At 38.2% G+C, this 990,000-nt stretch overlaps 18 protein-coding genes and 6 long non-coding RNA genes across 43 annotated transcripts; 10 read left to right on the top strand and 14 right to left on the bottom strand.

Annotated features, from left to right (window-relative positions):
* Positions 1–20,132: 20,132 nt before the first annotated feature.
* On the bottom strand, positions 20,133–21,725 carry fgfbp3 (fibroblast growth factor binding protein 3). The gene is made up of 2 exons (XM_065297599.2): positions 21,567–21,725; positions 20,133–21,173 (listed from the first exon to the last, which is right to left on the bottom strand). Exon 2 carries the CDS (start codon positions 21,095–21,097, stop codon positions 20,405–20,407), a length of 693 nt encoding a protein of 230 aa, XP_065153671.1. The 5' UTR covers positions 21,098–21,173; positions 21,567–21,725; the 3' UTR covers positions 20,133–20,404.
* A 22,055-nt stretch (positions 21,726–43,780) lies between these two features.
* Positions 43,781–45,746, bottom strand: LOC135787692 (D(1C) dopamine receptor). The gene has a single exon (XM_065297598.2). It carries the CDS (start codon positions 45,615–45,617, stop codon positions 44,268–44,270), a length of 1,350 nt encoding a protein of 449 aa, XP_065153670.1. The 5' UTR covers positions 45,618–45,746; the 3' UTR covers positions 43,781–44,267.
* Positions 45,747–45,868: 122 nt separating this feature from the next.
* On the bottom strand, positions 45,869–49,414 carry LOC135768683 (uncharacterized). Of its 2 annotated transcripts, XR_012335287.1 has the most exons (4): positions 49,044–49,414; positions 48,217–48,256; positions 47,943–48,090; positions 45,869–47,225 (listed from the first exon to the last, which is right to left on the bottom strand). It is a non-coding gene; the product is annotated as an uncharacterized lncRNA (long non-coding RNA). The 2 variants fall into 2 exon arrangements; XR_012335286.1 differs by lacking the exon at positions 49,044–49,414 and having other exon boundaries at positions 48,217–48,665.
* A 2,415-nt stretch (positions 49,415–51,829) lies between these two features.
* On the top strand, positions 51,830–75,410 carry tbc1d12a (TBC1 domain family, member 12a). The gene is made up of 13 exons (XM_065297487.2): positions 51,830–53,347; positions 60,746–60,872; positions 62,128–62,243; positions 66,154–66,236; positions 66,401–66,518; positions 67,374–67,480; positions 67,669–67,749; positions 70,417–70,511; positions 70,623–70,694; positions 70,984–71,112; positions 71,378–71,487; positions 73,446–73,704; positions 74,010–75,410. Exons 1-13 carry the CDS (start codon positions 52,164–52,166, stop codon positions 74,082–74,084), a joined length of 2,556 nt encoding a protein of 851 aa, XP_065153559.1. The 5' UTR covers positions 51,830–52,163; the 3' UTR covers positions 74,085–75,410.
* A 2,034-nt stretch (positions 75,411–77,444) lies between these two features.
* On the bottom strand, positions 77,445–81,651 carry LOC135727215 (uncharacterized). Its single transcript, XM_065245012.2, has 8 exons — positions 81,313–81,651; positions 80,606–80,760; positions 79,906–80,440; positions 79,127–79,739; positions 78,720–78,793; positions 78,467–78,566; positions 78,211–78,329; positions 77,445–78,092 (listed from the first exon to the last, which is right to left on the bottom strand). Exons 1-8 carry the CDS (start codon positions 81,508–81,510, stop codon positions 77,730–77,732), a joined length of 2,157 nt encoding a protein of 718 aa, XP_065101084.2. The 5' UTR covers positions 81,511–81,651; the 3' UTR covers positions 77,445–77,729.
* A 418-nt stretch (positions 81,652–82,069) lies between these two features.
* Positions 82,070–86,427, top strand: fam98a (family with sequence similarity 98 member A). Its single transcript, XM_065297485.2, has 8 exons — positions 82,070–82,202; positions 83,229–83,377; positions 83,838–83,972; positions 84,090–84,274; positions 84,374–84,454; positions 84,538–84,654; positions 84,790–84,957; positions 85,073–86,427. The coding sequence occupies exons 1-8, from the start codon at positions 82,162–82,164 to the stop codon at positions 85,733–85,735; spliced, it is 1,539 nt and encodes a 512-aa protein (XP_065153557.1). The 5' UTR covers positions 82,070–82,161; the 3' UTR covers positions 85,736–86,427.
* A 743-nt stretch (positions 86,428–87,170) lies between these two features.
* On the bottom strand, positions 87,171–126,791 carry rasgrp3 (RAS guanyl releasing protein 3 (calcium and DAG-regulated)). 3 transcript variants are annotated; one of them, XM_065245009.2, is made up of 18 exons: positions 126,746–126,791; positions 126,527–126,611; positions 112,799–113,001; positions 112,445–112,547; positions 111,186–111,248; positions 107,407–107,538; positions 106,140–106,287; positions 105,587–105,760; positions 102,921–103,037; positions 102,404–102,679; positions 101,492–101,572; positions 101,173–101,286; positions 100,894–101,009; positions 95,745–95,892; positions 93,111–93,147; positions 92,590–92,739; positions 92,085–92,470; positions 87,171–90,217 (listed from the first exon to the last, which is right to left on the bottom strand). In XM_065245009.2, the coding sequence occupies exons 3-18, from the start codon at positions 112,866–112,868 to the stop codon at positions 90,209–90,211; spliced, it is 2,124 nt and encodes a 707-aa protein (XP_065101081.1). In that variant the 5' UTR covers positions 112,869–113,001; positions 126,527–126,611; positions 126,746–126,791; the 3' UTR covers positions 87,171–90,208. The 3 variants fall into 3 exon arrangements, with proteins under 3 accessions (XP_065101081.1, XP_065101080.1, XP_065101082.1); XM_065245008.2 differs by having other exon boundaries at positions 126,527–126,648; positions 126,746–126,767; XM_065245010.2 differs by lacking the exons at positions 126,527–126,611; positions 126,746–126,791 and adding an exon at positions 115,439–115,571.
* Positions 117,135–123,093, top strand: LOC135727383 (uncharacterized). Its single transcript, XR_010525277.2, has 3 exons — positions 117,135–117,231; positions 121,449–121,485; positions 122,261–123,093. It is a non-coding gene; the product is annotated as an uncharacterized lncRNA (long non-coding RNA).
* On the top strand, positions 117,517–120,499 carry LOC135772965 (uncharacterized). The gene is made up of 4 exons (XR_012335290.1): positions 117,517–117,885; positions 118,658–118,697; positions 118,824–118,971; positions 119,689–120,499. It is a non-coding gene; the product is annotated as an uncharacterized lncRNA (long non-coding RNA).
* A 2,194-nt stretch (positions 126,792–128,985) lies between the features above and the next one.
* ltbp1 (latent transforming growth factor beta binding protein 1) lies at positions 128,986–251,014 on the bottom strand. Of its 2 annotated transcripts, XM_065245005.2 has the most exons (32): positions 250,336–251,014; positions 249,498–249,568; positions 238,501–238,843; positions 207,149–207,297; positions 200,715–200,882; positions 190,256–190,459; positions 188,002–188,273; positions 186,939–187,041; positions 181,850–181,927; positions 175,688–175,810; positions 174,322–174,489; positions 172,306–172,506; positions 168,338–168,424; positions 165,703–165,822; positions 165,028–165,153; positions 160,980–161,099; positions 160,688–160,810; positions 159,199–159,321; positions 158,971–159,096; positions 157,043–157,171; positions 156,521–156,643; positions 156,273–156,404; positions 155,781–155,909; positions 146,112–146,252; positions 142,422–142,583; positions 142,249–142,341; positions 137,842–137,970; positions 136,706–136,843; positions 134,544–134,711; positions 134,208–134,402; positions 133,493–133,642; positions 128,986–130,289 (listed from the first exon to the last, which is right to left on the bottom strand). In XM_065245005.2, the coding sequence occupies exons 1-32, from the start codon at positions 250,650–250,652 to the stop codon at positions 130,117–130,119; spliced, it is 4,884 nt and encodes a 1,627-aa protein (XP_065101077.2). In that variant the 5' UTR covers positions 250,653–251,014; the 3' UTR covers positions 128,986–130,116. The 2 variants fall into 2 exon arrangements, with proteins under 2 accessions (XP_065101077.2, XP_065101078.2); XM_065245006.2 differs by lacking the exon at positions 174,322–174,489 and having other exon boundaries at positions 250,336–251,012.
* Positions 251,015–257,450: 6,436 nt separating this feature from the next.
* Positions 257,451–395,210, bottom strand: ttc27 (tetratricopeptide repeat domain 27). The gene is made up of 20 exons (XM_065297479.1): positions 394,965–395,210; positions 391,636–391,813; positions 388,284–388,413; positions 382,313–382,453; positions 379,105–379,207; positions 365,417–365,581; positions 365,076–365,215; positions 358,024–358,136; positions 353,816–353,882; positions 324,774–324,887; positions 303,220–303,315; positions 296,291–296,413; positions 288,864–289,091; positions 287,650–287,748; positions 287,145–287,197; positions 281,805–281,970; positions 267,955–268,152; positions 264,835–264,946; positions 260,014–260,114; positions 257,451–257,885 (listed from the first exon to the last, which is right to left on the bottom strand). The coding sequence occupies exons 1-20, from the start codon at positions 395,038–395,040 to the stop codon at positions 257,766–257,768; spliced, it is 2,523 nt and encodes an 840-aa protein (XP_065153551.1). The 5' UTR covers positions 395,041–395,210; the 3' UTR covers positions 257,451–257,765.
* Positions 395,211–402,387: 7,177 nt separating this feature from the next.
* LOC135787691 (uncharacterized) lies at positions 402,388–405,162 on the top strand. 2 transcript variants are annotated; one of them, XR_012335295.1, is made up of 8 exons: positions 402,388–403,010; positions 403,262–403,377; positions 403,479–403,577; positions 403,679–403,790; positions 403,892–403,990; positions 404,092–404,204; positions 404,306–404,402; positions 404,484–405,162. It is a non-coding gene; the product is annotated as an uncharacterized lncRNA (long non-coding RNA). The 2 variants fall into 2 exon arrangements; XR_012335294.1 differs by lacking the exon at positions 402,388–403,010 and having other exon boundaries at positions 403,017–403,377.
* A 9,269-nt stretch (positions 405,163–414,431) lies between these two features.
* On the bottom strand, positions 414,432–529,199 carry birc6 (baculoviral IAP repeat containing 6). Of its 11 annotated transcripts, none has more exons than XM_065297468.1 (74): positions 528,769–529,199; positions 524,499–524,680; positions 519,671–519,808; positions 517,596–517,789; positions 517,063–517,174; positions 515,902–515,984; positions 515,549–515,771; positions 515,247–515,416; positions 515,108–515,166; positions 513,412–514,908; positions 510,044–510,193; positions 509,391–509,619; positions 509,012–509,172; positions 508,765–508,896; positions 507,900–508,031; positions 507,655–507,821; positions 507,286–507,422; positions 507,030–507,191; positions 506,816–506,947; positions 506,592–506,689; positions 505,530–505,677; positions 505,110–505,243; positions 504,884–505,030; positions 504,573–504,769; positions 504,158–504,457; positions 503,814–503,913; positions 503,494–503,708; positions 503,200–503,408; positions 502,766–503,112; positions 497,907–498,126; positions 497,514–497,650; positions 497,289–497,426; positions 492,097–492,227; positions 491,830–491,961; positions 491,527–491,742; positions 491,259–491,442; positions 490,976–491,176; positions 490,405–490,538; positions 490,109–490,268; positions 489,912–490,028; positions 487,840–487,997; positions 487,567–487,693; positions 486,434–486,544; positions 486,108–486,238; positions 485,904–486,031; positions 485,243–485,808; positions 484,795–484,970; positions 484,542–484,638; positions 484,266–484,460; positions 483,046–483,246; positions 482,326–482,605; positions 481,839–482,095; positions 480,839–480,947; positions 478,948–479,172; positions 477,587–478,478; positions 476,767–476,910; positions 475,050–475,179; positions 473,829–473,960; positions 473,396–473,557; positions 470,758–470,931; positions 467,079–467,275; positions 466,586–466,886; positions 465,190–465,407; positions 462,664–462,828; positions 461,201–461,366; positions 435,777–435,993; positions 434,634–434,779; positions 428,993–429,103; positions 427,422–427,639; positions 423,680–423,841; positions 422,353–422,430; positions 421,456–421,644; positions 417,231–417,365; positions 414,432–415,363 (listed from the first exon to the last, which is right to left on the bottom strand). In XM_065297468.1, the coding sequence occupies exons 1-74, from the start codon at positions 528,965–528,967 to the stop codon at positions 415,184–415,186; spliced, it is 14,802 nt and encodes a 4,933-aa protein (XP_065153540.1). In that variant the 5' UTR covers positions 528,968–529,199; the 3' UTR covers positions 414,432–415,183. The 11 variants fall into 11 exon arrangements, with proteins under 11 accessions (XP_065153540.1, XP_065153547.1, XP_065153541.1 ...); XM_065297475.1 differs by having other exon boundaries at positions 491,006–491,176; XM_065297469.1 differs by having other exon boundaries at positions 491,830–491,958.
* Positions 453,309–455,961, top strand: LOC135727382 (uncharacterized). Of its 2 annotated transcripts, XR_010525276.2 has the most exons (3): positions 453,309–453,567; positions 453,909–454,287; positions 455,011–455,961. It is a non-coding gene; the product is annotated as an uncharacterized lncRNA (long non-coding RNA). The 2 variants fall into 2 exon arrangements; XR_010525275.2 differs by lacking the exon at positions 453,309–453,567 and having other exon boundaries at positions 453,588–454,287.
* Positions 529,200–530,703: 1,504 nt separating the features above from the next.
* On the bottom strand, positions 530,704–533,050 carry yipf4 (Yip1 domain family, member 4). Its single transcript, XM_065244991.2, has 6 exons — positions 532,826–533,050; positions 532,453–532,606; positions 532,205–532,376; positions 531,910–531,987; positions 531,704–531,817; positions 530,704–531,608 (listed from the first exon to the last, which is right to left on the bottom strand). Exons 1-6 carry the CDS (start codon positions 532,881–532,883, stop codon positions 531,471–531,473), a joined length of 714 nt encoding a protein of 237 aa, XP_065101063.1. The 5' UTR covers positions 532,884–533,050; the 3' UTR covers positions 530,704–531,470.
* A 755-nt stretch (positions 533,051–533,805) lies between these two features.
* exo1 (exonuclease 1) lies at positions 533,806–549,565 on the top strand. Its single transcript, XM_065297466.2, has 14 exons — positions 533,806–533,862; positions 534,300–534,469; positions 535,397–535,516; positions 536,004–536,127; positions 536,561–536,698; positions 537,091–537,303; positions 537,749–537,936; positions 538,115–538,217; positions 538,319–538,541; positions 538,936–539,152; positions 545,809–546,340; positions 546,762–546,845; positions 547,026–547,213; positions 549,331–549,565. Exons 2-14 carry the CDS (start codon positions 534,309–534,311, stop codon positions 549,443–549,445), a joined length of 2,406 nt encoding a protein of 801 aa, XP_065153538.1. The 5' UTR covers positions 533,806–533,862; positions 534,300–534,308; the 3' UTR covers positions 549,446–549,565.
* Positions 549,566–563,773: 14,208 nt separating this feature from the next.
* Positions 563,774–568,182, top strand: LOC135727203 (uncharacterized). Its single transcript, XM_065244990.2, has 4 exons — positions 563,774–563,819; positions 563,916–564,027; positions 564,129–564,262; positions 564,352–568,182. Exons 1-4 carry the CDS (start codon positions 563,814–563,816, stop codon positions 567,676–567,678), a joined length of 3,579 nt encoding a protein of 1,192 aa, XP_065101062.2. The 5' UTR covers positions 563,774–563,813; the 3' UTR covers positions 567,679–568,182.
* A 2,020-nt stretch (positions 568,183–570,202) lies between these two features.
* On the bottom strand, positions 570,203–589,385 carry edaradd (EDAR-associated death domain). 2 transcript variants are annotated; one of them, XM_065244989.2, is made up of 7 exons: positions 589,321–589,385; positions 589,031–589,217; positions 582,858–582,916; positions 582,319–582,361; positions 581,954–582,024; positions 581,542–581,593; positions 570,203–573,124 (listed from the first exon to the last, which is right to left on the bottom strand). In XM_065244989.2, the coding sequence occupies exons 2-7, from the start codon at positions 589,107–589,109 to the stop codon at positions 572,748–572,750; spliced, it is 681 nt and encodes a 226-aa protein (XP_065101061.1). In that variant the 5' UTR covers positions 589,110–589,217; positions 589,321–589,385; the 3' UTR covers positions 570,203–572,747. The 2 variants fall into 2 exon arrangements, with proteins under 2 accessions (XP_065101061.1, XP_065101060.1); XM_065244988.2 differs by having other exon boundaries at positions 589,031–589,361.
* Positions 589,386–601,942: 12,557 nt separating this feature from the next.
* slc8a1b (solute carrier family 8 member 1b) lies at positions 601,943–694,808 on the bottom strand. Of its 2 annotated transcripts, none has more exons than XM_065244987.2 (7): positions 694,443–694,808; positions 691,025–692,861; positions 625,081–625,187; positions 618,404–618,549; positions 617,781–617,880; positions 610,559–610,834; positions 601,943–606,122 (listed from the first exon to the last, which is right to left on the bottom strand). In XM_065244987.2, exons 2-7 carry the CDS (start codon positions 692,848–692,850, stop codon positions 605,746–605,748), a joined length of 2,832 nt encoding a protein of 943 aa, XP_065101059.2. In that variant the 5' UTR covers positions 692,851–692,861; positions 694,443–694,808; the 3' UTR covers positions 601,943–605,745. The 2 variants fall into 2 exon arrangements, with proteins under 2 accessions (XP_065101059.2, XP_065101058.2); XM_065244986.2 differs by lacking the exon at positions 625,081–625,187 and adding an exon at positions 624,737–624,849.
* On the top strand, positions 637,748–641,053 carry LOC135787479 (uncharacterized). Its single transcript, XR_010547069.2, has 5 exons — positions 637,748–638,044; positions 639,802–639,858; positions 639,990–640,053; positions 640,332–640,393; positions 640,553–641,053. It is a non-coding gene; the product is annotated as an uncharacterized lncRNA (long non-coding RNA).
* A 219,308-nt stretch (positions 694,809–914,116) lies between the features above and the next one.
* LOC141280948 (uncharacterized) lies at positions 914,117–920,660 on the bottom strand. The gene is made up of 2 exons (XM_073812369.1): positions 918,069–920,660; positions 914,117–914,255 (listed from the first exon to the last, which is right to left on the bottom strand). Exon 1 carries the CDS (start codon positions 919,833–919,835, stop codon positions 918,159–918,161), a length of 1,677 nt encoding a protein of 558 aa, XP_073668470.1. The 5' UTR covers positions 919,836–920,660; the 3' UTR covers positions 914,117–914,255; positions 918,069–918,158.
* Positions 920,661–931,923: 11,263 nt separating this feature from the next.
* Positions 931,924–958,310, top strand: mrps5 (mitochondrial ribosomal protein S5). Its single transcript, XM_065297459.1, has 11 exons — positions 931,924–932,024; positions 933,085–933,213; positions 934,965–935,090; positions 936,263–936,496; positions 939,219–939,253; positions 948,695–948,785; positions 949,041–949,087; positions 955,257–955,314; positions 956,112–956,174; positions 956,641–956,777; positions 957,803–958,310. Exons 1-11 carry the CDS (start codon positions 931,976–931,978, stop codon positions 958,025–958,027), a joined length of 1,194 nt encoding a protein of 397 aa, XP_065153531.1. The 5' UTR covers positions 931,924–931,975; the 3' UTR covers positions 958,028–958,310.
* Positions 958,311–965,016: 6,706 nt separating this feature from the next.
* On the bottom strand, positions 965,017–968,585 carry LOC135727378 (myelin and lymphocyte protein-like). Its single transcript, XM_065245192.2, has 4 exons — positions 968,493–968,585; positions 965,997–966,164; positions 965,787–965,927; positions 965,017–965,315 (listed from the first exon to the last, which is right to left on the bottom strand). The coding sequence occupies exons 1-4, from the start codon at positions 968,583–968,585 to the stop codon at positions 965,235–965,237; spliced, it is 483 nt and encodes a 160-aa protein (XP_065101264.2). The 3' UTR covers positions 965,017–965,234.
* A 6,550-nt stretch (positions 968,586–975,135) lies between these two features.
* On the bottom strand, positions 975,136–985,117 carry LOC135787474 (myelin and lymphocyte protein-like). 2 transcript variants are annotated; one of them, XM_065297458.2, is made up of 5 exons: positions 984,961–985,117; positions 978,926–979,090; positions 977,625–977,762; positions 976,533–976,609; positions 975,136–976,396 (listed from the first exon to the last, which is right to left on the bottom strand). In XM_065297458.2, the coding sequence occupies exons 1-4, from the start codon at positions 985,033–985,035 to the stop codon at positions 976,535–976,537; spliced, it is 453 nt and encodes a 150-aa protein (XP_065153530.1). In that variant the 5' UTR covers positions 985,036–985,117; the 3' UTR covers positions 975,136–976,396; positions 976,533–976,534. The 2 variants fall into 2 exon arrangements, with proteins under 2 accessions (XP_065153530.1, XP_065153529.1); XM_065297457.2 differs by having other exon boundaries at positions 975,136–976,609.
* Positions 985,118–990,000: the final 4,883 nt, after the last annotated feature.

Genomic DNA, 990,000 nt, shown 5'->3' with positions numbered 1-990,000 from the left:
TGTAATAAACAACAAACAAAAAAGGGTGGTGAGGCTGATACTTCAATTAGGGAAACATTTCAGTCCCATAAAATCATTAAAAACATTCAAATATACTGTATATCTCTGCAGCCATGTTATATTGTGAAACAGTAGGCAATTTGACATTTTTACTTCCTCTGTACATCTACATCTGTATTTGACTATTAATATTGTGATCAGCCTTTTGGTCAATGACAAATTTGTTTTAAATTGAATGCGTCTATAAATCACATTCTCTGGTCCTCCTCTTTCCCTGGAGACCCTTTCATGGCTATTAAACTAAAGTAATAGGTATTCTTAGCACAGAGCAAATCAACAAATCAAACAAAACCTAATTCAGCATCTAATATACACAGACACAGCTCTGAAGCTAATAAGAGGATTAAATAGCAGTCAAAGGCTCTTGACTCAAGCCTCTTTTGCACACATAATGCTCACTCAAAGCTGATAACTGGATAATCAGAGCTGATTATTACTCTGGAATTTACATTTATTTACCAATCACATGTGCGGCAGATGTGCCATAGACTATTAACAAGTTACCATAATAATACCAACATCCTTCATCCACAAATCTGATTTAACACCTTGCTGAAAATAAACACACATATACTCAAAAAAAAAAAAAAGGTTTCAGCAGGGTTTTTTTTTTTTGCAGCACATAACCATTTTTGGAGTCCAAGGTTTTTCAAAGAACATAATTCATGGCAACCTTTTTGCAAAAGATGAGTTCTGAGAATAAACCCTTAGCATCCAACCAAATGTTTAGTGCATCTCCATGGTCAAAGGATGATGGTTGCTTTGATAAGTGCTTCATTGCTAAACATTGTTATTTTGTGTATTTGGTATAATACAATGTGTTTACATGGTTTATAGTTCAAAAAACACATTTTTTGAAGACAGATACTGTCTTCCCAAATGCACTGATTTTGTACAAAACTCATCGATTTGAAAAGCGCTGTGTCCCTGATTGGCCAGCTAATCTATACGTTGTGATTGGCCTGTATACCTTTGACGTCAGCCGGAAATGTGATGCTCCATACCATGAAAGATTCGGTCACAATGCAATGCTAACAGGAGTTAAAAGAACACACCCAGATTTTGGGAATTTAGCTTATTCACCGTATCCCCCAGAGTTAGATAAGTCCATACATACCTTTCTCATCTCCGTGCGTGCTGTAACTCTGTCTGACGCAGCCCCCGCTAGCTTAGATTAGCAAAAAGTCTGGAAGTGAATGGCTCGAGCTAGCAAACTTCTCCCAATAAGTGACAAAATAACGCGAACATTTTCCTATTTATATGTTGTGATTTGTATAGTCACACCGTGTACAAATAACAAGGTGATATGAGACACAACGATCTTTTAAAGGACAAGTTCGGTATTTTAGACTTAAAGCCCTGTTTTCAGATTGTCTATGGTGAAATAGAACGGTTTTGACTGAAATTTCGACATTTGCGGCTGCCCTGAGAATTTTTGCATGATTGTGTTTCACCTCACACCTCTGCAATGGGTTTAATGGTGCACTGGAACAATCCTTCCTAAAATGCATTAAACTTTCGTTTACAAACTAAGACGTGAAACTCACCGAGTGGTCAGGGGTGTTCACTGGTATGCTCACACAAAAATCGCTGCAAAAGACGCATTCCAACAGGTTTTATCGTAGTTTTTACCAACTCCATTGACTTGTATTAGATGTCCTGTGAGGTACGGTATTACTCCGCGCCGGGAACTTTGTTTCTATTCTTGCAATTGGCAATGGTGGATTAGCGCCACCACCTGGGCTGGAGTGTCTATTATTCAAGCTCTAAGCGGAAGAATATATGGGTGTGAGTCGTTTGGAAAAATAGGTCCACAAGTTAACAACGAATGCTAAAACAGCTGTTGGAAAGCATCTTTTGCAGCGATTTTTGTGTGAGCATATCAGTGAACACCCCTGACCACTCGGTGAGTTTCACGTCTTTGTAAACGAAAGTTTAATGCATTTTAGGAAGGATGGTTCCAGTGCACCATTAAACCCATTGTAGAGGTGTGAGATGAAACACAAACACGCGAAAATTCTCAGGGCAGCCGCAAATGTCGAAATTTCAGTCAAAACCATTCTATTTCACCATAAACAATCTGAAAACAGGGCTTTAAGTCTAAAATACCGAACTTGTCCTTTAACAGTATACATACTGGGAACTATATTCTCAGAAGACGAAGCGCTGCTAATTGGGCGGAGTGATTTGCTCGCAGCACCCGAGAAGCCCCTTGGTGAGGAGCAGAGAGTTCGGTCAGAGATGTGCAAATCACTCCGCCCAAGTAGCAGTGCTTCGTCTTCTGAGAATATAGTTCCCAGTATGTATACTGTTAAAAGATCGCTGTGTCTCTCATCACCTTGTTATTTGTACACGGTGTGACTATATGTGGTAGGGTAAGTTCCCTCCCAATTAATTATCAGTAGCCTATCAGCATTTAATGCTGGTCTATTTAAAGACTGCGTTTATGCCACCTGGATATGCGTCACTGGTGACTCCGCCCTTTTGTGTGCATACGAGTGTTTTCCCGTCAAAGGTATGTTTAGCTAAGAGGCTAATGTTGCAGTGCTTGTTTTGGCATCGTTGTAAATCAATTATTTTATTATAGCTGGAAGAACACGCTGTTGAGACATTACGGTGGGTCCAGGCTGTCATTAATCCTCAGGTATGTCAAACTGAATTTTTCATTCTTTAGGCCGTTACGTTAAATCGTGTTTTTGTTTTAGCTGCGAGGTTTCACTCAGGCCTGTTAGCTGTGGCATATACTGTGAGCTACGGTACAATGTGTGGTTCTGTGATCATTATCTGGTACGTATAGTTTTCTGTTGTATTCTGATGAACATTTAAATCAGTTAGTTAACAGTTTCTTTTATTAACAGTCAGTGATTGCGTTGTGTGGGTCTCATTGGAACCACCGGACGATTGATTTGCTGAATGAGCGCTCTTAAGACAATACTGCGGTGGCTGGTTGCTGCTTAAATGCCTTAGGACGGCGCTGCTGTCTTGCTGCTTCTCTGCTTCGCTTCTTTGCTTCGCTCCTCTGCTGGTGGCTCTGCTTTGCTGTGCTCTTTGGCTGCATTGCTCTGCTGCATGTGTGCAGATTTTCCTTTTTTTTGTTTTGTTTGTTTTGTTGTTTTATACCACAGCTGGTGGCTGGAGTAGGACTGCCTTAAATCTATTCCTTGTCGCATGTGTGACGTAGTTACCGCCACTGGCTGTTTGTAAGTTTGTGTGTGTGTGTGAAATTGATTATTGTCTTCAAAAGTTTAATAACTCATACAATTGTATGAATTAATTTGTTTTTTTTATTTTGTTTATGGATATTCTGTTGGTTAAAAAAACTAATCTATTTGTTTGAGTTATTTGGTGATTTCTTTGACTGATTACCAACTGTATGTCTCCCCCAACATCTTGGAAATCACTTTTATTATAATTTGTTTTGTTTATTCATTCATTAATGGTCTTTTTCTGTTTGTTTCAGGCAGCCAGGCCCCGGGTCGGGAGGCTAGCTTTCTTGCCGTGTGGTGGTGGTCTTTGAGCACGGAGTGTGGTTTGCCGCTTGTAACTGCTTACACTTCACTGTGTGTGTGGTGTGTGTGTGTGTGTGTGTGGTTTTGCCTATGATAATTACTCTTGCTAGCCTGCCCGGCTACGGTAAAGCCTTGGTTGCCTTAAAGTTTGTTTTGTGTTCGTTTGGAAAATTGTGATGCAGTGTGGCTTCTAGAGCAATATTTTATAATTGACACTCTTGAACATTTTTATCCATTTTGTGTGATTAAATAAAATATATTTTTGTACCGTCATCCACGTCTCTCTGCCCTCCATGGTAATGAACCTGTGTGCCCTATTTCTGGGTTATCATTGTCCCCTGTAAACAGGCCGTGGCGTAGTCTGCTTCTATTACATATTAAAATTGAGTATTAAGAGCTTTAATTATTCAGTTTTTCCCCATCGCCTCGCCACAAACTGGCGTAGTCGGCAGGGCCCCGTGTTCGGCAGAGACGTGGGTACAGGTGTTTAGTGTTAGTTTTGTTTTTTTGTTGTTTTTTTTTTGTATATTGTTTCAGGAGAAGTAGCAGCAGGACAGCAGCGTGCGTCTCGTGGATTGATTCTTGGCTTCGCTGTGGGCCTACTTATTGGTAAGTGTTATCTGGGTTGACAATGGAAGAGGAGCTAAAGGAACTGCGGGAAATGGTGGCTCAACTGCGGGCTGATAACGAGAGGCTGCGTCAGGAGCGCGTACCTGCACTACCTAGCTCTAGTGATGCTTCCCCTGCTGGGCCTGGGCCTTCTGTGGCTACCCCTCAATTAAATAGTGAGACTGCTGCCCTGCCAGAGAGATTTGTTTTTGTACCACGAGATCGAAAGTGCCCAAAGTTTGGTGGCAGGGTTGGCATTGGTATTGAGGAGTGGGTGGAGGAGGTCCAGGCTTGTATGCAGGCTCGTCACATGTCCATTTCCGATAAGGCTTTCTTTTTGTTTGATCATTTAGAAGGCGAAGCGCGTGATGAGATTAAGTACCGCTCAGATGATGAACGTAATGATCCAGCTAAAATTATTGCTGTGTTAAAGGAATTGTATGGTTGCTCACAGTCATATGTCTCTCTTCAGGAAGCTTTCTTTTCTAGGCGACAACAGGAGGGTGAATCGCTGTTGGAGTTCTCCCTCGCTTTGATGGGCCTGCTTGATAGAGTAAAGCAGCAATCGCCTTATGCAATGCCGAATTCACAAGTTTTGTTACGCGATCAGTTTATAGAGCATGTTTCTGATGCTGCTCTTCGTCGCGAACTAAAGCAGTTGATACGTCGTCAACCTACGTTAACCTTGTTAGAGGTCCGAAGCGAAGCCCTTAGATGGGAAAGAGAGGGTATGCCAGGGAGTATGAGGGCCCGTAGTCATTCCGTTCCATCTGCTTATGGCATTCAGTATGGGGTGCACAGTGAATCCTCCTTAGAGGATGGTAGGCCCTTACAAAAGACTGAATTGGGTGAGTTGAGGGAAATGTTGAAATTACAGCAGGAACAGCTAAGTAAGCTAACCCAAAGTGTTGCCCTTTTGCAGGCCCCTCCGCCACGCAGTCACCTCTCTTATAGAGGTCCTATTATATGTAGGAGATGTCAAAAACCTGGCCACTTTGCTAGAGAATGTGAAGAGGACCGTGTCTCCCCTCGCCCTCAACCACCTTCGCGTAATTCGTCATTAGCTGGGGGTGGGCAGCCTGGCCCATCTGTGTTGTCGGGAAACTAATCCCCACCGCGCCGCCGAGCCAAAGCGCGGTTGGGCAAGTGACCGGCTCTAATTACTTAAGTAACCAGTCAAGTATGTCTCATTTAATGTCGTCTTGTCCACATCTGATTGTACAAGTGGGTGGGGTTCCAGTGCCATGTTTGGTCGATACTGGCTCCATGGTATCTACAATTACTGAAAGTTGTTTTCGTCAATATTTTGAACCATGGGGCCAGGACCGACTTAAGTCATGCCAGTGGTTGCAGCTGCGGGCTGCTAACGGCCTTTCAATTCCATATATAGGTTATATGGAATTGGACGTGGAATTATGTGGTCGTGTCGTTTCAAAATGTGGAGTGCTTGTTGTCAGGGACCCTCCTGGTGGCATTCGTACCCAAGTTCCAGGGGTGCTGGGAATGAATGTCCTTAGTCGGTGTTACCGGGAGCTCTTTGGACAACATGGTCTGGCCCTTTTTGACCCCTCCTTAAATACGGAGGTCCCTAGTTTCGTGATACAGGCACTGCAACATTGCCATCGCATAGATGACGGAGCTGTGGGGAGTCAAGTAGGCAGTGTTAAGTTGCGAGGCCGCCAGCCATGCCGCATTCCAGGTGGCATGATGAAGTTTGTTGCGGCAACTTGTTCAGGGCAGTATGCAGGGAGTGTAGTACTATTTGAACCTCCAGAGTCTGGGTTACCAGCTGGGTTGCTGGCTTCTCCTGCATTAGTGCAGGTCATACGAGGTACTGTTTATTTACCTGTGGTTAATGTAGGCACCGTGGATGTTATGCTTTACGCTAATACTGTTCTTGGAACCCTTAATGATGTCTGTGTTGTAAGTTTGCCTGCTGGGATCACTGAGGTTAAATCTGCAACTGCTACAGTGAACTCCCATGCCGTGGAGGTGTCCCCTTCCCTTCAAGAACAGATTGAAGCCATTGATTTGTCTGTTCTTTCTGAGACTGAACAGCGTCAAGTCAGGGCTCTGCTCCACAAGTACCAGACAGTATTTTCATCTCACGAGGGCGATCTAGGATGCACAAATTTGATATCTCATGATATTCCCCTTTTAGACTCTGCTCCTGTTAGGCAACGATACAGGAGGATTCCTCCATCAGAGTATGAGGTTGTCAAGTCTCACATAAATCAGTTGTTGGAGACAAACATTATTAAGGAGAGTTGCAGCCCCTATGCTTCCCCTCTTGTTCTTGTTAAAAAGAAGGACGGTGGTCTACGCATGTGCGTAGACTACCGTCAGTTAAATGCAAGGACGAGAAAGGACGCCTTCCCTTTGCCACGCATTGAGGAGTCCTTAGACTTCTTGACGGGGGCCTGTTGGTTTTCCACTATGGATTTGGCTAGCGGATACAATCAGGTCCCCGTCACTGAAGGAGATCGGCCCAAGACTGCTTTTTGCACCCCTTTTGGTTTATTCGAATGGAATCGAATGCCATTTGGGCTCTGCAATGCCCCAAGCACCTTCCAACGTTTAATGGAACGGATGTTTGGGGACCAGCAAGGTAGGTCTCTTCTCCTCTACCTGGATGATATCGTAGTTTTCTCGTCCTCTGTGTCTCAACATGTAGAACGGCTGGGGGTTGTGTTGGATCGCCTGGGGCGTGAGGGCTTAAAAGCCAAATTGAGCAAATGCGCTTTCTTTAAGCCACAGGTAAGATATCTCGGACATGTGATTTCAGCACAGGGAGTCTCTACAGATCCTAGTAAAATCGAAGCTGTAGCTGAATGGAGATGCCCCACTAGTGTGTCAGAGTTGCGCTCATTCTTGGGCTTTGCCAGCTACTATCGTCGCTTTGTGGAGGGGTTCGCAAAAATGGCGGCTCCCCTCCACAGGGTGGTGGCTGAGTGTGTAGCTGCTGGGCCCAAGGTAAGAGCAAGGCAGGAGTTTTCTAATGTTTGGACTGAGGAGTGTCAAAGGAGTTTTGACGAGTTAAAAGGTAGGCTTATTACATCTCCAGTGCTTGCTTACGCTGATTTCTCCCTCCCCTTTGTCCTGGAAGTTGACGCCAGTCATGGTGGTTTAGGAGCAGTATTATCCCAGGAACAAGGGGGTAGGGTGCGGCCCATTGCTTACGCCAGCCGCAGTCTTCGGCCCACTGAGCGCAATATGTCTAACTACAGCTCCATGAAGTTGGAGTTTCTTGCGCTCAAGTGGGCCATGACTGAGAAATTCAGAGAATATCTATTGGGCCATCGATGTGTTGTCTTTACAGACAACAACCCTCTCAGTCATTTAAATACTGCCAAGCTTGGGGCCACTGAGCAGCGTTGGGCTGCTCAGCTTGCAGTCTTTGATTTTGAGATCAGGTATCGGTCCGGTCGGAGTAACAAAAATGCGGATGCTCTTTCGAGGCAGGACCGTTCTGGTTTGTGTGAGGTGAGAGAGTTTCTACCTGGGACAGAGGTCCCAGCTGCTGTGGTGCAAGCAGTGGGGGTAGCTGGAGTCCCACCAGTAACACAAGCTGTGATTTCAGCCCTGCCAAGTTCCATAAGCAATGTTAAGGCAATGCAGGAAGCAGATCCAGTAATTGGTAGGGTTTTGACTTTTTGGAGACGTAGAACACCTCCTACATATGAGGAGCGTAAACGGCTATCCAAGATGGCCTTGGTCCTGATCCGTCAGTGGGATCGGTTTGTAGAAAGGGAAGGGGTGCTGTACCGTCGTGTTTTTCGCTCTGATGGGGGTGAAGAGGTTTTACAACTGGTTCTCCCATCTGTTTTGCGAAGTGAGGTCCTTACGCAAATGCATCAAGGACATGGGCACCAAGGTGTCGATCGTACCACAGCGTTATTGAGGCAACGCTGCTATTGGCCTGGCTTGACTTCTGATGTAGTTCAGTGGTGTCGGGATTGCGAGAGGTGCCAGGCCGCCAAGGACACCCAGCCTGTTGCCCAGAGTTTTATGGGCCACCTGCTAGCCAGTAGACCAAATGAAATCTTGGCCATAGATTTTACTTTGCTTGAGCCTTCACGTTCTGGGCTGGAGAACATCTTGGTGATGACTGATGTCTTCACCAAGTACACGGTGGCAGTTCCCACTCGGGACCAGCGGGCCGAGACGGTGGCTCAAGTCCTGGTTACCGAGTGGTTTTATAAATTTGGTGTCCCTGCTCGCATTCATTCGGACCAGGGCCGTAGTTTTGAGTCCTTATTGGTTCAGCAACTTTGCAGTCTTTATCAGATCAGGAAGTCCCATACTACACCATACCATCCTGCAGGCAATGGGCAATGCGAGCGGTTTAACAGAACCTTGCACAATCTCCTCCGCACTCTACCGAACTCTCGGAAAGTAGACTGGCCTTCTGCACTCCCACAAATGCTTTTTTGCTACAATACCACCCCTCATCAAACAACTGGTGAATCTCCTTATTTTTTAATGTTTGGCCAAGAGCCAAGACTCCCTATTGACTTTCTGCTGGGTGGAGGTCAGGAGATGGGGCATGGTAGCATAAACGAGTGGGTCTTAGAGCACCAAACCAGGCTGCAGGTGGCTTTCGAAGGGGCCCGAGAGCATGTGAAGGCAGCTGCTGATCGGCGTAAGGCGCATCATGATTTGCATGTGCGGGATACACCACTGGGGGAGGGCCAGCTGGTCTACCTACGCAATTATGGGGTGAGAGGTCGTCATAAGATCCAGGACCTTTGGAGCCCGGTGGTGTATCAGGTGGTAAAGGCGCCTAAGGTGGGAGGCTCTGTTTACACTATCGCACCAGTGGATGATTTGAATAAGGTGAAGCATGTCCATCGCTCCCTGCTTAAAATCAGAGTTCAAGGAGAGTCCCCGGTCTTACCTTCTGACAGGGCGCCTGAGGTGGTGGAGGCACCACCATTGGAGGAGTCCACATTTGCGGAAGAGGTGGACTTGTGGGTTTCGGTACCTGAAGTTCAACCGATGAGTGATCGGAGGATTGTCCAGGGCCCTGTGTTGGGGGTTCCCTCGGTTTCATCAGAGTGTGTAGGGCATAGTGAAGGGGTAGTACCTGTGTCCTCTGAACTGCCAGGTGTGATGCCAGTAACAGAGCCTGTGGTTGTAGACCCCTTGTTGGAAAGTCAGTCCAGCGCTGGGGATGCCATGGTGCGACGTACTGGGAGAGTTAATGCTGGCCAGCATTCTAACCGTTACCATCTCCCTCGAGCAGCAGGAGAGCTGGTCAGGGAAGGGACTAGAGGTCCCATGTCAAATTCTGTTTCTGCCTTGTTTAGGCCTTGGCATTAAGTCTGCTAGGCTTTGAGTCATTTCATCGTCGGGGCGACAATGCAAAAGATGGGGGAAGATTGTGGTAGGGTAAGTTCCCTCCCAATTAATTATCAGTAGCCTATCAGCATTTAATGCTGGTCTATTTAAAGACTGCGTTTATGCCACCTGGATATGCGTCACTGGTGACTCCGCCCTTTTGTGTGCATACGAGTGTTTTCCCGTCAAAGGTATGTTTAGCTATAAATCAATTATTTTATTATAGCTGGAAGAACACGCTGTTGAGACATTACGGTGGGTCCAGGCTGTCATTAATCCTCAGGTATGTCAAACTGAATTTTTCATTCTTTAGGCCGTTACGTTAAATCGTGTTTTTGTTTTAGCTGCGAGGTTTCACTCAGGCCTGTTAGCTGTGGCATATACTGTGAGCTACGGTACAATGTGTGGTTCTGTGATCATTATCTGGTACGTATAGTTTTCTGTTGTATTCTGATGAACATTTAAATCAGTTAGTTAACAGTTTCTTTTATTAACAGTCAGTGATTGCGTTGTGTGGGTCTCATTGGAACCACCGGACGATTGATTTGCTGAATGAGCGCTCTTAAGACAATACTGCGGTGGCTGGTTGCTGCTTAAATGCCTTAGGACGGCGCTGCTGTCTTGCTGCTTCTCTGCTTCGCTTCTTTGCTTCGCTCCTCTGCTGGTGGCTCTGCTTTGCTGTGCTCTTTGGCTGCATTGCTCTGCTGCATGTGTGCAGATTTTCCTTTTTTTTGTTTTGTTTGTTTTGTTGTTTTATACCACAGCTGGTGGCTGGAGTAGGACTGCCTTAAATCTATTCCTTGTCGCATGTGTGACGTAGTTACCGCCACTGGCTGTTTGTAAGTTTGTGTGTGTGTGTGAAATTGATTATTGTCTTCAAAAGTTTAATAACTCATACAATTGTATGAATTAATTTGTTTTTTTTATTTTGTTTATGGATATTCTGTTGGTTAAAAAAACTAATCTATTTGTTTGAGTTATTTGGTGATTTCTTTGACTGATTACCAACTGTATGTCTCCCCCAACATCTTGGAAATCACTTTTATTATAATTTGTTTTGTTTATTCATTCATTAATGGTCTTTTTCTGTTTGTTTCAGGCAGCCAGGCCCCGGGTCGGGAGGCTAGCTTTCTTGCCGTGTGGTGGTGGTCTTTGAGCACGGAGTGTGGTTTGCCGCTTGTAACTGCTTACACTTCACTGTGTGTGTGGTGTGTGTGTGTGTGTGTGTGGTTTTGCCTATGATAATTACTCTTGCTAGCCTGCCCGGCTACGGTAAAGCCTTGGTTGCCTTAAAGTTTGTTTTGTGTTCGTTTGGAAAATTGTGATGCAGTGTGGCTTCTAGAGCAATATTTTATAATTGACACTCTTGAACATTTTTATCCATTTTGTGTGATTAAATAAAATATATTTTTGTACCGTCATCCACGTCTCTCTGCCCTCCATGGTAATGAACCTGTGTGCCCTATTTCTGGGTTATCATTGTCCCCTGTAAACAGGGGTGGCGTAGTCTGCTTCTATTACATATTAAAATTGAGTATTAAGAGCTTTAATTATTCAGTTTTTCCCCATCGCCTCGCCACATATACAAATCACAACACATAAATAGGAAATTGTTCGTGTTATTTTGTCACTTATTGGGAGCAGTGTGCAAGCTGTAGCCATTCACTTCCAGTCTTTGTGCTAAGCTAAGCTAGCGGGGGCTGCGTCAGACAGAGTTACAGCACGCACGGAGATGAGAAAGGTATGTATGGACTTATCTAACTTTGGGGGATACGGTGAATAAGCTAAATTCCCAAAATCTGGGCGTGTTCCTTTAACTTACAGCAGTGGTTTTCAATCTTGTCCTAGGGGACCCACAGCTCTGCATATTTTGTATGTCTCCCTTAACTGACACACCCAGTTCTGTTCATGGATCTCTCCCTTAATGAGCTGATGATCTGAATCAGGTGTGTTAGATAAGGGAGACATGCAAAATGTGCAGGGCAGTGGGTCCCCTAGGGCTCTGTTTACACGTACATGGTTATTTTTAAAAACTGAGAGATTTACCTTCGTTTGTGCCCCTCGTTTACACGCAAACGGAGAACTCGCCTCTGAAACCGATTGTTTCTAAGAACTTCGGCCAGAGTGGAGATCTTGAAAATCTTCGGTTGCACGGTTGCATGTAAAGTGAGACAAACGGATGTTTAAGCAGGCAACGTCACAGAGTATGCGCCAGAGCTCGCACCTACGTCAAAAGTGCGACCCATGTTTACATGTGACTGCTACTCTGAACGCTTCCAAGATCACATTTATGTTCGTGCAAACTCGTTTCGTGTGTTTGTATTTGCAAATACAGCTGCTCCATTATGTCGAGGAGCAGAGACGAGTGCTCTGAGGTCAGCAATTTTACGCGTGTTTGACTTCATGCGGCGCTGCAGCGGATGATGTCAAAGTACCGCGAGAGCGACTCGAAATTATACCTCTACGTATGATTCCTCAACTCGCTCTCGCGGTACTTTGACGTCATCGATCACCTACTGCAACAACTCCTCCCTCCAACATGAAGAACCAGTTCGCGTCACCACCAGCGCTGCCGGTGATTGGCTTACGTGGGCTTGAGCTTCTCTTGACGGCATATATGCACGGGTACGTGTAAATAAACACTTTTCTGAAAACTGACATGTGTGCACGATATTATTTTTGAAACCGGAGAGGTTGAAATGTCCGTTTATGAAAATAACCGCCCACGTGTAAACATTGGACAGGACAAGATTGAAAACCACTGACTTACAGGCTGAGTCCTAATTGGGAGGAATTATGATAATGTCTGTCTTGTCTACGTCAACAAGCCCAGGAAGTAAACTGTTGCCTACAATCCATGTGTTTGTTGTGGTCCTAAAAAAGAGATTTACGTTGAAGACAATAACTCATGCATCGTTTACTTCGGGTTTGTACCTTTTGCATACCGTTAACATGTACTTATATACACTTACAAAGGAAATTTAAAATCATGAATCGGACCATATGTGCTCTTTAATAATAAGTTAATGATTTCTCTTGGTTTGTGTAGATGGGAAAATATTAAAAACTGTCCTTGAGAGCAAATGCTGTTAACCTCTCTTTATTAGAATACAACCAGAAAATACAGGAAATGTGTATGTTTAAAAGAGTATAAAAGTATAAGTTGAAGTGTCAAGTATTTAGGGTAAACTCCCCTTCCACTTGAGCTAAGCAGGCAGCTGCAGGATCTCTTAAACCTAAATGAAATTAAATTCTAATTTCTAATTCTAATCGAATGACATCAGGACTTCAGTCTCCTCAAAAAAGTTCAAGATGTGTTTAGTGCCAAGAGAGATCACACTAAATATTTACCGATGCCTGAAGAAGAAAAAAAAATATATTGTGTACAAAGTTCCTGTATTTTATTAGTATCATAATAAAAAGATAATATCTTAATAACAAGGGCCTAACAACGATGGAAAAAAATACGATGGAATTGAATGGGTACTGCCAAATGTGTGCTTACCATCGTTTATCAAAATATCTTCATAATCATTTATCATAATATTTGTTTTTCCTAGTATGGAAGTCAATGGTAACGGCAACTGTGTGCTTACCATCATTTATCAAAATATCACCTTTGTTGTTTATCAAAATAAAAAAACTCATAGGCCTACAGGTTAAGAACAACACGATGGTCATTTGTGCTTTAATAATTTTGCTATAATTTCTCTATGCTTTTGACACTGCTGTTCATAGTATTATTGCACATTTCTTATGTAATATCAAACTCCTGCGCTTAAATATTTTTCTTCTTTAAAGGCCATTTCCATGTTAGATGGAAAGGCATGTCTAAATATATGTCGCATTCTATATATCATATTTATAGACAAATAGATATTCAAAGAAAAGTACATGCATTTCATAGATGATCATTTATTTATAAGCACAATAACGTTTGCAATAAAACTATGTTTATTCTAATATATATTCTGTTCTATATATATTATATATTTAATAATTTTTCAGTTTTTTGTTGATTTTATTTTTTATTTGCCTTTCTTGTAAAGCTACTTTAACCCTTTAGCTGTCACTGTCCCACAGACGTTACTACACATTAAAAGCTCTCAGATTGCGGTTCTCATATTTCATTACCATTTGCAAAAATAATGTTATAGTAATTGTAATTTTCTAAAATGTCACTGGCCAACAGGTGGGCCCAAGGTTTTTTTTACATATTTACTATTAGATATCCTATAAACCTCTAATAATCTTGACAAACTTTATATTGTTGGAAAGTTCTAAAAACGTAGTTTTCATATTAAGGCTATTTGATTATAGATATTTTGTAGTAACAGTAATTTTGTTTAATGTCACTCACCCCATAATTATTATATATAATCCTATTATAAACCTTCAAAAATCTTGATAACCTATGTATCATAAAAATTTTGTTTTCATATTTCAAGGCTATTAGATGATAGAAATTTAGTAGTGAAAGTCATTTTGTAAAATGTCACTCACCCCGTAGGAATACATATGAATTATTATATATTAATAATTCTATATCCTATTATAAATCTTCAAAAATATTGACAAACTATATATAGTTTGAAAGTTCTAAGCATGTAGTTGTCATATTTCATTTATCATTAATAATAATGCAGTGACAGTAATGTATTTATTTGTGAGACTGCAGCAAACCGTAAACACCTAGTGGCCTTTGTTGGTGAAACCACTAAAAGTGTTACCAAAACCTCATTGTTTGAGATTTTTACTTGGAATTTGGATCAGAACTAGTTGAGACTTATGGCTTTATTTATGTAGCATTTTGGGAGTGAAACATTTTCATTTTTATAGGGTTTAAATATATAATTATTGCATTATTTTTATTGTTTTAAATAAACTTAAACTGATAAAATTATTTTTTCTTTAATATTCACAATTTCAGATACTTCAGTGAAACGTTAAAGTGTCTTCTTTAAAAAGAGACCAAGATTTTACTTTCTAGACCAAAGAATGCCAATTATACAGTCTTGTTCAAAATAATAGCAGTACAATGTGACTAACCAGAATAATCAAGGTTTTTAGTATATTTTTTATTGCTACGTGGCAAACAAGTTACCAGTAGGTTCAGTAGATTCTCAGAAAACAAATGAGACCCAGCATTCATGATATGCACGCTCTTAAGGCTGTGCAATTGGGCAATTAGTTGAATTAGTTGAAAGGGGTGTGTTCAAAAAAATAGCAGTGTGGCATTCAATAACTGAGGTCATCAATTTTGTGAAGAAACAGGTGTGAATCAGGTGGCCCCTATTTAAGGATAAAGCCAACACTTGTTGAACATGCATTTGAAAGCTGAGGAAAATGGGTCGTTCAAGACATTGTTCAGAAGAACAGCGTACTTTGATTAAAAAGTTGATTGGAGAGGGGAAAACCTATAAAGAGGTGCAAAAAATGATAGGCTGTTCAGCTAAAATGATCTCCAATGCCTTAAAATGGAGAGCAAAACCAGAGAGACGTGGAAGAAAACGGAAGACAACCATCAAAATGGATAGAAGAATAACCAGAATGGCAAAGGCTCAGCCAATGATCACCTCCAGGATGATCAAAGACAGTCTGGAGTTACCTGTAAGTACTGTGACAGTTAGAAGACATCTGTGTGAAGCTAATCTATTTTCAAGAATCCCCCGCAAAGTCCCTCTGTTAAAAAAAAGGCATGTGCAGAAGAGGTTACAATTTGCCAAAGAACACATCAAGTGGCCTAAAGAGAAATGGAGGAACATTTTGTGGACTGATGAGAGTAAAATTGTTCTTTTTGGGTCCAAGGGCCACAGGCAGTTTTTGAGACGACCCCCAAACTCTGAATTCAAGCCACAGTACACAGTGAAGCATGGAGGTGCAAGCATCATGATATGGGCATGTTTCTCCTACTATGGTGTTGGGCCTATTTATCGCATACCAGGGATCATGGATCAGTTTGCATATGTTAAAATACTTGAAGAGGTCATGTTGCCCTATGCTGAAGAGGAAATGCCCTTGAAATGGTTGTTTCAACAAGACAATGACCCAAAACACACTAGTAAACGGGCAAAGTCTTGGTTCCAAACCAACAAAATTAATGTTATGGAGTGGCCAGCCCAATCTCCAGACCTTAATCCAATTGAGAACTTGTGGGGTGATATCAAAAATGCTGTTTCTGAAGCAAAACCAAGAAATGTGAATGAATTGTTAAAGAATCATGGAGTGGAATAGCAGCTGAGAGGTGCCACAAGTTGGTTGACTCCATGTCACACAGATGTCAAGCAGTTTTAAAAAACTGTGGTCATACAACTAAATATTAGTTTAGTGATTCACAGGATTGCTAAATCCCAGAAAAAAAAATGTTTGTACAAAATAGTTTTGAGTTTGTACAGTCAAAGGTAGACACTGCTATTTTTTTGAACACACCCCTTTCAACTAATTGCCCAATTGCACAGCCTTAAGAGCGTGCATATCATGAATGCTGGGTCTTGTTTGTTTTCTGAGAATCTACTGAACCTACTGGTAACTTGTTTGCCACGTAGCAATAAAAAATATACTAAAAACCTTGATTATTCTGGTTAGTCACATTGTACTGCTATTATTTTGAACAAGACTGTATTAATCTGAATGTGCACATCACCTTTTCACCCCCTAGACTCAAAAAGGGTTCATTTAAAGGGGTTTTAAAGCAATAAGACATTATAAAAATAAAGTACTGTACAGATAAATATGACTTGACTTACTAGCTTCATTATATTATATTATATTATATTATATTATATTATATTATATTATATTATATATTTATGCATTTGGCAGACACTTTTATCTAACTTTTATGACTTTTGCATTACATGCTATACAGCAGGGAAGGGCAACTTCGGTCCTGGAGGGCCAGTGTCCTGCAGAGTTTATCTCCAACCATAATTAAACACACCTGAAGCAGCCAATTAAGGTCTTACTAGGCACACTAGAAACTTTTAGGCAGGTGTGCTGATGCAAGTTGGAGCTAAACTCTGCAGGACACCGGCCCTCCAGGACCGAAGTTGCCCATCCCTGCTATACAGGATCATTAGATAATTATATAACAGTATCTTATTGTATTTTATTTTAGTGTACTTAGATATCTACTATCTTAAGTGAAATTTTACCAAACATTAAGATAAATTATATAAAATCAGAAAGGTAATCTGTTTACTGTATTAACCATGACACTGAACCCAGAGTCTATCAAAATCGATATGTGTCTATGAGCATAATATTCATCACAGCTTGCTTGACTGGTTCAGAATGTTCCAGGCAATGAGCAAAGCTTTTTTTTAAATGACTTGAAACGGTTTTACCAAGAATTTGACAACACATCTTGCTTATTAAATGTGCTATTGCAAGTAATTCTGAGAGGAAAAAGCCTGTACAAAAGAGCCTTTTTTCCCAGCAATGTTTTCCCCTTTGTCCTCAAATAGGCTGGCTCATCAGGAGGAAGGTGCATGTGAAGGTGGCAGACTTCATCGATTTGAACAATTGTGTGGGTGCTCCTTCATTTTCGGTGGCAGTCATTTTAGACCAGTGATACGGTAAGGCTATTGACTCTGAGTGCACAACAGAGAAAGCTATAACTGCAGTCTGGTCTGAATAGATCTATAGACAGACATATATAAACACAATTTATTTAAAGAACATATTAGAGCTTTTATCTGTCTTATGCTTATATAAAATGTAAAAGGTATGGACTGAAGATGGAATGTTTTTTCTGTCCTATCCTTTTGAGAACATTTTTGCGTCATGATTTGTAAAATAGTATTATTGCAGAAAAAGCAAGGACACCCTTGAAGGTGCATTTAAAACTAGGACAACATGTGGTGACAGAAATTTGCCATAAAATGTTTGCATATAAAAATATGTACATATTATGGTTGATATGTTTTCCTTTATTGATCTGAGGATTATTGTTTCTGATAAAATCATATACAACACTTTTTTTATTTGTAAAATACAAAAGTTGGGTAAAGGATTATTCATATCTTCAAAAACATAAATCACACTTTATCAGTGACAATATACAGACAAGTAACAGATCATAGGAAAATAACCAATGTGATTAGTGTTCTTTTTAGATATTACAAAATAAACAATTTGTCTTTATCTTTACAACTGGACTGCTTTGCATTGTGTGGACAGGCAACAGACTGAACTGATAAGCTTAATTTGAAGATGCATGACATTATTGAAACCATGCATCAACATTGTTTGCTTTTATCCACCTCAAGGTCTGTCCAAAAGAAACTATATACTTTTGTTAGTGCTTCAGATGCGCAACTTTGTTCGGTGAGTTGATGCAGTTTCTTACCAAATAAATAGTAAGATACGGCTGGGCATATTGTATGAAGGTATATTTGGTGCAAAACAACTGCACACCTGTGACAGTGGAATTTGTAATTGTAGAGATTATCCACACATGTGTATCAGTAAATTTGAATTCACAGATGAAGAGTTGCAAACTTGTAGATTTTTTTTCTTTCCCTCAAATACAACACAACAGTTACACCTTCACAAATCCTTCAGTGCAGCTGCACAAATCCCATTTTACAAATCACAGATTAAGAAACTCACAAGCTCACATTTTTTGCTACAATTGATGCAGTAAATATGGTGCATAACCTACTTGAACACCTGCATCAAAGTATGTGAAGTCACACACAAATTTTGTACATTCGCAAAATCAGTTTGTGCATCTGTGTGATGAGACTTGCATGTGTGTACAATTTTTTTCACAAATATTTTTTTATTTTTTTTATATTTTCTAGCCCAAACACAAGTACATAAATACAACTGCTTGAATCTGCTGCTACGAGTTTCAAACACTCTTTTTCATGTGCTCTCTCTTCTGCACCAAATATCTCGAGATAAATGGTGCGAAAGTGATTTGTATACCTGTAGGCTATGGCGAGCACTGTTCAGCACAGCCAACCAGGTGGCGCCCCCGACACTCACTGAAGCAGAGTTTATTAATTACCACCAATGTTTCAGCAAAGTAAATCGCCTTTATTAAGGTATTATTTTCACCAAGTGGAGAACAATATAAATGGGAGTGCTAATTATACACACATGAATGTAATTACATACAATACTCCAATGATTCATTAGTAAACAAAATATAAGTTCCATACATTTCAAACCATCAATATAAGTAGATTAAAAAATGCAAGCAGCAAATACACACATTTTAACTTTAAATAAGATACCAAATGATGTAAGTCCCATTCATTTTTAATATCTTAATATCCAATTGATAGCCTTTAGTTAATTCACTAAACTGATCCTATATTCAGTTAGCCTATGTTTACTTTACTGACACAGCAGTGTGCCCAGGATGGTAACATAATTATTTCAATGTCTTACTAATAAACAACACAAGTCTTGCGCATACTGACATGGTTTGAAATCTAGAGTTATTCAAATCTTTGGTTTTCTGATGTGTTATAATTCATATATGTAGAGCAGAGAAATAAGAATTTTTTTCCTGGCGTGCATGCCCTAAAAAAATACATATGGACCTCAGTATTTATAAAATCCTGCGTATGGCCCTGCTCATGACAATAAGAATCCACTCTCAATAGTGTATTACGAGCTGTAGGTTTTTTAATCGGATCCCTATATAAACAATTACGAGCTATCCACAAGTCTATAAAGCTGATTTGATTTGGGTTAGCATCCAAAGTAAATGTTAAGAAATCAGAACAACTGTTTAGATAGTAATAAAAACAATTTAGTTGTTCAGTTACCCGATTCAAAAAGACAGAAATATTCGCTATTTGCTGCTTGCATTTTTTAATCTACTTATATTGATGGTTTGAAATGTATGGAACTTATATTTTGTTTACTAATGAATCATTGGAGTATTGTATGTAATTACATTCATGTGTGTATAATTAGCACTCCCATTTATATTGTTCTCCACTTGGTGAAAATAATACCTTAATAAAGGCGATTTACTTTGCTGAAACATTGGTGGTAATTAATAAACTCTGCTTCAGTGAGTGTCATGCGCCACCTGGTGGGCAGTGCTGAATAGTGCTCGCCAAAGCCTACAGGTATACAAATCACTTTCGCACCATTTATCTCGAGATATTTGGTGCAGAAGAGAGAGCACATGAAAAAGAGTGTTTGAAACTCGTAGCAGCAGATTCAAGCAGTTGTATTTATGTACTTGTGTTTGGGCTAGAAAATATAAAAAAAATAAAAAAATATTTGTGAAAAAAAATTGTACACACATGCAAGTCTCATCGCACAGATGCACAAACTGATTTTGCGAATGTACAAAATTTGTGTGTGACTTCACATTATTTGATGCAGGCGTTCAAGTAGGTTATGCACCATATTTACTGCAGCAATTGTAGCAAAAAATGTGAGCTTGTGAGTTTCTTAATCTGTGATTTGTAAAATGGGATTTGTGCAGCTGCACTGAAGGATTTGTGAAGGTGTAACTGTTGTGTTGTATTTGAGGGAAAGAAAAAAAATCTACAGGTTTGCAACTCTTCCTCTGTGAATTCAAATTTACTGATACACATGTGTGGATAATCTCTACAAATACAAATTCCACTGTCACAGGTGTGCAGTTGTTTTGCACCAAATATACCTTCATAATATTGAGTGGCTCCTTCCTCTTTTTAATATAGCCAATAGCCTTTCGTTTACCTCAAAGTCTGATGAAATTATGTCATGGTGTAAAAATTGTTGATCCGTATTGGTGGAAGTGAGAGACTGTATGTTTTAAATGCTTCTATTTGTAAAACATATATTTTGTGAATGTTTTGGAGCACTCTAGTTTATAGATATCCTTAAGGCTAACATATGAAAGACAAAAAAAATCAATTGTGAGGACTTTAACCATTAAAAAACTTGACAAAGAAGTTGCAGACTGAACTCCATCCCTCTCCACAGTAGCTGACGTCAGGCTCCGTGTCTTGGTATTCATCATCTACAATGTCTCCAAACCTTTTGTCCTCCTCTTTTTTCACCTCCCGTTCCTTTTCTTTCTTTGTGTCTTTGCTTTTCCTTGCAGGTACTTCTGTTTTCCGTTTGCTCTCACCCTTCACCCCCTCGCTCATGGGAGTGGTAGTTTGCTCTCCGCTTCTTTCCGTGAGCTTCATGTGGGACGCACTTGGCGCTTTCTTACATAGACGAGTTTTCAAAACCTTCTCCCCCTCACAAGCGTTCTTCCGTTTCTTAAGTTTGCTCACCACCTGTTTCCAGTACTGGGATGACTGGCTGTTGTACACTGAACACTCCTGAGGTTTCCCGGCAAACTCGCACGTGTACGGAGAACTAAGCCCCTCCTCCCCGGGGACGGAGCACCTCACCTGTAGAATGATATTAGTGCCTCTCTCCAGCGTCTCCCAGGTACAGCGATGCCCATCTTTAGTGCTTAGCTGACCCGACCCCATAAAGGCTTTAACTGCTGTGCTATCTGGCCCGGTCACTGCATCTAATGCCGGCTTGGACTTCTTTTTTGCCTCGGAAAAAGACAGGAGGAGGAAGAGCTGGGAAAGGATGAAGAGCAGATTCCGCCTTTGCATGGCTGTTTGCTTACAGAAATAAATCCTGGATTAGGGTACACACAGCACCCACGGAACTAAGAGGATATACAGATTCCTGCAGAGGAATAAAAATGCATAACGAAGATGTGTTAAGCTTCACTATTGCATGCATAGAATAATAAAAAAGAACAAACAAAAACATGTTATTTCTTATTTATTAAATGTTTCAAAAAACACAACAGAGAAATTACATAACAAACCTACAGTATATGTTCATCCTCTCTATGTGTGTGCATGTATATGTATATATGTGAGGACAAAGACCTAAATAAATATATTACTATTGAATCCCTGCCATTTCACCTGCCAACAGAACAGTTATAGCATAAACCAGCACAGATAGGATGCATGCTCTCTCATATGTTATTTAACACTCCAAGCCACTTGTATTCAACAGAGCTTTAAATGTAAATAAATATTGATCATTTTTCTTATTGCTTTTACTTACCAAGTGCAGCGTTCCCTCAGGACTGTGACGGAGAGAGGTTTGTAAAGAACGATAAGGAAAAAGGGGTAGAACTAAAGGATGAAATTGAGGGATAAAGGGAAACGAGGAGGGGGATGGTGGGTGCTTTTGGGGGGCATCAATAGGGTATCCAAACCTTCCAGAATGTGGCCCCTCCCGCCTTGAGCGAAGACAAATGAAGATCCCTCACCCCATTCCTTCCCTGCACTCCTTTGTCTTCTCACAGTGGCGCTTTCACTTCCTAGCTTCCTTCTTTTCCCAAAAATGGAAAAACAGAGTATAAGCAAATGTATATTGGCAAAAAACAAACAAACAAACCACAAATTGGATGCTGTTTAAAAGAAAAAAGTGTGTATGAGAGAGTGTGTGTGTTAATTACTAGAAGTTTGTAAACATCAAACATTTTGTGTCTTTGTTTTGTTTATTTTTTTAATTATACTCTCTACCCTCAATTTCCTGGGATAATGAGCAGAAATTCCCAAAGGATGGACTTTAATCTTTCATCTAACTTTAAAAAAATAACACAGCAGCTTATTTATGTGTGCCTGTGACTTTTTGTGTCTTTATTAAAAAAAAAAAATCACCTTTCTATTAGTGTGGCCAAATCAGGTTTTTACTAAACAATAAAAAATTTAATTATGTATAATGTGGTTAACCAGGTGTGAAAACAGTGTCTAAAGAATCTCCTCACAATATAGTGAAACATAGTGTGTGTGTTATTTGCATTTGTGTTTACCTTTGCATACAAATGGCAACACTTTATTATCCTGCATCCTATCTGTGTTGGGTCATGTTAAACTCTGTTTCCTCCTTATTAATGCAAATTCTTGATCAAGTCAGTTTTGGTCTCCATACCAACCAAACCCGCAGGTGCTGATACATAGCAGCAATGGTACAGTAAGCCATACATACCCATTGTCTTGCTCGGAGCCTTATACAATGCTTGGATTCATCTAGGAAATTTGGGTAATTACAAGGTGAACTCATAAGCGAACTGCTAACCATATGAGCGATAATGGGTACCAGAGTGTAAAGTCCAAAACAATTGGAGGCTGCTACTGATCATTGCATGAAAACCAGTCTTTATACAAAAGCAAAAGTCTTACTTTCAGGGATCAATAGAATGTAATACATATGCTTTGTCTGATATAGTGCATATAATAAAAATGACAAAGAACATGAGAGTTTTATGCAGCATGAATCAGTAGGCTTCTCTTTGTCAAGTGGCTCATTCGTGACATAGTTTGTTTTGTAAAAAAAAATTAAAAGTGTGAAAGATGTCCCTGAAATACTCTGCTCCGCTATTCATTTAAGATTTTTAAAATTCTTTGAATTGTGTACGAGATGAATGTGTGGCATGTGTGAGAGTTTCTCATCTCAGAGTAAGAATGCCTTTCATTGGTTCATACAGAGGGAATCATATGTATGGTGGAATTACCGGTATTAGCAGTCTGTTTGTGTTACAGGAGCAACGTCTCCCCCTGGTGGTGGTGGTGGTTCTGTAGGGTAAATTGAGGTTTTGACATTGAGATGATGGCCCATGTTTCGTGATTTTACCCTGTGTTTGTGTGTGTGTGTGTGTGTGTGTGTGTGTGTGTGTGTGTGTGTGTGTGTGTGTGTGTGTACCCACACTTAAAATGAATGGTCCTAGAAAAGATTCTTTACAGTGTTGCCACAGAAAAAAACTATTTTGGTAGTAAAGCAGGGCTTTTTAAACCTATCCTGGAGGCCCTCAGTCTTGTCCATTTTGTATGTCTCCCTCATCTGGCACACCTGCTCCAACTCATCAGCTCATTAGTAGAGATTGCAATGCCTGAATCAGGCGCATGTCAAGTTCAAACCGGTGCGCAACTTTTTGCTTCGGTTTCCTGGGTTGAACCATAGATGGGTGATTCTTGCGAAATTAGACTTATGAGGTGTCATGAAACATTTTGATAAAAAAGTAAATGCAAAGTAAGAGTATCAAAATAAGAAGCATACAGTTACAAACATCTCTTTATGTATTATTTTGCACATGATTTTAAATGACATCATACAAACCAATTTTGTTGTTTTTCCACATTTAAGGGGAAAATGTTCAATACCGCAATGGGTCCATGACTGGATTTGGGTTCTTTGACATGGAAATATTTATAATTAAAAAAATCTAAAAAAAAAAAATAAAAAGCTTCAGTGCATGTAATACTTTAAACATTTACAGTACAGAAACATGTGGTATTTGGTGATCATTGGTAAATGTAGAGACAAAATAAGGAATATAAATGTGTCCAAGACCAATTTTCTCATCCTCCGCAACAATTTTCGATCATTGTTTAAGCCCTCAGGGAACTAACATTTTCAAAAAAAAAAAAAAATTGTTGTAAGGGACATATTTGACTGTTACACACAACCAGGTAAGCAGTTCTTATTTTTTCTCTCCAGAAAAAAGTTTACATTTTGTTTGTCATAGTACCTAGACAACTTTTTTGTTCTCATTACCGAAACATGAGTTTGTAAATGCATATATTTAATGTAATATCATGTTGCGGTAATGATAATTTTTATAATGATAATTTAAAAAATTTAAATAATTCTATAGGAAATATTTTTTAAATCCTCTAAAAATAATAGTTATAATAAGTTCAGACCTTAGTCTTATATGTGCAAAAACAAAACTGGCTTCAAGGGCTTTTTAAAAAATATGATGCTGAAGTCTGGATTTCGTGAGAATCACCCAGATATGTATAATAAAGGTTAGATGTCTCGCCTGCACTGCTGGCCATTGGAGGTCAACGTCCGCACCTGGCGGCCATCTTGTCTCAGGCATTTGGTTTGTTATAAATGTCAAAGGTGTACCTATGACACTGCATAATTATGAATAATGTTCATAAAACATGTTTAAGCATCCAGAATTATAGCCACGTTAAAGCAACACCAAAGAGTTTTTTTTACCTTAAAATAACGCTTCCAAAACAGTTTCAGTCGTTCATCCACTCTAAACAGGGTGAACAGCACTTTCACATTCGCTTTGCAGCCCTCTATCGGCCAAAACCGCACTAAAGAAGTTTCCAACCGTCGGGTAGTGGTCCTGTAGTCCGAGTGAATACTACAAAAACTTGCTTTACGGCAGACCTACAATCCAATCAGAGCCAGCTATGCCTCAGTATTTATGACAGTGGGTAATGGACAATTACGCTTCTAACCTGTAGGGGGAGCAAAGAGCCAAAACTCTTTGGTGTTGCTTTAACAAAGTTTTTAAGAAACCAAACCATTTGAAAATCGGTAGAAAATTTAGCAAGTTATGGTTATTTTAAAGTACATGCACCATTAAAACACAATGCTACAAGTGAGCGAGCTGCCTGAGACATGATGGCCGCCGGTGATGACGTTTGAGACTCTGCCGTAAGACATCTAGCCTTTATTATACATATCTATGGGTTGAACAACATGTTTCCTAAATACGTTTTCTCTTGTTTGGTGGGTGTGTCAAAACTCCACTCCAATCAGCAGTAACATGCAAATAAACCACGCAGTACTAAAAAGACAGCTCGCACAATGGGTCCAAGTTGGATTGTTCTCCTTCATTCTGGACTGCAAGGTCAGTGACTGTAACATATGAGCATATTTTACAGTATTAAACATGTATTTATAACTTAATCATCAGGCTCCAGAAACATTTTAAAAAGAACACAAAGAATGGCCTTGTCAGCTATCGTGGTTGCAACTCTTGCGTCATCACAACAGGGTGTTCAACGCATAACCGTTTCTGTTTAAAAAAACGCTGTGCAACGTTTTGTCGGAGCTGAACGCAGACTAGGTTTGGTTGCCTCAGGAGGCAGTCCATGTGCCTCAATCAGTTTCGAAGCTCCCTAGGTCATGAATCAGCACTGGTAAGGACACTGGCCTAATATAGACAGTTTCAGCAGCAACGACATAAACAAACAGCTTTGTGGACCAAATTCTGATAGACTTTAGCATTGAACTAATAACAACAGAGTCTCTCTAGAGTAGATTATTTCTGTTAACAAGCAAAATAAATAAAATTTATGTACACAATGTGAGCTACAGATCCTTAAATTCTTGCCTGGCTGCCAAATCCACACAGCAGTGATTCATGGCAAGGTGCCGCTCATTTGCTGAACATAATGTTTTGGATAGGGTATAGGAATGCAAATGAATTCCAGTGTAGTGCCAGTGAAAGTTTTGTAGGTGATCATTAGTACATCATACCTGACAAGGGCTTCAATCAGTAGCCAGTGGAGCGAGAACAAGAGTGTTGTTACACGAGCCCTTTTGGGGTTTTTGTAGATGATCCGAGCTGCTGCGTTCTGAACCAATTGGAGTGGTTTGATAGGCCAGCAAGTGTTGCCAAGTTAAATGGATAGGTCATGCTTTATCTTGGATTTTCCAGAAATACAACCAGTCCCGTCTTCGGCTGGATGTCTGCTAAGCATTTGGATTGCATATTTTCATAAAGCTTCACACTGCAAAAATAATTGCCTATGCTAATGACTGAATGTATGATAAAGAAACGAGCAATGTAATTACAGTATGTTCGATCTGTTAACACAATACCCAATTCCTGTAATCGCTGGAGTTGTTAAGAGGGCAGCATACTGGGCATAAGATGAGCAAAGTGCTGTCAACAGACACATCATCAAAAGTCGCAATTCATCCACTCTGCTTTTTCCATATTAATGACATTCAGACACTTTTCTCCTCTCTCATGTAATGCAAAAGTCCTTGCTGCTGATATTTCCCCTTGATATGTGCACAAATCTTCTTTGGCAGGCGCTTGATGACACTACACAAGTCCTTGATGAGGAACGGCTTTTCTTTAACATCCAGTCCCAGTTTATCACTGAGGATTTGTGCAATCAGCGTGCACAGTGGCCATCCAACCTCATCGACGGTGATTACAGAGCAGGCGAGATGCACCCCGAGTCGACCTTGCGGCTGCTAATGATGGGGGAGAATCTAATTGTGAATCAGACGGAGGCCGAGACGCTCTGGACAGCCGCATGCCCATCAAACAGGAGCTGAATGCATGGTATTCAGATGACTACAGACTTCATATGCTATGTAAATGAAAAGCCCATCACCTTATGAATGTTGTCACCATGACAACACCCTGCTCACAAGTACTTTACTTAAAAGTCAGAGATGTAGATTTGTAGCATTTGGGAAAGTCTTGAAGACCCTGGCCCAGTCAAGATACAATGTGGTTTATTGTTTTTTATTTACCGAACAGACTCCTTTCACCTTTTCCATCACCGAGAGAGATTCAGCACCTCAGCTGGTGCTGTCACCCGCCTCTCTCTGACCTCTGATGGAATAGATTTGTTGTCGACTGGCTGTGGGATTCTTGGATATTCACTCTTAAAAATAAAGGGCCGACAAAGGTTTTTTGGAGAATCATTTCTTTTATATTTTTTTATAATCAAAACTTTTTTCACTACAAAGAACCTAAACATACATTTTCTTGTTTAATGTTTAAGGTTCTTTATGGAACAATTCAGCCAAAAAATGGTTCTTCTATGGCATAGTGAAGCAGCTTTAATTTTAAGAGTATAGTAAAATATCATCTGTGAATGTAGAAGGTTAGATTATGTGCATAGAATTAAAATTAGAATAGGGGATTGGTTTTAGTTGTTTTGAGTGACCTAATTTTAGGTTTGCTATAAGCAATAACATCCTCATAAGGATTTAAAAAAGTAGGAAAGCTTATTAAACTTTATTTAGCAGCTAATGTAACATTCCAATTTCATATTTCCCTGAAGAGGTTTTTACCTTTTCAAGCATTTACATTTATGCATGTGGCAGACGCTTTTATCCTATACCCACTTACAATGCATTCAACATTGTAAAAAGAGAAACACAAGTTTATTCAACTTAAAATTTCACTTCAGGTGTTACCTATTGAAGTAATTTTTAAAAGTCAACAATTTTTTACTTTTTACAGTGAGGGTATACATTTTTATTAGTATGTGTTCCCTGGGAATCAACCCAAATGTTGCGCTTTTAGTGCAAAGTATCATCTGAGCTACAGAAACATCATTCCTCAGATATAACTACAGATGTATTTGCCTTTAAAGAACAAGTTCGGTATTTTACACTTAAAGCCCTGTTTTCAGATTTTTTTATGATGAAATAGAACGGTGTTGACTAAAATTCAGACATATGCTGCTGGTCCGAGAATTTTCGATTTCTGTTGTATCACCACCCCTACAATGGCTGCATAGGTGAACTGAAACAATCCTTCCTAAAATGCATTAAACTTTTGTTTACAAAGACATGAAACTCACCGAATGATCACTGATATGCTCAAACAAAAATCGCTGCAAAAGATGCTTTCCAACAGGTGTTTTAGCATTCGTTGTTAACTTGTGGACCTTTTTTCCAAACGCCTCACACCTGTACGTTCTTCCGTTGAGAGCTTGAATAATAGACACTCCAGCCCAGTTGGTGGCGATAATCCACCTTTGCCAATTGCAAGAATACAAACAACGTTCCTGGCGGCAGAGCACATCTAATACAAGTCAATGGAGTTGGACAAAAACTACGATAAAACCTGTTGGAAAGCATCTTTTGCAGCGATTTTTGTGTGAGCATATCAGTGAACACCCCTGACCACTCGGTGAGTTTCATGTCTTAGTAAATAAAAGTTTAATGCATTTTAGGAAGGATTTTTCCTTATGTTTTCTTATGTTTCCATATGTCCAAATTTCAGTCAAAACTGTTCTATTTCATCATAAACAAACATAAGAAAATTTTTATATTTGAGTAATTTGACCCAACAGTGTGTTAAAACAACAAAGCATTTTGGGTTGGGAGGGTGCTTGAGCACCTGCCTCTTTGGCACTGGATGGCCAAAGTGCCCTTTTGTCAAGGCATTTTTTTGTAATTAAATGCTCTTTTGTGAAGTCTTGCCCAATATATATATTACTAAAATTAATGAATAATAATTTAAATATAGATAAAATGACTCCTATTGACCTTTCACCGAACAATCTCATCCGGGACGATCCCTCTCCCATGCAGCATGAGCATGTTCATATGCTCTTACTACGGCACAGTACCCAGTAGTACATGGATATCCTTGTGTCGGCATTGTGGCATTAACCAAAGTGGTTTGCTTGTTCCTTACATTCAACAAGAACGACTGTTAAACGTTAAGTGTTGGTTCAACTTATGAAGTTACTTCAATTAGTAACACCTAAAAAATGTATGTTATTCAACTTTTTCACCTAAAGTGAAACTTTAGGTTGAATAACTTACATTTTTAGCTGTTACAAATTGATGTAATTCTTTAAAGGTCCAGTTTTTCGTGTGTTTCTGAAGCTATGATTGTGTTTATGGTGCGTAATATAACGTGTGTTCATGTTTCATGTGTAAAAAATGCAATATTTTTCACACAGTTTACCGCTGTTTTCACTGTCCTAAAAACAGGCTGATGTCTTCTTTGTTCTATGAAGTCTCTCCTTCAGAAATATGTAGAGTTCTGATTGTGTAGTTTGTTCAGTGTGTTGTGATTCGACAGCAGTTGGCCTAGCCAGAGCCGTTTGAGCTTAAGTGGCTACCGATGTATTCCTGTGGGCGGTGTTTAGTCAAAAACTGTTTTATTGACATCATTAAATCAGGAAGTAGAGGACTGTAGTCCAAACCGGCCGTTCGCTGTAGGCTTTGAAAGGGGAATTCTGTGAAAGAAAATGTATTGCTTGGCAGTGAACTTTGAACTTTATCATTTTACAGGTATTATATATGCTCTAACAGCAACATTACACTAAAGTTTGAAAAATGGGAGCAGGAAAAACAGGACCTTTAAGTTGATCAACTTTTCACTTTTCAATTTTATTATTATTATTATTTAACTAATTAAAAAAAGAATAAATTCAAAACAGAATTAGAATAGAATTTTATTTTAAATATGACAAAAAAAATCCACAATAGCCTGTAAACTTATAATAATATTTTATAGTCGGAAAGCAATATATGAAGATATTATCAAGTGGCGGCTGATGACTGCTCATCCAAGGGGCGCTAATTCAAAACATGTGTTTGGAGTGTCATGTGTGTTGCTTGCGTTTTCAAAATATGTGTTTGTTGCTTCATGTAAACCATGTGCATCATGTGTTTTGTCAAAATAAGTGCCTGCTGCATACGTGTCAAAACCGTTTATGATAAAAGAGACGCTCACGTTCACAAAATACACTCAAGACACTCCCTTAACAGTAAACTCTGATTACGCATGAGATTATGCGAGAATCTGGCAAACGCGAGCGTCTCTTTTATCATAAACTCTTTAGACGTGTCTGCAGCAGGCACTTATTTTGACAAGACACGTGATGCACACAGGATCTCTCGATACGCAGAACACATATTTTGAAATGAGGAACCACACACATGACGAGCTACTTACAAGTTGTGACGACCTTCGCATCGAGCGCCCTCAAAAAAATAAGTCACCAGCCGCCACTGATATTATTACAAACTGTTGACAAACAGACACACAACTCTGTCTATACTGTTGATTTTTCAGTCTCACTTTATTTGCAAGAAAAATAAAGAAAAAATTAGACTAAAGATGGTCCTTTCTATTCCATATTGATATGTGTGTCGGCAAGGAATGCTCCATGTGCCCTTTTTATACTTTGAGCATCTGTCCCTCCAAAGGTCTCTGCACGGCACTGGAAATAAAGGTACAAAAGTTGAACCCTTTGGGTACAAAAGTGTACCTTTTTGAAAAGGTACAGCCCCAGTGACAACTTTTGTACCTGCTGTTACCTTATTTTTACTGAGAGTGTACCTTAAGTGTATAAAACGTCTCTCCACCTTTTTCCTCATTTTCAGCTCGACAAAAAGATTGTATTTGTATTTGTACAGAACACTAACCTGCATTGTTAAGTTATGTTTCCTAGAACAAAAAAGACAAATGTTCAGAATTCTGTACATATTTCAAGTTCACAACCCACTCTGAGTCAAACATTCACACACTATATCAATAGTGCATTCATCTTTGGACTTTCATTTGCTTTGCTTTTCATTCTGACTCAGAGGTTTATGTATCATTTCAGCAGCAAAAGATAAAACATTTTATTTTACACCTATGAGTGTTAGGGTAGTTCTTAAATTCATTGTTTTTTTAAGTTTCTCACTTATTATGCTACGGGTAGTAATTTATGTATCTTCAGGTAATAATACATTAATGAGAAACATGAATCAATTACATAAATAAAGTGCGCAAATTCTTTAGTTTAGATGATCTGTTTAAGTGTCAAATCAGTGTTTGTGAGTGATTATTGACTGGCTGGTTGGTTGAAGAATTGATTTGACCCAAAACATTTACTAAAGACCCAACCGTTTCAAAGAGGTTAATAGCTCATTTAAAACCTAATCACATCAACCAAAAGACTGACATGACTTTTTCTCAGAATATCTTAAAGAATATCTTTTAAAACAGCAAAAACAAAAAGGTAATTTACATGGTCATCTAAATTGTTTGTCATCACCTAAGCTGTACTTTTGTCTAACCAAAGCCTCCTCCACTGTCTAAGTGCTAGTGAATGTCACAAAATCGCAGATGTTACACTGCAGGTGTATTAATCAGGTATACATACACCAGGAGTATACATAACAGCAGCGATTTTACTGTGTGGGTATTAACTTCAAGTTTGTAATCCTAAACAATGAAATGACCTTCACTGATAACATACTGTAGCAGTAGCTGTCTATTCTTCAGGTTATAATGAAATAAAAATCAATAAAACTCAACTCACTGCACTTCATTTGATGCATTATTTTGCAAAAAAATTGTATTGTTGGTAAAAACTCCTGCACCTTCATTCAATATTGATTATATGTACCTTATTTGTCTTTTGATACTTGCTTTTATTAGATTCAGTTTCTTGCATTTTTTTTTCAAATTTAGAGCTTTTTCAAAAATAAAATAAAAATAGCGTCAAGGGTATTGCACAATATGCCAAAAACCAAGCAAGTTGAATCCCCAATAGCTATATGCATTTAATTTACACAGCATAAAGACATTTACATATCTACTCAAAGACAAGTGAAGCCCAACTAGTAGAGTCTCTGGCACTTAGTTAGACTTTGTTTGTGATAAGATTTTCTGAGAACTCGTCTTGTGGGATGTAATAGTTAAGAAACTATCCTTGCAGAAAGCCTAAGGATACCCTTATGCAACAAACATATACTGCAGTATATTGGAAAATATCATGTAATATATTAGGCAATATATTACCATATATCGGATTTAATATTTATATTTCCCAATATATTGTAATATATGCATAGAAAATATCATGTAATATATTAGGCAGTATATTCCCATATATAGGATTTAATATGTATATTTTCCATTATATTGCAGTATATGAATAGACCATACATGTATATATTGATACAAAATATATTGTAACCAAGACCAAAAAGGGCACTATGTTTTTCCATGTAATAGTTTGTCTTTATATGATTTAATATACTGCAATATATGCAGGGGCGTCGCTAGATCCCTTTTACTGGGGCACATGCCCCAGTGTAAATCTTTTGTGTCCCGGTGTAAATCTCAAGTTTAAATTTTAGCAGTTAACTAGTGTATTCCTATACAAAGATAATCGCGGCAAAAACAGATCTATATGCAATGTAGTTACCCAATTTACGCTTGTAAAAGCGACGAAGCAGTCGCATTGACTCGTGCACACACGTATCCATGTCCATGCACGTCTTTGCGTTCATCTGCACACAACCGCATTCAAAAGGTGACGCCAAGCGAGTTAGCTTATGAAAACATGACTAGACTAAAGTAAGTTTCTAAATAATAATAATAATCTTATTTTGACTCGATCATTATTGGCTTCTTTAGATGAACATGTTTTGTGCAAAGCAGGGAAAGCGAAGCAGACAAGAGAGATGATGAGTTTTAAGGAGGTAAGACAAACTACATCCTCACCCGATCAGGTCTGAAACATTAGAGGAAAAATCTCAGGAAAACCTCGTCAAGTCTGTAGAATTGAATTGTTGCTGAGACAGATGTAAGATGTTCTTAAGATTATCTAAGTGTACTTCACTGTGCTATTTTGAGGCACCATGAATATGAACTAACATGCACTTTTAACATACTATCTCTGTATAAAAAAACTTATTTAGTTAACACTTGTATTAATCTTGAACACAACTTTTATACAAAGATGGGTTCAAGTTTACTACAAGTGGTACATAAATACATTTTTTAAATACATTTTTAGCACATTTTAGTTCATATTTATGGTGTCTCAAAATAGCACAGTGAAGTACACTAAGATGATCTTAAGAACATCTTAATATACTAAAAATTTGTCTTTAGTACTTCTTAAGTACAAAATTAGTGTGCGAAAATAAAGCACTTAAAATACACTATGGAAGTGTACTACTTTTTCACCTTGGTTAACACATGAGTCAGTTTTGGTGAACTGTTACTTCAAAACTCTACACACAAATCCTTACATTTCTCAGTGCTTACACCATCTGGTCATATGGAAAGCACTAGCATTCAATACTGTTCACTCAAGTCAGCACAGCTTAGCAAACAATTACCAAGCTGGAAACACTAAAAGTCAAAATTGAACACACAGCAATCAGATCCTTCAATAGATACATAAAAGGGCCTGAATCTGTTCATTGAGCTTTGAAACAATGGATCCACAGAGAAATGAAGGAATAGGTCGAGGAAGAGGAGGAGGAAGAGGAGGAGGGAAAGAAGAAGGACATGGTGAAGGAGGAGAAAGAGGACATGGTAAAGGAGGAGGGAGAGGACATGATGAAGAAATAGGTCGAGGAGGAGTAGGAAGAGGAGGAGGGAGAGGAAGAGGCAGAAGAGTAGGGAAAGAAGGAGGACGTGGTGAAGGAGGAGGAAGAGGACATGGTAAAGGAGGAGGGAGGGGACATGATGAAGAAATAGGTCGAGGAGGAGGAGGGAGAGGAATAGGAGGAGGGAGAGGAGGAGGGAAAGGAGGAGGACGTGGTGAAGGAGGAGGAAGAGGACATAGTGGAGGAGGAGGAAGAGGAGGAGGACGTGGTGAAAGAGGAGGAAGGAGATGAAGGGCAAGGTGACAAGCAATTTCAAGGTGAAATACAAGCCACTCTAGTTGACCATGTCCTGGTCAATGGTATGACTATGAGGGAGGCTGAGCAACGAGTAAAGCCTAATTTGAGTCGCTTTACTTATGCCTCCATCTTCAGAGCCTTCAGGGAGGAAAACAGATAGGTGTACTTACAGTAAGACTGCTCTATACAGTAACTTTAGTGTGCATACACTGTTGGACTATGCTACTGGAATAAAGAAATGCATCAAATTGCCTTCCATACAGATAGACATATCAGCAGATGAATGCAAGGGGTGGATCAGGCAAGAGGATTTTACCCTTGCTGTTTGGCTAGGACCAATATAGCCTGTGATGTGGATGAGATTCTCTGGCCTGACCCAGAACTAAGACGGGATGTTGAGGCGAAATATTACAATTTACAGTTGTGCTGTGTATAGCACATGAATGAATAAAAATGCATACATTGATTGTGTCTTTTTGGTCATGTGAAAAGGTTTTTGAGGGGGAGAACCACAAGCAACTTACCAGTTTTGGATATATTGTTTTGAATTGATTGCACAAGTGTGTAATACTATATTGTAGTGTGTGTGTTTTTGAAAGCTTGTGTGTGTTGTCTGAGGGAAAAGTTTGGTATTTCAGTAAGAGTGAATGGTTTTGAGTGTAGAGCTTCATTTTGACCTGAAAATATGATGTTTGGAGTATTGTGTGAGACTTTATGGAATTGTCTTTACTGTTTTGAGAATATGAGGCATAGTTTCAAGAAATGTGTAATAATGTTAGGTATAACGAAGATTATACTTGTATATATGTATCTTTTGCAGTAACTGTTGAACTGTAGAATAGTGGGTTGAGCAAAGGACATTGTATAGAAGTGTTGCACACTTCTTGCACACAGCAGGCTTTCAAAAAAGTCAGCAAAAAATGGGGGGCCTGTGCCCCAGTAGAGCTTTATATCTAGCAATGCCCATGAATATATGGATGTGCTATGTATGTATGTATGTATGTATATATGATTTAACAATTTTTACTTTCCAAATAAACAACTACAGCATATTCATGAATATGCATGGCATATAGCCTAAAGAAAATATTAAAGACAAAAATCTGCATTACACAAATAACAGTTTTATTGAAACAGCAGAGACCTTTCTTTCATTTTCTACGTTTGTCAGTACTCTACTCAGCACCGACTGCTTCAACCAGAATGCGTGCCAAAGGCGATGGAGCATAATGCTTGAGTAGGAAGCTGAGATTCAGGCGCGAGGAGAGGACAAGGACACATACCTGTGACTAGCAACAATGAGGCTGATAGGTCCTGACCAGAGATGTATAGTAACGAAGTAGAACTACTTCACTACTGTACTTAAGTACTAAAAGACAGTATCTGTACTCTACTGAAGTATATATTTTTTCTCCTACTTCCACTTTTACTTCAGTACATATTTTCGATGAGTTTAATACTTTTACTCCAATACATTTTTTATGTGCTGCATAGTTACTCGTTACACTCAAATGTTACGAATCATTCCAAACCCACATTATCACTGCCAGAGCGGTGATACACATTAGAAACACACACAGATCGTGTTCTAAACCAATCGGAGATAGTGAAGGGCGGACCCCTCCCTCCCTCTCACTCCCAAATATGAGCCGGGGTTGTGGACAAAGTGAAGCAAATAGAGAACCAAAGTGCGCGAGAAAGACAGAGAGAGAGAGAATGCGTGAGAAAGGGCGAGTGTGCGTGAAAGAAGGAAACTTAAGTTCATTGAAACACCTTGCACCTTTACTGTACCTATTACCATTATATCGACTAATATTTAATTATTTGGTTAAATTAATCTAAATTATCTGAACAGTCCTGTCTTTGTACTCCTGCTACAGCCAAAGGAATTGTGAGTGTCCTTTAGCTAAAACATTTGAAATAATATAAACAATATTATATTCAAACTTTTGACTGTTTTCTTTAATAACTACATTACACAATACTTGTACTTTTACCTTCAGTACTTGAGTAGTATATTTTAAAATAAACTACTTGCAATACTTAAGTACAAAACATGTTTAATACTTTAGTACTTCCACTTAAGTGCTGTGCTTAAAGAGCACTTCAACTTCTACTCAAGTCACTTTTTTGATAGAGCACTTGTACTTTTACTCAAGTCTGGGTCCCTAGTACTTTATACATCTCTGGTCCTGACCTATAGTCCTAACTCATACTCCTAATCAGTAGGTGGCGGTAATGCACCTAAAAGTTGTTTGCTAACCACCAGTAAAACTTGAGAAGGAGACTGATCGTTGGCATGCTCTCAACCCAGGAAAAACTTCAAGCTTTACAAGGTACATAGTTTTCAGAGGTGGTGCTTTCCAGTTTTGATTGCATCTCTTCCAGGAGAGATTTTTGTGAACCAGAGGGGAAGGAGTGAGAAGGGAGAGAGTAATCGTTGTTGTTTTGTTCCACAGATGCTGTTTTAAACCAGTTTCCACGGCCGAAGCTGATGTTAGAAAATCCATCAACAGTAGAATATGCGAGCTAAGACACCAGGTGAAGTGCAAAAGCATGGGTATATAAGTAATTTAAACCAGTGAAGAGCCAAGATGGACTCCTAGCCAGGATAAAGGCCTGTTCTTTTGGTAATTTATTTCTTTGCTTTTTCACATTGCCAAAGCTCCTTGAAAGTTTGTTTATTATTTATTTATCTATTATTGTCTGTGCATTTTGTTTATATTGTATTTTTAACTGTATAACGGCACTGCTGAAAGTTTGAAATAAATAGACCTTTGTAATTTAAATTGCTTTCATTTATATTTTGTATATTTTCTGTTTTATGTCACTCTTTTAAAATGTAATTTATGTTAATGTAATGCAAGACATTTATGTAATGTAAAGCAAACCACATTGTCTGACCATGTGCAAAATCTCTTGTGGTTGTAATAGGTCTGTTTAGCTCTCTACCTCAAATTAGTTTTAGTATGTGTGCCTGATTAAAAGAAAATAAAGGTGGCTTTTGATAGATTATCCATTAGTCTGTGTTAATATGTGGTATAAATGTGTGTACATATTTTTATGTATATATTTCTATATAATTTTACATATTATTTAAAATATATTCTACAATATAGTAAACATACATGTGACACTATATCTGTACATATATTGTTAATACATTTTTGCATATCAATCGGAATACAATATTTGTAAATATAATATTGCATATTTTGAGATATATAAACACATATATTATATTCACGTGCAATATATTAAAAGCGACAATTATTTATATTTATCAATATACTGCAATAAATTACATATATATAGAATATATGTATCAACATATTACTCATGTATTTTACAATATACTGCAATATATTGCATACATAAAGAATATATGCATCAACATATTACTCCATACATTGCCAATATATACTGCAATATATTACATACATTAAGATTATATTTATCAACATATTACTCCATATATTGCCAATATATACTGCAATATATTACATACATTAAGAGTATATTTATCAACATATTACTCCATATATTGCCAATATATACTGCAATATATTACATACATAAAGAATATATGTATCAACATATTACTACATATATTGTCAATATATACTGCAATATATTACATACATTAAGAGTATATTTATCAACATATTACTCCATATATTGCCAATATATACTGCAATATATTACATACATTAAGAGTATATTTATCAACATATTACTCCATATATTGCCAATATATACTGCAATATATTACATACATTAAGAGTATATTTATCAACATATTACTCCATATATTGCCAATATATACTGCAATATTTTACATACATATAGAATATATTTATCAACATATTACTACATATATTGTCAATATATACTGCAATATATTACATACATATAGAATATATGTATCAACATATTACTCCATATATTGCCAATATATACTGCAATATATTACATACATATAGAATATATGTATCAATATATTACAAACATTTAAAATATATGTATCAACATATTACTCCATATATTGCCAATATATACTGCAATCTAATACATACATTTAGAATATATGCATCAATATATTACTTCATATATTTCCAATATATTATGGGATATATTAAATAGTATAATGAGATGTATTTAATCAATATATGAAAACGGCAATAATTGCAGTATTGTATAATATATTGCAATATATCACTTACATATATATAATATATTTTTATATAATATATCATGATATATATTACTTTGTAAATTTCACAATATATGGAGACACATTGAATATATTGTCATGTAATATATTGAGAAATATATGTTTGTTGCATAAGGGTATACAATACACATTTTGAGTTGTGCACTCTCTGTTGTCACTGGGATGCAGAGCCGACCCTAGACTTCTGGGGGACTAAAGCAACTTTGTAAGGCGTCCTGTCAGCACGTTCATAAAAACCCATTCACTCTTTCTGCTTAAATGTAGCTATAAACAAAATGTTAACTAAAACACCTTGTATTGTCTCATAGCTGTACATTTTTGCCATATAGACATTACTGTGACACTCATCAGAATACTTCCTAATTAAACATTGACACATATTTTCTGTTTTATTTGTATTAATAAGGAGATGCAGAACATCAAGGAAACAAATGGAAAATTATGAATAAAATAGCAGAAAAACTATAACAAACAACTTTCTCGAAATATAGACATTAGCAATGTGCATTGTTTTAAAAGCTTGCATGTATGAATTTGTCTATTTCTTTAACACGTATGAAAGATTTTGATTATTGATGCGTATATCTCGTGGCACAATGATGTCACTCGCCAATTGGTCTGTGCAGTGCCACATTAAGTTAAGAGCAAGGGGGCCCCCTAGTTGTTCGGGGCCCTACGCAGCTTGCGTACCCTGTGTATAGGGAGGATTGGCTCTGCTGGGATGGTACCTTTTAAGATGGTGCTAATATGTTCCATTTTGGTACTAGAGTATGTAGCTTTAAGGTACCAATGTGTACCATTAAGGGGACCAATATGCACCTTCTTGTACCTTTTTTCTGAGAGTGTGTATATACACTAATTTCAAATCTAAATATATAGTTATAAGTAGTGTGACCATTTTTGATGGTCTTGATCATATCTTGTCGGTCTTGTCTTGGTCTTGGCCACTCAACGTCTTGGTCTTGTCTTGGTCTTAACACCCTCTGGTCTTGGTCTTTGTTTATTTCCAAATATAATTATACAATATAATTGTTTGGCCCTCTATAATATATAAGAATGACCTTTTGGATTGATCTAAGCTGCCCTAACTTTGGTGAGGTCAAATTCGTTTTATTCAAGTAAATAACTGACTTAAAAGCAGAAAGAATTAACACAAGGGTGATGCTAAAAAAAAAGTCAATGATTATAATGACACATCTTTATAAACAAACACACAAACATGATTCAATAAATTACGCCGAGTCGACAACAGTCATAGGGGCAACACAGTTGTTGGCATGGATACACAGCTAATTGGTGAATAAAGCTGTAGCTTTGCTTAAGAGCAGAGATACAGACTTAGAGATTGTTTCATTATCAATAAGCCATTAGTCATTTTTTTAAAAGAAAAACACTATTTATTTTATTGTGTGTGATATGAATAAAAGCTTTTATCTTCTGTAGGTTTGTTTTTGTGATTATACTCATTATCTTAAACAATCATGATACATATCATTTGTGGGTTTCGAAGGCATTAACCTGTCGATAGAGAATTTGTTATGTTGTGACTGAGGGATTGAGTTACTCGCACTCTCGGTCAGCTATAATGATGTGTCTCAATGAAGAGAGAGATGGTCATTATGGCTGTTGAAATGATGTTGCAATGAGTATTAATAGACAGGGACACACCCCAAGAACCAGAACATATATATCCCGAGGATAATTTGAATAAAAGTCTCAAAATGACACTCTGCAATATCAAGTTAAGTTTCAGAACAAAACGTTTGCTCTTTATGCCAGCACAAAGACCTGTTTTGTCTCAGATTACTGTAATGAAGGTTTCTAATATTTTCCATAAAGAATATATGTGTTATAATTTGTATGATGTTGTTGTCAAACAGTTACAAACTACACAGAATTTCTCACTTAAAGTATTGCAAAAACGCTGCTGGAAAGAGCCTGCATTTCCCTTGGGAAATATTTTTCAAAGTTTCAATCCTTTGAATGCATTAGTGAATACACCTGCAGCCCTGCTGTAAATAATTTTATATGAAAGATGAATTCTTCTTTATCCTTATCTGTATCAGTTGTAGGTTATTTTATGAGTCTTTGAATATTGCCATAATTGAAAGCAGATTTTCCATTTTACACCTGTGCAAAGCTATTCATTACATTCCCGTGATATTATATCCCATCACTCTTCAATCTTTTTTTGTATTTTTAACCAGGTTCTTGGTATTCCTTAGCCCTTCTTTATGATTTAATCAAAATAGCGATAATAGAGTGATGTCATTTGTTGTGTACTAAACTTAGGAAAACTGCTGTTGTTTAACCATTTCACAATCTTAAATAGACAAGAAACAAAGCAGCACAATCAAGATTTGATTTGGGTTTCTGTCTTTGATCTTAAACTATTTCATTCGACCACATGGCAGGTTGATTAAAGTGAAAAACTCTCTATGAAGGAACAATATGTAGATCCATTCTTCTGTACCCCTTCCAACTGTGTAACACGTTTTAATTATGTGTGGAGCACAATCACATTTTACGCACTGTGTGTTCAAAAAGCAACATCTTTACTGGCCAATTGGCTAGGTTTTCTCTTTTGTAAGGGCAGCATGCAAACTCCCCCTCAAAGTTTAGGAAATTATACATACCTTACCTAGCTGCTATACCTTACTTTAGTTGTTAACATTATAATGTTAATAGACAGTCAACTTTTTATTTAGATAAAACGCTGCTGTTTTCAATTTCTCCCATTGTTATGATTACTAACATTACTGCACCAGTTGTGTTTTTATTTTTATGCATTTGGCATTCAAGCTGTGCCATCTGTTCATTGCTGTATCCAATGCAGTTAGCTATTTTTGCTTTATTCTCAGACAATTTGTAGTTTCCATTTTTAAGAACAAAATATTTGTTTATTTATTTTTTATTTTTTCTTGCACCGATAGAGGCTTTATCTGTGATGAGAGATAGCCTACTGTATAGCTTTAATGCAAGACATTCTGTTTTACAGCACTTTGATCCTGCACAAACATTCAGCACATTTCATGCCTCCAGAATAACATCCATACTGTCTGCATCCTTTCAAAAACAAATTCTCCATAAACACTGCAGACCTCATAGAATAGAGTCACAAAAGCAAGAATGTGTTTCAGAATTGGAGTCAACTTAATTAAAAATGCCTCAAAATAATACCGTGAGGTTGATTTACTCAGAAATGAAATCTTTAAATAGTGGCTTGAGAGGAATATTTGTTCATGTGGAAGGGGTGAAAGAAACGCTGGCATTGTATGTTTGGGTCATATTAGTCACAGTCTATATTCTTCACGGATATAGGAAGATCTTTTACCCATGCAGCCTGCATGCAGGAGCAAAAATGTGGCTACGATGTTTTAAACGAATCCATTTGCCTTAAATGAGGACTGTAATAATATTTGTTATTTTCATATTCCGTTTTATTTTAGGAATACCCCTCTCTCTCTTTTCCTAACTCTACTTTTGTAGATTTTCAAATTTCCGTAGAAGCTGGGTGGAGTGGTCTTTGTACAGAAGCTAAAATGAGGCATGATATTGAATCCAGGTCAATAGGTGTGAATTGGTATCTGCTTCAATATGAGTTCTCCTGTATAGTTCCTGTATGGGTGGTAGAGCATTTAGTTAGCAAGCAGTGCAACAGGTCATAGGTTTGAATCCAGTGAACATGCATACTGATAAAAACAAATGCATACCTCACTGTAAATTGCTTTGGATTAAAGCATCTGCCAAATGCATAAATGCAAATGAGTTCACTAGTGACCATAAATATATTTATAATCCTCAGTGTCAGTTTGTTTTGTTAACTCTGGATTTTCCTTTTATCACCACTTTGACCTACTTACAATGCAACACTTCAATTTCAACCTACTGTACGTCACCTTATAAAATCCTCTCATTTCAAGCCATTCAAATATTGATATGTGAGCTTAACAGTGTTTTTGTCAAGAACTGGGAAGAGCTATTGGAAATGTATTTTAAAAATCCTTTCTGAGTGGGGTCGCCATCATTTGTCATACTTCTTTTTCATCTTTATCTTCTAAGAAAGAGTCTCTTATGCTAAAATTGCTGGTGGAGAATCTGGCCTTTTCTTCTTTCTCTTGACCACTCTTCGTTGGCAGCGAGCGGTTTAGTTCTCCAGAAATAAATCACAGTGCCACTATATCTGCAAAGGTGGGTTATTTGTGTGACATTTATTACATTTCCCTTCACAGTTTTTGAAGGAAATTGGATGAGGAAATCACATTTAATGAATGTACATTAGGATTCTGTCTCTTTTACTCTCGCCTTACTCTCACCTGTGACCTCTGCCGTCATATGCCAGCATATGATTCATGTGGCATTTTAACTTCTCATTATTTACCTGTTTTTTCCTTTTCATTAGTTTATTTCATCTGGTGTTTATGGATGTCTGAGAGGTCTGAATATGAGAGCTAATGATTAAAAGCTAATTACAGCTAGTACAGAACGTGATGTGCTATCACACTAATAATGAAACTTGCTTCAGAAAAATCATTTCTGTGATGATTTTCATTACAGATTTCTAGGAATTGGTCAAAACCAGATGTGTTTTCTAGTCCTCTTTACCTTCACACCTTTGCACAGCCACCCACACACACACACACACACACACACACATTTCTCCCTTTCTTCTTCTTCTTCCTTTATTTCTTAACACCGTTCCAGCATCTACAGCTATATTCATGGCGAGAACCAGGTAATCTATACACAAGAGACAATTTGGTATCTCCAATTTGCCTAACTTGCGTGTTTTGGGCCTGTGGGAGGAAACCGGAGTAAAAACTTTAAATAATTGTAATTAATTGTTTCTGTATAATGCCTCTTTGTTCAGAAATTTGAATTTTGTGTGTTCAGATCTCTTTCAGCCAATACACCGCTGTGGTCCACTATAGATTTCTTGTTGTCATTTACATTTCTTAATATCTACCCCAAAAGACACTGCTGGATAAAATGTAACTGCACCTTTTGTCAGAGCATTGTCATGTTTTAAACACAGCTGTGTGTTTTTGTCGGTTGGAAAGGCCATTGGGTGTTTTTGGGGTTCTCGGAGGGTCAAGGCAGATTGAGGCTGCAGTGCGACTCAAAGCCTTTGTTCTGACAAGATGAAACACTTCCTGCCAGGTGGAGCCCGGAGCATCTTCTTTATTTATCAATATATATTTTTGTCTTTTTCCTCTATCTTTTATACTTGTTTTGAAGAGCTTTACTTTCACTAGATTGTTGAATAAAAGCAAGATAAATGGTTTCATCTTTATCACTGACATATTATTTTCCAAACTATTTAAATAGCTGGCTAACATCTGTAGTAGGCTTTTACTTTGAATCTGACATCTTCCATTCCTGTGCCATATGTGAACATTGTGAGAGTGTAAATTTAAACCACATTGCAAAAGTCAATATTTTTTATCATGTTTTTAAAACAAAACACATCCTTTCCTTAAGATATGTATTTTTTTACAAATGTGAAAATGTATATCATAAAACATGTTATGGCAAAGAGACTTTCATCTGTTTATTGTTTTAAGCATGTTATGAAATATTTTGCACATATAGTTTTTTCTTCTTTGCTCAAGCAGGCAATGCTGAATAAACTCCCTTAAAAGAAATCACCGTCATGCAATGTTTATTAAAACTATTACCTCAATAATCAAATTCCTGTCTGATGTAACCTGTATACTCTGCCTATTCATTTGCTTAGGATCATAATATGCAATATTGTATGAAGTAGGTTAGAAACAGGGAGGGGTTGAGACATAAATCATTTGAAAGACTCAACAGCTTTGTGAAGGTGACCAACTGTCTTGCATTTTAACATATCACATTCAACCAGTATATCATATGTTACTATGTTGACATGAAATATATTTGGGAAACGAAAGTGTCCTGCGGTGAGATGTCATACATAAATTGAAATTATTGTAAAACATATCATAGCTTATATGACCATGTAAATGCAATTTCTGAATTCAAATTGTCAGTGTAAGAAACAACAACAAAGGTTAAAAGCCTGTTTAGTGACTAGTAACTTTATGCATGCATGTATATATTTGTTAACCTGAAATGTTGATGGTGTGCGTCAGCTATATATGCAAATGAAGGCTCTTTAAGGCTTTTGGCTGCAAGTGATCAAAAATATATTTATGCAGAATCCAAAAGCTTTTGTTATGCTGTGGTACCCTGATTTCGTAATCTTAACCTGAATATGTTGACTAAAAAAGAAGGTGAATGTTTTACATCAATAAATAGGTGATCTAAAGCTGGCCTGATCATTGATCATCATTCCACCAGCATCCATCGCAAGTGAATAAATCCTCTGATCGGTCTGTTGAATGTCATTCGTTTATGATTTGGCCAGGGAGTCCCTCGCACTCCATGAGTCCGGTGGAGGTAAATGGTGTAATAGTGTCCAGGGAAATCTCCCCGTCGCACTCGAACTGCGCGATGTTAGGCAACAGCAAGTTTTTATGGTTTCGGGACATGTTGGAGGTAACTGAATCCTTATCGAACGGGAGGCTCGGTTCCTCCCGAGAGTTTGAAACTGCGTGCGGCAGCTGCACTACCAGCGGCTGCGCTTCCTTCTGTAGCGTTGTGTCGTGATGATAGGACACCAGCTCATTGCTGAAATTCACTGTCTCCACTGCGGCGCTGGGGAAAATTTTATTGCAACCCAAAATAGACGAGAAGGCCTTTCTGAAGTCCGCGTTAAATGCGTAAATGACGGGGTTTAGAGAGGAATTGGCCCATCCGAACCAAACAAAAATGGTGAAAGTAGTGTCACTTACGCACTGACAGAAGGGTACCATGCAGTTGATCACGAAAAACGGCAGCCAACAAAACACAAAGACTCCCATGATGATGGAAAGAGTTTTTAAAACTTTGGTCTCTTTTTTGAATGTGGTTTTAAGGGAGTTCTCGTTAGAGCAGTCGTTGGACTGGTGGTGGTTTTGCGCCTGTTCCACTGCCCTCTCCAAAGAGGAGATCCTGCGGATCTGTGTTTGCGCAATACGAAATATCCTCGTGTATGTGGCGATCATGATGATAACAGGAATGTAGAAACTTATCAGTGAAGAAGAGATGGCGTACGTCCGGTTCAGGTTGGCTTTGCAGTTGTCGGTATAGTTGGTGCCGTTACCCATTGCGCCTTCCTCCCCCTCCTCTGCCATGTGCCAGTTGAGCTGAACCGGGATAAAGGAGATGAGGATGGACAGGGTCCACGCCACCCCGATCATCATGAAAGCCACCCTGTGGGTCATCTTGCGCTCGTAGCGAAAAGGGCTCGCGATTGCCCAGTAGCGGTCCACGCTGATGATGCACAGGTTGAGGATGGACGCGGTGGAGCACATAATGTCAAAGGCGATCCAGATGCCGCAAAATCGGCCGAAGAGCCACGTGCCCGTCACCGCGGATATCGCCTCCCACGGCATCACCAGTACCGCCACGAAGAGGTCAGACACTGCCAAAGAAATAACAAAAAAGTTGGTCACTTTGGAGCGCAAGTGCCTGAATTTGACCACGGCGGCGCACACCAGTGTGTTCCCGAGAAGCGTGGAGATGATCAGGAGAAAGAGCACGAACCCAAGCAGAGCGCGCACACTGTTCTGTGCGTCTCCATCCTCACTGTCCTGCGCTCCGTGCGCAAGGTCCTGTGTGTGGTTTGTACTATTCTCCATCCTTAGGTACATTTCTCAACATTGAACATTTGTCACTATAATATCTTCAACCAAAAACCTTAATTAGGCGTGCATGAGGTTTTTGCCTTGTAGTGATCTCTATCCCATTTTGTCAAATTGTAAACTGCGTCCGTTCCCGATGCTGAGCGCGCGGAATGACCCACATTCACGCGCCAGAGCTTCTCGTTCCGAAACCTCTTGCTTTGTGATTGGTTTATGTACACACCGCTGAGCCTGTATAATCCATACCAGTACACTGAAAAAAAAAATCCTTTCAATTTACGTAATTTTAATGTGTACATCGGTCCCACATAATCCGATTGTGTTAAACCAACATAATTTTCCTCATTTAATTTTTATGTGTCAGACCAAAACATTTTAATTGTTTCAAGTAGTCTAATATAAATATGTTGACTCAAAGTGCTATTTCTCTTTACTATAACACATTTATTTTGTAATGTTTAAGTAATTTTATTATGTAAGGGGACTAGATTTTCATCTGTAATTCCAACATGCTTTTTTAATGCTTATATTATGGGATTATGTAACTCTAAAGCAATTTCATTATGTTTCTGGAACCAGAATAATCATCCATAATTATCCAAATGTTATTTATTTCTTTTTTAAATACAAAATACATTTGCATTGGCATAAAAAGCAAAGAGTTTTAAACAAAAGTTTAGTGATATTGAGGCAAACCACTGCTTTCAGATCGTCAATTCATTTAAATCACTACACATTAATTTAACAACAGTCAATAACTATTACAACAATCAGCACATGCAGTACATACAAAGGGGCAATTTCCCAAACAGGTTGTAGATTAATCCATGACTAGGCCCTAGTTATATTAGGATATTTTTTACAAAAAAAGTTTACAAACAAACCTACCTTACAAAAACAACACTGGAGTACATCTTGAGACAAAACAATGGCACTGATATATGTCAAGATATGTCAGTGCAATATGTTTTCAAATTAAGGCATTGCAAAAGTCTGGGACTAGAAAAAGCCCCATCTGTAAAACTGACCCAAATGTTTAAAATAGTTACTATCACAGTAGATTTAGAAGTGCTAAAGCACAAACACTGCATTCCAAAGAGACATGCAAAACAGTAAGTACTATTATTTTTTAAATGGATTTACAAACTGGAAAATATCAATCCTTCAGAAAGTCAGAGCTACAGCATTTGTATAAACTGATAATCAAAGATTCAACAAAAACAAAATACAACAACCATTTCCAAAATCAACTTTGAGCAGCCAATGGTTAATTGTTTAATAAGAAAAAACGCTTAAAACAGATAAATAAAAAGAACATAAATGAGCAGCACAGTCTTTCTGATCCTTTCACTGAAAGAAACTGTTCGTTAAAGTTACGCTCAATGCAGTTCCATTTAAATCTTTTGGATTTCTTCAAAAATAAAGCAGAGATCAGGATAGCTCAGGTTTAAGGCATACATCAGCTCAAACAACATGGCACGATGTTGCAACACCTTCATGCCTTCCAGGACTATACAAAGATCCTCTTCTTCATCACAAGAAGCATGTTGTTTGAGAGCACAAATCCCAACAGTGGTGTCTTCAAATGACCACACTGATGCTGACTTCATTCATGCCCTGTACAAAACAGACAAATGTAGTTAAAGAAACAGAAAAAAAGTTACTGTTACAATAAAAGTGTCATTGGAAATTAGTACAATGCAAACAAATATAAATGTAAGTGTACAGACCCATGTGCATTGCCACAGCATATTACAATTGGTTACAAATATATGGGTTACAAAGCAAGGCAGCTGCACTGTCCACTGCTCCAGGTGTGTGTGCGCGTTTACTAGACTGGAATGAGTTAAATAAAGAGGCCACAATTCGAGTGTGTGCTACCAAACCTGACAATCACAGCAAAAGTGAATTATCTCATTTTCTCACTGTCATGTTGTTATAAACCTGTATAAATGTCTTTGTTCTGATGAACACGAAGGAAGACATTTATTTTGAGGAATGTTTGCAACCAAACTGTTCATGAGCCCCATTCACTTCCATAGTATTATATTTCCCCACTATGGAAGTGAATGGGGCTTATGATTGGTTTGGGAACAAACATTCCTCAAAATATCTTCCATAGTGTTCATCAGAACAAAGACATTTATAAAGGTTTGTAACAACATGATAGGGAGTAAGTGATGAGAATTTTTATTTTTGGGTGAACTACCCCTTTAAATCTTCCCAGGTGTTTTAATGACCCTTGTGCCAAAAGATGTAACTAAAACATACTACATTTTCTGTACCTCCAACAATGTTTACACATTTTTATGTCTATGAATCTATATTACTTACTTCTGTCATTTGATCATTCATTGTTTGAAGTCTGTTTGCTAGCTGTCCTCCTTTCTGATAGAAGAGTTTCGTCAGGTTTTTGGATTGGAGGTCCAGGTGACACGCAGGAACATAAGACAGTAGTGATTCTTTTAAATTCAGCATTTATCTGAAAACAAATTAACCAACCATTGTATATTTGAGTACTGCGAGTCAAAGAATAATACATGTATATTAGTTACAAAAATAAGATTTAGCTCCAAACAGCAGTAAAACAGTGATAGGAATTACTTACCAATGCTTTTGAGTGTGTAGCGCATGCAAGGATGATGGACCTATAAGAGGAAATATTCAGAGGTGAAATCAACACATAACCTCAAATGATTAAGGTCACAGTCACACATACACAGAGCAATAATGAAATAAGTATTATATCTGTCATAGGACGCAATTTTGGACAAAATGAGATCTTAAAACAAGGTTCTCTTCTGAAAATGTCAGCTTTAAGGTGTGGTCACTTCAAAGCGATTTTTTTTCAGTTAATATACCAGACTTCACGCGAGGCATTTAAAAAAAGCTTTTTCTAATTGAATCAAGTGTTGCTCGTGGCGTAGTGAAGTCACGAATAACTGACGCGGGTCTGTTCATCTGATTAAGCAGACAGTTTGTTTCATACGCAATGTCATTATTAATGTAGTCAATTGATATAATCTGGTAAATTACTTACATGGATAACGTTACTCTGGACAGAATAACGTCTGGTTAGCGTTTTATTTGTCCTGAACCGTTTCCATAGAACAACTGAGTAAAAAGTGCCTCAAAAGTCAACTCAAATCTGTCAGTTTTCAACTCGGATAAAACTACCAAACGTGAAATAACGTTATACAGCTGACATTTTTAAAACGCTGTTTTTCTTTATGAGCCTTACACTGACTGACTGACTGACTGACTGACTGACTGACTGACTGACTGACTGACTGTAACGTTAACTTACTCCACCAACATCCTCCAAACTCATTTTTACTACAAGTCATTGCAATGGCTACATATTGTAAAAAAAACTGTCTATCTAGTGAAGATGTATCACGTATAAAGTGAACATAAATAAATAATAGAACTTACTTTAATAACGTGGTGTCCGTCTGAGAGAGTTCTTCTGACTGACTGCTGCTGAGTCTTCATTTTGGCGCCCAAAACAAACGATGTTTATTCTTCTTTTATGGCGATTGACGTCCTTTTTATTGAGCGTTACTGCCACCTTCTGCTCAGGGGGTGCCATTTTGTGTGCAAACTCAATTTTATTGCTTTAAGTATTCAATTCAATCAATTTTAATCAATGTGAGAATAATGTGTTCATTTTACATTCAAACAAAACATTTTCATCCTAATCAATTAAATTATGTTTACACAAGGAATATAAATATTTTGTGTTGCATATACATGTTTATTTTATTTAAATTCAAAGACCCACCAAGTCCATTTTTTTCAGTGTATTCTTTCTAAACAAATGACTTATAGCTGCCAATTAACCTTCATGATTTTAATTTACAGTAGGGTTAAAAGTAATTTCATCAAGTCTGCATCAAATGCAAATTTATATTTGTTAATAGTCAGAACAAAGACTTTTTATATATACACAAAATAATAGTTTTAAATAATAGGCTACAGCATTAACCTCATTATGTTAACAAGAACAACAATAATAATAATATGATGATGATAAATTTGGATACATTGTGCCGCATAGTCAAACAGGGTCCGTTTCTACCTAAATTTACACTGTATGATGCATTCTTGTAGGCAATAAAATATTAAATGCTAGTTACAATGCCTCAAAACTAAACCATTATATCAGACAGTTTGTGTATGAAAATATGTGTGTGTCATACAATGAAGTATCATTGAAAGTGCTTCTCATTTTGAATTTAGGTGGCACTTTTTGCATCCATTCCAAAGTAAAACTGGTGTACCTAAATTGACAGAACAAAATGAATTATGAAAGGCTTATATGAAATTGCCAATAAAAAAATGATTTGCTGTAGTGTGCAATAAAGACTAAATGCAATAAAGAATACGTACAGTTGTAAAAACAGTTTAAAACTTTGAAAACTGCAGAAAGTTTATTTAAATGGTGTCATACACAAAGGTACCATGCAAAACAGCATCTAATTTTGAAAAAAGTTTTGATTTTGGTTTTAGGTTTCTCAGTCTGAATTTAGCTAAATTGTGCAACTTTTTGCATCCACTTCAATCGGCAGCCACATCTACTTTATTTAACCCTATATATATTTGTATGATTACATAATTCACATGCAATGACTTTGCAATAAATATTTGATGCAATAAAGAATATGTGCAGTTTTGTTTTACTCTAAAACTGCACCATTAGAAAGTTAATGTATGATTATATGTGGGTGTCAAACACAAGTGTGTCATGCAAACACGCATCATGCATCTAATTTTGGTTTTATGTTTCTCTTAAGTGAAGAGGGGTTTTCTTTATTCAACTAAAAAACATGTAACTGGATATTGCATTGTTCTGTTTTCAGTGGTTACTGTGTAGAGCGCATAAAGATTATGATTAGTATTTCATAGAAAAACAAAATGTTTATGCAATTCACCACGTTTCTTACGAAAAACACCTGCATACACCTGCATAAAACTTTACCTGCTTTAAATTTAAAGAAATTTGCTTAATAATTAAAACATTTTTTCATATTTGATCATCACTTCATTAGCTTGGGATTGGGAGAATTGTGTTAAATAATAATTTACCAATGATTAAGAATATCCATCTTACATAGTACTTTTTAATGGACTGTAGACAGCAGAATATTCCTTTAAAATATTTATTTCTACCAGCTAAGCAGGATTCAGCTTGGTCACTGCTGGATGGGAGACCTCACTGAAAATGTTGCCAGAATCATGATTGAATCACAATACTACTAAAAGACACTGATGACATGTCCTGACTCCATATACACTCACCTAAAGGATTATTAGGAACACCTGTTCAAATTCTCATTAATTATTAATTAATTATCTAATCAGCCAATCACATGACAGTTGCTTCAATGCATTGAGGGGTGTGGTCCTGGTCAAGAAAATGGCTGTTTCTCAATATGCGTTCTTCAGTGATCTTATGTCCTCGCTCTACGTCATCATTAACAGTCGAAGTTCGATTCCAATTCTCAAGAATGCAAGTACAGAGGACGCATGAAAATACCCGGATGAGTTCTTGATAACGAGGATGCATCGAGTTCAGACTTGCCTGCTGAAATCTGGGGAGGTCACATGACCAGCAGGAAGATCGCACACATCTCAATTCTCACAAGTGCGTTCTGTGTTCTCGCGACCTTCTGAGTTTGTTTTTCCAAGGTCACCTGGCAAGACCAGTCTCCACGAGAACACAAGTCCATTCTTTGCATTCTTGGAATTGAGAAACAGCCAATCTCCTGAACTTCAAACTGAATGTCAGAATGGGAAAGAAAGGTGATTTCTATCCATATGCTATCCTATACAAATACCATCCCTACCAACAAGCATAAAACACTTTTTCTCGAGATGTCTTATATTTTTAAGATATATTTAATAATAATAATAATAATTTATTTATTTATTTATTTATGTTTTATATATATATATATATATTTATTATTATTATTATTATTATTAAATATATGTTACAAATATAAAAAAAATCTCGAGAAAAGTTGTTGGTGTGCATATTGGTAGGGATGGTATTTGTATAGGATACCAATGCAGTTATGTGTTTTTATCTCTTGTTGCATTTGTAGACAAATAAATCCCCACCATGCAAGCCTATGTCTTGTCTCCCTCTAGTGGTCACTCACTGCGGGTCATACCGCCACAGAATTACATTGTAAATGCAGAGTGTCTTTTGTAGTAATTCCAAATGGCCAGCCGGTGTCGCCTTAACTCCTGATAATCCAACTTCCAGTTTTTTGCTGGGAAGAGACACGCCGACACCACATTCAAAATGGCCTCTATCAGCAACTGCGCTGGACGTGGATCAAAATGTGCATAAACAATACCGTTCTGTGGATTTACTCATCATCATTACCGCTAAATTCTTAAGGGGAGCGATGTCATGAACACACCACACTGTCAGAAGTGAAGTATGTAAGATGAGATCTTGTTTTGCAGACAGCCCAGCCGAACCGGGGCGCCGCAGCAGCAGGGTATCATCTGCGGTTCTGAACCACCGACACCTCCAGTGAGATGGAAGGAGTGGAGGATGCTGATGTGTTGGGTTTCGCACCGTCCTTCGATGTCAACGACAACCGGGAGCCATGCAAAGTTCGCATTTGTGTTTCTGACCCTGACGGCGCACGCTCCGGGCGGGCCGCCGGGGAGGATTCTGTTTACAATTCGGGTAAACGGGATCGGGACGCTAGAGAGGCGTCCGAGTGCAATGCACCGAAAGAGGGGCACATTTTGCTTGATTTGATACCAGACTCTGTCTCTACGGTGGTGGGAGACAGGGATGGGATATTCAATGGATTTTCCGATCAGCAGGAGGTGGATGTGGTCTGTCCAGATGGAGGAGGGGGAACCCGGTCCGGCCCGAATGCAGCTGTGCGCGCACTCGGAATGACAGAGTCGGATCGGGTTAAGCGTGGGTGCGAGTGTGCTGGAGAGAGTGTAGATAAACCCGACAAGGGTTATTTAAATTCACAGCTGAGGCCAAAGTCTCCAGTGTCATTTGCTGGTAGGAATTCACCAGATATGAAGATGCCTAACGGAGATGCGACCTATGAGCATATGGACAATGATCGTATAAACTGCATGGATTATGATCATACAATGCAATCTTTTCAAAAAGGACTCAACAGTAGAGGTATAAAAGTGGGGAATGGAGGGTTTTTAATTGTGAACAGTTATAACACTCTGTCTCAAGTCCCTTTTGGATCTCTTGGTGGCCTTCATGCTCCAAAGAGCCATGCCTTTGTTCATCAAAGTGATTGTGCGAGGTCATGTGAAAGAATCGTTTGTGCCAGCGCAGAGAGCTCGGACCCGGATCCCGTAGACACCCTGTCAGACCTCAGTGCCAAGCTGTCCTTGTCTCCCCTGGCAGAAAACACAAGCGATTACACTGAAGCCGAGCCGAGCCCGGAAGAATTTAGCGAGTGTGGTCCTCCACCCCGGCCCCAAAGTCTGCGGACTAACCCCGGTCACTCAATTTCCCTCAGCTGCGATGCCACTCCCCTCAGCCCCGAGGATGATGGATATTTTGGAGCGGAGGGTGGCGTGGATGAATGCCTCAGCACTGGGAATACATTTGATCTCGGACGTCGACAAAGCGCTCCCGACAACCTCCCAGACAGACTTAACGATAACCCCGAGGCTTCACCTGACCTAACGGTTGACACGAAGAGGCACGGCATCGCCGAGTTCCTCACCAGGTAGACTTAACCAGTACACAAGTGTCTTTTGAACCTGATTATTATTTCAAGAACTTTTACAGTGGCCTCAGTCAGATGACCACAAACATGTTCTGCTTTCACCTTTAGTATGAAAAAGGAATGTTTTGGTATATTTTAGTATGTTGGGTTTAAGGGTATCTATAAACTAGTGGCTCCAAAGTCGCATTTAAAAGACTTCATTCAAAACTTAAGGTAAATATGTGTGGATAAGTAAGATGTGAGGTAAACTAAACGCCATTGGCTATTTTTAAAATGGGGAGGGGTCACACAATATGCCCACCCCAACTTCCTGTTTCAGTGGAAATTACTTCAGGGCATCAATCTGTGTAGTTATCACTTAATTGGGACTTTACATTTTTTAGTTGTTCTGAATCATCATAAAATTAGTTTATTATTTCTAGAGATACTAATATTGGATTTTTGGCGATATGCAGATAATTTGATGAATAACTGCAATATGTGCTGTTAAATTGGAGAGATAAAGGTTTGACGCAATGTGAAGCTGGGAGCATGCAGCCATATAATTTCCATTGTAACACAATTTTAACGTTAATGTAAAAGCTGATCATGGATTTGAATTGTTCACGATCTAATAGCGCTTTTCCTTTAATTGTACTCCACGTGTCGGGTCATGTCAGCTCACTTTACTTTGGCTGTGTTAGCTTTTCCATTAAGTTTAGTACCACTTCGCAGTGGGAGGGATTATAGACGTGTTGTTATGTTTGCGCTGCCTACTGCTGTGACATCATACAAAAGTGGGAGCGAGCAACAGAGGGAGCATTGCTGGAATGCAGTGTTTTCTATACATTTATTTATTTGTCAGTCCACCACAAATCGTTATTTGGACATCGTGTTTATCACTACCTCTGTCTCACATGACAGTTTCTGTATAAACACACATGGCATCAGTTGATGCACTTCTCTGAGCCTCAATTAACTTACAAAAATGCTGCACATACATGCGGACGTGTGCGTCGCAGATGTGCCGCCACAACTGCAAGTCTGGAAAACACTGGTATGGTGTTCCTGATTTTTAGCCTGTGGATGTTTTCATCGCTAAAATGGAGTTGGGAACTTAAAACAAAGCACGGATGACAACAGGTTTGGTCAAGACAGTGCACGCACAAAGGTAAAGCTAATTTTGCATTTAGCGATGACACTGTTAGTGAAAATTTTCTCAGACCAATTAGTAATCAACAATGTTTTCATGTCACATTTTAGTATCAGCTCAGCTGTTTGAAACCTCCAAGGTTTTACCAAAAAAAGTATCGGGGACTACTATACCCGGTGGAAAAGCCCCCAGAAGTAGGCTAAACCAACCCTTGGGGTACTATGCACTGGAAAAGCACCATAATACTCTACATACATCCTAGCTGACATAATCCCTATGGCAATCCTTACAAATGTGAGCTGACGTGCATGCATAATTATTGGCAAATCAACATAGAAAAATTATGCCAATATAACGTGGCAATATTTTTTTATTTCTAAACAATAATTAATTAATTATTTGCCATTATTGTCCGATAATATCGACATGTCGATAATATCGACATTTTTTCCTAAAGTAGCAGAATTTGCCCATTTTAAGAGGAAAAGCTGCACTGTTAATGACACTTAATGATTGACAGGGAATGATGGGGCTTTGATGGTCACTCATCTGTGGCAGCTTTATTCTCTTCTAGGATTTGCTGAAAGATGTTAGGTTAAGTGCAATACAGACATGCCTGAAAAGAGATATGAAAAGAAGACCTAATGTAATTCACACTTTCAGGATTAGTTAGCAGCAGAAGTAATCGCACAATTGGTTCATTGATTATTACTGTCAGTATCAGCCATGCTCTAAACTTTTGTAGTGTTCTCAAATGTTTCATTGAGAGTAGCCAGTTTTATCGAAATAAAATTTAAAGCAAGTGCAAGTGTTTCGCTTGCTGTACAGTATCATAACCAAGACACATGAATCGACTTGGACACTATGGTTCAAATGTGTAGGGTCACTTGCGTATTTTCTATTTGTAATTTTTTTTTGCATTATGCCACTGGCCTTTTTTATGCTTTATTCTTAAAGGATTATTAAATTTTCTTACAAAAAATCCAGATAATATACTCACCACCATGTCATCCAAAATGTTGATGTCTTTCTTTTTTCAGTCGAGAAGAAATTATGTTTTTCGAGGAAAACATTCCAGAATTTTTCTCATTTTAATGGACTTTAATAGAACCCAACAGTTAATACTTAACTCAACACTTAACAGCTTTTTTCAACGGAGTTTCAAAGGACTCTAAACGATCCCAAACGAGGCATAAGGGTCTTATCTAGCAAAACGATTGTCATTTTGTCAAGAAAAAAAAAATTCTTTTTTAAACCACAATTTCTCGTCTATCTCCGGTCCTGAAAAGCGCCCATGCTACCTCATGTAAATGCGTAGTGACGTTGAAAGGCCACGTGTTACATATATGAAAAGCACATTTGCGGACCATTTTAAACAATAAACTGACACAAAGACATTAATTAGGGTCATTCCACATACAAAAACGTCGGAACGGTCCTCTTTCTCCACACTTGTAAACACTGGGGCGGAGGTTCGCGTTCGTCCTCTGTGACCTCTTGATGTGATGATGACGTATTATGTGAGGTCATGCTGGCACTTTTCAGGACCAGAGATAGACGAGAAGTTGTGGTTTAAAAGTGCATTTTTTTTTTATTTTTCTTGTCAAAAATGACAATCGTTTCGCTAGATAAGACCCTTAAGGGCGATTTATAGTCGTTATAGCTTGCGGTCCGCGTAGAGCCGACGCACTGTTAGGAATTTTGTGAGGTGCGCGTCAGGCTACGCAGAGCTACGCACAGGCTACGGATAGCCTACGCCGTAGCTATGGCGTAGGACCTACGCACGACTATAAATCGCCCTTTATGCCTCATTTGGGATTGTTTGGAGTCCTTTGAAACTCTGTTGAAAAAAACTGTTAACTGTTGGGTTCTATTAAAGTCCTTTAAAATGAAAAAAATCCTGAAATGTTTTCCTAAAAAAAAAAAATCTTCTCGAAGGTGTAGAAAGTTCAACTAGAGTGTTCTTCTACCCAGGAGCTTTGGTCTCTACAAACAAATTTCATAGACTTTGCTTTTAGTATGGAAAAATACATGCGTACACAGAGGAATTTTAATGTCAGCTTTTATGAGTTAGACTTCATGGTGTTCTGCTGCTCTGGGGACTTTTTTGTCTCAGTTTCGGTTTGGTTTTCCCTTCATGTCTTCAGTTCCTTGTTCTACAAGGATGCACTTCTCTATACCTCGGCTATGCCATCTTCCATATCTTTTCTCACACTTTCTCGTTTTTGCCTCTCTCGTCTCCTGTCTGTCTTTCTCTCTGATCTGTGATTCGTCTTTTTCTCCCATGACTGTACTGACTTGGTTCACATTTATTATTAAGACCGCATTAGATTGATTGTCCCATTTAAAAGCATGTTTAGAAATGTAATTAGCCAAACTGCATATGACTGCTCATTATCTGTGTTTGTGTAGAAGAGCACCTGTGACTTTAGAGTTCAACTGGAGCTGCTTTGGCACCACAGGCACATTGAAATCCCTTGTATTAAGCGCATTAAATCTTTGAGGCCTGCTCTGCCATGCCCTTGAAAACCTTAATTCCCTATAGTTAAAGTCTGAACTTAACAGGGAAGTTTCCCGGACAGGGTTAAGATCTAGACTTTAGTTATATTAGGACATTTAAGTAGTTTTTTACAAACATTCAAAAATCATTATTGGTGTGCTTCCTGAGACAGAACAATGGCACAGATATACTTTAAGATAAATTTGTGTTTAAAAAATAGCAGTGTACTAGTAAAAGTGAATGAAGTGCAAAAGTTGTATTAATAGATTTTACTTCCTTATTTTTAAATGTATTGAAAACATTTTACATCCAATTTCAAATTAAAGCATGATACAATTGATCAAGTCTGCTTTGTTCTTTTAAAGAAAGCAAAGACAATAAAAATTAATTTGTTAAAAAAACATTTCTCTATTTTGACACTTAAAACTGAATACACTTCTTAAGAACTATTGAATTACTAATATGTTGCATAATCATTGTGATTAATCACATCTGTTGAGATCAGGAGATTGAGCTGGCCAATCTGTTATCTCCATTCTTTTTGTCTTTAACCAAGATTTTGCCCGCTTGTGTGTTTGATGTTACCTATGATATCAGCGGAAATAAAACAATAGATAGAACTGCAGTCTATGGGTTGAATGTGTTCGAACCGCCACAAGAGACCGCCTTCTCTCCGCCCATTTATCTAATCTGAAGTACTGAACACAATGTTTTACGTCTTTTCTGACTTCTGCCGGTAACACACGGTGAACAGCGCTATTTTTAGCCTTCCATTGATAAAACGAAAGCGGCTGATTTTCGTGTAGTTTCATTTTGCTAGCGTGTGAAAGTTGTGCGATCTTATTTCATAAATTGCCCCTCAAAGTAATCAGGACAGAAGTGGTTAAAAGTGGACAAAAGAGAGGAATTTAAATATTACAGGTGTAAACGTTATGTTTCTCTCTCGTCCACATAAAGCCTACTCTTTGCAGTATTTAAGAAGCCTCTCAGTGATAAATCTTAGAGCTACACTGAATTTGGCAGTTTGATAATTGCAAGTTATCTTTGTGTGCTAAAAAGGCTCATAAATTCATGTAGATGGCAATACACATTCTCTTTTTTTGGCAAATAAATGTAAAGCATGTTGAAATCATCAATGTCTTCCCTCTTACTGTATCAAAATCTCACCTGGCTTTCCTCAGAGATGGTCCCAACAATGTGCTTAAAGTCAAATTCAAATTTGTGCAAGATTACATGATATAACCTTTTTAATACTGTATCCTAAATTATGGATAATTAATACATTAATAAGATAATATACTTCTATTAAAATGTAAAGAAAAACTAACAACCAGAACGTACAGATCCGAGAAACGTGACCATAAAACCATGATATGAACCGAATCGAGGGTTTTTTGAACCGTGCCACCCCTAGTGGTAAGGACCTAGGGGTTTTATTAGACTCTTCCTTGAAATTTGGCAATCAGATCAACGCAGTGTTGAAATTTGCATTTTTTCATGTAAGACTATTGGCTAAGATGAAATCTTTTTTGTTTTGTAAAGATTTGGAAGTGTTAATCTATATACCTTTGTGTTTTCAAGACTAGATTATTGTAATTCACTTTATGAGAAACACCAGCATACAACGTAGAACTGTTTACAAGGGGTACAGAATGCTGTAGCAAGACTGGTAATTTGGATGCAGCAAGTGTGGTTATTTGGATGCATCCGCTGTTTCGGCTGCGCAAACACAAGCACGAGCAGCACAGCTTGCGCAATACCCGATCTGATGTCAAGGCTGCTGTTGGTAATTGCATGTTATCGCGAGAACTGCCGAGACTGCGTCTTTCCTCCTTGAAAATATAATTACCTGAATCGTAGAAATGCTGGATTAAGAGTTGATTTTAAACTTCCATGCTTTGTGTATTAGAGTCTGAATGGTGTAGCTCCCTTTTATCTTTCTGAACTTCTTAATAAGCCCCCTAGGTCCCTAAGGTTTGATAAAAAGGGGTTCTCTGTCTCCCAAGGACCAAACAAAAGCGAAGGAGTGATCTGGCTTTTCAGTGGCTGCTTCTCGGCTCTGGAATAGTCTGCCACTCCATATTAGATCTGGTCCAACCATAGGGTCTTTTAAAAACTATCTAAAATTTCACCTTTTAGGTGTTAACTCTGCGAGTAGAGATGGTTGAACTTTTGTCTGTCTATATTGTTTTGTGATGTTGTTTATGATATGCTGTTTTATGATGTGTTTTTGCATTCTTTTTATGTATTTATTGTTATATGGTTGTACAGCACTTAATTGGTACAACATCCTGTTGTTGAAATGGTACTGTATAAATAAACTAGGGATGGGCACGAGTACTCGATTGCTCGAGTACTCGAACGTGGCATCGATGATCGATCATGAAAACGATGATCATCTGGGTTTATTTACTTATTTATTGTGGATCTGGCGGCATTTGGATGTCAGGTTAGCATTACAAGCGCATGTGGTAGTAAAGACTGGGTGTGGACATGCGTGTTTGAGGCGTCTCGAGACACGCCGACCGGCATATGACATCAGTAACATTACCATGCGTGATTCAAAAACAAACAGATAATTCCGCGCCAAACCGCCGATCCGCGCAATGAACGGCATCCCGCCGATCCCGTGAACCCGGCCACACCTCACATCACTGAGGCACTTTGGTTTAAAAGGATGACGTGATTTTCGGAAATACAGTCGGTCAGGGGCAAAATCTACATCGCCGTCAAAAGTTCAATGGGTTATCATCTCATATTTAAACATCAAAGAAATACCAGAGAGCCATACGAACATAACATTACATCTTGACTGAGAACAGGTAAGGGGATGACACGACACAGCTAATCAAATGATAGCAAAAGACTTAAAGCTGCTTAATGTTATGAAGCTTGAGCTTTGACTGGACGTGTTTAAAAGTGCGCTGTTTATGATGCACATCCACAAAGGGAGTTAAACTTTCTGTACATAACTTAGTTAAAAACGTAACTTAGTTGAAGTCTTGCATTTTATGCAGATAGATGCACGTTGTACATTTATGTTGTATAAAGGCTTAATATTATGTAGAGTGCGTCATAGAGAAAGTGCTTCAGTTTGTGTTTATTAACCCTTTAGTTTCACCTCATCACGCAGCTATTCATGTAAGAGGTTTCTGTTTAAAACATTTAATTCATTAATATTATAGTATGTGTTTATTGTTCTGTCATAGTTTCTTCAAAATTAAGTTTTATTTGAGTGTTTTTAATAAAAAATATTTTCATTTTCACCATGACGTATACGCCCCGCTCCTTTGATTGCCCCGCCCCCAGTTAATCGAGTACTCGTTCTTCAGACCTATGGATTAATCGAAATGAAAAAATGACATAAATGCACATCCCTAAAATAAACTATTACTATTACTAGTACTAATTCTTGCAAACTGCATACTTACGACGTCATGCTTTTCTGATTGTCACAGTACTTGCAGATCATCTTTGATCTTTCTTGAGGTGATAAATGGCTAAATATTTGCCATCCTGACTATTCTTAAATCTGTTTTAACAGTAGTTTCTTGTTTTCTCTCAGATTTTTGTTTTCATTTTAAAATATTTGACGTTGTTCCATTTTACTTTCAATTCAGCGGATATAATGGGCAAAACATTTGCTTCCCCTCGTGCTTAATAAAGGACAAAAGACTTGTTATTTGAGAATTGACTAATTTTTTATTAACAATTACATATGTTTTTAAAAACTTACTCTTTATCTTGTCATCTGTCTTTTTCTAAGGAGTTTGTTTTCCTGGAAGCCCAAAGAGTCAAGGGCCACAGCATCCCAGAGTGTTCCAGGATGGAAACTGTTTGGAAAAATTCCATTGAGGGACAACCCTCCCAAAGACTGTCAAATCATCCAACAGGTAAGAAAGGACACTTTTAAAGTCTTATTTATTTATTAATAAGTCTTTATTTTCTTTGTTTGGAACACAACAACTATGACAAATAAATTATGATAGTTCACCAATGACTAGAATCACAAAGTTCATAGAAAACAGCAAAATAGGCAAGATTCGTAGGAGAAGAAATGAAAAAAATAAATAAAGTGATGAGAAAGCAGAAGAGAAGTGGAGAAAGTAAAGCGAGATCGAGATGGTGGAAACTATGCGTCATTTTGTGTGTCAGCCAGAGGAGACAAGTGTGTGTGGTTGAGTGTGTGCTGTGTGTCTGGAGCTGTCTTTACCCTTCAGTGAAGAGACGATGAATGAGCTTGCATTGATTTCAGCTCTCCAGTTTTGGTTTGAGATTCACCCCCGCACATGCTGCAGGTGTCTCTCTGTATTCCTGTGACAGAGACCTCCAGTATACACACACACACTGAGGCTTGTGTCTTACAAGAAGATATATTGAAAAGAAAACTATGATCTTTATTTATTTTATTAGCAATATAATGAGACCTTTAATCCAAATTAAGCTTTATTGAAAGCGACTACTACGGAAAATGTTGCTCAATCTGTTTCGTATTTATTAGGTAAACATTGCAGTTATACTGAGGCACTTACAATGAAAGTTCACTAGGCCAGGAAATACACACTAAAAGTTAAACATTACATGTGTTGACACGAGACTAGACTGTTGACTTTCCACACTTACGCTTAACTATGATTTCTTTAAGAAATCATAATGGTGATGGTGAAATCAGGTTTAAATCCACATCTCTGACTCTGGAGTTTATGATCATGTGAGGCTGCATGTGACTCATCTGTAATGACTAAAGCTTCAGCTGTTTTAAAGGGTGGCTGGTAAATTCATTTAAGAGTTAAAATGGCTCAAAGGTTAAATCGCACGTATGTGTTAACAGTGGTGTGCTTAATGTTTCTGTCTTTACCTCCATATAACTTTTCTTTGGTTGGGTTAATAATAAAGTCATGCTGGTCAGATTGAGGCTGAACCTTTGTCAACACACACAGCGTCATTTATGCACACTATCCATTTAGTTATAAAGTGGGCCTAACTTTGGGCATAACATTATTTTCACCCCAAGCATGTGGATATCTCATGACAGATTTTTTTCATTTCCCTCACATCTCTTCTGTATACATGTGATGCTTTGAGATATACTGGAGCTGCTGTAATCCAATAATGACTACTCTTCTTTCTTTATCGTTATGTTTTCAGGAGTATGAATCCAGGGCGGTACCCGCTGTAGGACCGTCCCTTCAGCCAATGAGAAGGAAGAATCTTGAGTTTGAGCCTTTGTCCACCACTGCGCTCATTCTGGAGGACAGGCCAGCGTAAGTGTGATGTACATTACTTTAACTCACATAATGCACTGCTTGCACACAGGGCTGATAAAGTGCTGCAAGGTGCGCCGATATGATCAAATATTGACCGTAATTCACTGTGTGCTGCTGGTGTAACTCAATCTGTCAAGGCAATTGTGTGCATCTGGACCTGATAAGCAGGTTTTCGTTCTTTTTTAAAGGAAAGGAATCAGATTTTTATGTTAATTGTTAAAAATGACTTCGTATTAGAGATTGAAAAAAATCATAGTTAAGTGTTAATTTTCAGGTATTGTGTTACTTTTCTAGATTGGATGCAACCTGTCTTTAGTTTCACGCTTCGTTCATGCCTGAATGAGATTGCTTTCATCCGGTTGTAACTTGCGAAAGTGTGATCTCTGAGATTGAAGCTAACTGGAATGTTGTTCCCGTTTCCTGAATGTAAGAACATGCACACGTAGGCATAAATAGTTCTGCTCTAAGATATTCAGGACAGATTATAAGAGTTTTGAATTTTGAAGAATATTTGAGCTTTTGTTTAATCATACAATTGTAGTTCATCGTGGACACAAAATACAAAACACTTCCTACAGCTGTCGAAGTAAAACCATAAAATCATTTTTGAAAGCCCGTCAGAAGTTTCCTTTATTTTTAACACATGACAAGTTTCTACTATTCAGCTTTCTCTTAGTCTTTTTTTAGATTCTTGAGGCAGATCGCTTTTGTGAACTCTATTTACATGTGTGAATATTTGCCTTTTACGCAGTCAAAGACTGTATAAATGTTTGAGTGTATTTGAGTTTCAAAGATATCGTTTAACCCTTGTATTGTGTTTCGATTTTTGAGACGATTTTGACGGAGCGGGTCAAATTGACCCTAACTGGATTCAATGCAATTCCCTAAATATCACATTAAGAAAAAACAGAAGGAATTGGATATGAGCAGGACCATTTTAGTATCAGTACTTGTCACACATTACAAATACTTAATATTAAAAAGTATGATTTTTAACCACAATTTTTTACATGTTTGTTTTAACAAATGCTGAAAATATAATGTTGTAACATTTAACATTTTTATTCAGCATGTTTTTTTTTTACATATACCCAGGGTTTCCTGCAGAAAATGTATTAGTTCAAGAAACAGTATGTAAGAAATGTATATCAATTAATCATAAAATGGCCCTGATATGTCACTAGACATTTAGAAATAATTTGAATTTCAAATATTTATATCACTGACAACAGTGGTCTGGCCAGGATATTGTCATTTATAAAGTGGAGTTGCAGCCCTCAACTGATGTTTATGTTGTCATTTTGTGTATTGGCCACCAGTTGTGTGATTGCAGTACCAGTTTTAGCCACAAGTTTTGTGTCTGCAATACCACTTTTGGCCACAGTCCTACATACTGTTCCTTTAAGGTGGTAGGGTTGGGCTGGTGTTCGTGGCCAGGGGGGACGTGGCAGTCAAAGGGGTGAGACGTACGCGTCATGATGATACTGAAAATATTTTTATTTAAAACACTCAAATCAAACTTAATTTTGTGGAAACTATGGCAGATTTATTAATGAATTAAATGTTTTTAACAGATACCTCTAACGAAAATAGCTGCGTGAAGAAGTGAAACTAAAGGGTTAATAAACACAAACTGAAGCAGATGTCGTAGAACGTCTGACGAACAATGATGATAGATCTACTATTAATTACATTATCTTAAATGAGTGTAACTACTCTAGCATGTAAATAATGCACATAAATAATGTGAGCAAGAGCGCTCAACAATTATATCAAATCAACAGGCACAACAAAAATCCATTTCGGGCGCGCGTGCACGCTTGCGATGTGAAGCGCATCTGCGCTAGCCTGACGTTGCCATACTCAATTCTAGTCAGAATTTGAGTCTGATCCCGCTCCATTGAGCTATAATTATGAGGCATGTCTCAACCGAAAAATGCCTCTGCACTCAATTGGATAGACCTATGACCAATCAGAGCAACGGAGTATGTTGAAATTACGTCTTTTGCAGCCTGACCGAACTGCTAGTTATTTCGCTACAATGACACTAACATTGTGATTATACTAAGTCTGAGTTAGCGAACGTACACAACACCTACTATGTTTACAACATTTCGTTTATATCACAACATTAAGTATTTACTAAGTCATACAGTAAGGCTATCTCTTACCATTTGTACGTTAGGTGAACTTCATCCATGACGATACCCATTACGTTGGCTTGAAAATATTGGAGCCTACCATGTCCCTCCATTTATTCAGCAACCACGATTCCGGGCTTCCGAAAAGAAGCTGGCAACGACCGTTAATTATATCCATCTTGTCATGCAAGCCGAGTTGCATCGCTGTGATACCAATTTCTTGAGGATTCTTAAAGAGGATTTCTCTGTTCCTCTTTTAAAATCAATGCTCTGTCGATATCTTTTAGAACAGACTCAATGTCAGAATCCACACATCTGAATTCTACAGCGGCAGCCATTTCATTAAACAGATTAAACACACGCGCTCTTTGGTGACGTGATTCATTGCGTTACTGTTGATCATCTGTCCATCATCGTATAAAGCCCGCCCTGACAATTTGATTGGTTCGATCAGCTTTGGGTCTAGCATAGTAGCTCCTCAACGAAGAAACTCCAGACCGATCTTCCCGTTCTCAAAATGTTGTGGGCTGGCACCCAGGCTACATCTGCGCTATTCTCCGAGATGCACTTGACGGCCTTTTGTGCAGCAAATTTTATTTTTTAGTTTTTGACGACCTAGTTAAGGCGGTAGGGTTTCCCAGCTTAGGCGGGCTGCCCGAACTGCAAAGTGCTGCGGGAAACCCTGTATACGTATATTTAAAACATCCTAAAATAAACAATTTAATTTTGCTGTGAAATGAAATTAAGCTTTTCTTTCCTAAACAGGCTCATCTTTTGTTCTTGAGGCTCATTGAACAAGTTCAAGAAATCACTGTTTACATGATGTGCACACATCAATTATATGCTTTCTGCCTTCTTGCATTTTTAACAAATGGTGCTTGTTTTGGTGTCATGTTTTGTGGGGCAACTGGCATCACATGTATTCGCCTCTGGATTTTCTGTGGGTCTGAATTCATCTAGAAATGATAGCTCACTTTTACTTTTCTGTGTCTGAGAAAGTCTTTATTAGTACTGAAAATGGTAAGCAAAAGCTCACTTTTCCCTTTCCAGGGTAGTAACCAGGATAGTTAATTTGTGTCTTTACAGTTGCCTTGGAACAAAAAGCATGGGTCAAATTGACCTGTAAACATCAAAATCGTAAAAAAGTGACTTAAAAACACATCACTTAAAAAAACACATCAGTGTATCCTAACTTTGCTTGCATGTTAATGGCCCTAAATGAGAAAAAGTGACAAAATGTTAACTTAGAAAAAGATAACTTATGTAGTATTTCACATACATTGTAATTAGAAATGAAAGCTCACTTTTACCATATGTGTCTGGAAGTCTTTTTCAGTACTCAAAATAGAGTGAGAAGAAGCACTTTTACCCTATTTCAGGATAGTAAAACATCAATATAGCAACAAACACTAAAAACATATAATGAATTTGGGTCTGTACAGTTGCTTTGGAACAAAAAGGTGGGTCAAATTGACCCACGAACATCAAAATAGTTACAAAATTATTTGCGTACACTTCAAAACATATCAGCGGATCCCAACTTTGCATACATGTTCATGGCTATAAATGAGAAAAAGTCACAACATTTCAAGAATAAATTTACAGGTTAAATGTTTTTTTCCGACAGTTTAAAAATCAAAACTGGTCAAATTGACCTGGAACATAATACAAGGGTTAACCCTACGTATAAAAACGTATGCACCCTCCAGGAAACCATTTTTAAACCCAGAAATAAAATGACTCAAAGTTTTCTTGTGTTGTTTTAGGAACTTACCAGCTAAATCAGAAGAGGAATCTGAGAGGCACAGGCAGGAATACAGTGAGATGGTTGCAGGGGCCAAGAGAAGAGGTAAGTCATGTGTTTTCTGCCATGATAGTGATGTATGACACTTGATCTGTTGGCCATGTGCCTCTGTATTTCACCTTTGCACACAGAGAAACACAAACCTATGTTATGTTACTGCTGCTGTTTATTCACACAAATCTGCCACACGTTTCTTCTGTTTGACTTAGAAATGAAAGATGCACAGAAGAAAAAACGACAGATGAAGGAAAGATACCGTCAGGAAGAGAACATCGCCAATGCCATGGTGATCTGGAACACTGAGGTCCTGCCCAACTGGGAAAGCATGTAAGTAGCCTATTGCTCCACCTATTATTTTTATATTTATATATATTTATTTACAAATAAACCCCATTCAAACAGAAAATATACGTAAATTGGCTTCTGTGTAAACACAAAAATTGTCCTGTAAATTCTGGGATATCTCACGTAAAGAGGACCTAGTAACGTAGAAACATTCACATGTGAATAAAAAATGGAAAGAATGCCGTAGTGAGGGCGTGCGTGTCATCGCAACAAGACGTTTATGGTTCAGCTCTTTGACACAGGGATTCAAACACAGGTCAACATTTACAACAAGAAATGTCGTCAAACTGGACTGAAGCAGAGGTCAGGGAGCTCGTCACTATCCACGCTGAAGCTGAGATCATTCACGACCAGCATGACAGAACAGCGCATTACACACTCCTTATGCACTTGTCATAAACTAAAATGCACGCACATGGTTTCTCGAAAGGGAAATCAAGGATAATAGCAAACTTCAGACACTTTGGAAAAACCTACCAGGTGCAGGACTTTAATTGAATCACGTGTCTTTAAGAAATCTTTATGGTATGTGTGTGAATGCACGCATTTTTCCATCATCTCTGTGTGAAAACGGCTATAGTCACTTTCTGAAAAGCACAGAAAGCCGATTTATGTACGTTTCTTACAGAACAGTTCAGGTGAATGGTAATCATTTATTTAAATAAATGCAGACAAAACAATTAAAAAAGCGACCAAAATCACAAAGCAAACATTTTTATCAGTGTGTGTTCCCTGGGTTTGAACCCGTGACCTTTTAAACTGGTTACACAATGTTCTAACAGTTGAGATACAGGAACAAGTGAATGAATATTGATGCGTTTTGTTCCCATCATACAGGCGTAACACCCGACGTGTGCGTGAACTCTGGTGGCAGGGTATCCCGCCCAGCGTCCGTGGAAAGGTCTGGAGCCTCGCCATCGGCAATGAGCTAAACATAACCCCAGGTAACCGTGGCAACCACACATTACAGTTGTTCGATTTGACGACCTTTTAGCTGTTGGTCTGCATAACATGTCTGGCAGCCAATGTGGCATAAATCAACCCAGGCTGTGTCCAGATGCGTCATGTTGACAAAGGAAGCAGCTGTTGTTTTAGTCACAGCAGTAGTGATTGTGGGTGTGTTTTGTCTCAGAGCTGTACGAGATCTTCCTGTCTAGAGCCAAAGAGAAATGGCGGAGCTTCAGCGAGACAAGTTCTGTCAATGAGAGTGAAGGTTTGTTGCCTTTACACACTTGTTGCTATTTTTGCCCTTTATATGTCGGTAATCAAAGAATAACTTGATATAAACATTAAACTTTTAAAATGTTTAAAACAGAAAAATGTAACAAATAGAGCTATTCAACTTATTTCCTGTCCACGTTATTTACATTTATTCATTTAGTAGATGCCTTTTTCCAAAGCAACTTACAGTTGGGGAATACAAGTCCACATGTTTTAAGTCATCTTGTATTTTTACATATACATCATAGAAAACAGTATACATCATAGAAAATAAATTATCGCAGTAATGCCAGTTTTTTCCCGGTATTCTGCAGCCAAATATATTGGATATAACATGATTGAACACTGCTATAGTAGGGCAATGAAACGCTTAAAGGGGTGGTTCAATGGTATTTCATGCATTCTGACTTATTAACACAGTTATAGAGTTGTTTCCTCATGCTAAACGTAGGCAAAGTGTCAAAAAGCAGTTGGGTGTGTTACAGAGTATTTCTGTGCCGAATGCACCTCGCCAGGGTTCTTACAAGTTTCGGAAAGTTTTTTCGATTACAGGTCCATCTGACGTTTTAGGTGTTTCTATACGTATCACTTCTTTTTATGGGCACTTCCCCCGGAAAACCTGCCCACCCGTCAATCAGCGGGAGACTCTAGAACTTACAAACATCACATCACGCGACAGCTTTGTTTAATTATGGTATGAAAGAAGAAGTGTGTTTTTGGATGTAAGGAGAAGAAAGTCAGCCTTATGGAAACAATGGATATAGTTTATTATCCGGGGTAGCAGGGGAATTTTGCGTGTGTTTGATGCGCTGGATTTCATTAAAAAGTCTCAACCGGATCATGAGTTACATGCGGTAATTAAGTCTTATGTTGGAAATTGGCGTGTGCATATTATATAAATGACACGAACATGTAGTGAATCATAAGTTAAACAGTGTTGTATAGTGTTGCATGATTCGTACTCGCTCCTCCCGCGGTAGTAACTCCTCCTTCTTCATTTTTAAATACGTTATCGGAAAGAATCGGTAAAGCTGATATTTCTTTTATAAATCTGATTAAACTAAAAACTTTTCGGAGATATAAAGGATGTAATACTACTCTATAGGTACTCCAGATTAACATAAAAAATGCAGAAACAGTGTGTGTTATGTGAGCTTTAATATGGCTTCTCTGGCAATGGAAGTCCCGCCTTCCAGTTAAAGCGGTGATTCTCAACTGGTGGGCCTCAGACCGCCATCTATTGGGTCTCGTGGCAGTGGTAGACTGCCAAAGAAACTTTTATTAATTTTTCTATTGATAAATCTGATTGTTTTTTGCATCAGATTGTTCTTACGATTTTATATGAATAAAAAAACAGTCAATATGCATGATCTAAAAGCCCATTTATGTTTAAATATCGCAACACCAAATATGTCACAACGTCAAATGCAGTAACATTACATTTTTACAAAGTATAGTTTATTTGACTCGTATGTGTACTCAGACATTTGACAAAATCCAACCTACGTGTACATGGTTTTAAAAATCCGTCTTCGAATGACGAAAACTGTGTCACATGCCCTGTACACAGACATTCGCATATGTGTAAAAAAAAATAGACCAACCTTTAGTCTAAAATGGATCGTATTCTGAAAAGAATATCACATGTGGTAGACAGTCCTGTGCAAGCAAAAACCTTTCACGTCACTATAAAGACGCTAAAAGTACCCCTAGGCGTCACTTTTTAACACACAGGGTTCCCTTCTTTAGCATCACTCTTTGATGTGCATTCTGCTTCTCTTTTTGACAAGCGTTTCCTCCTGGCCTTCAGCATAATTTTTTTATGTGCAGGGTACTTTCAGTTTTTTGGCTTATGTGTCAAATAAAGACGGCTTTAATTATTAGCATGTATACAAAGTAGAATTCATTTTTTATATATTTTTACTTTATCTTTTCAAAGGTGGAACTTAAAATCGGTTTTCCCTCTGGAAATGACACCTGTGGTTTCCTATTGGAAGCAGTTTCCGAATTCATTACATAGTGACACTTAGGGGTACCTTTAGTGTACTTCATATTGACATGAAAGGCACATTACAATGCTTCCTTTTTTGACACTTTTGTACATTTTCCATTATTCTGCATTCATACTATCACATTTGGAAATGTGGTCATCAAAATCATTGCTGGGCCATAAGTTGCAAAAGGTTAAAATATGCTGTTTAATTGTGATTTTAGCATGCGATTTTAGCATATTTTTTTCTTGTTCAAGTAGATAGGACTTTAGTCTTGCATGACTGAAATAAATGTCACTGCCTAGTGAAGCGACTTCTCTAAAGAGACTTTTCTGCAGCCCTAATTTTATATTTTAGAAAATGTTTGGATTATGAAAAGTGGGTGGTCCATGCCACGATAAAGCCAAACGCCTCACATTAAGTAGATGAGGTTAGTGGGAAGGGAAAGTTTTAAAATAATTTGTTTTAAAATTCTAAATTACAATACTTACAATAACACCAAGAACAAAAAGCCCTTTCCAGTTTCCAGTGTCAATACTGTATGTTTTGATGATATCAGTACATAGTTTCCATTACCAGCTTCCTGAATTGCGTCACAAGAGCTCCATTTTCAAATGATTTGTCCTATTTGCTGTGACTAATGCCTTGATCTGATCTGATTTGATTAGACTGTGGCGTGTCATTGGCTGACAGAGAATCTAGTCTGGATTTAATCAAGCTTGATATATCAAGAACTTTCCCATCTCTCTACATATTCCAGAAGGTAAAAACAGGTGTCTCGTCCATGCATGATGCCAATTTTATAATACTTTGTATTGTATTGTCTTTTTTGATTTCCATCATAATATATTTGTACCTCTCTCTTCCCCATTAGGGTGGACCATACCATGATTTATTGCACAACGTGTTGGGGGCATACACCTGTTATAGACCCGATGTTGGCTATGTACGTATCAAGCAGTTGACATGAGAGAATGTGATATGAAAGCTCATTCACCAGCTACTGTTCAGTGCATGTGAAGCGTTAAGTTTACATGAACCAGGTCACATGTTCTGCTTAAGGCAAAGAGCTGATGCATAAATAACACATGCAAACTAGCTCTGTGGAAGGTGCAAAATTGTATGGGTGGGGCATCCTTCCTAGCAGTCCGGCAAATATACCAAGAATAAACTCCGGGACAACAGTCATGGTTTGTATGGCATGTGTTTATGTGTCATTTGTTCAATGTTTTAAGGTCCAGGGCATGTCCTTCATTGCTGCTGTTCTCATTCTGAATTCGGAAGAGGCCGATGCCTTTATTGCCTTCGCCAACCTCCTTAATAAACCATGCCAGATGGCCTTCTTCAGAGTGGACCATGACCTGGTACGCCTACATTCTCTCTTCATCAAACCTAAAAGTTACACTGTCTGCATTTGTACTCAAAATGTATTCCAACCATCTGTTGACCCACTTTATAAAGATTTCATTGGCCAGAAACTCTGGGCCAAAAAGTCACAATGTTGGCAAATTTGCTGACAAACATTCCTCAAATGATGCACACTGGATGTTATCATCTTTTGTATCATGTTTGTGTTTCAAGATGTACTCATGTTTTGTATTACTGTCATATTTTGTTTTTCCTCTCAAGATGCTGAAGTATTTTGCAGCATTTGAAGTGTTTTTTGAAGAGAACCTGCCCAGACTATTCCAGCACTTTCAGAACAACAGCTTGACCCCTGACTTTTACCTCATAGACTGGTAATTCTGCGGTTTAAATCTCTCTTCCTCCTCTGCTCCGCTCCGTCTGTTTCTCTCCTCTATGCATATTTCTTTTCCTTGTTTTGAAACCACAAAGGAGAGATAAACAAGCAATTGTTTAACTACACTAAGCCTTTATCGCCCCCTAGGGTTGGTCTGTGGTTCTCAGGCTGTCTGAGATGGTGGAGACAGATCCTCTAAGTCTTAAAATCTAAATTGACACCTGACAATTGATAATTTTGCTACAGTCATTATTTTCTTATTAAATTGTAAACTGCTACTATGATTTAGGAGGCATTGGAAGTGCAAAATGTTGTGGGTTTGATTCCCAGGGAATGTATTAAACAAGGCTAAGAATGTAAGGCTTTAATGCACTGTATGTCATTTCGGATGACAGAGCATACCAAATGCATAAATGTAAACTTAAAGGAATTGTAAAATTAGCCATTATTTTACTCATCCTCAAGCCATCCTAGGTGTACATGACTTTCTTCTTCCAGCCAAACACAGTCAGAGGTTTATGAAATAGTATCTTGGCTGTTTTCAGCTTTACAATGGCACTGGATAGTGCCCCATTTTTAAATCTATAAAAGTGCATCCTTCCATGGATCTATAACTTAAGGCCGGGGTATACTTTTTTCCGCCTCAGGCTCGCATGCGAACGCGTCCATGCAGCTTTCCAAGTATTCTCCATGCGTTGGACACGTATACGCAATACAAATAATTTCTTATTCAAATTATTACTCTGCAAGGCTATCAGTGCAGCACTGATTTGCAACATTTACAGTACATTAAAAAGAAAAGGATAAATGAAGAAAAGTAGCGGATCCACCACTGCAAACAAAGTTTAGAACAAACAACAAGAAAATAAAGAAATCAAAAATTATGGTGACAAAAATGCTCCACAGCTTTCTGTTCTTGGAAGAAGTGAAAATAAATAAATAAAGACGATGGTGTGTGTGCAAATGCTGTCTATTGCCTTTGTGTTATTGTTGTGTAGTGTCCTGTCTCAACATGTTCACGCGCATGCGCTGTCGTACGCGGACTGTCCACATGGTCTCAAATTTTGGGCAGCACTTGGACAGCCACGGACCTTCCTGATGACGAAAATGTCATGTCACGGATGTCCCTAGTGAACCTTCGGCTTAATCCATACAGTTATTTAATGGCAAAGCAAAGGTTTAATATTTTCACAAACATTTATATTTCAAATTTTTATAGTCCACAGCCATACACACATTTGTTTAAGAGGCTTGAGGTCAGGTGGAAGGCAGACCTAATGTTTTCAAAAAGACATTTAATAATAACTGTGTGGATTAGTTTTTGATACATGCACTTTTTGGAGATTTAATAATGGGGCACTATCCAACACCACTAGAAATCTAAAAAGAACCAGGATATTATTTAATATAACTAGGGATGCACCGATATGGAAATTTTGGCCAATACCGATAACTCTTTATATTTGGGGGCCAATAACGGATATATATATATATATATATATATATATATATATATATATATATATGCCGATAAATATTCATATTAATTTCACAATGAAAAACTCCCTGACCGCGGACATCTTGTCTTTGCGCTAGACTAGCATACTCTTCTTAAGCCCGCAACACGTGTCATCTTCGTGCTATGTCACAGAAAGCACCAATCAAAACTCCACATGGCCAGCAATGAGCCAGTGAAGTGGTTCAACAAACCGAAATAATCCATCATTTATCGGCTTTCATTTATCTGCCTAATTTTGCTATTAGACCGATATCCGATAATATTAAAAATAAGCCGTTATCGGCCGATATATCGTGCATCCCTAAATATAACTCTTGATTGTGTTTGGCTAAAGGAAGAAGTCATTTATTCACCTTTTAAACACACACCAATAAGTTTATCATTAAATGCATTAACTACTCTCATCTCCTCTCTCATCACTTTTGTCTTTGTCTCAGGATCTTCACTCTGTACAGTAAGTCATTACCGTTGGATGTGGCCTGTCGTGTTTGGGATGTGTTTTGCCGAGATGGAGAGGAGGCATTATTTCGGACCGGACTGGGAATTCTACGGCTGTACCAGGATGTTCTGCTGCAGATGGATTTCATCCACAGTGCACAATTTCTTTCTCGGCTGCCTGAAAACACACCCGCACATGCACTCTTCTCCTGCATAGCTAACACACAGATGGTCAGTAACAACCGGCGGTGGAACCAGGTGAGACGAATGCACTCACACAAAGATCTCTTATAACATTTGTAATGAAATATTGCTTCATAATCTGGTTGTAGATCCACACTGATGCCCAGATTCGATTTAATGGCCGTTTAGTTTAATTTAGTTCATTAGCAACAAAATGTTAGAAAAATTATTTTAAACAGAAAAGGATTAAAAATGTATGAAAAATGTGTAATACCGTAGGATGTTGATTTTAATGGATTGTGTTGAATTCAAATAATCCAATAAAATATTTATTATAACTCCTAAAGGAGTTCTAACTGGCTTTTTTGCGTCATCCGCAGGTCTTTTCTGCTCTGATGAAAGATGGACTAAAAGAAACAGACAAAAGCAGCAGTAGTCCTGCCTTAAGAAGCTAACAGCTGACACTTCTAAAGGACAAGGGGATGTTTTTGAGGCTCGGAGATGATGACTGTTCACGCAGCACTTTGAACTCTGCCTTGTGCCTGAGGAGAACATCTTGGGCTCAAACTTGATATGCTTGTTGTACTGTTAAAAATGTCATGATGGACCCGTCCCCTGTGGAAGGGATGTTTTTTTCACTTACGTTCAAAAGCGTTTATACCTGTGTTTAAGAATGAATTCGAGAGCAGGAGAATAATACAAATGTGAGTCAGGTTATCGTATAATGTGCCAACTTTGTCAATGTTACTTTTGTAATATTGTGACTGTAAGAAAACAACCAGATCAGATAATGATCAGAACCATTTACACACATACAGAGGACATAAACGCCCCAGGCCAGCAGTAATCTTGCACCAGCGGTAGGCCATCTGGTGCACACACACACACACATAATCTAAACCTGCAGTAGCCTTTCATTTAGCACACAGCAAATCTGTCAATGTATTTATGCAAAATGTGTTTGTTTTTCTTTTTTTAAATTCAGTCTGTTTGCTAAAATCCTCACCTCTGTTTGACTGCAGTTATAGAGCCATTGATACCTATGGCAATATTTCTGTATCCCTGTGACCACCTGTGAGCCACAGTATACCCCAAAACTCTAAACGGAGACCTGGAACCAGAATAGCTTGAATCAGAATTGCTGATCTGAGATCAGGGTTTGCCTGTTATATGCCATCTAAAGACAGATGCTGATCAAATATTACAACTCGGAGAGTTTTCTTAATAATCAGCCATGAGGTTTTGAATAAAATGTCTGCAAACACACACATTACACACTAACCTTAACCAGCAAACAAGAGATCAAGTTTTGCACCTTCTACAACACTCCAAAATGAATGATTTTTTACATTTTGTTGTTATTTAAGGCCTGTTTTTAATTTAAGAATCATCTTTTTATCTTTCTCACGGTTGTACAGTTTTCTTACATCAACAGTGAAAATTGTACGTTGCTTGTGTGAGGGATCTAGTCAATTTCAGTATTGGAGACCTGATTTGTCTTCCTGTCATTCTTTCTTAGTTTTTTTTTTTACTTGCACAGCATCTTATAAAATGAAACTACATTTAAGGAAGATTTTGTTACATTGTACAAGCCACAACATGGGACCAGCATGTTTTTGAGAAGTGCCATCTACAAAATACAGCAATTGCTTCTTTTTGGACAAGAAGTTTATGCTGCCTGCTTCATGGTTCTTTAACATTATATTTAATGAAATACCTGGCTCATTAATTATGTGCAAAATAAAAAAAATGAAATCCTAATAAATTTCGATTTATACTGTGATAAATCTGTACACCCCTAAACATCACATCAAATACTATAGCTTGTTCCTAATAGCCAATTGCCTTTACACCCTAGCCATGAACCGTGGTTAGCTACTCTACATAGTGTGTCGAGGGAATGTGCTATTAGGCTAAACTTGAAAGCATTTGATTAAACATCACCCACTGGTGCAGGGCAAGTCAGGTCTTTTGTTGTCTGCTTGCTTACCTGGAAGATACAGACTGCTCTTTTTAAAGGGGACATTTCATGAAAACCTTTCTTTTTTTTCATGTTTAAGTGCTATAATTGGGTCCCCTGTGCTTCTATCAACCTAGAAAATGTGAAAACATCAACCCAGTAACTTAGTTTTGGTAAACCATTCCCTGCAAGCATATGAAAAAAGCTCATTGGAATTTGGCTCCCCCGGTGATGTCAGAAGTGGAAAATACCGCCCCTTTATCTGCACCATCCAACCACAGCCTTTTAGTGCAGAGATCAACTCATTTGCATTTTAAAGCAACACTAAAGAGTTTTTGCTCTTTGCACCCACTACAGGTTAGAAGCGTAATTGTCCTTTACAATGGTCGTAAATACTGTAGCATTATTGGCTCTGATTGGATTGTAGGTCTGCCGTTAAGCAGTTTTTGTAGTTTTCACTCGAACTACAGGACCGCGACCCGACGGTTGGAAACTTCTTTAGCGCGGTTTTGGCCGATAGAGGGCTGCAAAGCGAATGTGAAAGTGCCGTTCACCCTGTTTCGAGTGGATGAACGACTGAAACGTTATTTTAAGGTAAAAAAAAACTCTTTGGTGTTGCTTTAAAGGACCCAAAACAGCACTTTTTTATCAAAACTACCAAGTGGCAATATTAAAATGCTATAAATTATCTATATGGTATTTATGAGCTAAAACCTTACATGCATACTCTGTGGACATTAAAAGACTTATGAGACATCTAAGGCCTTGTCCACACGGACATGGGTGTTTTTATAACGCAGTAAAACGTATGCGCTCGAGCAACGCGGCTTCCGGAGAACGAACCCGAAAACATGTTCAGGACGTGTCCGGCAGAACTGGCACGAATGGCCACCCTAGCCCTTCGTTTACACGCAAACGGAGAACTCACCTCTGAAACAGATTCTTTCTAAAAACTCCGGCCAGAGTGGAGATTTTGAAAATCTTGGGTTGCACAGTTGCATATAAACTGAGACAAATGGATGTTTACAGCGCATTCACACGGGGCATAAGCGTTGACGCTTCCCATTCACTTTTAATAGGTGACGTCAAGCGTTGGAGAACTGAATTGTGGATCCGTCGGCCCCGCGTCAGTGCCGTTGCTCGCGGTAGAAGTTGAACATTTCTCAACTTTTCATGCGGCAACGCGTGCTTCAGCCAATCATATCGCCTTATGCAAATAACCTAGGCAGAGCCAGCCAATTACGTTTATGGAAGACCGGAGCTTGTGTTGCGCCCACAGTGATTGGCTGTTGGCCACGCTTCAGACAAGCCTTCCGTTAAGCGTTAACGCTTACGCCCCGTGTGAATGTACCGTTAGACAGCCAACGTCACAGTATGCACCAGAGCTCGCCCCTTCGTTAAAAGTGCGGCCTTGTTCAAAAGAGGAACAGGAAGTGATTTGTTGCTGTTTTTCGGGATTCTCATTGACTTATGTGGGCATGAGCTTCTCATTACACCATATATACACGGGAAAACTGAAATGTGTGTACAAAGTTCTTTTTGAAACGGGAGAGGTTGAAATGTCATTTTATGAAAATAGCCGCCCATTTGTAAACGTAGTCTTATAGGGGTTCACTAACAGGTGAAATAGTCAAAACTAAACAAAAAGTCAACAAAACATGATTATAGGGGTAATGAAATGTATGAAACTGCATACAGATATTACATTGCCAATTTTAATAAAAGCAATAAAGTATTGTTTTTGAAACTTTGGTCAAAAAATGTGTATTGGTAGATTTTTAAAATACTGTAAGAACAAGAGCAAATAGCACTCTCCTACTCATAGGAAAATGGGACAGATGAGACAAACCCCAAGTTGAAGAGAACAATCTTTACTTAAAACAAAACCAGAATATCTGACTGTTGTGCACATTATAGAAGTGACCAGGCTCTGCACGCTTGACAATCTCTGGTTTTACATTTAACGTAATGGGTTGAAAGTGGTTTCTTTATAAGGGAAACAAACACTGCACTGGATGTCATCGGAGTGTGAAACATGGGAACTGTCAAGAACCGTCATGAACAAAACCTTTATCCAGCAGAAGAATAATCAAAGATCAGGAATTGAACAATGCTGACCTTACAGAAACACCCCTAAACTCTAAGGCGAACCAGCTTCTTCTTTCTTCTTATCTTTCTTCTTCTTCTTTTCCTTCTTTTTCAATTTCTTCTCTTTCTTCTTTTTCTTTTTCTCACTCTTTGTCGATTCTGCATCCTCATTATCATCCTGTTTGTCTTTAGGTTTATCTTTACTCTCATCTTTACTGTGTTTGACCTCTGATTCATGTTGCGTTTGAGGATGTTTTTCATCTTTGATGCGTTTCCTGTCAGGACTGTGTTCTTTGTGATCCTGGTGAACACGTGACTTCTCACCCTTATTGGCAGGACTCTCTCTCTTATGAGATGATGTTTGTTGCTGATCTCCATGTCTTTTAGCATCCCTGTGCTGTTCCTGTGACCCCACCTGCAAAATTAAGAAATGAATTTTCCACAGTTTTAATTAGGTCTTCTTAAATGCCTCAGATATATACTGCTGGTACAGTAAATTGATTGCTTGTGATTTAATATAAATGTCACATCACCTGCTTTTTTTCACCGTGTTTGTGACCGTCAACATGTTTCTGAGCACTATGCAGATCCCCAAAAAACTCCTCACAGCGCTGGCAGAAGAAACCCATCACTGGGATCAAATCCCCACTGCCTACAATAAGGAATCATGCAAGTGGTCAAGTGATGTAAACATGGTGGCCCCATTATCTTAACACAACATCACTTTTAACAAGGAAAAATCAGTTGACTAATGTGCACCTTAAGGAAAACTTGGTTTGAAAAACGTACCTTCCTGTTTCAGCAGACCCTCAAGTTCCTTCACCAAATACTCTTTCCTTTTCTTCTGTATTTGCTTCTCTCGTTTTTCTTTCTCCTTTTCATCCACCTTCTAAAACGGTCACAGGTGTCACATTAGACTCTTGTGAGCATGTTATGCATGATGATGAGCAGTATGGTTTGCAAAGACTTTAGAAACAATATATTGTACTTAATGAATGATGTGTTCTGGTGTGAGTAGCTGTCGTATTGAGACTCCACATACCTTCTCTCGCTTTGATTCACGATTAGAATGGTTGCTTCCAGAACGATTACTCCGACTGTCATCACTTTTGGATGCTGAAAGCAGGATTTCATAAGTCAATCATTTGGAATTTCTTGGTGTGGACCAGAAGTGATGGGGGCTTAGTAACTATTTCTGTCTGTCAAGCATGCATTATAATTTGGGAATAGATTTCTGTGAATGTAAACTTTTATCAATCTATAACTTTGTCAAATACGTTTTTGCTACCTTAAAGCACCACTTATTTTTTTTTTGGTATTAAAGTATATGAATAAATTATTTGCTTTAGTGCCATTGGTTTTATGGTTCACTAAAGAGGAGCCCACATACCCATGAATAAAATTTTAAAAAATGATGCAATTACTTATGTGATTCACACTGGTTCTGACCTTTGGACAATGCCTGTAGAAACTCCAGAGCTGGTTTGAGCGGTTGCTGCGCTGAGGCACCTCCTGGTTCCTCCCTCTTCTCCTTCAGTCTTGCGGCCATTTTACAGATGTCAGCCATGCCTGGATTCAGTCCGATGGTCCTCAGGAGATTTCTCACCTTCTCACAATCATCTGGAGTGACTTTCACAGGTCCTGAACCAGCAGGCTGAATGCCAGGCGTGGCAGGAGCCTTCGGTTCCTGTAGACTTTGATAATGGGGTTCTTTACCTACATCATGATAAACCGGAGACCTCACAGATATACTCTGGGCTAACGGAACAGTCACAGCCTGGGGTTTGGCTCTCTCCTCTTCCTCTCCATAAAGGAATTTCTCCTCATCTTCAACACTGTGAATTTCAGGCTTGATTTCAGGCTGCTGGTTGGAGGTGTTCCAGAATAAGATATTGGAAAAGCTGCTGCTGCTGCTGCTACTTCCTCCAACTCTCTCGTGAGGGAGCAGAGAGCCATAATTGAGTCCAGCAGAGATTTCAGGTTGTAACTTTGGCTCATAGTTCTGGAAGCCTGTTATGGCAGGCTGGTTTTCCAGAAACGTTCCCTTTGTCTCCTCAGAACTCTGATTATAGGAAGCAAGATAGTAAACATTTTTAAATAGCACAAATTCTGCAAAAGAAATTGAAGAAATGCAATCTGGTCAAAGTAGACCATATCTGACTCTGAATATAGAGGAATTTCTAGTTTTAACCCTTAACCCAGTAACAACAAATAGTAGCTCTGCATACCTGGTTCCTAAGAAGGGCATTCTTGACCAAAGGCAGGTGTTTATCCAGATCTTTGTTTTGTAGGATCTCTCGTAGGCCATAAAACAAATCAGGCATGGTACTACCACCAACATTGGTACCAGTTGAGCTGTGATTGTTTCCTACGGTCACCGTGAACGACGGTTTACTCTTACTAGGGCTCTGGCGTGGTTGACTCTTGGAGCGTGTTACACTCTTCCCACGACTACGACTACCACTACGACTCCTTGGGCGACTTTTAGCCCTCGTGCGACTTTTAGCTCGACTGCGGCTCCCACTGCGCGATCGGCTGCGAGCTCGGCTTTTTCCACGACAACGACTGCGTGCTCGACTGTGGCCCCGGCTCCTGTCATGGCTCCTGCTGCGACTGCGCGGGCGGCTCTTCCCTCTGCTACGACTACGTCCTCGGCTGTGAAGACGTTTATCTGAAGTATGATCCCCAGAGCTGCTTTTGTCTCCCGTCTGCTCAATTCGGCTACTTGCTTCCAAGATTCGAAGAAACTCTTCTGCTTTTTTCCTTCAAAACACATTTAACCGACAGATTATACATGATTCTCAAAATTCACTTGTTTGCAGCTGACAAAAGTATTTGAATTTCAGTTATGAAAAGGTCAGTAAGAACAGAATGATTTGCATCTGTTACACAGTATAATGTGTAATCCATTACTTGTAAAGGTAATACCTGACTTCTTGGTTTTGCTCATCCTGCTTCTGGGTAGACCAGCTTTGCGAGGAGTGACCAAGCTGGGGCTGATTTGAAGATGCGAGTTGTGGGCTTAGCAGCGTGGATTGCGTGGATACACTTTGGGCAGCATTGTGGCTTGTAAAGGATCGGTTCTGCAAAGCAAAGATGAAACAAATATATATCAATCCAAAGGATGTTAGATATTGACACTTTATTTAGGGTAAAAATCAAGTAAGGCAGGGTCCAACCTAAAGCCAATAAATGCTTTAGAATTTACATTTTTTTTTAAGAACAAAATTCACCACTGTTTCTAGGTCACCAATCAAATGTTTAAAGTGAGATTTATAAATTGTTCATTTTTTAAAAACAAAAATTAGATCATTATTGTACAAAATAGTTTCCCAGGAAGGGAGACTGAGTTTTCAGTTGTGTATCAATTTGGTCTCAGATGTTTCTGCTACAGTTGCTTAGTAGAAAAAACTGAAATTGTATCGACAATTGAATAGGCAATGGTAAAAAAGATTCTTGATTTGTAAATTCGATTAGCAATGTTTGAATCATACTGAATAATATTGACTGAATTAATATTGCAGACTTAGCGAATCTTGATATTTTTATATAAATATTAAACACCAGTACTTTATTTAGAGTGCTGATCAGAAGATCCTATTCTAAGACACAAAATGACACACAAGATCATCTACCTCGTATAATGTGCTGTAAGCACTGGCCTGCAGAAGTCCCGACGGAGGACCTAGCGGTGGACCGCAGTATCCAGGGCCTGGAGGTCCATTGTATGGGGGGCAGAACGGCGGAGGTCCAAAAGATGACGGGGGTTGAACGAATCCTGAGGGCGGAACCGGTGGCCGGCGATAGTCGGGATTCGACGATCCCCGAAACATTTTTGTGCATCAAAGCTGCTCAATACGTGTAGTTAACGTGTGTTTATATGTCCATTTACTCTGTGAGATTTAATGTTTCAACCAGTCTTCGACGAACCACTGCGCCGCCTGCAGCACTGGACCCACAATGAAGACCTTAAATATGCCTGTTTTAAACTCATTTACCAATGAAACATACGGGTTTGAAAACCGGTCAATGATTTAAAAATTGAATGAATATTAATGAATAAAGTACAATAAATCATATAAGGTTTGAAATATGATTAAAGAGCAAAGACTATTAGCGCATTAGTTTTACAGTATATCCTTACGAATATTTTTTACACCACCAGTATTAACATTATATACAAATGATACCGTGTAAAGTAATGTGAACGTTTTCTTATTATTTAAACAAACAGTCATCACAATTAACATTATTAGTGACAGACATAAAAAAGCTGGGCAACAGTGAGAAAAATTATTAGAACAAATTAATATACAAATAAAGAAAAATACTAATAAAATTTAAAATAGTTGAACTGTAAAACAGACTTTTGGAAATTTATTCCGGCACAGTGCTCGCCGGCTAAAAAGCTGTAGGACCCCGCTATGCCAATCCAGCGTTGCAGTCTGCACGGCTGCTGGAGTGAGTGATTTGAGCAGTTAATCATGGAGTTTACTGATATTCTTGATTCTCTGGAGGACCTGGGGTAAGTTTAACAATTGTCCCGGTGAATATAGCCTTGACTCTACTTGTTTGCTTCATCATCTGGTTTGATTTTGAGTTTACCTGCGTAAATCTGAACTGAATTACATGCCGGTTCTGGATGACCTGAGACTGAACCTGCTGGATCTTGCTGAATCGCTCTTGTTTGTATATTTTAAACCCCTATTTTATTTTAGTTGTTTTGTACTTTTCGACAGCAACAGTCAGTTGTAGATATGTTTGGTAAGTCAGTGTTGGGGTGGGGTTATTGGCATGCATATGACAGCGCGATTTCTACAATGAATAACGTGAACGTCAAATGGGCCGCGCAACGTCAGCACTTCTCAAATATCTAAAATATGTCCACTGCCATAAATATCCAGGCTGTGTCATCGTGCCCTAAACGAGCACACATCTTTTACCACATCCACAGCTATGAGCTATCGATGTGCCACTGTAGTTCGACTGTTCTAGATCTAGAACAGAACTGATAAATGTGAATGCATTTTGTATGCGTCAACCTTTAGATTACTGGATCTTCAACCTTTTGACGTTAAGCCTCCTACTTATTGTCCTCAACAATAGTTGTTTGCTGTGGAGACAAGTCATTTGTAAGATGTATATGAGGCAAAAGTACAGAATGTTACATTCCATTAACATTTGATTGTTTCAATGCATACATGCTTTGCCAACAAAGAACAGCAACCGTTCATCCTGATTTATGTTGACTGCAGAAATAATGGACAATCTGGACAAATTACAATCTGCTTTTGTTATAGTTTTAGAAATGTATAGGCCAGTCAATGCAACTAAACAAAATTTAATTTGGTGTAGTTATGTATAGTTTAATTTGTGCATTAGGTTTAATATACAGTGCCTATATACTATTAGTATTAATCATTATTAGGTCATGTGGTCATACTCTAGTATAAGAAGTATAGAACAACCATGACCCTGAATGCAGACATATGCAAAAAAAAAAAAAAAATGCAAAGCAGTTCAGAGAAGTCTGTACTTCATGTATTTGCAGGTACCAGGGTCCAATCCTAGAGGATGGAGCTCTTGAGATAGCTTTGACTGATGGAGCTGCATCACCCGAATTTACTAAATTGTGTGCCTGGCTTGTGTCTGAGCTGAAACTCTATTGTAACCTAGAAGAAAATGTTCAACCAACAAACAGTGAGTCTTGTATAATCTCCAGTATAATCTAAGTCAGTGGTTCTCAAACTGGGGTCCGGGCCCCCCAGGGGCGAGATGGTGCCAGGGGGCCCCCAGTTTTATGACATTTTATAAAATACATTCATTAATCATGAATTCTGTGTATTTAAACCTAAAAAAATAAGGCTACTAACCAACAGCACTACTTTCTATAACTTAATATGTTTTGTTTAATTAAAATGTTATATTTTAGAACAGTTTTTTGTCATAAATTTTCTTTGGGGGTGCGTGTAGGAATGCACCGTACACAAGGGGGCCGCACGCGGAAAAGTTTGAGAACCACTGATCTAAGTAAAGAAATATTAACCAGACTATTTGCAGCACCCTCCATAAATGTTCCTGGAAAAGAAAACCAGTTGTGTAATTTTGCATTCACTTTGTTATATTTTGCCTGATATTGATTTGGTTGCGGTCTGTGTAGGTCCAAATGAGGCTGAGGGGTTTCAGTTGGAGATGAGTGGACTTCTAAACGAGCTGTCCTGTCCATATCCTGCTCTCATCACTGGAGATGTCACCAAGCGTCTGCTAAATGCAAACAATTGCCTATTACTGCTAGGTATGTAAATAACATTTACTCAATCATGTGATACTTTTTAAAACATGGTTGAGTTATGTAATGGCCCAGAAACCTGTTCTTGATGCACGTAAATTTGACTTTAATATTATTTTTTAGGGTTTCTGATCTCAGAGCTCGAAGCATCAAGGATGCTTCTGATAAACCAGCCTCAGAAGAAGGTGCAGGAGACCGGGGGCAGTAAAGTCTTCATGGAGCTGAAGGGCATCTGTATGGCTCTGGGCATGTCCAAACCTCCCTCCAACATCACAATGTTTCAGTTTTTCAGTGGCATTGAGAAAAAAGTAAAGTTTAGTGAATTGTTATTTATACTTCTATGCATTTTTGATTGTGTGTTTGTACTATGAGCTCAGTATGTATAAATCAAATGATTTTTTCCTTAGCTTAAGGAAGCTTTGTCCAAAGTCCCTCCATCTCATGTAGGGCAACCCCTGCTAAAGAAATCACTGGGCCCAGTTCACTGTGTAAGTTCTAAACACCAAATTAACCTAAATAACTTTTTGTTCAAAACCTTTATTGGGGATTTATTCTTTTTTTTTACTTTCAGGAGAAAATTGAAGCAATAAACCAAGCACTCGTGAATGAGTATGAAGTGAGAAGGAAAATGTTGTTGAAGCGACTGGATGTGACAGTTCAGTCATTTGGCTGGTCAGAAAGAGCCAAGGTACTAATAAAAAAATCTATAAAAAATCATGTACAACTGCAAAAGTGAGTCAAATTAATTGGTCAGTAAAGAAGATTTGTTTTTAAATATATGGGATATGTGTTACATTTTTTTAAAGTTTGTCTTTCTTTACAGACACATGCAGAGAAGCTTGCCAAAGTTTACCAGCCTGTTCGTGTGGCACTGGCATCCAAGACGAAAGTTTCTGTGGCTCATCTGTTTGCCGCTAGAGAAGATTTATCAAAGATTTTGAGAACCAGTAGTGGACACATAAGGGAGAAAACAGCCTGTGCCATTAACAAGGTGGGTTAGTTAGTTGTACATTAACTAAGTTTGGTGTTTTGTTTCCTGATACCATTGAGTTTGTTAAAGAGTCTGTATACACATAAGTTTTCAGCAGTCATTGCTATTTTATTAGGTCCGGATGGGTCGTGTGCCTGATCGAGGAGGGAGACCCAATGAGATTGAACCTCCACCGCCAGAGATGCCCACATGGCAGAAACGCCAAGATGGTCCGCAAGGGGGTGGCGGAGGTCAGTACTACTCTGGCGGAGGCGGCGGAAGAGGTGGAGGACGGGGCGGATACGATCAGCAGCAGGGTGGCCGGGGAGGCCACGAGAGAGGAGGAGGAGGAAGAGGTGGCAGAGGAGACCACCGTGGTGGCAAAGTACAGAGCGGCTGGCAGGATGGCTCTGGTGGAGGTGGATATCAAGGTCATTACCAAGATAGAGGAAGTCATGGAGGAGGGGGCTACCATGGAGGGCAGCAGGGATCGGGATACCAAGGAGGAGGAGGCTACCAAGGAGGTCAGCAAGGTCCAGGATACACAGGAGGCGGCTACCAAGGTGGAGGAGGGAGTTTCCAGGAAGGAGGGCGACACCAGGAGAGAGGCGGCAGGGGTGGCCGTGGTGGCAGAGGAAGGGGAGGACCAAGAGGAGGAGGTGGTGGCCAGGGAGGGGGATGGGGTGGAAGAGGAGGGCAGAATTTTAACCAAGGGGGGCAGTTTGAGCAGTACTTTCAGCAAGGTGGACAACAGTATAACCAGGCGGGCTTTGGGCAGGGAAGACAATTCACCAGCTGAAATACTTTTACTGACAGCTATAGCTTCAGAGAGGACACAACAATTCCCTGAGGGCAGGAGACCCGGAGACGTACAGGCCTAGAGATGGCATTATATTTCATCTCCATCGTGCCTCCGAGGTCTGCTTTACTGAGATGAAATGATGCTTTTTTGCATGTACAATTAGTGGTCGAAACGGTTATGCTTCCAACTGACCATTTAACTACACTTATTTTGAAGTGTGTTGGCTGGGTTGCCAAATAAGTCCCACAGTGAACTTTATTTAGATTTTTCCATCTTCCTCCATCGATAATTTGCATTGGTCCAGTCCACTGCCTGATCTACACTGCCCCAACTCTGAATCTGATAAAGCCTTATTTTTCAAGTAATAGAAAAGTTTTTGTTAGAAAATGTTTGTGGCATCATTAGTAATGTAGATTGCATAAGTTTTCATGGTTAATTTTAGCCAATGTCAGCACTTGAATTTCCCCCAGTTGAATTTTGCTTAACCAGCGGGTTTTAAAAGCTCACTGATGAATAAAGATTTGTGTCTTCTTTTTTCAGTTAGACACGCATATGAATGTTCATTTGATGATATGTATTATTGATGATTTTGTCATGATTTAAAGTTTTCTGTTGTTTTGGGAAAGACTGTTCAGATCAGCTTTAAAAAGTTGAATGTTTGTGAATGATTAAATAAACCACAGAGAAAAGAGGTGTCAAAGTGTTTAACTCTAAAAACAGGTTACGTTAAAAAATGTAACACCTGTTTATTTAAAGGGCTAGTTAACGCAAATACTTTAATTATCTTCTCCCCATCTTTGTTCTTTAAACATAAATGTAGATTTTTTGGGGTTTTCTGGATTGAACTTTGAAGAGAGGCGATCACCATCTACTCCAATTGTAACCAGAAAACAATTCAAGCTTACAGAAGTGTTTAATAACATTTAAATGGAATTATTTAAAGAACACTTACAACGCATCTGGTCCATAGTAACTTCCGGTCTGTGCTTTTTTATCGGTCTGGCTAAGCTGAACCCAGAAACAAATACCTTGAGGACAATAAAAATGTTTCGGCTCACCGCTGTGCAGATTTGGAAGCCAGGCAAGAATTGAAGGATCTGTAGCTAACATTGTAGATTAATTTTACAGATTATCTCCGTGTTATGGTTGATGCACTTAAGCTGTGATTTGAACCGAAGTTATTGGTTATTCATTTTCCTTGTTATCCGAAATTATCTACTCTTAGAGAGTTATTGATTCTATGCTGAAGTATACTGAAAGTTAAGTTATGCTTTTTGGTCCACAATAGCTGTTGTTTGTGTTATTACCAAGTTAACAAGATTCACAGTTGTACAACATTGTACTCTAACATACAATGTCCACATGAGGGCGATACACAGCTTGCTTTAATCCTTGCTGAATGAGAATGAAAGATCACAGCTTGTCAGTTGGAAACGTTACACACACTTTTATTTTAGATATTGTTTTTACAATGAATGTTTTGAAAAGCTATGCTGAGGGTTAGTAGTGATCTATAGTTAGTAGCAAATAAAAGAGTGCAATGAAGAAATGATGGTACATTTTTACACAAAAAAGATTCCTCATACATTATTGATATCATTACAGTTAAATTGGATTTTTAAAGTCTAAATGCAGCTTTTCCACAAAAATACACTGTAAATTAAATACTTTTAATCCTTTAATACATGTCTGTCAGACTTATTTTACTACATAAAATGTGATCCAGTCCAAAGTTTTCAGTTTTGTGGGTCAAGCTTATATTCACTGGGACTCCTGAGACTTGTGTGATGACCTGTGGCCGGTTGCATAAACCTAGCCGCTTAGTTAAGACTGTCTTAAAAACTAGTCTGACCAACTAGGGCTTATCATTCTTACTATTTGGATTTAAATTAGACCAATGTACCTTTTTTGTAACATATGGTAACACTTTACAATAAGGTTCATTATTAGTTTATGTTAACTAATGTAGTTAACTAATGTTATCTAATGAACTGCATTTATAAAGCATTTTTTATCTTTGTTAAAGTTAATTTAAACATTTACTAATACATTGCTCAAATCTTGTTAACATTAGTTAATGCACTGTGAACTTATATGAACAAACCATGAACAGCTGTATGAGCTAACGTTAACAAAGATGAAGAAATACATTAACACGTATTTCTCATGGTTAGTTTATGTTAGTTAATACATTAGCTAATCTTAACAAATAAGACCTTATTGTAAAGTGTAACGTAACAGACTTAAAACAGTTATGATCCGTTTTAAAGTAAAAAATAAATGTCTTAACTTTTAAGACTAGTCTAAGAAATGTATGCAACCAGCCACTACACGCTGCACAGATAACTTTACAGTGCGAACCTTTACAACCATGAATTATACTGCCCACAGTAGGGCTGTATCAGAGATTTTAGTACTGCAAAAATCACGTCTCTGTGTATTTATAATTAAAATAAATTTTCATAATACACTAAATGCACGCCTTAAATAGACATGATATACACCATAAACATGACCAGAAACATTTATATTACTAGTAATGACAAGGTTGATCATTTTACAGCAGTTATTGGCCATATCTCCAAAAATCAATTGATCCACTCTGGCTGGCTCAGTAATGTTTGTACATTCAATTCTGTTGCTATGCTGCTCATCAAAAACCAAATAATGTGCAGTCCATGATTTAGTCAATGAGATGTAAAACACTATCAGTAGTACTCACCTTTCAATAGAAGATAAACAGTCACAGTATAGTCACAGTGCGTTTATAGATAAATACTTCAACTATACTATGACAACAGAGATGACATTAGCACAAAATCAGAATAATGCTCTGTGGAGAATGACAATGACAACAATTGCTATGCATTTATAAATTAACAAAAGGTTCATATGATATATGAACAGGACATTCTCAAGGGCTTTCACAGGCTTCTCATGGGATTTTTATCATGGGTCAGTGAGACTCGACCAAAACCATATAATATTCATGATTGCATGAGTGGAATTGTGACCATCACATCTGCACTTAAAGGGATAGTTCACCAAAAAAAGAAAACTCTTGACATCCTTTTGTTTTAAACCTGTTTGAGTTATCTTTCTGTTGAACCCAAAAGAATATATTTTAATAGATGATGTTAACTTAACCACGCAGTGGACAATACACATTGGCTTCCATATTAGGAAAAACAAATATTGAAGTCAAAGGATATCGTCAATTGTGTGCTTGAACAGAAAAAGAAACCCACAGGTTTAGATCAACATGAGGGTGAAAAAATTGTCAGAATTTTTTTTTTTGTGTGTGAACTGTCACTTTAAATCCACAATAGTGGTGTAGAGGAGCTTTGAATCCTATGGGATGTATGGCTACTGACTCTCACACAAAAATGTCTGAACCTTTTTTGGAACAAAAATGTCCCTCAGGTCGTCTGTCTTAACAGGGCACCTGAGTGTAAACCTCATTTTAGAACATATGTCGATGAAGGACGCTAAAGTCTGCAAGTTGCCGTAGCAACAGACTAGCCGCCCAACTCAATCACTGTGCGCTTAGCAACAGAGGCCATGCAAACACCTGGCCGACAGCACACCTGGGTCAGTAGTCTTTTTTTCTGAATTTATGGATGTATGAAGTCCATGTCATCTTTACATTGCTAGTGTTGCTAAGCAACATTGATGTAATGATGTACAAGGTGAGAGGCTATACTTTATACTTTAACCATCTTGCACCCAGGATCAGAATACAGTTCACATCAACTTTGTTGCAAATCATGTAAGAAACAAATAAAAAGAAAGATTTAAGATGAACTTTATATAGCATTATATCTGGGGTAACTGGTCTTCTGTGGTAACTCTTTAATCGTTGTCTACGTACCTTTTACTTTAGATCATAACACGTTGCTGGGCAAACGCATAAAGTTAGTGTTTTATTTACCTTAATCATAGATAGGATAATCTTTCTAAATCACCACATGCCTGTGCCACCTAAAACAACTTTTAAATTATATTAAAATGTCCTCCTCTCTTGTAGTGTTATGAATACACATTTGTCGACACCTTAAATAATAACTTTTCCAGTGTCTCTGTACAAAATTCCTTTCTGTCCTACATTCTTTCTACTTTTTACATACACCTATTACACTAAGCACCGATGTATCCGTCACATCAGCTTATATTGACACTGACATTAAGTACTGCGTTTCCAGTCTGTCCACTGCAGTCCAGTATCACCAACTCCTTGCAAGAGGGCACAGCATCACAGGTATGCTGTGTAGTCCGACACCTCTTCTTTCTCAGTGCAGTCAGCGGGTTGTCTCCCAGCCTTCTGCAGATGAGGCTGTGGAAACAGTGGCGCTATTCCCGATCTACTCGAGGCATGAGGCACCCCAGCACACTCCCTAAAGAGGCGAGCCTTCTCAGCCGTGCTCCCGACCGCCTCCAGGGCGTCCTGCTTGGGCCCATATTTCGGACAAGTCAGCTGATCTGAGAATACGTAGTGGAGAAACAAATCATTATTGTTTTAAATCTGTATGTAATGTAAAAACGTTCTGTGACCGTATGACCTTGATTATGAGACTTTAGCCTGGAGGCTCACAGACAGGGTCACAAATGTAAAAATCTACACGTTGTAATATTGCAAGGTTTATGCGCTACCTAAAAAGTTAAACATTAACCCCTGACATGTTAAATTTAAACATGGGTATTTATAAACTGCTCACCTAAAACATTACTTTTGCATTGTAGCGCTGGCAACGGTTTAATCCCTGTGTGTCAAGTGACCGTGACTTTTTCAAAGCCTGTTCTGCAAATAACGCAGCACTGAGCTGAATTTAACAAACGTGGCAACACAATCCTGGTCAGACATATGCTTTGCATTTCAACCCAAAACGAAGTGTCTGCCAGGTCCTAAAATAAAAGCAGATGAGTCCTGCTCAGGTAGCTTAGTGCTACTCCATATTTTGGGAGAGCACAGTGGTCCCCCTGACTCTGCAAACGATTAAAGGGGCGGCCAATGAAACCTGGCCATTTCTGTGACAATAAGGTTTCATAGAAAGATGCTCCAGGGCCTTGAGAGGTCAGTAAATTGAATTGTAAGAAGGTAGTTTATGGGACCCACAACAAAGTCATCGGAGCATCGAAGCATAGCAGTTTTTTTTATAATATTAAAGGGGACATTTCACAAGACTTTTGTGTCCCCAGAGTACATATGTGAAGTTTTAGCTCAAAAATCACATAGATAATTTATGATAGCATGTTAAAATTATCACTTTGTAGGTGTGTGCAAAAATGTGCCGTTTTTGGGTGTGTCCTTTAACATGCAAATGAGCTGATCTCTGCACTATGAGGCTGTTTACACTTGGCATTAACATGCGTTTTCGTCGATCGGATCACAAGTGGACGACGTTAATGCCAGGTGTAAACGGTGTTCAAAACGTTTTGAGCTCGTCCACTTTCGACCACTTTTAACCACATCCAGAGGTAGTCGAAACCACTTTCGATCGGATCACTTTGGAGTTGCGGAACGCATATGTGGTTGAATGTTTGAACAGCCACACGCAACCGCCTTCTCTCCGCCCATTTATCTAATCTGTGGTATTAAACGTCTTTTTTTGACTTCTGGCGTGAACATACGGTGAACAGCGCTATTTTAGCCTTTCATTGATAAAACTGAAGCGGAGGATCTCCGTAGTTTCGTTTTGAAAGCGTGTGAAAGTTGCGCGATCCTATTTCATCAATTGCGCTGAAAATTCAGAGAAAGCTCTTACAAACACAAGTACAAAACACTGTGCAGCATGTTTACTTGCTAAACAAGCAGTGGACTCCGACATAATATTAGTTTGTGTCCATATAAACTCATTATTACTCCCGCTCTGGTTTGAATGACAGCAGAGAGACTTGCCCACCGTCTCACGGACCGTCCCCTCACAGTATTCAGGACAGAAGCGGTCGAAAGTGGACAAAAGAGATGGATTTAAATACCAGGTGTAAATGTGATGTGTCTCTCTCGTCCACTTGTGATCCGATCGATGAAATCACATCTTAATACCAAGTGTAAACAGCCCCTAAATGGCAGTGGCGTGGTTGGATAGTGCAGATTAAGGGACGGTATTTATCCCCTTCTGACATCACAAGGGGAGCCAAATTTCAATGACCTATTTTTTCACATGCTTATGGAGAATGGTTAACACCAAAGCTAAGTTACTGGGTTGATCTAATTCACATTTTCTAGGTTGATAAAAGCACTGGGGACACAATTATAGCACTTAAGCATGGAAGTCAAATTTTCATGGTATTCTCTGTATTGAATCATTTCTACAATTCAAAGAAATTGCTTAATGTTTAAACATACCTCAGACGTTCCAGTTTTGTCCTTGTGCTGTTCTGTGAGTCCGTTCTGCTGTGACACTTCGCTCTGCTCCTGTGACTCCCGCCGAGTGCGATTCGTTCCTGAAATCTGTGTGTCGTTCTCCCAGCGAGCAAAGCCTTTACTCTTGGATGGTTTGCGGTGTGGTCTGTACCTCATCTTGGGGAAGGTGTGTGACCCGCCGTCAGCCACGGCCGCCCAGCCGTTCTCAGGCCACAGTGGTTCCGTCTGCGTGGCCTGACTGGTGGTGGCTCTCTGCAGCCTTACCGAGATCCGCTGGGCTGAACCTGTCATCAGTGTGATGGATTTTCCCTCCAGATCAGAGCTCGATGACGGTGACAGAGTAGGGAACGTAAACACCTCATCGTCATCTGTGAAACAGCACATATGGAGAATGTTAGCGATGAGAAATAATACTGTTACTGTACTGAAAGCATCGTAAATTGTCAAAATGCATACTGTAAATGTTGCCACAATACTGAGCGTTCACCTTTACAGGTGGGCAGGGTGGGGCTGCTGGGTAAAGAGCTATGGGTGAGTGTTCCTGGTGACACGCTTCCCAGTGAGGTGGACCGAGGGAGACGGCGACAAGCTAAAACCAGCAGCTCACGACACTGTTTGTGACAGTTCACCCCACAGTCTGAAAACAAAAAGGAGAAACTTTAACATCAATAGATTTACAACCCTATCCCTAAAAAAAATTATTGGTATATTAGCACACACGTCTACTTAAGTTTTTTATACTGACCTAATCATATGTCCCCTAACATCACCACACCGCTAACTCATTTTATTGGAATTTTACAGATAAAATATGTTTCATATGTCACAATTAGTTTAGAAATAAGGCATTTTTCTCTTCTTGTGCATATGGGTATTCCCACACTGCATACATGAGGTTTCAGATTTAAAATCAGATTTAGATTTTGATAAACAGGATGTTTCATCAACCAGCATCTTACTAAACAGAGAAAAACATGCAAATCAATTTCTGTCTTAGTCTTTTATTACCTTTGCACTTATATCCTTGTTTGATAATCCCCCACAGCTGGACCACAGGGCACAGAGGAACCACATGAAGAGAAAAAAATAATAGGAGATTTGGAAATATGAGTAAATATGAATTGGCGGTTCATGCTGTATTTGACTATTTTCTGTCTACAGACCATGTGCAATAAACAGGATACTTCCACACGTTGCACCCTTCCTGTGCAATACAGGGTGAGAACGTGGATCTGTGTGCGTTTTTGTGAGCATGTGTGTATCTGAAAGTCTGTTTGAAAGAACGTGTGTGTTAACTCAGCGGATTCCTGTCTAACCATCTGTGTAAATACAGAACAATTGTAGTATCAGTGACTGTGACTACCCTGCATGCTGTTGTGTACTGTATACACTGTCACTATAAATTGATTCTGCTATATTACTGTACTGCACCGGTACTGTACAGTACATCCTACAGTATACTAACAGGAAATGCAATGCATTTACTATGATATGACTGCATATTGTGTACATATGTGACCTAGTTAGTGAAATCCAGGCTGATTTCAATCTTTGACATGACCTTACTCAGAAAATATTAAAGGTGCAATGTGTAACTTTTAGAAGGATCTCTTGACAGAAATGCAATCTAAAGACCTTACATAATGAACTATATTATTTTTAATACCTAAGAATGAGCCGTTTATACTGTTTCAACATAGACCGCGGGTCCCATTACATGGAAGTCGCCACCATTTTTCTACATTAGACCTAAACTAATGCTGCGTCCAAAACCGCTTATTTCCATACTATATAGTATACGTCGTCATATTAGGCTGTATTCGCACTGAAATGACATGACGTGATGACGAAGTATGTCACGTGATGTAGCAACATGGCGAATGTAGTATGCCGAATCTCATTTATACTACCAGGATTCATACTATACAGTACCTACTGTTTTAACGGTAAGTAAGTAGGTACTTCATCTCATTCAGTACCTACTGTACAGTATTCGGTTTCGGACGCAGCCTAAATTTGGGAGTAGCATGATCATTTAATCCAACCAATCAGCGTGAAGAGATGTCTATATATAGCTGTCCGCAACTCTGTCCCATGACAATCAGGGGGGGGGGGGGTTACTCTGGGTTTGGTCTAAAAATCCGAGCTCGGAAATAGAAACTCGTGAAATGGACAAACTGTTTAAGGGGCTGATCACACCAAATGCGTTTATGGCAGTTGGAGGCCCCTTTTTTGAATGATTTTCTATGGGCAGTTAGCATAATGCACACTGTTTATGCATGCCGAACACCTTGCGGTTTTTGTCGCCTGCCGCAGCATGCGCTTTTGAAGAACACTAAGGGGGCGTGCACACCAAAACTTTTACGCCCGCTGCCGCCGCATGTTTTCAATTGTTTCCAATGGAAGCTCGGCGTTTTCAAATAAGCTAGCAGCTAGCTGTTTTCTTCCGTGCTGAAAACCGGCGCTCTGCGTTTTTTCGGCACTGAGAGTTGAAAGAGATTCAACTTTGGGTGAAAAGCTCCGCTCGTCAATGTCAGTTCTCACACAGCTGTCCAATCACAGTGGAGGAGGGAGGGGCGGGACATTACCGCAGACACCAACCGGCTCACAGCTGAAGTATCAGTGCTACCAAAACACTTAGCTAAAAAAGCTGGCACTCAGCTGAAAAACAGCTGGCATTCGGCATTCTCCAGGCGTTTTCAGCCGCGTTTAAAAGTTTTGGTGTGCACAGCCCCTAAAAGCAGAAAAGCACCCGACGTCATTCGCATCTTTCCATTGTCCAATGGAATTAGGGGAGAGGCGGGCCTTTCGTTGTGGTGACAGAAGTTTACAGTTGTTTGAAACATCCGGACTCCACTCTCTCTCTTCTGCATGTTTGTCCACCCCTTACCCTCGATCAATGTCAGAGCAAGTGTCCTCTTTTTAAAGTTTCTGCTAATAGCAAAAGAGTGCTCACCCTTCAATATTTGACTGACAGGACAGCTGCGTCTGTGGTTGCCTAGCAATATAAAAAGTCATGCCGCACTGCTCTTCTTTAAAGTGACCAAAAAAAGGCATTGTGGCGTGCTTTCAAGCGTTTAAAGCACGTTTGGTGTGATTGGCCCCTTATAGTGCGCGGTTCGTCCCTACATTGCGTTTTGTACCTATGTAGCTTCTCAGCAAGTTTCGAAATTGAGGTTGGTTGCAATTCGCAATCTCACCACTAGATGCCCCTTAAAAAACATACTTAATCTGAAATAAGATATTTACGTTATATTTTTTACATTATGTATTATGATTTTATAGCTTAAATAAGTTGATGTGTATAACTCATAAGGTTACGTGTTTTTTAACACAGGGAACACACGTAATGATAAAATGTACAGCTTGTAATTACTGTAAGTCCCCTACTGTAGGAATAATAAGGATGTCTGCCAAGCGCATAAATGTGAACTTAAATAAATTCAGAGGTGTCATACAAACTAATTTGTCTGATGTTTAAATGTGTGTTCTCAGGAGAAACTTTTCACGGTGGTTAGATTTAACCTTTAAACACTGTCTGCATAGTTCAGTGCTGTTGTGGTAAGCTCCTGCTTTCTTGTTTGTGCACACATACAGCGGAGACTTAAACCTTTGAACTGGTGTATAAAAAAAAGAACTCACAAATCCTGCACAATGTTCACAGAAAGTTGGTTTCAGGTAGGTCATCTCCTGAAAGTTGTGAATAAATCCAGGTCCCATCTTACACTGCAGCAAGGGGTTGGCACGTAGGAAATACGCCATCATTTCATCCTTACTAATCAATCCATCCCTGAACAATGAAAGAGAGGGAAAGAGAGAGAGAGAGAGAGCTATTTTAAGTCTAGCAAACACAAATAAACCCATGTCAAACAGCAGTTAATTATAGCAGTGTTTCCCAACCACTGTGCCGTGGCACACTAGTGTGCCGTGACCACTTGTTTGGTGTGCCATGGAAAAATGACACTGCAACAGTGTTTAAAAAAGTCATATAAGCAATGCAATACAAGTTTGTGCAGATCTGTTAATGCTTATTGTGAAAGTGGTGTGCCGTATGATTATTTTACTTATCAAAACTGTGCCGTGGCAGAAAAAAGGTTGGGAAACACTGAGTTATAGCATAATGAAGCCTCCAGCAGTGTGCAAGTGTGTCATTGCTTGAGAACATGTTAGGAGTTCTTCCAGTGTCATGGCAGGCTTGACGTCTCAATAAAACCGTTAGTGAGAAAACGAGTGAGAAAACAGAAGCCCAGGAGAGATGCATGCACTCACGCATTACTAATGCGGTTTGAGAGCTGCGCTACACAGGCGAACCTCAGAGGACACCAGGGGAATTTCTGAGTGTAAGATGTAACATTTGCAACTGTGAGCCTGTGCATATTTGATAATGTGTGTCCTTCACAGGGAATCATTTTAACCTTTTAACACTGCTGCAGGTCACCCACACTGTGCATCTGCATGCCCTGAAGTAACTGAAGCTAACATGTGTTGCGGTTTGAATTATAAGAATTAACACATACAGAAGCCATAATAGCACTTAAATGTTTTAATAAAGATGACTGAATAGTTGTGCGTTATGTAACAAGATATGAAACTATAGCGCAGAGTAGATTCCAAGAAAACACACAATGATTAAATGCACACTGTAAGATGCTTAGGATAAAAGCTTGTGCTAAATGCATAAGCAAGTATTTGACCATGACACCCTACTGAAAAGACCAGCTAAAACCAGCCTAAGCCTAAGCTGGTCTTTCAGCCTGGTTTTATCTTATGCTGGATTTAGCTGGTCTTTTTAGTAGGGAAATGTTTTGAATAAGTTTCATATAGACCAGTGGTTCTCAAACTGGGGGGTGGGCCCTTTGGGTCGCGGGAGATGGTGCCAGGGGGGGGCCCAGTTTTGAGACATTTTATAAAATACATTAATCATAATTTCGGGGAAATTAAACCTCAGAAAAATAAGGCTACTAACCAACAGAACTGTATTGTATCAGTCAATACGTTTGTTTAAGTTGGAAATTTTCTTTTGGGGGGTGCACCCTACACAAAGGGGGCATGCCAAAAAGTTTGAGAACCACTGATATACAGTATTTGCAAATACCACTTAGTTATGACGGGAACATTTTAAGTGTCACTCGAGTGTCCAAATACTGGGTGACACTCTAAATAAACTGTTTTAAATGCAATTTACAATTATAATTTATTAGATTTTATTGTGTGCTAAAAATCATTAGGAAATTAAGTATAGAACATGTTCTATGATATATATGTTGTAAATTTCCTACCGTAAATACATCAAAATGTATTTATCATTAGTAATATGTGTTGCTAAGGTCTTTTTGGTAACAGTTAACTTGAAGGGATGATCATAAGACGGACACGACACCTACGTAATCATGAAATGACACGTGTCATCATGAACATGAAGGAGATTTTATGCACGTTTATGACAACTGTCATTGAGTGTCATTTGTTCAATTATGTCATTTTTAATGCAAAGATGACATTGTTTGAGATGTCTTTGTTATGACTTGACATAAACCATTACATCATTACTTGTCATGACAACCTAGACAACATAACTGACCACGTTTTTACGAGTGATACAAATTGAATTTATGGTTAAAATGTCATTAAGTGTTAATACTCTGTCAAATAGTTTTATAACAATGTCATGAATATTTTTTTGACCTCAACTACAATGGTACAAATTAAATTGTCATTAAAATGTCATTAAGTGTGAATACTCTGACAAATAGTTTTATAACAACATCATGAATATTCTTCAGTTCATAAAGTTTTTTTTAAGTTTCCTCCATGTGTTTAAGAAATAAAATCAAATATCCAATAATAATAATAATTAAAATTGATCAAATTATATTTTATTGCATTTGGAGACCGATTCACCTAAAATTAAATGAAAACAGTAAAAAAAATGAAAACCGCCTTTAGTTAAATGTTTTTTTTCCTTCTATGTCAAAAAAATTCTGAACCCTCTGTCAGTTTTTTATGTATTGTGCACATAAATAAAGTATAATATTACCTCTGTTGCATTTTGTTAAGGTATTTAAAATTATTTTACATAGTATTAACACTTTAATACTGATATTTAAATCACAGCTTAATGTAATGTTAACCCATTAAGCTATGTTGTTTCTTAAGTTTGATAATTATTCTGCTTTGTCATGTTTATGAAAGATTTAAGACAAGTTATGATGTATTGGTTAATGTCAAGTTGTCATAACAAAGACATCTAAAACGATGTCATCTTTTAATTAAAAGGACCATAATTGAACAAATGACACTTAATGACATTTGTCCTAAAATCTCCTTCATGTTCAAGACAGGTGTAAAGTACTTGAGTAATTTTACTTGATTACTCAAGCATTATTTTTGGGTATTTTTATTTTACTTGAGTACAATTAAAAACCAATACTTTTACTTAATTACATTTTTCAAGGAAAAAAGTACTTTTTACTCCTTACAATTTTATTTACAGTCTTCTCATATAGGGATCACTTCATTCTATTTTCCCTTGCTCTTAATTTAATGTGCTGATTGCCAGTTTAATTAAAATGTTATTTATTCTGGACCCTTTGGACCACACTAAGGAATTGGCCAACAGTTCATCTGATGATGAAGATTATTTTGCTTCTTTGAAACCGACAACACTTGTGTGTTCCCGTGTGACACCTCCCCTGCTATTTGCAGCCTCTCTATCAAGACTAAGACCTTGTTCACACTGTCAGTCCAAATCTGATTTTAGTGCATATCCAATTTGACAAAAATAAATAAATAAATAAACTTTTTTGCATCAGTACACACTGATGATGGCTAGGCCAAAATGCCTTCTGTGTGGACATGATATGAATTAATCTTTATTATTAATGAATTAAAACTTCTTTATTATTCGCACCCATAAACTATTTGGGAGTTGAGCGCACCTGTTCTCAATACAATATGTATCACAACTGTTTACATCTGATCTGTTTCTATGGCAATGACGTCTTGGTGGCACGACAATCTGCAGATTTCATGTGGTTTTTGGTAGTTCACACGTTCTAAATGTCAGTGTGAACAGGGTCTAATAAACCTCTTCCTGGATCAGCTGCCTGTGAGAGGTTTGATAGAGTTTAAGTTTTGAAAATCAGCTTCTGCTTAAGTTAAAGGCAGGGTGCATGATTTATGAGAAATGCTTTGGAATAGGGAGTCAGGCCGAGTACCAAAACCCGCTTGTGGCCAATCAGAAGTAAGGGGTGTGTCTACTAAGCGACATCATTGCCTGGGTTGTGTATGTGTGGGGCGGGATATATCAAAATTCCTTTAAATTCGAGGTTTTACAACTTTGAGTATCATGTTGCATACAGAAATTATGTAGTAGTCTTATAGTTTGATAATTAAATACAAATAAATACAAACAGTTGTAAAGCAGGATAAAACCTTGTATATGGTTCATTCACTTCATGTTTTTAGAGATTAAAAGCTTAAACAAGAATCTCTAGTTTTCATTTTTCCTGTTTCTTTTACTTTTTTAATACTCAAGTACAATTCTAATGTGGTACTTTTTTACTTTTACTCAAGTATGATTCTGCCCATATACTTTTACTTTTAATTGAGTAAAATTTACACTCAGTACTTGTACTTTCACTTGAGTAACATTTTTGAGTACTTTTTACACCTCTGTTCAGGACATGTGTCATGTCATGATCAGGAAGGTGTCATGTCAGTCTTATGAACACCCCTTCAAGTAAAGTGTTATCAACTTTTTTATCAAAATATTTTGAGTTTTTTGCACCCTCAGATTCAAGATTTTAAATATTTGAATCCTGGCCAAATATTGTCCTATCCTAACCAACCATAAATCAATTGAAAGCTTATGACTATGGGTCACACATGTGAGTTTATCCAATAGTATGGGAAAGTGGTCACAGTTACTTTGCTTGGATAATTATTTTCATTATAATACAATTTATTTTTCTCAAATTCTCAAAACATACAGTACTGCTGTGTTCGGCTCCGTTTGGAGTGATAAAAGGTTTTTCATTTTAAAGGTCACATTCTTTCTGATCCAATTTTTTTAAACCCTAGTTAGTGTGTAATGCTGCTATAATAGCATAAATAATACCTGTAAAATGATAAAGCTCAAAGTTCACTGCCAGGCGATATATTTTCTTTAAGAGAATTCGCCTTTTAAAGCCTACAGCGAACGGCCGGTTTGGACTACAGCCCTCTACTTCCTGCTTTAATGACGTCAGTAGATCAGTTTTTTGACTAAACTCTGACCACAAAAATACATCTGTTGCCAGCAAAGCTAACGGCAAGCTAAGCTGCTATCGAATCACAACACACTAAACAAACTACACAATCAGAACTCGATACGTATTTCTGAAGGAGGGACTTCATAGAACAAGGAAGACATCATCCCATTTTGAGGACAATAAACAGCGGTATACAGATAAGTAAATTGTGTGAGAAATACCGCATTTTTTTACACGTGAAACATGAACATGTTATATTGTGCAATGTAAACACAATCAAAGCTTCAAAAACACAGAAAGAACGGGACCTTTAAGAAAACTCTTTGACGAAAATTCCTGACAAGCTAATTATTTTTACCCAAATTGGAGAAAAAAATTGGTCCCTTTAAACATCACCAGGCAGAACACAATCTCTGCACAGGCTTATAAAAGAAACTCCACACAGACTGAAAGCCAAGAAACACCATTCGCAGTTCGGCACTACAGGGGTCTTTCACAGAAAATCACACTTTTCGTGTGTATGTGTATTTCCTACTTACTGATCTTTATCAAGCACACAGAAGGAATCCAAGAATGGGAAATTTGCAGCAATGCTCTCGAAATCTTCCTGAGATATGTATCCATCATGATCGTGGTCATAGTTACGAAACACAGACTTTACATGCAATAAAAAACAGTGATTTAGTTAATTGACTGTATAACATTGAGTAAATAATTATTGTTTACACCTTGGTATGCCGTTTTTTTGGATACATTTAATATTATTTGCATCAAACATCAAACGTGTAACCCGGATTAAAGGAAGTGAAATATCTTACATCCACAACCTTCCTGATATGTTTGTTGACCACAGAAGGATCTGGTTTTGTGGTGACCCCAGAAGCCCAATCCAGTGGAGCCAGAGGTTTGTTGGGGGTTGTGGGTGATGTGGGCTACAGAATGATACAACATGGTTGTTGATTTTATGAATTACTCTGGTCTGTACTGAATTTAAAAAAGCTTGTAAGCTTGTACAGGGTGATAGCCTAAAATATTTGTGACTCACAAAATGGAGTTTTGATACCATTACAAGAAATATCCCCAGTATAAGTGTAATTTTGTGGTGAAATGAGCACATGGGCCAATCTGTCTTCTTACCTGGGATTTGGGGTTACGGGGTTCTCGGAGCAGCGATAGCTCATAAATTTCGTCTTCTGTGTAGTATAGGTCCAAGGACAGCTTCACCCAAACAGAAATACAATTAAAATCATGCATATGAATTCATTTGTTAAAGAAACAATTTTTTTTTTGAAAATATGCTTATTTTCCAGCTCCTCTAGAGTTAAACATGTGATTTTTAACATTTTGGAATCTATTCAGCTGATCTCCGGGTCTGGCGGTACCACTTTTAGCATAGCTTAGCACAATCCATTGAATCTGATTAGACCATTAGCATCGCACCTAAAAATAATCAAAGTTTTGATATTTTTCCTATTTAAAACTTGACTCTTCTGTAGTTACATCTTGTACTAAGACCGACAGAAAATTAAAAGTTGCAATTGTCTAGGCTGATATGGCTAGTAACTATACTCTCATTCGGGCTAATAATCAAGGACTTTGCTGCCGTACCATGGCTGCAGTAGGCACAATGATATTACACAGCGCCTGAAAATAGTCCCCTTGGTAACTTTAATAGCAGAGGACTACTTTCAGGCATTGCGTAATATTATTGCGCCTCCTGCAGCCAAAATCCCAACTTTAAATTTTCAGTCAGTCTTATTACACAACGTAACTACAGAAGAGTCAAGTTGTAATAGGAAAAATATCGAAACTCTTTGGGGTTTTTTGGCGCGATGCTAAATGGTCTAATCAGATTCAATGGATTATGCTAAGCTATGCTAAAAGTGGTACCACCAGACCCTGAGATCAGCTGAATGGATTCCAAAACAGTTAAAATTTAATGTTTAAGGAGCTGGAAAATGAGTGTCCCTTTAAATTCACCACCCCAATTATTGGCCACAAAACTAATTTAATGTCCACACAGATCATAGACGTGTCAGTAGAACTCACAGTGAGAAGATAAATCAGGTCCATATTGGGCTCCACCTGAGACACGGCGCTCTGGAGAGACACCAGCTCATTAAAGGTGAGATAGAGCTGTTGCATCTTCACAATGTTAACTTTCCCGTCCTCTACCCAGTCCGGGAAGACCACGTGCACTGCGATCAGGTCCTTCAGGTGAACGCCCAGTATAGGGATCTTAAAACCTTCACATTCACCAAACGCTTTGCGGTAAGCGCAGTAATTACCGTTAGATGAAACCAGCTCTGTCATTTCATTCCATATCTGTTAATAGCGTGAAAAACGACAGTTTTTGAAATTAATCACCTAAGTACACATTCTAGATATTATGTTCATTTTTTGATGTATTAGCGTGTCCTTCATAGATGATTGTGTCAGATTATTTAAAATTTACTCATAAGGTTAACTCTCCATGAATAGTTTCTCAATAGTGGGAACAGGTGTGATTGGATCATATTAGTGTCGTGAGTGAAATAAACAGCTGTATTTGCAGTCAGTGCTGCACCTTGGTGACTTCTGGGCTGAGGTGAGAATGAGTTTCCTTCAGACGGGAAATAGAGCTGTGACTCAGACCTCCAACCACAGCCATAAGAGTGTTAAAGTTCTGCAGGTGGAGCAGTTTCTGAAAAAAAAAGAAGAAATAAAGTAGACAGACAGACAGGCAGATTTCCATTAGTCCACATAGAATTTAAGGCTTTTTATGTGTAGCATAATTACACCAAGTGCTGCTCTCACAAAAGCACATATTTCCTTTATAACTGGAGCTCTAGCAACTCAACACTTAACATCTTTTAGCTGACATGGATCGTGCCCGACAGATACTAAAAGCACAGGCTTTGTACTGAGGGATGCCTGGGTGCTCTTTACAATAGAGGCGTTTTTATACACCCCCAGCGGCGGGAGACCAGGCAGGCGGCTCCCTCGCACTCTTTCCATGGCAAATATTAACATATCAAAGGGTCTGGAAATGTCATCTTACTGCTTTCACAGCGCAGTGATAGAAACTGGTTTGTTAGGTGAAGGGTCTCGCATTTGCAAATTCAACGGTACAGTTAGTCGATTAGACTGACTGTCGCTTTAGCTTTTAATGCGTTACACAGAATGCACTTTAAACATTCATTTTTGTTATTTAATTCTGGCCTCTATCATATTTTTTGTTTTTGCATTTCCTGTACATTGATTTGCTTTAACATGCTTTATTTTCTACCCTTGTGCTATGTAATAAAACTATTTTTTAGGAATATTATAATCCTTTACACTTAAGTAAAGGATTATAATATTTTTAACGAATAGCTCAACCAAACGTGAAAATTATCTCATGCTGTCCCAGATGACTTCCTTTCTTCAGCTGAACACAAAACTCATTTTATATTAAAATGTAACCAACTTATGTTTTTATTTCATTGGTTCTAATCTGTCTTGTGACAAAACACAGATGACAGCTAGTAATCTAAAGACATGCAAAAACCAATGAGATTCAAAGTTGAATTTAGACCAAATTGTTAATCTGTAAATAAAGAGATTGGTTCCAAAACGCGATAAACACAGTTTTTTTAACCTACTAAGACCCTCCTTGGTTTGTCTTTGTTCAGATTTCTACCAGTTATTTTGGGGTTAGGAAGAAATAATAAATATAATAACCAAATATTTTTCTTAGAACACGAAGCATTGTATCCATCCATGTTTGTGTACAACAGGTCCCAGTTCCACAGAGTTAAATATTATGGTGCCAAACAACAAAAAAATATGATGTCCACGTATGTGGACATCCAGGTTTTAGATGGTTAAATAATGGATTTATTGCATTTTGCGGAAAAAAAATCAGTTTTTATAATAAATCTTTTAAATTCAAATTATGGATTAGAATTTTTTATGTTATTATAACTTAAATATGCTATTTGAACGTTTGTAACAGAAAAAGTGGTTTTCATCTTATCACTTTCTTGGTATAAATTTATTTTTACCCAAATTAGTCGAAATGGATTTATTGCGTTTTGGAACCAAACTCTTCAAAAAACTCTTTCCATAAATACACAGTATATGTTTTGAAGTTAATTTATATAGCACTTTTTTACAACGTTGCATTGTTTCCATGCAGATTTACTTCAAAAGAAATTTAAGAATTATTAATACATAGAATAGAATAGAATAGAATAGAATAGAATAGAATAGAATAGAATAGAATAGAATAGAATATATGGTATTATTGCAAATATTATTGTCCTCATCAATTAACTATAATTTATTAAAACGGTATACTTCCTTTGACAATGAGACGTTTAGCCATTTAAGATGATAAATGAACTGGCGTCATATTAAATTAGACATGCCTTTCTATCTGACATGGAAACCCTTTAATAAAGAATCAGATCTTAGCGGGAGTTTAACATTACACAAAGAACTTACAATAATTTGCAATGATTTGCAATATCAATTGCTAAATAAATTTACAATATAATTTTCTCTCACAAACGTATCGTTTCATATCAAAAGACATATTAATAACCCACTAAAGTCATCGGATTACTTTAATGATGGATGCATACAGGGCAAAAATGACTTTTTTACTTAGTATTTTTGTCTTGTTTTTAGTACAAATATCTAAAAATTCGTAAATTAAGATGCATTTTCTTGATGAGCAAAATGACCTAAGAAAAAAAACCTAGTTTTTAGACAAAAATATCAAATTTAAGTGAATTTGTGCATTAAACAAACAAAAAAATCTGCCTATGGTGTAAGCAAAAAATCTTGAACTTTTTTTCATTTTAAACACTTTATTCAAGAAAAATGTGCTTACCCCATTGGCATTTTTTTTTCTTGTTTTATGCACAAATTCACTTAAATGTGATATTTTTTGTCTAAAAAATTGACTTTTTTTTGCAGCGTATGCGTTTTTTTGGAGCTTTGCCAAGTTGAGCCCCACATAAGATGATAACATGACAGCACTTTAATAAAAATAATTTGTTTGTTATTAACATTCATATACATCTGGGATGGCATCATGGTGTGTAAAATATGAGAGAATTTTCTGTGAAATCTAACTTGGTTCCTCATCTCATTATTAGATTATAAGACTTTCACAGACAGGGTCACATATGTGACAGGGTCATGTGTTCTTTTATTTCTTTATTTGCATACACAAAGTACCCATTTTGGTTAGGTCGAGCCTACCTGAGCAACATGGATATATTTGTTGATGACCTCGGCTCTGTGTTGAGGAGTGAGTTTGCTGAGCACCATCAGTTGAACCCACTGAGAGATGCCATTAAACAGGGCGATGGAGCGCTCTAATGTGGGGTTATCTACAACACAACCATGAATCACGTAGCTCTGGTAATCTGTGAACTAAGAACACACACACACAAACACACACATACACACACAATGATTTTTAAAAAGAAAAGCTGCAAAACAGACAACCGTATTTAATTAAGAAAAAAACATTTTTGGTTTACTGATTTGCTTAAAAATCCAAATTAGCAGTTTCTATTTATCTAACAAACAACACGTTTAAAGTGCAGTTACAAAATGAAGTTATGTTTACTTTAAAAACGTGAACGTTAGCTAAGAATAACAATGCAGAGCAATGGAAAAAGCCAAAAAGCAAAACTGATAAGAGAATCACAAACACACACAATCTTCAGTGACGCAAGCCCTCTACAGCTGCAGGCTTTCCCAGGTGAAAGAAACACTCTGTTTTTCCATTTCAACTGTGCACACTAACCGATATCCTCCTGATTGACTTGTACTCTAGGAAGGTGAGATGTTCAGCCAGTTCAATAGGTTCCAGGTGATCAAACAGAAGTGATGCTTTCCCCTTCTTCACCTGCTTCTTTCGCTGAGTCAGTTTGCGCATCCAGTCATACGAGGGACTGCAGAGACATACAGGCAGCCAATTGAAGGCAGTGTGAAGTGTATAAAACGCATTAGAAATTGATTTGACACACCTCAATATATTAACCGGATATTTCTTCTTATAAATTTAAAGAGACATGTAAAGATGGTACTGTAAAAAAATGGGGGGGGGTACATTTCCCTTTTCAACCTTTACTAATAATCTAAATGTGTTATGTAGAGAAACCTACATAGTCATGGTCAAGAAATAATCCCAAGCTGTCACTAAAGCGAATAAAAAATGAGAACTATATTGTATGGTGGAAGAAGACATAGTTTTGCAGCACTTCGACCTCAGGCGCAGTAATATTTACGGAAGTTTGAGCGAATGGGGTCAGGTGTGATTATGTTACTGTGCGCCGAGGTTGAAGTCTTTTTCCAACATACAATATAGTTCTCAATTTTTATTGCCACGTTCTATTTTGTGCCACCATACTTACTCAACTACTCATGTAACAGTCTTTAAATAGGGAAAACATGGAAGTGTTTGGTGGCTTCTAAATTCATCCCTGTTTGGATCCTAAGGAATGAATGGGGCTAGGCTAAATGCTAACACATTCACAACGCGCTGCACAAAGATTAAGTGCACGCATTGAAAAAAGATCGGTATGGATTCATTTGTCTAAGTTGAGGTAAGAACATAGTAAAATATTGAAAAACTGTGGTGTTTTCCTTTAAGGTACTAATATGCACTCTTTGGTTTCGATATATAGCATTGAGGTACTAATATATACTCTAGGTGAACTTTTTGAAAGGGTATCGCCCCTGTGACAGCTAGGAGCATTTATTGACCATTTTTTTCTGACCATGTACAATAATCACTAAGCAAACACATGATGATAATGTGTAATTGAATGTGTTAATGAGTAATAAAGTACAGCCAACAGGTGTCTGCAGGGTCTATGCAAACACACACACCCAATGTAAATCAGTGATTAGAGCACATGCTCATTACTATGAGCTTATTATTTCATAAAAGGGCAAGTTTGTAATTTTTAACAAGGTATTTTCATTTCAATCAATGACAGTGTAAATGATAGGCATGCTGTTAGCAAATCTAAACCTGCGTGTTTTTGAGTAATAACGGCACATCTTACATTGTAGAAATGTCAAGTAGTTTAATGTGCTCATCCCCACCCAGCTGAGCGGCAGCGTCTCTGAATTCTTCTGTAAGGCGGATCAAACCCCGATCCAAGTCAAACTCCGCAGGAAATTCTGCAATCCAGTACCTACACATACACAGAAAAATGTATATTACACCGTTGCAGCTGTTTTGTGGTTTCCTGTATATTCAATGTAATGTATATTTATGCATACAGACATATACAAAGTAAATAACAAGTGCTATGAAAATACAGAACCACAATGTTTAATAAATATTAAATGTCAGGGTAAATAAGTATGTCTGTAGAGCAGAACTGAAAGCTCACACCATAAATAGCAGTACTGATCACACTTAAATTTTTTAAATGCTCTGGGAAGACATATAATACAAATACGAGTCCTGAGAAAATGTTCAGACCTTCATTTTGGTGGGAAATGTGACCTTGAAACACAGTCTATCTAAACCACAAATGCAAACGTTTTTGCAACTTTGATGTTTGTGTGCATTACATCAATCTTACACATATCTTATTATGTGTTCTGGTGGTACAGTAACATAATACAATGGTATATATGGCATAGAGATGGACTGTTTATTCACTGGTCAGGCAAAAAATCAAGCTGGTTGAGATGCACAGACGAAATGAGCAATCTACCTGATTTATATTATTGCTATTAATTTATTTATAAATTGTATTTCTAGTTTCAAAATGATTTTTTTTAAATTAAATATACAATGAAATTTAAATTTTTCTAGTGTCAATGCTCACTGCCCATAGCCTCCATAGTTAAAGGGGAACGCAACAGAGCTCATGTTAAACAAGAATTAACTCCACAATAACTGCAATTTTATAGATCAGACAAAGAGGGCGATATCGAGGCCAAAGTTATGGACTGCTGCTTTAAAGGGAAACTCCACTTTTTTTGAAAATATGCTCATTTTCCAGCTCCCCTAAAGTTAAACATTAGATTTGTACCATTTTGGAATCCATTCAGCTGTTTTCCACGGGTATGGTGGTACCACTTTTAGCATAGCTTAGCACAATCCATTGAATCTGATTAGACCATTAGCATTGCGATCAAAAACAACCTGCAATGTAACATGGCTGCAGTAGGCGCAATGATTTAACGCAGCTCCTGAAAATATTTTCGCACACTGCGTAATATCATTGCGCCTTCTGCAGCCATGTTACAGCAGCAATGACCTTGATTGTTATGACAGAACGAGAGTATAGTTCATAGCCATATCTGCCTATAAAATCTAAATTTTTTATTTTCCGTCGGTCTTAGTACATGATGTAACTACAGAAGAGTCAAGGAAAAATATTGAAACTCTTTGGTTATTTTAGCATGATGCTAATGGTCTAATCAGATTTAATTGATTATGCTAAGCTATGCTAAAAGTGGTACCGCCAGACCCGGAAATCAGCTGAATGGATTCCAAAACTGTAAAAATCAAATGTTTAACTAGGGGAGCTGGAAAATGAGCACATTTTTTTAAAAAATGGAGTGTTCCTTTCAGTCCAATTGTCTTCCTTCGGTTTGGTTGATGTTATTTCCTTTGGACCTACTGAAACACAACAACAGCTGCAATCTAACTGAATATATCAAATAAATATCAAGGCTACATTTTGAAGCAAACAAGCTTACTTTCCCCAAACAGGAAGCAGTTCTATTAAACAGTGACCTCATGATGTTTTTGTTTGGGTGACTCGCCGGTGAGTCTCTGGAGAACGGAATGGATGAAGTGTATTTATGTCCGATGCACACCGTGTGTCTTTTTATCATTCATTATGTAGATGTTTTGAACTGCTGTCCTCACTCAGGGCTTGTCCTGTTTTGTCTTTTAAGGCACAAACATCAGATGGGATGTGTGTCCAGTATGAGTCAGAGTGACATCATGCAGTTTGAAGGTGATAACATGTAGGTTGTTTGTATGCATGCCAAGTGCATGCGTGAGACCAATGAGAGTAGAGGTCAAAAACAGGTCATAGGACATAAACCGAATCTCAAATGATTCAATATGTTATTTTAATTATCTCGAAAACATTACTAATACAATTAGAGACCTAAAGTTACTAACAATCTTTTAGCAATACAACTATTTAGCATTTCTATAGTTTAAAAATTCTGCTTCTCCATCGCTGTTTAAAAAAACAATGCTGCAAGTTACTTGGAATTACTTTCCCACCCTGTTTACGTGGGTTGAGGTCAAATGATGTCAAGCTGCAATCTGGTTAAAATTTAAACAAAAATCAGTCATTGAGCAAGTACATTAGCAATCAGTGTTTAATACCATGTCTTTATCTTACCGAAATTCACAATGGTAAGCTCATAATAATGATTTGCGGAGCTGTGCGTTAAAGCCACTCTAAACGCCACCTCTGCCAAAAATAAGATAATGATTAATCGCGATTAATCGCATACAAAATAAAAGTTTGTGTTTGCATAATATATTTGTGTGTGTGTGTGTGTGTGTGTATTGTGCGTAATTATTATGTATATATAAATAAACATACATGTATAAAATTTAAGGAAAAGTTTATTTATGTATAATTGTTTTAAATGTATATATTATATAAAATATCAAAATCTAAATAAATAAATAAATAAATATAAATATAAATATATGCATGCATGTGTGTGTATTTATATATACAAAATAATTACAAACAGTGCACACACATATATTATGCAATATATACAATATATATATTGTATGTGATTAATCGCGATTAATCTTTTGACAGCCCAAATATTAACCGAATGCTGTCTGCATGTATTTTATGTTCATCAAATACCTTGGGATATTCAGAGATACTGCTTTGTTGGCAGAATTGGATGAACGACCGCACGTGAAATGACAGTGGATCACATTCAGACTTGTGAGTAGGAGAGAGTGGGGTAAGTTGTCACAAGGATAAGTTGTCACACTGTTCATAACTCCAACACTAGAGGCTCTACCTCAAAAATCAAATGTGACGACTTCTTCTACAGTCAACTTCTATGGTCAAGATCGCTCTAATCTGATGTTAGCACAATTTTCATATTTTTTGGCTTAAAAGTAAAAAATTGCACTTTATATTTTATGCAATACAACTTTGTTAGGCACAAAATAGAGGAGACAATAACGTTTGATATTTTAGCTGACATGCTATGTTGAGCTCATCCTGAGATTTAGCCAACATTAGCACACACGTCAGTTTGGGGAAGTTGTCTAAATGACCTTGAATTTTATGTTTCAAACAGAGATGGTGATAGAGAGACAAACGTTACAGATTGCAGCTTCACTGAATGTTTCCAGATTAAAAATAGATTTAATAATGTGGCTTTAGACATTTTTTTTAAAAATATCCTGATCCTGGAAGACAAACTTATGGTTTTGGAAAAGCGACAGATCTGAGCGCAGGCAGATAGATGTACTGTAAGCAGAGATGAAAGGAAAGGTGGCCTGAGGAGACGTGCCCTGTGAATAATAGATAAGAAAATCCCTGAATTATTCTTTGTCCATCGCTTAAACACAAAATGTTCACTGTGGACAAATGTCCATCTGAAGGAGCAATGTCTGTCCTTGTGACATCATCACTCCTCAGGCGACAGTCACCCTGCCCTCAGAGAAAGAGAGGGAGAACAGAAGGAGAGTAAAAAAACGAAAAGATTAAATAATAGCCTCATCACGACATCTTCTGCTACGGGTTCTTGACTAGAAATGCAAATCATTCAGAGTAGGAAACTCAGTGGTTGTCGTAAAACCAAAGTTGTTTTTATTTACCTCATTAAGTAACAGATCTTCAGTCTTGTCCGTTGGCAGTCATCTCCCTGACAGTCGCGATACGTGATGGGGAGTCAAGGAGTATTGCTGGAGTATTAATGGAGTAACATGCTGGAGAATAAATGCTGAATAGCTCCATTCATACGCATGAACAGTTAGTACAAACACAATGTTGTTACACATGTAAACTTAAAGGAATAGTTCACCTGAATATTACACTTCTGTCATAATTTACTAATGGCACTAAATAGTGACCAAAATATAAAGTGCATCCATCCATAATAAAACTGGGTTAATATATATGATCGGAAGTTAAATTCTTAATTTTTCGAGCTTCTTTAGGATGTATTTATATATGCTAAGAACTACAATCCTGGAGGCATTAATGGCAGCACGCCAGTCTCAGTTCTCGCATGTCTTGTGACTTTTTCTTAGATTCCTTTTTCGTCATGTGAAACACAAGAACTAGTAAGATCAACATGCTGTCATGCCTTCATGATTGTAGTTCTTAGCATATATAAGCTCAAAATATGAATCATTTTCTTTCATAAATATAGCATTTTAACTTAGGGTGTTTTCACATCTGTAGTCCGGTTCATTTGGTTCGAACCAAAAGCAAAAAAATTATACATTGTAGCACACAAGGCAAACTGTTCATTTCCATACTAAATCCCGGATGCGGCTTGAAAACAAGGTATTAATGCACTGCAAACGGCAAAGACACCATATTTCTGAGGCTCCGCCCGCACCTCCTCGCAACTCCAGGTATGTCCGCGATCTGCCATTGGGCTAATATTGCTTAAAGTAATTGTCAACAAACACATCCTCATCCGATAATGCACTGCGCAGCTGACTACAGCCAAAAATAGTCCAAAAATGTGCAGTACTTTTGCAGTTAGGTCGGTTAGATCTCGGATCGTGTTCTTACCTCAAACGAACCGCTCTAGAGTTCGTTTGAAAGCGTACTGAGACCACCTCTTCAAGGTTTGTTTGGTCCGTTTTTGGTGTGCACTAGAGTTCGATTCCTGCATTCTCACCTGCCCAAACGAACCGCACCAAGTGAGCTATCAAACTCTGGTACGATTCAATCGAACTAACTGAGGCAGGTGTGAAAGCACCCTTAGATTTTCATTGTAAGTTCTGATAAAAGATCCACCATCACTTGATTGCAAATAGGTTTGGTTTACAATTGCAACTTAATATCAATTATTACTTGATTTACAATTATTACACATTCGCACTGAGCCGACATAGGATATATTATCAGCAGTTTCCCAGCAAGATCGGTGGAGGACACATACCAGCGATGCATCAGCAGAAGGGTTCGAGGAAGCTGACTGTCATTCAGCTCTCCATCATCATCTACAGACAAGGGGAGAAAATTATACTCAGTTTCCTGAAATGTCTGTTTTCAATGACTCTGGAGAACCTGAAGCGATCAATAACACCAGCGAATGGATATGGATGACAATGATCAATGACACGGTGTGATCAAATGCAAATATATCACAACTAGAGTAGTCTGACAATAGTGAGCAGCTGCTAATTAGTCTTCAAACAAAAATAAAAATATTCTGTTGATACCTTCTTACTGTTTTCTAGTGGTCACTCACCAAATGCTTGAATACAAGCCTCCAGCAGCAGCTCAAGTGAAGCAGCCTTTCCCAACGTAACCGACCCCATGACCTCCTGTCCAACCTGACTCTACTGAGACATCAAGTTCACTGCCATCAGGCACTTGAAGGCACGCCTTCCCTTCTTTTCTCTTGTCCAAACTTTCGTAAAGTACTAAGCCAGAGAAATGGTGTTTCTGAGTCTGAAAAACAAATAAAATGCACAAATAAACAAAAAGTATTTCACAATATTTCAGATTTTTTTATGGAATAAACATAAAATATCATAGATAGATATATGGTAGGTTGGTAGGATGGTTGGTTGATTGATTGATTGGTAAATCGATAACTATACTAAATAAAGAGTATGTTACTGAACAAAAGATTCTTTACTTCCTTATCAATATTTCATCTCTCTTGCAAGAGCGTTTGCATGATTTTACATCGCAGATCACGATTTTTCACAGATGGCATGACATCATGTTGGCTGGACGTCCAATACAGTTAGAGCTTAGATAACACGAGGCTGTCTCAATCCATTAAATATTATAAACTCTGCAAGATGTAATTCATTTGCATGTAATTTCTATTGTTGCATTGCTTATTTTAGCCTTGTGTTGTGATGTTGCACTTTTTTTGCGCAACTTTTCCGGATGATGTGTGTTTTTTCCTGTATCCTTTATCCATGCAATCAAAATGGGGAGGGTACATCTGTGTTCCTGTTCAGAAATAGCTAAAAGATTATTTTTAGAATTAGTTTTATTTTTATTCTAGTGCAGATTAGAAAAGGTGACATCTAAAAGATCAACAATAAATTAATCTTTGAAATACAGACGCTGGAAATCACCTCCAGCCATAACACCAAAAACAATATGGAGTTGTGTCTAGACTTCACAGAAGTAACCCACTGCTTGTGGTGAGTGAAGGGTCAGATTATTCTCAAGAGACGTTCAGCCTGCATTCTGTTGCGGGATGTTAAACAGACCCACACATCATGTGCGAGAAGCAAGGGCAAGTGAAGTACCTGCGGTATCGTCAATAACTTTCTTCGGAATTCATTGCCGTTCTCTTATTTAGAAACAACCTCCCGTGATGTCACCAGAAACTAAGGGGGTCGATGGGAGAGATGTGTCTCTGATGCCAAATAATAAAAAAATCAAATGAATTTTGATAGAGCAACAATGCTTTGATACATCCCCCCGATCCACATGAAACACATTTTAAAGTACCTCTGCACAATAGAGGTCCCTGCCTGAAGAGATAAAGGGGCCAGTGCTGTGGTTATAAATATCTCTTTCCAATTTTCACCTATCTCAACATTGAGAACAGTCGACTGGAACCTGTCCTGGCTCGCCTCATTTGACCCATATACACCAAACATCACATACTGCACACAACTATTATATAAAGCCAAAAATATACTGTAAAGATTTACTAATATTTCACATTTACTTAAATATAACTTTTTTATGATTCATTTATTATTTGCTATGTAAAACAATTAGATGTCAAATGAAAACTGGCTTGTTTATATTCTTAAATTTTAGTTTATACAAGATGGATGCACATTACACTTCAAGGCATTGCACCGAAAAATGATTTTAAATATTACAAAATGTTCCTCTGTGTTCCTGTGAACACCTTCAGAATATTTTTGCATCATTTCCTTTTAACTTTCCCTATACGTTGCACTCAATAATGTTTTGCCAATTTAAAACAGCTAACACAATATAAAAAGTGACATTTGGATTCACTTAAAAAAATACTTTACTTTAAAAAATTATTTACTTTAAGTTAAAAACTTAAGATTTTACTAGTAGGAAGTAAATTTTAAAATGATTTACCCAAAATTGTTTACTTAAAGTAATATATATAAAAATTTGAATATGTGTGTGTGTTTGTGTGTGTGTGTGTGTGTGTGTGTGTGTGTGCGTGTGTGTGTGCGTGTATATATATATATATAGATCCAACTTTCACTTTTTACAGTCCACACAGTAAAAGGGACTTTTTCCATTCACATGAGATACTCTATAAAAAGCTGTGTTATTATACATAGAGGGGGTCAATCTATCATGGATGTCACAGGGTTGATATTAATAACACATTTACTTTATATAGCACTTTTGAAATATAAACCAAAAATTGTCACCTTCAGGATGCCAAGCTTAACGAGTGAATAAGTGAAATCTTTTAAAAATAGACTTCTACATTGTTGTTATACATTTACATTTACACATTTGGCAGACACTTTCATCCAAAGCGACTTACAGTGCATTAAAGATATGCATTTTTTGCATTGCTAACACAATGCTTTACCACTGAGGTATACAGGAGGTTATAAAAAAAATGGGAATAATTTTCTAAAATAATCCACTATTAAATGTGAACCAAACAGCTAAAGTTCAAGTGCAAGATGGTCTAATACTATAAATAAACGCATCAGCATTGAAGAGGCTCAGAAGAGCAAATCATAGTAAAACCGTGACCATGAGAATTACTCATTGAGAAATTGCAAAGCCTCAGAACTTGAATGTGATGAATATGATGACCTCAACACCATACCGTGTGAGCTCAAACTAAAGATATTTTCTCACATTAGAAGCAAAGGACAAAATGCATGCATTCGCTTTTTTCACTTACCCTAAACTCGTCACATTAACAGGAGAAAGATCAAGTCAATCTGTGTTAATCAACCAAAGTGTAACTCCTAATATCTGCTCTAGTTCATGAGAAATAAAGAACAGCCTGTGATCAGCTGACTGACACCATCCCACTGTCATCCACGCCTGTTTGTAAACACCAACGCACATCAGACGGCCATATGACAGAGCATCACAGCCAATCAGAGTGACGGAGGGGCTCAGAAATCGAACAGGGGAGAGAGAGTCAGATAATTACAAATGAGAGAGTGAGAAAGAGTGAGAGAGTAAAAGAGAGAGTAAGGTATTTCACTTTCAGCCAGGCCCTGTGTACTGGACCGAAAATTGAGCTTGAGTACACATATAAGCAATATCACATGATTAAGAGGACAGCTGTGCTGATATTTAGTACAACAAACAAACAAACAGCAAGCAAAGAACTGATATAAAGAGAGAAAGAGGACCCAAAATGTCTTTAGGGAAAGCAGATGGTGCAGATGTGTCTTTATCTGGAAGCAAAAATGAAACATCTGCCCCTACATCTGTCTGTGTTTCTGCGGCGAGGTAAAGCATTAACCTAGACTCCGCCCACCGACCCTAAAGAGAGAGGTCAAGCATTACAGGCAGCAGCTTTTTCTGCAGGTGCATGTGTAGTTGCTAAGCAGTGCTTTATTTACAAACAACGCTATTATAATTAGACAGCAATATGATCAGAAAAAAATACAGAATATTAAATTCTTTTGTTAAATCAATTTACAGTTTTATGATGTTTTCAAAATCCGCCCTGCTAAAAAAGACAAGAAAGAGAGCGTTAAAGCTCTCATGCGCACAAACACCCATCATGTACAAATGAGCCATTCATTCAACGCCAGAGACCTGCAATCAGCAAATGAGTTGCCTTTCCACAACCTCACTATCAGACAGTCATCTAAAGCTTCAGCCCACAGAAACAACAGACGATTATCTCTGGCCGTCTCTCTATAAAACCTGATTTACTACAGATGAACCGAGCAATCCCGAAACACCACACGACCAGCGGTTTCAAATCAAATCGGTGAACGCTAGCTTTACAGTCCACTGGTTAATTTAATTTCTGCTTAAAAATAAATAAATAAAGTTTTTTGTCAGGCTGTATGGTTCCATTAATATTAACAGAACCTTGTTGTTGCACAAAGTTTGTACAGACTAAAAAAGATACAACATCAAAAGATCTTAAAATAAAACTTTGGATTTCTTTGCTTAATGAAACAAAAAAGTCTTTCTACATTTATTCACCCTTGTGTCTTACTGAAATTGTCCGTGTATGACATTGTGTACGACATTGAAAATGATAGGAAAATGCCTGCTCTGTACTCATACAAAGATGTCGGCTGAATAATGCAAATAATAACAAAGCCATTGTCTGACTTCAGGAAACGTTATAAGCAGTGTGTACTACTTTTAGGATGCTTTATGATACTTTTTTTAAAGCTTAGTGTTAGCCTCTGTTTACCATTTACTTTCATTGTATGGATAAAAGCAATGCTAATACTTTGGTGCTTCACAGAAGAAACCACACAGTTTTGGAATGGAAAGAGGGTAAGTAAATGTTAACACATCAGACGACACATCATATTTAGGTGAACTGTCCCTTTAAGAGTATCTTTTTCAAATAGACCTGCTACTAACATCCTGCCACACACTGCAAAGGGACCAAACAGGAACTAAAGTCTGTGTAAATTAGCTAAAAGCTAAAAACAAAGTCATCATCATCCAGAGGAACAAAAGATTTGGATAATTCACACAACAGTACAGGTATCTGTCACTTGTTCCTCACTTTAAGTTTAAACTTCCCCAACCATGCATTTTTAAAGAGCCAAAACGTATGTAAGTCGACCGGTCTGTGCATCATTACAACATTTGGGACTGTGACCTGAAACTAGAATCTGTAACAGAAAATCTGTCCTGTTGAGGAACTGGACATGGTCTCTAAGCTTATTCATGACACCTACAAAACACTTTACAGGCTGAATGTATCCATCTTCTAGCCTGAGACGAAATACTTTTCCTCACATAAATCTGCTTGAGATGTATAAAATACACTGAAAAAAATGGACTTGGTGGGTCTTTGAATTTAAATAAAATAAACATGTATATGCAACACAAAATATTTATATTCCTTGTGTAAACATAATTTAATTGATTAGGATGAAAATGTTTTGTTTGAATGTAAAATGAACACATTATTCTCACATTGATTAAAATTGATTGAATTGAATACTTAAAGCAATAAAATTGAGTTTGCACACAAAATGGCACCTCCTGAGCAGAAGGTGGCAGTAACGCTCAATAAAAAGGACGTCAATCGCCATAAAAGAAGAATAAACATCGTTTGTTTTGGGCGCCAAAATGAAGACTCAGCAGCAGTCAGTCAGAAGAACTCTCTCAGACGGACACCACGTTATTAAAGTAAGTTCTATTATTTATTTATGTTCACTTTATACGTGATACATCTTCACTAGATAGACAGTTTTTTTTACAATATGTAGCCATTGCAATGACTTGTAGTAAAAATGAGTTTGGAGGATGTTGGTGGAGTAAGTTAACGTTACAGTCAGTCAGTCAGTCAGTCAGTCAGTCAGTCAGTGTAAGGCTCATAAAGAAAAACAGCGTTTTAAAAATGTCAGCTGTATAACGTTATTTCACGTTTGGTAGTTTTATCCGAGTTGAAAACTGACAGATTTGAGTTGACTTTTGAGGCACTTTTTACTCAGTTGTTCTATGGAAACGGTTCAGGACAAATAAAACGCTAACCAAACGTTATTCTGTCCAGAGTAACGTTATCCATGTAAGTAATTTACCAGATTATATCAATTGACTACATTAATAATGACATTGCGTATGAAACAAACTGTCTGCTTAATCAGATGAACAGACCCGCGTCAGTTATTCGTGACTTCACTACGCCACGAGCAACACTTGATTCAATTAGAAAAAGCTTTTTTTAAATGCCTCGCGTGAAGTCTGGTATATTAACTGAAAAAAAAATCGCTTTGAAGTGACCACACCTTAAAGCTGACATTTTCAGAAGAGAACCTTGTTTTAAGATCTCATTTTGTCCAAAATTGCGTCCTATGACAGATATAATACTTATTTCATTATTGCTCTGTGTATGTGTGACTGTGACCTTAATCATTTGAGGTTATGTGTTGATTTCACCTCTGAATATTTCCTCTTATAGGTCCATCATCCTTGCATGCGCTACACACTCAAAAGCATTGGTAAGTAATTCCTATCACTGTTTTACTGCTGTTTGGAGCTAAATCTTATTTTTGTAACTAATATACATGTATTATTCTTTGACTCGCAGTACTCAAATATACAATGGTTGGTTAATTTGTTTTCAGATAAATGCTGAATTTAAAAGAATCACTACTGTCTTATGTTCCTGCGTGTCACCTGGACCTCCAATCCAAAAACCTGACGAAACTCTTCTATCAGAAAGGAGGACAGCTAGCAAAAAGACTTCAAACAATGAATGATCAAATGACAGAAGTAAGTAATATAGATTCATAGACATAAAAATGTGTAAACATTGTTGGAGGTACAGAAAATGTAGTATGTTTTAGTTACATCTTTTGGCACAAGGGTCATTAAAACACCTGGGAAGATTTAAAGGGGTAGTTCACCCAAAAATAAAAATTCTCATCACTTACTCCCTATCATGTTGTTACAAACCTTTATAAATGTCTTTGTTCTGATGAACACTATGGAAGATATTTTGAGGAATGTTTGTTCCCAAACCAATCATAAGCCCCATTCACTTCCATAGTGAGGAAATATAATACTATGGAAGTGAATGGGGCTCATGAACAGTTTGGTTGCAAACATTCCTCAAAATAAATGTCTTCCTTCGTGTTCATCAGAACAAAGACATTTATACAGGTTTATAACAACATGACAGTGAGAAAATGAGATAATTCACTTTTGCTGTGATTGTCAGGTATGGTAGCACACACTCGAATTGTGGCCTCTTTATTTAACTCATTCCAGTCTAGTAAACGCGCACACACACCTGGAGCAGTGGACATTGCAGCTGCCTTGCTTTGTAACCCATATATTTGTAACCAATTGTAATATGCTGTGGCAATGCACATGGGTCTGTACACTTACATTTATATTTGTTTGCATTGTACTAATTTCCAATGACACTTTTATTGTAACAGTAACTTTTTTTCTGTTTCTTTAACTACATTTGTCTGTTTTGTACAGGGCATGAATGAAGTCAGCATCAGTGTGGTCATTTGAAGACACCACTGTTGGGATTTGTGCTCTCAAACAACATGCTTCTTGTGATGAAGAAGAGGATCTTTGTATAGTCCTGGAAGGCATGAAGGTGTTGCAACATCGTGCCATGTTGTTTGAGCTGATGTATGCCTTAAACCTGAGCTATCCTGATCTCTGCTTTATTTTTGAAGAAATCCAAAAGATTTTAATGGAACTGCATTGAGCGTAACTTTAACGAACAGTTTCTTTCAGTGAAAGGATCAGAAAGACTGTGCTGCTCATTTATGTTCTTTTTATTTATCTGTTTTAAGCGTTTTTTCTTATTAAACAATTAACCATTGGCTGCTCAAAGTTGATTTTGGAAATGGTTGTTGTATTTTGTTTTTGTTGAATCTTTGATTATCAGTTTATACAAATGCTGTAGCTCTGACTTTCTGAAGGATTGATATTTTCCAGTTTGTAAATCCATTTAAAAAATAATAGTACTTACTGTTTTGCATGTCTCTTTGGAATGCAGTGTTTGTGCTTTAGCACTTCTAAATCTACTGTGATAGTAACTATTTTAAACATTTGGGTCAGTTTTACAGATGGGGCTTTTTCTAGTCCCAGACTTTTGCAATGCCTTAATTTGAAAACATATTGCACTGACATATCTTGACATATATCAGTGCCATTGTTTTGTCTCAAGATGTACTCCAGTGTTGTTTTTGTAAGGTAGGTTTGTTTGTAAACTTTTTTTTGTAAAAAATATCCTAATATAACTAGGGCCTAGTCATGGATTAATCTACAACCTGTTTGGGAAATTCCCCCTTTGTATGAACTGCATGTGCTGATTGTTGTAATAGTTATTGACTGTTGTTAAATTAATGTGTAGTGATTTAAATGAATTGACGATCTGAAAGCAGTGGTTTGCCTCAATATCACTAAACTTTTGTTTAAAACTCTTTGCTTTTTATGCCAATGCAAATGTATTTTGTATTTAAAAAAGAAATAAATAACATTTGGATAATTATGGATGATTATTCTGGTTCCAGAAACATAATGAAATTGCTTTAGAGTTACATATTCCCATAATATAAGCATTAAAAAAGCATGTTGGAATTACAGATGAAAATCTAGTCCCCTTACATAATAAAATTACTTAAACATTACAAAATAAATGTGTTATAGTAAAGAGAAATAGCACTTTGAGTCAACATATTTATATTAGACTACTTGAAACAATTAAAATGTTTTGGTCTGACACATAAAAATTAAATGAGGAAAATTATGTTGGTTTAACACAATCGGATTATGTGGGACCGATGTACACATTAAAATTACGTAAATTGAAAGGATTTTTTTTTTCAGTGTAGAGTGTTTTTACTGATTCAATAGCTTTTGGCTATTGCAAGGCACAACAGACGGGCTTTTGAATTTCATTTAAAGAAACAGTTCACCCAAAATTGAATTTCATTGTATGGAAAAACACAAGTTTGCCAAGAGGATAAGTAAATGGTTCATTTTTAAATTGTATTATTCCTTAAAACGATAAAATTCACACAAAAGAAGAATGAGATTTATAATTCAAAATGTTCAGTGCCATAACGCATGCGGAGATGGAGAAGACATTTGAATCATTTGTGTATTAATGAGAGGAGAATATCAGAGCTTTGGCCTCTCTGTTAGAGGACCTGTGAACACCATGTGGCACTAGTGAATGTGAGAAATCTCTCTCTCTCTTTCTCTCTCTCTCTCTCCCACAGTTCACTGATGCAGATGAAGGGATTGTTTGTCTAAATGGTGAGTGCACTTCCTTCTATTCTGGCCTTTTCCTGTCTGTGTAACAGGCGTCCCTGTGCCATGCTAAAAATACTTCCAAACACACCGTAAACTAAAGCCCAGCACGCAGGAACCACGTCACAATACACTCGGGTGTGTGTGTGTGATCTCCAATCTGTCCTTTTGTGTGTGTGAAAGAGGGCGTGAGGGAACGAAAGATCATGAGCGACACACAATAGTCAAGAATGTATACTTGTATCATTACTGTCTAGCGTTGCCAAATCCCACAAGGAAAAATAAGTTTTAAAAAATGTCTGATTTGCTTAATTTTCAATTAATTTCTCATTTATTCGATCAGAAGCTAGCGTTAAACAGAATATAACTCTGAATATGTCAAACAAAGAAAGCATAACTTCATCACAAATTTCAAAAGCATGCATCTACACAAAGGGTGGAGGCAGGAAAGGGGAGTAAAAGAGAAACATACTACAGCGATTATTACTAGTGACGTTTTGATGATGGGGCCCATTGACTTACCATTGTATTTTTTTCCTACTATGAAAAGTCAATGGACCCCATTTTTTAAGGTGGACTACTCCTTTAAGACTTGACAGCTACGCTAAGGTGGTTAGTCACATTTCATTGTGCGATGAATGCAAACCACTACCCCAAAACCCTAGTCCCGGATAAAATAAAACCCGCGACTTCCCATATTTATTAGCAACAGCATGTTTGTTTTAGGCAGACATGGCAACCCTGTAACTGTGTCTCTTTTCTTTACGTTTCATCTCACCAGCGCAAGTCAAATAACGGCAGGCTCTTTCCAGTCAGTGGCTTTTCAACAGGATGTCATAGAGTGGATCTGCGTCACGTCATTTCCGCCTCCCCTTAAATAATCAAACCCCGGGAACTACAGCTTCAATAAACAGCCTGACCTTGATCTCATCTTATTGAGAGCCGCACAACAATCGCAAATACATCAAACTCTCAGCCTGAACAACAGCGAGGGACATTAACTCCACGCTCAAACAATGGACATGGCCAAATCTTAATCTCTCTTTTGTTTCAAAGCCCCTCGTTTTAGCCAAGTGGCAGATATTTTTAATGTGACCGCACCGTGCAAAAATTCAATGCTTTTGTCCTGGATCAAGCTTTCAGGCTTTGATGGGACGAGGCCATCTGGTTACTATGGTGAGGAGGAGATTTTATTCAAAGACAAAGGGACTTACCACCCAGCAGGCTGTCATTCAGTTCCCAATATTTACGGGCAGGAATTACTCACCCTTCAATCCCATTTTGTCCCACAGTTATGCCCCATGAATGCATAGATTTTCTCAAAACCTGTTTAAGTGTCTGTGCGAGGTATGAGCTCTATCTTTTTGTGGTTTGTGTACGCAAGAGTAAGGGGTGAAGATACGGTTTCAGAACGGAAGAGCTTTGCACAAGTTATGGCTTGGTAACAGTCATCATGCAACAACTAAATTTAAGTTTCAGGTGAGCCTTCCACAGTCACCTGGTCTGAAGAACCACTGAACTATCTGAGCTCTTCCCCTCAACGCTAAAAGACAAGTAGTCAAGAACTGGAAATGAGATTTTCTGCGCTTTTAAAACCACTGCGTAATAGGAAGCTTCAGGTCCTTTAGATCCCTTTAAAAAAAGTTGGTGGTTTCACGGTAATGGTATCAGATAGTAATTTAACAGTATTAATGTGGCATGTATATGGTACTTCTAATTCATTTTTTATGGCAGAATACAGTAAAAACATTCACATTACATGAACAGTAACATAAACCTTCATCAAATGATAAAGTGGACCACGGCTACATTAAAGGACTCTTATCTGCCTCTCTCCCTGTGAGATTTTTAAGTGTGTATGTGCATTGTGTGTGTGAGAGAGATACTAGCAGCTGGTTTTATATCCTCCTTCCTGTTCTTTCAAAAGGGATACAGACCATCGTGTTTCGTCTCAAACCTAAAAAAGAACAGGCTTAACAAAAACAATGAGCACATATCCTGCTTCGCCAACACGGTTTGTTTCACACTTTCAGACTGCTTGCTCGTCCATTGTATAATTTGGTCTTTATGCGGCCATCGACCTTGTGTCACATGAAAATCTGTGCTATATCTTTCATAAACCATGACGCCTTTGGGTAAGATTCCTTTTTACCAAACATTTACTCGGACCTCACAGAAACATTCGGAGAAATTCCTTGAAATGTGACTGAATAGTCGTTCACATGGGTTTGTGGCAAACATATTTATCCCAACCTCACGCAAAGCACACTTTGTGAAACCCAATGGTAATATTGGGTAATGTACATAGCTTTGTAAAAGATTTTGTAATGCTGTGTGACATTTTGTGACACTCACGAAAGCAAGTTACATGATAACAAAGACTGTGTATCTGAATGTGTGGTCAAGTGAGTTAATGCACGCTCAATATAAGGAAATATTACAGGTGCACTTTACATAAATAAACCACACTATTATGCATTTATTACAGTAGCATTTGACTGAGTTGAAGACAGCGCTGATATTGTTCATTACTGTGCAGGGAAGAGAAGCTGCTGATCCAGAATTGTGAGATCAAATGGAGAGGAAGAGCTTTTGATGGAAGTTAAGTGCTTTTTGGTGTATGTCATTGCCATCATAGAGTTAAATTGTAAAAGTGTGTGTGTGCGTGTCTACCTGCTTCCAGGAGGAAGATTATGTCAAGAGAAGATGAAGATGAAGAAGAAGAAATGAGAGTGAGTTTCTCTTTTCTGAAGGAAAAATATTCTTGTTATTTTAAAACAAGAACACTGCACCATCTATAATCACTGCTATCATCCAGGACCAGATCAAAGGACCGTGGGACCCTGGGGCGCAAATGTCACAAGGCCCCCCAACCGACACAGTGACGTAATGCAACACAAATACGACGTTCACTGTTAACACACACAACTCTGTCTGTATATGGTTTGAATCACGTAAAAGCAACATTCTTGTTTGTAGGCAATGCTTTATGTTAGACAATGAAATTATTCCACTCATAGAGCAATGGCTTGTGCTGGGCCCCTGAGAGCCTGGGGACATCTGCCACATATAGCAAATTGGTTTACACTCTACAATAAGGTTGTATTATAACTCATTAGTTAACATAAACTAACATAAATAACTATGATTAATAAATGCTGAAAAATATTACTTTATGTTAGCTAATGCATTTACTAATGTAACAAATGCAACCTTATTGTAACGTGTAACTTATTCATTCACTGAACTGCAAAACAGGTCCTGCCGAGCCAAACTAAGGTCACTGAATGCACATACTTGAGGACGCATCAACAAAAGAAAAATGTACGATACTAAATCCAGACCGTAGTTGCTCTGACATGAAGCAGAAAATGACATGCGAGCACGACTACACACTCATGGTACTCTATAAATAGCCTGGCAGTTTACTGGAAACAGGAGCTATGGCGCACAACCGTTCTGCAAATAACATTGATAAGGAGAGACAAATACAGAATAGAGACAGATGGAGTCGAAATGCAAGCCGTGGAAAAAGAGAGGAGAGAGACAGTGAGAAAGGAGTACGCATCTAACAGACACCTGCCTGCACTTGCTACTCAGTAACTACAGAAACTACAGCTCTGTGAATCAGTGTGCGTTTGTGTGAACCGAGATTAAATATTACTAACTCCTGATATGCTCCATAAACTATCAGCACACACTAGGGAAAGATGTGAGAATATAAGTTCCTCTAAAGAACAGAGAGGGTTACACTTAAACACACGCACGCTATTATTTGTCACAATCATGTTGGAAATATACATTGCATTTATTTTTGACTAGATAGCTGCTTTCCTGTTGAGTTATTTGCAACATACAGCAAACATATTGTAGTTGTACAGTCCTTCAAGCAGATCACATGGTGTATGTTTCTGTGTTACTGACTGTATGTGTGTGCTTTCTTTGACTAATTCTTGCACAGGAAAACACATAAGAGCTATTTACAGTTGTGCACCAACTCATGCAACAAACTCTGTACGGGTCCTAAAGGCCACCAATTACTACAGGGATATATCAGCTAATTATTATAAATGAATGTGTGATTTTCCTTTACATTTTATGCATTTGACACTTAGTTAAAGCGACATACAGACTCAGTGCATTCATTTTTTATCACTATGTGTGCACCCTAAGATCAAACACTAGACCTATGCGCTACTATCACGGTGCTCTACCAACTGAGTTACGCTCAAACAAAGACACTGTCTACAAATCTAGAAGTCGATTGCACTTTGTTTTAATTTTATGCTGTGTGGTAGAGATTTTAGCAAAGGGACAGTGTGTGTACGTGTGTGAGGGTGAGAATCAGGGAACGCAGATGTCCTTGGGCCACAGCCATTCCGGTGACTTATGAACAAGAGTTTTAACTAAACTATAGCTTCAGTTGTGCTATACAACATTAGTGTAAATTGCAGTATGAACTAAATTCAGCAGCATTGTCTATTCACTCTGTGTCTCTCTCTCTCTCTCTTTGTCTCTCTCTCTTGCACATACAGTACACCAACACCTTTGAAGCTACATTAATGAGGTCATCTCAAACAGTGGCTCTCATTTTCTTTTCTCTACATCTAAACCAAACCTCACGCAAACCCATCAGTTTTTATTCTTAATAACATTTTAATAAAATTGCCTATAGTCGTCAAAACTGAAAAACTGTGTTTTGCTTCGCTGGTTTATCAACAAACACAATGACACACCATAAGAAACAAAGTTTGTGACCTCGAAATTCCTTCATCAAATCAGTTGATGGTGTTGTAAATGTAAAAAGTAAGTATGTACCCACATCATCATATCTGACTGCACTTCACACATTTTTAGTGTGTGGAGCATATAAACCCCACAACCATAGCAAATGTTGCAGTTTATCATCTGTTGGTGGCGCATAACCACAGAACCACTGCCTATCAGTGTATATTAACCAGATTGGCTCTTGTGTGGTAATGTATTAAACTGTTAGGTTAAAGAGATTGCTATGGCATATGATCAATTCCAAGGAATGAAATCTTACCTGACAGTGCAGATCTGTGGAGCGCTTTTGACTCAGCACAGGTGTGAATCATGCAGCGTAGTTCTTTGCAAGTTAATGCCTCCCTCTGAACAAGTAGAAAGAAAGCAAATAGTATGTAGACTCTGGCAAACGAAACACAACTAGTTAGTGAGAGATCAAAGCACAATCAACAAGAGTGTGGTGTGCAAGAGACGAGCATGTGATATTGACCACACTCACACAGATGCACACTGCTTCTCTCCTCCCCTGCTTCTTTGGCACTACCCATGATCTTCATAACACTTTCATTCGGTCCCGCCCCTAATTCCCTCCCCACACGTCAATCATTATCTAACGAAGCCCAACACACACGCGCGCGCGCGCAGATTTGACAAAATAATATAATAACAAGCTAATAAAAGTAATAACAATATTATAAAAGTTACATATAGTTTCACACTTTTGTACTGAGGACGATTAGGGCCAAGGTAAAATTAAAAAAATAAAACAAACATCTCGATTACAGTCATTATAATGCGAGATTTGACAAGTCAAAATAAATAAAATTTCAAGATTAAAGTTGTAATATTTCGCGAATAAAATCAAAATAACGAGGAAAAAGCGTAATTTTCGAGAATAAAGACTAAAGTAGTAATATTTCGAAAATAATGTCATATTTTTACATTAACGTGTTTGGAGTAGTGCTGGGGAAAGATTAATCGCATACAAAATAAATGTGATTTTTTTTTGCATAATATATGAGTGTGTGCTGTGTATATATATTTATTTATATTTATATATAAACAGTAAAAATTTATATATAAATAAAAATGTTCTAAAATGTATATATGTATGTGTGTATTTAAATATACATAATAATTACACACAGTACACGCACATAATATAGGTTATAAGGCAAAATGCACTTTTATTTTGTATTCGATTAATCACGATTAATCTTTGGTCAGCACTAGACATTATTTTTCAAAACATAATGACTTTATTCCCAAAACCTCACGACTTATTCTGTTGAGTTTATTCTCAAAATATCACGACTTTATTCTCGTTATATTAGCTATATTCTTGCAATATTACGACTTTATTCCCGTAATTTTACTTATTTTGATTCGAAAAACTACTAGTTAAATCTTGCATACCCTATACTGAAAAAACAGCTAAAACCAGAATAAGATTCTAAAATGGTCTCACGGCTTATTATCCCTACTGAAAATCCAGCATAAGATGGTTTAAGGAGGCAGTAACTGGTTTAAGATTGTTCTCCCAGCCTGGCAAAGCTGTTGGGTCAGCTGGTTTTCAAGCCTGACCAGCTAAGTCCAGCTTAAAAAGTGACCAACAGCTAGACCAGCTTAAAAAGTGACCAACAAACCGCTAGATCAGCTTGCTACACCAGCAAAACCGACTAAAACCAGCTCACCAGCTTATGCTGGTCTTAGCTTGATATTTTAGTAGGGATTGTCTGGTTCTGCTAATGTAGCAAGCTGGTCTAGCAGTGTTTTTGTTACTTTTTAAGATGGTCTGGACTTAGCTGGACAGGCTGTAAGACCAGCTGACCCACCAGCTTGTTAAAAGCAGCTACCAGTTTATGCTGGTTTTACCTGGATTTTGTAGTAGGGATTAATATAGACTTTAATCTTGAGATGGGCCCAAATGCTCCTTAATAGTACATCTGTATGATAAAAATATATGGGTAAATAAATGCAAATGCAGCACACACATCATTCTTCACAGATTTTATGACGAAACCTAACAAATCATATTTGTCAGTGTGACGTTAATATGGAAGGAGACCCGGCTATTTTATTAAGCCTAAATTACTGCTCCTGGTAGAGGAGAAGTAGTTCACTAAACGCACACCTGCTACCCCGTCTGCAGCAATGAGTCATAATAACCCTCACCCTGATATATAAGGCTATTATAGTCTGTGCCATTGGTTTCTGTCAAAAAACAATTAATGTGACTCATTAGAGTCACCTGACTTCTCACACAAGATTACAGCTCAAGATAAATGGGTAAATGAGCAGGCAGAGCGTATAAAAATGCTTTCCATGAAATCATTTATGGGAAGAGAACAATTATATGTAAATTCTATTGTTTTCTAAACAGAATGGTTATTTTTTTGGTGATGTAATGTTACTCAAATCAAATCATATTGTAAAGTGTTACCGTTAATTCTTTTGACAAAAGATTATTTAAACCAAAGTTTAAATGGATGTTCAGGCTTTACTACCAACAATAGGTGGGAAGCACCATGTTCCTTTTAAAAGCAGGAATTGGTTTTAATTTTACACGGTTAAGTATACAGTGTATACTTAATTATATATATTTAGCAGCATTTCATTTGCATTTAGCATTGTTTCCACTTTCCATCTGACACCCACTTTAAATCGTGACCCACAGTCCAAAACCACTGATATACATTAAAGTATAAACGTAGATCACACAATATGCACGAGCATGTATAAACATCACAATTTCTGATTTATTTAAAGTTTTATTTTCAATACATAATATGGTTATTCATGTACAAATTACAAATACATAGTTTTAATCAACTCTTAGTTTAAATGTACAAAAAATAAAATAAAAACAAAGAGCAATAGAAAGAGAGAGAGAAAGAGTGAAAAAAATCCCACGGCTGTTTTAATAGCAGCTTTGCAACTTGGCAAGACATTTCGCCAACTTTATAAAATGCAGTAAGAGTTCTTTTTAAAAAAATACATAAAGGCACTTCATTTTATTATTTTCTTTTCAAGGAAATATAATAATAACAATAATTTCTAAAAGAAACGTGAGGTTAAAGGTAATGCCTGCTCCACAGGGCAGACATCTGCAGTGGACCAACGTCACAGACACAAAGAATCAGCTGGTATCTGTCATTAATACAAAGCAGCTCATATATAAAAGCTTATTTTAAAGACTTAACACTGAAACATGTTGTGTGTGTGTGAGTAGGCTACTGTAAATCTGTAAACTGCAGGTGTGTGTGTGTAGGCTACTGTAAATCTGTATATTGCAGGTGTGTGTGTGTGTGTGTGTGGTCGACCTCACTAAGACCATATTAAGAAAATTTGAAGATGAGCTGAAAGAAACAAAGGAAAGATAGATAGATAGATAGATAGATAGATAGATAGAGAGAGAGAGAGAGAGAGAGAGAGAGTGAGAGAGAGAGTGTGAGAGAGAGAGAAACAGAGAGGGATGAGAAGTAGTTGATATAAAATTCAGTTCAGAAAAGTTTTTTGTCGATTTTAGACGTTGCATTAGTAAAATATCCACCCGCATGGTGTCTTTGACTGGGTAAAATAAAGCAGTCCCCCAGCTTAAGGTCATAGGGTTTGTCAATTTTCTGAAATATCTCGCCAATCTTCACACATAAAAAAGTCTTTCTACTTTCTAAAAGAGAAATAATAATAAACTTACATAGATCAATATTTTATACAGTTCTCTTGTAGACACCATAAGATAGCACATTAAACTCTTCATCTCAAGTAAGAAAGTTTCTTTGTACTTGATTTTGGGTGTTTGCTTTTATACAGTGCAGAGTATATGGGCCTTGATTAAATAAAAACGTAATATCTGGCGCCCCCAGCTGTTCACTCCCTGCTTGAGCTGGTTCCTTTCTGTGTTTGGGCTACGCAGTAGTTGAGCTGGGCGGAGTGGACGAATCCTGGCAGACAGACGCACTTATATGAGCCTTGCGTGTTGATGCACTTTCCGTTCTTGCAAAGAGACATCTTTGAATTCAGCTCTGAGCATTCATTTATATCTGAAACAGAAAACACAAATACTGTGTCAAAGAAATGGATGGTTATACTTCGAATTCTGTAAAAGAACACCATAAGTCTGTCTGTGTGTGTGTAAAAAAAAACAGACTTGAATGTGTTTCTGGTAAGAAATCAGCAGTGCTTCTGTTGAATATTTCATTACAAAATCAAAGGCATCAATTGGAAGTTGCATCTTAATACCGAAGCCATTTAGTTGCTACAACAGCTTTCACTCTCCTGGAAAGAATTTCAGGTTCTGATGTTTGGCAACAATGGGGGGTCTGGCTGACAAACGGCTTTCTAATTCATCACAAATGTGTTTAGAGGGGGCTCAGATCTGAGCTTTTTGCAGGTCAATAATGTTTTAGGTTCAAACCCCACCCAGCTAGTGTATTATTACGTGAACCAAATAAAGTACAGTAAACCTGTGGGCACACTCTTAAAAAATAATGGTCCTTAACAATGTCACAGAAGAACCGTTTTTGGCTGAACGGTTCCATAAAGAACCATTAACATTTAAAAATAGATAAATAGATAGATGCTTTATTTGCCACTTCTATGGGGTGGCTTCCTGGACAGGGATTATCTTAATCCAGGACTAGGCCTTAGTTTAATTATGAAATATAACTAGTTTTAACAAACATGCTTTACTAAAAACATGACTGCCTTGCATTTTGAGGTAAAACAAAGGATACTGATGTATTTTAAGATATGTCAGTGCAAGTTGCTTTCAGTTTGGACAGCTCTTACATTTGTTTTAGTCTAGGACTAATCTAATCCCTTTCCGGGAAACCGCCCCTATATGTTACATAGAAATGAAATTGTGTTTCACACATGCACAGCTTACAATTCAGTGCATAATAAAAAATAAAAAAAATTATATATAAAAAAAAAATTTTTGTGTTGCTTGCATTTCAAAATATGTGTTTGTTGCGTCATGTGAACCATGTGCATCACGTGGTTTGTCAAATTAAATGCCTGCTGCACACGCATCAAAACCGTTTATGATAAAAGAGACGCTCACGTTCACAAAATACATGCAAGACACTCCCTTAACAGTAAACTCTGATTATGCATGAGATTATATGAGTATCTGGCAAAAGCGAGCGTCTCTTTTATCATAAACCCATTAGACGCATCTGCAGCAGAAACTTATTTTGACAAGACACGTGATGTACAAAGGATCTCTTGACGCGCAGAACACATATTTTGAAAAAAGGAACCACAGACATGACGGGCTATATACATGTTGTGATGAACTTCGCATCGAGCGCCCTTGAAGAAAGAAGTCAACAGCCGCCGATGCATTTTAGAACCTTTTTCTTTATTTTGGTGCAGCATTTTCACATAGTATCACAGTTTTTTTATATCTTAAAATCAAGATCAAGTGAGTTAGGCTTAAAGCCAAGAAAAATATCCGTTAGTGAGGTAAGAAAAATACAAAAATAAATCAGATTCAGGGTTTAACTTAATTTAATAAACTTTAATCACACAGATTTTTTTATTTCTCTCTCTCTCCTGATACTGTACATTTATTTATTTATTTTTTGGAAAAAAGTTTACAGCTTTATATGCTTATCAAGTAAATGTATTTGATTTTTTTAAAAAAGAAATGGGTTTTGGTTCTAGAAAACACAAAAATATAAAGAAATGTTTTTTTCCAGTGCTGGATGTTTAGTTTAACTTGTCCAGAACAGTACAACATCTCTCCCACCAGCCACCTCTCTATACAAATACTGAAGATTCAATTCTCCCTGAAAGGGTAGGGAATGTTGCTGTATCCCTTTACTGTGTGTTATGCAACAGAAGATGCCCAAATAACATACAAAAATTAACCTATTTCACATAATTTAAAATCTTTTAAAATCTCATTTGAATTCAATTTTTAATAGATAGTTCAGATACAAAAGCCTCTAAATGCCACCTAAAAAAATGAGATAATGATATTACCCAAATGATCTATGCACTTACTACGTTAATCAAATACCTTCAGTTAAAATCTGCTTAATCCCAGGTTCAGGTCATTCAAAAATACAGATTTTTGGCAAATTCCATTAAAGGAAAACACCTCCGTTTTTCAATATTTTACTATGTTCTTACTAGGGATGCACCAAATCCAGATTTTTTGGGTTCGGATACCGAATCCACTGTTTAAGATTCGGCCGAATCCAAAACCGAATACCAAATCCTACTCGCATCCTTATTCCATTAACACAGTAAAACACATTAATGAAGTAAACAACGTCCACAGCAGTGTATTTTTCATTTTGTTTGATTTTAACTGTAAAAAAGGATAGGCAACATTATGCCAGGATGACAAGTGGGGAAAAACTAATTTGACAATTTCCATAAGCCTATGCATAATGAAAGCAATGCGCTGTGATGCGTTTTTTCCAGGTGCGTCCATGAAATGTGAACCGCCCTTAAGGCTCACCGAAAAAAAAAGCTTATCTCCACATCAGCACCCGATGTGTGTAATCAACGGCCGTGTGATGTCGACCAGCGTAGCGCAAGCCTAGGGTTCGGTGGAAAAAAATCTAAGATTCAAAAAGCCCAGTATTCGGCCGAATCCAAATCCTGGAATCGGTGCATGCCTAGTTCTTACCTCAACTTAGACAAATTAATACATACCTATCTTTTCTCAATGCATGCACTTAATCTTTGTACAGTGTGGCCATTTAGCCTAGCCCCATTAATTCATTAGGATCCAAACAGGGATGAATTGAGAAGCCACCAAACACTTCCATGTTTTCCCTATTTAAAGACTGTTACATGAGTAGTTGAGTAAGTGCACTTAGTTTCCAGCACTTCGACCTCGGGCAGTAATGATGTCGAAGTATTGCAAACTAAGTGCTTTTCTGCCAAACAATTTAGTTCAAATTTTTTATCTGCTTAAAAAAATCGCCACGTTTTATTTTGTGCCATCATACTTACTCATGTAACAGTCTTTAAATAGGGAAAAGATGGAAGTGTTTGGCGGCTTCTAAATTCATCCCTGTTTGGATCCTAATGAATGAATGGTGCTAGGCTAAATGGACACGCTGTACAATGATTAAATGCAACGCTGAAATCACATTAAATCAATAGAAATGTCAGAACTAGTGTTAAATTGACATCTAGCCTGTCATCCATGTGTCCATTCCTCCCCCATCTTTCACAAAAACAAAACATTAACTAATTTGTGTGAGACTCTGCTTTCTCTTACCCACGCAGGCCATGCGGGACATATCGAGTGTGTATCCATCAAAGCAGTCGCAGGTGTATCCCTCCTGTACTCGCACGCATCGACCATTCTCACATCCATTAAGCACGCCGCATTCCTCCGCTCGCAATCCTTCAAATGCATCATAAGGACCTGAAAGACAGAGAGAATGAAAGTTTAATGCAACCCAAAGTCAATGGAGGAATTACCGGTACATTTTGTTCCTCTTCTTTCTCTGCAGGACATTAACCATTTACAGAGAACAGTATTACATGTCATTCAATAAATTGAATATAGAACGGCAATAAAAGACTAAATAGCAAGTTTTGGTTGGTTAGCATTGGCAGTTACACTCCTGCTGGTAACTTTATGTGAGCGAAAAGACTTTTCCTCTATTTATGGCTGATAAAAAGCAGAGCTCCACTTACTAACACAACTCTGGCCCGGACAATGGTTAAATATACAGACCCCAACAGAGAGTCATCAGTCACATGGCATTTATCGCTTGGATGATGTATGCAGCGGCTGGGAAACAGCCATTGAGATAAATGAGAATGCTAACTGATAGCGCTCTGCGGGCATGTTAAAACATCTTTAGCAAAAACCCAATTGATCAAATCTTCAACTATATATAAGTATCAGTATAAAAAAAGATAAAAACATAACATATTCTGAAGAAAACACTTTTGTGATTAATAAAACAGAAGTTTTCACTCACTTCTGGCAGGGTCGTAATCTTCAAAGTGGGGCAGGGTGCCGTCAGGGTTGAGAGGTCGAGGGTCGTACTCCGGCCTGACCTCGTACTCCGGCCTCACCTCGTACTCATGAATTGGGCCAGCGACCAGAGCATCTCGACCGTACGGTCGAAGGTGACCACTATGGTGACGTATATTACACATAGTGGCATAGGCCTCTAAATCACGGTGAAAGAGGAAAAAGTAAATCAGTTTACTACTCAATTTACTCTGCTGTTTATTACTGTGAAGCTGCTTTTAAACAATCTGTAATGTATGTGTGTAATAGCTGCATACTCTTTAGGAATATAATACTGTACCTGTATCTTTTTGGGGGCAGAGAGCGCAGTCCATCCCCCAGGCATCGCCGTATAAACAGCAGCACTCTGAGAATGTGGTTTGTATGTTGGCTATGGGCTTGGTACAGGTGAGCTGTTCTGTCACCGTCTCCCAGCAAATACCTTCATACACATCTGCTTCTGTTTGTCCTGAAAAAACACAACAACTTTATCTATCTGACCTTCACATTAAGAAAAAACACCTGGAGATTCTAGAAATAAGTCTTAATCATGGTTGGTGAAGGATAAAATGCAAACTGGAAGGAAACAGCAGTGCTTATACTAAGTGCCCACTAGATGGCACTATGGCACCAAATAAAATTGTGATTGATACAAGCAATAAAGGCGACTTTTTTATGACCTCAAAAATGTAGCATGTAAAGTGTAGGGTTTCACAACATAAATATAAGCAGTTTTTGGTGCGAGTTTGATAGGTTTGATAGACCTTGGCTCGGCAAGCTTTAATTTCTGGCTCGCATGGCAGTAAATAATACGGTGATATGATCAAGCAAGCATGCGCTTTTTCTGTCTTTTCTGCTCCAGACACAAACTTACATTACATATACCCATTACATCAAGACAAACGTCGATAACGGTGTTTAATCGTATGTAGAGCTTGCACAAAGCAATTGTCATATGACATCAAAGTACAGTGCTTGTTATGCTTTCGAACTGCTCTCGCGCATACCTCTTGCCAATCTTTTCTGTATAAAATTAAGAGAAAGGTGAGCCCCTAGTGGCACTGCCTACGCATATCATAAGAAGGCTTAGCATAAAATCCAGTTTTTGTCATTAACCCTCATGAGACCCTATTTTCCTGTATACGTTATAGTCCCTTGGGGGAAAAATGACCCCAGAGATTAAAAGAGTGATTACAAAAAATATATAAAATTCATTTTTTTAATTTACTTCCTGTCTATACATTAATGCTGTGTTTTGGGAGATATGAAGTACTTTTATACCCGTTTACCACTCAATTCCTCAACTACACCATTAGCTTGCGTGAAAAATATCAAATTTTTATGAAAAATTCACATAAATTATGATCTAAATTTGATTTAAATTGTTTTTAGATATTGATCTAGATGTTATGTGTTGAATTCAGCCATTTGGTGTTTAGAAAAAAAAACTTTTTGTTTTATGGTTACAGTTTAGGAAATAAATCACTTCGACCAGCAGAGGCCCATAGAGACCCATTCATTTCACAGAATGTGGCCAACTGCTCAACATCACAACTTTATTGATACATTTTGTGAATTTATGTTTATATAAACATTAGAAAGGTCATTTAAAATAAATATTATTTCAAATAGTATAATTTTTTGTAGTTTTTGATGCATTTTGAAATGTCTGTTTTTACAAAATGCTACAGAAATTTGACTGGATGTAAGTGTGTGTCTGTCTGTCGGTGTGTGTGTTTGTGTGTGACTTTGTCTTTCTGTGTGTGTGTGTGTGTGTGTGTGTGTGTGTGTCTGTGTCTTACTGTATCTTTGTGTGTGAGTATGTGTTTGTTTGTGCGTGTGTGTGTGATTGAGCATGTATTTTCTATGTAACATTTGTGCTCTAGTAACAGGCCTACCTTTCGGTGTTAAAATTTTCACATTTATTCTGGATGCATTGATTTTTTTTGACAAATAATTCATTCATCAGATTTTTTTGCATTTTCCATTCATTTCAATTGCGGTCATTTTTACCCCCAAAGGGACAAATTAAGTGAATTTTTTTACGCCTCTTTAGAACAACTATATCAAGCCCAGTTTTTTAATATGAATCTTGACAGATAATCTGGAAAAGTCTCAAAATCATATTCCACTGAGATAAAGGGAACCATGTTTTTAAACTAAAGAAAAGTGGCTTGGGGGTAGAATTGACCCCAAGGGTCTTATTAGGGTTAAGGGAAATCATATTGTTAAAATTTTGACTGGTAAATGATAAAGAATAATTCGCCCTCGTATTCATTGCATTGCAACAGATTGACAGATTAATAAGCAGTCATGCCATTTATTACTGGATGTAACTTTTGCGGTAAAGGCGGCTCTCCTATTGACCTATCAGTGTGTCTCTCATGAAAAAAATAGTGAAGACCACTGGTGTTGTATGTAGGAATGGAGAATTTTGTAAGTCTGTTGCTGTTAGACTCCTACCTGCCATTGCTGGTGACGTGCAGTGATTGCCGTCGTGTGCGAGAACCAGCGGAGGATTGCAGAAACACTGATATGAACCATATGAGTTTAAACATTGACCATCTATACAGTTAGACTCATCCTCACATTCATCAGTGTCTGTTGAGCCGAGAGAGAGAGAGGAGAGAGAGAGAGAGAGAGAGAGAGAGAGAGAGAGAGAGAGAGAGAGAGAGAGAGAGAGAGAGAGAGAGAGAGAGAGAGAGAGAGAGAGAACATACAGATAATATACAGAGTCAATGTGTGCAGAAACACACAGATAAAAACAGTATGTATAGTGAAACATGTGCATAACCACAGTATAACGTGTGTGTGTGTGTGTGTGCATGCGTGTGTGTGTGTGTGTGTGTGTGTGTGTGTGTGTGTGTGTAAAGATGCATAATTGGTTGTTGGAAAAGAAATGATTGTGGCTACATTGAGTGTGTGTACAGTCTGGGGTGTGGCGGTATTAAGGCAGTGCATCTGGGTGAGACTCCATGACCGTAGGCTTGTGGTTTGTGTGCAAGTGTGTGTGTGTTTAGGCAGGCAGAAAGCGGTCAGGATGGTTACTGCTGCGTTGTCCCGACCAGACGCATGTTTCTGCCCTTTGTCTCAGCTCACATATTCACACGTAAGTTGCGATCACGCTGCACACATGATTTGACCACAGGCCACAAGCTTCAGCAGGTTTAAAACTCTAAATTTAAATCGTTTGGGATTACGGTGAGCCAAACTAAGCCGAATTTACATACACGCCATCCATTCAGAACCTCACCTCTCACACACTGACACATACAAGCAGGTCTCTGTCATTCCAAACCAACAAAAGAACACAGTGAAAGCAAACATCACAAGCAAACGTTTATGTTATAAATAGCAAAACCTATTAGTAAAGCTCGTGTAAATGCTTGTGTAACTGAAATGAAATGTTTCTGAAATTTGTGAAATAAAAATAATTCCAAATGATAACTGGTTTGGTTCTGCATGCAACATTGAATTGTGACGAAAGAGCTACATAAACTAAAAAAGGACAACAGCATATGAGAGACATGCAAGATAGTTAAGAGACAGAATTTCAAAGTTGTACAGTGACTGCATGCACATTAAGATTTGGACCTTACCAATACATTGCAGTTTGTTCTCATCGTAGTAAAGCCCGGCCTTGCAGTAACATTCGTACCCACCAGGGGTGTTGAGACAAAAGCCATCTTTGCAAATCTCCTCTCCAAAGAGCACGCATTCATCTGCATCTACAAAACGCACACACACAACAAAACACTTTTTCATTATTTGTGAACCTTGACCACAAAAACAGTCGCACAGGTATATTTGTAGCAATTCCCAACGATACATGGTATGGGTCAAAATTATTGATTTTTTTAAAGCAAAAAATCATTGGGAAATTAAGTAAAGATTAGGGCTGGGCCAAAAAACATTTTTTTCAATTAATCGTTTTTTTTTTTTTTTAACATAGTCGATTAAAAATAACCTGATCCTGTTTGATCAAGGAATGCGAATGTTTTGACTTTTTTCAGCATACATTTTTTCATCTTGCATCAAAATTGTATTGTATCTAACATAATTGTATGCATTTGAAAATTAGAGATGGGTTCTGTTTTAATGTACCCAAGTGTACCTAAAATAAAAAAGTGTAATATACAGGTTGGTGGCTCTTAATTTTTTTTTATTAATTACCCACTTGTAAACTTATGCTATAAAGTATTTGTATTAAATCTATATTCATTAAGTAGAATCGAGAATCAAGTATAAAAACCGGTCAGAGAATTGGAATCGAACCGAGAATCGAACCGATACATACCTGTCAAGTATCCCGTTTTGGCCGGGAAAGTCCCGTATTTTACCCTTCTTTCCCGCCGTCCTCCCGTATTAGTATTTTCCCGTAAATCTCCCGTATTTTAACCTGCGTTATTACAAAAATAATAATGCCCGGGCGGAGTAATAAAAAACATTCCCAATACCAGATCGCTAAAGATCCACTGATTCCGCTAATCCACTTCGTGTTTTCCCACCCGCTCCGCAGCATCGGAAGACGACAGTTTCTGTCTGAAGTTTGTTGCATTAACAGGTAGATTTATTACATAATATATCAGTTGTTAAACCGCAGAATTACTAATTTGGAAGTTTGTTTATGTATTTCTTTGGTTAATGATTTGCTGTCGGTGTTCTAAAAGTGCTAACAAGTTAGCAAGCAAACAGCAACAAAATATCCACATTATTATCGTTACAATGCTTGTCTAATGAATTACATGTTCCCGGTCAGATCTAAGTTAACATAAACACTAAATTTGCTGTTGTTGGCACACTTTGTAGACAAAAAAATACCAAAAACACCAATGCCTTCACAAAATAAAGACAGAGAACGGAAAGGGAGGCTGGGGCAGTTCAACATTGCAAACATTGATTCAAAGCTCCATCAAGCCAGCAGGTAAATCATATTGAATATCTATGTCACACTTTAATTCCTGTTATTATATTTTCCCATTATAATCACTTGGAATCACTTGTCTAAATTGATGCTAGTAATATAGTAACACATCATTTATTTATAATACTATTAAAACCATACTAATAGTACCACCCCCATAGTGCCCTTTTTTGGTTTGGGCCACTGCCCCATCTAGCATTTTCATTTTCTAAATGACTGTTCTCGTTACAAAGAAAAGTGAATGGTTTATAAATAATTTTGGCATTAAGGTATAATGCAAAATAAGTTAAAATAAGGCTTTTCAAACTAAGGCCATTGGGTTTTGTACAGATGCAAATTTGTGTGTATAGTATGTACAGTATGAGTGTGACTTATGAAATGTAGTTTTCACAGAGCTGTGTGTTTCACTAGTTTTCTTGCTAATGAATTAGTTTGTTTAGTTAATTTTAACACAATTATCAGCACTAAGGTTTAAAAAATATTATCCGGCCCTCACCAGTCTTAAAATGTAAGGAATACTAGAGCTTGTTTGGGTTTGTGGTTGGACTGTTCGCGGTGGGCGCTGGAAAATTTCCCTTATTTTCAAATCCAAAACTTGACAGGTATGAACCGATAGCTTATGAATCGAAATCGAATTCTGAATCGATACCCAGCCCTAGTAAACATCTGAATCGATACCCAGCCCTAGTAAAGAGATCATGTTCTATCAAGATATTTTGTTAATTTTCTACCGTATATATGGCAAAAAAATTATTATTAGTAATAAGTGTTGCTTAGGACTTCATTTGGACAATTTTTCTCTAATAGTTGTATGACCGAATATTGTCCTAACAAATCATATTAATGGAAAGCTTATTTATTCAGCTTTCAGATGATGTATAAATCTCAATTTCAAAAAATTGACCCTTATGATTGTGGTCCAGGGTCACATTTCATAAATACAATTTAAACACAAGGCAAGTCAAGGGCTATTTGATACATTTTAATTTTTTTGTGTCCAAAATAACCATTCACGAATTACATGCATTTGAGCAATGATGTGACATTTTCAGTCAAAAATTAAAATCTAATCTAAAATCTATATATTATCAATATCCTGAACCATCTGTTTATATTTTTCAGACAATTCCAGAGTCTAGACATCAGAAAAATATCGCTCTATACTCATGTTTTCACTTATAGACAAGGGAAATATACCTGTTATTGTTGTGACAATTGACCTATGGATAAGCCACGCCCCCAAACGCCTAACCCTAACTCTGGGTTTACACCAAACGCGAAGTGTACTGTGCAATCGCATTGCGTTGCTCGCTCTAGATTACTTGCGGGATTTAACTTCGTGTCATGCGCATTTTTCGCTGGAGTTGAATATTTTCAACTTGGCCGAAGACGCGTTTGAGGCGAATAGCGCGTGTTTTCATCGCGAGGACGCATCTGATGGCGTCTTTGCATTGATTTTGTATGTAATCTACTCGCGCAAATCGTTGAACTCGCATCTGGTGCAAACCCACAGTAAGTCAACAACATAATTTTAACATTATTGTTAACATCTCTAACGTAATGTTAGCCTAACAGTAGAAAACCTTAACGTTAGCTTCTAGCTGCGTTGTACATGTCACTTAGCTACATTAATGTATCTGTAAATAACCGAGATAACAAATGTTATTTGTAATAGCAATGTTGTGCTGAATGATTCATGTAAATACTGTAGCACCAAACTAACAGAGGTACCCTTGGCAAAGATGGTAAAAAGGCTTGTCCTGGAAACGTATGCAAATTAGACCTGTACAAATTTAATTTGATCATGATGGCAAAGAGATGCGGTTTATTGCGTTTACACTGTGACCTGTACATTTTTGCCTGGAGCTGAAGCTTTTTATCGGCCTCCAATGCATAGTAAAAGCTCTTTTTGTGACTATGATATATAGTCTTTCTGTCTTCAAAAATCATTAATTTCCTCTTGTGAAATGTCTCCTACTGTGACAGCTGCCAATGTTGATTGTTTGTCCGAGTAGGTGGAGGGGGCGTGGCTTAGCCATAGGTCAATTAAGATCCCAAGTTTTTGTGAGACAACATACTTTGTAGAAACTCTGTGAATTATAATGCACAAACCAGAAAAAATTATTCCCTGCCAAATGAAGAAGGAAGGGACGGCGCTTCAAAGAACAAATAATATTTCTTTTATTTTTGTGTGCACATTTATAAGGAAGAAACAACGTTATGGATGTGACATTTCTCTATTATGGATGGGACACTTCTTTAAGCTGCACTTACCTAACTATGAAAAATAATTTAAAGTGCTTGAAAACAGAAGCCTTGCATTTAGTATTTGAGATATCAGTGTCTTTTTGTTGAATCAACTCAGATTTACAAGTCATGTCAACTTACTATTATTTATGTTGACAAGAAATGAGTTGCTACAACTTATAAAATATAGTTAAAAAAAGTAAATGTTATTTTATAAGTAGTTATAACAACTCAACTGTAGTCGAGATAAATAATAGTAAGTTGACATGACTTGTTGAGTTGATTTAACAAAAAACAGGCAGCAAATAATTTTTAAACAGTGAAGGATACAAAACATATTTGTTGTTCTTTACAACTGTTTTCTACATGAAATAGCTATTCACAGGTGTTTTTCAGAAATGACCACACCTACACATGGCATGCATTTGGCTACATATAGACTTTCCAATAAGGTAGCATAAGGCTTTTGCTCTGGTTAGTGTTTATTTTTTAGAAATGTGCCATCTATAAGAATTCCACACAAACCCACATGCACACATTCAGACCACATCACATTCACCCACGCTGCCACCAGTCCAGGAGAAACCACATGTTCACTGCATTCATAAATAAAATTGATGCATTAAACCGGCCCTGTGACTGAGGTGTCTACACTTGGAAACAGACTGAGCCTGTGTGTGTATGTGTGTGTTTGAGCATATGTAGGTTGGATGCTAATACATGTTTGGTACTGCCCTTACACATTACCAAGTGTCAAAAAGGTGCATAAAACCCAGTAACTCAGTCAGGTACCAAAATGCTGGAGAAAACAAATACAACAAAATGTCACAGTTACCTTTATAGCGTTCTGCTAAACTAGCTCCAGGAATCACAGACTCTCCGGTAGGAACGTTACCCTTGCCCGCAGGACACATCTGAGAGAACTGATCTGCATGACAGAGGGTCGGTATTTATTTTAAGAGTCTGTTGTGTGCAGTTGTATACGGTGTTTAACGTTTTATTTAGTACCTGTTCCCGGTATGGGGCAGGGATGGACCTCACAGTTGTCCCCCCATCCTGCTCCCAGTGTACAGCAGCATTCCTCTTTAGTCATACTGCTGGCCAGCACATTTTCACACAGATTCTCATCGTTCAGGTTGTAGTAGCACTCCTTCTTCTCCACCGACGGTGCTGCGGGTACAAGAGGACAAACATTTACGAGGAGCTCACGTCTGCATCTTTTTTATTTTTATTATTTTTAATCATGTTTGTTTGACTCAACATTATAAACACAGAAACAAAAACAGCAAAACAGAAGTGCGGTAAAGTATCAATGAATAAATTTAACACTTCACTGCCATAGCGGGCACCCGAAAATGAAGGTATAGCACACGACATTAGAGAGCACTTTTTTATGTGTCGTCCATATTACTATTGTGCTACTAGTTTTATGGTGTTTACTGCTATATCAGTTATTACAGTACTGGTAACAGACACTGGGGTACTTGTGAAACCCAAATAAAAAATATTTTAACTCAGTGGTTTTATGGAGGAGAAGAATTACTGTAGGTGGGTTTGAACAAAAGTCCTTAACTAAAACGGTTGGATAAGATCTAGGAAATGCTTCCTGTTACTTGATCTTCCAGGCACAGCTGGTGTGTAGCCAATCACACACCCACAGATCTGATCGAAACTGTTCTCTATCTCAACATGTTCTTCTATTGGAGCATTAGAGGAACAAATTGATTTCAATCTAGCCAGTGCCAACTCTTAAACCCTAAACCCTTCTGCTGATAGCAGAGTCTGAAGTTGCCTGATCTTCTCTAGTCTGCTTGTTTTTCTGCAAACAACTCTGTGAAGTCACAGTTGTACCACTACCTATTTTTTATGAGGTATTTGTTTAGTAAATGTGCAATTAAACACTGCTGGACAATTCACTGTGAGAATAAATAAAAGGAGTAAGGCTAAAATATCACCAACATACCAATTACATTTACAATCAGAAGATGAGCTAACTAGACTTTCAAACAGAGATAACTTATTGGGCCTTTCACTACATATCTCTATTAGCAGTCTTATATCATAGCGTAGGAGCTTCTTCTGGGACATTTTGCCTGTGCTTTGGGACTCATGGTGCTTTGGTCCTCTGTAATCCTCAGGCTGAATCTCATTTCTCTTCTGCCAGATCCTTTACAAGCTCCATTCATCACGCCCAGCCTCCCTCTGTTCAACACTGAGCTGGACCCTGATGATAGGAAGTTAATGTCCTGTTGCACCAGAAGATCACCACGACTGAGATTAAAACGTGAAGAGCTTCAGAATCGATTTGTGTACAAGGTGATTTTAGCTGGAGGAGGACAGGGGCTACACAAAGGGCTACATCATCTGTGATGTAATGGTAGAACTGGGTTGAATGTTTGGGTTGTGTAACACATTGAATCCTATGTGGATTTTTGGAAACTTGTGGTTGAAGAATACGAGAGAACTACCAAATATTTAAAGGGACACACATTTTTTAAAATATGCTAATTTTCCAGCTCCCCTAGAGTTTAACATTTGATTTTTACCATTTGGGAATCCATTCAGCGGATCTCCCTGGGTCTGGTGGTACCACTTTTCGCATTGCTTAGCATTATTCATTGAATCTGATTAGACCATTAGCATCGCATTACAAAATGACCAAATAGTTTCGATATTTTTCCTATTTAAAACTTGACACTTCTGTAGTTACATTGTGTACTAATGCTGCTTTTACACCTACCGCGGTAGAGGCGTGAAGCGCGAGTGATTTCAATGTTAAGTCAATGTGAAGACGCGCATCTGGAGGTCCCGCGGCGCGGAAGAGGCGTTTCCGCCTCATTCACACTTCTAGCTCGTGCGAAAGGCGCGAATTGACCGGTGTGCACAGTACGCGCGAATGGTGCTATTTATGCATTTTGCGGCTCACGCGAATTTGCGGCTGACGCCCGAGTTGAAACATTTTAACTTTGGTGGAATTTCGCGCCACGTTAACCAATCAGGAGCCTGCTTGCTGCTGTGGTGGCAGCCCCGCCCGGAGCCACTCATTCAACCAATGCTTGATATTGTCCGTAAGCAGTCACCCGATGCTATACGACACAAGTTCTTATTTTTATAGAGGAGACAGGAATAAAAAGGACCTCGCTTGGAAGAGTGTCAGTGAGGACTTTGGGCAACCTGGTAAGTTGTAATGCACACTTCACTTTTGAGTCACGTGACGTTTATCGACCCGCGCCGTTTATCGACCCGCGCCGTTTATTTTCCCCCTATAGTAACGTTACCAAATACAAACTGATAACTCTCTTGATAAATGCACAATCAACATAAGTCAACTTGCAAACAGACAACCACATAGCACTTGGCCCTCCCACACAAAGCGGATTTTGCCTCTGACCCGCGTCAAATGCATTCAAACTGTTCAAGCGGCAAACTAGGCACGGTAGACGATTTTGACACCTGAGACGTGGTTGGTGTAAACGCACCATAATACAGACGGGGAAAAAAGTTGTGAATAGGAAAATATCTAACCTTTTTGATTATTTTTGAGGGCAATGCTAATGGTCTAATAAGATTTAATGAATTATGATAAGCTACGCTAAAAGTGGTATCGCCAGACCCAGAGATCAGCTGAATGGATTCCAAAACTGTAAAAATCAAATGTTTAACTCTAGGGGAGGTGGAAAATGAGCCTATTATCAAAAAAAATGTGTGTCAGCTGGGTATATCTAGTCTACAAGTGTGACAATTTATAGTATCCTCGAGGGCTTTTCCAACTGTGCTTAACTCTGGGTTATCGGTTTTAAACCCTGCTTTTTAACCCTAGGTTAAGGAGCGTTTCACACTTGTAACTAAGAATTGGGGTTAGAATAAAATTAAGCAGGGTTAGAATGTTATGACTCGATGCTTTGCAATGGACAGCCAATCAGAAACTGAAGAGCATGTATCATATCACGGTCTGTGTACTGAAAACATCTCCAATTGGCATAAAAATGACATCCCAGGAATCTTAAAACAGCCAAGAGAGATTTACGTTGTGACCTGTTCTGTTACTGACACGGAGGCACGAGACAAGCAGTTATGTCTTTCTTCTTCTTTATTTCTTTAGGCCATTCTAAAATCTATGGCTATATTCATGGCGAGAACTGGTTAATACATACACAAGTTGAACCACACAAGTTGGGGGAAATCTCCAGTTTACCTAACTTGGACGTTTTTGGCCTGTGGGAGGAAACCGGAATACCCGGAGTAAACCCACGCTGACACAGGCAGAACATGCAAACTACACACAGAAAGGCCTGCACCTGACCTTGCCAAGGCTCAAACCGTGGAGCTGCCCACAAGTGGTTTATTTAAAGTGGTTACATTGTTTTTATGCAATCATGAATGTTGACACCGCATATATGCAAATGAAACAGGTTGAAAAACGAAACAGATAACCCAGGATTCCGTTAATCTGGGGTTTAGAATAACCCGGGGTTAATTATTTCAAGTTTGAAAAGTCCTTTAGTTTAGTTGGTCAATGCATTGCGATTTATTTTACATTATCAAAATTAGGCCGAGAGAAGGAGGGTAAAGTAAAGGTGTATTTTTTGGTTTAAAGTGATTACATATAGGTGTGAGCAGTCTGGGTGTGATTTACATTAGATTTGCTGTGGTTGGTCTGTTTTAGGTGTGGTAGATCACAGTAGACTACTGCATTACCTGGGGGTGTAGAGAAGCATTTGCCAGACATTGAGTGGAATTCTTGAGTCTCATCCCGACACAAACACAGGTAGGATCCTTCTTGGTTCTCACAGAATGCCTCACCGCACACATCACTGAGCAGTTCACACTCGTTCACATCTGAAAAAAATAACACATTTTTATTATTGAACCACAGATACAATCTAAACTCCTGAAATGAAATGTTTTCTGAAGGCATATTCAGCTGTAGCAGTTAGTGAGAGCTTAAATGTGTCAACGCTCTTAAGATATCATACCAATGCTTTTCTTAACTGATGATGTCATAGGACCAAGGTTACGGTACATTCACACATGCGAAAGCAATTGTCTGAAGCGAGCCCAACAGCCAATCACAGTGGCCCCAACACATGCTCCGATCTTGCGTAAACATAATTAAATGGCTCGCACTAGGTACTGTGCATAAGGTGATCTGATTGGCTGACGCACGCATTGGCGCTTGAAAAGTTCAGAAATGTTCAACTTCTGCCACAAGCAATGTCAGTGACGCAACGTTGACGGATCCTCAATTCAGTTTGGGAACTGATGACGTCACCCATTAATAGTAAATGAGATGCGTTAATGATGTCGCCCCATTTGAATGTACCGTTAGTGCTGTACGTTTTTAAGGTTAGCTGATAGTTTGAAATCCATTCAGCTGATCTCCGGGTCTGGCGGTACCACTTTTAGCATAGCTTAGCACAATTCATTTTTTGCCCTTGAGTCCGAGTCATTTGATTTTGAGTATCTACCGATATAGAGTCCCGATCCGATACTTCTATAATACATAAAAAAAGAATAAAGAAGTGCGAAAAAACAGATCTAGGGTGTTCCTTAATTTTTATTTAATTCACCTTATTTTAACATTCAACAACTCTGTGAACAGAAAAGAAGTAGAAGCTATCTAACTTAGCTTGCGCTATTTAATGTGCACTTCCGGTGTACGATACCTCCGAGTTGTCCTTGACGCGACTCGACGCGGTGCTGCACGGCGCTTTAAATGAGCGCTAAAAACTCACTCGCGCAATCCGTTTGTTTAGTGGGTGCCCTGCACTCACAAGCATAAAGTCAATGAATGAAAACACGTCATTATTCGCTTCTTGTCAGTTCACATGCACCAGCACGTACACTGTCGCGAAGCAGAGCGAGACCTTCAGCCTATGTGCCGGGGCTTAGCCCCGGACGGCCCTGGCTCAATTTAAACCCTGCATATGTATCTGAGTCCTGATCGGGAGGTAACATCCGATTCCGATCGAGTCTGAAACCACGTGATCAGGCCCGATTTCCAATCACGTGATAGGATCTGGACATCCCTAGAAAAATGAGCCTATTCTCAAAAAAAAGTGAAAATAGCTTTCACTTTTTAAAGTTAAAGGGCCCTATTTTAACGATCTGAAACGCAAGTGCGAAGCGCAACGCGCAAATGAGTTTGTGGGCGGATCTTGGGGGCTGTTGCTATTTTCCCGGCGGGAGAAATAACTATTGCGCCGGGCGCAAATCAATAAGGGGTTGGTCTGAAGTAGGTTCATTATTCATAGGTGTGGTTTGGGCGTAACGTCAAATAAACCAATCAGAACGCCATCCAACATTCCCTTTAAACGCAAGGGCGCAAGTTCCATGGCGGGTTGCTATTATTATGACGGATTTACAAGGCGCACGCCAGGAGCGGTTTACAGCCGAGGAGACCGACGTTCTTGTAAGAGCAGTCAAAGACAGAGAAGTTGTTTTGTATGGGGATAGGAGAAACCCACCCAAATCAGCGTAGGTTAAACAGGCGTGAGAGGAAATAGCCACAATTGTCTCATCAGCTGGCATCCCCATTGTTGCGCTAAGCGCTACAATGATGTCAGGAGACGGGGGAATCCCAAGCTTGCCAGCATAAATCAGGAACGCCGTGTAACGGGAGGTGGATCTGCCTCCACACATGACCTGACGCCAGCAGAGGACATCGCTGCGTCCACCCTCACCGCTGAAAGGGTTTGGGGGCTTTGAAATCGGACCCAAGAAACGCAAGCAAGGTCCAACCCCAAAGTACTCTTACAAATCAAGTTCATATACATTAGGGTTTCTTGTGAAAACATTTTAATTATTATTTACATAAAATAAACGTAATACAGCCACACAACAAACGTATGAAAATATTTTAATCGTTATTTGCATGAGAATTTTTTAACGCAGCCACACAATAAATAAAAACTATCACCACAATGCTCACCACTATGATTCCCCTTATCTCGTGTATTAATATTTTTTTATTGTAACAATTTATGATTTGCAAAAATAACTGTTGCATCTGTGTAGATTAGATGCAAAGTGTATGCGCATTGTGCACGCTATACATTATGGTCAAGCATGCGCCCTTAAAATAGCATAATGAACAACGCGCAACGCGCCACTGACTTTAAACTTTTTTTTTTCTGGTCAGTGGCGCAATTGTTTTTTGAAACTGCAAAATAGCATCAGGGATGGTTTGCCTCTTTTTTTGCGCTGAACCGCCCAGGGAGCGCAAGTTCATTCCCTAGTTTGCTGACGTGCGTCTGTGGAGGGAAAAACCCGCTGTGCGCCAGTGCAAAATACGAATGATAGATGCGTCACTGACAAAGTCAATTGCGCTGGGTGCAAGATAGGGCCCAAAGAGTTTTTCCTTTTAACTCTAAGCAAAAACTTTATGGTTACACTTATCATTATCTTCCCTGGTGTGACAGGGCCTTTAATCTGTTCTTATTTGCGTAAAAGCTAACATCAATTACGGCACCTTTAATGTTCCTTATCGATAAAAAGTGACTTATTGTGATTTCCTAAAACAGTGACAAACTGCGTGCACAATTGACTTCAGTAAATAAACCGGCACCATTCTTCTCCCGACTGCCTTTGACAGTTTGAATTTATGGAGACCAAAGAAGCACTATAATGCAAGTGTCTGCTTCCTGGAACAAGGCTCTCTCCTTCTTTCCAGTCCATTCCCTCTCTCTTTTCCTCCTTACTGCTTCACACATCTGTGACTCTCATTCTTTTTGCTTTTATCAATCATCTCACCGCACCACATACAAAAGATGCAATAAATCAACTTTTGTGGAGAGCCTTTGTGTGCAGTAGACTCCAAATGCTCTAATGGAGCCATCCAGGCAGACCCATTTCAGACCCACTTCAGTGATGGTGGGCCAGGCCGTCAATAAGCCCGTAAGTGTTAAACGCTCGTCTGGAGTCGACAGCACTGTGGGTGCTGTGCCACATGAGAATCGTAAAAGTTGAGAAAGGACGTCTGTGCCAGAAGAATGATGTATAATACAGATACAGTATCATAAGAGCTCGTATACACTGGTGGCTTTTTGTGCATTCCAAAAAATACTTCAGGTTTTAAACATCTTTAAATCATCTTTACATTCATTGTGTATATAAGCTTGTGTAGGTGAAAGAGGGTTCAGTTTATAAAGATTCCGACAGCACAGTTGGAAACAACTTACGGTATCAGAAATGAATTCTGTTTGGCTTATCCGTAACGCTTTAATGCCTTTGTTTTCTCAAGTACACAAGAAGTTTAGACGTCTGGCCTCTGTAAAGGGCTTAGCTGTTATTCTTTTGGTTCATTGCAACACAGTACAAGCACAGGAGGGCTGAAGCTGATTTTCACAAAGGGATGAAGTCAACAGATCTGTGATGTATCTCATGTCTGATCTAAGATCTGTCTGCTCTACATCTCCTGCATAGTGGCAAAGAAAGCTAAACATTTACAAGAACTCTTTTATAAAACAGTCGAAAGCAGGGCCTAATGCATTACATATTGGAATAAACCCAGGTTCGAATCTGATCCCAATTTCCTCTCTCTTTCCCAACATTTCCAGTATAATTGTAACGGAAGTGATAAATATTCTATCTGTCATGTTAGTATGAGTTTTTGTCCGAAACAACAGCGACAAGCTTGTTAATGGATGCCATTAGAACTGTCCACATGTTGTCTGATTGGCCAGAGGGATAAGGATGTGAACTGGTGATGGGTGTAAATAAGGAGGGGAATAATAGCTGAAAGCAGGAAACGAAAGAAAAAAAGGATGAAAAAGTCATGGTCTACGTGTATTAATGTGTGTGGGGTGGCATGTGTTTCTGGTGTGGGAAATCAAAACCAATGTTTAGAGAATTTTGTGGATAGTTACATAAGCCGAGAGAAGAAACAACATCTGATCAGAATAAAAGTAAGTGTGTGTATGTGTGTGTGTGTGTGTGTGTGTGTGTGTGTGTGTGTGTGTGTGTACCTGGTAATTATCACGTTGTGGGGACCAATTGTCCCCATAAAGATAGGAATACCAGTGTTTTTGTGACCTTGTGGGGACATTTTGATGTCCCCATGAGGAAACATGCTTATAAATCAAACAGAATGATGTTTATTGAGAGTGTGAAGTATCAGAAAGTTTTGTGTGATGGTTGGGGTTAGGGATTGGGGTAGGTAAGGGGAATAGAATATAAAGTTTGTGTGGTATAAAATACATTACGTCTATGGAATGTCCCCACAAAACATGGAAACCAGAATGTGTGTGTGTGCGTGTGTGTGTGTGTGTGTGTGTGTGTGTGTGTGACGGTTTGTTAGTGTACTGTAACTCATCTAGCAATGCCACCGTCATGGGTTCCATTTCCCATGCATATGTAGCTTCAATGCGTAGTAAGTCACTTCGGATAAAGCATCTGCCAAATGCATTAAAACCATAAAAATAAAGTACATGAAAGCTGTTTAATTAATCTTCACACTTTCTGTTTCTTGTTTTTACACTTTCTATTAGAAGGCTACACAGTGACAAAAAATGAAATAGACCACTCCAGGCTCCTAAATACTAGGGCACAAAAATCCATGAGGATTCATCACTTTTATGGTACCTGACTGTGTGAGCTGTGCTCTGTGTATTAATGCCTCTCTGTGTGTGTGTATAGGGCCACTGATGTGTTTAACCCTGGTCTCAATGTTTTAAACATTACTGGGGTCTGCGCCGTCCACCTTCAGACTGGATGAAACTAAACACTAGCATCAATCATGGCTTTAGAAAAGTGGTTGCCATCTTTTTTATGCTGTCTGAGAGGATGTGGCAAAAAACCTGTGAAAGTGCTGAGCTCTGTTTAAAATCTAGCTCTGGTTAACCTGCCAGCCAGCATGAGAGCTTTACAAACAGTCCAGGCCACACATCTATTAGTTACAGTAACTGTTTGCCCCCAAGTCAAGTAGAATATTTCTAGTGTGGTTTGGAGATTCTAATTGTCTCAGTAGGAAAAACGGTACCACTTTACCTGAAAAGGTGTTCATAGGACTGACATGACACCTTCATAATCATGACATGATCTGTGTCATGAACATGAAGGGGATTTTATTTCATTTATGACAACTGTCATTAAGGGCTCTATCTTACACCCGGCGCAATGCAGCGCAATGCGCGACGCAAGTGTCTTTTGCTAGTTTCTACCCTGCGCAATGATCATTTTCACGTTAAGCGCCACGTTGTTTAAATAGCAAATGCATTTGCTCCCTCTTTTACGCCCATGGGCGTTCTGGTCTGAAAACGAGGTGTGTTCAGGTGCATTGTTGGCGCGTTGCTATTTTGAGTCAACTAAAATAGACTAAGCCATTGAACACACAAAAACCTGGTCTAAAGTCTAAAGTCAATGGTGCAATATGTTTTTCGTTATTTAAAGAGCGGGTTAGTAATATGCGCCTATAAACGGGACGACAACACGGGTTTGCTTATCACATACATTAATGCGCAGAAGCACAAAAACGCTTTTAAATATGAAAGATTAAAGGATTGAATGTAAGATTATTATTGAGTCTCTTGGACATAAATGAGGACCGATTATGAGACGTTAGAAGGCGCAAAGAGCTGCTTCACCTGCAGCCTGATAATTAAATAAATGCTTTGCTTTAAACAAATGCATCTGTTTTTGAATGTTTTTTTTTAAATGCTACCTCACGGATTTATTGTATATGATGACTCCTTTGTACCTGTGGATATGGTGAGATTAGAAACATTTTTAAGTAATGCTTAAAAAAAACTCAGTGCTGAAACGTGCGGAGAGCCGTTTGTAATTTTTTTATCTCCTGTTTGTTACAAATACAAGTATTTTTAAAGTACAAACCTTTTCTTACATACTTGTAAATTATTTTTTTATAATATTGGATAGCCATACATTTAAAGCAATTAAAAGCTTGCTTTTTTACTACCATGACTAAGGTTTTAAAGGTTTTAATAAAAAAATAATTTCAATACAACTGAAAAATAACACAATTATTTATCATTAATCTTAAACTGGGGATCTTCTTCCTCTGCTTAGTTTATCAGTTTACAAAGTCTGTCATCTAAATAGGGATTAGACATAGCGCCAGCGCAACTGGCTTTTAAAACGGATGAGACCTGAGACTCTCATTGGTTTATTGTACGTTACACCCAAAACACTCCCATTACTCATTTAAAATATACGACCAACCCTTTTCGACCATGCGCTCTGCGCACAAACCATTTTTTATTAGACGTTGCGCTGTGCGCTTTAGACAATGCACTTAGATAGTTAAAATAGAGCCCTAAGTGTCATTTGTTCAATTATGTCATTTTTTATTAAAAGATGACATTGTTTGAAATGTCTTTGTTATGACAACTTGACATAAACCAATACATCATAACTTGTCATAACTCTGTCATAAATATGAATTATTATTAATAAAATACATAGCTTTATGGGTTAACATTACATTAAACTGTCATTTAAATGTCATTAAGTGTTAATACTATGTCAAATAATTTTAAATACCTTAACAAAATGCAACAGACATGTCAAAAGATTATACTCAACTTTATGTATGTGCACAATATATAAAAAACTGACAACTAACAGAACTTGTTCTTCTTCACACATAGGATTCTTAAATGTTCTGACATAGAAGAAAAAACGAACAAAACATTTAATTAATTTAAATGTAATTAACTGTTTTCAGGGTTTATACAGAAATCCTTAAGTTAAATTTACTACTTTTTACTACCTTTTTTACTACCTTCAGAATATTTTTTAAAACCATCACGACACTGAATTGCAAGTGTTAATCAGCGACCTTTCTATTATTTACACAGATTTTGACATATATAACATACAAAAAAGAATTAAAGTGAAAAAAATTCTTCTGACTGAAATATTTTTCAGACCAAGTCATATTCCTTTACCTAACACTTTATGTAGGCGAGACCAATAGCATTTTAAGGGGAGATTTTTTTTGCCATAAATTCCATATTGAAGTCTCATGTGGCATACAGGTAGCTGTAGTTTGCAGGGCATTTCAGATTAATGCGAAACATAAATAACTCACTATACTGTATAAAAAGAAAACATGAATATCACCACCTTTAATGAATCTTTTATTAATTATTTATTAATTGTAAATGTATTTATTTTAGCTTGTACTAATAATTTTTTAATCAAAGTTGAAACTGTTAACATTAGTGAATGCACCATGAACCACCGTCAATTACTGTAATGACATAAACAAGAATTAATTAATGATTATATACTCTATATTTTTCATTGTTTGTTTATGTTATATAATGCATTTACTAATGTGAACAAATACAACTTTTTCATATCATATTATTCAGTAAACATAAACAAATAATCCAGGGTCTGTTCTGTTCACACAACAGTTTACAGTCACACCACTAATACAGAAACGTTATGTATGAACGAGTAACTCGAGTCAAACTCGTGTAGAATTCGCACAGGATGTCTGTAACCATAGTGACAGTTGTTAATTGAATGACTGTACATTTATCAACAAATTATTATGTTACAATAGAGGCAGCGCTGATGTGCTAGTTTATGCGCAATGTTTCTGCTGTTTACTTTCTTTTAAGACCTAAATGGTCGTGTTTATATGAGGATATTTGCAAAGACGGGATTTTAGAGGCATATGTGTTATTTAAGGCCAATAAAGCGGCAAAAATACGTACAACACAAGCTCAATGAGAAACGAATGCGCGGCTAGCATGCTCCTCTGACACAGAAACAGCGGACGCACTGTTATTTGTGTTTGAATGGCTTAAAATCACTTGTTTTTAAACTGCTGTGCTTAAATATATGTACAAATGTTACGTTTTTGTGCCCACACGCAAATGCAACTGCAAGAACCGACAGGTGGATGACATCAAAGTCCCGCAAGAGCATTTCGGAAGCAGTCTCCTCTTATGATTCCTCGAATCGCTCTCACAGGATTTGGATGTCATCTGCCTTTTGGTTGTTGTGGCGCCACATGAAGTTACCCACGAGTTAAACAAACCCGTTGTACCAGCCACTGGCTATATCAGCATAGCATTAAAAAGCGTGCCGCGGATGATCAGTAACGTGAGAAATCATTTACCCCCAAAATAGAGGACCCCTTACGTTAGTCATACTGTGCAAAGACACACAATTACCTGTTTTCTTAGCCCACGAACTGAAAGGCTTGCCAATCTTCATCATTTCGCTAAGCCAAGTCAATCTTCTTTTACACCTTTATCGATCTTCAAAACATCGGAGCCTTCCTGCATTATAAGTTTGACCATGCTAGCTGAAATAAAGTTTTACCTCAGCTTAACGTGATACAGTCAGAAAACCCGGAGTGGATCCGGTCCGTAGTGATAACGCTTACAGCGGAGAGAGGAACGTGATTTGGCTCCACTCCAGGCTTTGATCACATCCCAGAGACGAAAGATCTTTGATTATTTGCCCAGATATGCAGGTGATTTGAACTAATTTCCAGGCATCATAACATTACAAAAGGCAATCGAAAATTTACTACCTCGTCAGAAGACGCTTACTACTTTTTACTACTTTTTACTGGCCTTAATTTGGCATAATTTAATTTACTACCTTTTACTACTTTTTACAACCCCGCGGAAACCCTGGTTTTTCCAGTGATATGGAACCAACACTGCATGGCTTAAACCATTATTGTACTGTTTTCATTTAATTTAAGGTGATTCAGTCTCCAAATGCAATATATTACAATTTTATCAATTTTAATTATTAGATGATTGATTTTATTTATTAAACACATTGAGGAAACTTGAACTGAGGAAATTATGAACTGAAAAATATTCATGACAATGTTATAAAACTATTTTACAGAGTATTCACACTTAATGACATTTTAAAGACAAATTATATTTGTACCACTGCAGTTGAGGTCAAGAAAAATATTTATGACGCTGTTATAAAACTATATGACAGAGTATTAACACTTAATGACATTTTAATGACAAATTCAATTTGTATCACTGGTAAAAAGTGGCCAGTTATGTTGCCTTGGTAATGTCAAGTTGTCATGACAAGTTATAATGTATTGGTTAATGTCAAGTTGTCATAACAAAGACATCTCAAACAATGTCATGGTGGGTTGCTAGCGCCATATTCTACCAGGTAAGCAAAGAAACTAAAAATTAACAATAAGATTAATGAATGCTGAAAAACATACTGTTCATTGTTCATCTCAATAATTCATAGGACATTACCATGTGAATGTTAACCCTGATTGAAGTTTAACAACAACAGTTAAGTTGTCAAGTTTAACTTGTGAATTATGTCTGTAATAATACTTTTCAAGGGTAGAAGGAAACAGTCTTTAAAAAGCAAAAACTGGGAAAAAACACGTACCCACACAGCCCTGCCCATCCTGAGAGCTCTTAAATCCTGGATCACACTGGCAGCTGAAGGAGCCAATTGTATTCTGACATACACCATGACTTCCACAGGTATTCTCATTCAGAGAACACTCATCCACATCTAGAGCGAGAGAGCGAGTGGGAGAGATAGAGATAGATAGATAGATAGATAGATAGATAGATAGATAGATAGATAGATAGATAGATAGAGAGAGAGAGAGAGAGAGAGAGAGAGAGAGACAGGAGAATTAGAGAAAGTGTGATACTTTAGTGCTGTGTGTGTGCTGTAAATACTAACATCCTGTAGATGAATGAATGCATGAATGATCATCAATTGCATATATGAAGTAGATAATTTGTGTTAATTAGCTAATATTTAAATTAGCTACATGAGGTCACATGAGACAGAAGATCAGAATGTAGATTTGCAGTGCGACACTCAAATGACATCATGGTAAAAGCTGGCGGTAAGCAGTGCCCTCACCATTGCAGGTGCCGTAGTCGCCTTTGGAATGGCCGGGGGGACAATTCGCCTCACATCGGTAAGAGCCCGGTGTGTTTTGGCAATCCCATGCCCCACAAATAGACGTGCCCAGTTCAGCACACTCATCAATATCTGACAGACAGCACAACAAACAAATCATCACATGCCATGCTAATTTTCCAATCACCTAAAAGCTCATGGGAGTAGAGAGATATCAGTAGCAAAATGATTTGTATTCTAGATTTTACCCTGGCACGCCTGTCTGGTTGGGTCCAAGCGGTAGCCTCCTTTACATTGGCATAGATACGATCCATCCGTGTTTGAACAGGTACCATTTACACACCTGGTCTCATCTATGCATTCATCTACATCTGAAAAAGCATGCACACACATTTAGAACAGTGGGTCATTTCAAAATATTATATTCTATTTTAGTCTAGACATTCAGCTCAAATGTTTCCCTTTTTTTCGGTTTTACTGCTGGATGGGGCATTTAAAACATTTCTGGTACCGCACTGGGCTCTGGGAGCGTGTACATGTCCCACCAGAGGAAAAATAACATTGGCTCGTATGCGAAAGCCATCAGACACAAAATCCCTTGCTTTCACTCATTCTCTATTGTGCTGCCAAAGACTGGGGCTTTTCAACACAGCAACAGATTAATTTTGCGTAAACATCCGCATAGCACTACTGAGAATGGGGACAAATCGCAGCGGGAGGCATCGATGAAAGAATAAGCACTTGAGATGGGCACGTGAGCGTGCACGTACCTTCACAGCCCGCTGGATCACGTGTGGATACAAAGCCAGCATCACACACACACAGGAATGAACCCTCGGTGTTCAAACACTCTCCATTCGGGAAGCACAGCTGTGTGTCTTCTTCGCACTCATCAACATCTACAAGAAAAAGGGAAATATTAGGGTCAATAACATTTAGTTGAAACGCAAAAAAGAAAACATTTCTGTTAGATATCCTCTTTAATTAAAGGCTTGTCATCTACCTATTTTGTTTTTGCCATAGAAACATATAGGGAAAAACTAAAATTGGGTTAGTTGTAACACTGACCGTTTACAGAACGGGCCTTAAATAGTAGCCAATCCTACTAAGGTCGTATAAGTACTGGACCACATGTCTGCAGACTGTAGTTGTGGCAAAAAATCAATTCCATCCTTCACTTCCCTAAATTTGGAATTGTTGTTTTGGAAATATGTTTTACCTGGCAGTTCGTACTACTTCTCAAAGTTTTGCAGCATTTCTTTAAATGCAGTGTTTTTCCACTGTATTGAAAGTAGAGCTGCAACTATCGACTATTTTTTCAACCGATTAATCTATCGATTATTTTTTCGATTAATCGAATAGTCTAATGATTTTTTTATACATATAATTCCCCAACAAATAATAAATGTAACATCTGCCATTAACGCCAACATTTTATTTAAGCATTTTCTTAATTAAACAAACACACAAACCAAAATTTTCAACATGAAAAATAAAGTGGCAGTGCCACTTTAAAAGAGGCATTATTCACCTTAAACAATAAAATAGGCATATATTAATATTTTAAACACTAGTTTATGATTAGTACATGCATTAACTCAGCATTAGTTCAGACTGAAGTAAAAATAAGTTCATTGTGATTCATGAACCCTTATATAAGATGTAATGGTTATATTATTACTGTTAATATTATTACTATTAGTAGTACTGCATTCTCATTTAACTTTAACATTTAACTTTTCTTAAGTTCCGGGTAAAAAACAAGTTCAGTTAGTATGATCTTCTAATATTTTATAAACAGCGTTTACGCCGCTGTTACTTTAAATAAACGCATGTCAGGAATACCTTACAAGACGAGCTTCTGTAATATCTGCGCACATATTCGCAAAAAAGACGTTCATTGGGAACTCCGCACTGCCAGCTGGCTTTCAGTGCACGCGGGCACATGCCTATCAGTTCTCAATGTGACAGTAACTTATTTCATAACTTCTTAATATAAAAACATGTCCTGCTCTTTATTTACTGTTTCAACATACTGCCCAGAAGCGATGCAATGTCACGTCTGTCAGGCGTCTCGCAGCTCGTATTAAACGAAGATGTAAACGCAGCTGTATTAAGCACAATATGTATTGATTCTATTGTTTATAGAGTAAGTATAAAAACTTACTGTAATAGTTCAAATTCTTACGCTGACGTCTCGTCATTTTGAGGTCGGAGAGCTCCAGGTTTTCTTCTTTTAAGATGATCATACACAGGTGTTGCGCTGCTGTGGTATGCCATTTCAGTTTTACACAGTATGTGTTTTATTTGGTCTCTGCTTAAAGTATTCCCACACTTTTGATCGCGTTCTGTCTGTTTGGTATAACACTTGTATCACCCGGTCGGAGCTGAAGCCGCCTTCATTTCAAAATGTAAACAGTGCGACGCATCGACGCATTTCCGGCAAATCGACGTAATTACGTAATCGACGTAATCGACTACGTCGACGCGTCGTTCCAGCCCTAATTGAAAGGCTTTGAAATGTATCAGTTAAGGAGCGCCATCTTATACTGTTTCGTTTACACAGGCGCTCCAGCTCCCCCTTGTGTTTTTAAAGAGATGTGCAATCATTGCGGTGATCTAAAATTCATCGCGATAAGGTCAAACAATCGATTATTTAATCATTGTGACAGCCCTAGTATGCAAATGTATGTCTCACCCTGGCAGCTGGTTCCGTTTACTTGTCGATATCCCTCTTGACAGTTGCACTGATATGAGCCAAATATATTAACACAGCTGCCCACGCCGTCACAACTCTGTTGTAACTCCAAACACTCATTCACATCTATAAACATAACAATACTTCAATATCAGATATCATACGCCAGTAACAGCAGTAATGGTGAATATATAATAACAAATCAGACACACAGGTGCACTCTCGTACCGTCACACTGGTCTTCTGTGGAGGAAAGTGTAAAGCCTGGCTCACATTTACAGATGAACGACCCCTCTGTGTTCTGACAGTGACCTTGGATACAAATGCTATCATCCTGGCATTCATCAATGTCTGTGACACACAGAGAGAGAGAGAGAGAGAGAGAGAGAGAGAGAGAGAGAGAGAGAGAGAGAGAGAGAGAGAGAGAGAGAGAGAGAGAGAGAGAGAGAGAGAGAGAGAGAGAGAGAGAGAGAGAGAGAGAGAGAGAGTTGCAGTCTGTTCAGTTGCGTTTTTTTTTTTAAATAGTTGTTTGACATCATTGGAACAAAACAATGAGGGGGTGCACAGTGTCAAACTATGTAAAAGGTTAAGCAATATCCAGTCTTCAAACTTTCAACAAGATGTAGAAAAACAAACCATAAAAACATGATAAAGGGCTTACAGAAATTTGTATCTACTTCACAAGGTTGCTAATTTGCATGTATTCCCTTAAAGTGAACTTTACAAAAACGTGAGATTATTTGAAAAAGAAATAATGTAGCCCCACCCCTGTATACATTTATGCAAATTAGCCACATCAAGCCATTTATAACAATTTAATAGTTATGATTTGCCCTTGGATTGCATTGAGACTTCTACAGCCCTGTTCACACTGGGGCTGTTTACACTTGGTATTAAGATGTGTTTTCATCGATCGGATCACAAGTGGACGAGAGAGACACATTACGTTTACACCTGGTATTTAAATCCGTCTCTTTTGTCCACTTTCGACCGCTTCTGTCCTGAATACTTTGAGGGGGTGGTCTGTGAGACGGTGAGCGAGTCTCTCTGCTGTCATTCAAACGCGAGCGGGAGTAATTATGAGTTTATATGGACGAAAACTAATATTATGTCCGCTGCTTGTTTAGCAAGTATACATGCTGCATAGTGTTTTGTATGTTTTTATGTTGGAGCTTTCTCTGAAATTTCAGCGCAATTGATGAAATAGGATCGCGCAACTTTCACGCTTTCAAAACGAAACTACGGAGAACACCCGCAGTAGTTTTATCAATGAAAGGCTAAAAATAGCGCTGTTCACCGTATGTTCACGGCAGAAGTCAAAAAAAGACGTAAAACTTGTGTTTAATACCTCAGATTAGATAAATGGGCGGAGAGAAAGCGGTCGCGTGTGGCTGTTCGAACACATTCAACCACATTTGCGTTCCGCAACTCCAAAGCGATCCGATCGAAAGTGGTTTCGACTACCTCTGGATGTGGTTAAAAGTGGTCGAAAGTGGACGCGTTCAAAACGTTTTGAACACCGTTTACACCTGGCATTAACGTCGTCCACTTGTGATCCGATCGACGAAAACACATGTTAATGCCAAGTGTAAACAGCCTCACTGACAGCGTGTTGCATTGGAAACATGCTGTGGATGTGGCTTTTACAGTCTCTCATACAATAACAGCCAAAATCCTCTAAACATACAAATGATGACAAACAGAGAAAGTATGATACCTGTGCAGGCTTTGCCGTCCAAACTGAGAGCGAAACCTTTATCACACGTGCAGACGAAATGGCCCTCTAGATTGTTGCAGTAGCCATGAGCACACACATTTTCATCTAGGCATTCATTTATATCTGGAAAGAGAAGGTCACACATATGATGCCTCTGAGAGGGGATACTGCTGTGGGTCACATTCTCATTCATTAAAATTTTCACATATAAAAACACAAACAAATAGATGTTTTCCGAGCACAAGCAAACTGTTTGGTGGATTCTGACTGGATGGGGATTTCTGTGTCTTACCAACACACTGGCCATTTTTTCCTTCGAATCCATCCGGACACGGAGAGCAAAAGAATGATCCCGGAGTGTTAGAACAGAGACCAGATGGGCACATTCGTCCATCCTGACATTCATCAATATCTACAAAGAAAGAGAGAAAACAAAGAGAAAGAAAAGGTCAATGTTATGAGAAAATGATCTGTCCAGCCTGTTTTTTTGGCGCAAAGCTTCTGTATCTGTCAAGTATTATGGTTTTGTACAGTAGAGGGTCTCTTCTTACGGATGGGTGTTATTGTTGTCCTACTGAGAGAAGAACAGAGATGACTGACTCAGGTGGTGGAAAGCACATCTGTTCTCCACCACACCGAGACAAAGAAAAACATCTTAACTTTAAAAAGCCACCCTTGCTGCTGTCTACTATGCCATGATAGATGGCATCACCATGCCATCCATTTCACTTTATCGCTTCTTCCAACTGCTGCTAAAGATACTCTGAATGGATATCTTACATTTTTAGATCTTGAAAACACATTACCTAATTATTACCACAACTGATTTTTGAAGAAAAGTTTACGATGCGCAGACAGGCGGCTGCACTAGCTACCGCACATTTACAAAATGTTTTACGATTTTACGTTAAAATCGAAGCAGTTATTTAATCCCAGAACAAGTTACTGCTGTCACGACTGTTGTCGGCTCAATGAAAAACTTTTTAGCATGTAATGAATGGTTTTGCACAACTGTAAATCTGAAAAGTAAACAAAAGAGACAGAGAGAAAACCTCAAGGTTGTTTGCAAGATAACTAACCCAATGTAGCAACTGAAAATTACATCACAATGAGAAATACAGTACAAATTGAAGTTATTATCCTCAATGAGTAAGAAGCAAAACAACTTGGAAATGAAGTAATATCTGTTTTTAAAGACTTTGAGCAAACAAACAGCTCCATTAAAGGGTTGACACACTGCATTCCATACTAGTTTCACATATCACGATTACGAAATTAAGGTGGCACATAAATAGGAAATCATTACAAAACAAAACAAAAAAAGATTTCCCAAGTAACCACTGCACTGGCCATATTGGTTTAGACAGACGAAGTAAGCGACTCATGGCAGAAGGTTCCGGATATCTCAGATTCTCCGACTCCAACATTTCCTCATCTGCGGCAGCAGTGCTGAGGTATTTGGGTGACTTGGTTGAGGATACAATAATACTGCTCTCCTTCCTCCACAAACCTCAGAGTGTGTCACAGGGAGGCAGTTTGTACCTCGTCTGCTAACCTCGAAAACCAGCTAATGACACACACATACACAGGATGTGTTTGGAGTTGAGAAAGAGACAGAGCTCTGTCTGTATTTAGACGACCACATTGCGGTCTAAGACCGAAAACAGACTTTGTATGGGTGCTGATCCGTCTGGATCGAAATTAAATCCAGTAGAGTGGAGGAGAAGTGCAGCAATGACCCGTGAGGAAAAATAGCCCAAACGTTGTGAGTGCCAGGTTCTTGCATTCAAAGAGAAATGAGACACAGCCAGCAAGGACAAAGGGACCGATTCACTAAACTAAGGTCACTTAACTTGTTTCTATGTAAATTAGGGTTAGATATTTAAAGAGCCCATTCAGATCTCTCAAACCCAGTGGTGGCTTCGGTGAACATGATACAGGCCAGACCTAAACCCATGTCCCACAGGCAACAACTTTAACAGTTCAACTTTTAAAACAATAAACTTAAATTCTCTGAAAAGATGTCTAACATTGTGAACCCTATTCCTGAATCCTTAAGGGACAGTTCCCTGCGTGTGCATTTTTTTTAACTTACAGCGTGTGTCTCCCTCAGACTGTAAACTAACCTCGGTGCAAAAAAAAAAAAACTGGGGCACAACAGATAACACGTCAGCAGTGTCTTACATGCAGTCTCGTGCACGCGGTTCACAACAGACCCGGAAGAGAAGACAATGCTGAATAAAGTTGTAATTTTTGTTATTTTTGGACCAAAATTTATTTTCAATGCTTCAACAAAATTCTAACTGACCCACTCATGTGACATGGACCACTTTGATGATGTTTTTATTACCTTTCTGAAAATGGACAGTATACCGTACATAGATTTTCAATGGAGGGTCAGAAAGCTCTCCGACGAAATCTAAAACATCATCAGGTCTTAGGCTCAGTTTACACCAACCGCGTTTCAGGCGTCAAAAATGCGTCTACCGCGCCTAGTTTGCCGCTTGAACAGTTTGAATGCATTCGCGCTTGTAGAGCGGAGTAGACGTGCGGAAAAGCAAGCATTTGACGCGCGTCAGAGGGACGCTTCTTGTGGGAGGGGCAAGTGCTATGCGGATGACTGATGTTGATTGTGCATTTATCAAGAGAGTTACCAGTTTGTATTTGGTAACCTTACTTTAGGGGGAAAATAAACGGCGTGGGTCAATAAACGTCACGTGACTCAAAAGTGAAGTGCGTATTACAACTTACCAGGTTGCCCAATGTCCTCACTGACACTCTTCCAAGCGAGGTCCTTTTTATTCCTGTCTCCTCTATAGCAGTGGTTTTCAATCTTGTCCTAGGGGACCCAATGCTCTGCACATCTTGCATGTCTCCCTTATCTAACACACCTGATTCAGATCATCAGCTCATTAAGGGAGAGATCCATGAACAGAACTGGGTGTGTAAGTTAAGGGAGACATACAAAATATGCAGAGCTGTGGGTCCCCTAGGACAAGATTGAAAACCACTGCTCTATAAAAATAACAACTTGTGTCGTATAGCTCCGGGTGACTGCTTACGGACAATATCAAGCGTTGGTTGAATGAGGGCAGGGCTGCCACCACAGCAGCAAGCAGACTCCTGATTGGTAAAAGGCCGCAAATTCGACGCAAATTCGTGTGAACGCAAAATGCACAAAAAGCACCATTCGCGCGTACCACGCACAACGCTCTTCCGCGCCGCGCCAAACGCCTCTTCCGCAGTCGGTGTAAACGCAGCATAACGAGTTTGGAACAACATGAGAGTGAGTTATTAACGACATTATTATTATTTTTGGCTGAACTCTCCCTTTAAGGCCGAAGTATGGTCCACTTTTGGCGCGTACCCAAGGGTCCCAATTTTTGTCATCAGAAAAGTGACAGATTTTTGAAACCCTGCATACATTGACCACGTTTACATGCACCGTCATAATGGAATTACAATAGAATTTTAAAAATATTGTGATTTTACTTTACCTCATGTAAACACAATACACAATAATGTGATTAAGCTAATAATCGCAGTAACTATAATCGTATTAAAAGAGGTGACGTACGCAGTTTTTAATCGCAGTATGCGTCCATGTGAATGCTTTAAACGCATCTATACCACAATAAATGAAGTGCGCATGTGTTTTAGTCACGCACCTTCAGCGCAAATTCATTTTAAACTTGACATTATGAAGTTTTCCCTGAACTTTGTCAACACCACTCGCTGTCAGCAGTCTGCCTTCATCCAGAAGCTGCTCAAATAACATGACAGCAACGTATGAAACCCCTACAGAGGCATTGGCATAATATTTCTGTCTTCATCAGGGCACAAAATAACAAAATATGTCCATAAGAACATGTTTGCCATTAAACACAAGTAAATTAAAACACTGGACAGCATATGTGAGTTAATTATTTGTGTTCTGCATCGGGCAATGTGTGAATAATCAGAAAATAAAAACTGCATGTAAACAGGAGTGAAGAGGTAAGCCCCAGTCATGTAAACATCTTACTGCGATTAAGTCCTTACTCTGATTATTGAAAATAATCGCATTATTGGTGTACATGTAAATATAGTACACGTAGGTCTCATATGCACCTATAGGAGAATGCAGTATGTAGCCCAGGAGATACATTGCGATTTTGTCGCATGCGTCAAACGTCTGTGTACATGTATGAGCCAAATTAACTTTACTTTGCAAGGCTGTGCGTTCGAGCATGCGCGTACATTCGCATACATGTAAAAAAACAGACTATACTTCCGACTTTACTTTGTTTCTCTTTGTATGTGTACATGAATTTGTGTGGGTGGCGGAGTCTTGTAATTACCCGAGCATCTGGTGCCCTCCTCATTAGACATGAAGCCAGGATCACATGCACACTGGAAACTGCCTGGAGTGTTCTGACAGTGACCATTATCACACAAACCTGGAGTCACTGCACACTCATCAACATCTGTCAAAAATAATGAATAAGAAATAAATGGCTTTTGTATGAAAGTGGAAAATGCTAAATAATTTTGCTTTTTATCGTACAAATGTAGAACGGCAACAGGACACATCAGAATAAAATGTTTATGTAACATCCAGTCTATTAAGATGTTCGTCATCTGGTCTGATTTTGAAGGGAACTGATGTAACCTCTGCTCTCCATGATGTCCCACAATCCTGCGCATGTGGATTGATGGTTGATGCAAAACTTTGTATTCACTTATGAACAAACTTCTTCGGCATACAACTTAAAATGTGACCCTGCCTGTAAAATCCAGGCTTAAGTCTTATAATCAAATTTTGAGATTGAGGGGCATTGAAGTTTCACACATTGATTTTACTTTTATTTCAGGGTTTCGGGGAAACTTTTGGTTGATTTACTTATGTTTAAAGGAAAACATCAAGAAAGAGGTGTACTGAATAGGACATCCAGTTATGTTGACCAGTGCCCAGCTTGTTTTGTAAAACTACAGTGTCAGTGTCAACACTAATAGTTTAACCTTTGACTTCTCACCTACACACGTGGTGCTGTCTGATATATACCCAGTTTCACAGATGCATTCGTAGCTGTCATGCGTGTTATAACAGTGTCCTGGACCACAAATATAGGGATTCACGTGACACTCGTCAACCTCTGAGGTGAGAGAAAGAGAGAGAGAGAGAGCAAAACAAAGTAAGGGCATTTTCACATTATCAAAACGTTATGCATTAAATAAAAATAATGGACAAATAAATGAATAGCTACACAGACATACGTAAACACATAACTCAAACAATGCATCACTTATTACAAGCAGACGTTTATTGGCTATAAAGGGACTGTTATGATGTGAATCTTTCATTCTCTGAGGAAAAGAGAGAACGGCTTAAGCAAACATCTATCTGGAGAATGCGGATTACATAACTTTTATTAAGCTTCTGTCAACAGTTATCCTGATAAGATCCCTGAGGACTTCCACATAACGCCAACTTCCAAAAAGTAAGAAGAGAGATAGAGTGTGTGTAAGAGAGAGGATTCAAATATCTGCTTGGAAGAAGAACTAAAATAACTTTGCGACTTCATAATTGGGCCCTTGCTTTTTGAAGCCTGTCTTGAAAGTAGGGAACACTCTGCTCACCACTTCCTGGAAATTAATAACCAAAATAAACTTTAAAGGGCAAAGCAGCAAAAGGTCAAAGAGGTTAAAAAATCTAATGAAGTTTTACAAAACAACATCCTGTTCATGTCCCTTCTGTTAACTCTTTTCCCGACAGCATTTTTGAACTTTTTTACAAAACTTCTTCAAAATATTTCCTTCTATGAATATGTGAACATACAGTATATTAAATAAAAGAACATAGCCTCTGCTTATAAACAATTAGCACAAAATAGCTTCTTTTCCTTTTATCCACTGTTAAGTTTAGCTAATTAAAAAAAAGCAAAGCTTTTTTTCAAAGGCTTATCATAGACGATATTCAAAATATAGAGTATTTTAAGAGTTTTGTTTCAAAGCGCGATAAACGCCGTTTAAAGAAAAGGTTACCACCAAAATCAGTATTGTATCGAGTCAGTATTAAATGTAAATTCTTAATTTTACGCAAAATCCAATATCCGCCATGTTATTCTGTCATCTTTTCTCCCTTTTGTCCAAATTGTGACAAACACCAGTCCTCCTTCTCTGCTCAATGCAATAAATCCACTCAACAAATCACAGCGCACCATTACACGCATTGTAATCAATAGGGGCAGCACTTTAAATACACACAGAATCATAATTTTCCTCATCTACTTTGTACTTCGTGATCAACAAACAAACAAAAACCGAAATATTTATTTTGATAGTATTGATAAACCTGTTGTGGTTTTCTTTGGCGGGGAAGAAACGTAAGCCATCAAAACCTAATAATTTACAAGGCACTCGGGCAAAGAAAAAAAACGTCTGTTGCTTGTTCTTACACGACAGCATCAAGCTTCTGTCATGCTAACATAGGGAATTTATATAAACTTTCAATTATTTTACTCTATAAGTCAACAAAAATCGAGCAGGACTGAAACATTTTACAGCTGATCGCTGTCAAAAAAGTTCAGCGACGACGTCCCAAGGATGACAGCAGCAATGACAGTTGGTCTCATTCACTAATTATACGTACGCTGTACGCACAAATTTGTTCGTAAAATATGCATTCGGACATTTAAACTAACAAATCATGAATCAACAAACGTTTATACTAAAATTTCTTTTAAATGTGTGCAATAACGTAATAACAACTTAGACCACACGTACACAATAATCATGAACAAAGAAAAAATATATAAAATATATAACACAGATATGTATTATAGGTTTCTTTTTCCTTGTTCATGATTATTGCGTACGTGTGGTCTAAGTTGATCTTATGTTTTTGCATACATTAAAATACATTTTAGTATGAAAGTTTTTGTTGAACCATGATTTGTTAGTTTAAACATCTACGCACATTTTACGATCAAATTTGTGCGTACGCATGCTTAGTGACTGAGACCCAATATTTTTTATATGACAAAGTGTTTTGAATAATGCCATTAATGTTTCTTTTTTTATCAGTGTATACCACTAGTCAACTTAATAAATATAACATGGCAAAGATGACTGCACATTTATATATTGATTAAATTCTGCATTTTGCAGAAAAAATTATCTGTTTTTATAATAAATCTTTAAAAATCAAATTATGGATTTGAATTTTTTTTATGAAAATAGTGGTTTTCATCTTGTCACTTTCTTGATATAGAAAACATATTTTTATTGAAAGTAGTAAAACTGGATTTATTGCATTTGGAACCAAACGCTTAATTAGTTGTTTTTAGATATCTAAATGCTTAACCCCTTTAGAGATTCATAACAGAGTTCTCTCTATATCACTTTTCATATAACAGTGATGAAATAGAAAGGTGAAAATTTACATCAGAAGCGGGCAAAGCATTTGGTCATTCATGATGGAAAATCTTGTCAATGAGACACTCTACATCAAAAACCTTGAACAACATGCTGAAATATTTTTAATCAGATATTTAATAGGAATTAAATATCGAGGTTGGCCTACAAATATTGAATTTAAAATCAACAACAAAAACAATTAATCCGAGGGAGACATATAGTTTGGTGGATGAAGGGATGGATGAGACTTACCTGCCAGTTGTGTTGGCGAAATATCCTGACTTGCATGAGAGGGCAGAATTGCGACTGGAGCAGGTGGTGACACCTTCTCTCTCACCTCTGAAGGAGGACAAGCAACGAGGAATAAAGAAAGGAAAGACATGTAAGACGTTTCACAATCTGCTCAGCATTTCCTGCTTTCATGTCACAGATGAAAACTGCTAACAACAATTGTCAAGATTTCAATGCATCTTTCTTGTGTAAGAACAAAAGAAATCTGGAGGCACATCAGCCCATCAATGTCACAATCTGCATGTGTTGGTTCAATCCACTGTTGCAGATTTTTACAAAACAAAATCTCAATTTTAATAGCGCCAGTCAAAAACAAATACTTCAGGGCTGTATAAACATCCAGTGAGTAAATAGTACATGCTTTCAGCAGTCGGATGATTGGAATGGGTAGACAGATGATGAGACAGATAGGAGAGATATGCAAGACCGGTGACAGATGTTTGGAGGTGGACATATGGATTGGTGTTAGAAGGAGACAGTTAAACAGCTGGTCCAGTTTTAAAAGGGGCAGGTGTTTAGAGAAGGTAGACAGGTAGACAAATGTTTGCTGGGAGACAGGTACAGACAGAAGGTGGTTTGGGGGATGAGTAAAGAAGTGGAAACATGATGGAGGTAGAAAGTTAGACAGGGAAAAGGTATAAAGAAAACAAGAATTCACAAAAGGACAAGAAGACAGAGTACATGAATTTTGAGTACACACTGGTAGACATCTGGACAGGTGTTTGCAGGGGAAAAAGGTGAAGAGGTATTTATAGGGAAATGCATAAAGGAATTGAGAACTGGAAGACAGGCTTCATCCTGATCAAAGTACCAAAGCTTTGAAAATCTTTAAAGATCCAATACAATGTCCAACCTTTCTTTCTTTATCATCTCTCTTACACAAGCACACACACACACACACACACACACACACACACACACACACACAGATATAAACTTTCTGGATAGTTAAGGTTCTTCTGGGGGGGGGGGCGTGTTGCGTGCTATTGGAGGGTGAAATGAATTGTGCTTTGATCTACACACAGACCATAAACTCTCAAATGAGCCCCCTATCCAGAAAACACACTTTTCCTAAAGCACTTAGCAAGATCCTTCCATAATGACATCATGAGAGAGCTTTGAGACATCATGAAACATTCTTTTTATTTATGTTATTGGATTTATTTTATTCTGTCTCTTAAAAATCCCCTAAGCCTCTTTTACACAGAGATAACAAAAATGAGATGTCCCAGGATTGTTTGATTTTGGATCATTCATACTGTCAGTGATTTCTGGAATCTGTGTGTGCACTAAAGAGCGTTATTTTATGTTAAATTTTATAAAATACAATGTGTTTGCGTGGTTTATGGTTAAAAAAACACATTATTTTCCATAAACCTTACATTTTTGTAGCTCCAGATTTCCCTGTCTTCCCTGAAACGCACAGATTTTGTACAAAACTGTCCCTGATTGGCCAGCTTCAATACTGAATAAGCCACTACTCCTCCTTTTGCTGCTAAAAGTCTCTGGTAACAGTATTTGCACCTTTCAGAAAGATGAGCATCAGTAAGGTCAGGCTCTGATTGGTGGGAGATGGGATCTGACTCAGAGCCTCTCAATTCATTTTGAAGGTGTTCATTGAGGTCCAGGTCTGAGTTTTATTCAGGTCAGCCAAGTTCTTCCAGACTCATATTTTTATGTCTTCTGCTAAAACTGTTTGTCCAAGATTATTGCTAACAGGTGCATAACGTCAATCACAGACAGTGGACAAATCTGTTGATCCGGTGATAAGGGGGTTATTACATATTGTATGGTTGGCCACATACTGTATAAGGTGAACTTCAGCGGGTCAACTTCAGTTTCAGAGAAACTTTGCAACCGTGGTACAGTCTCCAAGCAACAGGACAAACACTTAATAAAAGACCAAGGACAAATACTTTTCTCTGGGATCCTGGCCCACCTCCACAGAGCTTTTTAGTGACGCAATGCTTTTACGGGCTGCTTTTGCAGAGAGGCCATAAAATCAGTGTAGTTTATATTGCGAGAGGAGAAAATATAATGCGATGCTCTGATCTTTTGGAATCCTTCATCAGTTTTGACTTTGCCTCTGCAAGGTGGAATCAATGGCAGCAACTCTAATGACTCTCTCCGGTACAGAGAGAAACATCCCGTCTCTTCACTTTCTATAGGAACAGCAGAGTATTGGCTACATTCTGGACATCTCATTCTTCTCGACACCAACGCCAAGCCTCATTCCATTGCCTGGTGCCAAGCGTGCGTCCGATGACATTTAAACAGTCAAGTAGAAAATACGACAAGGAAGAGAGCAAGAGAGTTGATTTTAGGTGAACTCGTGTAGCTATTGTGTGTCTCCTCGAAAAGTCACAAGCAATCTTCCCATTACACACTTGTATCAGGCTAGTTTCCTTAACACCTGTTTTTGTGTTGTTATATTTAACATAAGCTATATAAAACAATGTCTGCATATTCATAGGCATTCTGGCTGTTGGACAAGCCATTTAGAAATACACCCATATATTTAGATCACTGCCCGATTAAGTCTGCACTTTCTATATGCAACTGACCACATAAAGTTCAAGTTTAAAATTTATAAAACTAAATCTGACATTTCATATATATACACTCACCTAAATGATTATTAGGAACACCATACTAATACTTTGTTTGACCCTCTTTCGCCTTCAGAACTGCCTTAATTCTAAGTGGCATTGATTTAAAAAGGTGCTGAAAGCATTCTTTAGAAATGTTGGCCCATATTGATAGGATAGCATCTTGCAGTTGATGGAGATTTGTGGGATGCACATCGAGGGCACGAAGCTCCCATTCCACCACATCCCAAAGATGCTCTATTGGATTGAGATCTGGTGGCTGTGGGGTTCATTTATGTACAGTGAACTCATTGTCATGTTCAAGAAATTCATTTTAAATGATTCTGGCTTGGTGACATGTTGCATTATCCTGCTGGAAGCAGCCATCAGAGGATGGGTACATGGTGGCCATAAAAGGATAGACATGGTCAGAAACCATGCTCAGGTAGGCCGTGGCATTTAAACGATGCCCATATGGCACTAAGGGGCCTAAAGTGTGCCTAGAAAACATCCCCCACACCATTACACCACCACCAGCCTGCACAGTGGTAACAAGGCATGATGGATCCATGTTCTCATTCTGTTTACGCCAAATTCTGACTCTACCATCTCAATGTCTCAACTGAAATCAAGACTCATCAGACCAGGCAACATTTTTTCAGTCTTCAACTGTCCAATATGGTGAGCTCGATCAAATTATAGCCTCTTTTTCCTATTTGTAGTGGACATGAGTGGTACCCGGTGGGGTCTTCTGCTGTTGTAGCACATCTGCCTCAAGGTTGTGCGTGTTGTGGCTTCACAAATGCTTTGTTGCATACCTCAGTTGTAACGAGTGGTTATTTCAGTCAAAGTTGCTCTTCTATCAGCTTGAATCAGTCGGCCCATTATCTTCTGACCTTTAGCAACAACAAGGCATTTTCGCCCACAGGACTGTCGCATACTGGATGTTTTTCCCTTTTCACACCATTCTTTGTAAACCCTAGAAATGGTTGTGCGTGAAAATCCCAGTAACTGAGCAGATTGTGAAATACTCAGACCGGCCCGTCTGGCACCAACAACCATGCCAAGCTCAACATTGCTTAAATCACCTTTCTTTCCCATTCTGACATTCAGTTTGGAGTTCAGGAGATTGTCTTGACCAGGACCACACCCCTAAATGCATTGAAGCAACTGCCATGTGATTGGTTGATTAAATAATTGCATTAATGAGAAATTGAACAGGTGAGTCCTATAGGTGAGTGTATATATAAGATTAAAGAAAATTATTTGAATTAAAGTTTTTTTATTGATGAAGTCTTATCCAAAGTGTTTATAATGTCTGGAGGAGCACATGTGACTCACCTGGTATTTGCCTCTCTGTGATGCTGAGAGCCTCTACAGGCTGCTGCCGGGTGGGGAAAGGCATAGGGGGGTCCACAGGTGCTTGGTGTTTGATAGTGGGGTGGTTTTTCCCGTCATGTCCAGCAGGGAATTTGGGCTTGTAAATATGTGGTGTGGTTACATGGTAACCCATTCCTCCAGGGCATATCTCTTTAAATGCAGCTATAAAAGAAAAACAAATAACTTTTATAAAGAACTTTTTAATAAAAGCCATAATTACAACAACTAAACAAAAAAAATATGGAATTCATTTACATGGAATTAAACTCTTTCTTTACTAAAAACAAAACAAATTAATGAAATAAATCTTAGGAATGTAAAAATGTAATGGTACTTTCTGTGTGTTCCACTGGACAAGGATGAGTTGCCAGATGTTACAAATTTCACCCTAATACAGTAAAAAATACCTTATCTTGCACTCATTGTAAGTATGTAAAATTAATTTGAATGAAAAAAGGCACTACTTCTTCATCAAACAAAAGTGGGATCCTATATAATGTAAAGAACAGTGTTGCCAACTTGGCGACTACTAGATTTAGCGCCTTTTCCCGACTGTTCTATAGACAAATCTAGCGACTTTTGAGTGAGCCATAGCTTGAGATCTGTATGCATTTTGTGTGCCCTGTCCTGACCTACGAGGTCTTGCTTTCCTTCGGCCATCTTTCTCTGCGTCTGCTCTCTGTAGTGAGCTGAGCAGCAGCACAGATAAGACTGTACGGAGCTGACGCATGAATGGGCTGTATACCTGCAAATAAGCATTTCTAATTATTTATTTGGGTATCGTTTGATCCTTGTTTGTTTTGAAACTGAACTATTTGGACAAATAAACATGAACATAGCTTAGCTGCACACTCTTTTACAGACTTCGGTAAGACAAACATTTCAGTAAGATTGATGGTTGAAAACCTGTATATTAACAAGTAGTAGTCACTATTTCATACTTGTTTTGTTGTCTGGCAACAGAAACAGAGAATATACAAATGAAAAAAACCTTTTTAGGCATTCGGCTGCATTAAAGGGGACATTTCACAAGACTTTTTTAAGATGTCAAATAAATATTTCTGTGCCCAGGGTATGTATGTGAAGTTCTAGCTCAGAATATCATATAGATAATTTATTATAGCATGTTAAAATTGCAACTTTGTAGGTGTGAGCAAAAATGTGCCGTTTTGGGTGTGTCCTATTAAATGCAAATGAGCTGATTTCATCACTAAATGGCAGTGCCGGTGGTTGGATAGTGCAGATTAAGGGGGGGTATTATCCCCTTCTGACATCACAAGGGGAGCCAAATTTCAATAACATATTTTTTCACATGGTTGCAAAAAATGGTTTACCATAATTAAGTTACTGGCTTTTTCTTTTTCATGTTTTCTAGGTTGATGGAAGCACTGGTGACCCAATTATAGGACTTAAACATGGAAAAGTCAGAATTTCATGATATGGCCCTTTTAAATATATACTTTGTGACAGTTCAGAGAGTAAGAGAATTTGAAGTGCCAATGTAATCAAAATGCAAATATGATGTGATGATGTCACTTATATGCTAATTACGTAATGACATAATCTAGCGACATTAAGCGACTTTAGCTACTTTCCATTAAAAAAAGTTGGCAACACTGCTAAAGAACATTCTTTAAAAATATAACCTTGGTATCTTTAATATTGTCCGAGTAAGGCTATGTCACAGACTGAAATCAATATAAAAACAATGATTGATTAAACTTTGATGCTCCAAATCTCATAATTGGATTAGACAGACAGGGTCACATATAAAAGTCAAGTAGTAAAATCAAAAATATACAGCACGACCAACAAAAACAGAGTGATTGCGTGTAAAAGCATCTACGTAGCAGAGATGTGGAACACGCATGCAACCCACAATGAACTGTAGGACAGAAAGGTAGTGACTAATAGATCAGGTGATACCAGGTACCAGGTGTTGTTGAGTAAAGAGGGGGCGTGTCTCAGGTAGCTTACCTGTCCCAGGTAGGGGGCAGTGTTCACAGCGAGGCCCCCAAGCTTTGCCCACACTACAACAGCACAACTGTTTACTCAGCTGAGTGGACACCGGGTGCAAGCACTGCTTTCCCGAACTGACCAAGCGGAAGCAAGCACCCTTCTCCTCGTGAATGGCAGGTGTTTCGGCTGGTCACCGTGGAGACGGAAAGAGGGAGGAAGGGGAGGAGTGTGCACGGTGTATGACACAAACATGGAAGAGAGAAAAATAAAGAACAAAAGACAAGAAAAGAGATTCCCTTCACCTTTTGCAGTACCAAAATACTAAAACAATTGCTTCTATATCCACACGCACAGGAGCTGTGTATGAAAAGTGAAATGATTCGAAGACAAGAAACTGTGTGATGCAAAGGTTTGTAAAAACAGACATGCAGACAATCAAGTGCACAGCAAGAAGTGTGCGAGATGTTATGCACAAAGGTTAAAATATGAGGATGTCTCACTTTGTTTAGAGGTAAAATAACATTCATCAAAAGAGTTTTAAAGCCTGCTAATAATTGTTAAACACAACTTTCATGAACAAACAAACCGAAATTGACTGAAAGCATTTAAGAAGACTCTAAAACTACATAACACCGTGTTCTAGAGATATAATATGGCAAGTTCTACCTTCCAAAGAAAGGTCCACCGTCTATATTTATCACACTAACATCAGGTTACCTCATACAACCATAAAGAAAGTGAGAAAGTTTTGTGCACCGTTGACCGACTCCAAAACCATGCCAGAACATTTCACTTGTTCATGCCTGAACAGCAGAGACCCTCCTAATAATTTGGCAGCCACAGTTAGTGTTAGATGCCTTGTTAGGTCATGCTGCTAGTTCTGCTAATCGACAGGTCTCAGTGTTATTCATCAGTACAATGTGAAGTTATTAGCTTAAATTGATCAATTTAAAATAATTGAAGATTTTATTAAAAGTGTATGCATGGAGAAAGCAGGAACATGCCAAAGAGATCAGACTTCCATGTTACAATAAAACTAAGGAGGAAGAGAAGGGAAGAAGAGAATAGGAAGAGAGGAAAGAGAAAAACAGAGAACAAGATATGATATAAGGCAAAGAAAGGAGAATTGAGGAGAAGAAAAGAGGAGGAGGGTGGTAAGTCGACAACATGAGAGAAAAGGAGATCAAAGAATAGGATTAGTGGTGAGGACAACAGAGGAGAAGAGATAAGATATGAGGCAAGTTACTGTGAGCAGAGGAAAGGTAAGAAGAAAGGAAAGGAGATCAGATAAAAAGAGGAAGAGAACAGAGACAGAGGTAATGTGAGAAGAAGAGTGGTGATGACAGGAAAGAGAAAGGGAGATATGAGAAATGTGAAGACTTACGGATGCAGGTGGAGAGGGTGGGGTCAGGCATGAAGCCGGTGTTGCAGTAACACTTGTAGCTGCCCATGTTGTTGATGCATTGTCCATTGGGACAAACACCTGGAATCTGACATTCATCCATATCTAAGAGCAAAAACACATGTGACAGTTGTTCAATTGAGAGTACACAAAAAGTGATTTTGTGCACACCACTGATCTATATAGAACGCTTAAAGGCACACCAAGGAACTTTTTGGCCACTAGGGGGTGCTAGACATGTATTTTTCACGTCTAGCGCCCCTAGAGGCCACAAGCGTCGCATCACTGGAAAAGAAGACAACTCTTTAGGTTACAAAGTGTGCCTTCCAGCATGTCATGTGTCATATAATATAATTTCATGGGTTATATTTTCATCAAAAGCCAAAAAAATCGCGTATCTCACGTTTATAAGCCAGTTGTAACGGTGGTCGCTTGGTTAAAGTTTATATTTAAAAAAATATTGCCCTAAAGGGGAATCGAGCCCGGATCGCCACTGTCATAGGTCCATGACGCCACCACGGCGCCACAATGTCACATGATATAAGTCTCTCTCTAAACTCTCCAAGTAGCCTCCAGTAAAATTCACGTAAAAAAAGAGTGTTCAGGCGCCAGACAGGACTTATGCAAGCAATATAGCATTACTTACTAGTACAAAAGCATGAGGGCCAAGTCAGCATCGGTCAGAAACCCCTCCTCCTTTTTTAGTTATCGCCAGCGAGCGAACGCTGGCCCAATATTGATCCCCGTCCATCATTTTATTCTGTCACTCTCCCCTTTTCTCTTTCTGGTCTCCTCCGACAAAACCTTGGGTTTCTTTTTATTAGTTGCTGCTTCGGCCATGACAAAAACATCAGGAAAATAAATAGTTGCGCTCTCACGTCTGAATTTGAGGTGAAGTAGAGAAAGTGACGTATGTCGTAAAGCAGATTTTTGTAGTTTTTTGTTTTGTGCTCGGGTTACGTCCTGAAACCCCAAGTTTAAAAGTACGAGTGAAAGCGATACAGACCCCGTCAGTCTATGGTGGACATGTCATTCAACCTATTTTAAGTCGATGTACCATCACAAGGGTCTTGAAAATATATTATGAAAGTTGAAAAACTACAAAGTGTCACTTTAATGTAACAGCGTGAGCTGAAGCCAGCGCAGAGATCAAGCGACCATCTTGGTATGTCCAACCGGCAGAGGGCTTACATTCAAAATCATGTTCTAAATTCACCCGCTTTACAGCGTATCAGTCACACAAGAATAATTTTTAGGACATGTTTACGTAAATTAATTGTTACTTCTGGTGTTATTTGCAATGTTTATGTTTAAATCGGGCAGGATAAGGGATTTTTTTTAAAAAACGTTTAGGTGAGTGTGTCTACTGCATTCTGTTAATGACACGGGTATAAATAAAGTTTTTTGACATTAAGCTACACAGTCAGCTTTATTTCTCTGAATAAGATAACATAATTACAAAACCAGCAAATAATTGTATGCACATATGGACAAACCATGATTATTTATTTAGATTTCAGAATGAGCCCATTTGTCATTAATACTAAATATGCTGCGGTCTGTCTGCTGATCTGATACTGTAATGAAGATGAATGTATAGTAACTTATTGTTTAAAAAGCAAAATGTACACCTTTCAGTAAATAACAATGTACATGTTTAGGACGTTTGCGTTGTAATAATGTACAGGGAGACTTCAGATATAAAAACAGAAACAAGTAAAGTGATGTTTTATCAATAAAATCTGATAACGTCCATTGATTTAAAAGAATGTTTGGGCATACCAATATGGCGGCGCGGTGGCTTCACAATTGTGACGTCATGTGCAACCCAGTCATTTATATAGATCAGTGGTGCACACACACACAGATTTTACTCATGTGTGTGTACTTGTCATTCTTAGTCAATTAGGGAACATAAGCACTTTTTATGCAAGTTGGATGCAGATTCAACACACTTCCTAATGCAATGCTAATTTGTTCATGATATAAGTGATGGGGAGGGCATACACTCCTTCTCACAAGCTATCAAACATTTGGCCGGGGCACAGCATGGCCTGCGGGTGCTGTCAATCAAAGCTATGTGGCATCATGGTACAATAAATAAGCTTCACTATTAAATCTGTGGCGTTACCTTATTTGCATTTTTCCTTAGTGAAAAAACAAAACACAGCAGAAAGCGCATACAGATAAACATAATTCCTTCTTAGTAATTTATCATCTACCAATAAAATTGAATTTATTTTTCCCCACTAAGTACATCTCTTGATTTCTTCATTTACAGACCAGACATCATCTCTTTCTCTCTCTGCCTAAATTTTAATTTTAAGGTTCTTCATTGGCACAAATAACTGCACATTTGTATTGCCCGACCATTTGAAGCCAAGCTGCGTAAAATAACTTAAGCAAATTACTAAGTAACAAAAACAAATTTAAAACACAAATAAAACGAATAGAAAATTAAAAATAACAAGAAAGAATAAGGCTGCTTATACAAATTACAAGACCAGGCTGTGTATAACTATAAAACCTGACACTAAGAACAACAACATGGGCAAGGGATCCATCCATTGCCCATAAAGCAGATCTAAAATGAGTAATGGCAGGAAGAGTTCCCAGAGCTTCAAAGCCTGGCAGGACACTCATTTACTAGCGCAGTTAAAACTCGTGTGACGCAAGAAAGATGCAATGATTTTTTAAGACCCTCAGGCCCGGTTATCAGGACATAAATAATATTGGATTTTTACACGCTGAACGCCAATTCTCCCAAAAACATTTGGTAACACTTTTTTAGTAAATGTATTACCTAACATGAACTTACATTGAACAATACCGTCCAGAATTTATTAATCCTTGTTAATGCCAAATACAGTTGTTCATGTTACTACATGGTGCATTAACTAGTTACTAATTTTAATTTTAAGAATGTATTAGTAAATAAGTTAACAAATACAACATTATTGTAAAGTGTTACCAAACATTTTTGGATGTGTTGTAAACTAAAGTCTATGAGAAGAACTCTTGAGGATCATTATACTAATATATAAAATGGAACACCAATGTCAATAGAACAAAAATAATTTTAATCATTTTTATTGTGACATTTCTGATCACAAACCCTTAACATAAGATTTTTTTTTTTTTTGATGAAAACTAGTTTTGCACTTAATTGCAAAAAAATTCAAGTGATTACATAAATATTACTTAATGTTAACAGTTTGCTTGCTAACTGCACTTGACTATTTCTCAATGTTCCAGAGTGGCAGATCTGGGCAAGACCAGTTAAACCAGACTCCTGCGGCCAGACCACACGCTGGGCACTTCCACCAAAACAGCCTGCTTTACTTTTAGCTGCGGTTCAGTTCTGGGTTTGGAAGGCTAGGGAAACTAGTGGTGGCTGTTAATAGCATACGTCTATGTATTTGGCATCTGTGGGTGTGTGGAGAATGAAAGAGAGATGGAGTGAGCAATAGTAATATATATATAAGGCCACCATGCTACAATTAGATGTGTTGTTTTTGCAATTGTATAGTGATCATATTCATGGCTGTAGCCAGCTATGAGGTCACTGAGGTCTGGACCTCGGTAATTTTTTCATATTAAAAAATAAAATTTGAAGCTCTCTAAATGACTAATTAGTTTTTCAAAACGAACCGCATATGTAATTAAGTTTGAACACTGTATAGTTTAGTGTAAAATGACGAAGATTGGCTTAAGCTGCAACGGCGCGGGTACAGAATTTGCTGTGTTGCCAGATCCCATTGTTAAAAATCCTCTTTAGACATATTGTTTTAGCAACTAATGTGACACTTTCACGAAAATAGTACATTTACTAAGTGTACTTAAAAAGTGTATTTTATTTAAGTGCACTTTTTTCACCTGGGATAGCATTTGTTAACTCTTAACACCCCATCCTGGACCTCGCTAATTTTCAAACGCTTGCTACGGCCATGATCATATTTAATTATTTTTCAGTCTCTTTTTTAAGAACACAACCAGAAAATACAGGAATGTAGTATTAAAAACAGTATAAAAGTATGAGCTGAAGTGTCAAGTATTTAGGGTAAACTCCCCTTCCACTTGAACAATAGCAGGCAGCTGCAGGATCTCTTAAACCTAAATGAAATGAAATCCTAATTCTAATCGAATGACTTCAGGACTTCAGTCTACTCAACAAAGGCTCAAGATGTGTTTCGTGCCAAGAGAGGTCACACTAAATACTCACTGATGCCTGAAGAAGACATTTAGTTCTGAAAATAGTTTTGTTTTTAATGTTGTGTACCTCCTGTATTTTCTGTTTGTATCTTAAAAAGAGTGAAAAATAAATATGGATGGACTTTAAAACTTTGATAAAACATCAAATATATATATTGAACATACATATACATATATATGTTAGGGTTGTCAATAGATTAAAATATTTAATCTAGATTAATCGCATGATTTCATGAGTTGACTAATTAATCGCAAATTAATGTCACATTTTTATCTGTTCTAAATGTACCTAAATTAACACTTTTCAAGTTTTTAATGCTCTAATCAACATGGATTTTGACAAATATGCTATATGCAAATGTATGTTTACAACAGCCTGTTTACATTTTCAACAGAACCATCCATAGTTTTATATATGATTTTTCCATTAGAAGACCTTGTTCTTTCCCCACTTCTGTCTGCTGCTGCATCATTTGTGACCTGTGCTGGCAAATTGAGTTGGGATGAGCAAATTTTCAAAAATGAGTTATTTATATTTTAACATTCTCTATTAAAAAAAACTTCAAAACAATGCATGATTTGTTGGAACCTGACAGAACTACACCTGTTTACGCAAAGCAAAAACAATATCAATATATGTTAAATAAATCTTTTTCTTTAATTAATTTTGACATTGAGACAGAACACTTTAAGATACTGTAGGCGAATGACTTCCACTCTACACTTGGAAAAAAATTGCTACTGTTTGAATGGGAAAATTGAGCAGTTTGACAAAATCTGGTGGTCTTTTCTCTGTTATCTTGAGGGGAACTCTATGTGCTAATGCATCTTTTATCGTTGTAATATTTTCACCATATTTTACAATTTAATGTAAACAGGTCTGGTAAGGGAAGGTTGTTGTTGTTGTTGTTGTTTTGGGGGGGGTTTGTTTTTTGTTTGAATTTTTTTTTGGTAAAGATTCTGTAAGATTGCAATCCCTTTTTTTAAAATCTATTTTTCAATAAAACTTCATTGATAAAAAAGATACTGTAGGCTAATGCAAGGGTTTAATATATTTGTTACACAACAGATACTTTTCCTCAACAGTTAACCAAACATTCACTTTAGATATAACAGATTATAGGTCATACCTGCGTGAATTCTTGTCAAAACAGATATTTTTAAAACTTTAATTTTGTGTATATGTCTATATGTATCAGTTTGTGTGCATTCGCTTCAGACGTCAGCGTCAGGAAGATTGCTTTTGAGTCTTGTCACTATTAATAACTTATTTAACAGAAATCAGGTCTCGAACTTTATCTCTCTTAATGAGTTATTTACGCATTAATTTTTACAGCTCTAATATATATATATACACACACAAACACTAATCTTGTTCAGGGCTACCTACAAATTTGAAGCAGGTGTGTTGGAGTAGGGCTGGAAAATCTAAAGTAAAATATGCAGGACTAGAGAGTTGGACTTGTAACCCAAAGTTCGGCGCTCCGATTCCTGAGACCAACAGGAAATGACTGAGGTGCTCTTGAGCGAGGCTTTTCTTGTCTTAGTCGTCAAAGGCAAGAGGCATGTGGAGATGAACTGAATTATATGTGTGTCATTGACAACCAGATGCTCTGTCTATTCATTTACACCCTGCTTTGAGTCTCCCATTATTTTTCAATCTTTCTTGCTTTCTTTCTGTGTTGGCTGATTGATGAAAAATCATTCTTTATGGCCCATTTCTTTAGAATGAGAAAATAAACGTGCTCTTTCTTGCTTTGCTTTTTCGCCAAGTGCAAAAATACACAACTGATGCACAGTTGCACACGTACAAATAGCAACATGAGGAACATGGACACAGGTTCAATGCAAGAAAAAACAGCTCATGGTGAAAACATATGGTATGCATGCCTACACAATACATTGTCACAAGAAACAGGCCATGATTCTTACCGACGCAGCGGGTGGCATTCAACCTCTTGTAGCCTGGAGGACATTCAATCATGGTGGTTGGCCTCTGAAGAGGAATTGCTTTGGAAGAAGAGAGAAAGATAAGGGCAAAAATGACCAGCCCACTGTAAGGCTTTCAAATGTTCTCTTTCTGTAAATGTAAATTTAATTAGAAAACCTTTACATTGTCACATTGTACAGTAAGTTCGTCTTGGGGAAAATATAATGGGAATAAAAACAAATACCAGTGCCATTTCACTCTCATTATGACTGAGAGAGAGAGGAAAAAGGGCGAGAGTCTAACACTAATTTGGAAAAGAACATAACAGCATTGGCCATCATATTTTAAGCCTGCTTCAGAAATAAAGGGGGATGAACCCCAAACTTATTTACATCGCACCTCAACACTTGGCTTCAGTTACTGCCATGCTGCCCCGCCTGGCTTCTATTTCCATTAGATGCCATAGTAAGGATCTGCCTTCAGCTGTTGCTAACAGACCTTTGAGACAGCGTAAACTCCATATCTACTTCGCACCTCTCATTTATATATAATGAAGCTTTCAATGCCTTCAAAATCAAGCTAACATACACATAATTGGACTGAAGAATCAACACTTTTTAAGTTAAGCAATAACCTTAGAATTGGCTTTTAAAGACTGAAACAACAATTCTGAAATATTTCAGACATTCATGGATGTTTATTTTGTGACATCCATGGGGTTTAGGTCAGTGATATGTCTGGGAATGCATAGAATGCAGGGACGCCCATATATGGGCCGAGAATTTCAAAAGAATTTACTGTATGCTGTTCAGTGAATGGGGGTCTGAGATTGCTTTCCAGAGGGTTCCAGAGAAACTGACTTCAGAGCAGTGACTAAGCATGGAGGAATCACTATTGTGTGATTGCAAATGTGTGCGAGTTTAAGGAACCAGGTCATTACTTGCAGCAGTGTGTGCCAGGTGAGTCAGCAAGTCAGTAAGTTCACAGCGTGTAACCAAATACTTTTAGTTTTTCGTCTGCCTACTCATTATGTTCCTTCCTTTTCTCTGTGGAATCCATCCCTTTCTTCTCTCTGTGTCTCTATTAGGACCATGTGTCTGTTGAGTCATAGGCTCTCAGAGGTTTGACATCAGCTCAAATGGTTTTAAAACGAAACCCCAACTCTTACTTTCAGTGATAGTAAGAATCACTACTGGGCCTCAGATGAATAATGCTTTCAGGCTCTTTTTGAACTGCATTATTGTAAAATTCTCGGCTGAGCTGCAAAATCATGTACTGCAAGTGTTTTACCTCATCTAAAGTCTAATAAATAGACTTTGAACACTGTGTATATTAACTATTGTTGTTTTTTTTTACATTAATTTTTACAATGCAAGGCAAGCTGTTTGTCTATAAGGGTGAGACATGTTTGAAAGAGAGTGAAAGATTTGTGTAAGAGAGATGCTTCTGTGTGAGAGTGAAACAGATGTGTATGAGAGACATTTGTGTGTGAGCTATTTGTGGGGCGGTCTCCCGGACAGGGTTTAGATTAAATCAGGACTAGTCCTTAGTTATATTAAGACATTTAAGCAGTTTTTACAAACATATCCTACCAAAATACATTACTGGTGTGCATCTTGAGACAAAACAATGGCACTAATATATTTTGATATGTCAATGCAAGATGTTTTTAAATTAATGCAACTTAAACATGGATTTTAGTCTGGGACTAGGATAATATTTGTATGTGAGAGTGAGAGATATTTGTGTGTGAGATATTTGAATGTGAGAGATATTTGAGAGTGAGATATGTTTGTGTGCAAGTGAGAGATATTTGTGTGTGAGAGTGAGATATTTGAATTTGAGAGATATTTGTGTGAGAGATATTTGAAAGAGTGAGATATTTTTGTGTGTGAGTGAGAGATATTTGTGTGGGAGATATGTTTGTGTGCGAGTGAGAGATATTTGTGTGTGGGAGTGAGAGATATTTGTGTGAGCGTGAGATGCATGAATGTGAGAGATATGTGTGTGTGAGATATATATGAGAGTGAAATATGTTTGTGTGCAAGTGAGAGATATTTGTGTGTGGGAGTGAGAGATATTTGTGTGAGAGTGAGATGTTTGAATGTGAGAGATATGTGTGTGTGAGATATATATGAGAGTGAGAGATATTTGTGTGTGGGAGTGAGAGATATTTGTGTGAGAGTGAGATGTTTGAATGTGAGAGATATGTGTATGTGAGATATATATGAGAGTGAAATATGTTTGTGTGCAAGTGAGAGATATTTGTGTGTGGGAGTGAGATATTTGTCTGTGAGAGTGAGATGTTTGAATGTGAGAGATATGTGTGTGTGAGATATATTTGAGAGTGAGATATGTTTGTGTGCAAGTGAGAGATATTTGTGTGTGGGAGTGAGAGATATTTGTGTGTGAGTGTGAGATATGTTTGTGTGCGAGTGCGAGATATTTGTGTGTGGGAGTGGAGATATTTGTGTGAGAGTGAGATGTTTGAATTTGAGAGATATGTGTGTGTAAGATATGTTTGTGTGCGAGTGAGAGATATTTGTGTGTGAGAGTGAGATATTTGTGTGTGAGATATATTTGAGAGTGAGATATGTTTGTGTGCAAGTGAGAGATATTTGTGTGTGGGAGTGAGAGATATTTGTGTGTGAGAGTGAGATATTTGTGTGTGAGATATATTTGAGAGTGAGATATGTTTGTGTGCAAGTGAGAGATATTTGTGTGTGGGAGTGAGAGATATTTGTGTGTGAGAGTGAGATATTTGTGTGTGGCAGAGAGATATTTGTGTGTGGGAGTGAAAGATATTTTTGTGAGAGTGAGATATTTGAATGTAAGAGATATTTGTTTAGATTAAATCAGGACTAGTCCTTAGTTATATTAAGACATTTAAGCAGTTTTTACAAACATATCCTACCAAAATACATTACTGGTGTGCATCTTGAGACAAAACAACGGCACTAATATATTTTGATATGTCAATGCAAGATGTTTTTAAATTAATGCAACTTAAACATGGATTTTAGTCTGGGACTAGGATAATATTAGAGATATTTGTGTGTGAGATATGTTTGTGTGCAAGTGAGAGATATTTGTGTGTGGGAGTGAGATATTTGTGTGTGAGATTGAGAGATATTTGTGTGTGAGAGTGAGATATTTGTGTGTGGCAGAGAGATATTTGTGTGTGAGAGTGAGAGATATTTGTGTGTGAGAGTGAGATATTTGAATGTGATAGATATTTGTGTGTGAGAAATTTGAGAGTGAGATATGTTTGTGTGAGAGATATTTGTCTGTGAGAGTGAGAGATATTTGTGTGTGAGAGTGAGATATGTAAGGGATAATCCACGGCTAGCCATGCATTAAAGGGTTTTAATGCACGACGTAGAGGCGAAGAACCACCCGACGCGTAGCGGAGGGTGGTTGTCTCTGCGAAGTGCATTAAAACCCTTTAATGCATGGCTAGCCGTGGATTATCCCGCTTATACCTTGGTTATTTGCCAAGTTAAAGCTGTAAATAATGTTTACAGTGTAATTTTTTAACAGACGGGTAAAAATGACGGTCATTTTCTTAAGTTAAGGCTCGCACTCCATCCGCTTTAAATAAAGTAGTGCTGAAATAAAACCTGTGCACTTTAAAGAGAGACGCACTTATGTCTCGCTCGCTCGCTCGCTCGCTCTGCAAGTGTAACTGTGTTACTATGGTTACCAATGTTTATAGTAGCAGAATAATTTCTAACTGTAATCAAACTGACTGGAACTACCTGTGCATTAAACGGTTTTAACGCACACCTTCCAGCCAATCAGAATCAAGTATTTAAACAGACCATGGTATAATTGTGTGTGGCAGAGAGATATTTGTGTGTGAGAGTGAGAGATTTTTGTGTGTGAGAGTGAGATATTTGAATGTGATAGATATTTGTGTGTGAGATATGTTTGTGTGCGAGATATGTGTGTGTGGGAGTGAGATATTTGAGTGTGAGAGATATTTGAGTGTAAGACTGAAAGATGTTTGTGTATGAGAGTGACAGATGTTTGTGTGTGAAAGTGAGATATGTTTGTGTGAGAGTGAGATATTTTAATGTGAGAGATGTTTGTGTGTGATAATGAGATATCTTTATTTGTGAGAGTGAAAGAGATATTTGAGAGTGAGATATGTTTGTGTGCGAGATATTTGTGTGTGGGAGTGAGATATTTGAATGTGAGAGATATTTGTGTGTGAGTGAGATATGTATGTGTGCAAGTGAGAGATATTTGTGTGTGGGAGTGAGATATTTGTGTTTGAGATATTTGTGTATGGAAGTGAGAGATATTTGTATGTGAGAGTGAGATATTTGTGTGTGTGAGTGAGATATTTAAAATGTGAGAGATATTTGTGTGAGAGATATTTGTTTGTGAGAGTGAAGATATTTTTGTTTGTTTGTTTTTGTGTGATAATGAGAGATCTTTATTTGTGAGAGTGAAAGATGTTTGAATGTGAGAGATATTTGTGTGTAAGATTTTTTAAAGTGAGATATGTATGCGTGCAAGTGAGAGATATTTGTGTGTGGAAGTGAGAGATATTTGTGTGTGAGAGTGAGATATTTCAAATGTGAGAGATATTTGTTTGTGAGATATTTGAGATTGGGAGTGTGCTTTTTGAGTGTGAGAGGTATTTGAGTGTAAGACTGAAAGGTGTTTGTGTGTGAGAATGGGATATGTTTGTGTGAAAGATATTTGTGTGTGAGATATTTGAGGGGGAGAGATATTTGTGTGTGAGATATTTGAGAGTGAGATATGTTTGTGTGCGAATGAGAGATATTTGTGTGTGGGAGTGAGATATTCAAGTGTGAGAGATATTTGAGTGTAAGACTGAAATATGTTTGTGTTTGAGAGTGGGAGATGTTGTGTGTGAAAGATATTTGTTTGTGACAACTGAGTGTGAGAGATGTTTGTGTATCAGAGTGAAAGATGTTTACGTGTGAGAGATTTTTGTTTCAGAGATGTTTCTGTGAAAGAGAGTTTGTGTATGTGAGAGAAAGATGCTTGTGAATAAAAGATGTTTGTATGTAAAAGTGAATGAGATGTTCATCTGTAAGAGGTAAGACAATGGCTTACATGTTTTTTTGGGACATTTCTGGCATTTGTGGAATCCCCATGATGTGCCCACCGTCCCACAGCAAACATCCTGCTTAGACAGGCCAGGCAGAGCTTTCCCACACTATAATGAAATAAAACACAATCAAATCCAAATTAAATGAGTTCCTGAAAGTGAAAGAGGGAGATACTCATCTGCAAAATAATGAGACACACATCTACACACTTTAGCACAGACCCATACATAATTCAGCTCACGCACAACTTTCACAAATCCCAATTTTCTCTGATCAACGCACTGATTCGTTTTTCCTGGCTAAATCTAATCTGCAGAACTAACAACGAACCTAAAAGCACTCTGAGAGACAGCAATGTGACACATGCAAACAACTGCCGACAGTGCCATTACCAAAAGGCAAGATCTCCCTTGCCTTCCTCTCTTCTGACAAGACAAGACAACGTCGCAAATTAAGTCTGAATGGGTGCAAACACAGCCAAGGCACTTTACTATTAGAGAAAGTAAACACACAAGACTTAGATTGAGGTTAACCTGATAATAATAACTTGATGGATGAACAACTATGGGAACAGAAGACAAATGGCTGTTCTTTGACAAAGAAAACAAGAACAAAGTTAAAACTTTTGAGAATTTGACCTGCAGTTCTCTTCTTATCACAATGTTTTGGATGGTGTCCAATCACACTTTTCATTTTTGCCTTCTTATGTTCTACCATTTATAATCCAATGATAGCTGAACAATGAAAATCTCATTATAGTTAGATTAAAAGTCATTTAAGGCAGATATGAGGTAGAGATAAAAGTAATTAAGGTAGAGTAAGAAATAGATACAGACAGGATCAGAAATATAAGCAGAGGAAGACGTAGATAGAGATATAAGAAGAGGGATAGCTAGAGATAAAAAATATAGTGTAGGAGATAGATGTAGATAGATAGATGTGCATAAATAGAGAAAGACTAGAGCAGGTGTTCAATCTTGCTCAATGTCCCTTCATAGTAGGCCTAGACACCTCAGAGAAAAAGATAGAGACTAAGAAGAAGCTGAGGTAAACATCATCTCTCTTACCTGCATTCCAGTGGTCTCCTGGAAGCATCGTCCCAGCTGGCTTTTGGATGTCACCGGCTGGTACTGGAGGTATGTTTGTTGGTTGGGGTAAATGACTCCGCCATGATTGTGCCCGTGCTGGATGCTCTGACTACTGCTGGACTCGGTGATGTGGTAAGTGAAGGAGTGGCTGGCCTGTGAGTTCTTCACTTGCCCATTACTGTCCACAGGAGACACCTGGTGAATCTGAACCGAAGCTTCTGGGGGATGTTTCACATGGACATTCACCAAACCTACAGAAAAAGGAGTGCTTTACAATCACCTAAATTCCAAAACCATGAAATAAGCACTTACAGAGCCAGTTAGGGCTGGACAAAAGTGACCAAAAGTCATATATGGTAATTTTGGGGAGATCAGTAAATATCTCGGTATTTTCTACAAATTAGAATAAACGTTAAAGGGGGGAGGGGGGTCTAATGCTATTTAATGCATTCTGGCTCATTATAGGCTTGCCGCGATAGTCGGTGAAACGGTGATTACCGGTGCTTCAGCCTCTCACCGGTTAGATCACTTGCTCACCGCCACACCGTCTTTTTGATATTTTTGTGTAATTAAATCATTTAGTTTCGTTAGAGAGAGCAAACACACTAACAAGTGAATGTGTCTGCTGCCTGAATTCAGCGGAGCTGAACGCGCGTCACGTCACAGAGCAGCAGGTGTTAGATTTCATTTATTTCTGTCAGAGTTTGCGAAGCGAGCTGACCGATCAGTCGATGGCAGAAGCCGCATGCTTACTCGTTTTTGTTATAAGATACATATATGATGTTTAATATAAGCGAGATCGCTGTTGTTGTGTTTTTCATCAAGAAAAATAATAAACCCATCATTCAAGCAGCGCTTTATGGAGAAGTAGCCGGTTGCTCTGCTTGGGACTGGCGGGTTCTGTGAGAATTACCTGCACACATTGACAAAAGCACTTAAACCAGCTGTTGCACTCGCATTGCACGGAAATTCATACACGATTGAACGCAGCGTACGCAGACACTGCATTTAAACAGTTGCGTAATTCAAAAGTGAAAGTAAAGTAAAATGTGCACGTCTGCATGCGCATTTATAAGCCCCTCCCACCCGGGATCACCGGGTTTGTGACGCGCCGATTAACTGGTGGGGAAATTCTGTCACCGCAGCAACCCTAACTCATTAACACTGCAAATAAAAAAGCAGTTGGACGTGTGATGAAGTATTTCTCCAGAGTTTCGCAAGTTTCAAAAATCTGTTTTAAACATGAAAAATGTATACGTAACTATTTTGGTTTGTTTCTTTTATGGGCAATATCAGTGCAGGAAGTACAGTGGAAGTCCTTACAGTATATGGGCACTTTAACCGGAATAGCATAATGTTGTTGTTTGTGAGGGAAATTTAAGCTTGATCAGCTTCCCAAACAACCCAGTCTTATGGAAACAATGGATATAGTTTATTTATCCAGGTTAAAATAGGGAAAACATGGAAGTGTTTGGTGGCTTCTAAATTAATTCCTGTTTGGATCCTAAAGAATGAATGGGGCTAGGCTAAATGCTAACACATTCACGACACGCTGTACAAAGATTAAATGTACGCATTGAAAAAAGATAAGATAATTCTTCTAAGTTGAGGTAAGAACATAGTAAAATGAAAAACTGGTGATTTCCTTTAATGCTGGATTTTGTTGAAATGGGCCAGTCACAGTGATAAACGTAGGTCATGAGTCACAGGCGGTAAGCAAAACTGTATCAATTGTCTGTGTTTTGTTGTCAATCGACATGTAAGTGCATATAAAGTAAACGGCAGAAACATGTAGTGAATTATAAGTTATCGAGAAATAGTGGGACAATGTTTTGTGTGTGCTGCTTGCTCGTGACTCGCTCTGCACGTGGTACGCCTCCAGGAGCTCGGGTTTATTCGGAAAGAATTGTTACAGCTGATCTGTCTTTTATAAATTTGATACAATTAATAATCACCTTTTTTAAAACAGCGTATGATAAAAATAAAACTCAAAGACAGGGATTTCCTCCCTGTTTGAATATATATAGCTGCACAACATGCCAACATCTGACCTCATTGTACATTTCTGGTAAAGCTTTGGTTGCAAAGAGGGATGGACATTTCAAACCATAGCAATATAGACAATGTCTCATAACATATACCTGGGAAAATACTGATATATTATCCCTACAGCCTTTGAATACCAAATTTCTAATTGTGAGATAAATCAAAACATACATTTTAGGAAACTTACCTTGGTTTTGTCCAGTGCCATAGGTTAGGGGAAGAGTGTGTGTTGAGTGGACATGTGTCTTCTGCCCATTTACCACTGTCTGTTGCCCCTGGTGACCGTTGGGATTTAGCATTTGGCAGAATTTCCCGGTAAAGTTGGGTGGGCACTGGCACTTGTCCCGAGCACTGCATTTTCCTCCATTCATGCAGGGTAAATGGCAAACAACTAAAACACACAAACACAGAAAGTAAATGTGTCATCACAAACATATCCCATGACACTGTGGAATATAATTCAACAACCACTTCTTGTTTAGAGAGACGCATACAATTTATTACAAACACAATCATACACGCACAGCTGGATAAACAAACTTTTCATCAGTTTAGATATTCCCAGCTTTTTGCTTAAGTATGTGTGTGTTTCCCATATTAGTGTGCTTCCTATTGAGGAACTTTAAAGTGGCCTGTGATGACAGTTTTGAGTGACACATTTCCACCACAACATGTAATTATGGTGATGGCTCATGCTGCCATAAAAACATCTTCCACTTTCTTTTTCGCTTACAGTATATTTCAGAAAGTTCAAAATCCTACTTGAGTTTCACATTTACTGCTGGAGAATTACTACTACTAAAATAATAAATGGGTGTAATTTTCGCATAGCTGAGATGAATAAATGTCTAGGGTTGACATTTTATGGTGGTATGATTGCGTTGTGGTACGGGACCCTAAATGAATGACATTCATTCATTTCCATTCATAAACAGATATTCGTTTAAAAAAGTTCCCAACCCAAAGCCACACAATTTAATTAGCCATCATGAACTCATCAGGCTAAATGCTCAATAAAACATGATGGCTGTCATGACCACCACACCCACTTAGCACGTGATGTCATTTCCTCCAAACCGCATCTACTTACTGCGGTCAGACACACAGCATCTAAACTCAGACATTACAGACTTCTATAATTTTATACAAAGCTATTAATGAATACACACTTGCCCAAACCTTAACACTAACAGAAAATCTTTTGCATTTATTAATAATAAAAACATTAATATAATGTCTCCAGATGTCCTCAAAGGGAGGTTTTGTCATATTTTGGACATTTGTAACCAGACTAGGGCTGGGCCGATACCACTTTTTTGTATCTGATACCGATGACTGATACTAGATGACTGAACCTTGAGTATCTGTCAGTACCGATCCAATACCATCTCTATCGCCTTTTTAATCAATTAAGCTGCAAATAATACATTTGTTAGCCCTACAAAAAGCTTAAACAGAGCCACAGAACATTTTACTGTGCAAATTCAAGCCCCAATAAAACATTGTGCAACACTGCTGCTTAATTTTTATTTTAATGTTTCAAATAGACTAGTGGCAACATTTTTAGTTAGTCAGCACAAAAATGTAAAATAAAATTAAAGGTGTAACTTTGGGCAATTTACAGTGCAACTTTGTGCAAATCATGTTGCTCAGCAAGTTCGCTTTATGCCAAGTTACCATGACAGTACAGGTTTGTGTTGGTATCAGATCAGATTGTACTCCCCGACTTCTACAATATCCGATCCTGCCATTTTCGCTAATATTGATACTGAATTTCGGATCGGCAAACCCTTAAACCAGACTAAAGGGCCCTATTTTAACGATCTGAAATGCAAGTGCGAAGCGCAATGCGCAAGTGACTTTGTGGGCTGATCTTGGGCGCTGTTGCTATTTTCCCGGCGGGAGAAATAACTCTTGCGCCAGGCGCAAATCAATAAGGGGTTGGTCTGAAGTAGGTTCATTATTCATAGGTGTGGTTTGGGCGTAACGTCAAATAAACCAATCAGAACGCTATCCAACATTCCCTTTAAACGCAAGGGCGCAAGTTCCATGGCGGGTTGCTATTATTATGACGGATTTACCAGGCGCACGCCAGGAGCGGTTCACAGCCGAGGAGACCTACGTTCTTGTAAGAGCAGTCAAAGACAGAGAAGTTGTTTTGTATGGGGATAGGAGAAGGCCGCCCAAATCAGCGTAGGTTAAACAGGCGTGAGAGGAAATAGCCACAATTGTCTCATCAGCTGGCATCCCCATCGTTGCGCCAAGCGCTACAATGATGTCAGGAGACGGGGGAATCCCAAGCTTGCCAGCATAAATCGGGCACGCCGTGTAACGGGAGGTGGATCTGCCTCCACACATGACCTGACGCCAGCAGAGGACATCGCTGCGTCCACCCTCACTGCTGAAAGGGTTTGGGGGCTTTGAAATCGGATCCCAGAAACGCAAGCAAGGTCAAACCCCAAAGTACTCTTACAAATCAAGTTCATATACATTAAGGTTTCTTATGAAAATATTTTAATCGTTATTTGCATGAGAATTTTTTTAACGCAGCCACACAATAAATAAAAATATCACCACAATGCTCACCACTATGATTCCCCTTATCTAATGTGTTAATATTTTTTATTGTAACAATTTATGATTTGCAAAAATAACTGTTGCATCTGTGTAGATTAGATAAGCAAAGTGTGTGCGCGTTGTGCACGCTATACATTATGGTCAAGCATGCGCCCTTAAAATAGCATAATGAACCACGCGCATAGCGCCACTGACTTTAAACTAGTTTTTTTTGGTCAGTGGCGCAATTGTTTTTTGAAACTGCAAAATAGCATCAGGGATGGTTTGCGCCGCAACACGCCTCCTTTTTTGCGCTGAACCGCCAAGGGAACGCAAGTTTATTCCCTAGTTTGCCGACGTGCGTCTGTGGAGGAAAATCCCGCTGTGCGCCGGTGCAAAATACGAATGATAAATGCGTCACTGACAAAGTCAATTGCGCTGGGTGCAAGATAGGGGCCTATAGCTTAAGAACCCCACATTTACCAAAGAATGCATACAAACACAGTACATTATCTCAGATTCAATCTCTTTTACTGCCCATGCATTTATATAAATACATACAGTCTCACAAAACCATAATTTACCCATTTCCATATTCTCTCCATTCCAACTCTAGTGGAAAATCTAGGAATATGGTGTCTAAGTAGAAACTGGAAAAGAGGCAAAGCACTGAATAACAGTAAACAAGTGAAATGTGGTAAAGTCATCAAGCAAGAGCAGAATGCCACCCAAACCCAGTCCCAGATCATTAACTTTCACTCACACAAACACGACTGCTTTTACATAGTTTATTGGGTGAAAAAAAACTATACGAGAGATATATATGATGAGAGGATTTTCAGTTGTCAAGTGTGGTTTTACTACAGAAGTACAAACACATACACAGAAACAAACAGATAGGCTGACAGCTGGAAGCTGCTCTAATGAGAGGCCTGGCAGTAAAGACTTCAGCAGGGGAGACTGTGGCTGCTTGGCCCAGTTTTTATACTTTGTCGAATAACTCTGGTGGAATAAACATTAGGATAGCACAACTGTGAAAATTAAAGCTTAAGATTTCTGGGTGGAAAGACTGAAATGTCAGAAAACATTTTGTAAATTTATTTACTGGTAATCTTGTGCCAAACCCCAAAATAAGCTTCAGGGGTTTTTCTCTCCTCAACAATAACTTATGGATGATTCATTATCTTTTGTTTATTTTGTATGTGTAAGCGTATTCCAAAAATGATGTTCCGACTATTCACAACTTTTTATACACTTTATAATCCTGTTTTATGAAGCGTTCAAGTCCTCCTGTATTGTCCGTATTTACGAGCCGGTAAGTTGTGTTTACAACGTCAGGTACATTCAAGTCTTTTTAAGGAAGTCTGCAAAGCCATATATGCGAATGTGCAAAGTCCCTCCCCCAGAGGATATCATTCTTTAATGGATTAAGATTGGCATTTTTACTGGAAGGTGAGACTAGAGAGGTCATACTGACCGGTGTGATCTCCCCCCTTCATATTAACACTGTAAAAAAATGATATTGTATTAACTTAACAAGTCAGAACTTTAAAAGGTAGGTTGAATTGACTTGCATAATAAAGATGTTTAAACGTCATGCTGCATCATCACGCATCTTGGTAATATTAAATATTAAGTCACTTTCGTCGGTGCAAGAACCCATTGTGCCTTCTTTTAATGAGGAAATCGACCTTTTGCAACTAGACCTCACAGTTACGTCACTGAAAGCTGCTGCGCGCAATGTGGTGGCAGAAAAACAGTGGAAATGAATTAGACACAAGTAAAACGAACAATATAACTCACTAGAAAATGTCTTCTTGTGCTGTTAAGGGTCAGAATAGGAATGGCAAAAAAAGACTACCTTCATTTTTATAGTATACCGTCATCGAAGACACCATTTGAAGATAAACGTACGTGTTTATGGTTGCAATAAGCCCTTAAACGGACAGACTGGAGTGATGAAATCATTTGGAATTTTTTTTAAATAATTAGAATAGAACATAATTAAAAGTCTGTTCCCTCTATGTGTTTTTTTTTGCGTTTTCATCACGTTAAGTTTATAATTGATTTAGAAGGATTAAAGATTTAAATGAGTTCATAATATTAATAATATCACCATAAATTAAATATTTCATAATTTTTCCGTTTTCTATTACTTATTTTTACCTTATATCTTAGCCTATGTCTTCTTCCTGTTTGTTCTAAAATTATGATGTTTACATACTTAATAAATATATAAATATAGCACACACACACACATGATGTAAAAGTGTTATTAATATATAAACAGGCCTATCCAAATTAATTTGTATGTAAACATAATAGTTTTAGAGCAAACACGTAGGCTATAAATATAAGGAAGAAATAATAGAAAACAGGAAAATAATGAAATATTTAATAAATGATATTATATAGAATACATGATAGTATTGCTTTTATACACTTACCTAAAGGATTATTAGGAACACCTGTTCAATTTCTCATTAATGCAATTATCTAATCAACCAATTACATGGCAGTTGCTTCAATGCATTTAGGGGTGTGGTCCTGGTCAAGACAATCTCCTGAACCCCAAACTGAACGTCAGAATGGGAAAGAAAGGTGATTTAAGCAATTTTAAGCGTGGCTTGGTTTTTGGTGCCAGACGGGCCGGTCTGAGTATTTCACAATCTGCTCAGTTATTGGGATTTTCACTCACAACCATTTCTAGGGTTTACAAAGAATGGTGTGAAAAGGGAAAAACATTCAGTATGCGGCAGTCCTGTGGGCAAAAATGCCTTCTTGATGCTAGAGGTCTGAGGAGAATGGGCCGACTGATTCAAGCTGATAGTAGAGCAACTTTGACTGAAATAACCACTTGTTACAACCGAGGTATGCAGCAAAGCATTTTGTGAAGCCACAACACTCACAACCTTGAGGCAGATGGGATACAACAGCAGAAGACCCCAAAGGGTACCACTCATCTCCACTACAAATAGGAAAAAGAGGCTAGAATTTGCATGAGCTCAACAAAATTGGACAGTTGGAGACTTGAAAAAATTTTGCCTGATCTGATGAGTCTTAATTTCTGTTGAGACTTTCAGATGGTAGAGTCAGAATTTGGCGTAAACAGAATGAGAACATGGATCCATCATGCCTTATTACCACTGTGCAGGCTGCTGGTGGTGGTGTAATGGTGTGGGGGATGTTTTATTGGCACACTTTAGGCCCCTTAGTGCCAATTGGGAACGTTTAAATGCCACGGCCTACCTAAGCATTGCTTCTGACCATGTCCATCCCTTTATGACCACCATGTACCCATCCTCTGATGGCTGCTTCCAGCAGGATAATGCACCATGGCACAAAGCTTGAATCATTTCAAATTGGTTTCTTGAAAATGACAATGAGTTCACTGTACTAAAATGGCCCCCACAGTCACCAGATCTCAACCCAATAGAGCATCTTTGGGATGTGGTGGAATGGGAGCTTCATGCCCTGGATGTGCATCCCACAAATCTCCATCAACTGCAAGATGCTATCCTCTCAATATGGGCCAACATTTCTAAAGAATGCTTTCAGCACCTTGTTGAATCAATGCCACATATAATTAAAGCAGTTCTGAATGTGAAAGGGGTTCCAACACAGTATTAGTATGGTGTTCCTAAAATCCTTTAGGTGAGTGTATGTACTTTAGCGATTCATACTGTAAAATTAATTGATTTACCAATAAAGAACTATACATTACATACATGTACACATATAGCCAAGCTATTTAATCTTTTAATTTATCTAAAAAATAAACGTAACATGGTGAAAACGCTATAAGAAACATTACACTAAAGAGAAACATAGGGGAGACAACAGACTTCGAAAGAACACTGAATAGTTAAAAATCACAGTTTAACGCTAAAACACTTCACACCGCTATTGCCGAGCTGTCACTTTCTGCCACCAGTTGAGCTCCGCACACAAACAAAACGTCATCTCTGTTTGCAAACACGCAAAAGGTCTATAGGATCATGGCAGCCCTTATTGTTGTCTTGTTGTTTATGTGTGGAGAGTCACATGGCCTTGATACCTCGTGCTCTTCTGTCTTGACCCTGCCCCCTCAAGAGTGTTTTTGTTATTTAATAAACTCTTTCGCTTAAGAGCTGTCTGCATCTGGGTTCTGTGTCCCCAACAGCTGACAACAACTCATCTTTGCCTTTTAAGCATTTCTTCATTCATAACTTGTCATGTAATATTTACTCTGTAATTAAATTTATTGTTTCAGTGATACATCATTTATTTAATTAGTTAATTATATGTAGCACAACTAAACTCCACCCTCTCGTGTTGAGTTGTGGGTAATATCAGCCGTTTGAGTGTCCATGGATCTACACTTCAAATTTTTACTTAAAACAGTGGACCATCCGGGAACTTTATGGATGCTAATTGCAACATTCTTTGATTTGGGACATACTAGAGCTGGCGAAAAAACCCCATCTGTGATTCTCTGATTCTCATGCGTGTCTCATCAGTAAAGCCATTTTTCGGTGATTTGTAGTAAACCGCTATCACCTGCTTTCAGATGGAGCGGCATTTACTACACAGAGCCATATTTCACCAAAAGCTAGGCAAAATAGCGGAAGATCGTCTTTGATTATGAACGTGATTTTGTCTAGCTGCTTGGTGAAATACAGCTCTGTGTAGTAAATGCCGCTCCATCTGAAAGCAGGTGATGGCGATTTACTACTAATCACCGAACCGGCTTTACTGATGAGACACGCATGAGAATCTCGGGCGATTTTTTGCCCACCTCTAGGACATACCAATTTTAATTTCAAATACTATTTAGGATAGATAGTATGCAGATTGGGACGTAGGGGAAGTTTGCAGATAGATGCAGCTTCTTTTCGTTTGGACATAGACGTCTAAATCAAAACATCACTGTTAACCCAGCACTGACTAGCAAATCCAAATCAGCTTGTTTTCCAGTAACGCCTCACTGCAGAACACAACATCCAGGGGGCGGGGTTGGATCCAGATCCAGGGGGCAGGGGTTGGATTCAGATCCAGAGATCTCTTCCCACTGAATTTTGATTGGTCGGCAGTTTTACCACAAGACACGTCATACACGTGTTGTTGCGTTACCATTTCCGCATTAAGTCATAACTAAATTAAGTAATTTTTTTGACATAAAAACAAACTTTACTTATGACTACAATAAAAGTAGCGCCTTTAAGGTAAAATGTAAGTTTTTTGCTATAATGTTACGAGTAATCTTACCACATGCAGTTTAAGACCTATGAATTGTATAAAGTATAAACATGCTATAATTATTTATGTTATTTAGAAATTAATAAATTGAATGCTTATCTTGTATTTACTTGTTTTAACGCGTCTTTGCTTACAGCCATTAGGAAACAGCAGATGGTTTACTTTTTTTTTTAATGTGCTAATAAAAGATATCAAATAAATTTGTGTTTTTATTGTTCTTGTATAGGAATAGCTGTGTAATAAGTGGGATAATGTACAAAAAATCACTTCAGTGATATCGCACTGTCAGGAACGTGTCCCTTACATCCCCTCACACCCAACTGTGATACTTTCTAAATGATGAATCTTTCTCGACTATATTATTAATCAAACATAGACTTAAACTGATAAGAGCAAATGTTGGCGACAACAGGTTGCAATTTATTGTGGGCTGCAACAACGCAACGGTTCATTTGGCGGAACAAAGTATATAAAGTGGGAGGAGTTGCATCTAGATCCAACCCCGCCCCCTGGATTTCGTGTTCTGCAGTGAGGACCATCTCTTGTTTTCTGGAGCTGATCCTAGCAATCTCGGGCCATAGGCCACCGTGCTAATGTCCTCAACATATACTTTACAGTCCTGGGACATTGATCATGACATCCATCTTTTCCACTTGCTGTCATCAACAAATTGCTTTTAAATTGTTTATACACAGAGAAAAGGAAATAAAGGGTTGATCGACCAGAACTCTCACAGAATTAAGATTTTACCCAGTAACTAAGGTATACAGTTTGGGTAGCAGCTTATAAATATAATACTGAAAAAGTAAGAATACAGTTTGTGTGCTTTGACAATGATTTTGACCCCCTTAGAGTAGAAGTGATGGAGAAATAAACAAATCAAACTACAAAGAACATAGAAAATCTTATGCATTACTGTAATAGATTACACCTACAATGTAATTACATTAAATGATCATTAATCTGCATATTGATTTTTACTGTGGTAATACCTTGGTAATTTTATAAGACAGCCAATTGATCTATTGATTGCTTGCACAAGGCTTTTATTTGCTGCATAAAGTATCAATTCACTATCAATACCGAGGTACCAGAGGTTTATATTGTTACACAGCCAAACCTTTGGTATCGATCCAACTCTAATGAGTATGTGTGTGTGCGTCTCCAGTCTCCACACTGCTGGAGCTCGGCCTGCAATCTCTCCCAGCTGTGTCTGGATCAGAGCTAAGACGCCGTTCTACGTTCCTTATAAGGCCTCACACACTCACCCACTCCAGACGTTCACCTCATTCAGACAAATGACTTGATGGAGAGAGAGAGAATGAGATCTTAGCACCAAGCGCAACCTCTGTTTAAATTACGTCTATTCTGGCCATCCGCAGGAGCGTCTGTCAGAACGCTTACTCCTCTGAGCTTTCCTGACCCTCTTATATGGAATATCTGTAGCTGCTGTGTACATACGACAAAACCCACTGATGAAAACAATCTTCAGTGTGCCAGACCAAGCTGAATGCTCCCCTTGTGTCCGCAGTGTAATTTGATTTGAAAGTGGCATTATGTAACCACTAGGGTTGTCACAATACCAAACTTTTACTGGTAGACATCCATTCAAGTAAAATGTCTTTATTATTGATATCAATATCAATACCACTTACTGTATGCTTTCCTCATCAGTACTTTTGGTTGAACATATAGACAAGTTTTATGCACAAATGTTTATCACACCCTTTACATTTTACAAACCAACTGTGTCTACATGAATGTCTCCCCAAGTGAGCATTCAGTCTAATCCAGTCTAATCACAAACCACATGAGCATCCACATACAGTATGACTCAAAAAAGTCACAGCACATGGGTACCAAAATGATAACACTACTGCCAGAATATAAACTATACCTATAATATTAATGTTATGACACTCTAAAAAACAAACGGTGCTATATAGCACCAAAACAGTTGCTTTGGATCGTAACGATAGAAGAACCATTTTTAGTGCCATATAGCACCGGTGAAGAACCAGTGAAGCACCAGTGAAGCACCTGTGTAGAACCATATAGTGCTATGTAGAACCATATGTGGTGCTATATGGCCCCTATATGGTTCTACACTGGTGCTTCACTGGTGCTTCACTGGTGCTTCACTGGTTCTTCACCGGTGCTATATGGCACTAAAATGGTTCTTCTATCGTTACGATCCAAAGCAATTGTTTTGGTGCTATATAGCACCGTTTGTTTTTTTAGAGTATACCAAGCCCCATTTAGGAGTAATAAAGTGTTGGAGACCCTAAGGGACCCCAAGTACCAAGCTGTGATATCATTAGCACCTAGTTAAGCTTGTGACTTAACATGGATTACACAGCTAAAAACTGTATAGGAAAGCCATTCTGCTCTTTTCAGATAAACAAGCTACAAAAATATGTGCTTGAAATGTGGGAAGATGTTTGCTGTGTCATTACAATATGAGCACTCAAGATTAAGAGCACTGTAAAATAAGCAAAAATGACCACTTCTGTAGGTTTTTTTTGACGGTCTAAAGCATCTTAAACTTTTCCGCAATATCTGCCAGGCAAGTGAAAACTCCCTCGAACTACGACTAGAAACACATCCAAACACCAGCCATAATTATAGACCTGTCTGAGGCTGGACATGATGTAACAGGCCCAGGGCCAGCTGTTCTCAGTTCAGTATTCAGCAAACACAAGTGAAGAAGTGAAGTCCAGTGAAGAAATTATGAAGAAATATACAAGTAACTCCGTAAATGAAAACACATTGCATCTCACAACACACTTGGGCTGAAGCCCAGTCTTCCCACAATGCACTATGAGTAAAGAGCGGGAGACGATGTCACTCACCGACTCTGAAGTTGGGAGCGGTGAGCGTGTCCGTGGCGTGCCCGTTCTCACTGATGATGGTGGTGGTGTTGCCCGGCTCGCAGCTGTTCTGACAGCGCCCGTTAATGCAGGTCATCTTGCAGATAGTTGGTGTGAAGACCACTTTGATCCGGCCGGTTTGATTTCCCACTGCGGGCCGGCAAAGCACAGACATCAGCAGAGAAAGAAGAGAAAAATACGTCAGTCTGGATGGCATGGTTTACATGAACGACTTCGAACGACTTTCCCTCACTCTCGTAGGCAGTGTCTGACAGAACAGCTCAGGAGTTCAGCCTTAAGAGAGTAAGAGGAGAGAGCGAGCGAGAGAGTGAGAGAGGGAGGCTGGAGACGGGAAAAAAGTGTTTCTGTTGTCTTGTCTTCACTTGGTCTTTTCTACGTGTTCCCCTGTGACTGTATGATTCATGTTTCATCTATCCTCTACTTTTCACAGACTTTGTTCCGATATCTCAGTCTGTGGAGGTGACTAGAAAAAAAATAAACTTTGGGATCAGCCCCAGTCCTTCGTGCAATATTCAAATGTGGCTGCACAACTTCAAACCCTACGCAACGACAAAAATCTGCATGCCAGCTTGTCCCATCTCACTTCTGTGCTTCCCTTCTATCTCACTTCCAACCTCCTTGTCTTTCCAGACATCTCCTCCTCTTACCAGCATAAACTGACTTCACACCTCCATCTGAAAACTGCAGGGAAAACAAATAGCCTAAAATAGCCTTTATGATGTCACTTCCACCAAACTTTGTGAGAGTAAGCTTACCATGTTGTTTCTTTTTTATTTTCCTCCTCGACGTTTTCTCTTCTCCTGTTTTTCTCTCCCCGGTTAATTACAGGCTATTATTGTGTGTGTGATTTACATTATAGTCTGATTAAACTCCTGGCATTACCGTCTCACCAAATATTTTCCAGGCAGTTAACACGCAGGGGCATCTGTAGACCTTTCTGGCTTTCTGTCTCTCGCTCTCTCTCGGTGTTTGATTAATCGTCTGCTTGTCTGATTTTCTGCATGCCTCCTCTATCATTCACCCTCCATCAATCATCTATAATGACATCTTGTTAAAGGAACTATTCCCATAAAAATGAACATTCAGCCATCATTTAGTAACCCTTTTTTTTTTAACCCAGCTTGACTTTATTTTATGAGACGCAAACGTGAACGCAAAATACAAATTCATTCACATGTAAACCAAATGATGACAGAATCACTTTTATCTGGTTTGGTGTCATCCAGACATGCCAGGTTCACTCAAAATGAACCCCACATCATGTAACACAAATCCATTAAAGACCAAGATCAAACGATGTCACCGCAGACAAAACACAGATATCAGTTATACTGTATAGTACCATACACCCCTATAGTACAACCATGTATTGACTGACTTAAGTAAATTAGTTATGTCTTCTGTGTGTAAGTGAGTATGTGAATGAGGTAGGGCTGCGTGTCACGACCAATTTGGCATTTTGATTCAGTCCAATATCGATTTGTTTTCAATACGTCATTAAAAAGTTTCGTTTTGCAAACATGGGATTTATTTGGTGTGCTGTCACTTTAAGACTTACATGTAATGCATGGATCTAATATACTGTTACACATGCGTTTACTTTCTGAATTGTTCACATTTACACACAGACTACATTTACAATAATCGTGCCATTTTAAAATCATTTTGTGTAAATGTGTTTGTTCAAACGCAAGGAAACATGAACCCAGTATTTGGGCGCTGTCTGCAGTGCGGGCCGGTGACTTCTTTTTTCGAGGGCGCTCAATGCGAAGTTCGTCCCAACATGTATGTAGCCCGTCATGTGTGTGGTTCTTTATTTCAAAATATGTGTTCTGCGTGTCGAGAGATCCTGTGTGTATCACGTGTCTTGTCAAAATAAGTGCCTGCTGCAGATGCCTCTAAAGGGTTTATGATAAAAGAGACGCTCGCGTTTGCCAGATACTCGCATAATGTATAATAAGAGTTTACTGTTAAGGGAGTGTCTTGCGTGTATTTTGTGAACGTGAGCGTCTCTTTTATCATAAACGGTTTTGACAAGTGTGCATCAGGCACTTATTTTGACAAAACACGTGATGCACATGGTTCACATGACGCAACAAACACATATTTTGAAAGCGCAAGCAACACACACGACACTCCGAACACTTATTTTGAATTAGCGCCCCTCGGATGAGCAGTCACGAGCCGCCACTGGCTGTCTGAAACCTTGGGATGTGGCTTGCTGCGCGGTCTTCGGATGCACTTAAACTGAGGATAGAGCAGGTATTAATTCACTAAAACAGTGGTTTTCAAACTGGGGGCCGCGAGATGGTGTCAGGGGGGCCCCAGTTTTATGACATTTTATGAAATACATTAATTTGTCATGAATTCTGTGTAATTAAACCTAAAAAATAAGGCTACTAACCAAAAGCACTACTTTTTTGTATAATTTAATGTTTTTTTAATTAAAATGTTGAGTTTTAGAACAGTTTTTTTGTCACAAATTTTCTTTGCAGGGCCGCGAAGGAATGCATCGTACACAAGGGGGGCCGCATGCTGAAAAAGTTTGGGAACCACTGCACTAAAAGGGCGACAATTACAAGGGAGACCAGGGACGAGACATTATTTTAAATAGGAATTTCTCTGGATTTACAAATCCTTGGGAACTTTTGGGATAATGTAAGTGCAACTTGTGCAATCGTTTTTTGGATTTTTATTACAAAAATTGTATATATTGATGCTTTAAAAATCGATTCAGCAATTTACCAATCGATATTGTTTTGTACATTGAAGATCAATTAAAATCACAGAATCTATGTTTTTTGCCTAACACTAGTATGGGGGTGTTGAAACACACACCAATCCCAGAATATGCAACAACATAGTGAGAAGTAGATGACAGAAGACAAATGAATTTACCAGACGTGCCACACACACACACTGGGCTGCTGACAGGTCTTCTCTGGTGTGGAATAAACCTCACCGGGTGCCAAGACATTGAGAAACTAGTCTAACCACACACACGAACGTTTGCTTGGCTACTTAAGGCATGACATACTATACAGTACACTGTGTTTATCAGATTTGCATAAAATTACCATTGGTACAGACTACTCTTTACCCTACTACTGTCAATTGATGGGAGCTTAGCTTAGATTAAAATTCTCAAGTTTGCCCCCAAAGTATATTCAGGACTTGACAGAAAAGTTTTAAATGATTTTCTGGGGTAATACATACTGTATAATGGCTATCTATCAATCTCTAACTTTTCAATCCCTCCTTATGCTTATCTACAAATTCAACCAAAACTGCATTGCAACAGGTCAATGGTAAGTCAATCAGATGCTTTTCTCTTAAGACCCACTGATGTAATGTGATATGTAAAAGTCTGTCTCCCTCTAAACGGGTTGTTTGATTAGACACCCAGTCAGCGTGTGGTTTGGCCGAGTTTCAAAGCAACGAGAAACAGCATGTAAAACCGCAAAACTGTGCAAAAACAGTTACCAAATACCCCACGGACTCCTCCTTGTGCTAGTATTAAGGCTTTGGCTACATTCTACAGAGCAGTCAGGGCTGTTGTGACATTACAACCACCTCCCCTAGCATTGGCGTCGCCCATCCCTTAGATCGCATCTCTGCGGTTACACATCTCTCCTCTAGAAACCTGTCTCTTTGATGTGAATGCATACTGTAGTTGTGTGGGATGGATGTCAGGTATTTATGCAGATCAGAGTAATGGTAGATTGAAAGGCAGGGATGATCAGTGCATTAATCCACAGAGATCCCAACCAGAACCTCCTTCCATCAATAGCACCTGTATGTACATAGCCACTAGAACTACAGAGAAGGCACGTGTAAATGTCAGAACCAACACAATGTGTTTGCAGTGGGGTTTCATTCGTGCTTCCTTTACGAATAATCATTCATTTTTTGTACAAATTTTACACTTTAACATGCTGGGTAAATATTGGACAGATCACACAGCTTGGATAAAAATTACCCAATGCTGGGCTGTTTCAACCAATGGATGGGTAACAACCTGTGAGAAGGCGCTAATTCTGACAGCACGTCTCAGACATTCAGTTCAGTGTTGACAGGGGCGCTAATTCAAAATAAGTGTTCGGAGTGTCATGTGTGTTGTTTGCGTTTTCAAAATATGTGTTTGTTGCGTCATGTAAACCATGTGCATCACGTGTTTTGTCAAAATAAGTGCCTGCTGCACACGCATCAAAACCATTTATGATAAAAGTGACGTTCACAAAATACCCGCAAGACACTCCCTTAAAGCAACACCAAAGAGTTTTTTTTACCTTAAAATAACGTTTCCAAAAAAGTTTCAGTGGTTCATCCACTTAAAACAGGGTGAATGGCACTTTCACATTCGCTTTGCATCCAAAACCGCACTAAAGAAGTTTCCAACCGTCGGGTAGTGGTCCTGTAGTTCGAGTGAAAACTACAAAAACTTGCTTTACGGCAGACCTACAATCCAATCAGAGCCAGCTATGCTGCAGTATTTACGACAGTGCTAATGAACAATTACGCGTCTAACCTGTAGGGGGAGCAAAGAGCAATAACTCTTTAGTGTTGCTTTAACAGTAAACTCTGATTACGCATGATATTATACGAGTATCTGGCAAACGCGAGCGGGTGATTCTCACGAAATCCAGATTTAGAAGGTGTCCAGCATCAGAAGGTGTCCACCATTGAGGCCAATTTTTTTGCACATATAAGATTAAGGTCTGAACTTACTATAACCATTATTTTTAGAGGATTTAAAACTTATTTCGAGTTATTTACATTTTTTAGATTATCATTATCAAAAATTATAATTACCGCAATATGATATTACATTGAATATATGCATTTACAAACTCATGTTTCGGTACTGAGAACTAAAATTTTGTCTAGGTACTATGACAAACTAAATTTCAACTTTTATCTGGAGAGAAAAAATAAAAAGTGCTTACCTGGGAGCCATCTTGACAATTATGTCCCTTTCAACATTTTTAAAAAAATGTTAGTTCCTTGAGGGCTTAAACAATGATTGAAAATTGTTGCGGAGGATGAGAAAATTGGTCTTGGACACATTTATATTCTTTACTTTTTTCTCTACATTTACTAATGATCACCAAATACCACATGTTTCTTTACTGTAAATGTTTATAGTATAACATGAACTGAAGCTTTTTATTTTTTAGATCTTTTAATTATAAATATTTCCATGTCAAAGAACCCAAATCATTTTACAATAAACACTCCTTCAAGGCCTGAAGCTCCACCCACTGTCTGTCTTCGCACAATTTCTCCATAGTTGTGTAATGCTGCCTGTCTGCAGCGACCAGAACTGGAATAATGGATGTCATGCCACACATTAGTTCTGCCATCCCTGTCCCTTCATTCACATAACTACTGTATCTAATCCTCTCACCTGTCTTTTAAAGAATTTCCTGCTATGAGCGTTTATTGTAAAGCTCTGTCATTTTATTCTCTCTCTCTCTCTCGTTCTTGCAGTCCCTCACGGCTTGGCTTTTATCTAAAATTACCCGGAGAAAATGGGGCTAATAACTCACTTTCGACAGTGCAGCGCAGAAGGCAATACTTAAGTCTTTATATGATTTCAACTAAAGGAAGCTTTCGGAAAAAAAACAATAGGGCCATAACTAAAGGGCTGACCTGCGGCGATACAAAATTACAACAAATGAGAGTATAGCACAGAAGACCTCCAGTGGGGTCTAAAACTCATATCCTTGTGCTTGTAAATGCTCTGTACTGTCGTCACTGGATTGTTCTTATCTACAACAGCTTTATATAAATGAAATTGCACTGTCACAATGTTGTCAACACTGAACTGAATGTCTTTAGACGTGCTGTCAATCTCCTCACAGAACGCTCCAAGCTGTGTGATCCATCATTCCGTCAAACGCCGAAGGCTGGAGAACCCTCGTGCGCAGTCAGCGAGACTTGTTGAAAAATAAAAACCGATACATGAAATAACACTTTAAGATGCTGATCTCATTCATCCACAGACAGAAAGTGATGCCTTGGGATCTACTCAATATGTCACTTTTATTGAAAGTGGCATCTAAGGACGGGTGTCATATAAAGGCAGGTGGCAAAATAAACCTGACTTAACATAAATCTGTGTTTATTTGCCGTGTAATACTGGAGGCAAGGGAGACGTCATTGTGTTTCCTGACCAATATATACATGACATGAAACAGATGCAAAAAAATTATGCAAAACCTTGAGTGCTTTTTCTCTTATGAAATGGAAGAAACAGTGACATTATGAATTCATACATTTATACATTCATTCTGATATTTATTATACAATACTTTCTCATTGAATATCCAAAAACAAAAAGTGCCAGGTAAATGCGTACGTTTACTGTAATATGTTAAATATACTGCACTTACCATAAAGTGGGTTGTGTCCTACCGAAAGTGGGATAGGCCGGTTGAGGGTGGGTCCGACTCCATGCATCTGTGTCTGAGTGTGGTAGTTCTTCTGTTGAATCATGAATTTCTGGCCTTTGCTTTGGTGCATTGAAATGGGATTTTGCACTCTGAAAGACACAAATATTGAAAGTGTTATTTTTACTGTTTCTTTAATAGATATGTACAGCACATTCTCTGTCTGTCAGTCTCTCTGTTATTATGATTTGTGCCTTAATTAAAAATTCATAGATTTTATTTATTCATGTATTCATATTCTAATTCATGTAGTTTTCTTTTGAATAATTACTTGCTCAAGGCCATATAAAAAAACAAAGAAAACAAATCACCTGCTACTTACAATACACATCAGCTGTCATATGAATCAAAGCCATTTCTTATTATGTTTATTATTACATGCAGCAAACATCAATAATATTTTAACAAACACATACGTGCACTGCTATACAAAAACAAATTAATCATTGCATGTCAATAATCATATTCCTTATACATGCATGTAATAAATACCTATCGGAACAGAAATTTTGTAAGTATATTAAGTTGAAGTCGAATATTCATATGTTTCCAAACAAAAGTCTTTTCACAAAATCAACACCTTTTTGAACTCTAAAAGACAAACTTTCAAATTCCAAGGATGAACTTGACTGAATAAACTCATGGATTGTGGTCAAAGATCATTAGCTATGAACATCTCGCTAATAAGAAGACAAAACACATCCCACAGCTGGGAGAGAACGGATGTGAAATGTAATCCATCATTTTTATGTCTGTTAGGATGAAGAAAACAAGAGATGCGGTTGCTTAGAAACAGGAACTTGTGACAGCTGGGAAGATTTAATCAGGGTCAGCATCTTAGAATAACACTACTGACATCAGACCTCTCCGAACCCATTGTGTTAAAAACAAAGCAGAAATCTGTCTTTTTTCACGAGTAGGGATGTGTATCGGCAAAACTCTGGCGATACGATATACTTGGATATTTCTTATTTTTGGAATACAATAGGATATAATTTTAGGAAAACTGACATTAGGAACCCACCACCCTATGCAAACCTTTGCAAGTATTTCCTGTCACTCTTGAAGTTTAGAGATAAAAGAACTGCTCTCTGGTGGTCGGGATATAAGGTCAAAACTAAACTGCAATGAATCTTAAAAAATAGATATTGCGTTTCTGAGAATCGATACAGTACCAGCAAACAAAATATCCAAATATGCACGTTTAGTGATTTTTTACACCCATACTTAGCAGTGGCTATTCTCATATTGGTTCTTCATTAGACGGAAATACTTGAAATCATACTGCAGGATGACTGCAACCAACAATCTGACATTGAACATCACCATGCATAACATGGCAGACACAACATTTTGTTTTTATTGGGAGTGGACACAAAAAAACTAGACAATTTAACATTTTAAATGATGTATAAATCATATCTCTATGTCCAATCAGCAGAGTATTCTAAGTCTCTTTGTGGAGATATTGAAAAATAAAGAGTTTGCGGCGCCCGGGCCGCGATCAACCTCAGAGTGTTAAGACTTGATTTTAAAGGCAATTCGGTTGCCATGGATAACCATGTGACACTAATGGCACTTTTCCACTGCATGGTACATCTTGGTACGGCTCACTTTTGCGGGGTACTTGTTACTTTTTAGTACCACATCGGCTGAGGTTCCAAGCAAGCCGTACTGATACTAAAATGTGACGTGCACAGTAAACACGTGCAGATCACTTATTGGTCAGATAATCGACACCACCAGTAACACTGCTAAATGCAAGATTAGTTTACGCTCGTGCACAGTTGAGCAAACCAAGTGATGTCGTCATCTGCGCTTTCCCAAACTCACTTGTAATTTTTAGCAATGAAAAACATCCACATGCGTTTGTTTGTATTGTGTTTACGATGATGCCACAGCAGAAAAGGCATAGCATCTATAAGTCAATAGGTGTATAATCCCAACCGACTAAGCGGTACTAAACTGCAGTGAAAAATCAAACGTAAAAGCCAAAGTAAAGTGAGCCGAGACGAGTCGTACCAATGAGTTGAAAAGTATCATTAGTAACCCTAGAAGACTAACATTTCTAATGAAATATAATTAAAAAATTCTCAAACTGGGGGCCCTGAGATGGTGCCAGGGGGCCCCAGATTAATGAAAATTTATAAAATACATTAATTTATTATAGATTCTGTATAATTAAACCTCAGACTACTAGCAGCATTGTTTAATTTAATATGTTTTGTTTAATTTTGTTTAAATGTGTCAAATTTTACGTTTTGAAATGTTTTAGTTCATATATTTTCTTTAGGGGGAGCATGAAGGGATGTACCGTACAGAAGGGGGGCCACATACCGGAAAAGTTTGAGAACCACTGCAGTAATGTATATTTACAAAAATCCAACAACAAAAGCAAACATGAGGACAGAAGTAGTTTAAATGATGTTTGAAGTCTAGTCCAAGTCGATAGATGGGGCAGACAAACAAACAAAATGAGAATATTTACAAGTTTTACAGCGACTGTTTTCTCAGTATTATCTCATGTCGTCTTTCACAATTTTCCAGTTTGCTTCTCCGTCGTTTGTTTCTCGTTTGATGTGCCCTGAAGAGATCCCATTTCAAAATGTATGTTTGTACTGCTCTTAATGGCATGCAAATGTGTTTAAATAAAAAGAGAGAGCTATTCTCACCCTGCAGTAGTCTCTCACTCTCTCTCACACATTAATTGGCATGCAGTTCTATTTTTGTGCCTTGCATGTGTACAAACAGACACAAACAACTTAAAGACCAGTGAATTGGCTCAGCGTTCATAACTCTGGGCTTGAATAACAGGCACGCACATATACAGACTTACACACACAAACAAAAGGATTTTGCGACTACTTTGTATTCCAGTGTTCTAGGGAAGGTGAATGTCAACACAAACCTAACAACAGACGACATACACACAAGTCAAGCCCTGAGCAAGGCATAATTGAATTGGTCTGGGAAAAGCATTTAATAGCTCCCAGCAGTTCGGTTTGAGTTCTGCCATCTAGCAAACATGAAACCAACTTTATAAAACAACAGTTTAAATGCTGGTCCCTTGCATGTTATTAATTAATAATAATTCATATTATTATTATTATTAGGGTGGGGTTTGGGATGCACTGTAGTACTCCAAACCAAACTTTTCCTAGACGTTTCGGGAATCTTACGTTTAGTGATAGCAATACCCTGGTGCCTGCAAATGATGTAAAATATCCCAGAAATCAATTATTTGAGAATTGAGTTTGAGTTCAAATTATTTTTTTCAAAGTCTCAGTCTAAAGAGACTAACATACAGTATATCGAGTGACAAAACGAAAAGAGAAAGTGACAGAGAGCATTGATGGGTCTCTCTTTCTAGACCAATGAGTTTTCGCTGTGGATGGGCTTACAATCGACTTCTCTCACTCACTCACTCACTCACTCTCTCTCTCTCTTTCTCTATCTCTCTCTTTTCAGTAGAGAAAAGTGTAACAGAGTGCCCTCTGCCCTTTATTATAAAACCAACTTTTACAAATATCTTACAGTTCTTTCTCAGCAGGTGCACAGGCTGGCAGTCTCAGCAACCTGATGGACATGCCTCTCTTTTTCCTCTAAATCTCTCTGTCTTTCTCTCTCATCACTTTCTCGCCTGACAGGTCTCTGGATTGAGTCTACAGACAGGTCTGCGGCACTAAACTTGAAGTGAGCCATGATGCCAGACTCTGATTCAGTGCAAGATGAAAATTAAACAACACAGGAAACCTGACCACCCCAGCACCTGCAAAATACTAAAAAGACATGCATAACCCGAACCGCATGCAGCATCAACCATACAAACCTTTTCTAAATGCATACATGCATATACACTTTAGCCAAACCACATACACACACCCAACACACACCCTTACTTAAAACCAACCCACTGACCACAGACACGCTCAATGTCTGTAAATATATTCAAACATACATAAACTCCAACCATACACACAGATCCTTCCTAAAATACCAAAACCTTTGCCACAATGGTCAATAATGGTCAATAGTTGAATAGCAGTTGTGTAGTCGTAATACATTTAGTGAGGGTGACCACGTTATCGCTCTCTCCATACAGAATGTGTGCAGACCATCTAGTTTTGAGAATATTTAGAAGACCACATCCTTTCTCTAAACGTCCTCACATATTCCTACCAAACTTCCACATGTACATAAACAAGGACATATAAATGCAAAAAAATCTGATCCATATGGCCAAATCCATACCACAATCCGTTAAGGAGGAAAAAACATACAGCACTCTATAGTCCAACCACCCAAAACCGCAGTCGAGTCAGTCAGCGTGTAAGGCGATTCCTGAACAGAACCCTTTCTGAAAAGCTGACTGAACACTTTTACAGCCACAAAACATGACAGTGTGACATGAACGCATTACATTTGACGTATGTATGTGAAATACAGCATTCACGTACATTTGTTTTTCATGTTCAGACGATGACAAATCTGTGAATACATGCAGCCATAGGGAAAATAACCATAGGGGAAACCAGTGGGTTTGTGCCCAAATCTCTGGTTCAGACAGTTTTTTTTTCCGTTTTTTAGCTAACATTATTTTCTGTTGACAATTGAACAATTGGCTCCAGACTAACTTTTTTCACTAGGAGCACAGTGGCCCCCTACTGAAAATTTTAGGTGCGCAAACAGAAAATTTAGGGGCACATACGTAAATCAACATGCTAACCACATGTTCACATTTCTCCTAAGCAATACACTGTATTACTAATAAATACTTTGATGATACAATAGATGCAGAAAGTACAATGTGCTGTTTAAAATTCAGTGTCACATCACAAAAAAAGGTCAAATTTACTGGTCGAACATGTGCGACTGGATGAAAAATTTAGTGGCACACTCTCAAATTTTGGTCACAAAATGCCACCATTTGGTGGCAGTCTGGAGCCCTGGATTGAAATCCACTTAATCCCAGCCTCAGGCCATTCAGAAATACTGGTTTGTTGTAAATAAAACCTCTCATTCTTTGTCACAACTTTCAGTCAAATTACGGGGAAATTACGGGATTGTGCCATAGATTTAATGCCAGGTTGTATGGCGCATAAGGACAGGATTTTTCCCTTTCCCTTAAGGAAGGGGAGGCTATGGAAAAATATATTTCTCTAGCATCCACGTTTATTCGCCCTTCTTCCGACTCCCGCATACACTGAATTTTTTTGTGGAAAGATTTGTCGTTGCGTTCCCTGCATTGATTATCGAGGACTGAATGTGCCATTGATGTCTTCAGTCTGCAAGAGTCTGCAGGGCACTTCCTTATTTACAAAACTAGATCTTCACAACACCTATTATTTGGTATGCATTCGGGAGGGCAATAAATGGAAGACCGCTTTTAATACCCCTCGCAATCTTTTTGAATATCTCCTTATGCTGTTCGGCCTTTCTAACTGTCCGGCAGTCTTCCAGGCACTCGTCAACGACATGTTACAAAACATGATCGTTCAGTTCATATATGTTATCCTGGATGACATATTGATATGTCCCCATCTCTCCAGGAACATGTACAGCATGTCCGGTTGCTAGAGAATTGGCTTTTTGTTATGGCGGAGAAATGTGTTTTTCATTGTTAAATGTGTCTGTTAAATTGTTGGGGTACATTCTGTCATCCGAGGGGGTCTGCATGGATCCCTCTAAGGTTAAGGCTGTGGTAAATTGGCCATCAAAACCTCCACCAAAATGACCTTCAGGTGGTCCAGCGCTGCCAAAGCAGAATTTGCCAAAATAAATGTTTTGGCCCGTTTATGGTCTCAAAGATTAGTCCAGTGACAGTGTGCCTCAAACTTCCTTTTGCAATCAGGAGGATACACCCCTCCTTTTATGTTTCTAAAATCAAACCCTTTGATTTTTTTCTGCTACTAATCTGCCTGAACCAGTTCCCCACTGCCGTGTAGGGGTGTAACGATTAACCGTGCAAATGCGCGTTTTCTCAATGAATGAATTTTAATGAATTACGGTGAATTCCCGGCACATCCCAAAGCCAGGGGGCGCTTTGTGCCACAGAAGAAATAGTATTACGAACGCTATTCCAGAAAAAGTCACAAGCACATGCTGTGCATGAAACACGAATCACAGCCTTGCAATTCAGAATCGAATTCCAACAAGCATTTTTAATGGGACACACGGTTAATCGTTACATCCCTACTGCCGTGCATCGTAGACGGAGAATCCACCTATTCAGTCAAACATATTCTGGACCATTATGGACATGACTCATCTGATGAGCTGGGGTGATGCGATTCTGAATGACTGCTCTGGATGGGGCTTGGATGGTGGTTGCGAGTGCCACACTTGCTCGGCTGTTGGTCACGAGTGCCACGCTTACTCATCTGTTGGTCACGAGTGCCACGCTCGCTCTCCTTGTCCTCAAGAGGTGCATTCTCTTTCACCAGACTCTAACAATGAGCCCTTACTCTCCTTTGAACTTTGTCCAGAGCCCCATTCATCCCTGAGATCTGCCATGAATCTAATGATCTCAGTGAACTCTACCGTCGGAACTATGTTTCGTTCCTCTACTTCAGCCCAGCCTCAGAAAAACTCCCAGTCCAGTGCCCGCTGGCGTCCCTGAACTCAGCCCAGTGCCTGCTGGCGTCCCTGAACTCAGCCCAGCTCTTCCCGAACAGAATCCTGAGGTAATTGTGGCAATGAGGTGTGTCTGGGCTGCCCAGGTCTCCCGAAGCTTCCCCAAGGATCTTTTGGGGGGCTATACACCTTCACCCACAGTGGCCGTGAGCCTCTCCTATACTCCTGGGTCACGGTGGTTGCCTGGCTTCCTGCAAGGCCTCCGGCTTCCTGCCCTACCCTGCTTGGCGTCCGGTGCTGACTTCACCTACCTGGTCTCCGTTGCGGGCTGCACCGCCTTGACTCCCGGTGCCATGTGCACTGCCCTGAAGGCTGCTGTCCTGTTTTCAGCCTAATGCATTTCATTTGGTAAAAGACAATAGTATTATAATACCGTCCCAGTGGTCCATGTTTCTATAAAGGTATTGTGTAAAGCACTTTACGGTAAAGCAACTTTTACTTGACGGTGTGTAAGCTGACACCCTCAACAATGTTGACAGACATAATTTACTGTAATCCTGGGAAGTTCTTGCGAGCAACCCCTATGAAAAATTCTCAGTCATTTAGCCAGATAGGGATCAATGGATTCCAGAGCAGCACGGATGTGCTTTTGCCCCCCGAGAGAAGATGCGAAAGTAACTGTGCATAGGGTCTTTTGTCGAGCTGCAAGAGGTTTTCACCCAGTTAAAGGAGGTTTTCCATATTTATTGGGATATTGACTGAATTTTTAAGCTTTTACCATTATATAGAAAGACCAGTGAAGTGACTGGAAAAGATAGGGTGGGATTGGGAAAACGACTGTGGATTTTATTTAAACTTCAGTCCCTTGTGAGTACTCGGAGCCTGAATTCTGACAATCATCATTTGCAATGGTTTTTGTTTCATCTGTGGTGATTTTGCAACAGTTTTGTCCAAAAGAAGTGCATGCAGTTAAAGGAGTTTGCAGCGAAGAACAGTCAACTAGAAACCAATGAAACAATGTATTATTTGTGAAAAAAAAAGATTTCAATTACTGACTTATAACCTTTTCATTGCCACTAAAGTGAAAGTACAGATTTTTTTATAGAGGAGTTGACAAAATGGCCATTTACAAAACACAAACAGATGCACTAAGAGGATTTTGCATCTGAACCTACTCATATATTTAAAGTCGCAATGAAATTGAAATTAAAAACAGTAATTTAGTTTGGAATATTGTGGTGTTTTTTTACAAATGACTTATCTGTGAGCTTCATAATTTTTTAAAATTCATAATCCTCATAATATTTAATCTAAAACGCAAATCTCCTCCCCTCCTCGAAACAATCTCTCTTTATTTCCGAACATATTGTATGGCAGGTGGGCGGGGCCCAAAAAAAGATTGCAGCAATTAGCAAATAACAACATGACCCAACTTCAAACGATCCAATCCATTCTTGATGGACGAATTTAAGTGGGTAAATACATCCAATATTACTTACTATGAGAGAATTACAGTAGTAGACCACATAATACATTAATAATTTGGTCCAAAAATTGCCTATTTCAGTTAAACTGAGGACTATTCACTTGTACGTTCAAAGGTATCATATTTTTACTATTAGACTCAGAAATAACAAAGAAATAACTCCAAGACAGAAAAAATACTCAATGAGAAACATTTGCCCTGAGGGCAATGTTTTCATACATTATGTTGCTATGCGGGTGCTTTAATATATCTTTTAATCTGAGATGTGGTCTGCAGGCTGTTCCTCAGGGTCTTTGGCTAGTCTCTGAAGAAACTGTGTGGTTTGCATTTAAAAACCCACAGTGCACTGTGTTTGCCCGCAGATAATGTAGAAGCAGTCACGTATATAGTACATGTGGCGTCTCTAATGAAGAAATAACCTGTCTGAGACAGGAACTAAACCGGTGCTTATTGCTTCTCTTGTGGCCATGAAGCCTTTTTTTTTGCACATCCACTAAAGTTTGTTTGCCCTAAGATTATTCTGTGTGCAAGAAGCAGAAATATAATGAGCTGTTTATATTTCATTTTTACGATACTGGGCTAAGATTCAGTATAAATTCTGGTAATATGCATTGTAATTATGGTTTTTGGGGTGTAGGGCATGACACACATAAAACATGCTGCCATGCAACTAGTAATGTGCAAAACGACATATTTTCATTATTGATTGGTCTGTGGGTTGCCTGAATGACAATGATTTCTTTGTGGGTTTGTATATATTAGATATTCCTTCTACTTAATATTGTGTCTTAAAAGTAATGCCTTTCTAAATGTGGCCACCTATGGAGGGGTTGTAATATGCAAAGTGCCTTAACAACTAAAGCCCAGCATGGCAATTTAAGTACCACTTCTGAAATGAATACACAACAAAACAACAATATTACTACAATATTAAAGCGTCAGCTAAATGAATAAGTACTAATCGACCTGTCAAACTGTTAACAGTCCTGTAGTACAGCCAATTTTATATATGCAGTTTTTTTCTGGATTTTGGGCAGCTTTTGCATTCTAACAAATGGATGCAAATGGATAAAACACAATACATTTCCTTGAGTTATATTCAAAGAAAGAAAAAGTTTAAAGGAAAACACCACCGTTTTATAATCTTTGTACAGCGCTTCTTGAATGTGTTAGCATTTAGCCTAGCCCCATTCGTTCCTATGGCTCCAAACAAAAGTTTTATTTTGTACCACCATACTTACTCGTGTAACTACTCGTTTAAGAGTCTTTAAAGAGGGAAAAAATGGAAGTGCTTGGTGGCTTTTAAATTCATCCCTGTTTGGAGCCGTAGGAATGAATGGGGCTATGCTAAATGCTAACACATTCACGAGGCGCTGTACAAAGATTAAAAGTGCATGCATTGAAAAAGTAGGTATGTATTAACTAGCCTAAGTTGAGGTAAGAACATAGTAACATTTTGAAAAATGGTGGTGTTTTCCTTTAAGGAGTTTGAATAGATACTAAGACATGTGAAGCTTTTGTTTTTCTTCATGGATGAATCATACAGGTAAAGCCGATCACAGAGAAGACGAGTGAGTGATGTCAGAGAGGGAGAGATAATGAGTTATAAACAAGCTCCAATTCCAGTCTCAACAAAATAGCTGGCACGACCTCGTATGCTGGCAGACGTAATGTAATTAAAAAGAAATCCTATTTGATTTTTTTCTTGCTCTGATTCTGAAGCTAAACAGTTATACTGTAGCTGTCTGAACACCTGTGATCTTCAGATGAAAACATTTAAGAAATAAAAAAAATACAGAAGACTTCTACACAAATCTGCCAGTCTGTTTCTTTTCTATCTTTCCATCCCTCTATCTCTCTTCCTGTTCTCTGCCCATCCTTCTCCTTTAATATCAACAGGCAATCTCAGTTTTCCATTTCCTTCTGAACTCTTTATCTATTCTTCTTCTCTTTCCGCTCTTATCCTCCTGTTACTCCCAAAATCTGGCGGACTCCCCTATGGTTCCTCCCTCACGCCCGGCTAGACGTTACACAGCCTTTTCTTCTAATAAACCCAGTGACCTATATCAGGATGATTTTATTATCCTCTGTACTTGAGCATCTTTGCTCATTATCAGCAAAGTTGGCCTTCAGAGTGCACACTGAAAATATAGGATTCAAAAGTAAATGTGTACCGTCGTCAAACAGTAAATACATTAGTGATTGATCTTGACTATTGAGAAAGGTCAGATTGTATTGCTTCTACTAAAGCAGTGGTTCTCAACGTTATTCCTGGAGGCCCACTGCTTTGCACATTTTGTATCTCTCCCTTATTTAACACACCTGATTCAAATCATCGGCTCATTAGAAGAGATCTCTTGAACTGAACTGATTGTGACAGATGAGAGAGACATACAAAATGTGCAGAGCAGTGGGCCTCGAGGAACGGAGTTGAGAACCAGTGTACTAAAGCACACTGTTAGGCGTGCGCGTGGAAGGAGTATGAATAAAAATTATAAACTTCGATTATAAATCTAGAAAATTAAAAGACAGACAGAAAATGCACACTAATAGAAAAAAGAATGGACAACCAACAGCGGGGAGATAGGGAGCTTAAATGAAGTGGAGATGACTGGCAGGTGAGGATGATGACAAACCCAAAACAGGTGAGGGAGCTTGGAGGATGATGGGAAATGGAGTCCAAAGGGAAATAATCGATGGAAACAGGGATGGGACAGACATGGTCTGGATCCTTTTAAAGCCGCGGACTTTGAAGGCAAGGCTCGATATTTGAAGGCCGCAGCCTTTTAAGGCCACGAAGCGAACTAAAATGAAACGGTCTAGCCTACCAGGAGAGCTGCGTCACTTGCTGTTTCCGCCCACTACGCTTATCAGCCTTTCAGACTTTTAAAAAATGTATATGAAGCCAGATATTTATTTTACTTTAGAAAATATAACACATTGGTGCAGATTAAACTATCCAACAGTATGTACAATTGACCAACCTTAGAAATATACAAAAGTAAACCGCAAAATGCACAATATTGAAGCAATAATATTAATTCACATCACTAAAGCATCATTTATAATAGTAAAACTTTAATTTGCACAAATTTGCACAAATTTACACTTTTGTTTAAAGTGACACTTTGTAGTTTTTCAATATAATATATTTTCAAGAACCCTTGTGATGGTACATCGACTTAAAATAGGTTGAATGAAATGTCTACCATAGCCTGACGGGGTCTGTATCACGTTTACTCGTACTTGGGGTTTCAGGTAGTTACCCGAGCACAAAAAGAACTACAAAAATCTGCTTTACGGCATACATCACTTCCTCCACTTCCTTAAATTTGGACGTGGGAGCGCAACTATTTATTTTCCTGATTTTTTGTCATGGCCGAAGCAGCAACTAAGAAAATTAAACCCAAGGTTTTGTTGGAGGAGACCAGAAAGAGAAAAGGGGAGACACTGTGGTGCCGTGGTAACCTCATGGACTTATGACATGGGCGATAAGGGTTCAATTCCCCTTTAAGGCAATATTTTTTTAATTAACTTTAGCCAAGGGATCACCGTTACAATTGGCTTGTAAACTTGAGCTACGCAATCTTTTGGCATTTGAAAAAATTTAAACCTATGAAATTATTTTCATATGACATGCTGGAAGGCACACTTTGTGACCTAAAGAGTTGTCTTCTTTTCCTTTGCGACAGTGCTGTGGCGCTTGTGGCCTCTAGGGGCGCTAGACATGAAAAATACATGTCTAGCACCCCCTAGTGGCCAAAAAGTTCCATGGTGTGCCTTTAACTACAGTTTTGCATGTTTATTTCCAAATACCAAAATGTCACGTGAGCGCATTGAATCTTGGGATAGCCAAGGCTGTGAAGGATACATCTATGGATCCTTGGTTTCAGGGTTAAAAAAGGCCACATTTGGAGGCTTGTATGTGAAAGAGCATTCGAATTGGGACGGCCTTCGTTGCGGCCCGATGAGTTAATTTGCCTTCAAATACAGCCTTGGAAGGCCGCAGCCCATAAATTAGGATGCACCCATTGAGTGTAACACACACAAAATTCTATTTGGATCATTTATAAAACATGCAGTGCTTACATAAATCATCAGGTTTGGCAGACGTCCATGCCAACTTACAGTAAGTGCAAAATTAGAAGCATTAAATAGATGTTTTAAATGAGATGTATTAGAATATTGAATTACAAGACTTTTAAACCTCACTGTATATCCATTTGTGCTTCTAAAATTACCACTGATAATTAAAGTGATGCACAAAACTTTTACTTAATATTTAGTCAAAAACAGAGTATGCATACTAACTTTGTTAAAAGTCAGTAAATTATATATAAAATAATGTTTCAGAATAATGAAATTACTCTTGCAATAAAACATTTAGAAGCCAAATATTTTTTTTTTTTTGCTCAGTTCAGACCTGCAAATGCACTGTTCAACTTCACTGTCTATTTTCAGATTTTGTTTTGTGTCAGATTTTGATGATTCATTGCAGTGCTCAAAGATCTACCAGGAAATACATCTGGTACTGTACAGTTCTGGTACAATTAGCAGGTGGAACAACCGACTGTGCTTAGTACTGTAGTTCTGACCTGCAGTCATTAATGACTGATCTTTGTTGCTTGTAATGGCAACTAAAAGTGTACAGTACATTTTTAGAAATGCACTTCTGTCACTATTATACTAGTTTGCTACAGCGTTCTTAGTAAGAAGCCCAAAAAATGTACTGGATGCCTCTCAGAACCAGATCTTCTGGCCATCTCTCAACCTCATCAGCAGCACAAGGCAAAAATCCATCACTAGCGCATACTGGAATTTGAAGTCATCAGCCCTCTTGATGGAATAACAGCTCTCTTGGACCCCTCCTGTCCTTTTCCATTCCCTGTCAGCCGGACAACCCACACTTATCCATAGAGGAGGGTGGCACCTCATTACACGGGTGTAACCTAAATATGACTGACACTTCAAAGTCGTGCCAGCAATGAGAGAAGCAGTAACAATGAACTCCAGAAGTCAGTGATTGACAGGAGTTATACAGCCAGGTGTGTGTTAATGGCACTGATCTGTTATGGGTGGGTTTCTGTAGCTGGGGGCGAGCGGTTACATCATGTTATGATAGAGCCAGTATGTGTTTCACACAGGGCTGGTTCTTTAAGATCAGTCGGCTGTGAGTTTAACTGGAAATGGGCAAGTCTGTGCTTGCTGGGGAAGGAATAAATGTGTAGTTTAGTTTAATTTAACACGATAGTCCAGTGGAATCATTCATTTTAATAATGCAATAAAATATCATCATTAAAGCCCAATGAATGCTGAAGTAGTACATAAACAAAGTTTATGTAAGCCAAAATGCAAGCCAAACCAAAGCTCGGGTCTTAGGACGTTAAAAGAGAGAATATTGATATTAATCAAACAATGCCAATGTCACTGGGGTGGTACATTCACATTGGGTGTAAGCGTTAACATTTCTTATTCACTTTCAATGGGTGACGTGGCGTCATGTGTTGCCGAACTGAATTGTGAATCCGTCTGCGCCACGTTACTGCCGTTGCTCGCTGCATAAGTTGAACATTTCTTTTCATTTGAACTTTTCAGGCGGCAACGTGTGCGTCAGCCAATTATATCAACTTATGCAAATTACCTAGCCAGAGTCAGCCAATTACGTTTATGGAAGACCGGAGCATGTGTCATAAATTTTCTTTGGGGGGGCCACAAAGGGATGCACCATACCCAAGGCGGGCCGCACTGCCCAAAGAGTACCATTCATAATACAATGTTGTACCTTTTTGGGTACATTATTGTACCTTATATAACTATTTGTGTACATTTAAAGGTTTTGTATCCCTAACTTTGAACTGGTACAAAATGAATCCTCAAAGCCGGGTCCATAATAGGTCCTAAGGATATAATATTGTACCCCAAAAGTTACAACATTTCAATGTGTTGTATGCGTCATGTAAACCATGTGCATCACGCGTTTTGTCAAAATAAGATACGCATGAGATTATGCGGGTATCTGGCAAACGCGAGCGTCTCTTTCATTATAAACCCTTTTGACGCGTCTGTAGCAGGCACTTATTTTGACAAGACACGTGATGCACATAGGATCTCTCGACGTGCAGAACACATATTTTAAAATTATGAACCACACACGACGAGCTACATACGTGTTGTGACGAATTTTGCATCGAGCGCCCTTGAAAAAAGAAGTCACCGGCTGCCACTAAAAGTATGTATGGACATGTGGATAACACTGGATATTTTACTTAATGCATAGTTTAATAAAATAATGCATTTTGATTATACAAATCAATTACAACCTAACTATAGTGATTTTTTTTACTAGCTGCTGACCAGTATAGGGAATCTCTATAGCTAATTTATAAGACATGTTGCTGATATACAGTACTGTGTGTTGTACTTTTTCTTGTTAATTGAGACTTTTCTATCTGAAACCGATTTTCTATAAAGACCAGCATCTCAATGGTCAGCTTACCTAAAGGTCAAGTGTGAATACTAAACTGTCAGCAAGAGCTATTTCAAAACACTAAATCAACACAGAAAAATCCTCCGAGCACAAATAAACCACGGCTCCAGCATAACCTCCAATATTAAACACTTTAAATCACTTTAGTCACATAATAGGATCGCAGTAAAACACAGTGCCACAGTTTATCCACACTAAAACCAGTGCTTAGCATTCCTCCAGACTCAAAACATTAACAGAAAATGGTGTGTAATATGTCTCCTAAAGTGGCCAGGGGTCAGTCTTAGTCTTTTCCAGGATCAGTACGGTTGAGGCGGTGCCTGGATCAGGTTTTCTAGAAGCATACCCTAATGCTACTTTTCACTATAAAACTATGAGTAAACTTTTTGCATTATGGGGCACATTCAACTTCTGTATCATTTACATTTTTTAATAAAATCAAAACTGCCATAGCAGAGAAAGTTCCTTAAACAGTAAAACTGAACACTGAACCCACATTACACTTGTAAAATCATACGACATGGAAACATTTAGGAAAAACACCTTACTCAAATACTTTTTTGAATTCACTGGCTTTCACAGATGTAATAAAAAAAAATCCTTGATTCGTATTGGTCTTTGTCATTCTCTGTGTATTTTCATTCTTTGTCATTCAGTTTATTTTGTGATAACAGCTGGCTGACTTTACATTATCTCTAAAGGGTGAGTTATGTGGCTATGGGTGGTTCGTTTATTCTCGGTCCACAATAATCAAAAGCATTCCCCGAACATGTGGGTTTCCCAATGAGATGTTCAAGCTGCCATTTCACTGACCTGTTTCGATGACACACAACCCTGAGCTTCGCTACAGTAAACCCACACAGATGACTCACAGCTGCCGGTCACACCAACAAATCATTCAACCTGTGCTTCAAAGAACTTTTACTCACTTTCAGTTTTGGAGGAAACCGGGCTAATAAATCTCAGAGTTTGAAAATTGAAATTACAGTAAAACAATGCTAATGTTTTGTTTTATTTCAGGTAGACAAGTATTCACGGATAACTATTTCCATCTGTTACCATGGCAACCATGAAGCTATAAAACACGTTTTAAGTGAACCAAGATGGCAACACTAACTCACCAGTCTACAAGATTGTGACAGTTTGATATTCACATGCCAAAAGGCAAGGATCACAGCAATGACATCGTAAATCAGTTTACTAAGCCGTTGGCATAGTTAGAGCCCTGTCATTTTTCTTAACCCATTGGCAGTTCATTTTTAAACTAGGTTAAAGGGAAAAAAATTCAATATTGATATAACTTTTTTTAATACATTTTAGTTAATGCCCAAAGAACTAATATGAACAAACATTTAATAATTTAATTTATATTAAAGTATTAGTCAATTTTCTTAAAAAAATACAGATAATTTACTCACCACCATGTCATCCAAAATGTTGATGTCTTTCTTTGTTCAGTCGAGAAGAAATTGTGTTTTTTGAGGAAAACATTCCAGGTTTTTTCTCATTTTAATGGACTTTAATAGAACCCAACACTTAACACTTAACTCATCACTTAACAGTTTTTTTCAACTGAGTTTTAAAGGACTCTAAACAATCCCAAACAAGGCATAAGGGTCTTATCTAGCGAAACGATTGTCATTTTGTCAATCGTTTCGCCAGCACAACCTCACATAAATGCGTAGTGACGTAGAAGGTCACGTGTTACATATGAGAAACGCACATTTGCGGACCACTTTAAACAATAAACTGACACAAAGACATTAATTATTATCATTCCACATACAACAACGTCGGAACGGTCCTCTTTCTCCACACTTGTAAACACTGGGGCGGAGTTTCGTGTTCGTCCTCTGTGACCTCTTGACGTGATGACGTATTGCGTGAGGTCGTGCTGGCGCTTTTCAGGACCGGAGATAGACGAGAAATTGTGGTTTAAAAGTGCATATTTTTTATTTTTCTTGTCAAAAATGACAATCGTTTTGCTAGATAAGACTCTCATGCCTTGTTTGGGATCGTTTAGAGTCCTTTGAAACTCAGACTATGTTTACATTAATGCGTTTATCATTTAAAACACGTTACTTTTGCTACAGATGTGGCCTTTAAAAATGCGCGTTTTCTCCCGCGGCATTCGCCAATTCGTCTCGCAGAGTCTCGCAGCATTCTGCAAGTGCTTTCGGGGGGGCTACTTTCCATTTTCCCTTAATGTGTTTCGCTTCACAGAATATCCACCAGGTGGCGCATAAAATATTGCATTGCCGTTGTTTCCAGAAGTTAATAAAGGCATTGCTGAATATTTTACATTGCTACTGTATTAAAACAGCAAAGTGATATGTCAACCCCTTCTTGCCAGCATAACAGCGCATACAACTATTAAGATACGTGCAATTCGAATTTATAGGAAGTGCAACAGAGAATTTAGTTTTAGCCTAATAAACGCGACTCTATTTACAATGAATATCTTAATTATTTGTGTTGTCGAATTTTGACACCGTTTCATTGTTTGTTCATAATATTTATAATTGTCAGTTTTTCTAAAAGTATCAATATTTTAAAGAGATTAATGTGGTATAAAAAAGACATGTTTTAAAGTTAAAAATGTTGTAAAAAATATAGTAGTATTCTTATATTTTAAGAATAACAATATGATACATTTATACTGCGCTAAAATGCTTTACATATGGAAAGAGGAATTCTTCTCAACCACCAATAAAGTTTACAAATTATTCTTTAGAAAAAAGGCGTTTAAACCCATGCGGGCTGTACAGTTGGCATATGATATCTTTTTATTTCGTTTTTACATATTTATATTTATAAAATCTTTAATAATAGGCTACCTTTCTTGCGCATATCAGTGTTTCTACGTAATTCATAATTGTAAAAAATATTATTGTAAAATAGAATATCACTAAAATAATTTATTAAAGTAACTTAATAAAATGTCTTAATGTCACTTATGTGTTTTTTTAGTTGGTCAAACCAAAATAATTGACGCGAACAGAGAAACTGTGCCTTTTGCGGACGAAAAACACCTCCAAAATGTTGAGATTATGAATATTTACAATATGTACTTTGTGAAATGTGTGTGTAAAATAATCAATTTTATAACATGTGGCTGTAGAGACAAACACGCCGCATCGCCTTCCAGATATCTTACACGTTCGCATTCAACACTTTTCAAAACTTATTCAATCTAATTAATAATTATAAATTATGACATGAGAAAATTAGAAGTGTGCAAAAGAGCCAATTCAGATATTGTTAATTAAAGCTGTTTTAAACACCTTTCTGCCTTGTTTAAATTAACAAGCATTGTATTTGCCACTGTCAACACGTTTTGTGATTGATTTAATGATTTATTACAGAAACTTATATGAAGCAAAGCTATTGTACTAAGCATCTTTATATATATAAATATATATATATATATATGTTATAAATGTTGTAAAAAATATATTAGTATTCTTATATATTAAGAATAACAATATGATACATTTATATTGCGTTAAAATGCGTTACATATGGAAAGAGGAATTATTCTCAACCACCACCAATAAAGTTTAAACATTATTCTTTAGAAAAACGCCTCCGAAGTGTTGAGTTTATGAATATTTACACTTACAATATATACTTTGTTAAATGTGTGTTTAAAATAATAAATTTCATAACTGTAAAGACAAACACGCCGCATTGCATGATTTTATAAATACCGAGGTCCATATAAGTATTTTCCAGGGCATGCACCCCAGGAAAAAAAGCTTCTTATTTCCCTGCTCTACATATATGAATTTTAATACATCAGAAAACCAAAGAATCAAATACCTATAGATTTCAAACCATGTCAGTATGCAGAAGACTTGTGTTGGTCATTAGGAATACATTGTAATAATTATTTTACCATCCTGGGCACACTGCTGCACACTTTCTCTTCTTTTGTTTATTTGTTTATTTAACTTTAATGACTTCAACAGGTACTGTTTATTAGGCTTTAAGACTGAATGCAATAAAATGTTCAAGCCAAAATATGAACATTTAAACTCCGTGCACGCGCGCTACGGGTGGATGAAGCGTTGTACCGCGCACGTGATGCATCGCGTTTTCAAGTTCAAGCTTAGCAGAAGTCCAGTGCAACACAGGGAATCTAATCATTATACAGTTAAAAACATATCTTCAAGAATTAAAGGGTGGCGTTGAATGTTGTAAATAAACATGCTGAATAACGGAAAGTGAATTACTGGAGGGAGAGAAAGCAGCGCATTAAATTTGGACACCCAAGTGCTCAGCGGCATTAATGTTTCTTGTCCTGTCACCTTGACAGTCACTACGGTTTCATTTTTCTCGTCAATAAACTGCTGTATAATAGTCAGTGTTTGATTACTTACATCTCTCTTGCACTTCCACTAACTGCGCATCTGACCTCTGTGTTGCACCTCTGTCTGCCTGGTTTGATTTCATTGGTCATCTCGGTTTCATTTTGACTTTATCTTACTTAATAGACCCTTTAACTGTTTGTACACCATGATGACATGTCACCGTATGCGTGCGCATTTAGGCAACGGAGGTATGGCAAGAATCAGCAGTGAAGCAACCTACCCATTACACAAAAAATGCACACGGCCGCGCCGCTCTCAGTGTGTCTGCATCTATGAAAAAAATGTGCACCACCTGCATGCAGAGAGCACGCGCGCTGCCTGCACGACATCCAATCACTGCAGTCCCACGTTGGTTTGGATGATGGGACCGTACCAGTACAGCTCAGCAGTGGTGTAGTCTACTAGGAATTGTAAAGGATCTCCATATACCCGCTAAAAATAGCGTGAGGATGCGTAACAGCATGGTTTTGTGACATTTCAAACTTTTAGTAATAGTGAAGCACTGGCATGCTACACTTGCTACTTTAGCGGGTTGAAATGCATATACATATTAGGCTATATATTTGGTGTGTTTGACTTTCTGCCGAACTGCGCGATCCGATCGGCATATGAAATCGCTATAGCGTCGCGAAAGTGACTGGGGAGCAGAGTGGTGTGGCGCTACAAAAACCCACAGGCGAGTGACAGCAAAGTACCGCGAGAGCGATTCAAAGCGGATTTATCCACGTGATAACTGGAATCGCTCTCGCGGTACTTTGACATCACCAAGCGATCTATACCAGTGGTGTAGTCTACGTGATATGCAGGCATGGCCGTAGCTACCATTGAGGACACCGAGGTCATGTCCTCGGTAGTTTTTTCTTGAAGTTTCGTTTCATTTTGATGTGAAAATAGCCGACGAGACAATCCTTGCATCTACGGATCATCACGTGCAGTGATGGAAAAACGGCGTTATATATAAACGTCGTTTCCTTACAGCGTTACTGACATTAAAATGCTGCGCATTAGTATAATTAATCTCATTGAAGCGAGTAAACTCTCATCATTAGACAGGCAATGTTTTTCTCTTGCGTGTGTTGAGGGGTGGGAAACACATAACTGATTGGGCTGTGTATGTTAGAGGGGATGGGACAACCACATAATCAATGATGATTGGCTGAATTTCCATCGTTAGTCAACCAGAAGCAGGATTAGCTATATACATGCACAGTCCGAGCAGTGTCGTGTTGCCAACTTGTTGATGACTTTGTCGCTAGATTTAGCAACTTAAAAAAGCGAAAAAGGACAAATCTAGCGATCTTTTCTGTCGTGGTTGGAGACTGACGCGAGAGCATGTATCATTCTCTACACTCATAAGAAAGAGTCTCTCCACGTCTGTAATTCTAATCTAATAAAGCAAATGAAAATGAAAAGGCTGTAACAAACTTAACTATCATTTGGAAAGCCAGCAAAAGATGAGCAGAGAAGAAGGGAAGATGAGAAAGTTAAAGGTTATGCAGCAAATAGCCTACAATATGGGATGCAATACGGCTACCAATGAGATTAAAACCTACACTACTGCTCAAAAGTTTAAGGTCACTTAAGTAAAATGTTAACTATGGTCTTAAAATCATTAAATCTGAAGGCTTATGGTTAAATGCTTGAAATTACTTTTGTAGACAAAATATAGCCGTGCCAAACAGATTAATTTTTGTTATTAGAAACCAAAAAATATATTTTGACTAACGCTGAATATTGAAGAAAAAGCAGCCACTAAGAGCCCTTATTATATATAAACTCGTTCTATACTTTTAAAAATTCATCCTAAATTGAAAATTTAAGAAGCTTCTTGAAAAAATGACACAGTTTTGCAGTTTCTATGCAAAGGGTGACTTGCACTTCAGATGATGAAATGTAACCATTGATTTATTTTGGATGCTTTTAGTCACCAACAAAATTCTCACAGACACAGTTACATTTGTGCTATGTCGTAGTTTGGACATGTTTATTATTATTCTGTAATATGGAAAAAATGTAAATAATAAAAAAATGTCCTCGGTATTTGAAAAATCCTGGCTACGGCCTTGTATGCAGGACTACGCCGTATACCCACTAGATTAGAAATTGTCAAGGATTTCCGTATACCCACTAAAAATAGCGCGAACAGCATGGTTTTGTGACATTTTTAAACTTTTAGTCATAATATACATGTGATCCGATCGGCGTATTCATTTCTATGAAATCAAATTACTATAGTGAAGCGAAAGTGACTGGGGAGCAGACTGGTGTTGCGCCACAAGCGAGTGATAGCAAAGTACCGCGAGAGAGACTCCAGTTATCACATGGAGAAATCTGCTTTGAATCGCTCTCGCGGTACTTTGACATCACCAAGAGGTCTGCTTTACGCCAAATGAAGTCGAACCTGGAGTGTAGCTGCTCACGCGACACTGTAAACAAACAGTCCATGTGAAGAAATGAACAAGTGAAGCAGTGCTGCAACATAAAATCCATAGAGTTTACAACGCACATGTGAGTAAACAACATTTAAATCATCAGTCCAGTTTATTACTTTATCTGGAGGTATGGCTCCAAATGCAATATAATAAGCCCATGATTATATCCTGATGGTTTTTAGCTGCCTTCAGTTGCTCTGCATGTTTGCTTGTGCTTCACAGTGTTAAACTTCCCTTCTATGTGTTCATTTATATATCTACGTTCAAGATGTATTATGATCGTAAACTTCTGTGAGGAAATTCATGTCTGCGTTGATGTTCAGTTCAGACTTGCAAATATTAGGCTAGATGGTCTTGTAATAATAATTAAGTATAAGCCTATTTTCAGTTTTAGACAATGCTTATATTATATGCAAAAATAAGCTTTTATATCAATGACTATGCAAATAAGAGTTAATTCATGGTCATCTTAAATGTGTATTAATTAAAAACATTTACACCATTAAATAACACATGGTAATGTTATCAATAGTTGTCAGATAATAGCTATTGAAGGAGTGGATTTTTTTTCACCTTCAATGCATGTGTTTGACACGAATTGAAGATTGTAAACAGTTAATTTAATTTTAATTAACAGTTAAGTAACTTTTGTCCCTGAGTTATTAGATGTTGATTAACACTAAACCAGTCTAAAAATCAATCCAGTTTCCCCAGCTGTAAACCCATTGGCTGTTAAAGTCTTTTTTTTCTTGTAATAAACTGACATGTTGAAAACACATTCAGTTTATGTGTTCATGAGTACACTTTCAGAATGCTCTTAGTTACATGAAGATCCATACTGTATGCATCTGTGAGTGTTGTGGTGCTTATGAGGTGTCGCGCTGGGACGAGTGAGCATAAGGATGAGAGGGAAAAATCACAGTATACTCACTACAAAAATCTAGACTACACCACTGATCTATACCACTGCAGCTAAGTCACTACATTGACATGGCAGGAGGACAGAATGCCATTTTGTTCTGGGCACTCCATGGTGGCATCATGGCATATTTGATCTTTTGAAAATGCAATGCAGTATAGGGGCCTCCCTCCACCTGTCCACAGCATGCATTTTATTTCTGTGGTAAGAGGACTTGACATGACTCGAAACTAAAATGGTAGGATTTTGGACTCGACTTGAGACTTGTTGGCTTTGACTTCTGACTCGACTTGGGACTTGCCTCATCTTTGACTCGACTTGACTCGGGATTCGAGGGCAAAGACTTACTTGTGACTTGCATAACAATGACTTTGTCCCACCTCTGCAAATAAGTAGGGCCTACATGCATTGCTATCAAACGTGATGTGTTTTTGGTTTTTGTTGTAATCTGGAACTTGGTGTATATCAAATGTGTTTGTTAAATGTCTCCACATGGAAACGGAATGCCCTCCCCCCCCGCACAGTCCTGCAATGAGAACCAGAAAAACCGGTTTCTAACCATTTTATTTACATGTGAATAGTGAGAGCACCCCCTCAGGAGCTGTAGCAGGGTTTTTGCGGGGTCTTTATAAGCTTAAGCCAGGACTTAGTTTATATAGGAAATGTAACTAGTTTTAACAAACATGCCTTACTAAAAACATTATTTGTCTGCATTTTGAGGCAAAAAAGGGCATGGCCGTCCGGACCTCGGTAATTTTCTGACGCGTGTCTTATTTGACTCAATGCTCAGCTCTCGTTTGACGACTTGCGGCGCCACGCAGCCCGATCAAACGGCATGTGACGTCTTAGCACCGCGAGACAGGAGGCCTACAGTATGCTTTTGAATAGATCTCGCGGTAGTGTGATGTCACAGGCCAACGGGTTTGCGCTGCGCCCCATTAAGTAAGATAAAGTGAAAATTATTCCTAGATGACCAATAAAATCATACCAGGCAGACAGCAAGGAGGAAGGATACCTCAGTTAGTGGAAGTAATAGGTTAAATTGGGCCGGAGCGCAACGGAGCGCAGCTCTGCCTCCTCGGGTCCACACCACACCTTACCGGAGCTCCGGTCCGTCTCCTTCAGCAACAGAGTTTGGCGCAAAGCGAATAATAACGTTTTCATTCATAGGCTTCAAACTCGTGCTTGCGGGGCACCCTCGACAAAAATCATTTTGATAAAATCATGCTTCTCAGAGGTCCACTGTGTTTTTGCGCTGCGCCCCATTAAGTAAGATAAAGTGAAAATTATTCCTAGATGACCAATAAAATCATACCAGGCAGACAGCAAGGAGGAAGGATACCTCAGTTAGTGGAAGTAATAGGTTAAATTGGGCCGGAGCGCACCGGAGCGCAGCTCTGCCTCCTCGGGTCCACAACACACCTTGCCGGAGCTCCGGTCCGTCTCCTTCAGCAACAGAGTTTGGCGCAAAGCGAATAATAACGTTTTCATTCATAGGCTTCAAACTCGTGCTTGCGGGGCACCCTCGACAAAAATCATTTTGATAAAATCATGCTTCTCAGAGGTCCACTGTGTTTTTAATCCCGTCTGAATCGGCCATGTCTGTGTTTTTCTCTGACGACCTCTGTAATCTGTAAATTTCAGAGCATTTTACCTACTGTTTTTCGCCGAACTCAGAGGTCATCTGAGAAATGTAATCCCGTCCGGATGAAGACGTCTGTGTTTGCTCGCAATATGTTTTGAAAGCGCGTTTCTTTTCATGTTTTGGCAAACGTGAACTGCCGACAGGTCTCACTAACGCACGTATAGACTATTGTAGCCTACTTAATTTATGAATCCCATTCATTCAGATAGCCTATGGATTTTTTTTCCATTCGGCGGAATAAAATAATTAAATCAAGACGAGCTGAATATCATACACTGTTAAGACTGGACAAAACGGTTAGTTTTGTAGGTGTTTAGCTTGGGAGTTATACTCGGTTTAACAAAAAATGGGAATAATAATACAACAGAATATTTGGAATTGGGGCAAGCAGAACATGAATTGACAAATCACAAAAAAAATGTAAAATTAGATAAATTAGTTAATGATATTGCGCAAATGCTCTCGGTCTCTTCAAGGTCTACGCGAATTAGAGGTTTGTTAAAAGACTCCCTTATACATCACGTCTCTTCTAATTGCACAGAAAAAAATGAATCAAATGATGCGCATTTAAGTCTGATTTTTATGGAGAATAGGCTTTGTGACCGTTTAACCCCACGTGGACCGAACAAGAAACGTATGCTTTCATGGAGTCCATGTATGACATCTCCTTTATTTAGTTTGACATATTTTTATTTATATGCATTTAATAATACCGTAAGATCATAATGTATACACTGTAAAAATGATTCAGTGGCTTTGTAACTGTAGGCTATCTAAAATAAATGATTAAATTAACTTAATGTCAGTTATGTGTTTTTTATGTGTTTATTTTCTTCTAATTAATATTATTTGCATTTAAAATCAACTTAAAAAAAATGTACGTTTTACGCCTAACTTGATGATGTACTTACTATTTTTACATTGATATTATTTGAGTAAATGTAGGCAAAAAAATAAATTAATAATAAGTAGAACAAATGTTAATTTTAAAAAATCCCATATAGCCAACAGGTTTTAATCAGCAACAGAGAAACTGTGCCTTTTGCCGATGACAAACACCTCAGAAACTCCTCGAATTTATGAATTTTTACACTCACAATATGATTTTATTTACTTACTACAAAAATATAACTCATTATACAAATTTATTCAACACCATTGCACACTTTATATCGAGTTTCATACCATGTAAAGGAAAACATGATAATATAAAAAGTATAGTAATGCAGAAAAGCGCATTACAACCATGTTCAGGCTATTAAAAACGTTCAGATGCAAAAATGAACTAAATGTACAATTAGATAAACTAGTTAATGATATTGCGCAAATGCTCTCGGTCTCTTCAAGGTCTACGCGAATAGAGGTTTGTTACAAGACTCAGTTATACATCACGTCTCTTCTAATTGCACAGAAAAAAATGAATCAAATGATGCGCATTTAAGTCGGATTTTTATGGAGAATAGGCTATGTGACCGTTTAACCCACGTGGACCGAACACGAAAACGTATGCTTTCATGGAGTCCGTGTATCACATCTCTTTTATTTAGTTTTACATATTATGCATTTAATAATACCGTAAGATCACAATGTATACACTGTAAAAATGATTCAGTGGCTTTGTAAATGTAGGCTATCTAAAATAAATGATTAAAGTAACTTAATAAAATCTTTTAATGTCAGTTATGTGATTTTTTTTTTAGTTAGACAAACCAAAATTAATGACTAGAAATAGATATTTGGTTTAAAATGTACATATTTTATTTGATGTATACGCCTTAATAATATAAGTATTTAATTTACAGATAATTTTAATCAATATATTTGATAATGTCAGAATTATATATTTAAGTTTTTAAACCTGTAATAATTGCTTTCTTCAAATTAATATTATTTGTATTTAACATCAACTTAAAAAAATGTACGTTTTACGCCTAACTTGAACTATGATTTACTTACTATTTTTACATTGATATTATTTGAGTAAATGTAGGCAAAAAAAAAAAATAATAAGTAGAACAAATGTTAATTTAAAAAAAATCCCATATAGCCAACGGGTTTTAATCAGCAACAGAGAAACTGCGCCTTTTGCCGATGACAAACACCTCAGAAACTCCTCGAATTGAATATTTGCACTTACAACATGATTTTATTTACTTACTACAAAATATAACACATTATACAAATGTATTCAACATCATTGCACACTTTATATCGAGTTTCATACCATGTAAAGGAAAACATGATAATATAAAAAGTACAGTAATGCAGAAAAGCTCATTACAACCTTGTTCAGGCTATTAAAAACGTTCAGATGCAAAAATGAACTATATAATTAGATAAACTAGTTAATGATATTGCGCAAATGCTCTCGGTTTCTTCAAAGGTCTTCGCGAATTATTTTGTTATAAGACTCCGTTATCATCACGTCTCTTCTACTGTAAGTGTACACAAAAAAAGACGAATGATCCGCGTTTAAGTCAGATTTTTATGAAGAATATTTGACTGTTTATGTAACTGGCAAAAGAAAACTTCGTGTCAAAAAGCTTGCATGTGACATCAAAGTACTGCCAGCGCACCGAGAATCCCTGTCATGTTACTTCAATATCATATAGTATGCTTAAAGCATAAAGTCGAGCACACATTGTCGTCAGTATGCCCTACTTGAAACACGACTGCCCTCTACAGGTTTTTTATTTCCTGCGTCCCCCACCGAATCACCCTTCTGCGGGATCTCGCAGAATTTCGGAAGTCTCCGCGGCATTCTGCTTTCAGAGACGCGCATTTTTAAAGGCCACATCTGTACGTTTACGCCTTTCATCTACACTACATCACCGTTTTCGACCCTCATAAACGGATTCGTTCGCAAACGCTGAAGACCCTGTTTTAGTTTGAGAACTCAGACGTTGCTCTGAGTGTAAATGAACGTAGACGGAGTCTTATGTAAACGAACAGCTGATGTTAACCTGACAACGCATCATTTTCAAAGTAAAAATTATTTTATTCATGTAAATGTTGGTTTGCAACGGAGGTTTTGCCAAAAATAGTAAACATCTACCAACCAGCTATTATAAACGCTATATCGGATTGTTTTAACATGTATCCTTATGGATAATGTCTGTTTTATATTAATGTTTGAGTATTGTTGGGTTTAATGTGTTTATGTTTTGTTTAAATTTAGTTAGCTTACGAAAGATAGACTGTAATTTTAAACGCCATATAGGCGTTGTAAAGGCCAATATGAAGGGAGAATTGTAATGGGTCAGACATTATTTTTGAGTTTAATTTAAGTTTTGTTTGCTACTTTAAAATGAATTTTGTTTCAGATAATTTGTCTCTTAATTTTAATCGATGTTTTGTTGATAAGTTTTGTGAATATAAATTAATAAAAACAATAAACTCAACGTCATTAATATATAATGCTCGTTTAGGCGCTTGCGCTTTTAGCTATTCTGTGTTGCTAGCGGAGGACGTGCACGGACCTCGCACACTTTAAAAAATTAATGCAATAAGCATTTCTGGTAGGATAAAGCAATATGCTTTACTCTTACTATGTTTGATTGAAGTTTGCATTTGCTAAAATTTATTTTTGCTTCAAGTTCGCTACTGTTTAGTACTGTTCACTTGAATGCTTTCTTTTTAAATCATAAAGACCTTTATGTTTAGTTATAAAATCAAAATTAACCTATTAATCATATTAATATGTTGTAGGGGGAGATAGAACAGTATAAGACTTTCCCAAACACATTTTTATAGGTTCAAAAATAGTGTCTGTTATAGTTGCCAGCAAAGGACCCAGGTATGACTTTTTGTCAATATCGCACACCCCCAGGCTGCGTAAACGCGCAAAGGTAAGCTATTATTAGAGTAATAAGTTATTTTACACTTTTATGCGCATGCCCAGTTACATGATTGGTCATGTTTCATGGGTTTATGGTGGTGTATAGTGTGGATGAAGATTCTTTTTAAAATGCCAGTATAAACGAGGATCGTTTTCATTTTAAAATGCCGTTTTAAATTGCAAATGCTCTAATGTAAACATGGCCTCAGTTGAAAAAAACTGTTAAGTGATGAGTTAAGTGTTAAGTGTTGGGTTCTATTAAAATCCATTAAAATGAGAAAAAACCTGGAATGTTTTCCTCAGAAAACATAATTTCTTCTCGACTCAACAAAGAAAGACAACAACATTTTGGATGACATGGTGGTGAGTAAATTATCTGGATTTTTTTTTAAGAAAATTGACTAATCCTTTAACTAACACTACCAAATATTTAATAATACTGTACAATTTATTGTTCATTATTAGTTTGTGTTAGGTAATGGATTTACTACTGGTAATAAATTAAACCTTATTGCAAAGTGTTACCCATATTGATTAAAACAAGCGCTAATTTCATAAATTTACTTTTTTTTTTCACTTTTTTTAAAAGTTTGTTTCATACAGTAGATTAAAAAGTGTTTACATTTTATTGACCATATAATTAATGTTAATTCACTATATAATAATTCAATACACTTCTTTCAAATGTTAAGCAAGAGGTTAGTCTATAGTGGAGACTTGAGAGGAAGGGGTGTTCTGGATAGAGCCCTACTGTACCTCCTTCCTGCACACAATAAACCCTGTAGAAACCCACAGAAGGCTTTCAGAACTGGTCTGGTAACAATTACCAAGCAGACACTTTTAACCTCTGACAGAAAATGCACGTCAGCCTCAGCACATAAACTGCTTTCATTAATATTTTAAGTAGAATTCATCAATATCCTGCCCTGCCACAGTATTCCGGCTTTCCTGGAACCAACGTGGGGGCAATTCTGTGGTAAATACCCTACCCCCACCACTATACACTGCCCCACATTTGGTGAAAAGTCAGATTTTGACTCAGCGTCTCTACAGTCAGTGCGATTCGCTCTGATAGAAAGCCACACTCCATATCCAATACGATTGTGAACTTTTCAGTCATCCAAAGCTGAGGCAGTCAAAACAATTCCCAAGCCAGTGCCAAAAACCCACTGAAAGGGGCCTGCAGGGGCTTTAGTCCGACAGTGTGAAAGAGTCTCATAAAAACCCGTGTTGTCAGAGCAAACAAAATTAAAGGAAAGTATAGTCCTAAGTCTCACATCAGAACTGTCAGATTTGATGGGAGTCTGAGACACAGTAATGCGAGAAAGATTTCAGGGCCAGAGTTAAGAACTGTGAGAATTTCTCTAAACAGATCCCGACTAAGATGATGAGAAGTGGAGGGCATGAAATGGGCAGAAATCTTCACCATCTGTGGATCTGACGTCTGACATTAATATCAAGCTGTGGAGTTTAATCCAAAATATTTAACGACAGAAGAAAGGTATAAAAACCTTGAAGGAATTTAACACATACGCAATCATTTGCTTTGTGCTGTACTATGCAAAATGAAAACATAAAGCCTTGCAGTCCGTAAGTTAAACAACTCAAACGGAATCATAAAAATTTGCCTTGTAAATAAATGTGTGTAAACATGTATATGAGCAGTCACCAGAGGTACTTGCTTGTTCATTTATAGCTTAAAGATATTTGGGTAACACTTTACTTGAAGGGGTGTTCATAAGACTGACATGACACCTTCATAATCATGACATGTGTCATGAACATGAAGGAGACTTTATGCACGTTTATGACAACTGTTATTAAGTGTCATTTGTTCAATTATGTAATTTTCAATGCAAAGATGACATCGTTTGAGATGTCTTTGTTATGACAACTTGACATTAACCAATAAACATGACATAGCAGAATAATTATCAAACTTAAGAAACTACCAAGCTTTATGGGTTAACGTCACATTAAACTGTTATTTAAATGTCAGGTAAAAGTGTTAATACTATGTCAAATAATTTTAAATACCTTAACAAAATGCATTAGACACGTCAAAAGATTATACTTAACTTTATGTACTGTATGTGCACAATACATTCAAAACTGACAATTAACAGAACTTGTTCTTCCTCACACAGAGGGTTCTGAAAATTTCTGACCTAGAAGAAAAAAACTTTTTTTTCCAGCTATATGGACCCAACGCTGCATGGCTTAACCCATTATTGTGCTGTTTTTATTTAATTGTAGGTGAATCGGTCTCTAAATGCAATAAAATATAATTTTATCAATTTTAATTATTATTAATATTATTATTATTGAATGGTAGAATTTTTTGTTAAACACATGGAGGAAACTTAAAAAAACATTATGAACTGAAAAATATTCATGACGTTTTTATAAAACTATTTGACAGAGTACCAACACCTAATGACATTTTAATGACAAATTATATTTGTACCACTGTACACTGTAGTTGAGGTCGAGAAAAAAAATATTCATGACGCTGTTATAAAACTATATGACAGAGTAGTAACACCTAATGACATTTAAATGACAAATTATATTTGTACCAATGTACACTGTAGTTGAGGTCAAGAAAAATATTCATGACGCTGTTATAAAACTATATAATTAACACCTAATGACATTTTAATGAAAAATTATATTTGTAACACTGGAAAAAAATGGTCAGTTATGTTGCCTTGGTAATGTCAAGTTGTCATGACAAGTTATGATGTATTGGTTTATGTCAAGTTTTCATAACAAAGACATCTCAAACAATGTCATTTTGCATTAAAAATGATGTAATTGAACGAATGACACTTAATGACAGTTGTCATAAATGTGCATAAAATCTATGTCATGTTCATGGCACGTGTCATGTCATGTTTATGAAGGTCTCATGTCAGTCTTATGAACACCCCTTCAAGTAAAGTGTTATCAATATTTGTTGGTACAATCAAAGATAGTGAATATTATGTTATTGAGCATTACTATTACTATGAACAGGGGACAATGCAATGCTCAGTATAGTCACTCTGGCGACGGAAATCCCACCCCTTCAAGTTAAAATAACCAATCATCAATCGATAAAGATTGGAGAGGCTCAGTTGCGTGAGGCACTTGTCAACCTGTATGGATGCACAGTAGCTGAAACAACCTTGATAAAAGGTGTTTTTAGCACAATTTGAACTTGAGAAACAAAAGTTAGAGTACAGTTAATGTTAAACTTAATTGTTGGTCAGAAATATGTTGTTTAATTGTGATTTTAGCACACAGTTTTAGAGATATCTGACTTTCCCCATTCAAGTAGATATGACTTTAATCTTGCATGACTGAAATAACTGCCCGGAGGTGTTGCAAACATAGTTGCCGCCTAATGGGTTTAGCCTTTTTTGGTTTGTTATTGTCGACCTACCACCCCAAAGTTTAATAAAGCAAGCACATACCCAGGAAATCATTCTGCCTACCAATTAATTAAGCATATGAACAGCAGGATGTTCGAAATGATTGAATGCAACAGTCAAACTCACTGTGGTTGGTAAGGGATGGGTCCATTAGCTGACTGCTTCATGGACAGGGTCATATGTCCCAAGCTTGTGCCGGGCAATGGTAATGGGACCTGGCCTTGGCTTTGTGGAAAGGTCTGCTGAGGAATAGGCCGCTGGGGAATAACATTATGACCATTGCCGTATCCATTTGTATGGCCACCGTTTGGAAGTCCACCTTTGGTGTGTCCATTTAGTGGTCCGGTCGGATGAGAGGATGGGGGGAGAGTGGTCTGTTCACAGGAATTGCCTTTGGAGCCCATCTTACACACACACATGTGGGGCCGCAAGCACATTCCTCCGTTTTTACATGAGGGTGAACAATTAGCTGTAAACAGAGGAAAGGTCTTATGATGAAAATAACACACACAATTTGATGTCAACAATTTTATGTTAATTTTTATTTGACCCATTTTTTTATTTAAAAAAAATACAATATTTTTTGTGTTAGGTCCATCGCTTTGGTCCACTTTTCAGACGGGTGATGATGAACGAAATACTGTATATAAAAATGGAGGGCAAAACTGTTATCTGCAGGAATTATGGGAGAGAGAGAGCAAAAAGAGAGAAAATGAATGGATAACTGGGTGTTGACTTGTGGTCTGTAATTACATCATTGAGGAGCAGGAACAAGGCTGTCATTTTTCAACTACAAAGAGCTGCCTAGCAGTCACCATGGCCAAGGTACACAGGCTCTCTTAGACCCACAATGACACACACACAACCAAACCTAAACTGCTCCTCATCGGCACATTTACAGTCGTTCGCATGCAGTGGAGATTCCTTAAAAGCAAATAAATCCGAGTCCAGGCAAACTTTACGTCAATGTCCTTTTAAAACTGAACTTATGTTAAAGACGTACTTTATGACATCACAACAAACAGCAGCTGCTCTGCTTAACACAAACTGCTACACACAGTCATCCCATTATCCTACCCCATTTATCTACCACAGACCTGGTGGTCCAGACTTCACAGAACAGTTGATATTATACAGAAGATAAACAGTAAAGCTCTTTTCAAAACTACACAAAACATTCAAACACATTTAATAAAGCAAAACTATAGCACACACACACACTTTGTCATTGCTGTGAGAGTGATTACATCGCACATGACATCATTAAAAATCACTCCCCTTGATTTTAGAGAGTTTTTCATTCCAGCTGACGTAACTCACACCAAGGGGATTTCTGTTTTCTTTTTTACCCGCAAAAGGTTTCCCTCTTTTTCCCTTAACCTCATTAGATCACAAGGAATCTGGAGGCACTCAAAAGCACTCATAAGACCATGATTCTTGTTTCTATTATGCACGCGCGCACACACACACACACACACACACACACACACACACACACACACACACACACACACACACACACACTTTCCTCACATATACACACAAAACATGTAAGTAAAGATGTACACAAAAATGTATATTTCTAAACTAAAACAACCTACAGTGCATTTCAGATAGCCTATATGTTTTTTTATGAGTATGTGTGTCCTGGGAATCAAACCTATAACCTCAGGTAAGCCATTCAGAAATATAGCATTGTTGACAGAATCAGTTTTTTCAGTCCTTTAAGTGCACAGAAGATGAACTTGATAAACGATGTCCCGTAAAACAGTGGAACACATTGTAACTTGGATCCCTTGTGAGTACTTGGCCCTGAACACAACCTGGATCTCACCCATAATGTGTGGTTCAGTTTCTTTATTTGTACATTTTGACTTTCATCATTTTGCAACATTTTAAGTTACATTTTTAGAGCCTGACCGATATGCATTTTTTGGGCCGATTCCGATAGAGATATTAGGGGGTAAAAAAAGCCTGATAACGATATATCGGCCGATATTCTTTATCTGTATATTATAGTACAGTACACATATACTACAGTATATTATACTACAGTACTGTACATAGAACATAGAATCCACTATATACATTAACAGAATTATGTATTACGCGCTCTGCTGGACAAACAAGTACTTGCATCTTTCAAAAGCATTTAATGTGTCTTGTAACACGTTCATATTGGCTGCATATCTGCAGATTAAAAGCCGATACATATATATCAGCGACAGGCTTATATCGACCGATAAAATCGCCAAAGCGATAGATCGGTCGGGCTCTAGCAATTTTGCAACGATTTACTACTGTATGTCTTGTCCAAATAAGAGTGAAGGTTTTAGCCTTCGGCTAAATACCAATTAAAAGACTAAAGTGACAATATTGAAAATAAGGCATTTCAATTACTTTCATTGGAATTAACATAAAAGCCTAATTTTTCAAAAAGCATGTCAGACGCACTTAGAGGGTTTTGCATCTGAAGTCCTCATACTGTATAGAAAAAACATTGTGAAGAAACCGATGACAGATTTGTTTTATTATTCTTTTCCTAAAGTATTCCTCTGAATTACACCTACCGTTCAGCAGAGACAGACAGCAGATGTTTTACACAGCAGTGCACAGCATCCAAGCAGAAATTTGTATCTTTTTCCTTTTTGTAAGAATCTACATCATGTCAGCTTTTATTTAGAAATACTCTATCTGCTTTCGGAGACTTGGCCAACACAATTTTCAGTCAGCTATGGAAAGACCCTGCCAGCAATGCATTATACAACAACCACGCTAAATGACTTTTCCATTGATAGCAAAGGCCCGTTTCTACAAATAACAGACACGGCATAAACAGATATGAAATTGAATTTAGGATCTAGACGTTGACCTAGATTTCAGCTCAAATTGGAGAAAGCCAATAACGAGTAAAATATAATCCACACGGACTTGACACAACACACCCGAACAGTTACAATGTTTGCGATTTCTGTAAAACACAATGGAGTGAATGTAGCGAGCGTAATATATCATATTAACATACAACCTTTTCTAAATCTCTAAAACTTTAGGTTGTGAATATCCCATTCAACGCCTCTTCATATCTTCCTGCTGACTGAACAGCACCAACGGAGCCTAAGAGCGTAAGCAAAAAAGCCCCAGAGGACAAGGGGAGGGTAGCAAAGACAGATAGATAAAAGAGTATAAAAGGGAAATGAAGAGGGTGATCCTGCTGACTCTGATATTCAGGCTGTGGGGAGTAATGCTGGGTAATTCCAACGCGTCCAGCTTCTTATTAGTTTTATCCCTCAAGTCAATATTGAAATGTGTGTTAAATGTGTTACGTTGTACCCTCAGCAGCGTAGGAGCTCACGCACAGCTGAGTGTGCCAGACGAAATGTCGATAAGCCCATTTCGCTCAGCTAGTATTTCACAGCGGACACGGAGCCAATTAAAGTCGACCGTTTTCCTTCTCAGGCTTATACGTGTAACACATCTAAGAGCTCATTCAGGAGGATCTGTGCGCTGCGGATTTGTTCTATAACTTCTTAAAACCTGTCAACAGGGATGGTACAACTCGGATTTGCTTAGGAAAGTATTGTAGCATGATTTACTGTAGCATGTGGAGATCTTAGCTGAGGAAGAGAGACGTCTTTAAAGTTGCTTCTATTTAAGTACTTATTCAGTATTTACATTGGAATAATGAGCAGTTGTAAACAACTGCTTGGTTAACATGGACATACATTTCCAATTGCATGGATATGATCTTCCATGTTTGTTGACTGCATTACAAATCCACATCCACATTTGCTAGGTTCTTTCTTAAATAAACTAGTAATGTCAGGTTGAGTGATGTAGGAAGGCAGTTTTGCACTAAATCATTCTTAATTATTATTTTAACTGGTTAAACTGGATTACTGTGTTAAAAGCACTAACATGACCCATCACAGTAGGTTCACTATGGTCACCTGCTCCTAAAGATCCAGGACAGTTCTTCAGAACAGACTGCAAGGAAACAACATATCTGCATATCTTTGCTGAATCTTGCCATACTAATTATTTTCATGTTGTGTTTTATCTAGCAAGGGATGTGAATGGTTTGGGTTTTGTTCAATTAAATAGAAATAGACTGAACAATCTTTCAGTAATGGAAATCAGCCTTGAGCTGAGATCAGGAAAAACATTCTAGCACTTTAGATGAGTTACATGAGAAATACAGCTTTAAGCTACGTTCACGCTGCCAATAATTTTGTCGCTACGGTAGCATGCACATCAGTGATGCGCAGGTTGATCCAAAATGAGCGGGTGCCTGTGGTCAGTGGTCACCCACGGTTACGAGTCATCCAAAAATATTTTTTATGATATTCGGGTTGTGGTCGATCGGGTCGTTTGAAATAAAGATGCCAATTAACTATTTTAAACAAATGTTACTTTTAAAAAATGCGAGCCAGAAAGCGGGTCGGATTAGTTGAAAACTTTGGTCGTGTTTGTGCGGGTTGTTAATACACGGACCCTTGCATCACTGGTGCACATCAACATTTGCTGGCTTATTTGAAAAATGCCACGCTTCCATTGGATACAATTGAAAACATACGGCGGCGTAAAAGCTTTGGTGTGCACACCCCCTAAATGTGGACATGAGCGTACATTGCAATTATACTTTTTCCTGTTTTACTGTATATGCTATTAAAACAAACAATCTGGTTAGAAAATAGTCAATAAGTCACAACTATAACCATCATCAAACATACTTGAACAAAAATTTGGTTAGTGCAGGACATATATCAGCTTTTACCCATTTTTTGAAAACATACAACAGTAGTCCACCATTGTGTAGCATTTTTAAGGGTCATGAAGATTTCATAGATGGCTTTAAAGTCCCCATGAAATAAAATAAAAAATGTATGGAATATTGCAGTGTTCATTAAAAAAATCCATGATGACGTCAGCTTGATGCCTATCCGGTTGTTAAGTCTGACGTCATGCACCACTTCCGGGTCCAACTGCTCACAGACGTCACTAGGTACATTTAATTACATGCAACCAAATAATCTGTTTGCAGTCGTATTGATGGCTCAATCGTATTAAGAAGCATTCATGTAAACACCTTAATCAATACGATTGAGGATGATCGGATGCAAATTTGGATCGTATTGAAGGGGGTGGTGTACTCTGAACTGTGATCCGATCCGCATGAGAAAAGTACGCAACGTGTGAATCACAGTATTTTCTCAATCGGATGCAAAAATACATTGTGCACATGCACAGAACATTTGTGCTCAAGTTCACGTCTTATATTAAAGTCTTATATCACATGATTCTCGTCACAGAAACACTCATTAGCAAGGCAGTGGCATCACACATTATAAGGTAAGTTTACTGGGGTCACGCGATGTACATTCTGCCGTGTTTATGTGTACTTTTAAAACATTAGGCTACTTAAAGCAATAAAATAGCGTTGTGACTTTTGAAACATGTGTTTTCATTACCTATATCTGAAAACTTCTTAAGAACAACTTTCTCCAACTCCGTTTGTGACTTTAATCCAGAGATAAAGCGTGAACTCAACGAGAGATGCTGTTCACAACGAGGCATTGCCAAGTCCTCTGCTTTTTTCGAGTTTAGATTTGAGCTACTGTTTAAACTGTTTTCCCCAGTTTTTTTTCTGCAGGTTAAAAATGAAAGTATTTTGTTCATTAGTTATTGTTATTTGGGTTGTGGATAGTCAGTGGGATGCTTTTGGGCTAGTTTTGAATGTCCATTTAGGATGGTTCTGATACGTGAATCGGGCAACCCCGGCTGTGCGCTTGCGCAGACGTTCTGTTCGGATTCTATAGAATGTACATGTAAACGAACATTTTAATCAGATTGCAATCTTTAGGGTGCATGTAAACTGTATCGTCGTAACATTAAATCGTATTGAATTCAATCGGATTGACAAAATTTTGTGCATGTAAACATAGTGATTGAGAAATAACAAAAATCACTACTATAATAAACTCGTACCATAATGAAAAACTACCAAAAACACCAGATCCTAATTTTTATCTCCATAACAACATCCGAGAAGACCAGACATGGATTTATGGACGTGGATTTTATGAATTATTAATATATTGCTGTCTTTGATTCTGGGAGCCTGAGACTGCAGTTTACACGCGAGTTTAAATTATCGCTTAAATGTGTGCTATGAATAAATAGTGCTCATAAATGGCTGTTTAAATGTGGTGGCTTGGAGCTAGAAACGGTTTTTCTTACGTCATGACTTAACAAGCGGATAACGTGAGCCTGGAGACTGGAGTGTACACTGTGAGTTTATAAAATTTTCGCTTAAATGTGTGATGTGAATAAATTGGCTGTTTAATAATATCCTCTATTGAAATGAGTGGAGGTTTGGACCCGGAAACAGTATTCCTAACGTCATCACTTAACAACCGGATAGCAGAGCATCTGTTAAACCAAAGGTCAGTCTGCTGTGAGTTCCACTTCTGAATGAAACGCCTACTTTTCTTTATCCAATCAATTCACAGTGAAAAATACAAGCCACGCCTGCTATTTTCCTTGTGTTAAATTCTATTTCACTATTTGGAAATATGTCACATTACAGAAGCAAAGTTTATTACTATTTCCTGTTCATGAGAACTTGAAAGTAATTCGTATAAATTGAAAGTCACAAAATGGAGATTTTTGAAAGCAGCATCAATCCAGCAATCTCTGTTCATAGCAAAACTGTCCTCTTTAATTTACTTTTCACAATTCACCAGCTCTTTGTCAGCAAAACAATCTTCCATTGTACAAACAAATTAAATTACCAACTCCCCCCCACCCATGTCTGTCTGAAAGAAAAACAAAAATGCACTGAATGTTTCCTGATGATCTCAATCCAACAACAGGACTCAAGGAAAGTCTGAGAAGCATTTGAATGCACATCACATGGTGAAAGCAGGCACGAAAACACACCAAATCCTCAGGGAACAGAGATTAACAAGGCTGCACTCATTCCACAGACTAAACCTAACACACTTCGTGACCTTCATTCATATGGGCATTTGTAAAATTCGATTCAGGAAAGTCTCCTAGATTTTAACAGACACACTAAGCTCTCCAAGTAAAGGCTGTAAATCAACAGTAAGTATTTAAAAATTTAAATACTCGGAGATAAGGGTGTTTTAAAAAGGCTCCTGTGCTATACTAATCTTCAGGTCCATTGTCGTATTTATGTATAGAAAAAAAGACAAGATTAGCGCTCTTCCTGTTCCATTAAAGATAAAGTACTTAAGTGTAATATCCTGTTGGCGAAATAGGAAGGTCGATATCCCATCGTCCCTGTCCACAGTGCAATATTAAGACAAACTTATCAACTGGATGACTGACAGCTCTCTGAATAAATCTAGGTAAAACACTTTCCTACTAAGTTCACGAAGCTCCGAGAAACCAGCCAGGAAAAATAAAAGCCATAACTATTCAAGATTAAAACCTGAGAAATCAAACCCCATTAAACATTAAGCAGAAAAATTTATGCTCCAGTCTATATTCTGAGACAGGAGGCAGAGAGCGGAGACACTGTGATTTTAAAACACAAATGGAGAGAAAGATATATAGAGACAGAGGGAGGTACTCAACACAATCTGGAGATTCTCATTTTCCCTTATATTGAACTACACAAGTAATGAAACTAAAGAAAAACAGCCATGATCCTATCCAACATAAATTATAACATATAATTCTGTTGTCAGATGTATAAAGGAGGTCATATTTCATTCTTCATTTGCTTGAAAGCACACATACTGTATATATATATATACATATATATATATATATATACATATATATATATATATATATATATATATATATATATATATATATATATATATATATATATATATATATATATATATATATATATATATATATATATATATATAGTTGGGATCCTGTTTCCAGATACACGTTTGTGAGCTGAAGCCAACAATCTGGCAGAAATACTACATTCCATACGTTTATGAGAATAACGTTTCATAAAAGCACATCAGGCTGACAAAAAAATTGCACTTGAGATCCTCCTTAAAATGTTTTTTTTAAGAAACTCCCCATATCAATGTTTCCTTCAAGATCTTCCATTACTGTACATGTAACACTGCAGCTCAAACTTAAGGGCCTTCATGTTGTCTTGCTGGGCGACTGACATCAAATGCACCAGCAATATATTCCTCCTTTGAAAATTAAAGAAATGGCTAAAGGGGAATTGCAACGCTCTGGGCCATCTTCAGAAACCATTTCTCTGCCCTTGTAAACAGGCAGCTAAACACACCAATGCAATATGCATACAGAAATATTTGATTCATCTTTAATAAAATATGTAAACAAAGAGTGAAGATGTCAATTGTTCAAAACTGAACATTAATTTGGTCTAGTACTGTACATGCACACTTATATATCAGTGACAATCTCATTACTTTTACATATAAAACCATCCATGTACATTACATCCAAGACTAAACACTTAGCCAAAATGTAGACCATGCACACAAAAAGTCATTTTATCATTCCTAAAAAAACAAGTTGAAGGATGTCACAAGAGACTGGGGATGTAGAAGCAATATTGATTGTCGTCTGGGATGTGTGTGTATACTGTCAGAAAATAATGGTCAAAAAATGGTCCCTAGCTGCCACTGGCAAAACCATTTTCAAAAAGTACCCCCTTTGCACGTAAAGAATCCATATTAGTACATACTGAGATCAAAGGGTGCATATTAGGACCTCAAAGGTACATACTGATATCAAATAATTGATAAATAGTAAGACCTTTTTAAAGGGTACTGCCCCAGTAACAGGGAACATTTCTGGTGGAATGGGTAAAGATGCAGTTTCCTCTGTTGGCCATCATGTATGCAGACAAACAGGCTATAGATTTTATATACTGTAACAAGCTTGCAGAAACACACAGAAACATTGATTCCTACTCTCACACCGGATGCGGATGTATGTTTACCACCCCTCTCCCATATTATTCTTTACTTGGGGTTCAAGTCCAACACTTCTGAAGTCTTACTCTCTGTTGTGTCTTCAATAATTACTTTCATCCACTTGTGTCCGTTCTTTCTTCTACTACAACAATACGCCTTCAAGCCCCCATTTCGACTCACAGGTGGGCCATGCAGCTGTCTGTCTCGAATGTTTATGAAGGACACTATAAAACATCTCTGCTTATGTGTTACGTTTTACCCATAGCAGCTGCTCATGGCATTAAGAGGTTTTTGACTGGGTTAGCAATATAGAGGCCTAAACTATTTGCTTAAATGAATAATTCACCTTAAAATGAAAATTTGGTCATCATTTACTCATCCTTATGTTGTTCTAAACCTGAATGAATTTCTTTTTTCTGATTAACCCAAAAGACGATACTTTGAAAAATGATGGTAAACACACAGCAGATAGTGACTATTGACTTCCATAGTAGGAAAAAAATATTTTGGAAGTACTGTGATAAATGATAAAGAAAATATTTTGATAAATGATGTTGACGGTACCCATTAAATTCAATCATATTTTTTATCCCTACTATGGAAGTCAATGGTCACTATCTGCTGTGTGTCTACCATCATTTATCAAAATATTTTCTTTTGTGTTCATCTGAAAAAAGAAATTCATACAGGTTTGGAACAACATGAGGATGAGTAAATAATGACAGAATTTTCATTTTAAGGTGAAATATCCCTTTAAATGGGTAAATGTCATCTAAATATATCCACCACACATGTATCCGGAAGGTGTTTTTAGAGAAATATGTTATTGCAGGGGGACTATGGGGCAACTTAGGGTTCAATGTCTTGCTCAATAGAGACAAATATTAATATTTGTACATATGCTGTGATATAGTTGTACACAATGGCCTGGTTTCACAGAAAAGAATGAGCTTAAGCCAGGACTAGGTCTTAGTTAAACTAAGACTTTTAGCATCCTTTATGAACTTGCTTCAGAAAAAGACGTTATTGGTTTGTATCTTGAGACAAATCAATGGCACTGGCATACTAAGACCTGACAGTGAAAGTTTTTTCAGTTGAAAAGCTCAAACATGTCTTATGTCTTAAGCCTTGTCTGTGAAACCGGGGGTATATGAATTATGCCCATAGGCTTTAGCTCCGTGCGACCCTGCAAAAAGGAGTAGCAGGTTCGGAGAATAGATGAATGAAAGGATGGATGGATGGATAGATGATTTATGACCCAAAATTAATCAAAACCAGGGATGTACAAAACTACATATTGCTAAAATCGTTCAATCAACTCATTTATGCTCATTAAATTGTCTCCTTTTTTGTTCTCAAGTAAAACAAAAGAAAAACATGTACATGTTAGGAACAACATGAGTTAAGTAAATCACAGATAAAAATTAAGAGGAACTATATTGTATGGCAGAGGGGCACTTAGTTGGCAGCACTTCGACCTCGTTGCGCAGTAACATCATCATTCCTGACTACTCCCCTACAGCAGTCCGCTGAGGTCATGGTGCAAACTAAGTGCACTTCCGCCATACAATATAGTTCTCATTTTTTATCCACTTAAAAATTGCCACGTTTTACTTTGTACAACCATAATCGTGTAACTACTCATGTAACAGTCTTTAGATAGGGAAAACATGTAAGTGTTTGGTGGCTTCTAAATTCATCCCTGTTTGGATCCTAAGGAATGAATGGGGCTAGGCTAAAAGCTAACACATTTACGACGCGCTGAACAAAGATTAAGTGCACGCATTGAAAAAAGATATGTATGTATTCATCTGTCTAAGTTGAGGTAGGAACATAGTAAAATATTGAAAAACGGTGGTGTATTCCTTTAAGATAGCCCTGTAGTATAATTACACTGGTTTTGTGTTTACCTGGCCATGACAATTCGCACTCTTGCATGTTTTTTTAATGCTTACATAATCTTATTTCATGTGTGACCCTCAGTCTTCAAAAAAAGTGTAAAAAGCACACAAAGCATTCTGAACTTGATTTCCAGAGCGACTAAAAACATTTTTTTCTGCCCTTCAGCAACATTTTGAAGGCAAGTTCAATGCAGCGTTAGAAAAACCCAGAGAAGCATGCAGAACAGAAAAAACCAAAGCACATGGACAGTATTAAGTCGTAATAACTCACGTTTGATACAGCGCTGAGATCCCGGACTTTTGCTCCAACCAACACAGCACTGCCCCCCACAGACGTTCACTCTGCAAGACATCAAAAATTACCCTCGCACACAAATCCAATGGACCTACTAACCTTACTGTAACCCCAAGGCCAATCTATTCGCCCACCCAGCCAGTGATGTAAGTCCGCTCTCACAGGAGGGCCCGGGGCCAGTGTTGGTCGAGGCTCCAACATAATCAGACGTCTTATTCCCACTGTGCTGTTCATACTGTACTTCACCACAAAGCGAGAGGAACTGATCCAAAGTGCCGGAGATATTAAGAAATACGGTGTGGGATACACTCGATACTCTTCGTGATTGGAGGAAATGTGGAAAAACCTTTGTGAATGGCCCTGCTTCAATGTTTTAAGGGGCATTGGGTTCACTGCTACAGGAGCCAGTAGCCTGAATTTGAATCAGCTAGGGTACGATTACTAAACAACAGATGTTACAGTGTTGTTGAATTATGAAAGGATTTAAGAACATCATAATGACTATAGACAGTTTGCCTCCTTGTCAAATGCATCATTGGCTGCTAACTCAAATTTGTCAATCAACGGCTGCAATGAAAAACTTGTTGGTATTTATAATGCTTGCTTGGGAATGCAATGTTTTGTCCCACTCTATGTTGTAGTACATTTGTATTAAACTGTATTATGCACACTAATGCAAAGTGTGATCCAATATCACTTTCCTAATTATGCAATATGGAGCTGCTTGTGAACACACTGGTGTTTTATTACTATAGCAATTCATTGTATAGGCTAAACAACGTAAAGTGTACTCTACCAATATGTTTGGTCTTACCCTGACACTTTCATTTGATGGCTGGGTGTGTGGCGGACAGGCTGAGGGTCCTGGTGTATCGGAATGCTCGGGTTCGGCTGGTGACCCATCCTCCTGGTCCGGACCTGGCCGCCGAATCTGGCTTTGAGTTCCACATTGTATGAGTGCGGCTGGCCCGACGTCCCTGAAAGAGATGTGATGGAGCTCACGTGAACCCGGTCGTTACCGCTCGGTCCCGGTTGAAGCACGTAAAGTCTCCTAATGCCGCTCTGATCCGCCGAAAGCAAAGCCGGAGAAATCAATAACGCCAGAATGATATCCCATACGAACACAGCCATATTAGAAATAAAAGTGTTCAAGTTCGAGTTTTTGCTGTATATAGACACTTTGCATATAAATAAAACGAATAAAATAGAAATATAAACTATTAACTATCAGCTTGTCGCGTGTGAAAAAGTTGTACACCCTCGCGCGCTGTCATCTATTAGCCGTAAGATAGCACTCACAGGCAAACATAACTAACAAGAAAACATAAAAACTCTTGGAGTTGAACAAATAGTTTCAAAGCACGAGTCAACGCGGCTTTTGTTCCTCGCGGAGAGGCAGGAGAGAGCTCGTGTGCGCGAGGTTGAAGCTCGTGCGTAAGTTTGAAAACTCCTGTAAAAGTTCGAGCGCGCGAGTGTGTGCAAAGGCAGGAGTTTGTGCTCGAGCTCCATACGACGAATCTCTTGTAGACATGACGTCAGGGATGGAGTTCTTACAGGAACACACATGTGGGGCTGAACCCCAAAACCAAGGGCAGAACATTTACATTTACGCATTTGGCAGACGCGATTTACAGTGCAGCCAAGGCAAGCTATTCATTTTTTATCATTGTGTCCGCTGGGAATCGAACACATGACCTTTGCGCCGGTAAAGCAAAGCAATTGAACTGCAGGAACAGAAAATCCACAACTGTGCAAACTTATGAATTTGAATGGTCGTTTGTAAAAATGTCAGACGTCTGCTAGTTATTTTCTATAGCCTGAGGAGAATAAGATCACAGCCAGTCCAAGCTCAAGGGCAGAGTTCATGTTCATAAATAACAAGGTCACAAACTCTTTCAAATGTACGCATTTTGCAGATATATTTCTCTAAAGTGATTTGCATTGCAATGCAAGGTATTCATTTTATCTGTATGTGTGTTACCCAGGGGTCAAACCCATGACTTTTGCACTCCTAAAGCAATACTAACATACTTTGTTTTCAACCTGGGTTATGCTGGGTTGTTGTCGTTGTTGTTTTTTAACACATTGTTGGGTCAAATATAAACATTTTCTTGGTAAATTTAACACAACGGCTGGGTTTGTCCCTTTTTGACGCAATGCTGAGATGAAAATAACCCAACATTTTTAAAAGTGTAAACGACTTTCCATGCTTGACTCCTTATACCGACTCTAAATCTGACTTTGAGATCTTGTGCCCATGAATGGGGACTATAGCCTTCCAGCACGTCAAAAACCATATACTATTAATACATTCAGCATTCACACACCCTGCATTTCGACACAAATAGATTAACATGCTCCAATCCATTCTTTCACACACTTACAATTTCCTAAATTTAGCAGAAAGTCACTGTCCTCCCACAGATGCTTGTTATCTAGCTTACCAAATGCCTTTACAGCATTACTGTAAGGTGACTCTGAAACTTCCCCTCTGAAACAACTTTAGGATGTGTGTGGGTGAGACAGCCAGACAGACGAATGCCGTCCCTCATACAATTTGGATGCAGAAAGGAAACATTTGGATGGAGATCTGACCGAGATTGGAAAGTGTATTCACTGTATGAGATCATCTTTAAGGAAATCTGAACGTCTTTGTGATAATGGATTCCAACGGGATTTACACAACCTGATGTAAAACAGCATGTGTTACGCGCTGCAAGTTTATGAACACATTTTGTATACAACACTGCATAATTACAGACTTGATGAGAAAAGTTTTGCTTTTGTCAAATCATGATCTTTAATTGGAAGAAAATATAAAAACAGTTTCTTTAATCACACAGCAGGCAGATCTAATAGTTAAATTTAAAAGAGTGTTAAGGAAGATAGAGACAGTCGTGTCTCTCTCTCCAATCTTGGCTCACAGCTATTCTTGGGTCATAGCTATTTATAGTTTAAAAATAATGACCATCATAAGTAAAAGAGAAGACAGAGGGGAGAAAAAAGCAAAGAATATAATCAGAATGGCAAGACTTTGGTATACTGCGCTGATGAGATGGATTGTTTACATTTGTTTGTTCTCTGTGCCAAAACATGTAGAAGATATAAATAAACAACTTGTTTAAAATCTAAACTTTACCCATCTATATTCACTTTACCATAATTGATAGAATTTTTGAATATTTACGAAAGATTTCTAAAAAACAGCTTTTAAAAATCCTGCTACTGTTAAAGGGACACTACATTTTTTTGAAATTATGCTAATTTTCCAGCTTCCCTGGAGTTAAACATTTTTATTTTTATAAAAATATTTTTATTTTGTATTTTATTTTAGTTTTGGAAACCATTCAGCTGATCTCCGTGTCTGGCGGTACCACTTTTAGCATAGCTTAGCATAATCCATTGAATCTGATTAGACCATTAGCATCGCGCAAAAAATAACCAAAGAGTTTCTATATTTTACCCATTTAAAACTTGACTCTTCTGTAGTTACATTGTAGACCGAAGGAAAATTAAAAGTTGCGATTTTCTAGGCCGATATGGCTAGGAACTACTCTTATTCTGGGGAAAAAAGAATTTGCTGCTGTAACATGGCTGCAGGAGGCGCAATGAAATTGCACAGAGCCTGAAAAGAGTCACAATTTTTGTGGGCACTGCGTAATATCATTGCGCCCTCGTGCAGCCATGTTACGGCAGCAAAGTCCTTGATTATTATCCTTAATATTGCCAGAATGAGAGTATAGTTACTAGCCATATCAGCCTAGAAAATCTCAACTTTTTATTTTCTGTCAGTCTAAGTACACGTAACTACAGAAGAAAAATATCGAAACTCTTTTATTATTGAGCGCGATGCTAATGGTCTAATCAGATTCAATTGAATACGCTAAGCTATGCTAAAAGTGGTACCGCCAGACCCGGATATCGGGTTTCCTGAAGAGATTCCAAAACTGTAAAAATCAGATGTTTAACTCTAGGGGAGCTGGAAAATGTGCATATTTAAAAAAAGTTGAGTGTCCATTTAACATATTTCATAAAATTGATTCAAATTTAATTCAAATGAATTGAGTCCTACTCATACTGTAGGTCTACACCGCATACACCACAGGCTTCTGTCAGTCAGATAAAGCTCTGCCCCTTCCACCGACAGGCATCCGTTTCTGCATCACCACAGGTGCTACATGCCACTGGCTTGTAATGTAGTTCTCCAGTGTGCCTACCTGTGCTATGCAGTCCTGGTGTGTTCTGGATAACTGCATACGGGCCTAATTCACAAAATCCCACCGCTCAGTTCTCTGTATTTCAAATGTCCCTCAATAAGCTGTATGATCCATGATTTCATTCTTTCATGTCCTTACCGCAGAGTGAAGGATTCATTTAATACTCAGGAATAGGGATTTTAATGCACCACAACAAGAATAACAGCAAAGCGTATAAGATTAATGTAACGTAATGTTTGCCTTGGCGAGAACGGGTAATGAATTAGTTTACTCCAACTATCCCCAGCGGTTACTATATTAGAGTTTTTGAAATAGTTGGCCAAGCTAATCTGCACATGCTGTACTGTACTCACCACACACATTCTGATGGGTACGCTTGAGTCCCATCAATTCAATGTCAGCTGAAATGTGGGGGACCCTTCACGTCAAACCCAATCAACTTTTATAGCTATATAAAGTGAGAAAACATAATGAAAGGCTGTTGGGTTCACTTGTTCATTTGAGGGCGAGACAGGAGGAATGCAGTTAAATGATACAGCAGCCACGCGTGCAGCCCACAGGAAGACATCACACTGTATCAGTGATATCACTGCACCCAGGGGGAGGTAACAGAGGCGTGCTAAGGAATTAACAGTTTATGTAGCTAAAAATGTGCTTTGTGATTGTTGCCACAGCTAGCAGGGCGGCACCCGGTGGGAGTCACTTGGATGTCTCCTCTCAACAGCTTTGTGTTGTAATAAGGGGTTTTCAAGCATACATTTTTGGAAAAAAAAAAGTTGCTACCTGAACACTTGCTATGTAGACAAACGTTGGCATCCTTGGATAAGCTATTAGTTTAAACACACCTTGCCAATTCCTAAAACATTCCCCCAAAAAAAGGATTCAACAAAAAATATAAATTCGTAGCATGACGAAAATATTGCAAACTTTTAAAAAATTTAGAATTTCCTCCCATTATTACCAAACAGATATATGATCAAGTTCTGCTGTGGTGAATTCACATTGTGTCTTCAGATCTATTATTCTTCCCAGGACACAGACAGAGGATGTTTGTTTTGTGTCAGCCTCATGTTTTTAACCTCCAGCTTTCCTGTAGGTTCTCTGTGACATGCAGTGATCTTGCACCAGTTCTGTGTAGCCAACCAAACAATGAATAACCGAACTTTCGAAACGGTCGAAAAGTCTCTTACAATGACAGTTAATTACTAACAGACATTCTGTAATGCACAAAACCGTTCAGGGAAAAAATACTGGCTAGATGTAATTTCTCAGAAAACACACACACTACAGTGGAAACAAGGTACAGTACAAAAGCTGTCACTGGGGTGGCACTCTTTGAAAAAGTACAACTTTGTACCTAAAGGGTGCATGCTGGTAACACAAAAGTATATAGGTACCTTACTTTAAAGAGCACCATGCAGTGACAGCTTTTGTACTTGATCTTGTTTCCGAGAGTGTAGAGGGCTGAGAGAGAGGGAGAAGTGAAATGACATTTTCCAAAGAAATACGAGGGTTAAATATAAATGTCTTATACAAAGATATACATTTAACCGCAGTTAATGTGCAGTAAATATAAAAGGCAATTTGTAAGGTGATCATTAAAAGTCAGATGTTTTAATGATGAAAATCTGACTTTTCCATATTTAAGTGCTATAATTGGGTACCCAGTGCTTCTATCAACTTAGACAATGTGAAAAAGATCAACCCAGTAACTTAATTTTGGTAAACCCATCTCTGCAAGCATGTAAAAAAATAGGTAATTGAAATTTGGCTCCGCTTGTGATGTCAAGAAGTGGATAATACCATCCCTTAATCTGCATTATCCAACCACGACACTGCAATTTAGTGCAGAGACCAGCTCCGTTGCATTTTAAAAGGACACTCAAAAAGGCACGTTTTTGCACAAACCTACAAAGTGGAAATTTTTACTTAAATATTTTAAGTTTCGGAAAGTTTTTTTTTCAAATGTGAAGGATTAATACGTAACAATCTTGCTTTATTTGTTTTATGGGCAATTTTAGGGCAGTAAGTACAGTGGAAGTCCTTAACTGGTCATTTTAACTGGAATAGTTAAAACCCACACCCACGCACCATCCAAGAGCTTTCACAAAATCAACATCATCAAAGAAGTGTTTTTTTGTTTGTGATGGAAATTAATAACCCAGTCTTATGAAAGTAATGGATATAGTTTGTTTATCCGGGGTAGCAGCGGAGTTGTGGGTGTGTGTTTGCCTAGTGCTGGATTTCGTTGAAACGGGGCAGTCCCAAGCGGGTCATGAGTTGCAGGCGGTAAGTAAAACTGCATCAAATGTCTGTGTTTTGTTGGCAATCGGCGCGTGAATGCATTTAATGTACACGTGTATTGAATCATAAGTTATCCAGAAAGAGTGGGATGTTTTGTGTGTGTTGCTTGTTTGTCACTCGCTCCGCAAGTTACGGCTCCAGGACTGTTTTTTTGGAAAGAATCGGTACAGGTGATCTGTCTTTATAAATCGGATAAAATGAAACACTCTTTGGATATATGAACGATGTAATAATACTCTATGTAATACTACTCTATACTCAAGATTAACATAAGATAAGCAGAAACAGTGTGTGTTACAGTATGTGAGCTTTAAAGGGGCCATGGCATGAAAATCTGACGTGCTATGATTGCGTCCCGAGTGCTTCTATCAACCTAGAAAATGTGAAAAAGATCAACCCAGTAACTTAGTTTTTGTAAACCATTCTCTACAAGCACATGAAAAAAGGTTGTTGAAATTTGGCTCTACTTATGATGTCATAAGGAGGTCTTATTATAATAATACAGCCCCTTAATATGCACTATCCAACCACAGCACCATAAATTATCTATATGGTATTTTGAGCTAAAACTTCACATATGTGATCTGGGGACACCAAAGATTTATTTGACATCTTAAAAAAAGTCTTGTGCCATGGCCCCTTTAATGGATTCTGCCTAAAAATTGTATTTCTGAATGGTCTGAAGGCAAGATTAAACAGATTTAACGTGAAAGTATTTGATGAACGTATAGTATCTGTGGAGATTATTTGGTTACAATCATAATCTCATTTTTAATGGAGGTGACGTTCAGTGGCTTTTGCAACTGAACTCCGTATAAGCATTTAAACGATATAGCATAACCCTGGGGTGGGTAAAGCACCCCACCTCTGCAAATCTTCCTAACAGTGACATAAGCACTGATCTGAAAAGCAATATCACACCGCATTTGTAGCTACTCTTTATCTGACTGTCAGTATGGATTGAACCGTGTCGGCACTCCGCCTGACTAAAGCTAAATCCCAGTTACTTAAACCCTTCATTTGTATGCTAGGGCTGTAGCAGTGGTAAAGATTTTTGGCAAACATAATGTTAGAGGTTAATAACATTAGTCCTAGGTTAAACGTAGCCATATTGTAGCAAAAAAGACATTAACCCTGGGGTAAGCACAGTGTGCAAAACGAAACATGCTGAATTAATGAACTACCTTCAGCATTTACATTTCGTGTAAACAACATTAGTCAATGCAACAGTCACTTAGCAGAGCACACCAGACATTGGTAATACACAGAATATTTATTATAATGTGACCTGGATATCGCTTGATCTCAGATGTCTTGCATCTTAAGCTTTTCTGAGTGTGTAAAACTGTGTCACTGTTAATCCTTTATTATTAATAGATCAAGTCCACAAAAACAAGCACAAAGGCAATTATATAAGAAAGATATGCGTATTTATTATTAAATTGGAGAGAGGCACAGTTATACATAAGGCGTAGGAAATTCAATTAAATGGAATCACAGATCATGTGATTAAGGATCTTCGGATTAGGATAAAGACGACTGATCCAAGATCATTTTATGTTGATCTCATTTCCCAAGGCTTTTCTTTCTGTTTTCTACCAGTTGACGATTGACTTTGAACAGAAGTCCTGAGCCATAAAAACTTCTCCAGATGAGTTCTTGTGTAAAACATGATGTTAAAATACTGATTAACCAATCGAAGGCTGGATAACATTAGTATTGCTCATGGGCTACGGAGCTGTGCACTCAGGTCCTGCAGCTCTGTGATAAGCTGCTCAAGGCCTGTGATGTCACCTATGACATCATCTTGAAGTTCCCCTGTGGCAACATCAGTGTAAAGTTGCTGTAAAGTAAAAAAAAAACAAAGAAAAGCAAATAAATCTGCAGCTAAACAGTCACTATAAAACCTTAACTCAAAACAAATCACATATAATGGAAACACATTTAAAGTGAACAAAAAATACAAAAAAATAACCTTACTTAGTTTCTATACACATTCCTAGTTTTACTGCGAGTGATTCATCCGTGCATGTTATTACATAAAAGCAGGGATTTCATCTTTCATCAAACTGCAATAACATTTTCCACCCCTCCTAATTACTTTCTTTTTGGACAGCATCGCCAATCCCTCTTTATTTAAACCACTCCTCTTAAACCACCTGCCATACAGTGCCCACAGTTCACTATCCAACCAACTGTGAGGTTCATGTTAAGTCCCCTGTGCCGTTATTAAATACTCTGTTTCAGATTTAGAAAAACAAATGGGGTCTAAACTAGGGCTGTCAATAGATTAAAATATTTAGATTAATCGCATGATTTCATGAGTTAACTCGCGATTAATCGCAAATTAATCGCACATTTTTATCTGTTCTAAATTTATCTAAATGTAACACTTTTCAAGTTTTTAATGCTCTTATCAGCATGGATTTGGATAAATGTGTTATTTATATTTTAACATTCTCTGTTAAAAAAATTCAAAAAACAATATCAATATATGTTAAATATATGTTTTTCTTTTATTGTTTAATTTTGACATTGATACTGTAGGCTAATGCAAGGGTTTAATGTAATGTTACACAACAGATACTTTTCCTCAACATTTAACCAAACATTCACTTCAGATATAACAGATTATAGGTCATACCTGCGTGAATTCTTGTCAAAACAGATATTTTTAAAACTCTAATTTTGTGTTAGATGTCTGTTTATTTCGGGGTCGCGCACTCGCGTGTTTGTGTGCATGCGCTTCAGACGTCTGCGTCAGACATCGCTTTTGAGTCTTGTCACTCTTAATAACTCTTTTAACATCAATCAGGTCCTGAACTTTATCTCTCTTAATAATTATTTTAACATCAAGCAAGTCCTGCAGTCTATTTTCTATAATTTCTGAATGCTTTAAAAACAAAACCAAGAAGTGAAAGAAGATGCATCTTTGCTTTAGATTATAGATTTGGGACGGTATACCTCTCAGGAAACGTGCAGATAAAGATCATTTTAGATGTTTAATGACCATTTACAGCATTGGATTCGCTAGACAAGAGCTTAATGTTCTTATTTTTATGAAAACCTCCGACTCTGGTCAAACAGAAATTGCGTGTTGCGTTAATCGCGCGTTAATAAAATTAGTGCCATTAAAATGAATTTGCGTTAACGTGTTATTAACGCGTTAATTTTGACAGCCCTAGTCTAAACATGTTGACTTAAAGCAACACTAAAGAGTTTTTGCTCTTTGCTCCCCCTACAGGTTGAAAGCGGAATTGTCCATTACCACTGTCGTAAATAATTTAGCCTACTGCAGCAAAGCTGGCTCTGATTGGATTGTAGGTCTGCCGTAAAGCACATTTTTGTAGTCTTCACTCTAACTACAGGACCGCGACCCGACGGTTGGAAACTTCTTTAGTGCGGTTTTGGCCGATAGAGGGCTGCAAAGCGAGTGTGAAAGTGCCGTTCACCCTGTTTTCAGTGGATGAATGACTAAAACTTTTTTTTTGGAAACGTTATTTTAAGGTAAACAAAACTCTTTGGTGTTGCTTTAACCCTATATAATCATTTAAAATCCAGATAAATCCTTTTATTTTGGATTAATCTTTAAGAACTTGAAGAATGTGAATCTAATGCTGGAGGTCTCGCGGCACGAATGAGGCGTTTAGCACGCCGCGGTAGACGCGAATGGCGCGAATTGAGTGTTGCCGCGGGAAACGCGCGAGTTGAAAAATGTTTACTTTTGCGTATAAACATGCTGCGTTTACAAATCAGAAGCTTGCTCTAGTAGTGACGTGATTACAGAAAGCGAGCGGAGTCGCAGAAGCCCCTCCCATGACGTGAATTTCCACGTGAATGTCACGATGACTACAATTTCATGCGTGGCTTTCACGCGCGAATGAAGCGAGTAAACTCAAAATGTTCAAACGGCAAACTACATGCAGTAGACGCAAATTTGTCACGGCTGGTGTGAACCCACGGTAACTCACTTTAGCTTTGGTGACCAGACTCTTCAGACTGAGTCGAGCTGAAGACAATAACTGCAGACCTTCTTGAGGATTTTGCTTAGATCTGCTACAGCTGATAGCCACTGTGAGAGAGAGAGAGAGAGAGAGAGAGAGAGAGAGAGAGAGAGAGAGAGAGAGAAAAAGAAAGACAAATTATCTAAGTGTATCAATTTCTGGAGTCATAGTAGTTTGGAAAAGGCAGTGCTGGAACATTGAGCATCAGTCAGCTGCGCACCCTGAGATAGGAGGAGATAGCAAGTCTGTCAGGTTATCACTGGTCAGTTCTGTGCCCTAAGAATCAAAGACTTATGGAAAGAAAGACATGATCATTATTTCTGATATTGCAATTTAGCTCCCAAGTCAGTACTAGGATAGTTCAAAGCAGGTGCATACTTATTAGTTACCAGCAGCAGCCAACATCCTTTTAAAAGTTTTTCAAACCAGGTAGACTAGGTAGGATATTAAAGGTGGGCTATGTAGGATTTTCCATTAGAATAAAAAGTATGGACTTAGAGCAAATTTACTTTTAAGTAAACACAATGTTCCTATGTATGTAGGGTGACCAGATTTCTCAGAGTGGAATATGGGACAGACAAAGGACCCACAGACCCACAACTCCCAATGAACACAAACAAGTAGTTTACACTTGATAATATTATTAACTATGTAAAAAAATATGTAGACTTATATAAAATTGCAGATTTAGTGCGAGCAGAAGAAAATTTTGGATCATACAATTTCTTAATTAATTTTGCAGTGCAGTCAGCTGACCAAAAACTGTGCCCATGAATAACAGAATGATATGCAAAAATTCACTGACATTTGGAATAGCACACTTACTTTTAGCAGTGTCCATGTGTTTTTTTGTGTGCATTTGCTGCGTAATGTCGGCGCGGCCTCCGTGAGCAATGGAAAAGCGAGCCCCGCAAATGTTGCATCTTAATTTGCTTGCATCTGATAGTGACTCTCTTTTGAGAAATTTAAACTATTTTTGAAGATCCTCATTAAATGTACACGCATGCTTCTTTGACATCTTTGCACCCGAGTCAAGCTCCTCCGTGCTCTCTACTACACTTAACTGCAGGTGACGTCGGATTCCGCTCACCAACATCAAGTTGATTTAGGGAATTGTGATTGGATGGTACTTTTGTTCTCTAAAATATACTATAATGCGATTTGCTTTTACTTTTTATTTTTATAGGGCTATTTTCATATGAGAGGAGACTTCAAGTACTCACGCTATCACTCAGCAAAAAAATAAATAAAAATAAAACAATAATTATTATTATTAATGAAATACGGGACAAAATATGATTTTTTCATAATAAGTCGGGACACTAAAATTAGAGTTGAAATACGGGACTGTCCTGGGAAAAACGGGACGTCTGGTCACCCTATATGTATGTCCCTTTTAACCATGCACTTGTCTGCTAAGACTTCTCGCTCTCTTGTTTATGTCCTTTCCATTTCCGTTTTCTTTCTTTCCCTGGCTGTCTCCATCTCATCCCCATGTTGTTGCCTGAAGCTGCGACAGCAGGAAAAGTGGTGTGATTAATGAGTGCAGAGCTCATTCACAAAACATGCACGCTTTGAGATGTGCCTTTAATGCACACCAACACATACATGAATACAAAGCAAGATTTACACAAATTCACGAGGGAGTACACAAACCAGTGAAAAATGGTCTCTTACATACGCTCGCAGTCACACACTTTATCCACGCTCACATCAATCGATTTCCCGAACACACAAACACACACAACAAGCCGGAGTGAGTGGGAAGGGATGGAGGTGTGTGAAGGTTCTGCTACATTTGCTGAGCCTCCCCTTTATAAATCATTAAGATCAACAACAAATGGTCTGAAAACACAAGGACGAAACACTGATGGAGAGGAGTTTGTGTGTGTGAAAAAGACACTAAAATAATAGTGAACATATGAATGAAGATGCCGGCTTCGGTAAAACAAAATTCTGTGAATGAACCTACTGTAATTCAGTGGCTAGAGGTTATACGCATTGGAAATTGGTTTTCTAAACATTGAATTAAATTGAAATCTGATCAAATACCTTGCGAAGCAGAAACCTTATTAAATGGAGTAAATGAAAATGCCGCCCTAAACCTTTAGTTAATATCCTTTAGTTAACTGCTAGTGGGCAACAGTGTATATTAACATTGGAAATAACCTCAACTGAGATTTAGATGAATTACTTCACGGACATTTGCACAGTTATTTTTCTGTTTAAATAAAACAAACAATAACATTTGAATAGTTCAGATACAAAAGCTATATTATACACTCACCTAAAGGATTATTAGGAACATCATACTAATACTGTGTTTGACCCCCTTTCACCTTCAGAACTGCCTTAATTCTACATGGCATTGATTCAACAAGGTGCTGAAAGCATTCTTTAGAAGTGTTGGCCCATATTTATAGGATAGCATCTTGCAGTTAATGGAGATTTGTGGGATGCACATCCAGGGCACGAAGCTCCCGTTCCACCACATGCCAAAGATGCTCTATTGGGTTGAGATCCGGCATCTGTGGGGGCCATTTTAGTACAGTGAACTCATTGTCATGTTCAAGAAACCAATTTGAAATGATTCCAGCTTTGTGACATGGTGCATTATCCTGCTGGAAGTAGCCATCAGAGGATACATGGTGGTCATAAAGGGATGGACATGGTCAGAAACAATGCTCAGGTAGGCCGTGGCATTTAAACGATGCCCAATTGGCACTAAGGAGCCTAAAGTGTGCCAAGAAAACATCCCCCACACCAATACACCACCACCACCAGCCTGCACAGTGGTAACAAGGCATGATGGATCCATGTTCTCATTCTGTTTATGCCAAATTCTGACTCTATCATCTGAATGTCTCAACAGAAATCGAGACTCATCAGACCAGGCAACATTTTTCCAGTCTTCAACTGTCCAATTTTGGTGAGCTCGTGCAAATTGTAGCTTCTTTTTCCTGTAGTGGAGATGAGTGGTACCCGGTGGGGTCTTCTGCTGCCCATCCGCCTCAAGGTTGTGCGTGTTGTGGCTTCACAAATGCTTTGCTGCATACCTCGGTTGTAACAAATGGTTATTTTAGTCAAAGTTGCTCTTCTATCAGCTTGAATCAGTCGGCCCATTCTCCTCTGATATCTAGCATCAACAAGGCATTTTCGCCCACAGGACTGCCACATACTGGATGTTTTTCCTATTTCACACCATTCTTTGTAAACCCTAGAAATGGTTGTGCGTGAAAATCCCAGTAACTGAGCAGATTGTGAAATATTCAGACTGGCCTGTCTGGCACCAACAACCATGCTACGCTCAATATTGCTTAGATCACCTTTCTTTCCCATTCTGACATTCAGTTTGGAGTTTGGACCACACCGCTAAATGCATTGAAGCAACTGCCATGTGATTGGTTGATTAGATAATTGCATTAATATGAAATTAAACAGGTGTTCCTAATAATCCTTTAGGTGAGTGTATGTTCATTACTACTTTCGATTCAAATCTGTTGAAACTCTGTCTCATGCCATTTTAAAATACAGACTTGTTGGCAAAATCCGGTAAATGTCACGCAGTCCTCTACATGTACGGAAGATGAATTGGATAAAGTGACTGCGTGGGAACATCAAGGGGCAAGTTTTTTAATCTGTGAGACAGTTACAGTACATTTGTTTAATACCAATAAAATGACTAAAGTGACATTTGCAAAAATACTGCATTTAAATTACTAACTAATAACCTTTCTATTGAAATTTAAATGAAATGAATGAACCTACACATAGAGACTAATAAAATGCTTATTTATAAGAAAACATGACAAGCGTGAGTGATTTACATGTGATTTACAAGTCAATGCAAAGACGCGAATAGGCATCATATAGCTCAAATTTACTCAATTTGATCTACTGTATATAAGCCCTTCTTGTTAAGAAAAAAACATAACAATAACACTAAATTTGACTCTTTAATGTCCCCATGCAAAGCATGCTGGGAACTAGAATTCCCTTGCCTACTGTAGTTTCCTCCACACTAAATCAACACCAAAAGAAATGATTAAAACAGTCCCAATGCAAATTTAGCAAAATTTGTAATATAGTTTAGATTAGATTTCTTAAATGGATCTCATACAATGTTTCATTTTGCTTTATTAGCTCATTTAAATTAAGTAAATTGAGCAAGCGGTACAAAATCTTTTTTGAGAGTATGAAAAATTATTTGAGAATAAGAGCGTGTGACAGGCTGATTGCAAAAAAAGGTTACAACAAAGAAAGAAAATAAAGAACTGCTATTCCGCTGAAAGCATGTGCTCTGTGTGTGTGTGTTGAATTAAACATCAGCTGGGACACACACGCACACATGCACACCAAACCCAATACATCCTGCTTAATTAAACACACACACACAAAACACAGCACAGAAGCAAACCCAGATGATACACAAACAGAAGTGCACACAGCACAATGTCGTCTCTAGTGGAGGTCATAAGGGTTAAAAGGCTTGTTTGTCGTTCTTGCTCCTGGTGCATGTTCTTAATCCATCAGCCCTTTAAGACCGGCGCTGCGTTCTCGTGCCGCCACATTAGCAATGACTGAGTGTCGTCTGCCTGAGCGAGGGACCACAGTTCTGCCTCTCTTTCAAACGGCCTTGTGAATAAAAAATCTAGACCATAGATGTGTATGGAGTGCGTGCGAATGTTTCGGATTTGGTGCGTCCTCGCAAGACCCCAAAAAGTAGAATCTGAATAAAAATAGTTAAATCCCTCTGTATATGTGTGTGTGGGGAGCATGTGATCTCACCATTAGCCATGTCTCTGGCTCCTTTCACTACAGATCTGAAGCTGCTGAGGTCTTTCTCCCAGCCTGCGGCCTGTGTCTCACACCGATGGGCTTTACTTAAGAACTGTAGTGCCTGGAAACACACACACACGCACACTCTGCATAGGTTAAGAGTTTCTGTATGCGTCTCAGAATACAGCATTTATGAGGCGATGGCACATAAATACAACCACAATGTGATAATTACAAGTGGGAAACTCTGTATTTTCCTTAAGCTCAGTTAATTAAAGATTCATGGCAGAAGGAAATTGGTATTGGTCACGAAGATTTATTTTGTGCGCTGTTGATGAATAACAACATTAAAGCTTGCTTTAAAATACAACTCTTTTAGTCAGTTTAATGTGAAAGGTCTGTGCAACCCGAATTCTCTGTGAAAGTATGACAAAACGCATACATTTATACTTGCAATTACAGAATCAATCTTTATTATATACATCACTTTTGCTTTTACTAGAGTTGTGTTTTAAATGACACTCTATACATTATGTACTTAAACTGTGCATGTATTCTACCATCTTGTATTTTAGAAGGGTTGTATAGTCTCAGATGGAACACTGAAGTAATTTTGTACTATTCATGGTTTCCTAGATTAGCATCAACATCAAAAAGCACAACACAATGTGAGTCTGCATAAAGGTACACTTAGTAACTTTTAGGAGGATCTCTTGACAGTAATGCAATAAAATATACATAACTATATTTTCAGGTCTTGTTTAAAGACCTTACATAATGAACTGTTATGCTTTTACTACCTTAAAATGAGCTTTTTTTACAGTCATATGCAAAAGTTTGGGCACCTCTGGCAATTTCCATGATTTTCATTTAGAAATATTTGGGTGTTTGGATCAGCAATGTCATTTTTGATCTATCATATAACTAAAGGACACAGTAATATTTCAGCAGTGAAATTAGGTTTATTAACAGAACATGTGCAATATGCATCAAAACAAAATTAGACAGGTGTATTAATTTGGGTACCCTTGTCATTTTGTTGATTAAAATACCTCTAACTATAAGCACTGATTAACTGGAACCCACAATTAGTTTGGTGAGCTCATTAAGCCTTTAGTTTTATAGACAGGTGCATCCGATCGTGAGAAAAGGTATTTAAGGTGGCCAATTGCAAGTTGTTGTTCTCTTTGACTCTCCTCTGAAGAGTGGCCTCCAATGACCAGAAAACAAAGTTTGTTCAACATTGGTTTAGGGGAAGGCTACAAAAAGTTATCGCAGAGATATAAGCTCTCAGTGTCCACTATGAGGAACATAGTGAGGAAATTGAAGACTACAGGCACAGTTCTTGTTAAGGCCAGAAGTGGCAGACCATGTAAAATATTGGCGAGGCAAAGGCGAAGGATGGTGAGAAAGGCGAAGGACTTGCTGCAGATGGTGTCCCTGTGCATCCTTCAACAATTCAGCACACTTTGATGCAAAAGAAGCATTTTTTTGCAAGTATGCCACAAACGGAGTCGCTTGAGGTATGCAAACGCACATTTGGACAAGCCAGCTTCATTTTGGAATAAGGTGCTGTGGACTGATGAAACAAAGATTGAGTTATATGGTTATAACAAGGGGCATTATGCATGGCGGCAAAAGAACACAGCGTTCCAAGAAAAACACTTGCTACCCACAGTACAATTTGGTGGAGGTTTCATCATGCTGTGGGGATGTGTGGCCAGTGCTGGGATTGGGAATCTGGTTAAAGTTAAGTGGCGTGTGTACTCAATATTAGCAGATTCTCGAGAATAATGTTGAGGAATCAGTCACAACGTTGAAGTTAGGCGGGGCTGGATATTTCAACAAGACTATGACCCAAAACACTGCAAAATCTACTTGGGTATTTATGCAGAGGAACAAGTACATTCTGAAATGTTCTGAAGTGGCCATCCCAGTCCCGAAACCTGAATATCATTGAACATCTGTCTGGTGATTTGAAGCGGACTGTCCTGTCCTGTTTGGCAACCATCAAACTTACAGTAACTTAACAGCAGCTGTTTTGTAAGGAGGAATGGTCCAAAATACATTCATCCAGAATCCAGACACTCATAACAGGATATACGAAGTGTCTAGAGGTTGTTATTTCTGCGAAAGTAGGCTCTACTAAATGTTGATGTGATTTCTCTGTTGGGGTGGCCAAATTTATGCACCTGTCTAATTTCAATTTGACATTTTCAGTTAATCCAATAAACCTAATTTTACCAGTGAAATATTACCTATTACCTAATATTGTCCTACAGTTATTTGATAGGTCAAAATGAAAAATTGCTGATCCAAACATCCAAATATTTATAAATGAAAATCATGGACTTGTCAGGGGTGCCCAAACTTTTTATGATCTTCCCTCGCTAACTTCCCTCAGTCTCGTTCACTCGGATGCACGTCATTGCTTGTTGTACGAGTGCCCACTACTGGCGGCACACTTAAAGTGGGTTCAAATGGATTGCCTAACTTACAGGTGTGATGGGAATAGTTTACCCCAAAATTTAATTCTATCATCATTTACGCACCCTTATTTTGTTTTATAAGTTTCTTTATTCTGCTGAACACGAAATAAGATATTTTGCTAAATTATGGTAAGCACACAGTTGATGGTACCCATTGATCTCCATAGTAGAAAAAACAAATATTATACAAATCAATGGTTACCATCAACTGTGTGCTTAACATAATTTATCATAATATCTTTTTTGTTTTTAACAAGTTAAGAAACTCATACAAATTTAGTACACAAGGGTGAGTAAAAGATTACAACAATTTCATTTTTAAATTTCCCTTTAAAATCCCTTTAAAGTGCATTTTTCTTATAATTTTCAATGTAAAAACAACACTCGCACTCTTTATACTACAAAATGGTGCAGAATAGTGCAAAAATAAGCGATTTTGACAAACCAGCACTAAGTTTATTGTCTTTTTCTATAACTCTACAAAATAATCAAACAATACACAAAGCTGAGGTATCACTCATGTCCATGGCACCAAAGGTACAGGGCAAGTTAACTTCAATACTGTAGTTGTCAATTAATTTGTTAATCTCTAACAGCGATGAGCATTAATAATAGTAATGTTAAACATAAAAGGTTTTACCTTCTCATTGTCTTCTAGGTTGTTGCTATGGCCATCGCCGTAGAGATGAGCGTACTGCCTCCATATTTGGGCATCTGTGCTGCAGCGGGCAGAGACTCGACCAAAGAGCTCTTGTAATTTAGATTTAAGATTAGATGCCTTGTCACCATGGTGATCTGTCAGGTTCTCAACTACAGAACGTACAAGGATTTCCAACACCTGGAAACAACGAATGATAAAAGTTAATATTTACAGTTTTTTCTTTTGGGATAATGAGAATGACTGCAGTTTAAACTCAAATGTGACAACAAGGATATAAATCTTAATTTAGGATTGACATTTATCCTGATCCTAAGCATTTCCTTTAACCTCTGATCTCGCCGAGATAAACACATAAATCTCGAAACTTGACCTCTGCATTTTTAGGTTTCCTGCCTATATATTACACTGCAGCAAAGGCAACATTTAAAGGGACACACTTTTTTTTTGAAAATAGGCTTATTTTACAACTCTCTCTTGACTTGAGAAAACTTGACTTTTCTGTAGTAACATCTTGTACTAAGGCTGACGGAAAATTAAAAGCTGCAATTTTCTAGGCAGATATGGCTAGGGACTATACTCTCATTCTGCCGTAATAATAAAGTACTTTGCTGCCGTAACATGGCTGCAGCAGGCGCAATGATATTATGCAGTGCTTGAAAATCGCAACTTTTAATTTTCTTAGTAAATGAAGTAACTACAAAAGAGTCAAGTTTTAAATAGAAAAAAATATCAAAACTCTTTGGTCATTTTTGAGCGCGATGCTATTGGTCTAATCAGATTCAATGGATTATGCTAAGCTATGCTAAAAGTGGTACTGCCAGACCCGGAGATCGGCTGAATGGATTCCAAAATGGTAAAAATCAAATGTTTAACTCTAGGGGAGCTGGAAAATGAGCCTACTTTTTAATAAAGTGGAGTGTCCCTTTAAAGGCATCATAGGTCTGCTCCTTAATACAAAACCTGTTCCAAAATTAAGGTAAGTTCATTTTACTGTCTTTTAAGGCTTTATAATACTGTAGGAGACATTTGCAGAATATTTATATTTTGTAGGAGACATTATGCAGAACCTACAGGTTCCATTATATGAATATATATAATGTGTTATATATATATAAAAATTTATATATATATATATAAAAATATATATATATAAAAATTTATATATATATATATATATATATATATATATATATATATATATATATATATATATATATATATATATATATATATATATATATATATATATATATATATATATAAATCTTTTATAAATCATCAATACTAATGTGTGTCAAAAAACACGAAGACAATCATTTTCCTAGGTTGGTCATCATTACTTATAGCTAGTGTATAGTTCACACTGAAGTCAATCCCACAATGCATTGTGGCAAGCTCAGTAAAAAATAAAATCAAGATGGTGGACAAGATGACAGGTTGAGTGCACAGTTTAATTATTACGCTCTTCAATTATTCGCCACTTTTACCCATTCCCATTTTTCCCCATGTTTCTACTCCTATTTGCCTAGCTCATTTTTCCATATGGCGTTTATCCAGCACTCCTTAGATTTCATCTCACACACTCTCAGATGTAGTGAAGGACACGCTGTCTGAGTGATTTCAATTCATTTAATATTTGAGTCATACGTACACATACACGAACACACATAGTTGCCAAGCCACAGATTAGTTGTGGGCTGACAGATGCAACATGAGGACAGATGAAACACTTTTCTCAAACACACTCGCACTCTACATGCCACCAGTGGAGCTGTGAGATCAGAGACACTGTGCATATAACTGCACAAACAAATGCAGACGACTATAAAGATTGTACATGTGCCAGGAGATTAAGCCAAAGAGTTCAGATGGCATCCAGTCTGTCTGGAAAAGTTGTACACATGGCGCGTGTAACTAAATATGAAAAGAAACATCACAGTTTATCACTTTATAAAAAGGTTTTAAGTTCAGCTCAGTCAACAACATTTATGGCATAATGATTGATGAAATTAATGTATTTTTGTATTGTACAATTACGTTGTGACCATACAGTCATCTTTCAAACTTCAAAATTTATTATTGTTTTACGCTAATGGAAAAAAGTACATGCTTTCTTACATAATTTGACTTAAGGGTAAAATACGATTCAGACAGGTTTGCAGAAGACGACTCAACACGTTTGTATTACAACTTGTGTATGTGTCACACGCTATGAAATGCTTTTCAGAAATAATTAGTCAGAAGGTGATTCCCTGAACGGCATCTGTTAAGTGTGTCAAAGACAGAGGAGGCTTTCTGCTCAAACTCCAACATCTAAACCAAGCACACCACACCCATTAAACTCCACTAAACTACCAAAATACATGACCTGAAAGCTGGGCTCCACATTCCTCTGCGAGTTTGTGTGTGCGTTACAGCTATTAATCAAAGCCTTAACTCACTCTCATGCGCATTTGTGTGTGTGTGTTTTGGTCGGCAACTAATACTACACTCAGCTGTAATGACTATAGCAGAAGCAGTGCATTACCTGTTTATATGTCACAAGTCAGAAAAAGAGTTTTCCTTCATTTTCGCTAAAGAACAATTTTATACACCATTTTCAACAAATATGAGGATGTTTTATGATTGACAGCTTTATGAAGGATGACTACTATATTTCACATTCCAGAGAGAGAGAGCGAGACAGACAGATATTCAAAATCAAATAAAACAATCCAATCCAATCCAATGAAGTAATCATGAACAGACACATTCTTGTACATTTTTTAATTCAAATTATTTGACTAAAATTATTATGCTGATAATACGATTAAAAAAAAATGCCATACGTTACAAATTGAGACATTTGGCCCAACAGTACATAAGCCACACAAACACAACTGCAAACTGACAGAACCAGAGAGCAAACAGTTCATTGTGTTTTAAGTGGAGCGCATGTTCTCATGATATCACACATGTGTGGACACATCACTCACTGAATCATGAAAACATTCAGTACACATTCCTAAAGTGAAGGTCATTTAGACTTCTCTTTTCCCCTGCAGCTATCTTTTCTTCTCCTAACTACCATTTCTCCTCATAGTTTCTAATTCTCTTCAGGCTGCTAAGCAGATGTGCTGAGATCTTTGTCACTGAAATCAGTGGTGTAATACTGCTCAGTCACCTCAGATGTAGAGGTTTTCCCTCTGGACTTTCATTTTTCACCTCATAGACTCTCTCATGAGTCACCTTCAACATCATGGTCATCAACCATCATCTGAGGACTACAGGATGAAGAGATGCTTTAGGGTGATACTTCGATTTTTTTGGTACCATAGGATGATTAAAGAAAGAATGGTTTTCTAAAAATGTGACCTGATCCAGCAAAATGAGTCACAGTGACCCAAATTTCAAAATTGAGATTTTGGTATCAGTGGAAAGAGGAGATAATAAGCTTTCAAATGATATCATAGTCAAAGTCATACCTTGAATGGTTTTAAATATATAGACATTTGAATTAAGGTTGTCTGTCTTCTTTTTCCAACTGAAAACCTGAGAAAAACGCCTTTAAAGTTTTTTGCCCTTTTTTGTAGATATCTTTCAAAATCCATTGCATTTTAAATGGATAAACAATTTATTTTACAGCTTAATTTGACCAAAGACATTAATATAAATGCTATTTCAGTAAACCAAGAAACAAGCTTATAAATCAAACAGAATGATGTTTATTGAAAATGTGAAGTAACAGAAAGGTTTCTGTGATGGTTGGGGTTTGAGTTAGGGGAAGGGAATAGAACATGGAAACCAGAATGTGTGTGTGTGTGTGTGTGTGTGTGTGTTCGCGTGTGTGTGTGTGTGTGTGTGTGTGTTCGCGTGTGTGCGTGTTCGCGTGTGTGCGTGTGTGCGTGTTCGCGTGTGTGCGTGTTCGCGTGTGTGCGTGTTCGCGTGTGTGTGCGCGCGGGGGCGCGCGTGTGTGCGCGTGCGTGTTCGCGTGTGCGCGCGCGTGTGAGAGAAAATGAGAGAGACAGAGAGACAAGCAAAAAGAAAACAAATAATGCTTGCCTACGCAATCATATCTTTGTGTAGGCTAGTTAACAATAACAGTGTAAACAATTAAAAAAGGAGTTAATAGGAGAGTAGTGTGCTGCGAGACTGACAAGAGGATGGCTGGACCAATCAGGTGCCCCGGGGTTTCCCATTGACAAACGATCAGCGTTTATGAAGATTTCTGATTGGCTCTAAAACAACGTGTAACACCATATTTGGAGAGATAGTGACGTTTCAGGGGATCCCCGGAATGCTCGGAGGTGACGAGAGTATTTGAGAAAAGCAATTTCCAGCGGATTAAGTAAAACTGTTTCAACTTTAATAGTCATTTAAACACCTTTACTCAATTATTTGGACTACGAAACTTTGGGAGATTATGTTTTAATGTCTGTTCTTTGAAATTAGCTAAAAATATTTTGTTTGATAATTTCATTGTTTCTCCACATTATCGGCTCATATCTTAAAATAGAACGTTGCGACTTCCGACTCATTTCGCCAGATCGGGTCACAAATGAATCTATTTTTTTTTTTTAAATAGTAGTTTGCACTTTTTCCCTATTTTTAGGATGTTGAAGGTTTAATTGACCAGAATCTCCATATTTCACAATCGATTCAACTACTTTAAAACAGTTAGTTCCAGTCCTTGATTCTGATTGGTCATACGTTTTATTTACAATAAAAACACAGCTATAGACGATTTCATCTAACGCACATGCGTTGTTGCGGTTACGCGTCTGGTCGGAACTTTACTTCGGGTTTCTGTTTGTTTAAAGGTGACATAAAATGATTGAACGGGGTATTTATCCTTGTTCTGTGATGTGACATGTAGACAACAAAATTTTGTTTGGGTCTGTAATGCCTTAGAAGCTTCCTAAAAATCTCTCTCAGAAAGCTATATTAGTGTGGGGGATCTTAAACACGTGGTTTTGCACCTATTTGGAGTCCCTTCGGGCTTAACTGGCAACCTCATTATGAAATGCAAGCACTTGACACTCATTGGCTGCCTTTTCTGCCACTCAAACGAATGTAAACTTCGCCGTCTTCAGAACACTGAGTGCGTTTACATGCACAGTCTTACACCTATTATGCTTAATAAACTGATAACACGTGGGGTCATGTAAACGCGTAAAATGGTTTTCTTTAATCGGGGAAAGCCGATAAATGGCGTAAGCAAAAACTGATCGGCACAGGTAGTTTTTTGCTCATTACGCCGATTTCGCGTGGCATGTAAACACCTTAACCGGCTTTCTCACGGTTTTGTCCATGTGCGCATGTCTCCGCGTATGAAAGATAAACGTCACACGCGGAAGTAAGCGCAAGGTAACGCATAAAAGTCTCCGCTCGACTAAAGCAGTTGGCAGAGAAACTGTGAAAATAAAAGCTCATGTTACATTTACAGGTTCTGCAGACACGATGAGAGATACAACAGTACAGCTTAAAGGGATACTTCACCGATTTAGCATTCAGCTTTGTATCTGTAGAAACCCGGCAGTATTACTGAATGACCATGTTTCCCTCCATCATTTCCCCCTGAGAGGAGAGATATCTGCATTTTGGTTCTGCAAAAAAGTCCTCCGATGATGCAAAAATCGTCATATTACATCATCGGAGGACTTTTTTGCAGAACCAAAATGCAGATATCTCTCCTCTCAGGGGGAAATGAGGGAGGGAAACATGGTCATTCAGTACTACTGCCGGGTTTCTACAGATACAAAGCTGAATGCTAAATCGGTGAAGTATCCCTTTAAGACAGATATGCCGTCGGCTTTTTGATCGACTATTATGTACTATAGGTGGTGACGTCACTGCCTGCGAGAAACCTGATAATTCTCCAAGTCCCATGTAAACGCAGTTGACTGCATAGCCGGCTTATTGATTTGCATGTAAACGCATGAAAACAGTTTTCTATAATAAGCAGATTTTTGATAGTTATCCGCTTATTCTGTGCATGTGAACGTACTTAACGACAAACCAAAATTTTACGGATAGAAGAGCACACCTTGTAATGTGACTTGTCGAAAATAACAAATGTTTTGGTTTCCTAAATACAAGTGGAGACGGCGATCATGGATCACAGCTATGTGAAGGGAGCTTTGGGAGCCGGTTTGGCAGTATTTCTGGGTATTACTGGCAACTAGCTGCCAGTAACTTACTGTAGATTTTACATTTATGTTATTTACTGGCAACAGTTTGTTCAAAGTTAAATGAACATGAAACATTTTCAGTCTTTATCTTCTACAGTAAGTAACTGGCAACCAGCTGCATAATTACAGCAAATTTTTTACAGTGTATAGTTCACATTTTACACAGCAACGTCAGCTCAGTGTCATTTTTATACACTTCAGCTATGAAATTTGACCAAACGTAATCTATATGTTGTTTATTTTGCTTGTTTGCTTGAAATAAACATCTCTAAAAGGACTTTGGTTGTGATTGATTCTTAGCGGAGTTTACTGGAAGTTACGCGTGTTCCACGAAAGCTGTTGGTTGATGTTACTTCTGAAAACGTCAATAACAACTGTACAAACGATTTTGTGCATCTCTGCAAGCACCCTTAGCAACCAACCCATAGCAACATAAACATACTGGCTGTGTCCAAAAGGCTATGTTTACATTCATGCGTTTATCCTTTAAAACGCATTACTTTTGCTACGTTTACGCCTTTCATTTACACTACACCACCGTTTTCGACCCTCATAAACGGATTCGTTCGCAAACGCTGCAGACCCTGTTTTAGTTTAAGAACTCAGACGTTGCGCTGCAGTGTAAATGAACGTTGACGGAGTCTTTTGTAAACGAACAGCTGATGTTAACATGACAGCGCATAATTTTCAAAGTAAAAATTATTTTTATTCAGGTAAATGGAGGTTTGCAACAGAGGTTTTGCCAAAAATAGTAAACATCTACCAACCAGCTATTATAAACGCTAAATGCAATCATTTTATAAAAGCAATAAGATATTCAAGGCTAGTGCTGTATCGTAAGTCACGGCTGAAGGGGTTGCACATTGACTCTGCTTCATGTCAACCGTTTAGTCATGATTTATTCCACAATACAGCACAGCCTCTTGTAACTTATTGCTTATATAAAAGGTGTTTAAAAAGCCTTCATATTTTTTACACCATGAAAAGTTTAAAACGAAGTCAAAATCCATTTGAAGGTCGATCATGGTCAGAGCCTTACATAAAGACTATAAATGTTTTATAGTTAAGATTTAAATGTAGCCAGAAATTTTGTTTCATTATTAAAACGAGTCTATTTTTGGCTAACTGAAGAATCGCCCTTATATTATAAACATTGGATCCAACCAGTATACTAACCACTGCACTACGGCTCCATTTATAAGCTCTTAAATACAATATCTGCACTCCATCCATCCATCCTAAAATCCATTTATATACCTACACTGAAATATAAATAAAATAAAAATTCCAAAAATTGAGTCCAAGTTTTAGGTCAGGATGTTATCAGTGAAAATATTAAATTGACTTTCTAAATAAGACTCCTCCCTCTCACAATTGGAAAAGTGATAACAAATGGGTGTCTGGGTGTAATTCCTGCATGATCACCTTACAGCGTGAAATTAAGGAGAGAGGTAATTTTCTCCGGGGACGAGCGAAGGAATGACGAAGAGAACAGAGATGGAGAGACAGATATAGGAGTATACTGGATGAGTCTAAATTCTGTTCCGTTTTTAGCTCAGGATGGATCGTTCTCTGTGGAATGTGAATTAGTTGGAGGGGATCGATGAAAGAGACAAGACTTAAGACTGTATATCGAGATGCATTAACACACAAAAACACACACATACACACACACACCATTTTCTCTTTATTAAACAGATCCTCTCATTTAATTTCCCACTAACATGCAGTCTGAAGGATTTCTGTGTGGTGGGAGATGATTGAACAGCAGTGAGGAGTGATTGATGAGTCCAGCTAAACTCTAGATCCCAATTACATTCTGAAATCCTCTCGTGGGCTGGAGGCGAACGCTAGCGTTGACCTCTTCAACTTCTGTGCTTTCAAGTAACAACTTTTAATTGATGAGCTACTGGCTGTTCACTACATGTAAATGAATAATAACAACTTAAAATGGAGCAGAAAAACATAGTTGTGAATTTTTTGTAAAGGGGAAAGACAATTTAATTTCCATAGCTTTTTACAATTTAAAAAAATATAGTTGTATCATCTCTATATAGACATGAGGCTGTAATTACTGCCAACGGTGCTTCAACGGAGTACTGAGTAAAGGGTCTGAATACATATGTAAATGTGATATTTCAGTTGTTTTCCTTTTAACTAAATGTATAGCTATTTCTAAAATTCAGTTTTCACTGTCATTATGGGGTATAAGAGTAGATTAAAGGGACATTCCACTTTATAAATTATTTAAATCACCGGTCTGAGTGCTTAATTTATATTTATATATATATATATATATATATATATATATATATATATATATATATATATATATATAAATAACAACTCAACGTCCCAATTATTTTGCTTATACTACGGTTACCTCACCTCAAGACATCGATCACATGATATATTTAAAGGGATTCGTACGGTTTTTGTACTTAAATCGCTATTATGAGTAGGACTATTTCTTCCGTGTCTCATCCAGTGGCTCTTTTGATTGTTCCAAAATGTCATTTTAAGGCTGGCATTGGAGGCTTGAGCCGTTAATAGCATTCTAATGCAGTTATTAATGAAGTTATTAGAAAGAGAGCGAGAGCGACAGAGACACAGAGAGAGTAAGAGAGAAAGAAAGAAAGAAAAAAAGAGAGAGAAAGCGAGCGAGCGAGAGATTGTGTGAACGAGGCTACCTCTGTGCGTCTCTAAACAGCGCTGTTAATGCCTCGGAAAATCGTCTGTCATGTTGTTTTCGTTAGTCCATTATTACAATTAACTATGTGAAGTGATATGGAACTGTAATGCCTATAACTACGTTGGCCGTGCATTTCCCAGAAAATAATTGCACACCTCAGAACGTTCATCAGCCAATCAGATTCGAGCATTCAACGGACCCGTAGTATAAATTTAAATAATAAATGAATATCATAAACGTGCGAGTAGTCAAATAATATCGAAAATGATCGACTACTCGTCGACTAGGAAAATCTTTGGTCAAGGGCAGCCCTAATTGTTACATTTGTGTGATGAGTTTTACAATTACACTATAATTTGGAGAAAACTATATGTTAAAATAAGTGTTTCCATACAATACAGGTCATCTGAGCTCCTCAACTGCATCTCCAAAAGTTACATTAGTTACGCTCAGTCACACAAAAAAATCTACTCGTAAATTTTAGTCAAATCTCATATAAAAAAATTACATAAATGGTCTTTGTCCGCTGGATGGTAACATACAGTTTTCAAGATCCACAAAACCTTTCTGTTGCATAAAAGCTTTATTAGCAGAAAAAGGTTCTATAAGTATGAAAAAATAGTTCTTTTTAGAATTTAAGATGTGGACACACCTAAGGATTTTTGCACAGATTACGAATGTAATTTGGTCATATCAACTGATCATGCCACAGTCTTTTCCTGTTGTGCTCAGTCTTTGTTTACAGTAACAACAAACAATCCTTAAATGTGTTGTGTCCAGTCTTACGCAAGGTTCACACCAGACGCGGTAGAGGCGGCAAGCGCGAATGATTTACATGTTAAGTCAATGCAAAGACACGATCAGGCATCCTGCGGCGCACGCTGATGGCGCGTTCCGTGCGAATTGAGCGTTGCCGCGGAAAACCCGCAAGTTAAAAAATCTGAACTTCGGTGGATTTCCGTGCCGTGTTAACCAATCAGGACCTTGCTGTAGTAGTGACGTGATTACAGGAAGCGAGCGGAGTCTCAACGGAGTCACAGAAGCCCCTCCCATAACGTGAAATTTACGCGTGAATGTCTCAAATAACTAGAATTTCACGCGCGTGAAGTGAGTAAACTCAAATGTTCAAATGTCCAACTATGCGCGAATAGCGCGTTTTTGCCGCCTCTACTGAGGCTGGTGTGAATGCAACATTAAAAGCCAATGACATCAAAAGCTTTTTGCTTTCAACATCAGAGAACAATGCGAGGCAGCGTGAGCAATCTTTTGCTGTTAACTGTCATTAGCAGAAACTTTAAAAAGAAGGTGCTTGCTCTGACCTTGATCAAGGGGTGAGAGGTGCACAAAAACGCAGGAGACAGTGAGTAAGTGCAGTCTCCGGTTATTCCAAGCCACTGTAAACTTTTGTCACCACAACGGAAGGCCCGCATCTACTCACATTTGATTGGACAATGGAAAAACACAGATGCCCGCATTCTGTGTAATCTGTCCCTTAGGATGTTTTATCAAGTCCTTAGGTGTGTCCCCAGCTTTACGGTTATATGCCCAACCAAAAAAGGTAATTCAAATGGCATGGTTGCAAAAAATTAAGGTTAAATTTTTTGAGCCATGGTTAGTTTCTCATCCTTTGTATTGATGTAAAAACTCATGTATTTTAGCAGACAATAAAGACACTACAATAACAGTGTTGTGCGTTAAAATGAGGGCACACGACTAAAACGCAGGATTAAATCTGCTCCCCTGTGACTGTAAAAACCCAAAGCTCCCAACTTCTAAACATTTGTTTCCTATTTGGAGCCAAATGTCTCCTCTCAGCATAATTGCTCTGAATTAAGTCAAAACACTTCCCCAAAAAGGATTAATAAGCAGTTTCCATGTGCTTGTTTACACCTATTTTTCACCGTTATGTGGGCTAGTTAATTTGCTACTTGTTTATACCCAGCAAGAGTTTGAATTATTTTGTACAGATCACAGTGGGTAGGGTAGTTGTATAAAAATTAGAGATACACAGTATAGCTTTGTTTTTTAGGGAGAGACATTATTTTGTTGAAAATAAAAGCTCATTTACTGTCACTGTAGTGACCCAGGAGTCTCTGTAAATGGACAGAAGTAAACAACTACCGGGCATCTGACTAGCAAGTGATAAAACAAATGACACATTTAATAGGATGTAACAGCTGGTCCATCAAGCAATAGGAGTGCACCATTGGTATAGAAAATGTATATAAAACAGCATCTAACTTCTGCTAGTTTGTGATCTAACACCACAACTTAGGGATTCAGATGCAAAACCCTCTAAGTGTGTCGGACATGTTTTCTTGTAAATGAGCATATTTGATCACTTGATCGTCTTTCACTGCAAAACCCTCTAAATCCAATTCACTTCACTTCAAAAAAAAAAAAAAAAAAAAACACTTCTTTGGAAAAGACATAGTAAACAGTTCACTAGCAACTAGAAACAAGGTAAATTATGAAAGTCAGAATTTAAAAATGAAGAAACTGAACCACACATTAGGGGGCGCTGTGATCAAAGTCACTGCCACATTCGGGTTGTATTCAGGTCCAAGTACTCACAAGGGAAATGTGTTTAAATGTGATCCACGGTCTTTTGCACACTGTTGATAATCCAATTCATCTTCTGTGCACTAAGAGGACTTTGCTGAAAAATCAACAAAAATCAGCCAGGGCTTGCAAATTTTAAAGAATGCAAGTAGCATTCAGACTCTAAATGAATGCAAGTAGCCCGAATAAAAGACATATTACTTTTAATATAAAATATTGAGACAAAACAACTATCAAAACACAAATAATAGGGCTGGGACGATTCACTAATCTGGCGATTCAAAACTATCCCGATTGTGTGCTGAAGGATACAAATGTAACAGAGCTTTTGCAACCAAATTCATCAAGAAACAGAGACCAGGCGAACGCCCAACCAATCGGGAGAGACACAACATGCTCACACACAAAATGCCATTATCAAAGAGTGTCATTGTCACGTAAAAGTGCATAAATAATTCTTGAAGAGGTTTGCTTCCCTGTCTCTGCCATGGTTTTGCTTTCTCACTCCAGCTTGAAACTGATACGACATTATCTATTACAGACAACAACAAATACGTTTTGCCCTTTGTTGGAATAAAAGCAGTAACTTCTCCCCACCACCTTTTTGGAAAAATAATTAATTATAAAACGGGCAGTTCTGGTTCTTAATTCTGATTGGTTGAAACTAGGGCTGCACGATGTGAGGAAAAGTTGCGATGTGCGATGACATTGTTTAATGTTGCGATGATCATGTGAGTTGCGATAAATATTTTTTATTTTTTTAATGTTTTAGGGGCCATTCACATGTCGTGCCTAAAAACGCGTGGAAAACGCTACACAAGTAGGTTATTGTCACATGACCTGCAAGCTGCGCTTGTGTCATTCTGAAAAAGTTAAAATGTTTTTGAAATGCCTGGAAAAAACGAGCGCGTCGCACCGCGTGCAAGTCGCGACCGCGGCGCTTCTAGAGCGCACATACATTTGAAATAATGAACTTGAGAGCGCAATAGACGCAATATGTGAATCACCGCTTTTACAGTATCTGTGTTTGCGGCATCATCTCTCCTAAATCCAAAATAATTCCATGATATAGCTGAAGTACTGTTCCTTTTCACCACAAGGTCTTCGTCTGACAACACATTTTCCTCACTCTTCTCTCCTTCCTTCGCCATGGTTTTTACTAACAGGCACAGCGTCGCAACTGACACCTCACAAATCAATCTGAGCGTTGCTGACTTGGGGGTTCCCCTGATTGGCCTAATAACATGAACGCGCAAACCATGTCTTCAGGACTAAACGTGATAGGTCAAACGTTTATTACATGCACTTACCATTTTCCCTTCATTCATCGCGTCAAGGCTGTCTGTTGCGATGTGTTCATCGCGTGAGTTCATATCGCGATGACAATGAAAATTCGATGTATCGTTAAGCCCTAGTTGAAACGCGTTCTAAGCCATGATAAAATACCCCGGTAAACCCACGGTTCAGACCACATTACAGAAGTATCACTCCGCCACTGTTGCTCCGTACTGATTTATGAAAATAAACACCATTATTTCATGTTTATTTAAAGAAGATAATTTTTCTGCAAGGCATTAAACTAAAACTGGGTGGCAACTTAAAAAAAAAACACTGACGGAGAAAGAGTTAAGCATGCTTCCAAGCATCATGATGATGAACGTTATGCATATAAAGTAACCGTTTTATAAAAGCAATAAACTCCGCGAAGTAGTGGGGTTACAGTGCATTTTAAAATAGCTAAGGGGCGTTGTTAGGCACGACGCGAAGCTGGGGCCCTTACAGTTCTCACGATTGCGAAAGTAAACCCGAGCACACGTTCAAACACAATTTAAATACCCAATGCCTGAATTCCATACACCATAAAATTACCCATCCAAATCTGTGAGAGAATGCATAAGCATTTAAATATATTTTCCCTCCTTATAAGTCGAGATGTTGCATTTTGGTAGCACGACTGCAAGGCACAATAGCCCCGGGACGACGGGCTAGTGATTTTGCGAGCCCGGAGCGTGCCGTTTAACAGATTCTGCCAACAAAACAGACATTTTTGATGGAGGTGGTGTTTAGCGGCTTTTGCATCCAAGCTCTGCAACTGCATCTCCAAAAGTTACATTAGTTACGCTCAGTCACCCACAAAAACATCTACTCATAAATTTTAGTTACACAGATTCTATCACATAAATGTTTTATCTATGCATGCAGCCAGGCAACTGTTAGTGAGGCTGGAAACACAAAAGATAAAAATCCAGCTGCTTCACACTGGTTACACAAGCCAAAAAAGTTTTTAAGCTTGTGCTTTTGGATGTTTAAACTCAGAAATCTCTAAATTGTATGCAAAAGACAAAGATAAGAAAGCCTAGTGTCTGTCTGAAGGTTAAACATTGACGCTCGTGATGTGGACCCACCTCCACGTCCTTGTATTTGTCCTTTAGGTCCATGAGCCGATGGTACGCTCTGATAGCTTCACTGAACTCGCCCAGGTCTATACACACAGCGATGAAATTCTCCCAGATCTGCCATCGCTCATAATTACACTTGAGTGCTTCCTGAAGAGTGCGGAACGCCTTCTCCCTGCCACACACACAAAGAAACACACCAGCGTGTTTATCAGAGAAACTGTATGCAGTTTTTGCTGGATGTAGCTGGCCTGAATGTCTAGAGTATGAATTTGTGTAAATGCTGCAGAAACTGATTATTGTAGTCATACTTGCAGTTAGCATTTGGAAAATTTGTAACGTGTACCAAATCTCAATAGAGGGATTAAGCATGTATCATGGTAAAGCATTTAGTAAGCGGTGCAAAATGTTGGGTTTAGTCCAAAGGGAACATAAATACTGATAAAAAGAGTATCGTCTACAAATGCACTGTAAATGGCTTTAGATAAAAGCACCTGCCCAATGCATAAATGCACTATATAATACACTATATAATGTAGCTCTGTTAAAAAAATCCTAGCAAGTTCCCTACATATACAGCACTGAAAGTTATCATTGCCCCAATGCAAAATCAATAAAAAAAATTACAATGGCATAGAATGACATACTTTCTTTTGGTAAATCCGATGCATTGTCGCATGGACTGTATCCTTTACAGACATCCTCCACAGATTGAAAAGATCAGTTTAGTTTAAAGGTGACATAGAATGGTTGAACGGGGTATTTATCCTTGCCGTAATGCCTTAGAAGCTTCCTAAAAACCTCTCACAGATAGCTCTATTAGGGTGGGGGATTTTAAACAAGTGGTTTTGCACCTATTTGGCTCCCCCTACTGGCTTAACTTGCAATCTCATTACTGATTGGCTGACTTTGCTGCCACTCAAAAAATGTAGCCAATTATTTTAAGGTGGAGGGGCAGTTAGATGCCTGTGATGTCATAAGCATCAGTTTTTCAGATTGGGCCATTTTCTGGCTGACATTTCTAAAAGAGGAATTACTATGAGACTGAGATGTTAAGCATGTTTAGCACTTTTTGTATGTTTGTGAATGCGGGTAGGTAGACTACCATTATTCAACAAAGACAAGGTAAAAATGGTTTTTCATTCTCTGTCCCCTTTAAGTTTAAGATTACCTACAAAACATGTCATTTATAAAAATATGTTCTCTTAGATTATCGCATTACCTTAAAATATTTTGTTCTTAGATCATCGCATTATTTTAGCAATATACTAATGATCGACTGCAAACTGAATTGATGTGTAGAATTGGTGCCTGTCCAAGGTCAATCTCTTTTACACTTAATTTAAGATCCTGCCACAGACGGCACCTGCCCATGTATGCAATACACAGCAAGGCAGCTGAGATTTTGGAACAGAGCCTATATTTGTGTAAGGGCTGTCAACGAAAGATTATGACACATGGGTTTTAATATAACATGTAAGCCCAAGCTCCCTTTGAACACATGCATGTGGGTGCACACTTGGTCTGTTCTTGATGGTCCCTGCGAGCATTAATCAGTTTTTAATAGAAGGTTTCAAAGGCTCATCTCATGGATGAATGCACAGAGCTAATTAGACTACGAGCAGAGGAGTGAAATCGTTGCCAGAATCCCGCAGGTGCTTGCCGTTACAGTGGCATTCCAGGAAACGCTGTCAGTTCTCGCAGGAAATCAGCAAAACCTCCAATCATGTCATGTAGCAAATGTCCTAACTGGCATTCAGCTCTGAAATCTGGTTAATATTGGCCGGCTGGTACAGTAGTTGTTGCGACGGCTCCTGGGGTAGACACAGCAAGTGCCCGCAGAAGATTTATCTTTGCAATTACAGCTGCCAAAGTCATTCCTTCTGTAATTGAAAAGCAGGGAGGCCCCAGAGGCTCTTGAGCTGATGCAGGATGAGGAAAACACAGAGACACACTGCATACATCAGGTCAACCGCAACCTGAATGGGCTAATCTATGGTTGGTAGATGGTGGCGATCTGATTGAGATAAAAGGGTGTGAACAGCGCTATTATATAGTTGTCGCACGTGCACACGCAGGGATGTGTGTTTTTTGCAGACACTGCATAACTATAAAAGTTTGAATACTGAGCGAATCAAAGTCTCCACACCGGCCACTAACCCCACCCCTAATCCTAATGCTCACAATATCACAAAAAATCTAATCACAATAAACTATTAGTTCCAGTCTTTAATTCTGATTGGTCAATAGTTGTGTTTAATTTATGGTAAAACTATGACGTTGATCCCAACAATTTTGTGCATCACTGTGCAGTAGGTGTGTGACGAGATCTCGTGCGACAAGGGTTGCTTGTGGAGGTGAAATGCTGTCTTGTGATATAAGCATAAAGTTGAGTTTGTGGCAAAACCTTTTACAATACATGCATTATATTCTGTTTTTACAGCACTTTTTCATTTGGGTTTACAATAACATTTGTTTGGGAACTTATATAAAGTCTGAGATGCATTGTGTTGATCATTCACATGAGAAGTGTCTCTCAGCAGTTTAAACCCTCACCTCACAGTGGCTGAATCATTTCTATTGTAAAGAATTGGCCAAATACAGTATTTAAGATCAACATTTATTTAAAATGTTGTTTGGCACAAAGTAGGCGGTTTCTTAATCTAAAATGAAAGTCAAAAGCAATTACGAGTCCGCTTGTTGTTTGCGAGTAAAATATAAATATATATTCAGCTCGGTGCCGAGCGCTGATGAGGGGGCGTCTGAAATACCAGAGGGGGCGATCACATGAATGCATATAATTCCCCCAGCTAAAATATATATACGGTATATTGGTACGTCCCTAAAATTTTTACGCGTTATAAACAAACATCTCTATAATACAAGCACAAAAACTACAGCTATAGTGAGCAACATACAGAGCTCTGAACACTCTTACTATAAACAACAACAAAAAAACGCATACCTAACGTTACATATTAGCACAACACTGCTCATTTGAAGTTTAAACCGAGAGGTAGTGGCAGTTGCTGTAACTGTTAGTTTCTTTTTAATCCATTTTCGAATGTCCATGGTGAAATTAGTTAATGCAATATAAAACCTTGAAATGATAGAATTTTAGTACTGGGTGTTTGCTTTCCGTAGTGCAAGAAATTTTCATTTTTTAATATATTTTCCATAAATCTGTTGCTACAGGGAAGGCCCGGGTCACTCTCCCACTCCTTTCTGTAACTTTTAATACTTTATACTTTCCTTCTTCGACATCTTGATTTCCCGCTGAGACTGAGAGCTGGCTGGCTGCTATCACTTGTGATTGGCTAAACGCGGGCTCATCGTCGCCATGCGTCAACACAAACACAAGCAGTGGGCGTGTGTTTATTAACGTTTAAATGGGGCGGTCCCAACCGGATCATAAATCACAGGCAGTAAGTAAAACTGCGTCAAATGTCTGTGTTTTGTTGGTAATTGGTGCATATAATGTAAACAACACAAACATGCAAATCATTTAAGTTATCCAGAGATAGTGGGATAACTTTTGGGTGTGTTGCTTGTGACTCGCTCCTTCCTTTACGCTTCGAGAGGGTCAGGTTTTTTCCCGGAAACGATCGGTAGAGCGGACCTGTCTTCAATACATTTTGATAAAACTAAAGACTCTTCTGAGATATGCAGTCCTACTCTATAGGTACTCAAGATTAACATGAGAAAGAAACAGCATGTATTATGGGAGCTTTAATGAAACCATGTATTTACTTGCTTTTGATACTTTATTTGACCTAGGGATGTTCATATCAGTTGCTTTTTTTCCAAACAACAACAACCACAGCTTATTAACCAAACATTAACCGTTAACTTATACGATTTTAATATTAAATTGTCATTGAGTAAAAATATAGTAAAAACAAAACATTTCATTTCATTTGAACATGCAAACAGCAGCGACATAACATTATCAGATATTCACGCAACATAACCTTATCAAATAGCACGCGATTAATCCAGACGATTAATATCCAAAAATGGCAGATTGTCTCTTTTCATCTACCACAGTGGCCATTTGTAAAGCAGATTTCAAAAAGTTTTGCTTTTGTGTCGACTTTCTCCGTTTGTGCAAAAAGAGAGAGGTTTATGGTCAGGGGCCATCAGCGAAGGTCTTTCCGGATGTACGCGAGACGGACCGGGTCATCTTGTACGCACACGCTCGCGTCTCTGTTCAGCTTCCAAAGCATACTCAAACATGCACACAAATGATTTCTAATACAAATGATTATCATTGTAACCTTTAGGGCAGCAATAATTTGTGTCATTTACAGGACATTCACAAATTAAAGATAGAAAAGTGGCGAAATGTCTGTCGACTCATGACGACATGCACCGTGCATTAACAAATATTTTTTCTTTTAACTGATAATGGTAATCGGTCATAAATTCTAACCTTTGGTTACCGGTTAAACAGTCAATATTATCATCCCTAATTTGGACCCATTATTATTTTGCATCATCATAATATAAGCAATTTTAAAGGGTCAGTTTTATTTTTAATTACAAAAAAGTACTTTTAATTATTATTAATTATTAATTACCAAAATAATTGTTAGGGACAGTCTTTAATTAGTTAAAACATTTATGTGATTTCAGTTTTCCATTTATATATTTTATCATTGAGGATTTCTTAAAAAGTGTATACTGTAAATATCATCTCGTCACACTCCTACTGTGCAGTACCCTTACCAAAGTTAACATTGAAACACTCTGTTGCTGTTCATAGTTGGTTAGGGACCAATGAAGGCTTTCAGTGATTTTACTATACTATATCACTTTACTGCATATGCATTTGGCAGACGCTTTTATCCAATTTTTTTTATCAGTATGTGCGTTCCCCGAGTTCGAACTCATGAGCTTTTGCACTGTGCTCTACCACTGAGCTACTTCATGAAAGTTGTGCGATACATATTTTTGGCTTTAATATTTGTATTGTGTGGTAACCCTTTTATAAATACAAGGTACTCGAGGCTACGGCTGTATCATGAATAAGTCACGGCTGAAGGGGTTGCAGGCTCTCTTGCTTCGCATTGTGCTTAACAACGCCCTTGAGTCGTGACTTACAACACAGCTTCTCTTACCTTACTGCTTACATATTTAAACCCACACACAACGCTTCTCCAAAATCAAGTAAAGTAAAAACAGCAAGTAAAATATTAAAAGTTAGGCAATCACAGCAGAGATTTATATTTTATACATAAGTCTTAAAGTTACATTCCCTACTGGTTTAAAAAAAATGGCTTAAACCAGCTTAAGCTGATTTTCTGTTCAGTTGTTTACTTGGAATTCATTTTTATTGCGTGTACTCACTTCATTCTCAGTTTAATGTACGCTGTGGAGAGGTTGTTCCATGCTTCTGAATTCTGAATGGAAGAAAGAATGAAATAATGAAAAGTCACATCAACAAGTTAAAGTCAGTCATCAAAATAAACATCTGGAGAATACTTTACAGCAGCTTGTTTACTACATAACATGCAGAAAAAGGAGAGGCAAGTGCACAAACACAGGGAAGCACTTACTGTACAGTAAAGAAACAAATTTTTAACTATTTTTGTCAAACAGGAAAAAGTACACCCATTAAATGTGCTTTTCACACATACACTATTTTTCTTTAAATTAACATTTTTCTTTAATAATTCAGCATTCTGTGGTGAAAATATTTGAAGATTAATAAAATTACTAATTGTGAAAGGAGTTTTATTTATTTATCTTTTAACAAAAACATAAAAGCACCCTAAGCTCATGCCATTTCTTTATGGTCATGTGATACTGATCTTCTAGGAACCCACGTGACCCACGTCACCATGTAACTTACATCTGGCTCCAGCCCGACGCACCTCTGAAAAGCTCTGGCGGCCCCTTCGTAACCTTCCAGAGCAAAATACGCACAACCCAGGGAGAACCACACGCCCAGCTAGAAAAAAAAAAGAAGACAGACGGTGAAAGATAGAAAGATTAAATCTGTCAAAAGGGGCAGAAAAAAATAAACGACAGACTTCAAGTGCTTCAGGTGTCTTTAAAGGTGTCATTCGGGCACTAAAAATTAATAATGTCTTCTGAACCTATAACCTCAAGCAATCTAATTCCCAGACCACATTTTCTCCCTCTTATGTCTCTTTTATCCATTTCTGCTCCCTCACGCCCATCTTTGCATCTTCGTCTGGCCTTCGTCCATCTTTAATTCCAGTTCTTGCCCTGCAGGCAGCATTAAGCTCCAAGAAGCCCTGCAGCAAAGCCGCGAGGCACGGCTCCGGGACGGTGTTAAAAGATCATGCTGGGGTCAACAATGAGTCCCTAAGGAAAATTACTTTGTCTTATTGCAGCCTGTGCTTTTGCATTATGGATGAAGAGAGAAATGAAGAACGACGAAGGAGAAAAAGAGAGGAGGGTGTGCACGTTTTGGGCCTCAGGGAACCTGATAGCGCTCGTCCACGCACTCTCATGCTGTTTTTTGTCTTTTTTTCCTCGCTGTGTTCCTCCTGTTCTCTGCACATTTCTGCCTTTGATGTTTTTCTAGAGTTTACGTGTATGTGTGTGGTCTATATCAAAACATACGCTTTCAAACGCTCCAAGAGATGTTGATGCCCCTTTCACACCGATAGTGAATCATTTTAACTACAGAAAAAGAGTTCCAGGCAAAAAATTGGCCCCTGTCCATTTTAATAAAACATTTTTATATATCGAACGCGAATTGATTACTATCATTTTTTTGCTATTTAACTTCTGAGAGTTAAATAAAAACAGCTTGTGATGGCATACAGATGCTGAATTAAATTACTTCTAATTAAAAAAAAACATTGAAACACTGCCAATTCATTTCCCATGCCTGTCTAATAGTTTTGAAAGTTGAAAGTCAAATGTTTGTTTGTGAACAGATCAGTTTAACGCTCAACTCTCAGACCAACTGAAACACAAGTTAGATCTGATAGAGGTTCATTCTGATAGAGCTCCATAATGTCAACGAATTTACAGTAAATGAGGATCTAACTACCATATGAGGATACTTAAAAGTGTTTTTTTGCAATATACCTGCATGGAGTTGATTTTAAGGGATCTTTCGAAACAGTCCACACACTGCTGGAACTCTTTGTTTCGTAGATGATGTAAAGCTTTGGACCTTTGGGCGCGTGCACTGCGGTGTTTGGAAAGCTCCCAAGCTCTGTCGTAATAGTTGGGATCCTTCAGCACATCTCCTAACAGACAGTAGAGAGACGGGGTCTCCTTTTTCTCTAGTTCCCGCCTTAAAATCTCCTCTGCCTATGGGAAAAATGACAAGAGATTTAATTCCATAATGTATTTAATAAACTGTTTCCTTAAAACATGATGGAAATGATCATATGAAAATACCATATGACGTATTAATAAAAAAAATTAGAGCCTTTGCAGGCATGCAGTAACTTGGGCACCAGAATTTGTATCTGTAAATATTTTGACATTTTCTATAAAAATAAAAAACTTCAAAACAATGCATAATTTGTTGAAATCTTGAGAAAACATGACGTAACTACATCTGTTTGAAGTTGACAGAGTCAGCAAAGTTAATTTTGAAAAATATTTTTTCAAGGTTCAAAAACAAAATAACTGCATCCATATCTTAAAATCACTGGTAAAACTAATAGATTTGGCACACACAAAGTCAAAAACAATATTAATGTTAAACTTTTTTCTTTTATTGTTTGATTTGACATTGAGACAGTTTTAATATCTTCTGTAATGCAGATCTAATATAATGTTACATATCAGATATTATTCCCCAACATTTAACCAAACATTCACTTCTGCGTGAAATCATGTCAAAACAGACATTTGTAAAACTGTAATTCTGTGTATATGTGTATATATATAAGGGTCGGTCACTTGCGCAGAAGATCGTTTTCGAGTCCTGTCGCTCTTAGAAACTTTTTAACACCAGTCAGATGCCAAACTTTATTTCTCTTAATAATTATTTTACCATCAAGCAAGTCCTGCACTTTATTTTCATGTTTCTTGTTTTAAAACCAAAACCTTAGACGTGCAAGTGGATGAACAACCATCCTTTGTGTATTAGTTAAGCATTTAGGGCGGTACACCTCTTAAAAGTCACACAAAAAAGTTAATTTTAGATGTTTAACAACTATTTAGAGTGTGGGGATTGCTAGACGAGGGCTTAATGTTCTTATTTTTATGAAAACCTCCGACTCATTTAAAGCAACACTATGTAGTTTCCATGTAAAAATGACTTACAGCTCCCCCATGTGGTTGAAAAGCGCAACAGCGCCTGGTAACAGACACTCTTCTGCACATAGATATGTATATAAAGGCTAGATGGCTCGTCCGCGCTGCTGGCCAATTGAGTGCAACGTCCGCATTTTGGCGGCCATCTTACGACAGGGCGCTCGCTCACTCGTAGCATTGAGTTTTAATGATGCAGGTACTTTTAAATGACCATAACTTGCTTAATTTTTTACTGATTTTAAAACGGTTTGATTTGTTATAAACGTCAAAGATGTACCTATGACACTGCATACATATACTAAAAATAAAAAATAAATTCATGAAACATGTTAAAGCATCCAGAATTATAGCCACGTTAATAACGTTTGTAAAAACCCAAACCGTTTGAAAATCGGTAGAAAATTGAGCAAGTTATGGTCATTTAAAAGTACCTGCACCATTAAACTCAATGCTACGAGTGAGCGAGCGCCCTGTCGTAAGATGGCCGCCAGGTGATGCCGTTAGGGACTCCGCCTTGAGCCATCTAGCCTTTATATACATATCTATGCTTCTGCAGGCAGGGGGAGGGGCGGGGCTGTGTTTCCTACCCTCCACTGCCACTTTCAGAGTGTGCTTGTAGCAGCTAGGAGGCTGCTCAGGTTGCAGCAACAGTACAATTTATCTATTTAAAAGTTGTTCTATCACTGAAATAATTTTAGAGACATTATTTAAAGGTAAAAAAAACTACATAGTGTTGCTTTAAACAGCAGGGGTCACATGTACTTTAACATGTCTTAGGCTCTGTCTTAATTTATCCAACTATGGGCTAGACCAAGGGGTCAAACAGAAATTGCACGTTGCATTAATCACCTGTAATAAAATATATGGTGTTTAAAAATTAATTTGCATTAACGTGTTATTAACAGCCGTGGTAAATAGTAGATAAACTGAAAAACGCAACAATTGACAATTTACATTAGCTTATGTTGCAGTTATTAACCAATTGCAAATGCTCTGTTGTACTTACTCCCTCAAGTCAAGGCTACCATCATTTGGTAATGTTGAGTGTTCATATTGGAATGTCCATACGTATTAGCAAAATAAGACAGTGAAAGTTTCTGCTATGCATCAAAAACAATAAGGGTGCCAAAAAAGGGTTCTTCACAAAAATCTCTTTAAGAAACCAAAAACGTTTTTTCTATGGCATCAAGTCAAGTCAAATTTTCATTTTCTGTCGTTTTCAGTACACAATGTAACTACAAAAGAGTCACATTTAAAATAGGAAAAATATCGAAACACTTTTGTCATTTTTGAGCCTGATGCTAATGGTCTAATCAGATTCAATTGATTATCCTAAGCTATACTAAAAATGGTACCGCCAGATCCGGAGAATGGCTGAATGGATTCCAAAAAGGTAAAAATCAGTTGTTTAACTCTATGGGGAGCTGGAAAATGAGCCTATTTTTGAAAAAGTGGAATGTCCCTTTAAAACTAACAACACACGGTAACCCGGATAATGCAAATAATTTTGACAGATACAGTTTAATATTACATAAAAATAAAAAATAAATTAGTTTTAATAACATCTATGACATTACACTTAAATGATTAAACAAAATAGTGTGTTTGCGAATGTCTTATCTTAAGGCCGAAAGTAAACGTGTTTTTCCTTATTTCCTTTCCAATATTTAATGTTTCTTACCTTCTTTATGAGGTAAATAGCGGTGTAATAAGCTCTATACATTGTTCCTTACTTAATGGAACTATACAGCCCAACTACAGTATACGCTTTTAAAAACCTTTATTTTTAAGAGTGCACAATCATTTTTTGTGAGAAATCCCTTTCACAGGGTTCCCACACCTTAGTGAACTTCAAATCCAAGGACTCTCCATGTCCAATACCCTCAAATTCAAGGACTAATGCGGCTTTTACATAGGAGGCGGTGTGCGCTGCGCTCGCCGCTGGGTTTCGCACAGCCAAGCGATTTGTGTTCTGATGGCCAGACCAAAGTAGGCGGGGGTTTTAATAAATTACTACAGTGTTTATATTTGCGTTAAATAGTCGATGATTAATACAGAGACTGATGTTGCCCGTCTCCATTTCACGTAACTTTAAGCTGCCTACCTACAACAAGCTACTTGACTTAAAACATACCTGACAAGCCAACTCCGCTGCGCTCGTGCTTTGCTCGACACAACAAAAAAAACGCCCTCACGCGGCGCAAGCCATTGAAATTAATGGGTTTCATAGCGCAGCACACACCACGTCCTATGTGAAAGCCGCATAAATGTGGGGACACATTTCAAGTGGGAGCAAGGTTACATTGTGTTACCTTTAAAGATACATTGTTACAGTTGTCTTTCATGGGAACTCGCGCTGCGTCACTGCAGTGACACTTTGGGGACGCCTCCAGGGGTAAGTGCGTCTGAATGTGTATATCAAATTCAACCAATGGTGAGGCTTAACGACAAAGACAGGGAGACACGGGAGACAGGAAGTATATTGCTATCTGAAATATTGCCAAAGACACGTTACAGGGACGCAGGAAGTATGGCAAGGGGGACGCAGTGTCTCGTTCCCTTCTTATGGAACAACAGTTACATACGTAACCAGAGATGTTTTCATGTGTCAAACACAACTACTGCATGCAAAAAAGCATTTTGGTATGAATCAACATTCGCATAAGATAAAAGCATTTAAAGCGAACAGTTTAGCACATGTGCTTAAGTCTAGGATTTATATGATATTATCCTACACTACACAGGGAATAATATGGATTTTTTTCCCCAGACAACTTTGTGCATAAAATAGATTCAAGCACTTTCAATTACCTGTATCTATGTATATATATTTTTAAAAACTTCCCAGGGCCTTGATTTTTTCCCCCCAGATTCACAAACTTTCAAGGGCCCGTGGGAACCCTGCTTTCAATAAGCCTAACACTTTTGGAACCATGTAAAAGCCCTGTTTCTGTAAAGTGAGGCAAAATTCAAATGCTGTTAACACACAGCCTCTATACAATCCAACAAAATGCGCCATTACTCTCAAACACGAAGGAGGCGAGGCAATAATACAGTGCAGCTCTCATCTGCCCTCTCACCTTTGCTTTTACACCCTGGACTGATGGATAAAGGGCTTTTTGCAAATGCTGAGAACTTCAGTCACAGTGGGAGCGAGAGAGAGAGCAGCAATAAAATTGACATTGCTTGGCTAGCACTTCTATTTGGGTCCAGAACACATAATTTGAGAAGTGGGAACAATATTTCTTTTTACTCTACACAATAGTTGCATTAAAGAAAAAACACTTCAAACCTGAAAGGCCAGACAGAGGATGAATAAGCTATTTACTTGGTTAGGAAGTCTCACATTTCTCTTCTATGAGCACAACACTGATAAGAGGAGGTAGGTGAGAGAAAGAAAGAGCACTAGAGTGAAATAAAAGGATGGAGAACAAAAGTCAGGGCTTTAGACTCGCACCAGTCTTTTTTACAAGTATTCATGCATGTACGACCTGTGAATTTGGATTTCGTTTTTTAGTTGTCATTTTATTTTGAGAGAAAAGTAGAGCCCACGAGCCCACACAATGTGCAGTGGCATGGGTGACGACATGACTTGACAAAAAACTAATATGCAACAGGGTTTTTACTGCTCTCATTTGCACGACACGTCAAACGTTTTATGTCACCATGCGCTTTTAATCTGTAGTACACCACGTGAAGTCAAACACAACTTAAGACATCTCACTCAGAACCGCGAGAAGGCATAGGGTCATTAGACACTGCAGCGATGAGAGATAGAGACAGCGGGAGAATTCTTAATTAACATCAAAACACAGATGGGAATAAAGGTCACACATCAGGTGTCCAGGTCAGGAAGATGAATGTAAAGGTAAATGAAAATGTAAAGGAGAAAAGTATGTATATAGCCATGCCACCCATCTTATTACAATATGCTAAATGGATAACCCTGGACATAACTTATTGTATAAAGTTAATTCTATTTATTATCAAAGTATTTGTCAGTAATAGTAATTTTGGGGAAAATGTGAACAGTTGCATTGCAGGCTGATTAAAAGTCTGCCTAAAAATGATCTGCTTGCACACTTAAAGTTTTCAGTCAGGCGCTACAGTGCTTCTAGAGCTCTGGAGAGTCATGGTTTGACAGCACTTGAATGATCCTTTGTTCCTAACGGCTGTTATAAACCGCACACTTACATTCCCCGCTAACAACAATCTGCTGTTCAGTCCAGACCAGCTGACCGCAGTCCAATAACCAGCCGGCAAAGGTTCACGAGGCTGCAGTTTCCTCTCACGCCTGGCAGGAGCTCAAATGGATGCTAATCTGGGACTGGGTTAGCAGTTTCACTGGTAATAACAGGGGTTGGAAATTTCGGAAGGGAAACTGGTCTTGGATAGCGCAATAAAAAAAGAGAAATGAGCCAACAGACACTCAAGCCTTGAATTACATTCGTCTCTCCCCGTTTTAGGCACACATAATCTGTGAGGGAGGAGATCAGGCTCCTCTGACCTACAGTCATTTACAGTACGTTAACCCTCTACATTTTACTTACCGGACTGGACCAATCATCCAGCCGCAAAGTGTAGGTGGAAATAATTTTTTAAGACAAAGTCAACAACATCAGCAGGGGTGTGAAGTTATTATGGTCAGTTACTGTGTCAAGATTTTATTCAATGAAAAGTCAAAGTACTTAATGATGTCGCCAAACATATGGTTAAGTAGAATTAAAGGTGTCAGTTTATACCCTTAAAATTTACAAATTAAAATTTCACTTTTGAAGTTAAGATGATATTAAATCGCTTCGGAAAACCAAACAAGCTTCGCCAAATTTTTTTTCAATCAACTGCTATGAAAAAAATTAAAAATAAGCAAAATAATTTTAATAAGCTAATCATTTACTAACAATTTTGTTTTAATAAATGCAAGCCAGTGTTGTCTGCAATTGTTTTTTATTATTTATAGTTCTCAAATTTTTGTTTTATGGTAAAGCTGTTTTTATATAGTTCAACTATTTTCAGTATTATAATTGCCACTATCAAATAAACAAACAAACAATCAGGGAGCATTAAATTGTATCTGTCAAATAAACAATTGGTTCATATCAACAAATGTGGATATTAAAAATATTGTGAAAAGAATTATTAAAATGTTTAAAAACATTGTTCCTGACTCAATGCATCAATTGTTTTTTTTTAAATATATGTTTTTGGAGCTTGTTTCATCACTGACCCATAAATTGTCCCAGAAAAATAATGTAAATATTAAATTGTATCAAAAATTTCAACTTTTTTATTTCCAAGGTGACTAAATGTAAAAAAAAAAACTTTACATCTTTCCTCCCTGAAGCATCAGTCCTTTACACTGGTCGTCAGTTTATCGTATTAAACTTTAATATGTGCACAGGGAAATTTATATAGAGAGATAGAGAAAGTACTTCAAGTACTGCAGTAAATCAGATGTCAGAACATTTTTATAATATTAGAGCTTAGATTGGGAGTGATTGGCTGGTTTTATTGACCTCAAAGCTACCCTATAATCTGATTGGTAGACAAAGTGGACAGTAACTTAATAAAGCTGCGTAATAGAGAACAGAAAAGGTGAATGTGTAGGAGACAGACAGAAAGCAATTGTGTCTCTGTCAGTTGTGTCGTTTGTGCATATATTGACGTTTGTGACATACAAACAAGAGAGAAAGGATGAGAAAAGAAGGTGATGAATATCAATAATCCAGATCGACATTGGTACATAATTGCAGAAGGCAAAGCTAGGAAGAGCCTTGCATTTTTTTATATAATAATTTACATTGTGCTGAGCTGAAGAAAGTCATACATACCTACAGTATGATGGAATGAGGCTGAGTAAATTATAGGATAATTCTGGTAAACAATTTTTTAGGCACGAACAAAAACTATTTTAAGCCATGTTAAAACTAACATGATTGTGACTGAATTACTGTGTAATTATTAATAAATGCTATGTAAAAAATAAAAATGACAAACCAACCCCCCCCCAAAAAAACATTACTAATAACTGTAATTGTTCTTATTTATTTTGCAGTTACTTTCCAAAAGCTGGTACCAAGGTCATTTTCAGTCATTTTTTAAGGATATTTTGTGTTACACTGTAGCTTGATTAAAACAAAGCAAATGCTTGTTCTATTTTCCTTAGCTAATGCAATGACAATCGTCAATTTTTAAGAGTCTGTATACTTTTTTGGGTCACTGTAAGTGTGCGTATCGTGTACCTTGCCGTGTTGGCCCATCCTCTCCAGACAGACGACCGCGTCCTCCCACAGCTCCAGCCGCTCGTAGATCAGCAGTGCAGAACTCGTCAGCCCCAAATCAGTCAACAGACTCGCCAACTGTCTCTAAACACACACGAGAGACATGCGCAAACATATTAAGCAAATGTGTGGACGCGGAGCCAAAAATATCCAAAAACAAGCAAACGTAACTGAACCAGTTCAGAGATTTAAATCGCATTTATTTTGGCTCCTGAGAAAAACCACAAAGATCATGCAGGTGACATAACACATGATACAAAAGAGGGAAAAAACTTGTACTGTACTACTGTAGTTGTTTTTATTGCAAAAGGAGAGCTAATATCTAGTTTCCCGTAGCTCAGTTGGAAGAGCATTGCATTAGCAACACAAATGTCAAGGGTTTGATTCCCAGGGCCAGGGAACAAACATACAAATTAAAATAGCTTGAATACACCGCAACTCACTTCAGATTACAGCATATTCCACATGTAATCATAATCATGCAATTTATGCAAATTTAAAGGGACATCCTACTTTTAAGTAGGATCTCTGGGTCTGGCGCTACCACTTTAGCATAGCTTAGCACAATCCATTGAATCGGATTAGACCATTAGCATCAACGCTAAAAAATAACCAAAGAGTTTCAATATTTTAACTATTTAAAAAATAGTCCCCTGCTATTGAAAGTAACCAGGGGGGCCTATTTTCAGGCAGTGCGTAATATCACTACGCCTGCTGCAGCCACATTACATCAGCAAAGTCATTGATTATTACGCCACTTTGAGAGTATAGTTCCGAGCATATCTGCCTAGAAAATCACAGCTTTTAATTTTCTGTTGGTCTAAGTACACAATGTAACTACAGAAGAGTCCTGTTATATATAGGAAAAATATTGAAACTCTTTGGTTATTTTTTCGCGTGATGCTAATGGTCTAATCAGATTCAATGGATTGTGCTAAGCTATGCTAAGAATCAAATAAGAATCAAATGTTTAACTCTAGGGGAGCTGGAAAATGAGCATATTTTCAAACAAGTGGAGTGTCCCTTTAAAGTGCGATAATGCTTTTGGACATCTAAATTTTCCCCTTTAGTCGTCTTCTGTCTTGTTTCTGTAAAAATGCATCTCTCTCACTATGTCCTGTCATACTTAACAAACAGCAGCTATATACTGTACACAAACACACACACGATATTAATGATCGTTGTCCGGTCTCTGCATCTGATGAATGCTGCTGGTTAAATGTGTGTTTACACGCTTTCCGCTCCTGGATTCATTCACAGATCATTTGTAAAGGAGGAATGAAGTCCCTAAAGGATGAAGAGTTGGAGATTGTGCTCGCTGCACGTCCACGCATTCCCGTTTTAAAACTTCATTTGTCCAGAGTAAATGTGAAACGAACCGATGTCACCTTCAACCTTGGATATCGGGAAGACATCAGGAACACGTAGCTTTGAGCGGTTCCCGCTCAATTTCTCCTTCACCTTTCTGTCCCGTGACGCCACCCCGCCCGCCTTTAGTGGCATATCACGTCCCACAGGCATTATGGGTACCCATAAATCTAAGATATATTCACCGGTGAGGCTGTTTGAGATCATGTGACCTATCAGCCACAGGAGATGGAACGTGATGCTACTAACAAACAGGTGAGATAGAGAGAGGAAGAAAGTAGTGTATAAAACATATAATAAAAAATACAATATTTTAGTTTATTTTGTAAATACAAATATTTTTGGCTCAAGGATTGTAATAGTTTATTGTGCAAATAACACTAAAATAGAAACACACAGAGAGAGAGACAGACAGATCAAGGCGCTTCCCTCCAGCTCTATTTGTGCAACCTTTCAATCTTTTTATTTTCTCGTTCAATCCATCCCCCACAAAACTGCCGCAGTGAACACCGTGTTGATTCATATATATGCCAAAATGATTCATTCTGAAAGCAAATCTTACAATTTATGAAATCTGTTTCCATCTATAAAAAACACCTTCATGCCCTGCATCCTTCTCCCATTCTTCTTTGACACACACACACACACACACACACACACACACACACACACACAGGCAGGCTCTTTTCTGGCTGTATATGCTGCTCTCGCCTCTTGCTTGCAGTTTCGTAGCGCACGATTCCCCCGGCAGCAATAGAAGCAACTTCAATTCCAGCTTTATTGCTGCTCACTGTTATTACACCAAGCGCGAGCAATGTCATTCACAGAACTGATCACATCAACCCTCCACGCTATCTAGCCATCCACTTTCTCTCTTTCCACAGTCATTTCATTTCTTTTCCTCTAAAGTCCTTTGTCTCCGGTCAGCCTGCTACCATTCACCACTCTCCTCCACACCTTTCAATTTCCTCTCGTTTATTTTGGTATGCAACAATCTCTTTATGTAGAAAACATACGTTTGTTTTCCATTATTTGTATTATTGCTCAATCAGGCACACTGGAAGGCCGTGTTTCTCTATTACCTGACAAACATTGTCAAAATAAACCCCTCGTCTCGTTCCCTCCGACGCCTTCACCGTGTACGCAAAAGAAATTCGGTATTATAACTGCCAAGGCGCTAATGGCTGAGATATGGGCTGTGTAACCCAGCTGTTGAGTTTACTCGAATGGGTTTTTGAAAATATAAATAAATAACGTCTGCCCGTGCTCATTTGCGGTGATCGGCTCGACGCACTTCTGCGACGGGTAATGACAGAAAATATGCAAGCAAATCAATTTAGGCACAGGCAGACGAGTCAATCATTTTAGCTTTGAATTACCTCCGGTAATCTAGCTTTATTATGTGTCAATTATACCCTACATAGAAATAAATTCAGGTGTAATTAAGATGGAAAAGGGAGAAAAAAATAGATAAAGCTGAATTAAAGATCCAAACGATCCACTTAAACCCAAAGCCTCTCAAAGTTATTTCATATTTATCGATCGACTCATTGCTGATTTACCTGTTCAATCATTCATTCGTTATTTCACTAAGGTCTCCAGACCTTCAAAAGATACCACGGCAGACCTGAATGGAAATTCTTTAAAAAAGTTTTTCACATGATTTGGTACCAAATTAGTTCATTTTAGGAAGAAAGTGAAATCTGAAGCTACCAAAATGTACGCTATGTGGAAAATAATGTGTTTTTTAACCATAAACCACACAAACACATTGTATTATACCAAATACACAAAATGACATTTTTAGCAATGAAATAGGTGCACTTAAAGTACATCATGTTAGTGCTGGATGATTTACCGGTTCATACCCAATCCAGTTTTGATTTTTATTATTATATACCCCGAGATGGTGCCAGGGGGCCCCAGTTTTATGAATTTCTTTTTTAAAATACATTCATTTATCATGAATTCTGTGTAACCTAAAATAATCCTACTAACCAACAGCACTACTTTGTATAATTTAATATGTTTTGCTTAATATGTTTTAACTGTTTTTGTCATAAATTTTCTTTGGGGGGCTGCAAAGGAATGCCCCATACACAAGGGGAGCCAAAAGCTGAAAAAGTTTGGAAACCACTGGCTTCAACAATGTGCAAAACGTGGCATGACACTATTTGAAAGGGGTCCCTATTAACTGTTGCCCTACACGGATTTAGGCACGGGTGACATGGGCAGCTGCATAGGGCGGCATTTCGCAGTGGGCAGCCACAACAAAAATCTGAAAGTGCCACCAGGATTTACTGCTCATTTGCAAAATGCGTCAATCGTTTTAGGTCACCATGCAATCAGTTAATCTACTGATACACGCAGTACACTAACTAATTGCATGTTAAGTTCCATTATATACGAAACTGATTTTTTTTATCTTAGCACGGTACTAGAGCACCAGTGTCTTTTTTACTGGACTTTGTTCTTATCAGTACTTTGAAACCGACTTATAAAGTAAAAAAAAAAATCTTCAGCGTCGTTTAATCATTTGTGCAGCTTAATGTGCGAGTGTGTGACTCTTTGTTTGCAGCTTTTTCCAGTCACAGAAAGGGCGACCGTACACGTCAAGTGCTTTACGCCTTCCTCATTCATTCATGCCAGTGGAGGAATGATATGTAAATGATACGAAATGGTAAAGCGGTTACTGTTACAAAAATAGTCAAATTTATCACAGCTATCAGCCAATTAGATTCGCGAAGTAAAAAGAACTGTTATATAATCAATCGACTGGAGCATTTCTTAGTTATTAGAAAGTGTTATTAACCACCCAATCAAATTTGAATGACAGAAAAAAAACAAGTAAATAAAATAAGTAGGGCCGGGACTCGATTAAAAAAATTAATCTAATTAATTAGAGGCTTTGTAATTAATTAATCTAAATTAATCGCATTTTAATCACATATAAATATTTGACCTGAGAACATTAAGAAGTAATTTTTTTACATGGATTTTTAGTATACACTCTTAGAAATTATGTGTTAATTTTATACACATCATTGTGCGGTAAGCTTTTAACACATTATGTGTAATTTTAAGACATTATGTGTCATTTTGTGTTGATTTTGTGTTCAAGTATAAAACATGTTGTGTTAAAAGTAACACAAAATGTGTTGTTTCAATAATAACACAGAGATGGGTGGATTCCAGGATGACGCAGTTTGTTGTCCCAGAATCAACACTATATGTGTTGTTTTGACTGTCTGTGTTCCGGTACCTATTTGCGCGGATCCCCCACCTCACGTATAAAAACAACAAAACATAATATACTATATAGCCTATATTAAAATTAAAATATAAAAAATATATTATGCACATTTTTAAGTTGCACATCGTTTATAGTTTTCTTAAGTGGGATTCAGATGTGAAAAGCGCTGCGTAATGTACGCGCTTTTAGTCTTACCATTGAAACTTAACAAAATTAAAAAATAAGAGGTGATATATAGCTTTAGCCTACATAAATACTTGTTTCTTTAATGTTGCAAGATCCTCTTCAGGTTTTCTTGCTGTTATGTTTATAATAGTTCATTGTTCAGAGTTCATATTGATGATCTTATAGTCCATTTAAAAATGTTCTTACAAACTGACTCTATTCGTCAGAAAAACACCATTTAACTTTTTTCCTTTACCTGCCGTCGCTATTCTCTGTGCGTGTCCTCCGTCAAAGTAGCCTATTAAAATTAATATGAAGTTGATTTTTGAAAGTCTTAAGCACACCGCAAATCAAACGTGCTGCTATATGCTCTAAATGCGCGTGTAAATGTAATTTCTGGGGACTGCCAAGCTGATTTTTAAGTGATATAGGCTACTCATTGCATGTTTTGGCATTCGGTAGCATATGCATCAATGAGATGCACGGTGTTGCTTTTAATGTTCTTTTTAATTTATATTCACAAAACCTAACAACAAAACATTGTTTATAATTAGTAGACAAATTATTTGAAACGAAATTCATTTTAAAGTAGCAAACAAAACTTAAATTAAACTCGCAATAAGCTAATTAAATTGAAACAAAGCAATATTACAACAATATTTAAACCCAGCAATACTCAAACATTAACATATAACAGACATTAGGATACATGTTAAAATAATCTGTAGTTTGTTGGTAGATGTTTATTGGGCAAAACCTCCGTTGCAAACCTCCATTTACCAGAATAAATAATTTTTACTTTGAAACTGATGCGTTGTCCCGTTAAAATCAGCTGTTCGTTTAGGTTCCGTCTACTTTTATTTAAACTGCAGCACAACTCCGGAGTTCTCGAACTAAAACAGGGTCTGCAGCATTTACGAATGACTCCGTTAATAAGTGCGATTAAAATGCGTTAAAATGTTTAACGCGTTATTTTTTGTGTAATTAATTAATCTTAATTAACGCGTTAAAGTCCCGGCCCTAAAAATAAGTTATCAAAATCTTGGAAAAATAGGTTCGATTCTCTGCTTTCAAATGGTGGGGACGTGTCCACTGTTAGTGCTGAGATGACGCCAACTCTCGGGAAAGCTTTGCTCTCTCTGAACTTTCAAATACTTCTTAAACCTGAGTGGATGCTTGACATTGTTTTGGGGCGGGACCATGCGCGTTGGCTCAAGTGTGTCATCGAGCCACCACTTGAGGAACGCCTAAAAAAATCCTAAACTAAGAAATGGTAAAAAAACTCTTCAGTTCAGTACTACATAGTTTACAGTCCTTGTGGCGTGTTTCAGCAATACATTTCTAACATTTATAATGTGTTTAGAAACAATTTTCAAGATTGGCTTTACAGGGACTTTAAGTACTACAGATGCAGGGACTACAATCTTTAATACGAACTTAATGTTGAAAATTCATTAAAATTAATATGAAATCATTATATAAAATCAAACTTCGATGCTCCTAATCTTAGGTTTAGGCCATATCCACACTAAGCCAGAGCTTTCCTTATCAATCTTTTAATTTCCTCGTTCCAAAAAAATATTTTACGGCGTCTTAAACAATATGTGTGTACACACAAAACCACTCAAACCGACTCAAACCGATTTAGTGTACATGCCAGACCAGTATGTTGTGCATACACCATTAACCTTTATGTTGTTGTCCATAATAATTTGTTGTTCAGCTTAGTAGCACAAGAGCAGAAGATTTTGCTTTGATTAATGCCAATAGGTGCACTACCTTCTGCAGCCCCATTGTCATCTTTGCTGCTGTTAAGTGACGTAGCAGTGTCTGACTAGGGTCGAGACTTATGGTGATGACATCAACGTATCACAAAATATATGGATTAACTGTACACATGAAACCTGAAGAACGTCATGTTCAGATTTATCCACTCTGGGACCCGGTTACAATAAAATAGCGATTTCAGGCTTCCAAAACGCTCTATCCGTCAGGACAAAACATATCTAGCTAAACGGATCTCTGTGTGGACGTACGGGTTTTAGACTATGAAACTTTAGCCTGGTTTTCAGACAGGGTCACATATAAGAGATGTTAAGCTCACCTGCAGATCCCAAAGAGGCGGAGCCCTGCAGGTGTAAAACATCTTCAGTCTTTCAGTCACGTCACAATTCTTCTCACTGAAGAAATCCACCAGCGCCTGAAAAAGAACACAGTGATGGATAAAACTGTCTGTAAGCATTACAAATGGTAAAAAAGTAAAATACTTAAAAATATTTTCCAATCAGTACCACAGGTTGAATAAAAACCTCTCACAGCATGTTAAAAATCAATCACAAATTCCAAAAGTGACTGCAACATTAACAGATGTGCCAGCACATGCAAAAAAGTCATCATTTAAATGTTTTGAAACAAAAAATGCTTCCCTTTTCTGCAGAGAGACATGCAATAGGGTTCAATGGCATGAATTCTGCATAAATGTACTGTTTATAAAGCAGGCCTGATGTGCAACACTCACTCTTTCGTTCTCAAATCAGTGTCAATATTTCGAAAAGCAATAACATAACACAAGCCAGCTGTGTACAACATGCAAACGAGGCCACATGCAAAATTTGCAAGCTAAAGTCCATCTCTGTCTGCAAATAACTTGCAAAGAAAAAAATATCCGGGTTGACGTTAATGCCTTATTTCTTCCTGCCACAGTCACATTATGGAGTCTTTGGCCAATACCCCTAAACATGAACCCCTGCTGACAAACATTATGAACACATGCCGTGCAACAGGCATTAACAGGTGGAGAAAGAAGAGAAATTGTGTGTGAATATTGTCAAAGCTTTAAATAATTTAATGCAGAACAGATGTCTGTGACTTTTTTATACCAAGGATGTTAACAATAAATCGATCTTTGATTAATTGGTGATAATAATTTAATCGATCAAACTTAATGATAGTCGAAAAAGCAAGGCCATCCACGGCTGGCTACCAACGCAGAGCTGCACGAAATGGCACCCGCCGTGGATCTGTTTGGGTCTGATACAGAAATTGTAAATACAACTAGATATTAAAGTTTGAAGACAAACTTTATGTTGGCTTGAAAAAACGTAGCCTGAACGTTTAAAACGGTTTGACAGAAGTTTAGTTTAGTAGGCTATCTGGCAGTTAGTATGTTTAAGTATGAAGGTAGCATGATTTATCATGATTTAGCATGATGTTAACATGATAAGCATGAAGCTAACATGATTAGCATGATAAGAATGAAGCTAGCATGATGCTAGCATGATAAGCATGAAGCTTAAATGTGGTGAGCCACAAGTTTCTACAAGGTTCTCACTCGCAGCTATGACCCGTCAAAGTTTGTCTCAACGTTAAGTCAATGGGAATTTTGGGGTGTTTGAGCGCCTAGTTTAGGAATTCGGAAGGTCCCATCAGTTAGAAAAGATATAGCACACTAAGTCAGACCTGTCTGAAGGTCCGTGGAAAATTTGGTACATGTAGCTTGAAAGGTCTAGGACGAGTTAGTGTCAGAAATTTTGAGGGGGTAGAATAATAATAAGATATAAGTTTAAAAGCAATAACAATATATTGGCTTTTTCAAAGCCAAAATAATTAGCCTACTGAAAGCAAAGACACTCTCTAGGGAAGCCTGCAAGCTTAGCATAAAAACGCTGCTATACACAGGGAAGGAGACCAGAGGACGTTTTTTAAGGATTAACATGTAATCTTAAATTCTGGCAAGAAACCGTAAAATGTAAACTGTAACTGATCTCAACGCCCGCAACAGATGTCACTGATCATTATTGACTGGCTGAGGCGCTGCACGCTAGCCAAGTTGACTATTGCGGGTTTTCTAATGGTAGAATACCTAAGGTTTCTATTTCCATAAATAAAGTGTTTTTGTCATTGCTGAAAGTGCGCTCCATGTCAAAGCTGGAGGTGCAACAGGAAAAGTGCCCTTCGTATGCTTTTTGGATATAATTACAACAAACATTGTATCAACGACTCTGAAAGTGAGGTGAACAACTAGAAAAATAATACTTGATAATGAAACCTTTTTTCCTGACATGGACTTGCATGCTTTAGAATGTGTTTTGGTAAATTATGACTGCTCAAACATTCATTTTAGTCTGGGACTAGGATGAGCCCTGCCCGGGAAACCGCCCCTGTGTCTAGTAGTCATTATATTTTATTACAAAGCACCATTATTACATCGACTAATTTTACAATTACACTAGCATTAGTGATGCGCGAGATGTCTGATAACCCACGGGCCCCTCGGGTAAAGAAATGTCACTTTATTTGCTGGGCGGGTCGTTAAAAACTAAATAAAAAAACACCTTGTATGTTACGTGCAATTCCCTATAGCTTCTAATAAATATTTGGGAATATATATTTTCATATTCTATTAGGTTCTTTAATAAGTTTACAGACATAGGCCTACATAGCAACGTAACATGCGTGATGTCCTTAAACTTTTGACCTCACGTCAGGAAAGGGCAAAGCCACCAGCCGGAACAGCAAAACAAATGGGCAAATAAAAGTGAAGATTGAAAATGAGTTGCAGGGAAATTAAGGTCGGGGATCTTGCATCATTAAAAATAAAAAGAAGGTCAAGCTGCTAAATCTAATGTAATGGTCACACAATTTACTTATCTCTATAGCACTGTTTTGACTGTCCTCAAAACAGGCTGATGTCTTCCTTGTTCTATGATGTCCCTCCTTTAGAAATACACTTTAAGTTCTGATTGTGTAGTTTGTTTAGTGTGTTGTGATTCGATAGCAGCTTAGCTTGCCATTAGCTTAGCTTGCGACTGACGTATTCCTGTGGGCGGAGTTTAGTCAAAGAACTGTTCTAGTGACATCATTAAAGCAGGAAGTAGAGGGCTGCAGTCCAAAATGGCCGTTCGCTGTAGGCTTTGAAAGGCAAATTATGTTAAAGAACTATAAAGCCTGGCAGTGAACTTTGAGCGTTATCATTTTAAAGGTATTATTTATGCTATTATAGCAACATTACACACTAACTAGGGTTAAAAAAAAATGGGATCAGAAAGAACGTGACCTTTAAGACAAAAACAAATGTGAATTTGGGTGAGGAAGCTGGTGTTTTGATTGCCATTTACGCAAACTTTCATGTCATTGGCTACAGTATATGCCATTGCAGTAAAGGCTTATTGCACAATTACATTTAATGATTATTCGATTGATTGATCGTGAATTTAAGCGATCATGGAATATGGGGAATGCATAAATTGACTTTCCTAATTTATAGCTTGCAGATTATTCCACAAAATAACAGAAATTATCACTGCTGCATACTACAGAAGGTAATTTAGGTGAATTATGTAAACAGATGACAAATAATCCTTATTGACAGAATTTTTCAGTATGGCTGGTTGAGGGAGCACTAGCTTAAGAAAAAAGGTTGTCCGGAATTGAAATTTCCAACTGACTTGATGCAATCATTTTCTCCCCGAAAAAATGGCAATGCTCATCTGCAGGCTGCAGATAACTAATTACTTATTTAGGATTTCCATGGTTGGAAAATGTTGGATATATAAATGCTAATCTACTGATGGGGATGGGTTGAGGGAAACAGCTGTGATAACCTGTGATGACCCAAACTGTCAAGAAACAAATGCTGACATCACTCTAGCCTCTTTCACACAGTAGTTTTGGTAAAATAACCATGAATTTACCAGAATGAATTTACCAGAATAAATTTACCAGTACATACAAAAATGTGATGTTCACAGATACACGCAGTGATGTTCCGTCTTTTTACCTGTAAGATATCATTCACACATCAGTACCAAAATACCGGTAAACTTGGAGAGAAAGCGGAAGTTACCTGTGGCGCACAGCTGGCGAGCTCAGTGTTGTATTTGTAAAAAATGGCGGTTATGACTTCATATCCACGATCTGTTTTTTTTTTCACATCTGTGGCAAACGCTAACAGTGATGAAGTTGCTAGTGACCAAACAACATAGACGACGTCAATCGAAACCAGCGTCTTACTGTTGGCACATTAGGCTTTACAGAGGTTGTGCTAAGGACGTCAGCAATTCGGCAAATAGATGGTAAGCTGTTTTAAACAACTTTGGTGAAAAAAATCTACTTTTAAGCAGCGTGAGTGCGGTAACGTCCGTAACAGTGCGGGGGTAAACACGTCCTCTATATCAAAACGTTTTGATTGGCCTGAAGCTGTGCGTTCTGAATGCCGGTTATATATATTTTTTGCAAATAGCGCTTACCAGTACAAAACTGGTAATCTGACAACCTCTCTTATGGTAAATTGGCAGCACTGATTTACCAAAAAGGTTCTGTTCCCACATGACCGGTTTACTGGTAATTTACTGGTAAATTGCAGTTAAGACTGTGGGCTCTATCATACACCCGGCGCAATGCAATGTCTTTTGCTAGTTTCCACCCTGCGCAATGATCATTTTCACGTTTAGAACCACGTTGTTTAAATAGCAAATGCATTTGCGCCCATTTTTAAGTCAATGGGCGTTCTGGTGTAAAAACGAGGTGTGTTCAGGTGCATTGTTGGCGCGTTGCTTTTTTAAGGCAACTAAAATAGACTACGCAATATTTTTTTTGTTATTTAAAGAGAGCATTAGTAATATGCTTCTATAAATGGAACGACAATGCGGGTTTGCTTATCACATACATAAATGTGCAGCAGCACAAAAACGCTTTTAAATATGAAAGATTAAAGGATTGAATGTAAAAGATTATTATTGAGTCTCTTGGACATAAATGAGGACAAATTATGAGACGTTAAAAGGCACAAAGAGCTGCTTCACCTGCAGCCTGGAAAGTAAATAAATGCTTTGCTTTAAACAAATGCATCGGTTTTAAAAGTATTTTTACAGTACATACCTTTTCTTACATACTTATTAAATTATTTTTTTATGATATTGGATAGCCATACATTTAAAGCAATTAAAAGCCTGCTTTTTACTTCCATGACTAAAAGAAAACGGGTTTTAAAGGTTTTAATAAAAAAATAATTTCAATACAAGTGAAAAACAACACAATTATTTAACATTAATCTTAAACTGGGGATCTTCTTCCTCCGCTTAGTTTTTCAGTTTACAAAGTCCATCATCTAAATGGGTATTAGACATAGCGCCAGCGCAACTGGCTTATAAAAGGGATGAGAGCTGAGACTCTGATAGGTTTATTGCACGTTACTCCCAAAATACTCCCATTACTCATTAAAAAAAAGGACCAACCCTTTTCGACCATGTGCTCGGCGCACAAATTTTTTTTCCCGTTGTTAAATTAGCAAAAGTGGATTCAGACACGCCCATTTAGATGTTGCACTGTGCGCTTTAGACAATGCGCTTAGATCGTTAAAATAGGGCCCTGTATGTGTGAAAGGGACTACTGACAGCATCTAATAAATAAATAAATTAATTAAATCAATAAAATAAAATAATAATATAAATGCATTCCCTCCAGAAAAACGTGATTATGCGACCGCATGACTTAACCCTTAATCAGTCAAAGTCCTCATATCTTTGCGGGGGACGCATTTTTTCAAATACACTGCACTTTCACAGCATAAATTGCAGATTTCTGTGTGCAAAATATGTGGGGCTTGCATGATTTCACAAAACAGATAAAGTTTATCATTTGTTTAAGTTTAAAAGAAAAAAACTTAAAAAAAAAAAGTTTTGGAAAAAACTAGGAAAATCTTTGGAAAGAACTTCTGGAATAGTTAGCTAAATTTTGCACTGCTGTTGTGTAAAACTAAACTTCACTGACACGGTACACCATAACATAAAAACCACCTTCTGAAGCCACACGGCAGCTTTGCTTGAGGAACCAACTGAAGTTCAGGCCATTCTCAGAAATTCTTCCTCTCCTCCACAGCACTCAAATCTCATTTTCTTTCTTTCCCTCACACAAAGTTATCATATTGCTTCAGATGACCTGGACTATAGAGCGTGAGTCATAAGGAATACTTGTATGGTGCTTTTCTTTGAGTCTGCAGACAGTTGTGGTCGCTATAAACACAACTTTCAAGTTTTCACCAAATAATAACACAATAAGAGTTTAAAATGTCATGAGTGTGGGATAGAGATCTTTATTTTATTTTTGGATAAACTAATTCCTTTAAAATCTTAAAATGTCTCATCAGAATGTTGTTTTTACACGCCTACATCAAATAGCATGTCAATAAATGTGCTATTATTCTGTATCCTGTCAGCATGTTTCTTATATTAAGGAAAGAACAAGTAACTAAAATTATCATTGGGAATATAAAACAGCTGTCTTAGGGGGCAATGAGTTGATGCTGGCTAGGAGAGAGAAAGAAAAACTAAATTAACTGATGCGACCAAACAAGACCAAAAATCAGTTAGAGAGTAATGACTAACAGAGATCGATTAAAACATGCCAATAAATCTGTCAGGGATCTAAATTTACAGAAAGCCTCTGCATCACAAAAAGGCAAGACACATTCTGCAAAAATACACACTGTGTTAAACCCCAATTTGATCACAGTGTAACAGATACATGACGATATCCATTTATATTATGAGTAATAACTAGGGATGCACCAAATGTTCTGCAACCAAAATGATTTGTCCCAAAAAAAACTAATTTCTCAGTCCTACAATGACAAACACGCTTAAACGAAAAATAAAACGTTTATTAACAAAAGCAATTTTTTAGACAGAAATGCTTTGTTGAGTGCTTTTTCCTCTGTCATGCTCCTGTCAATCTTTGCGCCATCTCTCACTTTTCCTCTGCTTGTGCTTGACCGAGCAAGCAGGTGCGCATCCGCCGCTCAACATAAGTGCTTCCTTTTATAACAAAAGCTAGAAGTATAGACCCCTTCACAGTTCATGTCACAGGCGGTTCCCACTGCGCATGTTGGGGTCAGAAAAGTCATTACAGCAGATCGAGATGCGTATTATTCGGTATCGTCAAAAATGCATACTTGTGTTGTGGGCTTTGAAAATCGCACCAGGTCTGCCGTTAAGTTTTTCGGAATTCCTGCAAAATCTCAAAAACAAAAAATACAACATCTGTGGCTGCAAGCAATTACAGCGCATTCACACGGGGTGTCAGCGTTAACATGATGTCATGTGATGCCAAACTGAATTGTGGATCCGTCGGCGCCGCGTCAGTGCCGTTGCTCGCGGCAGAAGTTGAACATTTCTCAACTTTTCAAGCGGCAACGCGTGCATCAGCCAATCAGATCGCCTTATACAAATAACCTAGGCAGAGCCAGCCAATTACGTTTATGGAAGAACGGAGCATGTGTAGCGGCCACTGTGATTGGCTGTTGGCCACGCTTCAGACAAGCCTTCCATTAATAGTTAACGCTTACGCCCAGTGTGAATGCGCCGTTAAACGTGCAGACGGGACAATGCAAATATCAAAGAGGCTTGTGTTTGTAGTGCTCACTTCATTTCAGGTAACTCATCATTTTTCAGCCCTGTTAGATTAAACTAGAACGCCTAAATGGTATGAACAGTTTGACCCCATGCTGCGCGCGCACCCCATTCAATGTTTACAAACCTTGAAGGGGTCTATTGGCTGTGCGTTCGACCGTGCGCTTTCGTTTAAGTTCAGGGCAGGTGCAGGGCTTAAGCGTCATTATAAGTTTAAGGCAGAGTAATGAATAGTGTAATCGCATTTTGGGCGGGAAAATAGAAGATCGGATTAATATCCATTTAACAAGACTCATATGTGGCCGAATTTAAACGGATCGGTTTTAACAAATCAGAGAGCTATCCAAAGTGACCAGGTGTAAAAAGGTCCTATAATGTCTGCTGGAATGTTAAAAAAAGTTCATTGTTAAATAATGTGAAAATGTAACTTATGCAATGGTGAGAAAACTGGCAAAATAACAGGAAAATTGGTTGTTCGGTATTCATGTGATTCATTTTATTCGGTTTCAGCCAAGAATTTTCCTTTCGGTGCATCCCTAGTAATAACACTAGGTTCGCTAGATATTAGTGAGTCATCGTCTCCGTTAAAATCCTCTGAAGTTTTTTAAAATAAATATGCGGGTGATATGAGGTGGAAAGCGTAGAAAAAACAAGTGAACTAATGCACCCCACAGTGATGGGGAAATTCAGATATGACATTACAGAGGTACTTGCTTTGCACACAAAGTGGGGCAAAGTAAACTCCCCAAGAGTTTGACAATTTGGCAGTTCATCTTGGATTACATGTAAACCTTTCCATGAAAGAACTCCAGGCGCAAAATCCAGTGCCAGGAGGAAATTACATCATTAAGCAAGCCTCAGGACTCGGCAAACGAACAAGACCTGTGGACAAATAAAACCCATTCACAGCAATTAAAAGTGTCTAGAAATAAAACAGCTGATGCAGGCTAGTAGTACTTTATGGCGTTAAAAACTCACCTTTTTTGGTTCACGTACAATTTCAGATGATATCAGTATTTCCCCATTGTTACATTTGAACAATTTCTAATAACGGCAAAGAGATTTTCAGCTACAGAAGTGTAATTTAACACTGAGCAGGTGCACAAGGATTTGCAACAGAGAGAAAGAAAGCTAAACTAAATTGTGATGATAATGTTTTGTGGCAAGCGAGAGCATTTTGTCATACAATTACAGCGGGGTGCATGTGTTGTGGATAAAAAAATATCATCCTGCAAAATTACTTGAAGACAAAACCGTTATTCTGTTTCACAAGGGCCGTGCGTCATATCCACGACAGTCTCTTGTTTAATGTTTCTATGAGAAGCCTGAATCCAAAGACTTGACCTTCCAAACTTTATTTCAGGGATGCTATTGATTAAACACTAAAACTGAATTACACATTCAGAGGAATCTGCTTCATCCAAATCCTGTTCAGAATTTAAAAAGGAAAAATAAGAGTGGCAGTCGATGCTTGGTGCAAGCCCCTCAAAGGCAAATGATGTGGTCAAAAAGACTGCATTTAATACAACAATCCACCAGACTCCCGGATTCTGAATACACAAAGGGAATGAAAAAATTGTCTGAAGACCTGGCTCTCACTGGCCAACTTCATGGCCTAGATACCAGCCGAGAAATGCTGTGCACAGAAGGAAAGTGCCTCTCTGTCATTCCTGAACACATTCTCGCTGCTTTTAATCTCAGAAGAAAGGCCAGAGGAGGGAAAGGAAATGAAGTTTGTCAAGTACCGCTGTGACAGAGCAGATAAGAGTGTGAGATTTTCGCAAAAGTCATGATTGCTTGGGATAAGGTGGGAATAATGTCGGAGTAAAAACAGAAACCTTTCCAAGTTCATTACAACAAATGTGAAGACGGAAATTAGCATTATGAATGATCATGTACATAATTCTTATCCAATAAAAATTAAGAAGTTCCTGTCAAAGACACAGTCATTAAAGGGACACAAAAATAAGGTAAAAATGAGGAAAATAGGCTTATTTCCAGCTGCCCTAGAGATAAACATTTGATTTTTATCTTTATGGAATCCATTCAGCTGAACTCCGGGTCTGCCGGTACCACTTTTAGCATAGCTTAGCACAATCCATTGAATCTGATTAGACCATTAGCGGCGCGCTCAAAAATAACCAGACTTTTGACATTTTTCCCATTTAAAACTGCAATGATATTACGCAGCACCCCAAAATAGTCCCCTGATATTAGCCACTGCGTAATATTATTGCGCCTGCTGCAGCCATGGTAAGGCAGCAAAGTCCTTGATTATTACGGCAGAATGAGAGCATAGTTCCTTGTCAAATCGGCCTAGAAAGTCGCAATTTGAATTTTTTGTCTTAGTCTTAGTACACAATATTACGGAGCCCCTAAGGGGACATGGAGCAAAAATTAAATAAAGTTTAGTTTCATGTGCTCACGCGAAACTTTCATGTGCTCACGCGAAACTTTCATGTGCCCACGCGAAACTTTCATTTTCAAAAATTAAATAAAGTTTAGTTTTGCGCGCTCACGTGAAGCTATCGCGCGAGCATGTGAAAATATCGGATGCTCACCTGAAACTATGTGAAAGTTTCACGCGAGCATGCAATAGTTTCACGCGAGCATGCGATAGTTTCACGTGAGCGCGCAAAACTAACCTTTATTTAATTTTTGCTCCATGTCCCCTTAGGGGCTCCGTAACATTGTGTACTAAGACTGACAAAAAATTCAAATTGCGACTTTCTAGGCCGATTTGACTAGGAACTATGCTCTCATTCTGCACATGAAGGTTTTGCGTGAGCACATGAAACTAAACTTTAGATTTTTTTTACTCCAATGTCACCTTAGGGGCTCGGTACAATGTAACTACAGAAGAGTCAAGTTTTAAATAGGAAAAATATAGAAACTCTTTGGTTATTTTTGAGCATGATGCTAATGGTCTAATCAGATTCAATGGATTATGCTAAGCTATGCTAAAGTGGTACCGCCAGACCCAGAGATTGGATGAATGGATTTCAAAACAATAAAAATCAAATGTTTAACTCTAGGGGAGCTGGAAAATGAGCCTATTTTTTTTTTTTAATGGAGTGTCCCTTTAATGGAGAAAAAGCAATGTCTAAAACATGGTGCTTCAGCCAGGGGTCTGCCAAATGATGTTTACTCACAAGCTATTTTTTTGTTGTTAAAAACATAAAACATATATACAAAACATTACATGTTCCCTTTTAGTTGCGCACATGCCCGGCCGCATAGGCTTATTGAAGGCGCGCACTCAGTTGAGCCTTTGGGCAAAATCATAGTATCTGAAGACTAAGTGCCCACTCAAGAAGCAGCAGTAGCGACAGAAAAGCATCATAAAACAGATAAAAATCATATAGGCACAAAAGGCTTTCTTTCAGAATCTTATGTTAGAATAAGCGTGAATGTTCTCATCTTTCTTTACTGTTTCAAACCATTCAGTTTTTATTGCTAAAAGCACTAATTCGGCAGGCAAATGACACCACACCAAATGTGCATTATAAACTGTAATAAAACTATCCCTCGCATTTAAATCAATGAAACGCCTGCTGTGATGGTGCTCGGTAAGTTGCCCCAAAGAGATGCTGCAGACCTGTTGCATGTTGATCTCCTGAGTCTGATATGATGAAGATAAACACACGTAATTCAATCTCGCGACAATGATGATCCACGAGAGAGGCCTCAGTTGTTATAAATAGCACAACCTTGATCCCCACCAGAGTTCACCATGATCAGTCATCTTTAAAACCTGAAAGCAGGTTCAGGTAAATGTGTAATTGTCCACCTCACAGTAAAATGAAAATATATTGCACTGCAAATATCTTAAAATAATAATTAGACTTTTTAACAATAACAAAAAAAACAGAAAATGATGCTAATACAACAACAGCATAATAGTGCTAATAAACGTCTTAACATAGTATGGCTGTGTGATAATATGGTTTGGTTAGTTCCAGTCCTTAATTGGTCAATAGTTGTGCTTTACTCCATTTCTGTTTTACACATTTAGTATCAGGGGTCCCTGCTTCATGCCTCTCTCATCTAAGGGGTCCCTGCTCAAAAAACGTTGAAGACCCCAGATCTAAACTACAGTATAGTTGTATATTATTGGTAGTATTAGTAAATGCTTATTTACTATTTGAGCTACAGGAAGAAAATTTTTAAATCATCTTTTTCTTTCTCTTTCCATCTATTTTCATAAACTTTGTTAAAGGTAAGTGTTCTGTGCTCATTTATCATCTGACAGTATAGTGAGCTATAGTGCTTTCGCTGACACTCCGGGCCACGCTCAGCTGGGGCTCTTTTGAGGGCCACCGAACTTACAATTGTCAGCAGTGAGACTTCAGAGCACTCCACGTTTCTCTGACACTGTGATAGACAGATGATTGTGTGTCTAACTGTGATCATCTGTCCGACTCAAACTTTCCCCTCAGGGCGGTCCCTGGAGCCAAGCTCCCCTAACAATCTGTCAGACCAAGATTTGTGATGTCAGATAGCTGCTCCGCTGGGCAAACATTTAAGAGTTACAGGAAAGAAAAAAGCTATTAAAAGGTAGAGACCAATGTGTCACGAAAACGCTTGGTTTTTAGATTCATAGGTTACTTTCAGCTATCATGATGTCCCATCAGTCAGGTAATCCAAAAAAAGTTTTTGTTCTCTCCGAACAATCACTTTAACTGATGATCACCTGCAGCGCTCAGTCATGTCTACATTAAACTAGCACAAAAAGACAAACATTAGCAAACTTAGTGAAAGGATGGAGTTGAACTACCAATTAATTTTTGGAATAAGGAACTTTACATCTGAAAAACACAGCAACTATTACACAATATGAAAAGCTCAGATGTGTAAGCCGTTAAACGTCACCTCTATCACAGATGGTGTAATGACCCATGCACTTGGCATCTATCCACTGTCAAAAACTTGCGCTTCAAATTCGCATAAAGGGATACTTTGCTCAAAAATGAAAATTATGACCAGATCTACTGAACCTGAAGCCATCTGAGATACACATGTCCATCATTTTCAGACAAACACATTACTAACAGTTCTTTGAGAAAATGTCAGAGCTCTTCCAAGCTTTATAACAGTTAGAATAGGGTAGACTTCCTTCAATTCCAAAGAATGTGCATCCTTCACAATAGTAATCCAAACGGCTCCAGGGGGATAAATACAGGCCCTTCTGAGGGTAATCGATTAGATTTTGTAAGAAAAATACCCATATTTAAAACTTTATAAATTAAAATAATGTGAGCGTGTTTAAAGAGGTTTACTGATTACATTAGGACAGTGGTTCCCAAACTTTTTCAGCGTGCGGCCCCCCCTTGTGTACGGTGCTATTCTTCGCAGCCCCCCAAAGAAAATTTGTGACAAAAAAACTGTTCTAAAACTCAACATTTTAATAAAAAAAAAACATTAAATTATACAAAAAAGTAGTGCTTTTGGTTAGTAGCCTTATTTTTTTAGGTTTAATTACACAGAATTCATGATAAATTAATGTATTTCATAAAATGTCATAAAACTGGGGCTCCCCTGGCACCATCTCACGGCCCCCAGTTTGAAAACCACTGCATTAGGATACTGACTGAATTGTTGAGCTATATTACCTTTATTCAGAAAGGACAGTGAAAAGGGACTTTTTTAGAAGTGGAAATTTTTGCATGTACTTACAAGTACTATTCGGACGGGATTGGTTTTACATAGGGAGGTGGGTTTAAACAATTTTTATCACAGCTTCCCAGTGATTTTAGTCCCGTCCGAATGCTCATGTCAGTAATCATTGCTGACAATGTCATTGAAGATTACCGCGACTTTTACCTTCTGTAAAAAGGTCCAGAAAAATTACCTCAGGTAATACTAATCCAGTGCGAATAGACCAGCTATAACTATACATGTAAACAGGGCTTGACATTAACACCCACCAACCCGCCAAATGCGGGTAGATTTCGGCTGTGGCGGGTAAGACAGACAATCTCACTAGCCACTTTGGCAGGTTGAATATAATTTTTTAATTGTAGTTTTCTTAAAATTTATGCGAAATGATAAACAATGCGCAATGCGACACTGGAAAACCACAACTCCCATGAGCACTCTGCACCCAGCGCAACGCACAGAGACCGTTTGTTAAAGTTATGTTTATACTCGACGCGTCCACACGGGGTGCGCGAGACCCCATTTCGCGTGGCGCTGTGCACGGCATTTTTTTAAACTTTCCGCGCGGCTCTGCATCTGAAAATGACCGAACTCGAGGCGATTCTGTCCGAGCAGGCAAGCCTGTGACGTATCTCTTTGATCAATCCAAGCAAAACAATGTATATATTTATCTGACACTCTGTAAGTAAAGTATGGAAACTTTGCAGTTTAAAACACGAATTATTTTACATGATTCAGAATGTTTGGCTTATATTTGTATTGAATGAACCTCTAGACGAGGAATAAAATACAAACCTTAAGATATCTGTACTGTTTGTTTAGTAAAAAACATTAATGAAATGATAATGTTTAATAAAGACATATTTAAAAGATTGTTGTTTTATTCATGTTCTCGTATTTATATATCAAACTCTGATGTTAAAAGCACCAGGGTTGTTCCAGCGGACGACTTCTTCTATCCTCTTCTTTGAGTTTGTTTTTGACTTTATTGCTCGTGTCGCCCCCTGGTGGTTCAAAAAATAGTGCAACAGCGAGCTATAAACGCCTCGTCCGTTTGGTGAGACGCGCACGCGATCCGCAGAGGCTTGCGAGTATAAACAAAGCTTAAGACGCCGCGCGATCAGCGGAGCGTTGTGGCCCAAAGCGCCACCTTCCAAAGAGCGCGCAAGAGCTGATGGATTTGCGAATGCACAAGAGAACGCAGTATGAGCGCATACACACTTCTGGAAAGATTAAACAATTGTATAGAAGTGATTGAAGAGATATAAATTGCGTGCACACTCTGAGGGCAAGAGCAGAGAGAAATTTAACGCATACCTGAATGCACACGAAATCAAAGGAAACCCGCCAGCTGAGAGGTTCGCGCATCATTTTAATGAAGGCTACTTTGGGCAACAATAATGCCCTCTCGACATTTGTCATTAAAAGTCTTAAATCACTTTTAACAGAAACCATGATCAAGCTTATAAAATACAATCTGCATAAATAAGTTGACAGTAAAATTCATGTACATTTCTTGACAGTATTTACTGCTGTTGTTATTAAATATTTAAAGTGTTTGTCTAGAGTTTTTGTGTTTATCTTTTCAGTTAATCTTCTACACCCCTGCTCCACTTTTAATATATTCATTCAAACATCTATTCATGCCTTACTAGCATGTTTTAATTTAGCTTAACCAAGTAAATTTGCTTGAATTAAAGTCACTTTAGGATGTCAAGTTGAATCATAAAATTTATTTTAGCAGCAACAAAATTGTGGCCAGTGAAAATGCTGAGCGCTAGTAACTTTGGAAAACAACTAGCCAAATTGGCTGGTGAGCAAAAAAGTTAATGTCAAGCCCTGCATGTAAATATCGTCAAATATCGTTATCGCTAAATGCACTTAAAGAAGCATTTACTTGCGTTCTAGTCGGAAAAACAAGTCAGTGGCAATTCAGTTTCTGAATACCACGACACAGACTTAAAAAAAAAAAAGGCAAAATCACTTCTCAGAGGCATGGAACTGTTTCTGAAACTGACGCCTCCCCAAACTGAATTAAATGAGTTACCCTCCCACTTCTGAATGTTTTACTGAGATTTCTAATCCCGTGCGAATTGACCATCACTATTAAATACGTCTTGTGGAAAAATTACATTACACCATCTGCCTCCGTAAAACTAATCCCGTCCGAATAGTGCTATAGTGTTTTGCAGCAAAACAGAATGAAAAAAAGTTTTTGGGTGGGATTAGTTTTACAGGGGGACCTCAGAAAATTGTGCTTGTCAAAGGTCCACTGTGTTTTTAATCCCTTCCTAATCAGCCATGTCTTGTGTTTTTCTCTGGCGACCTCCGTAAAAATTCCAAAGCAACTTACCTAGCAATTGTTTTTCACCAAACTCAGAGGCCCCGTCCCATCCGAATGTGAATGTCTGTGTTTGCCAGCCATATATTTCGAAAACGTGGTTCTTTTCATGTTTTGGCCAACCTGATCTGCCATATACGGAACCCGAGAGAGGTCGTGTACTATATTTATTTTTGCTTGCTTGTTTTCACGTAAATCAAAAAATTTGTTTTCTCATGATATTGACTTAATTTTCTTGTGACAAAAGTTGCATTTTGTGATGTGATTAAAGCCCTATTCGTACAGGATTCATTTTAAGAGGGTAGATGGTGTAATGTTATTTTACCACAGGACGTCTGTAATATTGGTAGTCAATTCGCACAGGATTAGAAATCTCCGTAAAACAGTGGTCTCAAACTCCCGGCCCGCGGGCCATTTGCGGCCCGCCCTCCCCCTCTATGCGGCCCGCGTCACCTTTCAAAAATATAACATAATCTGGCCCGCAGAAAAATTTTCATTCACTTTGTTTTATATTCGTTTGATTTTTGATTTAAACGTTCTAGTGTTCGTTCACATGTCGCGTCTAACAACGCGTTAAAACGAGTCAAAGCATTTACTTTACAAAGTGCTCGGGAGCGGAAGTTGCGCTCCGTGGCGTGGGTCGCGTCACCCGTTGCTACGCAGCCATGAACCACGCGCTCCGTATGTCGAGGTTAACGGAATGCGTGATCGGATTTTAATTCCTCAACTGAACCTTGCGTCAATCATATCATTGTAACCATGCGATCAGGTAATCTGGTCGGGACTTTGTAGTGTTTGTCCAGAGAAGATTTGTTACTTCCGGGTGGATACTCAGCTGTTACTCAGAGAAGATCGAGCTGCGGTGGGGTTAGTTCACATCAACAAGTCACAGCATCTAATGGAGACACCGCATAGAGAGGCAGAGCGGTAGATGTAATGCAACACATTTTAAACTACAGATAAGAAAAGAGCCATCAAAGTGCCCAAAGATGTGGAGAAATGTACAGAAGATAAAAGTATGTATACTGCTATATATAATGAAGTATAATATATTATCATGTAGCTTACTATTCAATTACACATAGAGCAGTATTATTATTTTTTTCTGTCCAACTAGCTTATATAACATGGACTACCCATTCAAAAGTTATGGGATCACTTTCACTTATTAATATTTTCCCACATATAATAGAAAATTAATTAAAACTGAAATAACAAAGAACATAATGAAGTCAATACTATGACTGAAAACAATCCAAAATAAATCAAAACAGAAACACTTACTGGTGGTAATTTTTTATAATAGTTTATAAATGTATACAGAAATTTAATTTGTTAGTTTAGTGCAAGGTTATAATAGGTCTTAGTTAAGATAAGGTCAAGAAAAGATTTACTTACTTTTATAAAGTAATGTATATTAAAAAGATAAAACCACTGCTTATATATTTTCAAGTATTATTATACATTAAATAATAGAAATTAAACATGACATTTACAGAAATATTGTACTTTGAACGTTAAAATAGCACTGCGGCCCCCCGATGAAATTTATGTCTTAGAAATGGCCCCAAGCCAGTTTGAGTTTGAGACCCCTGCCGTAAAACATTCAGAAGTGGGAGGGAACTCGATTACGTCACCTCTCTCAACGTCACTTGCACATTACCTTGCTTCCTAATATCACATGTGCAAACAACACGACACAGATAAGGAAAACTCAAAACACTGCGTTTCATTTCAGTTTGGGGAAACGTCAGTTTCAGAAACAGTTCCGTGTCTCTGAGAAGTGAATTTGACTTTTTTTTAAAAGCTTGTGTCATGGTATTCAGGAACTGACTTGACACTGACTTGTTTGTCCGTCTAGAACGCAAGTAAATGCTTCTTTAAGTGCTTTTATAACCGGAAAAGACGAAATATATATGTATATTAACAGCTGGTCTATTCGCACTGGATTAGTATTACCCGAGTTAATTTCTCCAGACCTTTTTACAGAAGGTAAAAGTCACCGTAAACTTTACTGACATTGCCTGTAATGATTACTGACATGGAGCATTCAGACGGGAACTAAAATCACTGAGAAGGTCTGATAAAAATTGCTTTACCCCACCTCCCTATGTAAAACTAATCCCGTCCGAATAGTACTTAAAGCTTACGTGTACTATATAGAACGTGTTGTTTTATTTGTAGACAGCAAAAGCATATTTTGCTTAATTAGCATGGATGAACAAATGAGATTTTATCTGGATCAGGGATTCGCTCAAGCTGAAATAGATTTGTCAATAATTAACAATTTTATAGTGGTGAATTTAGGGACCGTCTCTAAAGTAACTTCAAAATATATACGTTTCTACATTAAGTCAATCCATTTAACTGCTGTATAAAGTCAACAAACAGTCACAAAACCAACTGTACAGTGTTCATGTAGTTGTCAGCTATAATGCACACTTTTTAGATTTTTGAAACTTATTCAAATAAACTGTTAAATACTATTGCAGATAAAACATGTAAATTATTACTTTAGAGATGGTCCCTAAATTCAAGAACATTGAACGTCCAACTTTATTTATTTATTACGTCTATCGGCAATTTGCTACACGTGTGGTAATGGCGAGTGCCCAACTCGTATGCATCAGCAGTCCACTTCAAAATACACAAAATATTATGGACAGGAAATTACAATATGACATTTGAATGATCATGTCAGGATAACGAGAAAAACAACTTGTGTTGTGTTGAGATCACGAGAAAACAAGCAAGCAAAAATATAGATGACCTCTCTCGGCTTCAGAAGCTGTACTTTAGTAGGATTTGTATAAGTTTTTTTGATTTGTTAAAATTAAATGAATAAAATACATGTTCTGTAATAATTTTACATGTTCAAACATTACAAACACGCGAATCCAGAGCACATGATCTTCTGCAATGCCCAAACGTCAGAAACCGACACTCCCATCTCTAGAATAGCCTGTGAATTTGAATCCTGTCCGAATCAGTACATAAAATCACAGACGTCGTGGGGGACATGTTAAAACTCAAACATCGTTTGGAAAACTAATCTCGTCCGAATAGTGCTTAATATGTTAAAAACCAATGAACTGATTAAAGTGACATTTGTGAAAATGAGGCATGAAACGGACTTCATGATTAATAACCTTTCATTGAGATTAAAGTGAAATTAATGAACCTAAACATAAGAGCCTGATAAAAAAAATGCTAATTTACAAGAAAACATGTCATTTGCACTTAGAGGGTTTTGCACCTTCACTGAGCCTTTTGGCCTGTTTGGCCAATATCTTGGTTCACCATACATTGTTAAAAAGCCCATTTAGCAGTCAAACTACTACAATTGTACATCGTACTCTTTTTGAAACATAAAATTGCACTTTAAATACTTATATTAACATGCATTGAAAAACAATAAAAAATAATCAGTATTATAAGCTTTCTGTTGTGAAGCATAATATAAGGAGACAGTTTATACATGCTCAATAACACATTTTTTTTTAACCAAAAATAGTATGGAGCTTTAAAGAAACAGTCAATTATCAAAATTCTGTCTTCCCAAAATTCTTTACTCACCCCCGTGGAGTCATGGCATGGGAATATGTCTGGTGTCATTATAAAATATATAGAGGAACAAAGCAGACAGATGACTCCAACCATCACTTTAAATCAAACATCTCTTCATGGGGAGATGGATTAATGTGAGGCTAGAATTTGTCAAGATCCTTAGACTCAGAATATATGTTTCATCTGCCATAATGACTTATTAAGCATCACCAGTTGAGACTTGTGTATCCTTTAAAGAAATGTAATAAAAGTCAATCGAATGGGAAGTAACTCAAGTCTGATGCAGTAGATTTCATGAGAACATCCTTGATATGAACAGCTTGATTGAAACGCTCATTTGATTTTCGTCTCTCTGGACGTGTTACACGCTTGTCTCTGACAAGTCTATCGGCTTCTGTCTCTGCTCCCTGAACTCATTGGAAACCGTAAAATCAAATTTGATCAGGAGAACAGGAAGACCCAAGCTGCCGTTTCCTTCAGTGCACAGAACACGAAATCCTATTTTCCAGTGCTTCCTAAAATCCACACCCCCGCACTCACACACACACACAAAACCCACAAATCAGCACTTCCCTGGTTTTACTGTTCAGGCATTTTCTCAGTAAGACATGGACATAACTGTCATGAGAACTGGCAGAGAGGAAAAGGGATGTGACCAAAGGGAAGCCATAGCATCCTTCTCCCCCCGGCTTATCTGTCCAATTCACCCACAGAGAAACACACAGAAGGAAATCTGGGATTTCATTTCCCTGGATGCTTTAAAATTTTGTTAAGCAACGCATTCAAATCGGTGATCAACAAGAAAAACAGCAATTACATTTTATCTGGCTTTATAAGGAGCATTTTAGGCAGCGAATATTCGCATAGCATTCGCTCTAGATTAAATGCCAGATTACTTTGTCCATGTCAGGAGTGTCATGCACAAAAATTGTCCATTTTCTGATTAAACCGTTAAAAATATGCTAATTTTCCAGCTCTCCTGGAGTTAAAGCAACACTATGTAGTTTTTTTTATTTTTAAATAATGTCTCTAAAATTATTTCAGTGATAGAACAACTTTTAACTGGACAAATTGTACTGTTGCTGCAACCTGAGCAGCCTCCTAGCTGCTACAAGCACACTCTGAAAGTGGTGGTGGAGGGTAGAGCACACAGCCCAGCCCCTCCCCTCCCCTGCCTGCAGAAGAGTGTCTGACACCAGGCACTGTTGCGCTTTTCAACCACATGGGGGAGCTGTAAGTCATTTTTACATGGAAACTACATAGTGTTGCTTTAAACATGTGATCCTTACCGTTTTGGAATCCATTCAGCTGATCTCCGGGTCTGGCGCTGGCACTTTTAGCATAGCTTAGCACAATCCATTGAATCTGATTAGACCATTAGCATCAGGCTAAAAATAACCAGAGTTTCGTTATTTTTCCTATTTAAAACTTGACTCTTCTGTAGTTACATCATGTACTAAGGCCGAGGGAAAATTAAAAGTTGTGATTTTCTAGGCAGATATGGTTGGGACTTTTGCTGATGTAACATGGCTGCAGCAGGCGTAGTGACATCACGCACTGCCCCTGAAAAAACAACATGGGGACTATTTTTGGGCAGTGCGCAATATCACTACGCCTGCTGCAGCCATGTTACATCAGCAAAGTCACTGATTATTACGCCAGTTTGTATAGTTCCTAGCCATATCTGCCTAGAAAATCACAACTTTTAACTTTCTGTCTGTCATAGTACACGATGTAGCTACAGAAGAGTCAAGTTTTAATAGGAAAAATATCTAAACTGTTTGGTTATTTTTTTAGCACGATGCTAATGGTCTAATCAGATTCAATGGATTATGCTAAGCTATGCTAAAAGTGCCAGACCCAGAGATCAGCTGGATGGATTCCAAAACGGTAAAAATCAAATGTGTAACTCAAGGGTAGCTGGAAAATCAGCATATAAGAAGCGGAATGTCCCTTTAACAGCAATCTCGTCGGCTGGTGCAAATTCGCATCTGTCCGCGTCTTTGCGTTGACTTTGTATGTAATCTACTAAATACATTTGCGTTTGTGAATGTGATGTGCACACATTATTAGACCAACAATATTCAACCAAATATGGTTTAAAAGCAACACTAAAGAGTTTTTGCTCTTTGCTCCCCCTACAGGTTGGAAGTGGAATTGTCCATTACCACTGTCGTAAATAATTTAGCCTACCGCAGCATAGCTGGCTCTATTTGGATTGTAGGTCTGCCGTAAAGCAAGTTTTTGTAGTTTTCACTCGAACTACAGGACCGCGACCCGGCGGTTGGAAACTTCTTTAGTGCGGTTTTGGCCGATAGAGGGCTGTAAAGCGAATGTGAAAGTGCCGTTCACCCTGTTTCGAGTGGATGAACGACTGAAACTTTTTTGGAAACGTTATTTTAAGGTTAAAAAAAAACTCTTTGGTGTTGCTTTAAGTAACCAACCATGGACAATTTTGCATTAAAAAACGTTGCAGATTTGTGAATTACCAGCATGCACTGCAGCATTAGAAACTGTTTAGTGTTGTTGTTAACTTATAAATAAATAAACTGATCCATGGATGTACATGACAAAAACTGTTTAATCCTGTGTGTAACTGTATGTGTGCAGTAAGACCATGTGATTGGCTGTGCATGCACGTACAATGCTATTTGAGTGTGTGTGGAGGTTCATTCTTAACTCTACCTGTGTTTGCATCATGGCACGTTCAACTCTTCGTGAGTTTCTTCTCTCCAGTTTAGTCCTCAAGCACAACGACGTCACTTCCACCGCCCAAAACTTCGGTTGAGACAGCAAGCACTAATCAATAGAGAGAAAGAGAGTGAGATGAAGAAAACATCACTGGACATTTTCATGTCTCACTTTGACCTTGGTAAAAAAAAGAAGGTACCTGTGAGTGTGAGCCAATGTGACAAATTCACAAAAGAAAGAGTAAACCGTGCCATAATAACTATAATAAAATACAGACATCAGTGACACAGAAACATTCACTGACAGCATCAGCTGGCCTGTATAACATCAACATTACAGAAGGTAAGCGGGGTTAAAAGAAAATACTTTCCGACACACGTTACTTGAAACGCTTCCCAACTGGAGCAAGGCTGAAATGTCAGAACTGCACCGAAGTATACGAAGTGCCTCCAACTATATTTCACAAAATATTTAATGATGACAGAAATCTGTGCTGACAAAAACTGTTGTTTTAGTGGGGCTTGCTTAGAGTTATAAGCATCACTATGATTCTTTATACCCGAGGTAAGGGATTTGAACAAAACAGCCAAGCAAAGTATTAAATGTTAGAATTTGTACATTCTGTCCAGTTACAGACAGAAAAGAAAATTTTAAGATGTTAGTGGTCCATGATTGCAGGATGTGAGATGTATACAGTACACTAGAGGAACTAGTGTCAGCAAAAGAGATCAGATCATGGGACCACAGCATCAATAACAGGAGAAACAGAATAGTGAATCAGAAACACTGAACCTCTGCCAATATACCAAAGACCTGTAAGCAGATTTACAAGAGAGAGAGTCAGAACGAGAGAGAGAGAGAGAACGATAGGAAGAGAAAAGGTCTTGAAAAAGTCAGAGAAAGAGAGATGATCCTGGTGTTTCTGGACACCGAGTAGACATGCGAGTAAAGGAGTATGTGAATCAATGAACAAAAGGTCAGTTTTTGTCTATGAAAGTATGTTGTTTCAGCAGTAACAACATAAATAAACGGCTTACGTGGAACAAACATAACTTCCGGTAAACTCCGCAAAGAATCAATTACAATAGAGTCCTTTAGAAGTAGTTTATTTCTGATAACAAGCAAAATAAACAACAAGATTACTATAGTTCATATTTTATAGCTAAAGCGTATAAAACTACACTGAGCTAACGTTACTGTTAAAATGTGTACTATTATGTATGAAATGTTAACTACAAACCATCTGCAAACCTCCCTTTTAATAGCATAGATCCACGATCGCCGTCTCCCCTTATCTTTAGGAAACCAAAACATAAACTCACCTAAAGGATTATTAGGAACCCCTGTTCAATTTCTCATTAATGCAATTATCTTTTTTTTTAATCTAATTTGTGTTGTTCCCCAGTGGGCAATGTGTTAGCAACTCAGAAAGTTAAAATGGTTTTCCAGCATCAAAATCGCTATTGGTTGCGTTTGGTTGCACTAAAATAATATACTAATATACATATAAATTAGGGCTGTGACGGATCACAAAACTCACAGTTCGGATCACATTACGGTTTTTGAGGCACGGATCGGATTGTTTTTCGGATCAGCAAATAAAACGGGTGGGAAAAATCTAATAACAAATAAAGAAATCACAAACATTTATAACAAAGTTGCACATTAAGGTCTAAAATTAGCATTAGGTACAGAAATTGAATTAAATGAATAATAACTCTCTATTTATTGTACAAATTAATTATTATTATTATTATTATTATTTTAGAGCCACAGAAGTGATTTTCTCTTTGTCTTGGGTTGTTTCATTGACATTAACGAAACAGACTTAAGGAGGTTCATTGAGGTTACTGTCTCTTTAAGACCAAATAAGCAGAATGGTTTCGGACTCTATAATTCATTTAAGACATAAACAAATGTTTTTATTAGAAAAAGAATACTGTGAGATCATTTTGTATGTATGTGCCCTGTCAAGAACAGAAAGTATATGTATACGCACTACTGAGGGCACTTAAACGCGTGCACACACACAGGCGAATTCCAAACTGCGCTTCAGGAAGAAGATGCAGCATAAACTGTCGCTTCGCTTCACATAAAAACGTTACGTTGTTTTTCATTGCTCTATTCAGCGAATGTATCTTAATGGACTACAGTATGAGACACAGTAGCGCGACTCTCTCTATAGTTTACACATGAGGAGTTCTGATCTTTGAAAGGATGATCTGACTTGAGCTGGACCGGACACTTAACCGCATGTGCGTACAAAAATCTGCTCACTTAACGCCTTTTTCCGGTTACATTGTTTTAAATCACTTGAATGTTAACATTTACAAGCCTTAGAAACACATGCAAAAAATAAACGTTCCCTATTTAAATTTGCATATTAATCCGCGAATCGCATGCGAGCCGAACCGTGGGTTGTGATCCGTACGGATCATGGATCAACTGCGATCCGTCACAGCACTAGTATATATGTATCTGGCCACTTTATATTTGACCATCTGCTAACGTCTTCTATCCTGTCCACTATAGTACACGGATCTGGTAGCTGTGTTGAAAAAGTTAATAAGTCAACTTTTTAAAATAACTTTCTCTGTCTGTGTTGCTTCACTGCTGATTCTTACCAAACTTCCATTGCCAAACTGCGTGCGCATCCGTTGCCACGTCATCATTGTGTACAAAGAGTAAAAGGGTCAATGGCATCACTGTGAAGAACCTTTTAACCACCTTAATTTTTAAGAGCTTAAAGTGGCGTGTACATGAAACCAGTAGGCGTGAACACCACAGTAACCACAAAGCAATGTCAGACCACACTAGCTTCAATTTCAAACATAACCTCTAGAAATAACCTCCCATAGCTCTTTTGGTAGAGCATTGCAATGTAAAGGTCATGGGTTCGATTCCAAGGGAACACGCATATGAAAATAGTTTCAATTTTAAAACCAGAAGCCTGGGATGTGTGGTGTAAATAACAATGATGAATTTGTCTCTCAAGACGGAAAATGGCAGATTTACTTTTAGAAAATAAAAAGTGGTTTGTTTAAACTGTGAGGGTCTTTCCTTGCTGTGCGTTACTGTACACTGGGGATCTATATTTATCTGTGTGGAAACGTCTCTATATTTAAACCCAACCTCACTGTAAATTGTCTTAACAACTACGCATATACAAGGGCTCCAGCAAGACTACAGTACAAGTGTGATCAGTTGTAAAGTATTAAGAGAAAAAGCGAGCAAATAAGCCACAGAGGAAAAACACCTTCTCTTTCAAAAACAGTGACTATTTGTCCAAACACTCCTCCCATCTGTCATTGGTTTAAAAAACAAAGTACTGAAAGATGAACTGCCTTAATTCTACATGGCATTGATTCAACAAGGTGCTGAAAGCATTCTTTAGAAATGTTGGCTCATATTTATAGGATAGCATCTTGCAGTTGATGGAGGTTTGTGGGATGCACATCCAGGGCATGAAGCTCCCGCTCCACCACATCCCAAAGATGCTCTATTGGGTTGAGATCTGGTGACTGTGGGGGCCATTTTAGTACAGTGAACTCATTGTCATGTTCAAGAAATCAATTTGAAATGATTCAAGCTTTGCGATATGGTGCATTATCCTGCTGGAAGTAGCCATCAGAGGATGGGTACATAGTGGTCATAAAGTGATCGTCATGATCAGAAACAATGCTCAGGTAGGCCGTGGCATTTAAATGATGCCCAATTTGCACAAAGGGGCCTAAAGTGTGCCAAGAAAACATCTCCCACACCATTACACCACCACCAGCAGCCTGCACAGTGGTAACAAGGCATGATGGATTCATGTTCTCATTCGGTTTACGCCAAATTCTGACTCTAACATCTTAATGTCTCAACAGAAATTGAGACTCAGACCAGGCAACATTTTTCCAGTCTTCAACTGTCCAATTTTGGTGAGCTTGTGCAAATTGTAGCTCTTTTTCCAATTTTTAGTGGAGTTGAGTGGTACCCAGTGGGGTCTTCTGCTGTTGTAGCCCATCCGGTAAAAGAGGTTAAAAGCTGTGAAATAAGCGGGAATGAAATAAACCCCTTCACAGTGTGATCAAAGACCCTCCGCTTCACGTCAGTTCCTGATCACACTGTTGTGGCTGCCTACACACTATCCCTTACTTATGTCAATGATGCTCCATTTAAAGGATGCCCAGGTTGTCTATGTAGACATTAAACGGCTCACTATGGTTTGGAACAGGTTCAGTAATACCTCATCTCTTGTTTGTACTTTTGGATGATTCCTCCAAGGATAAATTTGGCTGTGACTCTTAAGCACTGATGAATATAATGAATAACAGAGACGCTTTGGCTGTCTCCAAATGGGCTGAGCACATCACACAGGGGTGCAGAAATTGTTGGTGACATAAGCATTTTGGCAATCCATCTTTTGGAAACTCAAGCTGTTAATGTGTGGATTAGTTTGTCATTTCCGCCAACAGAACGTCCTGAGTTTTGTAATCTGCAGGGTCTTCAGGTCAAGAGCAGCGCAAGTTGAGGTTCATATCGAATAACAGAAGAGCCCAGTATCACAGCTAAAAAAAAGTTTAAAGTACAGTATGTGAGATTTTTGCTTTTAAATATCCAAAAATTATTAGCATAATAGTGTTATATATTTTTGTTCACATGCGTACTTGCATTATCCCACCTGTTTTTTAACAATGTTTCAATTCAGAGAATTTGCAAGCGTTTTTCCAGTGCTTGCTCCTCTTTTCTGGGTATATCTATACCATAACCTGGATTATTTGTCTCCAACTACAGTGCCATTGCTCTTTCACAGCATCATCAATCTTTGTTGTTGTTTTGCGACTTGCAGGAGCAAAAATGACATATTGTGCCTTTAAGGTTTTGGTTTAAGGGTGCAAAAAATACCAGCAAGGACAAAATCAAAGCCATTGCCTCAGTCAAGTACGATTGCAAAAAAGTCTGAATCACAGCATTTTGAGAAATATTTTCAAGTCTCAAGTCAAAACACGCCATGCTTCACCTGATCTGACTGCTTAAGGAAGGAAGAGATGAAGACTCTCAATCTCAGTTTGTTGAAAGGCAGTGGAAGCCTGCAGTCTCAATTCGTTTTGTAGATGGATATCAAACCAACAGGCGTGAGATACTGGGGACAAAGCCTTATAAAGTAAAGGATATAAAGTAAAGGATATAAGTAGAGGAAGCTTTCACAACAGCAGGATCTGCTTCACAGTGGCTGACAAACACTCCTACGCTGGGTATGTAAACACACACAAGAGAAAAAAACTGTTCTTAGCTGGTACACACACATACACAAGGATGTGTGTATTGGGAGGGTAGCACAAATTCCCAAGGTCTTGTTCTTCACTTCGATGTACAGTTGAAAAGATGATTATCACAAAGCAGCTTCCTCCCCTTGGGGACATACAAAAACAACCAGAGAGAAATAACGTTTTCAAATAAAGTTGATGACCCCACCCACTCCTTCCTGAATGGTACCTATATTCCACACAAAAAACTGTGTTGCTATGGAAACCATATTAGGGCTCAGAAACAGGAGAACCATTTTAATCACCAGACTAGCCCAAGTGTGAGCCTGTGTGTGGATACAATCCCACTAAATTAATAATGCTTTACAGCTGCTGGCATTGATCTTCCATTTAAAAGAATAGATGCAAAAAAATCTAACTCATCCAAGTTTATCACTATACTACTGTATATTGCACACTATGCAATCGATACACTAAGCACTCAAACATCTATGCATGTGGATTTTTAGAAGCTTAGTGTTGGCACAAATTAAGTTTTGTTTTCACAACACCAAAGCAATTTCTATATTCCAAGAAATTACAAATGAAGTAGTCCTGCAAGTCATTGTTAGAGCATTGCATTAGAAGCGCAAAGCCTGTGGATTTGATTCCCAGGAAACACACCCTGATTAAATCATTGATCTTCAATGGGGGGTTCAGAGCTGCTTACATTCACGCATTTGGTAGACACTTTTATCCAAAACGACTTACAGTGCATTACAAGGTACTGTATACAAGGTATTTTTATCAATTTGTGTGTGCTCTGGGTTCGAATTCATGACCATTTGTGCTGCTAATTCAATGCTCTTCCCCCTTGGCATTACTAGACAAAAAATTAAAGAAATAAAACTTGCTTCCCCTTTAAAAACTATTCAGTAAATGTAAAATGTTATGCATGTTAACAATAGTGTGCACCTTATATGATTGTTTTAATATCCAATATCTAATCAATTAAATACATTGGTTTAACTCTTCCCTTCACCCCCTCTTGTTCAGTCTCTAGCTTTAAAAGAGAAATGAACGTTTAACCTAACAAACTTTATTTTAGTGACTTTGAAACATCAATACAGAGTTAAAAATGAAATAAAAAAACAGCAACAGCGAGTCTTTTAAATATTAATGAACAAGAAAGATGGATGAAACCAGGATGCCTTTTGGCAACAGAGCAGATCAACATCACAAATGCAAACACAGCTGGAATAACAAATGCGCCACAGCAGCAGGCTGCCTGTTGAGGCACCTGTCCAAAGAGACACAAGTACAAAAATGCAAAACAGTAGTAGCATCACTCTTTTCAACAGAGAAGAGAGAGGAAGCGAGAGAGAAAAGGAGAGAGATATTTAACAGCTGCCTAAATGAGGAACCAGTGTTCAGTGGTCCAAAGCTTTACATTTATTACTTTAATTACACAAGAGAGCAAAATGTCCTCATTTCAGGGAATAAAAAAGACCTCGGGCTCTTTTGTAGCGCATTAAAGCCTGACCAACGTTCAGACAGTTTTGTAAAACTCACTTAACACTTATCAGTCCTTTTTACCGCTTAATTAAATCAAAGCCACAAAAAATATGAAACATCAAAAACATAAATCACCAAGTTCTGCATACTTCATTTAACCACCCTTCACTCTTTCCGCGCTGGCATTTTTCAGGATTTTCACAAAAGTTCAATGCCTCCCAGAAAATGCTCTTCTTTAAATATATAAACATACAATATATTAAATGAAAGAACAAACCCTCTGCTTTCAAACAAAAAAAGTTTAATCCTACCTTCATCAGTTCTCTTTTATCACCTCTTAAATATTGGTAGGTTTCTTCAAAAACACCAAATTTTAAGCAAAAAGCTGATCAATTTTTGTGAAGGACTTTTGATAGAGATCAGATGCAGAGTGATTCTCAAAACTTAGACGGACATACAGCTGTTTGCCCTAGGGCAATACTTCCGGTTTTTATAAGTTGTGGAAGTGCGGATTGACGAGATAACTTGTCAATGGCGGGAAAAGAGTTAAAGTGGAAGACAAGCCCATTGTAGTGCAAAGACAGAAATAAATATGATGTCACTGAATTGTGCAATAGGAGTAATATTATAGACGGTTTCATTGGACGCATGTGCGATGACGGATACATGTCTGGTCCAAACTTTACTTCCGGTTTCAGTTTTTTTAAAGCAACACTATGTAGTATCCATGTAAAAATGACTTACAGCTCCCCCATGTGGTTGAAAAGCGCAACAGTGCCTGGTATCAGACAGTCTTCTGCAGGGAGGGGGAGGGGCGGGGCTGTGTTTCCTACCCTCCACCGCCACTTTCAGAGTGTGCTTGTAGCAGCTAGGAGGCTGCTCAGGTTGCAGCAACAGTACAATTTGTCCAGTTAAAAGTTGTTCTATCACTGAAATAATTTTAGAGACATTATTTAAAGGTAAAAAAAACTACAGTTGCTAAACTGAACTCTTCAAAATACCAAATGTTTTGGTTTCCTAGGTAATCTATGTGTTGTTTATTTTGCTTGTTATATAAATAAACTACCTTTAAAGTACTTTGTTGTTATTTATTCTTAGCGGAGTTTACCAGAAGTTACGTGTTGACCACGAACGCCCCTTTATGTTGTTACTGCTGAAACCGTCTATTTCACTGCATGCTGGTTTCTGACAAGTTCCATCAATACTGAATTTCTCTTAAAACAAAAGTAGAATGCTTACCCAACCCAATAAATGTAATAAAACAATTTCTACACAAGATGTTTAATATATTTAAATGTTATATTATAATCTAGACTGAGCCTTTCTGTTAAAAGGAGATTCGTGACCTTGAACTTGATTGCTCGAGTACTCGAACGTGGCAGTGATGATTGATCACGAAAACGATGATCATGTGGGTTAATTTCTTTATTTATTGTTGATATGGCGGCATTTGCATTACAAGCGCATGTGGTAGTAAAGACTGGGTCTGGAGATGCGTGTTTGATGTCGTGTCGAGCTACGCAGACCGGCGTATGACATTACCATGCGTGATTCAAAAACAAACAGATAATTCCACGCGATTAGTTGAAGTCTTGCATTTTATGCAGATAGATGCACATTGTGCATTTATGTTGTATAAAGGCTTAATATTATGTAGAGTGCGTCATATAGAAAGCACTTCGGTTTGTGTTTATTAACCCTTTAGTTTCACTTCATCACGCAGCTTTTCCTGTTAGAGGTTTATGTTAAAAACTTTTGATTCATTATAAATCTAGTATGTGTTCATTGTTCTGTCATAGTTTCTTCAAAATTAAGTTTTATTTGAGTGTTTTTAATAAAAATATTTTCATTTTCACCATGACGTGTACACCCGCCCTTTTGATTGCCCCGCCCCCAGTTAATCGAGTACTCGTTCTTCAGACCTATGGATTAATCGAAATGAAAAAAATGACATAAATGCTACCTTGAACACATACAATATTTACTTAAAGGAGTAGTCCACTTTGAAGTTGGGGTCCATTGACTTTTCATAGTAGGAGAAGAAAATACTATGTTAAGTCAATGGGCCCCATCTTTAAAGTGGACTACTCCTTTAAGAGTGAGGCAAATTGATAATTTGTTTAGGTGTGGGTGCGTCTCTAAGAAGCATGGCAAAACCTTATTCTGTCTACTTCGACACCATTGAGCAAAAATGAGTTATTTAGATAAGAAAATAGTTCAAAAAAGTCATTTAAAGCACTGGATGTGACTGCTTGCAAATGGGCCATTATTTCTGAGCTTACAGAAATGATGCAGGTGACCCCTGGGAAATGGTAACCATGGAAACCTGGAAACATCAATATCACTTACTAAAACTGATCAGGAAGCAGTGACGTAAAGGTGGTTAACCAAACAGATGATCTAAGCATTCACAAGATCTTTTGCTGAAAAGGACATCCTATCATTTTATCTCGAATAAACTGGCAGACTGCCTCTCTGGGAGCCCGTGTAAATACTCCTTTACTTTCAGATTACAACAGTAATGCAATCCTGTGCAACGTCAGTTACAGTAGAGGCGCTGATAAAGACTGCCAGTGTGTTACTATTAACTGAACTACTGTGCTGTATTGACGTCTTTGATTCTGCCTGTGAGTGAAAAGATAAAATGCCAAAAAAAGGCTACAGTCCAATACCTCAGACAAAGTGGCTCTTCTGAGACAAGGTTTCTACAATAACTAAATGTCAGACATTAGCTCAGAGCATTCAGATATTTATTTTTAAAGTTCAAATGCCATTTTATTGGTCTGAGGATGATGCCATGCAATGAAAATATTTATTCTTGCATTATATCATTTTTATTTATTGCACTGTTTTTGTCTGTAATGACAAAAACCTCCCTTAACATATGATTTAATCTAGGCTCACACTACAGTATTTTCAGCCCTAATTTACCTCGATTTTCCCCTACTAAGAATCCAGGAGAAAATTGGATCCTGTACTTTAATCGTTTCCGATGTTCGGCTTAGAATCTCATATAACATATGAGAGTTATAGATCAAATCGTATACCTCCCCCAATGTCCCATCAAGCAAATGGGGCAACCCCGATCATATCAAACATGTGCAACCAGATTTTATCAGCAGCCAGGATTTTAAAAAACTAGAGTGAGCCCAGCCTTAGATTAGCATTTAAAAAAGGTGTTCACTACAAATTAAATACTCTTAGGTATAAAGATATTTAGTAAACCTGTGGCCAATAAAGATGTAACATGATGTAATGCAACCAACAATGGCACACTGCTTAATCTTGTTAGGAATTCAGTCAGCATGGGTCCATTTTATTGAAAACACTCAGATGTACTCATTATGCTCCCAAGGGCAGAATAAATGTGCATTTTATTTCCCAAAAATGTGTACTGTAAGTAGTGGGTACACAAACATTGCTATGGGACAAAAATCAAAAACAACTATGGTTACACTTTATTTCGATAGTCTACTAACAATAATTAACATGCCAACTATCATTCATTTGCCAATATTTGTCAATATAACTTGGTTAGGGGTAGGGAAGGGGTAAGTAAACAAGGTTTGTCAGTAGAATGTCAATTAGGGACCATTACAATAAAGAGTTTGTATATATTAAGCAGATGGTCTCGTAAATTACTGGTAATTGACAAGTTACTTATAGTTAGTAATATGTATAAAGTAGACTACCGAAATAAATTGTTACCACAACTGGGCTCTACGTGTAAACCCATATGCCATCCAGCAGTGCCTTTAGTCTGAGATGTAACCTTGAGGAAAACAGGGAAGGAGGTCTGGGTTGGAAAGGATAATTTGTTGTGAGGTTTGGCTGTTTGCCGATAAGTCGAGTTGACATCCCTTGTGGTGCAGGCTGACCAATGACAACTGAACCATGTTCAGGCCTTCAAAAGCATCAGGGCACCTCAGGTGAAAAGGACGAACAGCACCAGCACAAAACTGTATTTTCTTAAAAGATCCACATAGGGTTAAGGCTTCTCTTTACACCTCTATCCCAACAAGGGTATCTTTAAGATGAGTCTTAATAAAAATAGCGAAAGCCCAAATTAAACATATAATGGCTTTCATAACAGACAACAACTTGATCCTGTAATAAAGGTCACAGATAACCAACATCCGCATGTATTTATAAAGAGGTGTACATGAAAAGCAAGGACTCTGTTAAAGTCATTAGGCTCCTGTGAAACTGGAAGATTTATATCAAGAGAAGCACATAAACACTGGGGCTATAAATTAACCTCAGTGTCTGACCTGCTTTCAATAAGAGTGGCTCTACTATCCAAACAGATCTGAGAGCTGAAGCACAACACAAACCGGTCCTTTTGAAAACCATAGTGGAGCCAGCGAGATAACTTCAGCCAATGCACGTCTGGGCAGCCATGACTGAACTCTGATTTCAGGTGCTTTCAAAACATAAACCTTTCAGCGAATGAAGCCACGTGAAAATCCCATGTGATCAACAAAAGGATACAGATAAAAGACTGATCTTTGGTCCAAATATTTTTTTCATTACTCAATAAACACAAAAAATGGCAGGTAAAGTTTTGATAAAAAAATGCCACTTGACCTTGAGGGCATATAGCACAAGGTTCCTTAATTTTCACCAAGGGCCAAATTTTGGCAATACATAAGGCCACTGACTACAGTGTCTGCTCTGCTATTCTTGTTGTTGTTTTTGATGCTGCTGTCTTTTTTTAACAAACAAAAAATCTGTATTTCCATCCAAGCTCCTGCTTATCTCCACATTGGATATACTCAACATTTAATAGTGGTTTAATGGGTCACAAACGCTAGTTACTGTGTAACTGCAGATCTGTGAATTCCGGATGACCACCAGAGCCGGTGCTTAAGCACTAGTGTATTATCGCAGCGCCAACTCGATGGTTAAAATAATATACCAACAAAGTCACATGGTGACTTAGGCTGAGCCCTGGGTAATAATAGACCTTCTGCCTCATGCTTTCTTGTGCATCTCGCATGACAAAGAACTTTGGTGGTCATCCGGACATACGTAACTAGCGTTCGATTTCATTCCTTTTGACCGCCAGAGGTGGTGCTTATGTACTAGTGGATGACGCCTACCAACATAGTCATAAGGAATGCCACCCACCTGAAAAGTCAAGGTTGTCTCCGGAGAACCACAGAACTGACAGCATTAGGGGTAACAACACTGAATGTGTAGAAGCAGGCAAAGGTACATGGAGAAGCCAAATTAGCAGCTGTGCAGATATGTAGTGATAGTCTGGACAACAAGAGGTTTCAGATCAGTTAAAAGATAGTCCCATCTAGAGGCCAATCCCAAAGCTTCAGACGGGCTGGACCGGGATGCCAAACAGCTCCGTCCATCTGAGATAACAGGTCCGTCCGAAGTGGAAGCTGCCATGGCCTGTCCACAAGCTTTGAAAGAAGGATATGGAACCAAGGCCTGGCTGGCCAGCGGGGCGCCACAAGTAACACTGGGTGGTTGTCCAGTGCTATTCTGTGAGTTGTTTCCGGAGAAAAAGCATAAACCAGACAGTTTGGCCACTCCTGGGATAGGGCATCATGCCCCAATGAACTGGATGTTTCTACTCTCGCAAACCACTAGCAAGAGTGAGTGTTTGTATCTGTTGCAAAAAGATCCACCTCTGCTTCCCCAAACTGCTGCCATATCATCCGCACCACATGGGTGAAGGCTCCACTCCCCTGGATGTAGAAGGTCCTGGAGAAAGCATCTGCTACCAGATTGTGCAACCCTGGAAGATGAACAAACCCTCAATGACGCTATTCCAGGGAGTGCCCAGGTGAGTTTCTCATAGATGAGAAGCAGGTACCCGAGGGACCTCGTTCCCCCAATGGTTCAAGTGAAACCCTGTGGAGGTGTTGTCAGACCGGATAAGGACATGTCGGCCTGCCAGAACTGGTAAGAAATTATGCAGAGCTAGAAAAACTGCCCGCAGTTCTAGAAGATTTATATGATCCCTGGACCAACGGGAAGAAATGATCCCTGAACCGACGGAAAGGAATGGCCCCTAGAGGAACACCTGAAATCAGAAAATCCAGACAAATTCCAATGTGTCAACGGCAGCATACAACTGTGCAAGACAACAATCTGTCTGTGCCCTGCCAGACATCTTCATCGACAAAGACTGTCATTCCACCATTGGAGAGCTCTGAGGTGGAACAAACCGAGTGGGATTACCGAAGTAGCAGCAGTCAGCATCCCCATGAGTTACCATCTTGTATCTCAAGCTTGCTCCTAGCCGGAAACAAGCAAGCAGTAGTAGAATATTGTCCACTCTGGCCTGTGAGAGGGTGGCCGACACTGCACAAGTGACTCTTCGCCTCGTTGACCACAAGACCTAGTCTGGTGTGTGGCACAGCCTGCTGTTTTGTGAATGCACACAGCAGCCAGTCATCCAGATAAGGTAAATTGGTAAGCTTGATTCTTGAAACTGAAACAAAAGGAATTTCCTGTGCTGAGCAGCAATCGATGCTTGTAAACCACTCTCCCTTTCTGACAGACCCAAGAACATTGGCTGCACATAACATACAAAAGGAAAGAAGTTTAAGAAACTTCTTTAGATGTCTCAAGTTCATAACTGGACGAAAACAACTATCCTTTTTTAACGAAGAAGGAATGGCGCATTCACACGGGGCGTCAGCGTAAACGCTTCCCATTCACTTTTAATGGGTGACGTCATGCGTTGCCGAACTGAATTGTGGATCTCAGTGCCGTTGCTCGCGGCAGAAGTTGAACATTTCTCAACTTTTCAAGCGGCAACGCGTGCGTCAGCCAATCAGATCGCCTTACGCAAATAACCTAGACAGAGCCAGCCAATTACATTTATGGAAGAATGCCGCATGTGATTGGCTGTTGGCCACGCTTCAGACAAGCCTTCCATTAAGCGTTAACGCCCCGTGTGAATGTGCCGTAAGTTGAAAAAATAACTTCCCTTTGAAAGTAGGGATGAACTCTTTCTATGGCTCCCTTCCGATTTTTCAAAAGAGAACTAATTTTTAAAGAGAGGGCCACCAAATGCACTGGATCTTTTATGATTGTTTGAACAATCCTGGAAAACTGTGGGGGCCAGCATTGAAACTGCAGAGCATATCCCTTGCTTATTGTGGCCTAAACCCAGGGATCTACTTTTGTCCCCCTCCAGAACAGATGTGCACTTGAAAAAATATAAACCACCGGCCTAACAACTTCAGTGAGTGCGGCCTTTTACCCGCTGGTAACTGATTTGGACCTCCTCTGGCTGCTTGTTCCCTGCTGTAGTCTTTTTTTCTTGGATGAAGGGGCACCGGCAGCCACCAATGCACTGCATTTCCCCTTCCATTTGGCTGATTGCAACTCGTTTTTCCTAAGTTTTGACTGCACACTTAGGGTCCAGTTCAGCCAACCGAAGCCATCTCTCTGACATGGGCAGGAGACTACAGTGCAAACACATGTCCGTGATAGCCTCTTTCAAACACTAAATTCCAAACATGACGGACATACATCATGGCCGTCATCAGACAAGAGTGTGTTAGGGAACAGCTTATACGTCAACAAAAAATCTGTGGAAAAAGCTGCAAATGCAACCTATATCACTTAAAGCTTGCTGCGGGAGATTTAGAGGATAGAAATTACTGACAGGATGACGTTGGAGGAAATTTTGCGCAACAGATTCAGATCATCCATGACAAATAAGTACTGCTTGCTTCCTGTACAGTGTGCGGCTTCACGCAATCAGCAAAGTGAAAATAAGCCTACTAAGCACAATTTAAATACCCGATTCCTGAATTTAATACACCATTATAATTACCCATCCAAATCTGTGAGAGAATGCATAAGCATTTAAATATATTTGTTCTCCCTATAAGTCAAGATAGCCTGATGGGCAGGGCCGAGATGCATTTTGGTAGCCCAACTGCAAGGTATAATAGCCTGGGATATTGGGTATTATGATTATTATTACTATTATAATGGTAACTTGGTCTGTATTGGCTTTGACCTATAGACCTTCTGGCATTGTAAGGGTAAGAAAGTTATAAACCTTGTCTTAAAGCATGTCATACATGAATCTGCCCAATACAAAGTTAATCTAACCATTAAAAATCTGCTTAATGGCCAAAGTAAAAGAGCAACTAAAAAAATGGATTACACATATAAAATGAAAACATCAGATATTAAAGAACTTTAAAAAATTGCACCAAACTAATATTTCACAATAACTGAGGACCTGTTTACTTCTGCCTCAGTGAGCATGTTATAAATCTGTGACTCCCATGCCGGAGGGACGTGCTGCACTTTGTAAAGCAAAAAATACACCCTCTGACATTTATGATCTTCTGGAGGGTTTTGGCATTACAAGAATTTGAAATTGCTTGTCAGGTGACACACTACTGATGAAAGACCAAAGACCCAAAAAGCGATGGTTATCTCTCTAGCATTCATCATAAAACAAATCAATGCAAGATCACTTCTGTCTCATACCAACTTTGACCACACAATTTGTCTCAGCTCTTCAATATCAAAATGTATCTGTATGTACTATAAATGGAAAAAAATAAGAGATTATATAAAACAAAAGAACTGAAAAAAAAAAAAATCAATAATAAAGCAGACGATAAAGTATTGCGATGTTTGCTGGGCACGTGACAACCATCTAACCAGCCTGCAGATTCCTGGATCCACATGTAGACTGGAAAGATGCCTGCACACACAACCAGCCAGTGGAGACCATTGACAGCAGACCGCAGAGCAGAAGATGACGGTAAGATTGCCAGCAAATAAACTGAGAAGAATATATACGATGATCTATTTGAAAAACAAAGGCTTCATATGCACATATAAACTAAAACAGGCACTATCCATCAGTCATGTAAAAAATAACTACAGTTGTAAAAAAGGCCAGTTGTTGTATGCCTGTAGTACCTTCAGGAAAGCTCAAAAAGCTGTAAAATCTTTGTAAAATGAAACACAAGAAAATACAGCAAGATATGTAGGCATGCAGATAATATACGGCATGTCGTTCCCATTTATTAGGCTCCAGTTCAGGAAATTTCCAAACAAACATCGCTACCCTAATGACACAGCTCTGTTTACTTATAAATAAAACACTCTCCAGACAGGGGCAGGATGAAGGAGAGAAAACAAATTAGATGAAAGTCAGGTGCATATTTCAATGGTGAATGAGAAAGTGTCTCATTAACGTCTAATCCTCAAACCCTTAAATCTGAAAGGTCAGTGAAGGAAACTCAATATATCTCTGTGATGCTTTCCACATTACTTTAGCTCATCTCGCCAATCCTGTTAGACATCCTCTATTGCTCACTCAAACCACACAAACTCCTTATTGAGATTTAATGGGCACTTTTGCTAGAGAAAAAAAATGATGGTGCCTAATATAGGGGGAGGCTATGAAAATCACACATTAAATTTTTAAATACACTTCTGTTTCACAAATGTGACCCTATCTGTGAAATCCAGGATAAAGTCTCAATCTAGTTTTGAGATTAGGATCATCAAAGTTTGATTTTAACCACTGATTTCAATCTATGACATCTATATTAAAGGAATATAAATGGCCAAAAATTATATTAAACCCATGATTTACTCACCCCCAAGCCGTCCGAGATGCATATGTCCATCATTTTTCAGACAAACACATTTTCAGTTAATTTAGAAAATGTCTTAGAGGTTTCAGTTAATCAAATGTTAAGTTAACCAAAAGGTTCCACGATGATAAACAAATTCCCTCTAGGGGTAATCCACACCATTTTGTTGTAAAAATATCCATATTTAAAACTTTAAAAATAAAAATATCTAGCTTCCGGTAACGCCGTCATCTTAGACTCCTCTGTATTCAGGAGAGAGTATCAGCGTAGTGTACGCACTTTCTTAGTGACGCATGACGCAGCAGCACAGAACCCTCCATAAACTGCGTACACTCTCATCTTGAATGCGGACACGACTAAGATGGCGGCGTTATCGGAAGCTAGTTATTTTCGTTTATAAAGTTTTAAATATGGATATTTCTACAACAAAACGTGTGCAGATTACCCTCAGAAGGCCTTTGTTTATCATCGTGGAGCCATTTGGATTTATTTTGTGAAGGATGGATGCACATTTTTAGGACTTGAAGGAGTGGACCCTGTTACTTTACATCTAATTAATGGAAACATCTAAGACATTTTCTAAAATAACTGAAAATGTGTCCCTTTAAAGATATTGTGGTTATATTGTCACAGAGTCTTATTTACATCATGTAGGATGATTTTACAGGGTCCCCACACCTTAGTTAACTTCAAATTCAAGGACCTTTCAAGGACTTTCCAGGTCCAATACCCTCAAATTCAAGGACTAAATGTGGGGACACATTTCAAGTGAGAGCAAGGTAACACACATTGTTACAGTTTCCTTTCGAGGGAACTCGCGCTGCGTCACTGCGGTGACACTTTGGGGACGCCTTCAGGGGTAAGTGCATCTGAATGTGTAGATCAAATTCAACCAATGTTGAGGCTTAACGACAAAGACAAGGTGACGTGGGAGCCAGGAAGTATATGACTATCTGAAATATTGCCAAAAATGGCAATAAAGGCAGCAGGAAGTATAGCAAAGACGATGCAGCGTCTCGTTCCCTTCTCAGGGAACAACAGTTCCATACGTAACCAGAGACGTTTTCATGTGTCAAACACAACTATGCAAAAAAGCATTTTGGTATGAATCAACATTCGCATACAGAAGTTATAAGCATTTAAAGTGAACAGTTTAGCACGTGTGCTTAAAAAGTCTAGAATTTGTATGTTATTATCCTACACTACACAGGGAATTAAACTGTTTTTTTTCCATGGGAACCCTGATTTTATGAAAAAAAGAAGTAGCTGGGTTGTCATAGCCTGGGTCACATATAACATTAGGCGTGGTTTGCCTCATTTAAAACACCGCACAAAGTCAGCACTACTCTTTCTGAACACTTTCCCGTTCTGACAGAACCATAGAGGAACAACCCAGGATGAACTCAGCGATGAGAGATTCCATTCCAACCCAAATCTGTACAAATGACATCATTACAAGGCCAGACCACCCATTGTGATCCAGGCTCAAATTAGCCTTTATTGATTGAAATATTCTCAAAATGTGCATCGTCCATCAAAACGCCCATCCCTGCAAAAGATTTATGAGTGGAAATGCAGGTGTTCACCTTAGATCTGAAAACAGACGCTGTCCTGGAAGAGCACATTCGTTCACACCCGGCTGAAATTGCACTTGGGCACACAATGCAGCCAATAGCGCGCTGCCCTTGGCCCGAGATCACTGGTGAGATCAACACGAGGATGGGCCTCAAGGGTATCATAGCAAGGAAACGACCCAATTCAACCAAACAAACACAAGCTCATATTACATACGTAATGCCATCTCCACATTGCCTTGTTTAAGGGGGATTGAGATACCTCCCTAAAGAGAACGATGGGGGTTCAATCGTTGGAAATAAATCGCTGACACAAGCAAGTAGCTCTTACACCACACCCTAGAGATGACCGCTTGTGGCCTAGTGGGCAAAACAGTGGAGAGGAAAACGATGACGGCAAAACATTCTGGGATGGAGGAAGAGCTAATAGTTCAAGGGGTTTTGCCAATAGCTGAGCCCAATGTTGATGGCAACTGAGGGAGGTACAACCTATGACATCACGAACCGCATAGATCAGAGCTGAAAAGCCTTACAATCCTATGATTCATCTTCAACTGGGAACTCTTTGAAACTGAAGCAGGTTTGGCAGTTACGAAGGGGATTTTCGATGCAGATGATGTTACTTTTCCTTTCACCAAGACCAGCAGTCTTCAGGCATGATCAAGCGCTGAAATAAGACAGATGTCTTATTGGGTCTGAGGTGAACTTGCATCTACGTTATGACATACATAAAATGCCTAAAAATAAAAACAAAACAAGCAGTTTATCTTTCTACTAGGGGTGTCCTCGACTAACGATTTACACATTCGAATCAGAATTTTCAAATCTTTTTATATTCGACCGATAGTCGAATCATCTATGTGTATGTGCATGGGTTGGGAGGGGGCCAGGTACAAATGGGTAACTTTTATTTTCTTTCACAAGCAGCACACAGAAACAACTTTCTGATAAAGTGACCAAAACTGTCTTTCAAGTGATGAAAGACAAAACTGACGATGCAGTTATATAATTTTTTTTAAGGTAAAATGTAAGGCAACATAAACATTTGTTTAATTATTCCTCGTAACATTTTAAAGCCATGATCTACAGATCATCACACAAAGATATAACAAAAATTCATAATTAAGCCTTAAAAATTTTACAAATGTAATCCTGCCTTGGAAACCCCAGCTACAATTCAGTGTTTTTATTTAATTTTACAATTTAGCGCATCAAAGCAGTCGTGACTAAAAAAACGACAAATGACATTTTGTGATTGTTACTGTAAGTGATAAAACTAAGCTTTATATACAATTCATTAAATGTTAATTTATAACAAGAAAAACGCAGAAATTAATTGTTTTATAGACACTAGACGTTATTATTTAGCACAGAAATACCTGCTTGCTTTGACTTTGATCATCTCTATTCACTTTAGGTACAGAAACAACTGATAATTCTTATTATTTATTTCAGGAATCTTTTTTCTATCATTTGAAAGTGAACACAGACCATAATATTAAAATCACAAGAAAGACAGTCGTGTCAGGCATAAATTAGGTTCTGTGCAGATATTTTCCGTGTCATAATTGAAATTGAAAGAAACGGCTTACATGTCTTATACCAGTCGAAAAACATCCGTTTTTTATGTTTAGTTTGATGAACTCCTAAATATGAGACGCAGAGCAAATAGCGCGCCAGCATCATGACCAGAACGCAAACAGCGCAATATCAATGCAACGAGAAGCAATCCAAAATGTACAGACTTAAATTAGATCAGAATTTACGTTTATAATAAATCATTTTTTTAAATAAAATAAGGTCAGAAGTAACAAGGTGCAGAACAAATTATGTGCAAAATGCCTGAAGTGCACGGAAACAAAACACAAGTCAAATGGTTAAATCAGATAACCCGAGTGATTTATAAATCAAATAAAGAAATTATTAAAAGAACGAAAGTATAACCAAAATTGCCAGCTTTGTCTTTTAACTCTTTCCCCGCCATTGACTAGATATCTCGTCAATCAAGAGAAAACGCTTCCCCGCCAATGACGAGTTTTTCCGTCTTTCCGCAATACCGCTATTATCCGCAACTTTTTAAACCCGGAAGTATTGCCCTATGGCAAGCTGCTGCATGTCCGTGTCTGTTTTAAAGATCGCTCTGAATGGGATCTCTATGAAAAGTCCGTCACAAAAATGGAATTATCTCTGCTTTTTGCTCAAAATGTGGTGTTTTAGCAGAAACCTACCCATATTCAAAAGCTGATTACAAAAGAACTATTGAAGGTAGGATGAAACGTTTTTTGTTTGTTTGTTTGAAAGCAGAGGGTCTGTTCTTTCATTTGGTATATTGTATGTTTATATATGTGACCCGTCACGGAAACCAGGGACACAAGTCGGCAGCACAAGTTTCGAGAAAATGAGAAACAAAGTTTTTATTTCAAAATTTGTGATTTTCGTTTTATTGCAGAATCTGTTAGTTGAGATCACGAAGAAGCCTCTCCATGTTTGAGATAGTAGTTTTTGTATATTTAAAAGCATACATTTTGCAGTTGAAATAGGCTTGTTTTTCCGGAGATTCTAGCGTGCAGCGGGGGGGCGTCATTGTCTGTGTGTATATTTACATACTGTATAAGCTTTTGTTTTCGCCTCCGCCCCCAAAGGGAACAGCGTGACTACTAAATAAGGATAGTTCGCCCAAAAATAAAAATAATGTAATTAATGACTCACCCTTATGTCGTTCTAAACCCGGAAGACCTTCGTTCATCTTCGGAACACAGTTTAAGATGTTTTATTGTTAGATTTAGTCCGAGAGCTTTCTATCCCCTTCATTGAAAATCTATGTATGGTTTCCATGTCCAGAAATGTAATAAAACATCATCAAAGTAGTCCATGTGACATCAGTGGGTCAGTAAGATTGTGTTGATGCATCGAAAATATAGTTTGGTCCAAAAATAGCAGAATTACGACTTTATTCAGCATTGTCTTCTCTTCCGGCTCGAGCGTGAAGTCACGTGACTGTAGTGGGCTTCCCTGTTCCTCAGACATGTTTGCTAAGTTTTTTTTGTTTCAAACTTATAGCGTGCGTCTCCCCAGACTGTAAAGCTTGGGCGCACAAAACAAAAGAAAAATAAAAGAAGCTGGGGCGGAACAAATATCCGCCGCATCGTACGTCAGCCGCGTCACTGACTTTATGCGGCGCCGCAGTAGGATGACGTCAAAGTACCGCGAGAGCTCTTACGGAGTAGTTTAATTTCGACTCGCTCTCGCGGTACTTTGACGTCATCTCTATGTCAGTTCTTTCAGTGCAGCATGAGTCCAAACACACAGAAGTTACACAGATATCGTTGTATTCTTCATATAATTGGCTACATGTTTTGTCTATCAATATTTTCCATGAAGTCATTGGCTGATGGAGGAACGAGCGAGCCATTGGTAACATCTCTAAAGGATGTCACGTTTGTTTGGATGATCTATTATACTACTTCCCTATTTTAAATACAAACTTTGAAGGCGGGTTCATGTGTTTAACGGAGTGTAAGCTCATATACCCTTACATGTTACGATTTAAATAGTCTTCAGATTATATATTATATTGTATTACCAGACATTCATGCGAAATCTCATGTAAACAATCTATATTTCACGGATTATACGCATTTGTGGACAAAAATGGTCATCGGATAATCTGAAACAGACTGGATTCGACTTGTGATCCCCAAAAAGGTAAAAGAGTCATGTTTATTTTTGCGGGTTGTCATTTGGTCATAAAATACTACATATGATGCTAGAACATCTCAAAAAGGGTTTTACAGGGGGCATGGCTTAGCTAAATGAGATGTAAATGAGCCCTATTGTCTCCCCCAGCTGAAAAGAAGAGTCCCTTTCGTCTCGATTTTCTCGGTTTGAGTATTTCTGAGTTCCTATATTCAAATGGCCACAACTTCTCCAAATCTTATCAGATTTCCATGTGTTACACATCGTTGGAAAGCTTAGAAACTGCACTTTCAGAATATGTGAATAACTCAAAATGCCCAGATCCGACTTGTGTCCCTACTTTCCGTGACTGGTCACATATTTGAAGAAGAACTTTTTCTGGAAGACATTAAACTTTTGTGAAAATCATGAAAAACGCTGGCGCTGGCTGGCAACTTTTTTTTTAAACGCTGGCGGTGAAAGAGTTAAATGTAGAAACAAAGAGGCAATGGTTTATTAACATAGAACCTCTTTTGGACGTGTAGCCCCGTCACAGGGGTTGTTGTATTAACGCATTTTAAAAATATTTACTGAAAGCTACTTCTTCACATATTATTTGCATAGCATTATCATAATAGGCTGTATATTAATATATTGGGAGAAAGCTGTTTTATGTGAAATCAGATAATGTGCACCCATACACGGCCAAAATTGAATGATCATCTTTTTCATAACACGTCTGCGAAGATTCGACTGTGAGATTGGTAGTCGAATCAGGCTTCTCCTATCGATGCATCGAATCTTCGACTATTCGGGGTCACCCCTACTTTCTACAATACCTTATATACACTCAACAGCTAGATTTAACATATTTGCTTTGTATATTAATTTTTTACTGCAAGTACAAATCCAAACACAACAGCTGTTCCAGTATGAAAGCATTTGATCCATCAAATCTAATTTTGGTCAAACTCTACAGAATAAAATCTGGATGTATTAAAGCAAACTGGGCTTCATTTATGGTAAAAAATTTTTTATAAGAAAATCAACATCTTAACAGGTAATCAGCAAGAGTGTTCCTCTCATTTCAATTATAATTTTCCCAATTAATCCAGTTTAATCCAGCACTGGTTTTAATATGAATCTGGGAATGCAGCCAAAAATGGCATCACATTGATTTTAGAGGGGTATGAACATTAGAGTCAATAGGGGACAGTAAATGATACAGCAAATACCCATTGACGTTCAGCAGATTGTGGTAATGAACAACGGCAAATACGTTCTAAATGATTTATTTCCGTCTAAACTATACCAATGATTCATTCAATACGATCATTACCGCCTGTACGTACAACGTATTGGGGTCAATCAATAACTGTTGATCATAAAAACCAGCAAAAAAGGATCTGCCACCAGAAGTCATCCATCCTCGCCAAGCCACATTTCTGCAGAGATACAGTGATGAGCTTTTGGACACGCACACAAAACCAAAATGACAGGAGGAAGAAAGAGTGCTTGCAGCATTAAATGGCTGGGTTATGAAAGTATTCCCCACTGTTCCTACAGAAGTGCTAAGTCAGCCCGAACACGTTCCCTGCCCTGCCTCTGAAAAGACTTCATTTTGAGAAAGAAGAAAATAAATAATCCTGCCATATAAATGATAGTCTCCTCCCCTCGTTACGCTCCATCTAGCTGGTTATTTTTGGCTGGCTCCAGAAGTATAAGGCAGGTTAAATAGGAAACCCTGTATAGCTCATGCATTTAAATGTGAAGCTCTGTAAAATGAAACATCTAGAAACGACACTGGGGGAGTTTAATAGCATTGAGTAAAAAAAAAATATATGCCTTGCACCACCAGACTACTGATGAGGCAAATATGTTTTTTATTTCAGCATGGTGCTGAAATGATAAAATTTTCCAAATCTCATATAAAAACCACACCCAATAATGACACGCTTAGTTTACTCTAGTACAAATAGATAATTTACACAAACTCGTGTGTATTTGCATTTAACTTTCACGTTTTGTTTGGGTACAAGAAACAACAAAATACAAGATTTCATAGATTTGCCTTTTTGGGTATGGGAACAAAATTCCAGCAAAAAATGCTTACTTATGCTTGGCTGCATCTGAAAAAAGTGGATCTGACTTGTCTTGTAAAAAATCTTCTTGTAAAATCTTGTAGAATTTTTATCAGGCTTTTATGTGTAGGTTCAGTAATATCTTTTTATTGGTAATAAAGATTGTCATTATTAATCAATAAATGAAATGCCTTATTTTCACAAATGTCACTTTAGTCATTTCATTGGTATTTTAAAAAAATGACTGTCTTTCGCAGCAAAACCCACTAATTGCATGCAGGCTTTTTGTCAAAAATACTTTTTGATTAAAAAGGCAAAAAAAGGTCAATATACCAATATATTCGGTAAACCTCATTTAACCGATGCTGCTGCATTTACACCAACCTTGGTAGAGGCGTGAAGCGTGAGTGATTTCAAATGTTAAGTCAATGTGAAGACGTGTTGACGCGCGTCAGGAGGTTCGGCGCAGGGCGGAGGACGCGTTTTGAGCGTTGTGCGCGGTACGCGCGAATGGTGCTTTTTGTGCAATTTGCGGTTCACACGAATATGCGGCTGACGCCCGAGTTGAAAACTGTGAACTTTTTCAAGTCACTCATTCAACCAACACTTGATATTGTCCGTAAGCAGTCACCCGGAGCTATACGACACAAGTTCTTATTTCTGTAGAGGAGACAGGAATAAAAAGGACCTCGCTTGGAAGAGTGTCAGTGAGGACATTGGGCAACTTGGTAAGTTGTAATACACACTTCACTTTTGAGTCACGTGACGTTTGTTTTCCCCCTATAGTAAGGTGACCAAATACAAACCAGTAACTCTCTCAATAAATGCACAATCAACATCAGCCATCCTGCAAACAGACAACCGCATAGCACTTGCCCCTCCCTCAATAAGCGGAATTTGCCTCTGACGCGAGTCAAATGCTTGCTTTTTCCGCGCGTCTACTCCGCTCTACACACACGAATGCATCCAAATTGTTCAAGCGGCAAACCACGACACCTGCGATTTTGACACCTGAAACGCGGTTGGTGTAAACTCAGCATAAAACACTCTTGCAAGCTCGACAATTGAAATCAGACATTCTTGCACCGTTGTTCATCCAATAATTTTCCGTGCACATAGGGCACACTGCTGAAAAATCGTAACACTGGCAAAATTTTGCCAACAAAATGAGAATTCTGAATGGCCTGAGGCTGGAATTAAGCAGATTTGAAGCGAAAGTATTTAATGAACGTACAATATGTGCCAAGAACATTGCGTCATTATCTCATTTTTGACAGCGGATTTTGCATCTGAGCTCTAAAACATGGCGGACACTCTGATTGGTGGACACACTTGGGTGCTTCTCAATATGCTTCATCGCTCCAACCTTCTACACCCTACAACCCAGAAACCGATCGAGCTTCGCCATCGTGTTGGACATCTCAGTTCTTTAACTTGTGACTTCTCGCTCCCACCCTATGAGGGTGAGGCTAAGACCAGAGGAAAGTAAACAAGGATGCACATATAAGAATTGAGAAGCACCCACTGATGTCACCACTTAATGGTCAAACTGACCTAATTCTAGAACAAATAATCTCCTTTCTTAAAATCCCATTTCTAAAACAACACAGTTGTGTTTTGTGTTCAGAGAGACAAGAGCTTCAATTATATCTGCCTTTTGTGTTTCCACTGGGTCAAAAAAACATTTAAAAGAATGAAGGGAAAATACATTTCACAATGCCTATTATTTCTACACTTCTGTCACTGGGGTGTCTGAGACCACAAACAAGCATCGTAAAGCACATTTCAACAGATCGACAGGTTTCAGAAGATTTCTCCATCCAACACACTCATTCACTACCACTGTTCCCAACCTACTTACAAATGGACTCGTTTCAGAGTTCATCCAGAAAGCAGAGCTTCCTTAGCCTCCAAAAAACTGCCGTTTAAACCCTGTGCTCATTGTAGATTATTTTTCCAGAGGGACCTGACTCTAACGGCTTTAGCCGAATATGATGCGAACCCTTGGGTCAAACTCTGGAGACACATTTTTCTTCTACTACCGTTTTGGTTTTCATTTCGAATGTCACAGTGCTTCGAGTCCGTTTGTTGTAGCATCAGACCCACAACTCAACACTGAAGGGTCTCTCTGCCCGAGGCGTCTTTACGTTGGGTGTCGACAAGTTCACTCGAGGTGGCTTTGAAATGCTTGCCAAAACCTGGCACACGCCTCCATGGACATAAACCCACAGCACCGCATCTAATTGGGTTGTCGAACGCTGTGCGATCTTGAAGTGTAGATTGAATGGAATTAACGTCAAGGGAAGACCACCAACGGCACGGCAGCCGTGAGAACAGGTGCATACACACACGAACATCTCCTCAAGGTCGAAGCTGTCTGAGAAAGACACTTAATACTTTGGGGAAAATAGCAATTGGCCATAACACAAAGAAACAATCCAAAAGAACTGACTCCATTCCAAGACATAAGAGAGTCTGGAGAGAGGAGTGAATGCAGCCAAATACAGGAGAACGGTGGAATCGCTCCGTCGCTTGTACAAATAAAGCTATCAAGAGAGTAGCGAGGCGGAGCAGCTCTGGTCCTCGGCGAGCAGGAGAAAGGGAACTTCTAATGAATGCAAATGGATTCAGACTCCGTGAAGACGGGCAGGGCAGTAACCCAAGTATAAATGAGAACAGAACAAAACAACACGGGAGGAAAACAAGTCAAAACATCGCCCCTGAATCTGAACCGTAAACATCATCAGTCAAATACTGCAGAAGAAAGAGAGACCTTTAAACTGTAGGCCAGGAGAGCAACCGGACAAGATGTTTGTGTGTGTGTATATATAAGGAAAATATAACAGGAAAGAGACTGTACTAAGAGAGGATAGAACTGAAAGGGTTTATTTTTAAAGTCTAGCGAACCTAAAACCAGTCCCATTAAAATAAGGCAACACACATCAATTTTGGAAGTCTGCATCCATTTTCTCCTCAAGTTTCTCATACCATGTAAATGTAAAGCTACAGTATGAGCGTGGCATCTTTCAGCACCATATATAAACCTCTGATGTAGTCACCATGGCAACACCACATTACTTCTTGGTAAAGGGTGATTAGTGGTGTTAGTGGTTGACTCTAATCTGGTTGATTATGCAGTTAAGAACATTGGTGAGATGATATAAATCCTCCACAACTCTTAGCAATAAGATCGTATGAATAATTAAAGCTGTTAGTGGGCACACATTGCGGATTTAAAAACGCTTTGTATGCAAATTTGCAGCTTGTTAAAAATGATGTTCCCAGCTGAATGTGACATGAAGACAGTGTTGCGTTAAACACATGACCGCTCATATAAACCGCGTCAAGGGGGATTTGCTGGTAATAATAATAATAATAATGATCACAATTAAGTTTCTATGTTTACCTTGTATAGGATAAGTGGGTTTGGATAATGCATGAATGGATGAAAACATGGATGTACGGACTGAAAATATTTAATACAAATGCTGCCGTGTTCTGACTATTTTGGTGACTGAATTATTAGTGTGACAATAAAAATGTCAAAGCATAACAAAACATGATTTATTTTATCAGGGCTCCAGACTAACTTTTTTCACTAGGAGCACAGTAGCCCCCAACTGAAAATTTTAGGGGCGCAACTAGAAAATTTAGGGGCACAGACCGTAAATCAACATGCTAACCAAATATTCACATTTCTACTAATTTCCACTGTATTACTAATAAATACTTTGAATTTGAAACAGCACGTTGTACTTTCTGCATCTATCATCAATGTCACATCACAAAAAAAGGTCAAATTTACTGGTCGCACATGTGCGACTGGATGTAAAATTCAGTGGCACACTCTCAAATTTTGGTGTCAAAATGCCACCATTTGGTGGCACTCTGGAGCCCTGTTTATTATTCTGGAATTATAAAGGGGGTCTAATGATATTTCATGCATTCTGATTATTTCATGCATTCTTTAACACAGTTAGAGTTGGATTCCTCATGCAAAACATGGGCAAAGGTTCAAAGAACCATTTGTACGGATGATGAAGTATTTCTGTGCCGAATGCATTTCATCTGGGTTTGTACAAATTTTGACTATTAAATCTGTTGTGTAAGTGCAGGAAGTACAGTGGAAGTCCTTATATGGGCACTTCAACTGGAATAGCACACACAAACACATACACACCAATCAAGGGCAACCACAAAAACAACGTCACAAAAAAAGTGTTTTGTTGTTTGTGAGTGATATTCTTGTTCAGTTTCCCATGGATGTAGTTTGTTTATCTGGGGTTGAAGAGGAGTTGTGCAAGTGTGTTTGTTCAACACGGGATTTCATTGAAATGAAACAATGGGGTCATTAAGTGATAAAACATTGGGTTAGGAGTAGGGATCGACTGATATGGATTTTTTTTGTGCCGATACCGATTTTTGTTTCATCAGCCTTAGCCGATGACAGATACAGGCTGTCGATTTTCTTGAGCCAATATTTGGACTCGATACTGCTTTTGCTTACTCAATTTACATCATAAAAATTACACAATGATGATGCCAAATGTTAAAAGTCTCAATTTAAAAAAGTAACATTTATTGAACTTTAAAAAAAAACTCTATTTAACAAATAGTAAAAACAGGTGAGGGAACCATGAACTGCACTCTCCACAATGACGAAGAACTAACAGCAAAGGATATTGATTTCTACCGCTTTACTACTACAAATATATATATATAGAGATGAGAAATAAAACCCGCTTTGTCAGGCTATGATCAGCTGTTAGGCTGAGCTTTTGATGTTGACATGGAAAGGTTGCCGATACACAATAAAATCAAAAGTCTGGAAGTCTAATATTCAAAAATATTTAATACATTTCTGATTTGACCACAACAGCCTAAATGGCCAAAGCCTTTCCACATTCTCCCCAGAAGAAAAACACAATGCATTTGTGTGCTGACACTGACGTTAGAACATTTGATCTTTTTAATGTTTGAGTTGGTTAATCACCTACAATGTGGTAGTCTACAGTGTGATGAAGGCAAGAAAGCTGTTGACATAAACTCCATATGTAAATACACTATGGGGCGGTTTACCAGACAGAGTTTAGATTAATCCAGGACTAGGTCTCAGTTATATTAGGACATTCAAGCAGTTTTTACAAACCCACCTTCCAAAAAACAATACCGGTATGCATACTGAGACAAAACAATAACACTGATATGTTTTAAGATATGTTAGCGCAAGATGTTTTTAAATTAAGGTAGCTTAAACATGCATTTTTAGGACTAGGATAAGCCCTATACGGGAAACCGCACCTATAAGTGTTAACAAACTTTGAAGATGAGTAAAACAGTATCAGAGCATCTTACCGTTGTGAAGGCGAGGAGTTCCTCATCATTTAGTTTGTGAACAGGATTGTTCTTCTGAAAGTCTATGCTGCAAAGTAGATTCGAAACATTTAAAACGTAAGAAAAAGCAAAGTTATAATCAAGGCATATTGTTTTTATCACACACGCTTGGCAACCAAGACACATTTCATGAATAATCACAGCTCAGAGGTGAAGACATAGACAGTGATACATGCTCTTAGTTTATATTCATTAATATGATCCAATATCAATTACCATCCACACAAATTATATATAATTTTATCTGCTCAGAGTCCCAAAGAAGACCACCATATGTCAAGTCATAAACTCAGCAAATACATGTTAGTAAATTTATGGAGTGTTTAGTGTGGGTGAATCTCTTGAGTGCTAGCAAATGCCTGTGCTGATATATTAAATGTTAAACATGTCATGTATATAATGAAAGAAGAAAAAGAAGCATGTGTGTGCATGTATACATCATAAATATGTTGAATATGCTATAGCCTACTCAATAAAAACTCGTTGCGGTATTAGAGTAATCACAATGAAAAGCAGGTGCTAAACATAAACCATAACCATGTGTTAATACCGCCGCCGGCGATAGCGTTAAACAGCAGCGCATCTTGGATTGTGTGAGTGCCGAGGAGAGTTGAAATCAGGTCAACTTTATGGTAACAAGCTATGATGAGATGTTAACATTAAACATTAAAAATGTTTAAAGGATTAGTCCATTTTCTTAAAAAAATCCAGATAATTTACCCACCACCATGTCATCCAAAATGTTGATGTCTTTCTTTGTTCAGTCGAGAAGAAATTATGTTTATTGAGGAAAACATTCCAGGATTTTTCTCATTTTAATGGACTTTAATGGAACCCAACACTTAACACTTAACTCAACACTTAACAGTATTTTCAACAGAGTTTCAAAGGACTCTAAACGATCCCAAACGAGGCATAAGGATCTTATCTAGCGAAGCGATTGTCAGTTTTGACGAAAAATAAAAATATGCACTTTTAAACCACAACTTCTCTTCTATCTCTGGTCCTGTGAAGCGCCAGCACGACCTCACATAATCGCGTAGTGACGTAGAAAGGTCACGTGTTACATATATGAAACGCACATTTGTGGACCATTTTAAACAATAAACGGTCCTCTTTCTACACACTTATAAACACTGGGGATGACGTATTGCGTGAGGTCGCCCTGGCGCATCACAGGACCTGAGATAGACGGGAAGTTGTAGTTTAATGGTGCATAATTTTTTTTTTCTTGTCAAAAATGACAATCGTTTCGCTAGATAAGACCCTTATGCCTCATAAATTTTTTAAGTGTTGAGTTAAGTGTTAAGTGTTGGGGTCCATTAAAGTCCATTAAAATTGGAAAAATCCTGGAATGTTTTCCTCAAAAAACAATTTCTTCTGGACTGAACAAAGAAAGACATCAACATTTTGGATGACATGGTGGTGAGTAAATTATCTGGATTTTTTTTAAGAAAATTGACTAATCCTTTAATAAAAAATCCCTAGCTGTCACCATAATGGTACAAAATGCACACGCCTTTTTAAATAATGCATTAGTGACAGCTTGTGATCTTTTTTTGACCAGTAACCTTAACTTATACAAATCAATCTTTCATGATGTTTGGATAGAATTAGGGATGCAACGATTATAGATTTTTATGGGGTTATAGTCTTGATAAATAATCACAGTTGTGCGGTTATTACGGTTATTATGGATTCATTTATTTTAGCAACATTAATGTATAAAATCACATAATCCAATTTTTTAACAATTCCTAAATTCTTTTGCATTTTCAGTTTGTGTATTTTTCTACAATTCTTGTTTAATTAATAATAATCATAACCTAGTTGGCTTTTGACTTAAACCGGATAGGTGTCTTTTGAAACCTGTATTGAGTTTAATGATCTTTTAAATAAATGCCATTTAAATTTGGACTAAATAAAATAAATGTCTATTATTTTGGTTTGTTTGAAATATTAGTAAAAAGGATAAGAGCCTATCAAAACTAATAATAACACAGGGTCATTCTGGACCAGGTACTGGGAGCCATTTTGACAGGTGTAGCTTAATATTACACAAAAATCAAATATAAATATTAAGGCTTGCAGCATTAACGTGTTAACTCATGCTATTAATTCATAAATCATTAAAGCGTTAAAATAATTCAACGTAATTAAATGCAGTCAGTCAGACCACCAGGAGCGCCCACCCAGGTTTAACCACCAGCAAACCGCCCGGGTTTGATCCACAAGCAGGAGGTTTTTAATGCTGCACACACCGATTGGAGTGTTCGTGCATCTGGTTTGTGAATGCACAATCAAGAGACGCGTCACGCGCACATATTCTTTTGAAATGCGGAGCTTTGTCATACAGTGCGCCAACCAGTCTGTATCATGACGCACGCTCCTCTTCACTGTAAAACCTAACAGTTAACTTAACTCAAACCATTTAAGTAAACCAGTTGCATTAGACCATTTAAGTTTTAAAACACATAAATTTAAATATTGTGAACTGAAGTCATGTGCAGTTATGCACTTATATTTAAGTAGTGTGAACTTAAATAGAAGTGCATAACTGCATATGACTCAATTTGTTTAAGTTCACAGTACTCAAATGTATGTGTTTTAAAACTAATGCAACCGGTTTACTTAAATGGTTTGAGTCGAGTTAACTTTTAGGTTTTACAGTGTTGGTGGTTCATTGATCAGGTTTGCGTATGTGAAACAAAAACACGCGGTGTAGCGGAGGCTTTACGATTACATAACCGTGACGTTTTAAAGCACGGTTGATCGTGAAACCCAATAATTGCTGCATCCCTAGGTACAATATGACATTTCTTTATGAGATTCACCCAGTATGCATTAAACCCTTAAAGTTGTCACAAGAGAAACAATAAGGTTGTACAGCTAAGCCTTCCTTCTGCGTTTTTAATAGTCTAATCATTTAATCTAATCATTAAAACCATTAAGCTCAAAACTGCAGGTGACTTCATCTGCTTTACCCTGCCAAACTCTCATTCTCTCATTTGCACCGTTCTTTATGTTTGCCAGAGCTAATAAACGTACATCAGGCTTTTTGCATTCCAACAAAACAGTTGAACCGTATGTCCGGCCGTGCTCGACTGCGCCAACTGACGGCTCATAATTCACCTTCAACCATCACGTAGCACAATTAAGGTCTCTGGCCTGCATAATTACGCCCTGCTAATTATTCCACGCCTGCAATTTGTCTCCTCGCACCGGACCCTGTAGGACATCCACCTCTCGACACAAAACAGGGCGAGCAGGCTCGTACAAAGTTAATTAGAAAGCGGCGTTGGAGAACCCTCTGCCCTCCGCGCCTCCTCTCAAGGGTTGATATGGGGGCGATGACCATACACTATTCATTCAGAAAGAAAAGGCCAGCGAAGAATGCACACACGAGCACAAAAACAATTTCGGCAGCTTGCGTGCTGGGGGAGATGCCTGACGCAGCACTTCAAAGCCAAATGGGCAAGATAATAGAAGGCTCCCGAAAAGAAAACAAAAAGATGCAATAACAATGATTTGCACATCCTTAAAATGATTAATGTTAAACTGTACTCGCTTCAGCTTTTAAAGTCAGCGACTAAAAGCTAGAGCTACTAAAACTAATCTGAAGACAAATGGAAGTTTTTCCCAGAGTTTTTCGTGGATGAATTTAAGCGCATTACCGCCGGAGGACCTGTTAAAGCAATACTTATAAAACGTTCTGCTTTGTGCCTTGACAGCCTGATTTCAGAAGTATGTTCAATATCACATACACAAGGAAGATTCTTAAAACAGTCAATAATAAAGTGTTACAAAACCAGCACACACACAAACTATTTTGGACTGTTGGATACGCAAATTCTCTACAAGATTTCAAACCTCCATAATAGTGAAACCTAAACGCCACCTTGTACCTTTACAGAAACTTCCTTAATTCTTGCTTATTCATATGTGCATTCATTCTAAAATTAAACACATGCTGCATCAATTTATCACATAATGAAATGTAAAAAATGTGGAAGTGGTGATTTAATACGACAAGCGCTGTAAATCAACTTTACGACATGACCCCCAAATAAAACAGAGCACATATCACTTACGGTATAGCAGTAGCCACACTTCATACAGGACACATTCACACTGATAGATTGCGGATACATTGATTTAGAGACACTCACCATACTGCCAGTATAAGGGCCTGTTCCTCTGCGCTGAGATCTGGGAGTTCATGTTCTGAAGGGTCCGCTAGGTTAATCTGGTTCAGGACTGTATCATCACTCAGCTGATGATCCTACACACACACACATACAGGCATAAGAACAAATTACTACAGAAATGCTAAGTATGACTAATTACAGATCTAACTGCAGATAAGAGAGGAGATACAGAGAGCACATTTACACCTGCTATTTAAGTGGATGAGAATCACAATTGGGTAATTCTCGCAAAAGTAGACCTATGAGGTGTCATGAAACATTTTGATAAAAAGTAAATGCAAATAAGAGTATCACAATAAGAGGCATACAGTTACAAACATCTCTTCATGTACTATTTTGCACATGATTTCAAATTTGTTTGTTGTTTTTTCCACATTTAAGGGGAACATTTTCATTACCGCAATGTGTCCATGACTGGATTTTGGTTCTTTGACATGGAAATATTTCTAATTAAAACATCTAAAAAATAAAAAGCTTCAGTGCATGTTATACTATAAACATTTACAGTAAAGAAACATGTGGTATTTGGTGATCATTGGTAAATGTAGAGACAATAATAAGGAATATAAATGTGTCCAAAAAAAATTTACTTATCCTCTGCAACAATTTTCAATCATTGTTTAAGCCCTTAAGAAACTAACATTTTCAAAAAATAAAATAAAATAGTTGGAAGGGACATAATTGACTGTGACACACAAGATGGCTACCAGTTAAGCAGTTCTTATTTTTTCTCTCCAGATAAAAGTTGAAATTGTGTTTGTAAATGAATATATTTTATGTAATATTATGTTGCGGTAATGATAATTTTTTGATAATGATAATAAAAAAAAAAGATGTAAATAATATTATAGGAAATATTTTTGAAAAAATAATGGTTATAAGATTAAGGTCTGAACTTACTATATGTTCAAAAAAATTGGCTTCAATGGTTTAAAAAAAAAATATCTGATGCTGGACACCTTTTGAGTCTGGATTTTGTGAGAATCACCCAATTGTGTGAACACAATCCTGTTCACATCTACTTTTAATCAGTCTCTTTTGTCCACTTTTGACAACACAGAGTCCTTCTGCTTTGTTTAAACATGAGCGGGAGAAATTATGGGTTTAAATAGACGCGCGCTAATATTATGTCAGAGTACTGCTGATTGTGTTATCAATCATGCTGTAGAGCATTTTGCACATGTATACGCAAGGGCTTTATCTGTTATTGTAGAGCAACTGATGAAATAATCTCATGTCATGGACCGATGGAAAAACATTGTGTTTGGTATACATCACACTTTAGATCAATCAGCGGAAAGAGGGCGGTAGTGTGACTGTTCAAACCATAGACATTAATAAAATAACTGGACCGGGCAATGGGTGCTGCCTGCTGGATCGTGGATCAGTGCCACCACCATATCAGTGGTGGGAACTTCATTAATATCATAGCAACTGGAGGTAAAAATGCCTCCGTCGTGTGCAGTTTGGGGGTGTACAAACCATCACACACCTCAAAACTTGAATTATCTTTCACAAATAAGACTGAACAGTTGTTTCTGGTTGCGCTGGATCATTATAAAATGATTTTGATTGAGAGTTGGCAACTGGAGGCAGACTATTAACAGGGCTCCGAACTAACTTTTGTCACTAGGAGCACAGTGGCCCCCAACTGAAAATTTTAGGTGCGCAACCAGAAACTTTAGGGGCACACATCGTAAATCAACATGCTAGCCAAATATTCGCATTTCTACTAATTTCCACTGTATTACTAATAAACACTTTAATGATAGATGCAGAAAGTACTGTTTGTAGTACCGTTTCAAATTCTGTGTCACATCACAAAAAAAGGTCAAATTTACTGGTCGCACATGTGCGACTGGATGTAAAATTCAGTGGCACACTCTGCCATTTGGTGGCAGTCTGGAGCCCTGATTAATAGTTAGAGATATCACTATTTAGCTATCTTAATACTTGAGAATTAACAATGTTTATGTTTTTTTTAATTAAGTTATATTAAATTGTCTTTCTTAATGTAGTTCGCTGGTTACTAGCTAACTTAGTAACGTATCGAGGTTTGTTCCCCAAGTAACCCATTCTGTTTACGGCACCATACTGGCAGGCAAGGACAGCCGGGAGTGAATATAAAAAATGAATGGCGCCAGGAGGAGTTTCATGGCAACAGAGTTCACTGTGCACTTTAATTCAAAAGATATAGATATTAGGGCTGTGCATCGATGCATCCCTTTAGCCATGAAAAAGACCTGTCTGAAATCGATTCTGAATTCGTTTCATGCACAGTTTGTGCGTGTACTATGGCTCTGTGATCAGTAGGAAGTCCTTAATAATCAATCTAAAATCACTATGAGTTTGAGTCGTTTATTATTCGCATTTTAAAGCAACACTAAAGAGTTTTTGCTATTTAGTCCCCCTACAGGTTGGAAGCGGAATTGTCCATTACCACTGTCGTAAATAATTTAGCCTAAAGCTCTCTGTTTGGATTGATACTTCTGCTTTGTTTATCAGTCATTGTACGACATGCCGGTTGGTTGTGTGATGTTTGTCCCGCCCCCCTCCACTGTGATCGGACGGCCGTGTGAAAACTGACATTGACGAGCTAAGCTTTTCACCCAAAGATTTTTCAACTCTTGGCGTTCTGTGCGGACTGTGAAAAAAACACAGAGCACCGCCTTTCAGCATGAAAAAAAAAACAGTTGCTAGCTTTTTTGAAAAACACATCACTTCCGTTGGAACAATTGAAAACATAAAGCTTTGGTGTGCACGCCCCCTTAACCTGTATCAGCCCATTTATTTTAAACTCTCATGTCATTTAGGGTTATTATTAAACGTAAAACCCTTATACAACATGTTGAAATAGTAGGGTTCATAGGTTATAAACAGTCTGGTTTAAAATGATTGTTCATCCACTATCGATACCAATGCTACAGTGCTCAAGCGCTCTACAATTGCCTGCCAAAAGTGCAGAGTTTAGGCTGCGTGATGTCAACTGTAGAAGCTCTATTGAGGGTTTCCTAAAGAGAAACATATGAGGAGGCATTGGGAGGTAGCTGAAAGAAGAGAAGGGTTTTCCTCAAATAACCCTTATGTTGTTAATCCTTGTTTAATAAATCAAATGCAGACTCTCACGCTTTGATTTGGATTTGTTGATTTTGCTGAAAGCATGAACACGAAATAGTTGGGGTTAACAATACAAAAAGAGATATTCACATTGGTAAAAATTTCTTTAATTTCATGTACATTAAGCTAGATTACATTAGGGATCCCTCTGCAAGCCAAACCAATACATGACCAGCATATACGATCAGGATTCCTTAGAAAATTAGAATTTTCTAAGTAATAATCGAGACTGTAAGCCAGTGGTACTCCAACTGCAGGCTGGTGAGATGGTGCCGGGGGGCCCGGTTTTATGACATTTTATAAAATACATTAATTTTTCATGAATTCTGTGTAATTAAATATCAGAAAAACAAGGCTACTATACAACTGCACTACATTGTATAATTTCATATTTTGTTTTATTCTGAAGTTTTGAAATGTTTTATGTTATACATTTTCTTTGGGGTTATGTAGGGATGCATCGTATAAAAAGGGGGTTACAGGCAAAAACGTTTGAGAACCACTGTTCTAAGCAACTGCAGACAAAACATTGATGTACTCCATACATTGAAATCGAAAAGAAAAAAAAAACGTTGCAGCTTCACCATTTACTCGCATTTGGTCACAGCAGCTGACCAAAGCGGTCAATGAGGGGTCTAGTTAATTCTTACAGTCTATGGTTAGAAACGCATTCAACATGCATGTCTACATCACAAAACTTCTTTTAATTGAAGAAGATGCAGGGGTCTCAAGAGATGACTTTAAAATACAGAATATACAGAATGGTTTAAAATAAGAAACACTTGTAAAACAAGTTAACCTTATTAACTCTTTCACCGCCAGCGTTTTTAAAAAAAGTTGCCAGCCAGCGCCAGCGTTTTTTATGATTTTCACCAAAGTTTAATGCCTTCCAGAAAATGTTCTTCTTTTAATATATAAACATACAATATACCAAATGAAAGAACAGACCCTCTGCTTTCAAACAAAAAAAACCGTTTCATCCTACCTTTAGTGGTTCTTTTGCAATCAGCTTTTGAATATGGGTAGGTTTTTGCAAAAACACCATATTTTGAGCAAAAAGCAGAGATAATTCCATTTTTATGACGGACTTTTCATAGAGATCCCATTCAGAGCGATCTTTAAAACAGACACGGACATGAAGCCGCTTGCCATAGAGCAATACTTCCGGTTTTAAAAAGTTGCGGAAGGGCGCCACCTGGTGGATAATAGCGGTATTGCGGAAAGACGGAAAATCTCGTCATTGGCGGGGAAGCGTTTTCTCTTAATTGACGAGATATCTCGTCAATGGCGGGGAAAGAGTTAATAAGCTAGTCAGACGCTGGGTGTCTCTTGTAGGGGACCATCATGCTCCATCCCCTTTATATGTGTATCAAGTTTTAAAGTGTTTATAAGACATGTTTCTTTGCGCAATAAAATTATTTGCTGTCCACACTAGAATAGCATTAGTAAAATAATTATAATAAGTACTAAATATCAAAATAAACAAGTATAAAAACTCATCTTTTACTAACGTTTGTCCCTGCTAATTTGTAAAATATTTTCCCTTGAGTCATCGCAAGACTAGCCGTGTGTCTCAATTCGTTCCCTAGCTCCCGAGGTCGTGAATCAGTATATCGTGTACACAGGTTCGGGCACTGGTAAGGACCCTTGCTCACTTCACATTGGGACTATGTTCACTTATTTTTCTGCCACGTGGCTGCTTAAGCGCGTTGTAATCACTCACAGCTGTTACTCATCAACAACCGGCAAAACCAACATCTCTCTGACTTAATTTTAAAAACAGTACATTGTGAAAAATGCTGTCATTATTCTCTTACATATCTGTGCATAAAATTGGAGGCATATAATTACATTTTAAATGTAATAAATATTTTTTACAATTTTAAATAAATATTATTATTTTAAATATTGAGTAGATTGTGGTTCCTTACTGTGTAGCAATGTGTGTTTATATTTACAACTAAAACAAACGTTTGTCTTTATAAAAATTCTGTAACATTTCATGAAGTTTATTGAGTTGGATCACGTGATGTTCGGTTGGCGAGCTTCAGAAAAGGTCACGTGATTTCCGGTTAGGGAACACAGGGACCATCGATGCTCACTGGTTTTTGCGTTGCATTGTGGGAATTTTTAGGGAACGAACGTTCCAGTGCACTGAACGGATTTTGCGATTGAGACAGCCCTTAAAATGGCCGACTCCCTGATCAGTGCCCTGACTACTGAACAAGGGAGCTGATTGAGACACACGGTAGGTAAGCGGAAGTTTACTTATCGTTTACTTACACCACACATGTCATAAATTTTTTTTTGTATATTATATATAGTTTAAAGAAGTCATTCATTGTTCCTGTGTTCTGGTGCACTATTTGTAATTATCTTTAGTAAATTGGTGTAACAGGATTTGTTTTGTCATGGTCTTGCTCTAAACTTTCAAAACTACTTTAGTAAAACAGTTTTAAAAAATTCAGGATCTACAAGGCATCTAAAATACAAAAATACCTTAATGTGCGCACAATTCTCACAGCAGCAGGCCCTTAAAAAAAACCTTGAAGTTCCCACCCATGACGTTCCTTCCCAAGACAGTCATACTGTGAGCTCAACCCCGAGGATCATGTGTGCTATAAACAGCAGCAAGAATTTTCTGACTTCAGTCGTTACTTACTGACCCCTGTGACATCATCAACCCATAGCCCATAACCTGTGTCATTTAAAAACAACAAGAGAAACTATGTGTGACCTATTCTTGGAAATAAATCTCTCCTTATTCTTGAACACCCTCTTCAATAAACACACACCCAAGCTCCAATGTACATTCAAATGTCTGCCCACTGTATTACAAAACTGTTTTCTTTTTGTTTGTAGAAAGCTAAAGCAGCCTTATGAGTCATGTTAAGTATAAATAATGCAAATCTGATCATACATATTTGCTGATGTTGGAATATATACTTCACCAAAAAACAAACAAATGTTACATAAACAAATGATAACCACAATTCACTGAAGTGCTATCAGATCAGACTTTCTAAGTAATACTGATCTTATCACATATTTTCAAAAACCGAGGCCGTTCTAGGGAAAAAAACGATTTAATATCTTTTCTCGGGTCACAACACATAAAGCGAAGCCAACTGAGCAGCGACAGAGATAACGTCTGGAATTTTCCATAAAATCTTTGTCTGTCCCCAATTTGTCATTTTCCAGCCCGAGCAGATAAAACCAGACACGGCAATGCCAGTGCACAGATCATCCAAACACCAGATAACACTCAACCGCCATCCAACAATGTGCAATAACAGTAAAGCGCTGCCCCAGGTTGAGAGGAGAGGAACAGGAGAGAGTGAGAGAGAGACAAATAGAAATCTGCAGAAGATATATCTTTCACGACCTTCACAGCAGTTCAATGTCATGCGTGCTGTAAATCCAAGAATAAACGCCGCCCCCTGATGGAGAGGATACGCACAGCACCAATCTTGCCCCAACAGTAACAAACTGGATGGGTATTTCTTCATCTTGGGCTCAAAATCAAAGTCTTGCCAAGCACCAGAGAACGTGGAAAAACTTTAACATTCATTTTAGTCACTCACCTGTTGGTCTGTAACTATAAGTGTATTATTTTTATCTATGTTTAGCTCTATTAGCAATTTATTTGACCTATAAATCATTAAATTAATAAACTCAAAATAATACATGGTTTAATCAATAAGCCATTTCACAGACGCAGACTGGCTCAAAACCAATAATGTGCTTGTTATACATGCTAAACAATAGAGATCATTCTGGCAATACAAATTTCATTGATCCAAATAATGCAAATTAACGTAACATGCTCAGTAAAAAATATTTACAGCTGGGTAATTCACCTCCCATTGTCAGTTTGCAATTGGCTAACCTTGTACCTTTGGTAAGTCTTCTTTGGGTGTGGGTGAAAGTGAGGGGCTCTGGGATTTAGAAACAGGTGAATCTTCCTTTCGTTTCACATCCAAGATGAGCTGTGCAAGAAAGTTCTCTTGAAAACGCGTTCTTTTTCCTAGCGCACCTGAGAGAAAGCGAGAGAAAGAGACACACAAACAAAAATTTATTTATTTTTTCACACATCTATTCTTTCATCATCCGGAACTACTAGGCAATCTTATAAAATGTATTCTTTTTTCAATTACTTCCATTGCTGTATTACTCTTTATCCGTCGTTCAATAAACTGCACATAGCAATCTTTGTTTTTCTTGTGGTTATGCGCACCTGTCATGTTAACGTCCAGTCCCGTTAGATTTTGGGCCATCTGTAAGTGTTGTTTGGCCCTGCGATACTCATAGTAGGTCAGGCAGGTGTAACTGCACTCCAGGTGTAACTGAATGGCCAGATTCCTTTGCGTGATGTTGTCAAACAACTCCTCGCATTTGCACACTATAAGAACAGGAAAAGAAAGCAAGGCATGAAAATCACCATCTGTATTTGTACATTTAGTATATTGAACATATGGTGCCTCTAGGAGGAAAATGAGTATGTGTATAATAAACATTCAGAAAGGCGCAATATTCGAAAGTAACACAGATGCAAGGCTGCGCTGCAAGGGAAGAAACCGGTCTCTGGTTAGAATAGATGTTAAAAGGTAAAGCTTTTATTTTTTATGTTAAAATACTTCAAACTTTTCCAATTTAAAAACGCAGAGATGATGAGTAATTAGTTTGTGAATTTCAACGCTGAAAATATCAGCACAGTGGTACTACGACTGTTTGAGAATACCAAACCATCACAACATAGCAACATTGATTCAACCAATATGGGCCTTTCACACGGGATGCTTCAATCGCAGGTGTCTAGTTCATTTTCAAAGAAGACCCAAAATTATTGAAGCTCACGTTCTTCCTGATCCCATTTTTTAAACCCTGGTTAGTGTGTAACGTTACTATATTAGCATAAATAATACCTGTAGAATGATAAAGCTCAAAGTTCATTGCCAGGTGATATATTTTCTTTAGAATTCCCCTTTCAGAGCCTACAGCGAACGGCCGGTTTGGACTACAGCCCTCTACTTCCTGCTTTAATGACGTCACTAAAACAGTTTTTGACTAAACTCTGCTCACAGGAATACGTCAGTCGCCTGCTAAACTAACGGCAAGCTAAGCTGCTATCGAATCACAACACACTAAACAAGCTACACAATCAGAACTCGATACCTATTTCTGAAAGAGGGACTTCATAAAGCAAAGAAGACATCAGCCTGTTTTTAGGACAGTGAAAACAGCGGTATACAGATAAGTCAATTGTGTGAAAAATAATACTTTTTTACACGTGAAACATGAACACATGTTATATTGCGCACTGTAAACAAAATCAAAGCTTCAAAAACACAGGAAGAACAGGACCTTTAAAATAACTGCTTAAATTAAACTTTTTTTATTAATTACAAGTACAGAAACTATGCAATTCAGCTTAAAAGGAACACACCACTTTTTTTAAACATAGGCTAATTTTCCAGCTCCCCGAGTTAAACATCTGAGTTTTACCGTTTTGAAAACCATTTAGCCGATCTTTCGGGTCTGGCGGTACCACTTTTAGCATAGCTTAGCACAATTCATTGAATCTGATTAGACCATTAGCATCGCTTTAAAAAATGACCAACAATTTTCGATATTTTTCCTATTTAAAACTTGACTCTTCTGTAGTTCCTTTTTGTGCTAAGACAGACTGAAAATTAATAACGAAATAATTACCGAAACTCTTTTTTTGAGCGCCATGCTAAAGGTCTAATCAGATTCAATGAATTGTGCTAAGCTATGCTAAAAGTGGTACCGCCAGACCCGGAGATCGACTGAATGGATTACAAAACGGTAAGAATCAAATGTTTAACTCTAGGGGAGCTGGAAAATGAGCCTATTTTCAAAAAAAAGTGGAGTGTTTCTTTTAATACATATATCGTATTTTTCGGTCTATAAGCCGCGTTTTTTTTTTTTTCAAAACTTGGTGGTGCTGTGTCTTACAATCAGGGGCGCCTTGTTAAGTCAGTATGATTTATGCTGCTTCTGTAATTATGTAATTCAATGGATTCTGTAATGTGGAATGACGAGTATGCGAACTTCACTCTAGTGGCTTGTTTGGTTAATTTAGCCTATTCAACCTTCCAGGTAAGTTCTGTATACTATGGTTTATCGTTTAAATAACTGATAATATTACTTTTAACGTACAGACATCTATTCAGCCTGCTGTTCTGTCCGCTATTGTTTAATTGAATAACTTGCCTTTCCAGATGAAATGTCTGCTCTTCGGCTTGGATTTTGTGAAATAATTTTCTAAATAAATGCGACGTATAGTCCACTGTGACTTATATATGTTATTTCGTCTTAATGAGGCATTTTTGAATGATACGGCCTATAGTCCGGTGTGGTTTATAGTCCGGAAAGTACGGTACAGAAAATATTGCTGTAACTGCACATACTGTAAAGATTTTCAATTCTAAAATATCAATCTGCAAAGTGAACCGCCGTCACCAACACTGCATGTAAATTCTAATGCTAAGAGCTCTTTGTAAAGCTCAGCTCGTATGGTGGCAGTGACCTTCAGAGTGTTCTGCGATGATCCAAGCATTTTAAAGCCCATGCCGTGCAGATCAAAGCTCATTTGGCACTCAAAAGCTGGCACCTTTCATTGAATATGCACAACAAACCATTTAGGAGCCAGTCACGCTCCGGAAGAAACAGAATGTTTGCCTCCATCCTTTTACAAAGGCATGTATCACAAACAATTACTTCACGTAAAAAAAGAAAATGCCGTCAGATACGCCATTCACAAAAATCACCAAAAGCCTTTAGGATCTGCTGAGTAAAACAGATTAAATAATAATTTGCAATAAATGCAGCCTACATTTCAAAGTCACGTCTTCAAATGTCATCAAATGCTGTCATTAAAGAACAAATGTCTCTGCATACAGAATGAGAGAAGAAATACAAGACAGGATCTAAGGTTTAAGAAAGCAAGCGCTACGAGTCAGGGTTCAGACAACCATACTTTCATTCCCAGAATGAGAGCTGGAACGGCAATCTAGAAGCTTAATCAAAAACCTGGCAACCGAATATTAAAATCCACCAGCACATATGTTCCCTACTAATGTCCCGACGAAAGCAGTCACCAACAAACCTGGGTTTAAATCATCTGTGCACCGGTAAAATCCCAGTGGAGTCGTGACATTTACTAACCACAATGATGAAAGAGCCAGTCCAGTATCCACTCACCCATGTAACTTATCGAATGTAAGCGCTGATTAAAATATAATTCACCTTTATTATTTACCAACTCATAAAATGCTTCATTGACCCAAAGTCAGTTATAAATAAGAAAGAACTGCCCAGACAAATTTGCCTGATACATAAAAGCTATTGAAATCTCATCTTGCGGTTAAGCTTGAGCAAGGCTGTGAAGTGAAATACCACCTCTGTGCGCTGAAAGAGAAAGAGGAGAAAGGAATAAATGAGATGAGAAATGGAAAGGAGGAACATAAAGAAAGGAGCAAAAAGAAAAGAGGACTAAAAGATCTATAGTTTTACAGAATACTTCATGGTTACTTTTCAGGGTTTTATTTCTTTGGGGTTATGGCAGGCAGGGGGAATTGTGTCCCCATCAGACCTTTCCATAAAACTGTTTTTGCTGATCAGCTTTGTAAAGCAATTGCCAAGTAAACCAAAAAGCCTGCACAGCCAGTCAGCTTAAAGACAAAGTAAACCTGTATAACTGCAATGAATTTAACAGTCCAGAGGATTTGTGAGGGAGGTTTGTACACTAGATTGTTTAAGCTGTTGCCCACAGGCCAAAACATTGCTTGTGTGTTTATGTGTGTGCATGAAGGGCAAAACAATCAGGATGAGAAATATGATCATTAAGACAAAACATGTAAAAAATATATTTACAAACCTGATATAACAGTTCAACCCTATAAAATTAAAACACTTACTATGTATGTTTTAAGACATCAGGTAAGACTCTTTCAAAAGAAAACAAAATCACCCCAATCTCAGGGCATTTGTGCGGATGTCTAATTCTTTATTACCCTTAACCCATCAGGGCTCTACAGTGAGAGTATTTCACTCGCATTTGCGTCTAAAAATAGTTATGTGCGAACTTGTAAAATAATTTAAGAGCACAGTGCACGAGTGACGGGCTGTTCTCAATACACTGAACAGCAGCGTGATGAAGCGAATCATAGCCTATACCATTTATTTCACATATGAAAGCAAGGAAGCGGGTCACGATGTTAACATAACATGATGACGTAACTTTATTCAAATGAGAGTGACGATTTGCAACCAATGAGCCAATCACTAAAATAGTGTGGAAATGTGCGGAAACTGCTGGATTTTAAGTGTTTATGTAAGGGATAATGTACAGGCAGCCGGTAGTTATCGCGAAATAAGCCCCGACAGTGTGATCAGGACCCGACGCAAAGCGAAGGGTCTTGTATCACACTGAAGGGCCTTATTTTACTACAGGCTGCCTGTACATTATCCCGCTTATTACACGGCTACCTGCCTACCTACCTGCCAATAAGAATGAAACATTTTATTGGCATATTTGTTTAAAATTTAAAAATGTATCCTTCCGCGAAACTTTGCACAGATGCATAAAATGATCGTAATAGCTTATTAAGATCCTCTGCTTCATACTTGTCTGTCTCCGTTTTTTTTCCCTTTTAGCCAGTCTTTGAGAAGTTTTATTGCCCATTCTGTATTTTTGTGCGTGTTGGCTTCGTAGCTGCCATGCTCTATTTTGTCAAGTTCAGTCTCAGTAAGCTCTCTGTGTCTTGTCGTTGTTTGTTCTTCGTAGATCAATTAAAGTTTTTTCGCCTAAATTGGGGAGCCATTTGAATCGTCCAAACCTATCGACTGTTTAAATGTTATGTTTTTTCTGTACATGTTAAAATGAATGTCGAAATTTTTCATTGTTAATTGTGGTTGTCCAGTGTTTGTCACAAGATGGCGCCAAATGGTAATCTTTGTTTGCGCGGAGGGATTTTAAACATACAAGTAGTACCGGCTATGTGTTATTACTTTGGAGCGGTTATTATTTGAAAAGAACGAACCTGCAAATGTCTCAACTGACTAATCAGAATCAAGCATTCGACAGAGCCGTGTAATAAGTATAGATAAGGCAGAAACCAGGTCCGTGCTTCTCTTTAAGAGACAGTAACCTCAATTAACCTACTTAACTCTTTCGCCGCCATTGACGAGATAACTCGTCAATTAAGAGAAAACGCTTCCCTGCCAATGACAAAAAAAAAGAGAACTGAAGGTAGGATGAAACAGTTTTTTTTTTTTGAAAGCAGAGGGTCTGTTCTTTCATTTGATATATTGTTTGTTTATATATTTAAAGAAAAACATTTTCTGAAAGGCATTAAACTTTTGTGAAAATCATGAAAAATGCTGGCGCTGGCTGGCAACTATTTTTAAAAACGCTGGTGGGGAAAGAGTTAAGTCTGTGTTATTAATGTTAATCAAATAACCGAAAACAAAGAGAAAATCACTTCTGTAGCTCTAAACAAATTATAATTATATTTAATTTATACAATGAAGACAGTGTTATTATTCATTTGGTTCAATTTCTGTAACTAATGCTAATTTTAGACCTGATGCTTCGAAAAAAGTTCATAAAAAGATAATAAAACTAATCTATATGAATTGAGCGGTTTAATGTACTTTTTTCACTGTGCTCCTATATTTCTTTGTGTGCTCCTAAATTTTATCATTTAGGAGCACATGTACTCCTTGGGAAAAAGGGTAGCATAGAGCCCAGCCTATAGAAAGACTAAAAAAAATCTCTCCAAAATTTTTTCTGCATAGAGAATTTGGAGGAAATTTAGTGCCGATCTCAACAGGTGTCTTAGTCAGGCGTCTTCACAAAAAGCACCAACAATTGTTGCACTCTGTGGATTGTCATTTATAACTGTAGTTGCGGCATTACATCACTGTCGAGGCACTGTTTTGTTATCTGCCTATTAGTTCCTGAAATTGTTGAGTGGTTTAACATTGCAATCGCGTTCGCTCTCTCACACAACGTGACCAGTAATGACTTGAAAACAAATGATTCTTTTAAACAAATTCATTATAATGAACAGTTTCAGTCACTAGATGAATCAATCAGAGCTCAGCGAATTAATAGGAGATCAGTGAGTGAACGGCAGACCACAGAATGTAAAAGGGTTTTTCTACGTATTTTAATTAGACCTTTTGCAAACAGAGATGACGTATTTTGTTGGCGGAGCACAACTGGAGGCAGAAAGTGACAGCTCTGCAATAGCGGTGTGAAGTGTTTTAGCGTTAAACTGTTATTTTTATGGATCCGGTGTTCTGTCGAAGTCTGTTTCCCATATGTTTCTCTTTAGTGTAATGTTTCTTATAGCGTTTTCACAACGTTATGTTTATTTTTTAGATAATTTAAAGGTTTAAATAGCTCGGCCACTGATATGTGTGCATGTAGCCTATGTATGAATAGTTCTTTATTGGAAAATCAATTATTTTTACAGTATGAAACACTACAAGTACATATAAAAGCAATACTATCATGTATTCTATATAATATAATTTATAAAAAATGTCATCATTTTCCTGTTTTTTATTATTTCATCCTTATTTATTGCCTACATGTTTGCTCTAAAACTATTATAAAACTATTAAGTTTATTTACAGATTATTTTAATATATTATTAATATATAGTTATATATTAATAACACTTTACATCTTGTGTGTGGGCCTATGTGCTATATTTATTAAGGAGCCTATGAAAACATCATAATTTTAGAAAAAACAGGAAGACATAGGCTAGGATACAAGGTAAAAAGAAGAAATAGAAAACACAAAAATATGAAATATTTAATTAATGGTGATATTATTGATATTATGAACTCATTAAAATCTTTAATCCTTCTAAATAAATTATAAACGTAACGTGATGAAAACGCTATAAGAGGGATCAGACTTCGACAGAACACCGGACATCATCTCTAATTATTTTCTATTCCAAATATTAAAAGATTTCCAAATGACTTCATTACTTCAGTCTGTCCGTTTAAGAGCTTTTTGCAACCATAAACACCTACGTTTATCTTCAAATTGTGTCTTCGTTGACGGAATACTATAAAAATGAAGGTAATCTTTTCTATTCTGACACTCAACAGCACCACATTGCGTACGCAGCTTGATGTGACGTAACTGTGAGGTCTACTCGCAAAAGGTCTATAAGACATTGCACAAATAATGCAAATTATTGACGTATTGTTGACAAGTTAATGCTTAGTTCATTATCGTTTTGACTGGTGTGAGGTAATAAAATTTAATTTGGCTATAGTTGAAATAATCACTAGATCCAAAGGACAAGGATCTTAAAGGGACACTCCACTTTTTTTGAAAATATGCTAATTTTCCAGGTCCCCAAGAGTTAAACAATTGATTTTTACCGTTTTGGAATCCATTCAGCCATTCTCTGGGTCTGGTGGTACCACTTTTAGCATAGCATAGCATAATCCATTGAATCTGATTAGACCATTAGCATCACGCTCCAAAATAACCAAAGTGTTTCAATATTTTCCCCATTTAAAACTGACTCTTCTGTAATTACATCATGTCCCTGGCAATGACGAAAATTTCCGTATTTCCGCATTACCGCTATTATCCACCAGGTTGCTCTCTTCCGCAACTTTTTAAACCCGGAAGTATTGCCTTATGGCAAGCGGCTGCAGGTCCGTGTCTGTTTTAAAGATCGCTCTGAATGGGATCTCTATGAAAAGTCCGTCACAAAAATGGAATTACCTCTGCTTTTTGCTCAAAATGTGGTGTTTTTGCAGAAACCTACCCATATTCCAAAGCTGATTACAAAATAACTACTGAAGGTAGGATGAAACGGGTTTTTTTTGTTTGAAAGCAGAGGGTCTGTTCTTTCATTTGGTATATTGTATGTTTATATATTTAAAGAACAACATTTTCTGGAAGGCATTAAACTCTTGTGAAAATCATGAAAAATGCTGGCGCTGGCTGGCAACTTTTTTTAAAAACGCTGGCGGCGAAAGAGTTAATGGCACACATGTATGTGTACATCAGGAAAGCACCACCTCTACCTCATTTTGAGACTGGAAAAACCCTGCTCTTTTTTTCAAAAAAGTAAGAGCTGCAATATTTCAACTTATGTAAGCGAAGCACATGTCCCCAGTTTGAACCATTATTTCCATTTGAAAGGTCTGAAAAACCTTTGAGGCCAAGCAGTAAGAGAAGTGTCAGCTAAACAGAGAATCCCTGGTGACCCCCTAAAATCCCCACAATTCCCTATGAAGAACATTGGGCACTTTTTGGCAGTCAATATCGACATGCGACCTTAGAAAGGTGTCACACCAGTCTCACAAACACAAAATCATGCACCAAACAAACCCAAGCGTGGAATGAGAAAGAAGTCTTATAAGGCAGACCCACTCACGGCAGATTAACACAGGGAGAGAAAATGAAGGCAGAATTATCGCCTCTATCCTCTTGTAAATATCACTTCTTAACATCTATACTGATTATCTATATTGAGGCGTAGCTGATGCGTGTCTGATTAAAAGGCAGCCCAGGAAACTCATTTCAAAGGCACAGGAACCCAATTAAGAGGCTGTTTTGCTGCAGAGCTCATCATTTGACGTACGATTCCCTGGCGAATCCCCATTAACACCAAAACTCTTTGGAGAAATGACTCTATATCCTGCCACAAAAGCAATGCAATCTTTGACTCTTTCCTCTGACAACATTTCAAGGACATCTGCAATGAAATCTCTGCTTCACTTCACACAAATGATTAACAGGAAATTGCTGCATCGTGCTTAAGTCCTATTAATTGCGACAAGATGCTGGATCGTTCACATTTGTGTTTCTTCGCCTCTTTATCTTCTTGTATACATAAACAAAGCAGCGCAAAGCTTCCACTGAAACAGTTTTCAAGGGTCTGGAAGACATCTTGGTAACAGTCAATTAGGTTGTACTTTGATAAAATTACTGTATCAGATGCAAATGCTGTGGTAGTTTGACAGTATAGCACAGTACTGAATTACAATCATACTGAATGGCTGGTCATCTACTGTACATGGTATACAAAAACAAAAATACAGAATCACTACACAACCAAAAAAAACCTGTATGCGAAATTCAAACTAAAGTCTCAACATAATTAGAGGATCAAAGTTTGATTTCTTCTTTGACATGGCCTTAGTCTGTCAATATTAAAATATAAAGGTTATATTTTCAAACAAAAGTTCTTTACATTATATAGGATTTCATGAAAAAAAAAAACAGTAAATCTCTAAAAAAAAAAAATGACATCGTACAATTCAGTCTCCTCAAACTCCCCTGTGCCTCTTTTCCATTTCACATGTAAAGAAACAATGTATTGAGTATATTAGGAATGAACGCATCAGAAGCAAAAGCCACCTGCGTCAAAATTATATCATGATATTGAACGAATGCAACTATTTCTAGTTGCATCTTTAGTGATTTTGCAACTCTAGAAGTAGATTTTTTTAGGAGTGAGGGTTTTTGCCAAAAACCATGCATGCACTTAGAGGGTTTTGCAGCAAAATGTGTTAAATGCCAATTAAATGAGTCTGTCTGCGGACTGCAAGATAGGGGCTTAACAGGACAGGGCGTAACTTGACGTTGTCGAAATCACAGAACCACACAAGATGTCAAAACGATACAGCAAATGGCGAAATGTCGTGAAATCTCCTCAGATAAGTGCTGTTTTTATGCTTATCCTAACCCAAACCTAACCCAACTTCTCACGAGATTTAGGTTTGCTCTATCCCTTCTATGGGTGGGACGATTACCGGTTTCACGGTTAACCGCGATAAAATGTCCTGACGGTTAGTATTATTATTTAAAATGTAATTATCATTACGACCGTGTTTGATTACTGTGATTTTGAAAACTCACTGTAAATCCTGTCCAGCCAGAAACAGTAGGTTTTTTTGCTTCCGGTAGCGCCGCCATCTTAGACTCCTCTGTATTCAGCAGAGAGTATTAGCGTAGTGTACGCACTTTTCTTAGTGACGTATGACAAATTTGGAGGGCGGGGGCACAGAGCAGCAGCAGAGTAGCCTCCGTAGGCTGCGTAAGCTCTCATCTTGAATGCGGACGCGACTAAGATGGCGGCGCTACCGGAAGGTAGTTATTTAAGTTAATAAAGTTTCAAATATGGATATTTCTACAACAACACCGCGCGGATTACCCTCAGAAGACCTTTGTTTATCATCCTGGAGCCGTTTGGATTTATTTTGTGAAGGATGGACGCACTTTTTTTGGACTTGAAGGTCGTGGACCCCGTAACATTACATTTAATCAACTGAAAGATCTAAAACATTTTCTAAAATATCCGAAAATGTGTTTGTCTGAAAAACGATGGACATATGCAACTCTGACAGCTTGGGGGTGAGTAAATAATGGGTTTAATATCATTTTTGGCCGAACTATCCCTTTAAGGAATAATGTATTGTATTCATTCACGGTAAACTTATTAGACAGATTTATTTATTTTTCAGAGACATGAAAAATTAAATTGTGATTTTCAAAAAAAAAACTTTTTAAAATGTTTTCAGTGTGTCTATTAGTTCTTTTTGAACATTTCCATCTCATTTTAACATAACCATGATAATATCCCATCCCCAATCCCTTCTATGTAAAACACTGCATGAAGTCGAGCACACTAAGTAATGCATGTATAAGAACACTGTGTACATTTATTTAAAAAAACACCACACCTCACAATACTATTTTAGTGTTTTCCATTAACTCATCATTTACCAGACTTAGATTTTCTTGGGATGTATGTAGAAAATCATATATTATTTGTAAAATTAAAAATCACACGTTTTAATACATTATCAACTCCAGAAACAATATTAATATGTGTTTGTCCGGTATGAAAATGACACTACACACTACAATTTAAACTGTTATAGTGTCAAAAATATTTGTACAGCTGAGTCTATACTAGCGGCCATCTTGGCAACATCACGTTTTGACATCTCGCTTAGTTCTGTGTGATTTGGGGATCAAATTACACCCCCTGCTTCAAGTTACGCCCCGGTCCTAAAGTCCGCCGTCTAAAGTCACATTTGTAAAAAAATTAAAATAAAAAAGTCTTTATTTTACAAAAAAAAAAAACAGTTTACAAGAAAACATGTCAGATGCACTTAGAGGGTTTTGCATCTGAACTGCTCATATACTCTTTATGTGATTGTCTTATTCACTTCTAAAGTGTGCTGTGGCTTATTCACTTTTTATATTTAGTAACAATTAGATTCACTTTGAAATCTTGTTCAGCTCAAACCTGAAATGAATAAATACACATAATGGGATTTGGCACACTATAATATCCCAAAATTGGCAGAATAAAGTTTTCAATATAGTCTCTTTAATGCACATTTGGATTAAGTTAATTAATTCAGATTCTCTTCTAATGGGATCATATTTAGCCATAAAATCCTTACAGTACTCTTATAATCATGTTTTATTTTTAAGACAGGTCCTTTTATATTCCAGTTAAATAAATAAATACAAATCACAAGCATTTTCAGGTTTTCACTCTGAAGAACAACAAAACAGAGAGCTGATGGATTTTGAATTTCTCATCTTGTGAAACCGGAGCTATGGAGCTCCCAACCTCACAGTTTCTCTTCTATTTGTCAAATACCAACACCAAAAGTGTGATCATCCCAATGAGACATATGCCATATCACACGCATCCAGACCTACAACCCAACACACAAAAACTTTGCTTTAACCTTTAATGTGATTCTATCCCTTAAAACGTTTTTGTTTTTTATAAAATGATTAAAGATTTGCCAGCGACTAGTAATGGCAGAGCGACACAATCATTTCAAAGGACGCTTGTGGACATCCGTCGATACAGTGACAGTCACCATTGGTGAAAGGAAGTGGGCATGTCCAGCTACACGACAAAGTTAAGAAAAGTTCAACTTTATTCAAATGATGAGTGACTTCTACTCTCAATGGGAGTGAAACAGTAGAGTTCACATCATCCGTCTTACGTTGGTTACTAAGAGGGCGGTTACAGTTTATAATTGTTATTAGGAAACCAGAGTTAGGAACGCCTCCTAACGACCTCATTGAGAGAGACGAGCGACACACACCGACAAAGGCGCAGGCTGAGGACATGTGATCTTTAGAACAACTGAAAAATACAATGATTTCGCAAACCAGAGGGACCTCTGATGTGTCACTGCGCCTCTCTTTTACTCACAATCTGCTGACTAGGGGTGGCACGGTCCATGAAAAAAATCCGAACCGTTCGGTTCGCTTGTCTCGGTTCGGAGCGCGTGTGTACCGCACGGTTCAACGGTTCATGGCATGCGCAATGTAGTCTCATGCCCTGTATGTGACCTCAGATAGCGTGTTTCCCTTTCGCGCGAAAGAAGAGGTGACTGGTTTGGAGTATAAGTACTGCGGGTTATGTTACGTGTAGAAATGGCAAGTGGGAGAGAAAAGGAAGTCTGCCCGCAGTTGGAGGATGCGCCAGCGTCGTATAAGTTTGGTGTGTGGAAACATATTTTTATTTCATGTTACCTATGATGACAGCGGAAATAAAACAATAGATTGAACTGCAGCCTATGGGTTGAATATGCTCCAACAGCCACAGGAGATCGCCTTCTCTCCGACCATTTATCTGAGGTACTGAACACTGTTTTACGTCTTCAGCGCTATTTTTAGCCTTTCATTGATACAATTAAGCGGCTGATTTCCGCGTAGTTTCATTTTGCTAGCGTGTGAAAGTTGCGCGATCTTATTTCAGAAATTGCCCCTCAAAGTAATCAGAAGTGGTCAAAAGTGGACAAAAGAGACTTAAAGAGATTTTAATATTACAGGTGCAAAGGTTATGTTTCTCTCTCCTCCACATAAACTCTCAGTATTAAAGCAGCCTCTCAGTGATAAATCTAAGAGCTACACTGAAGTTGGCATTTTAATAAATGCAAGTTATCTTTGTGTGCTAAAAATGCACATAAAGTTTATGTAGATGGCAATACACATTCTCTTTTTTGCCAAATAAATGAAAAGCATGTTGAAATCATCAATGTCTTCCCTCTTGCTCTATCAAAATCTCACCTGGCTTTCCTCAGAGATGGTCCAATGTGCTTAAAGTCAAATTCAGTTTGTGCATGATTACATGATATAACTTTTTTTAATACTGTATCCTAAATTATGGATAATTAATACATTAATAAGATAATACATTTCTGGAGTGTTAAAAATTTAAAGAAAAAATAACAACAAGAACCGTACTGAACCGTGAACCGTGACCATAGAACCGTGATACGAACCGAACCGAGGGTTTTGTGAACCGTGCCACCCCTACTGCTGACATCATCATCTTACACTGACATAAATGCACACATGAATTTTCACACTGCCCCTAAAAGCTAACAGTTAACATCAGCTTTGATTACCCAAGAACGGGCAGCGAAGTCTCTCCTCTAAACAGCAGCTTGCACTGGTATACTTCAGCAGCCGAGGTGAAAATATGATTTGAGCTGTAAGGAAATCTGAACCGGCACTGGGATTTTTAATCTTATTACAGACGTCTGTGATTTCAGCCGAGCCAGATTAAATATTTGATTAATACCCTGATATAAGGTAATCAGGTTAAACATTACAGAGAATCCCAGAGAATGAGGAAGATAAAGAAATCTGTAAAGGAGCAAATCATCATTTAACCTCAGATTTCAGGTTTGGTTAGTCTTGAAGGGTTTATACATCACACCTAAAAGTTTTCTTTGTAGAAAATAAATGGGATTTGTATTTCAGAACTCAGTGCTGCGCTCCACTTCCCCAGCAAAAGGAAACCTTATTGTCATTGTAGAAGGTCGAAAAACTAAACAACTGTGTGTGTGTGTGCGTGTTCTTGCCTCTCTCTATGCAGCTGAGCGCCAGGTTCAGGAGCTCCGGAGATCTTTCCTCTAGTATCTGCTGATGTAGAGCGACATATCGCAAAGTCCACCAGGGCATCAACTGTGAGAGAGTCAAGAAGACATTTCTATTTATATACATTCATTATTAGCAAGTGTCTCCATATATGCTTTCATTTCTACAATTGGGATTCAAATAGGCATGGGCCGATTACCGGTTTCAAGGTATACCGAGGTTTAAAACAGTCAAGGTTTCAAAACCACTAAAATGTTCTGTGATACCGTCTCCAAGGTATGAGCTGTGTTTATACAAAATTCATTAAATCATGAAGTCATGTGATTGATTTGATGTTTACATTTAATATATATTACGAAAATATTATATATGTTTTGAAAGCATATTATAATTTAAAGGCTTTATTGTACCTGGCATTTGAAAATAACACATTTTAGTGTTGCAATGGCAATACCGCAACACCGTGAAACCGTGGTATTTTTGCTAAAGGTTATAATACCGCCAGAATCTTATACCGGCCCATGCCTAGATTCAAAAAATGTAAATGAAGCCTGGAAATCAAAAATTATTTCTCCATTTTATTCTCCAACTATTTTTGCTCAAAAAGCATTGGGTCTCAATCACTAAGCATTTGTACGCACACCTTTTTTACACAAATGTGTGTACAATTAGGGCTGCACGATTACAGGAAAAATGATGATTACGATTGTTTTGCTCAAACTTTTGATCACGATTAAAAATTACGATAATTCTTTTAGTGGAGAACTTCTATTTACTTCAGTATTTTCATTACACTTTACAGCCATGTATATAATATTATATACATTTTATAGGCCTATTTTATAAAATATTTTATTGTTTTGTAATATCCACAGCTCCCATTCTCTTAGATCTTTTTAAAACATTAAAAATAATTTCGCAAAATTCCACATAGATTTTGCAAAAGAAATCCGCAGAAATAACAAAAAATAACTCCTTAAACAGATTGCTTTAAGCTGTACTACTATTGCAGCAATTAAAGCAGTTCCGTTTTAACTGTCAAAATTATAAAATATCTTTTATTTATTACATTTTAGAGCCTTTTTGTTTATTAAATTAAAGTTTTTGATAATGACCAAGCGGTTAGCGGCCGACACGTCATGTTGACGACTTATTTGATCAATTGAGCCTCTCAAATCAACACTTCACTTGCCTACAATAACATCTATATAAAATATATATTTTCAGCAGCATATAACAATGTTAGTTTAAATGTTTATTATCAACACACTATTTTTAAAAAGCGGAGGGAGGCTGCTCTGTTGCTCGCAGACGCGGCAGGGTGCAGAAAAAAAAAATGAATCAAAACAAAACCAAATAAACATGAAACGAAATAAACGTTTCAATTATTCCCAATTATTTTTGGGAATTAAACATACATATTTTCTGCCATTATGTTCGTTCAAGGTGATCATAGACTGCACTTGCAAAAAAAAAACCATAACAAAACACATTGCTTAACTCAAGACCGTTGTGCTTGGTCTTTACACATTAACCGCGACGATTGTCATTAATTAATCGTGGAGCACGCATATCGTTATCATGATAAAAATACGATTAATCGTGCAGCATTTTAACTTACAAATCATGATTCAACAAAAACTTTCATACTACAATGCATTTTAAATGTATGCAAAAACGTAAGAACAACTTAGACCACACGTTCGCAATAATCATGAACAAGGAAAAAGAACCCTATAATATATACATGTTATATATTTTCCTTGTTCATGATTATTGCGTACATGTGGTCCAAGTTGTTCTTACACTTTTGCATACATTTATTTTAAATTTTAATATGAAAGTTTTTGTTGAATCACGATTTGTAAGTAAAAACCTCATTTACGAACAAATTTGTACGTACGCATGCTCAGTGAATGCGACCCATTATTTTTATGCTGATCATTTTTATTTTTATATGATTTAATGCTGATTTATTATTTCTCATGTCCGCATTGCTAGGTGTGTGTGTGTGTGTGTGTGTCAATCCCCACTACTGCCACAAGTAATAAAATTATAACACTGCCCCCCTTGAGTGTGCACACACAAACATTCATTTTTACAAGAGCATGTGTGCGTTTCTTCTTATAACTTATAACACCAATAACCTTCTAGTACACCAGATGTCTGAGGGTTCAGACGTCTGAAAAAAGTTATGTGGCTTCAACTAATTGCAGCGGAAACATTTTTAGTCCGGTGCTCACGGAGTAACAATAAATATAAAGATGCATTAACAACTGTCTACAGAAATAAATATTCAACAAACGATGATGCAAATAAAAAATTGGGTTTTATACGACACATGTAACGACTTTAAAAAGAATGCTGGGAGAGATTAAAAAGAGAGTTTAAATGTTTTATTACCCTCTCGGTTTTATTTTTTTTTACTATAACACGCTTTTCATTATATCTAGGATTTTTTATGAGCTAGTGGATTTCTTTTATGTGAATAGAGAAATTTGTTAACAAATCATGAATAAGAATAAAAGAAAGCATGCACAGATTGTTTCTGGAGAGAGGTCATATAACACGTGAATATGGATCAATGCTGGAGTCTGAATACACAAACATCGGCACAGAACCGATCCATTCTAATGATCCGCTGCAGTGAAAGTTATTGCACGCACATACAATGAGCCGAAAAGGAAACCAGAGCCATAAATTAACTCCTACTTTTGACAGCTTTGTAATTATTCTTCATTTACTCTCTAAGTATTGCACACGGCAGCACAGAGTAATGATCTTAGACATACGAGTGAATAATTAAAGAGAAATGTCTCATTACTGACACGCATACAAAGTGCTCGAGTAACTGGAGCAAACCGCACCTACTTCTTTCATTTAAAGTTCAATGTTATTATACGAAAGAAAGTTTTGGTGCTATAATTCAATTGGATTTTTAAAAAAAGGTCTGGTGGAAAAATTCTCTAAAATAAATGCTTTAACGTTTGGTTATGGTTAGTTTATGCAAAATAAATATATTCATTCATTTACAAGTAGTTTCAATGCCTTTGGGGTCCCTGTACAGTATATTATATAAACATAACAACATGCATAATTGCACATTGTACTATTGTTGCATCATCTTTCTCACAACCAAGGCAAATCATACTGCATCCCTGCAATGGAAAATAAAACAATTGTGAATGTTACCTGAAGGCGCTCCAGTTTGGCTCCACAGTTGACAAGTATGACTCTGGTCAGCAGAAGAAGAAGAGGGTTGGACACCAGACTGTAGACACATTCTCCATCCAACTGAAGACTGGACAACACAGCTGTGCTCAGGGCCGCAGGCTGAACAGGAAACACACAAACACAAGATGTGCGTGTAGATGAGAAAGAGAGTTTAGACAACAAAAGCTTCTTATATTAAATGGTCTGCCTATATTAAAGGGCAGATACTGTATTATGCAAAAACCATGTTACCATGTGTTTGGACATAGATGTGTGTTGGCAGTATGTATGACAACCCTACAATGAAAAAAAAATCAACCCTCTCCTTATTTAATCCCCATTAAACCAAAGCAGTCTCATTAGATATGCTGTTTTGATTCTCTTGCTAATGTGATGTCACACTTATAAAGCCCCGCCTGTTTTGATTCTCTTGCTAATATGATGTCACACTTACAAAGCCCCGCCCACAGCCACTGAAAGAATTTTATTAATTTTACCCAAAAGTTCTTCTAAATGTGTTTGTTAGCACCTTGTAGCACTTATGTGGCTAAAATACTATTGTCTAAAACTGTTTTCACAGGAATCAGATCTATTTTTCTTTGTTTTAGATTTTTGGAACGATTTTGATGTTGGCGGGTTGACCCTAATTGGATTCAATGCAATTCCCTTTTCCCTTTCCAGGATAGTAAAACACCAACAACATATACACAATAAATGTATTTAATCTGTGTCCATACAGTTGCCTTGAAACAAAAAATATGGGTCAAATTGAACCGTGAACATCAAAATCGTAAAAAAAATAATTCAAAACACATTAGTGTATCCTAACTTTTCATTCATGTTCATGGCCTTAAATAAGAAAATGCATTTGATTGCTTCAATGCATTTAGGGGTGTGGTCCTGGTCAAGACAATCTCCTGAACTCCCGACTGAATGTCAGAATGGGAAAGAAAGGTGATTTAAGCAATTTTGAGCATGGTCTGAGTATTTCACAATCAGCTCAGTTACTGGGATTTTCACGCATGCAGTAGTCCTGTGGGCGAAAATGCCTTGTTGATGTTAGAGGTCAGAGAAGAATAGGCAGACTGATTCAAGCTGATAGAAGAGCAACTTTGACTGAAATAACCACTCATTACAACCGAGGTATGCAGCAAAGCATTTGTGAAGCCACAACACGCAGAACCTTGAGGCAGATGGGCTGCAACAGCAGAAGACTCCACCGGGTACCACTCATCTCCACTACAAATAAGAAAGAGGCTACAATTTGCACAAGCTCACCAAAATTGGACAGTTAAAGACTGGAAAAATGTTGCCTGGTCTGATGAGTCTCGATTTCTGTTTAAACATTCAAATGGTCAGAATTTGGCGTAAACAGAATGAGAACATAGCCAGCAGCCATATCACCCGGTAGCCCAAGACAGCTTGCCCACTGAAGCTTAGCAGGGCTTAGCCTGGTCTGTACTTTGATTCGAGACCACCTGGGAAAGTCAGGTTGCTGCTGGTAGAGGTGTTAGTGAGACCAGCAGGGGGTGCTCACCCTGTTGTCTGTGTGGGTCCTAACACCCCAGTATAGTGACGGGGACAGACGGATTAGTCTTTCGGATTAGACGTTAAACCGAGGTCCTGACTCTCTGTGGTTGTTAAAAATCCCAGGATGTTATTCGAAAAAGAGTGGGGGTGTGGCCCGGCATATCCTGGCCAAACTTGCCCATTGGCCTACTAATCATCCCTATATCTACTAATTGGCTATATCACTCGGTCTCCTCTCCACTAATAAGCTGGTGTGTGGTGGGAGTTCTGGCGCAATATGGCTGCCGTTGAATCATCCAGGTGGATGCTGCACATTGGTGGAGGTTGAGGAGATTCCCCCATTCATATGTAAAGTGCTTTGAGGTCTGCAGAAAAGCGCTATATAAATGTAACGAATTATTAATTATTCATCATGCCTTGTTACCACTGTGCAGGCTGGTGTTGGTGGTGTAATGGTGTGGGGGATGTTTTCTTGGCACACTTTAGGCCCCTTAGTGCCAATTGGGCATCGTTTAAATGCCACGGCCTACCTGAGCATTGTTTCTGACCATGTCCATCCCTTTATGACCACCATGTACCCATCCTCTTATGGCTACTTCCAGCAGGATAATGCACCACGTCACAAAGCTTGAATCATTTCAAATTGGTTTCTTGAACATGACAATGAGCTCACTGTACTAAACTGGCCCCCACAGTCACCAGATCTCAACCCAATAGAGCATCTTAGGAATGTGGTGGAACGGGAGCTTCATGGCCTGGATGTGCATCCCACAAATCTCCATTAACTGCAATATGCTATCCTATCAATATGGGCCAACATTTCTAAAGCATGCTTTCAAAACCTGGTTGAATCAATGCCACGTAGAATTAAGACCGTTCTGAAGGCGAACAGGGACAAACACAGTATTAATATTGTGTTCCTAATAATCCTTCAGGTGAGTGTATATTCATAATACATTGTAAATATAAATCTCTGTCTGGAAAAGTATTTTTAAGTACCCAAAAGAGTGAAGAGAAGCATTAGTAGGATAGTAAAACACCAATAGAGCAAACAAACACTGAAAATATATATTTAATTTGGGCATGTACAGTTGCCTTTGAAAAAAAATGTGGGTCAAATTGACCCACGAACATCAAAATTGTTACAAAATGTTTTGCATACACTTCAAAAGATATCAGCGTCTCCAAACTTTGCATGCATGTTCAATGCCATAAATGAGAAAAAGTCACAACATTTCAAGAGTAAAATCACAGGTTAACTGGTTTTTCCGACAGCTGACACAAATTATCTGTGGGGTACTTTGAACTGAAACTTCACAGACACATTCCAGGCACAATCGACTTATATTACATCTTGTAAAAATGGGCATAAAACTGCTATTTAATTTAGCATGATTTACAGTAGCAAAAGTAACTATAGAAACTATTCTGCAAAGACATAAATTCCTATAATGTCTGGCCACAAGCACACAATATGTAAAACAACCAGAAGTTGTACATTTTTAATGACCATGTGTGTTTGTGATTCATAACGAAATTGTATATATAAGCAAAACAAAAAATGCAAACATCCACTAAGAAGAACCTTTAACATTAGAAGAACCTTTCTGTTTGATAAGGTGGAACAAGTTTCTTTAGACTATAAAGATGTAAGAAAGAAATTTTCCTTTTAAGATTTTTAGACTAAGTGGTTTTTCTGCGGATCCAAATACGGTTCTTCTATGGCACTCCTGTAAAGACCTTTTTGTATCGCCTTTATTTTTGAGAGTGCAGACATTCCTAACGCAGGCAATTATAATTGATAAATGTATGAAATATGAATGACTTTACAGCCTCACTTTTACATTTTAATTAGATGATCATTTGTTGCAGTCTGATCATTTTATTAGGCGTTCCTTATAATGTCCCACACAGCCTCTTGTCCATCCATCTATCTCATCCCTCTCTCTCCCCATGTGTGGAACTCTCAGCCTAATTTAAAAGGAATCGTGCTCTGTAGAACAAGACTGATAAATCAAGGTGTGAGACAGCAGAAAGTGTTACACACACACACAAACACACACATTGTGTCTCAAGGAATCTACGTGGGCACAGTGGTGCATTAGGGAGAAGACTTTCTTCACCTCTGCATAATTAGGAGCCCTAAGAGGTTTCATTAGGAGCCCTACAGTGGTCCACACACGCTCATTATCTGGAGCTCTGACCTGCCCGCGGGTCGCCATCTCATCCAATTACATCCATCACACACACACGCTTTCACTCCAGCATAAAGTCTTATTCTCAAAACTCTAGCATTAAAAATGTGCAGACGTTAACAAATACAGCGGACCCTAGCATAAAGACAAATGCACACACAAACACAGTGACCTTCAACCTATATATCTGCTCAAACCAGTTAGTGAATATGCTTAGGAAAGAATACAGTATTTCATTTTGTATTTACTACAAAACATAGTAAAATTCTTAAATACTGTAGTGCATTTTCATGCAGTTTGTCAATTCACAACAGTAAATACAGAACACTATGGAATACATTAACACTGTGTAGTAATTATTACAATATGCTACAGCATGTTACAACTATTTACAGTTTACTATAATGAATACTATATAAATTTTATTCAAAATTCCATAATTACCTTAACTAAAGACACAAACTTTATCAACTCTCACTGACATTAAGAAGTATTGTATAAGTAAGGGATAATGTAGAGGCAGCCGGTAGTTATTGGGAAATAAGCCCCGACAGTGTGATCAGGACCCGACACACTGAAGGGGCTTATTTCCCAATAACTACCGGCTGCCTCTACATTATCCCGCTTATTACACGGCTACTTGCACATAAGAAAAAAAACTGGACATGAATATGAATTTGAAACATTTTATTGGCATATTTGTTTTAAATTAACATTTTTATCCTTCCGCGAAACTTTGCACAGATGCATAAAATGATCGTAATACCTTATTAAGATCCTCTGCTTCATACTTGTCTCCATTTTTTCTCTTTTAGCCAGTCTTTGAGAAGTTTTAATGCCCATTCTGTAGTTTTTTGTGTGTTGGCTTCGTAGCTGTCATGCTCTATTTTGTCAAGTTCAGTCTCAGTAGCTGTCTGTGTCTTGTCGTGGTTGTCGAGTGTTTGTCACAAGATGGCGCCAAACAGACAGTAATCTTTATTGGCGTGGAGCGATTTTACTCGTGCAAGTAGTCCGGCTATGTGTTATTATTTTGGAGCGGTTATTATTTGAAAAGAACGAACCTGCAAATGTCTCAACTGACCAATCAGAATCAAGCATTCCAGAGAGCCGTGTAATAATGTTAAATAAATAATAGGTAACACTTATTTGAAGGGGTACGCATAAACTGACATGACATCTTCATAATCATGACATGAATTAGATTTTATGCAAGTGTAAGACAACTCTCATTAAGTGTCATTCGCTCAATTATTTCATTTTTAATGCAAAGATGACATTGTTTGTGATGTCTTTTTTTATGAAACTTGTCATAAACCAATACATCATAAAGTGTCATTACAACTTGACATTACCAAGACAACATAACTTGTCATAAACTGTCATAAACTTCAATTTGTACCACTGTAGTTGAGGTCAAGAAAAATATTCATGACACTGTTATAAAACTATTTGACAGAGTTTTAACACTTAATCACATTTTAATAACAAATTCAATTTGTACAACTGTAGTTGAGGTCAAGAAAAATATTCATGACGCTGTTATAAACTATTTGACAGACTTTTAACACCAAATCACATTTCAATAAAAAGTTCAATTTGTACAGTTATCACTGATAAAAAGTGGTCAGAAAAATATTCATGACACAATTATAATGACCTCATGACAGCCAATGTCAAAACCAACAACATGACAGTTTAATGTAATGTTAACCTAAAAAAAGTTTGATTATTATTCTGTCATGTTTAGACAGATTTATGACACGTTATGTTGTCTTGGTAAAGTCAAGTTGTCATGACAAGTTATGATGTATTGGTTTATATCAAGTTGTCATAATAAAGACATGTCAAACTATGTCATCTTTGCAATAAAATGACATGATAAAACAAATGACACTTAATGACAGTTGTCATAAACATGCATAAAATCTCCTTCATGTTCATGATACATGTCATGTCATGATTATGAAGAAGTCATGTCAGTCTTACGCACACCCCTTCAAGTAAAGTGTTACCAAATAATGTCAGCAGCTAGAAATGTTGTGTATCTGTATCATGTAACAATATATATTTACACTTACACTACCAATTTATCTGTTACTTAACTATTTATTCTAAATAACAGCATAGATCCCAAGTATATTTGATTCGGACTGGTCATTTGTAGTATTCTGACCATTATAGGAGACTGGTTGTACCTTTGATACAAATTTTTTATGATCCTGTACCTGTGAGAAGTTTTGTAGTAAGGTCTCAGGCAGGAAATCAGAGATCTGGAGCTCAACTGGCGGCCCGGTCCAATTACTCTGGGCGAAAAGGTTCAGAGAACCAACAGCCAAGGCCAGCAAAACAATTTCTCTACAACAGAGAAGAAAGGACGTGGACAAATTAGTACTGTATATTTACAAACTGATATTATTAGCAGGCCCCAGTTTTCTGGAATAATACTAGAGTGTGTATAAACATATAAACCAGTGTGAAAAAACAGTAACATAGACCTGTCAAGTCAGGTCACATTTATTTGTATAGCACCTTTGAGAAAAACCTTGTAAGAAACCAGGCTTAGCCGGGAGGACCAGTTCTCATATGACTCTATAATCTGCCCCCCGAAACATTTGATTACAATGGAAACTATTATAATAGCGATTGTTTACAACTGGAATGAACATCTCTAAGGTTAATTAATCACAACATTTAAGGGCGTTTAATAATTAACCTTGATAAATAAACCAGAAAGACAAAGGTTTGCAACCACCACAACATCCATTAGATTTCTTAACATCTCTACACAGTCACAGCTTTAGACTGCACAACTTTCCGATGCAAATGTGCAGAGCAGGATAAATGAAACGGTTGCTGGCAATGCATCACCCTCTCACATTTACACGCCGATGCAGATCCATGCATTCATATATCACTGAGAATTACAGCACACTGATGCATTCTCACAAACAACAACAGGGAATGTCATCAATCTCATTGCATTGTTTGGTCTTTCTAAAAATATAAAAGGGTGCTGAAATGAGAAAATGACAAAAATACAGATAACAAGAGGGGGGAAACATTCTACATCTCCTGTATTCAACTGAACAAAAATGTCAATGCATTTATGTCTTAACAGAACGCACCCGTCACAACTCTACACATCCCACTCATCTTAGCTTAGTCTAGCTCACGATGAGAAATATAGCAACATCAAGGACAGCACAATATAGTTATTACTTTTGGGAAAAGGGATGTTAAAGTGGGATTATGAAAAATTAATAATTCATGGCTGTAAAGGAGACGGGTCAGTCAGAATCCTTTCTTCATAAATTGCCTTCACTCAGTAGAATTGGCTTTCAACAGCTAAAACGCTAGCGTGTGTTTTAAATTGTTTAATGATGTACCAAAATTCTAAGATGAAATTTCTGGATGTAGGCCTATTTGGCCAACAGTTTTATTAATTTAATGAAAAACAATTAGTTACCAGTTAAATCATACAATGTTAATAAATATTTTTTTTAATTAAAAAAAATCTAAATTAAACACTAACAAAGGGATATTTTATTTGTTTAATCTGCATGTCATAAGACCATTACACAACACTTCAATATATCACAAAACTGAGAAAATGGACGAGGTTTTATCTAGACTACCAATAAAAAAATTTAAAATAAAAGGTCCAAAAACAGGTAATAATAACTATGTAAAATACTACTGATAAAACCTTTAAAATGGATCAAAAATATTTTATACATGCAAATGTGCCATTAAATTATTGAAATATTTACTTAGGGGTACTTCATGTGAATATTTTAGGTCAAGGAGGTTCAGTCAAAAAAAAAACTTTGAAAACCCCTGATCTAAATGTACTATATGCAAAACGGTAGTAAAGTAATGCAACAACTCAGCAGCCTTGCTAATACTTAAGCAAAATACACAATCATTTTAATGAAAACAACAGGCAAGACACAGCATGATAGTGAGCCTCTGTTCTGCTTATGTCAAGAGCTTAAAATAAATGTTTTTAAAAATGAGAATCGTTTAAGAGAATCGTGTTCTTATTTCCCAATGGAGAAAAATTGTGATTCACATTTGAGGACTTGAACTTAAATAAAAAAAAATCAATGCGTGTGATCTAATGTGTCTTTAGAGACACATCAAAGCACGATTATTTGGGCAGTGAAGCATCACACAGACCCTTATGTGACACTAAGAGGCTTTTCACACCTGGTATTAAGATGCATTTTGGTCAGTCGGATCACAAGTGGAAAACGCTAAATAAATACAGGTGCAAACGCGGTGTGAGTAAGTATTTGCCACAGCTGTCACAATCGTGCTTTGCTGTGTAGCTCTGTGATAATGGCTGAGAAACGGTGCACCATTTATTTTCGGTTTATATTTCCGGCTGTAAAATCGATAATGACATTTTTGATGCATCCATAGATGTGATGTCAGGGTAATTCTTTAGCTTCTGAAATACAGTGATATCATCACAGGCATAATAACAGAAGACATCAAAGTTCTTAAAACAGTCTTAAAATAGCATTGCTAATATATTGAAATAATATGAATAAATTCCCCAAATATTACAGCTCATTTGTGTATTTGGGCATAAGGGCTGTTTATGGCTGCCAAGCGTAGTGTAAATTTAATTTTTTTGTTTAGTTAGAGGGTATTTTTAAATAGGCTTCTACAGCAGTTTCAGATTTTACAGTAAGAACGATCCATTTAAAACCACATATTTACAGCCTGTGAGAAATGCTGCTTTTAATAAGATGAATGACAGAAATGAGCAAAACTAATTTTAATGTACTGTAATAAAGGAATTTAATATAATTGCCCAGCAATAAATCTTCAACAAAACACCGTTTACGATACACATATAGCCCAGATAAACATAAGAAGACGGACATGAGCTAAATCACAGTTAAATAATTCATAACCAATTACAGGAGACGTTACAAATAAAACCATTAATCACAAGTAAATAAGGCATTTTAACAGAACTTCTCTAATGGCTTTTTAACAGTAAATGTACCACAATAAGTAAAATCTCCAATAACCAAATTCCCCAGATTTAATTGGCTGAATCTAATTGAGAACATCTTTAGGCAATGGTGTAACTCATGCAAATACTATTATGAAGTTTAACACAACATTCAGTTCCACAAATTGAATTGGTCTTCATTTGCATTTACATACTAATGAGTTTGATTAAATTTAATTAAATCACACTTTCAAATAATAAAACTAAATGTTCCAGCAGCAATCGGAGTGTTAAACAAATACAAGCAAATACTAAACAGCAAATACTTTCAGCAAAACTAGTAACGCTGTTAAATGACAAATGTTCCTTGTTATTTATTAGAATTTAATTTTCTTCATGTGTATAATAAAGTACAGCATTTTTTCTATACTATATAGAAAGAAGAGCATTATAGTTCAGAATGGGAATCGTCAAAATCTAGATACGAACAAGAATACAAGAGTACTTTAAAATGACACCAAAGATCAATCACAGAAGCAATGATCCGTCATGACAGCACAATATTTGCGTAAGAACAACTTTAAAATACTAAAGTGACAAGTCCTCACCTGTCATTCCTTTCATCTTCAGTACTGTTGCTCAGATAAGAGATCACCTGTCTCTCCAGCCAGGCCTCAATGCTGTCGCCCTCTTCAGGTGGACCTCCCAGGAGCCCCTGCACTGCAGAGCTGAAGAGCACAGCTTTAAAATCTCCCTCAAATACCAGCTGCAGCAACGGCCCTCCATCTAAACACACAAAAACACAAGGTTACACTAACTGGCGATTCATTCAGAAAAAATTTTGGGAAATGTTCCTGTAAGCTTTGTAGTAGACTGTAGACCCCCCAAAATAATTCTCAGCTCATATTCATATTTAAAGGGGGAAGAGAGCAGAGAACATTCTGTTCTCAAGGGAACACCTTAATAAAACTGTAATGTTGGCTTTAAAACTGAAAAATCATTAAAATCAGCTGAAACATACGAAAGAATGAAAATATTGTGCAAAAGAAAGAGAAAATTACATATAAAAGAAAGAACGAAAATAATGTATGAAAAAGGAAATAACACACAAAAAGAAAAGAAAGAAAGGGACAAAAGAACAAACTAAAATAATGTACAAAATAATGAACGACAGAAAAATGTATGAAAAATGAAAGTAATGAAAAGACAGACACGAAAAGGACAGACAGACACGAAAAGAACAGATGGACGGACAGACAGACAGACAGAAACGGAGCGAAACGAAACGGAAAGTAACAAAACGAAGCGGAAAGTAGCTAAACGGAAAGTAAGAAGGAAGACAGGAAGGAACGAGACCAAAAGTAACGAAAGGAAACGTAAAGTAACGAAAGGAAACGTAAAGTAACGAAAGGAAACGTAAAGTAACAAAAGGAAACGTAAAGCAACAAAAGGAAACGGAAAGCGGCGAAAGGAAACGGAAAGCGGCGAAAGGAAACGGAAAGCGGCGAAAGGAAACGGAAAGCGGCGAAAGGAAACGGAAAGCGGCGAAAGGAAACGGAAAGCGGCGAAAGGAAACGGAAAGCGGCGAAAGGAAACGGAAAGCGCCGAAAGAAACGGAAAAGCGCCGAAAGAAACGGAAAAGCGCCGAAAGAAACGGAAAAGCGCCGAAAGAAACGGAAAAGCGCCGAAAGAAACGGAAAAGCGCCGAAAGAAACGGAAAAGCGCCGAAAGGAAACGGAAAAGCGCCGAAAGGAAACACGGGAAGCGCCGAAACGGGAATAAAAAGGAAGGCAGGAAGGAACGAGACCAGAAGGAACGAGACCAAAAGAAACGAAAGAAAGAAACGAAAGAAAGAACAAAAGAAAGAAAGAACAAAAGAAAGAAAGAAAGAACGAACGAAAGAAAGAACGAAAGAAAGAAAGAAAGAACGAAAGAAAGAAAGAACGAAAGAAAGAACGAAAGAAAAGGAACAAAATAACGAAAACAACGTAAAAAGAGAGAAAATGACTTACAAAAGGCAGCATGAAAATAACGTACCAAAAAAGAATAAAATAACGTATGAAAATAATTAACAGAAAATTTATGAAAAAAATGAAAAAATAGCGTACAATAGAAAGACAAATTAGCATACAAGATAAAAAACTAAAATAACGTACAAAAGAATGATCAAAAATAACGTAACAATGAAAGAAAGAAACTAAGAAACAAACAAACAAACAAACAAACAAACAGAAGATGGAAAAATCAAAAAAAATAACAGCATACAACAATCATCTTATAAATCAAATCCAGTTTCAAAACATAAATTCTTATCCATTCTCTCCTTCACTTACACATATAATGAAAAAAGAAGTGACTGCATAAAATGTGCCGGCATTGACTTTAAATGCTTCATTTAACACAAAGAAGCAGCCTGGGGGAAATTTCTTTTTAGTTGACATATTTGCAGTAATGCTCACCTGAAGTTTGACTGAGGTATGCATAAGTGTTTGTGCAGTTTGCTCCTCAAAGTATCTATCACACATTACATGACGTGCGCATGTGTGCGCGTGTGTATGTTGTGAGCTGAGACAATTTAAAAATCTCAAGATATCTTAGATATATAAAACCAAGTATTCTCTCCTGCCATCTTTGTTAATGAAAACATATAAGAAGGTCAGCACAAAATGCATGGAAATCTTATTATGGTCATAGCTTAAAACAGTTGCAGATACAAAATGGTGCCACCTCTGATGTGAGTGAAAAAAGCTGCACTATTTCTAGAGAAACACTTTGCTTCCAGCAAGCATGCAGTCGCCGATCTCATCTCAGGGAAAACTGCCATGAATAAAAGTGACTGAATGAGGACAGACTGAAATAGCTAAAGATCAGATCGACACATTTCAGACACTATGTGAATTACACATTAATCACTTCTGAGGCTGCTGTTAGTAAGATGGAAAGACTGGCAGAGATGGAGAGGAGGAGGAGGAAAGATGCATAGATACATGCCTGGATGCATGAATATAAATTGAATATAGCATGTGCACGAATGCACAACCATTTACCATGCCCCTAACAAGCACTATAAAAGGCATGCAATACATTATGAAATCTTATGATAAAACAATGTTAATGCATAGGTATAACAAGTCTCTAAAACAATATTCAAGCAATACAAGTACTAGCTAGCATTTTTTATTCTCCCGTGCAGCACCAAACTGGACGCGTAACGTTACACATGGCTCGCGTTGCGTTAAAGAATGCGTTGCGTTTTCAAGCATCTCCCGTGACGAGCGTTAAGTTTTGAGTCGTGTCAAATAAAAGTTAGTTTAACTTTGCCTGCTTCGTTTCTTACCGTCTCGCCGTCAACGAAAGCAATCCCGCGTCCGGCTTGAACGCCCCCAAACGAGCGGGCAATCGTGAAACTGTCACGAACATGTAGGACAGCCCAGCTTTGTTCTCAGCTCAATAACGATGCACTACCACGCGCTATGCTCACCTGTACGTCAATTGTAGATTCGCGCGTCTCTCGTGGGCTGCTGTCCGATCTCTGATTCTCTAAAATTGCCATACACAAGCCAAACAAAAAATAAGGTAGTCGCGATGTCGCAGCGCTGTCAAAAACCGCTGGGTTCGCTGTCAGTGGAAATTCACGTCCATCTGAACGCTGTTGGATTATTCCGTGGGTCGGCGCGGGGCGGAGAGATGTCAACACTCTCGCGGCACATTAAAGCCACGTGAGAGCATGTAACTGCTTAGATCAGAGGCGACCGGCAAATAAACATCATCGCTAATAAACATTTACACTGAGGACAGCTCACAAAATACTCGACTCGAACATCAGCCGCAACCAGACACAACTATAACCATCAGCCAATAACTGTCACAGTGATTATAATATTATACGTGCAGCGTTTAATGCTGAGATGCCTGTGTGTCGGGTCTCGTCTCTTACCTGTGGTGCTGATGCCGCTCTGTTTCCAGTCTGGACTCAGTCCGCCCAAAACAGCAGCTTCCAACTCCAGCATCATTAATTCTCCGTTAAAATATAGATACAACGGGCGTTACGTCGCTCAGCAGCAGCTCCGGCTTTAAATGTGAAACGTAAAGGGTTCGTGAGCTCCGCTGTCATTCAGTTCTTGATGCGATGCGTTTAATTTCTGCCCATGTGCTGCAAGTGTCATCAGTGAGCGGCCATGACAGAAGCGCATTGCATTATGGGGAACTTAATGAGGCAGCGCAGCTAAGGGAACGTCGATGTTTTACCAAACGTTTAGTATCGTCTGACACAACTATTAAAAGATTGGTACACGGTTTCAGCCGGTAACAACATAAACAAACGGCTTTTGTGGCTCAAATTAAACTTCCGCAAAGAATAAATAACACAAGAGTCCTTTTAGAGTAGATTATTTTAATAACAAAAATAAATAACCAGGAAGTTACCTTATTTCAAATCATAGCTAAGGCATCAACCAAGTACTACACTGAGCTAACATTACTGTAAAATAAATATATAAATGTTAGTTACAGACCCTTAAATTCTTGCCAAATCCGCACAGCGGTGATCCATGCTCATTGTCTGAGCTCGTCTTTTGGAAAAAAAAAATTTATTTTCCAGAGGTCAGTTTAGTCACCAGCAGACCAATAAACAAACACAGACCGGAAGTTAGCTTCTAGAATAAGGTGACCAGACGTCCCCATTTTCCGGGGACAGTCCCGTTTTTTGGTGTTCTGTCCCCGACTGGAGCTGTCCCCGGAAATGTCCCCGTTTTACAGCACATCCAAAACAACCAGCAAATACATAAAACCTGATCGCATGTTGACTTTATAGAACCAGACCGGAGCAATCATGTAATGATTTTTTTACCAGCAGAGGGGGCCATGAGCTACACTGATTTCTTAGTTGTGCGCCACTGATTAAGCGAAGAAGAATTTTCCAAGAGACACACAAGAATGTGTCGTCAAGTTATCATCATTCAAGTTATTATAAGATATGAAAACAGTCAAAGTTATCGGGGTAAAGGTAACTACTCATGTTAGATTAAAGTAATAAACCAATGAAGTGAACTGAACAGCATGGTACTGAGCATTTGTTTTGTGTAGGCTAAATATGTTTACAAGATTTTGCATTATTCCTTCTGTTCTTTAAGTTTACAATGCTATGAAATCAGCCGAGGTAGTACCTTATAAGTAAGTTTTGATAAGGGTATGTCATATTTGTGCACGAAATAAAAAAAGGAAAAAAATAGATTAAGGCTACAGATATTGTTCAATTAATTAAATTAGAAACACTTAAAAATTACTTTCTTCGTATTTTTTTTTCAAGTTTTCAGTACAAGTATAAAAAATGAAACTTAAAACAGGATTAATTTCCTTGATGAGCAAAATGACCTAAGAAATAAGTCTAGTTTTTAGACCAAAAATATCAAATTCGTGCTTAAAACAGGCAAAAAAAATCTTACTCCATTGGCAGATTCTTTGCTTGTTTTTAGCACAAATTCACTTCAGTTTAATATTTTTTTTCTTAGGGGATTTTGCTTCCCTGCTGAAAAAAACAATAAAACCATTGCAAAAAATTCTAATTGTTTTCATTAAAATACCAATAGGAACCATTAGATTTTTACCATTAAAACCACTACACTGTAGTGTGTTTTGGGCATATTCCATTAGAACCAATACATACCATTAGAGACCAACAAAGATCAATACATTGTGGTGTTTTTTGGGCCATATTCCATTAGAACCAATGAAATTCCCAATAAAACCAATACAATTTCTGTGATGGTGTCTATTGTTTTTTTTTAGCAGGGTTATGAAGAAAATGCATCTTGATTTAAGAATTTTTAGATATTATAAAAAATCTGGTCACCTTATTCTATAAGATAAAAGATTTTGGGTGGCAGCAATTAACAGCGGCCAATTTTGACCCTATGGGTTCTCCAAGGTTAAAAGAGCTTTTAAGGTGAGGAAGAGTTAGGAGTAGGGAGAAGGACATTTGGAGGTTGAATGAAATATTGCAGACAATGGATGACAGTGATTTAATAAGACATTACAGAGATTGTGCAGTGATCATTTTCAGGATCGATTTTATCAGAGACATGCTAATATATTTATTTAATATATTTTAAATCGGTATGAAGAGCTCAGATGCAAAACCCGCTAAGTGAAATTCCCATAGTATATTTTCTAATAAATACTTATTTAGTATAAAACTCTATTAGTCAGACTTATACTTGCACTGAATTCAAGCTAAATATTTCATCAGTATATGTTCCCTGTTGGATCAAATACTAAACCATAGCACTCCAAACACATTGCTTTACCGATTAAGCTACAGGTAAACCTAATCAACTGTAGGAATCAGGTCAATAATAATCAAGTTACAGCAGGTTATATAACTAACTGATAAAACAACTGCATCAGTTTTTTTCCATGATAGTGCAGATATTACTAAACTACGGAATAAAAAGTATCATATTTGACAAAATTTTTCATATTACATTTATACATACTCAGGGCCGTCGCAACTGAAAGGTGGTGACCAGGGCCGCCTTAACCCAATGTGAGGCCCTGGGGCTGAGATGTTTTGGAGGCCCCCCATACCCTCAATTTACAGTCTCATTTAAAAAAAATAAGTGTAATTTCTAGGTAATCTACATCACAAAATGCATTAGTTTTTTTCAATACATACAACAGTGAGTTTTCCTTCTTTGACCCAGAAAACACCATAATATCATTATTAACATATCACTGAGCCCACTTGAGCATAAACACAAAGCACTTTATTTAACAACCACACACAGCAACTTGTGGTGAAAATAAAACCAAAATGTGTGAGAGTATATATGTTTATAAGCTTTATAGTTTTTGGAATATACAAATTTGCAGAAAATTGCCACTCACTAACTAAATGCTCACCACAGTTTTAAAATTATAAGAAGTTAAAGTTAGTTTTAAAGTGAAAATGCATTAATGTTAACAAAAGATAGTCTTTATAGACAGAATCTTGTTTTTTAATCAGTTATTTATTTTGTAGGCTATTGAAGATATAGTATGCATTGTATTTAGTATTTATGCATACTACGCATGTAAAACGAACACGTATGAATATGCACAAAACAGACAGGGAACATACCTGTATATAAGATCTTTAGATAAGGAGATTATAAATATGAATGGTGCGATCAGGGGATGATTATTTGAGATGGTCTTGTCGCGCTTTGACTTGCACATTTACCGTTGCGTCGTCTTTCTAAACCAACAGATGTGTACTGTGAGCTAACATCGCGTCAAACTACATCGCTCCGGCTGCGCACGCGTCACTGATATAAACGCGAGTAAACTTAAACTTTATAACAACGAACAGCATTAATATGTTCGGGAACTCCTTTCTTTATTTGGCGGCACTGTATCTTGCGCACAGTTGGAGAGACTTCTGCATGCCAGAGACTCAGACAGCTGCACGAGCACAGAGAGAGCGGGCGCGCGCGAAAGAGAGAGAGACCTGCAGTGCTTATTATGAAATTTCAGAAATTACTCTTTCATTTGTTGGTGGATTATTTCCTGTTTCTCTGTCACACTCAGTCTATCATGCAGGAATGCCAAGTTGACAACGCGGACTTAATTACATTACGCGGAATAGAAAAATCTGTTACGTCTGATATTTTATTTCACGGTAAGTTACCACGGACCAATCAGCAGCCATGTAACGTGCAGTTAGAGTGATTGACAGATAACCTGACAAGTTACAAAACAATATAAACGTGAACTTGGGAGGCCCCTGAACTTGGGAGGCCCCTGGGCTTCAGCCCAGGTAAGCCCGTGCATTAAGGCGGCCTTGGTGGTGACATAGGGCCCCCACTGCCCAGAGGGCCCCACAAAATCCTGAAATTATAATATACAGGCCCCCTTTCTTTTAATAACATGTAATGTTAAATGGCTAAGATTTTAATGAAAACCACAGATAAAAACGATTTTGTGAAAAAAGTTTTCCAAAAATCTCATTCTGGCTTAATCTGATTCGACAGTTTTTAAATTATTCAGTTCATTCAGTGACAAACATCAGAGATAGCCAATGATAATGTAAGTCCCACCTTAAGCATGTAAACATAACTAATCAGAGTGAGGCTACTACTAAACTTTGTGGTGGAAGTTTACAGTGGAAGTTCAGGAGACTGACTGACTGACTGAGAGCTGTTGTTTATCAAGAGATGTTCTTTAACAAGACAGGTTAGTTGTTGTCATATCGAAGCCCGATTTACAATAGTGGGGTGAAGACTTGTTGCTACCGCTGCCGGTGTTTTCACGTCATTTTCCGTTACTGTACGCAGCGGCGGACGTTTCGCCGCCGCCGTGAAGATGTTGTGTACAGAAAGCGATCAAACATGGGCGGTTTCACAGTTGAAAAAGTTCACAGTCCGCTCGCGGTGCCTGTCCGCCCATCCGCTAAAGATGAAAATATTTGCACCAAATACTGCACAAAATGCTTACACTACTGTGTGAAACGCGTCTTTTTGTGCTGTTGTGTTTTGAATAACACACCGGATAAAGGGACACAACACATGTCATGAGCATTATTTTCCTGCCCGCCTAATATTTATGTGATTTATTACACTAAAGAGTACATGAGTACAACACATGTACTAATACAGTGCCATAATATCTTAATCCAAAATAAGAACACCGAGTTATTTAAGTAGTTTGATTTGTACATTTGCATTCTTTTACATTTCTGAATTTTTACTTAAAGTCTTTGATAACAGATTGATAAAACTATTGGAAAAACTGGAAAAGCTATTATATTGGTGGTCACTAAAATGGTATTACAGGCTATGGCTCAATGGCACTGTTTTGATGTAATATTTATATAAATACTTAGCATACTCAATTCTTATACAGTATATGATATGGGTTAAAGGGGGGTTGTGGGGGAGGGGGGCACATATATAATATTTCAGGGGGCCCAGAATTCTCTACGGCCCTGTACATCCTATGCAGCCTTTCTTTAAATTCACACTTGAAATAAAATGTTGGTTGAAACTAAACTAATTCAGTCACAGAAGCTTGGCTCTGTGAAAAATGACTACATTAAAAAAAGAATATGCCTATTAAACTAAAAAGAGATGGTCATTTTTAGATACAAAAAGTTATTTTCCTTTTAAAGGCTTTTAAATATCCATTATATTTAACCATTTTTCCATTAAGGAATTTGATTGTTTTTTTAAATACATTTCATATAACAGATACTGTGAATATCAATCTTCAAATGCTAATAAAAACTATCTGTCTACACCAGGAGTGACTGTTAGGATAAAGGAACCCGAGGCACCCGTTGACTCCTGGAAGCCTCCTGTCCATCTCTCATCCTTTGTTGCTTCTAGCACTGATAGAAGGTCATACTCTTTATAAAAATCAAGCAGATGATTCGTCTTGATTATGCTGAGTGGCAGCCGGTCACCGGAGTCCAGAAGGTTCTGTCAGTGTGGAACGTGTGTTTGCATGAGTGTGTATTAAAAGTGAGAGGCAGCGCCCTTAGGACAGGTCAAAAATATATTCACACACTCAAATGCAGAATGATGTGTCTAAAAATATATAAGTGAGTATAGTAGGAAAAGCTAAACCGGTGACCCATGACATAACACGTCACATTACGCATAGGTCAAATTAATTTATTTGTTTGAAAAACACATGCATGAACGTACGGATCATGACTTGATGCAAGCTGCTTTTTCCTGCTGATTCCAACACACTGGACTTCAATTTGTCAATTTCGCATAATTACGTTCTGGAGCTTTTTTCAATGGCTTTCTCTCTCGAGCAGTAAAGACAGGTAATTACAGAGCCAAGATATGGCTGTATTGTAATTCTCATTAGCTGAGAGAAATGTTTGGCTGCAGAAGGACCAGAGTGCAATGAGGGTTTCTTTATGTTTTTGTTTCTTTGAGTCTGATATACGAAAAAAGCTGCACTGTAAAAAAATGCAGCACAAAGTTAAAACAACTTGGTTTTGCAAGTCCCTTTAACCTACTATTTTAACTTATAAATTCAAGTTGAAATTGTTTAACTTTTTTTTTAAGTTAAAGTAACATAAAATATGTGTTGATTTGACAAAATGCTGTGTATTTTTACAGTGTGGGCTCGGTCAATGGACAAACCCGATTGCTGGATATACAATCTAAAAAATGTTATTTTACTCCCCCTACAATTATTTTTTTATATCTGACCCAACAAAGGCTTAACCAACCAAGGATAGTTTAAATTACAATCCAACAGCCTGGGTTCATCCCTTTTTGACCCAATGCTGGATTGAAAATAAACCAGTTAATTAATCCCAAATTAATTTAAACCCAATGGTTGGATAATGGTCCAATATTTTACCATAGGTTGTGTAAATATTGGATAGAAATCACCTCTGGATTATAAATCAACATATGCTGGGTTGTTTCAATCCATAAATGGGTTACAACGCCTGATTGTAAAAACTGCTGGGCTGTTGTCAAGGCCTAAAAAGGGACAAACCCAGTTGTAATTTAACCCATTTTAGTCTGGGACTAGGATAAGCCCTGCCTGTGAAACTGCCCCATCTGAGTTAATTTAACCCAACAGCTGGGGTTGTCCCTTTTTGACTGTATTTTATTTATAACCCAGAGGTCTGTTCTGTCAAATATTTACACATGCCATGAGTTAAAAACTACCCAGCATTTTAGAGTGTAGGAAAGGATCTTGTACAAATGCAAAAAAGTGCATAGTGATTAATTATAAAGAGCTCAAATGCAAAAAAAAAAATGTGTCTGACATGTTTTCTTGTAAATGAGCATATTTTTTATCAGCTCTTATATTTAGGACCATTAATTTCAATTTAAAGAGGACATATCATGAAAATCTGCATCATGTTTAAGTGCTATAATTGGTTCCCCAGTGCTTTTATCAACCTGAAAATGAGAAAAAGAACAACCCAGTAACTTATTTCTGGTAAACCCATCTCTGCAAGTAAGTTAAAAATATGTCATTGAAATGTGGCTTCCCATGTGATGTCAGAAGGGGATTATACCGCCCCTTAATTTGCACTATCCAACCACGGCACTGCCATTTAGAGTGTGCAGAGATCAGCACATTTAAAAGAACACACCCCAAAAACTACAAATTTTTGCTGACACCTTCAAGTGGCAATTTTAACATGCTATAATAAATGATCTATATGCTATTTTGAACTAAAACTGTACATATGTACTTTTGGGACACCAAAGATTTATTTAACATCTTAAAAAAGTCTTGTGAAATGTCCCCTTTAAAGGTGCAGTGTGTAACTTTTCGAAGGATCAAATGCCAGAAATGCAATATAATATACATAGCTATATTATCAGTAAAGACCTTACATACACTGTCAGAAATAGGGGTACAGTAGGGGTCCATTTCTGTCCCCCAAGGTACAATCAACACAAAAGTACCCCATAGGGCTCATTATTGGACCTCAAGGTACATGTATGTACCTTTTTGAGGGTCAAAAAGGTACATATTTGTTCGCAAGCATTAAAAGGTACATATTTGTACCATTTCTTTTAAAGGATAAGGTACAATGTTAAGAGACAGCCTCTTGCCATTTTTTTTTTTATTTGTTGTTCTAGACAACTGCTGTAAATCTGGTCAGTAACGTAAATAGCTATTGTTTCAATTTTTGTTTACTTTAGTTGGACACATGGGTATTGAAGTAGTATTAGTTTTCTTCTGTTCATTGACAGTGTGTTTAATTTTAAATTTAAATTTTAAATTTTAATGAAAAAAAGTTAATTTCACTTAATAAAAACTGTGATATGAACTCAAACTGCAATTGATTAACCATTATTTAAACTGAATAAATACTGAATAACTGAATCCCTCACACACACCGAAAAAAAACCTGCGCTTTTATTTTGACACGCGCCCATCCCCCCACATCTCACGGTTGGAGTCAGTTTCACAGATCAGCGCAGGAGGACGTCAGACACATAAAGAACATTAACAGGTAAGCTCTGGAAACTCATTCATCATCTTTAAAACATTTTTAAACTTTAAAAATGTGTTGTTTGTCGTGGCTCTTCATTTTAATACTGATTCGGTTACGGTTATTTGTGTAAAGTTGTATACGGTGAGTCAACGCGATATTGACACAGCACTATTGCCTCAGACTCATTTTTATGAGCAGGTTAATGTGCATTAAGTACACCACAGTTCTGTAAGTGGAAAAAGTATTCATATTTATGTGTTTTCTCACAGTTTAGGGCAAACGTTTCCCGCGCAAGTTTGAATCTCTCTCAGTCAGTCAGGGGGAGATTAACTGACTGACTGTCTACACGCCACCAAACAGTCAGTTATACAGAAACCTTTTTAAGGTAACGTTACCACATTTATTAATGTATTTATTATGTTGTTTGAGTACACCACAGTTCTGTAAGTGGAGAAATAATTCATATTTATGTGTGTTTTCTCACAGTTTAGTTTGAATCTCTCTCAGTCAGTCAGGGGGAGATTAACTGACAAACTGTATAACGTTACAGGCCACCAAACAGTCTTACCAAGAAACCTTTTACAGGTAACGTTACCACATTTATTAATTAATTTATTCTGTTGTTTGAGTACACCACAGTTCTGTAAGTGGAAAATTAATTTATATTTATGTGTGTTTACTCACAGTTTAGCACAAATGTTTCCCGTGGAAGTTTGAATCTCTCTCAGTCAGGGGGAGATTGACTAACAGACTGTCTACTTGCCACCAAACAGTAATTTACCCTGAAACCTTTTTAAGGTAACGTTACCACATTTATTAATGTATTTATTATGTTGTTTGAGTACACCACAGTTCTGTAAGTGGAGAAATAATTCATATTTATGTGTGTTTTCTCACAGTTTAGTTTGAATCTCTCTCAGTCAGTCAGGGGGAGATTAACTGACAGACTGTATAACGTTACACGCCACCAAACAGTCTTACCAAGAAACCTTTTACAGGTAACGTTACCACATTTATTAATTAATTTATTATGTTGTTTGAGTACACCACAGTTCTATAAGTGGAAAATTAATTTATATTTATGTGTGTTTACTCACAGTTTAGCACAACTGTTTCCCGTGGAAGTTTGAATCTCTCTCAGTCAGGAGGGAGATTGACTGACAGACGGTCTACTTGCCACCAAACAGTAATTTACCCTGAAACCTTTTTAAGGTAACGTTACCACATTTATTAATGTATTTATTATGTTGTGTGAGTACACCACAGTTATGTAAGTGGAAAATTTATTCATATTTATGTGTGTTTTCTCACAGTTTAGCACAAACGTTTCCCGCGCAAGTTTGGATCTTTACCATTGAGGGTGGCTGACTGTTTTCGACCAACCATCATTCACACGCAAAAACTTTAAAGGTACCACATTTATTTATGTTGTGAGTATACCACAGTTCTGTCACTGGAAAATGTATTCATTATTTTTGTGTTTTCTCACAGATAAGTATGAACGTGCCCAGAGCAGTTTTCAATCTTTACCATTAAGGAGGCTGACTGACTATCCTCTACCACCCGTCATTAACAAAACAAAAACTAAAGAAATGTTACTCCATATGGACCTATTCATTTACTCATTATGCTGTGAGTACACCACAGTTTTATCAGGGAAAAAATTTATATTTGTGTGTTTCTCACTGCTTGACAAGGACAGATGTGGCCCTGTTAAAAATGTTTAAATGTCGTTTGGTTTAAGGAACAGCACACTGATTTTGTTTTAAAATATTCCTGTTTGGACAGTCTGTTAAAGTCATAAAGGAATACTTGATATATTTCATAAGTAAAGTGTAAATGTAATATTCGTTTTTAATGTTGTGAATTTGGACTGAACAGCACACTTCTGTTTTATATCTAAACCTTTTGTAAAATAAATGATTGTTCAATAAACTCACTGTGTATTTTATCTTTTCTGTTATCATTTTTTTATACTAATGTTTAAAATGTACCTTTACGTTAAATGATTGGCTACACCAACACAAATATATTGAGTCATATGCACTTATAATTTAAAGTTTACAGTACTTAGATTGAGATATATGTATAAGTTTTAAAACCATAATCAATGAGTGTACCCTGTCAAAACCAATTTTGTACCCTTTTTGAAGGGTCCATATTTGTACTGTTAAATAAAGGTACAAAATTGTCCCCAGAGATACAAAACTGGTCTCTTAAGGTACAAATCACAAGGGTACAAATTTGTACCCTCTGCCAAGGGTACAAAAACTGTACCCTTGAGGGTACAGCCCCAGTGACAAGCCATTGTACCCCTAAAGGTACAATTATGTCCTTTCTTTTCTGAGAGTGTAATAAACTGTGTTTATTACCTTAGAATAAAATGTTTTATCTACACACAACGAGGGTCCCCTTACATGGAAGTCGCCATTTTGTGCCACCATGTTTCTACAGTAGCCCTAAATGCTCAGAAACTGCTCTACAGAGCACATTTTGTCACTACTGTATTTTGTCTTAGACAACAACATGTTTGTCCTGTGACTATACAGTAGCTTTTCTACAGTCTTGTTCAAAATAATAGCAGTACAATGTGACTAACCAGAATAATCAAGGTTTTTAGTATATTTTTTATTGCTACGTGGCAAACAAGTTACCAGTAGGTTCAGTAAATTCTCAGAAAACAAACAAGACCCAGCATTCATGATATGCACGCTCTTAAGGCTGTGCAATTGGGCAATTAGTTGAAAGGGGTGTGTTCAAAAAAATAGCAGTGTCTACCTTTGACTGTACAAACTCAAAACTATTTTGTACAAACATTTTTTTTTCTGGGATTTAGCAATCCTGTGAATCACTAAACTAATATTTAGTTGTATGACCACAGTTTTTTAAAACTGCTTGACATCTGTGTGGCATGGAGTCAACCAACTTGTGGCACCTCTCAGCTGTTATTCCACTCCATGATTCTTTAACAATTCATTCACATTTCTTGGTTTTGCTTCAGAAACAGCATTTTTGATATCACCCCACAAGTTCTCAATTGGATTAAGGTCTGGAGATTGGGCTGGCCACTCCATAACATTAATTTTGTTGGTTTGGAACCAAGACTTTGCACGTTTACTAGTGTGTTTGAGGTCATTGTCTTGTTGAAACAACCATTTCAAGGGCATGTCCTCTTCAGCATAGGGCAACATGACCTCTTCAAGTATTTTAACATGCAAACTGATCCATGATCCCTGGTATGCGATAAATAGGCCCAACACCATAGTAGGAGAAACATGCCCATATCACGCTCCATGCTTCACTGTCTTCACTGTGTACTGTGGCTTGAATTCAGAGTTTGGGGGTCGTCTCACAAACTGCCTGTGGCCCTTGGACCCAAGAAGAACAATTTTACTCTCATCAGTCCACAAAATGTTCCTCCATTTCTCTTTAGGCCAGTTGATGTGTTCTTTGGCAAATTGTAACCTCTTCTGCACATGCCTTTTTTTTAACAGAGGGACTTTGCGGGGGATTCTTGAAAATAGATTAGCTTCACACAGATGTCTTCTAACTGTCACAGTACTTACAGGTAACTCCAGACTGTCTTTGATCATCCTGGAGGTGATCATTGGCTGAGCCTTTGCCATTCTGGTTATTCTTCTATCCATTTTGATGGTTGTCTTCCGTGTTCTTCCACGTCTCTCTGGTTTTGCTCTCCATTTTAAGGCATTGGAGATCATTTTAGCTGAACAGCCTATCATTTTTTGCACCTCTTTATAGGTTTTCCCCTCTCCAATCAACTTTTTAATCAAAGTACGCTGTTCTTCTGAACAATGTCTTGAACGACCCATTTTCCTTAGCTTTCAAATGCATGTTCAACAAGTGTTGGCTTCATCCTTAAATAGGGGCCACCTGATTCACACCTGTTTCTTCACAAAATTGATTTCTCAGTGATTGAATGCCACACTGCTATTTTTTTGAACACACCCCTTTCAACTAATTCAACTAATTGCTCAATTGCACAGCCTTAAGAGCGTGCATATCATGAATGCTGGGTCTCATTTGTTTTCTGAGAATCTACTGAACCTACTGGTAACTTGTTTGCCGCGTAGCAATAAAAAAATATACTAAAAACCTTGATTATTCTGGTTAGTCACATTGTACTGCTATTATTTTGAACAATACTGTATGTGTCTCTGTGAACGGTAGACTGAGCCATTGGTTACAATACACAATCTCACTGCTATATGCTGCTAAAACTTACATACTGCACCTTTAATGGTAATGAAAAAGTTATAAGTCAGTAATTGAAATGTCACAAATGTCACTTTAAGTCATTTCATTGGTATGTAACAAATTTGACTGTTTTTCGCTGCAAAACCCTCTAAGTACATGCAAAAATCTCCACTTGTAAACAAGTCTCCAGTCACTCGTCACTGTTTTTTTTAATTAAAGGTAAACGATTCCAAAATTCTGTTAATATCCGAATACGAATGACGCAAGTCCGCCATCATTCATCCAGTTTTTTTTCTGTGCACTTAGTGGCATTTAATGGATTCTGCCAAAAAAGCAGTATTTCTGAATAGCCTGAGACTGGATTTAAGCAGGTTTGAAGCGAAAGTATTTGATGAATATATAATACACACCAAGTCCAATATCAGTTTTACTCAAAAATGTCACTTTACTTGGGTAAAACAGGGTTATCAATGCCATTTTATGTTGAGCTTAACTTTTATACTGAACAACCCGTGGCTCACAGCCACATTTATGCCAGGAGAAACGTAGCGAGTAATGTCTCACATCAGTCACAACAAAGTTCATCGATGATGACCTCATACCCTCAAGACCCTCAGATTACCACAGGGAGGGCTTCACATATCATCCATACAGTAGGTCCTGGAGACAGTGTGACTAAACATCATATTAAACTCAAGAATAAAGCAACACAGATGATTCAACAGCCTTGCAGAGACACTGCGTGCATGAGTAAAGCTCAGTCTTTATTGTCAAGAGCAGAAAATCTCATTATTTCACTTCCCCAGAATATCTATCTGCCGTTTCTCTCTTGAGCTGCATTAGTGCTGTTTGCTAAGGCAGGCATCACTATTATTATTGCTCATAAATAGATTTAGGGATTTGAACAAATCCCTAATCCTTAATATCCACTTTTGCACATGATGTTTATTGTGCTACCGCAATAGATGGCACCTCAAATGAGACCGAAAACCAAGCTAAAGTTTAAATTTAGTAATTTACGCTTTTCTACATAAAATCATCTTACCATTTTGTGGAAAATAACTTTGATTTCTTTAATATTGACTGGCTACGGTGATGTCAAATGTGAAGTCATTGACTGAAATTGATTCTCCTAATCTCATAATTAGATTTGGAGACTTTAACCTGGATTTTACAGACTAGGTCACAAATCCAGCAGGTTGAGAAGAGGTGTAATTTGACAAGTTTTGTCTGGTGGATGATAAAAAAGGGGCATCGAATTAAATAAACTTACATTTATGAAATTGGCACATGCTTTTATCCAAAGCAAGATACAGTGTATGTTCAAACATGACCTTTGCACTGCTTAAACGATGCTCTACTAATCGAAACACCAAGTTGCTCTAATAGTGGTTTATACATTTAATAACAGACCAAACATTAAGGGGCGGTTTCCCAGACAGAGCTTATCTACTGACACATCTTAACATATTATACAAATTTCAACATAAAGCTGTGTGAATGTTTACACTTGCAATCGTTGGGCTCAGACCTTAGAGAAGCTGCATGGTGTACTCGTGAAATAGTTTCCAAAAGGATCTCAGTGATTTATCTCAGCGGCCACTGGAGTCTAATTTACCAAACTGTCAACTGCGCAGCGGCTCTCAAATGATTGAAGCCATTTTTCAAGGTCTCGCATCTGCAGCACTGACTGTTGCGGCTTGTTTGCGGAACAAAGGGAAGCGTGCCGCTCGTCCGACACAACAGAGTTGACACCTGCGGGACACAGAGAGCTGTGCTCAACACAAACACGCCACCCCGGGGAAGCGCAGGAGGGAAACGAGGGAGAAAATAGCTTCTAACATGCAAACAGATTAAAGGAGTGAAGAGCTCTCAGTGGACTAAAAAAGAACACCGAGCACCGGCACGCTCTGGTTGTAGTTTCTATAAAAGCTGTTATTTTATGTTACACTGTAAAAACTTGATGCTGGGGCAGTACCCTACCACTAAAATGTCTTAATATGTAACAATTGTATTATTATATTAACAAATATATTGTTTCTCTCTTTGGTATATGTCCCTCCAGAAAAACGTGATTATGCGATCGCATGATTTAACGGAGGGGAAACCTTCTGATCTCTCTGATGAAGCCAATACGGAAGTGACTAAAAACTGCAATTTATCGACTGGCCGTTTGAGGCTGGCTCCAAAAGGGAGTCAATTCCCATAGACTCCCATGTAAAAATGCCCAACTTTACAGTAGAAAATAATATGTTTACAGCCTGGTACAAAAAGTATTTTTGGTCTATATAGCTAATTTTGCCCTTCATGACATCTGTGAGGGGGGTGAATTGTTTTGTAACTCATCCGTTTAAATTATATTAAGCCTTAAACTTCTGCATAATTAAGGGCGTGGCTGCTTGAGTGACTATTGAACAGCCACTGCTGTCACTAGACTCGCGCTAGACGGGCGTGGTTTCAGCAACCAGCCACCTCGGCTTCACCCATGTTCTGCCTCTTTACCATTTTCGGTTTTCCGCGAGTGATTCTCTGTGACGCACGGCCAAGATGGCAACAGCAGGGAACGCCTACTTTAAGCTTCAAAAACGATCTTCACAAACCAATGGCTGATGTCACAGACACTTCGTCCATATTTTTTACGGTCTATGGATTTAACGCATAATTAGCCAAAGTCCGCATGATGCAGGGACGCACTTTTTCAAATACGCCCCATTTTCGCAGCATAAATTTCTGCTGGGGCTTGCATGATTTTCGTTGCAAAAATTACATATGTCTTAGCTGAAAGTTGAAAAATGTTGCATTTACCTCACATAAGCGCTGTTGCCATGGGAACGTTATGAAGTGATGTTATTATGTGACGTGAACATCATTAAAACCTGCAAACAGTTTTTGCAAGTTCCCGCAGTTTTTACAAGTTCCCGCAATTTCATTGCATAAATATCCCGCATATTCCTCATTTTTTAAGAAAACGTGCTGCAAGATCATGGATTTTTGCCCGCAACAATCACAAAAAAGTCCGCGTTTTTCCGGAAGGACTTGAAAACGTATAGTAGTGTGAAAAAGTGTTGATTTTTTATTTTTTGTATGATTGTCGCACTTTAATGTTTCAGATCATCAAACAAATTTAAACATTAAACAAAGATAACACAAGTAAACACAACATGCAGTTTTTAAATGAAGGTTTTTATTTTGAAGGGAAAACAAAATCCGAACACACATGGCCCTGTGTGAAAAGGTGCAAGTACCAACAGTAAACTATGGTAGTGGTGGTGGTAGTGTGATGGTTTGGGGTTGTTTTGCTAGACTTGCTGTAATAAATGGAACCATGAATTCTGCTGTCTACCATAAATCCTGAAGGACAATCTCCGGACATCTGTTCGTGACCTCAAGCTGAGGCGCACTTGGGTTCTGCATCAGGAAAATGATCCAAAACACACCAGCAAGTCCACCTCTGAATGGCTGAAGAAAAAGACTTTGAAGTGGCCTAGTCAAAGTCCTGACCTCAATCCTATTGACTTTAAAAAGGCGGTTCACACTCGAAAACCCTCCAATGTGGCTGAATTACAATACAATATTGCAAAAATAAGTGGGTCAAAATTCCTCCACAGTGATGTGACAGACTCATTGCAAGTTATCGCAAATGCTTGATTGCAGTTGTTGCTGCTATGGGTGGCCCAACAAGTTATTATCTTTAGGGGGCAAAGACTTTTTCACACCAGGCCATGTGTGTTTGTTTTTTTGTTTTCCCTTTATAATAAAAACTGTATGTTGTGTTTACTTGTGTTATTATGATAATATATATTATAATATTTACATTAGTTTGATGATCTGCAAAAAACATACAAAATAATAAAAAATCAGGAAGGGGGCCAACGCTTTTATCACACCACTGTACATTAAAAGTGACAGCTGGGGTACATACAGTCTTGTTCAAAATAATAGCAGTACAATGTGACTAACCAGAATAATCAAGGTTTTTAGTATATTTTTTATTGCTACGTGGCAAACAAGTTAGCAGTAGGTTCAGTAGATTCTCAGAAAACAAACAAGACCCAGCATTCATGATATGCACGCTCTTAAGGCTGTGCAATTGGGCAATTAGTTGAAAGGGGTGTGTTCAAAAAAATAGCGGTGTCTACCTTTGACTGTACAAACTCAAAACTATTTTGTACAAACATTTTTTTTTTCTGGGATTTAGCAATCCTGTGAATCACTAAACTAATATTTAGTTGTATGACCACAGTTTTTTAAAACTGCTTGACATCTGTGTGGCATGGAGTCAACCAACTTGTGGCACCTCTCAGCTGTTATTCCACTCCATGATTCTTTAACAACATTCCACAATTCATTCACATTTCTTGGTTTTGCTTCAGAAACAGCATTTTTGATATCACCCCACAAGTTCTCAATTGGATTAAGGTCTGGAGATTGGGCTGGCCACTCCATAACATTAATTTTGTTGGTTTGGAACCAAGACTTTGCCCGTTTACTAGTGTGTTTTGGGTCATTGTCTTGTTGAAACAACCATTTCAAGGGCATGTCCTCTTCAGCATAGGGCAACATGACCTCTTCAAGTATTTTAACATATGCAAACTGATCCATGATCCCTGGTATGCGATAAATAGGCCCAACACCATAGTAGGAGAAACATGCCCATATCATGATGCTTGCACCTCCATGCTTCACTGTGTACTGTGGCTTGAATTCAGAGTTTGGGGGTCGTCTCACAAACTGCCTGTGGCCCTTGGACCCAAAAAAAACAATTTTACTCTCATCAGTCCACAAAATGTTCCTCCATTTCTCTTTAGGCCAGTTGATGTGTTCTTTGGCAAATTGTAACCTCTTCTGCACATGCCTTTTTTTTAAAAGAGGGACTTTGCGGGGATTCTTGAAAATAGATTAGCTTCACACAGACGTCTTCTAACTGTCACAGTACTTACAGGTAACTCCAGACTGTCTTTGATCATCCTGGAGGTGATCATTGGCTGAGCCTTTGCCATTCTGGTTATTCTTCTATCCATTTTGATGGTTGTCTTCCGTTTTCTTCCACGTCTCTCTGGTTTTGCTCTCCATTTTAAGGCATTGGAGATCATTTAAGCTGAACAGCCTATCATTTTTTGCACCTCTTTATAGGTTTTTCCCTCTCCAATCAACTTTTTAATCAAAGTACGCTGTTCTTCAGAACAATGTCTTGAACGACCCATTTTCCTCAGCTTTCAAATGCATGTTCAACAAGTGTTGGCTTCATCCTTAAATAGGGCCCACCTGATTCACACCTGTTTCTTCACAAAATTGATGACCTCAGTGATTGAATGCCACACTGCTATTTTTTTGAACACACCCCTTTCAACTAATTGCCCAATTGCACAGCCTTAAGAGCGTGCATATCATGAATGCTGGGTCTTGTTTGTTTTCTGAGAATCTACTGAACCTACTGGTAACTTGTTTGCCACATAGCAATAAAAAAATATACTAAAAACCTTGATTATTCTGGTTAGTCACATTGTACTGCTATTATTTTGAACAAGACTGTAGTTTGCCCCTTGACAGTGTACACTCCTAAAAAGTTACGTGCTAAAAATTTCCTTTTAATCAATGTCATAGAAAAACTTTTTTCATTGCTCAAAGAACCTTTTTGTCAAAAGTTTCTAAAAAAAAAAAAACTATTTCTAATGAACCTTTCTTTAATCTTCAGAACCTTTATACACAAAAACTTTTGCACTTCTGTTTTAGGAACCATTATTTTTAAGAGTGTAGCAAGGTTTATTGTCTATGTACACTACTCAACACTTTGGCAACACTACTTGTTGTCATGCCAAAAAAGCTCTTTTGAATTTGCTTCAAAAGAGACACACGCACACACAATAAGCCATCCAGCAACACAATAGAACACACACAGCCAGCTAACGGGCATGAAGCGCACACACACTTAAAAGACAAGAAGACTAATAAGGAGTAAATGTCAAGGGTTCCAGGCTTGTCACAGAGCTGTTATATTACCTGTGAACCTTCACACCATAAGCAGAAACAGAACATTATCCTATTTTATAGATGGATACTCGCCCAGAATAAAACGCCTGCATCCTGAAAATGACAGCCAAACATATAGATCTTTAATACGGGATGCAGGAAAAAGCTGAAACAAGGCAATAGGTTCAATATCCTTATGATGAATCAGTACTGATAGAAGAGATAAAGCCTCCAGTCCACACACTTCTCCCAGAAAAACATCATGACCTTGGCGAGCACGATAAACCTGGGAGAATCCATCCAAGTGCTGCGCGCGTTTCACTTGTGAATACACCTAACGGCCAGACTGCTCACGTTTCTGAATCACAATCACATAGATGAAAGCACTGATGCTCCGGGTTTTATACAACAGATCAATAATGAGAGTTGGCACGAAAACACCGCTTCATTCGTTCTTTTATGTTTCTCAGTAGGATTCGAACATACCTGACGATCAATAACTCGACTAAGATGACGAGTTTAAAACTAAAACGGCTTTAGAGAGAGATCTTAAATAGAAGATAATTTCATTTTGTAATAACAGGAGGTTTTTTGTATTACAGTATTGAAAAAAAACCTTTGCTATAATGATCAGATTTAAACATTTCACATTTATAAGAGAACCTTAATTTTTCTAAAAAAAAAAATGTGCCTAGTTTTCGATATTGCATCGTTTTAGAACAACCCTCAAAACACTTTTAACAGTATTCAGTTTTTAAATTGTTACATATTTGTTAAATATAAAGGGGGTAAACTCCCCGTCCACTTGGGCAATAGCAGGCAGCTGCAGGATCTCTTAAACCTAAATTAAATTAAATCATAATTTCTAATTCTAATCGAATAACTTCAGGACTTCAGTCTCCGCAAAAAAGCTAAAAATTGTGCCAAGAGAGGTCACACTAAATACTGACTGATGCCTGAAGAAGATATTTAGTTCTGAAAATTTTTTTGTTTTTAATTTTGTGTACATATTTCCAGTTGTTTTCTGTTTGTATCTTAAAAACAGAGTGAAAAATAAATATGGATGGACATTAAAACTTTGCTAAAACAACAACAGCTGGTGATGGTGCCCTTAGACTTTTGCACAGTGCTGTATATATAAAAATGTATAACAAATATATACTAAAGTAAAGAGAGATTAAAGATGACATCTACAGGCACACACACTCGCTACAGTTTGCGCTCTACAGACCCACATTCATTTATATTTCCAAGCAAAGTAAAACAGGTTGCATTTATTAAACTTGCACTTAAAAGCAGAGAGAGGGCAAAAATAAAACGTGCTATTGATCGGCCTGAACAAGATCATTCAATCACTGTATCAATTCTGAACGTCCGTTTCAGGCTTTATTATTGAAGTGTACATAAGTTTGTAGAAACCAAAGCACTGGTAGAGGATAACCAGAGGATTGTGGGTAATCAGAGTGAATATGGGCATGTTTGTTATCATATTTTTTTTTTTTAAATAATTCGCTTTCAGTATGACCAGTATATTCTCACATCTGTCCTTGCACTTTCAGCCCAAATAAAAGAAAAACAAACAAACAAAAAACAAGAGAGAAAACATTTGGTAAACATTCTCCACTGAAGGCAGTTCCCTTATATATACTGTGATCTTACATAAACAAGTTTAATAACATATCAATCAGTGGTTATTTAACAATTTGGGAAAATAAAGAAAAAAAGCACAAAAAAAGTTTATACTCTTTTACAAGTAAATAAAAAGAACTTTCTCGTCTGCTTCGTTTCCTTTAGGGGCGCAGGATAAAGACAAGTTCAGCGGTTTTTGTGTCGATGGGCGTCGTAAGCGATTTCCTTGTATTTTCTGTCCTCTCGTTTTATGCCGTTACATAATTAGATTCTTACATACAAATATTGACAAAAAGATGGCTTAATCACAAAAGCCATCCAGTCTTTTCAATATCATTGGATAGTCAAAGGCGGTGGGCGGGGCTTCAGAGGAGGGATCATAGCTGGCCGTCGCTGCAGTGGGCGTCTTGGCTGTCAGTTTGCTTCTCTGCGTCTTGACCGGGTAACTCTTTAACCATGAGTGAGGTGCTCTTTTCAGAAAACTCCTCACCGTCTGGCTCCAGGCCTTCGGGACAGGGAAGTTTCATCAGTTCCTCTCTGAGCTGAGCGGTGTGCCTCTGCGAAAACACAGTAATGGTTGGAATTAGTAAGGAAAGAGAAAACACAATTCTAGATGTACAATGCAGGTTTGTGAAGATTTTACCTAGTTAAAGACCGATACATTGCAGTGGCCCATATATCGGCTGATATTTGGAATTTACTAATAATAAAATATTATTAACTCTTTCCCCGCCAGCGTTTAAAAAAAAAGTTGCCAACCAGCGCCAACCTTTTCACAAAAGTTTAATGCCTTCCAGAAAATGTTCTTCTTTAAATATATAAACATACAATCCATCAAATGAAAGAACAGACCCTCTGCTTTCAAAGAAAAAATAAGTTTCATCCCTCTTTTATCACCTCTCAAATATGGGAAGGTTTCTTCAAAAATACCACATTTTGAGTAAAAAGCTGAGATAACTGCGGTTTTGTGAAGGACTTATGATAGAGATCAGATTCAGAGTGATGATCAAAACATACATGAAGTTTTTACTGTTTGCCCTTAGGGAATATTTCCAGGTTTTATAAGTTGAGTAAGAGCGCCACCTGGTGGATAATAGCGGAAATACGGATTGCCAGAAAAACTCGCCACTGGCAGGGAAGCGTTTTCTCTTAATTAACGAGTTAACTCGTCAATGGAGGGGGAAAGAGTTAATTAATCTTTTCAATCTGCCAGTAAATTGTCCTGTTACTTAAATTTGTTTTTTTTTAGTAAAAATACACTCAGATGTAAAGCCAAAGTTTTATAGACAGCAAAATGACCAATCACATGACGTTATGTCTTGTAAATATGTTTTAAGTACTTTAAAATTGTGTATTTATAAATATTATGCATTACAAACATTTATTTAGTTTTACCAATTTTCTGTTTGTCTGTCATTTACTGTAAATGAATTTGATTTATAATGGCCTCATATCAGCCATACTGCTTTCTTTACTCATTCCCTGCCAGAATCGTTTTTTTTTTAAGTTGCCAACCAGTAGCAGCATTTTTAAGATGTTCACCAAAGTTTGATGCTTTCCAGAAAATTTTCTTCTTTAAATATAATAAATATATATTATTATATAATATATTAAATATATGTTTAATAAATATAAAAACACAATATATCAAATGAAAGAACAGACCACCTGCTTTTAAACAAAAAAACAAAAAAACATTTATTTCCATTTTCATCTGTTCTCTTTTTATTTCCTCTCAAATATGGGTAGGTTTCTAGCATTTTTGTAAAAGACTTGTTAAAGATCAGATTCAGAACCTTGATCAAACAAACAGAGTTTTACAGCATTTGGATCTATATATGCATTAGTGTTTTATAAGGTGGGTAACAGTGATATGCGGCTCAATGTATAAACAACCAGCACCCGACCAACGTTTTCAACGAAACCTCCTGCAACTCGGCCCGCAAAAAAATTAAAATAGTGTACCTGACCCGCTCCCTGGCCCGCATTTTTTAAAGGTAGTAATTGTTTAAAATAATTAACTGGCATCTTTATTTCAGATTATCAAAAAGGTATAAATATCCATTTTATATATCTATAACCTTTTAGAGCACAAAACCGATCTCACACCAGACTGCTGATGCAGCGAATTTGTTACAAAGGCAGAATTATACTGTAGCATGAATTCGGAGACATGACTTCCTATAGAGGGTTTACTGTGCTGACAGTCTAATAACACGCTGAGGCACAACACTGTCAGCAAGCTGAATCCGCTTAATTCATATCCCTTAAAATACCTCAGCTAAAACTATTAAAGCTAAAATGAGAAAACCTGCTGCAGGACGCCTGTATTTAACATACTGTATGTTAAAAGACATTCATCTACAGTTTTGGTAAAATTACTGGAAAGTGAAAAAACTGTGTGTGTGTGTGTGTGTGTTATACCTTCAGCGCAGCTGCGTGATGAGACATGGTTCGGCCCACTCTTTTATCACTACTGTACTGCTGAATATCACAGATCCAGCCCTCACACTGGCCTATGATCTCTGCTCGCTTCAGGTAGAAGTGCCGATGAATCACCTATGAACACAGAAACATACAGTTAAAAGCACAAAAATAATTGTGTGTCATTTACAGTAAAGTCTGTAGATCAACACAGCATGGCATTTCAGTAGCGCAACTTCGGGTTCAAGGTGAGTTCAGCGGTGGGTTAATCTTTAGATCTTTAGACTTCGGTGACCTATCAAAAGTTTGGATGACCGATTATACCACACAGATAACCAGCACTGTTTCTGCCCGTCGGTGTGAACGAACTAAGTGACCTTTACATTGACACAGACCAGAGGCAGGAAAGACAACTGTGAGTTTACGCAGACTTCCTCACCAATCCTCTACTGAGTGTCTATCTGAAGGCCAGAGCTGGCCGACTCATTCTTTCTGCATCTGGATCTCGCTCTTTTTCAAACACGTCATACAGTATTGTGAGGAGCTGTTGAAAACACTCGGACCACTATAGTTCAGCATCTTAGCACCTCTAGTTTTATTGCATGGTCTAAACCAGTGGTTCCCAAATTGGGGGGTGTAAAATAGTGCCAGGGGGACCCCAGTGATATGACATTTTATTAAAAACATGGGACACACATATTGTTTATATATCTGCTTATAATAGATAGATATCCACACATTCATCCATCTATGATCCTTCATCTAACCATCCTTGCATTATGTATTATTTAGTTTGTGCTCTGCTCACTCCTACCAGTCAACATTTGAAGTGCATCAAAACTTTTCATAAAAGTTGTCTTAAAATTTTTAACAATACACCTTGGTCTGTGATATTAACCCCCCCTAGTCACATTAGCTACAAAAAACAGAGACAGAGCGACAGGCTACCATTCATTTTCAATGGGAGTCTCCGTTTGCCAGCGACAAGCGACGAACTTGCTGCTGTGCGAGCAAGGTGGGGCCAAAATAGACAAGAAGGTTATTTTATGCAAATGCTGAGCGATGCGACAAAGTGACTGCCAATCGGAGTGAAGGGGCAGCGTGACGTAGGTCTGTGGCCGAGTCAAAGAAAATAATTCAAGATGGCGAAAAATGCGTATTTCTGTACATATCTGGCATTTTATCTCATATATTTTGTTACTTTTATTGAGAAATAAATACTTTTAAATCCAAAAACATTGTTTTTGTAACTTAACAATACCTCTAAAGTGACTTTTGATACCGCTTTTGGATACTGGCCAAGGAACGCCCATCAAGCGAGTGCGTGTCGCTCGGTGTCGCTCACTTTTGTAGCTAATGTGACTGTAGGGGTAAGCTGTGAATTCTTGCAAATCTTGTCACTGTTTGTCCCCATAAACATACACACACACGAAACCGTGATCCTAACGATGCATTCACACGGGCCGTAAGTGTTAACGCTTCCCATTCACTTTTAATGGGTGACGTCATGTGTTGCCAAATTTAAATGTGGATCCATCGGCGCCGCGTCAGTAACGTTGCTCGCGGCAGAAGTTGAACATTTCTGAACATTTCAATCTGCAACGCGTGCGTCAGCCAATCAGATTGCACTCCTAAAAACAATACAGTTCATTATGTTAAACGTATAGCGGAAGATTTTCCTGAAGTTTTGAAAAGAACCGCCCCTCCACTTAAAAACAAAATGCACATGCGCATCACTTTACCTGCTCCTGAGAGGTAACGCCTATTAAACGCTTGCACGAGGGATAGCATGCAGGAGCCTAGTTCCTCTCTTCGCTATGTTTACAAGTTGCGCAGTTCGTCACTTGTACCAGGGCTAGCATCGCTAATAATAGCTTACATCAACTTTTACTAGTAGTGACTTTAAATGGATTTCTCCAAATAGCATTACAAACTTTACCTGACGAGTAGAAACTTTGCGTGGTTAACCCAACCTGTGCTTTTAGCGCACTTCAGTGTGTGAAATAGTCTCTGGTCTCGTTTCTTTCTTCAGAGGCCTTTCTCTTCTTGTCATACAATTCGTAAACACTTTTTCTCTTGCGACCCTCAGACATTTTTGAAAAAACAACAGCGAGAACGCGAGCTTCAATGAATGGTTGAAACCGTAGCCCAACACACATATACACCTGAAAGTGCGCATGTGCAGAGAGCGAACCTAGGGACGAGCACGTACGATGGCCTTAAGTCAACATATAATCAGAATGATTGACAACTGGGATGACCAATAGTCTAGATCAGCGGTGGGGAACCCTGTTCCTGGAGGGCCACTGTCCTGCAGAGTTTAGTTCCAACCCTAATTAAACACACCTGAAAAATCAAATTAAAGTCTTCAGGATTACTTGGAAATTAAATTCAGGTGTGTTTGATTAGGGTTGGAACTAAACTCTGCAGGAAAGTGGCCCTCCAGGACCCAGGATTCCCCACTCCTGGTCTAGATGATCCACCCGGAAAAATAAAATCTTCCGCTATACCTATAAGTCTTCATATACCAATGATAATTTAGCTATGTAAAAGTTCTAAAAGTTATACATTGCACCTTTATATTTTTACTCCATTTTCGTCTCAACTTTGGCTCAACTAAGCTTGTCACGTTCACCTGCTGTCTTCGCTAGCGCATGTAATCCATCTACAGGTCTGAGACTTGCACTTCATCCTGATGGTAAAGGCGAGGCGCTGTACAGATCAAACTTCTGGAGGGAATAAAACTGGCGCAAGCGAGAGGGATTCAGGAATGAGTATGTGTGATCGATGGTCTTGCCAGTGTTGCCATGGAAACCCTGTGCGGCCGCTGCACATCACTCGCTGGCTCTGAGCTCAACCTTACCGGCCCGGATCCCAAGTCTTACAGTACTGTTTATCTCTCAGTCTCTCTTTCACTGTCTAGCTTCATCCATCCATCCTTCACCTATCTTCCGCTTAAACGTACAAAGGTCATCAGCAAGACATACGACCGTTACAGTCTTTTATGTACCACTGAGACTGGCAGCAAAATTAATATATGAAATGAAGCAACAATGATCTGAGAGAGGGCAGCCTAACAAAAATCATTTTAAAGTAAGTCTGTTGTATCCATAACTGAAAAGTGCAGGATATGAGCGCGCGCATGTGTGTGTGTTGTATTTTCCCCTCCCTGCTTTGACGTCAACAGCCCACCATTTATTACCCTGCCTGACTGCCTATGTGTGTCTGACAGAGAGAGGTTGAGATAGCTACGTGTCTTGCCGTTTATTAAATCGCATGTGCGTAGATCCGTGCGGACGTGCCACACTAAATGTCTGTCTGCTCACATGCGCGTACGTATGCCTGCATGTGAGGCACATTTAAAAATTTGCTGGCAAAGCCCATGATCTCACGTCACAACTTCCTCTCTCACGGCAGCTGAATGCTGATGCGTGCAGGACCGAGAGAGCTCCGTTCTCAATGTATCCATCCGGAATCTCCCATCATGCAGTCTGGCTGTGTTTGGGCTCAATATCTTATCGTTCATTACGTAAATATCACTCTTTTGTGCTGTACTGGTCGATGGCCAGCCCGGCTTGGTTCTAACAAAACCACAGCCCTTCATCCTTTTGAACCATGCTCCGGTTGGCATGGAAACAGCCTTTTTATGATCGCTTTGGGATACGGGGGTAACGTACCAGCCTCATAACTGCCTGGCGAGGATCCAAACTCACAAATACTCAATAGCATCCGAAATGCCAAAAGCAAAATGACATGGATGGATGACGCCGGCCAGCATGGACCCAAATGAACATGATGTGTGGTATAAGCTTGAGTCTTATAAATAAACAGCTCTGGATTGAAGCATGTGTCAGGGTTAAATTGTACAAAATGACTTTTAGGAAATAACAATGTGATAATAACACTCATCTGCATGTCAAGGCTTATCTATGCATTATCTACCTGTATGTCTTTGTGGGCTGTAAGACTATATTTCAAAACTTGTATAATAAATTCATAATTCAAAACCCTTGTTAAAAAATGATATTCTGATCCGGCTATCCCGTCCAATCCCTTTTCATGTCGGGGAGTCAAACAAGGCCTTCATAAACAGACATCTCCACCCAGGGCTGACACAGAGGTCAAGATCTATTCAGCCAAGAGAAGCTGACTTACCTGTGCATCTGTGTAGCAAGTACATTACGAGTTATGTTACTGTTTAAGTAAGTGATGAATGACCTCTGACCTCTTTAAAGCATGGCGAAGGGTTGCGGATCTGTTCTAGCATGGCCCACTTGACGGTAGCCTGCCGGATGTTTCCGTCGTACTCTCTGGAGCTCTGGGTTCCGCTCGGCGTGCCCCGGGAACGCTCGTAACCCGGCTCGTTGAAGTACGGCTCAGACACAAGGATAAGAGACTGGATTGACACCAGAACCTAAACACATTTACAGAGAAAGAGAGAGAGAGAGAGAACAATGACACAGGGAACAGGTGAAAAGGTGAAGAGCACACTGCCTCTTTTTTGACCACAGTCGTCCTGTGCCCGTGCCTAATTTCCATGTATTGATCGGACCGGTCGCTAACTGTAGCACTAATCAATGGAGACATTTCTATGAAGTGCTGGCAGCAGTACATGAGCACAATATAGAGGAGAGAGAGAGACAGAGACAGAGAGAGAGGAAGGGGGAGCCTGTACTTGGATCAATATTACAGGGAAAAAACAGCTCCCCTGCCTATTATACAGAAAGGTATGATGGAGGGAGAGAGAGAGAGAGAGAGAGAGAGAGAGAGAGAGAGAGAGAGAGAGGAGAGAGAGAGAGAGAGAGAGAGAGAGAGAGAGAGAGAGAGAGAGAGAGAGGAGAGAGAGAGAGAGAGAGAGAGAGAGAGAGAGAGAGAGAGAGAGAGAGAGGAGGGGCTGAGATGTGGGCAGATAATTACTGCAGGGAAATCGGTATGGGAACGTTGTAAATGTCTGGCGATGGTGTGTGTGTGTGTAGCGATATGATGCAATATTCCCTGAAAATTATGAAATGAGATATTTCTGCTTACTTTGGGTCTACCGGAGAAACGCATCCAGCAAATGGCATCGGAAAAAAGCAGAGAATCGTGAGCGAAAGAGAAAAGGAAACAAAAAGTGACTCACCTGTAGAAAACTAGAGGTCTGAGGATTCCATTTTTCCTCGGGACGGCCGTGCCAGGTGTTCAGGATACTTAAACACACCTGGGCATCAAGGATGGCATGAAACAAGGTGGGGAGAGATCAGGATGAGCACAGACAACAATATTTCACTCAGATTCTACTATTCAATGTAAAACAAAGTTAATTATTCTGCTAGTTATATAAAGTTTAAAGGTATAGCGGAAGATTTTCCCGAATCTTTGAAAAGAACCGCCCCTCCACTTAAAGGTGCAGTGTGTAATTTTTAGAAGGATCTCTTGACAGAAATGCAAAATAATATACAAAACTATATTATCAGGGGTGTATAAAGACCTTTCATAATGAACCGTTATGCGTTTTTATTACCTTAGAACGAGACCTTTTTATCTACATACACAGAGTGTCCCCTTACATGGAAGTTGGCATTTTGTGCCGCCATTTTTCTACAGAAGCCCTTAACGGACAAATTTGTTTTACTAAGTTGTCTCCGACAATGACATGTTTGTCCAGTGCCGGCTACCATAGATTCTCTATGTGTTTCAAAAGCGAGGGGTGAGCAGTGGACTAATCTCTTGGTTGCAATTCGCAACCTCACCACTAGAAGCTGCTAAAATTTACACACTGCACCTTTAAAAAAAAAAGTGCAACACTCTACCTGCTCCATAGAGTGGATGCCTATTGCACAAGAGATAGAGAGAGCCTAGTTCTTCTCTTCGCTCTGTTTACAAGTTGCTGTCGGCATGTTTACGGTGTCTGTGCGGTTCGTGACTTGTGCCAGGGCTAGCATCGCTAATCATAGCTTACATCAACTTTTACTAGCAGTGATTTTAAATGGTTTTCTGCAAATAGCATGACAAACTTTACCTGACGATTAGATATTTTGCGTGGCAAGCCCAACCTGTGCTTTTAGCGCACGCCAGCGTGTGAAATAGATACAAGACCAGAGTGTTTTTGGGAGACTTTCTCTTCTTGTCATACAATTCGTAGATACTTTTTCTCTTGCGACCCTCAGACATTTTGAAAACCACGAGCTTCAATGAATGGCTGAATCCGTAGCCCACCACACATATACACCTGAAAGTGCGCATGTGCAGAAAGCGAACCTAGTAGGGACGAGCACGTACGAAGGCCTTACGTCAACATATCATCAGAATGATTGACAACTGGGATGACCAATAGTCTAGATGATTCACACAGAAAAAAAAATCTTCCGCTATACCTTTAACCTTGTCAACAGGGGTACAACTTTATAGCCAAGTGCTTACTGTAAAGGAAACTGCCAAAAGAAAAGCAAACAGGAAGTGACACTCACCTTGCCATCATTATATAGATTTGGATTGAAGCGGACACTGTGACCACCCGTGGTCTCCAGATTAACCAAAGGAGGAGAATTTGGGTAATCTTGAGGGAAGTAGACATCAAATTCAAAGCAGCCGTTGGCGTATGGAGTGTCCGCAGGTCCCGTTATCAAAACCTGAGATGACGAAAGAAACAAACAAACATTAGCTAGAACCCAATAAACTCACTAATCAAAGTTGATAAACCCTAAAATTTTTAAAATACATCAGAGCGTAGGCACCATGTCTCAACCATGTCAAGACATAAAAACCAGAAATTAGATATGGTAAGATATGAAGAAAGTTGAATTGAGAGAGTGAGAGAGTGAGAGAGAGAGTGAGAGAGACAGAAATGGCATCTAGTGAGGCAAGAGTCTTCTCCCCACTGCAGGCGGTAGGGCTGCATTCAGGCGTTAAGACTGTTTTGACATGACCATTCAAACGCAACACTACACACACACACATAGCTGTGCTCACACACACACTGGGTTGGTTAAATCTGGAAAGCTCAGTTCACTATTAATGTCCATTAAGATTGCATGATGAAGTGTATATAGGAGTAGATAGTGCAGAAGTGTCAGCCTGTTGTAAAGGGTGAGTGATGTACTTGGGCTTTGCCTGTGGTCAGGCCTGTCTGAGACACACAGACGAGGCCGAACACACTGACATTTACACACTCAGAGAAGAGTCCGGGTCAAAGGCAGCATTCAAATGTCATTAGGACGTGGTGTGTACTTGTTGAGTATACAAGCTGGGTTTGGATAGACTTCATAAGCAAGTCGTAGTCCACTCATTATTAGCACAGAGATGTCTGATTCATAATAAAACGCATATACCAGACCTCAACCCGATTAAAATCATGTGGTGGGACCTTAAGAGGTGCTGTGCATAATCAAAGGTCCACTAACTCAATGAACTGAAACAATGTTGTAAAGAAGAATGGGCCAAAATTCCCCCACAATGATGTGAGAGAATCATGGGGTGTACTTAGTTTTTCACACATGGCTTTTCCATTCTAGTCTAGTTTTTCTAATATATATAACAACACTAGGGTTAGAGGTTATTATGCCCTCCTGATATATTATACCATCTTATTACATGACTTGTTGGAATGCTTGATTCTTATTGGGCAGTTGCGACATTTGCATGTTTGTTGTTCCCAGATAACAACCGCTCAAAACTAATAACACACAGTAACCTGGATCGTGCAAAATAATTGACAGGTATAATTTAACCAGTGTTGGAGGTAACACATTACAAGTAACGTGCACTACGTACTTACACAATATTACTTTTCTGAAGTAACAAGTAAAGTAACACATTACTTTATAAATGTACATGTAATATTTGAGTTACTTTTTTAAAAAGTAATGCGAGTTACTTTTCAGTTTAATTCATTCAATTTAAAAATAAAGTAATGTACTGAATTAAATTGAACATATTAACGTAGAACTACGCACTCTGTGCGACTGAGTGGGAACAGTTTGAGTCAGAAACAATGATGGCAGGCCAGAGTTTGACATTTTTGGCGATCATAAAAAACACCTGCAAGGCCTGAAAGAGATCAAGCCTTAGCCAAGAAAGAAAAAGTAACGCAAAAGTAACTTAAAAGTAACCCAAGCATTACTTTCCATGAAAAGTAACTAAGTAATGCAATTAGTTACTTTTTTGGGGAGTAACTTAATATTTTAATGTAGAACTTTTAAAAGTAACTTTCCCCAACACTGAATTTAACATTACACAAAAAATGTATAAAAATATGTGTTTTAACCCTTTCCCCGCCAGTGTTTTTTTTTTAAAGTTGCCTTCCAATGGAAGATTTTTTCATGATTTTCACAAAAGTTTAATGCCTGCAGAAAATGTACTTCTTTAAATATATAAACATAAAATATATCAAATGAAAGAACAGACCCTCTGCTTTAAAAAAAATCATCCTACTTTCATTAGTTCTCTTTTTATCACCTCTCAAATATGGGTAGGTTTCTTAAAAACACCAAATTTTGAGAAAAAAACTGAGATAATTGCATTTTTGTGAAGGACTTTCATAGAGATTAGATTCAGAGCGATCCTCAAAACATACATGGACATGCAGCTGGTTGCCCTAGGGGGATACTTCCAGGTTTTATAAGTTGTAGAAGTACCGTAAAACTTCAAATAATAGCCCGGGCTTTTATTTTCCCAAACCTATCGTCACACCAGGTGTCTAAAAGAGACAGGCATCTATAAGAGACAGGCTTTTCATTTAATTATTCCAGCATGACAGCAGGAGGTTACCACATATTACATTTTATTTATAATTTGAATGTGTTTAACAAATTAGTTTGTGTAAGAATAACAGTCTTAAATTATTGGCAGCCTAAATAAAGCAAAGAGGATATGCCTTTTTATTGGTTGTTGCGTGAAATCTTACCCAGATTCAACAGTGCTATTTTCTGATTGGCTATTGTGTAGCCTCTTTTTTTTTATTGGCTCGCTCGACTAGAACTCCAGGGGAGACGGGTTTGATAGAGAGAGCAGTGCGGCCAGATACATTTTGGGCGCTGCAGCATATTAAATATGATAAATAGTGTTTCCGCGTGAGAAATACAATGTGTGGCGGGAGTGCATGCATGACAAAAGACTGAAAGCCCGGCTATTATCAGCGGCCTCAAAACACTACCGGCCCACCGGGAAAAGTCCCGACTCTCCCGATTGCCACTTCACTACTGTCATCATCACTTCAATCCTAACGACGAACCTTGTTGTGTTGTCATAGTGATGAGTAATGGAACAATTGCGTCTGTCACGTGACATCTACCGGTAATCAAAACTTTAGCGTGTGCAATCTGCACCATAGAACTGGCTTAAACAGACGATCTGACGGGTTTTAGAAGATTAAATACAAACGGAAACTAAAAAACAGACCAGGCCTTTAGACAGGCGTTTATTTACCAAACCTGTCGTCACACCAGGTGTCTAAAGGAGACAGGTGTCTATTTGGGACTCGGCTATTATTTGAAGTTTTACGGTAATAGCGGTATTATGGATTGCCGAAGCGTTTTTTTTTATTGACAAGATAACTTGTCAATAGCAGGGAAAGCGTTAATAACATATATGACATTATATTAAAAAAAGGATTAAACCAAATAGTGTGTTTGTGACATCTGAATGTCTTATCTTAAAACCGAATGTAAACTGGTTTTCCTTGTGGAAGGTCTGTATTCGTTAAAAATTAGCAAATAAAATATTTCAAATCAATATTTTGTACCTACCATAGGTAAATAGCCATATAATAAGTGGGATAACGTACAGCCAGCCAGATTTTATTGTGAAATAAACCCTTTAAAGTGTAATACAAGATCCTGATCACATTTTCGGGCTTATTTCTATGATAACAACTGGCTTGCCTATACATTATCCCTTACATATTCAATAAGCGTTATTTGTTGCACATTGTCACACAGCATGAATGAACAATTTTAAGATGCCATTTTTAAAAGTCAAAAACAGTTCAGCTGTAAAAGACGTGTGTAGAGAGAGCCCATGTTTTCTGCACTATGATTTCACCTCAAGGTTTTACAGTCGAGTGATTTACACATGCTTTGGGAATGGGTTTCACTGAACCGACTACTTCAAAAGCACTGGCTCAAAAAGCCCGATTTGTTTCGGACAACCTTCCTAATAATGTAGCTCAGTGTATGAATGCTTCTGTGAAGGACCCAAGACGCCTGTTCGTACCTTCATGATGTCAAGGCGTTCTTCATCACAACGGACGAACACGCTGGAGGACGAGGAGAGAGGGAGGGAGGTGGAGAGCGTGACGGCTTCCTGCGCTAGCCGTCGGGCACGGGCGGCGCTGTTGGCATCGCTGGCATTCTTCACCTGAGACAGGTAATGGTAGTTCATCTTAAACACCAGCTTCGAATCCTCATCTTCACACACCATCTCGAACGTGTCTGTGGGGAAGAGCGCACACACAGTTGCAATAAGACTGAAATATCCACAGAATGACGTCTAAACCTGCTCAACAGTCACGTCAGGAGAGATAACCTCAATCGTACAACGTCTGGCTAAAGCGGTTTTGGCAGAGCAAAACTCATGTCATCAATCAAAGCAAAGAGAGATGAGGAATGACAGCGAGGACAGCCATTCTACCAGTACAAAGATAACAGAAACCATCCTTTCACTTGAACTCTCTGATGGGCCTTCAAATATTTGCTGCATTTAAAAAAAACAAAAGCAGGTGCAGGATAACAAATCTCTATCTATTTAGTAACTACTGCCTGTAATGGTACAATAGGGCAGATAGAAGGACATTTCGGGAGCATTTCAGAACAAGAGTTAAAGTAAATTAACATTTTGTTCCTGTAGCTCAATTGGTAGAGCTACAGGAAGGTTTTAGGTTCATTGTAGATTAAAGCGTCAGCCAAATGCACAATATAAAATGATTACAGAATGTAAATTTGTTTATGATTTCATGTAAACTTGAAATTATCAAATCACTTATGTTTGTGTATTTGGACATTCATTAAAATGAATCCCGTTTCAAACAAAGCAGTCTCATTTGACATGCAGTTTAGATTTTCATTGTTTATGTGACATCACACTGATACAGCCCCGCCCACAGCCAGCTGGTTAATTTTACTCAAAAGTTTTTCTAAATGTGTTCATGAGCACGCTGTAGCATTAAAGGAATATTCCACTTTAATAAAAAAAATCCTGATCATTTACTCACCCCCATGTCATTCAAGTTATTTATGTCTTTCTTTGTTCATTAGAGAATATATATATATATTTTTTGAAGAAAACATTCCAGGATTTTTCTCAATTTAACCTCTTACATTCTGAGGCTATTTTGGGGATTTTCGCCTGGATTTGGCCTACCCAATTTCAAAAGCTTTCCATACCCACATGCAGAGGTATACAAACAAAAGTTTGGTATCATTTACAGGAAACCCTTTGAAATGACATAAAACACTGTTGAAAGTGCCAAACATGGTTGTACAGGTATGTTTTGTCAGTCCTCTAATAAACACAAAAATAAATAGGCGCTTTTTGAAGTTGAGAAATGTTCAACTTCTGCCGCGAGCAACGGCACTGATGCAGCGCCGACGGATCCACAATTCAGTTCGGCAACGCATGACGCCACCCATTAAAGGGCTTACATCCCGTGTGAACGTACAGTGAGGGCAAATGATCTGTGGGGTATTTTTGACTAAAACTTCATAGACTCATTCTAGGCACACTTGAAACATATATTACACCTGGTAAAAATGGCCATAATATGTTCCCTTTTATGCAAAACTCACCAAACTGTAGTTTCTTCATGGCTGCTGTGTATTTCTCCTCCATTGAACGCAAGATGGACAGCGGTTTGGGCCTCACTGCTGCTTTCTTACAGCTCTCTGCCATCTTCCTCTCTGTAATACAGAAGACATTAAACATAAACTTCAAGGAGCAACCGAGTGTGTGCATGTGTATCACAGTAGCCTAAGGGTGTGTTGGAGTAGGTCACATCTTCCATCCCTCCATCTTGATAACAAATACAACCCTGTTGATGCTTAAGTCACCTAAATGCCCATTTGTTGCTTTGCTGGCAGCGACAGAGAACATGGAGCTAGTCATCCGGATGCGCAAACATTGCAACATGCAAGAACTAACTACAGTAAATATATAACTTGAATTCACTGCAAGTAGCTTTGGAATGAAGCATCATTTATATAAACTGTAAAAAAACCTTCAAGTCAAATCAGACTGCAAGCCACATATTTGTGACTTAAAGGGTCAGTTCACCTTAAAATGAAAATTCTGTCATCATTTACTCATCCTCATGTTGTTCTAAACCAGTATGAATTTCTTTTTTCTGATGAACACAAAAGATATTTTGATAAATGATGGTAACTGCACAGTTGACGGTAATCATTGACTTCCATAGTAGGATAAACATATGCTATGGAAGTCAACGGGTACTGTCAAGTGCGCACTTACCATCATTAATCAAATATCTTTCGTTGAATAAAATAAAGAAACTAGTACAGGTTTAAAACAGCATGTGGGTAAGTAAATGATAACAGAATATTCATTTTTGGGTGAACTATCCTTTTAAAGGAATATTCCATTTTCTTAAAAGAAAAATCCAGATAATTTACTCACCATCATGTCATCCAAAATGTTGATGTCTTTCTTTGTTCAATCGAGAAGAATTTATGTTTTTTGAGGAAAACATTGCAGGATTTTTCTCATTTTAATGGACTTTAATAGACACCAACAATTAACACTTAAATAAACACGTAACAGTTTTTTTCAACAGAGTTTCAAAAGACTATAAACGATCCCAAACGAGGCATAAGGGTCTTATCTAGCAAAACGATTGTCATTTTAGACAATAAAAATAACAAATATACACTTTTAAAGCACAACTTCTCGTCTAGATCCGGTCGTGATGCGCCAGCGTGACCCCACGCAATACGTCATGACGTCAAGGGGTCACAGAGGACGAACGCGAAACTCTGCCCCAGTGTTTACAAGTGTTGAGAAAGAGGACCTTTCCTACGTTGTTGTATGTCAACTGATTCTAATCAATGTCTTTGTGTCAGTTTATTGTTTACAATGGTCCGCAAATGTGCGTTTTATATATGTAACACGTGACCTCCCTACGTCACTACGCATTTACGTCAGGTCGCTCTGGACCGGATCTAGACGAGAAGTTGTGCTTTACAAGTGTATATTTGTTATTTTTCTTGTCAAAAATGACAATCGTTTTGCTAGATAAGACCCTTATGCCTCGTTTGGGATCGTTTAGAGTCCTTTGAAACTCCGTTGAAAAAAACTGTTACGTGTTGAGTGAAATGTTAATTGTTGTTGTCTATTAAAGTCCATTAAAATGAGAAAAATCCTGCAATGTTTTCCTCAAAAAACATAATTTCTTCTCGACTGAACAAAGAAAGACATCAACATTTTGGATGACATGGTGGTGAGTAAATTATCTGGATATTTCTTTTAAGAAAATGGAATATTCCTTTAAGAATGAAAGATTCCCAATGAGAGGTGTTTGTCTGCAACTTTGTTACTTTGATAAATGACTGGAAGCCTGAAAAGTCTTGTTGTTACACAAATGAGTCGCTGCATTTCTGTTGCTCACTTCAGTTTGTTATCCATAGACTGTCAGACTAATGACTAAAGCCACTGGCATGCCAGCTTCAGACATAATAGACCTGCGAATGGAGGGCGGTAGCGCTAACACTCTAATTAACTCACTATATTTAGGAGCTCTATGGCATTTCTGACACCCAACTCATTTGCATCGGGTGCAAACTCAAGTCCCACCCCCAACAAACTCGGACCATGACAGCCAATCAAATGACCCATGTCCTCAAAACAGTTACGTGTTGGCTACACGCCACGTTAAATCCGTTTGACAACGACAGATCCATTTACTGTAACCTCTGTCTGCACATTAACGGCCAATATTAATGGCTGTAGAATATTCCGACTCGATATTGAACTACAGGAACTGCTATTGACCAATCAGAGAGACCCTGACAGAGCTGTCGCCTGCACTTTAAAAAATAAAGTAAAGATGGAGTACAAATTAAGCAGTCAAAAAGGATGGTAAGCGTAATGTCTTACTGCTCTTATAATATAGATTTTCCTTATGGATAGTGACAACGGCATTGATCCGCCTCACAGTGGTTAACGCCCCCTTCATTCACTCTTTCAAAGTGAGAGACACCAACCAGTGTGACACAGAAGAGATGTTCGAGTACTGCAGGAAACACTTGCTCTCCCAGTGGGTCTTAAGTTCCCTTTGCTTTGTCCAAGTGCAAAAACGACACAGTGGATTTGGCTTATCTAAAGAGCACTGAACGCCAGGCTTAGGAATTGAGTGGGCCATGTCGTCTTTTCGTGGTCAACCTTGCAGAACTAAAAGTTCATCACAAAGTTAATTTCCCTGCTTGGGAATACGCTCTGCGTGCAAAGGGAGGCAGCATTTAGCTGGCACGACTGAGGCAACGAATTAGCAAGACGTAGATTAAGTCTTGCCTCTGTGACAAACGAAACTGCTCTGTTAAAGCTGACTCTCCATTTACAATTCCATGGAGAAAACAATCAGGGTTTATCTGGGTCTAAAAGACTGGCGTCTGTGGTCCCGGTCTGGAGAGCTGTTTTTCTTTGGCTTATTTTGTCAAAGCAAACAGTGTCTCCTGGGGCAAAATCTGTCTTCAGTGTGTAAAATGCATACTATTCCTCTACTGACTGACTACTGTATATCAAGTACTGTCCTGCATTTACTTACAATTATTTTTAAAGTCTCAAATTGTGCCTTACAGAGTTAGAGAATTTGTTTGGTTTCTGCAGTGCTGTTTTACAAATATTTTACAGGGAATTGTACATGAATCAAATGAAGCAATACATTTAATCTTTAATAACCATTATCATTTATACATAAGGAATAAGGAAATACTGAATCCAAATGAGGATATTTTGAAGAATTTTTTGAACCAAGCAGATCTGCGGAATCACCGACCTCCATAGTAGGAAAAAATAATACCGTATTTTCCGCACTATAAGGTGCTCCGGATTATAAGGCGCATCTTCAATTAATGACCTATTTTAGAACCGTTTTCATATATAGGGCACACCAGATTATAAGGCACATAGAAAGAAGATACTGCATTCAAACGTTTGACTGGGTTTGCGTTATGCATCTACTAGATGGAGCTGTGCTAAAGAGAATGTCAACAAAACAGTCAGATAAAGTCAAACTTTATTAAGCATTCTGACAACTCTGTTCAGTCACATGGTGACATTGGTTAAACGTTAATGTGCATATTAACAATATCTTACAGCCTTGCTCAAAACGTGGAGGGGAACTTTTCCCTAATTCAGTAAACATGTAGGAAAAGAAACAGTCTGTGATAAAGCACAGTACCTGTGTTTACTGACTACGGTAGCCGTAATGCTGCAAGCGCTGCATTTTTTAAAATTGAAAAATTTGACAGCGCTACTTGATCAATATATAAGGCGCTCCGGATTATAAGGCACACTGTCGTTTTTTGAGAAAATTGAAGGCTTTTAAGTGAGCCTTATAGTGCGGATAATACGGTACTTTGAAGTTGGGCTGGGTGGTATGAAGGTATATTCTGTTACTGTGAAATAAAAAGTCAGATGTAACAAATTTTTCTATTCCGTCTATACCGCGAAATGTAAAAAAGTGGGCATGGCTAACTCTGCACTGCCGCATGTTAGACTGAGTGTGACAGAGAAACATGTTAATTTGTTTTGAGTGGATTATTTTAGGAGTTATTTGTGTAATTTCCTAATAAGCACCCGCCAATCCACCGTAGGTCTTTCTGGCTCGCACACATGAGATCTCTTGGGCGCGTGCAAGCGCTGCGTCGCCAAATTAAGAAAGCTCTCCTCGCACACAATGCTAATAGTTGTAAAGTTTTCTGAACTTTAAGCAAGCTAAGACAAAACTCGTGTTTATATCACTGACACGTGCGCTGCTGGAGCGATGTAGTTTGACGCGCCATTCGCTTATAGTACAAACATCCCCCATATTTTAAAACAGTGGTGTAGCAAGTCGGTCCCGGGCCCATATGCAAAAAAATTTATGGGCCCCCTTAAGCCAAAGCCCACCCTCAACCTTGCCCGTTGGCACTGTTAACTGTGTGCAGGTCTGTTAACAAAATATACTTTTAATAAGGTAGTCAAATATTTTTCCTTTTTTTTTTACTTTAAAGGGTAGATTTAAATAAAGAAAAACAAAATGTTTTGGGTAGTTTTTGACTCAGGACTAACTTGTCCGCCTTCTCTTTTCTCTTTAAGGCCCCACTATTATGTTTATATTCGTCCATCCTTAATGTTAATGTAGATAGCCGCTATAGTAACCTCTCACACTGCGTTTTCTTTTTTTTTTTTGGCAAGCGAGAAATTAGACATTACGGAGAAATAAGAAATCACTACACATGATATGCATACAAAAATATATTTATTGCGGCCACAAATAAAAATTAAATAGAAAAATAATTTTATCATTAAAAGCTGGGGCCGGGCCCCCTATTTGCACGTGCATACACTGCATGCCCAGACGCTACGCCACTGTTTTAAAACTCTGGTAAGCATCAAGTTAAAAGCTATAGTGAGTGGCAAATGTCCGCAAATTTTTATATTACAAAAACAATATAAACTGAAAAATGTACACTGTGAAATAGTGTTGGGGAAAGTTACTTTTAAAAGTAATGCATTACAATATTAAGTTACTCACAAAAAAGTAACTAATTGCGTTACTTAGTTACTTTTCATGAAAAGTAATGCGTACATTACTTTTTAGTTACTTTGCGTTACTTTTTCTTGGCTGAGGCTTGATCTCATTCAGGCATTGCAGGTGTTTTTCTGACTGAAAAGTTCTCTGCATTCAGAAATTGCATATTTCATCACAAAAAATGTCAAGCTCTGGCCTGCCAACTCAGTTTCGGACTTAAACTGTTCCCACATAGGCGTGTACGCATAGAGTGCATAATCCAATTAATTAAACTAAAAAGTAACTTGCATTACTTTTTTTAAAATATTAATGTGTACATTTAAAAAGTAATTTGCTGCTTTACTTTTACTTCATAAAAGTAATATATTGCGCACGTTACTTGTAATGTGTTACCCCCAACACTGCCGTAAAATATACCGCTATCGTGAAATAAAATGACTAATTCCGTGGAATTGATTTTTGGTCATACCGCCCATCCCTACTGTGAAGTGAATGGTACCCCAGATCGGTTTCGTTATTAACATTTTTCAACATTTTTGATCAGCATCACAAAGACATTTATACAAGTTTGAAACAACTTAAGGACAAGTAAATGATGACAGACTATTTAGTCTGACAAATAAATTTTATAGTTATTACACAAGAAAAAAAAAGTTGATAAACAGTTATGTGGATGTTCTCACCATGGTTAGCCTGTCGTAGGTTAGTTGTTGCTGCATAAACAATCTCAGCAGTCGTCTGGATGTCAGGAACGAGCAGGGTAAGGCCTTCTGGCTCAGGGTCAGATGTTTCCGCCTTCATCACCCCTTTACTTTTGTCTTTTTTAGACCTGAAAAAAACCCACACCAGATAAATCAAAGGTCTTTCGTTTAATTATGCATTTGAAAATCTAAAATGGCTTTATTGCCTTTGAAAATAAAAAGAACTAGCCACAAAATCAGAAAAGAGTTAAACAAACAACAGCAGGAACAGCAAAACTGCTCAAGAGCTCTCTGCCTCTCACGTCCCCGACCCCAAAACAAACGTGCAGATGGAGCAGTACACGCTGAACGCATATCCGAGCAGCAGAAAGTGACTTGTCCCTGAGTAAACCATTAACAACAACACCCAGCTGTCGTTCGAGTAAGCCTGTGCCCTCACAACATGCATCATTCATTAAGCAGGAGGAGAAAAATGAAAGGGGACTTTCATGTCATTAATGTTTTTTACCTGTAGGTGAAGCAGAGGACAGTAATTAAAACAGTCACAACGGACGCACGTGGTCTCACGTACACTAGGGCGGAGCCAAGCTCATCCGTATCCTTCCTGTGACTAACAGCCCGTCACATAGACCGTCTGCTACCCATGAAGACTATACCATTATGATAAAGACAAATAAATCCCACCCCTATAACTAAGCACTATTTCTTACCTACTCGAATGAGCAATGAAGATAAATTAAAAGATACAACCAAAATCTAAAAAAAGCAAAAATCCTATTGTTTCCCATAGCAACCTTACCTTAACTTACAAAAGAAAGTTTCTGGTAAACACCCCCTCCCCAAACGCCAGCAAACAATATGTTTTTAACCGAGTTACGAAACTGTAAAAAAGCTGAAAACTCTGGGCAGTGTGAAAGCCGGTTAAGTTTTGAAACTTTGCAAGGAGCACAACTCTAAAAATCTAGAAAAATGCGGTTTTGACTTGTAGATGTAGCATCAGCTGAGACAGACAGGGCAAAGCCACTGTTTCTTTAGGAAAATCAGAGACAGAGAGTGTCACAGTGTGGACAATTATCCATCAGCATCCGCGGACCAGCGGATGGTGAGGTTAGAGGGCAAGCTCACCTCAGGCGGTTGGTGTAGGTGTCCACGCAGGTCTTCATCTTTGCCAGCAACATGCCGACAGAAGTCTGACACTCCGATCGCTCTTCGTCCTCCTCTTCCTCGGTCGCATCTCCTGAGAGTGGCAGGAGCAAAGGAACCAGGCTGGTGCAGGTGGAAATGGCCCTCAGCAGCTCCAACAAAGCACGATACAGGGGGACGTGACGCGCCATGTCCAAAACTGTAGGGGACAGAGAGAAAGACATTACGTACTGAGACCAGACGCTTAAAAAAAACTAAGTCAATTACATTTTAAATGGCGGAAGGACAAAACGGACAATCCACGCACACATATATTCAGACACACAAAGTTAAAGGGTCATGAAACCTCACTGTTTCAGCTCTGGTCTACCTCACTCTCGTTTTGAAAAACGTTTAGTCTAACAAATATTAGGATTTACTTAGAATAGTAGTTTTACATAAATAATTACACTGATTATAATATTTCATTTAAACATATATAAAGTAAAATGAAAAAAAAAAATGCTCAGGACATGACACCGCATGCTTGCCTAGATGCAAACTGCCTTCAAGAGCAAGGATAAAGTCCACCTGCCTCTCGAAACTTTCTCGAGCAAATTCGTAGTTGATGGCAAACCAAACGCCCGCAGACAACAAAGCCTGCATTCCAATTTGCCAGCTTTTATTATGCCCTTAAAATTATATACAGTGTTTGTGGAAAAATATAGACATTTTAATACATTGAAAGAGATGCTAAATCTAATTTCGACTACTACTTGGTAATGATAGAGCGAGCCTGTGACATTGACACAATATCGAGTTTAAATATGGAAGACAAAAATATCATAAATAAGCTAAAAATGAACTAGTTTTCTCCTGCTGTTAAAATGAACAGATACCAACAACTAACTCTGTTGACCTCTAAAGAATTGTTGGTTAAAGGGGTCATTTAATGAGATTTTTTTTAAGATGTAAAATAAATCTTTGGTGTCCCCAGAATACATACGGTGAAGTTTAAGCTCAAAATACCATATAGATAATTTATTATAACATGTTAAAATTGACACTTTATTGGTGTGAGCAAAAATGTGCAGGTTATGGGTGTGTCCTTTAAAATGCAAATGAGCTGCTGAAATGCAAACACTGATTTCCATAATGGCGGTTTGTTGAAATTGAAACCCATTCGTGCTGTCAATTATTTTCTCTCTCTCTCTCTAAATGACAGTGCTGTGGTTGGATAGTGCAGATTAAAGGGCTAATCACATCAAATGCGCTTTAAACGCTTAGAGCGCAAGGCGTGACGCACTGCCTTTTTTATAAACTGTGACTTTTTATATTGCTAAGCAACCACCCAGTCAGCTGTCTTGTCAATCAAATATCGGAGCGTGAGCGCTCTTTTGCTGTTAACTGTCATATTAGCAGAAACTTTAAAAAGAGGGCGCTTGCTCTGACCTTGTTTGAGGGTGAGAGGTGCACAAACACGCAGGAGAGAGTGAGCGAGTGGAGTCCGGTTCTTCAAAGCAACTGTAAACTTTCCTCACCACAACGTAAGGCCCGCCTCTCCCCTCATTCTAATGGACAATGGAAAGACGCGAATGCTGGCGGCATAAACCGAAAGGCGTTTGACACGCATAAACAGCGCGCAAACGCTCCCTGCCCATAGAATATCATTCAAAAAAGGCGCCTGCAACTGCCATAAATGCTTTTGGTGTGATCAGCCCCTAAGAGGGCGGTATTAATGCTACCTAGGTCACAAAACAGGCAAAATCTGAACAACCTATTTTTTCACATGCCTGCAGAGAATGGTTTACCAAAACTAAGTTACTTGGTTGATATTTCTCAGTTTTTCTAGGTTGATAGAACCACTGGGGACTAGGGCTGGGCAAAAAAATTGATTTTTCGATTAATCGTTTTTTAAAACTTGATCGATTCTTAAAGAGCAGAATCGATTTTTTTTCATATATATTTTTCTGCAAACATTGAACGTAAGATTAACGTTAATCAAATTACTAGTCTTCTTCACTAGATGTCACCCTCTTTTTTGCCTTGCGCGATGTTACCAAGGAGCCTGTCATTCTTTCATTCAGTGCTTAAAATGGCAATTTTAGGTGCTTCATTGACGTTGATGCCACTATCACATAAAAAGTCAGAGGTATGGAAGCATTTTAGATTTCGCAAGCAAGACGACAATGATAGTGTTGTGGCTTTTATTTTATTTTTATTAATTACCCACTTGCAAACTTATGTTCACTGTTGTTTTTTATGAATACATTATTTGTCTTTAATCTATATTCATTAAGTTGAATCGACCAAAGAACCGGAATCGGAAAATGAATCGAGAATCGAACCGATTTTATAGCCTGTGAATCGAAATTGAATCGATCTGGAACATCTGAATCGATACCCAGCCCTACTGGGGACCCAATTATAGCACTTAAACATGGAAAAAGTCAGATTTTCAAGCTTTGACCCCTTTAATGTTTCATGCTTCAAAAATACTTTTAACAGAGATGTTTTCAGGAGCATTGTTGGCCTGTTTATTAATATAGTTCATATAATTCACTACATTGATATGGACGTGTCATTGACAGGAGGTGAGGGATCAGATATGCAAGACATGAGGGACACAACGTGAGTTTTAGATAGAAGCTCAACAAAGCACAAGGACAGAACCCTAAACCCAAAGGTGTCAAAATCAGGCACCACATTTTAGGTTAGCCCTGCTCACACCAACATCTCATTGGTTCACGCCCCACTGTTCATTACAAATATATCCTCACATCATTTTCATTATTTTCCTCTTTTAGACAAAGAGACACATCCACATTAGTTTTACAACAAAGTCAAAAGTTACAAAAGAATTGACAATAAAGGCAGTAACAAAGACTTTTTTTAAACACTGAAGTGAGACCAAAAACCTCATCGATCTTTTTCTACTGTGCTTCTGTGAAGACCAAGCGGCCTGAAGCATTTTGGCTCTTTGTGTTTGTTTCCTGTGTGGAAAAGGAAGAGAAGCGATAATCCTTTTGTGGCACACCAGAGTCTTAAAGCTAGAATCACGACAGCGAGAGTAAAAAAGCAGCGAGAGAGATTATTAAGGGTCTTCAAGCAAAACCGTATAATCAGGCTCATATTATCAGTGTGTAATGAATGCAAGACCTGCGCAGGAAGTGTGTGTGCGAGAGCAGCAGTATGTTTAGTTTGCTGTTTTGTGTTATCTTGCGTAAAGCACAATGATTTTAGCTCGTCTTGCTTCATAATTGTGCATGTCATTTATTTTTGTGTATTTTTAAAAAGAGGAATTTCAAAGAAATGGAAGTGGGCTATCAAAGAGATTCATTCAAGTGCGCGGCTTCTACGAGGACGCCGAAGATCAGCGACTGTTGTGTGCGTCGTATCTTAATGTCACTCTGCGTTCCAGATTCTCCTCATGCTCTCCTCAGTTCAGACTGTTTCTCCTTCACTCTCATCTCATTTACAGACTATCTGATTTACTGCACACAAACGCTCATCTTTGGCCTTCTCTCCCTCATCAGACATTCAGCTCCATGCTGGATTGGGTGGATGATAAACAATGTTAGCGAACGCAGAGAGGACACATACGTCAGCTTCCCTGCCCTCCATAGCCATTCAGAGAGGACAAGACAGAAGGAGAGGAGGGGAGAATAAAAGAGATGAAAGGAGACAAGAAAAGGACAAAGAACGCAAGAGAAGAAAGTAGGAGACAAAGGAGGCAAGTGGAAAACAAGACAAGAATGGACAGGGAGAGGGTGCAATACATGAGAAAACAAAGAAGAGAGAAAAATGGAGAAAAATACAGAGGAGAAGATGGGAGAACTTAAGAGGAGAGGAAAACCAGAAGGCAGGCGAAACAAATGGGAGAAAACAGCAAAGCAGAAGAGAGATCATTTGAATGTGTAAATGTATGTGTGATTAATAATTCACGCTCCACTGGGGCAATAAGTCACCCAAATACACACATTTGTCTTCCATCCAATTTTCAGTACAAACACGCAGTCTCTCACTTCACTTTGCTAGCCTTACATGACATCAAATTCCTCTAAGGACATGACAATATCATACAACCGATCTCCATTCATCCGACTCTGAAGGTCACAAGTTATCTCGACTCATACTGAGCCAAGGGTCACAGTTCTAGTCCTTTAAATGATTCCTCATTTGCACCAAAAGCCCTTTGTGACTGACCTCTCCCTTGATCCTATCACTCAGATGTCTTAGAGGAGATATACTGGGTTAACCTTAGATGGTGTGTGATGTGAAGAACCACAGGCTTTCTACAAAGCCAACAGAATATACATCACATCTGGAACTGAGACTATTAGAGCTTAAAGTCCCGGTAGGGTCAGATATTAAATGTGCAGAACAACAGAAAAATGTGTTATTAACCACCTAAACAAATTTGAATGAAAAACAGCAAGAACACAAGTTGGAATACAAAATCTTAGAAATAGAGGCAGCATTCTCTGCTCTCAAGCGATGGGGGCGTGTTCGCGGTCAGTGCTGAAACGGCGCCCACTCGCCCACGTCCTTTCATTAGCGTACCCAGCTTTCTTGAGAGAAGAAGAGTTTGATACCTAGCTGTACAGCACCTGCACCTCGAACCCGGTACCATACTATACTTTCTATCCAATTTTACAAATACTTCACAATTACACAAAATACTTTCTAGCCTAACTTGTCAATTAAGAGAAAACGCTTCCTCCTGCCAATGACGAGTATTTCTGGGAATCCGTAATGCCGCTATTATCCATCAGGTGGTGCTCTTCCGCAACTTATAAAATACGGAAGTATCGCCTTAAGGCAAACAGTTGTATATCTGTGTATGTTTTGAGGATTGCTCTGAATCAAAATTTTGTTTTTTTGAAGAAACCCACCCATATTTGAGAGGTGATACAAAGAGAACTAATGAAGGTAGGACGAAACTTTTTCTGAGCAAAGTGACATCACTTTACGCAGGCCTCGTCCACAACTGTCTAAAGACTACAGTTAGGGCATACTATCAGTTTTAAGTTTCCTTTTCATAATTGCTTTATGCTCCCGCTCTATAGGTGCGGTTAAGATCGCGCTTAGGTTTTGGCCTGCTGTTGGCCAACCTCTCAGTTCCCCCTATAGAGTAGGAGCGTAAAGCGCATTTCCTGTGTGGATGAGGCTCTGCATTTACGCTAATAATGCGGTATCAATTTCTTGAATAAAATGATCGATTTCCTTCACAAGACGTCAATATGCCACCAGGAGTCATGGGGATTACTTTTGTATTGGAAATATCTGCTTTTTTGTCAACTGCACAAATAATAATTTATTTTTAACATTTACGTCCGTCACAATGGTTACAGGTGCCTTTGCTGTCAGGACACTTCCAGACCCACACCTGTTAAGTAAATGCGGTTGTCACTCCCGTAATTTTGCTGTGTGAACACACCCTTAACTCTTTCCCCGCCATTGACGAGATATCTCGTCAATTAAGAGAAAACGCTTCCCCGCAAATGACGAGATTTTCCGTCTTTCCGCAATACCGCTATTATCCACCAGGTGGCGCCCTTCCGCAACTTTTTAAACCGGAAGTATTGCCCTATGGCAAGCTGCTGCATGTCCGTGTCTGTTTTAAAGATCGCTCTGAATGGGATCTCAATGAAAAGTCCGTCACAAATATGGAATTATCTCTGCTTTTTGCTCAAAATATGGTGTTTTTGCAAAAACCTACCCATATTCAAAAGCTGATTGCAAAAGAACCACTAAAGGTAGGATGAAACGTTTTTTTTTTGTTTGAAAGCAGAGGGTCTGTTCTTTCATTTGGTATATTGTATGTTTACTTATTTAAAGAAGAACATTTCTGGAAGGCATTAAACTTTGGTGAAAATCATGAAAAACGCTGGCGCTGGCTGGCAACTTTTTTTTAAAACGCTGGCGGTGAAAGAGTTAATATTAAGACATAATAAAAACATTTGAATGTGTTAACTTTAGGATATGAAGTAAAATCATTCACTGGCTTCCCTGTTGACTCGATGAAGTACGAGTAAATGTAAGAGACCTTTGGCCATTGGGTAGTGTTGTTACACAAATTCGATGCTGCAAGAATGAAGGAACATGTTTTTAAATTGATCAAATTAAGTTTGTGGATGTATCTTTCATGCTCCATGGCAGGCGGGTGGACATATAATTACTTGACATGTTTAACTCTTTCCCCGCCAGCGTTAAAAAAAAAAGTTGCCAGCCAGCGCCAGCATTTTTCATGATTTTCACAAAAGTTTAATGCCTTCCAGAAAATGTTCTTCTTTAAATATATAAACAAACAATATATGAAATGAAAGAACAGACCCTCTGCTTTCAAACAAAAAATGATTTCATCCTACCTTTATTAGTTCTCTTTTTATCACCTCTCAAATATGGGCGGGTTTCTTCAAAAACACCCAATTTTGAGCAAAAAGCTAAGATAATTCCATTTTTGTGAAGGACTTTTGATAGATATACCATTCAGAGCGAGCCTTAAAACACTGAGTTCTTTCACGTGAGGCACTACTTCCGGGTTGTATAAGTTGTGGAAGCGTCATCATTGGCAGGGAAGCGGTTTCTCTTAATTGACGAGTTATCTCGTCAATGGCGGCGAAAGAGTTAATCTGAGTGATTTCTAGAGTTATTCACACCCTAAAAAGGGGCGGTGACTAAATTGACAGTTAAGTTCCTGGATGTGCCGGTAGTCCGTATAACTGTTACTCGCAAACATTGTTGGGAAAAGTAACTTTTAAAAGTAAGGCATTACAATATGAAGTTACTCCCCCAAAAAGTAACTAATTCCGTTACTTAGATACTTTTCATGGAAAGTAATACTTACGTTTCTTTAAAGTTACTTATGCGTTACTTTTTCATACTTGGCTAAGGTTTGATCTCTTTCAGACCATGTTTTTTATGACTGAGAAGTTCTTCATTCAGAAATTGTATATTTCTATCAGACAAATTTCAAGCTCTGGCCTGACATCTCCGTTTCTGCCTCAAACTGTTCCTGCTATTCTACGTTAATATGTTCAGTTTAATTTTAATCAGTAATTATTTTTTATCTTATTAATTAAACTGAAAAGTAACTTGCATTTTAAAAAAGTAACTAAAATATTAATGTGTAGATTTATAAAGTATTGCGTTACTTTACTCGTTACTTCAGAAAAGAAATATTATTACATAATGCACGTACTTGTAATGCTTTACCTACAACACTGCTCGCAAGCTACATACAAAAGCACACATTTAGAAACTCGCATACAGAGAGTTTCATTTCTAACAATGCGTACACATTCACCCTCTCATTTCTTTACCGTACAGATATACACAAAACAATCTCGGCATGTATTCTAGTAAAAAACTATTATTTATATCTTGAAGTGAACATAATCGCCATGTTGGTCAGTGCAGAACTTGCTCTTAAAGCGACAATAGCCCCAATTTTTCTGATCTCAAAATGATCAAGCCGGTGACTGGAAAAACATTATATGGTCCAAACTGTGACCTGTTGAAACCACACTTTTAAATTGTGAGTAGAACCAGTGTGGAAAAGAGAGAGAACAGGAACAATTGGCTTGCATGGAAATCCAGATTTTTCCAACAACAACAAGAATAAAAGAGCAAACATTGTGGTCAGTGGTCCTTTGTATTGTTGGCAAAATTTGGCTCATGGTGAAAACTATATGAGGAATCCTGTGCTATGCCTTCAACATCAAGTGGCATTTTCTTATCTGTGACTTCAGTTGATATTTCAGATTCAGAATCTGAACTTTATAGTAATTTTTAAGTAAGTGAAATCTGGAGCTACAAAAATGTACGGTATGTGAAAAATAATGTGTTTTAACAGAGGTGCTCTTAAAAGAATCATTTAGATTTTGGTACCCAAAAATTGTCAATTTCAATGTGAATCTTTGCAACTTGTGTTTGAAGTTTTGTAATCCGCTTCGTCAAAATCACGTAACCCTAAATTTAACAAATCGTCAATATTAATTTAAAAATGAACATAATACACGATGGACCCTTTGCGAACTACCATTCACAAATGCTTCTTGCTTGTTTGTGAGAAAACACAACATGTACCCAAAAGACATTTTAGGGCCATACACGGTGTATGTGACAGCTCTCCAAGCATGTGCCAGAAACTCTTTGTCACCATGACAACAAAGATCTCGAGGACAGGCGGGACAACACACAGCAGCAGCACCAGCGTGGAAACACACATTCGCTTTTTGCCTTGTGGGTTTGTTAAAATTTAATCCGCTTATTTACAATGTGTAGAAATGCATAACTGTTTATGACACTCAAAGAAAGAGGACAAGAGAAAAAAAAATGCTCCAATAAAATGACTCCGCCACGGCATGCATGTACATGTGCGCGTTTGCGTGAACTGACTGCACGTGTTGAAATAAATCAGACTGACAGGTGTCCGATTTTAAATGCTGCTTTTGCAGAGCGCAAGTGAGCCTGACACAAAATCATAAATTCTCAATCACACAGGGCAAAGGAGTCCTGTCTGGAGCATCTGTGTGTGTTTGCATGAGAAAAGCACAACATGCGGTGAGAGCTTGGAGAAGCTCTCCATCAATAATGCAAGAGAATGAGGAATAAAACAAGAGGAACATTGCTGCATCCCATCCACGCTTTTGCATCTCTCTAGCACACACAACACTGAGACTGATGCACTGAAGCCTGGCCACTGACTCTTACATGAACTCAGGAAACTGATCTGATCTCTTGATACATGCACTTTAAAGAAAGCAGAAGCTGAGGCATGAATGTTTGGAATGGATCACAAAGGCTGAATATATATATAGAAAAATAAAATTTTTGTTTCAAAGCTTCAATACAGCATCCGTTGTGACCTTAGCCTACAAGAATCTGTCTACATATACCTAAAATGTAAAACTACTTCAAAGCCCTTCATTCAACAACAAAAATTTGAGTCCCAAATTGCCTATGGTTGGGTTACACTACTATAGATCAATCAGTCCATCAAACAAGCCTGGTCTGACGAGACCCGAGCAGCTCCATCTATTCTTCATCACAGAACCAACCCGAAAGAAATGGCACATGCTTCAAAATTCTCTTTGGACTCAAGCCACCTTATTTCAGACAATAAAGGTGACATCTGCGGCACTCAGAGTTATTTTAAACACGAAAAGTCAGCCAGCAGACGCTTTGGTGCCCAGACTATCTAATTATAAGCATGCCAGAACATCCTCATGAGAAAGTGGCACCTTTCCAGAGGTTTATGTACATTCGCTGTCAGAGGTGTCAGGGTGAAAAGCTGTAATTTTTGGGGAAATAGTCTTGTATCGGAGGAAACCACACCAGCGGTGGCTGTTTATGCACGAGGATGTTTGATTGAGCTAATGGGGACGACCACGGGGCTGTAATTTTCATCCTCTGTGAGCTGCTATAAAACCTTCAGCTAACGGAAGGATAACAAAGGGTATTCTTCCCTTTCTGCAACATTTAAGGCCACTAAATCATTCAGAGAGTTTCTGTTGACGACACCATTACAGCCTCCTCAAGAGGGCGGGAATTTGGTTTGCTCACTGATCTGTGGATTGAAAACGTTTTGGCACACCTTGTAATAGACTTCAGTGAAAGTAGATGATGCAGTCAGTTTGATGTGAACAAAAATACTGCTATGAAAAGTGGATCACTAAAGGTCGATTTATAGTTCTGCCTACACTGTAGCTTCTTTGTATGCACCAGTTTTCATTTATACTTCTGCGTCGTTGTTCACATCGATGTGCAATTACAAATGCAGATCGCTAGCAGGCAGTGTCAACAGGCATATTACTTTTGTATAGGGGTGACACGATTCTCCAAATGCTCGATTCGATTACATTTTCGCTTCTAAGGCCACGATTCAATTCGATTCTTGATTTTTACTTTTTTTAAAGATACAGGTTGCTATGGCATTTTTAGACTAGACTTTTATGAAATATAATATCTGACCTTGACACGGAGATGCCCCGCCATGTTAGTTGTGTTGCCAGTGGGAAAATATGGCACACCCACATACCTGATAAAATGAAAGTTCCTGTCAGAAGAACATCTGTCAGTACTTTGCACCTTAAAAACACGCTTGTATTACCGACGAGATTGTGAGACTATACCCCAATAAGTCATGTTTAAATGCTGTTTTCATAACTCTTAAGCAATTGAAATAAGTTGTTCTGAAACTTAAACAGTGGCCGGTTGCATAAAACTTTAAGACTAGTCTTAAAAGTTAGTCATGAACTTTTTTCTTCAAGACTGATCATAACCGTTTTTAGTATGTTACATAGAAAGGAAGATTGGTCTAATTTAAATCCAAATAATAAGACGGATTAGCCCTAACTAATTGCTAGTTAGTTAGAATCATTCTTAAGACGCAGTCTTAATGTCACAGCTATGTTTATGCAACCGACCACTGATCTCAGTTCAGAGAAACAACTGGTCCTGTCATGAAATTCTTTTTCCTGAAAGGCACGTTGTGAAACTTTTGTGAAAATCACAAAAAATGCGAGTCAAACAGGGTATTATACAGGAAAAAAACGAAAGGTGGGAATTCCCCACTGGGAATTGATCTAATCATAAAAAATTTGAAAAATAAGGTGGTTTGATTACTTAAACTGAAATGGAAAGACATTTCAGAGGTGTAGCAAGTCATATTTCGATGAAAGATTACAAAGGCGAGAAATGTGAATTGAGAAAGCAAATTGATTTTTGATTTCATGCACACTATTGTACTTCTGTCACTTACAGCCTTGTTCTCATTCACATCAAATCACATAAGTCTGTTGTCTACAAAAACTTTGATGATATTCTGAAACAGAGCCAAGGTCAGACCTAGTGTCCACATTATTACCAGTCTATAATTGTTTAAACCCAGCACCTTAAAAGCAAATCTAAAAAAAAAAACCCTAAGAAGCGAAAATAATCCTGAGGTGTCTAATTCATTTTAATGGCTTCATTTTCCTGTCCTCCCATTCTACTCTACACTCCTCCTTTCAAATCCATTCATCCAATTTAGCTCCCATGCACCCGCCCAGGTAAGGGAGGAGTATCTATCTCTCTATGCAGGAGGGCATAATTAATTTTGACAGGCCCTCTGACTGGCATTTGGCATTTTGTGTGGGCACACACCTTGTCAGAAAGCTTTGGAGACAAGAAAATAAGACTTTACAAAGGGCACCTGTTCAAATGAGCAAAATGCAGTATATTAATACATCACAGCAGAGAAGAAACGGGCTGAATGTTATTACACACCTACACTACAAACATCTTAATGAGAGTAAGAAACAATACACTTGGAAATACTTGACAAGAAAACAATAATTTGAGTCAAACCCCAGTGTGCCAACTCTCAGACTGGGTGATATGAATTGCTCTCTACGATGAAAGCAGCAGAAATATAGAGAAAACATTTCGGAAAAAAAAGGAAAGTGCATCAGATGAGTGCGCACAGATCCATTAGAAGGAGCCATCACTCACTTTCTTCAGTTTTTGCGTTTGATGGAGGGAGTGCAGACGCATCTTGCAGGATGTTGCAGCAGGTTTGAAAAGCTTGTCAGGGCTGACCCAATTCACCACTGTCCATTTCTGTGAGTCTCAGCAGAACCACGCTCAAAAACTGCGTTATACAAGCAACTGCTGTTTTTCAAAGCCCCTTGATGTAAATGTAAAAAAGCTCCACTATACTGAAGACTGCCAATGCAATGAATTTCTATACTAAAAACGCCACACATTGGATGGATAATACCCAAGAATAATTCAGTTACACAAATGTGATATTAAAGGTGCATTATGTAACTTTTAAAAGGATCCCTTGACAGAAATGCAATATAATATATACAACTATATTATTAGTGGTGTAAAAACCTCACATAATGAACTGTACCGTATTATTTACTGCCATGTGAGCCACAAATTAAAGCTTGCCGAGCCGCGCAATGAGTAACACTGCCCTAAATGGACAAACTGTTCTACAGAGCGCATTCTTCCCTACGTTGTCTCAGATGACAACATGCTCTGACCTGTTTAAAGTCCTGTAGTTTCTTCTTCTCGCGTGCATTTTGGAGCGCGTGACGTGCTATGCTATGCTAGTGAATGATCTCAGCTTCAGAGTGGATATGTGAAAAACTTCCTGATCTCTGCTTTAATCCAGTTTGCAGACATTTCTCATTGTGATTGTTAATGGATACCATATGCGTTTTAAAATTGAGAGGTGAGCTGTTGGTTGCAATTTGGAATCTCACCACTAGATGCAACTAAAATGTACACATACCACCTGTAAGTGTTGCTTAAAAGTGTGTACATTTAGAATGCATAATAGTGTGTTTTGACTGTAAGATATATGGAAAGATCTAATAATTACAAACAGAAAAAAAAGAAATTGCATACCAAACAGGTCGTGTTAACAGAAAAAATCTGAAAGCCATCCATCTAAGAGTATTTTTTTGTATCTTGTAAATGTAATTCCCATCCCTGTCCAGTTGGTGGCAAGTGCACATTTTACTGCAGCGCTGCACAGATTGATCTACGTGAAGTTTTCAGAGAGAGCGATTAGTAAGCACAGGTCTCAAAACTATTTCGCAATACTTTGATGTAACATGCTGGTTAATCTGTGCGGCGCTGCTGAAGTTTAACACCGTGTGATAGAAGAGCGGAAGATCAATCTCCAGAACAAAATTAAAACTGCATCAGGAGTCCAAGGTAAAGACATGAAATCTAATGACAAGAGTCTGTATCAATCTGCCTTGATGCATTTATTACATACAGTCGAACACTTTTGATTTTTAATCTCGGTTGTATATTGTCATTTTTCCCCTCGTATTTGCCTGTTCAAATGTCGCCCCTGTTGTCAAGTAAAGTGAATGGGATCCAGAGTAGGGCTGCAACAACGAATCGATTAAATCAATAAAAATCGATTACTAAAAGAGTTGGCAACTAATTTCATAATCGATTCGTTGTGTCGCGTGACACAGAGATGTTTAATTATAAAAAAAAAAGAAAAACTTTGGTTAAGCGCGGAGCGAAGTGAACACACTCAGTCTCTCTCAAGAGAGGCTTCTTGATGGGAAATGCATCATAAAAAAGTCTATATATTTGGCAGATGTAAAGCATACATGTGTATTTTTTGTGTTAGTCCATTTTTATATTATTATTAATGTAACAGCTCAGGGATGTTCAAGGAGTAACATGTTTGTGCAATTTCTAAAGATTTTAGTTCTGTTTTTAAATAAGGGGCTGGAAATGAATGATTTTCTTGGTTTTATCCGATTCATCGATTAATCGAAAATAATCGACAGATTAATCGATTATTAAAATTAGGGATGCACCGATACCAATACCGGTATCGGCCTCGATACCACATTTTCTAAAGTACTCGTTAAAAGTCCCCCGATACCAGGGATCGATACCACGGTCTGAGAAATGTATATGTTTGAGCGGCGTGTAAGGGGTTAATGCCTCTTGTGTTGTCCAAAGAGGCAGAGTTTACAACAAACTGGAAAACTAGTCCCTTGTTTTGTTTGTTAAATTATATGACTAAAGCTGTTACCTGTACATTTAAATCATGTTTTTTATTAAGTACTCTGTATCGGTACCGGCAAGTACTGAAGTGCAAGTACTCGAATTCCAAAAAAGTGGTATCGGTGCATCCCTGATTAAAATAATCGTTAGTTGCAGCCCTAATGCAGAGTGTCTATTTGTCTGTTTTCTTCACAAAAAAATAATTAATTTTTAATATGCTCATCTTGTAAGTTCATGATTAAATTAAAAATCCAAATTACAATCATTAAAATACGACAAAATTTTAAGTCTACCACAACCTCTTATACTGAAACAACTCTTATACTACAATGTGTTTGCGTGGTTTATAGTTAAAACACATTATTTTCCACATACCGTACATTTTTGTAGCTCCAGATTTCACTCTCTTCCTAAAACAAACTGATTTTGTAAAAAACTAATCCATTTGAAAAGCTCTGTCTCTGATTGGCCAGCTAATCTGTACGTTGTAATTGGCCTGAATACCTCTGACGTAAGCCGGAAATGTGTTGTCCTTACCATGTTTGAAAGATTCGCTAACAATGCAATGCTAACAGGAGTTAACTTACAATGATAATGTCGGTCTTGTCTACATCACCAATCCCAGGAAGTAAACTGTTGCCTACAATCCGTGTGTTTGTTGTAGTCCATTAAAAAAGATTTACGTTGGAGATGATCATTTACTTTGGGGAATGTACCTTTTGGATATCATAAACATGAACTAATACACATTTACACAACAAAGAAAATAAAAAAATGTGAATCGGAGAATAGGTGCTCTTTAATAGTTTGACAAATAACTAAAATAATAATAATAACAAACAAATCAAAACTTTACCCAAAATCAGGATTTTTGTTTGTCAAGTTAAAGCTCTAATTACAGGCACAATTTCTTGAGCGATTATAATCACATTCTAATAGAGGTTAAATATCAGAACACACAAGTAGATCTAGGAGTCAGCACAATCCGCTCCTCTCCTCACACTGTCACTATAATACGGTCACACACGTACAGTAATGAGATCGCTCCATAATCGCCCACCACCGGCTGTCAGCCTGATGATTATATGATCCACAGCTCCAGAGAGAGAAAATTACAAACAAATAAATGAATATAAACAACGGCTTACTGACAAGGAACTCCACTTAGAGAGGATGGGAAAAAATCCTGCCGCTTTCTTCATGGCTTCTAACCCGCCGGGTTGAGTTTGATCCCTTTGAAATGTTATGGCACGGCGCTGGGAATCGGGGACCGAGGAAATTCGCCCACATAATAATTTCATTTAATTGGCCTGTGCGATAATTTCTGCACATTATGGTGACTGAAATGTGCCGATACTAATTATCAAGGGGGTGGGGTATTTTCCTGAAATAATGAGGAATTCTCTCAAATAAGAAAGGTAAGGCTCTTATGCGTCCTTTAAATGCTAGAACGTCACAACCAAGACTGACTCTAGATCAGATGCCATAGATGAACAGTTAAACTGGAAGGTGACAGCTGGCGTACAGCGTTATACAGTAAAAGCCACTGGCTACGGGGGGTTTGTGAGCTACTGCAAATATAAAGCACCACTTCAGAAGACATTAGGAAGTGTTAAACATTAGTAAACAGGAATAAATCATTCATGGCCTCGCTGTACAAAAGCATGGTCTGTGGTGTGTATGGGGCCTGGATGACAGCCAGCATGCATAATTTCCTGATTTCATTCTTCCTATCATTTCTTATTCTTCATTATCATTTCTACCTCAGAGAGCTACAGCTAAGACAATGAACAACTGCTCTAACAAACATACCAAAAAAAACCCCCAATAAATATAAAAAATCAACATGAAATTGACCTTTTTGCTTCATCAAATCACAAAACAGTTTACTGCCAACTTTAAGATCCTGTAGATAATTTACTACAACATCTCCGCCTGGTACAGTTTTTTCTCCTTAAACTATGATGCCTAAAGACAAATTCCTTTTATTTACCTCCTGTAATTGAGCATCCACCCAGAGGTCAGGATCATTTCAAATTGAAACAGCAATAATTGATCTGGCTCTGCTGAGGTCTGGGGGTTGATGGAACTAAACCAATGTATTTATGTGGCACATAATAATGATATATGATTTTATTGGACTGGATGTGGCAGTAAAGGAGTGTAAACAGAGACTGTTCTGCCCCCCTCCATTAAAATGTTAACGTGGACAATGAGGTTGATAGTTTATTAACACACATCAATGGACAGAAGACCAGCTAAGGGGAGAGAGCAGGACTGAGTATCATAAAAAGCAGTGAGAAGATGGTCAAATGTACAAGAGGATGAGGAAGAGGGGAGGTTGCGGTATATTTTATGTGAGTAAGGAAACAACATTCATATTCCTCAGTTTTTTTTCCACATTTATGGGGAAAATTTTCATTACCGCAACGTGTCCGCGACTGGATTTTGGTTCTTTGACATGAAAATATTTATAATAAAAAAATTGAAAAAATAAAAAGCTTCAGCGCGTGTTATACTATAAATGTTTAAAGTAAAGAAACACGTGGTATTTGGTGATCATTGGTAAATGTAGAGACAATAATAAGGAATATAAATGTGTCCAAGACCAATTTTCTCATCCTCCGCAACAATGTTCGATCATTGTATAAGCCCTCAAGGAACTAACATTTAAAAAAAAACTTGTTGGAAGGGACATAATTGACTGTGACACTCAAGATGTCTGCTAGGTAAGCAGGTCTTATTTTTTTTAGACAACTTTTTAGTTCTCATTACCGAAACATGAGTTTGTAAATGCATATATTTAATGTAATATCATGTTGCGGTAATGATAAGTCTAAAAAATGTAAATAATTCTATAGGAAATACGTTTTAAATCCTCTAAAAATAATGGTTACGGTTAGGTCAGACCTTAATATTATATGTGCAAAAAAAAAAATGTAATTCTGATGCTGGACACCTTCTAAATCTGGATTTCGTGAGAATCACCCATATAACCTCCGGAAGATAAACACTACGTTTTTAATATATTGAAATTCAAATATTCAAATTAAATACATTTAAATTTTACTTTATTATGTCGATAATGTCAAAACTCAGTGGTTCTTGATAGTCTTATGATGAAACACATATATGACAACCAGTTGCGAGATGTGCGACAAAGAATGACCTTTCAATTTGATTACATAATACCTAAGATCAAGCTAGTGATTCACACGGCTGGTGCAAGACAAGAAGTTGTGGTTTAAAAGTAAATATTTTTTATTTTTCTTGGCAAAAATGAGGATCGTTTCGCTAGATAAGACACTTATGCCTAGTTTGGGATCGTTTAGAGCCCTCTGAAGCAGTTTCAATGCAAATTTAAACTGCATTGAAACTGTAAACTGCTGGGGTCTAATAAAGTCTATTAAAATGAGAAAAATCCTGGAACGGTTTACGCAAAAACATAATTTCTTCTCGACTGAACAAAGAAGGACATAAACATCTTGGAATGCATAGAGGCAAATAAATTATCAGGATTTTTTTAATGAAAGTAGAATATTCCTTTAACGTTCGTTAAACGTACGTGGACATCACATTTCTTTGTTGTTTGCACCATCATTTATTGGTTCTTCCTAACCCCAAAATAGCTGGAAGAAATAAAACCAAAGCTCGGGTCTTAGGAGGTTAATGCATTTACTAATGTATTGTAAATTGTAAAGTGCTACTGTACTTCGTAAAGAGCACAAAAACAAATAGCTTGAGAACATCAAAACTGAGATGACACACTTCATGTCGTCATGTCAACATATGTGGTCTATTGAATCCCACACATGAATATAGGCCACCATTCTATGCAATGCACCCCAACCAAAACCCTCAATCTTTCTCTCGAAATGACTTTCCCCTCCACTTGGATCCTGCACTTTTCTCTCTGTAGCTCTACATTGTTTCTGACAATAAAGACATTTGACGTGTGAGCCTCCTCACCGCCCACCCTCCCGATCTTCCTCGCTCCCTCTGTTTCCGCGGTTACCAGCCGTTCTGTTTGGTTATGCAATGCACGCCGCTCTCAGGCTCTGAGATGGGACCTATAACCACACGGCTGCCATCGGCTACGGACAGAAAACGGCAGGGTGGAGAGCGCGCTGCCGCAGGTCGCCGATTTCCAGAACGTAGCCAGCCTCGGACCGGAGGCATTTGCATGCATCTGTAGCTCTTCGGCATCCGCGGATAAAAGAGGAGAGCAAGAAGGAAAAGGCGAGAGAAGGTGACGGTGAGTGTTTGTTACAAACGCTGACCTGCCTCGCTTTCAAATGCTAAGAGGGTCGAGATAGACAAGAGTCACGGGAGAGAACAAGAGTGTGTGACAGCAAGAGCATATGGGGGAGAGAGAAAGAGGGAGGGGACGAGAAAAGGAGGGGAGAGTGATTTTCAAAAAGGGGTCTGGTAAATGGATGGAGAGAGAACGAAGGAGAATGAGAATGAGAGAGAGGATTTCTCCAAGCCCCTTTATTGAAAGGTGTGAGATGTTCAAGCAGAGAATTAAATAAATAAACAAGCGGTTGAATTAGTACAAACTGAATAAATGTGGAACTAAAGGAAAGGTTTTTACAGGCTGGTGATACATAAAGAAGCTGGAATACTAACACGGAAAGAACGAGACCAAGCCAGAGGGGGACAGAGAGAGTGAGCGAGAGACGGAGAGCGAGAGAAGGGGAGCGAGAGAAGGGGAGGGACGTTGGGGACTGAGATTGTTGTCTGCGTAACGCACACGGCTCAAGGAGAGGCTGTTGTAGACCTACTCTTTTCTTCATTCTTTATTCCCTTTTTCTCTCCCTCCTCGCCTTTCAATTTCTTGTTTCTCCTCCTCACTGTCTCGGGAACGTCAGACGTTTGGCCAGCTGGCCCTCATGTTGCCGCCAGCCCAGATATGCCTCTTCTGTGATGAGACCACAGCATGCTGGATCTTCCCCCAGATCTCACACGCCGTAGGGTAAGACTTCCCCGATTCTACACCTGTATTGTTTTTTGTATTCTATCATTTCCCATCTTCCTTTCTGTCCACGATTTTCATCCTTCGAAACATTTTATTGCTGTCTGTCTACCTGCCTTATTGTCTCCACTTATGTCTACCATACATTCCTGTCTTGAAGTCCAGCAACATGCTTGGCCCCAGGCTGCTTATAGAGGCTGATGTTGTTGTACCATCTCACGATCAGGGACACGATTGCTTGTATGCCTGTGTTTAGATGTATGTGGTACCCGTGCTAAAATCCCCTTGAAGCGTGCGTATGCTGAAGGAACACGCACATTGATTGAAAGACAGTGTTTGTGAGAAAGTGGGGGTGAGAAAAGAGAAATCATTTAGTGTGCTCGGCAGAGGCGAACAGCAAGTGAGAAGGTTTAAAACGAACAGTAAATCATCCCGGCTGCCGAGAGTCGCCCCGTTGTAGCAACTCCGCAGGGAAATATCATTTTCTGAGGGGCGAATCTATCATGGTGGGGGGAGACATCCTCTTTTTTGTTCATTACTTCACATACGCAGCTGGGCAATCAGCGGAGAGAGGAAACTCGTCCCATGTGCTGCAATTTACCTTAGCGTTTAGCCTGTGCTTTGAATGGGCGCGTAAGGGTGGATGGACCAGACACAAGAAAAGAGTTCATCGCTTGAGTGTCTCATCCATGTGTCTCATGTTCAACTCCTGTTTCTCCTCAGATAAGCATCCTGGAGCCAGAGGTGGGTGGTAAGAATGGGGACGACCACTGTCAGTATAGAAGACGTTCGGGCGCAAGAGGGTAAAGAGGAGAGAGAGGAATCCATCTTGGCCCTGCTGGGAATCATCGGCACCTTCCTAAACCTCTTCGTCATTGTGTTTGTTTACATCTACACCACCCTGTGAGGAAAAGGACCACGTGGTAGGGGGCAGGTGTGAGGTGGAGCCAGACAGAGGTATGACAGAGGGGTTGACGTTTCACAGAAAGGAATGTGGAAGATGACACTGGGCCGCTCTGGATGGGTAGTGACGCTACTCTTGAACTTTGACTTCCAAACGTAAAGCAAGCCAGGAGGGCGGAATATATTATTGCAAAACATTCTGATGGACTCCAAGAAAGTGGACTTTACATCACAAACAGGCCTTTCTGGACACACAGACAATGATTTTGGATACGACAGATTCATAACCTTACAGGACATGATGGTCATGGGCCAAGGGACTTTATGTTTTCCCCAGTAACGGAAATTACGTCAAGCACTGTCTGGCTTCGATTGCAAGGACAGACATGCACAGAAAGATCCCATTAGATTTACACAGGCCAATGGAAAGGCTGCTTTTAAACTGTACGACTCATCCACCAATGGAAAGAGCTTTGCAATACAGAGAAAGAATGGAAAAATTTAAGTATGAAATCTTTTTGTAATAAAATAAAACGAGACACAATGGTGGATCCGTCCGCAAACATTTGGACCTGTGGACACGATACTCCTTTTCATTACAATCCTTCCCTTTTTCTGACTGGCAGAGGGACGATAAACAGACGAATATCAGTGTGTTTTCTGACTAAAGGTGTTTCTGTGAAAATGAAAAGCTTTTGTATCGACAACCGATTACATACTAGATGTACTGTGTCATAGAAAATCTCATAAATAAAATGATATTCTATTCTATCGACTAGGATGTTTTCAGACTTACCTGTATGTGTAGTCTTGTGACACGAATGACGTGCGTTGTTTGTGTGCGTGGGTATGAGAATATTTATTTGAACATGTATGGGTGCTTGTGGCATTATCTCGTATTTGAAAGTGTTGTTTACCTCATTTTTAGAATGACTGGCATTGGACCAACTGGACCGCTAATGTTTTCGCTGCTTAAGAACGTCTGCGTGTACGCACATTTCACACGTCTAGGTTTGTGAGCGTATGTGTGTGTACACAGAGCTCAGCAAACCGTAAAAAAGAGGCAGGTGAAACAAACAGTTGCAGAAGGCTACAAAGACAGAAAGCGAAAAAGGGAGGGGGAATGAGGCATGAATGATGGTAACTAGGATTTTCTCCTCTATTCCAGCAGTGATGGAGGTGTTTTTAAGCCCTTCTAGAACGCAGAGGTCAGTTCCTGTCACATGTGAAAGAAGGCTGATGGGAGCACCATGCATGAGAATGAGGCTTCAGTATGCTTTCTGAACACATCAGACACGCATATAAACCTAAACAATCCAAATACCCCCATAAGCGGGTGCATGCGATTGATTTTTCGACAGAAAAAGACTGTGTTTGCCCTCTATCGGAGTGTGTTGCGATACCTCATGCAAAATATGTAAAAAAAAACACAGCCTGCGGAAATGTTAGCAGGGCTTTCCGCTTAGTCTCAGGTCTCTCAATAAATTCCAAAGCCACAGGGCACTGCTGTAATAAAGGCCTGTGCTGTAAATCAGCATGTACCTACAGGGTCATGAAACACAAATCCCCACCATGCACCCTTGTTCTATGTAAACTCTCATCAACCATCTGCAGCCTTCGGTGTAAACCCCCTACTCCAGCTTTCAGATCAGTGCAACCAACTACTTCAGATCTCAGATAGGTCTAAACTCTTTACTCCAGCTAGTGTTAACTAGAGGTTTTCTCGGGTCCGAAGAAATGTACCCGACCTGAAATGACCCGAATCCGATGTGCAAACATTTTTTTTATAAGAAAGACCCGACCCGTGAGAAACCCAAGAAAATCAAACCCGAGTCCGACCCGAAACAGTGGCATTTTTTTACCTGACTGGAGCCGAATGTAAACAACATCGACGTTTGGGCACTCTGCAGCTCTGTACGCACCAGTCAAACATAAAAAACTCCAGTGGCCTGCTGCTCCATTTATTTAACTTTCTTATCTGATGACGACACTAAGGTAACTGCTAAAATGTACATTTTAAAAATTGATTGATTGACAGGTGTCTCAACGAAAATTAACCTACTGCCAGCCACATTATGTCGCAAGTGCTTTTGGCAAACAGGAGGGGTTGGGAAAGGACATTGACACACTTGAGAGAATTCGGGTCGTCTCTTGTCCGTTCCGCAAAAACACACTCCTGAGACCCGATGCCGCTATTATTTTACTCGACCTGTGTCAGCGGCACGCGTGAAACTTTTAGACCCGAACCCGGTCGGACCTCGGGTCTTCGGATCTAAGTGGACTCGTCAATACCTCTAATGTAAACCCTCTACTTCAGCTATTAGATCAGTGTAAATAATTTACTTTAGCTCTCAAACCATAGACCGTAAATATATATTGACGTAGTGTCTGTGACGTCACCCATTGGCTTGTGATGATCGTTTTTGAAGCTTAAAGTAGGCGTTGCCTGCCGTCGCCATCTTGGCCGCGCGTCACCGGGAATCACTCGCGGAAAACCGAAAATGGGTAAAGAGGCAGGACATGGGTGAAGCTGAGGTGAAACCACGCCCGCCTAACGCGAGTCTAGTGACAGCAGTGGCTGTTCAACCGTCACTCAAGCGGCCACGCCCTTAATTATGCAGAAGTTTAAGGCTTAATATAATTTAAACGGATAATTTTCTGTCGGTCTTAGTACACAATGTAACTACAAGTTTTAAACTATGAGTCAAGTTTTAAATAGAAAAAAATATCGAAACTCTTTGGTTATTTTTTAGCACGATGCTAATGGTCTAATCAGATTCAATGGATTATGCTAAGCTATGCTAAAAGTGGTATAGCCAGACCCGGAAATCAGCTGAATTCTCAAATCAGTGTAAACCCTTTACCCCATTGAGCTTATTTCATCGATTGCTCTGAAATATCAGAGAAAGCTCTTATATATACTTGTACAAAACTCTGTCCAGCACGTTAACTTACAACACAAGCAGCGGACTCTGACATAATATTAGTTTGCGTCAATTTAAACCCGTCATTTCTCCCACTCAATTTAAACGAAAGCAGAGACTCATCCACGTCTCCACAGAACATCAAAGTAATACGGACAGAAGCGTTCGATAGTGGACAAAAGAAACTTTAAAATACCAGTTGTAAACGTGAATGTGTCGCTCTCATCCACTTGTGATCCAATCGACGAAAACACATCTTACTATCAGGTTTAAACAGCCCCTCAGATCTGTGTAAACCCTCTACTTCAGCTCTCAATTCACTGTAAAGCCTTGACTCCAGCTCTCAAGATTAATGTAAAGCCTATACTCCAACTTTCAGATCAGTGAAAAGACACTATTCCAGCTTTCAGATCAGTGTAAACCCACTATTCAAGCTCTCAGATTAGTGATCAACTCTCTTCTTGAGTTCCCAGTTAAATACAACATTTTGATAGACATGGCCTTCTCACACACGTTTAATGACATAACACACTATATGATTCCGTACTAAAAGACACAACACAATAGAAATACAGTATGTGTGGTCTCGTATGGTCAATAATCCCCCAGATCACTGAATTACATAAAGACATGATTTATACCGGCCGCCTTTGCTTTTCACAGGACACCATGTCAACACAGGCCCAAGAGATAAAACCTAGACCAAAAACGGCACATGGCAACCCAAACTGATTTTGCCCATTTCAAAAACAGGTCATTCGGAAATAGAGGAGGGAAAAATGAAATAGGTAAAGGTAGTAAGAAGGTATACTGAGAGGGTTATAGAAGACAGGAAAGTGAAAGATGAGGACTAAATGTTGCTTTGATACCAAAAACCCCACCAGCAACTCGCCCTATGACAAAACTGGCAACTGAACATGAACTTGGTTAAGAATTCAAATCTAATACCTGAAATAAATGTAAGAAATATTTTTAAATCTAAATTGAAAATCAAAAAGATAAAAAGAGACGTGGGTACATGTGAATATTTTCTTTTTTTTGTTTGTTAGATAGTCAATTTTTTCTATGCAAATAAATACCATAATTCTATGTAAATGTTCAAAATATGACCAAATCTAATAAAAGGCCAACATGTGCAGTATTGCATTGTATAAATGACATTAATATTGAATATGCTTTTACACACACTTTAAAGGAACAGTATGTAGGATTGTGGCCAAAACTGGTATTGCAATCACAAAACTGGTGGCCAATACACAAAATGATAACATAAACATTAGTTGAGGGCTGCAACTCCACTTTTTAAATGCCAATATCCTGGCCAGACCACTGTTGTCAGTGATATAAGTATTTGAAATGAAAATGATTTCTTAATGTCTAGTGACATATCAGAGCCATTTTATGATTAATTGATATAAATTTCTTACATACTGTTCCTTTAAAATAGCACTAATAAGAATGACGGAAAATTAAGCACCATCCTCTTGTCTGTCAGTTTTAATTTATTTCCATCTTTATCTTTTTTCTTTTATTAGGCTATAGAAACATAATATTTGCTTTTTACAGTTAGCAATTGATTTTTCACACTACTGTATGATGTGACAAAATCAAATCGCATTAATATAGAACAAGCAGGTATGCGATTATCAGCACGGTTTGACTTCAAACATGGCTCATCCAATCAGAAATCAGCAACGACAAAGTCCTTGTTATAAGCTTGCAAAGCAAATTTGTTAAATATCTATGTAAATAATCTAGTATTACCATATCATGACCCAGATATTGATATTGCATTGCATCTCCATGTCCCTTAAGATTCCCACCCTACCGCTTGCATACAAAAAACACACACAGAGCTCTTTGCTGTAATCTTGTACTCTTTGTAAGCTGCCCCTTGGCTGTTTCTTAATGCTTTTTGGAAGCAGTAGTCCATCTCCGCTAGTCTCTTCTCCCTCCTGTTCATCAGCTAGATGGGGGTTATTAAAGCAGGGGTGAGCCGAGATGTTCATTTTCTGTTTCGCTGCCACACAGACGGACTAAGGATCTCATGGCACAAAGCGTGTATTCTTTGTTTTAACACAGTGTGTGTGTGTGTGTCTACCTCACCATCGTTTAGTAGCTCAATTGTTCTCTCTACATTGAAAAAATTAGCTCCCCCTGCAGGCTGTGTGAGATTAGAGACCTGATGTGTGTGTGCCAATGTAGGGTTGAAACCCCCAGCTGATATCTGAAGCTAATTACTACACTCATCGTTTTATCGGCGCTTATTTAATTAAGCCGAAGAGAAATAAACACTGACGGCGCACAGAAACGCACACTAAAAACACCATGAGGGAGCAAACACAACACACGGCTGTCTGGAACTTAAAAGAACAAAGCAGTGTTTGTTCATGGCTCATAACGGACAGGACATTATCTTAACTCAGGTAGGTAGATACATAGTATTAACTTTACCTACAGTAGGTGTAACTTCACAACTTTTGCCCACAAAAAAAAAACCCCAATAAACTTTTTACCATTTATTCCTAACCCTTCATAAAAGATCAATATATAAACAAATCAATACAAATACTATTCTACAGTCATCTCAGTCCTGTTGGTTCATATTATGTATAACTATATTGACACTGCACATCACACACTGACAGCATCATCCAGCAGGCATTATTTTTTGAACACAACAACATTTTTCAATTTATATATGTATACAATATCTATGTATTATGTAATACTGTATTAAATGGGATTATATTAAAACACTATGTATTTCTTATATTTTTGTAGCTTCATTCGTCACAATTAAGAACTATTTACATAAAGAGAGAGAGAGAGAGAGAGAGAGAGAGAGAGAGAGAGAGAGAGAGAGAGAGAGAGAGAGAGAGAGACTCAGAAGAGGCAGGGGCTCCACCTGCTGTCTCCATACACACCGAAGCGGCAATTATTGAAACAAATCTTTCTCTCCAGCACACATGCATAAGCCCAAATAATTATAGATTTATATAAACTAGTGCCATTACAGAATCAGCAAAACAGTATAATGCACGACCTACACGATGCACACACACAGATGTGACAGGCGTGCCTACCTGAGTCGTTGCGTAAATAAGACGACATGGCAGGGATGAGACAGGATTGGCTGAGTAGTTCCTGTAAGACAGATGGCAGCAAGGAGCTGCTGTGACCTCTGACCTCTCCTGAGAGGGTCTCACCGGAACCCACGCAGCCTGATGGGTTAATGTAGCTTGCCAAAACCTAACAGACATATATAAAACATGAAGGCATTAGACATCTACATCTGCACGTTGGCAGGCCATATTGCTTTAGGGCTTTTTCCATTTTACTGACACAAAAAATTATGATGAGAAGAAAACCAGAACATAATGCAAGTCGGATTTGCACCATATACATTTTATTTATGTAGCATGTAGGGTTTTGCCGATAGACGATAGCATTGTGTATTGACGATCTTCAAACCAATGGCAGGCTTTCATGTCGATAGTCATGACGATAGTTGGCGAATGTATTATTATCATCATAGTTTTACATTAACATTGCATGCTTTCCCCGCATGAGGGTTTGTGGATGTGACGTAATGAATGTTGTAAGGGAGATTCCTTCTTGCACGCACATGGACTTAATGCGCGCGTCTTGGACTCCTTCTAGCACCTGAAATAAATCCAGCGCGTCATGAGCAGCTGCGCTTCTCTCGGTCTCACGTGCACGCGCTCTCGCATCTGTCCGAAGTCTAAACATAAACTATAGTAAACATTATGTCTTTGTTCAGTGTTATGCGTTTCATGCGAGCTGAGGCAAACTATCCCTTTTGTTTAAAATAACCCGCTGCATATTGGGGCCTCTCTCACTCTCGCGTACGTGCAAAGAGCTGCGCTCTGTCCGAAGTCAGGTCACTAGGTAGTAACCCTGCTTATAATTGCATTTCAAGGAGTTGTAGCATCCCTCGTGTTTAAAATATGGCCGCGTTCCGCTGGACCAATGTGTTTAAAAAGGCACCTCATGAGAGCACTACTGCTTGACACGTGTAGCCTTCTGCAACAGCACTAAACAAATACATTAAATTGTTTGAATGTGTGCGCGCGCGTGTGTGCCTATGTGCATTTTTTTACAGTCAGTAAGTAATCATGTGTTTAATAATCAGGATTAAGATTTTTCCCATAATTGAGCAGCCCTGCCATTTCCTTGCACTAGAGAGGATGTTAGCGCGCAGCACGTGTCTTGTTCTCGTTCCCTGGCACGTAGGAAAGAGCGCCTGGGCTTTAATGACGCGCTTGGATTAATGGCATCAGTTTAAAGAAGGTTGCGGTCATGACGGTGTTGCTCTTGTTCTTTTTTTGTCCACCAATCAAGTGACTTGTCATAATAAGTAATAAATAAATGAGTAAACTACTGCCCCGCCCCCGATAATATTGTGTATCGCTGATCTCATAGGTTGACGATAGGACGATCTCAAAATGGGGCATATCGCTCACACTCATAAGCATGTGTGCTATCCTCCAAGCCATGGCTGCATATACACACAAAACACACCTACCTGTAAGAGACAGGTGACGTGCTCCTCCTCCAGACGCTGTTTAGTTAGAGCCTGCTCTACATCCCAACCCGATGCCGTAGAGCCTGTCCCAAATCCTGTTCCTTTGGCCCAGTACAGCTGCTGTTCCTCTGTGGTACCCCCAACATGACCACTGGAGACCTGTGGCTGAATAAAATACATACTCAATCGTGAGCTTCACGTAACTATTTAACATTATCAGTCTTCCCTGCATTAATTTACACATAGCAGTGGGGGACCAGATTATTTTTTTTAAAGCCAATCAATGAAGAGCTTACTGACACATTCGGCTGAAAATTGAGAAGAGCATTGTTCTCATTCACGCAATTGACGCAAAATACTAATAACCTAGAACCAGTTACCTGGTGCGCATGTTCGCTTCCACACCAAAGACAAAATGAGGAATGGGATTGGGAAGCACTGCAGGCCAGATTCAATCCAACATGCATCGGGTTTCATGGTGTGAGATCTACCCCATACCAGTTCTGACGTCAGCATTTCACACCCTTAAACTCAGCACCAAAGACAAACTAAAGCCCTTTTCACATAGAGATTACAGAAAATAGACGGAAAATGCATCCGAAAATGATTTGTCTGTGATCGTTTGATTTTTGGTTCATTCACACTGCCAATGATTTTTTTGGAATCTGTACGTGTATTCAGACACATACCATAAAGATTCCATAAACATCTGTGACGCATTTAAAGTCCTGTTTTTCTACAGCGTCTTAAGTTTGCTAATTATCCGTGATTTCTCTCTTTCGAGAAACCACACACGTGCATTTTTGTTTATGACAAGGTCATGCTGGTGAATGTTCTCAGCTTCAGCACGGATAGTGACGAGCTCCCTGATCTCTGATTCAGTCCAGTTTGTCGAAATTTCTCATTGTGAATGTTGATTGGGGCGGCAGTGGTTCAGTGGTTCACGTAGGTGGTCTACAAATCAGGAAGTTGGTGGATCAATCCCCGGTTCCACCTGACCAAATGTCGAGGTGTCCTTGACCAAAGACACCTAACTCCAGCTGGATCCAAGGAGCTGGATGGCGTCTTGCATGGCTGACATCGCAGTCTGTGTATGAATGTGTGAGTGAATGGGTGAATGTGAGGCAATATGTAAAATGCTTTGGATGGCAAATGGTCTATGAAAGCGCTATATAAATGCAGTCCATATACCATCTGTTTTTAAACCCCCGTGTCCAAGTTCTGAACCATAACTTCTTGTTGCAATGGCATGCCCGTCCTCCCTATGCCATGCCTCTTACGGCATTGTTTCTGCCTTTTGTTTACACAGAATGCTTTCCGTGTATCTTACAGCAATGTTACTAGGTCCTCTTTACGGGAGCGATCCCAGAACATTTACGTGACGTATTTGTGTTCCCACAAAAGCCTCTCTGCCGATTTTATAGAATATTTCTGGGACCAAAGTGCTGTGTGAATGAGGTATAATCCGGTTTTTATAAATGCAGTGAAACAATTTAGCCACGAAGAAAAAAGACAGATGTGAATTGTAAAAATAGAATAAATGTTTGTTGACTGCAATTCTCTTCTATGGCTGAGGGAACAGGTTTAATAGTTGCTCTGCCAATACTTTTGCCGCCCCAAGGACGCTCATTATGGCCCTGACAAGCAACTGCCCAACGTTCATTCCCAATTTGAAACCCAACAGAATTCACACATATACCTAACCACGCACAGAGCACCCTTTATGCATTTCTTCCTAAACGCTGAATAAAAAAAAGATTTTAATAATGAAACCAGTGTATGAGGGTCGACTTGCTGAATATAGATTTTTATGAAAGCCATTCGCTCTGGTATTGGGGTCTGATGATAGTCTTTTTTCCATTACTTTCTCATTACCATTATGCGTCGATTGTCCTTCATGAACAGACCTTCATTTTAGCCAAAAAAACTTTCTAGTAACCGTGTAATGAATAAAAGAGCCATCCGGCTCTGCGACATCTTCCCCCATAATGTAGAACAACACCTGGATGAGTCCTTGTTTCCTTTACACCAAACCACCCGCCCATCCTCATTAAGTTAAAGGTTTTGAATAAAGAGTCTTTCAGCACTCTCTAAAGAGCACCTACCACAGCCATTAATAAAACGACGCACCAAACAATGAGACAGGAAAACATCACCATTAAGGTATTTACAAGTGTCCTTTCCTCTCTGCACAATTGCTTACAAACCAACTGAATCCAAGAGGTCTATAATCTGGAGACAGCTATCTATTAGCCTTCCCATTCATCTCAATGGCAGTTGCTTGGCTTTCACCATGACCTCCTGAAGTCCACTATTTTAATTTTGCCATCTTTACTCACGTAGCCTTCAGTTCGTAGTAAACTATACAAGTTTACATAGTAAATTAAATACTTCCCACTCTTTTGTAATGATGTCTAGTTCGGGAAAGGCATAGGTCATTGCTTTGGCTTATCTAACAACGTTTGAATGTAATCATATATCCAGTGATAGATAATATGTACAGGAATTTTATGAGTGTTCTCTGACCTCATTGGAGTTGGCGCTCCCACTGGGGACTCTGGGAGCGTGGTGGCTGAGGGCAGACAGGCAAGCCAGGATGAGGTGGATGGCACCGATCTCAAGAGCCATACGTCTCAACAACAGCCCATCATCTGTGGTAAGCGGAGTCGAACTGAACAAGGACCGGAGGACGTGGAAAGGCAATGTGGGTAAAACGTTAGCTGAGGGAGACTGTAGGATGTGACCTTGAGGAAGAGAGACAGATGGAGAAAACGGGAAAAATTACAGAAGTAGAATACTGGAAAGCATCCCAGAGTAACAAAATTGGTTATATATCTTAGACAATCGAATGTGGACTACATGTGAAGAAAGTCTACTTGGGAACTTACTTAACCAATCTACCATTAGCTCAAGCAATCAGACTCCAACAAACTAGTGAGTCAATCCAGGCTCAATTACTCTAGTCAATGAACTAACCAAGCAGTTACCAAATCAATGCTTCCTGTAGGGGAGATGTATATGTACATAGTGGCTATTGGAGAAGTTTGATGCTCAGCTGTTTCGTAAAGGAAAACACCACCATTTTTCAATATTTTACTATGTTCTAACCTTAACTTAGGCGAAGTAATACATGCCAATTTTTTTCAATGCGTGCACATAATCTTTGTACAGTACCTCGTGAATATGTTAGCATTTAGCCTAGCCCCATTCATTCCTTAGGATCCAAACAGGGATACATTTTGAAGCCACCAAACACTTCCATGTTTTCCCTATTTAAAGACATGAGTAGTTACACCAGTAAGTATGGTGGCACAAAACACTTCAACCTCGGTGCGCAGTGACATCATCACAGGAGTGATAATGTTACTGCGCCAGAGGTCGAAGTGCTGCAAACTAAGTGCTTCTCTGCCATACAATATAGTTTTCATTTTTTATCTACTTAAAAAATTGCCACATTTTTAATTGTGTCACCATACTTACCAATGTAGCTACTCATGTAACAGTCTTTAAATAGGGAAAAGATGGAAATGTTTGGTGGCTTCTAAATTCATCCCTGTTTGGATCCTAAGGAATGAATGGGGCTAGGCTAAATGCTAACACATTCACGACGTGCAGGCATTGAAAAAAGATAGGTATGTATTAATTTGTCTAAGTTGAGGTTAGAACATAGTAAAATATTGAAAAATTGTGGTGTTTTCCTTTAATATAAAACTGGGGATGCTTTATTCATAAAGTGATGCTGCCAAGATTTTGTTTTAAATAAGATAACTTAGGAAACACAGGTAGGGTTCGGAGAAGCTAGAATGTGCTTAAGCGAGAACTGAGATGTAAACTAAACTCTCCCAGAAGTAAAGAAGGCCTGTTTAATACGAGTGGTGGGCAAATTTTATTTATTGAAGTAAACTATTTTTGGTTTACTTACTTCCCTCGCCATCATCCGTGACGCCCAAGACCAGTCTGAGCAGACACTGTGCATGTTTTCTTTCCTTCAGTAGAACCTCAGCATACCCTGGCAATCGCAGAAACAAGCCGAATGCTGCCAGTGAATGTGCGGGGATGGGCGACATAGTCTGAACAGACGATTTAATGGGTGGGGGCTCGGCCGCAATGGTCTCAGGTGCCTCGTAAACAAGCTCCCCGGACTGTTCGATGGTGACCCACTCGAACTGATCGCTGTCCTTGGGCTTCTCCTGGGTAGTGGACGGCACCACAGGGGCGCTGACCTGTACAGAATGATCCGGACAAACAGGCTCAGCGTACGTGCAAACGGCAGAAATGATGAGTTTGCGGTCACAGGACGAAGCTTATTAGGCAGAATGCTTGTGTTGTGGCACAATACAATTTAAGAAAACGCACACGTTTGCAGTAAAGAGTACTGGAGACCTTCTGTGTGTATTTTTGAGGGCTATACTGACCTGCTGGATGACGTCAGGATATAGCATGGGGAGTCTCTCTGCGATCAGCGCCAAGCCGCCCATCCCTGCAAACACCTGCAGGGGCGACTGAATTGGACTGGTCTCCAGCAAGCTGTCGTCTACTGCTGAATCCAAACCATCCTCACCCGGGGCCATCAGTTCATCGTCCGGACACCCGCTCAGCATCTCGCAGTGATCTACAGGAAGCAAACCGAAGAGAAATTAATCCCAGAAAGGAGGGGCACATCATTCAATCGGTAGACAGTAAAGTCTTAAAACTCCCAGCTGTAAATTAAATGTTCTCAATTGTTCACATCATAAAACACAATGACCAACTGGGCAGTATTGTACAACGGCTCATATCTGTTCTCATAAATCAGATTTTTTCGTAAATCAAGTTTTTTTCACTGAAATCATTGGCTGCTAAAAGTCTGAATGTAATCAGAACAGTAATAAAACAGCATTGATAAACACCTGCTAAAATAACTGATGAAAAGAAAAATGTCTAATTATTTAAAGAGTACCTATTTCATGCTAAAACAACGTTATTTTGTGTATTTGGTATAATACAATGTGTTTGCGTGGTTTACGGTTAAAAAAAACAGTATTTTCCACATACCGTACATTTTTGTAACTCCAGATTTCACTCTCTGATTGGCAAGCTATTCTATACGTTGTGATTGGCCTTAATAACTCTGATGTCAGCCGGAAATATGATGCTCCTTACCATGTTTAAAAGATTTGCCCTCAATGCAATGCTAACAGGAGTTAACTTACAGGCTGTGAGCCTGAAGCGGGAGGAATTATGATAATGCCGGTCTTGTCTACTTCACCAATCCCAGGAAGTAAACTGTTGCCTACAATCCGTGTGTTTGTTGTAGTCCAAGAAAAAAGGTTTACCCAAGATGATAACTTGGGTCATCGTTTACTTTGAAGTATGTACCTTTTGCATATCGTTAACATTATGTTAACGTGTTAATACACACTTACACACCAAAGGAAATTTAAAAACTTAAATTGGACAATAGGTGCTCTTTGAAGAAAACAAAGCCAGTGAAGCAAAGTACAGCCGCATCTTATACAGTTAAATGCTTTACAACCCAGGAAAAAAATAGCTTCTTTTCCTTTTGGTTTTTAAATCAAGTTATGCAGAGAGAGTTTTTGGACCAATAAGATTGCACTGTAGGCGAGACCCAATAGGCTTTATGCCCAGCTGCACTACTTCCTGAACTTCAGCCAGCTCCTTGTTTCCGGTCTGCCATTATTGGGACAAACTGATTAATCCAGGTGTGCCTGACCTCAGAAGTCACAAACAATCAGGCACAACTGGATTAATCAGTTTGTCCAATAATGGCAGACAGGAAACAAGGAGCTGGCTGAAGTTCAGGAAGTAGTGCAGCTGGGCATAAAGCATATTAAGATCATTCTGATGCCCCACAATGTATTTAATCATGACGTAGTGCAAGACATTTTCAGCCAACAGTTTCCCAAAATATAATCCTACTGCTCAGCACTGTTTAAACTCAACAAGACAAAGACAAATGTTTGAAACCGAGAAAGAATAAGTATTTGCAGACTGTGAATTTGAGCTCTAGGGGCGAAATGTATTCTTTTGTTTTTTTAAACAACTGTTGTTATTTCAGTTCAGTGTTTGGTTTTGCATCAGAGACTGAGCTTTAGGGATAAGATCCAAGATCTTCCTGTGACTGATGTTGAGATGCAAGGATACAGAAAACAAGTGTAAAACTAGACAGCCAAAACTCTCGCCACAGAGATGAACACAAAAAGCTTTAATTCGTAGTACAATGTGAAATTAACTAGTAACCAGACATCACTAAATAGGGCAGAGTTTTGTTGAGATCATCTGAGGGTCTTACAACTCTTCTGGAGACTATACCCAGGAACAAACAGTCGGATCACATCACGGTCATAAGCAAGAAGTTCAGAACGCCACATGTGGTTGGCCCATCTCCATACTCGTCCTCCACAGACAGATGAACAAATTCCAGAGAGAATTCTCCCTAAGGTAGCGTGCATCCCTTCAGCTTCTTGACAGAGTGGTGTGGGATTTAAGAGAGCACGGAAAGAGGAAATTTCTCATGGTAAGGCAATAGTGATTTGACACGGCTAAGGCAGCCAATTTGCCGGAGGGGGCCGGGGTTGATCCATCAGTAAACTGAAAAATTCTAACTCTACAAGAGCCATCAAACATGGGCTGATGCAAGACTCCTCACTGAGCCAAACAAACAAACAAACTCGGTCTGATCAGGAGATAACAAAAAACAAAAGCTTCTGTCCGGAACAGAAAATAAACCAGCGTTAAAGCTTTGTACGCAGAGTTTAAAAGTTTGTGGGCTCCCGACAGGCACGACGCATCAGTTCTCAAGATATGTTTCTGTCTTTACTGAAAGCAAAATACTCTTCCTCAATTTGAAATACAACTTCTCCCTTTCTAAATATCTGAATCGCTTGACATGTGCAAGGTCGGGACACTGTTTAGGACACTGGTGTCACACTATCTAGGACTGTGCTGGGTTAGCAGATTCACCTGAGCTGACGCCATCAGCTTTTTTAGAAACTGTGTGTTAAGTGTGCATGAACACACAAACTCAACATTTGCTCGTTCCGACAGGGCAGAATCAATCCGAGTATTGGCTATCCGGAAAGGAGGGGGTGGTTGGAAGGGGGCTGTCAAGTGTCAGTATGGTGGCGGCTTTTTTTTAATCCACGTTCCCTACAGAAAACATGAACACATCACTGACAGAGCAAAGCCAAGTCATTTGACATCTGACGATGCAGGACACTCAGAGGGAAATGTGTGTGGGCACACGCAAGCACAGAAACGCACGGCCAATCAGGTTATTCTTCCCTGGGCTGACAGATGTGGGGGAGGAGAGCTAAAAACTGCTGAAGAGTTTTGAGTAGGAACGTATTAAAGGTCTACAGCTGTGTCTCTCAAATAGCACACACACTGCACCATTACTAAATCCCCATTCTAAAAAAACTTATTTCAGCTGGAAATTGATTTGTAGGCATTTGTTTATTTACAGGGATGTCTAATCCTGCTCCTGGAGGGCCAGAGTTTAGCTCCTACCCCAATTAAACACATCTGAATTAGATAAGAAAGCATACTAATAGGCATTCTAGAAACATCTGACAGGTGTGTTGAGGTAGGTTGGAGCTAAATTCTGCAGGTCAGTGGCCCTCCAGGATCGGGTTTGGACATCCCTAATATAAAAGGACAACCTTAAAGGGACACTTCAACCATTTGCATTATACATTTACATTATACATTTTTACATACAACATTTGCTTTGTATAGTTAGAACCCCAGTCATGTTTTTTAATGGTCGTGCATCATCTCCTCAGTTGCCGCTGAGACAGGAGAAATACAGATTTCAGTGTTGCACTTCCTTCTTTCAATGATGTAAAAATCATTTGTTGAGTCATCATTTGTCAATATCTTTGTTGAGGGGGTGAGACTACAAACACCCCTTTTCTCTGTGAAATAGGCACCAAATTCTAAATGTATGTTACATTTCAACTACAAAAATGACACACTTTCAATAAAGATTAATGTTTCTACGGGGTAAAATGCTCCTTTAAGTTTGGAAAATAATAAGAAATAAAGTTTATTGTTTCGTGAAACCCAAATTCTATGTATGATAGTGCTAGATACCTTTTTCTGTACGCAGTCTTTTGAAGGAATCTGTCTTGGAGAGGCCAGGGTCTGAAATGACCTTTGACCCCAATTTAACTGTAAGGTCAATTGAGCGGTATCCCTGAGGAAGTTTACGCTCGTAGAGTAGCGTCAGCAGCTGGGCCAAGGTCATCTCTGGTGGCAATGGCTGACCTGAAAGGAAACAATTTCAAGTGTGGTCAGAGATCAGGAGTTGTGCTGGAACGTCTGACTGCACATTAGTCATCATTTACACGCATATTTGAACACATTTAAAAAAAAGTGGATTTAATTTTGAGAAAAGAAAAACAAATGTGGAGTGATAGGAAAGAAAAGAAAGTACAAATGAAATACAAAGAGATGAATAGAAAGAAACAAGGAAGGAAGGAAGGAAGGAAGTAAGGAAGGAAGGAAGTAAGGAAGGAAGGAAGTAAGGAAGGAAGGAAGGAAGGAAGACACAGATAAAAAAGAAGGATGGATGGATGGATGAAGAAAGGGATGAAGGGAAGGAAAGAAGGAAGGAAGGAAGGCAGACACTGATAAAAGAAAAAAAAGAAAGAAAGAAAGAAGAAAAGAAGAAAGAAAGAATGAAAGAAAGACACAGATTTAAAAAATAAAGAAAGATATAGATAAAAGAAAAACACAAGAAAGAAAGAAAGAAAGAAAGACACAGATAAAAGAAAAAAGAAAAGAAAGAAAAAAGAAAGAAAGAAAGAAACTAAGAAAAGAAAGAAAGAAGAAAAGATAGAATGAAAGAAAGAAAGAAAGAAAGAAAGAAAGAAAGAAAGAAAGAAGAAGAAAGAAAGAAAGACACAGATAAAAGAAAAAAGAAAAGAAAGAAAAAAGAAAGAAAGAAAGAAACTAAGAAAAGAAAGAAAGAAGAAAAGATAGAATGAAAGAAAGAAAGAAAGAAGAAAAGAAGAAAGAATGAAAGAAAGACACAGATGAAAAAAAATAAAGATAAAAGATATAGATAAAAGAAAAACACAAGAAAGAAAAAGTAAGAAAGACACAGATGAAAAAAAGACAAAAAATGAAGAAAGAAAGAAACAAAAAAGAAAGAAAGAAAGACACAGATAAAAGAAAAACACAAGAATGAAAGAAAGAAAGAAAGAAAGCTCCAATCCCAATTATTAAAATGAATAAAGAGAAAGAAAGAAGGAAAGACGGAAAGAAAGACACAAATGAAAAAGAAAGAAGGAAAGAAAAACACAGATAAAATAAATAAAAGAAAAGACACAGATAAAAGAAAAACACAAGAAAGAAAAAAAGAAAGAAAGAAAAAAACCCAATTTATAAAATGAATAAAGAAAGGAGGAAAAAAATAAAAAAGAAAGAAGGAAAGAAAGAAAGACACAAATGAAAAAGAAAGAAAGAAAGAAAAACACAGATAAAAGAAATAAAAGAAAGGACACAGAAAAAAGAAAAACACAAAAAAGAAAGAAAGAAAAATTATAAAATGAATAAAGAAAGAAAGAAAAACATAAAAAAGAAAGAAGGAAAGAAAGACACAAATGAAAAAGAAAGAAAGAAAAACACAGATAAAAGAAAGAAAGAAAGAAAGAAAGAAAGAAAGAAAGAAAAAAACTCAATTAATAAAATGAACAAAGAAAGAATGAAAGAAAAACAAAAACAAAAAAGAAAGAAAGAAAAAAGGAAACAAGGAAAAAAGAAAAAAGGAAAGAAAGAAAGAAGGAAAGAAAAAAGAAAGAAGGAAAAAAGAAAGACACAAATGAAAGAAAAAAGAAAGCTACAGATAAAAGAAATAAAAAAAGACATGGATAAAAGAAGAAAGGAAAGGAAAAAGGCAGGCAGACATTGATAAGGGAAAGAAAGAAAGAAAGAAAGAAAGAAAGAAAGAAAGAAAGAAGGAAAGAAAGAATAAAGAAGGAAAAAGAAAGACACAAATGAAAGAAAAAAGAAAGATACAGAAAAAAGAAATAAAGAAAGACACGGATAAAAGAAGAAAGGAAAGGAAGAAGGCAGGCAGACATTGATAAGAGAAAGAAAGAAAAGAAGGAAAGAAAGAATAAAGAAGGAAAAAAGAAAGACACAAATGAAAGAAAAAAAGAAAGCTACAGATAAAAGAAATAAAGAAAGACACGGATAAAAGAAGAAAGGAAAGGAAGAAGGCAGGCAGATATTGATAAGAGAAAGAAAGAAAAGAAGGAAAGAAAGAATAAAGAAGGAAAAAAGAAAGACACAAATGAAAGAAAAAAAGAAAGCTACAGATAAAAGAAATAAAGAAAGACACGGATAAAAGAAGAAAGGAAAGGAAGAAGGCAGGCAGATATTGATAAGAGAAAAAAGAAAGAAAGAAAGAAAGCAAGAAAGAAAAGACATGTAGAAAAACAAAGATAAAAGGAAGAAAGTAAAGAAAAACAGACAGAAATACTGACAGACAAAAAGAACACAAGAGAGAAATTAGTCATTGATATTCATTAGACTGTGCATCTCTAAATAAATGCAGTAAGGTGAACTGGCAGCCGGACGGGGACAGACATTGATGTGACCTCTGCGTGCATCCAAATCTGTATTGGAGGTGGGTGGGATGAGAGATGAGAACATAGAGGGTACAGATTGACCGAGAGGAGTGGACAGAATGCAACAGAGTGATAGAGCTAGACTGTGTTTGTACCCGGCAGTAGTTTGTGACAGAGGTGGAAGACAGGCACGCTGATGGTTTTGGCAGATGGATCGACTCCCGAGGAAGCTGCCAGCTTGTCGCTGAGGACACGCCCTCGTCGAGACGGCGGACGCGGAGGAGTGGACAAGGCCCTTTTTGACTGAGACTTGAGACCTGAGACAAAAAGTATTTAGTTAGTAATAATTAAAAGCAGTTGCTATTGAGGTGTTGCGAGTGTTCTTTGGTATGTTGCTATGGGGTTGCTAAGGTGTTTTGGGTGGCTGCGTATAGGCCAATGTAAGATAAGTCCACCTCCAGACATGAACGACATTCAGGATCCTCATTTAAAGCAAATAAATCAAAACAATATGTAAACAATTAAGTGAAACAGTAATATATGCGTGGGGCGGGGCAATTACGGTGAGCAGGAGTAGTTAAACAGTACCTGAGGCAACAACAACACTGTAGTTATCCTGGAAACCATTATCAGCCTTCATCTTTTCCTTTTCCTCATGGTTTTTCTTCTCTTTATCCTCCTTCTGTTCATTGATCAGTTTGGCTGTGATGCTTGGTGTATCTGAAGAGTTAAATTTCAGGATTTTTAAAATGCAACTTTATAGTGCGTTTGTGCTGGTCTGTGGGCATAAAAAATGCATTGCTCCTCAGAGACAGATATCCATCGATGTGCATGTCAGCTTATCTGATCATCTGAATTATTGATGTTAAAAATATAATAAGCTACACACTTCATAACACTAAGAAGTGGTGCGTGTCCTCCGTGGGTCGTCCATCAGTGGAAGTGCGACGTTAGCATGAGAACGGCACTGTGTCGGACACCTTACACATTCACTGCATGTCTACATCGACTGAAGACTATATCTGCCACATTCAAGGTCTCAAGAGACAAGCCATTCATCATGCATACATGCACACACGCAGGCTATACCACACAGCTGTTTAAGCCTTATATGCTTTGTGCACCAGACCTTAAGAGGCTGCTGCAAAAGCTACATTTGATGAATCTTAAAGACCCCCATGTGTGCGTGTAAAAGCGTTTTCAGGCTAAATAGTGAATAGCGAGAAGATTTTTCCATAGAGAGTGGGTACGTCTGATTCCTGTAGACTGGGGCTCTGTTGTAAAATGTAGTGAATTGTTTACGTAGGCAGCATTTTAAGCCCACTCCTGACTTAAAGGCTGTCACATAAAGTAGGAAACTTAATGACGCTGCCACCAATCGTTTAAGACAAATTCTGCAGAAATAAATGTATCCTCTGGAGAGAGAGCAAATCTGGAATGAATTGCGCTCAGCTCTGTAAAATGAAATAAATCCAAGATGGAGGAAGAGGTGAGAGAATTTATGAGAATAAATATCGATTTCCTTTAATACTTTAGAGCTGTAATCCGTAACTTTTCCTCCCTAGCACCATTTCTGTGTCAACAATAAAAGTAACAAAGTTATTTTATTTACGTGGCTTGAAGTAAAATAAAGTAAAACGGGCAAAACTGTACCTAAAAGGCTCAAATTGTAAATTATTATTATAAGATAACTGTTAAAGTCCCCATGAAATCAAAACTGACAATTCTTATTTTTTAACAAAATACTGTGGAATTTATTATTAGCTTTGTGTAAACACAAGTACTTATGTAGTCTAAATGCCTTCATACCCGAGACGCGATCCAGTACTTCCGACAGCGTTGTGGAGATGGGCAGGTGCAGTTTGCGGAACTTGTGACCCGATCCATACATGGGGTGCTGGATCACGTGACTGGTGGCGTTAATCCGCCCTTTATACAGCTGCAGTAAATAGAGAAAAGCAGAAAAAAAAGTTGAGTCATGTCACTGTGTGCATGCATTATTTCCTGTCCACTTTTGTTAAAGGGACACTCCACTTTTTTTGAAAATGAGCAAATTTTCCAGCTCCCATAGAGTTAAACATTTGATTTTTACAGTTTTGGAATCCAATCAGCTGATCAGATGGCGGTACCACTTTTAGCATAGCTTAGCATAATCCATTAAATCTGATTAGTAATGATATTACGCAGTCCCCTGAAAATAGTTCCCTTAAAAACTTTCAACAGCTGGGGACTATTTTCGGGAAGTGCGTAATATCATTTTGCCTCCTGCAGCCATGTTACAGCAGCAAAGTCCTTGATTATTACGCCAGTTTTAGAGTATAGTTCCTAGCCATATCCGCCTAGAAAATTGCAACTTTTAATTTTCCGTCTGTCTAAGTACATGATGTAACTACAGAAGAGTCAAGTTTTAAATAGAAAAAATATTGAAACTCTTGGTCATTTTTTTGTGCGATGCTAATGGTCTAATTGGATTCAATGGATTATGCTAAGCTATGCTAAAAGTAGTACTGCCAGACCCGGAGATCGGCTGATTGGATTCCAAAACAATAAAAAACAAATGTTTAACTCTAGGGAAGCTGGAAAATTATAATTTACATGCAGTGGCATTTTAAAGTCCTGTTGCTGTTTAAAAAAAAAAAAAGGCGAATCAATATATCCCAATGTGTTAAAAACATTTTCCATCCCTGAAGAATCCCACCCCATGTTGTTGAAATGGGCGGTCCAGACACCAGACATCTCATCTACTTGAAGGTGGAGCTGAGCTGAGAAAATGAAGGCTGTGTCTTTGAGAGGACACATCTGAGCCCGTGGAGCTCGAACTGGATCTAATTGTAAACATTAAATTTTAAGAGCTCCTCTGTCCGGTCTCTCCGTAAAAGCCCAATGATTAATCGGAGTTGAAACACACTGTCCCTCTATAATTTAGTGAAAAAATGACCCGCTGAATGACTCGCAGTGCTAAAAAAAGACGGCTTACGTCTTTACGATTTGGCCTTGTTCCGGTTTGGCAGGCTGAGGAGAGCCATAACTCCACGTGTCATGTAAGGAATAAGGTGGGTATGTCCTATGGGTATATTTAGACTATTTTAAAGAGGGAAACGTGCTTTCTGCAAACAGAATCACATAAGTAATGATTGTGTTTTCCAAACGGGAAGAAAAACATTCAAACATTACCTTAAACAACATTAACATTTAAATAGAGCTCAAATTTAGAGGAGAATCAAACTGATGGGACATTATCTGTTTCATTTCAAATAGCTGTATGGGTGCGTTTGTTCCAGGGTGATAAATATAAGGTTAAATCTGCCCCCAAGTGGCATTATAGAGCAATAGCAGTATGAATCTGCTCTGAAGCAGTGGAGGATTTAATCCCTTCGACATGATGTAAAGGTCAGGGTCATTTTCCCTGTAAGTAAGAGGCTTTTCTGGGCTTTACAGCAACCGTCATAAATGATTTAACAGACTAACCAAGCAAAATAACTTCTATATAAACTTAATGGAGGATTTTTAAAGCATGTGTCCGTACCGGGCAGGGAGACTGGAGGAAGACGGTCACTTTCTCGTCCTCGAGCATGAGTTGTAGGAAGAGACGACGTATAAATCCAGAGATATTCCCTGAGACCGGAACGTTCCCTCGCTGAGGGGCGGACTGAAACAGCTCACAAAGAACCTTTCCGAAAAATGAGAAAAAAAATCAGATTCAGTCCAATGTAGGGATGCATATCAATTAATCACGATTAATCTATAGCAGAATAAAAGTTTTTGTTTACATCATATATGTGTGTGAACTGTGTATAATAATTATGTATATATAAATATGCACACATGCATGTATAATTTTAAGAAAAAAATATATTTATATATTAAGTATTTATATTTATATATAATATAAATTATACATAAATATACAAATGTATATACACATGTAAACATTGCTTAAATATATACATGCATGTGTGTTCATTTAACTATACAAAGTTATTATACACAGTACACACACATATATGATGTAAACAAAAACTTTTATTCTGCTATAGATTAATCGCGATTAATTGATATGCATCCCTAGTCCAATGTGAACTTAATTACTTCATTATATATTTTCTTAATATTAATATCAATTTATTGATTTCATTTATTATTTAATTACCATTTATGTTATTGTTAAAATAAATAGATGACCATAGGCCAATATTTGCATTTTTGTGACCCTGGTCTGTACCAGCTTAAGTCATTTATTTATTTTCTTCAAAAAAGAATCCTACATAATGTAAAGAACATTATGTGGAAATATAACCTTGATATCTTTAATATTGACTAATTATGTAATAATAATAAATAAACACCTGTGCCATAAGCCTCTGGTTGTTGGGATGGCAGGAGATGCACTGTAGAAAGAAAGCCACGGTGGCGTTCTCGATGGCGGTCCTTTGCTGGGTGGTCAGTCCACTGCTGCGACTCGTTGAAGCCAACGAGTACGATGTCCCGGAGGCATGAGATGGGACACTGCTGTGTGAGGTGCTTGCTGATGCCCCATGCCCAGCATGTATGCTGTTGGTGTGTGCAGTGGTGTTAGAAGCCCCGCTGGAACTGGAATGGCAGAGGAGAAACAACAGTGCTGTCCAGAGCGGGTTCACCTCCGGCCCACCGAGCCAGTCCTTCATGGTGTGACTGTTTCCTACTTCCGTTAGGAATCGCAACACGGGTGCCGCCAGCTCAGGAGACAGAGGTGGTCTGTTTAAAGATGATGATGATGATGATGGTTGGTTGTGCACATGTGGGCGTCTCTCGGCTTGGGCTGAGAACCCAGAAGGCAAGGGAAGGTCGGCATTGACCAGCAGGTTGCAGCATAGGTCGGCTAAGCTTCGAACGAGCAGAGAAGGCAGACCGGAGTCTAACAGCTGCTGAATGGCACTGGGCGACTGGGACGCCACTGCCAAGGTCACTAGCTGGCACTCTGAGAGGGTGATGGGCACGGTAATGGGAGTCCGGGCATTTTTGGAGTCGTCTGTGAGAGAGGCGGCGCTGTTTAAATCGTGCTGCTTCTTGCCGTCGTCAGTCATGGCCATGCGCCGCTGCGCGCTTGTCTGGGCTGCAGGTGTTGCCACAATTCCCATCCAGGACATGAGCAGAGAAAAGTAACTGGGGTGGATGTGGCACATGGAACACAGCAAACTGTCCACAGCCTTCTTTAAAACCACGTTGGAGGGCAAAGACATGGACCAATTGTACAACAACCTGTATAAGAAAAGAAGAAACCGATCAGTGTACTCAAATAACTCAAAAAAGTAGCAAAAGAACCACTGAAAGCATCATTAAAGACAACCATACAACTTTTCTGCTTTTGCAGAAACCTTTTTCTCCTCCTGTGAGACACACAAGTCTCCAAAATGTCCTATTTTATGTTTCAAAGAATAAGGATCGTACAGACTTAAAAACAGCAATAGGAATTAAATTTTCTTAACTATAATAAACTATTCCTTTAGGCTTTATGAGGGCAATTGATGTTGTTTCATAAACAAGGCATTCATACCTCAAAAGAATACAATTTCAAAGATCTGGGCAAAGAGCAAAATATGTTCTCTCACCTTCTCTTAACAGAGAACACTAAAACAAACCTCAGGCATAAACACGCACTTATCCAAAACTCTTACTAAAAGAGGAACATTTGGTACTGCAGGACTACAAAGCAAGAATGTAATCTCACTCGAACAGCTCTCTGTTGAGCAGTCCGGGCAGGTCATAGTCCACCGGCAGCTCGTAACTGTGCCATAAGATGGAGGCCACACAGTGCAGATGTGATGGGGATGGCATAAGCAGCCCGTATTCTCGTGAGGGTGGAGCGCTCGGACCCGTGTATCCCAATGGAGAACTTTGCTTCAGGGCCGCCACACGAGAAGAATCATACACCCATTGCAGCAGAGCCTGGATTCTACAATGCATACACAAAACAGAGTTTAAAGGGGTCATAATAGGATTTTTTTAAAGATGTAAAATAGATCTTTGGTGTCCCCAGAGTGCGCATGTGACGTTTTAGCTCAAAATACCCCACAAATAATTTATTATAGCATGTTAAAAATTGCCACTTTGTAGGCGCGTGCAAAAATGTGCCGTTTTTGGGTGTGTCCTTTAAAATGCAAATGAGCTGCTGAAATGCAAACATTTATGGCCATGATGGTGGCATGTTTAAATTGAAACTCAATTGTGCTGTCATTTACTTTTTTTTTTTACTTTTTTTCTCTGCACTAAATGGCAGTGCTGTGGTTGGATAGTGTAGATTAACAGACGGAATTATTGTAATAAAACTAGCTACCTACCGGAGGTGTAAAGTACTCATTTTACTTTACTCAAGGAAATGTTTTTTCAAGTATGTGTACTTTATCAGTGTCTTTTACTTCACTACGTTCTGATGCATAACTTTATACTTTTTACTCGACTATCAAGTTAAATACATTAAAGTCTAAATACATTTAAAATCTAGTACTAACTTATGTATAATTTTATATTTACTTGAGTAAAAAACTCAAGTTATAGATTTTTTATGTAAAAATGTAGTGGAATAAAAAGTTTGATATTATGCTTTAAAATGTATTAAAGTAAAAGAAAAACACCCTGATACTTAAAAAATTTACTTTAATAAAGTAAAATACTTGAGTACTTTGCACCACTGCCTACGTCACAAAACAGGAAAAAAAGCTGAATTTTTGTGTCTGAGATCCCCTGAGCCTGATAATGTTGTGTACACTGTGAGTTAATAAAAAATGTTGCTTAAATGCGTGAAATTAATAAAAATGGCAATAAGCGGCTGTTTAAATTGTCCCATTGGAAATCAGTGAAGGCTTGGACCTGAAAACGCCATTCCTTACAAAACTTAACAAGCAGGTTACATTTTGATAAATGCAAACTAATATTTAAAGCGACAAAAAAAAGGATAAAAATAATATAAAAATCTCAGATTTTCAATGTCTGGAATAGATATTTAAAAATTCCATGATATTCCAAAAATTCTAGGACCCGTGGGAACCCTGAAGGAAGACCTGATGCTGCATTTTTAATGAAATTCCGACCAAATACCACCACCTGCTGTCTTTGTATTTTTATAACTCTCATCATCTATTTGCAGACTTGTTTTCTCATAATTATTTAATTTGCTGAAGCGTTAATAGAATGGGTTTTATGGCAACCATTTGACGTCATGTATAGTGAAGAAAAACTAAATTGCAGCCTCAGATTCATTTTTTTTTCAAGTTAATTAAAACCAAGACATTAGCCTTTATTTTCACATTCATGTGGCCAATCCCAGCGTTAATCTTTTAAACCATACATGTGTTTATAAACGGGATACCTTTCACAATCATGGGGTGCATCTTTGAATTTCTTGTACAGGTATAACACAGATTGGGAAGTGAAGTACTCGAGAATCAGGGGGTTTAATATGACAACAAAAGCTGACTAAGACTAGACTGAGATTTTCGGGAACGAATGATGTAGAGAAGTAACATCCATGAAGCATTTTTGAATGAAATGAAACTGATCTTGGAACAGTATTGTAAATCTGCTCTATAAGAAGATCTAAAGCTTTGGAGGAATGCACTGACCTGTCTTTGGTGCCGGGGTCCTGAGTGGTGCCCAGCTGGTAGAGGATGTCTATAGTGGAGTCTGATGACAGGCCATTTAACCTCCCGAAGAGCAGTGGACTGTTGAGATCTGAAAAACATGACCACCAATCAGATTACAAACACAAAAATTCACACAAAAAAATCAAATAAAGAGGAGCACAAAGCAAGAATAATTGAGTCTTCCTGTGATGTTTAAATCAATCTCTCTACAAAGGGGTCGGGGGCCACATCAAACTTCCAAAAGGGCTTCAAGATGACTTTAAAGGTCACGTTCTTCCTGATACCATTTTTTAAACCCTAGTTAGTGAGTAATGTTGCTATAATAGCATAAATAATACCTGTAAAATGATAAAGCTCAAAGTTCACTGCCAGACGATATATTTTCTTCAATAGAATTCCTCTTTAAAAGCCTACAACGAACGGCCGGTTTGGACTACAGCCCTCTATTTCCTGCTTTAATGACGTCAGTAAAACAGTTCCGTTGACTAAACTCCGCCCACAGGAATACGTCAGTCACCAGCTTTGGCTCAAACGGCTCTGCTAAGCTAAGCTGCTATCGAATCACAGTACACTAAACAAACTACACAATCAGAACTTGTTACGTATTTCTGAAGGAGGGACTTCACATAACAAGAAAGACATCAGCCCGTTTTGAGGACAGTGAAAACAGTGCTATACAGATAAGTAAATTGTGTGAAAAATACCACATTTTTTTAAAACGTGAAACATGAACACATGTTATATTGCCCACTATAAACACAATCAAAGCTTCAAAATCACAGACAGAACGGGAGCTTTAAATGATTTTAAACAAGCATTAAAATATAAAACTACTAAAAAAAAATCACAAAATTGAAGCTCCAGATTATATATTGTTGTGGATAATAGAGGGGCCCTTAATGACAACGTTTAAGATCCACTAGTTTACAGGTTTTGATTTGTAGAGATATTTGTGATGTAATAGTGGGCAAGTCCTTACTAGCCAGGTCAGTACCGGATGCAGCACAGTTGCGCAGCAGGATGTCGATGAGTTTGAGACCTATGCGTGTGGACTGCAGGCCGATCTTCACCAGCACCGCTTCAATGTTGGGCGAGTGCATTCCGCAGTATGGGGACATGAGGAGGGCGGCACACGTCTGCAGGAGGTTTGCTGTGGGAGCAGCAGCGCTGGCCATCATGGCTTCCAGATCAGACACGTGAGTGAGGCAGTGGTGCAACAACCGCAGCCAACCAATGCTGAGAGAGAGAAAAAGCGAGACAGAGACATAAATATCATAACTCATGTGACCGTAAGGAGCCGTTAAATTCAAATTTAACAGGATTAGCCAATCAAGTAGCCAATCATAATTACTGCTGTGATGTAAACTAAAGACAACTGGTAATAGTAATCCAGCACCAATTAAATGGTTAAATGTATAATCAAGCATAATGTTAATACAAGTATTTTGAGAGTAACCATCTAATACCTGGTTTTGGAAACCTGGTCTTCAGAGGGCAGGAATGGATTATTTACAGTTGCTGAAGAAGTGTTTCCAAAAGCAGTCAGGCCCAGCAGTTTAATCTGCGAGAGACCCAGCGTGCTGGCGTCCCGTGGCCGGTGCAGCCGCAGACACACTGCAGACGCCACTTCTGCCTTTACCAGCTGGAACTTGATATAAGTGAGGCCGCTGGTGATGACTGGGGTCGACAGGGGAAGCATGTTCACACCGTCTGCACTGATCTCCACAGATACGGAGGATGGGCATGCTGGGATAGGTACGTAAAAGAATAAAAGAAATGAGGACTTAATGAGCTTTATATATTATCACATCTGCAATTTGACTTAATATGCATGCTAGTTACAAAGGGTACACATAAGTCGGTTGTTTACATTTTGGAGGTACAGTACCCATTAAAATTTCAAGATTCTTTATTGTCACTATACAAATACAGTATACTTAGAGATGTCCTTACATTGCAGTCACATCTAGAATAGAGTTGTTTAAACAACACACACTAAACAAAAACCTCACGAAGATGGTCCTCACATTAAGGAAAAGTTTAAAGACAGGCTAAATATTCCTGTTTCATTAGATATATGGATATGGGAAAGAATAAAAAAGTATTTTAACTTTAGGTGGCAATACCAACATGCCATTAAGATTTAAATTGCTGCCCACAGCTTTACAAACTATAAGTAGACTTACTGGCGAGAGATGCCAGGTGTGGCTGTATGTGAATCTCTTTGAGCAAAACTGCAGCAGGCAGGTGTATGGTGAGGTCACACCAGGCCTCCTCAGGAAGGAAGATGTAGGACCAAGCAGCAGAACGGGCCCGACGATGTGGGGGCGTGGCCTGCAACAGCACTTCAGCTGGCTGTGCGGTGGGACTACTGGAAGTGATGGTGCCTGCAGGGAACCAAAGACCAGCTTAAAGTAAATGCAGGCTGACGCAAAATAAATACCTCTTTGTTATGTTTAAGAAACAGGGTTTAAAGGGACACTCCACTTTAAAAAAATAAAAAATAGGCTCCTTTTTTCAAAAAACATTAGATTTTTACCATTTTGGATTACATTCTGCCGATCTTCGGGTCTCGCGGTACCACTTCTAGCATAGCTTAGCATAATCCATTGAATTCGATTAGACAATTAGCATCACGCTAAAAATAAACAATAACCATCCTTGATTATTACGCCAGACTGAGAGTATAGTTCCTAGCCTTATCCGCCTAGAAAATCGCAACTTAAAATTTTCCGTCTGTCATATGTTGCGTTTACAACAGGCGCGGTAGGGGCGGCAAAAACGCGCTATTCGTGCGTAGTTGGACGCTTGAAAATTTGAGTTTACTCGCTTCATTCACGCGTGAAATTCTAGTCATTCGAGAAATTCACACAGAAATCCGCGTCATGCGAGGGGCTTCTGCGACTCAGCGGAGACTCCGCACGCTTCCAGTAATCAAGTCACTATTAAAGGTCGTCATTGGTTAACACGGTGCGGAAATCCGCCGAAGTTCAGATTTCTCAACTCGAGCGTTTCCCGCGGCAACGCTCAATTTGCACGGAATGCGCAGCAGGATAACAATCTGCGTGTATAATCGCGTCTTAACACTGACGTAACGTGTAAATCACCCACGCTTGGCGCCTCTACCGCGGGTGGTGTAAACGCAGCATTAGTAACTACAGAAGAGTCAAGTTTTAAATAGGAAAAATATCGAAACTCTTTGGTCATTTTTGAGCGTGATGCTAATGGTCTAATCAGATATAATAGATCATGCTAAGCTTTGCTAAAAGTGCTAACGCCATACCCGGAGATCGGCTGAATGGATTCAAATGTTTCACTCTAGTGAAGCAGGAAACTGAGCATATTTAAAAAAAGTGGAGTGTCCCTTTAAGACTCGATGATTAATCATAAAGTGTGCCTGCTGTACCAAGAGGGGCAAAGTTGTGCAGTCCCTCTGCATTATCTGGTTCTGAAGTAAGAACTCGTGATTTAAGACTGCCATCTGCTGCCTTGCCGGGACCGGAGTCCAGGAACTTCATGATGGTGGATACCATGCTACGGGCGGTGTTTACGATTGCTCGGGTGCTGGTGACCATGTTATTACAGATGAGCTGCACACCACCTAAACACAAGAGTCAAAGTATTTTAGACAAAATAGACCACAAACACATTTCCACGGCTTTGATTTTAAGTGTCTGCATACCCATGTCATGAAAGGCTTTCAATGCCTCGCTGGTGTCAAGCACTCTTAGAATAAACCACAATAATGGCTCAGAAAGCTGGCATGTGGACAATGATCCCTGTTGAATCAGAAAACAACTTATTAGATGCAAACAATACATTTATAGCTTTTCCACTCTAATGACAATTTGCCAAACTCAATTAAATCCCAATTTTAAGCTCATGATCATCACTGGGTTATACTGAGTGTGTAAAACAGGTCCAAAGAAGCTCACCTGTCGCCCCATGTACCCGCAGGCCATGTAGGTAAGTATGGGTTGTAGCATGACCTGGACAGACGTGGCTCTTTTACTCAGAGTTGTCAGAATGGTAAAGAGCCCATCGCCCACTGAGATGGCGTCCAATCCACCGTGAAAGTTCTCATGTTTGGTTAGATGGAGCCCACTAGCACCTTATTGACGAAGATTGAAACACAATATTTAATAAATCACCAATATGTATAAATGCCAATAAACACTATAATGATATAATACAAAACATAAGTAACTAACATGCTACTAAATTTCCAAAATGATTTACATTTTATAAATGCTTTAACAAACACTTTCAGCGTGAAATACAAGGTATAAATGATATTAGAACGTTCTCTCATTCACATTCAAACCTACAACCTTGGTATTGCTAGCCACAAAAAGCTCAAGAAACAAAGTGAGTATTGTGTACCGATAATCATAGCCATGGCGCTGCTGTTGCACTGTCCCAGAGCAGACAAGATCTGACTCATTATCTGCTGATTGGCCAAAACCAGATCTGCCACGCCCGCTGCAGGTCCCTGATGTTGTGCTGCACCAGAAGCCCCACCCTCTTTGCTTCCGCACACCTTCTCTTCATCTGAGACGCTGTCTGTGCCTCCGCTCGCAGGGGGCAACCTTCCGCTGAACTCCCGATCGCCCGACAGGGGCAACATCACCAGGGCGTTGACCAGCTTTAGGAGGTCAAACATCAGCTGGTCACGAGTGGTCTCGCCACACACAGCCTTGGCATCACCGGGACGGATGATGTTGGCGAACAGGCCTCCGAAACAGGCGCGGGCGCCGACTGAGCTGTCCGAACCACTGCGCGAGACCACCTTGTCTGAACACGTGATGTAGTGGTGAACCAGGAAGGTGATGGACTCGATGACGGCTAAGATGGTGGTTACAGAGACAACCTCGAAGTTTTGTTCCAGAGTAAATTCTAAGAGCTTCACCTGGGCATCTAATGGACCCTGACCTGACTGGAAAGGTCCCCTACAGGAGAAGAAAATGGCCAAATGGGTTTTCAAATCACCATAAATTATTGAAGCACATAGGTTTTATAACTAAATAAACACTGTGTAAAGTACCTCTCTGTGGACAAGATGTGCAACAGCTTGAGAAGAAATTCGCTGAACATCTGTGGACATGTGGAGGACAGGTGCACCTGCAACCTGGTTAAGAACTCCTGCAAGGCTTGTGTGGCAGTGGGGCCAACCTGAAAAAAGTGCAAGAGCGCAAAAGTGTGAGTGTATGTAAAAGTCGTTTTTCAAACCTTTGTGCAGAGATGGTACCTGTGAGCTGTGCTGGATGGTGCCATGTGGGTTTCCTCCAGAAAGGAAGCGTACAAGCACGTGCACAAGTGTGGGGTCAGACACCATCTGCTGGGCCGTGCTCTCATGCACAACCATCCCACTGCTGGAGGCTATGTATAAAACAGACAAATGGTGGTCACTGAAAGCACAGGTTCTTAAAAAAAATATTTACTTTCATAATAAGGCTACAGAGGGGCGACACAGTATGATATCTAAAGAAAATCTAACAGTGCATCACCCACACACAAAATTTTCCACACATTTGGTTGATTTTAAAAATTCACGATACAAAGAAAAACACTCACCGCTGGCTGGCATGTTCGTCATGAGGGTAAGACTGTGCAGAACGAGGCACCATGTTCTCAGAGAGGTGTTTGGGTACCAGGCCAGCACTGACAGGAAGCTGCTGATGGAGGCTAACAGGGACAACAATCACAGTCATTATAAATACACTCCTGTAATAATCTGACCAATCAATGCCCTCCTTTGACAGCAAATCATAGAAACTTAGAGGAAAGAAGAATCTGATTGGTCAGGGAACTTTACATGATTTAAAGGGACATTCCACTTTTTTTTTGAAAATATGCTCATTTTCCAGCTCCCTGAAATCCATTCAGCTGATCTCCGGGTCTGGCGCTAGCACTTTTAGCATAGCTTAGCACAATCCATTGATTCTGATTAGATCATTAGCATCACTCTAAACAATAACCAGATTTTTTATATTTTTCCTATTTTAAACTTGACTCTGTAGTTACATTGTGTACTAAGACCGACAGAAAATGAAAAGTTGCGATTTTCTAGGCTGATATGCTAGGAACTATCCTCTCTCAAACTGGCGTAATAATCAAGGACTTTGCTGATGTAACATGGCTGCAGCAGGCGTAGTGATATTACGCACTGCCCGAAAATACTCCCCTGCTATTGAAAGTAACCAAGGGGATTATTTACGGGCAGTGCGTAATATTACTACGCTGCTGCAGCCATGTTACAGCAGCAAACTCCTTTCTTATTACGCCAGTTTGAGAGTATAGACTCTCAAAATGACTTTATAGATCTGTCAAGTTTTAAATAGGAAAAATATTGAAACCCTTTGGTTACTTTTTAGCGCGATGCTAATGGTCTAATGAGATTCAATGGATTGTGCTAAGCTATGCTAAAAGTGCTAGCACCAGACCCGGAGATCAGCTGAATGGATTCCAAAATGGTAAGATTCAAATGTTTAACTCTTGGGGAGCTGGAAAATGAGCACATTTTCAAAAGAAGTGGAGTGTCCCTTTAATCACTGCTTGCATCAGCAGTGCTAAATTGTTCCAAAACCTGTGTAAACATTTTATAAAAAAACATTTTAAGAGTCTGAAATAATTTTTATAGCAAAGTTTATACAGCAAAGCTCAAGTGTGCTTTTGTTTTGGCGACTGTTCGCTGGTTACTGTCAAACCTTGGTTAAGTGGGATTGTGGGAACTCTGCAGGCATTGAAGAGGAAGACATCTGAGCCATTCTCATCCGATCCTCCAGAGCAAGAACTTAAACTCAAAGTCAACCACAGCTGCAGCAAGGACTCCAACTAATGAAAGAGAGAGAGAGAGAGCACAAGGGGAATGAGATATTAAAAGTGAGAGAAATACGTTTTTCATGCCAGAAAATGTCAACTATTTAGAATTTCAAATGTGTTGTGGAGGCAAGTGACTTGAAACAAAAGTGTGCACATACCTGAACATGATGAACTTGCAGTAAGGAGAAGAGTTTGTTGAAGCAGGTGCTCAACATGGGAATGGAGGAGGGCTGTACCATCAGAGCGCTGCTGGGGGGAGAGCTGTGGAACCCCCCACGCAAGAGAGAATCATCTGTCCCGTTTGCAGACTGAGCCACTGAGAGAACAAAAGAGAGGGTCATGATTTTTTTCAGGAATGAAAGTCAACACCTGATATTTTCAAAGAAAACATATGAAGAGTTTGGTTCCAAAACGCGATAAACGTCATAAAAAATTTTTTACCACCAAAATCAGTATTGTATCAGGTCAGTATTAAAAAGTTAATTCTTAAAGGAATAGTCAATTTTCTTAGAAGAAAAATCCAGATAATTTACTCACCACCATGTCATCCAAAATGTTGATGTCTTTCTTTGTTCAGTCGAGAAGAAATTATGTTTTTTGAGGAAAACATTGCAGGATTTTTCTCATTTTAATGGACTTTAATAGACACCAACATTTAATACTTAACTCAACACTTAACGTTTTTTTCAACGGAGTTTCACAGGACTATAAACGATCCCAAACAAGGCATAAGGGTCTTATCTAGCAAAACGATTGTCATTTTTGACAATAAAAATAACAAATATACACTTTTAAACCACAACTTCTCGTCTAGATCTGGTCGTGATGCGCTAGATCTGGTCGTGAAGAGGACCGTTCCTACGTTGTTGTATGTGGAATGATACTAATTAATGTCTTTGTGTCAGTTTATTGTTTAAAATGGTCTGCAAATGAGCGTTTTATGTAACACGTGACCTCCCTACGTCACTACGCATTTAGGTTAGGTCGCGCTGGACCGACCTAGACGAAAAGTTGTGGTTTAAAAGTGCATATTTTTTATTTTTATTTTCAAAAATGACAATCGTTTTGCTAGATAAGAGCCTTATGCCTCGTTTGGGATCGTTTATAGTCTTTTGAAACTCCGTTGAAAAAACTGTTAAGTGTTGAGTTAAGTATTAAATGTTGGTGTCTATTAAAGACCATTAAAATGAGAAAAATCCTGCAATGTTTTCCTCAAAAAACATAATTTCTTCTCGACTGAACAAAGAAAGACATCAACATTTTGGATGACAAAAGAGGATTTTTCTTTTAAGAAAATGGACTATTCCTTTAATGTTATGCTAAATCCGATATCTGCAATGTTATACTGTCATCTTTTCTCCCTTTTTCCAAACAGAACAAACGCCAGCCCTCCTTCTCTGCAGAATGCAATAAATTCGCTCAACAAATCACAGCGCACCATTCCACGCATTGTAAACAATAAGGACGGTGCTTTGAATAGGCTACACAAGGAATCCTAGTTTTCCTCATCTACTTTTTACTTCCTGATTAACAAACAAACAAAAACAAAATAATACTTTTGATGGCATTGATAAACCTGTGGTGGTTTTCTGTGGCGGGGAAGAAACGTAAGCCATCAAAATCGAATAATTTACGTGAGAGACACTTGGGTGAAGGAAAAATGCCGGCTGTTGCTTGTTCTCACACGACAGCATCAAGCTTCTGTCATCCTAACACATTGACCCCAGGGGATCTTATTAAAAACTTTTCATTATTTTACTCAGTTAACGAAAATCGAGGAGGACCAAAACATTTTACAGCTGATCGCTGTCAAAAAGTTCAGTGACGACATCCCAAGGATAACAGCAGCAATGACAGTGTTCTTTATATGACAAAGTAAGTGTTTTGATTAATGACATTAATGTTTTTTTAATCAGTGTATACCACTAGTCAACTTAATGAATATTACATGGCAAAGATGAATGCACATTTATATATTGATTCAATAGATTTATAGCATTTTGAAAAAAAAAAATCAGTTTTTATAATGAATCTTGAAAATCGAATGATGGATTTGAATTCTTATGTTATTATAACCTAAAGATGCTATGTGAAAGTTTGTAACAGAAAATAGTGGTTTTCTTCTTGTCACTTTCTTGGTATAGAAAACACATTTTTACCAAAATTAGCAATAATGGATTTATTTGCGTTTTGGAACCAAACTCTTCATATTCTAATACCAACTTCATACCTGATGGAGATGTGGCTGTTAATGCCTGCAGTATAGCATCTGCCTCCAACGTGGCCATCATCTTCAACATGAGCTCTGCTTGCTGCTCTAATCCAACTTCCAACCGAGCATCCAGAGCTGTTGTACACATTAAAGCATTTAAACACTCCAACGTTATACATTTTGTGGTTTAATTCATTTATTCTGATGTTTCTTACCCTGAGACACAGAAACTGAGAGGCTCTGAGATCCAGGTTTCTCTGTTGTGGCGGCTACGGGGTGTTTAGACATTGGTATGCCCACACCTCCTGTGTAGGGGTTATAACTGTAAGAACCATAGTCGGCACCCCAGTAATCATACCAGGTGCTGCTGATTGGCTGCACGAGAGAAGAGAAAAAAGAAAAACAACAACAACAAAAGAAATCTCAGACACTCATCTGTGAGAAGTTAAAAGCATGCATTCAAACTATATGTTTGGGATATACATGCAGAGTAAGAGAAGAGCTTTCCTACCTTAAAAACCTTGGCGGCGAGTGGGTCTTTTTCCAAATCAATATCTAAAGGATCAATATCAACATCCATCAAGTCCTGTAGCAAGTCAAAGTCTATGTCTTTATCTTTTTCCAAAGATGACAGTGGTGGGGCACCTTTGGGCAACGAAAAGACCTTTAATATCGCAACAGCAGCGTACCAAGAGAAGCTACTAGACAGCCTTCTTCAGGAAGTCAAAACTCCTCTTAGACAGACGGGGCTTTCGAACAGTGGATCGGTGACCCATTCTGAATAATTTTTATCGTCATATAAAAAACTTTTTGCATGAATGAAAAACCGGCTGGCTGCTTTATGGTGATAATAATTTAAATATTTTACAGATAAAGAGTCAAATCATCTGCACTGTTCCAACCCCATGTCTACTGCATTGTACCATCTTTACTCCTAATCAAGAAAATATTTTTAAAACGCAAAATTAAAACACAAGAACATGCATAAGAAAAGAAAAAAAGAGGAAAACAACAATCATAAGTAAAAAAAGGCGGAGGTCCGTATAAGGTGACGTGCTATTCGGGCGGAGTTACCAACGCACTTTGGAACACAGAGGACGTCCCGGGTGTACCTGCGATGATATCGGGTCCTAGTGGCTCATCAATGGTCTCCACAAGGGGAATGGGGGTCGGCTGTGGGAGCGAGTCGTCACAATCCACCACCACAGAGGAAGAGGCAGCCCCTGCTTCATCAGCCCCTGCCCCCTCCATCCCATCCACACACGATGGAGACAACAGCTCTCCTGCAAATACACCACATTGGTCACATAACTTAATTTTTTGGAAATTACCATTTAAAGAGACCATTCAAGACCAAACAGATACCTGAGATGATGTCCTGCAGCATGCAGGTGAGCGAATATTGGGCCCAGGCTCCGCCCCAAGAGATGTCACCTCGGTTAAAGTCCGTCCCGACAAGTAAAAGCAGCAATCTCTCTAGCTGCTGCTCTGAAACCACCTCACACAGATGGATTGTGGGTCGAGTGGCGTTCGCTATCCTGGCTAATACCTAAACATGCAAGTTTGAGAACATTTAGGAACTTTGACCTTGCGCTACATTAAGTCTACAACAAGTTGTGATGTAAAACTGCACCTTGCAGACAAAGAGTAGCAAATCTGCATGGCAGGTGAAGTCCATGGAGAGGAGAAAGAGAGCGAGCTTCTGGACCACACAGATGCAGCGCTCGTGAGATAACGTGAAGGGCAAGAGCTCCACTTCAGGGGTCTCTTTCGCCACAGACGCTTCAGCGTCCAGGGTCGAGCGTGGCCACTCGGCTGTCCGCCTTAATCGGATCAGATCCTTAAAGTGCTACGAGCAAAACAGCACCGCACAGTTAGCAACATTTGACAGCCATGTGATATATGTTTGTAGAGGAGTTATTCTTGAAGGCCTCACCTTGGAAGTGGCTTGTTTGAGTTTGGCCTGCTCCACCAGCAGCTTGTAGGAGGAGCCTTTGTTGCTCTGAATTTTCTCTTTTTCAATTTGCTCGACCAAAGCTTTCTGTTTGGCTTTCAATAAATTCAGCTGCTGCAATGAAAGCAAAATTGATTAACATCCACACTACAACTACTAAGGTAAAGACTTAAAAAGCAGATTTCAAGGCAGTTTCTAGTATGCATTTGCCCTATATTTGCACAGGAAGTTTGTGCGAGACACGTGTACCTGTTTGTGGTGGACCAGCTGTTTGCGAATCTTTCGTGAATACAGGCGATCTAAACTGCTGTTGCTGCCTTTGGATGATCTGCTGGGGTTCTGGGACTGCAGGCTGTTATTTATGAAGCTCCACTGGTTCCCTGATGTTATTGAAAAGAGGAAAACAAAGACACTTAATGTATCTCAACACCGTTTGAATTCTAAAGCAATTGCATTATGCTTGTCCAGGGTATAAAGATCAAATCCATAAATCGTCTCGTGTAACTCGTAATCTCAGGTGAAGGATCTTGCTTTTCCCAACATCTCTCTGCCTTTCTCTAGAAATGTTTTCCTGTGTAAAGGGCCATATAATAACTAGAACCAAAACTATAACTATTAGCTTCCACATCACAGGACGCTATATATGTATATATATGTATATGGGAATTAATGAGAACATATGGGAACTTAAAAATAACCTATAGCAGCATACGGTAATTTTGTTTGAAACAACAAGATTTTATACAATTTCAGTTGAATTTTTACCCTGCACATTCCTCTGTCACATGCACACAGCACATTGCTTACTGAGGGGCCATTGAGGCCACACCCCCTGCACACAAAATAATGTCAAAATGTTTATCTTTACAAGTATTCACGCAAATTACATCATTTTTTAAAATCTTCATTGTGTTGTGTGTAAGCTAGTGTGCAACAACATTATACCATTGTGAAGACAAATACAGTTTAATAAATATTAAAATGATTTCTGTAGGATTTTGATCAAATAAATCCACAGCTTGATGAGGGTAAATATCCAAATTTTTCTAAATTTGTTTTACATTGCATGCATGCTTATGACCAAACAAAATGTTTTTTATGTTTGTATAAGATATAGTATATATTAAAATTAGGGCTGGGACTCAGTTAAAAAAACTGAATCTAATTAATTAGAGGCTTTGTAATTAATTAATCAAAATTAATCACATTTTAATCACATATAAATATTTGACCTGAGAACATTGAGAAGTAATTTTTTCACATGGATTTTTAGTATACCATGAATAATGACTAAATACATAAGCTTAAGCAACAAAATATTGTTTATTTTTGTTCAACCAAGTCGTTGTACTCGGAGTCGGGCTAATGTCCATGCTAGCTGCTATATGTTTTGCATTGAGATGATACTTGAGGCAGGGGCGCCGTTAGGGGGGGTTCAGAGTATGCCAGGCATATGGGCCCATAAGTACGCTAGAGCAGTGGTTCCCAAACTTTTTCAGCGTGTGACCCCCCTTGTGTATGGTGCATTCCTTCGCGGCCCCCCAAAGAAAATTTGTGACAAAAAACTGTTCTAAAACTCAACATTTTATAAAAAAAAACATTAAATTATACAAAAAGTAGTGCTTTTGGTTAGTAGTCTTATTTTTTTAGGTTTAATTACACAGAATTCATGATAAATGAATGTATTTCATAAAATGTCATAAAACTGGGGCCCCCCTGGCACCATCTCGCGACCCCCCTGGGGGCCCCGGCCCCCAGTTTGAAAACCACTGCGCTAGAGGGCCCCACCGTCATCACTTTTCCGTTTTGTTTTTTTTTTATTGTACACGTAAATAATAACACTGTAGTAAAATGTAAAGTAAATTAATATAAAACTTATAGGAATGACGTTGTGTTAAGTAAAAGTGAGACACTTTTAAAAAAACAGCGTGCAAGCATGACGATGCAATTACATATTTGGCGGTTCTGGTGGTTTTTAATTTGATTGTGCGGGTATGGATATGGGTGAGTAGGCAACATTTTGGTTTGGGATCAGTTTGGTGGGTTTGCTATGCAAAGTTACCAGAAATAGTCGACAGCCCTACAGTTTGACATTTCAAGGTAAGATCTCACATGCCACTAAAAAGCGTTCATGCTGATCCCAAACTGTATGTTTCATGAAAAATAAAAAATATTTGTGTTAATACAATATTAGCATAGCGACTGCTGATAACTATTGCATTTTAAAGACGGACAATAACTTAATAGGCGTAGTTAAAAATAGTATTTTCTAAATAAACATGAAATAGGAGAATTGTCTAAGCCATAATTGAGTTAAATTTTAAATGACTAAAAGCTGGTTTTAATGTGACAGCGAATCATTTTCAAAGTGAAAGTGATTCATTTTTATTCAGGTTTGCAACGGAGGTTTTGCCCAAAATAGTAAGTGCAGCTATTATAAACGCTATATCAGATTGTTTTTAACATGTATCCTAATAAAGAATGTCTGTTTTATATTTATGTTTGAGTTTTGTTGTGTTTAAATATTGTTGTAATGTTGTTAATGTTTTGTTTTAATTTAATTCCATTATTAAGACTCTAATATTAAACGCCATTGGGCGTTGCAATGGTTTGAAGGCATAATATGACGATACAAAGGGGGTTGTAAGACATCATTTTAAGTTTAAATTAACTTTTGTTTGCTTCAAATATTTGCTTCAAATGAATTTCGTTTAATATAATTTGTCTCTTAATTTTAATCAATGTTTTGTTGATAAGTGTTGTGAATATTAAAGAAAAAGAACATTAAAAAGAACACCGTGCATCTCATTACGTAACAAATATAAACTACTGCAATATACTACAAAATGCCAAAACATGCAGTATTATCTTTAATCGCTTTTCAAAAAACAGCCTTCAGTGCACAGAAATTAAATTTTCATGCCCATCAGCAGCACATTTGATTGCGGCATGCTTTTGACTTTTAAAAATCAACGTCATATTTAAAACTTTAGACGATTGTGCTTTTTGCAATTTCTGTGTCACAGGCAAATGGCGTGCGCGTGCGAAGCGCATACTCCTAAATATCAAGGTAATATTAATTTTAATTTTGCCGGCCACGCTTTATTGTCATGAGCAGAGAACGGAATACCACACATACATACAGAGAACAGCAACATAAAGAGAATTTAAGTTATTTTGTGTTTTTCTGACGAATACAGTCAGTTCGTAAGACAATTTTAAATGGACTATATAAGATCATCAATATGAACTCTGAAGAATGAACTAGCCTATTATAGGCTAAACATAATTGTACACATTTAGCTTCTAAAACTAGCTTCCATAGATTTCCATAAATTCAGAAATGCCTCTCCATTCATTATTCTTCTTTTAGTGACCTATTTAAAATCAATTGAATGTTTTCTGCCTTTCCAGATTAAAATGGTATTCGTTTTTCGAATAAATCTTTTTTTTTGCTTCATTCATTTATTTTTAGTTGCAAATGCGACCTGTAAAACTAAATAAACGCACTCAACTGAGTAATTTTATATAGCTACACATTATGGTATAAAAATCAAACATTCATCTAAAGGAAGGGGCCCAAAATTCTGTCTTGCATACCCCCATTGAAACTGTTCATTGCGCCCCTGACTTGAGGCTTGATGTGCTGTGGTGATATGTGAATTCCTTGTTGCATAGCTTACACACAACCATGTTCTTATCGACGCTTCCATCCGTTCGTTTTTTATAAAAAAAATTCCCATCCACGGGGCCAACCAAAACGATCCCATCAGCTTCTTCGTTCATGTTCAATGTGGTTTGTTGTTGTCTGAAGTCATGAACGCTAGTTGGTGCTCCAGTATAATCGGTCCGCCGAAATCGCCGAATCCAATGAGAAATGTTCCGCGGTGCAAAAATAAGTGCGATTAAAATGCGTTAAAAATGTTTAACGCATTATTTTTTGTGTAATTAATTAATCTTAATTAACGCGTTAAAGTCCCGGCCCTAATTAAAATAATTCCCATAAACTCCCGTTAAGTTTCCAATTAGGAATATTTCCAAAATTCCCGAAATTAAGTTCCCACAAACATTTCGCCCTTTTGCAACCCTAAGTATAGTCCATGTAGTAGAATAAAAGCATAGTCAACTACACCAGTGCTGAATACCTGAGGTAATTTTATGTTAATGACCTCGGCAATGAGCTTCTCCACTGTGTCATCTATCATTTTAAATATAAATGCATGTGCACTTGAAGTTTAAATAGATTTGATTGGCTGTCAATGGATTATGTTTCATCAGTTTGGAAAAAAAAGCTCAAAAATGATCCAAATGATATAGTTGTAATGTGAATGTCACTATTCTCTTTAAAATAAAACATTTTAAAACAATATTTTTGTAGTTATAGTTATCATTATGATGTAAATGGCCCTTCTTGTCAATTAGGAGAAAACGCTTCCCTGCCAATGACGAGTTTTTCCAGCAATCTGTATTTACGCTATTATCTACCAGCAACACCTTACGCCGAGTTCAGACTGCACGATTTTCAAAGTAGTCGAGTGGCAGATTTTTTCACACTGCATGACTATCTGGGTTATCGTTCATTCGCTGCTGTGCTGACACTGCACGGTGGATTGTTGGCAACAGTTTCACACTGCATGACTTTACCATAGAAAGAATCGTGACAACTTTGTTCCGGTCGGCAAACTACGTCTCACAACCAAAAACCGGAGTTCTCACGTGAGACTGGGATTATTATTAAAAATGGTAGCCCACAAGAAGCTTGCCATATAAATTGCATGTGTGCTCATTTGCAGTGAAAAGAAGAAAAAGAAAAGAAGATTATGAAGAAGGACATGGTTGGGGAGACTCCTCCCCAAACTTCCAGCTGCCCTGTATGTTACGCTCTTATTGGCTGTAGGTCATCGCCGAATTTTATTTTCAGTCAGATCACGTCACACCGCATGCTTTTGAATCGCTAAAGCCCGATTTATAGTAGTGCCCTCCCGTCAGGTAAAAAACTGCGTCTGCGTTTGCATGTCGACGCGGACGACGACGCAAAAGTATATATGAAAACCGACACGGTTGCGGCTACACCGTAGGCCTACGCACAACTATAATGAGCCCTTAACAGGTCAAGATATCTAGCATGCCAGATATCTCACGAGTGTCTGCGACTTGTCTGCAATTCGCTCATAACGCAATAATTCACAATTTTTGATTGTCACTAACGTGAATGAGCACCGATTTGCCTGTGATTTCGGGAATTTGCCTGCAATTTTTCAAAAGTTGTCGGCGAGTTAAAATCAAGGCTAAAATCATGCAGTGTGAACTCGCCCTTCAAAAATGCTTTCAAGCAACTTTTTTAAAAGACGCCGGCAGGGAAAGAATTAAGATATTCACACAGATATTCATGAGTCTCATTCATGAGATCCATCTCCCTCTCCCATACACCCGTCTCTCACCTGTGAATGTCCTCTCCCTGTCTTTAGTGCCTAGAGGTTTCTTTGCTGCACTGGCTTCATCTTCCACACTGGCCACATAGTCGAGCAGTCGTGAAACCAGCATGACCACCCAGCTGATCATGGGGATATCCAACACACCTACAGACACACACAATCAAATGACTTACGTACATCACATCAAACCCTTTTTCTAATACTCACGAAACCGCACACAAATATACAAACCTTCTGTCCTGCGAGGTTGTGCTGCAGTAGTCTGTTGGAGGGGTGATAACAGTGTGTCTAGCAGGTTTAACAAACTCTCAAGGACTCCACTGTTACTCAAAGATCTTTGGCCAATACAGGACAGCAACATAAACACCCTGAGGAAATAAAAAGCTTGTATTTAAAAAAAAATCTATGAAAACAAACATTATGTGAATGGCTCTTCATCTTAATCCTTTGTAATCAACAAACAAAAGAAATTAAGTTTGGAAAAACTTGAGGGTAAGTAAATAATGACAGAATTTTTGGTGAACTATCCCTTTAAGGTTACATGGGTAAAAAAACAGTCCACTTGATAAATCTGCTCTACCAAAGGAGCAACAGGTATACTGAGGTGAGAGCAGATTTTATTACCTGTCCTGAGGAAAGATAAGCAACTGTTCAGAGTTATAGAGCTCTTGCAGAACGTTGGATAGGAACTGACCCCACCACCTCTCCCCTCCACAGAGCTGAACCAGCAGCAGACCGGCGTGCAGACGGATCTTAGGAGTTCCACTGATACACAGCTGCTTAAAGAGCTCTTCACACGCTTGGGCATGAAATGTGTTTTGCAACACCGAGGGCACAGAGTGACCTGAGAGAGAGAGATTGATAATATGTTATAAAGTGTCATTCCAGTGATTAAAGTGAAAATATCACTGGAAAATCTCAGGGTACATAAGTTTGACTGACAACCCCACTCTTCCACATTTTCGTATAGTAGCTGCTATTAATAGAGTATTAAAAGGTCACACTGCCAAAAGGAGGTATTTCTAGGAAATTTGTACAAAATAAGACCAAAAAACTCCAGCAAAACATATACAAAATACGGTTCACAATAAACTCCTGAAATATCTATAGCAGGAAATATTGTACTGTAAGAGCCAAATACACTATGCTTCATAATTTAATTTAAATGTAATTTACTTATATAATATTGAAAGGTTTTTGTTTCTTATAAATATGTTTATATATTATTATTTATTTACATCATTTGAAATTTTTACATTTTCTTTTCTATTCTTAAATGGCCACTGCCTGTTTTAATTATCGCAACTGAGAAAATGACAGGATATATTTGAAGTCAAATTAAAAACTAATTTTTTTTGGTATGTTTTACAAATGACTTATTTGTGAGCTTCATTACTTTATGAAAATTCATGTGCCCTCATAATCTTTTATAAAAAAGCCAAGCTTCTCCACTACTCATAAAGCCCAATTTATAGTCATGCGTATCCGTAGCCTGTGCGTAGCTCTGCGTAGCCTGAGTGCACCTCGCAAAAATTTGAACGGCGCGTCAGTTCTACGCAGACCGCAAGCGCTGTGATTGGTTCACCAGAACCCCTCCCGTCAGGTAAAAAAACTGCGTCATCGGTATTTCCGTTTGCCACGGTGAAAACAAAGAATGGCCAAGTTGAGGAGTGATTTAACTCAAACTGCAACAAAAGTCGTTGTTTATTTGCTTCCATCATTGCTGGTCTTTCTCAAATCCTACACATCAAGTTGCTGTTTCTTCTTCGTTTGTGGGTTAAAGGGGACAGAGAATGAAAAACCATTTTTACCTTGTCTTTGTTGAATAATGGTACTCTACCCACATTCACAAACATACAAAAAGTGCTAAACATGCTAAACATCTCAGTCTCATAGAAATTCCTCTTTTAGAAATGTCAGACAGAAAACAGCCCAATCTGAAAAACTGATGCTTATGACATCACAGGCATCAAACTGCCCCTTCACTTTAAAATAATTGGCTAAATTTTTTGAGTGGCAGCTAAGTCAGCCAATCAGTAATGAGATTGCAAGTTAAGCCAGTAGGGGGAGCCAAATAGGTGCAAAACCACTTGTTTAAAATCCCCCACCCTAATAGAGCTATCTGAGAGAGGTTTTAAGGAAGCTTCTAAGGCCTTACAGACCCAAACAAAAAAAATTTGTCTACATGTCACGTCACAGAACAAGGATAAATACTCCGTTCAATCATTCTATGTCACCTTTAACTTGTCAAGCTTCTTCTTCTTTGACGGTCGCGCTGCTATTGTGGTTCCACGCGTGGATACTGCCTACCAGCAGTCTGCGCTTGTGTTTGCACGTCATCGCAAAAGTATAAATGTAAACCGACGCAGAAGTCCTGCCCTACCTTTTTCTCAATTCATAAATCGTTTCACTTGAATATACGTCCTGATGGGGAGAATAAGACAATCGCTAGTTCTGTTTCATAGTAACTTTTAAAACTCGTCAAAGCTACAGTTGATCAGAAGCCTTACTTGTTCTTTTCAAAATAACCCCTAAGTACAGTTTCTTTAGCTTTTTAAATTTTTTGTATCATATTGTGATTACTCGATTATAAATAGTTGTTTTTATAAACACTGGATAAAACACTGGATTACTTCGCATAAAAAACTGAACTCCTGGAAACCAGTACCAAGAAAACTAAACCTTTTTGCTACATTGCTACATGTAGGGTGGACTTTCATTTACCAAAAAGAATCAGTCTGGATTGTGAAAAGTAGGTTAAAATGTCACTGGTAAATATTTTCCACCCACCCACATTGCCCAGATTACATCAGGGGAAAGAAAAGTCACTTGAGGGAAAGATTGTTGTCATAATTTTCAGAACATAGCAACTAACATTTTTTTCTTTTTAAATGATCTTTCACATCATCCTGACAAAAGCGCATAAGGCAGAGTTTCCCATAAACTGATTTTTTTGAAGCGGTCTACCCCAATTATAAACACTGACCCCCCAAGTGAACCGCGCTCCTGCCCACCTCTGCATCCCGGCCGGGCGCGATTAACCAGCGTGGTTTGGATAGTGTTAGGGCACACTTACATTATCCAAACCAAACCATGCCCCAGCGCGATTGTCACCCCTCCCTCCCCCAGGCGCACGCACTCACACTGTACTTTTTAACGATCCGAGTCCGGGCGCGCTTTCGTCATTAAAGGGGAAGTCCAATCTATACATTTTAGCCTGTTTATCACGGGTAATTTATGTCCACTTTGCATTATACATGAGGAAAAATAAATAAATTTGCACGATTTCGATTATTAGATTGATAGTGTGTTGAAGCGGAATTTTCGTAACGGTCTTTAATGGACACAATTAACCAGAATGCACTGCGCGAAACTGATTCATTAGCTCCACCCACTAACCACTGTTCGATGCAGTCGTCAGGTTTGTTTGACTTCATGCGGCGCCGCAGGAACCGACAGCTGGATGACGTCAAGGTTCCGCGAAAGGGATTTAAAAGCAAACTCCTCCGTATGATTTCGCGAATCGCTCTCGCGGTACTTTGACGTCATCCCGCTGTCGATTCTTGCAACGCCACATGAAGTTGAACAAGCCTTATAACTTCTTTTACCGCTCAACTAGCTCTCAAATCAACTCAAGTCAACTTGAAGTTAGCCGGCAGACGAACCCATCCAAAGAGTAACTCCGCTTTAACCGTCTCTGAGGGGGAAATCACCAAAGCCCTCGATAAAAGATGACTAGAACCTGTGCAGTATGTGGATGTAAGGACAACAAATTCAGGCCACCGGGAGTTTTTATTGTTGACATCAACGCGACCCTCAGCTGACCCACCACTACACTACTTTGAATATGCAGCCAGCACTTTCGTCAGGAAGATTTTGAGTACTGTTTTCAGCCCAGTTTTTCCGCGGACGCAGGTAATGTAAAATTGTTAAAATATCTAAAACATCATTTGGCTTAGTTGTTGCTTGTTTTGTGTAACTACGGTAAACATACTACGTAGAAAGTTATTATCATGTTGTTGTTATTATAAACACGAGCAAAGCAAGCTAACGTTAGCTTCTGTGCAGCTGTCAATCAAAAACGTTATCATCTACTGTCAATCATCTCGCCTCAAGACCCGCCCCCATTTAGAACATTCAGAATTAATGTAGTCGTGCATTTTTCTTCCGGTGATTTGATGACGCGTCAAATCACCGTTACTGTAGCAGTTAAAAGCTTTAATTTTTTATATGGAGTTAGTACATTTGATGGCAGCACAATCAACTACATATATGGCATGAAATATAGTGTTGGAGCATAATGTTGTTTTAGGGTGGACTTCCGCTTTAAGATGCGATTGTTTTGAAAAAAGCAGGAAGTAAAGCTATGTCTTAACACTGGAACCCACCGTAATGATAAGTCTGTGTTTTTTATTTGGAGTCGTTTGGTGCGCGATTACAGACAGCCCTCTCACATGTCATTATATTGCTTAGTTGATCTGTCACGTGTGCAGCTCGGACATTCACGTAACCCCGCTGCGCGCATCAAAAGGTTTTTACAGAGGCAGATAAAGGTGAGTGGTCGCGCAACTGACGTCTTCACCTTTTGATTCGCGCTCAGCCCAAGTGACCCAAGTTGCACCTCTGCAACCCGGCCGCGGCGCGATTAACCAATCCGCGCCCGGTCGCGGAACAGAGCGATCACACTAGTCAAACAAACCAGGCTTTGGGGGTCAAACCCGCCCAAGCGCAGTTTGGTTTGGATAGTGTGAGTGCGCCCCAAGTACACCCTAAAAATGAGAAAATTTGTCCTAAATTGTAGCGCTGCACATTGATTTGGCTCAGCACCTCTTGCTCACAGGACAGTGATTGATCCAAAACAAAGCATTTTTTTTAAACTTCTCGTAATATCATAAAGACGTCTAACGTTTTGTTTGCTGATTCTGCAAAGCTTCTGTTAGTCAGAGCCCCGCCCAATCACACACCCACACCAGTGTTGCCATTGCCAACTGATCAATTTTTTTTTAGGAATTTTAAAGTCTAAATATATTTACTAAAAAAACACATTTAAACTTCAAAATTCATAAAGGTTGCGTTTATCTGTGAAGATTATCTTCACATATGGACAAAAGTGTAAGTGTCAAACTTTTGTTAAAAACAGAACTTTTGTTTTTGCGATATCCAAAAGTCTATGGGAAAAACGAATAGGCCATTATAGAGGGAACCAGTGTCCCACTAACTTTCTAAGTTGGCCTACAAAAATACATCATCCCTGTGGCACTCAATGATGAGCGACTTTCAGGAGCCACAACCAATGAGAGTGAAGCAGTGGAGTTCACGCCATTCGTCAAGAGGTTACTCATTTGTTTATAGTTGTTACTAGGACAACCAAAATTAGGAACCCCATTAAAAGAGACTAGCGTCACACAGCGATGAAGGTTGTGTGCATGCATGCACAGTAAGGTGAACTTTATTGTGATGTTAAAATATCATGGTAAACTCACCATTACAGCAGTGCAGGAGGCTGAGCAGTGTATCTAACAAATATCTGATGATGGTTCTGAGCTGCTCTGTGGAAGAGTTCTGGACCAACTCTCTGGGGTCATAGTTCTCTGGCAGGTGTTTGCGGGTGGCACCCAGAGACACGCGTAATCTCTGCACGGCATGATGGGCCAGGTTAAGCTGTAGCTGCAGCTGAATGCAATCTTGGTAGGCGGAGAAAACACGGGAATCCTCCTCTACGGCTTTGTCGGGCTTACGAAGAAAGTACTGTGCGTTGTTAGCGCTGTTGAGAGGTGGCAGGTCGATGTTCTGAAGCAGCGTCTCAAGGCGGTGACAGGCCAGATTATACCTGCAAGAAATTAGAATTGTTGGAAATTGAATATTTTATATAAGTGACATTCAGAGGTTATAAACTGGCACTTTGCAGCTATCTGACCTGCACTGAATGTCTTCCTGTAGAGCCACCATCATAGACAGATGCTGGTCCAGATCTGGCTGGTTGGCGGCTTCACTTTCACCTCTCAACGGATCATGCATCAGCTTCAGTTCACTCTCCCACGGTAGGATGTAGGTGTGGCCATAGTAGAAACCCAATGGGATTTTAGCACGAGCATTAGTGCTGCCATATCGACCAATCACAGTGATCTGGGAGAGGGGTATAGAAAGATTGTTTAAAAAATGCTCTGCATTGTCTCATTTCTATTTCTAGTCATGATGAATTTCTATAAACCTTCATGAATCTGCAGACTGGAGGGGGCAGCAAGTCGTGTAGAATCAGGGAGTGCGTGTTGATATCCGTGGCGACTACGAGTCGCCTCCCATCCACTTCCTCCCCGAGAGTCCAGATGTCAATTGAAAGGGAGGCCAAGTCAGCACACGTGGGAATCAGAGCGTCTGTCAGCAACACTGGCCGCCCAAAATCTAGGGTTACGAACCTCCTTGCACCTAAGATGGAGGAACATCCAGACATTAATGACTACGCAAGTGTCCATTCAAAATTTGGACCTCTAGAATGAGTTCTGGAGTGTCCTACATGGTTTATTAGATTACCTGAATGCATTCGCTCTATTATTATGGACTGGTGTGGTGGTGGCTGCAGGAAGTGAGAGGCTTGTGACATTGCCAATGCCAGGCCACTACCAATAGCATTCTACAAAGAAAAAACAAAGAGTTACAATTTACTTTACCATCAACACCTGTTGGATAAGCATGAATCACAGGTTCAAAGCGACACAACTGCACAACACAATTCATATACAGGAAACTAAAACAAATACTTCATCACTACGTAACTCACTAGCCTACAAAGTTTGATTTCAGACAATAAATTCAGGCCTTTCTCTATTAAAGATATTGAGGTTATATTTTCTCAGCAGGTGGTTTTTAGTACTGACCGGTTTGGCTTTGTGTGTGTTTTTATTCTGGGCTGAAAGGTTCACCGGTGGAGGGTCAATGACGGACCCCGGAAAGAGCTGAGCCAGTTCCACGCTTATAGCTGCTGACACAGCCTCATTTGGTGGGGTGAGAGGTGGCGTCATGAACAGTGGAGTGGTCTTAGGGGTGGGAGGAATGACATCTGATGGGTGGATGAAGAAGCCTGGGGCAGAGGACGGGTTGGACGGCACAGAGTTGACGACACCCGATGCACCAGTGGCTGATGTTGTCTGGTGGAGTTTGGCTTCCAGCTTGGCTTTCTGTTTTATAACACAAAGCAATGAAGAATAATCAGAATGTTCTCATTCTAAAAGCACTGAATATATCCATACATTATTTAATACATTGCATTATAAGAGTGTAAAGTTTAATTACTTCTTCTACCTGCTGCTGCAGTTTCAGAAGCTGCTGTTGTTTCTCCTGAAGAACCTGCAGCTGCTGTTCGGCTGAAACCATGGCGTGAGACAGCGACTGAAGGGCCACCTGCGCAGCTGAGCTCAGGGCAGTGGACGCCTCACCGACGGTTCCTGTGGAAAGCCCAGCTACCGTGGGTGTCACACCGAACGTGCTCACTGCAAACATTCACAAAGATCTCAGTCTGGTCTGTTTTGTTTTCAACCAAAGTTTGTACCAGAACATTGTTTAAAAAATCATTAAAGAGAGAAAAAGGAAAGAGGGATATGTACCGGTAAACATACTTGCATCATCCCTCTCAACCCTGGTGCCGTCGCTTGTAGAGACGCAAGTAAAGTGCAAGGGTTCGACCTCCAACAGGCCAGTCAAGGCTGTGAAACTGCCCTCCGCCGCCCCGCTTGTGTTCACCTTCCCGTTACCTGACATTATTCACACAAATATGAGACACCTGTGATCCCACGAAGATGGGAAGATTTAACCATGTGAGAGAAGACGTACCTGAGAGGATGTCAGACAGGTCGATCTCATCCGACTGGACCCCGATACTGCTGTTGAAGGCATTCTTACAGGAAGACCCGCTCACCTCCAGGTCAAACAGCACAGGGTCGAAGGGAGACCCATACAGACCATATCTGAATAGAGTCAGACACACAAGCATGCTTTAAAAAAAAGTACTGAACTAGAGCAGAATATTTGTTGGAAGTAAATTGCTTGTTTACACTGCCTGGTGAACTACAACATTATACAACAAATATTAGGAATGGAAAAAAAACTGTTGCAACAATGGACACATTATATTAATCCTTAATCAAAATAGATCTGTGTGGAGACATTATATTCATCTCATACTTTAAGTATGTATGTCATTTTATGAAAGCCCCATAGTTTAGTGATGAACTCAAGACGCAGTCAGCTGACCTGGTCTGCAACAGTGCCTCCAGTGGAGTCAGGCGGTCCTGCAGCTGCCTAGAGACAGCAGTGAGCAGAGAGGCGCAAGCGGTACTACAGCCAGCCAGGTCTTCATCTTTCACATAATTTAACAGGACAAAGTACCAGAAGACAGATCCTGCGAGACGCACAGAGAAAGAGAAAATGGGTATTACTTTTTTATTTTAAACAAATACAGATACATTTTCCCTATTTAAAATCTCAATTTCAGTTTCATTTTGATTACCTATTTTTTCACATGGTTGCAGAGAATGGTTTACCAAAACTAAGTTACTGGGTTGTACTTTTACACATTTTCTAGGTTGATGGAAGTACTGTGGACCCAATTATAGCACTTAAACATGAAAAAGTCAGATTTTCATGATATGCCCCCTTTAAATGTTCCTGGCACTGTTAGCTGTCAATCCAACAGTCGTTGCTTAACAAATTTTATTGGCAGTGTTTCTCACATTTACATTTATGCATTTGGCAGACACTTAAATTCAAAGCAGTTTGCAGTGCTATAGTAGACATTTTAGCAGTATGTGTTTTCACTGGAAATCAAACCCATGAAACGACAATAAAGACTGGCAAGCCAGCAAAGTATGCGTGGATCTTTCTATTTTTATGAATTTTTTAAACAAAAAATTGCACTTTCAGAAAAAAAGGTACAGTATTGGAGCGGTACTAAGGGTGTAAATTGGACAGTTCATTACGATGGGATACAATATCCAAGAAATTAAATGAAAATAAATAAAAATGCACGCTTTGGCTACTGTTCAGAAATGAAGACGAGTGCCAAAATAAAAGGTACCTTATATTGATATTTCATGAGTGGCATCGAATCTTTAGAAATGTAATGTATTGATCCATATAGATTTATCGTTACACCCCTAAGCAGAACCCTATCGCAAAGTACCTAAACTGGGCATATTGATACCTCAAAAGGTACATATCTTTCCTTAAATGTTACATATTAGTACCTTTCAAAAGCTTTTGTACGTCTTTTCTGATTACATGTTGTACAAATACAAACTACCGTCAAGCAATTACCTCCTGTGGCTGCAGCAGGCAAATATGGCATATTATCCAGAAGCGCTTTAAACAAAGCCTGGCCAAAGCCCTGCTGACCAGAGTCTCCTTTACCGGTACTGAAACACCAAAAACACCAATGATCATTACGTCAGCACATTTGTCTACACCAGTCTACTTTATCAGTTAAACCGTGACACAAATTATTAAAGAAACCAGACTGAAGAGAGAGGTCACAAACTCACCTAATACAAAGTGCAAGAAAGCGAGAGCATTTATGAGCTATACTACGCCCGGCTTCAAAGAAACACGTCCGGATGATTTCTGTCAGCCGTCTCCTGGTTTTGGTCAGAAGCCCCTCCTTCCCCTCTCTCAAACTTAAGGAGAACACACAAAAAAATTTAAAAGGAACAAAATCGCTAAAGCTCGACACTTTTTATGTTTACGGTGGCAACTCACCTGCAGGATCCGTTCGAGTAGACCCCTGCCAGCCAGCAGAGGATGTCCAGAATGAGACTCTGACAGTGTTCGGAGCTCTGTCCTTCATCTCTTTCCTTACACAAACCTCTCAGAAGTTTGTCATGAAGCTCAGGAAACTGGAGCATCGCACAGCGTTGCACTCTGGGAAATTGTAAGAAGACAAAAATAGCATGGTTACTTTATGCATTTTAAGCAAACCACACAGATATTGAGGGTATATAGTGATCTTTCTCACCGTTCTTTGGGTACAGACGTTTTCTTAAACCTCCTGATAGTGACAGACACTTCCTGGAGCAAGTCACAGCCGCGCAAATTATCAGGCTTCTTAGGGGCAGCCTGCGAAGGATCTGATTTAGATGTAGAAGCCTTTTCCTGAAGAAAGAATTATAAAAGTTCATCATTTAGGCTATACTAAAGAGAGCACAGACAAACCCTTTAAATGAAAGCCTGACACTGAGTATTACTTATTTAATAAAGCAATGCTGCTATAGAGCCAATAGGGGGCTGTATTGCAATACCAAGTGCATCTTATTTATATATCCTAACCAGAATTCTTTTGGAGAAGACTTGAGTTCTTGCTACAGTACAATGTGATTTCACATACCTTGGTGGACTGCGCCCTCTGCAGCAGAGATGAAAGCGAATGAGCTTTACTGCTATGGGGTTTGACTGAGGGAATCCGCACCACCGGCCTCAAGCTGTCATCCATACTCTTATCATTCACTGCTTTGATGTGAACCAGGAACGATCGATACTTGCCCCCCGCCATGCCTAGAGACAAAGACAGTATTTTGTAAGACTACTGCTAATGGTTGCTATAAATGTCTTTCAATGGCATCTCAGATGCACCTTTGAGAAGTTTGGGACTGGTAAGGCTCAGCATCCCTGCATGTCCAGACAGATCCAGTCCGCTGGACAGCCACACCGGCCCGCATAAGATATCATCCTTATGTTCCTGCAGAAAGGGGCAAAGCCTGGAGCCTGGGAGAGAAAGATAAATATCTTTAAAGAATGCAGTCAGATATAACCCGTGTATAAATGCTTTTTTAAGCAGAAGCTCATTTGCATTTAAAGGAATAGACACATAACCCAAAAACACTGAAAAAAGAAGATTAATTCAATTTACTTAATTTTTTAAGCTAAGTGGTCGCAATCAATTTATTTAAGCTACATTTAAACAAACAAACAAACAAAAAAAAATTAGAAAAACAAAACAACTTTTGCTTAAATGTAGCTTACATAAATTGATTGCAACTACTTACCTTAAAAAATTTAGTGAATTGAATTAATCATTTTTTTCAGTAATAGGGGCATTTTGGGCATGCTCTAATAAATTGTATTATAAAAAATTTAAGCTGAGATTTCACAGACATATTCTGGGCACACCTGAGACGTATATTACATCTGGTAAAAATGGGAATATTGGTGCCCTTCAAAATGTAGGATTAAATAAAAAAAAAATGCACTCTCTATATAAAAAAGTACAGGTCAGAAAAAACATAATGTAAGTATTGACCTATATATTATATTGCTGCCCATGCTCTTAACAAGAATACATTTCTAAAGAAAGAAAAAAAAAACATTTCATGGAAATGGTTGGAATTCGTTTTATGCCAATTATTCACTGTGATCAGACTCTCTTTCATACATTTGGCACAAATACATAAGAACACTTTAATATTAGTCAACAAGACCCTTTACAAAGTACTCTTACCTGGTGACTCCTCTATATCCATGAACTGGATGTCTTCTGAGAAGTCATGCAAGTGTGGCTGCCCATTCTTCTCTCCGTTTGAGTGGAGGACGTGAGACAAGGGGAAGACAATCTGCCTGTCCACTGCCGTCTCTGTTACACAAACATTTAAACAAAAATGTAGCAAAGCGATAAACAAATGCTGATAAAATCGAGTTGTTTGTCAAGATACAATGACTCGCTCTCGTTTGCCTTTGCCTGTACCCACCGTTGACTTTGCCCAGGCCTGGGGACTTGTTCTTCAGCAGTGTGACCTGGATCTGAGGGATGTTTGTAATACTGCTGTTCAGCACGAACTTGAAGTCCACATGTCCCACCATGCAGGCCTTGGGCAGGACCAGCTCGAAAACATGTTCATCCCAACTGGAGCTGAGAGACAGAGGGGTTAATTTAACTGTATCGTTTCAATACATAAACAGCAAAGGTGTCCGCCCAGGACTAAATGGTAATTATCTCCCAAGAAGTAGGAAAAGGACATTTCTATAGTCCCATGACACTCATGCTTTTTGTGCCTGCATGATACTGCATTACTCTAAGCATATACCTTGTACCAAAGTAGCTATGCAGCTGTAATGGTTCTCATGTACCTGTCGCTCTGTAGTTTCCATGTGCGTGTGTGTTGTGCTGCGTCGCCATGATGCTGCTGGTGGAGGTGTTGCGGGTGACGTCTTTGTTGCTGCTCCTGCTGTACCTCCACCCAGCAAGGGGGCACTGTGGCCGAGAAGCGTGGCGTCAGTGTCTCAAACCGTGTTAGTTCCACAAGTGATGAGAGAATCTCTACGGTCAATGGCTGGTCCACCAGGAGGTCAACTCCTACTAACAGATAGAAGGTTTAATGTACTGTGCATACTTACGTGAAAGAACAGAAATGAGACCCCATTATAGAGAGGGTGTGATTTTCTCAGAAAAACAAACACTTCATATCATCGATAACCAAGAGATATAAAGCACACAAAAGCTGCAATACGTAACATTTGCCTCTCTATTGCCATCCCCATTTAAAATAAAACATCAGGTTACTTTGCGTACTAGGTTACGGTTACTGGTCCTGGAGGGCCACTGTCCACTATTTAGCTCCAACCCTAATCCAGGACCTGGAATGCCCACCCCTTGCTTATGGTATAGTATGCATCTATATGTGGATTTCTTAGAGGTAGTTGGTGGGGCATTTTGCTTGATCCCCTGTGTTATAATGGATCAAAACACAACGTGTCCACGCGGCCATGTGCAAGTCACTCACCTGTAATACCTGGGCTCGAGGGATTAGATGTAGGTTTTGCTCCGTCCAGTAGTTGCTCTGTCCTATTAGACATGGGTCCGTCGACAAAAATGTCGGCATCATCAATATCATCACACACACCTCCAATTTGAAGGAAATGAAGCTCTCCACCTTTAAAAAGATAAAACACCCCCTCCACTTATGAGTTCAAGCTTATCACTTTAATAAAGAAACCAAAAGTGCTTCGGAAATGTAAAGTGTTTACACAGCATAAGTAAATATCTTTATGACATGCAGTTTTTAGCTTGTTCTGAGTGGTTGCCAATTCCACCCCTACTGCGTCTGATATTCTGGTCTATAAATATGGCTGAGGTCCCTTCTTCAAATGTAAATTAGGGCTGCTTGACTATGGCTAAAATGGTTATTTAACACAATTACTCGGTGACTTTGATAACATGCATTTATAGACTACAGTCCAATAGACTACAGGTGTCAAAGCAGTGGTGCTTTCAAAGTGCCCTACAAACACATCAGTCCAGCATCATGCAATTTATATTTTAATCGCACAATTATTGTTTTACCTCGCTTATCTTGTTTTTTTAATTGTTTAAATCAAAAAAATTATTGAAAATCAAAAACGATTAATTGCACAGCCCAAATGTAATTTTTTTTTTTTTTTGAACGTTTCTGGTTAAAGTCTAATAGCTTTAAAAAGTAAAATCATACCTCACCACAACAAGCCACATGGTTTACACTACTAACTAGCAAAGACATTGAGGCAGAGCAGAAAAAGAAACTAAAGTAAGGAATTTCCCTTTTGTTCCACTAATACATGCAAACACAAGGTGCATAAGTAAATGAACCGAACAGCTGGAATTGATAAACTACAACATTCAAGCTTAAGAATACAAAACACATTTAAGAAGACATTAATTATTTAAACCCAAACACAGCCTAACTTCCTTTTTGCAAGTAGCACTAGGAATATGGTGAATGATGCCTTCCTCACGGTCTACACAAAAGCCCTGTTTACATCTTGAATAAGGATGCGTTTTGGTCAGCTGGATCACAAATGGACAATGTAATTACAGGTATGAACGGGATGTGAAATTATTTTGAAGGGACACAAGGCAGCATTTTTATGTTAATAAATCATCTTCGTAAGTCGGTATATGGTTAAATGACTCATTACATGACGAATGAAGACTCTCTCGCCCGCCCCTACCGTCTGTAGGAAGAATACCCCACTTGCAAGTTCGCTGTATCCGACCCGGTGTCCTTCAGTCTCGTATAGTCTTAGATATAGAACGCATTTACTCCCAGACACTAGGGGGAGCTAGTAGAGAGATAATACTCAAGACTTGCCTTGTGTGCCTTTAAGTTGTCCACTTTAGACCACATTTAGATGTAGTCTAAAACGCATTCGACTGGATTGCGCTTGTGGTGCAGACCGTCATGTGGTCGAATGTGTTTGAACAGCCACAATAGACCGTCTACTGATCTAATGTGTGATGTACAAAGCACAATGTTTATAAACATCAGACTTATCTTTTAGCACAAACCCACATTGTTCAGCGCAATCTTTAGGGTATCGTTGATGAAACTAAAGCAGCTGCTCTCCGCCTTTTTCATTTTGTGTTGTACAACCTTATTCGTCAATTGCTCTAAAATATCTGAGAAACCCCTTACATATACATGTACAAAACCTTGTGCAGCAGTGGAACTCTCACGTAATATTAGTGTGCGTCAATTTAAACCCATCATTTATCATGCTCGTGTTTTAACGACATACAGACCATGCCCTCAAAGTACTCAGGACAGAAGCGTAGTGTTGTGAAGTAGTGTTGGGCAATTTGCCCCATTTCGAGATCTTCCTATTGTCAGCCTGTCAAATCGCCTATACATGATAGTATAAATGTGTTAATTTTTAACTAATTTATGACAAGTCACTTGATTGATGAACAAAAAAGAAGCAAGGACAACACTGTCATGACCGCAACCTTAAACTGATGCCATTAATCTGAGCGCGGAAAAGCCCAGGCGCTCAAAAATTTCCTGCGTGCCAGGGAGCGGGAACAAAACACTTGCTGGTTTTAACCCTCTGCGTGCGATTACAACCTCTATAGTAGGGCTGCACGATAAATCAGATGTGATTGTCATGCGCATCTCATCAGTAAAGCCGGTTCTTTGATTAGTAGTAAAGTAGTAAAGTAGTAAAAAGGCTTTTTTAACACAGAGCCGTAGTTCACTGACAACCGGGGCACTTTCGCATTAATTATCGCGGACGTATCGCTTGAGATATGTATGCGATATGGTCCAGCTTGTCAGTGAACTACGTCTTTGTGTAGTAAATGCGGCTCCATTTGAAAGCAGGTGATGGTGATTAACTACTAATCAAGGATCCGGCTTTACCGATGAGATGCGCAATCCTATCACATGCAATTTATTGTGCAGCCCTACTCTCTAGTACAAGGAAATCTCAGAGGTATTACAGGCTCATGTGCGAGAAAGAGTTCAAATCGTGCGCATTATTGAAGGAGTCCATGCCGCGCACATTCAGGTCCGAGCAAGAGTCCAAGACGTGCGCATTATGTCCAGGTGCGTGCGAGAAGGAATCCGCACACGTTACAAGCTATCTTGTGCAAAGTGAAACCCACAAACGCTCTCATGCGAGGAAAAGCATGCAATGCACATGTTAATGTGAAACTATGATGATAAAAATAATCATCGCCAACTATCGTCATAAAAAGCCTGCTGTTGGCGATTTGTCTGACGATCGTGGATACACAATACTATCATCTATCGGCAAACCCCTAGTCGAAAGTGTACAAAAGAGATGGAATAAAACACCAGGTGTAAACGAACATGCGTGTCTCTCATCCACTTGTGATCTGATCGAGCAAAACACATCTTAAATACCAGGTGTAAATGTGCTCACAGACTGAAATGGACATTTCTCCTATCTGTGATATAACAGGAGATTTAGATATTTATAGTTTTAACCAAACTTATTTTAGTCATTCAAACAGTAAATCAATCAACCTTTCTTAATTCAGCCTATCAAGAGCAATAGACAAACTCCCTGCCTTCCCAAGTTCCCAAGGTCACATCTCTGTGATGTCAGTGAGCAATGTGCATGTTGAGAGCGAGTGGGTGATCCCATTATCGTCAATGAGAATATTATTGGTTACCGTGGTGATGAGGTATATGTGGGTGGCAAGCTAAACTGAAGAAAACTGTGAACGCAAAGGCTTCAAAGGAACGCTGTAACAGTACAACAGTTAACGCACCCAGTGTGCGGTTAATACCCAAATAAAAATGTATTAGTATAATGAATTTGACTTTCGAGTTAGACCTGAATGGATCAGTAAGTGTAGCATCTTGCCCACCTTTTGTGCAGGCACACAGCCGGTCAGTGCCTGAGCAGTAGGTTACAGAGACAAAGGGGTCCACCTCTTCTGTGCCCTCCTTCTTGGGTGGCTCCACCTTGGCCAGCACCTCTAGGGTGGACAAGTCCAGAATCATGATGAAACCTGCCTGTGTGGTCACCACTAGGTGCCCAAGTCCAACTACCTCTCCTCTCTTTTCTTTTCCAACAGCTGATCCCATGCTTGGGCCAGCTGTTCCTATGGCTGCTGCCGTCCCTGAGCCATTTTTGAGCCCTGAGGGCGTCGACTCCTCGGACGTCTCTTCTCCGTCATCCTCTCTGCCGTCCAGCACATCTGGAGGCAGGAGGAGGAGTGATGTGACAGCATCCCGTGGGTCACGGATCTGCTGCACCTTCACTGGTTCCTCCTCCAAGGTCACAATGCGGGTGGAATAGTTCAACTTGTAGAGTGCAAGGTATCCACCACCACCACCGCTGCCCACTAGAGGCCTGGAAGTATGGGGTTGTTGCTGGTCATATGGGGGTAGGATAAGAGGGGTCTGTGGAGGTGAAGTGCCCGAGTGGGCGTCATGGCCATTGGCCAGTGTCTGTCTCTTGCGATTTCCGCATAGGGCCGAGTGCAGACGATTTAGGGTGTTTAACACCTCCACCTGATTGATTGCACTAAGAGACTCTACAGAGCATGGCTGAAGGCCGACTAACAAGTGCAAGCCATCGCTGCAAGGTGTAATGGAGTCCACATACAAGTTCTCATCCTCCAAGGCTTTGGGTAACCTCAAACATTGCACGAGAGAACCTGGCCTTGGAGCCAGTGAGCTCCACTTTTCACCATCCAATGGCCCAAGTCCAGCTGCTGCATCAGCAAACTGCTGAATGTATGTGATGGGAGGGTCCTGTAGCAGCAGCTGTTCATGTGTGTCGAATTCCATCTCAATTATCTGTGGGACGGTGAACCCTTCCTCGTGAAGCCCTTTGCTCATCAGGTTATTCATCTGGGTGAAAACTTTCCCTGAAGACTTCTCATCTGCTTCTTTAATGCTGTACAGGAGTAGTACAGGCATAGTCCTATGCACAGGTGCAGCTGGTGGTGGGTTAGGGGAGCCCAGGTCTGTGGGGGGATTACAGGATTCAATCTCCATGAGACCCTGGTCTGAAGAAAGCCCCTCAGGGGCAGCAGTCCTTACTGGGCTATCCATAGAGCGCCGAGACGGAGGGGGACCTAGTGGAGAACTAGCCGCTGACCGGTAGCTTAGCAGTCCTCCGGCCAGCAGGCAGGGGAAGGGAATGTTGTGGTGTTCGGCTGTCCTGTCCTTGCCCTTGTCGGTTTTAGGGGGACCAAGTGAATGTGTAGGATTGGCACCCAGCTCCTCTAGGTCTTTAACGGTGTCCTCCAATACACTGGCCACCACCTCCCATTGCAACTTCTCAGGCTGTTGAAGAACACTGAGGGCTGTAACTCCCAGACTCACCTCCATCGTCTCCTTCTGACCCAGTGGGCCTATATAAGAGAAAAGGATATGTTCATTGACAATGTCTGGCATAGGACCTTCCTTACAGTTTCATACATGTTGTTGTTCTATTGTTCTTGTTGGTTTAAACCCTTTTACATCTTAACTATCAATTTCCCAGTAGTGCCAAAATGAAATGATTATGCAACTCATATACTGACTGTATATCAACATGGAATGTGTATTTACCTGTGACGGACTCTGATCTGGATGGCTCTTCACTGTCTGAATCCTCTATCTGGTCATCACTGAAAACACAAACATAACAAATGTCCAATACACAGTCATCTTTAAGAAAACGCAAAGTATAGATATGTGGTTTCAGAACCTGTCCCCCTCTAGTTTGGGTAAGTCAGAGCAGCAAGTAGCCTCCTCTAGCCAGGAGAGAGTGGGTCTGCGTGACTCTGTGCCTGTAACACCCTGCTGTTCACTGCCGGACAGGATCAGCTGTCTCAGGATGGCTGGGTCATACGGGTTCACCTCAAACTTTAAATGCACCTGCACAGGTGAGATACAGCTTGATATAGTGTACAGACGTATAGGTTTACTGTGTGCCAATCTCCATGACCGTTAATGACTGTAGTCTGTTTTTTAGTCTCTAAATTGTTTTTTTTTTAAGGATAAACCTACCTTCATGAGCTTGGAAACATCCCAGATGCAAATCTTTCCCCTTTTGGTTGCTGTAGCAAGAAAATGAGGGCAGCTACCAAACCCGTAACACACGATTTTATCCGAACCATCTGCACTTGGAAATTGGGCGGGGCTGGTGGCCAAGGTGACAGACAGCGGTACATTTTGGGTGTGCTCTCCTTTCACAAATGGACAGTTGGGCGAATGGCGCTCATGCTCGGACCTAAAGGGGTGGAATTAAGGGATTAAGTGGGAAGTACTTATTTTTGCTTTTTATATTAATGTAAAACATGTAGTAACAGTTTTTTTCTGATGTGTGAATAGATAATATTTCATAGCAGAAATTGGCTCACCACGGCTCATCTGTAGGCTCCCAGCACACCAAACACACGCTGCAGGTAAAGCACATGGCCCGGTCATCACCTGTAGATGCAGGCTGGAAGAAAGGCGACAACAATCTGTTAGCATTATCGAGACATTTTCAAGCATCTAGTTACCACATCAGTGTAATAACAAACAGCCAAGAAAAAAGACTAGTCAACAAAAAAGGTTATGCCTAGTGTAAAGGCTCCAATAAAAATGTCAAAATCTAGCTAGAACAGACAAACAGCTGACTAACATAATATGACCGATAGAAGCACTTAAGTGTTACAAAATAACAGTGTGCCAGCAATATTTTCTTGACCACAGACAACTGTTTGCACTTCCACAAAAATTATGTTTTATGCCACAATTAACACATTTAGGCAGTTAGGGATCTATTAACACCAGAATCTCACCAGAAGTTAAAATACTTCTTTCAGACTTAAAAAATAAGGACAAATCTTAACAGAAAAACATCACACTTTCTCTTTAAACCAACAGAATTTCTCTTCGCATGCTTTCATCCACAACACAGAGGCCACTGTTCTCCCTTTGCTCTGTATGGTTGGCATGACAACAGGGAACATGGGTGAGAGGAGCAGTGTGGTCTCCTTGGTTACCCATGCAGCTCAACCCTTTCTGGCATGCATGGCAAGTTGGGTAGAGGCATTACTGAAGGTAACAAAGCATCATGGGGAAATCCCGGAATCACTTTAAAACTAAAACTGAAAATAAAATCTTTGATCTCACGCCAGCTAATTCAAAGGCTAATGATGTGAATGGCATTAAAGTTGTGCAATCCCTGTACAACCACAAGCTGCAGTCAGAATAGCAAAATAATCAAATTCCAAACCCCATTTGCCATTGGTACCACCCAAAGTTGTGTCATTGCTTATGTCAGTGCTTAATAAAACAGATTCCAATTTGCTACTAGTAATGAATTTTATACATCAGGAATTAGACCAACTTTTTTAGGTCAGACCTCAGGACCTCAAACTAATTTAACTTAATCATAGTGCATACATTCATACTTTCAATATCAATTAGTGGGCATAAGGAAAGAAACTGAAAATAAAACTGAGAAAAGCCAACTGAACCTAAGACGAAACAAATTAGATCTGAAAACCAATTGCTACTATGATGATACAAACCTGGTGATAAAAGCCCGCTTGAGCCATTGGATCAGGCTGAGCCCACCTGTAGCCAGAATGAGGCCAGGACGTGAATGTTTCTCTCCTGTTAGCTTCACTGTACATCAAAGATCTGTAAATATCACACACACACTTAGGCCAAACAAAATATCCTAGCAAAGAGACACATACGGCAAAATAAACTGAAACTAAATAAAATATTAAGCATTGTCTAAAACTAAACTAAACTAAGCATTACTATATACAAAAAAGAGAAAGTATCTAAGGTAACAACTTGTGTGGGATGGGTTCCTTACTAAGGTTTAAAGGCTTAGGTTAAAGTTTTTTAAATAAACAACTAACCTTTAATATAAGTAATACCACTAATAAAATACCAAAATACTATTAAATAATAAAGTTAATGTGTTTATTGCCAGTCTCCAAAGATAACATTATTAAAGCCATAACTTTAAAAGCGAAAGTAAAATTCTGAACTCTGTGGTGATACAAAAAAAAAAAACAGAAGCTATAGTGCCTCAATCTTTTCTAGTTACCTGTCTACGGAGCGCCCAGGTCCGACACCCAGTTCTGGCCTACCACTCGGGAAGAGGTAGGAGAGTCTGTCCATGACCGATGAGGCGACCGAGAGGGCTGCCACATTCTGATTTAACTTCTTTAGCTCGTTCACGATGGCACTCGTGACCACCTTCAAAACGTGATGAGGGAGATGGAAGGTCACTGTTGCCCACTGGAGAAATGAGAGCGTTAAAGTGACAAATATTAACAGATGTTTCAAATAAACTCTTATTTGACTAAAAATATTAACGACTCATCATAAACTCAAGGTATATCATAATTTTCGTCAAATCAAATGATTTCTAGAAGAAGGTACCAGCCCCTGACTAACAACAGCAAATTATGGTTCTGGGGAATTATGTAAACTTAAGGCTTTTTATTATACAGAAAAATACCCTTTTGATTTCTCACCCCAATTTACTGTTTCCAAAGAAAAAAACAAAGACAACCAAGCTCTTTGTCTTCATATTTCTACAGCATTCACAGTTATGATGAGACCAAACAGACAAGACAAGCAATATCTTGTAAAACTGCAAGGCTGTTTTTAATAGCACCTGCAAAGACTCTGAGCATTTCTAATTTCAACATGCATGTTTTAACAAGCTCCAACACAACCATCCTGACCTATCTGAATCTCTACTCTAATTAAAACCTACATAAACCTCTGATGTTGAACAAATGTCTGAATAACACATCATCACAACATTCTACATAGTCTGTGCTTTCTCTAACAGTCGGGAAAGATCCAGATGCCCGCATAGTGGTCTGTGAGAGGTCATCAGAGAGCTGAGAGAGAAATCCATCACTGGAGCTGACACCCATTGTTACAGGAGTGATCTATGGGTGTCTGCCAAATTAGAGAAAAAAAGGCCTAGATGAGTAAACAAGGGAAGGTTGCCCTTACCTTCATTTAAAAACATGGGACTGATTCCCTATGCTTGTAGCCTACTGCAAAGCTGCATGAACAGGACTGCAGTAATTCACTGATGGCATAGAGGACGCAGAGGAGAAACGTGGCGTAATTTTATTTTTTACCCTTCATAAGAGGTCTCATAATAAGAGTGGTGATCTAGGACTCAACATATCTCAAATCAGCATCTTTTAAAACACGTAACAAATAAAAAAGCTGTAGTCTTGTACATTATTTTCACAAACCAGTGATAAAGCGGTTTGGTGATAGTTGTCTCTGGTGTGTGTTTGTTTGTGTGTGTGTGTGTGTGTGTGTGTATATCTGATTCTATGATTGAAGAATAGAGTAATGAGAATCCAGAATCAGAGAGAGAAAAACAAAACAGGAATTTTGAGGTGTGAAAAAGTTAGTAAAGAAAGAAAAATCTCTCCCAACATTCTTACAGTATTACACAGAAATCTATGCATTAGAGATCTCAAGGTTTGTAAGTTTGTGCTTCTTGTAAGATTTGTGTTTCTTTTGATCTTCAACTTTGCATTATACGCAGTCTTTGATCACACTTCAATTGCTGCAGGGATACTGATCTGAGCTCTGCAGTACCACTGTTCAATACATCTTGTGTGTGTATCTGCATAGATCACAGTCACAGTCAGGATGTCGCTCATGAATAATCTATAAGGAGTAATGCTACATGACTCGACTATTCTTGCTTATTAAACAACAAACATGAATCAGATTGCGTTACATTAGCAAACATGTTGTAACACACACACAGACTCTGGAACTCAATTTTTTCTAACATGAACTCTCCAGACCTTATGTTATCCACAAAATTAAGAGTAAAGTAGTTTGAAAGAAGCTCTGCAGCTTTGAAACATGAAGCCAAATCCCAGCACAGCACAATGATGAACAGATGAGCAATGTTACAGAATGTGTGTGGGAAAGAGAGAACCAGGACCTGTGGTTAAGAACACTAAGAACTTACGACTTTGTTCACATGACACATAAATACAAGCCAATATTTAGAGCGGACCGTGTAAACAATCGCACAGAAAAACTCCAAAGCAATTAGAAAATATACTATATTGCAGTTTTTCATATTCAGTAAGAGTTATGCATTATGTAACTTCCTATCAAACTCACCTTTGCCACTTTATGATTGGCTGCAGTCTCATGTGAGGTATTCTCCAGGCCTTCCTTGAGCTGGGTGAGAAACAGATCGTAGCCCTCTGTGTTAGAGACGTCCACCTTTTCCAGACAGGCGTACAACATCTGCTGGGCCTGTGGGGAAATACATGAACACATGTCAGACTTATCGTCCAGTCAAACCTTAATTCCTGCGGCTATGGCAACATCCATCAGCTTTGTATCTTCTCATGTCTTTATCAAATGCTAGCGTTGAGGTGTTATATCATTACATTTCTTAAGCTTTTAAATGGAAGCTGATCTCAATTGATAGCACAATCAATAGCACAAGAGTGCTTATTGAAAATATTAGATCTTACACGATCACAAAAAGACCATTTATACATTTGGCAGATGGTTTTATAAAAAGCAACTTGCAGTGGATTACAATATACACTCAGCTAAAGGATTATTAGGAACACCATACTAATACTGTGTTTGACCCTATTTCACCTTCAGAACTGCCTTAATTCTATGTGGCATTGATTCAACAAGGTGCTAAAAAGCAATCTTTAGAAATCTTGGCCCATATTGATAGGATAGCATCTTGCAGTTGATGGAGATTTGTGAAATGCACATCCAGGGCACAAAGCTCCCGTTCCACCACATCCAAAAGATGCTCTATTGGGTTGAGATCTGGTGACTGTGGGTGCTATTTTAGTACAGTGAACTCATTGTCATGTTCAAGAAACCAATTTGAAATGATTCAAGCTTTGTGACATGGTGCATTATCCTGCTGGATGTAGCCATCAGAGGATGGGTACATGGTGGTCATAAAGGGATGGACATGGTCAGAAACAATGCTCAGGTAGGCCGTTGCATTTAAACGATGCCCAATTGGCACTAAGGGGCCTAAAGTGTGCCAAGAAAACAGTGGTAACAAGGCATGATGGATCCATGTTCTCATTCTGTTTACCCCAAATTCTGACTCTACCATCTGAATGTCTCAACAGAAATCGAGACTCCTCAAGACCAGGCAACATTTTTCCAGTCTTCAACTGTCCAATTTCGCTGAGCTCGTGCAAATTGTTGCCTCTTTTTCCTGTTTGTAGTGGAGATGAGTGGTACCCTGTGGGGTCTTCTGCTGTTGTAGCCCATCCGCCTCAAGGTTGTCTGTGTTGTGGCTTCACAAATGCTTTGCTGCATACCTCAGTTGTAACGAGTGGTTATTTCAGTCAAAGTTGCTTTTCTATCAGCTTGAATCAGTCGGCCCATTCTCCTCTGACCTCTAGCATCAACAAGGCATTTTCGCCCACAGGACTGCCACATACTGGATGTTTTTACCTTTTCACACCATTCTTTGTCAACCCTAGAAATGGTTGTGCGTGAAAATCCCAGTAACTGAGCAGATTGTGAAATACTCAAACTGGCCCGTCTGGCACCAACAACCATGCCAAGTTCAAAAATGCTTAAATCACCTTTCTTTCACATTCTAACATTCAGTTTGGAGTTCAGGAGATTGTCTTGAACAGGACCACACCCCTAAATACATTGAAGCAACTGCAATGTGATTGGTTGATTAGATAATTTCATTAATGAGAAATTTAACAGGTGTTCCTAAATAATCCTTTAGGAAAGTGTATATACCCATTTATATCAGTATGTGTGTTCCTTGGAATCGAACCTTTGACCTTTTGCAATGCTAACACAATGCTCTACCATTGAGCTTTACAGGAGCACTACAAACATTTTATACAATTTATGCACTTAAAATGTGCATATGCTTTCAACCAAAATGACTCCAGTGCATCAGAAGGCATACATTTTTAAGTATGTGTGTTCCCCTGGGATCAAACCTATACAAACTAGGGCTGTCACTTTTTATTCGATATTCGAATATGCATTCGAACATGACGTGAAATATCCGTATTCTAACTATAAATAAACCATCCGGTTTTTTAAATGCCACGTGTAGCGCATTTTTTACAGTAACACCTCGTAATAGGAAGGAGGCTGAGAGTGAGACCGACGACGGCAACTGTGCACAAGAGAGGGAATCAAATGGGACCAAAATGAACCTCATGTGCATGTCAAGATAGAATTATAGTTTGTATATAAAATGACATATTGTTTATAGTGTTGTTAAATATTATAGCAGAATAAAAAGCTTGTGTTAATACGTTCGCATTATGAAATTAGCATGTATGAAGATAATTTCATAATTTTTACAACGCAATGTAAACTTTATATTAAACAACAACAGCATTTGTCTTGTAAACGGATTTGAAATGATCATGTGCTGACTGTTGCGCGTCACATTGACGACAAGTGAGATCTGCTTAACTCAGCGGTAACTTGGTAAGTTTAATTTCATCTCAAGTATCAAAGGGTTTGTGCTCTCTATCATTGAAAACGGGCAAGCAAACAGCACGCGCAGGGTTAATGTACTTGTGAATGATGGCTAACAAACGCGTGGGATAGGCTTTGTATGTGTGCTTGTTGTCAATGACAGTTCTGGTCACAAACACGCTCAAGCGCGGGATACGTGTGCTTGTCAATGACGGGCATTAAATCCGCGGTTTTTGATGCGTCGGGGGGTGGGCTGCGCCTAGATATTCGAATATATTCGGATACATTGCATGATATTCAAAATCCGTTCGAATTTGATTTTTCTCAAAAGTGACAGCCCTAATACAAACACAATGCCATACCAATTGATCTACAGGAATTCAAAATTATGTAAAGCTTTTTTTAAATAACACTGAACGAACACATTGGCAGAAACTCATAAAAATGGCATGACTGCAATGTCGCTATTGACAGGAGTGGAAGTGATGCATCCCCTTTAGCAATGCAAAGGTTATGGGTTCAATCGCAGGAAACACATACTGATACAATGTAAAACTTGAATTCAAGTCGCTATGAATGTAAATGTGATGTAGTGCCCGTGTTAGATGAAAAACGTAAAGGCAATCATAACAAATCATGATCACCATTATGCAATAAAAAAAGCTGCTATTCAAAAAGATTTTCATCCAGAACTGTGGTAAAGATACATGTTTACATAGTTCACTGTACATAATCATGAATGGCCTTTCTAAACAAGGTGTGATATCACATGACTGAACCATGTCAGTTCAGGGCAGGAGAACTGTTAACTCATGTGACCAAACACATCTGTTGGAAGCTTGTTATGATTTCAATGGCCTCTATTGTCCTGAAACATCATCTCAAATGTGCGTGTAGTAGATTAATGCATTTTAGGAACAGATCACTGCATGTGTTATTGTGGTATGTTAATAGCTAGATAAAAATCTCAGACAAATCAAAAGCGCTCAGGTAGTGCTGACAAATGATTAATCAGGATTAATCGCATACATAATAAAAGTTTGTGTTTGCATAATATATGTGTTTGTCCTATGTGCAATTATGTATAAATATATAAACACACCCATACATGTATAAATTGAAGAATTTTTTTATTTATATATCCATTTTTTAATTTATATATAAAATATATAGACGATTTCATCGGACGCACATGCGCTGATGCGATACATGTCTGGATCCGAACTTTAGTTCCGGTTTCATTTTTTTTTTTAATGGTCTGACTAGTTGCTAAAAATGTATCTCTTGGTTTCCTAAGTAATCTACGTGTTGTTGTTTTTTGCTTGTTATATAAATAAACTACGTTTAAATAACTTTGTTGTTATTTATTCTTAGCGGAGTTTACCGGAAGTTACGGTACTTGTTTATGTTGTTACTGCAGAAACCGTCTATAAATATATAAATTAATATATTTTATATATAATATAAAATATATAAATTAATATTTTACATATAATATAAAATATATAAACTAATATATAATATATATATATGAAAGTATGTTTATTTATATATACATCATAATTACACACAGGACACACACATATATTATGTAAACAAACTTTTATTTTGTATGCCATTAATCGTGATTAATCGTTGGACAGACCTAAATGGAAGTAAAATAAAAATATTGATATACTAAACATATAAAGAAATGGAGGTCATGCTTTGACTCTCTACAGTCAAAATGTATCAATGAGAGTGTTCTTATATTTCACATGGTACCAACCACACCTTAAGGTTTGGGGCAGGTCACTGACAAGGCAAAATAATACAGTTACAAAACATTTGTATTACATTTTACAGCTCAAACTGTCTCAGGTTTGTCAGAGCATTAGTCTACAATAACCCTCAGACCGCCGGTCTTCATACACTAAAGTACAGTACCAGGGAGTGGTGTTAATTTTAAGGTTTGTTTTCAGAGTGTGTCCTAAGATACAATGGACCAGTCTGTCTGCATTGCACTCTTTGTCAGACTGGTTATGCGATCGTCACATCACCATGCTTGCTCAACCAACTAGTATTCGGTGTGGTTGTAATGTACACCACATAGTATGGTACAGGATGACAATAATTCTCATCATAAGGCTGTGTGCGAATCACGGGAATGCAGCAGTGCGATATATTATATCACAGAACACTGACCTCAGTACAAGGTCAAAATGTAACCTGTGATCACACATTGTTCGCAAACATTAAAAGTTGACAGAGGTTAAAGTAATACTGGTATAATGTGACTATCTAGAGGTGAAGACTCGTTTCAGAGTTGACTCTGATCTTGAAAGGCATGAAGATAAAAACCACATAATCAATTATGGACAGATAAAAGGTCAAGTGATTTACCGCAACTTATATATTTATCAAGGCAGAGCTCATTATTTAGGGTATAGGGTGTGATTTTATGCATCTATTTGATTTAGGTTTTGGATCTGGTTTATGCCTATGCTAAGTTTCTTACCTCAGTCACAGGCAGCTCCAGCTGCACCATGTCCTCTGGCTTGGACACAGGAGCCTGGAGAGCCGTGTCCAAAAGAAGGATCCCATTCAAGTCCTTCCTGCAGCCAACAGCATAATCGTCCACAAACAGCACCTTATCCACTGCTGGGAAGTACTGACACCTCACCCGGCCCCCGGGTTTAGCTGCTCCCCAAAAGAAAGAGAAAATATAAGTGCAAATTTTGCCTTTGAATCATTTCATATTTAGATATTTATCAAACCTATTAGTTATATAAACAGATTTACCGTGACCTCTAGTGATCGCAATGTTGCCATTTTATCTTTTATAAAAAGGGAATAGATTAACAATGTCTGGATTTGTCCCCTTTCTGTTTATCCTCACACTTTGATATATTTTCTCATGCACCTGTCGAAGACAGCTTGAATATGCATGCTCTCCTTTTTTTATTAAACAGACTGTATAAAATGAAATTTAGATAAGAAAATAAACCAATCAAAAACCCGTCACGTCTCTCACACCCGAAACAACTGCAAGTTGACTACATAAATATGTATGCAAATGCTGTGCTACACCTTCGTTTTAACAAATCAAAATAAGAAAAAGTGAAAAATGGCTCTGGCTTTGGCAAGCGATTCCATTATGTTCTGCTCCCCTTTATTCTGAATGTAAAACCAAGCACATCCTTTACCATGCATGACTGGTAGACAGTTATATGCAACATAAAACTGAAATTTTGTGTGCAGAAATGTCCAGATAAAATATTGATAACAGAATGTTCAAAATCTATTTACAAAATGCAAAGCAAGTTGTTGAGGGTTCACAAGTGTAAATTACCTGTTATCTTATAAAACCTGAATCTGCATTCACCGGCCATTGTTACTTGCCACTGGACATTGTTATTTTAAATCATGTTATTTTCTGTTGGTGCACTCAAAAAAATACATTAACATTTAAAGTGGTTGTTTCACAAAAAAAGGAAAACCTTCCAATGCATCAATCCAATCATCAAAATAAGTGTGCATGAATTGTTTTGTGGTTTTCTCTGTGCCAATATTTCCTGCCAAAATGAATTGCAACTTCAAACAGTAAATAAATAGCAAAAAACATATTTAAACATCCCACAAGTTTTAACCATACCTTCTAACCAACAATAAAGATCTGCATAGATTATATTACACACAAATATATTATATCCTTAAAATGTGTTTGCATGGTTTATGGTTCAAAAAACACATTATTTTCCACATATCCTACATTTTGTAGCTCCAGATTTCACTCTCTTGCTGAAACGCACAGATTTTGTACAAAACTCATAGATTTGAAAAGCGCTTTGTCCATGATTGGCCAGCTAATCTGTACATTGTGATTGGCTATTGGAACTCATGTCATTGTTTACTTTGGGGGTATGTACCTTTTGCATATCGTTACAATGTAGGGGTGTGCGGGGCAAAAACTAACACAGGGTTAGTTATAACACAAACGGTTTACATTGTTGCACAGGGTTGAGCGATTTCTTTTCTGGTTTTGGTCTTCCCCAAATTTATGGAAATGTATAATGTTTTTCCATTGAGTTATTGATGAAAGAATGTTTTGGTGGCATGTAAGTAAATTTAAAGGTTTCTGATGTGGGTTTGTAAGATAGCAAAACCAATGTTATGTCATCTTAATCAGTGTCTTGTTGACTAAAACATAGCATCCTTTTGAAATATGTCTGCAGCACTTGGCAACTTTTTTGGTAGGCTTGAAAATATTTTCACCCAGCCGGGTTAGTTGTAACGCTGTGTTACAAATAACCCCTCAGCACTAACAATATGAAAACAGCTAACATTAGCCTTATTCTTGCCATTGTTTTAAATAGGCTACAGACTAATGATTGCTGGCTGCCAACAAAATAAATGTGCCTGTCTTATCCAAAATTGTGTGAAAAAAATTATTGTTCATATCTTTATTATTAATTGAATATGGTCATGTCAAAGATTAAAATCATAATGAAATAAATGGCTAAAATCAGACTTTGATGCTTATCATCTCAGAATTTGATTTTGAGACTTTAGTGTAGTTTTTACAGACTCACATAAAAAAATTGTCATTAATGTGCTGCTTTTTCTCACATATTTATAATTGAACTATGGTTAGATGAGGGATGAATAATGTAAATACTTGTCTATTATAGGCAGATATATAACAATATCCAATTCAAGTATATAGACAAAATAGTATTTAAATATTTGCCTGCAAACTATCTTTTTAGCAAGTGTTACAACTAACCCCCTGCCTGTTACAATTAACCCCATCACTGGAGTAAGTTGTAACATTTGCAATTCTGTTATGTTTGGTGTAATTGTCCAGAATGTTAAGTATTAGAAACAAACTTCAAATGGTCATTTGCAGCAGAGATGTGTGGGTTGCTTGTGTAAAAATATAATTAATCAAACTCAAATATTTTTTAAATAATTGAGCCAAAACCAAAATGCGTTAGGTTGTGCCCAGCTCTCCCCTACTAATATATTTACACACCAAAGGAAATGAAAAATCGTGAATCTGACAATAGGTGCCCTTTAATCTTACATAAGCAAATGTTTATTGGGACCTTCAAAAGACTCCACAACAATTGTCATTTAGGGCTGAGACTATATTGTAACAGTTTATCAGGCTGTTAATTAAAATCATGATCAGGGGTTTTCAAACTTTATGATGCCAAAGACCCCCATGTATGATTAACCTTTTGTGAGGGCCCCCATCATAAATATAGAAAATTTATTTAGTTGATGAATAACACATTTATAATTAGCTACACTTAAGAGAAATGCTGTATGCACAAACATGATGAGATACATTTTCACTTGAAATGTATTTGTACTGCAACTTTGACAATAACTCTTCTTGTTAGCAGATTTGAAACAAAGCCTGCCTTACAAAGTTTGACAACCCTTGATCATGATCACAAATATATTCATTCATTTATTAGGTTGAATATGTTAATGTCTCTACGGCATAACCCATTTGCTTACTGAACAGCACTGCGTCAGGGACGTATCCATACGTCTAATTAAGCCTTTTAAACATGATAAAATATAAAATAAAACGCAATGTCACAATGTGCAGAACTCATCCTCTGGTCAACAAGTTTAACAACAAAACCTTGCACATACAATACAAGCATTCAATTAAATGAAATTTTAAATCACTGTGCTGTGTGTATTATTAAAGTCAGCTGTCATCTGTTGCGCTAAACATGAGCTAAACATGAGCTGTTATACTGTAGCAGGCTAGGCTAGGCTAACGGTAGGCTAACGTTAGCTTAATTAGCTAAACCTCTGTCAGCTGGACAAAAACAATCTATAAATTGTTAATAAATGAATCTTAAATCAATCCTCATATGCAATATTAATCACTGACACGTATTAAAATGTTGGTTGTTACTGATCCCAACTAAAACAAAAACACACATAAGCAGCCGCATATACACAGTGACTAGCTGATATTTGCTAATGTTTGGATTTAGCTTTAATGCCGCTTTACAATGAAGATCAAAACCGCTTTCAGTTTTTGTTTTCGTTTAGTTTTGGTTGCACGTGGACTGTAAAGACGAGGTATTAATAGTAACAAATTTATATTTGTAAGTAAAGCCGCAGTGTGAAATGTTTCAAGTAACGTTAATCAGGCAGCACCAGCAGGCCCTAAACAGTGGCATACGGATGCTCTGAGAGGGAGGTTTCATTTCAGCAACAACACTTCTTTGTAGTCACAGGATTGTTAGTGTTATTAAACATATTGTCAGCCTTAATCTATGGGTCTATGAAGGTTGGGGACCTCCCTGTCATACGTAACAATGAGATCGATCACAAAACACTGCTCCATTAAGAGGCCCAGTAATGAAGGATCAATCTGATACTGATCATTCTGATCTATCAAAGGACCACACACACCTCCATCACTGGACCTCAGGAATGAGTGTCAGTTCTCAAACACTCCTCATAAGGAGCCTAAATACTGAGGTGTCATTTTTTTTAAAACACTGCACCATGTGACTGTCTAGTAATTAAAGACATAACTTACTAAGAATCTGATAATTGTGATACTGTTCCCCAATTGGTTTCTCTCTCGTCCTTAATCGCTGGCACTAGGAGCAAATGATTTCCCACTCTCCTTATCTCTGAGGAAGGCCAGACTAGTACGAAATACCTATGTAACGTAATGTCTGATCCTGCTATCTGATAAAGTCTCGGCCGTTTTAAATCCCTCAGAAACAGTCCAGAGCAAAACTCACCGTGCAGAGCTGAGGCCTGTAAAATAGAGCCGGAGGTGCCGTCGATGACTTTGATGCTGCCCCGGCTGGTGACTGCCAGGATGGCGTTAAGGGCCGGGTGGTAAGACAGGCTCCGCAGGCCCTCCTCGTCGCAGCGAAGGCAGCCGTCCCTCAGCACGACCCAGTCCGGCGAACCTGGCGAGGCCGCCGCCGCCGCCATCTTCCTGCTATCTTCCCTTCCTGCCTACCCTCCTCCTTCAGTAGTTCCTCCGTGGATGCGACTCGACAAGAAACTGTTCAATCTTAATCCTCAAGTACCGCTGCGCTTCCACTGCGGGCTGTTAACCTCCTCCCGATACCGCAGGAGCAGCGATTCACCATCAGCGGAGCGGAAACCAGCGGCTCCTTCTGCTCACACATTCAGCGGGGAAACGGAACTGGCGTAGTTACTGTGTCATCGCCCGCCGAACCTCTAGGGGCGCTATTCCGCGATGGATGGATGGACAGATTGATTGATTTGAAAAATATGTATTTTTAATGTTTATTTTCTTAAGTTAAGTTTAAATCTTTTAGGTTTATTACCTTACCAATGAAACAGACTAATGTTTTATAGACCACAATGCACAACCTTAGCAAATGTGTAATAAAAAACTACACTTATATGATTGTTTAGTCTTGTAAATCTTTGATAAAATAATTCCCCAAATTTATTCTCTACAAAATACATGGTTATAAAAAACATTAACTGCTGCAGTGTTTTATATTTGGCTCTTTTAAAGGTATACACCAATGTTTCAATATTTTACTATGTTCTTACCTCAACTTAGATGAATTAATACATACATCTTTTTTCAATGCGTGCACTTAATCTTTGTACAGCGCGTTGTGAATGTGTTAGCATTTAGCTTAGCCCCATTCATTTGTTAGGATCCAAACGGATGAATTTAGAAGCCACCAAACACTTCCATCTTTTCCCTATTTAAAAACTGTTACATGAGTAATTAAACGAGTAAGTATGGTGGCACAAAATAAAATGGGGCGATTTTTTTAAGCGGTCAAAAATGATAACTATATTGTATGGCAGAAGAGCACTTAATTTGCAGCACTTCGACCTCATGCGCAGTAATATTGACGGAAGTTTGAGCGAGAGGGGAAGTAGTCAGGTGTGATAATGTTATTGCTCGCCGAGGTTGAAGTACTGCAAAATAAGTGCGCATTCAGACCGGCAAGAGCGTCAAAGTGGCCGTAAGTCATTCATTTTCAATGAGAGCTAGCGGGGAGATCTGGCGAGCAGCGACGTGTCATGTACGGCGGAAGCGTTGAGGAAAGTTGAAATCAGTTCAACTTTATGGTAATGAGCTATGACGCGGTTCGGCAGCAACCAATCGGAAGGTGGAAACATTCGGTGGCAACCAATCGGAAGACAGAAACCTCCACTTGAGAAGAGTTCAGAGAATGCATTCGAGCGTCCACTAAATGTTTTCTATAGCATCGTTGGCAGTGCAGCCAGAGCTTTATAGACGCTCTCGCCGGTGGCAGTGTGAATGCACAGTAACTGCTCTTCTGCCATAAAATATAGTTCTCATTTTTACCTGCATTATAAATCGCCACGTTTTGTGCCATGAGTAACTAAGTCTTCAAATAGGGAAAACATGGAAGTGTTTGGTTGCTTCTAAATTAATCCCTGTTTGGATCCTAAGGAATTAATGGGGCTAAGCTAAATGCTAACACATTCATGACACGCTGTACAAAGATTAAATGCACGCATTAAAAAAAGATAGGCATGTATTAATTTATCCAAGTAGAGGTAAGAACATAGTGAAATATTGAGAAACGGTGGTGTTTTCCTTTAAACTACTAGAAAAACACCTTTTGATTATTGTGATTTTTCCCTTTTACCATTTATCATACATCAGTATCATACTACAGTCAACATTAAACAGATTCATCACAGGGTTTGATTATAGTGTTGATAGCTTTTAATTTGATTTATGATGTATAATTCTTATAACATTTCCAGACTCCAGAATTATTTTAGCTAAAGTAACATATTTTTGCAACATACATATCACCAGGTAGAAAGTTGTTTTAACTTGCATGTTCTACAAATAAAAACTCCTTTCCTATTTGGCTACAGTACATTTACATTACTTAAATACAATACACCACAGCCATATAAAACAAGCAATTCAAGGCACCCATTCTTAGAAGACATTTTTAATGCAAGCTGTACTGCCTACATACAACTTTTCTGTTTGGAATTTCATAAATTACAATTAAAATTCTGTGAACCATAAAAAACTGGCACTGGGTCACCCTTTTACTGAAACCCCTATTTTCCTTAAGCTTACACCATTAGTTTTTTTCACATGAGTTATGTGCTGAGTTTCATAATTATTTAACAATATAAAATGTGAGAATCCCTTGCTTGCATCATATTTATTTTTCCGGTGGTGGCACAGTGAAAACAGGGATTCCACAATAAAAGATGCTGCTTTTAATTGTGTACAAAATTGATGGAAGCGGTTAAATACACTATAATGTCTGTACACCTAATCACCCCATATCATATAGGACTTTATACACAGTAAAAGAACATAAAAAGAAGTGAGGATAATGCTAACTCCACAGTCTTTATGAGAAATCACTGCTGTGCATCTCCTCACAGTCAGCGTCAAACAGTCAATGTCCAAGCAACGAGCCAATCAAAGCTTGTGGTGAAATCAGACTCCAGTATACAAGGACAGGAAATAGATGTACAAAAGGAAAATGGGATATATCAGGAGGGGTTTCTTTGTTTTGAATTCATCACCCACAAGTAAAGATGCAGCACTGTACGCAGCCCAAAACACCCCGAAAAGCTAGAAAAAAAACAAAACACAGAAACAAACCACATTATTTAGCATGTAATGCCATTTATTTTAATAAAGTATTATTTTATTTTTTATGCTCTTACCTTTATAAGTGTAGAGACAACTTCAAAACCCCCAATGACCAGAAAAAGTGGAGCTATAACAATGAGTGGGAGCAAGGAATATCCGATCACTCCAAGAACTTGACCGTAAGACACCTATTTAAAAACATAAGCATAAGTTGGTAAGAATGATCCCTTTGAGATTATTAAACTCATGTATTTTCTGACACAATGTAGGACATTTATACCTCTCCACCCAGCACTCTTGCGAGGAGAAAAATTGTCAGAGAACCGAATATCCAGATAGTAATAATCCAGGAAACAACCTGATTGGTCAGAAAAGAACATGACATAGATCTACATATATAATTAAATCACGCATTTATTACACTTTCTTTCCTCTCTAAATTAAGCCCTTTCTAAAGCTACTTTAGTATGCAATTCATTAACAAAATATCTAAATAAACCAAATGCTCTTTAAGACCGTACAAATAAAAAATCATGCACATTGTCATGATAAACAGACGTGTTTCATGTACCCACCCTGAACTGTCCGTAGATGGAGATCATAGAGAAGAGCAGTACAACAGCCAGTGGCCCCCAGAAGTCAGGGTTGTCCCTCACTACCTGTCTGTTGAATCCCAGTGAGGGCATGGGCATCAGCACACATCTGATTTTGTAGTAGATGTCCTTCAGATCAATATCCAACTCCTCCCTGCACAAACAGGCAAGTGTTTACAACTAAAACCACAAGAACCAGTGCCCTTAAATCCACGTGTCAGCAGCCTTACAGGAGCGGCTTAGTGTCCTCCGATTCATCTTCATCCACCTCAAGCAACCATCCATAACCCCTCTGCCTCAGGAAAGTGGTGGCATAGGCGTCCTTTGGAGCATCTGGGCCCATGTTAAGTGTGACATCCGGGGCATCAATGGTACCGCTGAGTTCTGGTGTAAAGGGTTTCCATTATATTGAGGTTTATTGACACTGCCCAACAAATGCCATTCTTCTAAACAACATGTAATGACTTAAAGAAGATCATATCCCTTACTAATGTAGGAACATATTATTATGTATAAATCATTAAAACAACATGCCTATAATAGAATTTTAACATCGATCAGATCAGAGGTGTTTGTATGCATTTGGGCCTGTAACTATCGTACCTTCAGCGTCCGTCGATGAAACGAAGGTAAAATCTCCGTTGGTGGGAGAGAACTGCATGATTGACAGCGATCAAAGCTCAGACTTCAATCAGAATCACACACACCACCGCCGATCCCAAAACTTCACACCATTGCCACGTTTAGCGATTCCTACCGATGTGTTTACGGATAGAACTGCTGGCTCAAAACAGTCATGGAGGAAGCAGGAAGTGTAGAAAAAACAGACGACACGTCAAATCCTGGAGCAGAACGGGGAGGCACGCGCTCCACCCAGTGACAGAAACTGGAACCGACAACACCCGTGTGGCATCACGGTTTTTGGCAGAGTTATAGCTTTTGTCATTTTGTATTTAATATTTTTACTAATAGATAAATAAATACATACATACTTTTTATTGTAATGGCCGGAAATAGAATAATTTAGTTTTTCTTAGCAACAGAGTGTAGATTAATTTGTTTAATAGACGCCGTTGTCTATCGTAATATCGTATTATTTGTTTATTAAATTGTTATTTTATGTAATTTGTTTATTAATATTTACTTGTTTTCATTATTATTCATTTCAAAAATGCTCTTTTTGTCTTCAAATTTCATACACACAGACTAATTTAAATGTAAATTCAGTTTAGTTGTCTTCTGATAAAAATATACAGAAAGAAAAAAAACAAGCAATGCATCCGCAAGTGTGAGTTGGAGGTGGCAATAGTGTGTACAACTTCCTGCGGCGCTGGAAGAACCGACAGAGAGATTACGTCAAATTACCGCGAGAGCAATTCGAAATTAATTTTCCAGTTGATGTTTCGAACTGCTCTCGCGGTAATTTGACGTCATCCAACTGTCCGTTCTTTCGGCGCCGGATGAAGTCGCACACATGGAGGTGACCTAAATGTCCCCGCCCCCACAACAGTTCGGCGCTGTGATTGGCTGTATATGTCGATCTGACCAATAGGGTTCTTGGGTAGTGACGTTGTTTTTTGCCGCTAAAGTCGAACCCCAGTTAAGTCAGACAGGCACCTTATCGCAAGGCAAAGCTTTTGGTAAGTGAGTTAATTTGATAAATACAGTACTTTAATTTATACGCGACATTGTGTATTATAAATGGCTCGATTCTCCTTCGTTGCGTTCAGTCGTTGCAGAGTCGTTTGTGTGGTTTTGTATAACATCAGTTTGTTTTGTTTTGGAGGGATTTGGCGGTTAAAGTGTTCTTGCAGACAGATGTAATAAAACAGCAGAAGCAAAAACGGCAGAAATGCAAACGTTATTATGTATTTAGTTGTTTTGCAGTCGTTAAGAAATGAAAATCTCATAAAGACGTTTTTAAGATCTTCGTAAGTGGATCATGTGTATACAATCAGTCTATACTCAATATGTATAAAACCATTATTTCGATAATCAGAGGTTACATACTTTTGTTTTTATGGGACAGGGTAAGTTAACACTATCTGGGTCATCTTACAGACATCTGTCCCTTCAGACAGACAATATGGGAATTCAAGGCCTGTTGCAGTTCATCAAAGATGCTTCAGAGCCCATGAATGTGAAGAAGTATCGGGGGCAGACAGTAGCTGTGGACACATACTGCTGGCTCCATAAGGGGGCTTTCTCATGTGCTGAGAAACTTGCAAAAGGGGAACCTACAGATCAGTAAGTTGCATGCATTATATGTTAGAGTTACAGTATATTCTTAAATAATTAAAGATACACACAGCCAGTTAAACTGTATGATCACTTGTTTTGTATTTAAAATCAGTTCATGTGTTCCCTGGGATTCGAACCCACAACCTTAGCTGGTGCAATGCTTATACTCTACCAATTGAACTACAGAATCACAATCAGACTGGTCATTATGTAGTGATTAGGGCTGCACGATTTGGGTAATTTTTCCCATTGCGGTTATTGATGCTAAAATTGCGATGTGCGATTGCGATTATACTAAATGGTATCATGAGTCAACTTGATGGGTTTTAAAGAAAATCCACACACAGTTTAGCTAAAATTTGTATTCGTAAAACTAGAAATGTTTTCGTATTGCCACGTGATGTAGCAACTGCTCAGTTTCAGTAATCCTAAATCCAAAATACCGCCATACAACAGACATAGAGTTTTTTTTAGCTGCCAGATCACTGTCAACCTCCTCTGCATCCATCTTCGCTCTCGTATAAGTGCACGTGCACTGCCTTTTTTGTTCATTTTTCTTTCTTTTTTTAAACAGCAAGGAAAATCATCAAACTGTTATCAGAAAGTTTGTGTTAACAAGTCCACACATTTATTTATTTAATATATAATTGCAACATTTTGCTGTCATATAATTGCACAGGCTGACATCGCGATTGCGATGCGATTAATTGTGCAGCACTAGTAGTGATTAAAAAAAATTAAAACTATGTTATGTTTTATCATGTTCTAAGTAATACATTTTTTGTCTAGAATTTGTAAAAATGCTCATTTGGCAGTTTTTTGAAAATCAACCAACTTCTTGAGGTATCATAATATGATGCTTTCTTAAGAATAAACAAGGAATTTCAATCTTGTAGTAATTCTTAATTCTGTGTTCATGTGTGTGTCACGCAGGTATGTGTCCTACTGTATGAAGTTTGTAGAAATGCTTCTTTCTTTTGGCGTTAAACCCATCTTGGTGTTTGATGGACGTAACTTGCCTTCCAAAAAGGAAGTAGAGAAAACCAGACGAGAGTAAGGACAGACATTTTGCTGCAAAAAAATAGATGATTAAAGGTGCAGTGTGTAAATTTTAGTGGCATCTAGTGGTGAGGTTGAAAATTGCAACCAAGGGCCCAGTTCACTGCTCACCCCTCGCTTTTGAAACGCATAGAGAAGCTACGGTAGCCGCCACCGGACAAACATGTCATTGTCGGAGACAACTTAAAGTTTGTCCGTTAAGGGCTTCTGTAGAAACATGGCGCCACAAAATGGCGACTTCCATGTAAGGGGACCCTCGGTGTATGTAGATGAAAACGTCTCATTGTAAGGTAATAAAAACATAACGGTTCATTATGAAAGGTCTTTATACACCACTGATACTATAGTTTTGTATATTATATTGCATTTCTGTCAAGAGATCCTTATAAAAATTACACACTGCACCTTTAAAGCTTTTTTCAAGGCAATACATACAGTAAAATAGCAAACGGAAGTATATCATGTGTATCTTCACTACCAGGCGTCGACAGGCAAATCTGCAGAAAGGCAAACAGCTGCTGCGGGAAGGAAAGCTATCAGAGGCCAGAGACTGTTTTACCCGCTGTGTTAACATCACCCCATCCATGGCACATGATGTCATCAAGGTAAAACCATTTATGCACAATCATGATATCTGTAAATATTATCCCCTGGTTTCACAGACAAGGCTTAAGGCTAGTCCTAGATTAAAACACATGTTTGAGCGCTCTCAACTGAAAATAAATAGCAGATCCTAAAATATGCCAGTGCCATTGATTTGTCTGAAGATACCCACCAGTAACATCTTTTTATAAAGCATGTTTATAAAGGCTGCTTAAACTTCTTAATTTAACTAAGGCCTAGTCCTGGCTTTAGCTGAGCCTTGTCTGTGAACCAGGCCTAAGTTTATTTGTTTTTGAATTAGATATTGTACTATTATACATTTAGTAAACAGTGAAGGGTATATTTATGACTTTCCACTTCAGTTATTTGTAGTCACAAATGATCAGAGTTTTCTTGGGTTTAGCTTCTCATGTGTGTAACTGTCTTGGATTTTAGGCTGCCAGGACGCGTGGAGTGGACTGTGTTGTTGCTCCATATGAAGCTGATGCCCAGTTAGCCTTCCTAAACAAATCTGGCATCGCTCAGGCAGTGATTACAGAGGACTCTGATCTACTGGCATTTGGCTGCAAAAAGGTACGAGTAGTAAAGGTCCAGAGTACAGAGGTAAACTTAGCCATCTTACCTGTAAAGATGCTGACCACTTTCTGATGTCATGCACATTTGGAAAGATTCATTGGCTGCTTTTTACTGTGGACAGCAAAATCTCATTCTGACCACTACAGATCAGGAAAATTGAACAGGACAGAGGATTTAGATCACAATATTTTGTAGAATCATGCTTGCTTTGACAAAAGCCTTGGATCACTGGTTTATCCTGACCATATGTGACAGTAGCTGTGCTTTGTTGTCGTTTTTCATCGTATGCTTGTAAAAGTTTAAAAAGTATGATGTAACTCCCTGATGTCCACAAGCACGTCTCTGTTACTACATTTACAGCTGCATAACATTTGTTGTGTTTATTGTAGGTGATTTTAAAGATGGATAAGCAAGGTAACGGTCTTGAGATTGACCAGTGTCACCTCGGCCGCTGCAAATCACTCGGCAACATATTCACAGAGGAGAAGTTTCGTTACATGTGCATCCTCTCTGGCTGCGACTACCTGCCCTCCCTGTATGGCATCGGTCTGGGAAAGGCATGCAAGCTGCTCAGGATAGCCAATAATCCAGATATTCTGAAGGTAAGAATATACAGAAAAGTATGTGTACATCTAAGAAACATATACACGTTAATATATGCTAAAATGGATACATAGTTAATGGTGATTGGTCAGTACTGTACACACACACAATTTCTGGTTGTGATCATGTGACTCTAGGTGCAGGTTTTATCAAGTTCCTCTTGCTTTGGTAACGTTCCCACGGGGCATTGAGCTCTGTGTTTATACTTAGATACTACCTTATAATTTCAGCCTGATTTCATGCCCCATTGCACAAATGCACATTTTGCTGTACCATCTGTGCATTTGAAGCTGCAGTAAGATGATTATATATCTGTAAAGGATAAAGATTGCTAGAGGCAATTAAAATTTTTTTTGGATTACCTGAAGAAAAAAAAATTTATAGAAGAGAGTCGTAAAATGTTTGAGATCTTCAAACTCTGCGCAATTCTGTATATACGTACAGGTGATAAAGAAAATGGGTCAGTACTTGAAGATGGACATCAGTGTGCCTGATGAATACATTGAGGGTTTCACCAAAGCCAACAACACATTTCTGTACCAGCTCGTCTTTGACCCCTTGAGGAGGAAGGTGGTTCCGTTGAACCCTTACCCAGATCAAATCGACCCCGCCTCCCTTAGCTATGCTGGAACGTATCCTTTACATCACAAACTAATCAAACAGGATGTTTCTACCCAGCAGTTTTACCCAATCATGTTAACCATATATTTTACAAGAACAGCAATTAATTTGAAATCTTATGATTTGCTAAGAAATTTATGTGCAACAAAGCTCTGTTATTTTGAATTGAACTTAACTGATTAAATGCAGTAATGTGGGAGATGAGAAAGGACTAGAAATGGCTCTTGGAAATCTGGACATTAACACAATGCAAAGGATTGATAACTTTAACCCTGATGCACCCCTTGCTCGGGTAAACCGGACATTTTTAATCCGTATTTGTTGCTTACATTTCTATTAAATAATATATTTGTTTAACAAAATACAGGTTTTCCCCTCATCTCTTTCCTACAGCCCACTAAACCTGCTCGCAGTACTGGTTGGAACAACAGAAATGACAACTGTGACACGTTACAGAAGAGTATTTGGAGCAAGAACTATGAACCTGGCAGCACCCATCCACAGAGTCCCACCAGCCCCAAAAGACCCCCACCTACTCGGGGCAAAGAGAGGATTGTTAGTGTACAGAGTCTGAAACTGCCAAAGAGAGATTCACAGGTGAAAAGACCCCGTGAAGGTAGGTAGTCCTGAATAGCCTAAACACAAACAGGAAAGATACAGATGCACAGTATGGTCTCTTTTGTTAGTTTTATATTTTTGGTAAACTTTAAAATAGGACACAAGACCATACATACTGACTATTGTAAAAAAATACAGAATATATTCATATAATCAAAAAAAGACTCTTGTGATCTCGGATACATCTTAAAGTCAGAGATGTACCACATGAATTGTTATTCTCACATAGGTGATGCAGATTCAAGTCTGGCATGCAACATATCCCATTCTCTAGTATCTCTACCCTATTTCTCATTGAACTCCACTGACCTACTAATAAAGTAAAAAGTCATCCTCTCTAAACAATGCATACAGTATGGCATTTTCAATTTAACTTTTTTATTTTCTGTAAGACTCCGGTCTCTCTGTGGATGACCTGTTAGGGCAGTACTCAGCCAGCGTGAAGAGGCATCGTCCTGAAACTCCACCCACCGCTGACTCATCTGTCTCTAAGGAAAAGGAACGTGTCAAAACAACTGGACTGCCCGTGCCTCGAAACCGCTTTGCAACACTGTTGCAGTGGAGGAACCAATCAGAGGAGGGCACTGAAGGACAAGTCACACGCAGCAGGTACAAGAGCATTATGAAAAAATATTAAAGGATTTGTACATTTTTCTTAAAAAAATCCAGATAATTTACTCACAAAGATGTCATCCAAAATGTTGATGTCTTTCTTTGTTCAGTCGAGAAGAAATTATGTTTTTTTTATGTTTCTAATTTTAATGGACCCCAACACTTTTAATGCAGTTTCAATGGACTCTAAACGATCCCAAACAAGCATAAGGGTCTTATCTAGTGAAAAGATTGTCATTTTTGGCAAGAAAAATAAAAAAATGCACTTTTAAACCACACCTTCTCGTCTTCCTCCGGTCGTGTAGTGCACGACCTCACGTAATACGTCATCACGTCAAGAGGTCACGGATGGGGGTTGCGAAACTACGCCTCAGTGTTTACAAGTGAGGAGAAAGAGGACCGTTCCGACGTTATTGTATGTCGAATGATACTAATTAATGTCTTTGTGTCAGTTTATTGTTTAAAATTGTCCGCAAATATGCGTTCATATATGTAACACGTGACTAGGGATGGGAATTGATAAGAATTTAACGATTCCGATTCCATTATCGATGTTGCTTATCGATCCGATTCCTTATCGATTCTCTTATCGATTCTCATTGGGTGAGGGAATAAGTACAAATTTGTATGTTTGTATTAACTCGCTTTAATATCTGTTCAGAAGACACAGAACAGAGTATACACACATTGGCCCTCATTTATCATTCTTGCGTAGAAACGGGCGTATATGTTGGCGTAAGATTATGCTTACACTCCTCTCACCGCCTGATTTATGAAACTGTGCGTACCGATGATATTCAGGTGTACGCAATATCTGCCCTTCATAAATGCCGCGGCTGAAAACGATCGTCATTAGAATAACAAGCCCATATAAATTCAAGTCTCCGCCTCCCCCACGCCCTCATTTTACGACATTGACACATGGAAGACGGCAAAGAAGACAAACCGGGGAAGTGGAAAGAAACAAAATTATTTTATTTGGGAGATTAAAGAGCGGGATTAAAGACATTAATAATTGCATGACATTTTGTAATATTTGTATTATTATTTTTATTATTAATGACGCTTAAATGATATTTAGAAGAATAATTATTTATTATTATTATTATTATTATTATTATTATCATTATTATTTACTGTTGCCTACATCTAAATTATATGTCTGCTTAATGGTTCGGTTAAGTTTTTTTAAAATAATATTTTAAAATGATGTAGTAACTTTTGTAGTGTATTTTTCTGTATTTACATACAGTTGTTTGTTAGCTAAGATCCAGTTTGATACGGAGCTCCGGATATAATTCAAATTAACAATTTGTTGCCACGACATCCACATGTTTTACTAGGCTAATTCATAATTTGAAGTAATAATACTTGTAATAGTAATTACAAAATATTATAATAATTAATTCCAAGGAACAAACTGTTGAATATTGGGAACGAATTTTATATTTATGGCCATACTTTAGACTAAATAAGAAAAGGAAGTGTCCATAATGTAGCATAAAAGATAATTCGTGGCCATGATTTTGTCCGCATGTTATCATATGATCGGATTTATGGCTCCATTCAACACAAGCATTTTACCTTTCCTATTAATGTGTAGCTATTTATTTATCATCGAATGGTATGTTACTAGCTTACCTTTTGATGCATTATTACCATGTTTTCGTAGCAGATCCTTGTGCTTTCTTGCAATGTGCCGCTTCAGATTCCAGGATTGCTAAACTTTTACAGTCTCTCCGCAGTCCCTTTCAATGTTTTCTCCCTGTCCAATCTTTACTTTGAATTTTACTTTACATTTATGTATAAGGCTTGAATTCCATAACTTATTGCTAGACGTTTCTACAGATTCTCGAACAAATTATCAAAGGGCGTCCTGGATTAAACGAGCGGTCCTGAGCGAACGGAATTTTCGGAAAAAGGCGCTCTGATGGTATTACCGCACCGCTCAACGCTCCGATCCGCTCACGTGCTCTGCCCTGAAACGGCTCGCAACTTAAGGAATACATATGCATACAAATCAAATGCTTTAGTAAAGTCACACAACATTGAAGTTCATGTTGCATAAAAATAAACACTGAAGTTTATAATTACTATGTTTTAGTTTTTTTTTTTTTTTTTACAGTGAGTCATAATATATCATATATTTTAGTTTCTCAGTGCGTTTTGTGGTGTTAGGAAGTGTTTGCGCATTTCTGCACTAACTCAAAATGTGCGTACACCACCTCCTGAGCTGGCGTAGGATTTGAGCGTGCCGTACGCCAACGTCCATATTCAGAGCCGGCCCAGCCACTAAACGACACTTGCAATTGCAAAGGGCCTCGTGGCCAGCAGAGGGCCCCCTTAAGTCACTCAGCTAGTGACTGAGTTGAAAAAAATGAAATCATTCATCAAAAGTAACATAAAATAAATATAAATATTCATTATTTATTATTATGGCAATGTTAAAAAGGCTGTTACTTGTTATTATAGTTATTATGAAAGTTCGCTAATAAGATCTCTTTCTTGCCGAGATTGATTGACACACAGCATCCAGCGCAGCAGCCAATCAGTGCCCGCGACTATGTGCAGGCGAGCATCCCGCCCACAGAACGCAAAGTTGAGTTGGGCCGGATCCCTGATACAGACGCGAACTTTTGCTGTTGCTTTAAGGACAATTTCTTTAATGTTATGTGTGTTTGTGCGTAAATGCGAAGTAAGTGGATCTTATTTGACTTCGGTAATGACCAAACCTGTGTTCTGTTTGACTTCTCTTTCTTATATTTGCCATCATAACGTGAATTGGTTTATTAAGCTTAATAATTAATATTTAAACGGTTTAACGTGGTAAATTAATTCTGTTACGCTTATATTTCACGTATGCCATAGTCATTTCTACATATTTATGTCATTAGTGTAATTATATTGTTAAACGTCTGAATTTAAAGTGTTTTATGTGTAAGAGTAAACAAACTCATGCGCATATGCGTGGTACATGTCCAGACAGCGCACTGATTTTAAACCACCTGCTAGCCTTTGCAAAAGTGTATAATGTCACTGTTCAGTCTTTAATATTTAAACTATAGCAATGCATATGACATACAGTAGCCAGCTTTGTTAGATTAATGTTATGAATGCAATGTTAATTGTTAATCTTCAGTTATTAATATTATTTGCAAGTGAATTGTTATTATCCACAAACCTATGTTTGTGTCAGATTTAGCTCATCTCAAACAAGCCTATTAACTTTTGTTATGCTATTTACGTAAGGGATAATATATAGTGAGGCGAATGTTAGGTACTATTAACCTTGTTTGTTGGGTTTTAGATAGTATTGTTAATGAAGTTTATTTGAAAAATTTAAACATTTAAGTGTTGTATTTATTATTTTATATTATATTTTATTTAAATGTTATTCTATTTAATCTATTTCATTTGAATTATATATAGGCTGTTGTTTGTGCCTCTTAAACTCTGGTGTCAATTAAAAATGTTTCTTTGATGGTCAGTGAAAATCACTTTATCAGTCTTTTTATTCAGCAAGTTCATCAGTGTGTGTTTGTTGCACTGCACTGCCATTCAGTTCAGTCAGTGGTATCATATTTTTCCTGTTAGACATCAAACATGGAACTCAAATCAAGAACTCAAGGGGGCAGTTTCCCTGAAAGGAATTAAACTAGTCCTAGACTAAAATAAAAGTAGGCTAAGAGCTGTCCAAACTGAAAAAAGCTTGCACTGACATATCTTAAAATACACCAGTTCCCTTTGTTTTGCCTCAAAATCCACACAAATAATGTTTTTTAGTAAGGCATTTTTGTTAAAATTTGTTATGTTTTCTAATTAAACTAAGGCCGAGTCCTGTCTTAAGATATTCCCTGTCCGGGACCACCCCAAGGTCTTTTATTGTCATTCTGTAGGCTACATGTTGCCACATAAGAACGAAATACTTAAAAAAAATAACATATTAGATATAATATGTGCAGTATAGTCATAAGGTAGTCATTGCTTTTCTTTAGGCCTTACTTAAAATGGTCAAAAGGGCCCCGACTAAATTTTGCTTAGGGCCCCCAAAGGTCTAGGGCCGGCTCTGTCCATATTGATAAATCTCAAAGTCACCGTGGTTTTGGGTGTACGCCAGGTGTATGCTGGCCGGAGCTGTGACGGAGCTGTGACGGATTCGGAGCGCAGTCAGTGGAAATACACACATTGACTTGAATGGAAACCGATTGACTCCGCCGCCGTTCCGCAACGGATCCGCAGCCGTTCCACAGTCGGTGGAAATCCGGGGTTAGTCACTGCTCGGCAGAGGGGGACACTACTTGAGTATTTTAGTTTCATTTTCCAAGCATCTGTGCTTTATAAGAGTGTTGTCTTGGAAAAAAATGACTTTACTAACAAATGTTCACTACATTCTAAAGCATAGAATCATACTGTGTATTTATATTGCATATTAAAATTGATTTAATACATAATTACATAAAAATTGTGTACTTTTACTTTTCTTGAGTAAAAGTACTTTTTACTTAAGTAAAAGTAAAAAACATTACTAGATTTTTAATGTACTTAAATATTAAATATAATCCAAAAACTTGAAATTATGAAATGTAGTGGAGTTACAATTATGATAATATTTGGAATGTATGTTTACAAAAAAATTAAAAAACACTGATAAAATACAAATACTCGAAAATGTACTTTTAAGTAGAAATACTTAAGTAGTGTCCGCCTCTACTGCTCGGTGAAATGTGTTTATCCTCGCCTCGGTCATTTTATTTCTCCCTGCCTCTGTAAACGGAGTAGCTAGAGATCCACGAGAGATACTTTCTGCAATCTCTCTGAGCCAGTGTGAGAGCCAGCCAGACTCTGGCTGTCAGCAATTTGATGGACAATGACACCGGATATTATCCGTATAGTAAAAGTTTACATAATGAAATGGCGCTCACATTAACACATTACCTTCAGATGGCGTCCCGTTAGGTCCGCTGGTGCTTGACTCACTGGTGTTGTTGTGTATAGTGTATCAAACACGTGACAGTCCTGCAACGCGACCGTATTGTCTTATGTTCGCGTGAAATATAAGTTACTGATTCAACTGTTTCAGTGTTTCGCGAAGCCTCGCTCTGCCCACCACAAAATATAACCAAACTTTGGATCGTTCTGCCTCGATGCAATGTTTGCTGCGTTCTAAACCAAAACAACACAGCGTGTGTGTGACGTCATTTGCAACGAGCGGAACCGATAAGCGGAATCGTTAAGCAGGCATGCTTACGGTTCAAAGGAATCGATTCACTGGGAACCGGTTCTTAAGTAGAACCGGTTCTCGATTCCCATCCCTACACGTGACCTTTCGATGTCATTGCGCAATTACGTGAGGTCGCGCTGGCGCGTCAAAGGACCGGAGATAGACGAGAAGTTGTGGTTTAAAAGTGCATATTTTTTTCTTATTCTTTCCAAAAATCACATTCGTTTTGCTAGATAAGACCATTATGCCTCGTCTGGGATTGTTTAAAGTCCTTTGAAACTGCAATTTTTAACTTTTAAGTGTTGGGGTCCATTAAAGTCCATTAAAATGAGAAATTCTGGAATGTTTTCCTCAAAAAACATAATTTCTTCTCGACTGAACAAAGAAAGACATCAACATTTTGGATAACATGTTGGTGAGTAAATTATCTGGATTTTTTTAAGAAAATTGATTAATCCTTTAAAGCAGTGTTTCCCAATCCTGGTCCTCAAGTACCCCCTCCCAGAAAGTTTTAGATGTCTCCTTATTTAACACACCTGATTTAACTTATCAGCTTGTTAGGGAGATATGTTAACCATTCTGGAAGGAAGCTAATGAGTTGAATCAGGTGTTTTAAATAAGGGACATCTAAAACTTTCTGGAAGGGGGTACTTGAGGACCAGGATTGGGAAACACAGCTTTAAAGGAATGAATGCAGTTGCTATCACAGACTCCCATACCTTAAACCTATATTTTTAATTTAGGCAAATTTGTTTGTTAAAGGTCCTGTTCTTCCTGTGTTTTTTAAGCTTTGTTTGTTTACAGTGTGCAATATAACGTGTTCATGTTTTAAAAAACGCGGTAATTTTTCACACAATTTACTTATCTCTATACCGCTGTTTTCACTGTCCTAAAAACGGGCTGAAGTCTTTCTTGTTCTATAAAGTCCCTCCTTCAGAAATACCTAACAAGTTCTGATAGTTTGTTTAGGTGTGTTGTGATTCGACAGCAGCTTACCTTCGCAGTGCCGTTTGAACTTAGCTAGCGACTGACGTATTATTGTGGGCGGAGTTTAGTCAAAAACTCTTATATTGACGTCATTCAACCGGGAAGTAGAGGGCTGTAGTCCAAACTGGCCGTTTGTTGTAGGCTTTAAATGGGGACTTCTGTTAAAGAAAATATATTGCCTGGCAGTGAACTTTGAACTTTATCATTTTGAAGGTATTATTTATGCTCTAACAGCAACATTGCACACTAACAAAAGTTTGAAAAATGGGATCAGGAAGAACGTGACCTTTAAAAGCAATAGTGTCAAACTTTGCAAAACAAAATAAAATTCACAGCAGACACGCATTCCACTCCTCTATTGCTTATCCACAGATCTTAGGGTTCCCCCACCTCCCAAAATCTTCGTTTAAACTGTACCAACTAATCTTATCAACATCTCCATCAGGTTTTTCTGCCATGGTGAATCAAATGTCACAGAGACACAGGAAGCTTCTTCAAAACAACATGCACCTCAGCCTATAGAGTCTCCAGAAATGTGCCTCTCACAATCTGGTGACGGACAGTCCTTGTGTGAGGAGTCAGACACTGAAGAACAACAGGCCAACGATGATCAAATCAAAGATGAATCATCCAGCCCCCCTGTGTCACCCTCTCATCCTGCCAGACCGGGTCAGGCGGTCTTTAGATGGTCAGGAAGCACCAGAGAACCGAATAAAATTACCACAGATAGACCCGAGTCATCACCCACACCTTCAGGTTTATCTGCCCTACAGCAATTCCACAGACAAAAGGGGAGTTTCTCCTGGAAAGGATCTGGGAAGCTTTCTCTCTCATCTTCTCCTGTAGAGGGCACTGGAGATTCTGAGAAGTCCCCTGATTCTCCTCCGTCTCAGGACAGTGCATATTTTTCTCAGTCCAGCAATGCCCCGTCTGGTGTGGAGGATTCGCTAACCAGCTGCCTAGACATCACAGATAGGGTGAGGAAACCTATTTTTTTAGTATGTTAAATTGTGTGGTAAAAAGTGTTCAGGACCCTGTATCTCAATTGGTAGTGCATTGTGTTTGCTGCACAAAAGGTAATGGGTTCACACATACTGATAAAAATCTTCACCTTGTAATGCAATTTGTAAAGTTGCTTTGCATCAAAGCGTTTGCCAAATGCATACATGTTAAAAGTGTACTGTCACTGTATTTGATCGACCAGACAAGCCTTACAGATACAGTAGGGGAAGAAAACATAGACGATATTATCATAGAAACTGAGCTTTTTGAGGGGGCGAGTTCTTTTGAAATGGGACAGAAAGCAACCACCGAAAACATCCTATAAACCACCCACCAGTTACACACATCTTTGTACTCAACTATTCTCTCTGCGTTTTCTTTTTATTCTGTTTAAAGGAAAAGGAGAGAGATTCCGATTGCTCCAACAGCCCAAGCAGTTCCCCCACAGAGAAGTCAAAACCTCCTGTGAACAAAACAAAGGCATGTCCATTACATTATGTTTCTCTCAAAATACCCAAAACCACAGGACTGTGCATTTCCAGTTGCATGGGGAAATTCAATGAAGCGTTGATATGACTTTTGATATGATTTGAATATAAAAATATTTTTAAATCCCTTTCCCCACACCTCCACCCTCTCACTTCTCCACTTGCTTTCTAGGTTTCAGGGTTGTCCCGAAAACAGCCTTGTGGGCAGGGTAAAGGCGGTAAAATTGAGACATCTGCCCCCGCTAGGCCCAGCGGTCTGAGAAAGAAACCAAGTGGAAAGAAAAATACTGCCAACAATGAGAACAGTCCTGGCCTGCAAGCCACTATCAGTGGTCTTTGGGGTGCATTCAGTTTCAAAAAGTAAGTCTGCCCGTGTAAGTATTTGCTTGTGTCAGACTGTGTATTGGTTGTCATTACCACCTCTGTCTAGTAGGGGCATTTTATTTACTTCTGCTTTATTGACATGGTAATAAAAAGTCAGTTTGCATGGCCAAAGCATAGAAACATTAAATATACATTAACAAAGACAGTGGACAAATGGGAGTGGTTTGGTTACTTGGTTGTTATCTACACAAATGTTATCTGAGGTGGAACTAATCGTTTAGTTAAAGTGAGAAAGATTTGTTGTAAATTAGAGAAGGGTGGTGACTGGTTCACTCTTAAAAGAAATACATCATTATGCAATGGGCGAATATTAAGGGCCTGAGTCAGCAGCTCGAAGGGGGAGGGGTCTAATTTACATGCAAATTAAACATGAACAAGTCTGTATAAGGGCTGCGGTGAAACTAGGGAAACATCTCATGGCAACTTCTCTCTTCTTGCTTTGTCACTGTGCAAAATGAGGAAATATTAGCTTGCTTAAAGGCATAAAGTTTTTGATTTAAAGTAATAGTAGGCTACACCTCTAACTAAACCTATTTGAATTTTTTGTGATTTTTGCTTTTTACATAAAATTATCCTACAAAATGTAAAGAAAATTCTGAAAATATAACTTTGATTGATATTAATAACCTCGAAAATACTCCCCAGCTAGGTAACTTTTAATGTGACTGGCACTAAGTTTGTGTAGTTGCAGAGCTGGGGACTATTTTTAGGTGCACCCATGGTACCGCAGCAAAGTCCTTGATTATTACGCCAGAATGAGAGTGTAGTTCCTAGCCATATTGGCCTAGAAAATCGCAACTTTTAATTCTCGGCTGGTCTTAGAACACGTTGTGACTACAGAAGAGTCAAGTTTCAAATAGAAAAAATATGGAAACTATTTTGTAATTTTTGAGCGTGATGCTAATGGTATAATCAGAATCAATGAATAATGCTAAGCTATGCTAAAAGTGGTACCGCCAGACCCGGAGATCAGCTGAATGGATTACAAAAACAATAAAACTCAGATGTTTAACTCTAGGGAAGCTGGGAAATTAGCCTAAATTAGAGTGTTCCTTTAATTGTCCGTAGCACTAAATCTCCTTCATCTCTCCAAGATTGAGACTGCAGTTGGTTATGAGACATGGAAGAACCGCTGTTGCCGCTCGCAGGGTTCCCATGGGTCCTTGAAATCCTTGAATGTTTGTGAATCTGGGGGGGTTCAAGGCCCTGTGAAGTTTTTGAAAAAATACATACATAGATACAGGTCTTTGAAAGTGCTTGAATCTATTTTATGCAAGAAGTTTTCTGCAAAAAAAAAAATCTATATTCCCTATGTAGTGTAGGATAAAAATTCTAGACTTTTTAAGCACACGTGCTAAACTGTTCGCTTTAAATGCTTATATCTTCTGTATGCGAATGTTGATTTAGACCAAAATGCTTTTTTGCATAGCTGTGTTTGACACATGAAAACGTCTTGGGTTACGTATGTAACTGTTGTTCCCTGAGCAGGGAACGAGACACTGCTTCTCCCTTGCCATACTTCCTGTAACGCCATCTATGGCAATATTTCAGATAGCAATATATTTCCTGGCTCCCGTGTCACCCTGTCTCTGTCCTTAAGCCACATCATTGGTTGAATTTGATATACACATTCAGACGCCATTCCCCTGGAGGCATCCCCAAAGTGTCACCGCAGTGACGCAGCGCAAGTTCCCTCGAAACGGAACTGTAACAATGTGTGTTACCTTACTCTCACTTGAAATGTGTCCCCACATTTAGTCCTTGAATTTGAGGGTATTGGACCTGGAAAGTCCTTGAAATTTCCCTGAATTTGAAGTTAACTAAGGTGTGGGAACCCTGCACTCGTGTTGTCTAACCCGATACAATGGGTCTTTATTTTGATTATACGCAGCCCCTGGTTGCTTAATGCTTTTGTTGGTCAGTCTGCTATTTTACGTACATTTGTTTTTAAATATTTCCTTTTGTGTTTCACAGAAGGATCAAACAAACAAGCATGATTTAATCTGATCACTTCAGAATAAATGAAGAAAATGTCACACTTTTTGTGGATGTAGATGTATGTATTTAAATGTGTATTTATGTATTTGTTTAAGGGACAATCCAAAAATAAGCGGATCCAAAAAAGGAGAGCCGATGTCACCAGTCAGAGAGAATGTGATGATGGAACCAGCTGAATCAGATAAAAAGATTATCATCCTCGCAGAATGATGTCATACTTTTAACCTGTTGATACTCTGTTAAGAGTTACCAAATCTTAAAAATTCTCTTAAACATACTGTGTATGTTCATGTATTTGTACAATAATTCAATAAAAAATGTTTTAGTATACTACTTTTTTCTTTTTTTCTCCCATTTTATCCTCAATTCTATTTGATGGAGAGGCGTGCTTTTTATTCTTGTACAAAAGTTTATGGTATGTACTACAGTGTATGATTGTTCACTAAAGTAGCTCTTACTAAAGTTTTAGGTATTGGAATTAGAGTTGAGCCAAATTCCTAATGAATGAGCGTGCATGGGTTCAGTGGTATTTGGATATGTCAGGTATGCAGTGTAGAGGTGAAAAAATGCTTCTGGAGCAATGCTTACCACTTGTCTGAGGAGGATTTGTCTAAGGTGGACATCAGAGGAACACTTTGTTATCGTTTTAGCTTCACAAAAATGCCTGTGCTCATTCTGAAACATACGCATTGTTGTCTAAGAGTCTTATCAGAAGTATCTTGGTCCTGAATAAGAGTAGTTCTCTGTCACGTACTGTACTTTGAATGCTTTTAATGCATCTAAATCACTCGACTTGTGTCAGATTGTTAACCCATGTAAAATACCCCCAGCTAAATCCTTGCCCCCAGCTTAATCCATACTTCAAAGAAATATTACGGCCCCTTAAGAAATGCTATGACATTTTAAAAACAATGTTTTGTTGAAAGAAATAGTTCACCCAAAAATGAAAACTAGCCCATATGTTCTAACCCCCAAGACAGTCTAGTTGTGACTTTTCAGTCAAACACAGTCAAAGTTATATTAAATATTATCCTGTCTCTTTTCAACTTTATAATGGCATTGGATAGTGCCCAATTTTTAAAGCTTTGAAAAGTGCATCCATCCATCAAAAAACTAATACAAATGGTTATCGAATGGTTACGTAATGCCAAAACAAATCTGAAAGGATATTATTAAGTATTTTATTAAGAAAATAATATACACCTAGGATCACTTGAGTGGAGAGAAATATTCATTCATTTTCATTTGGGGGTACTATTCCCTTAAACAGTTGTAAAAAAATTATTCTTAAAGCATTTTTAAAAATAAACATCCCTTAATATAAATAGTCCCATTAAGCAGAAGAGCTGATAAAAAAACATACAAGAAGGTACAAAATTTGTAACTAAAAAGTGCGTATTGGTACCTTAGAGGTACATACTGGTACCTCAAACTTTCAAAATGATACATATAAGGTCCTTTTTAACAAGAACCATCCCAGGGACAACGTGTATATTTTTTTTTCTGAGAGTGTGGGCAATCCCATTGCATAAACCTATATTCAAGTATCTTAAAGCTAACACTCAACCATTCATAAACCCATTCATAAGATCTGCCTACTGTATATCTTAATTTTAAGGTGCTCTGACCTTGTGCAATTTGTCTTAAGTTACAAATACCTGTATGGGAATGTGGAGTTGTTGCATTCCTGAATCTCTGCCACGCCTTAGTTTACAGGGGTACTATCGAGAACCAGCAACAGATGAGTTAATGGCTATGCACATTACAGAAACATTTATAACCAAATCGAACCAAATTGAACGTGTGCTCATAGACCTCTGGAATTTGGGATGTAGATTGATTAGGCTCTGATTTCTCTTTGTCTGTATAAGTCCTTTGTATTATCTCGCTGTGAGTCATAAGAGAGTCATGCGTGTCAGTTTAGACAGTTTGTGTCAGTCTTTCTAAGAAATATAAATACAATTACAAGAACTAAAGCTTTTGTTAAAGGGATAAATATCAAAATTACCCCATCCATCTTTCAGACCAGCACATTTGGAGATATTGTAGTAAATGTCCTTGCTCTTCCAAGCTGTAATAACATGAGGATTAGCAAACAACTTCTGACTTCTCAAAAAGTGCATTCATCCTTCACAGAGGTAATCCAAACTGCTCCAATGGGTTAATAAAGGTCTTCCGCGGTTAATCAATGCGATTTTTTTTTAAGAAAAATATCCAGCTTTGGTTGCCATAGGTACTTTGCACAATGACTTTCGTGAATCCCATAAGTTCAAGACTGGAAGCTAGTTATTATAGTTTATAAAGTTTAAAGCTTTTATAAAAGTTTGGAGCTGTGTGGATTACTTCTGTGAAGAATGAATGCACTTGTTCCCTGATCATTGCTTTCCACTGTTAAAAGCTTGGAAAAGCAAGGACATTTACTAAAATAACTCCTAATGTGTTCTTCTGAAAGATGATATATAATATAGGTGCTGGTCATATAATTAGAATTTTTATTTCAGTAATTCCATTAAAAAAGTAAAACTTGTATATTATATTAATTCATTACACACAGAAATATTTCAAATGTTTATTTCTTTAAATTTTGATGATATAAATCACAAACTGCCAAATTCAGTATCTCAGAAAATTTGAATGTTACTTAAGACCTATACAAAGAAAGGATTTTTAAAAATCTTGGCCAACTGAAAAGTATGAACATGAAAAGTATGAGCATGTACAGCCTCAATACTTAGTTGGGGCTCCTTTTGCCTGACTTACTGCAGCAATGCAGCGTGGCATGGAGGCGTTCAGTCTGTGGCACTGCTCAGGTGTTATGAGAGCCCAGGTTGCTGTGATAGTGGCCTTCTGCTCTTCTGTATTGTTGGGTCTGGAATATCGCATCTTCCTCTTCACAATAACCCATAGATTTTCTATAGGGTTTAAGGTCATGCGAGTTTGCTGGCCAATTAAAACCAGGTACTGGTAGCTTTGGCACTGTGTGCACAGGAAATGAAATCTGCATCTCCATAAAGTTGGTCAGCAGTAGGAAGCATGAAGTTCTCTAAAACTTCCTGGTATAAGGCTGCGTTGACCTTGGACCTCAGAAAACAGTGGAACAACACCAGCAGATGATATGGCACCCCAAACCATCACTGACTGTAAAAACTTTACAATGGACCCTTAAGCAGACTCTGGGACCCTGATTTCCAAAGGAAATGCAAAATTTACTTTCATCAGAGAACATAACTTTGGACCACTCAGCAGCAGTGTAAAAAAATTGATGCTTCTGAAACTGTCTGTTGTTCAAGAGTGGCTTGACATGTCTGCGCATAGTGGTTCTTGAATTACTGAGTCCAGCTGCAATCCATTCTTTGTGAATGTTCCAGCTGCAATCCATTCTTTGTGAATGTCCCTCACATTTTTGAATGAGTTTTGTTTCACAATCCTTTCCAGGGTGCAGTTATCCCTATTGCTTGTACACTTTTTTTCTACCACATCTTTTCCTTCCCTTCGCCTTTCTATTAATGTGCTTGCACACAGAGCTCTGTGTACAGCCAGCCTCTTTTGCAATGACCTTTTTGTCTTGCCCTCCCAGTGGCAGGTGTCAATGGTCGTCTTTTGAACAACTGTCAAGTCAGCAGTCTTCCTCGTGATCGTGTCGCCTACAGAACTAGACTGAGAGAACATTTAAAGGCCTTTGCAGGTGTTTTGAGTTTATTAGCTGATTAGAGTGTGGCACCAGGTGTCTTCAAAATTGAACCTTTTCACAATATTTTAATTTTCTTTTTTTTGGGATTTTCCTTAGTTGTCAGTTATAATCATCAAATTAAAAGTAATAAACATTTGAAATATATCAGTCTGTGTGTAATGAATTAATATAATATACAAGTTTCACATTTTTAATGGTATTATTGAGGATATTTTAATTATATGACCAGCACCTGTATGTATCTTGGATTGCTTGAGGGTGAGTAAATCATGAGGTAATTTTAATATTTGGCTGGAGTATTGCTTTAAGTATAGTTATTGCTAAAACTGTATCAAATATGTATTCAGATGTATCTGCTTTTATATTATGCGTTTATCTGCTTTATATTATGCATATTTATAACCTCTTTATTATTTAATTATTATCTTTATTATTTATTCATTTAATTATATAAAAAAGTTTTACTTGGAAATACCCTTAGATTATGTGCAATAAATTGTTTGCAGCTTTTGCATTTTAACTGCTAGTGTTTCTTTAGTAACAATAGTAGTGTGTTATAACCGGATCAGCGGCATCTGAAGCATTCAGCAGCCTGTCGATGGTAGTTTGTGCAATGTGAAAAATGTGTTTTTAACAATTCAAGCACTCTGCAGTTGCTCAATCATATACAGTGACATCAGCCAACACAAGAATTTGAGTTATAAGTTGACCAAACTTAGTTATCTGTGTGTTGCCATATATGTTGACTTTCAGACACCTGTTTCTTCTCCAGTGAGGGAAGCAACATTCTCCGCGTTCCCACTACTATGAAGTTCAAGTCTTTATCAATTAGTGAAGGGTTCTTAACATGTTTATAACTGAGGGAGTTTCTTTGTTTGTAGGTTGCTGATGACTGTATTTCATTATATAGACACAATGAAGCAGACAAGTTCGTACCTGACGCCCAGACATCAAGACTTAGATCTAGCGCAAATAAATAAGTCAACGATTCAACTCCAAAGTTCTCCCTTGAGGCAAAAGTACTGCTCTTACCATAGACATGTAGCAACAACTGCACAAGCTCAATGCCAGAGTCAGTCTTCATCCATGAGCTTACGCTAGGTACACAAGGTGCTTTCCAATTTTAAACACTTTCTGAGGTCTTGTAATACATCTGTGGTTTATGACAGTCCGGTCAAAAGGAGCTTTGCTGAATACACAGTGATAATGAGGGAAATAATCATACGAAGCACTGCTTATTTGCACCAAATATACAATCTGCCCCACGCATTATGAAGCTTTCAATCACTAAAACCACATTTTGCTTATGAAGTAAACCATATGTGCAGAACTGTAAACATTTACAATTGCGCAATTGGGAGAGTTTATTCTTTCATGAACTCTCTGACAATGACTAATAAACCCTCTATTGTGAAGATGTGCAGTTGTGTCGTCTGTTTAATTTAGTGAACCTAGGTGCAAAAAGACTTTATAGGCATAAGCTCAGAATGTTGGTTAAAGGTGTGGTTATGCTTCAGGCCTGCAAAGTTACTTAAAACAATGCAAGGAATATGGGCACCAGGATATGATGTCACACCTCTAGGGTTTTTGTGTTGTTATTTAACAAAGCTCTGTCTCTCTAAATAGGACAATAATACATTTTGTGTGGCCAGATTTACTAAACAGGGCAAATTACGGTAGGAGCGCAATTTCAAAGAAGCACTGATGGAAACTTTCTGCGAGTGATTTACTAAGGCGCAGGTTAAGGAACATGGGGACAAAAACATGACAGGTGTTAAATGATGGTCAAAATTTGACCAATAAATTTACATTTTCACCCCCCATATTATTTTCCGTCTGAAAGAAAAACACCTACGAATGCACATGGAATTAGGTCAGTCGCAAAATGTGAACGTCATGCCTTTTCAGCGTCAATTTCACTTTGTGTCTCTAGTTAATCCTCACGGTTTTTAACAACAAAAGAGGCATTTGCGCTGGAGCAAGCTGTTAGAAAATCTGACCCTTAGTTTGTTTTCAAGTGCTATAAGTCAATGATATGGAAATCCTCTATTAAAGTCCCTGTAAAGTCAGATGTTAAATATGTTCTAAGTTTGTCACACCTCATGTGTAATTAACAAAAAATAAATAAAATGTGTGCACATCCAATAAACTATTTAGGGCAGGTGCTTGATCACAAGAACTAAATAGTTGAAGAACCAAAATGGGCACACTGCTAATACTGGTTTCGACCACACAGGTCTTTGTGTGAGCTTATTAACCACCCAACCAAATTTTAATGATGGAAAAAAACAAGTTAATAAAAAATATCTTGGAAAAATAGAGGATTCTCTGCTCTCAAGTGGTGGGGGTGTGTCTGCTGTTTGCACTGAAACCACGCCCACTTGTGGGCGAGCTGCCATCTCTCTCAATTTTAAAATACTGCTACAACCTGAATCGAAGCTCGTGATTGTGGGGTGGGGCCATACATGAGCTGTTTCTCAATGTCAAGGAAGGATCCTCGGAAGCCAGAATTTCGAGGATGCTACATCATCCACATCCGTCGAAGGACTGTTCCAATGTCGAGGATCCTCGGAATTTCAGCCAAGGACTGAGTCCTTCATTCGAGAAATATCCAATATACAGTAAAGGATGCATATGTGGCCGTTTCTCAATGTCAAGGATACCTTCTTGGCAGGAGTAGTCCTTACAAGTCACTTCCTTCAGAGTCTAGGCGAGGATCCTCTTAAGCATTCGGAGAACACGTAAATGGAACAGGCTAGCAAGTGCACGTCATTGCGTCAATGAAAGGTGTGCTTTTGGCACTGCCTGCATAGGATTGTGGGTGATTTCAGAGCGCAAAGGATACACATATGCATCCTTTCCTGCATAGGGGATATTTCTCGAAAGAAGGACTCAGTCCTTGGCTGAAATTCCGAGGATCTTCGACATTGGAACAGTCCTTTCGACGGACGTCCTTGAAATTCTGGCTTCCGAGGATCCTTCCTTGACATTGAGCAATGGGATGTGTATCCTTTGCGCTCTTCTCGCACTGAAATCATCCACAATCCTATGCGCACATCGCCGAAAGCACACCTTTCATTGGCCCTGTCCCAAATGGTGCACTTCATGTGGACTTTCGGTCTCGTGGCTTTAAATTGTGCGTGCTCGCTTAGTCTACAAGTCAGTAGGATGTCCCATCTGTCATGTTTATCCTGCAAAGTGTGCTCATCAGCGCCCCCTTTGAACCCTTGATGCAGTCTTCGGCGAAGACCGCACTGCAGCAGGCTTCGCGCACTCTACCAACCCAGAAGTCCTTGCGAAAGAGAAATCAGACCAATCAGACGATGGAAGGGAGGAGTTCACACTGATTGGCAACTTCTCTTCCTATTTCCGGTGTGACGCTCGAGTCTGTCCCAAAATCCAACTTGGTGCACCCTCTTGGACTCACGCCAAGGGTCCCTAGGGTCTGCACTACATGATGTCATCAAAGTGTGCCCATTTGGGACAGGGCAATAGACGCAATGATGTGCACTTGCTAGCTTGTTCCATTTACATGTTCTCCGAATGCTTAAGAGGAGCCTCGCCTAGCTTCTAAAGGAAGTGACTTGTAAGGACTAGTCCTGCCAAGGAAGTATCATTGACATTGAGAAACGGCCACGGTGGCTCAAGTGCGTACTCAAGCCACCATTTTAGGCCGGCCTAAAAAATCCTGAACTAAGAAATGGTAAAACTTTTTAACAATCTGCAATTCATTGCTACATAGGCTACAGTCTTTTTGGCGCGTAAACATTCACAGGTCAGAGATAAGTGAACTTGAACCTTAATATGCAGTGCTAATGCTATACTTTCATTTCCACTTTCACATGATAATGCACTCTTAGAAAGGTTTTACACTTTGTGCGTTAAGATTTTAACACATTATGTGTAATTTTAACACATTATGTGTCATTTTGTGTTGATTTTGTGTTAAAATATAACACAAGTTGTGTTAACAGTAACACAAAATGTGTTGTTTCAATAATAAGAATCAACACTAATGTGTTATTTTAACACATTCGTTCTAAGAGTGTGTTTAATTATAAAGATGCTACAAAATGTTTCTCACATCAGCGATGTCATATCCATTTTCGGTTCCCCAATGAAGCATTTCTTTGTTTTACTGTCTGAAGAACGTTTTTACTACAAAAAAACGCTTTTGCGAAACAAAAAGTTTATTTCAATGTTAGAGGTTCTTTATAAAACCATACAGCCAAAATTGTTTATCTATGATATGTGCAGCACCTTTATTTTCAGAATCCACATCCTGAGACATAGGCCTGCATGCTTGATTACATCAAGACAGAATGAGTAACAGTGTAAACACTTATTACTTATTACTTAGAAATGTGGATATACTGCAGTTCATGAGTTAAAAGAAACAAAAAGCTGTTACAGTGACAATGTTATAATGCACAGGAATGAAAACTTACTTCATAAGTAAGAGAAAAAAATGTAAAACTTGTTTCACCTTTCTCAAACGTTCAATATTATTCATTTCCAGTTGATTTGTTTAAAGGTCGAATGATCGAATACTTCTCAGTAGTGCAAAACTGCTCTGTCTGGGTTTTTGGGTGTTGCATTAGTGTTTTAAACAGTAACTGATGTTTTACTTACTGAAGTACTGAAACCTTCCTGCATGTCTATTCATTCATATGCAGAAACCACTTAAGGGTGTGTGGAACAAGAACATAAAGCCAAACCCAGGCAAACACAACTCTTGGAAGTCAAGTATTTCACTGTTGACATGAGTTACAGCAAGATGTTGCATTTGTAAGGATTTCAGGTCAATGGTGCCACTAACAATGTGGGTTTTTAAATGGTCATGTGATAGATTTGTATCCTTATCTCCTCAATTTTAGTGATTGTATTTCATCCTTGACAAACTGTCAGTATTGTTTAGTTTTGAGGAATATCTCAGTATAAAGTGCACAGCAGGCTTGTTGTAGTTTTTAAATGTGCTTGAAAAATATGTTTACTTTTTTGTATTTGTAATATAATAGTTAATGCATTATCTTACATAAGTGGTTATCAAACGTTTCGATGTACCTCCCCCCTGGTTGTGTAGGAGTGTAGACCACTCACCCAGCACCATCTTGCACCCCCAGTTTGGGAAGCACTGGCTTACATGAACTAGCAATGAACTATACTTCAAGCATTTATTATTCTTAGTTCATATTAGTTTTAGCATGACTGTTATATTTTTAAAATCAAAAGTTGTAACTGTGTTGATGCACAGTGAACTAACATGAACAATTGTATTTGCATTAACTAACATTAACAAAGATTAATTAGTGATAAATATTTTCATGTATTAGCTCATGTTAGCTAATACATTAACTAATGTTAACAAATACAACCTTATTGTAAAGTGTTACCAGTGTATTAATTGTCATTTTAATCAAAGTTTGGCATTTATTTTACTTTTAGATTTTGTTTCACTTTATTTTATTGCTGCCGAACTTACTGTGCTAACTTATATAAATTGAAATTAGTTTTATGACATCACTTTTCTCAGGGTCATCATTTTGTGGTATTTTCAGATATTTTATGTTTTATAACGAGTATCTAAAGCAAACAATTTTTTGGTCATTTTTATTTTATATTAGTCAGTCATGGAAATTAAAGTCGCCATGAAATTTAAAGGGACAGTAAGTAGGGTTTTAAGTGTTTTATTAATAAAATTCAATGTCTTTATTCATAAATATGTCATTGTTGGTGTCAAATGACCTCTGTCAGTGATCTGACTTTTCTTTGTAAGCTAGAATTTCTTCTCTTTACTTACATTGAACGGGTAAGTCCAATGAGGCTTCCATGTCGTTCCGCCATACTGATAAACTATAATAGCTGAGAGGGACAAAAAGCACTAGCCTACCAACGCGCTTCCACAACACGTTTTCATTCAGAACACGTGAACTAGCTGAAACGGACAAGGAGATCAGTGAGTACATAACGGCTCAATGTGCAACACGCATTTGAAAAAGCGAGGCGCTAGAGAGCACTATTCGTTTGAATGCAAAATACAATTTCACCACTTGGTGGGGGTAAATCCTACTTACTGTCCCTTTAAAGGAATAAAAGGTATTTGTTTTGGAACATTGTGGTATTTTTTACATATGACATCTGTGAGCGTCATAATTTTTAAAATTCATAATCTTTAATCAAAAACGCAAATCTCCTCAAATGATCTCTCATTACTTCCGGTCATAGGGTATGGCAGGCGGGCGGGGTCCGGGAGAAGATTGCTGCAATTAGCAACACAATCCAACTTTAAACGATCCAATCAGATCTCGATGGACAAATTCAAATCCAGCCCTGCCATATTTCATTTCAGAAGTCAATTTCAATCGAATATACGTCAATACGGGGAAAATAAGGCAATCGCTACTTCCGTTTCATGGTGTCTTTAAAGTATTTGAGTTCAATTTGCAATTTTTCATGATGACACTGCTACACTCTTAAAATTTTTTGAAAAATTCAGCCAAAAATGGTTCTGCTGTGGCATTGTGAAGCACCTTAATTTAGAAAGGTGTGCTGGAGAGTTTGGGTCCATCAGCTTAACCAGTAGTCAGAGCACTGCTCAGGGAGTTGGCTGGCTGTCTAAATCGCAAAATACTTCGAGTGCACTGTTACATTAGTTCCCTAAAAATTTCCCGTAATGCTACGCGAAAAACAGGGAGCATCGATGGTCTCAGTAGTGTGTAGATTTTCCCTTACCCTTTGACATTTTTGAAGCTCTTCATCCAATATCGTACAAGCCCCCTTAATAACTGTTTCTTAATTACAATAACTGTGTCTGGGTCACAAAATGTAGTTTTAATATTACTTTAGATGAGAATATATTTATGTATTATCTTCTGCAGTCAGTTATTAAATATAGCATCTGTTTTAAAATTTTATTTGACAAATTCGGAGAAGTGAGTTCCAGGTGTGACCAGCGGCCGGTCAGTTTCTCATTTGCGTTGCTAAGCACAGCCTCGTTGTGGCCACTTCTGAATAAGATACTTTGTAAAACTAAATATCAGTGGTGAGCCAGGCCTTACCAGTGCCTGAGTCTGTGTACACAATTTACTGATTCACGACCTAGGGAGCTAGGGAACTGATTGAGAGAGACACACAGGTTAAATTAAGGTATTGTGTAGGTTTACCATGCTCTTGAAATTTTAAGCCAAAATAAATGTTGATTATGTTTTTCATTATGTTGATTTTTGTATTGTGCTTGATTTTTCATGCTGCTGCTGCTGCTGCACATGATTTGATTCGCATGCCATGAACAGACTGCAGCTGTATATAACAGCCCCTACATGTCCCTAATTTTAGTGTAACAATGACATAATGTCATAATTGTTAATATTCATCTTAAATAACACTTGCACTAATGGACTAACATCAATACTAAGTGAGTAAACAGCAAAAAACTGTATTTCGTTATCATTTTAGTCTAAAGAATGCATTAGCATGATGTTCTGTAGAACATAATTTCTTTATGTTAGCTCTCCTTAAGGCAATGCATCTCCATGTAAACTTCCAATCTCTTCAATCACTCTCAGACTTTGCCCTGTTTCTTTGTAGTTTCGGTGTGTTGCTGTGTGTGGTTGGCAGGGAAGTCATGTTGGTGCTGTAGAACCTGTTTGGTGGCTATGCATGCAACTATCTGACAGAAACTTCTTCCAAGTGAGCAGGTATGAGACAGTCACATTCATCTGGAGTTTGGAAGTGTCAACATCAGCGGCCGCAGATACACTCACATGAACAACAGTGGGTAAGTGGGTCACTCTCAAATTTCACATGTGTTTGTGTTATCATTTACATAGCATTATAAGTAACATCATACTGCAAACATTGTTTTATCACACATATGATTTTTTTACATTTAAGTTGAATAATTGGTAAAACCTCACACAATTTTGGACAGCATGTCAAAGACAAGACTAAGAACAAATATAGTATTTCTGATCTAAAGGTAGATTTTATTCAGAGTTTATAAAAAATATATCGTTCTATGCGATTGACTTTCTTACCCTTATTGTTGTTATGTGAGGAGGTTGCGCTTGTCTTGCTCACTTGAATTGCTCAAAGCATTCAGCGAAACTGAACAGGAGATTTGTGATGTTTTGCTGAGTAAAATCATTGTGATTTCGTGTCAATAAGTATTTAATATAGTCAATATATGTTTTTCTTGATTTTATTATTGCATGTTTCCATGTGTTTTATTATTATTTATAAGTATGGACAGCACTTTGGGCCATTTTAATGGTTTTGAAAGTGCTTTATTAATAAAATTGACTTGAATATGATATAATTTTAACTGCTGTACAGCATTTTTAGAACTAGGCTTTTTAGTAGTAAGCATTTGGGAATTTGTTGCATTCTGTATTGCAAAGAAAGGCCCTTCATATTTATTATATTTATTTTATTATAGTAAAACTGTACACTCGTTAAAACGAATGTGTTATGTGTCTAGTAACTTAACACATCTCTTAATTTTTTTTTAACACATCTTGTTTTGTCCTTTTATTTATTTGAACTCAAAATCAACATGAAATAACACATAATGTTTCTAAAATGTGTTAATAGTATAACACAAAGCAATGTGTTAAAATAAACACATTCTTTCTTAGTGTAGCAACTATGTTTTTGGTGTATTAATTAGCATTTGAAAAATAATCAAATTTTTACTACGATAACCATGGATAATGTGTGGTTACTGCAGCAAACCATGTGATAACCATGGCTTAATTATAGTAACCAAGATGTTTTGTTTTTATTTGCATATAGTGGAACAATGGTTAAGTTTCATAAGGGTTAGGGTGGCATTATGGTGGTGTGGGAACTAAAATATATTAAATCACTCAATCAGCAAATGTTTAGAAAACAACTAAACGGTTTTTGGTGCTGGAATCAGGACATCTCACAATCAAAATCCTAACCCTCTATAGCAGTGGTTCTCAAACTGGGGTCCGGGGCCCTCAGGGGGGCCGCGAGATGGTGCCAGGGGGGGCCCCAGTTTTATGACATTTTATAAAATACATTAATTTATCATGAATTCTGTGAAATTAAACCTAAAAAAAATAAGGCAGCACTACTTTGTATAATTTAATGTTTTGTTTAATTAAAATGTGAAGTTGTAAACTGTTTTTTGTCATAAATTTTCTTTGGGGGGGCCACGAAGGAATGCACCGTACACAAAGGGGGCCGCACGCTGAAAAAGTTTGAGAACCACTGCTCTATAGGGAAAATATTCAATTATGTATCCTTCCAAGAGACAAACAGGAAGCATGGAAGAGAGAGATAGAAAGAGATTCATCTTGACGTGGTATTTATCTAATCACCATTCTTTCATCTGAACAACCTGCTTCTCCTCATTTTTTACACTCCATCCATTCCTCAAGCATTCCACACATACAAACCACCGGTCCAAATACACAAAGTAAACAATCTGGTAAAGATACAGAATGTCGACTTTATCAACAGAAAGAATCAAAGTTTAACACCCTGGTTACAGGAAAAATGCTTTGCTTTTTGTTTATCCCAATACTAACTAATGAGTTGCCAATGAATACACAAGGTTCTTCTTACAGTAAATTCAGGTAAATTGGGTTATTTTGAGGTTATAATGCAACACTTAAAATCAAAGATTGTAAAAGGGTTCTTGCTAGCAAAGAACGATTTTTGGTGCATCAACAAATCTTAAAATATCCATTTCATACTTGTTCATTTTGCAAAAAATCTATAGGAATTTGGATAATCTAAAAAAAATGATCACTCTATGATCAGCAAAAGTCATGATGCTTACACGTTGTCTCCATCAAGATAATCTTGACAAATGAACACAACTTTTATAATTTTTTGTAATCTAAATGCGTTTACTAGAAAAGTCTATTATTGAACTACAACCTTTCAAACTTTATTAGACTCCCCCTTTAGTCGATCTTTGAGCATTGAGTGATTTCCTCATGCTTTAAAACAGCTTAACTGTAACTTTACACCCTTACCTCATTTATTATACGCAGCCCTATGAATATTTAAATTAGTCCTCGTCTCTACTCTATCGCACTCAGAACATAGATAAAACCCACTGACTTGATGAGACAACCGGAAGTGCTATGTTGTTTACAGGTTTACCTCATTAAATTATGTCATCTCCGCAGCTAGTTGCTTATATTTTGTCCACTGACAATGATTCAGTAATGTTGTCTGCCAAAAATGTGAAATACTGTATTCATATCTTCTATTTAGTAATGGTACATGAATGATTAATCGCAACCACCCTTACAAGCTACTGCATCTCACGAAACAACTGGAGGTGGTTCCTGACATTTCCTGGCCACTTCCTCTTTCTCTTCTCTAACAAGCTACAGTTACTTTCTATAATGCTTAAATCTTCAGTTTGATCAGCACCGAATTCATCACTTAGTCATGTTAAACTCACTCAGATGCTGCTTTTGTCATGGTCAGTGTTATGTGCCACTGAATGATGCAATACAGATGTAACAAACCAATAAAAAAGTGTAGGAGGGGATTATTGAGGACGTTAAACCCATGCATTTATAAAGGAGTGATGACTGCATGTAACAGCTTTGTTTTGAAGATGCTGGGGATTCTCCGTAGTCTTGTGGTCTGAAACCAGCCGCAGTCTCCGATTCCCATTAAGTTCTGACTCATTCTGATTAGTCACCATATTTCTTTGTATGTTCCCCAAAATTACGAAGTAAAACGAATTGTTGAACGACCATTGACTTATTGGGCCAGACAGCCATTTTTATTGTAATTCTATTTATGGAATGATTCCAAAAAATCTTGTTCCTTTTTGTTTTGACAGATCAGCTGAGAACTGGTTTTCATGACATGTCCAGTATTTAAAGCTTAGAAATGATGGTTGGTGTCCTGTCATCAGAAAAACTATTCTCTTTGATACATACAATAATATGTATATATGATGAAATAATAATAAAGTTCCATATTCGTGTGCAGAATGGTGAAAGTCAGACTCTTGCTCTCTCCGAGAGTGTGGTTTTGGAGGACACGGATGAAGGAGGCGTCATCGTCACAGGTGTTAGAAATCCTGCAGTTAATCTGAGAAAAGGTAAAAACCCATTTAAAGATTTATAGAAGTTATAGAGTTATTCATTTGCCTCAAATTATTTAAAATAGTGTAATACATGGTCTGTCTGATGGTTCTTCCAGGTGACCAGCTTGTTGCTGCCACCATTCACCTTGATCATCTCAGTAAAGACGATGTACTGAAGCTGATCAAAATCATTGAGCCTTATGACAAGAATCTTGAACTTATGACTGCAGGAGATCTGAAAGCAGGGCTGGTAAGAACATCGCAAATATAATACAAGAAGAATATCACAAGCTTAAATACTTCTTTGTTCATATTTCATCTTCATCTTCACACTTCTAGTCTCTTGGAGATCTTCGATTGAACAGTGAGGGAGGACTTCAAGCACCAGGTGTTCGTGTCAAAGGACTAAATGGAGGAATAAATGCACCGAACCTCAAGGGTGGAATCTCAACCCCCACAATAAATGGAGAAATGCCAAATGTTAAGCTAAATGAATCCACACCTAACTTCAGCACGCCAAAGTTCACGATGCCAACTTTTGGCATGGATGCGCCAAAGCTCAAAGGTTCAGGTTTGGATGGCACAATTGAAGCACCTGATGTCAGTGTCTCCACCCCTCAACTAAACACTCCAGATGTTTCTGTCAATCTGGACAAACCTGAATTGACCACCAAAACCCCCAAGTTTAAGATGCCCAACTTCAATTTACATACCAGGAAACCTAAGGTTGATGGTGATGTGAATTTAACTGCCCCAGACTTAAACGCTGACCTAAAAACCCCTGATCTGAGTCTATCAGCCCCGAGGATTAATGGAGACATCAACTCCCCTGAAATGGACGTGAACTTGCCCAAAACTCACCTAGGCGGCCCAGATCTAAACTTTGAATCGCCAAAAGCCAACGTCGAGGCCCCATCTGGCAAGTTCAAATTCCCCAAATTAAAGAAGAAAAATGCAAAAGTAAAACTACCAGATGTGGATGTTGATGCAGATCTCAGTACACCAAAGGTAAATGCAGATGTCAGTGCCCCAAATGTTGACATGGATCTGCCAGGAGTAGATGTCAAATCTCCTGTGATTGATTTAGATGTTCCATCTGGCAAAAAAAGGTGGTTTAAGAAAAAGGTTAAAGCACCAGAAGTTGACTTGGATGCAAATGTCTCGACACCTGATCTTTCAGCACCAAAGATAGGAGGAGGAATCAGCACCCCAGACCTAGATGTGGCTTTACCAAAAGCAGAACTAAAGACCCCCAATGTTGATTTAAATGCACCTGATGTGGACATTCATGCTCCATCTGGAAAGCACAAGTTCCCTACCATTAAAATGCCAAAGATTAACTTACATAAACCAAAGGTGAAAGGTCCAGATCTAGACGCAGACATACAGACACCAGACTTGAACTTGTCATCTCCTAATGTAGATATTGATCTGCCAAAAGCTAAACTGGATGGTCCAGATCTAGATGTCAAGGCACCAAACCTTAACCTCTCTGCACCAAAATTAAAGGGTGGTATTACTTCACCAGAGCTGGACATTGAATCTCCAAACATTGATGTGGATGCACCAGATGTTGATCTAAAAGCTCCATCTGGAAAGTTTAAGAAACCCAACTTTAAAATGCCAAAAATAAATCTTTCTGGGGCAAAAGTGAAAGGTCCTGATGCAAATCTAAATGCACCAAATGTTGATGTCTCAGTCCCTGATGTTAACCTGAAAGCACCCAAAGCAGATTTCCAAGGGCCTGACCTAGATCTGTCAGCACCCAAATTTAAGGGCAAATTTGGAGCTCCAGATGTGGATCTGGACTTGCCGGGGGCTCATATTAAATCCCCAGATTTAGACCTCCAAGCACCAGAGATAGATTTAAATTCTCCCAAAGTAGACATTGATGCCCCCTCAGGCAAAGGCAAATTTCCTCATATTAAAATACCTAAATTTGGTCTCAGTGCACCTCGGGTGAAAGCACCTGATGTAGATATGAACATGCCCACAGGAGAACTCAGGGGGCCTGATCTAGATTTAAGTGCACCTGATCTGAGTCTTTCTTCACCAAGAGGTGACATTAATTCTCCATCTTTAGACTTTAATTTGCCAAAAGCTGACTTGAAAGCTCCAACTGCAAACATTGGTGGAAATATAAAATCCCCAGATCTCAATCTCTCCACACCAAACATAGATCTAAATTTGCCAAAAGCAAATCTCGAAGGGCCTGATGCAGACCTGAACGTCCCAGATGTTGACATTAATGCTCCATCTGGAAAATATAAGATGCCACATTTTAATATGCCAAAACTGAATTTTTCTGGACCAAAACTGAAAGGCCCAGAGCTGGATGCTAATGGAGATTTAGATGTCTCGGTTCCCAAACTCGAAGGAAAATTGAACGCACCTGGTGTTGATCTGAACCTTCCCAAAGCTGAGGTTAGGGGACCTGATCTAAACGCAGCTTTACCAAAAGCTGACGTAACTCTTCCTAATCTAGATTTTCAGTCCCCAGACATAGAGGCTCCATCTGGGAAGTTTAAACTGATCTCATTGAAGAAACCAAAATCTAATCTTACTGCTCCAAATCTAACGACCCCTGAGATTGACCTAAATGCAGAAGCACCTGATCTAAACTTATCTGCACCTAAAGTAAATGCAGATTTTAAAGTTCCAGATGTTGATGCAAAGCTTCCCACAGCAGATGTTGACATTAATGCTCCCAAAGCAAAGATGAAATTCCCAACATTTAAAAAGTTAAACTTGTCCGGCCCTAAAGTCAAATCTCCCGATCTTGACCTTTCTGCTGACGTAGGTGGATCAGATCTAAACCTGTCTGCACCTGAGATTGGTACTCCTGATTTCAACTTCTCTGCACCTAGAATAGATGCAGATGTTAATGTTCCAGATGTTGATGCAAAGCTTCCCACAGCAGATGTTGACATTAATGCTCCCAAATCAAAGGTGAAATTCCCAACACTCAAAAGGTTCAACTTTTCCAGCCCTAAAGTCAAATCTCCCGATGTTGACATTTCGGCTGACGTAGGTGGACCAGATCTAAACCTCTCTACACCTGAGATCGGTGTTCCTAAGGCTGACGTGAGTCTGCCCAATGCTGGGGTCGATGTTGATGTTCCAGGTGTCAATGCTGATATTGAGGGTTCCAAACATAAGTTCAAATGGCCTTTCAATTGGCGAAGATCTCATTCAAAAGACGGGGACATCAGCGTTAACACACCAGAAGTAGATGGTCCCACAGCAGAAATGAAATTTCCAGAATACATACCTAAATTTAAGTCACACACCTTGCCTCCTATGAGTAGCATTGACACCGCTTTGGAAGAGCTCAGTGGAGCGGTTGACCTCAATGCTGACCCTACAAAAGAATTGGCTGATGCCATGGCCTCCTCATCACAAAAGACAAATTGGAGATCTCCATCTGCTGGGGTCAATGGACAGTCATCTGCTGTAGATGTTCTAGAAAGGCTGAGGTTGTCTAAAGCACGTAACGAAAGCTCAGAACAAGACAACCCTATTAAACTGAACAGAGGAACATTTAAAGTTACAAAGCCTGATGCTGATAAGGACTACCCGCTGGTGGATTCTACTAGCGAGGGAGATGATAAAAGAGCCAAGCTTTCCTTAAGCCTGAACAATATGCTTGGTTTGACATCAGATTAGAGGTGAAATAAATCCTTGTGAAAAAGGGGTCTGATACTGCTGACTCCACACCACCTTCACATAGTTAATGCACATCCAGCTGTTTGGATTTCCAAAGAACTGGAAGATGATGATTGAGGAATGCATTAATAACAAAGCATTACAGAATTTGCAAGAGGTGTAATTATTTTTGTATGAATGCAGTAATATGCGTAATTGTATAAAGTCTTCTTTAAAATAATGCTTGTATTATCTTTTTGAAAGGAAGGAAACATATGCTAAGCCTGTAATCCTGACTTTATTTTTACTGTTTTACATGTAGTAATCTAATATATAATCCTTTGTTTACACTACATTCCTGTTTTTATATACATAAATTTAACTATATATATTCAACAGTATTGTGAATGGGAAGAGTTCACGTTTATGTCAAACTTGTTATCAGTTTTAAGTGTTTGTTGAAGCATGTGTCCTCTGGTAAATTTTTGCAAAGGCACTAATCTCAGTTTAATAAAGTTAATGACAATAACAGAGAATGGCTCATTTCTTTCAAAGCTCATATAGGATAGGATTATGTTGTCACATTATGTGCTGAGTGGCCTAAAAATGAACTTCTTTTTTATGAAACAGATTATTTTATATACTTAAAGGACAAGTTCGGTATTTTACACTTAAAGCCCTGTTTTCAGATTGTTTATGATGAAATAGAACGGTTTTGACTGAAATGTCGACATATGCGGCTGCCCTGAGAATTTTTGCGTGTTTGTGTTTCACCTCACACCTCTACAATGGGTTTAATGGTGCACTGGAACAATCCTTTCTAAAATGCATTAAACTTTCGTTTACAAAGATGTGAAACTCACTGAGTGGTTAGGGGTGTTCACTGATATGCTCACACAAAAATCGCTGCAAAAGATGCTTTAAAACAGCTGTTTTAGCATTCGTTGTTAACTTGTGGACCTATTTTTCCAAACGACTCACACCCGTATATTCTTTCGCTTAGAGCTTGAATAATAGACACTCCAGCCCAGGTGGTGGCGCTGATCCGCCTTTGCCAATTGCAAGAATAGAAACAAAGTTCCCGGCGCGGAGTAATACCGTACCTCACAGGACATCTAATACTAGTCAATGGAGTTGGTAAAAACTACGATAAAACCTGTTGGAATGCGTATTTTGCAGCGATTTTTGTGTGAGCATATCAGTGAACACCCCTGACCACTCGGTGAGTTTCACGTCTTTGTAAACGAAAGTTTAATGCATTTTAGGACGGATTGTTCCAGTGCACCATTAAACCCATTGTAGAGGTGTGAGGTGAAACACAAACACGCGAAAAATTCTCAGGGCAGCCGCATATGTCGACATTTCAGTCAAAACCGTTCTATTTCATCATAAACAATCTGAAAACAGGGCTTTAAGTGTAAAATACCAAACTTGTCCTTTAAGACAAGTTTTCAAATACTGTATATAAAAAAGTTTTATTTTTAAACAAAGAAAAGCCCCTCATGCACATAAACAGATATGGCTTTAACTTTTAGAAACTAGGAATCAAATGCTGGTGTGCAGGGCAAGAAACCAAGTTTACAAAATATTTTGTCTTGTCCAGAAAGGTGCCATCCTCACAACTTAAACTCCACATCTGTGCTGAACATACCGATATATCAGCCTAAAATCGGCAGATTAAAGCATTTTTCCCACTATCAGACGTCAGCCAATTGTTTAAAAACAGCTGAGCAATTCCAGCGTTTTCAATGTGACATTTGTCATCAAAATAAAAATATTAATTCTCAGGAATGCAGTTATTACCAATATATTGAACCATCTGATTTTATTTTCCTAAACCCTTGATAGAGTAAAATAGTAAAATCAGTCGATACTAATGATTTCTATAGAGGAGGAAAACATGCATGCGTTATGGATGTGACAAAATAGGACACACGGTTTTGGAAGACATCCAGACTGATCTCATGTAAATTTCACTCACATAAATTTCTATAAAACGTTTGTCGTGTCCATTGCACAACTTTTTTCTTCGTTTCATTTTATCTATTGTTTTCTCTATAGTTTTTTCCTATAGTATTTTCTTACCATTGTCACTTGGGGTTGGGGTTAGAATCACTTTCTGTTATATTTTTAGATATCCTAACCCAAACCCCAACTCCAGGCGAGAATAATTTAAAAAGAGGAAGAAAAACATGTAGAAACCAAAACATAAAAGTATATCCTAACCCCATCCCCAAGCGACAATGATTTAAAAATAGAAAAAAGGAGACAATACATAATATGACATGAAAAAGAAAGTTGTGCCACGGACACGAAACACTGTTTATAGAAATTCGTAACACAAGTAACACAAAAAGGACATTCGTGCTCAAGGCATGGAAAAAGGCTGAATTTTGTGCCATGTACACAGATAAATGAATCAAATTTTGCATGACTATAACACGACTTTCTGTGAGTTCATGTTGGAGACATCATACTTTGTAGGAATTCTGTAAATTCCAGAAGAAATAAAACCCAACTAATGACAAAGTGACAACTCTTCAGAGAACATTTAATATTTATTTTCATTTTTGTTTGCGCATTTATGAGGAAGAAACATTGTTACGGATGTGACAATTCTAAACTTTGCACGATGGAAAATAATTAAAAACAAATGCTTTAAAAACTTTAACAGAGACTTTGCATAGGTATTTAAAGTCCCAAATATTGACATCTGAGACATCAGTATAGTTCAAAACTTTGCCATAATATGGTTGACATTTGCATGGAATTGCCCAGTTGATAATCAGATTATATCCTGCCAATCAAAAGGAGCGGAAAATGCACCAGAACTCATACTGATACTGCGTGATATTTTTTTTATTGTTTCACAATGACAACAGAATTGCAGTTTGTACACTCTGTAACTTCTAGGATCATATTTTGAGATAAGGAGTAAACATTTTAAATAGCCCAAACTTAAACTTACATAAAGTCACATCAACTTTCAAATCGACTGTTCTGTGCAGTTTTACTGCTCTTAAACTGCGTATTTCCTGGAGACACTGAAGAACTTCCTGCTGAATCTTTCTTAAAGAACCAGGTTTAAGTGCCATTCCTAGTAAGATGCTTAGTGAGCAGTGCATTGGGACATTAAACTTATAGACACAATAAAGTCTACATGACATCTTGTGAAATTTTAAACAGTGTTTAAATGGCCACTTCAAAAACCTCTCACGAAAACCTTCTTATTTAAAATGGTTGCGTTCACAGAGTACGAATGGCTTCATGAATGGTTTACAGATAAACTCTTTTGTTTGTTTTTTACGAATGAGGCTTAATAATGAGACCAAGGCTTTCCATACAGATCTTATGTAGGCCTACTCTATACCTAAGTGTTAATTTAACCAATGTTATGGGAGTGAGAAAGATCACATCAATCAAAATGTTATGTTATTTTAAGAAATGTTGCAATGGGGAAATAATAGGCAATGTCACAGAAAACTGACATGGCAAAGTCTTAGGCCACCATTAGTTTTGTTCTTTTTGCAATGGTATAATCACCACATATAATTATTTCTCTTCATTACAACACATCAAGAAAATACAGAATATTTGTATGCAAAATCATTTTTTGTTGTTTTGACACATCTTGTGTTGTCCCTTGTATTTATTTAACAAAATAAATACAAAATCAACACGAACTGACACATAATGTGTTAAATAGCACAAAACAATGTGTTAAAAAATTAACACATCCTTTCTTAGAGTGCACTTTGTTTTTCAAACTTTGTTTTGTCTTAATTTTGTGTACATATTTCCTGTATTTTCTGTAATAAAGACACATGAAAAATATATAAGGTCATTAAAACACATTTTAAAACAAAGCTGGTGGTGGCCCAGTAGTGTACATCATAAAAACGAATTATCACACAATTAAAATAGAGACTGATCTTATCAACCATTCAATACTAAGAATCTGACTTTCTTTGTGATTCATTCACAAGATGTACAGGTGAGAAACCGTCCTAAAACTTACAGCGATCCACAGAATGTGACTAACACTTACTAAAAGACAACCAATGATGTTAGGAGTAAAGATGACTTTGTGTTTAAGAAATAAATTAAATACGATTTCATATATGAAATGACAGAGAAACAATATCCAAACATAATCTATATTTGTAGTCACACCTGGGTGGTCTTTCCTCATTCCTTCTCATGTGCGCCATTTAATCACTGCATAAATGTGACTCTGGACCACAAAACCAGTCATAAGGGATATTATTTTTAAATTGATAATGATCCTTTTATGATCGGAAAGTTAAATAAATAAGCTTTCCATTGATGTATGGCGTGTTAGAATAGGACAATATTTGGCAGAGATACAATGGAATCTGGGGTGCAAAAAAGGCGAAAAGAGAAAATCGCTTTTAAAGTTGTCCAAATGAAGTCATTAGCATATTCATGCACTAACAGAATAAAGTTTTGGTATATTTATGGCGAAAAATGTACAAAATATCTTTATGGAACATGATCTTTATTTAATATCCTAATGATTTTTGGCATAAAATTAAAATATATAATTATGACATATACAATGTATTTTTGGCTTAAGACTGGATTTGTGGTCCAGGGTCAGATTTTAGTTGATCACCGCATGGGTAAAATCAATATTTCAAAGACACAACTTATCTAGAAAGCAATCTTTGGTATATCCAGATATCATGGGGGTATTTCAAAAAGCATGTCTAGTCATGTGTAGTTTGTGAAAACTATAAATGCACCCATTAATTCTCTTCTGTGTATTTCTTTCTGCGTTCACCGTAACCTCACTTACAATCCATACAGTAGATGACTGTAGTAACTCTAATCCTCTTTTCCAAGTTCAAAGTCATCAAGTCTATTTTCTGAATACCCTGGAAGTGATAAAGCCACTTGCAATGGTGATTAAACAAATGTCCGGTTTACAACCCTGTCGACTCATTCTGCACAACCACTCATCAGTTAGTGTGTGTTCTGACTCATTGTCAATAATAAGTCAATAATTTTAGATTCTACAAACACGTCTCTTCGCCGAAGTCTTGTCTGCTGTTCTCGCTAAGCCCCACCTAATGTGCCTTCTGCCAGCGCGACGGCCAGTCGTTCTCTATCCATTTCTGGAGCAACCGGAGCACGTCGATGCGCTGGTAGAGCTGGCAGAGTTCTGTGAGCTCCGTGACGGATTTCTGGTTGTAACGCAGCAGGAACTCCTGCGTGGGACTTTGATAGGTGGACCCGTGTGTGCGCTGCTCGAGAAGCGCAAGTTCGTCGTAGCTCATCCCCCAACGGCTTGCAAAGTTCTTCCAGTTTTTGACAGTGCAGTGAGTCGGGTCTAACTTTAAGCGCAGGGTGTACAGAAGATCTTCGTCGTTCATCAGGTCACTGATTTTGGGTGGAGGGGCGGAACGAGAACACTCCTTACAGGATCTATGATCTTTACTGAAGTCTAGAGAGTGGGTAAAGAAAAGCAACTGAATAACAGAAAAGCTATAATAGTTGTAATGTTTGCATATATGCCATGGTTAATAAAAAAGCTATTTTTTAAATCAAATAATAATAATAATAATTTATATTAATAATATAATATGTAAGGAATAATTGAGGATTGGCCATTGAATTATTCAAAAAGAATGCACACCCAAGGTGGTACGCATTGAACCGTTACACTGCGGGAGTGACTTACACTGCAAAAAATTGCTTTCTTTCTTAGTATTTTTTTTAAATATCTTAATATTCTTAAATTAAGATGCTTCCTCTTGATGAGCATAATGACCTTCACTCTTAATTTTTTACACATCTTTGTGTGTTAAGCTTTTAACATATTATGTGTAATTTTAACACATTATGTGTCATTTTGTGTTGATTTTAAAAGTAACACAAAATGTGTTGTTTCAATAATATCACAAGCTGTGTCTGAAACCGCTCCTTCGTTCAGTCATTCACTATTCCCTATATGTGGAATGACAACTGAGTCCACTGTATGGGGAAGAAGCAAATGAAAATGAGTGAGCGATTTCGTAAACTGACGTAAATAAATACCATGCATCAGAGAGCTGTCGCAGAGATTCATCATAAACACCTGTGTAGCTTTATTGATTGTACTGTGAAATGGTAAAGTCTACTTTCTTACTGTTTTTCATGTTTGTCATGTTTATTGTATTAGTTGATAATAAAGAGAAAAAAACAATTGCTTATCACATTTCTTTAATGCTGTTTATTTATTGTTTAATAAAAATGTGTATTAGATTTTAAATAAAAGATATCATAATAATTTTTTATTTGTTTATTTTCAAAAAGTAGAAAATAACTGGCAACAAGAACTAACAAAAGTGTATGAACTTATTCTTGGTACACTCCCAGAAATAAAGGTACAAAACTGTCCCTTTTCTGTCACTGGGGCTGTACCCTTTCAAAAAGTACAGCTTTGCACCTAAGGATTTCATTTTAGTACCTCAGAATCACATACTGGGACCAAAGAGAGCACATTAGTACCTCAAAAATACATACCGTATTAGTATCTCAAAGGTACATATTGGTACTAAATGTTTACATATCTGTACCTAATGGTCCATTCAATTACCTTCTTAAAGGGTGCTGCCCCACTGACAGCTAGGGTACATATTTTGACTTTTTCTAACAATGTACACTGTTAGACATTTCTGTAATTTTTACAGTTATTTACTGTATATCACCCAGTATAATACTGTAAACTATTTATACAGTACATAACTGTAATTCGCGTTGCATTTTGGGAATTTTCGGTGACATCATACATCATATACAGTAATCTGCTGTATTTTTGAAAATTGCTGTATGCTACTGTATATTTTCTAACAGTCTTTTGGCGGTATTTTCCTTATTCACACAGATCCTTATTTTATTTTTCTCAAAATCATCATTTTTGACAATTGTATAGACACAGGCGTTGACTTATTTTAGCTAAGGAACCATGTAGCAGCACAGGTGTTCAGAGGACCGATTTCAGGTGTGCACATAAACTGAAGAGTTTTCAAACAAGACTTTATGGACTTTCCCTGGGACAGCAACGCTTTTCAGTTGAAGATACACGAGAGGAGAGACTGAAAAAAGACCAGCAAGGTAAAATAATCTATATAAGTTATTTATTATCAGACCCGCAGTTGTTGTTTACACGAACGGGACATTTTAAAACCGTTAACCAGACGCGTTGATTAATGTATAACGGTTATTAGTTTACCAAAGTCAGTATAAACCTTATTAAAAATCATAGCCTACTAATGTTATGTGTATGCACGCCTACGAGCACGCGCGGTGCGTTAAATTACACGCTAGTGTTTTCCTTTTATAAAACTATTATGAAGAAATGCTTAACGTAGCCTAATGTATACGTCAATGATATGAAAAGATCAGATTTAGTATATAACGTTACCTGAGAGAATAATTTATTAATAAAAAGCATATTTAACAAAGTACCCTACATTACATGAAGCTGGGAGGAAAACTCTTAATGTGTAAGTTACTTTGTTGTGTTTATATTCTCATCCGTCTGGCTTTACCTGTTACATAAATTATGCGTTATTAATAAGGTGTATAACAAAATTTTATCTTTCAAATTCGTTAAACTATGTTAAGCATTTTAGCGTATGTTATGTGTGTGTGGTGGCCAATCGGAAAAACATTATATTTTAAATGTGAATATGTTTAAACATAAAGGCTGAAACCTAATTTGCATAAAATAAAGTTTTATAATGTGTTTTTGTTTTGTATTAAATTTCTTTTGAATCCAAGGTAGCTGTACAGTAAATATTCAGCCTCGATCAGAAAACCACGTCCCACTGTCATAACACACAGACCTGTGGCCATGTGTAGTGATTTGAGTAGTGTACATCTACTCTGGTTATCATTTCAAAACAGTTTACTGAAAAATATGAGTGTTTAGCATCATGTATTAAATGTGTTAAATATGTCATTTTTTTCCCTGCATTTATTCTGCGGTCTAAAATTCTTTGGGAGGATAAATGAAGGAGGATGTAACAAAATACACTGCAAGAACTGGAGTGAGGATGAAGAGGACAACAGAATATCCATCCTTTCTTCACCACCTCACAGAGTTTGAGTGAAACAACTTGTATTATGAGACACTTCTCAATAAGATACAGTATGTGCTGCATATATGGGTTAGTTAGGTCTCCCTTATTAACTAACAGCTGTAACAAACAGTACTGTAAAAAACTGGTTCAAAATAATTATGACCATCTTTCTTTTGCTTACAGGACTCACAGGATTATTTTATAACAAGACTGATTATTTTATACCAGAAGTATGGTATTTTTTTGAAGCTACTGTATTATTTCTTATGACAATTCATTTTGATGTGCATTCAGAACTGTAAGTTGGTAAGTACATTTACTGTATTTACTGTAAGTAAAGGCTAAAGAGTATATCTCCTCTAGTTCTAATTTCTAGTTCTAAGTTTTAACAACGTTCCCAAAGGTCCCAATAATGTTAAGCCAACATAAAAGTGTCCAGTTTTTAAATTGTTTAGGAATGTTTCTTGATTGTGCGAATGTTAGAGGAATGTTACATTTTATTTTCAGACAATGTCATGTTTAAATGTACTCACATTGTTTAAAACACATGTTTAGTATATTTTATGAATGTTTATATGCAATATTTTAACAGAACATTAAGAAATAATGTTTTACAACAGTTTGTAAATAATAGAATGTAATGTTTTTTATCATTACAAGCAAAAACATTCATAACGTTATTCGGAACTTTGGGAACTTTCAAGGAACGTTCTTAGAACCTTTCTCTGTGGTTGAGCATTGTGTTAGCATCATTAAACGCCATGGGTTCGAACAAGGGAATGCAAATGCTGATAAAAAATTTATACTTTGCATTGCACTGTATGTTATTTGCCATTTCTGTAAATGTGAAGATAAATGTAAAGACAGACAGTCATTGTTTCATTTTAAACCAGTTCTATTTTAAGAGAACTTAACTAGACTAAATAAAAGGGTCACAAAAATGTTAATTTTGCTATTACAGGGCTCCAGACTGCCCCCAAATGGTGGCATTTTGCCCCTAAAATTTTACATCCAGTCGCACATGTGCAACCAGTAAATTTGACCTTTTTTTTCCAAAAGTGCACAATAAAATGTGTCACTGAATTTGAAACAGCACACTGTACTTTCTGCATCTATCATTAAAGTATTTATTAGTAATACAGTGGAAATTAGTAGAAATGTGAATATTTGGTTAGCATGTTGATTTACGGTGTGTGCCCCTAAATTTTCTGGTTGCGCCCCTAAAATTTTCAGTTGGGGGCCACTGTGCTCCTAGTGAAAAAAGTTAGTCTGGAGCCCTGTATTATGATGCTGATTTTGTGGTGTTATGGGTTTTCTGGTTACAGTGGTAGTGGATCATGATCACCTCTCTAGCTTCAAAAGTAGGATGCAAAATGTATAACACCAAATAATTATAGCATAACTCCATGTAACTTGACATAATTTAAAGTCATCTAAAGGCAGACATGATTGCGTGTGAAGTCCTATGCCAAAGACTCTCCAAATACTGCATCTACACTTTCTTCCTGATGTGTATATTTTGTTGGTATATCCTGGTTGTTGCAGACCTGACAGTAAACTTGACTGTGAGCATCCTATCCATCAGGTATTGCTGTTTACTTGCATTACTCATTTAGAGAAATGACGGGTCAAAATTTATTATATAGATTATATTTTCATCACCCCTTTTTGTTTGTCTTTGGGACACTTGAAATATATAGCATGTATAAAGTGGAGCCATTTTATTAGGCGGTCACAGACTACTTCCATTGTAACTAGAAAACCAAAGAAAATCATTGTTTAAATTATAAAATTATACTTTTTGGATTAACTAAACCTGTAATCAGTGTTATACGTATGTATGTTTATAATTTGTGTTATTTTAAATGTATTACTGCAAATTATTTGAAATGTGTATGTTTTAAATGTAATTTCACACAACTTCTTAAAGTATTTGTATTGTTTTAAATAAAGGCTTCAATATTTGAAATGGTCTCTTTGAATTAAATGTTAGCAGTATCTGTAGGTTAAAATGTAAAAATTAATTTTATATAAAAATTATAGCTAATTTAAATATAATAAAAATAAATGTATAAAAAATAAAAAGAATAGTAGTATAGTATACAGTAGTATACTGTAAACCTGGGTTTTTTACGGTAGCACACTGTATTACATATTTACAGTAGCAGTTAAATACTGTAAAATGGAAATACAGTTTAGAACTGTAAATCTTATTTACAGTAGCCTACTGGCAACAGTGTTGCCAGTAGGTTACTGTAAAAATCCTTGAAAATGTCTAACAGTGTAGGTCCTTAGGTACGGTAATATACCCAAAATTGTATTTTGTTTTGTATTCCTGTAAAGGTACCAAACAGAAACTTAGGGTACAGCCCCAGTGACAGAAAAAGTACAGTTTTGTACCTTTATTTCTGACAGTGTATTTACTGTCAGTATCCTTCAGCTGATTTCAGTTACATGTTCGTCTCCCGTTGCATGGGAAAATGAGTGAGCAAGTGTACATCAAATGTACCCTCAAAATCAGACTGCATTGTGGGTAAAAAGTAGTGAACGAATGTAGGGAATGAAGTTGTTCACTCAGGTTTCGGAAACCACTACAAAATGGCCGACACCCGATATAGAGCACTATAGTGGATCGGAAGCGGTTTCGGACACAGCTACAGAGATGTTTTTAACACATTCTTTCTAAGAGTGTAAGAAAATAAGTCTAGTTTTTAAACAAAAAATGTACAATTTAAGTGAAATTGTGCTTAAAACAAGCAAAAATATCTGCCAGTGGGGTAAGAAAAAAATCTTTAAATAAGTTAACTTTTTTCTTAAAACACTTAAAGAAAAAAATCTGGTTACACTTTATTTTGATAGTCCACTTTAGACATTCTACTAACTATAAATAACTTTGCAACTACATGTCCACTAACTTTCAATAATTTGCAACTAAACGTCAACTAACTGTCATTAGTCTATTAGTAGACTGTAAGGGTTGGGGTTAGGGAAGAGGTTTGGGTTAGTGGAATAAGTTGACATGCAACTGCAAAGATACTTATAGTCAGTTGAATGTCTGTTGAGATATCATCACAACAAAGTGTTAGTAGATATTAAGCAGACAGTCTACTAATTCTCTAAAGATTCGTAGTTGATAAGTAGTTGCAAAGTTACTTATAGTTAGTAAAATGTCTAAAGTGGACTATCGAAATAAAGTGTTACCAAAAATCTCATCCCATTGGCAGATATTTTTGCTTGTTTTAAGCACACATTCACTTAACTGTTTTATTTTTTTTCTAAAAACTAGACTTATTTTCTTAGGTCATTTTGATCATACATCTTCATTTAGGAATTTTTAGATATTTCTACTGAAAACCAGACAAAAATACTAAGCAGTGGTGGCCAGTGACTTCTTTTTTCAAGGGCGCTTGATGCGAGGTTCGTTCGTAATTTCAAAATATGTGTTCTGCGCATTGAGTGATCTTGTGTGCAACATGCCTTGTCAAAATAAGTGCCTGCTGCAGACGCGTCTAAAGGGTTTATGATAAAAGAGATACTTGCGTTTTACAGATATTCACTTAATTTCATGCGTAATCAGAGTTTACTGTTAAGGGAGTGTCTTGCGTGTATTTTGTGAATGTGAGCATCTCTTTTATCATAAACGGTTTTGACGCGTTTGCAGCAGGCACTTATTTTGACAAAACATGTGATACACATGGTTCACATGACGCAACAAACACATATTTTGAAAACACAAGCAACACATATGACACTCCGAACACTTATTTTGAATTTGCGCCACTCGGATGAGCAGTCACAAGCCGCCACTGATACTAAGTAAGAAAGTCATTTTTTGCAGTGTATTTTCGAATAATTCAATTATTCTGCTTATCCACCTGTTTCTCGAAAGCGTAAGTAAGTGATGTGACATATTTCCTTTCCTGTCCGAGACTTCCGTTTTAATTGCCAGCCGGGAGAGAGGCGTAGTAATTTATATAAAACATGATATAAACAGTTAATATTTACTACACCTGCCATGTATGAACCAGTGTGAGGATGAAATTAAGAAGTGGCTTGATATATGAAGATATATTCAATGATTTTGTTTTGTTGTTTGGAGGTGACGGGTCTTCAATGCGCAAATATAAAAGCAGAGAGACATACCAGTATCTTTACAATGGGACAGTCAGTCAAGTGTTTGTACATGGAATTTACAAAGACTTTGTGTTTTTTATTTTCAGGGGATGGTTTAAACTGTACCTCTGGTGTGAGCTTTTTTTTTAAACAGCAATTTTTAATAGACTTGTTTATTGCGACCCGTCGAGCTTCAAGCGGTCCGATACAGTCAACAGTATCTTTCTCATTAAACACATTGTAAGTTATTTGAAAAACCATAATAAACATAATAAACTACTCTATGTATTGAGTATTGTTTTCGTTTTATGAGACTATTATTACATCGCTTTTTACTCAGGTGGAGACATTAGCTTATGAAATTATTTGCTTACTTTTTAAAGTATTTGCTTTTTGATTTAAAGCATAACAAGTACACCCAAACGAACTATTATAAACATGAACTAAGCAGATTATGTCATATATATTCTGTACTTTAATCGCATTTTTGTGATAATATACTGTATAGTAGAAGAATAAATAAATCGGCTAAATCAGCATATTTTTATTAACATAATATTAGTTGTCTTAAACAATTGTTGTATTTATTGTTTACTGGTAGTTTCTTTGAAAGGTTTTACTGAATAGATTTGTAAATACAGATCATGAGTGCATGTGCGGCACACATTCAGCTCTTGTGCATTTGGTTAAAACAAATGTTTTGTAGAGATTTACGTTTGTATTAGTTATTATGGCAACCCCTAACTGCACAAATTATGTCGGTCTTCTTGGATTTCATAATAAACATTAAACAGCCAGCCAAGCTCACCAGAAGTCATGTATGGAGGACCACAAGAGTCATGCAAAATGTAATAAAGAACTTCAATCTCTCTATTTAGCTTTTCCGTGACTCTTTGGGTCCTCATCCGAGATTTATCACATGATGTACAATCAGAGCCGATCAGCGAGCTTGTTACATCAACCTGGCCATAGCTAATTTGCATTTCTCATTTGACCATTTGCAAGGACCCAAAGAGACATGGAAAAGCTAAATAGAGAGGCTAAAACGAAAAGCTAATAGAATAGCGAAAAGAATAAGGAGAACCATCGGGAAATGAAAACAGAAATGTTAAACGGAAATGCCCTTTAAATGCTTTTAATTTAAACCTGTATTTGTAGTTCAATTTATAAATCCAGTTATTTATTTCTCTTTTTAAATCGCTTTTTGAAATACATTTTGAAATTCCATTATTTAATTAAGAATTTATAAATGCAATTTAAAATGATGAACTTATTGAGTGTTTTATGTTGTTTTTGTAAATAGTTTTATTTATTAATGGATAAATATTTCATTTCTGTTATTTTTATAATCTTTTTATTGCCTAATAAAATGTTACATAATGATTTGTTTGTAACTTTGTCTATTTATTTATAGATTAATTAATGAATTTTTAAACAAATGTATTAATTGCTATTTTTATTGTCCAGGTAGTTATTATATATTGAAGTTCTTTATTGCATGACTCTCGTGGTCCTCCAAAGTCATGAACCGGAAAGCTCAAAGAGGGCGGTGCCCGCATTTACGTAAAGAAACAGTTGGATACCACGCTTACCACAGACTTTGCTCTGGTGGTTATTTTAAAACATTTGACAGGTTGTGAAACATTTCTCAACCAATCAGAATAAAGATAATGATGCATACCTGATGAAACAGAAGCTGATGGAATAAATTCACTTCCATCATTTTCCACAGGCTAGGGATAAAGCAAATCTTAAGTTAAAGAAAGTGTTCAAAACATACACAGGTAAATAGTGTACATTAAATTGAATGTACAGTTTCTTTTATTAAATAAAAGGGAAAAACCTCTGCAGTCTAGAGGAGTGGAATAAAATGCATGGCACTGGCATTTTTACAAAAACCACGTATTTCCTATGCAACCCACATGTCACAAGTGCTCAAGAAGCAATACGACATGGTGTGTAATTTACATCTATAAATAAGTTTCCTGTCGAACATTAGTATGTGACATCCGCAAATGATATTAAAACTACAAGAGCCAAATCCTTATATATGCAAAAATGATCTCAGACTAGTACAAGATCATGTGACTCACATGTTGTATCCTGTCTGCAGGTGGAGTCAGGTAACTAGGAGGAACAGAGCGGAGCTGTAAGGTCACAGGATCTGTAGTGAATCAGAGGTCAGAATAAACCCGTTGTTTACTATACACCTTTGAATACAATTAAATACAATCATAAAAATATACTATTACGGAAAGTGTGGAGGCTGACCAAAAGGTCGCCATTTTCAACACCTGAGATCATCAGCATTGATTAAATAGTATGGAAATAAATATTCAGTGTGACGTATATGGAACCTGTCTAGACAGCTTCACAGAGCATCTAAATTGATCAGTAACTATTATAAATAAATTCACCACCACTACCGATAAAAAGCAACAATATAAAGTTACAATACCTTGTGGATCGGTGACCTGAACAGGGTAATTCGACCTCAAAGACTAAAAAAAACACACAAAAAAGCATCACACATCTGTATCAGAGAGAACCACAGCAACCCATAGAGGAAAACAATACAGCTTTGTTCCTCTTTCTACATGTAAAGGCAGATTTGAAAAGAGGAGGGGTGTATGGTGTGGCAAAGGGGGGAAATTAAACTTTCAGATGTGTAGAAAAATGAGCAGAGAACAGGCTGGAACAAACCTCGAAGAATTAGCAGACGGCTTTACAGAACAATGTAAGCGTATGCGTTTCAATGCCCCACCCCCTGCACCACTAGAAAAGCTTTATATCTATTTCATATCATGTATAAAAATCATGTCTAACCTACGTAATCTGGGCTATTTGATCAGAGTATAAAAGGCAACAATGTTTACAACTCATGTAGTATGTCATAACAAACCAAAACCAAAACCATGTGATTCACCTAATATGTTGGGTATTACCCAACATCTAGAACTTTCCAGCATGGGTAATACTATAAATAAATTAACGTACCATCTCTGTGACAAAGGTGCTGGGATCAGTGTCCTCCACTGGTTCAGAAGCCACTCTTCCTGCAAAAACAAATAAACAAAAACAACACGGGTTAAACAGTGGAAATCATCAAGGAAAAACATTGCATCACCAATACAACGTTCTGACACTTTATAGTGTAAGTCTTGGATGCTAACCATTGACTTCCATAGTAGGATAAAGAAATCCTATGGAATTCAATAACAAACCGTCAACTCTGTTTTACCGTATTATATTAAAATATCTTTATTATCATTTATCACAATACTTACATACTATTTGTTTATGGAAGTCATTGGTTTCCACCAGCTGTGTGCTTATCATCATTTATCAAATTTCTTCTTTTGTGTTCAGCACAACTTAAACAACATGAGGGTAAGTAAATGATGCAAGAATTTTTGGGTGAACTATCACTTTAAGGAAAGACATATGACTATATGTAACAGTGACTACGTGACTGTGGGATGTAAGTGTGAGAGTGAGTGAGTTGCATCAAGGGTCGTAGGTTTGGGTAGACATTGGGGGCGGTGGAAGCGCCATCTATCCATTTGTTTTCATTGATTTTTGTAAAATATTGGGGGGAGGGATTTAGGGGGTTACCCCATGACACCAAAAAAATGACGCCTTCTTAAAAACTTCCAGTCACGCCACTTGGTGGCCATGTTTACAACGCCTCCAGACAGTTACATCAGTTATTCAAGACTAAAGTCTTATCTATTTGAATGGGGAAGGACAGATATCTCTAAAATCACTTGCTAAAATGACTATTACCAAACAACAATTAAACTCAACATCAACTGTACTATGACTTTTGTTATTATCTTAAGCTCAAAATGACTAAACAAACACCTTTTCTTGACGTCGCTTCAGCTAGTGCGCATGTGAACAGGAGTTGTGGCTAGAAGGGATACAGCTACTGTCAAAATCTTAAGAAATCTTGCTGTGTGCTGTTTTAAACCTAATTCTACGCCCAAAGCTAACTCTAAACCCAACATTTCACAGGATTTATTCTGTAGCTGTATCCTATCTAGCCAAAACCGCTGTTTTCATCCTAATCCCACCCCCAAACCTAAACTAGGGTAACCATACATGCCATTTTCCCTGGACAAGTCCTGGTCAGGATTTTGTGCGTTTCCTCCGAAAGTCGCATTTGTTGACCGCATACATCATCGAGGTACTCACATTTTAATTAAAAACATTATAACATTAAAATTTATTTCTCTTAAGACATACAATCATTGTAGTTTTATTCTTACTTTGAAATGTAACAGTTGCTTTTCTGAAATAGAACCTGAAATATTAAACCTCGATGATGTATGCGGTTGACCAATGCGATCTCCAGAGGACACATCCGAAATCCTGGCAAGGATGTGTCAGGGGCACATACGGTCACCCTACCTAAACCCAACATCTTGCGAGATTTTGCCGTAGCTGTATCCCCTCTAGCCAGAACCAAGAACAGGTTGGCAAGCGCCTCATGTGACTCTATACAGAACCCCTATATCAATTGATGATTCATCCTTTTTACTGGTTCCTAGTAACAGCAGTGCTATTGAATATCCTTGGTTGTGTGCATCCTTTCATCCTTTGCCATCTTTCAGCAGAAAGTATGTACAGAAGCACATTTCTCCTGTTATGGTTTAAAGGGAATAGTGAAGGCTGAAAGGTCCTCTGCATTTCCTTCTACTTTTTGGTCTTCGCTTTTTCATTGCTGTAGTTTGCTTCACAAGAACCAGAGCAGATTTACCTCACAACCTTTCCACTGATAGACAAGCAGGAAAGTTCACTAATACACTTGTCATCTCAGCATCCGTATGACATTTAAGGAAACACATAGAAAAAAGAAATAGAGTATAGGTCACAGTGACTACGTGACTGTGTGATGGAAATGTAAAAGTGTCTGGTTGGGTCAAGGCGTAGGTTTTGTTTCCTCATTAAGGGACAGTTTTGTAGACAGGGATTAGACTAGTCCTAAATTAAAATAAATGTAAAAGCTGACCAAACTGAAAACAACGTGCACTGACATATGTTTAAATACACCGGTGCCTTTTGTTTGGCCTCAAAATGCATACAAGTAATGTTTTTAGTAAGACATGTTTGTTCAAACTAGTTATATTTCATTTTAAGTGTTAACCGATGTGACCAGTGCTTTTAAAATGAGTTGGAATGAGCACTGTCTAATTTTGAGCTACTGTTAAAAGAAAGTATAAATATCGATTGAGGTTTTCATAAAAATAAGTACATTAAGCCCTTGTCTAGCGATCCCAATGATATAAATAGTCATTAAACATCTAAAATGATCTTTATTTGTACGTTTTCTGAAAGGTGTTCCATCCTATATGCTTAATCTAAGGCCTCGTACTACACACTGCAAACTTTCGGGAGTGACATCCCCTGAGTGTTCGATCAAGGGTCTGTACGGAACAAGACTCACTTCCGAAAGCGTGATGATTGACACAGTGATAACCATAGCAAGGTTCTGCCATATCGCGTGCTTATCAATCACAGCTTTGACCAAAATAATTTAACAGCTTTATGTTTTGCAATAAACCTCTGTCTTGGCGTGATGTATTGTACGCATTTTGTGAGGCTGCTCCACAGCGCACTGTCTTGCAGTGTTGCCAGGTCCTCGTCTCGTCCTTGTTTTGGTGCTTATCGTTTATGGCTTTTGGCTCATGAAGCAATCCAAGTGTTTTGTGTTAAAGCATAACTAAACCCCTGGTCAGAGCCTGACTCCACCCACAGCCAATATTTGAAAAAAGGCAAGAAAAGTGGGCAGATCCCAACGAAGATAGAGGGGACGAACTAAGCTCGTACCAAGTGTGTGGTTAGATCGTAACAAGGGCGTGGTGAGCTTGAACCTGCTTACGTCACGAGTCATTTTTTGGACCCAACATCCAATAGGAAAATTAAACTGCAGTAGCCACCGTTCAACCTGAAGAGGGCAGCACACAGACGTTTTTACACCATATATTGTAGTATTAAAACACTTTATATCCAAATGTCAAAAAACTGACTAAAATCAATGAACAGCACTAATAAAGCATCATTCTTACAGATCATTAACCAAAAAAAGTTGGTTTAGGGTTTAGTTACTCTTTAATAAAGTGTGAAGATACCTGTGAGGTAAAGCATTTGGATTTATTTCGTTTTATTATTGGATTTTTCGTGCAAGATCTGGCAACACTAGTCAGCCAACTCTCGTGCCTCTGTCATTTTCTGCACCGCGCATAAAGAAGACTTTTTTCCCCATCTGGCATTTAATTTTTCAGGAGAGACCTGTCATGTCCATGACCCACGTTTAAACACTTTATTAACTACTAGATATTCAGTTTGGTTATGTACACACTATGCAGAGTTTTCAGAGAATGCGGTTGACAGTCCTGTAAATTACTGAACTATGTGTGTACAGAACAGGATTAAGCATTAAAGGTAAAGTGACAACTGAATTAATATGCAGTGTGTACGGGATCTAATACAAAGATCAGGATCACTAGCAGGACTTGCTTGATGTTAAAAGAGTTATTAAGAGCGTCAAGACCCGAAAACGATCTTCGCATAATATCTTCACAGAATTACAAAAAAATAATTTAAAAATATCTGTTTTGACAAAAATTCACGCAAATACTATCTGTAGCCTAATGTCTTAAGTTTGGTTAACTATTGGGGAAAAATATCTGATGTTTAAAATTATATTAGATCCTTGCATTACAGTAGATCTTAAAGCTGTCTATCTCAATTTCAATCAAACAATAAAAGAAAGAAAAAAGTTGAACATATATTTTTCCTATAGATATTGTTTTTGACTGTCTGTGCCAAATCTATTCGTTTTAACAGTGTTTTTAAGGTATGTAGTGATTTTGTTTTTGAATCTTAAAAATCTTTAAAAAACTGAAAAATTGACTTTGCTAACTTCAAACAGGTGTTGGTCTGTCAGTTTTTGTCATATATCTTTTTGAGTTTTTTTCTTTAAAGAGTAACTAAACCCCTGGTCAGAGCCTGACTCCACCCACTGGCAATATTTGAGAAATGCAAGAAAAGTGGGCAGATCGCAACGAAGATAGAGGGGACGAACTAAGCTCTATCAAGTGTGTGGTGAGATCGTAACAAGGGCATGGTGAGCTTGAACCTGCTTACATCACGAGTCATTTTTTGGGCCCACCATCCAATGGGAAAATTCAACTGCAGTAGCCACCGTTCAACCTGAAGAGGGCAGCAATCAGACGTTTTTACACCATATATTGTAGTATTGAAACACTTTATATGCAAATGTCAAAAAAATTACTAAAATCAATGAACAGCAGTAATAAAGCATTATTCTTACAGATCATTAACTAAAAAAAGTTGGTTTAGGGTATAGTTACTCTTTAATAGAAAACGTCAAACATATACATAACTCATTTTTTGAAAATGTGCTCAATTTGCCAGCACAGGTCACATAGGTTTTCATTAATCATTGTATAACTATTTAGGGGAGGGGATTTGGGGGTCACCCCGACAACACCAAACAACCTCCAACCCATTTAAGAAACTATGGCCTTGGGATGTTTGCATCCTTTCATCCTCATCCTTCGCAATATTTCAGCAGGTAGGATGTAAAATAGCACATTTCTGCTTTTATGGTTTAAGGGAAATAATAGAGGTTAAAGGGTCGACTAAAAAGGCTCCTCTGTCTTAGTTTGTTTTTTGTTGTAGAAAAAGCTACCCAAGAACCAGAGGAGATTTACGCACAACCATTTACACTGCTTGTCACACTATAGTGACACACATGAAAAGGTAACCAAATATGATTAATATAACAGCACAGGGTTAGCAAAAAACGCAGGTGTGTCCTTTTGCAAAGAAACATAAATACTGATATCTCAAAATACACAGCAAGAAAAAACATCAGCTAGTTCTTCAAAAAAACTGCATATGTGGTTTACCTGTGTAAAGGAAAGGATGTGGTTCTCTCTCTCGCTCTCTTGCTTTCTCACACACACACACACACACACACACACACACACACACACACACACACACACACACACACACACACACACCAGACTTACATACACTCATTCAGCAATATTAAGAGATATTATTTAGTGTATACTGTTGTTGGTTATTAAAACAGTCCTTGACACTTGCATGCGCCATTATGCTGCTAATAAGACATGTAGGGTATTTCCTAAGATATCCCATCAACTAATAAAGTGAATAAATGTAGGCAGTAAGACGCTCTTTAACTGTAATCATGTTAACTGCTGCAAACAACCTGGGAAATAAATTCACACATTGCCTTTTCAAACACCAAAACAGGAAAGAGCATGCACCCATCAACCATGAGCTGATGTTATCTAGAAATTCACACTAACAAAATTCTGTTGTAAAATTATTTTCCTATCTCTCACAATATCTCTGTAAGGCGCAAAGGTAAAAAATCGAACTGTTACTGTTAAAAACCTCTTGCTGTGTGATATTTCAATGTGAATTCAGTCTAGAAAGGCAAACGGATGAATTTCATTCAGAATCAGAACTGTAGACGAATCCAAACCTGTGCAGCCTGAATCCATTCATGACTGTTTCAGCTCAGCAAGGGAATGCGATGAGCATGTACCTGCTTGCGCAGGATGAACTTGAAGAGATAAAATGTAAACCACATCATAATTTAGCCCTGCAGGGCAAAGCCCCTCTGCACGGATCTTCTTCTGCATGCATGGCCACCCATAAACTAAAAGGAGCAAAACGCACAAATACAGCAATACAAACCCTGTCACCTCTGCATTCTTAAATTAAACCCCAGAGTCTTTTAAAAAAGAGAAACAGATAAAAATAACAAGTTATGTAATATAAAAAAGCCACTAAAGAATAGCCTACATCCTCATGTAGCCTATCTCAGTAAGTAAAAGTCAACCCCAGTAAGCATAGATAATTATTAATTTTGACATTTTGTATACTTATATTTGTGAAACAAAACAACAAAAAGAGTTATTTATGCTATTTAAAATATAAACACTATTTACAAAAACAAAAATCTACACAAACAAAAGCTTATTGCGGGAAACTTCGCTGCATCAATGTAAATAGAGGTAGGTAGGTAAATAGATAGAGCGTTAAGCTTTTCCCAGGAAACAATACGTTTAAGTTACAATAGTTCAAGCTGATTTACTTACCAAATGGCTCGGAAAACGCCTTTAAGCTAGTCATCTTCACAAAGATTGTTTCAAACATAGGAGATTTCGACTGTGTCATTTTACACAACGCCGGGAAATGTTGAGTTTGAAGCCACCAGCGTCTCTTTCACCTGTGTGCGCTTCTCCGCGCACTGATGCCCGCACCGAGACTTAAAACAGCCAAATCCTATTTATTCCGCACAGAACAACAGCAAAGTACAAAATCGGTTAACTTGAACAGTCTGGTTCCTCTTTTCTTTAGACACTGACACGCATGTTTGCTTACGCACCTCTGTAACGAGCTAAGACAGTGGGACCCGTCGAGCATCTCTCCCACACACGGAAATTGCGTAGTTGCCCGAGAAATTCAGGACAGAGATATGATCAAACTTTCTCACATGCAAGAGCACAGAGTCATTGCGTGCATTAATGACTAATGTAAACCTTTACAACAATTTCCATTAGAAAGCCATTAACAAACATTCTTCACTACTGTACGTTCATACAACATGTGAAAACATCAACCAAAGTTACATAACATTTAACTAATAGAAAAAAATTATCAGTGATCTGTACACTTTTTAATGTTCATAATATTTATAAACCTTAAATTCAAGTTTTAAAAAAAAAAAAAAATCAATGCGTGCAACCTTCAAAAAAGCGTCTTTAAATCTGTTTAATGGGTACCGTTTTATCAGTTCTGTAATGTAGTTTTCAGATATTTTTGCCGTTTTGATAGGGTTTTGGTCATGTTGCTTATTTTTCTCTTTCAGGTAGCAGACGCTGCAAACGCAACACCCCTGTCGCAGACGTCATTGGCATTTGTGCGTGGTCGCGTGCTCCTTTCTGTTACATTATGTTATCTGACGTAATTATGTATTAAAACGCTAAAAGTTTACAACACTTCAATGTGCAATAAGCCCCAGCTGTGTAAAAAATGTGTGGTTTAAAAAGTTATGGATTTCTAGATTCATCTTCTACAATAAGAGTTCACGAGGGGGCGGAATCACATAGACTTCCCTGTAGCCTATATGCTCACATATGAGGTAAAATTTAGTGCAAAAAGCGTTCCTCTAATAATTTTATGTAGGGTATACATTTAAGGATTTTAAAAATTTAAATGAAGTTTGAAAATAAACGAAAAGAGTAGATTACCACATAGCCTACCCTTTAAGCCTACTTTCTACTTTGACCTCAAATTATAAAAAGGAAAATTCATATTTGATGCTGTACATTATTTTTTAAGCAATCCATCGATTTTAGTTCCCTGATAAGCTATTCTCAGGGTCAAACCAAAAGCCTTACAAAAATACATATTGCCAAAGAATGGATTGTGTGAACTACAAACACTATTTTTCATTCATTTACAAATAAATATCATAAACTTAATTTTCTGAAAAAGGTCTTAAATGGTAAACACATGCAAACTATAGTCAAATAACATAAGCTAACCATGAATAGAAAAATCTAAACATTTCTTAATGTGGGCACAATGAAAAATACTATGATGCAAAGTCATATGACACAGTATTGTGTGTTTGTAAACATATTTTATATATTTTAAAGGAAACATAGTTACATTAAGTGTACATTATTCGATTCTTGGGCCAATAATATTCTCTGTGTAAATCAATGATGTTGCTCTTGCCGGCCGCTGGTATCTCAAATCCACCTCTATGCAGATGATACCATTTTATACACATCTGGCCCTACATTGAACACGGTGCTAACCAATCTGTAGGCTACCTGCCAACTTCACTAGTATTTTGACTCTGGATGGATCTAGACTAGATTATGTGAACAACTACAAATATCTAGGTATCTGGTTAGATAATTCACTTTCTTTTAAGTTCCACATTAATTAGCTGCAAACCAGATTTAAATGTTAAATTGGCTGCTTGTTCAGAAACAAAGCTGCTTTAACCTATGCTGCCAAACATATGTAAGTAACAATGACTGTCCTACCAATATTAGATTTTGGTGATGTCATGTATAGAACTTTCTCTACCTCTCTTTTGAAAAGGTTAGATGTGGTCTACAACAGTGTCATTCATTTTGTCACCAATGCCTCTTTTAACACCCACCATTGTGATCTATATGAATTAGTGGGTTGGCCTTCTTTACATTTCTGCACATGCTGACCCCCCTTTTAATAATTTTGTACTAAATCTACCTTTGCTCTAGTGCCTTTTGTTTTTGTTATTCTGTTTGCAATGTCTCACACATTATCTTATGTGTTGTATGCTATTTGCATAATATCTACTTACACAATCATGCCTAGTATTATATAGGCCTACTACTTATGTAGTTGCCTGTTATTTTTTAAATAATAACTAGATCCTTGTATTAATTGTTATATATTGATATTTTTTATTTATTCCCTTGTGTATTTTATGTGTAATTTTATGTGTAACTATTTGTTGTCTTGCACCTTGCTTTATCTTGGCCAGGTCGCCCAATTCTCTACGTGCTCACCTGGTTAAATAAAGGTTAAATAAAAATAAAAAAATTCACTGTGGACCCATTTAAGCCCACCTTATTTATTTCAACAAGGAATCCCTTTAATTACAAATGTAGTTGATTTTCTAAGGGAAAGTGTTTAAAGAGCAACTATTTCATTGCTAAAAAACAACTTTATTTTGTGTATACAACAATGTGTTCGCATGGTTTAGGGTTAAAAAAACACATTATCACATACTGCACATTTTAGTAGCTCCAGAATTCACTCTCTTCCTGAAATGACCAGTTTTGTCCCTGATTGGCCAGCTAATCTGTACGTTGTGATTGGCCTGAATACCTCTGATGTCAGCCGGCAACTTGACGCTCCTTAACATGTTTGAAAGATTATGTTGCTAACAGAAGTTACCTTACAGGCTGTAAGTCCGAAGTGGGAGGAATTATAATAATGTCGTTCTTGTCTTCATCACAAATCCCTGGAAGTAAACTGTTGCTTACAATCCGTGTGTTTGTTGTAGTCCAAGAAAAGACATTTACGTTGGAGACAATAACTCACATCATCGTTTACTTTGGTGTTTGTACCTTTTGCATATTGACAACGTACTAATACACAATTACACACCAAAGGAAATTTAACAACGTGAATCGGACAATGGGTGCTCTTTAATGATAACAGATCTTTGTGTGCTTATCCCTTACCAACCTTTAACTTTACAGTCCAACACGAGTTCAAGTAAATTACAACACTGCCTTTATTTACAACCATATTTAGATACAAATTACATACTTTGTGGCACTAACTGCTATCTGTTTGAAGTATCAGCAAATCAGTTTGAAGTATTCTTTGAGGTAGAGCATGAAGGCCAAGAAAGTGTTTATGTTCATCAGGGATTGGAGACCTGATTAAAGTTATTTAGGTGACGAGCACTAGCAAACATTAGAAATTGATTTTTTTTATATATATATATTTCCCTGTCACTGAATAAATATTGATATTTTACTTCTTTTTAAAATGGATATTTGTAATATTTTGTGAATCATGATGTGGGCTTATTTGGAGGACTTGTGGGCTTAAGTACCAATTAAGACTTATAACTTTATTTATAAAATATCTTATTTTTATATTTTAAAATCAACTAATTAATACATTTTGAAATGAGAGATAAATCTTGTGTTTGAACAAACTTTTTTCTAATAAACCATGTCATTAGTTATAAAACCTATTGGTTTTGGAGTGTTGAACATTACAATCTATCACTTGATTGATGTTTTTGTCATTTTCATTATATACTAACTAGATTACAATAATTTCATAACATAACACAGTTGTTATGCAAATTCATTAATGGCAACTGAGCTGCATTAAGCAGAACATAAATAAATGTCATTTTAGTCATTTCATATATAACTTCTGCAATGTGACATTATTCTGATTGGTTGAATGAATTGATTAAGTATTTGACAAAAAAGTTAGTGAACTTTTTAAGAGATTTATTATGGTGGTTTTTACATGAAGGCAGGGGTGCTCAGATTGTTAGAAATGTAAGTATAGCCAAAAAAGCTATAATATTATATATCATATTTCTTTTAATGATTCTTTTAATAAAATGGTGCATGCCCATGACGCCCCTGATTATAAAACATACAGTAAACGTCACCACGTAACGTTACTGCGAAGTGCGAGGGAAATGTCTGAGAGATCTGGAATAAAATCAGGGAAACTATTTCCAAACAGAGCTCTAAAATACAAAAAACAAGCATTTAAAACCCACGTTAAACCTATGTCCATATGACAATATTTCAGATTTCTGAACGGGATAACCTATAAATTCTGAGAAGCGGACATAATAAATAAAGTCAAAAGGAAGCATTATAATTCGTGTATTCACAATATTCATATTTCCGGCCCTGGAAGCAGTTCATAAATATAATAGTCCTGTTTGTCCAGATTGACTCTTTTGATGCAATACAGTCAAAGTCCAATAGATGTCGCTAGTTCGCAGAATGTACTGACACGAATGAGTGACTCCACCAGTGCAGAAACAGAATCTCTCACGTGTTTAAACATGACAGCAAAATACTTCACCAGCACCAGACAGAGCGCGGTATTTGTGATTTGCAAAAACGCATTGCCGCTTTTAAAAACAACAACCTGCTTTTCTCTGTTTTAACATTCTTTTTTGATGGTGATTGATGTGTAATAATTATCTAGCAATGTAGCCTACTTGATATGATTTGCCCTAAAAAAAGAAGCATGATCACAAATACACCATAATTACCATGGTATTTTATTTTTAATAAAATGCATTCCAATTAATATTAATCAAACTGCAGTTGGTTTGTTTTGATTTAAGCCTTCATAACTAAAAAAATATAGCTAGTAGCACAATAAACACAATAATGAAAGAGTGTTCATTAAAGCAGAGTCAAGATCATGGTAAAGATGAATGTATACATATAGTAGGCTATAGTAGTAATGAAGTGTTGATTTCTGAATAAATAAAGCTAAATGTATACAGAAAAATACAATGACAATAAAGGATTTGTTTCAAAACGAAATGTTTGCTCATCCCTGGACTAGACGATAAAAATCTCTGCAGTATTTTTGTCAGCTTTTCTAAAACGACCACTGAGAGTCGCTAAAAGCACACAGTATATTTTTCGGTTCCACTTCATATTACAGCTTTTCTCAATTGCTTTGGTACATTTCTCAGTTCAGAAATGAATTTCTGAAAACTACCTGTTTAATCTTCACACCATTGTGTCACTTGTGCACATCAAAAAAGCAGTTTCTCATTTCTTTGAAGAATTTCTTGCAAAAGCTTGGTAGGCTACATCCATGCAAATGATTATTTACAAATCTTTGCTGTTTCTTACATTATTAATAGCTTATGTTATGTTGATCAAGATTTATTATAATGTGTCTCTGTTGAATAGTCTCACCCCCCACAACATTTAGTAATAAGTTCATAGCATAAGTCTTTACATGCAAAATGGTTGAACAAATTTTCATAATATGTCAAGCATTTTTCTATACATTTCTATTAGACTTTTTCCCTAATTTTTTCTGAAATGGCAAATTGCTCCCAGGTGAATCTCGACTTTCTCTAACAGGAACATCAGGAGGTGTAGTAAAACTGCACTGTAATTCCTAGCACTGCATGCAGTTTTCCCTAAGGAGATTGTCCTATGTTCACATTTCTACCTTTGTTTGGACCTCTCTTTGAACTATGTAGTGCTGTCTTTTCCTTTCTATATCGGAATGACATGGTCTGTCAATAAATTATGGTACAAACAGTAAAAGCGTAAATGTAAATCTTGTCCAGTTTCTTGCAATCCAACTCCCAAATAAATAACACTAAGGTGTAACCTACAACCTTACAATAATTGTCATCAAATCTTTAGCCATAGTTTACATCAGAACATCCGTCCAGTGTAAACTGTTATATTAACAAGCATGAAGCAAATTGACTGTCTTTTCTATACACAATGACACAAGGACTTATCATTCTGATGCCATTTACATCTTCATATCATTGCCACAGATATTTAATTTTGAGAGATGAACTAAGGATTTTGAGCAAGAGACTGGCTTTTGCAGGTAATCCATGGTAATCCATTGTTTTGAGAAATGCACTTACTGTCAGGATCCTGTCAGAATCTTGTTTTGAATTATATCTAGTCTTAGTGGTTCTGACAGTAGCATGTTTTATGTGGGAGATGCGTGGTTTTAGTATTGGTTTATTCTGACCACGCATTTCCCGGGTCTCGTCACTTTTTCCCTATCCCTTACTTGTGATTCTTTTCAGGTGTGTGTCATTAAGTTCTCTCTATTTAATGTCCTTGTGTTTAATGTTCCTTACACGTGCGTTTGTGTTTCTTCATGGTTCCAGGCTTGTTTCATGTCAGTGTATTTCAAAGGAGTATTTTGCTAGTCTTAACTTTGTCATGTTTGTTGTGCAGTTTAGTGTAGTGTTTATCTTGTTCTGTTTTGCCCCCTCGTGGGTTTTTGTTTTCTTGTTTGTCTTAAGAAACCATCTATCATTTATCTGCCGTCTGCATCTGGGTTCTAGTGAAGGGCAGTCCGGCTCTTTCCATTGATTCGGCTCTTTCGGCTCAAGCTCCGGCTCTACATTTTAGTGATGGCAGTCCGGCTCTTTTCATAGATTCGGCTCTTCTGGCTCGGCTCCCTTAGAAGAGCCGGCTCCCCTGCATGCGTGTGAAGATTCGGCTCTGCTCGTTCGCTACAAAGAATCAGCTCTTAGAGCCGGCGTTCGCGAACGACCCATCACTACTGGGTTCATTCTTTTACAAATCCTCACACTTACTGTTTTACAAATGTCGAGGATGATTCGAGAAATGTACCAAAGCGACTGAGAAAAACTGTAATAGTGCAGCGATTGCAGTAACACTGTTCCTACATTTACAATATCTGCATGTAGTTATACATTCATGTAGTCTTGACCCTATCCCTCAACCCACCTTTAATTGTACAAAGAAAAACAGGTAAGTAAACAATTATTCATTAAATGTTTTTCTTATGAACACAGTAGTTAAAGGCAGGGTGCATGACCTCTGAAAGACAATGTTGACATTTGAAATCACCTAAACAAAAATGCCTCTACCCCAATAGAATCTTGACCTTCTTTTGGTAGACATGCCCCACACATACGCAATCTAGGGAACGATGTTGGTTAGTAGACACGCCCCTTACTGCTGATTGGCTACAAGTGTGTTTTGGTGATCGGCCCGAGTCCCTTTTCCAAAGTGTTTTTCAAAAATCACGCATCCCACCTAGAAAGACACCTAAAGTGGGACCATTTCACCCGTAGAAACATTAATCTTTATTGAAAGTGCGTCATGTTTGTAGTCGAAATGTAACATTCATTTAGAATTTGGTGCCTATTTGACCAAGAAAAGGGGTGTTTGTAGTCTCACCCCCTCAACAAAGATATTGAAAATGATGATTTTTACATCATTGAAAGAAGGAAGTGCAACACTGAAATCTGTATTTCTCCTGTCTCAGCATCAACTGAGAAAATGATGCATGACCATTCAAAAAGATGACTGGGGTTCTAACTATACAAAGCTTAATGCAAATGGGTGAAGTGTCCCTTTAAACGCAGTATACAGTGGCTTTTTTTGTAATATTTTGGAAGTTCTGCTTTGGAAGCAGAATAGTTTTGTACTCGTACTGACGTTGCAGAATAGTGTTGTACTTGTACTGACATTGCAGAATAGTGTTGTACTCATACTGACGGTGCAGAATAGTGTTGTACCTGTACTGAGAGTGCAGAATAGTGTTGTACTTGTACTGATGTTGCAGAATAGTGTTGTACTCGTACTGACATTGCGGAACAGTGTTGTACTCGTACTGAGAGTGCAGGATAGTGCTGTACTCATACTGACGGTGCAAGATAGTGTTGAACTCATAATGACGGTGCAGAATAGTGTTGTACTCGTTCTCACGGTGCAGAATAGTGTTCTACTCGTACTGACGGTGCAGGATAGTGTTGTACTTGTATTGACGTGCAGAATAGTGTTGTACCTGTACTGAGAGTGCAGAATAGTGTTGTACCTGTACTGAGAGTGCAGAATAGTGTTGTACTCGTACTGACATTGCGGAACAGTGTTGTACTCGTACTGAGAGTGCAGAATAGTGTTGTACTCGTACTCACGGTGCAGAATAGTGTTGTACTCATACTGACAGTGCAGGATAGCATTGTATTCATACTGAAGTGCAGAATAGTGTTCTACTCATACTGACGGTGCACGATAGTGTTGTACTTATACTGACGGTGCAGGATAGTGTTGTATTCATACTGAAGTGCAGGATAGTGTTGTACTCATACTAACGGTGCAGGGTAGTGTTGTACTCATACTGACGGTGGAGGATAGTGTTGTACTCATACTAACAGTGCAGGATAGTGTTGTACTCATACTGACATTGCAGGATAGTGTTGTACTTACGGAATATTGGCAGCACTGAACAGGGATCTGTCTCTAGAATATTGACAGCACTAAGCACCTTAGGGCACCAGATCAGTAGAATACGATCCGTCTGCTTTCTAAGTCCTGTTTCACCTCAGTATCAGAGGGGATGAGAGAGCATAGGAGAGGAAGAGAGATCCCAGCACTGGAAAACATAATTTTTCTTTTCTTATCTTGTCTCAGCTCATCTCTTTCCTCCCTTATTCTTCGTAAATGTTAATGTTGGCTTCACTTCACTGGGGTTAAATATTAAATGTATCCATGTAGAAAGAGAACATCAATACACTTCTTGGAAAGCGCCAACCAGAATAATTAGCTCCTCGCTACATACTAAATGCTTCATTGTATAAAATGACAGGTCATGGCGTGATATACAGCCTTGCATTGGCCTGTTTTCATTTTGATATGGTCCGTTAAACAAAAGAGGGTTTGAGGAGTATAATAAATGAAAGCTACTAGCTACTGCAGTAATGAAATCTAGCACTTAATCTGCACGACTAATTACTGAATGTCTTATTTATGTCTTATTTATGTATGTTTTTTTCTTTGAGTAATGAGAATCTATCCTAACTCTTCAAGATTCTCTGAATCAACTACGAAGTAAACTACCAGCCACACCAACTACAAAGTACATTTAATAAAATGAAATATAAAACAATCATACAATCAACAGTAATCATTTTTATTGTGGGTTTTAGGTCTCTCTTAAAAGAGCCCTGTTATTCTGAGACGTAGAGAGAGAGAGAGAGAGATAAAGAGACCCCAATGATTGTTAAGAAAATACACATATATATATATAAGGGGCAAATTTAGAGATGGTTTAAACAGTTTAAGACAAAGCTAAGAGCTGAGACATCTCCTATAGACTCAAATAGAGAACTGCTGTTATTAGTGTAAGTGGATAAAGACACTTGGTATCTATTACATGTACTTCCATTTGCATTTAAAATTCCTTTGAGATCTCTTCATAGCCTACATAAAATTGACTCAATTACAAGCTTTATAATCACCCAAAAAAAGGACCAACCTGTCTTACACCTTCTAATGCACATAATAAACACTCATTTCTCTCATAACCTTGAACATTAAGTGCTTAAGAACACGATAACACGTACAACATTCCTGCTGTTTAAAGCCAAATTGTGTTGTGTGTGTTAACGTTTACTCGTGAACACAAGACACTTCAACAAGCCCTTTAACATCGTTCAGTTTATTCACTCACACAGAAGGGCAAAAAGACCATTCATGGCATTTATGTGACATTTAAAACCTCGTTATGCTTTCTAGGATTGTCGTATCTAAATCAGATGTGTTAAGAAATGCACAGATTCAAGTTTAAATGGCTGCTAAATACCGAAAAACATCTCTGCTGGTTCAATGAATGCCAAACTACAGTGGAAAACCTTTAAACTGGGTAAAAAGTAGGCTATTATAAAACGTGTCTGTCTGCTGCCAGATGCTATAAAAACAATCTGGTCTGAAAACAGACAATTAATTCTGAATCTGACACAAATGCACCCAGTCAATAAATGTTTAAAATTGAATGAAAAGCATTTAGGCAGACTCTTGGGTGAATATTTTGCTTTTGATATCTTGATATCAAAAATTGTTTTGCTGTAAATGAAAATACGCACATGTTTTGGCACACATGCACTCATACATAAAAGCTGTAATGCAGAGGAGCTGAAACAGAAATGACTTTGTATGTGAGTGTGATGGGTGATAGATGATGTATGGATCTATTTAAATAATATGAGGTTTAATATCGTTCCCATGTCACATACATTGCGCCGCAGAGCATTTCACACCCTCTAAAGCCTCAGGGGCTTCACAGGATATCATATGAGCCCAGACACACTTGTGCTGTTGAAGCTTTCAACTAGAAGTCATTACATCATGGATTTGAGCTTTTTACATATTGTTTACTTTAGAAGTGTATTAATAGAACAAGTATTTGTTTTTTTTACTGTGACTGGTCACAGATACTCTTTAAAGGGGACATTTCACAATACCTTTTAAAGTGTAAAATAAATCTTTGGTTTCCCAGAGTGCGTATGTGACATTTTAGCTCAAATATCATATTGATAATTTATTATACAGTAGCATGTTTAAATTTCCACTTTGTAGGTGTGCGCAAAAATGTACCATTTTTGGGGTGTATTCTTTTAAATGCAAATGAGCTGATCCCTGCAATAAATAGCAGTGCCGTGATAGTGCAGATTAAGGGGCGATATTATCCCCTTCTGACATCACAGGGGGAGCCACAATTCAATGACTTATTTTTTCAGGTTACACTTTATTTTGATAGTCCACTTTAGACATTCTACAAACTATAAATAACTTTGCAACTACATCTCAACTAACTTTCAATAATTTGAAACTATACATCAACTAACTGTCATTAGAGTATTAGTAGACTGTACGGGTTGGGGTTAGGGAAGAGGTTTGGGTTAGTGGAATAAGTTGACATGCACCTGCAAAGATACTTATAGACAGTTGAATGTCTGTTGAGATATCTTCACAATAAAGTGTTAATAGATTTTAAGCAGACAGTTTACTAATTCTCTAAAGATTGGTAGTTGATAAGTAGTTGCAAAGTTACTTATAATTAGTAAAATGTCTAAAGTGGACTATCAAAATAAAGTGTTACCTTTTTTCACATGTTTGCAGAGCATGGCTTACCAAAACTAAGTCACTGGGTTGATCTTTTTCACATTTGCTAGGTTGATAGAAGCACTGGGGACCCAATTATGGCACTTAAACATGAAAAAAGTCAGATGTCCCCTTTATGCTGGGTTTATTTAGACCCAAATTGCTTTATTTAGCTTGCTTTGTCATATAGACATTTGCGGTTGGGTTTGTCCTTACCCAACCATAGATTGCTGAAAATAACCTAGCATTTTTTTAAATGTAAAAATTATGGCTGTCAAAAGATTAATCGCAATTATACCACAGGTCTGTTGAATCCTGGATTGGCTGAGAAATGTTCTGTGGGTATGCATTCATTTCTGATAACCGCACACCTAACTTGTCAAATGTCTTAAAAATAGGCACCAGAGCAATGTTATATTATAACCGTGGTATAAAAGGAATAATTGACCCCGGTCCTTTGACTAATTTGAAAATAATGCACACCCGCATTGCACCTTGGGTGTGCATTATTTTCTTATAATTCAATGGCCCGTCATCAATTATTCCTTACTTAATCGCATCTAGAATAAAGGTTTGTGTTTACATAACATATCATATCTGTGTACACTGTGTATAATTATTATTTATATATAAAAACACACACAATCATGCATATATTTAAGAAAATGTGGTTATATTTATATATAAAATATTTATATATAATATAAATTATATAAATGTATATGCAGTATATAAATGCAAATATTTCTTAAATGAATGTGTGTGTGTGTTTATATATACATAGTATTTACACACAGTACACACACACATATTTTATGTAAACACAAACTTTTATTTTGTATGTGATTAATCGCGATAAAATTTTTGACAGTCCTTGTAAAAATTATTACTCAAATTTTTTCCATTTAAATGAGCTCACCCCAAAAATAAAATTTTAGTCTTTTGTACCCTCATGTAAATTTTCCATAAATAAAGATGTGATTTTAAACAATTACAACTTTTAGTGTCCATCAGAGACTGACATACACACGTTTTTATACGATCGTGCTTTATAAAATGTTTCTATTTTTATAGCTCTTTACTATTTGATTTGGCGGTTTCTTATATTTTCCATTTGAACTTACGAACAGAATGACTGTCTGCCCATTTTCAATTACAATCGATCAGGAAAACCTTGGTGGTTCCTCTGTGGCTTTATGTTCTGTTCAATGTAAATATCTTCTTAATCAGTTGGATGGGTGAATTCAGATTATAAGACCTCATCTGGCTTTGGATGCCAATTTCCACAGACAAGGTGAATCCAAGTTCACTCTTTCCAAAACCCATTACACAAACTACAAAGACTGAATCACAATTATTTGTGCTCACAGCATAAAGCACTTTACATTCAAACCCATTGATTGAATTCATGCAATGGCTGAAGACTGCTCTGTAACATAAAGATGTTGTGTATGGTTATGAATATACAGAAATATATTTGCATCTAAGAATTGCATGTACTCTACAGCACAAGCAAAGACTCTCTTATACTGTTGTTCAGAGTATATATATATATAGAGAGTTAATAATTAAATAAATAATTTTGGCAGATAAATTTAAAAAGAATTTACCATTTACGTCAGTATCTTAAGTGTGCCCTGTTACTCGTTCCCATGACCTTATCATTGCTCCGAACGTTACTAATCATACAACTTCCTGTGCATGTAAACAAATGCAATGGCTTTGTATATCTTACCAATGTCACCTTCTGTGTAGTGCTTACTGAGAGCATTAAATATTCATTGATCATAAACAGAGACACACTGCAGCCCCTTGGCTCTAAACAGGATATCCCAAACTTTATTTCCTGTGTAGAGGTGTACTAAGGGAGCAATCACAGTTAGTGGACGTCCATCTTATTAGATTGAGTGCAACACAAATAAATCAAAACTAAAAAAAAGCTCAATTATTCAGATTCAAAAAATAAACAACCTAACAATCAAAACAAAGCAGCGTGAATCAAAGCGAGAGAGAGAGAGAGAGAGAGAGAGAGAGAGAGAGAGAGAGAGAGAGAGAGAGAGAGAAAGAAAGAGAGAGAGAGCTTTAACAAGCTTATGACCGTGTAAGACACACTATGCCACAAGGCCACACACACTTTGCATTAACATGACTCACAGCATTAGCGTACAGTGATCGTACACACAATAAGTCGAGCCTCTCGATCTGTAGAAGACAGATAATATAATAAAACTTCCTTCATTTAGACCAGCTATTACAACAAACGATACATTCAGTCCTGCTTTGGCGTGAGAGCTTTCGGCCGTTGCTTATATGGTTCTGCAAATCTTTATACATATTATTAATGTATACACATTATAAATAAGTGAAATGTACTCATATACACACATACAGTATACACAATTAATAAGGAACTTTTTCACACATATACACATCTGGGCTTTTAACAACACGCAGCCTATGTAGTTTTAGCACTGGCCACATTAATGCAACATGTTCGTGAGGCCTTGGATTTGAGAGTAAGAGAGCGAGAGACAAAGAAAGAGAGAGAGAGAGAGAAAAGTAAATCATATTATCAAAGATTAGTATTAAACCCCTGAAAAACTACAGTCCATCTGAGCAGTGATGAGGAGGGGGGGTGTAGGAACGTGAGACATAAACAAGGCATACACAACAAAACGTTAACCATGACGTTTTCCAGGTGGTTCACAAACACATGTTGGATTTTTTGTTCCATTAAAATTCTTCTTACTGATATCACACATACACCACACCGCTTCAGACCAGGTAAACACATACAGGCACACGCACTGCTCAGCAAAGATAACCGAACGAATGAAACTCGATGCAACAATCAATCCAAAAGGCAATATTTGTCATTCTGATATTCGTAAAGGTCTCGAATAAATATGTTGTATTGTATTATTATTATTATTATTATTATTCTCCCGAGTGGTGACTCTGTCTTCACTCTATACTATACAGTCTATATACATACATATTTGAATTTTTAGTAACTGTTAAATAATACAACCACGGCAACAATCGAGCAAATAACCTTGATATATTGCTTCCTATGTTTGTTTGTACATGTTCTCATGCACCTGTGCGCCGGGATTAAACGACAGATACTGCCTTTTTAATATACATGTGCAAGTTAAAATCATTATTAATAAACAAACAAACAAACACATTCAAATGAAACAAACAAACAAACACGCAAAACAAAAAATGTCTAATAATATCTATACAGCTTTCAAACCTCTACATTAATGAAGAAAATTCTGCGTACTATATACAGACAGGTTAGCATCCATGCATTGTCAACACCAAGCACATTAACATTCCAAATATGGATAGGACAAACAAGGGGTGGGGCACAAAGGAGGGGCTATGTTTCACAGAGGCGGTTCGAATGCAGTCAAGCCCTGATGTACAGAACTGCAGAGCATGTACAATTGTTGACTCCTGCTCTGCCAAAGCAAATGCAGTATACAGTATAAACCATTGAGACCGCGTACAGTTTTCAACGCCCGTGAGTGTAGAGGCACACCTCCAGCTCGGTGCTGCAGTCAATCTGGGCTAGCGGGCGGCACGTACAGCGAGGGTTTTCGTAAAGTCTTTTTTTCTAGGCAGAACTTAAGAGTATGGCTGTAATTCACATGGTTTCACCAAACCCCAATTTCCTCAAACTTGATTTATTTTCGTTTATTGGTTAATTAGATAGTAGGCTTCAGGAAAAAAGTCTGTGTGTTTTAATATCGATTGTTTATTTTGTGTGTGTGTTTGTTGTGTCTTTCTTTCTGGTGGAGCTTAGAATCAGCAAGCAACAGCAGGCCATCTCAATCATGGATTAAAGATCATCAAGGTTTCCAACTGGAAAACCCCGGAGCTGGTACAATATGTTTCCTTTCGTTAAACACGTAATACGAAACAAAAAAGAAATAGCCGTTCTAGTATTTTTCTTCTACAAACATTTCAAATCCCAGAAAACCTATCATGCCCACCACAAGAAAACGTGCTGTTCTTATGCAGTAAAAGAGCTCCCTCGAATTAGTTAGAAACGCCCATAAGAAATGGCACCAAGGCCTCCTTACAAAGACATTTTTTGGTGTGGGTAAAAAATGTAAGATTTGAAATACAAAACCTACTTCAGGGGCTGTGTGGCACACTGCAGTTCTCCATAAGAAAGTCTTTTTCCTTTGGCAAATTTTAAGAAAACGAGCCCTAGCGCTCCGTCTAGAACGTGTTTTCGCTTACTTGCCCACTTTGGAAAGGAGCGTGAAAAATTCTGCTTTCAAAATTTCAAAGCTACTTTTTAGTATTGATTATTAATGATTTGTTTATTTACCCATGCTATTTTAACGATGTCATTTCCGCTTTAAAAAACTGACTTATATCTACTCTACTATGTTCACCTTACAGCCTCCTATGCGAATCTAAATAGTACAAAGAAGCGGTCTCATCCGGAGAGATGGAGGGGGCGCGCCCTCGTAAACTATATGTAAATGAGTGTGTGTTTCGAGGGGCATCGAGCAAGTTTGCCAAGCAATGGCTAGTACTTATTCCTGCATGCTTGCATGTAGTTTTTTTGAGAAAATATATGAAACGATGGCCGTTTGGATGTTACTCTATGATTGTAGTGTGTATGTCTGGACGGAAAGTAACAGTCTTAATTGTAAACTCTAGATGTGATGTTAGCAAAAGCATTTCGCGGGCCTAATGTCTTATTAGTGACAGACCTCCCATGCTTTCCTTCTGCTTCCGTTTGCATAAATGAATCCAATCATTACTAAACTGCAACATGTCAGCGTTAGTATTATTAGGATGTCCCCAAAAACACAGAGCTCACTTCACAATCCTCATGAATGTCAGTTCATTCTTAAATGAAATGCACTAGTGCACCTCTGGTCTCTAAAGCTTAGTGTTAAAAGAGATCAGACGCTAATCTGTGATCTCAGATGAATGGACGAAATTATTGGTGGCCTTCACAGGAACTAGTCACAACAGCAAACGCCCATAAGCGCTTTAGGAGGATCTCCAAGCCTTAAACCAGCGGTCAGGAGCACAGCGGTGACGAAAGTTAAAACTCGTAGAGACGTTGGAGACTGAATACAGTGTGTCTGCAGATTTTCAAAGCCTGTATCTTTATCACGCAGGCAAAGTGCAGTACCGCTCACTCTACATGAAGCCGAAAAACCTACCTATATAACACAAAACCACTACATTACCCAGAATTCCATGACACTATGAAGTGGATTCCTCCACAGTTTTATAAAGCACGACTACAGTAGATGAAGTTAGCAACAGTAGCTTTCATACAGTCTGAATTGTTGATCGTCGCACTCCCTCCTCAAGTGATTCAGTCAGAACGCAAAAACAAAACAAAAACAGAAGATCAGGATGAAGGAGTGGTAGTGGTGTGCGGTAAGAACACAAAAACTGGCCTACGGTCTGTGGAAACCATTATCCACATAAACCCAAAGAGTCCTCCGCCGCTGCCTGTCTTAAGTCTTTACCCTTTATGATCTTTATGCATGAATGTGTGTGTTTGTGTGTGTGTGTCGCTGCGTGAAGGTGTGTAGTTCTGAGTGTGTGCGAGCGTGTGTATGTGTTTTTTAGAAGCCCTTGATGTGGCAGTATGCCTCCAGGGAGGAGAACAGAATGTAGAGGAGCCAAAGGCTGAAGAAAAGCATGGTGGTCAGCACTTTAGCAGTCCGCGGACCCCCAAGCTCGCCGTTGATGTCGGGTCGGCGGCGGTACATGAGCACCGCCACACAGATGAAGGCGAAGATGGTGAAGAGGGTGACGGAGAACGCCAGGCTACCCGGCTCCACCTTGAAGGCGTTGCCCTTCGAGTTGTGGTAGATGGCGGCGATGGACCACGCCACTCCGATGCCCAAGAATACGTTCACGGCGTTGCTGCCCGTCACGTTTCCGATGGAGGCGTCGGCGTACTGATCCTGTATCGCTGCCACTTTACTAGCAAATGTGTCTGTGAGGAGGAAAAAGAGAAGAGCGTTTAAGTGTAATGTATAAATATTAGTACAATATAATACATACGTACAGAATCACAAACATTCCCCCATTCTTGTTTTTGTGAGGATGTGTAATTTAGTAATAACAGCATGGTTAACCTCTGTTTGCAGTTGAAATCGGAAGGCTCTGTGCTATTTAAACATTGTGGCTTCTCTCTGGTTTACAGACAGCTGCATGGTAACAAGGCGATCCATTACAGACAGCTGAGAAACCACGATGATGCTGAACGTGCATTTGGCAGGGGGATACTTACAGCGGAAAACAAAGCCTGTAAATAATCCCAGACACATATACTCCCGTTCTAACTCTTTCCTTCTCTCTGTCTCTTTAAATCTTCCCCTCCTTGGCTATGTTAAAGGGACACAAGGCAGCATTTTTATGTTAATAAATCATCTTCGTAAGTCGGTATATGGTTAAATGACTCATTACATGACGAATGAAGACTCTCTCGCCCGCCCCTACCGTCTGTAGGAAGAATACCCCACTTGCAAGTTCGCTGTATCCGACCCGGTGTCCTTCAGTCTCGTATAGTCTTAGATATAGAACGCATTTACTCCCAGACACTAGGGGGAGCTAGTAGAGAAATAATACTCAGACTTGCCTTGTGTGCCTTTAATGTAATGTATAAAAAACATAACCCTCCTGGACTGCTGTGGATTTGATGATATTACTCTTTGCTGCCGGCGGTCGAGCGGAGTCATTTTTCTTCTTTAAAGTCTTGCTATGCTCCAGTATTCACATATTTGAATTCACATACATTCTGGCAGTGAATCTCAAACAACATGTTCAATAAGTTGTAATCGCTAAACATTATGGGGTATGTTAACGATGGGGGTAGGGGTGTGCCGGTTTCAGAATTGGTGATGACAGTTATGACGTGAGTCAAATGTGACGGTTCCTAACATAACCGTCGGTGGGGGGTGTTTTGCTCATTTAGATGCTCGTGGATTGACAGGAAAGTGTCATTTTACCATAAAATCATGAATGTGATGTGAACCTTTGTGCACCACGCGTCATGTAAAAATATCTGATAAAAGAGAAGCTCGCTTTGCCAGATACCTGCTTAATCTCATGTATTATCAGAGTTTAGTGTTAAGTGGGTGTCTTGAGTATTTTGTGAACGTTAGTGTCTTTTTTTGATAAAAAGATTGCGAGAAAAACCTCAGCTCTCGCTGTGGCTAGACCAGTGACGGCCTGTGACATCTCTTCCGAGGGGTGCAAATTCAAAATATGCGTTTGGAGTGTCGTGTTTGCTCGTCTTATCAAAATACCTGTTTGTTGCGTCATGTGAACCTATGTGCATCATGGTTCATGTGAAAATACGTGTCTGCTGCACAATCGTCGAAAGGGTTTATGATGAAAGAGATGTTCACAATCACAAAATACTCGCAAGACACTTATTTAACACTTAACTCTGAATACACATGAGATTAAGTGAGTATCTGGTAAACGTGAGCGTCTCTTTTATCATAAACCCCTTTGAAGCACCTGCAGCAGGTTGGTATTTTGACATCACGTGTGATGCACATAAGTTTACGTGACTCGCTGAACACATATATTGACATGACGAGCCATACACATGACGGGCTAAATACATGTTGTGACAAGCTTCGCATCATGCGCCCTTGGAAAAGAAGTCACCGGCCGCCACTGGCCTAGACCAAAAATGACTCAACAGCATCTACAGAAAAACTTCTACAAAAGTCAACACAGTCCAGCACAATAAAGTCATGCTCAAAGTCATGGTTTACAGTAAACACAAATCTCTAAACTCAAATTTTCCTTTTCATTATCCTTCACTGTCCTATTATGTTGCTGTAAACAACAGCATGGAAGGAGCCGTTTCCATAGCATTACCATGGAAATTCTCAGTTAAGACTCAGTTAACACCCAGTCTGGTGAACGGTCCTGCCAAACAGCTTGGCAGCGCGCGGACGACAACTGCCGCTAACGTGGGTGTCAAGCCGATGTAAAGCTTCATCCCAGTTAATCATTCCCGAGTTAAAACGGATCTGTGTTCCAGACTGTTCCATCGAAACTGTTACAAGCCTTAAAATGCTTAAGTCTGCACATAGAGACGAATTCAAACTACCGCACATAGAGTTTCAATGGACACTTTTTCTACTATAAATATGTTTGTGCCTCCGCCACACTGCCACTATATGTCTGTAATGGTCATTATAGTGACAAACAGCACTATTGAGACATTACGTTGGGAAATACAAAGCAGAATAAATATATTTAGTCCCAGGAGCAAAAGCTTTCGCACTGGCAGGACTGCATTTGGAGGGTGTACGGCGGTAATGGGACTCCTAGAAATTCATTTTAATTTCAAATTAATTGAGCCATTTAATAATTCATAGATATAACTGTATGCTGAATCTACATGCTTTGTTTTTTTGTTCAAAAGCAGGCTTATCAGTCAGCGTACATTCGCCCGCTTTCAGCTAATTGGACGTTTCAGGCGTTTTTCTGCGTCGCGCTGGCTTTCGTCTGGCACCAGATTGACACATTTACTAACTGTTCAATACCACGCCGTACGCTTCGCAATGTGGCGTTTGTCATTTTGTCAAACTGTGCTCAAAAGCACAATCAGAATTAAACAACAGCAGAAAACAATCAATAGATGTGATTGCTAACGTGTAGTTATTCTTTGAAGTCTGTTCAGAACAAGCAAACAGATGAATGGAAAATGTGATTTTGCTGGCGGTCGTTGCATTGATTCAGTTGTTCATACTGAATGGTATGGGGATGTTTGCAACATGTCTTTGTAGAATTGGGAAGCAGAGTCTGTTAATAAATCCTAAAGATAAATAAAAAGAGGGGATGAAAGTTAAGAAACAATAAGATGAAAAATAAAAACAGCGAAGCAGATGAAATGTAACAAAAGGCTAATTTATGTAGATACCTGAAAACCAAACCCCTACACCCCCCCAAAAAAATAAATGCTCATAATCATAGGGGAACCAGCACATACCCTCACCTAAAGGATTATTAGGAACACCTGTTCAATTTCTCATTAATGCAATTATCTAATCAACCAATCACATGGCAGTTGCTTCAATGAATTTAGAGGTGTGGGCCTGGTCAAGACAACCTCCTGAACTCCAACCTGAATGTCAGAATGGGAAAGAAAGGTGATTTAAGCAATTTTGAGCATGGCATGGTTGTTGGTGCCAGTTCTGAGTATTTCACAATCTGCTCAGTTACTGGGATTTCCACGCACAACCATTTCTAGGGTTTACAAAGAATGGTGTGAAAAGGGAAACACATCCAGTATGCGGCAGTCCTGTGGGCGAAAATGCCTTGTTGATGCTAGAGGTCAGAGGAGAATGAGCCGACTGATACAAGCTGATAGAAGAGCAACTTTGACTGAAATAACCACTCGTTACAACTGAGGTATGCAGCAAAGCATTTGTGAAGCCACAACACGCACAACCTTGCGGCGGATGGGCTACAACAGCAGAAGACCCTACCGAGTACCACTAATCTCCACTACAAATAGGAAAAAGAGGCTACAATTTGCTCATCAAAATAGGACAGTTGAAGACTGGAACAATGTTGCCTGGTCTGATGAATCTCGATTTCTGTTGAGACTTTCAGATGGTAGAGTCAGAATTTGTGTCTCATTTTGTTTGTCCAATTTCATTCGATGTGTTTGTCTACAAAGACTACATGGCTGTATGCTTAATTTCACACACCTGCTAGTAATGGGGGGTTTAGCTGAAATAGTCAAACCTGTTAATTAAAACAGGTTTTCACATAGTGTAGGTAAAAGCAGTGAAATAGAGCAGTGGTTCTCAACCTTTTTCACTTTAAGGCCCCCTTGTTGCCCACAACAATATTTAAAGGCCCACACTCACTCAGTTTTTTCTGAATAAAATGGAAAGAGTTTGATTTATCTTATTTGTTTTGTCTTTATTTTCAATCATCTTAATGCCTCCTTGGAAATCTGCTGAGGCCCCCCTCTGGACCCCCGCTTTCTAGTTGAGAAACACTGAAACTAGCACTATCTGCACTATCAGCGTTTTTCCTATGAGCAGTCCAGTGTGTCTGGAATACTAAACATGGTAAACATACAGTGTTTCCAGCAAACTAAATCTCTTCAATGTCTTCAGTGTGTGTATTTCTCTCTTGTTCATGAAAGAAGCTGTCTTTTTTTCTCCAGTTTCAAGGGGCAGTTATCATGACTGATGAGAGTAATATATGTGGCGCAATGTAGCAAGAAGCTGTACTCTCTATAATTATACAATATATCATAATCATAGTCCTGCACACAGATGCGAGACCCTGGACATCGTCATTTCTATAAAAAATGACAGTGTGTAAATGAAAATGTTTACAAAGGTTGATGAAACAAAAAGCGCAGGTTTGGTTTTATTTTTTCCTCACCTGGAACAGAAGTGCCCAATGCCACAAACACCACAGCGGTGACGGAGTCCTTCAGCCCGATGGTGCAGCCAAAGTGGGATGCCAGATCTCCGATAAAGGCTGTCAGAACGCCAATCATTATGATTGACACCACGAAACAAGCCCAGCCGTTCCAGTAGTCGGTGGGCGGGACGAAGGCAAAGAGAACTTTCCAGAAGACGGTGAGGAAGTGCATGACGTAATCGAAACAGGAAGGGAGCTTCTCCTCTCCGCATTCTTCTTCATCATCATCCTCACCTGAAGAAGAGATGCAGACAGTGAAATGCAAAGCATGAATGTTCAAATCGCAAATAAATCATTTCAGGATGATGCAAAATCTGATTTGCAGTGAATTAACCCTGTTTTGTGTATCCTATAAATGTGTACTAGAAACATGAAATATACACAATATTATGAGGTGTGCTTTTATTTATAAAGACAAATGGGCAAAACAATTTCACAGTACAGAAGAGTCCCAAGAAATATTTAGGGGCTTCAATATAAGAAACTAGTCTTCTATGAATTGGGAATCATCCATAACACCCTACCAAGTGCATGTCAACACCCTGTCGGGCTCCACTTACGTTTACTTCAAAAGGAAAGAAGAATTTGTTTGTACAAAGTCAAGCATTACTGTTTGAAATCAACTCAAACAAACACAAAGGTACTGTACCTGGAGGTAAAACCCTCAAGCATTAAAAAAAATTAAACTAACAACAAAAAATTTCTTGCTTTGCCTACTCCTGAAAGCCTTATATCGACGTGTAGAGCACATGTGTGCACTCGGCGACAGGGTGTAATCTGTTTGATATTCTGTTTGTGCCGTGTTTCCTCGAGAGAGCGAAGAGAGCAGCTTATGCACACCCACGCAGAAGACACTGACAGGTGAGCCTGTGCCTTTAAAGTCTGATTAGATACGACAGGATGTGCAGAAATCTCTACTATTCAGACATCAGCTCAGAGTGATAGATTGTGCATTTAGTCATCTTTTGAATATGCTGGTGTGAAGGACAAACACAATTCTTGAGCAAATACATGCATAGGCTGAAATACATTCACATAAACTACTGCATTGTTCATTGAAATTATGTATATGAATGTTGCACCAATATCAATATAATCCAATCAAAACCAATATAAGACGATCAAATCAGAATTATTTGTCTAAATGAAGACTTACCATAGATTTCATAGATTTTTTGCATTCATTTTTTTATCTAAAGTCTCCATGTAGTTCCTAATTTTACTTATCTTTGAGCATCATAATAGCACATATAAAAGTTTGACCTGTCAGCTATTTTTTTCATGCTTTAAAACAGCTTGAATGTAACTCTACACCCTTGCCTCATTTATTATATGGCGATCTCCACAGTAGTACAGTTCGGACCATAGATATGAATATGCGAATTAATCCCGGCCTCCACTCTTTCGCACCACCTCAGACCATAGATATATATGAAGAGTTTGGTTCCAAAACATGATAAACGCAATTAAAAAAAATTAGTTAGCACCAAAATCAGTGTTGTATCAGGTCAGTATTAAAAAGTAAATTCTAAATTTTACGCATAATCCCATATCCGCTGTGTTATTCTGTCAACTTTTCTCCCTTTTTTCCAAACTCCGGCAAACGTCAGTCCTCCTGCAGAATGCAATAAATCCGCTTAACCAATCACAGCGCACCACTCTTTGAATACACACAGAATCCTAGTTTTCCTCATCTACTTTGTACTTCGTGATTAACAAACAAACAAAAACAAAATAATCCTTTTGATGGCATTGATAAACCTGTGGTGGTTTTCTGTGGCGGGGAAACGTAAGCCATTAAAATCGAATAATTTATGTGAGAGCACTTGGGAAAAATGCCGGCTGTTGCTTGTTCTCACACGACAGCATCAAGCTTATGTCAAGCTTACACATTGACCCCATGGGGATCTTATGAAAAACTTTCCATTATTTTACTCAAAGTCAACGAAAATCGAGCAGGACCAAAACATTTTACAGCTGATCACTGTCAAAAAGGTTTAGCGACGACGTCCCATGGATGACAGAAGCAATGACAGTGTTCTTAATATGACAAAGTGTTTTGATAAATGCTGTTTATTTTTTTTTATCCGTGTATAACACTAGTCAACTAAATGAATATAACATGGCAAAGATGAATGCACATTTACATATTGATTCAATAGATTTATAGCATTTTGAAAAAACCTTTGCATTTTGCGGAAAAAAATAATACTTTCTTTACATAAATCTTTGAAAATCAAATTATGGATTTAAATTTTTAATGTTATTTTAACCTAAAGATGCTATGTGAAAGGTTGCAACAGAAAATAAGGGTTTTCATCTTGTCACGTTCTTGGTATAGAAAACATATTTTACTCAAATTAGTCAAAATGGATTTATTGCGTTTTGGAGCCAAACTCTTCATATGTAAATAGATGCTACATTCGTTAGTTTCAGTCCCATAACTGCTAAGTTCGGTTTCACACAATGCATACATGAACTGCATGTTTGCAGTAAAATCAGGGCTCCAGACTGCCACCAAATGGTGCCATTTTGCCACCAAAATTTGAGAGTGTGCTACTGAATTTTACATTCAGTCGCACATGTGCGACCAGTAAATTTGACCTTTTTTTCCGATGTGACACTGAATTTGAAACAGCATATTGTACTTCAAAGTATGTACATCATCAAAGTATGTATTAGTAATACAGTGGAAATTTGTAGACATTTGATTATTTGGTTAGCATGTTGATTTACGTTGAGTGCCCCTAAATTTTTTGGTTGCGCCCCTAAAATTTTCAGTTAGTAGTTTCAAAATTTCAAAAAGTTAGTCTGGAGCCCTGCAAATCTTTTAGTGCTGATGTTAACAGGTGTGAGCAGCACATGTGAGCATTACAGAAGTAGAGCTGAAGCAGCAGTCAGTTTTATTTATATAGCGCTTTTCACAATTGTTTCAAAGCAGCTTTACATTAATAGATATAGGAGAAAAAACAGACAAATCGATGTATAACATAAGCAGCAGAATACAGTGGCTAAGCTTAAACCGTACTAGCAAGAGTAGTAATAATGCAACGTATAGAAGAGGGTGCTAAGTTAAGCCAATGTCAACTGACGTCCTAGGGGTTAAAAAAAACCCTTAGGAGGAAAAACCTCCCGGCTTTTTTTTGTCAGGAGGGAAAAGTCCTAGGAGGGACAAAAACCCCTTGAGAGAGAGCCAGCTGATTCTATAGAGGATATATTATATAATAGGTATGATTTTATACAGTGTTATGGGAATTAAAACATCTAAAATAATATATATACAGCATCCAAACATAACATCTATGACTCAAACGTCTGATCCATGCATTTAAGTGTTTATATGATTGGTTACATGTTTGTGACGTTGAAAACCAATCCGATTTTAAAACATGGGAATCCAATTTTATGGAGAAAAACTCAGTGATTGTGTTTAATGATGTCTTACTAAAACATCACATAGACATACAGACAACAATAAAAACATGATTTTCCCCACAGTTGGCCTTTATCAACGCTCCAAATATTCAGATACCAAGGCTGATAGGTTTTTCTTGCTTGTGAGGAAAATTTTGTCTCCACAATATACAGTAGACAAGTACACACAAACCCACACACAGTATTCATGTTGTTGTTACGTCCTTATCTTTTAGATTTAAATCGTCTTGCTGTGCTACGGAGTCTGACATTTAAAAAAGCTTTTAAACTTTAAACTCTTCAATTTACTGCCATTACTTGCTGACCTTTTCTGTTTCTTTGTCTCGCTCTCTCTCTTTGTGTGTCTTTGTGTCCTGGAAAACATCTTTTCTCAGCGGCATTACATAAAAATGTTCCAGTCTTCTACCTGTCATCAGATGATTCTGTTTTGAATCCATTTCTATTTGAACTACAGAGTATACACAGCAAAAAACATTGCTTAGACTTTGTGTTCCAGAATAAAGCAAGTCTCCCTGTTTTCAACTTTAGTATGTAATCCATCCTTCATGGTTTATACTACAGACATAAATGTAAGCATAAATAGTGCAGAATGTAGCACCACTTATGGTTCTGCATAGCACCATATGGTTCTACATACAGTAGGTGCTATACAGATGATGTATAGCACATAAACCGGGTTCCCTATGAAAACTATACAGAAATATATTTTTAAATGGTCTAGACAACTAGACGCTGTATGAAACGGGCTGATTCTGCCGTGATTGGTCTGACAGCACTCCATGCTTGACTGTCTACAGCAGTGTAGAGGTGATTACAGGTCAGTTCTGACAACATACGCAGGCTTTTAACCTTGCTTTGCCCCAGAGTAAAACTGGCACACTGAGAGGTGTTCAAGTGTGAATCACTAAGTCACCAACACCTGGTCCACACACACACACACAGCAGACTCCATCATCACTCTCTCATTCTCATCTCTCTGAGGTCGTGCTGCGAGTGCTAATTACTTCAGGAAAAACAAACTTCCCTCGCCTTTTCTCTTTCTGCGCCTTCGTCTAATTTCTTTCTGTACACTTTTTGGTTCTTTGCACTGAGAAGAATGCCTGGAAATGAGGTGAGGATGCGGAGTTAATTTTTCTCTGCATCAACGGGCACCAAATATTTCTCATTTTCTAAATATTACTTTTAGGTTTTTCTAGTTATTAAACAGCCATTATGAAACAACTGTATGAGAGCACTTGGATTTCTTCTTCTATATTAAGACCATGATAGCAGCTTTTACACTGTAAAGCTCAATGTACAGACTCACCTGCATTCTTATTTGGTTTGCCAAAAGATGGGTTTTAAACAACATGATAGTGATATTGGGTGAACCATTTAAATAGTAGACTGCTCCGCATGCTTTCTAATCGCTCTTGCGGTACTTTTATAGTTTTTGTGGATCGATCTGCCGTCAGGTGTTCGGGGCGCAGCAGATGCCTGAACATTATGAAAAGCAGGCACAGATCAATCGAAATGATCAATTAATTCCAGTCCACGCGACCCTTTTCTTTATAAAGAACAGCAGATTTTAATAGTCCTGCCCAAACGGATGAGTTAAAACGGATGAGTCCAGCGGCTCTTCAGATGTTCATGCATCGATGCGACTGATGTCAACGAAATCTTACAGAGTTTACAAACCAACCTTTAATTACCAGCTAATCTTAAGTACTCCCATGCATTAGACCCCTTTGGCCTTTGGTTACTTTTCCTAACTAACTTATTCCTCGACATTATTTGGAAACTGTTGCTTACTGAGCCCAGTCAGCCCACTGTGGAGATGGCGATAGACATAAGATTTGCGCATCCTAGTGGTGTGGAGGATACGGTTGTTATGTTAGCGTGAGAGCAAAATTTAAAAGGTAAAATAACTATAAATATTAATATTGGTGTCGACTAATTATCAGCGTTGATGCAGTCGATTGTGTTGACCAATCGCGACAGCTCTAAAATAATTTATCTATGCACTTTAATATAAAAATAATTATCTTTCATTAACAAAGCTAATTTCCTTCCCTCCTTGAAACGACTAAGGGTGTAACGATTAGTGGAGGCCAGTGACTTCTCATGTGTAATCAGAGTTTAGTCTTAAGCGAGTGTCTTGCGAGTATTTTGTGAACGTGAGCGCCCCCTGAAGAAAAGTTACTGGCCGCCACTGTTAACGATACATCGTGCACTAGTGATGCACGGGTCAGCATTTCTTCCAACCCGCGGGTCCAGCTTTTATGAAATATTTGACTGGCCCCAACCCACCCCGCACCACTGTATCTATTTTTACAACCCGCACCGTCCCGCACCCGCGACCATTAAAACAGACATACTAGGCATTTGTAATGTAAATAAAAAGAGGCTTTATTTCAGCCTAAAAGTATTTGAAAACAGCCATTAGATTACATCTCCCTGTAAACTGGCAACAACATACGCGAATGAACCATAGAAACCAGCATGGTCAGGACCCGTGCATCACTATCGTGCACGATACACCACAATGAATTATGGTGAAATGTCGCTACATCCAAAAGCCAGAGGGCGCTCTCATGCAGAAACTGGCATGAAATATGCACTGCAGAAGAAGTACGTATTTATATATCTGTTCTTCAAACCGTTTCAGGTATTTCCACGATAATAAACATATATAATATAATATAATATGATGTTTGTATAATGATTATGTTTGACGAGTGTTGCTTTTTCAAATGCATGTCATAAACGACTTAAACTCAAAGTGATTTTAGATTGATAAGAACTTCCTGCTGATCAAAGAGCCGTAGTACATGAAAGAGCCGTGCATTATATCGCCTTTGCGATTCAGAATCGTTACCGGAAAGTTTTTTTTTTTTTAAATCGCAAATGATTGTTCCACTTCTAGAAACGAACTCTCTTTCTGTTAGGGTTGCGCCGATAGTATCGTGTATCGACGATTGTCACACATATCGCCAATAGCGTGTTTTTATGACGATAGTTGGCGATGATTATTATTATTATCAACATAGTTTCACATTAACATGCCATTGCATGCTTTTCCTCATTTGTGGGCTTCACTTTGCGCGAGTGAGCTTGTAACAAAAGCAGATTCCTTCTCGCACAGCCCTTTACTTAATGTGCGCGTCTTGAACTCTTGCTCATGATTCGGACTCTTCCTTGCACATGAGCTTGTAATACGCACACTCTGACATTTCCTTACGATAGAGAGATTGTTATTTATTGAACAAATAAATAAATGAGAAAACTACTGCCCCGCCCCCGGATACTATCATGTATCGGCAATCTCACAGGCTGACGATAGGACGATCTCAAAATGGGGCATATCGCCCAACACTACTTTCTGTCATGATGAATGGCGCGAGGGAGGGGCTATCTGAGATCAGTTCTTGATGGACGAAATCAATTTTTTTCTCAGAAACCGTTTCACTTGGATATACGTCACGACAGGAAAAAGAAAGCAATTGCTACTTCCGTATCATGGCGACTTTAATACCACAAAAAGACCCAAAAGAGCATTTGATATTTCAGTAATACGTAATAATTCAGTAAGACTTTAACAATCAACTTCTCACTGCTTCTGCAAAATGAAAATGTGTGCTCCTGAAGAGGTCAGTGGTCATGGGTTTGAAGCAGAAGTTGTTACAAAAATGAATATCTATGTAATTAATTCACTGTAAGTTGCATAAATGTAAAAAAAATAATAAATGCTCACACACATACTCACCAGCACTCACTGTGATGGCCTCAATAAACTGATCTCTCCAGCTGTTGGTCCCAACCAGAAGAGCCAAGTTGGTCTTTTTTATTAACTTATCAACTGTGTTCTACAGAGAGAGAGAAAGAGAAAGCACATGACGAATTATTATTCAGTCCAATAAAAACCACACTTTTACACACACATATGCACACTTCAGACGAGGCGGAGTCGAGTGCTTTTGACTGCCCTCTGCTCTGCCCTGCTGTGAAGTGTGCATGTGGGATCGGAGTGTGTGTGGGCTAAAGTGCATGTGTGGCTATATGTTTATCACTTTAAAGGATGTGTGGGCAAACAACGAAAAAGCAATGTGCTTCCTTACAGACTTGTGTGTATTATGTGTTTCTATTAGTAACAGGATAAAATTGTTTTTTTAAGGATAAACAGGCATCACTACCCTTACACATGAATCACAATTACTAGATGGAAGAATGTGGCATTAGGGACAAGGGCATTCTAAAACATGTTTGATTGGACAAATGCATATTGACGGGTAATGTAGCTAATTGGATTATATGCATTTGAAAGTGGCCTTAGTCAAGCGTGTGATTATTAATGAATACATAAACGTGATGTTGTTACAGCATACATGCCTTGAATTCATAAGACTCCTCAATGATGACTTCCAGCTTGGGATGGTCTCCGAGCATTGGCTTTCCCATCTCAGCAATGCGACGTTCCTCTTCCTCTTCGCCTGTCAGTGGCTCTTCCTCTTCCTTCACCGGCTCTTTCTCTTCATCTGAAAATTAAAACGGCAATGATAAAGTGGAAAACAAAACCAAGATCATATGTTTCCATATATCGGTCCGTGAATAGTTGTTATTGTATGAATAGGTTTTTATAAATAAGTTCTGACATACAGTTAAAATCTTCGATTGAGATAAAAGTGTTGCCCAAAAGCATAAAAAGTATAATGTAAATGTAAAATGTATTTGGCTCTGCAGGGTAAAATTAGATTAAGTTTTAAAGGTCGCAGAGCATTTTCTATAAATTTGGAAAACTGGGCCCATGTCACAAACTTGCACACGCGAGCACACACACAACTCTGACCCTGGATATGAGAAATATGTCTGTGGCAGAATTTTCCTTCATTTGTTCCATGGGTTTAAGCTTCACTGGCCCAGTGGGATTTTTTGCGTGACATAAGCAACCTCTGATTGTGTGACTGGGTTTAGCCCAATCAATCACTCCCAATTAAACACACACACACACACACACAATGAAATGAAAGGGCCAGAGGAGAAGCAGCAGATGCAAAACCAAAGCCAGGGTGGGGATGATGAGGTTCAAAAAGGACATACAATTAAATTACATTAGAGATATTCAACCCAATACACATACTGTTGAGGATAGAAAAAGGGGAAAGGGTTGGGAAAAGAAGAAAATTAAAATGCTTTGGGCAGCACCAGTGACTCGGTGGAAATGTAATTTCAAAACCGTTTACTCCTCCCACATAGATCTCTGTCTCTTTTTTATTCCATATTTCCTTTCAGTTCACGTGCTGAGCTGGCATACCTGTTACAATCAACAACAGCAATAGTCATAAAACAATGTTATGATGACAATGCTCCCAAGCTTTATAGGCAGGAACGTCTGCATAACTAAAATGAAATATCTAACGGAATAAATACATCAAACTACAAATGAACCCAAAAGCATTAGCAGAGACGAATAAATGCCAGTTTAATGGCAGAACAACTTGTTCCTGTATCATAAACAGTCTCTCTTTCCTATCCTTGCCCTGTGCTGATGATTGATATTCATTTGTATCTGTTCATTTTTATTCTTATAGACAGTCTGTTGTTCTGTTACAGTGAATAACTTTCTCACTCCTCTGTCCGTTTATGCATGCGATTATTAAATACTCCTCCACATTTTACTCTTCCATTCTCTTTGCATTCACATATTATTTTATCTGTAAAAATATCTTATGCAACATACCACATAGAAACCTCTCTTAATATGAGTTAAACATGATCTTAAATATTGGATAGACTTGAAAAGACCAGATACAAAATTGAGGAGGAAAAATCTGACCAATGATGGACTGAAGAACAGCCGAATAGAAACAGACTGACCGATGACTGACTGAGAACAGCTGGAAAGAAACAGACTGACCAAGGACTGACTTAAGAACAGCCGAACCAAAACACACTGACCAATGACTGACTGAAGAACAGCTGAATCAAAACATACTGACCAATAAACACTGACCAATGATTGACTGAAGAGCAGTCGGATGGAAACAGACTGACCAATGACTGACTGAAAAACAGCCGAATAGAAACAGACTGACCAATGACTGACTGAAGAACAGCCGAATAGAAACAGACTAACCAATGACTGACTGAAGAACAGCCAAATAGAAACAGACTGACCAATAACTGACTGAAGAACAGCCGAATAGAAACAGACTGACCAATGACTGATTGACGGACAGCTGTGAAGGCACAAACTGACCAATGACAGACTAAAGAACAGACGGATAGAAACAGACTGACCAATGACTGACTGAAGGACAGCTGAGTAGAAACAGACTGACCAATGACTGACTGAAGAACAGACGGATAGAAACAGACTGACTGAAGAACAGCCGAACCGAAACAGACTGACTCATGACTGACCGAAGAACAGCCGAATAGAAACAGACTGACCAATGACTTACCGAAGAACAGCCGAACAGAAACAGACTGACCAATGACTTACCGAAAAACAGCCGAACAGAAACAGACTGACAGAAGAACAGCCAAACCGAAACAGACTGACTGATGACTGACCGAAGAACAGGCGAAAAGAAACAGACTGACCAATGACTTACCGAAGAACAGCCGAACAGTAACAGACTGACAGAAGAACAGCCAAACCGAAACAGACTGACTGATGACTTACCGAAGAACAGCCGAACAGAAACAGACTGACAGAAGAACAGCCGAACAGAAACAGACTGACCAATGACTTACCGAAGAACAGCCGAACAGAAACAGACTGACAGAAGAACAGCCGAACAGAAACAGACTGACCAATGACTTACCGAAGAACAGCCGAACAGAAACAGACTGACAGAAGAACAGCCGAACAGAAACAGACTGACCAATGACTTACCGAAGAACAGCCGAACAGAAACAGATTGACAGATGACTTACCGAAGAACAGCCGAACAGAAACAGACTGACCAATAATGGACAGAAGAACAGCCGAACAGAAACAGATTGACCGATGACTGACCGATGAACAGCCGAACAGAAACAGACTGAGCGATGACTGACCAGTGACAGCCGGACAGAAACAGACTGAGCGATCACTGACCAATGAACAGCCGAACAGAAACAGACTGAGCGATGATTGACTGATGAACAGCCAAAAAGAAACAGACTGACCAATGACTGATTGAAGAACAGCCAAAAAAAACAGACTGACCGATGACTGAGCAATGAACAGCCGAACAGAAACAGACTGACTGATGACTGACCGAAGAACAGCCAAAAAGAAACAGACTGACCAATGACTGATCGAAGAACAGCCAAAAAGAAACAGACTGACCGATGACTGAGCAATGAACAGCCGAACAGAAACAGACTGACTGATGACTGACCGAAGAACATCCGAATAGAAACAAACTGACCAATGACTTACCGAAGAACAGCCGAACAGAAACAGACTGACAAACAGAAACAGAGAGACCTATGAACAGCCGAAAATAAACAGACTGACAGATGACTGACCGATGAACAGCCGAACAGAAACAGACTGACCGATGACTGACTGAAGAGCAGCCGGAAAAAACAGACTGACCGATGACTTACCGAAGAACAGCCGAACAGAAACAGACTGACCAATAATGGACAGAAGAACAGCTGAACAGAAACAGACTGACCAATGACTGACCGATGAACAGCCGAACAGAAACAGAATCAGCGATGACTGACCGATGAACAGCCGAACAGAAACAGACTGAGCGATGACTGACCGATGAACAGCCGGACAGAAACAGACTGAGTGATGATTGACCGATGAACAGCCAAAAAGAAACAGACTGACCAATGACTGATCGAAGAACAGCCTAAAAGAAACAGACTGACCAATGAGTGATCGAAGAACAGCCGAACAGAAACAGACTGACCGATGACTGACCGAAGAACAGCCAAAAAGAATCAGACTGACTGATGAACAGCCAAACAGAAACAGAGAGACCTATGAACAGCCGAAAAGAAACAGTCTCACAGATGACTGACCGATGAACAGCTGACTGGAAACAGACTAACTGAAGAGCAGCTGAAAAGAAACAGACTGACCGATGACTGACCGAAGAACAGCCGAACAGAAACAGACTGACCAATGACTGACAGAAGAACAGCTGAATAGAAAATCTGAACTATAACTAACTGAAGCTGAATAGGATCTACTCAAACATTTACTTAATAAAGAACAGCTAGTAACATTTCAGCTAATGAATTGCTACTGCATTATTTATTAGCAGTTACAGCATTAAGAGCATCATGGTTATACCATATTACTGTCTTTTTACAATAATGTGTTATTATGTCGGTTCAATAACAATCCCCTTTAAATGTAATTAATTCAATACAATAGATGTTTTAGCCACTGGGGGCAAGCTCAAGCATAAAATATAAAAAGTTTTAACCGCTAAAGTTGAACACAAGATCATTTGAAAGTAACAGAAATGTGGCACATCTTAGATGTATGCTATAAAATAATTTAAGTGTGATTAAAAATTAATCCGCTACATTTTGACACTGTGATGAGTTTGGTAATTGAATGCGATCCAGCACATTCTCACTCCCAACTCGTCACATATTGACGTTTGGACAATACCATTTTTAACGCACAAGCCCCAGGGTACCCCTCTGGTGTCGTTTTTCAATATGCAGGGTACTTCATTGAATTTCTCAAAAGACAGACTTTTTGAATAAATTGTGATTCTATAGTTTCAAATTTATATGATAACAGGTAGGTTTAGGGGTAGGGTGTTGGTTCTTACAAATGTCTAAATAGTGGCTGATGAAATTAAACATCACTTCATAATGATAGTGGCAATTTGGCAAACCATTACTTAATTTCATAATGACTGTAACATTCCCATGGCCGTCACATATTGACGCCCAAAGGTTTCTCATTAAAAGCAATGAAGTGCCCTGCATGTCACCAGATGAGTACCATGTGCATTAAAAACTGACACAGATGGGGCGCTGACCAAAAGTCAATATGTGACGAATTGGGAGTAAGAACGTGTTGGAATAACACTTTGTCTGTAGATGCCTCACATTATGAAGACTGTGAAACATGTTTACGTGAGAATGTACAGAATGTGTGTATAGATTTTTTTTGACCTGTAAAACATTCTTCTTAGTTTTGTCCTTGAAAACAGACTGAATATTTGCCATCCTTTAATTTCATTCTCATTTCTCTATTTCTTTCTTGCCTCATCAGAAATTAATTTTCTATTTTTGGAGCAACCACAGGTAAAGCTTATCAAACGCGGCGTGATTATAAATTATTTTAAAGATGTTCTGCCCGCCATCCGGGTGTCTTAATCAGTTTTTTTGTTAATCCCTGATGAATTCATATATTTTAGAGGTGAAACATCATCAAAATAATTTATTACCAAACCCAGCTGCATGTGATTGGACTGAACCGTACATTATTCTCTCTAATATGTCCTATTCTCTCTCTCTCTAAAATATATTTTTTGTTAGCAAGTGTTTTATTTAGATTTTTAATTTTAAAATGATTCATGTACATTTTATTTATTTTGTTTTTTCATCAACTCACGCCCCCCAGCAGTTCTCGTGTTGGCCACCAGGGGTTTGGGAAACCCTGCCCTAACCCAAAACCTAACCTTCAAAGAAAATATTCATCATTAAAAAAATCCACAATTCTCCTTCTTTCTACACAAATTAATCATGCAAACTCAAACCATGACAAGCTAAAAAAATACAGCATAAACTCAAACCAAATGAATACCTTAAGGTAAATATAAACCTGTTTAAAAACCATTCAATACACAGCAAAAGTGCAGGAAAGCAGAAAAGTGCGTGAAACCATGTTGCTGGAAAATAAATGTTTATTTTAATTGAAGGTGAAACACAATCTAACAACCTGGGCTTTGAAGGCAGCTTCCAATCTCTCTCTCTCTCTCTCTCTCTTTAATCTCCCCTAATCTCTCTTCATGATATAGTGCCCAAAACACTTGCTGGTGAGTGCTGATATTTTTCTTGTTTTTGCTATGAAATTATTGCAACTGAATCGAGCAATTCACATTGAAGCTTGCTTTCTGATCCTGTAAAATGTAATTTAAAAAAATTCAGTGAATGCACCCTACATGAGGATTGTGAAGACCACAAATTAAAGGGGTCATAACATTAAAAATATTTTTTTTCCTCAAAACTTGACATAAAAGTGTAATGCGCTATGTTAACATCCTCAAAGTCCAATAAGATCTTCGGTGCAAAAAATGGCTCATTCAGACTACAATCCCCATCTTTGTGACATCACAACCATGAGCACATTAACAATTTTTGCTCACCCAGTCATGACTGGGTATAGACTGATATTTATAATAAAAACTATTATTCCTCAACACCAGATAGATACCATTACTCCAGTTGGCATATAACTAAGCACGAGAGTAAAATATAAAGGAAGTCTGCCAACAATAGGCAGTGAGACAGCTCACTAGGTTTTAGACAAGAGCATCTAAGTGTACTTCAGGGAAAAGCACGTAGTATACGACCCCTTTAATGCATGTCTCTGTGTGGGTGGTTGTATAAGTGGGGAGCACCAGCGAAACCAAAGTAGAGATCAGTAAGACAGCACACAGACACCAGGAGAGAGAGAAAGTGAGGGTGAGACTCCCTTAGAAAGAGGTAAAAAGTCAAGTAAAAACTATGAGAGGGGGAGAGAGAAACCTCTGTATTCTGTCCATCCTCTCCTCTTCCATATTGGCGTCTGTAGCTCTACGTAAAAGCTGCATTGCTTATTGTATTCCTCTCGATCGAGAACCCTGACTGTTAACGTCTTCCTGCAGAAACAAGACAACAGGCGGGGGGTTGGAATAATGCATGCATGATACACACTCTCTCTCTCTCTCTCACACATGCACACACATGCTTGGGCGCCCAGCCAGAGGGCCATCGATGGTGCGGTTTGACCTGTAGGAGATATCGATGATGATGGGGAGAAGAGAGGGATTAAGCGTGTGTGTGTGTGTGTGTGTGCTGATGTCTTCTGCAGGGTAAGGCCACGCCCCCACCTTTCTTCTCATTGGTCTCTATGAGCAGAGGCTCTCCGATCTCCAGGAAGAAGCTCTTGTTCTTCTCGTATTCTTCGTCATCAATTATCCTGACTTTTATCGTTTTGCTGGAGGTGGGGAAGAGAAAGACAAAGATAGAGGAGGAAAACAGTGAGGAGAAGGCAGATCAAGGGGACAAGATGAAAGATAAAAGGCATGCAGTCATGCACAGGCAGATTGTCGAAATATAAAATAGATAAATAGATAGAAACAGCAGCCCCTCCAAGCCTGATTGTAATGAACATACAGACAAAATAATTAATCCAACATGTGCTTCTATAGGCACACATACACATCATGCTTAAATTTACATGACTTTTTCTCCCTGACCATCCATGACCACGCCCATACCCAAATTCACAATGGCCTAAAATGGTACTGGTTCTCTACCAAAAAAACAAAAACAAAAACAACATAACATTAATTAGATTGTGAGGAACAGAAAATGATCTTGTAGCTCAATAAGTTAACAGCGCAAAGGTCATGAGTTTCATTCACAAGGGACATAATTTGCTGATATCTCAAATTCAATGTTGCTTTAAGGCCGAGGTATACGTTTTTTCTGAGTCCTCGTCCGGTTCGTGCGTGCATGCGTCCGCGCAGCTTTCCAAGTATTCTACCCCCGGCTACAGGCTACAGGATGGCCGCGTTCGACACTATGCAATACAAATGATTTCTAATTAAAATCATTAGTCTACCAGGCCATTAGGGCACCACTGATTTGGCGACATTAAAAAATTAGTATAGGTGAAGAAAAGTAGCCGATCCACCATTGCAAACAAAGTTTAGAACAAACAACAACACAACAAAGAACAGGAATCAAACATTATGGTAACAAACATGCTCCACCGCTTTCTGTTCTTGGAAGAAGTAAAAATTAAAGAAGAAAAACGATTTGCGTAAGTTACAACGTTGCCTAGTTACGACGTAAATGGGCACTAAGTTACAAGTTATGCACTACAAAATGTTTTTGCGTTGCACCATTATACGGATTAGATCACATCGATAAGCTCGTAATTGATTATGAACAGCCGCAAATTCATCAACGAGTTTTCAAACTGCTTTGTTTTCTTTTTATCCATCAATTAAAATAAGAATGTCTTCATGACTGAAATTTTTTTCCACATGTAAGCAATAAGGTACGAGAGGCTGTGCTGTATCGTGAATAAGTAACGGCTAAAGGGCGTTGTAAAAAAAGACGCGAAGCGGAATGCCTGCAACCCCTTCAGGCGTTACTTATTCCCGATACAGCCCTTGCCTCAAGTACCTTATTGCTTTTATAAAACGGTTACCACACAATATTAAAGTAAAAAAAAATTAGTGCAACTTTCATGAAGTTAAATCAATAAAAAGCATTCCTTCCGCTAGAAAAATTAGTCCCTGACCATGAATAAAAATGTGTTCCAATAATACGCATGAAAGCTCAAATAAAAACAACAAACCGATACGTGTGGTTGCTAAGGGTGTTGCTAAGGGCGCAGTGATATATAGAACCGTTGGGTGAAGCAGTCATAGCCGTGTTTTATGGTGAATAAAGCACACCTATTGACCAATCAGAATCAAGGATTGGAACTAACCGTTTTATTATTTCAATTAAAAGTGTAATGTTTTGAGATCGATAACGTTTGCTTTAACGTCTTTCAGTTAGGGCCAGTCAAGAATGAGTTTGAAATTACGCGCTGTTCAGACTATTTCCTGTTTACCTTTTAGAAGGATTGTGATTGGGTTAAGAAAAATAGACGTCATTCTATGCGACAACACGTTACTTTACGGAGAGCTTACGACATACTAGTGAGTAAAGTACAGAGTTAAATAGCTAGTAGTTACTAAGCCTCTAGTTTGGACTTTACGTCCCAGTTTAAGAACTTACAAACGACTGGTGCAACCCTTCCCTGATGACGAAAATGACGTCATGCAGGCGGCGCACATACGCGGACGTCCCTAGTATACCTTCGGCTTTAGCTTTACGACAAATATAAAAAGGAGAAAGTGCAGTAAAAAGGAAGGGGTTATAATGAGAGAAAAAATGCCCTTGCAGAAAGAATGTGATCATATGTAAAACATGGTTTTGAAGTGTGTTTGTGTGAATCCCATGCAATTTTTATAAAAGAAATGTGATTTTGTGAAGTTAAATGTGGTTTTGGTTCAGCTGAGGTCATGCCATCACCCTGATGCTACATAAATAAGTCATGTTACGGCTTTTACATGCACAGAAAGGTATTAAACATAACAGCGTGTGTAGTTTGTGTGACATAATCTTTACTATACATGAAAAGCATCTTTGACTTGTGGTTACATTTGTCGTCTGTAGTTAAGAGACATTTATTTTGTTTCACTGCTCCTCTCCTATCTCTCTTGCTCTCAATCCAAATGGCTTATCATGTGTATAATTGTCTGAGACAATAGCTATTGGATTTAACGGAAAACAAAGCCCTTTTGTGAGTGTGTGTTTTGTAGATTAGATGTTAATTAGAAGTGTTACTGGGTTCATTGAATAGACAGCACAGGTCTTTCTTCTAAAAGAAAATATCGTCACATAAAACATCTGAATTCAGTCGACAGTTAACGGTTTAGCCTCTAAATAAGACAGACTGTGGCACGTGACATACAGCATCCTGTCCTTGAAGCAGGTTATTTACGTTTTCATTCATGTATTTGGCAAATGCTTTTATTCAAAGTGACTTACAGGCAATTCACTGTATATCTGTATTTGTGTTCACTGCTATGACATTTGGGCTGCTAATGCAATGCTGTGCCAATAAAGTCGTCCCCAATACATATAAAGACATCTGACCTAAAGACACACATTTTGGAGCCTCATGCAGTTTTTCTTTCCTCATTTTCATTAACACTATACAAGATAATAGTGGATGAAGGTTTGTTTGAGTTTTCCATTGAGAGTGCCCGTCTCTCTTTAGCTCTTCAAATTTGAGCCCACAGGAATTCAAAGTGCACTTTAGATTACGCCAAATGAGCAAGGGCTTGTGGGATATATTCAGGGTCTTGAATCTCTGATCAGGGCATTATATTGAACGGAGTCATTTTATGTTTAATCTAAAATGGCACAGAATCACCCCCCCCCCACATATGCACGCGCGGGCACACACACACACACATTCGCACTCTTGCTGCAGTGCCTGCATCACTCATCTCTCCCTGCTGCTGCATTACAGTGAGTGACTGCAGTGATCTGAGTTCACCTCTGGGGCAGATCCAAGATCAGTGGTGTGACTGATGCTCAGACCAGGGTACCAGGTTTAGGTTAGTGCAGCTGGGCTGGAATGAGATCCAGACCTATTACTTTTAATACCTATGCCAAAATCACACACACTGTTTGACTTACAGTTGCCAGAAACATTTCCCAGCAATAAGATCTGTGCTTAGCAACCAGTGAACAGCCAAAAGAGAGCCACTTTTCAACTGCTATTTACCAGGGCCACATTACACTGTGTGTGTGCGTATGTATTAAAGAGAGAGCACGAGAGGATAAAGTAGCTAATGCAATCTCTTTAAAATTCAGATGTTGTCTGCTCAACACGAAGAGGAGACACAGCAAATCAATATGAGCTGACTTTTGCATGTATGTGAACATGCTTAGAATTAATATATGCTTTTTGAAAAATAAAATTGTCAAAGTAAATGAGTTACTTAAATTAACTGATGACTTAAAGAACCTCTTGGAAAAACTATGAAAAAACCAAGATAATGTAAAATTAAGCATTTTATGACCTTTTTGCTCTCTCTCTCTCTCTCTCTCTCACACACACACACACACACACACACACAGACACACACACAAATAGATATACACATGCTCTTTTTACACAAAACTTGTGAAACGCACACACACACACACACACACACACACACACACACACACACACACACACACACACACTGCAGGTATTGATAGTTTTCACGCACTTAAGGGAACACCCCACTGGAGGGCAAGAGAGCTGCAGGTTAGGAAGTGAGTAATTTCTTTTGTTATTAATTATTTGAAGTTATTAGTTATTGTGCAATACAACACACTAATCAACGTGGAGACAAGCCTGGGCATGGCTTCTACAGAATGCCGTCAGAGAAGAAAGCCCAGAAAGGAGGAATTTGTGAATTTTGAGCAATAAATGTATTTTCCTCTGTCCCCAATGAGGGGAAGCAATGGTAGTCATCAATGTACACTTTTTTTTTACAGTGACCAGTTTATCAAAGGTAACCTCACATAAGCACTGGATATATTAATCATTGTATTTTTAGCCATTAATCAGATCTTTGCATCATTTTCCTACCTGGAGTGTGGTCACGTCCTGAGGCAACCAATTATAGTGATTAGTTACACTAACTGCTAAAGTTAATTAAAGAGTTGCCATGTGAAAATGCAAAAGTGATGTGAAAATGCAAATCCTTTTATATATACTTTTTATTTTATTTCTTATTATGATTAAATATATAATAATACAATCAAAAATTCAAAACAGATTGTAAACATTGCCAAAGTTTAGGTTTGGCAGGAATCTGGCGGTTTTACAATAAAATACCAAAGTGGGTGTGATGTATAGATTGCAAGTAGACAAAACTTGTAGTTGTGTTCAAATCTTAATTTTAAACCAAACCCCATTTACTTCCATGGTAGGAAAAAATAATACTATGGAAGTAAATGCGGTCCACGAATGGTTTGGTTACAAACATTTCTCAAAATATCTTCTTTTGTGTTGATCAGAACAAAGAAATTTATACAGGTTCGCAACAACATGAGAGTGAGTAAATGATGACAGAATTTTAATTTTTGGGTGAACTATCCCTTTTTAATAATCGTGGCTTGAAACAGCAGAAAAACTACAGGCTCTCTATGGAGAGCCCAATGTGAACTGCCGCTTCTTGCCCTCGTGGGTCACATGACTGAAAACTATGGATTGATTGAGGTGTAGACCAGTGGGTTGAAATGAGAGCTTTCTGCAGAGACCTGCTGGTAAATAATGGAAGGAGACGGAGGGGGGAGGAAAAAAGAAAAACAGAGAGATGGAAAATCCAAGAGGAGAGTTTGTGCTTTCAGTAAGAACATTACAGTGCATTAAAACACAAACATAATCATACATGTTATTTTGAGTTCATGCATCTGGCCTCTGTGGATTCGAATTTGTTGACATTTTAAGCAGATTTGCGGGTGTTTAAAAACATTTTCAGACGATTTAATAAAAGATGCCAGTCCACATAATGGAGCGTCACTTTTCGGATACATCCTTACATTTGCTTTTTGTTCTATTAAAATTGTCTCTATGAACCTTTTGAAAAGCACCCCCACTCTGGCCCAAACCATGAGAAGACCTACTTTCACTAAAAGGGCTGTTTTTACTAAACCATTTAGAATATAAGCATAACTGTGGTATCATTAGATAGAAGACACTTTGAGCTTCATTTTCCAGGTTTCAAAATTATTTTAAGATAAAAATAAAAAAAGTTAGAGAGGCTGAAGTACATTGTAATAATTTTTTTTTTTGCATAACATCTTTTTTAATAGTAAAAATCTTAATGATAAATATGTGTGTGAAACCTAGAAATGCAATGATGCCAAAGCCACAAGTCTAAAGAAGTTATATTTCACATTAGAAGTCAATAGGCCCAAAAATTATGTTCTTACAAGAGTTTTTGTAAGACTAGTGCCTTTTCTAAGTGCCAGTCAGCCCCAAAATAAAAGTTTGTAGTTTAAATGCATACACGTTCGTTCTTATTATTATTTATCCTTATGTAAGCGTATATAATAAAACGTCACACAAAGATTGTTGGATTCGTTATCTAATTGGCTACACGTTCTGTCTATCAATATTTTCCATGAAGTCATTGGAGGAACGAGCGAGTCAGATGACGCCACGATATTTGACAGTGCTGTTTGGATATTATGTTTTATACTCCTGCCTACTTTTACAAACAATGTTTGAACCCGGTTTACGCGAGTGTAATCTCATATACAAGTGTTACGATGTAAATAGTCCTCAGATTGTATATTATATTATATTACAAGACGTGCATGTGAAATCTGATGTAAACAATGGATATATATATTGTTAGCAGGGTTAAAAAAATCTGACGTCTTTTCGCCCCCGAGCCAGTGCGCGTCGAGAGGTTAAAGGGGACAAATCATGAAAATCTGACAAGTGCTATAATTGGGTCCCCAGTGCTTCTGTCAAACTAGAAAATGTGACAAAGATCAACTCAGTAACTTAGGTCAGAAAAAATAGGTCATTAATATTTGGCTCCCCTTGTGATGTCAGAAGGGGATAATACTGCCCCTTAATCTGCACTATCCAACCACGGCACTGCCATTTATTGCAGAGATCAGCTCATTTGCATTTAAAGGGACGCACCACAAAACGGCACATTTTTGCTCACACCTAAAGGGCAATTTTAACATCTTAAAATAAATTATCTATATGGTTTTTTGAGCTAGAACTTGACATATGTACTCTGGGGACACCAAAGATTTGACATCTTAAAAAAGTCTTGTGAAATGTCCTCTTTAAAAAATCTATCTATCTACCTACGTACAGGACTGTGCAAAAGTCTTAGGGCCCCATGCCACAATTACATTTGTTGTTTTTGCAATGTTATAGTGATTATATTTAATTGTTTCTCAGTATCTTTAATAGAATACATCCAGAAAATACAGGAAATTTGTATATAGTATTAAAAACTGTATAAAAATGTAAACTGGTGTGTCAAGTTTTTAGGGTAAACTCCCCTTCCACTTGAGCAATAGCAGGAAACTGCAGGATCTCTTAAACCTAAATAAAATTAAATCCTAATTTCTAATTTAAAAAGAAATCAGACTTTTTACTTAATTCTGCTCAAAAACGCTCAAGATGTGTTAAGTGCCAAGAGAGGTCACACTAAACACAGACGATGCCTAAAGGACATTTAGTCCTGAAAATTTTATTATTTATTTTTTGTACATATTTCCTGTATTTTCTGTTTGTATCTTAATAAAACAGATTGAAAAACAAATATGAATGGACATTAAAACTTCTAAAACAACAAGTGTGGTGGTGGTGGTGGCCTAAGACTTTTGCACAGTACTGTACCTACCTACCTACAAAAAAATAAAATAAAATAAAATTGAGTATAAATCCGCCACTGGACCTCCTTTTAAAGACCTAAATTATCCCCTGCAATTTCTTTGTCAATTCTTTTCTCGCTTCATTTCACTTTCTCTGCTTAGTTCTGTGTTTCGGGTCAAGGTGAATCCAAACTGAAAGAAAGATTCTTGTTCTTGACACATTTTCTCAAGTCTAAGCTGTCACAAGAGACAGAACTGACATGAGGACCCAATTTCACAATCACATCACTTCAAAGGCCTCTTTGCTTTTGTCTGGTATCTGGCTCACCCCGCCTCTCTCTCTCTATCTCTTGGGTAAGTTTTGATAGGCAGGTCTTAAGTAAGACAGTTAATTAGATTAATAGTAACTTGCTACGTGCCTCAGGAGACTAATGGGAATGTGTGTGATTCCGGATTGCTTAGTGATAAAAGCATTTTAATATTCATGAGTTTTGTTTAGCTGGTCATTAATAATGTATTAATTGAAAGAGCTGCAGTGCTTTCAGTCGGGAGGGCGGAGACACATTTCTAACATGGCAACGATCCACACACATACAGGGAAACACCAGCTGAACACAATGGCTGCAATAAAATGTGTCTTCATGACCTTCAATGCATCTCTCGCCTCCCTCTGTTCATTTACAGCCCTGCGCTGCTCTCCACATCACTCTGTGCGCTTCCCATCAGCGCAGGGGTTTTAAATCAAGAGCTGCTGGAACAGCAACAACCCTGTCTGACATTCTGACTACAGAAGAGAAGAGGGATGTGTCTGTGTGTGTTTGTATGCCTTTGAGTGTTTATTTCAGCCCTCAATCTACTTAACCTGTCTAGAAACAGAATAAGACATTCAGACCTGTCCAAAAACAAAAGACAGAACAAATGAAGAAAGAAAGAACGAGGGAAAAGAAGGAAAGACAGAAAAAAACGAAAAATAACACGTAAAAAGACATTAATACCTATACCAAAAAAGATTAGAAATAAGAAAATAAAGAAAGATGATGGTTGGATAACGGGTAGGCACTGATAGATCAATATAAGTATATGGAGTCATCTGGAACATCATGCCCAAAAACAGCAGGAAGTAAATTCACCACACACAAAATATAGTCAATGCAGGGCTCTTTGGATGCCCATATAAGGATGTTTCTCTCAGCACTGACCTCTTGACCTCTCCTCCTCTAAAGATCCTACGTACATCAGCTTCACTGTCACCGTAGCAACAGCGGGTTCCCCTTGAGTAAGTGCTTTAAAACCGACTCCTGTGCGCTTCTTTACATACACAACAGAGCAGCTTGACGTGTCCATGTGTGATTTTCCTTATCTGATGTCTCCGGAACAGGTCATTGATGGAATTTTGTCGGTTTCAAATTATGTTTCATTATAGATATGACTTGCTATCAGTGCACATAGACGATTGCTTATCTTAAAAGGGACGTACTGTACTAGATTTTAATTATTATTACTGTAGGCCAGCCTGTAGATTTTATCCCAAGATCATTAGATGCACACAAAGCTTTATGAAACTGTAGCTAAACATCTACACACTCCAAAATCTCTGATGTCAGGCAGCCTACCACCGAAGAAAGTCATCACATATTCACTAGAGGTCAAATAACATCTTTCTCTTATTCCCGCACTCACTTTCTATTTCTGGGAAGAGCGGCGCTATCCACTTTTCCTCAGATTACTGTGTATGCACACACACATACACACAGACCTCAAGCTACTGTACAAAACATTCAGCGGAGACCCTGCTAACCAGATAGCTCAAAACCATTTGACAGCACACGAATCAAAGGGACAGAGACTGCCGTCCCCCCAGATCATTATCCCTCTAATTTCCCAGCGATTCAGCACAGATAGAGAACAGATGAGGCCTATCAGCTCCGGCCCGCAGCTCTGGTGGCTCCGTTCCAACCCACCGCTCCTGTCAGCACCAGAGACACCTAGATGATTGTTGAGACAATCCTCACATTCACCTCAAGACACGCCAGGACCAAGCAAACATTGGAGAAGCTCTTCTGTCTCGAGAAGTAATGATCGCAGGAATTGAAGTAAAGGTAATTTGATTTGTCGGACAAGTGCAAGGCAAGCATAACTGCTCAAGAGAAAATTCTAGTTGAGTAGCGGTGATATTAATGGCGAACAAGAAGACGCTGACAGACCTGGAGACCCTGAGGTCAGTTTGTACCCGGTTATACTGATAAGATAGATCCAGTCATTCTGAACAGCACTGCAAAAGCAGTTTTAGAGAAAAATGAGTCTTACTATAGCAGAACAAATCAATACAATACAAACAGTATTATATGATAACATATAAGAAGCATTTTACAACAAAAATGTCTTTCCAATTCATTCTTATTTTCTATATTTTTAATTTGTTGTTTGGGCCTTTATTTAGACTGGATAGTGCAGACTAGACTTTTTTTTGAAAATATGATAATTTTCTAGCTCTACTAGAGTTAAATATTAGATTTTTACCGTTTTGGAATCCATTCAGCTGATCTCCGGGTCTGGCGGTACAAATTTTTGTATAGCTTAGCATAATCCATTGAATCTGATTAGACCATTAGCATCGTGCTCAAAAATAACCAAAGAGTTTCGATATTTTCCCTTTTTAAAACTTGACTCTTCTGTAGTTATTTAGACAGATGGAAAACTAAAAGTTGCGGAATGATATTACGCAGCGCCTGAAAATAGTCCCCTTGGTAACTTTAAATAGCCGGGGGCCATTTTTGGGTACTGTGTAATATCAGTGCGCCTCCTGCCGCCATGTTGTGGCAGCAAAGTCCTTGATTATTACGCCAGAATGAGAGTATAGTTCCTAGCCATATCAGCCTAGAAAATCGCAACTTTTAATTTTCCGTCGGTCTTAGTATACGATGAAACTACAGAAAAGTCAAGTTCTAAATAGAAAAAAATATTGAAACTCTTTCATAATTTTTGAGCGCAATGCTAATGGTCTAATCAGATTCAATGGATTGTGCTAAGCTATGCTAAAAGTGGTACTGCCCCTGACCCGAAGATCGGCTGAATGGATTCCAAAACGATAAAAATCAAATGTTTAACTCTAGGGGAGCTGGAAAATTAGTGAAAAAGTGTCCTTTAAAGCGTAACTAAACCCTGAACCAACTTTTTTTAGTTAATGATCTGTAAGAATGGTGATTTATTAATGTTGTTCATTAATTTTAGTAAGTTTTTTGACATTTGGATATAAAGTGTTTCAATACTATAGTATATGGTGTAAAAACGTCTGAGTGCTGCCCTCTTCAGGTTGAATGGTGGCTACTGCAGTTGAATTTTCCTATTGGATGGTGGGTCCAAAAAATGACTCGTGACGTAAGCAGGTTCAAGCTCACCACGCTCTTGTTACGATCTCACCACACACTTAGTTCGTCCCCTCTATCTCCTTGGGATCTGCTCACTTTTCTAGCATTTTTCAAATATTGCCAGTGGGTGGAGTCAGGCTCTAACCAGGGGTTTAGTTACGCTTTAAGGGGCGGTCACACTACACTTTTAGTTCCATTAACTTCCATTCATACGCATGGAAATGCATCAGACTGGAAACACAAGCTTGTAAGAAGATACTTCACATTTCGCCATATACCAAGATGTCTGGTGAACTTTGACCTGAGAATTCATATCACATGGAGATATGTGACCATTAGAAAACTAGTACATCACTGCGTGACCTTTCAAAGCAAAGATGAATGAAAGTGCTCCCATACAGTATCCCCATAACCATATTCGCTGTAACATTTGAAAAATATTTGAATGCTCAAAGTCTAGTGTGATCACCCTGTTATGCTTGAAACAAGAACAATTCAAAACACACATTACCTACACAGTCGTCAGTACAGTAGAAGATTGAACGTTTAGTTTGGAGATACTGTCGAGTATGTGAGAGAGCTGAGATCAGCAAACCTCTTACGATGCCTCTCCTCTCATGGGCGTTCTGTCTGACTGATGTCATAGGTCACACGGTGAGAGCCACAGAGGGAGAGTGTTTTCATCGCTCCAACTGTATATGCAAATATCTGCAACAAGGTAATTAAAATCAACGTATAATGAAGTCATGCTTGACCAGGGATTTAGAGCAGAAGGGAGAGAGTTACAACCAATACGAGACAAGGCTTCCCCTGATCCTGCAAAAGCCTGTTGTGATCCACCATGTCGAAAAGAGATATCCCTTCAGGGCCAGTGAATCTGGCTAAATCTCATGGGACTGAATGCAGTCAGGGTAAAGCCCTAAACTGGAAATCAATGTGACCTTGAAATGCTTCCAGGTTGCACCATGGGGACTGTCATGGATTTCATTTCAATACTGGTTTATTCTACTTGTGCATGAATTTATATCATCACAAATGAAAAAAAAGGCTATTTTTGAGCAGCTGTCAATTGGGAAACTGTTTGCCCGCATAATGGCACCATCTTTAGCAGGGTATAGCTGCCAAAGCTAACCAGCCAAACCTTGACCACCTGGTTGGCAGTCATTGAAGCACAGTTATAGGGTCTGTTCCTGTACTAAGTGCTTTGAAATGTACTTTGGGGAAAACATACCTCTGCTAAATGGCAAGTAATGGTAGACTGCAGTGCATGCTATGGCATTTAAGTTATAATAAATAGCTTATGCTAATCATGTCAACACTCTTCCATCACAAATCACAAGATTTTCCACGGTACAGAGCAGTTGGCAAATCAAAACTGCAACAGAGAAAATATTAAAGGGTGGGGTTTGGTTATGTCAATCAAAGTTTCAAGTTGGACAGAGGTAATCGGATGTTGATGTCATAGAGTTTGTTTCCCGAAAGATTTGTGAAGTCATGGCAACTGTGCTGTTTTGAGTAATGGGAGGAACATCTCCACTCCAAACTTTTAACAGGAAATGTATTGTTATCGTTCTTCTCTACTGGCATCTTTCACTGACCTATTCTTGTTTCCTCTCGTCTTCAACTTACTTGTGAGGCTTTAGCGTTTGTATCTGTTACTGTACCACCCACATACTACACACACGCACGCACGCACGCACACACACACACACACACACACACACACACACACACACACACACACACACACACACACACACACAAAGCTATTACTCATCGAAAAATACACACATGTACACCCAGACACAAATGCATTATAAGAGCTTGTGTCAGTTTTTTATTTCAAAAGGTTGCTTGAAAAGCCAAAGAAGCTCTCAAGAGATGAAATGAAATAAAATAAAAGCACAGGACAAATAAATAAAGGCAGACTTGTGTTTCCATGGCAGCTGCAAATGACATGTCTTCTCACACATGTATACATACATATTAGGGGTGTGATGAGATGTCGTACCAAGAGATATCGCAATATTAAAATGTCACAAGACTTTTTGTCGAGGTGAAGAGCTGTCTCGTGATATGAGCAAAAATGTTAAGTTTGTGGCAAAACCAAAGCTTGCATTTTATTATCCTGTCTTCTACTATATGTGTTTTTTTTGTTTAGGTTTCCAATAATGTTCTTTTGGGAATTCTGAGGCATGTAGGGTCACTGTTAGATGTCGCTGTAGATTTAGCAGTACATTACTGTAAAAATCCACAGTACTATACTGTATGTATACATTACAGTACAGTACTGCAGTTCATAATGCATTCTGGGTAAATTTGTTTGAGCGGGAAAATTTTACAGTATATTTTGGTCTTGATGTAACCTTGCTGTAGCCATTGCTGTAATGTGCCAGGTGGACTTGCAATAATCAGAGAAAGTGCGCCAACGTCAAATCACACAGACAGAGGGAGAGCACAACTCTTGGCTGCAGCTGAAGGAGGACGATTGATTTCTGTCAGTTCGGTAAGTTTGAAATATTTCTGTTTCATGAAAACTTAATTTTTTGTTTAAGAATGTTGTCAATAGTTTGTCACAATATTGTTTTAAACGTGCAATGAGAGAAAAAAACGGTCGCCAACAAAGTTTCAATCTCCCTCAGAAAGTAAGCTAACGTTACACACAGATGTCTACCGCTGCTTTAACTCGCTTTACACCTTTTTTAATGAATATAGTGTTGTTTTAACTAAATTATGAGGGTTTTGGTGAGTTTATATTGTGTTGAAAGTGTGGTGACAATGAAACTATTTTTAACGAAATGGACAAAGACCACCCGCCAGCGCGGTCTTGCGGTCGCAGCATAACGAACTCCTCCACAGAAGTGAAAACAAGAAACCTCATATTTAACTGGATACATGCATCGAACTCATCGCAGCTTTAACTTCGACCAAATATCATTCAGACCTGGGCTCATCTTAAAGGTTCTCTAAGCGAATTCACGCGTTTTAGACCATAAAACATTTTTTGTTACATACAGCAAACATCTCCTCACTATCTGCTTGCTTCCTGTCCGCTGATCAAACTGTAAAAAAACGCGATCTCTGTAGACACTCCAGCCTCCACAAAATGCAATAATAACAATCTGGCCAAACCTACACCAGAAACCATAACAAAGTGTTCTAACCAATAAACGCCAAGAGGGGTTGGGTTTGGGCACGTTCATGAAAGCACGGAAGGGAGGGGGAGGGGGAGGAGTTAACTACTCTCAGTTTGTTTGAAAACACATTTCAAAAATCAACACACAGATTCGCTTAGAGAACCTTTAATATCAGATGAACGAAAGGGATTTCCGCGCGTATTGTTGTTGTTATTATATTACGGTATATCAGCAAAAGCAGAGAATATCTTCTCTAAAGCGTTTTACACGTCCAGTAAGTTGTCCAATACATTTTTATGGCATATTGTTTCCACCACTTCAGATGCATTACACGCTGTATATAAGTTTCCAAAACACATCAAATCAATGCACGAAAAGAGAATGGGCTCCGCATTTACGTACCTTTGTCTTCTCGTCTCTGTCATCTGATCCTTCATCTCTGGATGAAAAATAGTCCATTATAACATCGTGTAGGAAACTGGCATCACCAGGATTGCTCAGATTTAGGCGATCATGTTTATCTTTAAAGTGAGCAACTAGCTACTAAAAAAAACTTTGCGTGAAATAGCGTGTTACACCGCAGCCGGTCCGGGTAAAACATTAAAGGGACAGTCTTTTTACCTTATCACTATAAATCGCTATTTTCTGCACTAAACGAGACATTTTCAGAGATTTTCTGTAGACAAGATGTTATAATTAAAAAAAGACTTATTTAGATATTTAGATATAATATATAATATAACAACTAATATATATATATATATATATATATATATATATATATATATATATATATATATATATATATAATATTTATATATTTGTTTTACAACTGACTTAACACTTACAGTAATGTTTTATTTGTTAGCATAGCATGATATTAGATTTAAACACTTAATAAATTTTTAAATCAATCACTTTGTCTCTGCACAATGAACATTATCAAATATTATTAATGTTGTAAAATATATTGTTCATTGTTAGTTCATATTAGCTAAGGCATTACCAAATGTTAAGGAATAAACTCTTATAGTAAAGTGTTACTAAATTTTCTTTTTCCATTTCCTTCACAATGTCTACTTATTTCTATGGCTAACAGATTTTGTAACATTTGTCTTTTTTACAGTCTTACCATTGCTTGTAAGTCGGATTGGGTAAGATGGATCATCTTTAAAGGCACCAGGCAAGTACATGATGTACAGTTACAAGTCATGTATTTTTTCGACTGCAATATTAAATGCTTTCACGTCACATGCAAAATTACACAGGAATGTGGCTATTTGTAGTTTACCTGAGTGTCATTGCACTTTTCAGGAGTTAAGGCAGATGTGGAGGCACAACGTGTGATACCAGACACACACCAAGCACATTATGTTCGGTAAGTTTGCACTTTACCACTACAGTTTCTTTAAATACCCATGTATACACTCATTCACACACAACACTGTAACACGACCATACACAACATGTACAGAATTGTCTTAGTTTGCCATGTAGAAATATACAAACAGAAATATTCGGACTTTGGTTATAAGAAATTTAATTTTATAATTGTATTTATTTAGCAGAGGTGTCCCTGGACTTTATTGACAAAACATTTTGTTTTCAGAATAAAAAGTTGTGTCCAAATCAGTAACAATTGTACTTTCTGTTCAGGACATTCAATCATGACAGGATCCAGGTGGATGCTGTCCATTGAGAAAAGAGTTTGTTCAGCGGTAAGTGAATCTTCTGTATTTTAATGTAATTAGGTGTGGAACAGTAGAATAAGAGCAAAAGGTTTCAGAATAGGAGTAAATTCAAGGCTGAGTTTAATTTTTTAAGAATCTTTTTCTATCTTATATTTGTTGACTTAATGTTTATGATATTTCTAACAGGTTTCTGGATAGAATTAATTCCAAAGATGGGAAAAAGTGCACATCCAGACAAGGAGCAAGCAAAAAGACAAGGAACTTGGTGCAGAGAAAAGCTGTGGCCATTAACCCCCATGTGAACAGCTTCATGCAGTCCCTGATTGAGTTCGAATGGACGACTTCAAAGTAAAGGCCACTGTGGTCTGTCTGCCACAGTTTAATGCATTTATTTTTAGTGTTAAATGAAATTTAAGTAGAATATTTAAAACTATGGGCCAGTGTTCTTTTTACCACAGTGAAATGTTACCTTTTAGTCGATGATGGACTTTAAACTGAAAACTTCAAACTATGGAACAGTGTTCTATTTGCCAGAGTTAAATATGTTACAGCAGGGGTCTCCAAACTTGTTTATACTTGTTGATTTTATTTTATGTTACTTGATTATATGTTTATTATTGTTTAAAATCTTGTTTTAAATATGTTTGTTTCAATTAAATGTTTTTTTAAATAAAATTTTGATACATACATTGCTTGGATTGCCTTAATTCATTATGTTTTAATTTAGCATTTTTACCATATTAATAACTATAGATTTAAACCTAAATCTCTATCTATTTTATATAATATTATTGTATTAACTGTAATAAGTAATAAATAGTATTTATGGGTCAATATAGACATTACAGTAAATTACTGTAAAAATAGACTACTGTAATAAAATATTGTAAAATTACAGTACAGTACTGCTTTGTAACTATACAGTACTAGTTTGTGTACTGTAAAATGGTATTACAGTACAGTACTGTAAAACCAAAATACAGTAACTTACTGGCAACCGTGCTGCCAGTACCGTACTGTAAAAATACAGGGAAATCGTTAACAGTGCAGTTAAAGGCAGGGTGCATGATCTCTGAAAGCCAATGTTGATATTTAAAATCGCCTTAACATACACACCCCTACCCCAATAGAATCTGGACCTTCTTTTGATAGACCCCACACATACACAACCCAGGCAACGATGTCGGTTAGTAGACACGCCCCTTACTGCTGATTGGCTACAAGTGTGTTTTGGTAATCGGCCCGACAGTCTCCCTTTTCCAAAGTGTTTTTCCAAAATCACGCACCACGCAGGGTCATCTGCATTTTCTGGATCAGATTTGTCTGGAATTGATAATGTAGTAAAGAGGATATTAACTCCTGTCAGTATTGCATTGGGGGCTAATCTTCCAAACATGGTAAGGAGCGTCACATTTCCAGGTGAGGTATTCAAACCAATCACAACATTCTAGTTAGCTAGCCAATTGGAGCACACGACCCTTTTCAGAATGATGAGCTTTGTACAAAATCAACGTGTTTCAGGGAGGCAGGGCATAGAGGAATAACAATAATGTACGGTATGTGGAAAGTAATGGGTTTTTTGAACTATAAACCACGCAAACACATTGTATTACTCCAAATACACAAAATAACTTGTGTTCTTTAAAAAAACTTGTGGTGTTCTTTAAAGTCTATTTAGCTTGCTCACAAAATTATAAAATTTTTATCTTAAGTGGTCCCTGCCTGCCAGTTTCATATCTGATATATATATATATATATATATATATATATATATATATATATATATATATATATATATATATATATATATATATATATATTGTTTGTTTATATATTTAAAGAAGAACATTTTCTGGAAGGCATTAAACTTTAGTGAAAATCATAAAAAATGCGGCCGCTGACTGTCAACTTTTTTTAAAACGCTGGTGGGGAAAGAGTTAACATACAGTGCTTAAATGTATTAGACCACCACCGAATTTGTGGCACAGCTGCCCAAAACTAAGAGTATTGGTGATGTTTCTGTAATGGTTAATCCACCAGTATTTGTAAGCTTTTTAGTCACAGTAAATCAAATTTTGATGCTCTCTCTTTCTTCCTATGCAGAATAAATGACAGCTCAAGGTATTTTAGAGTCGGGTAATGACCTTTGACTTTTGAGAAATGATCTATTCAGCACTTGTTTTTTCATTCACCGCATGATCTAGCGGCACTAGCCATGTGAACCGGGCAAAAAAAGGATGACAGGGAAATAGAGGGAGCGAGATACTGTAATAACCGTAGGAGGTAAGAGCGGTTCACAGGACCAGGCTTTCAAAGAGAAAGAAAAGAAGAAAGAAAGGTAAAGGGAAGGTTGCTCTGCTGGAAAATGAAGCCGTAGAAGGAGTTTGGGAGTTTTCAATAAAGCTCCGCTGAAGGTCCAATCAATCCTTCAGAACTGCAAAAAAAACACAGCAACCTTTGGGACCACAAACCTCCTGATGGGGTACATTAGACGTGTGTAAGTGTGTGTGTTTAGGTCTGGCAATAAAATGCCCTCAGAAATGTACAGCAGTGAAATACATTTTTTTTCAATGTATAAATTGAATTACACTAATAATACAAATAACTAATAGAAACATTTGAAGTGCTCATCAAAAACTGAGCACAGTCAAAAAATCCTGGGTTATTTTCTACCAATTGTTGGGTCAAATGTAAAAATTTTCTGGGTTAATTAAACCTATTGGGGTCGTCCCTTTTTGGCCCAATGCTGGTATGAAAATATGGTTAAAATATGTGTGTGTCCTCACTAACATAGCCTATAAATCTGTGTTTGTGCACCTACTGAACATGCATTCATATAAAATATGACATATTCAGGACACATTTGGGAAGGGGTCGATTACAGGTGATGAAAAATAGCTAATGAAATAAAATCTGCAGGGATATTACACTCATACTTGAACTAAACAGACCTGGTTGTACACAAACACTCTTCAGTCAAAAGCAGCACCCCGCTAACACAAGTGCTAACAACAAGTGCGTTTGACTTCACAGGGTGCTGCAAGAACCGACAGGCGGATGACAGCGAGAGTGATTCAAAAGCACATTCCTTTGTATGATTTCTCAAATTGCTCTGGCGGTACTTTTATGTTTCTTGCAGTGATGCAAGATGAGAACACACCTAAATAAAACGACCAATGTATCCAATGCTTGAGAGGAAAGAAGGGAAAACTGTTATTAAGAGTCTGTGACAGCCGTCAAGCAAACTGTGGAGCAGCTGTCTCTCTCCGTCTCTGTGATAAAAACCCACACACACAAGCTACCTGAAAGGGGACATTTTACAAGACTTTTTTAAATAAATCTTTGGTGTCCCCAGAGTATGTGAAGCTCTAGCTCAAAAAAACATTTGATCATTTATTATAGCATGTTAAATTGCCAATTTGCCCAACCAAAATAAAATCCGCAAAGGAAAACCTGAAAGAATTATGGAAAAGCAGGGAGAAAATGTGTGCGCGCATCAGTCAATTCCAAGGGTGTTTGACCAGATGATTGAAAGGTGGTAAGCTTTTTGGTGACAAACCTGTCTCTACTTGAAAAAAAGAGGTGTAAGAAGCCCTGACCTCTTCTGAAGCTGTTGCTTGCTCGTGTGTGTGTTGTGTTTAAAGGTGAATCTGTGTCTATCTGTGTGAATAATACAAAGGAAGGTGCCCAGCTGTGTGTTTATAGTTCAAAAGTGAGACTATCATCTCTGGCACACAAACCCTTTAGGTCTGATTAGTGTCTTACTTTGTCCACCCCACTGTGCTCAGTCAAACATCCTTTAGGACTCATTAGTCTCAGCTTATGTCCAAGCTGCTGTCACTTCCACCTCTCATCCACCTAACACCTTGGCTGCAACCCAATTTCTACTGTATACACTATCTATATACTTTGCTGATGATAGGAAAGTGCTTTTGAACATTTAAAGATGGATTGTTGATACCACATACCTGTTTGTCACATGACATTTGCAATTTTAGCAAAACATATTAGTTTATTTTTAAATATGTCCACCTATCCCAACTTATAATACAGTATAGGGAACTGCAATGAATTGTTAATAATACTGTAGTACTCTATATAAAGCATATACACTCACCTAAAGGATTATTAGGAACACCTGTTCAGTTTCTCATTAATGCAATTATCTAATCAACCAATCACATGGCAGTTGCTTCAATGCATTTAGGGGTTTGGTCCTGGTCAAGACAATCTCCTGAACTACAAACTGAATGTCAGAATGGGAAAGAAAGGGGATTTAAGCAATTTTGAGCGTGGCATGGTTGTTGGTGCCAGACGGGCCGGTCTGAGTATTTCACAATCTGCTCAGTTACTGGGATTTTCACGAACAACCATTTCTAGGGTTTACAAAGAATGGTGTGAAAAGGGAAAAACATCCAGTATGTACAGTCCTGTGTGCGGAAATGCCTTGATGATGCTAGAGGTCTGAGGAGAATGGGCTGACTGATTCAAGCTGATAGAAGAGCAACTTTGATTGAAATAACCACACGTTACAACCGAGGTATGCAGCAAAGCATTTGTGCTCATGCACAACCTTGAAGCGGATGGGCTACAACAGCAGAAGACCCCACCTGGTACCACTCATGTCCACTACAAATAGGAAAAAGAAGCTACAATTTGCACAAGCTCACCAAAATTGGCCAGTTGAAGAATGGAAAAATGTTGCCTGGTCTGATGAGACATTCAGATGGTAGAGTCAAAATTTGGCATGAACAGAATCCATCTTGAACATAGACAGAACATGGATCCATTATGCCTTGTTACCACTGTGCAGGCTGGTGGTGTAATGGTGTGGGGGATGTTTTCTTGGCACACTTTAGGCCCCTTAGTGCCAATTGGGCATCGTTTAAATGCCACGGCCTACCTGAGCATTGTTTCTGACAATGTCCATCCCTTAATGACCACCATGTACCCATCCTCTGATGGCTACTTCCAGCAGAATAATGCACCATGCCACAAAGCACAAATCATTTCAAATTGGTTTCTTGAACATGACAATGAGTTCACTGTACTAAAATGGCCCCCTCAGTCACCAGATCTCAACCCAATAGAGCATCTTTGGGATGCGGTGGAACGGGAGCTTCGTGCCCTGGATGTGCATCCCACAAATCTCCATCAACTGCAAGATGCCAACATATGGGCCAACATTTCTAAAGAATGCTTTCAGCACCTTGTTGAATCAATGCCACGTAGAATTAAGGCAATTCTAAATTCTATGGTGTTCCTAATAATCCTTAAGGTGAGTGTATATAAAGCATATATACATAGATGCACACTTAATAACAACAACAACTGTTTGTTTAAATTAACCTTAAAAATATACATCTTTCACCCAACCATAGGTTAAAACAAACTCAGCATTTTGGGTTAAAACAACCCATCATACTTTAGGTCAGAGTTAACCCAAAATTGGGTTCGTTCAAATTTGAACCAACCAAGGTTTTGTGTTCTTTTAGGCTCAAATCATTAAATGAATAAATCTATTCTTTATTTTATTTTTAAGTGGCACTCCCTGCATTTCATCGACTTTCAACACCGATATTATGCAAACTGTTATGTCGCCCAGGACTTCCCACAATCCCACAGCCCACAATCCCTTTATAAGGGCAGAATATGTTAAAAATCACAAACATTATGCTTCACGGATTGCACTTATCCCACTTGGATGCAGCTAGCAGTCAAATCACCTCCTCACCTCTACGGTCCAGTCTGAATGAGAATGAAGTGTGACAGCTGGTTGCGGGGGCGCGCTGAACAACTGCATGCTCACAGACTGCTTCCTACCAAACCTGAAATGCTATGGCTACATGCTGAGCATATAACCGTGCCATCTGTCAGGTTTGTGGAGGACTGGCATCACTTTGGGAAGGATTTTAAGCATGGCTAATTAATTCAAAACTGGCTTGTTAGCGTGATTGATAAATACAGTATAATAAGTTTCAGCAGCATTTGTTAACTGTCTTGTCATGTCAGCCACTGAAGCTGTTCAATAAATCTGAGCGTCTTTCAAGATATGAATTAGGAGTTTAACTGCTTGATATATTAAAGCCCTTTAGATGTATAGAATAAATTATATTTACATACTGAAGAATCAAGAGCATTTAGATCACTGGCCTTATAGCTCATCTACATTCAATCTAACTGAAGTCTTATTAAAGATCCCAAACTCTCAAACAGCTGTGACATGCCACACAAAAAGCACACAGCAGATGTGTATGTGTGCGTTTAGTTATAGGCCAAAACTGCTTCTCTCTTCCGCTTGATTACAGAGGCCACAATTATCCTCCACTCATTTCTCCATCTGTTCTTACAATACGCCACATCGCTCCTTCTCCTCTGTTACACAAAATGAGCTGCTAAAGTAATATACATGAAACATAAAGAGTATGTGTAGTTTAATCAGTGCATATATGATGACAGAAAGAAAGAAAGAAAGTGAGAGAAAGAATAACAGCATGTACTCAAGATGACAAGTTTATCCACATCCTGATGATGCATGTTATCCCAGCATGCTTTAGGAATGTTTCAATAAGAATCTTGTGTGGTTAAAGCTGTCATACAAAAATATCCTCTATATGATGTCAACATGGTCAAATTTCACACTACTGATTTTCCATCAGTTCTGACTTTTGGACACCACAGTGCATCGAGTTAAACAGAAACTTAATGCATTTCAGAAAGCTGAACAAAAATCATTATACAAATGAATGACCCTTCAAAAGCGCTCACTGTTAATTAATAAGCAATCCATTTTACTGCCTAAAGCTTCAGAAACAGAGACCAATCGTGTGTCTTAGTCATCTTCCTAGGACAGTATATTGTGCAAAGTAAGGACACTGGCTCACTACGCCTTGGTACACTGATTACTTTTTCCTGTGATGTACTCGTAAACCATCACTGTTATTTATTTACAATAGGCAAAACCAATATATGTGAGTTTTTCTTAAGCTGCTTAAAGGAAAACACCACCGTTTTTAATATTTTACTATGTTCTTACCTTAACTTAGACAAATGAATACATACCTATCTTTATTCAATGCATGCACTTAATCTTTGTACAGCGCGTCGTGAATGTGTTAGCATTTAACCTAGCCCCATTCATTCCTTAGGATCCAAACAGAGATGAAATTAGAAGCAACCAAACACTTCCATGTTTTCCCTATTTAAAAACTGTTACATGAGAAGTTCAACGTGATGCCCAGCCGATGCGCGACCAACGAACACCGGCTGAACCAGTTTAATCCGCTTACCCGCTTCCTATCCCTACTGTGTCTATATATATAAATATATATAAATTTCTCCCAAGGGTTTTTGTCCTTCTAGGAGTTTTTCCCACCGGGTTTTCTCCTAGGGGGTTTTTCGTCCCAGGGAGAGTCAGCCAACTTTGGCTTAACTTAGCACTTTACTGTATACGTTACATTATTAATACGCTCGCTTGTACGGCTTAACCTTAGCCGCTATATTCTACTTCTTATATTATCTATTGATTTTCTGTGTTCTCCTCTACATCTACTCATGGAAAGCTGCTTTGCAACAATTAACAATTGTGAAAAGCCCTATATAAATACAATTGAATAGAAAAAAAAATGAATAAGTATGGTGGAACAAAATAAAATGTGGTGATTTTTTTAAGCATATAAAAAATAAGAATTATATTGTATGGCAGAAAGAGCACTTGGTTTGCAGCACTTCGACCTCGGGGCGCAGTAATATTGACAGAAGTTTGAGCGAGAGGGGGTGTGGTGAGGAGTGATGATGTTACTGCACATCAAGGTCGAAGTGCTGCAAACTAAGCGTACAAAGATTAAATGCACACATTGAAAAAGGATAGGTATGTAGTCATTGTCGTAAGAACAAAGGTAAGTTGAGGTAAGAACACAGTAAATTATTGAAAAATGGTGGTGTTTTCCTTTAAAGACAACTATGAAATACACTTTGACTATTTTTTGTATATCTTTATAACATTTCAGCCCAGCGTTAAATTTATATGTTCCCTACCAGTCCTACTTAGCAATTATATATATATACATTAATGTATTTATTAATTGTATGTATTCTATATTTTATCATGTAATATCACGTTTTAGCTGGCTCATGGGATTTCAATATGAGAGCTTTGTTATTTGGAATTTGTTACATGGTTTTCAGTGAGCTGTAAAGCTGTGGAAGTTTTTATGTGGGATGAACTTTTGAGTGCACTGTAATGATTTTGCGATTGATAGAGCTTTTTAAATGACCAGCTCCCTCATCGGTGCCATGAATACTGAATAAGGGCAGATTGAGATGCACCCATAATAAATAAAATAGAGAGCACCCATAATAAACAAAAATGTGTGTGTGTGTGTGTGTGTGTGTGTGTGTGTGTGTGTGTGTGTGTGTGTGTGTGTGTGTGTGTGTGTGTGTGTGTGTGTGTGTGTGTGGAGGGGGGAGTTCCAGGAACTGTTGTAAATGGAAAATGCAGATGACCTTTGCTCTCTTTGGAAAATGGCAAAGCAAAAATTTGAGGATGATATCTGACCACAGGTTGACCTCTGTTTTGATCTTTGACCCGAGACATCTGAGTACATTGTTCTGCTCTATTCTGATCTACTGTTTGGTAAGGTAGAGGAGATTCTCAGACACTAATATCATTAGAGGCAATATCTATTCATTCACCTTATTTTGTTAGCTGTCCTCTAACAGGCTGTTTGTATTCCTAATAGACTTACAGTCTTATAATTGATACAACCTGCAGTTCTCTTGGATACAGATGCTTAACTCTTGTCTTTCTTCGGGCTGTAATGTTTATTGTGAACGATTTGCAACCCTGAAGGCTCAATTAGCTTACTAAGAGAACAGCTTTTTTTAGTGTGCCTAAAAAGAATGATCAAATGCATACTTTTCTGCTAAGGTGTTTGTGATATTGCACTTAAACGAATGCAGATTGTTATTGTTACTTGGGTCAAATGAACAGAAACGGAGAAAGCAGAGAGTAGGGCCGTGCAATTATAACAAATTGTGATTATCACTGTTGATTAATAGACTTTACACTTAAGTTTTGAAATGTTTCCGTGAAGCATCTGTGTGGTAAATTCTAAACATCCAAAACTAAATAATATAATGTAAATAACAAATAATTATGGGAGTTATGTTTTTTAGTAAAAAATTCAAAACAAGTCAACGTCAATTTTAAAATCTCTGATTCATCACTGTATTTGGTGCCAAAACATGCTGCCAAAAAGCACAGAAATGAGCACAAATGGACTGCTGTAATTGAGGCTTTTGGCGATTAGGTAATTGTTTCACCCATAACTGTAATCCCGATTAATTGTGTAGCCGTACCCGACAGATGCAGGATACTATAAAAAGATTTCCATATCAATGCAATCCGTGTTTTTTTTAAACTAACACACAACCAATCAACAAGCAACTCTCAATTAATTCCTAGAGCAGAGATTTACAGCTGAAAATGAAAATCTAACAGATGCTACCAGATGTATATCATCTCTTATGGCATTGTGAGGAAGCGCAGGCTGGACGCTAGATGAGTTAATGTCAGGTCAAAGGTCACAAAGTGACCTACATTTAATCAGAGCCAAGAGGTCAGAGCCATTAAAAAGAATGAGGGAATTTCCCAAACATACACACGGCTGCACACACACTTGCACAGAAACACACACACATATAGATGCAATGGAATTTATACTGAAATATTGACATTATCTATTCCCAACCTCTGAAGCCAAACCTTACACAAACCTGTTGAAAATGTTAGAAGTGGCATTACAAAACATGCTATGGCTGATTTATGACTGTACTTTAAGGACATTTTCAAAAATGTGACCCTACAAGTACAGTCAAATCTGTACACAAAAACATGCATACCCAATTTCCGTGTTTGTGTGTGACCAATAAATATTTCCACAAGGTCAAATAATGAATGGTATTATTATCTTTGTGATGACATTTGGTCCCGACACTGTATGATTACCAGGTCTACACATGCACACACACACACAATCTCTAATAAACTTGTAAAATAATTGTAAAGTAATTTACAAACTCCAAGCAAAATCTGTTTTATCACATAAAAAAGATCACAAAAGTTGCATCACAGATTTTATTCTGCATGGTGGGTGTAAACCGAGAAAATATGGGGACTGTATGTAAACTTGTGAGAACAACAGTGCATTCATAAATCACAGAGTTTATAATATTTCATTAGTTGTGAAAGCATTAGTGTGGCTGCGAAGGGCGATAAGAAGTATAGATCAGGCAGATTGAGGAAGAGCACAATCGCTGTTTGCATTCGTTCTCCTCTGATGACTCTCTCTCTCCCTCTCAATCTCTCACCCTGTCTCAGGCAGCATGGTAAAAAGACCTTTTGGAGCATTCAATTCAGTCTTTTGTGGCTGCTGTCAGCGTTTTAATTGAACCAGGCAGAGATGAACAATACCACAGAGAGTTATGGAGTGTGCGTGTTGAGGAAACGTTGAGGGAAAGAGACATTTAGCCAGGCTGAGAGAGCTATGTGCTGTGAGTCCTCTTGAATCGGTCTGCTTAAATGAATTGTTTGTCCAAAGATGAAAAATCTATTATGATTTACTAACCTTGTGTAATACTAACCCTGTATGACTTTTTCCATTCGAGGAACAAACAATTATGTGATAGTATATGTTTAAGAAACGTCTTTTTTAAAGGTGCCCTTCCTCTGTCGTTTTTATTGTTTTATACTGTTGTCTGAGGTCTACTCATGACGTTTGCTTGGTTTTTACATCCAAAAACATCAAAAGCAATAAGTAATAGGCCATTTTGTACCCTGATTTTGAAGCTGGTTAGAGAAATGATCCGTTTTAATGGGCGGGCTGGATTGACGACTTGGAAGTAAATGCCTACTGCTATAATTGGATAAAAGTTTTTCGTTCAAACTAACTTTCAATTTAATCTCATGTGTAATCAGTTTAATGTTAAGTGAGTGTCTTAAGACACAGTGTCTTTCTTACACACGCATATTTTATCATAAACCCTTTTGACACACACACGCATGTCTTTTATCGTAAACCCACGCACAAACACACACACACACGTGTCTTTTATCGTAAACCCTTTCGATGCGCGTGTAGCAACGCACGCACAAACACACACACACACACACACACACACACACACACGTCTTTTACATAAATCCTTCGATGCGCGTGTTAGGAATTTGAAAAATTAGGTTATTGAAATTTGTCTCTCCTTGTGATGTCATAAGAAGCTCTTATTATAATAATACCACTCCTTAATCTGAACTATCCAACCACAGCACTGACATTTAGTGCAGAGAGAAAAAAAATAATTGACAGCACAATTGAGTTTGAATTGCATCAAACCACTATCATTGTGATCAGTGTTGGCACTTCATCCGCTCATTTGCATTTTAAAGGACACACCCAAAACGGCACATTTTTGCTCACACCTACAAAGTGTCAATTTTAACATGTTATAATAAATTATCTATATGGTATTTTGAGCTAAAACTTCACATGTGTACTCTGGGAACACCAAAGATTTATTTGACATCTTAAAAAATAATTGTGACATGGCCCCTTTAATAGTTTATACATTGATGTTAAAGCTCACGTAACACACGCTGTTTCTGCATTTCTGATATTAATCTGGAGTACCTATGGAGTAGTATGACATCCTTTATATCTCTGAAGAGTCTTTAGTTTAATCAGATTTATAAAAGAAAGATTAGCTTTACCGAATCTTTCCGATAACGTACGAAAAAATAAAGAAGGAGGAGTTATAACACGGGAGGAGCGAGTACGAGTCATGCAACACTATACAACACTGTTTTAACTTATGATTCACTACATGTTCGTGTCATTTATATAATATACACGCGCCTATTTCCAACATAATACAGAAGTCTTACTTACCGCGTGTAACTCGTCATGAAAATCCACCGCATCAAACACACACACGCAAAACTCCGCTGCTAATCCGGATAATAAACTATATCCATTGTTTCCATAAGGCTGGATGTCTTCTCCTTACATCCAAAAACACACTTCTTGTTGTGCCATTGTTGACTTTTGAAATTAAACAAAGCTGAGTGGCGTGATAAGCTGTTAGCAAGCTCTAGCGTCTCCCGCTGACTGACGGCTGGGCGGGGTTTTCCAGGGGAAGTTTTCCGGCGGAAGCCCATATAAAGAAGTGATACGTATCGAAAACCCCTGAAACGTCAGTTAGAACCGTAATCGAAAAAAATTAGCCGAAACTTGTACGAACCCTGGCGAAGTGCATTCGGCACAGAAATACTCTGAAACACGCCCAACTGCATTTTTGACACTTTGCCTACATTTAGCATGAGGAAACAACTCTATAACTGTGTTAATAAGTCAGAATGCTTGAAATACCATTAAACCCCCCCTTTAAGCTGCAGAGAACTCTATAACTACTATAGCTTCCAGCATATGCAAAACAGCCAGTTATATCAACAACAGCCCGACACTTGTTACACAAAAGAAAACATTTTGAAACAACATGAAGATAAGTAAATGATAACACAATTCTTTTCAGAATAGCCTTGTTCACAGAAAATACACTGACAATGCGTCCAGGAATATTTCTGTGATCATCCACACTGCAAATGATTGTCCGGAATCTGTGCATGCATTCATACACATACCATAAAGATCCGATAAAGTTTGCTATTTATGCATAACCATAAATTCTGGTTGCGATGACACACGCATCCTTAAAATGGCATCCCCTTACGGCATTGTTTATACATGTTGTTCACACGGAATGCTTTGCAAACATTTACAGGACGTGGTTGTGTTTAAACAGAAGCCGCTCTGCCAATTTTACAGAATTTTTTGGGGACCAACGTGTTATGTGAATGGGGTTTATGAAACATCCATTTAAAGGAATAGTTCACCTAAAAATGAAAATTCTATCATCATTTACTCACCCTCAAGTTGTTCCAAACCTGTTAAATTTCTTTGTTCTGTTGAACACAAAATAAGACATTTTGAGCAATATTTGTAATCAAACAGTTACAGTTTTTTTTATTCGCTTTGGTACTATTTTCACAAGTAAGGTGTACATTTTCAAAACTCTTAGTGCAAAAATCCAAACTGATCACACTTGTAACGCAGCTAGTCATTCTTTCAAAACCTGATGTAATGCTTTCAGTGAGTTGCACATGTTTTCAGTCCACATAGTCATTGTTTCAAATACAAGATTATTGTAATATGTAATGAGAACATTTGGTTTAATCACCGAAACACAACGGTATGATCTTCTTTCAGTTTAGTACTTTTAACAATCAGTTCATCCAACAGCAAACAATGCAAGATACATGTTTCAAATGAGTCTTAATAGTGCTGAAATTAATATGCTACAGTACTAAAAAAATACATATTGCTGTACACAGTTTCACATTAGGCACTACACTTACATTACTTACATAATCTATCATTTCCAAAATATCCATCACATGTGTAATCAAGTGAAGGATCAATGAAGACATCCTCTACAATCATTTGAGCAAATTACAGTAGTTTTTTTCAGATATAATTGTAACATATGTATACTTTCTATAATGTAACTGAATGAAAACATAAAATTTAGTGCACACATTACATTACATTACAGTAATTTGGATCGAGCCTGTCTTGAGCATTTGGCCGTAGATTTTTGTCCATCTCTTTGACCTCTCTGTGGGTCCCCATGCCCACCTCTCTGACGGATCCCTTGTCCACAAGATCTTTTTATTCCTTGCTATCTATTGTGCTTCATGTTGAAATAAATTGCCAGTGTTTACACCCCCACTTTACAGTACAGTAAATCTACTTTAATGACCAACAATGGTTACCACTATGTAAAATCAATTAGCAATAAAGAGTATTTTAGTATTATGTGTGGTTACACATAATTTATATGTTCGTACAAACACAGGTTTTATTTTTGTAGTTCTCAAAATCCATATACTGTATATTGCTGAAATGAAAATATATAGGTTTACCAAATGGTTCAGTGATTAACCATTAAGATCATTTGGATTTAGTGATGGTCAAATGTATTTACACAAATGAGATGAGAAGCATTTCAAAAGTATTGTGAGCATTGCATTGTGAAAGACAATTACTTCAAATGAAAGATATTTCTTTGATGACACAATGATTAAGTGTGGTGAAAAAGTGAATGTATCATTTTGTGTGTTGTACTAAGTCAATTGAACATATGATTAAATGTTTGAAAAAACTGACTATTTGATGATCTGCCTAGAGTTTTGTACTAACAGTTGTGAAGTTTTACCACATACTTGTGAAAATAGTACCAAAGCGAATAAAAAAAACTGTAAGGAGCACCACTGACCTCCACAGTATTGTTTCCATAGCGCTCTTGGTTTCGGCTTGATTACAAATATCTTTCATTGAGTTCAGCAGAACAAAGAAATTTATACAAGTTAGAGGGTGAGTAAATGATGACAGCATTTTCATTTCGGGTAAACAATCCCTTTAAAAGTGCAGTGTGTAATTTTAAAAAGGATCTCTTGACAGAAATGCAAAAAATATACAAAATTATATTACCAGTGGTGTATAAAGACCTCTCATAATGAACCTTTATGTTTTTATTACCTTACAATGAGACGTTTTCATCTACATACACCGAGGGTCCCCTTACATGGAAGTCGCCATTTTGTGCCGCCATGTTTCTACAGAAGCCCTTAACGGACAAACTTTTTTACTAAGTTGTCTCCGACGATGACATGTTTGTCCGGTGGCGGCTACCGTAGCTTCTCTATGCGTTTCAAAAGCGAGGGGTGAGCAGTAAACTGAGCCATTGATTGCAATTTGCAACCTTACCACTAGATGGCACTTAAATGTACACACTGCACCTTTAAGAAGGAACTAGCATTGTTTATGTGAGGATTGTTTCACGAAAAACAAACATAATATATTTTAAACACAACTCCGTCTCAATGACTTTTAGATCTGATGTAGATTGGATTATTCTTAGTTTAATGGGATTAAATGGGGGTTGTCTGAGATTATGGCAGATGAGAATGTGACTATGTTCTGCTCGTGTGCAGCCAGATTAGGGATTAACCAGAGTCAAGCGACTCTTATTCTAAACCATTTAATCTTGCTGGACTATGCATTAGCCTTTATCTCGCTTGTTCGCTTTCTCTCTCTGTATGCATCATCCTGACCTTTTCATTTCTTTTTTCTTTTCAACTTTTTTTCTTTCCTTGTCTTGCTCCAAAAGCAGAGCTCCAGGCAGAGAGAGCCCATGAAATTAAACTAGTATATCATTGTCCTCTCACCACATCCACACACACTTAACATTTTACTATTTAACACTGAAATGCTTATGACATGGTGTGTGTATTTCTACAAGTTTGTATGTGTGTCTCTGACAGTAAAGTGTGAAGTCCCATGGGTCCCTATTCGGGCTCTTTAAAGTTGTATGACAGAGACCCCAACTGTTGAGATCACTTTAAAAGTTTTTAAAAAATTATGTCGCCATTTACCAACCTATATGTTTTTCCAAACTGTTATGAATTTTTTTTTACATTTTAAGACAGAATGGATGGATCGAAATGGATGAGCTGTTCTTAGAAGAAATATGAATGCAGAAATCACACAAGGAGTGAGTCTATAGACGCCCCTGTCACTTAAAACAGATGGTAGATAAGAGAAGAAAAAATAAAAGAAATGCCACTCTGTAAAACAGCTATCCATACTCTCTCACTCACATCACTTCACAGTACCCATGTTCCCAGGCGACCACCCCTCAGACTTCCTCACATGCTGAGATTTCCCGTGAGGCTTGTCGGTGTTACAGCAGCAATGACAGCGAGACACTAAGTGGGAGGAGCTGTCACGCTGCATGACAGCTCTGAGCCAATCATGGCCCAGCTGCGGTGAGTGACAGCTCTGATAGGGCTGGGACTAACTTGAACTGTGAAGCTAAAGCAGCCACAGTAGACATTACTGTTAAATATTGTGTGCATGCATGTTTAATAAAGTGCATATGGGTTGTTTGTGATCGACTGATGTTTTTTTGCTGATTTTGAATGAAGGGTTCATTCTACAATTACATTTTTGCATTTGGCAGACTTTTCATTCAAATAATGAACTAAAAGTGCATTCAAGCTATGCATTTTATTTTTATGTGTGTTCCCTTGGAATCAAACCAATAATTTTTGGTACACATTGATATCTTTGAGGTACATACTGTACCGGTATTTCAACTTTTTAAAAGGTACCGTCCTAGTGACAACTTTTGTACCTTTTTTTCTGAGAGTGTAGATTTAGAGGTTGGGTTCCTTAATTAGTTTTCACCACAGTCAAATTTTGAAAACTAACACAAAGCGGAGGGCCACTGACCACAATGTTTGCTCTGCTATTGCTTTCTAATGCTGTTATTTAAAATTTCCATGCAAGCCAACTGTTCCTTTTCATCTCCACACTGGATCTAATTGAGGTTCAATGGGTCACAAAACTCACTGTTTGGATCATAAAATGTTTTTTCCAGTCACAGATTGGATAATTTTTCAAATAATAATAAAAAATGCGCACATTGTGATTCTCTTAAAGGGACACTCCACTTTAAAAAATAATTTTTACTCATTTTCCAGCTCCCCTAGAGTTAAACATTTGATTTTTATCGTTTTGTAATCCATTCAGCTGATCGCCGGGTCTGGCGCTACCACTTGTAGCATAGCTTAGCACAATCCATTGAATCTGATTAGACCATTAGCATAGTGCTAAAAAATAACCAAAGAATTCTGATATTTTTCCTATTTAAAACTTGCCCTTTTTGTAGTTACATTGTGTACTAAGACCAACAGTAAATTAAATGATGTGATTTTCTAGGCAGATATGGCTAGGACTATAATCTCATTCTGGCATAATAATCAAGGACTTTACAGCTGTAACATGGCTACAGGAAGCACAATGATATTAAGCAGCAGCCGAAAATAGTCCCCTTAGTAACTTTAAATGGCAGGGGACTATTTTCGGGCAGTGCGTAATATCACTACACCTGCTGCAGCCATTTTACAGCAGCAAAGTCCTTGATTATAACGCCAGAATGAGAGTATAGTTCCTATCCATATCGGATAGAAAATCACAACTTTTAATTTTCTGTCGGTCTTAGTGCACGATGTAACTACAGAAGAGTCAAGTTTTAAATATCGAAACTCTTTGGTTATTTTTTAGCGCGATGCTAATGGTCTAATCACATTCAATGGATTCAATGGAGTGCTACTATAAGCTATGCTAAAAGTGGTAGCCCAGACCCAGAGATCAGCTGAATGGATTCCAAAACTGTAAAAATCAAATGTTTAACTCTAGGGGAGATGGAAATTAGCATTTTTTTTTTTAAAGTGGAAATTAAGAAAGGATGTGTTCATTTTTTTTTTTACACATTTTTTGGTTTATGCTTTTAATACATTATGTGTAATTTTGTGTTGGATTTCCAGGGGATATACGGTTTGTACAATATAAAAGTCATTACTTCTATGGAATGTCCCATAAAAATGGGAAACCAGTGTGTTTGTGTGTTTATGGTTTATTTAGCAATAAAAATCTGACAACCTCACTTTGTTAAATAATATTGATTTGTGATGCTTAAAATATTTTATTGTGGCTTTAGTAATATAAAATATATAGTAATATAGAATATTATCTAAAAAACATGGATGTTTCTATGTCTTTCATGATAGAAATTCGACATCTCGACAACTCCACTCATCTACGTACAGTACAAATGAACAGCACGAAACATTAATAACATGACAAACTAGTCGTTCAAACTCTGCCAGAGGGGACAACCTATCAGAACTGTTCTCTGTAATCCCACCTCCTTTTCCCATGGCAACAACCAATCAGATCTGTTTTCTGGTTAATTTACTATTTGGGAGCAGAGGCAAGAACACATCAGTCTCTTTAATGGAAAAAGGACTACAAAAAATTAACTCTCACATACTTTCCCTCTAAACCAATGCGTCATCCCTGTAAACGATATACTACACACAGAGACAAAAAAAAGATCTCTACTATCTCTCTTTCCATTGCTTTGTTCAGTGTTGGCATGTCTGTTGGCTGGACTTGTGTTCTGTGTTCTCTGGTTTCATGAATAATTGAGCTAACAGGTCGTTCATTTAATTGAATTATCAGCCTACAGAGGCGTTTGGCAGTGCGAACGTACCCACAAACAGGGTACTGACCATGCAATGTTAGTAAATGATTTAATATTTTTGACATTCAGCATGATTATGTTTAAAAGTGTGATGTTTGATGACACCTTTGTCCTCATTTTCTGTGCCAATTGTGAGAAAAAACTGTGAAATGCATTCAAACGTGGTAAATGGAGTTGAAACTCAAGTCTTACTGTATTGAAAAACTTGAATACTTGAATAATACTTATGTAGTATATTCATACATATATATATATATATAATATATTCTCTTTTTATATAAAATATATAGCACCACCACGAGAGGTTTTATACTATAGTAGTATGAAATATTATTCTGCATAAATGGTTCTCTATAAGTTATTAAATACAGGCTTGTGTGTGTGTGCGTGCATGCGTGTTTGCGTTGTGTAGTGAAGGCAAAATTACCGCTATCTATCAGAGCAGGTTTCTGTGAGACCGAGACAAATTAAACATTGGGACCTTCAAAGCTTTCCCCATGAGAAATGGTCAAAATAACCACACACATACACACACACACAACGACACACACACATATTAAAAACAAAATCAGGAGCATCCTCCAAAAATGGACACACAAGTTTACTGAAGCAAGTCTGATGGAAAACATCTACAGTATGAACAGATAACTGAAGAACGGAGAGAGATAGACAGAGCGAGTTTGCCTGATATGGACTTCAAAAAAACAGCAATGTCTTGACCCCAGTTTTGTGCTCTTGTGTGTGTGTTCTGTGCTGGTCTTTCATGGCAGAGTTTCATTTCTGGATCAAACAACATCAGTTTCTATAGGACAGCATCTCATCTGTCTACAAGCTCTTCTGCTGTAATGCTCCACTTGCTCCCTCTCTGTTTCATCATAAACCTGTATCTGTCCATCTTATTGACTGCTGCTCTCTCTTTCCCTTCTGATGTTCTCTCTTTCTTTCCCAGTCTTGGCATCTGTCCTGTTCCTACATTAAATTAGACAGTAAACCTGTGACACACATACACACACGCGCCCTCTGTGCTGGCGTTTGTGATTTGATTGATGGAGTTTTTGGACAAACACTGAAATTGGGTTAGCGAGGGTTTATTGTTTTTTTTAATACACAAACAAGTACGCGTGTTTAAGACGCAAGAGGCATCTGTGCGCTTCGAATACCCATAAACGCTGTGGATCACGCCAAAGTCTCGGAATCAATTGTGCCGATTTCCAAAGTATAGTTAAATATGAAAAGTTGAGATGCAAAACCAGCTAAGTGCGTCAAATTTTTATTAGACTCTTAATGGATTCTGCCTAAAAAATGTTTTTTTTTTCTCAATGGCCTGAGGGTGGGATTATACTTATTGGACGGGAAAATAGTAAATGAACTTATAGTACATGTCCAGAGCATTCAGTTACAATGATTTTGTCATTTTTGACGGAGATGGCGTTTAGCCGCTTTTGCATCTTAACTCATTCTATAGTGAAGTGAGCCAAATTTCTAAAGGTTTGAGAGTGATGACACAATATCACCCATAAAACACCCATAAACCACACTGAGTCTTTCTATTAAAAAATAGAAAAAACATGTTAAACGGAGATGAAATAATCATAGCATTGGTCGAAAATATTAGTGGTCGACCAATATGTTTTTTGTTTTAATGGCCAATGCTGATATTGAGAATGCAAATATCAGGGTTCCCATGGGTCCTTGAAATCCTTAAAAGTTTGTGAATCTGGGGGAAAACTTTCAAGGCCCTGGTAAGTTTTTGAAAATATAGATAAATAGATACAGGTCATTGAAAGTGCTTGAATCTATTTTATGCAAGAAGTTTTCTGGAGAAAAAAATCCATATTATTCCCTGTGTAGTGTAGGATAATATCATATAAATTCTAGACTTTTTGAGCGCACGTGCTAAACTGTTTTCTTTAAATGCTTATATATCTTCTGTATGCCAATATTGATTCATACCAAAATGCTTTTTTGCATAGTTGTGTTTGACACATGAAAACGAGGGTTACGTATGTAACTGTTGTTCCCTGAGAAGGGAACGATGCGCTGCGTCTCTTTTTCCATACTTCCTGCGTCCCTGTAATGCCGTCTTTGGCAATATTTCAGATAGCGATATACTTCCTGTCTTTGTCGTTAAGCCTCACCAATGGTTGAATTTGATATACCCATTCAGACACACTTACACTTGGAAGCGTCCCAAATGTGTAAGCTCAGTGACGCAGCACAAGTTCCCTCGGAAGGGAACTGTAACAATGTATCTTTAAAGGTAACTTTATGTAACCTTGCTCTCACTTGAAATATGTCCCAACATTCAGTCCTTGAATTTGAGGGTATTGGACCTGGAAAGTCCTTGAAAAGTCCTTGAATTTGAAGTTAACTAAGCTGTGGGAACCCTGAATTGTAATGTAAATACAGTAAATGAGAGACAAACAGAAAATTAATTAAACTAGTCGGAGCCGACTAGTGTAGTAGGAAGTGCCATGGCGATATTGTCTTTCACTACAAAATAGCTATGATATGTACAATATTACGTTTTACGGTAACATAAGGAGATGTGTACACTTCAATACATAGAGGCATGTATGTAATGTACAACTATGTCTATGCACTCTTGCAGAAATAGACTAAACATGCATTATGAGTGTGTCTGTAAGTAAGTCATTGTGACATGAAACAGGCTTGTCTTCAAAAAACAATAAAGTACTGTTTATCTTAGTGTTGTTAACAGGAAAGATCCACTGTACTATAACATCCTGACACCTTATACCACACACAAACACAGGCAGGAAGGGATGTGTGTATAATCATTTTACTGCTAATATAGCATCTAACATTGTGGATGAGACTGTCTTTTAAATACTAAACAAACACACATACAATACTATACCACAAACAGACAATTTCTCCATGCACTGCAGGGAAACCCATGTTAAAGGCACAAAAATGGACTCAAAATAAATACAGGCCGTGGGCTCGTGTAGCCTGAGTGACATTGCTCCTATATTTCAACTCATGTACTGTGGGCAAGACCAGCTGAACAAGTTTCACAGGGGGACTGTTTGTGTGTGCGCTTCTCAAAAGGACTGAAGTCATGGAAAAAATGTTCAAGTTTATGTAGCTTTTCAAAACAAGACGCTGTGCCAGCAAGAGACAGAGCGATAGAGAGAAACAGAGACAGAGTAGAACGAGAGAGAGAGATGGCGATAAATCAGAGTTAGTCATCTTTGAACATTCTGTAATCTGTCGGAGTCGTAATAATGTTGATGATAATCGTTCTGCGTTTTTCTTACTTTTTTGCATTATTACCACTGCCTAAAACTTTCAAGTCCTGAATTAATAATAAAAAATAATTATAACCATTAACAGGCAAAAAATCTAAAACATTAAAACAAACAGAACCAATTAAAAAATGTTTTGCTGCTTGTCGTACAGAAACTGTGAGAACTGTGTGTGTGTGCGTTCAGGGGACGTCTGGGCATTCCTGGGGGATTCCAACATTTTCCATTCCCTCTTAAAATGTCCCTTGCAGAGATCCAAACCGTAAAGACGACTAATTCAGCTACCAGCCCTGAACAAAAGTCTAAATAGAGTACAACAAAAAGTATTTAACTGTCATACACACTTTCTGCGCACAAAGTAACAATGAACACATTTTGATAACATTTTTTAAAAAAAAGTTATTTTTATGCAGAATGACCTCATCACCTTTCATAGTCAAACATTGTAAAAAAAAAAAAAAAAAAAATATATATATATATATATATATATATACAAAAGTTGTCACTGGGCCAGTAAGTTTCAAAAAGTACACTTTGTACCTAAAAGGTATATATTGGTACCTCAAAGGTACACATTGGTACCAAATGGCATTTTTCCATTACATAGTACCCCACGGGTCGGGTCAGCTTACTTTTGGGGGCTTTTCCACGTAGTACCCCATACTTTTTTTAGTACCATCTCGGTTGGGGTTCCAAACAAGCTGATGACAAGAAAACATGTGAGACAAAGGTAGTGATAAACGCAATGTGTAAACATCTATTTGTGGTGGCCAATTTTGATTTTGACTGACAAATAAATGAATGTATGGGAAAAACAAAACTGCATTCCATTGATGCTCGCTCCCACTTTTTGTATGGCAGTAGGCAACTCAAATATAATGACACGCCTATAGTCCCTCCCATTCTGAAGTGCTACTACACTCAACGGAAAAGCTAACCAAGCCAAAGTAAAGTGAGCTGACACGACCTGACCCATGGGGTAATATGCAATAGAAAAGCACCATTAGAGGTACATATTGGTACAACTTTTGCGCCTTTTTTCTGAGACTATAGAAAGAACATTTGATAAATTGTTCCTATGCTGTTTGACATCCAGAAGATCCCACTGAAGCATCAAAGGGTTTATGAAGTCTTCAGTTGGCTTCAAAACCATAAATCATGATTTACTTTCTGATAGTTCATGGTGGGTAATATTAAATGGAGGGTTATGTATTTTTATGTATATGTATGTACTTTCTGTAATGCTATTTTGTTACAGTCCGAGGGTCAGATTTACTTACAGATTGCGCCAGCACAAACCATCATTTTGGCGTTAAATAACGACTGTCGGGATTTACTAAAAACACGCAGTGGATAATTAGCGATGAAAAGGTGTGGTTTAGTTATTTTTACAACTGACCTTATTGCATATGCATTTCTAGGAGTTTCCCTTTCAGACACAAATTTTTTGGGATGAGATTATTGAAATGATGCACGAAACACAATTTATTAATGTTGGCTTGTGTGTTATAATACTTTGCGCTTGAAATGGCTGCGCGAGGAGAGAGCGCGTGATATAAGCAGGGTTCCCACACCTAAGTTAACTTCAAATTCAAGGACCTTTCAAGGACTTTCCAGATGCAAAACCCTCAAATTTAAGGACTAAATGTGGGGACATATTTCAAGTGAGAGCAAAGTAACATTGTGTTACATTTAATGATACATTGTTACAGTGCCCTTTCGAGGGAACTCGCGCTACGTCACTGTGGTGACACTTTGGGGACGCCTCCAGGGGTAAGTGTGTCTGAATGTGTATATCAAATTGAAACCAATGGTGAGGCTTAAAGACAAAGACAGGGAGACACGGGAGACAGGAAGTATTGCCAAAGTGAAATATTGCCAAAGACGGCGTTACAGGGGCGCAGGAGGTATGGCAAGGGAGACCCAGTGTCTCGTTCCCTTCTCAGGGAACAACAGTTACATACGTAACATGAAATGTTTTCATGTGGCAAACACAACTATGCAAAAAACCATTTTGGTATGAATCAATATTCGCATACAGCAGATAAAAGCATTTAAAGCGAACAGTTTAGCACATGTGCTTAAAAATTCTAGAATTGTTATGATATTATCCTACACTACACAAGGAATAATATGGATTTTTTTCCAGAACACTTCTTGCATTAAATAGATTCAAGCACTTCCAATTACCTATGTATGTATATTTTCAAAAACTTCCCAGGGCCTTGAATTCACAAAATTTCACGAATTTCAAGGACCCATGGGAACTCTGTATAACCCTGTATGATTGTTTTAACATGTAACAGCTTATTTGGAATGCCAGAGGAACATTTTATTCAAAAATATTGTTTGTCAAGCCATGTTATTTATTATTTGCAGAAGTAAATAAAATAAGTCACACAATACGTTTCTAAACTTCTTGTAAACCTACATTTTTTGTCCTCCAGTTTTTTTCAGTGCACTATGGCTTTGTTAGCTGGGATTACACACCCAAATTTTCAGCTGTAATGTCCGTTGTGCTGAACTGAAGATCAGCTCTGTATATTTACGACCCTAAACTAATTTGCGCTGCTCTTAGTAGATTGCGTTGGTCATTATGGAAATTAGCTTGGAAATTGCGCCTATGTTATTTAATTTGCACTTTTCAGTAAATAACCCCACTCCCATTGCCGCTTTTTTAAAATTGCGCTGGCACGCTAATTTGCTCCGTATAGTAAATCTGGCCCCAAAACTGTAAAAAGTTTTATTAAATAAATCTAAATTACAACCGAATTCTAGAAAGCATTTAATTGGACAAAAATCTGTGTAGTGCGGTGAGTCATCAAAATTTCTTGCATACTTGTATATTTTAAATATGTATATCACTAGCATGATGATAGTGCCCTTAAAACCAGCATACGGACTAAAAGCCACAAAAAGTCATTTTTTATTTGATTTATAAAAGATTATGTTTCTCATGGGCACAAAAAGTTATATTTCTCTTCTCATATGTCACTTCAGCTCAAAACAAACAAACAAACAAACAAGTTATTAGAAGCTTATTGACTCCCTAAAGGCAAAACAGAGTCTGACACATAAGATTTGTGGTGCCCTCAGAGAGCTGGCCTTCAAGGCCGCAGGTTGAACGAACCAATATGATGAACGGAGAGAAACGGATTCATAAATCTGAAGCGAGCAAGAGAGAAAATCATAAAAAATTCCTCTTCCCTTTGTTAAAACGGACTGAATTGAAGCTTCACAATCACGATCAGATGCTCTACTATAGACCATTTAAAGTGACAATACACTAATATACAGTACAAACATGTGCATACAAAGACAAGGTTGTAGGTTGCGGCTACTGTAATTCCTGAAATAAAAGATTTGCACAAAGGAAAAGAGAGAGAGAGAGAGTGAGAGAGAGAGAGAGAGTCAATTTCTGTTTCTGGGTTAAGTTTCATAGTGGCTTTCATGTCACGTCATTATTCTTTCTTTTCAGAATGAGAGCTGAAATAAAGAGAGTGGAAAAACTACAGCAGACAAAAAGGCTGAAAAACATGATGCGCACAACAAAGCTTCACCATCACAACTACAGCACTTATAACTGTTTGTTTGTGACATTTTAACTGCTGCGATTTCAGTCAGATTTGCGGTCAGATCCCTTTTTTTATTCAAGCTGCCTGTCAGGAGATGGACAATTGTTACATGTTCAATTGATCTGAAACAGCTAAAGTATGTATCAAGTCTTGCTGGAAAATTTACTGTATTGTGCTGTAGCTGCTATATTGTAAGGTTTTATATTTCTAGGTGGTCAGCAGCTGATCCAGCGTTAGTTGGTGGTTTATGTTCAACAGAGAAAAGAAACTCATACAGGTTTTGGACAACCTAAGGGTGAGTAAATAATGACACAATGTGCAAATAGTTGGTGACTAAGCTTGTATGGAACTGGCTGACCTGCATTTTAATTGCTTCAGCCAATATTTGGTTGGTTTAAATTAAGCTAGAAAATGTCCAACCATAAGTTGAGTCAACCTAGAATTGTGGGTTAAAACAAACAAGCTTAGGTTAATTTGTTCATTTTTTACCCAGCCAAATGTTGAAAGAAAACATATTGTGTGGTTAACCATGTAACAAAACACAGTCTTACCTAGAGGTAGACCACTTGACTCAACAAGGTATGGACCTGGCTAACCCTTTTAATAGGCCACATTGCCTAAACTGATAGGGACCTTGTAAACCATAATGTTTAAAAAACACCTCACACTGGTTGCCCAGCTTGACCAACTGAACTTTACCATGTATATGATAGTAAACCACTGACTCTTCTCTAAGGAGATCTTTTGGGTAGAGTTAGGGTTGTTCCTTTCACTGCCTGCCAAAAAGACACCAAACTGGACAGCAAGAATCAAGCTTATTCTGACTACCCATCAATTAGACAGTGTTACTATGGTAACATCAACCTCTCTGCCCACCCACAAAAACGCTTTGGTTCTGGAGCCAGACGGATGAGGCATGCATGTGTGTGTCATAGAGCAAAGCAGAAATGAGGGTGCAAAAATAAATGTGGGAGGGTTTTATTAATCAACTCAAGTCTCACGCTCAACGCACACTAACATCCTGAGCGTGATGTTAGAGCGTTTCATGTCATATAATTTAGGTATTTAAGATATTTAACAGGCTGACAGGCAGTGACTAATGTATCCAAAGTTTCTACAAACTGACAGTTTAACTAACCCCAGCTCATTTCTCTTTTGCAAATGAACAATCAATTTATAATGGTGATCAAAGTTCCAGGATGAGTCTTTTATAAAGGCTTGGTTAACACATGGTCAAACCACGAAGGAATCATTTCTGAATGGTGCGGGTGAATTATGGGGTCAGTTCAGTGGAGTGCATTACAGCTCTTCTGCGGTTTAATTGGCTTTGGCATACAGTAGAGAAAAACGCATGGAATCTAATACTGATTGGCAGGAATGTGTACGTAAATGTGTGTGTGGAAGGGCTCAGAGATAGAGATGACAGCTGCTTACGCAAAACACTAGAGGATTCTGGGATGTGAGTTGTATCTTGAGTAACATCATTGTGGAGGGCTGCAGTGACGCACTCCAAAAAAATCACAAACAATCAAAGACAGAGAGAGAGAGAGAGAGAAAGAGAGAGAGAGAGACAGAGAGAGAGGCAGACATACGCACATACACAGAGAGCAGTGATTTGGGGAGAATGGGGTGTAATATGACAACAACAATTCAAAAGATGACATTTTATGGTGTTGCGTGTGTCTTTTAGCATCACATGACATCGCTCTCTCTTTCATATATAGGGATAATTCATGCAAAAACTCACGCTTTGTCATCGATTACTCACCCTCTTGTCATTTAAAAAAAATCACTAAAACACAAAATGAGTTTCTCATTCACTTGTTTTCCTACAGTGAAAGTGAATGGAATCAGGGACAGCTGCAGTCACCATTCACTTTAATTGTATGGAAAAAACAGCTTCCTTAAAAGGAAGTACAGTAATATGGGTAAGGAACAACATGATGGTGAGTAAACGATGACCAGATTTTTGTTCAACCTCTTATTTCACCCTGTCTGGGTGGCATCTTTAAGAGCCAGACAGAAGCCAAATATGCACTGACTCAAGGCCATTAAACCCGTTAACACCAGTAGTACTAATAACCAAAATTTAAGATGGATATGCTAATCCTCCGTCCCTCTTTCATTATTCTCTCACTCAATTTTCTGACTTTGTTACTTTTCTTTTTCCTTGTTCCCCACGCTGCAGTCTGCTCTTACTGTAGTTCACACTCATTACTGTGGGAGCTGTAAATCCGTTTGCCGTTTTCTCACTTGAGAAATAATGCGAGCGGGAGAGGCGAAAGAGAGAGAGGGAGAAAGAGAGAGAGACTAAAGAATAAAGACAAGACTGATGACTGATTCAACTCTAGCAACCACAAGACAGGAAAATGTGCTCAAATCTAAAAACACCATTTGAAAGACAACACGACACAGTGTTTGCAACCTTTTAATTTCAAATCTATTGCATTTCTGAGAAAAACAGGAATTTAATGGGATAAAGTCTGATTTTATCCATCAGCAATTAATTGGATTACGAGAAAAAAAAGGGTCTAGTGGGTCACGTTTTTCTCACAATGCATTGAGGACTCAACATACTAAAGCTGGTTTAAGCCTCAGCTGTCAGATCTGGACATCAGACTAGAGGAACCAAAGGGAAGGACACACAGAGAAACCCACAGACTTATCATTGCCTCTGTTCTCTTACTAAACTGGACAACCTGCCCTTAGCAAACCGAGAAAGAGAGAATGAGATGGAGAGAAAGCAAGGCGAGAGAAAAGAGATCTATGTCATTTCAGGCTTTCTGACTTGCAGCAGTTTGAGTGACTGAAGGTCTTAATCCATCACAACAATATTCAGATCACACAGACACTGGACCCGAAGCACATTGTGCGTGTCTCTGTGCCGGGTGGCTGTCCTTGCCTGTCCTGACCACACCCTGCAGGGAATGAGTTATTAAAAGAGCAGAGCTGCCCACATACAAAACAAACACTCTTGTGTCTCGTGTCTCCCGTAGCCAGAAATGCTGCTCTTTTTGTGATACACTGGTTATCTCCAGTGTGAAATCATCACAATGTAAACCATAACCCTGATTACATAAAGCAATAAAATAATCATTCCCAGCCTTGACCTTAATGATGGAGCCATTGGATTAACCACTGTTGTTGGGTCAGGCCAGCCAAGATGCTCAAACAAACTGCAATGTTTGTTTTTTTTGGGGCCATTTTTGCCTTTTATTGATAGACAGTAGTTTTGTGAGATGACAGGAAAGTAGAGGGTGGAGAGAGGGGTATGAGATCGGCAAAGGACCTCGAGTCGGGATTTGAACTCGGGTCGCCGGAAGTGTGTTGGCACCATATGTAGGAGCACTGCCCACTACACCATCGGCTCCGACCAAACAGCAATTGCCACAGAACCAAATTGTTAGTTTTTTTCTGAATATAGCGCTGGGATTAGAGAAATGCATTTAACATCACAAAATCAGACATCACCTCTGTCCCTAACCTTCAACAAATCTGAATCCCAATATCCATCCCATGGCAAGCCTCCATTTGAACTTTGTTATAATGAATCATTTCGAAATCAGACCTTTCTGTGACCTCTTGGTTTACTACAACCCAATCAATTCACAGATGCTTCTGCTGCCGGTTAAAATGTCTGGATTAATTTTAACCCCAAGCCATACCCCGCAGCATCTCATTAACACACTCATATCAGCATTTCACCCTCAAACCATCTCAGGCTTTCAATCCAATTTGAGAGCACGCTGATCATTATACCCATAAACATCATTGCAGCCATAGTAGGTCTATACCAACTAAAGATAATAGAGCTATCTAAAGATAGCACTTTATTAGCAATTTAACTACAGGGATGGAAGGCTATAAAAGAAATAAGACTTTCTTCCTGCTGATGTTATATCTGTTCCACACAAAAAAGGATGATATATTCTTGCGTCTAAATACAACAGTATTTATTAAACTTGCCAAACTTATTTCAAGAGTAATGCAGGAAATATTCATCTGAAATAATCATGAGAAGATAGATACCGTGCTGGTAATGCACCAACACACATTACCAGGCTTTCTAACCTTTTTGGGCAAACTAGTTTCACAAGAAAAACCTTGCTGATTTGATCAGCTTTTGCTGATATAAAGCATGCATGGCTGTAAACTAAGCTGTTTTATAGTAGGGTTACCAGATTCCCACAGTCAAAATAAGCCCACTGATCTCTACATTCGATTGTGGAGTTTAATCAAAGGTATTACTGCTGATTTAGCCAAGCACTGTGCCATGGTTCGGCCAAAGGACGTTTAAAATGAATGGAAGCACTTTTTCACTCTAATGACGTTATTGAACAGTAAAAAGATGCAGCAGCTCTTTCCTGTAATTATACAGATGCACTCACGGTTGCCTGGTCTCAGATCAGTAATGGATGTAAGATTTAGTGCTGCCTCTTAATCAATCTGATTAATGAAGCATTTCAGACCTTACTGATACAGAAGAATTTTTATGTACCCGTTTCTTTTTATAAATCATTTCAAAATTGTCTTACAGTGATCTGAGTTTGTAAGTATGTATGTGTGTGTGTGTGTGTGTGTGTGTACGGTATGGGTGGTGCATGTTTTTATTTTCAAGCATGTTTTTGTAGGTGCCAGTAAACCCTGTACACTTTGTTTGTGTGTGTCAGCAGTGAAAGTGTGAAAAGCTGTTGACTGTAGACGATCAGTATTTTGGGCCCATCAACCCTATCGCAGTCCAATTTCAGATAATATCAAATCCAATTCTGCAAAACCAGTCCCTGTAGAAAAATACAGCATTTGCAGGATGTTGGTCAGCTCAACTGGCAATGCACAGTGGTAAGGTAACAGTGCCAAGGCATGGTTTCCATTCGCAGTGAACACAGATAAAAAATACTTTACATAAAGAGCACCTGCACTCTAAAAATGGCTGGGCTATTTTTTAAGCCATGTTGGGTAAATATTGGACAAAACACACCATTGGGTTGGAACTCACCCAATGCTGGGATGTTTTAACCCGACTGCTGGGTTATTATAACCCACGGTTACATAACAACAACAACCCAACATTAGGTCATTTTAAACCCAGCATTTGTTCTGTCCAAAATTTACCCATTATGGGTTAAAAATAACCCAGTAATTTTAAGAGTGTGCCAAATGCATAAATGTAAATGCGGGTTAGTCTCCTGCAAGCTGTCTAAAATAATAGTTAAAGTCGCCATGAAAATAAAATGAAAAACTGTAATATGTTTTGGAATATTGTGGTATTTTTTTACAAATGACTTATCTGTGAGTTTCATTTTTTTTTTTATTCATGTTCGCTCATAATCTCTAATCAAACACGCAAATCCCCCCCCCCTCAAATTATCTCTCTTTTATTTCCGGTCATATGGTATGGCAAGTAGGCGGGGTCTAGGAGAAGATTATTGCGATTAGCAATTAGCAACACGACCCAACTTCAAATGATCCAATCAAATCTCGATAGACAAATGCAATTCCAGCCCTGCCTTATTTCATTCCAGAAGCCGGTTTCACTCGGATATACGTCACCACGTGGGAAATAAGGCACTTATCGCATGTCGATAACGTTGAATCTCATTGGCTCTCACACATCTTGTGATTAGATGTTATATGCGTGTTTTATCAGATTCAACATTATCAGCGCGCTGCCATATGTGACCCTGGACCACAAAACCAGTCATAAGTAGCAAGGGTATATTTGTAGCAATAGCCAAAAATACATTGTATAGGTCAAAATTATAGATTTAATGGCAAAAATGATTAGGATAAGATCATTTTCAATGATTTTCTACCGTAAATATATATATAAAAAATGTATCATTAGTAATATGTATTGCTAAGGACTTCATTTGGACAATTGTAAGGGCGATTTTCTATATATATACAGTATATGTGCAGCCTTAGATTCCAGATTTTCACATAGTTGTATCTCAGCCAAATATTGACCAATCTATACAAACCACAAGGAAAGCTTTATTTAGCTTATATTATGTGTAAATCTAAAAAAATTTACCCTTGTGACTGGTTTTGTGGTCCAGTGTCACATATTTGAACTTACTGCGCTGTTGTTTAAGTTGCTATGATATTAATTGTTTTCTCTCACAAACATATTGATTTTCTTCATATACTGTATAAACCCACTGGAGTCATTTGGATTACACTTTTCTGTTTAAATGGTTCTTTAAAGCACCTTTAACATCCGAAGAACCTTTTGGTTTCACAAAAGGTTCTTTAAGGTGAAAAAGAGACTTTAAATTATAAAAACCCTATGGCTTTTAGATTTGGCAGCTTTTCAATGTAATTCATTAAAATTCATTCATTAAGAAAGCGCACATTTGCACAGTTAATTGTCCCAGCCCTACTTTATTTAAGCGCCTTTATTTTTAAGATTGTACTTTAATGATGTATTTTCATATTTTTTTTAAGACCTTTAAGATACTAATTTTTTAGCGAACTATTCACTCATGAGCAAGAATACCTTGATAAACCAGATTTACCTGAACGACCATCAACTTTGTCTATTAATTTCCCTAGTTTACCAGTCACACCACCAATCCAGCACTAGGACCAGCTTGGAATTTCGGATATAGATGTGCTGATCCTTTCACCAGGGAGCTTTATCACACCATGATAAAACAGCCCCACATCCAGAAGTTTTACATCAAAAGACACTTTACATCAAAACGATTCACAGCTGACACCTGGAATTCAGGCCTGTGTTGTGCAGAAGAATATGATTGATTGTAATGATTGGTATTAGCCGTGGGCAGCCGTACATCCAGGGAACATCTTTTTCAACACTAATCATTTAAGGTCAATGATATGATCAGAACTGATGTAAATACCAGCGGGGCTTCTACTGATGCGCTTCTTAAAGGCACAGCAATTTTTTCCTTAAACCTTATTCTCACACCCACCTTTGTAGCATTTGACTTAAATAAAATATAATTGGCCGTATTTCTTAAGATAAATTTTTCTCATGGTTAACTGACGTTTATGAAGTAGGTGACATGTTTGACTGTAGGCAAAACAGCACACAGTTAAAATCTGATCCACACATCCGCGCACACACAGAGTATTTTTATAATTATAATTATATGGCATCATGCTTTACATTTACAAAGGTTTCACATACAAGCATATTTATTAACATACGCACACACATGCACACACAAATGCTTTCCTAAATACAAACAGAATGTCTATGCACTTGATTTAAATCAAACAACCTTGACCAGAACCTTCAGAGTATTTCTCTCTCTCTCTCTCTCTCTCTCTCTCTCTCTCTCTCTCTCTCTCTCTCTCTCTCTCTCTCTCTCTCTCTCTCATAGTCTGTGATTTGGCTGGGCTAGCGTATGTGTGTGTTGAAGTGCATGGATGTGTGTTTAAATCCTTAGGGTCTGGGTTGTCTGGCCAGATAACAGTCTCTACCCTTCAACCTGTTTCATTATTTAAGACATGTTCTCCCTCGTTTCTCTCTCTAAAAAGGGAAAATAAAAAAGAGGAAAAGCAGAGAGACAAGGTGTGAATGAAAGAGAGAGATTGAAAGATGAGTAATAGAAACAGAGAGATGGGATTTGCCTGTAGTCTTTCATTTAAACTGCCCTCTGGCATCCCAGCATGCCTCACCCGCCCTTCAACCTATCAACAGTAGCTACTTATCCACCGCTTGTTATAAATTACAAACCTGGTGAAGCTGGTTGACCAACGATATCATGCTGGTCAAGAAGTGTGAAGGGTAAACATAAATGTAATTTATGCAGACATTTCAATTAAAAGTGACTTATAGAAAATATACATTTTATCAGTATGTGTGCTCCCTAGGAATGGAACCCATGACCTTTGTGTTACTAATACAGTGCTGCACCAACTGAGCTACAGGACCATTACTACTACCACACTATAATCTCACGCTGGGGACCTTTGTACAAAACATACGCTAGTGGACAGCAGACAGGTAACCAACTGAGGCATAAATGATTTTCTTACACTGACATGTTTCGCCTGTAGGTGTAGGTTGCACAACAGGAAAATTGCTGCACGCATTCAATACAAAAGAAAGCACCGTTATTTAGAAGTGATGGCTGTGAAAACGTCCAGGCTAACCACTTCAGTTTGTCATGGTCTCTAATGTACGACAAAAATCACACATTAGCATATTTATTACGTTAGATCTGTCTCTCTCGAACGCGTTTATACACCCCGTGGAGCGCATCCTCCCTGCTCTCTGTGCTTTCATAATTACCTTGTGTTTTATCAGAGAATGTTTGGCATTTATCGCATTTCTGCGCACAGCATGATATCCACTTTCGCTCTTTCTCTCTAATATAAAAAATGTGGCTGCACCTGTCCGTCTCTTACATAACGCTTTCGTGCGGTACAACATCACCAGCACAAAACAACGGCAACTGTACAAACATCTGCCCTCAGAGCGGAGCACATTTTCGGTGATGTGTCAAGACAAGGCTTGAGCTTCACACGCTACTGAATCAGGTGATGGCGCATCTAAGACAAAAACCAGGGGAACACGTGTGTGCGAGTTGCCAGGGGCCTGAGGAGACATCTATAAATACGTGTGTGAACCAGGCCAGAACGGAAATAGGGAAATGAAGCAGGACAACCTCCACTGAGCCAGGACTAGAGATAAAAGAGAGAAAGTAAAGAAGACAAAGGCAAAAAAAGACTGTTGGATGAGAGATATGGACTAGTTTTGAAATATGACATCTATCTGTAGAATAGAAACCTGTGATGTTTTGAGTATATCAATAGTTTCTACTACTGAAATAAAGAGTATACAAAGAAAACCTGTGTTAACCATGATAACAATAATTCTTATAAATTTTTCCATCAGTAGCAATTATTACTCATACATTCAGAATGTTATTCCCTACTCAACATCTTAACCTTTTCCACAGCTCTCAAATCTCCTTTGCTCAGGCCAGGTTTAAACAGTATAGTGGCAAAGGACACCAGCTTATGAGACTTAAAGGGCACCTATGGTCCGGTTCACGTTTTTACATTTCCTTTGGTGTGTAAGTGTGTATTAGTACATGTTAATGATATGCAAAAGGTAGCCCAAAGTTATCATTCCCAACGTAAATCTCTTTTCTTGGACTACAACAAACACATGGATTGTAGGCAACAGTTTACTTCCTGAGATTGGTGATGTAGACAAGACCGACATTATCATAATTTGTTCCACTGTGGACTCAGCCTGTAAGATAACTCCTGTTAGCATTGCATTGTGAGCGAATCTTTCAAATACGGCAAGGAGCGCCAAATTTCCGGCTGACGTCACAGATATTCAGTCCAGTCACAACTTACAGATTAGCTGGCCAATCAGGGACACATCGCTTTTCAAATCGATGAGTTTTGTACAAAATCTGTGCGTTTCAGGAAGGGACTGAAATGTAGAGCTACAAAAATGTATGTGGAAAATAATGTTTTTTTGAACCATAAACCACACAAACACATTGTATTATACCAAATACACAAAATATCATTGTTTTTGGCAGTAAAATATGTGCACTTTAAGCAAAACTTTATTATACTGTAGTGAAGGTCTGGGAACAATTGCCGCTTTAAAAGACCAAGAGGCCATACAACGGCCACATAAAGCAACTGGTGTGCAACTATCCTTCATAATCCTCTCTAAAGTTTATTACAATGACAAACACGTTAAAATATCTCTTTTAGATTAGTATTGCTTCAAATTAAACTCTTGAACATCTTTTAAAAACATTATGCCGGGAACCTTGCATATTTTTATAAATGCAGTGCTTATTTGATCTTGATGAAGCATATTGTAACCGATAAACATCAGGGTTTCCCGCAGCATACAGCTAAGGTGGCCCGCCTAAGCTTGGAAACCCTACCGCCTTAACTAGGTCGTCCAAAAAAAAAATAATAATTCACAGAACAAAAGGCCGTCAATTGCATTTCGGAGAACAGGGCGTCCGCGCATCACACCGCGAGCGGGGACACGCGCCACAAGGCCGAAATGAGAAAGACGTGGTCCCGACTGTCACTGTCAATTTATTTTATTAAAATATTTTAATTTTCATCATGACGCCCCTTTGATTGCCACGCCCTCTGCCCCGCCCACCCGCCAAACCCTATCACCTTATCTAACAAATTTTCTGAGGGAAACCCTGAACATGGCAGCTTTCTTCTTCGATGAGACGGCTTTGTGTTGTTTCCAAATGAACGGTTAAAAATCGCAACACACGTCTCCTGGAAATCCTGCATAATTCAACCAATCAAAGACGACTTTGAATCTGCTCAAGTGTGCTAAATTGTTTCCAGTTAAGTGTCCCGAATGCATTAGACATTCACCTAACGGTCACATCTGAGGCTGATAGGAGTTGTATGACTACTTCATAGACATTTTTGTACAGTACTTTTTGAAGCATGACAATATCATGAAACAAGTAAATGAAACAAGCAAGATTTAAGATTCACCTTCTGAGTTCAATGAAAGACAATCATTGAGACGGTTTAAATCTAGACTAAGACTAAAATACATGCTTGAGCTGTCCTATCTGAAAGCAGCTTGCACTTACTAAAATATATATACGTGCATTGTTTTGCCTCAAGATGCACACCAGTAATATTTTTTCTAAGGTATGTTTGAAAAAACTACTTAAAATGTCCTAATACCACTATGGCTCTCCTGATTTTACCAAGTGGTTGATGTCTTCAGGGCAATGTTTCAATCAACCAATCAGATTTAACGTGACCAGCAACACACACGACACTCCAAACACATATTTCGAATTTGTGCCCCTCGGAAGAGAAGTCACCGGCCGCGACTGCTAACATTGGAAATTTCATCTGGGTAAACAAACACTGTAGGCACAAAGCCGTTACTTCCAACAAACAACACACATGCACACATATATGCACACACACACACAGTGAGCATTTTTGCAAATACCCTAATAAAACACTGTCAAAAACAAAAGCTGGCATTTAAGTGGGGCTTAAAAGCTCTTAATGGTTACAAAAAAAAAGAAGAGCCACTATCAGAGCACACGTTGCCAAAATCCAGTACCAACGCTCTCTCTCATTCACACACTGCTACTGGACAGTCAGTAATCAAATATACTAACAGGATGGTAGACGGGCCACAGTGGCACCCTGACATGTCAATTCTGTGACTCTGTGATTGGGTGAGTGTGTAAGAGTGTGTGTAGGCTGACTGAAAGACAGGACTGATTGCTGTGTCTTCACGTTAACCTTTCAGACGCCAAATAAGTGGTGTTATAAGAGCCGCTCCTGGTTCTGTAACAAGCCACCCACACACGCATCGGCGTAGCTGATGGTACATTATCATGTTTCCCTTTGCTGGTCTTCCATTATTGCAGAATCACAACTCGGAAACCTCATGACAAATGATGAAGGAATGAGAGTAATAAAGACAGAGAGAAACTGACAGAGCTCATGTCATTCACAGATATTCGACATTGGAAATCTGACAATCCTGAAACACCTACATACAATTCTGGGCCACATATTACCTTTTTGAGAAGACCTCTTCTCTCTTCCCTCTGTGTGTTTGTGTGTAATATAAATGGTTAAAGGTTGACATGCGCAGTGTGGGAAAAAGCCTTGATCAATATAAGCTTCTTATGCTTCTTATTATAAAAAGGGTATCTGTTCCAAAACCTGAGAAAGCTGCTTTTTTATACCATCATTCATCATTTTAGCTAAGTATTAAGGATATTCATCACCTGATACACGGCTATTTACAGTCCTGCATAACTACAGTAACCACATTTTAATCATGGTATTTGTGGTAAAACTATGGTAATATAAATGCTACTCAATCTTAAACTATAGTTTTATTATATGAGGTAGTAATTAAGTTACCTACCTGTAGCTTTTGGAAGTGTTTCCACTATAGTAAAAAATTTTGACCATGGTATTTGTTATAAAACTATGTTTATATAAATGCTAATAATTCCAAAAACATAGTTACTGCAGTTTTAGTATACTAGCAGGGAGCATAATTATGTTATTAAACATACAGCTTTTGGCCTGCATGGTTTCACAGACAAGGCTTAGATTAAGCCAGGACTAATCCTTAATTAAACTAGGACTTTAAGTCGTTTTTATATATGGGTCAGTGATAAAAACGGTTTGGCAAGATGAGAAATTCAAAAATCTTTGAAAAAAAGTTTGTTTTAAAAGCATGCATCAGGTTTATTTCAATGCACATAGTGTATTTATGCAATAAAAATTACATTTACACTATTTTTATGAAAGTTTAGAATGATTGGACCTGAAAATGTCAAATTGTGTAACCGCCAATTGCGTCAAAGAATGAGAAATATAAAATATTTTATCCACCTCAGGGTTTCCCGCAGGAATTTTGTTAGGTAAGGTGGTAGGGTTGTGCAGGTGGGCGGGCCGGGGGCGTGGCAATAAAAAGGGGCGTCATGATGAAAATATTTTTATTTAAAACACTCAAATAAAACTAAATTTTTAAGAAACTATGACAGAAACTGAACACATACTAGATTATTAATGAATTAAATGTTTTATCAACAGGCTAGTTATCCTCCAGACATTGACGGAAATTTGTGCAGCAAATTTTTTTTTGGGACGACCTTGTTAAGGTTGTAGGGTATCCCAGCTTAGGTGGGCCGCCCGAACTGAAAAGTGCTGCGGGAAACCTTGCACCTTGATGGTATGTAAGCGCGTAATCATCAAAAAAAAAAAAAAATATATATATATATATATATATATATATATATATATATATATATATATATATATATATATATTATATAAATTTCAGACCTTAAGAAAAGAGAATGTAGTAATCTGCAAATTTCTTAAGAAATTTTAACCCTTTAACATTAATTGAACCATACGGACGCAAAATAATAACGTCATGTCATTGACCCATAAGTGACTTAGAAAAAACATTACTTGTGTGCATCTTGAGACAAAACATTGACAGTGTTCTCAGTTCAGACAAGTTAAACATGCATTTTTAATCTTGGACTGGACTTAAGGCCTTTGTTTTTGAAGCATTCTCAATACAGTAACAAAATTTTAACAACCAAAACTATGGTAATTAAAATGCAAAAATCCATGGTTACTGCTGTTTTATTAATGAGGAATCTTAGCAGGCGACAAAATTAAGAAGCTCATCTTTTGGAACAGCTTTCACACAAGTAGTGCCAGTGATGCTTTAAAATGCTGCCTTAATGGGCTTTCCCCTCGGATTTGGAATGGGGCATGTGTAATGATGTTCAGTCAATACTGGGTAAATCTTTTTTGTGTAATCCCTTTAGAAAACCTTCCCAAAGCCCAGAGTAACGGTGAATGGTGAGAAAGACATAGCAAACACAGTGAATGAATAACACACAGCAGTCACACAGACACACACACACAAAGACACACAATAACCTCTTGAGTCCTCTAAACATGAAATAAAAGGATCAACATATATACACCTCTTCAACCGAACGCACGGATGCGGTTGCCGTGGTTCCAGCCTGAACCGCAGTGAACTTAGTCTGGCTAGTGACTAAACTGATCTCTGAAACAAATCCCTTGTCGAAAATAAAATATTTTGGTTTGCTAAAGGCGAGGGGAGATGACAAGCATGAATCACAGCTGTGAGGAGAGGTTTGGTACAGTAGCCAGGTAAGAATTCAAGGACCTGTAGCTAACCTGTAATGTTAGCTCAGTGTAACAGCTGATAAGCATTAGATATGATATATGAATGAAGGTAATTTACTTGTCATTTATTTCCCTTGTTATCAAAACAAACTACTGTAAAAGGACTCAGAAGTAGTTTACTGGAAGTAATGTTTAGTCCACTAAAGCCGTTTGTTTATGTGGTTGCTGCTGAAACAGTCTATATATTATCCTTTACTTATTACAACTCGTTTTGGAATGTTTAATTCTGATTGGCCAGTGGTGACAATCTGAGGTTTGTTATTCCCAAACAACCACCTGAAATTAACAACACAGCCTCATTCGCTTACAGCAAATCATCTTGACAGATCTGATATAATACTTTAAATAAATAAAGTAAATGAATGACATGTACTAGATTTTATTGACAAAATGATTCAACCAAATACATGTTTGTTTGGTTTGAACTTGTTTGAACGCTTCTTGGCTTAAAGCAAATAGGAAACGCTTTGCCTCTAGGTCTTCCACCACCTAATTCATTTGTTCATTCATTCAGTCAGTGAGTATTCACATCATGCAGATGCTTATTGTGTTTATGTACATTCTATGTATTTTTAGCATTTGTGTATACAAAACAGCGCTACATAATCTTGAACAAACACGTGCACCTGCAATGCAGTACAATACGCTATCCAAACACTGTCCCTCTATAAAACACAGAAAGCTATTAAAGTACACTACAAAAAGAAGATTCATTTAACCGCATTGAAAAACAACTGACAGACAGACTGATATCCAACTTTCTCACTGGAATAGATCGGCTGAGAAGAGTTTGATTAATTTAAACGGTGTATTTGATCGATTTCTCTCTCTCAGCACAGCACTGATAACTGGGACGAGCGTAATTATATCTGCCTCCCAGGAACCGGGCTGAGCCGTTCCATGAAGCCTTTTGTGTTGCGGAGAAAAATAACCTCTCAGCACGTCCTCATCTGCCGGCTTTGAAATGATGCATCCTGAAGAGGAGACTTGTGCAAGAGAACAGCATAACCAGAGGGGAATATGGGATAGATGAACCACTGAGAGGGTTGACATCCTGCTAACAAAACGGCCAACAAAACGTGACTGCAGGATCGAGATGCTCTCACCTGTCACTTCGTAACATAACATGCATGTTCTCTATCTTTCTGTCAATGATTGTTGTATGCAAAAATGGACTTTGAAGCAAAACGTTTTTTTTCTTCTTCTTTGGAAGAAGTCTTGAAGAATGTACTTCAGCCTTTTCGACTGATAACACCATAAGGTTTACATTTGGCTTGTGATCAATGCAATTGTATGAGCAAAAGACTACAATTAAAGTCATTAGTCACTAATAATAATTTATTTTACCAATAATTCAATGATCTTTTAAAAGAAAACACCACCACTTTTCAATATTTTACTATGTTCTTCCCTCAACTTAGACAAATTAATACATACCTCTCTTTTCTCAATGCATGCACTTAATTGTTGTACAGCGCATCCATTTAGCCTAGCACCATTCATTCATTAGAATCCATTCATTCCTGGATCCATTCATTTATTGCAGCACTTTGATCTCAGGCGCAGTAACATCAAGTCGAAGTGCTGCAAACTAAGTGCTCTTCGCCATACAATATAGTTCATATTTTTTATCCGATTAGAAAATCACCATGTTTTATTTTGTGCAACCATACTTACTTGTGAACTACTCATGTAACAGTCTTTAAATAGGAAAACAATTGTTTGGTGGGTTTTAAATTCATCCCTGTTTGGATCCTAATAAATAAATGGTGCTAGGCTAAATGGACGCGCTGTACACTGATTAAGTGCACACATTAAGAAAAAAGAGTTGAGGGAAGAACATAGTAAAATATTGAAAAACAGTGGTGTTTTCCTTTAACTTCGTAACAGCCATGACTAGTAGATCATCATCATAGAAAACTAGAAATGAATCGATATATGGGGCAATAATCGTTATCGGTCGATAACTGCAATTTTTCGATTACTATCGAAAACACTATCGATTATTGGCCGATGGTTTAAAAACAGCCTGTAGTCATGGCTGATATATCCTGTCAGTCGAAGGCAAACAGGGAAATGCAATGAATTTGAGTTCTGTGTATAGAAAATGTAAAGAAACATCATTAGTTTAATATTAATGGTCATTATATGAATGTATAACATTCAGAAAATGTAATCTTTAAAATTTAGTTAATGCAAGTTAATATAAACATCAAACTATCGGCATCTGTAGTTATCAGTAGAGGAGAGCGGGGGCGAAAGTACATTTTTTTAGAAAAACTTCATTTTAAAACCCAACGTTAGAGACAGAGATATATTTTTGATATGGTCAATAACTCACAAGTGTGGTCTATCAATAACAGGTGGAATTTTGAACAAACATAAAACGAGTCGACTTCAGTATAATTTCACTTTAAACATAAGTAGTAAATTGTTCCTTTCGACCCCACCTGCAGGGACGAAAGTAACACACAAGTACCACAACAAAACAAGATAGATTTTTGTGTTACACATGTTTTTATTAAATATACATGACTATAACCTCATTAATATGTAGCTGGCTGCAAACATATTTTGTAATTTACCTTTGTAAAAAATAATGAAATTACATTTTTCTTTTACATTTCAGTTTTATGAAATGTTTCAAAAGTAACCCGACAGTAAAAACTTAAATTGTTGAGCATAAATTTTTTTTAACAGTATGAACACTGTGAAAATAAAATTAAATAAAATTAAAATAATAATAATTTTCAACATATACAACTGTATTAGCAGCGGGACAAAAGTAACAAGTGTTACTGTACTTTTCGTCCCGACAGAATCTCCTCATTTTAAAACGCAATTTACTTTTATTTTGAAAAACTCAGAGAAGTGAAACTTCAGGATGTGTTAGGTCACTAAATAATCTGTAGATTGATCAGTACTTTTAACACATGAAACGAAAAACACAACGCGTTATAAGAATTCATAGGAATTTACTTATCATGATTGAAAACACCTTTCTGGATCTACACGCGGATAACGGTGAGTAAATAACGCGATGTTTGTCAGGTCTGTCAAGGGTTGTTGTGCTAAAGATGCTGTCATAGTTTGGGATGCAAATGTTATCAGGGCTCGGAGAAAATCGATTTGTTACTTTCTCCTGCGTTACTTTTGCCCCGGTTCTCCCCTATTTGTAGAAAAATGTTATATATCGGTGCATCTCTATTGAAAACAAATTCAAATTGTTCCTGATCAACTTGTTCATAGAAAAACAAAATCAAAGTGGTACAGAATGACATAAGCTGACGGCAGATTTTTCATATTTTGGCGAACTACTGTAAAAAAGATGTCACTGTATGCCAGCATAAACTAATAGTGGACATAATGGATAAAACTTAGACATAAAAAGGATATTTTCCCTTTTGCTTTCCTTTCTCACTAACTCTCTCTTTCCCCTACTGTCTGTTTTTCTTCTCCTCCTGCCTTTCTTCTTTCTAATGAGGACGGATCGTTTCTTGTGCTTGTTTCAACATCATGAATCTAAAGCTGAGCTCATTACCGAACCCAGGACATTTAATAACCTCCTTTTCAGAGAGCTAATAAGCATTAATGCTCTTCGCCTCGCTCCAGGCCTGAGACTAAAGTGACATTCAGCAAATCACTGGTGATGTCGGGCAGAAGGATCACCCTAACTTTCATTCCATCAGCCAAACTCTGGAAACACTGGTGCCACATCCAGCAGAGTCTGGATCAGTTCCGAGGAAAATGTGACCTGCTGGCCACCGTAGAATAGTAGAGACAGTTTTAAAACTGTAAAAAAGTCTCAGAGGAAAAATCAGCTTAGAAGTTTCACTGCAGAAGGCGAAAAGCCATCCGGAAACAAGGATGATAGTTCAGGCTTTGTGCTTAAGTGTTTTTTGTGTGTATGACATAATGTGTATAAAATTGGTTTAATCCAGGAAGATCAGTCTCCAACCGCGGCATGACTTTCCTGCTCTACTAATCTCTAAAGAGACTCATGCCAATGTTTCCACCTGCACTAGCTCATTTATACACTACATCTCTCTTTCTCTCTCTCTCTCAGTGCTGTTTCCTTGTTTCTCTTTCCTCTTATTTGTGTGCTATAGAATGGTGACCACTCCATTACATCTGTTGCTTAGAGATGACTTTTTGTATGCATGGCTCTCTCGCTTGTTTCCTGTCTGTCTCTCTTTTACAACTGGAAAACATCTCCATTACATTAGAATCCAGAGACGTTAATTCTGCGTGACTGGATGAATGAATGTGACATGTCTTTTCTCATGTCTAAGCATAAAACATGTGAATAAAGGCCAGCCAAAAGGACGACTATGAAACTTCTTATGTAAAGCTTCAGGCACAGGGTGTGTTTGTGTGTATATTCATAGCTAATAGTTGATCTTCTGTAAAAATTTGGGTCAACAGAAAACAGAAATTTGGTGGTAATATCCCACACATACACATCAGTGTGTGTGTGAGTGTGTGTGTGTGTGTGTGTGTGTGTGTGTTCTCTGGTTACAGTAAATAGAATTAGCAGTGTTTTGGCAGAAGTAATTCCCACCTGTTAGCTCAACGCCTGCCAGAGAAGCCAAAATATAACAATATAACCAGACCCGCAAGCATTCCACTGAACTCTCCTGTTCTCGTTTTCTCTCTTCTACCTTTCGAGACGCCACTGTCAGACTAAACCTAAAACAGTGAGACCCTAAAAACACACATAGGCATACACTGACAAGAGAAACAAGAACCAGAACAACTTACCTTGTAAACTTATTATCTCACACACACAAATATACAAAAACTATAAGACCTCATCAGTGACATCATCACACCGCAGTGCGACATGTTGTAATTGATCTAAAACCATTTAAAACTAATTTTCTTGTATTTCTTTACAATTATCATATGTGCAGTTTCTCAAACCTCATAGAGGTTAATTTTGAGACTACAGGGAACAAAACAAGCAGTTCCCAACCAGCATAAACCTACTGTATAAAAATATCATGGCTGTCATGAGATTCAAGTAATTAAAACTATTTATCTTGAGCAAACACAAAAAATGCTCATCTTATCCACCATTCTCCACAAAACATTGCTCTTTTTTTAAATGTGTCAATCAAAGTAAAACCAAACTAGTTATGAGTTCATTTGTAAAGATGCCATTTGAAGAAAGAACGAAAAAAAAGAAAGAAAGAAAGAAAGAAAGACAGATATGCTGATGGAAGACATACAGACGGATAGACAGATGGAAAAATATAGACAGACATACAGTACTGTGCAAAAGTCTTAGGCCACCATGCCAGAATTAGATTTGCTGTTTTTGCAATGTTATAATGATTAGGGCTGGGTATCGATTCAGATGTTCCAGATCGATCCGATTTCGATTCGCAAGCTATCAATTCGATTCTCGATTAGAATTTCGATTCCGGTTCTCGGGTCGGTTTTTATACTCGATTCTCGATTCAACTCAATGAATATAGATTTAATACAATTACTATATTAAAGCTAGTGTAGGTAATCCTGTTCAGATACATTTTTTATTATACTGGGTGAAATGGTCCTTCTATCCTGAGAGTAGTCAATACATTATGTGTTCAGAAAACGGAATGAAAACAATCAGACCTCTGTAGCAGCTGCAGGACAGTAAAAACTCCGACCAATCACTGCCATTCGGTGCGTGTGTAAAGAACCAATCAGATGCCTTCATGTCTCGTGGCCCACCCCCACTGCGCGCGCTGCCCTGCGTGCACTAATCACGTCATCGTCACCCTGAACACTACACCGAGTAAGCAGGAGTTTGCGGCACCGGCACAATGGAAGATAAAAAGCAGCCAAAACTACCACTGCCAGCTTTGCTGGTAACTGCTCGCCCTAATAAAAAACCTAGAAAACGAAAATCTGAGGCAGAAAAGGCTGCAACTAAACAGGTACTGGATAAAGCCAGAGGACAAACTCGCGTAAACATCGGTGGAGCATTTGAACGGTGGAGACAACTGAGGGAGCTGAAGGGCCTGAAAAGCGATGACGAGGTTGCGGTCTTTCTGCTGAACAGGTAATAATTTGTTTTGCTTCGGGGGGATTTGTTATTTCCATGATAAATGTTACGTTAGGCAACGTAGCTATTTTTGTAGCTAGTATTAGCCCAATGCTAACATTAGATTCTCTGTCGGTGTAAATCAGTTGAGTTACAGGTGAATGAGACATGAAGTCGTTTGGTTGATGCCTATAATGTGTTGAAATACTCGGTTTTCCTGTGACCTGCAGCTGACTCCGACTGTGGATGCGCGTTCATGTTTGTGGGGGCGTAGCTTTGGACGGAGTGCTAACGAGAGGGGGTGTAGCTTAGAAGAGGTGCCGTTTTCTAATTTTGCTAGCTCTCAAACATTACCTACCCTAGCTTTAATAAAAAGAACAGTAAAAAGAAGTTTACAAGTGGGTAATTAATAAAAAGACAAAAAATGACTTTTTGTGTGAAGGTGGCATCAACGTTGATGAAGCACCTGAAACCGCCATTTTATGCACTGAATGAATGTATGACAGGTTCACCTCTCGCTCCTTGGTAACATCACGCAAGGCAAAAAAGAGGGTGACATCTAGTGAAGAAGACTAGTAATTTCATTAACGTTAATCTTACGTTCAATGTTTGCGGAAATAAATATGAAAAAAATAGATTCGTGCTCTTTGAGAATCGATGTTGAATCGACCACGTAAAAAAAAAAACGATTAATCGAAAATCGCTTTTTTTGGCCAGCCCTAATAATGATCAAACATAATTGTTTCTCAGTCTCTTTAATAGAATACATCCAGAAAAAACAGGAAATGTGTATATAGACGGTTTCATCGGAAGGACATGCGTTGTCGCAGTTAAGTGTCACTCTGGTCAGAACTTTACTTGAGGTTTCAGTATTTTTAATGGTCTGAATAGTTGCTGAACTGAACTCTTGAACAAATACCTTGTCGAAAATAACAAATGTTTTGGTTTTCTAGGTAGTCTACATGTTGTTTATTTTGCTTGTTATATAAATAAACTACTTTAAAAGGACTTTGGTGTTATTTATTCTTAGCTGAGTTTACCGGAAGTTACATGTTGACCACGAAAGCCGCTAGTTTATTTTGTTACTGCTAAAACAGTCTATAGTATTAAAAACTGTATAAAAATGTAAACTGATGTGTCAAGTTTTTAGGGTAAACTCCCCTTCCACTTGAGCAATCGCAGGAAACTTCAGGATCTCTTAAACCTAAATAAAATTAAATCCTATTTTTTTTAATTTTTAAAAGAAATTACTCTTTTTACTTCATTCTGCTTAAGATGTGTTTAGTGCCAAGAGAGGTCACACTAATCACCAACGATGCCTAAAGAAATTTTTGTACATATTTTTTGTTTGCATCTTAATAAAATAGATTGACAAGTAAATATGAATGGACATTAAAACTTCTAAATGAACAAGTCTGGTGGTGGTGCTGGTGCCCTTTTGCACAGTACTTAGGTACGGACACATAAAAAAGACAGAAAGAGACAGACAGCAGGATGACAGACAGAAACAGGCAGAAAAAGGAAAGACAACAAAGCAAACTGAAAGACAGATGGAAAAAGACAGGCAGACAGAGAGACAGAATGCTACAGACATTGAGACATTGGCCTGGTGAAGTATGTGTGGTTCTGTTCATCAGTAAGGCTTGACTCAGCTCTCAGGTTCAGTATATGTGACCGAAACACACCCTCCCCACCTGCACAGGATCACACAGCTTGTGTGCTAATTGAAACATCACTGTTAATAAACCTCTCATTACAGACGCTCAGTCTCTGCCCAGAATTGAAAATTTTTCATGCTGTGGTCACGGAGATAGAAGAGAGAGAGAAAAAAAGCATAGAGATAGACGGCATAAGAACTAAAAGTAAATGTCCAATTTAAAGTTTTTGCTAATATCACATTAATAAAATTTAAATAAATGTTATTATACACAGTAACATATTTCAGGCTTCACACACTGACAACAGTAATCAGTTTCTCTCATTAGTTTAAAGTCCCTTAATAGTTTTTAAATGAATGGATTATACTTCAAGGTAAATAGAGAGACTTTGTTTATTATCCAACAGTTTATGGAAAATAATAAAGAAATGTTTTCCTTAACTCTTAAAAAGTAATTAAGAGAAAGTTAATACTCTTTATTTGCTTTTTTCAGAGTGGATAGGGCTTGCAGGGGTGTCCTGTATGCAAGTGTGTGTCACCCTGTGTTTTACTTTTTTTGTGAGAGAGTGTTTAGGAAACACACGCCTGTGAATGTTTTAGTTGTTTCCTGCAGGCTCTAATGAGAGACGTCAGATTAACACTTCAAAACTGACCCTATCTCTTTCTCACTTCACCTATGTAGCTTTCTATTGCTTTGAAATTATCTGTCTATTTCATCATGCTAAAGTCTAAAACTTACACTAGCCAAGTGCTAAATATGATTACAAATTTGGCTTAGGTAATAGACCTAATTTAGCCAGATAATGTTATTAAAACTTAAACTAAAACGAATACAGAATAATGATGAAAACCCTCTGTATAGTTTAAAAGTGCTTTGTGTAACTTTTTAAAAGATCTCTTGACAGAAGAGAGGGCTAGAGAGAGGGAGGACACCCCCCTCCACCCCGTAGCAGATCTAGACAGGTGGCACTGGGGAGGCGGAGGGCTAGGATAGGGATTTTCATAGCGCACAGATTAAGTTTGGGACAGTGTAGATTTGAGGGAAAATGATAGTAGAAACGAGAAGTTGACTTGCTGAGGAAATTACCTGGAGATGACCAATCATTACACAGATAGAGTTTCATGGCTGAACTTTCCACTGATATAAAAAGTTGAACATCAAATCACATAAGCTACTAAAGAAAACATTGCTTGTGTGTCTCCTGCTTTCAACTGTTCTCAAAAAGGAAATTTTACTATCAAAGGTTTATTAAGGACAACTTAAAGAGCACGTATTTCGTTGGTAAAAAAGACGTTATTTTGTGTATTTGGTATAATACAATGTGTTTGCGTGATTTATGGTTCAAAAAACACATAATTTTCAACATACTGTACATTATTGTTGCTCCAAATATCCCTGCCTTCCTCATTTTGTACAAAGCTCATCGATCGTCCCTGATTGGCCAGCTCGATTACTTTTGGATTTGTACCTTTTGCAAATCATTAAAATGTACTATAAACAATAATCGGTGCTCTTGAAGTCCATGTGATTCATGGCCTTAAAACAACACTAAGGAGTTTTTGCTCTTTGCTCCCCCTACAGGTTAGAACAGGAATTGTCCATTACCACTGTCGTAAATACTGCAGCATAGCTGGTACTGATTGGATTGTAGGTCTGCCGTAAAGCAGTTTTTGTAGTTTTAACTCGAACTACAGGACCACGACCCGACGGTTGGAAACTTCTTTAGTGCGGTTTTGGCCGATAGAGGGCTGCAAAGCGAATGTGAAAGTGCCGTTCACCCTGTTTCGAGTGGATGAACGACTGAAACGTTATTTTAAGGTAAAAAAACTCTTTGTTGTTGCTTTAAAAATAGGCTATTTATGGTTGGTGACAATTAATAAGCTGTGACGACTAAAGTGCTGTCCAGGTAGGCAGATTATCCTCTTCTATACATTTTGTGTCACAAAAATTCTGTTACCTTGGTTTCTTATTACTTTTTATCAATACCTTTCTCTTCCTTATATTTAGCCTTCATTTCATTCTGCTCTCATCTCATACTGCATCCAGAGGGACAGTCTGATGATTGCGTTGTCAGATGAAAATATAGATGTCATTTGTCACACTGTTCCCTAACATACACCTTCACCGAGACACACAAATACAGAAACACGACATGACATGGACACCCCTGCAAATAACAAACAGGCAGATGTACAAGCATTGTCATGACCTGCCTTTCCACTCACTGCCATGATATTTCATGCACACAAATGCAATTTTGAACTGATCACGGACTTTAAATCCGTGTGCATTGTTAATGTGTGTGTAATGTAATGCTATCTTTTCTGGTCTGGCTAACAATCTGCTTTTAGAGCGGACAGACGCACGCTTAATGTTCAGTGCAAACAATCCTCAGCGGCCATTGACCCTCGGAATAGATCAATTACTGTAAAGAAACTACAGGCCTATGATGATCTCAATCTTTACATCTTTGTTTTCTCTACAAACTAGCCTGGAGTTTGCCTCTAGCTCTGGGAAGTAGATCATCTATTTTCTTGTTCCCTGTTTCTTTTTTCCTGGTGCAACCCATTCTGCCTCGCATCTGGGATGTGTTCAAGGACATCACATCAGCTGTCTCTTTCCGTGAGATCCGGCTTCTCATATAAAACCATCAACTGCTAATTCACAACCATAATACCCAAACTGACCCATGAAAGTACCACAAAAGAGAACATAATGAACTGATATCTGCCACATGCGATTCAATTGAGATGATCTACGGTGTGAAATTGAGACCGTAGAGTCCAAATGATCCCATAAGAAAAATATAAAGGTTTCTGTGTCTGCCGACACATCTATGAGGTTAACATTTTGGCGGTACGAGGAGTTTCGTGCTCCATTTTTCTATTTCGCTGACATTCACAATGTTTCTAAAAGAGGCCAAACATGATGAGAGAACCTTCATCGGTTTCAAAGCGAATAACTTGCACAGGGCTGTATTTAGTAAATAGAGTGTCCAAACTTTTCAAAAATGGCTCAGAAAGTGCGATGAATCATGGTTATGCACAGTGAGGTAACCCTGCATTCCAGCCTTGTTCCACATGTATATTCCAGAATGCTGAGATAATGTCCTAATTATACGTTCTGGAAATTTTTAAGATCCGATGGAAATCCAGACATCGCCTTTTACTACTTAAATTCGAGTTTAGCTGTTCAACTGAAGCGGTCCCACACCTCTGCAGTATGGGACATGCACACCCCCCTTCATCATTTCATTACAGGAGTGTTATTAAAATCCACTTAAAGGGGCTCACAGCTTTGCTCTATGGAAAGTATGCAACAGGCCAACAGGCCCCTGAATGTCTGACCCTCAACATCTGCTTTGAATCTGTTTAAAATATACACAGCCCTTGTACAATCGGTCACTGTGTTATGTACCGGGGCGATTGTGTGTGTATGGGGGGGTATTTTTCCTTGTCTGCATTGCTTTTGTTTGCATAGTCGTGTGCACCTTGGCAGATTATTCGCTGTTTCAATAACCTTTGCTCAGGTGCGAGAGACTTGTGAGAGATAGCTTTGAGCAGAATTACTTTTGTGTCAAGCATCTGCTTGTTGGCAAACAACAAAACACACATGGCCGTGGCCTAGAAAACTACACCGTGCATGAGGTCGTTGGAAGCAAGAGAACGTAGGTTGGACTGCCAGTCTAATGCCAAATGCACAAAGATGCCTTGATGCTTTGCAAGGAGATACTGTACAGCATCATCCAATATAAGATTTTATCAAACGTCAATAAATGTAACAACACAGGATTTCATCATCATCATTCAATCAGGCTTTGAGGCTGAAAACTATTCAGAGAGTTGTGAATGAAAGATATAGAAAAACAGAAAAAAGAAGAGAAGCAGATCGGGGGAGGTTTTTGATGACATCCTCAATCGGCTGCTCCTTGCACACAATGTTTCTGATATCACAGTGACATCACAATGATGTCACACACTCAGCAAAACATTTAGCATCAAGCATGCCGCTACATCAGGCGCATACAATTTAGATATACACTACATGCATTACAGTTCTGTTCTGACAGGGCACAATACAGAAGATTTTTTGTAATTCTTGGTAGTAGAATTTTGGGAGTGACTTGTCAGAACAGGCACTCAAATTAGCTAAACACACTTTACGTAAATGTTACTTACAATATTTCGTCATTTTGGAACTCCAGAACACCATGGCTGTCTTCAAAGTCTTCTCCTCCTCCACGTGCTGTTCCCTCAACGGTTTTATATGGCACTGACACTACGCCACGGGCGCCAGACGTACGCAAGACCTTCACTTCCATTACACCCACACTCTCACTTACATGGGTCATGGGCTCTTCGAACGTGAAGATACCGGCATGGTCATCGTCGAAGATGGTGACTGTTGCTGTGGAGGGCGCACCAAGTGTTGCGATGGTTTCCACGTGATTGGCTTCAGTGGTATCTGCATCATCACCCTCATGATGAAGCACCCGGACGTTGCTGAGATGGATAAGGAAGTTTTCGTCCTCTTCAAAGATGTCATCGTCAATAATTCCAACTCTGATCTCCTTTTGAGTCTCGCCCGCCTTAAAAACAACAGTACCTTCTGTGAATTCGTAGTCAGAGCCTGCATTTGCGGTCCCGTCTTCTGTGCGGAATTCCACAGATACGGTCTGGTTGAGATCGCCTCCGCGTCTGATCACATTCACGGCTACGGTTCCGCAGTTTTCCAGGCACTGGTAGGAGCCAGGGTCAAAAAAGATTTTGGAAATTGGATCATTTTCTCCAGTGTCACTTCGTACCTCGTGCATGCTCACTGCTTTACGGGCCTGGTCCGCTGCATGTTTTTTCAAAATGTTACCTGCGCCGGTCATCAAGCGAGTCGCTTGGCATCGGTAGAATGCACGGCTCTTTTGCTGTTGGCTGAGCACCTGGTAATTTGCAAGTTCGATCAGCTGCTCCACCTCTTTATCTGGATGTTTCTGCTTTAGCTCCTTGAGAATCTTCGCCATTTCACGTCTGGCCTCTTCCTCATCCAGGTCTTTGTCCTCCAGTTCCAAAGCCAGAGTTCCATCTAAAAAGTCTACTGCATGAGAGTTCAGCATCTTTCCATCCATCTCAATATCCACCTTGGACGGCAAAGGGCGGTCGCCCTCCGTCTCGATGATCATGCCACGGTGTTTGCCAGCACGGTAGCGCTTGTAAACATACTTGTAAAACAGGAGGCGGCGGTCAGCGATCCAAGCAAAGACGACACAAATGGGAAAGAAGAAAAGAGTGAGAAGACCCTCCCACACTTGAACAACGCCTGGTGAGATGACAGCCAAGATCAGGTAGAGCCACAAGTAGGCAAAGATGCTCCAAGCAGCGGTGACAAAGAAAACACGCAGGTGCTTAACCTTGCGATGCTCTCCATCTGGCACCACGTAGACACAGATTCCGATAATGACAAACATGTTGAAAGCTGCACTGCCAACAATGGTGGAGGGTCCGAGATCACCGGCTTCAAAGTTATGGCCACACACTTCAATGACGGAGAGCAGAATCTCAGGTGCAGAGGACCCCAGAGCCATGAGGGTGAGGTTGGACACAGTTTCGTTCCAAATGCGTACAGTTGTGGTGGTCGTTTCACCGTTTGGTTTCTTAATAGTGATCTCCTTCTCCTGAGAGGTGATGACCTCAATGGACGCCATGAACCGGTCGGCAACAATCGAAACTCCAAGAAACATGTATGCCAGTGCCACAAAGTAAACTGTGGCGCGAGCAACCTTGTCACCAAGGGAGGGATTCTGTGGTTCCCACACCGGGAGGATGACCCCTGGCAGACATATGCCCGACCCACCACAAGACTTGTTGGATTTGTTGGCAGGAGAACTACGTTCCAGGCCGTGGTCCTGGGCATGTTCCGCTGTCACATGGTGGACATTGCAGAGCAGAATCACCATGACGACTAGACACAGAAAGCCCAGAAAGAGGCGTGGGGAAATTTCACGATGCCTCATTGTTCCTTAATCTGGGACAAATAATAAAGAGAAAAAAACTGGGGTTAAGAGAATTAAAGCAAGCATATAGATCACAAAACTTGATGAAGCATCTTCATACATGTCTTAAGAAATTGTTACATTATCGGAAGTAGTGGTACTGATACATTTTAACAGTATTTGGTAAAAGTCACATTAATTTGTAAAGAATTGCATTAGCAGCGTAAAGGTCATAGGTTCAAACCCCAGGGAATTCACATACCGACGAAAATGGAAATATTCAAAAAAGTCACATCCAAAAATCATCATCCGGATTTGATTTTCCATTTACCAATTAGTTGAATTATATTTTCTACAGAATGGATCCACAAATCCAGATGATCCCTTAAGCCTATAGGACACAACGACATAACATTCTGCATGGTGTTTCTGTTTGAAAAGCATTGTGAGGCCAATTCATAATGTCACCTAAAAAAATCCAATAAAGTTCAGGTTAAGACTTTAGTGCTTGACTCTAAGCAGACCTGATTTTAAAAGATGTCTGCCAAATGCATCATCAAGAAAAGGGTGGCAATCGGCCCCTGAGGCAGGAAGATGAAACACTTGCTCATGGTGCAAAACACACGCATGGACACACACCCACCGAAACCCACACACTCACATTTGCAGTCACTGTATTAAAAAAATCAATGAAAACGGTGCATAGCCACTGCTTAGATATAATACTCACTTATAACTAACCATACTAAATACTGTAATAGTCAGAATGACTGTTTCTTACGCATAGCGTAATTATTTTCAGTGTGTTAATCAGAACCTCCTTGTACGTTACGAAGTCATTGCTGTTTTTTAAATAAAACTCCACAATATTTTCACCTGTCAAATTACTTTTACTTAATTCTAGTCTTCATTTCAATCTACCGAGACTGGGTTTAAAATGCAGATAAATGTAAAACAGACGCATTTGTCTGATTTACAGTGCATTCAAGCTTTACATTTCATCATGTGTTCCCTGGACTAGACTCGAGTCTACAACCTTTCCGCTGCTAACACAGTGCCTATTGAGCTAAAGGGACAATTAAAAGGATTAAATTCAGCACTACTCCGATCTCGCCCATTCATATCCACATCAACCAACTGCACTCATTCAGCACCTATACCCTATCCACTAAACATCTGTCATCCCACATCTCTCGCGATGATGCGGACACGCGCATAATCTCCTGTTATCGATCACATAAACGTTCCCAGGGTCGACTCTGTTTTTTCCGCGACGTGTGCGTGGAGAACAGAGGCTCGTGCCGTGCCGCGAGACCGGAGCGTGTTTAACACAACTTTCACGTGCAAGCCACAATCCCGTAACCGATATGCAGGAGGCGAAAGCAGCCGGTTTAGAGATCAACAGCGGGTCAATGCGGACCCTACCGAACTGGAACGAGTACCTATCAAACTGTTCACTCCCCGTAACGATTATATGAATCATGTTGATTTCGGGATGCCCCACATGCCTCGATCCCATCACCCAATGTCACAATATTGTCTCTTAAACCAATAAACCCCAAGCAAATCTATGCCATTATATATAAAACAATGATTAAACTGAGCTCTCCTACCGTAACGGACCGGTCCGTCTGGGTCCGAAGAAGTCCGTGTCAGGGATAGCGGCAGCAGTAGCGTTTAACGGAGATGGTGGGTGTCGGGAGCCGTCTGTAGTATCCCAGCTCGCATTAGTTAAGGTTTTTATACACGAGATACCTGGACGATAAGAGACCCGCACGAGAATTATATTTACCCTACGGTTTCCATACACGCGTTTGTTTTTTACCCCGGACCGACCCGTAGCGATCAAATATCTGATGCTTTATCAGCAGATTTCAGGAGAGCTGAAATGTGCGCGCGAGTTCTTCCTCATTCTTCCCTCTCCTCGTTTAACGTGCGTGTGTGACCGCGCGCCAGCTTGTGTGTGTGTGTGTGTGTGTGTGTGTGTGTGTGTGTGTGTGTGTGTGTGTGTGTGTGTGTGTGTGCGTGCGTGTGCGCGCTTGCCGCGGAGCCTCTTGCTCTGAGCGGGACGCGGAGAGAGAGTTAAAGGGTTTATCTCGCTTTCTCATACTTTTACACACGAACACATTAATGGACAAGCATGTTTTAATAATCAACTATCTATCGGTAACAACAATGATAACCACGTGATAATTACGTCGCGTTTCATTCGTAGTGGTGAAATGTATTATTCTTTTTTTATGATTCACTTATTTTTCTACACTGCAATTTCTTTATTCTTTAACACGTTATTCTCTTTAACCATGCCTATACACATTTTAGCAAATAGGCTATCTGTCATATCATCTTGACCAATTCATATATAATGTGTTTAACGCTTGTATTAAAAAAAAAGAAAACTGATGTAGATGCAGATAATTGCTATTTTTATGCCACTGGCAGACTGTTGTTAACACTGCGGTTAACTTTGTTTATTAATAAACTTCTCGGAAACCCACAATGTTGAAGTAACATGTATAAATGTAGGCAAACAACAGGCACAGTAATTTCAATTTACACGATGCTTTAAATTGAATAAATAAAGCATCATAAACAGCCTCAATTCTGATTCTTAATATCGATCTCCATTCTTTCCAAAACAACCATCACAGAAATTCTACTGGTTTTCATTAAAATACCAATAGGAACCATTAGCTTTTACAATTAAAACTAAAATTCATTTTTGTAGTGTGTTTTGGGACATTTTCAAGTAGGATTTAAAGCACCCAATAACAGAACCCAACACATACCAGTAGAAACCCATAGAAACCATTAAAGTTTCCATTACAACCAATGAAATTTCCATTAAAACCATTAAATAAAATATAATTTCTGTAATCGTTTCTATTGTTGTTGTTTTTTATATAGGGAATGCTGTCTTAATCCGTAAATTATTGATATTGATATTTCACTTGTTTCAAGACTCACATTCATGAAAAGGATTTATGCTGTTAGAAATTGTAGTATCCTGTAATATTTATAATACTGTGATATCTAGGCCTATTTACTATGGCAAGGTTTATACAAACTGTAGTATCTAGGATTTGTACTAAAGTTCACTATGGTAAGCTTAATACTACAATAAGCTATAGTCCTTTTTCATGTGGGAAAGCCAATGAAAGAATTTTTTTACATACTACGTCATAGAATTACTGTTTCGATTCGACTGCAATAAGTAATACTGCCAGCAGGGGTGCCATTTCTGATATAAGGCATAAAGCTCTGAATTAAAGCAGGTGTATGGACCTGCTTGAGATAACTGCTATGGACACTCTCTTCCTCTCTCTTTCTCTCTCTCTCTCTCTCTCTCTCTCTCTCTCTCTCTCGTCATCTTTGTCAAGCTACTGTAAGTCTGTGTAGCTCTTTGGACACCACGGTGGTCAGAGTAGAGGATGTTGGATTTCGTCCAATGTGTATATAAAGTTACAGTCGCTTTTATCCTAATAAATCTAAAGGTGAGTTAAAAAAGAAGCAGCAGCTGTTTCGGCTTTGCTCAGGTGCGGTACAGAGTGGCCTAGTTCTTCTTCATTTTAGCCAGAGGGAGATCTCTAGCTCACTCGCTCTCTTTCTCTCTCCTACTCGCTCTTTACTTGTTCCTCGTCCTTCACTCACTCTTTTTCTCCAGTGGTGATGCTGCAGTTTACTGCCAGTGTAAGCAAACCTGATATGTAAAAATGCTCTAGCCCACTGGGAATTGACCATGTAAAATGTCAAACCACAGAGTACATTGTTTTATATAAAGCTAATTACAATTCCCATAGACAAACCCGAACTTGCAGAAAAGGAAATTTACACTTTCAGATTACAAAAAAGAATACAAGGCATCTCCATATGTTGTTGGGTAAAATTAACCTCGCTTTTGGGTAATATTTTGCATTTTAGGATTATAATCAAAATGTTGAATGTTGTTCATCTTAATTAAACCATTTATCGTTTGCAAATGATCAGGTTTGCCTTAGTGGGGACATTTGAGGTTACTGGCCAGTATCCTCAAATGTCCCCACTAAGGCAAACCTGATGCACACACACATACCCACACATTAATACAATATTTGCTAATTTTATAATTATGTTATAAACCCCAAAGTATATAAAACAGCTGGTCTTTACAAAAATAAAGCTTATTCATACTAACAAAAGGTGAAAAGGACAAACCACAGTCTAAAATTACAATTATTCAATAACAATTTGTTGATAAACTGCAACATTTGATATAACAAAAATCTTTACAGAATGCAGAATTGTATTTCTTTGATCATTTTTAATAATTCTACTCTGATCTCATACCTCGCTCTACATAGACTGATGGACTTTTAAAACAGAACATTAAGGGAGGAGGGATGTGTTGTCATATCTCATCTCGTAACATGGCAGAAATATTTCCTGTTTCTTCGATAACATTAAACTAGACTCTTCCTGTCACCCCAGTTTCATATCACTTTCTTGTGTGCCTCTCTTACTCTCTGAGATGTTTTCTGTATATCTGAGATCTGAGAGAGCTACAGTTAACCTTCCTCACATTTAACACTTTTGTAAAAATGGTCAAAATATGTACCTCAGCTGTCACAGGGGCAATACCCTTTCAAAAAAGCTTTGCACCTACCCCAGAGATACATATTGGTACCAAAGAGAGCTTACTAGTACATCAAAGATACATATTAATATCTCAAATATACATACAGTATTGGTATCAAATGTATACCCTACTAGGACTTTTTAAAGGGTACTGCCACAGTGACGCATGTACAATAGAGCAAACCTTTATTGCTTTGTCTCAACGCTAATGTGACACTAGACTTTTTTGACTCCTACACTGTAGGTGATTTAATTTCTGCTTTGATTACTGACTTTGTCTGTGTGTTTGTCAATCATCTTCCTTGTGGGCAGCGCTGTTTGATATACTTGCTTTAAAACATTTTACATTTATGTTCTTTTTAAAACAAGGAGCAAAAACACAAAATCATTTCGTTTGTGTCTGATATGAAACCTCAAGCTACAGTGTGAACAAAAATAGGTCACAAAAATAAAATGTGTCTTGTACAGTAACTTACCCTCAAGTCATTCCACCCTCGCATGAAGCAGAAATTTCAGCCTTCTGTTTCCCCAAAGTGCTTAAAAAATTACCAGTAAATAATTGCATTTCAGAAAATTTTCACATCAGTTTTAACATGAAACAGTGTTTCACAACCCATTGACACTTCCCTACAGTCACACCCCTCAGGCACATGAATGGCATCACTAAACAAATCGAATACTAATGTATTTTTTCCTGTTACAGTACATACAATTTAGCATTGAGATTAAAGGGATAGTTCGGCCAAAAAGGATATTAAACCCATTCTCACCCCCAAGCTGTCCGAGTTGCATATGTCCATCGTTTTTCAGAAAAAAATGTTTTCGGATATTTTAGAAAATGTTTTAGATCTTTCAGTTGATTAAATGTAATGTTACGGGGTCCACGACATTCAAGTCCAAAAAAAGTGCGTCCATGCTTCACAAATTAAATCTAAGGATGATAAACAAATGTCTTCTGAGGGTAATCCGCGCGGTGTTGTTGTAGAAATATCCATATTTAAAACTTTATTAACGAAAATAAATACCTTCCGGTAGCGCCGCCATCTTAGACTCCTTTGTATTCAGGAGAGAGTATTAGCGTAGTGTACGCACTTTTCTTAGTGCGTAAGCTCTCATCCTGAATGCGGACGCGACTAAGATGGCGGCGCTACCGGAAGGTATTTTTTTCGTTAATAAAGTTTTAAATATGGATATTTCTACAACAACACCGCGCAGATTACCCTCAGAAGACCTTTGTTTATCATCCTGGAGCTGTTTGGATTTATTTTGTGAAGGATGGACGCACTTTTTTTGGACTTGAAGGTCGTGGACCCCGTAACATTACATTTAATCAACTGAAAGATCTAAAACATTTTCTAAAATATCCGAAAATGTGTTTGTCTGAAAAACGATGGACATATGCAACTCTGACAGCTTGGGGGTGAGTAAATCATGGGTTTAATATCATTTTTGGCCGAACTATCCCTTTTAGTCCTTTAGTTACATTCAAACTTATTCGAAGAAACAGATCACACAAAACGCGTTTATGGCAGTGGGATGCCTTTTTCTTTGGGCAGTGAGTGTTATGCGTGCTGTTTATGTTCGCCAAATGCCTTGTGTTTTTGTTTTCTGTCACACCCATAGACTGTAAAAAAAATATGGATGTAGTGTCCGTGACATCACCCATTGGTTTGTGAAGTGCATTTTTGAAGCTTAAAATAGGTTTTGCCAACTGTCGCAATCTTGGCAGCACATCACCGCGCATCACTCATAAACGAAATGGGTAAAGAAGTGGGACATAAGTGAAGCTGAAGGGGCTGGATGCTAATGCTGCGTTCACACCAACTGCGGTAGAGGCGCCAAGCGTGAGTGATTTCAATGTTAAGTCAATGTAAAGACGCATTGACTTGCGTCTGGAGGTTAGGGTTAGACCCTAATGAGGCGTTTAGTGCGGCGAGATAGACACGATTCTGCCTCACACGTCTAGTTCGCGCGAATGGCGTGAATTGAGCTTTGCCGCTGGAAACTCGTAAGTTGAAAAATTTAAACTTTCGCGGAAAAACACAACGGGTTAACCAATTTAGGAGCTTGCTCTAGTAGTGACATGATTACAGGAAGCGAGCAGAGTCGCAGAAGCCCCTCCCATGACACGAATTTCCGCTTGAATGTCTCGATGAATAGAATTTCTCTCGCGGCTTTCACGCGTGAATGAAGGGAGTAAACTCAAAATGTTAAAGCGGCAAACTAGACGCTGTAGGCGCGAATTTGACTCCTCAAATGCCAGACGCGGTAGAGGTCGGCAAGCACAAGTTATTTACATGTTAAGTCAATGCAAAGATGCAAATTGGCATCCTGTGGTGCGGTAGGCACGTTCTGCGCGAATTTAGCGTTGCCGCGGGAAACGCGCGAGTTGAAAAATCTGAACTTTGGTGGATTTTTTTTGTTCAGGACCTTGCTGTAGTACTGATGTGATTACTGGAGGTTTGCTGAGTCACAGAAGCCCCCCCATGATGCGAATTTCTGCATGAATGTCACAAATGACTAGAATTTCGCGCATGAATAAAGCAAGTAAACTCAAATGTTCAAGCGTCCAACTACCCGCGAATAGCGTATGTTTGCTGCCCCAACTGCGGCTGGTGTGAATGCACCATCACTCATTGTCTCCTGCATGTTTGAGCACCTCTCAGCGTCGAACAAGGTCAGAGCAAGCGCCCTCTTTTTAAAGTTTCTGATAATATAAAGTTTCTGCTCAGACTTCAATATTTGATTGACAGGACAGCTGCCTCTGTGATTGCCTAGTAATATAAAAAACACTGCACTGCTCTTTTCTGAAGTCAATCAAATAAAGTCAGTGCAGTCTGCCTCGCATTTTTAACGGTTAAAAATGCATTTTGTGTGATCAACCCCTTACTAAGTAGCAAATAACACAAACTATTTTAGCAGTACTTTCTTTTCTCTTTTTGATGCCAAGCAAAAAAAAAATGCTTGAACATTCTGCCATAACTCTAAATATAAGAAAAACATTACACGGGTCAAAATTGAACAACATAATTTGAGGTTAATTTTTAGATAATTCATCACTGTAATAACCTTGTGATGTGAGGGTGCACATTTGTGTGATCCGTTTTGAGATACAGTTGGTCTGGGTTTGCCTTCTGCGACGTGCTGCTGCATCGCTTGCAGAACGCCAGAGGTCATGACAGCAGCCACCACACTGGAGTCTGCTTAGGATACCGTGTGTCTATATTATGTGTGCAAGAAAGAAAAACAATCGGGGAATAAACTGAAAATGGATAGCATATATTTGTTCGCACACATTGTATTTTTCTATTACATACCAATTGAATAATAGAAACCAACAGATATGTTGACACAATATATCCCATTTTAATAATTTGCCATGCTGTTTGCATCCAGAATCATTTATAAAACTACAATCACTGACATTTCATTAAAAATTGGATTTTCCAGTATTCTGCAATATCTGATTATTATTATTATTCACGCACACCCAGAGACAAGCCAGCAACCCAACCAAACCAATCCAACAAGCGTGTACTCAGCTGCAAGCAATTTGAGCTCAGATCAGCTGTGGAGTCATGGGATTTAGTATTATTCCATTTACTGGGTCATTGTGTATGTGTGTGTAACATCTGTACTGAACCCCTGCTGTGATTATGGGGCTTTCTGCCAATATGGTCTATTAAGACTAACAATAATGATTAATCACTGATGTGTCTTTGATCACCTACTGAGTCAGATCACCACAACTACATGTCTTATGTCTTAAAAATTGCAATGACCCCCAAAGATCTTTAGGGTGGCAGGACACCCTGAAAATCCGAGCTGCTGCAGCGTGGCAGAAAGAGTTTATTTTGAGGCTTTTAAGGCTAAATCATGCAAATAAAAATATTACAAGTTTTAGATGGCCTACATTGTTAAAACACAATTATGTACAAAATATTGCTGGTAGACCATCAAACCAGCTGAACATCAATTTGGCAAGACATTTATTGTAACATCACCAATCCAGTTCTGAGCATACAATTTGTGTGTGTGGTTATTTGTATGCAACTTTCTATTTTTACCCTAGGTATATAAGTAGGAAGCAAGTACTTGTACATGCAGGCATCTGCCTGTGACAGGCTTTGTCTTATCAGCACTGTCATTATGGCCTATACTGTGGTGTGGATTTGCAAATCTGACACAACATTTCATAGCTGTTTAAATTCCTGCACAGAACCCAAAATAACACAAACGCTGCATCCCAGCTTGCATGTCTATAAAGTGGACAATTTGAATTTAATTGGTGCATCTCAAATCATAGTATATTAAATATAAAATTGCAAAGATGTGCAGATGGTATCATATTTTTTGTGTGCATCATTGCTTTTCACTAACTATTGCCCCCCAACCCATTATGCTTCATTAGAGAGGGAATCTGTCCTCTTTAGCTTTATTAGTTTAAAAGCACAATATGTAATATTTTTGCATTACAGCTGTGGCCAAACGTTTTAAGAATGACGCAAATATAAATTTTCATCAAGTCTTCTTTTCATAAAGTCAATGTTGTTAGACATTTTTATAAGATGTTACTTTGCCATTACAAACATCTAATAGTTGTCTAAGGCTTTTATTGACAGTTACTGTACATCCAGTTTATGCAAAAAGTCAATATTTGTATTTCGAGACCTCTCCAATTCGCCCTGGCCAATCACATGGCAGCAACTCAATGGATTTAGACATGATAAATACGACCTGCTGAAGTTTAAACCGAGCATCAGAATGGGGAAGAAAGGGGATTCAAGTGACTTTGAAGGTGGCATGGTTGTATGTGTCAGACGGGCTGGTCTGAGCATTTCAAAAACTGTTGATCTACTGGGATTTTCACGCAAAACCATCTCTAGGGTTTACACAGAATGCTCCATAAAAGAGAAAATATTTCCAGTGAGTGGCAGTTGTGTGGACAAAAATTCCTTGTTGATGTCAGAGGAGAATGCGCAGACTGGTTTGAGATGATAGAAAGGCAACATTAACTCAAATAACTACTTGTTACAACCAATACATGCACACCATTTCTGAATGCACAACACGTGGAACCTTAAAGCAGATGGGCTACAGCAGCAGAAGACTTCTGTCAGCTAAGAAATGAAACTAAGGCTACAACTCGCACAGGCTCACCAAAATTGGAAAAAATGTTGCCTGGTCTGATGAATTTCGATTTCAGCTGGGACATTCATATGGTACTGTAGGGTTTGGCGAAAACAACATGAAAGAATGGATCCATCCCGCATTGTATCAACAGTTCAGGCTGGTGGTTGTGGTATAATGGTGCAGGGGGATATTTTCTTGGCACACATTAGGACCCTTAGTACCAATAAAGCATAGTTTAAACACCACGGCCTACCTGAGTATTGTTCGACTAAGTCCATTCATTTATGACCACAGTGTACCCATCTTCTGATGGCTACTTCCATCGTAAGCTAAAATCATCTCAAACTGTTTTTTTAACATAATGAGTTCACTGTACTCCAATGGCCTCTATAATCACCAGATCTATATCTATACCACAAAGAATTAGGACAGTTGTAAAGAAAAAAGGGGGTCCAACCAAACGGTGTCAACGATATAGATGGTTTCAGCAGTAACAACATAAACAAGTGGCTTTCGTGGTCAACACGTAACTTCTGGTAAACTCCGCTAAGAATAAATAACAATAAAGTACTTTAAACATAGTTTATATAACAAGCAAAATAAACAACGCGTAGATTACATAGGAAACAAAAAAAAGTTGTTATTTTCGACAAGGTATTTGTTCAAGAGTTCAGTTTAGCAACTATTCAGAGCATTTAAAAAAATGAAACAGGAAGTAAAGTTCGGACCAGATGCGTATATAACCGTCTATATATCATTTTATTGCACAGCATAAGTTTAAATTTAATTTTGGCCTATGAGCAGCCTTATGCAAACATGTTGCTTAGAATTACAAATCAGAACAGCTCAGCACCTCACTCGGAAGTTAATCTTACTGCAAAAGACTATTCCTCATTTTGAGAGGCAGGGAGTGAGAGTTTTTTTTAAGAAAGAATAAATCGTGGAGGGTGTGAATTTGTCTGCACTACGAGACAAGCAACATCTCTGAAATTCCAAACGCTATATTATTTCTGGAGATCTCGCAGGTGCCTGTATAATTATTTGCCCTTTTCTTGTCCCGTTTGACCTTTGATCTTATAAATATGTGACTATTTCAAGCTTCAGCTACACTTCAGAAGTCGTTTAACCCACACGCTGGCAAAGATGTCAGGAAAGGACTGTAATTAATTTTAATTAATGAATGTTATGAACATTTAATTTAAGTAGTAGTGGGTTGAGTGCCAAATAATTTTACTTGAAGCATTTACCCGGTGTAGTTTTTGGCACCAACAAGCATTGGCTAATAAGGTCATGCTAACAGTCCAAACCTGGGTCCCTTGAGAGTGACTCAATATCATGACCTCCTGCCACCACTGTTGACCTTTGTATTCGATCTGTGACACAGAAATGAAAACAGACTGTACATGGGTGGCACATGTGTGCACAGTATGTGTGTGTAAGTGGGTTTAATTGATATATGGTTGCTTTGGCCGATCTACAATGTTGAGGGCAACGTGTAACACAATTAATAATATACCAGTAAAAAAAAAATGTATAATCTTATTTGAATTATATAATCACAACAATGTATTTACAAATGCACACAGTGTGCATGACTTTGTATGCAAATGACACAGTATATAACAACTATGCACAGTTCTGTAAATAGACGTCCTTGCTTGCCTCACTATTATTACACTTCTGCCACCCATGTACACCTCAAATCCTCTCAAATTCATTTCTAGTCCACTAGAAACACTTCAGCAAATGCTATAGCTAACATGATTGCAGTAAACAATACTTTAACAGCAGATATATGCATTCATTTTCACATTTTAAACTGTATACATTACAAAAAAAAATATTGAATCAACATGAATTAATAAGGAACAATTCATAGCCAGGGCCTTTGTCAAGCCAACATCAAAGTTTGTTCATAAACTTTAACCTCTAGTTATAAAGTGTAACCAATATATTTTCTTAGAGATCAAGTACAGGTAAGAGTTTTTTAACAGCTAGTGCAGTTATACAGCTAAGGGCGCATTTAAGTTTATATAAAAGGGAGGTAAAAATTAATGCGTTAATAACGTTTTAGCGTAAATTTATTTTAACGTCACAAATTTTTATTAACATGCATCGCGCAAATTAGGGCTGGGTATCGATTCAGATGTTCCGGATTGATTAGATTTTGATTCATAAGCTCTCGGATCAATTCGATTCCAATTCTCGGTTCGATTCCTCGAGTGAACATAAGTTTACAAGTGGGTTATTAATAAAAAGAAATTAAGAGCCACCAACCTGTAAATTACACTTTTTTATTTTAGGTACACTTGGGTACTTAAAACAGAACCCATCTTTAATTTTCAAATGCATACAATTATGTTAAATACAATACAATTTTGATGCAAGATGAATGTATGCTGAAAAAAGTCAAAACAGTCGCATTCCTTGATCAAACAGGGTCAGGTTATTTTTTTTAAAATAATCGATTCGTGCCCTTTGAGAATCGATTTTTAATCGACCACGTTTAAAAAAATTTTTTTTATCGAAAAATCAATTTTTTTGCCCAGCCCTAGCGCAAATTCTGTTTGACCCTTGGTCTTGCCCATAGTTGGATAAATTGAGACGTAGCCTTAGACAGTAAATGTGACGTGCTGTCTAAATGAGTCAAAGTTATGCATAAAAATAAAAACATTAAGCCATCATCTGGTGATCCCAATGCTCTAAATAGTCGTTGAACATCTAAAATGATCTTTTTTTGTAAGATTTCTGAGGTGTACTGTGTAAATGCTTAACAAATACACAAAGGATGGTTGTCCATCCACTTGTTCTACCTAAGATTTTTGTTTCGGTGTCAAAACACGCAGGAATGAGAAAATACAGTGCAGGACTTCCACGCGCTGACTGACACATCTAAAGCGCGTGCACACAAATGTGCGAGTGCCCGACCCCTAAAACACACATACACAGAATTAAATATATGTTTTGACAATAATTCGTGCAGATATAATCTCTTATGTCTTAAGTGAATGTTTGATTAACTGTTGAGGAAAAATGTTATGTTTAACATTATATTACTCTACCAATGTCAATCAAACAATTAAAGAAAAAGTTAAACATATATTAATATTGTTTTTGACTTTGTGTGTGCTAAATTTTTTATTTTACCAGTGATTTTAAGGTATGGATGCTGTTTTTGAACCTTAATTTTTTTTGGATTTTTCTCAAAATTAACCTTGTTGACTCTGTCAACTTCAAACAGGAGTATTTCTGTCAAGTTTTGTCAGATTCCAACAAATCATGCATTATTTAAAAAAAACTTTAATAGAGAATGTCAAAATTTAAATAACGTTCCAACTCAATTTGCCAGGACGGGTCACAAATGATGCAGCAGCAGACAGAAATGGGGAAAGAAAAGGGTCTTCTGAAAGAAAAATTCATGTACAAAACAATGGCTGATGGTTCTGTCGAAAATGTGTGTAAGTTTAATGCTCTGTGCAAAGAAAGAAAGGTAATGGGATCCTATATTATCCATGTGTTTAATAGACAAACAAGTTCTTTAAAAAAATAAATTACATTTTTAGATGAATTAGCTAAATAAAATAAACAGAAACAGGGTGTCCAAAACAGTAATGATGCTACATGATAATGTGAGCAATCTTGTTCCTACAGATTACAGCCCAATTAACATTAATATAATGTGTTGCAACATTATGCATTGTAAACACTATGTCGTTGCATTTAAATGCAAAGCTTGCTTGTTTTCATTAATATAGGCTACAACTGCATGCACAAGGTGACAATGTAACATAATTATAAATTAATTTAGTACAATAACCATGCATTACATTTAAAATGAAATTTCCCCAGTGATGGGCCTTTATATATTAAATCCATACACTCTTGCAAATACTTCCATGCTCAGGTCTTTCTACAAAACTATTTGCATAATAGGTAAGGGACCTTTAAGTAGATAATCCATCAACTCTACAGCCCTCCGTCACTAGATAACTTCAGTGTCTATGTGTGCGTGCGTGTGTGCGTGTGTGTACAGAATGATTTCTGTGTTTTTTGGGTTAGGATTAGGAATTAGAATATACAGTTTGTACAGTATAAAAACCATTACATATGGAAATCAGCATGTGTGTGTGTTTGAGTTAAACAGAAAGAAGAAGCCTTACGAGGACAGGACTCAAAGACAGCTGTGATCTGTCATGTGCAGAAGGGATCACAGAAGAATAAAGAAGAACAGAGGAGAGGAACTGAAAGAAATTGAAGAGGAAGATGGTATAATATGAATTTACGCTAAAAGGCTCCAGTACCACAGTCACAATAATCTTAGAAATTAAAAGCTTTTTCAAATTATTAATTTAAATATATAACACGTGTTATATTATAATGTGCATAACAGAATCTAAAGACACTGCAGTGACATTCATCTGTCAAATATCTATATGTAGTGTATGTATCTGATATCATATATCATGTGTTTTTGATTTAATAAATTAACATTAGCAAGGTGGCAATGATCATAAAAACACTTTTAATACTCGAAACACTGATTATGTTAAAATTGTGATGTGGATGATATAAAGATAAGTATCTGATTATTTTAAATATATTCTAGCAGAGCATTTCTTGCCATATCTTTTCTAAATGTTGTTACTTTGCATTCACATGTATCAGGCATAATTTCTCATACTGTGTAATTATTATTACATTGAATTGAAGAATGTGACATAAATGGACAGTAGCTGTGTGTTTGGATAATCAATTTCATGGAATTGGGAAGGGGGCAAATATAATAAAAAGAATTCATTTTTGACACTGGTCACAACTGTTTAGTGCGCATGTGTGCATATGTGTGACTAAAGCACAGAAGGTTGTTGAGTATAAAGGTTTGAGTGGGTGTGCAGGACCACAGGAGCTGTCAATTCTGCAGCATACGCCATTCACTGCAATTTCATATTTATGCAAGAACCTTTTAATGGTCTCGGCTACTTTAAAGACAATTACCATAATTATCAGAAACCCTCAAGTTTTGCATGACATAGGATGTTCTGTTGAGGTACAGCACTTAAAACTAACCCTCCAGGAAGCACTTTTCTCAGAAAATCCTTTGAGAGATCACAAAAATGCAGTGGAGCGAGAGTTGATTTTCATGAGATATGAGTGCAGCATTTTGGAGTTTTATGCACCAGGGCATAAATAATATATATACACGGGCCTGTTGAATGCTTTATTCTGATTGGCTGAGAAATGTTCTATGGTTGTTGATTGTTTTTCTGCAAACCGCACACCTAACCTTTAAAATGTCTTAAAAATAAGCACCAGAGCAATGTCTGTGGCATAGGTGGGAAAAAGTCACACATGGTCAAGTCCAAGCAAGTCTCAAGTCTTTCCCCCGAGTCACATTAGCTACAAAAGACAGAGCGACAGGCTACCATTCATTTTCAATGGGAGTGGCCATTTGCCAGCAACAAGCGACAAGCTCACCACTGCGCCAAGCAAGTTGGGGCCAAAATAGACAAGAAGGCTATTTTATGCAAATGCTGAGCGATGCGACAAAGTGACGGCCAATCGGAGTGAAGAGTGGCTTGAGTCGAAGAAAATAATTCAAGATAGCGGAAAATGCATATTTCTGTATATATCTGATAAGTTTGGCATTTTTTCTCATATATTTAGTTACTTTTAAGCAAGTCGAGTCCACATAAGTTTCAAAGTCAAGTAAAGTCACAGTACTAAAATAAATAGGGGTACATTTGTTCATCAAATGTATTTTAATGAACTACAGTATGACACACTGTAGCACAACTCTCTCTACAGTCTACACATCAAGCGTTCTGATCTTTGAATGGTGTAGGGATGATCACGTCTGATTGGAGCTGGACCAGACACATTCAACCCCACTTGCGTCTGCGCATAGTTATAGAAAGGTGCTCACTTTAGCGCCTTTTGTGGTTAAATTGTTTAAAATCACTTGAATGTTAACACTTGCAAGGCTTGGAAACACGTGCAAATAATAAACTTTTCCTATTTAAATTTGCCTGTCAATCCGCGATTCGAATCGCATGCGAGCCGAACCGTGGGTCGTGACCACGGATCACCTGCAAGCGCAATGCTTTTTATTTCCACACGCAGTCCACACAAACACTTGAAAATGTGCACATTTAATACAGACATGTAAAATAGAGCGGTCCACTCATTTTAAGATGCCCGTCAACATAAAAATTCAAGATACGCCACTGTTATAGCCAAATTCCCCAATACATCTATTTACTGTCTGCCATGTTTGGCGCAATTTGAGTTGTGCAGCGTTAAGGGCACAAACGCTGATTAGTGGTGCTGACGTTACAATAATAATTTTCTTATACTTCAACAGCCCGTCGTCAATTATTCCTTACATAGTAATATAAAATAAAGGTTGATCTGGTGTGGTGCAGTCAGGTAATAAGGTCACATTTTGTGTCTTATTGACCTATCAAGACTGAAATCAAGACTGTGACTTTAACATGGATTCTTGAAAAATCCTTGGTTCTTTGAACCCATAGTTAGGTCAATAATGCACAAATCAAACTGTTGGGTTATAAATAACCCTATTCTGGGTTGATGTTACTCAACTATGGGTTCAAACAACCCAGCACTTGGGTTGAAATTAACCCAACTGTTGGGTTTGTCCATATCTGCCCCTATTATGGGTTCAAGCAAGCCAACGTTTCTTAGAATGTGCTGTCTGTATTCTGCGTTCATTGTTCAAAGCAGGTAGATGTTGAATGCTGGCAATGAATGGATTTTATAACCGGAGTGTTATAATGGAGTCTGATGTTTTTGTTCTTAACCCGTGTCAGCCCCTGAGAGCGAGAGACTCAAGCCTACGCGATTACCTCTGTGAATAACACCCTGTCATTAGCATAGCGATTATGACCATGGTTAGACTTTCTTTACCTGTCAATCAGGTTAACTCTTATTGCAAACTTTGAGCACAGGCAAAAGACTTTCGTAAGTAATGTGATGTAAGATATGTGTGTGACAGAGACTTTCCGTTAATCTGATTTTCCATAAATGTATAATAAAACCAAAGCAGCTTTTCCATCATCGTCTCCAGGTAGAGAAATGGCTAAAGCTCACATACAGAAAGTGGAAGGTTGTTGGTTCTATAAACTCTCACCATACTCAACCTTCCCCAACACCATAACTATTCAGCAAAGAAATCCCAAACAAACAGCCTATCTCAAACTGTGTGTTCGTGGAGGAACTGATGTTCAAAGCACACCACATGGACAGCTCTTGTTATTCTCTCATAAACACTGGTACTTTCCAGATGGTCCTCACCATCTCTTAGTGGCTGCCAACCAGATCAAAGGAACTGAGAATTAGCATACCAGCTCCTCTGATATTACAAATCACACAGGCAAATATTCTCATACATATACAGGTAAGCTCTCAACTGGAAACTGGGAGAGAAACTACAAAGCAGAAATGCCAGCGCATACAGTTTTTCATGACACATCGCACACCAGCAGCTCTGCCCTGGCACAGTATATGCCAGTCAGTTTTCAGGTACCATGGAGGTCAACAGCTAATCATATTCATCCATTACAGTTTTTCTTTAGTTACCTTTTCCCTAGTTCCCATCTAGTGAGAAAAACAGAAACTAAAGTAACCTTCCACAATATTGCTTTTAATCAGTTTTCTTTGTTGACATTATCTGTCTTTCTGAGGGCTAACATATCAAAGGTTCCTTCTGAACATTTGCCTCCCTGTGACTGCGAGTGAGAGGTCACAGCTTGTGACCGCAGCTGTGATTTCAGAAGAAACAATACCACGCTGGCCGGACCACACAACAGAGAGGCCGAGCATCAAAACAATACCCTTCTCATCAGGAGACAGACATCTACAAGACATCTGCCGTTCAAAAGCCTGCAAAACTGCATTCTAATGAAGTTCATTTTACAAAATCATTTAATATTCTAAACACATTTACCATTACATGGTTTTGTCAAGCAATGCTGAATTTCAATAAATGACTTAATGGAGATGTTAAACAGTACAAACCCACTAGAGATGTTTAATAAAGCTTAAGTGTGTGTGAGAGGATCCAGACTTACTGTTAGTGTCTGTAGTATCTTCTCATCTCACAGTTTATTCACACAGGATTTCCATTCTTTTTAAAGTGCCAATTGTCAGGACTCGTCTAAATCATGTGTTTTATTACATCTAAGCTGTGTCCCATTTCAAGGGCTGCAACCTTATGAGCATTCGACCTTAAAAGATGAGCACTCGGTCTTTCAAGGTGGAAGCCTCAGAAGTTCGCGAAGAGAACTGAAATGAGACGGTCTAACCTTCGGAGGATCCATAATTAGCGTCACCTGCTGCAGGCGCCCGCCTGCACGTTTCTGACTTATTAAAATAAATATGACATCAGAAAAATTATTAATTTATTTTAGAAATATGGCACGTTGATGTATATTAAACTATTCAACAGTTTACCAAATTAATCAACCTCATAAATATACGCAACATAAAAAGAATATTATTAACACAAAACATAACTTATAATACTAAAAAAGTGACAAGAAAAAATGTTTTCTGATAAATACACTTTTATTTAATAAAGGTTTTAATTGTTTATTTTAGAATATCCACCCATTATATGCAGCCGTTGCAGACGCGCAATGACTCTTGGGATATCCTCGGCTGTTAAGGATCCATTCGTTCTATCCTTAACATCGCGGAGAAATGAGGACGCATTTTGAGGCTTCATTCTAAGCATCCTTTGAAATGGGACGGCCTTACTGGCCTCAAGTCGCGCTGCTGTGACGCAATCGGTCTTAAAATACGTCCTTAGAAGGTCGCAGCCTTTGAATTGGGACACAGCTCTAGTCTTTGTGTTCGGAGTTCTGGCAGTACCATGTTTTATGTGGGAAATGTGTGGTTTTAGTATTGGTTTATTCTGACCACGCATTTCCCGGGTCTCGTCACTTTTTCCCCGATCCCTTACTTGTAATGATTTCCAGGTGTATGTAATTTACTTTGTCCCTATTTATTGTCCTTGTGTTTGTTGTTCAGTGCGCGTTCGTCTTGTTTCATCCCTGTCGTGGTCCTGAGTCTTGCTTTTTGTGAGTATTGAGTATATTTAGTCTAGTTTGTTATTTGTAGTTATTGTTGGTTAATGTTTAGTTTAATGTTAGTTTAGTGTAGTGTGATCCCATCTTGTTTTACCCCCTCGTGGGTCTTTGTTTTTCCCCTGTTTTGTGCAATAAATCCTTTATTTTAGTTACATCTGCATTTGGGTTCTTTTCTCGTCAAATCCTCACATTAATCTGCCTAACGGTGTGCTTTTCACCATTCGAAAAAAGGAAGAATAAAGAATATTTCTTCATTATGGCGTAAAAAGGAACGAGGCTATATACATAACACTACAGTATGTTGCAAAGAAAATGACGCAATTCTCAAAAACTGGGACAACCCAGAACCTGCTAGGTTATTTCCAGTGGCAGTGTTTGTTACAGGGCCCAGAAACTGACAAGACGGTCTAAGTAATTATGCTAATGTGAATATTTAAAGATTTCATGAAAAGACATTTGTTAAATGAGCGTGTTGTGTACCTTTCCAGGTAATAGGTTATAATTCACACAAACATGAAAACCCGTGAGCAACATACACAGCTTGCAGGCACACATGGGAATCTGTCACATGAAGTATGAATTTTGTCATTTACTTCCCACATAAAAAAATACCTTCTTTAACTCCAGTGATTTAAACCTTACCATAGTAAATATTAACGTATACTGTAGTATTTACTATAGTTTATTAAAATTATGAATTAGGACAAATGCAACACTCAATATGGCCACTTTGGTGACCACTCTGGTTAGAAGAACCAGTCATCAATCAATAAAGACAGATGATTCTGTAGGGGAGGGATTCTATTTGAGTCACATGATGTTCTTGCCAATAGACTATAGGCTTGTTCGACTTCATGCGGCACCGCAAGAACCGACGGCTGGATGACGTCAAAATTCCGCGAGAGAAATTTAAAAGCAGACTCCTCCGTATGATTTCGCAAATTGCTCTCATGGTACTTTGACATCATCCGGACGTCGGTTCTTGCAGCGCCACATGAAGTTGAACAAGCCTATTATACACGCAGATGGCTCATAGACTGACGCTGCCTATTGGAGCTGATGGATCAGCATGGCTGCCATCTTGGATGGGTCCCCAATGCGCCCCCCCTGCATTTATTTCTACTAAGGAAGGTGTATCCTCAACTACAATAATCAAAAACGACTCGTTACAAACGTTACATTTGTGTAAACAGCAAGTAAAAACGAGGACATGATATTATACAGTAGATGGTAAAATAATCCTAAATTATTTTTTTAATCTTACTTGTGAAAGGTAATCCCATGCAATCTGGTATCAATACTGCGCCGGTTATTGCAACCGTAAGCTACACAAAATAAGAGCATAGTTGCTTTCTCTCCGTTGACTTCGATTGGTGCTAGAGTACAGTGAGGAGACCCAACCAATTTGATGGCAATGCTGAATTATGTTTCAGCACATCATGAGGTGTCTACGTAATGTTTATGTTCTTGCCAACCTGTGCGGATGCGCAGTAGCTGAAACAATCTTGAAAATGTGTTTATTTAGCCAAATTTTTGTTTAAGAACCAAAGTTATGGTAAAGTTGATATCAGGTTTAATTGTTGGTCAGAAATACATACTGTGCAAAAGTCTTAGGCAACCACAACAAGTTTTAATGTCCATCCATATTTGTTCATATTTCATTTATTTTATTAAGATACAACAGAAAATACAGGAAATATGTACACACAATTAAAAACATAAAAATTTTCAGAACAAAATGTCTTCTTCAGGCATCAGTCAGTCAGTATTTACAGTAGTGTGACCTCTCTTGGCACTAAACACATCTTTGTTGAGGAGACTGAAGTCCTGAAGTCATTCGATTAGAATGATAAATTAGGATTTAATTTCATTTAGGTTTAAGAGATCCTGCAGCTGCCTGCTATTGCTCAAGTGGAAAGGGAGTTTACTTGCCAAATACTTGACACTTCATCTTATAATTTTGTAGTATACAGTTTTAATACTACATAAACAATTCCTGTATTTTCTGGTTGTATTCCAATAAAAAGACTGAGAAATAATTATGTATGATCACTATTGCATCGCAAAAACAACAAATCTAGACTATTGCACTTTTACAGTACTCTATGTAGTTTAATTGTGATTAAAGCACATGATATTAGAGATATCTGTCTTTCCCCATTGGAGAAAATAGGACCTAGTCTTCTTACATGCAGGGTTTGAAATTAACTTTTTCACCCCCCGGCCAAGTTTGCTATACTACATTTTTAAGTTACCGGCCTTTCAGAATTTTTACTAGCCAGAAAAAAAGAAAGAGAATTACCAGATTAACTATGTCACATCTTTATTTATAAACATTTATTAAACATTTTATTATTATTTATTATAAAATCGGAATTGCATATTATAATACATTCCGTCATCTCCTCCCTTCCTCTTTCATCCATGTCCCTTAAAACCAAAAAGGTTTTTAGGTAAGTAAATCAACACAATACAATGAACATCAAATAAAGCACTGAATAAATTCCATTACTTATATTTATTAACAATGTACTAGCACTGTCTTTTTTACTGGACTTTTGTTCTTGTCTGTACTACATTTAGCAGAATAATTAAGCTGTTTTTCATACTGTTCTTTAACCAGTAAAAAAATAAGCGATAAGGAAAAATAAGTTTCTGTTTGATGCTTATAAATATCAGTGGTGACGTTTTGTTTTAATAAGCATGTCACTGGAAAATAAGTCATCCAGTATCCCAATGTATAATGAGCCAGTGTCCTTATCAGTGCCCGAGCCGCTGGCTATACTGAGCTAGAGAACGAGACACACGAATAGACGAGCCATTCACGCCCTGTTTGCCACTTTGTATTAAAACTTTTGCTCTTCTTTTCTTGGACTCCTTGGTTGTTTGGGGCAACTGCATGCTGTTGTTAATTATGTTAAATAAGCCGCAGAAGCTGAGATGCGCAGATGCTTCGCAAATATGCTTTATTTAGTATAGCCTACGATTTGATTCCTATTTACGCATAAACTGTAGAGATTTGGCATAAATGAACATTACTAAATAATTAATAATAATTTATAAAAACGTAACCACCCAAATTGTCTGGTGATTTGACGTTACCAGCCACAGCTGATTTTTACCAGCATTTGGCAGGGTTGTTAATTTCAAACCCTGCTTACATGACTGAAATAACTGCCTGGAGGAGTTGCAAACATGGCCGCCTAAGGGCGCGGCTTTCCTAAAGAGACTTTGCTAAAATTATACAGTACTCAAATTTAGTACAGTTTACTCTAGTAAATACTCAAGTATACTACAGCAGTGGTGGCTCGTGACTGCTCTTTCAAGGGGGGCAAAGTCAGAATATGTGTTCAGAGTGTCATGTGTGTTGCTTGTGTTTTCAAAATATGTGTTTGTTGCGTCATGTGAACCATGTGCATCACGTGTTTTGTCAAAATAGGTGCCTGCTGCACACGCGTCAAAACCGTTTATGGTAAAAGATACACTCATGTTCATGTTTGTTGTTGTGTACTGATCACGAACCCCAGTTCGGCTTGCATGCGATTAGCGGATTAATACGCAAATTTAAATAGGGAAAGTTTATCATTTGCACGTGTTTTAATGGTTTGCAAATGTTAACATTCAATTCATTTTAAACAATTTAACAGCAAAAATGCGCTAAAGTTATCAGTTTTCTGTATGCACAGACGCACGTGCGGTTGAATGTGTCCGGTCCAGCTGAAGTCGATTAAAATACATTTGGTGAATAGAGCAATGAAAGACACTTAAAAGTGCATACACAAAGAGACGCGTTTCAAAAAGCAAGCGAACATAAATCTTTCTGTTCTTGACAGGGCACATACAAACAAAATGAGCTCCACAGTATTCTTTTTCTAATAAAAACATTTGTTTATGTCTTAAATTTATGTATAAATTAGAGGCAAAATCCAGGCCGTGCTTATCTTAAAGAGACAGTAACCTCAATTAACCTTCTTAAAGCCCGGAATACACTGCATGATTTTGCCCTCCTATAAAATCATTACCTTATCACACTGTGCGACATGGATCGTTTAAACTCGGGTACGACAGGCATGTAGACTGTACGATGATGACACGGAAGCTTCGGCGGCAGCGTCACATGTTGCGCAACGTTCATTCGAGAAAAAGAGTGGTATTAATTCTTTTAATTCAATTTCTGTACCTAATGCTAATTTTTAGACAATGTGCAATTTTATTCTTTTTGATAAATGTTTGTAATTTCTTTATTTGTGTTTATTTGATTTTTCATACCCCTTTTTTGCTGATCCGAAAAATTATCCGATCCGGGCCTCAAAAAACGTAATGTGATCCCAATAATGAGTTTTGTGATCCGTCACATCCCTAGTATATTTTCATATCTGTTATTTGTTGCTTTTGAGACCAGTGACTTGTATGCAAATTTTATCCAAATGTCAAAGTTGCTTTTTTCTAAAACAATGAAATGAAATGATGACCAAATATTTTTTATGGGAAGAAAGTCGCACTTTGAAAAAATATGAAAGTAAATTATAAAGTCAAATAAGGTAAAATAAAATAAAACTCACGTACATATACATATTTAAAAACACCACATGCTGGGTTCTGCAGTGCAGTCTAGTGCACAGATTTGAAGTTCATCTTTATCTTTGATATTTTTTCTGACTAACCAAGCAGCTGAAGAAAAGGACATTACGAAAGAGCCGCTACACAGTCAGCGCTCAGCTGCTGCAGGGAGGCATAGCAGAACTCATTTTAATGAAACGAGTGGAAGACAAGAAAAAAATTCTGCAGCAATACGGCGCCTCTCTTTTAAAGACGCAGTGGCACCAAATGGGAATGAACCTCACAGCATGTTGTCCAATATGCTGAACATTATTTTCTTGGGGCCTTGAAACAGCCTCACCGACGCAGCTCATATGACTGGCGAACAAAGACACAAATTTGCTGTCACCCATAGTGGAAATATTGCTGATGGAAAATGACAGGGCGTGATTGTTAAATGTGCCTCACCTGCCATGTTTTGGAGATCTCTGCTGGTTCCCCCCTCACAGCATCGGAAAGAAAAACAGATAAGATGAGACTACTACTCACTGGAAAATACTGAATCTCCTACTTGTGAAGTATTTCAATAAGTCATATCTCATGAATGGAGTGTGTGAGAAGAGAAATTGTGTATGTGTGTGTGTGCGCGCGCGGTGATAGGATCATGTAATTACTGTCTCAGTGAGCAGACTGTAAGGTGGGCTGTTTCATATTTCAATAATAATAGGGGTTCATGCTTCATCCAACAGCTTGTGTGTGTGCACGCGCGCATGTGTGTGTATTTGTGGTTTCATTCTCGTCTCAAGGTCAGCAGTTTCCAATCCAGCCATATAGTTAAATACCCAGTCACCTTTAAGATATTAAATATGATGAATCTATGTGACGTCTTGACCTGTTGTTATATATTGTCTACTGGTCTCTGAGCTCGGCAGTTTCAATGGTATGAGGCCTCTATAAGTCTCTCTTTCTGAGGTTTTAATGGTTTTATTGAGCGAAACACATTTCATTGAGCGACTCACAAAAGCTTAGTGGTCATTTGTATTGTCTGTTGTATATTTTCCCTGGGGTTATATTTATAGATAATATACACTTTGAACTTGCCATTAAATGCATTAGTTAAAAATCATTATAAAGACCCCAAACAAGAAAAGAAATGTTAATATTATACAAACTGTGCTCTTCTTTCTATATAATGAAAGCCTTGTATTATATTTATTTGCAATGAGCAGGTGTCTGCTTCTCTACTTTGCATGACATACAATTTTTTTACAGTAGATCTTTATTGTACAAATATATTTATATTCATTATGTTGGCTTGAGAAAGCCAACATACTGTTGTTGCACTTAAACTTATTATTATGTTGGCTTGAGAAAGCCAACATACTGTTGTTGCACTTAAACTTATTATTATTATTATTATTATTATTAGTGGTGCTTGCATTTATGCAAGGCATCACTATTACTATTCCTCAGGGATATTATTATGTTGGCTTGAAAAAGCCAACATATTGTTATTGCTTTTAAACTTATTATGTTGGCTTTGAAAAAGCCAATATATTGTTATTGCTATTAAACTTATTATGTTGGCTTTGAAAAAGCCAACATACTGTTATTGCTTTTAAACTTATTATGTTGGCTTGAAAAAGCCAACATATTGTTATTGCTTTTAAACTTATTATGTTGGCTTGAAAAAGCCAACATATTGTTATTGCTTTTAAACTTATTATTATTATGTTGGCTTGAAAAAGCCAACATATTGTTATTGCTTTTAAACTTATTATTATTATGTTGGCTTTGAAAAAGCCAATATATTGTTATTGCTATTAAACTTATTATTATTATTATTATTATTATTCTTTTTCTCCCCCCAAAATTATAAACACTAACTCGTCCTAGGGCTTTCAAGCTACATGCACCAAATTTTCCACAGACCTTCAGACTGGTCTGACTTAGTGTGCTATATCTTTTCTAACTGATGGGACCTTCCGAATTCCTAAACGGGGGTCTCGAACACCCCAAAATTTCCATTGACTTAACATTGAGACAAACTTTGACGGGTCATAGCTGTGAGTGAGAAACTTGTAGAAACTTGTGGCTTACCACATTTAAGGTGGCTGACAGGCTCTGTAAGAACATACATCACAATGGGGTGTAAGCTATACCCCTGGGGTGTAAGAGGCCCCCAAAATTTCCCATTGACTTATAATGGGGCAGGAAACATGCCCATATAAGGGAATAAAAGCATCCCAGATGGAATATCTTTACTTTAGAGTGTCGTAGAGACACGGGGGTTGGACCGTTTTACTTGTGGCTTGAAGGTTGATCATTATGGGATGCCAATTTTCTCCCTAGCAACCAAACTTAGTACCCTAGCAACGGAATAAACAAAGCCTTATATCTCCGCTTCAGAACATCATAGAGACACGGGGGTTGGACCGTTTTACTTGTGGCTTGAAGGTTGATCATTATGGGATGCCAATTTTCTCCCTAGCAACCAAACTTAGTACCCTAGCAACGGAATAAACAAAGCCTTATATCTCCGCTTCAGAACATCATAGAGACACGGGGGTTGGACCGTTTTACTTGTGGCTTGAAGGTTGATCATTATGGGATGCCAATTTTCTCCCTAGCAACCAAACTTAGTACCCTAGCAACGGAATAAACAAAGCCTTATATCTCCGCTTCAGAACATCATAGAGACACGGGGGTTGGACCGTTTTACTTGTGGCTTGAAGGTTGATCATTATGGGATGCCAATTTTCTCCCTAGCAACCAAACTTAGTACCCTAGCAACGGAATAAACAAAGCCTTATATCTCCGCTTCAGAACATCATAGAGACACGGGGGTTGGACCGTTTTACTTGTGGCTTGAAGGTTGATCATTATGGGATGCCAATTTTCTCCCTAGCAACCAAACTTAGTACCCTAGCAACGGAATAAACAAAGCCTTATATCTCCGCTTCAGAACATCATAGAGACACGGGGGTTGGACCGTTTTACTTGTGGCTTGAAGGTTGATCATTATGGGATGCCAATTTTCTCCCTAGCAACCAAACTTAGTACCCTAGCAACGGAATAAACAAAGCCTTATATCTCCGCTTCAGAACATCATAGAGACACGGGGGTTGGACCGTTTTACTTGTGGCTTGAAGGTTGATCATTATGGGATGCCAATTTTCTCCCTAGCAACCAAACTTAGTACCCTAGCAACGGAATAAACAAAGCCTTATATCTCCGCTTCAGAACATCATAGAGACACGGGGGTTGGACCGTTTTACTTGTGGCTTGAAGGTTGATCATTATGGGATGCCAATTTTCTCCCTAGCAACCAAACTTAGTACCCTAGCAACGGAATAAACAAAGCCTTATATCTCCGCTTCAGAACATCATAGAGACACAGGGGTTGGACCGTTTTACTTGTGGCTTGAAGGTTGATCATTATGGGATGCCAATTTTCTGCCTAGCAACCAAACTTAGTACCCTAGCAACGGAATAAACAAAGCCTTATATCTCCGCTTCAGAACATCATAGAGACACGGGGGTTGGACCGTTTTACTTGTGGCTTGAAGGTTGATCATTATGGGATGCCATTTTTCTCCCTAGCAACCAAACTTAGTACCCTAGCAACGGAATAAACAAAGCCTTATTTCTCCGCTTCAGAACATCTTAGAGACACGGGGGTTGGACCGTTTTACTTGTGGCTTGAAGGTTGATTATTATGGGATGCCAATTTCTTCCCTAGCAACCAAACTTAGTACCCTAGCAACGGAATAAACAAAGCCTTATATCTCAGCATCAGAACATTGTAGAGACACGGGGGTTGGACCGTTTTACATGTGGCTTGAAGGTTGATCATTATGGGATGCCAATTTTCTCCCTAGCAACCAAACTTAGTACCCTAGCAACGGAACAAACAAAGCCTTATATCTCCGCTTCAGAACATCATAGAGACACGGGGGTTGGACCGTTTTACTTGTGGCTTGAAGGTTGATCATTATGGGATGCCAATTTTCTCCCTAGCAACCAAACTTAGTACCCTAGCAACGGAATAAACAAAGCCTTATATCTCCGCTTCAGAACATCATAGAGACACGGGGGTTGGACCGTTTTACTTGTGGCTTGAAGGTTGATCATTATGGGATGCCAATTTTCTCCCTAGCAACCAAACTTAGTACCCTAGCAACGGAATAAACAAAGCCTTATATCTCCGCTTCAGAACATCATAGAGACACGGGGGTTGGACCGTTTTACTTGTGGCTTGAAGGTTGATCATTATGGGATGCCAATTTTCTCCCTAGCAACCAAACTTAGTACCCTAGCAACGGAATAAACAAAGCCTTATATCTCCGCTTCAGAACATCATAGAGACACGGGGGTTGGACCGTTTTACTTGTGGCTTGAAGGTTGATCATTATGGGATGCCAATTTTCTCCCTAGCAACCAAACTTAGTACCCTAGCAACGGAATAAACAAAGCCTTATATCTCCGCTTCAGAACATCATAGAGACACGGGGGTTGGACCGTTTTACTTTTGGCTTGAAGGTTGATCATTATGGGATGCCAATTTTCTCCCTAGCAACCAAACTTAGTACCCTAGCAACGGAATAAACAAAGCCTTATTTCTCCGCTTCAGAACATCTTAGAGACACGGGGGTTGGACCGTTTTACTTGTGGCTTGAAGGTTGATTATTATGGGATGCCAATTTCCTCCCTAGCAACCAAACTTAGTACCCTAGCAACGGAATAAACAAAGCCTTATATCTCAGCATCAGAACATTGTAGAGACACGGGGGTTGGACCGTTTTACTTGTGGCTTTAAGTGTGATCATTATGGGATGCCATTTTTCTCCCTAGCAACCAAACTTAGTACCCTAGCAACGGAATAAACAAAGCCTTATATCTCCGCTTCAGAACATCATAGAGACACGGGGGTTGGACCGTTTTACTTGTGGCTTGAAGGTTGATCATTATGGGATGCCAATTTTCTCCCTAGCAACCAAACTTAGTACCCTAGCAACGGAATAAACAAAGCCTTATATCTCCGCTTCAGAACATCATAGAGACACGGGGGTTGGACCGTTTTACTTGTGGCTTGAAGGTTGATCATTATGGGATGCCAATTTTCTCCCTAGCAACCAAACTTAGTACCCTAGCAACGGAATAAACAAAGCCTTATATCTCCGCTTCAGAACATCATAGAGACACGGGGGTTGGACCGTTTTACTTGTGGCATGAAGGTTGATCATTATGGGATGCCAATTTTCTCCCTAGCAACCAAACTTAGTACCCTAGCAACGGAATAAACAAAGCCTTATATCTCCGCTTCAGAACATCATAGAGACACGGGGGTTGGACCGTTTTACTTGTGGCTTGAAGGTTGATCATTATGGGATGCCAATTTTCTCCTTAGCAACCAAACTTAGTACCCTAGCAACGGAATAAATGTTAGCTTCATTCTAGCTTCATGCTAATCATGTTAGCTTCATGCTAGCTTCATGCTAATCATGTTAGCTTCATGTTAGCTTCATGCTAATCATGTTAGCTTCATGTTAGCTTCATGCTAATCATGTTAGCTTCATGCTAGCTTCATACTGATCATGCTAACATCATGCTAGCTTCATGCTAATCATGCTAGCTTCATGCTAATCATGCTAACTTCATGCTAATCATGCTAACAGCCAGATAGCCTACTAAAATAAACTTCTGTCAAACCATTTTAAATGTTCAGGCTACGCTTTTTCAAGCCAACATAAAGTTTGTCCTCAAACTTTAATATCTAGTTATTATTATTCTTCTTAGCACCCCAAAATTTTGGACACTAACTCGTCCTAGAGCTTTCAAGCTACATGCACCAAATTTTCCACGGACCTTCAGACTGGTCTGACTTAGTGTGCTATATCTTTTCTAACTGATGGGACCTTCCGAATTCCTAAACGGGGCGCTCAAACACCCCAAATTTCCCATTTACTTAACATGGAGACAAACTTTGACGGGCCATAGCTGCGAGTGAGAAACTTGTAGAAACTTGTGGCTTACCACATTTAAGGAGGCTGACAGGCTCTGTAAGAACATACATCACATTAAGGTGTAAGCTGTACCCCTGGGGTGTAAGAGGCCCCCAAAATTTCCCATTGACTTATAATGGGGCAGGAAACATGCCCATATAAGGGAGTAAAAGCGTCCCAGATGGAATATCTTCACTTTAGAGTGTCGTATAGACATGGGGGTGGGCTCATTTTACTCAGTCATCCAATCAGTCTCTTAGGATCGCCCCAGAGCTATTAAGCCACGCCCCTAGCAACAATTTTGGGTACCCTAGCAACATCTCCCATAGACTACCATTATAAAAAGCCCAGATGGATATCTTTACACCAGAGTGTCATAGAGACATAGGGGTGGGCTCATTTTACTCAGGCATCCAATCAGTCTCTTAGGATTCCTACTGAGGTATTAAACCACGCCCCTAGCAACCAATTTGAGCACCCTAGCAACATAATAAACAAAGCCTTATATCTCTGGACCTGAACATCATAGAGACATGGGGGTTGGGTCTTTGGGTCATGTTAGCTTCATGCTAGCTCCATGCTAAGTCATACTAGCTTCATGCTAGTTTCATGCTAGCTTTATGCTAATTTCATAATAAATCTTGCTAACTTCATGCTAAATCATGCTAACTTCATGTTAAATCTTGTTAGCTGCACGCTAAATAGTGCTAGCTTAATGCTAATCATGCTAGCATCATGCTAATCATGCTAGCTTCACGTTAAATCATGCTAGCTTCATGCTAATCATGCTATTCTCATGCTAGCTTCATGCTAGCTTCATGCTAATCTTGCTAGTTTCATGCTAGCTTCATGCTAATCATGCTAGCATCATGCTAGCTTCATGCTAATCATGCTAGCATTATGCTAGCTTCATGCTAATCATGCTAGAATCATGCTAGTTTCATGCTAATCATGCTAGCTTTATGCTAGCTTCATGCTAATCGTGCTAGCATCATGCTAGCTTCATGCTAATCGTGCTAGCTTCATGCTAGCTACATGCTAATCATGCTAGCATCATGCTAGCTTCATGCTAATCATGCTAGCTTCATGCTAATCATGCTAGCATCATGCTAGCTTCATGCTAATCATGCTAGCATCATGCTAGCTTCATGCTAGATTCATGCTAGCTACATGCTAATCATGCTAGCATCATGCTAGCTTCATGCTAATCATGCTAGCTTCATGCTAATCATGCTAGCATCATACTAGCTTCATGCTAATCATGCTAGCATCATGCTAGCTTCATGCTAGCTTCATGCTAATCATGCTAACATCATGCTAGCTACATGCTAATCATGCTAGCATCATGCTAGCTTCATGCTAATCATGCTAGCTTCATGCTAATCATGCTAGCATCATGCTAGCTTCATGCTAATCATGCTAGCATCATGCTAGCTACATGCTAATCATGCTAGCATCATGCTAGCTTCATGCTAATCATGCTAGCTTCATGCTAATCATGCTAGCATCATGCTAATCATGCTAGCATCATGCTAGCTTCATGCTAATCATGCTAGCATCATGCTAGCTTCATGCTAGCTACATGCTAATCATTCTAGCATCATGCTAGCTTCATGCTAATCATGCTAGCTTCATGCTAATCATGCTAGCATCATGCTAGCTTCATGCTAATCATGCTAACATCATGCTAGCATCATGCTAGCTTCATGCTAATCATGCTAGCATCATGCTAGCTTCATGCTAATCATGCTAGCATCATGCTAGCTTCATACTAATCATGCTAGCATCATGCTAGCTACATGCTAATCATGCTAACATCATGCTAGCTACATGCTAATCATGCTAGCTTCATGTTAGCTTCATGCTAATCATGCTAGCATCATGCTAGCTTCATGCTAATCATGCTAGCATCATGCTAGCTTCATGCTAATCATGGTAACATCATGCTAGCTTCATGCTAATCATGCTAGCTTCATGCTAGCATCATGGTAGCTTCATGCTAATCATGCTAGCATCATGCTAGCTTCATGCTAATCATGCTAGCATCATGCTAGCTTCATGCTAATCATGGTAGCTTCATGCTAGCTTCATGCTAATCATGTTAGCTTTATACTTAAACATACTAACTGCCAGATAGCCTACTAAACTAAACTTCTGTCAATCCGTTTTAAACGTTCAGGCTACGCTTTTTCAAGCCAACATAAAGTTTGTCTTCAAACTTTAATATCTAGTTATTATTATTCTTCTTAGCACCCCAAAATTTCGGACACTAACTCGTCCTAGAGCTTTCAAGCTACATGCACCAAATTTTCCACGGACCTTCAGACTGGTCTGACTTAGTGTGCTATATCTTTTCTAACTGATGGGACCTTCCGAATTCCTAAACGGGGCGCTCAAACACCCCAAATTTCCCATTTACTTAACATGGAGACAAACTTTGACGGGCCATAGCTGCGAGTGAGAAACTTGTAGAAACTTGTGGCTTACCACATTTAAGGAGGCTGACAGGCTCTGTAAGAACATACATCACATTAAGGTGTAAGCTGTACCCCTGGGGTGTAAGAGGCCCCCAAAATTTCCCATTGACTTATAATGGGGCAGGAAACATGCCCATATAAGGGAGTAAAAGCGTCCCAGATGGAATATCTTCACTTTAGAGTGTCGTATAGACATGGGGGTGGGCTCATTTTACTCAGTCATCCAATCAGTCTCTTAGGATCGCCCCAGAGCTATTAAGCCACGCCCCTAGCAACAATTTTGGGTACCCTAGCAACATCTCCCATAGACTACCATTATAAAAAGCCCAGATGGATATCTTTACACCAGAGTGTCATAGAGACATAGGGGTGGGCTCATTTTACTCAGGCATCCAATCAGTCTCTTAGGATTCCTACTGAGGTATTAAACCACGCCCCTAGCAACCAATTTGAGCACCCTAGCAACATAATAAACAAAGCCTTATATCTCTGGATCTGAACATCATAGAGACATGGGGGTTGGGTCTTTGGGTCATGTTAGCTTCATGCTAGCTCCATGCTAAGTCATACTAGCTTCATGCTAGTTTCATGCTAGCTTTATGCTAATTTCATAATAAATCTTGCTAACTTCATGCTAAATCATGCTAACTTCATGTTAAATCTTGTTAGCTGCACGCTAAATAGTGCTAGCTTAATGCTAATCATGCTAGCATCATGCTAATCATGCTAGCTTCACGTTAAATCATGCTAGCTTCATGCTAATCATGCTATTCTCATGCTAACTTCATGTTAATCATGTAAGCCTCGTGCTAGCTTTATGCTAGCTTCATGCTAATCTTGCTAGTTTCATGCTAGCTTCATGCTAATCATGCTAGCATCATGCTAGCTTCATGCTAATCATGCTAACATCATGCTAGCTTCATGCTAATCATGCTAGAATCATGCTAGTTTCATGCTAATCATGCTAGCATCATGCTAATCATGCTAGCATCATGCTAGCTTCATGCTAATCATGCTAGCTTCATGCTAATCATGCTAGCATCATGCTAGCTTCATGCTAGCTACATGCTAATCATGCTAATCATGCTAGCATCATGCTAGCTTCATGCTAATAATGCTAGCATCATGCTAGCTTCATGCTAGCTTCATGCTAATCATGCTAGCATCATGCTAGCTTCATGCTAATCATGCTAACATCATGCTAGCTTCATGCTAATCATGCTAGCATCATGCTAGCTACATGCCAATCATGCTAGCTTCATGCTAATCATGGTAGCATCATGCTAGCTTCATGCTAATCATGCTAGCATCATGCTAGCTTCATGCTAGCTACATGCTAATCATGCTAACATCATGCTAGCTACATGCTAATCATGCTAGCATCATGCTAGCTTCATGCTAATCATGCTAGCATCATGCTAGCTTCATGTTAGCTTCATGCTAATCATGCTAGCTTCATGCTAGCATCATGGTAGCTTCATGCTAATTATGTTAGCATCATGCTAGCTTCATGCTTATCATGCTAGCATCATGCTAGCTTCATGCTAGCTACATGCTAATCATGCTAACATCATGCTAGCTACATGCTAATCATGCTAGCATCATGCTAGCTTCATGCTAATCATGCTAGCATCATGCTAGCTTCATGCTAATCATGCTAGCATCATGCTAGCTTCATGTTAGCTTCATGCTAATCATGCTAGCTTCATGCTAGCATCATGGTAGCTTCATGCTAATTATGCTAGCATCATGCTAGCTTCATGCTTATCATGCTAGCATCATGCTAACTTCATGCTAATCATGCTATCATCATGGTAGCTTCATGCTAATCATGCTAGCATCATGCTAGCTTCATGCTTATCATGCTAGCATCATGCTAGCTTCATGCTAATCATGCTAACATCATGCTAATCATGCTAGCTTCACGTTAAATCATGCTAGCTTCATGTTAATCATGCTAACTTCATGCTAATCATGCTAGCCTCATGCTAGCTTCATGCTAATCTTGCTAGTTTCATGCTAACGTCATGCTAATTATGTTAGCTTCATGCTAATCATGTTAGAGTCATGCTAAACATGATAGCTTTATGCTAATCATGCTAACTTCATGCTAATCATGCTAGCTACATGCAAATCATGCTAGCATCATGCTAGCTACATGCTAATCATGCTAGCATCATGCTAGTTTCATGCTAACCATGCTAACATCATGTTAATCATGCTAGCATCATGTTAGCTTCATGCTAATCATGCTAGCTTCATGCTAATCATGCTAGCTTCATGCTAATCATGCTAGCATCATGTTAGCTTCATGCTAATCATGCTAGCTTCATGCTAGCTTCATGTTTATCATGCTAGCTACATGCTTATCATGCTAACATCATGCTAGCTTTATGCTAGCTTCATGTTAATCATGCTAGCTACATGCTAATCATGCTAGCTTCATGCTAATCATGCTAACTTCATGCTAATCATGGTCGCATCATGCTAGCTTCATCCTAATCATGCTAGCATCATGCTAGATGAAGCTAGCATCATGCTAGTTTCATCCTAATCATGCTAACATCATGCTAGATGAAGCTAACATCATGCTAGCTTCATGCTAATCATGCTAACTTCATGCTAATCATGGTCGCATCATGCTAGCTTCATCCTAATCATGCTAGCATCATGCTAGATGAAGCTAGCATCATGCTAGTTTCATCCTAATCATGCTAACATCATGCTAGATGAAGCTAACATCATGCTAGCTTCATGCTAATCATGCTAACTTCATGCTAATCATGCTAGCAGCTTCATGCTAATCATGCTAGCATCATGCTATCTTTATGCTAATCATGCTAGCTTCATGCTAATCATGCTAACGTTATGCTAACTTCATGTTAATCATGCTAGCTACATTCTAATCATGTTAACATCATGCTAGCTACATGCTAATCATGTTAGCATCATGCTAGCTTCATGCTAATCATGCTAACTTAATGCTAATCATGCTAGCTAATCATGTTAGCAGCTTCATGCTAATCATGCTAACATCATGCTAGCTTTATGCTAATCATGCTAGCTTTATGCTAGCTTCATGTTAATCATGCTAGCTATATGCTAATCATGCTAACATGAAGTAAGCTTTATGCTAGCTTCATGTTAATCATGCTAACTACATGCTAATCATGCTAGCTTCATGCTAATCATGCTAGCTTTATGCTAGCTTCATCCTAATCATGATAGCATCATGCTAGCTTCATCCTAATCATGCTAACATCATGCTAATCATGCTAGCTACATGCTAATCATGCTAGCATCATGCTAGCTTCATGCTAATCATGCTAACTTAATGCTAATCATGCTAGCTTCATGCTAATCATGCTAGCTACATGTTAATCATGCTAACATCATGCTAGCTACATGCTAATCATGTTAACATCATGCTAGCTTCATGCTAATCATGCTAGCAGCTTCATGCTAATCATGCTAACATCATGCTAGCTTTATGCTAATCATGCTAGCTTTATGCTAGCTTCATGTTAATCATGCTAGCTACATGCTAATCATGCTAACATGAAGTTAGCTTTATGCTAGCTTCATGTTAATCATGCTAGCTACATGCTAATCATGCTAGCTTCATGCTAATCATGCTAGCTTTATGCTAGCTTCATCCTAATCATGATAGCATCATGCTAACTTCATCCTAATCATGCTAACATCATGTTAATCATGCTAGCTTCATGCTAATCATGCTAGCTTCATGCTAGCATCATGCTAGCTTCATGCTAATCATGCTAGCATCATGCTAGCTTCATGCTAATCATGCTAGCATCATGCTAGCATCATGCTAGCTTTATGCTAATCATGCTAACTTCATGCTTATCATGGTAGCTACATGTTAATCATGCTAACATCATGCTAGCTACATGCTAATCATGCTAGCATCATGCTAGCTTCATGCTAATCATGCTAGCATCATGCTAATCATGCTAGCACCTTCATGCTAATCATGCTAGCATCATGCTAGCTTTATGCTAATCATGCTAGCTTTATGCTAGCTTCATGTTAATCATGCTAGCTACATGCTAATCATGCTAATATGAAGTTAGCTTTATGCTAGCTTCATGTTAATCATGATAGCTACATGTTAATCATGCTAGCTTCATGCTAATAATGCTAGCTTTATGCTAGCTTCATTCTAATAATGCTAGCATCATGCTAGCTTCATCCTAATCATGCTAGCTTCATGCTAATCATGCTAGCTTCATGCTAATCATGCTAGCTTCATGCTAATCATGCCAACATCATGCTAGCATCATGCTAATCAGCTTCATGCTAACATCATGTTAACTTCACGCTAATCATCCTAGCATCATGCTTACTTCATGCTAATCATACTAACTTTATGCTTAATCATGTTAGCTTCATGCTAACTTTAGGTTAAATCATGCTAACTTCATGATTAATCATGTTAAAAATCATGTTAACTTTATGGTTATGCATGTTATCATCATGCTAGCTTCATGCTAAATCATGCTAGCTTCATGCTACCTTCATGCTAAATCATGCTAGCTTCATGCTACCTTCATGCTAAATCATGCTAGGTTCATGATAAATCATGTTTACTTCATGATAAATCATGTTTACTTCATGCTAACTTTATGATAGATTATGATAGTATCATGCTAACTTCATGCTAAATCATGCTAGCTACATGATAAATCATGCTAACATCTTTGGTCTAATTAGTGCCAAACTTTTGTCTTTTGTCAGGTAATCTTTTATGCCCAAGTTTTATGCCTAATTACATATGTAGCTGTGGTCGTGTTCTTTTTGTCCATGGGATTGCATCTTCAATATACGGTTTAGTAGAGTCTTCAATTTATTTACCTCTAATATTTTAGGATAGGATAAAAACTTAAACATATGTATTGACTCAAGCAACAATTATTCACAATAACTGTTTTCTGTAAAATATAATTATATATATGATATTTAAATTTACGTATGTGTTGTTGCTGCATACTACAGTATCACTTCCAGTTTTACTATTGAAAAGTATCCGTTGTCATGAGCATTTCTGTCCCCCCTTGCAATTCCCCTTAGGACCCGTGTGATTCCTTTGGCTGAAAAAACTGCTCATGGGTAGTTTTTTAGCGCCTTATTACAATTCCTTCAAAATTGCGTTTTGTTTTATGTCGTAAGAACATTGTTAAAATTAGAATTTATGTAAATGATATGTTTCATGTAGTATATAAATAAGGCTATAGGTGGTGAGATCTACACATTGCTTTTGTCATTTTATTGTTTAAATATTATTATACTGTACCCTTTCCACTTTTGTACTATGTAAAGTTAATAAATTACTTATACAGAACATGGTTACTACATAGTTGAATTACACATTAAAATGATCATTTATAAGCCATGATTCCTAAACTTTTACTATAAAAACATATGTATGTTAGAAATGTTGAATATTGATTATTTTAAGGCAGATGATGACACATAACTACTGACGTGTCTGCAACATAAATATTAGTTTATTATATTATTTTTGTAGCTTTTATTTAAGAAGTATTTTGTATGCTTTTATTTTGTACAAAGTAATTAGTTTGCTAGACTGCTATATGATATCACAATGACAATTTTTGATTAGGCAATAGTGTTAGATACCAGTGGGGGGGCCTTGGGAAGCAAAATTGTAAGGGGGGACAAATTGCTCATGACACCAGACCTCTTTTCACATGATGTTGCCATGGTGAATCATTATATCTGAGCTCCTTTGATAATGACTTTTCATAGACTCAGAGTTGCTTAAAGCAACACTAAAGAGTTATTGCTCTTTGCTCCCCCTACAGGCTAGACGCGTAATTGTTCATTAGCACTGTCGTAAATACTGCAGCATAGCTGGCTCTGATTGGATTGTAGGTCTGCCATAAAGCAAGTTTTTGTAGTTTTCACTCAAACTACAGGACCAGTACCCGACGGTTGGAAACTTCTTTAGTGCGGTTTTGGCTGATAGAGGGCTGCAAAGCAAATGTGAAAGTGCCATTCACCCTGTTTTGAGTGGATGAACCACTGAAACTTTTTTGGAAACGTTATTTTAAGGTAAAAAAAACTCTTTGGTGTCGCTTTAAACTAACTTTTTTCAGCTGTTATGAAACCTAAAACTTAGAGTTTCCAATCTCAGGGTAAATCAACTTGGAGTTCAAGTTTTAACTCAGAGTAGGTTGAACCGCTTTATTGAAATGGGCCCCTGGTATTTTGGTGCATTTTAGAGTAAATTTTAAAATGTAAACATTTTTTTATATACTACAAACCTTTAAATGGCTTAGCACAAACCTATATTTCTGAACTACTGACTGAATATCAACCTTCAAGATCTCTTCAGTCATCAAATCAGGCTTTATTATGTACCCCTAAATCGAGGCTTAAGTGTAGGGGAGATTAAGCTTTTTACATTGCAGCTCCCAGGCTTTGGAATGCCTTTCCAATTAGCATAAGACAAGCTCCACCTCTTCTCACTTTTAAGTCCAGACTAAAAACTTTTTAAATTTCAAAAGCTTTTGATTGACATTGTGTCATGCATATTAATCATGTGATTGTGCGATTTTATGTTCATTTCTTCTTTTTATTTGTATTGTTTGTTTGTTATTTTTAGTATGAATTTGATTACATTGTCAATGGCACATCAGTCGACAGACATTGTTTTTAATTGTGCTATACAAATAAATTGTCATCTTAGCAACCACATAGCAAGACCATAACAACCACCCAGCGTTCCCTTAGAAACTACTTAGCAGCACCCTAGCAACAACCTTTAAAACCACATAACAACTGTATCATGCTAAAACATGTTATCATTATTGTAAAACAAGCTAACAACATGATAAAATGTGTTGCCCTTATTCAAGGTGTTTCATGTTGTTATTATGCTAAAACAAAAATGTTAAAACATTTAAGCTTAATATTTATATGTGTTTACATCTTTGCTTAAACATACAGTTTTATTGTATGAGGGGTTTGGATATGCAGTAATGAAATATTAAAGAACCACAAGAAGTAAGTTTGTTTAAACCGTGATTTATTTGTATTGATACAAACACACACACACAGAAATTTGTATTTGTATATTTGTGTATATTAAAGTCAGGCATTTGGCTTGCTGTATGTTTTCTATAAAATGTAGCCTTACAAATTTAGAGATGATTCTCAAGTGACCCACATTTGATTGTCCATAATTGTTTAATCTCACACTCAAGTAGTGTGGCAACAAAAATCAGAATTGCCTGTCAGGATGATGTGGTTGAGGAGCTGGTCGGGAGGATCTGGTGGATTTTTGATTGAGGCAGCTTGTAATGTCTTACAGCCCCTCCTATTTGATGCTTTTGGCCCAAAAAGCATCATATCCACTTTCTTGATCCATTTCACACCTGCCTGCTCGGGCAGGTGCCCAGGGCGGTGATGTCCTGCCTTAGGTTGCCCTCCGCTGGCCAAAAGAGAGTCTTACCCGTCATTGGATCATCACCTCATGCACCTGGTTCATGCTCCATCCCATTTGGCAACTCTTATCATGTAGGTGTTTTTTGGGTTGGTAGTGGGGCACTTGAGAACCAGCACAGCAAATCTGTCTTAACCAAATACAAAAAAATTCAGATGCATGAGTCTTTTTTACATTTACATTTTTTTTATGTTTTAATGTGTTTATCATGTTTAAAAACATTATAGTATTTGTTGCTGTTTAAATGTTTAAATCATGAATAGTATAGGAAAACTGGAAGAGTATGAAAACGGCATGTGTGTGTCTATGTACGCACATGCGCATACCTAGTTTTTATTATGTTGTGAGGACCAAATGTCCCCATAAAGATAGAAATATTAAAAAATGTGTGTGTGTGTGTGTGTGTGTGTGTGTGTGTGTGTGTGTGTGTGTGTGTGTGTGTGTGTGTGTGTGTGTGTGTGTGTGTGTGTGCACATGTGCACAAACACCTGGTATTTACGTTGTGAGGACCAAATGTCCCCACACAGATAAGAATGAATCAAATAAAATGTGTGTTTGTGTGTGTGTGCATTTAAATAGCAGGGTTGCATCATCCCTGATAGTAAATGTGATAAATTGAATTCATCTACATTTATGGGATATGTTAACATGAGGAGGTTGAGGAGATTCCCCCATTCATATGTAAAAGCGCTTTGAGTACTGAGAAAAGCGCTATATAAATGTAAGGTATTATTATTATTATATATATATATATTGTTCATGTGACAGATTGTTGTTAATAGACTCTGAAGTGGGTATATTTTGTTGGAATCTTTTAATCTGGAAAGTTTTAAAACCAATGTTAATCCTAATGTGTACTTGCCATGTTGATCAGGATGACGTTTTAGGATGAAGCTGATAATTTCTTACAGTATCTATTCCAAAATACAGTAGACAGGATCATGATAACTGTAGTATGTCTGCAGTACTCCTGCTCTGATATGTGAGTGTGTACTACTAATAAACACAGGATCCAGAAGGGTGTTGTTTTCAGTAGTCCCAGTGTGGATCAGTTGTGTATATCCTTTGTCATTAAACAGTTTCAAAATGGGTTTGTTCCCATAGGACAGCTGGTCTTCATTGAAGTCTCCTAAAATTATAACAGGGTTGATGTTTATGATCTCCAGGGATGTCAGAAGGGCATTTAGGTTAGTCAAAAACACTCCTAGGTTGTATTTAGGTGGTCTGTAAATTACTGTGACCAGTGCTTCTTTGGGGTGTTCTATTTTTAAAACCAAATATTCCAGGTCTGTCACGTTCTGTATGTACATCAGAGGATGAACTTGTAAGCTATTTCTCACATAAATGGCCACTCCACCACCATTTCTGTTTGCCAACTGTAGATTATTTGTGTAGGATGTATGTCTGTTGCGATTATAAATTCTGTATCCTTCCAGCTGGAGACACTCATGAGCAGATGAGCCAGACAGGTGTGTTTCAGTGAGACACAAAACATCAGCCAACAAAAGCTCATGATGACTTTTTAAATCATCCATATGACACTGTAGTCCCTCTATGTTATGATGAATGATAGTAAGAGGAGAATTTACATCATACTCTGTGTGTAGAAGAGGTTGGACATGTTGAAAATCAGCTTTTGGCATGTTCTCCAAAGAGGCATTTATTTCTGGATCACAGTAAATTTTTTTTTCATCAAAGTCTATGATGTGCAATCCACTAAGCGCTGTGGTTCTGCTTAGTGCAACATATGCCATGCCTGGTTCAAAAATATGCTTCAGAGATACAACAGCACGATCAGTTGTCATTCCTTGAACTTTGTGTATAGTGCATGCAAAAGCAAGTTTCATGGGAAATTGCCTTCGAACGGTTCCCTTTCTTTTTAGTGGCTCCTCTGACCGCTCAATATAAACAATGTTGTCATCTCCACCAGGTGCTTTGTTACGGTGTTTTTGTCCAGCATTTACATCATCCAGGTAAAGACCAATTAACAGCACATATGGAACACCATCTCGTTCCTGAGTTGTAATTTTTGCCACTTTACCAAAAGTACCATTAACCAGTCCATCTTCCACATCAATATTTCTGGTAAGCATTACTCGTGCACCAATTGCAATCTGTAGTTTGTCAATAAGATCACCTTTGTCTCCTTTAAATGGTGCAGCTTGCTTTTTCATTTCACCTGTTCGGGGATCTTTTTTGTAGTCATTGGCATCAATAGTAATAATATTTGAAAATTGAGAGAATATGGCTGCAGTGTTGTGATTGTCTACCTCTTTATTGGTTGCAAAAATGTGTAATACATCAGTGGGACACTCTTCGGGAGACAAACGTATGACAGTTTGTAACATGCACTGGTCTGCAGCTGTGAGCCTGTCATGCTTCTGTTTTACTCTTAGTCTGTTGAGCAGCTCAGCATATTCAAGATCCTCTCTCTGTCTCATAATCTGTGTCAGTGTTATGATCTGAAATTGATCTTTCCAGAAGTCCAACACATGATTCTCATACACACAGAGTGGTTTAGCTCTGCCGAGCGGGGGTAGTTGTAGAAAATCTCCAACAGCAAGAACAGACAATCCACCAAAAGATTTCTGGTTTCCTTTAATCTGTTGCAGTCTCCAGTTAACATATGCAAACAACTGTTTTGATACCATAGATATTTCATCTATTATTATAATGTGTACGTTAGAAAAATCTGCCCTGATTTCATCCAAGCTGTTTCCTAGGCCTTGGTATGGAGGTTTTAAGCTTCTTGGGAGTTTTAAAAGACAGTGCAATGTTTTACCAGAAATGTTAAAAGCAGCAGTACCCGTAAATGCTGTTAAAAGAACTGTTGGTTTGGAAATGTCAGTGTGCTCTCTCACGCATGGAAGTTTGCGCAATATTTTAGATGCTTCTGCATGAATAGATTTAATAACATGTGATTTGCCAACTCCTGCTCCTCCATTCAAAAAATATAGAAACTGTTGTGGGTTTTCACCAGAAACACATCTTTTGCACCAGTCTCGCACGGCATAAAATACAGAAGCTTGTGTTTGATTTAAGCTTTGAAACATTTTGCGAATCTGTGCAGAATTGAGCTGGGGAACTTCTATTACTGGCATAGCTGTATTATTGACAGAAGAAGATGCTGTATATTCAGGAATATCATCTTGTTCATCGTTTGCATCAGATGGTTCACGTTCCATTATGCATTCCAGCCTGATCACCTCAGTTGCCGGTGCTAATGTTGTCCATGCATCCTCGACTGGACCGTTCTGTTCAAAATCCTCAATTGCTTGTTCTATTGCCTCATTATGCTTCTCATACTTTTCACGGTTTATATTTACAATCATGCACACGCGTTGGAGTTCATCAGTGTCGGGAAGGTTTACTGAAGCAAATTTGTAAAATGATTCATATGTTGGGAATCTTGGAGACTTAAGCTGTTCATCTGTGCGATAAGGTAGGTAGAGTTTTAACAATGTTCCAAAGTATTTTTCTGGGTTTTTTTGTTGTGAGAAACGAGCAAATCTAATAATAGCAGGTTTACCCCGTGTTCTTTTTTGAACGTGTCCTATATTCTTTTGGAGTGCCAAAACATTTTTACCCTTTTTCTGTCTTCCATAAACAATGCGGTATTCACTTGCAAATTCTGCCATGCACATGTTATCAAATTCAGGTTTGTTTGGTCTGGCCTTGTACTTTTCTGGCAGTCCAGTCATCCACACATTCTCTAAGTCAGGGTCCATTGTCTGTAAATACTTTATTGGTAAACTCATCTTTACAGCATTGTCATCCGTGGGTATGAATATGACAGCTCGTGATGATGATTTCAGTTTTAGACTGCATGTGCGAGCAACTGCTTCTTGAGAAGAAACCTCCCTAGATTTTGCATAACAATTCATGACCTGCTTCATGCTTTCACAGTCAGACATGTTATCATGACTTGAGTCTTTTATTACTTTTTTTAAATAATCACTCATCTCATGTTCAGCTTTTGAAATGTATGAGAGAATGTACATGATACAACTGTATGGATTGATAATGAACTGTATGTCCATGTTTGCATTCCAGGCTCTTAACAGCATTGGATTATAGCCATTAACCCAGCAGTCACGTGGTCGTCTCTCCATGACAATTACATTTGATGTTGACAGAAATTGAAAATATTTTTTATATTCTTCATAAGTCATGTTTATTTTTTGAAGCAGCTGTGCTGTGGTTTCAAAACTCTGTGTTGTGTCATTCAGCAGATCCCACACTTGTTGAAGTTGTGCTTTTGCAGTACTGTCATTTTCTTTCTCCTCTGTTGCTTCATTTTCTTCATCAGACTCATCTATTGGGGGAGGCCTGGGACGAGTTATCATGGTTGTGTTCATGGGTGGTTTGGGAAATCCAAATCTACAGTGCTTATTGTTTTTTCTACAGGATTTGGAGTGATTACGACTGTGCATCTGTACTTCACTTACAATTCTATGCAGTTCTGGGTCTTTGTTTGGGTCTGGTAGTTTACATGAGATATATTTATCAATGAAATTGCACACATCTTCATCTTGATCTTTTTCAAATTCTGGAGAATCTTTCACCCAAAATAGGCAGTGAATGTGTGGAGAGCCGCGCTGTTGAAATTCTACTCTATAAAAAAAGTCAATTACCTCACCGATGGGTTGAGCAGGTGACATTATTAGATCTCTTATCAAGGCTTCAACTCGTTTTTCAAACATGCGCATGGCTGTGACTGGGTTGCTTTTAAGAATTTCACATTTCTCTGTCCAGTCTAATTCAGAAAAGTTCACCGTTTCATCTTGTTGTGCTTTAATAGCAGTAATAACTTCTGGCCATCTCATCTCAGCAGCACTAAATGTACAGAAAAATGTAGGTGTGCCCAGTTGTCTTAGCATAGAGAACAAATCACGCAGAGTTTTCTCCCAGTAAGCTGGTGTTCCTCTTAGTGGCTGCATGAAACGTGTTGCCTCTTTGTTGTGTACAAGTTTTTCTAACTCAGATTTATCCTGCAGCAGTGAACAGTTTATTCTACGACCATCACGTGTCATGGGTTTTGCTTTTCTCAACTGAATGGACATACTAGATTTGGCCATGTGCATTTCTGTGACAAACTGTGCAAAAAATATGTAGTTTGTATCCTTTGCACAACGATTATCTACAGAGAATAACCTGGTGTTAAAGTATCTGCTAGGGGAGAGACTTTTCACTCTGTCATGCTCATCAAAAGTGTTCTTACCATCAGGAAACTGCACTGGAAATGCCATAGACTCGAGCTTAGGAATTTTAAAAATGCTTACAGGACTGTTTTTCTCTGCAGGGGCAATACAAAATATTCCATCATCATAAGACAACAAATGTTGACCAGGATCTGGGGGCTGTAGACATGTGTCCAAGACAAGACCCGATTGTTGTTCAGTATTAGATTCAGGGTCATCACTTGAATTATCAAGTTCATTTTCATTGCTTTGTCGTTCTGTGTTTTCACTTTGGCTGTTGTTGTGAATGTCCATTGGCTCATTGTGTGCACTGCTGTCATTTAAAGACTGTTCATACTCATTCAGCATTTCATCTTCCAGGGGAGATGGATTTATAACAATATTTTTATATTCGGAATGCATATCTTTAAGTTTTCCTAAAGCAGATAAAACCTTGTGCATATTCATAGTCTGATACTGATAATGACCTTGGTAACAAAGACGTCTTTTCAGTTTCACTGTAAGCAGCTGCGATTCACTTCTTGGTCTAGGTAAACAATTAACTGTTGTTTCCACTTCAGATGCAACTGAAATCACAGCACCCTTTATAGCTCTCTGTTGGCCTTTAGGAAGTGTTAAGATTTTAGCAAAAGGAATGTACTTTGCAATAACATGCCTTTCTAGAATATTCAAATTGCATAGTTCTGGAGGAATAGGACTAAACTGAAGCTTATTGGCTACAGCAATGTCTGGCATTGCACCTCTCAAAAGTGTTGAATGGCAGCTGTGACATATCCATTCTGTGTTCCTCATACAGTGATCAGTACAATCAGAACAGATGTGAACATAGTTACCTGTCAAACATAGTGAAACAACTGTTGGATTCTTTTGATAGCTTTCACGATCACAGGTGCGCACTTGATTTGAGAAGAGTGCTCTTGCACAGCATGTGCATATATATGTTGGTCCCTGTTTTATAATGTCTCTGAAAGTTTGCAATGCCTTTAATATCACTGGATTCTGTATTTCAACAGGTCGGTTATTTCTGAACACTTGTGTTGCCTGGCGCACACAGTCAATTAGTTTATATTTGTGCTGTATGTCTTGTGCACAGTTTATCTTGTGAAGTATTTTGAGTGCTGACATTCTGTCTTTAGCTTTGAATAAATGATATGATTTCTGACGAGCCCTGAAGAGTGAGTCTTGTTGATAACGTTTTTTAAACGCGTCCTTTCTTTGTTCATAGAATTTTGAATCTATTTTGCACCGGTTTATATAATAGTCTTTTTGCCTTTGCCTGAAAATTGCATCTCTTGAATATCTATCAGTTATGTACCTCTTATGCTTTTCCTTAAATCTATCACTATTCCTGTAATTTCTTATGACATAGGATTTTTGTCTCTCCCTGAAATAGTCATCCATTATGTAATTTCTTATGACATAGGATTTTTGTCTCTCTCTAAAATGCTGATCCATTCTGTAATTTCTTATGACATAGGATTTTTGTCTCTCTCTGAAATTCTGATCCATTATATAATTTCTAATGACATAGTTTTTTTGTCTCTCCCTGAATTGTGCATTACTACTGTAACTGCTGATTATTTTTCTCTTTTTTTTATCTCTGTATTCCTCATTATTCCTGTAATTCATAATGGCACAATTTTTTTTTTTATTCTTATATTCTTCAGATTTTTTATATTTGTTTTTAATGGCTTGTTTGTGCTTTTCCTTGTAAAACGTATTAGTTTGATAACGGTTCTTCTTTGCTTGGTTATGTCTTTCCTTGTATTCTGTACTTGTTTTGTAATGCTCAGTTTTTTTTGTCTGTTTCCTATCTTGTTTTAAATCCATTTTTTGGTGCCATTTTATCTTATAATGCTTGCGCCTTCTGGATTTGTTAAGCTTTTTTGATTGTTGATGCAAGTCAAATGTTTTCACACACTGATCATTTGGATCTGACAATATAATTTGAATTGAGGAATCTTTTGAGATGCTATGAGAAAGTTTATTTAATTGAACATTTTTGTCTCTGTCCAAATTGTCAGATACAGTAGTTTGAATCTCCATTTCATCTTCATCTGTTGTGTTGACTGGCCACTGAACTGGATTTATTACCTGAATTTGCTTTTGTGACGATGTAGCAGGTGCACATTGGTCATTAATGGACAGAAATTGTTTTGCAGATATTTGAGATGCTACACACGGCTCTATGTTATCAAGATACTCCATGGAGACATCAGTACATACTGTTGTGCTTGTGAATGATACTGGCAGCAGATCAAATTGCACGTTATCGCTTAACTGGAAACACCCTTGAAACAACAGCAACAGTCTCTCTATCATGTCTTCTAAACGTGAAAATGTCAACATTACAGCAGTACCCGTGCCATCATTAGTAGACATGCCATCTGGTGTTCTGCAGTGTGAATCAAAAAATCCAAACCTCCCTGAGCGATCTCTAAACAAAGCAACACAATAAAGTCCACACAAAAACAGGCAGTTGCTGATTTCACTTCTGAGACATTGCAGAGTATTCTCGAGGTTGTCATAGATGCCTAGTGCAGGTGCATCTCTTAGTAATCCAAACCTCTGGCCATGTTTAATGATGTTGTAAGAGCACAAGTTTGTCTCAAGTTTATCCGGTAGCTCATCAAAATCAAGGAAATTACTCCGAAATTGTCCTTTACTCTGTAGTGTTTGCTTGACAAGAGTGTACAAAGCATCACCTTTCTTTAAAATGTCATCTAATTCCAAACTGTTCAGCTCATTACGTTCGTTGTGCACCGCGAGAAACATTAAGGAATTGCACGTGCATTGTTGCCCTCTCGAATAAATACCGTACCTCGGGTCACTTTGACAGTGGGACGCCGTAACAGAGAGCACGTCTGGGCTTACGTCACTCGCACTTGACACGGAGTTAATGCACAGTGAAGCTTCTACCTTTCTGCGCTGCTTCTGGGCTTCACTTCGTTTACCTTTACGTGGCATGACGATGGAACAGGTGTTAGAAATCTAAAGATCTGTTTATAGCAAAGTACCTTTCGTATGTTAAACAAGTGCAAATTTTCCGGATAAAACCTTAATAACAAATACAAAGACCCACTCAATGAATATTAATGCTTATTATACGTTATGCTAGTATACCACAGTAACAAGTGTCAACCTACTGTATTTACATACACACAATGTAACTGTTATACCGTCAAGCCTTTGTATTTCACTGAATTATAAAATGTTAACTAAAGGCAATGCCAGTAATGCAACCAATTAGTAAAGGCAAATGTTACAACGTGGTAAGATTCAAATATGAACTTGCCAAACCAAAATACTTTACTGATATTTTAATTACCTTTAAATGTACTGCACTCAAATAACAATTACAACAAGAGTCAAACTGTAAATATAATACTGATATATTAATTAGCTTTTAAAGTACAAGACTGAAATTTTAGTAACAAGTCAACAAATTAAATATACAAACACACAAAACTATAGCAATTGAACTGTTATACTGTCAACCCCAATATTGTACAAAAATGTTAACCAAAAGCAATATCAGAAATGCAACCAATTAATAAAGGTAAATGTTACAATGTGGTAAGATTCAAAGAGGAACTTGGCAAACCAAAATATTTTAATGACCTTTAAATGTAGTCTATTCAAATAGCAGTTACAACAACAGTCAAACTTAGAATATTTTACTGATATATTAAAGTACTGTACTAAAATTTCACCGTTAAAACAGTCAAGAAATTAGATATACAAACACACAAGACTATAGCAATGGAACTGTTGAACTGTTAACCCCAATATTGTACAGAAATGATAACCAAAGGCAATATTACTAATGCAATTAATTAGTAGAGTATAGACAAATGTGAAAAGACTCAGATATAAATGTAATACGTTTCAAAGATGAACTTCAAAAACAATTTTTTTTTACTGATATATTAATGACTTTTAAAAGTACTGTAATGTGTATTATCTATTATAAGCAGTCTAAAAGACTATAGGAAATTATGTAATTTTAAAACTATAGTAAATTATTGTGTGTGTTGATGGTGTTGATTTCCCAACGCAGTCCTCTAATCAACGTTGCTTTGTGAAGACACTCAAGGCAGCAGGGCACACTGGAGCTGTAGGTAGTTCTGTTCTCACTTTTTCTGTCAAAGCAAAAAGTTAAAAGGGCGTTCTGTTTTGGGGAAAGTCGGTGTATGGGGGTTAGGGCAACAGATTGGTTGGGTGGGGTAAAAAATTGGGTCGTTTTTTTTGGGTAGAAATTGTAGGCTTTGTTTTTTTAGTTGAATCGGTGATTTTTTGGGTTTCCTGGCAGTTTTTAAGAGGCAAGCTGCTTGGGTATGCATGGCATGTTTTGCAGTGTTTAAATGCGGTTTGGATGCGTTTGAAGAGGAAGCAAGCAAGCAAAGCAGCAACGTTTTGAAATGCGCAGCCAGGTGTTTGTGAAGTAAAAGTACAGAATAGAAGAGAAGCAATGATTTTAGCAAGATAAAAGTTTGAAAGAAAATGTATATAAAGGTCAGGACAGGACATGACAAACAAACACAACACAAAGAGAAAAAAAACAAGTTAGTTACATTCTAAAGTCAAAATAGCACGCATATTACAGAATGATTAACAGTACATACTTAATTGTACAAAACATATTGCAGGACAAAAATAAGTTAAAATTTTTGTTTAAACTCAAAGTATTAAGATCATATTAAAACTACACTCTAATATCAGTTTTTGAAAAGGCTGAATTATCTTGGTTACACAGAATATAGGTCCAGTCTGTATGTCCATTCTGTTAAGGGTGGGGCAGTCAAAAGCTGATGCTCTGTACAGTGTTAAGTGTATGACACAAACTGACTCTGATTTCTTCTTTTAAAATCATATAATATTTTTCATTTTCCATGCAAACTGCTGATTAAATTTAATAGTGTATGTTCCTTCATGAGGTCATAAAGTAACCAGGCAGTGAAAATCAATTGTGCATTGCAGTTACTAGATGCTACCTTTAAACCATATTGGCTTTGCCATTTTGGCAGAAACAAGGATGTGACTACACATGGGTTTGTTGTGTTCAGATTGACTAGACAGCAGGACGATGTATGATCTTATGTTTTGGGCATGTAATGCGCAATATTCTGACAGCCAGGTATGTGATATGTAGTAATTTTTTAATCTGTACAAATTTTATGTTGAGTAATATTATTCAGCCTTAGGAAAATTATTTTAATAAAATCCCAGTCATCTCTCCCCCATTGTTAAAGCAATAGTTTGTCTAAAAATAAAATTTTTATGTTTATCAGCTTACCATCAGGCCATCCGAATTGTAGGTGACTTTGTTTCTTCAGTAAAACACAAATGTAGATTTTTAACTCCAACCCTTCAGTCTCTCAGTGAATATGCATGTGGATGGTATTAAAATTTGATAGAGAAAAATAACTCTGCGGCTCGTGACGACACATCAATGTCCTAAGAGATAAAACTGAACCAACAGGTTGCGAACCAACTTCATAGGTGCATACTGCCACCTATTGTATCGGGTGCACTGCATGAGGGTGCATAAGCACTATACGGGGCACCGATATAGTAGGTGGCGGTATGCTCTTATGAAGTTGGTTTGCAACCCACCCTTAAACACCAAGAAGAAGATGTGTACACACGTACTCCTTTAGGCATAGTGCTGTATTGAAGGTAAAAAAATTATATAAATACTTTTCGGTTTCTTGCACAAACCGATCGTTTCGTATCTTAGGACATTGAGTTGTCGTCATGAGCCGCAGAGTTTAATTTGGATTTGTCTGTACATTCCTCTAAGTTTTGTTACCACCCACATGCATTATACATCTGACAGACTGAAACAGTTGGGAGTTAAAAATCTATATTTGTGTTTTACTGAAGAAACAAATTCACCTACATCTTGGATGGCCTGGGGGTAAGCTGATAAACATAAGATGAATTATTGCTTTAAATGTGAAATATGTAACTGTTACTTACAAAGATGAATTAGATGTCCAATCTAGGAAAAACAAAATCAACAAAAACGACAAATTAGTTCAAAGTAGGCATGACCACATTTACAGTGTATTTAGAAAGTACTTAAACCCCTTTACTTTATTTGCAAATTTGTTATGTTTGCATTAATCCTTTTAATAATTTATATATACCTCAAGAATTTAAAATTATATTACTTTCCAAAGATAATGCAGTTTAACGCAGTCACAATATTAAACACTGTGGACTGGTTTCACAGACAAGCCTATTAAGCATCTTTAAAAAGCACTCCTTTGAAGAAGACATTACTGGTGTGTATCATAAGACAAATCAATGGCACTGGCATATCTTAAGATGTGTTTTACTAAACCTTGTCTGTGAACCTGGGGGTGTGTTAATAAAAGTCCCATGTCAGATGCAGCTTTTCAAGGCCTAATTAAAATGTTCTGACTCAAAAAAAAAAAAAAGAATTTAAATCATTCTCATTAATCAACATCTAGTACCCCATAATGACAAAGTGAAAACTGAATTTAAGACATTTCTGTAAAATGTTTTAAAGGAAAAAAATAATTTCACATTTACTTAAGTATTCAGACCCTTTGCGATAACACTAGAAATTTTGTTTAGGTGCCGTTTATTTGTGTTGATCAATGCCGAGATTTTCTACACCTTGACTCGAGTCCACTGAGATATCCTCACTAAAACCTTATCAAAATGACCCTAAGCAAAGAACAAGGACAACACAGTAGTGGTTTAGGGACAACTATGCGAGAAGTGGACCAACCAAAGCCCTGACTTCAACCTCACCAAGCATCTCTGGAGAGACCTGAAAATGGCTGTCAGCCGACAGTTCACATCCAAACTCACTGAGCTTGAAAGGATTTAAAAGGAAGAATGGCAGAAATTCCTTCAATCCAGATGTGCAAAGCTTGTTGCGTCATTCCCAAAAAGACTCGAGGCTGTACTTGCTGCAAAAAGTGCTTCAACTAACTACCAAGTAAAGTGTCTGAATAATTTCAGTTTTTTTCTTCTTTTAAATACATTTAGACATTTCCAAAATCCTGTTTTCAGTTTCTCATAATGGGGTACTGAGTGCAGATTAATAATAAGGGGGGGGGGGGGGGGTTATTGTAGTATCAGATTGAGACCTAACAAAATTGAACTGTGTAGGGGGTCTAAATAGTTTCTAAATACAAAGGTCCACAATGTGCAGTATAATGTCATTCAAACTTCAGTGTTTCTGCTGTCCTATAATAATTGGTAAAAATTAAGTCTTGATCTTATTTAGTCGTACCCAAAATGATCTACTTAGTCACATATGCTTCAGAATAAACAATTAATTATATGATATTCCTGTTCAAAATGTTTCCTTTCCTGTGGTATTAATGTAAAGATTGTTAATTTAATAAATTATCGCATCAGGCAACACAATAGAACCTAAACTGTAAAATGCCACCTTCAGAATTAAACATTTTTTTTAACTCACCCCCTTGTCATCCAAGATGTTTGTCTTTCTTTGTTCAGTTGAATACAACCAGACCTATATTAAATAATACCCTGGCTGTTCCTTGCTTTGTAATGGCTCTGATCAGAGACCAAATGTTTAGAAGCTCCAAAAACTGCATCCATCCATTATTAAAGTAATCAAAATTTAATGTATCCAGTGGGTTAATAAAAAAACAATTCATATTTTGACCTTTTAGTTACAAAACATACCTTAAATAAACAGACAATAAAACATTTAGTGTCTAACGACTGTCAGTTTTGTCACAACTCATGATGAAACACAAGAACCAATAAGATTTTACATACCACTATATTTAAATCTATAGTTGATTTTGTTTTATAAAATTACGTATATGTAACTAATCACTAAAAGTGCTCAGAACTAAACTTTTTCTTATAAACCTTATACTTTGCTTCTAAATACATTTATTAAACCACTGGGTTGTATATGGATTACTTTAATGATGGATGGATGGATGGATGGACTTTTTTGAGATCGTGAATGTTTGGTCCATGATCAAACTTATTACAAAGCAAAAAGGAGCCAGGATATTAATAATTAGAACTCTGATTGTGTTCAGCTGATGAAAAAAAGGCATAAACACCTTAGATGACTTAGATGGGGCTAAGTAAAAAAATCTATCATTTTTATTTCTGAAGGTGGAGTACATCTTCAATAAAGTCAGTTTTACTTTCAAACTAGGAGTGTAACGGTTCTCGGTAAAGAATCGAATCGTCCTGTTTTCCGCCCACAGTTTGGGACGCACGTGCACCGTGTTTAATTCGACCACACATTTCTATTATAGTTTGGTGAAAAAACGATGCATAAAAAAGCAAATGTATGGTTCTGAATAATCTCTGCATGTGTTAAGGTGAGAGTACCTGTCCAATCAACTCGAAGTATGCAAATTTGTTGCCAACCTCACAGTTCATCCTCGCGTGTTTGTGTGTTTCACAGACCGTTTAGCACGGCAAACGAAGGAGAAAAGACGCTAACAGAGTCATCCCCAGCTGCATTTAAGTCTACTGCAGCAGCGATGCTCAAGAAAATGTGGACAAAACTGTAAAATTCGCAAGTGCTGTATGCCTAAGGCAATACATCTAATATGACGAGTCGCTTTACACGTCATCACCAGGGTTTTGTTGATAGCACACGATCGCAGGTGAGACAGAAACAGCACAAATTGCCTTCTGTGTTTGAATTTTAACAAACCTATCTTCTTGCAAAAAAAACTTGAAGATAGCGGCATAGAATATAAAAAGTAACCCAGTGTTCTAAGCTATTTTATGTTCATATTGAATTGCACAGTAAAGCTGGTATATAGTATAATAATACAAGTGCTCTTAAGTGAAAATGTTGATTTTGGCAGAGGTTAAAAACGGCTTAGGTTTTTATTTTTGTAAAGCAGCCTGTTGTGACCAATGTGTACTGAAACTGTGACCCTAAGCCGTGATACGCACCGAAACGTGAGTAATTTGAACCGTTACACCCCTATTTCAAACATGCTGAAATGGCCAAAACTGACAAACAACAATAAACATTGGTAAACAATATCTGTTACATTAACAGAAAAACAATGTTATAATGTCATTAGGCAATTACTGATTCAAAAGTAATTGAAAATGACTTACCAGTGACGCAATGTGGATGGCTCTGAAAAGAGCCTTTGGGTTCGCTATAACAAAATTGTATGAAATAGGTGCTGTTGCCCAGCAAAACCAGGAATTTGGCTGTGGTCTAAAGAAAATCAAACAGAAGAAAAAGAAATGGTCACTAAATATCTAAATAAAATATGTCATAACTTGTACATTTAGTAAAAATTTGACATTCAAAAATAATACTTACTTAGCTAAAGCAGTTAAATGTTTTCAAAAGAGCAAAAGAAAGAAAAATTAAACATTACTATTTAAATATCATGTGCAAGGTTAACTGTTCAGAAAAAAAGTATTATGTTGCAACAGAGATTGTTATATAAATGACTTACCACAAAAATGTCTAGACAGCAAAAAAATGATGTAACAAAAGTACAGGGGGAAGAGAAAAAAAACATACATTATTATCAAATCATAAGGGTTGATATACCAACCATATTCTGTTTACAATAGTATATTTTATAAACTATATTTTGAGGAATTGCCTCCAACATATTAATAAACGTTACACTAGAAAAAACCCATGTATTTTGCGTACTTCCCCCTACCTAGGCTCTTTATTCAAACATTTTTCGTCTATCGCAAATAACAGTGAAGCTAACAGTGTTAATAATGCGGAAGCTCAAGCTGGGCGCGACCTCCCGGGTTCGCGCCTACCAAACGTATCTTAAACAAATAAGTTAAGTTACCATAACTTCAAAATGAACGTAAAAAACTATGATAAAATATGAAACACGTAAAAAACTCATGAACAAACAAGGCATTTAAGTAAAGCCTCGCCTGCAGATGTCACTGTAGCTTCGAGTAACGTAACGTTATGTTATTCTTCTATAGACGACACCATGCATTTATTATATATAATTGCATATGTTAGTCCACAACTTAAGTGGTTGTTCCTACCATCCATATAACCTCGGTTAAGCTGATTTTTGTTACCAAAAACAGGCAGACGCCTGAGTGTCTGACAACCACTTAAGTTAACGGTTACCTTTTCCCTCACTGAAATTGTTCGGTCGGTCCGTCCGTTTAACGGTTCACATTAACAATATATCAAACTAAAATCATATAAACAATAAAAATGGGCTTTAGCCACAATTTCTTAGGCTACAATTATTTGAACTATCCGTTTGTTTTTTTTCCAACGCATAATTTACCTCAGAAAACAATGATAGCAGAAGATAATCCGTTATATTTTTTTATTGTTTAAACGTAAGTAATATTACACTCATCTAAATTAACAATCGACATATTTAAAATCATCAAATTGATTAATCCACCGTCTGTCTGTGAAATTTTAAGACTTTTATGAGGAAATTTGACCTACCTCAAGAGATAGCTGAGAAAGTGGCGCTCGCTCAGTGAAGGCAAAACCAGTGAAGCAAGCTCATTAGCTATACAGACTCTCGTCCAAAGCTGTCGTCTCATTGGTTTGAATTAATCACGTGATGTTACCTAATACCAGAATACTAGTCGTGTAACAAAAGTATTTCAAAAATATATATAAAATATTATCACATTTGAGCTTTGGATACGGGGCAGACAATATTAAACCATAATATTAAAAATAATAAAACAAGAAAACCTTCCTTAAACAGTAATATAAATGAAAATAAAATAAATATAATGCTATCAATGGCCATATGAACTCATTTGCTCTTATATATATAAAATGCTTATCATTTTGTTCGTTATTTTATTTAATTGATTAACTTTGAGAAATGCCCAAAATGGACAATTCTACAATAAATTGATAAATTCTTTGCCTTAAACAGTGCTTCCCAAACTGTGGGCGCTGCCCCCCAGTGGGCCGTCGCAGTACTGCGGGGGACCTTGACTAGGCTAAATAAAAAAATCATGTGATTTTAAAGCGTATTTATGTATATATTTATATTTATTTATATTTATTTCATTTTTTTATTATACTGAGGTGAGATACATTGCTTAAACGTTTTTATATATTTTTTAAATATTTTTTAACATAGTTATGTAATTAATTGCAATAGATTTATGAACTATTTGTGAGCTATGTAGCTTCTGTTACACACTTTTGGGTGGTTTCCCAGACTGGGATTAGCTTAAGACAGGACAAGGCCTTAGTTTAATTATGAAATATAACTAGTTTGAATAAACATGCCTTACTAAAAACATACTGGCGTGCATTTTAAGGAAAAACAAAGGGCACTGATGTATTTTAAGATATGTCAGTGCATGTTGTTTTCAGTTTGGACAGCTCTTATATTTATTTTAGTCTAGGACTAGTCTAATCCTTGTCCGGGAAACCACCCCTTTGTGTTATAATGGTAAATACTATGCAGAAAGTATGTAGGGTTATGGTTTTATATATGAAGAGTTTCGTTGCAAAACGAGATAACCACCATTTTTTTAAATGTTCAGAAATCTTGTTTTTTGGTTGTGCATTCCAATTAATTTCAATTCAACTGCAGTTGTTTTGTTTTGATTTAAACCTTCAAAACTTAAAACATACAGCTAAGTAGCACCATAAAACAAAATAATAACATGATAACATAATAATAAACATATTTTCACAAAAATGTTAAAAAATGGATTTATCTCGTTTAACTCTTCATTTATTTGTAAAGAATTTTTACGTCATCTTTCAACAGAATATAAAATACTTTCCATAGTTCTCATGATTCACGTGAGATTCTTAAAAACTGGTTATTAAATGTTGGTAATGTGCAAAGAGACAATCGGCTTTATTAAAAAGATATGTTATACTACAAATGGGGGGGGGGGTCGTGGAGCTTTTGCTATGTTTTTGGGGGGGCTTACCAGTGTTAAGTTTGGGAAGCTCTGGCCTAAAATATTACACAGTGATAAGATGGCACTGATAGGTACAGACACACTATCATCAGTGTCATTATCCTAGTGACTATTTGTGAACCTCTTAAATGGCAAACAATTCACATAGATGTTGCAGTAAAGCACCAGCTGGGAAAAATCAAAGGTCAACATCCTATTTATCTTGTCTAAAACATAGATAAAGGAAAAGATGCATCAATATTCACATACAAACAACAGCAGTGTGCATTAAAGTATACTGTGTATCAGTTCCCAGACGTAAAAAAACATGAATATCATTATGCATTACATTATTGTCCGAAAAATGCTGCATAAATGTTTTCCCAACTAATAATGAATTTAAATATATTGAAGTTTCAAGCATCAAGACCTTCATGTTTACTGCATACTCTGATCTTGTAGCTTACAATTACATAGCAACTGCATAGCAGCATCCTAGCTAATCATCCTAGCTAGCCTCATATTAAATCAAGCTAGCCCTGCTGAACAAAGCAGCATAGCCTACCAGCAAGACCAGCATATGTTGTGTTTTGGTGCTGGTTAGCTACTGAACACAAGCTAAACCAGCATCAGCACCAGCATTAGCACAAGCTAAACCAGCACCAAACAAGCAGTAGCACCAGCATCCCATGCTGGTCATACCAGCAAGACCAGCATATGTTGTGTTTTGGTGCTTGTAACCACCAGCTAAACCAGCATCAAACCAGCATAATTTCCACGCTGATCCATGCTGGTGTGATGCAGTTTTTTTCAGCAGGGAGCTTCATGCTAAACTATAGGCTATAGCTTTGTATTAAATCATGCTAACTTTATGCTAAATCATGCTAACTTCATTCTAAATTATGCTAACATACTGTTAACTTTGTTAAATGATGTTAAATGGTGTTAGCTTCATGTTAAGTCATTGTAACTTTGTTTAATCATGCTAGCATCATACAAAAACATGCAAACAGCTAGACTAAACTAAACTTCTCAAGTAAACGTTTATCCTGTGAAATTGTTAAAAATGTTCAGACTCGCTTTTTCAAGCCAACATAAAGTTTGTCTTCAAACTTTAATATCTAGTTATGTTGGCTTTGAAAAAGCCAATATATTGTTATTGCTATTAAACTTATTATTATTATGTTGGCTTTGAAAAAGCCAATATATTGTTATTGCTATTAAACTTATTTTTATTATGTTGGCTTTGAAAAAGCCAATATATTGTTATTGCTATTAAACTTATTTTTATTATTATTATTCCGCTTTCTTCTGAGACTAAATTTCCGACACTAACTCGTCCTAGGGCTTTCAAGCTACATGCACCAAATTTTCCACAGACCTTCAGACTGCTCTGACTTAGTGTGCTATATCTTTTCTAACTGATGGGACCTTCCGAATTCCTAAACGGGGGGCTCGAACACCCCAAAATTTCCATTGACTTAACATTGAGACAAACTTTGACGGGTCATAGCTGTGAGTAAGAAACTTGTAGAAACTTGTGGCTTACCACATTTAAGGAGGCTGACAGGCTCTGTAAGAACATACATCACAATGGGGTGTAAGCTATACCCCTGGGGTGTAAGAGGCCCCCAAAATTTCCCATTGACTTATAATGGGGCAGGAAACATGCCCATATAAGGGAATGAAAGCGTCCCAGATGGAATATCTTTACTTTAGAGTGTTGTAGAGACATGGGGGTGGGCTCATTTTACTCAGTCATCCTATCAGTCTCTTAGGATCGCCCCAAAGCTATTTAGCCACGCCCCTAGCAACAATTTTGGGTACCCTAGCAACATCTCCCATAGACTACCATTATAAAAAGCCCAGATGGATATCTTTACACCAGAGTGTCATAGAGACATGGGGGTGGGCTCATTTTACTCAGGCATCCAATCAGTCTTAATAGGATTCTTATTGAGGCATTAAGCCACGCCCCTAGCAACCAAATATGAACACCCTAGCAACATAATAAACAAAGCCTTTTATCTCTTGATCTGAACATCATAGAGACATGGGGGTTGGGTCTTTGGGTCATGTTAGCTTCATGCTAGCTCCATGCTAAGTCAAACTAGCTTCATGCTAGTTTCATGCTAGCTTTATGCTAATTTCATAATACATTTTGTTAAGTTCATGCTAAATCATGCCAACTTCATGTCAAATCTTGTTAGCTGCACGCCAAATAGTGCTAGCGTCATGCTAATCATGTTAGCATCATGCTAATCATGCTAGCTTTACGTTAAATCATGCTAGCTTCATGCTAATCATGCTAACCTCATGCTTACTTCATGCTAATCATGGTAGCCTCATGCTAGCTTCATGCTAATCATGCTAGCATCATACTAGCTTCATGCTAATCATGCTACAATCATGCTAGCTTCATGCTAATCATGGTAGAATCATGCTAGCTTCATGCTCATCATGCTAGAATCATGCTAGTTTCATGGTAGCATCATGCTAGCTTCATGGTAATCATGCTAACATCATGCTAGCTTCATGCTAATCATGCTAGCATCATGCTAATCATGTTAACATCATGCTAGCTTCATGCTAATCATGCTAGCATCATGCTAGCTTCATGCTAATCATGCTAGCATCATGCTAGCTTCATGCTAATCATGCTAGCAACATGCTAGCTTCATGCTTGTCATGTTAGCATCATGCTAGCTTCATGCTAGTCATGCTTACATCATGCTAGCCGCATGATAATCATGCTAGCATCATGCTAATCAAGCTAGCTTCATGCTAATCATGCTAGCATCATGCTAGCTTCATGCTAATTATGCTAACATCTTGCTAGCTTCATGCTAATCATGCTAGCATCATGCTAGTTTCATGCTAATCATGCTAGCTTCATGCTAACATCATGCTAATCATGCTAGCTAATCATGTTAGCTTCATGCTAATCATGGTAGCATCATGCTAGCTTCGTGTTAATCATGTTAGCATCATGCTAGCTTCATGCTAATCATGCTAACATCATGCTAGCTTCATGCTAATCATGCTAGCATCATGCTAACATCATGCTAGCTTCATGCTTATCATGCTAGCATCATGCTAGCTTCATGCTAATCATGCTAGCATCATGCTAGCTTCATGCTAATCATGCTAACATCATGCTAGCTTCATGCTAATCATGCTAGCATCATGCTAGCTTCATGCTAATCATGCTAACATCATACTAGCTTCATGCTAATCATGCTAGCATCATGCTAGCTTCGTGTTAATCATGCTAGCTTCGTGCTAATCATGTTAGCATCATGCTAGCTTCATGCTAATCATGCTAACATCATGCTAGCTTCATGCTAATCATGTTTGCATCATGCTAGCATCATGCTAGCTTTATGCTAATCATGCTAGCATCATGCTAGCTTCATGCTAATCATGCTAGCTTCATGCTGATCATGCTAACATCATGCTAACTTCATGCTAATCATGCTAACATCATGCTAGCTTCATGCTAATCATGCTAGCATCATGCTAGCTTCATGCTAATCATGTTAGCATCATGCTAGCTTCATGCTAATCATGCTAGCATCATGCTAGCTTCATGCTCATCATGCTAGCATCATGCTAGCTTCATGCTAATCATGCTAGCATCATGCTAGCTTCATGCTAATCATGCTAGCATCATGCTAGCTTAATGTTAATCATGCTAGCTTCATGCTAGCATCATGCTAATCATGCTAACATCATGCTAACTTCATGTTAATCATGCTACCTTCATACTTAAACATTCTAACAGCCAGATAGCCTACTAAACTAAACTTCTGTCAAACCGTTTTAAACGTTCAAGCTACGCTTTTTCAAGCCAACATAAAGTTTGTCTTCAAACTTTAATATCTAGTTATTATTATTCCGCTTTCTTCTGAGACTAAATTTCCGACACTAACTCGTCCTAGGGCTTTCAAGCTACATGCACCAAATTTTCCACAGACCTTCAGACTGCTCTGACTTAGTGTGCTATATCTTTTCTAACTGATGGGACCTTCCGAATTCCTAAACGGGGGGCTCGAACACCCCAAAATTTCCATTGACTTAACATTGAGACAAACTTTGACGGGTCATAGCTGTGAGTAAGAAACTTGTAGAAACTTGTGGCTTACCACATTTAAGGAGGCTGACAGGCTCTGTAAGAACATACATCACAATGGGGTGTAAGCTATACCCCTGGGGTGTAAGAGGCCCCCAAAATTTCCCATTGACTTATAATGGGGCAGGGAACATGCCCATATAAGGGAATAAAAGCGTCCCAGATGGAATATCTTTACTTTAGAGTGTCGTAGAGACATGGGGGTGGGCTCATTTTACTCAGTCATCCAATCAGTCTCTTAGGATCGCCCCAAAGCTATTTAGCCACGCCCCTAGCAACAATTTTGGGTACCCTAGCAACATCTCCCATAGACTACCATTATAAAAAGCCCAGATGGATATCTTTACACCAGAGTGTCATAGAGACATAGGGGTGGGCTCATTTTACTCAGGCATCCAATCAGTCTTAATAGGATTCTTATTGAGGCATTAAGCCACGCCCCTAGCAACCAAATTTGAGCACCCTAGCAACATAATAAACAAAGCCTTATATCTCTTGGTCTGAACATCATAGAGACATGGGGGTTGGGTCTTTGGGTCATGTTAGCTTCATGCTAGCTCCATGCTAAGTCATACTAGCTTCATGCTAGTTTCATGCTAGCTTTATGCTAATTTCATAATAAATCTTGCTAACTTCATGCTAAATCATGCTAACTTCATGTTAAATCTTGTTAGCTGCACGCTAAATAGTGCTAGCTTAATGCTAATCATGCTAGCATCATGCTAATCATGCTAGCTTCACGTTAAATCATGCTAGCTTCATGCTAATCATGCTATTCTCATGCTAACTTCATGTTAATCATGCAAGCCTCGTGCTAGCTTCATGCTAGCTTCATGCTAATCTTGCTAGTTTCATGCTAGCTTCATGCTAATCATGCTAACATCATGCTAGCTTCATGCTAATCATGCTAGCATCATGCTAGCTTCATGCTAATCATGCTAGAATCATGCTAGTTTCATGCTAATCATGCTAGCTTTATGCTAGCTTCATGCTAATCATGCTAGCATCATGCTAGCTTCATGCTAATCATGCTAGCATCATGCTAGCTTCATGCTAATCATGCTAGTTTCATGCTAGCTTCATGTTAATCATGCTAGCATCATGCTAGCTTCATGCTAATCATGCTAGCATCATGCTAGCTTCATGCTAATCATGCTAGAATCATGCTAGCTTCATGCTAATCATGCTAGTTTCATGCTAGCTTCATGTTAATCATGCTAGCATCATGCTAGCTTCATGCTAATCATGCTAGCATCATGCTAGCTTCATGCTAATCATGCTAGAATCATGCTAGTTTCATGCTAATCATGCTAGCTTTATGCTAGCTTCATGCTAATCATGCTAGCATCATGCTAGCTTCATGCTAATCATGCTAGCATCATGCTAGCTTCATGCTAATCATGCTAGCTACATGCTAATCATGCTAGCATCATGCTAGCTTCATGCTAATCATGCTAGCATCATGCTAGCTTCATGCTAACTTCATGCTAGCTACATGCTAATCATGCTAGCATCATGCTAGCTTCATGCTAATCATGCTAGCTTCATGCTAATCATGCTAGCATCATGCTAGCTTCATGCTAATCATGCTAACATCATGCTAGCTTCATGCTAATCATGCTAGCATCATGCTAGCTTCATGCTAATCATGCTAGCATCATGCTAGCTTCATGCTAATCATGCTAGCATCATGCTAGCTTCATGCTAATCATGCTAGTATCATGCTAGCTTCATGCTAGCTTCATGCTAGCTTCATGCTAGCTACATGCTAATCATGCTAGCATCATGCTAGCTTCATGCTAATCATGCTAGCATCATGCTAGATTCATGCTAATCATGCTAGCTTCATGCTAGCTTCATGCTAATCATGCTAGCATCATGCTAGCTTCATGCTAATCATGCTAGCATAATGCTAGCTTCATGCTAATCATGCTAGCATCATGCTAGCTTCATGCTAATCATGCTAGCATCATGTTAGCTTCATGCTAGCTTCATGCTAATCATGCTAACATCATGCTAATCATGCTAGCATCATGCTAGCTTCATGCTAGCTTCATGCTAATCATGCTAGCATCATGCTAGCTTCATGCTAATCATGCTAGCATCATGCTAGATTCATGCTAATCATGCTAGCATCATGCTAGCTTCATGCTAGCTTCATGCTAATCATGCTAGCATCATGCTAGCTTCATGCTAATCATGCTAGCATCATGCTAGCTTCATGCTAATCATGCTAGCATCATGCTAGCTTCATGCTAATCATGCTAGCATCATGTTAGCTTCATGCTAGCTTCATGCTAATCATGCTAACATCATGCTAGCTTCATGCTAATCATGCTAGCATCATGCTAGCTTCATGCTAATCATGCTAGCATCATGCTAGCTTCATGCTAATCATGCTAGCATCATGCTAGCTTCATGCTAGCTTCATGCTAGCTACATGCTAATCATGCTAGCATCATGCTAGCTACATGCTAATCATGCTAGCTTCATGCTAATCATGTTAGCATCATGCTTAGCTACATGCTAATCATGCTAACATCATGCTAGCTACATGCTAATCATGCTAACATCATGCTAGCTACATGCTAATCATGCTAGCATCATGCTAGCTTCATGCTAATCATGCTAGCATCATGCTAGCTTCATGCTAATCATGCTAGCATCATGCTAGCTTCATGCTAATCATGCTAGCTTCATGCTAGCATCATGCTAGCTTCATGCTAATCATGCTAGCATCATGTTAGCTTCATACTTAAACATACTAACTGCCAGATAGCCTACTAAACTAAACTTCTGTCAATCTTTTTTAAACGTTCAGGCTACGCTTTTTCAAGCCAACATAAAGTTTGTCTTCAAACTTTAATATCTAGTTATTATTATTCTTTTTCTCCCCCCAAAATTATAAACACTAACTCGTCCTAGGGCTTTCAAGCTACATGCACCAAATTTTCCACAGACCTTCAGACTGGTCTGACTTAGTGTGCTATATCTTTTCTAACTGATGGGACCTTCCGAATTCCTAAACGGGGGTCTCGAACACCCCAAAATTTCCATTGACTTAACATTGAGACAAACTTTGACGGGTCATAGCTGTGAGTGAGAAACTTGTAGAAACTTGTGGCTTACCACATTTAAGGTGGCTGACAGGCTCTGTAAGAACATACATCACAATGGGGTGTAAGCTATACCCCTGGGGTGTAAGAGGCCCCCAAAATTTCCCATTGACTTATAATGGGGCAGGAAACATGCCCATATAAGGGAATAAAAGCGTCCCAGATGGAATATCTTTACTTTAGAGTGTCGTAGAGACATGGGGGTGGGCTCATTTACTCAGTCATCCAATCAGTCTCTTAGGATCGCCCCAAAGCTATTTAGCCACGCCCCTAGCAACAATTTTGGGTACCCTAGCAACATCTCCCATAGACTACCATTATAAAAAGCCCAGATGGATATCTTTACACCAGAGTGTCATAGAGACATAGGGGTGGGCTCATTTTACTCAGGCATCCAATCAGTCTCTTAGGATTCCTACTGAGGTATTAAACCACGCCCCTAGCAACCAATTTGAGCACCCTAGCAACATAATAAACAAAGCCTTATATCTCTGGATCTGAACATCTTAGAGACATGGGGGTTGGGTCTTTGGGTCATGTTAGCTTCATGCTAGCTCCATGCTAAGTCATACTAGCTTCATGCTAGTTTCATGCTAGCTTTATGCTAATTTCATAATAAATCTTGCTAACTTCATGCTAAATCATGCTAACTTCATGTTAAATCTTGTTAGCTGCACGCTAAATAGTGCTAGCTTAATGCTAATCCTGCTAGCATCATGCTAATCATGCTAGCTTCACGTTAAATCATGCTAGCTTCATGCTAATCATGCTATTCTTATGCTAACTTCATGTTAATCATGCAAGCCTCGTGCTAGCTTCATGCTAGCTTCATGCTAATCTTGCTAGTTTCATGCTAGCTTCATGCTAATCATGCTAGCATCATGCTAGCTTCATGCTAATCATGCTAGAATCATGCTAGTTTCATGCTAATCATGCTAGCATCATGCTAGCTTCATGCTAATCATGCTTGCATCATGCTAGCTTCATGCTAGCTTCATGCTAGCTACATGCTAATCATGCTAACATCATGCTAGCTTCATGCTAATCATGCTAGCTTCATGCTAATCATGCTAGCATCATGCTAGCTTCATGCTAATCATGCTAGCATCATGCTAGCTTCATGCTAGCTACATGCTAATCATGCTAGCATCATGCTAGCTTCATGCTAATCATGCTAGCATCATGCTAGCTTCATGCTAATCATGCTAGCATCATGCTAGCTTCATGCTAATCATGCTAGCATCATGCTAGCTTCATGCTAGCATCATGCTAGCTTCATGCTAGCATCATGCTAGCTTCATGCTAACTTCATGCTAGCTACATGCTAATCATGCTAGCATCATGCTAGCTACATGCTAATCATGCTAGCTTCATGCTAATCATGCTAGCATCATGCTAGCTTCATGCTAATCATGCTAACATCATGCTAGCTTCATGCTAGCTACATACTAATCATGCTAACATCATGCTAGCTACATGCTAATCATGCTAGCATCATGCTAGCTTCATGCTAATCATGCTAGCATCATGCTAGCTTCATGCTAGCTTCATGCTAATCATGCTAGCTTCATGCTAGCATCATGGTAGCTTCATGCTAATCATGCTAGCATCATGCTAGCTTCATGCTAATCATGCTAGCATCATGCTAACTTCATGCTAATCATGCTAGCATCATGCTAGCTTCATGCTAATCATGCTAGCATCATGCTAGCTTCATGCTAATCATGTTAGCTTCATGCTAGCTTCATGCTAATCATGTTAGCTTCATACTTAAACATACTAACTGCCAGATAGCCTACTAAACTAAACTTCTGTCAATCCGTTTTAAACGTTCAGGCTACGCTTTTTCAAGCCAACATAAAGTTTGTCTTCAAACTTTAATATCTAGTTATTATTATTCTTCTTAGCACCCCAAAATTATAAACACTAACTCGTCCTAGAGCTTTCAAGCTACATGCACCAAATTTTCCACGGACCTTAAGACTGGTCTGACTTAGTGTGCTATATCTTTTCTAACTGATGGGACCTTCCAAATTCCTAAACGGGGCGCTCAAAGACCCCAAAACTCCCATTTACTTAACATGGAGACAAACTTTGACGGGTCATAGCTGCGAGTGAGAAACATGTAGAAACTTGTGGCTTACCACATTTAAGGAGGCGGACAGGCTCTGTAAGAACATACATCAAAATGGGGTGTAAGCTGTACCCCTGGGGTGTAAGAGGCCCCCAAAATTTCCCATTGACTTATAATGGGGCAGGAAACATGCCCATATAAAGGAATAAAAGCGTCCCAGATGGAATATCTTAACTTTAGAGTGTCGTAGAGACATGGGGGTTGGACCGTTTTACTTGTGGCTTGAAGGTTGATCATTATGGGATGCCATTTTTCTCCCTAGCAACCAAACTTAGTACCCTAGCAACGGAATAAACAAAGCCTTATTTCTCCGCTTCAGAACATCTTAGAGACACGGGGGTTGGACCGTTTTACTTGTGGCTTGAAGGTTGATTATTATGGGATGCCAATTTCCTCCCTAGCAACCAAACTTAGTACCCTAGCAACGGAATAAACAAAGCCTTATATCTCCGCTTCAGAACATCATAGAGACACGGGGGTTGGACCGTTTTACTTGTGGCTTGAAGGTTGATCATTATGGGATACCATTTTTCTCCCTAGCAACCAAACTTAGTACCCTAGCAACGGAATAAACAAAGCCTTATATCTCCGCTTCAGAACATCTTAGAGACACGGGGGTTGGACCGTTTTACTTGTGGCTTGAAGGTTGATCATTATGGGATGCCATTTTTCTCCCTAGCAACCAAACTTAGTACCCTAGCAACGGAATAAACAAAGCCTTATTTCTCCGCTTCAGAACATCTTAGAGACACGGGGGTTGGACCGTTTTACTTGTGGCTTGAAGGTTGATTATTATGGGATGCCAATTTCCTCCCTAGCAACCAAACTTAGTACCCTAGCAACGGAATAAACAAAGCCTTATATCTCCGCTTCAGAACATCATAGAGACACGGGGGTTGGACCGTTTTACTTGTGGCTTGAAGGTTGATCATTATGGGATGCCATTTTTCTCCCTAGCAACCAAACTTAGTACCCTAGCAACGGAATAAACAAAGCCTTATATCTCCGCTTCAGAACATCTTAGAGACACGGGGGTTGGACCGTTTTACTTGTGGCTTGAAGGTTGATCATTATGGGATGCCATTTTTCTCCCTAGCAACCAAACTTAGTACCCTAGCAACGGAATAAACAAAGCCTTATTTCTCCGCTTCAGAACATCTTAGAGACACGGGGGTTGGACCGTTTTACTTGTGGCTTGAAGGTTGATTATTATGGGATGCCAATTTCCTCCCTAGCAACCAAACTTAGTACCCTAGCAACGGAATAAACAAAGCCTTATATCTCCGCTTCAGAACATCATAGAGACACGGGGGTTGGACCGTTTTACTTGTGGCTTGAAGGTTGATCATTATGGGATGCCATTTTTCTCCCTAGCAACCAAACTTAGTACCCTAGCAACGGAATAAACAAAGCCTTATTTCTCCGCTTCAGAACATCTTAGAGACACGGGGGTTGGACCGTTTTACTTGTGGCTTGAAGGTTGATCATTATGGGATGGCAATTTTCTCCCTAGCAACCAAACTTAGTACCCTAGCAACGGAATAAACAAAGCTTTTTATCTCCGCTTCAGAACATCATAGAGACATGGGGGTTGGACTGTTTTACTTGTGGCTTGAAGGTTGATCATTATGGGATGCCAATTTTCTCCCTAGCAACCAAACTTAGTACCCTAGCAACGGAATAAACAAAGCCTTATATCTCCGCTTCAGAACATCATAGAGACACGGGGGTTGGACCGTTTTACTTGTGGCTTGAAGGTTGATCATTATGGGATGCCATTTTTCTACCTAGCAACCAAACTTAGTACCCTAGCAACGGAATAAACAAAGCCTTATTTCTCCGCTTCAGAACATCTTAGAGACACGGGGGTTGGACCGTTTTACTTGTGGCTTGAAGGTTGATTATTATGGGATGCCAGTTTCCTCCCTAGCAACCAAACTTAGTACCCTAGCAACGGAATAAACAAAGCCTTATATCTCAGCATCAGAACATTGTAGAGACACGGGGGTTGGACCGTTTTACTTGTGGCTTGAAGGTTGATCATTATGGGATGCCAATTTTCTCCCTAGCAACCAAACTTAGTTCCCTAGCAACGGAATAAACAAAGCCTTATATCTCCGCTTCAGAACATCATAGAGACATGGAGGTTGGACCGTTTTACTTGTGGCTTGAAGGTTGATCATTATGGGATGCCAATTTTCTCCCTAGCAACCAAACTTAGTACCCTAGCAACGGAATAAACAAAGCCTTTTATCTCCGCTTCAGAACATCTTAGAGACACGGGGGTTTGACCGTTTTACTTGTGGCTTGAAGGTTGATCATTATGGGATGCCAATTTTCTCCCTAGCAACCAAACTTAGTACCCTAGCAACGGAATAAACAAAGCCTTATATCTCCGCTTCAGAACATCATAGAGACACGGGGGTTGGACCGTTTTACTTGTGGCTTGAAGGTTGATCATTATGGGATGCCATTTTTCTACCTAGCAACCAAACTTAGTACCCTAGCAACGGAATAAACAAAGCCTTATTTCTCCGCTTCAGAACATCTTAGAGACACGGGGGTTGGACCGTTTTACTTGTGGCTTGAAGGTTGATTATTATGGGATGCCAGTTTCCTCCCTAGCAACCAAACTTAGTACCCTAGCAACGGAATAAACAAAGCCTTATATCTCAGCATCAGAACATTGTAGAGACACGGGGGTTGGACCGTTTTACTTGTGGCTTGAAGGTTGATCATTATGGGATGCCAATTTTCTCCCTAGCAACCAAACTTAGTTCCCTAGCAACGGAATAAACAAAGCCTTATATCTCCGCTTCAGAACATCATAGAGACATGGAGGTTGGACCGTTTTACTTGTGGCTTGAAGGTTGATCATTATGGGATGCCAATTTTCTCCCTAGCAACCAAACTTAGTACCCTAGCAACGGAATAAACAAAGCCTTTTATCTCCGCTTCAGAACATCTTAGAGACACGGGGGTTTGACCGTTTTACTTGTGGCTTGAAAGTTGATCATTATGGGATGCCAATTTTCTCCCTAGCAACCAAACTTAGTACCCAAGCAACGGAATAAACAAAGCCTTATATCTCCGCTTCAGAACATCATAGAGACACGGGGGTTGGACCGTTTTACTTGTGGCTTGAAGGTTGATCATTATGGGATGCCAATTTTCTCCCTAGCAACCAAACTTAGTACCCTAGCAACGGAATAAACAAAGCCTTATATCTCCTCTTCAGAACATCATAGAGACATGGGGGTTGGACCGTTTTACTTGTGGCTTGAAGGTTGATCATTATGGGATGCCAATTTTTCCCTAGCAACCAAACTTAGTACCCTAGCAACGGAATAAACAAAGCCTTATATCTCCGCTTCAGAACATCATAGAGACACGGGGGTTGGACCGTTTTACTTGTGGCTTGAAGGTTGATCATTATGGGATGCCAATTTTCTCCCTAGCAACCAAACTTAGTACCCTAGCAACGGAATAAATGTTAGCTTCATTCTAGCTTCATGCTAATCATGTTAGCTTCATGCTAGCTTCATGCTAATCATGCTAGCATCATGCTAGCTTCATGCTAATCATGTTAGCTTCATGTTAGCTTCATGCTAATCATGTTAGCTTCATGCTAGCTTCATACTGATCATGCTAACATCATGCTAGCTTCATGCTAATCATGCTAGCTTCATGCTAATCATGCTAACTTCATGCTAATCATGCTAACTTCATGCTAATCATGCTAACAGCCAGATAGCCTACTAAAACAAACTTCTGTCAAACCATTTTAAATGTTCAGGCTACGCTTTTTCAAGCCAACATAAAGTTTGTCTTCAAACTTTAATATCTAGTTATGTTGGCTTGAAAAAGCCAACATACTGTTATTGCTATTAAACTTATTATTATTATTATTATTATTCTTTTTCTGAGACCAAAATTACGAACACTAACTCGTCCTACAGCTTTCAAGCTACATGCACCAAATTTTCCACGGACCTTCAGACTGGTCTGACGGAGTGTGCTATATCTTTTCTAACTGATGGGACCTTCCGAATTCCTAAACGGGGGGCTCGAACACCCCAAAATTTCCATTGACTTAACATTGAGACAAACTTTGACGGGTCATAGCTGTGAGTGAGAAACTTGTAGAAACTTGTGGCTTACCACATTTAAGGAGGCTGACAGGCTCTGTAAGAACATACATCACAATGGGGTGTAAGCTATACCCCTGGGGTGTAAGAGGCCCCCAAAATTTCCCATTGACTTATAATGGGGCAGGAAACATTCCCATATAAGGGAATAAAAGCGTCCCAGATGGAATATCTTCACTTTAGAGTGTCGTAGAGACATGGGGGTTGGACCGTTTTACTTGTGGCTTGAAGGTTGATTATTATGGGATGCCAATTTCCTCCCTAGCAACCAAACTTAGTACCCTAGCAACGGAATAAACAAAGCCTTATATCTCCGCTTCAGAACATCATAGAGACACGGGGGTTGGACCGTTTTACTTGTGGCTTGAAGGTTGATCATTATGGGATGCCATTTTTCTCCCTAGCAACCAAACTTAGTACCCTAGCAACGGAATAAACAAAGCCTTATTTCTCCGCTTCAGAACATCTTAGAGACACGGGGGTTGGACCGTTTTACTTGTGGCTTGAAGGTTGATTATTATGGGATGCCAATTTCCTCCCTAGCAACCAAACTTAGTACCCTAGCAACGGAATAAACAAAGCCTTATATCTCAGCATCAGAACATTGTAGAGACACGGGGGTTGGACCGTTTTACTTGTGGCTTTAAGTGTGATCATTATGGGATGCCATTTTTCTCCCTAGCAACCAAACTTAGTACCCTAGCAACGGAATAAACAAAGCCTTATATCTCCGCTTCAGAACATCATAGAGACACGGGGGTTAGACCGTTTTACTTGTGGCTTGAAGGTTGATCATTATGGGATGCCAATTTTCTCCCTAGCAACCAAACTTACTACCCTAGCAACGGAATAAACAAAGCCTTATATCTCCGCTTCAGAACATCATAGAGACACGGGGGTTAGACCGTTTTACTTGTGGCTTGAAGGTTGATCATTATGGGATGCCAATTTTCTCCCTAGCAACCAAACTTAGTACCCTAGCAACGGAATAAACAAAGCCTTATATCTCCGCTTCAGAACATCATAGAGACATGGGGGTTGGACCGTTTTACTTGTGGCTTGAAGGTTGATCATTATGGGATGCCAATTTTCTCCCTAGCAACCAAACTTAGTACCCTAGCAACGGAATAAACAAAGCCTTATTTCTCCGCTTCAGAACATCTTAGAGACACGGGGGTTGGACCGTTTTACTTGTGGCTTGAAGGTTGATTATTATGGGATGCCAATTTCCTCCCTAGCAACCAAACTTAGTACCCTAGCAACGGAATAAACAAAGCCTTATATCTCCGCTTCAGAACATCATAGAGACACGGGGGTTGGACCGTTTTACTTGTGGCTTGAAGGTTGATCATTATGGGATGCCAATTTTCTCCCTAGCAACCAAACTTAGTACCCTAGCAACGGAATAAACAAAGCCTTATATCTCCGCTTCAGAACATCATAGAGACACGGGGGTTGGACCGTTTTACTTGTGGCTTGAAGGTTGATCATTATGGGATGCCAATTTTCTCCCTAGCAACCAAACTTAGTACCCTAGCAACGGAATAAACAAAGCCTTATATCTCCGCTTCAGAACATCATAGAGACACGGGGGTTGGACCGTTTTACTTGTGGCTTGAAGGTTGATCATTATGGGATGCCATTTTTCTCCCTAGCAACCAAACTTAGTACCCTAGCAACGGAATAAAAAAAGCCTTATATCTCCGCTTCAGAACATCATAGAGACACGGGAGTTGGACCGTTTTACTTGTGGCTTGAAGGTTGATCATTATGGGATGCCAATTTTCTCCCTAGCAACCAAACTTAGTACCCTAACAACGGAATAAACAAAGCCTTATATCTCCGCTTCAGAACATCATAGAGACACGGGGGTTTGACCGTTTTACTTGTGGCTTGAAGGTTGATCATTATGGGATGCCAATTTTCTCCCTAGCAACCAAACTTAGTACCCTAGCAACGGAATAAACAAAGCCTTATATCTCCGCTTCAGAACATCATAGAGACATAGGGGTTGGACCGTTTTACTTGTGGCTTTAAGTGTGATCATTATGGGATGCCAATTTTCTCCCTAGCAACCAAACTTAGTACCCTAGCAACGGAATAAACAAAGCCTTATATCTCCGCTTCAGAACATCATAGAGACACGGGGGTTGGACCGTTTTACTTGTGGCTTGAAGGTTGATCATTATGGGATGCCAATTTTCTCCCTAGCAACCAAACTTAGTACCCTAGCAACGGAATAAACAAAGCCTTTTATCTCCGCTTCAGAACATCTTAGAGACACGGGGGTTTGACCGTTTTACTTGTGGCTTGAAGGTTGATCATTATGGGATGCCATTTTTCTCCCTAGCAACCAAACTTAGTACCCTAGCAACGGAATAAACAAAGCCTTATATCTCCGCTTCAGAACATCATAGAGACAAGGGGGTTGGACCGTTTTACTTGTGGCTTGAAGGTTGATCATTATGGGATGCCAATTTTCTCCCTAGCAACCAAACTTAGTACCCTAGCAACGTAATAAACAAAGTCTTATATCTCCGCTTCAGAACATCATAGAGACATGGGGGTTGGACCGTTTTACTTGTGGCTTGAAGTGTGATCATTATGGGATGCCAATTTTCTCCCAAGCAACCAAACTTAGTACCCTAGCAACGGAATAAACAAAGCCTTATATCTCCGCTTCAGAACATCATAGAGACACGGGGTTTGGACCGTTTTACTTGTGGCTTGAAGGTTGATCATTATGGGATGCCAATTTTCTCCCTAGCAACCAAACTTAGTACCCTAGCAACGGAATAAACAAAGCCTTATATCTCCGCTTCAGAACATCATAGAGACACGGGGGTTGGACCGTTTTACTTGTGGCTTGAAGGTTGATGATTATGGGATGCCAATTTTCTCCCTAGCAACCAAACTTAGTACCCTAGCAACGGAATAAACAAAGCCTTATATCTCCGCTTCAGAACATCATAGAGACACAGGGGTTGGACCGTTTTACTTGTGGCTTGAAGGTTGATCATCATGGGATGCCAATTTTCTCCTTAGCAACCAAACTTAGTACCCTAGCAACGGAATAAATGTTAGCTTCATTCTAGCTTCATGCTAATCATGTTAGCTTCATGCTAGCTTCATGCTAATCATGTTAGCTTCATGTTAGCTTCATGCTAATCATGCTAGCTTCATGCTAATCATGCTAACTTCATGCTAATCATGCTAACTTCATGCTAATCATGCTAACAGCCAGATAGCCTACTAAAATAAACTTCTGTCAAACCATTTTAAATGTCCAGGCTACGCTTTTTCAAGCCAACATAAAGTTTGTCCTCAAACTTTAATATCTAGTTATTATTATTCTTCTTAGCACCCCAAAATTTCTGACACTAACTCGTCCTAGAGCTTTCAAGCTACATGCACCAAATTTTCCACGGACCTTCAGACTGGTCTGACTTAGTGTGCTATATCTTTTCTAACTGATGGGACCTTCCGAATTCCTAAACGGGGCGCTCAAACACCCCAAATTTCCCATTTACTTAACATGGAGACAAACTTTGACGGGCCATAGCTGCGAGTGAGAAACTTGTAGAAACTTGTGGCTTACCACATTTAAGGAGGCTGACAGGCTCTGTAAGAACATACATCACATTAAGGTGTAAGCTGTACCCCTGGGGTGTAAGAGGCCCCCAAAATTTCCCATTGACTTATAATGGGGCAGGAAACATGCCCATATAAGGGAGTAAAAGCGTCCCAGATGGAATATCTTTACTTTAGAGTGTCGTATAGACATGGGGGTGGGCTCATTTTACTCAGTCATCCAATCAGTCTCTTAGGATCGCCCCAGAGCTATTAAGCCACGCCCCTAGCAACAATTTTGGGTACCCTAGCAACATCTCCCATAGACTACCATTATAAAAAGCCCAGATGGATATCTTTACACCAGAGTGTCATAGAGACATAGGGGTGGGCTCATTTTACTCAGGCATCCAATCAGTCTCTTAGGATTCCTACTGAGGTATTAAACCACGCCCCTAGCAACCAATTTGAGCACCCTAGCAACATAATAAACAAAGCCTTATATCTCTGGATCTGAACATCATAGAGACATGGGGGTTGGGTCTTTGGGTCATGTTAGCTTCATGCTAGCTCCATGCTAAGTCATACTAGCTTCATGCTAGTTTCATGCTAGCTTTATGCTAATTTCATAATAAATCTTGCTAACTTCATGCTATATCATGCTAACTTCATGTTAAATCTTGTTAGCTGCACGCTAAATAGTACTAGCTTAATGCTAATCATGCTAGCATCATGCTAATCATGCTAGCTTCACGTTAAATCATGCTAGCTTCATGCTAATCATGCTATTCTCATGCTAACTTCATGTTAATCATGCAAGCCTCGTGCTAGCTTCATGCTAGCTTCATGCTAATCTTGCTAGTTTCATGCTAGCTTCATGCTAATCATGCTAGCATCATGCTAGCTTCATGCTAATCATGCTAGCATCATGCTAGCTTCATGCTAATCATGCTAGAATCATGCTAGTTTCATGCTAATCATGCTAGCTTTATGCTAGCTTCATGCTAATCGTGCTAGCATCATGCTAGCTTCATGCTAATCGTGCTAGCTTCATGCTAGCTACATGCTAATCGTGCTAGCATCATGCTAATTAGCTACATGCTAATCATGCTAGCATCATGCTAGCTTCATGCTAATCATGCTAGCTTCATGCTAATCATGCTAGCATCATACTAGCTTCATGCTAATCATGCTAGCATCATGCTAGCTTCATGCTAGCTTCATGCTAATCATGCTAACATCATGCTAGCTACATGCTAATCATGCTAGTATCATGCTAGCTTCATGCTAATCATGCTAGCTTCATGCTAATCATGCTAGCATCATGCTAGCTTCATGCTAATCATGCTAGCATCATGTTAGCATCATGCTAGCTTCATGCTAATCATGCTAGCATCATGCTAGCTTCATGCTAATCATGCTAGCATCATGCTAGCTTCATGCTAATCATGCTAGCATCATGCTAGCTTCATGCTAGCTTCATGCTAATCATGCTAGCATCATGCTAGCTTCATGCTAATCATGCTAGCATCATGCTAGCTTCATGCTAATCATGCTAGCATCATGCTAGCTACATGCTAATCATGCTAGCATCATGCTAGCTTCATGCTAATCATGCTAGCTTCATGCTAATCATGCTAGCATCATGCTAATCATGCTAGCATCATGCTAGCTTCATGCTAATCATGCTAGCATCATGCTAGCTTCATGCTAGCTTCATGCTAGCTACATGCTAATCATGCTAACATCATGCTAGCTTCATGCTAATCATGCTAGCTTCATGCTAATCATGCTAGCATCATGCTAGCTTCATGCTAATCATGCTAGCATCATGCTAGCTTCATGCTAATCATGCTAGCATCATGCTAGCTTCATGCTAGCTTCATGCTAATCATGCTAGCATCATGCTAGCTTCATGCTAATCATGCTAGCATCATGCTAGCTTCATGCTAATCATGCTAGCATCATGCTAGCTTCATGCTAATCATGCTAGCATCATGCTAGCTTCATGCTAGCTACATGCTAATCATGCTAACATCATGCTAGCTACATGCTAATCATGCTAGCTTCATGTTCGCTTCATGCTAATCATGCTAACATCATGCTAGCTTCATGCTAATCATGCTAGCATCATGCTAGCTTCATGCTAATCATGGTAACATCATGCTACCTTCATGCTAATCATGCTAGCTTCATGCTAGCATCATGGTAGCTTCATGCTAATCATGCTAGCATCATGCTAGCTTCATGCTAATCATGCTAGCATCATGCTAGCTTCATGCTAATCATGGTAGCTTCATGCTAGCTTCATGCTAATCATGTTAGCTTTATACTTAAACATACTAACTGCCAGATAGCCTACTAAACTAAACTTCTGTCAATCCGTTTTAAACGTTCAGGCTACGCTTTTTCAAGCCAACATAAAGTTTGTCTTCAAACTTTAATATCTAGTTATGTTGGCTTTGAAAAAGCCAATATATTGTTATTGCTATTAAACTTATTATTATTATTATTATTCTTTTTCTCCCCCCAAAATTATAAACACTAACTCGTCCTAGGGCTTTCAAGCTACATGCACCAAATTTTCCACAGACCTTCAGACTGGTCTGACTTAGTGTGCTATATCTTTTCTAACTGATGGGACCTTCCGAATTCCTAAACGGGGGTCTCGAACACCCCAAAATTTCCATTGACTTAACATTGAGACAAACTTTGACGGGTCATAGCTGTGAGTGAGAAACTTGTAGAAACTTGTGGCTTACCACATTTAAGGTGGCTGACAGGCTCTGTAAGAACATACATCACAATGGGGTGTAAGCTATACCCCTGGGGTGTAAGAGGCCCCCAAAATTTCCCATTGACTCAAATGGGGCAGGAAACATGCCCATATAAGGGAATAAAAGCGTCCCAGATGGAATATCTTTACTTTAGAGTGTCGTAGAGACATGGGGGTGGGCTCATTTTACTCAGTCATCCAATCAGTCTCTTAGGATCGCCCCAAAGCTATTTAGCCACGCCCCTAGCAACAATTTTGGGTACCCTAGCAACATCTCCCATAGACTACCATTATAAAAAGCCCAGATGGATATCTTTACACCAGAGTGTCATAGAGACATAGGGGTGGGCTCATTTTACTCAGGCATCCAATCAGTCTCTTAGGATTCCTACTGAGGTATTAAACCACGCCCCTAGCAACCAATTTGAGCACCCTAGCAACATAATAAACAAAGCCTTATATCTCTGTATCTGAACATCTTAGAGACATGGGGGTTGGGTCTTTGGGTCATGTTAGCTTCATGCTAGCTCCATGCTAAGTCATACTAGCTTCATGCTAGTTTCATGCTAGCTTTATGCTAATTTCATAATAAATCTTGCTAACTTCATGCTAAATCATGCTAACTTCATGTTAAATCTTGTTAGCTGCACGCTAAATAGTGCTAGCTTAATGCTAATCATGCTAGCATCATGCTAATCATGCTAGCTTCACGTTAAATCATGCTAGCTTCATGCTAATCATGCTATTCTCATGCTAACTTCATGTTAATCATGCAAGCCTCGTGCTAGCTTCATGCTAGCTTCATGCTAATCTTGCTAGTTTCATGCTAGCTTCATGCTAATCATGCTAGCATCATGCTAGCTTCATGCTAATCATGCTAGAATCATGCTAGTTTCATGCTAATCATGCTAGCATCATGCTAGCTTCATGCTAATCATGCTAACATCATGCTAGCTTCATGCTAATCATGCTAGCTTCATGCTAATCATGCTAGCATCATGCTAGCTTCATGCTAGCTTCATGCTAATCATGCTAGCTTCATGCTAATCATGCTAGCTTCATGCTAATCATGCTAGCTTCATGCTAATCATGCTAGCTTCATGCTAATCATGCTAGCATCATGCTAGCTTCATGCTAGCTATATGCTAATCATGCTAGCATCATGCTAGCTTCATGCTAATCATGCTAGCATCATGCTAGCTTCATGCTAATCATGCTAGCATCATGCTAGCTTCATGCTAATCATGCTAGCATCATGCTAGCTTCATGCTAATCATGCTAGCATCATGCTAGCTTCATGCTAGCATCATGCTAGCTACATGCTAATCATGCTAGCATCATGCTAGCTTCATGCTAATCATGCTAGCATCATGCTAGCTTCATGCTAATCATGCTAGCATCATGCTAGCTACATGCTAATCATGCTAGCTTCATGCTAATCATGCTAGCATCATGCTAGCTTCATGCTAATCATGCTAACATCATGCTAGCTTCATGCTAGCTACATACTAATCATGCTAACATCATGCTAGCTACATGCTAATCATGCTAGCATCATGCTAGCTTCATGCTAATCATGCTAGCATCATGTTAGCTTCATGCTAGCTTCATGCTAATCATGCTAGCTTCATGCTAGCATCATGGTAGCTTCATGCTAATCATGCTAGCATCATGCTAGCTTCATGCTAATCATGCTAGCATCATGCTAACTTCATGCTAATCATGCTAGCATCATGCTAGCTTCATGCTAATCATGTTAGCTTCATGCTAGCTTCATGCTAATCATGTTAGCTTCATACTTAAACATACTAACTGCCAGATAGCCTACTAAACTAAACTTCTGTCAATCCGTTTTAAACGTTCAGGCTACGCTTTTTCAAGCCAACATAAAGTTTGTCTTCAAACTTTAATATCTAGTTATTATTATTCTTTTTCTCCCCCCAAAATTTCTGACACTAACTCGTCCTAGGGCTTTCAAGCTACATGCACCAAACTTTCCACAGACCTTCAGACTGGTCTGACTTAGTGTGCTATATCTTTTCTAACTGATGGGACCTTCCGAATTCCTAAACGGGGGGCTCGAACACCCCAAAATTCCCATTGACTTAACATGGAGACAAACTTTGACGGGTCATAGCTGTGAGTGAGAAACTTTTAGAAACTTGTGGCTAACCACATTTAAGGAGGCTGACAGGCTCTGTAAGAACATACATCACAATGGGGTGTAAGCTGTACCCCTGGGGTGTAAGAGGCCCCCAAAATTTCCCATTGACTTATAATAGGGCAGGAAACATGCCCATATAAAGGAATAAAAGCGTCCCAGATGGAATATCTTCACTTTAGAGTGTCGTAGAGACACGGGGGTTGGACCGTTTTACTTGTGGCTTGAAGGTTGATCATTATGGGATGCCAATTTTCTCCCTAGCAACCAAACTTAGTACCCTAGCAACGGAATAAACAAAGCCTTATATCTCCGCTTCAGAACATCATAGAGACACGGGGGTTGGACCGTTTTACTTGTGGCTTGAAGGTTGATCATTATGGGATGCCAATTTTCTCCCTAGCAACCAAACTTAGTACCCTAGCAACGGAATAAACAAAGCCTTATATCTCCGCTTCAGAACATTATAGAGACACGGGGGTTGGACCGTTTTACTTGTGGCTTGAAGGTTGATCATTATGGGATGCCAATTTTCTCCCTAGCAACCAAACTTAGTACCCTAGCAACGGAATAAACAAAGCCTTATATCTCCGCTTCAGAACATCATAGAGACACGGGGGTTGGACCATTTTACTTGTGTCTTGAAGGTTGATCATTATGGGATGCCAATTTTCTCCCTAGCAACCAAACTTAGTACCCTAGCAACGGAATAAACAAAGCCTTATATCTCCGCTTCAGAACATCATAGAGACACGGGGATTGGACCGTGTTACTTGTGGCTTGAAGGTTGATCATTATGGGATGCCAATTTTCTCCCTAGCAACCAAACTTAGTACCCTAGCAACGGAATAAACAAAGCCTTATATCTCCGCTTCAGATTATCATAGAGACACGGGGGTTGGACCGTTTTACTTGTGGCTTGAAGGTTGATCATTATGGGATGCCAATTTTCTCCCTAGCAACCAAACTTAGTACCCTAGCAACGGAATAACAAAGCCTTATATCTCCGCTTCAGAACATCATAGAGACACGGGGGTTGGACCGTTTTACTTGTGGCTTGAAGGTTGATCATTATGGGATGCCAATTTTCTCCCTAGCAACCAAACTTAGTACCCTAGCAACGGAATAACAAAGCCTTATATCTCCGCTTCAGAACATCATAGAGACACGGGGGTTGGACCGTTTTACTTGTGGCTTGAAGGTTGATCATTATGGGATGCCAATTTTCTCCCTAGCAACCAAACTTAGTACCCTAGCAACGGAATAAACAAAGCCTTATTTCTCCGCTTCAGAACATCTCAGAGACACGGGGGTTGAACCGTTTTACTTGTGGCTTGAAGGTTGATTATTATGGGATGCCAATTTCCTCCCTAGCAACCAAACTTAGTACCCTAGCAACGGAATAAACAAAGCCTTATATCTCAGCATCAGAACATTGTAGAGACACGGGGGTTGGACCGTTTTACTTGTGGCTTTAAGTGTGATCATTATGGGATGCCAATTTTCTCCCTAGCAACCAAACGTAGTACCCTAGCAACGGAATAAACAAAGCCTTATATCTCCGCTTCAGAACATCATAGAGACACGGGGGTTGGACCGTTTTACTTGTGGCTTGAAGGTTGATCATTATGGGATGCCAATTTTCTCCCTAGCAACCAAACTTAGTACCCTAGCAACGGAATAAACAAAGCCTTATATCTCCGCTTCAGAACATCATAGAGACACGGGGGTTGGACCGTTTTACTTGTGTCTTGAAGGTTGATCATTATGGGATGCCAATTTTCTCCCTAGCAACCAAACTTAGTACCCTAGCAACGGAATAAACAAAGCCTTATATCTCCGCTTCAGAACATCATAGAGACACGGGGATTGGACCGTTTTACTTGTGGCTTGAAGGTTGATCATTATGGGATGCCAATTTTCTCCCTAGCAACCAAACTTAGTACCCTAGCAACGGAATAAACAAAGCCTTATATCTCCGCTTCAGATTATCATAGAGACACGGGGGTTGGACCGTTTTACTTGTGGCTTGAAGGTTGATCATTATGGGATGCCAATTTTCTCCCTAGCAACCAAACTTAGTACCCTAGCAACGGAATAAATGTTAGCTTCATTCTAGCTTCATGCTAATCATGTTAGCTTCATGCTAGCTTCATGCTAATCATGCTAGCATCATGCTAGCTTCATGCTAATCATGTTAGCTTCATGTTAGCTTCATGCTAATCATGTTAGCTTCATGCTAGCTTCATACTGATCATGCTAACATCATGCTAGCTTCATGCTTATCATGCTAGCTTCATGCTAATCATGCTAACTTCATGCTAATCATGCTAACAGCCAGATAGCCTACTAAAATAAACTTCTGTCAAACCATTTTAAATGTTCAGGCTACGCTTTTTCAAGCCAACATAAAGTTTGTCCTCAAACTTTAATATCTAGTTATTATGTTGGCTTTGAAAAAGCCAATATATTGTTATTGCTATTAAACTTATATCTTATTATTCTACCCCAAAATTTCTGACACTAACTCGTCCTAGGGCTTTCAAGCTACATGCACCAAATTTTCCACAGACCTTCAGACTGGTCTGACTTAGTGTGCTATATCTTTTCTAACTGATGGGACCTTCCGAATTCCTAAACGGGGGTCTCGAACACCCCAAAATTTCCATTGACTTAACATTGAGACAAACTTTGACGGGTCATAGCTGTGAGTGAGAAACTTGTAGAAACTTGTGGCTTACCACATTTAAGGTGGCTGACAGGCTCTGTAAGAACATACATCACAATGGGGTGTAAGCTATACCCCTGGGGTGTAAGAGGCCCCCAAAATTTCCCATTGACTTATAATGGGGCAGGAAACATGCCCATATAAGGGAATAAAAGCGTCCCAGATGGAATATCTTTACTTTAGAGTGTCGTAGAGACATGGGGGTGGGCTCATTTTACTCAGTCATCCAATCAGTCTCTTAGGATCGCCCCAAAGCTATTTAGCCACGCCCCTAGCAACAATTTTGGGTACCCTAGCAACATCTCCCATAGACTACCATTATAAAAAGCCCAGATGGATATCTTTACACCAGAGTGTCATAGAGACATAGGGGTGGGCTCATTTTACTCAGGCATCCAATCAGTCTCTTAGGATTCCTACTGAGGTATTAAACCACGCCCCTAGCAACCAATTTGAGCACCCTAGCAACATAATAAACAAAGCCTTATATCTCTGGATCTGAACATCTTAGAGACATGGGGGTTGGGTCTTTGGGTCATGTTAGCTTCATGCTAGCTCCATGCTAAGTCATACTAGCTTCATGCTAGTTTCATGCTAGCTTTATGCTAATTTCATAATAAATCTTGCTAACTTCATGCTAAATCATGCTAACTTCATGTTAAATCTTGTTAGCTGCACGCTAAATAGTGCTAGCTTAATGCTAATCATGCTAGCATCATGCTAATCATGCTAGCTTCACGTTAAATCATGCTAGCTTCATGCTAATCATGCTATTCTCATGCTAACTTCATGTTAATCATGCAAGCCTCGTGCTAGCTTCATGCTAGCTTCATGCTAATCTTGCTAGTTTCATGCTAGCTTCATGCTAATCATGCTAGCATCATGCTAGCTTCATGCTAATCATGCTAGAATCATGCTAGTTTCATGCTAATCATGCTAGCATCATGCTAGCTTCATGCTAATCATGCTAGCATCATGCTAGCTTCATGCTAATCATGCTAGCTTCATGCTAATCATGCTAGCTTCATGCTAGCTTCATGCTAGCTACATGCTAATCATGCTAACATCATGCTAGCTTCATGCTAATCATGCTAGCTTCATGCTAATCATGCTAGCATCATGCTAGCTTCATGCTAGCTTCATGCTAATCATGCTAGCTTCATGCTAATCATGCTAGCATCATGCTAGCTTCATGCTAATCATGCTAGCATCATGCTAGCTTCATGCTAGCTACATGCTAATCATGCTAGCATCATGCTAGCTTCATGCTAATCATGCTAGCATCATGCTAGCTTCATGCTAATCATGCTAGCATCATGCTAGCTTCATGCTAACATCATGCTAGCTTCATGCTAATCATGCTAGCTTCATGCTAGCTACATGCTAATCATGCTAGCATCATGCTAGCTACATGCTAATCATGCTAGCTTCATGCTAATCATGCTAGCATCATGCTAGCTTCATGCTAATCATGCTAACATCATGCTAGCTTCATGCTAGCTACATACTAATCATGCTAGCATCATGCTAGCTAGCTTCATGCTAATCATGCTAGCATCATGCCAATCATGCTAGCATCATGCTAGCTTCATGCTAATCATGCTAGCTTCATGCTAGCATCATGGTAGCTTCATGCTAATCATGCTAGCATCATGGTAGCTTCATGCTAATCATGCTAGCATCATGCTAACTTCATGCTAATCATGCTAGCATCATGCTAGCTTCATGCTAATCATGCTAGCATCATGCTAGCTTCATGCTAATCATGTTAGCTTCATGCTAGCTTCATGCTAATCATGTTAGCTTCATACTTAAACATACTAACTGCCAGATAGCCTACTAAACTAAACTTCTGTCAATCCGTTTTAAACGTTCAGGCTACGCTTTTTCAAGCCAACATAAAGTTTGTCTTCAAACTTTAATATCTAGTTATGTTGGCTTTGAAAAAGCCAATATATTGTTATTGCTATTAAACTTATTATTATTATGTTGGCTTGAAAAAGCCAACATATTGTTATTGCTTTTAAACTTATATCTTATTATTATTATTCTTCTTAGCACCCCAAAATTTCTGACACTAACTCGTCCTAGGGCTTTCAAGCTACATGCACCAAATTTTCCACGGACCTTCAGACTGGTCTGACTTAGTGTGCTATATCTTTTCTAACTGATGGGACCTTCCAAATTCCTAAACGGGGCGCTCAAACACCCCAAATTTCCCATTTACTTAACATGGAGACAAACTTTGATGGGCCATAGCTGCGAGTGAGAAACTTGTAGAAACTTGTGGCTTACCACATTTAAGGAGGCTGACAGGCTCTGTAAGAACATACATCACATTAAGGTGTAAGCTGTACCCCTGGGGTGTAAGAGGCCCCCAAAATTTCCCATTGACTTATAATGGGGCAGGAAACATGCCCATATAAGGGAGTAAAAGCGTCCCAGATGGAATATCTTCACTTTAGAGTGTCGTAGAGACATGGGGGTGGGCTCAATTTACTCAGTCATCCAATAGGTCTCTTAGGATCGCCCCAGAGCTATTAAGCCACGCCCCTAGCAACAATTTTGGGTACCCTAGCAACATCTCCCATAGACTACCATTATAAAAAGCCCAGATGGATATCTTTACACCAGAGTGTCATAGAGACATAGGGGTGGGCTCATTTTACTCAGGCATCCAATCAGTCTCTTAGGATTCCTACTGAGGTATTAAACCACGCCCCTAGCAACCAATTTGAGCACCCTAGCAACATAATAAACAAAGCCTTATATCTCTGGATCTGAACATCTTAGAGACATGGGGGTTAGGTCTTTGGGTCATGTTAGCTTCATGCTAGCTCCATGCTAAGTCATACTAGCTTCATGCTAGTTTCATGCTAGCTTTATGCTAATTTCATAATAAATCTTGCTAACTTCATGCTAAATCATGCTAACTTCATGTTAAATCTTGTTAGCTGCACGCTAAATAGTGCTAGCTTAATGCTAATCATGATAGCATCATGCTAATCATGCTAGCTTCACGTTAAATCATGCTAGCTTCATGCTAATCATGCTATTCTCATGCTAACTTCATGTTAATCATGCAAGCCTCGTGCTAGCTTCATGCTAGCTTCATGCTAATCTTGCTAGTTTCATGCTAGCTTCATGCTAATCATGCTAGCATCATGCTAGCTTCATGCTAATCATGCTAGCATCATGCTAGCTTCATGCTAATCATGCTAGCATCATGCTAGCTTCATGCTAATCATGCTAGAATCATGCTAGTTTCATGCTAATCATGCTAGCTTTATGCTAGCTTCATGCTAATCATGCTAGCATCATGCTAGCTTCATGCTAATCATGCTAGCATCATGCTAGTTTCATGCTAATCATGCTAGCTTCATGTTAGCTACATGCTAATCATGCTAACATCATGCTAGCTTCATGCTAATCATGCTAGCTTCATGCTAATCATGCTAGCATCATGCTAGCATCATGCTAGCTTCATGCTAATCATGCTTTCATCATGCTAGTTTCATGCTAATCATGCTAGCATCATGCTAGCTTCATGCTAGCTTCATGCTAGCTACATGCTAATCATGCTAACATCATGCTAGCTTCATGCTAATCATGCTAGCTTAATGCTAATCATGCTAGCATCATGCTAGCTTCATGCTAATCATGCTAGCATCATGCTAGCTTCATGCTAATCATGCTAGCATCATGCTAGCTTCATGCTAGCTTCATGCTAGCTACATGCTAATCATGCTAGCATCATGCTAGCTACATGCTAATCATGCTAGCTTCATGCTAATCATGCTAGCATCATGCTAGCTTCATGCTAATCATGCTAACATCATGCTAGCTTCATGCTAGCTACATACTAATCATGCTAACATCATGCTAGCTACATGCTAATCATGCTAGCATCATGCTAGCTTCATGCTAATCATGCTAGCATCATGCTAACTTCATGCTAATCATGCTAGCATCATGCTAGCTACATGCTAATCATGCTAACATCATGCTAGCTACATGCTAATCATGCTAACATCATGCTAGCTTCATGCTAGCTACATACTAATCATGCTAACATCATGTTAGCTACATGCTAATCATGCTAACATCATGCTAGCTACATGCTAATCATGCTAGCTTCATGCTAGCTTCATGCTAATCATGATAGCTTCATGCTAGCATCATGGTAGCTTCATGCTAATCATGCTAGCATCATGCTAGCTTAATGCTAATCATGCTAGCATCATGCTAACTTCATGCTAATCATGCTAGCATCATGCTAGCTTCATGCTAATCATGCTAGCATCATGTTAGCTTCAGGCTAATCATGTTAGCTTCATGCTAGCTTCATGCTAATCATGTTAGCTTCATACTTAAACATACTAACTGCCAGATAGCCTACTAAACTAAACTTCTGTCAATCCGTTTTAAACGTTCAGGCTACGCTTTTTCAAGCCAACATAAAGTTTGTCTTCAAACTTTAATATCTAGTTATTATTATTCTTTTTCTCCCCCCAAAATTATAAACACTAACTCGTCCTAGGGCTTTCAAGCTACATGCACCAAATTTTCCACAGACCTTCAGACTGGTCTGACTTAGTGTGCTATATCTTTTCTAACTGATGGGACCTTCCGAATTCCTAAACGGGGGTCTCGAACACCCCAAAATTTCCATTGACTTAACATTGAGACAAACTTTGACGGGTCATAGCTGTGAGTGAGAAACTTGTAGAAACTTGTGGCTTACCACATTTAAGGTGGCTGACAGGCTCTGTAAGAACATACATCACAATGGGGTGTAAGCTATACCCCTGGGGTGTAAGAGGCCCCCAAAATTTCCCATTGACTTATAATGGGGCAGGAAACATGCCCATATAAGGGAATAAAAGCGTCCCAGATGGAATATCTTTACTTTAGAGTGTCGTAGAGACATGGGGGTGGGCTCATTTACTCAGTCATCCAATCAGTCTCTTAGGATCGCCCCAAAGCTATTTAGCCACGCCCCTAGCAACAATTTTGGGTACCCTAGCAACATCTCCCATAGACTACCATTATAAAAAGCCCAGATGGATATCTTTACACCAGAGTGTCATAGAGACATAGGGGTGGGCTCATTTTACTCAGGCATCCAATCAGTCTCTTAGGATTCCTACTGAGGTATTAAACCACGCCCCTAGCAACCAATTTGAGCACCCTAGCAACATAATAAACAAAGCCTTATATCTCTGGATCTGAACATCTTAGAGACATGGGGGTTGGGTCTTTGGGTCATGTTAGCTTCATGCTAGCTCCATGCTAAGTCATACTAGCTTCATGCTAGTTTCATGCTAGCTTTATGCTAATTTCATAATAAATCTTGCTAACTTCATGCTAAATCATGCTAACTTCATGTTAAATCTTGTTAGCTGCACGCTAAATAGTGCTAGCTTAATGCTAATCATGCTAGCATCATGCTAATCATGCTAGCTTCACGTTAAATCATGCTAGCTTCATGCTAATCATGCTATTCTCATGCTAACTTCATGTTAATCATGCAAGCCTCGTGCTAGCTTCATGCTAGCTTCATGCTAATCTTGCTAGTTTCATGCTAGCTTCATGCTAATCATGCTAGCATCATGCTAGCTTCATGCTAATCATGCTAGAATCATGCTAGTTTCATGCTAATCATGCTAGCATCATGCTAGCTTCATGCTAATCATGCTTGCATCATGCTAGCTTCATGCTAGCTTCATGCTAGCTACATGCTAATCATGCTAACATCATGCTAGCTTCATGCTAATCATGCTAGCTTCATGCTAATCATGCTAGCATCATGCTAGCTTCATGCTAATCATGCTAGCTTCATGCTAATCATGCTAGCATCATGCTAGCTTCATGCTAATCATGCTAGCATCATGCTAGCTTCATGCTAGCTACATGCTAATCATGCTAGCATCATGCTAGCTTCATGCTAATCATGCTAGCATCATGCTAGCTTCATGCTAATCATGCTAGCATCATGCTAGCTTCATGCTAATCATGCTAGCATCATGCTAGCTTCATGCTAGCATCATGCTAGCTTCATGCTAATCATGCTAGCATCATGCTAGCTTCATGCTAACTTCATGCTAGCTACATGCTAATCATGCTAGCATCATGCTAGCTACATGCTAATCATGCTAGCTTCATGCTAATCATGCTAGCATCATGCTAGCTTCATGCTAATCATGCTAACATCATGCTAGCTTCATGCTAGCTACATACTAATCATGCTAACATCATGCTAGCTACATGCTAATCATGCTAACATCATGCTAGCTTCATGCTAATCATGCTAGCATCATGCTAGCTTCATGCTAGCTTCATGCTAATCATGCTAGCTTCATGCTAGCATCATGGTAGCTTCATGCTAATCATGCTAGCATCATGCTAGCTTCATGCTAATCATGCTAGCATCATGCTAACTTCATGCTAATCATGCTAGCATCATGCTAGCTTCATGCTAATCATGCTAACATCATGCTAGCTTCATGCTAATCATGTTAGCTTCATGCTAGCTTCATGCTAATCATGTTAGCTTCATACTTAAACATACTAACTGCCAGATAGCCTACTAAACTAAACTTCTGTCAATCCGTTTTAAACGTTCAGGCTACGCTTTTTCAAGCCAACATAAAGTTTGTCTTCAAACTTTAATATCTAGTTATTATTATTATTCTTCTTAGCACCCCAAAATTTTGGACACTAACTCGTCCTAGAGCTTTCAAGCTACATGCACCAAATTTTCCACGGACCTTCAGACTGGTCTGACTTAGTGTGCTATATCTTTTCTAACTGATGGGACCTTCCGAATTCCTAAACGGGGCGCTCAAACACCCCAAATTTCCCATTTACTTAACATGGAGACAAACTTTGACGGGCCATAGCTGCGAGTGAGAAACTTGTAGAAACTTGTGGCTTACCACATTTAAGGAGGCTGACAGGCTCTGTAAGAACATACATCACATTAAGGTGTAAGCTGTACCCCTGGGGTGTAAGAGGCCCCCAAAATTTCCCATTGACTTATAATGGGGCAGGAAACATGCCCATATAAGGGAGTAAAAGCGTCCCAGATGGAATATCTTCACTTTAGAGTGTCGTATAGACATGGGGGTGGGCTCATTTTACTCAGTCATCAAATCAGTCTCTTAGGATCGCCCCAGAGCTATTAAGCCACGCCCCTAGCAACAATTTTGGGTACCCTAGCAACATCTCCCATAGACTACCATTATAAAAAGCCCAGATGGATATCTTTACACCAGAGTGTCATAGAGACATAGGGGTGGGCTCATTTTACTCAGGCATCCAATCAGTCTCTTAGGATTCCTACTGAGGTATTAAACCACGCCCCTAGCAACCAATTTGAGCACCCTAGCAACATAATAAACAAAGCCTTATATCTCTGGATCTGAACATCATAGAGACATGGGGGTTGGGTCTTTGGGTCATGTTAGCTTCATGCTAGCTCCATGCTAAGTCATACTAGCTTCATGCTAGTTTCATGCTAGCTTTATGCTAATTTCATAATAAATCTTGCTAACTTCATGCTAAATCATGCTAACTTCATGTTAAATCTTGTTAGCTGCACGCTTAATAGTGCTAGCTTAATGCTAATCATGCTAGCATCATGCTAATCATGCTAGCTTCACGTTAAATCATGCTAGCTTCATGCTAATCATGCTATTCTCAAACTAGCAAGATTCATGCTAATCTTGCTAGTTTCATGCTAGCTTCATGCTAATCATGCTAGCATCATGCTAGCTTCATGCTAATCATGCTAGCATCATGCTAGCTTCATGCTAATCATGCTAGAATCATGCTAGTTTCATGCTAATCATGCTAGCTTTATGCTAGCTTCATGCTAATCGTGCTAGCATCATGCTAGCTTCATGCTAATCGTGCTAGCTTCATGCTAGCTACATGCTAATCGTGCTAGCTTCATGCTAGCTACATGCTAATCATGCTAGCATCATGCTAGCTTCATGCTAATCATGCTAGCTTCATGCTAATCATGCTAGCATCATGCTAGCTTCATGCTAATCATGCTAGCATCATGCTAGCTTCATGCTAGATTCATGCTAGCTACATGCTAATCATGCTAGCATCATGCTAGCTTCATGCTAATCATGCTAGCTTCATGCTAATCATGCTAGCATCATGCTAGCTTCATGCTAATCATGCTAGCATCATGCTAGCATCATGCTAGCTTCATGCTAATCATGCTAGCATCATGCTAGCTTCATGCTAATCATGCTAGCATCATGCTAGCTTCATGCTAATCATGCTAGCATCATGCTAGCTTCATGCTAGCTTCATGCTAATCATGCTAGCATCATGCTAGCTTCATGCTAATCATGCTAGCATCATGCTAGCTACATGCTAATCATGCTAGCATCATGCTAGCTACATGCTAATCATGCTAGCATCATGCTAGCTTCATGCTAATCATGCTAGCTTCATGCTAATCATGCTAGCATCATGCTAATCATGCTAGCATCATGCTAGCTTCATGGTAATCATGCTAGCATCATGCTAGCTTCATGCTAGCTACATGCTAATCATGCTAGCATCATGCTAGCTTCATGCTAATCATGCTAGCTTCATGCTAATCATGTTAGCATCATGTTAATCATGCTAACATCATGCTAGCTTCATGCTAGCTTCATGCTAATCATGCTAGCATCATGCTAGCTTCATGCTAATCATGCTAGCATCATGCTAACTTCATGCTAATCATGCTAGCATCATGCTAGCTTCATGCTAATCATGCTAGCATCATGCTAGCTTCATGCTAGCTACATGCTAATCATGCTAACATCATGCTAGCTACATGCTAATCATGCTAGCTTCATGTTAGCTTCATGCTAATCATGCTAGCATCATGCTAGCTTCATGCTAATCATGCTAACATCATGCTAGCTTCATGCTAATCATGGTAACATCATGCTAGCTTCATGCTAATCATGCTAGCTTCATGCTAGCATCATGGTAGCTTCATGCTAATCATGCTAACATCATGCTAGCTTCATGCTAATCATGCTAGCATCATGCTAGCTTCATGCTAATCATGGTAGCTTCATGCTAGCTTCATGCTAATCATGTTAGCTTTATACTTAAACATACTAACTGCCAGATAGCCTACTAAACTAAACTTCTGTCAATCCGTTTTAAACGTTCAGGCTACGCTTTTTCAAGCCAACATAAAGTTTGTCTTCAAACTTTAATATCTAGTTATATTTTATTCTTACATCTGCACGTTTTTTCGGCACCTAACTCGTCCCGCACGGTTTGTCGTAGACCCATGAAAGAGGGCTCAAATCGACCGGCTTATTGAGGAGAGGTGTGCTATGACTTTTATAAGCGATCGGGTGCAGGATTTCCGAAAGGGGGGCGAAAAACCACCCGAAAAATCCCATTGACTTAACATTGCGCCCAACTTTGACGAGTCATAGCTCCGCTCAAGGATTTTGTAGAAACATGTGGGTTACAACATTTGAAGAGGGTGGTAGACTCTGTAAGAACATACATCACATTGGGGTGTAACTTGTACCCCTGGGGTGTAAGAGGCGCCCAAAAGTGCCCCAATGAAAAGTCAATGGGGGAAAATCCCATAGACTTAACATTGCAAAAACTTTGACGGGTCATAGGTACAGGTGAGGATTTTGTAAAAACATGTGGGTTATAACATTTGAAGAGGGTGGTAGACTCTGTAAGAACATGGATCACAATGGGGTGTAAGTTGTACCCCTGGGGTGTAAGAGGCACCCGAATTTTCCTATTGACTTATAATGGGGCAGGAAACATGCCCATATAAGGGAATAAAAAAGTTCCAGATGGGATATCTTTGCTTTACAATGTCGTAAAGACAAGGGGGTGGGCTCATTTTACTCAGACATCCAATCAGTCTATCAGGATATTCCCAAAGCTTTTAAGCCACGCCCCTAGCAACCACTTTTGAGCACCCTAGCAACATAAAATTCAAACAGTTATATCTCTGCATCAGAACATCATAGAGACACGGGGGTTGGACCGTTTGACTAGTGACTCGGAGTGTAATCATTATGGGATGCCAATTTTTTCCCTAGCAACCAAATACAGTACCCTAGCAACAGAGTAAACAAAGCCTTATATCTCCGCATCAGAACATCGTAGAGACACGGGGGTTGGACCGTTTGACTCCTGACTCGGAGTGTAATCATTATGGGATGCCAATTTTTTCCCTAGCAACCAAATACAGGACCCTAGCAACAGAGTAAACAAAGCCTTATATCTCCGTACCAGAACATCGTAGAGACACGGGGGTTGGACCGTTTGACTCGTGACTCGGAGTGTAATCATTATGGGATGCCAATTTTTTCCCTAGCAACCAAATACAGTACCCTAGCAACAGAGTAAACAAAGCCTTATATCTCCGCATCAGAACATTGTAGAGACACGGGGGTTGGACCGTTTGACTAGTGACTCGGCGTGTAATCATTATGGGATGCAAATTTTTTCCCTAGCAACCAAATACAGTACCCTAGCAACAGAGTAAACAAAGCCTTATATCTCAGCATCAGAACATCGTGGAGACACGGGGGTTGGACCGTTTGACTCGTGACTCGGAGTGTAATTATTATGGGATGCCAATTTTTTCCCTAGCAACCAAATACAGTTCCCTAGCAACAGAGTAAACAAAGCCTTATATCTCCGCATCAGAACATCGTAGAGACACGGGGGTTGGACCGTTTGACTCGTGACTCGGAGTGTAATTATTATGGGATGCCAATTTTTTCCCTAGCAACCAAATACAGTACCCTAGCAACAGGGTAAACAAAGCCTTATATCTCCGCATCAGAACATCGTAGAGACACGGGGGTTGGACCGTTTGACTCGTGACTCGGCGTGTAATCACTATGGGATGCCATTTTTTTCCCTAGCAACCAAATACAGTACCCTAGCAACAGAGTAAACAAAGCCTTATATCTCCGCATCAGAAGATTGTAGAGACACGGGGGTTGGACCGTTTGACTCGTGACTCAGAGTGTAATCATTATGGGATGCCATTTTTTTCCCTAGCAACCAAATACAGTACCCTAGCAACAGAGTAAACAAAGCCTTATATCTCCGCATCAGAACATCGTAGAGACACGGGGGTTGGACCGTTTGACTCGTGACTCGGAGTGAAATCATTATGGGATGCCAATTTTTTCCCTAGCAACCAAATACAGTACCCTAGCAACAGAGTAAACAAAGCCTTATATCTCCACATCAGAACATCGTAGAGACACGGGGGTTGGACCGTTTGACTAGTGAATCGGAGTGTAATCATTATGGGATGCCAATGTTTTCCCTAGCAACCAAATACAGTACCCTAGCAACAGAGTAAAAAAAGCCTTATATCTCCACATCAGAACATCGTAGAGACATGGGGGTTGGACCGTTTGACTCGTGACTCGGAGTGTAATCATTATGGGATGCCAATTTTTTCCCTAGCAACCAAATACAGTACCCTAGCAACAGAGTAAACAAAGCCTTATATCTCCGCATCAGAACATCGTAGAGACACGGGGTTGGATCGATTGACTTGTGACTCAGTGTATAATCACTATGGGATGCCAATTTCCCCCCTAGCAACCAAATACAGTACCCTAGCAACAGTGTAAACAAAGCCTTACATCTCCGCAGCAGAACATCGTAGAGACACAGGGGTTGGACCATTTTACTTGTGACTCGGCATGTAATCACTAGTGGATGGAAATTTTTTCCCTAGCAACCAAATACAGTACCCTAGCAACCGGATAAACACAGCCTTATATCTCCGCATCAGAACATCGTAGAGACACGGGAGTTGGATTGTTTTACTTTTGGCTTGGAGTATAATCATATACGTTCCCCAGAATTTTGCCACGGCAAGCACCACTCACATTTTCTTCAGGAAATGTACCTATCTAGTTATTATTATTATTCTTTTTCTTCTGAGACTAAAATTTCTAACTCTAACTCGTCCTAGAGCTTTCAAGCTACAGCCATCAAACTTTGGACAGACTTTCGGTCTGATCTGACGAGGTGTGCTATATCTTTTCTAACTGATGGGACCTTCCGAATTCCTAAACGGGGCGCTGAAACACCCCAAAATTTCCATTGACTTAACATTGAGACAAACTTTGACGGGTCAAAGCTGCGAGTGAGAAACTTGTAGAAACTTGTGGCTTACCACATTTAAGGAGGCTGACAGGCTGTGTAAGAACATACCTAACAATGGGGTGTAAGCTGTACCCCTGGGGTGTAAGAGGCCCCCAAATTTTCCCATTGACTTATAATGGGGCAGGAAATATGCCCATAAAAGGGAAAAAAAAAGCGTCCCAGATGGAATATCTTCACTTTAGAGTGTCTTAGAGACATGGGGGTGGGCTCATTTTACTCAAGCATCCAATCAGTCTCTTAGGATCACCCCAGAGCTATTAAGCCACGCCCCTAGCAACATTTTTGGGTACCCTAGCAACATCTCCCATAGACTACCATTATAAAAAGCCCAGATGGATATCTTTGCACCAGAGTGTCATAGAGACATAGGGGTGGGCTCATTTTACTCAGGCATCCAATCAGTCTCTTAGGATTCTTATTGAGGTATTAAGCCACGCCCCTAGCAACAAAATATGAAGACCCTAGCAACATAATAAACAAAGCCTTATATCTCTGGATCTGAACATCGTAGAGACACAGGGGTTGGACCGTTTTTCTTGTGGCTTGAAGTGTAATCATTATGGGATGCCAATTTTTTCCCTAGCAACCAAACTTAGTACCCTAGCAACGGAATAAACAAAGCCTTATATCTCCGCTTCAGAACATCATAGAGACACGGGGGTTGGACCGTTTTACTTGTGGCTTGAAGTGTGATCATTATGGGATGCCAATTTTCTCCCTAGCAACCAAACTTAGTACCCTAGCAACGGAATAAACAAAGCCTTATATCTCCGCATCAGAACATTGTAGAGACACGGGGGTTGGACCGTTTTACTTGTGGCTTGAAGGGTGATCATTATGGGATGCCAATTTTCTCCCTAGCAACCAAACTTAGTACCCTAGCAACGCAATAAATGTTAGCTTCATGCTAGCTTCTTGCTAATCATGCTAGCTTCATGCTAGCTTCATGCTAATCATGCTAGCATCATGCTAGCTTCATGCTAATCATACTAGCATCATGCTAGCTTCATGCTAACTTCATGCTAATCATACTAGCTTCATGCTAGCTTCATGCTAATCATGCTAGCATCATGCTAACTTCATGCTAATCATGCTAGCATCAAGCTAGCTTCATGCTAATCATGCTAGCATCAAGCTAGCTTCATGCTAATCATGCTAGCATCATGCTAGCTTCATGCTAATCATGTTAGCATCATGCTAGCTTCATGCAAATCATGCTAACATCATGCTAGCATCATACTAGCTTCATGCTAATCATGCTAGCTTCATGCTAATCATGCTAGCATCATGCTAGCTTCATGCTAATCATGCTAGCATCATGCTAGCTTCATGCTTATCATGCTAGCTTCATGCTAATCATGCTAGCATCAAGCTAGCTTCATTCTAATCATGCTAGCATCATGCTAGCTTCATGCTAATCATGCTAACATCATGCTAGCTTCATGGTAAATCATGCTACCTTCATACTTAAACATACTAACAGCCAGATAGCCTACTAAACTAAACTTATGTCAAACCGTTTTAAACGTTCAGGCTACGCTTTCTCAAGCCAACATAAAGTTTGTCTTCAAACTTTACTATCTAGTTATTATTATTATGTTGGCTTGAGAAAGCCAACATACTGTTGTTGCACTTAAACTTATTATTATTATTATTATTATTATTATTATTATTCTTTTTCTTCTGAGACTAAAATTTCTAACTCTAACTCCTCCTAGAGCTTTTAAGCTACAGACACCAAACTTTGCACAGACCTTCGGTCTGATCTGACGAGGTGTGCTATATCTTTTCTAACTGATGGGACCTTCCGAATTCCTAAACGGGGCGCTGAAACACCCCAAAATTTCCATTGACTTAACATTGAGACAAACTTTGACGGGTCATAGCTGCGAGTGAGAAACTTGTAGAAACTTGTGGCTTACCACATTTAAGGAGGCTGACAGGCTGTGTAAGAACATACCTCACAATGGGGTGTAAGCTGTACCCCTGGGGTGTAAGAGGCCCCCAAAATTTCCCATTGACTTATAATGGGGCAGGAAACATGCCCATAAAAGGGAATAAAAGCGTCCCAGATGGAATATCTTCACTTTAGAGTGTCTTAGAGACATGGGGGTGGGCTCATTTTACTCAAGCATCCAATCAGTCTCTTAGGATCACCCCAGACCTATTAAGCCACGCCCCTAGCAACAATTTTGGGTACCCTAGCAACATCTCCCATAGACTACCATTATAAAAAGCCCAGATGGATATCTTTGCACCAGAGTGTCATAGAGACATAGGGGTGGGCTCATTTTACTCAGGCATCCAATCAGTCTCTTAGGATTCTTATTGAGGTATTAAGCCACGCCCCTAGCAACAAAATATGAAGACCCTAGCAACATAATAAACAAAGCCTTATATCTCTGGATCTGAACATCGTAGAGACACAGGGGTTGGACCGTTTTTCTTGTGGCTTGAAGTGTAATCATTATGGGATGCCAATTTTTTCCCTAGCAACCAAACTTAGTACCCTAGCAACGGAATAAACAAAGCCTTATATCTCCGCTTCAGAACATCATAGAGACACGGGGGTTGGACCGTTTTACTTGTGGCTTGAAGTGTGATCATTATGGGATGCCAATTTTCTCCCTAGCAACCAAACTTAGTACCCTAGCAACGGAATAAACAAAGCCTTATATCTCCGCATCAGAACATTGTAGAGACACGGGGGTTGGACCGTTTAACTTGTGGCTTGAAGGGTGATCATTATGGGATGCCAATTTTCTCCCTAGCAACCAAACTTAGTACCCTAGCAACGCAATAAATGTTAGCTTCATGCTAGCTTCTTGCTAATCATGCTAGCTTCATGCTAGCTTCATGCTAATCATGCTAACATCATGCTAGCTTCATGCTAATCATGCTAACTTCATGCTAGCTTCATGCTAATCATGCTAACTTCATGCTAGCTTCATGCTAATCATGCTAACATCATGCTAGCTTCATGCTAATCATGCTAGCATCAAGCTAGCTTCATGCTAATCATGCTAGCATCATGCTAGCTTCATGCTAATCATGCTAGCATCATGCTAGCTTCATGCAAATCATGCTAGCATCATGCTAGCTTCATGCTAATCATGCTAGCATCATGCTAGCTTCATGCTAATCATGCTAGCATCATGCTAGCTTCATGCTAATCATGCTAGCATCATGCTAGCTTCATGCTAATCATACTAGCATCATGCTAGCTTCATGCTAACTTCATGCTAATCATGCTAGCTTCATGCTAGCTTCATGCTAATCATGCTAGCATCATGCTAGCTTCATGCTAATCATGCTAGCATCATGCTAGCTTCATGCTAATCATGCTAGCATCATGCTAGCTTCATGCTAATCATGCTAGCATCATGCTAGCTTCATGCTAATCATGCTAGCATCATGCTAGCTTCATGCTAATCATGCTAGCATCAAGCTAGCTTCATGCTAATCATGCTAGCATCATGCTAGCTTCATGCTAATCATGCTAGCATCATGCTAGCTTCATGCTAATCATGCTAGCATCATGCTAGCTTCATGCTAATCATGCTAGCATCATGCTAGCTTCATGCTAATCATGCTAGCATCATGCTAGCTTCATGCTAATCATGCTAACATCATGCTAGCATCATACTAGCTTCATGCTAATCATGCTAGCTTCATGCTAATCATGCTAGCATCATGCTAGCTTCATGCTAATCATGCTAGCATCATGCTAGCTTCATGCTTATCATGCTAGCTTCATGCTAATCATGCTAGCATCAAGCTAGCTTCATTCTAATCATGCTAGCATCATGCTAGCTTCATGCTAATCATGCTAACATCATGCTAGCTTCATGGTAAATCATGCTACCTTCATACTTAAACATACTAACAGCCAGATAGCCTACTAAACTAAACTTATGTCAAACCGTTTTAAACGTTCAGGCTACGCTTTCTCAAGCCAACATAAAGTTTGTCTTCAAACTTTACCATCTAGTTATTCTTTTTCTTCTGAGACTAAAATTTCTAACTCTAACTCGTCCTAGAGCTTTCAAGCTACAGCCATCAAACTTTGGACAGACTTTCGGTCTGATCTGACGAGGTGTGCTATATCTTTTCTAACTGATGGGACCTTCCGAATTCCTAAACGGGGCGCTGAAACACCCCAAAATTTCCATTGACTTAACATTGAGACAAACTTTGACGGGTCAAAGCTGCGAGTGAGAAACTTGTAGAAACTTGTGGCTTACCACATTTAAGGAGGCTGACAGGCTGTGTAAGAACATACCTCACAATGGGGTGTAAGCTGTACCCCTGGGGTGTAAGAGGCCCCCAAATTTTCCCATTGACTTATAATGGGGCAGGAAACATGCCCATAAAAGGGAAAAAAAGCGTCCCAGATGGAATATCTTCACTTTAGAGTGTCTTAGAGACATGGGGGTGGGCTCATTTTACTCAAGCATCCAATCAGTCTCTTAGGATCACCCCAGAGATATTAAGCCACGCCCCTAGCAACAATTTTGGGCACCCTAGCAACATCTCCGATAGACTACCATTATAAAAAGCCCAGATGGATATCTTTGCACCAGAGTGTCATAGATACATAGGGGTGGGCTCATTTTACTCAGGCATCCAATCAGTCTCTTAGGATTCTTATTGAGGTATTAAGCCACGCCCCTAGCAACAAAATATGAAGACCCTAGCAACATAATAAACAAAGCCTTATATCTCTGGATCTGAACATCGTAGAGACACAGGGGTTGGACCGTTTTTCTTGTGGCTTGAAGTGTAATCATTATGGGATGCCAATTTTTTCCCTAGCAACCAAACTTAGTACCCTAGCAACGGAATAAACAAAGCCTTATATCTCCGCTTCAGAACATCATAGAGACACGGGGGTTGGACCGTTTTACTTGTGGCTTGAAGTGTGATCATTATGGGATGCCAATTTTCTCCCTAGCAACCAAACTTAGTACCCTAGCAACGGAATAAACAAAGCCTTATATCTCCGCATCAGAACATTGTAGAGACACGGGGGTTGGACCGTTTAACTTATGGCTTGAAGGGTGATCATTATGGGATGCCAATTTTCTCCCTAGCAACCAAACTTAGTACCCTAGCAACGCAATAAATGTTAGCTTCATGCTAGCTTCTTGCTAATCATGCTAACTTCATGCTAGCTTCATGCTAACATCATGCTAGCTTCATGCTAATCATGCTAACTTCATGCTAGCTTCATGCTAATCATGCTAACTTCATGCTAGCTTCATGCTAATCATGCTAACATCATGCTAGCTTCATGCTAATCATGATAGCATCATGCTAGCTTCATGCTAATCATACTAGCATCATGCTAGCTTCATGCTAACTTCATGCTAATCATGCTAGCTTCATGCTAGCTTCATGCTAGCTTCATGCTAATCATGCTAGCATCATGCTAGCTTCATGCTAATCATGCTAGCATCATGCTAGCTTCATGCTAATCATGCTAGCATCATGCTAGCTTCATGCTAATCATGCTAGCATCATGCTAGCTTCATGCAAATCATGCTAGCATCATGCTAGCTTCATGCTAATCATGCTAGCTTCATGCTAATCATGCTAGCATCATGCTAGCTTCGTGCTTTTCATGCTAGCATCATGCTAGCTTCATGCTAATCATGCTAGCATCATGCTAGCTTCATGCTAATCATGCTAACATCATGTTAGCATCATACTAGCTTCATGCTAATCATGCTAGCTTCATGCTAATCATGCTAGTATCATGCTAGCTTCATGCTAATCATGCTAGCATCATGCTAGCTTCATGCTTATCATGCTAGCTTCATGCTAATCATGTTAGCATCAAGCTAGCTTCATTCTAATCATGCTAGCATCATGCTAGCTTCATGCTAATCATGCTAACATCATGCTAGCTTCATGGTAAATCATGCTACCTTCATACTTAAACATACTAACAGCCAGATAGCCTACTAAACTAAACTTATGTCAAACCGTTTTAAACGTTCAGGCTACGCTTTCTCAAGCCAACATAAAGTTTGTCTTCAAACTTTACTATCTAGTTGATATAAATATAGTCTCAGCCTCAGACGTCACGCCCACTTCAGTATTGAAGGTCTGGCTACGCGAGACTAATATAAATATTACTATTTGCACTTGGACTGATGTAAATTTAATTTAATTGGCTCTATACTTGTACTCCACATAATGACAATAAAGTTGAATCTAATCTAATCTTAATGGTGACTGAAGCTGTGCGACTGCTATTCTGCTTCATATCTTGTCATTTTCTTTGGCAGGAGAAAGATCTGTAACATCATGAGGGTGGCAATGATCAAAGAATGTTGGTAGCACTTACAGTATTGTTCTATAAGTGTATACTTACTGTGTAACTGTATAATAATTGCTTGCTACCAACCCTGGCCCTAACCATAAACCTAACCCAAACCCTTACTAGCCCTACTGCAGTGTTTCTAAAACTTTTTCTGCCATTTCCCACTTTGGAGGTAGGAAAGGGTATTCAAGTAGGCTTTAGGTAGGCTTTTTGGGCACTCCTATCAACTTCCATTATTTTCATTTATAAATATTTGGGTGTTTGGATCAGCAATTTCATTTTGATCTATCAAATAATTGAACAGTAATATTTCAGCAGTGAAATGAGGTTTACTGGATTTACAGAAAATGTCAAATTGAAATTAGACAGGTGCATAAATTTGAGCACCCCAACAGAAAAATCACATCAATATTTAGTAGAGCCTCCTTTAGCAGAAATAACAGCCTCTAGACGCTTCCTATATCCTGTAATGCGTGTCTGGATTCTGGATGAATGTATTTTGGACCATTCCTCCTTACAAAACATCTGCTGTTAAGTTAAGATTGATGGTTGCCAAACATGGACAGCCCGCTTAAAATCACTGACAGATGTTCAATGATATTCAGGTTTGGGGACTGGGATGGCCATTCCAGAACATATCAGAATGTACTTGTTTCTCTGCATAAACACCCAAGTAGATTTTGAGCAGTGTTTTGGGTCGAAATATCCAGCCTCGGAGTAACTGCAATGTTGTGACTGATTCCTCAACATTATTCTCAAGAATCTGATGATATTGAGTGGAATCCATGCGACCCTTAACTTTAACCAGATTCCCAATCCCAGCACTGGCCACACAGCCTCACAGCATGATGGACCTTCCACCAAATTTTACTATGGGCAGCAAGTGTTTGTAACGCTGTGTCCACCACGCATAACGCCCCTTGTTATAACCATATAACTCAATCTTTGTTTTATCAGTCTACAGCACATTATTCCAAAATGAAGCTGGCTTGCCCAAATGTGCGTTTGCATACCTCAAGCGACTCCGTTTGTGGCGGCTTCTTTCGCATTAAAAAGCAAAGTGCGCTGAATTTTTGAACGATGCACAGTGACAACGTCTGCAGCAAGTTCTAGGTCTTTGAAAGTGGTCTGTGGGCTGTTTTTGACCTTTCTCACCATCCTTCATCCTTCTTACCACTTCTGGCCTTAACAAGAATTGTGCCTGTGGTCTTCAATTTCCTCACTTTGTTCCTGACAATGGACACTGACAGCTTATATCTCTGCAATAACTTTTTGAAGCCTTTCCTTAAATCATAATGTTAAACAATATTTGTTTTCAGGTCATTTGAGAGTTGTTTTGAGGCCCCCATGTTGCCACTCTTCGGATGAGAGTCAAAGAGAACAACAACTTGAAATTGGCCACCTTAAATACTGTACCTTTTCTCATAATTGGATGCACCTGTCTAAAAGTTCAAGGCTTTATGAGCTCACCAAACCAAGTGTGCACTGTTAAACCTAAAAGTAAACTCAACTCAAACCATTTAAGTAAACCGGTTGCATTAGTTTTAAAACACATACATTTGAGTACTGTGAACTTAAACAACTTGAATCATATGAAGTTATGCACTTATATTTAAGTTCACACTACTTAAATATAAGTGCATAATTGCAAATGACTCAAGTTCACAGTACTAAAATGTATGTGTTTTAAAACTTAAATGGCCTAATGCAACCAGTTTACTTAAATGGTTTGAGTTAAGTTAACTGTTAGGTTTTACAGTGTGTGTTCCAATTCATCAGTGCTAATAGTTACAGGTATTCAAATCAACAAAATGACAAGGGTGCCAAAATGTAGTTTTGATGCATTGCTCATTTTATGTTCCAATAAACCTCATTTCACTACTGAAATATTTCTGTGTCCTTCAGTTATTTGATAGATCAAAATAAATTGCTGATTCAAACACCAAAATATTTATTAATGAAAATCATGGAAATTGTCAGGGGTGCCCAAAATTTAGCATACAACTGTATGTATCCGTCCTTAAACAACACAATTTATGTATAGTTGACAAAATATTTTGTCCTTCAAACATTTAATATTTAAATGTCCAGGCAAAGCAATTATTCTGCTCGTATGCATTTGTGAATTCGGCCGTGAATGTGTTGTAGTGCAATGTTTATCTAGATAAAATAAGATAAAACCACACACATAAACACAGAGTGCAATGCATGTAATTATTAGCACCGCAACACATTACACTTCCCACAGTTACCACAACAATATCATTATATGTTTCACAATTACCACAGCAATAACCCTGAAGGGTTGAACAACAAACACAGCTCAGATCACAAAGTCTCAGAGGAAATGAATGGATGTGGAACGTTCTGGTATTCTGCTGTTTAAACTGTATCTCCATGAAAGCTGGAAGTCAGACCTTTTACAAGAACAGCTTCAATAACACACCCTGATGCACAAGCAAGTGCATGACATTTGTGGATGATCCGCTAGTCACAAAACTCACTGTACTCTCTCCCTCTCTTTTACTTGTGCTCTGCCACAATTTCATATTGTACATCATTATAAAATCTTGGTTTAACATGTAGACACACGTTATTAGATTGATGGTATTGTTAAGGTGTTTTCAATATAGATCACACATACAAATAATTTTTCTCTCACCCCATTATTCCACACTGTCCCTTTTTCTCTGTGTTAGAGATGTGCTCTGCTCAGATGTGCTCTGCTGATACAGTATGATACATTTTTGTATTGCCAAAGTGTTTAGAGCTTAGCTGCATATAAATAAAACTAGAAAACAGGACAAAACAACAGATAAATGATAAGAAAATATCAATATAAATGGGATGAAAGAAAAATATAAATAAGTAAAGTAATAAAATAATTGCAGTAGTAACAATAAAACCACTACTATAGAACAACTGTGACAGAAGCACAGAACAACTCCCTGTACTGTACGCATCCCGTCACTGTACTGCACGCATCCTGTAACTGTACTGCACGCATTCCGTCACTGTACTGCACGCATCCCGTCACTGTGCTGCACGCATTTTATCACTGCACTGTATGTATCATGTCACAGTACTGTAGGCATCATGTAACAGTACTGTACTCATCCTGTCACTGTACTTCACACATCTCGTCACTTTAATATGTGCATCACGTCATTGTACTCCAGGCATCCCATCACTGTGCATCCCGTTAATATACTCCACGCATCCCGTCATTGTACTGTATGCATCGCATCACAATTTATTGGGTTTTAGAAGGTGGAAAATCTAAAAAAGTCTGAACAGATCTTCCCTATACACACTGCCCCATAACAAATCCCACATCTCCATCCAACATCACATTACTGTATTGTATTAATAATCACATTAGTCATTCCTTCTGATTTGTGCTGTGTACGTTTACTTTTGTGGTCAAAAATTTCATAAATATCTCTGTGTTTTGTCAGAAAAGGCAACTCTTCCTCATTTTAAATGTGGTCAGTGTGAACACCATCTTGTTCCAGTGGCAGCAATTTGCAATCTCTCCCTCTCTCATCAAGTCAGCCTCCTCCATCGTACAGTACCATGAGCATTAACTATAATCTCTCTGTGCAGCTGAGCGCAGTGTGCGTCTATCAGTGTGTATGTGTGCATATATCAGGCAGTAAACTCGCAGCCTGTGCTTGATGGGCTTCACCTTGACTTCTCTTAGACTCTAGACGGCTGTTTGGCCACCATTAACAGGCTGTGCGCGAGGGGTGGAAGATGACACAGTCTGTCTCTGGGAATTCATTGATTCTCTGCCTAAGCCTTCAGGGGAGTTTAAATGCTTTGGCTGTGCTCTTTAAATATGTGTCTTTATGAAGCCTTGCAGAGGAGTTAAGCACTTAACCGAGAGAGACAGACCCATTGGAAATGTGTGTTTGTGTGTATAAACAGCCTCTGGCATGATGCAGAGAATGGCTTGGGGCACTAATAAACAGATGGTTATTTTAGCAGACCTATAAATAAACAGTATGTACTGAATTTGGAATCATTTGTATTGACAATACAGCCATATTTTGTTTAACCAAATGTATCAATGCCACTTACAATTTTTTCTGACATTGCATTGCTTAGTACTTTCAGGGCTCTCTTTAAAAATTTTGATTTGAGCAAAATTACCTAAAATTATAAACTCACTGAAGCATGTGTGACCATATTAAACTTGTAACAGGTGAACTTTAGAAAGAGGTTCAGCAATTACATTTAAAAGAATATTTCACCGAAATGAAAAGTAGCCCATAATTTACTCACCTTTATGTCATTCTAGATGTTCAGCCGAACATAATCGGCTTCCCTCTTTTCTAAAGTCCATCATCATCCAAAAAAAAAATCCTTACGACTCCAATGGGTTAATATATTTTTTCAGAAGCAAAATTATACTTTTGTGAGAGAAAACGATTTGTGAGTGTCGTCACTTGTCATATGCTTATGACAAAACACGCAATCTCGAGACTAGTAAGAATCAATGATCATCTTACAAATGTTTTTCTTTCACATACATTGCTTCAGAAACATTCATTAAAGGAATATTCAATTTTCTTAAAAGAAAAATCCAGATAATTTACCCACCACCATGTCATCCAAAACGTTGATGTCTTTCTTTGTTCAGTCGAGAAGAAATTATGTTTTTTTGAGGAAAACATTGCAGGATTTTTCTCATTTTAATGGACTTTAACAGAGCCCAACATTTAATACTTAACACTTAACAGTTTTTTCAACAGAGTTTCAAAAGACTATAAACGATCCCAAACGAGGCATAAGGGTCTTATCTAGCGAAACGATTATCATTTTTGATAAGAAAAATAAAAAATATCCACTTTTAAACCACAACTTCTCGTCTAGATCAGGTTGTGATGCGTGATGTGACCCCACGCAATACATCATGACGTCAAGAGGTCACAGAAGACGAACGCGAAACTCCACCCCAGTGTTTACAAATGTTTAGAAAGAGGACCGTTCCTACGTTGTTGTATGTCAACTGATACTAATTAATGTCTTTGTGTCAGTTTATTGTTTACAATGGTCCGCAAATTTGCGTTTTATATATGTAACACGTGACCTCCCTACGTCACTACACATTTACGTTAGGTTGCGCTGGATCAGACCTAGACGAGAAGTTGTGGTGTAAAAGATCATATTTTTTATTTTTCTTGTCAAAAATGACAATCGTTTCGCTAGATGAGACCTAATGCCTCGTTTGGGATCGTTTATAGACCTTTGAAACTCCGTTGAAAAAAAACTGTTAAGTGTTGAGTTAAGTATTAAATGTTGGGCTCTATTAAAGTCCATTAAAATGAGAAAAATCCTGCAATGTTTTCCTCAAAAAACATAATTTCTTCTCGACTGAACAAAGAAAGACATCAACATTTTGGATGACATGGTGGTGAGTAAATTATCTGGATTTTTCTTTTCAGAAAATGGAATATTCCTTTAATCCACTGGAGTCATATAGATTCCTGTTTTGATGATTGGTGAGCTTTGAAAAACTGGGTACCATTCAATGCATTAGAAAGCTAGAGAAGAGTCAGGATATTTTTTTTATTGTGTTCAGCCAGTGTTGCCAGGTTGGAAATATCCAAGCATTGTACCAGAAGCTCAAAATTATGGTATTTGGAAGAAAATTACTGTTCACAAGTCAAATGTGCAGAAAACAACTATTTATCTAGACAAATAACTTTTGATAGCCTGCAGATTTCCCCAGTAGATAAATAACTAGGTGTACCTTAGTGGGAGGGTCAAAACAACTGTGCAGCGGGAACGTTAACTATTGAGAGAGAGTTCATCATTCTCCACGATGATTGTACGAGAAGACGTAATATGGGAAAAGACAGAGTTGTGGCTAGTAGGGATACAGCAAACAACAAAATCTCATGAAATCTTGCCGAATGAGCACTGTTTTTATCCTAATCCTAGCAGCAAACCTAAATCCAACATTTCATGGGATATAGCTGTATTCCATCTAGCCAGGACTGCTGTTTTTATCCCAATCCTACTACCATACCCAAACTAAACCCACTATCTCGTGAGGTTTAGGCCGTAGCTGTATCTCTTCTAGCCAAAACCAAGAGATGGAAGAGATGTGTAACATGCATTCAAGTTCACCTCACAATTATGACTGTAGACGTATGATCCACAGCTAGATCAATGAGTATAGAAGCCCTATGATTGCAATGATTATTTAAAGGGTCACAAAATTTAGAAATTATCTCTTATTTTTTCTTTTTTTTTTATTGTACAGAAATCAAAATTATGGTACAAATACGATAATTATCGTATATCTGTAAAAACTGTGTTCAGATGAAGAAAGGAAGTCTTATAGACCTAGGATGGCATTAGAGTAAATTATAGGGTAATTTGGTGCAAACACTTTATGTCCATCCATAGTCAACTTTAGACATTTTACTAACTATAAGTAACTTTGCAACTTGCCTCAAGATGCACACACGTAATGTAAGCTACTTCAATTTCCAGTGTAACTAAAGTCTAGTCCTGGATTTAACTAAACCCTGTCTGGGAAACGGCTCATAGAGTATTAGTAGACTTTCTGGTTAATTTCTGCTAACACTTTATTCCTATGATCTCCTCCAAAAAACATACTGAGTTTTAACTACAGGTCAACTTATTTCACTAACCCTAACCCTTTCCCTAACTGCACCACTAATAGTCTACTATTTTATTGAAAATTAGTTGACATGTAGTTCTAAATTTACTATAGTTACTAGATCCAAAGCTGCAATTTCATTTTCCTTTAAGACATCTGCTACACACTCCTATCCAGAACACTTAAAAAAGAAAATGCTGCAGCATCACATATGAGACAGATGGCAAGCATGCGATCTGGAACACTGTTTGCTAGGAAAGGGCTTTTTATTAAATACAAACAAGTGCTGCTAGGACAATAAGCCTAATACAGATACAATTGAATACACATGTGAAAATTGGGAAGAATTGTACTGTTCTCATATGTTGATTTCACATTATTCAATGTAGTATGCTAACAAGCGTATTTATCATGATTTTAAAATGGGTTTGAATGAACATCAACCTATCAAGACTGAGCATTGGAACGAGTTTATCGAAAATCATCATTGCATACCATTCATTTCATTTTAACTAAAACAAAAATGCCTACATCTCTTCAGGTTGTATTCCAACAGCTCAAGCAGCTACAACAAACTTTTAAATAAATGTTTACTCTAAAGTGAAATTCCTTCCAAATTAGCATTATATTTAAAATTGACAATCGGAGAATTTACTGGAGGTGAAAGTAATAAGGGGGTCTTCTATCTCCTCAGCTGCCTTTGGGCAGGTGTATTGCAACACTGGTACCTAACAAGAAATGCAAAGGGTGTCAAATGTGTCGAAACACTCGGAGGTTTGACTAGTACATGCCTGAGGCATTAAAATATCATGTTTGACTGGTCAGTCAGCTTGTGACCCTGATTAAAGTTGCCACTGGTTCCCATGCATATTGCTGTATGGTAAGACCCTTTTTCTTCCAGAACTTTGACCCCCTCCACCACTCCTGTCCAGGGAAGTTACCTTGCCACTGTAAGTGTATTACTTTATACAATGTAATACCTCTGGGGTATTCAAGAGAGGGAGAGAGAGAGAGAGAGAAAGCATCTGACAGAAATCGAGATGAATTCACAGACAGTCAAAAATGTTTCCACACCCCCAGATAAGTTCCTGTCACATGCTTAAATATTTCATCTTATTCTCCGTATAACTGCTTTTCCCAGTCAATCTCAAGTGGCCTCCATATAACTGAGCACTCATATATCATCTTTACTCTGACACGTCAAGCTTTCGTCCCTGTGAGGATCAACACAAAAGTGACGAGGAGAAACAATGAATAAACAAAAAGCTATTTGTGGGTGTAGGTATATCTTTGTTGGTGTGCATCTTGTGCCAAGCTTCCCATGGTTGATTTGTTTGTTTACCTTAAAGAGTTCAGAAAAGCCTTCAGAATTTTTATTTAGGCCAAACTGGGTTTATGTTTGTGCATCCATCACTCCTGAAGTAAAGGACAAACATTAATCCTCTTCTATAACTGGCCTCCTCTTTTGTGTACCAGCCCAGCCCTACAACAAATTAAAACTTATGCCAGAAATACTACTGGACAGTTTTGACTTTCAGCATTAGCCTCCATGGTAATAGAACATTTTTAATTATAACTTTTTTAATAGTAAACCTTTGAAAAACTTTGCATTATCAATAGACTGTCAACAAAGTAATTTTTATAAAATTTTCTTCAAAACTGATGATTTTTCAAGAACCATTTATGCGATTTCTTTTGCAATTTCTTTCTTTCAAACGGGTTTCTTGTATAATATTGTCTGCATCTCATTTTGAAGTGTCTTTTAATAATAAAGTAAAATTTGACTGTTATTCCTTGAGGTGTAAAATACAGTAATTTCTATTTTACTCTTTGCAATTTAACGGTTGATGTGTTCTATTGCTGTGACTTCATAATGATGGTATTAATATATGAATTAATTCAGGTAGGACACCACTGAAGGTGTGAATTGCACGGCCCGCCACTCAGGGTTCCCACACCTCAGTTAACTTCAAATTCAAGGACCTTTCAAGGACTTTCCAGGTCCAATAGCCTCAAATTCAAGGACTAAATGTGGGGACACATTTCAAGTGAGAGCAAGGTTACATAGTGTTACCTTTTAAGATACATTGTTACAGTTCCCTTTCGAGGGAACTCGCGCTGCATCACTTCGGTGACACTTTCCAGGGGTAAGTGCGTCTGAATGTGTATATGAAATTCAACCAATGGTGAGGCTTCACGACAAAGACAAGGTGACGCGGGAGCCAGGAAGTATATTGCTATCTGAAATATTGCCAAAGACGGCGTTACAGGGACCAGGAAGTAGAGGTCTTCTCAGGGTCCAAAGAAATGTACCCGACCCGAAATGACCCGAATCACTTCATACCCGAACCCGACGTGCATAAATAATTTTTTTTAAAGAAAGACCCGACCCGAGTCAAACCCGAGAAAATTAGACCCGAGTCCGACCCGAACTAGTGAAAATTTTTTTTTAACCTGACTGTAACCGAATGTAAACGGCATTGACGTGTGTGCATTCCTCAGACCCACGCGCAGCAGTCAGACAGAAAGAAACTCCGGTGGCCTTGCAACCAATTTGGCGAGCTGCTCCATTCATTTACTTTGTTAACTGACGACGACACCAACGTAACCGCTAAAATGTACATTTATAATTGACTGACATGTTTGTCTCAACGAAAATGAACCTTCCGACAACCACACAATGTCGCAAGCGCTCTTGGCAAACAGATGAGAGGTTTGAAAAGGACATTGACGCACACAGGCGAGAGAGTTCGGGTCTTCTCGGGTCCGTTCAGAAAAAACACATTCATTTTTAAATTACCCGAGACCCGATGCCGCTAATATTGTACCCGACCCATGTCCGAGGCACATGTGAAACTTTTAGACCCGAACCCGATCGGGTCTCGGGTCGGACCTCGGGTTTTCGGATCTAAGTGGACCCGTGAAGACCTCTACCAGGAAGTATGGCAAGGAAGACACAGCATCTCGTTACATACGTAACCCGAGAAAACATAACATAGATTCAAGTACTTTCAATAACCTGTATCTATGTATGTATATCTTCAAAAACTTCCCAGGGCCTTGAATTATTTCCCCCAGATTCACAAACTTCGTACATTTCTATCCAATTTGCTTTTGCCCCTGTGAGGTTGGGGTTAGGGGTGGGGTTTCGTTATTGTTTTTATGATTCACTTATTCATACTAATTAGCCAACTTGTAAAATACAAACAAATTCTCATAAGATCAGGCTGGTATTGCTTACGCATTACATCATGTAAACTGTTTTCATATTTAAGTACTACACAAATCAGTTAAGCATATTAAAGGGGGGGTTTAATGGTATTTCAAGCATTCTGACTTATTAACACAGTTATAGAGTTGTTTCCTCATGCTAAATGTAGGCAAAGTGTCAAAAATGCAGTTGGGCGTGTTTCAGAGTATTTCTGTGCCGAATGCACTTCGCCAGGGTTCGTACAAGTTTCTGCTAATTTTTTTCGATTACGGTTCTAACTGACGTTTCAGGGGTTTTCGATACGTATCACTTCTTTATATGGGCTTCCGCCGGAAAACTTCCCCCGGAAAACCCCGCCCAGCCGTAAGTCAGCGGGAGACGCTAGAGCTTGCTAACAGCTTATCACGCCACTCAGCTTTGTTTAATTTCAAAAGTCAACAATGGCACAACAAGAAGTGTGTTTTTGGATGTAAGGAGAAGACATCCAGCCTTATGGAAACAATGGATATAGTTTATTATCCGGATTAGCAGCGGAGTTTTGCGTGTGTGTTTGATGCGGTGGATTTTCATGACGAGTTACACGTGGTAAGTAAGACTTCTGTCTTATGTTGGAAATAGGCGCGTGTATATTATATAAATGACACGAACATGTAGTGAATCATAAGTTAAAACAGTGTTGTATAGTGTTGCATGACTCGTACATGCTCCTCCCGTGTTATAACTCCTCCTTCTTCATTTTTTCGTACGTTATCGGAAAGATTCGGTAAAGCTAATCTTTCTTTTATAAATCTGATTAAACTAAAGACTCTTCAGAGATATAAAGGATGTCATACTACTCCATAGGTACTCCAGATTAATATCAGAAATGCAGAAACAGCGTGTGTTACGTGAGCTTTAAAGTACTACACAGATCTTGAATGAACTTGAAAATAGGGACAAAATAGCGCAAACTAAAAAAAGGGGGGGCCGAAACCTGCAGAAGTTTTCAAATGCCATGGTGCTGAGGGTAATGATTAAGATGCAGTTTGACCAACATTTGAGTACATGACCAAGCGTGGTGTGCAAGAAGGCTGGACCTTAAGAGAAAGGTCAAAGCAATGCACAATTCAAAGAGCCAAAAAGATTGCATGTCGTAAAACAAGGACGTATGGTCACCCTACCTACTGCAAGACTTCTGACCTGCTCAATTGCTGCACTTATTTAACCCCTTCAGACCCTGCACCCACTGGAATGGACATCATATGTTTTGTGGTTCAAACCAATGAAAATGCATGCTTTCGTAATATGCTTGATAATGTTTGGTCCCTGATCAACCAATAAAAAATAAAAAATCAATATAAATACATTTCAGTTGATTGAATGACAAGATATATAATTGCATCCGCACCATCTGAATAATTCAAGAACATGATCTTACACCTCAATAAGATCTAAAGGACCACACTAAAACATTTCTACAACAACACACTTTAAAAACATTTTCTGCAGAAGATACAGATTGTAGTCCGTCAGAAAGCACTTTTAAAATGCCTGTTACAACAACTATGCCAACAATGAATTGATTGTACCATCAAATAGCAATCTGAAATATAGTAGTCAGAGAGCCAGTGTCTCTTTCTCTGCAGCTAACAGCCCTGAAATGGGCTTTTTGCTTTCAACATCAGAGAACAATGCAAAGCCGGCAAAACATGAAGACTTTAAATGGGTAATTTCACTGCTTAGCATTCTGGATGATCTAAGGTTCTGACCTTACATCTAAGCAGCTTTCCTTGAATGCACAAAGTCCCATACGATTGCCACTGGAGCTAAACCACAGAAGTTCAGAAGATTATGGCTGCTATTGGTTTCATAACAATATACGTAGGTTCCTAGGAGGACGTTTCCCTCTCTCTCTTTCTAATGCTCTTCCCACTCTTCTTTCCTGTTTCCTCTGTTTTTTTATTTGTTTCATGCTGTCTTCTCTCAGCAGGCCTCTGGCTCAATTTAAACCGGGAAAGTGAACAGAAGCGTTCTGCATGTGCATGCTCTGTAGAAACAGTGCTGCTAAATTTAAAGGTTTTATGAGCCGTGCGCATTCTCAGAACGTCACAATATCAAGGCCAGACAAAGAGCTACAGCATGACCAATGGGATCAGTCTGCAACATTAAAACTGCATTAAACAGCACATGCACATCATCAATTACACAACTGCTCGAATGGAAGGAAAGACAGATATAGTACCACACACGACAAAGCTCAGTGCATGATTTAAACCAATTTTACACTTTTACACAATTTCAAATTTAAAAAGCCCTTGAAGACAATATATTTGCACATATAAGATTAAGGTCTGAACTTACTATAACCATATATTTAGAGGATTAAAAAAAATGTTGCCTATAGAATTATTTAAATTTTTTTGATTATCACTATCAAAAATTATCATTACCGCAACATGATATTACATTAAAAATTTGGTAATGAGAACTAAAAAGATGTCTGGGTACTATTGACAAACAGAATTTTAACTTTTATCTGGAGGGAAAGAATAAGTGCTTACTGCCTTGAGGGTTTAAAGGATAATTCCGGTATTTAAAGCAACACTATGTAGTTTCCATGTAAAAATGACTTACAGCTCCCCCATGTGGTTGAAAAGCGCAACAGTGCCTGGTAGACACTGTTCTGAGGGCTGTGTTTCCTACCCTCCACTGCCACTTTCAGAGTGTGCTTGTAGCAGCTAGGAAGCTGCTCAGGTTGCAGCAACAGTACAATTTGTCCAGTTAAAAGTTGTTCTATCACTGAAATAATTTTAGAGACATTATTTAAAGGTAAAAAAACTACATAGTGTTGCTTTAACACTTTGAGTCTCATTTCTGGTTTGTTTTGGACGAACTACAGTGATGGACACAGAAATTTTGACAATGGGTCGTGTCTTGAGTTTTTGACTCGTTTAGAAGCGTCTCTTGACTGCTTCAGAATGGAAGTCAATGACCATGCACAAACATGTCATTAAAACAACACTTAACGTTCATTTTCAAAACTGTACTACTCACCGAGTGGTTCGTGGTGTTCGTTGATGATTAAAAACAAATATATTGGCGCAATGTATGATTTCAATCCGTGTTATTTGCTGTAGTGGAACTATTTTTTCAGATACCTCACAACCGCGTATATACTTCCTCTCTATATTTGCGTCTGAAGCGTTAGCACACTCGGCATGCCTGTCACGCGTACTGCTTGAGCAGCATTAGTGAAACAAAACACAAGAGCACTTTTAATAAGGTAGCCTTACATTTTTCTAACAAACAAACACTCCCGTATCAGAAATTAACAGCACAGTAATTACTGACAACGTAAAGGGTAGGCTATTTAAATAAAACAACGAAAATAAATGAACGAAGTTCAACAAACTGTAATAAAACGGTAGGATACTTTCCAAATGAAGTTTATTTAAAACACTTACACCATCCAATATGTTTTTTTTATCAGCAGAACAATAAAGAAGATATTTGCAGAAACCCCAGTGCTCTGTCATGCAAGTCAACCGATCCGCACACTTTAAGAGCTAAAGCATATATATCCAATACAACAGTAATCCCCCATAACTCCGTGTGACATATTGACGTCTTGTGAAGCAAATCAATCAGTTTTTGCAAGAAACTGGACGTTATTTACAACACTATTAGCATGAATGCCAAAGCAGGAAGCGCGCTTTCCGTTCGAGGCGATCTCTTCCACTGGTGGCGTTTGGTGGCTGTTGGCTATGGATGTTGGTCTCTCTGCGCCACCTATAGAGCGGGAGCGTGAAGCGCACTTCCTGCTTGGCAAAAGCTCTGCATTAACGCTGTGAAATATTAATATATATATTCGAATCTCAAAACTGAAAATCGAATGTCAACCCACAAATATTTAAATATTCTGGTCCAGCCCTACAAATATGGGAAAAATTTCTTCTGAGAGAAACCGAGCGAAAAAACTACAACCACATGTAAACAGACCCTTTTCTGTTTCCCAGTGGCGGAGTGATATATCAGCGAGCAATGAGTCTTACAAGAGAGATCAATGGAATTTTACAAAATGCCAAATAAAACACGACAGTATTTCGCTTCACAACTTGTTTATAAACATCAACGAACACCACGCACCACTCGGTGAGTAGTACAGTTTTGAAAATGAATGTTAAGTGTTGTTTTAATGACATGTTTGTGCATGGCCATTGACTTCCATTCTGAAGCAGTCAAGAGACGCTTCTAAACAAGTCAAAAACTCAAGACACGACCCACTGTCAAAATTTCTGTGTCCATCACTGTAGTTCATCCAAAACAAACCAGAAATAAGACCCAAAGTGTTAAATACCAGAATTATCCTTTAAACAATGATTAAAAATAGTTGTGGAGGATGAGAGAATTGGTCTTGGACACATTTATATTTCTTATTATTGTCTCTACATTTACCAATGATCACCAAAAATCAAATTTTTCTTTACTGTAAATGTTTATAGTATAACATGCAGTGAAGCTTTTAATTTTTTAGATTTTTTTATAATATATTTCCATGTCAAAGAACCCAAATCCCCAAAAATGTTGCGTTAATGAAAATGTTCCCCTTGGATGTGGAAAAACTACAAAACTGTTTTTTATGATGTCATTTGAAATCATGTACAAAATAGTACATGAAAAGATGTTTGTCAAGGGGGTCGCACACCAGACGCGCATCTCAGCGCCGTGCCGTTTTAAAAATATCAAACACATTTGCTGCGTCCGAAACCGCCTACTTCATACTATATAGTACGCGAAAAGCAGTAGGCGAGGCGAGTAGTATGTCCGAATACATAGTATTTGAAAAACAGTATGCGAAAAGTACCCGGATGACCTACTATTTCCGGTTAGATTTTGCAGTGTGCATACGATGGATGCTTCACTATCCCATGATGCCCCAGGAGAGAAGTTATCCAATGAAGAAGAAGAGCCATGCGGCTGTTTTCGCTCTGAAAATGGCATGACGTGATGACGACGTATGTCACGTGATGTAGCAACATGGCGGATGTAGTACGTCCGAATCTCATTCATACTACCAGGATTCATACTATACAGTTCCTACTGCTTTAACGCCAAGTAAGTAGGTACTTCATCTAATTCAGTACGTACTATACAGTATGCGGTTTCGGACGCAGCCATTGTTTTTTATGAGTATACAGTAGGCACACCAGCGCTGACAGGTGGCGCCTGTCCGCGGCGCCCAGCTTTGAATCAGGAAGTTGCTCAGATCCCTGTCACGCCACAGAGTGCCTCTCTGCCACTCACATAGTTTAACATTAAATAACATCATATTTGTCCCAAATCATTAACGATTAACATTGGTTGCTAACGTATATTTTGCATTTTTAAGTAGACACTATTGTCAGGATCCTGAATGTCATTATATGTGTTTTGTCTTGTTTCTAGTACCAGGATCCTGACACCCTCATATAAGTGTTTGTGTGGAGAGTCACGTGACCTATTTGTTATGTGTGGCACGTGCTCTCATGTCTTTAGTCTTAACCTTACCCTCCTGTATCCTGATTATGTATGATTAGTTTCCTCACCTGTTGGTTATTGTCCCCTAATTAGTTCCCCTATTTAAATGCCATTGTGTCTCTTGTCTTTGTGGTATCATTGTATGTACGTGTGTCATGGTTAGGAGTCTGTCTCGTTTTGCCCTGTTTGTTATTATTTTATTCTTGCCTTGTTTACCCCCTCGAGGGTGTTTTTGTTATAAAATAAAAGTCTTTTGAGTTGAGAGCTGTCTGCACTTGGGTTCATCCACCCCCATTCCTGACAGAATGATACCACCATTCTTGAACCCAGCAGACAGCTCTGTTTTGGTTTTGGTTACCTTGTTCAGTCTGACCCCGTCTAGTGTTCCTGTCCGTCTAGTCCTGCTTCGTCCTGCTGTCTGTCCAGTCCTGCCCCGTCCTGCTGTTGTCTGTGGAGTTGTGTTCCTGTGGCCGTGCAGTGAGCCCCGCGGGTGTGTTCCTGATCGGTGGGGTCTTCGGTAGGGCTACTGGCCGACGAGCTTCGCGGGAGTGTTCCTGTTCGGGGAGCTCCGCGGGACAGATCCGGATCGACGAGCCCCACGGGAGTGTGCTGGTCGGTGAGCCCCGCGGATAAGTGCCAGGATGGTGAGATTCGCGGGAAGTTCCTGGTCGGCGGATCCCGTGGGAGTGTTTGTACGTCGGACTGTCGCTGCGATGGAGCTCTGTTCAGCGAGCCCCGCGACAGAGGATCGGCCAGCAAGCTCCGGGATTCTCACTGGTCAGTGAGCCCCGCGAGCATTCCTGTACGGCATGTCCAGTGTCCTGTTCAAGGTCGGCGGGCCGAGCGGTGCTGGGTTCCGGGCCCACTTCCTGGGCGGAGACCGTCTGTCCCGCCTTCTGTTTTCGGGGGTCCGCACATTGGGCACTGTCGGCCTTCTGGCCTTTGGACTTTGTTTATTGTTTTGTCGTGTACTGTTGTGTGGGGATGCCGTGTGGCATCCTTTAAAGGAGGGGTAGTGTCAGGATCCTGAATGTCATTATATGTGTTTTGTCTTGTTTCTAGTACCAGGATCCTGACACCCTCATATAAGTGTTTGTGTGGAGAGTCACGTGACCTATTTGTTATGTGTGGCACGTGCTCTCATGTCTTTAGTCTTAACCTTACCCTCCTGTATCCTGATTATGTATGATTAGTTTCCTCACCTGTTGGTTATTGTCCCCTAATTAGTTCCCCTATTTAAATGCCATTGTGTCTCTTGTCTTTGTGGTATCATTGTATGTACGTGTGTCATGGTTAGGAGTCTGTCTCGTTTTGCCCTGTTTGTTATTATTTTATTCTTGCCTTGTTTACCCCCTCGAGGGTGTTTTTGATATAAAATAAAAGTCTTTTGAGTTGAGAGCTGTCTGCACTTGGGTTCATCCTCCACCATTCCTGACAACTATTTGACTAAGCTCACACTATTTAATGTGCACTTCCAGTGTACGATACCTCTGAATTGTCCTAGAGGCGACTTGACGTGGCGCTGAGCTGCGCATCCTGTGTGCGACCCCCTTTACTGTATGCTTCTTATTTTGATACTCTTACTTTGCATGTACTTTTTTATCAATATGTTTCATGACACATCATAAGTCTAATTTCGCGAAAATCACCCATTCGCCAAAATCCCAGTAAGCGAGGTTGTAAGATTACCAGTAATTTACTGGTACACGCTACAGGTATTTATGTGTGAATGGAGAATAAAACTGCACTAGACTTTGAGCATGCGAGTATTTGTTGGATGTTGCTGCAGGAAGTAGGCGGGGAGCAGCTCATCAATATGATCTTTGGTTTTGTCCATTTGTGACAAAAAGCTTTTGCGCTGGTCTCATATCTCCATGTGATATGAAATTGCAGGTCAGAGTTCACCAAACTTGAAATATCGTTGCACGAGCTTGTGTTTCCGGTCTGCCGCATCCGTCAATGGAACGAAAAGTCTAGTGTGACCAGCCCTTAAGGATTACTGGCATTAGAACGGACGCTGTGAGAATGCAGAACTTCAGGCCAATCATAACGTTTTCATAAAGATTAGTCGTTTATCCCCGCACTGTTTATGTAGGTTGCCACACAATCGCTACTTTTAATTGAGCACACCTGAAGGTAACATCCACACCTCTTCACCAAAGTTGTTTAAAACAGCTTGCCATCTATTTGCCGAATTGCCCACGTCCTTCGCACACCCTCTGTGAAGCCTAATGTGCAAACATTACTGCCGTTCAAGACAGAAGTTGCAACTCTTCCCCAGTTCAGTTCAGTTTGAAGTCACCTAATATAGGGCCCTATAATTTCCGCGATCACAGAATCGCGGACGGAATCGGAATTGGTAAATTAACACGGAATCTAGTATTAACGCGGAATTTCGTGGAATTTTACATATTTTGAATAAAATTATGTTTTTGTGTGGGAGACGAACGTATGTCTGGGGAAATGTAGACCGTAGGGAGTAAATCTGGGCGATACGCCCCCTCACGTCATTTCAGACCCCCTCCAAAACACTGAAACCACAGCCCAGTCTCACGAAATTTCGTTATATAGTCACGTATTTTTTTGATTCTTTTTTCGTGCTATTATCACGAAATTTCGTGTTTAATTTCGTGATCGTATAACGAATTCCTGTTTTCGTGTGATTATCACGTATTGGTTACTCAACTGTTTTGTCCTATTTTCTTACCATTGTCGCTTCGGTTTAGGGTTAGATTTACATAAAATGACATCCCTAACCAAACCCAACTCTAACCCTAACGCCAGGCAACATATAAAAAAATAAATAAGAAAAAATATTATAAACCAATATATAAAGTGACATTCTAATGCAAGCACCAAATCTAACCCTAAACCGAAGCGACAATGGTTTAAAAATAGGAAAAAGCAGTTGAGTAACCAATACGTGATAATCACACGAAAACAGGAATTCGTTATACGATCACGAAAAAACACGAAATTTTGTGATAATAGCACGAAAAAAGAATTAAAAAAATACGTGACTATATAACGAAACTTTGTGAGACTGGGTAGGAAACCATGTGGAAGCGGCTCTCCACGACTCTGCTTTCGTCAGCGAAAAAATTAAGAAATTCGACGCTAAGCACTTAGTTCCGAGCAGGTCTCACATGACTTTTATGTGACCGGAGAACTGTTATTTTATAAGTTTTGTCAACATTCTGTTGACGGTGAGTGCAAAGATACATGCACTCTCTCATCCACGTCTGTCTCACTGCACCTCTCACACGTGCACGCGCTCACGCATCCGCAAAAGCATTTACATTTTAATCATTAACATTAAAGGCACACTCTTTTTATGACTAAAATAACAGTAAAGGGTAAAAAATATAATTGCCAAAAATTTAAACGGATAAAACGGAATTTGCTAAAATTAAAAAGGAGAAAACGGAATTTGGGAAAAAATAAAACGGAATTTGGGAAAAAATTAAACGGATTTTATAGGGCCCTACTAGTACAATGTTTGGTCACGAGCAACTGCCCGACTGTCAGCATTTGCCACAGAAGTAAAAACAACAAAATACGGACCGTGGATATGAAGTCATAACCCGCCATTGTTTACAAATACAACACTGACCTTGCCGCGCAGCAGTTTAGATGTAACTTCTGCTTTCTTACCGAGTTTACCTGTATTTTGGTTCTGATGTGTGAATGATATCTTACCGGTAAAAAGACTGAACGTCACTGCGTGTGTGAACAGCACATTTTAGTATTTACCGGTAAAGTAATTCTGTTAAATCTATTTTGGTAAATTCATGATAATTTACCACAATTACTGTGTGAAAGAGGCTTTTGTCTGTTCTATGGCATTTACTTTTGAATTTCACTCAATTTCTGTTTTACAAAATTTCCTCTATTCTCGTCTGTTTTATTGGCACAATATTCCTCTAAAGTAAACCACAGAGTCTTTCTGACAGCTGTTATGTTCTAACAAGTACTTATTTTACCCTCAGAGGTGCTGCAGATCAGATAGCACAGAGATCATGGGCAGTCAGCTATTTGTAAACCTGTATGACAGTCGCCCTCACGGGACTCAAACACTTTCCGCAGCGTGTCGGTTTAAAACGTGATGAACAGCAGAGTTCATCCTGGATCCAAATACTGAGGGCGGCGTTTCCCAATTATGCTGGAGGGCAGATCTGGTCTGGTCTTCCATAGGGGTTGTCATATGTGGTTTTATCACCATTGTAGATCTATATACTCAGCACTGGCGAGGAAAATAAATAGAGACGGTCGCAAATACAAATGTACGCATAAGCACGCATACACACAAACGCGCATACATGTGGGCGTGCACGCAAGCTGCACACACATGGCTGTCAGCCCACATCACTTAATCTGCCTCTCCATCATTTCACATGCACTCCAACTTCACAGAAATCTGTATCCCAGCAACAGGCATCATAACAACCCTCTCTCTTTTTTGCGCTCTGTGACTTTCTCCCTCTTTCTTTTTCTCTTCCAATGACTCACTCTTGCTTTCTTTCAATTTCTCTTTTTCCTTTCTACCTCTATATTTCTCTCTGCCTAGTTCTTTCTGTCTTTATTTACAGATGTCAGACTGTCCATTATAGAGCATGACCTGTCAGTATGTATGTCCGTCAAATCATCTGTACATCCTTGCCTTTGCACAGAGGAACATACAGTATTATGTAAAATGTCATATACATAATTTCATTTATCTGAACATACTTGACTTGCATTTGTTTTTTTCTCTCTTTTCCTCCTCTGCCTGCTGTTTTTATGGCTCAGTTTTTCTCTCTTGCTCTCTCACTCACACATGCAAATGGCTAGAGAACACGTCCTGTAATTTACTGGCTTGATGTAATACATATTAGATAGAGCAAATATACCGGTGGATATTTTATCTAAATGTAATTGCATTTGGGAGAATTTGCCTTTGAAGAAAACACACATGGCAATGATTAAATCAGCCATACTTGGGTTGTATTAAGAAGAAACAATATTTTCATTTCCAACTGATTGCACTAATTCTGGAGAACGGCACAACGGTAAAACGAAAGAATGTTCACTTAAACTCTCATTTACATAGAATCTATTAACAAAAACTGCCATAATCAATGAAGGTGGAGACAGTTACGTAATGTGCTCCCAGCAGACATTGCAACCATGCATTTGTTTCCATTAACATACAGTACATCTACTGTATGTTATACATCCACCCCCAAAAGTCCTTGCTTTGTTGTTTTACTAATTTGTTTGTCCCTTTGGATAAGAGGGACAATTAATTAATAAATGTAATGTTAATGAGAAAATAAATAGAAATAAATGATAAGGTAATGAATACTGTTTGACTATAAAGTGTAAAGACTCTGACCATGTCAAATCAAGTGGGTGGGTCAGACGTTCAAGTTTGTTCGTGAGCACATTATACAAGAATCTTTGAACGCATTAAGCAAATGTTTGATGTAAAGGCAAACTATCATCCACTGTTTCACTATTCTTTCTTCTTTCTGAGAGGATGTCATTTAAGCACAGTGGTCTGTGTTTTACCCAAAACGATAGCAGAACTACCTCCTGGGGCCTGACCAAGTCATTTTTCCTCTTTACTTGGTCCCTAGATGTAATGCAATGTTCCTGGAAGCATGGGAGCAAATCTTTTGGTGTATTTTATTCTGTTCTATAGGAATAAGGCTGCCACCCTGCTCCCCAACTGTGGAAATGAAAAATAAATGACATACAGCATACTTCATTACACCTTTTTACAGAATTAGTTTTCTCCAAATTGACCACAAGCGTTTTAACACTTTTATGGAAAAACAGGCACAGTGGACAGGAAGAGCGGGTGAGGAGCAGAGATGGGCTGATCCAGTATTTAGAATCGGAATTGGGCTGACACTGGCCAAAAAAGCTGGATCGGACATTAGAAAAAAATTTGTTTCGATCCATGAGCATATTTAAATGTCACGTTCTTTCTGTGTTTTTGAAGCTTTGATTGTGTTTACGGTGTGCAATATAACATGTGTTCATGTTTCACGTGTAAAAAATGCGTAATTTTTTACACACACTCAAAAAAAATGATTCAAGCCCTTCTTAGAAATGACACATTAAAATTGTGTTCAATGAATTAAAAATACCTCATTAAGAGCAATAAGTATAGATATATTTAATTAGTCTAACACAAAATGAATATGTACTATAATTTATTGATTTCTTTTTAATTGCGTTAACACAATTAGTTTGAGTCTGGGTTCTGGAAAAATAATTTCCCACATGCTTTGCATGCAACTGCTTTTGGAGAGTCATTTTTTTAATTAAGTGATATTTTATGCATTTTTAGGTAAAGAGAAAGACTAAATAGTGTTTAATGTCCATTTATCTTATTGATTTAGAAGCGTTTGTGTTAAATTTTTTCAAATTGTTTGGTTAATATCGTGCAGAAGAGTGGCGCTTGTGGTTAGGTTGTGGATGTGACATATTTCGCTCAATGAGCACTAACTGTGTTAATGCCTGTTTTGAGATCAGTCTCTTCTCAAATGCTCATCCAAAGTATTATGTATTACTATTATTAGCATGCTAACATGTGCTTATGCTAATTAGTATGATATAAAAACATTTTATATAAAATAACAGAATTGAGTTATTCAGACTACACTACATTGAGTTATTCAAACTACGCTAAATCGAGTTATTTAGACTACAATACATTGAGTTGAGGCTACTAATTGAGTATTGCCGTTTACTTTTAATTGAGTTGGACTAACTCAATATATTTTTATTGTGTAAAGCAGTTTTTTATGAGTTAGGGGTACACAATTATATTGGATGGAAATCCTGCCCACAATTTAATTTAGTTAATCCAATTAATCATTTTTTTTAGTGCAATTTACTTATTTCTATAGCGCTGTTTTCACTGTCCTAAAAACAGGCTGATGTCTTTCTTGATCTACAGTATGAAGTCCCTCCTTCAGAAATACGTATCGAGTTCTGATTGTGTAGGTTGTTTAGTGTAATTCGACAGCAACTTAGCTTAGCAAAGCCGTTTGAGCTTAGCTGGCAACTGGCGTATTCCTGTGGGCGGAGTTTAGTCAAAAACTCTTATATTGACGTCATTCAACCTGGAAGTAGAGGGCTGTAGTCCAAACTGGCCGTTCGCTGTAGGCTTTGAAGGGGAAACATGTTGCCTGCAAGTGAACTTTGAACGTTATCATTTTGCAGGTATTATTTATGCTCTAACACCAACATTACGCACTAACTAAAGTTTGAAAAATGGGACCAGGAAGAACATGACCTTTAAGCTATGATGTAAATGCACTAAGTGACATGCTATAAAGAAAGATGTGTTGCAAGAGCTGCTGAGCTCTGTGTGAATTTAACACAGTACAGTACTACCTGTGTGCAGTGATGGGAGTATTACTGTAATTCCACTACTTTTAGCAGTAACGAGTAGGGATGTAATGATTCAACCGTGTGTCCCATTAAAAATGCCTGTCTGAAATCGATTCTGAATCGCAAGGCTGCGATTCTTTGTTTCACGCACAGCTTGTGCGTTTACTACGGCATTTGGTCAGTAGGAAGTCCTTATCAATCTAAAATCATAACAAGTCGGCGTCGTTTATAATGTGCATTGCAATAAGCAACACTCATTAAACAAAATCATTTAAATATTCTTTATTATCATGGAAATACCTGAAACAATTGGAAGAACAGTGATATAAATATTCCTGTAGACATTTTCTGGAATAGCATTCGTAGTGCTACTTCTTCTGTGGCACAAACTGAGTTTCTGCACGGGAGCCCCCCCTGGCGTTCGGATGTGCCTGGATTTTACCGTAATTCATTCAAATTCATTCTTTGACAAAACGCGCATTTGCACGGTTAATCATTACACCGCTAGTAACGAGCATGTAATGAAATATTTTTTTTAAATCAAGTAACACAATTACAATTACTGTAATTTAATTGAGTTTGTTACTCGCGTTACTCTATTTTGGTAAAAATATCACTTGCAGACCAAACATTTCTGATCTAATGTCGCAGGATCGTGGTTGGCGGCCCAATGAATCATTAAACTTCATCATGGCTGACAGTGCACATAGAATGAACATGAAAAATCTAAACGGGACAACATACCTTTGTTTATTAATTGTGGGAAAGTAATAATCCATCCAGTTTGTAAATGATCTTTGCCAAGCAATCCCAGTGTGACATCAACTTGCATTTGTAGTCCACAAAAGCAATAAATCTGTTGTTTCCAGTAAAATTTTCACACTGCGCTTTACAACTGTTAAAACGTGTTAAAACTCCATAGCATCAGAGTGCGCATTTAGTATCAGTTTCGGTTTCACTCGCTCCGTATCCGACAAAACAATCCACTCGCTCTGTGTCCATCCGACAAAACAATCCACGTACTCCGTTTTCTGATTAAATATCTTCCTTTAATCTTGTGTACCATTTAAATAAAACATAAAAAATATACAAACAATATATGACCAAAGAGCGCACTACCCGCCGCAAGCTTCACAAGCTGTGTCCTAATTCAAGGGCTGCGACCTGCTAAGCATGCAACCTTAAAAGGTGAGCACTCAGTCTTTCAAGGTGGCAGCCTCAGAAGTCTGTGAAGAGAACTGAAATGAGACGGTCTAACCTATACAGTACACAATTTTAACACATTATATATTTTTTAATGTAAACATACAGAATATTTGTCTAAATGGTCTGAATGATATACATAAATAAACTAAGCTTACATATTAAGATAATTTCTAACAAAAATGGCTGAATATAAAGCAAAATACAATGGACAAGGTGTTATCGGTGTAGTATCGGTACTGTAGATACTCAGGGTTATCACTATTGAACCATAAAAATGGTAATTGGCGATTTTTACTAAAATCAAGAAAAAAACTTAAGGGTAACATGTTTTTTCCATGCCATTAGCATCAACAATCAAAACAGACCAAATAAACTGCCACTTGTAAAAGAAACAGATAGACCTGCCCCAAATTTTTGGTTGAGCAACAACATACTGAAAACCTACAGAGCTACAACAATTAAAGAGCACCTATTGTCCGATTTACGTTTTTAAATTTCCTTACGTGTGTAAGTGTGTATTAGTACATGTTAACGATATGCAAAAAGTACATAGGCTACCCCAAAAAGGATGATGTGAGTTATCATCTCCACTGTAAATCTCTTTTCTTGGACTAAAACAAACCCAGGGATATGCAACAGTTTACCTCCTGTGATTGGTGATGTAGTAAAGGCCGACATTATTATAATTCCTCCCGCTTGGACTCACAACCTGTAAGTTAACTCCTGTTAACATTGCATTGTGAGTGAATCTTTCAAACATGGTAAGGAGCATCACATTTCCGGATGACGTCAGAGGTATTCAGACCAATCACAATGTACATATTAGCTGGCCAATCAGGGACACAGAGCTTTTCAAATCTGTGCGTTTCAGGAAGAGAGTGAAATGTGGAGCTACAAAAATGTACGGTATGTGAAAAATTATGCCTTTTTTTTACCATAAACCATGCAAACACATTGTATTATACCAAATGCATAAAACAACGTTGTTTTCAGCCATGAAATAGGGGCTAGAATATTTTTTAAGGGGATAAGCAGTGGTGTAGTCTACGTGATACGCAGGTATACGCCGTATACCCACTGGAAATGGTCAAGGATTTCCGTATACCCACTAAAAATAGCGCGAGGATGCGTAACAGCATGGTTTTGTGACATTTTAAAACTTTTAGTCATAATATAGATGTGAAGCACTGACCATTAGCATGCTACACTTGCCACTTTAGCGGGTTGAAATACATATTAGGCTATATACTTCCTGCCGAACTGCGCGATCCGATCGGCGTATGAATTTCTATGAAATCAAATTACTATAGTGACGCGAAAGTGACTGGGGAGCAGACTGGTGTGGCGCCACAGGCGAGTGACAGTAAAGCACCGCGAGAGCGACTCCAGTTATCACATGGAGAAATCTGCTTTGACTCGCTCTCGCGGTACTTTGATATCACCAAGAGGTCTGCTTAGCGCCAAATGAAGTCGAACCTGCAGTGTAGCTGCTCACGCGACACTGAGAAGTGAACGAGTGAAGCAGTGCTGCAACATAAAATCCATAGAGCTTACAACGCACATGTGAGTACAACATTTAAATCATCAGTCCAGTTTATTACTTTATCTGGAGGTAAGGCTCCAAATGCAATAAAATAAGCCCGTGATAATATCCTGATGGTTTTTAGCTGCCTTCAGTTCCTCTGCATGTTTGCTTGTGCTTCACAGTGTTAAACTTTCCTTCTCTGTGTTCATTTATATATCTACGTTCAAGATCATCTTGAGAAGATGTATATGATCTTAAACTTCTGTGAGGAAATTCATGTCTGCGTTGATCTTCAGTTTAGACTTGCAAATATTAGACTACATGATGGTCTTGTAATAATAATTAAGTATAAGCCTATTTTCATTTTTAGACAATGCTCATATTATATGCAAAAAATAAGCTTTAATATCAATGACTATGCAAATTATAGTTAATTCATGGTCATCTTAAATGTGTATTAATTAAAAACATTTACACCATTAAATTACACATGGTAATGTTATCAATAGTTGTCAGATAATATCTATTGAAAGAGTGAATATTTTTTCTCCTTCAATGCATGTGTTTGCCACGGATTGAAGATTGTAAACAGTTTATTTAATTTTAATTAACAGTTAAGTAACTTTTGTTCCTGAGTTAGATGTTGATTAACACGAAACCAGTCTAAAAATCAGTCCAGTTTCCCCAGCTGTAAACCCATTGGCTGTTAAAGTCTTTTTTTCTTAACTGACATGTTGATAACACATTCAGTTGATGTGTTTATGAGTAGACTTTCAGAATGCTCTAAGTTACATGAATATCTATACTGTATGCATCTGTGAGTGTGGTGGTGCTTATGAGGTGTCGCGCTAGGACGAGTGAGCATAAGGGTGAGAGGGAAAAATCACAGTATACTCACTACAAAAATCTAGACTACACCACTGGGGATAAGACTACCAACACCTTAATGTTTCTTTACATAGTACGTTGAGATAGAAGAAAGTATTTTTTACCATCGTCCAAAGGTGTAAAGTTAAGATTTCATTGCATTTTAAAAAAATAAGGACATTTTGTTTCTACACATGCTTACATAATCAAAGAGAGCCAAAATCTAAACTACAATTTTTACATGAAGACAAGAGACCCAGATTTCGAATTAGACCGTGTCATTTTTTTGACTCTCTCTTATTTTGCCTCAATGCTTCAAGCCAAAGCAGCACACAAAAGACCTTGAATACAGTCTGTTTCATTAATGTCTAGTCTGTGTATGTACAGGATTTCAAAGAAACAATGACAACCATTAAAGCACGTTATGTCTCTTCTTATGCTTGGCCTCTGTCTGTCTGGGAAATAATAGACCTAGGGTGCTTATTATCGCCTTTGGCATCTGATATTTGAACAAATCATGGTCACACTGTGCACAGGAGAGTTTCAAAGAACTTCTCATCTTGCCACACAATGCACTTTCAGAAATAATATCTAAAACAAGACTAAAGGTTAAAAGCAGTTTGAATATTCTAAGGATTCCCAAACTCATTATTTTACAAATGTTACTGTGGTACAAAGATCCTTTGAGAAAATTTGTTTTTTACACCAGATGTCTGACAGCTTTTAAAACTATTAAAAAATGTAAGAGTTAAACATTCTTGTACAATATTCAGTCTAAGGGTCTACAATTTAGAGACTGGATTGAGTGCATTATAGTCACAGTGTGCTTTTGCTGCAGACACATTTACAAACAACCAATTGATAAAAACATACAACACAAAACAGACCATACTTCTTGTGATAATTGCTTTTTAGTGAGCTATAGTGTGATCACATTTACAATCAGCATAAAGAAATATAGGATGTGTCCAAATTTTATCCTCAATAAACAAAACAACCGTAATGAGATCTCTTCATAGCATACGAAGTTAATCATTAGAACTTCTGCTTAAATATTTATGAAGGAACATAAGCAGTTATCATTACGGTAATCAGGCTATACACAGAAACCAGATTACGTTATTTGAGGAAAATGCTAGCGGTACAAAGCACATTATCATGTTTACTAGCTAATCAAAAGAGCTCAAGGACAAGGGAAGTATCCTAATAAGGCTAAAGTATGAGCGACAGTTACAGTGATGCTCACTTTAGCTGTCATCACCACTAAAGCTTTGTCGTAGCCCCGCCCCTACATCTAATTGACAGAACAGGACTTCCTCAGCTCAAGCAGAGTGACGGGTTCTCAGCATTGAGCTGATTTGAATTTCAGATGAGCCCTGGATCTATTGGATCCTGTCATACTGGTGATGGCCGGGACTACAGTCGATTTTGTCATCTCTCGCTCTCTTCCAGACTGAACGTTAGATTTTCATTAGCACAACCCCCCGCCTTCCTCCTGGTCCTTTTCTACACCTCCTTCAAAGAGTAATGAGTTTGCCTGCCATATTGATCTGGTCACTCTTGAAGAGCAGCGCACCCTTTTCCTTTAATCTGTCTCCCCATTCCTTCACAAGCAACCGGGTCAGTGAGTGAGCAGAAAGGCGTGTCTGATCGTTTGATCTGAAAAATAAAGCTTTTAAACATCTGTGGGATCTTTGAGGGGTTGCCTTTTAGAACCATAAAAGGCCCAGATTAAGGACAGAGGAGTTTACACAATGAACTCCCATGAATCACAGAGGGAAAATGCAATCCTGATTTTGGTTTTAGTCTATTACTGCAAAGAAGCAGATGAGGTCAGTTCACTGTCAGAATCTCAAATCTCTGAATGGAAACAATTTTTCACGTTTTACAAGGAAGTAGAATTTAAGCGCAGTTACAGTGCACCCCAAAAACACGATAAAATATTCAAAAACAGCTGATTTACCACCCCTTTAAAAAAGAAAGGAAATGTTTGTATTGTTTGTTTTAAAAACACTTATTGACCTCACATTTACCAAACTACCTGTTGTTTTTACATAGCTAGTTGCCAACACTGTGATACTGTTTGTAATCCCATTTAAAACACTAGTAATCCAGATTTGGTAATCTGAAAAAGTATGTATCTTGATCAGGTTGATCCAATTCAATCCAATTCAATAAAGTAAACCAATTTACCTGATCCTTAAAGGCAAAACATGGGATTTTCAAATCTCGATCATTTTGATGAAGATCAAACTTTTTGAACAACTGGACCACGGTCTCTTAAATAGCACCAATGTTAATTTGTGTATTTGGTATAATACAATGTGTTCATGTGGTTTATGGTTCAAACAACACATTATTTTCCACAGACTGTACATTTTGTAGCTCTAGATATACTGTCTTCCTAAAACGCACTGATTTTGTAAAGCGCTGTGTCCCTGATTGGCCAGCTAATCTGTACATTGTGATTGGCCTGAATACCTCTGACATCAGCTTTAAATGTAACGCTCCTTACCATGTTTGTAGGATTAGCTCACAATGCAATGCTAACAGGAGTTAATTTACAGGCTGAAGGTCCGAAGCGGGAGGAATTATGTCTATGTCAACAAGCCAAGTAATCTGTTGTCTACAATCCGTGTGTTTGTTGTAGTCCAAGAAAAAAGATTTACGTTGGAAACGATAACTTGCGCGTCATTGTTTACTTTGGGGTATGTACCTTTTGCATACGTTAACATGTACTAATAAACACTTACACACTAAAGGAAATGTAAAATCGTGAAACGGATAATACTTGGTCTTTAAATAGTAGAGTGTGAAAATGCATAAAAAAAATAAAACCACATATAGTTCATTCACTGACCTATTCATCAGGGATCACAGGATATTTGCGTGTATGCTTAAGTGTGTGTATGCAAACAAGCTTCAGTGTTTTGCGAGCGATAATTACTGCAGCTAACAACCTCCCACAAAAGTGTTAACAAATCAATTCGAGAGAGAATAAAAGAGAGCCCTGCATGATAATGGGATTTAATAAGGGGACAAACGAGTTGAGTCTTGTATAAGCACACAGAGTTGCTTGAGAGGTCATGTGACCTCTGCACCAGCTGCTGAGTCCTGGAGGCAGGACATAGTCTACCCAAGGTCTTGGTAATAGAGTCAGGCAAAAACCACTGAATCAGCTGTGGGTGTTGAGAGATAGTGATGTACATTATGGGCTTGTCAGAATCTGCGCTTTCAATAGACCTTTCAGAGCCAACGCAGTTAAATCACTGAGGGCTAGCTGTGCAAGTTTATGTAAGTGTGTCTATGTGTACTAGTACAATCTATATATATTCTAAAGGGGGGTGGTTTTGTATGCTTAATGCTTAACTTGTACACAAAGGATGTACAATTTTATTAACAGTCAAAAGTACTTATTTTTTAGAGATCAATTCATTCTATTTTCCCTTGCTCTTACCAAAACAATTGAATTGCGCTGATGGCCAGTTTAACTCAAATGTATTTCATTCTGGATCCTTTGGACCATTCTAAGGAATTGGCCAACAGTTCATCTGATGATGAAGATTTTTTCACTTCTTTGAAACCGTCAACAAAGTGTGTTCCCGTGTGACACGTTCCCTGCTATTTGCAGCCTCTCTATTAAGACTAAGACCTTGTTCACACTGTCAGTCCAAATCTGATTTTGCTGCATATCCAATTTGAAAGATTCGCTGTCCATATTGTGTATGACAACTGTTCAGATCTGATCTGTGCGTCCTGTAGCGTTCTGCCGTTTTCCGGATTATCTGCAAATTTCTATGGCAATGACGTCGCACTGGCACGGCAATCCGACATCTGATGTGTTTACGAGACGCAACAGCATGACATAACCGAAAAGCTACACAAATGCGATCAGGGCGGTCAGACTGAAATGGATTTCCGGAAAAACCATTTCAAACCACCACTGGATGTAGCCTGAAACGGATTAGAAAAAACACATTTTTCCTATTAGAAATGCACCAAAATCGGATTTGGACTGACAGTGTGAACAAGGTCTAATACACCTCTTCCTGCATCGGCTGCCTGTGAGAGGCTTGATAGAGCTTGAATTTTGAAAATTAGCTTCTGCTTAGGTTAAATTCAAGGTTTTACAACTTTGAAAACGGGCATCTGAATTATAAGTAACAAAGGGTGTGCATTATTTTCAAATAATTCAAAGGGCCGGAGTCAATTATTCTGCTTATACCATGGTTACTACAAACATTGCTTTGGTGCCTATTTTTAAGACAGCTTAAAGGTTAGGTGTGCGGTCATTAAAAAATAATCAACACCCATGGGGCATTTCTCAGCCAATCAGAATAAAGCATTCAACAGACCCGTGGTATAAATAAATACAATTAAATACAAACAGTTGTAAAGCAGGATAACACCTTGTATGTGTTTCATTAATTTCATGTTTTTAGAGATTAAAAGTTTTAACAAGAATCTCTAGTTTTCATTTTTTCTGATACTTTTACTTTTTTAATACTCAAGTACAATTTTAACATTGTACTTTTTTACTTTTACTCAAGTATGATTCTGGCCAGATACTTTTACTTTTAATTGAGTAAAATTTACACTCAGTACTTGTACTTTCACTTGAGTAACATTTTTGAGTATTTTTTACACAATGCGCCTGAACACACCTTGTTTTCAGACCAGAACGTCCATGGGCGCAAATGCATTTGCTATTTAAACAACGTGGCGCTAAACGTGAAAATTATAATTACTAGGTTGAAACTAGCAAAAGACACTTACGCCACGCATTGCGCCAGGTGTGTGATAGAGCCCAAAATCTGATATGTCTGTGATATGTTTGATTAAGTGTATCTAATATTGAACATTATATAAGATCTCCATTACATTAGATCTTAAAGCTGTCTGTCTCAATGTCACTTAAACAATAAAAGAAAAATTTTGAAGTGTGCTAAATCTATTAGTTTTACCAGTGATTTTAAGGTATGGATGCGGTAATTTTGTTTTTGAACCTTAAAAAAAATTAACTTTGCAGACTCTGTCAACTTCAAACATGTGTAGTTCTGCCATGTAATGTCAGATTTTAACGAATCATATATAAATATAAATAGATAATTTTGGAAATTTGCTCATTCCAACTCAATTTGCCAGCATGGGTCACAAATGATGCAGCAGCAAACAAAAATGGGGAAATGGTCTTCTGAAAAGAATATTCACATACAAAACAATGGCCAATGGTTCTGTCGAAAATGTAAACAGGCTGGTGTAAGTTAATTGCTCTGAGTAATTAATCACGAGGTAACTCATGACTAATAGATGGAGCAAAGTGGCATATCCGCTGAGGATTTTCGAGATCCAACTAGCACTTGGCGTTAGTTAAATTTTAAATTAGATGCGTGGAGGCTAATGATGTATTTCCGTTAAGAGTAACATATAAATGTTGTCTTGACCGCTCTAAATCGGGGAGCCTCAACCTCTGATTATTTCAATATTATTCTAAGTTGCATAGGAAATTTTGGCAGAATTATATTAAGCTATCATTGGAGAAAGCGGTCGGTTTGTTTTATGATAGTAATTGTTACACCTCTGAGGGGACTAAATAAAGTATGTTTAGAAATGAGCAAGCATAGGGCGGCCTTATGAGCATACAGTCCAATCTCTAGCAGCGACCAAGCCTGGTTCGATTGTGATCTGGGACCCGAATAATTATTACATATTAATAAACAGCCAGTGCGTGAGTCCAAAGCAACATGTAAAGCCAAACGAAAGGATGCATTACCAAGTAGGACTAAATCAGAATAACCAGACATCCACCCAAATTTTGTAATTGTTAAAAGTAATAATCAATCCGATTCATACTATAAACAATGAGATTTCATATTTTCGAGTCAGATAAGAAGAATCCTTCCTTATAGCATCATTCTAACATCTGGCATCATTACTATAGTAAGTTTGTAGATACCCAGATCTAAACTAACTGATCCTATTTCATCACCTGCGAAATGACAGCACGTACAGTCAGTACTAAAGCTCAGATTTAAAAAATAAACTGGAATAGGGTACAACATGAACAAAAATGCTTTAAAAAAAGATTAATTTAACTACTGATTATTTTAGTACTGTATTTGTCTTTGCAAATTAGTGAGAACCCCAGCGAATGACCCTTAATAATTGTAAAGATAACAGATTCAACCTCATATAGTCAGGCTCAGATACCTGAACTAATTTTTGTTATGGTGAGCACTATGATTACAGGGTTGGGTCGACAAGTCATCCTGTTGATTAGAATTGTCAACAAAACATCAGACACTCACAAGCATTAAGCTTGATGATAATGGTGATTGGAAGCAGAATGATTATCTTTACATACCAGGTAATTAGGTAATTGTGATGGTAGAGTAACGAGCAAGTTATATTGTGTAAGATGACAAAGAGTGCAGATTAGATCAGGTTGACCCTTAAACCCTTGAGGTAAGTTACTGAGATAACATCCAAGTGTGAAATGAGCTGGTATGCTTAACAAGCATGAGACTAAACAGACGTGTGTCTGTGTGTGATGAACCTTCATTCCTGTTAATTGTAAGTAAAGGAAAGGGAAAGTGTTAAGAAGGCTACTTTAGACACTGCAGCTCTACAAATTCATTATTTAAAGTAGCTCAATTAGTCAAGCATGTGGTTTAGTGCTATAAAACATGGTAAACTCTTCATGATACACAAACCTTATTTTAAAAGTTGGGAAATGTAAATAAAATCTGAATGCAATAATTGCAGCCATTAAATTTAAATTGACTGTATTATTCTCTTAAAGTGATACATTTCCTCAGTTTAAACATTTGATATATTTTCTGTTATATTGCAGGGTTTTTCAACTTTTTTTGTTAGCTGAATCCGCTTAACGTAAATTATTTACTTGAAGTACCTGTATAAGTAAATGCTGAAATTAACATGAACTAAAATTTATAAATGCTGTAGAACTATTGACCATTGATAGGTTATGTTAGCTAATGCTTTAAACAATTATAAACAAATACAACTTTATTGTAAAGTGTTACCTATTTTGTAAATTTCCTACCTTAAATATGTAAAAAAAATATATATATATTTATCATTAGTAATATGTGTTGCTAAAGACCTCATTTGGACAACTTTAAAAGTGATTTTATCAATATTTTGCTGCCTTAGATTTTTAAATAGTTGTATCTCGGTCAAATATTGTCCAATCCTAACAAATCAACCAATCCATACATCAACTGAAAGCTTATTTATTATCATTTTCATAAAATTGACCATTATGGTTTTGTGGGCCAGGTGGTGTGGTGTTGTATAATGGTAACATGACATTTAGATTAAACAAATAAAATATACATTTTTGCTAGAAAGTGTTTTATTTAAAGTTTTTGTTTTAAAAATATTACATTTTTGTATTTAATTGTAAATAATTTTTTTTCATCAGCTCATAATCCCCTTACAATACCGCTGTTTAAAGGAGCGCTGAATCTATAGTCGTTATATTAAACACCACCTCCAAAAAAGAATGACAACAACTACTTTTGTAGCCCCACCCACAAGTTCCCATGTAGGGAAGTAACACAAGTGCCTTGAGTATGCAGTGTCCAAGCAGCAAACATGCTTGTAAAATATTGCCAACGTTTGCATAACATTTCCTAGGAACCAAACATAAGGAATGTCTGAAGTTTGTTTTTAAGGAAAACAGTAAGAATATTGAGGGCTCTATTTTAATTATCTAAGGGCATTGTCTAAGCGCACAGTCTAAACGAGCGTGTCCAAATCCACTTTTGCTAATTTAACCACAGGAACATTTTTTGTTTCCAAGCCCACAGCCTAAAAGGGTTGTTCCTATTCTCGTAATGAGTAATGTGTGTGTTCCCTATTTAGATGGTGGTATTTGTAAACTGAAAAACTAAACAGAGCAAGAAGACCCACTTTAGGATTAATGTTAACAAATTTTGTTGTTTTCATTTGTACTGAAATTGTTTTTTTTTTTGTTATAAAACCTTTAAAAGTTGTTTTCTTTCAGTCATGGAAGTTAAATAGCAGGTTTTATTACATGATCAGTATAATCTCAAAAAACAATTTACCAACATGCAAGAAAAGGTTTGTACTCTAAGGGCCCTATTTTAACGATCTAAGCGCATCGTCTTAAGCGCAACATCTAAATGGGCGTGTCCGAATCCACTTTTGCTAATTTAACGACGGGAAAAATGGTTTGTGCGCCGAGCGCATGGTCGAAAAGGGTTGGTCCTATTTTTTTAATGAGTAATGGGTGTATTTTGGACGTAACGTGCAATAAACCAATGAGAGTCTCAGCTCTCATCCGCTTTAAAAGCCAGTTGCACTGGTGCTATGTCTAATCCCTATTTAGATGATGGACTTCATAAACTGAAAAACTAAGCAGAGAAAGCTGATCCCTAGTTTAAGATTAATGTTAAATAATTGTGTTGTCTTTGACTGGTAGAAATTGTTATTTTTTTATTAAAACCTTTAAAACCAGTTTCTTTTAGTCATGGAAGAAAAAAAGCAGGCTTTTAATTGCTTTAAATGTATGGCTATCCAATATCATCAAAAAATAATTTACAAGTATGTAAGAAAAGGTTTGTACTCTAAAAATACTTTATTTGTAACAAACAGGAGATAAAGAATTTACAAACGGCTCTCCCCACATTTCAGCACTTGGACAGCGTCATGATTTGTTTTAAAGCATTACTTAAAGCAACACCAAAGAGTTTTGGCTCTTTGCTCCCCCTACAGGTTAGAAGCGTAATTGTCCATTACCCACTGTCGTAAATACTGCAGCATAGCTGGCTCTGATTGGATTGTAGGTCTGCCGTAAAGCAAGTTTTTGTAGTATTCACTCGGACTACAGGACCACTACCCGACGGTTGGAAACTTCTTTAGTGTGGTTTTGGCCAATAGAGGGCTGCAAAGCGAATGTGAAAGTGCTGTTCACCCTGTTTAGAGTGGATGAACGACTGAAACTGTTTTGGAAGCGTTATTTTAGGGTAAAAAAAACTCTTTGGTGTTGCTTTAAAAATGTTTCTCATCTCACCATATCCACAGGTACAGAGTCATCATAAACAATAAGTCCGTGAGGTAGCATTTAAAAAAAAAACATTTAAAAACAGATGCATTTGTTTAAAGCAAAGCATTTATTTACTTACCAGGCTACAGGTGAAGTAGCTCTTTGCGCCTTCTAACATCTCATAATTGGTCCTCATTTACATCCAAGAGACTCAATAATAATCTTACATTCAATCCTTTAATCTTTCATATTTAAAAGCGTTTTTGTGCCTCTGCGCATTGTGATAAGCAAACCCGAGTTGTCGTCCCGTTTATAGGCGCATATTTCTAACATGCTCATTAAATAACAAAAACACTATTGCGCCATTGACTTTAGACCAGTTTTTGTTGGTCAATGGGGTAGTCTATTTTAGTTGCCTCAAAAATAGCCAACAATGCGCCTGAACACACCTCGTTTTCAGACCAGAACGCCCCATGGGCGCAAAAGGGGGCGCAAATGCGTTTGCTATTTAAACAACGTGGCGCTAAACGTCAAAATTATGATTGCGCAGGGTGGAAACTAGCAAAAGACACTTGCGTTGCGTATTGCGCTGCATTGCGCCGGGTGTAAGATAGAGCCCTAAAAATACTTTATTTATAACAAACAAGAGATAAAAAATTTACAAACGTGTGGAGAGCTGTTTCAGCTCTCCGACAGCGCCGCAAGTAAAAAAAAAAACATTACTTAAAAAGGTTCTCATCTCAGCATATCCACAGGAACAAAGTCATCATATAAAATAAATCCGTGGCATTTGGTAGCATTTAAAAAAACATGAAAAAAGATGCAATATTTGCATTTGTTTAAAGCAAAACACTGAATAACTTACCAGGCTACAGGTGAAGCAGCTCTTTACAACTTCTTTTCCATTTCAATTCTTAAATTTTTCATATTTAATGAAAATTAATTTTTATTTTGTGTGCTGCTGCGCATTCATGTGTGTGATAAGCAAACGCGCCTTGTCGTCCCGTTTATAGGCGCATCTTACTTACGCGCTCAATAAATAACAGAAACAATATTGCGCCATTGACTTTAGACTAGGTTTTAGTTGGTCAATAGCATAGTCTATTTTAGTTGCATCAAAATAGCAACAAGTCAACAATGTGCCTGAACACACCTCGTTTTTAAGACTAGAACGCCCATGGGAGCAAAATTGGGCGCAAATGTGAAAATGATAATTGAGCCGGGTTCAAAATAGCAAAAGACACTTGCGTTGCGCATTGCGGCGGGTGATAGGGCCCTGAGTGTTTGTTCACTTCATTGTACCGTGGATTTAGTTGTAAAGAAGACACAGATCGATGCTGGATTTGCAGAGAGACTGCAATTAAAAAGCAATGCTGTTCCATTAATATTGGATCTGACAGGATGGCGCATCATTCATATGTGAGTAAAACATTTTAGTATTATGTGTCATAATTGCTTTGTTAGAGATCACTTGATATGTGTGTCTACAACTAGATTCTGTGTTGTTTACGGTAATTCGGGCAAGTTGTGTTTGAAAGATCTAACAATCGACAAACAAAGCTTTTTTGTCATATAACTGTGGTGTGTTATGTTACGTGTTCATAAGAGCAACCTCACAAGCACATTAGACATATACAAAGTTAGTTATAAGGACTTACCAGCTGCGATTAAGATTCTGATGCGAGCTTACTGTGTTGTTAATGGTACTTTCTAGGCCCGTCATGTTTAAAGATTTGTTGTTCGCCAATTCACCCATAAACATTGTCATTTATGTGTATTATGTTTCGTGCATAGAACATCTTGCGGCTCGAACATATATGGGTTAATCCCTCTGTCTAAAAAATTTTCACATCAGAATTTTGGAAAACACACATGTAATGAACGAGCATTAAAAGCAAATTAAAAACTGTCTATGAACTATCCAATCATAGCAGTGGCCATTTATTTCCAAGTTTTCAGTGCGGCCCGCCTATTCAAACAGTGTGTTTCTCAAGTCAGCCTCAAAACCAAGGTACAAAATAGCATATTACTTGTTTTTTTTATGTAAAAACCACGAGAGAGTCATAAGTAGACCTCAGACAACAGTATAAAGAAGACAACAAAAAAACAACAAAAGGAAGAATGTTCAAAGAAGGTTGAACAAGATTATAGATGAGCTTCAGCACAGCTGACAAATGTGCATGCCAGAAAAGTGATGGGAGTGGGCTCCTAATTGGCTAAAATATTAAGATTTTTGTTGCATACTAGTTGCAGATTTGACACATCAAAGGTTTCAGAAATACAGCCGTGTAGTGCACGCTTGGCTTAAGGAAGGCGATTAGACAAGAGATATGACTCAAGCTAAAAGTTGCTCCCTGCAGACACCGCCATAGAGAATAACATTATAGTACATTTGTCACTTCCCGAAGAAATTATTAGACAATGACTGGCTATGGGCCGCCTGAGAGCCACATTACATCATATACCCACAAACATGCTTATAAACCATGCTTGCGTTTAAGAAAGCAAAATTTCATCTTCCTATCCTACAGCATTTATCCATATATTAAGTGACTCACATCGGATGCCCTGTGGAGAGATCCGTAGTGTCTTGGAATAATACAGATAATCTTGATAGCACCAACTGCTTTCAGGGCATTGAGGTCAGTTCTTGTGTTACAAGCCTCATAAACAGTATGTGAGTTTTACTAAGAGTGACAGGATCACAGTTGGATCAAGATTTCATGACCTCACAGAACAGAGACATTACTCTGTGTCAGGATGACAGGAAATACAAGCAAAAATGCCTGTTTATGCCATGTTCATCACCTGGTGTACAAATTCACAGTGACATGATGACTAACCAGAAATGTCTCAGAAACACACACATATACACGCATGCCATCCACACATCTACACAGAATTGCTAGATGAATTGCAAAACTTGACAGTACTTTGCATTTTCCAAGAGAATACATCAGAACATCAATCTAAACAAAATCATTTTATTTGAGAGCAAGACTGTGTAAACTAAAACATATATTTTTGACACTACATCTTACATTTATTTTATTTAAAGGGATAGTTGACACAAAAATAAGAAAACTGTCATCATTTAGTCACCCTTATGTTGTTACAAACCTGTATTTCTTTGTTCTGCTGAACACAAATGAAGATATTTGTAACAGGGATGGGCATTAGAGGTCTTCACGGGTCCACTGAGATCTGAAAACCCGAGGTCCGACCCGGGATCGGGTTTAAAAGTTTCACGTGTGCCTCGGACATGGGTCGGGTATAACAATAGCGGTATCGGGTCTCGAGTAAATTAAAATGAATGTGTTTTTTTAGAACTGACCCGAAGACCCGAACTCTCTCGCGTGTGTGTGTGTGTGTCAATGTCCTTTTCAAACCTCTCCTCTGTTTGCCAAGAGCGATTGCGACATTGTGTGGCTCGCTGTAGTTTAATTTTCGTTGAGACAGACATGTCAGTCAAATTTAAATTAGTGGTTACCTGTCGTCATCAGATAAAGTAAAACAAATGGAGCAGCTCGCCAAATTGGTTGAGAGACAAGCCGGGTTTCTTTCTGTCTGACTGCTCTGTGTGGGGCTGCAGACTGCACACACGCCGGTGCCGTTTACATTTGGGTCCAGTCAGGAAAAAAAATTGCCACTGGTTCGGGTCGGACTCGGGTCTAATTTTGTCGGGTTTGTCTCGGGTCGGGTCTTTCTTAAAAAAAAAAATATATTTATGCACGTCGGTTCAGGTATATAAAGTGATTCGGGTCATTTCGGGTCAGGTAAATTTCTATGGACCCGAGAAGACCTCTAATGGGCATATTTCATATAGATGATATAAATTTTTTTAGCTCATAAAAAATGATTATTTGTTTATTTAAAAAGTAACTCTTACGTAACTCTTATGTAAACACACTCGAAACGTTAACTGAGAGCCCGGCCAGAGTGAACAAAAAAAAAATAGGCTACATAACAGACTGCACAGTAACTTGGCATATGAATCCGCTGAAAGCCTGTTTAAGAGATTATGTATCATTTTCTTGTTAAAATAAAACACAAGTTGTGTTAAAAGTAACACAAAATGTGTTATTCCAATAATAACACAGAGATGTGTGTATTCTGGTACAATGTATTTTGTTGTCCCTACTGATTGTGTTGTTTTTAACACATCCATTCTAATGGAAATTCGCGTCCTGGGAGGGGCTTCTGCAACTCAGCTGAGACTCAGCCACTCCGCTCGCTTCCTGTGATCACGTCACTACTACAGCAAGGTAATGCTGTGCGGAAATCCGCTGAAGTTCAGATTTTTCAACTCGCGGGCAACGCACAATTCGTGCGGAACACATCATTCGCGCCCCCGCTTACCACGTTGCAGGATGCCTAATCGCATCTTTGCATTGACTTAACATGTAAATCACTCGTGCTTGCTGCCTCTACCGCATCTGGTGTGAACCCTGCATAAGAGTACAACGGATCTTACAAGAATATCTGAATTTAACATTATTTAGCAAATAACGTAAGTTGACTTGCTACCTTACTGTTGACCATGCAAAGCTACAAGCATAATTTAACAACACTTCACAAAGACGGAGCTATTCCTACTGTTCGCACGATACCTGCTGTTCTCTTTTTATTTTCCACAGAACACTGCATATAATAAATGTTATATATAACAGGAAGCTAACAAATCTTTTATGATACGGTGATGCGTCACAAACATGCTAAATAACATGTGAGCCTGTGGATAAAAACCGATAACCCAGAGTTCAAACAATACATACTAATGAAGCCAATGGTATACTCAAACACTGTTAGGTTGTTTAGCAGAACTTTATACAGGTTTGTAACAACTTGAGGGTGAATAGAAGACGACAGAAATGTCATTTTTTTAATGTTTTAACATACATCTTAAGTTTATTTTGTCTATATTGAGTTGATTTTCTTTATTTAAGCATAAACATGTTCTTAGATCAGTACTTAAAACAAGAAAATACAAAATAAACCATATACAAAATGATACATACCAACTTCTAGTGAAACAAACTTTATATGTTTAAAATTTACCTGGCACTGATGAAAAAATTAATTTATGCTTTCGACATTGTTATCCAAAGGAACTTACTGTAATGGATCCAACTGCAAGTAGGTTTACTGAACATAAACAAGTTAATCCAAACGGTAAAATACACAGAACAAGGAACACAAAATACAGAACCCATTACAGCAAACAAACATTCAATAATACTCGTCAAAAACAAGAGAAACACTAGGGTAAATATAGACTTAAGGGATACAAGGTAACAAAACACACCTGGGAAACAATCACACAAGGACCAAACAAATCCTGAAGGTAGGGAATGAATTGGAAACTCACCATAGAGACCAATCAGCTTTGATTGTAACTAGAAAGAGCCAGTGAATATTGGCATGCAGTTTTTGCATCTGTGGGCCATGCCCCGCCGGAGAAGTATAAATAGACAGCAGGTGTGCAGCATATTCTGTTTTTTGCTTAGGATCCGAGCAAAAGAGATCTGGCTGCCTCAGCAGTGGTACAGTAACCGTGGCGAGGGGACATGACGTCTCCGTTCCTCACCTTCAGGGAACAAGGGTTACATCCGTTACCAAGATGTTCTTTTGTTTGTTTGGTCCTCATGTGGTTGTTTCCCAGGTGTGTTCTGTTACCTTGTTATCCCTATCCAGTGAGACATCCTCTGCTTAGAGACAATTTTTCACTTCTGCTGGCCACCATAACAGACAAAGTGCTGGTCTGAGGTCCTAAGGATTTGCATTCGGTCCACTTATACAGAATGCAGGCGGGACAGAGCAAAGCCAGGGCTGGGTCTGCCTCCTCCAGGGGCAGCGCTTGCAGGTTCACCGCCTGATCCTCTAAAATAACTTCAGTCGTCCTGGGTTTGAACAAATTCAAGCAGTTCAACATCGATTGAACATGCTACTGTTCAGTACTGTTCAGCCGAGTTCAGTTCCATAGCGGGATAAGAGATCTGCTGCACAGGTGCAAGTTTGCTCTTCTCCCAGTTGATCCAAAGGCCTAATTGGGCAAGGTGCCTGAGAACCAGCTCCCAGAGAACCAAGTACCTGAGAACGCATCTTGGGACTGTGCTAAAATAAGCCAGTCATCAAGGTAGATGAGTATGTGAATGCTGCGTTTTCTCATGGGAACAAGGCCACCTCCACAACCTTTGTGAGAACTCAGGGAGACAAGAACAGCCCAAGGGGCAGAACTTTGTACTGATATGCTGGCTCCAAAACGCAAAGTGCAGAAATGGCCTGTGCCGGGGAAGATTGAGAAATGAAAGTATGCATTCTTCAGGTCAATAGCTGCAAACCAGCTGATTGGATGGACACATTTTAAGATCCATTTCTGCACCAGCATTTTGAACAGCATCTTGTGATCAAGATACTCTGTTCAGTATGCGCATATACAGGATCGGTCGTAACCCCACGCCTTTGTTTAATGTAAAAGCCTGAACTCGGCTGGAGAGACTGGCTTTATTGTGTCCTTCGCCAGCAGGATCTTTGCAGGCAAGGCATGAGCATCTGCATGTTTCACTAAAGTGAACTGGATGCCCCTGAACAGGTGCTTCAGTGCCTTGGCCTGATAGACCTGCAGCAATGGGGTAACATGCAGGGTGAAGGCAGCCTGGTCACAGGGTGTACCTGTTGAGGGAAATGCCATTTATTCTGCTAGATGGCAGCAGTGGACAAACACAGTTGCATCGCAACTGGCCACACCCCCAAGGGATCTCTGCATATCCCTAGCTGCCCCTCCGAGGGTGGTGAGGGGCGGCAAGTTACTATGTCTATTTCTGGCAGTGAAAGGTGCCGTCAATGACCTTGTAGCTCCCCATGATTACCAGAAAGAAAGGCATCGGGGCAAGGCACTGTGGACACCATTGCATCCTCGAGCTGCCCAGAGAAACCAATTGTCCCATGTAGCAGGACGGAGACTCAGCCCATTTCCCAGGTACTGGAGTCTGGACCTGCACTCTGAGATGGACAGCTTATCACAGTGGGAGTGTAACTCACCCACAAAATGTGCCTCAGTGTGCTGAGACAATGACTGTGACCATCCCCAGGCCAAATATTTACTGCATCAAGAAACATACGGGTATAATGACATCTGTACATGGGAGAAATCTTTAAAAAGATGCAAATTCACTCGTGCAGCTCTATTAGGAAAATTTGCTCTTGCTGTCCAAGCTTGCAAGGGAACAATGGTCAAAGTAACACAAATGAAGAGTAGCGTTGACCTCGGCTGCCATACCTTAACACCAACACCCACAAGAGATTCCAGTCACACTTTGAATAGTAGAAAGCGGCAACAAACCTCTCAGCTCCGAGGCGAAAAACTGAATATGCAGCGCACCTGCCATCTATTCATACTCCCCTGGTGGGGCAAATATTGCATGCCAATATTCATTGGCTCTTTCATGTTACACTCGAAGCAGATTGGTCTCTATAGCAAGTTCCCAATTCGACGGTCATCAACCTGACGTCAAAGTGACCGGCTGAAAGGGAACATCAAAAGACTACAAAACATGGCAGACAGGGGAACAGTACGACTGGATTGTGACACTTAAAGTCTGATTAAGGTGTTTTAATTCAGTTTGTGTGTTCCCTGGGGATCAAAAACATGACCTTGGAGTTGTAAACACAATACTTAACCATTTTAGCAGGATAATTCAAAGGCAAGAGTTGATTTAAGAATTTGTTTCTTGCACTTTGACAATTTAAGCTATAGACAATAAGAGGAAGTTTGCTTTAATTTTAACCATTTGTAACAAACCATCAGACTGTCTGATATTAAAAACTTGGGTGGAATTTTACATCAGAGAAATAAATACAGTGAGGGATAGGAAGTTCTGAACAGACAGGCAAACCCTGAACCTTATGCCATCTTTTCTCCTCATCTGTTCTGCTGCTCATTTAAGAGACCAACGGACCACAAAGACCCCAGATAGAAGAGCTTAACATCGCAGCTAATGAACATACAGTACAGTACCCTGCTGGTGGAACACAGACTCACATATCTACACTTTCTTATGATCAAGCATCTGCCAGAAACAAATGACATTGAGAAATGTCTTGATGCTGGGGGATACGCAACAGTTTGGCTTCTGACTGAGGATATTTAACATCTTATTGGATAAAGACCCTTGTTTTTATTTATCTGTACATCAATGTATACACTCTGGTACATGGGCGGACTAGCTTTAATAAGATTTTAAAAATCATATTAACCCAAACTTAGCCCTAAATGTTTTCCATTCTAATTTAATACACAACTTACACACATTCATATTTTATCTTATACTGTATGCTATAAACATTTATTGTTTCTATTTGCTTGACTGACAGTCACTGCAGCAAGTGTTTCATTGCAAATAATCTAAAATCACTATAGACCATTTTGGAGTAGATGTCACAGTTACGTCACTGCAAGCTGCACGCGCAATGTAGTTGCAGAAAAACAGTGGAACTGAATGAGACACGAGTGAAACGAGCAAGATAACTCACTAGAAAATGTCCTGTTGTGCTGTTAAGTGTCAGAATAGGAATGCCAAAAAAGATGGCTTTCATTTTTATAGAATATCATCGTTGAAGACACCATTTGAAGATAAACGTAGGTTTTTATGTTTGCAATAAGCCCCTAAAGCCTATCATCTGGAAATCTATTAATAATTAGAATAGAAATTAAGTAGAGAAGATGTCCGGTGTTCTGTCGAAGTCTGTTCCCTCTATGTGTTTCTTATAGCGTTTTTATAACGTTACATTTATAATTTATTCAGAATAATAATTTTTTTATACTGAAAAAGAAATTATATCAACTGTAAAAATAATTGATTTAGCAAAAAAGAACAATACATATACATTACATGCATGCACATCAGTAGCCAAGCCATTTCAACTTTTTATTTATCTAAAAAATAAACGTAACGTGATTAAAACGCTATAAGAAACATTGCACTAAAGGGAAACATAGGGGAATCAGACTTCGACAGAACACCGGATCCATAAAAATCACGGTTCAATGTTAAAACACTTCTCACAGCTACTGCGGAGCAGTAACTTTCTGCAACCAGTTTGGCTCCGCCCTCAAAAAACCCTCATCTCTGTTTGCAAACACGAAAGTGGTCTACTCTATACAAACGCTCAAACTTAGTGAACAGAAACTCCCACCTTCTTTCATTTAATTGGTTGGAATTCTGCTTAGCTCTTTAATGTGATGGCTGGAATTCACGTTTGTCTTTACAAAAGCTTGATTTCTTTCATCTGATTGGTTAAAAATCTTGCACGGCCATGTAATTCGATTGGTTGGAGGTCCTTTTCCATGGCTTCTGTGACCAGAAACTCCCACCTTCATTTTGATTTGTCAACTTTTTGACCCTGAAGACTTAGAAAATAGCCTATGGGCCGCAGAGCATGTGTCAAGGGTCGGTTACTCTTGCGCTATTTATTTTTTGAATGCATTACACTGGCAGGACCAAAGTGAAAGATGTTGGAGCTTAACGAACGCTGATCAACTGTCTGGATTTATTAGCCAGTCAGAAACAATAATATATAGATTAAAATTAGCTCCGCGGCCCATGATCTGGTATAAATATCATCAGAGTAAAAATTTTTCTTGGGATTTAAAAGTATAAAACTAAATAAAATAAAAAAACAGATCAGGTCTCACATATTTCCCCAGTTATGCAGTAAAACTCTATGATCAATTACATATATATAATAATTTATTTTTCTTCTGAGCTTCTTCTGAGTCTTTTTTCTAAATATAGTATGAGTCTGATCATGTGACTTTCCATGTGGCATTGTTAATATATTGATGCTCATTTTCTTACACTTATTCTATTACCTTTTTACCATTGTATTACATTTCAAATTTTCAAGACAAAATCTAGGAATGAAGAGAAAGAAACAGAACAGAAACAGAAATAAAGTGCTTTCATAAAAGCATGACTTTTTTGATCCGAGTGCAGTCGTGCAAGTCGCCACATGACACATTTTGAAAGTAATTTAATAAAGTTAGATAACACCATAGCAAATATTAGTTTTACGAGTCTCTCAATGTTTCCCTGGAGTGTGAAAAGTAATATCGATTCCTCTCTCCAAGCGTTCGCACAGGTGTGGAACTGTGTCTAATCCAAGCATTCAGATTCTCATCCATTCTCCTGTTCTCTTTCTTTCTTTTGTTTGTTCATGCCTGGTACAAGCTCTAAGAACGAATGTTTATTATCGTTTGATATGGGTGGATGCGTGTTGGATTCGGTTTCATTACAGCTGATTTACCACCTTTGTAAGTAAGAAATTTGTCTCAGGGGTCCCACCGCAATTACCACAGTATTTTTCTGCGTTTGAACAGCGAAAGACATTTTGCTCCGCATAGGTCCTTTACCTCAGCAGGCCCGCAGGGAGGATAGAATAAATAACAAATGATTCCCAGAGCTTTTGAAGGGAAAAAAGCTATATAGTCAAGAAAAACTGGCAAATGGAACCTTTATGGTAATATTTGGGCCAAAAAGGCGTCTGATAAAATGTTTCGTTCCCACTCAGATTTTCTAACCACAGCAGTAGATTATGCTACTATTGATAATTGCTTTGTAGATGAATGGGCTTCTAATTTGTGTTTGTGGTGATTCTCTATCAGTGGCTTAATGGACAGAAATCCCTTCTGACTTGTAAACTGAAGAACATTACAGGCAAACACAATTTCATAACATACCAGACAGACACAATTTAGTAAAGAACAGCTAAGAATGGGTTACCAATAATGGCTTTATGTCCTGAATTTGTGTGTGTGTGTGTGTGTGTGTGTGTGTTTGTGTCTGTACAGTATGTGGGATAAAAGATGATTGCTCTCATGAGTGTCTGAATTTCTGCTCTCTAGGTAGGCTGAACCTCTTTAGCTTTTGATAGCTGAACTATTTTTCCTGTTCTGTACAATCCAACCCAATTTACCCAGTACCACACACACTCTAAGAGATGATCATGGTTCAGGCTACCTACAACCTATGAGCACTTTCAACAAATTGAGTACACTTTGATGTCCCTTTACTGTTTTATGAAAGTATTAGAACCACAAATCCCATGTGCTCTGTTGTGAGACCTATTAGATATGTTAAAGGAATATTTCATTTTCTTAAAAGAAAAATCCAGATAATTTACTCACCACCATATCATCCAAAATGTTGATGTCTTTCTTTGTTCAGTCGAGAAGAAATTATGTTTTTTGAGGAAAACATTGCAGGATTTTTCTAATTTTAATGGACTTTAATAGAGCCCAACATTTAATACTTAACTCAACACTTAACAGTTTCAAAAGACTCTAAATGATCCCAAACGAGGCATAAGGGTCTTATCTAGCAAAACGATTGTCATTTTTGACAATAAAAATAACAAATATACACTTTTAAAGCACAATACGTCATGACGTCAAGAGGTCACAGAGGACGAACGCGAAACTCCGCCCCAGTGCTTACAAGTGTTGAAAACGAGGACCGTTCCTACGTTGTTGTATGTCAACTGATACTAATTAATGTCTTTGTGTCAGTTTATTGTTTACAATGGTCCGCAAATGTGCGTTTTATATATGTAACACGTGACCTCCCTACGTCACTACGCATTTACGTTAGGTCGCGCTGGACCGGATTTAGACGAGAAGTTGTGCTTTAAAAGTGTATATTTGTTATTTTTCTTGTCAAAAATGACAATCGTTTTGCTAGATAAGACCCTTATGCCTCGTTTGGGATCGTTTATAGTCTTTTGAAACTCCGTTGAAAAAAACTGTTAGGCTACGTGTTGAGTTAAGTGTTTATTGTTGGTGTCTATTAAAGTCCATTAAAATGAGAAAAATCCTGCAATGTTTTCCTCAAAAAACATAATTTCTTCTCAACTGAACAAAGAAAGACATCAACATTTTGGATGGCATGGTGGTGAGTAAATTATCTGGATTTTTCTTTTAAGCTGACATATTTTTTTTCTGTGTTCCACACCATAAGGGGTGCACCAATACCACTTTTTCCATTTCCCATCCGATTCCGATCAGCCTATAACGATATTTAAAAATCAATCATTTAAAATGATTTACAATATACAAGAACATTAGTTATTATTAATCATGGCAATGTTTAGGAGAACATATAATAGTCACGTTTGATCAAATGCAAAATATATTTTCCTTTATTATGCAAAACTGTCATAGTAAAAAAGCTTTAGTGTGCAGAAGATTATTTTGGGAATTATGTGCTTGACCGATCCATTTATGCACATCCTGGGTGCAGAATTAATGCGCCTAAATTATCCTGTGGCTACTGTGGCGCTTGAAGTATCCTCTCATGCGAATCCACGCTCCGCAATGGAAAGTTTATAACTGTTAAAACACAAAGAAAATAGATGTGTCATGTGCTCAGCACATATTGAGTTGCATCCATCCAACGGCTTACTGAGACTTTATAAAATCAGATCTTTAAAATAGCCTACAGTTATCGTGTGTGTGTGAGTGCGTGCGTGTGTGAATGACGCGTTTCATCCGTCCACTTCACCAGTGCATGAACCCAGTTGCGAGTACAAAGTTTCAGTGTTCAACTTAAATATCTTTAAATGTGTGTTTGTTCCTTCACATAAAGCTATCGAGTGTAATAAGAAGACTTTGAATATAGTGCATAAAAACGTTTATTGTGCTTTTATAATACTTTTTCCTTTTAATCGCTTGTCAGTAACAACCACGGGTAATGCACAGTACTGGAATTGGATCAGTCCTGTTAGTCCGATATGCAATCCAGCAAAAAAGGCCCGGATCATCCCCGATCTCAGATTTCGGATCTGTACATCCCTACAAACCATGGCCTTTTATGGCATGTCGAATGGGGGTCATCTGGGGGTTGGATCAGTCCAGTTTGCTGTTTGGCATAGCCAACCAGTGCACAACAAAAAACAGAAGTGATGAAGCAAGCAAACAATGAAGAGGGAACGCACAGAATGCTCACCTCTTTACCATTTTTTCTTTCATTCTAATATGTAAAAATAAATAAAGGCATTACAAATATATCACAAGTCAATTTGGTGAGCGAGATTTGTGTGTAACTGGCAATCGAGCGCTGCTTTATTAATCTATTGTATCCATTCCCAACAAAGTAGTGCCAACCTTAAATTCTGCACCACTTTTTTTAGCATCGGTTAGGTGTGTCCTTACCCTTAGATATATTTTTATAAATCATGCTGTAATGAGCTATGATAATGAGCTTTAACGCAGTTTGGCGGCAACCAATCAAAAGGCGGAAACCAATAGAAGTCCTCTGCTTGACTGAGGCAGATTGATGGCAGCAGTGTGAACGTACAGTTAAAGGTACTTAACCTTCTTAGGCTTACAAAACTTTCATTTGTTTATTTATTCAATGTTTACTGCTAACACCTTCCAGTGTACTATCCAAGGTAGTACTCGAATCAGGGATTTAAGATAATTCAAAAACCAGGTAAAACTGTTGAAAATCAACATTCTCAAGGACAGGCACTATCAGTGACTATTAAAAAAATAATTTTTTACCTTATTCATGTAAATTACCCAGTTATAGCATCTTCACAGGGTAATGTACACATCCTGCAGAAGTCAGGAGTGTTAAAGAGGGATGATGCTGACCAGAAAAAAGAGAGTGAGAGCGAGAGAGAGAGAGAGAGAGAGAGAGACGCGCGAGAGAGGGGGGGATAAATTGATCTCTTTAACTGTTCACAGGAAATGATGAATCTTGTTGGTACTTGGAGAGGCTGTGCTCCTCTACCAATGGCCATTGCACAAAGACAAGGACCGCAGAAGAAAGGGCACAAAATGAACCAACAGATTAATGGTTATCTAGCTTTAGAACTCATGGCTGTCAATCAATAAACTACAAAGAAAGGAAAGCTGTGCAACCAACAGGGCCAAAAGCAATGACTAAGGGGCTGTCCACACGGAGACGCGTATCACTGTATATGTATAAATTTGTTATCGTATTGGCGTTTCATCCACACGGATCCGGCGTTTTGGGAGACTGAATCCGCTATTTTTTGAAACCGGGTCCTAAAGTGGATAAATCTGAAACCGACACCCTTGCGGTTTCGTCTGTACAGCCAATCCGTATATTTTGTGAAGCGAAAACGTCATCACATCACGTGTCGGAAGCGTCACACGTAACAGCAACAACAATAACGGTGGATTACGTAATTGTGTTCGTGCTACAGAAGCTACTAAAGCCTACTAGCTTTATTACAGCAAAATCTATTGCTTCTATGCAATTGTGGTGACCAACAAGCGATAATGGACAACATCATACATTGGCTATGCGCATGCTCAAAGTCTTCTTCTCCGTGTAGTGTATATCTGTGGCAGAATTACAGTGCCCCATACTGGTCCGGCATATATACTACACCGCTTTCAGTCGGTTTCAGTGGTTTCGTGTTTACGGATTATTTTTTAAGAGCAAGGAAAAAAAAAGATCGGATAGGGAATGCACCAGCTTCGTGTGGATATAGCCTAAAACACTAACAATTACACACATCCACAGATTCTGGTTTCCATGTTTTGTGGGGACATTCCATAGATGTAATGCAATGTATACTCTATTCCCTTCCCCTTCCGCTAACCCAAACCACCACAGAAAACTTTCTGCTACTTCAGATTTTCAAGAAACATCATTATGCCTGTTTCCTCATGGGGACCTCAAAATGTCCCCACAATGTGATAATTACCAGGTACACACACACACGTGGTCTAAAATACTAAACACTGTCTTATTATGGAAAGTGTGGAACAGGTGTTGTGTGATAAAGGGTTTGTGCCCTTAGAATTCAGTAAACACCAGCATGGAGAAGGGTTCTGGACACATGTGGCTGTGTTGAAGATTGTCATCAAGCTGATATATAACTACACCTTTATCTACCTGCTCTTTAGCTGTTCAGGGTCATTAAACACAAATTGCCCACAGGAAAAACCCACCAACCACCAAACTACATCTCACAAAACTGGAGTAGAGGTGTGGAGTCAGCACAAAAAGACAGACAGATGAACAGATGGACAGACGTATGATGACAGAGAAATAGACTGTGAGATGAAGACAGTTGGATATAGACAGACAGACAGACAGACAGACAGACAGACAGACAGACAGACAGACAGACAGACAGACAGACAGACAGACAGACAGACAGACAGACAGACAGACAGACAGATAGATAGATAGATAGATAGAAAGATATTTAGCAAAGATTGTGTTCTTTATTTCAGAGATCTTCAATGCTTCCTGCAGTGACATGGGCTGTGCCAACATCCCTCTCTGTTCTATGCATTCTGTGTTCCTCAGGAGATATTTCTCATGATAATTAGTCATGCAGCAACACTTTTCACATCTTGGACGCCTTCCACAGCAAATGTCATCATTAGACATGTTGTCGTCTTGCTGTCACCTCATATCAGAAGCAACAGCAAAAACCTAAATGCGTGGTGCAGGGTTACGGCAGTTTTAGACTGCAGTACAGTACTGCATGTCCTGCATGACTGCATTGTGTGACTGCATGTTGACAATTACTGCAGAGGGTTACCCTGCTGGCCCAGGTCCAGTGAGAAGAGGTTTCTGATCTTCGCTGCACCACACTCATTGTGAATCTGCATGCCTAGGTCACTTTAAGCTTATAGGCAATATTTGTTTCAATTGATAACATGCAGCAGCAAATTCTGCTGTGTTTTGCCACATTCATTAAGGGGACATTAGAGAGGACAGCAATTGATGGAAGGGAGGGGCAAAAGAGAAATGTTGGAACTGAACTTATTTCATGCTCCATTTCATAATGTCCTGCAATAAAAGTAGATGCATTTTATTATAAGGGTGATTTTTCAATCAGTGGTGCTTTGATCTTGAAAAATGTCATTTTCAAAACAGTTTATTTATTCTCATATATGTGAAAACATTTGTCCTGGAATAAAGATTTGGGCCATGTTGCAACCCTTAAGTAAAAGAGCGCCTATCGTCCGATTTACAATTTTCCTTTGGTGTGTAAGTGTGTATTAGTACTTGTTAACGATATGCAAAAGGTACATTCCCCAAAGTAAACAATGACGGGGGTTAACGTCTCCAAACTAAATCTCTTTTCTTGGACTACAATAAACACACAGACTGTAGGCAACAGTTTACTTCCTGGGCCTGTTGATGTGGACAAGACCGACATTATCATAATTCTTCCTGCTTCGGATTCGGCCTGTAAGTTCACTTCAGTTCGCATTATGAGCAGATCTTTCAAACATGGTAAGGAGCTTCACATTTCTTACAGACATCAGAGGTATTCAGACCAATCACAATGTACAGGTTAGCTGGCCAATCAGGGACACAGCCTTTTCAGATCAATGAGCTTTGTACAAAATCAATGAATTTAAGGAGCTACAAAAATGTACGGTATGTGGAAAATAATGTGTTTTTCGATCAGAGCGATTAGAAAACAGCAACATTACTTGGGATGCATCGATATGGAAAAACTGAAATAATCCATCATTTATCGGCTTTCATTTATCGGCCTAATTTTGCTATCAGACCGATAACCGATAATATTAAAAATAAGCAGTTTTTCGCCCGATAACGATATGTCGGCCGATATATCGTGCATCCTTAAACATTACCCAACTTTCAACGATCCCATCAATTCTCAATGGACGAATTCAAGTCCCGCCCTACATTTTTTCTCATTTCAGAAGCCGTTTCTTTCGGAAATACCGGGAAAATAAGACAATCGCTATCTTTCTTTCATTGTAAGTTTAAGGAACCATAATGCTGCGTTTACACCAGCTGCGGTAGAGGCGGCAAAAACGCACTATTTGTGCATAGTTGGACACTTGAACATTTAAGTTCCCTCGCTTCATTCGCGTGTGTAAGCCAGCCGCGCATGAAATTCTAGTCATTCGAGAAATTCATGCGGAAATTCAAATCATGGGAGGGGCTACTGCGACTCAGCTAAGACTCCGCCACTCCATTCACTTCCTGTAATCACGTCAGTACTACAGCAAGGTCCTGATTGGTTAACGCAATACGGAAATCCGCCGAAGTTCAGATTTTTCAACTCGCGCGTTTCCCGCGGCAACACTCAATTTGCGCGGTCCGTGCCATTTGCGCATTCCGCGCAATTCGCCCAGTGCTTAACACGTGTACTGCGCCGCAGGATGCATAATCGTGTCTTTGCATTGACTAACATGTAAATCATCCGCGCTTGCCGCCTCTACCGCGACTGGTGTAAATGCAGCATAAGGCTGTCAATAAGTATTTACCCTTAAAACTAAAATATTCCCTTTAGTTCTATTATGCGTTGCTATCAAGTCCTTAGTACCCACTTTACATAAAAAATTATATCGTCAAATGTGATGGTGATTCTGTGGTTATTAAAGAAAAGGAAGTGTCACAGGGTGACTATTGGAGGGCGGAACCAAAAGTGACAGAGATTGGTTCCGCCTGAAGATGGGGTTTCCGCCCAGGCTACATATTGATGACACATCAGTACTTCCTGGTTTCCAGGACAACAAAATCAGGACCTTACGAGCCACAGGTGCAACGAATTAGTAAGCAAAGTGTGATTAGAGGCTGTGTGAGGATGAGGCACTTAAATAGCTCTGCAGGGACACAAGGGAAGGAGGGATCGACACGGGGAAAGCTCCTTTTGCCAAGGGCAGATTAGAGACACGCACCTTTTGAAGAGCCCGAAGGCTCTGTTGATCCGGGTATCGCTGGAAGCGAGCGGAAAGAGGACAGAGCCACAGGAGGCGAAAGAAAGGTGGCCGTGGATCATTTTAAAGGAGCACCCCGAAGAAGTTTCATTGGTGCTGTTTGGTTGCGCCTGTTGTGTGCTGTTTTCCTCTCAGGCTGAAGCTGGCGTGGCTGTGTGGGACGAAGTAAACCATAGTGGCTGGAAGACGATTGGAGACTACTGGATACTGAAACGAAACAAAAGGAGAAGCTGAGTTAGCGTGAGTGTTCGCTATATTGAGGATATTGCGATACAAGTGAAACCGCTGTGCAACCCTGTTGGGGGAAGAAACGCTTTGTTCTGTGAGGCTGGAAGAAATCGCCTGTGTGTATCAAAAAGGAGAGCATCAGAGAAGATCTTGCAGTGACTGTGAGTATGAAACATTGAGTTTGAGACACACTGCATGCTAACCTGTTTCGTAGCGAACGACTCCAGGAAAAGGAGGACGGCCCTACCCCTAACTAGCGTGGTGGGTGAGCCGGAGTAGGATAACTTGGGCTATCACAGCAACGTGAACGGCGACTGGGCCGTGTTAAACACCGTCTAACGGACCCCGGTGAAGTGGAGGAAGACGGGGCGTCCTAAGTGTTCACTTTGAGTGCGGTGGGTGAGTAAGTGTTGCTGTGGAAATTTCACTTTGATGTGGTGCTGTGTACTGCTGTGTGTGTATTGTCAGCAAAACCCCCGCCTTCGCTAACCTCGCCGTGGGAGAACGAAAAGGCTGCCGGTTTCAGTTGTTATTACCTGGCCTATGCTGTGAGTGTGCCCTGCTGTGGATAATTACCGTAGTGATAGTCGGCAGCCTGTGGAAAGAGAGAGGAAGAGAACGAGGAAAACTTTTTCCCGTACCGTACTTACTGTACGTCGCCCCAAGTCGGGAGAGGTGAGAGAAAACCATCAGTTATAAATAACTGATTTTCTGTGTCCCAGCCCGCAGCCTGTGGAGAGAGAGAGAGGAAGAGAACGAGGAAAACTTTTTCCTGTACCGTACTTACTGTACGTCGTCCCAACTGGAAAGGTGAGAGAAATCAGCAGTCCAAATAACTGATCTTTGTGTCCCAGCCGCAGCCTGTGGTGAGAAAGTGAGAGAGAGAGAACGAGAGAAATTTACCTGCATCGTACTTACTGTATGTTGTCTCAAGCTGGAAAGCCTGTGGAGAGGAAGCGAGGAAACTTACCTGCACCGCACTTGTACTGCCTGTAACAGAGGAGAAAGTGGACATGAAGAGGCCGTTATTTTAAGTTCCCCTTCCCCCCCCCATTTATCTTTTTTAAATAATTTAAATAAAGTGTATTTTAAATTTTATTCTTACCTTGTGTGTCTGATCATTGGGGTGACTTTGGGAACCTCCCCGAGGTGGAACCTAGGAAAGGGGCGTGACCCTTTAGCTATCTCGGGTCCGCCCCGACCTGTGACAGAAGTACAGAGGCCCATTCCAAACAACTGAAATAATCTCTTGAAGAAAAGTCATGTGCAGTTATTAGGAAAATATTGGTTTAATCGACATTCAAACTAAAGTGCTTCAAGTTTTTCAACTCTGTGCTTTCAGCACGGAAATGGCACAGAGGGCCGTTTTGTCCACATTCAGGTCTGAGTGCCCAAAGTTGAAAAATGTGAAACGCTTAGCTCATCAATGTCAGTTTTCACTCGGCTGTCCAATCACAGTGGAGGATGGGTGGAACAAATATATCACATCAACCAACTGATGCAAGTCTGATAAACAAAAAAGAAGTATCATAGCAACCAAAGCACTTATCTGAAAAAATGCTGGCAAGCACCCACTGTAGGGTCCACCTGGCATTTTCAGTGTATTGGTATACATGCCCCCTTACAGTTAAGACGTGTGCTCCGTTAGGGATAAGAATCTTCTTGGCTTAACAAGAAGCCAAAAACCCATAACACACAGCAGAAAGTTGTTTTCATTGTAAACATTTACATTTAGTCTCTCTCACACGTATACACTCTCTATTATTAGAATGAGGCTTATATTGTTTGTGACACAGACACTCATTGCCATGCAGGCTTGAGACCCGTGGGCTAGTAGGACACACGCACACACACTGTTAGAAAATGCAATTGTAATGACTTTGCAAATGAATCTTTCGCTTTCACACTGAGCCTATAGAGTTTCCCCTGGACTAATAATGCTCACTGTCTCACTTCACAACTGGAAAAACACTTTCCTCATTGGCACGCTAATAAATGGCCAGCATTAAACTGCCTCCCCGAGGAAGCGTGGATAGACTGATGGAGAGCAGACAGAAAGAAAAATAAAATACTTTAAATACATACAGTTCATTAATAAGAAAAATATGTACAAAGAGCTTTTAATTAGTCTAAAAGGTCCATACTGGCCAGTAACCTTACCGCAAATAACCTCACTCTTCTCTCAAGTACCCAAGAGTCCATGAAGTCAGAATGAGCCATGGCTTTAGAGGGTTAAACAAATTATTGTCAGGCTTTATCATCTGATATGCTGGTGTTTTCTCAGGGTGCTCTGTAAAAAACTACACTTATTCTCCAACGTGCCTCATGATAATTAATATTTATTTGATTTACTGAAAGTCTGCTCTGAGTGTGTTAGGTCTGATGTATTTTTAATCAGTAAACACATACTGTACAGAAAATGATTTGTTGTCCCATCTAAGCAGAACATTATTGAACCATGTATTTGGCCGTTTGTCTATGACATGTTCCAGACATATACAACCATACTACAGTACTCCACAATTTCTATATACAGTAGCATACATACTTTTCTGTGTACTCATTTTTGGAACGCATGTAATACTTTGATAACCTAATGCATTTGTCTAATGATTAATTCGATTTTTAACATTTCTTTCTTTATTCTTATCTTTGTTTTTAATCAATATTTCAGAGTTTATATTTCTAAAATATGCCTGGACTCAATAGAGTTTAAACCAACTCAAGAGTTTGTTCAAAACGCAATAACACCTTTTTTATTAGTTACCGCCAAAATCAGTATTCTACACTGCAAAAAAAACAGACTTTCTTACTTAGTATTTTTGTCTTGTTTTCAGTAGATAATAGTAATATACAATTTAAGTGAATTTGGGCTTAAAACAAGCAAAAATATTTGCCAATGGTGTGAGAAAAAAATAATCTAAAAATAAGATTTCTTTTTTCTTAAACACTTATGGAGAGAGTGTTTCCCCATTGGCAGATAATTGTGCTTTTAAGCACAAATTCACTTAAATTGTATAGTTTTTGTTAAGGCTGGGTATCGATTCAGATGTTCCAGATCGATTTGATTTCGATTCACAAGCTATCGATTCGATTTTGATTCTCGATTCAATTTTCGATTCCACACTATACACACACACTATCGTCGTCGTCTTGCTTGCTAAATCTAAAATCTCTCCATACCTCTGACTTTTTATGTCGATGAAGCACCTGAAACCGCCATTTTACGAATGAATGAATGACAGGCTCACCTCTCGCTCCTTGGTAACATCGCACAAGGCAAAAAAGAGGGTGATCAATTGAAGAAGACTAGTAATTAGATAACGTTAATCTTACGTTCAATGTTTGCGGAAATAAATATGATCCTGCTCTTTGAGAATCGAACAAGTAAGAAAAAAAACGATTAATCAAAAAATCTATTTTTTGCCCAGCCCTAGTTTTTGTCTACAAACTAGACTTTTTTCTTTCACGTCATTTTGCTATTCAAGAAAATACATCTTGATTTAAGAATTTTTAGACATTTCTACTGAAAACAAGACAAAAAAGTAAGAAAGTCATTTTTTGCAGTGTATTAGGTCAGTATTAAAAAGTTAATTCTTCAATTTACGCAAAATCCGAGTTTTTCTCTCATATTTCTCCCTTTTTTCCAAACCGTGACAAACGCCAGTCCTCCTTCTGCAATTCAATAAATCCGCTCAACAAATCACAGAGCACCATTCCACGCATTGTAAACAATAATGGCGGGCTTTGAAAACACACGGAATCCTAGTTTTCCTTATCTACTTTGTACTTTGTGATCAACAAACAAACAAAAACAAAATAGTTATTTTGATGGCATTGATAAACCTGTGGCGGTTTTCTTGTAAGCCATCAAAATTGAATAATTTACTTGAGAGGCACTCGGGCGAAGAAAAAAATGCAGTTGCTTGTTCTGTCCCAGGGGATCTTATAAAAAACTTTTTTTTCCATTATTTTACGCAAGGTCATAAAATCGAGCAGGACCAAAACATTTTACAGCTGATCGCTGTCAAAAAAGTTAAGTGAAGACGTCCCAAGGATGACAGCAGCGATGACAGTGTTCCTAATATGTCAAAGTAAGTGTTTTGGAACCAAACTCTTAATTTAGTAATTTCAGTAAGCACCATAGTGCACTGTGCAGTAAGATGGAAAACTTTCTTTTAAACTTCCATATGACTACTTCTTCCTCACATTTAAAGTTCTCTGAAAGAACACTTCAAATGGCACCATCTGTCACTCATGCAGAAATGTGTGCACGCAAGAATTCTTATCAGCATAACACAAAAAGTCTGACTACTCACAGCAGTAAGTGCTAGGAAAGGTCACATACAATTCACTGCTAATCCAGAGTCTTATTCAAACTAGAGTCATAAAGCAAGCAAATCTGGAAAATGACAGATTAAATGAATCTGCAATCACATCAAAATTTCCCTAAATAATCTGCATACTTAAAATTAAATTCTTTAAATGCTCCTTAGAGCACTGCTACATATATGTCATCAGAAAATCTTTTATCTAAGTTTGATTTAATGATTTTTTCCTTTTAAGAGTAGAACCAGTTGTTGTACACAAGCATGTGGTGTCCACTTATGCCTTAATAAATCAAACACTTCAAAAAGTACCTATATTGTCTCATTCAATTCTCACATATCCCATCACCAATAGAATAGAATAGAATAAAATAGAACAGAATAGACCCATTTTGAGTAACCTGGCAGTAGGTGCCTTCCTAAAGTGCATTCTGCTATTAGCTTATGCCTCAAACCAGAAAACATTCATCATCTCTGAGCTTTTATCACCAAAGAAGCGTTTTATGCAGATGTAGCCATCTGTAATGCCACAGGAACCAGCTGCTTTAGGCAAAAAACTAATCATACTCAACTCAAGTCCAACCCAAAGTCTCAGAATAAACCAGGATGAACATCTAATTTGGTTTTTCTAGTAAAGATGGTTAGGCGGGCCAATTGTCTGTAGTTAAAAATTAAGCAGGCTAGTGGAAACACAACAGCACCTATGCGTAAAACACAGGACAAGGAACCAGCTGTATTGTTTTTTATTTTCAGCATGGCAAGATTTCATCTGCACTGCAGCTCACATTTCACCCATGCTAGCTTGTAATAATGCAGAGGTTGATAGAACAGTTGCACAGTTTTCGTTCCCAGTGTGAGACACGAGACGAGTCCATTGAGAGCCATCACTATTTTCAATCTGCTGACAGTAACAACCAGGGCTCAGACATGGAGGCAGTAAACATGAAATAATCAGGGCATCATTAGGGGAATAATACCGAGATACAAAACACCGAAAAAATTATCACATACAGAGGCAGATCCACACACTAAATAAATGAAGAAGGAAAACCCAGAGATAAATTATGTTGCCCAGAGCTCTTTTCATATGAGACATAAATGACAGTTCTTGTTTCATTATGTGCCAATTTAGTTTCACAAGCTTCTACTGAAATACATTGACAGAAAAACACATAGTAAAAGTATAAAGCTATGAAATCAGGTGATTTTGAGTGTGATGGTACAAACATCCGTCTATCTGGACTTTTTCCAGACATTGGTTGACTTAAAGATAAAAAGATATCTCACATAGAGTAACTTAGAAGACGAGCCTGCTTTTTAAACCCGACGTGCTGTTTGTTTGTTTGTTTAACGTTACAATGATGTAATGTTACTGCCATTAATTAATCTCAAAACTATATAATATTGCAACTTCAATATGGACTCGACATTTGACTGTTTACAAAAAAGGTACAGCGATAATAATATATTTAAATAACTTACGTGATGTGTACACATTAGAACAAACAAAATTCAAATGAAAACTAGGTTCCTACCTCTATTTTGAAATAACAGCAAACGTATCCAATAACGTGAATCCCGTACTTGTCAACAGTGCTTAACTAAAAAACATCCAAGGCCATGTAATTCAAAAGTGTGCAGGTTTGAAGAAATATCGATGGCATTGTCTTAATTGTATGTTTTTATTTTTTTTTACCTCAGGAGGCGATGCGCAGAACGATCCGCATATGACATTAAAGTACCGCGAGAGCAATTAAAAAGCACAGTTGTGACTTGCTCTCGCGGTACTTTGATATCTGCGCACCGCTGCATGTATATGATATATTATATTTATATATTATATTTTAGTAAACTATTAAATATTAAAATAATAATATAAAATGTAACATCTTCAATATGGTCACTCTTTGGATTCTTTAAAAATATACTCTTGGCATTTTATAAATCAGCTTCGTGAAGTCTTACCCAGGGATACTCAGCATACTGTGCTCCAGGGGCGAAAATCTCATCTAAATGTTGGGGGGGACAATAAACATAAAATTTTTCAAGAACAATTTTTGAAGGGGACACCAATAATACAGGCAAAATTGTACTTGCAAGGAAATGGGTACAGATAGAAAACGTTTCTCTTTCTCTATGAACGGACGCAAATTTAATTTTAATACATATGAATGCAGAGGTGAAAAGAGTAATACAATTTTCTACTTAAGTAATAGTAAAGTTACTTTAATAATATTTTACTTAAGTAAAAGTAAAGTTACTGGTCTAAAAATCTACTCAAGTAAAAAGTCATTTTAATTTTAAGAGTTACTTTTTTACAGCGGGGAGAGGTTTCTAGTATAGTTCACAAAGGAAGGATATATACATCTCAAACTATGTTTTTAATTGTAAACATCTCTACAATTAAAGTGCAATAACAAATGTTAATAAAATAAAAAGCTTTTTATAACTAAGAAACATTTATGGAATTATTTAATGATTTTTACAGGTGAGTTATGCACTTTTGAAGCAAAAATAATATGAGGTCAGCAGCTAGTAAATACAATCATTATATGAAGGTTGTAATTGATGTATTGCTGGTAACATACATTGTTATTAAACTATATACATAAATGAACATATAATGAGATGAGTGCCATGGCTATACACTATACATCCTTTACACGTTTATTAGCTCCCAGACCTGTGTACCTGATGTCTTTCAATCTATCTCTCTCGCGCTCTCTCTCTCTCTGCAATGTCTAATGATCTGCGCATTCTCGAGGACGTTCTCAAGTTGTTTGACTTGACGCGAAGCTGCTAGACCTCGGAAGATAATGCGCATGTATTAAAAATGCATCGTGCAAATTAGCGGTTAAACACGGTCGGCAATTCTCAAACTCCGTACTCAAGAGCATGAACCCTACCTGAATGAAACAATCGCTTTGCGTCAATGGCCAGGGGTTTCTTTCGTAAGAATTGAATTGAGGGTCTGCATTAGCCTGCGCCTGTCTCGTCCCTCTCCATGGTTCTTTTTGCGCGTTCCCCCGCCCATCAATCAATCATCCGACCGTGGCGCGTCTTTATCACCTTACTTTTTTATTTATTTTTACTCAGTAACGGATATGATTTAACATGTAGCGAAGTAACCAACAATACTTTAAACATACTTAAGTAAAAGTAAAGTACAGATTTTAAAAACTACTCAAAGTAAAAGTACACAAAAAACTCAGTTACAGCAAGGTGAGTAAATGTAATTTGTTACTTTCAGCTCTGCCTCACCTCTGCATGAATGCATAAAAATGTTTTCTTGATCGTTTATCTGCTTCTGTTCTCAGAAAACGAAATATGTTCATGTTTATATGTCAAAATAGTCCAGTTTTAAAACATATGAGGATAAACTGATAAGTGATGGGAAACGTTGTATTGTATATAGCTTATTAACGCGTCGGCTCCGTACACTTCTCTACCACCGGAATGTGTGGTGGTGAGGTAAAAGGGGCGTGGGCAGTGGACCAAACCACTGTGAGGCAAGGGAGGGGGAATCCAAATATTTAAAACGTTTTTTTGTTGTTGCTCCGTTTGCATTTGTATTGTTTCACTTCTTACACAACTAGTTTAAGTATTATAAATCATTAAATTATTTTCAATACACATATTCTAATGATAATTTAGGGGGGACAACCCTCAGATAGGGGGGGTCCTGTCCCCCCCGACCCCCCCGGGATTTCCGCCCATGCTGTGCTCGTATTGCCTGCTTCTTTTGTTGCATAACACATAAATAAATAATACATTTTTCAGTTTCTAATAAAATAATTTTAAATGTTGGTACAATAACTTTTGTTGTCTGCCAAGACAAAAAGGATATTTCTGATAAAAAGAAGATGACCCTACATTTCTAAACAATAGTGTACATATTGCCCTCATAACTGTCAAAAGATGTGAAACACCAACACGTTCAGGTGTCTCATTAAAGCCCCCATGAAATTAAAATTAAACTTTTTTCCTTTTAGTATCAATACGTTAAGACTTAAGAATAAATATAAACTGTTATGGTCTAAAACACTGAAAAAATTGTCATTCAGAATATATAAGCATTTTAAACCTACAATTTGGAACATGCACAAAAAAGCACAAAAAAGTTTTTTATGACATCACCCACCTACGCTTTAGCTTCTCATCAAATTTAATGTCCAATCGAATGCTCTTGGTTTTGTTACATTACGTCCCAATTTGAAGGCTGCAACCTCCTAAGGCTGCATTCAAATACCGATTGCATCACTGCAACTCGACAAAACTCCAGTAAGGCCGTCCCGATTCGAATTCCAATGATTAAAATGCGACCTTAGAAGTTCGCAGCCTTTGAATTGGGACACAGCTTCCAAGGCATTTCAGTAGGCCTTTAAAGACAAAGTTATTTGGTACAGTAAGTCTGTTACCCCCACAGCATTGCTTGTTTAGGTTTAAAGTGAATATTTGTATCAAAAGCCTCTTTGATAATACTAATGATAATGCTAAATGGTATAATATCAATAATATAAGAAATACATATTTCTGGGGTAATCACACACACACACTTACTCACATACGTCTTCCTTCTTGAACAAAATAGAGGATGTCTTTAAATGAGGATGGCATCTCTCTCTTTCTATAACACCCCAACACACACACACGCACGCACGCACGCACGCACACACACACACACACAGTATAGTGATAGCTTGCTGAGGGTGTGTGGACAGTTGTCTGCAGGAGCTATTTATTGAGTCTTGCCATTTAGCAAGGGCAATATTGCTTTCTGCAGTAAAGGGGTTGTCTCTTACTGCAAGTCTCTCTTTCCACAGAGACTCAGAGGCATCAGTACAGCATTAGTAAGTGGGAGCAGCAGAATTAGAATGAGGTTTAATCTGTATTATCTCAATAGTGGAAGGGTGGGTGTGAGTTGTAACCGTTCCAGATTGGAATCTGTGGATTTGCCAGAAATCTTTTCTCTGACCCATGACCACAACATGCAAAACTGCTCATTGCTTAAATGTGGACTATATAAAAAGAAAAGCAATGAAAAGAGTTGCAGGCATTAATAATTGTGTTACAGGAAAATAAAGTTTCCATAAAAATCTTCTGTGCAGGAGGATGACAAAAACGACCAGGACTAACAGTGATATTTCCATTTCAGTGAACCGTAAGTGCATTTATAATTTATAGCTCCTTAAAGTCTTTACACTTCTCTGCTAAATGTTTGATTGCACTTTCATTATAACCGAATTCTTACACGTTCCTCTTGAACAAAATTAATTAGTCTTTAATTATTGAATTTAATTACATTATTTTAAAGGTAAAGAATGGATTTCTCTCTCACACATTCATTTTTACTGAACAAAAGGTTTCCATAGAATATTACATGCGCCCAGTTAAAATACTTAAGTAGGCCTACCACATTTTTGTGAAATGAAACTTCTGTTTGATGGGATGAGATAAGACCAAAGGGGGAGGACTGACTCTTCCTGTATCCATCAATACACCCATCAATACAACTGCAGCACAAGACCAGAGATTTCCTCCGCCATGTACTCATCAGAGAACAATGATTTTCTGATGTTTTGTTTATCCAACCAATGAAAACAAAGTTACAATGACAAAGGAATAAAATAGAAAACTCTATTATATTGGTATGAATATCTGTACAGTAACAATAATTTTCTTCGAAATGCTTGCATTATGTAAATTAAAAGAAGGGGTTTTCATCATTATGCATAAAATTTATTTTTAAATGTCGTAAACTTCTCTTACAGTTTAAAATAAACCATTCGTGCCATAAATGTGTTAAAGCAGTTAGGTAAAACATTAAAAACATTTTTTTTTTAAATAATATGGTCCTTGAGTCAGACAATCTCAACGGGTATTCATTAATTCCTGTACATAAAGGGGAAGTGAATTGAAGTCTGGCCAAATTAACCAATCAGGTCACGGAAATGAAGAGAGTGCAGCAGGTAATGAGGTCATGCATCTTTGGTTATGCTGCTAAGAAATGGCCAATTTAAAAGAAGATTTGAAATAATTTGATTTCAGCCCTTAGTTATTTTTTACAGCCTTGGGTCTTGTACAAGCATTTAATTTTTTTCCCGAACATTGAATTAGCTTGACTGGAAACCATTGGCAGCCCAGGAATAGGGGCTTCAGGGGACTTGAGCCTTAATATCTTCTATTACCTTGATTTCTCAATAAAACCTCATTCACACATCTTTGTCCCAGAAAATACCCATAAAATTGGCAGACAAGCTTTATTGTGAACTCAAACATGTCCCATAAATGATCTGGGATTGCTCCCGGAAAGAGGACCTAGTAACATTCCCATAACATTCCCGGAAATCCCTCTATGTGAACAAGACGCAGAAACAATACCGTAAGGGGCGTCCCATGAGGACACGCATGCCATCACAACAATGAAGTTATTGTTCAGCTCTTCATGGAGCTTGTCAAATATCCACTTTGAAGTTGAAATCATTCACCAGCATACAGAAACGGGGCTTCACGCTCCATTATAGTCTCATAATACACAAAAATGCATGCAAGTGGTTTCTGGAAATAGAAATAATGGATAATAAGCAAACTTCGGATGATGTGCATAAAATAAATACCAAGCGCACAACTTTAAACACGTCACGGGTCTTTACAGGATCTTTACGGTATTTGTGTGAAAGCACACACAGATTGCGAAAAAATCATTGGCAGTGTGAATGAACCAAAAATCACAAATCCCAGATGCATTTTTCGTGTATTTTCCGTAATGTCTGTGTGAAAATGGCTTAAGCTTCTCTTCTGCATGACAGATATGTTTGTCACAGGTATTGTAAACCAAAAGCTGCTACCATTTGCTTTATTTAATGCAGAGCCTTAAGGGGATCGCACACCAGCCACGCAGCTCAGCGTCGCGCCGCGTCGAGTCGCATCTAGGATAACTCGGAGGTATTGTAAACCGGAAGTGCACATTAAATAGCGCGAGCTTCGTCAGATAGCGTCTACTTCAAAATGCAAAATATACGTTAGCAGCCAATGTTAATCGTTAATGATTTGGGACAAATATGATGTATTTAATGTTAAACTATGTGAGTGGTGCTGTGTGGCGCGACAGGGATTTGAGCAACTTCCTGAGTCACAGCTAGGCGGTGCGGACAGGCGCCACCTGGCGGCGCCGGTGTGCGTATACTCATAGAAAACAATGTGTTCGATTTTTATAGAACGGCGCGGCGCTGAGCAGAATCAATTTGCATGAAACTCCAACGGAACCCTGGAAGTAAACAAAAAGGAGGAAAATACAGCAGACACCATGGACAGACAAGGTCAGCAGTTCTGTTCGATCTCGCATCGTGTTCTCTCCACAAACAAACCGCCTCAGAGTTCGTTTGAAGGAATACAGAGACCACCTCTTCAAGGAGGTCTCGGTCGCTTGTTTGATCTGCTTTTGGTGCACACCCGAGTCCAATTGCTGCATTCTCACCTGCCCAAACGAACCGCACCAAGTGAGCTATCGAACTCTGGTGCGATTCAACCTAACTAAATAAGGCAGGTGTGAAAGCACCCTTACATGCTTGCAGACAACTCAGACCCTAGAAAAACTGAACTTTAGAAATTTTAGGCACAAACCTCTTTAGTTTTTTACACACCAAAGGGCTTTAGTGGGACCATTTTAGTTTTTTCCCAGGTTATTTTTAAAGATTTGCCTAAAATGCAACTTGTACAATGTAATATTTTAACATTTTTAAAGTATAGATTATTCCAATATTCATTCAGTAGATTCATATTGAAACACAGAGATCTGCGCTAAAGCCCTGAATATACACTGAGCTTAGACCCAGCACCGCTGAAATCCTCTTCTCTTCTGCAGCATTACATAAATGACGGCAAAAAGACGCATCAATTTTAATGAAAATCATAGAATCTAAGGCTTAGATGATTTCAGTAAATATTCAGTACAGGTGTATAAGAGTGTAGTACTTGTGTTTGTGTGAAATGAAAGACATGAGATGTCAAGTACCACTGAATCTGTCTTAAAGGAACACTTCACCCATTTGCATTAAGCTTTGTATAGTTAGAACCCCAGTCATGTTTTTGAATGGTCGTGCATCATTTCCTCAGTTGCCACTGAGATAGGAGAAATACAGATTTCAGTGTTGCACTTTCTTCTTTCAATGATGTAAAAATCATCATTTTGCATCATTGAAAGCAAGAAGTTTAATATCTTTGTTGAGGGGATGAGACTACAAACACCCCTTTTCTCTGTGAAAATAGGCACCAAATTCGAAATGTATGTTACATTTACATCTCTCTCTCTCTCTCTCTCTCTCTCTCTCTCTCTCTCTCTCTCTCTCTCTCTCTCTCTCTCTCTCTCTCTCTCTCTCTCTCTCTCTGTGGGTAACCCCGTGAACTGACTGTTTAATGTAAAGTGAGAATGTATTTGATATTTGACCTTAATACAAGGAATCTGTTGGATACTGCTGGATCTGTTGGACCACACATCAACTCTTGCCTCTTTATTGCCACCTGGAGGAAGGTGCACAACATTTATCCATTTATCCAAAATGGTAATTGCATTTTATTCCTTCCCTGGATACCACTTAAAACATTAGGAGACAATTTATGGGTAGGACTTCTCTTTTATTTCTTGCTAATCCCTGCATGTTGCCCCGTTCTTCAATAAGATCTTCGCTACAAACTTCCCATGGAATAACTGCAGACTCTTAAAGGAACACTGCCGCACCTCGACCTCTGTTCTGACAGTGATGAAACTCAGTTATAATTTACATAGGAAAGACAGCACAAGCAATTCTTTTTAATCCCCAGAGCCCCTTACCTCTCAGGGGCAGTAATGCTGTCACATAGACCACAGGGGCACCATTTGACTTTCTCACATCACCTTACTCAATTTTCCCTGTGCAACCAATTCAATGTGTGTGTGTGTGTGTGTGTGTGTGTGTGCTGTATCGGTCAGAGCTGGGTATTGTGAGGTTTATGGGGTAAATCCTTTGAGAATGAGAATCCAATGTAGGTAATCCAGGTACATAATAGAATTCTCCCCTACCATATAGAACTTTGCCATTGTGTTGGGTGTTTACAGAATTCAGAATTCAGAATTATACAGAATACTGCAAATCTTTGTGTTATTTCATTACAAGTGCACTTTGCTGTTAAAACAGCTTCATTTTTCCCCAGACATAATTATTCATATTGAGACAATACATTAAATAATTACATTAAATTTGTTGCTTTTATACTTTACACTTAAATATAATGTGCACCTTACAGTATGTCTTTGAGGTTGCTATTTATTATTTGTGCCCACTTAAAAGATTGTGCCCAGTAATAATTTTAAGACTGCTTGTTAAAAGGTGAAGTAATGCCTACATTGAAATACTGTACACCACAATGCATCTTCCATTACAATCTCAGTGTGATGAATAAACGGCAAGCAACTATTCATTATTTGAAAGTTAGGACATTTTGCACAGTTAAAAACAATATTTCTATTTAATTATAAGATATCTCACTTGCTACTGTAAATGAAAAGTAAAGTTATGCTACAGTTATTATTATATTTTAACATATTTAAAACAAAGGCCGGGTTTGTCTCTTTTTGATCCAATGCTGGTTTGAAAATTACTTCACTTTGAAACAATGGGTACAAAGGGAGACCCCATAGTAGTTGTGTGTATCACTGTTTGCACGTGTCTAGATGTGTGTATGTGCTGGCTTGTCTATTGTTGTGTGAGTTCAGGCAAATGACTCAGCATAGAGGCTCACACATTGCCATTTTAAATGTGTGTTTGTGTAGTGTGTGTGTGTGTGTGTGTGTGTATGTGTAAGGAGGTTTTGATGTCAGCACTGCAGGTGATATAATGCAGGCAATCCCGCTAAGTGCAACTCAAGGTTTCCATTTGGAAAATGAGATGTAACACAACAGATAAGGTAATTGAAAATACACAGATACAGTACACAGCAAAGTCCCATGTGTCAAAAAAAAAAATTATCTGGCCAAAAATATATTTTAAATATATGCTAAATACATTTTGTGTTATGCTCAACTGAATCTGTTTTTTATTTGGAAATATTTAGTTTTAATCTTCATATACCAACATTTATTTCAAAATGTATATCAAGGGAAAGCAAATATGATTCTCATTTTACATCCCATAAGGCAAAATGTATTTTTTGCTTACATTTATATTTAATATATATGTAAATACAAGCTAATTTTATAAAGTATATTTTTGAAGTTGAAAATATTTTTAATTTGAACCTTTTTTAAATTGTTATGTTTACAGGTTCAAAGTTTTTCTCCCAGTGCTACATGAATATATTTCCTTGGATTTAATTAATTAATTAATTAATTAATTAATTAATTACATTTTTTATGCTATCAAATTTATTTTTAAAATGTACAAAAATTGGCCAAAAAATATATCAGTGAGAAATATACTTTTTGAAACAAATTCCAAAATATATTTTAGCAAATATAATTTTATATTTTAATATTTAATATATATATATATATATATATATATATATATATATATATATATATATATATATATATATATATATATATTTGCAGCATTTTCCCTGATGTTATAAAAGAGAAGATTTAAAATTGCAATAAACATCTCCTATGTGTACACCATGAAACATATCTACAAACATGTCAATCAACAGGACCAGCAGAAATACAGGGAAAATGTTGGACAGCAGAAGATCTGAGAAAAACAGACTGAAAGACAAAAAAAGTGAAGATGACATGCTATAAAACACCCACTAGATTTGCTTTTCTGCAGATAGCCTCTTCTAAGATATAGCAAAATAACAAATGACCATGTGAACTGGCGAGGCTGGGTTATTTTTAACCGATATTGGATGCTGGATTAAAAATTACCCCATGCTGGGTTTAAAATGACCCAATGTTGCAACCATCACCAGGCACTGGGTCACTGTTGTGTGTCTACAGGTTTGGGTCATAAACATTTAACATTTGTGTGATTTTGTATGATAAAATCTAGTGAGGATATTTGAAACAAAATAGACTCATAAATCGGCTATATTATGTTTTCACTTTAAATCTAATTTTGAACACAGTTATGTAAGAGGTAGGTTTGAAAGAAAAGTTAGAAGATAGAAAATATAGCCTAGTATGAATCAATGAAAGTCTATGAGATGCCCTCATTTTTACTGATACAAATATGTGTGCATTTTTTTGATTGAATTGCGTAAAATGAAACTGTGAAAATCAATTGACATTAAGGAAATTTAAACTGATTGTTGAGTCTAAGTTAGTAGCAGTTTAAAAGTGAAGTAAAAACTTAATCATGACCAGCTATGATTTGCTCATTTTTTGACCCATAATAATAACATCATCATATATCATGAAGCATCATATCATCATCATCAAAAATGACAAATTACAGCCCTATAGTGGTAGAAGTCAATAGTATTTTCATTAAATGTCAGAATAAAGTTCAGGATTTCACGCTCTGGAAGGTTTTTAAGTTCTGGTTTCCCCTAAGCATTTCTTGTAGTAACAGTTGCTGTATTCTTAAGATGTGCACACTTGTGCTTCATAAATGAATCAAAATAAAACAACTTTATTGTTGATGTTTATTTGGACAGTAGATTTGACAATGTTAACCAATGTATAGATAGCAGTTTAGGTCTTTAGCAAAATCATATACAGTCAAAATCATATACCTGGTACTGTAATGTTTTCACTATCTAACCAATTTTCCCTTTAAAAAATAAAGTTGTGCACTACACTTTTTAATGAGTATACTTTTTGACTCAAATATGTCATATAAAAAAAAGTTTGCACATTTTTGAAGTCAGGCAAACCATTAAAATTATAAATGAAATAGGGGCACATCTGTTGCATTGCAGTTCAGGTTTAAATCCTCCAACCCAAAACACATTTCTTACAGAATGCTTTAGCAATAGGCCTTAACTTTGAACATACTGAGAGATCTTCATAAAAGTATTTTTGCAATCATTACCACTCAGACCAGCATTCTAGGATCAAATACCAGAAAAACTATAACAGTTAACTTTGATGTGCAAAAGCCACTGTTGGGCTGTACATATCTTTTTCTCAACCCTGCTTGTGTATTAAATTGCATTAAACTCTGCATGAAATCTTGACCCTCTTGCCTATTGAATCAGAGCAAAGAGAAAATATTGAACTGATCCATAAAAAGTCAAAGTTATGCTTCATAAAACATTCATGAGATTCAGCTCTTTTTCATTTTCCTATGTTTTTCTTATCAGAACAAATCTCAAGGGTAATCTCTCTTACATACAGACACAACCAAATACCCCCTAACAGAAGTACAGTATGATGCATTTTGAATGTGTTTCATCAGCTTAATCTTGCTTTCTCCATCATTTCCATAATGTTGTTGTTTATGGACTTTTATTTATTTTCTTTTTATAACTGAATACATTTTTGTGCCGTGAATGATCAGTTCTGGAGATTTTAACAGGAATGTTGAAAAGCAGTTTTGCATTACCATAAAAGTATTTTTGAAACAGTTTTTATAGTCAAATATTTATATTTTCAAATGTGTGCCATCAAGGTCACCAAATGTAAAAATCTTTCTATATCATTATTTTAAAGATTATAAGAAATGGTCAAAATATGTATGTACCCCAGCTGTCACTGGGGCGGTACCCTTTATGAAGGTCATGATATGTTTCTTTATGTACAGATATGTATACAATTGGAACAATAAAGTACCTTTGAGAGATTAAAGGAACACGCCCAGAGTTTGGGAGTTTAGCTTATTCACCGTATCCCCCAGAGTTAGATAAGTCCATACCTTTCTCATCTCCGTGCGTGCTGTAACTCTGTCTGACGCAGCCCCCGCTAGCTTAGCTTAGCACAAAGTCTGGAAGTTAATGGCTCCAGCTAGCAAACTGCTCCCAATAAGTGACAAAATAACGCGAACATTTTCTTATTTATATGTTGTGATTTGTATAGTCACACCGTGTACAAATATCAAGGTGATATGAGACACAGCGATCTTTTAACAGTATACATACTGTGAACTATATTCTCAGAAGACGAAGCCCCTGGTGAGGAGCAGAGAGTTCGGTCAGAGTTGTGCAAATCACTCCGCCCATGTAGCAGTGCTTCGTATCATATAATATATAATATCATATAGATAATTTATTATAACACATCAAAATTGCCACTTTGTAGGTGTGAGCAAAAATTTGCCTTTTTTGGTGTGTCATGAGCAATAAATAGCATGCTGTGTTGGATGGTGCAGATTAGGGGTGGTATTATCCCCTTCTGACATCACAAGGGGAACCAAATTTCAATTACCTATTTTTTTCACATGCTTGCAGAGAATGGTTTACCAAAACTTAGTAACTATTCACATTTTCAAGGTTGACAGCACTGAGGACCCAGTTGTAGCACAGAAAAGTCAGATTTTCATGATATGTCCCCTTTAAACCCATGATTGGTGTTGCAAGCACCATGCTCTACTGTTTAAGCTACAGGCTCTTCTTGATGAACAAGCTGCAAGCATTTCCCTTTGATGCGAAACTTAGTGAGACAGAGCTGCAGTAACGTCAGCTTGACAGGGCAGTGCTGATGTATTTCGCTATTTAGATATTTGGCCTGATGCCAGGGGTGCTCCGCTCTGCCTTACATTAAATCCATTAGCGCACAACATGATTAAACTACAAAATCCACAATGTGCCTTCACTGCATCTGCCCAAGCATTCCCTTGGCTGTGGTGGTTAGACACTGTTTAAAGAAAAACGAAAAAGGAGTGCTGATTCAAGCTGGTTTACGCTAGCTGCTGCTGGTCTGATCCTGGTCTAACTGATGTCACACACAAATCAACCAATTTAGCTTTTCTAATGGAGCCAGTTGACAAACTGAAGCTTTCTGGTATATCAGTATATCAAGGTTTGATAATATATGACTATTTTTATAGTACAGGATCAGACAAGACCATCTTAGGTTGTCTGGCAGATGTATGCTTTCCAACTAGCAGGCATGTTGTGCAGCTGCATTGTTTTAAACATGGAGGGAAATCCTGTCTTTACATTTTATATTCATCATAAGATGTTATAATAAAGCTAATTGTGACATCTCGCATGAAGCTTTGACTAGCATATAGACATTTATTCCACTTACTGTGATATTTATTGTATATTATGTATATTCATTGCAAAATTACTGAGATAAGAAGTCAATATCACCCGGCACTAAACACACAGTGATGATAGTAATGGTAAAGGACCTGGACTGATGACACAAAAAATTGTAGGTTAAATCCCAAGTAGGCGTGACCCAGTAAATGACCTCGGAAATTAAGAGTTATTGAGATCGCTATTCTTTCTTATCACCACAGCGCCCTTGAGCACGGCTCTTAACCACAGGCGGCTCCACAGGGACCGCTCCTGCAATTAGTGAACGGAAAATCATTGTGCATGGAAAACACATTACTAAATACTAACTAATAAGCACACAGCATCTGTGGTCTTTGTAGAAGATGGAGAAAGAAATTGACATTCTTTTTAATAAGTATAATTTTTTACTTTAATAACCTGTATTAAAGCAGCAATGTTCAACTTTTTGTTATTCAAAGATACAGACAGACAAACAGCTTTACATTTATATTCAGCTATAGGTTGTGATACATTTTTATTTCAACGCAAAACTTCAGTTCATTCTCTCATTCCTTTAAAGGGACACTCCACAGATAAAAATATACAGATACCACAATGTGGAAATATAAAAAAATATGCTTTAGTGTATCTGTTAAAGGGACACTCCACTTTTTTGAAAATAGGCTCATTTTCCAGCTCCCCTAGAGTGAAAGCATTTTGGGTCTGGTGGTACCACTTTAGCATTACTTCAGATCGCTACAAATCCATTGAATCTGATTAGACCATTAGCATTGCGCTCAAAAATGAACAAAGTGTTTCAATATTTTTCCTATTTACAGTTTTTTTCGATTGCTAAACGACAGTGGGCACAACTGGAGCTACATGTGCAAAACTCTAACTACAGTCTGCACTACCAAAAGTCACCTGAGCACAACTCTTAACATATGGCTCAAAACAGCTCCGTGCAGCCAAACACTAAACACAACCCTCACTGAGATAACACACACTGTCACTCACAACACACTGAGAGGAAAAACACTAACATCAAACACCAATACACAAAATACTAACTTTATATCTTTACAGTTTTAACAATTTCAGTGATGTCACACCAAGTAATGTTTTCTTTAAAGAATGATTTATTTATTGATTTATCACAATATTTTTTTTAGAACATCATAATTTTTTAGGGTAAATGAAAATTAGCAGTTTGCTTCAGTTGTCTGTAGTAATTTACGGAATTACAGTAATGAGAAAAAAGGTAGAAACTTAAAGTACATGAAAGGTAATATTATATATAAATGAAATATATATATGAAATTGGAATTTATATTTATATGAAATTGCAATCAGCAGTGTTTGAAAGGCACAAGGCTGAAATCAATTGTGTTTTGAATGTGTGATTCACAGTTTTGACAGCAGTGTGTTAGCATTTGAACAAAGTGCTGTAAATCCACAGTGTTGTGCAGGTTGTGATTAAAGTCATGGAATAAGTGTGTAAAGTTTTGAAAACTGTGTTCAAACAATGAAAAACGAACTAGAGTTTGGTCCACATGAACTGCTGCTGTGCAGACTGTAGTTAGAGTTTTGCACATGTGACTCCAGTTGTGCCCACTGGCGTTTAGCAATCGAAAAAAACTGTAAAAACTTGACCCTTCTGTAGTTACATTAGCCGTTTCTCAATATGCGTTCTTGTCTGTACTTGTGTTCTTGTGGACTTGTGAAACGTCATCAGTCGCGGCCCAAGTACTGTTCCAATTCAAAGTTCGCATCAAGCCCAAGTTCATATAAAATCCCCGGATGTGTTCTTGATCCGCCCATTTTATCAAGGATTTATCAGAGGAGACTTGTGTGGACTTATGACAGCGAAGTTTCCCAGAATACATTTCGCGTCAGGAGTTCGTTCTTCCGAGTCTGAACTTGCAAGTTCGAACTACGAAGGACACAAGTCCGAGTTCGGCGTACTTGGTTTTGAGAAACGGCTATTGTGTACTAAGACCGACAGAAAATTGAAAGCTGCAATTTTCTAGGATTATCTTGGTTACTTTCCATAGCAGGGAAATATTTTCTGGCATTGCGTAATATCATTGCACCTTCTGCAGCCATGATATGGCCGCAAAGTCCATGATTATTACGTCAGAATGAGAGTATAGTTCCTAGTCCTATTCGCCCAGAAAATCGCAACATAAAATTTTTCGTTGGTCTTAGTAACAAAGGGCCCTATTTTAATGATCTAAGCGCATTGTCTAAAGCGCACAGCGCAACGTCTAAATGGGCGTGTCCGAATCCACTTTTGCTAATTTAACGACAGGAAAAATGGTTTGCGCGCTGAGCGCATGGTCGAAAAGGGTTGGTCCTTTTTTTATGAGTAATGGGAGTACTTTGGGCGTAACGTGCAATAAACCAATGAGAGTCTCAGCTCTCATCCCCTTTACAGTTTTTTTCGATTGCTAAACGACAGTGGGCACAACTGGAGTCACATGTGCAAAACTCTAACTACAGTCTGCACAGCAGCAGTTCATGTGGACCAAACTCTAGTTCGTTTTTCATTGTTTGAACACAGTTTTCAAAACTCTACACACTTATCCCATGACTTTAACCACAACCTGCACAACACTATGGATTTTCAGCACTTTGTTCAAATGCTAACACACTGCTGTCAAAACTGTGAACCACACATTCAAAACAGAATTGATTTCAGCCTTGTGCCATTCAAACACTGCTGATTGCAATTTCAAATAAATATATAAATATACTTATATATAATATAAATATTACGTAATAAATGTATATATATATATATATATATATATATATATATATATATATATATATATATATATATATATATATATATATATATAATAGATATAGGTAGAGCTCAGAAAGACTAATTTTGGAAATGGAACAAGGAAGACGGGTTTGTGAAGGGAGAAGTGTGGCAGGTAGTGGCCTGATGTTAGAGAGAGGCAGGATTAGCTCCTCAATTATTTATTTGAATTACAGTATGTACTTTTAGTTTCTACCTTTTTTCTCATTACTGCAATTACGTAAATTACTACAGACTATTGAAGCAAGCTGCTAATTTTCATTTACCTTAAATAATTGTTATGTTCTAAAAATGTAAATAAGTAATTGGATAAATCAATCAATCAATAAATAATTATTTGAAGAAAACATTACTTTGTATGAAGTCACTGAAATTGTTCAAACAGTAAAGATGAAAATTTTGTATTTTCAGTATTGGTGTTTGATGTTAGTGTTTTTCCTCTCAGTGTGTTCTGAATGAAAGTGTGTGTTATCTCAGTGAGGGTTGTGTTTAGTGTTTGGCTGCACTGAGCTGTTTTGAGTCATGTGTTAAGAGTTGTGTTGCTTGTAGTGAGTTTTGCAGGTGATATGTACAGTTTAGCTCAGGAGACTGTTGGTAGTGCAGACTGTAGTTAGAGTTTTGCACATGTATCTCCAGTTGTGCTCACTGTCGTTTAGCAATCGAAAAAAACTGTAAAAGCCAGTTGCGCTGGCGCTATGTAGAATCCCTATTTAGATGGTGGACTTTGTAAACTGAAAAACAAAGCGGCGGAAGAAGATCCCCAGTTTAAGATTAATGTTAATAATTGTGTTGTTTATCACTTGTATTGAAATTGTTATTTTTTTATTAAAACCTTTAAAACCCGTTTTCTTTTAGTCATGGAACTAAAAAAGCAGGCTTTTAATTGCTTTAAATGTATGGCTATCCAATATCATAAAAAAATTATTTACAAGTATGTAAGAAAAGGTTTGTACTCTGAAAATACTTTATTTGTAACAAACAGGAGATAAAGAATTTACAAACAGCTCTCTGCACGTTTCAGCACTTGGACAGCGTCATGAGTTTTTTTTAAGCATTACTTAAAGACACACTATGCAGTTAATTTACCTTAATATAACAGCTTCAAAGTCATTTCGATGGTAAACGAAGTCATAGTATGGCGAATCATCCTCCTGTTGAAGCTCGGGGAGGACGCCGCTAGCAAAACCAGCAATGCAAGCTTGAGAAAACCGCCCCTGACAAATCTCGCGAGAATCACGACTTGCTTTACGGCAACGACGTCACACACGTTAGGCTTGTTCGACTTCGTGCAGCGCTGCAAGAACCGGCAGTCGGATGACGTAAAAGTACCGCGAGAATGATCCGAGACGGCACTTTGACGTCATCCGGCTGTCGGTCCTGCAGCGCTGCATGAAGTCAAACAAGCCTGTAACAACAACTGCACGCGCGCATTTGAGACGTGATGCTCGATGAGGGAAACAGCTAAGAAAACCCGTTCGGAAGAGAGTAGAAAGCGAAAAAGAGAATCTGACCGAGTTAGGAACCGGACAAGAGTCCCACGCGGTCAGGTTTTTACTCGTTGGCGTGAGCTAATAGACAGCACTGGATGCAAGAGAGATGCGGATCTGGCGATCTTGTTGATGGACAAGTAAGTAAATCTCTTATTTGTAAATTTGTTTGCGGTCTATGTTGTATGTGGTTGCGCTTGCTTGCGTATTTTTTGCTGTTCATTCATCCAGTGTTGATAATTAGACCAGTAAAATAACTTTAACATGGGTCTAGCTAGCTTACGATCATAAGAGCATTTAGCAGACTTGCTAACAAACACTCGTTTCTCTTACATGTTTTTTTTGCCATCTAAACTCAAGTGTTGTGTTGTGATGTGTACGTAGTCATTTGTCTAATTTCGATTTCTTATGGCCAACGAATAATGGCCAATGTTATGAAATAATGCAACGTATACATTACAATTAACTTTGTCAATGGATTTTGTAATGTTTACAATTAAATAACAAATGAAATTATACAGTAGACATAACGTTAGACTATAGACTGTTTACTTGTGATTAAGCTGCAATCTTGTAAAAACGTAATAAGCCAGCAAACGCGGTAGGCTACTTTATTATTATATGCCTACTCTACACTTGGCATAAACTTCTTATTATCCTATTACCATCATCTGTAGTTTAGTAGACATGCAGTAGCCTAATATTTGTATGAAATTGTGAAACATTCCCTGGTCATTATCTTCGGAGTCCATCTCTGCATATTCACACCCAACACTATCCTTACAGGTACATACAGAGTGGGGGTGCGAAATTACGACAGTTGCAAATTTTCCCCAGTGACTCTAGGGGTCGCTGTTTGACAAAAACGTCAAACTGCATGGAATGCCTTTAAAACTGTTTCTCATCTCACCATATCCACAGGTACAGATTCATCATATACAATAAATCCGTGAGGTAGCATTTAAAAAAAAACATTTAAAAACAGATCCATAATTACCAGGCTGCAGGTGAAGCAGCTCTTTGCGCCTTCTAACGTCTCATAATTAGTCCTCATTATGTCCAAGAGACTCAATAATAATCTTTTACATTCAATCCTTTAATCTTTCATATTTAAAATCGTTTTTGTGCTGCTGCCATTCATGTATGTGATAAGAAAACCTGCGTTGTCGTCCAGATTATAGTGGCATATTACTAATGCGCTCTTTAAATAACAAAAAAATATATTGCGCCATTGACTTTAGACTTTAGACCAGGTTTTTGTTGGTCAATGGCGTAGTCTATTTTAGTTGCCTCAAAATAGCAACGCGCTAACATGCGCCTGAACACACCTCGTTTTCACACCAGACCGCTAAACGTGAAAATGATAATTGCGCAGGGTAGAAACTAGCAAAAGACACTTGCGTCGCGCATTGCGCTGCATTGCGCCGGGTATAAGATAGAGCCCTAAGAATCAAGTTTTAAATACGAAAAATATCAAAACTCTTTGGTCATTTTTGAGCGCGATGCTAATGGTCTAATCAGATTCAATGGATTATGCTAAGCTATGCTAAAAGTGGTATTGCCCGACCCGGAGATCAGCTGAATGGATTCCAAAATGGTAAAAATCAAATGTTTCACTCTATAGGAGTTGGTAAATGAGAATCCTTTTTTCAGAAAGAGTGGAGTATCCCTTAAACAGATACACTAAAGCAGGGTTCCCCAAATCTTACCCTGGAGGGCCAGAGCACTGCAGAGTTTAGCTATAACTCTTACCCACAGGGTAAGATTTGGGGAACCCTGCACTAAAGCATAGTTTTCATATTTCCACAGTGATTTGTTGTCTCTGTATATTTTTATCGGTTTTTTGCGTTTATTAATTATTTAACAGTTTAATCAGTTTAAACAGTCAGTAAACCCACCTGTATAGACTCATTGCTTTCTAATGTCACAGTATGTGTGTATAGGGGTTCCACTAGCAATTTTGGGCCATATAGAATATGTTAATGGTTGGCTATAATTAGGGAAGCTTATTATAAAAAGGAAGCTTAGTGAATAAATTATATATACTTTTCTTTAAAAAAATACTGGGTAAGTAATTATGTGCGTTTTCTCTCTCTCTGCCCTCTGTAGCCTCTCTTTAAGTTTCTGATGTCCTTATACTTCCTCGTCAAAGACATCTCTAATTTGGCAGTTTACCATCTAATCTCATTCAGTGACTGGCTGACTCTAGTCTTGAGGCAATGTAGGGCTGGACGAAACCATGCAGTGAATGTGGAGGGGGAGAGTAATTTTGCAGTCAATGCAGAAACAAGGCGTGACTTTGTTTTATTGGCAACTATTTGGTAGATACATTTATGTTAAAAATTTATTTTTATTAGTAACAGTAATAGTAGCAATGTAATAGAGATTTTCTATTACATTACTATTACTGTTGCTTATAAAAATAAAAGTGCGTGGGCCCTTATAATCATCTTAACTTCTCCCCTTAGTGGCGCCCCTGTAAATATGTGTGGACCTGGTTAACCCAAACGTCCCCACAAAGTAATACCAGTCATTTTTGACTTTGCGGGGACACTTTTTAATAATGTCAATGAGGAAAACAGCTATTTAAAATTGTAAAATTGCAGAAGTGTTTTCTGTGAAAGTTAGGTTTAGGGTTTAAGTTAGGGAAAATAGAGTTTGTACAGTATAAAAAATACATCCCCATAAAACATGGAAACCAGTGTGTGTGTGTGTATGTGTTTGAACGTATATGGATGTTTAGTGCAGGTGTCACTATATGTGTGCATTCACATTTACACCTCCAAGTTATATATAAGCACTCTGCGTATTCTCTCTCTCCTCTTTATTACTGTAAGTAGGCCAGCAGATTGAGGTGCTTTTTGCAAGGTGAATATAATTCTCTTTCTCCGCTTCTTTGTGTTTTCTGATGACTGCGGCACAAAAGTTTTAGCGTGTTCTGATTCGGCTTCTGCGTGTTAGACCGTCCTGATCTTTAAAACCATTACACACGTATAGCTCAAAGATACAACATCAAAGTGCATCTGTGGCTGTATCTCAGCCCTGCTTTACAACCTCCAGAAAGCTCTGCAGTCTCCTCAGCTGTCTTCAGTCTCCCTCACTCTATTTCTCTGTTCTGCAATCCTGGTTTTCTAAGTGTAACATCCTGAACACAACTAAATCCTGAAACGCCACACTGGCTTTCAAGCCTCCTCTAGCTGCCCATGCCGTGATTCAGGAACCCGGGGACAGACAGGCTGGTTTTCCTCTCCGTAGGCTTGTGTGATTTATGGGGGCTCTCAGATGTCTGCTGCATTATGGCAGCAAAGGAGGAATCCAGAGAGACAGGCATACAAACGAAAGTGAGAGAGGTAGAGAGAGAGGAGAGAGAGAGAGAGAGAGAGAGAGAGTGCCATAGGGAATTGGGTGTCCTTTGAGAAGAGAAAGAAAACGATATTAAAAGTCGCTTCTGTTTTCTGTCCCTCCGCTCTGCATTCTGTTTCCTCATTCAATCTGTCCTCCAAGGCTTTCCCGTCTTCATTTCCCTCCCTGGTTCCTCCTTCTCATCATCCTTCCCTTAATTCTTGCTTTCATCTCACCTCCTCTCTCAGCTGACACCTTCCTCATAGCTTCCATCCATCATGTCGAACCCAGTAGACGATGCTTCGCTGGACTCTTAGTGGATGGTGACTGGAGCAATTGGCCCAGCCTTGAAGAGCGCCACAGCAACAGTGAGCCTTCACATCCCACAGATCCTGATTTAACGATGAGGTCACCTTGGAGACAGGAAGAGGAGGGGTGTGTGTGTGAGTTAAGGGGTCTGGCAGAAATAAAGAATCCCGCTGAGAGGTATCAGATACCATGTGCCAAAGGGTTTAAATCATCTGAGGAATGTTACAGTGAAGAAAGTAATAATGGTAGAATAGGGCAAGTGATATAACAGTGAGGATATCAAAGCTGATATTAGGATCATCAGCTTGTGATGAAAACTACACTGTAAAAAAATCTTTGTTGCACTTACATTTTTCAAGTTTAATTCATTTGAATTTACAAATCATTTCAAGCATCTTGAATAGTGAGGATGTGCTATAAATTGTAAAAAAAAGCTAATTCAACTTTATTTTTTATAATTTATAGCAACTCCTCACTAGTCAAGTAACTTGAAATGAATTGTAAATTAAAGTTGATTAAACGTAAAAATGTAAGTATAACCAGGATTTTTTTTACGGTGTAGACGAGATGTTTGCTCGCTTTTCATGAGCATTTGTGAAAGATGATGGACCACTAAAAGGTACACACCCACATTTTGGGAAGTCCATACATACCTTTCTCATCTTCGTGCGTGCTGTAACTCTGTCTGACGCAGCCCCTGCTAGCTTAGCTTAGCACAAAGACTGGAAGTGAATGGCTCCAGCTAGCATACTGCTCCCAATAAGTGACAAAATAACGCGAACATTTTCCTGTTTATGTGTTGTGATTTGTATAGTCAAAGCTATACAAATAACAAGGTCATTTGAGACGCAGCCATCTTTTAACACGTTATTTTGTCACCTATTGGGAGCAGTATGCTAGCTGGAGCCATTCACTTCCAGTCTTTGTGCTAAGCTAAGCTAGCGGGGGCTCCATGAGACAGAGTTACAACACAGACGGTGATGAGATAGGTATGTATGGACTTATCTAACTCTGGGGGATACGGTGAATAAGCTAAATTCCCAAAATATGGGTGTGTTCCTTTAAAATTTAATTATTTAGTCATCCATGTAATTCCAAACACATATTTGTATGTTGTTATTTTTTCGTTGGAAGACAAATCTTTGGAGAACATTGCAGCTTTTTATCTAAAAGAATAATAAAAAAGGCCCAAAGAAAGCGAAGTCAACTTTATAGAACAGCAATGACACATAAAATATCCTGGGTTATTTTCAAACCAGTGTGGAGTGATAAAGCGACAAACCCAACTAATTGGGTTGTATTTAAAGCCACAATATGTAATAAAATATCCAAAAACCACTTGCACAGTGGGATATATTTCATGCAGTTTTGTATTTACATCATACCAAAAGTTCTCAAGGATTTGTAAATTCAGAGAAATTCTTGTTTTAAATACCCTTATGGCTTGTCCCTCATTGATGCCTATCAATTAAGTAATATTAGATTGAACACGTTATATCATACATCTTTCAACTATTTGTACAAGTTTTACAGGTTTTGTATTCTTATTGTTGTTAGCGCAACATGATCTCACGGAAATTTGTTATAGTCACGAAAAATGTCATTAATTTATTTGTGTCAATGGCATGACATTCAGCTTTTTTGTGCCTTGAGCACGAATGTCTTTTTCGAGTGACTCTCATGAGTTTCTATAAATTGTTTTTTGTATCCGTTGCACAACTTTCTTTTTCATGCCATTTTATGTATTGTTTTGTCATTTTTTTCCTATTTTTATTATTCCCATTTTAATTTTATTAATATATTATTTATAATAATTATTTATTCATTATTTATAATTATATTATTCAATATTTCGCTATGAAAGACACATTTACAGTTAAGACAAAAGGGGCAGGGGCTTAAGCCCCTGCAGCTCCCACCATGAATGTCACTGCAACATGAACACAAATATTGATTTTCTCTTTATGCAAACAATGAAAGAATATTCCTTTTTATTAATTCGTGAGTATGTGTGTGCATAACATCAAGCATGAAGTGTTTAATTATGCAGAAGACATACTGAATTTGACACGTCCTGCCTGGTTTAAATGTTGACATTTGATCAAACATCTTAGAGAATTAGCCTATCACTTTAATATGCACAATTTCAGTATTCACATATTGTATACTGTCCATTCAAATTTAAGTTCTTGGATTTTTTTAACAAGAGTGTTTAAAAAAAATTCTAATCTATTGGCTCAGTGTGAAAGTCAGGAAGGTTTCTGGGAACAATATGCTGCCTGGCATTTCGCAGACACATTTTATCCAAAGGATCTCAGTGTGTCAGTTGTGGGAACAGTCTGCCTCTAGAATTTAAGGTAAAATGTTATGCTAAAGGGTACAGTGTTATATACAGTGTCGGATATGACTGTAGCTCTCCAAATGTGACCCTGCCTGTGAAAACGAACTTGAATAACTTTTTAAAATATTGTAGTGTAAATAACATATAACTTTGATGGTCCAAATTTTATAATTAGATTATTTCTTCAGACTTCAGCCTGGATTTCATAGTATTATAGGGCGCCCCCTGCTGGAAATGAATATGTGCCTAAATAACAACCAAACCAAATCGTTCTAAAAAGATAAGCATGGTATGAGATGCTGGTGTCCCCAATTATGCCTCATAAAACTTACTGTGACAAGCCAGCCAAATTATTTATATTTAACAGCAAGCAAACGCAGATTGCACAGCATGTTTCCAGAGGGTCATGTGTCAGGCAAGAAAGCTCCATGAAGATTAATGGGAATGCCAACGGATAGCTTCCTCCAGGTATTATCCACCACAATTGGTGCGTGTAGGTGTTTGTGTGTTTCTAGCCTTGGGTCATGTGGTCAGTCTGTCTGACATGTCAGAGATGGATTTGTGGACGCTGTGTGGCCCTCTGCAGCATTGCTGTATATCTGAACCCCGGCCCTGTGCCTGCTCACCTCAGGCATGAAATCACTGCAGGTGTCTGCACTTTCTGTGGGACTTCAGAGTGTCTAAACGCCAAAATGAATGAACAGGAAGGCACTTTTTTCTATGAATATAGAAAATCTGAATCATGATCACAGTTAAATAATAAGATTAGCAGGGAGTGTGTGTTTGTGAATACAGTATGTGTGTCTATAATGTATGTAGCTATGTGTGTGTGTGTGTCATGCTGTAAATAAAAGGAAGATAAGCATCGGTGCGTCTGATGGCTCATGTTAAGAGCCGATCAATTTTATAAAAGTCAAGAGCTCCCAAAAATCAATATTTAATTATTACACTTAGTTTCATGAACACACACTCCAAAAAACAAATCGCAACATATGTATCCCAACAGGCAGTCACCACAGTTCACTCACACATTAATGAATTTTTATTTGTGTGGCAGTAAAATTGATCTTTATGATCTGAAATGTAAGAAAACTACAATATTTGATCTATAATAATTATATTTATTATAAAATGATTTTGACAAAAACTACACCCTTTCATGCAGGTCAAGCACTCTATCTCTATATCTTTACTTTTTTTTACATCCTGAGCAGTATAAGAGAAGCACTACTATTAACCTTTTCTTGATAGGTTTATACTCTAGAGAAAAAAGCAAAGTGTGTGGAATTTTACCATTAAACTGATTCTCCATTTTCAGCGGGATTTCCAAAGGTAAGATCTGTCCGACAGCTCACAGGGGAGTGAAGCATTGTGTGGAAGATTATACAGACCACCGCGGTGCGAAGCTTCAGAGGTTCTTCTGCTTTGCACAGGGAAGGACCTTCATCAAAAATGTATGCCTCTCGGTCTAGATCAAGATTTTCAGCTTTAAATCCAATCAAAAAGAAAAAGCATGGAAATTCCCGCCCCGAGATGCTGGGATTCCAGCCTTTCATCGACCCTTGAGAGGATCTTCTATGCAAATCCACTGCAGTATCTTCACAACTGGTAAATTTAATCCAGTTAAGAATTAATGGTCTAGACATTTTGTTTATTATTTATATACAATGTAAAAAGTGAAAGCTGCTCTTCTTATAAAAATTTACTTCAATTGGTAAAACCTAAAAAAATTATATTTTATAAACTTAATTTTTTTCACTTTTTAAAATGACTTTAATTGGTAACACCTAAAATATTTAAATATTTTCAACTTAATATCTTTAAAGTCAGAAAATGTAAATAGGCGTTACCAATTAACCAATTACCAGTTGTTGTTTTTTTAGGTTGATCCAACTTTTACTTTTTACAGAGTATAACCATAAAATTGCACATTTCAGATTTTAGTATTACAAAAAGCAATTTTTCATCTGATATTTCTAATTAATGCCAGCTTCTGATCCAATGGTCCAATTTAATACCAGTTTATAATCCAGCATTCCAGTTTAAAAAAAAAAAACACTTCATGTTCACATTGGCAACTCATTCAATATTCCAATGATTGGAATATCAGATTCAATATCTCAGGTAAATGTCAGATTGTGATGAAGTATTCTAGATGAATGCCTTGTTGTGTTTCAGTATTCCAGATGTATCCCATCTTTATAATGCTCAGTGACTGGTGTAGAATCTTCATTAGTTGTTGATAAATGGCATAGCTTTAATAATGTCCTCCCAGCTATAATGACTCGCTTATTAGCGACGCTGCACACAAATGAATGTGCATCTTTATATGTGTGTGGGAAACTCTTCACAGCAGTTAATAGTTAAGCAGTGAGATATGAGTATCTGAATATCTTCCCATCTCTATGCATAGGCCTATCTCATAGTTTCTCACTCTTAATTCTGTGACTGACATCTTGTGTCAGTTTCCATGGCCTGAAACCAAAGATCAGAACTGTGTGAGTCACTTTGAACAGAGTTGCCACACACACAAATTTCTTTTAGAATGACATAGTCTGTGTTGTTATACTGTATGGGTCTATACGGTTATGCCCCAGTAGGAGAATAGCAAGGTCAAGGAAATTCAAGTCCCTGTTCCACCATGGAGACGACAGAGCCAGTGAACTCAGCCATCCTAACTTAAGTCCACAGACAGGAGATTCACACGCCCCGAGGGAGGAAACTTTTAAGTTACAGCCACACCTCTGCACCAGTTTGCCCAATCCACCTGATAATCACCGACAAAGCCTCAATGCACCTGTATGGTAACACAGAAATGTTGGCTGGAAAGTTCTAAGGCATTAAGGCACTTCCAAATTTAATGTCTTCCTGTCTCCTGAGATACCTTCATCAGATCAATTCTTGAAGGCAGCAAGGATGTATTCTTTGAAATGTGATTGGTCGAGCCTGGCTCAGTTCGAAAAAATAAAATGGCAACCAATAAATCAGCTGGGGCACAGTTTAAGTGTAAATAAAGTTTTTTTTTTAAATAAAGTTATATTTTCACTTTTTACATTTTTTGATTGCATTTCAAGGAAGAAGTTAGTAGTGTAGTTTTCAAAAATCTGATTAGTTATCACAAAGGAGCTCTCAATTTCATGCAGAATTCCGTTACGCTTATATGCGCTTATATGCACAAAAAAGCTGCCTCCGAAGTCATTGCCTCATGAGGCAGTGAGGCAACAACTCTGCCGCCTAAACTTTCGGATGCAGCCATAGTCAAGAGAAAAAAGTATTTTCAAAAGTTGTGCAGCACATACTGTATGTCCAATTTTGTGTGCATATAATAAGCCAGTACAGTCCTTCCCATTCACTTAATACCATGCATTTTTTCAGACATTCTAACCCAAAACCCTAATTATAACCCCAACTCCAAGCGACCATGGCTATACATAAAATGACCTCCTAACCCAAATCCCAAATTTAACCCCAACTTACAGTGACAATGATTAATATATATATATATATATATATATATATATATATATATATATATATATATATATATATATATATATATATATATATAAACAATACATAAAATGACACAAAAAGATGCGTAGTATTAAGTGAAAGAGATGGACTGGCATATTATATGCAAACAATTTTACTGTGGTGTATGAATTGCAACATTTTTTAAAAGGTATGCTGTTTATATGGGAATGGATTACATTACAACACACATACATTTTTACCCAACCATTGGTTGAAATAGCCTGTCATGAACATAAAACACGTTTCATGAACATGAAGGAGATTTTATGCACGGTTATGATAACTGACATGCAGTATCATTTGTTCAAATATGTCATTTTTAATGCAAAGATGACATTGTTTGAGATGTCTTTGTTATAAAAATTGACCAATACAATCATGACAACTTGACATTATCAATACAACTAACCACTTTTTACCAGCGGTACATATTTGTACCACTGTAGTTGAGGTCAAGAAAAATATTCATGATACTGTTATAAAACTATATGACAGAGTATTAACACTAATTAACACAGTTTAATGTATTGTTAACCCATAAAGCTAGGTCGTTTCTTAAGTTTGATAATTTGCGATGTTTGCATGTTTATGACAGATTTATGACAAGTTATGACAGATTGGTTCATGTCAAGTTGTTATAACAAGGACATCTCAAACAATGTCATCTTTGCATTAATAATTACATAATTGAACAAGTAAGGGATAATGTAGAGGCAGCCGGTAGTTATTGGGAAATAAGCCCCGACAGTGTGATCAGTCTTGTATCACACTGAAGGGGCTTATTTCCCGATAACTACCGGCTGCCTCTACATTATCCCGCTTATTACACGGCTACTTGTCACATAAGAAAAAAAACTGGACATGAATATGAATTTGAAACATTTTATTGGCATATTTGTTTTAAATTAACATTTTATCCTTCCGCGAAACTTTGCACAGATGCATAAAATGATCGTAATAGCTTATTAAGATCCTCTGCTTCATACTTGTCTCCATTTTTTCTCTTTTAGCCAGTCTTTGAGAAGTTTTAATGCGCATTCTGTATTTTTTTGTGTGTTGGCTTCGTAGCTGTCATGCTCTATTTTGTCAAGTTCAGTCTCAGTAAGCTGTCTGTGTCTTGTCGTGGTTGTCCACTGTTTGTCACAAGATGGCGCCAAACAGTAATCTTTATTGATCTTTATTGGCGCGGAGCGATTTTACTCGTACAAGTAGTACCGGCTATGCGTTATTACTTTGGAGCGGTTATTATTTGAAAAGAACGAACCTGCAAATGTCTCAACTGACCAATCAGAATCAAGCATTCCAGAGAGCCGTGTAATAAATGACAATAAATGCATAAAATCTCCTTCATGAGCAAGACACTTGTCATGTCATGCTTATATAGGTGTCATGTCAGTCTTATGCAGCCCCCCTTCAAGTAAAGTGTTACCAATCATTAGTATCATTATTATATTAGGCTTTTTATAATTTCCATAACCACAAACTATAACAGATAACTGTTTTTTTACTTTTTAATTTGCACAAAGATAAATATCTTTCTCAAAGGATTCTTAAATAGATACAAACAAAGGTGTTTTGTTTCACTGTAATTGTTGAATATATACTTTTTTACTAAACTAGACCCGTACGTACACACAAAGAGACTGAAACAATCAATTTTATCATGCGCTTCTGTGGACACAAGAGTCTTCTTTGTTAGACATTAAATTGACAATATCACACCCAAAAAGCTTTTCCTCAACATTTTATTTATCTCACTCTCTCAGAGTCAGGATGAATAAAACCTCCAAGGCGTTTCAGCAGTACATAGAACTGATGTTTGAAATGAACAAATCTAATAAGAGCTCATGGTCAATTGCTGAAATTTAGCTAACAATTGCCAGGCCCCCACCAGAAAACTCGTCCACATTTACATGTTTGCATGGCAGAAGCTTTATCCAATGTGGGTTTCATTGCATTCTAGAGACACATTATGTGTTCTCTGGAAATCAAACCCACAGCTTTTGCACTGTTAACACAACACTCTAGTTTAGCTGCAGGAACAGTAGTATCAACCATTACTGCGTCTGTGTGAATGATTATTCACCTTTGTCTTTGACCCCCGTTACCTCATAAAATATACATTAAAAAAAGAAATATTTGCACAAACAAACTGGTTTGTGATTAAAAAGGCGGCCAAGTCAGCACTTCCACCCACAATATTACATTCCGGGAAAAGGGAACCGCAGGAAATAGATTACTGGCTTTAGGTAGTGTGCTGCATACAAACAGACCCAATAACCCACGACTCTGATAGTGTTTGCACGTGTGTATGTTTGACTACAACAGCGGCTTATGAGGTGGACCGAGTGTGACTCCATGTGGCACACAATGGTGAAACATGTCAACGTTTTTGTATTATACAGTTGAAAGAAGAGCACCTCCAAGTAATAAAATGAAAGTCTATTGACTCCTTGAAACACACACACACACGCACACACCCTTTTGCGGTTGTGTGTGAAAATGGCTCTTCCGAATGAGATTTTTCCTCAATAGCTGGGGAGACCTCAGTAAATGAAGGTCTGAAGTAGGAGGATGCATTCGTGAGAGGAGTGTTAAAACCTTATGAAGTTGGTAATGGAATGAAAGGAGCATAGAAATAAACGGCGGGTGAGAAAAAGAGGAATGTTGGTACTGTTGGGCAGGGCAGATATCAAGGTTGCTATTCATTTGTGTCTGAATGGTGTAGCGTGTCAGTTTCATTAAAGGCAGTGAGCCATGGTGCTTACATAGCCATGAAAATAGGATAGAAACTGATCACAATCACTACACACACATAGTATTTATCCGTAGGAGATGTAGATGTTTAGTAAGTGTGACAAAAAGAAACATTGTATTGCCTGACATCAGAACACAGATAAAAAAGGTCCGGATACTAACTAAATATAACCTTTTTTATTGCTTAGGTGTTTTGGTGTGTTAAAGCAAAGTCACATAAATATATATTTCGGTCATCGGTTACTTTACTCAGCCTCATGTTAATCCAAATCTGTATGACTTTCTGTCCTCCAAATGACACAAAAGGACACCATTCTGTTTTTTCTGTGTGCAAGAAGCAGGATTTGTTTAGTTAAATCACACCATATGTTTAAGTCTTCTCAAGCCATATGACAAAACTTTTTTATTATGAATTGATACTTCTGCACATATTGGAACTTTAAATGTCAAGACCAGTCAAATTCCATTGACTGTCACATTTCTATACACAACACATACACTCACCTAAAGGATTATTAGGAACACCATACTAATACTGTGTTTGACCCCATTTAGCCTTCAGAACTTCCTTAATTGTGGCATTGTTTCAACAAGGTGCTGAAAGCATTCTTTAGAAATGTTGGTCCAGATAGCATGAAGCTCCCGTTCCACCACATCACAAAGATGCTCTATTGGGTTGAGATCTGGTGTTTGTAGGGGCCATTTTAGTACAGTGAACTCATTGTCATGTTCAAAAAAGCTAATTTGAAATTATTTGAGCTTTGTGACATGGTGCATTATCCTGCTGGAAGTAGCCATCAGAGGATGGGTACATGGTGGTCATAAAGGGATGGATATGGTCAGAAACAATGTTCAGGTAGGCCGTGGCATTTAAACGATGCCCAATTGGCACTAAGAGGCCTAAAGTGTGCCAAGAAAACATCCCCCACACCATTACACCACCACCAGCAGCCTGCACAGTGGTAACAAGGCATGTTGGATCAATGTTCTCATTCTGTTTACACCAAAATCTGACTCTACCATTTGAATGTCTCAACAGAAATCGAGACTCATCAGACCAGGCAAAATTTTTCCAGTCTTCAACTTTACAATTTTGGTGAGCTCGTGCAAATTGTAGCCTCTTTTTCCTATTTGTAGTGGAGATGATTGGTACCCGGTGGGGATTCTGCTGTTGTAGCCCATCCACCTCAAGGTTGTGTATTTTGGGGCTTCACAAATGCTTTGCTGCATACCTCGGTCGGTTGTAACGAGTGGTTATTTCCGTCAAAGTTGCTCTTTTATCAGCTTGAATCAGTCGGCCCATTCTCCTCTGCACTCTAGCATCAACAAGGCATTTTCGCCCACAGGACTGCCGCATACATTCTTTGTAAACCCAAGAAATGGTTGTTCGTGCCACAACCATGCCACGCTCAAAATTGCTTAAATCACCTTTTTTCCCTTTCTGACTTTCAGTTTGGAGTTCAGGAGATTGTCTTGACCAGGACCACACCCCTAAATGCATTGAAGAAACTGCCATGTGATTGGTTGATTAGATAATTGCATTAATGAGAAATTGAACAGCTGTTCTTTATAATCCTTTATAGGGGTGTCACGATTCTCCAAATCCTCGATTCGATTACATTTTCGATTCTGATGTCACGATTCAATTCGATTCTCGATTTTTAAATTATTTTTTTAAGACAAAAAATTATATGCCTTTATTATTATTATTATTATTATAGTTTCACATTAACATGCACATTGCGTGCTTTTCCTCGCATGGGGGTTTGTGGGCTTTACTTTACGCGAGAGAGCTTGTAGAGAGAGAATTCCTTCTTGCATGCAGATAGACCAATGCACGCGTCTTGGACTCCTATTATCTGAACTAAAACCAGTGCGTCATAAGCAGCTGCGCTTCTCTCTGTCTCACGTGCATGCGCATCTCGCATCTGTCCAAAGTCTAAACATAAACTAAAGTAATAATCCTTACGTATTTGTTCAGTTTTATGCGTTTCATGCGAGCTGAGGCAAACTATACCTTTTGTTTAAAAGTAAACCCGCTGCATCTTGGCGGCTCTCTCGTGCACCTGCAGAGAGCTGCGCTCTGTCCGAAGGCAGATCACTAGGTAGTAATCCTGTTTATGATATGCATTTCAAGGAGCAATAAATCCCTTGTGTTTAAAATATAAATCGCGTTCCGCTGGATGGATGTTTTTAAGGGCACTTCTGAGAGTTTATTTTCCCCCGCTTGGCAAGCCGACCGGACGTGACATGGGGGCGTGGCAGCATCGACGATCCAATTTTTTTATTCGAAGTTCGAGGTTGTGACTTAATTTCGATCGATTTCGATTTAAAATCGAAATCGTGACACCCTTAATCCTTTAGGTGAGTGTATGTAGAATATGCAGGTTAAAAGATCAGTATGGTAAAAATAATCATTTTTAGTTAATAATAAAGGATAATAAAGATAAAAATTTGGCTTAGATCATTTAAACACATTCGATTTGGGCATAATTATTAACCTCCTAAGACCCAAGCTTTGGTTTGTCTTTTTTTCAGATTTCTTCCAGCTATTTGGGGTTAGGAAGAACCAATAAATATTATAACCAAATATTTTTCTTTGAACATGAAGCAGTGTATTATGGTGCAAACAACAAAAAATGTGACGTAGGTGGACATCCATGTCTTAGGAAGTCAAAGGTCTCCTAATATGGCAATTTTTCAAGATATAATATTAGTCTCAGGTGTTCTCGTGAAGTTTTAGGTCCTGATACCCTTCAGATTTTTTATGAAACAATTGCTGTTTTTGTGTGTGTCTCTTTAAATGCAAATGAGCTGCTGCTTCCCTCCCTGTTTACTGTTATCTATACCAAAAACATACACCGTTTTTATTATAATCACTACACTTCATTGTCCATAATGAATGTGCGGTAATGAATTATGTAAAGAAAATTTAAAATAGACATTATAAACTAATTGTGGCTTTGGACAATTATGTGTGGGGCCTGCACAAAGTGACATCAGTTTGCACAGAAAACGCCAGCAGTTTGTCCCATGAGACTGCTGAGGTTTACAGGGATTTAATTCAAAGGAGTGAGCAGATTTTTATCATTACATGGTGGTTGTGTACACACACAGGTGATACACAGTTATGTTCAAAGGTGACCTTTACAAGCTGTGGACATTTATTTCAAGATTTCAAGAGAAAGGTTTTTTTTACAGCAGATGATGCATTTCAGATGCATACTCAGGAGGATAACATTAAAATACAATCAAATTTTACCTGTTTGAGAATTAAAAATTTTAGTATATGGCCAATTATTAAATTTTTTATTGTTTATTTTTATTAACGTGTCAAATATTAAACATGCAGCCATTGCCATTCTTCAGACAGCATGCACTTGAATCTGTGTGTAATATCCTGTAGCGTATAAAGTTGTTTATTCTTTTTAGAAAATATTCAGTTCCTTCAATCGATTAATTGATTTTTACCGCGCCCTTGAGTGGCCAATCCCCAACTCTCAGCAAACAGAGAAATCTGTAGCTGTAAATGTAGGATTATGTGACTGGATATTACAACTTGGGAAATTGCCTTTTACCAACACATCACACATTTTTGGTTCACTGTTTTGTGCTCAGACATTGGGGAACATGGAGGAAACGTTAGTGAAATGTGTTTTAGCATTTGAGAAAAACTGTAGAGAACTGCCCCATAACCCACATGAATGAGATTCCCATCCACATGCCTAGTGGTGTGTTGACAGGGTCAGGGCGGAAGGGGTGTTGGAGTGAATACATAAAGGGCTGGAATAGTTTGTCCTAGCCTGGTATAGATCTAGTTTAAGATGCTCTCCCAGCCTGACCAGATATACAGTACCGAAAACCCCTTGTAAACACAACTACATACTGCCCTATTACATCAGGAAAACATAACACACAACTGCACTGTTTTAAATCTATACTTGTAAATCAAGTGTACATCTGTCCTTGTGCACACCAACTGTGCACTTCATGAGTACATCGTGTTCTTTGTATATTGTGTTTATCTTCTGTGTATATTGTGCACGTCTGTGTATAATGTATGTTATGTAAAAGTCTGATTTGTACAGTTTGTTCTATTGTATTCTGCACTGTATGAAACATGCACCCACGACATTCATTCACCACCTGCACATGTGCTATTGGTGATGTGTAAATACAGTGATTTTGATTTGATAAACATGTTTGTTTAAAACTAGGAAACATGTTGAATATGTTGAGAAGCATGTTTTCTTCTCATCATATTTGCATAATGTGTTTTTATTTCATTCTGTTTTCCTCCTTCTGCCATTTCTGTCTGTGAAAATAAGGATTTGTTTGTCTATTCCTTTCATCACTTTATCTGAGTTTAATATCAAATATTCTGAAATTATTGAGAGTAGAAAAGCTTACAGTCTTTGTTCAGCTGGCTTCTATGAAACATTTAGCATCAATTCTTAAAATGTATGTGATGAATGAGGCTGTTTGCTATTCGGTGTAAACAGTCGAGAGAGAGAGAGAGAGAGAGAGAGGGAGAGAGAGAGAGAGAGAGACAGAGAGAGAGAGAGAGAGAGAGAGAGAGAGAGAGAGAGAGAATGGTAAGCAAGAAGGAGATTGAGTATCTAGTAGAACTCCATCACAAAACAAAACCATCAATCATGTGTCAAACACTGCACTCAAAAGCCTATACGGTAGTTTTGCTAGATAAATGAATGTCCTTATCTAAAACAGCAGTACTACTAAATTAAACATCATAACACAAACAACATCATGGTTATCCTTAATCCAATTATATGAATTTGAAGTATTTGTAAAGCGTCTCTGCATAGGTTCCTGTAAGAGGAACCTCTTTTGCGTAAAGACACAATCTTCAGTATTTGGGAAGTTATGCAGCATGGTACTGTATATGAAGAACACATTTAAAAAAATCATTCAAGTGTAATGAAGGTCAGCTAGTGTTAGGCCTGCTTGGGTTGGGGTGGGTTTGAGTAAGGTCGGTTACTGAACATTGGCCCTGTCCCAAATGGCACACTCCGGACATATGGACTTCCTCAAAGTCCACACTTAGATGACATCATGTAGTGCAGACCTTAGACCTCCATCATGCCGGAAATAGGAAGAGAAGTTGCCCATTAGTGTGAACTCCTTCCATCGTCTGATTGGTCTGATTGCTCTGATTGCTCTTTCGCAAGGACTTCTAGATGGTAAAGTGCACAAAGCCTTCTGCAGTGCGGGCTTCGCCAAAAACTGCATCAAGGATGCAAAGGGGGCGCTAATAAGCACACTACGGAGCATAAAAATGACAGATGGGACACACTACGGACTCGTAGACTAAGCGAGCATGCGCAATTTAAAGGTGACATAGAAAGATTGGACGGAGTATTTATCCTTGTTCTGTGATGTGACATGTAGACAATTTTTTTTTGTTTGGGTCTGAAAGCTTCCTAAAAACCTCTCTCAGATAGCTCTATTAGAGTGGGGGATTTTAAACAAGTGGTTTTGCACCTATTTGGCTCCCCCTACTGGCTTAACTTGCAATCTCATTATTGATTGGCTGACTTTGCTGCCACTCAAAAAATGTAGCCAATTATTTTAAAGTGGTGGGGCAGTTAGATGCATGTGATGTCATAAGCATCAGTTTTTCAGATTGGGCTGTTTTTTGGCTGAAATTTCTAAAAGAGGAATTTCTATGAGACTAAAATGTTTAGCATGTTTAGCACTTTTTGTATGTTTGTGAATGTGGGTAGACTACCATTATTAAAATGTTTTTTCATTCTCTGTCCCCTTTAAGGCCACGAGAGCGAAAGTCCTCATGAAGTGGGACAGGGTCTTTGTTGGTGAAGTGAGCCAAAAGGAAGTAACTATATGCTTAGCATAGCTCTGTGTAGCTTGATGTGCCCCTTTCACTAACGACAGTACAAACAAAGATAGGTCAAGTTGAGAAGTGACAAACTTAAAGGATAATTCAGGTATTTAACACTTTGAGTCTCATTTCTGGTTTGTTTTGGATGAACTACAGTGATGGACACAGAAATTTTGACAATGGGTCGTGTCTTGAGTTTTTGACTCATTTAGAAGCGTCTCTTGACTGCTTTAGAATGGAAGTCAATGGCCATGCACAAACATGTCATTAAAACAACACTTAACGTTCATTTTTAAAACTGTGCTACTCACCGAGTGGTGCGTGGTGTTCGTTGATGATTAAAAACAAGTTGTGTAGCGAAATACAGTTTCTGTCGTGTTTTATTTGGCATTTTGTAAAATTCCATTGAGTTTTCTTGGAAGACTCATTGCTTGCTGATATATCACTCCGCCGCCGGGAAACAGAAAAGGGTCTGTTTATATGTGGTTGTAGTTTTTTCGCTCGGTTTCTCTCAGAATAATTTTTTCCCATATTTGTATGGCTGGACCAGAATATTTAAATATTCGTTACGTAGGTTGACATTCGATTTTCAGTTTTGAGATTCGAATATATATATATAAATATTTTACAGCGTTAATGCAGAGCTTTTGCCAAGCAGGAAGTGCGCTTCACGCCCCCGCACGATAGGTGGCGCAGAGAGACCAACATCCATAGCCAACAGCCACCAAACGCCACCAGTGGAAGAGATCGCCTCGAATGGAAAGCGCGCTTCCTGCTTTGGCATTCATGCTAATAGTGTTGTAAATAACGTTCAGTTTCTTGCAAAAACTGATTGATTTGCTTCACAAGACGTCAATATGTCACACGGAGTTATGGGGGATTACTGTTGTATTGGATATATATGCTTTAGCTCTTAAAGTGTGCGGATCGGTTGACTTGCATGACGGAGCACTGGGGTTTCTGCAAAATATCTTCTTTATTGTTCTGCTGATGAAAAAAACATATTGGATATTGTAAGTGTTATAAATAAACTTGATTTTGAGAGTATGCTACCGTTTTATTACAGTTTGTTGAACTTCGTTCATTTATTTTCGTTGTTTTATTTAAATAGCCTACCCTTTACGTTGTCAGTAATTACTGTGCTGCTTATTTCTGATACGGGAATGTTTGTTTGTTAGAAAAAATGTTAGGCTACCTTATTAAAAGTATTGCTCTTGTGTTTTGTTTCACTAATGCTGTTCACGCAGGACGCGTGACAGGCACGCCGCTTCCGGCTTGCGCTGTTCTGTAGTATTTTTAAAGTTTATTAATTCTAAACGTGTCGCATGTCCGTATTGCACAAAAAAAATGTACTACACTCCCTTAGGTCCGCAGCAACACATCCGCCACATAATAAACTGTAGACAGACACACACACACACAGAGAGATTCCTGCCTTTATTAAAGAGAAAAATATGTTCAGCCCCTCCTTCCGAAGCTTCAAATATTCAATTTGATTTCTACTAGAGCTTCGAAGCTCAAACATTTTTATTCGGAACAGCCCTACATATTTGATGTCTCAGTGACCAGCTTTAGGTTTGAACTAGTTGAGCTCGATTGTGATTGTCTATACCAGGGGTTCTCAAAGTTTACATTCAAAGGTCCAAATCTGAATTCTCATCATTTTCATAGGTCCGGAAAAAATGGTTACTACAAAAATTGTCAAGCATAGTAATAACTTTATGTAAATCATTTGTTTATATAACAAATCAACACAAATGGTTTGGGAAAAACATAACAAATGTATTTTTCATTTAAAGTAAAAAAATTTTTTAAACATAAACACAAGAAATATGCCAAAAGTAACCAGGTGCAAGATACAGAGCAACCTAATGAGAGAAATGGCACTGTTTGTTTTCCATCAGATGCATAAACCATGGCAAAAAAAGTGTGGTTGGTAGGCAGAGACACTGACCAAAATTAGGGGTGCACCTATAAATTGGCTGATGATGCTCAGTTCCCCCTATGTTTCCCTTTAGTGTAGTGTTTTTATAGCGTTTTCATCACTTTACATTTAGAAAGATTAAAGATTTGAATTGGTTATACTAAAAGGCAATAATATCATGTATTTTATAATACAATTTATTAAATATTTCATACATTTGACAGTTTTCTATTAGGGTATTTCTTTTAAAATATAGCCTGTCTTTTTCTTTTTTTTTCTTTACTGGTTGTTTTTTAAATGTTATGTATACATAATAAATATATATTATACATATAATATGATTCATACTGTAAAAATAATTGACTTACCATTAAGAACAATACATAGACATTACAGAAATGCACACATATAGATCTTTATTTAAAACTTTAAATATATAAATAATAAAACTTATAACGTGATAAAAACGCTATAAAAAACACTACACTGAAGGGAAAAATAGGGGGAACAGACTTCGACACAACATGCTTGCTATGCTTCTCAATGAATTACGGTGAAATACCGCTACATCCAAAAGCCAGGGGGCGCTCTCGGGCAGAAACTTAATATGCGCTGCAGACGAAGAACTAGACACACGCAGCTCCAGGAAATGTCTTAAGGTTATATTTATATTGCTGTTCTTCAAACCTTTTCAGGTATTTTCATGATAATAAAGAATATGTATAAAGATTATGTTTGACGAGTGTTGCTTTTTCAAATTCATGTTTTAAACGACTCAAACCAACAGTGATTTCAGATTGATAAGGACTTTGATCAATGATCAAAAGCCGTAGTACATGAAGTAGCTGTGCATAATATCTGGGTGTGATGGCTACAGCGTGACACAGGAAAGTTTTTAATAACTCGTTTTATTTTCGGACCAGGAATACTCTTAAATCTAAAAAGAAAAGAAAACTAAACGAATGGTTTACAAGTTTAATATGCATTTGTAAAGTAGCAAATGCACACATTTAATCAATCACATGGAAATTAATGCACTTGTACTATGAAGTGGACGCGGGTCCGGATCAAGTTCCCGTCGGGTCCGGATCCGGACCGGAGTCCGGACTTTGAGAACCCCTGGTCTATACGCTAGACACCGAGCGTACTTGTATGGCAAAGTGGTTGTTGTCGCCATCAAGTGGTCGGGTTGTGTGCTAACGCTTCAGACTCAAATATAGAGCGGAAGTATATACGCGGTTGTGAGGTATCTGAAAAAATAGTTCCACTATAGAAAATAACACGGATTGAAGTCATACATTGCGCCAATAATATATTTGTTTTTAATCATCAACGAACACCACGAACCACTCGGTGAGTAGTACAGTTTTGAAAATGAACGTTAAGTGTTGTTTTAATGACATGTTTGTGCATGGTCATTGACTTCCATTCTGAAGCATTCAAGAGACGCTTGTACACAAGTCAAAAACTCAAGACACGACACATTGTCAAAATTTCTGTGTCCATCACTGTAGTTCATCCAAAACAAACCAGAAATGAGACTCAAAGTGTTAAATACCGGAATTATCCTTTAAGCTGCAACAATAGTCATTGTCCATTTACATCCATTACAGCTAATATGCTCAAATCATAACCTGTGTCCCGATTCAAGGGCTGCGACTTTCTAAGGTCGCGACCTCAAAAGGCAAGCACTCAGTTTTTAAAGGTGGTGCCTCAGAAGTCCGCAAAGAAAACTGAAATGAGATGGTCTAGCCTTCGGAAGACCCATAATCTGTGTAACTTGCTTTACGCTCCCACTGCGCTTGTTAGCTGGACACAGAGAAAACGTTTCTGAGGTATTAAAATAAATATGGAACCAGAAAAATATAAATGTATTTTAGAAAATATGACACGTTGATGTAGATTAAACTATTCAACAGTATATCAGGTGAATCAACCTTAGAAATATACACAACATAAACAGAATAATATTAACAAAAAACATAACTTTTTATACTAAAACCGTGACAAGAATTTTTTTGATAAATACACACTTTTATTTAATAAAGGTTTTAATTGTTTATTTTAGAATATCCAGCCACCGCTGCAGGTGCACAATGAATCTTGGGATAGCCTCGGCTGTTAAGGATACATTAGTTCTATCCTTAACAGCACGGAGAAATAAGGACGCATTTTGAGGCTTCATTCTAACTGTGGGTTTACACCAGATGCGAGTTCAACGATTTGCGCGAGTAGATTACATACAAAGTCAAAGCGATCAGATGCGTCCTTGTGTGGGGCAATGCGAATGACGCAATATGGGGGGCGCGTTTGCCCGCGTTTGGTGTGTACGTAGCATTAGCATCCTTTGAATTGGGATGGCCCTACTAGCTTTAAGTCGCGCTGCTGTGACGCAATCGGTTTTAAAATACGTCCTTAGGGGCAAATCACAACAAACACATTTATGGCAGTTGCAGGTGCCTTATTTGAATGTTATTCTATGGGCAGTGAGCGTATGCTCGCTGTTTATGCGCGCCAAACGCCTTGCGGTTTTTGCCGCCGGTCGCAGCACACGCTTTTGAAGGAGCGCTGAGAGCGGAAAAGCAGCTGACGTCATTTGCGTCTTTCCATTGTCCAATCAAATGAGGGGAGAGGGGGCCTTACATGGTGGTGAGGGAAGTTTACAGCTGCTTTGAAGAACCGGACTCCACTCTCTCCTGCGTGTTTGTGTACCTCTCACCCTCAAACAGGGTCAGAGCAAGACCTCTTTTTAAAGTTTCTGCTAACCTTAACACCAAAAGAGGGCTCAAGCTTCAATATTCGATTGACACGACAGCTGACTCTGTGGTTGCCTAGCAATATAAAAAAAACGCACCGCACTGCTCTTTTTTCTAAAAAGTGTGGAGACTGCCTACTAGTGGTCTTTAGTTTAATTGCATGTTGACGTGGGCGAAGATGCAGAATATAAAAACCAACAAAATGACTCTTATTAGCATAACAGCAACACCTTTTATGTGGGATAATGCTGTAAAATGAGTGCAAGCTTGTGTGTGAGTTTGTTAGTGCCTTGGATATGATGCAGAGATAGATTATGAGTCAAAGCTCTTTATACCTGGAGACAGGACTTTTAAAGCCTGTCTAATCCCCTTATGGTTAACACGGCGATAATTACTGCCTCAGAATGCATGAGTGGGCGCTAACATGCTAACACTGCCATACAGGAGAAAAGGTTAGTGTGCTGACTTTAGCTTTAAAACAATAAACTGTCAGTCACAGCTAAAAGAGGGCTAGAAAATGTTAAGGGTTGCCTTTTAACCTGAGGGACACACACATGATCAATCTTTTTCTCAGGTACTCTCTCATTTAAGCATATTCACTCAGGCACTCATATATTTTCGTATCTTTTGGCAGGGATTCTCTGCAACGACCTCTGGGAGTTAAACTGTGCCAACTTTCACAACTTTAATTTGCTCACCCAATTCACTAAAGCAATAACTCAATACTTCTGCAAAGGTAACCATGCAAACAATAAGCACCGGAAAAGGCAGCAGTAGGCTATACCACAATCTGACATACTTCACCGGGACTATAAAGCATCACTTCTCCACTGCAATCTAGATGCCATAACGCTCTCTTTAAACAGCACTGAGTCTTGTAAACAATCTACAATGAGACTAATTTACAAATATATTTTACATTTGCATGTTAAGGTTGAAAAAGGTAGCGATTACTTAATTTAAATACCTACCACTTAACACTACAGTGTTTAAACTGAATGGAGGGTATTGACTTTGCCTCTGATTCTTTTAGGGAAGAGATTTAAGATTTGTGATATTTAATAAGACAGAAGAAACGAGGACTAAAGATGCAGAAATAATGCAGAATTATAACCCCCTGTTCCTGAACGTCTGTCACTTTGAAATTAAAAGGAAATACATATAGATTGTTAATATCTGCAGACATTATGGGCTAAAGTTTGCTGTCCGCCACCTGGCCTTTTAAAGGGCAAATTACATCCTTTCATCATTGCATTGATCATGTTAAGAAGTACACATGAATCAGAGCTTTATTCATATGGTAGCAGCACCATTTGCACCAGCTGTCAGACACAGAAAAGGTTTTAAAACGGAAAAATATCAGGGGTGAGTCACGGGCAAAGCTTAGACTGCTGGATCAATGCGGCATAAGCCATGAGACACGAGCTCAACTCGAAACGAATGCACCCGCTGACATCTGTCAAAGATATAGACATTTAGTTGCAGTGCAGTTCAGATGTCACACATGATTCTGCAACTGTGGAAAAACTTGATATTTCTATGGATCTTGAACAAATAAGTAGCCATGCAATTTCTAAAGTATGTACTATATTTGTGATGACTGAACCGTGGAGAATATTCTAGAGATTTTCTTTATATTCGGTTGACTTAAGCGAGGCAAAGTTATTACCATGCCTGGATTACAATAACAAGTTTGAGACAGAAAATCTTTGTTTCTCTCTCCTCTCTGAAAGGTTATGTTGCGACTTAGCCGCCATTGTTATACTGCAGCTAAGTTGTATTGATTTTGTTTCTCAGCACATAAATATCAGCGTTCAGCATGGCTTGGCAGTTAAAGACTTGCCGAATCCTGTAAGTAACATTAAGTCCTGCAAGCATGATGCACATGTAACACAGCAGTCACATTATATTTCAATGCCATCAAGCTGTTTAATTTATTCTCTTCAGTATTTTCAAAGTCTGAACCAGTTATTAAAGGGGACAGAGAATGAAAAACCATTTTTCCCTTGTCTTTGTTGAATAATGGTAGTCTACCCGCATTCACAAACATACAAAAAGTGCTAGACATGCTAAACATCTCAGTCTCATAGAAATTCCTCTTTTAGAAATGTCAGCAAGAAAACGGCCCAATCTGAAAAACTGATGCTTATGACATCACAGGCATCTAACTGCCCCTCCACTTTAAAATAATTGGCTAAATTTTTTGAGTGGCAGCAAAGTCAGACAATCAGTAATGAGATTGCAAGTTAAGCCAGTAGGGGGAGCCAAATAGGTGCAAAACCACTTGTTTAAAATCCCCCCACCCTAATAGAGCTATCTGAGAGAGGTTTTTAGGAAGCTTCTAAGGCAGGGGTTCTCAAAGTCCGGACTCCGGTCCGGATCCGGACCCGACGGGAACTTGATCCGGACCCGCGTCCACTTCATAGTACAAGTGCATTAATTTCCATGTGATTGATTAAATGTGTGCATTTGCTACTTTACAAATGCATATTAAACTTGTAAACCATTCGTTTAGTTTTCTTTTCTTTTTAGATTTAAGAGTATTCCTGGTCCGAAAATAAAACGAGTTATTAAAAACTTTCCTGTGTCACGCTGTAGCCATCACACCCAGATATTATGCACAGCTACTTCATGTACTACGGCTTTTGATCATTGATCAAAGTCCTTATCAATCTGAAATCACTGTTGGTTTGAGTCGTTTAAAACATGAATTTGAAAAAGCAACACTCGTCAAACATAATCTTTATACATATTCTTTATTATCATGAAAATACCTGAAAAGGTTTGAAGAACAGCAATATAAATATAACCTTAAGACATTTCCTGGAGCTGCGTGTGTCTAGTTCTTCGTCTGCAGCGCATATTAAGTTTCTGCCCGAGAGCGCCCCCTGGCTTTTGGATGTAGCGGTATTTCACCGTAATTCATTGAGAAGCATAGCAAGCATGTTGTGTCGAAGTCTGTTCCCCCTATTTTTCCCTTCAGTGTAGTGTTTTTTATAGCGTTTTTATCACGTTATAAGTTTTATTATTTATATATTTAAAGTTTTAAATAAAGATCTATATGTGTGCATTTCTGTAATGTCTATGTATTGTTCTTAATGGTAAGTCAATTATTTTTACAGTATGAATCATATTATATGTATAATATATATTTATTATGTATACATAACATTTAAAAAACAACCAGTAAAGAAAAAAAAAGAAAAAGACAGGCTATATTTTAAAAGAAATACCCTAATAGAAAACTGTCAAATGTATGAAATATTTAATAAATTGTATTATAAAATACATGATATTATTGCCTTTTAGTATAACCAATTCAAATCTTTAATCTTTCTAAATGTAAAGTGATGAAAACGCTATAAAAACACTACACTAAAGGGAAACATAGGGGGAACTGAGCATCATCAGCCAATTTATAGGTGCACCCCTAATTTTGGTCAGTGTCTCTGCCTACCAACCACACTTTTTTTGCCATGGTTTATGCATCTGATGGAAAACAAACAGTGCCATTTCTCTCATTAGGTTGCTCTGTATCTTGCACCTGGTTACTTTTGGCATATTTCTTGTGTTTATGTTTAAAAAATTTTTTTACTTTAAATGAAAAATACATTTGTTATGTTTTTCCCAAACCATTTGTGTTGATTTGTTATATAAACAAATGATTTACATAAAGTTATTACTATGCTTGACAATTTTTGTAGTAACCATTTTTTCCGGACCTATGAAAATGATGAGAATTCAGATTTGGACCTTTGAATGTAAACTTTGAGAACCCCTGTTCTAAGGCATTACAGACCCAAACAAAAACATTTTTGTCTACATGTCACATCACAGAACAAGGATAAATACACCGTTCAATCATTCTATGTCACCTTTAATGTTTGGTAACGGTGTTATGCTTTCAGTGAATATGAGAAATTATACCTAAAGGTAGTGTTGTTGTATACTTAAGACTGGTCTCAAAATCATTTTTCTTCTTGGTCTCGGTCCCTCAAAGTCTTGGTCTTGACACCATCTGGTCTTGATCTCGGTCTAGGTGGTCTCGATTACAACACTACTTTTAAGCATAGTTCACCCAGTGAACTGTTAATGGGTACAGTTGACGATACCTATTGACTTCCATAGAATTTGTTTTTCTTTCTATGGAAGGCAATCGATACAATCAGCTGTGTGGTTACCATAATTTATCAAAAAATTGTGTTTAGAATAAAGAAACTTATACAGGTTTCGAACAACAGGTTTTGACCTTACTCAGTCAATATAAAAATATCAAGGTTATATTTTGACAAAATATTCTTTGCATTATGTAGAATGGTTTTATGTAGAAAACAGTAAATCACAAAGATGACAGCAGGGTGTTCACAGACTGGGTCACAGTTAAAAGATCTTAACAGCCTTTAGCAAGCATTTATTGCAAAGCAGTGCTTTGTTTTGGTCCCTATAGGCAGTGTAACTTACTATTAGCTGCAACTTCATCTGTGGGAATAAAAGAGTGTGACAGAAAGCTGATGGCTCAATCAGAGCTCAAGCTGTGATCAAGCCAAGAGCAGTTCAGAACTTCACGGGCTAAAATAATCAAAATGAACTTTAAAACAGAGAGGAGGAACGTTTGTAAGAAAGGAAACAGAAAGACAGACAAAAAAGAAAGAGTAGTTTCCATTTTATATTCATTATGGCTCTTTCTCACAACTCTCACGCTATCTCACGAATATTCGTACATATTTTACGAGTTGGCAAATTCGTATCATTCATACGACCACATTCGTAAGTTTTGGTACGATTTGCCTTGACCCCTGTGACGTTGGGGTTAGGGGTTCGGTTTCGTTGTGGTTTTTTTACAAGAATCGTACGATTTTGCACAATTAACTTCGTATGAACTGATAAGAAATAGCCAACTCATAAAATATGTACAATTTCTCGTGAGATCAGGCTGTATAGTCATAAAATCTAGTCATATAATCTAGATTTCTTGTGTGTGTGTGTGTGTGTGTGTGTGTCTGTAAGTTTATTTGGCTCTGTCTGTGAGTTCCCTGCGATGGACTGAGTATCTATACAGGGTGCCCTACCTGTGGCCGAAGATGCTAGCATACAATAGGCTACAACCCTCCTGTGACCTTAGGATAATCAATTTTGGAAAATGGATGGATGGATGAATGAATGGACTGAAATATTTAATAAAAATGTTGCAGTTCTCTGAATTATTAGTGTGTAACTTCACCACTTACTTCAATAATCAAATTATAACAAAACATGCTTTATTTCATTATTCTGGAACTATTAAAGTCCCTGTAAAGTCAATCTTGTTAAACACATAAATGTTGGAACATTATATAGATCGTTAAACATTTTTTTCTGAGAATTTTTCTAGACAAGCCTAACTGATGGCTCATTGACACACTTGAGGTACGGTGCATGGCCCCGTCCCTAAGGGGCTTTTTATACCTGGTCACTTCATGCGTTTTCTCTGATCGGATAGCTATCTGATTGTGAAAAGACCAGGTGTAAATGCCCTCCGAAACGTTTTTGAGACGGATTTAAATCCGATCGCTCAAACCACTTCAGGATGTGGTCTGGTGTAAATACATCTGGTTGATGAAACCACGTATGTCAGCGCATAACTCCTCCCAAATGCAAACACGTCACCCGAAAGTTAGCCAAAGACGACACTCTCGTTGCTTTATGTAGCGACGACAGCGGGTAAAAAGCTTCCTAAAACCAATAAAAGAGTCCAATGACAAACTCGAATGATATTAAACAAAGAAATGAAACTTTGAGAGAGAGAGTTTTGTGAACGCTTTTCCCCCTCATGGACCTGTACGTTAAATCATTGCGCCTTCACTCCTCTGCTGCTTTGTACTGTGCTTTCCAGCTCATGCCGAGAAAGGAGACGCACATCCCCTGCCCAACATATAGTAAAACATACAGTAAGTGCTGCTTTTTGTTGCATAAACGTCATCTTAAGTTGTTTAAGGCGGAGTAATCAATAGTGTGCATTTTGCGCAGGAGTAGAAGATCGGATTTATATCCGTTTTGCCCAATCTGATCTCACGAATTTCCGTGGCATAGCCAAGGTTTAGGGTTAGATTTACAAATGACATCCACACCCAAACCCAACTCTAACCCCAACGCCAGGCGACAATTGATTAAAGTTTAGGAAATATAAAAGAATACATCAGAAAAAATAGTATAAACCAATACTTAAAGTGACATACTAACGCAAACATCAAATCTAACCCGTATCCGAAGCAACAATGGTTTGAAAATAGGAAAAAGAAGTTGAGCAACCAATCCGTGAGAATGCCACGGAAAAGAAAGTCCGTGGCAGGGCCACGGAAATATCTGGAGATCCGTGAGAATGCCACGGAAAAACAAACAAAAAATTCCGTGACTATCCCACGGAACTTTGTGAGATCATGTTGGTTTTGCCAAGATGCATTTATGTGGCCAAATGTTAATGGAACAGTTTTAAAAAATCAGATAGCTATCCGATCAGAGAAAACACATAAAGTGACCAGGTGTAAAAAGGCCCTAAAACAATCATGAAACTTCAATTCAGATTGTAGCTGTGCTAGAAAGTTGAGAGAGAAATCTTCCCCCAAGTGGGTGTGGCTTTAGCGCTGACAGCAGACACGCCCCCAGCATTTTAGAGCAGAGAATCCTGCATATTTTCCAAGATTTTGATAACTTATTTTATTAACATGGCATTGTTCCATCATTCAAATTTGGTTACCTGAATTTTCATGGACTTTAATGAAATATTAGGACATTTATACTATTGGGGCAGTTTAGTGATCCAGCAATCACTACACAATCCGGGTCGCTAAAGATCTGAATATTTAATAATGATTGGTAAAACATGTTATGTGTTCAGTTACAATAATAATATGATGTTAAGCTGATGTAAGGTGTTCATTACTTTCATAAGATAAATGAGTGCGGTCACTTTAATAGTTTTAAAACTGAAGTGACAGTGAGTGTTTTCATTGAGTTCAGTGATGTGAAGCAAGCTGATGACAACAATATAGTTTAAGTTATAAACTTCAGTAAGAGTCGTCTTTACAGACATAAAAAACAGTTATGCATTTAAGGTTTATTGGGTTTTAAGGCCTGTGAAGGGTTAAGGATAGTAGGACAATGAGAAAGTCTCTACTACTTTAAAAACAGTTATGCATTTAAGGTTTAATGGGTTTTAAGGCCTGTAAAGGGTTAAGGAAAGTAGGACAATGAGAACGTCTCTACTACTTTAGGGGTTAATTTTAAAGATTGCTACTTCATATCAGTCATTACAAAAAAACACCCAAAAGAGAAGACCTCCAACATCAGATATACAGGCACAAATGCTCTATTGACACACTACTCAACTTTGTCACACCACAGGGTGTTTGTGTAATGGAGTGAATGAAGACTCCCCAGCCAATCATGTGAGATGAAGTGTGTCTCTATCCTGACATGCTTGATGACAGTATGTTTTCTTTTGGCACCTTGTTTGTGTTTCTCAGATGAATGGAAGTGACTGGAGAAATTTATCAGAGAATATGCATCACTTCTTTCTCTCTCACTTTCTCTCCCTGAAATACAATTCATCCCTTTATTTTATTAGTCTTAATGTGCTATTAATCTCTAATGTTTATCTGTCTTTCTCCCTGTCTCACATATAAACGCGTTCCTTCATCTGTCTGTTTTCTGTGTGTCAGGCAAATGCTAATTAAAAATTAAAAGCTCACTATTTCATTGATGTATAGTGAATGAGTAATAGGTTAACACGAACACTTCAAGTTACCTTCTGTGTTGGAAGAAAAGCTGTCACTCGGCCAGTACCCTTTAAAACGTCCCTAATATGTACCATATAGGTACAGATATGTATGCATTTTGTACCAATATGTACTGTACCTTTAACTTCTTACACCCTGAAGCTATTTTGGGGATTTTCGCCTGGATTTGGCCTACTCAATTTCAAAAGCATCCCATACCCACATGCAGAGGTTTACATGCAAAAGTTTGGTATCATTTTACAGGTAACCCTTTGAAATTACATAAAACACTGTTAAAAGTGCTCAACATGGTTGTATGTGATATCAGTCCTCTAATAAACACAAAAATAAATAGGCGCTTTTTGATGTTTTTTTCTAAAGTTTTTATTTGAAAGTATATAACTCTGGCCCTGGGTATCTCAGGTCCCTGCAGACAGTTTTGTTTGATTCCAGCAATTGTCAGCTTACAGAGGAAAAAGGAATTTTTTCTTTATCATAATCTATGCAAAAGTTATTTTACTCCAACTGAAGGGAGGAATAATACCCTTTTTGTATACAATTTCTGCCTAAAAACATTTGAAGTGCTCCCATAACCACATACAGTGGAATAAATGCAATTTCTTTATATCATTGTAAAGAAAACCCTTTGAAGTTACATAAAAAGCTGCTGTTTGTGACAAATATTGTTATTTAAGTTGTTTTTCATATGATGAAACACCAAATTTTCTTTTTTATGTTGTAAACACTGTCTTTGATAGTGTATAACTCTGGTTCTGGGTGCTCTAGCAGACTGCAGACAGTTCTGGTTGTTAACAGCAGCAGACAGTAAACACCCAAAAAAAGAATGAACTCTTTAGCATGTCGCATTCAAAAGTTATTCTCATTTTACTAAAGGGTGTGAAAATACATTTTTCATATAAATATTAATTTTTTGTTTTGCACATATAATAAATAGCAAGGAATTATATATGCACACAACCAAAGAAAATGCTGTGAATGGACTCATTGTTTAGAGTAGGACCTAAAATAAAAGATGGTGTATCATTTGTGGCTATCTGTGCTATCTGAGGCAGATCACACTCAAGTTTCCCATATGTTTACAAAAGACAATTTTTTACCTTATTATTCATTCAACGATTTTTGGATATGTGTTGATATTAGAACAAAAATAACACTGTAGCCTTATTCCTGAGAGTGAGAGCTTTCATTTGATATAAGACTTGCCCATGTTTGTCATTTTTGAAAAATATGAAATATGTAAATATTAAATGATATAATAAAATATTGGGGGGGTGATAGTGTAAATTAAGTGTTAATAACTTTCTTACCGATGTGTCAAAGTGATGCATATCTGCAGAAAGTAGAGACTAAGCTTTCAAACAGTATCTCATATGTGTTACTGGGGTCCATGACGGAGCATCAAAGATTAAAAGAATATTTTATATTAAGTCAAAATACGAAATTCTGGACCCGGGACAGGGTCCTCAGGGTTGAAGAGGTTAAGGCACTAATATGCACACTTTAGGTATAAAGATGCACTTTTTGAAAGGGTACCAACCCAGTTGAAAGCTTTTAATCCTCTTTTTCTGAGCATGTAAGCAGGTGCATTTTATTCAAAGCAATATTTGACACTCAACTTTTACTGCGAAAAAAAAATGCAGCATGAAGTTAAAACAACTTGGTTTTGCAAGTAAAGTGAAGATATAGGTACAGATATGTATGCATTTTGTACCAATATGTACTGTACCTTTAAGTCACTAATATGCACACTTTAGGTATAAAGATGCACTTTTTGAAAGGGTACCACCCCGGTGAAAGCTTTTAATCCTCTTTTTCTGAGCATGTAAGCAGGTGCATTTTATTCAAAGCAATATTTGACACTCAACTTTTACTGTGAAAAAAAAATGCAGCATGAAGTTAAAACAACTTGGTTTTGCAAGTAAAGTGAAAATATATGTTGAATTGACAAAAATACTGCAGCTTCTTTGTCTTGTTTTCCCAGTAACAATCTCTAAACATCCTTAATTCCATATTAATTACATTATACATTTATTCATTTACATCAGAAGCTAAATAAAAAAAAGAATAAAATATTAAGACTTGTTTTCACAGCACATTTACTGAATTATAGGTTTATTCTGTGATGATCAATAGTTCTTATAAATGTTTCCAATATGCTAAGGTGCCCACCTGCAATAAAAGCCTGAAAACCCCTTTACTTAGCAGTTTTTAAACTCTGTTAGGAATGGATGACCTGGCAAGAGCCGTAAATCATTCCCTGCTGCATTGCTTGCATACGAGACTCTAGGAGTTTGCCAAGTTAACATGCTAGATTAATGCTCCGTACAGTACGCTTAAGGTGCGTGCAAATTATTCAAAAGCCCCACAATTTCATTACAGCGATGATTCATTATGTCATTATGTTTCCCAGACTGGTGTATTAATACACAAAAGACAATGCTCATAATATGACTTCACATTAGGCAAACAACTAGCTATTAAACGGGCCAATTGAATTAATGAATTATACGTTACAGGCACACAGTCCTGACAGGGGGAAAATTTCTGGTCACTAAGCTACAGCTACAGCTACCCAATATCCTACAGTAAAATCACTTCTGTGTGAATGAAAGTGGCTATTTGTGCATCCTCTTAGTTGCAAACTCCTACACATGGTAAATAAATTACACCCTCATGCATTTAATGGGTATATATTTGCATTGTTTACTGTGGATCAACAATTAAAGAATGAGATGCAGTAAAATGTACATTTATTATGATATGACATGTAGACATTTATCAGAATAATGGCCTAATGTATTGTAATGCCAAAATGATAGTTCTGAAAAATGCATAAATATTTATGCAGTTGGTTGATGGATGCGCTGAATAACTAATAAATAAGTAAAGGTTTCATGTGGGGATCAATTGGACTATATTAGGAAAAATAAATAAGCAAATCACTTTTAATTCACTTATGCAAATTTAACTTCATGTAATTGCATATTCATGCAATTTCTTTTACGTAAATGCGAACATAAATCTTTCACGGTCAAATTTTCTTAGACACATTGCTATAAATATGTATTGCTAAATATATATTGTTATAAATATTCACACACGCGCGCGCACACATTCATCTAATCTTTGTGGGGCTGCTGTGGGATCTTGGCTCCGCCTGGTTTAGCACTAGCTTAGCTAATTGTGCTCAGTGTTAATGCAAATCCATTTTTATGAAGCACTAAATTATTTAACTTCATTCATAATTCATGAAACGTAATAACCCCTAAATGCAAGCTTGAATAATGGAAGGGGGATAGGTTGAAAGCACTTTTTCACCGGCTCAAACTTTGGCTGGCTCCCTCCTAGTATAAAAAGAGAGAGAGAGTCAGAGAGGGATGAATTGAATAAGGGTAAACGAGGAAGTGGGCTGGGAGTTGAAATGATACGGGAGAAGTGGAAACAATCCCTCTTTATGATTCTTAACTGCACATAACAGTAGAGAGAGATTGATAAGAGATGAAGAGTTTTAGTGGGTGGAGGTAAATGCTGAGATGTGAATATTGGTCTGGTCCAGGCTCAACCACAAGCTGAATCAGACTTATTCACACTGTGAAATATCATAAATTAAATGTAATTCTCTCCCTCCCTCTCTTTCACACACACATCATCCTCCCATTCCACTATTCCTTTCTCTCCTTCTCTACACCGTCTCATTTCTTCCTCATGCAGTGATCTTTTACATTTAAAAAAGAGGAACCAGCAACAACAAAAATAATACTGTGCCTTATTTTGAACCAAATCATTGATGAAAAATTGTAGTATATAAAATCGTTATGTGGGACATTTTGGAAACAACTGTGTATATGAGTGGGGAAGCATGGTAGAATTTAAATAAAGAAAATGTATCAACATGGTAAACAATCAAAATCAGTAAGGAATACAACAGGGTCGTTGAACAGGCAGATAGGCTAAATCAAGTTAACAAAAGACAGTCCATCCAGGCAATAAGACAAAGGGTAATCCAAAAGACAGTAATCTGTAATAACACAGATAAACTGACAATACATCGCAATCAGAACATGGAGAGAGCATTGCTGCTTCCAAACCCGCCTACTTCCTTACTATATAGGCGAAAAGCAGTACGCAAGGCAAGTAGTACAGTATGTCCGAATACAAAGTATTTGGAAAACAGTGCGAAAAGTACCCAGATGACTTACTAGCGAGAGCCCCGGGAAGAGGAGACACCCAATGAAGAAGTAGAAGAGGTGTAGTCACATTAAAAGATGTTGGAAAGTGGTAACTATTCAAAAGCAAATACATACTGTTGTTCTTTGTGCTTAATTTGTGCTTGTCTAACAGCATCTAAGTCAGTGGTTTTCACCTTTTTTACAAGGCCCCCTAGTTGCCCACAACAATATTTAAAGGCCCCCCACTCACTCAATATTTTCCAATTAAAATTAATTAGACCTGATGACTAGACAGATTTATGGGTCTGCGGGGATAAAACTAATGCGGGGTTAGTTGTAAAACGGACTGTTTACATTGTTGCACAAGGTCGGGCGTTTTGTTTTTCAGGTATTTTTTCACGCTGCCAAAAGACTTTCTTCTGCAAATTATTGGAAATGTATAATAATTTTCAGAGAGTTATTGATGAACAAGTGTTTTCAAAACACTTGTTCATCAATAACTCTCTGAAAACTTTTGGTGGCATTTTTGAAGTCTTTTGAAGTTTTGAAATATGTCTGCAGCTGTTAGCAACTTTTTTGGTGGGCTTGAAAATATTTTGACCCAGCACTTACGATATGAAAACCGCTAACGTAAGCGTAATTTTTGCCGTTGTTTTAGAAAGGCTACACATGAATGATTGCTGGCTGCCAACAAAATAAATGTGCCTGCCTTATCAAAAATCGCATGTCAAATGTATTTTTGTTTATATCTTTACAGTTTTTTTCGATTGCTAAACGCCAGTGGGCACAACTGGAGTCACATGTGCAAAACTCTAACTACAGTCTGCACAGCAGCAGTTCATGTGGACCAAACTCTAGTTCGTTTTTCATTGCTTGAACACAGTTTTCAAAACTTTACACACTTATCCCATGACTTTAACCACAACCTGCACAACACTGTGGATTTACAGCACTTTGTTCAAATGCTAACACACTGCTGTCAAAACTGTGAATCACACATTCAAAACACAATTGATTTCAGCCTTGTGCCTTTCAAACACTGCTGATTGCAATTTCATATAAATATAAATTCCAATTTCATATATATATTTCATTTATATATAATATTACCTTTCATGTACTTTAAGTTTCTACCTTTTTTCTCATTACTGTAATTCCGTAAATTACTACAGACAACTGAAGCAAACTGCTAATTTTCATTTACCCTAAAAAATTATGATGTTCTAAAAAAAATATTGTGATAAATCAATAAATAAATCATTCTTTAAAGAAAACATTACTTGGTGTGACATCACTGAAATTGTTAAAACTGTAAAGATATAAAGTTAGTATTTTGTGTATTGGTGTTTGATGTTACAGTTTTTTTCGATTGCTAAACGACAGTGGGCACAACTGGAGCTACATGTGCAAAACTCTAACTACAGTCTGCACTACCAAAAGTCACCTGAGCACAACTCTTAACATATGGCTCAAAACAGCTCAGGGCAGCCAAACACTAAACACAACCCTCACTGAGATAACACACACTGTCACTCACAACACACTGAGAGGAAAAACACTAACATCAAACACCAATACACAAAATACTAACTTTATATCTTTACAGTTTTAACAATTTCAGTGATGTCACACCAAGTAATGTTTTCTTTAAAGAATGATTTATTTATTGATTTATCACAATATTTTTTTTAGAACATCATAATTTTTTAGGGTAAATGAAAATTAGCAGTTTGCTTCAGTTGTCTGTAGTAATTTACGGAATTACAGTAATGAGAAAAAAGGTAGAAACTTAAAGTACATGAAAGGTAATATTATATATAAATGAAATATATACATGAAATTGGAATTTATATTTATATGAAATTGCAGTCAGCAGTGTTTGAAAGGCACAAGGCTGAAATCAATTGTGTTTTGAATGTGTGATTCACAGTTTTGACAGCAGTGTGTTAGCATTTGAACAAAGTGCTGTAAATCCACAGTGTTGTGCAGGTTGTGGTTAAAGTCATGGAATAAGTGTGTAAAGTTTGAAAACTGTGTTCAAGCAATGAAAAACAAACTAGAGTTTGGTCCACATGAACTGCTGCTGTGCAGACTGTAGTTAGAGTTTTGCACATGTGACTCCAGTTGTGCCCACTGGCGTTTAGCAATCGAAAAAAACTGTAGTGTTTTTCCTCTCAGTGTGTTGTGAGTGACAGTGTGTGTTATCTCAGTGAGGGTTGTGTTTAGTGTTTAGTGTTTGGCTGCACGGAGCTGTTTTGAGCCATATGTTAAGAGTTGTGCTCAGGTGACTTTTGGTAGTGCAGACTGTAGTTAGAGTTTTGCACATGTAGCCAGTGGTGTAGTCTAGATTTTTGTAGTGAGTATACTGTGATTTTTCCCTCTCACCCTTATGCTTACTCGTCCTAGCGCGACACCTCATAAGCACCACCACACTCACAGATGCATACAGTATAGATATTCACGTAACTAAGAGCATTCTGAAAGTGTACTCATAAACACATAAACTGAATGTGTTCTCAACATGTCAGTTTATTATAAGAAAAAAAGACTTTAACAGCCAATGGGTTTACAGCTGGGGAAACTGGACTGATTTTTAGACTGGTTTAGTGTTAATCAACATCTAACTCAGGGACAAAAGTTATTTAACTGTTAATTAAAATTAAATAAATCTTCAATCTGTGGCTAACACATGCATTAAAGGAGAAAAAATATTCAATTCTTTCAATAGCTATTATCTGACAACTATTGATAACATTACCATGTGTAATTTAATGGTGTAAATGTTTTTAATTAATACACATTTAAGATGACCATGAATAACTCTAATTTGCATAGTCATTGATATAAAAAGCTTATTTTTGCATATAATATAAGCATTGTCTAAAAATGAAAATAAATGGTATATACATAATTATTATTACAAGACCATCATGTAGCCTAAAATTAGACACCCAAACCAAACAGAAGTTTAAGATCATATACATCTTGAACGTAGATAATATAAATGAACACAGAGAAGGGAAGTTTAACACTGTGAAGCACAAGCAAACATGCAGAGGAACTGCATTTGGAGCCTTACCTCCAGATAAAGTAATAAACTGGACTGATGATTTAAATGTTGTTTACTCACATGTGCGTTGTAAACTCTATGGAGTTTATGTTGCAGCACTCGTTCACTTCTCTGGACTGTTTGTTTACAGTGTCGCGTGAGCAGCTACACTGTAGGTTCGACTTCATTTGGCGCTAAGCAGACCTCTTGGTGATGTCAGAGTACCGCGAGAGCGAGTCAAAGCAGATTTCTCCATGTGATAACTGGAGTCTCTCTCGCGGTACTTTGCTGTCACTCGCCAGTCTGCTCCCCAGTCACTTTCGCGTCACTATAGTAATCTGATTTCATAGAAATTCATACGCCGATCGGATCGCGCAGTTCGGCAGGAAGTATATAGCCTAATATGTATTTCAACCCGCTAAAGTAGCAAGTGTAGCATGCTAATGGTCAATGCTTCACATCTATATTATGACTAAACTTTAAAAATGTCACAAAACCATGCTGTTACGCATCCTCGCGCTATTTTTAGTGGGTATACGGAAATCCTTGACAATTTCTAGTGGGTATACGGCGTATACCTGCGTATCACGTAGACTACACCACTGCATGTAGCTCCAGTTGTGCCCACTGTCGTTTAGCAATCGAAAAAAACTGTAAAATAAATATGATATATATATATATATAGAGAGAGAGAGAGAGAGAGAGAGAGAGAGAGAGAGAGAGAGAGAGAGAGAGAGAGAGAGAGAGAGAGAGAGAGCTCAGAAAGACTAATTTTGGAAATGGAACAAGGAAGATGGGTTCGTGGAGGGAGAAGGGTGCCAAGTTAGCCTGATGCTATAGAGAGGCAGGATTAGCTCCTCAATTATTTGTTTGAATTACAGTATGTACTTTATTTTCCGTAAATTACTACAGACTACTGAAGCTAACTGCAAATTTTCATTTACCTTAAAGAATTATGATGTTCTAAAAAATCATGTGATAAATAAATAAATAAATCATAAATTGAAGAAATCATTACTTTGTGTGAAGTCGAAGTTGTTGAAACTGTAAAGATAAAAAGTTAGTATTTTCTGTATTGGTGTTTGATGTTAGTGTTTTTCCCCCCAGTGTGTTCTGAGTGACAGTGTGTGTTATCTCAGTGAGGGTTGTGTATTGTGTTTGGCTGCACTGAGCTGTTTTGAGCCATGTGTTAAGAGTTGTGCTCAGGTGACTTTTGGTAGTGCAGACTGTAGTTAGAGTTTTGCACATGTAGCTCCAGTTGTGCTCACTGTCGTTTAGCAATCGAAAAAAACTGTAATGTCTCACTTCCCAATTCGAAGGATGGGTCCTTCAAAAGGCTCGTCCTCGAAAGCGAGTATTCTTTGCAGAGAACTGAAATGAAACAGTCTAGCCTTCGGATGATCCATAAGTTGTGTCACCTGCTGTATGCGCACACCGTGCCTGTCAGCAGGACACAGTCTGACTTATTAAAATAAACAGAAACATATTCATTTTATTTCAGAAAATATGACACATTGAAGTACATTAAACTAACCAACAGTATATCAAATTAATCAACCTTAGAAATATATGTAACATACAGATTTATATTAGTGCAAAACATAACTTATAATATAAAACAGTGACAAGAAATTCTATTCTGCTCAATAAGCACTTTTTTTAAACATCCAGCTGTTATATTGAGCCGTTACAGGCACGTAATGAATCTTGGGATAGCTTTGAAGGATCCATTCATTATATCCTTAGCAGCTTTGAGAAATAAAGACAGATTTTAAAGGTTCATTTTAAGCAGCATTTGAATTGGGACAGCCTTACCAGTCTTTAGTCGCGCTGCTGTGACGCAATTGCAGTCTTGAATACGTCCTTTGAAGGTCGCAGCCTTCGAATTGGAACACTGACGTGGAAAGTGTGTGTGTGTGCGTGTGTGTGTGTGTGTCACGTGTTGTATCAACATGGCGGATTACATCTGAATTTCATTTTCACACTACCCATTTCATATTATATAGAACGTACTATTTTAACTGTTGATGAGTAGGTACTTCATCTAAGTCAGTACATACTGTCACAGTATGCAGTTTTGGAAGCAGGGCATGGCTTAAATATACACCAAACAGGAAGTGAGTGTAAAAGGAGAGAGTGTGTATTTTGTGCAGGCATGTACAGAGGTTACATTTCGAGTATGGATATTGACATTCACTTCAAAATTAAGAACACTTACATAAGACAAAGAATGCAGTCATGTCAGCCAACTACTAAAATCTATTATTTGGAGCCAACATAATACTGTTAGATCACGCGGCCAGCTAAACTAATTTCACTCTATTGTATAATTATTAATGGCTGAATGCAAACTGTGTATATCTTCAAAGTAATTGCTAACTGAAAACTTTTGTGCTGCATCTACTGCACAAGTCCTGTACTTACAAACAGGGCCTAAAATTTATCCTCGACAAATCTTGCCAAGTACTGTATATGAATTGCCAGTTGACCAGTGACTAGGTGAGTTGAGAACTTTGCTTATGAATTTATCTTGTGGTACTTCAATCGGTCGCTCTGAAATAGGAATGGGTGGAAAAAAAGAGAGTGAAGCTATATTAACCTAGCTAGCATGAATTTACAATTAATATATTTTTTCAATAATTATTAATCTTTGTTAATGTAAGTTGATATTCTGTTAGTGGTTTATTATCTGGTCAAATTAGTTTATGCTCATTAACTGTTTGAAGTTGAATTGCATAATGTTACTTCATGGTTAAAATAATTTATGGTCAGTAAAGTCACCAACCATTGGGAGGTGAGGCAAAAGTTACTTTTAGACACTGCTTACACAGTACAAATGTAAAAAATTCTTGTGCAACATCAGCCAACATTCATCACCAAAGATGTAGGACATGGAAAGGTTAGGGTATAGAAAATTATATTACTTTAGAATACAAAAACACAAAAGTCCTTCGCTTAATACAACAGGGTCACCGCTTCTCCCCCATTTTATTTATTTGTGCACCGCTTGCTGTCATTTTAAATCTGCTGTTAGTCTAATGGCCTGCTCTTTCATTCACTGTGCATGAGGGTCACCTCTCTCCCACCTGTCTACTGCAAGTCTGTTCCTATTTCTCTCTATGTGCACTTTCTCCTTCATTTCCTGGCAGCACTTTCCTCTTCTCTTTATCCTCCCCCTCTTTTCCTCTGTAATTTGTTTCTGTTGTGCTTTGTTCTTTCTGTAACAGAAGTTGCCTGTCTTTTGTTAATTGGCCTAATTCATATCTATAGAGTTTTAAATTGTTTTGATAAATTAGAAACAGACAGATCTCTATGATCAGTCTTATTGACTTCAAGCATGACAAATTAAAGCAGATTTAATCTAATATCCACGCACAAAGTATTATATCTCCCATAGATCTTTCGCCTCCTTTTTGGACGTCAATGTTATCATGTGAACCTACCACCAAATAAACTTACATTATCTGATTTCATACTGTATGACAGAATCTTTTCCATTATTTATATGTCCTCTGCAATTATCTCAAACCTTTTATTTTTATTTATTAGTAAATATATGCTTTGTGCATTGTCATAATTGCATAAAAGAAAACACTCAGGAAAATAATGTCATAGGAAGACTGATAACTCTTTACTTGTTACTATGCTGAGCTGTGAATGCAGCAAATAGGAAAAAAAATACTTATTATGTTTTTGTAGATGTTGTACCACCATATTTTTTTGGAGAGCTAACTGGTGGATGCCCTAATGGCTATAAGGCCAGGTTTTTAGTATATGTCATTTAAATGATTCTTACACAAAATGTATTTGGTCAGAGTACACTGGGACAGAATGGGCTTAAAGGAACACGCCCACATTTTGGGAATTTAGCTTATTCACCGTATCCCCCAGAGTTAGATAAGTCCATGCATACCTTTCTCATCTCCGTGCGTGCTGAAACTCTGTCTGACGCAGCCCCCGCTAGCTTAGCTTAGCACAAAGACTGGAAGTGAATGGCTCCAGCTAGCATTCTGCTACCAATAAGTGACAAAAAAATAAAAAAAAATTCCTATTTATGTGTTGTGATTTGTATAGTTACACCATGTACAAATAACAAGGTCATATAAGACACAGCCATCTTTTAACAGCATCAGGCCCGGATTGGCCATAGGGAGAACCGGGAGGATTCCCGGTGGGCCGGTCTGTTTTTTTTTGGCCAGGAGGGCCGGTCATGTGTCATGCCACCGAGATGACGCGTATTTGCGGGTGAGAGATGTCCCCGCCGCTTTATGCACAAGTTGATTGTGTCCCGACTCCCGAGTCCCGACCACTTATTGGAAGAAATCTTGCATTAGGGTTCATTGACATCTAAAACGCATGGGAAACGCAGGACGTGCCGCTGTCTTCTGGTTTTCAAAGCGCTTACTTGAACACGAGTTTTGTTTCAAACGCGTCTATATTGAGTGCGCTTGCCGGCCGCGCGTCTATATTTAAATAAACTTGAGCGCGTCTTTTGAGTGCACTTGCTGGCCGCGCGTCTATTATATTTTAAATAAACTTGAGCGCGTCTTAATACAAACGGGCTGGCCTCTAAAAGGAAAAGAATTTACAAAACTTAATTTTTTTATTCAAGTCATAGATGAATTCTCTATAGTCCTTATTCATCGTTTGTTGCAAGAGGAACAAAAATCTATTTGATGCAAAACTCATTAGTTTATTTGAAAAAAGTTTATTTCAAAAGTATATCCATGATGTTTTCTTTTTTTTTAACACTGTCGTGGAAAAATAATACGAATACCAGGATCTGTCAATCAGAGATGATTTATTTCCTTGCAAGGATTTATCGGATACAGAAAGAAAGACGATATGTGAAGAAAGTGAGGCAGTCTCACATTCTCCTTACATTATATAGTGACATTGGATAGTACAACCCCCTATGCTTATTCTATCAAAACAACTCCCTATTAGGGGTTGTTAGCACGTCTAGGTGCTTATAATTATCTTACTCGTCAGCTATCTCTAAGCAGGTTGTTATATACATATGTTTTACTAAGCACATCATTAAATAAAAACTCCTGCACCTTAACACAGTCCCAAACTCGAGCAGACTTCCTGTGCAAGCTCGCTCAAGTTCCTGTTTCACCAGATAAAAATGAAATGTCAGACATAAATCATAAGGCCTTACTTGAAGCATAAAAAGAAAGAATAAATGCATAAAGAATAAATTCCCATCACAATCCACCCCAATGTCTTAAATGACATTTTTATCCAGACTGCCCTGCAGGCTTTTACGCTGCTTTCAGACAGCCCTTCATTCTTCATTTACACATTGAACATTGATTGCAAGACTCTAAAAACCCATCTGCTCAGCCAGTTGGAAATCATCCTTCCCCATTTGATCCTCTTCCTCCAATTTATAGTCATAATTACCATGAAAAGCGACCACCTTGGTTGTTATTAGATTGTTAATACACTTAGTCACCATTCGTACTATACATGGGACAAGCAAAATAATAAACAGTAAAAGAACCATAAGAGGCACTATTCTGCCAAAAAGCCACTCTTTCCAATTTCCTAAGCTCCAGGCCGACCAGTCCCCTAACCAATCCTCCTCCGTTCGATCAGGGGGAGGCTTAATTGCGTCCTTCATATGCTCCATCAGATTTGAGATGTTCTTATAATTGTCAGGCACCTTAAAACAACACTTCTGACTTTTTTGTCTGAGCAGCTTACACAGCCCTCCCTTCTCTGCGGTTAGTATGTCTAGCGCCAGTCTATTTTGTACTACGGTGTCATAGAGGCCCTTCATTTCCTCATTGATAAAAGAGAAACCCAACTCTGTGCTATTTGCCAGTATTTGCACTTGCCACGCCAGCCCATTAATTTTACTTAGTGCTGAAGCAATTCCTACCGGTGGTATCAATGAGTACCCCAGCAGACCCCCTTTGGAGGTCCAAGGGTCCCACAACACATTACCTTCAAATGACTGTGGCATCTCTGCATCGCTTAAGACCGTGGATCTCTTTGTTCTATGGTTTGCTCGGACCGGGTACTTCCCTTCAGCTAGGTACGCCTCACTCATAGTATTGACTAACCCCGGATAACAACACCCTGCCCAATTTGGACCTAATTCGTGTCTGGCATGGTTACCACAGATCCACATTACCGCAGGTGAGGTTTCATTTATTAATTGAGAGGTCTGTTTACAGACTGTCTGGTCCAACACAACTGTTGTACCGTTCTCCCACCTATAAGTACAATTGTTTGTTTTGATATGTAACACATTATTACACGTCGACCAGCCTACCCTTACGGTGCCTTGTGTTTTACAGACGCAAATATGACCAGTGGTTGGCTGAATGGTGAGGGGTGCCGCTCCTACCCAATCTTTTAATTGCTGCCCAGTGACGTTTACGACCACTGGGGGTTCCTGTTTGAGCATTAGGAACGCAGGCGGAACACTATGATTCATTTGAGGTGTGAGAGGAGTTACTTCCCACTGATTGCCTACATGCAGACACCACCAACAGCTTTTCCCAGGGGCGGTGCTATTGTGTTGCAGTAACGCAAGAGTACAGGCATGATTCCCCTCGCACGCCACCAATGCAGCTCTTACATCTATTTCCCCTTCAAACGTTTCTCGTTCAATTTCTTGAATCTCTTTCGTGAGCGGGTCATTTTTTATCGGTTCTATAGGGTTTGGTAACTTTTTTATCACGGTCAATGACATAGTGTCATACGGGTCTTTCCCCGATGCATACCAAAAACACTTATATTCCCCCTCGTCCGCTTGGGTTACGTTTTTAATACTAAATCTCCACCATCTTAACCCAAACTCCATTCCCTCCTGTGGGGTAAGCATTTCTTGTAAACCATACCTCCCTCTGGAGTAACTATGGGTCTGTTTCGCTACCGCCTTGCTTGCTGGCTGGAGACCTCCATAAAAACCTGCCCCCTGTATCCGAAATCTTAAATTATTATACCCTGAATCCACCTTTACATCTCCCCAATCATGGGGGTACCGGGTTACATAAACGTTTGGGGGGTCTAATAGTAAGTGATCCCAAGTCTGATACATTGGAGCTATTGGTGCACATGCCATAACTGCTGTGTCCCCTTCACTTACGGTCTCAGTGTGCACACGCTCTCCATGCGCCAACCTTTCCCCTAGGATTAATGCTGTATATACAATAAAGATGTGATGTGCCATGTTCGCCTAATAATAGAACTGGATTTTATAACTAATTCCCCTTGTGAATTTATATCGGGTCTCCACCCGTGTTTACAGAAATAACACAAATTGGTGACCACAGTACCTCTATTTGGGTTCAACACAGTGGTGCGTGAATGCACCGTTGCTAAAATTGCTGGATCTATGTTTACCAATTCCCTGCCTTTCAAATACTCCACCCTGTTTTGATTATATTGGTCACCTCGCGTTGGCCACCCCGCTTTGAAGCCTCCTGGCTCCCAAAACCGGAAGTCGGAGTTGGTCGCACTACGGCCTATTCCGTGGCGACTTCGTCGGGGCCTGGCACCCTCTTGCAGTGAGTTGCGTGGATCCAGGACGTTCTTTCGGCTACCTTTACCGCTGTCTTAGTTACCAGAAGGACCTGGAATGGCCCGTTCCACCTTTCTGACTTCCACGTTTTCCGACGATGGTCCTTTATCACTACCCAATCACCCGGTCGGATACTGTGCTGCTCTCCGTCGTTTCCACTCCGATCCCCTCTGGCTGCTGTCACCTGTGCAGAAACATTCCCCAAAACCCTTCCCAGGTTAATACAGTATTTAAGCATATCTTCTTGGCCATATAGAGTCTCAGACCCCAGTGTAGGGGCACTCCACCCCATGAAGGGTGGTCTTCCCCACAAAATCTCGAATGGGGTCATCCCACATGCAGCCCTGGTTCTCATTCTCATGTACATCAAGGCAATGGGCAGAGCGTCTGTCCACCCCAACTCAGTCTCAGCCATAATTTTGCACAATTTGTTTTTAAGGGTCCCATTTTCCCTCTCCACTGCTCCCCCCGATTGCGGGTGGTAAGCACAGTGCAATGCCAGATCCATTTGTAACTGTTTACCCAATTGGGTCACAGCAGTATTAACAAAATGTCTTCCCTGATCACTAGAAATTTTCATAGGGATGCCCCACCTGGGTAAGATTTCCCTTAGTAACATTTTGGTCACCCCTGCTGCGTCTGCCCTACTGGTTGCCATGCCCTCCACCCACTTGGAGTGCATATCCACCAGGACCAGACAATATTTCTTACCTCTGTGTGGAGTTAACTCAATGTAATCCATCATTACATGTTCAAAAGGCTGAGACGGAGTTGGGTGGCTACTCTTTGGGGTGGGCGTTCCCTTCCCTATGTTGTGTCGTGCACACACCATGCATCTTGCGCAGTACTTCTCAGCTGCAACTGAAAAACCTTTTGTGAAAAATGACTCATTAATAGCTGATAACATAGCTCCTTTTGAGGCATGGTCTAAACCATGTGTGATAGAACAATACATGTGAAAAAAATGTCTTGGCAAACACGGCTTACCATTACCCATCCATACCCCCTTTGAGTCTTTTAAACAACCGGCGTTTTTCCATTTAGAAAGGTCTGAAATATCTGCCCATTTCTGCATGTCTGCAATAGAAGCAGTTTTTAACTCAGGGGTGTGAAGTAAACAGGAAACCACTGGCTGTGGTTGTATGAGGGAGCAAGCAGCTTTTGCAGCAGCATCCGCTCTCGCATTCCCTCTCGAAATCAGATCAGTACCTTTAGTATGAGCTGAACATTTTATGACTGAGATGCGTTTAGGCAACAATATAGCGGCCAACAAGGCTGCTACCTTTTGGTGATGCAAAATAGGCTTACCGTCTGCCTTCAAAAAATTCCTATGTTTCCACAACGCGCCAAAATCGTGGACGACGCCGAAGGAATAGCGGCTGTCTGTCCAGATGTTCACGCTCTGACCCTCCGCCAACTCGCAAGCACGTGTTAGTGCGTGCAGCTCCGCTGCCTGTGCAGAGTGTGGACCGAGGGGGCCGGACTCGACCACGGCGTGGTCATTGACCACTGCATAGCCGGAAACGGTGTTATTGCGGCCGTCTTTGGTAGCACTACCGTCAACATAGAAATTTAGATCGGCATTTGGTAAAGGGTCTTCAGATAAATCCGGGCGCGGTGTACATGTTTCTGCCAATGTGGTGACACAACAATGAGGCTCTCCGTCCTCCTCCACAGGCAGCAAAGATGCGGGGTTAAGTGTTGTGCAACGACGTACATGTATGTTTGGTAGGTCTAAAAGGGTGGTACTATACCTCAACCAGCGTGCTGCAGATAAGTGTGAAGTTTTCTGTTCCAGCAGTATCATGGAGACATTGTGTGGTACCAGAAGGGTGAGGTCTGCGTAGCCTACGTAGTCCCTACTTGACAGCACAGCTTTCTCTGCTGCCGCTATAGCCCTAAGGCATGCAGGGAGACCTTGGGCCACTGCATCCAGTTTGCTAGAGAAATAAGCTACCGGCCTCAACTTGTCCCCGTGACACTGCAACAGAACAGATTTCATAAACCCATGCTTTTCATCCACCGCTTGTGTGAAAGGTCGTGAAGGATCAGGCAGGCCCAATGTAGGGGCCTGCTGTAATGCCAGTTTTAGATCCTCAAAGGCAGCTACTGCCTCTGGTGTCCACGTTATGTGGTCATGGGCCTTTAACGGTTTCCCATGAATTAAAGAGGCCAATGGCGCTTCCCTGTGTGCGTAATCAGGAATAAAAGTACGACAGTATGACGTCATTCCCAGAAACGACATCATCTGTTTCTTTGTGAGTGGTTTAGCGATGCAGGCGATGGCCTGCACCCGTTTTGGGGAAATGGTTTTGGATGGGCCAGTCAGTACATGGCCCAGAAAGGTTACTTGCGGTACTACCAACTTCACTTTTTGAGGATTCAACTTGTGGCCGTCTTTGGCTAAGTGTATCAAAAGAGTCACGCTTGCTGCTGCGCATGCTTCTCTGCTAGGCGCGCAGAGTAAAAGGTCGTCTACATACTGCAACAGTACCACGCCCTCTGGCAGGGTGAGCGTGGACAAGCTGTTTGCAAGGGCTTCGTTGTAAATAGTAGGTGCCTCACGATAGCCCATGCAAAGGCGTGTGAAAGTAAATCTGCGGCCGGCGAATGTAAATGCAAACCAAAACTGGCTGTCCGGATGTACGGGCACTGAATAAAACGCATTGGAAATGTCCACGGTCGTATAAAATGCGGTGTTCTGTGGTATTTGTGACAGGATTGTATATGGGTTGGGCACGTTCGGAGCCCTAGCTTCTACAGCTGCATTTACTGCTTGCAGATCCTGCACAAATCTCCACTCAGTGGGCTCACCTTTGTCTCTGATTTTCTTTACCGGAAAAATTGGGCTGTTAACCGGTGACGACGGACAGGGAATAATAATTCCCCTTGCGAGTAGCGAATCGAAAACTGGCTTGATGCCGTCCTCTGCTTCTTTTTTGAGAGGGTATTGTGGTTTTCGTGGGCGAAAATCACTCTTTGGTGTGATCTGTACGGGCGCACATGATTTAATGAGACCCACATCATACTTATCTGTGGCCCACAGATGGGGCGGTACCGTGGACAGATCCACCCCATGTGTGCTGCCATCAGTCGCTGCGCTGTTGTTTCCTGCGCTTGCGCTTTCACTCAGTATTGCTCTGGTGCACCATTCGCTGCGCCGGTGTGCGGTTCTCCACACACCTAAGGATGGAGAATAAGACATGTCATCATTTTGCATATACCAATCTGTGGCATTTGTGCATGCCCTTACTAAAGGGCCCAAGTCCTTCCATTCCATATCTGTAGCTTTGGCCAGTGATATGTGAGGACCAGCATTTGTAACATCATACAACACAGAAGCACATTCAGGAAGCATCACACTCAATGCAGCCCAGGCCCCATTCCAGTACAACCAATTTGTGGTCAACTGATCACCAAACTGCTGTGCCCATGCCGCTTGGTAATCTGCTTCGATTTCCCAGGTGACATGAGCGGTGCAGTGTAAATTTTCTGGTGACATAAAATCTGAGGATGGGCGTGTACATTCGTGTGCTTTCACCAAAACGTCACTCTCAGGCCACTCCCACACATATACACTCAAACACACTTCCTTAAACAGTGTCACATTCAACCCTGTCTCTTCATCACACCACACTGTCATATTGAGCTTACACATAATGTCCCTCCCCAATAAATTGTATGGACATATTTTGCTAACTAGAAAAGAAGCGATAAAAGGAGTTTGAGTGTGCTCATACACGCATTGTAAAGGTTGAGAAAAAGTTTCTTCAACAACATGCCCTGTGGCACTAAGGGAGCGTTCTTTAACATTGGTCATCTTTACAGATTTGGGCATATCATCAGCACGCAGTATTGAAGTGGTGGCCCCTGAATCTACAATAAAAGGAATATTTTTGCCAGAGATAGACAATAACACATATGGTAACCTTTCAAATGGTTTTCTTACGAAAGACTCTTCAGTATCACAGAGTAAAGTAGGAAAAATACCTCTTACCTCAGCCAAGCATTCTTCATTGCGACAGAGCATAAAAGAACCTACTTCAGTCTCCTCTCCACCGGCCCCCTCCCCGGAGTTCAACCCATTTCAGTCTGCATGAGGTTTTTGCCCTTTTAACTCCGGGCATTGGTCTTTCCAGTGGTCCATTGAACCACAGTTGTGACATCCACGCTGATTCCAGCGGTTTTTTCCTCGTCCCCGTCCTCTGCTTCTACCGCGACCCCTTCCACTATTGCCAAAACCGTCATATGGTGCACTGAACGATGATGGTTGTGGGGCCCGATCGTGTTGTTGTCGATCGTTGAGTGTGCATTGCATGAGGGTAAGATTCAGATCTTGCGCCTTCTTGTTCTTTTTGAGGCGTTCTTGTTTAAGTCTCTCCTCGTGGTGTTCTGCATGTCTCACCACTTCCTCCAATGTGGCTGTACTCCACCCGATAAGTGTGGCTTTGATGGGTTTAGACAGTTCCGTGTCCAAATTTCTCATAAAATACATGGCTAAGTGCATGCTGTATGCTGGATTGGGGTCATTATTGGGCAGTTTTGCAGTTATGCCCGAGTGTCTCTCAAAGTCTTTTTCCAGTCTTGCCAGGAAATTACTCACTGTCTCTCCGTCTTGTTGTTTGCATGCATACAGTTTTCCCGGATCGGGTCTGGTGGTAAAGACTGTACGAAGGTGGTTGCAAAAAGTCGCCACAGCAGTTTCGTAAGCGCCGGCGTCCGCCCATGTAGTACTTTCCCGTGCCACTTCAGTCATCCACTTCCCATCCAACTTTCGAGCAGCACTGGCTCCATTGTGTATGGTAAAAATGGCTCGCAGTTCTGCAGCAGTCGGACTACATTCTTTGCAAAAGTCCAAATATGCGTCAGCCATCATTTCTCCTCCACTTGTCACTCTGGGCAGATGTTCAGACACTTTCTGAAGTTCTGGTCGGGACCACGGGCGATGTACGAATACGGGTCCGTTTGTACCCATGACCTGCACGTAGGGCCCCGTGAAGATGGGGGAGTTTTCTTTTGCCTTCCCGCTGCGCAGCTTTGACGCGTAGGTATCATTCTCCTCCATATCAACTTCTTCATATTCGTCACCCTCTGTCAACACCCTTTTCTCAACTCTACCTCTGCCTCTGCCTCTGCCTCTGAGGGCGCCTCTCCCCAGCGAGTTAGGCGTCAGAGGGAGTTTCTGTCCATATTGCTGCACATGGGAGTCCAGCGCAGCCACGGCGTCGTCGTAGAGAACTGCAGGGGGTACTGAGTCGGCTTCCAATTTGGGTGCGGCTGGCAGCACTGGGGCTCCTCCGACTGCTCCAATTTCTTGTTCATCGTATGGTGGTGGTGCCGGCATAGGAGGTGGTTGGTCATCTTCGAGGAGGGTTTGGGTGTGAAGGAGACTGGGAGTGCAACCTGCATTATCAGGTCCACTCAGGTCACGTACATCATAGGAGGAAGAAGAAGAAGAAGAGTCACTAAAAGGCATTATTTTAGAACACTGCTTATTCAATCTTACTTCAGATTCTCTAATGAACATATCCATTACTGTTAACAATCTACCTTTATTCTTAGAATGATCTTTCTGTATTATTTTGTCTCTGAGCTCTTTATTTTTAGTTACATTGAAACTTATTTCCCCATATTTTTGTATCAGAGGTATGGTTTCTATCCATCCTCTCCCATAAGTTCTTATTAAACCGGTTTCATCTCTGACAGACAATCCACTTTCCGTGTTCCATTTCGGACGGGGAGCGCTACTTCCCGTGTTTTCCATTATCTACAGGCGGGTACAATTCCGTCAGTAATTTTAGAAGAGACTTACTCTTCAGTGATTACAATTTCACGCAGTGATTTTCCGGGAGAGACCACTCTCCAGTGTTTACTCACTTAGACCCCTTTCTAGAGGTGATTTTCCGGGAGAGAATTACTCTCCAGTGTTTACTCACTTAAACCCCTTTCTAGAGGTGATTTTCCGGGAGAGAATTACTCTCCAGTGTTTACTCACTTAAACCCCTTTCTAGATAACGTATTTTTATTTACCGTATTATCTCCACTGGTTCGTCTGGATCCCGTCACCTTCGGATCAGAGTCAACGCCCACGTCCCTTCAGCTGGGGGTTTGGGTCACCTCTCCTATCTATGGTGAGTTGATCAAACCGTTGACCCTTTCCTCGGGTTATTGGGATCCCATCCTCGTCGCCAAATTGTCGTGGAAAAATAATACGAATACCAGGATCTGTCAATCAGAGATGATTTATTTCCTTGCAAGGATTTATCGGATACAGAAAGAAAGACGATATGTGAAGAAAGTGAGGCAGTCTCACATTCTCCTTACATTATATAGTGACATTGGATAGTACAACCCCCTATGCTTATTCTATCAAAACAACTCCCTATTAGGGGTTGTTAGCACGTCTAGGTGCTTATAATTATCTTACTCGTCAGCTATCTCTAAGCAGGTTGTTATATACATATGTTTTACTAAGCACATCATTAAATAAAAACTCCTGCACCTTAACACAGTCCCAAACTCGAGCAGACTTCCTGTGCAAGCTCGCTCAAGTTCCTGTTTCACCAGATAAAAATGAAATGTCAGACATAAATCATAAGGCCTTACTTGAAGCATAAAAAGAAAGAATAAATGCATAAAGAATAAATTCCCATCACAACACAATGTAGGCCTACGTTATTTAGCAATAGACATGAAAAAAAAGATACAGATATTTTCCATTTGTTTCCAATGCATACTTGATAAATCTTGCTTGTGTATTGTATATCAGGGGTTTCCAAACGTTATCAACCCAACAGTTAATCTCGAGACTCACCATTTTTTTTAGAAATAGAACTATAGAGGAAAACACAAACACATTTGTTTCCTTTAGTTTTTGAATAAGTTTACTTTAGTAATATTATGGTGTTATGGTAGGGCTGCATGATTATGGCAAAAATTATAATTGTTTACTGCATTTGCACGGAATATGAAATTATATATTTGAAAAATACAGTGAATTGCAAGGCTGCAGAGAACAGTGCACTACTGCAGACTAATAATACTGAGGGTTTAAAGATATTATTTTAATAGTCAGTCGTGAACTAAAGTGGGCCGGTCTAAGACATGAAACTCCAGGGCTGAAAATGAGTCCCACTCCGGCCCTGAACAGCATACATACTGGGAAATATATTCTCAGAAGGCGAAGCACTGCTACTTGGGCGGAGTGATTTGCTCACACTCGAGAAGCCCCCTAGGTAAATATTCAAGTTTTTTTTGTCACTTATTGGTAGCAGTATGCTAGCTGGAGCCATTCACTTCCAGTCTTTGTGCTAAGCTAAGATAGCGGGGACTGCGTCAGACAGAGTTATAGCACGCACACAGATAGGTATGTATGGACTTATCTAACTCGGGGGTTATAGTGAATAAGCTAAATTCCAAAAAGGTGCCGTGTTCCTTTAAGGGGGTTGCATTGTTTCTTTTGGGTCAAAGTAAATATAGGGTTTTAGTATATAATCCATTCCAAATAACTGAAATCAAGCCCTGTACTTAAAGTGGATATTTTGTAATAGTGTATTATAGTCTGTACAGATTATTTTCATTGGCCATCTGTGTCATAATAGACAGTAATAATATTATGTCCAATCACAGAGTTACAGTGGCTTGCAAATGCTCTATGGTGTTGACTTTAAAACTAGTATTTATATAAAATTGTTCTGAAAATAAGGACAGAACTAAATGTTTATGCTATGGCTTTGATTTTACACAATGCCTGTGATTTATTACTGTGATAAGCAAGAGAAGGTTGTTTTGACCTGTTTATATGCCCTATTAAGTTTGTTATGTCTGTTTTGGTTGGTATATGGATGGAGCAGAGGACAAACATTGTGTTTCTTTTACTTATACAAAAACAGCCCGCTCTATATATTGATATTCTCTAAATAAATCAGTCTGAGATGCACTTTGCAGAATGTTGCATTTTCATTTACACTCTCCAAGAATGAAACAAAACAATAAAATGAGTGGATTGTGCTCATAGTTTTGTCTTCCAAGTAAAGATATATTTTTGTGGGTGCGAGTGAGCGAAGGATACTAAGACCCTGCAAAGGCCAGTAAATTTACTGAAATGAAAATGTCAGATTTTATTTAGATGCCCTGGCTCTTTCAAGGATGTTTTTTTTTGGTATGTCAACCTTGTAGGATTTATGCTGATGAGCAGCTTTGTGAAAGGACCATCGATATCTCACTTGAACATTCTCAAACGGCCCAATACTTTAGTGTAAAAATACCTCCTATGCTTTGAAGGACAAACTGAAACCAGGGGCGGATCTAGAAAAATATTTATGGGGTGGCAAGGGGGTGGCAATGAAGTAAGCGTCCTTGCATGGTTGTCGTGGATTCAAGAAATTATATACTGTATATACTATATTCTGTGAACACTGGACCTCAAATTTTTATAACATTAATAAACGCAACAACAAATGTTCCTATAAGTAAGTACCCAAGCAGCTACCTTTAGCATCTCTGTAGCACCCTTTGTCTTAATACTAAGTTAATACATACAGCTTATCAATATCTAAAAACACTGACTGGTTGAACATAATGGTATAAAGACAGTTATATAAATAAAATAGGATTGCCTAGTTTATATTTATGTAAAACATATTTGAAAGGCAAACATCTCTTTCTCTCATAACCCTCTTCTTTAATCCTTTCACTCACTTCATGATGGATTTCTGTCTTTTCACTTCTTTTTAGCTCTTTGCCATCCATATGTTTCTTTCCTTCATTACTTCATCTATTCTTTTCCCTTCCACAACATATTTTTCTGTTTTATTTGTACCTTCCACTCCCATAGTATTTGATTTTTCTATTCTTTTTGGTAAAAAGAATGGATATCAGCCTTTCTTTTAATAATATCCTGGAAAATGCCGCATTAAGTTGTCTTTCAAGCTTTCTAAACATACACAACACTGAATAGTTTTGTCTCCTTAACGAAGACAAATAAAAACATTAGACTATATCATAACGAGCGATTTCATATGCACGTATGGAATATTTTGATTGATGCAGTAGCTAACAAGACATGACGGGCTAGAAAGAACTGCTTAAAAGATATTTACTGCTTACATAAACCTGCAGTTCAGTTGTTTTAACTACCAAGCAACTACCTCGTGCAATATTTAACATCAATTTAATTTTTTTTTATTTATCCTGATGCAACATTTATCTATAAATATGACCGTATTTAGTACTCTGATTTGCCGATGTGATGCTCAACTTAACCACTTTAAGACACTAAAGAGAATTTGTTTTGGCAGCATGTGATGATGTGAGGTGCTTTATTAGATCAGAATTCCTCGCTACAGATGTGAAGAGACTCTTTCTTCATGGGCATAAGTTGCACGTTCATAATCATTCTTGCCTTTAACCTCAACGATGGAAAAGTAACGTTTGTGCTTTTTATACTTTGTGTTTGCGTCCGCTACCTTTGTTTTGAGCTCGTTGTACTTCCCATCGCTCTGTTGTTGCGGGTTTGTGCGACTCGGAAGGGATGGACTGCAGCGCGAGAACCGGGCTGCATGTGAGTGCCTTGGATGGGGCGATGCATCCTTTCACCGCAGTTTCCAAACGTCTCCAACCACGCCAGAAAAGATCGCTAGATTTGTCCTAGTCGCTTTTTTAATAAAGTCGCTAAAGGGGTCTAAAAAGTTTCTTAATCTAGCGACCAAGTCACTAAGTTGGCAAATCTGCGCGGACTTTTTTACACTGTAAAAGACTTTCTGCTCGGACTGACTGCATGCTTGTGTATGAACTCTGCTGCCTCTGGTTGGCTAACGATGGAAATTAAGCCAATCACCATCAGCTACGTGGTTGTCCCACCCCGTCTAAGACACACACACCAATCATCGTCAGATGTGTGTCTCCCACCCCCAAACACACGCAGAGAAAAACTACATTGCCTTTCTGGTTAAAAGAGCCTACTCGGGTATAAATTATATATATTAGGATACCCGCGCTGGGGTGGCATATGGGGTGGCAATGCTTTTATTTAGGGTGGCAACTGCCACCCCGTGCCACCCCGGTAGATCCGCCCCTGACTGAAACTATTCCTTTGACAACTAACAGCAAAACGCTCACAGATGCAGATAGCAAAATGCATTAAACACCCAATTTTCGATTCAGTTTAACACACGAAATTGTAATTAAATGTCACAGTCGACAAAGTTGTAATGTCTCATCAGTGTGATTAGACCGAAGATAAAAGGGTAATTGATGGGTGTTATGTGATTGCAAAAGTGTGTGTTCCCATGTGTCAAATACTCATTTAAATCTCTCTACTGTACATTTCTTGTACTTTCACAAACCGTTTTCTCTGGATCCTTGTTATCTGTGCTCTGTAGTTTCTGATTGCTGCTCACAGGTAGAGTATAATTTCAGAAATTCCATGAATTCACAGGTGAGAGCAAGCGCTTTTGGCCTCCGCCGCTGAAGATTATAAAAGCAACAGGCCTCCAATTATGCTCCATGGTGGTGGTGGGTGTGTGATTGCAAACTCAAACCCCTGGAGAGAAGCTTCACGACAAGGGCCACTGCCCAGGAATGCGCCGGGTTAAGATGCTACAAAGTACAGTACAGTAAGAGAAAATAAAGCAAACATGCATACAGTACTTAAAAGTTCACTCAAAGCTAAAATTCTGTCATGTACTCAGCCTCGTTTGTTCTAAACCAGTGTGAAACCTTATCTACCACAGATGTGAGTGGTGGGATGCTACAAAAGACAATATAACCAATTAAAATCAGTGATGCTGTCCATACTACTATAGATGCAGCTTTATGCAACATTACAAATCCATGACTGCAAACCCTTGCGTCCAATGTTGGCACAGTTTAACATTCTCATGTGGAACCCAAAAGGAAATGTTAAACAGAATGTCATTTACAGTCGATCATTTGTATTTAAAAAAAAAATCAGCAAAAATCTAACAATTATTTGGACAAAGATTGTGATTGCATAATAGCAATGCCAAAAGTATTCCTGGGCAGTGGCCCTTGTCGTGAAGCTTCTCTCCAGGGGTTTGAGTTTGCAAAGTGTTTATATGAATGAAAAAACATATTTGTTATTTGCATAATCAGAGTCATGCAAAGTGGGTACAATACACATCACTTTTTTCCAAACCTAACACTTTTAAAGCCCCCCTAACCTAAAAAAAAAATGCACTTTTAAATGTGTTCTATCAGAAAATGAGTCGCCAGTGTGTGTGCAGAATATAACATACTGTTATTATTTATACAAATCCATCTATTCTTCTTTGTGTAATCTCCTTATATACCATGGGGACATATCATGAAAATCAGACTTTTCCATGTTTAACTGCTATAATTGGGTCCCCAGTGCTTCTATCAACCTAGAAAATGTGTAAAAGAAGAACCTAGTAACTTAGTTTGGGTAAACCATTCTCTGTAAGCATGTGAAAAAATAGGTCATTGAAATTTGGCTCCCCTTGTGATGTCAGAAGAGGATAATACCGCCCCTTAATCTGCACTATCCAACCACGGTACTGCCATTTAGTGCAGAGATCAGCTCATTTGCATTTAAAAGGACACACCCAAAAATCGCACATTTTAGCACACAACTACAAAGTGGCAATTTTAATGCTATAATAAATTATCTCTATGGTATTTTGTAGTTAAAGGGATAGTTCGGCCAAAAATGATATTAAACCCATATTAAACCCTGAAAACACCTAGGCTAAGGGCCCTTTAATATAGATTCATGTGTTGATCCAGAATGGGTATTGTTGTCCTCCGTGAGTTTTTATACTCATAGAACTTAAACTTGGCTTCCTTCATAAAATTCATGCCTTTCTTTTCTTGGTTACTTCATAAAACCAGCGAATGACTTATAGGCTTCTTTGTGTTTGCTTGACTTCTAACCTCAGTAAGCAACAACTTCTGTAGCTTGTATTAAAGTTAGATTATGTTGTAAAAGTGAGGTCAAGAATTCATAAATGATTTGCTGTTTGTACCATAAATAAGACATTTCAGTGCTCATAAACTTGATGGTTTGTGGCACAACACACATTCACTGGATTTACTACACATTTATATATAAGAGGTTTAAAGTGCTTTGTGAAGTATTTTGTTGGAATAAAAGAAGTGAAAGCAATCAACCGCCCGAAGGGTCAGTTTATTATTGGCCACTCGTTCACACCCTAACCAATCGTTTCCCTTCTGCATAATCTATCAACAATATTTTGACTCCTGCAGATATAATGATTATTAAATGGCCACGGTGCGCTGCCTGAGCCCTTCCAGAGTCTCTCTAATCTGTTTCCTGTCGTATTGACGACAGCTTGGGCTGTCACACAGGAAATTGGAAAAGCTTGTGTTTGGATGCATGCAGGAACACTATGCTAAGTTTTAGACAACATTTATCAGCCTGACAGCTCTGCAAGCTCCTTTCCTCTCCTTTCCTTTCTACTGCTCTGTCCCATCAGCAGCCTCTCTCTGACAGTCTGGTTCACAGCGTCACTTTCATTGAAGCATCACTTCATGCTTTTTATTATTCCTTCCTCCTTCCCCTCTATTCTGTCATTCATGACTTTCCTGCTTGTTTTCTTCTGTCACCCCACCATCTTCTTTCTTTTTCTGTGTCCGAAAGCTAAAAATCATGTTTGTGTATAGTAACTGGAGGCAGATGGTGATATTAGACATCATGAATTTTAAAGCTAGTTTAAAGAGGTTAGTGCTGGTTTGATTCTAATCTGGCTAATGTTTGTTTACCAGCAGAAAATAAAATAAAATAAAGAACTGGTAAGCTTGTTATTCAGCATGTTCTATCTAATAAACCCAAGGGGGTTTGCTACCTATGCTTAGTACCTTGGGACACAAGCATACCAGCATCCAAAACCCAACATATTGTAGATGACAATCCTTTTTTTTTACAGTGAATACAGCATGGTGTGTTGAAACTCAATGTTTGCATTTCATTCAGCTATTTATGTAAATGAAAATTTTTAGCAATTCGAGGCTCAGGAATAAGCACTGCATTCGCTAAATATTTGAGATCTTTAAAGCTTATTTGGTTATTTTAAACATATGTTTTAAGACTAGTTGAACCATTGGTAGCCTACCTTGGAAGTCTGTCTAATACCAGTTTCCATATAAGTCCAGAATGTAGCCTTACACAAAACACTATCAGTTTATTCAATGACTGACTTCCTTTTTTCACTTATCTCCCTCGATATCCACTCCCTCTCTTTTTGAGTACTTTTGCACTGATTCAGTTCAGTTACCTCTCACTGGCAGGTTCCCATGTGATTCATCCGGAGGTTGAGCAGGACACAGTCCGAGGGCACTTTATAATAGGGCTGCTTAAAGTGTGATAGGGTCTGCTGAGCTCACAGGTGTCATCCCTTTAGTCTGATGCACACACATCTATCAGAAGCTGAGTACAGATGGGTGTAAAGTGCCACATGATAGCACAGATACAGTAGACCCCTTCTGAATTGGTTCAAGATGGCGCCGTTGTGTGTGGCACGCCGTCTGTCGTTCCGCTTTTTGTTTGTTTGTCTATATGTTTTAACTTGTTTAACCTGCTTTACCGTGCAGCAATGTTGTCCTTCATCAGTGTTGACTTATAATCGTGAAACTCTTTTGAACCTACAAAACACATTTAATGCGCAGCCATATCAACCTCAGGACGGAAATTATTATACACCTCCTCCACCACTGTTATCGTCCATACCTGGCTACCTGCGCCGCTGGCCTTGCTCTCTACCAACCTGGAGACGGAGACGACGCCGGGGAAGACGGGCTGGCATCGCGGTTAAGCTGAGGCTGGGGTTGCTGAGGCGTGGAGAGTTTCCTCTCACTTCGTGTCGAGCTGTTCGGATACGCTTCTTTGATCCGTTTCGAAAATGGAATATCCCTTTGGTTCAGACTGTACTGGCTCCGGTGTCATATGCTCAGCCTCCACTCCTATCTCCTCGTTTCCACCGTAGAGGAGTATGTTTGAAACATCTTCGCTCGTTACCTCGTGAAATGGAGAACGTGAAATCTACGAGTCCCCTGAAGATGAGGATGGCCTTAATAAATTCCAGATCAGTCACAAACAAAACTTTTATTCTAAACGATCTGTTCTCTGCGAAATCGTTGGATTTTTTATTTCTCACTGAGACCTGGCTCTGTCCTGGAGATTTGAGCCCTTTTTCCGAACTGTTGCCGACTAAATGCCGGTATTTTAACTCCCCACGGACGACCGTTCGGGGTGGTGGGCTTGCTTCTATCTACAAAGAGCACTTCACTTGTCGCACGGTAGTAAGTAACAGCTACAGCAGCTTTGAACTTCAGGTGTTCTGCCTTGAACTAAGCGACCCACTACTGATTGCTGTTGTCTACCGACCACCGAAATATAACACCAACTTTTTAACAGACTTTGCAGAGTTCCTTGGTGATGTGACTCCAAAATACGACCGGCTTCTCATCCTGGGTGATTTTAATGTGCATTTATGCTGCATGAATGATCATTTGGCTAAGGAGTTTTTTCAAATCTTAAATGCTTTTGATTTTATCGTTGAGGTTGATATTTCTTCTCACAAAGGTGGCCACACTCTTGACTTAGTGCTCCAGCACGGAGTTTGTATCACTGATTTGGAAATTTGCGAAAATGGTTTCTCCGATCATAAGACTGTTATGTTTACTGTGCCCTGCCCTGCGGCGGCACTTACAGTAACGTCTCGTGGCAGCTTTTCACGCTACATCAATGATGCTACAAAATCAGCTTTCCTATCGACTTTTCACGAAGTGATGCCATCTCCTGCTAATATCACTTGTGACATTAGCGCTGAAGAGCTTCTCTCCAGGCTTAACTCCACCTGTTCTGATGTGTTAAACATGGTGGCCCCCCTAAGGATTGCTCGACCTAAATCGCATCTTGAACCCTGGATTGATGAATCTATTCATTTTCTTAGACGATGTTGCAGAAGAGCGGAACGAAAGTGGAAAAAAGACAGGCTTCAGATCTCTTATGAAATTTTAAATCATTCTCTTCATAAATATTAGAGGGAAGTAAAAAAGCCAAATGTGGATACCTATCTCATATTATCAACAAGAACTACTCTAGACCAAAGACACTTTTTAATATCATTAAAGCAACACTATGTAGTTTCCATGTAAAAATGACTTACAGCTCCCCCATGTGGTTGAAAAGCGAAACAGTGCCTGGTATCAGACACTCTTCTGCAGGCAGGGGGAGGGGCGGGGCTGTGTTTCCTACCCTCCACCGCCACTTTCAGAGTGTCCTTGTAACAGCTAGGAGGCTGCTCAGGTTGCAGCAACAGTACAAATTGTCCAGTTAAAAGTTGTTCTATCACTGAAACAATTTTAGAGACATTATTTAAAGGTTAAAAAACTACATAGTGTTGCTTTAATGCCACTCTTAATCCATCAGTTGGTCTCTCTCCTGGGGTTACGTCCCCATCATGTGATGAGTTTTTATTATTTTTTGAAGACAAGATAAGGACTCTCAGGCAGGGTATAATTCCCTTGTCTAATACTACAACTATTGCTACTTTTAACCATATCTCAAATGTCACTGCCTTTCTAAATGAGTTTAACTCCATTACTGAGTTAGACTTGCTAGAAATAGCTAAGCAGCTCAAGCCCTCTGGATCACCGTTGAGCTCCCTACCTGTTGATCATAATTAATCGTAGTCTACAATCAGGGATTATGCCTGACTGTCTAAAGCATGCAGTGGTTTATCCACTGCTTAAAAAATTGAACATGGACTCATCTGCTTTGACAAACTTTAGACCTATCTCAAACTTGCCATTCATCTCCAAATTTTTGGAAAAAATTGTGTTTTCACAGCTACAGAGTTTTTTAGTTGAGAACTCATTGCTTGAAACATTTCAATCTGGCTTTCGAAAATGTCACTCCACAGAGACTGTATTAATCAAGGTTTTAAATGATATTCTGATTTCATGTGACTCTGGTGATTTTGCAGTACTTGTGCTTCTTGATCTAACAGCTGCTTTTGACACAATTGATCACACTATTTTAATTGATCGTCTTGAAAACTATGTCGGTGTAAGAGGTACAGCCTTAAAATGGTTAATATCATATCTAACAAACAGGAGTTTCTCAGTTAAGATGGGCGAACATTATTCTAGTAAAGCCAATCTGTTTTGTGGTGTTCCTCAGGGCTCTATTTTGGCTCCACTACTTTTTTCTCTGTATATGCTTCCCCTAGGGTCCATCTTTAAGAAACATTGCATATCATTTCACTGCTATGCGGATGATACGCAGGTTTATTTGCCTGTCAAACAAAATTCGGCAGGATTAGGGTCTTTGATAGCTTGTCTAGAGGAGGTTAAGGCATGGCTTTCTTTGAATTTTTTTAATTTTTAATGAAACAAAAACTGAAATCATTGTGTTTAGTCCATCTGAGTCATCAAAATCTAAAAACTTGGATTTAGGAGGGTTAAACTCTTACCTGAGACCCTGGGTAAAAAATTTGGGCTTTATTCTAGATGATAATCTAAAGTTTGATCGCCAAATAAATTCTGTTGTTAAAACCTGCTTTTACCAGCTGCGTCTGCTTGCAAAAGCAAAGCCGTTTCTCTCCTTTAAGGACCTTGAGAAATTAATTCATACTTTCATTTCATCTAGGCTTGACTATTGCAATTCACTTTACTTGGGGATTAGTCAGCAAACACTGTCCCGCCTGCAAATTGTCCAAAATGCAACAGCAAGATTTTTGTGTGGTGTAAAAAAGAGGGAGCATATTACTCCTATTTTACGCTCATTACATTGGCTTCCCGTGCTTTTCAGAGTTGAATTTAAAGTATTACTCCTAGTTTATAAATCCATAAATGGCTTAGCACCCACCTATTTGTCTGATCTTTTGACCGAATATAACCCTCCAAGATCTCTTCGATCGTCTACTCAGGCTCTATTACATACTCCAAAATCAAGACTAAAGTGTAGGGGAGATCAAGCTTTTTACAGTGCGGCTCCAAGGCTTTGGAACAGCTTACCTGTTAGCTTAAGACAGGCTCCATCTCTCCTTACTTTTAAATCTAGACTCAAAACTTTTTTATTCTCAAAAGCCTTTGAGGAAAATTTTAATTAATGTGATTTTATTTTATTTTATTTTTCCTGTGTCTTTTATCTATTGATGTGATTTTATCTTATTTTCTCTTCTGTCTTTTATCTATTATTTTATCTTTTTGGAAAGCACATTGGTCAACAGCTGTTGTTTTAAATTGTGCTATATAAATAAATTGTCATTGTCAAATTGTCATTGAAAAAAACAGCATAGACCAGCATCATTCCCATGATGGTTTGGTGCTGGTTTAGCTGGTGGTCACCAGCATACCAGCATCAAAACACAACATATGCTGGTTTGGCTGGTATGCTGTTTCGCCAGCAGGGAACCGAGTAGAGCTCCATATCTAATCCTAGCTATAATGAAAACATTATTTTCTTATTTTGAGGAACATAATTGCATACTGTGTGGGCATGATGATCATTAAATACATTTCAACGGCAATAGAGAAAACCACACGTGTATGTAGCCTATACTATCTACCATAAATTTTACAGTAGCCTATAGCCTATATTGGCACCACTTAAGCAATTCTTAGCTAATGGATTAAAATATATGTGCCAAGCACAGTCTATGGTGCCAAGTAACTGTTACAATTTAGTTACTGTGGGAAAAAATAACTCTAAGCTATGGCTGGTGATTTAAGAATTTCTTACAGCTACTACCTTTTAAAAAGTATCTGTAATTAGTTATACATTAATTGTATTATGCTTTCAAATAAGGTCATTCATTAGAAGCTGATTATTCAATTTTGAGCAGGCACATGTTTGGACAGCATGCTCGGCGCTGAAGGACCCCTCAGCGGCTAAACATGGCGGCGGTCACAAGGCTGTGTTGTGCCCTCCGGTTAACGTTTGAAGGTGAGTTTTGACCTTAAACTTCTTACCCTCTCTTGATTTTCTCCTCCTGTCAGTATAAAAAGAGTTGTTTTTAAGTGGAATTAATGTCCCGTTAAGTGCGAGAGGATCCTTATTTGAAAAGAAAGCTAACCAGAGTGTGCTCACTGTTCCTGTCAGAAACAGCATGAATACAATTATGACAAATATGCTATAAAAATGTCCGTTTCGCTGATATAGAGTATATGTTGCAGAATGTATCCCATAAATAACAACTAAAATTGCATAAACGTTCATACCTGAGAAAGTACAGACCTTGGACAATTGAAAGGTGTTACTTCTTGTCAGTAACAGCATGTAATGTTACATCCTATATTAAACACGTGTTTTGTATATGTAATTTAATTGCATTGGTAACTGCAGATACAGTAATGGTACTATGATGTTTGAAAATCTTTAGGTTCTCCACATGACATTATATAACATTCTGGCATTTATATTCAATACAGTTTCAATAAAATTGCTCCCAATAGCAGGTAGATCTAACAGGCAGAATTTTTTTATAGGTTTGGACGTTTTCTAAATGCAAAGCTAATTTATTAAGCCCTCTGATCAAGTTTACAGTCATACATATGGCTGTTCAATGCTGCACCAAATGCAAAACAAATCACTAACAAAAAAAAATAAAGCACTAAACATACTGTAATCTACACATTAACATGATCTTTTCCAAAGCAACATTTCTTTTGGATAGTATGGGTTTCCTCAATATTCCTCAATATTTGAGTGTATTTGGTGGCTAAAGCATTGACTGCCCCAATAATCTATAACATGCATTTTCTTAATAGGTGCTATGGTATTTAAGGGCCTGCATAGCAAATACTAAAGTAGAATTTCTGCTATTCTGTTATTTTGTCAAACCAGCATTAGGACAGCTGTTGTGGTGTTATCTCTTATACTGGTTTTTAAATGAGGGTCTTAAACTCTGTACAGCTGGCTTCATTGTCCATTTTATTTGACAGTATCGGTACAAAAATCCTAATATTGCTTTTGAAATTGTCCTTGCCATCTCCCTTGTCAACAGGTGTTGGAACACTGAGAGCACTAGGGGGCACAGCTCACTTCTCCCACTTTGTCAGACGCAGTCCCACCCAGTATCTTCCAGTCACAGCTGCCCTGCAACAGAACAGACATGGCAGTTTCTTCAACAAACGTAAGATGATTATGATAAGATTTGGTTTTAAGGTTTTGATTTTGTGTGAATGTCACAAAATCAGGCTTAACATTATGGTGCCTTTGTGGTTTGGGATCAGGGCGGGCAGCACTAAAGTCACAGCAGGGTTTCCCGCAGCACTTTGCAGTTCGGGCGGCCCACCTAAGCTGGGATACGCTGCCACCTTAACAGGGTCGTCCAAAAAAATAGTTCGCTGCACAAAAGGCCGTGAAGTGCATCTCGGAGAATAGCGTGGACGCGCTTCACACTGCGAGCGGGCACGCGCCACATGGCCGAAATGAGAGAAAGACATGGTCCGTTAATGTCTGGAGGAAAACTAGCCAGTTGATAAAACATTTAATTCATTAATAATCTAGTATGTGTTCATTTTCTGTCATAGTTTCTTCAAAATTGAGTTTTATTTGAGTGTTTTAAATAAAAATATTTTCATCATGACGCCCCTTTGATTGCCACGCCCCGTCCCGCCCACCTGCACAACCCTACCACCTTAACTAACTAATTTTCTGTGGGAAACCCTGCACAGGTTTTATACTTGGATGGCATGAGCTGAGCTGTATATGTAATAAGATCCCTCTATCATTAAACATGATTTTTAACCCCAAGTTGCTCTAGAGAGTGCTGTAGCTGTACCTGCAGTAAGTGGATGGTAAATTGCTTCTGATTTGCAATTCTGCTGAATGGCAATTGGCCATTCAGTTATCAGTCTTCAAAGCACATAATCATTTAAAGGCTTTAGTTACAATCAGATGCACAGTATTTTTTTTATAAAAATTTTAGAAGTCTAAACAGTTCTGCAAAAAAATTATTTATTGTTTGATGCTCGTGCACTATTTAGTTTGTATCATGGATGTTTTTTACTGCATGATATTGGTTTATGCATACTTGACATCCCCATCTTACTAATATGGAGAAATATTACAGAACAACAGACAGTGATTTTTTTTTAAACAATACAGTCACTGCTTCACCATGTAATCTGCCCATAAATAAGAAATGTACTTTGGATAAATTAAGCATAAACATTTTTAATAGCCTTTTATCTCTAAAATATGCAACATTTATTGTTCTGCACTTTTACAAGGATCTTCTGCTCATTTGTAGTCCTGCTCCTAAAGAGTTTTAACATCCCTCTTTGCTAAATAGTGTAAGCTTTGAAAATGTTGCTTTAACCATCTGTTTCTAACTTTTAAAACAACAGAGGGATGTTTGTGCAGCATGTCTTTTGCAGAGGATGTGACTGCATCATTACGGATGAGTGTGTGTGTCTGACTGCTTTGGTTTTGTGTGAGTCAGTGTGTATTGGGGATGTTTGGCTGTCAGACTGAATTGTGATGTTTCTCTTTAACTGCTTTTGTTAAAAGTGGATGCTTCATTAGGCCTGGCAGCCCTCTCGGTCTCATCTAATTAAGTCCTTATTAAATCAGAACAACATCAAACAACTCCCAATGTCCCACATTAGCCAGCCTCTACACACACACACACACACACACACACACACACACACACACACACACACACACACACACACAGAATAGGGATGGAAGTCCTTAGAACCAACAGCTGAAATTAACATAGGCACTTTTAATGTGCAAATGTTCATCTGAAGTTACAAATGAACAAACTAGTAATTAGTTCATTCTTTGTTTGTCCCAATGGTTATTTACCTTATTTGTCTGTGTTTTGAAGTGATGAGAGTGTGTAATTGATTGACATCTGTCTTTCCCAATCAGTGACAGCTGAACAACTTTGGAGGGGTGTTTTAGCTGAGACCGGTGCTGGTGCCAGAAAGGGACGAGGGAAGAGAACCAAACGTAAAGTGAAAAGAGATCTCAACAGAGGCCAGAACCTAGGAGAAGGTACACAGTCCCTACAATTCTCATCATCTCTTTCTTTTCTGTCTTAGATCATTGATTGAATACACTGAAAACATTTAACTCTTTCACCGCCAGCGTTTTTAAAAAAAGTTGCCAGCCAGCGCCAGCGTTTTTCATGATTTTCACCAAAGTTTAATGCCTTCCAGAAAATGTTCTTCTTTAAATATATAAACGTACAATATACCAAATGAAAGAACAGACCCTCTGCTTTAAAAAAAAAAAAAAAAAAAGTTTCATCCTACCTTCAGTGGTTCTTTTGTAATCAGCTTTTGAATATGGGTAGGTTTCTTCAAAAACACCACATTTTGAGCAAAAAGCAGAGATAATTCCATTTTTGTGACGGACTTTTCATAGAGATCCCATTCAGAGCGATCTTTAAAACAGACACGGACATGCAGCCGCTTGCCATAGGGCAATACTTCCGGGTTTAAAAAGTTGTGGATAATAGCGGTATTGCGGAAAGACGGAAAATCTCGTCATTGGCGGGGAAGCGTTTTCTCTTAATTGACGAGATGCTTTTCAGTCATTTGCATTGTCATGAACGTCTTCACGCATGGACATGATTTGCTAGGTAGATTTGCAAATGATTCATGAAGTCATGCCTCTGCAATTATTTGATGGATTGTGTTTTAAAAGTATGCTCAAAATGTAACGGCAGCAATGTGATCGGCAATGCGCCGAGAGAGAGAGGGATAGGGAGAGGCCCGGTAGAAAAGTGCAAATGATCGATTTGAAGCTTAAAGGAAAAAACACCCGATTAAGCTATTACGTAGCTATTATACACATTTATTTCAGGATGTTCGTGTGATCCGGTGGCAACATGTCCACAACCCGGTACTGGATCTTGACCAGGTGGTTGGGGACGTTTGCTCTAACCTATTAACATCAGCGCTTTAAGATTAGTGCTGCAAACACGCCTTTTTTACATGTGCATTGCTTAGTAGCTATCCTAAACTGCTGAATGTAGCATCTATTTACATATATATCTATGGTCCGAGGTGGACTTTTAACTGATACAATTATTGACTACAGGGAGACTTTAAGTTTGGTAGTCTTACCTTCTGTTAAGCTGGCATCACTCACAAAGGTGAGTATCCTTGTTTACTGGGAAAGACTTCAAGTGAGTTTATTGATCATTTTCTTTCTCACCTCAGGTCGGGCTGGATTCCTGTGGCCCGGTCTGAACACTGCTGTGTATAAGGATGGATCAGTCCAGAAGCCCTCACAGCGCGGAGAGGCAGAGCAAAAAGAGGTGACAGAGGCCCTGGAACGCCAGAGGGATGAATGGGACAAACGCAGGAAGACCAAGATCAAGAGAGAGAGAGGCTGGACCGGCAACTCCTGGGGTGGGATTAGTTTGGGCCCCCCAGACCCAGGGCCCAATGGAGGTGTGTGGGTTTACGAATGTAGATATTATGTAGATATTAATGTTTCAAACCTAGTGAGCAAGTAACATTCAGTTATTAATATCATCACTGATATTGGTGTTCCCTTTTCAGGGTGTGTGAAAAGTACAAGGGAGCTAACTCTCTTTGAAGGAATTGTTATGACTTCTTTTGTTATGACTTGTCATGTTATCTTCTTATAGACCCTTTGCAAACACGTGACCTAGACCACGTGACGACGCCATGCTGGACGGCAAAATCACTGACGCACTAGGTTGATTAGTAATAGACGAGCGGGATTTTTGATTAGTTTTAAACAGTTTAAATATATATTACATTAAAATACATGGCTTCTTATATTAAGGAAGTTGTTGTGCCGTTATCGGTCGAGGTAGGGCATTTGGTAGGTCCTCAGAAAAAGCGCTATTTAGAGAAGTTAGAGATAGCGGGACTGGATACCGACCCTTACCTTCTTCCTCCTTCAATTTTCACGGACCTCATTAAACACCGAGTCTGCCCGACTTCAGCCCGCATGATTTGTACCACTATGTGGTAATGCTGATCTTAAGGCTTTTAAAAGTCTGCAGAGCTGCCAACTTCTGAGTTCAGCTTGGAGTGAGATTTTTTTGGGGGGTGGGGGTTTGTGGTAATAATTTCTTATATAAGTCCTAACCATTTGCCAATTGATAATAGTGTGGATTTAAGCTATTTCTGTGTTAAATAGTTGGAAAAGACTGCGTTAAAATGGTTCACAATACAAATCGAATCATATTTTAGAAATTAAATTGAATAAAGCTTTTACTGAGTTTAAATGCCTGAGATTAGAGTCTTCACTATTATTTTATACACTTCTATTATGCTTTCCTTCTGATAAAAGTGCCAAAAAAGTTCTTAAAATCTAATGAACAGGCTACTGGTCTCTGTAAAATGTATAACTGCAGATAACAGCAGCTTTGATTCAGTTTATCCACTGAGAAAGAGAAGCATAAAGTGATGATTTGTGATTGGTGATAGAGGGACTGTCACAATCAAATAAACCAAATGAGTAGTTTATATTAAACTAAAGCAACAGATAATGTGTATGTCAAGACCATATAATTATATTTCGTATATATTATTGTTTATAGATGTCAATTATCAATTGACTTTTTTCTCATTTATTAAAACCTATCACGCATGCACACGCGAGTTATGGTTGATTAAAATTGCTGTTTTCTGAGGGTATCTGCGTGCGTGGAATCCGGGCAAGTCTCTGCTTTTCATCCAGACCTTGACGCTTTGTGTGTTCGACTGGTGCGGAGCTGACTGATCGGCGTATGACATCAGAGTAACGCGAGAGCAAAGGTAAAGGCGGACCCTTTTGTAACATTTCGACTTGCTCTCGCGGTACTCTGATGTCCTCGCTGCCGAACTTCCTGCGCAGCGCCACATAAAGTGAAATGCTCTTTGACTCTTTGCAGCAAAGTACCAGCAACATGAGAAGTGGTGGCACGCCAAAGACAGTGAAGGTACGCTAAAATATAAAAGTGTCAGTACTGCGAGCACTGGTTTAGCTACTTACATCGTGAAAATGGATGTGTGGCATGAGAATGGGGTCAATTGCGATGCGTGGGAGTTAGCAGCTATGATTTATGGTGTCACTGCAGCATTAAACAATAACATTCATGTAAAAATAATGTATTTATGCCACTTTTCTGTAATGGTAGGTGCATCATAGCAACACGAAATAACCATTTTATGACCCTGACGAACACAAACACGTAATTGTTCGGCTTGCCGTCCGTCTACAACATAGCACTTCCGCCATCCGTCATGGCGTCCATAATTCGCGCGAGTAGAGCGTGACGTCACGTGCAAGGGGTCTATATGAGGGTCAACATGGTAAAGCTCCAAATACATCCATTATTTATGTAATCCAAATGACTCCAATGGGTTAATATATGTCTTCTGAAGAGAAACAAGTTTATTTAATGATCGATATGTCACAAATCCATAGCAACATACAGCTCAGCGCAGTAAGTTGAAATATTGCATCAAATATTGTCCAATCTCATCGGTTCTTGCGAGTCTTGTGACATGCATATGACACCAGTCACGGGTGGCAACCCTAGTGAAAATAAGTGGCATAATGTCTGATTGATTCTCATTTCAAAAGGTTAGTATACTGTATAAAGTATACTGTACACATGCTATACACACTCATACAACACCCGCATGCTTTGGTTGCTTCGACACACACACCCTTCTCCCAAAACGAGATGCAGTAAATGCAATCTCCTTGTAATTTACACTGCTGTTCATCTCTGTTCTGGCTCTTACAATCTCACCATGCAAATGAATTTCTTGCTGTCTGATTGGCTAGTGGAGACAGGTGCAATCTTTGGTAGTCTTTTGATGGATTGCCCAGCAACACTGAGGCCTGGAGTCTAAATCACATCTAGATATGCTCCAACCTTTTCACCCCTGAATGGCCACGAAACACCCCCACCTTTAAATCTAGGAAATATTCTTGTCTCTCACAGGCAAAGTTAAAGACCTGTAATGAGTTACTGCAGCAAAGCAGGCCCCTGGGTTCAGAGGTCATAACAGACTCCTCTGCAAATCTATTTTAACATGCTCACTTTCCATAATTATACATAAAAAGGTTTCATGAGCCTTTTACAGCAATCTGTGTACAGCTCAACCTGTGATATTTGTCATTAAAAGTTTTGATTTCTTCCCACAGAAACGTATGAAGATTTTGACTCGCGCATCATTGAGGTGAGTGAAACACGACAATGCAGTTGCATTTATAGCTCATTTAACTTCTAATGGGACAAATTACTGCGTGAAGGAGAATATGAATATTCGAAATATGAAATAGATAAGGGCAGGACTTAATTTTATCTGTTCGACTTTGATTGGATTAAACATGGTGTTGCCTATTCCAGGATTGAAATTTAAAGGTCACCTAATATGCCAATTTTTCAGGATGTAACATTTGTCTCAGGTGTCCACAGAATCTGTCTGTTAAGATTTGAGTCCAAATACTAGGGATGCTCCAATCAGGATTTTTCTAGTCTATACCGAGAACTGATTTCTTGTCGTCATGATCGTCCGATACCAATGCTGATACGAATTCTTTAAGCTTGTATGCAAGATCTTTGATGACTATAACCTTTTTTTAGATAATGTAATACCACAGTTGTGCCTTGATTATATTATTTGCAGAAATATTATTGTTTTAATTGAGAACCAAATAAAAAGCACAATAAATATTCCTTCTTCACAGAGCAATTTAATATGCCTTTTAAAAGGCTTATGCCTCTTAAAAGTAATGTTAATATTCTTATAGAGGTTCTTATAGAGGCGGTTTCCCAGACAGGGCATATCCTTGTCCCAGACTAAAATGCATGTTTGAGCTGCTTTAATTTAAAAACACCTTGTGTTCTTTAATTTTAACATACTTCGTTGACATTTTGACTTAAAATGAACACCTGTAGTGTTTTTTGTAAGGTATTTTTGTAAAAACCTCTTAAATGACCTAATATTAATAAGGCATAGTCCTGGATTAACCTAAACCCTAGGTGTTTCTCAATGTCAAGGAAGGATACTCAGAAGCCAGAATTTTGAGGATGCTACGTCATCGACATCCGTCGAAGGACTGTTCCAATGTCGAGGATCCTCGAAATTTCAACCAAGGACTGAGTCCTTCGTTCGAAAAATATCCCATATACAGGAAAGGATGCAAATGTGCACACCTTTTCACTGATGTAATGACGCAATGCTGTGCACTTGCTAGCCTGTTCCATTTACATGTTCTCCGAATGCTAAAGAGGAGCCTCGCCTAGTCTCTGAAAGAAGTGACTTGGAAGGACCAGTCCTGCCAAGGAAGTATCATTGACAAAACACCTCTTGTATGGGAAACCGCCCCATAAAGTACAACAGTTCTTCAGTCAAGAGCAGAGAATGATTTTCTCCTATATTATTGATAAGTGAATTAGGTTACTGTAGCTTTAAGAACAAGAGAGAGATATTTGCTCTGTCACGCTGAATGACAGCCTGTGTCTGCGTGCCCTCGTTGGGTGTACGTGGACAAGAGCAGCTGCAAGAAAAATTTAAGTTTAAACTGTTAAAACTTTTAAACACATGCAAATAATAAACTTTCAGGATAAATATATAATGTCCCTGATAGATATGTGTTGTATATGCTGTTTGATGGGGATGTGAAGACGCCTTTTGCTGTTAAATCTATTTGAATCTATTTAAAGGCAGAGAGAGAAATCCAAATTTACAGGTTGTGCAACGGGTTGTAAAAATGCTCGCAATGCGTGAAAATCGTCTCAAATTGTGGCTGCCTTCATGAACTCTATGATGGCAAAATTAAATAGAAAGATTGATTCATGAGATCTGCAAATTTGGCAAGTATTGATCGAGTCATGAGATGATTGACGGATACCGATCTGTGGTCGATTGCTCGGAGCATCCCTACCAAATACCCTATAGACTATTTATTATACCATGTGGAAAAATACTATTTCTGTATGCGTCTTTTTAAATGCAAATGAGATGCTGCTTCCCGTTTACTGTTATTTATACCAAAAGCATACACATTTTTTAAATCACCTTCCCTCATTGTTCATAATGAATGTGCGGTAATGCATTGTGTACAGATTTAAAATATACATTTTGAAAACAAGTGACGTCACTTTGCTTAGAATATGGCAACAGCTTGTCCAATGAGACTGTTGAGCAGGGGTGTGATTCTTCCGGAAAAATCCGGAATTCCGGCTTTTCCGACCTGAAAATGAGGCTTTCGTGAATCATGCAAATCCAATTTTTTGTGTTTATGTGGGGGGGTGGGTCGCAAGGCACCGTTATAAATGATCGCATATCACTCCGCAAGTAGTCTATTTATTTGTCACGGACGAAACTCTATTCAAAGCAGAGCTCACCAAACAGCTTGCAGTCAGATCCGGCGTGTGGTCTTGGCTGCGAATAAAAAAAATCATGCGTTCGCCTACAAATAGAATGAGAGGAACACATCTTTCACTCTCAACCAAACTAACAAACTAGCCAATCAGAAGTAGAATGAGGAGGGGTCTTTGAGGTGTCTGATGCTGCGTTCCAGGCGACCTGTAACCCGTAACTCACGACTTCAAAACCACGACTCACGACTTTGAACTGGGAGTACATCGATCTAGTACGAGTTCACGGGTGGGAAGTCACGGGTTTGACTGCCGTTCCAGAGCACTTTCACCGGTAGAAGGTTGTAAAAACACGAGTTACAGGCTGCCTGGAACGCATAAGGTCGTGAGTCGTGGTTTTGAAGTCGTAACTCACGGGTTTAAAAACCTGCCTGGAACGCACCATGAGATCCAGCTGCAGATGCCGCGTGGCCGCGGAGATGTCATAACAAGTTAACGTTGTCAGCGGGATGAAGAGTATGTATATGAAGCCTAGGTAAGACGACCTAATTGATAAAGGACTTAAATCAGTGGCGCTGGGCATGGATAGAAGGAAAAGGCAGAGACAAACAGCATTTTAGTAGTAAGAAATTAAGAGAACCTGCCAGGTGTTTGCTGCTTTGACAAAACTGTCCGTTTCAAATCAGACCGCTATATGCCAGTAATGTAAATATCAGATTTCTCGTCGAGGTGAAATGCTGTCTTGCAATATCAATATAAACTTGCATTTGTGTCAAAACGTTTGCTTGCATTATTATTCCGTAATCACTTACGTTAACGCACGCATATAATGCTGCGTTCCAGGCAACCCGTAACCCGTAACTCACGAGTTCAAAACCACGCCTCACGACTCTGAACTGGGAGTACATCGATCTAGTACGAGTTCACGGGTGGGAAGTCACGGGTTTGACTGCCGTTCCAGTGCACTTTCACCGGTAGAAGGTTGTAAAAACACGAGTTACGGGCTGCCTGGAACGCATAAGGTCGTGAGTCGTGGTTTTGAAGTCGTAACTCACGGGTTTAAAAACCTGCCTGGAACGCACCATAAGTTACGCGAATCAGATCCAACGTCATCCTGACGAACACACGCCTGTATTTGCTCCTCTTAATGGTTTGTGAATCTGGCAGTAATGCTTGCGATTACAGAATAATATAATGACAAACACACACATTCATGGATCTGGTTTCCCTGTGTGTGTGCGTGTGCGCCTGCGTGTGAAACGCGTAGCTCGACTGTGCCAAAAGAACTATGCATAAGACAAATGCACTTTACAGAAAGTCACAACATTTGAATTAAGTAACTTTAATGTTACAGTATCCACTTTAAATTCAGCGTTCAAATGTTGTAATCAATAATTAATCTTTACTTAATGCCCCCACTAATTATTCTATAAACATTAAACATGTTTTGACCAATTGGCAAATCTCATTTATCAAATTGTGTATGTGGCTTGTGTGCCTTATTATTATTATTACCATATGCAACCAAAGATTTTACTAAAAGGGTACAAATTTGTTTTGAAGAACATAAAAATCCTCATAGATCTAGTCACTTATTTGTACTCTCAAAATGCACCGCATTGATGTATTTACCTTTAAATGCACAAAATGATTTTGTTCAGTCTGATGCAGTGGCAAGGCTACATAATTGTCAGGGTGGCACTTGCCCATGCTGATTGACGATTGTCCACTCAGATCGATCAATTTTGAGCTCAAATTATATTTCAACTGTATTTCATCATATATGTATATGTATATGTATATGTATATGTATATGTATATGTATGTATGTATGTATGTATGTATGTATGTATGTATGTATGTATGTATGTATGTATGTATCAAGGGCGTAGGTTTGATTCTGGCATTGGTGGGGACATAAATAAAATGGTTGCATTGCAAAAACTGTTTATCACCGTTTACTTGACACAAACAACAGACAACTCAGTATGCACTTTACTCAGTAACATCTGACTCGCCACCCCCGGCCATCCCAAATTTATAATAAACAATTCGTTATGTCCTAGAGCCTAATAAACAGTAACTGTTTAAGGCTTTGTCAAAAAAAAAAGAAAATCACATTGTAAGATATAACCATATTTGCTTTATAACAATGAAGAATATGCAATTAATATTTAAATCTTATTTTAATTTTGCCAAAAAAATCCCAGTGTTGAAGTAGGTATGTATATCATGCTGTTTCCTGAACAACGTTTATTAACGTTTCTGTAGTTCACATTAAATCTTCTTTTCATTAACAGACAGTTAATCAGTGTGAAAAAAATAATTTTAAGTTTAAAATGCAACCTTACATCATGTCTACATCTGTGCAAGTAATGACCACAGTGCAGTAATGTAAAATATTCAGCAATCATGACATGAATTCATGTTTTTACCATGTTGGGGTAATTTTCTTTCATGGATTAGGGACCCCCTAAATAACCTTGCTACCCCATTTATAAAAGGTTGACACAAGTTTGCAACTCCTCAGGTTAACATGGGATTGTCGTGTATTGGTTAAAACACTGTCCTTGAATCATTATGTGACACAACTTGTGAAACCATCCTATCACACGTAGCGAGTAAGCCCATCATAAAGTGATGTGAAATAGAGAGGCGGGACTAAAGAAATGCAAAGCCAATCATATTAGCGATGTGAGTTACGGAGGCGGGCATTGCAGAGAACGAAAGCTGTTAACCGTTTGTGTACCACATAGAGCGTCATTTTTACAGAACAGGATTGCAAAAGATTTCTAGTCTCATTTAAATGATTCCTGAAAAAAAAATATAATAAGTAAAAAATAGAAAACACAAGAATAAGAAGGACATTAGTGGTTATATATAAATACAGATTAATTGTTTGGTCGAAATTATTGCTAGGGACAATTCAGTCTTCCCTGAATATTGCTAGGGACATGTCCCTAGCGTCCCACCCTAAATCTACGCCCATGGTATGTATGTATGTATGTGCGTGCGTGCGTGCGTATGTCGCCACGTCATGGTAGGTGTGCCGTATATTTTCCTGCTTTTTTGTCCTTTGCCAATCACACCTATGGTTGAGGTTTTATCTTGATTTGAAAAATTACGGAGTGGGCAGGCCACACACAGTTATCTTCCAACAACATATAAAAGTGATTTTCTCATGTTAGGTGGCCTTTAAATCATTTTACATTCTATTCATTCTAAAAAGTAATTGCATTAACAATATTAAGTGGATTAACTGAACCGTAATTTGCCATATTCATAGGAAGTATTGTTTGTTCCGTGTGTGTGAGTCTTGAGTGTAAGCTCATGCGTGTATCTCTCTTATTCTTTCAAAGTTTTTGTAATACTCTTAACTGCCTGATGATGGGAGGCATTTGGGATAGCAGATCTGCACAGCATAAAATTAGCATGTAGTGCAGAGCGTCTGGAGCTTTATCTAATTATACACAACAATGAACGTTTGAAAAACAAATCTCTATATGGAGCCCCAGGCTGGCACCACCAGACTCATTTGGCAAAAATGTTGCTGAGTTTAGAATAGAAAACAGTATTGCGGTTCACCTCGGGTCTTCTCTCTTTCTCCCTCTCTCGTTCTGCTGAACTTTGCATGTTGTCTTCCTTCTCGTCCTCTAATCTTTTAATTTCCATAAAGCCTTACTGGCAAAGTAGTAGACAGGTTTACAGCTTAAGCTTTCCCCATGTGAACACTACGAAAATCAGAACAAAAGCTGATCATTTAGATGATTTGTGGTCAATGAACTCTCTCTGTATGTCTCTTTCTTCCATGCTGTCTTTCTGTCTTGTTGATGGATGTGTCAGTGCTCTTGGCACAAGTGACTAGACTGAACCGCATCAGACTGTGAGTCAGACCTCGGTGTCCGACGCATTAAAGGAATAGGTTGGCAAAAGTATTCACTGATAGTTTAGTGTTTGTATTCGTGAAACGCGAAAGGACAAAATAATTGTTAGTGGTAATCGTTGCTTTTTTCAGAAATTTTTTAGATGCAAATTGAACAAAAAGCTCAATAATGGTTTATATGAATTAAGCTGTACTTCTAGTTTTCTGATAACATGCAATGGCTTTGTGTGAAGAATTTAAGTCTGCATATGGAAGTTATTGTATTTTTGAAAATTGTTGAAATACACTCACCTAAAGAATTATTAGGAACACCTGTTCAATTTCTTATTAATGCAATTATCTAATCAACCAATCACATGGCAGTTGTTTCAATGCATTTAGGGCTGTGGTCCTGGTCAAGACAATTTCCTGAACTTTAAACTGAATGTCAGAATGGGAAAGAAAGGTGATTTAAGCAATTTTGAGCGTGGCATGGTTGTTGGTGCCAGACGGGCCAGTCTGATTATTTCACAATCTGCTCAGTTATTGGGATTTTCACGCACAACCATTTCTAGGGTTTACAACGAATGGTGTGAAAAGGGAAAAACATCCAGTATGCGGCAGTCCTGTGTCCGAAAATGCCTTGTTGATGCTAAAGGTCAGAAGAGAATAGGCCGACTGATTCAAGCTGATAGAAGAGCAAGTTTGACTGAAATAACCACTCGTTACAACCGAGGTATGCAGCAAAGCATTTGTGAAGCCACAACACGCACAAACTTGAGGCGGATGGGCTACAACAGCAGAAGACCCCACCGGGTACCACTCATCTCAACTACAAATAGGAAAAAGAGGCTACAATTTGCACGAGCTCACCAAAATTGGACAGTTGAAGACTGGAAAAATGTTGCCTGGTCTGATGAGTCTCGATTTCTGTTGAGACATTCAGATGGTAAAGTCCGAGTTTGGCGTAAACAGAATGAGAACATGGATCCATCATGCCTTGTTACCACTGTGCAGGCTGGTGGCAGTGGTGTAATGGTGTGGGGGATGTTTTCTTGGCACAAAGCTTAATCATTTCAAATTGGTTTCTTGAACATGACAATGAGTTCACTGTACTAAAATGGCCCCCACAGTCACCAGATCTCAACCCAATAGAGCATCTTTGGGATGTGATGAACGGGAGCTTCGTACCCTGGATGTGCATCCCAAAAATCTCCAACTGCAAGATGCAGAACCTCGTTGAATCAATGCCACGTAGAATTAAGGCAGTTCTGAAGGCGAAAGGGGGTCAAACACAGTATTAGTATGGTGTTCCTAATAATCCTTTAGGGGAGTGTATATTATATGCAACACATAAGTTTGAGATGTAAACCAAGCTGCAAGGAGTAAGTTAGACACATCAGAAGGCTTTACATAAAAATGAAAAGCTTGTGCAGTTCTCTTAAGATGCAGAATTATTTAAAGTGTTTCTAAAAAGCTCAGTGACATTATCAGCCTCGCTTTTCACTGCGGTCCTCTTCAGCCCTCCCTCAGTCTCTCGGGCATCCTAGAGAGGGAACAAGCAAAGACCGTAAGAACCCAAGTGCTTTTAAAGCATATTAATTAAACCAAATACTTCCTGTAAAGCCAAGAAACTCTCCCAAGAACAAATCATCTGCCAAGAGAGAGGGACGAGAGAAATGGTGCTCTAGAGCGGATGATACATTGGAGAAAGAGAGGCGGTCAGAGAAGGGATGGAGAGATGGCTGATGGTTACAGAAGATGGTTATGGAGATGGATTAAAAAAAGAGGAAGACTTTTATAGTTACAAACTTCAATCTGACCGATTTCTGCTGCAGTTTGTCATGAGCTGTAACACGTCAGATGACCTCATTTCCTCTTTCAGTTTCATTGGGGCATTTGTCATTGGACTCGTTTATTGTGTGTCCGTATAAACTATACCCATGTAGATTTTATTTATCATCAGCAGACCCGACACACAAGAATTTCTCTCTAGTGTAGAGATGTGGAGTTCATTTCAATGATAATTATGGGTTAAGACAACAGTTATAGTGATTGGATAATAACACAACCCAGTCCAAGTAGAGCTAATGAGCAGATGTGAGTTTGTGTATACAAACCTCTGTTGTTGTGAAGTGTGGGAAAAAAAGGGGATTAGTGGGAATTGTTTTTGCTTTTAGAGAGTTTTGTGTTTAACAGTCTGAACAGATGGCATTTGTTTCACATACAGAAGGCAGGTGGGAGTTACCCCCCATCTTTCTCTCACTTTTTTTTTAAATAAACATTGTTCTTGTTATTTCCCTGTCATCATTTTTGTTTAGTGCTTCCACTCAAGTGGCATCATATCAAATTACGGGGGTTTTGTAACAGGCGCTGTTTACATCTGGCATTATAATTTGTTGGGGGCGATCTGATCGCTAGAAAGATTAGCATTGACACTGCAATTTACTGCATTGGACATCTGAATGTAATCACAGTGTTCAACCTTGTTTACACCTGTTTTTGGTACCATCCACTTCGAAATCGAAAGAGATGTTTAAAGGATAGTTCACTGAAAAATTTAAATTCTGTCATCATTTACTTACCCTCAGGTTGTTCCAAAGCTATATAAAGTTATTTCTTCTGCTGAACACAAATGAAGGTATTCATGTTTTAAAAAAAATCTGGGGCACTAAGACTTCCAAAGTATTATTTTTTTCCTATTATAGAAGTCAATACTGCCCCAGATCTGATTGGTTACAAGCATTCTTTAAAATATATTCAATTGAAGAATAAAGTGAGTGAGTAAATTATAATAATTGAAAATTTTTGATGAAATATCCATTTAATATCAGGTGTAAATGGGGTCCCGAAGAAGCATCGACCTCCGTCCAAGATACAGGAGCTAATCCTGAACACACTGTGGTTTGAAGTGATTCCTGATAGTAAGGGGGGTTGAGATAATAAATAAAATGATTATTAAAATGCCTGATTGTGTTTCATACATTGTCGGTGCATTGCCATTGCTAAATAGCAAAATAGTTGTAACGCATTGTTAAACTGAATAACTGAAAAAAAGGCTCATGGTATAAGCAGATATGTATATCTGAAATGTAAAATCTTAAGGTATGTGTGTATCAAAGAGCTCATGTAATTTTCTTGGCTCATGTGTACCGCATCAGACTGTGAGTTTGTCCGTAATCGCATCAATGATAATTCTACAGCAAACTATAACATAACCGATTGCAGTAAAATAAAAAAATTCTAGTCTATACGAGCTTCATACTAAACAATTACTGCATACAGAGACTGTGCACCTAAGGACCACTGCAGTATTGAGATTAATTTCAATGTAGCCTTTGCCAGTGTGGTTATACTGCCCCCTGCTGGCTCCGTAGAGAAAGTACACATAAAAATAGCTCCAGTCTGTGATGTTTGTTATTCGTTTGACAGGTCAAGAGCGTGTTTAACATCACAGCAAAGGAGGGGAGAAAGAGATCTATTAGTGCTCTGGTCGCAGTGGGCAATGGAAACGGGGCCGCAGGTGAGTCCAAACACACATGCTCAGTCCATTAACAATGGCTCTCTAAAGGCTGGATGGCTTGTTAGTGGTAACAGATGGTGGTGACATTATGAGAAGAGACAGCTCTAATAATGTCAACTGAGTCTGGCTATCATGCCAGTGTTTTTAATAGTCATTAAGTGTATTGAATGACCCTGTAGTAACACAGTTTATTATGTGAAAAGACAGAATGGCCATAATCGGAGTTAATGGGTTGTTTGGTTCACTTCTCTGCAGGGTTTGCTCTGGGCAAGGCAGCGGACAGGAACACAGCACTCAGAAAAGTAAGACACAGTCACGCGTACACGTTTATTTTGAAATCACATTTTTAATGTGTGTATTTTACTGGAAAACAGGACATTTTGCCTGGGCAAGAAGTTTGACACATGCCGGTCCAAAATTATCACTCAAATGCAAGTTTAAATGGACTTTGGCATAGCTGATCTGCAAGCTGGCTGGAAACTTTAATAAGCAATTTGTTTGTAATGCTGATGTTATTTCAATGGACTACACACATAAAGTGTTATTAAATAAAATACCTACAACTTGCAGATTTTATAACTTATGCCTTAGTGAAAGATTGACTATATGTTTGTGTAGGATGTGCATTCCATCATGAATATAAAAATATGAGAGATGGATCTATGTTGTGTCTTTTTGTGGCAGGTGCAGGTGCACAGAGGGATAAAGACAAAAACAAACAAACAACTAAATCCATTGCTATATATTTCACTTATACATATTGGGGGAGTTTCCCAAAAAGGGTTTAGCTTAATTCAGGACTAGGCCTGAGTTATAAGTAGTTTTTACAAATATACCTTAAAAAAATAATACTGGTGTGCATCTTGAGACAAATCAATGCTGATATATGTTAAGGTATGTGGTAACACTTTTCTTGAAGGGGTGTTCATAAGACTGACATGACACCTTCAATCATGACATGACATATGTGTCATGTAACTAATACATCATAACTTCTCATGACAACTTGACATTACCAATACAACATAACTGACCACTTTTTTACCAGTAATAAAAAAATTGAATTTGTCATTAAAATGTCATTAAGTGTTAATACTCTGTCATATAGTTTTATAACAGCGTCATGAATATTTTTCTTGACCTCAACTACAGTGGTAGAAATATAATTTGTAGGGATGCACCGATACCACTTTTTTGGAATAGGAGTACGAGTACGAGTACTTGCATTTCAGTACTTGCCGATACAGAGTACTTAATAAAAAAACATGATTTATATTTACAGGTAACAGCTTTAGTCATATAATTTAACAGAAAAACAAAGGACTAGTTTTCCAGTTTGTTGTAAACTCTGCCTCTTTGGACAACACAAGAGGCATTAACCCCTTACATGCCGCTCAAACATAGACATTTCTCAGACCGTGGTATCAATTCTAGGTATCGTGGGACTTTTAACGAGTACGAGTACTTTAGAAAATGTGGTATCGAGGCAGTGGCGGCGTTTCACGAAAACCTAGGGTATGGCAAAAATTCTTCGTACAAGAAGGCCATTCAAATAACGAATCTATGAAACCACATCATATCCATGATATGTGTACATACTCCACCAACCTGTATAAAATCATACTATGATTGCACGGATTTACACTTACTGACAACAATACGGAAGCAATACAAATGAAAAACAAAAATAGAAATCATGGTTATTTAAAATGCTTTTCAAATGTTGTCATTCTTAACTAAGTGCAACTCCAGCAACAGATAAACTAAAACAAGATAATATCAAAACAAACTGTAACATCATCCCTTCACAAATCTTGTCATGAAAGCCGCAAATAAACAGTTATAAAAACACAATAAAGACTTTTAATGATGTGATAGAGCAGACCACACGTAGATAACCCAGCCAGCTAACCAACTAAGACTAAAACACTAAACAAAACCTTAGTAAAACAGGGCTAAATGCAAAAACAAGTCTTACCTTTTGTCGTCGTGCAGTTTTTATTCCACAAGTCGCCATATTCAAAAACGCGCGCAAATAATTAATACAATTCACTTCGACTGCGCTACAATTTCCCAGTGTAAGAGAACATGTTTATTTATCCACAGAGAACAAATAATTTTTCTTCTGAAATAATGTATGCAATATGCATTGCGCGAGTGTGAACCGTAAGTCTGTTTGAGTGTTAAAACAAAAAAAGGAGTTTACTTGCGAAAATAAAGATTATAACAACAGCGGTCATCATGAAACCTCCTGCACAATTCAAGCTGCGCTGCAAGAACGACAGGTTGATGACATCAAAGTACCGCGAGGGTGAGGAGAGAAATCATCGGAAGAGTTTTCTTTCAGACCGCTCTCGCGGCACGTTGATGTCATCCACATGTCGGTTACTGTATTATAGCATGAAGTCGAGCACACGCGTAAATTATCCATATTAGTGATGTATGAATGTTCAGATATGTTCTACTGAAAATATGTAACATTATTTTTAATGAGCTTCATTATAGCCTGTTAATTTCTGGTGTTTTGTCTGAATGCTAGGGTATGGCAACTGCCATACCCTGCCATACGCAAACGCCGCCCCTGTATCGAGGCCGATACCAGTATCGGTATCGATGCATCCCTAATAATTTGTCATTAAAATGTAATTAAGTGTTAATGCGTTGTCAAATAGTTTTATAAAAGCATTATTAATATTATTCAGTTCATAATGTTTTTTTTAAGTTTACAGGTGTTTAAGAAATCAATCAATCATCCAATAATAATAATTAGAGCCCGACCGATTTATCGTTTTGCCGATTTTATCGGACGATATGAGCCTGTCACAGATATATCTGTATCGGCATATAAGCCACAGATATGAAGCCGATATGAACTTTCCTTACAGAAGACATTTAATGCTTTTGAAAGATGTAAGTACTTGTTTGTCCAGCAGAGTGCGCCCTACTGGTTGCTAATGGTGACCCAGGTCACTCACTGTAGTCACACCAGCCAACCCCCCTTCACTTCAGTCAGTCCCTCAGTTCAGGTGGTGGCAGTCACGCGGTTTCTTCACAACATTTTACACCTGGTATTAAGACGCACTTTGGTCGATTGGATTATAAGTGGGCGAGAAAGACACAATCCGGTTTACATTTGGTGTTTTTAATCCGTCTCTTTTGTCCACTTGCGAGTTGTTTAAATCGCAAGCGGAAGAAATGACGCGAGGCGGAGAAAGGACGCGCTTTAACTGACGCGCAGTATGTGGGAGTACAGCTGCTTGTGCTGTTACTGAACATGCTCATTTCAAAGCAATTGATTAAATAAGCTTGCGCAACTTTACACCCTCGCTAAATAAAAGAGGGGGAGAGCAGACGCTTTAGTTTTATAAAAGTTTAAAGTCCCGGCAGAACACTGTGGGTTCGTGTTAAACGTTGTGCAGTACATTAAACATAAGCCTACATCATTATGTTGTCAGCAAGTCAAGCATTGTCGTCTTAACTGTAAGTTTCCAATTAATTTGTGAAGTACATAACTTACTGTAAAGCAAATAAACAATGACTTTATAAATTTCCATTTTCAAAATAAGCCCAATATAACATTATTCTCGTCAAAACTGACAATCATTTAAGTTATACGTATTTTGTTTTGTGTGTGTTTTAAAGTTATTTATAATTAGTCAAGTTTACTGTTTTGTGCACTTATATCAGAATCATTTTGGATAATAAAGTTTATTGTTAACTTGTAAAACACACCTGCCTATATTATATATCTTTGTCACGTCATTTTAAGTGTTTGATCACCACATTTGTGAGTGATCATTGCAAAAAAAGTATTTATATATAGTATATTCTGTTAATGTATATAGTGTATTATATGTACAGTAGCCTGCTGTAGTATAATATACTGTAGTATAATGTGTACTGTACTATAATATACACAAAGAATATCGGGCGATATATCGTTATCGGTGTTTTTTTACTCCCTAATATCTGTATCGGCATCGGCCCCAAAAAATGCATATCGGTCGGGCTCTAATAATAATAATAAAAATGGATACAATTATATTCCATTGCATCCAGGCCGATTCGCTAAAATTAAATGAAAACAGTACAATAATGGGTTAAGCTATGCAACATTGTGACCCTATTGCTGGAAAACCAATTAAATTGTATGTTTTTCTTGTTTTTTCTTTCAACAAGAAAATTTCTGAACCCTCTATGTGAGAAAAAAAAACTGACAACTAACAGAACTTGTTTTATTTATTGTGCACATACATAAAGTTAAGTATGATCTTTTGACGTGTCTGTTGCATTTTGTTAAGGTATTTAAAATTTAACGAGATATTTGACATAGTATTAACACTTAATGACATTTAAATGACAGTTAACCCATAAAGCTAGGTCGTTTCTTCAGTTTAATAATTATTCAGCTATGTCATGTTTATGAAAGATTTATGAAAAGTTATGATGTATTGGTTTATGTCAAGTTGTCATAACAAAGACATCTCAAACAATGTCATTTTTGCACTAAAAGTGACCTTAATTACAGTTATCATAAATGTGCATACAATCTCCTTCATGTTTATAACACGTGTCATCACATCAAAGAATCTATACGCAAACATTGGCATGTACTGAGGAGTGACCTGATAGGGCGAACTTTGTTTGCTGAATTACCCTTATTTTCTCATTATAGAGCTAGAAATATTAGGGACATGCTGGTTAAAGCTGATAGTCACATAATGCAGAACTCTAAGGAAGGACCTTTAAGAAACATCAGTGTTTTTTTTCCCTGTCGTACATGCGCGGCATGTAGGAATAATACTAAAAAAGCTACATCTTTCACTTGTTCGGTCACGGATCAAACAAATAGAATTAAACAATTTACGACTTGTCTAACATCGAACGTGGTATATTTAATCACATGTCCGTGCTTAAAACAATACGTAGGGAAAACGAATAGAGCCATAAAAACACGTATCATGGAACATAACAGTGCGATTAGACGCAAGGATGAAAAATCTCCAATTGCTAAACATTTTTCTGACGCAGAACATCCTTTATCCTCCCTGAGTTTTACAATTATTGAACATGTTAAACCCGCACGTAGGGGTGGCGATCTAGAAAGAAAACTGCTCCAAAGGGAATGTTTTTGGATCTCTACTTTAAGAACAGTGCATCCGGGCGGTTTAAACGAAGAATTGAATTTATCATGTTTCTTGTGAACCATACATTTCTGGATTTTTTGGTGATATTTTGGGAAACATAGTGTTGTATCTGTTTGTCTTGAGAATCTCTTCACTCACAAAATAGATTATGCTGGTGAATGGGTATGTATAGTGATATATCTTGATGTATGTCCTTTGATATTGTTCTCTGTGTTATGCACATAATATATAGTTATATTACATAACATTGCTGAACATATGGGTATATAAATATATATATATATATATATATATATATATATATATATATATATATATATATATAATTTTTTTTTTTTTTTCTGATAATTCGGGTAACTATATATGTGTTTTTGTATCTACGTATTTGTATGTCCATACACGATATTCATGATTGATCAGGTTGCATTTAAATAGAAATTGAAGAAGTGTTTTTGCATTCAAAGGTTTCAAATGTAAGTTCTGTGATCTACCAGACACTCTATACATGCAAACATGGTATGAATTGTCGGATTAGCGGATAGGTAGATATATAAGTTACGTCATAGTCAGGTGGACTAATTACATTGATGATGGGCTAAGCCCGAAACGTTTGTATTTCTGCATCTTTGGCCATTGGATTATTTCGGCACAGAATAAATGTTTGACATTATTTGGATTACTGTGTGCGGACTTTTCTTCTCTGCATTGATCTAATTTTTGGGAGTTACGCACCGGAGTTACCACTGTATTGGACTAGAGGCGTGGACGCCATCCCTTCACACGTAACACGTGTCATGTCATAATTATGAAGTTGTCATGTCATTCTTATGCACACCCCTTTAAGTAAATTGTTACCAGTTGCAGACATGCCAAAATGGGACTAGGATAAGCCCTGTCTGGGAAACCCACCTATTATAGTTTTATTTCAAATATTTAAATACATTGATATATCTAAATTTGCCTAAAGTTGTTTATGTGACATACAAGTCAAGAAAACACTTGCAGTTTTTGTGAGAGAAATAGACTTGGTTTTAAGGATTTTATTTTTGATTTTATAAAAAACAAGACGACATCAAAAACATGATTTTTTTTGTGGTTCCCCCAAATGTAGCATAAAGTACACTGCGATTGCATGGTCACCCGAAGCAACCACAATTTAAATTAGTTGCTCAAAGGTGCAATAATGGAAGAACAGACTTGTCAGCTCATACCTCTCTATTTCTCCTGACACAATTTGCTGGATTTGAGCCTTCAAATGTTTGATCGTTCAGTTCTGCTTCATCTAGCCAGATCAGATTACAGTTCATTTTTGTGTGTTTTACAGGCAAAGAACCGTGCTGTGCATTATCTCTACTACATTGAGAGATACAACAACCATACCAGTGAGTCATACATTGCTTCTGTATAGATGAACAACAATTTAGTCTAATTAAAGGAATAGTCACAAAAATGAAGATTCTGTCATCATTTACTTACTCTCATGTTGTTATAAACCTGTAATTTTTTTGTTCTTTGTTCTACTCAGAACATAAAAGTGAGTAAATAATGGCAGAATTTTTTCAATTAAACTTCTATTCTATTCATAACAACTACTCTTCACTAATAGATAATGAATGTGCGTTGTTTGTCCTATATTTACATATACAATTATTTTAATGGGTATTAAGATGGATTGTACCTTCCTAGGTGGGTCCCCTAACAAAATGTTTGTTGATTACTAAAATTATATTGATTATTTCTTGCTGTTTTTATTTTTAATAGCTGTCTCATATGTTATTTGAAAAAAAATCTGCAGTTGCATCAAAAGAGAATATACAAAAGATCAATTAAAGAAGTATAACAACCAAGGACATAAAGTCCAAAGAAGCTTTATTTAACAACATTCTCAATCACAAACCTGTATTTAAAAGTAAATTAAGGCATTTACACAGGAATTAGGTCACTCTGATGTAGCATTTCATTTTCAATGAGTTAAACCTGCAGAACCACCTCTGATATGATTATACAGGCTTATTCTAGTTCTCTTAGTGGCATACCTTAATATGGCTTTCATGGAGAATTTAAAGATTAAGTCGACAAAAAAGTGTCTTTGGAACGGGAAAAGCAGAAACCGTTTGAAACACTTTTACCTCCAATTAATGGCTGTTTTCAATACCTATCTTTTCATCCTTATGTTCAGTATATCATGACATCGAGTCCACCTTTAAAAGGACCACGCTAAGAATGAAGAAACAGAACAAAGGTAATGGACATTGTTACACACACACACACACACACACACAATCAAAGCAATTTCTTTAAATACCAGCAAGCCCGTTTCCTGTTATTGGTGTTAAAGCTGTTCACATTTCCTGCGTGAATGTCACACCACAGTCTCAGGAGCATGTATGCCACCCATTAAAAAAATGGTGGTACCCATTTCAAATTTCTCTCCATACCTATTCTAACCCAGAAATGTGATGATGCTCTGACATCTGCTTTACACAGACTGTGACTCCCGTAGGATTTCTCTCGCACCTTGATCGCATTCTCATCTCTGACAACTTAATAATGAAATGTGGGAGAAGAACCCTGGGATCTCCCAGTACCAGATTCAGTGTGCCTTTGTACATGTTATCTGTAGTTGCATATTAACACCTGCCATCTTCCCCCATCTATGGTCTCTATGTTTTCATGTGATGTGCCATGTTTTCTCCATATGCTTTCAGGTTATGGCTTGCACTGTCATAGGGCTGTCATCACTCTCTGTAAGCTGATTGGAATCGAGGACATGTATGCTAAAGTGGAGGGGTCTGTCAACCTCCTCAACATCACCAGGGCACTGTTTCATGGCCTGGCCAGTCAGGTAAAACACTGCAACCACATAGCCTATCATCCTTATTCAATTTTAAATATACAAAAACATTTTGTTAATTTATGGCCTTCATAAAAACAGGTTTTACGGTTTGGTTATTTACCCTTTTGGATTGTTACGGTATTTGCATGGGAAACACGTTGAAAAAGAACAAAGAATAAACAAAGAAATTTTTTTTTAAACTGGGAAATGTAACTTACTTGCCGAGTCATATACTTATAAGACTGGGCAGTATGAAACTATTTACCATTGTAGCTTAATAAAATGTGGTACCACTGTATGTAAATAAGTGGGTGTGGCCAATTCGTGTTAGACCGAGTGAGACGCTGTATGTGAGCTTGATGAAGAATAACAAACAAATCCCAAACAGGAGTGGGAGATTTTTTTTAAAGTGGTGTAAAATCTGTGCTTTAGACATGGTTTGGGTTTCTCCATATATAACTATTTGTATATGTTTTATTATCATGAAATATATTTACTCACATGCTGAAACAGGATTTTAGACATTCTGTCCATCCCTATATAGTGTGTAAAGTGTCAGAACGTGATTTGTGCTGCTTAAAAGTAGTTTTCTCTCTAAAAAAGGGTTTATAATTCATGTAATGCTCACAATGCACAGCCAGTGCATACAACTTTATTTCCCAACAGTCCTCAGCGAGAACGATCATTTTGTGCAGACTACTCTAATGATGTTAGCCTGCTGCACCTTTGCAGAGTTATTATAGATAACAACCAGAAAGAGTTCAAGCTAAATCAATTTAAATCCACACATTTCAAGAGTGCTTGCTGATTGGCTCCCAAGAGAAGTGGGAATTATGATGAGAAAGATCACATAATAAGCAGTTGTTCAACGGGAAATTAAATGGGCATAATCACATGAAATTGGGACAGACCGACCTGTCTGTCTGGCATTTACACTATATGAAGTTGGTAGACACATTTTATCCACAGTAAGTTTCAGTACATTAAATACAGTATATACACAACCACCTCCCTCTTCTCTTCCCCCTCTACAGGAGACTCATCAGACTCTAGCTGATAAAAAGCAGCTTAACGTGGTGGAGTTTAGGAATGAGCAGGGTCCTCTGCCTATCATAGTGGCCCGGCCACAACTCGGTGCCCGTAAGGAGCCTGAAGTGGAGGATGAGGTGCCCAACACACGTTTGCACTGGGCGGAAGTAAAGGCAGCACAGGGGGTTAAGAGATCAGTATGGGCAGGGGTCAAAAGGACCATCTGGTGATCTAAACCTGACTGAACATTTATTTACATCCTGTTTAGTAGGATGTAACGCTGTTTGCTGGGAGCAGGTGCCTGGATTGCAAGCATGCTCCTAAACTGTCATTTAAGGGTATGGAAATGCTACATACCCACAGAAATGAGTGTTGGTGTATTGCTAGCCCCTGGAAAGACGTGAGTGTTTGAAGACGGGTGAATTCCTGCTTTTCAATTTTCCAGATTCTGCTTGCATTACCTGTATGTGACATTACTGTAAGAGCATCAATAAATTTACAATAAACCCATAAGATGCCTTTGTTTCTCTGTTTCACCCAGGTAATAGTTTATGAATTTTGTTAAAGGAATAGTCTACCCATTTGCCATATTAAACTATGTTATTACCTCAACCTAGACGAATTAATACATACCTATCTTTTTCAATGCGTGCACTGTACAGCGTGTTGTGAATGTGTTAGCATTTAGCCTATCCCCATTCATTCCTATGGTACCAAAAAAAAGTTTTATTTTGTGGCACCATACTTACTGGTATAACTCCTCATGTAACAGTCTTTAAATAGGGAAAACACGGAAGTGTTTGGTGGCTTCACTGTTTGGTAGGAATGAATGGGTCTAGGCTAAATGCTAACACATTCACAACACGCTGTACAGTGCACACATTGAAAAAAGATAGGTATGTATTAAAGGAATAGTCTACTCATTTTCAATATTAAAATATGTTATTACCGTAACTAAGAACTGTTGAATCATCCCTCTATCATCTGTGTGTGTGCACGTAAGCGCTGGAGCGCGCTGCGACGCTACGATAGCATTTAGCTTAGCCCCATTCATTCAATGGTACCATTTAGAGATAAAGTAAGAAGTGACCAAACACATCAACGTTTTTCCTATTTAAGACGAGTAGTTATACGAGCAAGTTTGGTGGTACAAAATAAAACATAGCGCTTTCTAAGCGGATTTAAAAGAGCGTAATAGCACTTTTGGGAGTACTTCGACTTGGGGCAGTAACACCCTCCCTCTCCCATTATGAGAGTGAGAAGGGGAGCGGACTTTTCAGGCGAGTCGAAGTACTCCCAAAAGTGCTATTACGCCATAAAATATAGTTCCTCTTTTAAATCCGCTTAGAAAAGCGCTACGTTTTATTTTGTACCACCAAACTTGCTCGTATAACCAGTGTTGTGTGTAACGCGTTAGTAACGTAACTACTTTTTTGAGAAAAAAGTAGTGTAACGCGTTACTACTGAAAATTTGGTAACGTAACGTAGTTCATTTGCCAATTCAGCGCAACGTTACTTTTGGTTAGATTTGACAGCGACACTGCCATCTGCGTGCTTGCGCAATATAAGGTCCACACACATGACAGAGGCTCGTATCAGTCTGCAAAGAAATAATGGCAAGCAAGAAGCAGCTGACGCTAACTTTTGAGGGATGGAGGCATCTTAATTTTAATCAATGTTTTATCAACCAATTGCCTGATTTTAATAAATAAGAAATAAATTAAAGAAAACGATTCAGCTTCATATTTATGTTTAAATGAAATATTTTTTTTAAACATAAATATAAAACTAAATCATTTTCTTTTATTTATTTCTTATTTATTAAATTCAAGCAATTGGTTGATAAAACATTGATTGAAATTAAGATACAATTAATACAAAACGAAATTCACTTTAGAGAAAGGTTTCTACGAAAACAAACTTAATAAAGTGGTCAAAATCATGTCTCCCCACTCCGTATGAAGTGAATTTCGTTTTGTATTAATTGTATCTTAGCATAGTATCTCGGAAGCTCGTGCTTGTTAAATAGCTCTGTGGCTATACTGCACTGAAGCGGCAGTTTAAAATATAAACCCAGAATTCAGCGAACGTCAAGAACAAGAAAACGGAAACAACAATCAGACAGAGAAGCGGAATTTACATAATGTTACACAGACCATGTTTAAATTTCAATGTTTCTGCACAGAAATACCAACTTGTTCACTTTGTTTGGTATTAATAAGCTGCGCATTGGAGTGCTGGCCGCGGTGCTGAAGACGCGCTCGGACGGAGTACTGGTGGCAGCACAGATATTTACGTGCAACCTATTGGAAACTATTATTCGTTATTATATAATTATTCGTTATTTTACATTATTACTTCCACTTAAGAAGAGTTCTGCACTTTTTATTTCAATAGTTCTCTTTATATAAATACTATTTTGTACTTAAATCTATAATTTAATTATTTTACTAACCCAACTAACTCATCTGGGCTTTCCGATAGGAAGCACGAAAGGGGAAAAGCTTTCTTCCCCTTGAGAAGAGTTCTGCACTTTTAAACTTAAAAAATATATCTCTTTACAAAAAAATTTTTTTTCTTCTATTTAAAAGCTGTAATTTAGTTATTTTACTAACCCAACTAATGACTCCTCCACTTTCCAATAGATTGCACGTAGATATCTGTGTATATGTGCCATCACGCGTCTTCAGCACCGCGGGGAGCAGCCAGCACTCCAATGTGCAGCTTATTAATACCAGACAAAGTTGGTATTTCTATCCAGAAACATTGAAATTTATTCATGGTCCGTGTAACGTAATTTAAATCCCGCGTCTTGGCCTTATTGTTTTTTTCTTGTTCTTGACATTCGCTGAATTCTGGGTTTATATTTTAAACTGCCGCTCCAGTGCAGTATAGCCACAAAGCTATTTAACAATGAGCACAATCTCCCGAGACACTACAACATGCTACTAATAATTAATTAATAAGAGCTGTTTTCTTGTACACAATTAAATATTTTAAGTTAAATGTACAGTGTTAAAACATGTAAAAAAGACAAGATTTTAACAATGTCAAGATCAAATGCCTGAGTAACAGGGTATTGTGTGTATGTGTTCGTGTGTTTGTGTGTGTTTCCAAAATATTTTCCAAATACAGGCAACATAAAAGTAACGTAAAAGTAACGAGTAACGTAAAAAGTTACTTTCCAAAGCCGGTAACTAAGTAAAGTAATGAATTACTTTTTTTAAAAGTAACGAGTAACGAACAAACACTACTTTTTTAAAGTAACTTCCCCAACACTGCGTATAACTACTCGTCTTAAATAGGAAAAACGTTGATGTGTTTGGTCACTTCTAACTTTATCTCTAAATGGCAGCATTGAATGAATGGGGCTAAGCTAAATGCTATCGTAGCGTCGCAGCGCGCTCCAGCGCTTACGTGCACACACACAGATGATAGAGGGATGATTCAACAGTTCTTAGTTAAGGTAATAACATATTTTAATATTGAAAATGAGTAGACTATTCCTTTAAGTCGTCTAGGTTGAGGTAATAACATAGTTTAATATGGCAAAAGGGTAGACTATTCCTTTAAGGTTTTTGTGTGACACAAACTGTTTTTCAATAACATCTTAATATTTTATCTTCATTATTCAGGATCCAATAGCTAAGCTGTTATTAAAATAGTGTCGCTTTTTCAGTAACAAGCTATATTTTTTGTATGCAAGATTTTTTTGTGGACACAGTTTTACAATTTGAAGTTATTTTACATTATAGTCAAATGCTTTATCAAGGACATAAAAATAATTTGATAATTCAGTTGACTTACCAAAAAAGAAAATTCAAAATAGAATAAAAAAAATGCTGAAATGTAGCTAAAAATCTAAATGCTTGGTGTATAAAATAGTTAAATGTTTCATTCGTTTTTTTTTCTTTGGCGTAATTGGCGTTGGCGTAATAAGCAGCAATTATATGGCACAACAAGAAAGATATCAAATCTTTATCAGATAATTGCTTTTTATTTTGTAATTAAACACATAATATCGTAGTTAATTCATTAAAAGATTAAAAAGTCAGCGTAGTCATCTAACCTTCTTAAATGCTATTGTCTATTGATTGTAACATGCAAGCTTGAGTCTTTTATTGGTTTGTACTATGTTGACATTCATTACATGAACATGTTAATAACATTGATTGTGTGCAAGAGTAAGGCTGAGATAAACAAACTGAATGTGGAACTTTAATCACATAAAAAGTAAAAATGGCGATGCTACTGTTACAAATTAATCCAACATATGAAAGCATTTATATTAAGGTCATAAAACATTTTGGGCTGTATTTGACATCTATTAATACTTTGATACATATTTTTGATACCTGCCATATATACACTGTCTTAGTTTGTTGCCTTTTATTGTAATAGTTCATAGGGCTGGGTATCGATTCAGATTTTCCAGATCGATTCAATTTCGATTCACAAGCTGTCAAATCGATTCGATTTCGATTCAATTTCCGATTCCGGTTCTCTGGTCGGTTTTATACTCTATTCTCGATTCAACTCAATAAATATAGATTAAATACAAATACTATACTAATAAAAAGAACAGTGAACAGCAGGTTACAAGTGGGTAATTAAAATCGATGAACCACCTGACACCGCCATTTTAAGCACTGAATTAATGAATGACATGCTTGCCTCTCGCTCCTTGGTAACCTCGCGCAAAGCAAAAAATAGGGTGACATCTAGTGAAGAAGACTAGTAATTCGATTAACGTTAATCTTTCGTTCAATGTTTTCAGAAATAAATATGAAAGAAAAATGCTCTTTGAGAATCGATTCTGAATCGACCACATTTTAAAAAACGATTAATCGAAAAAAATTTTTGCTCAGCCCTAATAGTTCATAGTATTTTGTAGCTAAAAATATGTAAAAATTATGGTAACACTTTACAATAAGGATGTATTAGTAAATGCATGAACTAACATGAACAAACAATTAACAATATAATGTTTAGCATATATTATTTCTTGTTAATGTTAGTTAATGTCAAAACAGTTATTTATGTTAGTTCATGGTGCACTAGTTAATGTTAACAGTTACAACGCTTGATTTTATAAATGTATTTAGCAAATGGCAAAATTACCATGAACAAAGATTAATAAATGTTGTAGAATTATTGTTCATTGATAATTTATGTTAATGCATTAACTAATTGTTAACAAATATAACTGTAAAAATGTTACCAAAATGATTAATCTAGTAAAAAACTTTCAGTGAGTACACAAAACTCACAAACTATTCCTTCATTTATACCTGCACTTCATTGTACAGTACACTGAAAAAATGAAAGTTGGATTAACTTGAATTAAATTTGAAACTTCAAGTGAAAAATTTAAGTTATAAAAGTTTATATTGTTATTGTTTAGGTTTTACCAACTGATGTAAGTTTTAATGGTTCTTTAAAGTGAGAAAATTTAAAGGAGCGGTGAATCAAATACTCAATTTTAACTTGATACTTTGTTATATAAGAGGTCAGCATAGTTAAATGAACAGACTGAAAGTTTCAGAACTGAAAACGTCCGTGCTACTGAAATATAAGTTTTTGGCACCAAGCCTGTTTTACAACCAAGTGTGGAATTCGGAGAAATATGACGTCAAAGTAGAATTGAAGCACCTCCCCATAGCCAAATACAACGACCACTTTTGTAGCCCCGCCCACAGCTTCGCGTGACACACGTGTGTCTCAACAATCAGTAAACATGTCTTTAAAGATTGCCAAATGTAACCAAAATGACTTTTAAATCCATTTTTTCTGATAGACTTTTATTTTGACGCGGTGATCTGGTAACCATGGTAACGAAGTCTTGGGTTGTGGAAGAACCGCGTAGGAACAACACAGAAGCTAAATACTTTAATTCGGAGGCTCGGAAAATAACATTAGGAATATGTGGATAAAGGTTGTTTTTGAAGAGTTCCAGCTTGCATGGGGAGTGTTTGATTACCTTGTGTACTGTGCGGATTCACTTGTAAAGAAGCAAGTCGATGCTGGATTTGCAGAGAGACTGTGATTAAAAGCACCACTAATATTGGATCTGACAAAAATGACACAGCAAGTAAGACATTTTACTTTATTTAAGTTACTGCGTTTCACTATTGTTTTGTTAGAAGAGATCGCTTGATATGTCCTGTTGTAACATCCGTGTCTGAACACGTATGTTTGACTGTTTTAATTTACTAAAAACATGAAACGATTAATAAAGGTGCAACACTTAACAATACGATTGTAATTTAACGGTAGAAATATGCCAAGGTAGTGATAAGAAAGGACTTATCAGCCGCAATTTAGATTATGATGCCCGCTTACTGTGTTGTATATGGTAATTTAGGCAAGTTGCGTTTGAACGGTCAAACACTCAACAAAGCTTTTTTATCATATAACTGTGGTATGTAACGTTACGTGTATCTAGGAGCAACCTCACAAGCACAGTAGAAATATACAAAGTTATTGATAAGAGCTTATCAGCCGCCGTTTATAATCTGATACGCGCTTACTGTGTTGTATACGGTACTTTAGTCACGTCGAGTTTAAAGTTTTGTTTCTACTTTACTATACGTATTGTCATTTATGTGTATCATCTTTAGCACCCAGAATCTTTTGTGGCTCAAACATATTTGTGTTCGGCTGCTATTTTCACACATTAATGTTTTTATAACATTTGCCCACATGTAATGACGGGGAATGAAGCCGTTCAATCATAGCAGTGGGTGTTTACGTTCAGGTCTTCAATGTGGCCGGCCCCTTCAAACGAAGCTTTTCTCCAGAGAGCCACTAATCCATGTTACAAAATAGCGTATAACTTATTGTTTTTGAATGTAAAAACCACGCGAACATCATAAGTAGACATCAGACAACAGTATAAAACAATAAAATCGACAAATTCACCGCCCCTTTAAATTGATCAAACTGAAATATTTTAATGTGTTACCAATTCCAATGTTCACTTGTTACAGTGTATAAGTACATATACTTTAAAAAGTTTCTAGTCTCCCAAATACGTGACAAGTCTGTGAAAACCCACCTAACGTCATTTTTGTTTTAGCTAACGTTATTGAGATACAACCTTGATATATTTCATACTGACTGATAAGGTCATGCCAAAGATTAAAATGAAAGTTAAATCAATAATTAAAATCAAACTTCGATGCTCCTAATCTCAAAATTAGATCGAGACTTCAGTTTGGATTTCAGAGAAAACGTTTTATATATACAACACATGTCGTTAATAGTGAAGTAAAAAGTAATCTAGTATAAAATGGGTTAATTCTATTAAGTTAAGTGCTGAATAAAAGCTTTGGGTTTCTGACTGGAGGGATCTCTTAGTCATGACTGAGCCCTGAGATTCATCTCTTCCAGATTTAGCACTTTTACAAAAGTTACTTTCTCTGTTGATGCTTAATTTTAACAACAAATAGATTTCCATCGACAAGCAGAAAGGATGCAGTGGATAAAGTAGAGCAATGTGGTAATGTGGGAGAGTACCTGTGGGAAAGAGGTTAAAACTTCAGTGAAACATTAACTGAACTCCAAACGGCTGTATGGTGAAACATTAAAGTCTTTATTAAGTCAGTTAAACTAAATGAGTTAGCTGTGGTGAACTTCTTCATTCAAGCTTTTGAGGTGCCATATTCAAAAAGCATCTTAAAGCTAAAACCAGCTTCTAAATCTGTGAAAGTCACTAAGACCACAAAAAAAAAAACTAAAGATGCTTGTTTGTCACTAAATGTTGCTAAATTTTTGGTGACAGCTCTCTAAAAATAGCTAGATTTGGTGCTAGACAATTAAAGAAAAATGGTAACACTGTATACAGGTTGTGCAACAAATAACAGCTGGTATTATATTGATGTCCTAATAAGGCCTAGTTTTGGATCAATCTAAACCCTTTCCAAGGAAACAGCCTCATACAGTATTTGCTCAAAATTCAGGTTGGAGATACATATAGTGTGTACATACCACGGCCGCAATGTCGATCTGGTAGTAGTTAAAGGGATATATCGCAACAGCAGTTGCATTTTGCATGTTGATGGTCACATTGGCCAGGGGAACTGAGGCACTCAGGTAGAACATTGCAGCAATCAGATGATAAAGAAAGTCCTGCACACAAATGTCACAATCGAAGGCAGCTCATACAAACACAGATGCACTGTAACTTTCTCTACTCACCAGCAAAGGGCAGATGCTGCTTTTCTTGAGGCACCCACAGGCAAATGTGATTAACCAGAGGAAGGTCATTAAAAAGCAAAATAAAGACACAAACATGACCCATCCCAGTGGGTTGTTGGGCTGCACATGTGTGGAAGCCACCAGGATCCACACCAGCCCTCCACAAATCTGAGGACGTAAACACATTTAAAGTCTGTTAGCGCATACCCACAGGGCAACCATGCAATTAACTACTAGACCAGCCATTCCCAAACTGTGGTCCGCGGACCACTAGTGGTCCGTGAGAGTACTGCAGGTGGTCCGTGAAAAGGCAAAATAAGAATATGTATATTTTAATATACAAACTCGTTCATATTTTGGGCGAACGTGTACTGCTGCCAAATAAACGTTACTGTGAACTCATTCATTCTGGTGCCTGTGAACGGCACGCTCTCTCAGTTTAACGTCGTTCAATAGGGTGCCAGATTTGTATATTCTTCCAGGCGAAAACCCGACTCAAACACACTGTAAACAGGCCTTAATGTGTAGCGGAAAAAACACCCAATCTGGCAACACCGCCACCACTCGGTGTTCACCAGTCACGCTGCATGCGTCAACACAACAACACAGACGCTGGTGGAATTCCTGCCGCGCAACTCAAATAGTTTAACATTAAATAACATCATATTTGTCCTAAATCGTTAACGATTAACATAGGCTGCTAACGCATATTCCGGATCTTGAAATAGACTTTGACTAAGCTCACGCTATTTAACGTGCACGTGTGGTGTGCAATACCTGCGAGTTGTCATACACGCAATGCCTCGCAGCTCTTCTCGCCCGGGGTGCGACCCCCACCCAGCTAGCCTTTCAAGGTATGTGTAAGCAAATACAAAAATTAAAAGACAGTCAATGCTAATGTAAACCCTGGTTGGATAAGGATTTAAAGTTCGACATGAAGATGAAATCTGACGCATTTAGCTTCAGTGTTAAAACTGATCAAATAATTGCTGTCTGTGGTGGTTCTATATGGGCTATAATGGCAATCATTTAAAAATAATAATATGGGAAAAAATAACTATAAATTAGTTCATTTTTGGAACTGTGACCTAGTTTAACATTTTCAAATATGAACTATGAACTGAACTAGTTCATTTTAAAATTTGTGAACTGTGAACTAAACTAGTTCATGTAGAAAGTGAACTTTCCCAACACTGAGAATATGTATATAAATAATTATGATATAAGGTTAAGAAACCTGTTGTACTGATGTGATGACCAGTTATAGTTTTAGTGCTAGTAAGCCTATTTTGATGTGCAGATTAATTCAGGACTTTGTGTAGACATATTTTATAATAAGTATTATGAGGTGGTCCGCGAAAATTCTTGATTACAAATAGTGGTCCACACACACAAAAAGTTTGAAAACCCCTGTACTAGACTATTAAATTTAGATGGTTAACACTCACACCATTAATGTTAATAATATACTGACTATTCAATTTTTGTATCATGCATGTACACAAACCACCCAGGCTCTTTAAGAGAAAGCTTGTTTGTTTCAATCCATGGTTGTGTAAAATTTGGCCAAACCCAAATGCTTATTTAAAAAAAATCTTTATTTGACCATGGGTTGAAACAATATTTTTAGAACATACATTTGCTATAATTCCTTTTCACAATCACATATGAGGAGCTCAGATACAAAAAATATATTAGTGAGAATATTGGGTTAGTAATGAAAATGATATTAACCGAATGCTCTCGGCACGCATTATACATTAATCAAATACTTTTGCTTTATATCCCCTTTAAGTTACTGATACATGAGCTCCTAACTAAACACCCACAAGTGCTAGAACCAGAAAACAAACTCTCTCTTTTTAACAACATTTTATCCTTCATCAGGTTACAGGTTAATGGAGGTCTACAAGTTCTGTATGTTAACTGTGCACTTTTTCCTCATGAACCCTAGTTGTCAAAACTGAGACCCAAACACACTCCTACATGTCACCAGCAACCCGGCACTCAATAATATCCGATAACAAGCACCCTTCACTTCATAGTAAGCAATACGCAAATAGTCTAAAAAAAATAAAGCTCCTAAAAAAACCTTTATGTTGCACCAAAGGTAATGGAAAAGAAGATTTTAAAGGCTTTTTGGGAACCAAAAATGGTGCGTCAATGCATCAATTTGAAGTCCATGCACTTCTAGCACATTTATTTTAAAGATTGTTGGAAAGAAATACATTTAAAATAATTATAAATAAAATTATTGTTAGAATTAATATTGTATTTTTTATTTGTTTAGAAGATTTTTCTTCCACTCTCTCATTAAAATAAATAAAACTAAATGAAATAGAACTAACTACTAAAAGACTGTAGTAAAAGCAAAACAAGAAACTCTGGCATCAAAATGAATGTTTGAAAACATAAATAAATAAACAATATACATTTCTTACACTTTTTAAGGGGGTCACTTAATAATAATAATTGTTAAATGTAATGCTCACGCACCAGTTCAGGTACATAAAGGATGTCCGGTGCGGTGGAGCACACGCGGAATCCGCTTGGCAGACTCCTCATCGACTGTTGCGTGGCCGCTGCCATCTTAAACGTTGTCCGCTTCACCAATGAATGCAGTAACGGAGCCACGGGTCCGTCTTTTCAATGTCCATCGGAGACCAGAAAAACCCGCTTTGTCATAACTAAAAGTTTGTGCACGGACACACCCTCCGTGAGGAGAGAAGCGGCGCGCTCCAGACGGTCAGCGAGGTGGGAGAGTCAGGTGCGCGGAATGTGAGATGTTTGTGGCTAGAGTAAGCTGTCTGTGACTGTCTGCTCAGGTGTTCATAGTTCCAGTCACATTAGACTGACCATTCATTTTGAAAGTTTGTTAAGTAATTTTGCTTTAAAGTTCAAAATAGTCCAAACGAGTTAACAGCTAACCTGTCCTGAAAAATTAACATTAGAAACCATCACATACATTTTAAGAGATATTTATACTGTAAATGATTTCCCTGCATTTTTACAGTAGGGTATTACACTGCTAAATCTACACCAATATCAAATGGGAATTATAGCCTACATACTCGTTTTAATTGCAGCTATGCTCTCAAGTGTTCGTCTGTGCTGATAAAGTTTTGGCTGCTCGGTGGGATATAATCGGCCTAATGACATCATGAACGTTCCAGACAAGTCGAATTTAGGATATTTCCCACCTCCACCAAGAAATGATGTCTAGAATGGTGGCCTTTTAATGTTAAAAACTTTATATGTTTCAATGAATCATTTGTAACATTATTGTTTTAATGTGACTACCTATTATCCTACTTAATTCAAAGGTTATTTCTTGTTTTGATGTAGGAAATATCCTAAATTCGACACCAAATCCTACTAAAATAAGCCCCAAATAACACACTACATAATTTTTGTTATGGCTTTAATGGTTCACTGATTTTTGAAACTTTGGCAAAAACATGTCCCACTAAGAAAAGTGCTAATTCTGTTGGAAATTAATAACATTTTCATGAAGAAAAAGAATCAATGTTATAATCAGGGGGTCCTTTGCACATATGTAAGGTTCTTTTATAGGTTTATTTTTATTTTTTATTAATTTAATGATTATATCCTGGCCCATTGCCTACAAAATCTGCTGTCCTCGGTTAAGAGATAATCATTTCAACTTGTAATAATTGAATTGAATAATATATTTACCACATGAAAGGGTACATTGTAATATGTATTAAAAACTACAAACAGTGAGTTTTGAACGATAATTACTATTATTTTGTGATTGCTCAAAATGTGTCCCACATATTCGTCACCACCGTCAGATATTTATAAAAGGCAATAAAATCAGACAACTACAGGGTCAACTGGGCTGCGTTCAGCCTCGACAAAACGTTGCACAACGTTTATTAAACTGAAACGGTGATGCATTGAACACCCTGTTGTGATGACGCAAGAGTTGCAACTACGGTAGCTGAGAGGCCATTGTTTCTGAAGCCCGATGAAATCGTTATAAATGTGTGTTTAATACTGTAAAATACCCTCGATGTTACAGTCACTGACCTTGCCATCCAGAATGAAAGACAACATTCCAACTTGAACCCATTGAGCGAGCTGTCTCTTTACTATCGCGTGGTTTTATACATCTTGCCGCTGATTGGGCTGACATTTGTGACCCACCCACCAAACAAGAGAAAACGCTTCTAAAACCTGTTGCATTCCGTTGCACACTGTTTCAAGGAAACATGTCGTTCAACCCGGAAACCGTAGCAAAACGTTGCGGACCGGTGTGAGATTGAACGTGCCCCTGCATTCCTGAGGACCCCATTTTCAAACCTTCAGCTCTACTGCATGCTTCAAGATCACTCAAGCTCCTGTATGTTTCCTATTTTCTCTTAAACCTTTGGACACTGCTACTGTGACAACCATAACATGTCAACACCGTCATCTTTGTAAAAAAAAATATTAGATTAGATTATGAAATAAATGTATCATTTTTAAGAAGAGGTCTGAAGTAGCTAGCAACAGAGGGGAAACAAGATGGCTAATGTGAACAACTCATCTATTTTTTTTTATCTATATTAGGTTTTTGTCATCGCCGTCAGATGTCACCACCGTCAGGTTTTCTGTCTTTTCTTTCAGGTTTTATGTATTTTAGGAAGTTATGATATTTGTTCATCACAGTGCTCAGGATTGTTATTTTTGGACCAAATATTTACATAAAGTTTAGTGGTATACATTTTGGAATAATGAGGCCAATGTCACCACCGTCAGATTAGTGTCACCACCATCAGACGTAGTTTTATTTGTTTTAAATGAATATGCTTAAGATATGTTTCTTCAGTGCTGTTGAGTTATTAAATTAATAGTCTCTATTAATACAAAAATATGTTTATTAAATAAAAAACATTACTTTTTCTATTTAGGCTTAAAGTAAATGTTGAGGCTTGAGTAATAACTGGAAAAACGCTTATTTAATGAAAAAAACACAAACAGGGGAGGTTGCACCAGTAAATTGCTGAACAGCCAAGACCTAGGTCTATAATGATATACCTTCAGATTTTGTAATTTAACTAACTTTTTTTTCAAAATTTAAACCTGTTTTATCCAAATTCCCAAGAATCACTGGGTTAACAGCTGATGGATCATAATGGTATTTGTAATGGGAACCATTAGAACTCTAATTGGCTTGGGGCCACATAACTACTTTAACAATAAAAAAGGACAATATTTTTTGTAAATCTACTGTTTAAATCTATTATTTAACATATAGGCCTAATAATACTTAAAAAATATAAACAGTGTTTTTTATCTTTTTATTTCTCATTATTTTATAACAGTAAGTAAATATTTTAACTTTATCTTAAATAACTTATTAAACCTTGCATGAACTACACTAACAAATTCAATTCCTGGATACATTTGTCATTATATTTTTTTGTCACCAGGTATTGTTTTTTATTTGTTTTGGATTTTTTTTTTCAGTCATAGTATTGACTTGCATAGTTCCATCTGTGTTATTCCATAGTTTTAATGAATTTGCTATTATAGTTATATGTGAAAAAAATAATAAGTAAAAAGTGAACCAACACTTTTGAATGGTATTCAAATGTTACATAAACTAGGTGGACAGAAAAAATTATAATACTCCTATGTGTAATTGCGCTAATGATATATAAGATATACTTCATTATATAAAATTAATAATTTTATGTACTACCACTTTTGATCAGTAAGTCTTTATCGATCTGAAATCACTGTTAGTTTGAGTCGTTTATTAGCCTGGTCCAACCAGACTCTCGTACATTCATTTCATTTGTACAGAGAGTCTTGCCACGCTCCATTGCAAAGCGTTAAGGGCGATTTATAGTCGTGCGTAGGTCCTACGGCGTAGCTACGGCGTAGGCTATCCGTAGCCTGTGCGTAGCTCTGCGTAGCCTGACGCGCACCTCACAAAATTTCTAACAGCGCGTCGGCTCTACGCGGACCGTAAGCGCTGTGATTGGTCCACCAGAACCCCTCCCGTCAGGTAAAAAAACTGCGTCATAGGTATTTCCGTTTGAGACGGTGAAAACAAAGGTGAGCCAAGTTGAGGAGTGATTTAACTCAAACTGAAACATAAGTCGCTGTTTATTTACTTCCATCATTGCTGGTCTTCTCAAATTATACACAACAAGTTGCTATTTCTTCTTCGTTTGTGGGTTTACTTGCTTAGCTTCTTCTTCTGTGACGACTTCTGCTGCTACTGTGGTTACACGCGTGATTACTGCCAACCAGCGGTTTCGCGTGTGTTTGCACGTCGACGCGGACGGCGAGGCACAAGTATAAATGAAAACCGACGCGGAACCTACGCCGTCGCTGCTACGCCGTAGGACCTACGCACGACTATAAATCGCCCTTTACTTCCATTAAGGGCGATTTATAGTCGTGCGTAGGTCCTACGCCATAGCTACGCCGTAGGCTATCCGTAGCCTGTGCGTAGCTCTGCGTAGCCTGACGCGCACCTCACAAAATTTCTAACAGCGCGTCGGCTCTACGCGGACCGTAAGCGCTGTGATTGGTCCACTAGAACCCCTCCCGTCAGGTAAAAAAAACTGCGTCATAGGTATTTCCGTTTGAGACAATGAAAACAAAGATGAGCCAAGTTGAGGAGTGATTTAACTCAAACTGCAACATAAGTCGCTGTTTATTTACTTCCATCATTGCTGGTCTTCTCAAATTATACACAACAAGTTGCTATTTCTTCTTCGTTTGTGGGTTAACTTGCTTAGCTTCTTCTTCTGTGACGACTTCTGCTGCTACTGTGGTTACACGCGTGATTACTGCCAACCAGCGGTTTCGCGCGTGTTTGCACGTCGACGCGGACGGCGACGCACAAGTATAAATGAAAACCGACGCGGAACCTACGCCGTCGCTGCTACGCCGTAGGACCTACGCACGACTATAAATCGCCCTGAAGGTCCTCTGTTGAAGTTTAAAACTATTGGATCTGCGCAGAGTCACTCAGGATCTGCCATACGCAGTCGCTAACGTGTGGTCGTGACGTATATCATGCGCCGAAACCGTCCGGAAACATCAAGTACGAATAATCAGACCAACAAAACTTAGCAAACCTGGTTCTTGCTCCGGCTTTAACTTCTGTATATTCGGCAGCTTTGCAACAACGGACCGAATAGCATTTCTCACGTCTTTCTCCGCTGCCATTACTGAACTACAACTCAAACTGACCCACAACCTCAACGTCATCATTTTTAGCCACCCCCCTCTGTTCACTGATTGGACCTGCAGATTTTTGCAGGAGAAAATGAAAATCTACAGAGCAGTCCCAGACGTACTGCTGAAGCAAAATGAAAATTAAGCGGAAGCACGTAGGAGGGCGGAGCCAGGCTAGTCGTTTATAACATGCATTTGAAAAAGCAACACTCGTCAAACAAAATCATTATTCTTTATTATCATGAAACTACCTGAAAAGGTTCGAAGAACAGCAAAATAAATATATCCTTAAACCATTCCCTGGAGTTGTGTCTCCAGGGAATATTCTTCGTCTCTGACAAGCTGGGCCATATCGCATTAATTATCGCAGGCAATACGTCCTTGATAATTAATGCGAAATTGGCACGATTGTCAGCGAACTACGGCTCTGTGTAGTAAATGCCGCTCCATCTGAAAGCAGCTGATGGTGAATTACTAATAATCAAGGAACCGTCTTTACTGATAAAACACGCATGAAAATCCCCCGATATATATCGGCCAGCCCTACATGGATTTTTCAAATGTCTCTCTCTCTCTTTCTCTCTCTCTCTCTCTCTCTCTCTCTCTTTGTCTCTCTCTCTCTCTCTCTCTCTCTCTCTCTCTCTCTTTGGAACAATGCAAAAAAATATCTTAACTTTAATATGTGTAAAATATCTGTGCAATCCATTGTCAGAAATAAAGGTACACAACTGTACCTTTTCTGTCACTGGGGCTGTACCCTAAGTTTCCGTTTGGTACCTTTACATTAATAAAAACAGAATACAATTTTGGGTAGATTAACGTACCTTTAGGACCTACATTGTTAGAAAAAAATCAAAATAAGTACCCTGGCTGTCAGTGGGGCAGCACCCTTTAAGAAGGTAATTGTATGGACCATTAGGTACAGATATGTACACATTTAGTAGCAATATGTACCTTTGAAATACTAATATGTATTTTTGAGGTACTAATAAGCTCTCTTTGGTCCCAGTATGTACCACTAAGGTACTAAAATGAAATCCTTAGGTGCAAAGCTGTACTTTTTGAAAGGGTACAGCCCCAGTGACAGAAAAGGTACAGTTTTGTACCTTTATTTCTGAGAGTGAACCTTATAATAGTAAAGGGTTTGTCATACCTGGCGTGATGCAATAAAGCAATGTGAATCGCCAATGGGCCAAACTTTCACACTGAGCACGTAACAATTGATGTGCTACTTCACACTTCCCCATTAGGTGGTGCTCACGACAATGCATTTTGCCCCTGCCCACTAGGAAGCCGCACTTACTATTTGGCTTGTCTACCTATTGTCTTTCACCACTGAGAAGAATGTTGGTACCTGTCACTACTCGATCCATACTGGAAACATAATTTTCTTCTGAGCATTTGCAAAATTGATATCACTTCCTGTAACCAACGTTTTTATGAAAGTCCAACTGGGACCAGTTTTGTTTTGCACATTTCTTTTTGTCCCCACCACTTTTTGAAAGCATTTGGTTAAAATGTTCTGAAAAATCAAGCAATACCTGTGCGACTTACACTGCAAAAATGACTTTCTAACTTAGTATTTTTGTCTTGTTTTTAGTAGAAATATCAAAAATTGATACGATGCTTTTTCTTGATGAGCAAAATGACGTAAGAAAATAAGTCTAGTTTTTAGACAAAAAATATACAATTTAAGTGATTTTGTGATTAAAACAAGCAAACATATCTGACAATGGGGTGAGAAAAAAATCTTAAAATAAGATTTATTTTTTCTTAAACACTTAATTTAAGCAAAAATTTCTCACCTCATTGGCAGATATTTTTGCTTGTTTTAACTATACGTATTTTCTTACATCATTTTGCTCATCAAGAAAATACATCTTGATTTAAGAATTTTGAACAAAGTTTTTTCCAGAGGTCTCTTGAGCAATGGAAATTAGTCAGTTATTGCTTTATTAAAAGATGACGTGATATCGAATGCACTCATGCTTAAAGAAGCACAGGATGTTCTACAGAATGATATTAAAATGCTGTATTATCATTATACACATAAACATGAGATCAGATTTAAGAAAGTTTTCATATTGTCATATTTGAACTATAAAATGGTCAGACTTTTATTGCTGCAGCGTTTCTGACAAGTATTAATAACAAGTTACATACAGATATTGCAATACATTTACCTGTGTGACATCATAATTCTAAGTTTAATGTTAACTAAAAGGAACCATAAAGAAGCACTTTGTATACTGAATGTCTATTTATTTTGAGCTGAAAACCAAAATGTGAATATTAATAATTTTATAAAAATAAATCACTGCATACAATAATTACATTTTATGTTAGCACTGATGAATATTAATGAATAAACACATTACATCAAGGTGTATATGATAAATAGCAGCCCAAATAAATCAAGAGTAAAATGTAAATAATAAAGAGAAGATATATGTATTTTTAAAATATTAGTTATATATTTGTATGTATGCTTAGCGCTGCTTGTCTTCTTTTGTGTTTACTTTTATGCTTCTTCTGTGTTTACGTCTTCTATGAAGCCTATGAAAGGCTTCATAAAGATCTATTGTTTATATTTCAGCATGTCATTGCTTCTCACATTTGCATCGCTTCATCATGCCCAGTGTGAAATAGACATAATAGGGAATTGACCCTATGACCATGAAATCTGCACCTGTAGATGCCTATTCTAGATAATACACACAATCAAGCAATATCAAGTATAATTTCTCAGAACTATACATATCACATTGATTTATTTTTTAAAGGCTCATTCCAGGTTATATACACAAACTATTTTCAAATACAAAATTTGGTTGTTGGTTTTTGACAGCTCAAACACATATGCATAAAATCAAATAAAATTATCCATACAGACCACCTAAAAATCATAAATCAAGATTTAATTTTTATTTCCAATTACCAGAAATACAGATATGTTAGGAAAAATTAAAAGAAAAATAACAGAAATTAAAGAAAAAAAATACAAACATTTCACCTCCTACTTTCATATCAAGCACCTCCTCAAATATCCTGTCAACATAAGTGCTTGGTTATGGTAGGATGTTTTTTCTGATATTCTGCTGGTTGACTGGTTAGCTGGTTAAGGTAAATATCTGTCTCTGATATCCTCCTCGTTTGTTTGGCTAATTAGTGTAGGTGGTAGGTTTGTCCTTGGTATCCTGTTGGTTGATACGGATGATTACTTTGGGTAAGGGTGTAAGGATTTGCTGTAATATGTATATTTTGTTGTTTGGTTCATCTGGTGCTTTTCAGTGATGTTTTCTAAAAAAGTGTTTCATTTCTATAGCTTCATACTTTCAAGAGGACTTCCATCGGAGAGCAGAGAGGATTGCGTGAATGAAGTACAACAATGTGGTAACGAAGGCGAACACCTGTAAACACAAGTTAAAAAGTTAAGCTTTATGTCACTCTAGTTCAGGGTCACAAACATGGCTTCACAGGTTACTAAGTATTGGAAGGGATTCGTTGAATTGTGACATACTATACCTACCAAAAGTAATACGATCAATTTTTTTATTTATGAACTAACTCACTGCATGTCATACGACAATTTACAGTCAGTTTGAATCAAATTTAGGTTCCAAATAGTTTAACCAAAACCAGTAGCATTTTTAGTCTAAAGTGTTATTCTCACATTTTATTTAGATAAGTACATATACATATTTACCAGAACTTTTTATCAGCTGGTTGGACAGGGAGATTGGTAAAAAAGAAGATACGTCTGTGTATGGGGTATGTAGATAATAACAACAGCAAGAGACTAAATCTACAGTAGAAAGGGTCTTAATTCTTGAATATGGAATATAGGATCCCTCGTAATTCAAAGGAGCATAAATTAGAGCTCTACCCAGCAGGCTGTATATCTAAGGGGGCATGTACACCAATGCGTTTATGCCTGTGACTAGAGTATGTATTTAGATGTTTCCACACGTTTCAAAAACGCCAGTAGCTGGTGGGTTTTGTCCGTTTTTTTTCTGCGCTCAACGCCGAGCACCCAGATATGATACTTTTTTGTTTATCAGTCGTTGTATGTTGCAGCGGTTGGTTGTTATGATATTTGTCCCGCCCTTTTTTTTACTGTGATTGGACGGCTGAGTGAAAAGTGTAAATGTGAATAATAAAAAATAACCCAAGTTGGTGTACATGCTCCCTACTGTAAGTGTATGTACATTTTAGTTCACTGCTAGACAGTGAATGATTTATAAAGGGTCTGTCCACTTTTAATGAACATGTCCGCTTATTTACAGGTGGGGCAGATATCCAGTAAATAACATTTTATGTTTGGCAACTTAATTACATGAAAAGCTTCTCATGCATTCAAAATTATCCGTGATTTCTGTCACTGCTAATATAAGCTGATGTACCGGTTCAGGTACTGAGTCTTACCACAGCGGAAATGAAAATCTGGTAGAACTTGAACAATTCTGGAAAATCCGGCGTTGTTTTCGAACCCAAGGTCACTAAAGCCAGAAGCACAGAGGCACTCAAATAAAAGAGCACAGCAATGGAATGATATATAACATCCTAATGAGAAACAGAAGACAGGACAACAGTGTTTAGATGTGTTGTGTCTTGACAGTGTGTGTTATACAGTACAGTAGGCCACCCAAAATATTTGGACTTTTATTGTATGAATGTCACTACACTGGATAGCAAAATTAAATTCAATGTTATTTATTTTAAAGGAGGATAGCATATGCAACACAAACAGACTGCTTCAATACATGTTTTCAAAATTAAGAGAAAATTTATTTGTTTGTTTCACTTTGTGGAACATAAATAGTCCATAGTCTACTTTCAAAACAAATTGGTCAAAAAATGGTCAAAGCTGTCACTGGGACAAAAGGTCCTAATTTGTTTTATTTAGGTACAGATATGGATACCTTTGGTACCATTATGCAATACCTCTGAGGTACTAATATGAACTCTTTAGGTGTAAAGGTGTATTTTGACAGATACACTCAGTATATCAGTATAAGTTTTACTTCAAATTAAGCTAAATTATTCAAACTTGATTTATAAGTTATGTCAACTCATCACTACACTGCAGAACTAAAACTACAAAAGTTGTATCTTTTTGTAATTGAGACGGTACCTTTTTAAAAGGTCCTAATGTACTATTTTGGTACAGACACTTTTGAGTACATCTAGGTACAGAATTCTAGGTACAAAAGTGTAATGGTACTGCCCCAATGATAACTTTTGTACTTCATGTACCTTTTTCTGACAGTGCATTCAAAAACTTAATAGTAGCTTCAACTAACTTGCATAACCAATTGAAATAAACTTTTAAATAAGCATTTTTTTACAGTGTTGGGACCAGGTTTTTTTTTTTTTTACTTTTTTCTGACAGTGTGTGAACTTAAGATAATTTGACTTTATAATCCAAACAACATTTACCATGTGACCAATCGGATAAAAGTAATTGCAAAATTTCTTGTTATACATGCAATAACATTCATACTTTACTAAATGATACTCCCGCCAACATCCGTAATAATATATTAATACATAGTAAATTGTCGTGGATGGTATGTTGCTTTATAGCATTGTATTGTAAGATCACCATATTCACAAACTTTAATATTGACATTACACTACTCCAAGAGATTTTCAAATAGTACTGTATGTTATTCATTACCAGTTAAAAAAAAAACATTTTAGTTGCATTAACTGAAATTTCTTACCAGGACAGGCCAGGCGCTGCTCTTGTTTTTACCAATAATGAATATGAGGAACCAGAGGGTGGTGAAGACAAAGCAGAATATGGACACAAACATGACCCAGCCAAGAGGATTCGCTAATATCACACGTGTGGAAGCTACCAAGGTCCACACCAGTCCACCAAACACCTGCACCAATCAAACATATATTTAGCATAATCATAAGACCATTAAATCAGAGTTTTCATCTATTGCTTTGTCATTCAGTGGACTGAGTTGCTGCAAGCTGAATGGCTGATTAGATTAACAGGCAACATCACAGTTGTTAAATGTACACTGCTGGTGTACAGTATCCAATCAACACAAGTAATTTGGCTGTTGTTCCAAGCGATAAAGTAATCATAAACATATGCAAACAACACAGATGCAAATCAACAAGGTGAATTATGAATAATGTACATTGTGCATGCTTAATATTTAAAGTGATATGGATCAGTTGGACCCTATTGGTTACAGGGGTCTTCAACTACTCTTCTTTGGGGGCCAGATTTTAAAATTGTAAATATGACGTGGGCCAAACTTTTACCCCTATTTTTACTTTTGATATTTTTTTTACTTTTACCATATATGTGTGTGTGTGTTGTTGTCGTTTTTGTTACTTTTGTTGTAGTATATTTTTAAAAAACATATTAAAAACATACATTTAAAAAAATGAAATTTAAAAGCCTTTTAATTACTGAAAACTGATATTTTCTTTATTAATATTTAAAAACAATTGCAGTTTAACATGTAAGAGCCAAATGTTAATAGTAAAAGTGTAAAAGATCAACACTCCTAAACATATTTTGTTTATAACTGTTTAACTTTCATTAATTGTTAATGTCAAGTATTCACAACATATAGCCAGTCTTCTGCTAATGACTAAAATTGCACTACATGTTTTCTTTTTTAATATTTTATAGATATATAGGCTAAACAGCCTTTCCATTGTACATTACATAAAAATATAACTGTCGGGAGTTCGCTCCCTAGTGGCAGTCATAATGAAAATGTAGTTTAATCGTAAATCTGTCATGGGAGAGAACCTTTAATCTACGAATATATGTATAGTTAATAATTTACTTACCAGTAATTAAAGTATTCAAGTGTTACTGATAAAGTAAAACAAAAAATAATTAATAATTTTAACTTCGCACACAGTTTTGATTGGAACACACTGAAATACATCACTTCCGGTCGCCGCGTCACATGCATTTATTTTCTTTAATGCATCCAAAGCTCGAATTGTATCAGATAATCACGCACCTGCAGATGGTAGGCACCCCACATAGACCCTTTCTGTGTTGTCTTGTACAGTGGAAAGGTAAAAGTAACCACGCTGAATTTAAATCAGACTATGGTCGTTGGCTGCAGCCTCCGGAGGTCGCATTTCCAGGCTGCATACGTCATTAAGTCTTATTTAAGAATTTTAACAATTATAAAGTTGACTATTATTCTTAGTTAATCGTAAATTGTTGTAATATGCTTATGATTTGTGAATGTAATGCTCAGTTGACTTTAACTTGATGACTTATGCAGTCTGCATATGCGACCTCCGGAGGCTGCAGCCTTCCGATTGAGAAACGGCCAAAGGTGACCAGCGGGCCGGATAAAGATGATTGGCGGGCCTGCCAGTTGACTAGCCCTGGGTTAGAGAGTCACTTGTAATTGGAAGGTTGTGGGTTTGATGCCAGCATGATAAGACTGTGGTGCTTCAGCAGGGCATTCTTGTTAGTTCAGTTTCAGACTTATTTAATGGGTGTGGCAAGAATTTCTTAAGAATTGAGTGCCACCTCATGACTACAAAACAAAGCAGCGATATATTTACTTAATAATTTTATTTTATTATTCTGCTAGATTATAAATATAATGATTAAATTCACAACATAACACAAACTCAAGTGCAGTTTTACTTTTATAAAACAGTTACTACATAATAAAATGAGTCACATAATTTCATTAAGCAAATTTAAAAAGTGACTTTAGATCCTTTAAAGAATATAAAGACTGTAACACACATTTTAATACAATAATATAATACTGTTATACCATTGGTACCACACTCTAAAAATAACTGGGTTATTTTTGACCCATAATGGGTAAATATTGGACAGAACACATGCTGGGTTAAAAATTACCCAATGTTGGGTGGATGTTATGCAACTATGGCATATAATAATAACCCAGCATCTGGGTTGAAACAACCCACCATTGGGTCAATTTTAACCAAGCGGTGTGTTCTGTCCAATTATTTACCCATTATGGGTCAAAAATAACCCAGACATTTTTAGACTGTATGCAGTGTGTCATAGCTGTTATTGTGTATTTTACCAATCAACACCCAGATCCACAACTATTCATTTATAATAAAGGTTTGGAAACAAGAAATGTGAGATGCTTGAGGGTGCTCGATTGTTCTGATTCTGTGCCACACACATACAGTTTTTCCTTTTCACTTGATAACAATGACAAAAATGTGACACACACACAATTACTTATCTATTTAAAGGAAGACATTCCATAGACTGCTATTGTTTTTATAAAGCAGTAGTTATAAATATCTAATACCAAACCCACACTCTAACCATAACAGAAAACTATATGCATTTTTACAAGAAAAATGAGATGAGAGCTTAATCTTTGTTAATTAAAGGTCATCAATGTTTAAGATCCAGGTTTTGTTGTAAATTACTTTCTGTGAAGTCACTATTCAGGTGATCAGTATTTGCTTTGGTTCATCATGTTGTATTTCCCTCCACAATAATAAAAGTACGTGTCAAAAACGCAGTTTGGTGTGTATTTTTGCGAAGAATCAAGCACATTTAATGACTGACATAGAGATAGTCAAGATTTTTTTTTACAGTAATTCAGTTGGTAACAACTACACAAAAAAATAGTTTTATAAACTTTTAGTTACTTTTTTCTCACTTTGGTTGTAAAAAGTACTTCAATTGGTATTACCTAAAATATTAAAAAAAAATTTACTTAAATTTCAATTTAACTTAAATTAGTCGTTACTAATAATTGTTTTTTAAAATTATAGTATTCTTTTTTTGACTCAACTTTTACTTTTAACGATGTACTTTCAAGTAGATGATGTGAACACTTAAGTAAATTTAACAAATTAAAATAAAAACGTTATGCTCGGTTAAATCAAAACTAAGTGGAGAGGTTGGACAGAGCAATCATTATTACAAATTATTTCAAGTTTTAGTGCATTAGGAATTTAGTGCATTAAACTTGACACGTTGGAAGAGATAGAAATTTTAAGTTGAATTAAGTTAAGTGAAATATTATTCTTTTATTTTATGAAGTAAATGCTGTATTTTTTATTGTTTTCAGCAAATGCTGGGGCACATTTAAGTTTAAGCCAAAACAGTGCGCACCAGTGTGCAATGGGGTTTGTGATAAGTTTTCTCTTGTTTGGTGGGTGTGTCAGAACTGCAGACCAATCAGCAGCAACATGTAAATAAACCATGTGGTACCAAAGAGACAGATCTAATAGGTCCGAGTTGAAATGTTCTCTTTCATTCTGGACGGTTAGGGCAGTGACTGTAACATCAAGCGTATTTTAGTATTAAACCCATATTTATAACGATTTGATCAGGCTCCGGAAACATTTAAAAAATAACACAAATATTTGCCTTCTCAGCTACCGTAGTTGCAACTCTTGCTTCAACAGGGCGTTTAACGCATCACCGTGTGTACAACGTTTGTCGGGCTGAACGCAGCCCTAGTGTTTTCCCCAGTCATCTCACTCTCCCGAACGTGTTCTTCGTCTCCAAATCATCATCACATGTCATCTATTACCCTCATCAGCTACATTATTTAAGTTCCCCTGTTTCCTCAAACCTTGTCCGGTCTACGTTATTTAATATTGATGTTGAGTGTAGAGTCTCTGAGCCTGTATGCTCCTTATGTTCCTGGTTTCATTAAAGTTTATGTTTATGGTATTCCTTCGTCTCCGTCATCCTTCCTACACCAGCATCGTTATAATAGACCGGACCCAAAAATGGACTTCAGACTGCTTTTCCTCAAAAAGATGGATGGCCTCTGGAGGATTTTACTGAGGAGTTTGTGGAACTAATAGACGTGAGCTGGGACGACATGAAACTAAACACATCCTTTTGGTTGGAACTGGATGATCCTTGGCTTCGCCTTGCTACATGCAAGCTGGTTCGCTCTTTCTCCTGGCTTCCAAGAGGTGAACGCTTGCTCTCCAAGGCCCAGCGAGATGCATGCTCATTCTCCTGGCTTGCAAGAGCCCATGTCCGCTCTCCTAGCCCCCGCTAGATGCACACTCATTCTCCTGGGTCCCCAGAGGTGCATGTTGCTCTCCTAGTCCCGGCGAGGTGTGCATTCGTTCTCCTGACCCCAACGAAGGGCACACTCATCCTCCTTAACTCTGCCCAGCGCCTGCTGACACTCCTGAACTCAGTCCAGCGCCCCCTGGCGCTCCTGAACTTAGTCCAACACCTCCTAGCTTTCCTGAACTCTACCCCGAACTCTGCCCTGAGCTCCTACGCTTCCCTGAACATCCCTCTGAGCTTCACCAAGAAAATCTTTGGGGGCAATACCCCCATGACCACAGGCTTCCTGCTCTGCCGGCTCCTCCATGGCTTCCTGCTAAGGCGGCACCCCTGTGGCTCCCAATGCGGGCTTCACCTCCCTGTCCTCCTGAACTGCCTGCACCTCCCTTACTTTGTTCTTTTTAGGTGCAAGGCCGCACCTTCCGGGAGGGGGGAGTACTGTCACGATCCTAGTCTGTTTGCTTGTGTGTTTTCCCCAGTCATCTCCCCATGGACTCCAGTTCCCAGCATCCCTTACACTCCTGCACCTGTTCTTCATCTCCAAATCATCGTCACCTGTCATCTATTACCCTCACCAGCTCCATTATTTAGGTTTCCCTGTTTTCCCAGTCCTTGTCCGGTCTAAAAAGTTTATTTGTTTATGGTATTCCTTCGTCTTTGTCGTCCTTCCTACACCAGCATCGTTACAGCCGGACAATAAAGTACAACAAACAATTTACAGTACACATTACTTACATTTGTAAAGGGAAACTGACAGTTTTTTTAAGAATTTTAACTCATATGGGTTTATGTCGTCTGGGTAAATGAATATTTACCCTTCTCACCTACCTATACTATCATTTTATATTTAACATATTCTTGCAAGTCTCGCCAACACACCTGTAGTTTGAAAGCTTCACCGCACACATAAACCTGTATTCCATTCAGATACAGACATCACAATGTGCAAAGAGGGTGCAGTTATTTTACAAGCAGCTCCGCCCCACAGTAAACAGCCTTACAATATACTCTAATTCAGGCTTTTGTAACTCTCAATAACTTCCTGTTTAAGGATTCGACTGCAGTATTTCCTTTTCAGTATTCACATCTAGCACTATACCTATAAGTAGATAATTTGTCTAAATGTAATAATTTAAGTATATGCTTTTAGATTGAAATATTTTTTGTGTGTTAAGTGAAAAGTTTTTAAAGGTGGTGTAAAGCAGTACAGCCACAATATATACTGCAGTAATTTCGTAAAATCTGTTGAATGTAACTAGAAACATAATACATGTGCTTCAGGCTACTATACAAAAACAAATGTAAATGCCAGGTGTGTCTCAACATACAGTTTGATTAGTCATCTTTATTAGAATAAGCTGCTATGACTCACCTGCGTTTTCTTATTGAAAGTAAAGTCATTTGTGCGAAGTAAAATTAAAATCCACATGAAATAAAATAATTAAAAGCAAAGCAGATGTTTTCCAAAAATTATTTGCAGTGACCATCAACTCAAGCAATATCGCAGAATCATTTTACAACACTCCCATAGTCATAAACTCTAATATGTCTTCAAAACTTTCATTAAATCAATAAATCACTCAGAATAAAGCACAATTAATTACATTAGGCTGATCTGTTGCTCTAGGTGCCAGATGATTTGATCATTATAATACTCAACAGGTACTGAACATATCTGTATTAAAAAAAAATTACTGGTTGCATACTTACAAACTCTGGGATGAAGAGAATATCAGGCATGGTGGTAAAAATCTGACCACCACTGGGCAACACGGATCCAGCCATGGTGTATGTGTGTGTATGTGGTACTAGAAGACTGTCAGGTGTCAGCTCTCAGTAAATGTGAACAGGGAGAATGAGTGACTTCTTAAACACATCCCTCACAATGTCCCTCCCCATCCTCTTATTCTGGTTCATTTGCACTTCTCATTCAAATAAAAGTTCAGTTGATCTCTTTGTGTGTTGTGTAAAAACTGGTCTGATTACATCTCAGATGTTTCCTTTGCACAATACAAATGTTTGGGAATGCATTTAAATACGTTACATATGTTTGAAAATGTGGTTTAAATTTTTTCTCAACGTATGTATATTAAATTTAGCTAAAATCTGTATGGATAAATGTTTTCTTCCAAAGTATAAATATACAGTATTTATGATACAGGTGCCAAGCATTTTGCAGATAAATCAAATACCAAGAAAAGAATAAAAGAACACATTAAAGGATGAGGTTTTGGTGCAGGATATGAGTTGCCCTTCTTTAAGAAATTTCATTTACTTTTACTTTCATTTAAAGAGATGAAGGAGAAAGTTGATAGAATTTGAGAAAAAGATTATATGCCTTTCTGTTCATAAATGCTGATATTTTCCCAGCATGATGTACAATATATGCTATGATTTTCAATTGGACTGCACAATGCAGAACTTATTTCTAAAATTCCCTATCGAGTTTGTGCATTCGGCAGAGGCTTTAATCAAAAGCAAACTATAACATATATTCTAAAGTTTAAACCCTTAGAAACAGACACTCTGGGTTGTTTTAAACCAGGGGTGCCCAAACTCTCTCTTGGAGGGCTGGTGTCATGTACGCCCTGTCCCAAATGGCACACTCCGGACTTGTGGTCCTCCTCAGAGTCCACACTTTGATGACATCACGTAGTCCAGACTTTAGGGACCCTTGATGCGAGTCCACGTGGGTGCACCGGAGTCGTATTTTGGGACAGACTCGAGCATCACACCGGAAATAGGTAGAGAAGTTGCACATCAGTGTTAACTCCCTTCCGTGATTGGTCTGATTGCCCTTTCGCAAGGACTTCTGGGTTGGCAAAGTGCACGAAGCCTGCTGCAGTGCGGGCTTCGCTGAAAACCGCATCAAGGAGGCAAAGGAGGCGCTGATGAGCACACTTCAAAGCGTAAAAATGACAGATGGAACACCCTACGGACTCGTAGACTAAGCGAGAACGCGCAATTTAAGGCCACAAGACCGAAAGTCCACATGAAGTGCGCCATTTGGGACAGGGCCGTAGACGTCTCTAACCCTAATCATAATCAAACACACCTGAAGCAGCTAATTAAGGTCTTGCTAAGAATACTAGAAAATTTCAAGCAGCCTCCAGGAGAGAGCTTGGGCACCCCTGTTTAAAACCCATGCTGGGTAAATATTGGACAAAACACACGGCTGGGTTGAAATAACCCAGCATTGGGGAATTTTTAACCCAGCAGTTTGTTTGGTGCAATATTAAAAACAACCCAGCATTTTTTTATAAGTATAGTAAAAGTATGCATTTGTAAAGGGGTTCATATTGATACCTAAATGGTACATATTAGGACCTTTTCAAAGGGTACTGTCCCACTGATAGGAATTCAACACACAACCTTTGCACTACCAATGCAATGCTCTACACTCTAAAAAATGCTGGGTTATTTTAAGCGTTGGGTCAAAAAGGGTTAAATTAACCCAGAAAATTATTATATTTGACTTAACAATGGGTTAAAGGGGACATATCATGAAAATCTGACATTTCCAATGTTTAAGTGCTATAACTGGGTCCCCAGTGCTTTTATCAACCTAGAAAATATGAAAAAGATCAACCCAGTTACTTAGTTTTGGCAAACCATTCTCTGCAAGCATGTGGAAAAATAGTTAATTGAAATTTGGCTCCCCTTATGATGTCAGAAGGAGATTATACCGCCCCTTAATCGGAACTATCCAACCCAAGCTTTTTTTATTTTTGCTCACACCTACAATGTGGCAATTTAAACATGCTATAATAAATTAGCTATATGGTATTTTGAACTTCACATACATAGGACACCAAAGACATCTTAAAAATGCATGTGAAATGTTCCCTTTAAACATTTTGAGTTGAAACATTCCAGCATGGATTAAAATACAACCCAGCGGCCTGGGCTTGTCCCCTTTTGACCCAATGCTAGGTTAAAAATAACCCAGCATTTTTCACACTGAGCTACAGAACCACACATCATCACCTATTATCACAACGGATTTAAGTAGATTTTTTAGATGATAAATGTAATGTAGTTGACTCTATAATACATCAGGATTCAAGATTGTTATTTGTCAAATAAAAAGTTATACAAGTGCACAACAGTAAAATGTAAATCTGGCAAACTCTATATATAAATATTAAATATAATTTAAACCCCCCCCCCTCAAATAAATACAGTTTGGTCATCATTTAATCACACTGTTTTAAACCTGTATGAGTTTCTTTATTCTGCTAAACACAAAAGAAAATACAGTATCTTAATAAATGATGGTATAACAGTTGACAGTACCCACAAACTTTCATAGTAAGAAAAACAAATACCATAGAAGTCAATGGGTACTATCAATTGTTTGCCTACGATCATTTATCAAAACATCTTCTTTTGTGTTCAACAGAATAAACTCATAGGTTTAGAATACGATGAGGGCGATAAAATGTACTTTACAAGGAATGTCACAAACACAAGAATACAATGGGGGAAAACAACAGTAAAGTGTACAGTCATGATTCACTTTTATTGGACATGTAGATTCATTAGTTTGAGATTATGGTTTTGTTTGACTTGTTGCTAATATATAAACAATCATTGTTGTCCAAAGGAAAAAGCATGTGGAGAACCACATCTAAAATGGATAAGGTGGTTGGGGATCATCAGAAAACCATGGATCCAGAAGTGGAAAGGATAAGAGACATAAAAGTATGTCAGTACTGATTGTTACATGAGGTGATGTGTATAATTGAAAGCAGTCCAAGTGCTAAAGGATGCAATGAGCTGCACCGATGACATTAAAAACAAAACTCTTCCTAACCCAAACTACCCTGAACCCCAAACCTAAACTAAACCTACAACCACATTCTGCAGGAAGTTGTGTGGTTTCATTGTGAGTTTAGTGGAAAGTCTCTACAAGAAACATTATTAGGTTAGATGACCTACTTAAATGGGCAAGCTTTAGTTCAATTGTTGCAAGTTTAACACTGATTCCCCATATATATATATATATATATATATATATATATATATATATATATATATATATATATATATATATATATATATATATATATATATATATATATTATTTGTTTTTTATGCAAAAGTTTAGGCCACCATCACCATCTTTGTTGTTTTAGCAAAGTTGTTTTAATGTCCATCCATCCATATTTATTTTTCACCCTTTTTATTAAGATACAAACAGAAAATGGAGGAAATATGTACATTTAAGTGAAATTAGGTTTAGAGATCCTGCAGCTGCCTGCTATTGCTCAAGTGGAAGGGGAGTTTACCCTAAATACTGACTCAAGATTATATATATATAATCTTGAGTGTGTATGTATGATAGTAAAGGCTTGAAATTCATGTTTTTAAACCTATACGACCTACTGGTTGTCCACCCAGTTTTTACCACCATACACCACCTTGATATTTTGGGTGAGGTTTAGAAGGATAGCAAACTGAAACCTCCCTTACTGTTGCTACTGTAGTAAATACTATCTTTAAACAATGCAGGTGAATGTTTAACCATCATACCCATGGATACCAGTCATTTCATATAACATTGTGCTTATAACCCAACAGCAGACTCGGTGTTTGTTGACAGTGTAAAGCCAGGGTGTATTTTACTAATAAAACTTAAAAGGTTTCCGTGGCTTTTCATTTCCAAGTAAATGGAGTTACACATCAGCTGGTTTAGCAAACAAAAACTCTCTCTCTCTCCAGGGTGAGAGGCTGTGGGTCAGACGGACCGGCTCTTACAGAAACCTACTATTGTCTGGATGGCTTACGGAGCTCGAGTCTGATGAAGACACATTTATAAACACACCTGGCTGCTTATGGGTAGTGTTACATAGCTCTGAACAATGCCTGTTTGTAGCTGCTGTTTACCGCCACTTTTATAAACACATAAAGAAGTGAAAGCACATTCAAAATGAAACGTCATCTTTTACACACTCATGCACATGCTTATATAAGAAAAAATATTCGCACTCGCTCAGTAAATTCATCTTCAATTAAAAGAAAGTGTCTATCTTTGTCCACACCTCTCCAAATGTGTGTGTGTGTGTGTGTGTGTGTGTGTTGGGCTCCAACACTTTACAGCAGCAAGCCAACCAGGTGTGTCATCTTACTAACTTAAAATTCCTATACAGTGGTGAAGTATGAACGCCTTGGAAACCCGCACCTTCAAACTGGCCTGAAACACACCCGCATACACGCACATTTAAATACTAGCATCTTCTGTAAATGATACTATTTAAGTTTACTCATCACTGTCATGACAAATAATGTTTTTTTCTGTTGATGGTTTGTTGCAGACCAGGGACGAAAGAATAAATGATTGGGCAATACGTTGTTTCAGGTATGAGGTGGTCGATGACACACACAAGTTCCAATCATAGGGAAGAGACTTGGATAGGGTGGATTTCAAGTTCATTTTAAAAGATGGAATGTTGTCACACCTGTTCTCCTTTATTCCTCTAGAAATGCTGGAAGTGTGATGACAGAAACCAGCATGAAAATAAGACAAGTTTCCTGGTCATAATCTACATTCGCTCAGTGTTTATCACAGTGATGGCATAGAAGAACCATTTATTGTTTCTCAAGAACCTTTCATTAAAAGGTTTCTAAAAATAATCCCATATCTTTGTCCTCGACAATGCAACTTTTGTGAAACAGAATGTGGTTTTAGCAGCAACATAAACAACAAAAACAAAAAGATTTTGTGGACCAAATTTAACTTCCAGTACA

The sequence above is a fragment of the Paramisgurnus dabryanus genome, chromosome 17, assembly GCF_030506205.2.
Source record: "Paramisgurnus dabryanus chromosome 17, PD_genome_1.1, whole genome shotgun sequence".
Lineage (NCBI taxonomy): Eukaryota > Metazoa > Chordata > Actinopteri > Cypriniformes > Cobitidae > Paramisgurnus > Paramisgurnus dabryanus.
This window is presented reverse-complemented; position numbering and strand designations above follow the sequence as displayed.

Bases quoted from the DNA above. Each gene is read 5' to 3' on its own strand.
- exo1 (XM_065297466.2), top strand. From the start codon at position 534,309: ATGGGAATTCAAGGCCTGTTGCAGTTCATCAAAGATGCTTCAGAGCCC. The intron at 537,937-538,114 runs GTATCCTTTACA...GATTAAATGCAG, and splicing joins TCCCTTAGCTATGCTGGAAC to TAATGTGGGAGATGAGAAAG. The intron at 546,846-547,025 runs GCATGTCCATTA...CTTGCTTTCTAG, and splicing joins CTCCTGTGAACAAAACAAAG to GTTTCAGGGTTGTCCCGAAA.
- birc6 (XM_065297468.1), bottom strand. From the start codon at position 528,967: ATGGCGGCGGCGGCGGCCTCGCCAGGTTCGCCGGACTGGGTCGTGCTG. The intron at 503,409-503,493 runs GTTTATAGAAAT...CCCCTCTCCCAG, and splicing joins CAGTCTGCAGATTCATGAAG to ATCACTGTGATTGGTCGATA. The intron at 485,809-485,903 runs GTACTTTACACA...CTTCTCCTGTAG, and splicing joins CACATCTTGTCCACAGAGAG to GGGACCTTTCCAGTCAGGTC.
- LOC135787692 (XM_065297598.2), bottom strand. From the start codon at position 45,617: ATGTACCTAAGGATGGAGAATAGTACAAACCACACACAGGACCTTGCG.
- LOC135727203 (XM_065244990.2), top strand. The intron at 564,028-564,128 runs GTAAAAACCCAT...TGGTTCTTCCAG, and splicing joins TGCAGTTAATCTGAGAAAAG to GTGACCAGCTTGTTGCTGCC. The intron at 564,263-564,351 runs GTAAGAACATCG...TCACACTTCTAG, and splicing joins GAGATCTGAAAGCAGGGCTG to TCTCTTGGAGATCTTCGATT.
- edaradd (XM_065244989.2), bottom strand. From the start codon at position 589,109: ATGACACAGTCGAAATCTCCTATGTTTGAAACAATCTTTGTGAAGATG. The intron at 582,025-582,318 runs GTATTGTAACTT...GATTCACTACAG, and splicing joins TCAGGTCACCGATCCACAAG to ATCCTGTGACCTTACAGCTC. The intron at 581,594-581,953 runs GTGAGTCACATG...CTTTATCCCTAG, and splicing joins CTGCAGACAGGATACAACAT to CCTGTGGAAAATGATGGAAG.
- fam98a (XM_065297485.2), top strand. From the start codon at position 82,162: ATGGAGTTTACTGATATTCTTGATTCTCTGGAGGACCTGGG. The intron at 83,378-83,837 runs GTGAGTCTTGTA...CGGTCTGTGTAG, and splicing joins AAATGTTCAACCAACAAACA to GTCCAAATGAGGCTGAGGGG. The intron at 83,973-84,089 runs GTATGTAAATAA...ATTATTTTTTAG, and splicing joins CAATTGCCTATTACTGCTAG to GGTTTCTGATCTCAGAGCTC.
- LOC135787474 (XM_065297457.2), bottom strand. From the start codon at position 985,035: ATGGCTGGATCCGTGTTGCCCAGTGGTGGTCAGATTTTTACCACCATG. The intron at 977,763-978,925 runs GTAAGAAATTTC...GTTTCTCATTAG, and splicing joins GCAGCGCCTGGCCTGTCCTG to GATGTTATATATCATTCCAT. The intron at 976,610-977,624 runs GTAAGACTCAGT...TTGTGTTTACAG, and splicing joins AGATTTTCATTTCCGCTGTG to GTGTTCGCCTTCGTTACCAC.
- LOC135727378 (XM_065245192.2), bottom strand. From the start codon at position 968,585: ATGGCAGCGGCCACGCAACAGTCGATGAGGAGTCTGCCAAGCGGATTC. The intron at 965,928-965,996 runs GTGAGTAGAGAA...ATTTGTGTGCAG, and splicing joins GCAGCATCTGCCCTTTGCTG to GACTTTCTTTATCATCTGAT. The intron at 965,316-965,786 runs GTATGTACACAC...TCTTTCCCACAG, and splicing joins AGATCGACATTGCGGCCGTG to GTACTCTCCCACATTACCAC.
- fgfbp3 (XM_065297599.2), bottom strand. From the start codon at position 21,097: ATGCAAAGGCGGAATCTGCTCTTCATCCTTTCCCAGCTCTTCCTCCTC.
- rasgrp3 (XM_065245009.2), bottom strand. From the start codon at position 112,868: ATGGGGTCGGTTACGTTGGGAAAGGCTGCTTCACTTGAGCTGCTGCTG. The intron at 106,288-107,406 runs GTAAGATGTGCC...ATGTCTCTGCAG, and splicing joins CTACTTGACATTTCTACAAT to TCCCTCGTATGACTGGATGC. The intron at 101,573-102,403 runs GTGAGTTCTACT...GTTTGGGTGAAG, and splicing joins ACCTGATTTATCTTCTCACT to CTGTCCTTGGACCTATACTA.
- slc8a1b (XM_065244986.2), bottom strand. From the start codon at position 692,850: ATGAGGCATCGTGAAATTTCCCCACGCCTCTTTCTGGGCTTTCTGTGT. The intron at 624,850-691,024 runs GTAAGTAACATT...TTGTTTCTGCAG, and splicing joins TTCCAAAATGACGAAATATT to GAAGACGTTAACAGTCAGGG. The intron at 606,123-610,558 runs GTGAGGAAAAAA...TCCTCCTCACAG, and splicing joins ATTGGGCACTTCTGTTCCAG to ACACATTTGCTAGTAAAGTG.
- yipf4 (XM_065244991.2), bottom strand. From the start codon at position 532,883: ATGCAGTTCTCTCCCACCAACGGAGATTTTACCTTCGTTTCATCGACG. The intron at 532,377-532,452 runs GTAAGGCTGCTG...CTGTTTGTGCAG, and splicing joins GAGGACACTAAGCCGCTCCT to GGAGGAGTTGGATATTGATC. The intron at 531,818-531,909 runs GTATAAATGTCC...GTTTTTAAATAG, and splicing joins CAAGAGTGCTGGGTGGAGAG to GTGTCTTACGGTCAAGTTCT.
- ttc27 (XM_065297479.1), bottom strand. From the start codon at position 395,040: ATGATGCTGGAGTTGGAAGCTGCTGTTTTGGGCGGACTGAGTCCAGAC. The intron at 365,582-379,104 runs GCAAGAACACGC...CTGTTCTTATAG, and splicing joins GCTCAGCTGCATAGAGAGAG to TGTGCAAATGCGAGGAGTTG. The intron at 268,153-281,804 runs GTGGGTCCACAT...CGTTGTTTCCAG, and splicing joins ACAAATACAAGGACGTGGAG to GTGTTGGAAATCCTTGTACG.
- LOC141280948 (XM_073812369.1), bottom strand. From the start codon at position 919,835: ATGGAAAACACGGGAAGTAGCGCTCCCCGTCCGAAATGGAACACGGAA.
- ltbp1 (XM_065245005.2), bottom strand. From the start codon at position 250,652: ATGGCTGTGTTCGTATGGGATATCATTCTGGCGTTATTGATTTCTCCG. The intron at 238,844-249,497 runs GTGAGTTATTAC...CTCTGTTTACAG, and splicing joins ATCTCAGCGCTGTATCAAAC to CTAATTGTTCACCCTCATGT. The intron at 200,883-207,148 runs GTAAGTGCAGTA...GCCGGCCCGCAG, and splicing joins AGGACACAACCCACTTTATG to TGGGAAATCAAACCGGCCGG.
- LOC135727215 (XM_065245012.2), bottom strand. From the start codon at position 81,510: ATGTTTCGGGGATCGTCGAATCCCGACTATCGCCGGCCACCGGTTCCG. The intron at 80,761-81,312 runs GTAGATGATCTT...TTTGCTTTGCAG, and splicing joins CTTACAGCACATTATACGAG to AACCGATCCTTTACAAGCCA. The intron at 78,330-78,466 runs GTACGTTTTTCA...TCCTTATTGTAG, and splicing joins GGGTCTGCTGAAACAGGAAG to GCAGTGGGGATTTGATCCCA.
- tbc1d12a (XM_065297487.2), top strand. From the start codon at position 52,164: ATGGAAGGAGTGGAGGATGCTGATGTGTTGGGTTTCGCACCGTCCTTC. The intron at 66,237-66,400 runs GTAAGTCATGTG...TGTTTGACTTAG, and splicing joins TGCAGGGGCCAAGAGAAGAG to AAATGAAAGATGCACAGAAG. The intron at 66,519-67,373 runs GTAAGTAGCCTA...CCCATCATACAG, and splicing joins CTGCCCAACTGGGAAAGCAT to GCGTAACACCCGACGTGTGC.
- mrps5 (XM_065297459.1), top strand. From the start codon at position 931,976: ATGGCGGCGGTCACAAGGCTGTGTTGTGCCCTCCGGTTAACGTTTGAA. The intron at 933,214-934,964 runs GTAAGATGATTA...TTTCCCAATCAG, and splicing joins TGGCAGTTTCTTCAACAAAC to TGACAGCTGAACAACTTTGG. The intron at 949,088-955,256 runs GTAAGACACAGT...TGTGTTTTACAG, and splicing joins GGAACACAGCACTCAGAAAA to GCAAAGAACCGTGCTGTGCA.